The sequence below is a fragment of the Melospiza melodia genome, chromosome 6 (assembly GCF_035770615.1).
Source record: "Melospiza melodia melodia isolate bMelMel2 chromosome 6, bMelMel2.pri, whole genome shotgun sequence".
In the NCBI taxonomy this organism is placed as follows: domain Eukaryota; kingdom Metazoa; phylum Chordata; class Aves; order Passeriformes; family Passerellidae; genus Melospiza; species Melospiza melodia.
The window spans coordinates 31,167,249-32,320,681 of NC_086199.1; the positions used below are offsets into that span (position 1 = coordinate 31,167,249).

General features: G+C 39.5%; 11 protein-coding genes and 2 long non-coding RNA genes across 34 annotated transcripts; 5 read left to right on the top strand and 8 right to left on the bottom strand.

The window, feature by feature from the left end:
- The first annotated feature begins 16,160 nt into the window (after window positions 1–16,160).
- FAM98B (family with sequence similarity 98 member B) lies at window positions 16,161–33,275 on the top strand. The gene is made up of 8 exons (XM_063160486.1): window positions 16,161–16,265; window positions 17,001–17,149; window positions 17,927–18,061; window positions 18,754–18,932; window positions 25,472–25,552; window positions 25,936–26,052; window positions 28,423–28,590; window positions 30,057–33,275. The coding sequence occupies exons 1-8, from the start codon at window positions 16,201–16,203 to the stop codon at window positions 30,420–30,422; spliced, it is 1,260 nt and encodes a 419-aa protein (XP_063016556.1). The 5' UTR covers window positions 16,161–16,200; the 3' UTR covers window positions 30,423–33,275.
- Window positions 33,276–34,213: 938 nt separating this feature from the next.
- On the bottom strand, window positions 34,214–71,810 carry RASGRP1 (RAS guanyl releasing protein 1). Of its 2 annotated transcripts, XM_063160488.1 has the most exons (17): window positions 71,711–71,810; window positions 69,310–69,479; window positions 56,136–56,241; window positions 53,959–54,021; window positions 52,738–52,869; window positions 51,529–51,682; window positions 48,318–48,491; window positions 47,470–47,586; window positions 45,517–45,792; window positions 44,245–44,325; window positions 43,496–43,600; window positions 42,396–42,505; window positions 41,602–41,746; window positions 40,847–40,883; window positions 40,130–40,276; window positions 38,543–38,919; window positions 34,214–37,196 (listed from the first exon to the last, which is right to left on the bottom strand). In XM_063160488.1, exons 1-17 carry the CDS (start codon window positions 71,740–71,742, stop codon window positions 37,062–37,064), a joined length of 2,361 nt encoding a protein of 786 aa, XP_063016558.1. In that variant the 5' UTR covers window positions 71,743–71,810; the 3' UTR covers window positions 34,214–37,061. The 2 variants fall into 2 exon arrangements, with proteins under 2 accessions (XP_063016558.1, XP_063016557.1); XM_063160487.1 differs by lacking the exons at window positions 56,136–56,241; window positions 69,310–69,479; window positions 71,711–71,810 and having other exon boundaries at window positions 34,214–34,579; window positions 37,026–37,196; window positions 53,959–54,015.
- Window positions 71,811–108,007: 36,197 nt separating this feature from the next.
- LOC134420370 (neuroendocrine protein 7B2-like) lies at window positions 108,008–149,639 on the top strand. Of its 7 annotated transcripts, XM_063160496.1 has the most exons (14): window positions 108,008–108,136; window positions 110,471–110,541; window positions 110,864–110,960; window positions 111,479–111,729; window positions 112,200–112,360; window positions 112,471–112,617; window positions 113,604–113,678; window positions 114,314–114,481; window positions 115,619–115,754; window positions 123,051–123,283; window positions 135,062–135,211; window positions 138,123–138,235; window positions 142,895–142,948; window positions 146,615–149,639. In XM_063160496.1, the coding sequence occupies exons 1-14, from the start codon at window positions 108,008–108,010 to the stop codon at window positions 146,708–146,710; spliced, it is 1,881 nt and encodes a 626-aa protein (XP_063016566.1). In that variant the 3' UTR covers window positions 146,711–149,639. The 7 variants fall into 7 exon arrangements, with proteins under 7 accessions (XP_063016566.1, XP_063016559.1, XP_063016561.1 ...); XM_063160489.1 differs by lacking the exons at window positions 123,051–123,283; window positions 135,062–135,211; window positions 138,123–138,235; window positions 142,895–142,948; window positions 146,615–149,639 and adding exons at window positions 116,076–116,184; window positions 116,955–117,102; window positions 117,480–120,111; XM_063160491.1 differs by lacking the exons at window positions 113,604–113,678; window positions 123,051–123,283; window positions 135,062–135,211; ... (1 more) ...; window positions 142,895–142,948; window positions 146,615–149,639 and adding exons at window positions 116,076–116,184; window positions 116,955–117,102; window positions 117,480–120,111.
- LOC134420372 (uncharacterized) lies at window positions 144,448–148,292 on the bottom strand. The gene is made up of 3 exons (XR_010028325.1): window positions 148,159–148,292; window positions 146,252–146,324; window positions 144,448–146,155 (listed from the first exon to the last, which is right to left on the bottom strand). It is a non-coding gene; the product is annotated as an uncharacterized LOC134420372 (long non-coding RNA).
- A 13,174-nt stretch (window positions 149,640–162,813) lies between the features above and the next one.
- Window positions 162,814–173,131, top strand: GREM1 (gremlin 1, DAN family BMP antagonist). The gene is made up of 2 exons (XM_063160497.1): window positions 162,814–163,206; window positions 169,698–173,131. Exon 2 carries the CDS (start codon window positions 169,699–169,701, stop codon window positions 170,251–170,253), a length of 555 nt encoding a protein of 184 aa, XP_063016567.1. The 5' UTR covers window positions 162,814–163,206; window position 169,698; the 3' UTR covers window positions 170,254–173,131.
- Window positions 173,132–184,595: 11,464 nt separating this feature from the next.
- FMN1 (formin 1) lies at window positions 184,596–357,412 on the bottom strand. Of its 5 annotated transcripts, XM_063160502.1 has the most exons (20): window positions 357,325–357,412; window positions 345,968–346,745; window positions 344,744–345,823; window positions 318,990–319,159; window positions 307,518–307,635; window positions 291,619–291,680; window positions 273,955–274,724; window positions 270,364–270,514; window positions 260,345–260,432; window positions 251,601–251,662; window positions 250,434–250,522; window positions 245,642–245,771; window positions 244,083–244,229; window positions 240,756–240,815; window positions 238,690–238,810; window positions 227,281–227,373; window positions 205,247–205,298; window positions 202,039–202,188; window positions 193,774–193,858; window positions 184,596–192,726 (listed from the first exon to the last, which is right to left on the bottom strand). In XM_063160502.1, exons 2-20 carry the CDS (start codon window positions 346,641–346,643, stop codon window positions 192,682–192,684), a joined length of 4,149 nt encoding a protein of 1,382 aa, XP_063016572.1. In that variant the 5' UTR covers window positions 346,644–346,745; window positions 357,325–357,412; the 3' UTR covers window positions 184,596–192,681. The 5 variants fall into 5 exon arrangements, with proteins under 5 accessions (XP_063016572.1, XP_063016571.1, XP_063016568.1 ...); XM_063160501.1 differs by having other exon boundaries at window positions 318,990–319,156; window positions 344,744–346,745; XM_063160498.1 differs by having other exon boundaries at window positions 344,744–346,745.
- A 21,616-nt stretch (window positions 357,413–379,028) lies between these two features.
- Window positions 379,029–576,073, top strand: RYR3 (ryanodine receptor 3). 10 transcript variants are annotated; one of them, XM_063160504.1, is made up of 104 exons: window positions 379,029–379,233; window positions 426,068–426,187; window positions 427,945–428,052; window positions 430,185–430,259; window positions 431,254–431,332; window positions 433,741–433,853; window positions 434,194–434,293; window positions 437,267–437,360; window positions 441,072–441,146; window positions 442,057–442,213; window positions 448,191–448,364; window positions 452,159–452,280; window positions 453,492–453,660; window positions 454,368–454,506; window positions 455,995–456,090; window positions 456,838–456,956; window positions 459,383–459,516; window positions 460,116–460,357; window positions 461,427–461,619; window positions 464,547–464,763; window positions 464,962–465,066; window positions 465,421–465,524; window positions 465,931–466,014; window positions 467,301–467,460; window positions 467,895–468,042; window positions 468,141–468,346; window positions 468,992–469,166; window positions 470,602–470,810; window positions 471,929–472,113; window positions 472,729–472,765; window positions 473,134–473,294; window positions 473,733–473,898; window positions 476,277–476,363; window positions 476,756–476,982; window positions 478,080–478,881; window positions 479,383–479,583; window positions 479,855–479,957; window positions 483,716–483,853; window positions 486,805–487,078; window positions 488,805–488,919; window positions 490,608–490,740; window positions 491,694–491,797; window positions 494,041–494,176; window positions 495,037–495,217; window positions 495,685–495,790; window positions 496,319–496,439; window positions 497,031–497,200; window positions 497,836–498,056; window positions 498,416–498,506; window positions 499,935–500,075; window positions 501,715–501,896; window positions 502,782–502,860; window positions 504,057–504,146; window positions 505,576–505,725; window positions 507,318–507,380; window positions 507,870–507,945; window positions 508,114–508,237; window positions 513,650–513,765; window positions 514,051–514,118; window positions 514,740–514,861; window positions 517,063–517,112; window positions 517,796–517,856; window positions 518,892–519,130; window positions 520,051–520,132; window positions 523,900–524,030; window positions 526,718–527,038; window positions 528,367–528,607; window positions 528,923–529,010; window positions 529,123–529,215; window positions 534,041–534,055; window positions 537,061–537,231; window positions 537,691–537,750; window positions 538,907–539,038; window positions 539,870–539,982; window positions 542,720–542,819; window positions 545,580–545,689; window positions 546,494–546,545; window positions 547,234–547,284; window positions 547,574–547,673; window positions 547,881–547,960; window positions 548,321–548,397; window positions 550,071–550,144; window positions 550,387–550,404; window positions 550,895–550,975; window positions 551,341–551,429; window positions 551,809–551,937; window positions 552,268–552,372; window positions 553,318–553,399; window positions 553,746–555,067; window positions 558,336–558,394; window positions 559,376–559,544; window positions 560,133–560,219; window positions 562,008–562,205; window positions 562,788–562,918; window positions 565,318–565,360; window positions 565,911–566,038; window positions 566,921–566,981; window positions 567,821–567,967; window positions 569,644–569,778; window positions 571,235–571,391; window positions 572,502–572,566; window positions 572,670–572,770; window positions 574,297–574,348; window positions 575,136–576,073. In XM_063160504.1, exons 1-104 carry the CDS (start codon window positions 379,183–379,185, stop codon window positions 575,229–575,231), a joined length of 14,634 nt encoding a protein of 4,877 aa, XP_063016574.1. In that variant the 5' UTR covers window positions 379,029–379,182; the 3' UTR covers window positions 575,232–576,073. The 10 variants fall into 10 exon arrangements, with proteins under 10 accessions (XP_063016574.1, XP_063016576.1, XP_063016580.1 ...); XM_063160506.1 differs by lacking the exon at window positions 542,720–542,819 and adding an exon at window positions 543,897–543,993; XM_063160510.1 differs by having other exon boundaries at window positions 501,733–501,896.
- LOC134419780 (uncharacterized) lies at window positions 462,777–463,853 on the bottom strand. Its single transcript, XR_010028157.1, has 2 exons — window positions 463,722–463,853; window positions 462,777–463,424 (listed from the first exon to the last, which is right to left on the bottom strand). It is a non-coding gene; the product is annotated as an uncharacterized LOC134419780 (long non-coding RNA).
- Window positions 576,074–576,144: 71 nt separating the features above from the next.
- AVEN (apoptosis and caspase activation inhibitor) lies at window positions 576,145–660,917 on the bottom strand. Its single transcript, XM_063160517.1, has 6 exons — window positions 660,675–660,917; window positions 641,106–641,286; window positions 582,646–582,716; window positions 579,097–579,192; window positions 577,204–577,564; window positions 576,145–576,588 (listed from the first exon to the last, which is right to left on the bottom strand). Exons 1-6 carry the CDS (start codon window positions 660,915–660,917, stop codon window positions 576,470–576,472), a joined length of 1,071 nt encoding a protein of 356 aa, XP_063016587.1. The 3' UTR covers window positions 576,145–576,469.
- On the top strand, window positions 623,199–671,581 carry CHRM5 (cholinergic receptor muscarinic 5). Its single transcript, XM_063160516.1, has 2 exons — window positions 623,199–623,797; window positions 666,188–671,581. The coding sequence occupies exon 2, from the start codon at window positions 666,271–666,273 to the stop codon at window positions 667,855–667,857; it is 1,587 nt and encodes a 528-aa protein (XP_063016586.1). The 5' UTR covers window positions 623,199–623,797; window positions 666,188–666,270; the 3' UTR covers window positions 667,858–671,581.
- A 2,683-nt stretch (window positions 671,582–674,264) lies between these two features.
- Window positions 674,265–677,078, bottom strand: LOC134419781 (fibrinogen-like protein 1-like protein). Its single transcript, XM_063159393.1, has 2 exons — window positions 676,931–677,078; window positions 674,265–675,472 (listed from the first exon to the last, which is right to left on the bottom strand). The coding sequence occupies exons 1-2, from the start codon at window positions 677,076–677,078 to the stop codon at window positions 674,772–674,774; spliced, it is 849 nt and encodes a 282-aa protein (XP_063015463.1). The 3' UTR covers window positions 674,265–674,771.
- A 16,009-nt stretch (window positions 677,079–693,087) lies between these two features.
- On the bottom strand, window positions 693,088–701,012 carry EMC7 (ER membrane protein complex subunit 7). Its single transcript, XM_063160518.1, has 5 exons — window positions 700,777–701,012; window positions 698,469–698,588; window positions 696,990–697,128; window positions 696,371–696,451; window positions 693,088–694,816 (listed from the first exon to the last, which is right to left on the bottom strand). Exons 1-5 carry the CDS (start codon window positions 701,010–701,012, stop codon window positions 694,664–694,666), a joined length of 729 nt encoding a protein of 242 aa, XP_063016588.1. The 3' UTR covers window positions 693,088–694,663.
- An 11,298-nt stretch (window positions 701,013–712,310) lies between these two features.
- Window positions 712,311–731,382, bottom strand: KATNBL1 (katanin regulatory subunit B1 like 1). 2 transcript variants are annotated; one of them, XM_063160519.1, is made up of 10 exons: window positions 731,298–731,382; window positions 723,328–723,455; window positions 722,512–722,552; window positions 721,867–722,146; window positions 720,375–720,493; window positions 720,137–720,187; window positions 719,963–720,052; window positions 719,320–719,409; window positions 718,845–718,938; window positions 712,311–717,353 (listed from the first exon to the last, which is right to left on the bottom strand). In XM_063160519.1, the coding sequence occupies exons 2-10, from the start codon at window positions 723,439–723,441 to the stop codon at window positions 717,321–717,323; spliced, it is 912 nt and encodes a 303-aa protein (XP_063016589.1). In that variant the 5' UTR covers window positions 723,442–723,455; window positions 731,298–731,382; the 3' UTR covers window positions 712,311–717,320. The 2 variants fall into 2 exon arrangements, with proteins under 2 accessions (XP_063016589.1, XP_063016591.1); XM_063160521.1 differs by lacking the exon at window positions 731,298–731,382 and adding an exon at window positions 730,982–731,035.
- Window positions 731,383–1,153,433: the final 422,051 nt, after the last annotated feature.

Sequence of the window (1,153,433 nt, forward strand, 5' to 3'; positions counted from 1 at the left end):
AATATATGTAGAAGTGCCTCATCTACATGCACACTGCTCTAGAGTTCTTTGGACAGGGTCAAGGACAGCTCTTTAGGAGATCTGTATTAAGCCTGAATCTTCAGCAGCAAACATCAGAGGAGAACATGATCAGTATCACTTGTAGTCTTGCAGGTTCCTGTGCTGTGACTTGAAGCCCCCTGATGCTTTTTTGTTAATCTGGCAGTGACAGAGTTACACCTCATCTCATCACCATTCATCTCAATGATGAAATAGCCAATCTTGTGCTAAAATGAACAAACCATGACAGTTGTCTTCCAATTATCCCCTAGGAGCAAGCAGAAAAAAAATTGCCTAAAAAGGTACTCCTAAAAAATGTTTCGGGAAAGAAGGAGCATATAAAAAGGTTTTCTTCAATAATATCACACATAATATCTTCAGCTGTCAGGTTAGAGGGCAATGTACCTTCAGCCTGAGGTCCCAGCAGAGGAAATTGATCAATTCCTTTTGAAATGCTGAAATGTGATTAGTTAGGCTTCCTGATCTTATATTCTTCTTCTCCTCCTTACACCATCTTTTCTTCTTATCTCAGAAGTTCCATTGTGACCACACTCACCATTTAGTATTTCCATTATTTCATTACATTAATAAGCACTATCTGCACAGCTTCAAATGCTGCAAAGCTAATCTAGCTTTCCACCACTCCCCTTACACATCCTGACAGGCCAGGTGGGAACCCCTTACCTGCTTCCCATGCCAGCAAACATCCCAAACACCTGATCTTTAGCAGTTAATCTTCATCTTTAGAAGCTGGATTACAACCTGGAGAACAGCCCTGTAAATGTGTGACCCTCCTGTGCATTGGGTTCCAACGACCCTCTTGTGCTCTGGTTTTAGCTCGCCTTCAGACTGGTTGTCCAAATTCCACTTTCCCTCTTTGTTTGGTCCAGTACATCTATTCCAGCTGGTAACAGGCCTCTGAGTTTGTCACTGCTCAATGAATGAACCACATTGATAATGTAAGTTGCATGGAGAAACCCTGTTGTGCTTTTCCTCCCTTACTCCCTCTGCTGTAAGAATCTTGCATAAATTTTAGTGTCACTTAGTCACACATGAATAAGACTCTTTCAGTACCAGGGGAGAAAAAGTCATTGAAAGGCCAGTTACAAAAAAAATTTAATATCCCTTAAATCTAGTAGAAATATATAAATTTTTTAAACTAGATCAGCCCATTAGCTAGTAGAACTTATTATTTAGGCACTGTTATTGTGCCTTACATTTTGAGTAAAGCAAAACTGCATGGGTTACAATGGAATTATTTATGGAATGAGGAATGTCAACAGAAAAACACACTGAATATTTCAAAAACTGCTTTAACCCATAAGTGGTTAACATTAACATTTGTTTAGTGCCAATGAAGTTAAATTTATGTGGCACGTAATTTAGGAAATTGAGTAGGCAGAGAGCTGGTAGATGCCTTTTTAGTTAAAAAAAAAAAAGTTCATTTTCCATTAAACGCTCACACATTTGTCATAGCAACCTTGAAAGTGGCCATAATGCTAAGCAAAATAAACAGTCCTAGCATAATGTTCACTGCAATAACATGTCTCATGAGCTAGTTCAGTACTCCTTTTTATTACCTTATTTTCATTGCTCATTCACTGTGTTGGAGTTCTGTTTTGTGGTTTAATCATTATTACATCATTTTCCTTTCTTAATTTAAAGGTGCTGCCCTTTTCCTGTCATTCCATGACACCTCTTTACTACATGCACGTATCCCTCTTAATATTTATTTTTTTTTTTTATTTCTTAACAGTGAGTTCTTTACTCTATTAGTTCTCAATAAAGACTAAGAGTTGGGTATTTTTTTACAAATCTAATTAGACTCTGCTCTGTCATTAGGAGGAAAAATACAACAAGAAGGGCAACAGTAAAAGGGCAATACAGTTAAAAATGTATGACAATACAAAATGCATAGAAAGGTTCTTCAAAGTCTATAATAGTGACATCTGTGCATAACAAAAAGTTCAAATATTTATAGCTTATTCTCATCAATTTCATGAATCATGGACAAAGCACCCAATATTTTGCACAAATTCTGAGTTTAAAGTAGAAAATCTGTTCTCTATTCCAGCAGTCTTTTTTTCTTACTCTTCCTTTTGGAGATGAAGATATGTAGGTAAAATTGAGCAGAACAACATATTAGAGATTTGCAGCAGATGGAAAATTTCTCTTCTGTGTGTCTTTCCTGTCGTTCCTAATATACTCAGGAAAATCCCCACTGACTCTCCCTGGGGATGGCCAACTGCCAGGGCAGGACTGAACAGGGACAAGGATTCAGGGCTACCAGCTGGTTTTAGCATTTTACCCCTTAACAGCTGATGTATTGAAATAACTAAACAGTTCATTCTTAAGTAACATATAGGTACTACATAAGCAGAAAAAATTAAAATACTGTATTGCACTTTTCCCTTGGTAGAACATGCTAGTTCATCATTCAGGTGAATATTTTAATCAGGTAATCATCCTCATCTGAGAGCTGAAATTTAGTTTATCTCAGATAACTTAGGTAGATAAAGAATACTCACTTTTCAAAAATCCTTCTGAGATTCCCATTTACTCAATTCTGAGTTAATGAAAAATAAGTAGGTTTGTTTTTTTGGAGTTTTTTTTGAAGTCTCATATTGTCCATTCTCTGATACTCTCTTCAGGCCTGTGTATAAAGGTATGAAGAAATGGCCTTTGAGACATCTAAAGTACCTCTTATGATATTTAGCCACAGTGCCATATTCATGGAAAGTGTATCTAAAAATGATGTAAAATCCTCCAGGATTAATGAAGAGCAGAAGGAAACAACAGAATGATCAGAAATCAAATTCGCTGATACATCATAGATATTTGCTTTATAAAACGACAAAGAAAATGTTACAAATTCTTCTCCCAAACCAAAAATATAATCCAAATTAAATGTACTTATTTCCAGGAGCATTTCCCCAGTGCTGATGCTTCAGCAAGGTTCTTTTCACTTAACTGTCTGCACTGAAATTTGATATCATAGTTATTGCAATAGTTGTGTGGCTATTCTCTTTTCTCACTAATCCACCTCTCTCTGTGCAATGCTCAGGTACCAGAATAAAAGGGAGGAAATGCCATTAGGCAAAGCTTATTTCCAAAGGTCCATCTGTGTGAGAAAGCTCTGCTTGCAGGAGTGTAGATTGGGTCAATTTTGGATAAAGCATGACAAATTATTTATGGAATTGGATTTGAGTATATAAGCCCTAACCTTTTCATGCAATGGTTTTCTGAAAAAAAATAAGATTAACTAAGAACTGATGGGCTAATGCTGTTTGTATTTGTTTTGTGATGTTAATTAGGTTTACATGATTGTTTGCCATTTACCTCAGACCACAAGATTAACTAAATGCCTTCCTATTGACTCCCTCATCAGAATTTTATCACTGCTTTTTCCAGGCAGTATTATTACATACAACATTTACTTTCATTCCCCTCAAATATTGAATAAAAACTGTATTCATTATATAATGCATTTACTCTTAAGAGTCATGAAGTCATGAACTCATTTTAAGGACTGAGAAAAAGAAGCAAATACAAAATTATTATGGGCAAGACATGCTGTCTGCCTCAGCAGTCAGTTTAATGTCTGTCATGGAGAAATGTATTTTCAAGGCCAATTGTGGCACAAGTATTTTTAACTTGCCCTTGCTTACACTGGTTTAAATCTGGAATAACTCACTAAAGTTAGAGAGTAGAAGCCTGGATGAATTCCACAAAGTGAGAAATTAATTTGGCTGCTAGCATATAAAACTAAAGCTGTTAATCTTTCTTTTGATTCTCAAATTGGTCATTTCTATATAAATGTTTACTACAGTTGTAGAATCTAGGAAGAAACTTACTTAATATTTTGGTTTGAAAATTTATTTTTTCCAGCTGAAATCTATATTTCAAGAAAATGTCTGATTCTGTCAAGTGCATTAACCTGCCCCCCTTTCTGTACAGCTGTACAGCCTCTATACTTCCCACTGTTACCAAGTGGTTTCCTTTACAATACTTCCAGGAGGTGTTCCCTTTTAATGGACAGCCAACTGCATCTCACAGGGACTGTGAGCCAAATTCAGAGCAAGGACCTTTTTCCTCAGGTGTTTCTGTAGGCACTTGCAGACACATTCAGTTACTTTATCTACTCCACACTAAAAAGCACCTGAAATCACTCAGTGCATAATATTTCACCTGTGAATTTACATTATATATTGGCTGGACATACAGATGCAATCATATCAAAGAGCAAGTTGCTGGGCAGCCCCAGGGATCTGGCAGGATTCACAAAACAAAGGTTCCTCATAATTTATCTATGATTCTTGATTTACTAACTAAAATTCTCCAGTAAGGAGGGTGTGTGAATCAGTCCCAAAAGTTCAGCCTGTCTGAGTAACCCCTTGGGCTTCGAGTGCCAGGCTTGGACCCCAGCAGTGCTGGTGTCAGTGCTCCTAAGTGATGGTGATTGTTCCATCCACCAGGCTCTCTGAAAAATTTCTTTAGTGCAATTCTTTCTTTTGTTAAATTCTTTTCTTTTATTCTATTCTTTCTATAGAATAAATATTTGCTGTGTCAAAAAGGCACATTTCCAAGGCATGCAGCTAGGTAGGGGTAAGCTTAATTCTAGAAATTTGTCAGTAAAACCAATTTATTCATAACTGATTGCCTGAGAAAGCCTCAGCCTGCAGCCTGATGGCTTGGGGAAGGGACGTGGTGGGGGCTGTGGCTGGGACACGGAGCAGGGATGGCAGGTGGGGCAGGGTGACACATGATGGGCCGATGGGGCTTGGCAGACAGATGTGGGGGCAGGACCTGACGGGTGGGACCAAAGGCTGCACAGTACAGGTTCAAATTTGGATCTCCTACAATACAGAAAATGAAGAAATAGTGAGTTAGAACATACAACCTCCATCCTTCTTTTCTTAGTGATTAAGAAACACAATTTGACTGTTACTTAGTACAACAGCAACCCTTGGACCCTTGCCTGTCCCTTGGTATTTCCCGGTGGATAACTAAGCTATATCTTGCTCATATCAGTTTTATGAGCTTTACCCTTCCACACCTAAGACTTTTCATGCTTTATGAAAGATAGGTTGGGGTTTCACATCACTGCATTGCAGCTGGTAGCATGCCAAACCCAGGGGGAAGACTTAGGCCCCGCCATTAATTTGTCTTCAAGAAAACTGATAGAGCTGAAAACTGGCCCAGAAAGTGCTCCAGCATGTTGTCTTGACTCCTCCCTTCTGTTCACCATGTTCTTCTTCTTGAAACGCAGCAGTGTCTCGGTGGAATCACCAACTAAACCAACTCCTTCCACCTAAAAATACTTTTTCACTATCTTTATGTTTTAATAGAGAGCAAGGAGCATCAGCTCCATGTTAGAAAGGAGTAGTGAAAGGATCTCTGAGAGCCTACAAGGTGTACTCAAATTGTCTTAAAGGAGCTTTTCCATTGTCACCACTGGGCCATTGACAACTTACATGCTTTGTATGTACTGTGACTTGTAACAGAGAGCTTCCTGTCTTGCAAGATGCCCAACTCTTCATTTAGGAAAAGAAATAGGAAACAGCATACCCTAAAGTTTGGTCATGTCTCAGCACTACTTACTTTTTATTCCTATTTATGCCTGGAAATCTTCTAGGTAGGTTGGTGTCTAAATGGGTGCCTATATTGCGAAAAAATAAAATAAGGATGAGCAAAAGCTCCTACAAAAGAAGTCCTAAATAGTACCAATGTGTTAGAGATGTTCCCTAAAGTTCATAACAAATAAGGAGAATTATAATTTGGGAAGGTCAGCATCAGGAGCTAACATAAAATATATTGAAAGTAAATTATAAAATTGATGAATTATACAATTGATAAATTATTGATAAAATGGGGTTTTTAAAGATTGTTAAGGAATATCATTCCCAGATAAGTACCTAAATGGATCTAAATGCAACATGTAGCTCTGTGCATGGGCCTTACAATGAAATTCAGCTGTGAAGCATAATTTGTTTTTCTTGCTACATGATATTTTGCTGCAGAAGCCAGATCTACTGAAGCAAGCCCCTCTATGAACACACCTGAACTCAAAGACGAGTTAGAAAATAAGGGGCAAAACGTCTATTTTCAAGTAAATCTAAGTAGAATTGTGAACAGCTTGAATTGAATATATAGTTTTTCCCCCAGATGTTTTTTCCACTGCACCAAGGGAAGGCTGCATAACAATCACCCTCTACAAAACCATTCTATGCATATACATTATGTGTGTAGGTACTATACAGAGCACCATCCACTGACATAAAGTGCTGTAATTCTCTTCCTTCCTAAATTATCTTTATTGCAGCTCATAACTGTTTTGAGGTTTTAGTTTTGCTACACCCCACAGCCTGTCTTTGATTTAGATATGTCTTCCAACTCTAATTCACACTGTAAAATGCAAAAGGATCATGAGGCAAATAAAATTATGTTAGGAAGTAATCAGACTAAGGACTTTCTGTGTCTCCAGCCAGCACACCCTGAATGTGATGATTTCTGTGAATAATCTTATCATGTGTATTGTAATAAAAATATGAATTAAAAAAAATTAACCTTGTATTGGCAGAGAATAAAAAATGCATTTGCAGAGGCCATAATCTTTCTTTCATTTTCTCAGTCTGAGTAATTTACATCAAATCCCAGCTTGAATTAATTCATCTTTAATCACAGTAGTCAATTTTGCCTGCTCACAGGAAGAAAACCTAGAAAGTAATATATTACATGTATCACTTTATCTGCCTCTCCTGTTAAAGTGAGTTTAAAGGTTTTAGTAGACTGAGAGCTGTTGATTAGGTACCTCTGTCCTCACTTCCCTCAACAAGAGGAAGCAGTTTATTTTGCAGTTTTTATTCTTCTGGCTTCACCACAGTGAAGTTGAATTTCCAGACTGCTTGTGCTGATTTCCTTGCTGTCACCCTCCAGACATGAGCTGCTGTGCCTAAAGTGGCTCAGAGAGCAGTAGTCTGCTGATGGGAGATACTGCAGCTATGTGAGAGCTGCAGAGAGCTCTGGGGCATCATCAGTGCTTCTATCAGAGGGTTTCCCCCCCAGTTTTATAGAACTGAAATGCAGATTCACAGAAAGAAGGTATGAATGACAAAGATGTCTTGGAAATAGAAAGGAAGTACAGTCTTCCTTATTTCTCTGCTCTGTAGTAGAATTATATTTTTTTTTTTAATATCAAATAAAACAATAAAGGGAGCAAGAAAAACAGATTTCCCCCCCCCCCATCTGTGTCATTCAGCCATTACTTATTTGGTGTATGAATTACCAATGCAAATAGTGAGAGGGAGAGGAGTATTTACAGAGTAGCTGGAGGATTTGTGGAAGCGGTCACGCACACAGGGTGACAGTGCCTTGGTTTCGCCCACATTGCTCCCTGTGCTCAGTCCCAGAGCCCCCAGCTTTCTGAGGAGCAGCCATATGCTTAGGGAGAGGGGAACTGATGCTGCTCAGACAGGATTTGGGGCTGGTTTTTCTTCTGTGCTCTCAGACAGAGAACTCCTTGAGGACAAGCTGTGCTTAGGTGGCTGCACAATTTCACTGTATTTCCTAAGTGATTTTTGCAAGATCCTTTTCAAAGGCTTGCACAATTCTACTTTCCATAGTTTATAGTCTTATCTTCTGGTTTCTGTCTTAATACTCATGTGAAGGTAAGCTGTTTGCAAAAGTCTGTCATCCAACAGAGATAGTCCTTCCCAGCAAAGCCAATATTTTAAATTATTATAGTAGTACTAAGAGGATACACACAAATCCAGGTTCTTTCTGAAAGAATTGATAAATCTCTGAGCTTCCTGAGCATTCCCCGAAGGCATTTAAAAATTAAAAAATTGTTTGTGGATGACCCTTCTGATTTCATCTCACCAACACTCTGTTGAGATCATCTTAGACTCATGCAATGCAGGCATTTAGGAAAAGGGAGAGGAGACTATTCTTGAAGAGCTACAATGGTGCAAACAATTGCTGTCATTACATGTTACCAGTAAGCTCAGAAAACAGTTAGAACTGTCCTAATAGCATCAGCCATGATATAATCATCTGAAATTGGACCACCAGAAAGGAAAACACAAGCAACAAATACACTGGAAGTCAGATGAAGAATTCAGCACTGTCAGAATGGAATGGGTCTAAACATTTTTTCTGATGGGGAAAAATAGCCATTGGGAAAATGATTGTTGCTATTTGTGAACATCAGGTTGCTAAGTGACATCATGTGATGTTCACCACTTCATCGGCCACCCACAGTTCTCAAGGAATAGCAACAGAGGGGGTGAAAGGGGTGAAAGAAAACCAAAAGGCTGAGTTACTATTAAAAAAAAAAAGGCCTACAGTTCAAGGGAAGGGAAAATAAGCTTTCCAAAAATACCTTATTTTTTTCTTAGGAGAATCCAATAGAACTATGCTAAGTAAGAACTTTTCACAAAAGCTGTACCTAGGTGAATCATTTGAAAAAGAGAGACTAGGAACCAAAACCTCCCCCAACCTGAAATGTAAGTTAAGGACCTGCTTTTATATATATATATATATGTATATGTATGGATGTGTGCACATGTGAGTTTGTATTGAATTTTTCCATGAGAGGAAGACTCCATTCATTAAAGGCCACATCATACTTTTTTCATTTGCTTCTAATGCTGTCAGATTTCTATATTTGGGCTCAAATACTACACACTCCTTTAATTTACTAATTTTTTTATTATTTCAGCTATGTCACCTCTACATAGATTAGATTATTTAAGCACCATTTCTCTGAACCTTTGTCACTTCCTGTGATTTGAAGTCTCTTGAAGTTTATGAGGGGAACCAGGACACGGTTGAGATTGAGATGGAGAAGAGAAAAAGTCTGGATCCAACACCCCACAAAAGCATGGGTGAGAAACTGATGAGCATGGACGTAAAATAGAGAAGACTGAGAAGAAACAACAAACTGCACAATTCATTTATTTCTATTGTCTGTAAGAAAAACTCTGACAGCATAGATTGGTGGTCAGCATCCAAATCCTCATCCCTTCCTGTTTGGGACACTCATATCACTCAGGACTTGAGAAGCACCTTGCATAACACAAGCATGTGTTATGCCCTTCATGCTACTGTATCTTTTTAGCTGGTAATAGTCATGTTTTTAATCTCACCTGTTTTTTTAGACACCTCTCCCATTATGACTTCTTTTTGATGGCTTTTTGACTGCTTTAATCTGGACCATAAACATTCATTTTAACTTTATGATGCTTTGCTTTAACCTTTAATACTAATATATAAAATGATTGAAAAATATAGATACACCCTAAATGTCTTGTTGTAGAGAGGGAAAAGCAAGAATTTAATTCCATGCACACACTTCTTTGTTGACATTTTCATTTGTGCTGCTGAAAAAGAAAAACACAGCGAAAAGGCAAATATGCCCTCAGTTCATTTTCCCATGCTAACAGAGTAGCTTTTTTTCACTGTGGCAAACACACCTTCCAGACAGGGAGTTGCTTTCGGCCTTTAGTGGTTCACTCCCTTCCTGTTTGAGACCAATTATGTCTCATTTGCAATACCATTAGTCAAGGAAGTGGCTATCCTGAGGTCACTTCTCAGCCCACCCTTCCTACATGGCACTGGAATGCCTTTCTTCCAAGGCACCAGGCCGGGAGGCCGGGCCCTCTGTGTGGTGCAGGCTCCTCCAAAAGCACAAGCAATGTCAATCTCTCAGGACTGGCCACAACTGCTGTGAGCTGAAATGCTCCAAACTAATTTGAAAGCTGTGGCTTGAAAAATGATGCTGGCTATTTATTAAAACAGCAAGCATGATCAGACCAAGCCAATTCGCTGGTTTAACAGATGGAAGCTTGTTAAAAATCTTTATTCCAATATGTTAAGAATCCAGTTTTGCTATAAATTGTAAAGTATGACTTGTGAGTCAAGCCCCAGTGGAATGGATGCCTCATACTCTGAAAGTCTCAGCCTTACATTTAAGACCCAACATTTGCAACTTTCTGTTTTGATTCAGGGACCTTTTAGATGTAAATCTATTCCCATCATTTAACAATATTTCATGTTTCCTATCTTTTATTTTAACCAGGATAGATTGTCTGATACTTTACATTTTATCAATCAAGGACAGGATGATGATTATTATTTCTTCTATTTATTAAGTTCTGGTCTATTATCTTTACTACTCAGATAACACTGTGTTTTTACACCTGAAGTACAGAGTTTTAAGTGATTTCCCAAGGCTACACTGTGTACATGACTAGCAGAGAAATAATTTTGTCTTACTATACACAGAAGATCTTCCTTTTCCTGGTATCTCAGCAGGGAGTTAATAGGGGGAAAAAAACCACAGCAAATTCACTTGATTGTGGGAAATCTATGGAAAAAAAGAAACAGGTAGTGATAAAAGAGAGTTAAGAGCTGATAGAGGGAGCTGCTGCAAATTTACATCCTCAGTTTCCCCATGGATGTAGTCTGTGCTGCCCTTGTTCACAGGCTTTCCTGGACTGCCCTGCAGCCTTATGGTGTTACTGACACAGGCTGCCAGGACTCAGTAGCACTTTTCTGACCTCAGGGAAACCCTCTCAGGTAACTCACACTCCTGATCACATACCTTCTTTGCCACTTAAATATTCAGTATTTTCTCATTAAATCTGTATTTGCTATAACCATCATAAGACTTGTCTCTGTTGTACTTTTTTGAAATGAAAACAGAGTAAGTAGCAATCAGGCACCTATGACTACATCATAAATGAGTATAAAAGCTTAAACTAAAAAGCTTGTGTACATTTATGAGTAAATCAACTTTCAGCCAGAAAACCTAAAAGCAGGAACACTTTGTGCTTGGGTTTCACTCCCATAACTCCAGTTTTGAGCTGAGATTAATGAAGTTACCTTTCGGTGAAACAAGTGAAAGAGACAAGAATGGCTGTAATACACGAAGCTGCTCCCAGTGAAGCCCCACCATTTAACTTCTAAGAAATAATGTCAGTGTAAATCATGATGAATGCTTCACTGAAATGATTCATGCCATATGGTCTGAAGAGCAAAATGGGCACAGTTTATTTTTAAAAGAATAAGAAATAAGAACTTGGAATATTCATTGCTTTGTCCTGCCAGGCTGAACATTTGCTGCAGCAGGGGCCAGACTTACTGCAGGTCTGTCTTTTTTTGCTCACTTAATATGTTGCACTAGTTTGTGGCTTCAATCTCATTCATAATGGAATAATGCCTACAAAATTACAACCAGTACTCTGCAGCCTCTTCTGCAAACAAATGTTCACTGGGCACCTAAGGGCTACATCATCTTCTCACTTTCCCTTAAAAAAAACCCAAAAAACAACAGAAATTTCACATGTAATTAGTCCTTACAGTATAATTACTATCTTGGTAGCAAGAAGACAATTAAACTGAGTCCTCTGACAGAGGTGAAAGGTGCTGGCAATTCCACGTGTCACTCAGCTTTCCCTTTTGTAAAACTGCTTATGTTCAGTGCCTTTCTTTCTGTATTCTTGTGTATTTATATCTTCTGTGGGAGACTCCACGTAAGCAAAAAGAAATCTAGGTTCTTTAATAGTCATAATGCTTCTCTTGTAATGCACCACTAGGAAAAAAAGAGAAACAAATTATTCACATTTATTTAGTGATGCTGAAAGGTGCAAGCATATCTCACTGAAATATTTAGGCCCCATAGCTACTACCTCAAAGGTAGATGACAAAACTCAGTGACTTCAATGATGTGCAGTTAAGTTTATAACCTTACAAATCTAGACAGCCTTATTCATTTCATTCCAACTCAGGGAGAGTGAAAAGACACCATCTTCTTAGACAAATACTGGAAAAAGGGTACTGGTGGGTATGTGGCAGTCACTGTGCAATGGCTGCCTGGTTCAGCCCTCTCCCATCCCTGTGCATACAGATGTGCCACAAGAAAGTCACTTGAGAGCAGTCCATCTTCAAGGAACTGAACTTTGTATTCTGCAGAATTTATTACTGTGCACAGTTTCTTGAAAGAATTCATTCTGGACTGAAAACTTTGATGTTACTGCTTCAGGTGGCTTAATTTGGTCTGGAAGATGTTAGAAGGGTGATTTCTAAATCAAATATTTATGATGGGATGTCAAGTTCAATTTCAGCAAGACAGCCAGTAAATGGATGGGCAGGATCCTTGTAGCTAGTGGAAATTTGTTCAAGTTCGGTGACATGGATATCACATCATTCACATTCATTGCAAATACTTCATCTGCAAGACTGATGTAATTAAAATATATAGATCAATGTCAACTTGCAGTCTGATTCCACAATGATGTAATGAGGTTCATATTGCCTGGGGTGGCTACTCCTAAATCATCCTTAAAGATAAGAACAAGTTTATGGAACGATTAAAAGCAACTTAACATTAGCTTTTAAACAAGCAAGCTACACTTGTTTAAATGACAGCAAATCTGAAGAACAGAACCTATTTTTTTAAACAGGATAAAAGAATGATTAGCACCTTTTTACAGATGGAAGCTGAACAGACTGGATTAAGTTAAACTGATGAAAAAATATCTGTGTAAAGAAGCTACTTCATTGTAACAAGTAAACTTGTTATTGGTGTATTTTAAGCTTAATATAGGCTTCTTATATCAACCTAAGTACACACAGAGTGCAGAGTGCTGTCTTTTCTCAATCATTTTTAAACTGTGCACATACAGTTTAACATTGCACGTAGGCGAGCTTGGATTAGAGGAAAGCATTTATCACGTAGTACATTCAACTCCTTCTCCACTCCTGTGATTCCCTCTAGTGGTCAATTAATTGTCTGCTAAATGTTTCTTAGTACTGCAAATTACTTGTACCTCTCCTGCATTAAAACGGTGTCTGGCTCCATTCTGTTTGAATTCAAGAGAACTCATTTTTTATTCCTAGGCTGCATATGAGAAGGACAATGCAATGAACCTCTGAAATGTGCAGCTGCACCTGTGGGCAGCTTTATTTTCCCTTCTAGGAGCAGACAGACCGTGCCCACCACGCAGAGCCCAAGGCCATCTCTGCTGGCAGTGCAGACCAGGAGGTGATGGCCCTGCTGCAGCAGTGGGCAGGACCCTTCCCTCCACTCTTGCCCCTGGGCTGTCTGAGAATGCCCACTGCAAGCCTGGCAGCGGGAGCGCTTCTCAGGCTGTTCTGAACAGTGTAACAATTTGCAACTTGTCATATTCATGCAAGTAAATACTTGAGGTTCACCTACCTCAATGGAAAACTGAGTAATGTTTTGGGGTTTTTTAGCAAGATTACAGGCAACTTGTAATTTAGAGATTTCATACAGAGGGGCAGACCTTTCCCCAAAATTCCCATCTTCACCTTGCTGTGCAGAGAGACACAACTGCCATTTTGTATCAGTTCAAGCTGATTCAGGTCAGTGCTGACCCAATGCTGTCTTCATTTTCTAATCTTGGCTGTGCACCTCTATTTCTTCCTTGGGCTAGCACCAAGAGTTACCGGACTGCTGAGGAAGATGGCCAACTGGGAATCCAGGGAAAAGACAAAAACTGAAAAGCTCCGGGCGCTGGTGACCTAGCTAAAGTCACATGGGCCTTGTGTTGGAAAGTAATGGCTGTGGAGTGCCGAGACCTCTCCTTTTGGTGCTCTCACTTGTGTGCTTGGGGTTTGATGTTTATGTTTGTATATTGCAAAGGGCATGGGGCAAAGGCAAAGCCCACACCCATAGGCACAGATGGTCACAAAACGTGTTTTAGCCAGCGTTCTAGTGATTCTTTTTCCCATCCCCAGAGATGGGAAACTCAGGAATGCACACGGAGAAAGCTGGGAATGGCAGCACCGTGAGAGGAGCATTAGCATACAATCACAATCAAAATCCTCTCTCAATTGTGATTGTCAAGAGACAGTTTGGGAAACTCAAATTTGTCCTCCCTCATAGAGAACATCTCTAGTACACAGAAAAGTAACAATTTTTCAAGAGCACCCTGTGGAATTAAAACGGTGACTGATACACATGCTTGGCTATCATATATATATTTATGTATAAGCAATGATATCAAAAGGCAGTGGGAGAAATTACTAATTCAGGTGTCTTCCTGTAACATAAATTAGCAAAATACTTTTATTAGGAATATTTAGCAAGACCCACTGCTGCTATCTACTTGTACCACACAGTATCTCTTAAATCACCAAGTTTCTTTTTAGTTTTGATAATGTTATGCTAGTTTCACTTCTAGTTCCCAGTTCTTTGTCTTAGCCTGCATTATTGACTGATATGAAAACTTCCCAGTTTTGGAGAACAACTGCACAGTGATGAATCACTCTGGGTGGCATAGAGGTACAGCTTTAAAAAAGAAAGGAAAAGAGAAGTGGCTATTTCTGTCCAGTTCTGAATATCTTGTTTTCTCATTCTACTAATTGGATGTTAATGTTTAAAAAGGAGCAAGAGTTCATGTTCTGAATCTCTGCTCTCAGATGCATGCTCCTTCATTTAGAGAAATTATGTTAGCCCATTTGAAACAAAAGCTAATCAAAGTTCTGCCACATGGTACAAGCCAGTTGAGAGCTGTGAAAGAGATTGCTGAGGCACTGATGTACACATATGGTCAACATAAGTGTGTCAGCCTTCAGGATGCTCTTCCTTCCCCTGACTGCCACAAACAATGTTTATAATTTCTAGATTTCTGTCTGTGCGTGTGGGAGGATGTCATAGCTGTCCTGATTCCCGCTTTTTAAAGCTTAGCACTCAACAAAGCCACATCTTCTGTTAAACAGGAAATAATTAAAAATAGTTACTTCTAAAATTGTAGAGATTTCACGCATTAAGAACATCTATGTTATAATTACTTTCATCTGATTGTATGCTTTTCTGGTCTTCATCATAAATTTAGCCACTGGATTTTCTGAAGGTCCATATAAGAAAACACTGGTTAAAAAAGGTAAAAAGGGCTGTTGTGGTTTTACACCACTTGGCAAGCAAGCAACATGCAACCATTCACTCGCTCCCTCCTTCTCTCCCTCTGGGAGAGAATCAAAAAAATGGAAACACACATAGGTTGAAAAGTAAAGAGCAAAGGCCACAAAACTTGTGGGTTGAGGTAAAAGACCATTTAATACATAAATCAGAAGTTGTGCATGCAAGCAAAGCAAAACAGGAATTAGGTCACTGCTTCCCATGAGCCCACTAGGAGTGTTCAGCCATCTCCAGGACATGAGTTACTTGGGAATGCAAATGCCATTATCTGCAACTCCAAACATCCCCCTTTATTCCCTTCCCCCCCAGCTTTATATGCTGATCATGATGCTACATGGCCTGGAATATCCCTTTGGTAGTAGAGATCCGCTGTCCTGGCTGTGTCCCTTCCCAGCACCACCACTCCCTTCACACGTGGGCTACTATGAGAGTATGAGAAGCAAAAAAAGCCTTGGCTCTGTCCAAGCACTGCTCAGCAATAACAAAAACATCTCTAAAATATCAACCCTGCTTTCAGCACTACCTCCAAGCACAGTCCCATACAAGTCACAGCGGAGAGAGTTCACTCCACCTCAGCCAAAATCAGCGCAGCAGGGCTGAGGCACCACCCCACAGAGGAAAACCCGCAGGTGCCCGGCAGATACGGCCTGCACCATCTCAGGCAGAATTTCTCAATTTGAGAGGTCACAGAAATAACGCAGAAGTCCAGGCCTCGACACCTGCTTTTCTGAAGCACGTCCCAGAGGGGCTCGGGGCAGGGTGGCAGAGCTGGCTGCCCTGGCAGGAGCCATGTCCGGAGCCCCAGGGGTGGCTGCGGTCGCTCCCGGTGCCGTGCTTCTCCAGGCGGCTGGCGCCCGGTGGAGCGGGATAAGCGACTGCAGCGGGCAGTGGGGGCTTTGGGGCCGAATGCAGAGCACAGCTGCAGGGCCAGGAGGAGACGAGCCCCGCCGGGGAAGCGTCAGGGAGCCCGGGCGCTGCCCAGCACGAGAGCAAAGGCAGGGCCGGGCTGTATAGAAGGGTCACCCCCAGACACAGGCGGGGGCTGGCTGGCCCCGAGGCGCTGACCGGCCCCTCGGAGCGGGGCTGGCCGCCAAGGGAGGGGCGGGGGCAGCCCGGGGCCGGCCCCCGGCCGGGGCTGCCGTGCGGCGGCAGCGGAACGCGGCGGCGGGCGCGGGTTGCGGCGGGCCTGTTTGAGGCGGGCACCGCGCGGAGCCGGCATGAAGGAGCTACCGCCGGGCCCGGGGATGGAGAGCGACATCTTGGACGCGCTGGAGGCCTTGGGGTAACCGGGGAGCAGCGGCGGCTCCCCTCTGCGAGGGGCGAGGGGCCGCGGGCAGCTGCAGCCGCGGGCGAGAGGCCGCGCCGGAGGCGGGAGCGACGGGGAGCGCGGCATCGGCGCAGGAACGGGCCCCGCGCTGTGGCGGCGCCGGGGCTCGGGGCCTCAGGGGCCGGGCTCGGCCGGAGCGGGGTCAGGGCGCGGGCGGGGGGCTCGGCCGGGCTCTGGTGCCGGGGGGCGGGGGAGCCCGGCTGCTCTGGGGGGCAGGGCCGCGCTCGGCACCGCGGCGGGCGCTGGAGGCTGGCGGGCAGCGCCGCGTTCTTTGGAGCCTGCCCACCTCCCGCGATGTGCTTGGCGTGGTGAGGGACGAAAACTGTGCGACATTTACTTTTCAGTTATGTCATTCCTCCTACTGCTGGGCAGTCAGTTGTTACTGTTAGGAGGAAATTCGACCAAACACTTGAGTTAACGCTTGAGTTCTGAGAGATCAAGGCGTTTTCACATACACATGTGAAAGTGCCTGTCTCATGTTTTCTGACAAACTATTTTGTATATAAATGACCAGTAACTTTTTGGTGCGTTTAAAAGAAAGAAATATGAATTGTTCCTTGACAAAAGTAATGTCAAAAGAATAATTCCTTTAAATGTAGTTACTAACCAGCTTACAGTAAAATAATTTGAAAATATGTATATTTTATGTTATGCTTACTTCTTATTACTAATGTTTATCTGTCTGTGCAGGTACACGGGTGCCCTGTTGGAGGAGGAGGCCCTGAAAAAAGCAGCAGAAAATGGATTGTCTTCACCAGAATTTTTTGAGCTTTGCATTTGGTTAGGTTCCCAGATAAAGTCACTTTGTAATATGGAAGAAAGCATCACTGCAACAGATGGTATATCGATGTTAATTTAGTATTTGTTCTGTGGATTTAGACCCATACTGTTCAGCTAATAGTGAAATTAGTGTTGAAGTTTACAAGAAAGCTGAAAGGTAGCCAAACTCAGGCTGATATTTGTACATACGTGGCTCTTAGACTAAGATTAAGGTCTTCTGTTCTGAAGACTGTTTCAAAAGGAAAAAAGAAGGTGATTTGACGTGGTTTTAGATATACATAAATGTGAAAAGTGCATTCATGTAATCATATTTTGATGGCATAAATTGCAGTGCTGGGTGTTTTCTGGCTGTTGGTCCAGCACACTGTTCCTGTCAGCACCGTGTGTGGATACCTGGAGTGCTTGGTAGCACTGCCTGATTGTTTCTGCTGTGTGCTGGAGTTTGGATGAGATTTTATATTACTTATGTTTTCACCAAAAAAGTAGTGTAACTAAAAGCAATCACTGAAAATAATGGGCTCATGACTCCTGTCGCTTCTTCATCAGAAAATGACACTGACACGCTATTTAGTGACATAAACTGTTCACTTCCTTCTGATGGTCATTTGTGTTCTTCACAGACTGCTGTAGCATTATCTCATTCAAAACATGAGTACAAGGTGCTATTAGAAGGCATACCTTCTTGTATGTAGGACTTTTTAAAGAAAAATGTTACTGGTGTGGAAGGTGGTTAATCTTTGGGCTGTTGAAATCTGCAATAGAAGTGTGCATTAAAAAATTAGATAGCATTTTGATGTTTCTGTAACAAGCCATTAATTGTGCATTTATTTCCATAGGAGTGAAAGATATAGAGAGCTTCCAGCTTGAAATTAGTGGCTTTCTGAGAGAAATGGCTTGTCCATATACATCACTGGTGTCTGGAGACATCAAAGACAGATTAAGAGAGAAAGAAGATTGTCTTAAACTCCTTTGTGAGTAATAATTTTTTCCCGTTTATAATACAGTGTTTTATGTGCATGCTTTATCATAACTGAACTATTTACACTGCTAAGTTCTTTGTGTTTTCAGTTGATGTGTACAGTCCTTACATACTAGCTCAGCCTACATCAGCTCATTTGTGCAAAGTGAAAAATAGAGCAGCATTAGAAAGCTGTTTAGCAGAAACTAAAATTTCTTTTAAAAGTATGGTGCATCCTACTGAGGCCTCTTGATCCCTCTCTTGATCCAGTTGTTCCAGCTCACCTAAACTAAGACCTTGCCCCCTGTGTTTGTGAGAGGGCAGCTTGAACAGCAGTGCTGCACAATCTGAAGGTGCTGAAAGCAGAATTGAGGGAAGCAATGTCTAAGTGTAAGCTGGACTTGGACAAAGAAGTGGCAGCAGGAACCAGTGTGGTAATGTGAAACTAGCCAGGGAACTTGGGATCTGGTGGCAGAAGGGAGTTGAACAGTTAAATGCAGTGTGTAGGCTGAGGTAGGAACTCAGGTGAGAGGAAATGGAGGTAAAGAGTAAGAAACATTCTGACCTATTCAGGAGAGAACTGAGAAAGTCTCTCTTTTATCATAGTTATTTTACAAATGTAAGATATTGTAGCTGTACGGACAATGTGGATGCAGAAATGCTTAAGTGTCTCTAAATCTGCTCTTATGATGCTTTTCTCTCTAGTATTTCTAAGTACAGAACTTCAGGCTTTAAAGATACTGCAGAGCAAGAAAGTTAAAGGCTCTCATTTGGAAAAGCACAATGAAATTATTCAGGAAATGCAAACTATTTGTGAAGCACTGGGTCTGCCAAACTCTTCATCTTCTGGTATTCCTCCCTTGTTAACCATTGTGGAACAAAAGGTATGGGCTTTTACATCTTCTCACTACTGCTAAACTGTAAGCACTGTCCCTGTGAGCACTCATCATAGAGTTCAGAGCCCAGCAGTCTTACCCGTAAAAACCCTGTCTGATAAGTGCAAAAGAATTTTAATTCTGAAAACCAGCTTAGTCTTTTAAGTTAAACTGTTTGAGTTATGAGGTGAAGTATTTCAGCATTTCCCTGAGGTTGCAATATACCTGATCAGACATATTATGCCATGCAGGTTTAAGGTAGAAGTTTTCCTCTTACCCATTCAGATGTGCTGTAGCAAGCAGAAAACTTTGGGTAATAACTGTTTGTGCCTTTATATACCTGTAGTTGTTTCTGGAATGCATTTACATTTAATATGCAAAACTTAAATTAGTCCTTTTTAGTTTATTAATTTCTTAATTGCAAGTGTGGATTTGTTACAGAAGAGGATGAAAATGCCTGAATTGCTGGTATTCAGTGAATAAGCCAACTTAAACCTTAGTCAGCAAGATAGTTCTTTTTGTTGTATCCCTCCAGGTTTTAACTCATTTCACTGATGTGATCCTTACTCTGATTTCCTTACTGCAGAATGTAAATAGGCTCTTAAGGTGGAATTTATCTTCTCTGTCAGACAGCTGAAAGTTTTGCTCTTCATCTCTCTGTAGTGTTTGGGGAGAGAGTGACTGATCCGCCTTGTAGGGTAGAATGAAAACTCCCTCTGCTAAAGTCGTTGAATTTAATAATTTGACATGATTGTGCTTGTTTTTTTCATTCTTCCTCATCAACAATTGGGCAGTTGAACATTCAGAGATTTTGGGGAGAGGGCCTGTTACTTGCATGATTTTCTTACATCTGTCTTCGGTGTGACAAGAAAAAACCTTATATAGGTTAATTTATAAAAGACATCACCCAGATGCAAGTGGAACTGCCTATTCCTACACTATATCTGTGCTTGATCTATTTAGTTCTAAGAAAATCTTTACATTCAGTAAATATTTTTGAAGGGATGAAGAAACAATTCTAGCACTGTTTCGGGAATGAAAATGTCAAAGTTACATCTGATGACTAATGGCCTGATTGTGCTGATCTCCCTCTGTGAGTGATAGCTGTGTTTGCATCCATGTGTGTTCACAGTCTGTGACCTTCCTTGCTTCATTTCTCTGGAGCAGATTTAGTTTCATTGCGTTGCAGGGACAGGACTCCAGTTCTGCAATTGTGGAACAGCAAGACCAGACCTGGAGTACCATTCCTTCCTACACACATAGTGATATAGAACGTTTTCTTTGAGTTATTGGACACCTGGTGTCTGTCACCTTTTGCAAAGTCTGGCATTTCCTCCTATCAGACAGCATCACAGGCTTCAGTTGTGCATGGTGTTGCCATCCCAGTTTGTATAAACTATTACACTTTCAGAAGTACTAAAAATGAGCAGAATCTGAAAAGCGTTTTATCTTTGGTTTTGGTTGGTTGTTGTTTATTTTTTTTAATAAATGCTGCCTGGACTATTCTCCAATGGTTTTGAGGTCTGTCAGTTCCACAGTGGTCATACCACTTGTACTCACTTCAGAGTGTAGAAAGGTGGCAAAACTAGTTCATTCATATTCTGTGACTCCACATTAATAATTTGTGTAATTTGTTCTCTGTGTGTCTCATCCCTTATGAACAAAGGATATTTTCTTACCTTGCAGATTTTGTAGAATTTCTGCGATGTGTTTACTTGTCCTTCATCCATTACTTTAATATAGGACAAGTTGATAGATGATAGATAGAGTTAGAGACCTAAACTTAGAGGTATAGCTGCTTTAGAAAGGTGGTGCCACCAATTAAAGTTCATTGGCTTTGTAAATGTTTTTTTAAGAGCACCGTTTTGTTACTTTTTTAAAATATGAACACAAATTCACTTGAAACAGTATATTTATTTTTCCAAATATTTTTTGGCTTTTGATTTCGTTAGATTCTGCGTAAAATTGCAGTGTTGATGTTTAGTATTATATCATTCATAATACAGACTTACATACTGATCTAGTATTTTTATTTAGTGTATCTGCAAATATATCTGCAGCATTTCAACATGTCTACTCTTTGTCTCTGTCTAGCATCTTCAGCATTGTCAGTAGCTGTGGGAGTAGTTCTGAGAATAGTTGGGCTGTGCAGCAGCAACCTACCAAAGGCCAGATCACACACTATATTTTGGTATGGAACATTAGAACATTTATTTTTTTTTAAGTGATTTTCCAGTTTATTTAAGAGATTATTATAAAATCAGGATTGCTTTCTTCATTCAAAATGAGTTTTATAGTAGCTCAAACTTTGAGTGTACAATCATAGCAATCTTTTGCATCTCCAGTAATTAGGGTTGTGGTTATCAATATACCTAGGAAAATGAGAGATAAATGGACAGTATTACAGCCTTCTATCACTAAGCACATCTTATTATACAGTACTGAAAAACTGATTGTAATTTTTAAGTTGTTTAAGATGCTGTTCCCTTGTAAAGGGTATTTATGAAGAGGGAATCTAGGAGTCAACCTGAAATTTAGTGCCAAAACCTCCATAAATTCTAAATGAACATTGATGAAAGATTCAGAAAAGTTTGTGCCAATGTTGTGCCTTGTAACTAGTGCTTACATCTGGCTGTTTTCCAATCAAGATAGTGTGAATTTCACACCTAATTACAAAGTGACATTCTAATACTGTTTATTTGAAAAAACTTTTAATGTGATATTATTCAAAAGACTTCTGAACTTTTTTGGCCCACATTATTAAAAGTACTCCGCTACTTTTCACATATCAGGGGAATGAAAAGAAACTACAAAGGGCTACTGAACAAACTAAGTCAAAATTAAGCTAAAATAACACTTAAATGAAGTGTGAGAAGAATATTTTTTAATATATTTGGGTAGAAATCCTAGAATTTATTATTATTTAAATTAATGTGTTTCATTTGACTGTTGATTTGTAGTAATTTTACAGATGTAATGGTGCCTAGAGAGTAAAGATTAATGTAACTGCAGGGAGCAAGACCAAAGAGTTGTCCTGTTCACCAGACATCAGGTCAAACAAAAATGTATTTAAAGTTAGATAAATACTGAATTTATGTGCAGGTATATGAAACAGGCTTAAAAATATTTTGTCCTTAAGATTTTGGGTGATCTCTATGCAACTGTACAGTACACCTTATGACTAATTAAGGCAACAGTCTTTCCTCTTAAGTGTTGCTATTTTAAATTAATAATATAACACCTTTCCACTGGTCAGGTTTTTTTCAAAATCTTGAAAAACTCTGGAGGTGCATACATATATGATGTTTTTCTGTGCAAAAGGTGTTAAATGTAAAAATTACTTCTCTGTTTTGACAGAGGATGAGGATATTTAATAAATACATTGAACATGGTAATGAAATGGGAGCTAATTTTTTTTCAGTTGGACAAAATTACAAAACAAATGAGAAATGTCATGTTCAATAAGGATATACTTTATTTGTTAACAGTAAAATATGTGTTTATTTTATGCAGCAGATTTGAATTTGGTTTTTTTGTCTCAAGCAGATTCAATGGCTTATTTGTTTTCATTTTATATTTAGAGACTGTGTGAACTCCCAAAGCAATCCCATAAATTTTTAGTGTTACCAAGGTCATTGATTACATGGCATGTCAAATAGTCAAATATACTTGTCTACATCTAGTTTTAATTATTTGGTTTTATATTTAGACCTGAATGTGTAAAACCATTAGGATGATTTGGCTATCACAGTTTGGTTTATGTTTCTTTGAGTATGTTTTCACTGCTCTTATCAGGGCACTGCATTTGGTTTTGTTTCCACTTGTATGTGCAGACTTCTTTCTGGGTTGTGGTGGGTTTTTTAAACTCCTGCATTTCCTTCTCGGTCCAGGGCAACTATCATGTGTGGGAATACAGGTTGTAGCATAGATTCTCACATCCATTGTATTCTTGTCCTCTGGCAGACTGTTGTGTGTCAGAGTTCCTGTGCTCATAGCTCTGTCACCAGTCCTGGCTGAGCAGTGTGTTCTGAGCTGTAGGGCAGCTCAGCTTGTTTCACCATTATAGCTGTAGGAGTTCCCCATGAGCCCTGCTGATGGGGGTGAGGAGTAAGTAGAGAATCTGAGTATGACTCTACAGTGTGTCAAAAACATAGACCAGTTCATGAGTATAGACCAGTTCATCAGTGAAGAGATTCCTCCTTAACTGTTACTGAGTAGTAAAGCTGTGCTGGGTAAAAATTACATAGGTGTTCTCTAACTTGGAAAGAAAACATTGCAGCAATTTGGGGGCAGTTTCTCAGTCAGTAAAGGATTGTTTCATTTAGCTGCTTTTGTTTCTTCTAGTTCTGATTTTCATTGGTTATCTTCCTTAATTGTTCTCTCTAAACTTCCTTTCACTTTTCAGTTCATGGAATTCAGGAGTATGCAGCAGATTGACTTGTGATGGCAGAATGTGGCTTTCATATGTGGAGTCCAGTGTTCTGTTCACCTCTTAGTTGTCCTTGCAGCTGCAGACCTAAAATAATTCTAATCTCTAGGTAGTATTCAGCATCACTGGCTTTCACATCTTCATTCACAGTCTAACTGTAAATTACATTGAGGATTTTTCATTTTGCTGTATTGGTTTTTGTTTCAGCAGCTGGTCTCATTTTGATAGACTCTTTCTTTCAGGCTTTGAGATAATATTTCTGACCACAATGGTATATGAGTAGACACGTCTTGCCGCATAGAATTTTTAATTCATCTGCTGTTCATTCCTTCTATACTCATTACTGATCTGTTCATCTCTTTTTGTCATACTGATCTTGCTCTATTGTTAATTATTAGCTTTCGATTTTTGTCTTCAAACATTTGTTTAAATTCAAACATAGTTTGTGCTTGGGTGCATTTGCATTTTGGAGTGGAATATGGCACCGTGTTCATGCTTCAGTAAAAAAAAACTGGCTATATGCAGAAGACAGACAACCTAGGAGTGTTTTTTGTAAAGAAAAAGGTCACAGAGAAGCAGGACTTATCAGAGAGAAAGGAGTGTTGGGATCAGTATGGTACATGGAATTGAACTTCACCCCTTATTGTAACCTCTTTTGATATGAATTGAATACAATAACAGGGGTATTACACTAATTAGATTGCCACTTTTCAGACTGCTAGGCTGTCTTTTCTGTTGGAGTCAAAACAGTGTTCTCCCTTAATTCGTTCACTGCACAATATATTTACCTCAGACCTTTTCTGGGATATTGTGTTTTTAGCCTGGCAAAGTGCTGCCCAGCAGTGATGTCAAAAGAAAGAACAAAAACCTTGGTTTTCGCAGAAAATTTGAGATCAGTTATTTTTCTTCATATACACCAAAAAAAAATTGAGATAATTATAAAAATCCTGCCATATGAGAGTTGATTTTTTAAGTATTTGTTTTAAAAATTAACTAGGTGCTCCAGAATTTGGTTTTTGACTTTTGGAATTTTTTTTTGTAGCGGTAATTAGCGATATTTCTGTAACATGTGAAGCTCAAAACTGAGCTTTGAACCATGCCTTTGTGACAAATGTAATGTAAATGCCTGTGTGCCTGCATGAAGTCTTATAATCCTTGCAAATGTATCTAATGGCTGTCCCCAGTTACAGGTTTTACTGTAGATCATGCATTACCTTAATCCTTCCTTTGACATATAAAATAAAATTAATTCTAGTTTTATTAATTTTGCTTCGTTCCCCATAGTTATTTACTAAAACAAATGAAGATGTAGTTCTCTCCATCAAACTTTACAAAACTTGCAGGAACAATAATATGCATGCAGTCAACTCCAGCTGAAAAATCAGTTGGATTATGTTCAAGCTATGTACAAGTGTTGTGGGCATTCATGGTCATGATTTTAGAAGAGCTTTGCCAAAGGAAGTTCACTCAAGAAGAGGTGGGAGAGATTTCTTGTAATGAGAGAGGAAAATGCAGTGGTGTTTGGAAGGTAGAGAGAGCACATTTCATCTCTAATTATTGAGGGCAAGAACTAGTGGAAAAAGTATGAGCAAATATGATTTGGGGTGAATGCAAAAGTTTTAAACATAATGTTAGCTGGATCCAGGCGTAGGATTAGAATAAAATTATTGAGAGAGAATGACTGCCTGTCATATCTTCTGCCTTTCTTCATAACACCCATCACCAGATTTTTTGTAGCCCAGTGTAACATTTGGCAACAGAGCTCTGAACTTCCAATTGTTGCCATTCAACATTTAGTAGTATCTAAAATGAGTAATTTAGCTAGTCCTACTTCCTGTATGCACTTGATAAATTTGCTATGTAACTGTTGTTCTGTTAATGGTAGGACAAGTGATGTGCCATAAAATATTTTTGTATAGAGGCTGGTCATCTTACAAAAGTACTCAGGAAATCTTTCTACAGTGGATCATAAGCTAGAAGATATGTGTTTGTTTTCATGAGTCTGCTAAAACAAACGTGCTGTGATTGATCTTCTAAGTAGCAAAATGAGATTGTAACAAATTTTGCTGAAATAAATCTAAATATCATTTGTGTTCTGAGATGTATGTGTTTTTTTCAGGTGAAGGACATTCTCTCCAAAGTTAAAAATAACCATGTGGGGAAATCACTGCTAACAAAACCTCTGAACTCTGACCAAGTGGTAAAGAAAAGTTTCTCCATTTCTTTTCAGTATTCAACAGGATGGTCAAAATAAATGCATATGGCTTCATTTAACTTTGACTTTTTACAGTCACTGTTCTATTGCTGAATATTAATACTAAAATTCAGTTGCTAAATACTAATGGTGATAATCAGGTATACTTCCAGAACTGACATTATAAAACAGGCCTTGTGTTGATTCATCCATTGCTCATTTTCAAATCATTTTGTACGTGCATAGTACTGTAGCGTTACAAAGATGCTATGCAGTTTGTAGTGGTCACCTCAGGATAGACATCTTAGTTGATGGATGGGGTTAAGTTTGAATTGACCTCTATAACTTTATATATTTGTCTGTTTGAATTTCTTACTGTAACCCTGCAGGAAAGATTGGAGAAGATCAATGATGCTCTTTGCAGTGAGTACGAGTGTCGGCGGCGGATGTTGATGAAGAGGCTCGATGTGACTGTGCAGTCTTTTGGCTGGTCTGATAGAGCAAAGGTAAACTTGATGTATCTTTTGCTTCCTGCAGGGTGGGAGTCTGCTACTGTTCACCAAGTCTTCCTACAGAATATGCATGCCATGTAAATACATAAATACATTTCCATCACTGTTATCTTTTTTCCAGCCTGTTCTCATCTCAAGTTGTAATATCCAAATCCTAGGTATTGAGGAAGGGGTTGGATTGAACCAGGCATGGCACAGTCTATCCTTTGTGACTGTTTATAGCTTCACAATTAGAAATTCTAGCATCCTTTGTAGGGGTTTCTCACTTTAATTAAAGTTCCCATCTCCTTGTTTTCTGTATCTAACACCCTCCAATGAAGTAAACTAGGAGAGAACCTCTGCACCTTGTGCAGATTCAAAAGTAAGACAAGTACTGGGCCTTAACATAAATTGGGTGTAAGAAGGTAGTGTTCATAAAGTCTGAGAGGTTACAGTGACTGCCCCCTATCTTGGATTCTGCTAGATGAACAGCTGTTCAGTTGAACAGGTTATTTGAATAGTAGCTTGCGTGAGAAAATCACACAATTGCTTGTAATCTTTCCAGTCACTAAAAATTCCAAAGCACTTCTCTGTCTTTTTTCTGCTGGTATTGTTTTAATTGTGATAATTTCATTTGTACTGTTTCTTAGAACTCTGTATATTAAAAAATAGTCATGGTATTTCTGAGCTGGAAATGTATCTTGTTTGTATCCCAAAGAGTAGGGAGATAAGACACACAAAGTTTGTGATTTGATGAAGACACGTGGGAAGCTGGAGGCAGAGGATTTTGTTCATTAGTGACAAGATCAGCTTTCCTTCCAAAGGTTTCTTTAGAAAGCTTAAGCTGAATAAATCTTAAAACTTGAAAAGCTTATTGAAAGGATGGATTGTTACAAGTCTTTGTGATGTCACAATTTGTCATTGACACGTGCAGAATCAGCTATGTGAAATTCACTAAATATCACTGGAACTCACGAGTCAAGGTGCTACTGTGCTGTGTTGGAGCAGCTCACTGTTTAATTTCTGAAGGGGTTGTGAATGTTTCATGCTGCAAGAAAGGAAAAGGGAGGCATTTAGCTCAGAGAAGCCAGGAGATGTCCCTACTTGTATAACTTCCTCACAGCTGTACCAGTACAATTATGTACCTTCAAATTTAAAGTATCCTTCTAAAATGGAGTTGATGTGACTGATGACTAACTTAAGCAGACTAAAACTTTGTCACTTGCTATTGTTCCATAAAAACAATGAATGCCCTTTTGAAATAGAACAATAGTTTAAAGAAATTTTTTATGATAAAGTAGTCAGATGATTCGTTTTCCTGTCTTGTAAAGACTGTTAGTGTGAAATATATGCAGTTACAGAAATAACCAGGTTACCTACTAATTCAAAATAGCATACTGTTTTAAATCTTTTTTTTCCCTTATTTCTCTTGAAGGATGTTCATAACTTTTTTGAGAAGGCTTTGGGAATTGAAAATATTTTGGCATTGATGTAATTTAGTGATTTTTAGTTTTTTAAGCTGAGAGACAAATTGTTGTCTTTTTAAAAATTGGTAGCTTGCCTTTTTTTCTCCACCATTAAATAGATATTGAAAAGTTTCTTTGCTTTTGATGGTATGGCATTTTGGGGATTTTTTTGTTGTTGTTGTTGTTTCTTTGTAACTTGTTCAGCCTCCAAGAGGGCTAAGTTTGCAGACTGAAATGGGTTCACAAATGATGGAGTAATTACCAAGCAGAACAGTCTTGTAAAGGTTCAGCTTGATCTGGTCTAGCCAATAACAAATGTTTTACTTCACTCTGAAGGTCATTCTAGGTTTTCCCAGAAAGTATATTTATTTTTCTTTTCTGCTAAATAAATGAGGCATCAGAGCATGCTTGGAAAATATCTAATGTTGTCTTCTTCTCAATCTCACTTTTTCATGTCTTGCAAAAGTGTTTTGCTGCACTGATATATTTTCAGTTTTTTCCACAAATTTACTTTATGTTGAAGCTGCTCTGTTTTCATCTTGTTTAGAAGCAATCTGTTGAATATGGTTATGTAAAGCTCTTGAGAGAGCAGTATGGACTCCTTAAGTTTTAGTCTGTAGACATGTTGGAAGACATTAAAGAGTGTTTGATGCCAGTGGATAGAGGAGTTTCTTTTGTACTGGTGCTAAGTTTCAGCATCAATTAAACATAATCAGCAGCACGTTCTGTGTAACAGTTCCACCAACAGGAATAGAACTGCTGATAACTGGCACTATGTTTTGTAATACAGTTTGTATTTCAGAAGCTACACCTCACCTTGTGTTCAAATTGAAACTTACTGAGACCAGCACATGGTTTACAGTAGATCTGTTGGTGTGTTTGATACCTGGCAGGTGAGCAGTGTTTGGTGTTCTTTCAGGTAAAAACAGATGAGATAGCTCGGATCTATCAGCCCAAGCGCCACGCGCTGTCTCCCAAGTCCACCATTTCCCTGGCTCACCTTCTCGCTGCTCGCGAGGATTTGTCCAAGATCATAAGAACCAGCAGTGGCTCAACACGGGAGAAGACTGCCTGTGCTATCAACAAGGTACACTGTTCTGGCAGTGGGAAATGGACATGGGCATTTGCAGACCTCTCAAAAGGGATTCTGGAGTTAAACACTGGTTTTGCTCGGTACCCTAATTTCATTTTTTCCTTTTAAGAAAGGAAGGTTTGCAGTATTCTGGTGAACATTGCAGAAAGTCCTTTTTTGATCTTCTTAGACAGTCAGTCATGCAACAGGATGAAATAGAGTAGTGTAGATGAGGGAGAAAAGTATGGGGGATGTATGTGTATGTGTAAATAACCTCTTGAGTTCAGTGGAACTGCACACCTCAAGGATAGATATAAGTACTTGTGATATCAGTTCCTGAGCTACCTTGCCAGGATATTATTGTTTGGTTTGTAAACCTACGTCTCTTGTTCATCAGTGTGTTATAAATCACAAAAGTTTCTGTAGAAATGTCATTTTGATGAAAATTACCTGGTTTGCTGCAGTATTGAATCAACCTAGTGCTGCTTTCTTGTGGGTGATAAAAGCTGAAGCTTGCAAGTCGTGACATGAGTTTCACCATTCAAGTGGTGACTAAACCTGATTATATTGATCCTGTATTTACAGATTTTTATAATGTTTTTTACCTCATTTAGATACTTTAATATGTTTTGATCCTTAACACTTGGAAATTTCTTAATTATTGTAGGATCTCAGAGAAAGGTGCGTTGTTTTTTTTTTTCTTGAGAGGACTTCAGTTGGAGTGCCTTGGGCTGATCAGGGAATGTTAACATTGATCACAGAGAGTTTAGGAAATACAAAAGAAAAAAACAAAACACCTTACTTGGATACATTTTTGTTCTCTTCAGAGATGTTTGTTTTGTTTAACTTTGTCCAGTGCAGTTTTTCTTTTTATACACTGAGTAATACCTGCCATAGTCAAGATGCCTTTTTTTTTTCCTTTTCTTGGAAGTGCTACTGCAGCCTGTTGCATATTTTGTTCGTTCTGGCTCTTTACTGAGAGTCAGTAGTTTCTAATGTTAGCCAGACTGGTGTGCCTTTGAGAACTGCACATCAGGTTGCCAGTTGGGTTTTTTTGTTGGTTGATCAGGTTTGAACTTGAACTTTGAAATTTAAGTAGAAGAGCCACATCATAAGGAGTCTTTTCTGCATGAATATACATGTGCATTTGTATATATTATATATGAAGTGTGTATATTGCTTATTGCAATACTAATACTTCAGGTCTGCAGTGTTCTTCATTAAAAACTCACAAAAGTAATATGAGCCAGCTAGCTGCCGTTATTTCTGTTTTAGAGGTGAAAAATGAGAACGTTTTCAGACTTCTGTTGTGGTGTTACAGGGATAGAAGATAGTGATTCTGCTGTCAGGCACTGCACTGAGGGGCCAAATTTCCTGAAAACAGAAAGCAGTGTTTCTCTGTTCACAGGAGAAGATCCTGTGTCTCTTCAGGTTATTGCTGCTATTTTGTAACTCTGAAAATGACCTGTTTTTCCATACAGGTTCTGATGGGGAGAGTCCCTGACCGTGGAGGCAGACCAACAGAGATTGAACCACCTCCTCCTGAAATGCCTCCATGGCAAAAAAGACAAGAAGGTGGTGGAAGAGGGGGCTGGGGGGGTGGTGGTGGAGGAAGGGGTAACTGGGGGGGTGGAGGGGGTAGAGGAGGAGGAGGTTTCAGAGGCGGTGGAAGAGGTGGGGGTGGCTTCCAGGGTGGGGGTGGCTTCCAGGGTGGGGGTGGCTTCCAGGGTGGAGGTGGCTTCCAGGGTGGAGGTGGCTTCCAGGGTGGCAGGGGAGGTTATGGTGGCAGGGGAGGCTATGGTGATCCCTATGGTGGAAGGGGAGGGGGAGGATACCGAAGATACTGAAGTACTGTAAATCTTACCAGAGTAACTGGCAGAACATAGTGGTGGTGTTTACTGGTACTAGGAATTTAGATCTGTTGACTCGGGTTTAGGTTAGAATTAAATATGACCATATTAGTAATTTCATTAGACCAACTGATGTTCTGAGTTCTTTTAGTTAACTGATGTTTTATATTAAAATCTGATGACTGAAGTCCTTGTTTTTCATACTGCTTATATGGTGTTTTTTATATCATTTTATTTAAAATAAGTCTCAGAAAACTGAATAAAACCCTTTCTAAACAAACAAAAATATATTAATGGTCAGACCTCTCTAATTATTGCATGTTGCATGTCTAGTCTCCTGCTCCAAAATCTTGTGTAGAAAAAACAAAGTAGGCCTAAGAACTGGATGAAACCACTTTTAAAAGACTCAAGAATGCTGCTTTCAGGCTTGTTCTCTTCATGTCATTGTTCTTCATTCATAGTTTTCATGAAAATGAATTCATTAATTCATTCATGTAAATGAATTTTCATTTCAAATGTTAAAATCTTTAAGGCTTTGGTGAAATTTATTCAATTAGATTTGATTATTCTTGCAGAACTTCACATTATAGTAACATTGTGATTTAATACTCTACATAAATTAATTGAATCAGGTTGTTTTTTGTGTTCATAATGTATCAGACACTCTTTAATGGTCAGAGCATGTACTGTAAACTCATCATAGTGATGTTTGATAGTGTCTTATTTTCATTTTACCTGTTTTCCATTGTGGGTGTTTCATAAAAAAAAATTTAAATCAGATTGGGCAGAACACCTGTAGGCATCATGTCTGGTATGAATTTGTGTGTATATCCTTGTGTATCAGCTTTGAGACACAAAGTTGGAATAAGCTTAGCTTTTTAAGAAAGAACATATTTCTTCTCACCTTTTTTTTTCTTTCCCCTAGTTTTTTTAAATTATTCTGTTCTCCCTTGCCTGCTCTGTGTTTGGGAATCACCAGCTGTCTGGTTAGTTAACAAGACACCTCATGCAGCAGTTGCCTTTTCTCAGTGATTTCTCTCTCTGCCAACATAAAAGAAGCCCTGTCTTGACGTGGTATGGGTGCCTTCTCCCTCACATTGTTAGTCTAGAAGGAGTTAGCTGACATACCATCAGGGCTGTAAATATATGTAGACAGGAATTAGGTTTAGTGCTGTCAGTTAAAGAAGTCAGGTTCTGCTGCCCAGTATCTTTTAGCTCTCCCATGGTGTGAGGGTGCTCCTGAGAACAGAGGTAGGAGGGGGATGCTGCCTGAGAGTGTTCTCATGACAGTGTTTGTCAGGGTCAGGTCACTGCAGAGAGATTCAGGAAGGCATCTGATGAACCTGGTGTGTCTGATGATTAAATAGCACAGCAGGCTTGAAGCACTTGTAATTGTAGGCATAACTGCAGGTTGAACTTCAGGGTTTGATTTTGGATTTATGTTCCTCAGTTACATGTTCTTTCTGCACAATTTTCCTATTGGTGTCCATTGGTATGCTTTAAACATGTTTTTTACCTTCATAAACATACATATGTCCTGTTTCACTGGCAACTTCAGGCATGAATGTAAAGTTCTGTTCCAAATCAAATTAATGTCTTTCAAAAGCTTTTCTTCTGTTATTTCCTCTCTCATCAGTGTGGTTGAGAATGCTGCTTCTAATGTGATATACATGGCTTTACCCAGGCTTTAGGGTTGCAGCAGGTGCCTGACAAAAAGCAGCAGCAGTTTTGCTTGCTAGAACATGTTAGCTGGGATGTGAACTTCTGCAGCAATTGCTTAATGTCACCCAACTGCTAGCACTGTAGTTGCTTTGCCAATTTTTTTCTATGCTTCCTACTGGCCTAAGCTCTTGGCAGCCTCTGCAGTGGTTATGGAGAGACCCCTCATGGGAGCACAGTGCTGGTTCTCTTGGTTCTGAGCTTGGTTTTTGCCTAATGCTCTGGAATAGCTCCCAAAACAATGACATACCAAATGAGACAGCTGGCCTTGGAGCAAAGTGTTGGTAAGCAAAGGAATAGAGAGCAGCTTTTTAACAACCAAAGCCTTAAGATTAAATTCTGTTTGCTCATCCCAATGTTTCTTTTTGCTACAAGTAATCAGCAGTCAAGCACGTGGCTTCATCAAGGAACTGCACTTGGAAAAACAAATTATTTACCTATGCTTAAAGGTTTCATTAGTCTTAGGATTGCAGCAAGATGGCAGCAGTTTAGTTGGATTGTTGTAACTGCAGATGTGGATGTGCCTTGGTGTTTTTACACTCATCAGTCCATCCTGTTTGTTAGTAGGCAGAGCAGTTCTGAATGAAGTAAATCATCAGATGAAGCAGGTACATGTCCACTTCAATTCTAACAGTTGAATTATTTCAGTATCATATTTCAGCTATGTGTATGTAGACCATGTAAAATATGGAAATACAAATAGGCTGGAGATTTTTTTTTTAATCTGGCCAATTCAGTCTTTCTAAAATAACTTCAAAATGTGAAGCCAGTAGTTTAAAAAATAAAGTAAGCACCACCATATTTCATGGAGGTATCCTTTGCTGTCCTTTTGTCAGAGTGTATGCTTTTAATTTCTCAAACAATGCAATAACACCATGAAAGTAATTGATTTCAACCTCAAGTTTTGTTTTGAAAAAAAAAGTATTTTCAAAAATGCTGTTGTAAGTAAAAGATTTTCTTATGTGTTTGTGAACATTTTTGTGTTTATTCGCACTTAATGAATACCTAAGTTAATATTGTTTTGTTTGTTGAAGATCTGAAAAAAAAGGTTGGGGATTTTTTTCAGGAATTGAGAGACGCTTTTGTCAACAGCTGTAAACACTGAGGAATAAAGTACTGTATTTGAAATTATTTCCATCATCTGTGTGTATTGTGATTTGGATCCACTATCATATGTTCCTCCTTTGTTTGTAAGAAAGAATTCCTGCTGGTGATTTACAATAGTGGTGAAACTTACTTTTTATGGTAATGGAAATAACATGTATTTTGACTAAAATGGAGAAGGCAATAGATACCTTGCCTGTTAAAATTTTTCTATAAAGTTATATCACAAGTCTGGGATTTTGTCTGGGATTACTCAGTTAGATTTTATCTTACTAAAAAAAATTTAAAAGCATAGTGATCTACATGATCACTTATTTTTTCTTTACGTAAACTAAAGAAATATCCTCCAATTACCTCTCAAGTTTTATTTTATTACTTTTCTATAATTATAAAAAAACCCACGACCTGTTTTGCATAAGACCGTAGAGCAGATTTGCCATACAAACAGGAGTTTCACCTCTTGTGTCTTCCTTCTCATGACTGAAGGTAACTGAGTGGGGGCCCATTTCCCCATACAAAAACCAATTTAGGATGTGGTAGTTTGAAGTTTACTGTAAGGTAAATAGCAAGTCTTTAGGGTGCCACAGTACTCCCTGTGCAACAGCAGGCAGCATTAGCAGACACAACAGAAGCCTTGCTTAAACTTGGCAACTGTGCTGTGAAATATTCAAAATTAACATTCTTAACAAAAGTGAGAGGATATGATAGTGAAGATGGGTGCTTTGTAATACTTGGAACAGTGAGTAACAACACAGTGTTTTCACTGTGTCAGCCAGTAAAATACCCAACAAATAATGTGCAAATACCTAGCTTGCCAAGTTTCCCAGGCACCATTCCAAGGCTCAGAGAAGGTGAAGCTGGTCAAAGACACTGGTACTAGGTTAATGCTGCAGAAGGGTCTCAGATAACAGTCAAGGAAGATGAGTATAGGTTGTATAGATTTCTTGGAGATACAAAATCAGAGGTGGCATGAAATGCAATTTTAATGTTTTTCTCTTATAAATATTAAACCAAAATCTTACAATTTATATAAAATCTTTACAATCTGTACACTACTTCAATCTTTTTGGACAGCACTGAACTTTGTCAAGTTGCCATAGAGATCAGTTACAACAAAATAACACATGCTGCTAGAACAAAAACGTATTTCCAAAACATATGAGCTAATCTGAAAGCAATTGTATTTAACCTCAATATGAACAGTAGCCCTGCCTTGTTAATTATGATACTACTCAATCTGTGTACTTTTATCTTCAAACAATCAGAATTCATGCTTAAATGAATTGGGAATGGTGCTTGTTCTTTCTGCCTTCTTGTAAGCAGAGCTGGACCTAGAGAAGGAAGAGGTGAGTGTTTCTTTTTGACTTAGCCACGAGATAAATTTCAGTATCACTGTTTGATAACTTCTGAACAGCACTTCTAATTGTGTCTCTTTTTCCTAACATAAAGCAGCTTGAAGATTAACACAAAGGCACGTAATTTTTGTCTGGGTAGCACTGTCAGTTTTAAGAGTTTCCCTGTAGTCAGGTTCCACTGTTAAGGTGGGGTGGAAGGAGATAACTGTTAGGGGCTTTGGGCAAACAGAGAACCTGAAGGTACTTAGAGAGCTCTGAAGTTATCCAGGTATCAACTGACTTCTTTGAAGCAGGAAGTTTTCAGCACACATGAAGCACTGCTCGCTTGTTTTGTAAGACATTCCTGCAAACAAAGCCCTTTTAAATCTTTCAAATTGAACAAGCAAACTTCACAGAGAAACTTTAAGTTAGCACTTAGAACTGTACAAATCTGTGGTCATAACTCAGTTTGGAGTATTAAGTAGCTAGTTACACAGTAACCTTTGGACCAGCTGCTGATATTAGAGAATTTTCCTTTTAACTATGAGGTTTTGTTCATGATCTCCAAATTCCATCACAGACAAAGTATATACACAAATTCTGTTCAAATCCAGAGTTTAGACCACCAGTGAGCACTTACATTGGCTGTACAGTAAGATTTATGAGTCTTAGCTGCTCCTCCACTTATTTTTTAAATAAGTGAAAATATATTCAACCTTTATCTTGTTTAATAGTTGTAGAAACAGACTTTTATTTGTTAAATGCCTATTAGAAATACACCTTGCTGTAGTTCCCTGAATAGAGGACAAAATCAAGAAGCTCACAGAAAATGGGTAAACCAAGTCTGCAGACATGACCTGACAGCCATTCTGATTGCTTCACTGACCAAAGTGCAATTCTATGTTACTTGTTAATAATTCAGGCTTAGTGTATGAGTTGAAAAAAGCTGCACCGTCTTCAGAGCTGTTTTTTTCCTATGCATTTCAGTTATTTACAGTAATGTTACAGAAAATCTACTACTACTAGTCTTTCCTTCCATTTGTTTTTACTTACACATGGAGTTGCAAGCACAATCCAATTTCCAAGCAATTTTGAATCACTAAACTGGCAAATACTTTCAAATTAACTATAAATAAAGCATCCATATACTTGGTATTGACTGTAAATTGTGGATGGAATGTATATTTATGCCACTTTGAACACAAAGCACAGATGCTATTGTCATTATAAATTTCAATCTATAATGGAACTGGAAACTCAGAAGTGTTGAGCATTAAGTGGTCTTTGTCTATGATGTTTGTATGTGTGATGACAAATATACAACTCTAAGCATACAGATCCTCTTGGAATGCAAATGGAATTTTCAAATCAGCTATTCTGACAAGTAGATTTATCAGTAACTTGAAAGACTTTATTTTCTCTTAAAAATATATACACTTCATGTCTTTAAGTTACCTCCCTTGCACTGTTTACTATACAAAATTTACAGACATAGGAGCACACTCATCTTGACTCTTAAAGTAAAGTGCATGTGAAATCCAGGAGAGAGAAAATGGAGAAATCTTGTTAGGAGCTCTGAAATACAGTAGCTATTGCACAGGGATTGCTCAGTTACAGTTTCCCTCATAATATGGCTCTAAAGATTCTGCTCAACAATGGCATCTACTTTGATGTGAGAGAAATATAACCAACCTTGTTCCATATCTACTGTATGTGGACAACAAGTTACTCCTTATGCCAAATAAGGGGAATTAAATCTTCCAAGTCATGGCATGGAAGCAGTATTCAAAGTCTCTATCGTCTCACTTCTGTTACTTTAATAAAGATAAGTGTTTGAGCAGCAGAACTTCTAAAGCTCTGAAAGATGTTTTTAAAAAACTGTCAGTTTATCTTAAAGTGTGTGGATCAATCAAATATCATTAGCTTAGCTACTTTAATTTTATTGTTAATTTTTGGATTTAAATGTGACCGTTCACTTCATGTCTTTAGTTGGTTTCAGCTCCAAGAAGGAATTGTTTTTCTTAATGTAGTTTTTTCTATAGTTTTACTTACTCAGCTTTATCACACATTTGTTTCTATAAAACTGAGTTGGGCCAAATTTGAGGTGACCCAGTCTTATGAAGATCTACTTTGTCAGAACATTTGTACAGTAAGGTGTGCTGCTGGCAGCCAAGTAAGTCACTGGGAAATCAATATGGTCTTCAACATGAACAGAGACTTCAGCAACACTCTCACTTCTTTTAAAAGCAAACCCAGAAGATACTATTTTCATTGCACAGGTAATGCTAAATTACCTTACAAGGTCAAAATTATTTTATATATTTGGGAGTGCATGTTTAAAAGAGAAATGTAGTAAAGACAACATTTCTGCTTAATATCCTTCAGATTCTCTCTCCAGTTCACTTGGTAAGCAGCTTTATCAGAGCCCCTCTTTCAGTCTTACTTTCTTCCATTCCATGGGAGATTTTCCTCTCATCTGCTAGGAGCAGTCTCTGTGTTGTAGACTGTCAACTACATGGTTTCTTTTCTGGATTGTGAGAGACTCAATTGTTTTGTGTGCCTGTTCCAGCTGGATCTTTAAACCTTCATTGTCTGCCTTTAGAATATTCCTTTCCTAAACAAACAAGAAAAAAAAAATAGAGAATTGTATTTTATTGTGCAATTGTTTGAGGACTGTCTGGTTGTATATTTAGGTTGACTGCCATAAAAATAAACTGGTGTAGCTCTCATCAGAACCAGTAACCTATCTGAATATTTCCACAGTCCCTGCTCTACCCTCTTGTATACTCTGACATCTTTCCACCAGCTGGTATCTGACTCATATTCACAACCTGCACTTATCCACCCTCCACTGCACCTCTCATAACAACAGCAGTCTGGGCAAACAACAACACAGGTCACACTTTACCACTCTGCTGCTGCAGAAATTGATGTAGCAGAAGCCATTCATTCATAACATCATCTGGTGTTTAGTAATTGAGGTCAGAAGGAGGGAGCAAGGGCAAGTGCAAATTACAGGGCTCACATGAATGGGACATTTTAAAGAATACATTTTTACAAGTTACATCCATGCTTCACATCCTTGTATTGAATATACTGTTGATTGAAAGGGAAGTGGTTTGTACTGGAAGATTGTCTTAATCTTGGTCTTAATAAACCACTCATCTTTGATAAAACATGAGTTCACTTTATCAGCACCAAGGGATATTTTGAAAGTTATAGTCATCATTCTAAGATTAGACTGTGGTCCTGTGGTCATCACAGAATAGTGATAAATACTGAGAAAAAAGTCTGAAAATAAGTCTTTGTTCCTCATAATTATAGCTGTATCTGTCCATTAATTGCACCTTTGGAATTGCAACAGTCTCTTTAATCTGTCTGGAGAGGTGTTTGTACAAACCTGAACCTGGGCCCCATGTTTGAGGTGACACAGTGTTATGAATAGCTGTTGTGTCAGAGCACTTTAGAGTAAGCTGAGACACAATGGGGCTGATGCAGGTGAAATCTAGCAAGAAGCATCCTGTCCACAGCAAAATTTCTTGGTGGTCCTTACATCTGTCAGTTGAATAAAAGCAGAGCTCCCTACCCTCTCAGCCCCACATATCCTGTCACCTGGGGGAGCAGAGGCCACCAAAATCAGGAAGAAATTCAGAACTATGTTCCTCATTTTATGGAGCAACATTCTGTCCTGAGTGATTGGATTATGTTCACATTCTAGAACAGACAGGGATCAGTGTGAATGTCGTCAAAGCCCTGTACTAACACTAAAATTTATCATTTAAATAAAGCATTGCTGGAAGTTAAAGTGGCTAAGACTTTATGATGTCATTCATGGATTGTTCAACTGCAACTGGCAATCACTGGAGTGAAGTGACACCTTGCCACCCAGCCACTCCCCCACACATCAACCACTTGACCATACTGTTGTGTAAAACAGAATTTGTTCCATCATGTATGTACCTGCTCAAGTTCCTGGTATGAAGGTTTACAGCTGTGATGCTCCTCCTTCATTTTGTGGCTGGAGTCCTTGTTCTCCCATTTAACAAATGCCCTTCGGCGGCCGAGAATTGGGCTTGGGAACGTGGAGGATGCTGGGGCCGCCTGGAGATAAGGATTCTCTGGCATCCTGTGCTCTTTCTTCTCTCTCCGCTTACGAGACACATCACCAGCCAGCAGTACAGGATCAGTCTGTGTACTTTTATGAATCACAGCTGGTTTCAGTCTCACTGAGATTTTCTGAGCTGAGGAACCCATGAGCATAATGGTTCGATCCTTGCTGTCCTCACTGTGCTCCACTACTTCTCCATTAGGAAAGGTGAATGATCCTTCTTCTTGTCCTTTAAAATATATATGGTAAATTAAGGCAAGATCTTCTCCCAGAAAAGGAGAAACAGGAGGCATGGTAATTAAACATGGTTTTAATAAATAAAGCATTTATTCCTTACTGACTTTTACATTCATTGCTCTCCAAAATAGATGTCATTAGAAGTTTCTTAATGTTGTGTCCCTTGAAACAACTCTTAGCCCTGTCTCAGTAACACAAATATGGATCAGTAAGAAGAAAACAGGTGTGGCATCAAGGTCAGCTTGAGAAAAACTCAGATCTGGGTAAGAGGTGGTTACTACGTAGTGCTGCAGTCATTTCAGACACAATCACAGAGATGCACATAGTGTCAAGAGAAATGGGCTGCACTGAGCTCTACATATATGCTAACAGGAAGCCTAAGGTGGAATCCAGCAGTATGAGTCTTAAATATAACACAAAAGATTGATAATCAAAGTGGCAGGAAGCAGATTTGAAGAACATTAAATACCGGCAAAGAACAGGAAAGAAATTCAAAGAAAGCAAATATGCAAAGAGTTGGAAATGAAAACAGAAGTAGCCTGGTGTTTTCAAGGACAACATTCCTTCTTTGGAAGCCTACACAGAAAATTTTATACAGTTTATTTGATATAAGGAGAAAAGAACAGAGAGGTGTAGATTTTTCAGTTACAATTCTGTAGAAGATGCACAGATGGATAGGAGTTAGAGATTCAGCTACTGAAGTAGCTGAAGTAGAAAAATAAAGACAATAATTAGCTGTTGCTTTTCCTAGCACACGGATACACAGGAAAACTGCCTTTATAAACTCCACATTAAAATGTGAGTCAGAATTGTAACAGTGCAGAAGTCAATATTACAACTTGCTAAAAAGCAAGACTTGCTTGTCACAAGGTGAGAGAGTTAAGGAAGTCTGTTAACTCTTCATGTCACAAGGCATCTGGTTCTCATGGGAGTCTGGCAGAAGATTTACCCCTTATTTGGTAGAATTTGTGCACCATACACTGTGTAGTGTGACAAGAGATCTCCCAGAAAGGGAGTCCATCCTTAGTCTACAGCAGGAACCGTGTTACTTGATAAAAGCTAATATACACCTGTTTCTAGTTTCTATGTAGACAGAACACTGCAGTTAACTCACAAAACCTAAAAGGATGCTGTACAACAGCTTTAAAAGAAAAAGGAGCAAAGAAAGGAAATATTATCTACATATTTGGATCTTTTCTCACCATGGAATTGTTCTTTAACTCCTACTGGGCAGAGGCTCGAAGCAAGAGCAGATGTTGGGCTGCTGTCTGCAACTGAAGTTTTGGGTCTTCTCTTGCACTCTATCACAACCAGGTCTTTGCATTGCTTGTGACAGTTCATCCCACAGTCTGTAAACAAAATAATGTTTGCATAATTCCGTGGCTCTGGTGTAGCATCTAAGCACTACTGCCCTCCTGGGAAGCAAGAAGCCTTCTTTGGTGTTCTCTACATGCATTACCTGTAACAACATACATCTGTAAAACAACATCCCTTTGCTATACATGCCTAAAACTCCTTTTCATTATGAAAGTACAAAATGGCACCATTCAGTCACATAAGGGCTCTGACTGTAGGAGCTGCAGAGAAAGTTGATACCTGTATGAGAAAGAAAACTGCAAAATGGATTTTAGGAATGTGCTGCACAATATTCACAGAGTGGTGATGTTTTTGTCCAAGGGTCTGTTCCCAAACCCTCTGAATTCAGTCATGCCTTGCAAAGCATAAGAGCTGTCAGCTACAAGTCCCTTCATCTCTGCATTTCTTGTATCTGTCACACTATTCTTGAATCAGTCCTGTCCTCCCTGGGAGGTCAGATTAAATGGGTCTGTAGATACAGCCATGGATCTCAGGATGATCACAGGTTTTTGTCATTCCCTATCAATTATGGATTAAAATTAACAAAGTATAAAGTACTTTACCTTTGCATCTGTATCCTTGTTTAATGACTCCCCATAGCTGAAACAAACAAACAAAAAGCCTACGTATTAATATATTTCTCTGCATGTTTGATACCCCCAGATAAAAAACACACTAAAAGATCCACTCTTTTCTAAGATCTGAGCACTTGCAGAATATCTTGTTTTTCTGCACTTCTAATCATAATGTCAAAGTAGAACTATTTACTCCTTTACCATAAGGTAAACAATATTTTATGTGTCTCAATGACAAACAAAATATCTTGAGCTAATCTTCTGAATTAGCTCAAGCATCAGCATCAGCAGATGTGGCAGTTCCTCAAGAAGCTGTGGAGCTGGAGTAGATGGAGAATTCTTCTGTCTCAGCACCCTTGCCTGATCTCAGCTGAATAGAAGATTGGTAGGACAACATTGGTCAGTTGTATGAAACCTTCCATGCTACAGGCAGAGGCATGTCATGTTTGTATCAGGACATGAATTCTAGCAGCCCCAAGGAGTGGAAGGCTCTGCATTTGGAAATCTTGCCTGAGACTGCTTTTGGTGACATAAACAAACCCCACAAAATATGAACCATGTTTAAACATACTGACACTGCCAAGAGGGGAGAAAAGGGTACCTTAAACATCTACAGAGGCAGAAGTCTGGTGTTCACTGATGTTTTATAAAGATCCATTTCTGTATATGATACAAGGCAATTATGAGATAAAAAGTCAAAATTCCAAAGAAAGTTAACATAATTTGCTAAAAAGTAAGCTTACAAATCCAGCACAGTTGTCGCAGAAAGTGGGCCTTAAGTAAGTGGTCTCTTGGAAGTTGTGAGCAAAGCCAAGTCCCAGTTTGGAATAGATTGAGCTAGCCCTCATAAAGTAAGCTGTTATTTCATCCCTGCTAATCAGACCTTCCCTGGAAACAAACAAGAAAAGTTGTTTGTGAGACATAGATTTTGCCAAATGCATAAAGAGAATTAAATATCTTTTTCCTTCACATTTTATAATAGCAATAGTTTAATGCACAAAAAGCTAAAGTGATCTCAGTAATCTTGCCAACTGCTTCCAAAGTATACAGAAGCTGATCTACACATTTAAACTGCAGACTGACAGGATAAATGGAATGTCTGCACATGTGATGCAACCTCAAAATTACTTCATAGTAAACCTCTGAATAATCACTACTGTATTTTCCCATGCTCTAATATGTTAAGAAAAATGTTCCTGATGTTATCAAAATATACATATGCCAATTCTCTATTTTTAAGGGACAGCTTTATCATAGGAAAATTCTTTAGCAGTATATAGTGGATATAATTTGAAAAAAGTTTCTTTTTCTATCGTCTGTTTTCCCTTCTAAATGAGCTTGGATACCACTGCTGTAAGGCAAAAGAAGAGGTCATTCACAACATGTTTAGAAGATGCTTTTGTCATTTATGTTTTCACTTCTGTCTGTGCTTGAAGAGGATGCTTTCAACACCCTAATGATGAAGTACAACTTAAACACAAAACCCCCTAAATCTCTCCCAAAACAGATGCTATAAAGTTGATAAGCAGGCACTCACCAGTCCTTAGCCATTACGCAAAACGAGAATGGGAAACTGGCAGCAATCTTTTCAAATTCTTCCTGGGAAATGTATCCATCCTGATCATGGTCATAATTCTTGAAGACAGACTGTGCAAGGTAAGAGTGTAATAGTTTATAATGAGGATGGTCTCAATTACCACTTTAGAAAGCCTCCACATTATTCATGGATCTCATCTCCCATCTTCTCCCAGTGTATATTAAACAGTGCAACAGCCTAATTGCATTTTTTGCTTGAGACTAAAAAAGCATTACGATTTTTTGGTTTGCAGCAAAACATCGGTAAGTCACTACAGGCTGGACTAAAAGCTTCACAACACGATGACAGCTGTTTTTTACTTCTGCTTTAAGACCATTCTGTCCAGGCCCACATATACAATTTGTACTAATGCTCTCAATTAGTGGTCTCCATGGTGGTTTCTGTAGCCAAATGAGTGCAGCTGCCTAGCTTATTTCATTGGGACAGCATTATGAGAAAATCAGTTATAGGGCAGAATTTTCAGGCAGATACCTGTTTCCACTTGAGGAATGTATTACTGTTTGTCACTGCTGCAAGGCAAGGCGCACACCCAGAATAAATTTAGAAATATATTCCAAAACAGTGTGTATCAAAGGATGCCTCACAATATTAGAAGTGCTTAGACAGGAAAGCAATGAAGCAGGTAAGCAAAGACAAACACATCTCTACCTCTATCAGTTTTGGAATCAAGAACCTTAATTGTTTCCCATAAAGCAGGGGACCCAAAAGGAAACGAAAAACAATTGCTGTGTGTAACAAAGCCACTGAGAGGCCTCTGCATCAGTAATATGATGTTGGAGGCCCTGGTAAAAATGGATTCCCTGGCTCCCTGAAAGTGTGCCTCTGCAAATGCACAAACCAGCATTCCCAGCTCCTGATGGCCCTTCACCCCCTGAAGGAATTTCCACCCCTGCCTCATGTCTGCTGCTGCTGCTATTTACAGGTAGGCAAAAGTATCTGTTTGTGAGCACAGAAGGCCCATCCCCATATTTTCTCATACCTTGAGATTAAGGCTATAAACGTTTACAATAGTATGAAGTACACTGGCCAACCTTACTTACATCTACCATCCTCTGAACATGTTTGCTGATGGTTTTTGGATCAGGTTTTGGGGCCACTCCTGAAGCCCAGTCTGCAACTACTGGTGGTTTGGAAGGTGTCATAGGCTTAAAAAATTGAAAGGAACTTCATTATTACCACATGGAAAGATTTTCAGTATTACACTTTTTCCATTTGTGACAGTGGACTATGTGACACAAGACTGCAGAAATGATCTGTTGGACCCAACATCATTCTTTTGATAATTACATGGTGCTTAAGCTCTTCCTTGAACTGTTCAAAAGAGCAGTCATTCCTTAAATTGTCACAGTTCACTGACAGCCCTGTAAAATCACCATCTTTTCCATATTAATAAAACAAGAACAAAACTACCACATAACATTCATGGGTTTCATCATTTGAATCATATAAGATTTTCCATTTGAATAAAACACTATCAACTGCCAAGATTAAGACTGATGTCATGTCTCTATAGAGCAACTTCATTTGTCATTGTGTTCATATTATAAAACCTTATATAGTGTCAACTCATGCCATATATTCCATTTTAAACTTCATCATCAACCAAACAATTTGTGCTTTAATAGATTTCACTCAGTCTACAAAGCTAAAATGTTTTCAATTTAGCATATAGTAAAATAAAATACTAAATTGAATGCAATAGATAAAATTTTCTTTTAAAAAATCCTGGTTTTAAATTACAATCACTCATAAAAGCCCTCCTTTTTTAAGAATCTGTAAAGGCCCTTACAGCAGCTCGGTGACTTCGAGGCTCTCGTGCATATGAAAGTTCATAAATTTCATCTTCTGTGTAGTAAAGATCAAGGGACAGCTGAAAACAAACACATCAGTTTAATTCCTGAACAGTCACTACTAGTTTAAAAACTTGCTGCTGGAGTGCACTCATATTTTTTGGTGATTTTTTTAATGTAGATTACACTTAGAAAAAAATGAACTTGAGCTGCACAGGTGTTCACAGTGATTTGAAATGTGTCCAATTCTACATTACAGACTGTTATTGCCATTATCTGGAAATCTCTAACATGGAGTGCTGGGAGTTCAGAAGCTCCTGCATTGAAATGAAGCATTTCTTCTCATTTATATCCTGTAATATATTCCTGCATGAAATTATGACCAAGTTCTACATATTTGTAGTAGCTGATTTTATAAAACATTTTTTAGAATAAAAAAATACTTAGAATAATTTCAAACAAAACATTTAAAACAAATAGCAGGAAGAAGTAAGAAGTTCACCACTTCACATAGCTGTATTTCAGGCTCTGGGCATGTGCGCTTAATCTTACACAAGGGTGCTCCCAGACAGAACAAATAACCTCAGGCACATAAGCATTTTTATCTATTATCTTTTTCCTGAAACAGGGCTTGTAACCAGAAAGTGGAAGTGGACTCTCTGGTTTTTCCAAGGCAAGATACTTGTTAAGGCCAAACAAAACTGAGAAACAAGAAAGGAAGATTTACTCTTTTAATAGAAGGTAGTATTTTAACTTACTAGGAGAAGCCAAAACTATAGTTTTAACAATGACCTAGGTAGTATAAATTTTTCAGTAGCATGACACTGACTAGATATGACTAGGAGTGAAATACATTAGCTATATGTGACCAATGTTTATGTCAGACAGTTTCTTAAGCACCAGAAGAAACTTGGCTAGAACTGCCAAGTATCTTGAGGGACTGAACTTTTGTGTGATTTCGTTTTCAACACAAGGAATCTTCCTTACTGACAGTACAGAGAGGAATACAGTGAAGCAGAAATAAACATTTCCTTCCCTTATAGAAATAATTTGAAGCATACTGCTGAAGTGGCACCTCTACCCTTGCTGCCACATAAATCATCACCACTATCTTCTATTCCTGAACATTTCCCCTTTGGGGAAAAAAAGATTACAATCTTATGTATTCAATTAATTTATTCAATCAGTTAACTAATGGGATTCTCTATTTAGTTATTTGACACTATATGACAATTTTAATTGGATGCATTTATCTCGTCTAACACACTTACTGTAAGCAAGTGAACAAGGTCCATATTAGCCTCCAGGGGAAGTGGCATTTCCTGGAGTTGTATCAGCTCATCTATGTGGTTATACAGAGAATATAGTTTGTACACATTAATCTTTTTGTCCTCCAAGTAGTCTGGCATGCCCTCATAAAGGGATATCAAGTCTTTCAGGTGGACCCCAAGGATTGGGATCTTAAAGTTACTGCACTCGTTATAGGCACGTCGGTAACTATCATAATTTCTGTAAGACGAAAGCAATTCTGTCATCTCATTAAACACCTAAAAATAAAAAGAAAACCAAAGAGTCAGCACTTCTTACTATTTCTGTTTTTGTCATACAGCCAAGAACTTCCCATATTATTGTTAAGAAATTTACTATTGAAAAAAATTACAAAACTTCAAATGAAATCTAGGTGTTCTAGATTTCCTACTCCCATAATAATATGTAATTATAGATGGTTAATTTGTAGCCTAATCTATACTGCTGGTCTCCTTACACTCCCCATTTAGTAAAATGAAAAGAGATGATTTTCTTGAATCAGGGGGATCTGAATGCAGTCAATGTGTAAGCATAGCACAAGCTCTCTGACATTCATAAGAGCAGCCATCTTCACATTCAAATCTGGAATGCATTCTCTGACTTCCAGGACACCAGTTGGAATTGCTGGAGAGGTCCTGGCAGTGAAATCCTGTGCTGTGCCATGATCCCATCATGGTGTGACCAGAACGGTTCAAGGTGTTACACCTGTCTTTTTAAGAAAATTTTTTCCATGGAAATGAATTAGAAACAGATTCTTGTGTTTTTATGAAGGCCAAATTAATCTTCAGTCTAGCAGTATAAATATTTCCCTTGTTTAAAATTATACAGGTACAAAATTGACTCATTAACATAATAAAATCCATGGACTAATGTCTTCTCTGGGAAATTCCTGTCAAAGTTCTCCATTTGTAACCTTTGCAAACTGTTTGACGTAGTTAAACCTCGAAGTGTGAGGTTTACAAGTCATTAATTACCAGACTTTTATTACCTGTTTTCTATTAGCACCTGTATACAATTTCTTGAAACAAGAAGTTATTCAAATGATGTGCACACATGCAGACCTTAAAATGACAAAATTTGAAAAATATGTTTCTAAAATAAGCTTTCTAACTGATTTTATAGATTCTGATAGCTGTAAACATTTCCACTGGGAGGTTACACTTCAGGTCCAGGTATGCACTGTTTATTTAGGCTTATCATGCTGTGATCAAAACAGGCTCATTAGATACATTCATAGATTCTTTCAGGCCCCAAAAGAAGAAAGTATCTTATTGTCTTAAGAAGTCTCTTAAGAAGCCACATGAATGCTTAAGAAGCATTGCTAAAAAATATGCCTTCCTTCCCTTTTTAATAGCTTTCAATGGTATTTCACAAGAATTTAACTGGAAATTAAAACAGATTCCTAACAGTCCACCATACCACGTGTGCATTAGGGCTAAATTTGTTCAAGTCTAACTTAAATAAAACCTGTCAAATGGAAAGATCAGATGAACAAAATCAGTCCTTTCACTCAAAGTGAGAGCTCTGTGCTAGCATTTTACAGATTAAGGATGATCAATGTTACTACAGAAGACAATAGTTTGGTTTTCAAGTGTTCACTTTGTTTCCATATGTGAATATTATTTTGTACTACTGCATGTAAATGAAAGTGCAGCTCATGACATCTGAGGCTAAAGGAGAAACTTTAGAAAATCTATACAAGTCTTGAAGAAAGGTGGGGTTGCAAGAGGTGCAGGAGTAACTGGTGATGTAGAGATGAAATAATCAATAGAAACCCTTCAAAACCAAAGCAATTTTTGTTCTTTGTTTCCATCTTATCCAACAAACTTTAGTGTGTGTTACTTTTAGTGTGTGCAGTGACAAAAAAAGTTAAGTTAAAGGTTCTCGCATTTGTAAAATTTAGAAGCAATACCAACCTTAATTACATCATGAGGAACACATGAGCTTGTTTCCTTTAGCCTGGAAATGGAACTGTGACAGAGACCTCCTATCACTGCCATTAATGTGTTAAAATTCTGCAGTTGGTGAAGCTTCTGTGTTCACATTAAAAAAAAAAAAAACAAACAAAAAACAGTATAAATTAAAGGTTCAGGTTGTTCAATGTGCACATCCAAATTTTAATTTCCTCTGTTGTCTTCCTCCAAAGTCTTACAAGTTTGTGCCATTTGACTTCATGTATTTTGGTGATGAGCTATGATTTTACTAGGTGTAACATGAACTTTACTGTTATTAAATCAAATATTAAATTCTCAGATACAGTAAGTCTTCAAAGTACCTCCTCAGTATTTCCCCCTTTTCCCACAATCTACCACAAGTAGGAAACACTGCCTATTATCTTTGTTATGACTGCAGTTGAATTAGTATGCAAAGAATACAATTAGGACCCTAGCTCTCTTTTTATCCAGAAAGGTGTTTCTGGTGGAATGCTTCTAATTACAGCCAAAGCCATCAGGGTCTCTCATGCTTTGGTAAGCTTCACAGCCACAGCTGGGAATCTCACATGCTGATTCAAAAGCAAGTCCAGTTTTACAGTGAAAATAATTTCTTCAGAATGAAATGAGAAAGTCCTGATGCCACGACCCTAATATCTGAACACTTCGTAAGACAGCACCACACACAGAAATGCACATGTGGTACGCATGAACCACCAGAGCAGTGCCAACATTCCCAGCTCACCCTACAGCAGTAGCATGGGAAGAGCAGAAAAAAGGGCTGCATCAGAGAAAGACAAAATAAACAGCAAACATGCTAGATTTTAACTGACCTGTGCAACGTGGATAAACTTGATGAACACTTCAGCCCGAAGCTGTGGTGTTGGTCTGCTCAGAACCATTAGCTGCACCCACTGAGAGATACCATTGCAAAGAGAAATTGATCTTTCCATTGTTGGGTTCTCTTTCACACAACTATTCACAATGTAGTTCTGATAATCTGAGAACTTAAACAAAAGAAGCGTAAATGAAAATTAATGTCGTCTCATATGCCTCATGATCTGTGTGTGGACAGAGGTCTGCTTTGCAAATGAAATATACACCATATCTTTTACACCTGAACTATCCATAAAACTGAAATATTTCCTTTGTTAAAGCTTTGTTAAGTTCAAAGCAGGGGCTTCCACTAATTGAATTAACTGAAAGCTTCTATTTGCCATATCTCAGAAGTCTTGGCTCTTATAAATCCCAGGATGAATAGAACTGGGGCTTTCCTCCCAGCCTCAGTGGCTTCACAGATTCATTGACTTCTATTGGGAAGGTTAAACAGAACTTAAATTGTAATCTAATAACTCAGTTTAAGGGAATTCAGTGTTCAGTTCATGTATTCTGTAGATGGGGCACACTTCTGAACTAAGCTACACTAATACAAAAAGCAAGTTCAATGGGATTAATACAAAACTGAGATAAGACTATTAAGAGTGAGGGCTGCAGATTCCTTAATACTTTTGATACAACTTGTGAGATTCTCTTATTTAATCAAGACAATCTAAAATTGTTCAGTAGATACCTGTAACACACTTTTTTTTTAAGCCATTCTTACATTAAGATTAAAAAGAAGAAATAATTTGCTTTTGTTAAACAGAATTTTTATTCATTCTGTTGATTTATCCATTAACAAAAATACACAAGAATTTGAATAATCAGAAAACATTACATGGGATTTTTATATCCATTCTTTAATATAACCACTAATATCTTACCAAAACCACTCATAGCTGTAAGAGATATACATTCCTCTCCACAGGAATATGTGGAATAGCACTGATCTTTAAGCAAAGGTCAGGCTGTTGTTTGTTTCTTACACTCCCTCTCTCATCTTCTTGCAACTTTTTAAATTTTTTCCATCTGTTTAATAAGAACTACTAGCACTTTCAAAGCGGATGACAGCAGACACCTCTAGATTTGTCCTTATTAAATTAAAAATGGAAGAAATATTAGTAATAAGTAGAGCTATCTCTGAGATTACACAGTACTTACATTACAATTATTCTTTGAATTTTGAACTCCAGCCAGATTTGGCTGGATCTGAAAATTTAAGCAATTACTCTATAAGATAGATAATTTTTCAATTTTTGACTACATAATTATGAACTTCATAGCAGTTTCAGTACAACTACGAATCAGTATATATTTTTTTCTCATCAGTAATCTTCAGAAAAGTTTGGGGTTTTTTTAAATCCTGAAGAAATTAATCTCTAAAATGCTACTTGAAAGTTTTGAATTAATTGTGGTACACAAATAATTTGAAGTCAACTATAACAAGCTTGTTAGTGGCAGATACACTAAAGTAGTTTAGGTATTTAAATATTGCTTGAGTCTGTTATTGCGATGATTAACAAAAGCCTCAACAAGAATCCAGAATCCAGATTCTTACAAAAGACTGTGGCCTCCCTGTACTTTATGACTAGTGATTAAAATACTTTCCAAGCACCAGCATGCCTCCAGCCCTTACTCTGTGAGCACCACTCCTTGCATTCTAATTTGCTGCAAGATGGATGGTATCTCATGGAAGATTTTGCTGTATGCTGTGTATGTGATCAAATATTCCCTTCTGACTTCCAAATGCCCAGGCCTTTAAATAGTTATTCCAGGGATTAATAACACAGCTGGTCATTTTCAATCTTTCTCCTGGTGTATGATGCCACATTAGAACAATGAAAGGATTCTGCAGCTTAGCACATCTAAGGTTTAGATATATACTCTGCAAAGGTTTAATTAATATAACTAATTATTAATTACATATAATTTTCTGACCCAAAGTCTTGGTCTCAATTTATACAAAAACATATGCAGGTACCCTGTATATAAAATATATACATGCATGTAACTGTTGGAACTCCATGACACATCTGACACTCTGACTAAAATCATGCTTGTTATACTCATTAATTACCTTACATCTGCACAGAGGTGTTGAAAATGGTAAGTTATATAAGCTTTGCATATTATTACTGCCTACAGGCAGCAATCTGTGCATGACTTCAGTTCTACAGCTTTTTGAGTTTAACGCAAAACACAGAGTCACGTACTGTCAGCTCAAAACAAAGTACATGAAAACACGACTGTGAAATCTTCCACCACCTAGCGAGAGCCCCTTTTCTTGCATAGGTTCAGCTTCATATTGTAGTGGTACCAAAAAAACCCACTGAAACCAACTAAATAACAAGAAACGGCAAAAAAACCCAAAAAAAACCAACCCACTAAAAAAATAACTTTGCTTTCAGTCTTATTTTCACACAGACTTTGCAACCCTTCTAGATTTTGGTCCCTAACATTCACTTTTCCATGTGTAAACTGTATCAGGTTTGAAAAGAGGCAATGTTGTACCATACAGTGATGCAAGTGAAGCCAAGGTGCATAGGGAAGTTTGCATCTTATCAGCTACACACATGACTGAGCAAAAAATATCTTGGATAAATCCTTAAAAATTGTTTCTGTATATGACAGCATAATAAAATGTTTAACCTCCTTATTTTAAAAATGGCATTTTCTAAAGTGCTTTCTTATCTCTGGTCTTTATTTTGTTATGCACAATCAAAAAAGGCAAGCAGAGTCCAGCACTAATCACTGCACAGGACTGCTGCACTGATCACAACAGCCACAGAAGGTTGGTATTCTAGGAGAATATTCCAAGTTTTCCTGTACTTGTGTCCAATGGCATCCCTTGTTCTAACAAAACAAGCTTCTTTGGAAGGTTTTCTCCTCTTCCTTCCAACTGATCTTGCCCCAGCTGTCCCACAGTTGAGATTCATTCTCTCACTCTCATATGGTTGTAGCAGAAGGGTATTTACTCAGAATCGAAGTTACACTGGCCACCTTCAATACTAGTAAAGTAAAAGAGTCTGAAAACAGACTCAGCATGTCCAACATCTTGTATGGCAGAGTTAATCCTGTACTGTTACCTCTGCCGTTTCTCCTATGTCTTGCCCATAATTGCTTAATATAAATAAATAATTACATAAATAAATAAAAATAACTTACTGATATTCTTCGGAAAGACTTAAACTCAAGATAGGTAAGATGGTCTGACAGCTCCTCTGGCTCAAGGTGATCAAAAAGAAGTGAGACTTTCCGTTTCTTACTGGTGTTGGCCTTTACACGCTGTGTCAGCTTTCTAGACCAATCCCTAGAATTTCTTTTAAAACACAATTACTCCAAGTTATTTACTGAAGAGCAAAATTTTCCTCTTTCCCTAAGTCAGAGGTAACATTGTTTTCATGCCTTACTGCAGTAAAAACTGAATTATTTGAATTTCAAAACAGCAAACTCCTTTCATGCATTAGAGATTATATGACAAAATATTATTGTTAGTCTTTATTGTATTGATGTAGCACTTGAAGTACAATAGAACTGTCTTAGTGAACAGCATGAGAGTCTATATAATTTCTGCAATCAGTTCTACATTTTCAGAATAGCTATCTGTAACTTTGTCTTCATTGAACACATCCAGAGCTCCTCCATTTAATAATCCTTAGATTTCCTTCAGCAGCCTCTATGAACTGTCTCCATTTGCTATTGACCCACAGAGTAATAAAATGTATTTCAATTTGAAATGCTAAATATCCTCTTTCATAACCTGATGTAAAATGTATGCTAAATTCTGCTCTGCTTTAGCCAGTGCATTTCCAAAGTACAAACTGACACTTGTACTGTTCCACAGAACTATCTCACTCTCATGTAACAGGGAAACGTCTTCCCAAGAAAGAACTATGTGATGTACAGCTCTAGGATTTATTCTTGTCACAACAAGTATTTTATAACCAAAATCATCTAAACAGTGTCAAGAGTCTGACAATGTAACAAGCTATATCCTTACTTACCTTTGTTGCTAAAATATAAACATACTTTTTTACCTCATGTGTTACCCATTCAAATTTTATTCTCCTTTTTCAGTGATTTCAAGTGATCTCACAAGATCATTAGGCATCTATAAATTTTCTAAGTTCCCTGGACAGGGTAAAACCTGGCTGTCATAGAGAATCAGCCCAAAGTCTACACTGCAGCTAAATTCAACCTAAGCCATTCTTGAAAGGCATTCTGTTCTACTACATAACATATATTTCATCTGTAATGAAGTATAAACTCTTGTAAGGACAGCTAACATATGACTTATGAGAGACATTATCATCAAATAAAGGAAATTCAGAGCAGAAGTTTGTTTTCTGAGTATATTGAGACTTTGACACTCACATTTGAGATGTGTCAATTAGACGACAATGTAACTCCTCACCATTAGCTCGAACCACTTCTTGAAATTCCTCCATAGCTGTGGATAGTTTAGAGTCCATTTTGAACATAATCCAAAATTCTGTAATCCAATACCTATTAAAATTAAAATACACACACACCAAAAAAAAAAAAAAAAAAAAAAAAAAAGGTTTTGATTTAGTTAGGCTGAAATTTAGTATGAGCCTCTATGGGTTGAAATGTTCCTTTGGTCAATTCAGGTCAGCTGTTCCAGCTGTGTCCCCTCCCAGCCTCAGGCTCACCCCCAGCCCACTTTTGGCAGGGAGAGATGTGAAACAGAAGGCATTGATGCTGTGCAATCACTCTTCAGCAAGAGGTAAAATAATGCTGGGTTTTACTCACAGATTCAACACACAGCATTATAGAGACTGCTATAAAGAAAATTAATTCCATCCCAGACAGACATAGTACCCAGCACTATACATGTAAAAACCTGTGCTTGTGGGAAAAATGGAAATGCACATTTTTAGGTATACATGTAAGTATGAATTTGCCTGGAAGCAAAAATGTTACCAGATCTCGCACAGTACTAAAGCATGCTGACATAACCAATGATAATCAGCTCTGAGATAATAAAATCATCACAATTTAAAACAAATTCTACTGCCCTGTTACTAATAATTTCCCCCTTCCTGTAAAAAAGACATATCCTCAATCTATTAGAGCTGAATATTCTCCCTCTCTTCTGTTTTCTCTAAACTGAGATATCAAACTTTATTATACTTAATAGGTAAAAATTACAGTGTTCCAGGACCACTGCAAGTAGAAGTACTAAGGAGAATTACCTCCCAAATGCACTAGAGCTTTGCTTAGTATAAAAGTATCTGCAATATCCCACTTCATTTTTAATAGACCTATATAATATTAGACACACTTCTACAATTTCCTGAGCTCTGTCAATTTTCACAGATGCTTAAGATACAGATTCATATAGACTCAGTTCAAAACTGTGACCTGAGAACTCTTGCACTGATTTAAGCAGATCTGCTAAATGCCAATTGGACCTTTCTGTGTAGAGCTGCTAAAGTGAACCTTGAAAAGCTGAAGCAGAATACCTGTTTCTCTTTTTTATGTGAATTTCAGACATGCAAAAACATATTTATATTCGTCACATAGATAACTGCAAGCTAACAACTAATAGCTAGCAACCAGGAACATACTTACCTCACAAAATAGCATATCTTCACACACAGCATGGAAGAGTTATTTTCTAAAGCATTAAGATAGGTAGAAAACTGTTAAGGAAAACCACATCCATTCACATAAGATGTAAAATAAAACATGCTTGATACTTCCCAATCTTATTCTTATCGCTGTAAGCAAAAAGAATCATCCTGCTGATGGCAAATAGGGTTTTACATAAGTATATACAAAGTATATACAAAGTATATCCCCAGGTTGCTACCGAAGTTTATTGCAACTATGACTACTATGAGTAATACTGGTGCTGTTGCCAGAGTACTGAGCAGTGTCAACCAGCAAAGGGACTCTGTTTTCTACATGTTTCTTTGCAACATGCCTCAAAATTTCTCATAAAACTCATGCAATGACAGATGTCATTAAAAATTGAAATATTCATACCAAATTTATCAATCCATTTATGAAGCAATCCTTTTCAGCTAATTCACTGGAGACTTAAAAAAAAAGGCATTTTTCTTTTAAACATAACCAATTGTTGACAATGGCAGAGCAAAATGTAACATGCCTCTCCATAGTAACCTCACCTTTCTAGCTACACAACAGTTTTCACTTTATTTGCTCTGGCAACTGAAAGGAACAACCATATTTTTAGTCTATTAGCTCTTTAAAACATGTTTTGATATCATAGGCAATGTCTGTGGATGTCATGGAAAATCCACTTTGAAAAATGTATTAAGCATGTCTTGATTCTTCTGATGGAGGTGACATACATATTTTCAGGCATGAAAAACACAATGTAATGAAAATACCTTGTGGATCCACTCAAAATCCGATTGCAATTAACTGCAGCCTAAATCTACCACAGCTGAGGGGACATGCCATGTCCCCTTTCAGCATGCTTACACTATGCTGACTACAGAACTGGCGAAGTCTGATTAAGTTCCCAAGTATTTTTAAGGGCTCCTCTCTGAATGACTAGAATTAGATGACTTACAAAGAACTTGTAACCACCTGAAATCTCTCCCTTAATTTAGAGGATGGGAAACAGTGTAACTGGAACACTTGCAAGGTTTTGCGAAATACAAGAGCTCCGAATACCTGATCCATTCAAAACTGTCTTTAACTTTCAATGTCTTTACAGGGAGCTACACACAGAGTTAAAAACCAAGCTTCCAAAATATGCAAGTCTAATAAAAGTTTGAATTGTTTTTCTGGTTGTAGAAAATGTTACACCTCAGAAAGAAGATGCAAGCACTGCCTTTGCTGCATTTTCCAAGAGCCCAGGAGCCTAAGTGAAACACAACACTACACCACAGCTGTAGCTTAGCACACTTGATCCTGCCATTAGAGAAGCAGCAAGACAGTCCTGCTACAGAGAGACAGTCAGTGTTCCAGTAATGCTCTGTTGTAAGGATGCTGCTTGTAAATGCCCGGAAGATACAGAGTTTGAGGAAAGAAAAGATTATTAAATTGAATTGTACCAAAATTGGATGGAGATTCTTAGCATGACAGGTGTCCATCCTGTACTATGCTCATCTAATTAGGAGTAAACGTTTTGTAAAGCTAAGAAGACAGTAACATATTCCACAAATAAAAATTCCAAAGAAAGGCTAGTATTGTGAATATGATCTAGTAGTTACATTGTGAAAAACCTAATGAGCCAGAAACACACACATATGAGTCCAGGCAGTCAACTCAAAATGAGAACAAATAGAAAGGAAAAGCTTATGATTTATTTCACCAATTTTGAGTGCGTGTGAGAGAAATAATTTTCATCGAAAATTTTCACACCTTGATGATACAGTTTTGTTCTTTACTCTTTGACTTGATAGTGAACAGAGAGAGACACAAATCCAAAACTTAGATCCAGGTTCACAGTACCTAATGGAAGTGCCTACGTTCATCTAACACCTGCTAGATATTCCCTCCCCAGCCAACAGAGGGTGATTTATCCTACTTAAAACATGACTTGGAGTTTCCCTTTTTCCTCTCTGTATAACAAGCTAAACCTGACAAACAAAAAACGCCAACCCTAAACCAAACAAAAGCACACCATACAACCAAAATCCGTGAAGAACAAGTATACAGAATAACTAGTAGAATACTAATACACCCATAGATTAAATATCCTCTACTTACCCATTTTAAACTTGTCTGGCTATCAAGCTACCTTAAAAGCAGGTGAAGATTACAAAGGATATAGATCAACGAGTTTCTGAAGCATGTCTGCAGAGGAGATGAAAAACTGATGCATGGCCAGAATTATTTTTAGCAGCTGGTTGTTTTGACATGCATTTCCTTCTAAATCTAAAAAACAAAAAGGATTATTCATATTGAAATCTTGCTATACCTTCATAAACAATTTTCAACAGGCTTTCTCAGAATCCTAATTCTAATCAGGTCTGTTCACGTATGCTATTTCAAAGATAGCAGCAACTCACTAATTTAGGGAGTGCATACTTTTTCTGGTGAGAGCCATATAACAACTACTATATTTCACTGCTGCTGTGTTTGGAAGACCCTTAAAAATAAGGAAAAAAAAAGGCAAACAAAAAAGCATATGTGTCTCAAAAGTAATCAGAACCAGAATACCCAGAATACATGATGATCTAAGCCCAGCAATGCACTTAAAATCTTAGCTTTAGGCATATGAATATAAACTTGGAAACAAATAATTGAACTGCAGAGCAAAATAGTTCAGTTACTGATCCATCTCAGCCAGCCATTGGTATGACTACAGTTAACAAACAGAAGAGCAATATTCTCAATTGTTTGTGAGCCTTTTTGTACAGATGACACACAACACCAGAGTGCACACACAGCATAGGATCACAGATGTGCATAGATGCACATGGAATGAGATACAACATATGCTAGAAACCCTGTTAGAGGTTAACCTGTGCACACTCCCTGTCCTGGACTTAATTGTACTGCACATCAATTTGAACTATGCAGTACAGAGATTTCAGCAGAAGGACTTTGGACTACATCTGTCTTCTGGGTTTTTCCATATGTCAAAAAGATGAAGGACAAGAAATGTAGCAGAACCTTTTAAAAAGTTTCCATTACTGCAACAAACAGTAGTGAAAGTGTTTGTAAATATTAACTGACAATGCTCTTGTCAGTTAAAGCCAGGCATAAGAGAACCTAAGTAGCTTGAATGGAAATTTGACACCCTTTCAAATACAAAAGAAAATCAATCTTCCTGAATAATTTTAAATAGATTAACCTCTATGGGAATAAATGTAGTTCTCTCTTTAAAAAGCAGCAGCAGGAACAAGATAGAGAAGCAAAGCACAATACAGCAAAATGGAAGAGGGATGTGAAACAACAGATTTCCAGCATATGAAATGACATCTACTGCTAGGGAAGGCAGGGAGAAGGCACTTTAACTTGCACATCACCAAAATGGAACTTGAAACAGCCCATTTGCAAAACAAGATAATCCACATTAGTTACTGGGTAACAATTTCCATGCCCTTCTACAGGAAAATACCAAATGTATCTACCTTCAGTGGTATGCGCAAAGGAAAAGTCTGCCTGTCCTACCGCACCATGAATGAGAGCAGGAGCATGAAACAGACCCCAAGTAACAGGAAGTTCTTGATCTGACTTTTGACTTATGCCATGAGTTCTGTTGTACAGCATGAACCAAAGTTTATGTGTTCCTTGTTTGTGTTCACACAAAATTTCATTCCTTACTGAAAGAACCCTTCTGAGATATAAACTGCTTAGGCATTACAGCATGAGCTCTGAGGGCAAACCAGCAAATTTTTCAGCCAGAGAAGCGGGAAATTTGAAGAGGGAGGCTGGATCATTAAGAATAAATACTTAATCAGGCCTTTAGTATTTGGCATTTTGTACCCTTTGGGTGTCTTCACGAAGAGTAAAATTAGTTTAGGCATTGCACACAGTGGCCCGTATCAGTTTTCTCCCTTTGGCAAAACTTGGTGTTCTGCCAGAGGCTCCATCCACTACCTCCTGTTTTATCAGGAAAACAGTTCAGTACATGCTTAACTTGGAAGCCAAATGGATGTGTGCACACATACTCTTAAGAATATACAGCTTCCTGTAAGTGCTCAATATAGATCATTTCCAGACAACAAAGACAAAAAATAACACTCTCTCTCCCTTAGTACTTTCATTGTGTGCAAAATCCTCTGCTGTGACATAATACAGGTATCACTTGGCCACAGGTTCCCATTTGAATTTTTGTTTTCTAGAAGGTCTCTCTTCCATTTAGCTTTATCATGTCACAAAGGTACAGAGAAAAACAGTATGTTCTGCCTACTATGAGTACTTAAGCCAACACATTTATGGTGTTTTCCTGCATAATGAAAGTGTATTTATGCTTCACCACATCCAGACCTAATTGTCTTGCAACACAGATACACTTCATTACGATGGCATGCAACTATTCTGCACACATTAAAGCAATATGAAGTTTGGGGCTATCTGTTCTCTCATCCAAGTAAAAGGCTCACCTTCACAAAAAACACCCATTGTATTTGTGGTGGCTTAAAAAACAAAATAAACACTCTGCAAAAATAAATTTAAATGTTCCCAGTACGGTTGAGCACTGAACAGAAGCCTGCATGAACTGTACCAGCACACAATTTACAATGGTAAAGCATCTTGCACAAATGGTGAAGCCAGCAAGAGGGCTGGCCTGACTGTGCTGCAATTGTGCCTCTGAGTGCCTCTGCAGCACTCTCCTGAACCCCCAGCAGTTTGTTTAAAACTCCTTTTCATTTCCGTTTGTATACCTGCTTCTAACCACACAGCCTACTGAGCAAAACCACCGAGTGAACACTAACTAAAGTGCAATGGGTGTGTTTCAGTGAGTCAATTTACATGAAAGAAAGCTGAAAATTACTGCAAAAGCCTTAGCTCTGTCTCACTAGAGCAAAATACAAATAACCAACTAGTTATTTGTTGCATGTTTTTCTCCTGTAAATTCCCTTATTGTATTAAGATTTTTAATAAATATACTCTGAAACAAAAAAAAAAAAGCAGAAGTTGAATATACTTTTCCAGCATTTAACTCCATAAGTGAAAGCACAATGACAGTTAATGATTAGTATTTTACGATCCACGTAGTAGCACAAAGTCACTAAAAACTACAATTACGGAAGTTTCATTTCTTATGTGAGACTCAGAACACACAAGGTAAGAACCCTCTAATTTAGGCCCATCAGCCACTCTATTGCATGATCCAATGAGTGACTCCTCGCAATCTGTGATTTAGAAATAGCTTAAGTATTTCTAGGTCCTTGAATGCTTCAGAGAAACAAATTGCTCAAAAGTCGGTAAGCAAGGCTTTAAGAGCAAACTCCCTGCTTTTCACCAGGTCCTGATGGCCACGAGCCTGTGGTAAATATACTTAGCAGAAAGAATCTGTTCAGCAGAGAAGATCGCTGTATTGAGACCTTCCCTCTGATGCACGAAGGCAATGAGAAGGCAGTAGTAAGAATGCCAAGGATGTCCTAACCAAACTGAATTTTGTAGGAAAGAAAAGCTATCTTTTCTAGGTCTAAGAGGCCCTTATTTCATAAGCACCATCTTTATTTCATAAGCAGGTTCCAACTGTATCACCTAGAGTACAATTTGAAATGAATCAGAAGTGAATCACAGAGCACTGACATCACATGATCAGTGACTAAGCTACGAAGAACACGAATAACTTCTTGTAAACTCCCTTAAGTCTTTCAGTGGTTATCAAAATGCAGAAAACAATGCAGTGCAAGAAAGTATCAAGCAATTGCCAGAAGATAAGTGCAAAGCTGAAAGTCGTGGGTTGCTATTCTGATGTGCCACATAGAATTCTTCAAGACTTCTGCATTTTTTTTCCAGCAGTTTAAAGAACACAGCGTGAGGATGGTGCTATAAATGTCTGCAAAGATTATTAAGTCAACCTGCCATCTGAAAACTGAGGGAACTTATGTTCTTAAGGTCTCAAGGTTTCAAAGACCTTGAGAAATCACACAGACATAAGAAATATGCAAATACATGTGGGAGTACATGGTAGGGTTTAGTGACTGAAATGAAACAGCCAAAGTCAATGCATCTGCCCCACACGTGAGGTGCAGTACTGCAAGAAAATTTTAAAATGGCTAGAAGCTACCAAAACTAAATAAAATAGTTCATAAGTATTTTACAGATACTCCCTGGAAATTCCCTTTACAAACAGGAAACAGTCTGTTCCCCTTCATCTTAAAACTTAAGCAACCCATAGTAGCCTTCTTACTCCATGCTTACTACTTCTGTGTTGGAATTTGATACTCTGTAACAGAGCTAGTCATTTAACTACCTTCATTAAATTGAAGGTAGAATTTGGCCAGAATCAGATTCATAAGAAGCCACCATTCTCCATATCAATTATGACACCATTATTGAGGGTCAGCAAGCAGATTTAACTTAAACTAATTCTTTAATGACAGCCGAATGCTCAGTTGATGGCACATATCAGGGCTAGGAACCAATATATTGTATTCTGCTGCTCCAATACAGAAACAGCTTTCTCAAAATCTCACTTCAGAACCATTTTAATTTGTTCTCAAAATTCTACAGTAATGAGCACTTCACAGCTTTTGTAGGTGACTAATGCCAATGCTTGAGTTTCTCTATCATTTAAGAGTTCTCCTTTCGGTCTAATCAAATATTGCATAATACCTTTCTATACACCTACATTTTAATGTAAGCAAATGTACAATGTATATACAGAAAATATGAAAGTACACACATCCCTCCATGTACGCAGAGTTTCTGCAGTGATACAATATCATTATTGTAATTAATACCATTTTCAGTTTTAAAGTCCATCTTCACAATGAGATCCTTTTCTGCAGAAATGCTGTATTTGAAGGACTTCACCATACCATTTTTACAGCTGATTACTCTAAGTAGAACTTTGTACTTATCCTTAGTGATTTTTTCTTTGTTTCAAATCATTAAGTACTTAATATCTTTAAGAAATAATATAACTTAATAAGAATGTTCTTGCAAAGGTGACACAGTAATAAGGTAATAGAATGCTTTTTTTTAGTTTTAGCTGCAGCAGAAATCTGGTGGAATATTGAGCTCTCCAGCTTCCATTTAATTCTGTACAGGATGATGGAATTCCGCCTCATGCCACAAGAGTTACATGATGTTTAGCAGACAACATCAAAAGGCTCAGGGAATTGCACCAAAGTTTTGGATTCATTTGTGTCTTTTTAAATTGGCTTATTGCCCATACATGTCTGCAACTATTGAGTTTTACATACATTTATTTACACAAGTAATCAATCTTAGGAAGAAACGCTCCAAAACTAAACTTAGAAGAAATCAGTATTTTCCTGAGAGGAAAAACTCCACTACTTTGTGATCAATCCTGCACCAACAGCTCTATAAACAAAACAAGTTAACAAAAATGTTAGAAGCAACCCCATAAAGTTGCTGTTTCTTCAAGTCTATTCCATTTTAACTCCCTACAGAATAGAGGAGGGGGGAACCCACTCCTGTTCCTTCAAATACTCATAAACAATGCAGATATATCCAAGACAAAATGGGGATAATATGTATCCAAAAAGAATAATGAGACTGTTTTGTGTGAGCGTAGGGAACATTAGGGGAGAGAAATCTCCAGGGGAAATCATTACCCTCTCTCAGAAGCAGCTTTTGGAAAGCTACATCTTGCAGAAAGAGCTCTAGGTGGGTAATTCTTTGAAATGAAAAACAAGGAGATAAAAGCTCTTGTCAAAGGGAAATGGGATGATTTTCCGAAATTAAAATGTACTTTGAGAGAAACCAAAAGCAATGTGGGTGGAAAGCATTCCATTAGCCTTGGAAATTCAGATGAGGTACACAGAAGAAGACAAAAAGTTTGCACACATGGATGCACACGACACATCCTTCTACAGCATATTTAAAATATTGATTTTAGCAAATTTAGATGCAAACTTTTTAATAAAATAGTCTTTTTCTCCAAAGCCTACAAAACATAATTTGAGTACTCAAGACTTTTTCCAAAGCTTTAAGTCATGGTGCTGGAGCCATGCGAATTTTTTGAGCTGCAGGCAACTCCTGAATAATTCAAGTGTAATGCTTGGCAACACAGCTGTGCCAGCACAGGCACTGATGCATAGGAGAAAAACAGGCTCCCAGAACAGAACCAGAAACTGCTGAGGCCAGTGTCCCTGTCTGACCACTGAGCCCAGATGTGTGCTTTAACCCTTACTCTGCAGTGTTCTACAAGAAGCTTCCCTCTGAGGGCAGGACTGATCCTGGGCAGTCAGTCACCCCATCCAGGGAAGCAGGAAGCCTGTCCCACCAAAGGGTCAAACTGCAACACACTAGCAGACACCAAGCTGCTTGCCTCTCAGGGGCTTGAAGGAGTTGCAGATCCCTTGGATCCCACTTCCTGACCTTGATTTTCATTAGTGCTGCATGCTCCAGCTCTAATATTCCTCACTGACCATGTCACTCACATACCTAAGCTTCCTAGTCTTGGCATTAACTTCTAGGTATACTTCTGGAACTGGTGTTTACAGACTATGGCAAACCAAGCCCTAACCCAGGAGCTGGGGATGCCTTCTCACACTGCCCCAGCAGCAAGGAGGCTGCAGAGACAGCCCGAACAGCTGAGCAATGGATATTTTGTGTCATACCATGTAATGCTTAGCATTTAGAAACAGGCTGCAACTTTGTCGGGGCGGCTGTTGCTTGGGAACTGTCTGGGTATCAGCTGGCTGGTGATGGGCAATTAGAATATTTTGCATTGCTAAATAATAGTTATACTGATTTTTCCTGAAGTTATATTGAGATGCATGAAGACAGAATTTGCAGTCATATCCCAGTAGTAAATATAAGTAAATAAGAGACTGCATTATAAAGAAGAAAGTCTAAGTTTTCTTCATTTTGATTTATTACTTACTTCTTGGCTTTGGAAAATTATATTGAAAAAGGGAAGTCAAATTTGCTAAATAGAACTCTATAATATACATATAAAGAAATCTAAAAGTTCCTTTTCTTTGGGAAAATTTTTTCACAGACATCAGGTTAAAAAAGAAATCATTTTCATTTTGGTACAACCACAATTAACTTCAATAGTTAGCTAAACAGCACTTAGAATTCTCCAGAGCAGTAACTACTTTTCTCTTCCCACAATGTCATGCATTCTACAGAGCAGTAATGACTCTTCTGTTCCCACAATGTCATTAATTGATCATTAACATAGTTTCTGTTGCCAAGCAATAGTAACGTTTCTGCACTGTATTTGACCAAATAGCACTCAGATTACTTAACACACAATGATCAACAGCATTTTCTCACAGAACAGCATCCTGGATAAAACTTAACACCTTGGGGGGAACTGGAGACCTCAACATTCAGCTCAGGCATCAAGAGAAGGGATAGAACCCTGCAAGTTTGTGCAGCATGAGAAAAAAACAGGTGATTGTTCAGGGAAACCTGAGAGGAAAAAAGCAAATGGCGATAGTTGCATTCTGTGGGTGTGCATACGCCTTGAAAGACTTTATTGCCTTTGAATCAGAATTCTACGTAAGAATTTTTATATAGTAAATTTGATAAATAGATAAACACAGTAATTGACCTGTGATTGTTTTAGTAGTTAATTGCATGCTTGAACCAGAGTGGAAGAACATATTTGTGTTCAAAATAGAGTGAGTTTTTTGCAGATAACTGATATGGGAAAAATGGGATAGTTTTCATTTTTTTTTCTGTATTTTAGAGGAGAAAATGCCTACAGCTCTAAGGAGGGAACTCTAACTTGCCTGGTTTGTTGTTTGTAAGATGGATGCAATATATATATGACTCTTAAAGAATTCCTAAGTCTCAATATGTTTTTGCATGATATTGAGATGAGCAATATAAAGACATTATCAGTTCACATAACTACACAACTCAATAATACAGTTATTTTTCATTCCAGAAAATGAGAACCATGTTAACCTTTTGGTAGCTTGCACCTAAGAAGCGACCAGCATCAGCACCTTTGTGAGATGTTTTTGGTTTCTATCAAAACACTTCTGTGGCATCTTTCATCCAAATTAGTCTGAATGTAGTTTCCAGCATTTATAAGGTTTGTTTACAAACATGTCAGTTTATCACACATTGAGGCAACAAGCTAGTTTAGCACAGATCAAACACTGCAGAACAACTTCACATCACAACCTACTCCTAGACCTAGCTTTCCATGGCTTTTATGACTATTACAAGTTGCAAATTGCATTAGGTTCACATAAATCCTATTAAGAACATTGCTAATCTTTGAAGTTGTAATTTTCCACTTCCTTTAAGTCCTCCATGGGTTAAAACTGACATATATGTATAAACAAGTAGCTCCATTGCAAACAGTTTATCATGGATGAGATTTTACATGGAATTATGCTACGTGGTCTCAGAAATATTTTTGTTGCTTTCCTAAAGCCCTTTACTTACACCTCTTTAAATAAACCAAACACAGGGACACTGCACTGTGACATGCATTTGAAGATGATACTTCTTGATCTCTTTTTAACTGAAGTGTCTGAGTTGTAGGATAAGCATATGCCATCCATATGCTACAGTAAACATACTTCCAGCACTCAAATGTAAGAGGCAAAGAGTAAGATCTTGTACTCAGAGGTTAAGGACAAAAACTCCTTCATAACAATAACATCTTGAGCTCTTACAGAATTCTTAGCTTTTAAATGATCCTCAGATTTTTTTAGCAAGACGTATTTTAGTAAACGATGGCTTTCAAGTGCACTCTTGGAATTGTTTGTTAGGTAATTCTAGGTAACATTTCAGGACTTTACTACAGACAAAAGAAGGAGATATCAAATTGGCACTATGCTGAAGACACACGTTGTCCTGATTGCAATACAGTCTTTAAACACTTGTAAAAACAATTTAAACAAATATTCTGTGTGGGCAAGGAGAAGGCTCTCTGACCCTACATGGTTTATAAGCTTGAATGCATGTTAAAACAGCTCACTGGATCTTTGAAAGGTATGTTTGTTTAAAAAATAGGCACCCTTAAACTTTACTCTAGATTTAAAAAGTAGATTTATAAGATAAAAATAGACGTAGTCGAAGAAAACAAACAGGGACCTCTTACCATGCACTAACATATTGTGAAGTTAGAAAACAAAAGTAATTTCTAGATTAGAAATTGACTTCAAAACACATATTCAGAATTTCAAGTTCACAGTACCATGAGGATACCCTAGGGTATCATGATAAATGTCACGAACATTTAGCAGATATAAAATTAACGTATTAGGTATCCAGTGAATGGAACACTGCTAATACATTTTTCCTCTCCGATCTGTAACACTTTCTGAACTAAATATATGTTATTCATTTATGTAGTGTCACAAAGATTGCTATAAGAACTAGACATAAAAGTATGGCTGTGCTACTAAGCAGATGCTTCCTGTGTTCCACTGACCTGCCAGCAAACTAGACCTAACTCTGCTGGCTTCAACAACAAAGCTGATAGACTTAAATGCCTTCACAACTAGCAACAAAATAAGAGTCAAAGCCATACTGACTTTCAGAGACCTGTCTGCCAGTCAAAAGTACATTTCCTGTGGCATTTCATGTGCTACATAATGGGAAAAAAAAATGGATGCAGGGGGTTAAAGTCACTGTTCTCTGTAAAATTCCACTCCAGAATCACAGTCACTAATGAAGATTTCCTCCAGAATAAATTATCTCCCTCTTGAAGCTGTCATATTCTGGGCCAAGATCTATTAACTACTTCTTTGCTTCCCTGAAGTTACAACTTAAGCCATTTTGTTGCCAATGGAAAATCTACTTTTAGTTATCTCTTTATGAGATTTTTGTTCAGGGTTAGTAGTGAAGTTAGATTCAGTGCAACCTCTCTGATGTAGAGGTTGCACTGAATCTAACCTTTCTGCAGCTACTGTCTTTTCTAGTTTTCAAAATCATTTTACCCTACCTCCTGCTCTTCCTTTCTTTCTTCCTTCCTTCCTTTCTTTCTCTTTTCCTCCCCTTCTTTTCTAGGCAATCAGGTGTGATGCGTTTATTTGTGCTCTACAATTCTTGTCAATCCAGATCATAGCAGTAACACCATCCTATAGCTACATATAATGTTGGAAGGTCTTCTGAGACACATTTTGGAACATGTTTTGAATCACTCTCCTGTATAACCAAATATCTTCTCTTAAAACTGGTGAGAGTGGTCTCAAGTCTCCACAGATCTTCTCCTAAGAAAGGACCAATATTCCTTTCTAAGACACTTCCAACATTCAATATCTCATCATGCTATTTCTTCCCAAACTCCTGCCTTCACTTACATCCTTGCTTTTTTATTGCCTTTACTTTTGGCAATTCATTTGCAGGATGATTCATCTTCATCATCCTGATTCAAATTTCCATGGAACTTGAAGAAACCTCTACTTTTAGCATCTCCTCATCATGCTGTTGAATAAACACTGGCCTGATGTACTCTTTCAGATGTAGTGACCACCTACATGACTTCAAATTACCTCTTAAGCCCCTCATTGTTTCTGTCACTAAGGCACACACCTGTCATTCATCAGTCCAAGCTAAAGAAGACCAAGTTTGAGAGAGGTGAAAGAGCACACATACTAATCACCCCAAAGCAGGATTTTAAGTTAACTGCACTGACTAAGCTTTTGGATTAACTTGGCTTTCCTAACAAAGTCTTTCCTCTTGGAACCCATTTATAATACTGCAGCAAAGTTGTCTCACTCTTAACTTCAATTTGGCAAATTCCCATCCTCCTTTCTTCTCCCAAATCATGTTGTAAGACAAATTACAACAATCAATACAACAAGAATCAATACAAACTTGCAGTCTGTGTTCTCCACAGCTGTAAGTATGTACTGATACTTAATACCTTCTTGGTTAGACCTTCTTGTGATATTCTCTGCATATACATTAAAAGGCTGCCAACTTCTCCTTACACACCATTGTTGATCGCAGCCTCTCTTACACACTGTTTGCTTTCTTCAAACTTCTATAATTGAGTCCAGGAGTATAAACTCAGCTGCATCCATTACAGAGGAATTGTATTTGTACACATAGCATGTGTAGCAAGTGCAGTATAATGCTAACAAGATGCAGTACATATTCTGAAACATGACACATCATCGTCACTATCTACTGCCTCTTGTTCTCCTTAAGAATAGACAGCAAATAAACCAATGGCTTTTTTCAGAAAGTAAACTTCAAATGTACAATGACTTGGGAGGGATTCTGTACTTTAAACATTTAAATAAAACTTACTCAAATCACAATAATGACTTTATAGAATAATATACAAAATATTATAGGTCAGCATATCCAAGACTGAAGATAAAATCTCAGCCTAAACAGAACTATCAGCATAGAGGTTATAAGATTTCAGTATATCCATATATGCATGGAAAGAAGTTTGCTCAATCATTCAGATTCCTTGTAATCATTCTGCAGTTATGCTTTTTTTCCCACCATTTTGCTCCTTGCCCCCAACCCTCTTCAAAATCTCAGATTAAAGACTTTTTATCTCTTCCTTTACTGGCACAATAATGTGAATGAATTTTGCACTGGTTTTGCTGATAGAACAAGAGCCTTCTTTAATGAACTTTATTATGCAAGTTACCTAGTGTTGCAGCAGTTGTATTTTTATTTAAATATCTTAATGGGAATTTCCAACATAGCATAAGAACATGCATAGTTTCATGGAAGATGTATAAATACAGACACTACTATGAATTGTCCAATTAAGGGTCTAAGCCTCTGCAGCACACAACATGATTTCAGCAGTCCTTAGTGAGTTATAATGACGTTTGCTGATGCACTACAATTCACCTTGCTCAACTTATGTAAAGCTTGTCAAGGGTCAGGAAAACCCTACCTAGTGGATTACAGTAAATTTTCTAGCTGAAGTGTGAAACCCTTAAGAAAGATTCACACGCATGTGTTGCTGAACTGCAAAGGTACTTTTCTTCATTACCTCAGTCCTTTTAATGTACTGATGCTCAGCAATTTGAGAACACCTAAGCATGTCTATATTGCTATACAGAGTATTAGCCAAAAATAATCTCCTACTCAGGGTTTCACCTGCCCTACTTTAAATCAATCACTTTAATAACTATTCTATAATTTTATAATGTTACATTTATATTACTGTTTTTTCATTAAAATGTGGAGATATTAATATTGGTCAAGTAGTCATTACAGCTACCTGAAAGCCTTATGTTTTAGATAACTTATTCCCCCGCTACTGAACTGAAATTTATTTATATATATCAATCAACATTTGTTGAGGAATTAGGGCTTTACAGAAATTCAGAGTTTTCACAATAATGAATTGGAGAAGAAAAGAAGCAAAAAAAGAGACAAGATTTACTGACAATTACATGTTTCACCAGCTTTTCTCAGACATGCATTTCTCTGCTCATGCTGATTAGAAGGCTTTAAAGTTAAAAAAAACCTCGTTTTAAACAAATGTGAAAGATTAGTCATTGTTTACACAGTATTTATGCACTGTACCAGTAGATCAGCACAATGTGTTACTATTTAACTATATAGATAATTATTTTAGAGCTGAGTGGGTGTTCAAGTACATTTATCTTCTAAGGACTACTTCTGAAACTAAGACTTTCCCCCATATACTTTGGGAGTAGCTCAAAGCCCTGAAAGACTCAGCACTAACAAACAGATGCGCTACTTATAAGCAATTTATTCAGAATCACTTTGTCTTCAGTAATAACATTTTAATAATATTGAATATAAACACACTAATGAAAAAGCTAGAAAGGGAAACTAGGGGTACACAGCTCAGGCAATGGTTACACTTATCCATACTTCAATTCTTATTGTAAAAAGACAGATAATTGATACATTTAAAAAATGCAGTTGTGATTTCTGTTTGGACTCTTTCCTCTTATAAAGAAACAACTTGAAATCTATACTGATAATGCAAAAAGCAATCCAGTGTTATCTCACCTAGCTTAAAAATAACCCTTCTTGTTTAAAAATGTTTAATATTAACATGTTGCTTGCACGCATTATGAGAAGGTTATTGTAATATACAAAAATATATTGATAACTTGCTGAAGTTTACAAAATTGGTACTTAACAAAAGTACTCTCAGAAGTGTAGATGATTGCAATTTGTCTGGTTCCCTGAAGAACAAGCAGTAGTTACTCTAATCTCTCAGCATATATTACACACAGCTGCATAAACACATCCATCAACTAACAATACAATCACCTGTAGCACAAACAATTCTCAGTGAACACCATTTGACTTCCCCAATAAATGTATTTAATTCCCTATAGGAAACACAGCCAACAGAAACATAACCATAGACATAGAAACAAATTAATTTGACTCTAAAAACCTCCAGGCACTCACCAAAAGACTGAATGCAGGTTTCAAGAAGGTCTTCCAAAGTGGCTCCTTTGGCTAGGTGCCCCAAGGGCACCATCATGACCTGAGTATGGTTTGAGAGGCTGTGACAGTGGCTGGTCTGCTGCAGCTCCAGCGCTGATTCAGGGGCAGTGCTGCATGCTTGGGCAGGCTGCCTAGGAGAAAGCACAATAGTGAAGTAAATACAAGATAGAGTGGCAAATTTTACATTGCACGGGAAAGGAGGAAAGATTTAAAGGACAATTAACTCTTTCTAGTTGGGTTGCTGAAATACATAACCCTCCCACTTGATATGTACACCAAATGAACTGCTCAGTAAGTGACTTTTTTTCTGTTAAATGTGAGTGGCAGAGCACATGGTCACAGAACTCCCTGAATGATCTGTCAGGATTATCAGCAGTCTTGTCTGTTTGTTGGAGAGTACGCAATAACCTACCATCAGATGTCTGTGTCCACCAAAAGTAAAGGAGCAAAAAAATACTAAAAACATTGGAAAACACCTGACTAGCTTTATTAATTTAATCTGAGAAGTCACTGTTAAGTAAACAAAATATCAGCACAACCTAATAGTGGAGTATTTCACAACCAAAACAATTATATTAATTTGCATCTATTCAATACTATTATTTCCTAGGTTGCTTTAAAATAGTATACATGAGCAAATAAATGTCTTTAATAACAACGGTAAATAAGACCAAAATAAAGCACATATCTAATTTTAGTCTTGTGTTTTACTCGTATAATACCTTTTACTGCAAGAACATGTATGTTTATAGATAATATTAAAGGCTATTCATTGCTTGCACACAAGTTCATATTTCTGTATCAAATAGTAAATTGGAACAATATTGTATTAATGAAAAGTGATTTAATATATTTGCCTGCAAATACCAGGAACCACTGGAAGATCTGACTTAAGAGTATAACCATACCGTTTGCAAAATAACAACAAGCACTGCCATTTCATTGAAATTTGAGTTTATTTCAGGGACTCCTGAAATTTCAGGGATCCTCTGGGTTTATTTCAGACACTCCACAGCCTTCCTAAACAAGTGACTCCAGTGTCTTTAAGGTGCTATCACATAACTTTTCTTGGAACACCATGCAAGACTCTAATAGTCCCAGGAAGAAACGGCATAGAATTTCCTCCAGTGTGTTTTACATAGAGATAGTGGAAATAAATTCACAGATATCCCTGAATAGGCACTCCTGCATGAAGTTAAAAAAATGCATGCCTTATGAAGAAAGACAAGACCCTACCTCATCCCTGTCAGAGTCCAGCCTCATCCTTACCTTTCCATCTCACTTGAATGCTGGGGAAGCCACAAAACTGACCACAGTGTCATTTACAACCCAACACTGATCCCAGCCTCCATAATTTCAAATTCAGGAAAATACACCTGACCCTTCAGAGGCAATACTCATCACTGAGTTCCTACGTAGTTAGGCTGACAGTAGCTGACACACAAATATTCTCTACCCTTCCCCCTTTTTCTCAATTTCCCTCTTAGCTTTGTGATCTGACTTCCTGTTCTCATATAAAAAGAACAAGGGCCTGATCAGCTTTCAGTGTTTTCTTTTTACAAGCTTAAGCCCCTCTCCTAGCTTTATTCATAGCTTTATTCGTGCCTCCTCAACATAGGGCAGAGGATCCCAGCAAGTAGCAAAAAAGTAAGAGTTAAAGCAGAAGATATTTCGAGTTAAGGCAGAAGATATTTCAGGCTTTGACAACACCCAGGAAAAAACCTGAAGTTTCCACACCTGAAAGCAGTTTACAGTTACACTGTGGCCGACTTGGCCATGCTGGACAGGCAAAGCTCAGCCAGTGGCACCTCTGGTTATTCCTCAGAACAGATCCTCTCGCAGCAGCCACCCGACCTGACAGACGAAAGGGGGACTGAGGTGCAGCGCGGGGACGCCTGCCCTGCACTTCCACTGTACACCCCTGGCGGTGGGGCGGACATCACAAACAAGTGACCATGCCAGGCTGACTGGCCCCGGAGCAGGTGCCGCCTGCCCGGCGGGCCGGTGCCAACGGCGTTCCCGGCCGCGCCGCGCCGCAGGTAACCGAGCCCGGGCGGCGCTCAGCCGGCGCCGTAACGCGAGGCTCCTCCACCCGCGCTGACCCGCCTGCTCGGCCACACCGGCATCCCAAAGGGCGAAACAAAATCCTCCCCCGCACACTCCCTCCCGCGCTTCTTTCCCCTCCCTGTCCCCCTCGGGAGGACCCGGCCGGCCCCGCAGTGCCACCCCCGTGCCCCACGGAAGCCCCCGCTCGCCCCACCGCCCCGGCGGGCACCGCACGCTCTCAGGCGTGACACCGACCCCGGTGCCCTCCGCCGCGGGGAGCGGAGCAACGGGGGTAAAAGCAGCACGGCAAACTCACTGGTTTTCTCTCCTCTTGCCTAAGGTCCCCATGCCTGTCCCAGCGGCAGCTCCGCCGCCCGGCAGGCTCTGCCGGCAGCGCAGGGAGCGGGGCTGCGCGGGGCGGAGGAGGCCGGGCGGAGCGGCGCGGCCCCCAGCATCGCCTCCTCCCTCCCGCCTCGCCGCGCTCCCGCTCCCGTCTCGCCTCGGGAGGAGTCTGAAACCGATTCAAGTAGGGCAGCGACGGCGGCGGCCGCCACCCGTGACGAGCGCTGGCGGAGATCTTATCGGCAGGAGGAAGTACTGAGCTGGGGCTGCTCTTCTCTGAAGCCGACGGCTTTACTAGGTACCCGCACGCGCTCGCACCGCCCAGCTCTGAAGCCGCCACAACTTTTTTTCCACGGCACCATCTCGGCCCGGCCCGGCAGGGCAGGAGCTGCCCTGCCTTCCCCTCCCCTCGCGGCTCCCAGAGCGGGCTGCTCCGAGCCGCGGGGCTCCCGCGTGGCTGGGCCCGGGCGCGGCCGCAGCGAGGGGCGATGCCGGCCCGGCCCCTCCGCCGCCGGCCGCGGGGTGCGGGCGGGGGGCCCGGCTCGGGCCCGGCTCACCGCGAGGGGCCCGGCTCATGCAGCTCGCCCGTGGGACAGCGGCTGGCCCACCAGGCGAGCCTCTGTGCCGTGCTCAGGTGGGGGCACAAAACTCAGGTGCCCACGTTCATTATTGCCGTTTTAAAGGCTTATCCGGCGCCTTACGCTGTCCCTCCAGTTTAACTGCAGAGCAAGGAGAGGGGCCCCAGTGGTTTTCATGGTTCTTGTATCACGATTAGGAGTTTGTGAGTGCTCTTCCAACTCAATGTTGTCAACTTTTCTGCTTCTGAGAACAAATGGCCAGGCGAGAAATCTGAAAGGGCAAAGTCATCCTATATCTTGTAACCGAAATTTACCCAAATGGTCTTTTTCTGAGAAAGAGCAGTACAAAATACAGGGTCCCGGAGATGCTGCATTGTCATTGTTTTAGAGCTCAGTTTATGTTTTTAAACATTACTTAGTCGTCATAATGTCAATGTGCCTCACACCAAGATCCAGACAGATTTCATAAACTGGTTCTTTAATTTTATGACAAACTGACAAGGTTCAGATATTTAAAGTAATTTTCTGCCAACAATCTGGGCACATTTCAGGTTTCCAAAATTACAGTTTTGCTCATTGGCTTTTCTCAGAGGCAGTGATAAATACCATTATCACAACAGGGACTGGGGCAACTTGACTTTTGCTTTGCTGAAGAATTTCAGGTAAAAGGAAAAACCCTACATATTCCTGGCAATCACATTCAGTAGGTGTCATTCTTTTAAGTTGTAAGGTCATTCCTAGCATAGAGCTTGGAGTCCACTATGGTTTAAGAAACCCAAATACATTAATATATATCCAAAGTCACATACCATCCTCTGTGGCAGTTGTGTTGGTAAGCCAATCTCCTGGCTGAATTGTACTTCAGAGAAGTACATCCCAGCCATCTTTGCTTTTTCTTTAACACATTTTTCTTAAGAAGTTCACATGCATGCATACATACACACACAAATAGATGGAGAGATTGAGGTTAGACAGAAAGAGTATGTTCTAGCTTTGTGGTCTGAAAGTAATCCATAAGTAAATCTTACAGTACACAATCTCATACAAATATTCCGTTTATGTGCCCAGACAGCAGCTCTGAAATACTGACCCCTGAATGTAACCTTCTGATGAAATGGTCTCCTAGTGTAAAGTAGAATCATGCTTGGTTTGTTCTCAGAGGATCAGAGATATGCTCAATGGAAAAGCAAGACATTTCTTCTATTCCCAGAGCTCCACTCAGTAGTTAAAGTATAACATGATACTAAGCCACTATGCTAGCAGTTACAAAATGCTTATGCCTAGGACAGACCATATTGCTCCCAAGGGAACATGACCAGCTAGATATTTTGGTACTCATGTGCTCAGATTCCTGGAAGATTTTGCCACAATAATAACTTATAAATTGGATTTTACCATCAGAATCAAGTGAAAGAACCATCTTACTGCCTCAGCTCAAGCTGGATCTTTGGAGTTTAGTTGTTCTTCAAGATACACCTTTTCCCCTCCAAATTACTGCAAGACCAAAAACATAGCTTGGCCTTGAATCAGAGTAAAAGTAATTTTCTGAAAGCTTTCAGAAAATAGATTTCAAATCTATTTTAAGCTTATTCAGTTTGCTATTTTTCCTGGGTCCATACCTGCTCTTTAGAATGGGCCAACTAGTGGTGCATGTGCTACATACAGTGGGTTGAACACAAAATCCAGGGAAAAAATAAACTAAGATAACCTAAATAAAAATTATAGATGTTCTTTCATACAGTACTAATTATTTAAATCATTTCACCACCCACTCATATTAGCTCAACTGTTGCCACAACCAAACAGTGCATGAGAGCGAGACGATACATTTTCCCAGTAGCATTTACTTAGATCTATTTAACATAGATGATTGTAAAAGCACAGCCTCATTCTGAAAGCTCTTCAGCATCCTTGTGGTGTGGGATCATGAATGAGAAGGGTCCTTGGCACTGACAGAACATCTCGTATGTGGCAGGGTCAGTAGACAACATTAGGGAGGCAAGCCAGATAATATAGCGTAGGAAGCAGTTCCAGAAAAGGAGAAAAGCTTGCTGACATAATTGGGAAGAACAGAAAATAGAAACCTTAGAAGAGTCACTGTATGAAAAGTCAACATTGCAAATTCTTATGTAAACTAGGTAGTAATCAGAGTCATTGGATTTAACAAATTGTCCTCAGTGAGAGCCTACCAGCAATTGCACATGAAAAGCTTCCATCTGAGCTGTGATATGACAAAGGTGTGGCTGTCCTGTAGTGTCTGCCCTGTTTACGATATCATCTAAATGTAGTTCTCTGTTATAATTAAAGTTTGTAGATTTTAAAACTCTTAAAACAATTTGTTGGTGTGAGTGTTGATTTCTGTTGTAGCTAGTAGAGTGGTTCTAGTGTTTGTTCCAAGCCTGGGTTATCCCTTTTGATCACCATGATCTAGGCTTTGGGTACATTCACCAATTTATCAAATATTTCCATTTTTGGAAAGTTGCAGGGTAAGTGCAGATTTTGGTCTGATAACCCCACTGAGGTTATCAGACCTTGGGTAATTCTCTCGCTATTCTATACTGACATTTCTTCTGTAAAGGTTGCTTCAGTTAAACATTAACATCCAGCAGTCAGCCTTTAGTTGAACAAGGTGAGAGACACAAACAGAATTCATGAAAGCAGAAAAGAAAAAGCTTAGAAAAACTGCCAGAATCTAGAGTAGAGCATGGAATACTTGGACTTGCTGGTTTCTAATTTTGCCAGAGCACTTTTTGAGTTATTTGCCAGCCATGGATTCCCCAGCATTCTCAGTGAACACTCAGGCTGGTGGTTACAGCTACTGTGAATAACTTTGTTCACTTCAAATGCCAAAGGTCTGTGGGGTGGATTGAATGAGTCCAGTCCTGGTAATGACCCGTGTGGGTGTAAACATGCTGCCACTTTATGGAATATCTGTGAGTCTTAGTCTTGGAAACTATAGGCAAGACATAGCTTGTGGGTAAAGGCAATAACTTTTATCAGACCAACTGGCACAATTAAAAAGCTACAAAATTTTGAGTAGATTTAACAAGAATTTCTGTAGAGAGTCTCAGAATCACACAACGTCTGACTTAGGAAGGGACCTCAGGTCTAGCCTTCTGCTCAAAGCATGACCAGCTGTTGGTTGCTCAAGGCTTTATTTAGCTAGATCTTGAAAGCCTCCAAGTCTGAAGACTGCACAGCTTCTCTGATCAGCCTGTTAGAACATTTAACTGACCTCATGGTTAAAAAAAATCTGGAAAATTAAATAATCTCCACATCTAATTACTAAGTTTGTTTTGATTTATTTGTTGTCTCTCATACTCCTGCTAAGCACTGCTGTGAAAACCTTATTGAGGGAGCATTCTCAGAAGTAGTCAGTCGGCTCTTGCATCTCCCCTGTAGCCATCTCTTCTTCAAGCTGAAAAGGCCAGTTCCTTTAGCATGTCCTCTCAGGACAAGTGCTATGTGGCCCTCTGGTGAAGGCAATCCAGTTTGTCGATGTCCTCCTTGTGCTGGGATGCCCAGAACTGGATCCATCTAGTGGTGGTGAATCACTTCTCCCTCTCTGCTGGCTCTGTGAGTACAGCCCGGGCTGCTGCTGGCCCTCTCTGCTGTCAGGGCACACTGCTGGCTCATGTGCTGCCCCTGCCTGGCAAAGCCTCCACCTCCTTCCCAGCAGTGCTGCTTCCCCACTTGCCAGGACCCAGCCTACATTGGTGCAGTCTCTTCCTTCCTAGGTGCAGGACTGTGCATTTGTCCATGGTCGGTCCATTCCTTCAGCCTGCCTGGGTCTCTCAGGATGGCAGCCCTGGCCCCAGGTGTACTGACCTGTCATCCCAATTTAATGCTGCCTGCATCAACTAGAGGAGAGAGCACTGCACCAGCTCTCCCAGCACTGCTCACTGCTGGTCTCCAGCTACAGTAAAACACCTGCTCCCTGAGCCTGACCATTCAAAATGCTTTTTACTGGGTGTGTATCTAGTTGGTCTGGTCTATCCAGACCTCCCAGACTGAATGCAGTAGTATTACAGGAGGTCATGTTGAAATCTAAAATTTCCTGAACTTAAAAACCAACAACATCTGGAAATCTGTGTGGTTTTGCCTATATTATGGGTTCTAATAAAAGGCATTATCTATCCCTAAAAACTTTGTCTTGACTGTGTTTTTAAGCCATTGCAGTTATGACAGTATAACCATGTAGAGAGGCCCCTTGTGAAATTCAAAATTTATATCTCATGTGTATGGGTGTCAATATTACCTTTAACTATAAAACAAGGTATCATTTCTTTCACAGCATCTCTGCTTCCATTTAAATAATAGTATGGATGTGTAGTGGGGGCAAACAAAGAGGCATACTGGTGGGAGTTGCCATTTTCAACTGCTTTGATTACAGAAGTTAGATGGCTTGTTGTCACTAGGGAATGAGGATTAGAGAAGTAAAAATATTGTCTCATGACTGAAATAAGTAGAAACTTCTTGTGCATCTTCTATGGGCTCTAGAGTGTTCTTGCTCTTTAAGTGACAATGCCAAAAAGAGCTTTCTACACATTTATTTGCTGTATTCTTCAGGTGCTGACTGGTCATTCTTTTACCTGCAGGAATTGCAGAAATCTGAGCAGTCAGTAGTGAAAATTAAATAAAAACCACGTTCTTCAATCATGCAAAGGACTAAGTAATGCTGATTAGTTTTTGTAAAAAAAAAAGTCCTCATAGTGTCATTTTGAGTAGTACAACTTCTGCGGCCCTTTCCTTGTGCATCTGCTCCCCTTTTTTAAATAGAAAAAAACCCTCTCACTGTCCTTCACAACAATGAGTGATAAAATCTTTTTTTTATATATGCAGCTGTGTTCATAAATATTTATCCAATTGCTTGGTAATATACTCTGAAAAGAATTGCATATGTGCTTGTGAAAGTGTTCATATATTCCAGGAATGCACATGAGCATATGGTTGTGCAACCCAAATTAGAGCTTTCTCATTCAGTCCAGGAATTTTGAGACTGATAAAGGAATAAATGCATCAGGTAGTGCATATACTACTCCAGTGTCATCAGTCTCTGATTGGGATTCTGGGCAGAGGCAAATATCCCCAAAATGGCCAAATTCCTCTTCCCTTTTTCTTCTTTTTGGATAAATCTTACAATATGAAGTGAGCTAGCACAGTAAAATTTAGATATTTCTAATTTTTAATAACTTAGATGTTCCTTCTGTGTGCACTCTGGGCTCCCTCACAGACTTAAAAGTCAGCAGGGAGTCTAAAATCTACTTTAAGAACTATGCCTAAGTTTATCATCAGGTGCATGTACAGGTAATGTGCAAGCCACTGATTGGCAACAGTCTTGCACTATCAGCCACGTATAATTGAAACTGAGATTTTGTTGTTGCTTTTAATCAAGAAAATTTTAAACAAAAGTGGATTAAAATGAATTCTTCTAGCAAAATTTAGAAAAAGCAAATAAGATGTATCTTGATAATAGATAAAAATATGAAGAGGTCTGGTGGGTTAGGAAATGCTACTAACTGGTGGCATTCTTCCGAGTAGATTCACACTGATTTATGTGGCTGTTGGGCTCAATTCCCCAGCCTTGCTATTGATTCAAGATTTTGATATTTTTCTATTTAGGAGAATGCTGAATTACAGTAAACATTGATCATCTGCCTATAGGATCATCTGCCTACCTTGAATTTCAGAAGCAGCTCAGACTGGGGCAATATGCAGTGAAAGGTCTTGATATTGCAAACGGAAATCTGTATTCTGTATCAATAAAATCACATTTAATTCTGGCATCAGCAAAAGACAGAAGTTTTTATTTACTATAACTGAGTCCAACAGCATTGTCATCATAACTTCTATTTCTCTCCTGTAGCCCATAGCAAAGTAGCTTTCTTTCCTTTATGATCTTTCAGAATAAACATATTTGGTCAGATTTTATTTGGTTGCTTACATGTATATCCAGTTTACCTACTGATTTTGATAAGAATAGCACCAAACACCTTATTTCTTAAAACAGATGTGTATAAAATATGGATAGATAAGGTGAAAAACAGCTGGTACCCTTGAAATAACTGTCTAGAAACTCAAGATACAGAAAGGAAAAGCATAACAATACTACTAAGAATGCTTCTTTTTGGTTCACCATCTGATTTAAGAGAACAAAATAGCTACTTAAACAGGATGTAGATAATATCACCCCAAACCCCCTTTGTAAACATTTTCCAAGGAGACAGTGATTAGCTACTTCCTTTACAGGATATTTCTTGGTCAGCAGCGAGAGACCAGACATCATGCTCTAGAAATACACTAAGTGTATTGTTTAAACATTTTTCAATTGGTTTCACAGTTAAATTGTTGTGGATATAACAGTCCCTTTGAAAGCATAACAGGATGAAAGTTGGGCTCTCAGAAGTGTTGGGGTTTGGTTTTTTTAATATAATGTTTACCTAATTTTTTCCTAAAATTACACTGGTCCTTCAAGTTGGAAAGAAATGTAGACATGGTTTCCATGTGCTTTGTTTCTGGTGGAGCTCCTTCAAAATATCCAAAGTGAGTGGACAAAATTTGATTTTGCTGCTGCAGTGCTCAAGGTCAGTGATAATAATTTTGCCCTCATTACTTGCAGTGACAAACTCAGGGGTTGTGTGAACAAGTAGGAGTGACAGCTCCTGCTGACTGTGAGGTGAGAAGAAGTAAGGAGTAGTCATAGGGGTTTCACAGGACGTGGGTGTGGTAAGTGGTGTTTCTCTGCCCTTTCTGACTTCATCTGCAGGGCAGGAATCTTTTCCAAGGGGAGTTCACCTTGGAATGCAAGGTTGTGCTGATTTGAACTAAGCACCGAATTGAATGCTGAAAATGTAATTGGACATGATATGCCACGTAGACAAGCCCCATTCTTCTCTACTGAGGGACTCTCCTGTTCCATCACTTTAAAGGAAAAGTTCTTTGCTCTTCTCACCAGGTTTTGCTTGCTCCTCTCTCTGTTTCTCTAGTATGCTCATTGAAGAAAGAGAGATAATGGGGAAGGAAGAGCATCTTCCCTCAAACCGATTGCAGCAATTCAGCGAGCCCGTGGTTCTGCAGGATCAGAAGGAAGCAGAACTGAGCTAAGAATGTGGTTACAGGTAACAGTGGCTGCCAAGGGCTGGCTCTCTTCTGCTGTTATTGCTACAAGAACTAACAGTGAGTTTCCTTATTTAAAAGGAAAAAGTAGTCTTGGTGTGAGCTGCAAACAGTAAATTTAACAGCCCTGTGTGTGCATGAAGAGAAAGATTAAGCTCTTCAAGACTCCGGTTTTCCCTCATGTGTTCTCATGTTCTCAGCAACTTTCTATACTTATGGCTAGACCTGGAGGCTCTTTTTTCCACCGACCCAGAAGGAAGAGTGATAGACTGAGTAATTTAATTGATGCCTTTTTAAGTTGAAGAGAGCTGATACTTCATAATATATTTGGAGCTTTTTAGAAAAAATCCTGAGGATTTTTTCAAACCTGTTTACAAAACTTGTTACCATTCACAGTACTTTATTGAACTTCTGTGTGGTCCCTGAAGAATATCATCAGGATAGGGCAATACACTGGTCAGTCTCTATAGGTCTTACAGTTAGGGTGCAAATACCTTGAAGAGGTGGGGGAGCAAAACTGTTCTCAGACCCTTCACAGGAAAATACTTAACACTCTTTTGTCAACACCATCAAACTTAGAGGAAGGGAATGTAAAACCAGTTCCGTAGCTTTAATAGATGATTTGAAATAAATGCTGTTGGGAACAGGATCAGGAAAACTAACGCAATAAAGACAATTTTAAATAATTTTTCTCTCCAAAAATGGATATTGGTGGTCCATGGTGGCCAGATGTGACATGAATAGAGGGCAATGTCAATTACTTAGACCTAAAATGATGCAAATTTTTCTGAACTCCTCAGATCCTTTCCTTTTCCCCGTCTTATAACTCCTTACCTTTTCAACTTTAAAGCAATGTGTATTGTTTCCTGTTTTAAAGGACTGCTCAGAATAGCAATATTGTTAAGTATTACTGCCACTTTACTGGATTAGATGCCCTATCCATTGCTGGCTTCAGTTTTAATCAGGGAGAGTAGACGTAGCAGCACTGAACAAACTGTAATGGTGAATATACACCACTATCAGTGTTCAGTAGCATATAAATAATTGAATTATTTGAAGGTATTTAGACAGCAATTCTGCAAATTCAGTGTATTCACATCTAAATGCATTCTTATTGCAAAATGCCAAACAGGGAGCTGAAAATTCATATGCTGAAAATTAATCTTGTTTAAGATACATCCCTATTTATTAAGAGCTCCTTATTAAGGGGTCCTTGTAAAGCCCTAGCCCAAGCATTGTTAGGTTCAGGAACTTAGTCTCTAATTACAGGTGTCTCTGAATATCTACCTTGGAAAACAATGCACAATTGTCAAGACATGCCAGAAACTTTCTGTGCTTATATTTCTGCTTGTCAGTCTACAAGAGGGTTATGCAAAGTATCTGAAGCTTTTTGTAGCCTCAATTGTCTTTCAAAATTGTTCATTTGCAGCTTTTTATTTTTCTCCTTCAATCATCAGTGAAAAAGGTGATAGTACCTTTCTCTATCCCACCTGAAACCAGGACAAACTTCTGAAAGCTTTTTAAATCCTGTGGTATAAACATGAATAGTGAAGTCTTATGACAACTTGAAAACAATACAGCAGTGAAAGTTAGAGTTTCTTCTTCTGTCTGAAGAGTGATCATTTGTGTGTGTTCTCTACCTATCTACCTGTCCTATTTTATCACTTCTTTGGAATTTTGAAAGGAAGATCTGCTAATGTTTGCTCAGGATGACTCACAGGTTAAAAAAAGTGTGCTACATTTTTGCCAAGTACAAACACATTATAAAATTTGTATTTAAACTTAGTATTATCTTCAGAAGTTCAGAAAACAAAGAGGAGGGAAAAACATTGCCAGTAAACTGTGTGACTAATGAGTCAGAGTAACTGAACTAGTGTTCATAATGCAGATTGGTTTATGCTGCCTTTAAGAGCATGCCACACATTATTATTCTCAGCATCAATTACAGAATACTATTTAAGACTGTAGACAAAAAAATTAATTTCTAGTTCCCTAGTAGAACAATGGCAAGAAAGAAATTCTGCTTAGATGAATGGGTCAGATTCTGTCAATATTCAAATCACTATTTTAAATGGTGCAAAGTATTTGTATTCAGATAAGAAAGTTAAGTTCTTTTGTCTCAGTCTGTGGTTGTGACAATGAAAAAGAATTCAAACTTTTAATCAGAATAGGTCTGTAGACCCCTTGGCTTTTTGTGCAGGATAAGTGGCAAAAAATAGATAGTAGCACACTGTAGGGGTAATTGCTGTTTGGGTTTCACAACCTTATACCTCTTTAACCTAGTTTGATGATTCCTCAGGCACCCAGTGGGAAGCATGCACATGCCACACTGACTTTACAACATTGTTCATCACCACTAGAAGACAGGCAACTGGGTAGGTGTGCTAGACCATCTAATTTTCATACAAAATTCCAAGATTTTGCTGTACTAATCATTGTGGTGATGTTCAGAGAAGCAGACATAATTTTAATATTTGACATGCTTCCATAGGAAGTTGTTCCTTTGGAGCTGTGTAGATTGCAGAACATGCTGAGGTATACCATACAAAACTGGAGAGTTATTTGAATTTTTTTCTTTTGTTTTTGTGTATTATTTGCCTGTATTTGCTTTTATTTGCCTTTATTTTAATTGCCTGTATTTACTTACATACTTACATACATACATACAAAGTATGAATTACTTTGCAGACACCTTTGCAGGCATTGTTTGTAGGCCTCAACTACTTTCTTCATTTACCTTATTTTCCCGTTCCTTGAACTCTAATCTCAGTGGAAACATCAGGGATAAGAGGAAATTCAGGAAGTCACTCCAGCTGTTTAATAAGCCTATCTCAATCATGAGCCTTTTCTTTCTAATTTTTGTGCCATTTATGTATAGATAGGAACACATTGTTTTGAGTATTTTAAAATTTTTTGTTTACCTTTTGTGCAAATACCTCCTTTTCCTTTTTTTATTTCTTTATATCCTGTCTCTGGCTCTCACAAGACAAATTATTTTAAAAAGCAATAACTGAAAGCTCTTTACAGTTGGTTTATGTAATATATTTGAAAAACAGCAAAACATTCCCAGTATACAAAGTCCTTGAGCGACCTTTTGAGTGATCAAACACTATGCTTTTTTGTAAGCTTTATTCTTTCGATATTTTTCATAGTTTGAAAAATTGTTTAAAGGAATCTTCTAACTTGAAGCTGTTTAACTTAGCTAGATCTTTGTTAATTTATTTTATTGTCCATGGCCATATGGTGGTAAGTTCTGATATTCTGACAATTTTAGTATAGTTAGTCACACAGAACCTGGGGTAATTAAGGAACTACCAACATGGCCATTTTATTAAATAACAACTGTTCATCAGGATTGATACCTTATTCCATAGAGTATTTTGTCTTTCAAAATCTTTAGACCCAAGTTAAAATTCTTAATATTCTGACATAGCTGCTTCCTCAATCTGGTGGCATCTAAGCTCTGTTTCTGGTCAGGCTGGTAAGCCCCCAGCAATCAAAATCCATTGCCTATTTGTTCCTCTGGATATGTTGCTCAAATCTCCTCTTCCAAGGAAGTGTTCTGGTAGTTGGTAGTGTTCATGTTTGTTGTGTGCACTCCCCATTTTCATTTTTGTTGTGTGCAGACAAAGGGTTTTAGTTATTGAATAGGAGAGTGAGAGCATCCTACCCTATAGCCTAGTATTTAAGACATTAGGATAAGATTTGAATTTTTACAGAGAGAGAAAATAATTGAACTTAGGCATCCCATAGAATGCTATCATGAGTGTCAGAGCATTCTCTATGAGTGAGAGCATCTCTATTAGGGCTCCCAGTATCTGAACCCTTGAATTTAAATACATTACAAAACCAGACTGTTAAGTTCCTTGCCCTTTGAAGGGAATCTGTCTTCAGAGAAAATTCTATAACCTCATATTAAAGGAAATGTCTCCTTCCAATGATGACCTCTTCTGCACCTCAAATGATGTTTTAGGATATAATCTATCAGAAAGAATGACCATTAATTGTGTTCATTTGCTCCCAGCTCAGAATGCAGTCTGTGGTCAATCTGAGTAGCTTTAGGTTCTGGATTCTGTTCCATGGCCAAGCACCTAAAGTGTCTTGTTAGTGCTCAGAACTGTTAGCCAACTCTGTGTTTCATGGCTAAGAAAAAGAAAGCTGTGGAAGGGCAAAATGCTGATTTTAATGTAAGAAGCTGATGCAAGTATCTTAACTAAGCCAGACTTCCTCTTTAAAATATTTCATCAAAATCCAATAAACATGTCTTAGGTATTCTGTTGCCTTATGCTTCCATCTTTCCTTGATTACATCACTTTTTCACATTGCAATTGTATTGCTACTGTTTGAAAGTACCACCGTCTTAAAATGTGCAATCACAGTGATTGCACAACTAGCTGTATTCATTACTATAGCAACAAGAATAAAAATGTTCCCTAGCCCATCCCATGTAATTGGTCTCTCACTGTGTTTTATTCTCATGCTGAATGAACATGTATGACACAATGGAAATTGTGTGCTTTTGTTTGGTTGAAGCCTGCTCACAGAGAGGCAAGTGGAACTGAATTTTACTGGAACCCTTGTTTTGAAAGGGGAAATAAAATTTCTGACCTGCTCCGGAGTACTCAAGTGAAACATATGCACTGGCCCTCCAGTTTCCATCACACCCTCCTGGCAGGGGATCTCACCAGCAGGACAGGGAGCAGTGATTGTAAAGAAGCAAGTTCCAGCACAAGACACGTGCTAAAATGGAATTGTCTAATGTTAGAACTTCAATCATTGCCTTCCTCGAGCCCCAGTGAGGCCTTGTCTATGCTGATATTTTTTATTAGCTCTTGCCTCATTATGGCATCTGAGATCACTAACATAAATATTCTCCATCATGAACATAGCTTCATCCCTATTTTCATGTTTCCTCTTTCTTCCTTTAAGTACAGCAGTGAAACTCTCTGCTGCCACCAGTTCTACTCTCTGAAGGAAAATCTGGAAATCTGATACCATCCTTCCATGAGCAGTTATTCTAGGGAATTTCTTCCTTTAAGCTTCAGTTCATAATATTGCATTGTTTTATGAGGTTTCATTTTGTTGTTGGGTTTTTATTTAATGAAGATTTGAATACAGAGGAAGACTCTAAAACATAACTGAAGAAAGTGCATGGTTCTGTTTATATCAAAACTAAAGTAGTATGATTTCTGTCACGTGAATTTTCCTGCTATCAGGATGGCACCTACAACTGTACCCCTATTTTCACACCATTTGTATAACATTACCTTTGAGACCAAGACTTTGGAATTATGTTATCTGTGAGACCAATACTTTGTCTGTACATTACTTTTACTGTACCAATTTGCAACAGTTTGCCAACAGGTTCAAAAGGCACTACCAGGACGTGTGCAGCCACCCATACACACCCATGGTGATTGCACAAGTTTCATTTCCTTAGCAAACCAGACTGAAAAAAGACACAAAACAGAGAAATCAAAACTGTTTCTCCTAATCCAGCATAATATCCACATTCTAGCAAGTGAAACAACCTGAGTATTTAGTTTCCCCTGTAAACTGTATGTGTAAAAAGCAGCTTCGTTCCCTGCTTATCGGGCTTAAATGCAGGAAATCCTTTGTTTGCTATTAGTCAGTTGTGTAATTTTGGTCAAATTCTCATCTCCCTCATCTCATTTCCCTTTTTGCCTGTTTAGAAACAGTATGGTCAAGCAGGAACAAGCACTTTGTCCATGTCTTTACAGTACTTAGCATGCTGATGCCCATGCAACATTCCTTTTGTTCTTTATTGTATAATTAACCAAAACAGAAACAATATTTAGTCACCAAAACACAAAAAAATAGAGCTGTTCACAGCTAACTTTCTGAAATCTTCCTGCAGATTTGAGGGGAATTGTGTATCAACTAGCCAAATTTAAGTTTGTACAACTTTTTCTGGATAATTTAAAGAAAAAAATACAAATAGGCTGCTTCTTATGAAGAACTAATCTAAATTACTAGTTTCTTCTCCTCTTAAGCACCCTTCCTAAGGATTCTTCTCTTAAGCAATCATTTATTTGACTATTTAGCATATGCCAGGATCCTAGGAAGGAAGGATTACAGTCTTTTTATTTTTCCTAAATTGAGATTAGAAACTACATTGAGAAAATATTTTTTTCATTTCAAAAGAACTACACAAGCCTAGCTTACTCATTACCTTACAAACAGATCAAGGGATGGGTTCTATGATAAAGTAGTAAGGGCACACCACACCCTGCACCTAGTTCTAGCAGAAAAAAAGGAGAGGTTTTCATTCACACTGCTTCTCTGAGATACTGTTTACCTCTGCTTTTCTTTCAGCACAGACTAAAACTATGGATTTGTGCCTTAGGTTTAACATCTCTAAATAAGAGTTCTGAACTGTTAAAAAGCTCTTATTGATATGACCATAACTATTGTAGTCTGATTTTGCATGAGAAATGTGTGCTGTGCTTTGGACTATTACAGCAATGATCCCATAGAGCCTGTGCAAGTTATGACAGTCAGTGAAACTTTAGCTTAGTTTGGATTAGATGTCCATCATTCTCAGTTTATGTTAAACCAGAAACAAGTTTTATATTGACAGAGTCATCTTCTTCCTCCAATTACTTTAAGGTCTATTTCTTCTGTACAGTGTTTGCAAAGGCAAATTTCTCTTTCATGCACTATTTTTAGGAATTTCCAATGTTCAAAAACTTCTGAAAATTTTTCCTATCTGATTGATAACTAATCAAAAGCTCTTCCTGATTCATAATTGGAATTCAAGAAAAAAGCTTTGAAAATGAGATAGGGCTAGCATACACAACGTCAATTAACAGCCAATTACTAAACAATTCCTCTAAGCTGGTATTAAGTGATGCTGCATGCAAATTAGCACGGAACAGAGGAGCAATGATTACAGTTAAACTGAGGTTTAAGACATGGAATAATGAGAAGCAAATATGTTTTCTGTGCTAGGAATGTGAGAACTGTCGTTCTAGAGTGAGTCAATTCTCCTTCCTTTCGGCCTTGAATCTTGCATTTTCATCGTGTGTACTTGCAGACTTCATTGACTTTTTTTAACTTAGACTGCTGCTTAGGAAAGAATCCCAAAGAGCTGAAGTCCAGGCTTGTGATGAATGCAACAGTACTACCATGAAACAGGACCCCTTCAGAACCCTTAAATGGAAAAAAAAATCACTTTGGGTATTAATTCTATTTCCACTTTTTTTTTTCAAGTGTCATGTGGTCTTTGAAGCAGCACATTGTACGCGTTTTGTGCACTAACTACAGAACAGTCTGTTCTTAGAAAATGGATAATGCCTCACCAAAGAGCTGAAGTATAAGGACACTGGTGTCAGGAAAGGCATATAAAATATCCTAGAGAGATGTTTTCTGTCAGTTGGATGCATGACACTTGTACTCACAAATCTGTACATGAAGCAGAGAAGACTCTTCTTCGGGTCTTGGGCAGGATAAGAGTGATATGATGTATGTTTTCAGGACAAATCCTTACACCTGAGATAAGTGAAGTTGATGTTTAAAAATCTTCAAATGATGAATATGGGAAATAACCTGAAAACACAGAAAATATTATTTAACATTCTTATGGAAAAAACCCCCACAGATATTTATCCTTTCTTATCAGCAAATTTATGAAAAAAAATTACTAAGCTTTGCACATTTATAAAATCTAGCTCATATCTTACTGATTCTGCCATTTGTTAAACATTCATCATTACACTTACATCATATCTAAAAATGAGTCATGCACTTCTATGTAGAATTTCAATAACATCCTGGTTGCTAGGCTACATGTGATCACTCTGACATATAAAGTACCTCTTAGCAATGGATTTTTTAAAGTATATAATGATCAAATTTGTAGAATTTGTTTATTCAATAAGTATTTCTGCCACTAATTAGGCAAAACAGCATGGCATTTTATGCCTTTAAATAAATATTTAGTTGTATTGCACGTGATGTCTAACAGACACATATGACTTTTTTTTCCATTTCAGTAAACAACTTTTTATTTTTGCCATATGAATGTGAAAGAGTAGTCACCTAAGAAACTTGCCTTGTTTTTTCCCCCACTGTCCATGCCTGTCAACATTATTACTTGTCTTTAACTGGTTATTTATCTTTGCTTCATGCCCCTCCTAGCTTTTTCTGAGGACCAATCAAAGAAATCACCTCAAATATGCATATAGATTTTGACACATGCTTCTATGTCTTCATCACAGAAGTACAGGCTTGTTTATGCACATTGGCACTGGGTTTGTTCCTGCATTAACTGCTTCCTGGCAGAGACTGGGGAGATTTCCTGGTGCCACCACTCCTCCATTAGTCCAACCTTCTCCAGAATTTGTGCTCATGAAAACATCTGCACTTTGGGACCAGAGCTATCTTTGCCACACTAGTATTTAATTTTAATTTGTATCCTAAATGACCTGTGGGAAAAGAACATTAAAACTGCAAAGTTATGAGTTGGTATACGGAGAACACCAGAGCTCATGCTTTCTGTAAAACCAGAGGTTGATTAAATGAATTACCTTTTTCGGTTCTGTTGCAAAATCAAAAAAAAACCAGAAGGTACATTCCTTCTACGTCAGTCCAAAATATTTATTTCTTCTAGCCAAACATTTTTCTTAGTATGGATTCACAAAAAATACTTCATTGTGATTTTATTCATTTATTCTGTGTAGCACTGGAAACATTTCGTCTTTTCAATTTATTTTTTTTAATTTAGTTCAGGCTTGATTTTTCAAAATGAAACTTCAAAAAAATTTTCATCATTTATGAAACAAAATATTTTGCCCTAAAATAGCAAAAAAAAGAGATTCTCATTTTCTGCCTCAGCTTTTTCACATTCAACTATTGTTAGTACAGTAGAACAATATTCCTTTACTGATTATAAAAAACCCCTAGATTTATATAAATGGTCATTTTGTTCATTAGGTGAGCATGCATCAATAGACAGTGTGTACCTAAATAAGAACATATTTTTCCTGCAGGACTCCTGCCTGATGTACCTTCAGTGCACATGATAATCAGTGCTCGGCACTGATTAATAAATAAATTATGCCGAGTGCTAATTATTGAGAGGCCAGTATTGTGAGGGGGGAAAGTGGCATTGAAAGGGAAAGTGCTGTTACGTGGTGTTACTGCTGGAGCTGTTAGAGGGTCAGTCTTCAAACAACACTTGCTTTGTCATTTCATTAAACAGTTCAGTTGGGAGATACAGGAGTGTGATAATGGAGTTTGCTGACAGCACAATGTGAGTCTCACTAACACAGAAGGCAGATGCAGTGCCCAGGAAGACCTGGGTGGCTGTAAGAACTGGAACCATACACAAGGGATAAAATTAACTACTGTCAAGCACAAGCATTCTTTGGGACTAATACTGAGAGTTTCTGTTCATTTGTGAGCTTACTGGCGGGAAACAGCTGTGGTGGGACACAGAGGTTGATCTCAGAATGATTCATGAGTCACTGGTGTGAAATGGCTGTAGGAGAGAAGTGCACCAGGTGACAGTGGCCACAGCAGTGCTGGAAAGCAGTTGGGTTATTTGTTGGGCAGGAGCAGGAGTATCTCATGTGCAATAGCTCTAGGCATCCAAGCTCCAGAAAGATGATTTCAGAGTGAAACAAATGTTATGGAAGAAGGTGTGCCATTTCTCTGCTCTAGTCCAACCTGTCATAAGTCCTTGTTCATTTAGCTGAATATATGACATTTCATTGTAAAAAAAAAAAAAAAACAAAAAAAAACATTAGCAGGAAAACAGAAATTTTCTACGATGCAGACTAAGCATTAGAAATTTCTGGCAAAATGGTCAGTAGAATCTAGAGATGAATGGGTTATAATTTTTCCTACTGTGGGCAAGCAATTCAGTAATCATTAAGATTAATTTGGAACATTTAGGAAAAGAATTAGATTATGTGGTAGTCTGCAATTGCATCTTAGGTTTAGCAACCTATAACATAAATTAGGTCTGATAGTTGTATGGTCCTATAAGGAATTTCCCATTTCCTGCAGTATACTGCTCAATGACTTATTTACAGTTTATTGCAGTCTGCACTGAATACAGAAATAAGCTTCCATTTCACAATGTCTGATATTAATAACTAAATTTAGTAAAAATTGAAAGAAAACCTGTTCATGTTGTGATAAAGAAAACCAAAGTGTAAGAATAAAATGCAGAGAGTTAAGTCAAATCATGTTGCACGTCCCATGTAAAATATCTATAATCTTGTTTTCCAAATATTTAGAAATTTATATTAAAATCATACTTATCATAAACTTCTGCTGAGGACACTCAGCTCTGCTAAAAGTCAGATCATAGGTACCTTATTTTTTCTGTGTCTTGAATGATACTTAGATTGCATAACTGTATGGAAGAGGCAATTTGATACAAAATCCTCCAATATGTTCTATAACACTAGTTCAAGCTGTAGCAAAATACCATATTTCTTTTCACCTGATTTGTCCCTATCAAAGAGAGATTTTTTTGAAGCAATGCTTTGTCTCAAAGTGCCTGCTAAGGGTTGAAACTGAAATGATGCTGAGATACAAGCTGTGCAAAAGACTTAACTAGGCTGATTTAGTGTAATTTGATTGCTGCTCTGATCAGTCACTGTAATTGTCTGCCTGAGCCTTGTTAGAGGATAAGCCCCACAGGCTCTATTTCCACTCCACAGGATTTCAGTGGTAATGCCAGCCCAAGGCACTGCTGTCTTTGCTATGCCTGGACAGCCATGACTGCAGTGCTGTGCTCCACGTCCCCTGCCTCATACCTCACTATGGAACAACATCAGACAACTGATACTCCTTGTTTGTGCATGTTTTCTTATTTTTAACATAAATCATTCAAGCCCTCCAGTTCACAGAATGACTCACATTGATGCTCTGGCTTAACCTAGAAGGGGGGTCATGCACCACCATTGAGCCCAGCACTTATCAATGTGAATAAATCCTCATAGAGCAATGACTCGCAGAGCACGTCGGCGTTGGACACTAGATGTCTGACCACTGCTTGGGGAGACAAAAGAGTTACCAGTTAATTACCAGATGAAACAAGATTTAATCAGGGCAAGAAAATCCACAACATCACCTTGGAGAATTTAAAAATGTCTGACTAGATTGATTAGAAGTTGATTCTATTATTTAATCTTTTCAGGCTACACAGGTCTAGAACATAGACCACATGATGTATTTTTGCTCAATTTTACTCTCAAAGGTTGTTCTCTCTTGGTAGCTGAAATGTACAGAAATACCTAGCTAGCAGCAAACAGTAGCTTGAAGAATTTCAACCCAAATATTTGCAGTTTGCTAGTTAAAAACAAGAAAAAAATAATTTCTTAGTATGGAAAATCATAAGGATTAAAACACTTAAAAATGCTAACCCTATAAGCATTGCACTTACCATCTTATTAAAAAAAAGTCAGGAATATTGTTTTTGAGCTGTGGTTTTACCCTGTCTTTACATGCTCTACTTTGATTTTGACACTGCTTGTACAAGTGCTTCTAAAAACTGTGAGCTGGTAGGTGCCTTCAGAATGGGCTTCTGAGAAATCTTTGTGCCTGACAGGTTGTGATTTTGTAAAATTTGACAAAATGAGAGCATTAAGCTCATTACCAAATACCAGTTTCTTCTTCAACTTTCTTTCTCAGTCATGTGCAAGTAGTTTCTGTTTAGTCAGAATTCCTGAACTGTCAAACCTGAACTTTTCTCACACTAAGGTGCTGCAGGTTGCACATGTGCATTTGAGAAGTTTTCTTTCAGATGTTCATTGAGTTCTTGGATTTGAGCCAGAATTCATATGTTTTTCATGCATTTCATGTTACATTACTCTAGCAAACTCACCTGCCATATGCTTTAACCAAAAGGGTCATTTTTTGATACCATTTCTTTCAAAGAGAAGGTATAAAATTGGCCATTTTAGCGAATGAACTAATTAGAGTAAAAGCACATCTTTCTTTTTTACATGCTTCTTTTAGGTGTGAAAAGCAAGTGAAAATTACATTTCTTCAATAGATAGACTCTATTTTCATGTTTGTATGGCATGTAATACCCAACAAATCAGACTAGATAGCTTTAAAATAAATTCGACAATTGAGAGTTATATTTAACTCATGGAACAAATTAGTTAAGGGAAAGAAAGGAGTAAATTTCTGTGTAGAGAAGACAAAACTACCTGTTATTGAAAAAGCTGCCAAGACTTGCTCACCTAATGCAAAATTTATCCTATTAGAAATACTGCTTTTGTTTCACTATTTTCTCTTCCATGCTCTCACTCTCCTCTCAGAGTAGTAATTTATTTGCTGTCTTTAAGAATTTAACTCTGTAACTTGCAATCTCCATGATTCAGGGATTACTTTAAACTTAGCCACCCAAGAATACAAATAGCACTTATAATTCTAAAATTCAGTTTAAAAATTAGCCTTAAATTCTAGCCTACTGATGACTGATCATCTGCATTCTGATTACCACACCTCTGTATACACAAGCATTTAGATGAAAGACCAGGGCTGTGGACCATAACCAGTCAAACACATCTTTTGCTGAATTCATGAGATAATGCACAGCCCTAAATATTATTTTCCTACAGGGTGTCAGAAACTAAGATGAGAACAGACTAGGTTATGTATTCTCCTATTTATTCTCCTATTTTACCCTCAAGAGGAAAATTGAATGCATATGTAGGTAATAGAAAAAAAGCCCTTTTAGTGAGAGCCTTAGTTGCCCCGCAGCATTCAATATTTAATTATGTATTCAAGAGACAATTTCCACTATAGAAAGAAGCAATTTTCAGAGATTACTACAGATAAGTACATAAAGTTTTAGATGTTATTAGCAGTGTTTCTGAAATTTGTAATTCTTGATTAAAGAAGAATCTATGTCACTCAGCATTGACTCAAAGAAAAATACATATCCTTAGGCTCTGAGGAGATCTTAAATGGATGTTCCTTTTACAGCCTGAGTATGTGTTGGAACTAAAATAAAAAGAGAGAAAAAGAGCAATAAGTTCAGTAAAGAAACATCAAAGGCCATTAGAGAAAGAGCTTTTAAAAAGAAGACAGTAGCATATGGAAAATAATCAGGCATGGCTATATAGAGAAGAATAATTTTGAAAGTAATAGAATGCTCAAAAATGGGTAAAATTTGCTTGTGAGGTGTCTTGTCCTTAGTTAAAGCAATTTTTCAAAGGTTTACCAAAGGAAAGGCTCTCTAAATACTATTGTCAGTGGAAAATAACATTTTTTATTCAGATATTGCAAATATAGTAAATGTCTGGTTATTGTTGCCTGAAAAAATATATACAGATAAAATTAGTTCAATGGATCAACCATTTTAATACATTTCAATAAAACCACTAGAAACTGTGTGGCTTTGAAAGTAACAGAACGTTTTAATTAAATGGAAACATTTGTTGCCAAAAGAATGGCACTTAGTTGTATCTCTTTAATGAGCTATTTTTACATTGAATAACTTAGACCATTTACCACTGAGATTGATGACTTTTTAAGGCTGTTATTAACAGTGTTCTTCTCTATTTAACCTTGTTAAATCTTTAAATAGATATCCTTGTATTTCTCCTTGATGCTAAAAATGGCTTCCCTAACAACATACCATTTAGTTAATTTTTAGATATTGAAAGTTTAAAGTGGCCTGAAATGCACAGTGTCATTCTGAACCTGAATCCAAATTGTTACAAACTGCTGTCTGAAATCTGGATTAATTTTGTGATTGTGATGCACATCCTTCCTTTTTGAAATGCCTTCTCTAGTAAGTGATCAGGAGCAGAACTTCAGCCAGTCATCCAGCATTTCAGCATAGAAAGGGTGATGCAAAACACAAACAGCAGGGCACATTTAAAATTAAAGGGCCCATTAGGCTCTTCCTTCCTGTAGGCTCTTTGGAAAATTCAATTACCAGAAATATCAAATCAGGCATATGTTTTATATATAGCATACCACCATTTGTTTAGTTTTGGTCTAGTTCCTAATCTCCTATACCATCAGCTTAACATGTTACAAGTAGGCTAACGTACAGCTATAATTAATTGCATTAGTCATTGAGGAATAAATTCAAATAGTAAACTTGGGAAGTGTGTAATCCAGAGTTAGTATGATTGTCAATACAGACATTATTAACTCAAATGTTAATAAATACAATATCAATTAACTGCTAGAAAAGAAATGTTTTTAAAATTGAGGCGGCATTTTGAAGGTATTTCCAGACATTACCACATTTTAATTTTGTATCATTTTTCATTGTGAACATTTGAGAATATTTGAATCTGTAAACAAATACTAACAAAATGTGCCAAAGCATGCAGAAATACAAACATAAAGAGTAGGTTCCTAGTTTATTTTTCTCAGTTCTGATTTGTGTTTTGAATTGCTGTTTTTAGGCTGCTCAGAATATTTGCCAGGGGACCAACAACTCCTATTTTACTGAAGGAAACAAGTTATTTACACAAATAACTAGAACGCAGGTCATACTGGAGACCATATGTACCTCATTGGATTGATTAGATTTGATATTTTACAAGTACCTGGCCTGCACAAAGGAAAGAATCTCATTTGTTTCTTAAAAATTTTCATGTTTTTGTCCAGTTGACATGTTACTGGTGAGATTAAAGACTGCTTTGTTCTTCACAAGACTTGTCCAAGTCACTGAATAGAGTGATTATCATGTCCTTTTGGTCGATTATGTCTTCATCTCATCTTCACCTTGATGAGAAAGCGTGGAACAAATTTGGATAAACAACATTGGAACCAGATGCTGCAACTGTGTTGGCCATGCCACATTGAGCAAACCCAGCAAAATCTTGTTTGACTTGGAAGCAAACACTAGAAATCAGAGAGAAAGGTAGGTCAATACCAGTGGCCACAAGATCAGAAGGCTGTCAGTTAGGAACGAGTTGACCTCCACCCAAAATTCTGAGACATTGGTGCTTTTTGTTGGATGCTTTATTCTCTTTGAAAAGAGGTTTGGGTTGGTTTGGTGTTTTGGTTTTTGAGGGTTTTTGGGAGGGGGGGGGGGGGAGGATAACTGTGTGAATTATGAACATTTTTCATTTATATTTCAAGAGAAATTTCTGTCTATATTGTCTTATGCCAAGTTTATGGTACATCTCCCTGGAACAATATGCCAGTGCTGTGTTTTCAGCACAGGCTAATTGAAAATTTCCCAAGCTAATTACACAGGAGTGACAGACACAGAGCAGAAGAATCCCTTGGCTAGAAGAGGGATTGCCCTGTGTTGACACAAATTAATTCACTTCCAACTGAAAAAACAGGTAAATTTTCATCTTGGTTAAGAGTTTGTAGAACAAGAACTCTCATATTGCAAACTTCTCAAATATTGCCTGAAATTATGACATTTCTGAGAGTGGGCTCTTTGGCAACACTGGATGGCATTGTACAATATGGGACATTACAAAGTAATAGAATATGTACACAGATTTTTACAAGTTTATCATCTGCTGCCTTCCAGCCCTCAGGTTGTAAAAATACTGCGAGGAACTCACAGCTCACTTAGGTACACATACTTGTGCAGCAGTTTTGAGCACCCAGATGGACCTGATGACTTTATGTTTTCCCTCAAAGGAAGTGTTCATGTCTTTGTATATAATTAGTTCCACTATGAAGAATACCTTAGAAGAGAAAGATTTGGTTCTCTTGTTAGACTTGTGGTTCATGGTGGGGGGCGGGGATGGGGTTGGTGGTGAGGTAGAAGAGAGGGTTTTGCACTTAGTCATAAGCGGTGCTAGGAGCAAGTAAAACCATTAGTATAGACTAGCTCTGTGTGGGATTCCATTACCAGCACAGAAAGAGATACTCACAAACAGAGAGTGGTTTCAGAGAAATGTCACAGGATGGAAATTTCATTCCTTTCCAAGCTCTGAACCTAGGAGTTCATTTCCATTAGGGAACAAGAAAGAATAATAATAAATTTCCATGCAGAACAACACCCTCTGTGCACAATTGTGTTATGCGATGCACAGGGGGTGTTGCTCTGCATGGAAATTTATTTAGACAGAGATGTGAACTACATTCCTGATGATGAGTGAAATTTGTTTTCCTGACAGTTATGTGATATTTTATAATATTACATAATCATGTGTCTGTCTTGGCATTAAATGCTATTGAAGAGGCACATCGGCAAGTTCAGTACAAGCACCTATATTTGAGGAAATTAACTGGTTTTTAAGGAAATCAACTGAGTTATTATCTAGACAATCTGAAAAACAAGCTAGAAATAAAATCACTTCCCTGTCTTTTACTTTTATCTCTGTGGTTTTATCTCATGTAATTTTAATACTTGTTTCTCCTCTTGTTGCATAAAGTACAGCATAATCAGAAGGACCCACTTGACTAAAGTGTATCTGACAAGTCTTGATATATATGATTTTTTAGCAAATAATACACAGCAAAACAAAGAAAACCTTCTCAGTCTTACATTTTCAGTGGTAGTTAGCTAAAATAGAGACAAGCAGCTATTCAAGTTGCAAGCTGGTTTTAATAGGATGCTGTTTCTCAGGATGCTACAAAGCCAGAAGGATTTTAATGGTGTTGCTGATGATTTACAAATTAATTAGGCTCATAATCCATATATAGGTTATAGAAATATAGAAATAGAGGGAGTCATGATAATAATGGATGAGAAATGGGAGTCATGATAATAATGGATGAGAAATGTTTTCATATCCACAGACAGGAGTTTTGAAAACCTTTAAGTTAGTGAAATTAGAGCATTTAAAACTTTAAATCTACAACCGGACCTTGTTTCCAAAAGTAGCAGTCACTGTTACAACTTTACCTGCACTTGATCGGATAATCCAGGTCTCTGGAGTGCTTCTTAGTGGCTACAACAGTTATTCTTGGTTCTGACTATTGCTACGCATCATGTCCCACATAATTTGAGATTATCAGTCAAAATGGCATTTAAATTCAAACAGCTCCTAAAACATTATGGCCCTTCTTTTAAATATTATATATTTAATTATTCTAAATATTCAATTCTTTTAAATATTAAATACTATTCCAGCCAAGTTTTAACTTACAGGCACAGGTCTCAGTAGCAGAAGTTAAACTGTAACAGTCTGACTGTGCTGACATGTGAGCCTGCAAGCAGTGTGTCTCTGTGGGCAAGAAGGACCATGGGATCCTGGGCTGCATTAGGAGGAGCATGGCCAGCAGGTTGAGGGAGGGGATCCTGCCCCTCTGCTCAGCCCTGGAGAGCCTCACCTGGAGTGCTGTGTCCAGTGCTGGGCTCCTCGGGACAAGAGAGACAGGGAGTTACTGGAGCAGGTCCAGTGAAGGGCAACAAAGATGATGAGGGGACTGGAACAGGTCACTTATGCAGAACAGCTGAGGGAGCTGGGCCTGTTTATCCTGGAGAAGAATGAGAGGAGATGTTGTCAATATATACAAGTACCTGAAGGGTGAATGTCAAGGGGATGGAGCCAGGCTCTTCTGGATGCTGCCAAGTAATCGGACAAGAGGCACAGGAAGTTCCACCTGAACATGAGAAATTACTTCTTTACCGTGCAGGTGACTGAGCTCTGGAAGAGATTACCAGGAGAGTTGTGGTCTCCCTCACTGGAGATATTCAACACCTACCTGAACACAATCCTGAACAACAGGAACAATCCCGAATAAGGGACCCTGCAGGAGGTTGGAGTAGATGAACTCCAGCGGTCCCTTCCAGCCTCAGCCATTCTGTGATGATATAATTCTGTGACAGCTGCTGGGGGGGATCATTTCCAGCACCTGAAGCCCTGTAACTCCTGTTCTTCTCTCCTGTGTGCACCTTGTCCTTCTACCCTATCCCTCAACTGACCATGTAAAGCCTGTAAAGAGCTACCCTGTCCCATGCAGAAGCCATGTCCCTCCAGCATGGGACTGTATTTCAGAGGTGCAGGAAGTGCAAATAGGTGGAAAGCCAGGACCAGCAAGCCACAGAGATAACTCTGCTTGGCTTCCCGTGCTCAAACCCTTCACACACAGACAGATTTCAAGCACATCGTGAGGAGGAGAGGAAGGTAACTTGGCAACACGACTGCCTTACAGCCCTGGCACGATGCAAAATTCCTGAGGGTTGCATTTGGAGCCCTTTTGTGTGGACAGTTAAAAGGTCTGGGTTTAAGGACATTCTATCCTATGTCCCAGAGGTCCAGAAGCACTGAACACAGTATTGCCTACATACTTTCAGAAACTCACATAACAAAGTAGTTTTCTGAGCATGTACTTTTAAGGTTTTAAAGTCTAAACTATTTTCATTAATTAATTTTAATTATGGGATGGTTTGAGCTTAAACCGGACATTAAATACACTGAAAATATATCTTGGAGAAATGAGTAGAAAACTAGGAACCACCATCAATGGAAAATGAAGAAAAAACCCAAATAATCTATCTTAGTTTAAGAAAACCCAAACCATACAAAACCAATTTGTTAAGGACCACGTTACCTGTTGGTTTCTTCATATTGTTCTTTTTATAGTCATGTAGCAGACATTTGTAGGGGGATACAGTGTGGGTAAATGAAGGTGGAATAGAATGTAATCTTATCCCCTGAAGAGTTGCAGCTGAACCAATTACTAAAGATTAGGAGCAGGCCTGATGTTAACAGGTCACACCTGTAGCCAATAAGAGGAGTGTTATAAAAGAGTGGATTGGTGGAAACTGGAGTCAGTTGGCTACTGTGAAGGCAAGGAAGAGTCAATGCCCAGAGGAGCTGTCCACAAGAAACATCAAGGAGGTGTAAAACTCCAGCAATATGGAACCCGTACAATATTGTAACAGTAGAACCTTGCTATGTAATGACAACAGATGTTAGCCTGGTGTCATAGGTTTGAATCTCAGTAACTGACTTGAAAAGAGTGGGAAGGATTTTGTTTTTTTCAAAAAGCAGCAGGTGGAAAGTGACTTGGTAAAGATGACAGCTGACTAAAAAAACCAGAAAAAGCAGCTGCCTACTCTTTACCCAAATGCCTACTCTTTGGAGCAGCTGAAACTGAACAGTTTGACAGGAAAGGATGCAGCTTGTTTTCTTTCATGCTCTATCACCTCACCCAGCAGTATGAGCAGCATACATCAACCAGACTGTGTTCAACAAAGAGCATGCTGAACATTCACAAGTTGCTTGGCATCAGATATGCTGTACTGCACTAACTGCTGAAAGCCAAGGACCTCTCCAGAGGTGCGTTTTGTTTTGCAATCAGCATATGGTTTCTCAAGCAGGAAGTCAGCTTCAGGGGTGGTGGTTTTTCTGCAGCTAAGATAATCAACATAGGAATTGTCTGATCTTTGTACGTTTTTAAACAGATATTTTTGTGCAGTTGATGGGCAGAGTTAAGTAGTTTCACTACATGAAAATGACTCATAAAGCTATAAATAAATGAATGTAGGAACTACTAATGACAATTTCTTCACATTACAACATTGAGGTTTTTTTCAATCTATATGTTTTAATTCTGTCTTGAGTATTGGTGTATTTATGAATGATTGAAACCAAACAGAAGAAATAGTATGCTTATGTAGTAATATGCTAACTACTTTGCTTTCTCTTGTCCTGGTTTCAGCTGGGGTAAAGCTCATTTTATTCTCAGTAGCTGATGCAGAGCTGTGTTTTGGATTCAGTAGGAGAATAATGTGAATAAAACACTGATATTTTGGTTGTTGATAAGTCATACTTACCCTAAGTCAAGGACTTCCCACTCTGCTCTGCACTGGTGTGGCCTCACCTTGAGTCCTATCTGCAGATTTGGTCACTGCAATATAAGAAAGACATTAAGCTATTAGAGAGAATCCAGGGGAGGTCAACAAAGGTGGTGCAGGGCCTTAAAGGACAGCCATATGGCTCAGGTCACTTCAGCCTGGAGAGGATCCCTGAGAGGGCACCTCACTGCAGTCTACAACTTCCTCATGAGAGGAAGGGCAGGCACTGATCTCTTCTCTGTGGTGACAGTGACAGGACCCGAGGAAATAGCCTGAAGTTTATGTTGGATATTAGGGAAACCTTTCCCTACAGGGTGGCTGGTCACTGGAATAGGCTTCCCAGGGAAGTGCTCACAGCACTGAGCTTGACAGAGCTCAAGAAACTTTTGTACAATGCTCTCAAGTGCATGGAGTCATTCCTGAGGATGGTGCTGTGCAGGGACAGCAGTTGGACTTGATGATCCCTGTGGGTCCCTTCCAACTCAGCATATTCTGTGATTCTGGACTTTTCAGTGTCCCGTCCCCTGCCAGTGAGGAGGCACACGAAAGCTGGGAGGGAGCATGGCTGGGACAGCTGTCCAAAGAGATATTCTATAATGTAAAAAGCTATGCCCAATATATCAGCTGGATGGAGTTACCTGGAAGGGGGTCAGTTGTGATCCAGGAATGGGCTGGGCATTGGTCAACACGTGGTGAGAGATTGTATTGTCAGCACTTGTCTTTCTTGTTTTATCTCCTTCTCTCCCTTTCATTTACTATTATTATTATTCCTTTGTTTCAATTAATAAACTGTTCTTATATCAGCCCCTGAGTTCTATTCTCTTTTCTTTCCTGATTCTCCTCCCCATCCCATCAGTGGGGGGAAGGGGAAGTGAGCGAGTGGCTGTGTGGTGCTTTGTTGCCGACTGGGGCTAAACCATGAACATGAACAGGGGAAGTTTTGCTTCACTGAGAATTACACAATGTAGGTTATTTAAATAAGTATCTGACTGGTAAAAGAAAAATTCCTACAGCAGTTCTACAGCTGTGACACTGGAGATGGTGGATGCCAGTCTTCCATTCCTGACAAAATTTTTTTCCAAGAGCATTTGTAATTCATAGCCTGTTTCTGTTGGAAATGTCTTGCTCCCCTTTTCTCTACCTCCTTCTGCCAAAAACAAATACCACAATACAAAAAATGCAGTATTTAGTTATTTTGTTGTATTCCTTTTTTATTATTTCTTTTTTTTTGAAGGAAATATGGATTATAACCATTTACTTGATAGAATACAGGCTCAGAAGATACTGTGATAACTTAAGAGTAAATTAAAATTGGATGTAGCGTGGGAAGCTAGGATGACACGTAGTGTTTTCACCTTGACAGCCTTTCAGTGGAGGTGGCACAGCAAAAGATCTTGACACATCTTGACATCAGCATGAATGCCTTCAAGTGAAAGGCAGGTAATTGTTTTCAATGCAGTAAGAATCTAAACTGATCAGTAGTCATGAGATAAAAAAAAAAGAATTTCTGTATTTCCTAGATAAGTGCTGATCTTACGTATATTTTTAGAGAGAAAGTAAGTAGCTAAAAATAAAAAAATATTAAAATAACACATATAAAAATAGCTATATATATAAAATTAGAATTGCTTTTCCTAGTGGAGTAAAGAGCGGGAAAAGTCCAGCATTGCAATTTGTAAATTTGAACTATTTGGAAATATCATGATAAAAATGGTGCAATATTCCAGAGATCACAAAGAATGGAAGAAATTTAAGTATACACCAGTAGGTTCTATGTGCATATTTCAGTAGCTGTCTCATTAAGCTTTTCTGTTCTTTTTTGTTCTGAGTTGTTGCCTTCTCATTCTTAATGTATTTAGCCTTTTTCAGTTTTCTGAAATAATTGAAAGTAATAGATGACCAAACAAGTCTAATATTTTAAAAGACGCAGTTTTCATACATGAAATTTCAAGTTTATTTTGCTGACTATGTTGCACTAAAACTTTCAGTTACCATTTATCTAAGGTGAAGAGAGAGATAACACAGTTAAAATAAACACAATGCAATATTTACGTAATAAAGCTAGAAGAATGCATGATGAGACGTAATAAAGAAAAGATTAGCCACTGAACAGCACTTAGCTGGGAAGTGCAGGCAGTTTCCAAAGCCTGCAGGCTCACACAATGAAGCTGTACCCATCTGTGTCAGCACCCGAGGCTGCAGAGCCGCGGGCCCCTGAGTAGCAGAACCCATGCCCCGAGCCTGGGACACAAGTGCCCACACCAGACATACCTGCCCTGCAGAGATCCAGCTCACACAGTCCCACACAGAGAGCTGGCCCGAGCTTCTCTGCCAAGCCTGTACAACAGATAAAGATCCACACACAAATAATAGAAAGGTATCTATACGTGTAAGAGTTTTCAGAATTGTGGCTCTGTAAGTAACATGGTTGTTTCAAAACTACATTTACATACATCCCTTGTGACAGCGAAATGTCAGTGCTTTTTGTAAAAGTAACTCTAATGAAAATAGGAGTAATAAATGTGACCATGCTACTGCCAGCTATACTAATGTTGCATGTTTGTGTCTGGTTTTCTCTAAAAGTTTGTCAGTAGATGAATTCAGATCCAAAAATGGGTGGTAAAGAAGTTATATTGTGGTCTCTTAAACAGCTGCCGCTGTCTAAATTGACATCTGATTTTACTTCATATTTACTAACCCCATATTTACTTCATATTTACTACAACCCCTGCTCCTGAAAATGTACATGGTGCATGGGCTGAATATTTTGTGTGAGCGTATTTGAAGATATGTTCTCTGCTGATTTGGACTCCATAGCCATTAGAGGTCTTTGTACTTAATATAAAGGTAACAGGATCAGGCCTTATAGGAGTAATTTATGTCTAAGTCACACAGTACCACTTCTACTCAGTTACAATTACTGATGCTTCAGGAAAAAAGGGGTCAGTATGTGGTTAATGGGACTAAATTCCAGGAGACCTGGATTAGATATTTAGTTTAGCAATTGATCTTCCTAGACAAGCCAAATCATTGGCCTATGCCTCTTCTACCTAATAATACCCCCACTGTCTTGCTTGCTTGGATTCCAAGCTTTTCCTAATAGATCCTATTTTCTTATTGGATACACTTAGCACCTAACATAGGGAGGCTAAAATGCTAAGTCCAGCAGGCACATTTGTAATTTAAATGTGTTAAAAGAAAGGGAAGGGGAAAAAAAGACGTAACAAAAATAACAGTGAAAATTCCTTCTCCTATGCAATTATCTTTCTTCCAGTAGGAAAGAAAAACAAGTGCATTTATATAAAGAAATTAGATGAAAGCAACTCCAAAGATGGTCACTGGGGTATCATTACAACCCCACAATGAAAAATTGTGTAACTAATGCCTATAGTATGAATAGGGGGCAAACTAAGAAAGGAAACTGTGTGTATGGTCTTCAAGGTAAATTAGCTCAAAACCACACACCAGGTTGCTGTTCCTGGGCCAAGGAATGTACTTAGACATGCACAGAAGAGCCCTCCAGCAACATGTACCTCACTGTACAGTCTGTGAAACTGAACAATTTTATGTACGGATTTTATTTCTTCAAGTACTCTCCCTGTTGGAATATTTAAACAGCTTATTTCTGCCTCATTGCACACATGAAAACCCCATTGCATAAGAGAAACAGAGAACAGAATTAAAGCAAGGGAATCTGCAGCTTCTGTTCTCTGTTTTCCAGTAAAGTTCTCTTCTGAATTGGCAAAAGAAATTTAGTTACTGTTTTGCCTAACCCAGCTCTAGCCCTAGATAAAGCAGAACAACCCTCAAGCCTGCACTGATTCCTAAAACTACTCACATTCCATTGCAAAATGATCTAGTGATCATTCTACCTAGCAATGCATTACATTTGTAATTTGTTAAAATTCTAAGGCTATTGTGACAGTACTTTGATAGTACTGATGTGTAGTGATGAACAATACTCTTGTAACATTTAAATTCTTTAGCACTCTTCAAACACTCAAAAAACCAAAGGACGTTAATTGTGTAGGCATTGCTTTAAGCTTTAAAACCTTTTTATGCAAGAAATTAAGTCTTCATCAAGAAAATAACTGTTGAAATCTTAATACCTCTCAATGACAGCCACATTTGAAGAGCAATTTTATAGCATAATGATCCTTGTTGCATAATTTGGACAGACTTTTGTTCTCATTTTAATTTCCCATACACTGCTTGCTTTACCATCTCTCCTTCCCACACCGATGAAAAGGGAGAGATCAAAAGTCAGAAGAGAAAAACCACCAAGTTTGGGCCTGGAGTTAAACTTCTAAAGGCTTCAGCACATCTCCTACTTCAGACATGCTATGGCCTATCTGCCTAAAGCACTGGGTGCTTCATAGGAGACTTGGGCAGCTGCATTCCTCCTGAGAGCCCACTGCAGACACAAGCCCAACAGAGCAACTTTAAACCCCCCTCACCTTCCACCCAGGACTGGAATATCTAAAGTTCCCGTTCTTTGATTTCTATGTTCTTGAGACATCTAAAATATGAACCTAGCCAAATGATATGCCAGGAGAAGAGACACTTTTCTTTCTATTTTACCTCATATTGAAGGTTGTCTGAAACCAGAAAAGAAATAGAAAGACTAGCAAGACCAAACCTTGCTCCAATGATCTGATATGTTACTTACTTCTGAAAGTAAGTCTATAGGACTGGGTAAACAATAAAATGGAGTTTCAGGTTCTTGCTTTATTATCAGCTGGAGGAGAAGTTTAAATCCATCTTTTATACATTTCAACACAGTTACAGACTTTTCCAAGGAATGCTAACAGAAGTGCAGGCTGAACAACATGAAAAGATGACAACTGGGTCATGGAGTAAATAATTCCTCACTAAGAGAGAAAGCCAGGAGAGACAAGAAAGAGTAAGGATGTTCAGAATGAAGTGTACTAACAGTCAGACTCTGAGGACATCAGTGATTGAACCTCCTTTGTGCTACTTCTCAGAGTTTCTCCTGAATTCTACAGCCTGGCTTTCTCCCCACGTGGTCTTTACTTTTCATAATCAGCCCTTATGGTCTTTCTTCCCTCAACTTGTCTGTTGAAGAAGTAAGACAAAAGAAGTGCTTGTACTGCTAGAACATGGGATACTTACACTTCCTCTCACTGAGTTCTGAGTTTGTTCAGGGAGGGGGCACTTTGGAGTAAGGTCTGTTTTTCATACTCCTCATGTTACCCTGCTCTTTGGTTTTGCTTCCTCTGGCTGATGTTCTGGTTGATTTGACCACTAACTCTTCTGAGTGGTTACTCAGGAGAAATGAGATTATTAGTATGCATTTAACTTCTCTTTCAAACCTATAATTTCTGTAGTAACTTCCAAAATTCACAAAATACCACACTAAATGTAGATGCTTGGGTTTTGGGTTTTTTTTTCCAAAATGTAAACATATACCTATATATGAATAATGAAAAAATTGTCTGTGTGTGGATGCAAACATTAATGTTTAACAAGCAAAAAGGAGTGTAAGACTGGCCCACCTGATGATGAAAGAGAATGATGTAATTTACTTCACCCAGGACAGGACTTCACTAACAGCTGCATAAAATTACAACTATTTAAAATTCCAGAAGCTTGGCATGTCAATTCTGAGACAATTTGGGGCAGGGGGAGGATGAGGGGAAGATGGCTGTCCTGGTTTAGGCCAAATTTTTGGGAGGAAATTTCTGAAGTGGTCTCCTCTAGAAGGCAAATTCAAGCGGCCCCTCCCCCTAGTGGTTTGGGAAATATTTCCTTGGAGAAAAGTGGAAAAAACTGTTTATTTATCAAGCAAAGTACTCACAAACATGGAAAAATGAATAGCATTAAACAATGGAACCTCTCCTTGTTCTGAAGAGATGGCAAATTCAGGAAGTCCTTGTTGTGGGCTACAGCTCTGCTCACCCAGTCTGTTATCAGTCCCTCCTGTGCTGGGAATTGCCGTGTCCTGGGCCCCTGTGGGCCACAGGCATGAGCTCGCAGTGTTTTTCTGGGGTTTCAGTCCAGAGCAGGTTTGAACAGCTCCAGGAAAAAAGACACAGTCTTGGGAAAACTTTCCTTGCTGCAACTAATGGGGAAAAGCAGGGAAAACCAAAGAAAAACTCCCTGTTTCCCTCTCGCTGTCCGTGCTGCAGACAACACACATGGAGAGAGAGAGCAGAAGCTCCTACTTTTATGATTTTAAACAGTCATCCCACCACTTCTCCTTCTCCCCCCTTTGCTCTCAGATCTACTTTAAAAGCACAGAACTCACATCTACCATAAGCAGAATGGACAACTGGGGATACAAGCACCACACAGTCATGCCAGGACAATGCCAAATAGCTGGTTATTTTCCCTAACTCCATTTCAAATGGGTCTTATAGATTTGAGTTGGGATGCTACAACTGGTTGCAAAACTACAGTTCTTATTTGCAAAGCACTTTTTCCTGCTCCAGCCTCTACCTGCAAATAAAACAGAAACATGCCAAAATAGTCAGAGAAAGAATATTTAAATATTTGACAAATGGCGTTAACAAAATTCAGATAATACTGTCACTTTAAATATCCCCTGCAAAAGATAAAAAAATTACCCACACCACTTTTTTTTAGTAAAAATAATGCAGTACATACTATCACAACCTCTTTCTTCTTAAATGAATACTGAACAGAAAATACTCAATATGAAAAGTTCTGATATATTTATCCAGTTACAGCTCCCCCTTGTGTAATTCACCATTACTACAAAATACTAAGTTGGAATAGAGATTGTTTAAATTAAATTTTATGGTAGCTATTTACTTGATTACTTTAATTTTTCTCATATTTAGAGAAATTTAGTGATATTTTAGGGTTGAAACTTTGTATTTTCATGCCATTTTAATGCCAGGATGTTTCAATGCCAGGACAGATAATAATACTTACAGTAAGGTTACACTAAAACCACATTTAGAGGAATATTACTTTTGTACAATTACATTATTTTGACATCCATAATCAAAATCATGGGGGTTTACTTAAGAAAATTTGTATCCAATCTGTGTTTTATTACTGCTGCTAAGTCTTTCTTCTATATAATTTGTAAGAGGGTTTACATTTCACTGACATGTGGAAAAATTCTAGCTATTCTCTTGTTATTCTCTAGCTTTTGTGTCCCTAAGTGCTCAGAGCCCTGTAATGAGCTTATTATCATTCTCTGTCTAAGCCTTGTGGTAATCTTAGTCTTTCTCTCAGTGAAGTAAGACTCACTTTGGAGCTAGTAACAGAACACTTGTAAAGAAAAAGCTGGAAAGCTTATTTTTTGTACAGTGCTTTTTTCTGACTACACAGAAAGACTGCATTTGGTTAACTGTAGTGCTGTTGGCACTTGAAGAGTTACTTTGGAATAGGAAAAAACCAGCAAGCAAAACCCAAAAAAACCCCCAATCCAAAACACAAAAGAAAAAAGGAAGCAGATCTTCCTATAATAGCAGGGTGCAAAGCCCAGAATGACTCTGCTGCAGGAGGTGTCTGAGTTCACTGTACGGAATGGGCAAGGGAACCCAAACGTAGCAAATAAAAGCCAAACTTGATGCTAGTGGTTCACGTGTCACTTAAAGTGTGGAGTGTGGCTTTGCCAGCAGAAAACGATGGAAGTAATGGATCACCTCGGGCAGACCTGCACAGAGCCCACGTAATGCAGGGGAAAGCAAAGACAATGACGGGAGCAGATGGGAAGAACCTCGAGATTCTCTCGGTGCTGACCCCTGACACTCCCTGGCCATCAGGTGCGGTGGAAGTCCAATTGTAGTCTTTCTGTGTAGTCAGAAAAAACCCACCCTACCAAGAATAAGCTTTCCAGCTTTTCCTTTACAGTTTATCCCCCAAACTGCGGTGAGCAGCTGTTCTTATTTGAAGCTTATTTTTGGAGAAAGAGACACTTGTTTCCAAGTGACCATCCAACTGAACCATCCCCAAACTCGGCACTGCCGGACACTTGCGGGGGCAAGGGGCGAGCACGCGTGTGGGCTGAGGCAGATGTGGGGTCGGAGGGCTGAGGCAGATGTGGGGACGGACGGATGAAGCCTCGGTGGGGACGGAGGGCTGAAGCCACTATGGGGATGGAGGGCTGAAGCCGCTGTGGGGAAGGAGGGCTGAGGCAGATGTAGGGACGGAGGGATGAAGCCGCTGTGGGGATGGAGGGCTGAGGCAGATGTGGGGACGGACGGATGAAGCCGCTGTGGGGATGGAGGGCTGAGGCAGATGTAGGGACGGAGGGATGAAGCCGCTGTGGGGATGGAGGGCTGAGGCAGATGTGGGGACGGAGGGATGAAGCCGCTGTGGGGATGGAGGGCTGAGGCAGATGTGGGGACGGACGGATGAAGCCGCTGTGGGGATGGAGGGCTGAGGCAGATGTGGGGACGGACGGATGAAGCCGCTGTGGGGATGGAGGGCTGAGGCAGATGTGGGGACGGACGGATGAAGCCGCTGTGGGGATGGAGGGCTGAGGCAGATGTGGGGACGGAGGGATGAAGCCGCTGTGGGGAAGGAGGGCTGAGCCAGACGTGGGGACGGAGGGCTGAGAACGTTCCGACTGCCCCGCCCCTCCTGGCCCTTAGGCATGCATCGCGATCGCCGGCGAGCGGCGCGCGGAACCTTCGCTGCGTAGGCTCCGAGGCGGCGCACGGAGGCAGGCGCGGCGGGCAGCCCTGCGTGGCCGTTGGGCGGCGGGGGCCTGATTTCGAACGGCGAGCGGCCCAATGAGAGGCGCGGGCGGGGCCGCGCGCTAGGTTTGAGCCGGGCGGTGAGCGCGGCCGCCATGGCGCCCGCCGGGGTCTGAGGGGCCGGGCTGGGGAGAGATAGGGCGGGGGGCGCAGGGATGGCGGAGCAGAGGCGGAGGCTGGTGCAGCTGGCGGTGCTGGAGGAGCTCCGAGCTTCGTACGGGATCAAGGTGAAGAGCGGGAGCTGCCTGGCGGCGGCCAAGGCGCCGGGAGCTGCTGCGGCGGAGGTGAGCGGGGCGGGGGAGCTGCAGGGCTCCGCTTCCCGGGCCGGGCAGAGCCGGAGCTCCGGCGGATCCAGGGGCTGCTCCTGCCCCGGGAGCGCTGCTTCCGGCAGCAGCGCCGTTCCCGTAATGCAGCGGCTCCTGCCAGCCCCCACAGGGCATCGCCTCCTGCAATGGGAAAAGAGCTTTCCCCCTTTCCTGCAGCGTGCCCCGGGGGCCATCATAGAGCCGTGTTATGGTTCGGGAAGGCAGCGGCTCCGTGCGGGGCTGCCCCCGCCCCCGGCAGTTCGGCAGCCAGATGGAGAAGGCGCTGGGTTCCTCTTTTGTCCGCGGGCTGGCTGGCCGCTGGAACACCCTCGGTCGCCTCTGATCCGTGCGAGAGCTTTTTGTGCTTCATTGTGACTGATGTCACTCACCACGGAATTCAAATCTTAGTAATTGTGTTATTTCTCGGAATATAGCTGCGGTGTTGTTTCTAAAAGCTGTCTGTCTTCTACTTGATTTCTTAAATTTTTGGATTTTTGAAGGGCTTTATTTGCATAGTTTCTTAGTATAAAGCATGACTAAGTAATTTGGCACAGACAGCTCTTGCCTTGCTTTGCCAGTGGCCCAGGAATGAAATCTCTCCCGTGACCTTAAATATCACGTTTGAATTTGATGAAGGAAGGGTTTTCTGTCTCACGATTGTTTTATAAAACTGACTATTATAATGGATGCCAGCACTGAGTTCCATTAGAGAATACTGATCTTCTGGTAAACTCATTAATTTATAAAATGTGGACCATGGTCAAGTCCTAAACGAGATCACTGTGCAACTGATATGGCACAGAGCTGAACATCCTCAGGCTGAGCTTTCTGTAAGGCTGAGAAGACAATACGCAATGCTGCAGTAATCCTTGGTCAATATAAACTAAAGAAGTTGGGAAGCCTTGCTTGAGGTGGGTTGTTTGGAAAGGGAGAAAGCAAGGGTGAAGTTAGAATTAGTTTTCTTCCCCTTGTCGGTATCAAACATGGTTATAGACTCTCCTTTTCCATTTGAAGGGAAGATAATAAGAACTGTGAGCAATCTATTTATGTCTTGATAAAAGATGTCTTTGTTGCTGTCTGTAGTGCTTAAATTATATGCAAGGAAGAAAATGCATAGCTAATTACTGAGCAAGGTAGGAAAAGCTAGAGAATAGCATTTGTTTTGCCAATTGCTTCTTATTTCTGTTACAAGGGAACAGACATAATTTTATTAGCTTTATTATTTATTAAGAAGCAATTAAATCACAACTTCTGATACTTCAAACAAAACCTAGTGAAGTGAGCATGTCAGTTAGGAATTCTAAATGCTGAATTCCAAACCACTGGAATTTTCTAGTATGTAATCTTGTACATACAGAAAAAATGTTCTCTTGGAATTAATTTTGTTTTTGTAGCTTTGGTACCAACCTGGAACACAATGACAGATGTGTTGCTTCTCTTTCCTGACTCTGTTATGTTTGTTTTCTGTGGGACAGATTAGATTGGGTCCAATGGGTTAGTTACTGATTAACTGTTTTCCTGACGAGGACAGCAGTTGAGTTTCAGCTATGAATGACTAACAGTTTGCATTCAGCTCTAAGAACAAGTTGGGCGTAATCCCAGTCCTCTTCTGGTTGGGAGAGGGACTGGCTTGCATGTTCTGTAAACATAAGCAAATAAAGTGAAGTTCTAGGATGCAGAAGTTGTTGATGCTGTGGGTGAACATCAGTAGTAATGACTGATGAGCTTTACTCATTTTCTAATATGTAACGTACGCCAATGTCTTGCTATAAGGCAGTAGAGACCAGATTTTTAAGAACAAGTACTAAATATGAGGTACTGAACAGTTGTCTAGATTGTTCTGTTGAGTTGAATCCTTCCTAAAAGAGCAATCTGGAGTGTCTGAGATGAGGAAAAATTTATTTTAAAAATAGTTATTTTAATTGTCTTGTGTTGATTTTTAAGAAAAATAGGATATAGTCAATTTGAAAAACTAAGGGGAGATTCCCAAGCAATCTGGTTAATATCCTTACTGATTTGTGAATCTTATAAGAAAACTAACTTATTGTAAAATAAGAAGTGTAGAACATACTGCAGAAATGCTTTCCACTCTTTCACAATCATCTAGGGTGTTACCTGCCACTAGAATCAGTTTTAGATCTGTGGAGATGACAGTGCTTTTCCAGACAATACCTCTTATCTGTCTTATCTGAAAGACTTTGTTTATTGTCTTAACTACCCTTATGTCTACTTGTGGAATGTGTGCTTCTTTGCAACCTATGGTTGATAATTATTTCAACTTTTGAGTGACATTATTTGAATTTTGTATTTCAGGGTAAAATCTTTGGAATATCTTTTCATGCATTGCCACAATCACTTGTGCCAGAATATGGTTATATTCCAAGGTAAAATAACAATGTATTTTTAGATTTTGTGCTTATTTTGCTCTCTTTATGGTATTGAACCCTTGTCAGAAGAAAGAATGTAATATTTGTTCCATGCCTGCTAGAGCTTCTGGGGGTTGTAAGAATAGTTCCCCATGGAAAAGGAGGGATGCTGAAGTTAGACAGGGAATTCAGAGCTCTTATTCAGTTGTATTTCTTTATACTCTTGTCATTTGGGGAAATTATTCTATATACTATGTTTAACAAAAAATGATGAAATAGTTTTTGTGGAAAAACCCCAGGCTTTATTCTGAGCACAGAACTGTTACTGTTCTTTTCTCAGCTTTCTCGTTGATACGTGTGAATATTTGGAAGAACACGTTCATACTGAGGGACTCTTCAGAAAGTCTGGATCTCTTGTTCGCTTAAAAGCTTTAAAGGTATTCTCTAAAGCTGCTCTTTTTTTCTTAATAAGCTGCATTTTCACTTGGGCATGTTCTAATTTTTGGACTCTTTTCAGTCATATTCAAGTTCTGATACTGGAAGTAGATTGGTAACATTGCCTGCTTTAGAAATGATAGGAGATCTAGTCCAGAAGCTGGCAGGCTTCACCTTTTTTTGCCTTTTAAATGTTTTGCCTTCCAGGTGATGAGAATAGTTTGGGACCAAACAAACCCATTAGAATTTGTGCACACTGGATGCTATGAGCATACTTTTTTAGCAATGTTCTCCTGGTGGAGGGAGGATGGGAAGCCTCTAAATTAATACATATGGTCTGACAACCTTGCCTGTGTCTCATTGTCAATAATGTAGTTGAGTAAAACATGAGAAGGCTGAAAGTAACAGTGTGGAAGATATGGCTGTCTGTTGTGACAAGGGCTAGAGCATTACTGCCCAAATTTAGAAATCTGACAATATGCTGAAGACTTTAAATCGTGTTTCTTATGAAAAATTTCAGAGCAAACTGGATCAAGGTGAAAACTGCCTGTCAGCTGCACTGCCATGTGATGTTGCAGGGCTTCTCAAACAGTTCTTTAGAGAGCTGCCAGAACCCATCCTTCCACCTCACCTGCAGGAAGGCCTATGCAAAGCTCAGCAGCTTGGAAATGAGAAGAAAACTGCAACCGTGTTGCTGTCCTGTTTGATGGCTGACAGAACAATTGCAGCTTTGAGATACTTTTTCAACTTTCTGAGAGCTGTGTCCTTAAGGTCAGTGCAAAGGCTGTGCTTGCAAACAGCTCTGAATTCCCTTAACTGCTTCTCTGTCCAGGCAAGTGCTGTAACTTTCTGTGAGTGGTTTGCCATTTTAAACTTTCGTATGTGCAGATATTTACTTAATTCAGTCACAGTCTTTTATTTCATAAATCCAAGGTTTTCTTTCTGAAAACTTAATTAACTGGAGACTTGACTTTATTCAAACTTTGTTCAGCAGAATTACCATAATTTGATACCGTGCATTCCCGAAAATTGAGAGGGATCTAGAACTTCTTTTCAGTTACATAGTTGTTCAATTATCTGGCTTGGAAGGCATAAATCTATACATTAGTCTTGTTGTATAAGCACTCCAGGGAATGAGTCCATTTTTATTTTTTTAACTGCATTTGTCTTATTTGATCTTTTCTTTCTCCACTGTTTATATTATCTAATAATTTGAATTTAAAAAATCTTTTCTTGTTAAGATCCAATGAAAACAGAATGGATAGCAGTAATCTGGCAGTGATTTTTGCTCCCAACCTCTTGCACTCGAATGAAAATGAAAAGATGTCCAGTAGTACAGAGAAAAAAATTCGCTTGCAAGCTGCTGTTGTGGAAACACTTATTGACCACGCGGCGGAAATCGGTAAGGTGATAAATGCTTATCAACCTGTGGCAGTGCGCCAACCTGTGTGTGCAGCTTTTCTTTTCTACTTTTAAGAATCATTAAAAAAAAGTATTTCTTAACTATTCCAGGACAAGTACCAGAATTTATCTTGGAAAAGATTCCTTCCATGTTGGGTGTTGATGTCTTTCAATCTACTCCCTCACTGTGGGGCCACGAGGACAGTGAAAATGAATCTCCCGGTGAATGTAAGAGGAGGAGGCACCGAAGTGTTGGGGGTAGGTATGTTTTGTGGAACTTTTAAAGCCAAAAACAGAATTTAGACTTCAGGTAGTCTGACCCTAAGCACTTGCTTCTTCCACAGGCAGAACAGATGTCTTCAAAACTGGTTGGGTTTGATTTGAAAAATGTATATAAGACTTCAGTAATCACGTTATTGTATATTTACTCAGAGTTTTCTTCTGTTGCCTACTAAAGAAGCTATTTTGGATTTGTTGAGTCAACTTCAGATCCTGTTGCAGAAGGCTATAGGGTTGGTTTGTTGTTGCTAATTTTGAAATGGTACTTTAATGTATACTTAGAGAAGTCAGGTCATGAGAAAGCAGAGATGCAAATGGCAGATGTGTTTTTGAATCAAAGCTAATTTGTGTTTTGAAGTGTAAATCTGAATTGGGTATTGTTGGATACTGTGTGCTCTGGTATCATGGATCTGGGATTTTGGGTGAGGTTTTTCAGCTTTCAACAGGGTTGAGTTGGTTTTTTTGCTAGATATGGGCAATCAAATGGTCCATTCTTAGTTCTGCACTCTCTTAGAGGAAATACTATGGAACATGTATCCTTGACTTCATTCAAATCCACTGCAAAGGGATCTTTTATGTATTGCTGTAAAAACATAAGTATTTATTTAGCTCATGTAACCTGACAGTAGTTGAAATTAAGACTGTATGACTGTATGTTATGCCATGGCATGGTTTTTTTGTGTGTTGTACTTCTCTGCTCTGTTTGTTTGTTTGTTTGTTGGGTTTTTTGTTTGGTTTTTGAAAATAATTTTTATTTTAAGGAAAATAGATTTTTCAGCTATTGTGAAAGCAATAAAAACTGTGTTGGTGGGAAGATCTGGGTTATGATATTCTGTACATAAAACAACATTTAAACTGATTCACTTTCTCCATGAAAAAAAAAAAAAGAGTGAAGTGTGAGTTGAAAATAGAGCAAGACAGGCTTCACATTTAAATTTGATTGCTTGGTGTGTCTTGCATTTCAGATATTGTTAGTGGAGCATTGAATAAATTTAAATCTAACAGAACCCCCTCCACTACACCTCAACAAGACAGCAGCGGTAGGTACTGGTGTATTTGTACTGAGTAAAGCCCATGCAGTATCTTCTGGATTTGTTAACTATATTCAATAATATTTTAACTAAAGAATTAGAACTCACTTGAAGGCAAGTGACTAAATTTAAATTGTTTAAAATGGAATATAGTTACATAGTTATTGAGGATACTGCATTTACTGTAATTCTTGGAGCAGCTACAATCACTGCAGTAGCGGGCTGTGTGGTTTAGCTCTGTGGGGATTACCCAACCAAAATTGTGCTTTTTAGCTAATAAACCACTATGGCCTCAGTGCAGTAGTGCAGCATTTAATCATCCCTGGAGTGAATCTGCCAGGACTAAAATTCTTTCACACTTACTGTCTCTAAAGCTTTCGGCAGATGACTATACATTTACTTCCTCCTAATGCCTATATTGTTTTATTGATCTGTGGGTTTGGATTTTCCTGTCTGGTACTCTAAACTTGCAAAAAACCCAACAAAATAAAAAATCCAACCCTAAGCTATATTGATTGCTTTGCATGTTCAAAATGCATGCACTTTGGCTAAGCTTTTTTCAGAGTTAAAAAACCCAAAACAACTATTTACTGAACTCTCCAACTTTTAAGCTATTACTGCAGATTTGATTTTCTTAATTTCAGTCCTTTCATCAGTGACTCCGGTGGTTCTTACTCCAAGTACCAAGAGGAAACTTCCAACTGATTGCTCTCAGGGCTTGTCCAGCAAGAAGAGACGCTCTTTTAAGCACAATTTTGCGTTTGAGTTTTTACCAAGTAGCATATTTAACAGCAGCTCAACACCAGCATCAGGTACAGTGCTGTTACTTTTTCTTTGCTGCTTGAAGTGAATGTTGGTGGCTCTTAATTTAAGAGTGGAGCCATTTGTTCTTGTTAGACAGTCATTGATGCTCATTGCTGAAGTGTTCCTTGCACTACTTCCCCATCTTGGTAAATAGTGTATGTTTATGTTCATTGGTAACTCATGTTAGATGGACTGAGCAAAAGCCAAATTCTCTTGCTTGTTTTTTTGTTCTGTTAATCTCTCATACTTGCAATCCTGATGTCCTTTTACCTTTTTTACTCTCTATCATCATTCAGGTTATACTTTTCTTTCTTGGTGCACAAATCCATGAAGACTGCCTATGCTTCCAACCTTTTGGAAGTTGTAGGCTTTTGTCTCCTAAATGCTTAAATAGCTGATCCTAGCTCTATGAGAAATGTAATTGTTGCTTTTATAAAGCTTCTTTCTTATGTCCCATCACCTCTTGTTTTTCCTCTAGATGCTATATCTCAAAACTCTAGAGAAAATTTTACTTTTGTTTACCAATGCTTTAGTACCACTTTATTCTACTACAGTGCTTCCAACAATCAAGCTTTTCTGAGAATCCTGTTTTGTTTTATTTTATTTCATTCTTTAATGTTCTGCCAGCTGAAGTTAGAGTGAAAGGATATTTCTAGATTGGCTGTTTTGCTTGATTCCCCCCGCCATCCAATGAGTGTTATAAAGCTTAGTGCTTTTTTTATTAAATCATTTCATGTTCTCCATGTTTCTATGGATAAGCAAACAAAAGCAATGATATTTTATAAGATAGCAGTTCAAATAATAATGCACACTTCAAATAATAATGAGGCTAAGTCTAATTTTTCTTTGTGAGCTCTTAAATTTGAGGAACTGATCTGATGATAATAGTATGGAAACTTACTTGAGGTAGTGATATCTGTAGCCTGCAATTAATTGCATTCCAGCCACTTTTATGGATGCTACGAGCAACAGCTTTGTTTAATTTTAAGGTGGAAATCCAAGTAATTTCAAGCCAGCACTCTACAAAATAGGCAAAAATTTTGTCCTGTTTAAAAACCTGTTCTTTATTGTGTTAACTTGTAAGTCTTTATCTGAAAATAATATGACTATTTTAAGTTCATATAAATACAATTTTGTCCCTGTAGTTCAGTTTGAAGCAAGTCCTTGTGTGTGTCTTGATTCATCACAAACCTCACTATCTCCTTCAACCATGGGCGAAAATCATGTGTCCAGTACAGGGAATAGAAGAAGTAAAAGACTTGCGAGCAAAAAACTATACAGGTAATTAACTCTCAAAACCTAAAGATAAATTGGAAAGGTGTGTCTACACCCCTTGAATAATGACCTCAATCTGTCTTTAAAAATATTGGGTTTGGTAAATTTTTATAGTAGTCTTATAACCACTAGATCTTCTGATGATGTGAAATTGAGCTCAAAATAAAATAAGATCTGTTATTGTAGCTTTCTGTGCCTATTAAAGAAAGGTGGGCAAGAAGGCAGTAAAATAAGTAAAACAGAAGGAAATAACTGTGAATAAATGTTAGGGTGTTTTCTTTGTCCTCCTAAAGAGTTTATGCCCCTTCTTCCCTTGTGTCCCTCCAGGGCTGAATCAGGAAAGACAGGTTGTTTTTCTCCAAAAATAAGCCGAAAAGAAATGGTTCGTAGGTCTTTACGCTTGAAATTTGGTTTGGGGAAAAGCAACAGAGAAGTGGTAAGTCCCCAGTCCTCTCATTAGACTGTAGGTTTTAATTCACAGTCTGGGGCATTGCTTTTCAGGAGCAGGAGGGATGTATTTAGTAATGGAGGGATCCCAGTGTTAATTGAACCTGCTTGCTGTCAAGTACAAGAAGCTTGAGGTTAATTTGCATAGCAGTAACAGATCAGCTTGTACTGTGTTTGACTGGCATGGGGCAAGACACTGAGGGAGGGAGCAGCTGCCTTGAATTGACCTAGGAGCAATTCCTTGCCATGTAATGTGAAGCTCACCGGTAAAAATGGGACGGGGATAATTTGTGGAAAGTAGCCACTGCTCAGAGGCTTACTGAGAACTGGCCTGACTGTTGTAAGTGATGACCTTTGCATCCTGTGTGGGTTTGGGTTTTTTTGTCTGTGGTGTTTGTGTGTCCCTTTTCATCTTTCCAGTTCTCTCTCTCATCCTGTTGGGGAATGGGGAAAATGAGCAAGTGGATGGATGGGAGCTTGCCTGCTTGTTGGGATCAACCCCCCACGCTTGTGATCAGTGTGTCTCAGAGTTCTGAGTGTCTGACCTGGCAGAGCCCGTGCTCAGTCACTGTTCACAGTGTGATTGAGTCTGCCTGACTGCAGGGAGGCTGTTCCCCTCCTGAGTCTGCAGAGAGGAAGTATGGCCAAGAAAAGGCTGCTGTGGCTGATTTGGGTAGTGGTTTCCTGAAGTTTCGTCTGTAAATGAGATTTCAAATTACAAGTTTATATAAAGCAATTAACACTTTTTGTTTGTTCAAGAATATTGTATCAGGATGTGCAGCTGGCAATAGATCAGAAAATATTGGAAGGCGTCTTGCAAGTCAGCAAGGTTTGGAAGGCAGAACGGAATGTGCAAGAAGAGACATACTCTTCAGCCCATATGTCAATGAAAAATTCCCTAAGAAAGGTGATTGCCTGACCAAATATATTAGATGGGGAAAACTATTTCTACTTTGCAAAAGCAACTTTACGGATAAAAGTATAAAAGCAATTGGATTAAAAGTATGCTTCTAGCTAAGTCAGAAGCATGTTAATTGGGAAAAATAATTGATTTAGAACAAGCTTGTGTTTCTAATGTATCTTAGTATCTCTCTTAGTTAAACAAGAGGAGATACACTATTTCACTTTAATATTATAACCATTTTTTACATTTCTGAAGTTTAAGAGCATAATAACATCTTTAAATCCAATGCTGCTTTGATAATTATTTTTCAGTAGGAATTTTGTCTATAGTTATTAAAATCACAATAAATTATTCCTAAATGCTGTGGTATATATTTTAAGGTTCAAGGAATGTAAGCAAGTCAGAAGAAAACTTGCTAACTCCAAAATGTCACAATAAAGTAGTTCACCAAATGTCATGGAACAGTCCTGCTCTTACGGATTCTCAGGTGATCAGCAAGAATGAGCAAATTCTGCCTGGACACTCTGAAATGGGAACCAGCTCTTCAGAATCTGTTTTGATATTTGGAAAGCCACCAGTTATTCCAGATGAATTCAAATCTGCAACTGTAAGCAAAGAAGACAACAACTTGGAACTTGTGCTGTGTGAAGATGAAAGTAATTCAACTACAGAAACATTACTGAAAGTTAAGCAAGCCTTCTCTGCATCTGGGAGTATTCTTCACAATTTGATAGGTGATAAGAAATCATCCCTCTCAGTTGTAGCAAGTGAAATATTAAATGAAACTCCATGTCCCTCAGGGCTCAGTTCTGCCAAAGAATTGTTAGTGGAAGAAATTTCTGAAAATCTAGCAAATGTAAAATCCAGAGAGCTGTTGCACCCATCTAACCCATCTTCCGCTGCTGATAAACAGCAATTCAAAAAAGAGGAAATTGACGTTTTGGAGAAAAGAAACTTCAAAACTTCTATTGAGGTTGAACTTCAGGTCCCAAAACCAGATAAAGTAAAAGAACTTCCTATGCCTCAAGCACTAGCCAAGGAAGATAAGTTTACTGTTGAGAACAGTTCAACAAAAGATGACTTACACAAATCAGATTTCTCTGGAAGAAAAGAGGAAATACAATTAATACACTCAGAAACAGCTGAAAACTGTTTGGTGAAGTGCTGTAATTTGGAAGAGGGTACTGCTAAACCTTCTTTGGCAGGACAGCTGCCTACTTCACAGTTGCCTAAATCACAAAATGAAATGAGCAACCAATACTTGAAAGCTGAAAATTCGGGTAAAGTTTTAACTAAAACATCAACTGTTTCTGAACATGGGAAGGTTTCTGACCACATACAGTGGTTCAACCAGCTTTCATTACATGATACAAATTCTGCAAGCAAAACAAACCCACCCCTCAAGTTTCAACGTACTCCAGTTAGACAGTCTGTAAGAAGAATTAATTCCCTTTTGGAGGCTAACAGACAATCTGTAAGCTCTCACACGGTTAAATCAAGTGGTGTTGGTTCACCACTTGTTAAATCTTTGAGCTATGATTCTGCCTTATTCCCCTGCACAGAAAAGCCCTCAAAGAATTCCATGCTTTTGCCACGCAGGAGTGAAAGCACACGTGACCAAGTTTCTGTAGCTTGTAAGCAGCTAGACTTAGCATCTAAATCATGTTACAAGCCATTAAATCCACCAGACAAGGCTGATGTTTCTCTCAGAACTGTTGGAATCCATGAACAAAAAGCAAGTGTTCATCCATCAAAGTCCGTTCTAGAAGATCTAACCAATCATGAAATGGTTAAATCCAGTTTGAAAGTTAATGCAAATATAAGTGTTCCAGGTGCTGTCCCAGGAAAATCTGTGATTGCAAGAAGTGCTTCAGGAAAAGAAAGAGCTCGTTACAGAGGCTCTCCAAAGAATCCAATATCTGAAGTAAGACTGCTACCAACTGCAAAGCCAGTAGACTTATAAGATCAAATGTGATGGCTAAATGGATTCTTTGTAACTTGGTTAACCTTTGGAAAAATCTAAATCTGTATCTTATTTTCCTAGTTCTTTTTATTTGTAATATTTCATTTGTTTTAAATGAATGAGTTGTGAAGATGTATGAATAGCAATTTTTTTCATATTGAGGTTTTCTTCATTTACTGAAACTTCTGTAAATGCTAGTCAGTTCAACTAAATGAATTTGACTTATAAAACAAAAATAATCTGTTAATCTGTAAATAATCTAACACAAATGTTTGTGTTAGATCTCAGGTTTTGATTATCTCAGCATCTAAAAATATGCTGCATCTTCCAAAACTTCTTGCAGTATTTAGATTAAGTATCAAGTTCAAAAACAATTTCTCAAATATTTAAAGCAAATTAAACAGATATATAAAAGGAAGTGTTTTGATGCTGAGTATTAGTAGTTAAATTTATGTACTTTTTTAGTTTTAAGTGTACTGGAGCACCCCTTGATACTACTAAGTTGGACCTCGTGTGAGCTCTATTTGTTTTGACACAATGTAGGTTTTTTTTGGTTGGAGTAAATTGGGAGTGTATTTTACTTGTTCAGTAGGTAAATGTCAAAATGCAATCCATGCATGCACACACACTGGAGAATTATTAGAACACATGGAAAATAAATGTGCAATTTATTCAAGGATTAAAAAGTCTTAAAACTTAATCCAGTGTTGTGTTCTGCAGTAGGTACCAAGTATTTTCAGTTATGAATAATAAAATTGTTTATCTTAATATGAGAGGGGAGTTTTAACTTATTTTTAGAGCTGTAGAATTATGTTAACTAAGTGGTGCAGAAGCCGAGTTTAATGCTGAAAGTGTTGCAAGAGACGAATGTAAGAAGCCATAGCGTGTTAAAGGTTGATTTGCACAAGCAAATGTTTACATCTTTTGGAATGAAAACTGTTTGTCTGTCATCAGTTGTAAAATTATTTGAGTAAACACTTGAAACCGTTCATTAGCTTTTTATATGTGTGAATTGCTTATTGGCAAAATGTTACAGCTGAAGCACTGGATACTTTTGGTTTTAATAAAACCATTGTTTTTTTCCCTTTTCTGAGCTTGTTCTTCTATAATGACTTGGAAAGTCTGATTATGCTGTTATATGCAGACTGTAGACACCAAAATTAGTAAGTCTGTGAATACTGAAGCCAGAAGTAAATCTGTTCTGGCTGTCCTTTTTCTTCATCTTAGCTATGTATTGGTACTTCTCACAATTAGCAAAAGGCATGATGCAGCATAGCTTATCAGCAGTGGCTTTCTGAACTTCTTGAAAGGATATGTTAGTCAAAATAGTCAAAAGAAAAGTTTGTTACCCTGTCTCCTTCCCCATGTATCCACCAACTTGCAAGTTGAATTGGGTCAGCTCGATCTGTGGAAAACTCCTGCCTCACTCTTGCTACATTGCTGTACAACCTAATATGAGGCAGCCAGCCATGCAAAGATCTTAACCAGATTGCTTGGTGGTGTGCTAAAGAATGGGAAGCTTCAGTTTCGTGAAGTAAAGGAGGGAATAAGGCAGCTCACCACCATCCAAAGAGGAGGCTGCTTCTCCTGGCAATGTGCTCTATCCCCTGGCACATCCCTCAATAGGCTGAGCAGGCACCAGAGCACCAGGGTTTAAATCATCTCACTAAGGTAAGTAAGGATCAGCAAAACAACTTCCAGCTGTCACGGCAAGGAGGTAGGAGCTAGAAATAGGACAGAAGGAGATAAAGGCAGTGTCAGGAAGAAAATGAGGTCTGACTCCTGTAATAGTGAGGTGTCACACTGATTTTTGTTTAGAAGACTAGGACTTGGGATTGTCAAAGCTGCATTAGCATTCAAAATATTTGGTACATATTAATATTATCCTATGTGGTGCAGTAAGCTACTTTTGATCATCCATGCAAGCTAGTCTTGAAACATCTAAACTTGGCTTAGGGGGAATTTGGCAGGGCCCTGACAAAGAAAGCTGTGGCAGAAAAAAAAATTCTTAAAGTTTAAATTCTGTTTTTAGAAGTTTTGCAGACCAGTTTGGACATACAGCCCTTTATATGAAGTTGATTATATTTTGCAGAAAGAAACTAGATGCCAACTGGAAGGCCCTACTGTTAAATCCTGCAAGTTACACCTTGCATAATGTACCAGAGACCAGTCAAAAAAAAAAAAAAGAAAACCAAAAAAATCTACACATGCAAGCGTATTCCATGGAATGTTGTGGTTTATGGGGTATAGTATAATTCAGAGTTTTTCTGTGGATAGCTATATTAAACTGGGATGTGATGCATTCCCCTCAGTAACAGTGAAGGTGTGATACATAAAACAACCTTTAGAAGCTACCCTTTTGCCAAGCTGTGTTAGATGAGAGACTCCATTTAGCAAGATACTTTCGTAGTTATCTTTTTGGTAACCTCCGCTCTGGATGATGTGTCTACATTTGCTTAATCTGGAGCTGTTTACCTCCAAGTCCTTGGAGATGGTTGCTGTGTTGCTGCCCTGCAAACCTGCGGTTAGGTAACACTATCACCCTGTAATAAACCACTGATCATGTTATTCTAGAGACAGAAATCACAGCAGGAAGATGGATACTCTCCCGGGAATATGCAAGATCTTATTTCTGTCACCATTAATACATCAAAACCCTTCAGTTTCATTTTTAGACCGTTATGTTAAGAAGGGAGGCTTTTAATACCCCCCGAGCTTTGTGTGTCTGTGGCACAAAGCAGCGCTCGGTCGCGGCGGCACCGCGGGCAGCTCCCTCCCGGCCGTGGCTGCGCACGGAGGATGCGCGGCCGCGGAGCCGCCGCCCCCGCAGAGCCGCGCTGGGAGCGGGAGGTGAGCGGGGCGCTCCGGTCCGGCGGCTCCGAGCCGCTACCGGGCCGGCAGAGGGGAGGGGATCCCGGCCCGGCTGTCCGGGGCGCGGCGGTGCGGGGGTCAGCGGGGATTTTCCCCCCGCAGCGGCGGCTCCCGCGGCCATGGAGCGGGAGGGCTGCGGGAGGAGCGTGGTGCGGCGGGGGAGCCGCGCACAGGCGGAGCGGGGAATGTTCTCAGCTTGGGGGTTTTCAGCCATTTTTGCCTCAAAAACGTTTCCAGGTGCCTTGCGCCGGAGGCTGGAGCACTGGAGCATCTTTAAACGTCTGGCGTGAAGAAATCAGGCGGCTGTGCGTTGTTAAGGAATAAAAGGGGAACTCGGAGGGTTTGGTTATCCAGGGGACTGGAAGTGATGCATTTCAGTTAGACTCTGATGTGACGGGGAAAGGAGCTTTAAGAAAATAAACATTCTGATTAAAATTCAGCCTATCAGAGGACCGTAAGCGGTACTTGCTTTTTGTGGGCTTTTTTTTGTTGTTGGTTTTGTTGTTTTTTTTTCCTAATTAAAATACACTGTTCTGCCATTTAGTGAAAGAGATTCAAGGAAACAAACATATTTGCTTCAGCTGGGAAAGACGGTGCATACGACATCGGAAGCCTTTGTCTTAAGGTGCAAACCAAATACATCCAGGTTGTTCGGCAGTCTCTTATTATTGATTTTCCAGGCAATGAACGAATAGAGCCTGGAAAACACAATTCCTGGAATGAAGAGTTCTTGGCTTTTAGACCAGAGCTTTATAAATAGCATAGTAAACAGGGAGGGGGTGGACGGGTGGATGGTGGAGTGGATGATGTATTCTTGTCAAATGAAAAAGTGGATTCGTTTTGTTAGCAATGACTATTAATTAATGTTATGGGAAAATGCAAATCAGCAAATTGATATTGCAGTTTGCTGCTTCATATTTCTTTTAGAAGAGAAGAACTTATCTACCCTATGCCCTCCCTGGCTCCCCCCACCCAGTTTCCAGCTGACTGGAGTGCCCTAGAGCCTGAGGTAGTAAACTGTAAAGTCCAGTAGTAGGATCAGGTGTTATCTCCACCACATGTATTGGACCTTTCCCCCCCACTATAATTTATAATCAAACTCCTTTCTTTTTGACAGGATGAAAGTGGCTGCCACTATGGTGTCTACCTTGCTTTGCAACATGGTGTTTCTGCTGGCATTTGGATTGGCTTCAGCTTTTAGCCACAGCCCCAGGACACCTGACAGGGTTACTGAAGCAGATATTCAGAGGCTGCTCCATGGGGTTATGGAGCAGTTGGGCATTGCCAGACCCCGGGTAGAATATCCAGCACACCAGGCTACCAATCTTGTTGGTCCACAGAGCATTGAAGGTACTTAATTTCTGTTTAGAGTTCTGATTATTTTTTTTTCAGTATGCTTTGGTAATAATTAATATTTTTATAGATACAGAAAATATCCTGAGCTAAAGTCATAGATGTCTTCATCATGTTGTTGCTTGATCTTTGTTTTAAAATCACTATCCATCTTACACCTTCCTTAATGTAATGGTTTTGGTAGAAGTAGAGGGGTTTTTTAACGTACAGGCTTTGCAGAAAAAGTTATGTTGTCTTGGCATTGTCCTCAAAACAATTGGTTTGCTAAATTATTCCTGAATATTATGTATACATATATTACAAGTATTTTTTCATGAAACAAATATTATCTGTAGAGTCCAAATTCCATGGATTTTTAGAAACATTTGCAAACCAGAAGAGATCAAGTGTTTGTGGTGCCATGTGAGATAAAGGGATAAACCTTACACTGGGGGTGCTCCTCTCCCTGTGTCCACTAGTAGCACCTCAAAACCATATTGCAGGGATGAATGCTCTGGGCTCAGCTTTATTTTTTTTTGGCCAGTACTCTGATCTCACACTGTGTAAGTTTTCCTTGGAATCAGTCTTTTATGGCTATGTAAATAATTGGAAATATCTGGCTCAAATGTTAGGATGTTGGCATAATGTTTCAGTGTGTTGCTATTTTAACAGAACAAACCAGATTTTATTTTGGCATGACAGCAAGAGGTTGAAGGTATGAAATTCCAAATATTATTGTTTATGTGTGAATATCAAAACAGGGTAGAACCCCTCAACCTTCCTCTCAGAATTAAATCAGTCTGACAGTGCAGTAAGACTCCACACATCCTAAGTCTCTGTTCTCTATTTAGCCTCATTCTGATCTACAGGCTATCTACAGATAACTGCAGACCTAAGTGTATATATATTTTTTTTCTAAGAAACTTTGATGGACACACATTTTTCTGCAAACTTTAATAACAGAGACTAAGTTTAAAGATCATAATTTGGTCTGTACCTTCTCTTCTTTATGAATGTTCACACATAGAGAAATTGGGATGGATGGTAGAAGTGAGTAATTTTAATTTCTATTTGCCTTTTTTCTCTAGACATTTTTTTAAAAAGAGAAACCTTAGAAAACATAAGCAAATTGAATCTCTGGCAAATATTTAATCTCATCTGTTTGATGTTACTTTCTAATTACAGTGGTAGCAAAATCAGATGATGCATCTCTTTGTATAAGTATCAAAAGTTTTCTAGTGTTTGTTAGATTGAAGTAATGCTGGTTTTCCAGTTGTCTGTACAGTCTTCCACAAACATCAGGTTGGACAAATGTTTTCTATTTCTCCTTTTTTTTTTTAATTAAAAATCCATCTGTGTATGTCATAGAGTAAAACTAAAAGATGATAAATCCAGTAGCTTTATCATATTTAACTTTCCCCTCTTGCTCAGATGAGGATGACTCTTTTTTTTTTTTCTCTCAAGCCTACCATGGATATTTAACCGTATTTAACCATAAAATTTCTGTAAAAGCGAAACTAAAAAAAGGACACTCTTCAGAAAATGCATTTAGTAGCATATGCTCTCTTTTTGAACTGATCAGATAATTTTCCTGTTGACAGATTAAAAAAAAAAATACATCTTTCTTGTTGATGGATTAAAAAAAATATTAAAGCTTATTAATTGAAAGAAATTTCTGCCTTTTCTTAAGTTGGAATCTATAAACACCTGGCTTTTTGTCACTTAGCAGCATCTATAAAAAAGACTGGAAAACATAGAAAATCAAAATAGGGATTTTTAGTAGCTGTGTTTCTGTACTTATTTCTCAGCTTATCACTAAAAGATATGTAAGCCTTACTGGGCTATATTCAAGGTTTCTACAGATGAGAAAGGGGCTGCATCTATCTTAAAAGAGAACAAAAGAATAAAATAAAAAAACACATACAGTATTTCAAAAAACACAGAAGTTAATTTTTCTGTCTGGTAGGGCATTTATGACGTAAGAGACCACACTTTTTTTTTCTTTCCTTGCATGCTTACAATTTTGTGCCAATATTTAAGGTTTTGGGGTTTTTTGTTTGTTTGCGGGGTTTTTTTTTGTTATTGTTTGATTTTCAGTTGTTTTCCTTTTTTCTGAGGACTGGAAGGGAATAAGCATATAATGTAAATTTCAGGCCTATTACGCCCTGCATAGGACAACAGTAAAAATCTCACTTAAACGCATGGGGGCACCAGTAGCTCATCTTGAGCTGTTTATAGCACTCAGCTTCATAATTGGAAATGGGAAGTCCCATTTTGCTTTTGCAAATATCATTGCCTACCATAAATTCAGTACAACAGAAAGCCTCTTGTGTGGTTTGTTTGTTTGGTTTTGTTTGATTTAGTTGTTTTTATTTCTTAAAACCACCCAAACAGAGTGATTGTTGGTAAAGGTGCTGGCATGACAGCCCAGAGCCTGAAGTCTTCAGTCTGCAGAAAAGGCTGTCAACTTCAGTGGCTGCATTAAATGATGTCTCTTAAATTGTGATTGTTTGCAGGTATAAAGAAGTTTTAAGAATACAGTGCCTCTCAGGGAGGCTTTTGATTCTCCTGCAGAGACTCCTCATAGCTACTGGAAACAGGCTGGGGTTTATTTGATTGTTTTGAAAGGAAATGAGTATGTTTATTGTTTTAGGAAAATGTAATTACTATTTGTCAGATTGAGATGATAAAATTCAAGAGACTCTGGAACATTATGCAAATATGTCTACTAACAACTGGTAATCAATGGCTTGTCAGCACAGCCCCTGTACAAATATCACTCTACAGCAAACCTGCTGTCCATAAAATTATGCAGATTACTCATGCATGTTAATAGTGTCTATTCTGTTTGCATTTTACTAATAAGGCAAGTTAAGGTTTTCTTCTTAGTAAATAAGAGTATTGCTTTGCTGTCTGTCCTGTCCTGCAAGACAGGTACTTGTTTCCTACAAGAACAGTAAAATCTTTGTATTAGAAAGTTACAAAAACTTTTGCTGATGAATTCCTTCATGAAACCAGTGCAGAACTGACCTTTGCACTCGTTCACTTTCAGGTTAACATGTGCTGTGCTTATGCCCCAGTATATTTGGACTTCCTCGGGTGACTGCAGGGAGTAATTGTGCCATATCTGGGGCTCAGCAAACCCAGCAGTGTGGTGGCTGCAGCTCTTTGCTGCAGTTTTTGTGCTCTGTGCCAGAGCCTGTGCCAGCATCCGGGGGGAGCAGTGCTGGAATGAGGGGCAGCTGCTCAGGGCTGAGCTGGGGCAGACCTCCCGCAGCCAGAAAGGCTGATTTGTTTGTTGTTGTGGGTTTTGGTCTGTGTGTGTGTTGGTTTTGTTGTTTTTGGGGTTTTTTTGTTTTGTTTTTTTTTTTAATCTAATTAGCCCAGAAAATATTATTTCAAAATTTCATAAGGACATCTCAAACTTTTAAGATTAAATTGAAGTGGCAAACCTACAGGTTTTTATACAACAATATGTAAATATTTAGATTTGTATAGATTTGACTAAAAATACCTATTTTCTCTGCATTTTGTTCAAAAAATTGTAGTGTTAAGTGTAACCAGAATTTGAGTATTGGGCAGTGATGCATGTCATAAGAGAGGTGCCTTAGAATGCTGATTTCTGAGTTTAAAAGGTAATGATGGTGCCAAATGACAGTAGTGACTTGCAGTGAATTCTGTTTATCTGAGTGATATGGCACAGGTCTGTGAAGAAACTGCACACAAAATGTTTATACCTCTAACTCCACAAACAGGAAAATGATGAGGTGGTGTGACTTTATTTTTATTAAGGAAAAATCTTTGAAATTTGGCCTGTAACATCCTTGATTCCATATGAATTCATAAGCCATGAGCAGCAGTGAATAGGAAAGCCAAGCTGGTGTTTGTGCTGCTGCCAGGAGGTCACACCAGGTCACCTCAATGTGTTTCCCAGCTTTGCCTCCTGAGGAGCAAGGGCAGGATCCAGCAAGGGCAGTGGTGTTAGCCCTGTGAGCTCTGCCACCAGTGTACTTTGGGAGCTGCCCTTCCTCGATGGCCCAGAGCTGCAGGAGGGGTGCAGGGCTGCTCCTGTGTTCTCAGTGTGGCTGGGCACGTGCAGGGGAAATTCTCAAATCCAGTATTCTTGTCAGAGAAGTCAGTCAATGGAGAACAAAAGAAGAAAAGAGAATTAATCCCCATTTCTCTCTAGATCTGTTATTTGCAGGTGGATACGACTGAGGAACCCATTTAGATTTGAGGCTTTGAAACCTTCTCTTGAAGCATCCTCCTCTTGTGATTGCAAGAGAGTGTGCAGGCATCACATTCCTCTGCTGAGGAACCAAGAAGATGAAGTGACTCCAGCTCTTAAAACCTCCTGCTAACCCCTGTTATGTGGTACAGACTCCTGCTGCTAGTCAGAAAGTCATCTTTAAAAGATGCCACCAAAGGAGAATGAGTCCCATCTCAAGCAGCTTCTGGGAAGGATAGATGGCAGGTCTGTAGGGATTTAGAGTTAAGTAGCTTGTCATTTACCTAAAGATAATTAATCAATTAGAATGGGATTTGTAGCCACAATGATTTTTTTGTACATGTTAGTAGAGGGAAAAATCCAGTAGGAGATGTAAGAAACCTGAAGAGGAGAGGGAACATGATAGCTTCTGTATTGTCTGATGCTTTATAGTAACTGTATTTTCTACTATTGGCAGAAGGTATAGAGAAATGTAATGTGAATCTATAAAATTCCATCTACCATTGGAATATGGTCCCAAAGTATTTTAAAAAGTCTATCAGTGAAGGTTGGCCAAATTATGATGATCCCTTGTGTTTAAAGATTTTTTTCTCTGCTTGTCTCTCATGAGGAGATGGAGGGGGGACCTCACTGCAGTTACAGCTTCCTCATGACGGGAAGACGAGGGACAGGCACTGATTTTTCCTCTATGGTGAGCAGTGACAGGGCCCAAGGTAATGGTAATTTCAATAGGCTGGATATTAGGGAAAGGTTCTTCATCCAGAGAGTGTTTGGGCACTGGAACAGGCTCCCCAGGAAGTGGTCACAGCCCCAAACCTGAGAGAGTTCCAGAAGCTTCTGAACAATGCACTCAGGCACAGGGTGTGACTCCTGGGGATGGTGCTGTGCAGAGTGAGGAGCTGGACTTGATGATCCCTGTGGGTCCCTTCCAACTCTACATATTCTGTGATTCTGTGAGCATGCCAGGATTTGTACCTTTCTACATTTTTTCGCAAAATCAGCTGCATTTCCCATGCTCCCAGCTGAATTTTAAATTAACTTGCATTAAGAAAATACTTTTAAGTTTACTTGGTCCTATGAAGAGATTATTTGGTTCTATGAAGAGATATTTTCGAAATCTAGAAAAGAGGAGTCTCCTCCTCTTGATTTTGGTGTTGTGCCAGGAGGTAGGATCTCCGGCACTCTCCAAAGGTTTCCAGAGCTCTTCTCCCTGTGCTTGCCATGGTGTGTGCACTCAGCAGCAGGGATGAGTGAGAAGAAGAGTCCCAGCAGCGCTCAGCTGCAGGGATGAATGAGCAGAAGAATGTTGTCAGCTGCAGGAGCTGGTCCTTCCCCTTGGGGTGCTTTAGCCCATCAGGTCAGCTGGTCTGAGCCCCCTTTGCAGCAGCAAAGAACAGCACTGGGCCTGGTCTTATCCACAGGGATCTTCATCTCCCACTCCATCGCATCTTCATTGGGTGCCAGTGCTTCCATCCAAGGGCAAGAGAAGCCCCATCTTGACTGGGGTGGCTTTGCATGGCAAGGCCTCTGCTTTTGGAGTTCTGGACTAATGCTGGCTCACCAGGGCAGAGGCTGGAGCCCTCCAGCTCTGCACTGGGAATGCTCACAAGGAGGACATTTGAGGCATTGGGAAATCTGCCTTGTAGCAGCTGGCAGACAGGCATGGGAAGGTTCTAAACCTGCTGTTGAACGAACTGGGGCTTTGAGCAATCTGAATGGGGAATGGAATGGTATGGAATGGAATGGAATGGAATGGAATGGAATGGAATGGAATGGAATGGAATGGAATGGAATGGAATGGAATGGATATGAGTGGGGAAATGGACATGAAAATGTTGTGATGTTCAGTGGTGCAGTAGAGACAAAACCATGGATGTTCTGGATACTTCTGGTGCATCCAGGCTTCACGTTACAGGAGTGAGAAGAGTCTTTTTCTCTGAATGCGTTGACACTGATGGAGCATTTGGACTTCTCGTGCAACTGGTCTCAAGTGAATAATGTGCTAGTGAATAAAGTCTCACAGTCTTTCACTGGCACATTTGCATTTATAGGCACAATGCATTATTTGCATTGAAATAATGTCCCATCCCTCATGGGATAAAGGAGGTCACTGTTTTCCTTTCGCTGCTGTGTTTCCTAGAACCACACGCTGCACACGTGGTCAGTAGTGAGGTTGTGCTGTGGCAGTGACAGGAGGGTGCAGTTTGCTGGCTTTGTTTCATTTTTTCTCACTCTGCTGGTGTGTGGGGGCTGCAAGGCAGGGTGGCAGAGGGGCCCCTGTCTGTGTGCTGCACGATGCACTGTGTGTCAGGTTATTCATGTGCTGAAGTACAAGAGCCACTGCTCAGCTGAAGGACAACTTAATGTAGCCCATCAGAGGACTGTTCAACCAAGGCAGACATAACTGTTTTCTCTTTTTTTTGCTTTGTCAGCAAGTGGCTGCTGGATTTTTTTTGTTGTGTATACAATTTGAATAATAATAATGACATATAAGCTACTGTTATAAATTTATTGTGAGAGGCATGGGCATTATTTTGGTCCTATTTCACAATAAGAGCCTTTAATATCTTAAATATTTGTACTGTTTGTAATTAAAATATTGGATAAAACTGAATTCTTTGCTGAAAGCAAGGTCAGTAATTGTACGATTTGTGTGCTTAAGGCTTTAGAAAAAAATGCCCCTCTGCAGAGAAATAGAAAATTAGTCCTTATAATTTTAAGAAACTTTGTGTCATTAAGGAGAAGACAAGCCAAGTCTGGAATGCCTGAGCATGTATAGCTGTAGTGTTTTTGTGTTTCTCGAGGCATGCTCTTGAATGGTTAAGGAAGTTGGCTAGGTTTGCATTTTTCCATTCTTTGTTCTCCTATGCTTTTTCTCCTTCCCTATTCTCTTATTTAGCAGCTTCTGTGGAATAGACAAAATGTGATCATTTATAATTTTTTCAGTTCTTCTCACTTCCTTTGCTTAATCAATTTCAGCAAGCAGGATAGGACTCTCTAGGATGAAGCTAGCAGAATTATAATTACAGCATTGGGCCTTTAAAGCCCTTTGAAGTGTCAGAAAGGGTAGGGAAAATGTAAATGCATTTTCTGCATTCAGGATCTTTTGAGAGTTTACATGATGATGGTCCTGCAGATAATAAAAGAAAAAGCAAGTTTGTGGGTGGTGTCCCAGTTTAACATGTAAGAGCACTGGGGAGCATTCTGTCAAACCTGCCTTCCACCGGGGAGATGTTCCTTTTGAACGTGACAATGACACAACAAATGTAGATACAGCAAGGTGACTGGGGATGAAAGTGCAAGACAGTATGGGAAGCTGTCACTTCCCATAGGAAAAAGATGTATTTCTGATGTGTTGGGGAGACATTGTAAACAATCTTGAAGATTTTTTTTTGAGATAGGAACAAATAGTCCAGATTAACAAAAGATTTTGCAAAGTAGGAAGTATGGTATTACATTTCTGATTAATATGTGTTTTCTCCCTTGGGAACCTTGGGCAAATGAGAAAAGCTGTATCAGGCTTCCCTTGCAGCTCAAGTGTGCTTGGAGTTTGTACAGGTTGAGATAAGAGATGTGATTTTTGCTCAGGCAGAAGAGCCTCTGTGAATCTGTGAGGGGCTTGGACACTCTGAGGCACCTAGTATGACTTGCTAAGGAAAGGGCTTTAACTTGGATTTGGGATTTACTTACTCAAACACATGCTTATTATCCTTCCTATTTCATATCTCTGTGCTAAGATTGGCCAGACTACCTCTTTTCTGAATTTGTGATTGGGAAAACTCTTTCTTCACTGTGACATGGGAGATGGTTTCAATTAGACTAAAAGGCAAATTTGTCCTCTTGTTTCTCTTTAAATATTCTGCAAAAATTTTTCACTCTTGAAAATCCATTCTCGTTGACTTTGTTAAACTGACTCTTCTGGGGTCTGGGGGACAGCACTGCCTGTTTGTGTTTGACATGGAGGTTTGCTCTCCACAGATTTGTTCTCAGTGCTTTGCACGACCAGTAGATGGGTAGCAGCAGCTAAAACTTCAGTGGACTAACAGCATTTCCATTGGATGTGTTGGATCAGGGAAATATTCGATACCTGGAAGAAATTAGTTGCTCTGTTGCTCTTTATGTTTCTTTTTCCTTTTTTTTTTTTTTGTCCTCCAGGAATGGAGTGGTTGTGTTGTCTTCATGGGTGGGACACTACTGCTCTTACAAAGAAATGAGCTGAAATGTATGCACTTTAAACTTGTAATCATTCCAAGGATCTCTAACTGAAATCAGCTGATCAAGTACTTTTCCAGAATTATAATAATGGTAGGGGCGTTGTTCTTTTTTTTTTTGTTTACCACCCTGCAGCAGTTCAAGACTAGTGCTAGATTACTACATATATGCATATATTTTAAATGAAATTCAAAGCTTACTTAGGACAATGCTGATCTTAGCCCAAGAGATCTAAACCTCTAGTTTATCCTGTAGGAATGTGAAATACCTAATAATAAATGCTCACAAAAATCCTGCACATGAAAGGGAGCTGATTGTTTTGGAGTGTTTTCTTTGTTAGTATGCAACAAAGAAAAGCCTGTTCATCTAAGTAAGGAGACATGGAAAAAAGCACAGATTTATCTAGCTCATCCTTGCTCAGTACAAGGGTATTGTCTGTACTACTCTGGATTTTTGGTAGTCCAAGTTTGAATAATTTAACAAAAATATCTCTCATGATTCCTCTGGATAGGAAATTATGAAAAGTTTCTTGGTATTGAGTTGCCTTGTCTTTTTCTTTCAGGCTCTGCCTCAAGGTTCAAGAAACTGATCTTCTGCTATTTTTTATATACATCTGACTGTATATGTTTGTATTCCAATATTTTGACTTGGTAGCTGCAGTGTATTTAATCCTAATATGTTTCTTTAAATCAGAAATTTTATAATACCAAAACTAATGCAACTAATGAGAGTTACTGTAATAGTACTCCAACCTCATATATTCATATAATTTCATTTTTATTATTGCAGTCTTTGCTGAGTGTACTATTTATCAGAGTTTATAAGACATGAGTTCTGCTGATGCTATTAAATCACTCAAGTATGCTAAATTATGGCACCAGAGCAGGTGCTATTGTCTGCAGCTCTTTTGGAAAGAAAGGAAAAACCCTCAAATGATCGTGGACATTTATACGTAAAGGAAACAATCTTTTATATTAATATAAAAAGATTGGTTTGTACTCAGTCAAGGGAATTCTTGGCAGTCGGTTTAAACTTACATGTATATATAGCACACTGGAGCCTGCTAAGTACCTCTGTTTTCCTTATGGATGGAGCTTTGGTGCCAAGAGGTCTGCACCACATGCAAGCACAGATAGGCTTCTATCTGATGGATTGTCCCATAGTGAGCCCCATTATGCACAGGATGTTCAAACACGTATTGACTGCGTGCTCCCGTAGTTTACAGCGGAATCATAACCTGGTGCTTTTAAGTACGTACACGTAATCAATCTTCATGTGGAGGAACTCAGGACAAAAGAAGTATTTTATGCTATATATTAGACATGATATTAAATTACATTAGGTTAAATGTATGTTATAGTTTTTTTTAACCTCATCACCATAGCATTATTGTGTTATGAGTGTGATTTTTGTGTGGGCTGTGGACTAAAGGTGTTATAAAGCTCACAGTGGGGATAGTGCTGTTCTGGTTTTAGTACCAGGTCTCGTGGCAGCTACATGCCAAATTCCCATATAACAGAGATGCAGTTTTTTTATAGGGGTGGTTTTATGTTTTGTTACATATCTTTTCTGCAACACTGCATTACAGAATAAGAGACTTGTCCTTGAGGGGGAAAATTAGCACATTGATTAGATTTTAGTCCATTGTGCAAATAAAATGGAAATATATGTGCTTATAGACTAATTTTCTTTGCTATAATGCCAACATCCAACTGGTCATTTGCAAAATCAATTTGCAAAATTTGCTTCAACTGCCATTTCTAAATGTAGAAATGAATACAAAATTTGAATTTTGTATTAAGAGTGCCTTCTGTTAGCAATTTTTGCAAGTGATTAAGTTAGCTTACAATGTTTGGCTATATAAAAGATGATTTAGGCTGGTAATATTTATTTGTAATTTGGGACAGGAGTACTTGAATTATTCTTTTGGAGCAACTTTCATGTTCAGAGGCTTTATGCACATCCTCTGGATCTATGAAAAATAAATAAATTTGAAATAAGACTATTTGATGATACTATGGTGATTTTGCTATTTACCCAAGCAGTTGTGTCTGCATTCATTCTTTAACTCATATTTTCCAATTGTTCAAATTCCTTTTTCTCTCAATTCATTGTTAGTAGAATTTATATGTTGACTGTATGTTGTTATCCCTCATTATATAGGGCTTAAAAAAAATACTTTGCTGTCACACAACCAACTCCATTGCTGCAGTGTGTGTGGTAGATGTCTTTTTCAGGGAGAAAGAGCATGCTTGAAACTAACGTATTATGTCTGAAATTCAAAAGAATAGTGTACAATAGTATTTAAAAAAAAACTCCACAAGCAGCTGGGGTTTAGCCTGTGGATGCATTTGGCCAGTAAGGCATGCATAAAAGATCTGGGACAGATAATTATTTGTAGAGAGGCATAGAGAGCATGGCCTGAGCTGGGTTCCCAAATCTTCAGTGGCAGGCCCTGCTTGTCAAAGGCAGGCGCCCACTGAGGTGTGTGGGAGGTGGGCACAGCGCAGCAGTGTTGGGTGCAGGTGCCCAAGCACAGCAGGCCCAGCGCTGTGTCCTCTGCCACTGGCTTACGAACCTGCTGCACTCTGCTGCTGTAACCCTGCAGTGATGCTGCTCTGGGTCCCACGGGGAAAATCTTGTATGCAAAAGCGTGAAGTCACTGCCTGGGATGCTTTGTAACACACTGACTACTGTGGAGGTATATGTGAGCAAGAATTCCCATCAACAGCAGGGACTCTTCATCACTTTTCATCATTACAACAGGAAATGCAAATTTACATTTAATAATTGGTTTCATTTAATAATATTTTTTCTAGATGTACACAACCAAATTTGCTAGAATGCCCTGGGTGCCTAAGGACCTTAATATCTTAAGCCCTCTTGTGACTTAATTTATTAATGTATTTCTAGTCTGTGCAGGTAGTGTTTCTTTCTACAGCATCATTGACATTGTTTTCCTGCCATGATGCCAATATCTTCTATTGTTAGTTGCCATGATGAACAGTAATAGTATCAGTGACTGAAGATAATTGTGCTTTAGATATATCAGGTTTCATGATGTCTATTTATTTGCATTTTCTTGCCTAAAATTTTCATAGTTAAGGAAAAAAACAACTGTAAGACTAATAATATGTGTTTCCTAGTTTCATTTTTAATTATCTAAGTTACTGGATTTAGGTCACATGGTTATGTTTCTAAAAGAGATACTTGAAATCTAAACTTGGATTTGTCTCTAAAACAATTATATATGTAGAGAGAGAGATATTATATTTTAAATTGTAGATTACTTGCACCAGCTAAAGCACTTACACTTTAATCTCGTGAAACGACTCTGCATAAATTGTCTTTGCTAGGTGGTGCCCATGAGGGTCTCCAGCACTTGGGTCCTTATGGCAATATCCCAAACATCGTGGCTGAGCTGACAGGAGACAATGTGCCAAAGGATTTCAGTGAAGATCAAGGATATCCTGACCCTCCAAATCCCTGCCCTATTGGAAAAACAGGTAATTCAGCTCTGCCCTTTGTACCTCTGGCTTCACTGTACATCATCCTGTCTTTCAGCACTGTACAGCCTGTCATCAGAAATGAGGGTTTTTTTCATTCTATGCCCCAGGACAGGAACTGTTAAGAAATTGGGTGTTTTACTGTTTCAGATGAGCTTTTTTTTTTTAATCTTTTCTTAAGAATATGTGCATATCCTGTATTGCTGTATGACACTGGAGAAGGTGGAAGAAATCATCTTGATCTCAGAGTAGAAGATAGTGAGATTTATGAGAGCATCATGTTCCCAAAGGAGTTCATTTTTAAGCTGGCCCCTGAAAAAAGTTACTCTGTACAGATGAGATTTACCCTTATTTTAGAGACTCTCATTGTGCCAAGAGGAATGAAACTGTCTGCCCTGATCTCCAACCCAGACCATGAGTCAATATTTAAGATCCCTCGGCTCCAATCCATGCGGCTTTGCAGCTCATCCGTGCCAGAAGAGGGGAGCGGCAGGGCTGGCTGGGCAGCGCAGCCTCCAGAGCAGAGCGGGGCCGGCACTCGCGGGCTGGCTGTCCGTCTGTCCGTCTGTCTGTCTGTCTGTCTGTCTGTCTGTCCCCAGGCTGACACTGCGCTGGCACCGAGCCTGGGGGCTGCTGCCCAAGGGTCACTGAAACAGCCCTGCGTGTGCACGATGCACACATACCCTGAGAGAATGGGTCCCCTTCCTCTTGCTTGAGCCAAGGAATGGCTTCCAGGACTGAAAGCAGTAGTAAAACACCCATTGGCTGCCTTGGGACCTGGAACTGGGAATGAGAGCTCTGATTTTTTATTTGTCAGCTAAGAGATCCTTTCAAAATGTTTTCTGTTTAGTCTTCTTTTATATTATTTGGATTATGCAGAACAGTTGTCAGTATTCTTATTTAAAATGTTCTAGCTATCTTATAATTAATAAGAAAATAATACTTGTTATAAAAGTTTTTTCACAAAAACACTTGAAGTGTTTTTGCATTTCATTCAAAAATTTGACAACATTTCAAATAGTCCTCCCTTACTGTTTCCTATTACTGCCCATTTGGTGATGATGCCTTCATCTCTTCTGGAATAATACCTCATCTTCCAATTTGTTGTCTGACAAGTTGCAAATGATGGGTTTAGATTTTCTCACACACACAAGCACACACATGGACTTTCTTCTGTCTTCCGTGCTTGCCCATTAGACTTCTGTTCATTATTAGATACATAAATTAAAAACATGGCATCCAGGGAAATGCCTTTGAAAATCCTTCCAATTTTTTTGTCTTAGGTGAAATAAAAGTTGTTAGCTAAGCTAATAGAATCAGATCTGAACAGGGGGGATTTGCAGGGAAGTGCTGCCTGCTCAGATAAATGGCTCTGTCATAGGTATGCCGTAAGTGAAGATAGTATCTGCTAGGATTAGAGTAAAATGTTTTTCAGAGCCTTAAATGGAAATTCAAGTGGTGACTGTATTATGCATACAAATTACCAGAGGCCTTCCTCAATCAGGTCTGTGGATTTGCTTAATGGAAAACAATTTTTCCAGTTACTGTCTACATATGCACATTCCACAGCAGGAATGCATAAGCCTGGAGCAGCTGAGTGGAAGACTTTGGATTAGCAGTCATAGAGGACACCCACGTGTCCAGCTGCCCTTTGTGTTTTCTACCAAAAGACACAAATGCTCTGAGGTCTACCACACTTCTGTTGTCACCTGTTTCTCTCTTGATATAACCTTGCCCCTGATGAGACTGAAATGATTTCTAAATGTTTTAATAATTTCTGAGTTACTTAGCCAGTATGAAGAGTTTTCCCCTGTTTTCTATTGGCAGTTTTATTTTTTTACCAGTCCCAATGAGAAAAGGGAGAAAGCTGGATCTGTTGAACTCAGAATAACCTCCTCAGGTCATTGAATCAACTCAGTCTTAGTCAAGGCTTTACCCACATCTGAGGGAAAAAGACAATCTATCTGCAGATCTTTTTACATGATGACACACAAGGACAGAAGGGAAAGTCCACAGGTGTGTGCTCTGGAGTGCCTTGCTCTGGCAGCTGCCGCTGTTTGGATGCCCAGCATCATGCCCTGGCTGGTAGGATCTCCTTGGGTATGTCTGAGAGGAACTTGGACTGCAAGCTCCCCATGCTGGCTGAGCAGTGGGAGCTCCAGGAGCAGACTGTATCCAAAAAGCTACTCTGGCCTCAGGTTACTGAACCTTTGTGTCAGCTAAAGATGACTTATTTTGGTAAAAAGACCCTAAGTTGATTTTTAAAAGGATATAATCTTGATGTGACACTGCCCACAAAACCATCCATTATGGTTATAGGAGGTTTCTGGACCAATTAGATTAGTTACCAATCTACAGAAATGTTTTCATCATAAAACTTATCCTACATAGCATTTTTTATGAGGTCTTATGATGCAGAAATGATTTTCAGCCAGTTTGAACAAAGTAGCAAACCAGAAATGGAGCTCCAGGAAGAGCTAGCTACTCAGTGAAAGAAATTCTGTCTTTGCTCACAGCACTGTTTTACCATGACTTCCAAAAGTATTACCTTACCAATTTCTAAAATGATTTGTGAGCATTTAAAAGGGAAAAGAATATCTCTTCTGAATCAGAACAGGATGCAATTCTAGTTAAAATCAAGTGCAATAATTGAAAGAAAAGCATAAAGGAGGGAAAGAGCTTGGAAAATAAACTCCTTCAGTTTTCATTAAGTTGTGAGGATTTTTTTTAAATAAATACATTCTGAAAAATTTGTTTCAAAAGAAAAAAAAAAAAAAAAAACTGGTATTTTCCAGTCATCCAGTTCTTTATGTTTTTTTAATTGCATGATTGCATTTAAGAAGTTTGCTGACTAATGTGGCACATATTGTGTGTTTCAAAGCTACTGAGCACTCCGTGCTTTCTTTTGCAGTTGATGATGGGTGTCTGGAAAACACCCCAGACACAGCAGAGTTCAGCAGGGAATACCAGCTGCACCAACACCTTTTTGATCCAGAGCATGACTATCCCAACAGGGGCAAGTGGGTGAGTACATGCTTCTTGCTTATTTTTGTTGCATGTGAAACTGGGTAATGTTTGCTGTGTGGGACACTATGAAATCTTGAGGACAATATTGTCCTTAATGCTGGAAAAGTTATCACCCTGAGGGAAACTTCTCGAAAAAGGTGAACTTGGCCTGAAAAAAAGAAATTGTGCTTGTGATTGAGAAACACCCCAGAAAAACAGAAAGCAGAAATCCTTGTTCTATTACCTGTCCCAAAGCATGACAGCTTGATAAGTGCAAAAAACCACATTTCAAATTACAGTGAACATGCAGCCAAAATTAGTGCAGATTTTAAGATTTCAAAACATAAGATGGCCTTAATCTGAAAGAATATCCAGGTTCAGTGACTATTCACTGTTCAGCTACATATATAAGAAATAGAAAGAAAATACAGATAGATGGAGTTCAGCAGCTTAAAACAGCTTAAAAAATCTAGGATGACAATTTGCCTTAAGAAATCCTCCTCACCTTAAAGATTTTGGAGGACTTGATACTGCTTCTTCCTCTAGTCAGGTTATGCACTGTATTATATTGAACACCTATTTGACACATCACATGTAATAAACAGTGAGCTACACTACGGGCAAGAATCTTGCTCCGAGCATACAAGGACTTTAATAACTGCAACTAGACTGTTTCTACAGGCCAGAGGCTCCAAAGAAAGCTCTGCCACTTAATCTTGGATTACATCAGTTAAAATGTCCAATCCCAAATCCATTTTCAGGCGCCAGGAAAACAATAACAATGATCATAATTTATGCTTGTAGAGCAAATAATGAAATCTCATTTTACATTGTTGTAACACTTCACTTCAGATTGCACTAAACCAGTGCTCTGTAAGCATACATCGATAAATGGACATGTTTGGCAGTCTCTTCTCTTGCTGTAATTTTGAGACAATGATTCATCTTCATAATCAAACCAGTATAAGATTTATAGTCTTAATTACTTATGTGAGTGCTAAATTTCTGGAGAGAATCATGCCAAAAATCCAAATTTTGGAAACTTGTTGCATTCTAAGTAATTATCATCAAAGGTTTTCATTTAAAAAACACCAGATGGTGAACGTTCTTATTTATGCCAGATAAGGCTGGTAGTTTTCTTGTTATTCATGAGTACTTTACTTTCATAATACCATTCTGAAGACTACAAAGGCACTTCTGTAAATCTTTGTCTTGTAGCAGTATTTCAGAATCAAGCATACATACTGTGTTGTCATCAGCAACATACATACTTAATAAATGATAGTAAATCATTAGTGAATCCTGGGCTTTTTTGTGTCTCCATCCATCACTACTAATTCAGGAGAAAAAGCTGCTCATGTATGGATTAAAACACTTCTGGGTACTAAACAGTAATCATATTTAGCTGCAGCTAAGCCAAGTCCAGATCTTTTTAATTAGCGATGAAACAGCTGGTCATGTGCATGAGCAAATATTCTGCTGAGATCCAGGAGAACAACCCTGGTCATCTCCTAATTACATATTGCCAAATGGTAAAAATACAAATACAGTGGTATCTTTTTGTAGCTGGACTTTTTATTTTTAATTCTCTGGAAACATCAGGTAAACACTCTAAAAATTAGCTGTTTGCTTATAAAGCAGAGCTGAAGTAGATAAGATCTTTTAGGGCACTCACTGTTGTCTGCAGTGAGTTGTAAATGACCAGCACAGCTGGCAGTGGGCTGCCTAGTGGGTAGCTGTGCATCCTCACCCTCCCACTGCCCCCAGTGCCTAAAATTCCCTCTGCCCACCACAGTTTGCTCCTGCTTCTGCTGTTGAAGAGCCCGGGGCCAGGGGCAGTGGTGGCTGTGTGCTCACAGACTGTGTTTCCAGCAGCTCTTGCCAGCTGAGTGGGCACCGGGCTGTCATCACCAGCTGCAGCTCCTGCAGCCTGTGTCTGCTGGGCCCATGGAGGCTGGCATGTGCTCCCAGCTCCCGGGGAGCCTCTCCCCAGCCTTTTCCTACCACTGTGTGCTTGAGGAAGTGCTACAGCTCCCCGTGAGCCAACATGCGTTCCTTGGTGTAACCACAGAAAAACCCAGATTCCATTAGCAGGTCATAAAAAAAGGACCTGTTTGTCCTCCTGGGACAGAAACAGGTTGGTTGGGTTGTTTTGGTTACACACTGTCACGCTTGCAGAGCTGTGGGACCTCTGCAGTGTCCTGTGGAAAACACACATTTTATAAGGGTCAAGCCAGTCTAGAAGCTGTCTCATGCAGCAAAGTACATGGTTATGCAGATGCTGAATATTACGTGTAAACACTGCTAATACGTCTGCAGTTACAAATATATAAATCATAATAAATATATACTGGGTTAGGAGTGGGAAGAATTTTTCTGTCTTTGGGACAGCTCCCCATATATCAATATGTTGGCCAATGAGATGTCTCAGGAACAGACTCTGTTTATAGAGTGAGATCCATGGCTTGTACTCTCCTCCCCTCTCCTCATATGGGGAAAACACAAAGGGGACAGTGGAAATTGTAGGATGAGTGACTTTTGGAGTTTTCTATCCTTGTGTACAACTACAGTTTCTAAGATTTCAGGTTTTTTTCCCCCAGTTCAGGCTCTTCCTTATAGGACATACACACTTTCTGTGTGCCTTTCTTGCATCTTGCAGGTTGCAGGCTCTTTGGATGGTTTGAAGAAGTGTTGTTGGCATCCAGAAACACTTGCACAAAGATAATTTACACTATACAATTTGCATTAAAATGTAAAAACCTCTTACATATTTGGTTGATTTAAAGCATTTTAACTTCTGATTTTTTTCCACCCAAATCCCAGCGTGTGGTACTCTAATCCAAGTAGCCAAAAGGATACAAAGGAAGCTCCAGGAGTGAGGGAAAAGTAGAAAATCACATGCAGCATGTCTCTACATGAGGTGTATCTTTAACTGAAGAAAAGTCTGTGCCTTCATCCTTCACAACCTCTCAGTGAAGGATGAACACTTCATGGGCAGATTTAGGTGGCTGATGAGGTCAGGCCATTACGCAGTGGAACATATTTTCAGGATTGCTATTATCATACAAGTATGTTCTTAGCTCATGCTCCACAACCATATTTGCTTTGTACTCCACATAATGCTGCAGCAGTACTTAGGGTCTTAAAACATTTTCTCAAACAGACTAAACAAAATATGGTTTCCTAAAGCAGGGGTAGTTCAATTGTAAGAAATTTTTCAGAATGACAGAAATGCTAGCTCCAGTAGTCCATGAAATTATTTTTATTTCAGAAACACCCTTTCTCCTCTCATGAAAGTACAAGGTCAAATACTTTAGAAAGAGAAGCTTTGATGGTGCTTTGTTTCCTAAGGAGAATAATTCATGCATCCTTGAGTTTCCTTAAAATGTTAAATTTAAGTTTTCCTGAAGCGAGCTCGCATAAATGTGTAGCCAAGAATGTCCCCCTTGGCCAACTTCATCTCTGTTCCCTTTTGGAACAGCTCAGACAAAATAACTGAGGTTGGACAAGAGATAGGCCTTGTGAATTTGAGGTTTAATGAACACAAGAAGTACAAAACAGACAATTTTGGCAGATTTCATTGTAACACTTGAAGATGTTTGTTTTTTCTCATATCAAGGCTGCAGAGAGAGTTAGACGTGTTTGGTGAATTTGTCTCGTGCTAGAATTACACTTTCTATTTATATAATCAATGTTGGGTCAGTTGTTTATAGCAGAATTAATGACCTTGTTTATATAGTCTTCTGCTTTTATACATGTAATTCTTCTCTCCTTCCGTTTTCAGGTTAGGGTTTGGTTTTGGTTTTCTTCATAACATAGAATTGAAACAAAATGTGTTGAACATGTGTGTGTTATTCCAGACTTTATTAGAATTCACTACTTATAAGAAATACAACAATATGTGGATGCACTTATGTAAACTATGGTCAGAGGGGGTTTTTTGTGTTGGTTTTTTTTTCATTTTCTTTTCTCATCATCATAACTTTCTCTTCTGCCAAGATGTTTCTGGCAGTTTTTAAAAGGTTTGCCATTAAAAATGTTATAGACCAAATGGTTTTTAGAAGCTTTATTGAGGGCACTGCTTAAACAAAGGAAGAGTTGGCGCTGAACTCCTTTCAGCAGAACTTTGCACTGGGAAGTGTTGATATCTGGAAGGGAATAAGCAAAGACAACAAAACAGTAGGAACGACGCCTATTTCTGTTTTTAAAAGGAATTAGAAAATCCCTTGTAAAGCAAATTTTTTTGCTCCTGTTCTTGTGTCACCTCAAATATATATAAAGATATACCAGAGGCAGCACTCCTGCTTCTTCTCCCTCACATTCTTATTTTTTCTTTTTCCTTCTGCCTTTTCTTAAAAAAAAAAAAAAAATTATACCATGTATCACACGATAGGGAACATCCAGACTGTTCTGCACATACTTGAAGCCCTTATTGCCTGAACACAGGGCATAACATAGTGGAAAAATACTGGCTTTTAAATTGTTGGTAAGTCTGTGACTGCTCCTGACGAACTGTGAATCTTAGTAGGAATACACAGATATTTATTTGTGGTTTATTTCTCCCATAAAACTACACACTCCTTTAGACTTGATAGTATTTAATAGCAGAAGTAGTGTTTTAAAAGAAGAGTGTAATGGATTTGATGGCTGTGTTGGTTTTTTTTTTTTCCTTTTCAGAACAAGAATTTACTCTTTGAGAAAATCAATGGTGGTCCAAAAAGAAGAAAGAGGGTAACTATCTGAATATTTCATAGCCCCTATATAATCTAGAGACCTAATAAAAATTAAAACCAGATTGCTGAAATGAAGAGGTAGTCTAATGCATTTGTATTATACTTTAGATTATGTGTCAAGAACTCTCTGTGATAAACTGCTATGGCCAGCTAAGGACTGTGCACTGGGCACAAGCCTTATTTCTCAAAACAGACTCTTGCTTTCAGAAGATACACTCAAGTGTAGAACATTATAAAACCTTGTATTGTCTGTCTTTTAAAACAGATCCTATTTGCTTAAAACCATTTAAAATTATTTCAAGATCTCTAAAATAATCTCAGAATTTGAAAATTCCCACTAAAAGTATTAGTAAATTTAATTACCACTATCTGTGTGTGTGAATATATTTTTGGGTGTAAATAACACTAGAGATGGTTCTTTATCTGATCTACCCCAGATGAAACTCCCATGTCTGTGTCCCTTGCTTGAAAGACAAAGATGAAAAGGTTCTCACTGTTCTGCTCCTGTAACAAGGAAGGCAACCCACACAGAGAGATTCTGCACAGTCTGCCTCATACTCTTTCTTTTTTGGTAGTGCAGCCTTTCTTTAATTAAAAAAAAAAACACTTTCAGTAAGAGTCGACATCTTCAGCTTTGCTGCTGTGTATTATTTTTACAAAAAGAAAAGGTCTAGCTCTCTGCCAGAAAGTAGCTTTTCAAAATATGACAGCACAGTTTATATTGTAAATGAAGTAAATACAGTTTAAAATAACAAGCATAAGCAAAGATGATTTATTTATTTAATAACTCAAATTTTAAGTCTCTGCTAGAAAGGGAGAAGATGAGTTGATTTTTTTCCTCATTCAGACATCACTGGCAGCTGGTACTTCAACCATAAGTTAATATTCTGACCTGAGCTTAGTACTTGCTTCATGCTTACATTTGATTTTTGAGTTTGTTAGTTGAAAAGTAAAAAAAAAGGTAGTCACCTGAGTTTAATTTTTAAGTAGAATTTACTCTGGAAATAATTCAGCAGAATATTTATTAATAGCTAGAACAGCATGTTAAAGTAGAATTCATGCAACATATACATGAGGGGAAAAAAAAGAAAACAAGAACATTTTCTTTCTGTGAGCTGACTGACTTAATTTGATACAAAAGAAGCACTAGCTGGAGACACTTGGCAGCTACATGGCCAGGGTTAGCCCAGAGTTTTGAAGGTGAATTGCTTTACAGATTTATGAAATAATCAAGACTGATTTTCCTAATACCTACATGTCACTTAATGCTAAATTCATTAGCATTTAATGGAATCAATATAATTTAAATTATTTTAGGGTAATACTGTAATAATTACTAATGATTTAATGAACAATTCAGAATCTCCACTTTATCAGCAGAAGAGTAACCTAGAACAATCAGCAGCAGAGTGTGTTTTTCTAGAAACCAAGAAGTCCCCTGGATTCCCCTCCTGCCTTATGTGCTCCCTGCCACTCCTCCCTGCCTTTCTGCACAGACACAGTTTTGGGATCTGGCAACAAATTTGTTTTGAATGTCCCCATCTGAGGTTAAAACAAGTCCTGTGTAACCGTGTGTGTAGCGACCCTGCTGTGTCTATCCAGGGCTGTAGTGAAACAGTCACAGAGGCACCACTGGAGTGTAGAAAACCACATCTTCTGAGCACGTGTGTATATTCCTGTGTTTCTGTGTGCCTCTGCAGGCACACGTGCCAGCGTGCATGCACACAGCGGTGTCTGCAGCAAAGGCTTGCGTTCACCACGTGCTGCCGTGCTCCTCTCCCTGCAGCACTTCCACTGCAAGACAAGGAGGTTTGCACTGACATCTAATTTTAACCAGCAGCTCTCCCCTTTTTTAAATGCTTGTGCTTGCAGCCAGCCCTGTCCAGAAGTGTCAGGACCATTTCTGTGATCACTGATTTGCTGTGGGCTCAGAGCTGTCTACAAAGGTGCTCGGGAGCTCGCCTTACTTTCAATTCTGCACAGCTGCATGGGATTAAACATATTTTAGTCAAATCAGCCAAAGTATTTTGCATTATACTTTGTGTTTTCTTTTGTTGGTTAAGAAGGATTCAAAATTTTATGTAGTCTCATTCTCTTCAACTTTATTTCAAAAAGTAGCAAGCAAGTACCATTCCAAAAAAAAAAAAAAAAAGACCAATTAATCTTCCTAGGAATCTTCAGATAATTCTTAGAAGTTTATGCAATGGTTGAATTTCACTAAATTAACATTAAACAGAACTTCTTTAAACAAACACAAACAAATCATTTACATATGTCTTATTTCTAACAATTTAAAGCATTGGAGTTAGTTTATTTTCAAAGATTTTTCCACATTCATTTCTGGTTCTTAATATTTTTCTGTTTTCACTTGCAGCAGGCAAAACACCCAAACCTAATAGAAGTAAAGCAAAAGTGCTGCTCTGTGCTATGACTAAGTATTAATGATAGCATCCACAAATCTGGAGAAACCTAAGGGCCTAAATTGAAGATAGACAAACCCCATATGTTTTCCAGAGATTTGACAAGTACTTCAGATAGCTGAAAATAAGTATTTCATGCCCATTATGAATGCTTTCTTCTTTTTTTTTTTTTTTTAATTCCTAAGTTTTGGTGAAAGAAGCACAGAAATGTCTCAAGAAAAGTAATTTCTGTGACACACAGTCAGCCTGACAAAAATCGGGAGATACTGTAAAATTTTCATTCCTCTGAAGTTTGTCCTTAAGCAAATAGTTTTTATGAGCATCAAAAAGCCTTCATGCTAGAATTTTTCCCTGTATCTGTGTGAAGAAGACAATATACACTTGAATTTTGCTTACTGACACTAACAAGCCAGAAAGCAGGTGTAAATGATACTTAATACTGAAGCTCCACTGAACTGCTCGTCACTTTGCAAATACAGTAAATACATTTTACTCCATTGGTATAGATAAAATTCAAGCATTTCTATGTTACTCCATCTACGATCTCCTAGCGGTTTTGAGAACAGGATCTGTTCATCTTCAGCCTCACATTGTGCTGCTTGCATGGTGCAAAGTGAAGTTCAGCCCTCTCCAGGAATCTTCTTTCCAGCATTCCCTTCTTCTGGCAGTGCTACGAGAGCCATTTTCCATGCCAGAACCTTGTTTGGCTCTGCTTCTTTGCCAGCAGCTTTTTATCTCAGCATCAAGAGAGGAAGCGAGGAGGGGTTTCCTGGAGAGGAGACAGGCTGAACAAGAGGCTTTGGTCAGACTGGAATTGTGGTCTCTAATTTGTATCCCAGCACAATGGCCATCAGGGGCTGGTGATTTAAGCTAAAACTTACCTGTACTTCTCCAACAAGTTCTGTCCTGCCTCAAGAATTAGGGAGTTAGAGCTGCTGGTGCTTCTCTGCTGAGCTGAGGAAAGGAGGAGTGGAGCAAAAAGGCAGTGTTTAATTGAGATTGTTCTATATTCCTGAAAGGCCTCCTTCACTTGTATTCCTTTCAGTGGATTGAATTAAATTATTGCGGAAAAAAGAAAAAAAATAGAAACAAAACACTGGTTGACTTTTAGATCTAATCCCTGGCTAAGCAATTTTCCCCACATCTGTAAATATCTGTTCACTAAATATTCATAAATATGTTCACTAATCCTAGTTACCTTTTATCTGTTTCTAATAAGTTTAAATAATTTTAAACTTTTTCAGAGTGTGAACCCCTATCTGCAAGGACAGAGACTGGATAATGTTGTAGCAAAGAAGTCTGTTCCACAATTCTCAGATGAAGACAAAAGTCCTAAATAAGTACAATAAAAATGAAAGATAAAAACTCATGCCATCCTCCTCTAGATCATTATATTGCTTATATATAATCAACTATTAAAATCCTTGTGAATGGCAGCATGCTTATTATTTATATAATTGTAGATTAAAAACAGCTGTATTTATAACAGCATGTTCTCCTAGATGATAAAAGTATGGTTCTGCTTTTTGTTAAGTTATGGTAAAAGGATATTTCTGTTGTTTTTATTTTAGTCATGGAGCAAACTTTAAAAATGTTAGTCATTTTTGATAGCTAATGTGAGGTAAATGGTCTTAATGAGAAACTTGTAAATAGGAAGATGAAAAAAAATGCCAAGTCTGACTCCAACATTTAATCTTAAATGTTACTATGTTTGACACATGAAAATTATAGTTTTATGTTTTGTTCACAAATATTGTTACTTAGCAAAGACAAAGTATTTATTTTACGCAGGGAATTTTGACTTTTGGTCCATTTTAATAAACATTTAAGCAATCTACAAAGTTTGCAAAGTGACATTTTCCAAAATATTTCAGAGGCTCGTTTGTCTGTTATTGCTGTGCAAATTTAAGAATTAAAGAACTGCTTTTTGACTGTATTCACTGAAATATTTTTCTGTTAGTTTTAATCATTCCATGCTCACAGCTTTGCTGAACACTTGAACATCTTCCCTCCTTATCAATGGAACTGTTATGTGAAAATTAATCTCCCATGCTGTCCTTTGTCTCAGTAACTGCAGCATTTGTGCATTACAGTGTTGTTAAATTATAAGTAATGATGGAGACATTTGTCTGTATTAATAAGGTTGTGTCAACAACCTCTGAATCTAAATCCAGGATATGAAGGTCATTAAAGTTGATCTGAAAAAATATGCTACTCTAATGCCACTTGTATCTATCATTGCACTTGAATTTGTTCTGGGAAGCTTAAATTGCCTTCTTGCCCCTAGGAGATTGAAGAACTTTATATTCCGGAGTTCTCCCTTTCTGAAAGATGAGAACACACCTGACTATTTCAAGCCATGTGAATGGAGCACTAGAATTAGGGAAAATAGCATTAGTTTACAGCTGATATTACAAATAATATGAGGGAAATGGTGAGGAAAAAAAAAGTAGTTTCCTTTCCCATCCTACAGAAAGATAACAGGGAAATAATGATGACCTCTTAGAAAAAAGAAAAAAAATAAACAAGAAATTAAGGTTCCTAGCTATATAAAATTAAAGTTAACAGGATGGCTCAAGTATTACTGTTGTTGGCATTTGCTTTTCTTGTCCCACCTCTTAGTTATTTGTAATAAATTATATATGTAGAGAACTGGGCCTTTTGAGCCAAATATGGGTAGATTGCAAAATTTTGGAATGGACTATCATGCCTTTCATCATATTTCCTTTTAAAAAAAATCTTGAAGAGAAAAATGAATAGTATGTCATAAAGTGAGGTTTATACTCACACAAGACACAGGCATGAGGAATTTTGATGAGTCACAGAGCTCCTTTGGCTTCCAGTGGCTGGAACAGGATGGGAGCAATCTAGCTGTCCCTGTGACAGAACTTGGATTCTCTGCCTCTGGACCTTACTCTTTTTATCTGCACTCCTGCTCAGTCTTCAACAGGTATTGAAAGCTGCAAATCTACAAAGATTGATCCAAAACCAACAAAGAGTGTATATGTATAATGGCCTAAATCTGACATTAAAACTTACTGATGCCCAGTGGCCCAGAGTGTGTGAAATGGTCATTCCTTCCACCCAACCCTGCTGCCAGCCACTGGTGGAGCTGCAAGGCTTCCAGGCATTTGGAGGCCACACTGCCATTCCTAAGAAATTGGTGTTTCTTCACATCCTTGACTGTTCCATCGATACTTCTGAAGCAATCTGAGTTACATTCTGTCCTTATAGCTCCGGTAAAATCCATTTGAATCACAAAAATGAAACAACCATGATGGCAATTTATTTCATTTTTAAGCTCTTTTTAAGGACAAGTGCGTAATAAAAGGAAGTGTGTACAGTAAATAGGGAGCTTGAAAAGGGAAGGGCAAAGAAGCCTTGCTTGCTTAATAGTATCAATAATCCCACATGTAATTTTGTGAAGCACTCGAGGTCACTCCAACCCTGTGTGGGAATGTGAAATCCAGCAGTGCAGACTGGCCAGAACAGGGATACCGGGCAGGCTGCCTGCATGCCACCAAGAGAAGCTGCCCTCCTGTGTATGACAGACCTGCACAGTGCAGGCAAAGCAAAAAATCACAATTCAGACCTGGTTTTGTCCTTAAATACAAGCAAAGAACAAAGTAAAAATCTTTACACAAAACAATGTGTCTTACAGGAACTGTCTCCTGGAGCAAGTCAAGTGTGTGGTGGTGAGCAGCTGTCTGCTGAGTTCATCAGGCAGCTTGAGTGCATCACCAGGAAGACTCAGAAGTACTATTGTGAAATTTTAATAAAATATAGCTATTGCACCACGATAATGAATTTCATTACTCTAATTTCAGCTTTATGGCAGAGCTGTCTTTTGGTACTGGCTAGTCCCATACTGATTAAAAAAAAAAAAAAGACAAGCAAAAATCCTTGTCCCTCCTACTGTTCCAATTAGAGTCCAAACATCTATGTATAGTTTTTTAAACAGAATAATTACAGTGCTGGTCTTTCAGAATCAATGAACAAAGATACCAACTATCTCGCCTCACTCAGAGTTCACCAAAGCAATATTTACAAGATGTAAATAGCTGCACAGGTGTAATTGCCCTTTTACCTTTATGATGCATGTGAATTAAGGAGCATGTATATTGGTACTATTGTTTAGAATTTTCATCAAATTAAAACCTTTTAGAGTATTTTAAAATTTGCAAGTGTGTTAATTACCTCTAATGCATTAGAGACACAATGTCCTAGAAGGAAGCTATACAAAATAAAAGTATTGCCCTGAAACATTGATTTTGTCTGGTAAAGAAATATTCATTACTCTAGTTTAAAAAAAGCACTGTGTAACTGATGAGAATATTTGATTTGTGACACAAAACTTACTCTGGGGGCGCATATGCATACACACACACAATACACTTTTCAAAACAACACAGTCTGATAATAAACTCATTAGTAAAGACTATAATGATGTTAACCCACAGAAGAAAGTAATATAAATATGCTTAGTGAATTGTTAAGGAGGGGAAATCATGATATACTTCTAATTACTGGCACATTTTCATTCACCAAATGCACTGAAACCATGCTGCTATCTCTGCAGAAGCTCAGGGCAATCCAAAGAAGCTGGGTACTACTACTCTGATGTCTGAGTTCTGAGAGTCACTTCCAGGACTGCATTTAAAGCTGGCCTGAAGCTTATTTTATCAAAATGTGATGAAGCCCATCTTATCTCTTAAACTGAGGAAGGGCACAGGCAGAAAGGTGACTGCCGAGTCCTTTAGGTTTTTGGCTTTGTTCTCAACAGAGTAACACTCAAGCCCCTTTGTTTCCAAATGTCTGTAGTTAGGGAAGCAGACAGCAGCTTTTTCACGATGAAGAGGAGACTTGCCTTCAAATCAGGCTCTAAACGGTAGCTCTGTGGAAGTGTTGAAAAGGCTTTGTTTTCATTTTCATGGTGTACAAAAAACTAATTTTTGAACATTTAAATTTTTTGGAAAAAGCCCATAACAACATTAACCCAAAACAAACTTGAAATCTCCTGGCCTGTTTGCTGGTAAGCTCACTAAACCAGTTCTCACCTCAGCTTGAAATGTGATAAAATTTTTATGCAATTACTTTTTTTTTTTTTTTTTTTAATGTAAACAGACAATGCCTGGATCTGTAGGACAGAGACCTTAAAGACAACTTTTCAGTTTTCTGAAGTTGCACACCCAGATTTATGGAAAGAGAAAGGCAAGGTAGAGAGATTCAGAGGATGCTACCACAATCCCATGAAAATTTAAGATGTCCAAGGAAAGGACAGTTCCACACGATCCACAAAGGAGATGAGTATGTTCACTATTTTATTAGCCAAGTGTCACTATCTGTAGGATTTAAGGCACCTCTCCATCTAAGCCAGAAGCTATCAAGGCTATCAGGGAGAGGACATTATCTCCAATTTTGAGATACCTGAATCCAACATTTCAGGTTAACAGAACTGACAATTAGATTGAATTATATTTCTGCTATGCTTGATACAACTAGGATGTCAATGTGATGATATGCCCTCAAGAGAAGACAGCAACAACAAGAACCCAACAGAAAATGTTGACTCCACTGCCATATGAATACATATGCATACACTTAAAAATTCATTTTTATTTAAAGGCATGCAATTACCTTCAATACTCTTTAAAAAGAATCATATTCAGGAATTATCTCAAGAAGTATACTTTTAAAATAAAGAAGTTACTGTGTCCCTTAAAATGTCTGTCAGTTTGTCATGCCTAGGGTCAATGGCAAATTCCAACCATGACCAAAGAACAAGTTCCCTTGAAGGGCTCAGCTACTGATGGTGATCTGCTTACATGCAAACTAAATAAAAACCGAAAACAATTGTAGGCAAAGGATGTGGAATTGCCATCATGAAGATCCCCATCACTCACCAATGCAGCTGACTACTATAAGACTGGGAACTAAGCCAAGATTTTCAAATACAAGAAAATGAAAAGTTTTTTTCCAAGTACACTCATGGTCTAGGTCTACCATGCTCAAGCATTTTGCTGTTAGGTGAAGAATGGCATTGAGCTCCAGTTTGCCATCCTAGTTTACCATGAGAAGGAAACATGTAGTTTCAGTTGTCATGCTTGCTTTATTTATGATGATGATTGCTTTGCTGAGATTACGTGAGTCCTGATGGTTGGGAGAGCTGCTAACCATGTGTTCAACACATGGGAGCATAACAAACATTAAATACGAGTGTCGTGGCAGTAGCATTATCAAATGGAACTTAAAGACCTTTAAAAAACCACCATTTTATTAATGAGGTCTGTATTTGTATGTGGGGCAGAGGTAGACATGGTAGGAATCAAGAATAGTTTCAGACTTTAAAGATTAGGTAGACCTGAATCACCTCTTTCATTTTCCTCTGTAGTGCCTGTTACCAAAACACACAGAATGCTTCTCCTAATGCAATGCATGGTTGTCTTTTACATTTAATCACTGTTTCTTCATCCTACTCTGTTCTTCAAGAAAAACAGTGGTGTGAGTCAGTGGCTGAATTTCTTGGTAAACTGAGTGAGGCAAAGGAGGAAGCCCAGAAAAAAAGTAATGTGCTTCTTGTTACTAGTCTCAAACTCTCCCTCCTTCCCTAACCAGTGTCATTCAGCTAGAGACCATTAAATGCATACACTGACTCCTTTTACTCCAGATCTTTGTTCTGAGCCTAACCACCATATGACAGTGTTACTTTCCTGGGAAGCACTGAAGGTCTCCGTTACAGATGACAGTGGTTTTTGGGTCTTGGCATATTTGGTAGATCACAAAAGGTGCATATGGCTTTGATGCTGAATTCAGACCTCTTTTAACTAATTCTTTATTCTGAGAAACACAAAATAACCCCCAAGCCCTAGCTGTTACTTCAGTGCAATATCTATATTCTAATGCCCCAAAGTTCTCTAAAAATGTCTGAAATTATGCGGTTCTGATTCCTCAACAGAGAACACCTTTCTACAATGGAAATATAAAATACCACAGTGTGGCATTTTATAATTTCTAAATGGACAAAACAGTCTCATGAAAGAGCAGGTTAGTCCATCCAGAGAAGCACTCATAATTCATCATTGGCTATTTTTTCCCTTTCTTAACAGTGCAAACAGTGACTAAGAGAATTGCAAAACTTTGATTCCAATGAGTAGTGCAATGGCTGTAAGATTCATGGATTTGAATGCTGTGTTAAGGCACTTGAAGAAACCTATTTTTAATGCTGCATAAACCATTGATCAATTTTTTTTTTAAAGAAGAATTTGAGTAAATTCTTTAAAAGTCAATGTTCTAACAGACAAGCATGGCTGTTGTAGTTCGTGCACAGACCCTGGCTATTGGCTGAATTCCCCAACCCCACGACTGAGCTGACGCAGGACTCTGCATGCCTGGGTAATGTATGTGTGCACAAGTGAAAAAGAAAAGTACGTCCTGCTTCTGACTCTTTATAGCTTCATCCTGCTAATCCCACAGTGTCTCCGGCTTTGCTGCAGCCTTTCTGGTAGCTACTGCTCTGAAGTTGTGGTGTCTTGGAAGGCTCCTTTCAGGTAGTGTCTTGAGTATGAAGTTATCCAGCAGGCAAGCAATATGTGCCATAATGATATACATTTCTTTCAGTTAAAAATACATTAATTAGTAGCTGAGACTATTTTCTAATTTCTAACCACACTGACTATTTTCTGCTGTGTTTTTACATTCTCAGCAGCAACCTTTAAGCCTTTAAAAGAACAAGAACTATCCACAAAGTTGAAGATAAGGCCCTCATAAACCTATCCTAAAATATCAGCTGCTTGTAAAAAACACTTTGTGTCTATCCTGTTGTGCATCTGGAGGTTCTTGATCAGGAGGTTTACAAAACTGAGAATAATTTCCAATTAAAAGAAGGGTGAACAGTTGCAAAGAAGTGCTGGCTGCAGTAAAGGCCTAAGCACCCACAGTTGGACTTGTGTCCAATGCAAACACCAAAGCCCAAGCACATGCTCCTCAATCCCTGCCTCTCTTTCCTGATTCCTCGGGCAGCTAAAGCCTATGCACAGCTATGCTTTCCTGAAATCATGGACCTTAGGTGCCTGAACTCCTACTTCTATACATGCCTAGGACTGTTTGAGACTCAGTGAACCTGCACAGCTCTACACCTATCTCAGTCCTAAACCCAGCCTGAATGCACAGACTTGGCAATTCTTCCCCTATATTCCCTGAGGGAGCGAGCCTGGCAACTGCTCATCTCACACATGCCTACAGGACCAGGCATTGCACGAAATACCACAGCAGACATAGACAGTTTAATTAAAAAAACTGAAAAGTGTCTGTAAGAGTTATGGCAAAAGAATCAAAACTCGAATGACACCAGAGAAGGCAATCAAAAATGAACACAGATTTGCCACCCAGGTGGTTCATATGACAGGTTGAGCACAAGGAAGGATGGGGTAACTGGGCTCTAGCCAGTCCTCAAGGAGTGTTTGGGTAGCTGGGCAGACACCTGAAAAAAATACAAGAGTAGTCTGAGAGATGGCAAAACCAAGCCAACCACCCACCCCCACCCTCCTGAGCAGATGGCTAATTCTGGCTGTTTGTCTTGATTTAATTGTTTTCTGGATTGTTGAACAGTTTCAGCAGGGGAGGTTCAGGTCTCACACAGACAGGCTCTCATGGCTAAGAGGCTGCACCTCTGGAGGGGCTGGTTTGAACACCTCCAGTGAGCAGACAGACACCTTCTCTTTTCTGATTACTGAAACACCACCAGCCTCCTTTCACTCACTTTTTATGTATTGGTTTTTTTTCTTCAGGAAAGATCATTTGTATTTAGCTGCTACGCAAATTCTTGGAAGAATGTCACATTTGGCAAGACTTGGAAACTAACAAGAGTTCATTTGCTGGACTGTGCATTCTTTATTCTAGTAACTTCAAAAGTATCTTTAGATCATTTTGCATCTGTTGAAAAGGAAGCATTTAAAAACTCCACTTCCTTACTCACTACTGGCATTCCAGTGACAAATTTAATCTTGCAATCATTGTAATGTATAGGATTTGCTGACCAAGAGCTCCAGTGAGCCCACAGGACCCTGTTAGTGCTCCTAACATCACATCTCCTTACAACAAGACATGCCATATTATAAGCATTTGCAGCACTGAGGTTAAGGCACAATCTTTTTATCCACACCAGCATGACTAATTCTCTTCAAGGTGGTTTCAGGTGGAATTTGCCTTATTAAAATGTGCATGTCCAAGTACTGAAGGGTTTTTCAAAGTTTTTACATAACCTGGTGGCAGTGTACTCAAAGCAAGAGGGATCTGAACTCCAAATCAAACAAATAATTTGATTGCAAAGACTAAGCCATAGAAGTACTTGGTTTTACAAAGTACTTCTCTAAATTAGGAACAAACAAATCACATTTGGTTATCTTGGGGTTTTTTTTCTCCTGGAAAGGTGCTTTTGTTACATCTGATTACAGCAGTCACCTCCCCTCCTAATCCACAGAGGCTTTCTAAACAAGCTGTCTGATCTCCACAGGATAAAAAAACGCTTTCTGCCTCCAGATAGCCTGTGCCCTCATCTGGATTTATCTCAATTGCTAAATGCATCAAGATAAAAACCACTGTACTTTGTCTCTTGTAAGTTTTTACATCATAGCTTTCTTAATGTAAAAACTTCAGCCTATAAGAAAGGCACAGCCAAAAGAACCCATAAACCCTGAATCCAAGAACTTACTATATTAATAATTAGGGTTTCTTCTTTGCCTTGCAGCACAGGAGAATATGCTGTTCATTTATGTTGTCTCTTTTTTCAAATCAGAATAATAAGAAATGGCTAAGATGAATTTTTTTAGTGTATCAAAACTTTTAGAGACATCAGCTCCCAAGGAGTCTTTCCTCTAAGTGTTCTAGTATATTAAAAAAAAAAAAAAAAAAGTAATTTCTTTTACTGTGAATTCCTATGTTCATTCTGAAACCCTGACAAGAAATAATAATACCTCCTTCACAAGAAGTCGAGTTCCATCTGGTTGAGAACCAAAAACCCCTGCCACAGTCTGATCTGAAGTGTAATTGATTTGATCACTGGCAATTTCACTTCTTCGCTTACGTCTTTAGTGCATTAAGACTTCCTGGGGAGGGGAAAGAAAACTGTTTACATTTTTTAGACTTTTTACAAGTGCATCCAAAAGCTCCAAGTGTTTGGAGCCTGATTAATTACAAACACCTAGAGGACTGCTCCCAGTCCTATTTACAGAATCTGTCCTAACATCAAGTGACTTAACACTTTTTCAGGCACTTTGAATCACATGTTGTGAGCGGGAGAAACAATCATTCAATCAAACTGCCAGTGAAAGCAGCTAGAGGAGAACTGCTGGGCAGTGTGGTCAGCCCCAGAATGTAAGATGACAGCTCCTTCTGAACAGCTCTACAGAAAGGAAGAGTGATGTCTGCTGGAGCTATGTTTGGAGAGTTAAGTAACAGGACTCAAAAAAACTCTAATTAGAATTCAAGATAATGCAAGAAATGAGAGATCAATGAATAAATACCCAACTGCCCTCAGCCAAACAAGCTAAACAGGATCCTTCTGACAAGGAAACAGAAGAAGCAAAACAGAGCAGTTGTTGGAAATCTAAAAAAAAAGATTTGGCCTTAGGCTCATGTGTGTAGTTTCCCAGAAGTGATTTTTTTTTTGGCAATTTTTGAAAGAGTAAATTTTTGGTAACCATACAGATTAAAAAAATAGACTATTTTTGTGTGTTGTGATTATTGTATTTCTAATCCTGAAGTCCATAAAGTTTAGCATTTTAATATGCACCCTAACTAGAAAGTTCTTTAACAGGGGAAAGCGCTATATATAAATAATTTCTTTTAGCAAGGCTCACCTGACTGAAGTCTCTTGGATTGTTGTGTGTGCTTCACATAATACACTCTGAATAGTTCCACTGAAAACAAAGTCAAGCATCTGGCAAGCCCCTGCAGGATTCAGGTCCGAATCTAATTTCAGCAAAAAAATGAAGTATGTGCACAAATCCACCTTTCTTACCAAAGCACTTAACTATCAGTTTGCATTTATGTATATAGGAAAAATAGGATATACATCAAGCAGCAGTTCTTTTAGGAAAAGGCAACTGGTTAAACAATTCTTTGTCCGCCTTTAAACTTTTTTTTTCTCTACACAGTGAAAACTTGGCATATTCACTGGAAAGATCCTTTTTTTTTTTTGGGGGGGGGGGAGAACTAGAGAAGTTAAAAGGCCTTCTTCCCTATTAAAAGCATTTAGAAATTTCAAAATGGATGTATTCAAGCACATTGACACAAAGCTGTGAAAGTTAAAAAAGGTATGTTTCATCTTTCCAGATTATGTTGAGCTTTCAACTCCTCTTATAAATTGCTTATTTCACAAGTTTGGTGCCCAATCAGCTTTAAGGACTTAGGCCAAAATTATTCCTTTGAAAACTCTGTTCCCTACTGCAGTTTTATAGGTGGGGAAATGGAGTCAAGAGAAAATTGGTGTGATTGAAATAAAGGATGAATGTAGGGGGGGTGAACTTGTCCCTCATACCTGTTCTTGACAGAGAGACTATCTAAATAAAAATGGCAGTGAGGAAGAGTTTTGTTTCTTCCCCCCTCCATTATTAGTATTCTCTCTGAGAAGTGCAGCAACTGATGCTGCAGCAGTACAACTGTTAAACAGAGTTCTTTCCTTCCTGTAATATGGCAGCCTTTTTTTATTTGTGACACTGGATTTCAGCTAGAAAATGCAGAAATTCTAAGTTGTTGTTTCAAACAAAAATCAGACAAAAAAAAAAAGCTTCAGCTCTTTCATTCCTGCACAGCTACTTTTTTTTTCCTGGTATTCTGTTTTTACATGGCTATTGCCAGGAAAAGCAAAAAGAACAGATAAGATTTCAATTCTGAAAGGAGGGCAATGGAATAAAAAACCAAAACCAAACCAACCCACAACAAAACAAACCAAAATAAACGCCTTGCAAATCTCCTTACATAACAAAATAGCTTTCCTGTCTCTCTTACTCTTTTTTTGCTTCACTACAGACACAAGTGGCAGAGTCAGGAAAAAAGCCTGGAGAGATCTCCTGCCTCCCTGGTGCCCACCTCACCCTCGAGAGTGACACTGTGTGTGCGCTCCACGGTGTTGCACAGAGTGCCCCACAGGTATCACCCTGGAACACAGGTGGGCACACAGCAAGCTGCCCTGCATCACAGCAAGAAAAAAGTACAAGGGCCTATTTTGCCAGAACTGTGCACGAGATATCTGTTCGTGTGTTAAAAGTGTGTGAAATCTGTCTGAGGTGTTGGGATGCAGTAAGGTTCAGGAAAGGAGCTTTTCAGTTTTGCAGCATAACTATATTTCATAGCTGTCATATAGTGAAATATGTATGCAACTAACACATTAAGCTCCTCAGATGCCTCTTTTCATAATTCCCAGTTACAGCATCACACTGTAAGGGCTTCTGATGTTCATACAAACTCAGTTTGCTTAGCTGAGTCATTTCTCGCATCATCTTGCTCCAGAAGTGCCCTGAAAGCAATGCATGTCAGCAACACCTCCTACAGCTTCAGGAGACAAAAGAAAAAGAAAAGCAAATGCATGAGGGCAGAGGGATTTTATGACTTTCATTTTCTTGGCAAATTCTTTTATAGTCATCAAGTACATAAGATGCATCAAAAAATTGTGAAAAAGAGTTTGAAAAGTTTAGCTTGACATATGATATTTCTTCATTTGGCATAAAAGTTTATATTTGTTCAGCAATCAAACTTCATCCTAATAAAATAAGCTTTTCGAAACAGCTTTTGAAAAATAGTCACATGTGGATTGTATTATGTATGTAGGTGTTTTGAGGCCAGAAAACATATTTTTTGTTCTCTGTCTGCATCACATAGCTGAGTGGAATGCTGGTGGGTAACCATGGCTCCTAGGTGTGGACATCATTACAAGCCCACAACCTGACTCTACATGCAGTATATGCCAAACAAGAAACATTTTCAAACATACCAGGACATCATACTTTTCAGAGCAGAATCCAAGACTTTTGAATTACTTAGATGCTTAAAGATTTTCTCTTGAACTCATTTATTCGTTTGATTTCTAATGTCCTATTTATGAGGATTTTCAAATTATTCCTAGATCAAGCAATATTTTGAAAGTAAAAACCCCTAAAATACTTCATTTTCAAAAAAAAAAAAAATCTTGCCCCAAAATAAGCACTTTTCCCTAATTAATTTTCTTGCATTCAGCTGATGGAAATCTATATGTTAAGAAGTTGATGTTCTGTCAACATAAATATAAAATACTGCTTTTTCAGTAAGTACAATATTTTCCAATCTCCTTCATATAGACATTAATTCTAAAACTCAAATAAGAGAGAGATTAAAATTCCTTAATTAAACAGAATCTTGCCAATGTGAAGCAGAGTCTTAAACTTGATTTTCCAGTACATTTTAAGAAAAATTTAACTCAACTCAGAATACCCTCAGCTTTTTTCTGGTACTACTTTATACGGCTTGATACGAAGCACAATGCTACTTAAATTAGAGCACTTTTTCATATAATCATCTGCAATGGAATAAACAGGAGAGTACCTGCACAAGAATACCAGGCCTGCTATGTCAGTATACCATCTTAAAACCAACATGCACATCTCTTTCCCTCACCTCATGCCAGCTATTATTGTTTGCCTTCTTAGGTTTGAAATAACAAGCAAAAAACCCCATTTTATTTGCTGGTTTACGATGAAGGTTTTTATCCATCACTTTTGGATATGTCTAAAATCCACAGGAAACTGGATTCTTTGAGTGTCAGTTCTTTCCTATGACAAAACAAGGAGTGTTCTTCCCATATACAGCAGAGAAGCTCACACACCTCAGCAGGAATGCAAGGATGGACACTTCCACGAGGGGCCCACACAACACGCACTACCAATACCTTGCTTTGGCCCCAAGTCATGAACCTCTTCTGAGACACTGCTGATCTCATTCACCAAGTCAGGAAGGCAGCAGTGTACACCACCAGTAACTCAGCAAGAGCCCAGCCAGGGCTTGTTCTAGACTCGTCACAGCTCAGCTAGAAAAGTTACTGCTGTGTTGGTGAGACAAACCAAGCTCCTTTCCCTCCTTAACAGAGGAGTTCAAAATACCAAGCAAAGCAGCTCAGATGTGCCCTGTCTCTGTTGGACAGCCTGACTTACTTCTGACCTGGAGGAACACATCTAGAAGTGAGAGATACTGGCTTGCCAGGTGTCTGAAAACCAGGATCTCAGCTGTCATGGGTCACTTACACCTCCCTGAGTCATTAAAAGCTATTCCAATTTATTCAAGAAACAGCTCTGGCCCCTGTGAGTTTTGGCTTCTCTGCAAAGGCTTTCAATAAGGTGCCAGCTGTCCTGGCAGTGAGGATACTTTGAGTAGCACCCAAAGTTAGCAGTAGCACACAGGAGCTCCGCCCAATAACATATTTCTCTGCAAGAATTAAGTACAGCACTTCCTTTAAGCTTACACAATTCTTACTGTTCCATTGAAACAAAGAACAACTTACACAGTGAATACCAGCAAGAAATGAGAGAGGAAATTAAAAAAAAAAAAAGCCAAGCAAAACAAGAGCAAGCAGGTAGTTGTATTGTCAGGCTCACAGTACACACCACTACCATCCAATGACATTAAAGCTCTTCAGCTCAAACCTATACCTATAACACAAAAACCTGCACATTTCCATAGGCCTCTTTAATACTAAATAATTAAACAACATTTCCCCATGATTATTCCAGCTCCAATTAGAAGCCCTGATGAGAATTGACAGAATTCAAGTCTGAGTATGGTAGTAGGAAGAAGTATTTCCCTTTCAGCACTGGGTGCTTTTTTTACCAGTCTTTGGTTGGGATGTAACCAGCACAGCTGAAGCTTTGGAGCAAACCCATGGAATGTTTTGTTAAGGATTCCAGCAGAAATAAAGAACTCTTCCAAGCTGGAAATTATTCCGGATACCTGAAAGAATGATGAGGGGAAAAGACGTATTTCCCCCTGCCTCCCTCAATCTCAAACAAATAAAGAGACATAACATTTTTTTAACATCCTTTAAAAAAAATATTTTAAAAATTTTTCTACTTTCATTCAGTCCAGATGCAGCTGCAATTGTTTATCTTGTTGGTACCCATATTTATTTTTTGTATTTTTGTGAATGAGCAAGCAAATACTTGCAGAAATAATTCTACTTTCCAACTGTCAAAGAAATCTGAACACTTGTCTTGCTTGGCCCAAGGTGCTAGTGCATACTTGGAACACTGCAGATCATGCTAAGAGGAAGAAACCAGGTAAGAAGATGTGGTATAGGATATTCAGCTGCTAGAAAAGGAAGATGGATCTTGAGGAGACTTCTTTATCAGGACCTGCTTCCTAAAGTGTTTCCTAGTGTGCTTTAAGTCAGAGTGAGAGCTACAATATTTTCCAATCACCAACTCTGGCTAGATCCCTGAATGCAGTAAGGCATTAAGTGGGCATAATACCTTCCCTGCAATTGCTGCCCAGAAATGTCACCTAGGAAAGGCAATGCCAGAGCGGCATGTAAACGACAAACCAGAAATACACAGCAGAGAGGCAGCCTGCTGCAGCAGTGCCGTCGTGGGCACCAAGAGGAGCTCAGATCAAAGAGCAGAGAGCTCCTCCTGCAGCAGCGCGGCTGTGCCAGGGCAGGGGCAGCGCGGGGCAGAGTGAGACACGGAGCAGGATCGACCCCTTCAATTCAATTCAACTGCTCCACAGAAGGAAATGGAAAAGAGCACAAAGTCTCAACATACTGAGAGGTGGGACTGGTGACCTTTCCTTTAGAATCACGAAGGAGGGACACCAATTACTTAAAAACAAATAAAATAAAATACAAAAAATAGCACTTTTATGAGTAAAAAAAAACCCCAAACAAAATAATACAAATTCTCTAGGCCTCTACTTCTACCCACAAAGATGTCCTTTGCTGTAATTCCTTGCCAGTAATCCTTCCCCCCTTAATTGTCTTTCAATTTCAGTGGCTCCTGCACACCAACTCATTTTCTCTCTCGTGCTGCCACCTACCACTGCGCTATGGTGACTTGCCGTGTGATGGTTTTTTTAACAAGTTGTCACTAAATGTGTGTGAATTATTGTAACGGGCCTAATTTACTACCTTGCTAAGCACTCAGGCTCTAAGGGAAGCCAAGTCTCGGTCTCAGCAAAAAGCAAGATACCGCTAAGCACTGTCAAAGTCAGAAACTTGGCGTCTTGCCTAGCTCTGGCACCCCTAATGTAGCAAATCCTTTCATTTTGATTCGTCTTCCCCTTCTGCAAGTAAAACTACCTCTTAGGTGAGATCGGGGCCAGTCTGAGGTCCAAGGTGGCTGCTGACTGCTGGTGACAGAGAAGGGCAGGTTTGATTCACGGGCAGTAACTCGTGCCCAGCAGCCAGGAGCGCCCAGACCTACCGGCACCACCTGCAGCGCTCATGTCCATGGTAGAGCTTTGCCCAGCGCTTTTTCTGCGGCGTGATGCCCGCAGCTGGAGGCGGCAGCTGACACACGTCTCCGTTTAATTAGCAAGCCCAAAAGTCAGGCCGTGGCTCAGAGGCTGCTCCTGCCCGTAATGCTTGTGGGTAGCCCCGCCAGACACCGGCACCGGAGCGCTTGGAGGACGGGGGCCGGCTAGCACTGGAGGAAGCGCAGGCTTGGCTGCGGGCTCTGTCCGCCCTCCGAGGCTCTGCCCCTCGGTGCCCCCAGCCCGACGCTGTCTGCAGATTCGGGGCGCGCCTTCGGGCAGCCGCAGCGCACGGAGATGTTCCCGGCTACTGCTGGGACGGGCTGGGTCCCTAAAGCGCTCAGCCCCCGCGGTTTCAGCCTCCTTTCGGGCGGCCCCCGGACCCGCGGGGCTGCCTCTGCGCGGCGGCGCTGCCCTGACGGCCGGGCCGCTCCCGCCGGCTCCGCGCTCCGCCTCGGCGGGACGCGCCGCTGCTCCACCGTCCTTGCCCCCTCGGGAGGCTTGAGCAGCCCCCCGCCCTCCGAGAGACAGCGACGGGACAAAGTTAAAAACAAAAACAAATCCCCCCCTTCCCCCCCCAAAAAAACCCCAAACCCTCAGTGATACAGAGCCATGAGCGCGGGGCTGCGGATCGGGAGCCACGGTTTTACACCCCTGCACACATTGCCACAGAGGCTTTTTCCTCCAAAGCTGCGAAATTCCCGGCATACTGCAGAACCCCAGAAAGCCAGTTTGCAAGAGGGAGGGCTGCAGAGGCGGCTGCCTCCCCCGGCCAAGGCAGGCCGGTCAGGGGCTCCCCGCAGCCGGACCGCTCGCCCGGCCGGCCCATGGGCAGGGAGCGCCCAGCGTGCGCGGAAAGGCGGCGGAGGCGGTGGGAGGGGGGTAGGGCTTAATTCTTCTTAACTGTCATACTTTAATGGGGATGGAAAATGTGAATTTTCTGTGCATTCCAGGAACAATTCCTTGGGGTGGTGACCTTTAGCACCGATTCTCTGAAGACAGAAAAGTAGTCGAGTGTTTATCTGGATGACTGAAAGCTTTCCCTGGTGGAAGTTTATGGAAGTGTTAAAAGGGGCGGATAACACGGGCTTTGGAGGCGCTTGTCCAATGATCTGGAGGGGCTTGGAGAGCAGATCTCAGCTGGCAGACATTTAAATGGGAGACAGCTCGGCGCTGCTGCAATTTGTAGGCAGGACCCGACATTCTCTCTCTCTATGGACTCCCGGGCAGCTTCGGGCTCCCACGCCACCCGCTCCACCGAGTGACCCATCGCTCAGAGCCCCGCAGAGCCCCAGCCCGCGCCGAGGAGCCGCCGAACCGAGCCGAGTCGAGCCCCGCCGCCGCGCAGGTGAGCTGGGACGCGAACGGGTCCGGCACTGGCGAGTTCGGCCAGTGTCTGTGGGAGGCACAATGTTAAGCTCTCTATCCTACCTTCAGAAAGGGGCAAGGGAAGGAGCTGTTCACCGGTGTCTAGCAAAACTCCAGGGCGTCTCGGTTTTGCAGGGGGTGACGCCCGTCCCTCCCGTCCGCGGGAGCGAGGCGCACCGAGCTTTCCGCGGCAGCGCTGGGGATTAGGGCACCGTCACATCTCTTTCGCCTCACAAGCACGGGGACTGCAAAAGCCCCGTTAGCTCTGCCTCTCATCTCCGCCTACAGCATCACTCCCGACAAATTGGATTCGGCGCCCACCCGAGACACGGAAAAATCCCGGCCCGGCCTCTGCACGGAGCGGGGCGGGGGCAGATCCCCAGGTGCCAGCCCCATCCCATCTCGTCCCGCCGAGCTGCCCTCTACGAGGCCGCTCAGGCCCCGGCTCTCTCCTGGCCCGCCTTTGCAAACCTCCGCTCCTCGGAGGAGCGTGCTCCGGGTACCTCAGGAGCTCCCGGGGCGGGGTGCGTGCCGTGCGGGAGACTCGGTGTGTGCCGGGGGGCCGGGTGCCGCGGAGCGCAGCCTCCGCACCGGGCGGAACGCGGCCCCCTCGGCGCCCTCGGCCGCCTCTCCGCCCAGCCCTCCCACCTGACTCGGAGCCGCGGGAGTTTTGTCGAGCCGACGGCTCCGTGCGCCCGTCGGTCCGCGCTGCCCTCACGGCGCTGGCAGCCCCTGGGCCCGGCCGCGCTCCTCCCGGCCCGGGAACAGCGGCGCAGGGCTTTCCCTTCTGAAGGGCAAGCCTGCTTGCTTGCCCCGTCTCTTTCAATACGATCCCCCGTGGGCTTGGCAGTCCCTTCAGCGAGTTCGTCCTCCGGTGGGTTAATCTAGACGGCGGCCGTGCCCCGTGGGAAGAGCCGTCGGTGTCGCCTGCCGCCGCCAGCAGCGTCCCCGCCCTCGGGGAGCCGGGCCGAGTCGCTCCCGGCCATGCCAAGCCAAACCAAACCAAGCCTGCGGTCTCCCCGCCCTGCCGGCAGCCGGCGATCCCCGCGGCCCAGCCAGGCTCTCCGTGTTACCTCCTCGGCTTGGGCGGTGCGGCCGTGCGGGGGCCGGCCGGGTGCGGGGCTGGCAGGGTGCGGGGCTGGCAGGGTGCGGGGCCCTGCGGCCGTGCGGGGCCGGCAAGGTGCGCGGCCCCCGGCCCGCTGTACCGCAGAGTCCCTCCCCGGCCATCAGCTGCGGCCTCACTCCTGGTGTTCCATTTGTGGCTCCTCTCGGCGAAAGAATGGCAAGCGAATCCCGTTTCGGTCACCAGGGCTGAGACACAACCTCCCTTTGCACAGCTGGGGCTCTGGGGCACCAGCGCGCCTTTGGCTCTCCCTGCTGCTGACAGACGCCGGGTTTATCAGGCGCTTTGTGAGCGGCCACCTCTGGGTGCAGTGCCAGTGGCTCCCCAGCCTCAGCTGCCTCTGATCCCGGCCCGCGACCCGAGGGCTGCAGGAGCGCTCTGCTCCTGCCCCGCTCCTCTGTGAGCCCGGCACACCGGGAATAACCAGCCAGCGTGCGCTGGGGCCCTGTGTGAGTGACAAAGGCACCGATGGCCGTAGCTCTCCGCTCCTCTTCAGCCTTCAGTGCCAAGCTGTGCTAAAGCATTTGGCTTTTTTCTGTCGGCAGTGCTACCCAGAAATGCGTAGCTTCTGCTGAAGACTCTCCTTTTCAGCACGCACGGCAGCGCAGAGAGAGAAGCAAAGCTCTCCCGGTTGTTGTAGGGCTCCCTGAGGAAATGTGTCCGCAGGGAGTTCGGCGCTGGGAAGCTGGGAGCTGTCAGGCTGCGTGAGCCTCTAAAGGCGAGGCAAACCCGGGTTTGGTACCAGCCATGGCCACCATGATGTTCAGCATCCCGGGAGTCCCATAGGATGTCCTGCAGAAAAATAGTTTCTTAAACGGGGAATTATCAAGGTTTCAAGGGTTGGTTGGTTGGTGTGTTTGTTTGTTTGTTTGTTTGCTTTAAAATTGCTGCCTACACTACTTATATGTCTCAAAACCTCCCATCTCTATGACTCTCAATAAGAAATTTTCTGAAATGTAAATATATCCAAATTCTATGAAACACAGATGTTAGTTTTGCTGTCTTGATTTCAGAAAAAAAATGCAGTTTTCTGGGAACTGCCATTACTATGCTTTTTTAATATTTAAAAATACAGATCTATGAACTATGAAAACATTACATAAGAGTGTTTCTGTAATTCAGACGTAATATGCAAGGCATAAAATTATTCTGATCCTTCGGGACATAAACCACTTCTATTTTCGCAGTAGTCAAAGGGATTGTGTTTTGTGTCTTTCTTTGGCTTGTATTTGAAGTCCACCAAATAATTGTTGGTTGGGTTGTTTTTAGTTCTTCATCAGATTATTTTTCATGTTTCTTGTGAAGCACAGGAGTCCATGGCTCTTCATAATATTTTGCTAATAAAAGGGGTTTACAGATGAGGTTACAGGCCTGTTAAGATCTGTGACAATTTTGCTGGGTATTTCAACCAGCTTTCCATCCAGATCTTTTAAACAAGTTGTGTTGAGCTAAAAATGTCATTAGTAACTTTCTGACTCTGCCTAGGAACTCATAGGGAAATTCTGTCTATGAACTAACATGTGGAGATCCTTAATTCATAGTAGAAAATGTATAAATGAAAAAAAATTACAAACGAATTGTATGAAATAGTAAACCTGAAAGCATTTACATTTCTCTTTCAATAGTTGCTAGTATTAATCCACACGTTTCTTAATCTGTTTTAGATGATGAGATCTCAGGCTCTAGATAAACCACATATGAAGTGATATAAGTGTTACGGCCAAATTCTGCTCCTGTTTGAAGTCAGCAATAAAACTTCTTTTGGCTTTAGGACTAAGAGCTTACAGATGATGAAAAGTGGAACTCAGCAGTGGAATATGGAAAGAATAGAGTTTTGTAGTATTGTGTTACTTTAAAAAAAGAAATAATAATTCTGTCATATCTCTCTGGATCTGAATGAAATGAGGGAATTGATCATTTTGGTTGTGGTCATCTGTTTGTTCAAAGGATTCTCAAATGAATTCTCCAAAGGATTTCTTGTTATGCCAGTGTAACAGCCAGTTGGTATCAAGTAATGAAAATTTTGCAGAAACATGGAATATAAGATTTTACAGCCTGATTCTCACAGCTGCAGAGCTACAACTTCTGCAGAATTATGTCTGTAATGAGGAGAAAAAGCATTTATTTCAGGAGATATTTCTCTTCAGTAAAACTTTTGGTATGGTAATGCTGATTTTAGCTACTCCTACTGTCCTCTTCTCTGTTTTACTTCCTTCAGTAAAAAACCCTGTTAAAGAAACATTCACAACTGCTAACTTGTAGAGAGATGAACCACTTCACTTCCTAATGCAAGCCAAGGTGTCATCTTCTCTCATAAGCAGAAGCATTGATTGCCCTGGCACCAGAGGTGCTGCAGGGTGCCCATACTGCATTTTCCTTCCTGAGCCTTACCACCTCATTTTCCTTTATGCTTTTCATTTTAAAAATTAAAATCTTAATTTTAAAATAAATTTTAATCAGTTATTAAAAAAGATCCTGCTTAGCTGCTGTTCACACAGGCTCTTCTGAATTTAACCTGTATTTATCCCTACATTTCTGGATTACTTTTAGACGTGTGTTTCGGAAGTGACCATAACTAATGTTTCTGCTGAGTGGCTAATTTTCATTTGAGATACAATTTCTTTTATGGGCATGTAATGCAGCTTCCACCTTTAAGGCTGGAAACCAACCCAGTGAAAAATTACCTCTTCCCAGTTTAGGATTACACTGAAACACGTGCTTGCATTTCCTTAGGGATAAGCCTGTGCTTCATAAAGTTGCATGAATCTGGGCCACAGACCTTACAATAGTATATATTACTATGAAACTCTCCCCAGATTCCCATCCCAGAATACACCTCATTTTTGTAGGACTAGACCTTGCTGTGCCATCTGTGGTGGAAAAAAAAAAAGAAAGAAAACAATGTGTAGCTAATCAGTTTTAAAAATAAAAGTAATCCAGGAATATGCATGTTGGTGGAACCTCATCCAAATTGTGGGACACTAAATAAAATAAACACCTGAAGTTTTCTGGCACTGCTTACAACCTAGCAATCTATTTTCAACTTCATGCAATAGCTTTTTTTTTTTTCTTTTAAGACTGGCACCATGTTGAGTAAATAAAGTGCATATTAAAATAGTGGTGACTAGACAGTCACCAGAGAAATAGGAATAGTTTTGGAAGAAATCATTCTGATCTCTTAACGGAATAAGCAATAGTTAATAATTCTCTGAAAACTTATTTTTAAGAAAAAATTAAAACTAAGCGTGTCTAAACAATATTCAGGTTGTAATAGAGATGAGGAAAAAGCAGCAAATGTGAAGTCCAGGCTGACACTTGAAATTATGCTGCGTTATTCCTTAATTGGAATTCCCAACTTATTTTTGTCTATGTCAAAGTCTTAAGGTTATTAAAATTGTGCGCTCCATACCATATTTCATTTAGATATTAACAGCAGCCCTTCCACATTGTCTGTTGGAGTCACCAACTGTATCACTCTTACACCCCTTCCTTGACTGCCAAACACAGGACATGCTGGTACCTAGATTGCTGAAATGAATGTGTACATCTGTGATACATCGGGAACTCTAGGTGCTCTAGAAATCTGCTGACACACAATAAAAATTTTAGATCCACAAGCAACTCCCTGAATGTCGTAGAACCCCCTATGACACTTTCCTACTTCAGGAATTCCTCTCTCAATCCCTTTGATGAGAAAGGCTGTTTGAACAGCACAACGTTTATTTTCCCCGTGTGACTGGGAAGACCTGATAACTGAGAAATTAGCAGTTATTTTTTACAGCAAGCAGGACTTACCCTGAGCCTCTGCTGAGTCTCTAGGTGGCCCTCACAGCGCTGGCATTTGGCTGCTTTCCTGCCTAGTTGTGTGGTCTCAGCAGAGCAGATGAAGCCGTCCAGGACAGTGCCCATGGTTTCACATGTTTCTCGGGCAGTAACACAAGAAGGATTCTTCAATTTAAATGCTAATTTTTCCATACTAATAAAGCAAGTCAAACAAGGGATGTAACTGCAGCACTCCAAGCAGGTAGAAAACAATTACTTCCTCAGCATTTTTTTTTTACAGTCCTTTTCCTTTTTAATGCCTGTGCCTCTTCACAATTTTAGTGTTTTACAGTGGTTTTTTCACAATTAGTTGCTAATTTCTGGTGCCTTCCTCCATGCTTCCACATGGAGAGTGTCCCTCAGAGACTTATTACCTCACCTGACTGTCTTGCTACCCATAGCTCCTTTCAGAAAAACTTGGGGACCATGGTGCTTCTGGAAGGGGGAAGTGTGACACTGATGAGCTTCTTCTGTGCTGGTTGGTGTTTTAAGGTGATGGAACAGCTTCAAGAACTCAGATTTGGGAAGCAACAGAAATGGTGGAATAAGGGAGGAAAGTATAAGTAGGAAAGTTATTCCTACCCAATAATTAGGTTTGGGGCAGCCATACGGTTTTGAAGGACCTGATCATCTCAACTTAACTGCACTTCCCGAAGTGGTCTTTTTTTATATGCACACACTCTGTGATATTTAATGTCATTTACAAAATTCTGTCCTCCAACAACACCATTCTGTGTAAAATGAATAAAATTTAGGGATCTGAAAAATTCTCAGTACTGTGATTGCATCTGTATTACTTTAATCAAGAATTCAGCACAATGTGTGAGAGGATGTAGTTTGAAATTATATGACACATCTCTTTTAACGCGTACCTAAATATTCTTTTATGTTTGTTGCCTGACTTGTTGCACATCTCTCAGCTTAAGCATCATTGCACTCAGATACATTGGACCCCTTTGGAGGTGCAGTGTGGCAGAGGTTGGGAAGCTCTAAAACAGGCTGCAGGTGTATACAACATTTACATTATATACTGGATGTACCTTATTCAAGGAGCTGTATAAAGTTTCTGAGTCTGATTAGGAAAAAGAAATCTAGACTACATCTGCTGAGACAAAGACTTGAGCCCTCTGGTATTGCAGATAGCTGTATCATGTAAATGAATCCTTGTGTAGTATAAAATTTGTTCTTCCACCGTTGTAAGTAAGGAGCAATCTTCCTGTATGTTAGTGAGCTATAAGAAGGGAGTGAGAACTAGGGTAATGCACTTGGAGAAAAAAGGTGGAAAAAGATGGAGGACACACAAACAAAATTCTGTTTGGGCTTACTTTCAATCACTCTATTTGAAAGCTTTTATCATTTGGTAATTTGGGAACAGCTTTCCAGCTGGTACAGGCTTGAATTCTTATGTTTTATAAGTGTGTGTGCACACATTTTTTTTATGGAGCTAAAAATTTAGTGCATACCTGGCTTCTGTTGATATCTGAAATCCACAACTGTGCTTTATTTCCTCACCTTCCTTCCTGCAGGATGGTCCGCACACTGTGTGCCATCGGTGCCCTGTTTCTCCTGATGGGGTTACTGCTGCCAGCGGCCGAAGGGAGAAAGCGGAATCGTGGATCTCAGGGTGCTATCCCTCCTCCTGTCAAGGATCAGCCCAATGATTCGGAGCAGATGCAGACACAGCAGCAGTCAGGCTCCAGGCACCGAGAGCGAGGGAAGGGCACCTCGATGCCTGCCGAGGAGGTGCTGGAGTCCAGCCAGGAGGCGCTGCACATCACCGAGCGCAAGTACCTGAAGCGGGACTGGTGCAAAACCCAGCCCCTCAAACAAACTATCCACGAGGAGGGCTGCAACAGCCGCACCATCATCAACAGGTTCTGCTATGGCCAGTGCAATTCCTTCTACATCCCCAGGCACGTCCGTAAAGAAGAAGGCTCCTTCCAGTCTTGTTCCTTCTGCAAGCCCAAGAAATTTACCACTATGACTGTTACACTCAATTGCCCCGAGCTTCAGCCCCCAAGGAAGAAAAAAAGAATCACCCGAGTTAAGGAGTGCCGGTGTATATCTATTGACTTGGACTAAATGAAGAAAAAGTAGCAATTGCACTCTGACTGTATGCAATCACCGCCGTTGTGAGAGTGAGTGGCATGAACTAGCCTACCTTCAAGGCTGGGCAAAACTGAAAGGGACCTAGTGAATTACCTAAAACAAACAAAACCCCCCAAAAAGAAAGAAAAAATTCATGTAAGGAAAGGGCATGCATGTGTGTGTGTGTAAGGGAGAAAATGGAGGTATGGATGAGCAAATGCATGAATGTTCACTACAAAAACAAAACAACAAACCAAACCAACAAACAAAAACAGCGTTTGAGGCATTAAAAAACCCCTAATTACCCATAGTCATGAATTAGATTTCCTAATTCATGTGTATATTCACAATTTTGCCGCTTGCTGGGAAAGTGGAGCTGTGGCTTTTGCGAATGTTCACCTTTGTGCTATTTGCTTTTACTGTATTACGTGAAACATCAAAGCAAGAGGACAATATATTTCAAAGCACGAATCTATTCTTATATAAGAAATAGACAAAGAGCAATTTAAAGTGTAGCACAGCCATCACTGAAAATAGAAGCTGTGTTGAGAGTTTGTAACACGCTTCTTCAAAAAAATAGCTGAATCCAAAATCCATGTCTGGAGAACAATGGGGGGATGTGGGAGTGCTGAAAAGTCAATATAGGTGAATGGGAAACAGATCTACAGCAACTTAGAAAGCAAAAGGTCAAAGCAAGTAGACAGGGAGAATACAAAAGGGAGTAGAAAAAGGAAAGGTACATAAATAGGAAAACACAGAGGAAGAGATATTGTCTTCTGTTTACGTTTTGCTTTAATTTATATACCTAGTCATATATTGCATAAATGAAAAAGAAACTATATACCAGGCTATAAATATACTTCTGAATTCTGATGGCTCTCCAAACCAAACAGAACCCATTCTTATGCCACTAGATCCATTTGATGTCTTTTATTTCTGATATCAGTTATTCTTCATATCTACATATATATGTATATGCAGTATCTTTTAGGCAGTGGTATCTATACATACATGCAGTGAGTGTGCCTACTTCATTGTGTGTAACCAAACTCTTCTTTTTCACACACATATAACCACAGCACAAAAATCCTGCTAACCAAGATCAAGTACAGAATGGCAGTAATTTAGTACATAAAGAGCAGAGCAGAAATTAAAACAAGCATCATGTGACTGAAAATGCAATAACCACACAAGAGACAAAAGACACGACATTCATGACTAGTAAACATTGCATTGTTATTGTTATTTTAGCTTTGCCACAGGCATGCAGTTTGTTGAAACAGAGATGCAGAACTTTGCCAGCAATGATCCTCTTTTTATATCTTTTACCACAGACTTGCATTTAAACTGGATTTGGAGTAAGTAAAGAGAATTTCCTGAACACTTAGGGCTGACTGCCCCTCTCATCTGGGGGGAAAAAACATAAAAGGGGACACCCTACTTCCAACAGCTCGATGACTCTCACCTGTGACGTTATCTTGTCTTTTCTTTCCTTCAGGCTTAGGAATTTAAAATATATCAGGGCTGTAAAGTTTGGCAAGAGCACAGAAGTTCCTACAAAAAAGTTATTTTAATGAGGTGTGTCCTGGGATTGGACCAGAGAGGCAGCCCATCCATGCATGTTGTCCTTGCTATCCTGAGCACTCGAAGGTCCACACTTACTGTGTGATGGGTCTTGGAGGGTCCAGGACTCAGTTTCCCCACTCAGCAGCAATATTCTGTAGGATTCACTATCAGTATAAATCTGCTCTCTCCCCCCATATGCCTCTCTCAGCCACAAGGTGATTATTTTGACATGATTTATTGCCATAGAATATTAAGGAGGACAGTTCTGCCCCCAGTAACATGCCCAGAGGGAAAGATATGAGTGGCATGTTACAGGTGCATTCTATGTGGCCTCATTTCATCAATTTTCCCACCTGTTATGTAATGCATCATACATTTATTGGTGATATCCTGCATCTCTACAGCTCGTCCATTTTTGTTCTAAAATCCACTGCTGTGAGGTCTGTGTTTGTAAAATTAAATGACTACAACCCATTTATTGGTATTATTAAAATGCATTTCATTTGGTATACTCTCACTCAGCAGTTTGACACATTTTCATGGATTTTAAAATCCAGTTTTAAAATCTGGAATTATAGGAGGTAGGTTTCCACTGTGTGGAATGTGAATAGTTAAACAGAAAGATAAGGATATTTAATGTTATTATTAATACAAATTCTCTTTCACTGATAATAGGCAGGGAATATTTTCATTTAAATTGTTTTTTTTAATTTTTTTTTCCCAGGGAAAAGGCCAACCTCAGTCATTGCTGGAAATTTTGTACTAGCTTGGGTTTTTGTTCAAGAAATGGGAACACCTTATGAATGATTTTTTCTTCATGTAAAATTGACAGCAAAATTCACATTTTCTTTGACAGAGGCTGCTATGTCCCTAACCCGTTAGCTGTTAAGCATAGCTTCAGAAACTCCTTTAAGTTTTGTCTAGAATTCTCAAGGAAAATTGATAAAAATATTCCAAATCTTTATGTTCTAAAACTGCCTGTGCAGAGATCATGATGGAACTCCCTTTGAGACAGATCCCCCTCACCCATATGAATTGCTAGTTATTGCCTGAGAGTAAGAAAGTTCTGCTAACTTACAATTATATGAGATATTTAATATCAACCACAATATGTATTTAAATGTCTGCTTTATTCTAAAAACAATGGACTATATAACCTAAGGCTGCAGTATTTTCATGCTCGGTCTCACAAAGCAAAACTTGGTTTAAAATGAAGTTTTAATTATTTTGTAACTGAATAGAATTGGAGGTTTTTTTCTTCCCAGCATTTTATACGTCATTTTAACTACTAGTAACAAATAAATAAAATATCTTCTCCAGCCTGTGTCTATTGTTGTTTGTTTTTTGTTTTTTTGTGGGTTTTTTTGTTTGGTTTTTCCCCCCCCCTTCCTCAAGTTTCCAGCTCTTTCTGGATCTGTTGTACTTTATCCTGACTTCTGTGGTTTCTTCTAATTATAAAAGGCTTTACATTATGACAATAAGACATAGAGACAAGCAATGGCAACATCATTCAACACGGCTACTTCAATAAGGCTTTTAAATAAGATCTGTCACTTGCCCCTCACCCTTCCACAATTTATAGAAGGAAAATCTCAATCTTTGCTCACACTTTTCCCATTGTAAACCATAGAGTGACAGTTGAAAATATAAATCAGCCCTGAATTGTTGTAGAGTTAAAGCTGGAGTTGGCCTGTCTGCCTTGTGCCTTATCTCAGTTTGGTGTTTAGCTGGCAGTTTAGTCCCACTTCTAGAAAAAAAGAGTAAGGGACACCTTTACAATACAGCATATTACAAGCTGCAAATAGGGACAGAGGAGATGCAAAAGAATTATAAAAAAAGAGGAGATGCAAAGGAGATGCAAAAAAATTATAAAAAAAGTCACTGCTGGCAGCACATGTGCAAGGCCAGGGTTGAGGAAGGACTGAGGCCAGGGAGAACATATTTGTTCAAACTTTTCCTTTTGGTTTAGTCTTCCTTCACATCTAGCTTTGTCGTGCTTCTAAAACTTGCTGGAAATATAATAAAATCAGCTAAGAATCCTCTTTTTTTGGAAGGTAATTGACTTTTTCTGGCCTGAGGTATGGGCACAGTTGAGCAGAATGTTTCCTTGAGAAGTTGTGCATATCTATCTTTATTTAAATATTTAAACCAGAGAAAAACCTCCTGGACTTAGCTTTCTAGTACTCCATGGTACCATGGTCTTACTAATTATATAGTAACATATAATTTAATTATAGTTTATATTTGTCCTACATACCAGTTTTGAATTGAAGATAACCTCCCATGTGCTTTATAGTTAGTTACACAGACCAAAAGAAGGCAAGAGAGAGAGAATTCACACACCTTGCTCTGCTGTCAGGGATGCGGACAGAACAGAGACGTCCTTTTCTCTGTGCCCAGTGGGCCGGGCTGGGTGTGTGTGGGGTTTCTGGTGTCTCTGTCAGCCATGTGCTGCTGGGAGCTCGCAGTGTGTGACTCCGAGCACCGGGAGCGGGGCGCTGGCTCTGCCGGGCGCGCTCCCATCTGAGCCGCACGTGTGCGCTGCGGGCACCGCGCCTCTGCTCCGCCAGCCTGGCAACGGGCACCTGCCCTTGGCAAAAATGGTGGGGTAACTCCACCTGGTCATTGACCTTCTCCTGAGTGACAAAAAACCCCAAACAGACAAAAACCCACTGCCAAAACAGAAAAAACCCAACCCAAACAAAAAAAGCAGAAAGGAGAATTAGAGCTGTACCGTTGGGGCTGATGTTCCTTTTCCACCGTAGATGTAAACCTACAGGTTTTAGTTCTAAAAGGTTTCCTGAAGGAGAACAACCACGTGAAAAATGCCTAGATCTTATCCACTCCATATAACTCAAACCTGCCCCCAAAACCACTTTGTTAGTTACTGAAATACAACAGTTAATTTTGGCCGAAGAACTTCCAAAATTTTTTCTGAGCTGTCCTGCTTACCTGGATGGTTGCAATGCACTAACCAAAGGGGAGAGCTGTATCATTTAAATTTTAAGGGAGTGAAAATTTAACATGTATTTGTATTTAGCCAAAACAGTGGTTCATATTTTTAATAACCATCCGATTTATTTTTTTTTATCAGCTGAGATTGAAACCAGAAATTCCCAGCAATGCACAAGTATCACAGAGAGTCCCAGTGCAGATTTTTGATGCTACCTCGTAATGCATCTATATAAAAACATCTGAAGCCTATGTGCACTGCCTGCCTGGGAATGTAGCTGATGACTTAAAGTGCCTTGTCTCAATGTGTGGCTTCTGGCTGCCTGAATTCTTCCTCAAGCTTTCATGGGTCTGGGTGGAGGAGTACAGAAATTTTAACTGTAATTTGCTCACTTTTCTATTATTTTCTAAAAGTTTTGAAAATGAAATTCAGAATCCACTTTTTTTTGAAAAATCAAGGAGCAAGATATGAGAAAGTCTATACTGATGTAAAAAAAGATTATTTCAGATTGCATTAAAACCCCCCAAAATTCTAGGCTGTGATAAGCAATAACTCCTCCTTGCTGTGGTACAGATGTAGATCACATAGCTTGGGGATGGATCAAATGGAAAAATTACACTGACTCACAATAAAACTTCTGCAAAGAAAATTGGAACTTGCCACATTTGCATTTCTTTTTTTAAAGAATGCATTGTGGAAAAAAAGTAATATTCCAGTTCATATTACAAGAGCAAAAAGGAACAGAGGTTAAAAAATCTCTCTCTCCAGAATATTTGAGATCTATGTCTTACCTTTCTGCCTAGTAATATCAATAAGTTTTCTGCTTAAAGCAATTGGAAAGAACCAATGTGTAATTTACAGCTCATACGGGTCAGAATACTCAAATTCATTAATCATGATTTTATCATATGGCATCACAACCGAGCACTATTGAGATTTTTGATTCATATAATGATGAATTTGCAGGCAATATTGTCTTTCTTTTATTTAAATTTTTGTAATTCAGTTTTTGAGGTGTAAGGGGACGTTAGATTCTGTATTTAGAGATGTACTCTCAATCTTAGCTTTGTATTAGTCTATTGTTCTATACAGAGAATTAAAAAATCATGCTACATAGATGTAACAGAAAACGTACTTCTCTAAACAAAAGTGTAAAAGCCAAGCCGTGTATTAGATATATTTAGAAGTCTGAAAAATGTATATTGGATAAGATCATACATAAAACTATTGAGTACTGTGCCAAGATTCTTAATAACACACTTTAGGAGTGACTACAATGACACTAGTTAGAAGAGTAGTCATGAAGAATTTCTTTTTTTAAGGATGGGGACAGGGTTTTGTGTATTCAGTTAAGTTTATTTCTAGACAATTACCCTGAATGGATGAAGTCTTGCTGAACTTCTCTCTTTAGGATCTGAAGGACCTTGAATGTTCCTTTGAAAACAGATGTTCATGAGGGACGTGATTTCCATTTTTGTTGTTAATTTGTTTCAACTTCAAATGAATGAGGAGACTAGAATTTGGGTGTTAAGTTAGATTTAGCAAATAAAAAGGAGAGAGAAAACTATGTGTACAATGGCAAGAACTTATTGAATGGATCTAAATCCTATGGTAGGTAATTTGATCTAATTTTTGCAGAAAGGCAAATGCCAGATGTTTGCTCCACTTTGATCTTAATAACACTTTAGGCTGCAGACAATAAGATTGGTTTAAAATTTATTGTCTCTTTGATTTCTCTATTCTAATGCTTTTTAAATTCTTTACACAAGACAGATCTATATATAGGCAACTGGGGTGGCATCAGAAGCATTGTGTACTTAAGACATTCTTGAAAACCTCAGTATGGAACAGTGTTTGCTTTTTTATGCATCAAAACAAAGCCAGATTTTATACAAGCAACATTCAATTTTCATTTTATTATAATGTCTCTTTTTATTTTGCGTATGAAGTTCTGACAGTCGCATCTGTGGCACAGCTCCTTATATGCTTTTATCTTTCAATAACCTTATTAAAAGTCAAGACAATATATTAAATCAACATTAGGCAGCAGGAGTTGAAAGTTAAGCTAATCCGTTCCTTTGCATTGGGAGTGTAATCTATGTAGATCTCTAATTTCACCATTGAGTTGCTTTTAGTGTTCTTTTTGTACAGAATACACTTTCTGAAAGGAGAGCTGCTGCTGAATGAACACCAGTGAAAGATTCTGAAGTACCATAACATCCCAGAAGTGTCCAACTTGCCTTTGATCTGGATCTTCCCATTCAAGGAGAACATTGCTCTGAGAATGTGAGTTGAACTCATCTTAGAGCTGCTTTTTAAGTGGTCTCAGGTTTCTCCCACGATATCTTATGTATTCACTGCTCCTGAGAAATGGTGAAAAGCAAGTAAGACTCAGGACAAACAGCAGAGCAAGAACAATGGTTAAAAGGAAACAGCAAAAAAAAGCATGCAGAATGTCTTATCATGATTCTCTAGCATAGTTCATACCCACTGGTCCCTTAGATCCATGCATGATGTCTCAACAATTGGTTTCACTCTGCTCAGCTCAGTAGTCTGAAAGTTCAAAAAGTCAGTGTCAGTTTTTCTCTGAAAGAAATTCTGAACTTTGTCTGGTGATGAAAATACCATTGCTCAGCCAACAGAGAGAACAGCTACCCTGGCAGGTTTTCTTAAGCTGTCAGTCTTGATCAGAAGTCAGCAGGCTCCCTACTCCTGCACAACTAAGTTCAGTTCTTGTAACAAACTCCTTTGTAACCCAAAAGAAAAACTCCTTCCTTCAGAATCAAACATTTTAGTTCATTACCAGGGACAAAACATTACACACAGATGCACAAAAAAAGTTCATCTCTTTCTATCACAAGCTAAGTGAGAAGACTTGCAATTAACTCACCTCAGGAGAGAAGCTGGGTAAAACAAAAGACTCTTCCAATGAGAATTGTTCAAATGCATCTTCACATCTTTTCTTCCTTACAATTGCTATGACTACAGAGGAAAAAACATCTTTATTTATCACTATTACATTGAAATACTGTTTGCATATTTCCAAAGCACATTTTGCCAGTCCTCTCCTTGACATGATATACAACCTGTGCCATTTGAGAAGGACCCATTTGAAATGACTGGACAAGAAAGTCACAAAACACGGGGAGGTTTCAATGGTAATTAATTTCAATGCATAAGCACTGATTACCTAAAAGGACATGAGTTTTCTATAGAGGCATGATGTTATGAGACTGAAAATCTTTTGCACCACTGGCTTTTGTGCATCATAGCTGAAAAGTGTACAAATGCTACACAGTGAAATTTAATGGAAGGCACACAAGGAAAGATTTTAGCCTCGACATTTATCTTTACCAACACATGAAACCACCTTGATCTGTTTTACTGTTGATGAAAAACGAAGGTAGTGTCTATTTCACAGGAGAGGATAGGAAGTAAGAGTCAGTGTGATGGATGGTGAAAAGAAACAGGGCAAGAGCAAAGAAATATGAGTGTCAGGTACTGATCTCAAAGATGAGGTCTAGTCTGCTGTCAGAATGTGTCTAAATAGCTTATTAATAACAGGAGACATATATTGGCATTAGTGTGAAAGGAGGAGTGTACTCAGTTTGTACTGAGTTGTCAGAAGCGAGCCATCTTATATTTGTTAGCTATAAATAGACTGTGCAAGTACAAATCAAGCACAGATCAATTCCTGTGAAAATATTCACTTCAAGGCATTTATCCAGCAGATAACACAGCAACAATCTCTACCATCTCTATCAAATCTGTCAAATTCATTCACAGGGACATAACTACACTTCAGGTTGACATAAAAATCCCAAAGAAGTTTTAATCTCATGAATTTGTTACAAGTAATAATTTCATTGCAAGTGCTTGAAATTTATTCTTTGATTAGTACGGGTGAAACAAACCCCACTTTCTCCCACAGGGACAAATGAGTGTTACCAGGGAAATCTTTTAATCTTCTGTAACGAGTCTAAGTGCACCAATTTAGGATGATGTCACTTTGCCTCACCAGTTCTCTTTAACCTGTTAATCCCAACAGTAGCTCGATTCCTATCTGGGGCTGACGTGCTGGGAAAAGGAAGACCAAAATCACTTGTTGAGGTGACACTGAAGGGTTTATGCTAAGGGAAACCCCTGGAAAGTGGGGTACTTACATCTTATTTTGCCGGCAAGGGATTGAATTAAGGGAGGCCTGCAGGACCAGAAGTACATCTGTGGGGCATCCTTGACAAGTTCAACAGCTTGCTGCTGAAATCTCTCCCTATCAATGTCAGAACAACCAGCATCTGATTTATTATTACATGCCAGATATTTGAATGATATTTAGGGAATGTTCCATTCAATATTGCAAGTCCTGCTTGATTTAGGCAATGTTTCACCTCCAGTGACTTATAATAAGTATGTTTTTCTTTGATTTACTATTTCTTTGGCAATATTAACTAGTCTTGTTTCTGGAGTTTTTTGGATTTCAGAGGCTTCAATAATTCAATTTGCTGATGAACAGCATACTGCCCAATAGCTAGAGAAATGGGTTCTCCAGTAACCTATGGATTGTGTCTCTAGGAATAAACTAGTCATAGGGTCTATTCAAATGAAATGCTACAAAGGAGTTACAGACTGTAGCCTTCCCTCAGGGTTCATTGTTGGTGATGATGAGAAGTGTATACCTGCAGCATTCATTCAGGTCAAAATAGCCTGGAAGCTGGGGTGGCAGCTTTAAATTTTCCAGCTTCAGCCTCATCTGTTTGTCTTTGCATAAAACGCTAACCTTACAGCACAGCCTCAGACAGGACTGGTTTCATGCAGAGGACACAAGTGCCAAAGCCTGTGTGTAGGGCAGTGTTTGACTTCCATAAGGTAAGGCCTGGAGTGCACATGACCCTGTGAGCTGGGATCGGATGTTACACCCCGAGGCACAGGTCAGCATGTCCGTCATGCACAGACGAGATCGGCTGCACCTCTCGGTTGGAGCGGGATGTTATTTTCTTAAGGAGCAGGATGTTATTCCTAGAGGTCTGCCCCTTGGTAGGGTCAAGAGTAATATTTTATGGTTAATGTTTATGATTAATTTTGGCTGTGGCCTTTCCTTTCAGAATTTGTATGGTGTCAGTTCAAGTTGGTAAGGGGAAAGCTTGACAAGGTTAAGGCGTGAACCGTATACTCACTTTTCCTTCCAAAGTAAATACTACAACAACAATGCACATGGGAACCAAGCAGCACATTCCTAAATCAAACCAGAAGATTCATACAGGGAACTAAAACAGTAGGGTCCAAGAGAGTGGGTTTTGCCTTTTGTTTTTTTAGTCCAAAGGATACACTTTCAGAAAGATGCCTTGGGAATTAGGTCAAAATAATCCCAGGAGCAAAAAGGGCAGTTGGGCATCAGATTTCTTGTGCTCAAATTACTTAAAAATTAATATTGTCTTCACCCCCATTCTCTCAAAAACTCTGCTGAAGTAAGGTGACTGATTCTCAGCTGTTTAATGCTGTTCCAAGGAAAGAACACGCATCACAATGTGATCCAAGTTTACACTAATTCTTACTTTTGGAAAATGTCCCAATCAACTTCCCAACTTTGAATAGGATCTTTAGATTCACATGTAACTTGCTCTCTTTTTAAGTATGTGAACTTGGAAACTGTTTTCCCTTCATGTTTTTTATTAATGTCATGATTTGTCAATAGGCTTGCAAGTAGACTTGGTTTGATATTTTAGAAGATACTTAAGATCAGAAGAGATGGGGAACCTCTTTTAAAATCTCAAGATGTTTTTGTTGCAGGGACATAGCATATAGTCCCATAGCTTGCTTTCTGTGGCAGCTTCAGCAAACAGAGAGCAAAGTACTCTTGTGGTACTGTGAAAACCTCCAAAAATACTACTGTATATAAGCAATAAATAAAACTTCAGAAGTGTGCGCATGAAGCAGTCTCAGAAACCCATCTTAGATCTGCATCACCCTTTTGGAGTGTTGGAATGTATCATCCAAGGGGTGTGGTGGGGAAGATCATTGTATGAAAGTTTCTGATAATGACTTTGAATCTGGAAGAGAGGACAAAATTCTAGCCTTGGCCTTGTTTGTTACTCATTCTTAGGAAATATTTTTTTAGAATCAGAGAATATATTTCACACTGAGCTTTGATTTAAAATTCTGAGCAACTAAAAAATCTTTCAAATTTTTAATAGCACTGAACTTCAGACCCTAAGGGTAGCAATGTGATCCATAATTAAAACCTTATAATGAATGTATAGCCTTTTCAGGACATTTGCATTGCACCACTGCACTTCTCAAAGACAGGATTGCTATGGTTGCTGTGAATCACATATAAAATGAGCACTGTCAGCCTTCATAAACACTTCAGCGGAAATCAAAGATTCTCAAAGTGAAAAAAAAAAGGGGCATTAGCACACTTATCTGATTTACAGTCAATCAATAGCCAAAAATACTGCTACAGATGCTGCAAGAGTGACTGGCAAAGAAAACTAAAACATCACAATGTTTCCATTTTTGAGGTTAATAAGAGAAGCAAAAGAAAAAATACCGACCTCAGAATTTAAAAATGTTTCCCTTGACTCACACACATGGTTTTTTGGAGCTCAACTGTGTATGGCCATTTGTGGGTTAAGCTTTTTGTAACAAGTTGATTTCAAGTTTTACTGCTCAGCTACTTATGTATTTATAAAATTCTCAATGGTTGATTTACACTGTCTTGATTAGTTATGAATCATAGAGTGCAGTTTTGTGCCTGACTCTGTGACTAATTGAATCTGAAATGAAAACTTGTAAGTACTAACATACTTACAAGTATGACCAAAAATATGGCAGAGAAATTTAGAGATCAGTTATTGGAGCAATTTCAAATGGCTTAATCATTTCAGTCTTGGAATTTGCAGCTTGAATAAATCTTATTATTAGTAATGAACAAATATTGGAGCTGGATAAATGCACATGAAACTAGCAATGGTTTCTTAAACAGGGAGGGAGAGAGAGGAAGAAAAATTTACAAAGAGGAAACAATGCAAAAGGAAAAAAAAAAGAAAGAAGTCTTAGAAGTCTTATAACACACTGTGACTGAAAATATTATTCCTCACTCACCCCTCACATTCTTTTTAAGAAGCTGCAGAGGGTTTTCATGAAGGCCCAGCATGCCTAAACAAGTTTCACTCAAAAAGAATAAGTTGTAAAAGTTAAATCACCACTCATTTCTTTTGAGCCTGTCTTCAGTTGTGATCTGTGGAGCTTTAGTTTCTCCTTTCAGGCATAGATAAAACAGTACTGTAAGACCAAACTTGAAAACCCCTAACTTTTCCCAAGTGTCTGGGAATTGCCTTTATAAGAACAGCATTTCTTCAAGCACCAGTCTGTATAGTAAATGACCTATATGCAACCCAGGAACTTCTGAAGCCCATACACCTGTTCATTTATTATCCTACAGGAAAGATTTGGCATGTTCATGAACATGTCAAAGATTGTCCCTAAGAAGCAAAAAGCCCTAGAGCAAATGGACACAATGAAATGTAACAATTATATAGAAACCAAAACCAAGACTTGCAAACTGTTTTCAACATATTTTTTGATCCTTACCAAAAACCTAGCATGCCTGGCTTTGAGGCTTGCACTTTTTTTGCATCTGGAAGCCCTTGGTTTGTTGACTTAACAGTAGCGGCACTCTCAAGAGCAAGGACTGCTTTGTTTGACCTACTGTATTCATCAATATTTGCATTGCTAATTTCATTATTTTGTAAAGGACCTTGGGATTTGTCTCATGAAAGAGGTTACACATAGAAGTCCCCAGTCTGCTTTGATTAAAGTTTTTTGACCAACACATGTCAAATGCTCATTTGCTTTTAAATTATTTCAATAACTACAGTTATCCAGCTTTTAGCGTTGATTTTGCATTAGGTGTCCTTTCCTAAACAACTCATGTATGAAAATTTCATTGTAGATTGCTGAAATACAGATATTAGATCTATGACTGGATCAACTTCTTTTGCCATATCAACAGAATAGCTTCTCTTAGAGATATATATGCATTCATATTTTTAAAAAATATACATATGCCTATATATGTACCTGCATATTTATATAAAGCAATTTAAAAACTGCCTGCTTTTATTTCTAGATTTGACCCCTGGATAAATGGCTGTGATATTTACAGACATGAAACAATTAATCTCTGAAATTATTTAATTGCATAGCTCTAATCTGCCATTTAATTAGAGGCAGCAGTTTGCTTTATAGGATTTTAAATCAGTGTATCACAAATTATTTCTGTATGTATAAAGTAACATTGTCAACAGCCCCAGAGCTGAAATACATAATACTGCATCATAGAAAATAGGATTTATGTCTGATGAGAACTTTGTGTGTTCAGAAGAGTAGCATTTATTTTAGACCTTCAGGATTGGCCTTACAAATTTGGACTTCTGTTCAACACGTATGTTATTATTTTTGAAAAGAAATTCACTTTATCTGATATATTTTCTTCCCTGCATGTGGTATTTTTATCTCAGAATAACACAGGCACAACTGTATGGCAAATACTGCTTTTCAGCTAGGTGCTGTGTTGCTAAAAACATCCTGCAATCAAAGAAGCATAAAGAAAGTTCAAGAACTTCAGGCTCCAGCACTTCTTTTGGACCCAAGGACTGAATTCAGGTTCTTAATGAATGAAGCTAGCTGTTCAGGTGAATAAACCATCTGTCGTCTGACATCCTGGCATATCAGGATTCCAAACAAAAATGCTTATGAAGTCCATCTTTTCAGCAGCACATCAATTTTTTTTTAGAGGATCATGAAATTGGACTGCAAATAATATGAGAAGGAACAGAGAACTGTCTATAAGCTGGATTGCTTTGCTCAGCTACTTTTAATTAGGATGATGTAACTAATTACATACTACTTAACTATTCAGTGTTTATCTTGATATTTCTAACATGCTCATCATTGTGGCATCTGGTATGTCTTTATGGACTCACAGAATGGTTTGGGTTGGAAAGGACCTTAAAGATTATCAGATTCCAGCCCCCCTGCCACGTGCCCACTAGACCACGTTGGTCTGGTGCAATTCCTACATGTCCCTTCTACAGAAAATTGATTGCAAACAGTTCTTCATATTTGGTTAAGGTCTGCACCTTGGTGATTTTTTTTTGGCCATGTATCTTCATTTCATCTATGTAGCTGAAATCCTTAGATACTTGTCTTTTCCAGTCAAACCATGATGAAAAATGCAGATTTTTCAACCCAAAATCCATTGATCATGCTGCTGCACATTTGCCGAGTTTCTCCACTCCCTCTTTTAACCTGTTGTGATTTTCAGGGTCAGTCATAGAATATATTTGCTCTTAATTTCTCTTGACATGATCACTCCAACCTCTGCTTGACTAAGGATAAGGATTTTCAAACATATACATTAATAATGTTTCCAGAAACATCTAAAACCGAATCACAGTCTTCTGGTTTTAAATTTATGTGATGTGTGAAGCTAAAATCCTACTCAAAATTGCCTAAAACAAATCTGTCTTTCAAGAGTTGCTGAGCATCCTGCTGAAGATGCTTCCAGTTCCTGTAGTCCCCAAAATGGTTAGTTGCTGAATGAAATCACAGCAAAATTTTCTACTGAAACTGTAATTGTTTTCTGTTCTGGCTGCAGGAAAACTGGAAAAAAAAAACATTAATGACAGTAAGGTTTCCTACACTATCAATATAGTTATACAAGTAACAGTAAAATATAGACAAAATTATAATAAATTCATAGTTTTTTTCTTCCCCTAGAAAACAGGATACAAATATTAATGTTTGGAGACATGGATGATAGAAAACACTGTGATTCTATTTTATTATGATTTTTTGTTAGTATGGTCTGAGTTACTGAAAAGCTTTTCAATATTATGCATCTGGAAATGTGAAGAGTTTCCAAAAGTAGGATGAGAACTAAAGAAAATCTTCATCTTCAGATGTGTGCAAATTGTTTCAGATTCACCCCCCAAAAATACCGTCAAGACATTGACTTCAGAAAGGTAGATATTCAAATTCTTTGCAGATATGAGAAATAATGCCTTTTTTAACAAGCACACTGAACCTGGGATATTAACTGTATCAGTAAAGTGTTGCAAATAAGTTATTTACACAGAATTTTTCAAACAGAGAAACCTACAGTATCCCAATAACACATTTGGCATACAAAAAAGAAAACTGAAAAAATTATCAAAAATACTGAGGAGGAAAATATAGTCTTTTATTTACAGTCAATGTCTCCTTAAGAATTTAGTTTAAAAATAAATACTCCATACCACTACAATAACTTTTACAAAGTCATTCATAGCACATGTTGGTTTTTGAGAAAATTATACTTTCAGATACACAGTAGAAACACACACACACACACACATATATATAATTACAACATGGAGCAGGGAAAAAGCACCTGAATCTATTTAACTTATTCTTTTAAGACATTTGTAACATATTTAATCAGGAACTATTCCAAGGAGTTTAATTCTGAAAACAAAAAAAAGCTAAACCACATTAATGTTCCATTATTTTTGCTTTACATATCGTAGGATGATAAATGCAAAGTTGATTTCAATTCAAAGGACAGCAAATATATAATTGCTGACTGTATTTGCAAACATTCAATCAAAGCTCTGATTTTATTAAAGCAAATCCCACATGGACATCAGAGGCCTAAATGCTATTATGTCTGTGAAACTTGCTAGGTACACATAGAACACTATCAGCATTGCAAGAGATTTTACCATTTTGCTACATCTTCAAAGAGAAGTTAAGCAGCCAAAGAGGCCTCTCTTTTGATGATTTTGTATCATATGGAGAGAAGAGAGGGAAGCATACCAACAATAATAATGTTCAACAGTGCAAATATTTAACTCAGAATGATTGGAAAGGAAAAAGAACCCAAATAGCTAAAGGGAGGTTGAAAATCATACTATAATCCTACTAAAAACACTTTCCAGTGGTCAGGTCTTGATTTTTCATGTCATATTATTTTTCCATTTTTGCTTTCTTAGCTTACAAATGTGAAAGAGCTTTTAGTACAGTGAGCAGTAGCTAAGTACACTGGCAGGGGCAGCTTTTGTTCTTGAGGCTGATATACCCTCCACCAAAATATATATTTGTGTCATTATATATATCTGTATTTCTTAAAGTATATAGCTCTGTTATTCCTGGAGAACATGCAGTCAGTCATCATCTGGGCATTCACAGCTTTGCTGAAAGCACCTACAAGAAACTGCTTTTATCAATTCTCTGTGCAAAGTCCTTATCCAGTCCCATCTGACAAGGAGCATGAGCCTTCCTTTGCAACAGGTATCACTGGTTTCAAAACCACTGCAATATGACAAGCACATTTCATTTGACATAGCTTTTCTGAACTTGGCCCCAAAAAATCTGTTCAATTTCCCTCTCAAGTCTCTCCCTTTTCTGAGCTATATGGAGATGAAAGTGTGTTGTTCAGGCTACATGCCTGATGAGCACACACAGATTATTTCACTTGACCACAGTAGCACTCAGGCCCCCTTACAAACATATCCAAGAAAAGCTGGCTTGATTGTCTGATATAACATAATCTTTTAATTAAACAAAGCCCAAACAAACCCAAGCAAACACTTGAGTTCAAAAGAAAATCCACAAGGAAGATATAGTGAGGTTAATATTGTTGTTTCAATGGCACTGCAATGCTTTCACTCTTTACAGGCCTTCTAAAACACACTGGACTGTAACACAAACTCTAAAAATTAATAGAATGAGAAAAAAGTATTATTTTTATCTGGAATTAAATCAGTTTTATTTATTCACCTTCCTGTCAGATATGAAAAAAAAAAGTCTAGAATAGAACTGTGAGCTTGTTCTGCTTTGATTAATTACAAAATGGTATGCTCCCATATAAAATCTAGAAGATACCCACACCACAAAAAATCATCCTAATCAATAGAAAAAAAATTATAAGAACATGGCTTTTTTCCAGTTTATAGTGATTAGCTACTATTGGCAATACACCCCTAAAACTACTTTACACCTAAGAAGTATCAGGGGCTATACAGCATCTATGTTAATATGCTGACAACTGATGCTCCAAGCTGTGGGAAGCAGTGCCATAATCTTAGATTGGTATTCAGTTTCTGCAGTTTCTATAACATCCTGTTTGTGGATAGCTGCTCAGGATTTATTTAAAAACAATGGAATGTATTTACAACATGCCAAATGAGACAGTAAAAGTACTAAACTACAAGCTTGGCCCCTCTAGGAGAAGTCAGAGAGAAAATGTACTATATAAATGTACTCAAATGCATATTTCAGAGATTGAAAAATCATCTTGTGGAAGATTAAAAAAATTAAAGAAAATTATTAACCAGTCAACAGATGTAATAGGTCCTCTTTCTACAGTCACTTGAATTTCTATAGTGATGCCATTCATCAGTACCAATATAGTACACAAATCTCAGCCTGTCAGTACTCTTCAGGTCTTTGAGCTGACCAAATACATTATGGTTCAATGTCAATCATAAAATCATCCTAACATTCTTAGTATTATTTTGTGCCAACTTCTAATTGCAATGAAGGCTGCAGTCGTCAGTGATGACAGACTCTGGCCCCATCACTTGGCCCTATGATACAAGTACCAGCTTATGATTAAGAGAGGCTGAGAAGGCAGATGTCATGGCAGCTAAACTCATCTTACCTCTAGGAAAATATCAATGTTCTTGCCAGGACAACACTGGGAAAACTGAAACACAGCTGTCTGTCAGGACTCTGTTGATGGATTGCTCTTTTAACAGCTTTTTAGTCAATATTCTACTGGTCAAAACACAAGAGTAAGACAATAAAAGTGATTTTGTTCATATCAAATAATCATATGATCAGTATATAGGCACAGGATGATGTTCATATACATGAATGCAGCATTTCTGAAATCTGTAGAACCTAATGAAAGGATACATACAACTCTACAAAACTTTTGCTATTTTGGAAGAGTCTTCTAGCTTTTACCTTAATCTAGAAATATAGGTATGATCTCTTTCCTTTTTGAAAATCAACCATTGAGATTGTTTTCCAGTCTCCCTTCCAGGAGTCCCCCAGGCAGTCTATGCTCAGGGAATTCTGCAGCGTAGCTCCTGAGAAACAAGCTGCTGGAAACTGATGGATAAAGCAAAGATGCCCTGAAACAGCCTTCTCCATCCTCCAAAAGCTCCCAGGACTCCAAAACCTTTGTAGGCAGATCATACCACAGAAAAGAAATCATGTCCCACACTGGGACAGTTCAGTACAGTTTTCCTAACAGTATTCTAAAAGATTTTATCCAGTCCCATGACCCCATGGTGTTCCCTATGGATATTTTTTACCATGTGGGCCAGAGGAATACATACATAAGTAAACCTGCATGCATATATAAGCACTATCAGCCTGTATAAAAAGGCTTCTTATTTACTCAATATTAGCTTATTGAAGGTGAAATTGAGGTGAAAAAGTATGAAATGAAATTAACCAGAAACAGCTAATGAAAAAAAAAGGTGCAACCTTTAGTTTAGTCTGAGATGACACCTGGCAGAAGGAGATCACAGGAAATGCAGTGCTGTTCCACATTAGGGAAAAGCTTATGTCACTTGATAATGTCCTCCCAGGAAGGTGGAGCACTCTGTCTCTAAGTTATTTATCAGTTCAGCATTTTTACTTCATTGGTTCTTACATTATACAATCTTTTATATCCAGTGCTTAAATTTTACTAACAGGTCCTAATTTAAAAGCTTGAATTCTATGATGTATCAAATAAAAATTTAAATACAGTTGAAGCTTGCAAAATTTCCTAAGATGGTACTGTTTAAGTATACCTCATTTTCACCAAGTGGAAAAAAAAAATTTTTGTAACGTTGTTAGGAATACTTTTAAATTGAGAGAATTGTTTATAAAAACAAGCAAGAAAAGGTCTTGCAGGCATTTTGAAAAAAAAAAAACTTGCAAAGCCAAGTATTTTTGATGAGGTCTACCAATTTTGCTTGCACAAATTCTGAACTTTAGATCTCCAAAACAGTTGCATAAAATTCTTATGGTTTAAACCATATTTAGCAGTGGAAATATTTAGTAATGATATTAGCAGGCCATATCTAAAATAGAGACAGTTATTTAAATCTGGCACCATGTTAACTGTATCCAAGGTAAAGTCTCTTGCAGATGCTCAAACCTTTGACCACTAAGGAACTAGGGTTTCTAGGATTCTGGAATTTCTCACTGTGCAATCCAAAATGCCAGTTTTCTCAGACCTAGCCTGGGAATCTCCAAAACAGTGTTTAATTTCAGAGCATATAAATTTTCTACCTTAATGCCGTAGGATGCATCAAACAAATGTTAATTATTAATAATTTGAAATAGAAATATTTCTATACAGAAACTGAAGTTCATACTTTCTGTTTTGATGCAAAAAATTCTAAGTTAAATATAAAAGTTTAATATTCAATATATACATTTACAACGCTATCATAAAACACAAGGCAAAACAATTGCAGGGGTTAATGATGGCAAAACACCTGGGTAGTTCTCATAGTTAGATAAAAACCTAATGAAAAAAGGATTTTTCAGACCTCAAAGACACTAAAAAGTCATCCATTTTAAAATCAACAAGTGATAATGTTGTAAATAATGTAAAGAGCACTTTGCAGTTTATTATCTACTCATTCTACACTGAATTCTTCCTAATAATTTGATTTATAAATCAGTACTGTATATTGTCATTGTGGGTAATAAGCACCTAATGAGTAACGTGGGTTTTAATACTCCTATGCTTTACAGCCTTTGAGAAGCTTGGCAGTAACAGAAGAAATGAAACCAAAACACAACAGAAAATTCCCCCTCTTAAGCCACATCTACTTTGCAGTCACAGAAGTGACTTCTGTGAAATGTTGAGGTATTTTAAGTTAAATAGACCAGAAAATTGTAACTGTCTGGCTATTGCTGCTTGGCTTAACTGAGTCCATTCTTTACTTCCTTGACAGCAATGTAGACATGTACCACAGACTTCTGTTCCATTCCATCTTTGTAGTTTCCTTCTGTTCTCCTTCTGTCCTTTTATTCTCCCCAAACTAGGAAGCTCAAGGTAAAGTGAGGCATCAAACTAAGGCTTAAAGCTTAAAACATAATGCTTGGTGACCTTTGGTGACCCCAAAGATGAGTTGTGGTTGATGCACATTTGTTATGCCTGAAGTGTCTAAATATTTCAGAAATAAACAGCTTATGTGGACATATCTGTAAATATCTCCTCTCTAATACACAATTTTAGTTAAAGCCAGCTACTGTGGCTTCAATCACTGCCTGAAGACACTTGTGGGTATCACTGGGGGAGAAAGTGTGATATTTACCTGATGAATGCCATCCAGAAGTCTTACAGTCTTTTCATTAAGACAATGAATAAAATAATCTAGGTGAATTCTTCTTTTCATTTAAAAATAGTTCAATTAGTAGTAGAGGATTTAAGTCATGGGTTAAACTGGAATCAGAAACTCAGACTTGAGAGGAAAATCAATACAACTGAAAATTAGAAAGAGACAAGGTCCCTGTGCTACATAAGTTTTTGAATCTTCTAAAAAATAGCATTAACTCTCAAAACCCTGGCAAATTGCTAATTTGATAAAAGAATTATAAGTCTGATCAAGGAATGCTTTAAATGAATAATTTTAATTTTAATCCCTTTTTATATACATTTTTCAACATTTCAAAATGAAGTCAATTTGAACTGAAAAATGAAAATTCACATTTAGAAATTTTAAAACAGGATATTTCAATAAGTTAAAACCTTTTTTCCACAATATACTTTTAATGGGAATTATTAAGACCATCAATTTTCACAAACAGTGCTGCTCTTGCTGAATAATACTTCAAGTAATTAATTTCATTGAAAAAACTCTCAGTCAGGTCAAATGGCAACATACACTATCTTCATGATAGATAGAAAACTATATAAAAAATAAACACTGTTTGCTTAAACACTCATCAGAATTGCCTTGCTTGCTATTGTTCTTTGGCTTTTATAGGCATTATTGCTCCTCTTATTTATCACTAATAGTGTTGAAAAGAAATGTATATCACCTAGTTAGTGGAAGACAGGAAACTTAAATATTTGGAATTTTCTTTTTCTCCGCAATGGGACTAGCCAGAATACAAATCAGATTATTTTTGCTGGCATGTTGTTGACTGCTTTCATAAGAATTATGCTTACATATCTTGAGTATATCTGTAGCAGGTCTAAACTCCCAAACATACAAGAGACTCTTGAGTCTTTTGTTTTCATTTATGCAGGAATGAGAGGGACACTAATTTAAGAAATCTGCACTGAAATCCTAAGTTAATTTATGAATCTGTCTCCAAAACTGCTATTTTTCTTAATATAAATGTACACTGCTAGGGGGGACTTTGCCTAGGTTTAATCTCAGTCTCTATGGAATTTGCTGTATGATAACTGATGTCTGTCTCATGCATATTCTTTCCAGTTTCAAAGCAAAGGACTAATGCTTTTCCCCTACTAGCTTTTTGCACCTCTTTGCTTTACCTAATTTCTCTTTGTAACCAACTTCATACACCATTATCATAAACTCATTTTCTCTCTTGTGGACAGCAAGCAGAATCACTTTTCTCTTTTACCTTAAATTAACTTCTGCTTTGAGATTTCTCCTCCTAAGAATCCAAATCCTTAAAATGCAATAAAAATCTTCACTTAATGGTGGATATTCAGTAGGGTTATTTTTAGGCTCTGCCACTTTATGGCAATGGTTGTAATGTTACAGGAGGACAGCAAGACCCTGTTAATTCTTTCTGAAGTTTTACTTATTATATTATGTGTGTATATATATATATAGATATATATATACACATATAAAAATCATATATATATATTTATATATATATATAAATATGTAGGTATGCTTGACACATTCTTCATACAAATACAGAGGAACAAGAGCAGGCTGCATAATGTATTTTAGAGTGAGATAATTGCTGTTAAAAAGAAAGCTTTCAATGGAATTAAAAGTCAAATGTTTAATGGCAAATGCCTAACTTAATGGAGAGATATTATTGTATCTTAATGAAAAATGACCTATAAACTCATCACTTTATGGAATTGTTATTTGCAATATATATTGAAATAAAAATATACATTTTATAATATTTTCTTTCGAAGCTCAAAATTTAGGAAATGTTAGATTAAAACCATAAAAATAATAAATCTGTTATGCCATCAATCACAAAACTAAAGAATTTGAATATTCCTTTTTATGTGCAAAATATTACTCCCATTTCAATGAATGGCATAAGCTGAAGCTTCTATAAAAATATTCATAGTAAAATACAGCATGAATCTATACTTACATTTAATCAGTTTTAGAAAGATGCATCCAATAGTTAGTCACTGTAAAATTATTTAGAATCAGTCAATCTTACCTCAGTTACTGCTGAAGTAACAAAAAGTATGCTGCAATAGACCTTTGTGAACTGAATGGCATATTTGCTCTCATCTACATAAAGCCCTGTAAATAACCTACAGGTTGTTAGTCATTACTTAACTCAGCATCCAAAATGCTCATTTTAGCTCTTCCATATTAATACATTATACACAGAATATTTTAATAAACCATTGACAACAAGACGCATTTTAAGCAATGTAAAGAACAGTTACAGAAAAAAAAATTGACTTCCCACGTAAAGACCTTCTTAGAATTCCCTCCACTGAACATACAAACCCCTCTTGAAGGAACTCAAAAGTCTTTAATGGATTGTCTTGGGACAGATCAGCAAAGCAGAATTCAGTATCTAACATAAGGTGCTTCCTGGGCCATTGGTGTAGTAAAGCATCAGGCAATGTATGAAATCCCTGCACTGTTTTCATTCATCTTCCTTCAGTTGGCAGTCACACTGGCTTCCTTCTGACGTAGTCTTTCTTTCTGTTAAAGAAAAAAAAAAGAGTTTTATTTTAATTCTTGTCTATAATTTTCCATCTCCTCTCAAGTTCCCATGAGCTTTTGGTCTAGAAGATGAAGAAGTAAGTCAGTTTCAGTTTTCTTTAATTAAAAAATGCTTGGAGCACTCAAAGAAGTTTTAAAACTTTGAAACACATTACTTACTGAGTTTGCTTTCACTATATACTTGTCAAATACTATGTACCTTTAAAAATGCACATCTGTGATGACCACTGCAGCTAGAGAAAACGAGATACATTACAAATTCATGTGACTCTAATACCTGCTCATGTCTGGAATGGCTTCTGCTGACATAAGGGCTCTAATTTAGCATTAGCTAGATGATCTTGTTTAATGACCTCTTTCCAGGCAAGTGCAGTCATTCATATCTCTGCTGCCTGATCTGCAACTGATATGCTCTGCTGGGAATGCAAATAATACCCTGATTCCTTCATATGCATTTTCTTCCCTTCTCTTGCCTTCTACAGTTTGAGAAATGCTTGTCTAACCTATATGCCTTGCACACAGATAAAAAAAGGAATTCTATACAATGCAAATTATCAGCTCTCTTACTGTGTTGTATCAAAAACACTGGTGTACATTAAAGAAAAAATGGGGATTTAATCCCTTCTACCACTATTCCACAGAGAAAACAAGATTTTTAAGGTCTTGAAAAAACCAGACACTCCAGCCATTGGACAAATATATCTAGTGAGCTTCTGCACTTGGAAGCATGGAAGAAAATACAAGAGACTACAGTGGAAGGGAAGAAGAAAGCACAAAAGCAGCTCTTTTTGTTATCTAAAATAGCAGAGCCATGCTTAGGCACAATTGAACTAAATGGTAAACATAGCTGTTGACTACCAAAGGGCGTCAGCTTTAACATTTCTCCTTGTGAAGAAAATCACTCTGCTGCATTCAAACTAAAACTACTACGCTCTCCAACAACAGCAGAAACCAGCCATCATTTTAAATGACAAGAACGGTGTCACAAAACTCCTTTGGAATGTCATACTGAAAACCACATCATACCAGGCTAGCTGTAGGATTGATTTTCTTCGTTTCAACTTTCTTCTCTGCAGTTAACTTGCTCACTGATTGCTGAGCCACTTTAATTCTGAAACAGAGAAAAGAAGTCATTAGATTTGATGAAATGAAAGGTATTCTGGCTCTGCTTGATATATACTTTGTAAGAAGCCTCACCAGTAACTTTTCTTTGGGCACATTAGCCCAACAAACACTACTTCTGTTTTAAGGCACTTAATAAACTACCAAAAGTAGATCAAAGTACATTTTCAAATGGAGAAAATCAAAAGCAAAAGGACAGCCTGTCTGTATTGCTCCTTGAAAATGTCATAGGAAAAATGATTTCTCTCTTCTTGCAGGATCTGGATTTTATGGAGTATCTTTCCCACCAAAAAAGCTGTGCTATCAAGGCAAAAAGATCCTCCTCTGAAAAAAAAAAAAAAAAAAGAGCTAGCTGGCTTAATCTGTTGTACACACAGAATATGCTATTTTAGCAGGCCATTTGCCAGGCTATACATTACATTTCCTCTGAAAACCTTGAAATGAAAGCATCTGCCAGTTTTTTTGTTAATGTTTTCTGCGTTGCTTTGGATGGAACTGACTGACCAGCCTCACTGATGTGGCAATAGGAGGTACAAGAGGTTCTTATCTCAGGGCAGTTAAAGCTGTCTTGTGTACAGCAACAGACTAGTCTGCCAAAAGTACTGTAGAGATAAGGGAGAAGAAGAACACATCTGATTCCTCTGCTTCTTGCCTTTTACTCTCCGGGTCTTGCATACAGAACCTTTCCTTCTGTGGGGATTTAACAAGAAGAACCAATGAGAAGTTTAATCAGGAGGAAGAGGAGAAACAGAGAACTAAAGAAAAAGGGACTTGATTCTCCTTGTACAGACTGGAAAGTGCATAGGAAATTATGTGCTAAACAGTGATAAAAAGGAAATAAAATTCTTGGCACTCCTAATAGAGGATCTGTCCAGTGCTAAGTGCCTCTATAATACTGATGGTACATTCAACTACTTTAAATTCTATATGCAAAATGCAAGAAGACGGAGGTTGGGAGTGAATTTTTACAAGCAAGGAGAACTCAGTAAATCAATTTTCAGTAATGTACACCAAGTCAGTCTTTTACTAGAAGCAACACAATTCTTGGCAGTCTCAAACTGAAAAATTCTACTTTCTTCTCCTATTTAACTTTTTCCACTGGCAGAAATAATTGCTATGGCCAGTCAAAAAGCATTTAAAATACCCTGTCCAGTTCAAATCACTTTTGACACACTCAATTTTTGAGGAATTTTGGAAGAAAAGCAAAAAGAAAAGTGGATTATAGCTGCAATTACTGATGTGTACTTCCTTGTTGTAACACTAGCAGCAAGCTGGATTCTTTTAAAACACACAACACATTCATATGTCCATTACTGTCTTTATCAATGCTGGAAATGTTATCAGTGTTGGAAACAAAAAATTTCTTCTCAACGTTATTTTAGAAGCATGTACAGGATAATTCCTGGTGTTGTCTCACTTTTGAGTGCTTAAGAAGAGGAGAAAACAGTTACACTACTTTCAACTAAATTTACTATTTATTATATTTTATAGATTAGTATTCTGTACATTTTTTAAACATAGCTGGTGTATTTTTAGAACTTAATTAGTGTTCCCTGTTTCTACATGTAAACAACTGTGTGACAACAGACCATTCCATCCCTTTATTTTTGTTAATCTGCACAGTTCACTTCTTAATGCAGGATGACTGCATCCTGTGGACAGCATGCTATTCCTCACAGCTACAACATTTATGCAATGATGATGATGAATTTCAAGATGGTTTTCTTCTCATGAGAATCACACCAAGTGATCAGCTTCTAAACTCTTCCTTATTTTGAGCACATTTTCTATCTGCTCATATTCTCCTTGGTTCTAGAAGTGTTTTCAAATAGTTTTCAAATGTCTTGAGTCTACACTTTCACCCAAAGGTAGAATTATAGGGATTACAAACTTTTAGATTTAAAAAGAGAAGATTATGCCTGCCACTAGATACAGATCTAGCTCTGTATTATATGGCATATTTTCACTACTTCTAGGAAATAGTGATGTTTAAAAATAGAATGAAAGATGGAGCAAAACTTTCAGCAGGGCCTATTGCAAAAGGAAAAGGGGTAATAGTTTTAAATGAAAAAGCCAATTTAGATTAGGTACAAGGAAGAAGGTTTTTACAATGAGGGTGCTGAAACAGAATCAAGCCCTGAGATGGAGAGCCACAATCTACAGGTCACAGTGACAAGGACAGTTTCAGACAGAGAGCACTGGAGAGGACGGACAGACCAGAAGGAATGACAGAGTAGCTGAACCACAACACAAGGGTGACTGAGCACTGGAACAGGTTGCCCAGAGAGGCTGTGGAGTCTTCCTCACTGGAGACATTCAAGAGCTGTCTGGACACAATGCTGTACCATGTGCTCCAGGATGGCCCTGCTTGAGCAGGGAGGCTGGACCAGGTGAGCCACTGTGGTCCCTTCCAAGCTGGCCCATGGCTAACTGAGCAAGCAGTTATGAGACCAAAACATTACGGAATGCAGTGCACTTAAGCCTTCAAATCTGATGAGCTGCAACATGGATGTGTTCAAAAGAAAAGTTATTCTCCTTCAACTGTGATCAAAAGAAGTCAATGCACCTTAATTAATAAAGAAGATATGGTGTCAAACTGAGTGGTATTGCACATTAGCACACAATATGGAAAAATATTGAATTAAACATTTAACAAAACTATGTATTTTTAAATATGAGAACCATGACTCCAATACTGCACATGTATCCTTACTATAATCTATGGGAATGTAATTGGCTTTTTCCTGACTCTATGTGGCAGGTGGTGTCTTCCCCTGTAAACTGGATGAAAGCCAAGCCTCAAATTAGAAGTGATTAGTAAAAAATAAAGACATTATTTTTGTTCAAAACTATTTTCATTCTGTACCTAGGGATGCAGAAACCTGATCTAATAAAACACATAAGGCTGTGTTTTATTATAAAGAAGTTTCCTTTGTAAGCTCAGGAAAATACGTTTTTTCCTCACAGGAAAAGATATTACCAAGCCAGGGACTAAGTAGATAAACTGATTATCATTTTCACCTCTGCTTTCCACTCAAGTCAGACAGACGGCACACTCCATCCTCTGAAGCTTCCCAGTTAGGAAAACCAGAATCCCTTGTAAATGAACCAATTGCTGTTTACATATTCATGTTCTCGCTCTGTTATTGTGCAACAACAGAGACCAAATTATCTGGTTTTCTCTCAGCTTCTCAATAATCTGGAAAATCCATTCTTTTCGCTTCTACAGCTCCTTTCATGCAGCTGGTGGGTTATGTGGATAGCTGAGGGTTAGGAAATAACTTGGAATGACAGTTCTGTGTCACCTGAGCTTCCCATGACTAGAACTTTAAAAATCTCCCATAAAACTGCTTTGGCATAGGGAAAAGTTGTGCAAACAAAATTTCAGATATGGGCGGAAATGAACAAGCGGAGGTAGCTACAGTCAACATCAACTGCTCAATCTAGAGCCAAGCTGCATACCCAGTCCAGACCCTTAACACAGCTGAACAGTGACTTCCCTTAGGACAGTGAGAAATCCCCACAGCTCACATTCCTTTCATGTGTTAAATGCCTTTCTACTCTCAGTCCTATTTCTGTATGCAGCTCATAAACTAAACTCAAGTCATAGCTCCATTTCCTGAAAAATGTTAGCCCGTGAAACATAACAGGTTAGATTTCAGTACCAAAATTTTAGAAGACAGGTGTTTGTGTAGTACCTGGCCTGGCAGATGGTTTTACAGAGTACCTGACTGGCTTTAAAATTAGAAGTCTTATGCCAGATTATGAAGTTTAAACGCAGCCACTTCTATTACTGTGTTGTACAATACAACTTCCCATCAAGCCTTCAGGCCTAAATCTTCTGGAAAGAACTTGGCCATTACTGATCAAATCGTTAGATTGCATTTAAACTAATTGTTCACTAACTAAATTAGTAAAATACAGTAAAATGTATGTTGCCAGTGGATTTTGTCATTAAACCTCAAATTGCCAATGTTTGATATGTTTCTTTTCATCTGGATGTACTGTCAGTGGTTTATATACAAAGTTATCTACAAAGTAAGTGAAAAATTTCATCTCTGTAGCAACAAGGAATAAGATTTAAAAAAAAAAATTTCTTTTAGGAAAGTTGATGCATAAGAAAAACCAATAGGAAGACAAGGGCTAAAGAACAAAAATATACTTCATCTGAGATGGCCACTGGCAAATATTTAGGACTATATAAAGACAGCTAAAGCCTAGTGATAATCAGGAGAATGCTTTTGCAGCTGGGAACTCTCTTAATGTGTAAGTCCTTCATAGATTTTGCTAATATAATTTTGTGTTGCCACCATTTAGAAGCAATGCAAGCTGTTACCATTTGTGACATCTTGTGACAAAGTATTTCTGTTTTCAAGATGAAATATATAATTCTGTTCATTAAATAGCGATCATGTCTTCTCCAGCTATTGAGACAAATTTTGGTTCTGTTTTTGATTTTTGAATTCTGGCCTATTTATATGCAGATTCAATCTGAAAGAGATTACTTCATCCAGTACAGTAACCATTGTAGCAATCTTATCCTTGCAAGAGTCAGCAGTGAGTTGAGTTAAATTAAGAGCAACAATTCTTTTCTGTTTTAATTATTTCATATTTGAAGGGTAACAGGCATAAACATATTATTGTAATCTTTGTCACATTTATTTTGCAAAACATAATCACAGTTTGTGATGAAACTCACTGCAAACTATTAGTATTTCTTCTGTATTTATACTTTTTCCTTATTTCAGACTTGTCTAGGACATCCTCTTAAAATATAATTTAATATGTATAATTGATTTAAGTTGTTATAAATATGTATTTGTTTTGGTTCTGAATTCATAGACATGCCCACTGCAAGTAAAATTAGTACTTTAAGAAAAGGAGGTGACAGTGGAAATAACTGCAATCCGCCTTGCTTTAAGTACTTTATTGCCAAAAACTCCAATTTTTTACTCTTCAATTCAGTTATCATCTCAAAATTTCATACACAGAAAAAGCATAAAAGCAGTTGATGTACCTGAATGCATACATGATGTAAATTATAAAACTGTCAACAACAGGATTTTGATTCAAAACAGCACCAAAAAAAAGTTTCCAACATTAGGTGCACTTACATTCAGCTGTTTGTCACAGATGATGTGATTCTCAAAGTAAATTTTATTTCATTGTACTTGAAGTCTGGTATTGAAGGGAAAGTAAACTGTCATCCTATTCCTATCAGATACATGGTTTGGAAAATAGTTTTCATTTTATCCCTATAGTCATTTAGATATCATATATCATATCAAATCATATAATATCATAGTTTTTTATTTATCTGTAACTTCATCTTGCATTCCCAAATTATGTGCAAATTTTGTCCAGGAAAGAGACAATGACTCAATTATATTTTGCAGGCAGCAAATTTATTTTCATGGTGAGGTTAAATGCAGGGCAGCTCAGTTGAAGTGTTTCCTCTACTTTAAGAAAAAGTGTCATTGAAATCTCATTAGATTCCTACAGTTGTCTTACATTTGGCAGCCAAGCAGCTTTAGACAAAACAGGCTCTTTGCAGCTGAGACTGTCATTTAGTTAAAGACAGCACTCTTTTTTCCTGAAACTCAAAGATTTTAAAGATGTCTGCTATACAATGCAATGGAGTAAGTTTGGGATATAAAATTTTAATTTTGGAATCATAGATCTTCTGAACTATTTTTACTAGTATTAAGTTTAACCTAATAAATTTTTAATCATTCCTTTTATTAATGATCATTCTGTACATTATAATCAATTTTTTATGTGTCATATTTATTGTAACACAAATTACAATCCACTATTAACGTTCCTATGTAAATGTAATTAATTAGCTAATTCCTATGCATTTTACATTGGGTTTCTTCAGCTCCTGAAATTTGAAAGGTGGAATAGGAAATATGTTCACATAATGATATCAATGCCTCAGTTTCAGAACTTACATTTGCAATTACTGGCTTACATTGATGTTTCTTCCTCTTTAAAACTTCCTTCAAAACAAAATAAGGATTCATAATAAAAATGTTCTCTTTCCTTTTTTTAAATTGAATTGCAATCTTTAAAAATGCACAACAAATAGTGCATCCAATTAATTAGCTAGTTAAGGAAGACAGCTGTCCATTCCTGTCATTCTAAGGTTTTTAGTTACCAGTGTGTACAATGATTCTTCCCTTGCTTTCAAACTTTTTTGGACAGCAGTTCATCAATTGTTAGTTTCATACTTCGTTAAACAGGACCCTTAAATGATTAAGACTTTACAAGACATTTTCAGGTGATGAAAAAAGCTTTTCCACCATTCTAATCTATTGATTTCACTATGTCCTTCTTTTCAGTAGCACACTACAGAACAATTAAAAATGGTGAAAATAGCTCTTCTGTCATTCTAATTGACTATTTACACAAGGCTCCATATTTTAACAGCTCATCATCTTGATGAATCCCCCAAATTTGAATGTAAAGGGCAATGAACTGTCCTTTTGAAACTAATCAAACTTTGTAAAAATAATTCGAAGTGAACTTTGAAGAACAGTCTATATGACCCAGAAAGTGTCAGCACCTAGAAGTATTACAGTAACTGCTGCTCTGCATTCTACTGGTATTGCTTTACCTGGAACAGGAATAAAGGCATCTGTCAGAGGAACTGGTGATATATTTGTTCTCTGGTTTTATTTGTAGATTTGATTGATCCAGCTATTAAACCACAAGAAACTGTCACCTCACTTAAGTATGAAAGCACACAATATAGCAGTCTACTTACAAAGATTTTTTGATTATTGTATTAAGATAGTTAAGAAGCTATGTATTGTTAACACTTCAAATCGATTTACTTGAAAGGATCATTGTGTACCATTAGCAAGGTGCTAATTACATAAAAAAGAAAGGTCTGCATGGTCTGGAGTTTTTTTTCTCGGGCAGTTAACTTCTATTCCTCCTAACTGCTTTTGGAACAAAAATAAGTCATGATTCAGCAGCAAATATATCCCTGAGATGATCTCTATCATGACCATAGCAATATGCTTGGGTTTTTTTATTTTATGCAGTTTTTAACATGTAAACCAAATTTGCATATTGATTTAGATACAAAGAAATAAAAGATTCTTTGTAAATGTTTGCATTTTTCAGTTTCCAAAAAAATCAATCAATAAATGATACAAAAAGCTACAACTTTCACATATTTTAAAACTGTAAGATCTATAAAACAATGGTGATAAGGTTGATAAATCAAGAATTCATAACTTCTACATCTAGTCCTTCAAAAAACCTACTTTATAGGAACTGAAAGCTCCACTGATTTGAAGCAAAATGGAAAATATAAGTGTAAATGAGTGTTCTACTTTTGCCTGTTCTTTTAAAGACATTTTAATCTACCTCTTTGTTAATTTGGTATAAACACCTGGATTTAAATATCATGCTGAAAGTAATTGCTCCATTCTTTTCCAAAGAATGACTACATCACCACTCTAGGTCTTTTCAAATGAATTGCAACATGCTGAGCATGATGAGATTGTAGTAGAATTGCTTTTTTTTGTGTAAAAGACTTAAAGTTTCTTCACAAAAACCAAGAAAATAATTGAAGGTTTTAGGTTTTTGGGTTGTTTTACTCTAACTAATAAAATCAGGAGACTGTTGTGAGATCTAGCGGCAAGCAGTTTGATGTCCTCAGCAGGACACCAAAACTCAGAAGTAGTGCTGTAAATTCAGTGTGGGGCTTCGACACTGTGCTAAGTGTGGCCTGAATCTCTGGGGCTTCTCTTTGATGCAAGTGCAGTATATTAACTGGAAAAGCATTCACTTTTATTTGTCTGTACTGTCTGCGACAGCAATATCGCCTCATTTAGGCTAGTTCAACATGAAAATGCACAGAGAAGCAATCTGTTATAAATTAGCACAGCTCTCCTTTCATTTTACTAGCTAGTAATTGGAAGGGGTTACAAAAGTGTAATTTATCAGATTATATGTGTTTATCTTTTTGTGGGGACAGCATGCCTTTGGTGAATTTTCCTACGCACCCTGAGGGAATAATCTTTCCTTGATGTCCATTAGATCTGAAAGAAAACAATGACGCCTGTGAAATATAGGAGTATAATTTGTTAGGTTTGAGAAGCAGCAGTTTCCCAGACATCTAAAATGGTATTAATGACTTTATTAGAACCTTACCGTTCCTTGGAAATGCTTTTGCTCTCTCGTTTCCAAATGGTCTTGAAGTCACTGCAGAATTCGTACCACACCGTGAAAACGTAGTTTGGTGTGATCTCCTTCTCACCAGGCTTTGGCTTTATCCCAAAGTATCCCACTGTTTCTTCAAAGCTGCAAGGCAGGGGGAAAGAAAAAAAACCAGTCAACACATAAGCCCACTGGGGAAACAGTTTCTCTGATTCAGTAGTCAAGGCTGGCAATTACCATAACTTCTCCTTAGCATTGGAAATCACAGCAGCAATTCTCACTAAGTATAACTAACCTTCCAACACCCACCTCTTTTCTAGGAGGGTAACTTACAGATGCACGAGTCACCACCGAGATCTGTCACACTGGCAAATCATGGGTGTTCAATTATAATGAGAAAAGCTTAACTTCTTGCCTTACAGGAAATGCTGTAATATATTTATTTTATTCTGCTGCATTTCATGAAGATCCTATTCTCCCATTTATCTTTACTGAAGGACTGAAGAGCCACTCACCAAGTCAGGAAAAAATCTCTAGGTTTGACTGAAGATAGTCTTCTAGTATTTAGGGAGAAATGGGAGTAGCAACAATCGAGCCACAGACAGTGCCAATAGTAATTCTGCATCTCCTTCCACATGTGTCAATAAACAATTAATTTTACAAAAATACACTGCCAGCATTTGAATGCTTTTAAAAAGATTTTATAATGTGGCTGTTACTGAATTGCTATACAGCTGGACATTTTCAAAGTATTCTTTTATTACAGACAGTAGTTCCAAGAGCATTTTAACTGATTGTGCATTTTTAACGTTTATGACATTGCTTTGTAAACATAAAATGGAACAACTCACATAACTAGGTACTTATATAAATAAAAGTATGTTCACTTTTGTTAAAGTTGAATCCCTTTTCTCTGCAAAGTAGATGCAACAATCCCGAAACATTTGGTGATATTTATTAAAAATAATGCTAAAATTTAAAAGAAACGGTAACAACATGTTTTAAAATAAGCAATATTTCCTGGAATAATAATTTTATTTAATCAGAAGAAAGCTATATTCTTCTTTAGAGTTGCAAATAGGTTCTTAATCTAAACACAGGAGGTGTAAATCTTGAAAATAAAATAAATAATTTTGAAGATCTGTAAGGAATCTCCAGCCATTCAACTTGTTACATGAACGATGGATGCAGCTTTGGCATCTTTCTTCATTTATATTTGCATTTCATGTTTTCATACAGAAATACGAGGTTAGGCCCAAGATTTTTTGACTTAGTTTGAAATTAAAGCTCTTTAGTTTGTTTTGAAGGATATAAAGTATTCATAAAAAACTACAGATATTATCCAAAATAAAGGAATATACGCTCCAGGTACTTCACAAAGAACCTTGGATTTTATCCACATGAGCCAATATGCTCTGGGTTTGTTTTTTTTTGACACTTTAAAGATAGAAACCATGCTGTGCAATATCCCATACTGTTCAAGGCAAGCTATTAGAACAATAGGTTTTTTTAATCCTCATATGTGATAACCTTAACCTTTTACATTTCTTGCTAGGCTTTTCATTAAAAATTTAACTATATTTCAAGTTAATTGATGTTCCATATTTAAACAATCAGAAAGAAATATGTGTATGTAAGGCCATACACTCGGAGGTAATGGATCTTGCAGTGACACTAGGAGGAGAAACAGAAAAATAAATAAACAAACAAATAAACCAAATACCACTTTAAATATCTATGCAAAACGTTTTTGTTTTCAAACTCTAAAAGTACTAAAATACCTTAGACATAATTACGTGGTTAAAATCATTTATGGTACTGGGCAATGTCATGTGCATTACATTCGCTTGGGCCAAATACTCCTCAGCTGTTCACAGCTCTTTCACTGGGATAGCTTCACCAAGAGCAGCAAGAACAGAGAGTCTTCTCAGGTTTGCTTCATGTAACAGCAGCCCCAGGTACATTGTGCATTCTTCTACCTAACAGAGCCCTTCACCATCCCTGCTGGAGCATACAGAGGTGGGATCCTGAAATCCTGCACCGTCTTTCTCTGCCTTCATCCTGATACTTTGCATCTTCTCTTCCTTTCTTCATCAGCCCCCATTAGCACTACTTTGCTTTCATCCACTTTAATCTGGCTTCCTGGGCTACTTTCTGCCTTTCTAAAGTAGCAATTTAAAATACTGAATATTCAGTTAGCAATTAAAAACTCCAAACTCTGTGTTGGACAACTAATTCCCTAAAACAGCTACAAACTGGGTGCAGCTCCACACCCTGGAGAGTCCGTTCTACTCCAGAAAGGCTACAAAGCAGGTAGGATAGGAAGGAGCCTTGTGCCAAGGAAGTTAGGTTTGCAGCTAAGTAGAGTCAGTCAGAGACTTGAAATGAGGAGGTAAAGCCCCAGCTGCCATCAGCCAGCTGTTCAGCCAATATTTAGGTATCTTCTGCAAGCAGATGGGAGCAGCTCACCTAAGACTTGAACTGCATTTGGGAAGTGCCCCTTATCTCCCTCTTCCTGACTGCCTAGGAAAACTAACTGAGGTGTCTCGGGTGGAGTGAGTACGGTCTGTGAAAAGTACAATTAAAATCCAAACTACCACAGGTCTGCCTTCAGTGACCAGGAAGAAAAAATATTGATGGGAAGCAAAAAATTAATTTACTCCAGTTTATTTCTTGAAGGTCGATAGCTAAGATGGATGTTTCACTCTCACAAAACTACAATTTGGTAAACAAAATGTATTAGTAACATTAACTTATTGAATATTTTACTATCAATCTATAAATCAATCTGACTTTTTCCATACTTTGACTCTTTTGGCCTAAGTGAGGCACAAATATTCAAGCAATAAAAACACTGGGATTTCAATGGCTTCTTAGGCGAGCGAGTGCTGTATTCTAAGTGCTCATAATGTCCAGTGATGATGAAATACATTTTTATGTTCTAAAGTAGTTAATCAGTTATTTATCTTTTCTATAAAAGCCTTATTCAGTTCAATGCTGATAATTATAAAAACCTCAAACACAGTACACTGTTTGGATAAAAACATAAATTAAGTTTTTCCTGGAAGATTACGTAAGAGTTTTTCAGGAAACATATTACTTCTATAAAATACAGATCCTTTTTGCTATTTAATGTAATTCCTAAGTTCAATAAAATCTTTGATCAAAATAAACTGTTAAAGAACACTAGCAAAAATCTTACCATTTTTGAGCATGTTCCAAACTGTTCTCTTCTTTTTTCCGTTCTTCTTTAGCTACCAATGAGAAATATTTTAAAGGTATAAATAACTGTCTTACTGTTTTAGAAACCCCACAGATTAAATATTTCTTCTTTTCAAAACTGCACAGTTTGTATAGTAAGCATAACAAAAGTAGGAAACACTTGCTAATTTTCAATTTTTACATATTTCTTGTATACAATGAATGTTTCTTCTCTACCAATAAAATGTATTGGAATTGGAAAGTAATTTAAAATCCATATAATAATATATAGTGTTAGGCATAATTTGAATAAAATGTAAATAATTAAACTTCACTTTCAGATTTTTTTGAAAAGAAAATATTTTGTGTTTGTTTCTTTATTGTTGCAGGTCAGAACTTATAAATTTAAATGTGTTTCTTCACAATAAATGACTGGAAGTTCAACTGCAATTGAATAGGTACCAAACATAGCACAAACTGCTCCTTAGAGCTATCACATTTTGTTCTGGAAGCTGGAAAGTGAAAACACATGTAGTAGGTTTTAAATGTATGGCATGTACATGATTTTTTTTGAAAAATCAGGCAAGAATTTGAAATATGGGTAGTGAATCTGAGCCCCTCTATTACAGAATGCTCACATGAACTACTTAAAAGGATTTGATTTTCAAAAGATACACATTCTCGACTACTGGAAAGGTTTCCTGACCTGGATACTCAAAGCAAAAGCATTAGTTTTTGTTGATCAAGTCTTCTTAATACAGAAGAGCAACTTCAGCTGCAGCAGAATACCACCTATATAAAATAATGCTACTGTTGAAAAGTCATTCCTACTCCATATTAAAATAATCCTGTAAATGGTAACGTTAATATAAACAGAATTCAGACAATTTTTTATACAAAGATAAAGAACTTTATCATTTTGCATCTCAGTCCACAGGAGTGCCTGGCTGAAATACAGTTACAAACTTGAGTTCACAGACAAGGCCATTGAGAAACCAGTCCTGAACAACTCCATTTCATTATAAAGCGACTGACAATGAGGTTTTTACTATGATAGTTTAAAAGGAAAATAAAACTTGATTGCTTCAGCACGTCTGCTGTTAACAAAACAAGTTAACCTCAACTCATACATTTCCCTGCCTTGGGTAAGTGTGTTGGAGATATTTGTTCTTATTATTTCAATGTGGCCAATGGCCAGAAACAATGTTGTGTGCCCTTTGCAGGGAAAGCAATTAATTCTATATGATTAGGTTCAAGACAGCTGCAAGTGAAATATATAGGGCAGCTCTGATTTATCCCATTCATCTCAGGGTCCAAAAATTTGCCTAAAGTTAACCCAATATACTTAATTCATTATTTTAATTTTATACCATTAAAAGTAGAAAACACAGGTTGGCATTCTACTGATTCATAATGATATAAAATTAATTACACAAGCTGAACTATGTATAAAATTGTACAATTCATTATTACATTAATAATTTCTTCTTGGTTTTTGAAGAGATAGAAGATTAAGTACGGCAAATTTCCCAATATAGCTACATTCCCAGCTACAACAGAAACAGTATCTTCAGGTCCCTACTCATGAAACACAATAACTAACAAGGACAATATGTTTATATATTTATAGTTAGGTGGCAAGACCGGATTTACTGTTTTTAATCTTGCAAGAACAGGATAAGGAAAGATAGTGGAAAGAAGTTTAAATTTTGTATACAAAGTAAAAAAAAATGTGTGACTTTTAGGAAGAAACACACAGAGTCTACATTAATATAACAGTGTTTGCGTACCAATAAAAGGCAAAACAGGAAGGAAGAAAATAGCTGTATTATACGGCAAACAGTATTTTCTGTATTTTTAACTGTAAACATGTCCACCCAGGAATTGTTTAAAAGCATTTATTTGAAATTTATATGTTGAGACTTGTTAAAAAAATAAATGAACAACTCTATGTAACAAATTCTACAATGTGCAAGACAAGAAACTAGAGCAATTCTCTTATTGTCCATAAAATTTCTAACTAATTTTCCACTCAAAATCTGAAATATCCTGCTCTTTTTCTCCCCCTCCAGAACCTGCAGTGACTACCACAATCAATGCTGTCAGTATAGGGTTTCCATGAAACAATGTAATTTCCTCAGGAGAGCCTTCAAAGCCCCATAGTCAAGATACCAATCTTTATCTAATTTGTGGAGTTACTGAAGACAATTCATATGAATTACATAAGTGAAAGAACATTTTTTTTTTTTTTTTAATTTCTCTAGCAACACCATATTTGCTTGCATAGGATTTGCTTTTTGCAGAAGTGGAATGATGTAATCCTTCCACCCTTAGACCACGTGTTTGATTTCAGTTTCATCAAGTTAAGACTACATTAGCAGCCATATCAGACTGGCACAGGGATTCACCCAGCCTAATTATCCTGCCCCCAGCAGGCACTGAGGCAGGTGCTCAGTTAGAATTATGGACCAGGACAAACACACTTTCCTAAGTGAACTCTCTGCCTCTGAGATTCTGTAGCTCATCCAAAATGTTTCCTGCATGAATGGCATTGTAACGTAAGCCTCAATGGATTCTTCTTCAAGAACCTGCTCATTCTGTGCTCAAGCTTTTAGAAGCTTTTTAACTTCCAGACCTGCTGTGGCAAGTGCCCTATAGCCCACTATTTGCAGCACATTTTGTTTGTTTTGAAATGGACACCTGATATCCCTCTTGTATCAGAGAAAACCTGACTGCAGTGAACACTGCAATATGGTGTCTGATGGCATGAGCTTTTTGATTAGGATGCTTTTGAAGCAAATTTCCTCAGTATTCCCCATCTAATGAGCATTGTTTTGGTTTGCAGGTAGGTTTTGGTGCTTGTAAACTAATTTCCATTAGGAGGAAACTAAACAGGAAGCTCCACAGCAAATAGACTCCAATATTTAATAGGGAAAAAAGGACTAAAATAACATTTGGGCCTTCACAGATCTTTGAATACATGAGATGGATGATCTAATGAATTTGCCTTATGAATCACATATTTGTGATGACTTCCTTTTACTGAAATGCAGATGTCAACATGAATATTCATGATCCTCTAACAGTTTAAAAAATGAAGTAGTATTAGAGTGAAATGGTAAAAAAACTCTCCAATTTATTCTTTCTAAATATTCTACTTTTTGAGGATGGAAGAGTACATAAAATACTCTGTATAAAAAATGAGAAATTACCAGAAAATATTTTTTTAACAGGTCTAATGTATGCACAGCAGCTTCCAGTTACAACAGAGCCAATACTCTTCATGCATCAGGCTACTATGAAACAGATCTAGAAAGAGCAAAGGAAAGAAAATACTGGATACCAGTACAGACTGAAAATTGAGAAGGTCAGTAACTAACAGAGGCAACAAGAGACTGATGATGCACTAAGAAAAGTGTAGGGAAAGATGGAAAAAGACAAAGAAAAATGAGTAGCCACAACTACACAAAAATCTCTCAGTTAATTCTGCCCCTCTAGTGAAAAAGTCTAGTCATTGAGTCTGACTAAACAAATTTTCTGGTATTTCTCTCAGACCTTAAATATATGAATGCACTTAAGAATGATAACTCACTCAATTGTATTGATTTAGTTGGACACATTACAGCTTTTCTTTTGTTTTTCAGTATTTTACTACTTTCCTAATTGAAAGATCTGATGCATAAAGTTTTTACAATTTTTAAAGCATTTTGGAGCAGTGAAAATTTCCACAATTACAAGAAAACTGTAATAACTACCCTTTAGGGTGGGGATATCAGAACTCTTAATTTTATATTCCAAGGCCAAGTTTCTGTGATTCGAAAATACATGCTTTAAGAACTTTAGGAGACTGCTTTGTAAATTACAGTGTTTTCTGCATAGGAAAAAACACCACCCTAAAACAAGGTATTTGATTTTTTTTTTCCCTTGAGGAGGGACATATGCCTTTTCTGACTCATGTCTTCCAATCAATCACAGTTAAGGTTAAGACAGAATTTATAGTAAGACATAAACAAAAAAAACCAAAAAACCTCAACCAAAACTCAACCTCAAAAGTAAACAACAAAACCAACCAATGAACCAAAACAAAACCCCTACTGACTTTCCTCTTGGAGCTTTATAAATCCTGGACAGAGACTGTTAACACAGTGACAAAAGGTTATTATGACATTTCTAGTCTCACGGGAACCCACCTTCCTCATTAGTCAAAACTAAAACCTCTTAGGTAGGCATGTTGAAATGTAGCCAAAACATGAACCCCATCCTAGAAACACAGTATACCCCCCAAGAGGTTATCTTTTCCCAAGGTAAGGAAAGTCACATTCTATGACATTATCAAGTTAGGAGAACAAGTGACAATTGACCTTGTTTTCTCAGTCTTTGTAAAGCGTGAACCATGCTTTGAAAGCATTATCACCACTTGAAAACAGATCCAAATCTCTTAGATTTTATCACTGGTGATATACTTGGGTATCAGAAGTTGAACCCAGAAGGCTCCCAGGCTAAAAGTGTAGTAGATCTATTTCTACCCTCAAGAAATTGTTTAATTAACCTGTGTAATCAGGGATTTTGGAGAATGGAAGAAAAACCTCACAGGTGTCCTAGGTGGGCAAAATGACTACAGAGGATCATCAAAAGCTCTGCAGTTAAACAGTTTTTCTGTTTCTGAACAAAATTCTTGATGTGTTCAAACTACTAGCACACTGCACTACGGTTGTACTATGACCAGCAGGATTAGAGCAGGATGAAATAAGCCTTCTTTGGTTTTGATTTCAATAGATCTGTTAACACGGAAAATTTTTGAACAGATTTAATTTTTAGGAAATGCTTGACTCAAGCCATATTGACCTAAAAGTAGCCTGATGGAAAACAAAATTTTCCCTTGCTAGTACATGGCATTTCTTTGAGCTGCAAAGAACTACCACAAAGAATCTCAATCCCATCCCAAGGGCTGCTATGTTAGAATCACTGTGGGTTAACTGTGGCCAGTAGCTATGCACCCCACAGCCACTCACTCACTTTTCCCCCTTCCCCCTCAGGCAGACAGAGGAGACAACAGGAAGAGCAAAACTGAGAAGAAACTTATGGGTCAAGATAAACACAGTTCAATACATGAAGAAAAGAGGAAGAAAAAACTGAAGCAATGCAAGGGCAGAGTGATGCATCACCATTTTTGGAGCAATACTACCTCTCCCAAAATCCTTTCCTCTCCTTCTTCATTGCTGACCATGACATTACATGCATGGAACGCAGAGTTTGAGTCAGCCATCCAGGTTGTGACCCCTTCCAATTCTTGCCCACCCATGCCTATCACTGAGGGGACAGAGTGGGACAAAGAGAACATCCTGACAATGTGCAAGTGCCGCTCAACAATAGCCAAAACACTTCTGTACTATCAACACTGTTTTAGCCACAAACCCAAACCACATCCCACACCAGCTGATACGAAGAATATTAGCTCCATCCCAGCTGGACCCAGTACAACAGCACACAGCCATGGAGAGTAATCACACAGCCATGGAGATGAATCCTGAGATTTAGACAAATTGGATAATTTGGCTGCTTAAATACATAATAATCAAGACTATAGTGCTTTTTAAAAAAATTATAGCAAAGGTGTCCAACAACTTGTAAAGGTGTCCAACTTTCAGTGTCCAGATGTTAAACAATCTGTAGTTTTCAATGCAGTATGAAGCTTTACTGTTCTTGCTGATGATAGCAAAGCCAACAGCATGTAGCTAACAATTCATTAAAGTGCTCATAAGTATGTTCAACACCCATTTAATCTTTTTATTCTTAGTGTAATCTCACTGTCTAGAAAAAGACTGGGCTCTACATAAAAGGCCAAGAATAGAACACATTAGAAATGTTATAAAATAATTTATATTATATAACATGTGAAATTGTATTTTAATACCTGACACTGCCAGAATCTGCTTTCTTGAAATGCCAATTTTAAAGGAATGGAAATAAAATCATTAGTATCTTTCAAACAAATTTAAAAATGTCAAGTGCAAATAAACAAGTATTAACAAAAATCCACATATGAATGCAAAAGAATGTAGATTCAGAAAATGGATTGTCTTAATTTTTTAAAATTTTGAAACCCTGGAAATATATTGCTTTTTAAAAACATGGTATGACTAACAACTGTGAGTCTGGGTGCTCAGTATGAAAATTGGGGCCTTGGAATTGTTAAAGACATGGAAAATAATTTTCTACTCTAGTGTCATATGCTACTAGGATGAAGTTTTTCATTTCATACAGATTGAACCTAATTTTAGAACAGTTTTACTTTTTGAAAACATATTATATAATAAAGAATTTAGCAGCAGAGGGTATAGAAGTCCTCAGAAATTAGGTACTCACAGTAAAAAATAATTCTGCAATTTCAGATATTTATACTTTTAATTCTAATTATTGAGCAAGTTTTCTGAATAATCTTAAATTTTTCACAAATTATGATGCTTCAAAAATTCTAAAGGAGTTGTGTATCCTGATCTAGGAAGAGATATTCTCGAGAAACTTCTATCTGTCTAGAGCTATACATAAAACCTGAATTTTCTCCTATTTCTTTATTTTTATATTGAGCTACTTCTAATACAATTCTGTATTTTGGAAAACAGTATTACTTTTAATTTAGTTCTAAACAAAATAATTCTTATTACTTAGTTAATTCCATGTATAAACATAGTAAACATGAGAGAATACTCCAGTGTAAAACATTTGCTGTTTTTTTTTTTTTGTTGAACTGTATTAAATTTCAAATTTGAATATGAATGCAAATTATTTCCAATGACTACAGTCCACCATTCTCATGCTGCTGCTTTTTTGCCTTATAAAAATGCTGCATTTCAGAAATAGTGAAAAAAAAATTATGTTCTATACACAACTTCCTAGCAAATAATTTTCTAATAAGTATTACTTGATAAACTGTCTTTAGCCAGTTACTGATTTCTAATTGGTAGGCTTTATAAACTCATGGAATTGAACAGACAGCCTGGGAATTCCACGGAAGTATTTGACTGTATGACTAATACAGTTTTCTATCACAATGCAAAAAATCCCCACATAAAACAGTCCCATGCCCATGGAGAGATTTTTCCTCTAAGCTTTCAGTTAAACAAGAAGCTCTGGGAGAATGGAATCAATGAAACTTTGGTCTACTGTGGGTCTGTACTTCAGCTAGTTCCCAGATGGATTCATTAATGTTTAATTAAGGGGTGAGTTCATGGTACAGCCTTGCTCTCCTTGGAAGGCTAATAGGGTCACTCTTGTCTATTTAGCCACGTATTTTTATTGAGATTTTAAGAGCTTAATATCTCAGGATCTCTAACCAATTTTGACCTTGTCACATTTGGTAAAAATTGGACAATGCATTAAAAATTATTGGCAGGGGAATAATCAAAAAGCAGTGTGATCACATGAGCCTTGTTTCTTTTATCTCTTCTTTAAATGAAAATATATCACATTTTTAACATGGAATTTAGCTATGCCATTTTTTTAGACAGTTTAAATACTGGTATAGACATCTTAAATCCTTTCAAAACAATCTTCAGAACACTTGCTGCCATGAGGTCTTAATCACCCTTCCCTGAAACAGTTCTCACAAGTTTATTTTCTTCTGCAGTGGTGCAAAAGTTTTTTTTTAACTAAGAAACCCACATCCAATGATGTGAATGTATAAATGTTCTTACAGCACAAAGAGTCTCTGAGCAGTCTTGGAAAGCTTTTTAACAAATAAATATCCCACAAGTTACCAGGAATATAAGTTGTCAATCTGTATATTAGGTATGCATCAAGAAAAAAATTAATGTTTACCATATAGAAATTGTTAAATATTAGATTCAGTATTTTTAATGTTATGAAAACATAATGAATTACAGACACTTGCACACACAGAGAGACACACAATACCAGCAGAACATGCTCAAGCAACACATTCAAGAAAGTGTTTATTATCATAGGTAATAAAAAACCTAGGAAATTATGTTTTCTTTTTAAAGTGATAATGCTGTCTATAAATGTGCCAGAACAAAGTGTTGAAGGTCATTTTACCAGAACATTAAAGCTAACCATGAAGAAAAAAAAAGTTATATTTATTTTCATAAATTTTTTTATTTCTTAAAATGTATGTTTCTCGGTATGATGCTTCTATTCTATTTTGTGAAAGAAGATTTTTAAACTAAACAAAAATTAGCTATCATACAAAAGAGTAATTTTTTTATTAAAACTAGGACTAACCCTAATCTTATTTTCCTTTTTTCTGGAGGCATTAATTACAAAAGAAGAGTTAGCATTGCATTTTTCAATTTAATTCATTCAATTAAATTATTTGAAACTCCACTCTCTTAAAATGTAACCAAGACATTAATCTCACATTCTCCCACACTTTGGTGATCCAGATAATAACTATTTTTTAAAGCATGGTAATACTCAGCACTAGAAAGATACATTTTCTAATTCTACTTTCTTTCTAGTAAACACCTGTAAAGTGGTGTTTTAATTCCAAGATTAATCTCTGACTACATGTATCTAAAGAGTTTACGGAACTGAACAATTAGTTCTAATCCTTTCAAACAGAACAAGGTTAAATCCAATCTTTTCTTCATCTGGGAAAACTAACTATCCAGATTATCTGTAACTACAATCTCTTTTTGTAAGCAAAAGTAAAAATTTTGAAGATTGGCGCATTCTTATACCAAGGACCATTTTTTTAAATAGTTGAATGATTATTGAAAGCCAATAAGAAGTAGGTCATCTCAAAAAAAAAAAAGAGTACTATTGAGGAAAAAAATTAATTGATAGTGAACCAACTGCTAATCTGTTTGGTAAAGCATGAATAATTATACAAATATAATTAAACTAATTTCAGAAAAGCTGTGTGAAATCTGTGGCCTGAAAAGTCTGAAGAGAGAAAATCCATAGCAAAGCCTCCTTCTGTGGAATGATAACAGCGATTTATGAAGCTCGAGTTATTTCTGCTGATTGAGCTCGGCCAAGATTGGTTTCACATGATCAGCTAAAGTACAGGAACCCGTGATGTGCCGTGGCCCCACACGTTTGAACACACTAGGACACGCTCTTCTAGGTGATCCAAACCTCGGGGGCGGGGGGTTAAAAGCGCTGCTTTGTTTCCCTGCGTTTTCCCCTCATTAGGGTACACTCCTCTGCAAAGCTGGCCACTTCTGGTGGTCGGGAGCAAAGTCTCATTGTAAATGCACAGCAGGATAGTGGCAAAGCTGAGATTAATTCTCCACAGATTTATATAGACCTTTCTCACTGTTGATTGCTTGTACTGTTTCAAAGGTGCATACGTTGCCTTTTTTTATTGCTGCTTACTGACTTTATTCCAGCATATGGTGGTTGGCGCCATGACACAAAGTGAACATTTTATACTAGAATTAAAGTGGATATTTGACAGTTTCTGTCAGAAAGTTCAGAGCAAAGAATTTGTGAGACAAGATTTATTGCATATTTTATATGGGACACATCTGTTTCTTTGCTATGTTTCTCTTTAAACAGAAAAATAGCAATGAAGTTTCTTTAAGAAACAAAGGCTGTCAATAAAAAGCATGAGCAGAAAAACTACATTATTGAGAATGAATTGAATCAGTTTGACCTTCTAAAAATGTGTTGCTTGTAAGTATGACAATCACTTTTCCCTTTTTGCTTAGCCCTATAGACTATAGATTTTCAAATACAAAGCTACCCATATTTGAGAGTAAATAAAATAAAAATGAAAATCAAATTAAACCTAAGTATTGATATTGGATATTCACATTTAAAAGCAAGGTGAAATTATTAAGGTAGATTTTTCCTATTTTTTTAGAATCTGTAACTGCATTTTAATGATGTGAAATGTGTCAAATAAACACCCCTTTCTCTGAAAATGTCTTCTTAAACTATAGATTAATTATAAGGAGATATACAGCAAACTTACCCACATTTATCTGTTAATATAACTAAATCTGATGTAGTTTGGCCTCTTTAGTTTAATTCAGTCTTCTCAACACCTGAATCAAAACTGAATTTGAAGAACACCTAGCAGGATTTTGTTTAAGAAAAAAATTTGTATGCATTAAACAAGAAAGTAAAAATCTTTCAATAAAATTCTACATTTTTAACCAGCAGCAGTACTGTTTAGAAAGATTCATATTTAGTGTAAAACCCTAAGATTCAGCTTGAGGAACATGGTGTTCAAATAGGTAGAATTAAACAAGAACAAAAATGAAGAAAATATATTCCTCTCAAATCACATATGCTTTTATGAAAAGGCATGGGTGTCTTATTACTTCTAATTAAAGAGAACAACAATAGAAAAATTCCTTCTATTGAAATATGTAAATTCTAAACAAATAGTTATGGCAATTAGTTAAAAATACTTATAGGTTCAATATTTTCTTAAACAAAAATATTGTAATTTCCTCTATGAAACAACAAATATTTGTCAAATTGTTTCCTACTTACAATGCATAAATTCTTTTTTTTTAACTCAAAGATTTTCTAGAACTTCAATTTATGTAGGAAAATTTATCTAGATACTAGTTTGAAAAGCCTTTAATTTGAAATAAAATGTAAAAAAGAGGCAAACTTAGACCTGGAATATTTCTCCTTACCACAAATAAAATACAGGATACTAACATTAAAAAATATTTTGTTAGGATTCTTTTTAATGATGAAGAAACAAGAAACACCAAACTGCATTCAAATACAAGGCACTGATATTTTTCCGAGCTTGTCTTCTCTGTGATAAACACTTAGAAGACTGTATTTAAAAACAGGATCTCTCTATTTCTAAATAAAAACCTGGAAACCTACTATTCTCCTTATGGGGAGATCTTGGGAAAAGTAAAGCATGTGTGACACATTAGTCAGGTCATTTGATTCATTCTTTGAAAGTACTCAGATACAACCATGATGAGAAAAATGAGAGTGTATATAAAAAAATAAATCTCAGCCTAATTAAAGACTGGGAAAATAACAAGAGTTATTGCTGCATCTACCTGATCTATTTTGGTGTTTTACAGCTTGCTTATTTTCTATTGACTCTATGCTGGGAGCATAGGATTTTTCCCTGCAGTGTATGGAAATATTTTAATATGTATATGTTGATTCTCATATAAAAGGAAAGAAGAGGACATAACTATTGGATAACAAGACCAGGGAATGTGAGTGCACCAGCTCAGCACATCACTGCAGACTTTGTGCTTGCTGTACCTCTAGGCCTTTATTATTACCTCTGTGTTTATGAGATACCTCCTATCTCTTAGAAATGGCTTTTACTCAATAATTATAGTCATAGTTAAAGTTTTATTTGACTTCCATTTTGATTTGATATTGTCTATTGAGCCACACAAGCACTATTTCTGAGAAAGGTAATTAACATGAATAATTTGCATCTAAATTCTTATGTTGTAAGGAAACAGTCATAATAAGCTTAATTACTCTTAGTTTTTGTCTCTGTTAGAACAAGAAAGTTTTAAAATTTAAATTAATTTTAAAAAAATTTAAAAGTTAATAAATCATATGCAGGTGCAAGTAATAACATACATTGACATTTGGTTCACTGTATCTATAACAACAGAATCTTCTTTACATCAAGTATTTAAAAGGGCAACTTACTTTAAAAAAAATCAGAAATTTGGAAAGAAATTTTAAATCCTGAGAAAATTTACTTCATTCATGACGAAACCAAACCTGTATCAAATTCCATTACAATTAAAAATGACTGGAATTTAAAAGAAAGAACAGTCAAGGGAGAATAGTCAAAGTTCCCCTACCATTATTTCAAATAGACATCATAGAATTAGCTCTCCTCATTAAACCTGGAGATTCTCTGGTCTAAGAGCTGCCCAAATACATGTAAGTAAAGAATTCCTGACGCATAAAGTTTAATAATCTTTAACATATGCCCTATCCAATTCCACTTCATATCAATGGTGGGTCAAGCCCTTTGTGTAAAACTGAAGTTAAGGAAACACACTCTAAGATTTACCAATAAACTGTACTGATAACTCCATAGATAATCAAATTAAACACATTTTATAGAGCAGTTTTTTCCTTTTAGCATGATACTTTTTAATGTTTGAAGATTTCTGCTTGGCCAGAGAAGATACCCTGTTGTGTCTAGTCAGGTATCCCTGCCTGTCCTGGGGCACCAGCAATCTCTGTAATCCCACATTCTGTTCCAGAGATGGCAACACTTTGTGGAGGGACATTTCAGACTGTAAGACATTCCCAGGACTTCATACACATGCTTTGTACAAACAGTTATATCCTGAAGTCAGTTCAGAAGCTGAAGTACTTAAAAGCTATTTTTTGATGCTTTCAAAATGGTTGACTTGGAACAATGTTTAGATAGCTGAAAAATTCTGATGCTAAAAAGTTTGAATTGATTTATATGCCATGAAAGAAGTACTGTTCTAATCAATTTCATACATACATCTCTTAAGAGAAATAAAACTTCTGATATCTCCACCTCAAGGTGTTCAAAAGCATGGTAAAGGCTCTTCACAGGGCAAAGGTAATTTTTAAAATACCCTGCCCTGGCATCTGAAGTATTTAGATATAGAAGCATCAGAGAAGTTACAGGAAGGGTTGAATGATGACCTGAAATCAGACCCTTTCTTTACATTTTGGAGAAGTCTGTCTTTAATCACAGCTGTAATCTCACAATACTGTACTATCCATATGGTTTTACTCTGTCATTCCTCTATTTTGAGAGCTTAGTAGCAACCTGGTGCTATATCCTTTAACTAGTTTGAAATTTCTGATAACTGCCCTATGAACATTGTGATTAATATTTCTGTTCACAAAACAATGGTCCATCCTGTTCAACAAGACTGCAAGTTTTACCTGTTCTTATTGCTTAAAAAGGAAATCAGAGCTCACACCATAAAAGAATCTAACACAGAGAGCTTCAATTTCTTGATGAAATGTTCAGTGTCTAGTATTTTTTATCAATCATGCTGGAAAGCATTAAAACAGGATATTCATGTGCTTGCACAGGTCCAAAAAATGACTGAGAAAAAGTATTAACATACCAAAATTACAGAAGTCTACAGAGAAATTCCACATAACTGCATACCAGATTAAGCATGCTACTGTCATAATCAGTTTGTATGATATGTTGCACTGTAGGGCTTTTCCAGGCTTAATGGTGTGAAATTACAGAGCACAGGGGACAAACACAAGGTAAGAGTGACCAGTGTGAGGTTGAGAGACTGGGGTCTCTGGAGACCAAGTGCGTTTGGGCTTTTCATTATTTAAGTGCATGAATCTCTTCTATCCAATCCTTTCCAATTCTTGGCTCTGCTCTTTCCTTGCAGCAGTATCTTCCATGTATGTAAACAACTGCTCATAAGTTATATAATCTAAAGTAACGAATCAGTGAACATCTTCATTTCCTTCGAAAAAGCTTAGACAAGATTTAATTTCTATCTGTTGAATTCTGACTTTGAATATCAGAACATGAAGACACAAAAGGAAAAAAAGATAAATAGGAGATCAAGCAGGAGATTCCTAAGAGTATAGTGAAAAAACCCAGCTGGACAAAAAGAAGAGCCTAATAGGCTCTCTATGCAAAGCCAGCATATATAACCTACAGCTCTGTTTACCTCTTAAGTCTATGATAAAGAGAATGGAAGAAATACAGTGGATTTTAACAGCAAATAGAGGTTACAATGAGAATTTAAAGAGGATGTTGAACTCCAGATAGCTGATAGTGGTTATAGTAAAGGCATCAGTAATTCTAGGAATAGATTTTATAACTATCATATACATAATAATTTTGTATTAAATCAATGGTATTAACACTAACATTCATTACGTCACTTAGCTGCCATTAATCCTTCTCTATCTTGTCATGCCAGTGACTTTGTAACAGCCATGGTAATTCAGTATACCACAATCAAATTGAAAGGAAGTTGGAAGGAACTGTTTTCTATAGGAGATTTCCTCCTTGTTTTCTAAGAGGAGACGACCATTGCATTTTCAATTACCAGTTTTTCTAAATTACATTCATAATACACAATAATCTTCCAATCTGTATAGTAAGAAGTGATATAGTGAAACCGGCTATAGTAATTTGATGTACATCTGCTTCAAAAATAATAAATTGAAAGTTTCCTGAAAAGTCATAGCTGTAATTAACACCAATTTTCAGGACTTTGAAGTTGATAGTTCTTCTAGCAGTGTGGGAGAAAATACTCACTTCAGAGTAAATTCTTGTTCTTTGAATCAGTTCATTGTCAATAGTGCATTACTTAGGAGGCATATGGATGCAATCACATTCCAGGACAACTTATTTGGTGTCTTATGGACTGGGGCTATTGTGTAACTATATAATCTCAGAGTACCCAGCAGTAAGGTTCTGTGCTTTGCAGACTCATGCCAATTTATGTAAATCACTCTTTCATCTGTTTAAGTATGACAATCTTTTGAGTGATGAAAACAGTTATGTCTATCACAAAGTTTGAAAGATTAAAGTAATTCTGCTCCTGGCATATGAAACAGCGTTCCAGATCTGAACACAAATTTTGCCTGGTCTGTAATGTCATTGCTGGGAAGCATAAAAAGTTTTAAGCAAACATTATCACTGCAAGGAAGTATGACATATTTTTCATGTTTGACACTGGACATAAATATCCTCCCACACTGTTTAATGTGAGAAATGCATATGTGTGGCAGAGATAATAAAACATCTCAGTGAAAACAAATGAAATGAAAAAGAAGTTACGATAAGTAGAACAGAAATAAAGCTTTGAAGTTAAAAGTCTTCATATCTGGACATTTTATTCACAAGAGGAAGAAGCAGTATTTGATATGCAGAGTGGATAGTCACACAATCTGGAAGAGTCTCGTACTTTGTAGGAATGGTTATCTGTTCAGAGATAAATTTTTTAGCTGACAGAAGCAGCTTCATACTTGTAGGTAAGAAAAATCTGGTCAATTGTAAGATCCTTGCAAGTGCTATTGCTCTTCTGCTGTTGTTTACACATGGTATTTTAACAGACAGCTGTTACTGAAATGTAACAGTGTTCTTAAAAATGATTCTTGATTTTCTTACTTCACTTGTTCAGCATTAAAACATTCAAGAGTTTAACAAATAAAATGCAACACAAGCACCATAATCTGTAATCTGACATGTATTTTAGAGCAGAGGAATACAACACAAGTGGGAAGACAAATATGTGATAACTTCATATACAATTTTAGAATACTTCTATTTCTTTCTGTTAATGTTCTTGGAGAGAAAAGCTGTAATTTTATTACAGAGAATCAAGAATTTTAAATAGTTCCCAGAGGTTCCTGATATTTTGGGATGTCATTACAGACAAGCTTTACCAGGTAGGTGCTTTGAGTAACAACTTAAAAGATAATCTCTGTATCTGTCTTAAAAACAATATAATATTGTCACACTATGAAAGAAAATAAGTGACAATGCAATTTTCTTTCTAATCTTTGACTGTAGTAAGATGTATAAAGCTATGTCCTGATGATAGTAAGAGAGAAAAAACAAGTATTTTATCTTGGAAAAATGGTGCCTTGGAGTGTTCTTGACTTCTGATTCACTACTGCTAAAGGACATTAACATCTTGCTTTATACTTCATAGACTGCTTTGAGAGAAAAGCAGTAATTTTGAGTGGAAATACTTTTTATATAAATAAAAAATTAATATAAAACTATTATATTATCCTCCTACACCGAAAATATGTACAGGGCTATAAACTAATAAAAGGTTGCTTTTCCAGGGTTAATACAATAGATGCTACTAGATGAGAAGATAATTCACCATGTATGAGCACCTGAATTCACCATGTATAGCACAAGAACAACATCTTGGAGAGAATATTTACATATTGAGGAACTAGTAGGAAATGATGAACAAGAAACTCAAAGTTGGCCAGCTACCATCTTTTACCATAGACTCATAGAATGGTTTGGGTTGTATGGGACCCTAAAGGACATCTAGTTCCAACTCTGCTGCCATGGGCTGGTTGGAACAAGTAAACCAAGTGTTCAGAGCCCCATCCAACCTGGCCTTGAACACTTTCAGGAATGGGGCAAATCACAGTTTCTCTGGGCAAATTGTCCCTGTGCCTCACCAACCTTACAGTGAAGAATTTCTCTCTTATTTTCTAATCTAAACTTACATTTTTTTTCAGTTTCAAGCCATTCTCCCTTGTCTATCTCTACATATCTTCATGAGAAGACCCTCTCCAGCTCTAGATTTAGATACTGGAAGGCAGATTTAGATGCTGTAAGGTGTCCCCAGAGCTTTCTCTTCTCCTGGCTGAACAGCCTCAACTCAGCTCCAGCCTTCATGGCCTTCTTAATAGAATTTATTTATTATCTTCTTTCTCAATGGACTACCTCAATAATCCTCTGTGGTGCACATCAACAGGCAGATAAGTAAATGTGGCTCAAAATTCCTGTTTTATACCAGAAATCCATTTGAAAGTGCATTGGACTGGATGCACGCCCAGGTAGCTACTGCAGCCTGGCTAAAATTATTAAGATGAAATCACTCAGCAGTTAAAAGTGGATTTGTGGACTGTTTCCATATGGTTGCTAAGCTTGTCTGAAAAACTCACTAGCTCCTGACATAATGCTGTGGTGACTAGTTTGGTCTACGACTGTTTTTCTATTGCACAGTCCCATAGATAGCACAATGTTGACCTTTTATGTAGTATACAACACACAGAAGTTGTAGCAAAGCAATTAATCTAACCAATGTTTCCCAAATGTTAGGCTAGAATTCTAAACATAGGACAATTTCTTTTTGTTTGGGATTAATCTCAATAGATGACTCTATTTTACAAATCACTCCCTCTCCATCTTGCTTGTTACCTTGGTCACATCAGTGTATCATGCACCTTTCCCAAATAGCTTTACTTTCCACTACTAATGAAATTCAAAAATTGTTCTGTCTCGACATCAGACTACTCACTTCCCTGACTCTGTTCTAAATTAAATGAATTCCTAGAGTGGCAGAGTCTTCATCATCAAGATGCTTTATTCTTAGAGAAATGAAGAGAAGTAGATACACTTTTCCCACTCTAACTGCTACAAAGCATAAAGACTTCATTTTCACATTCTAGTTCAGGAGGGAGGACCCCAAGCCCAGATTAAATATTTTGCATGCTTTCTGACCCAGACCCAATGAAGAAGAATTTGGAAACATATTTTGCAAGATCCTGCATGAATGTGTGCTATTTATTTCTACATTTACTAGAATGGACAAACAAGATGAAATAGTCAGGTGGCAAAATAAGAAATAAATTTAATTAACATTAGTCACCTACTCCTGTATGTCATTTACTTTCTCATTTGTATTATTCTTGAGGGAATGCACAAGGAGAATACGAAACAACATGGAAAACCCCAATAATAGCCCTTCTAGTGAGCTGCACAGTTGCAGTAACAAAAATATTTTTTTCTCCTTTTCAAAATAGAGTAGTTTGCATCTTTCTCATAGTCATCTAAGTATTCTGATTTCTTTTTGGTGAGAGATAGTTTCATATGAAAAGAGGAGTTTTTTTCTAAGAAATTCTGAGCAAGAATTCAATGAACTAAAGAGCATTCCAGACCACACAATAATTTCATACTTTCAAAGACCTTCTTGCATATCATGGCAATTTAAAAGGAAAATAATTATGAACATATTTTTAACCGCCCCACACGGTCATTTCAATGGAAATACAGTAAGTGAATACTAATTTATAATAATCAGTAGTTCTCCATACTATAGGATAACTAATATAATTGTTGCACATAATTAGATTTACTAAAGATTATTTCAACTTTGTGAATAATCTAAGCCTTTTCCAAAAAGCATAGGCATATCAAATACAGCTAGTGAAGCATTAAGACAGTTTACACAAGATGTCTTTAATGTGGGATTCACTAAGTACTTGAAAACTATTATCTTTCACTACAATACCTAGCAAGAATCTTTATTTAACATTCTGTGTATCAGGAAAGAGGGGCACTCTCTGAAAAGGATATTAACCAACTGCTACCATCACATATAAAGTAGCTAAACTGGGAATAGAACCCAAAGCTTCTGGCACCTAATTCCCTGCTGAAGGCACTGGGCTACATTACATGCAGTTATACAAACCAGCACTGACATCAGCAGAAGTACAGTTTATCCCCTCTAGCATTTTAGAATGTCAGTCTCCATAACACTCTCAGTGTTTTTTGTTACAACACAGCAAGTATTAGATTTAATTGGTATTAATTATAATTAGGAAATGTAAACACTTCAGTATAAGCAAACCAGGACTTTTTTCCCCTACAGTATTTCCAATTTCACATTGGCTAGAAATGATGGGAATTGCGCGTGTGGGAAAAACCTCAATATCTATGAGTTCCAGCCCTATTTTCAAGCCACAAGTTTCAGAAAAGCATCTGAGTTTTGAATACTTGCTGTGAGCTGGCAGAAAGATAACAGACAATTTTTTCTTACGTTTGCTAAACCAGCCACAACTCTTTTTTAAATAAATAAAACTGAAAACAGATGCTTATTGGATGCTCAGTATTATCAGCTAATTTCAGAGAAGTGGCTGAGTTTGCAGACACCTCTGACCTTGACATTTGTCCAATGCCTATTCTAGTGCCATTAATCAAGATGGATTTCTGTGTTATTTTTCCCTATCTTTAATGTGGAATTCTATAGGATTTCCATTCTAATGCCTCAGAAAGTACCATCCACCATTATAAAGATTCAAATGAATCAGGTAACTGACAGAAAAATAGAGTCAATCATTGTAGAATCTGACAACCTACTGAAAATTCATCTCAGAATAAGGTAGAATTAAGATGTCAAAAGATGAGAAGCAAATGATATAAAATTAGGTGTGTCTGATTAGATACCATAAAGCATAACATTATAAAGCAAAAGAAGAACAAGAGAAAATGAGAAAAAGTGGACAAGTGAGTAATCCAGGTGGTTTTTCTCCTTCTAGTATACAAAAGAGCTCACTAAAAAGTGTCCCAATAAACGTAATATATAGAACTTACTGTCCTAGGACAGTGGCAGGAATGTATTCTCTCTCTCTCTCTTTTTAAAAAAATACACATTATTCACACACATAAGGATAAAATTTTCTGTCACACTGACAGAGATAAATATACCTCACTTTTCACATCAATAGGCATAAACAGGGAAAATATTTAGAAGAGTATGTTTTTCTATTTGAAATGATAATGCACAATTCAACTGCAATTTTATTTAAAGCAGAACTAGTCTTCTTTCAATATCAACTGGGTACTTTTATAATATTCCACGCATAAGAAAGTGGAGTATGATAAAAATGGTAGCTCAGTATTGCAGGAGAAACCAGGTACTGGGTTATCTTTATTTTTTAAGACTGTGTTGATATGATTTGCTATTCCTTCTGCTGGTTTTGGCTGGTGTGGAGCTAACTTCACAGGAACTCCTATGGTGCTGTAAATTGGATTTGTGACCAAAAGAACGTTGATAACACATCCATGTTTTAGCTGTTGCTGAACAGTCCTGCACAGCGTTCAGGCCTTCTCTATTTCTAATGCTGATATACAGAAAGTAGGCTGGGGATGAACAAGAAGTTGGGAGGGGCCAAGCCAAATCAATCAAAGGGATAACTCATAGCACAAGAACATCATGCTCAGAAATAAATTTGGGAAAAGAAGGAGGAAGCAAGGGAGAAATTCAGAGTTTTGATGCTTGTCTTCCTAAGTAGGGGTTATGTGTGATGAAATACTGCCTTCCTGGTAATGTGAAATTTAGAAATGTGAGTTCTAAATGGAACTTAGAAATACTGTGGCCAACAGGATTCGGGAAGTGATAAAACACACTGTACTTGGCACTGGTGAGGCCACACCTTGAATCCCATGTTCAGCTTTAGGCCCCTCACATAGGAGAGACCTTGAGGTGATGGAGTGTCCAGAGAAGGGCAGCGGAGCTGGGGAAATGTCTGGAGCACAAGTCCAACAAACAGCAGCTGAGGGAGCTGGGGGAGTTTAGCCTGGGGAAAGGGAGGCTCAGGAGGGGCCTTATCACCCTCTGCAACTCCCAGAGAGCACAGGGGGTCAGTCTCTTCTCTAGGGTAACAAGTGTCAGGACAGATGCATCAGGGGAGGTTCACACTGGATGTTGGGAAAAATTTCTTCACTGAAAGGGTTATCAAGTACTGATCCAGGCTACCCAGGAGAGTAGTGGAATAACCATCCCTGGAAGAGTTCAAAAAGAGTGTAGATGTTGTGCATAGGGACATGGTTTAGTGGTAGAACTGGCAATGGTAGGTTAATGGCTGGACTTGATAATTTTTAAGAAGTCTTTTCCAGCCTTAATGATCCTAAGAAATGGCTGAACACTTGTTCACTGATGGAAAGGAGTTGATTGAATTCTATATTTTGCATTGCTTCACACAGCTTTTGCTTTCCCTATTAAATTGTCTGTATTTCAATTCACTAGTTTTCTTTCATTCAACCTTCCACCCTCTCCTTGTCTCCCAATGGAGGGGCAGCAAGCAAACAGCTGAGTGGTGCTAAGCTGCCAAGTGCACAGACCATGAGAGTCCTTGTGAGATCCAGGGTGCAGCAAGAATTACAGAATCTGTGATACCATTGTGGAAGACACCATTTGGTCAGGGTCCTGGCAAGACCTGGGCAAAATTGATTATTACAATATTTTGGCAAGCTAGATCAAGAAACATGCTGGAGATCATAATGGTTTGTAGAAATACAAACACACACACACACACACACACATATATATATATATATAAAATATATATATACACATATATTTAGTACTAATTCAATCTTGATATCATTGTTAAATTGTAAGTGAAAACTTCCAATTAAATGCATTAGAAAGACAATGACACTGTCCTGCAGTGACATCAAGATTTCCATTACATTTTTTGTTTTAAAAATTCTGTGGCGAGGAATTTGCTGCTTAAATACTGTCCAAGTACACTGCACCATGGCCTGGGAGAATGGCAAAGGAGAATATCAGCTTATTTACCAGTACAATTTAACTGCTACTTTTGAAACAGCCTGTTTTCAATTGTCAAAGTATTTACACAAGACAACCTAATGAAACAAAGTTATTAAAAAGACCTTAGGACAACCTTCGTAAAAAGGATTAAGCTAATTAATAAATTACTACAATAATCTGAATGATCACCAATATTCTGTCTGGATGAGCAGATTAAGGTAGTTTAACTGACTTCTCAGATAGAAAATTGTTAAATTGTTCACCATTTCTATAAGAAATACAATTAAATTCTCAACAATTCTAATATCTCTGTCAAAAATACAGGTTTTTTTTGTTTACCCAAGAAGATTGTACTCCTACAAGGAGAAGGGGAAAATCTCTTCCTGCATATATCTTCCACAACTGCAGAAGAAATGGTGCTGGCAGAAGCAGGTGATGGGGAACACAGCAGGAGAAACAGGAAGGAGCAGGACTGTTGTTTTCAACAGCAACCTGCATTTACATTGTCCTCAGTTGAGCACCAAATTGCACCTTGGTTTTCACCCACTGCCTCCAGACTCTAACCTGGTAAATCACTTTTTTAATATTTATTTCTGTCTCAAGCAAGACAAAAATCTTTAAATATGAATAAGTCAGTTCATAAGCCCACACTAGGGAGAAAAGATGACATGTATATATGTGGACTTTCTCTAAAAGAGTGTCTTTCACTCTTGTCTTTTTTAAGTCTTTGAAGCTTTATATTCCCTCTGATAAATTTCATCTGTGATTAATATATTTTTCATTTTGCCTACAAATAATAATAAAGAACAAAGCACAAAATAACCAGTGGGAAATGGGTGAGATCAAGGGAGTGATTCGCTTTGATAAGGGATGTCCAAGATCTGTATAACATATATCAACATATATGAACATATATTAGGCCCATTAGGAACATAATCCACAGGAATTTTCAGAGGAAACAGATATTTAATGCAGCTTACATTACACATAACTTTATAAACCACTACACTATTTGGCAGCAAGATTTTTTTTCAGATGTGGTTACCTTTCTGAAAGAATTCCTCTAATTTCTCCTTGAAGGGCTGGAGATGTTCCTCAGAAGACTCTCTGCAAACTAACTTCATCTGCTTTTCAGAGGCTACAAAAAGATGAGACATATTTATGACAGAAGAAATGTACCAAAAGTAGATTTCCACACCATAGGAGCCTACCTCTAAATACTCACCTGAATTTACTATAGAGGTTATAAATAAGCACTAAGAAATACAGCAATTACACTAAAATAAGAAATACAAATACTAGTCAAGCATACTAAATAAAAAATTCTATATATGTTTAAAGAGTAGAATTTGTCTTTAGTAAGGAATTTGTTCTAAAACTCCTGCAGTGTGCTAGGGCTTGCTAATAACACAGCTTGCCTCACACACTAATTCTAGATGGTATATTTAAAGCTTTAAAGTCTGTTTCTGTGGTGAGTGGAGGATCCTTTGTATCTGAATTGATTTTAATCAATCAATGTCAGGCATCCCATACTCAACCATTTTTCATGAAACAGATGCAGAAATTCAGCATTACTTGAGTATTCCATCCCCAGACCATGATATGAATTAGTTGAAGTATGTAAGAAAGTGAACTTAAATATAAGTGCAATTTGTTTACTATTTAATCTATCTGCTATTTTAAGAACCAATGCCATGCCAATTTCTGAAAAACTTGATTTCATTTGCCAATGAATTTTAACAGGCCTAGAACTTCTAATAAACTTAGTGCATTCCAGTGTTCCACATAAAAGATGACAAGAGGCAGAAATCAAACTGAAATTACTTTCCATTTAGCAACTGAATTTATAAACCGCTACAAGATTTTTCTTCTACAATTTTTCATTTCCAAGAAGCAACACTTAGATGGAAACTGATTTTGAAGTTAAACCAAAGACTTACAGTTTGACTGCATGAACTGTATTCACACCATATTGCTACCACCATTAAACAAAATTTAATGTAAAACTGTCGAAATGGAAGCTGAGCCTGTGTGATTAAAATGTCCCATTATTTAAATTTGCAATGTAGTGTAAAAAGTCAAGGGAAGGTTGAAAATAGATGCATTTTACTGTGCAAGTAGTATTGTGCTTATAAACCCTTGGACCACCAGGACGTACTGAAAACAACCACAGATTTTCAATTAATTGAGAGCAGAAATACATTTGGTCAATTCTTATAGCAAAATACCCATTCCCACCCAAGACTATATTTTAATTTAGCAACCCTCCACGACTCAAACTGCAGGTTGTGTAAAATGGCCTGGGCTACACTCTAAGTTCATCTTTATCTATGGTCTTTTATCCGGTAGCACATGACAAACCTTTCAAATGATTCAGAGCAGAGCTAATGGATATTTGCTTGTATGCCAGAAAGTAGGCAGAATGGAGCGGTGATTTAAACACATCATATTCCGCCTTTTAAATACATAATGAAAAGCTTCTCTCTGAAAAAAAAGTCTTTTTCTGAAATTCTGAGGAATCTGAGGGAATTCTGAGGAAGCTGACAGCTATCACACCATACATACAATTCTCCTCTCACCATTCCAAAATAATCATTTGAGAAAATGAAAAACCTGTTTCAGCATTACTGAGTTCAAACAGATGCAAATTCTCCACTAATGTAATAAACTTTTGGTTCTTTTCCTGGGTATGAGCTGTATGTTAGTGGAATTGAATGTAATATGCTATTTTGAAAATTGTTTATTTCTAAATGAGCTATTGCAGAAAAAAAAAAAAAAAGGAAAATACAAGTGTACAAAAGTATTTGAAAGCCCTTACAAATTGTTGGATGTACATCATGCTTCACCCACTACAAATCTTGGCCACAGAAATGGAAAGCATTAGCAAAACATTAAAACAAAGCTGGAAACTGCTGATTATCAGTTTGCCACTGTCTTCAGATTTAATGCAGTACTTGGCTCAAGAAGTTCTTTAAAAATCCCCAATATAAGTGAAAATATTTACAAAATAGAATGTCTCTCACTTAATGCCTATTGGGCAATAGTCTTAAAACTCCACAGACACTTGTAAATCTGTCAAACGAATCATGGCTCATAAACAAACTTTCATGTAAAGAGCATTTCTGTGTCAATCAGACACAATTTGGAATTTTTAAAGCACCATTAAGTAAATGCAAAACCAGAAATAGTTTAAAGCTGATAACAGTAAATTACTAACTATTTACTCACCAGAACCCCTCAGTAGCATTTACAGGAATCAGTCTGACAGCAAAACCAAGTATCAACACCATGAATTCCTATAAACCTGTCAGTGACACTATCCCCTATGAGTTATGCCTCTGTGAAAGCTGCTGAAGCTGCCCTGCTCCTGTCTGGTCAGAGCATGGCAGGTAACACTGCCAGGCTCACTCTTCCACTCAGCTACAATGCAAGCATATCTTTGACAGAAGGATTACTATTTGACAATTCTTTTTTAGAGCCCTTGCCTTTTCTGTTTCCAAGAGCATTTGAAATAATACCGCAAATGAATTCAGTGTAGGGTTAAATAATCCCAAATTTCTGTGTGAGAGAATCCATGATCTTTTACAGCACACAAACCTGTTATGCTACTGGGATCTACACGCCCAAATTAAATCCTAATAAACCTCTGACAAATTTCATAAATTAATATTATTCAGCAAGTGCTATGTCATTTTCTCATGATTTAGTTCCTTTGGTATTACTTTATTACTTTTTTGTTTGGAAACAACTTTGCAAGCTAAACAAATAGTTACTGGTGCAGAGGCATGTTTACCCATTAGACACCACTGCAGGATCTGGTTATAGTCTCCTGTTATTACATGCACTTAGGCACCTACTCACTGGAGCTGTTCACATGGAATTAAGTGAATGCCTTTTGCACTATCTACAGCTTTTGCATTTCTGTACAAACTTGCATGTAAGTTTCTTTTCAGATAGAATTTTAAATAATGTACAAAAGGCAACAGATTCATCTTGATTCTGTGGGAGTGTGGTAAGAACTTTAACTTCCAACTGCAAGAGGCTATGCTGCTACTGACTCAGAAAAGTTTCAGAGACAGTATTTTATTTGCACATTTGGACCCATATCGATCATCAGTACATACAAATAATAGGAACACACAAATGTTCAAGCACTGCCACCAAAGCCAGAGCAGGGCTGACTAATATGGATGTCTGTGAATAAAGCAGAGATGGAAATGCTGTGGAGCGGGAAATTCTCTGAGACAAAACTACCTGAGAAAAGCATAAATGGGCATCAGACTGTGGTAGCACTCTGTTCTCAAGCTCAGTCTCTGCTGCCTTAAATGAAAGTCAACAATTTAATGCAAAAAAGCGTTATAACACGTAAAACTAAATACACCATCCCAACCTACTAATTGCTTGTATAGCTACTGTTCTGTGAAGATATTTTCAGCTAATTTAAAAGAAGAAATATTCTATATAAAGAAGAAGAAATGCTTCTATATAAAGTTTCTTTCTTCACAAATTAATAATTCCTTTTTCTTAAAAAAATAATCCAGAGGATAGAAGATAATAAGTCAAAAGTCAGTCTTTGAAAGACATTTCCTCATGACACACAGAAACATGTATCTGTTTAGGTGCTCTAGCTGTCACATATAAATGAGACGGAAAAAACATTTCAGTGACACGTCCTAAGATGTGGAAAATGAAATAATTGAATTAGTGGCATACAAAAGAGTTTAAAAAGTTCACCTGCTCTGAATGAGTCAGACATCTTGACAATTCTCACAAGTTTGATCAGATGTTCCACCTTTGTCTTTTGAGGGGGCTTTTCTTGTTGTAAGTTCAACAACATTTTTGAACGTTTAGAGTTAGTGATGGCATACAGAGGAACTTTCAGGCCTATATTAGTTTCAGCTATTCTAAATTTTTTTTAGCTCCTTATTTGGTGAAAGGGCACCACCATATTATACAAATCATTTAAAAACCTTTCTGTTAAAATTGCTTCCCAGGAATACATTTAGCAAAATGAAAAAGACTGCTAGTAAAACTAAATATTTTTCACACCATAGCAACATATCTGAGCCTCTGCTTAATGTACTCCTTCTGAAATAATAGTTTACATTCAGGGCACCCTTCAGCAGAGAAGAACACTGCAAGGGACAGAACAGTACACATAAATTATTATAATGACTAAAGCCTCGTAATTTTCCAGTCAAGCCTTTGGAAGATTCCTTTAAGTGATTCCAGTACACATGATTAGTAGAAACTTTTTAAGTGTCAAGATCCAAACATACAGAACTCCACACATCATTAAGATCTGTCAAGAGTGTAGAACTGTGCGCTAGCAGAATCTGCTGAGAAACTGAAACATTTCTCTTCGCTCTGAACAGTACAAAAGAAGAGAATATTTTGAAACTGAAGAGTCTTGCGTGGGTAATTGAGAGGGAGACAATATTTTTAAGAAGCAAGAATAATATTTTCATCAGATGAGCTAAGATTTTTACTGTGCTAAGAAAGAAAAAGACCTTTCAAACATTTTATCACTTATTGTACTGAATAAGGGATCAGACATAAGAGAATTGTGCAATGGCTGAAACAGTTTATGAGCTGAAACTGTAAAAGCCAGAGAAGTGATCTGTTTTGCTCTCTATTGCTGGATCTCTGATTTTATGTGCAAGACAGATCATAAAGTTAGATCTAATTAATTTTTCCACCAAGTTGGTGAAGTTTGGTTCAGCTGAGCTTTCAGCTTAGATTTAAAATCATGTAAATTTATAAACTACCAGCAATATTAGCATTTCACAAAGTGCCTATTAGCCCCACTATTACTAATAAGCACCCCACAGTCTGAAGTAATGCAGTTTCAATCTCTGATAAGTGACTGTCTCAATTCTAGCAGAAATCTGTCCTGTCTCTTACTGCATACCTCCATAAAGAGGAAAAGCTGATGAGCTCCATAAACATGAAGTCACAGTTCCTCCCAACACCAGTATTTACCACTCTCCAAACTACATAACTCATTATCCATCACACACATTGATAGGGACAGTATTCCTCCCATTCCCAGATGTACACTACCTGCTCCCAGATGTATCCTTCATAGTTATGTAACTAATGCTTAACATACACACATGTATTTATTTATTTATTTAAAAGGGCACACAAAAAAGTGCACAGAAAATCATAAGTGTGGTATTTCCCAGATTCATTTTGGAATCTAAGCATTTGCAGAATGATTTTAACAAGAAATTTCTGAGAATTCTTCAGCCAAAGGAAAAAATATACTAAAAAAAGTAACAGCATGCCATTGTTTAACCAACTGAAAGCCTGTGCCTTTGAGCACACATGCAGACATCTGCTTTCATGGAATAAAGTCTTCAAAAACATAATTGCTTTTCTTCTCTATTATATATTTGAATGCTTAAACCATTTAAATAATTCCATATTATTCTTTTTATCAAAATCTAAAGAATCTAATGAAATTTTAAGAAATTATCTACCTAGAAAAATTTATACTAAATGTATTCACATATGAACATTACCAGTAGAACATTGTCAAAAAGTTAGTTTTATTGTAAAATCAAATCCAATGCAGGTATAGAAAATGCATTTTAAATGCCTGTGTTGGATCTTTCTAAATCAAAACACAGTGAAATACATTTCATGCTGCTGAGGCAAAAGACTATTCAAAAAGTGATCAGAAAAATCTGAGAATGAAGAAGTGCCAACTCTTGCAAAAAAACCAAACCCCTTTTCCTGTACAAAGCCATTTGCTTTGCTCTTTTCCTTACACAATTTTGCATTGCCTCAAAACAGATAATGTAAATATTGGACTGTGCAAAAACAGTGAAACCACATACAAAACAACATGCTTCTTTTATGCTATTGCCCAGAGAAACAACACATGCACTTATTTGCCTCCTCATGTTCCACCACCCAGTTCAAATTTGTGTTTGCTTGCACTTTCACAATTTTAAAGAACATATAACCAACAATGAGAATTAAATTATGTATGTCCTGTAAATTATCATACAACTCTGCTCCTGCTGGGAAGACTTTTTGACATGTGTGTTAGACAGACATTTCTCTGACAAAAGCCCCTCTTTTACATTGACTTAAAACATTTAACTTAAATTAGACTAAGGCTTCAATTGGTTGAAAATATTTTAGAAGAGTATGTTTGATACTTTTTGGAATACTATCCTCCTAATAAATAAGCAATCATCTTTTATCAACACATAACTTTTGATTATACAAATTATTTACAAAGTTAATGCTCAAAATTGGTATAATGCTTAGAATTTTCTTGACGTGATCCAGTAAACTTACTGTCTATCAAGCAAGTCAAACAATAGACAAAACCCCTCAACACTGTAATCCTTGCACTGTGGATCATTACTGTATCATAATTTCACTAAAACTCTAGTCCACAGAACAGACTTTACCATAGGCTGTATTATGTATGAACTAAATCTATAATTCCACCTAAATAAATGATAAGCCATAAAATCAATTAATCTCTAGAACAAAACCAGGCTATAGTTAATTGGGGGACATTTTGTTGCAAAACTTTTTCACTCAGTTTGAGGACTCTGATGGGAAAAGACATTTAGGAATTTTAAATTAACTTCTTGGAATAATACCAACAAAACTTTTCTTCCTTTGTATGTTTTCCTATTGATAAATATATTCCCTTCTAATCCTTGATAAATCTAGATGTTTTTCAGTACTTTAAATTTGGAAAAACAGAGTTTTAGTCTGCATGAACTGATTATTTTTCTTTTTGGAGTTTCCTCCTTGACTCTATTTAAAGTAACAGTTGCTGAAAGCATGGCAAATGAGTGACCCTTTTCAACTTCCATCCATTTCTTATTTCTAAATTCTTTTCCATGCTTTGCAATAAAATGTGATACACAGCTCCCTGAAGAAGCACTGAATGAGAGCAGTGTAGATGCAGCAGTTTAATCAGCCATGCTGAGACACAGCGTTAAGAGAGTGACATGACTGGCATGGTGTTTGTTAGTGCCATCCAGTCCACTGGACATGTTTCTATGAACAAGAATATATTTTATACTATATAAATATATATCAATACCTGAAAAAAACTATTTATATTGTCATGACATTTAGGAAAGAAAATTAAATGAAGCACCTGAAGAGGCAGGAGAAGCAGGTATGTTCAGCCCCGTTTAGAGAAAGCGGGCTGCAGATCTAGATTTTCATGTCAACTATCTAATGAAAATCTAGAGAGAAGGTAGAGCCAGACTTTTTCAGGAATGCACATCTAAAGAAAATTGAGTAATAGTCACAAGTTGCAGCACAGAAAATCCTCACATGGGATAAAGAAAAGTACTCAAGATGGCAATAAAGCACTGGAGCAGGTGCCCAGAGAGGTGCTGCCGTTTCCATCCTTAGATTCAAAACTGAGATGACTTTGGCCCTGTACAGCCTGATCTAAATACCAAGTTACTTTTGCTCAAAGGCTCTGCACCACAGGACCTCCAGATGTACATTCCAACCTACCAAACTGCACTTCTCATTACAGATATCTTAAAATCTTACAGATTTTAAGATATCTGTAATGCTTCTGCATAAAAACCAGTGTGAAAATGGCCAACACAACATTGTAATTTCTCAACTTCTCTTGCATAGATTTACTTCTCTTTTAATCTTTTCATAAGGATTATGCAATTTTATAAAATGGAGTTGTCATAAACTTAAGTTTTGGTGAAGCTCTCCCTTTAAATGGGGAAAAATTGAGGTTACATACTTATGAAAGGTACAGATCTGTCAACAACTAGGTTAAGAGGTGCCCAATATGAAACCATGTCTTCTGTCTCAAACTGACAATTGTATAGCAGATCCTTAAAGTCTTCTTTTTATTCTAGATTTTTTTGGTCACATACGTCTTTGCAAACACGTACATATGTACACACACACTCAGTTAAGTTAATAAAATTTAAAACTTATACAGTACTGAAAAAATATTAGTATGAAAATTGCAACCACTATTTCTACTGGTGGCCATGAAAGGAGGGGAAAGTAAAGGGTATGTGGATTTTCAAGGGAATCAGAAAGTTACGATCTCTCTCATAGTAAATTTAATTAATTATGAGAAAAAGAAGTGAATTTTCAAAATCCTTAGTATGGGCCTACCTTGGTTTCCATTTTTAACAGTTCAATAAATACCTTTGCTGTTTCATTTGTAAAGAATAGAAAAAAAGTTATAATGAACATCACAGACTATTACAGGAGGCATCTCATATTGCTTTGTTTTGAGGAACAGGGCAGCACAAAATTTTAAAATTTTATGTACTGTATTACAAAGAAGAGGAATGAGTATGACAGATGGAAACAATCTACAGGGCAACTAATTAAAATTGTTCAACTTCAGACACAGATTAATAAAAGCATTCATGGTAAAACTTCTTCTAGTCTATCAAACTTTGGTAAAGTGGCTTTCTTTCTGAGTATCTTCTTATGATGATGTATTTAAAACATTCTGTGTTTATTCCAGAAGAATACCAATTTCAAGAATACCAAGTGACATTGTTCAAATTAGAAGGTAAATCATATTTGGTCACAGGAAAAGAAAAATGTGGGAATCATTCACTGCCCTAGACAAGGAATAAAAAGTCTTACAAACTGAAGCAAAGTAAAACCGTTTCTTTCCATAACTCTACATTAACTGGAAAGCTAGCAAGGCTAGCATGAGTTAAATGAATAAATGCATTTGCTTATGATACTATGTAATATTTGAAAGCCTTGGAAATACACCAACAGACCTGGAGTGAAAACCTGAGTTTACAGAAATTTCTTTCTAGTTGGATATTAGAGTGGAACCAGATTTAACTCCAGAATTTTCATCTTACCATCCAATATTCACTTCTTTCCCCTTAGAGCCTATATTAAATGCATATTTTCGTTTCTCATTCTTTTTAACCGAAAACACTTAGATTAAAAAGATTGTTCTGGAATATGTTTTAAAAACCTGTTGCGTTAAGGTTCTCCAAAAACCTTTTTGAATTCCTGAGTCTAACTCCAGTCTAATCCCTTCAGAGTAAAGTTAGCTTGTACCTTTAAAATCTAATCTGAAAGATTTAAAAATAGCAAATTGTATGGAACTCAATCTGTTTATCTGAAAAGGATGAAAGTATTTGTACTCCATCTAGATTTGAACTTTTGGTTCCACAGTGTCTAGGTATTTCAAACTAGAGGTTTATACCACAAGATTTATAAGACTCGACACTCATGATAATTCCACCTTTCCTATGTTAATAACCATGTTAGAAACATAAATGAATGCCTTGATAAACTAGTCAAATATATTTTTAAATACTAAATGACAAATAATATGAAAAGTAACTATCAAAATTTCCATTTCAGTTGCAAGAAGTGATATGCTTCTTTTTTTGAATAATTTCTTACAAATCTCATAAAAAAGGGAAGTCACTAGCAGGAACATTAGTTCATTACCTAATGACACAATGAAAACCTCTCTCCCATTTATTGCCTTTGTCTCATCCCACTTCCAAGGTAATCTGCTCAAGACTACCTTAGCCAACAAACTGTGAAACAAATCCAATGTACCCTATAACACAGGCTGCCCCAGTTAATATTGTTCAAATTATTTACATCTGAAGGGCCGCGCCTGTCTGGATAGCTGGGCCCGACGCTTCTCTGGACTTGCTTTCTGCTACTCACATCTGTTTCAGCTTTAGACTTTCACTGGTATTCTGCCAGCAGCCACAACTTTTTAATGGCTACAATAAACTACAGAGACTCATCAAATCTTTGTTGTACGTGTTAAAATTATAACCTCTTCAATAAAAATTCTGATTTAAAAATTAACTAGAGCATTAACTGAAGAAAAAATTTGAAAGGGAATCTTTGAAAAAAGATAAGTTCTTATATAAGTGATTGTTTGTTTAAATGTAAGAGAAACAATCACAAGGAATGCTTGCTGGAGTCTGTTGCATATTCTAAGTGATAAAATACCAACATTCTGAAAACATTTCCACAACCTTTTTTGTTTCACATCTTTGCTGTCATTAATTTTGTGTGCTAATTGCTGTGACTGGCTTTAACACACACCTTTACAAAGAATTATGGAAACAACCTCAAGATAGCAATTTTTCTAGATTTGCTATAAATAACTACAAAAATTTGGTTTAGAAGACAGAAATCAGTGATTACAAGAAAGCTGAAGTTTTTATTTTAAGAGTAAAAGAGCTTAGCTTTTCCTACTCGCTGTTTGTGCCTTTGCAATGTAGAACAAATATGATGTGAATGCTCCAGCCTCAATGCAGCTCCTGCTCGACTAAGATGTATGACAGCAGGACTACATGCTGAAAAAGTACAAGATCAAACACAGATCATGTTTCTGCAAAAACTAGCCCGAAAGAGGGCAGGCCAAGGGGCTTACAGGGCCAAGCGATGAGAGGAGATAGAGCACTCACTTATGCCTGGGTCGAACAAACAACAACTGATACTTTCCTACCACTATTAACCTTTGAAATTATCCTAAGGATGGCAGTGACCTAATCCAGCAATTCCTAGCTGTAAGGATAAACTATTTTGTAACGGTTTTCAGCACCTTTGATAGAAAAAATTCAAAAACAATTATCTTGTTCAATTCTGATGAGAAAAGGACTCTTCTAGACTGGTGCAAACATGTAAATCTAAATGTAAAACTTTTTACATGTTTTTATGCAGATTCTCTTCTTAAACTCCATCTTCTACACAGAACTCCCTTAGTAAAGTAGAAACTTTCCTATAACAAGAAAAAGGCTTAAAATATTCAGTTATCATTTGTTGAATTTATTTTAGAAAATTACATGCAGCACAAAATAAAAAAGAAACTGCTTGAAATACTTAAGAGCACAACCCTTCCTACTTTATTTCCACTCTGTACCTTGATTGATAGATGAGTTGGGTTTCTGAGCCCCTTTTTATAATAAACATTTTTAAATGTTTATTTTATGTCCCAGGGTGAAAATATTTTGAACTGGAGCTTTCCATTTCCCTTTGCTCTGCCTTGGCAAGCTGTGTTTTATTTCTACATTAATAGTATTCAACTCTTTCTTGTAGCTTTTAAATTGTTGTTATACAAGTACTGAAGAAAGTATTTATGTTATGGAGCTAACAGATATCTACAGTTAAACACATAGTTCTGGAGAAGCCAGAGAAAAATTCACATATAACTGAAGGAATATTCAGAAAGATTTCTTTAGGGGCCTTTCGATTGTAAAAGGGAAAATTACTTTTCAGGATCTCTACTTTCATTTTTATTAAGTCATGAGTTAAATTTTTTTTCTTTCTAATTTATGTGAGTAATTTGTGCCACAGTGTAAAACCTCTAAATGAATCAAACCCTATAAACCTAATTAGCAATAAGAAAACCTCATAAAGATCACATTTTAAATGGCACTTTGTTGTTAGCAGAACAAATGTGAAAGTTCCCAGTTACCTTCTAGATCTCTCCTCAGTTTCCTTAAGTCTTTTATTAGGTCTTCAAATTTAACTTGGGAGGCCTGGAAAAAATCCTGTGGTTCTGGTAAAGGAAAAATACTCTTGTCTGTTCCTGCTTCCTAAACAAACAAACAAACAAACAAGCCACTATAAAAACTGAATGCATTTAAAGTGAAGTAAGTAGCTTTTAAAAAAATTCTCATCTATGCAACAGTGTTATAAAATTACAAAAATCACATATTTTAAATCATTCTTCCTAAAACAACATCTCATTCAAGATTAAATATCAACCATTCTGAGTATTGAAACTTCCTTTTAGATGTTGTAAAGCAAACTGTGCTCAATTTAAACTTTGAAACAACATTAAACACAGAACATTTCAGTTAATTTTATGTTAATAAAGGTTTAGATAAGGGATTAGAAGTTTCTTAGAAAAAGATAACAGGAATGCCCATTTTAATGCAAGAAGGGATCTTATGCCAAACGTTTGTGGTTTCACTCTCTCACAATTCATTAAAAACACACACACTTTATAAGCATAAATTGGAAACCCTATTCATATATTTCCTGAAGCACTTCACACAGATAAAAATACACAGCTGAATGCTTATGTGGCTAAATAAATAACAGGGGTTAAAGCCTGCATGGAACCCCCAAGTATATACCTTATTTTTAGCACAGTAAGAAAAAATAATCAGAAGTAAAATAAATAAACAAACAAAGCCAATAGAAACCTCCCCCCACATACAAAACAAAACAAAATAAAAAAAGACCCAGCAACCAACCAACAAAAAACTTTTATAAGGTTCAAAGCAATATCTCCAGTGGAATTTTAGGAAGTAAAATATGTATAAATGGTATTAACATGACTTTGCTGTGTATAAGCATATATTGCTGAGTTTGAAATATGCCTGCATGGATTTCAATCTGTAATAAAGGAAAACGCATAGGTTGGAGAGCTAATTGTTTAGTGAATGGGGAAAGAATATTTTTTTATTATAAACATTTTGGTGGAGAAAGTGCTATGGATGATAATTACACTGTGTTTATTTACTCCCAAGGAAGATACACTGTTTTGTTTCACAAAATTCCCTGAAGTAAAATTACAGCATAGGAGGAAGTTTGCAGAAATATAAACTAAATTAATGAAATAAATATTTTAATAAATTCTTTAGAAAGTATAAAAATCCCAGTTCACCCCAAAAACACCAAACCAACAAAAATACCAATGAGAGAAAACACAAGAAAAAAGAAAGAGAAACAAACAAAGCCAAAAACCTTAAAGAAAGAATACTGATACAGATCTATATATCTGAGGACTACTAACTCATCAATGCAACAACCTTATGTAAGAATTTAAAAAAAGAGAAGAGAAAAAAAAAAAACAACTAAATTGTTGAAAATCATTGTTAAAATAATTTAATAGCATCATTTTCATATAAAATAAAATAGTTCAAATTTTCCACTCAATAAGTTTGGCTATTGCCAATAATAAAAAACAAACAAAAAAAAATCCAACGAAACAACAAAAAAAATATATCTAATAAATGAATGTATATAATACATGTAACTGCATGTACAGAGGAGTATCATATACAATAGACTGGAACTTACAGCAGCATTTCAACCCCTAACTTCACCCCCATCAGCTGACCCACCTATCTTAAAATACCAATTTGTCCTTGCATTTTTTGTCCTGAGAGAGAAATCATGCTTCTGTCTTCCAATATCATGACATCAGAAGAAATTTTACAATGTTTCAGCCACCCAGATGTACTAAGGCAGGGCTGGAGAGACCACCTGTCCAGTCTGCATCAGTCACCGCTAACTGCCTGCAGTGGCTCTCTCAACAACCAAGGTCAAATTTTCCCAAGTCTTACCTTGAAACTTAGAGCAAGTTTCATGCCTATTGAGGTACACAACTATTATAAGAAAGCAAAAGAAATGGATTTTATTTCCCCATCTGAGGTATTACATTCAGATTTCTATAAAGCTGTTACAAACCCTTTCACCATCTCTCAAAGAAACCAAGTTTTGGAGAGGCTGATAGAGCAAATCCTTTACCTTATCACAATGGCGTAGGTAGTATATGACAACATAATCCACAAGATTAATACCATTGTCCTAGAAAAAATTAAAAATGTGTGATTAACACTGATTTAGTGTGAAAATGTACTCTATTTAAAATTAAATGAATTATTATTTTATATTGCTGTGAGAAATAGGATTCACAATACTTTTTTAGCCTTAGCATTACTGATCAAAAAAATTTGATCTTTTACAACAGCGACTTCATCGTACCACTACTAGATACTAGAGTTTTTTTTGGTTTTAAATACCAGAAAAAATACATGTAGAGAAGAATACATGGGAGAAGCTTTTTATGTAATAACAGAAGGCATTACAGAATGATAATATTAACTCAAATAAAAATATTATTCAATAATACTACTCTTAAACATAGTATCAACTAAATATTACAGTCACCTCAGATACAATAATGTGAAAAGAATTTCTTGATTCCTATAGTCTCAATCATCTATAAGAAAGATCCAAAAAAGGCACAGATACTTTACATATTTTATTCTAAGTATGAAATCAGATAGCATTCAACTAAGAAGTATACCTCATGCCCTGTTACCGTATAAATACGAATTTTAAATCTCACTTTATGGAATCACCATTTCCATGTTCCTGTGCACAACTGTAAACAGTATTTTATTTTGTTACATGTCATTGGGTCAGCATGTGCCAGATGAACTAAGGAAAAGTTATACATTACATTCAGCAATATAAAAGAACCATGATATAGGGAATTATATCTGGAATGCCTTTGAAGTTTTTTGGATGTGTTTTCATATTTTATATTGACAGGTATCAGAACAAACATTTGTATGTGAACAATGTCTGACTTCCTGTACAGAACTGCCTTGTCTATATGAGAGTCTGCAGCACATTATATTTTATTAGTATCATACACCAGCAAAATTCTTAACTAAGTAAGTCACTGCTGTCATGCAGGAAAAGCCACCCTGCATGTTTAAGAGTTTTAGAAGCCACTAATGACAGGTCAAAAAATCTCAATAAAATTAACTTTTTAAGCTCATATGACAATAAATGACTTTTATGTGAAATAAGAGGTATTTAGCAGTGGCCCTTTACCTTAGCTCATGGAATTCAGCTCAGTTAAGATGTATTTGCTGGCAACTCACGAGAAGGGAATAATAGGACAAAGGAAGAATACCTTAATGCTCAAGTGTACAAGACCCTGCATTCTTCTCCTTTTCAAATACAGACTAACAATTACATCTGAGGTTTCACATCTCCCTGGACCCTATGAGTTTTCATGCATTTTGAAGGCTAATCTAAACTAATAACATATTTATTCTGGCTACCAGTAAACTGTAAATAATGTGGTTTTTTAGCTTGTTTTGCTAAGGAATAAGTCTTTCATAGTTATTTTTTATATCAGTTACTCCTTTTCATAATGCATAATTTTGGAACAAGCTTGCTAAATTCAGCCACATTGGAAAGTCCCAGAGATTATTAAATTCTATGAAGTTTATAGGTAAATAAAAGAGTGACACTAAGCCTAGCAGTTCTACTGAGAAAAGTCAGGCAAAGCTGAGTTTTACATTTTTCTTCAAGGCAGCTAGCCAGCCAACAAATGCCTGAGTAATGGAAACTTGGCCTGGTTCTAGTTAAGCTGCTGTTTGTACTGTGTCTTCTCCATGCAGTAGGACTGGGAAAAAGCGATTATATGGAACAGCTGAACCATCACAGTGAAGACAAAAGTAAGAATTAGAATAATGAAATAATTTCAGTCAGAAAATACCTTTAAGATCATTGAGTCCAACTGAAAATCCAGCACTGCCAAATCCATCGGTAAACTATACTCTTAAGTGCCGCCTCCAGGGTTGTTGATTCCACCACCTCTCTGGGCAGCCTGTTCCAATGCCTTATAACCCTTTCAGTGAAGAAATTTTTCCTAATATCCAAGCTAAACTTCCCGTGCAAGAACTTGAGGCTGCTTCCTCTCATCCTATTGTTTGTTACTTAGGAGAGGACATCAACCCCCAGCTGGTTACAGTCTCCTTCCCGGGAGCTACAGAGAGTGATAAGGTTTCACCTGAGCCTCCTTTCCTCTGCTAAACTATCCCAGCTTCCTCAGCTGCTCCTTGTAAGACTTGTGCTCCAGACTCTTTATCAGTTTTGTTTATCTATGGACATGCTCCAGCACCTCAACATCTTTAGGAGACAAAGGACTCAAATCCTTTGGAAAAAGCTTTCATTAAAACACTGAACAATTCATCAAATGTGTTTCTACACTTTGTTAATGATGACAAAAATAAAACAAGTAAAACAAAATGCTCCATAGATAAACTGTTTTGCTGACACTTCCTGTCTCACAAATGCAGTCCTGTGTACATGAAGCACAATAGGGAACAAAAGCTTAAAGTCTACAACTCTTGTAGTCAAGAAAGCATGTCTCACAAGAAAAGTAGAAGAGCATGAAAGTTTTTTCCTCACACTCCAAGTCTATACCAACATCAGCAGAAAATTATCTCCTATTCTTTGCTGCTTCCTATATCCACGTGGTGTCTAGGTATGTTCTGGCAAAGAATGACTTCAAGCAGTGTTCCCAATGCCTACATTCCCTAACACCTCCTGCTCTGCCCTACAGAAATAAGAAGCAAAGTAATCTCATCTCAGAAGGTGTCTAGCCTTTCAGCCTGACTTTGATCCTAGCATGACTAATCAAAAACCAGCTAGTGCTTCTCAATTTTTTACCAAATAATTTACTGCCATCTATGAGTATTTTCTCATGCATGCCACTCAAATTTCACATTCCACATCCATTTAACTGATAATTAAAAAAAAATACTGAAAGTATCTTGTTGGGTGTGACATCTCTTTGATCCCTTATACATAATTTGTTAGTGTATACACTACAATGAACAATTACAGATATTTTGATTTCAAACCTGATTTTTAAAGTGTTTTCATTTACACAGAACAATCTTCATTTAAGAGCATGAAAAAAGAATGAGGACGTTTACTGTGTAAGACTTTAGCAATCTGTGCTCTCTCACTTTTCTCTACCCTACTACTATTAAGTCCTTGCTAATAAAAGAGACACACAGAAGTTCTCAGATAAGGTAATTATCCTAGTAGTACCAAACAGGAGAAATTAGATACTAAGGAAACACACACATATTCCAGAGAATGAGGTGAAAAGCTAGGAGAAAAAAAGAATGAAAACTGTACAAAGCACCTAGTTTTCTCAAGGAAGAATGGTAAGAAATAAATTATTAACTCCTGTCAGATGAAGAAACAATAAAAAAAAAATCACTTCAGAAAAATTATCTTTAACCAAACATAAGTACTTACTCTGCTTTTGACATCTTTTAGTTTGGGGAGTATTTCCAAACCAAACCCATCAGCTTGACCTCGGGTCCTATTCCCTCCGTTCATATAATTTCCAAAAGCCAGAATCAAGCCCAAAATTTCCTTTACGCTTTTCATGCTCAGCAAAGCCTGGAAAATGGATACTGGTCTGTAAATTTGGTTGACATAAAAATTCTAATTACAAATATAAAACATTTTTTTCATTTTATTTTTGCTAAAGTTTTTTTCTTGTCTGTTTTTACCTTGGTAAGTAAGGGGAGCTGAAGCTGGTGCAATAATCAAAACTTTAAGAGAACCATTTTTACACTATATCTCTGTAAGATAAATATGTTTGATATAATCCATATGAAGCAAATTATATGGCATCAAATACTATGTCAATGACAAAAAGATTAATGGAAGACTTCTAAACATTCTCAGAAGACTTAAAAAATCTTACACACAAGGAGGTGGTTTATCATGAGTTTGCATCATGCACAGTTAAATGGGGATGTGCTATTTTTGCTGTCACCAGTCTGCTTCTCATGGATCTGAAAATTCACATTCCTGGATCCATACTTAATCCAGACATAAGAGAGCTAAGGGCTAAGTAATTACATGCCTCAGATCAGAAAACAGTTCTAGAAACACAGTGTAGAACTAGTAAATTATTTTCAGTTACATATAAAGACATCTGTCAGTTGACAATCTGAGGCCACAGGCATAATTTTTAACTATGTAGACTTATACACTGGATAAACTGGTTTCAGTGTGAACTCCTCATAAGGGAACTGAAGGCAATACGGCTTTCCCTATCTCATACAACACTGATTTTTCATACCCCCTTTGGAAAGGAAGGAAATAAGTAACTATTTCTATTACAAAGAAATCCAAAGGGGTAGAGCATGGGTACTCTGTGAAAGCAAAGCTAGTCAAGAACTAATCTTCAAATTAGAAAAAAAAAATAAAATTAACTACTTTTCTGGTTAGGAAGTTAGACCTTTAGGCCACTATTTAATTTCTCTCCTAATTTTTACCTTGTTCTACTTTTCATAATTTATTTGCTATAATTTAAAAATCTTTTCCTTAGTCTTTCATATTGTGTAGATATTAGGTAGACTTTGCCCCATAGTAAAAATTATGCTGTATCAGGGTTACCAGAAATTAATAGATGCCAAGGGAAAGTAATAAGATGATGAACATGACAAGAATCTACTGGCATCAACAGTGCTATGCAAATAAAAGGCATTTTGCAAGGTCCTGTACTAAGCTTGCCTTATATTTAATTCCTAGTTTATGGAGATTATCTATTACATTATGCAAAGTAATAAAAATCTACCATTTAAATACAAATAAATTTATACATACTCCATGGGACATCACATGCAATTCGCTTCCCTCTTCCTTCTTTTAAGCAACTAAAAATTTACTACTATATTTATTTCCTAAAAAGCCAGTAAGGAAGATCAAAGTTCTTCACTTATGGTAAAAAAGAAGCCTAAATACTCTAAGAAAAAATTTAAATTAACTTAAGTTTTAATTTAGCTTTCATGAGGACTCACCTTGGAAACACGAGTCACAATATCGACCTTCCGGTGCACTGATGTTATCCCTTCAAGGAAAACCGACTGGAAGATAATACACTGAGCTCGCTCTGCAAAGTTGGGGATTTGAGACAACTCATACAGAAATCTGTGGGGAAAAAAGGACTATTAATGAATCTTTATAATTCTTCTCAGTGGATTACATAATGGATCAAAGCCTACAGTATCATGAAATATACATGCATTCTTTCATTTTTGAATCAAATCTGTCAGAATTTATAATTGTTATATTCTTTATGGTAAGAATGCATTAAAAATCTTATTAATGTCAAGAAAAAGGCAAGACATTAATCAGTATCATATCAACCATTAACTATCATAGCTGCATAGTAATAAACAGAGGAATCTCAAACTTAAATCATCCATTTGGAAAAAAAGAAAATCTACATAGTGCTACCTACATACCAACTTATGCAGTCTTGTTTCCCTTAAAAATGTGCTCAGAAATACAGAACTCAATATATTCCTACAAATTTATTTCATAATATAAAATTTCTCCCAACAGCCTTCTTGTGATTCTTAGCATCAATTTTCCTTTTCTAATTTGCACCACACTTTCAATCATATTAGCAGCATGTTCCATGGGAACACACCTAGCTGTGTATTTAGCTCTAAAATACTTGCAGAGCATATTTGCCTCCAGTCACTGCTCAGCAAAGTTACTAAGCCTTCATCTGCTCTATATCTGTTCTCACAGATATATATATAAATATATAAATATATATATATATATATATATATATAATGACTCTATTGTAGCTTTTCATCTGTTAACTCATAGTAAATAACAATAAATGGAGGCATATTCAACAACTGTAGTTCAGACCTCACAAAATAAGAGCATCTCAAAGCATGAGTAATTCCTCCCTTTTCATCAATTTAAAATAAAAGAGCTTGGCTAATAATACAAGAAGCTCTAGCATTTATTATAATAACAATATTAATAACAATAATTTGCTCTTGGGTTTTTAATTCAAGACTTCAGAGATACAAAAGCTTTCTTGAAATCCAGAAGCAAACTTGTCTTTTGCTCCAATATCACTGTAGCATCATTCTTCCTGTCTACAGATATCCTCAGATTCCCCTTAATGCAATGCTGTAAAGATTTTTCTCTCCCTCACTGAATTACAGGAAATTCAGTATTCAACTTATTAGCTTGAATTATTCTTAACTTAATTTTAATTATTTAAGCCAATAGACCTTATTTTTCCAAATTATTTCTTTTTCACAATAAATAAAACCAGTATGTTTAAATCTGCTTTACATGTTTCTCATGGATGCTAGGCTTTGCTGAATACATAGTGACTGTTTAAAAAACTAGAAAATTCACCTGTGGCTGGTGTGAAATACTATGTTTTAATTGGACCATTTTTTTGTTTCTTTTTGTTTCTTTTTCTTCCTCGCCTGATGAAAAAACCCATTGTGAGAGAAGGATCAGGGAGGCCCAGCTTGGCTCTTAGACTTAAAAAGTGGGAAAAAAGAAATGCCAAGCTGGTACTAATAAAAATGCTTCCTATTGGGAATGAATGGTATTGCCAGGGAGAAAAAAACCCAGGGTATTTTGCACTTTGTGTGAGAGAAACAAAGGAAAGAAAAACCAAACTCCTTCATTAAAGTTCTAACATACAAACAATTAAAAAGTTTAAATTTAAAAAGTCAAATGACACATATTCTTGCCTTCCTGTGAAAAGAGAACTATTTCCCACATGGCTGACCATTGAATACAATGTCATTGTGCTAAGAGTTAAAAGAGCATCAGTGTAAAAAGAGGATGTCTTCAGCTTCTGGAATTCAGAGTATTCAAAGTAAATACCCAGACAGAACACTTATAACTGAAATCTGTCACTAAAAGGAATCTTAGTGACTACAAATGTAGCAACTAATCAAAAAGTCATAGCATGAAAACTATGGCTGTCACAAATAAACCACCAATTCAGATGGACAAAACTTTGGAAGAGAAAGAAACCTCCTTATTTCAATTTTACTCTGAGAAAAGTAGGTTTTTTACTTAAAATAATGATGACATGGCTGTGACGTGGCTTTTGGATGGGTTTCTCATTACTGCAATTCTGATGGCCTAAAATAAACCCAGAAAATATGCTGTACCTCTCCATGAAGTAGATCGTACTCCTCTCTTTCAGAAACTGTCAAGAAAAAAATGCTTTTACTTGAAAACTCCTTTAGCCTACCAGAATCTTGTAGTTAAGGACTTGAGAGAACTTTCAAGTCAGGCATATTGTTATGGTGTTAGTGTAAGAGAACATTCTTGTAGAAGATGGACAAGGAAGGCTGATTCTAAGGAGGTAAACTAATTTCCAGATGACATTTATCTGCATTTGAAGAATATAAAATTTAGAAGTGATTTCTTGGGAAAAAGGTGTATCTAATCCTGCAAGCCTCTAAGTATGACAGCAGGACTTAAACTGAAGTCCAAGCAGAGCTGTCTTCAAAGAGAAGTCAGTGGCATTACTGGGACAGGGATTATAAATCACTCCCTACTTCCTGAATCAAACTACATTCAAACCAGTACCATATTGTTACTATTTCCTTCATTACTACTTATTTCACAGTGAAGAAGCCTACACAGACATTATACTACAACTAAATGGAGTCTCTTGGAAAGTAGCTATAGCATCTGTATCCTGCTAGGAAAGTCTCGAACTGTGGCCAATTTTGCATATAAATCTTTATCATGCCAATTAATATTAGCATTTTAACAGCTATTATCATGAAGAATAATTTAGGGGGTATTGTTATGTTGCTGTCATCCTTACAGTGTGTGCCAAATTTAACATCACGTGTGGAGAAGAACGTCAGTGATACCACTAAAGCTTTTTATCTGTCCGGTAATCCAAACATGTAAGAGTTTCCTTTAGACTTCAGTGAACTCAATTCAAAGGTTTCACTATATGAATGACAACTGTTAGTATGTGCAATCTTTTGATAAATTATTTCATGTACACTTTTGTTCTGATTCTCATTAAAGACAATACTGAGGCTTATGCCCCACAGCATAATCACACAGAAATTTAGCACTTTTCTGTCTTTAACCTTTTATGGGGCTAATAAGTAAAGCACAGCTCCAACAAATCTCCTATTCTGCAGTTAGGCTGACTTAGAGACTGACAGAGACAACAAAGCCAGGGGCACATGATCTACTGAGTTTTCAGAAAGCACATTATTTTGAAGGTCCAACAAAATTTACAGAAGTGCATAAAGCAAATTGTTTGCCCTTTAAGCTACCTTTTTAAAAGCTACTTTTCTTAACCTATGCAGTTTACCTATAGGGTAAAAATGGGATACTTAAGACTTGCAGAAAAAGCATTGAGTAATAATTGATAAAAAAATACCTTTTGTCTTTCATACTACTATTTCACTCTGAACCACCAGGCATACCTGCTTCATTTACAGTTCTTAATTATGGAACAATGATAGTATAAATCCGACTTTGCATTTAATTAAGATTAACCTCTCTCCACTATAAGTTACAAAAAAGACAACCTCCTATAACCCTAGAGCTCTACAAGATTCGTATTCTCCAGAAGACAAAATGCATTCATATTTATTTAACTTGGACATACAGCAAACAGACTGCCAAAGATTCAAGCTCTGGAAAACATCAGCTAGTCACACAATGTATCCTTATGCCCCAAGCCAAGGCAATGAAAACCATGGACGTGGGATGCAAAAGTAAGCTAGTATATAAACTTTACAGATATTTGTCTTCTTAAGACTTACTACAGAACAACAGCCTCTCTTCATCAAGAGTAAGATAATAGCCTTATCTCCTAATATTAGTGTGCAGTTACAAGTGAATATTTAGCTGCCTCATGTAATTAGCAAAAGAAAAAAAATAATCTGTTCTTCAGCACTTGCATTTTAATGGGAAAAAAAGGTATGAAAATGCATTAATTCTGACATTAACCATCATATGCCATCTCTGTTTGAGTTCTTCCTCCCCCTACCCTTTCTTACACCAGAGACAGCAGAACAGACAAAATGGAAAAGGAAAAGAGACAACAGAGAGGCCTCTGGGGAGGAAGAACTGAAAAGGATAAGAGTACAAAAGAAAAAAGCAGTGAAGTAGCAGAAGACAAAAAACACTGATAGGCCAATGTCTCAAATCAAATGTCTACACAAATATAAAATTCAGTTTCACCGTTCTGCTCAAAAATTCTTGATGATTCTTTCACATCAGTCTAAGGTGTATTACAACACAAGGAGCAACATTTAACTTTTTCATCCTAACAGTTGTCACTGGCCACAACAGTTCCAGGAGAATTGTGGCATCAGTCTTTTAGGTTTACACTGAACCTAAAGTATCAGACCAGAGTATCCAAGGTGTCCTTGACCATAGGATCAACCCAAACCCTCTGTTCATGCAGCTTCTTCAAACAATTAACAACCAAAATCAGCTAGGCCTTGCTTTATGTAATGCTAATTAAGCCACAAATGCTCTAAGGGAAGGAAAAGCCTCTTAAAAACGTGAGAATGGGAACAAAATTCTTATTGATTCAAGGCAACATATTTTATCAGTTCTGGTGGTCAAAGTTGATGTAGTAAACTCTGCCATGTCTGAAAAAAGTTTTGTGATAAGGGCAAATTTTTCATCATGTCTTGAAATACAAAAAGTTTATAGCTTTAGAAAAGCTTATAATTACCAAGAATTATGCATCAAAACTGCTTTCAACATATAATCAAAGGACTACATTATGTAATGAAAAATTATTAAAAAACCCCAACAACTTACTGTTCTGGTTTATCCAGAAGCTTCAGTTCCTCCTCTTTTGAAGTCTGGTAATATTGCTTGATTTTCTCCAGTTCATCCTTTTGTGCTCTCTGAGTGAATTAACATAAACTAATTAGTTACTAATTAGTAAGAAATTAATAAATTACTACTTTACCTGTTTGCCTGCAAGCCAGCAATTATGTTTTTTTAATTGAGAAACATTTAGACTATGCAAAAGAGGGATGCTTAAAGATCTATGATAAATTCCTTCAGTGCCTTATATGCCATTTACTGCACATTACCATGCCCAAGAGTATTTTCCAAATACTTCTTGAATTCTATCAGGCTGATTCCATGACCACTTCTCTGGGGAGTCTCTTCCAGTGCCCAAACACCCTCAGGGTGAAGAACCTTTTCCTAATACCTAACCTAAATGTCCCCTGACATGACTTCAGGCCATTCCCTTAGATCCTATCACCGTCACCACAAAGAGAAGATCTTCCCCTCTTCCCCCTGTGAAGAAGCTGCAGGCAGCCACGAGGTCTTCTCTGTTTCCTTCAAGCTGACAGGCCAAGTGACCTCAGCTGCTCCTTGTATGTCTTGCCTTCAAGGTCCTTCACCAACTTCATAGCCCTCCTTCGGATGCTCTATAACATCTTGTATATTTTTTATACTGTGGCTCTCAGAACTGCCCCAGCACTGGAGGTGAGGCCACCCCAGCTCAGAGCAGAGGGGACAGTCCTCTCCCATTCCTGGCTGTGATGCTGTGCCTGATGCTCCCCAGGACACAGACGGCACCCACAGTTCTGTCCAGCTTCAACTCCAACTGAGCTTTGGGCTGCACAAATTTTCTCCCCAGAGTTCCAAGCAGCATCTCTGTACTCCTCCCACATCAGCTGACCTTGCCTTCACTGGGCATACACATTCTTTTCTTGCCTTGGCTCCAAAAGATCCCAGCTCAGATAAGCCAACCTTCTGCTTCATCTGCTTGAATACTTACATTTAGGAATTTCCTGCTCCTGTGGCCTTCATAAAATGGTATTTGAAAAAATAATCTGCACTGATGGACCCCAGAACCTTCACAAGCATTTTCTCAGGGGACCTTACTCACTAGATCCCTGAGCAGCCTAAAGTCTGTATCCAAAATACTTTGGTGATTAAACACAATTTTACCCCACCTTTACTTACATTTTCATATAGGGCTTCCAGTGTCTCCAGATCTACTACAGAGTCATCGACACACAATATAGCTGTATAGAATACAAACACAAATTAGACACTGGATTAAAACTTCAGTTCTTTTCCTGTGAAATGTACCAAAGGGTTCTAACCTAGATACAGGACATTTATGTTTCCAGTTAATTTCTTTTGTTCTAATGTCAAATCACAGCACTCCTGCAAGAATGTTCTATAAACTCAGTTTCAGGAGAGTAGAGTTCTACTTTTCTCTCCAATATAATCAGCAGTCAAAGATGTGACCAGTCAAGTAGCCAGCTGATTGTGCAGCTGCCCAGGTAGAAGAACATGAGACAACTGATACCAAACAACGAACAGCACAGATTTATGTTAGCTTAGAAGGCTGGATAGGAAGGAATTGAGAGTGAGGATATTTAAGTCTCCCTGTGTGCACAGGAAATCAATGAGATATGCTTGTCTAGGAGCTAGCAATCTTGGTAAGAAGAGAAGTAGACCAACTTTCAAAGTTTACAAGCTATGTAAATTTGCAAGCAGAAAAGACTGTGCTACAGTTTTTAAGTTATCTTCCACAAGTTCACATTTAAGTCAGCTTTATCCAATAGAAAACTATCCACATGACAATTTACAGAAAAATCCTTCTCAACACCACACAGACACACATGCAGCATACTCTTAAGTGATTAATCATGCTTCATTACTAAAAATGGGAACTCTCAAAATGTTTCCTATCTTAGTTCCAAATATTACTGTGTTTGGAATATATGAAATTGGTGCTTCCAACATTTGCAAATCTCATTACAATTTAGGCAATTGGTATTGGTATTGGAAATTCTTGCTGTTGGAATACTAGTATTGGAACTCTTCTGAAAACTAAATGGGATTGCTTCATGGTGCTTTCTAACACATTCTAATGTTAAATTCCAGTACGCTGAGAGATGCACAGTGGAATGGAAGTAACTGTGGATGTTTAAATTTTCTGAAACCAGCTTTTCCTCAAGATTCATAAGGGGACTAGGCACAATTCTTGAACTCATGGCTTATGCTTATATATTACTGAAAACATTAATCCCAAAAGAATCAAGGGCATAACCAGTGAGATGTTATTAGTTACTACCTGATAACTTTTAATTCAACTGTATTATATTTCCTCAAATGATCCTTGGCTGCTTATGAACTCAGAGGATTTTAAAAGCTCTTGCTGCATTTGTAATCCATGCTTGAAAGGGGCAAGGCACACATCTTTAAATAATTATTAAAAAGTAATAAGCTTTCGCCTGCTCTACCACCTACCCCATGATTTTACATTGTGAAATTAACCAGCAGGCTAGTAAATTTTCTCTGTGGCAGGCTAATTAATTTTATTAAAAGGTCCAGTGACATTTAGAATGCTTTAAAATTCTGCCTGTCAATTATTATTCCATCTGTTGACATTACACCTAGGTTAGAAGTAAAGAATTACACAGAAGACAGTATCAATGAAAAATACCCAGTATTTCCAACCATTTTTGTCTTACTGGAAGATTCAAAACCCTCAAGACTGCAACCAAATGTAAAGCCTGAACCACTGAGACTGGCAAAAATCTTTGTTTAAAGGAAATTCCTTAAGGTTTGAATTTATAAGATTCTCTCTTATCTCCTGCAAAACAGTTCAAAGAGTTGCACTATCTTCTGTATCATCCAATAAAATTTCAAAAGAACCTAAAGATGGAAAATCTCTCGGAAGACTGGTTTCACCGTCCAATATATTTAATTGTTAAGATTAACAATATGTATATTGAGTTCAGAAACTTTCCCTTGTGTTTAACTTTTATCCTATTTTAACATATTCTGAAATCTGCTTACAAGGAAAAATGTCCAAAGCTATCTAGAAAAAGCAACTTATTGGAGGCAATTTTGTACTTGAAATGCAAAACACGTAATTGATAGTCAAATTTTTATGTACAAATCTATTACAATGACAGGAAGCAGTTTGGTAAAAACTCACTGTAATAAGAATATCAAGTGTTACATCACTAGCTGAATATTTCAGCCAGATATTTGTCAGCAAAATGGCCCCAGAATCACAAAGTGGCTTTTAATGCTCTATTATGTTATCCATGTTTCTGTAGTCAACATCAGATCTAACAAATCAGCATTGTTTTGAAGTGACATGATAAAACAAAAAGTGTTTGTGATAAAACTAATGAAATACAATCTGCTAAACCACATATTTAATAGAATTAATAATAATAAATTCTAAGAGATATTGACATGAGTTATCTCTCTTGGAGAGAGCATGTGATTGTATAAAAGTACTCAGAAAATATTTTCTGATTTACTTTCTATACAACCTGTACTGCTATTATTAGCAATGGATGCACAGACAGACAACTGCTGTTAAAAATCAAGCCATACAGCTGGACATCTTAGGATGTCAATGTATATAGAGACACATTGCCAAAATCCACATAACCTCCTTTATTTCATCTTTATACATTTTATGCCATACACATTTGGAGCAGAAGACAAAAATGAAAACATGCAAATTTACGATGGGCCCATTTTTTGAAAAAAAGCATTTATTTTGAAAAGCTAGAAGAAATCCCCAAATTCACAGGTGTCTTCATATTCTTATTCTTAAAATATGCCACATGCAAATACATTCACAGTATTTTGTGCAAATTAGCTTGAATTGCGGCAGCTTAAAAAAACCCCACTGCACTAGATCAAAGAAAGCAATTATTTTGATTTTCACTTAAAATAACAAAAGCTTTTAAATTTTCTATGATAAACAAACCCCACTTTTGATCATATGTATTTAACTTCACCAAAATTAATACAAACCTTGGTATGTTTTTCAAAAAGCTCTTCCTGATACAGTGAATTTAACCATGATAATTTACTGCATTAAATCTCATTATATCTGCTTACGTAAGTGTAAGTAATATAGGTGAAATCACATAAATCCACAAAAGAGGCTCCAAAATAATAAATAGCTATTACAATATCAATCATCATTGGTGGTTTTTACTTTCATCTGGCTTTCTAGTTAGCTGTCTTCCTTACACTGTCAGTTCAGTTAGAATATTTCACCTACACCTCACAATATATCAAAAGGAAGTAGACTCATGCTGTGAAAAGCTGGTAATTTTATTGGGTTCCTCTACCTTTAAAAAATCTGTTACTTGGCCAAGTCTGGTTTCTGAGATCCTTTTTTGCAGGGAAATTGAGGCAAACATTTTTATGTTGTCTATGGTGTCTGCTCACAAGAAGAAGAATTTATACACACAAGGATCATTAGTGCAGGGTTGCACCCATTAGGATATAATAACCGTCAGCTAGGACAAAAAACAGATCAGCATCATGCATTCAAACTAACAGGCACACATAAAAATACTTGCCAGCTACATTTCACATACTAAGAGCATTGTTTCAAATATAAACTTATACCAAAGGTTTTTAACATGCTAACTTCTAAAAAATGAATCTAACAGATTCTCTGCTGCACAGATTTTTCACATATTCTGATCAATTTAAAAATGTAAAGAAAAAAAAAAGCTGAGAATTTAAAGCATACTGTGTGCAGTGCACACACAACTTTAGAACTTAGAGTTTATTGTGAAAAATATACTTACCTCCTCTAAATAAGCTTAAATACCAACAGTCTTAAGGCAGAATCTGATCTACAGCCTCACTCCTACTAAACACATTTTGGCTAAACCAGGATTTAAGTCCTGCTGACAGAGCTTACATGTGCTCCCCAGTATCAAACATTTTAATGTGACAATTAGACTATGAAATATGAAGAAATCACCTTAACTGCTCCCAAATAATAAAACAGAAGTACATTATTTAAATAGAAGGTGCTTGCCAAAGCTTCATTTATTTGACTTGGAAGTACTTAGTTGTTTTAGGTACTGCATTCTGTTGAGTAAGGCTTGATTTCATGGGAATATGCAGCCCATCATTGGGAAACTTAAATAAAATTGTGACTGACCTAGTCAATTAGACAATGACTGTTAAATACTTGGCAAATCTCCCTGTAATATCCAAATCCCTCTGGTTTACTTCTGACAAATTGATATGTTTCCAACTTATTTAAAGGTTTTCTCCAGTATTAATTGCCATGCAACCCCAAAAAAATATACGTAATAAAGAAGCACTGTGGGCACAACGGAGGCTTAGAAGACTAAGAAAGCTCGAATCCTGCAAGAAGTCTTGAACAAAAGATTCTGGCACTAATGTTAACCTACCCACATGCAATGGATATCCAAAACATATTAACAAAAATATATGTTGTGAATTTTCCCAAAAGAAGAGAAAAACATTTAATTTTAAATAAAATAGTTTTCCAACTTCTGAGACGGGTATGCAGCTATCTTTCTACTTCATGCATAGTATACAGAATACATAGAATACATGCATGTAATATTTTGGGTAGGTGGGAAAGTCACAAAACTTTGGAACAACAGTTTAGATGTGCCATAACGCATAACTTGAACCAAGACAATGCAAAGCTATTTATAAACCTTCTGTGTGCTCCTATTAGAGCAATCCCAGGGTGACTAGAAATATAATACTGAATCAGAATGGTTATTAGACTGATCATTAGTCTGGTTGGGTTAATCTACAGTTCACATTCTTCCAATTTTTACTCCCATATGCTGAAATGAAGGGGAAATCACAAAGTTGAAGGCAAAGAGTCAGATGCTTCATTTTTAGCATTAGAAATAATCTCTATGCTAAGGATAAATGTTAAGTTCTCCCCTTTTCATACAGGCTATATTCAGTCAGCATTGTAGTGCTACAGCACAGCTACCATGGTTTTGGTAAATGTAGCGGCGAAGTCTGCAGCTCTTCTGGGGGGAACATACTGCACTTTACTACCACAAAGGGTGCAAAAAGCTATTAACTGTGCATCTGATGTGATCCACCACATCTCAAAGACTTAATATCATGGAGAATACAACAGCGTATATACCAGGTAATGCGCTCTGACAGCAACCAGCAATATTTGACAGTGAAATATTTCCCCAATGTAAAGAAGAAGAACTTCTGGTGCTCTACAATTTTAGTGGCAAAATGCAGGTACTATGAATGTAGGGAGGGATTTGGGATAATCACTCTTTTGAACATAAGATATCTACATTTTTTCTACATCCTATTTTCTGTAACTAAAAGTTTTTCATCTGGGCTGCCACACAATTTTGCCAGGTAACTCTTGAACAAGGATCTTAGTAGCCCGTGGAAAGCCAGTACAGACGACATACACTGCAGAAAGGAGTATTATTATGTCTTTTCCAGTGCATTGCTATTGCCAGCTACTACTTTGGAATTGTCTCAGTGAGAGGAATATTGCCCTGTTAAAAGCTGGGACAAAGACCCACACAGTATTTTCACATACAGCTATAATCCCCATTACAAACAAAACAAACACCTCGCTGTAGAGCAAGTTGTAGTATTGCAACAGCAAAACCACATAAATAGTGTTGATCCACAAGTTTGTCTCAAGTTGTAGTATTTGAGCTAAACAAGGATAGGAGAAGACAGAAATGGACTGATATGAAATGGAGATTACTTCTTTAAGTGGGGATGCTTACAGCATACCTAACAAGTGATGTCTGCTATTCCTCATCTCCTTTTATAAAGGTTTTTAAAAAATGTATAGAAGCAGCCTTAAAAATAATCTCAAACCTATGCACAATTTGATTACTGCTATTTGTCTTTTCAATATACAGATCCTATATAGCATACTGAGTCAGACAGATTTTCTGCTTGCTTCTTCTGCTCAGGAAATGAGTAATATTAATAGTGGTCTAACAAAAAACTTTATTGCCCTCACCAGATTCACCAGTGCTCAGAACACTGAAATACCTGGATTTGTTCTCTCCCACTGTACAAAAAGCTGAGTCTTAGGACAGGTGCAGCATGACAATGTTAACTTTCCCTGTGCATCATTTAACACCAACAGTACCCAAAATAATTCATTAGTTTTACGCTGTCTTGTCCTTAGACCATACTCAGAAGCAGTATGGATATAAATTTATCTGCAAAGGATGGACTTCATTCTCTTAAACAAATATGTGTGGGAGATCCCCCTCCTGAAGTGTGGTGGCTGGCGCATTATCAAATGCAAACTCAAACATCTGGATGCCAGATATGATCACTTGCTTGTTTTGCTCTGCTGAGTTCTCTACAGAATATGCTGTGAAGCTATGTACTTTGACTTGAGAGGATAATCCTGTGGATGCAGAAATCTCACACTATTTTAAAGGAAGATGCAATTTTTCTTGTGGTTACTCTTTTGTCTTCTCTACAATTTTGCATGCATCTGTATGCACAGGGCAGTTCATCTGAGAATTTCTCTCCCTGCATTCTATAACTGCTATCTAAGGTAGACTAAGCAGTACATCACACATAGACCATACATTCATTTGTACATGACTTTACAACAAACATGGTCATAAAAGTTTAAAGTAAAAATTAGATTTTTTTTCATTTCTGACTTTCTTTTGCTTCAGACTTCTACATTCTGTGTTGTAAGTGGTCGAAGGCTATAAACTTTTTCCTGTTTTTCACGTACTGAATTATGCCATGGAAATTGGCATGAAAAAAGGGATGAGTGCTTAATCTGCAAGCTTTTAGAGGTAGGTCTTTGCAACTCCTCTTTAAAAAAAAAAAAAAGTTGACATTCATGACCCAATGACCACATGCTTTTTCTGGTTAGGTGTTCTCATACACCATTTAGCCTACTATGAATTTTTTCCATCCAGTGCATTGACTACAGCAGTCTTTAAATAATTTGTCTGCTGGGAGGCAGGACTGCCCACAGATTTAAATTACACAAAATACTATGAAATAAACAGACATTAAACGAGAAACAAGCATAATTCTAATGTTGTTTTCAGAGTAATGTACATTTCTAAAGGTCCTCTCTACAGAACAATGTTTTCCCTGAGTTTTGTGAACTGGTTTTTCATCCTAGATAGTCTCTGAACATGGATTTTGCTGAGAATCAATCAGACTGCCTTGTTAGTATATTTTTTAGAAGTTCCACTAATGGTATTTCCAAATCCTGATGGTAGCTCCTAGCTGTTTCCATAAGCAAGAGGCAGCATATCCTATTGCTCTCTTGAGCAACACACGTGGTGACAGGCCAGTCATTTGCTACCTCAGACAAGAAAGGGCGATGAGTTCTAAACTTTTCTTCAGTGACAGCATTTGTTTTGGTGTCTTTCTTCTACCAACACTCTAGTTTTCATTAAACTTCTAGAACTACATTAGCTGCATCTACAACTGCAAGTAGTGTAGTCTTAAAATGGATGTGTAGACAGCAACAGTTCACACTATAGATGTTTCAGGGAGCTCTAACTATCTCTGATCTTATCCTGGGGAATTTAGAGACTGCTATACATGGAGACTGATGGCATGCCCCTGAAGCATCTTCTCCTTTAATTTGATTCTGAAGCATGTTTGTGCACTCTGAGACTGCTCTGCAATGCCAACACAGCCAAGGGGGCAACTGATACATGTGATTCAAAAGTGCACTGCTGCCTCAAGTTAAAAATGCTATTGGATATATACCTGGATATTTGGGTCATTATGGTTTCTCAGAATTGGTATAAATTGGCCAGAATATTTCAAAAGCTACACAAGTACCGCGAACAACTGAGAGAGATAGAGATGCTCTATTTTAGTAGAATGTTATGGCATGGAAAATAAAAAGAAAACCAATCTCTGAAGATTCTTAAGAATATTACCCAGTTTTTGTAATAAAGCTTCTATCCTATCCCTGTGCTGCTGACACTTCTGCCAGCAAATTATTTAGACTTTTAGTAATAGTGGGTTTTTTCCATCTCATTCTGATACCTTTCACACAATACTGGCAGACACAAAGTTATGCCTTCTTTTCCTTATTCCTCTGCATCCCAAGAGACATCTGTAAGCCCTTGTGCTTTTAAAGTGCTAGATGCTCAAAGGCTCTTTTGAAATTAATAATAATCAATGCCAGCAGCATCTCAACACCCTACCCAGTATTTGCATGTGATGGAGGGAAAACAATAGCAAAAAAGGAGACATCAACTTGAGTTGTTCCAGCAGTTGTTTTAAATGGTGAATATTTTCCTTTTCTTAATGTGAAAAAGAAATAAACAATATCCTTAAACAATATCTTTTTAAATCCAGAACATAAGCAGACTCTCAATCACCCCAGTGTTCTGAAAAATCAGTATTTCTCTACAGTTGTATTGGCAAACTCAAATAATTTCTACCAGTAATGGAATTTACAACTGACTAGCCCTTTGCTTTGAAAAATGCCATCCAGTAATTCTCTTTCTGATTCTTACATGGTAACATCAGTTTTGGATGTACTTCTTATAGTGTTAATGAAGCAAAATGCAAATATTAAAAAATACTGACTGCATGCTTGAAGCCTGAAAGATTTATGCATAAGCTCTCCATTTCATTCCTGTTGGTGGATGACTTGCTTTAGAAAAAGCAGGGAACTGCAGGGGAGGAATATGGAAACACTGTACTGAAAATGTTATGCTAACTCTAAAGGTAAAGAAAGAGTTGTACCTAAATTTAATTCTAGTTTTTAGGTGAAACTTTTACATAAACTGGAATATATTGGAAGAATGATTCTTCTGGTAGTTTAGGAGACTATTCAATACACATACTGAGGGCTATGATAAAATATCTGAGGGCTATGATAAAGTATCCATGCATAATACATTAAGTGTGAGAAAAAGACTTACCTTGTTGAATATCCTTCATCTCCAAGTGCAAACTCGATATTAAAATTCCTACAGTTTGAGATCGCTTTCCATCCAGCAATTTGATAATCTAGAAAGGTGATGCAAAATGATCTGAGATCAAGGGAACACTCTAGAAAGGATTCAGCCACTTTTATAACAGAAGCTAATTTGCGAATTGACAATGAATTTTAAGAAATTAATTTTAAGACTGAATTCTCACCAGTTCTACCAAAGAACATCACCTCTTACTTGTAGGATGCTGTTACATAGGAAAAGAAAAAGGCACATCAAATATTTATTCTGGAATATGCTTTATCCCCCTTTTTCTTTAAATGACAAATATGAACTATTAAAGACACTGAGTACACCACAAGTTCCTGAGTTTGTCTGGTAGTTTACATTTCAGTGTGAACAGGCTTATGTATTTTTTCAGCAAAGAATCAATTCCTGACCAAGAATTGAAGAATTGTCTTTTTATGTCCTCTGAGCACTACTTCTGGAACACTGGGCACTACTCAAAGTATTTCTTTTGCTCATGTCTGAATGTGCTTATTCCACACTGTTGACACTCCACAGGGATTTCAGGATTTTTTTCACATTTGGGTACAGATATTTGAGAGTATAATATACTGACATTCAGACTGTAATACTTTCTGATGAGAGTTTAGGGGGAGAGGAAGAAAGGAGGAAGAGAAACCTTTATGTTATTTTGGCTGGTTGAAATTACTTATAAAGAAAGGGATCAGTGTTGCTCAGATGTTACAAATGTAAAAAACTTATTTCCCACAATGTCTGGGATATTGGTATTTGTGATTTTGATTTATTTCATAAGAAAGATATGACAGGAGCACATCACAAAATGCAATACAGACACAAATTCTTCAAAAATACAAAATGTTCTGATCCAAGCAGATGGCTTACTTCATAGTGTTGATGCACAAGAACTATCAAAAATACTAACTCCTATGCAAAACTAAAATTAATAGTTATGTTTTTCCCAAAATTTATATTTTTAGTATTTGAATATTTAATCTATATTTCTCCAAATTTAATTTTATTATTTAAATTAAAGGTGGCACTTATATTTGGATATTTAATCATAGTAAGAACTTAAAATAATTATTAGTCTTGATTGCTAGAATGCTTTTAGTGATACTCAAAGACAGTTAACTGACAAAATTTATATTAACTCATAAAAATGTTTCCTGTGTTTTATGTGATTTACAAATATTTGCCTATGAAAATACTTATTTAGATAGTAAACCTTCTGATTTTTATGAATTCCTACAATTATTTAGAGTACTGAAACTGGATAATACATGCACAAGTTGGAACAAATGCTCTCTTCAACAAAGATCTGACAGATATTTTAGGTTCCTCTTGTAGGTACTCAATAATACATTTATGTTAAAGTAGATACTGTATATTTTCTGCCAAAATTTGAAAAAATCTATCCTGAGATTTTTTTCTGCCTATATGTACAGCACATATGATGGATATTAAGAAATTAATACTGTGGAAAGTGTTTTGTTCAAATGACAAAATATTCAGGCTCTTTATCTCGTGAGTACACAAGCAGACAAGATGATTTTGCTCCAAGTTACCTTAATTGAACGCTGTGGAAGCATCACATCCTGCTGACTGATTCTTCTGAGCAAATGTAAGTAACTGCCTGGTTTATCATGGTCATCTCTGAAGCTTTACATGAATTTGCTGAACTCCACAGCACATTAACTTCTTACAGGGATAATTACAGGTTTGAGCAGTATGCAATTTGTACAGCATTCACTGACCTCCAAGCTGACCTTGTTCAGGGCAAATTCATAGGTTGTCATAAACCCCATTAGACATGCCTAGTTTGAGGCAAAACCTTTCCAGACTACAGCTGTTGTAGACAATATGACATTTTAAATCATTCCACTGAAGTATTTGCAAGTGCTACTATATCCTCAAGATATGATCAAACTAGCTCACATCACTAAGCAAGACCTCCCCCCTAAACAATTTGTGAGAAAATCCTTAAAGAAAGCCCTATATAATTTTAAAAGCTAAACTAGAGATTAATGATTTGAAACAGCAACTGACTGTATATTCACTTGCATTTTAGACAAATCTACACATGGTCACAATTACCAGGCATCAAGCTAGATGCAGACTACCTAAAGTAGCTTCAACCAAGTAACGGAAAGCTAATAATTAATTCATTAGAGAGCAAAAATGGAGGAAAATGACGACAGAATAGCTTACATTAAGCATAAACCTACTTCAAACCCATAGTTATAATGCTAAGTATTGTACTGAAATTTTGTCATAGATTTTTAGAATCAATGTGGAACTTGAAAGATTTTGCAGTTAAAATATATAATCAGTAGTAAAACAGAGAATTAATTTTCAAAGACACTAACTTTGTCCCAAATGATGGTTATTCTGTCACTAAGGGGGAATTACATATGTGTGTGAATTCCAAATAGAAAGGAGACACAAAAAAATCAACACTTTTTCAGTTCAGTAAAAACATAAGGCAAATAAAAGGAAAGTTTGTAAAGACTGTGTTGAACTATTTAGTCTATGCTTTTAAAAGACAAATCACTGATCACCTCTCAGCATATTGGGACTTGCTTGTAGCTGGCAGTGACAGGTAAGCAGCTACAAGCCAGCTGATGCTGCTGTGCCAGCTGGTGGGGTTTGCCAGCTGCCTGTTGCTTCTCCAGACTACGAATGCATTGTTGTAATGGATGTAGCATCTTCTGGCTTAGTGACAAAATTGTGACTGCTGGTGATAATTCCTTTATTTCACTGATCCATAGCATTACTTGATTTTTGCTGGATTTCCCCTATTTTTTAATGTTAAGTTAGCTGATTTGCTGTACACAAGTGTCGCATCTACATCTTTCAAATCTTTAGAATCTAATTAAAAAGTGCAGATATACCAAAGCTTGAATACACTAATAAATTATTCTATCATTCCCATTAGAAGGTGTTCCTCTAATGTAGCCAGAAATTTATTTCATTAAATATTGTACAGCAGACTTTACTGTTCTGTCAAACTGCAATGCCTACATTCTGACCAGGACACTTGCTGGTGCCGAAATCTGAAGAGATTCAGTGTACTTTAGTGATTAAAAGTTAAAGCCTTCCTCCTGGTGGTGCATGGATTCCTTCCATAATATTTAAATTTATTGAGAAAAGCCATAAGCTAAAAAGCTGTCCTGCATATTACAGCATTTCCCTCCATTCCCACTCACCAACTTTTACAGCAAATCAACAGCCTGGACCCATGTTTGGATTGCTGAAACCCTGTGCAAACACAGGAAGAATATTCTGCACAAGAAGCCAAAGTATGTCCCTCAAACCATTCTGCATAAACAATCCAAGAGTAACCAATGAAATTTCAGAAGCTTAAGACTAGACATTATCTCTTATATTCCTACTCAAGGGAGAGCCAAATTTAACTATGTTTTCCTTAATGTGGGTGAACCATAGCTTTATATTTTTTAAAGCCTATTTACAATTTTATTAGCTTGAATACACCACTACTTTTAGCCTTTTTCTAAAGTACACACAAATGGCAATATATCAGGTTCAAATAGGAGGTGTGAATGAGCTAGTAAGAAACATTTCTCAATATCTTTACTCCTATCAGAACTGCAAAAATTAGACAAACCACAAAATAGATATTCACCCTGTGGATAATTTCTATATTCAACATGACTTCAGGGCTTTGTGATAAACAAGGAATGCCATTATTTTTCTCAGATCAGAATATAAAAAGAAAGTGAGACTGCCTCGGACGAACATGCACTAGCATTTTAGTACTTCTGCTTAAGTTTGAACACTGTTTATTATCTTATGCAGACAGCTGAAGACAGTCATTGTGTTTCACCCCTGCAAAGCTTCCAACATTTTCTGCAATATCTGCCCTTCTTGCGGAAACACAAAATTTATTAATTGTAATTCCTCATTTAGTTAGATGGACAAAAAACTTGCTGACAGGCATATCCCTTTCAGTTAAAAAAATGCAATTCACTCAAAATATTGACACTCTTTGTAAATGAGAACACATGTTAATAATTATGTGAAGTCTGTTAGAGATAATAGACAACAGAAAAGCCATTATCTTTAATGTCCTCCTGCGTCTTTGAAATTATAATCATTGCACTAAAGGGCCAAAAATGATTGATGGACTTTCATTTGGAGCATACACCTGACACAAATTACTTGACATTTGCTCTTCTTTTTTTTTTGTAAGATGAAGACAGAGTGGCATCACAAATATCCAACTATCCTGTTTCTTGAAAAAGTATAGAAAATACTTGAGTTTTTGAGGATAAATTACTAACAAGTGCTCAAATATATTGGAAAAACTAACACAACGTCAAAATATGTGCTAAATCTAGCAATAGAGCTACAAAATACACATGGAAAAAATCGCAGCAAATACATCTTTTTTAAATATCTCTTTTTCAAGATTTCAGAATATTAGGTTAATATATAATGAATATGTCTTCGATTTATTTGATTCATATTCAGGAGCTAAGGGACTTTTGTTTTCCTCCAATAATTTGAACTTTTCCTGCTGCAGATTCAACCACTTCAGAAATATAAAATAACTATGAAATAAATCCCACTCCTTCTGTATATTATTTATCTACCTAGAGTCTCTGGGAACATCAGCAATCATCTCTTCTCCATTTCATGGACATCAACTCCAAACATTTACTGCATTACATTACTTCATATAAGATTATAATGCATCTAGTCTTAATTAAAAAACATTTTTATGGGAGAATAATTATATTTTTAATGTTTATATATCTTGCACAGTATTTTGTTCTAATACTGGGACATAACTAATATATTCATCTAGCCAGTAAATTCTCCCAACCAGAAAAAAACAAATTCTATTGTCAAGACATAATATCAAAGCCTCAGAATACTAATTTTTATCATTATCTACATAATACATAGAATATTAAATAAAAGATTGTATACTTGCAGAGAAAATAAATGCAAGAACAAGAGTTTCCTGCATTATTTCAGAGGGTGTACAATTGGAAAAAAACCTTGAAGTTCTTCCAAAGGTGCTACATTTTCCAAAGGGCTTCAAGATCAAAGAAGCATGAGCAGCCACACAGTTTGCAGAGCTTCTAAGCCCAGATAAACATTACAATAAAAAAATTCCAGTCTTATGTATATATATTTGTTTACTAGAAAGGTACACCTGACCTTTGCTTAGCCTATATGGGATTTACATTGTATCACCATCAAGTGAATGAACTATATTTTTCCAAAAGAAATTATTATATTTCTAAAAATAAGTAAAATCACCTTTTATGCAGTCCTTTAAGTTGTATTACCATTGCTGCTAAGATTCCTAATTTCCATTCCTTTCTTCCCCCACACACTTATCAGAAGCCTCTAGAAATCAGTGTAACCCAATAAGCCATTTCTATCTGGCATGAATGCAACAAATTTGGGAATCATGAAAGTATTTTTGAAAAAAGTATAGCCAGCTGTTTCAACCCATATGACAATGGGCAGAAGGTGAACTTTATATCTTTTAATTGATTAACAGAATCAAGATGTTGAAAAGGCACTCAAAATGTCATTCTGCCCAACAAGACAACATTTCTGCACTTCAAGATAGTTATCAATTATATGTGTACCACTCCAAACAAACTTTCCTAAAGATCTGCAAATACAGAAACACAATTTCCCTAGCCAAAATTTTTCTGCATTCCTTCGGTATCCTTGCTCTTAGAAAGCTTTTCATAATTTTTCTTTGCAGCAGCTGCATGCACTTGATTACACTTATACTGTGTGTCCCAATCAACCTTCTCCTTTCTAGACTAAACAATCATAATAATTTGATTCTTTCCTTAGAGACTACTTCACTTTTCATTATTCTCCCTCTTCTTGACTCTTTACAGTTAGCAAATTTTTAACGAAGGGTTGTAGTGCCTAAATGTAGATACAGATCTTAACTGAGACAAGGCTGAGTAGTGTCTTGCAAGCAATACTTCTTGATCTATCAGAGTTCTGCTTTGCATTTTTAGTATTACCATGATTTGACAATTCATATTCCTCTTGTGAGCCACTATAATGCCAAGACTCTTTCTGCTGAACTATTACTAGTCAGTTAGTCAGCTGTACCCCATCTTATTTTTTAGGTAGCTGAATATTCTTAATCGTATTAAACTTGTGGTTAATTGCATTAGCTTTGTGCTTATCTTTGTCTGTCAGATGAGATCTCAGACATATGAAAGCCTTGTGAAGGATCTGTTTCAGTACATTTGAAGCCTCTCACAAATAGGTGGTGGCTGCAGAGCTAGCATTTTGCTATTCAAGAAATAAGTGAAAATACAAAGTAACTACAACCAGCAGAGAAGTCCACAGAGTCCCCAGTGTATTCTTCTATTTTGACATTGAGTATATATATGCATGAACAGAAATATTATTGATGATATATTGAAATATTATTGATATATTATAAATATTCATTTTACAAAACATTTTATTATACTGTAATTATATAATATATATGACTATAAATATATATGTATATATTCATATATATACTCAGAAGTTTCCTTTCTGAGCATAACTTGCTAAATGGTACTGGAAAATAGACCAGCCATTCCATTTATCTTAATCAATCAGGTTGAAAAAGATTTCTGACATCCAACCTATGACTGAACGCCACCACGTCAACCAGACCACAGCGCTGAGTGCCACAGTCAGTGTCTCCTTAAACACCTCCAGGGATGGTGACTGCCACCTCCCTGAAGAGTCCATTCCTAAGGCTAATCACCCTTTCTGTGAAGAAATTCCTCCATGTCCAACCTAAATCTCCCTGGTGCAGCTTATATAGGACATTTAGACATTTCTGGCTGAAAATGGCAGGTGTCTATCAGCTGTAAGTAAAAGAAAGCAGAGCATACAGTGAATTTTTTAATCTGTGCTGCCATACAGCGTCTACTACTTGGAAAATGGGTAAGAGCAGAACTGAAATTTCTATAGGCTTTCCACAGAAGCATTTATTTCACAGCCTAAGCACACAGATTATTCCAACTGGTTTCACAAAACTAATAATTCTGAGAATAAACTGAGTAATATTGTTTTATTTGGAATTGCAAAAGAGTTAAATGAGAAACAATTACCCTCTAATTCAAAAGATAAAATCTTAATTCCAATTGAAAAAGGAACTTGACTGTGAGGCACTGATGTAACTCTCATTCAAGAAGCAAAGTATTGAACAATCATATTTTAATAAGCTGACCTGCACCATCTATTGGTCTGTCATTTCCCTCAAAACCAAAGAAGCTGAACTTAGTTTGTGTAAGATGCTATGAAATAAGGCATAGTTTGTGCAGAGAAGAGGGTTAGTGCACGGAGTGGGTCAGTCTTACCAGGTATCATTAAATAAAACAGCTTAACTATTTCAAACACAAACTACAGCTTCACTGCTGTACCTATAACTTGCTCTGAAGGCCTTTTTAGTGAACATGAAAAAGGAATTTATAAGTAAGTACATAACGACATGGCATCAACTACATCTATATGGTGAGCCTCATATAAGATTTGTGTTTCTTAATGTCTGTAGAAAGCATCTTTTACCACACTATACAATTTCCTATAATGTGACACGAGTACCATTTTTAAGATCAGACAAGCAGAAATTTATGTACTGAAGCAAAGAAAAAATTCCTGCTAAAACCATAGTAGATATAATTGTTAGGAAAAAGGCAAGAAACGTTGAGAGCCAAAAGAAGCATAAGAAATCAGAAATGAAACCAGTCAAACTGACAATTTTATATTGATCTACAGGAGTTCTCTGTTATTATCTATTAATAAATCCTCCTAAGTAAATAAAGTAAATAAAATGTCTCTCTACTACTGTAACATTTGCAGCCCACCAAGACTGACCCACTGGACATATCTGGAATTTCAGAGAGACAAAGAAAAACACAGGACCATCTAAGAGGGCCAACTGTCTGTAAAAACATTCAGCTGCTACTATGAGTCATTTAACTGAGAAAGGTGAAAAGACAGGATACAAGATAAGAAAATGCTTCTGTACTCAATGAACATTTTCTTTGAATTCTAAAAGTGGATTTATTTTTAATTTGACCCAATGATGGAATTTCATACTACTGACCATGACTTTGGTAAATTCTCACAGAAAATCCTACAGTTCCCATGGTTCGTAACACCATCAACATTCCCATCGGTTTTCAAAACTAAAGACATAGTAGTATATATAATTTTGAATTTATTTCTAAGGGGGTTTACTTTTGTAGTTTCCACAGTACTTTAAAGGAACCCTTTTAATTTCTTTAATTTCAGTAAAATACCCATTGTCTTAAAATATCTTATTGCCTCTAATACCAAAGCAGAATAATTAAAACATTGATAGAAATGAAAAGGATGTCTTGGTATGAGAATACACTAGTTGCTCATGAGAAATAATGCATATTATTATAACAATATGTTCTGTAAGTACTACCCAATTCAATTTTGGATAAGCCAAGAGAGATCACTAAAAAATCATGCTGCTCAAACAAGTAAGTTAGTTTGCAAAGCAGCAAGGAAAGAGAAAAGCATAATTTCATCTTTCAGTATACAGGCCTAATTCTGTACCTGGTTTGCTGTCACCCCCTTGGAAAAGTAGATATACTCCCATAATTACTGAGATTTTGAAATACAAAGGCAACTACTTTTGCATATTAATTCCCCATTAAATTACAGTGATTAAATACTTCAAAGTTCTTTAGAAACCTGTATTTCCTATTACATAATTCTTTCTGAAAAAAAGGTAAATTAATGAAATGTAAAAATAAATATTAGAAAGAAGGCATAAGATATGTGAACAAATTGAATTTATGGATACAGCTGCTGCTACATATCACATCCATTTCAAGCATTTGCCAAGTAAAATATATAAAAATATTTTTCACAGAGATGTTCAAGCCCAGCGTCAGTCTAATATTTGAAGGACTGTAACTATTATTTCTTTGGTAAATGCCAGCATGTCCCCATCCAGGCCCCATTTTAAATTATTTACCTGTTGCATCGCATGAATTTGAGTTCTATAAATTCTACAGCCTTACTGATACTTCTCATTAGCTGTTGCATTAAGACACAATACAGGGAATTTATGATGAAAGATGTTCTGAAAGATCTGAAAGCCCCAACATGTATACATATTTCACGCTCTATGAATTATAAAATTGAAGGTAGCAAGCACAGCTCACATGCAAAGTGCCCTCTTGTGGTTCCCAGCAGGTCAACTCAAAGAAATTTAAAACACAAATGTTTCAGTAGTTTCTGATGTATAATCACACTGGTTTAGGAAAACAGTATTGATTATTACTCAGTCTAGAATTTTTCTGGCAGTAAATAGTACTAATGGCATTTGTTTTTCTCATCTGCACGTCCCAATTGGCAAGTGCCAGCTGCCTCTGTAATGGATCATGTCTAAATGCCATGGCAATGACACAGCTACTGCATGTAGCTTTGGCCATCAAAGACATGATTGTCCTGCCCCTTCCTGACACAACTCCTTGGCTATATTGAAAAAAAATTTGGCATTCCTTATTTAAAATTTTGCTTTAAATTTCATTTTTCTAACAAAATTAATCTCAGTGGAAGAGAGGTCTGCTGGAGTAACTAAAGACAGGCATTAATTATACATCGGCTCAAGGGCAAATAATGGCCAAAATACTGTCACTTTCAGATACTAATTAGAACTTTAATTCTATTCTCCTGTACAGTATTTTTTCTACCTCATTAGGATGGGGAACTTTCATTAGCAAAGGTAAAAGATTTTCCAAGGTAAATAATAGCCCTGCATTTTCAAGCAAAAGATTTGAGATTGAATCAGCAATCCATAGTTTTATTTCTTGCTCATTCACAAAAATTCCAAAAATTAAAAAGGAGTTTTCTCAAAATGAAAGACTAAACAGTACCACACACACAAAAAAAAAAAAAAAATAAAAAGACAAAGAAACAATAAATACCTTTTTGGCCTTGGTTTTTTTTTCATAAGTCTCTGATAATGGTTTTCTTTTTTCCTGAGTGGTGTCTTTGGAGAATAAATATTCAAACTCAGTAGTGTCAAGTATATCAGGTTCTTCCAGTGATTCCCATAATGTTGGCATAGCAGTTTTCCTATAAAGGGAAAGGTAATAATAAAATTTCAAAACCTTATGAGAAACGATAATAGATCTAACCATAATAGATGAAAATCCATGATAGATTTAAACTCAAAGCAACACACAGAGCATTCCTTTCCTATACCTTGCTCTTGTAAGGAGTTAAAAGTTTTCCTATGAGTTTTAGTTATTAGTTTGAGCAACTTAGTCCATGCCTGCTAGACTATGCATCATTCGCATTGCACCGTTCTTGGTGCAACAATGGCAACTTGTGCAAATACATGTCAGGAGATTGCTGCCACTTCAACTAGGATTAGAAGTACTCCAATGTCAGCTTTTTTGAGAAATTCCCAGTAATCTATCTAGACCTATAAAAATAAACAATATCAACAAATAGTGAACAAACTTTATTCAAGCATATTTTAAGTGTGTTTGGGGAAATTTGTATAGGACCTGATTTACTTCATGTTATCCATAGATGTTGTATGCTCATATTTATCCTTGTTGTAGTTCAGAGAAACTAGAGTAATTATGTGGCTTATATTTTGGGAGACTAGCCAGTATTCTTCTCCATTCAACCAACTGCAAATTTTAAATGTGGATTATCTTTCTTTTTTTGCCATCCAAGACCAGATTTAGTTTTGGATCAGCTGGGAGCTTGTTTACACAGTCCTCCAGTTTTATCTGGAATAGGGGAAAATAATATGTAGTGCTACAAACATTGCACATCAATTCTGAAAGGGCCTTGTTTCAAAATATTCAATTTCAGGAAAATATGTGGGACAAAACTTCTGAGTGTTCTTGTCTGTTTATCAGTAGAAGGTGGGACCACATCTTCCAGCAGATGTCACTAAAAGGCAGTGAAATTATTTGCAATTAAAGAAAAGTGAAGAAAACCACTACAAAATACAAATGGCTGATGTCACTAAACATAGATGTAATATGCAACAAAACTGAATACCTACCAATTCAAAAGGAGCCAATTTTTTTTCTCAAATTCAGGATTATTTTCTACTTAATGCTCAACTATCATGAACGTATAAGGAACTTTTCATTTTTTTTTTATTAACATCTACTGATGCAGCATATTCTATGTCACAGGACATGTTTAGAGCTCCCCAGCTTCATGCTTCCTGATATTAGTTTTTGTCCCTGCACCAGGACAGTTGTGTTAGCAATACTGAAGAATGAAGGATTCTTTCTGGCTCTGCAAACAGAAGTCTGGGACAGGTTCTGATCTGAGCAGCAAATCCTTGAAGAAATTTCCAGTTCTAATACAGACCAGGAAAATGCTGGACCATTACATCTGGTAACTAGCAGTTCATCACAATGCTATGAATTATCCCTTACCTTGCAAAAACTTTTGTCTCAGAAAGAAAGCTTTTATTTAATTGATTCAATGGGAAGAATTCCAATAAAGTTTATTTATGGACTAACTATTTATTCACTATGAAACAATTATGCCAAAGAAATACTGGGAAAGTAAAAACGAAATGTTCAAGATTCCTGCTCCAAAATATTTCAATTCTAAAAAATTTCAATTCTTTTTAATTCTGAAAAACTAAGACTATACAACTGACATTTCAGTAATTTCTTTGTTCTTGTCAGATATTTTATATAAAATATTGACACCTTACAATGTTTTATTACACCAGAATAATGGTACTTTCTCATCAAAATAAATTCAGAGCTGTAAAGTAAAATAAAACTCATATTTAAATTCACTTAATTGCTATGAAGATATTTACTTCAAACGTGTTTAAATATAATAGAGAAACCTGAAAATACAATATTATAATACTAAATAATTTAAATAAATACATAATTTATAAAAATCATTGTTACAGAATAAATTATAATAATTTCTAAAAATTAACAGTATATTATATTAATAATATAACAATAATAATATAATAATAAGTAACATACTGTGTGTATATACTGTATAGCACATATTATGATGCATTATGGCTATAGTAATATAATTTAGCTTATTAAAATCTTTAAATTTAGCATCTTGGTAATTGCTGTTAGGCTAACATAATTTTGAACACAGATAATAATGGTTTCAACTTTAAGATCCCAATAATAGTGTAATTTCATTATTTGCATTAATACGGGACCTGAATTAAGGAACAACTCTTCATTAAAATAAAATAGTCTGTGTCACTTAAGCATCCCCCAAAAATCCTTTTTGATCCATGCCTCCTAATGAGCTCTGTATTACAGTAATAAACACAGGAAGGAAAGTCACTATCAGTCAAATCCAAAAAGAACAGCTGAGTAACTGTGGAAGTAAGGTACTAATACTGGTTCAGAAAGTGTGACTGGGAGAACTGCTTTTCTCCTGTCAGCTAAATAAACAGGTAGCATAAAAAAAGATAGTAGGATAATTTCAAACAAACCTGGCCAAAAATCGTTTATTTATGCCTGTTCACAAAATGACCCCTTCCAAACTAATCGATAAAACAGTGTATTTTGTAATAGACCAGCCTCTGCAGGGCCCCATCCAATCTGGGCTTTAACACTTTCAGGAAAGAGGAATCTGCAGCTCCTCTTGGAAACCTTTCAGTGCCTCACCACTCCCACAGTAAAGAATTTCTTCCTTATACTCTACCCAAATCTACCTCCTCTAATCACAGATTTTACTGATACTGGGAGTTGCCCCAACTCAGTACAAGATCTTGCACTTGGGCTTGTTTGCAGTCCCACTACTCAAGCATATCAGGGTCCCTCTGGATGGCATCCCTCCCTCAAACACATCTGGGATTCTATCCCTGCACTACATCACAGTAAGGGGGATATTCTTTTCAAAATTTTATATCTATTTTTTTAAAAGCTGTAGAGGTCTCTATCAGTACTGAGACTTGTCCATGATGGACACTTCATGCTGCAGGTTGCTGAGCTGCATATATTTACACATATGCTTTATTCTTCCTGCTCTGACAGAATTATGCACAGAGGTTAGGTTCCAGTTTAACTGTTTCCAGTTTCTAGAACTGGAATCACAGAGGAGGACACAATATAGTTCTCTGGAGAATGGATCACAAAGTGACTGGAAAACAAAAATGAAACTAAATTCTCATCTGACCAAACTTTAACATTTCAATTCTACTGCAAACACAGACTTAATTTTAAGAAAATAAAATGTCTTTCTAATCTCTCGGCTACCCTTTTATGCTTTAGTACTAAATCTGGGAAGCACTCTGTCACTACAGTTATCCATGCAGCGCTTGAATTATTAGGAGAAAAAGCCCAAACAAAACATGCTTTTGTTATGATGCAAAAAGTTTTCATTTATAATACATACAATTTTAATTTAAATATGATATTTTAGAACAACTTATTTTTTCAGACTTCTAGAACCGATTCAGGTTTTTTTCTAGAATTATGTAAATTTCATGTCTCTACACTGACCTGTAAGCAGCAGCTCAAGTCCAAGTAAGTATATTTTACCTGTTATCTTGCAATTGTATTCGTGTCCAGTACAAAGGCTTCATGGGACGGCCAGGTTCAATGGCAGGTTTTCGAGGACCTTGGTTTGAAGATAAAGTGCTATTAAAAAACAACCCAGGCCCAGGAGGTGGAGGGGGTGGAGGTAACCCAGATCCAGGCAGTGGAGGAGGAACAGGAGGTCCCAGCCCCGGAAGCGGTGGGGGTGGCGGTGGTGGTGGTGCTTGAAAATTCCTACAGCCTTCAGAAAGTGGAGGTGGCAGCGGTGGACCCAATCCAAACTGAGATGTCAGTGAAGCTGGACCCATTGGCAAGGGTGGTGGTGGAGGAACTACAGCAGACAGTGAAGAATCAGGAAGGGGAGGAGGTGGTAGTGGTGGTGGTGGAGGCAGCATTTGCTTTGGTTGACAAGACAAGACACTTTCTGATGACTGTACATTGTAATTGTCCTTATTTTCACTTTGGGCAGATATACTATGTGTCAAAGAAGAAATATTAAGCTTTTTGGGTACTATTTGGTTATTTTTCACAGCTCTGTTTTCTTCTTCACTAGGCTTTATAAAAGTTTCTCTGTCAGTCTGAATACATACATTTCGGTATGCCTTTGGTGGGTTATCATCTTCAGTAGAAACACCAATATCCTTTGCTTTTTCATTTCTTCTGTTTAATTTATTATCAAGTTCATTCTTCAGATGTGCAATGGTTTCCTCAAGCTGAGCAGTTGAGACAGCATGTTCTCCACGAATATGGAATACCCTGAGTTCAAACTGAGACTGCAGAGCAACAATAAAAAAACATCCTTAGTGCAAATATTTTTTGAAGTGTTTATTTCGTAGTTTGTTAAAAATCTTCACGTTTGAGCTATGTTCTTAATCAAAGTGGGAAATACTTCTCTTTCCCAGTTCTAAATGGTTTTATTGCAAGCTATCATATAACTGGACAATTACTAAATAAAAGAAATGTAAGCAGGATGTCTTTCAACAAAATATATTTTGTAAGGAAAAATCCAGAACATCAATTTGGGCAAATTTTAAGTTGTACCTTATCTTTAAGCAGACTTACCAGTTTTTAATTGAATGCAATAATTAATGGTATATTATGAAAAAAAGGTAGCTTTTTCAAACGTTATTCTATTTAATGACATGAGTTTATTGCTTATTTCATTTCATATATATGTCATATAAACATATATAGAGAGATAACATGTTAGGAAGTAAAAAATAGATTAAACACAACGGAGATTGATATTCATTCAAGATAAAACATTAAATAAAACAATATCTTAATCTATTTAAGTGTTATCATCAATAAAATTCACAGAGGTACACATAAATTCTTCAAGTTTATCTCTGCAATTAGATTAAAATTTCATTTCTTCTAGATATATTTTAATCTACAATTCAAGAAAATAAACATTAGAACCAAGAGAATAAAGACAATTTCACTGGATAACTAAGTAAGTAAGAAAAAAACCCCACTTTTCTTACTATATATCAGAAAGATACAAAACATTTGGCACAGAAATACCTCCTTTAAAAAATCCAATACAATCCAATACTGCTATTTCAGGTTATCAGGTCCCTACAAGTTATTTTCTGTTATGCCATGATACAATCAGACAGCTGGCTGATATTACCATGATTCTTTGCAAGGCAATGACTCCTGAAAGAGAGTTTTCATGGTTCTTCCAGGATCCCTCTACAAAAGGGAAGCCAACCTCATAACAGAAACAGCTAATAAACTGTGATTTTCCCAAATTCCTACAGGCATAGGAATTTACACTTAAAATTCCCATGAAGTGCTTGTCAGAAGTGGCAACACAAAACTCCCTATTTACCATTCCAACTTGAGTATTAGGGCAGAGCTACTAGTTTACAGCATTAAGTAATGGGCATCCAAGTCACATATCTGTAGCTCAACATGGAAAAGATAATGTAATAGTTGTGGGTTTATATTGTGAAATGAAGTTTGACTAGATATGCAAACAAGATATGCATACTTACAGCAGTATGATCAGTTTGGATTCTAATCAATTTTGTAGGACAAAATCCAAAGTAAACAATCTGAACACACTGGGTATAAAATGCTCCTTTACACTGGCAAGTGTAAAGGTGGGAAATCAAGTTTGAAGTCTTACAGAGAGAATCAAACAGATCTGCATTGGAAACAACCCAATTTTGGTTAGTTTTATAGATGACTCAGAACAAATATTATAACAATAAATTTACTTAGCTTTCTTCCTTTTCCTACTATTAATCTATTGGCACTCATCTTTATTATTAGTTCAATTCAACTATCACAAGATTTTCTGCCATTTGAATTGCTCCAAAGAAATTGCCTTTCTTTTTAAACTTGGTATACTGATCCATAATTGAGGTAATGAAATAAGTTTGCCTTAAGGAATTTAACTGGAGTTTTTTTATCATAGTGCTTTGCTCCTATTGGACATCAAAACCTGCCTCACAGAACGATCTGCTTTGAACGTTAAAGATTTTCCCAGCAGTAAATCTGAAGCCACCTTAAAAACACAATGTAAAAGAAGCCCAGTATCTAACAAAACTATTTATTACATTTAAATGGGCATAAAAGCAACTGTGTTAGTATTATAAGCATCTCCAAATACAGATCTCCAGTTTTAATTTACAATATAAAATTGGTAGTTTAAAGTCAAAATGATATTTGAGGTGAAAGAATGAAAAGCAAGAAAAAGCATAAAACTTGCATGTTTTCAGAATTATTTTCTGTAACTTGAAAAAACCCTATAAACAAGAATTAAAGCTAAAAACACTAAGCATTAGTAATAACAAAAAATAAGTAATATTTCTATTTAGTAATAAGTAAAAACCAATTTTATTTTAATTACTTTTCATCTCAAAGTAAGTCTTCTTCACCAAAGTAAGATTACCTTATATAGCTATGATAATACTTTTAATAAGTGTCAAGAATATGAATATTCATATGTGCTATTTTATATATACATGCGTAAATAATACATACATATTCTTAATAAAGGCCTGCTTCCTGGAAAATATTTCTTAAAATGAGATAAAATGCTCTAAAGTCATATGATAAATCGAATGGAGAGCAAACATCATCAAAATGTAGTAGTTGGTCACAACTATCTTAGGCAAGATGAAATGTAAAACTATTTCAGCAGGAAGCAAGGTATTTGATGGAGGGAAGTTATGGGAGGAAGGCTGGAGGAGCAGAAGATAATAGAAAGCAGCTGAAACTAAAGCTTATATACATGAATAAACATTATTTCTGAAGAAGGGTAGAGGATTTTGAATCCTATCAAAGGAAATTTCTGTAAAATTGCTGTATAAAATGAAAGCAAGACTACAAAGAACAATGTGGGAGATGTTGATCAGTAAGCTTTAGATATATTTCTTTTCATTTGAAAACTGCATTTCCCACTTTGCTGACTGGTATAGAAGCCTTTCCAGCAGCACTCATTTGAGAAATTTGGATTGTATAGCTACATTCAATACCAAATAAGCTATTGCAAGGAACATATTTCTATTCCCCTGACCAATGCATTTTCTTGCAGCAATAATCTGCTTTTTCAGAGAGTATCAAATTAAGCCCTCAAGCCCTGGTCTACTGAGGTTCTCTGGCTTTCCACTGTATCAGTGACTCTTGCCAGTCAGCCATTGACATATTACTCTCTCGCCTGTACACACACACAGAATTGATACAGCTGCCTAAATTTCCATGAAAGTAGATATATATTTTTCCCAGGTTACTTCTACAAATACCATATTTGAAGCATGAATGTTTCAATAAAGCCTTATTACTATTTTTTTTTCATACTGCTAGCTTAAAAGAAAAAGCTCTAATGTGCTGAAATCAGATTTCAATCATCAATTTGAAAGTACCTTGTGAGTATCATAAGTCTAATTCACACAGCAATGTGCTACTGAAAAAAGTTTCCTTACTTTGGCACAATCTTTCTTGCATTAATTGTCAATAATAGGCAAATAATATTATGCTATTAAGCTAAAGTACATAGTCAAAATTCAGCATTCACAATAATTTTATCAGACAAGGAAACAGTATGAAAATATACATGCTGCAATTCAAGAAAGAGGGCTGCAGTGTACATAGCCACAGAAGGGATTGATCAGTGGTGTGGCAATTCTATGGGGAAAAGATCTGCAAAGGACAGCACATCACAGACTCATTGAGTCTACTCTGTATTAGGATAAAAAGAACTGTCATATGCAAAAAAAGTAATCTTTGTGCTTTATCCAGTACTAAAAGCTGTGTGTTTTTTCAGTTTAAGAGAAATTCTGTCCCTGTGTTCATGACCACTGCTATTGAAATTCGGGGCAGCTCATTTGGTCTTAATTTTCTACGTTAAATCAACAATGCCTTTTGTCTCCACCTCACCCTTACTGGATAATGCTCCCCTTGTTTCCTTAGTTCCTTTCTGCTTTCACTGCTGAAAAATACTTTCAGTGAACCCTTAAATTTCCTTTGCAAGCCGTTAATTCAGCTTGAGTATTGTCAATTGCCCTTTTCTATTCTGAATTCTAAAACTGGCCTTCCTGACTAATGTACCTCATTTTCCTTTCTTCCATAGCTCTCTGCTTCCACCCAATACCCATTTTGAAGAGGCTGAATAAACAGGCAGTTCTGTCTATCCTCCTTGATAAAATGTCTTTTGCCTCCAAATCTGCTCTTGCTTGAAATGCAGGCTTTTTTGCACCTCTGATTCTAACTAAAGAAGGTTCTTGTCTATTTTGCTTTTCAAGACTCACTAGTGCAGTTGTACTTACAAATCAGTTTCTTTAATTTGTCGAGATTTGTCTGGTATCTTCCATTGAAATGGACAGGATCCATTTTCCCTTAGGTAAAATCAATTCACCAAGCAAGTGATGCCAGCTGACTCAGATCCCTCAAACACAGACATTTATATTTAAGTTTAGAAGGCCTGTGTTACCCTCTGCCTAAAAAAATTCCTTCTGTTAATGGGTAAAATAAAAGCCATCCCTAAAAAAAATAAAGACCTCTCTTTACTAAAATACATGTAAGAGGATTATGTAAATATCCAAAAATACTAATACACTGTAACCTGGAAAACAACAGGAGTGCTTGGATTGGCTGTCTAGTGTCTTCCTGTTTTCTCCCTTTACACCCATCCCTCTGGTCTACGTCTCCAGTGACCTCCTTTTCGCACCTGCTAAGTGACTTGACACAACACAGAGAAAAGAGGCAAATTATATTTTCTGACAATGCCAACAACTCGGCCTTGGTCCCATGGGACCTGGGAAATGATGAAGCATATGCTCAAGGAAGAAAAATTCCAAATATTGAATCCATGTACAATACTGTCATTAACCATTAAAGTATCAGATGACAAACCATAAATTAATCACAAAAGAAAAAGACCAAATCCTCTCATTCATGTAACCAACAGGTTGTCTAAATGTCTTTAGAATTAAAATGTGGATTGACAAGGACAAATCTCAATACCAATGTGACAGCTTTTCACTGTGCTCTGATATGTGAGAGGAAGATTACAGTCTCATTTCATATGGTCAATACAGTAAATTACAGTCAATTAAACGCAGTCAACTGAAGTACATTTTTTGTTGTTTCACTGCTTTATATAATGTGATTTTATGTGAACAAAAACTTTTAACCATGGCACAGAACTGCTCTAATATGAAAAGCTGTAGAACAATTTGTATGTATGAACACAAGGAAAGTATAAATTTACAGCCACCTACATTCAGAAAACAGTTGCTAACTTATTAGTCCAGACTTATTTGCATCAAAAATGTTTAAAAATGCTGAGAATTTTAACAGTAAATCATAAAAAAAGTTCCCTAAAATACTGTTCAGAACAAGCAATATGCATAACTTTTGCTTTGAAACTAGCAAGTTCATGCTCACTGTCAATGCCTAATACTTTTCCTTGAGTGTTTACAGTGTAATTCTACTCTGAAAAGTGACTGTGTAAAAATGACACATATTTAATGAACAAAGCCGTGCTAGGTATATCAGAGACAGACCTCTTCTTTAACTGAGAAACACACACTTTTACAAGTTTTTATTCTAATTAGGGTGGAAAAATAACATATTAGGGAGAAAGTGAGCTTGATTTTATTCCCTTCTCTGACTTTTATACAGTGATTGTTACGTCTAATTAGTTACTTATGCCAAGCCATGAAAATAAAAAAAAGTGGGAACAAAGAAGACACAAAGTATCAAGGGATATAGTTAGAAGATATGGCTATTTTCTAGAGAGGAGGATATTAATAAAGGAAAAAGGAAAAAAAAGGAAAAAAAAGACAAGAATTACTGAGTTGCCAATTAAAAGCTTATTTTAATATACTTTACAGCTTTTTCTCTTAATAGTATTTTGGCCAGTCAAGTAGTGTGCACAGAAAAGAGAGGAAAAGCAAATTTTTCAGAGAGAGCCTCTAGCTTGGTTTTGTTCATTCTAAGTAATTTAATCTTCAGTTTTTGGAAGAGTTCACACTTTTTTATTCTTCTATTGTGTTTACAAAAGAAAAGAAGCTCTTTTTTGTTGAATCTGTGTCCTTGAAAAAACATACATTTGTTTTAAATTTTAACAACAATCAGAGATTTAGCAAAGGATTTCTTCACAGGGGAAAAAAAGTTAAACCCATGCCAGTTTACATAAAAATGAAAATTCCTCTCTAACAAATACCTCAACAAACATAACAGTTACATATGGTATATCATCACTGTCAAGGGCACACAGTAAGAATTGTTCCTACACCTCACAATGAAAAAGTAATGACTGAACTCTTTCAAACAATCCCAGATCTCTAAATATTAATGTAGCCAATGCATAGAGTCCAATTCTCTTTCCAATTAAAAAATAATAAATATATAGCTTTATAGAGGAAATGAAGCAAAAGTAGTTGGGACAACAAACAAACAAAACCCCTGGCTATTTCCTACTCATTGTCCTTACAGATCCACTAAACTCAATATGTACAAATAAACTGGCCAAAGGCTGACAGTAGAATACAGTGGGTACAGGAATTGAATCAGGCACATGGAATGACCCTTGGGTGTTCTAGGCAGGGCCAGGAGCTGAATCCGATGATCCTCATGGGTCCCTACAACTCAGTATATTCTATGACTCTGGGATTCTGATTCTTTCTCACTAGTGATCCTAAGTATAAGGTAACAAACACATTTCCACTTTTATCACTCCCCAAAGAGTATGAACAGCCATGCAAAGCATATCTATGAGACAAGGACACTCTAGATATTTGCTGACCAGGACTGTGTATTTTAAGAGACTATTCTGTATAAGATACAAACTGCCCCTTTCATTACGGGCTGCAGAAAGTCCTGTATTCTTTTAAGCTCCAGCATCTTCTCTTGCTGCTCTCTGTGGACCTTCCATTATCTATTAATGTTCCGTGCTCTTCTCCATGCTCTTCACAGAGTTATCTCCAGGATGCCATAAAGTTTGTGCTCCTCATCCTTATTATCTTGTGTTTGCTCTGTAAATGTTTCTGTCAAGTAACATTAATCTAGGTATTGTTTCTTTCCCACACATATACACATCCTTCCTTCAGTCCTTTCATGGTTAAGAACCACCATCTAACAATTTAAGATTACACAAATTAAATCACTTGGAGAGCTTTGTTATACAACACATAGCTCACACCAGCTCATCTCCAGTTCTTTTTCTACAGCTGTCCTACATACATACCACTTTACTCATATCAACCCAATTAAAAAGGGTAAATAACTTCTCCATAACTTCTAATGAAATAATCAGATAGAGCCCTTGATGTGACCCTGAAATTTCTTGGTAAACTTTCAAGATCCTGCAAGCATTATGAATCCAAATACATAGAAAAACATCTCTAATGATGTTCATTGTATTCCATAGCATACTCCACATTTAAGAATCCTATTATGTCCACTTCACCACCCAGTAAGTGATGTACTCTACTGTGGAATCTTTGTGCCTACAGAGACATCTCACTGGAATCTACATTCTTCTTGATTTATATCAAACAGAAAATTATTAATGCCTTGGATTCACTAACTTCTTACCACAGGCACGTTTGCTTAACAATGTTATTTCTTGAGACAAATGATAAAAAACTCTAAAAAACTAGATGAAATAATACATAATACAGCCAACTGTTAGCAACATATGCTTAAAGGGGTAAATTTCAGGTTATTAATAAATAAATATTAACAATGGATAATTTAACATTTTATGTGGATTTTAAACGTTCAGTAGCTAAACTATAAAATTCCTACCAATATTAAAGTTTCTCATTTGAATGAATGCTTTTAAAAACAATCAACCCATGAAAATATTCACTGACAAAGCCCACTTTAAGCCTGCATGTATCTCAGGCAGCAGTGAATTCCCAGACAATGGAATACCACACGCACCAGAATTTGCCAAGAAGTAGCAGCTACCTGTCATGCCATTCAAAAGCTAACAATCCTTATAGAAAGTGACTACGTGTTGATTCTCCTAAATGCAAGATAGCTTATGCTAGGAAAAATAAATCCTAAATAATATGTAAAAAATGGGTACCCAGCTAAATTGACACCAACCTATAAATTTCCAGGAAAACTTAATTTTGTGGACAATTTAATTGGCAAAATATCTAAATATTGTTAAACTCTGCTAAACATTTAAATTCTGCTAAACATTTAAATTCTGCAGAATGGAATGAGGAATGCAACACGCCAATAAACGTAAATGATATATTGCATGCAATTTCTCTGAGGCAAAGGTAATCAAAGTATGAAACCACACCATAAGCTAAAAATTAATTTCAAACTTTTGTTGAACTAGGACCATGACCAGTTAACGTGCAAAATCCAAACATTCCCTTCCTATCAGAAACTTTGTAGTTACTATCTTTACTCTACTTCTCACTTGCAGCTGTTACCATAGTCTTAGGACAGCCTCAGTTACTATGCACACAAAAATACTGACACCTATTCTCTGTGGTGGTGTTCAGAAGATTATATGCAATGAGGAAAAAATACCTTGAACATTGCAAATAAAATACTTTAAAATACAATATGTAGAAATATAGACTGATAATTAAAATGCTATATGAATTATTTGTTTTGATGATAATTTACTTGAGATAAGCCACAGTATTTCTCAATTGCCAGGGAATTACATGATGATGTGGCATATTTTACATCTGGCATGTAAAATGTGAAAGCAATGCAAAAAATGGCTGAAAACAAGTTGAAGATGAAGTTTCAGTGACAAAAACTACAGAGTCAGTATGGATCCAATAAGAAAACTGATTGTAGTAGAGAGCAAGTTGTCTCTGATCTTGGGAGAATGTTTTTGGACACCTAACAGCTTTTTTATTACTGTGGCTGATTAAAATGAAAAGCCCTACTACTAAAATGTTCTTTTTGATGAGGTTTTCTGCCATGAACTATAGACCTTGCAGTCCAGTGGGATACAAATCCTTTGATCCTGTGCAGTCACATAAATTCAAAGTCGTAAACCAACATTGAATTTGATTTTATTAGTGTGGCTGATGTTGCCAGAATTGTAATGCAACCTTGTTTTTCTTAGCTTTTCTTCCTTTTCTTTTGGGGAGGAGATGGAAAGGAGAGTTTACTGTCAACATTGCTTCACCATACAAAGAGCTAATTTCTTTGGCAACCAAGCTACAAGATCAGCCATTATAACAAAGGTTTGTAACTATATAGGAAAGCAAAGATATATGTTGCTAAGTTGCAACCAATTATTTGAATTAAGTAAAAGCTGAAGCAAAAAGCATTATTAGTAAAGCTCGTGGAAAACAGCAACCAAAGATAAAATTACACACCTATAGAAAGAAAATGAGCAGCAATGAATACTTCTCAACAGGAATTAGTCAGTCAAATAGTGCCATGAGAAGAAAAAAAAAGTAACTACACTTTTACAAACTAACAATTTTCATTCTTCATAATGAACATAACTTTTGTCTAAAAGTTTTGAGAATTTTTAGATGATTAGTCTCTCTACCAAAATAGTGTTCTCATGTGCAATCAAAACAAAAAAAAAAAAAAGAGATTCTACATGGATAAAGAGAAGTATAAGATCAATTATGGAAATGACTCTGTATTTGTGTAAAAGACACACCAATTTTAAACTAACATATACTGCACAGTAATTATGCCTCACCATACTACTCTAGACATTCCAATTATAAAATTTGAAGAAAATATTGCAGAATAAAAAGTCTCAGATAAAACAGCCTTTGTCAATTAATCAAAAGGGAGGAATCAGAACAATCTTAATTTTATCCCTTTCCACCAATGCTTCCATGTTGTGCAACTATGCAGAAACTTTCTCTTCGACAGAACTAGTACCTCATTCAGTGAACACGTTGGGAGATATTCCAGACAAAAGTTAAAAAATCAATAATGAAAAGCAGCAAGCTTTAAAGACTTTTGCATTGTGTGTGCTGAAGTTGAAAGGTATGTAAGAACAAAGTGTGGACCCTCAGAAAGAGAAACAATACCAGTATAGTAAATGCCTGATAATGCTGACCTGGAAAAACAGATTCTACACTTGTTTGAACTGCAAAATTCCTGCTGTAAAATGAGTCACAGGTCATTTTAGTCAGTTTTCCTCAAGCAGTCACCAATAATACATCTTCTTTTACAAAAACCTATCTTAAGATTCTGAGACTCAACATGTAGTTGCAAAGTAAGTTAAAAATGAACTGTGATTGAACATTTTTGCAAATGTAAACATCCCAATAAATCTGTTAAACCTTAGGTCCATGAATAATAAGATTACATGCCAATCCTAACATATATTGTGAAGTCCAGTTTATACTTAAACGTCCTAAAGTTAAAACTTGTGACAGTAAGAAAAAAATGTAATGAAATGACTTATATTCAGATCAAATCATGACTAATAAAGCAAGGAAGGGTATTGCTTACTGACCAACAAAATTAAAATCAAATACTGAATGGACTGTATTCATTCCAGGACACATATTCTGGAGAATACTGCCCACATATAAGTAAAACTTGTATTGTGATGCCCAGACCAAAGTCTTTGCAATCTATCTCCTATTGTTTTCTGACCTAATTTCCAGGCTACCTCTTTTGCCCTTCATCTTGCCAGTCTAGTGCCTCTAGTACAGTGTATGCTATAAGGACTGCCAGTCCTAGTATCTCTATTCACTGTTTTTTACCTGAAATTGCACCTTTCACATCTCCATACATATGTCCAGCTCTGGTTGTCTGCTTTGCTTTCCAGTGGGTTTTCTTTCATTGCCTAACCATCAATAAGAGGGTCAGGAGACAGACTTTCATTTTGAAAGCATTCTCTGAAGGGTGATCCCCACCTAATCAACAGTAACTTGCGTTAACCATTAATCAGTGGAACTTAGTTTTGACCCAGTGTTATTTTATAACAACTTTGGTGGCCTTGTGGAAATGGCAATTGAAAGTTTTTTCAACACCAGAAGATGCAATCAGTGATCACCAGATTTGCAAAGTCAAAAGCTGCTAAAATCAGGTCTTTACTGAACATGAGAAAAAATAGTTTTATTTTAAAAAATTTAACCTCCAATTTCAGACAGATTTTCCCTTATTGGCAAAATGCTCATCCTTGACAAATCTGTCCCTGTTTCTGTTAAAATCAGGAATATTAGAGCCAGAATTTTTTAAGAACAGAATATTACACATTTAATAAAAAAAATACTATACAACTACTAGATTCAAACAAATATCTGGTGTAGTAAATTTCAAAGTGCAGATAATTTTGGCAAGAAAGCATAGGGTACACGTTTTCAAAACTAAAATGGTAATTTAGATATTACTTAATTTTTAATGGCTTTTATAATTCCATTATGACACTTCAGTTAATTTCTCTTGTATACAATTGTTTCCTATGTTACAGAGATCTTCAATATCTGTGAAAATAAAATGTCCTCTTGTTCAAAGTGTGTACTCTGCTTTATTCTCCTGAGTACATAACATGTTTATTCAAGGCAAAGTGATGGGACAAATTAACTTCCGTAAACTATGAAAAATGCAGCAGGTTATAAGCAATATTAAGAGTTTTGTTTTAGCCCTAACTAAGCAGAATTTTTTGTAATGCGTCTAAATTTGAGCAGGAACTCATTCTTGCTGACATTCGAATGCTATAAATTGTCCTGCTCTATGCACATTTTAACTATGTACTACCACGTCCACATGCTGAAATAGAGTTAAAGAGATTTTCACTGTTTTCAATCTAGGGAATATGGTCTGTGGTAATTTCTTAAATAAGCAGGAGAATCCTTGGATCAACATGTGGAATTAACAGCATTCTGCAGCTGACATGAAGTTTAAACAATCCAATACTCACAGTGAAATTGCATTGAAAATAACAGAATGGCAAGATGGCAAGTGGCCATACTGAAAAAAACCCACAACACAATGAAAGAAGAATCTTCTGGGATATTCAAACTATCTGATAAGAAAATATTAACAATGTAAACATATTGTTAAAGGAAAATAATAATGAAAAGCATACATTGCATCAAAAATATGACAAATAGAGGAGAAGAATAGGAAAATTTTGTTTGCTGTAAGTATCAGAGCACAGCAGGAATGCTTAAAATTTCATCAATAATTTTATTATAGAGTATGATTTGAAATTGAAATGTGCAGATTTTTAAAATATTAACTAACTGGGGAATTATTAACTAACTGGGGAATATCTTCACACAACATGAAGAATCATTCCAAGCTTCATTTCTGAATGAAGATGAAATTGTCAAGTGGTTCCAAAGAGACTTAGTGCTGTTTGCTGTAGAAAGTTACTGTTTTATTGCTCCTGTCCTTTGTTCCCTAGTCTGCCACTTTACCTTCTATAGCAATGGCTATGCAAATTTTTCAGTTCAGGAAAATTTTTTTTCCTGCTGGAATTTTACTATTTTAGGAAATGCAAAATTCAAAGATAATGTTGCTGCCATTGTCTGGCAGCACTAGGAGTTCTGAAATTGGTATTTTAATACAATTTCACAGAAGTTCAATCTCTTTTTTCTCGTAACTTTTATGCTTTTTTAAATCTTGACATTTTTTCCTTTTTTGCATCACAGAGAGGCTCTGCAGTGAACAGGGAGAATTCCTCCAAGAGGACAAAGTAACCAAGAAGAAGATTCATAAAGGCACACAGTATGCACACAGTGGTGCAACCATACATTTAACAGTTGAAAGACTGAAACATTTCAAGTTAGGCAAGATTAGTATCAATAATTAACCACAAGCTGGGAGACGTTCATCAGTTCACCACATGGAAATGCTGAAAAGCCTGAACAGCTCATTAGGAAAGACTGACTAATAAACCCTTGCTGACCTTGGCTGCTCCTTTGAGCTGCAGCACCAGCAGAGAGAGAAGCATACATGATACAGATTTTCTTCTGTATGTGCATGCTGGAATACAAAAATATAACAGAGAACACTCAAAGCAACCAGCCACGTTATGGATGCATTTCATCTTGTAAAAGTTAAAACAACAATCTCATCCTGAAGCAAAACCTTATTACCAAAGTCAGCATAAATCCACATATATGAAAAAGTTTTGGGTTTTATAAGTACTGTAGCATATTAAAGCTTTCAACACTATTAATCATTGGACCCCATATCCTAATAGCAGATTTCAAAAAATAGTGACTTTTGACAAATCATGATATTCCTATCCCATGCAAGAATTCACATATGCACAAACAAAACTGTGGGGGAAAAATTCTTTTTCTCCAGAGAGGAATAATAAAAATCCTTAAGAGCATCCAGGTCAGATTTCTTTCAATTTAATCTGCTCAAAAGTATTCCAGTCTGTTATAATAGTCTACCTATAGAAAAAGAAGATTTAGACAAACTAAAATAGTGTAAGATGTTTTGATTTGGTGTTAAAACATCCAATTTGTGATGTATGTTCTGAAGCCGAAATTAAATTTTACTTTGACATCTAAGTAAAAGACATTTTAAATTGCCAAAATAAAACTGAGATCACCCAGTTCTATAAAGAGGTATTTTGATAAGCATTCTGGCATACAAGAGCATTCAACACTATTCACCATTCCATCCCACAGCTGAATTAAAAATTCCAAAATGTTGCAGAGAGAAGCAGTAACTTTTGTTGTACTCATGTCATAATAAAAAATGGAAGCATTCATAAATAGAAGCATACTGACCGCAAGGAAAAACAAATGAGAAGGTGAAAAGACAAAGAGACATGAAAGAACTTAGGAAATATTAGACATGAAAAAACAAATTTGTAAAAGAATAAAATGGTCATAATAGAGCTAGAGTTTTACTACTTAATAAAACCCTAAATGTTTTTATGCCTTTGTGGTCTCACAACAAAATAAAAATAAATTATCTTTAAATTATCAGATAATTTTGACTGGTGCTATGACTTTTCCTTTCACATTCCTTTTTCTTCCACATTTTTCAATGTTTTCTGGGGCACTTTGAGGCACTAGTCTTTAACCTCAATTTATGATATGAAATAGTTTTCAAAGTTAAGGAAGTTCTGTGAAAAGGAAATTACTTTCTACCCACTTCTACATTTCAGCTCTTGGAACCTTCACAAAAAAAGCAAAAATGCAAACATTACCATGGAAGCCACAAAGGTCACTATGAACACCTCATGATACATTCTTCCCTAAATGAGGCCAGCTTGCTCTTTCATAATGCCACAGGCAGCTTTATACCAACTGCATTGCCATTCACTATTTCTTAAGTTTCAGTAAGATATTCATAACTGTGATAGATACAACTATACAGGTACTTCTTTCTAAAATTTGCCATGAGATATAATAAAACCCTAGTTTTGCATCTCTTAAAATATGATATTTACTGAATTTTTAATATTTATTTATGAACAATTTATAAGCTAGCTATAGCTAATTTTTTATCAAATACCTATTAATATTTCTTACACTATATCATATGACATGCATTATGTAATACTATTATGTAACAGAAATACCTGAAGATACTAATATTCTCAGTTTGGAAATATATAAAAGATCTAGTGAGCTGGTGGAAGCCTAACAATCTGTGTCGGAGAAAAACATCCCTGCATAGGGTACAGGGTTACAGGACAGCTAAGGACTTTTCTTCCATCTTCAAAAACAGCCTTTAACTCCCACATAGCTAAAGATGAAGGGATATTTAGTAGGTTTGTTCTAAAGGCAACATGGAGACATCAGGGAAAAAGTATGCTTGAATGTATGCTTGAGTTTTTACTCATTTTATCAATTTAACTTACAGGAAAAAAAAGCACGGCGCACCCTTGTGCAGCTATGTGTTGGGTTAAATATTAAGCACTGCAGACAGAATTTTGTCTTCAAGTAAATTGCTTTCTTTCAGAAGTCAGGAGTCCATTTACATTATTTTGATTTATGTTGTTGTCATCTACTTAGTTGGTTGTTAGGTACTCAAGATTTGGTTCTGCTGGACAAACACTACAAAGGTGTTGACAGCTATGACTTATCAATTGAGCAACTTAAATTTAGTTTCATAATGTGCAAGATAATTTCTGACCTAAAACTAAAACAGATACATAAACAGTGCGCAGGATGTCACCACACTCAGTTTAGAAGGAAGTACGAAACATGAACACGTTTTTTGGGAACTTCTTCTGAAGGACTCAGCTGACATCTAGTGGCAAGAGCAGGGAAAGCAAAGCACTTAACAGCACAGAACAGAAATCGTTCCAGGTCTTTAAACTATATTATTCAGTATTTTGTTAACATTAAGTGAAAAATTCAAGAAGTCCTTTGAATGCAGCAATAGCATTACCCTTTTAGACATTAGACATTCATGTGGATGATTCAGCTGAATTATATACATTAATTAACTCTTCAAGAGTTAAGTGTTATGCACATTGTCATGCAAGAAGAGCTGGTGCAGATTCATAAGTAATTGACTTGGTGTTATACATGTCATAATCTTAATAAGTATATACACTACATGACAAAAACTGAATTCAAGTGACATCAAAAAAAGGAACAGTGCTTCAAGTTTTGGTGATAACATAAAGATGGCAAAATGAAATACAGTACAGTCATGTGCCCTCCCGACCCAGTGACTGTTGTGCATCTTTCAAGACTGCTGCATTCACTGAAACTTCAGTCTCATAGATTCAGCACCAACCCCCAGACACTAGTGGAATGAGTAAAGCCCTGGCTGCACTCTGGGTATTCTGTATAAAGTTTATAGGAAATTAACACAGTGATAACAAATATTGAAGAATTAAAAACAATCTGGAATTCCTGTTCACATACTCAAGAAAAAAAAAAAAACTACAATAAAAACCGAACAAAATACAGGGCACTTTCTAATGCTAAAGAATAAAAATATCGCTCAGTTATAAGCCACTATATACAGGTTTCAAGGAACAGAACCTAGATAATGTTGCTTACTTTCACTTTCAGAGGACAATTCAGTAATATTTTGAGAACTTTCCCATACATATAACTTCCATAATTCTTAACATTTCTCTAGGCCTTTTAGGAATAACAAAGACCAAGGGTCTACTCCTAACCTTTTGAAGAGAAAGTATGATAATCAAACCTTCTTCATAAACACCACATAAGGAATTTGGATTAGTTTGCAAAAGAGCTGCTTAAAAGACATTCCTGTCTGTAGGTTCCTTCAGTGCATAGCATAAAATCAGATTTAACCCAAGAATTTCCTATAGTTGGGATACTTACCATCATATTTTTCTGTTATACCATTAAAGAATAAAATGCAACAAAGTATAACATTAAATCATGACACCATTTCATTCCCCCATTCTATGTTCCCACTGAAATTTTATAATGTAAATTTCAATACGTCGCATTATACAATGTGATCTGCCTAATGACACAGTTCATGTATCACTGTACTGGATTATCAGAATTGTCATGCTAGTAAATCTGTTTATTTTCCATTCTATTTACTTTAATGATGATGAAGGAAATACTGAATGTTTTGTAATTGATGACCACTAATGATTTGGCATACGAACCTGTATTAGAACACAGTGCAGCTACACTTAAGAATATATCATAACTTGTGAGAAAAGGAAGATGCTGGCAATTTTAACTAGGGGTGACCACCAAATTCAGTTATACTGCCATTTAAATTCCTGTTTTTATGATAAAACCACTCTATTGTAATATTTCATTTTACTTACCACAGCCAAGGGAAAGTGACTTCTAATACTAAACTGTTATTTCTGATTTTGATAACTAGTTGATCAAGTTTACACTTTAAAAGAGCAGATATCAATATAGAGTGCTCAATACTAAACTTCAGAAAGTCTCACACATGCTTATTTTCCTGTTAAAATTTCAGAAAATTGCTTCTATAGAAGAATGTTTCACTGAGAAAGAGTAAGTAGTTAAGCATCAATGCCAATACTGCATTGCTGTGTTAGGTGGAAGAATTTAACAGAACAACAATAAGGAGAACTACAAAGAGGAAACAAATAAAACTGCTTTCAGACATCATTTATGAGTGCAGGTATAGATTTTAACAAAATTAATTTTAGCTGAGCTGGCAGTCAACTGAAAACAACTTCTTGAAATAAAGAATTGAATTCTTAACATTTGATAGAAAGTGTATATTTGCACCACTTAAATCTGTAAAATGCACTAGATAGGGAAATATATAATTACAAAACTATACCTTTAATGTTTCAATTTCTTCTTTGTGTTCCCTCTTCAAATGCAGAATGGCAGCTTGGTACTCTGTAGAAATAAAAAAAGTACATTCCCTTAGAGTCAGAAAACAATGGGTCATTTTCAGCATAGAATATTTCATACAACACCACTGGGTCCAGAGTGCAGGTGTAGGCTCTCAAATAAATGACCTTTTGTGGTGGTGATGGAAAAGAAAATCTGAACACAGTAATTAGCATTTTTTTCTAAGACCACATGACCAGATTTTCCATGGTGCTTCTGAGAGAAGAGGATAAAGCAGAGGTCTTCCATGCTAAGAAGGGAAAATACGGAAAAAAATATGACAGACTGAAATAACAAAAGGAAACTATAGTTTTGCCTTGTTTTGCAAATAAATGTGGAACTGATAGGATACTATGACATGCACATGTATGCACACACACACCCTCACCTGAATTCTAAAACAACATGCATCAAGTAAAGTGATTTAAATGGACAAACATACAATCACTATACACAGTCAAACTGGATAAAATAGCAATCACAAATACAAATGAAGACCTCGGAAGGTACCAAACAGTGACATACAAAGAATTCTTTCTCTCAATTCTATCATAAGAAGAACAATCACAGAGTTTAAGTACAGAATCCTGTGAATGACATACAGGATAGCTCTGCCATTTAGAAAGAATACAACAAAATCCAAAGGCTGAGAGTATGAAACTGAAAGCCAGAGAAATTTAAATCAGCAGTGAAAAAATGAGGAGGCCAGGCATTGATCGTGCAGGTTTAGTGATGGCATAGATTTACAAAACCTCTAGGACCACTAATACTATGATTCCCCTTAATCCATACCATGCCTGCATTTGGCCAGATGAAGAAACAGAAACTCCTTCAAAGCACCAGTCAAAGGCTTTAAGAGATCTTAAGAGAATCTTTGGTAAGACACTGGCCCAGAAGCTACAGCCCTCCTAAACAAGTGACTGGAGTTTGTTGTTAGATGACCAAAATCCCACTTCCATCTGCTTTCAAATCAAAATCTATACAGAAGCGTGTTTCCAGTTTTCTGGCTTGGCTTCTGCCTCCTCAACTAAATCCTAACTTAAACAAGGTTTGAAAACAGGCCAAAGAATTTAAATTTTATTGTCAATGGTGTCTAAGACTAAGGAGTCTGCGTGACCCATTCAACAGAAGAACTAACAAAATAGCACTAAAGTATCAAAGTATGGACCAAAGTACCAGATAAATAAAACACTTCAGTGCTTATCTGCTCTTTATTTTTTTTTCTCCTTTTTCTCTTCAGAGCACATGAAGGAAAGAGGAAAGAAAAGGTAACTTGATCATCACCATGAATTCTACATGACATGGAAGCTTTTAATGTAAAGCTTCCATGTCATGTATACGTGGATTTTTTCCAAACACAGGTGAAGTTATCATCAAGCAGCTGAACTGATACATAAAATCAAAAGGAAATAGGATCAATATTTTATACAGCATAAAATAAAAACCTTGGTGATTCCAGCTAGCTATAGCATCTATCTAAACTTCTCCTTGCCCTCTAACAGGTCTCTACTTAAGACCTTTCAGGCATAAGAGAATTGCCTGTCTGCTCTGCTGGAATCACAACTGGTTAGGTCTACAAACTTTTAGATTTTCTACTGTTAATTCCTTTGACTGGTTGATATTCCCTATGGATACAGGCTCTGCATATCCATTCACCTAAACAGAATATAAAACAATTGCCTCAGGTCCCCAGAAAAAGTTGTGACCCTTCTGGCACCTGAGCTGCCTTAAGCACTCAGTGTGCAGGGCATGAACCTTATGAATGTCCTAACTTGAAGGTTAGCTCTTTAGGGTCACATGATAACTGAAGCAAATAACAGGCTTTGAAAATGCTCCTAACAATCAGTTCTTAGTTTAGCTAACAGAAGGATACAGATCTATCTTAACAACAAAAGATCTGCTTTCTATGTGGAGTTGCCCAATGATTAAAATTCCTTGAGATTTGGGTAAGAGAGTCATAATTCACCTATGATGACACAGACCTGCACTAGCACCAGAAGCAGATTTTTCACCATGTCTACCCATTCCCAACCCTCTGTTGCTTATTTTTTTATCTTGGCACAAATGTTTGCGCAATTAGAGAATGATGGAAGAACCCCTATGAATGCAATCTAAGACAGCACAAGAATTTAATTTTTTTTAACAACAATTAAGTATATGTCATTGCTGGCACCTGTTTTTCATTGCTTCTAGCTGAAAGCTCTGAAACAAGTTCTAGAGATTGTTTTGTTTAAACTTTGTTCTAAAGCAGAAGACAGAGAGTAGCCATTCTTTTATAATTTTGTTATTCCTTAAAAATATGCTTTGAAAGTACTAAGCTAGGAGAATAAATAATAAAAACTATTTTCTTAAAACACAACTATTGCATAAAAGCAAGTGCATCATAAACTGATATCCTGTAACAGATTCTATAGATTGTTTATGATGATACAAACTGACATTCAACAGCATAAGTTTCTAATTTTATTATTTTTAATTAGAAGAAACTATCTATTGGATAGAAGGTGATACCCAGCAAAGTACTTTAATTCTCAAGCAAATGTTTATTTTTCTGTACAAAATATTATAATGCAAATCACATCACAATTATATTGCCTTGCACAATATAAAGTAACTCATGACCATTCCTTTTCTATATTTTGTGAGGTCACCTTAATTTAGTACAATCGTACACAGATAGTTTACATTTTAAGAAAACAACCTGTATACAGAGATGGCAATCAGGATCATTAAAACGTTGAAGAATTTGTTTAGAAAAAAATAATTTCATTCATGCAATTCCAAAAATCAGTTCCTTAACATACTGGCAACAGAATAATGAAGTTTAACTATGCAGTGGTGTTGGAATGCTGTTTAGGGTGGTAAAAATCAAAACAGCAAAGCAAACAATAATGACATTTTAACAGAAGGAACTATAGGAGAAACAAAATGTAAGTCAGGCTTTATAAGCTACTTAATTCTTAAATTCCATTTAACTAAAAAAAAACATTCATGTAGACTACACATGAAATACCAAGGTATCACTGGATGATTTGTCTAGGTTAAAAATTAACAGTGCTGGAGTTGAAGAAATCTGATATGGCTCTGTAGCCAGCCTGATTCTCACATAACCACTGGAACTCATTTGGCCTTGTGAGCCAAGACACAAGAACACCTGAGGGCAGGTCTCAGCACTAGCACAGACACAAGGCTGCAGCTGAACTGCACCTCCCACTTCCTGGTGCTGCCCTACCTTAGGGACCCTCCAGACTGACAGGGAGAAAAGCTTCTAATCACAAACCACAGAATGGCTGAGGCTGGAAGGGACCTCTGGTCTGCATCCCCACCTCTCCCAGAGCTGGCTGCCCGGGACCATGTCCAAATAGCTTTCAAATTCTTCCAGGAATCTTCACCCTCCTCATCCTCTCTGGGCACCCTGTGCTAGTTTCTCAGTCAACCTCACAGTGAGAAATCATTTCCTGATGTTTAGTCAGACCTTTCTGTGTTTCAATGTGTGCTCACACTGATCCTGATACCATGTACCACCCAGCTCTCTCATTTTTACACCCTACATTATAGGTCCAAGCTGATCCTTGTGTCACAAGGTGACTCTTTACCTAGTTTGTGCAATGTCAGGGGGGTTGCATTTTCACAAAATCAAAGAATCCTTAAGGTTGGAAAAGACCTCCAAGATCAAGTCCAACCTTTGAGCAAGTATCTCCATGACCATTGAACCGTACCAAGAAATGACACATCTACTTATTTTTTTGAATACCTCCAGGGGTGGTGACCTGTTTCAGTGCTTAACCACACTTTCCTAATACTCAAACTGAACCTCCCCTGGTGCAACTTGAGGCCACTTCACCTTATCCTATCACTAGCTGACTGGGAGAAGAAACCAACCCCTGGCTGCTACCTCCTTGCAGGTAACGAGCAATAGATCTCCGCTGAGCCCAGAATAAACAACCCCAGCTACACCGGCTGCTTCTCATAGGAATTACATTCCAGATCCTTCATCAGTTTTGCTGCCCTGGACATGCTCAAACACCTCAAGGTCAATTTGCTGAAGCTTTAAATTCTTTTATTATGACACATAACAGAAGGCTGATTGTACAAATATCCTGTTGTACTTGCCTGGTCTCCAATGTGCCTGCAAGAAGACAGTGGCTGTAGAGCATAAATTTATCTTCCCCTTAAGCAGATATTACTCCTAAGAACTTTTGAGACAAATCAGATTGCAAATGCTAAGTGCACCAATCCTAAAAAATTACCACATGCAAATTAGGATTTTGTTACTGAGAAAATAATTTTAAAAGTCACTCATTTACAAAGGGCATTCAAGCTAAAAAGTAAACAATCTCATTGCACAGATTCCACTCCAAACAGCTTGGAGTCTCAGTTTTTATTTACTACTTCTAATTTACTACTTTTTCCTTTGTTTTCAGAGTATGCCATCCCAAGAAAAATGTAATAGATTATGTAAGCTGTTGCCTACTTGGGCATATTCTTTATTTTTGGAACCTGATGCTACCTGCAATCAATAATTATAACGCACTGAAGCTAAGGCAAACTTTCATAAAACTGATCATTTTTTCTAAGATAGTGGGATGAAGCAGAAATACATTAACAAGCCTTAAACAAATATTTGTTACATTTGCCGACAGCTAGCAACATAATATCATTTAATTGTAAAATGTTTCACTAAAACATTTTTGAAAGTAATCTGAAAGTTGGCGAAGTACATAGGAAAATGTATAGAGAACTCAGTGATGACTAAAGATATATAGTGACATGAAAATGCAAAATTTCCTTTTTCTATGTTGTTGTTGGAAAAATAAATCAATTATTCACTGTAAAAAAATATAATCTATTTCCATTTACTTGCATGTTTTGCCATAGCCAGCAGATAACATTCTGATGAGAGAATGCCAAATTTGTGTTCGGGTCTTCCCTACTTCTACTAACTTTGCATCAGCTGCAAAGTCTCAAGTCTTATTTTTCCAGTTCAATTCTATTTTTTTATTACAGTTTTTAGTCTTACTTTTTTCCTAATGAGTAGCTTTAAATGTTTTTTGAGAGTAACATATATATTTCATATTTCCTTGCTCAACTGCACGTTCTTATAAGGTGCTTGGGAAAAAATAAACCATGATTTTTGAAGTGATGAACTACATAATTATCATGATCCTGTTCTGCCACCCGTTGATACAGTCAATATTAGAAAGTATCATAACTTCCAGTCATGCTATATTTGGTTCTGCTTACGTGCAATTGCAGGAAGAAGTAAATCTAACTAGTATTTTACCTGATTTTAAAAAAATTACCTTGGCATTGAACATTGCAAAGACAGAACCAGTGCAAACAGGATAACCTTCCTTCCCTGTCATGTTTGCTATCAGTGTGCTACATGATTTTAAAGTACATTTTCAATATGGATCGTATAAAGATAACACTGACTAAAACAATACCAGTCCATCTGGAACATACATTATTTTCTTCATCATTAGGTACTACAACATTTGAAATACTCCAGTTAAAGCCTAGAATTAACATCTACACAAGTAATGGACTGCAAGAAGGAAATAAAATTGTGTTTTACCAAGCTACCAAGTGCAAGGAGGAAGTAATTTCGTGTCCTGTAATTTCATCAAACATAGTATGTGAACAGATAAATAATTTTTGTTGAAGCACAATGGAAAAACGGAAGCTGCAACCCCAAACAGTTCAAAATGGTTGAATAAGGAAGATGGACACAATGTGAACAAAGAGCTTAAAGTGCTGTACAGCATCAGACAAGGAGTTTTTTATTGAATCACAAACATCTACTGTGTGAAACAACAGAGTGTCACGCACTGTGAAACTAGGACAAATGCCTATACCCTTATAGACACCAACATCTGCTAGAGTGAAAACTGTACAAATACACAGAGAACATTAGGGGTATGGTATATAGGTATGGCACCAGAAGTTTTATTCATGTTCTCTTGAATAGCAACTTTTAAATTAAAAAGTACCTGGAACCCAGAAAGCTGACAGATACCAAAACTTACACATAGGGATCTATTCCAATCCCTTAATATACTATGATTCTATGATTACTAATGGCATTATCAGTTAGTATTTAATTAACTCTCACATGGTTGTCAATGGGATTTTACTGTATTTCTTTGTCAGCCTTACATGTGCTGTTGTTCTGAATAAGGATCAGTATATGTCCAAATACTTTTCCATAACTCTAATGTTAAGATCTATGACCATGTAATTTTCACTACTGTCTTTGCTCCAAAGACTTTAGGAAAACAAACAAACAAACAAACTACTGCCAAATTACAGCATGTCTAATATGAGAACAAGAAGAAAGTAACCTAAATTCCACTCACTTTAGTGGGAGGGCAGCCATTGAAACTTAAGTTCCACAAGCTAGAAATCTGAAAACAGTTCCTGATGTCTTATAGAACTTCTGTAGTCTTACCAAGTTCTTAGTTCTTCACAGTGGTAGATATAGCAGACTCAGACTTTATCACTTCTATTCCATCAAGGAAAGATAAATACGACCTTTATGGTAACAAAAGACACCAAAGAGTAGACAGAGACAGACAACATTATACTGTTCCACCCACCTGGTGGTCCCTCCTTATAAAGCTTTAGGTGAGCTAGAGACAAAGCATAAGTAAGATGGTATTCAAGCTTTATTCAGAGAACTTGTACTTTACACTCATTAGCTTCATGTTCCAGCAGGTAGTCTTGCACACCCCCTGCTTTTCATTTCATTACTAAAAATATATAACTGAACTGGTATTTGAAGCTCCCCCTTATGTTATTTTGTCTTGCAAAAAATTATGAACTGCTTGTGAACTGCCAAATTTCTGAAGTGTTGCTAAACACTAGCTCAGCCTATCAAATAAAACCAAAATCAAATAGCAAGTACTTAAATAAATTTCTACCATGTAAAAATATCCCATGGATGGATAAAATATCCCTTGGTTAACCATGGGTCACATGCAACACTATGAAAACAAAGCCACCTCTGTAGTACTCCCCAGTACCAAAAACAGGCCACACAAACCAAATACACTTAGAAATATTTCTGTAAAGCTCTCAGCTTGATATATACACAGATTATCATACGCTGATTTTATTCATTCCTCAAGACTTATAATTGGAAATAACAATCATGCTCACTCATTATCATATTTTCATGTTGTGTGTTAAGGGAAGGAGACCAAAGCAGATCAGAAAGCTTAGACTTTTCTAAGAGATTAGTTCCTTACAATCTGATTAGAAGACAGAAGTTTAGGGTGGGAACACTTTGAAGAATTCCTCATTCTGTTTTTCATTTCCAAAACATGCATTTAAAAAAGAAAGTTTTAGACTGTGCAATAGCAGTGACTGATATTGCTGACATATGTGACAGACAAAATATGCCACCAGGTGGCAGAAATAAAACATAAACCAAAAAAATATTCTTCATGATTAGTAAAGTATGAGACATGCTTCACTGTTTTGCAAAGAAAATACACACTAAAGCATGCGTGCTTTTCCTAATGCAGAGAAAACTGAACATGAAATAAAATTTGGATGTTTTGGACAACCTACATAATCAAAATGCCTATGTATGTTCAGTTTTATCATCACACAAAACTTTTCTGAACACAAAGCAACAACAGTGTTTATAAATGTACTCAATACACGTTCATGAAAATCTTATAATACTGAGTGTGCTGCACTCTTCACCAACATTTCTAAAAGAAAAGATACAAGCATTCACTGGTCAATCTGGTGACCTGAAAATTCAATCTACAACCCCAGAAATACTGGATAGGGTGGGTCACAAGTTTCAAAGGGAAATTTTCACTCTTCAAAATTGTTGCAAAAAGCAAATACACACATTCAAATATTATTCAGTATTATACTATTGTGTTCACAACTGTGCAATGCAAGAATTACGTTTTCTTATTTGGCAATAAAAGAACTAACCTACTTGAATAATTTTAAATAAAATCTTACATGAAAACCTTTCCCACAGAAATCTCCATAACTCACATTTCAAGTAGATGGGTTACTCCTCAAAATTGACACAGCCATTTAGGAAACTTCTCTACCATAAGCTCAAAACTTCATGTAGAAAGCATAAGCTTTGAAGTTAAATGAACTATATAGCCACTTCTGGTCAGTACACTCATTTTTGTAAAAAGCCATTCATATTAAACTTGGTGTGTTTAAACTTGTTGTAAACATGCAAAGTAATGTTAACACAATTTAAAGGTAATTAGAGAACAAAAGCTAGAAAACTTGAGTGCAATCTACCTTTCTTGAGATGTACCACACCCTGCAGTATAAAGAAAATCATTAACTTATAATTGTACGGTTTCATTAAATTTCAGAATAGTGAGGGTTTCTCAATGTTTTCTCCCTGTGTGGTAACCCTTGGTCCCACTTTCAATACTCCCTTTTACTACAGCATTTGTTTCCTCCTCTATCTCCCCATGTAGTTCTCATCTTTAACCACCGGGTGTCAGAAGGGAATCTACTCACCACAGCTACACTTGTTAAATTACTTTTCATTTATTTTTACAGATGTATTGATACGACTTTCCAGGCTCTCCCAGGCTACAGTCATAAAACAGCAGCAGATTTTTAGGCTTTTGTTTCAATAAAAATACACACAAGAAACTTTCAAAATCTAAGTTGTTCCATCTTGGACTGGTTTTTATAAAGCATAGCCGCATTTAAGCATCCTTTTATAACTAGGAAATTAAAATTTATTTATGCTCAAAGAAATTCACAAAATTACCTATTTTTTAGGGATAGAAGATCGGATAAAATAATACTGCATGTTGTTTGAAAACAAGATTCTAATCCTCCTTCCCTCAACCCCATTCTATATACTCCTACCCGTCTTCTCTTCTTTAGTTACAGTAAAATTGAACTGTTTTACAGACCCATAATTCCTAACATGTAAGGATGCTGAATCCACAGAGCGGAAAACGAGCAGATATCCTTCACCTGAGCTTAATTTTTGTTTTGGTTTTGGGTTTTTTTTTTGTTTCATTGTTAAGATAGGGAAGAACCCTCCAAACCTAAAATTTCAATAATTCTCAGCACTGTAAAGATTCCAGAACGGTGAAAATATGGCAGACATGAGGAAAGGAAACAAATGAAGAGGGACTTGTGAAAAATAAACAGTCCAAAACAAGCCAATAGTCCAGTATCCAAATACGGTCCAAATATTTAAATAATACAAACACCAGAGTAAGCCTACTACAGGACCTGAAGTATCTTAACAATAGCCACTGAATTCCCCAAGAATAATAGAACTGAAACCACAAAAAACCAGTTTCCTATGGAAAAACCAACACCCCCTTGATGGTCTGTGATGGGAAGGAGGAAAATAGTTACTCCTCTTTCTGATTGCAAAGCAGTATAAAGCACTATTCAAAAGCAGTCACCTGAGTAACTTATCTGCCTGACCACTGCTCAGCTGTGAGGGGTTACAGTTACAGCTCATTTACTTGATAGCAGAGATGAATAGTTTCGCTTGTCATTTCACCCTCCCAGAAAGGCAACACTACAGGTACTGCTGCTGGGGACATTCAACACAAATTCCTTCTCAATAAACATCCTACTTCATTTTTACAAAACCAATCTATTACAGGATCATGTTCACCAATGCAATATGGTAAACAAGTAACTCTTTTAACAGCACACATGAGGAACAGATTTATTACAGAGTATATGTCTGTGCCATAGCAAGGGGAGCAAATCTGGCAGGGCTGATATTGAATTTATCTGAAAAAAAATCCAAACAGCAGTTTTAAATGCAGGAGCAAATTTTCAGAAAGCATCACAACAAGCAAACAGTGAGACTGAAGAACAGGAAAGGGAATTCAGTAAAACTCAGAGGCATTTCTTTTACACAAAGGGCTTCATATATTTCAAAATAGAACCATGGAAATAAAATACAAAGTCATTCTTCTTGTGTACACAATGGCTCTTTCACTGTGTTTCAATTATATAACAAGAATCATCTTGTAAAACCCTGTGACTTTTGGGTCTTGGCAAAACTGGATTGCTCAGGTGCATAGTACAATCTATATCTCAAAATTAAAACAACAGTAAAAGAAATAATTCACACAATTTGCCTTCATTATATTCAGGCAACAGATTAATCTTCTCACTAGGAAAATATTAAACTTAGAAATCAGTTTTCTAATCCAAGTGGACTAAAGCTGTTCTGTGTGTGAATCTCAAGCATGCTTGTATCCGTGGCTACACATGTATGTCTATCCAGACATGGCTCTGGATTCTGTAAAACCTGTCCTTGTTAGGCACCTGCTGCAAAACATGCACCCAGACTCTAAAACAATAGGTCTCCTAAAATTACTACATTTCTACAGAGAGTATGCATAAAAAAAATAAAGCAACGATTTTTATGGAAAACTGGAGCATAACTCTTCTTCCCTCTCACCTCGAAAAAATATAATCCTCAGTGTATGGGAAGGCATGGGCATATTATCCCATGGCCTTAGGTAGAGTTACCATTCTGGAACTGTGCCGCTGGTCTGGGCTTTATTTTTTAGATTTAAGAATATTCTTTCCTATTCTGCATCTCTATCTAATTTTAAGAGCCTATAAACAGAAAAGGAATTTAATTTGACTTGAAAAATAGGTCAGAATTCTTATCCTAATTTTACGGATGGATAAACTGTAACTTGGAAAGGTTCCCAAAAGTTTCCTGAAGCCATTTCAGAAAGTAGTAAAAAAGACTGAAAATTGTACACAAATGCCTTAACAACAAAAATTCATCTTCCACAGGTGCCTATATTTTTGTTCCTGTCTCAAGAGACACAGTATGAATGACTGTCAGCTGAGGTGAGGAGGGAAAAGTAAAGGGTATTTTTGTTGCTTGATTGTTTTGGAGCACGGTTTTTGTTAGTATTTTTGAAGTAAATCTTAGCCAATACCTTCTGAATCCATCAAATCTTTGCTTTACAAATGATAGCTTTAGCTATCATAAGTAAGGGGAAAAAATGTCATTGTTACTCTAGAATACCATATGGTTGCCAAAATCTGGCTTGTAATAAAACCCTCAGCTTCTCAAAAACACACACGTGTATCTGTCTGATCATGAAACACTGAATTACATGCACCTGTCATGCTACACAATAATAATGCAGTAAAGTGTAGTAAAATAATTTACAAAAACTTTATGCACTCTAAGGTCATATCAAATTGATCAGTGAATCAACCACAAAAGCACTACCTTGAAGCAATGCAAAATATCCTGTTTGCTATACTACTGCTTGATCTAATTCCCTATAGTAAAATTTATAACAGAATCCCAGAACTAACACCACACTGAAATGAAATGAACCTAAATTACTATTTTATTTTTTTTTACCTAGGATGAAACCAACTGTTGGTAGCCACTGTTACAACTTTCTTCAGGACACTTGACATCAAGCATTGTCTTTCTCTCAAAGACAAATTGTTCAAGGCCACAAAGGAAGCTTATGTAAAAGGAAGATAAGATGTCATGCTCTTATCTCTCATCCTTTTGTTCCAACCCTTATATCTCTCTTTCTCTCACATAAGCTGGTTATTCCCTGCATTTGGGGCATATGGCCCTACATCATGGCCATATAGTGATTTTCTTGCTGGGAACTAAGAGTACAGGGGATCAAGGATTTGATTTTTTCGAGACTTAGCATTAATCCTCTCCCACTATTTTGTATTTCATTCACCGTTTACCCAGGTATTTTTTGTCTAATAAAATCTTTATCAGGCACCTCCTGATTTTCTAATTTACCTTGAAATTGTGCTTACATCCTCACAGACTGTTCTAGAAATTGTGGCACCATGGAGACAGAATTACCTCACTGCAGTTTTAAAGATGATGAACAGACAGACTGTGAGAAAATTTGGTTTTTAAATGTTTTAAATTTGAATTTAAAATAAAACACTGAATGAAAAAAATGAAAAAACCTCACTAAATTAATTGATTTTCCAAATGGCTTTTTAAACATTTTCGCCCACAGGAATGTCAAATACTTCTCTCTCTCATTACTTTTTACATTTCTGTTTTGCTGAGCAAAAGACTAAACTCCCTCTGTTGTATATAAGAGAACTAGTTTGATCCTGAAGACTAAAATGGTATTGTTAATAGGAATAAGAGAATCTGTACATCTATGTCACCTTAATGTGGAGACTGTTCTTCAAACATAAGTAGTTTCAGGAGCTGCAGAACCCATGCCTGAACTCCTTTTCTGGAACACGTGTTTGCAAGTGCTGACCAAGTTGTACACAGTAGCTGAGACATTCATTATAGGTGGATTCAATGTGATGCAGTATCACAGATCAATTTCTTCAGTATAGACATGAATTTGTCTCCTCTATCTGGCTAGATATTTTCACCACACATAATGGCTGACTTATCTACCCTTCTGTCAGAGTTAATGGTTAAAAATGGGGGAAGTCTCTCCAAGAATTGTGGAGGAAAAGCAAAAAAAAAACTTAAAATGAAGGCAGAGGAACAGAAATTTAAGAACATAAATATATTCACAGGAATGTCTTTGATGGAAATTATTTCCATGGAATAACTATAACCTTAAGTACCCTTTTTCTAGTCTTCCAGGACATAAATGTAGTACAGACTTTCTGGACTTCAGCTATTTTAGACACACTTCAAAGAAGTTCCAGTTTCTCTAGAGAACCATGCAAGCAGCTTGTGCTAATTACAGAGAGCCAGTTGACAACACAGCCACTTGCTCTATGGAAACACATGCATTAAAGAATTAGGAAAACATAAATAAAACCAAAATATTGCAACATCATCCATTCAATTCAAAATTAACAACTCAAGATTTGGATACTGCAGGAGACAATATTATAACTGCACAAGCAGTTATCAAATGCATGAAAAAAACTCATGCTCAGTTTTATCCCTAACTTCTTTCACTTCTAATACTCCCAACAGACCTAGTCAGCCTCACACACGTGTTCCTTGTTATGTCCCTTTGCTTTTCAGTTCCTTTCCCACACATCAAGCCAGACTATGAGCCTCAGGAGGGAGTTAGCCACTCCTCCAAGCTGCTCTGAGTCATTGTGATGTCTGCTGCATAGGCCAAATTAAGCCTGAATTTCTTGCTTCCACTAGGCAACAAGAACAATGAGGAAAAACATGACAAGGAGGTGAGAAAAGATCAAAAAGACAGGAATACTCTCCCTCAATATCCCTACCTTCCTATCATAGTTGTCATAGTGCATGGTGATGAAGAAAGTAAAACAAAGACACAGTGTAGAATTGCAAAAAAAGATTACTGCATTCCAACTTTCAAGTTTTCAGTCTTAAATTCTATTTTATCATGACAAATGAAAAAAACCAAATATGCTACCTCATAATATATGTATATATTTGTGTACCATGTTAGAAGTACAAAGATGAATGTTGACAAATTTGTCTTTGGATACGAACATATATTTTGTCTAAGCCTAAAATAAAGCTGTGCTAAATGAATACTTACCTCATAATTAATTCTCTTATCATTGTTTTCACATACATTCCTATTGTTTTGGTAAATGAAACCCTTAAGCACAGAAATTAAAGCACTAACAGAAATTATTGATTGAAAGTTAATAACACAATTTTTGAACTCTGAGATCAAGAATTTTCATTTCATCTTAGTAGTCAAGACAAGACACTGAGGTAAGAAATAGGGTTTTTGGTTTAGATGAGCCAATTTCAATAATTCAGATGATTAACTTGCATTATAGCCTATTTTTAAGAAGATCACTTCTAATGTATTGGTGGCTGGAAGGGAATTTTGGATGCAAAGGGGCATGAGGGGAAATGCCAGCATACGCATGCACTTTAAAGGTACCTATTACTATGAGAGAGAAGATTGAGAATTTACAAGTTTTGCTATATTGCCACATTCATATTCATAAAAAACCCCACAAAACCCAGCAATAAGACCAGCATTGAATACTAACCCTATTCCTATAACTCTATCACCACGACTCATGAACATCACCTTGCTCCACTTGTAGGAGACTCTATAATTTCATTTTTGTGCACAATGCTTTAGAACAGTGGCACAAGTCCTCAGATCAACCAACCTAAGTGATCCATCATGTGCAACTTACAACTGCCTACTAGGCGTCCCTGAGTAGCTGAAAGAAACCAACCTGCCAATCTCTGCAGCACACCTAGAACTTCACTGCAGACTCAACATAGCCTTAACATGCAAACACAGTCTTTGCCTATTTCCTTTAAAAGCACTGCTTACATCTCATCCCAGCTGAATCACCAGCGGTTTGTTTTCATTCAAATCCCTCTGCCAGACGCTGGAGCAACTAATGAACTGCAGAATCTGGTCTTTAAAAATTTGACTTAGCAAACAAACCATCAACATGTTGATGACACTACCACCCAAAATATCACAGTAACAAGAGTAACAATTTACATGGGCTCTAAGCCAGTCTGTCTTTCCTATTCAAATTTCAAGAAAGCATGACCTAATTCCTGTACAAATAGTAGAATCTGGAGCTTTTGTTAATTCAGTTTTCTTTATTTAGGCATATGTTTCACCACAGATTATTACAGTCATTAGAAGGAAAAATTTTATTTGGGTAAAATAAAATATGGCAAGCATATAGCCTATAATAAAAATCTAAGAGTAACATCAACTTGCTAACAGCTGAATACCTGTCCTGGTCATCTAAGTAATAGACTCCCAAATTCAGACCAATCAGATGAACCATAAATTTAATTCTATATATTTAATTTAATTCTATATATTAGAACCATGTTGCTTCTGTGAAGCCAAGTTTTCTCAATCTTCCAAGAACTTTTACACTTCCATTATTATTCCCACATTACAATAAAGAAAGATTAATGCAGAGAAAACGGAAAAAAGAGGGAGAACAACTAAACAATAAAAAGCAGTAGACAGAACAAATAGGAGTACTGCTTCTCAAATACATCAGATAGATATCCACTGGAATTAGAAAGAACCACACAGCATTACCCTGAACAATTTCTCACAGCAAAACAGTATAAAAGTTTTTTTTTTAGTTCCACTTAATAGTTTCTAGGTAGTATTTTCTAAAATCTCCAGGTACCTGAAAAAGAGATGGCCTATTGGCTTTCACTTTAATATTTCAGAGTATTCCTCAGTTTACAGTTAATTTCTGAATATCAAGGACTTCCTGTTTTACATTCAAGAATATAAATTTGAACCAGAGTTCTGGTGGGTAAAATAATCACTTTCTCCCTTTTAAGTATGTTATGTAAATATCTAAATAACAAAAAAACGCAAGAAATATTTTTCTGTGAAAAGCTTATCTGATAATTAGCATTGCACTTTGGACATAACCTTTCATACACTTGCATAGGACAATATATGTGGCTACCACAGAAGTGGCCCAGCTGGATATGAGCACTCCTTTGTTCATACACATGCTGCAATAATGGTGTTTTCATTCTGGACAGTACCTGAAGAAAATCCGCAGCCAGACCAGAGTTCAGCAGGGGGCTGCCCCCTGCACCCAGGCATCAGAAAAGGCAGTCACTCAACTACTATCACAAATCTGTCACTCATTTGAAGAAAATACCACTAGAAATTTACCAAGAAAACCCACTTCCTTCCTCATGAATTTATACGGGCAATTTTGTACAATATTCAGCCATTCACATTTAAAAATCAGATGCAGAATTAACAAATAGCAGTAAACCACACATACGAAACATAAGGTCTGTTTCTCCAGATAAGAAAATACTGTGACTTATCACCATCTATGTACAAAACAAGATTAAAAATGTCAGAAACTAATTTCTGCAAATGCTTCATCACTTTGTTTTACCTGCTTCTGTGTACTTCAATCCTACTTTTACTTCTTCGTGATTTGCTTTTGGTGGCGGCCAGACAGTCTGGAGTCTCCCTGGAGTCTTGTCATCTTGCTCTGAGGGACTCAGGTCAGGCTGTTAAAATTACACAAGAAAAAAATTAAACTCTGCAGTATGAATTGATTCCAAACAGCAACTGCCATGCTCAGCTCTACACGTGCTCCAGAAAGATTATTTGTCTCATTCTACTGATTGAAACAGCGCTCAGTTGGTTGGAAGGGAAACAAATAAATCAGTGTAGAAAAATATTTTTGAGGAGGAAAGTAGTATAATGCATGTGATATGCAGTGATCTATTGAAACTGTTCACATCACTGTGGAGAGCTGTCTATCCTTTTGTGAACCACAGAGGTGGTCACGAACGCTAGGGTTTTTTCCTATATCTTCCTTCCAGAGTTAAATATTCCATAGTGTGCTCCTCTTACAAGTAAACATTAGAGCAATTCACCTAAGACATCATTTGACAATATAATTTTCTGGAAGCAGAGCTAGTTTATGAAATTCCTGCCCCACCCCCTGCAGATTGCTCAGTCCACATACCAGGTAATACTGCCACATCAAAGTAATGCTGCAGCTGTTAATGGGACTGCACTGTCAACTGGAATGCTAAAATAACTCTTTAAATGGGGAAGGGGTGGAGGGGGAATGACCCACTAAACAAGCACTCTTTTAGAGGGATTTTCTGGGTGGTTTTTTATATCTCCAATATTTCTGTAATCTGATTTTCAACATGCTACTACAAGTAATTGCATAGATACAACTGCAACAACAGTGCAACCCTGTAGGAAAATGGCCCCATAAATGGCCCACAGGAGCAAGGGCAAGGAATGGCTAGACCCCTAGGCTCTGGCTTTGCCCTGGGAAAATACACATTTGCACTAGAGCGGACATTAAGCAGACATTTATAAAAGCCACTCCTGCTGACTGCTGTGCCTCCTCCCTCACTGTGTGTGATGACAGCTTCCCAAATAGGTTTGCTGAGAGCCACAGGAACGCTGACGCCAGCACAGCCACTGGTGTAAGCAGGAAGGAGCGAGCCAGGGATGGGAAGGGCACACTCAGACTGCACTTGCTGTACATTCCACAGCCAATGAATACCTGTTTTCTCCTCCCCACAGGTAATTTACTACAAACTGGTATTATCAGTTTACCCAAGTGTTGACCAGGAGTTTTACATGGTTTTTTTTTAATATTATGTAAGAATAAAAATTTGAAAGAGAGTATAACCAACACATAAAACTAAGATGTAGCTTCAGATTTAAGGTACAATCCTGAAAATATAATCCTTCAAGCAATTCCCCCTTCAGCCAACAAGAATCTCCTGGGCTGATTACATCTCCCAAAAATGTGGCTGTAAGAACTTTGGGTTGGGGGAATGCCAACCCAAAGGTTACTCATTTAATTAAAGAGTTCAAATCATATTCAAAGCCATTTATGATTGTATGAAAACTTTGCATTGATTTTTTTTTTCTGTAATAACTACATCTCCATATGCCTAAGAGCATTAACCTTGCAAACACTTATATTAATCAAAAACTTGAGTTGTCTAATTGAAATCACTAAGTTACTCCCAGATAAGGTTAAATACTTACCAATATTTGAAAAGCCAAATATGTGCATGTAAACAAGAAAAAAAACCTTCGTGTTCCATGTCTTGAGCTGAAAATCACCCATAACTTCTTGTAACAACTCTTATCATACAATTATTCCCACAGGTAAAAAGAAATACTACTTATAAAAATAAAATACTCAATGAATGAAAACAGAGTGAGATTCAGAAACTGTTAAATAATATTACAGTAAATATCTGCAGCATCAAAATTATTTAAAGCCATAATTAACATATGGAGAACTGCCATGTAGAGATCTTTTAATATCAGAAACTGATTGTTAAGTTCTCACTTCTAATTGAGAGACTTTTACTGTTGTCATCAGTTGTGACTGAATTCTGCTTCAACTGCAGATGATCAAAAATTCTGACAAATTAGCCCCAAGACTTCCTTGGCTGGGAACCCAAAATTTGAGATTTCCAAAAGAGAAGCAATTCTGACATTTTGACCTTAAGTCCCCACCAATAATATTTAAACAAGAATATATAATCCTTCTACTTCCAGATCTTAGGAAAAAAAAGTAATTCAACCTACAGATTTGTCTGATGGTCCATCCCCAGGTTTTGATTTTGACCTTTCAAATACAGCTTTCAAGGACTCTTTTTCATTTCTCATTTTGCGTTTCAGGGCTTCCAGCTCTGAAGGATCTGCAGTTGTTTCTTTCTTGGGAGGTCGCGTGAATAAGGCTTTAAAGGCATCCAGTGCAGATTCAGCAGGGCTTGATTTTATCTCCTCAGAGGGAAATCGTGGTTCTCTTTTGCTGGAGGCTTTGTTCTCTTGAGCTTCATCACTGTCCTCGGTCTCCCCAGATCCCTCAGCAGAGTCCTCAGTTCTATCTTCATTCTTGGAGACATCTATGTTTAACAAGTGCGAGAGTTGTTCTAGAAAAGTGGGATTTGCTTTAGGTTCAGATGATTTTTTTTTAATGGTCAAACCTGATGCAATATTGGATTTCTTAACAGGCTGTCGTAATTTAAGCAGAGCTAAATCATTCTCCCTTGGTTTAATTTCTGTAACAATTTCCCCATCTTCTGTGGTTAGTCCCTTTTTTCTGACACGTAGTCCACTGAAGAAAGCAGGCAGCTGGAAAGTCTTTTCAGCCAGTGCTGTTTTTTGGAGTGATATATTATCAACAGAAGGTCTTTGTTCTTCATCTGAAAGTTCTTGAGGACATTCTCCTGTAGCAAGCAAATGAGTGAATTGCTCATCCATTAACATTTTGTCTTTTCCATTGGAGTCATACTGTAGAATACCATCCAGCTCTTTTGGGAGCTGGTTAGAGAATGGTGGATGTAATTCAACGTCGTCTGTATCCACAGTGTCATCACTGTTGCTGTGCCCTTCTGATTCTGACTCTTCCTTATTTTGATTGCTGTTGTCCAAGGCCTCAGCAGACAAAGCAGCATTTTTTAGCCCATATTTGCTCGCATTGTTCTGATCGGTGTCTAGGTCCTTATTCTCCGTGTCTGATTCTGTGTCACTTGTTGTATGAACCAAAGTACCTTGTACGAGAATAACATCCTTGTCATCATTGTCAGATTCAGACAAAGAAGGCTGAACAAACCTCAAATGCTGAAGAAGTAATTCATTTTGGTCAGCTAAGTCGAGCTCCAGGCCGGCCTGCATGCCAGACATTGGGTCAGCCTGGTCACTGGTACTATCCACGCTGTGCTGATTTTCTGAGTCCTCATTACATCCATTATCATTCCTCTCATGCCAGGTGTTAGCGTGAGTATTTATATTGCTGTGCAAAGGTTGAAATGCTTTAAGCACTGTTTCTTCTGTAGGAGCTGTAGATTCAAGCTTAGTTGTAAGTCCAAACAGTGTTTTCACAGAAAATGTAGTGAGTGGGTTAGAGTCGCTTTCTGCTGCATTCTTCAGGTCTAAAAGCTGACTACAGTCAGGCATCCCATTATGTTCTTCCATGTTGCGTGAAGTAGAGAATAGGTTCGCTCGCAGCAGTGCTGCTGACTGCTGCGCCAACACTTACTGCGCGCATTCAGGCTGCCGGCGGGCCGGCTGCCGGCGCTGCAACAGGCGGCGCGGCCCGGCCCGGCCCGGCCTGGCTCGGCCCGCGCAGGCCGCCGGCCTCCCGCGCTCCCGGCCGGGCCGCCCCGCCGCTCCTTCCGCCGTCGGGGCTCCCGCTCCGCCAAGGGAGCAGCACAACGACCCTCCGTAAAAATCAGTCCTCGGCGGCGTCTGGAGCTTGTTCCCTCGCGCGAGAGAGGTCTGTCCCAGCACTAAACTCGGCTGGAGCCCGGCCGGCGGTCCCCCGGTGCTCCGCACCCCGACGGGCTGCGCGCCCCCGGCAGCTACAGCAGCCGTCCCGCCGGGCCGAGCGCGCCGCCGCTGCTCCCTACTTCCTTGTCCCGGTGCGCCAGCGCTGGGTGGTTTTCCGCAGAAAATTCCTGACGGATTCCTTTGCATAGTCTTTCCACTAGGACAAAGAACTTCTTTTGTAAATCCATAATCACCAAAAAAATGTCAAATGGAAACCCGAGCTAAGGACTCTAAAGCTTCCTGCGCCCCCTCCTGAAGCCCTTGGAGAGCCCCCAGTGCCCGGCCGGGCAGAGCCAACTCGGGTGAGCGCCCTTGAAGCAGAGGAAAGTAGGAAAAAAAGAGACTCTCTTCCGATTTGCTGGAGGTTTCATCTGGAATGCAGATTTCAGCCTCCAGGGCCATGAACAAAAACCAACGAGACTGGTTTCATGTTACCACTGTCCTTGCCCTGCACAGCTCCTGCTGAGAGGTGCACGCAGGTACTTATCAGAGGCTGCGGCCGCGCCCAGGGACCGGGAGCGCCGGGCGGCGGGAGAGCGGCCAGCGCCCGGCAGGGCCAAATTAACTGTTTAGGAATCGGACAGCCCTGTCCATCCACGGCACCAGCCTTGGGTGGGTCCGAACCACAACAATCTCTGCTGACATATTCTGTGATGATTTTCACAGACTTTACTGCTGTATGTGTAAGATTTGTTTAGTTGAAACGAACAAGAACATTTGAAATGTACAAAACTGTCTAACTCAACGTTGACTGAAACTACCAGGGATACTATGTATTTTTTAATCAATAGAGATGGAGAAAGTATATAGAAAATACTCTGAAGCACTGTTGATATTCAGAAAGTCAGTAACATTTGGAGCAGGTTTCCATCACAAGTCTCCACTTTCGCTACTTTTTTTTATTTATCCAAGTTAAAGGGTAGTTCTACAGTTATACATTTAGCTGTGATGAGTAATCTTAAGCAAGCAATATGGGGAAAGCTGTCCTTCGCAGGGAAATCAGCTACAGATCACACTGCTGTATGTGATTACCAAAAAACATTTACAAAAATGCTGAATATTGCAGCCAACAAGCAACAACAAAGTATCCCAACACATTTAGCTTTTGGTTTACTGTTTAAAAATGTAGACTGTACAAATAACATTTGTCAACAGCAAAAGCAGAAGCCATTGGTATCTCCTGCAGGAACAAGGTTTCCTGAAAATCAGATTGTAATACTAAGGGCTTGGATGAAGCTTACAGGCACCTTTTCAATTAGAGGGTTGCATGCATACCTATAGACAAAGGGCAGTGAAATCATTCCCATCTTTATCTGTGATTTCACAAGGAGCAATGTCTTCTGCCCTGTTGCCTGGCATTTCCTTAGCAAGCTCTGGACTTGCTTCTCCACTATGCTTAATCATCAGGTGCCAAGGTCAGAAACAACTGACAGGCTCCCCTGGTTTCTAGGCTTAATATCACAAAATGAAGCTCTACGTAAAGAAAGAGACAAAGTCCTTACCACCCCCTCTGCCAACCTATTCTTAAAATTCCAGGACTTATAAACAGGTGGAAGGAAGCTACCACAACACTGGTGACTTTCCCCAAGACAAAATTTCTTCAAGGCAAATCTAAAGCAATTCTATATTCCTTTTAATGGCAAAATAAATGGGGCAAAGTGACAATACTGGGCCAAAATTTTCTACATTTAAATGCACATCTGTTTCTATGTTCAACGACATGATTAATTGTTCATTGTTCTGATAAATTGTATGGTTATGTCTTGCTTATTTATTTATGTGCCTACTTATTTGGGGTCATAATACCTTTTAAGGATTCAGATTATGCCAAAATATTTATTCATCTGTTTATATTAACAATAGCCCATACTTAGAATAAAACTTCCCTGTAATAAAAAAGGGTCACCAAGCTGTAACAATCCTATGAGTAGAAGGTTGATGATTACAGCCACTATTTAAGGTTTTAATGGACTTATAAAAAGTTTTGTTTAAAAGTGGACTTAAAACAGGAATCTCAAACTTTATGTCTAAACAGCATCCCAACAAAATAGAGCAGGATCAAATTAGAAGTGAAAAGAATGGTGCTTTTAGTGTAAAGCTTAAGTAACACAATATATTGAGGCGCTAGAAATCTCAGAGTTGAACAGTGAATAATTAAAATTCCAGAAGCTGAAATATACTCTATATAACCAAAGGTAATCTCACAAACCTGCAGAAAATACTGCTTTATGTGTACCTCTTTTTGTAGTAAACTCTAGGAAGTGTGGGGAAACTTTCAAGCGTTTTGAGCTCCAGGATTAACAAGGAAACTCATCTCCACATATATGCCTGCAGAAATACTCAAAACCTGAAAGTCATTGTGATGAATGAGTCAGCCAGTCTCTGAAATTCACCATACAGTCCATAAACTCCCAGCCTAAAATATGGCTTTTGTAGAGACCTTCTTCCTGCATTTTGATGATCAGCCCAGTGGAGAGCCTTTTGAGGGACTGAATAGCTGACAATGAAATACATATTGGTTACCTACTCAAGAGTGTTTCTGGGTAAAATACCTACATCAGTATGTGTCCTTATAAATTCTGATATTAAAAAGAGGTACTCATTGTGATGTAAAATGAGATGGAGTCAGTTTGTTGGTAGAAGTGTTTTAATGCTGGGTGGATCTATCTCATAAGGAAGGTCTGAACAGGCTGTAACACTGCATCTAAAGGAACAACTTCAAAATCTTTAGAAAAAATCAGTTATAATTATGTTACAAGCCTCTTTACTTAATAAAACTGACAACTCTGTGGTGCCTCAGAAAAGCCCTTAAAACCTGTCATAGCAACTTTCAAGGCAGTCGATGCACTAATTATACTAAAGGACAACCATTCCTTACAGTTTAAAGCACATTTAACAGTCCACACCCTTTTTGACCTACATTTCATCACAGACAGAAGTCACACCCACAACACACTCTAGTTCTGTTCTTGAGGTGTCTAAAAGCTCATCTGGAGTAGGTTTTAAAACTGGCTTTGAAGAAAACACGCATTAAGCTAGAATAAGGTAATCTAATTTCTACCACTATCATATGACAGGGCTCAACACTTGCTGCCCCCTTATCTATTCAGATTGCCTTTTCAGATCACTGTAGTAACAAACTAGATAAACATGAACAGGACAGAAGGACATTCTACAAAACAGCAAGATTGCTAAACTGAAAACATTTATTCTACTGTTTTTTTCAAAATTAAGAACCCCAAATCTAGAAAAGTTTGCATAACTTCTTGAAAATAATCATGGAATCAAATATGGACCAATTGCATCAGGCTTCAGAAGAGCCACGGGAAGCAGCAGGCTCTGTTTGTAGCTCAGGTGGCTTGAACTGATCTGAAGTTCAGCTGACACAGTCTGCCCTCTGCCCTGTCCTCAGCCTAACCTTCACTGTGCAGGTTGATAATGGTCTGAACATTCCCCTGCTCTCCTGCTGATTACCTCATTTTAAACTTAGTATTTTTACCTGTTAAATGCTCTAAAAGAGGAGAGGCAGAGAAGATAGAAGAATAATGATAAGGCCTTGATTTTCATCATTATTCTCGGCCTTGTTACCTCACTTAGACCATTATGTGAGCAGCTTTCCTGAGTTTTGATGGAATTGGGTATCACAACATAACTGCTTTAAATTTAATAATTAATTTAGATGTAGCAACAGAAACATGGACACGATAATTCTTATCAGAATTCAGCAATACATGATGTTAACAGAATGTGTGGACACCAGACACATTTGGTGAAGGTGTCTGTATAAATCCACCTGTATAAATGCAAAGTGTTTTTTAGCATTTTCATCTAAATTCTGATTGACATTGAGATATGGACTACTTCAGAGAATTTGAAAAAGCACTGTAATAGCTATCGAGTTATAAAATCAGAAAGCACATTAAGAAACTCAGTTTACTATTTTGCAGGAGTGCATACTGTATACTGTATCAATAAATGGAATATTAACCTGTAAAACCTATCATATGAAAAAGCAGTGGTAGATCTGAGACAGAAATTCTAGGAAGATGTATTGATAGGTCTGGTTAATATGAGCAGACATACAAGTAAAAAAGACAGGGAACGGAAGATCACTATAAACTGCGTAAGTAAGCTAATGAAGATTTTGTACATTAAGACACAAAGGTTAGCACTTAGTGTTACAAAGAATGGAGATGAATTCTTAATCCTTTTCCTTTTATAGGTTACTCTCTTTTCATCTTCTTTTCATTTCAACAGGCCTTTTGCTCCCCATCTACAATGTGATATAGTAGTTTAAAGCTTAAACAAAAAGCTTTATAAAATAAAATCCACATAGTTGCATTAATTTACCGTAATTTCTTAAGTAATTACTAACTGTTAATTGCAATTTTAGCTGCATTTTCATGTCTCACTAATGTGCTTTTTATCCGAGATGAAATGCTGTATAAAAAATAGGGTGGGGTTTCATTTCTATTTTGTTTCATTACCTTCTACATCTCTTTATCTTCTCCCCACCTAAGGTTTAAAATCTAATGCAAGATCTTTTTTCATGCTTCTGGTGTAGATTGTAGAGAGTAGAATTCATTCACTCTCTCTCTCTCATCTAGATTATCTACTGCCTTCCATCTAATATAAACATAGAAACATCTTTTCAACAATGTAATGGACAAGCTGGAGAAGTGGGCCAATGGGGATATTATGGGGATAAACATGAGCAAGTGCAAGGTGCTGCACCTGGCTCAGGGCAATCCCTGTTATCAACACAGGCTGGGGATGGACAGACCTGCTGAGAAGGACTTGGGGGTGCTGCTGGCTGAGAGGCTGCACATGAGGCACCAGGGGCACTGCCAGCCCAGAGAGCCAAACGTGTCCTGGGCTGCAGCCAGAGCAGCGTGGGCAGCAGGGCCAGGGAGGGGATTCTGCCCCTCTGCTCTGCTCTGCTGAGAGCCACTGCAGGGCTGCATCCAGCTGTTTTGGCAGAAGGAAAGGGAACAGAATGTAGAAGGAAGGACATGGAGCTGTTGGAGAAACTCCAGATGAGGGCCAGGAAGATGATTAGAGGGCTGGAGCACCTCTCCAGTGACAACCGGCTGAGAGAGTTGGGGTTGTTCAGCCTGGAGAAGATAATGGTTTGAGGAGACATTACAGCACCTTTCAGTACCTGAAGGGAGCTACAAGAAAGCTGGAGAGAGACTTTTACAAGGGCCTGTATTGCTAGGACAAGGGATAATGACTTCAAACTGAAAGAGAGTAGGTTTAGATTAGATATTAGGAATAAATTCTTTGCTTGTGATGGTGGTGAGGCACTGGAACAGGCTTCCTAGAGAAGATCTGGATGCTCCATCCCTGGAAGTGTTCAAGGTGAAGTTGGATGGGGCCCTGTGCAACCTGCTCTAGTGACAGGTGTCCCTGTCCATGGCAGGGGAGTTGTAATTAGATGATTTATAATGTCTGTTCCAACCTGAACCCTTCTATGACTCTATAACTCCATCAGCAAACACTATTGTATCTACAGATGCACATACACAATTATATCATACCTTGATGTTAGGGTGCTCCTAATCCAGAGCAAGCAGAGTTTTTCAATAAATAGCTTTTTCATATTGTTATTATTATGAATATATTGCATTTTAAAACAATAGTGCCGAACTTTTGATCAGTCAGGCTAAAGGTTTTCTTCTAAAAGCAGAAAAGGGCCATAGATAACATGACAGGGTGTAGTGCAACTGAGAATAAATAAATTGGTCCATTTTAGATGCTATTTCCTGGGAACATGATCTTAGCTTCAGAATTGCTCTCCAGACACTGGCTGTTTTTTTACCACAATTGTCTTGCTGTCCAGTCTGATGAGTGCACAGGGAAGACAATATCTGGGTGCAACGTCCCACCCTGAAGAGGAAGGGAACACCCAAGGGTTATTGTCACCAGAGCAACCCATGTGGCCTGGTTTTGGCCACTATATTTCTTACAGGCTACTTCTAGCAGGGCTGCAGTCCAAAGAGATTCTGTTGGCAGCAACTGCTGCAGCAGCCTTCTCACTATTGTTCTTTTGGCAACTCCTTCAATCCCATGAACTCATGTTGAAGAAGAAAAATAATCTTGGAGATGCAAGGGCTATGTAATTCAACTCAGAATTCTGTCCTGAAAGAGAATCACAGGGAGTGAGCTGCAGGATAAAGTGTCTTAGTGGGTCCCTAACAGTCCATCAGCCCATGTTGAGGACCCTTTATAAAATAGAAATTAAGACTTTTGTTCTGAGTATTTCAAAAATAATGGAAAAATATTCTTCCTTTTCAACTACAAGAAACTGAAATTATTAAATTTTTTATAGTGCAATTATTTAGATTTCTAGACATAAAATATTTCTTTAAAAATAGTAAGAAAGGTGGAAACATACTTTACTAATCTCAGATATTTCTTATTTTACTCAAAATGTTGTTCTAAAATGGCCTTCATTTGTAACTCCTCCTGCTCTATACAAGGACTTTTTAATGCAGTCAGAGAATCCTCAAGGACTATATACTTCTTGTTGTAGCAGATATTTATAGCAGTCATAACAGCTATGTCACTCTTCCTCTCAGTTCTGTTGTTTTCATCTCAGCAATTTATTACAAGGACGAACCTGTACCTTTCCACTGATACAAGACTATTCTAAATAATTATTTTAAGAAAAGAAAGTTAGGACAAAAAATCAATTTTATAACAAGCTCAAAAGAATACCAATGGTGATTGTAAGCATTAAAAAGCTTTTTAAATGTACTTCTAAGTCAATTCTTGTATTTCCACCAATAGATGTCACTCTTACACAAATTTTTCTTAGTGTTTCTTTGCACAAAATCTATTATGTAATCTAGTCTTTAAAGCAACTTCTTCCAACCATTCAATCCTTCCTATGTTTCTTTCTTCTTCTTCTATATTCTGTTCCCTTTCCTTCTGCCAAAACATGTCTCTGTAGGCTGCTTACTGCTCACCCTGGCAGCCTGTAAGGATTTCCAGCCACATTAAGCTGGCCTGACCTTATGATGAACTCCAGTTGCCCTCTGAAGCTTCATTGTTTCATACCCCAGGAAGCTGAGAAACTTTTCCTGTCAAGATCATGGCCAGTCTGGCTCCAGTGCCAGTTCAGCTTCTCCAAAGCTCTGGGAAGCAGCAGCCTGGCTCCCAGTGCTGCACACATGCATGTGAGCACACACACATGCATCTGTGCACAGATGCACACACAGAGTTTGCTCCTGCAATGCATCTCCAGGAACCAACTAATTTAAACTAAACACCCATCAAGATTTTAGAAATGGTACATCATGTATCTTAATCAATTTATATAATTTCAAACATTTTCCATGTGAATTGCTCTCAGCTGCACAGACATATGGCCTCACAGACCATCTGGAACACTGTATACCATCCAAAACTTTGCAGTTTGTCAGATATTTTGGAACATGCTTTTAGACTGACCTGAAATAAATGCACACCAAAAATATAACCGTATATAATAAATGCTTGTTGAAATCCAGTATAGCATGAATACAGTCCTACTCACATTCAGTTCCAGGCTCAGATGCAACACACTTCTGTTGATCTTCTCACTTGAATGAGGAAATGAGTTTGGTTGCCCCAGTCTGCAATCCAGAACCCACGTATCTTCATCTCTGCTTGCCACATCCAAACTAGTCAGCCGCTCAGTGAAGTCATCCTTTAAAGCAGACTCTGCTGGGAGGCCCAAATGAAATTACATTAAATTAAATAATTCTATGCATCTGCACATAATCCCTGCATACAGAAAGTTCTGTATCTTTTTGAAACTCTGGTACACACTACCAACACGTACAAATTCTCCTGTTTGTTTAAAGCACAACAGAATGGTATAATGGGGGTACCAACTTTGTTTTGACTCAGAAAAAATCTTTTTGTCCTTAAATTTTTAGGTCGGACCTAGCGTAAAAAAAATGAGCTGCTTGTCTTTCCCCCTTATACAGACACAGACTGTGTTTAAGATGCTTGAGTTTCGACCTCTGCCAAGGCATTCTTACTGGTCATCCTAAATGTGCTCATTAGACACACATATTTCAGAGATAGGTGTGAAGCATAAAACCACACTAAGGAAGCTCCATAAACTGATTTGATGAGCTTTTAGATATTGGCTGAACACAGCTTTAGTGGGGATGGTGCCAATTTCCTTAGTCCCTTACACCAGGTACACAAAAAGCAGGGTCTTCCAATCAGAAATGATACTTAAGATTTTACCTTTCTCCAGTAAGCTTAAAAAATAGTGTCAGACTGGTTTTGGAATGGTTTAGGTACAAACAGCCAGATTTAATGGGAGAGGTAAGAACAAAACCTGTCAGCCATGGGTGTACTCCTGCATTTCATGCTGTGCAACCACTCAGCACTGTCCCTCCTGTTCACAGCATTGCTGGTTTATTAGACCCCCTCAAAAATGTCTGTTTCTGCATGGTAGCCTCAACTTTAGCAAGGAGAAAACCAATGAATTCCATGAAGTTAATGTGTTCTCTGAAGTGTAATATCTGACATGAGATACATAAAACCACTTTTTACATTCTATAGGATATATACATATATCCTCTTATATATATACACTTTCATGTACACAGACACATCCATCTTGGAACATTTTATTGGAAACTTCAGATATTAGCAGAATTCCTGGCTGCTTCATATCATGGCTTAGCATTATAAAAGCAGCCCCGGAAGACTTTAAGGCCAGATTTGATGGAGCTCTGAGAACCTGGTGAAAGATATCCCTGTCCAGACATGGGGGTTGGAACTTGATGGTCTTTATGGTCCTGTTCAATCCAGGCCCTTCTCTGATTCTAATAATGGCACTTACAATTTTTCAATTTTTAAAAGTTTTATTTTCTTTTTTCCTAACTTTAAAAGACATTTTAAAAAGAGGCACTAGGATCAGAATCTGTATGCTTGCTTAAATATAGGATGATTTTTAAACTTTCTGATAGCTTACAGTTTCAAATAATTTAGGCGCCCCCCTGTATCAATAAGCATAGTAAAGTATAGTACTTGATAAAATGGCCAATAATCCAAAGTATAAGTGAATATACACATCTTCCATCTTATTCAGATGAAATCTCAGAGTGAGATCCTATCAAAATACAGCATTTCTGCAGAGAGTATCACACATACCTTTATACATTTTGAAATTATGCACTGCATATATTAAACTGTATCAAGATATTCAAACAGAAGACAGCACATTTTAAGACATTCTCAGGTCCAGATGTAGTATCTTTTAGATCAGGGTTCTAATGAGAAAATAACTTTCTGACTTACTGGTTTTCTGTCTATTTTAAAACACTTGATAAAACATTTCATTTGTTGGCCCTCATGCCATTATGTAACTGTTGTGGTTTAACTTCAGTCAGCAACCAAATACCATGCAGCAACTATGTATCCAAAATATAGCCCTGTACCAGCCACTGTGAAGAAAATTAAGTTTACCCCAAGTAAAACCTACTCATTAAGTCATTTTGATATTTAGAAAGCTTCAAGAACAGAAATACAAATATTATTCTTTTAATATTGAATACAAATATTGCACCTATAATAAGCTGAATAAAATGTATTGGTTGAATTTTGACCTCGTTTTTGTTGCACTAAACAATTAGACCAGTTACCCCCTTAACATGATTATGACATGGAAAATACACAGGAAGTTCCTGGTGATTGGAGAGGAGAAAGTAAAAATCACCATTTTTAAGGTAATTGGACATTATTTGTATTATGTTAACAAACCTAACAAACAAAACAAATACCTCCCTCGGCTGCAGATATTCACTTTTTGTCCAAATGTAATTTTATGCACCATTATATTAATTTATGGTATTTTTTGTTGTTGGCAGACTCCTCCCAAGTCTGTTACCAAGCCTCTGTTCTCCACCCTCTATGTAATTATTACTTAATGTTCTGTTCTCTATGCATTTATGCCGGTAGCTGATGATTGCTTTGCTCCCTGATTCAGTCCTCACCTGCACACACCATTAGCACACAACCACTTCCATGGTAAGGGACCCATGCAACCCAGCAGACAGGGGAATATGAAAAGAGAACTTTAACCATCCCTCTAAGTATTCTATTTTAAGCAAATTCTTAAATGTTTAGCCATATTTTGCACTGAAGTTCACCATTCTGTCAGCTCTGAGAGAGGGATTTTACTGCTACTTACATTTATCCAGGACACTTTTTCTTTTTAAAACTATCAACTACTGTAATCTGATTGTGCCTTAAAAAAATATCATATATACTTTATTAATGCATCTGCAAACACATGTATATATCATTGAATCATAGGCTTAATTTAGGCCATTATAAAACGCATATTTACACTTTAGCCATTCTAAATAATTTGACATCATTTTTTTCCTGCTGAAAAAAATAAGGCTTTCAAGAAAGTTTGATTGCTATTCAAACTGTTTTAAAGTTTATACCACTTAGGAGTGCCTCCGGTGTGCACTGTATGTACAAAGACTGCCCAAATACAGATTTGCTGCCATCTATTGTCCCAAGGGAATGGAAGACAGAGCAATGTAAATAAGGGAAGACTGAATATTTAATGCTTCTTTGGCAATTTTTACTATGCAGACTTTGTGAGTGTAAGGAAACAACTTTTTTATGTTGTCACATGTAAGACAGATGAGGCACTCAAACTCGAGGGATACAGACAGGGTCTCATCATGAGACATGACTGTGACAATAAATGGTACATACAGGATTTCCTAAGCCCTCTAGTCCTATACTGAACATATATAATTATAAGGTAATTGCATCTGACTTTTTTTTGTACAAATTGCCATTCTTGTCATACAAAGTCTTTTAAACACAAATTGCTAAATTAGCAAGCAGGCACATTAGATGCCATGTAGTACATTTATGTTAGGTCACTGTTCTGGAATACACAACTCTATGGAACAGTTTCTGTGGGCAGACTCTCTCTATAGAAAACCTGTTTGTCTGTTTGTGCTTTCTCAGCTGTCTGGGAAAAAGAACTTGGGGAAAAAAATCAGCTTCTTAAACTTTTTCTTTTTTTTTTTTGCTAGTTCAAGGAATTAAGATGTCATGATATCCATTTCCTTCAATACATGGTTTGCTTAACCACAACTCACTTAACTCTCAGGCCAATGTTTACACTGATTGCTTTTAGTTATGTTTCCTGACCACTATATATTAATACTTCAATCACACTCCATTCTTTCTAGATTGCTTTACCACCTAGGATAAAAATAAAATGCTTGGTCTCTTTGTATGTTGATTTCTCTGTAATGTAATTCTGTTGCTTAGTTGATTGAATGTTATAAGTATTCTTATATGCATGAATAATGAAATTGTGTTAATTACATACTTGTATTCACTGCTTGCCTCTTGGAAGGAGTGCAAAGAAGGTGAATAAAATTTAAATATTTGTACACCATTTGGGAATGAGTCTCAGATTGCCAGGTTTTGTGGACCTTTAGAGTTTTGGGCATCTTACATTTTAGGCAAAGAAAACCCTAACAAACAAAATAAATGACCAAATAGGTTTTTCAGCAAGTGAACCACCAAACTGAAACAGTCTAACTCAGAAGTTGCCTATTTAAAGGCACCATTTTGACAGTAGAAATGAACACTCTAAGCATCAGAACTGCATTTAGAGGGTTTACAGTATTACTGACTTAAGACAATGTTATTACTGCAGGGATTTAGCTCTTGCAAGATCTTAAGTCAGCAAATCACAGAATGTTAGAGAGTCTTTGGTACACTTCCTTATTCAAATAGATGAGGATTGACCACGGTTATCAAGAGCATTGGTGGAACATGAAGATAAACTGAGTCAACATATTTTTTAAAATTATGAAAATACAAAATATGTGGATCCTACCAAATTTTTTTGTTTTGCAGTGGGAATCTCAAATTTCATGATCCATCCCTCTGATCTGGCCTTTTCCTTTCTAAGCAGTAAAAGCTTTCTGATTTTTCCTCTTAAAAATGCCTCTTTTATTTATGTTATTAGATACACAAATGTAATAAATCTCAAGTTAAAATAGCATTGGAAGCAGTCTCAGCAGTTTCAGATTCTGTGGTTAGATGATATTGCACAGCTCCATCCACATGCCATCTGTAGTACCTCATATCTGTTAGTATATAAAGACATTAATTCTGTATAAACAGATAAGTTATGCACTCAGTGTTCCTATGCATGTAGCTGACACAGAGGAAAATAAGATTTGATTTTCTGGAGTTAAAGTCTTCTATGAAGTTGAAGAAATATTAATAAGTAAGGGAAAAATAAGAGAAGTAGAAAGGGGATTTAAAAACCTAGAGGAGGCTTGGGGATCAACCAAAAGGAGAGAGTTCATGGTATGCTACAGAAGTCCTCCTCCCTCCCTTTTAATTTTACATGTTTTCTTAATGGGAAAGAAGCAAATAGAAGAAACCTGTTTGCTCTGTTTTCTCTGAGACCCAAGAGAAGACTGAAATGTCAGCATCAATACAGTTCTTTTTTTTTTTTATTGGATAGAATGTAAGATGCAGCTCTCTGTGCAGAAAAGTGAACATTGTGCATTAGGTAGATTAATAAATCCTTTTTACATGAGGAAAACTCAGAGTGAAAGGCTAGAGAAACTGGAAAATGACACTTAATGCTGTCTCTGGGAATGAAGACAAGTGTCATCTTTCCCCCTAATTTATATAGTGTTTATTTAATCTGTATTGTAGTAGGGGCAATTCACAGTATAAGCAGTTTAATGAAATCCTTGATGAAAATTGCCTGTTTCCACAGAACATATAGAAATTCTTTTTGCATGATGACAAATTGTGGATTTTAAAAAGCAAATGTTAAGCCTGCTACTTGCTATATTGCTCTAACAAAGAAGCCTGAATGGCCTAGTCCTTAAATCAAATCTCTTAAAGTGGTGAGTGTGGGAAGAAAGCCCTGGAGCAGCAACACCCTGCAGTGGCATTAAGGTCCTTGAAGTGCTCAGAAAGCTAGAAGCTCCTAAAGTGCCAATATCCAAAACAATCAACCATATAATGTCTTTTGCTTGTGTCCTCTTTCTTCTTGCAAGTACAACTTAGTACAGCTAATAATGGAGAAAAAATGTGTAAATGGCTTCAAATCCATACAATTGCTAACAGAAAAATTTATTGCCAAGTAAAATTAAGGCCTCCCTCCCTTGCTAGCAAATAAAAATCAGTCTGTTATTCTGAAGTGTGAACTTGAAGAAGGATATCTTCCTGCAGGAGGTGAAAAACTGTATGTCACTTGACATGAATGTCTATCAATAAAAGAAAAGAACAGCAAAAAAAGGTGAAAATAAAGCTCTCTGGCCTAGAAAGCTTGGCTGAGCAACTACCAAACACAGACTAATGAAGGAAATCTAAAATACTTATTTTCTTGTAAAAAACATTTGTGCAACTTCTCAATGCAGAGTATATCAACTACAAAAGCTTGTGATACCACTCAAAGCTTTTCAAAAATACTTCAGAATCAGCAGAAATCTAATAAAGTTAGCAATTTCTATCAAATCCTATGAGTTCCTTATATAAATTTTAATAGTTTGTATTAAAATATATTTTCATTTATTATTTTCATTTATTGACACTGAATGTGATTTATGTATTTTTTATTTACTAAGGATTTATATTTACAGTAATTTATAGACTTTATACTGCTTTTTCTCCTTCACCTCAATCTATTTATTCTAGACAAAAATCTCCAATCAGTAAGAGAGCAATCTCTAACAGAAAAAATAAGAATACTTATCACTAACTTAGTGTAAACAAACTAGTACAATTTAAATTAGGGAAAAAACAACTCAACAAGCAAAACAAAAACAAAACAAAGAAAAAGGCAAGATCATCCGCAGAAAGATGAGAGAACCATATTCAAGATTCAATGCTGTATCATCCAACATGTGCTTGTGAAACCCGAGGAACAGGAACTCTAGTAGCAAGTACAGAATGTATTTTCTGAATTAGGATACAGACCTGAAAGGTGCTGAGCCAGTTTGGCCCCGTTCAAACCTACTGCTTTAGCCCATACTCAAATTTAACGAGTTTAGTTACTGCGCAAGCCACAAGCAAGACCGGCCTCATCACTTGCCAGCCCATTCTTGCTTTCAGATGCAAGCAAGAGGCCTCCAAGTGTTCCCAACTGGCTCAATAAACAAGGAGCCAAAGATACTGCAGACCCCAAGAGGATATAACACAGGAAGCAATTGGCACCTCAGTGCAAACTCTTCATCTTTTACTATTCCCAAAGAAACTTCACATGTCCACAGTCAAATGCCACAATCAATGTTCAGGCCAAGGTTCTGAGATGCAATGCCAGGAACTTTTAGTGAAAGGCTTATTTTTAATTCCAAAGATCTTCAGTGCTCACAGTAACTTCCAGATGGGGGTAATACTCAAAGTATCTAGTTAAATACAGTTAAATAGCCAATCAGCATGTATTAATTATACAACATTTCAAGCGAGCCTTTTATGGACACAGAAATATTAAATACTACAAAAAACTTTAAAATATCTGACAATTCACATATGTTTTTCTTAAAATGTAAACACATGCTAAGTATTTTGTGGGACTATAAAATAGATAGTGATAATTTTCCAAAATCAGTTGACATCTGTTTACAACTTCATTACCTGAAGTAATTTCTATGCAATCAGAGCATATACAGTATTTGTTATAGATTACACCCAAAGTAACTACCAAAAATGGAAGCATTCCTAATCCTGAAATTGCTGTTATGGGGAGTGTTTCACTGTGACTTTTTACAACTGGTGCTCTCATCTGTGGTATTTGCCATTAGCTAAAAGAATGTGGAGGAGGAGACTGATGTTTAAACTTTTTATTCCTTATTTTGTCTAGCAAGATTTGAATTTGCAAGAAACATTTTTGAAAATATTAGAAATCTGTACCTAGTGTAATAAGGAAAATGAAGAACCATATCGAAAAACTTTTCTATTTTCTCATGTGGTTTTTATAATATTTCTCCTTATACACTGTTCTCACTCTTAGTCATAAGAAAGGCAAAGTCACCACCAAAAAGATTTGATTTGGGCATTAGGTAATTAAAAAATGAATGACAGTAGGATTGATTTTAAATCATTTACATCTTTTACCTTCCACTTCAAAATTTTGTAAGTTGCCTAAAATAAGCTTTAACATCAATGCATCTACTTGTAGAGGTCACTAAGGCCAGCCACGTCTACATTACATTCATGTCATTATATAAATATTTCAGTGCAAATATTAAGATTTTATATAATGAAGTATGGATAGAAATATACAAAAGCGCCAGAAGCAATAATCAAAGAACAGCCTCTATAACCAGGGACACTATCGACAGCAACAAAATTAATTAACACTGAGCATGTTATTTATAACTAGACCATGATTCATCAGTGAAAGACTGCACTGTGATAACAGCAGAATGCACACAGTCTGCATGGCCTGTGCTCTTCCTTCTCCTCTTGGAATAACATTGCATTTCGTGGGACAGTCTTCTGCCTTTTATCCAACAGGAAGGCACGCAACAGCCCAAAATATACTGAAAATCAGAAAACCAGGAAAACAGGCAGCAACCTTGCTTAACATTAATTAAAAAACAAAATACATAAGTCTTTAGAGGAAAAGGATCACCTGTTTTATGACCAGTCTAGTAGAACCTAAGAGATGTAGTCAGGATTTAACAGCTAGTGTCTCCTTTTCTCTTTAACCTCATTCCTAATGCTGTCCAGACTGCTTTAACATATGCATTACCTCAAGTGAGAATGGTAACATTCTGTGAATGAGCAGAATCAACCTAGGCTATACTAAAGCCTTTGGCACTGAATCCCACAGCATTCTCCTGGAAAAACTGGCAGCCCATGGCTTGAACAGGTGCACTCATCACTGGGTAAATAACAGGCTGTATGACCAGGCTCAGAGCGATTATGGAGGAATTACATCCAGCTGGTGGCTTGTGACAGTGGTACTCTCCCAGGCTCAGTAGTGGGACCAGCCCTGTTAAATACATTTATAACAACCTGGAAGAGGGGATCAAGTGCACTCTCAGACAGATTACAGCAACACCAAGTTGGGCAGGAGTGTTGATCATCTGAGGGGTAACAGGGCTCTGCAGAGGGATCTGGACAGGCTGGATCCATGGGCTGAGACCAGTGGTATGGGGTTCAACAAGGCCAAGTGCCGGGTCCTGCACTTGGGTCACAGCAACCCCAGGCAGCTCTATAGGCTGGAGAAGTGTGACTGGAAAGCTGCCCAGCAGAAAATGATTTTGGCCTACTGGTTGACAGCCATGATGAAGTGATGATGATGCAGCCTGTGCCCAGGTGGCCAAGAAGGCCAATGGCATCCTGGCCTGTATCAGCAACGGTGTGGCCAGCAGGAGCAGGACAGTGATTGTCCCCCTGTACTCCACATTACTGACACTGCACCGTAAGCCCTGTGTTCAGTACTGGGCACCTCACAACAAGAAGGACATTGAGGCTCTGGAGGGAGTCCAGGAAAAGGCAAAAGAGCTGGTGAAGGGTCTGGAGTACAATTCTTGTCAGGAGCAGCTGAGGGAATTTGGGTCGTTTCGCCTGGGAAAAAAAGGGGAGACCTTTCTGCTCCTTACAACTCCCTGAAAGGTGGTACTGGCAGGGTGAGGCTTGTTCTCACAGGTAACCAGCAATAGGACAAGAGAAAATTACTAGAAGCTGTACCAGGGAAGATTTAGATTGGTTATTAGGAAAACGTTTTTCACTGAAAAGGTTGTTAAGCATCAGTACAGGCTGCCCAAGAAAGTGGTTGAGTCATCATCTCTGGAGGGTTTAAAAAATGTGTAGAAGTGGCACTTAGAGACATGATTTAGTGGTGGACTTGGCAGTGCTGGGTTAATGGTTGGACTCATAGTCGGGTTTTTTTTCAACATAACTGATTCTGTGATTCTAAATTAGTAAGTGAAAAATTGCATCCAGGACAAGTAAAATGCGTATTTGTATCTGTAGAATCACACAGTTCTGAGTCATTAAGGAATTTCCATCCTCTTCTGCAAAGGCATCCACATAAATATTTACATCCAATCATAAAAGAAATAAAGAAGTTGGTCTGACACCTAAAATTATTTGATAATTCATGTTCCAAAGATCTACAGCTATGTTGTTTCACATGTGCTGTAGCAACGTTTTCTGCTTTACTATGAGAGGAAAAGAGTGAGTGGCAGTATCTCAGCATGAGGACAGTAGCAAACAGAAAAAGATTACCTTAGTTCACACACTTGCTAAGTCTGGCATCAGTACATCCCATGTCACTATTGACAGGGTCATGTTGAACCTAAATCAGTCAACATCACATAAATTTTCAAAAGATTCAGCTGACCTTTTTCTAATTCAAATATCTCTAAATGCCTTTTAGTGCATCATGAGCTTACAGAAACTCCAAAGCCCTGCTATGCTTCTGTTAATTAAACACTATCCTTGTGATGTTTGAAGCACAATCAATTAATCTTACAGGCATAGACTGACATATACTGAACTTTACAGTCTTAGGAAAACTGGATGACTGAGCAAAGGGAATTGATCATCCATCCAGCAAATTTTCTTAGTTTTCACAAATGTCCAAGTCCTATTGCCAAGGAAAAAGACTCTGGATAGGACACAATTTTTGTATATACTCACAGTGAACTCTGAACTAAATAGGTTTTATCTTTACTGTAGCATACTGTGACTCACAAATGGGCATCAATTCATCCAAAACCTGAGGAAAGCAATATAACCATATTCATGGGGCACTGAGATGTGTTTTTCACATTTCCAGTTAGCACTTGTATAAAAATTTGAGCTGTGTCACTGACATTGCCTTGTATTCTTCTTACTTCTAAACTTAAATGACAATACTGAACGGCCTACTTGACTTCTTTTTTTAATATTATCTACTCTTTTATTTTATTTATGGCATGCCAAAGCTTCACTTGCTTCAGCTAATCACAAGCTCACTGCATTAGACATTGGACAATAAATCAGTTTAAAAAAACCCAATCCATCAGCTTTGATCCTAATTATTAAATTTTTTAAAATTCTTTATTCATTTTCCTTGGTACTTAGGAAATTTTAAGTCAGATTTAGTTCACAACCACTGGATAGTTTTTCCCATTTACAAAGCTGCTGAATATTCCTTACTTTCACAGATTTCACAAGAATTGAGAGGTGAACAGTAGTTCTGAAAATAAATTATGCCACCTATATAGACACTGTTACTTGTGAAAACATGAGGGTGTGGAAGTGTTAATAGATCACTTAAAGTATTTTAAACTTTCTTTGAATAAATTAAAGATTCAAACTATTTCTCTTTTACATTTATGCTTTGAGATGTACCCTACATGAATAGCATGTGAGCTCAAGATTAAATTACAGTGGCATCCATGAATGACTTCCCTTCAACTGTTAAAAACTTTTGCCAACTGAAAATTCTGCATTCAAAGAAGATGGTGTACTTTTAGCATTTTCATTCCACTGTCAACACTTTGGAGCACTTCAGGTTGGTATACAGGAAAGACAGAGAGAAAAATCCAACCCTATCCAATCTTTTCAGCCACTCAGTTTTACAATCTCTATCATACATCTTGTCAGTTATCTTTAGGGTTTTTCTCCTAGGCTAAAGACAATATTTTTGTGCTTTAAAATATCCCATTTTTCTGATATATGATCCAGTATTACCACATACTTTTTGAGACAGAGAGTGAGAGCTGCAAGATATTGGGAATGTGAGAGCACTAGATCTCATGAAACAGAATAATGTTTTTGGGGGTTACTTCTTCTCTAAAAAATTCACAATTTGCTTCTTTTGAAAGTTATTGAGTTTTCAACAAACATTTACACAGGACTGTCTGTCAAGATTCAAAGCTCTCACTGGTGAAAAAAATGGCCAGCTTCATTTTACATATAAAGTGAAATTGTAAGGTGGTTTTGTGCATGGGTTCCTATTTACTTCCTTTAAGTTCACTTGCCTTTTTCTACTTAGTAAATGCTTTCTACAGTTCTTCACAGCACTTCTCCCCAAATATCATGATATGATATTCATTGTCTAGAGCAGTATTCCTGATCCTCAGAGAGGTCAGGCTGGATATTAGGGTATGCATCCCCAGGGATAGAAACACTGATTTTACAGCTAGGGATGAAGACTGACTAGGACTTGGTTAACTCTTGGGATAAAGAGGGGCCTGAAAGGCAAACAGCACAGTGGAGGAGGTTTCAGAACTCAGGAGGATATGGGCTACTTTAGAACAGCTACCTCTCAACATCACTCATTTCCTTTATTTTTCAGTGTGATTCAGTACAGGACTGGCTAATTATAGCAAACTTAAAATTGCAGAGCAGAAATGATGCAAAAAAATATAAAGAGCTAGAATGTTACTAGTTACCACCTACATTTCTTTTTAATACAGTCTACATTTATTCATATTTTAACAAGTATCTGCCAAAGTGACAAGCAACATTTCACAGTCTCAACTCTGACAAATCTACATGTTAAAACTAGTCAAATTTGGAGACAGCTTTTTATTATCTTTGAAGTACTTTTTGGGAAAGACATTTTTTTAGTGTAGGGCCGTTTGCATAATGTCTGCAAGATAGTACGTGCATGTTCAATAACACGTGTGTGTCAAAATAACTGTATAAACAACCAGAAGAGGCCATAAGCATCGCAGCTTTATAAAGGCTTTCTTGAACTCAAAGTGTTCTATTACAAAACAAAAGAAAACACTCTTCATTATGTAACCTAGATCTTTTGATTGGCCTCAGTTTGGTCAGGCAAAACAAAGCCTTAGATGTCTAAGTATCTAACAAGTGGTCTGCTTAATCCACTAGAACATATTTCTGTCATTCAATCCACTTTTGCAAGTGTTTTATGCAGTTATATTACACTACTGAGGAAAAAAATAAGTTGTATTCTTTTGAAAGTTCAGAGCCTAATTAAAAGGTGGCTCATTAGCCAAATGGATTTTTGTCACATGAAATTTTTCACTGGGTTGCTAATGAACCAGATATAAATACCAGTCACTACTGCAATCCAGCAACCTCAAGGCTGCCAGTATTATTACATTTACTTTAAATATAAAATTACAACTTTGCAAGTGTGGGCCACCTAGCATATAATTCTGCTTTGGAAAGCATTCCTATTTAAATCAATCATAAGCATACGCTCTCTGTCATGCTTTGAGTTAAGCCTGCATTCAGTGCAGTTCTTGAAAAGGGTGGTTCTCCCTTTCAAGGCACACTGATAACACACGCCACTCTGAAGAACACGCTATAGGAACGTGACAGCAAAATACTATTGGTCATATTTCTGATTCATATGAAAGATACACTTCCTATTTTAAAATTTTTCATCTTCAACATGTCGATGCCAAAGGAACCAAATGAAAAGCATAACTTCATTTTATTTCTGTGCTCACAGTTCTGTTGTAACAGTAAACCTGTTATGCAAATTCTACACTCTGGCTAAAGACCTCTCAAGTTTGTCCTCCTGATCCCTACAGTAGTGTCACCAAGAAGTACAATTAGTTTCACTTGATCAATTTTCTCCTAGGATTAAAAAAAAAAAAGGGGATGCTGTATCTGTGGACTGAGGACCATAAAATCATTTTCCAAAATCCCAACATAGTCTGTTAAGTTTTATGGTTAAAAGTCAAATGAAATACCTTACTGCTGTGACACAGAGACAATGACTGAATCATACTTAAGTAGAAATGTAATGCAGAAATAGAGGTAGTTCCCAGGAGAAAGAATACAGAGTTAAATAGAGTTCAATTTTTAGAACAATGAACAATGACTACAAAGCACCAAAACATATGATGATAGTCTAGACCTAAATTCAAATGCACTTTTAATTTTTTTTTCTGAAGGAATAAATCCATTTTTTAATAGTTTGGCTAGATAAAGTTAACAACATTGCTGCAACAAAATGCTCAAACATCATTTACAATACAATTATTTGGACTCGGTTCCTAAATGAATGTTAGATGCCAAAATTAATTTACCCCAGTCTACAAAGGTGTGGATCATTCCAGGTCAGATTTGCCAGCTCTGTGTCTGTGCCTCAGACACCCCTAAGGCACTTAAAAGTGTGCCTTTTCCATTCTACACAATTTTGCATCCATCCCAAAGATCTTGTGCAATAAGGAGGTAACATTCAGCATTCCTTCCTTTCATTTGTGAAATTATCTTACAGGTAATTGCCCAGCATATTGAAAAGGGTGGCAGAGATCATTTTGTGTGAACAAGCAAAGTATGAGCTTGTTTCAAAAGGTGCAGATAGGGTGTAAGTCAGATGAAGGAGAAAAGTAATGGAAATGAAAGAGACATGATGAAGGGGTTGTGGGAGTGTTTTAAGGATGACTGCTGAGTAAGAAAGCAAAGCAGCATGCTACTATACAAGAGGATGGGTGGAAATATTTCCATGACTATACAAAGTCATGACTATTTAGATATTAGTATCATTAGATGTTGTTTTTAGCAGCCAAAGCTGCTAAAGCAGACCTGAATTCCAAGAAACCTTTCATTTGTTCCACTGGAACACCCAGCTGTCATCTCCATTTGCACATTTAACATCAATTCAATGAATTACACATAAGAGAATTCAACCCTCTGATGACAGAGTTGCAACTTACTTTACAAAGTTAATTGAACCTCCTTTTATGCTCAGTCTCACTGGCCATCCACATTATTAATGCCTCAAGCCCAGGCTATGTCACAGCCTAGCTGGTAGCCTGGAATCCCCTTTGAGGCTGTAGTCACACCTAACCCACACCAGGAAAGCTTCAGGTCCTTCCAAGCTCTGTGCCACAAGAGCGGAATGACTGCAGCCCACGGCGTGAGAGAAACTGTGCAGCAGCAGCCATGCCAAAAGGACTCTGACAGATGTATGAAGTCTGTGCAGACATATCTTAGCAACTGCAGCTCTGCAAGAATTCTTCAGACTCAGGCTTCTCTTTGAACTGCCTGAGTATCCCTGCAGTGAGGCTCATAAACTGGAAAAGCAGTGGGTGGCCAGTGTGGGCTAGACATGCCATGCAAACACACCCTACGTGACTCCTCTCATACAAAGCACCTACATTACTATAAGTGAAATACAATCATGCAGAGGGGGAAAAATAGGACTAGAAAGTCAATTTGTATGGTTAGAAATACCATGGATGATGGGGGAAAAATTCTCACTTATTTAATTTATTAAAAAAACCCCAGACTTCGGCCTGTTTTCGATAAAAAAAATTTCACTTTGAAGGAGTTACAAAAGAAAGTCTTTTCACTGTACTTAGCTGTCTCAAAGGTATCTCCTCAACAGAAGAGAGATCTCTAGCAAAGTGTCCCTCTGGAAATCTGAAATAGCTTCTAACTACAGCTCATTTTCTGCTAGCCTTTGAATAAAGCCTTTAAATTCAAAGTTCTAACAGGAAACCAAAATCTGATAGAATGGAAACAAACCTTTTGTTTTGGTTTCAAGGTGAAATGGTTTAAATGTTATCCAATCACTTTGATGAAAAGGACTTGACAAATATTCAGTGCCTGATGAGACAACAAATAGGGCTCTTTGGACTAATTAGGTCTGGCCTCTTTTACTAATCCATAGATTGGAGAAAAATTTTCAATGTGGATTAAGACTGACAAACCAAGCAACAAAATTAGAATTTTTTTCCCCATGATACAACAAAACATTCAAATGGAACATTGCCATTCATACTAAACGTAAGATGACAAGATAGAAACCTGAAAACTAACAGGTAAGAGATTTTTGAAACAAGTGAAAACCTGAAAAAGTATGCCCTAACATTTTTCTTCTCATCTTTGGATGAAAAACATCTTTCATTTTTGCCTAACTAAGTATAACTTGCATAAATAAGTATAAAAATGGAATACAAATTAATCACAAGAAAAAAAACCCATGTAAACAATTCCTGGGAATTTATATAATGCTATTCATCTTACTTATAATACTTAAAGCTATGGTTTCACTATGTATCAGATTTAAAGAATAATGTTGTAGTAAACTAGTACAAAAATTATTAGGGCCATATCCCATGAAAGAAGCATATGAAAAGAAATTGGGTTTAAAAAGCATGATAAGTAAGTACTTAGATTTTGTACAAGACTGCTCTTTTGGTCTATGCAAAAAGATGCATTGCCATCTTCTGTTCTTGGTATATTAGTTGGAGTTTATTATTCATCTGGAAAATAATTTTCAGAAGGCTGCTACTTCTGGAAAAAAAATGTTTCTTTGGGATTTTCTTTGATTAAAATTTTATTTCTATGAAAGCTGGCATTTTCCAAAAAGAAGAAGAAAATTTGAGTGGCATGACTTCGTATAACTGTCAAATACATGCTCAAGTTTAAACTGTAACGCCTATTGGAAAATGTACAAGCAAATGTATATAAATTATATTACATTATATTATGTATAGCTTTAATTATATTTTAATATTAATTTATTTAAAAACATATACTCTCAAAAATTGAGTAACTTTTATTTTAATAACTTTTTCAATATATTTTTCATACTTGAATAATATAATTTCTTAAGACAAAACAAATTTGACTGAAAAATCAGAAATTAGTGAGCATATGCTCGAGTTTACAATATATTGATAACTACATTACTGACAAAAATATATACTCTAGAGGAAAGAGAAGATAACTTCTAAATTTTAGTTGTTATTGTAAGGTGAAATGGCTCAATGCCAGCTGCTTTACAGGCCGTATACATATATGTTTTAAATAAAATTAACACAGAGAAAAACACCCCCAAAATTTTACTTTCTCCAACAAACTGAACAATGATTTAGATTTCACTTATGCAACAGTAACTATCAGACTCAAGTATATGTTAACAAAATGTTAGTTGAGGGACTACAAAACCACTGACTTCAGTGCTGCATAAATTAAAAGAAACCATTTTTTGAGTAATTGCTACAAAGATCTTCGAATGACCACTGCTGACTAATGCTCCAAATTTACCACAATATGCTTAAGAAAATTCTGCAGCTTTTAAATATGCCTGCCTTAGCAGCTGTAGTGTTCAGATTCTCTGGGCATGGAAATCAAGCTATTTGTTCTAAGTGCACAGACAATATGAATCAGATGCCATACACAAATTATGTATATGAGCTAAGTGTGATTAACATCTTAGGTCACAGAGAGCACCTGGTATTTTGCAAATAGTAACAATTAAACCAGCTGGGAGCAGGTTGGGAGCTGAGGCTGCGCCCTCCAGCCTGGCAGCTCCCAAGGCTACTAGCCTGGCTGCTGAAATATGTGAAGTGTTAGGGGGCAAAAGGATGGGAATATACAGTTTTCTACAATTTATGACTCAATAATAAGTTCATGCACTCATAGAAGGAATATCTTTTTGTTTGCCAAACTCCTCTGTAATTCAGTTTTGTTAGTTTTACTTATGTTTCTGTAATAGAAACACTGAAGCTTAGAGGACAAGAATCACTTTACTTCATTTTCTACACATAATAAGAATTATTTTCTATTCATAGATATTTGGTGGTTTTGGTGACTTAAGAGGTTCAGATTTGCAGGGGTAACAATCAATAAACAGTTCTACTCATGAGATCGGCAAACAAAATGAAAAAAACTGAAATGACTGAAAATGTTAAACACTAGAAACTCAGAACACCTTCTCCCATAAGGTTAGATTTTTCTAGAACACATTTTCCCCCTTAATTTTCCAACATATTCAAGAAAAGTGAGAGCAAACATGGTAACAGGTTGGCAAAATATTCATCACCATTAATCTTGGTAGTTTTGAACTATCCAAGTGAAAAATCATTAAAATGTGTATTGATAGCAAAGAAATGCTAAGTGACTACTTAGGAAAATTTCAGAGAGACTCATTGCATTCAGAATGCAAAAATGTCCCACATGTCTCTTCACTGTAAAAGCAAACCTTATAAGAAAAAACCATAGCACTTTCCATTTTAACACTTTCAAAATACAAATGTAAAAAAAATGCAGAAAATGACAAAGCACTGAAATCTTTATCACACAGGACATTACAAGTAGCAGTAAATAGAGAATGTTGCTCAGGTGAGGGACTGTGAATGATTTCTATTTCCTTCTTTCCTCACCTTTTGTTCTGGTAAAGATGAATTTCCTGTAGCCTTTAAAATTCCGCACATAAAACACATCCATCAGTTCTCAACATCTCACCTCTATTTTCTCTGTCCTATTTTTATCTCGCAGATCCCAGCAACAGAACAGACAAGCATGAAGAGATCTTTGAATATGGTCTAGCAAATCATAAACAGTGCAATTGAGAAGACACCATAATCAAAAAACCAAATGCAAGGGTACTCATAATTTAAGCCAGAAGAAAATTACTCTGACACACAATTAAATAAATCATTAAACCACTAGGTGCACTATTTTAATGCTATGACTCATAAATAATATTCACTACTTACAGGTATTATTCAAATGTATTATTATAGATTTATGTCACATCTAAATAATGAAATATTATTAAAATTATTTACTGGTATGGGACACCACAAACACATAAATTGTGTTTATAAAATATCAAAATATATTTTGAAGTATATTTTTAGCAGGGAGTATGCAGAATTTTAAACCACTTTTACAAGTGGGATTTGGTGCTACGTCACTTTTTCAGACAAAATACCAAAGAGTAGCTATTCGAGATTTTTAAAATTTCTAAATACATTATTAAATCATACTTACAGAGATAAATACCTGAATCTGATCTCAGTTTATATATCATCCTGATCCATCAAGAAAATTTCAGCTGAGCCATTTCTATCAACTTGTTTATAGTGGCCAACAGAATAATAAAGATTTAAGAAACAACAACTATTACATTATTCCAGTACTTTACTTCAAGAAGTTCTTTTTATACTGATGAGAAAAGAAGTCCATTTCATTACAGTAAGTTTCTTAAACTGAGTGCACAAATTGTATGCCAGAAGGAATGTTTTGGCCTTTTCTCCCCCCGTGAAACAGAAAATTGTTAATCTATGACCTGTTCAAAACATTAAGCTGTCTCTGGTTTTCCATTCCAATTTAATTCACTTGGTTTCCCCTCACTGATTGCCTTTGACTGAAGAGTCACATGTTTCAAAGAGAGAAGAAAATATAACTGTTGCTTAAGTGTGTCATGCTGAGAAGTCATTCAACTAAAACAGGAGCTATTTGTTCACAGAATCTATAGAGGCCAGTCTTCAGAGGGTCTTTTTAACTCAGAGACCATGTCTTGGACTTCCAGTCCAGCCTACATTCATTTCAAACTGCCATAAGTCTGCCTTTCAATGCAGCATTGCCTTACTTTGTGTATTCTGGTACAAAAAGATTTTGGCTTTACTGGGGTGAAGTATGAAGAATCTTTTATCATTACCATGTGTAATAAACCTCAATAGAGAAAAGAGGATGATGTCCTAGAAGGCAATCACAATATAGTGTACAATGAGTAACTGCACTGCATCTAACAGGAAAACAAAGATCCAGTAAACAGCTATCTAGTGACTGTAATTTTATTTAGACATACAATTAGCAAACTTTCCAAGATTACATATTTAGAAAGCATATGTAAACTTAACAGGAAAAATTTCAGATATATCTTGCAACTGTATCCAGAAGCAAGAGAAATCCTTATCAAAGAGGCTATCTATCTCAAAGTCCTAAGTGACAGTCAGGATAGTGGTGTTACCACTCAGAAAGCCAGTAGCTGGAAAGATCTTCAGAAATAATTAACTCTGTTTTAGCCACACTGAGTCTGTAGGTAACACAATTCCCATAGAATATTAGAGACACACTGAGCTAAAAGAAGCAAGTTCAGAGTAGAAGTTAATGGTATTTATAACAGTGAGATGGTAAGTTCAAAATTTACATAGATCCACCTTTACCAAAGAAAATTCACTTCTACTGTGAGAGTGACTAAACACTAACACAGGTTGCACAGACAGGTTGTTCAGTCATCATGCTTGAGGAAATTGAAAAATCTGCACACAGGCCCATGCAATTTGCTCTTGGTGATCCTGCCTGGCTGGACTAGATGATCTCAAGTGGTCCTTTCAGCCTAAATGATTCTGAGATTCTATGATTAATTCTCTCTTCTTTTTTGTTTTAATTCTTTTCTTACACCAGTCTCTTAATTCTTAACTCCTTTATAGCATCTTCAAAGAACATTTATTCTGAATAAGATCAGTTTTGTGAATCAACAAACTCATGTATATTACTTTCATGTGAATTACCTGTGAGAAACTATGCATCATCTTTCCATATGATCCATATGCAAACTTGCTTCATGAAGTGCATACTTACTGTGGACAGAACGCTATAGCGCTTTTAAAATGCTAATTAGCAATTCCCTGAACCACTTCAATTAGAAAAGATATTTATAAACCTTTCCCTTCCCTATAAAAGGAACATCAAAAACACTATAATGTAATCCGTCTCCTGTTATAAGAGCCTTCAAACAGTGTTTTGTTTATATGAAACTTCATTTTGCAAAACCATGGTTCAGGAACACATCATAAAGCCTTGTTATTGAATCTCTCTTGGTTGACTATTTGTCCATTTTCAGCTTAAAGAGTGAGTTAAGTTAGGAGAAGACAAAATAATATTCCAATATTACAATACCTTGATATTTATTATTTTTGCTACCTTCATTACATATCTGGAGTGAAAGGTTGCCTGTATTTTTCAATTACCAGTCTTCTGGCACTGGCACTGCAATAGATTCATTACCATGTACTTAATGATAATATATATCCAACCAAAGCCAAAACTAAAGCTTCTCACATCCTGCTACTTTAATACTGGAAATTTAAATGGATGTGTAGAACTATAGACTGTAGAACTGCCATATTGTAGAATCAGAGTGTTCTTCTTCACATGGAAGTAAGCCATGTTTACACTGCAAACAGAAATTAATGCAGGAAAACTGGGATAACCCAGTTTTAGCATGCAGTTGAAAGACCTAAGGAGTAGGGCAGCTCTTAGAGGACAGATATGAAACAGCATTTTTCCAGCCACCAAGGAGTGAACTATCAAACAAAGTATCATTTTGGGCTTTTCACTCCCTTCAAGATCTTTGAGGATTAAAATACAATCTTACACCAATTTAATAATAATACTTATTCAAGTATTTATCATAGAGTAAACAGTTCTTTATAGGTTAAACTACTTTTATACTTTGAGACTGCAAAGTTGGTCTGCCAGGGATATCCATTAGCAATTGGCACATTTCCAAATGGCAGTGTGTAATTTTTGACAACCATACAAAGCTACCAGAATGTTTGTTTTCAATTATTTCTAATGGAAAGTGAACTGCTGCCATAAAATTCTCATTGGCAGAAACAAGCAAATACAACATTCTCCATCTAATAATCAGCAGGGACAGGGATAGATGCATCTACAATTATATCCAGAATATATTGCAAATAACTCCTCGGTAAACATTTTTAACTAGTCAATTAAAGAAAATTATTTGAGAAATAACCAAAAAAACTTATATTCACCAACCTTTTCAAGCATTTAGGATTTCTTCCCTACAACAGAATAAGCATTATAATTTTGAAGACCTTAAATCCAGAACTCTACCTCACTTTTCTTTTTCTTCCTCCCTGTCTTCTCTGCATTTTCAAAATTTCATGATACTGCACACTGACTTCATGAAACCTCAGCAAGCCAGACAGATTTATAGCCACAATGTACATTGTAATGGTTAAAGTTTCTTTTGTAGACTTTCCCAACAAAACAAAAATAGAAATTATCTTGTCTCTTATCCGCCATGTTCTACTTGTTTTGTGATACTCCATAAATATTCTCTATCACAGCCAAGGTAACACTCTCTACTCAGTCTTGGAGTTCCCCTCTCTCACTTGTCCTCCATCTCTTGTTCTTCCCACTTCAGTATTAATAGCACCCACTCAAAATATCACAGTCCCTCCATATCTTCATCCAACTTGATTCTTCTTATTTCCCACTCCTGACAGCTTCTCTTTTAGCCAGTCCCAGCCAGCCTTCTGGCTTCCATTTTTCAGCTGCAACTGAGATTTTTGGGGATCAAATGATTCCCTGCAGGAGGGGTGGTCTTGCCACTTGTCCTTTCTGCCACACTTGCATGTCCTCCCTCACCCTAGCAGTGGTAATTGTCAGCCCACTGTGAGCTGTTCAGCTCACTCAACCTGCTAAAGCTACTCACCTCCCTCCTTGCTGGCTCAGTTTTCAGCTTGCTTAGTGATTTAACTCAAATTACCAAAATGCAGGAAAAACACCCAAGTTGTTGCAGAGATTGGGGGGAAAAGTGAAGAGAGGAGGCATTCAATGGAAGAAGGAAGAGAGTAAGAAGAGAATGGGCCTGTCTTTTCAGCCCCATAAGTCTCAGCCATTTTACCTGACACAAACCTTAATCTTTCAGTTCTATTCCAAGTTTGCTTTCGTTTCTTTACAGTCCTACTAACTTTGGATTTCTGTGTTTTCTGGGTATCTTCTTCCTTCACATCTACTAGATACCAAAAATGAGCATTATTCATTGGCTGGGGATAGGGTAAAATACTTCTCGTTTGCTCCCTTTCTTGCTTGCACCATTCTCCCTTGGCAGATTTTTATTCTTTTTTTCCACATTAGGAGTAAAATATATATCAGAAAGTATGGTGAATAACCCTTGCCAGTCACTGTCCTGGAAGCTGTGTCATAACCAGTGATTTTTATTTTTAAGTTTTCTGCTCTGAATCAAATTCACTTCAATAACTGCTAAAAATTACCCTCATCTTCTTTCTCTAACAGGCAATACTTAGTTTATACTATATAATAGTATATTGATGTCATTCAGTACTAAATTGATAGAATAGCTCTGCAAATCTTCTCCCTAGTTTTTTCTAGTGCTGTAGAAACTTGAGAGAGAAGCAATGACAGTAACTAAAAGGTCTCAGAAAATCTTTCCCCGAGAAAATGCATCTGTTATTCAGATGTATTGAAGATATTTTCAAAGGCCTCTCCAAGAATACAAAAGCAATACGTTATATTAGAGTAGAAAAAATTTCATACAGAAATGCAGGAATTATGCTTCTGAGGATTTAATAAATGTCATTCTATGATAAATTTTAGAGCTTGTACTTCTGGTTTTGCTGCTTGTAACTGAGCAATTTATCACTTGAAAGCACTAAGTTATTCTAAAGCTTTTTCTTAGAATTTTGATAATTCAAATAGAAATATTGCATGCAAATACAAGAATTTTGATTCCCAGTCCCACCTACAGAGAAAATTGCCAAGTAATTATTGTTGAACTATAAATTATTCCCAGTTAACTATTAACTTACTAAGATGAAAGCTGTGGCCTATTCCCATGGCCAATAGTTGCACTTCAACAAGAAGATCCAGTAAACAGTACTTTCAAATTAACTACTAATAGAACTTTGTGCATTGAAACTATTATACATGTGCCATATATGTATCTATATATCTATAAAGAAACTGAATTTGAGAAAAAATGGAAGTACAGAAGTCAGGCACTGTGCATTAGGTGCTTCAGTTTTGACTTAAGGAATATTTGCCAAATATTGAGAAAGTCTGAAGAATCATGATTCTTCACAGATGACAAGAAAAGAGAATTAAAATTATGTGTAGAGCTGTATGATGAGTCCAACTTCTAATTTAAACTAATAAATTAGAATACCTAACTAATTAATGAAATTTTCCAAATACAAAGTTACATGGGTAACAACAGCTTCCAAAAGCTTTTCAGGAAGAAGTAGTGCATACTATGACAGCAATGGAACTTTGAAAAGGTATACAAAAGGCCATTATTTTTGCCATGAAGCAAATCTTTCAACCAACCCGATTGATAAAAAGTTGACCAAAATTATCCATAATTCTTAGAGTCATTGTAGATACCACAATTTAATAACTGACTGGAATTGAAAGAAAACATTTCACAGTAACAGCCCACTGGAGACAAATCTGAAAAATAGTCTTGAACTCTCCTCTTCACACATGGGAGGAATTTGATAAGAATCAATCTGATAAGAATTAAAGGAGTGCAGGCTTATAACTGTAAATCTTAATATCATTTACATTAAGTAAAATTGGAGGCACATAATTTGTCTCACTGAACTACAGTCAGTTAGTTATAATTCATGTATATTCACAGAAGAGTGGTATTCCATCCAAATGCTCTGTCAAGATGAACGATTCCACTCCTGGCTCAGATGGAAATGGAAGTCATTATCCCAGATCCAGAGACAATCTACGGCATTATATATGCCAGAAAAATAGGGAATTTTTCCTTAAAGTCACAGATTTTTCTGACACACCAGTAATAACACTAGCATGCAATCATACTTGAAAAAAAATCCCACAAAACAAAACAATAACAAAAAAGAACCTTGTGATATTTTCTGTCTGTATTAATGTTGCCAGGTAAATGTAAACAAGAACTAAAATTGGGCTTGTTTGCTTTTCTTCTCTTCACAAAGATGTTTCTGCTTAATAGCCAGGATTTTCAGCCAACAGATGCCATTAGTATGTATGTGTGTTGTTTTGTTTCTTGTAAAACCATTGTGGGTTAAGCCCAGTAGGAAAATAAGCACCACACACACTCATTCCCTTCCTCCTCCCTTTCCCCACGTGGCATGGGGGAAGAGGCATGGAAAAACCCCAACAAATGGGAGTCAAGATAACAAACAAAAATTTTGTTTAATAAGTGAAAGATAAGTAGAAAAAGAGGGAAGAAAAAAATGAAACAAGTGATGCTACAGCAATCACTCACCGCCTCCCATGGGTAGACTGAAGCCCTGCCAGGTCCCAGGCAAAAGATAGCTAACCCCTCTGAAGCCCCCTCTTTGCACTTTTATTCCTGAGCATGACGTTATGTGGCAGGGAATTTCTCTTTAGTTAGTCTGGGTCATCTGTCTGCTTGTGTCACCTCCCAGCCCATTGTGCAGCCCCTGGTCTATTCACTGGGGGGATGCAGAGCGAGAAACAGAGAAGGGATTGATGCTGTGCAAACACTGCTCAGCACAAGCTAGAACATCCCTGTGTTATTGAGGCTGATTTCATCACAAATCTAAAACACTGCTCCATACAACCTGCTGTATTGAAAATTAACCCTATCCCAGCCAAAGACAGTACAAGAGTACAGCATAATAGGTACAGTTCCACATCCTACAATTCTAAATGATACAATAAGTTAAAAAAACCTAATGTAAAACAGAGAGAAAAAGATTTTCTGTGCTACTTTATTCTTTAAAGGGGTGAAATTGCTGGTTTTGTCAGCTAAAGCAGCTCACCAAAAGGTACAATGAGTACAAGACGTAATGAGAGGGGTAGGACAGCACAGCACAACAACAACAAGAAAGGAATGAAAGAAGAGCGTAGCACCCACCTTTTCAGCCTTGTCAACTCACCAAACAACACCTTAAATTTGATTTAGTCTTGAGTGGAACGAGCACAACTTCTAGAAGTATCAGGCATAAATGCAAACCTCATAGGCAGTACTAAACACCCTCTGGCTAAGGTAATGGTTCACATCCCTACACACCTCCCATTTTGGAATCCCCCTTTTGTGTCACTTTGCCAGCCCCCCTGTAAGACAGAGGGACCAGTCTGAGCCACACCTAAATCACTGCAGAATTAGGTCCTACAGCCTTCCCTCTCCTTAAGTTAAAAATGAAGAGTATAGATGCTGATGATCTAGCTAACAAAAATAATTATGCATTTTTACACAGTATATCTTTATAAATAAACCCATGCACTCAAATACATTGTAACAGGACTCCTGCATGCAATCATTTTAAAAACAAGCCTTTTCTTACAGAATTTACACCAACCTTGTAGCTAAATGGTCAAAGCACCAGTCCTATACTTTAAGGCACTGTAGAAAATATTCAGAAAATATTCTATCAGTTCAGCCAAACAAGCAAAAGGAGCATATTGGAGAATAAATGTTACCATAACACTTTGAAAGACTAGAACACAGCACAGGAAAAGCAGTAAAATAAGCATGTGAGCTTTTTTCATTTCATACAGAAAGATTTTCCCTTAACTTTGGCTAAGAGGTCATTCAGTAACAAGACCGAAAATAAGTTGTCAAAAAAATCTATCTTGAAACATTTTATAGCTGTAACCCAGTCTGTAAGTAGTAAAAAATAGTTTTTTAAGTAACACAGTATTTATTATTACTAGCTAGTATTAAAAAAACCCAAAGCAAACAAACCCAGAAAACCCTCCAAGACTTTCATGCTTGGTTGATTCTATTAGTTTAAAAATATGTGAAATAGGACTGACCTGGACAGAAACTCTGCTGTGTCCGAGTAGTTAATTTTTCTTGCACAGCACACTTTTCAAAATGTCCTGCAGTTGCATTCTGATGTAGGCCCCGCTGTCTGCTGGCAGATCCCAATTCTCCAGGATCAGAAAACTTCCGATAAAACGGTGGCTCCAAATCACTGAAAGAGAAGTTTATAGCCCCGTGCCTTCCATGGCCATAGTCACTGAGCATGGGTTTGTCCTCGGTGCTCTGCGTTGGCAGCGGGAGGATCCGGTGGTGCAGCTGCGGGCTGGGCAGTCTCGGAGATAACGGAGAAGGAATAGGTGACATTTGTTTTTGTGTATTAGATAGCGGATATGAATTACTAAAAACATTACTCACTGCTGCTAATGGGGGTGAATGCAGCCTTTTCTCTTCCAGTTTAAGATTATTACTCGTCTGAGGAATATCAGGACTTTCATTTACAGGCAAGTTCAAAAATAAATGCTTGCTGTTTCCCCGGGATACCGTGGTCCTTTTCTCATATGGTGAGCCTGGCAGGTTTTTGTCTACTCTTGTAATTTGTTGCAGTCTCTTCCATTCTGCAGCTTCATCTAAACTGTCGCTCCGGATAACTTTCAGAAGAGCTTTATTAACTGCTCCCACAAGGTTGCATGACTCATCAGTAATGTGCACTCTCTCTGCTTTGTACTGCAAACCAGAGCCGTCTTCCTCCTTTTCCTGCAGCACACTGTTATTAGAGTCTCCAGTAGCTTCATCTACAGAGTACACATCACTTCTTGATATAACCTCGTTATGTGCTCTTGTGAGAACAGGAGAAATGGTTTTGTTATCTCTGTGAGAGTCAGGCAAAGACTCTGCAGGGGGGTTGGTAACTTTTTTAATACAAGTGTCAAAATCCTGGACTTCAGCAAGAACTGTGATTCCTGGTTTCTCCTTGCATACTGGCTCAGCATACTTGCTACTTTTCAAGACTTCAGCAGCTGCAGATTTACTTAATATCTCAAGTTTGTTAGACAGACTGTAGTGAGATGAATTCACCAAAGTGGTCCTCTGTTGTACCTTGGTAACTTCAGGAATGCATTCTCCATTATCCACTGCAACAACATCAATGATGTCTTTTGAGCTAGAACTTGGTAAGTCAGCATCCAATTTCACAGCTTTGTTACTCTTAAGAAAATATCTGTCTTCTATCCACCTCTCTGGTTGTATTCTATTGTCTACTGGTAAATTATCCTTACCTTTTACTGTTAGCCAGCTGGAAGGAGAAAAGGAGTTGGGATAATTCCTGGTAGAAAGTCTTGTGGAGACCATCTTATTTTTCCGTTGCATGTCTTGTGTACTCAGTAAAAAGAGATGTTCATGTAACTTTTTTCCCTCTTTGCGATGTCTGATCTCCTCAGAGCTCTCTTTCCTTCTGTATTTCCTCATTTTTTTGTGATTCAAATTGTCTCTCTTTGTAGAATCCAGTAGTAACTCCTGCTGATGTGTAAGAATGGAGTAATTACCACCTTTAAGTTTCGGGACTCCGGAAACATCCGGTCGCCTTTCCTCCTGATGTCCTGCCTTTAGGTCCGGAATATGATCAGAACTCAAAGCACTGGATAGCAGGTTTTCCTTTTCAGCAGTCAGTTTGTACATTTCATTGAGAAGGTCTTTTGTGGTAGTTTGCTTGAAAATAATAACTCCACAGTCTTTATATGGGCGTTCTCTCAGGGCCATGTCTAACCTCTCCCTCACTTGATAGCAGCCACAGAAACTCTCACCCGTTCTATCCAGAGTTCCAGAGCCCATGTAAGTAAATCCTGTGACCTCCCCCTTTGGATGATAGAAGCTGATGTAACAAAGCTCTGTAATGGGTTTGTGCAACAGGAGGATGGTATGTGTGCCTTCCATTATGCTTGCCAAATTAGTCATTCATTTAAATTATGTTCTAAGTGTTCCAAAGCTTGGATGACATAGCATGTGAGGCAGGGAATGGACGGAAGGCATCTGACTAATCTTCAACAATAATATTGTCTGCTGGAAAAAATAAAGAGAAGCCTGTCAAACTTGATTATGGCAAATTTAATATGACAAATAACAAACCAGTAGAAGCACAATCTTCTCTCAGTATTTTCTGATACAAATCTTTTACCTTGAAAATATGACACAAAAACAATGACATTGCTAACACTCACAGTTGGAGTCATAATCTTTTTATATCTCTCATACATCACTCCCCTGTCTCCAGGGTTCTCAGTCAATGCTCTTCCATCAGGTAACAAGATGGTCACTAAAACATCCATTTCAAAGAGACCTTACTTTTCAATGGTGGAATCTCTTGCCTTCTCTCTGTTAAAAGTTAACTTGCTGTTGAACATTTACTAAAAAGAACCATTCAAGCATGCTTGTTGCGTTTTTACTCAGCACAAGAACCAGCATAAGACCATCACAATGTAATTAAGTCTCACTGCTTTATTTATAAAGAAAACATTTAGACAATAAAAAAGTTTGAATATTTTCTTCTTGTACTATTTTGTGGAACTGCTAAGACATCAAGAAAAATTGGAATAACAAAAAAAAATATAGGTTCTGCTGTGTGCTGGACATTTTTTCCAGAAGGATATTGTATTTTGAGACACAGTATTGAAAGCTTTGCTGAGGTCCAAAAATTTACAAGTTTTGTATCAGTTTTTATTATGCAGACTTAGATATAATTTTATAATGATGTCCATAAATTATTATAAGTAATTAGTGAAGACCAACTGTAAGAATCAAGCACCCAAAATATCTTCTCAATAAGCAGTCATTTATTGTAGTAATTTAATTGCATCTGTTTATAATGTTCTCTAAACAGTTTCAGACTCTCCATTTACTTTGAGTAGTATCATTCTTCGTGCCAGGGAAATTCTTTAAATGTACACAAAATCCCTAAAGACTGAGGAGATATCTGTCTTTAGTAACAGGTCAGAACAATGAGAGCTCATACAGCTCCATTAGAGCTGTATGAGCTCCTTAATTGTGCTCACTAGGAGTTAACAGTTGAGTGGCATAATTCAGAAAACTGTTCAAGTATAGAAAGTGGTAGGAAATCTGCAAAATATTTAGTCACTACTTTTCTTGAAGACTGACTCAGTAGCTAGAGACCCAGACATTATGATCAAATTTACTATCCTCAAATGACATCTATGATACCACCAGGTTCAAGTCATCCCTATTCTGTAGAGCACATTATTTTTGGTAACATTTTTGGTTTGGGTTGGGGTTCTTTCTGTGACAAAAGATGATACATGTAAATAAGAGAATTAGCTAGCCCTTGTCTCGGCTGCACAGATTTGCTATGCCCCTCCCAAAAACCAAGCAGCTCCTCCAATCTAATCGGAGTTCTGAATCGTTACATTACTGAAACAAGACCTACAGCTCTCTTTGAATCATATTGCAAAAACGATTAAATTTAAAAGCTCTTTTTTAGGTAGAAATATACAAATTTACCAAGCTTTCTTTTTTTTTTTTTTTGTAAACGGTTATTATCTTTGAGCAACAAACTTATGCCAGTTTGAACCTAGTATAAAGGCTACATGCTATTAGTTATCTTCTTAGTTACACCAAATAAAACAATGGGCATACACACATTGACACATTAAAATGTAGAATAGTGAGTAGAGCATAACTCCTTGTAAGGAAAAAATTAACACAGGCTTTGAAATTAAGTATTAAAAGTCAGTTATTGGGAAAAAAAACAGTAATAGTAACAAGAGCAATAACAGAAAGGGCGCTTTGTTATTATTAGGCCAATGTCATATTCTGTACCAAAACTTCCATGGATTTAAAAGATTATTTGATACAATGCACAGCACTGTTTACTGGTATTTTGAAGCTGATTTCTACTAGTAGATATATTTATGACCAAGAAAACATTTTAACTTCCTTGCCTTCAGAATCTTATTCTACCTTTTTTATAATCTTCCATCAGAAAACAAAGAAAGAAATGAACTCCCTGGTCTATAAACAGAGGCATTTTAAGAAACTATCAGGAGAATTCTGTCAAGGAAAGAAACTGGTAAAGGACTTTCAAATGTTATTACAACACTCATCCTCAACTTTTCTGTTCACTTTGCAATCTGTTTATAAAATTGTATCTATTGCAAACCTTACTATAGGGAATGAAATATTGTAAAATAAAGTCACACTCAGGCAAAGCATACAAGTTAAGTAGAAATCCCATTAGTCCAAGAAAACTTAAAATTCTAACTACAGAACATACAACATGGAGCAATGAAAGCAACCTTCAGCATCATTGCTAACTTTCTCTATGCAGCTTTCCAATGCATAGTAGCAGAGGCTGTGGGATTCAGGCTGTGAGGAATACTGTTTCAAGGGAAAAACATCTATGTAGAAAAAGCTAACAACTGGAAAAAACTGGAAGTTGTTAAATAGGCTGCTGAAAAGCAAACCTGCTCTGCTGATGGATTTTCTTTCCGTTTAACAATGACAAAAAATATCACAGTGGTCTTCAAAGTCTAATGCCAACACATCCATTCATTATGCTGTTCAAAATGTGCTCCTAAAAACCCAGAACCCCATTCCAACAGCTCCTTTTCTCTAGCAGGACACATAATTCCCTTCTCAGCATGACAGATGGCCTTCCTCCTTTCTCTGATACTTAAGTAAGCCAGAATTGAAATGCCTTACTTTCCCAGCTCTCCCTAATTCCTGATTGTTACTAGGTGACAACCAGTTTCTGAGCACACTATGACACACGTTCTGAGCTATATAGCTAATTAACACATCATATCAGCAAAAGCATCGTAAAGGTAGTAAAAATGTGAACAGACCAAGGCTTAACATCACAAGCTTGAAGACAATGAAATGAAATTACCATAATATTTGTTTACGGAGCACAACTCTGATAGAGACAAATAGAGATAAACACCATCATTTTCTTCTCTTGCCTAAAATCTCAAGTTTCTCTGAGGTTCTTTCAAATTTTCATTAGACTTAAAGATATTGTCATTAGAAAGAGAAAGCTTATAATATCTTAATGAAGACAAAATATTACAGCTCCTTCCAGCAGCTTTAACATAAATAAAAATATTCCATAAAGAACTTTCTAACTCTAAGTCTACATTGTGTTTATTGGATTGTGGCAAAACCAACAAAAAAAACCCCAAACCAAACACCACACATAAAAATACCAACCAAATTTAGAGTATTTAATTATTTGTATAATAGTTTGAACGATACTGCTTATTGTTAGCAATAGTAGTTTAAAATACTGCTCTTCACAACTTCACAAGTACTGAATTACACCAGCAAAGAGAGCATTAAGGAATATAAAACAGAGTCTATGCCAGACAGGAAGCTGCTTTATTAAATTTCAGATCTCATCCAACGGCACAAGGGAAGTATTAAAGCATATTAGAGTCCTGCCAACAAATTCAGATGAAACAGAAATAACCCAAAACATAGGGTGGAAAGTCATTAAGTCAATCCACAGTGCAGACCTTTGTACACCAAAACTAATATCTAACCATAAATACAATCTTTGGCTGTGTCATTCTGTTCAATCTAATCCAACACCGTGAACCAGGAAATCGAGGACAGAGTACATAAATCTGAAACCCAGATCTCTGAATACATCATCCTTGTGATCCAAAGATGAGGAAATCTTCAAATTTCTTCAAAACTTCTTGAAACTAAAAACTACAATTTAACCAAAAGATAATTTACATGAGGCATATGAAGTTAATTAAAATCAGGTTTAAAAGTTTCTGGCTGGAGTGCATAATATGATGATGCCCACTAGGAGCAAATACATTCTCAGTAGCCAGAGTGCTCCATACTTCTTCTGGTACTTCATAGATCACTGTCTCATTTGACATAGCTGCAAACATGCATATTATCTTCTTAGTGTACAGAAGATGGATAAAAACAGTGATGGTACTTTGGGATTTAGAACTAATATTCACCTTTTTCAAAGAAAAATGTATATAATGTTTGGCTAGTCAAATATAAAATAATAGATGTATTATTTGCACCAACAGGTCTCAAAACTGTGTTCCCAAAAGGAGTCTGACATGAAAGTTCTCATACCTCTGTAGCCTACTCTGTTTAGCAAAGCAATATCTATCTTTTTCTGGCACAACTGCATCAGCAAGTTAAAAAAAAAAAAGGAAGTTGTCACACAACATGTCTTCATGAAACTGTTTTTGGAGTCAACCATACCACAAAATTGTCCAAAATCTGTTTGTCAAAGATGACTAATTTGCAAGAATTAGTTTCCAAATGGGATTTCCATCACAAACTCACCCATCTGACTGTTTAAGAGGTTGCTAATAAAAAAGTCTGCAATGGATATTACAAATATGAAAAGCCTTTAATGTAGGAAGTCCAGTAAGTAGCAAACCAGCAGACATTAAAGCAGAGAATGAGCAAAGGCAATCTGTACGCCTATCTTAAAGGAATAACAAAGTAACAGACTGTTTGAAACAGACTATTTCAAGAAGTACAGCATTTAAACAAACAAACAAATTTCTTCTGCACTTCAGTCAGGCTTTTACACTCTCCACCTTGCTCTTAGACATTTGGCATGGAAAGAACCAAAAGAGCAGATGAGTCAATCTTCTTGCTTCTAGGTTGGTTTATTTTTTTGACTAGAACAGAGTTTTCTGACTGCTTAAGAGGCAAACTGAAAGGTAAGTACCACTAAAAACATTCCTTATACTGTCACCATATGTAGAAGCCCAAACTTATAATTCAAAGTGATGCAAAAGATCCTTATGAACAAGCAAAAAAACATTACCCCAAACACTTTGATGGTAAGAAAACCTGTAATTAGCTCAGCTGGTTAGAGCATGGTGCTAATAATGACAAAGTTGTGAGTTCCATCCCTGTATGTGCCATTCACTTAAGAGTTAGACTCAATGATCGTTGTGGGTCTCTTATAGTTCAGAAAAGTCTGTGAAAAGAGTATTTTGCCAAATCTGGAGATTAAAATAAATATTACAATTATTTTGTCTATTTTAAAATAATTGCAAGGTTTATTCCTCAACAGCAATCACATGGTATACTGTGCTTTACTAATTTTACATCAATATATATACCTCATTCAGATAAATAACTCTACCCTACAACATCCCTACATCCCTAACACCTTCCCCATATCCTTTGGACCTAAGATGAGCACTTATGAAGTCTTATAATTTAAAATACAAAACTACTTGATATGTGTACAGAGGATAGTGGCTAACATTCAGATGAACTCATATAGTTATGTAAAAAGTAATTAGAGGCAAGAGGAAAATATCTTTTGCCTCAGGTCACAGATGTCTTAATGAAAAGCTGCACTTATTAATTGTCAGCTGATTTGCAAGCAACAAAGAAAGAAAGAAAGAAACAAAAAGCCATACTAGACCAGAAAAGCTACTACAGACAAACTATTCACATGACCTAAAACATAACTTTTACATATTCCAGCACAAAAATATTATTGATAAATAAATATACTGATAAAATATATTATCAGAAAAAGTAAGATAAAAAAATTTACATTTACAGTGAACAAAAAGACACAAACTTGCAATAACATATTTGTACATGTCAGACTTGGGTCATAAACTGCGCACATGACTTTTTCCAGTTTTAACCCAGATAGATAATACCCCTTACAATAAAACACTTTTTCTCAGTACTTGATCAATGGGTAAGTCTTACAGGATGCACAGGAACTTGTTTCCACTTCTGGCAGCAACTATAGGATATTGCTACAGGAAAATAACATGAATTAAATAAGTATTTTCTAAATAAAAGGATCATCTTGTTAATCTTTGTCCAAAAGCTTTAATCTTGCTTGTTCAAGTAGCCAACTCTTCAGCAAGAGCTGCATCTTGTTCTGTATCGTATTAATAGAATCTTTAATTTCCTCAAACCAAGAAAGAACATATTTATTTATTCAATTATTGAATGCCCATGCTTGTTAGTTTCATGGTGATATTTAAATGAGGCATTTAGCCTCTTAGATCAGAGGTCTTTCACCAAACATCACTTTCAGAGACTTATCTGGCCATATATCCTGAACTTTAAGCCCAGTATTCAGGGAAAGCAAAGTAAAAAAAAAGGCTACACTGCAGCAAATGGTTGAGCTATTTCATCAGCAAGAGAAGAAAATACAGCTGCAAAAAGTTTGGACTAACCACAAAATGAGGTGCAAATCATAAGGATGCTTCAGTAGTGAAAACAAGAGAGAAATTGAATTTAAAGAATAATAACAGCAATTAAAACCTCTCCCATAACAACATTTTATACCTATAGAAGGACTCCTTCACAAAATACAGCAGGTTTTGCATACATCTTTGTATAGTTAAAGGTCAAAGACTGTCCCACATTAAGTTTCTAAGAATCAAAAACAATTTTCTAAAAGAATGTATTTGACAAGTTACAAACCTATTTTTAATTATGCATATTTTTCAAAAAATTATGCAGTGGTTGAGAATAAACTCAATCATATTTTTAACTTTTCTCCCTTGAAAAATTTTAGTGGTCTTGAAATTACTTTAGCCTTAAGGAATGTTTGGCTGTTTCAAAAATTCTAACAATAAGTCAAGTTTTTAATACCTTGGCTGTATGAGATAAAATGGGATGTAATGACTTGGGATGATAATATTAACACTTCAAAGCAGAAAGTATTAGATCAGAGAACTATGGTTGCCTTTGTTTTCCTCATTCCAACTTTTTGCTAGTAGCATGTCATACAAAGCTAAATGGTTTCAAAATATGACCACAACAAACAAAAATTATAAACCAAATTGCTAGGAGAGATAATAGATTTTCAAAAGGCTTGGTAAAGAAGTAGGCACTGGGTTTTAGATATACATTTAGTTTGCTTTATCAGTCCCAAGTGCATATCATTAACATTTTTAAAAGTCTTGATAATGGTTAGCTGCTTATATGTCAATGTAAATTTCTTGGTCTGCTCCCTATCATGGAAGATTGAACACAGAATTTTTATTAAATTCAGCAAGTCTGTCAACAGCAAATGTATTTTTACCAATAAAAATATTTTAAAATAATGATAAAACCCAAATTAGTTTAAGATTAAACAGCTTACATAAATCCCTCATAGAAGTTTGAACTTATCAACAATATAACCCTCATTGGGAAAAGAAGTTTGAACTTATCAACAATACAACCCTCATTGGGAAAAGAAGCAGTAAGATTAAAACATGAAGAAGACAGTACTTCAATATAATAAGCTTAAAATACCACATCAAGAGAATGAGTAAGAAAAATCTCAACTTAAATCTTGATATAAGAAATGCCTATTTTACATCAAGATTTCAGTAGTGACATTTATATTAATCTATAAGACTTGATGACTCTTTAAATGGGGGACATTAGCAATTGGATATAAAGAATTTAAACATCTGTTTTAGTTTTCTAAGGGCCTAACTCAACAAAATGTGTATGGTCTTGCAGAGATAATCAGCTCTCAACTATAGCCCCACAAAACTGGATTTAAAGCCAAGCTGAAGGTCCAAAGTAATGACTGGAGGTTCAATCATCCATGGAAAGAAATGGTAGTACCTGCCTGGCTAGGAGACAGTGACTTGGATAAGAGCTCATGCATCACATTTTGTGTGCTTTCTTTCCAGCTTCTGAGCCAGAAGTGCTGAGATATACATATTGTATATTTAGCTATAGATACTGTATCTCTACAGGAAAGAAAAATGACAAATACTAATCAGGAAAGTTGCAATGAAATTGCATAAGACTAAATGATCATGGCAAAAAGAGCCCTTCCCTTGGGTTTCTTGTTACAGGCAGATCAAGGCTCCATAGGCTCCACTGTCTCAGAGGAGGTTTGAACTACTCTGAGCACTAGACATTAAACCAGATTTTTTCAAAAATCAAGAACGAGCTTGGGATTTGTCATTAAAATATTATTGCAGTTTTTGCACTACTGTCTCTAAATATGGGGAAATAAACATTAATGGTCATAACCAGCAACTATAGCAGTGACATGACTATTAACTAAAAAATCAGGGGTTGTCATCAAGGAATAATGTATAAATATAATGTATAATACATTATATTTAATAATTTATACATTATTTATACATAATAATGTATAAAACATGCTGAAACATTAGAAACAATTGACACTTGGTTAAGGTTCAGATTCCATTGAGTTATATCTATTTGTTTACTCCATGATGGCCAGTTTCCTGCATTTTGGTATTCCTCCTGATGCCTAAACCCTAATGGAATATCCATTCAGATTGTATATCTTTTTAAGTCATATGAGATCCAAGCTAAAAGAGGAAGTAATTTTATGCAAAATAGCTAAAGAAAAATTAAAGGTGAGAGATTTAGATTTCAGGAAGATTGCGTGGAGACAGGGACGCAAACTAATTTTTGGAAACAGCATCATAAAGGCACATTGAAAAGTTGGATGTTTTTAACAATAAAACTCATTCAGTACTATAGGAGCAAAAAGCCATTCAACCCTTGAGCCTTAATGAAGACCTCTGTGATTGTTCTTGCTTTTTTTTTTTCTCTACTCTTGACTACTGTCTGGAAAGTATTATTTGGATTTAATTGCAAAGGCTGCTTTGACTTTTGGCTCAATTTCCAAACGTTTTATATGTGCAAGTTAAAGCAGAATCAAAACCTCAGAAAGGATGACGTTGTTAAGTGATAGTGTGAAGGCCCTAGGCCTTTTCCTAGGTAAACATAAAACAAGGACAACAAAAAAAAAAAATACCCCAAACCCAAAACCCCCAATGAAAGATCAAAACCACAAAACCCTCAATGTCCACCCCCTGCCAAGTAGCTCTTCATATACCAGGCAGAACTGTTTCTTCACCACCTTTTTATATCCTGACAAATGTTAGTATAAAGCTGAGTTCATTACCTTGGCATTTATTTTGAAACCCAGCCATTTCCCATTTTTCCACTTCATATTTGCCTACATCTTTCACTTTACAGACAGAAAAATCTGAAAACAGAAATTGAAAGGAAAAACTTCAATTTCCCGGAAAAACCTGTCTTGTGAAAAAAAATCTCTATAGAGATAATAATCTTTTAGCTATGCCTCTATTTCAATCTTACCTTCACATGATGCAAAATATTAGAGAAACATTGTCCTTTTGTTTACAACGTGATTAAGTCACCCATGCCCATATAGCTCTACCCCCTACACATACATCCATTAAAAAACCACAGAGGAAAATGCATGTCCATGCCACTTGACTTTCAGTGAGATAGGTTCAGCTCAATGGAAAACTTATTTCTATTGCTCACAACATGTTTGATTTCACACCAAACTCCAACTTTCTGTCTTCAGAACAGTCTTTCAAATTAAGTTGATGTTATGCGCTGACAGTTTTTTTATAGTAACATAAAAAGCAGTTCTTTCTTTCACTCTCCATTTAACCCAACGTTGCTAAACTGCTTCTGCTGAAACTTACCAAAACAAGCCCATTCCACCTGCAAGCACAGTCCAAGCTACCCAAAAGGTGAAAGTGTCACAGCATTACATGGAATTGGTTTACCTAAACTTCACAGGAATACTACTGATATACTTGTAGAACTATCTTTAAATGCGCACATATTAGTTTAGTGATAACGCCTGCAAGATATTTCTACAAGTAAAATGATCATTAAAGCCATCCTGAATGATTCAAAGGATGGGTGTAAAAATTAACTAAAATCAGGAACTTATTCAAAATTCCTTCCTCTGTAATTTCTCAGCAATTTTTAAAATTGGCTGATTTTCTGTGAGGCTACAAGAAAAGAACTCATTATGATTCCTGCTACACACTTGAGAAAACAAGTATCACAAGACAAGAAGACTGTGGGACAGCCGGAAGGACTAAATATACACAGTTCCCAGACCAACTCTGTCTGTAGTATCATGATGTGATTTAATATTGCAGCTGAGGAAAGGAGACCGTGCAAAGCTGCAAGAGAAGCGTTTCTCCAGAACGTCAGTATCTGTCTTTTTCCTACGCATAAAAGACATTAGCAGATGTCAGCATACAAATGCATTCCAGCTCAGTTCATCAGTAACAGTTCATCAGCCTCATCTGCAATGGTGACCCCTATAAGGTTCACAGCCCAGAGTAACAGATTGTCTGACGCTGTAAATATTTGTCACGTGTTTCCCACTCATCTGCCCTCCCGAGCGCCCGAAGGTATTTGCACACATCAAACGCTACAGAATTATAAGAATCTGCGTTCCCCGCTTCACTGTGCCTATCCCGCACACCAGGCTAGAAGAAATCGAGGATAGTTTAAGAGTCATTTCGGGCGGGGGGAAGTAATCCAGATAAATTTATTTTAATAGCGCTGTCAGGAAAGGGGGAGGGAGGAAATCTACGGACTTTCTTCGGACCGCAAGAGAAACTAAGAGATCACAGCTCTCGTGATCCCCCCGGAGCTATTTATAAATAAGCAGCCAGAGAGAGGACGAGATGCTAATGACAACCAAACAGATCCCTTCCCTGCAGTCCTGAGTTAGTGGTTTTATTTTGTAATCCACTCGATTGCGGCAGAGCCACTGCGGGGAACCGAGCAGATGGGCAGACCGGGGGGCAAGCGAACGAAAGAACATTACCTTGCGAGAGGCAGCGCGCCGGGCGGCGGGGCTCCTGCAGCTGTTCGGGGTGCCGGGAAGGACGCGGGATGCCGGGCGGCCGCGGGGCTGCCCCGCGCTATTCCGGCCGCCCCCGCCTCCTCCTCCTCCCCCGGGGCAGCCGCCGCCTCCCGGGGCGCTCCCGTTGCGGGGCGCGCGCCGCACCGCTCCCTCCCGCGGGGCGGGACTGACGGCCCGGCTGGCCAATGGGCGGGCCGCGCGGACGGCCACTGACCAATGGGCGGGCTGCGCGGCTGGCGCGCGCCGGCTCCGCGCGCGGTCCGGCGGCGGCCGCGGGTCCGTCCGTGGCGCGCGGGGCTGCGCCGCTCCCGGGGCCGGGACTGGCGGCCCTGGCGGTGACAGAAACAGAGGCGGCAGAGCGGGCGGCTGGGGAAGTAACGCATCACGGCGGCGGCCGGCTTGTCTGCGTCGTTAACTGCCGTTGCATAATCCGTCAAATCTGTTCTCCTCCTGGATGAGCATCGCTGCCAATCATGTCGCTACCGCTCGCCACAGTAATTGCAATACAGCCCTCAGGCGAACCAGGCGTAACTCCAGACTGCAACAGTAGAGGACAAGAAATTCTCTCCTCTACTCCTAACACTGCTAGAAGAGGAAAATCAGAATACAAGCTGCTGTCCTAAACTACCTCATGAAATACCTTCTTATTTCAAGGGACATAATTTTAGGTGGAGTAAGGACCTAGTTCATTGGTCTGAATCTCACTTTTCCATAAGTAATCTTCCTGCTGCTCTTCCCTGGAAGTTCTCCATTCTTCAGAATGAAGAAAAAGGCTTTTGGAATAACTGATTTAGGTAAAAATAATAGCGAAAATTCAGCAGTAACAGAGTTAGGGTTAAAATATTTCTACTAACAGACACAACTAGGAGAAAGAAATTCTCTTGTAATTTCCATAGGCATTTAAGACCCTTGCCCGTGTAGTCAAATATTGCAACAAAATACCTTTTCTCACTGTGACTTGTAGCCTCCTGAAAATGTCACATTTCATTCTGCTTCATGAATTAGTTTATTAAATTCTTAATTTTTTCATTGTGCAGATCTTTCATAAATAATTATGATCTTACTGAACTTAAACAGAAAACATCCACCTCTATTTGAAACACTAGAGATTATCAGATTCTTATTACTTTAGACCACTCACATCTTCCTTTCCTTTTGAAAACTTATTAAAATGAGTTTTCCTACTTTTTGCCTGATGTTTTTTGACAGTCAGCTGGTCACCTATACATGTACTAGCTCATAGTCTGCATATTAAGACACATCTGCAGACTAGGGAATGGAAAAAACCCTGGCTGAAAGTAAGTCTCGCTCTTCTGATGTCTAGTACTTTGAAACAAAGATTAACAATTACTTTCTTACTAACTTCATTTTGCAAACACTGATTTGTGTGGAAACACAAGTTCACAGAAAGCAACCAACATGAAACGATTATGTCAGTCTGGGCTGCAATGTAGGGCACGGTGAGAGCAAAACCTAATCTCTGAGAGGTTTCCACTTCATCTGCACTCATCTGCGTAATCAGCTTTTCATCTTGTCGTAGGATAAATGCAACCTGCCTTCTGCTTCATTTACCCCATATAGAGCCCTGCTATGGATTGCTATGAAGCAACCGGTAAGGGCTCGTGTAGAAACATATTCGGAAAGGAGCTCAAAACCATTCCATTTTTAAAGGAAATTAAAGCTTGGAAGTCTCCTATTTGCGAAGTTAATACACTAATTAGAGCTGAAAGCTATTCACTACATCCAGTAAGCAAAGTGACCCTGCTTTAGAAGAAACAACCCTTACTTTCAGCTACCATTGCATTTCTTAATCTGTGATTTTGTGTAGGGTAATAAACAATAGCTGTTGTTTAAACTTTTCAGGAGCTTTTACAAACTGCTAAATTCCAGTGAATAACCCAAGTTTTTGAGTGGAACTAGTGTCATTATCACTTGTTTTAGTCTCAGTTCGTCTGAGTGTGGAAGGCTCATACAAATAAAGACCTTCAGGGAGAAAAGCAAAGAGTAACAGCCTCCTGTTCAGGCTGCCCCTTTATTTGGAAAGGTTGGAAAATCACCAGAAGTCATAGCTAATAATGAATGAAACACTTTACCAACAGTGTTCTCAGAAGTCATGTCTGATGGGCTTTGATGTCTGACAACCTAACTCTAAACTAAATTCTAAGGACTAACAATGAAGATACAGGCTGGCTAACTAGTTATTTATAATTCTTTGTGCTCTTCTCTCAAAGGATGAATATTTTTCTGTATTACTGTCAGAAACATGTTCATGTAGATGTATGGTAATCTAAACGTGAAAATGTATGGGTAATCTACAGGTACATGAGGAAAACATGAACTGCCTAATGCAAAAAGGGGAGTAGGAAATAAATCACAGTTTGCTGCCAAAGCAATTGTTACCAGTACATTTGCACCTGAAGATCTAAAAAGCAAAGAGCTATCACGCATAAGACAACTTTATTTTCTGTTTTTTTCCCCCTACCTGCATCAAATTCTCATCCCTGAACAAGTATTTCAGGTTTTTAATATGTATATACTCTTGTCTTAAAATTGTACATCAGAGCTGACACTTCCACATAGCAGGGATATAAGATTTAATGTTTTCATCTTAAAATTAATGCTTTGAATTCCCAATAAATGCAGCTCCATAATGCAGCGATTCTTTGTCTACTTAAATTTACATGGCTGCTTTTGCACCAAAAAGATATAAATCTATTCCTGAAGTTGTTTAGAAACATGAATTGAATGTATTCATGTCATAGGGAATACACCCAGAACTCTTTATTCTTGCTTTCCTCCTCCTGTACCCTCTCAAATCTCTGTATTTTTGTATTTTCATCGTCCCATATTTTTCGACCCAAAACATCCCATGCCTTGGAACAGCAGCATGAGTTGTCATTCCAGGAATACCAGATACTAACTACTACTTCAGATTCTGATCCCCTCTGTCCCAGCTGCCAGTTTTATTCTCATATCTAAAACTCAAAAGATATTTTGCTCAATAATAATGAGAACAAATTGTGAAATTTTATAGAATACTTAACAGGACTAACTACAATTCTAGTATTATTGTCTGATGTAATGGATAGACAAAGAAAAAAAACAAACACAAAACCATCCATCCAGTTAAGTGTAAGACACCATCTGCTTTCTTAAAAATTATTAAAATAAATAGAATTGGAATTATAGGACCTTGATTAATTTGTATCTTCTTATATGAAAAAAAGCAATAACACTGCTTATACGAACAACATAAATGCAAATATGTTGAAATGCTTGTTTCAAATCAATTGGATGGAGGGGTTTTGAGCAGTGTTTTGGGGGTTATTTTTGCCTCTGCAACATATACTGCATTGTGTTAATTTGGTTTATTCATAAATTTTTCACCTAAAACTGTCTAATACAGAAATATTATAGTTTACATTAGTAATCCATTACATACATCAATATCAAACATTTTATCCTAATGAGAAATACAGATTTGCCTGCTTCAAATTATACCAAATCAAGTAACTTTGGCCAAAATGGCTTTTTCTCTGATTAACAAAATGGAACTTCAAAAGACAGCAGAAGAGAATCTTTGCAATTTTTAAAATCCTGGATGCATGGCTTTGAAGTGCTGCCAACTCTTGTTATTAAATGACCTGATTTTGGACAGGGAGGAAGCCAGTCTTACAACAAATACAAGTATGTGTATGCAAAATTCTGAGAGTAGGGTGAAAAATTACTTTTTTTATAGGAAAAGAGCATAATCAGGATTGGTACAGAAAGCAGACAGAATGTTTCAGAAAACAATGTGGAAGACCTCTTTGGAAATGAGTATGTATGTGTTTAAGTGGCTAAAACACTAAAGGTGAAGTGGTAGGATCAATTTCATCAGTACATTGAAATTGAGGTATTATCTGCCAGGCTTAAGTATAAGAAGAAAATTAAGGGAACTGGTGACAATTAAAATTTCAAAATAAAATTATACTAAGAAAAAGCTATCTTTATTTGTATATTGCATTCTGTAAATAAATGCATGGAAACATCAAATATTCTCTGAAGATTATAAAAACCAACTACTTGTCTGTTACTTGAAAAAGGAGGAGTTTACTGTTTGGCATGTGCTACATACTGACAGATTTACATTAAGCTATTATTACACCATCGAATCTTATAAAATCAATAAAATTGGCACGACGTCTCCTCATACAAACTAAACACTAAGATTATGAAAAAAAATGTGTATGTGTTTGTGTATGGCAATAAATTCCTCCTGGGAAAGAATAACAGCTGTATGTATAGCTTTTTGTATGTTTATTTAGATCAGTAGTGAAATTTTGTGTCCAGAAAAAATAAATTGGAAAAGAAAAAGAAGGTTGAGTATAATGACCAGATATATGTATCAGTTGTACTGGTTGAAAGATTTTGGAGACAAACTGCCCTCAGAAATGGTCTTAAGAATAAAAAAATCTTGAGAAAGCAGAAAATCATTATCGCTCCTCTCTGTTTCTCTGGTACACATCCTATTTTACAGCCACAAGTGAATCTAGAATCAAATGTAACAATACAGGTACATTTCCTTAAGCAGAATGGATTCAGTTTGTGCAGAAATGTTAAAAGCTATAACTAAGAGCCCCGTTTCAGTATGCTGAAAGGTTACATTCAAAATCCAGGATTCATGGAAAACTGCAGAGCATGAGTAGAGAGCCTCTTGGTGTCCATGTCACACTCAGCACACTATTCTACATGCTGATAACAGCAGTTCAGATTTCTGTCTCCATTATTCACTTTAACATTTTTATCCATGATATATATGCTACAGTTTAATATTTTAAAAGTCTGAAGAGAAAATAGACCAAAATAACAACAAAAGCTTCTGTAACAGCTACAGCATATCTTAAAAAACTTCAATTTAAGAAAAAACCAAAGTAGCACTCAATGATCCAATGTTTTTAATACAAAACATCCAGGAGTTCTGCACAATAAATAGAAATGTAGGAAAACAATATTTCAATGTAGGAAATCAATGCTTTTCTATCTATATCAGAGGTTTTATACACATTTCAACCAGATGCAGTCAAGCAACTGTAGCATTAACCAGATGGAAAATTATAATTTCTCCGGCCCAGTAGTCTGAAGGAAAAGGTAAAGAAGAAGAAAAGCAATCTATGCACAAAAAAGAATCACATCTTCTCTAAAATGTGTATGTTCAGCACCATTGTCTGAAAATATTTGCAAAATAAGTTCAGAACCATACAATGGCTCTTACAACCTCTCTGAACTTACTTCAACTGTTTTTGGAAATGTGAAGGTGTTTTGTAAAATTTAATTAAGCTATTACCTTGTGAGAATCTCACTTTCACACTTTGATGAGTCAAAGAACATTCTAAGGGAATGTCTAAACTCACCACAAATAAGGAACTGAGATGAAAAAACCCCAATTCTCTGCACATTTTGCGAAGATGGACTATTACTTCTTCCTATATTATGCAGAAAAATATATTATTCCAAACAGTGACTGGAGTAGAGCATAATGTAGCACTGTCAGATCACCATTAGCTACGTAGCATAGATACAGTCTTTATGAGAAAATCTTTATTTCAAACAATTTTCTCTTTATGTCTGTGGGATTTTTTCCTCAATTTATTCAGGAAAAAAATAATCACACATTCAGCTGCTCTGCAAGCACAACACATATATGGAAGGAGAAAACCAGATAACCTTGCATGATTTAATCACATAAGCCACTTCATAAATTGATCATGTGAGTTTGACATTTCTCATTAGAGAATATCTAGCTTAGAACAGAAGTAGCTTTTTTTTTGGATGAAAGTTACTAAGAAATGTTTTATTTACAACCACAATTTATATAATCTCACCAAAATAAATCCCAAAGTTAAAATGCTTCAGATGTTTAATGACTGCATTTCTTGAAATTGTGTCTCCAGTTTGAATTTTTGTAAGTCTCTGATGCTGACCAGACTTGGCATGCACACTGTCTACAAAAAAGTAGAGCCTGCCAAGTCTAAGGCAGCAGAGAGCAACACAATTTATATTCCCAATTATTCCAGGAAGAAGACTCATGTAGTAGTAATGCTGGTCTTTCAAATGTTATTTAATTTACCTTCAGATTCTAAGCAGTTGGGAGCTTTGCAATCCTAACAGAGTCAGACACAGTGGTTACAATGTTAAATAGGATAATCAGCTGACAGTCATCAGTCTGACCATGTTAAAATTTTAGTTTAAGTTTAGTATGTTTCTATGGCCCTGAATGCCATGGAATTCCCCATTCCCCCAGCTATACACTTGGATAAATTTTGTAGCTTTCTGACATAATATTAATCTTTGGATGTAGAAGGCATGAAAATGTATAGTTCCAGTTATTTAAGTAAAATTCTTATTTTGAACAAAGCTTCTACATTTTTTACATTTAAAATATATTCTTTTAAGCAATATTACATCTATGTATTTCAACATACAATAAGAAATAAGATATAGACATTTCTTGAAGTAGGCTCAGTGACCAACAGATTTAAAAAATGTTAAAAAGCTGAAATGTTTATTTACATAGTATTTGCACGGGGGAAAAAAACCAAACTAAGAAGTTTTGCTTTAATGACTGGGGAAAGACAGTATAGAACTCAGCCTCTGCAACAGGATTTAATCATTGAGTTTTGACATAAGCTAAGTCTGTGTTTGGCTGGTAAGGGTATATGTAGTTCATGAGCAGGTAAAATGAAAGAACAAACTGCAATTTCTTGAAATTAATTGCCATGGGCAAATGGTCTCTCATTCAGAAACATTCCTGATAGCTGCTCTTTCTTAAGGATTTGAAAAGATCGCAATGATAATATTGATAAAAGGCACACTCTGAAAGGGAAACAATAACCTATTCTACTCACACAAGCCAGTTATTTCCTCAAAGTTTGTGGTGTAATATTTATGTACTCAAAAGCAGATGACAGTGAGGGACTGGCCATTAGGTGTATCCACTCAGCAGTAGTTTAATCATGTAAATATATTAGAATAGCAAAATTTTGGGCAAAGATATTCAGCTTAATGGTCCTAATATCCAACTTGGCCCCGAACATAGGACTTAAAACCAGTATGTGTGATAACAGCAATCTAACTTTTTATCCAAAGCCACTTTCCAGCATAAAGCACAACCATTTACAAAGTGTAAATGTCATAAAAATCACTGGAAGACAGATCATATAGCAGCTACAGAGATACAAAAGCTGCCTTCTCTTACTAAAAACTGCCACATAGTAACCTGTTTTCACTAAAGTCTACTTGACAGGAAATGCAATGGTTAGTTGTGTGTAATCTTCCTAGATTAACAAAATTGAAATGTGCCCCCCACTACTGCCTACATGTGCAAGAAGTTTTTAGAAGAATATAATAAACAATTGGAATCTTGAATGTATTTTTTCTCTGTTACATGCACAAAAAACTTCATATATTTTTCAGAATATTTTCATATGCTAATTGCACAGTTACAATTTGATACTCTAGAATATTCTACAAGTTTGCCTCTGTGACAAAAATATTCAAATACTCAGCAGAAGCAGGATATCAAAAGTGGTTATTTGTGTAAGCACATTATACAAATGTAAATACCACAGTATTTGAGAGAAAGATCTTTTCTACGAGGAAGTTCTGCATGGAATTAGACTGACCAGATAAATAAGGCCCTTACACCTTACTTTGAGAATGGCACATGTCAGAGGAGCAGGCAAGGAAGATTACTGAATGCCATTTGCTGCTTTCATGTTGGAGGGAGAGTTAGACATCTCCTGAGAGATGGTATTTTTAAATTAATTTTTTTTTTAATTAAAGTATTTTTAAATTAATTACATCTTGTAGACTCTGACCATTGCAGTAAGCCAGCCATCTAGAAAGTGAGCTACTGCTTGGAGCAGACAAATGACCTGCAAAATACGCTGGCTGGTTGTTTAAAGACAGAGTCAGGAGAAGGAGCAAAACAGATTTTAGATTTGCAGTGCTCAATTGCCCTAGTTAATGTTGAAAAACCCTTTCAGTTGAAGTACCAACACAAATAATGACAACAGAATAGATGAAACCTTAAAATTTAAACGTTCATTTGTCATGGGATATGTCCCAGTCAAGAGAGTCACAATACGCAGCATCACCATACAATTTCAGAAGGCTTCAACCCATGCAGAGTAACACCAGACCACTTCAGAAAGCTTCAGGTATCTACCCATACAGCGTAACAGCCTGTCACAACAGAGGGCTGCCAGCATCTGCCCTTCTTGTTCTTTAGCCCAACCTTTCATACCCCTGATGTTGATGCATTGCACTGAGTGCCCTCTGTTGCCTTTGGTGGTTGGCAGTGCCCCCTGGGCACTCCATGGCTCATTGCTGTCAGTGCTGCTCACCTGCTCCTCTCAGCTGTGCCCACTGGGATGAGGCTCAGCCCCAGCCCCACTCCCAATTACCACAAACTATATACCTATGTACACTGAAATAGAGATAGCAACTTTGTAAAACTAAAGAGTGTGAATGGTTTCCCCACACACTCTCAGAAGAAGGTAAGGTAATTCAAGCTTGTATTTGATCAGAACAACAGCTAAGACGATGTAAGAAGCAAAAGAATTCAAAAAAAGTTTCCATAGTCACAGAACTAGTTCTCAACAAGGAGTTGTATTACCTTCAGTCATGCTGTGGAGGAATTGTAAGAGAACTACTCATACAACAATACACCTGCTTCAAAGAGATGTATACAAAAATGACAAGTATTCATGCCAAAAGGTTTGGAGCAAAAGATGTGATTGAATGTGTGAAGCTAAATTGAGGCTTAAGGAACCATGTTTGAAGGTCACATTGACATAAGGTTCTGGATATAATACTAAGCAATGACATGTACGTTGAGGAAAGAAAAAAGAAAGATGAACTTTATAGCTGCTTCATAAGATGGTGTTGTTCATGGTTATGAGGCTTCAGATCAGTTTATTTTTTAATTTCATTGAACTACAAATTACGGTTAGTTTTAACCTTATAAATTATCATGCCACTTTCAAACCATAAAGAAGGTATTTACAATTTTCCACATCAGGTGTTATACTGACCCTATTTCTGACAGCCTTTTAATTTCATATTCATCCTAATTCAGTATGTTCATTAATATTACTATGAAATTTAATCTCATTTTCCACATTTACTATAAATGTTAAATAAATGTACATTTTTCCTGTTTTCCCCTTAGAAAGCACTTCCAGCCTGCTTGACACTTTGCCAACATCTTTAGAAGAAAACTGCTGAAAGATCTATAATGTATGTACAGATTTCTGGGAGTGGTGGCAAAGGGAAAAGAATGTTTTTAATGTGACATTTTGCTCAGAAAAACTCTGTCAAGATAATTTAAATGCAGTTTTGATAATACTTATTTGTATTAAGAAAAAGTGTCCAGAAAACAAGGTTGTCAAGGAAAAAAACCCAAATTAAATGTGTGCATTTTATGACAATCCAGGTTAAAGCCAGCAATTATTTATGGAAGAAATGTAAATAAGAACAAATTAAGATAATGTAAGATATAAAAAAATGTTATTTAAATGGCTGTAATAGCATATAAACTTTTATGTAGTTTAAGATTTGCATATGCTCATTCAAGTTCACATGTAATTTTTTTTTTAATTTCAAATTAGAAGTATAACTTCATCTGCAATTTCTTTTAATATTTTTTAAAGCAGCAGAATATTCCAATTAGGTTGTTATATCTTTATAAAATAATTAAAAAGAAAAGATACATAGGTAAATTATGGAAAGAACCTTCCAACAGCCTTCTAATATATAAAATATGATAGATAGAATTCTAGTAGCACCAAACAAGAGGTGACCACAAATATCCAGGGCTTAGTCATTTAGGATTTTATGGATTAAAACTAACTGCATAAGCTCAGCCACAGCCCAAGCAGGAAACAAGTGCAGATGGTGTGCTGCTCAGCCCATAAACCTGTTAGAAAGATGGTATTGCACCAGTGTCTCTTACTCAAGTGAACTATTGGAGAGGGTACGTGATACAACTAGAACTAGAGATGTAAATGTTATTGAATTCCTTCATCCATTGCCAAAAAGGCTTGTTAATAAATTTTCTAATGTTGGTAGAAATTAGGTATCTTATTCTTTTAAGTATTCTAATGATTTGTGACCTTGGAAGAACTTAGACATGTGACAAAAGCAATACTAGGCAGGTGGTGTTATCTCTGTCTGAACAGAAAAATAACAGGCAGTCTCTGACTTTATCTTCTGCATTGTCTGGAAGCTAAAGAGAAGCAATTCTGCTTGAATAATGTTCTGTCAATTACTGCTACAAATCAGCATTCTGGGGTCAAAATTGACAACTTCCAGAAATTAAGGTGGGTAAAAATTATGAGAGAGAGCGAATTAGAGGAACAGAAACACAACCATATATAGAGTCAGATATGGTGACTCATAACTATCTACATTTTTCCAAATTTTTAGTGAATAATGGAATTTCTTAATAGGTAATGGTAAGATGAAGTTATGGTAAAATAATAATATTTGTCTTTTGACAAAATTACTCAGCATGTCTCTAAGCTATGAAAGTTTCAGTGCAACTGGCCACTGAGGTACAAATCCTACAAATAGACATGTACTTGTTTTTGTAGCCCAATTCTAAAACAGAGTGGTAAATGAAATAGAAGTATTTTCAAACAACACTTATTCAAGTGTCTTTTGGAAAAACCTAGGATGTCAACCTAAGAATGTTAAAGTAACTGATAATATTTTAAAAGTACTGTAGTCTAAAAAAGTAATTTGATGGCACGACAGAAGATTTTTTTGAATTGTTTTTAGATTGGGAAGAAGGATATTTCTGCTGTAAAAGCGGCTGAAAACTTTAATTTTCTGTAAAAACAAATTTGATATTCTCATAAAATATAAATCTAGGAACAGTGATATTGATCTAGAAATGAAGAAATGGAAGAAAAAATAATCTTTGTCCCTTGACTAAAGAAACGTGATCATGCTAAGACTGAAATAGGTTTAAATCTAGCATGAGGATAATAAAAAAACTCAGCAAATACTGCATAAAAGACAAAAATTAATGCCCAAATTCACAGGGTCAGGTATACATGACCTCACATATTTAACTATAAGAATGTGCCAAAAATTCCTACATGTTTGTAAATGTTAAAATATATGTATATACAGGTCAAGAGGCAATTAAATAGTGTCCACATTTTTGTGACTACAACTCTTTTGAACATAAATTTTTGAAAAAAGAAAAATTAAAAACATATAGGACCAATACTGTGTGGCACCTTCTTTGACTGCAAGCTGAAGTAAATCCACATGGCAGCTTACAGTATTTAGCCATGACTTTCATTAAGATCAATTACTGTGTAATATCTATGCAAAGCATTTCCCTTATTTATTGTTAGTTTTGTTTTTGCTCATGAAGAAAACTGTTGATTCTCCTTTCTCAATTCTTATTGTTCTTTCACAGCAAGTTTTTAAACACTGACCATACTTTAAATGGTAACACAAAATAATTAATTTTATTTTTTAAGAATTTGCTAGGACAGTTGGACACAATATGGGTTTGGGTCTTTTTTGAAAAAACATTAATCCAAGGTTTCTTGAACTTCATTGTAACTCCCTTCCTTTATGAAGCCATATTTAGTTTACATTTGGGTTTTTTGTGTTTTTTTAAAAAACATTTTTATTAGAAGTATTAGTTGGAAACATCCCTAGGGCAAAAAAGATATTTATTATAACATCCTGCCCACATTATGCAACATAATGACTCACAAATAATTAATGAAAATCACAAAGTTAACTCCATAATGATTTTCAGAACTACATGAAATTTCAGTACCTGCTAGTTAAAGAACTGAGGAGCTATAAAGGTAAACACAAAGCTATAAAATTAACTCCTCAATCCAAATCACTTACACTAATAGTACATGAAAATTTGCTAAGGCTTACTTACCATAACTTGAGTTGAGGAGTGAGAAGATGATCCTAAATTTTGATTGAACTTTCTTCGCATTTTTAAAAGCTGTTTGGACAGATTTCCTTCACATGTAATAATTTTCCATTGTTATACCCAGTGTGCTAAAAGAAAATATGTACAATTAATTGCTGAGGGGTGATAAAGGCAAATCCTGCACCCCTATAGTATGTGGTCAGCTTTACCTTTGCAGTCTCTTACAGCTGTTACAAATTGAAGCAGTTGCCTTTATTTCATCTGCAGAAGCCAAAACCTTTCTTTGCCTGCAGAGCTGATTCAGTAGAGTATAGGCAAAAGTCTGTGGCATTTTGAAAGCTAAATACTATTTCCTATCGATTTCTCATTTCAGCCTGCAGTGTTTTTGAACCTGTCTGTACAGGGCTCAGGAGACTGAAGCAAATTTGTAAAAAGTGAGGCAGCACAGCATCAACTACTCTACATTTGCTTCCTCGGTTCCCTGAGGTGACTCAGGGGGGCAGGTGGCATTTAACTACAGTTACAAAAGTCAAGTAACAAAGAACTGATTGTCTTTTGGGTTATTTCTAGTATTAGATATTCTTAGATGGCAGGCCAAGCTGCCTACAGGCCAAGCCACATCTGCCCAGAGCTGCCTGGCCCCACAGCTGGGGCCGGTAAGCACACAGTCTGTGGTAATTGGGAATGGGACTGGGGCCGAGCCTCATCCCCAATGGACTACAGCTGTGAGCAGCAGGTGAGCAGCATTGACAGCAATGCTCAGGTGCACTTAGCCTCATCCCCAATGGGCTACAGCTGTGTGGGCCAGGTGAGCAGCATTGACAGCAATGAGCCATGGAGTGCTCAGGGGCACTGAGCCTCATCCCAATGGGCTACAGCTGTGTGGGCCAGGTGAACAGTATGGAAGGTAATGGGTCATGGAGTGCTGAGGTGCACTGACCAATCACAAAGGGAACAGAGAGCACACAGGTGCAATGCATAAGCTATGAGGGGTATAAAAGGTTGGGCTAAAGAACAAGAAAGGTAGATGGTTGTAGACTTCTGAAGTGGTGTGATGTTATTGCTGTATGGGCAGAGGCCTGAAACCTTTTGGTGTTTTATGGTGTTGCTCTGTATGGGTGAGCACTTAAAGCTTTCTGGTGTTGTATGGCAACACTTTATCCATCATAGCCTTATCAACTGTGCGATGTGCTGTGCCAGGGTTCCCCTGCAGAACCGCACCCCAGGACAGTGGTACTGGGAGTAGCAGGATTTCTCCTGGCAATTGCGATTAACTAGGCCAAGACCAACACTGTAATAACACAGAGATGTGGCAGACCCATATTCATGCATATTCTCAAGCATTTTTCTGGGGCCCTGTTGGGACCCGTCTGTGGTGAGGGCAGTCACTCCTGGCAGCCTTGGCTCTGCTGGGCAATCTGTGCCTCCCAAGTGCTCCTGGTGCCGGGGCAGCCATGAGGGAGCAGGGCTCCAGGCCTGCATCCTCCCTGCCACCATGTCCGGGAAAGGGCCATGCTCCTGCTCCAAGCCTGGCCTGTGAGCCTTACTGCTTGGTGGATGGAGTAGAGGTGACTGCTGCATGCTTGATTTGGGAACAGAGATGATTCTGCTTTCCTGCAGGAAAGGGGAGGACAGGATGTCGCAAGTCTTATCGCTTTTCAGTTAACAGGACTGCCAGGGTCCCCTCTGCATGACCACTGCAAAACCAGTTAGGATGGCTTGTGATGCAGCACAGGATCCACTGAAGGTGAGAGGGGCGTAACAAAAACAATCCATGGTCAGATTAAGGTACACTGAACCAAAGTAATTTATTGGACTTGGTAGAATAGTGCACTAATTAAAACAGCATTGAACAACATATGCTTCCCCTATTTTTTAATTTTACTTCTTTAATAAAGGAGTTAATGCAATGTTTGAATGGTTTTCTTTGTTAAAGCTGGTTAAAGCCCTCTAACAGTCTGAGTGATCACAATTTTCTCTATCTGGGCTAATATATATTCTTACTTTAGCTTGGGCTTCTAGGCCTGCTTTATCTAGAGAGCAATATCTCTTTGTAATTGATCAAAGTAAATATATTCCTTTTCTTGTATCCACTAGATGAAGGCAAATAATCAAACTACATATTTCAAGAAGCGCTCTTGAACCTTAATTATTGCAAGGTAGATTATGAAAGCAGACCTTTTTTTGCGTTTTTATTGGGTTTTTTTCCAGGTTTAGGCTCCTTTATCTTGGGAATATTTGGAAGAGCTAGTCCCATAATTGGTTTCTACATTTTCCCAAGAGATCATAGCTAGTATTTTGAAAGTCTTGTTACAGAAGTTAATTAAAGCATCTCCAGCACATTTTCGTTTGCTGTAACACAAGCATGATTAGTACAGTCACAACGTCTATGCTCAAGTTGAGAAAAAGCATTTAACAAGATATTACAAAAATCTTACATTTTAAATTGCCTATTTAAAGCTGTATAAAATTGACAACAAAACTTAAAAGTAAAACCAAGTAAGCAAAGATGTGAATAAATAGGAATATGCATAAAACTAAAAGTGAGAATGGCTACGTTTTCTTAAGCCCCCAGCAATGCGTATCAATAAGTCAGTTCTACACCAAGGAGCACACAGTACAGCACAAGTCATTTTATGGGAAAAAATTTTAGGCTTCTTGGTTTTTAGTCATTGAGAAGTGAGGGAAAATAGGTGGTTTAAAAAAATTAGTGTCTGAAAATAGAAGTTTGAATTCCTTATTGAATGAAATACAAATTCTGTTCAGTTTTTACTTTTTTAACATATTTTTCTTATTAGTTATGCCAAATTAATTGTTTTTAAAATGTTATTTTCTACAATTGATTTGTAGTTACTACATTCAACTGTTTCAATACAATGGGATTTTAAAATCCCATATTTTTAGTTTTGCAGAAAGTGGAAGATTTTGTAAGACTATTATAGCAGATTTGCTCTTTTCTTACTAATTTTTTCTGAAGTATTCACAAATGGGCGATGCCAGAAATGGGCTGAAATGTCACTTTACTTTGACTTAGCCGTCCTTATGTAACTTTCTAATTATATTTGTAAGTTTAATATAAGTGTTTATGTAAATTTTGAATTAATATGGCTGCACAATTTAAATTATGTCTAACCCAAAGTGATGAGATGAAGATCATTATGGTTTGAATAGGTATGGCTGTGTACTTGGTATGCCTAGAAATGGTGACCTGTTTATGTGATACACAGTATAATTATCACATTTGTAATAAAGTAGAGTAAGTTCATGGACATTTTTCTCTGTAAGACTGCAGTCTCAGCATGATATGTAGAGCAATTTTAATTGTGTAGTAATATTTAGAATGGAGTTTAATGTAGAGTGTAGTCAAAGTCAGTTTTGACTACTCTTTTATCTGCTGGAGAAGCAGTACAGTGAAGCCCAGTCCAGGAGGTTCGTGAAAAGCACCGATGGCAACTTGCTGCCACAGGTAGTGGAGATTCCCACAAGGGAGGGTGTGCTGCTTGACCTTATGCTAACAACCAGAGGAGGTGAAGGACAGTCTCGGCCATGAGACTGTGGAGTTCAGTATTGGGTGAGGATGAAGCAGGACCAGTAAGGTTGTAACCACAGATTTTAGGATAGTTGAATTTAGTGCCTCTTCGGGGATCTTGCTGGGAGAATCCTGTGACTACAGGCTCTGCAGGAAAGAGAGGTCCAAGGGAGTGGTTGATATTTGAGGATCACTCCTTCCAGGCTCAAGAATTATGCATCCCAATGGGCATGAAATTGGGCAAAGGGGGCAAAAGACCTGTGTGGATAAATAAGGAATGTAGTCCAGACATTTCTCAAGTGTAAGTGAGAAATACATAAGAGAGGGGAAGCAAGGTCAGGCCACTTGGAATGAATGTAGATAGATTGTTAGAGTAAACAAAAATGACAAAGACATTCCCATCTGGAATTAAATCTGGTCAAGGATGTTGAGGACAAGAAGAAACATATAAGTAGCAACAGGAAAACTAAGTGTAATATGGAGGATGCTGGTAACTGAACACAGAGCAGGCAGAGTTACCGAATGCCTTCTTTGCATTGGTCTTTACAAACAAGACCAACCCTCAGGAATCTCTCACCCAGGAGAGCAGAGTAAAGGAATGCTGGAAGGAAGATTCCTTTGGCCAAGAAAGATTGGGTTAGAGAACATCTAGACAAAATTGAGGTCCACAAGTCCTGATGGCTGTATCCACAAATGCTGAGGGAGCTGGCAGATGAAATACCTAGGCTGCTTATGATCATCTTTGAAAAGTTGTATTGATTAGCAGTGGTTCCTAAGGATTGTAAGAAAGCAAATTTCACTCCAGCCTTCAGAAAGGCGAGAAAGAGGACCCAGGGAATCGTTGGAGAGTCAGCCTCACACCAGTCCCTGGAAGATGATGGAGCACCTCATTCTGCAGGCCATCTTTATCCACAAGGATGACAAATAGGTGATCAGAAGTATTCAGCATGGATTCACTACAGGTTCATGCTTGTCCAGCCTGACTGCTTCTATGATGAAACAACTGTCTGGGTAAATGAGGGAAGAGCAGTGGATGTTGTCTACCTTGACTTCAGCAAGACTTTTTTGTAGGGGGATAGAATATAAGAAAATAAAGATAGTGTAGAAAGTAATCTTACCCCTAAGGAGTTGCAGCTGGGCCAATTATCAAAGATTAGGACCAGGCCTGACTTTAACAGGCCACAGCTGTAACCAGTAAGATGAGTGCTGTAAAAGAATGGGGTGGCTGATTGAGAAGGGAACTGGAGTCAGTTGGCTGCTTTGTGAAGATGAAAGAGTCGGTGCTCTGAGGAGAAGCCTATGAGAAAACACCAAGGAGGTATGAAACTTTTGAGATAAGGAGACAACAGTACGGAACCCCTGCAATAAGATGACAACAACTTTTGACATTGTTCTCATGGTGTCCTCATAGGTGAACTCTGGAAGTGTGGACTGGACAAGTGGACAGTGAGGTGGATTGAGAACTGGCCAAACAGCAGATCCCAGACTGTTGTGATCAGTGAGTGGCACAGGGTCTTATTGTGAGCTTGTAACTAGTGGTGTTCCCCAAGGTTCACTTTTGTGAATTCTTTACCTGAATTCATTGATTGCTTGGATGAAGGGCAGATGCATCCTCAGCAAGTCCACTGACCACACAAAGCTGGGAGGAGTGACTGATACCCCGGAGGGCTGTGCAGGTGATCAAGCACTGGAACACGTTGCCCAGACAGGTTGTGAAGTCTCCCTCACTGGAGATATTCAAGAACTGTCAGGACACAATCCTGTGCCATGTGCTTTGGGATGACCTTGCTTGAGCAGCGAAATTGGTCCACCGGGGACAAATGTACTGCATAATCTGGAGTAAAATTGGAAATAAGGCTCCCAATGTCTTAGGCTAAAGTAATGGCCACTGTTACGTTTACCTGGTGGCAGAATCTTTTTTAAACTTTACCACCAGATGGCAATCTAACATAAAAGTTTGATCATTGGTGAATGGGGTTTTGAGTCTCTGGTTTGAGATACTGTTCTTTCCTCATTTTTCTTTAGGTAGTGCTGAATTTGCTTAAAAAGCCACTGAATGAGGCCTTACAAGCAACATTGATACTGTGCTATGAATTCTGAAACATTACATAGTATACTTTACACTTTCATAAAAAAGTGGCATCAGAGGTTTACTTAGTTTTTAAAATTTGAGGAAAACGTTGACCATGATGTTACATTTTCCACATGAAAATTAAATGCAATTCCTCCAGATTAAATTAAAAAGAAACCTCCTCCACCCCCAATCCCTGCCAAAAAAACCCCAACCCAGAATACTCCAAGTAACAAGACAAAATGACAACAAAAGCGCCCTGGATAGTCACAGAAGTAGTTTTCTCTTTGGCACATGAAATGTTCACCTGTTAAACATGCCTAACATTAGTGAACTGAACAAGGAGCTGACTGCTGAAGATAGTCAGCATAATGAATTTGAATACTTTAGTGATGTTTTTGTAAAGAAAACAATTTTTCTACTATTAATGACATTTTAAAACCTGTATTTGTGTGTTGGTTTTTTTTTTTTGGAACTTGAGGCACATAAAGAATGCAGAGATATGACAGTCTTTTAAGAAGCACCTAACTTTTACCACTACAGCCTGTAATTATCAGTGGAAAATTTAGTTTAGATTCCTCACTCAACTGACTTTTTGGTAACTGATATTACCTTTACTTTTTAAAATGTCAATGTGCATGCATTACCATTGCAGGTTTTGCAGATATCTTCTACTTGGTATTTGAGTCATTTTTGATTGGGTGTATTAAGTCAATCTTCACAAAGGTAAAATACACAAACAAAAGTTGTTTACAGATTGTTCAGATAATAATTAATTACAGAGAGATTTTTTTAAATTTTGTTTTGTAATATCCATCTTGCTATTTTATTGTCAGGCTACTGCTACTATTAAAATTCTATCCTACAATCAAGGACAAGTGAAGAGTCAGCCTGAATCCCACGGTGAAAGGGGTGAGTTTATGTTGTAGGATAACCAGGCTGCATGTTTGTAATGAAAACTGAAAGGAAGTTTTCCTTAAATTTGGTTCGTGGACATGTCCTTCCGATAGCTTTAAAGTACCATGAGCTCTTTCCAGAGCGTGTTTAGGAGGAAAAGTGCTAAATTGCAGATTGAGGATTGATAGGGATGAATAGAGTATCATAAACCACATAAGTGATCACAATTCAGATTGTTGGACCTGTGTAGCTTTCCAGGTGTACTTTCAACCTGTAAAGTGGAATGCTGCACTTTACAGTCATATCCAGTAAAGCAGAGTGACTCTATATACATATAAATAGATATACACACACATCTACACATAGATATATATATATATATACATATATACCCTGTGTGCAATATGTGGTCATTACAGCCAAATCTCAGTCTTGTAGCAATGGGGAAGTCCTAGACAGAAAATATGTCTTGAGAAGATGTGGATCTCATTATGCTGTAGTAGGTGAATAATTTTCTTCTTAAACATATAGCACAAAAAAGATATCTAGGGAGCAGAAGTGCTATGCAATGGTTTTGCATTACAGCTGGCAATTTTAAAAAGAGGAAATCTAAGAAAAATATTTTGTTTATAATGGCAGGGTATTGTTTCCCAAAACAATGCATGGGATGCTTTGTAAAGATGATTATCAAACTATAGAGGAACTTACAAAAACCCAAACCTACTGGTTTGACATGAATCAGAATTTTCCCAATATTTCATTCTTCATATGCTTTATCTATTGTTTAAAGAAATTCAAAGAACTATCCTAGCATGTTGATGTCTGCTTAAATGAAAAAAAAAAAAAAGTTGATACCCTATCTGCCTTATTAGGAGTTGCAGAAATAGATATTCATAGCTATGTATATTAACTGATATAAACATATTATTTTACTCTATATTTTTTTCATTTCATAGGAAGCATTTTAATGGAATACTTCAACATATGAGGAAAACAGTTGAAAAGTTATATATTTTCTCCCTTTTCATTTGATTCAGGTGGATTAATCTCAGCTTTGCATGTTCAGAAGTTACTATCTGGAAATCTTATATGACTGAGATAAAATTTGGCCAGCACATGTACTTAATGATATTGATTTCTATTTGTGATGAAAATTCAGCACTTGTGCTTATTTTCCTAGGTTTTTGGTTATTTCTTGCTAATAATCTTTCGAAGTAAAGTAGTATGCTTGAAAGGTTGTTTCATTTAAGATGATACAGAAAGTGTCCTTACATGTGTATTGCATTTTGCCATGCCATATCAAATCCATTGTGTATAGAATGGAATAATAGAATGGTTTGGGTTGGAAAGGTCCTTAAAAATCGTCTAGTTCCAAAACTTCACTTACTCTGGTCAAGGAAACCTTCTGCTAGAATGTAAATTAGGAAATAATATAAATGTGTGGGTAAGCATGTGTCATAGTAGGCCTCACTGTCTACTCTTTTTAGTAAAATCACAGAGTGGCATGCTTTGTTTTTGGGCAAATTTTTCCCATTTCTCAGATTTTTTTGAGGTTTTTTTCTGGAATAACAGTATTCCATAGGGAAGACCTATTATGGTATGCTCTTTTTATTGATGAGGAATGAGATAAATTGTTGATCCAGATATGGCTGGAGTTAAATTAAACACTACAGAAAAACCCCAGACACAAAAATGGATGTTCAAATGCCAGCCATATCAGTTTTCTGGCACCTCAGAGAAATATTTTTCTGCCACATTGCCTTTGCCTTGCACAGCAACCAACAAAAACTGCAGGGTAGGGAAAAGGAAGTGGATGGACTGGCAGGAAGAGCCAGTATGACTATACCCACTAAAGGCTTCTGAGTTGCTTTTGACCTGAAATTGTCTCTTGCTGAGTAATGTGTTTGGCATTATTTTTTGGACGGATTTTCTCAGGGTAATAAGACAGAGTGAAATAAAACATTTTTCAAAGAATTCTGCCCATCAAGGAGAGAAAATCTTGGGCATCTCATTTTCTGGCTTGTGACTATGGTTATTTTAATTAGTGCAAAATGAGAATAGTATTTTTTTGGGGGTGGAAGGGCAGTGTGCATTGGGTTCCACATCCAGAGGACAGTTGTCCATAAATTATTAGCTTGTGGGCACAGAGTATGCAGTTTCAGTTTTCAGTGTGCTACACTCATCCTTGTGACCTCAGGAAAGATATTGCTTCCTTTTTGTACCTATGTTTTCCTTTGTATACCATAAATATGTTCTTATTGAGAAAAAGTATACCTATGGTAGTCTGTGAAAGAATATGTCAAGTTAAACAGGGACTGCACAAAGTTTGAGTAATTCTTCTCAGGGGCTGAATGTAGGGGTAAGCTGTGGTTGCAATCTTATCACAAGATTCAAGATCACACAGTGAATTGGCTGGCAAGAGCCTCCTCGGCAGTTTCTTCTGTTTCCTTGTCTTTTTTTTTCCTCCCTTCATTTAATTAAATTTTGTTCTAGTGTTGATCTATTTTCTTCCCTTCATTATTTGCTCTTATTCAAGTGATAAATAGCAATTTTCATTAATTACAAATTTCTTCATTGTTGAACTAGAATTTAGTTATTTTAAGTTTTATTTTGACATAAATGTGTTCTGTGGATTCTGAAGTAAATATGCATAATCTTCTATAAATACTCAGGTGTAGTTCTAAAAAGATACAGATAAAGCCCTTGAAGTCCCTAGGATAGAGTATAAATACCACGTAAAGGGATAGCACAAATAACTACACATAGTTGGTTCAGATCATAAAGTCATCTTGGAAATCAGATTTGCAGCTGCTTATGCAGAGAAGCAAGAAATGGAAATTATTGTAAGCAAGCTGAAAATACCTGCTGTCAAAATCCGCTTGTCCTGTGATCATCAGGATTACATCCTTCTGCTGCATAATCAGTAGGTTCAAAATTGCTGAATTTGATACATTTCAGTGCAAAATTTGCTATCCTGATCTGTGAAAATGGAAGCTCGAGCCCTGCTTTTATTAACACTTCACCATTTCTGTTGTTCTGCCCAGACAGTATCTGGAGGGGAAAAAATCAACACCTAGTGATGCATATAACGCTTCCTGCAATACCTTAACAGTAGGGGGGTTTGCCTCCAGGGTAGAGAGAAAAGGGAGAGAATTGCTTGCTATGAGCTGGAAAAGCAGCAGCGTAGTTGGCTCTGGCAGTGAGGGGGTTGACTGACAGTCTGCAGTGCAGTGGAGTTAGCTGAGCTCCCTATATGGCTGTGGATTAGCTATATGCTAATACTGATAGGAGAGGAGCAGCACAGAGCGCAGTGAGCTGACGGTGGAGGCGATCAGCCTCAGCAGAGCTGACTCCTCAAGAGCCATGGCTGAAGGGGGTGAAGGAGGGGAAGATGAAATACAGTTCCTTCGAACTGTAAGTATCTGCTTTTTTTAGGTCATGTAGTACATGATTTTGTGTCTCACGTCTATTTGTTTTCTGTTGTATCAAAAATAAAGTGTTATTTCTGTGCTGGGCTTTGCCAAATGGCAGAATTGATTTAGTCAGTGGATAAAATAAAGCAAGAATAAGAGCTCTAATAGCATCATGCAGTCTCGATGTGTTCTTCCCTGAATCTGCTCGATAGCCAGTTTGGTATAAGGAGACCTATTTCCGCTGTAATCCCCTGTGTTTGAAGCGTCCCCGTCAACTTTGTACTTGGGTTTCTAAATGTAGCATGCCAAATATGTGACCTCTGAAACTTCTGTCTGGGTTAGATTTCACTGACATTAACAGAAGCTTTGCAAATAGGAGTGCCTTAAAATGATGAATAAACCAAGCAAGCCCCTGATGACCTCTTCTCATAAACATGCACATAGAAGCACACTTGTGTGTAGGGAATACCAACAGATGTTGAAGTCAGGGCTCTGCAAATATTTGGGGTCTTTTGTCTACTTAAATTCTACTTAAATGAAGCTTATCTTTAAAGGACATAAGCATTTCTTTGGGAAGGGGTGTTAATTAGTGAAATACCCTCCACTTGGTGCAATTTTCTATAAAGAGCCCTCACACCATTCTTTCCTAAAGCTTTACACAAATCTAGTATGACAACTAATTTAGACTTTTAAGCAAGTAGTGTACGTGCATTAATTTTTGGGAAGAGGATAACATCCTTTTCATGTCTCACCTTTTGTCTCCTTATATTCACCCTGCATGACTAAGAGTGTGTTGTTGTGTAACTAGCGTGGAAAAACTGCTTTTTAGATGTGTGTATTTCTTCCCTTTCCATGCTATCTTTACTTTGCATTTATCACAAATAATGTTCTAGAAACAAGCTCCTCTAGAGCTCATTCAACTTTGAAAGGATAAGTCACTAAAATAAAAAATTGCTAAGTTCCCTATGTAAGAAATTACAAGATTGATTTTTGAGAAGCTGGGGTAAATTATTTATGGGAAATAAAGGTTGGAGTGAGGTGATGGCTGCTGCTGTGAGTTGTTTAGGTGTGATGAAGTGTCATTAGTACTTTTAAGCCTCAGAGAATTTCATGGGGAGGGGGGGCAGGAGGGGATGGATAATGACAATGAAAAATCTTTTCCAACACACTTCCACTACACTTTTTAAAGGTCCATATTTTAGCAGATTACTCCAGCCTCTAATCTGAGACTGGAGTGTTAAATGTGTATCCTTCATCCTCTCACTTCTAGGATGCTGCCTTGACAGAGCAGCCATCCTCAGGGATGGAGTGAGAAGCTTTGCCCTTTCATAGGTGTAGCCTGTGTGTGCTACATGAGATGGCAATTTCTGCTGCTGTGATACATTCCATGCTAGAGTAACTCTGTTGCACTTCTTCCAATGGTTAAAATTGAGTTCTCAATAGCGGTGTGGGCCGAAACTGTAAACAGCAAAAGGGAGACCATGTAGAAGCGTTCCTTCCACACAGTGCAAGGAAATCTTCTACAGGGGAGAGAATGAACTAGATTTTTCTCTTGGAAGTTCTAGCTACTTCTTGCTCTAAAAATCATATCAGCTACTGCTGTCTCCTCTACATGATAAATCTTCCTTCATTGTGGGCAAGGGATGTATTGTTTGTTTCTTAGTATACTGAGAAAGGAAACATTTATTAGATACCGAGTGCTACAGTGAGATATACCTTCAGTACTGATTTCTTACAGCTTTTATTTCTGCATAAGCAGTGTTTGTGTTTGCAAACATATAGTACAGTAGTCCTTAAGAAGTCTTGCAGAGAAATTGTTAATCAATTAGAATCTTCTCTGAATCAAAATATTTTCTAGGTTTTTGGATTGCTGCTGAATGTTTCCAAGGCTTATGCAGCTGAATTTTCCTTTGAAAATGTTGATATCCGTATTTTTATTTTTGAGTCGTTAGATGGAAGTTATCTAGGATATTTTGGGGTCTTGGGGATAGCTCTTTCTTGTTTAGGTATAAAATAAGATTATATGTCTTTTGATTCAAGGTTATCATATAGCATTTTTTTGAGAAAGGAGAACCAACTCTTAAAAATCTGCTTAAATTATTTTTTGCTATCTTAAAGAGAAATGTCCTTTTGTCCTCAATTTTTTGCTGGTTATGACTTTTTTTTGTCTTCCAGATCTAAGTAGTCGTTTAGTTTTGTGTCTCACTTTTATGTTCTTTCCTCATATAAAAGGTCGAGAAGCCTGTTAATGCATGATGATGAAATCTGTATTTGTTTCTATGGAGCAGTAACTTGTGGGCACATTTATAAGATTTGATGGATAGCTTTTTACTGTCATTTTCTGTTCCAAAACATTCCTTATACTCAATTAGTTTGGCAGCATTGGGAATGAGAAACACCTAAAGAACAAATTCCAGAGAGGATAACAACATTATCATTGTTCTAGAAGTAGTATGTCTTCAGTACTCATTTCAAATATGTCCCAATGCTTGTGTAAAGCCTTTACATGCAATGACAGCATTTCAAGGAAGGTGTTCTTTATACAGTGTAATTTGTGTTCTGAATTTTTCTGTGACTTGTAAGTTCAGTATGAACATAAATAAATATATAAGCACACATATTTTTTTCTTACACTGCTACCCTGTTGTTGTGTCTTTGTTATGATTATTTTTTGCGCTTTATTTCTTGTAATGATGCTTAGAATTGTTTATCTATTTTTCTTGCTGGTGGTTTCCTTCTGGTTTTTGTTCTGGATATTCAGTGTGTCATGTATGGAAGGGAGAAGCAAAGCACTTGTTGCATGTGTGTAACAAACAATACTGCTGTGGTTTAGTTTCCCTTTTGTTTACATGATTTTCCTATATTGTTTATTTGTTACCCCCTCCTAAGGTTTGAATACACAAGAAATCAATGTAGCTGACATTATGCAGCATTAGGTGAGAATACATATGGTTACCTGTGCTGTTTTGAGATAACATACTGAGGGATATAGAAGGAGACTTGTTTCCCTTAATGGGAATGAGTGAGTGTAAGCAATTCTCATTTGCGTCTTTCCTATCTGCCGGGAATGTACTGCTATGATGAATTGAAACCATTCTCTCCTCTCCAGAAATTATTCACAAGTTCCTGCTGCTGCTGAATTACTCAAATATGAGGTGGTCTCTGTCTTGGAGCAAAGAGCTTTTGCCTTCCTCCATTAGAAATACTTAAATAGTAACTTGCTCACAGTAACTGAGCACATGGTTGAGGATGGAGGTGAAGTCCCACCCCTGCCAATGCGCTTTAAATGTAATGAAGCATATCAAAGTTGTTTGCCATCTTAGAGTGCTAAATATGGTGGTAACACTAGTTGAAAGGTCTATTGCTTTGCTATTTTTCCTGAAATTTGTACTATTAATGGAAAGAGTTCCTCCTCATTTTAATAGAGGTACCTTTTTTTGTTGGCTTTTTGTTGGTGGTGGTTTTTTGGGTGTTTTTTTTTTTTTTAATGGTTCATTAGTCAATGAAATTTTGCCTCATTTTCTGTAAATCTAAATAGTTTTTGTGCTGATGTGTCTGGGCATGAGTGTATGTATGCCTTTGTGCCTGTGTGTGTCATTCTTTCCCCAGCTGATTACTAGTCATTCATTTCTGTGAGCGACAAAGGCCTTACCAATTGGTTCTTCTTTAACTTATGCTCTTTTAACAGCTTCTCTCAAAGACTTAACTTTAAGTGTTCTCATAAACCTCTCTAATCTCGATCTAAAAATTTACAGACAGGAGTGGGAAATTGTTTTCTTCCATTGACTGACTGCAATTATCTATTATGCTTAAATAGCAAAATACTCTTGTTGCAGAGACCCAGAAAAGAATATTTGAAATTTTTTTTCAAGATCTAGTTCATGTATGTAAATTCACACAATGAGTTTACAGATCTTTTTAGGATCATTTGTGTATTGAGTTGCTGCTCAGAATCAAGAGGATTGAGCAGCTCATACACAAATTTATTTGTGGATACACATTCCTATCTATACTTCTTGAAAATGAGGTCTTCTACTGTTCAGATGTTACAAATGGGATGGGAAGTAATCTGTTTTACAATATGAACTGTCCAGGTATACTGTAAATTAGATTTTCTTTTTTCCCCCCGATCATTTACTGCTGCCAAATATAAATATAAAAAGTGATTAAATGATGATACTTCTTAAAAACTATTCTAAGAGTTGTACTACACCATTTCAGTTTATCAGGGATCAGTGTGGCATAAAACTAGTTCTTTTTAGATGCTTTTAATATATGTTGGTTCATCAAATCTGTGTTCCTAGTGGTGTATCTCTAGTGACATAACAAAGAACATATGAAGTGGAGATATGAAAATAATTTTTCCTTAATAGTCCAACTTTGTATCTAAAAGTTATGTTACTAACTGCATGCTGATATTCTGTAGCACAGATCTCTGAGCCTTGATTCAGTAAAGTACAGAGATCTCCTATAAAGTACCTACTAGACCAATACTTGTAAACAAATGTATCAGACAAATGTCCAAATACCAAATAATAATGGAAGATATTTCTAGGGAGAAGTCTTTATCAGTGCTTAATTAAAAAGTGGGAAAATCTGAAAAACTGATCACAGTGGCCTGTGCATGAATTTACGGAAAACTATAGAAAGGAAATGCCTTGAGATAAAATTAGTGGAATCTTCCTGATGCCCTTTTTAAGGGTGCTGGAACAAATTCCATGCGCTTTTTGAACAGCTGTGTGTATTGCACTATATTGTTTTCAAATTAACTAGAACATTTTGTCTATTGTCACTGAAATGTGCTACAACTCATGACACAGAAATTCATTAGTCAATTCCTTTCAAAAAAAAGTAAAAAAATGAATAATGTTATATAAAGCTTGAATTATTTCTGAGAGCTGGTGTGTATTACGAGTTCAGTTATTTTTGAGTTAAATATTTCTGTATCTGTTTATCTATTAATCTCTTTGTGTTAAATCTCCCCATTTTGATCCTATTGTTGCAGTTGTGTAGCAGTCCATACTTCCAAGGCTTTTAAGTAGTACACCAAAAATCATGTGACAAAACAAAATCTGCACCATGTTTCTTCCTCTCTTTAAAAAGAGTCTTTCAAATATACTTTTTTTTGCTTCTTAAACTTCAGGCTATCATCAGTACAACTATTCACAATCACTGTTATTTTCCTTCATTTTCTACCATGGAAATCATACTTAGTGTTGTAAATTTATCCTGAGTTGTGTTGCTAAGAACTTGTAGTGTCCTTCTCTGTAAATAATGTTGCTCAGTTTATTTTCACTCATTCAGCTGCCACTTTTACTTCCTGCATGTGTTCTCAACTTTATGAATATTTTTGTCAAGTTTGTTGCTATAGGCAAAACTACTCATGGTCATTCTTAGCTTAGGACTCTTTCCCTGCTGAAAGTAGGATCATATTAAGGACAGATTTAGAATATGACAAAATTTCCAGTGCATCATGTGCTGTGATATGCTGTGCTTATTTTTTATAAAATAAAGAATAGTTCTTGTGCTGTTAATTGCAACCTCTTTTCAAGCCACAATTTTAAGCAAATGGTCTACCACAGTATAATGACAGCAGTCATTGCTTCAGACTGTAGTGTGTGTTTTAACCTCCATTCCTTGAGACATTTCTTGTTTTATTTAGCATGGATGTATAGAATAGGCAGTAATCCTACTTTTTTTCCGACAAGAATGTAGATCAGTACAATTCAGAGATGCACTGTGAAACAATATACAATCATAATACATATATGTGTGGTATATGTAGGGATATTTTGTATATCATATCAATAGAATAAATGTAATCGTATGTAACAAGTTGCACTTAAACAGGCTGGTTCATCTTAGACCAGTCCACATCAGTTAAAATCAAAGTGACACTATAATGCATGAACTCAACATCATGCTTTTCTACTGCTTTTTACTACAGCATAATTTTTAAAAATGCTATTTTAAAAAGAAATCAGTGCATATACTACAATGTTAGGAATACAGTGCGTTGTTACAAAATACTTGTGAGATTGAATGTATTCATGATATTCATGATCCTCTTCTAGGATAGATCTAACTAACTCCTTGTTAGTTTCCTTTCCTTCCCCCCCCCCCCCCCCCCCCCCCCCCGTTGTACTTCTGGAGGTATTTGATGTTGATGCAGTTCTACAGAAATAACAACAAATTTGTTATAGTCCAGCAAAACTCTTCAAACTTGCCTTAGAATGTTAGTGACAGAAAAGGCTTTTGACAGGATTTGTGACCATGCAATAATCCTAAATTGATACCCAAGCATATATTTCCCTATTTCTTCATAGCCACACCGGTGGTTGATGTAAGCATTTGTCTTCTGCTCATGGTCTGCTTTTTGGTGTCTAAATGGGAATGAACATCTTCAGTAATAAATAGTGAATTTGTTAGCGATGTTATGCATTTTTATAGAATGCAGCAAGCAGGTTTTCTGCTCTCTAGTCCCTTGCCGTACTAACTGGCTATGATTCATATTGAAATCCAGCAGTGAATATTGCCTCTTCTCAGTTCCCATGGCAGTGCTGTGACCACACAGCCAAATGCTGCTGGGTGCATTAGCTACACATTCCAAAAATTAAAACAGAGTTGCAGGCATGGCGGAGATGAAAAATAAAATTGACATGCAGTTATTTTGAAGATATTTAATTCAATAAAAGGACACTAGCTAAAAGTTCTTTGTCTCTTGACTTCATACACAAAATGCACATTTTCCCAAATGACATAATAACACTGCAGACACATAATAAGCACAGATATCTAAAGGCATTAAAATTGTAATCTCAATTAAAAAACAATTGGTTACATAAATACACTTTAAAAGATTCAGAAAGAAAACATGAGGTATTAATGTATGCCTCAATGAGTATTTTGGTTTATTTTCTCAATATAGAAATTTAAAATTTATATTCTGTCTTTAATGTCATGACAACATCAGCAGACCATTCCTTCTGTCTATAACTTTGTAGGATGTAGTGGTTTTGGTACTGGAAGATCTAAAATTGTGTACCAGATATAATTTAAGAGAATGTACATTCTAATTTCAGCAGACATTTTCTACCCAAATACTTGATGTGCTTGTCTAGCTTCTGGAAATTGGTTTTCTGAAAATTACAGTGATTTTCTGAAGTGCAAATGGCAAATATGTGACACCTCAGGGTGGTTCTAAAGTAGTTCAAGGTTGGGATATGCATTGGAATTACAACAGCCTATAGGGAAATTGAGATCTACTCGACCTGCTTTTGGTGGTGTCTCGATATGAGGTACCCAGAGCTGTTGATTGTCGGTCACTGCACACCTGCTGTCAGTCAGGCTCAGTCTCACAAACAGGACCCAGCAGTGAATAGAAGCTGCTGACCTGTCTGTAACCGCCCTTTCCAGGTTCCCTCTTTTGGCACATCTCATCCATAGGCAGGAGTGTCAGCTACGGTCAGCAGAAGTAACAGTAGAGACATCAGCAACATAAGGTGAAAGATTCAGTAGTAACATCAAGTTTGTTCTTTCCACTGGGCTTTTATCCAAAAAAGCAAGTGCTAGTTCCTCAGTGAGCTGAGTAGTCAGCACACGCCTGAGCTGTTTTTAGTCCACAGCAAACATCTCTTGTCAGTCTTGAGTATTCCAGCTACTTCAGCACTCAACCATGTTCTCTGATACCTTGTGCCAGAAAACTGACTTCCCTTGACACAATTGCAACGATTTGAAATCTCTTCAATAACAAAGTATTACAGAAGATTGAAGCTTAAATAAAACATTTTAAAATTACTTGTAAAAAAATAGAATTTCAACTTGCAAATTGAAAAACCTTTTAAACAGAGGATGTGTAATTAATTTATAGCACTGGAAGTTTAACATGCTTTTGAACTACATCAGCAATACCATGTACAAATGGGAGTACAGGGATCATCAACCTTAGAATATATACCAGTGCTAAAGTCCCAGATGATTCACTAGAACGCCCAAGGGCAAATGACTCCCATTTCCCAAGACTCCATCTGATGTTCATTGACTTCACTGCCTCATCTTTTCTGTACATGGAAAATTCTCAGAAGACTTACACACCTGATACATATTAAAGATACTTAATGTCAGTAATTTCTATAATTTGGAAGTTGATGAAGAATATGTAGAAATATTGATACAGTAAGTTAACATTTTTACTAAAAGAAAATTAACCCCCAGTGCTCATTATTAAGCTGCAAGTTACCAGCCTGTCTTCTCAAGTGCATATCCATTTCTGTTGCACTTTTCAAAAGATCAAAATCAATAAACATTTTAGTTTCTATGTGGCCAAAGCTGGGAAAAGTAGAGTTTAGAATTTGGAAGACCTCAGCCTGATCATGTATATTATGCTTGCATTTGTAGCTACAAGGTAACTTTTTTGTGAAGAACAATCATGGGACAAAAGATTCTTTTCTGCATTCGTATTGACCATTATAGGACAAAATATTAATAGGGTTTTAAAAGATCTGATTTTCTGATTTGTCTGTGGAAAGTTAATGATGATTGTGTGGCAAATCTTCATTAAAATCTTTGCGTTTGCCCTTTATTTTATGAACTAATTTGATATAGTAGAATTAATAGAGCGAGGGCTTTTTAAATGCATAGGAAAATAACATCTTTAATCTGCAGACACTAAACCTTTTCTCTAAAAGTTATTACTTACTTGCTTTCCTAGTAAAGTTTTGCAGATCTGTGGGAAATCTGTTTATTTTAATTACTTTGTTACCATGTATGGAAATAGTTCCAGGTAATCTGGCATAGGTGAAGTTACAAGTGGCTAAGGGTGGCTATCACTTTTGATGACTAAATAACTCATGTGTCAACTGGAATGGTAGATTTAAAAAAATAAATTCTTTGTTTGGTTGTTTTTTAATTTTTTTGTTCCACAATATAACAAAAAAAATTCTAGCTCAAAGCTTACAAAAAATGCAAGAACTTTCTCTGTGTACTATACTGAAACCCAGGTGACTCTCTTAGGCAAGGTCAAACTGGCCCCATCTTTAATGCATCTCTATTGTGTGAGTGAATAAAAGAGCCAAGTGCTTGAATACCCAGTAGTAGCTCAATAATAACTGCAAGAAACTATTGATTATAAAGGATAGGTATTCTCACTGGATCACTTATCCAGTGATTATTATCATTGATTATTATTTCAAAAGTTTCAATAAAGCTTTGTTAAATCTATAAATTTTAGTAACATTTCTGCTGTTAAAACTCTTTTAAGTATTTCTGTCAATCTGCACCTCTTCCTTTGGTCACTGTGAATGTCAATCATCCATATTTGCCTTATGTGTTTGATTTAATTCAAGATTTGTTTACTGTGTTTATTTTAGTTTTGCTCCAGATATCCCTAATTTTTTTTAAAATTTCTTCCATGAAATGGAATGAGGTAAAATTTTGGGTCTTGTACAGATACAAAATATTTCCACCTGTACAATTAAGTGACATTGCATCTCATATTGTGCCAAGTACTGTAAGTTTATTGTACATATATAGTAAAGCCAACATGCATATTATTGTACATACATAGTAAAACCAACTATAACAGAATCTACAAAAAAACCCCAAACTTCAATGAGAGTAGTATGTTAATATAAATTTTTGCATTACAATAGAAGGAGAAGTCAGCAACTACTATGACTCTCTTTCAAGACTAGTGGTTTTCTAGTAGTGATTTTAAGCTGCACTGCAAAGACAAGCTTACTGGACTAAGTTTCACAGAAGGGAATACGACAGTGTTATTCGATAGTACATGGGATTATATCCTTCACCAGTGAAGTGAATGTTTCCCATTTTTGCTTCAGTTTCATGTGTGAAATAGTAAATGCTTAGCATATCAAAGCTGGCCTGGAGAAGAATACCTTTGCTTTAATCACACAAATCAGCCTGAGTTTCAGAATTCTTTAATTTCTACATTTTGCATCTGATCTGCTTTATGCACGAAATGAATGATTCTGTGTGTTATGTTGGTATCGTGGTGAAAGTTAAGAGAAGTTAAATCAGTAATTAGCTAGCCCTAAATAAATGGTAAGGTCCAAAAGAATGCACTGTGATATATGCCATATATTGCAAATATTTTTTATACAGCCAGATTGTTCTTCCAGTAGAAAAGACACACTGATTGCTAAACTAGATAGTAAAGAATTTCCCCAAAGAGGGAAAAAAGGACATCACCTGCATTTAAAATATATTGATATCAATATATGAAAATATATTGATAATGTTAAAAAAATCTTTATTAAGGAAGATAACTTTATCAGAAGGGAAAGAAAATGCTTCTCTTACTAAGGCTTTTGCCCATTTTTTAATTTGAAAAGCCAACCTTTGATGACTAATTGTGAATGGCCTAGCTAGCCTAACTGCAGATAAGTTACTAATGACCTTTTACTGCTAACCAGAGTAGAGTTGCTACTTCTTGTCATAGTTGATATTTGCTTGTCACAAGCAATAAGCTGTAATAGTGTATCCACTGCTGCCTTGCTATTGAAAAAACACCAATTTTGAGAGAAGCTGAACAAGGACATACAGATTTTGGGATTTATTTGAAATTCAGGAAGCTTGGTGGTATGTGGAAGATTCTAGATTCATTCAGAACATGTAAATTGAACTTCATGGCAGAAGTTTATTTTTGTTCGAAAGACACATCTTTTTTCTACCAGGGATCTTCCTAGGCCAGCTTCTCTCAAGGTTGACCTTAGGCTTAAATAACATCGCTGACGACATAAGGGCCTGTTTATGAAGCTGAACTTGCTAATTAGAGTGGTAATATGACCTTTCTTTCCTTTGCCAATATGAAGACCATTTAGAATCATAAATCACAACATTCTAAAGGGTGAAACGTGTTCACCATGATGTAAAAAATGGAGGAGGAGGGGGAGCAGAAGTCTGCAAGGAAAAAAAATATTAAGAAGGGTGATATTTTGCTGCAGACAGTTCATCACATCCATAGAATATTTTTAGTGCTATTTAGAAGAATAATCATATTATTACACAGTTCTATGATGTGTTCATGCAACTTAACTGTATCCTGATTACTACTGTTATCTTTTTACATCTCTCTCTCTTTTCTTTGTTTTTATAAAATCAACAGCCAATGATAACATGGGAGTTGATGAAAGATTATCCTGACCTCAGGCTGCTTCCATGCAACATCAGTTAACAATACCCAGCCTCTTTACTCTGTGCATCCCTTAAATCTCCAGCACTACTGATGTAAGGAAACACCCTATCAGCTAGCTGTGTAATGCAGTTACATCAGAACACCAGAACCTGACACCAGCCTCTGTGTACTCTGTTTTCTCTTTCTGTCGTTTCTTAAGCTGGGTGTTTTCACAGCAACAGTAAGAACTGCTTGCTGTTGTTACAATAGAAGTCACAGAGCTCTTCCTCTTAAAAGCAACTGCAGAGGATGGAGGGAAAGACACAGCTGTTATTTTCTGGAAACTAGGAATAGGATATTAGGAAGAAATTCTTCACAGAAAGGGTATTTAGTCATGGGAATGGGCTGCCCAGGGAGGTGGTGGAGTCACTGTCCCTGGAGGTGCATAAGGAAAGATTGGATGTGGCCCTCGGTGCCAGGGACTACTTGACAAGGTGGTGTTTGGTCATAGACTGGACTCAATGGTCTCAACCTAGTTAATTCTGTGATCCTTTAATATTGTATAAACATGGCAAAAGTTGTGAGCTTTTAGCAGTGCTGACTTAGCTCCCATCTGACCATGTCACCATGCAAGTGCAGTTTTCTTTTATTGAGATGGCATCCCAAAAGTAATTTACACCTCCTTTTGTTCTAGCAGAAATTTGAGTAGTTGGGATTCTTCGTACACTTGACCATTGTTTGGGTTTTTTAGTTGGTGGTTTTATTATAGGACAATTGCACATTGATTTGTTAGCATTTGAGGAGTGAAATGGGGATATACAAGGTGAATAGTTACAATATTTGCAGAATACTTGCAGACAATGCTGGGCAATGTGCATCTGTCCTAAAATAAAGGTCTGAAGCAATGTCAACACCTGCTTCTTCCTGAGTATTTCTTCTCCTGTTACAATATTCTACATGCATATTCACTCTGGTTACTTTCTGTCTAGTACATACATAGTTTTCAGGGCTCTTGTGGTTATTAGCTGTGCTTGAATCATTGGCTGCAGGTCTTGTCTTCAGCTATTTACAAGTTAGTGTAATGTTCATATTGTAGCACTTGATAAAATGTTATAGCTATATGTAAGAGGCCGTTCTTGGTAGTTATATGTGATGAGAGTGCACTGTTGCTAAATAGTCATTGGAAGGTAAATGATCTAAATGTGAGAGCCTGTAGATGCAGAAAGCGAGATCTACTGCATCTGTGGTTCAATTAAAAAAAATGGAAATTTAATTTCTACGCCTTTTTAATTAAGATTTGACTCAGCATTAAAGAAATAGAGCAACCACTCCTCATGTTGCAATGAGAAGTAGTAATTTCAGTCCAGTTATCTAATGATGGTCAAATTTGAAAGAATTATCTTAAACCATCTCAAGTGAGCCATGATTAAAACCCCTGTTTTAGCCTAATTAATGTGCTTTGAAGTACTCTCATGTTAATGTTTGCAGCTGTTATTCAAACTGTGGTTTTAATCTAAGTAAGCAAAATAGTACCTTTGATATACCACAAATGTACAGACATTCTGGGCAAGAAATTCTTTGTTTTGATTTTTTTTTAAATAGTTTTGATTTTTATTCTGCTGCACCCAAATAAAGGCTAGAATCATTTGTGTACAAATGCAGGAAAACCATGCATTCCCTGATACAAAGTGGATGTGTGAATAGACAGGCTGTAGATGAGTGTACAAGGAATGGTCAGTATGAGCAGAAGTCATCACACATTTTAAATACTACACTGCAAAATGAAGGTATTAAATAACAGTAAATGAAACCACAAGAGCAAACAAACAAATAAACACTAAAACAAATCAGAAAAGGCCAGTGGCTTAGCTCTGTGGGAGATCATAGATGATTCCCCAATGAAAATCTAAAACAAGCCTCTAACCTGAATGTTTTGTGGATGGAAATTTGTGAATAGTACCACAAACAACAGAAATGGAATTTGCTTCATTGAAGAGATGGGATCTAAAGTAAGTGTTGCAAAATGTGGAATATCTCCTTAAGAAAGGATGTTCTTTGATTTTTAATTTTTTTTATGCTTTCAAGCCTAATCAACAAGAAGGGAGATTCAATCTGTGAAACAGAGAGCAGCTAACAAGCAAGCTCCCAATGAAGTCCATGAGTTAGAAACACAAATTATTTGTAGGTAGAATTGCCTTGTTAAGGCACAGAGCTGGACATGCTTCAGCAGTCTCAGACCTAGCAGGAGGTTAACAAGGCTTGGGAAGTGGGATGCCCACTGAAAGTGGACACAAAGAGTGCAGAATTTATAGACCACCTGGCAGAGCTCCCAAGATGGAGAAGAAACTAATAAACCCAACCCAGCAACTGTGCTGAAATGGGCTCCAACTGCCTAAAAGGCAATTCCAGCAGGAGGAGATTGTGACCACTGGAACAAGAAACACACCAACTCAAAAAAGAGAAAGCCTGAGCATGGGGAGTAATCAGCATGGGAATTTATAAACCAACATAAGATAGAATACTAATAAATAAGAGAACTATGCAACTTGTAGCCAAAGAACGCTAATTCCTTGGTTTGCTAAAATGTACAAACAGTAATAATTTTTAATAGTTGTGCTGCTGGATTTGTGGAATACCTCCAGAAACCCAGGCTTGCACAGCTCAGAAATAAATAATGTCACTCTCAACTCTATAAATATTGACTTGTTGCATCTGGAGAATGAATCTCATTTTTGAGGATAACAGAAGGATGAGTTGTAAAAGATGTGGTTGGGATGGGATAAGAAGGAAAAGCCTAAGGTACAATTACCCCACAGAGGTGGATTTTTTCTTTGACAAGAAGGCTAGCAATATTATAGTGAGGAAAAAAGGGAGATCTGGGTATGGAGTTGACCGGGGAGACAAAGAATTTTTATATTTAGTCACATTAGTAGTGAAAATTCTTAAGGAGAGACTGACACACCAGGTCATATCAATTTCCTCTTTAGCTCTACCTGAGGGTGTAAAAAACACTGAGAACAACTGCCCTGCTGTCTCTTGTTGTTTAATGTCATAAGAGATATCACAGAGTTATAACAAATTGCAGGCTTTTTATTAATTTTTGTATGCATGATTTGTCAAAATTGTGGGTATTACCAGGAGTTTTCTTGCTCTTAATGGAAAATTACAAATAGTTATGTATTTTTCTTCTTCAGCTTCAAAGTGGAATCTACATTTAGTAATAAGCAAATATGGAAAGAATACAACAAACAATAAAGGTACTTTGCTGATAATGCTGAAATTTTTCTGTCATTACTCCTCAAAGACTATCTTCACAGGCTCTTCAGACTTTTTAAGTACTGAGACTTTCCAGTCTTTTTGTTCACCTTATTTTTATCACATAGTATCCATCTGAATTATCTTTTCTCAGATTAGTCTTGCATTTGCTTTCAATTAATGGGGAAATATTTATTTATTATGCATCACAAGAAAAGAAGACTGAGAAGAACTTCTTGATTAATTGAATTCATTTTGACCTGAAATTCAGTTTTAGAACTAATTATATTTTTTCTCCAGTTCCTTTTATCAAGGTACCAGTCCACTAATGTAGCAATCTTCCTCCATTTTTTCAGCCTAAATATTTTTATGTATTTATAGATTTTTTTATGTATCTCAACTGTAATTTATCAATATATTTATATAAGAAAAATTATAGTCCCTCTCCAGTTTGTCTTTTCTGGATTAAGTAAACTGAGTTTGTTTAGCTTGCTCTCATGTGACTGGATATTTGGTTTCCTTAAAATTTTATTGTTCGTTGTTCATACTCCTGCTGTCTCACACTCCTTTAAAAACTGGTGACAACCACTTGGATAGTGACATGCTAAATTCCTCTTTTTTGGCCAGGACTTTCTCACCTTTCATAGCAAGACCATACTGAAATATATTAGAGAATATAAATTCAACCTAGACATCAATCTAAAAAAAGAAGACAGACCATGTGTCTAAACCTTTTCTGAAGGTTGTAAAATCTCTGACTATGTTAGCAAATTAAATAGCCACAGTTAATTCTCTAGCCTTGAGACAAAGTGGAGGTATACAGCCTACATGCATACAGCTAAACAAATTCCCCAGGATATTAACTATGCTGCCGATTGGAAACAGTCCCTGGCTGGCCAAGGTATTTCTGGCAAGATTCTCGTAGGTACAGGGCAGTTTATTTCCTAGATTCATGCTGAGTGTGTTCTCCTGTCAGTGCAATCTCTCTGCTGTACTGTCTAAGAGAAACTGGTGAAATGTCAGGTGCTCAGACAGTCACAAGTCTTTATTTACATTGGCATCAGTCAGAGAGGACTGCAGTACTGCTTGTAGTGCTCTTAAGAGTGTTTTTTCAAATATCCCATTTTAGTTTGGAAAGAAATTTAATTTCAATTCAGAAAGAATTAGTTCCAGAAATATTCTTTCTCCTTGTAGCACCATAGGAAAGAACCATAGAATCATCAAGGTTGGAAAAGAACCTTAAAATTGAGTCCAGATGTTAAGCTAGAAAAGCTGTGTTCATTGCTAAACCATGTTCCATCTATGAACATTTAAATACATCCAGGTGTGGTGTCACAACCACCACTTCCATGGGCAGCATGTTTCAATGCTTGACAAACATTTCAGTGAAGAATTTCTTCCTGATATCGAATCTAAACCTGTATTGTTGTGTGTTGGGGCTACTTCCTCTTGCCCTGTTGCTTGCTTCTTGGGAGAGGAGACTGATTCTCATCCCAGCCTCCTTTTAAGGAGCTGCAGAGGGTAATAAGTTCTCCTCTTAAACCCCTTTTCTCCATGCTAAACAACGCCAGCTTCCTCAGCCACACCTCTAGTCCTTTCACCACCTTTTTGCCCTTCTCTGGACATGATCCAGCACCTCAGTGTCTTGTAGTGAGAGGCTCAAAAGTGAGCACAGGCTTCAAGGTGCAGCCTCACCAGTGCCAAGTCCAGGGGGATGATCCTGCTGGCCACACTATTTCTGATACAAGACAGGATGCCATTGAGTGGCTTGGCTCTCTAGCACACTGTCAGATCATGTTCAGACAGCTGTTGACCAACTCCCCCAGGTCCTTTTCCACAGGCAGCTTTCCAGCCACTCTTCCCCAAGCAGTTTGTTACACAGATTATGTGTTACCACTGAATGACTTAGTTCTAACAGTATTTTCTCACCCAGCTTAATATTTTATATGGCACAGGAATTTTTCAGAATTGTGCCCTCTGAGACAGAATCAGCCAGAGAAAGAGCCCTTAGTGCTGAGTCAGAAGGAAAAATTTAAGAATAGCACTGTAGTTGTCTATAAGCCAAAACTCTCTAAACCAGGCTTACAGTCATAGCTGGATTTCTGTAAGAGAACTACTCTCATGGAGTAGGCATGGCATTCCTGATTATTGAGTTTATGCAGAATAAAGTGTGATAGCCCTAATGTTAATTGACTTGTGCTCATGAAGCTCATGGTGAAAACTTGTATTCAGGCTGGAACATGCAATCGGTGTGCATTAGAGTAGACCTAGAGCTACTGCTATACTTCAACAGATAATAGAATAGTTTATTTTTAAAATTCCCTAAAATCTTGACTATGTCCTTATTACCATGCCTTTAGAGCTGGAAACTCCTCTTTTCTTAGAGTATATGTTAATTAGGTCTCAGACAAAACACAAACATATTCACAAAAGTCAGTGTTGTGCTCAGCTACTGAGACGTAATTTTTATAGCAGTAATCCTCTCAGACATGGAATGCCTTTTACATAGTCAAATTCAAGAGTAGAAGTGCAGTTCCTACTAAGAAGGGGAAAGATTAAAGTCAGCATTCTTTTGTATTTTTTATTGTTTGGTTGTTGTTGGGTTTTTTTACATTCACAGTTAAACCAAGCCCCTCAGTTCACTTGGAACCATTGCTGATAATAAGGAAGTGCATTAATATGGAAGTACATTAATATGGTCATTGCCCAAGAAACTTACCTGCAGTTCTCAGCCAAAGATTTCTAAAATAGAAAGGCTATTGCTGAAATAGTCAGTAAAAGCCTATAAAAATCCCTCCCTTGAGCTTCCACTTGCAGGTAGAATTTAAGTGACCTAATTAAGCCTGAAAGTGATGCAGTGTCACTTATTTGTCTGCCTGTGTGCTTCCAACAAATGTTTCAAAATGCTGTAATATTTTTCTGTGGGAGTCTTGGCTCCATGGTAACCATATCCAGTTTAACTCTTTCAGAATCTGTAGAAAAATCTTCTTATTCAATATAAATTTACTCCAGCCTCCTTTTAACTGTCTTCCTTTCCTCCTCAAGTTCCCCCAAGTAAGATTTTGTTAAGTGTGGATGCAATTGATCCTCTGGTGTAGGATGACAATCACTCCGGAACAATTCTTCATTTTTTCCTCATGAACAAGAAGAGAAATACAGAAAGAGAATTACTTTGTTAGGACAAAGTAATACTAAGATGGTGAGTCAGACTGTAGTCTCACGATTTTCAGCAACAGTACCATTGCCACATTTGAAGTTCAGGATGTGGGGGAAAAATTATTAGGAGTATGGAAATATTCTTGCATGAATTGATGATGAAATAATTGTGACCTTTAGAAAAGAAACAGTTCTGTGACAGAGATGCTCTGTAAGTTACATAGGAGTGCCCGTTCTCTTTCTTAGCATAAAATAAATTTTGAAGAGAAAAGGTGACAAATTCTTATGAATCATATTGAAGTAAAAGTTTCACATTCAGAAAGAATAAAATACACTAGAGAATGTAGGTTTTCTAATAAGAAACATGCAAGGGTTTTGCAAGGAGTTCTGCACTCCACCCTAGTACAACAGACATAAAGTAACCTCTGTGCATTTTAAGATTATGAGGAAGTTTCCAGAATGGTTTTAAGACAAGCGACTTAGATTGTTATGGTAATTTTTGGAGTGTCCAAGGAGGAGGAAGGTTGGTTGTGAACACTTACCACTTTTCACAAAGTAATGGTGTTCATTTTAAACCACAGTGACATATCAGAAACTATATCACTGATTTCACTGCTTCTGAAATAATTTGCTCTTGAACCTAATGACACATTTTTTTTTTTGTGGATTTCAGTAATTTGCAGTTGGCTGTCTGTGTATTGCCAGGGAAAGAAAGTTCTGTCTCATGTTGAAGTATGATGTCTGCTGCATACTGAGTGTAGATTTTATTGTTTTCTTTCCATATATCTGTTCTCTCCTAAGCAGAAATCAAGTATTGGTAGCTTAAGAGGACATTAAATTAATCTTATATTAGTCCTTCTGGTTACACTTCCATTTGACTTTCACTGTATTATTACTTACTCACTATGAAGCCATATTGAAATCCTGGCAACTAGCCTGAGACCTTCACATTTATTTCTGTTGAAATTAGCTCTATGCTGCTCTTCTGAGAGGAGTTACAATAGATGGCTTTTTTTTTCGTTGTTGTTGTATTTGTTATTCAGAATTATTTTTTTCCTTTTTAGTCAAAGACATAGCTATGAAAAACTGGCAAAACTTGAAAACTGCACACATTTTGTTATAGCTGAAATTGCTTTGTTGATTGCTTGCATCACCAGTCTTTAGTGGTACTAAATGTAGTACTCTGGATACTGCATCTTTAAAATATGTCCCACTTCTCTTTTCCTGGGTCTTACTAAACACACAAAAATTATTTCTTTGAATTATTTGTTGTCTTTGTCTCCCGTTACTTAGAACATACTCAGAGAGCATGAATTGCCCTCCTAGTTGAAACTCTAAGTTAGGAAAATGTAGTATTCAATGCCTTCTAGAGCTGAGGCATCAACCATTTGCTAGTGAAGAGAAATTGCTTACATGTCCTACCAAACAAGCTCCACAAACTGATGGGCAGAATAGGAGTCTCCACTCTTCTGTTTGTCAGAAATAGCACATTTGAGGGAAGCTGGGGTCGCAGTACCAGGACCAGGGATGTATACATGTATTTAACAGTTGAAATGTTAATACAATGTATATTATACTCTCTGTGGGCATCACTGACAAAAAAGTGCAGGTTAATTTCACAGAATTGAGCCATACTTCTGTTTTTTCAGGATCTTGCTTTGTTAAATTAAGTTTAAAAGTTTTGTGCTAAATACTCTAAGTATGCTTTCCTTTCTGAAATTATGATATACATTGTGATGGTGTTTACAGGGGTTCTTGGATGAGGGAAGAGACAAGGATCTGACTCTATGTTTCAGAAGGCTTGATTTATTATTTTATGATATATATTAAATTAAAACTATACTAAAAGAATAGAAGAAAAGGTTTCATCAGAAAGCTAGCTAAGAATAAAATAAGAAAGAATGATAATAAAAGCTTCTGTCTTGGACAGAGATTTCAACTAGCTGAATGTGATTGGCCATTAACTAGAAACAGCTCTATGAGTCTAGTCACAGATGCACCTGTGGCATTCCACAGCAGCAGATAACCATTGTGTTTATATTTTGTTCTTGAGGCCTCTCAAGAGGAAAAATCTTAAGGAAACGATTTTCCATAAAAGATGTCTGTGACAATACATATTTGAGTTTGATTTTAAAATTTCCTTTATATTTTTATTATTAGCTTTTGCTAAGCAGATCTCATTGGCTAAAAAATGAACATAATCAGAAATTGCTTCTCTGCCACTGTGATTAATCTTTATCCAGGCTTTAAACAGTGTGAGAAATGCATGTCTTAATGTGTGTGAAAACAGGTCACTTTTACTCCTCAGTGGGGTAAAATAGCTTTTGTGAATATTTTCAGGCATACAAGGAATAAACTGGGACCAGCAGTTTTATTACCTCCCTTTTTTGTGGTACTAAAAAGTTGACTTGTTCTTTGTATCTCCAAAATTGATATCTATTACACTGGCATACTAGAATTAATGATAATTGAACATGTAGTTTTTAAATTTGCTGAGCAAAGAATTTAATTTAAAATTGAGGTTAATAGAACCTCAAGGAAGAGGAGGGAAGAAAACTAGAACATTAAGTCTTCTGAGTATTAATTTTGGAATTGCCTTTAAAAAACCCAAAACATCTTTAAGAGATTCAGGCTAAGTAAGATAGTTTTGCATTTGTTTTTCAAGTAATTGAAGCACAAAGTTTATATTCAATTTAGCTACATTTCTCTTTCTCCTATCTATTGTGGATAACACATAATCCACAACAGATTTGCAAATCATATCACTTCCTGTCTCCAATTCACCAATTTCCTAATTTAAAACAGAAAATTCAGTCCACTTATCCACATGTATTTTGTCAGTTGTATTTTTTTGTTGGCAGTGTTGATGGTGTTTGGATTTTGTTTTTATTTGTAATTACATGAAAGAGTTATAATCTCAGAACAACATTTGATTATGTTTGGTGTGCTTGAATCTCAGATTACAGACAGTCTTAATTCAAAAATTCAGTCTTTCACATCTGTCTGGTAAATAGCTCTTATGACATTAATCAAACTTTTGTGATAAAATGTAATATAATGCAAACACCATCATTATCTTGTTTATTAAATTCACTGCCTTGAATATTTATTATCAGTTTATTTATTTATTTATTTATTTGCCTGTGTTTTTTCCAAACTTGTTGGTGAAAGCCAAGAGGAGACTGACATCTGAAATATATTACATGGAAGACAGGAAGTAGAAAAGAGAACATCAGCATGCTTGACCAATTCCAATACAGTAAAGAGATTTAGTGATAAAGAACATTGACTAAAGTAATATACTTACTCAGACAAAAGCACTGGCACTAAAATATGAGATTAGCACTGAAACTGTGGAGACACATATAGTTATGTACATTTGATACAAAAAGCAGAAAAGTGCCCATCAAGGCACTGAATTTGTGCTCTTAGGCAAAAGAAAAAAAATCTAAGTAAAATGTATTGTGAAATCTCTGCAAGGGAGACAAAGCAAAACGGGAGCTTGTGGGAACAAGAGAGGCAGGAATATCTTCAAATGTAAAGCAGTACAGACCTCTATCATTGCCAAATTGTTTTCATCATATTGAGAACAACCAGTTCAGTTCTGTGGTGCTAAGGTTTAAATGTTTAATAAAAACTCTTAGGGGAAGCACTTATTTCAGGAGATGGGACTTATTTTAAGTTCTCAGTATATGTTATCCAGTGCAGAGTGAAATCTATATTGGGACAAAGTTTTTTATACTTTTATTTTTAAATTAAGATTAACAAGAAGGCTATTCCATGAAGGCTGCTGAAGTCACAAATGACTGCTTGCTCTGAATGTGCTAAGGTTTGTGGGATATGAGTTTTTTCTCAGATGTGAGTTTAGAATAGACTTATGTGAAAAATTAGTTGTGAATGTTTATCTTAAAAATCATAAAATGTTCACACATGTAGCATACTGGAATTGTAGATTGTACTTTTACTAATGGTGTAGTCTCCCTGAAGTATGCTTCACTAAAAATATAGTAAGGTATTTTAAGCACCTTCAGGCTTAGAAACCTAAATGCCAGCTTTTCTTTATGTCCTAAATGATTTCCAGCTAATGCAATGCATTTAAAAATAAGTGCTATTTTAGAAATTTGAGTCAATTATTTCTATAAATGACATATAATCACCATGAGATTATAGTGCTAGCTGTAGCAGATGACTCTGTAGTTACTTAAATATTTTGTCTTTTGTCATTGAAGAATGTTATTCCTTTAATATAAAATTAGTTTTATTTGGAGTTATTAAATAATTCTCAAATTATTATATTCAGAAAATTTTCTCCTACAACTCCTCTGGCATGCACTAGAACCATCAAAGTCTTTTTAATACTTGATTTCGAACCAGTGACAAAAGAGTCATGTGAAAAGACATCTGATGTCCCAACTACCATGAGACAGGATTGGAAAGTTAGGGAGTCTCTGTTAGAGAGTTATATCAGGCTTGCATTACAAGATTAGTTCTTATCTTTCCAACATTCAGAGCTCTGCTTTGTTTATGTTGATTTTACCTATAAATCCACGTGGAACCTTCCAAGAACGTACAGAAATATTTATTGCCTGTGTGACTATGTAAACCTTTTTGAATTGTTCTGTATATAAAACACAGCTTCTCTAATTTACTCAGTAAAAGCTGCAAAGCTTTGGCAACAGTTTTATGATAACACTTATTTTCTGCAGAAGAAGAACTTTTTTTAAGTTTTACCGTATAAATTACTATATAATTTGGAGCTTCATGCACAAAACTACTGCTTTCTCAGCTCCCTTATGATTTCTCATATAAGAACTATTACTAATAAAATTAGTTTTATATGAAAATAATGTAGCAGTGTATTGGCTAGTGGATATACCAGGTATTCTTGCAGTATAACCAGAAATGCTTAGAGGTTTTCTCATGTATATGCTGCACAAGAGTTCCACTACAGGCAGGGAAAAGGCTCAGCTTTGCACCACATGACAACCATCAGGCCTGTGATTGGTTTCACTGTGAGTCAGCAAAACTTGTCCTTCATCATATGATGAAGATATTTGATGTCATGTCATCACACACCATCGTGTCTCATAGTGTCTCAACTCTGTTGTCGAGAAAATATTAAGAACTTGGAATTCATAATATAACAGCCTCTTTAAAGTATTCCTAATTACTTTTGGCATTTTAAAATCAACTCTGCTTTTTTTGGAGAACTGGATTTATAATTTTTTTTTTACTGTTTGTTATTATGCCAGTGCAGGCTATTAGTACACTTGTGTATAATCTGAAGTGTATTATAATACTACGTATAGCAAACTCCCTCATTTATAATTTAGATTAATTTTTAATGCCCCTATTAATAAAAACCAGAACACAGTAATACCTTATCAGATATTCAGCAAATTGTGGAATACTCTGATTGGAAGGGACCCAAAAGGATCACCAAAGTCCAACTCCTGGCTTGGACAGGACACCAGAATCACACCATGTGCCTGAGAGCATTGATGAAACATTTCTAGAACTCTGTCAGGCTGGTGCTGTGATCACTTCCCTGGGGAGCCTATGCCAGTGCCCAAATACCGTCTGGGTGAAGAACATTTCCCTAATATCCAACGTAAATGTCCCCTGACACAGTTTCAGGCTGCTCCCTTGGGTTCTGTCACTTCCCCTGGTGAGGAAGCTGTAACTGCAGTGAGCTCTCCCCTCAGTCTGCTCTTCTCCAGGCTGAGCAGACCAAGTGACCTCAGCCATCCCCCGTGCAGCTGTCCCTCCAGATCTTTCACCATCTTTGTTGCCCTCCTTAGGATACTTTCTAACACTTTATATCTTTCTTATACTGTGGCTCTGAGAACTGCCCCCAGCCCTGAACATGAGGCTGCCCCAGCTCAGAGCAGAGGGGACAGTCCCCTCCCAGGCGGCTGTGATTCTGTGCCTGATGCACCCCAGGACAGGGCTGGCCCTCCTGGCTGCCAGGGCACTGCTGACTCATGTTCAGCTTGCCACAGACCAGGACCCCAGGTCACTTTATGTGGCATTGCTCTCCAACCTCTCATCCCCCAGGCTACATCCATAACCAGGGTTGCCCTGTTCCAGCTCAGAATTCATCACCTGCCCTTGTTAAACTTCATACACGTGACTATTTTTCACCCCCACTCTACTCCTCACTGTCTAATGGGATTTGAGGGAAAAAAGTAAACTATATTTTGGATTTTTAAATCAGATTATTCAATAATTTGATCTGATGCTTTTGAGACACAATTTTTATACTACTCCTATAACAGTTTTCTTTCATATATCAGTAGTTATTTCAGTTAGCAAAATACTGCACATGGTACTCTGGAAGAATTTTGTTATCAGTAGACAAAATATTAGGAATGGATAGTACTTATCTTACTTCTGTAATTAATGTACAGTATCTCACAAATAGTGAGAAGCTTTCCCAGTCTTAAGGTTTCACATATTAAGAAAATAAAGCAACCTATGTGTTGCTGGTATATCTTCTTGCATAGGTGCTGTGAGTATTTATTTTTTTTCTGAAGTACTTAGACTCAATTATTTGTATGCTGGAAATGCATGGAGTGAAACAGCTTGGTGATAGAAGCCCTTCAAATTTAATTGAACCCTTGGCTTGTACGATATATTTACTGAAATAACTGCTTACAAACTTTTTTAAAAAATCTCATTCTGCTTTGCTGGCTGTCAGGTTCTGTTACCTGATTTTCTGCTTCTATTTTATTTCTGACAAATTCAGATGGAATTTCACATTTTTCTTCAATGCTCTTAAGATGAATTTAGAAAAAATTAGAATCACAGTATTGAGGTGGAATCCTCAATCTGAAGATCTTGGTAAAGAAGGAGGGGGTAAAAAGTTCCAGTGTGGCAAATGACTTGATGAAGGAGATAGATATGTAGCTTTTGAGATAAAAAAAGGTGCTGCTCTTTTGCAAATACATCATATTCATTCATTTGAATTTCCCATGCAAAATAAGAGATAAAAGAGATGAGAGAGGTGGAAACAAAGTCCCTGCTAAGCATTAGGGGGCTGTATAATAAGGTAGAAGAAGGCACAGTGGCAGAGAAGTAGAGAAAACTGGAACATTTTATCCCTTTTGACATTTGGGCTGGAGAAGGGGACAGAGAAGGGGGGATAAAAATCACAATTACAGACATTCTTTGTCAGTGGTGACCATGACACAGGCTGTTTTGGTTTAGATATATGTTTTATGCTGTGGAGGTCTTTTGTTGGTGTCTGCCTCTCAAACAGATGCTCTCAGACTCCTGTAGACAAGCTGATACCAACTTGTGAGAGACAAGTCTCTAACCTGCCACATTTCTACATTTTGCTGATCCTGAGAACCCATGATCAAACTAGTATCTTTAACATATGTGAAGTGAGGTCTGGATGGAATATATGTGATGGCATACCTTGAGGAGCAGACCTAATATAGAGCTTTTTGTGTTTTGATCACAAATAAGAAACAGATTAATTAAATTGATGGAGCCCTGTTAGCACCATCCTGGTATAGAAGATAGTTATATTTTTTTCCAGTAGAGAAACAGTTTAGTAAGAGACCAACATTTTGTCATGCTTAAAAAAAGTGTTAATAGCTCTATTGTATATTAAATATTGCACATTTTTTTATATGCTGCACTGTGTCTGGCTGGGATATTTGACAACTATCAAACCACAAAACTGTCACTGATTTAAAGTTTAGATCAGCTTCTTGTATTCTTTTTTAAAAATGGTTTACAGTTGTGGTTTTTTTTAGCTGGGTATGAAATTTTCATGCAAGATATGTCTGCATCAAGAAAGGGAGTTTGCATCTTAAAACTAGTATCTAGGCATTTGGCATGCTCATACATATCAGAAGTAGCCAGGACTCTTCTTCAACTGAAATAGACACTTTGGATGTGGAATGGAGAAGGCAGATAGAATGCACAAACAGAGAGAAGAGGTTATAAGACTGATGTGAAGAAAGAGCGAAGAAAATCTATATATGTCAAAGACTGGTGAGAAATGATGCAAGGAATGGACATGAGGGATGTGCAAAATTGAAAAAGAGGAACTGGGCTAGGTAGGTTCAACTTTTTGAAAGTTCTTTTAGAATCTTCATGTCTAAGTACAACTGTGGGGAATACATTTTATTCACTAAGATTTTGCTGATTCTGTATGGAAATTCTTTCAGGTGGGGTCCAGTGAATCTTCAGAGACACCATTTGAATTCCCATTAAAATAAAGACCAGTAAAAATTATTAGTATAGACTTAAAGTTGATGTTCTGTGAACTTTGCAGCTAGTGATGCAATCTTTTGAAAGAGGTAAAAATGACTGAAGACTGTAGTGATGCACAAAACTTTATCTAGAAATAGAAGGATCCTCCAGGAGTGTTATTGTTCACATAAGCATATTTTCTTTAGTGGACATGGGTCAAAATACAGCAAGAAAATGGTTATGTAGGAGCCTCAGATGTCTTTGAACTCTGTACTAATGAATACAGATTAGATACAGAAGATACAGAAGCAAGATTGTAGAATTTAGGCTTTTGCTAACTTTGGGTGTAGTAGGTTGTAGGTTTCCTATTATTCTAGCCAGTTTTAGCTTGAACTAAAAATACCTGCTCTGTTAAAGATGGAGGAGAGAGTGTGAGACACTTGAATGTGGCGGAGAGCCTTTTTAAACTCTGATGACAGTACAAAACACTTGATAGTTGACATCATTATTCTCAGACCTGCCTTTTCGTCTAGTACATAACTCTTCTCAAACCTCAGCATATAACCTTTTTAGGAGACTAAAACAATTGTTCTGAAAAGAGGTCTGAAATATTTGTATGTGAAAAAATGTTACTTGAAATAGCTTTTTCATTCTTGTTATAATTAAAATAATGTCAGCATTCTCATCTGAACATTTTAACAAAGGACAATGAGTGATGCCTTTGCCGTGTGATTGCCTTGTCTGCAGTATAAGAGTATGTAATTTGTTTACAGTACATGTAAAAATACTGTTATCTGATTGCATTAGTAAACAATAGATGGCCATAAAGTATGAATTCTTCCTCACTGAAAAATGTGGTTCCATAGGTAACAATATTTGGTAAGTATTTAATAATGATTATCAGGTAAAGCTTTAAGTCTCCTTTTTTGAGTTCTCCTATAGAACTCCAGAGAAGTAATTTTTGAGGATGATCAGTGTCTTCAGAATCTTTTTGGAACAAAATGCTGAAACATGTTTCTAATATATTTCATTCACTTAATAGTCAAAAGGGTCTGTATTCTAATTATGAGTTTCATGATTTTAACATTCAGCCTGATATATTTATTACGCATTTTTCTGCTGTGTTTATGATTCAATTATTTGGCTCTTATCTCTGTGAAGGAAATGTTATTCCAAGCAATTAACTCAGGCTTATCCTTAGGGTTTTATCATAACAACCACACTCGAGAGATGTCATGCTGCTGAAGGTGACTGAAGACACTCTGCAGCCTACTTTCCGTTTCATTGGTAGCTTTTTCTCACTTGAAATGTACCAGCTGATAGCATGAACAGTCAGCATTCAGTAAAGATCTGATAAGTGAAAAGGCTTTTTGTTATTGTATGCTCAGTGAAAGCATGCTTGAGCACTGTATGCTTGCATTGTACAACGTGCCTTTCTTCAGCAGCCTGATGGAAGGTGTGTACCTGAGGGCTACACTGCCCTAAGCGTGCCTGTAACTTTCTCAGTACAACTCATTATCTCGGTGCTATCATTTAAAGAGAACATATCTTTGCATGCTCATTTAGTTACTAAGCAGTCAAGGAAGGGTGGAAGTTTTCTGTACTTGTTATCCTACTGTTCTCTACTTCTGCCTAAAAATCTGGTCTGAGGAGAAAGAGATGTTCCAAAAGATCTCCAACAGACAGCCAGTTTTTACCACCATGCATACAGATATATATGTAAAATTTGATTAGAGTTTGGATGATGACAAATAGGTTCAATTCCATCCTTTTATTGTGGCTCTATCACAGTTTCTCACAGATGTTGAAAAATATTTTGTAAGGCAGAGTGTATTGTTGACTACAAAGAATGAAGAATAATAGAAGGGTAATGGGGCTTGCTGATATATCAAATAATTTTTATCTGATTAATGTCACAGTTATAACTTCTGTGCTGTTGCATAATTTTGGAGTATGTATGGGGTTTGTTTTTTTGTGGTTTTGGTTCTCTTTTTTAGCATTTTAATACACATTCATAGTTATTTCACAGTTTTAATTTTGGCTGCCAATAACGTATTCATGTTAGATTGAAATATCAATCTTAACCAACTAACATGACATTCTCAACCTGGTTCAGGATCAATTCAGAGCCCCCTGGGTCTCAAAATAATTTGAAGTAAAATATTTAACTGATCTCATCCTCAGATCAAAAAGCACTTTACAAATTTCACTATATGAACAAGACTTTACACAAAACCTTAAGTGTTTTCTGTCCAGAAGATTTCCCACCCATTCCCCAAATAACAGGAGTAGAAATTATCATGGCTTTCACTTTTCCCACAAATAGACAAGTGGCAGGAAATTAAGATCCAGGTTCAGATTTTCAGGAACTTTATGTAAGGGATCCAAGTTAAGTGGACATCAACAATAGTGTTCAGGCAAAAATCTGTCTTTGCTTCCTAATATTTGTATCTGACATACACAGTGTGTACCATCAAGCCTTCATTTTTGACACTTGAATGAATGAAACCAAGTCCAGTAAAGAGTTTGTTTATGTAATATCTGAATTTACAAAAGATGGATATGACTGTTCAATGAGTGATAGTTTTCTGAAAGTTTCATGACTTCCAGGTCAAACCACTTGTAATTTTGAGACAAAAGCTACCAAGATGACAGTGTCAGAGAATAAGTCAGTAGTAACTGCTTGAACATCTCTTTATTATCTTACTTAAGAACTCAAATTTCTGTGCCTTACCACCAATGAAAAAAGTAGTATACTAATTTCATTTTGAGATAGTGGGAGATTTTAAATTAATAAATTAAATGGCCTATATTGTTTATTTAATCTTGAATGAGTGCCTAAAAACCTCAAAAAACTCCATGACTGCAAAAATATGGTGGTGGTAAAGTCTAGGCTAGGATGGGAATGGTAGAACTGATACCAGAATGTGGATATACAGATCTCATTAAAAAAGAACAAAACACAAAAAAAGGAACAAATCTGATAAATTAACTTTACAGCGCTATGCTTTGGACTTCATCCTAATGATTACTGAACTTTTACAGAGATTACAGGCATTCTTTTCTACTGTGTTCTGTGATACAGTTTATAGTAATCTTCAATGTCCTGGCTTTTTTATGGATCCAAGGTGATAATTAGAGATTATGTTTAAAAGGAAACAATAAAAACTTTGTAGTGGAGACAGAATATTTATTAATCCAGGATAAGCAACAAAGGAAGCAAGTACTAGATTTTACAGGAGGTGATGCCAGGTGCATTAGTTTGAAGAAATTTTTCTCCATGCTAATGTTTCATAGCTGTGTCTTCGTTATTTAAGACCTGCACTAATTACTCTAGTCATTTATTTCCAAGGCTTTGGTCTTGTCTGGACACAACTATACAAAATCTCATCCATTATCTAACTTCAGACACCTGATTTGTCATTGAATTAATTTTTAATCTGATCTTTTAAAATTATTCTATCAAAATCTGAACATTTAATTATCTTTCTATGTTTTGCTTTAGAACAAAAATGTTTTTCTTGTGTAACTCATGATGAAGAGAAGGTGTAGCAGATGCACTCTAAATCTCTGTCTATCTCACTGATACTTCTGTTTGAAGTATGAGTGGAATTGATGTGACTTAGATCATTGATCTACCCAGTGGTGATAAAAATAGAATGAGAGGTTTTGCTGGATATACTTTGCAGGTTTAGATTAACAGAAAGTTATAAGTTTCGTGTGAAGAAAAATGTGGTTCTAGATTTGGGGAAAAAAAAAGGAAAAAAGTCACAGAATACTTGAATATTCATATCTCTAGTAATTCTCTTTCCCCAGATGAGTTTTGTAGACATGAACATTTTGAAATAATGGATGTCAGGCAGTAATTTCTGTGGCAGAAACTCACAGTGGGAATATAACAGTTTCCCTGTAAGACAGTCTGAAGTGTTGATAGATTTTGTAACTTTGTAATTTCCTTTTTCTTCATATATCAAGAGAGAGATGAATCCAACTTAGCATATGTGCAAGCATAAAATTGGTCTCAGTATTCACAATAAGAAAATCTAATTTAGCTCTTAGTGATAACTAAGGTTTCACGGAAGCAGGCAGTATGAATTTTGAAAGTGCAAGCACACAGTAACTTGTAAACTTGAGGAAGAAAATTGGTTATTCTGCAAGCGTCTGCATTTGAAACAGGATATCAGAAATAAAAAAAAAAATATTTGCTTGCTCACATCTGTGTGCTGCATTGGTAATCAGTTGAACCAGATGTTTATGGTGGTGTAGCATAAAAAACCTACAAGTGTTCTGTGCATGTTGGGACATATGCCAACCTAACACACTATGAAGACTTTACCTTTTTCTGCTGTATTAAGTGCTCAGTGAGCAGCGCACTTGTTGCTGATTTTGAAGTTACAAAGTTCAAGCATTTTATAGGTTCTTGCATATAATCTCCTTGCACAAGCAGAACTAAGATCTTTGCTGAATGTTTTTCCTTTTATTCTTAAAACAAGGTGTACGTGGAGAAGAAAGGATAAGGTTGGGGGGATTGCTAGATAAACAAAACAGACAGAGATACAAACATAGTAGACATGGGAAAATGGAGACAATGGCAAAGACCTGGGCTCTTCAGCTGTTAAGTGATGGCCCATTAAGAACACACAAGCAGCATTTGGAGAAACACATCTGGACTTTGTAACTGATAAGGCAGCGAATATGAAGGTTTCTAAAATATTTGAAGGTAATCAATAAGACTGCAAAATTTAGGAAGAGCTGTTTAGTGGAAGGGGAGTGGGGAAGAGAAAAGTGACGCTAGGGGGTTGACAGGTGGAGCTATAAAAAGGCTGGTTTTGCATAACAGTGCCCAGTGAGTGTGCTTGCCTGGCAGCCCTATGCCTGATCACAGCAGTTTATCTTCCTACTTAATACTCATTATTTTTCCTGTGCATGAGTGCTGTAAGGAGTGACACTAGCAAATGGAATCAGACCTCAAATGAAGCTCTGCTGTGTATGTGGTGCCAGCAGCTGGAGCAAGTAAGAGCATCTTCATCAGTGGCTCTGGGCTCTGTGGATCTTAGAAGGATTGACAGGTACTGAGTGAACTGGGGTGAGTGAATTTGAGGCAGGAACTGGAATCAGACTTTGGGTGAAGGAACACACATTTTCTGTACCAGCATCCAGAGCACGCAGGAGTTTCAGCATCAACTGCTGCTGAAGGACCTTGGGTCATCGGTCCTACGTGCAAGCTGTAGGGGTCTGGGTGAAATGAATTGAGGGTGTTAGTGCCAATAGCTGGCATGGGAGCTACAGTTCTTAGGGCCCATGTGCCTAAGCACCAACTGCTGGGGGTGACACTGGAGTCAACATTTTCCCCTCACCTGGATCATGAGGGCCATGTGTGTGTAATTTGCAAAGCAAACTTCAAGCTGGCAAGTAAGACACCCTAGTATTAGGCAGAGGGCCTAAGCAGATAATTCAGGGAACTGCAAATTTTTGTGTGCTTGTGAGTCTTGAGAGCTTCACTAACAAACTTCAATCCTCATCCTGAAGATAAATTATTTTTTTCCTATTTTGGAATAGTCAAACAATAGGACATATTTATAACCTAACTGGATATGGTTCTGAGCACCTCATTGATGTTGATGCTACTTTGAGCATAGGGGTAGAATTAGACAGTCTCTAAAGGTCACTTCCAACTCAAGACAGAAACAGAATTTCTGAGGTTAGAAAAAACCTCTGAGATCACTGAGTTCTGCATTGTTCATCACTGAGCACTGCATTGTTCACCACTAAATCATGTCCCCAAGTGCCAAATCGAACCCAGAGATGGCAATTCCACCACTTCCCTGGGCAGCATATTCCAGTGCCTGACCACTCTTTCAGTGAAGATTTTCTTAAGATCCAATCTAAACTTCTATTGCAACTTCAGACCATTTCCTTTCATACCTTTCAACCTTCATTTCAACCTTTCCCTTGTTATCTGTGAGAAGATGCTGATACCCACCAGGCTGTAATCTCCTTTCAGGTAGTTGTAGAAAGTGATAAAGTCCCTGATGTGCTACCCCCAGGCTTATCTCTAGCAAGCCTCGTTTTATCCCTTTCCCCTTCAAATCTAATTTAAGGCTCTTTTGCTGAGCCCTGCTAAAGCCTATGTGAAGATCCTTTTTCTGCTTTGGGACAGGTGTGCCCCATCTGTTGTCAACAGTCTTGATGTTTTGTAAACTGATCTGTGATGAAAAACCACAAAATCCTGCTGGTAACACCAGGCTCAGAGCAGTTATTCATCTGTGTGATTTTCCTACTCCCACTTTCCCCTGCAACTGCCAGAAGAGAGAACACTACTGGTGCTCCAGATACCTCAATGAGTTACCCAAAGAAGTGAGGTCCCTCTTGATATTCCTCAAGCTTCTTGGGACTTCGTTGCTGCCCATCTGAAAAATCAGTAATGGATGATAATTAGAGGGCTGTACCAGACTGGAAAGTTTCTTGGTTACATCTCTAACCTGGACCCCAAGGAGGCAGCAGACATCTCTATGGCTTGGGTCCAGTCAGCAGATTGATACCTCTGTTTGTCTCAGAAGGAAATCTTGGAGGACTTTTTTGTCATAACTGAGGCAGTCATGGTGTGGCAGGTAGACTAATTCACCCTGGACTATTCCCCAACCTGTCCATGTTGCCGTGTGCCTGACCCTCACTCCCAGAGCTCATTTCTATTGTACAAGGGCACTTGGGAAGGTGAGGTAGGCTGCCAAGGGATTCACCAATTGCCTTGACAAAACAGTTACATATTCTTTGCTTCTTATGATGTGGCAGACTGGTGAACATAGTTTGGTGTGAATTTGTAAAGTGCAAAGTATGTAAGTGATTATTAAACATTTAAATTTTATGAACTTATCTGCTGAAAACACATCAAGGTTTGGCTCTCTAATTTGTTTGTGAATGTGTTGGCTGATTTTTGGTAGAGCAGTTATCAGAACTCTTAAGTGAACCTTATGAAGTAAGCAAGCACTGCTAACGTTATCTGGGACAAGAGCAGTGGGGAATACAGCGATACCGACTTTTCTACAGAAATCAACTTAATTGCAAAATTAAGTGCACTTTCCTTTGGCACCATCTAATTCATGAAAAAAAGCACAAAGCAAACAAATATGCCTTTATTATTCTTTGTAACATCATTAGGTATATACTGAGAAATATTCTTCCTAAGTTTGCAGAAATCTTTCCAGTAATTGTGCTTGCCCTCAATTATTGATCCAAGGTAATGACACCAGTGACTGACCATGTAGTTAACTCACATATTCCCACTCAGTCTGCCAGAGTGAGTGATCTGTCATGTTTTTAGGACATTTCTACTGCTTGCAGATTTGTACTCCTACTGGAGTAGCAATAATTGTAAGACTTAAACCACTATGCAGGGAAAACTGCCATGCAGCTGCTGGTTGGTGATTTGAATATTTTATTTTGGAGGGTACAGTTGATGAATATGATTCATTTATGCACTTTCAATCTCCTGTTCCAGTCAGTTCTTGTCTAAACCTTGAGTATTTCACTTTCTATAGCCCAGCTTTTTTAATATGTGTGAATGCTTGACATGGAATGGATGGCAGTTGAATGTACTTAAATTTTCCCATTTTATTTCTGTGCTAGCTCTCCTACTTTATTCAGTCTTCTTTTTTTCATGTATTTTGTATGAAGACTGTTAAAGTATCTGCTGTGTTTTTCAAATCCTGTTTGAAAGATTTCTGTTGTAATTTTCCTGCATCTGTTACATTTTTGCTTTTCAGCTGTAACAGATGTGGATGATTACTGACTATTAGTGAAGTTTTTTTTAAAAAAAATTTCCAAAAATAGCAGAGTTCACTTCTGCAATAAATTTCAGAAGTCATAATTCAGGATTGTAATGGATAGTTAAGGTCAAATATACAAGACAGTAATTTATGGTTTTCAGAAGTTTTTGTTGAAATATGAATGTAATTCATCTTAGCAGACTTCTTTAAAAAGTTTTACTGATAGTTACAACCCAACGAATTAACAGATGTGTGCATATACATAGCGCAGTATCAACATAATGGAGTATGGATTAAGAAATGGAAGATACAGCTGGATTTCAAAGGCATTATATCCTGATATTAAGCATATTTTAAAATAATTTGTTGGCACCATAGCTCTATAAACGATAAATTTTCTTTAATTCTGTGGTTTAACATTGGGGAAGTAATTGTGGCTGACGCTGAGTCTTGTTTGTGTGTATATATATATATATATATATATATATACCCACATAAAGGAATTTGCCACTGAAATGTATCCATTTTCTAGTAAATTTTAAAAACTATGCCCAGAATTCTTTTTGTCTAGATAATATATACCACCATATATGTGATGCCACACTGTTCTAAAATTCTCTCAATAAGTATACTATCAGAGAAGTTGAATTAATAGTTTGAGGAAGAGCACTGCTTGTCAAAGTTCTTCAATGTCCTCTACACCCCTTAATATGTCTGTATATTGAGTGAATGTTCAAATATACACTATTATATCTGTATATTTGCTAGTACAGGATAACTACAGGTATTGGACTTCCTTTAGAATTCTTTCTCTGTATAATTTGTGATCTCCCATGTACACATATAAATTTGAACCTGTTTCATATCTTTCCCATCTTACCAATCCTTTTTTGCCTGGCAGCTCATCAGCTTTATGTTCACAGCCACATTTATATCTTGTTTATAGAAGCTTTGGAGAAGAAGCTTCAACCTTAATCTAAGCCTCTCTTTTCTTGATTAAAATCTCTTTAAAACCCATCACTGTCTTCCCCAAGATATAAAATAGTTACAAAGAATCATTTAATAATTCTAGACCCTGTGATACCTTGCATTTCTGCTTCAGATCTATCTTATCTCATACTGATGTCATATCATGTTTGGGTCATTGACAAAAAAATTATTTATATGGCAACATTCCAGCTCTCATGGCTTTTTTTCCCCCCTTCCTCCTAAAATCTGGATAGGTAGCATGTAGAAACTTATTGGCTATTCACAGGCTCACTCTGGTTCTGAGACCTGATGCAAAGTCCTGAGTCTTGCAAACCCTCTGTATGTGTTTAAATGCTACTGTCTGTTTATCTGTGGTGCTGCTGCCTAGATCTGACAAGCATGACTTAAATTCAGGTCACTATGACATTGAAAATCTCCTCTGAGAATAATATTTTTAAAAAATAGTATCTGTGAAGGTTTCTTCTATGTTCATGTAGAAAGCAGCTAGCCTACAACTTCATATAGTGACTGAAAGCAAATTCTGCTTTGTTTAATTTTTTAGGACTTTTCCAATTCGTTTTGAGTTCCTAAAATTTAAAGAAGACAATTTTTTGTCTCATTATATGGCCCTTATTTTCAAAGCTGTATGCATCCCTTTTGTCAACAGTTGATATAGACCATGTTTAAAATCCCGAATGGTATTGGGTTCTGTAAAAAAATCCATATGATTTTTGACTAAAAGTCAGCATTTCAGTTTCCTGGTAAAAACTGTTAGTCCCAAAGGGAAACTTTACATCTTTAACAAAGTGAGATATTAAATAAACGTCTGAAATATTTATAGTTGATAGTTCAGAGAGACTAGTCATATACAAAACACATGATTTAAAGAATATGCTAAAAAAGTGCATACCCATTCTCATTTTGAAATAGATATGATCTAAATGTTTGTTGCTGCTGGTATCTTTACTAATCTGGTAGTGGTCATGCACTAAGATTCCAAAAGGCTGACGGCTTCTATTTGGATTCCTTCTTGCTGTCAGGTGTCAAGTTTTTTAAATTGGTTCATCTGTAATTGAGACAAGACACTGGCCATTCCATTAATATTTATGGTCATCTTTCAAACAGTAAAAATTTCTAAGCTAAACCCTACAGATTGAGTTTATTATGCCAAAATTTCTTACATTTGTGAACTTCACTTATGAGTTAATTTCTGCAACGAAATTTATTGTAAATTTGTCAGAATGTTATATCTTCCCATTACTAACTGCTTCACTTGCACCAGATGTAAAAGAAATGGGCAAAACAAACAAAATACATGCAACTATGTATATACACAACAATGTAGCTTACATTCATTCCTCTGTCCAAAAGAATGCTCCTTCAAAATTAACTATCACATCTTCGTTTCCTAACATATCTAGTGTATTTCTTCATTTGCTTATATAACCTTTACCAGAGGTTATGAATGTGAGAGTTGCAAAGCATGCCAGTTCTGACACCACAACTCATAGAATCATAGAATGGTTTGGGTCAGAAGGAACTTTAAAGATCGTCTAGTCTAGCCCCTGCCATGGGCAGAGACATTTTTCACTGGATCAGGTTGCTCAGAGACCTGTTCCAATGATGGAACAGCTTTCCTGGACAACATGTTCTGGTATCTTATCACCCACATGGTAAAATAGTTCTTTCTTGAGTCCAACCTGAATCTACACTCCTTTAGTTTAAACCTGTTGTCCCTTATCCTGTCCTTACAGGCCCTGGTAAAAAGCCTCTTTTCATCTTATAAGTCCCCTTAAGTATTGAAGCGCTTCATTGAGATCTCCCTGAAGCCTTCTCGTCTCCAGGATGACCAACCCCAGCTCTCTCAGCCTTTTTGATGAGACCATTGTTACCACCCTCTCAGCCTTTCTTGACAAGAGAGCTGCTCCAAATCTCTGACTGTTTCACAGCCCTCCTTGGGACCTAACATGTCCATCCTTGGTCTAACATGTCCATCCAGTAATAATGTTAAGGTACTTAGTCAGGGCACACCTTTCTTGGATAATTCCACTTCCTTGATCAGCATGGTGTATATTTTCATGCTTTTAGACAATCTGCCATTCTGTTAATTAACATGTATGCTTCATGTCACTTCCTTTCTGTCTTGGTTTAACCCCAGCCAGCAGCCAAGCCCCATGCAGTCACTTGCTCTCTCCCACACCAGTGAGATCAGGGAGATAATCAGAAGGGTAAAAGTCAGAAAACCCCTGGATTGAGACAAAGACAGTTTAATAGGGAAAGCAAAAGCTGTGCACACCAGCAAAGCAAGACAAGGAATGAATTCAGTGCTGCCCATGGGCAGGCAGGTGTTCAGCCAGCCCCAGGGAAGCATGGCCCCATCACCTGGAATGATGAATGGGAAGGCAAACACCATCACTCCAAATGTCTTCCCTTCTTCCTTCTTCCCCCAAATTTATATAGTGACAATGATGCCATGGTCTGGAATGTCCCTTTGGTCAGCTGGGGTCACCTGCCCTGGCTATGTCATCTCCCAAACTCCCATGCACCCCCAGCTTCCCCACCAACATGGCCATATGAAAAGCAGAAAAAGGCTTTGGCTCTTTGCAAGCCCAGCTCAGCAACAACAAAAACATCTCTGTATTATTAATCCTGTGTTCAGCACAAATCCAAAACATGGTCCTCTATCAGCCACTGTGAAGAAAATTAATTCTATCCCTGCTGAATCCAGAACATTTTCTTAAAGAATGACAGGGCTCTGCCTGATAGGACGTGACATTTTGCCTGAGATGCACCTACATGGTCTGCACAGCTAGTTTACCCCAGCTCTATTAATGAGTCTTCTCTTTCTCATGCATTACAGTTTAAAAATCAAAGGAGTAATTTTAAAAGAATATTTAGTACTCAGCTTTAATGATAGATGATAGATAAATATTTTGAATAATACACTTGGTCTTGGCATTTGGTCCCTTTATGGTCACTCTCTCATGCTATCTAATTCCCACAAAGAACTGTATAAAGGGAAAGGTGGAGAAAGCTGTGATACAAAGGGCAGCTAGCTATCTAAATTCTTCAATGGCAACCACCTGGATTTGGATTAAAAATAAAAAAGAAGTTAAATGGTCAATATTATGCTACTTGACTTTCTGAAGCATTTTTTTATTCAAAGAAGGGGGTTTTTTTGTTTTTGTTTGGGTTTTTTGGTGGAGTTTTTTTTTGTGTGTGTGAGTTTTATTGCTGTATATTTGCTTATTCTGCCTTGCTGATGCCTTGATATAAGATAGGGGAGTATGTTCCAGAGTTATGATTAGGCTTTTGTCCAACCACTGTTGAAGGCGTAGACTGACAACGGAAACCCCAATTCTATTTTTAAAATCTTCTGAGAACTGTCAGAAGGTGCTGTGTGAATTTCCATTAAAGAACTCTGCTGTCATCATAAGGATCCATTTGCAGTGAACAGGCTGTAGTTACTGGGAGAAATTTGTATGCTTACTGGGGGAAGACAGGCCTCAGACAGGCCCCATCCTTGGTACATTTCTACAAAGAAATAGAGGCTTTTAATTTATAAAAATATGTTAAAAACAACCAACAGCCAGTACTAGAAGTAAAAGTAAATCTCCTGAGAATCCACCTCCCCCTGACCACCACTGATTTAAGATCTGCTCTGGATATTGGTTTCCTTCATTTGTTTGTGGGTTTTGTGGTGATTTACAATATGAAGTGCCCAAGCACACCTCTTTTTTAGATGTTAACACATAAGCTTACCAGAAGACTTATTTATAGACATTTAAGCAGAGGAAAACCCAAGAAGATATATTTATGTGACCTCTTCGTGTTTCAATTACATGACTGTGATGTCTGTATTTTGGGACCAAAGTATTCATGCAGTATGGATTTCTGTATGGAGGTCCTTATGAATTTTATCATATTGCAGCAGGCCTGTGTAAGCTCTTCTAATTACAGAAGTGAAAAATATAATTTGAAACTTTTATGAACCTTTCTTGGATCATAAGCTGACTCTGATTTAAACCTTGCTTTAGGGTATCCTTGGATACATCCTCTAGTAAACAATATTCCAATATAAATTTATGGAGCAAGTATGTTAGTATTTATTGAAAAATTTTATCTTTACTATTATAAGTGGACAGTGTGAGGAGAAGTGCTTTAAAGAAAGGTACAGAAGATTCATGTCTCCTTGGCAGAATGGCAAAATGTAACTGCTGTGAGACAAAATTGGTAGTTCTGTAAACAGGAAACATTTGCTTTGCTGGCATGTATTTAAGAGAAAAACCAATAAAAATGGTTTAATGACTGGAAATGTAGTTTGGGTCTTTTTTTTTTTTAAAAAAAGGTAATAATTAAATTTGTCTGGACAACTTTATCTTTCTTAGCAGTTTACAGTTTTCTTTAAATTTTTTCCTATTATTATAATTTATGTATTTTTTGATGAGCAGGCACAGGCTTTTACTTCTGCTGCCTGATAATATGATTGAAACTCTTAAACATGTAAATACTGAATAGAATATGGTAATGTGGGTACCTGTTTCACAGCCTTTTAAGTTGAATAGAAGTATAAGGTTACCTGTAAGAGCATTTGAATTAGGACAAAGTATGTCCAAACATAAGTTTGAAAATAATTATTTAATTTCCAGAACTTTTTAAATGTTCACACGGCTTCAACAAGGATCATATACATTGTATATTGCCTCTTTGTTCTGTTTGTTTATCATTTTATAAGGAAGCATAGGATTAAAGTTCATACTGCTCATATTAATTTAAAAAGAGGGATTTGAGCTGCTGAAGAACTTGGTGACTTGTCATTGTTTTGATCTGAAGAAGTAAAGAGAATGAAAGAATACACAACAAAACTGTCCTGGAAGACATAATACACTTTATTTCCCTATGTTCCTTCTTAGTTTATGTCCAAAGAGGAGGCTCACAAGTTGTCCTCCTGTCAAAGTCTGCAGGCTGAGGGTGATGGCTCCTGCTGCTTCACATCACTATGTCTGTATCACACCTTTCCTCGTGTGCTTGGTGAGGCTAAGCTGCCTCTAACAGCCACCCACTGTTCAGGGGACCTCAGGATTCCACAGACATTGTAGTTTTGTCTGGGGACTGCTGATCAATGCTGAGCCTTCAGTAAAGACCTGCTAGGTTGCATTTATAGTGTAACCTAGGTAAGTGTGTAAGCCTAGTAGGGTGTAGATAATTTTTGTTGGTTTCTTTGTTTCTATGTCTTTTGGGTTTGGGTCAGTTTTGAGACTTAAAAGCATTTTTGAGGTTTTATTTGGTTTCCTCTTTCTTTTTTCTCGTGACTAATCAAAAAAAGAAAGAAGTTTCTTTTTACCTTGACAAAGAGTAGGCAAAATGAAAAATCCGTCATCCACTAACTTTGTAATTGTAATAATTTTTTTTTTCAAGTGAGAAATATCTTCCAACAAAAACAAAGTCCAAATATTCAAAACTTCAATTAGTCAAATCTGTACTGCATAGTATTCATGAGTGTGGATGCTGAGAGAGAGAAACAGATAGTTTCCTAGGCATGGTTCTGGGAAAAGCTGTGAGAAACTCAGAGAAAAGAATTATAAACAATTATCTTAAGTTGCTGCACCTGGTGTTTGTGAACATGTGGAATGTGTTATGGAAATATGCTTACCAAAGGGTGGTTTCTTAATTAACCACTCATGTGAAATGCATTGATTAAATGACCAATCAGGTCCACGTGTGTCGGACTAAGATCTCAATAAACGCAAGACCTTTTACCATTTTGCCTTCTGATGCAATTCTGTGTCATCTCTGACTCACCAGTGACACAGGAGTGTCAGTCACCGTGTAACAATGAACAATTATTTTCGTTATTTAGAATGGAATTGCTTTAGCAAATAAATAAAGATTAATACAGTAGAGCTTTTGGAAATTTCCCCCAAGGATTTTTTTGTTGAGGGTTACAATTCAGTTATTTGGCAGAGGAAAAGTGATACAACCATGAAGCAAGGCTTCATGTACTTTGCTCTGAATCTGATGTGTGTGTACATATGTGATACACAGTTGTTCTTAATTGAAGGAAAATTACTTTATTTTTGCAGTACAGGAACCGAAACAAACTGAATTGTTCTAGCTAGATGGAAAATGAATACATTAAGTTATTTTTTGGATCATAGCCTCAAACCCAAAACAACCCAAGATTTAATCAAAGAAGCTTTTAATTTTTATGAACTTAATTAGGAAGTGTAAATATTTAAGACTGTGTTGCCTTGGTAAATAATAAATTCAGCAGCCAGAATTTTTCCACATCCTTTATCTGAAGTAGAAGAGCAGCAGCAGAAATAATATGCAATACCAGAATGGTTTTCTGTATCAGTTTTATGAAATTAATTTTTCACAGTATAAAAGGGAGAAAAAATACCTATTTGCCAATTGTTGCAGTAACAATAACTGAAGCAATAAATCCCAAAAATAGTGCATGAGTTTATAGGTTTGAAAAGTTTTGTTCTTTTCAAATGTGGAAGTAGTGGAATCCTTTAATGTGGTGTTTTATGAAGCTTCTGTTTTAGGATTAGTGGAATAATTGACTATATCTACTAAGAAGCTGGAAACTAGTTAATTATGGACACTTTTTTAATGGATCATTTAAATGGATTTATACAACAGAAGCACATAGTTAACTCACTTTATACTAGTATTTAAGAAGTCTTGGTATGCTTCATCAGCTTGCTAATTTGAGTCACCTTTCTTCAATTACCTTTTTTAATGAGTAAAACAAGGTATGGATGTGCCAGATGTTTCATATACATCATCAGCCTTATATCAGGTGTAAAATTTGACTCTAGCACAGAGACTGATCGCTCTACCAAAATAAAAAAAAAAAAAATAGATCAAGTGAAAAAGCACTTTGACTTACTTACTTCTATATTTTCACCATTTTCTGTTGATTTAGACTTGCTTCCCACAAAGCACTGTCTAGACATTCAATGTCTAAGCTACAGCTTTTCTTAAAGCTGCTGTATTTCCCATGATGTAGGTGGATATTGAATATATAATCCTCCCTTGTTTTGTAAAAACTGGCTATGATGCATTATGTTTTTGAGAATAAGACTTAACAATTATTATGGACATAAATAAGACGATTAAAAATAATTATTTCCTCCATCTAAGTGAAATATGTATATGAATATGTATATGCTGAGAATGATGTCATATGGTCTGGAATGCCCCTTTGGTCAGCTGGGGTCACCTGCCCTGGCTGTGTCACCTCCCAACCTCCCCCACCTCCCCAAATTCCTTGCCCCTGTGGCCTTGGAAAAAGCAGAAAAGGCCTTAGCTCTGTGCAAGCCCTGCTCAGCAATAACAAGGAACTGGTGGGCGCAAACAAATTTACCAAATCCATCTTTGGATAGAAGATTATTAACTCTGCATGTAGTTCCTTATTTTGTGAAGAAAAAAGTAGATTGCTGTAGATTGCAATTTCTGGTGAACTTCACTTGTTTTCCATGATTATTCCAGAAAACTCTAAAGAAATGCAGTCCTATAGAAGAATCATTTTGTAGCCAGTGTTCAAATGTTTATTTTCATTCTGTGCTTTGTGATAGAGGGAGAGATGTGAGTAGAATGTTGTCTATGAAAAGGTGAAGGTCGCTGTGGATTTTTACTTAGTTCATTTTTTTGCAGCACTGATCTATAATCAGCAAGTGTCTCATTAATCAGGCCTGTATAGAGCATCAGCTCCATCTGCCTGCTTGTTTTACCATGTTTTATAGATATATGTTGGCTTTTTGTAAAGTAATAAATATTTCTTGAATGAAAGGATGTATTATCATAATGGTTTTCCATGGTTTTACAGAAGAATGTACTTTTAAACAATTCTGTATCACTTTGCATTTAAGTTAGTTATTCCTGTGAAAGTACCTACCTGAATGTTTATCATAGCTGTGAGTAAATTATAGGCCAAATATGTAATTCTTTTGAGAAAACTCTTTCTTCTTCTAATATAATAACAAAATTGATTGTCTAGAACTGATTAATTTTAAATGCCATGTCAATTTTATTTTATCAGTTTATTTTCAGCACTGAATATTATATGGATTAAGTATATGTTGACTCAGTAGGTAATAAACTAAATGTATGGTATAATTTTCCAGCAATATTTGCTTCTATATATTTACCGTATTCAAGGTTCAGTGCTTGATAATATAAAATATTTTGAATTGTGTCTATTTTTGAATACAGCCCCTATTCAGATTTATGTGTACTATATAAATCACTAATGCTCTAAATTATGGAATATATATACAACACAAATGAAGAAGGAGTTTCACTAATTTTTGGAATTTTCTTATTCTCAAATTCAGTGTTGAAAAACTAGTGAACAGAGCTGTAGCAAGGTCATGTCAACAATAAATTAATTCACCTTGATCACTGAATTCCTCTGCAGCAGGTCAAGTAATTGAGTCATAAAAATCAATTTTTCTTATGTTTTGTCTTATTATTTTATCACGGAAAGCTCAGTTTAAGTTCACCATCACTTTATATTATAAAATCTGAGGATGAAAACAGCCTGAACATCAAGACAAAATAGTGTTTGGTAATGAACTACTGGACTGTGGTCCTTTAAAAATTAATTTTTAAAGTTATATAGTATACTGCTTAATTCTGTATTGCTGAAGACTAGGAATAAAAGTTTTCTGTTAAAAAAAAATTAATGTATTCACAAAAGACATACTTTTGTGTAGAGTTGATTTCTATTTTTTGTAACTTATTCTTACAATTAGAATATATTGAATTTGTAACTATTTTAGAAATAATTTTGTTTCTCAGTTTATATTGACATTACTATATAGTCAAATTTGGAATACAGCTTCAGCTCTAGCAAGTAGAAATTTACTTTTGCAGTGCACAAAATTATGTGGTTACCTATTTTCAAAAAGAACCCCAAATCCCCCAAACTGTCTTTTTCCTTTTTCCAAAAGTTATGCCTGTGAATACATGAATGGATTAGCTACATGACACTAGGTAAATTCTGCAGTATTTCAGACCATGTGGAATATATTTTAGCAATTTTAACATGTTTTAATGCATAAACCTTCTTTGATTTGGGATGGAGTTACTTTGTGACTGTCCTTTTGCTAAAGGGCTGAGATGAATCTTAACCAGATAAAAGATTTCTGAACTGAAGGGGAGAACTTCCACTTCCTCTTCATTCAGAATAAAAAAGTTAAGAATTGCTATGCATCTGTGTTTGTGAATAGATGGAATGATGGTAATAGAGAATGTATCTCATGGTTAGCTTGATGATGCCACTGGTTGGAACCAGTTATTACTAAATGATGCTTAGAATGTGGGTACTTTTTGAGGAAGAATAGCAAAAGCAGTTTCTTGTGCAAATGCCCATCTGTAGTGGACCATTGTTTATGGATGTTTTTTCCTCCCGGTGATTGTGTGAACTCTAAGCCTGTTTTATTAAAAATCAACCAAAAAACCACCCAACCAAAGCAAAGAAGCAAACAAACCAAACAACAAAACCCCCACAAAAATCCCCCACAAAACCCCCAAACCCCACCTCCCAAAATAAATGAACTAGAAAATGGAAATGTCAGAGCTGCTAGATGAAAAAAATTGCACTTTAAACACTTACTGAATCAAAATAATTTAAATTTGTTGAATTAATGGTTCAAAAACTAGGCACTGAGAACAAGGTACTGCTGAGACATGGTCTGTGTTTTCATGATAGCCTAGCAAGTCCATAAAACTCATTTCCATTAGCATCTTCAGGCCAGAAAAGCAATTACAGACCTCAGCCAGAATGATGGTTTTTTCAGTGAGAATATATTAATACTGAATCATCTTAACAGAGAATAATTGTCTCATTTGCAGATTGTATTGGCTTTGCTAATTCTTTATGCTCAGTCATGAATGACTACTTTTTAAAGCTTTTCTGCAAAACATTCTGAAATATCATATAATATAATATTCTTGCCACTTTAAAAAACGATTGAAGTTTTTTATCCTACATAGCAAATACCCAGCTTGTTACGTGTTGTAGCACAAAGGAAAGGGCACATTGGCCATTTAGGGGAATAACATAAAACATCAGTGTTGAATGCTGCATAAATTTCTTAAGACATTCAGTGCTTTTATTTTGAGATTACTGCACTTAATGATTGATAAAGTTTTTCTGATGCCAGTGTAAATTCTAAGTGCTTATTTTTCTGAATTCTAGAACATGAAAATATTAATTTTATTATATTAGGAACTCTTGCCATTTTATGCATGTGGATTTAAAAATAAAATAGTTAATTTATTTGATTAATTCTCATTTTAAGTAAGTTTTACGCACGTTCATAGAATCATGCAACAGTTTGGATTGGAAGAGATGTTCAAGATCATCCAGTTCCATCCCAATGCATGGGTGGGGAAACCTTCCATTAGACCAGATTAATCAGAGCCCCGTCCAACCTGGCTTTCAACACATCCAGGGATGGGGCATCCACAATTTCTCTGGGCAACCTGTGCCTGTGTGTATCTACTGTAAGCCTACATTCTTTCAGTTTGAAGCTGTTACCCCGTGTCCTTTAAAAGATAGGATGTGCCCCTGTAAAAAATCCGAAGACATAATTTTATTTTTTAGGGAACTATGAATTACAATATTGGCTACTAATGTACACCTCTGTGGAATGATGAATACTTTAGTGTAGTAGGGAAAATAAATACAATTTCATTTATATAGAAGTAATTTAATGTAATGGTAAGTGTGTGCTAAGTAGCAAATCTCAATTTTATTCTAAATTTTGGTATTCATAAATTCATATTTTAGTATTTTAATATTTTTGCCTCTAAAATATGTATTTTCAAATCTTGATACAGGAACTAGATGATGAAAAATGTTTTAAACATTATTTTTATTTTACATAGAAATAGAAGCAGAAGCAACAGGAGGAAAGATAATTTTTAGCATCAATTAATTCTAACAGTTACATTTTTCAGAATTGTTTGCAAATATGTTTCGAATTCTTTTTCTGTACTGTTGAAACTACCACTGATTGTCATGCAAAGCTAGATAAGAAAAATACTGTCTATAACTGCTGATTTATCTGAAATGTAATAATTGCCTATTTCAGTAAGAAGTGGTAAGCAGGCAGTGAAGGGTCACCTAAAAAAAAGCCCTGTAACTTGCATTCACCTGTGAAATCACACAAGTGAAAAACTTTTGATTGATGCTTTTGATTTCCCTTAGTTTCCTCACTTAGTTCCTTTGGTGAAAATTGCTTTCCTTCTGCCAGCTTTTATTTCAAGTGCCCAGAGCCGTGGCAGTGCCATAGCAGTGCAGTTGCATAAGGGCAGTGTAAATAGCAGCGCTGCTTTTAGAACATAATTGTCCAACATCTCAGCACTCAGTGCAGGCGGCTGTTGTGTATCTGCTTTGATAATAATAAGTGACACCAGTAGGACTTTGTAGCTGGAGGGGACAGTGACATATCATATCACTCCTGTTTTATCAGCTTCTGCCCCCTTAAAAACTTGTCAGGCAGTGTCTTTTGGCAAACAGTGACATACATGCCTGTAACAAAAATAAGTGTTTCTACATGCTACTCTCTCAGAGGTTTTTTCTTAGTTAGTGGACAAGTTTTGGAAAATAAAATTATTTTTAATTCTGTATATAGCTTTGACACAGTCAAACACTAAAATTAATCTCTTTTGGCTTGCTTATATCAGCTTTAGTGTCCATATTAAGAGGGGAAAAAGGGTTTGGCACTTCATGTGTTCGGCATTGTATTATGCAGTGATTTGTAAAAGTGCTTTTCTAGAATGTTCTTACTCTTGGGATATGTCTTTTGAGGATCAAGCTCTTATGACTGAACTTTCACCTGAAAAATGCCTCTTGGATCTTTGGTTGTACACAAAGATTTCTATATTACAGGAAAACTTAAAAGTTAAGATTCTGCATTCTGAGGAATAGTGTTGATAGTTTACTGTGCTAACAAATACCACTGTTGTTTGCAAAATTGCAGTAAAGGTTTTTTACTGTAAGCATTAAAATATTTAGCTGAGTAACAGCGTGCTTACAGTTTGTTTTATACTGGTAAAGAAACAAAAGAAGAAAACAGTTGCACAAGCCTTGAAGACAGTGCGCAGTCTTCGTCACTTTGATAAAGTCTGGAATGTAAATCTCTATAGAAATCTTTACATGTTTGTAGATCTGTCATAGATGGACATCAAAAGAATCTCTGCATATGTACATTATATGATTTAGAAGTATATAGCATTAATTTTCAACAGATGTTGCAGGATTTCTTAACAGTATAGTGTGCATATAACATCAAAATAATTTTTTCTTGTTCTTTGTATTTTGACAGGATGATGAAGTAGTACTTCAGTGTGTTGCCAGCATTCACAAAGAACAAAGGAAGTTTTGCTTGGCAGCTGAGGGACTTGGGAATCGCCTGTGCTTTTTGGAGCCAACATCAGAAGCTAAAGTAAGAAGCTGATACTCTCAACTGGTGTAACTGATCAGTGAATGTTAACCTACTTACTCACAAGCACATTTAATTATGGTTTCTTAAATATGATGCTAGAGGGACCTTATGTATGCTTTTCTTCCTGACTGCATCATAGAATTTTTTGCAAAAATTTCCCAGAGATTCCAAATAAATTTTGAGGCACACCTGATAAGAGTGAAAAGCTGCTATTCTTTAACTAAGAAACTTCCTGCAACTGAAACACTACCTATTTTCAAGATTAGGTCTCCAGACTGTTATTAATATTTAATTTCACTGAATTCCCTTATTTCTGTTACTGCTGTGGGTTCAAATATATTGATACACTGGATTGATAATTTTAGAAGCATTGTCACCTGCCAGTTACTGGTGTTAAGTGTTACTCCTGACTTCATTATCAATCAGGAAGTTGAATGTACAGGGACAAGAATGATTAAGTAAAAGAAAATTTTAGAAGATTAAAAATGGAAAATTGAAAAAAGAAGCCAGAGAGATGTGAAGGAAAAAAAAAAAAGCCCAAATCCCTCAAGGGTAATTGTCAGAGCTGGAGAGGGGAAAGGAGAGAAGGGATGAAACTGTAAACCTCTACTAAAGCATAATGTTAGGAATAAACCAAACAGAGGAAGACCTCCTCTTTCTCTTTGGTTCTCTCCGCATCTTTTTCCTTAATTGTTTTTATTTCTTCACTTTTCATCACCTTAAAATGCAGCATTATCAGGACTTTTATTCTCTCTTGTCAGTCTGATTTTTAAAAAAAGTGCGTATCCATTTTAAAGCTCATCCTCAGCCATGATCTTTATCATGAACCACAGAACACAGAGCTGTTAAGGTTGGGAAGAGTCTCTGAAGGTCAACTAAGTGCAAAATCTGCTTAGAATAGCTTCAGACAGAACAGATTGCTTAGGACTCTCAGATCAGAGTTTGAGTGTCTCCAAGGGTGGAGACTTTACAGCCTCTCTGGGCAACCTGTTTTACTGTTTACCATGCTCACAGTAAGAGTAGGGGTGTTTTGTCATATTTTAAAAATATTTCTTGTATTTAACTTTGTATCAATTTACTCTTGTCCTTTTACTGGGTTCTGCTGTGTAGTCTCTGGATGTCTTTGTGCTTTCTGCCATATATTTTTGTACATTGTTGGTTCCCCTTGAGACCTTTTTTCTCTTGAACATATCTTTCTCTTTGGACATATCAGTGCCAAGAAATTGGAAAAAAAAAATCTGTTGTGAAGTTTCATGTTTCATAAACAGCAGACACATTGATTCAGAAATTAGGATTTCCTTAAAGAGTTCATTATTATTATGTCATTAAATTCTGAATCTCAGCCATCTAGTTACTACTGTAAATATCTTCTATCAACTTCATACATGGTATAAGATCTTATACCTTCTCTTCTGTTTTGTCAGTGACATTACAGAACAAATACAATGTCCATGGTGTCATTCTAAAAGGCAGGAAAACAATAATATATAGGGGGAAAGTTTTTGCATTTGAACCTGAAGAAGCTTCATTTTACTGTAAGGAATACAGCTCAAGGAAAGTAAAATGGCTGTGTTGTCAATTCATTAAGAATGGATTTATATTGCTTTCATACAGGAGAGTAGCATCTACCTCAAATGCAGATGAATAGGCATTAAGCATAGATTCAAAAATTAAAATAAACACGTTCCAACACACTTTTCATTGTGTTTCACCTATTCTGCTGATCTGTTCTTGCACTGTTTAATTTATTTTTACAGTATGTCCCTCCAGACCTTTGTGTCTGTAATTTCGTCCTTGAACAATCACTGTCTGTCAGAGCCCTTCAGGAAATGCTGGCCAGCACAGGGGAAAATGCTAGTGAAGGGGTAAGTAAATTGACCTCAAAGAACATTAAATCTAAGTACAGATTTTCCTCATTTCTTTTCTTGTCCAGGATTTTCTAGAAGAGGTTCCTGATGTCATAGTACTCTTGGGACATTATTGCTCCAGTTGTGTAATCACATTAATTTCTCTTTGGCAGTGAGGAGCTGGTGCAACTCTTTTGACAATTGTGATCTACAAATCCAGAAACAGCATCAATTTGGTTGTTTTGACCCTAATTTTCCAATTTCAGCTCAATCAAATTGAATTGAACTTTCATTCTGTTACAAACCGAGCATGATAAAACTACGTCTTTACTTATTTTACAACTTAATGGCTTATTCTGTGCTTCAGATCTTTAACTGGGACATATCATTGCACAGATGCAAAAGATGGAGTTATATCACCTTTGAACTTGCATTGTCAAGCTTTGCATACATGGTTTTCAGACTTCATTAATGCAGATCGTTTGTTTTCCACTGCATAAAAAAGTCGTATTCTTTATTTTTGAAATTACATTGCATTCTATAAAATAAGTCTTGATGAAAATAAAAACACATGCTTAGGAAATCAAAAGAACAATTTAAAAATTTCTAGAATTTTTAAGAAATGACATAATTTTTAATATTTCAAAATATTCACCCCAAACTGCAGCTGAAAGATTTAATCTGAGGTTAATAATGATATACGAATATTTAATTTGGAATTGGAAGTAGAAGACATATAATCTCTGATTAAAATGATCACTGTTGCTTAAGGAACAGAAGGCAATAAAAAAGAATGTAATCTGTTGTACTGCATTTTTTTTGAAACTATCTTGTCCTTCATTTGTTTTAAATTTAGGTACAACCCATTGACGAAACTGTAATAGGAACACAGCAGTTCATACTAAAAGCAAGGCTGAAATAAAAAATTATTTGCTTTTCATACTAAATTTAGTTTGAACCAGAGTTCTGCTGCTAGTTTCAGATTTTTCTAGAGAAAGACTGTAGATTATTCAATTTGGAGGCTTTGTTGTGTTGGTTTGGTAGTGTTGTTTTCTTCTTTTGTTTTTTATTTTTATAAGTCAAACTTGCAAGTGATTAATTTAAAAACTTTCACTAATAAAATAGCAGAAGGGTTTCATTGTTCTCAGTATTCATGTACTTGTTGCAAACTGAATACATGTAATTTTCTTTTGACAAACTGTTTGTAATTACAATTGACTTGTTTGCGAACTATTTCCTTTTTAATTAAAAAAAAAGTTTTAATGTATAAAAGAGGTGCTATAGTCACTGCTGCATGCTTTTCCAGTTTTCTTCAACAAACAATGACAAGTTTCTGCAGGATTAAAAGAAGTTTTTATGAATGGCATGTTTTGAATAAGCTTGGCAGTAGTTTAACTTATGTATTGTTCACAGCATGTAAAACCATTTGCCTACACATGTATAACCATTATTTGAGCTCTTGGAATATTCTTTAATTATCTTTGTCTCTTTCAAATGAATCCAAGGATGAGAACTGGCCTTAAATGCCATCCAAAAGGAACATAAAAGAAATTTGCTCTAAAGGAAGCAAATGGAAAAATCCAGTTTTGCTTCTCCCTGTCTTGTCATAGTTTTACATATTCAAAATTAATTACGGTACTTGGTTGAAACTGTGGATGCAGTTGCTTTAATGAATCTGAATTATGTTAAAGATTAATATTAGCAAGTAGATATTCTCAGTATATGCTTAAACTATTCTGGGCAGTAAGCATGTAATTTTCTCTTTCAGATTTCAGTTTCTGTATATAGATATGTATTTATGTTGTTATTTTTTTTTAATGCCTGCATGAAGTTTATAAGAAAGGTAAGTGGTATCTTATTTAACTTAAAATATGTTTTTGGAAATTCTGTGTTTTACCAAATCATAATAAAAATCAGGTAACAATAAAAGTTCTTTGTCAAAAAACAATATTTTTTCCTTTGGCAGATATTTGGCTATTGTTGTATCGACTTCATTATTATTATTTTTTCCCCAGTGTGTTCATTTCATAATTTGTTGGAATATTTGCACTCCTTCCTTGAACTGCCACAGCTCTTCATGTTGTTGTGTAGTTCTGATCATGGTGCACTCAGAGCAGTGGTGTTCTGACCTTCTCCATCCTGTTCTGCAGGCAGCCCAAGGGGGTGGCCACCGGACCCTGCTATATGGCCACGCCATACTGCTTCGACATTCCTTCAGCGAAATGGTAAGTGAGGGAGCACCACCTGCACAGAACGAGTAGCATGAATGAGAAATGTCTTTTCACCAAAATAAAAAAACTAAAAATTTGGAATAATGCTCTTTCCAAGCTATCTTCTGTGCTAGATGAGAAAGAAGTTAATAACTTGTGGTGTCTCAACACAATAGAATTGTTTAAATTCATATTCTTGATTTAACTCAGAATTGTAGTTGAAAAGCTCCTAAAATCTATCATTTCTGCGTCTTTAAGGAATCTTTAACTTCCATTAGCAAGAACTTCTACAGCAAATTAATTTGTTCTGATATATGTTATTTTCTCCCCCATCATATTTTATAAGATAAGATATTCCATTTGACATCCCATATTTTCCATGGATTATGTCCACGAAGATGCTGTCTTCAGGCTGCCTTGTATAAATTTCATCATACTATATTCTACAACTGAAAAATTTCAGCTGCCTTGTATCTTTGACCTACAAGGACCCATGTAAATACACCTAATACAAGGCAGAAGAAATGAGAAGTCAGGAAAACACTTTCCCTCTTTTTTCCTGTACTAGAAAACACTACATTAATCTTGAAATGCTACATTAATCTTCTATGTTGCTTATGTTTATGAACCTTGAAAATTGTAGTTGCCTTGATATACCAGAGCTGCAAGTATAATTATTACCTTTTGGTATGTTTTTAATGTTTTCATGAATCAAACTTATTATGATAGGGTTGTAATTAGATGTTTGCCTGTTCCTATCTGATGAGCTGTATGAAACTTCAGAAGGTAGAAGCTAAATTGCACAGCTGAAGTGGAAATGTGCTGCAGTGGAAAAGGATTTTGATGTTTAAAGTTCAGGAAGAGCTTCTGTTTGAATAACAACATCATCTTTAACTCATCAAAAAATTAAATATGATAGTAAGACGAAGTAATGTGAATGTATTAATTTGGCATGTATGTTAATGGATACTGTTGGGATTTAGTTTACAATAATGTCACTGTTTTGCAGTATTTGACATGTTTAACATCATCAAGATCCCAGACAGATAAACTTGCATTTGATGTGGGATTACGAGAAAATGCAGCAGGTATGGCAAGTTATTTTTGAAGGAGAATGAATTACCCATTTCTGGTTTTAGAAGAGACATTGTGTTTAATGCAACTGTAAGCTTATGAATGGGATCTTTCTGTGTTCATCAGAAAAAAGGTGACTGAAAGAAATGACTGTTAGGATTAATGTGAGAGAGTCTTGCAATTAAACTGACTTAACACAGCTGCAATTAAATGCATTATAATGGTCAAAGTAAAATATTTCTGTTGAATAAAACAAATTTGATGCTTTTGTTTAGGTTTTTTTTTGTTTTGACACTTAGAGTACAGAAAAGCCATATACTGGTGTATTCACAATATACATTGTAACCAGGTAAGAAAAGAAATTTGCAACTTGTAGTGCAGGAAACCAGAAAATATGTCGTGAACACACTGCTAAAAGAGCTGGATAGAAATACATTTGTAATATGGACAAACCAATAATGGGACAAAGTGAAGGAGATACAACACAAACAGGACATTATGATAAAGATTTAAAATCTAATTAGTGTATTTCTGGGAGTACTGCCATTACCATTACTGCTGATGGAAATATAGTGGAAAAAAAATTGTGCTTCCATGAAAGTACATAAAAATTATGAGTTGCCACTGGAGCTATATTAAATAAATTTAAAGGTAACTTAGCCACAAAGAGCCAGAAATAGACTTTAATGCTGCTGTGTACGTAGTGCTCATGGTTACTGAAAGTTATGAGTACTTCTCAGAAAGTAACAGGTGACTCTGTAATAATCAGGCCCATTCATGTGTCTTGAAGGGAAAATCTAAGTACCTGTATACACACTTCATTCATGTAAAGCTCAAATAATGAAATGCTGTTTGTGTTAATATAAATCTGGGTTTTCTATTGTTTTTTTCATTCTTTTGAAAATTAAAATCAAATAGACTAATTGATGATGGAGAGGCACTGGGAGTGTAGGTGTTAAAACCTTTGTAAATCATAATCTTTGAACCTGTTCAGGTGACTCTCTACAAAAGTTTGTCTTTTGAATGAGTGAGGTTTGTCTTTCAGTTGTTAATAGCCATACAGAAGGTTGCTTTAGACAGATAGTAGCAGCCTGCTACTTGGCTGTCTTTGACTGTTGCCTTAGATGGAGAACATTTTCTTTAGGAATATTGAGAAAAGGAATGTACGAGATAAAAGGAATATGTGTGTTTAATCGCTACTAAAATAGCTTCAGTGAAATCTGTTTTTAAAATTTTATAGCTTTTTTTTAGAATTATTGTACATATATCTGTTTCTATAAGGTTTTTAAACAAGTATATGTAGTTGTTTAATTGATATTTGCTTAACTGTACATACACAAGAAAACCCATATACACATAGGTAAGATTCAAAAAAGCTTAATTGTGTTTCTGCACAGAGGGCCTGTCTGGAAACAACTGCTTGCCTGGAAAGCTCATAAACTAAGTACTATAATATCATTTTCCCTTGCTCTACTCCCTCACCTATGAAACTGTGCTAATGAATCAGTTTCTGCTGCAGGAAGTATTCTTCATGTAGCAGAGGGAAAAGCCACTGGTTATAAAAAATTATTCCCTTTGAAGATTTTGCATTTTACATCTGTTTGGTCGTAACTTCTCTTTATTGTCTTCACTATAATTAGTTTCATAACCTTCAGATTTTGTTTTAAGGAGGTTTTACATGAAATATCCTAATCAATCAAACAAATTTTTCTACTTTGATTCTACCAAATTGCCCTTCCCCCCCCCCCCCCCCCCCCCCACTTTGCATTGTCTGGTTAGAAAGTTTTATTCAACTTGTTTTCTTCAAGGACTTATCTTCACACTCTGAAGAGTGTGACATTGTGAAATGAACTAGGTAATCTCAGAATGTCTGTGTGTGTGGTTCTCTGTGTGTGTGTGTGTGTGTGTGTGTGTGTAACCTGGAACTTTATATTTCATGTGTAGGAAACGTTCTATGGTTGTCACCCTTAGGCTTGGCTATTTTGTAATTCTATGGTCTGTAGGGCTAGTGGAACTGCTTCTAGGTTTGTTATGCTATGTGATACAGAAGGTTAGGAATTAAATATGACAATTAAACAAAAGAAGTGACAAAAAGTGATAAATAAGACCAAGGTAGGTGTCAGCAATTTCGTGGCAAGGAGAGTCTCCAAGGGAGAGCAGTTCTGAGTAGTGTTTTGTAAAGAATCCCTTTAGAAGTACTTGAAAAGGGAAATATCATATATGGCAAAGATTATATGACAAAAAGTTTCAAGCAAAAAGAAAACACCAAAAATGATTGAAAATAGAAATGATGTCGTTTTATAAGGTGAATGTCTTATAAGGCAATTTTTATAATTATACTTCAGTGATGTATAAAGAAATACTTAGATTTCTTGGGAGTTGTCTGTTTTGGAGAACCTTGATTAGTGCCTCTGTCATTTAGGTGAGGCATGCTGGTGGACAATACACCCTGCTTCTAAGCAAAGGTCAGAAGGAGAAAAAGTTCGAATAGGTGATGACCTTATCCTGGTCAGCGTGTCCTCTGAGAGATACCTGGTGAGTTTGTTTCTTTAGATAGTGGTCAAATGGTGGGAAAATACAAAGTTCTGTGGGGATATCAGGAGATTGGTTGGAATTCTTATGAATTATTTTTGTCTAATCTATGGAGTAATGTCTCATTGTAATGCATTTTGATTTTTCCACACTGAAAGGGGGCTGTGTGTGTGTGAAGCAAGACTGCTTCCATGCTTTTTCCCCAAATTTTAGAATAATACTAATCTTAGAAGAAATTTGTATATTTCATTTATGATACATTCTCTTCTGTTTATAAATTAACATACTAAAAATTCTAAGTGCATAATTTTCATTGTTTCCTGTTACCATTGTCTTTTTTCAGCATCTCTCCGTGTCAAATGGAAATATTCAGGTGGATGCCTCCTTTATGCAGACACTATGGAATGTACATCCTATATGTTCAGGAAGCAGTATTACAGAAGGTTTGCCATTTTATTTAGACATGTATATAAATTAGACTAATTTGTATGCTTTTGATAAAGAGGAAAGTTAAAAAAACAAATTCCCCTCAGAATGTCAACCAAACAGTTTAAAGAAAATAAAGAAAAGCTAAATGAGTGCTGTAAGTTTAGAGTAACAAACCTTTAAAAGCTGCATGATCAATGAAGGCTTAGTTTAATTTGGGGGAGTAGGAGCTGCAGAATACCTAAAGCCAGAAAACTTAGGTTTTTGCATACAATTTTCCTAAATACTGTTCTCCCACTACAGACAAAACAGAAGAGAGATGAAGGTACAGGCAAAATGAAAAGCAGTTTTCTCAAAGTTCCTATTTCAGTCTCTTAGTTCTGCTTTTTACAGACATTTCCCTAACATCCCGACATACAGACATGCATCCTTACTGTATTATCTTATTCAGCCTAAATCCTACACCACAGGGTCAGGATTTCTTTTGGGAAATTATATGGCACTTCATGGTCATGTTTGAGTCATTGACCATGTTTGTCATGGTCACCTTATTCTGAGAAATGTCTTGTTCTCTACTGGAAAGTCTGGTTCACTCAGTATCTCTCCTTATTTCAGTGCCATAGTTTGTCATTAACACTGTTGTAGCAAACACTGTGCTTCACCTTTGCCATTCTCTATTGCAAGTTTCAGCACTCAACATCCACAAACAATGTCTTGAAGTTAGGATCATTTTGCGTCACTTATCTGTAAAATTAGCATTTATGATATACTAGTATACAATAACATAGGACATTAACGGAGCTTTAAGGGAACTGAGAGAAATATCCCACTTCCCTTGGATCAGCTACAGTAAGTCTTGATAGAAGATGACTTACCCTGGTGCTAGACTTAATTTAGTAGTCATTTTTTTTTTATCTATGGTTGTTTTTTTCTAACCCCAAGTGGTTTAAATCAGCATATCACAGTATTTCTGTGCACTGGCCCATAAGAAACCTGTCTCAGAGTGTTAGGTTTTAATTTTAAAATCATATGGGATATGGATTTTGCTTGTAATACTTTCTGATTGCTTTGGCATGCTGGAGTTTGATATTTAAAAATGGCTGTCTGGAGGCCTATCCTTGTGGGTCAGAAATAGAACAGGGATCAGCCCTCAAAAAGTCTGAGTTTTTTCGGCCTTTACAGGTAAAACAAAAAGAAGCAAAGAGAAAAGCCATCCTACAGCAAAGTTTAAAACTTGTAACATATGAAAAATATGAGCTACACAGAGAGATCATGGAAGACCAGAGGTATATTTTAGATTTCTGTACCTGAAGAGATTTGGCAGCTAAACTTTCTAGGAGCTTACAGAATTAGAGTAATTGAGGTTGGAAAGGATCTGGTCCAAGCCACTGTCCGGTTGATCCACTAGAACATGTTGCCTAGGAATATATTTAGACAGGTTTGGACTCTCTTCAGGGGTGGATACTTCACAACATGCCTGGGCAACCTGTGCCAGTGATCAGGCACATTCCTAATGAAAAAGTGTTTCCCGATGTTCAGACCCTACAATGTTTCACTGTGGGCCCATTGCCTCTGGTTCCATTCTCTGGGCACAGCAGGAGAGACTTTGATCTCATAGTCTACATTGATAAGATCCCTCCAGAGCCTTGCCTTCCCTTCCCTTCCCTTGCCTTCCCTTGCCTTCCCTTGCCTTCCCTTGCCTTGCCTTGCCTTGCCTTGCCTTGCCTTGCCTTGCCTTGCCTTGCCTTGCCTTGCCTTGCCTTCCTTCCCTTCCCTTCCCTTCCCTTCCCTTCCGTGATACGAACCAGCTCTTAATCATCTTAGTGGCCTTTTGCTGTATTTGGCACTCTTATACTGAGTGGCCCAAAATTATTTGCATAATCCAAAATACTGTAATTTTAAAAAAAGTTTGGGTGAATAAGAAGAGAAGTAGATTTTTGTGTGTCAATCAATTTTTTCTCAACTACTTAGGCTTTGGTTTTATATACATTCTCAGAATGGTTTATGTGAGAGATGGTCATATGTCAAAAGACATAGCAGACTAGCTCAAGAGGAATGAAGAGAGAGAGAGTGGGATTTCCTGAGTCTAAAGCTGGATTAGGAAATAGACAATGCTGCTTCTGTGATATTTGTAAAGCCATCAAGAAAACATAAATAACAGGAAAGTACATTTCCCCCATTATTTCTTTGCTTTGACTTTTATATTAATTGGCAAGATGGTAATTGTTAGTTACAGTTTTCCTCATTTACAAAATCAAATTTATGTTGAATCAGCTGCACAGTATGAAAGCTCCCCTCTACTCTTTCTCCTTAGTGTGTGCTCCTTTAAAAGGCAGTACCTTTACTTACAAGGTCAGAATGGTTTGGACTGCGATCTGATGAGTCATCCTCCTACACCTTGTCTTTTCATTTTTAATGTGAGGCAGAGTGCCTGGTTTTGACCTGTACTCTTTGTGTTAAATGGGTTGGAAAGTTAGCTTCCATTAAACTTAATCTTCAGATCTGCAAAGTGTTTTTCTGTCCTCTGTTTCCTGCTGCAGCTGTGCACCTTTGATTTTGACAAAAATCATAAATTTCAGAAAAAAACAATGACAATATGAAACTGTTTTGTATTGAAATAATTTAAACTGTTTAAGGAGGAGGAAAGTATCGTATTATCTATTTGGCTGTTACCTAAAGCATTCAATTTTCATAATTGTTTTTGTTGTTTTAAAGAAGGTTTTAACTTCCTTTTCTGTCTCAGAATCCAAATTTGAGTTTTAAATGTTAAAAGTTTTTGTTTTGTTTTGTTTTAATTTTCAGAAGAATAATTTTTTTTAAGATACTAAAAGTAGTATGTTAACACGTTAATTTTTTTCTTGTTTAGATTTAGAGTTGAGTGAAAATTTGGAAAATAGATCTTATCTGGGTCTTGAATTTTTTAAACTTTTATGGGGGTGTTAATTCATTCATAGTCAATGTTTTAGCTTGTAAATGAGCTTTTTTTTCAGGATATCTTCTTGGTGGGCATGTAGTACGTTTTTTCCATGGCCATGATGAATGCTTGACGATTCCATCTACAGACCAGAATGATTCACAGCACAAGTAAGTGATGGTGCATTTTTTTAATATTTCCTTCTTTCAGAAAAGAAACAGGATGTCAGTTGAATTTCAGGTTAGGTAGATCTAACACTCTTTACAGCAGTCTGTAATTAGGCAGTGACATTGTACAAGAAATTGAGACCTACTAAGCTGAAAATCTGTCATGAGTTCTTTCATTGTTGAAATTTAAGTAGTTGATTCTCACTGATATTTCATCCTGGTATATTGCTTATCTCTAGTTCATACTGCTACAAGTAGAGGTAAGAAGGTGTTAGCAGGAAGATGGTAATGTGAAAAAAAAGTCCATGAAAAATCTCTGTAAGTTTGGCCTCTGCAATAACTTTCATATTTCATATATAATTTGCACCTTTTTTTGCAAATTTTAAGCTTTCTCTTTTTTGATTAACATACTAAAAAATTACATCATACTAGCTAGACTAAACTAATTTTTTATTGAACTTCTATTTACGGATGTCATCTATTATGTTGATTTATTATTTGAATTTTTCTGTATTTTAAAAATTTTTCCTTAATCAGAAGCAAAGCAAACTAATAATTTTGCTGCGCAAACCTGCTAGCTTTAAAATCATCTTAAAGAAATAAGATCTTTCTACCTATTGTGGCAAATAAGTTATGCTTTAGGTAATATGATATCACAAGTAACATTGAATTATGTCAGGTAAACTTGTCAGCTCTAAATTTGCCATGTTTACATTTCTGAGGAGTAAAAATGTCTCCAAGTCCTAAAGAGAACCCAAACTTAAAACCAGAAAAATTCACTGTGTGAATTTTTTGTGGCTGTTTTCTTCATATGTGTAAAGAAAAAGAAAAATATTTTGACTGTGTATGAAAATGTAAACCTAGTATAAAAACAGTGGCAGATATGTTATGTTGCATTTAGACTTATTTTATAAAGGACCTGTTTTAAAAAGGTTAAAATAGATGCTGAGATGTTTCAGTGTGTTCAGAAATGCTGCTCTCTGCTACTTCTCTTGCTTATTTGGAAGTCAGATATAGCTAATATTAAAACTAATTGTAACAACCTATTCCCCAGTGTGATGTGATTCTTTGTGTAGGGTTGATGTGTATTGATACTGCTTTAAGATTTTCTTCCATGTTTTTTATGCTAAGTAAATAAAAGGGTAAAATTAAAATATATATTTGTATGAATGAAATCTATATATTTGTAATCCCAAAATTGGAAAAATTGTGAATGCTGTATTGAACATTTTCAGAAGTGTGATAGTGATAGGTGACTTGAAGTTGTCCTGTCTTTTGGCTTTATGAGCTGTGTAATAGATATATGGCCAAGTTTTTATTGTGTCATAGTTGTAGGAGTTATGTTTACATTATCAAAACAAAATGAAAATACAAAAAACCCCCAAATAGTAATAAGAATAGCAGAGAGAGATGTAGAAAATGGTTGTTTTTGTTTCCATCTCTTTACTTAATCAGTTCTATACATTTCATTAGGAATGTTAAATAAGTTAAGTTAGATGAGAGTAAAGATTTCTCTTCATAAAACAAAAATCTTATTTTTGAACATTTTTGTAAATAAGGCTCTTTAACAATTCACATAGAGACTATTCTCTGACAAGAATCCTAAAGTCTTTTTTTGCAGGCTAAATGGAAATACTTGGGGTGAACATATTGGACGTCACAAAGGTTAGCTTGGCAAGAAAAAAACAGATGGGTACATGGAATCAATTAGATGAAAAAAATGTTGTTGGGAAAAGGCAGCAATTTTTTTTACATGCAGCTCTGTTACCCAAAGAGCAGGTCACTAATTCTAGTCCAGCATTGCACATAGAGAAAGCTGGAAAAAGAGATGAATTTTTTAAAAGTATAGAAATCTAAAGTGTAAGAGATGAAGAGAGACTATGACTATATCAGGTGAACTGAGCTGTCTCTGTGATACTGAACTACACCATGACAGTCCTTTAGAGACAGAATGGTTGTGTTGGGCCAAGGAGATGTGAAGGAGGTCAGAGAGAGTGGAAATTAATACATAGTTTTGAGCTTAGCTAGGATTTAGAGTCTGCCAAAAGTAAAATCAGTAAGGTCAGTGGGACTAGAGACATAGAATAAAAATGGAGAGCTCTAGATATTTATTATGCATTCAGTATATTCAGAGAATCATGTAACAGCCCAGGTTGGAAATGACCTTGAAAGATCAAATTCATAGAGACTGGAAATTAAGATGAGTTGAAAGGTAGCGATTTTTTTGTTTGTTTTTATTCTAGAGTACCAATAGATTTTCATGCAAGATAAGATGTGTAGGGAATTTTACTACCTTTACTATGAGGAATATTTATTCTTATTCTTCTGGTGAACTAACATTTTTTAAATATTTGATATCACATCTGTGCCCTTAAATGTGACTCCTAAATAAAGTAGAGGTGAAAATACAAGTCCATCATCTTATAAAGCTGTTGGGTGCAAATGATTAGCCAATGCTCCATTATGCTTCATGATTTGTCCAGGATTTAATTTGTTTTTCTCAGGAAAGAGACCCTTAAATGTTCTCAGTAGAAGAAAATATGTAGAAATACTTGCTCAGATATGAAAAACAAAACTTTTTTTTCAAAAGTTGATTTTCAGGTCTATTGTTGCATAAGAACAATACTAAACAGCTTTTTAAAAAATTTTTGCCTACTAGCTGTCAAAAATAGGAAAATAATTTGACAATTTGAAAATCTGCGTTTCAAACTTTAATTCAGCTATTTAACAGCTAGATTGTGACATCTTTATGCCTGCATTTGCTGTATTCAGTCAAGTTTGCCAGAGCAGGAAGGCAGATTTTAAATTCCCTTGCTGCGCGTTTTTTCAGACACTTAACTACCATAGAAGGTACAGTTTCTGTGCATGCTAGGGTGGATTACTCCTTCTCAGAGGAATAATATGTAAGAAAGCTTTTGGTAGACATTCAGACCTTTCCTATTTTCCATTATATTTCTATAGTCATTATAAATGAGAAAGTATATACAGATTCTGGTGATTTGGTGACAAGACATGAATGTTTATTAAAAACATTAAAAACTTCCTGTTAACAGGGCTAATCCACCATAGTTTTTCTTTGCTTGTACTTGATTATTGAGTGGAATATTATTTCCTGAACTAGAACACATTACCAATCCTCAGCTATAGTTCAAGAAAACTAAATTATAGTAAAGGCTTAAGCCTCTCACTTCCTGTTTTTATTTCTCTGAATGCATTATCAATTTTGTGAGGATTACAATACAGAATTTTTGTTATCACCACAATTTCTGGCCCTTTAATAAGAAACATAGAAATAATTTTTGGAATGAAGTCACTGATGTTGTGTTCTCATTGTTTTCATCTGAAAATGTATCTCTTTATTTTAAAATATGGTATGTATTTAAAACCATTAGTATTGTAGATTAATATATTGAGAACTGTAGGAATTACATATTTTTATGGCTGATTAAATGGCAGGAATAGTTTCTGAGCCACTTTCAAGGCTAGGCATTTTATCAGCTCCTGAGAGAGACTACCTTAGTGGAAACAATCTAATTTACCTGGGACATTTGGTTTATTTATCATAGTTTCACTGAGGAGTAGGAATCTTCTGTGCATTCAATGACATTTATTTACTGGGGGAAAAGTAGTGAGTCATGTACAGTTTCCAGAGAAGCTGTAAATACTATATAAGCACAAATAAACATAAGATGGCCTTCTGAATCTTTTATGTAGGAAAGTATTTTATGAAACTGGAGGAGCTGGCATTCGAGCAAGATCATTGTGGAGAGTTGAACCCCTTCGAATAAGGTTAGCAACTTTTTGTTATATTTTGGTTAGCAACTTTTGTTATATTAATAGAAATTTGATTGTTACAGACCCTTAATACAGAATATATATTTGCCACACTTTATGATATGTGTTAGTAGGCTCTTTGTCAATAATAAAAAGCATTGTACTGTGATAGAATAGATTTTTTTTCTGTTTCCCATATCAAAAGCAGCACTACGTATGAGATATGTGTACTTAAAGCATCATTTCTTTCCAAAAGCAAAATAAAATGCATTCCTAGTTTTACTGGAATTTTATAAGCATGAGTGGAAATAAGAGCAATAATACCTACCCCTTCTGTATTTCTTGTCTTTTGGGGGTTTGTTAAAGATTATCTCCTTCCTATGTGATTATATGTCTGTTATTTCCCTGCAAGTGAAATTTCAGTATATCTCATAAGAGTATGTGTGGCCTTTGATGGCCATCTGAACTATGTGTTTTACCCTTAGTGTGTTTGTAAGTGAAATGCCCTCATAGCTAACACAGATGTAGCATGTCAAGTCCCCACTTAGGTTTAATTTGTTTAGTCAGTCAACTAAAAGACAGTAGTTGATTTACACACATAGGATTTTTTTATGGAGACCATATGTAACACCCTGATAAGATGGAGAGAGGGGGTAGAAACAAAAAGATGGAAGCCATACTCCTTTCCAGGGTTTCCTTTGCAAATGCATTAACAGTTTTGCATCTGATTTAATGCAAGTATTGCAATCAGAACCAAAAAATGAATATATATATATATATATATATATATATATATATATATATATATATATATATATATATATATATGTATATCATACTCTATTTTCTGAACATCCTTTAAAACCTAAAGAAAAAAATCTAGTTCTACTTACTTCAACTATTTTTTGATGTCTCTTATGTTTAGCTGGAGTGGAAGTAACATCAGATGGGGGCAGCCTTTTCGTCTTCGACACATTACAACGGGAAAATACTTGGCTCTGAACGAGGATGAAGGAGTAGTAATATTAGACAGAGAAAAATCAGACACAGCATCCACAGCCTTTTGTTTTAGAGCAACAAAGGTAAATAAAAACAATGCAAATTTGTTCTGAATGTGGAGCACTCAAACACTAAATCTGAATTGTTTGAACAATGGTAAAATTACTTGTTATTTTTAAAATGAAGTTAATGCTAGAGATTGTGCATTTAAAGTCAAATGTGTCAAGAATAACAAAGGTTTCATGGAGGAAAAATAAGGGTGATTGACAAACTTTAGAATAAACTAAACTGTAGCCAGTTTTAAACAGTAGATTAAACCCAAATACAGTGCAAGATATGATAGTTTAATGTGAATACTTTAATAATTATAGAATTGTTTTAGTTGGATAGAATCTCATTAGAGTGTTACATGTTCCAGCTCTATCTGTCATAATTGAATTCAATTTAATTCATTTCAGTTGCTATTCTTTATGCAGTGTGCTGATAAGAACTGAACTCAATCAAATTTTTCCTAAATGTAAGGCAAATATGGCAGTGATTTCTAAACCATATGTTTTCAAATTATGCTCTTTAGTGAGCTGCTAATTGCATGTTATTAGCTTTTTCATTATTTCCAGCTGGTAAAACATTACAAGGGAGAGAAAATGAAGAATGATTATGGAGGTAGGCAAAATTAATAACTTTTTTTTTCCCCCAGAATGTGAAAAGTTTTACAATCAAAGATGATTAAAAGTTTTTATGTTCTTTCATGATTTTACTTATAAATAGTTGCCATAGCTGTTACAATGGAGTTTCTTATTAACTAAAAAAGCACTAAATTTTCCACATAATTCTGAATGCTATATGATCATAAAGAAAAAAGAAATCCCAAAGTGAAAAAGAGTCTTTAAAACTAGTTATAGCTAGATAAAATATGACAGTAAGAGTCTTGACAAATGCTAGACTTTTGTTAGTATAATAAGTCAAATACTTCTTTTTAACATCTTAAAAATATCAATGTTTATTAGTGTGACTGTATATGGTATTTCACGAATTTTTATTTTGACCAATTACAATAATTGAAAAACTATCAGGAAATTTTATTAGATTGCTTAGATTTACTTACAACATAGTTTTTCATTTTTTATTCAGTGTAAAGGCTATGCACTGTAGATTGTACATATGATGTTATGCTAGAGCATTTATTATAGATGTAATTTTTTGCCATTATTGGAAAATCATTGGTAAGAATGGTGAGTATCACAGGAGTGCCACAGTTGCTGGTTAAATACTGAGTTAAAATTCCTCTGATGTACTCACTGCCTAACTGGACACCAGCTGGCCCGCTGTTTTCCAATATTTTAATCTATGCCTATAAATGTATATGTAAATTTACACGAGTAAATTTACATGAATAAATTTAAATGAGTATGTAAATTTAGTGGTTATGTATGCACATTCATAAAATTATTTATGTTATGTTGAGTAAACATGCCTGATTTTCTTACTCTTTTAGTTGAGGTGTGCTTCAAAGGCACACTAGTGAAATTAAGTGCAGTGCCCAAAATGACTAAGCTGAAGTACAGTAGTAATTGATTATGCATGCCTACTGTATTTATACATAATATGGTTGTTAATGTACATTTTTATATTAAATCGAAGCTCAGTGTCTCATCATCATGTCTCATTTGTGCGAAAATAATTTTTTTACCTCATGATAGGGTATGAATTTGGTGCCAAGAAAATAATTGTTATTTATTGTCTGGGCACATAAGACCTACACTGTCCCATGAGTGGAGACATTAGTGTTTCCAGGTGAGGGGAACAAGCAGTGGTAACTTTTTCTGAAGAAAGAAAGGTGATGTTTGGGAAGGGAATAAACCCCAGAGATTGACTTGGACTGTAAGAAGAAAACGGCTCTTAAAGCAAAGTGCTGCTTGCACACAGACTGAGGGGAAAAAGGACCATAGATGTAATAGATAGACTAAAAAAAAAAAAAAAAAAAAAAAATATATATATATATATGCAGGTGATTTTATCTTAATTTCTGCATATAGGTACTTGTAAACATTTTCCTGGTTCATTATCTTAATGAAGAAACCTTTTCATTCGCATGTAACTTAACATGGCATGAATGCAGGGAAATTTCTAATGTCTAATGTCTTCATTCCAGCTGTGTACAGATTCTTAAAAATAGGGTGCTCGATATCTGTCTGTTGACAGCACTCCATCCCTTAGACTAGTAGAATTATGCTGATTGAGAAGGACCTTGGGCAACCATCTAGTTCAGTCTTTTGCTCCAGGTAGGGTCAACACCAGTTCAGACCAGGTTGCTTACCATAAGCATTGCTGCTGAGTATCCAAAAGGAAATGAAACATTTCTTTGTTGTGGTATTCTTTCCAGTTTAGAAGCCAGCAAAAGGGTTCTGTAAAAAAAAAAAAATATTGTCTTTGCCAGAAAGCAGAGCTATGTGGATATACAAATCCTCAAGGCTACCCAGGAGTGTGTAACACATGAATTAAATAAAGTCTTATTTTCCAGCAGTTGTTATAGAGACCCTCTTGTTAAAAAAGCACCTTCTTCCTCAATGCTGTTATATTCCACTTCAGCAATCTTGTGTGTTCCTTGCTTGTCCAAACCCATGATTGCATTCATAGTGTATTTTCTTTCACTGTTTTTTTCTTTTGATGGAGAACACTGGAAATTGAAACACTAATTTTAAATTAAAAAATTCAAATTAGAGCTTACCTTAACATTTTTTTACTAACTAAGAAAAGAAGAGAAGTTTAAAAAAAGTTAAGGTATAGGCTAAAGAACATTATGGTGCTAATTTCATTGAAAAGAACATCTGTAATACATGCCTGTTTTGCTTCCTAATTGCTGCAAACTAATCTTACAAGCATCAGAAATTGATGGACCACCTCCCCCTCCAAATTATATCTTATATTTTTTTAATATAGAGCTTACATTTGACCAAGTTTTAAAATGTCAACCTTTGTATTTTAAGGCAACAGATCTGTAATGCCTTGTGACAACAGAGACAGCAGTTTCTCTACACCAGATGGAATCCTGTTTTGAAATGGGATGTTCTCATTCCAGCACAGTACTTGGCTCAGTATACACTGCTGAGGAGAGTCTTGGGTCTGCTTACAAATTTCCTTGAGACTAAGCACAGTGGAAACAAGAGCATATTTAAAAATAATTGTTTATTTTAATTTGTGTAGCCCAGAATTAATATTTGAGATTTCATATTTTATTTTTGTGATGGTAGGTACAATTGACAATTAACAAGTTATTGCTATAGTCTTGGTAAGTAACATTCTGACACATTAAAAAGTCATAGATGACTCATGCAGAAGGATTTGATATCATTTTAATATTACTGCCAACATGTAGCTGTCTTAGGGACTCAACATGGCATTAGGGTGTCGTAATAGTATGGTAGTAATCCTAAAGTTTAATTTGGTTTTGTGATCATAGGAATTGCAAGGGCCTTTACCTATGTTTGTCTCTAAAAGTTCCAGTACTTATTTTTAAGTTAATATTTTATAATTATCTTTTCCTAGTAAGCACTGCATTTCAAATGCAGTATTAAACCCTTTTTTCTACTTATTTTTTATGGGAAGAGAAAATAAAAGATTAAATGAAATTTGTTGTTTTTTTTTCTTGTCTACTGGAATGTACAAATGTATAAAGCAAAGTATACAGAGTACAATAATGCCACTAGCAAGCTCTTATATCTGTAGACCTTTTATCTTTTTCTTTTGTTGTATTGGAGTATCTATGGCTATACTTTTAGCACAATAACAGTGTGGTATATCAAAAGACAAAACTTTAATTAGCTCATGAAAGTTAGATTTAGTAAGAGGTCAGCCGACAGTTTGTTTTGCCATTCTTAGGACTGTCTAAACAAGCCATTAAACTGGCAAAAATGTTTCCCCGGTGTTTTTATTATTGTAAAATCTTTGTAAAGAAAGTTGAGTTTATTTGTTCTGTTCACATTGCCATTCCTCATATTCCTTTTATCACGTAGGAATCTTGCTTTCTAATTCTTGCCCTTCCTCTAGTATATTAAATATCATTTGAAAATATCATCTTTGACAGCTATGCCCTCAAATTCCTTTGTTCATTCCATCTTTTTTTTTTGTTTGGTTGGTTTGGGGTTTTTTTTTGTTGTTGTTGTTGTTGGCATTTTTTTCCTTTGCGACCTTCCAGGCTCATGATGTGATTTTTTTTTCTTTCATTGAATGCATAGCCTCAGGGAGTTGAATTGAGACTAGGCTGTGAAAAGAGGATTTTAAAAGCCAAATTGTTTGGATATTTTACTGTTAAGATATGTACAAATATCTAGATAAGAGAAGGTTTTTTCCCCTCTTCTCCCCCAGTAATCTTTATCTGACTAGACTTTTCAGCTGATGTAAAATACACCGTGACTTTGCACACTATGATCAAATTACTTGGCTGAAATCCTAGAGAAGCTGGACAGAGTGCAAAGAGCAAAACACGATGAAGAGGAATTCGTGGTGTATTTTCCAGAGTGAAAACAGCCTTCAGGCCCCTGAAATAATTCTAAAAATTTATTTCTGAAATGGAAAAAATTGGGGTTTTTCACTATGTTTAGTGTTTTCAAAAGGGATCAGTTCTCTCAATTTTTTTCATAAAAGTAACTTAATTAGGATTACTTCTTACCACACTACGGTTTTTTTGTCTGAAGTGTTTGTTGATGCTTGGTTGTTGATGCAGACACAATATGTGAAGAAAAAAGTTTATCTTCAGGTTTTGATGTAAAGACAAACAATAAATTGTTGACAGTGAATTTGTCCTATTTTATTGTATTTTTCACTTAATTTCTTCACTCCAAATGTGTTTTGAAATAGTTCATATTTTTCTGTAGTGACAGTGCAGTCCACACAAATACGATGCGACGTTTTCCCCATAGTCTTGACAATGAAATGGTAGCTCCAAGGAATGTCATGTAATTTCACTCACCTTCACCTTGGCATTATAATGTTACCTCTTTCAAGTGACATTATTGTTGAAATGTGACAGTTAAATTAAATTATAAATTATAAATTACATATAAATTATAAATTATAAATTACATATAAATAAAAGCAGATTAGCATAGATATAATACAACTCCTGTTTGGTCCCCAGATGTTGAACATTATATAAACTGAAATGAAATAAAAAAAACTTGTCACATGTATAAAACCAGTACAATCTCATGTATCCATGACTTGCTGTTACAGACTTTGCAGCATAATTCTGTTCTTATTCCTGAATTCATTTTTTAAAGGACAGCTACTTTATTTTAAAGTGCTGAAGCCTTAAAATCCCCAGTTTTAAATGAAGAATAATGGGATTAAGAAAAAAATTTGGCTTAAAAAAATCTGTGTTCCAGCCAAGCATTGAGCAATGTCTTTAAAAGAGGTTTGAAAGAATCCAAATCTTCTTACAAAGTGGAAAAACAAAAACATTATTTATTTATTTATTTGCTTATTTATTTATATAAATAAATGTAAAAAATGGAGATGTGCAAAAGTAAAGTAAATATAAAAGCCAAAATGTCTTTTCAAAATAATGAATATTTTCTTTTTTCAGTTTTTCAATGTAGAGGCATTAGTCTAAGCAGAGTGTGTACCTGTATATACAAATAAAAAACAAAAAAAATTCAGCATAAAAATATTTTAGCTACATTGCAAAACAGGTTTATTTTTCTTTTTCATGTCTAAGCTAAAATTCAAAAATTTTGACTATATAGAATTTTACAGACTGTTAAACGGTTATTGAATATAATAATAATTTAAAGATTTTTTTTTTATTAATCCACTATAATGGATTTGGCTTGAATTTTTCTGCTTCAGTGAAAATGATGCTTCAGATTTTATATTATTTTTAATCACAGTCTGAAAGATTAATTGGATAGAAGCTGATGTTATGTGAATTGAAATTTAGCTGCATCTTAACATAAATAGCATAAATATTGTTCAGTATTGGCATACATGTCAGTGCAGAATTCAATGCTTTATCCTATTCCAATACAGAGATTAAATACCAACTTTATTTTATCTCCTTAGGAGCTGAAAGAAAAGCAGGAATCTAGTCTCAAACGTGACATTGATGGAATGGGAGTCCCAGAAATAAAGTATGGAGATTCAATCTGTTTTGTCCAACATGTGGCCACTGCCTTATGGCTGACTTACAAAGCACAGGATGCTAAATCAGCACGTTTAGGTCCCTTGAAAAGAAAGGTAATGTTTGGGGGGTTTTTATTTACTTGCGAAATCAATTTGTGGCTTTTTTTTTTAATATTGAAAATGTGAATATTTCACTCCGAAAGTGAAAACAGTGCTGGATAGTAATGTAACCATGTAATTGAAGAAAAACTTTGTCATTAAGAAATGTATTTAACTACTTTTTTCTCAGAAGAAATTATTAGTTTGTACTCAATTTTTATTTTTTACACGCATAAAAGACAGAAATTCCTGGTTTTGATAATTATTTAAAATCTAAATTTAACTGTTGCAACAGGTGTAAACTAATAAGTAATCTAAATTCACTGATGTTTCAGATATTTTAGATTAGATGTATTATGTGAAATGGCAATTAAATTTTTCACTTAAGAAAGGGCCTTAGAAAATAATCAAGTTTCTTAAGGGATACTAGAGAAAAATTTCCTCCCAAAATGTTAGATGTAATTGTGATGTGACATCAAGAAGGTCTTTCTCTCAGTCTTTTGATTTTAGGGTACAATTATATTCTTAAGTGGCATATGACTTGTTATATTTTCAAATATTATGTTCATATATCATCTAGTGTTATGGGGTTTGGTACTAGCTTCACATAGCTTCATCATTACCATTATTCTCTATTTGTAGATTTTCACAACTTAAACCCAGCATTAGAACATGAAAAAGAAAAAAATAAAAAAAAGTCATTACTGAAAAGAAGCTGGAATTCTTCTTTACTTACTTGCACACATGTACATTCATAGGAGAGTACCCATACACAAGCACAGCAGTACAGAACAATGAGGTGCTGCTCACACTCCGCAGGAACATCACGTTTATTCATAGGCAGCACACATGGTCATCATCAATGGGCAGGAAGTGCCCAACCCCTTCACTTCTCAGCAATCTGGCTGATCAGAGAAACTCTTTAAATGCCACTCATATAGAATTTTCTTGATAAAAAATTAAACCACTCAATGATGGCCTCTTCCTTTCCCATGCCACAACTGGCTATGTCATTCTGTTTCCTCAGAAGGTCCAATTTTACTTCTTGAAAAGGCAATGTGTAGATTCTTCCTCTGTACTCAATGAAGAATTTTACAATAGCTTCCTGTGGCATTCAGTATTTTTTTCTCCAGTTTTCTGCTCAGCAGCAAGGGCCTAAAAGTACCTCCATAATTGCCTGTCACTTTTATTCTCCTTTGAAATGGTTTCCTTCATGTTCAAAGACTTCAAATCTTTTGTTGCCCTCTCAGCTGGGAAATGCTGTCTCGTTAAGTGCCTTCAAACAGAAGACAATCCAAACTTCTAGCTTCATGCAGTTGATATTCCTGTGAAGGCAAGAAACAGTTTTTCATACCCTGCAATATATGTCACTAGGCAATAATCTTGTAAGAAATTTGATATATACGTCACTTTAAATTTCATATAAAATTAATTTTTGTACATTAGAACTGAAGTAATTGCTTGGTATTCATCCTCTGCCATTGTGTCAGGCGATTTTCACTTTCACTCACTGTAATTCTCTCTGAAGCTGGCCTGCACTTTTTACAACATGACTCATTATCCCTAGGAAGATTGAGAAGTACCCTGTTTTTGCAAGAGGCAAAGGATGCTTTTCTGATTTAACCTAGCTGTTGTCATCATCAGCTTCTGTAAAGCCATAGAGAGAACAACTATAAGATTAGTTCTGTTATAAAATATTAAAAATTTCTGTAAAGTAAAAATTTCTGTTGTTTGGCTTTGGTGTAATTTCATGTATCTAATTATTATACTAAAAATATGTAAGAAATTCTGGTATCATTTGTGAGGGGTTTTTTTTCATGATTTCTGCCAGAATTTATAATTTTTGTCTGTCTCTCTGAGATTGTGGTAACCAAGGATTCAAGATTTTGCCAGGTAATTGTGATTACATCAGTATTGTAGTCAACATCCTTCACCATCCAGTGAGTGATGGATGTCTACCTTTTTAGTTTGCTTTTGTGCAAGCAGTGAACTCCTGTAGAGCTCCAAAATGCTAGAGCTCAGGGAACAGAAAAACACATGCTACGTGATTTGGATCCACACTCTGGAGCCCATTGCTCACAGTGTTGGTCTGTGCCTTGCTGTACTTCTACAAGCAAGGCAGTGCCAAATGCCCCTTCCTACATGCAGAGAAGTGTTTCATCTGAGGAATTGATGTAGCCAGTGCTGGATGCTTCTCCCTGTGATGTACTTACTGGAATTCTAAATAGCACTTTCCTGTCATTGTGATGTTTCTGGATGATTTAGTTGAGGTTTGGGCTGTTTGTTCATTCTCTGGTTAGGTTTTGGGTTTTTTGGTTTTTTTGCTTTTGTTTGTCAGAAAAATAGGAAAATGATGTGCTTCTAAAAGCCTTTTCCATCATCCACACTGCATGCTTAGGAAGAAGAGTGCATATCTGCTCTTCAGTAATAAAGGTGCAATTATTTTGCAAGACATGATAACTTTAATACCCTATTTGTCAAATGTTTTCATTCCTGTAGCTCCAAAATCTGGAGCTACATACAATGGCCTGAGGACACATTCTGTAATTGTCAAATGTTTTTCTTACTAGTTTTGTGATGGGAAGAGTAGAACTTCATTTACTTTTCAGTTTCATGACCTCAGGACCTTCTCCATGTAAACATTAATATTTAAGCTAGCAAAGTCACCCACAGGGTGATTCTATATAAAGAAGTATCTGAAAAAAGATGAAATATGGCCAAATTTTAAACTACTCTCCTTTAAAAAATATTATTATTGTAATAATTCAAAAATATCTTCCCAATCTTCTCCATCCATATTTCCATGGATTCTGCTGTCCAGATAAACTCAGCATGTTTGAAGGAACAGAGCACATGTGTAGTGTAGATTCTGTCAAACATAGAAAAACATCACTTTCCAGTTCTTTGATACACCTATATGCTAGTATGTACAAAAGCTGTTGGTAAATAACTTTCCCATTTGTGGCAGTAACCACCTGTATAACATTACTTGTTTCTTTGTTAACTATTCACACCCTCAGAATTACTGTGCTAACTGGGAACGTGGGTTGCAAATTTTTATTAACTCAAAACTGAAATGATACATTTTTTTGGTGGAGAATTCAGTAGATTGCCTCTTCAGCAAAGAAGCAGGATAACTCACATTTACTTCAAACAAAATTGATGTAGGATTTTAATGACTCAAAATGACCAAGACATTTTTTTCTGACACCTAAAAGTGATGCTAGATTTCTGTGACTTAGTGTGTTTTTTCAAAGTGAAAGATTAAAATCCCACCAAAGGATCTCTGTTATTGCTTGAAGTTCACATGATGTTCTTATCTGGTTCAGATAAGAATACAACATATTGTGTAGAAATAGTTAAATGAATCAGAAGTTGTTCATAAACAGTATTGCTCCTTTAGCAGCATTGTTGTATTTGTTTGTCACTCCAGCTTGATTTTTCTTGTCAATAGTCTTAAAGCACAAATCCTTTTATAAATGATGCTTAAGAAAGTGAAGTTCCTCTTTCCCTAAGAGCTAGAATATAGAAAAAAAATGACATTTTGTGTAACATCTTGAAAATGTTTTTTAAGAGTATCTTTTAAAATGGATTGTGGAAGAACAAAAATACATTGCATTGTCTTCTCTGAATAACTTATGCGAGACTGATAAACTTGTAGCTATTTAATGGGCGTCTAGATAAAGTGGTTAACATATCTGTATATATGCAAATTACCTTTTTCAGTGCAGTCTTGAAATAAACTTAAAAAATTTAAAAGCAAAAAGTGTTTTAAAGTAATCGTTGTGATAATTCCTGACTCCCAATAGGTTATATTACATCAAGAAGGTCACATGGACGATGGTCTCACATTACAAAGATGCCAGCGTGAGGAATCCCAGGCTGCTCGAATTATTCGCAATACTACAAGCTTATTCAGCCACTTCATAAGGTAATTGTCACCCTGGTTTTAAAGTATTCTGAAATGATAAGAATTTCTCTAAGAGAATCCTTATGTCCTGCTTTCAAGTGTTTGAATTTAGAAGCTCTTAGAAATATATTTTTAGTGATTGAAATTTGAAATTTTGATAAGTAATGCCATTAAATAGATAGAACAGTTTACATAAGATTATTTACATGAAATCTAATACCTTGAAGCCAGAAGCAAGCTGGATAGTAATTCAGGTTGAAAAAAGATGCTAACTGATCTTAGTCTTACTCTGTTAGTGAGTACTCAATGATACCTAGAACTTTGTGTAATTAAATCTATAAGAATGTATTTTCTACTGAAGAAACTATTCTTTTGTAGTGCTTGGCAGAAGTTTTAATTATGGTGATGAAGTGTTCACCCTTGTAATACTTGATGAAATATTTGATAAAAAATAAAGAAAAAGGTGTTTTAAATTAATTATTTGCTCATCGTATCAGCCTGTGTTTAAAACTTCAGTATCTCAAGAACCTGCACCACTCCTTATTTCTTGGGCTGAGGATATAAAACAAAGCCACCTTTGCCAGCAGTCAGTGCCTGCTAGATGATGCTATTTATAGTAGTCAGGCTGTGGAAAACTGGATTATTGCATAATGTTGAGAAAATACTTAAACAGAAAAAGACATTATTTTACTGACAACAGAGATTTCTTGAAATGCTTTTTATTTTTAAATCCCACCCTTTTTATTTACTGTATAAAATAGATACAGAAGATCTAATTTGTGGTTAGGATTACCTGCTACTTTCCCAGAAGGCTGTGAGTGTATAGCTTCAATAACTGCTCCTGTTATTGTGCCATCACACCTTTAGTGGGATTTAAAGTATCTAAACAAAATCAATTACTGTAGAAAAAGAACTTCAATCTCTTTTTCTTCTTTTTGCTGAATTACATTGCTTCTACTTTTTTTTTTTTTTTCTTTTAAAAAAACCCCACTCTCTCTTTTTATATCAGCACAGAAAGAGAAATATGATTCCACTCAGGAAGCTCTGAGTACTGGACAGCCAAATAATAGATATTTGAATGATGTTCAGTTCGGATCATCCGTTGCTTATATTCACATGTCATACATGTAGCAAGACTTGATTTAGGTACCAAAAGAGAATAGGCTGCCGCATAATACTGTAAATTACAGAGGGAAATTGATTAATGTTGCCAGTCTTGTTGTTTTCCATAGTGGAAACAACAGAGCACTGTCACCCAGCGCCCTGCCTGTTGAGGAGATGGCTCAGACTCTGCAAGACCTGATCACTTACTTCCAGCTTCCCGAAGAAGACCTGCAACACGAAGACAAGCAAAACAAACTTCGCTCACTCAAAAACAGACAAAATCTATTCAAAGAAGAGGTACAGAGAAAGGGATTTTTGCATTATTTCAAGTGGATTGTCTTTGAGAGAAATTTGACTTTGAGAGAAATTTAGATGAATGAGAGAAATTTAGATGAATGCATATTATCATATTATCAAAGTTATGTATTATATAATTGTTGAATTGCTCCTCTCTGAAAATGGAATAACTTCATTTTTGTAGAATTAATAAACATATTTTATGATGTGTTTAGACATATTTGAATTGCTTCCAGGTTTTCAATACCGTTTGAATATGCAATCAAAGTGAAGTTACAAATCCCTTGGAGTATTTAAAAGTCTTTGGTTTACAGATATTTTATTAGATAGCAAAACTTCCACCTTTTTTCATCAATGAAAATGCCTTTTTATCTAAATTTAAAGCCTTTTTTCCTTATGTAAGGGAGGTTTTATGCAAAAAAGAACGTCCTTAAAAATTGAAAAGGCTTTTATTTTCAGGTTTTTATTCCTTATTTTTCATAATACTTATTTGTGTGAGGAACCATATGGAATCATCCTCTAAAATTAATTCTTTTTATACAGAAAAATACATATTCAAATCTTTTACGTGCAATTGGTTTGTTGTTTGGGATTTTCCTAATTTGAGATAATGCAGCCTTCCAATTTATACAGGAAAAAGTCTTCAATGAAACAATAGCCAATGCTTTTTCATATGCAGTTCACTTTCCTCTCTCATATGTGTTTAGGGAATGCTGGCACTCGTTCTAAATTGCATTGATCGCCTAAATGATTACAACAGCGCAGCTCATTTTGCAGGAATTGCAAGAGAAGAACATGGTGGTACATCATGGAAAGAAATTTTGAATCTCCTTTACAAATTGTTAGGTAAGTTCTTCAAAAACCTTCTAAAGTAAAAAAAAACCCAGAGTACTCCAGTAGCATGGAATCCTTCCTGCTGCCTCACCACCAAAGAATACTTTGAGTATTATTCAGTTTATTCTGTAAATTACAGAATTTCTTACATATAGTTACTGCTAAATAGAGTTTCTTGAGCAATGATACATCAGAAAGTTAGATCTCAGCCAGGAAAAAGTTTTTTGAAGCATGTCAAAACCTTTTTATTTTTAAATTTAAATGTACCGGTGTTATGCAAACAGATGTGAATTATCATTTTAAAAATTAGAAAAAGTGTAAAACAGTTTTTTTCAGTATCAAGGTCAGATTTTCTAGAGCACTGCTATTCAAGAACAAACTACTTCTGTGATGTAGAATGACCATAATTATATAGCAGAACAAGTATGTATATGTGTATTTAAATGTCTTATTTGATACCTAGTTTACATTATTCCTCATTTAGGAGAGCCTTGTCTTCTGGTGGAGATTAAATACATTCTATTTTCATCACAAAGGAAGGTAGTCCTGATCCATAGTGAAACAAGGAAGTTGAGAGTCAGGGCAAGAATAAAAGAAACCAAGGGAAGTGTTTTGAAGCATGAGGTTATTCACATCGAGCAGACATGCAGGTGCTTCTAATGAAATCTCATTGCCTTAGAAACTAAAAAGTTACTACTGGCTGCATTTTACTACAGTCTTACAAGTTTAAAGAAAAATAGGATGAGAAGAAGCTCTCTCTAGTACTATGTGGACTTTTTTCAGATTTTCTCTTGATTTTCATCTGCCAGTACATTTTGAACACAGTGGTTCTGACATAATACTTTTTGTGCTTCATAATAAAAATCATTGACAATTGAATACAAAATATGTATTTTTTGTTACTCTTTTTCCCCCTACGATCTATGACTTCTAGAAGGAAGAAAATTAACAATATTTCTTGAGAGACTTGAATGTTGATGAACTTTCAAAGTGCAGTCTGCACTACTGAAAGACTAAAAGCTGTGCATTCTACAACCTTGTTATCAGAAAGGAAAACTAAACACCAATATGCCTAATCTGCACTTGAACTCAAACTTCTGCGTATGATCTTCCCACACTTGGTAGGAAGAAACAGAAAAAGAAAAGTTTCAGCCCCATGATTATGACCGTGCTTGATATCAAGCAAGGGCGTTGGCTAACTTCTATTTATATTTAGCAACAAAATAAAACATAAACAAAACATTTTTTTTGCTGAGATTCTTGTTTATCCAAGAGACTCTCTTCAATTTCAAAAACTATGTGCTCCTTAGAAATTATGTCGGTTGCTGATATTCAAAGTAGTGGAAATTCCAATTCTTTATTATGGTAACATAAAGGGACTTGTCTGTTCATTGTTTTATTGAGTTACTCTAAAAATTGTGTTAAAATACATATAATAAACTTTTTTGATTTAAAATGGAAATCTGCTGTTATAAAATGATACCTTGTGGTTTTTTCCAGCTGCTCTCATTCGTGGCAACAGAAACAACTGTGCTCAATTTTCCTGTAACCTTGATTGGCTAATCAGTAAATTGGACAGATTAGAATCTTCTTCAGGTGAGACTCACCTTTACAATGTAAATTAACTATCAGTCAATGCCTGTTTTACATTATTTACATACCAGTTTTCCTTGAAGCCAACACATATTAGAAAACAAACACACTCTTGGTGTTTGGTTTTTTGGTGAGGTTTTTTTTGTTTGTTTTTTTCCTTATTTTGGATTTGGTTTTTTGTTGGTTGTTTTGTTTTTTTTTTGGTTATTTTAATTAGGTAAAGTAATATATTAAAAGAGACGCTCATATGACATTGTTTTGCTTCAATACATTTATGTGCAATAATATATCCAGTCAGTGGTGAACGTGACCCTGATGAATTAAGGGGTTGGGTCAAACAGTATCAAGAGTGGTGTACTGTGAAATTACATGTATTTGTGGCATGCATATAAACCCCATATAGATGTAACTTATAGGGTTTTTTTTTACAGTGGAGTATTCAACAAAATATTAATATACTATACAGTATTCCCTTTACATCTTCCATTGAAAAGAAGGAGCTAATCTAGCAAATTTCTCAAATGATTTTGAAGTTGTGGCTATATTCAAAAGAAAAGAGAAATTAGCATTTTAATTATGCATTTATTCCTAATGTACCATGTTCATATCATTACTCCTTAGAAGTTGTTTAGTTCTCTTTTTAGGCCAGAGAAACCATACCATCTTGTAAGATACTACTTTACTGAGCTTTTAGGTTGTGTTCGGTGGTGAGAGTGATTTAATGACAACGTTTCTGTGGCCTTCATGTAGGTATTTTGGAAGTGTTGCACTGCATCTTGATTGAAAGCCCAGAAGCTTTAAATCTAATATCTGAGGAACACATCAAATCCATTATTTCACTGTTGGATAAACATGGGCGCAATTACAAGGTATGTTTGGAAAAACTAAGAATGTAATGTTAATCTTACAATATTTTGTGGGGGGAAAAGGATGAGAAATATTTCATTCTAAAACCTTTAAAGGAATAAAATAACTTTAAAGTACACTTGCAAAATTTCTTTGTTGAGATTAAAAGAATGTTTAATATATAAATGCTTTTCAGCAATTTTCAAATACCAAAAATTTGTATGAGAAATAAGCAGTTAAGAAATATTGGTAACCAGTCAGAACATTGGATTTGATGAGAAAATGAAGTATTCTGGTAGCTGTAAGAAAGTGGGCAGAGTAGCTTGCTTTGTGATTCAGGGCTCTGGAGAATTGGTGGACTACCATTGCATCCACAGATACAGAAAACTATATCCTGCAAAATCATTCCTAACTTGAGTAATAATAATAGCAGCAGAAAAGAAAAGAAATAAAATGAGAAATCAGAAAAATAATCCAAATATCTGAAAACACAGGTGTTCTGAAGAAAGAAAAAACCCCTGAGTTTCCAGAAGATATACTGGATGAAATTAATTTAGACACCCATATGCAATTTATTATGATAGAAGAAGGTGAACAGAGTTTCTGGCTGCGACCAGGATGACATCACAACACAGACGAAGATATAGGTTTTTGTGTGATTTTCTGATGTGAGTTTCCTTCCTCAATTAAAATTTTATTTGAAAGACTGATAACCTCGAGGAAGAACAGAGGAAGTTTTTGTGAGCTGAAATTACTTTCTCTTGTAAATCACTAATACAGAGAACCTAACCAGCTACAGACACAGTAAAGGAGAAAAGAATTTTTAAGCAGGGTTAAGGAGTATGAACTGATATAAGTAGGCATAAGAAAAAAAAGTTGAAGTTACAGCAGGAAGTTCAGATTAATATTTTTATCTTTTAACAAGATTACTGTGTTATGCCAGTCACCTAGAAAGAACCTTTTGTCTGAAACATCTCAATGTAGATCTTATAGTGAGAACTTGGAGCAGAAACAGAAAATGTGTGCAGGACAAGAATTATACTGGGTAATGGATTTGTTAATTTCTGTTTGTAGTGTCTTTGGCTATACTTCAGCAAGTACTAAAGAGTGGGTGGGAAGAAATAAATTCATCTGTTATTCCACAAACACTATATCTTGTTCTCCTGCTAGATTAGAGATTCTGTTGAGATTAGGAAATAAGGAAAATAATGAGTAAAATAGTCCTGGAAATTATTGAGTTGAAGGCCTTTTTAAATTAAAAGCCTTCTGTCAGAAATAGAGTCAGCATATTCACAGAGGTTATTTAAACAGTTCACATGTAAAGTCTGAGCTGCTGGTAATCAGTAATGCTACTGAGATGCTTTACAGCTGAGTACTGCTCAGATTATGTGGTTCTTTAAATGGTTGTGCTTCTGCTAGATGATTTCTGCCCAATAGCAGAAGGGGTAGAAAGGAAAATGCTGGGACATAGAAAAGTGTTTAAGCAAATATATTAGTTTAAGCAGTGTAAGCTGTCAGTGATGGGTTTGTGTTCAGTTCACTAGTCAGACAACAGGAGTAGCTAAGATGAGGTTCATATTCTGCTGTTTCTGGAGTTGTACAATAGAAATAACACAATCAATGGTGTGAAGATGTGTCTTTTGTTGTGGAGGTGGTGTGTAGCAATCTAGACCACTTGGGCTCCTTGCTCAAAGACTGTTTGTCAGAGGTCAAGTACACATGGAAGTTTCTCTGTTTGTTTGTGAAAGTGTGCAGCTTTTCTCAGTATTAAGCAACATGTTACTGTGTTTTCTCTTCCAAAACCTCCTGTTCCAGTACTCTGTAAGAATGATATCAATCTCTTTCAATTTTCACACTCAAGAAAAAAAAAAAAGAAATGAAAAGACATCTGAAGTTTTAGAATAACATCTTTTTGAAATTCTGTTTTGCTTTATAGTGAGCTTTTAAAGCATCTTTAATTTTATAAAAAAATTGAATATTTCTCAAATTGAAACATTGTTTCCAGAAGAGACTAAAAAACAATCAGTCTCATTGTCATTGAGAATTATCCACTTGGCACAGGAATTTTTTTGGGCTGCAGAAAATTTATCAAGGAATTTAATTTTATGTTCAAATTTTCATTGAGATTTAATTAAAAAGTCTTTAATAATTAGCATAAGGTTGTTTTAACTGTTTTGTCTGATCAAAATGAGAATAAAGCCTCTTAAAGGAAGGTTTCTGATGCATCCTCAAACCCTGTGCTCTGATGTTATTTTCCACAAATGTTTGATATCCTCTATCAGTAGTACAGACTACACTTGGTTCAAATATGTGAGAAGTATATAGAAAACAATAATGTGTATATATCCCTCCCCTTAGGGCTATCCTGAATGTAAATTTAGCTGACAACTGAATAATAGTGCATGCTCCTAGCTACCTTTGTCTTAGTATTTCTGATTTTTCCTTTAAGGTTCTCGATGTGCTTTGCTCTCTCTGCGTCTGCAATGGAGTTGCAGTCCGTGCCAATCAGAACTTGATCTGTGACAATTTACTGCCCAGAAGAGACTTACTTTTGCAAACACGTTTGATTAATGATGTGACAAGGTATAGTGATATGTTGTATTAGAGAAAATTATTGCTGTTATATTAGGAAAAATTGAATTTCCATATCTTCAGTAAGTAATTGAATAAAAAAAATAACCTAAGAAATATCCTCAAACTTTCAATATTGAGAAACACACAGTGGGAGGTGATAATGTATTATGTATTAAGTTCTGAAAAAATACATTTTTACTGACAATATGGCATTTGTATGGAACCTGGGATCAAATAGAAACATGAAAGCTGCTTGTTGCTGACTTGAAACAGGGAACAGAGTATGCAAATATACTCTGAAGTTTTTCTTGTGTTTTAAGAGGGACTTGAGTTCCTGGCAATCAAAGTCCTGATTTTGATTTTAGTAAATGATTTTGTCATTTCTCTTTTGTCTCTAAGTTTTTTCAAAGCATGGAACCTTTACCTTAGAAGATGGTTCTACAGCAGCTTTATTAATTTATGCAAAGTGGTTTACTTAAAAAAATATTACAAGCAAAGTGTGGGTACCTATACTTATATCATACTTGTAAAGAGAATTGGACAATTATACAGCAACATAATTGTCACACTTTATGTTTACACTAACTGGCTTGCATTTTCTTTCTTAGCATAAGACCAAACATATTTTTGGGTGTTGCTGAGGGCTCTGCACAATACAAGAAGTGGTACTTTGAGTTAATAATTGATCAGGTTGATCCATTCTTGACGGCTGAACCCACCCACTTGCGGGTTGGATGGGCCTCTACCTCAGGTTATGCCCCCTATCCTGGAGGTGGAGAAGGATGGGGAGGCAATGGTGTTGGTGATGACCTCTACTCTTTTGGGTTTGACGGCCTTCATCTGTGGTCTGGTGAGTGCCTTGTGAGCTACCACTTATTCTTACAGTTAACATTTATCTATGTTTACCTTCCATTTTTGGTATATATAACTTGCTATTTCGTAGTGAGCTACATTCAGAACTCCAGGTTATCAAGAATGTATTTAGAAGTTCAGAGCAGACTACTTGTCTGAGATGTTAGCCAATATTGAATTGTACCAGTTAGGCTTTTTTAGCAGATTTCCCAGTTTTCATGATTTTGACCGCAGAATGGCATTTTCCAGATCTAGATCAATACTGAATTAATTTTATCTGTCCAAAATAAATGGATGTATTGATCTCAGATAAATTAAGTCTATACAAATTGACATTTGCATTATTATTTTACTTTGAATCTACAGTTGAAGGAAAATGGGTTATTTTTAACCTGTTGAGAGATCTGAAAAATTGAATTAAAGTTTTGATTAATAATTTCATTATCAATTTTATCAATAAAAATAATAATTTTTTAATCAACTTCATTATTTTAGTCATTGTGTGTAGAGTCTTTAATTATGAACGATCATATTATTTTTTCATCCAGATTTCTCTTGCATGCATAGTAAATGATGGTTATTTTTTAGCTTGCTCAATATGTGACCTGTGTTTCAATGTGCAATTTTCAAGGCATCAAGACAAAATCCTTAGTTTCCCCATATTTCTCAGTGCCTTTAAGTGCCATATACATCTAGGTATTCTTTAATTGCTCTGAAAATAATAGAGTGGGGCCATAAAAATGAAAGGTGTTTTAATTAGACTGTATACACTGAAGTAAATTTTATTACATTAATTCTAATAATTCATAATCTGAGAGTGTTTCCTTTGTTAATTTTATTAAAATAGTTCTAGCATTGGGTTTTGTATATAAAATATGTGTGTGCAGACCCAAATAATTCAATATTTTATTCCAACACTATTGAACAATTATCCAGTGTCAGAAATTATCTTTTTTCGGAGAAGACTAGGAGGCATCTGTAACATACTCCAGTAGAAATGGCTGAATAAATAATTTTTTAAAATTAAACCTGCTTAATATTCTGATTCCTAAATGCTTTTATCCTAGGTCGGGTACCCAGAGCTGTAGCATCTGTCAATCAGCATTTATTGGCATCTGATGATGTGGTTAGCTGCTGCTTGGATTTAGGTGTACCCAGCATTTCATTCCGCATTAATGGGCAGCCTGTACAGGGAATGTTTGAGAACTTCAGTACAGAAGGGTTTTTCTTCCCTGTCGTAAGCTTGTCAGCAGGTGTAAAGTAAGTACAACTTAATTTTGTTTTCATTGCTGTCTTATCACACAAAATATTGTCCAAATTCTAGTATGATTTATTCTGTTTTGCTGCTTCAGTTCTGCCCAAATAGCATCTGGAAGGAAGGCAGGGAAGTAATGATTTGTTCAGTGATGATTTCACTTAAAAGTGTCACATGAGCCTGTAAACTATTTCATCAAGTCACAATGTCTGGACAGTATTATTTTATGGGTATTTGGTGACCTAGGGGAAATTAATTTTGTTTCATTCCAATTATCAGTGAAAAAAAACATGTTAGAAATGTAGCACCATATTTTGCACTAATTAAGGTTCTCACTGGCTTTCTCAGCAGGGAGTAAAAAAACCTAAATCATCATGAAAACTGATACTGTGTTCACAGTAGGAAACAGAACTGATGAAAAGCAGTTTTGGAACCTCTTTACTAATATTCCCCATTTCCCACCTCTTCTATAGATAAATTACTGAGATTCAAACTTACTGTATACAATTTATATAGCTGTCTATGTTAAGTGAATTCAGAAAATCTCCTGAAGAATCAAACAGAATAAAGGAGGGCCAGCAAAGATTTAGTAAATAAATTTCATTTATTCTCCTGGAGTGACCCTACTATGTAGCTGCATTAATACAAAGCTTTTGAAAATATTAATTACTTTTTACTGTAAGAAATTTGCCAAAATTGGTGTAATTATTTTCTTTTTTTTTCATTCTTATTTGATATTGCTTTTATATTTTGTGAGAGCATTTTTCTTTGTAGTTTATAGTAACATTATAGCTGATGTTAGCAGCAGATGTATGTTGTTGTCTGTGTCTATTGCTACCAGAGAAAATACTTTTACATGGGAATCTTGAGTTCATGAGTTAAGGAGGGTGTTCTAGGGTCTTTAATCTTTTTTAAAATGTGAACAAAATATGTTGATCTGTTCTACTATTCCTATAGCCTTCTGGTCACTCCATCTCAAAAAAAATAGGGGTTAATTTCTAGAGATAACAGGATTTTTTTCTTTTTTTTTAGCATTTGTTTACCTCTAGAGTTTGGTCACTGTTATGGTTTGGGCCTGGCAAAGCCAGAGCCCCCATGAGTACACCTTCTTCCCGGTGTCTGCTGCGAGATGTGACTAGGAATAAACAAAGCAGGCTCCAACTTCAACATACAGAAAAGTTTATTAACTAAGCTACACACAAACAATTACTAAACTACAAAACTACACACAAAAGAGGGAAAAAAACCACGAGGAAAATGAAAACCTCACAAAAAACACTCTCCCCCTCCTCCCCCCTAAATTCCCAATACAATACATCCTCCAAAATCACCAGTTCTAGGTCCAACACCATCCTTCAGATTGCTCAAACTTTCAACTCCTCAAGAGGAGAGGGAGTCCTTCCATGTGTCATGGTGGCCTCTTCCGTCCTTGTTCCGGTGCTCTCACCACCGAACAAGAATCAGGGCTGCTTCCAGGGTTGTCTTTTTTTAAGGATGCTTTGTCCAGTTCCAGAAAAACACAGTATCTCACCTTCTCACCTCTGGGACATCCGTCCACCCATATTTTATATACCCCCTGGGGCCGAGGGGTACCCACACAGAATCTTCTTTGGCACTGGGACATTTCTCCCCCTGGACTCAGTCTCTGTATCACATGGAAACATGGGTCTGTCCATGGCTACACAAAAGAGTCCAGCATAAAATGCCACTCCATCTTCTCCATTTTTCCAACATCTCTCTCTCTCTCTCTCTGGTCCAGACCTCCATCACTCGTTCATTTCCTTTGTCCTCCTCCACTCTTGTCACTCGTCTAGGAAAGGTTAATGTTCTGTAAGGCTTTCATTGTCCAAAAAGGGTTAAAAAACTCCTACAGGCGGCTGGACTCCTGGCTGCACCCCCCCCCCCCATCTCCTCAGCCGGGCTGCCTGCTGCCAGCACATATTTACTGAGTTTCAAGGTAACACAGGCTGCACTCTCTCTTCGCTGTCTGTCTCCAAAGGCGGGGGGGGGGGGGGCGGGGAATGGCTGCCCGATGTCTCTTGGGGCTCTCCACCCTTCCATCCTCCAAGGCCTCCTCACCCCCATCTCTGTCCAGGCCCAGGCCTACCACATGGCTGCCCCTCCCCCGCCCAGCAGCAGCGGCTGGACGGGGGAGAGATCCGAACTCCGTCCCTCGAAGTCCCAAGGGAGCCGCCCAGGGCTGAAGCTCTGCTTTTAACCCCTGGGTGTTCTCGGAGGTGTGTCCTAAAACCCACTGGCTACCCCAGGTGCCAATATCAAAATCCGAGCACCCATTGGTTTGACCACAACATCCCAGAATTCTCACTTCTTCCTGGTCAAACCACCACAGTCACTTGAGGATCAAAGTATGCAGCTGGATAGTTTTTGTATTTGTTGTTTCTCCTGGTATATTCTTATATTTATATGACAAATCTATATCTGAGGAGAAAAAGAAAATTTTAGGGGTTTACAAAGAATCTTAGTTGTGCTTCTGGAACTCATTCCCTGTTGGAAGATTCAGTATAATATTGTTTGCTTTCTTAATGTATTAAGGTTTTAGTGGTTTTTTATTTTCCTCATATGCCAAACTGTCTGCATGTGTTCACTGAGACGTAACTTTAAAACTTTCAAGTTATGTATCTAGTCCCAGTAGTATTTTTAGAGAAACAGTCCAATTTAAATTAGATTTGTGTTTCCAAATACCTTAAATCCATTAAAAAAATCACAACTTACAGCCATTTGATTTTAAATAAGAACAGTATCTGCTAGTATGAATGCTCGGTAACACTTTGGTATTTACCAAAACATGAAGAACACATGCATTTTTGTAAATGGTAGTAAAACAAATGCGTAGGCTTCTACACTATTTATTCATAGTGATAGTATATGCTGATTATTTAAGAGTCTAATTGCTTCATTGAAAATTGCACAGAGTTCGTTTCTTGTTGGGTGGACGTCATGGAGAGTTTAAATTTCTGCCTCCTGCTGGCTATGCTCCCTGTTATGAAGCATTGCTTCCGAAAGAGAAGATGAAATTGGAACCAGTCAAAGAATATAAAAGAGATTTTGAAGGAGTGAGGGATTTGTTGGGTACAACACAATTTCTTTCACAAGCTTCTTTTATCCCTTGTCCAATAGACACCAGTCAGGTATGTGAAGTTTGCAGTAATGGGATCTATAACTTATGTCTATTCAAAACTTAAATTCACAATATAAAATCTTCACTCTTTCTTAGCAATTCTTCAATTGCTTGTTGTGATGCACTAAGTAAACTAAGTGATCTTGGATACAAGGTGGGGTAACTGGAACCTCTTCTTATTTCTGGAATTGTTATGCTCTTTCCTTAGATTGCTCTTCCTTTTCATCTTGAAAAGATCAGGGACAAACTAGCTGAAAATATCCATGAACTATGGGGAATGAATAAAATAGAACTGGGCTGGACATATGGCAAGGTATGTTTTGAATGACCTGCCTGGGCATAATCACCTGTATTAGGTTAAGTCTCCTACCAGCCCAAACCTTGACTTGGAATTTGAATAGGATATGCAGTGGTGGTCTATACATTACCAACAATGTGACCATGTAAGCTAGAATTGCTTATTTCATTAACTATGGAGGAGCATTTATAGTGTACGTTACAAGTAAATCATGGGAAAAGGAGATTTATATAGTTATGAGTAGCTGTCACTGAACAAAGATAAATGGTATCACTTACATTGACTTCATTGCTGCAAAGAATTTACTGAGTTTTTACTGTGATTGTTGATTCCATCAGGAAAGTACTCCTTTCTGCTATCCTTTTGCAGATACGGGATGATAATAAAAGGCATCATCCTTGTCTTGTGGAATTCTCAAAACTGCCTGAGACAGAGAAGAATTATAATCTACAAATGTCAACTGAAACCCTCAAGTGAGCTTTCAATAAAAAAGAAAATAAAGTTTTAAATTTTTATTTTTATTCAAGTGCATCATACTGTTGTAAGATATAAAAACCATTAAAATATCTCTTTCAAAGTTATTCTGCTAACTTTACTAGAAGTCCCAGGAACCCAATCAGACTGATGTAGAAAAACTTTGTCTCTATAGAGACCAAATCTTGTTGGTTTTAATGAAGTCGTAGAAATCTCAAGCCATAGATTTGTGCCTTCTTAATCTTTGAAGGGCTTATTTATTATCCTGATAAATGAAAATATTTGGGTTTTTAAATACCATTATTTTAGATTACTTCCATGTTTTAAAATATGGTTTCTTCTGCGTAATTTTACAATGCATGAGAACTGTAATGTTGTGTTTAACTAATGCCATTTTTATGCCAGAACCCTTTTGGCCCTTGGATGTCACATTGTTCATGCTCATCCAGCAGCTGAGGAAGATCTTAAAAAAGTCAAACTTCCTAAAAAGTATGTGCCTTATGGTAACAGTTACATATTATAATATTTATTATAGATATAAAATATTTTAAATTCATTTAAAGTATACTGGATATGAACCCCATACATGATAAGGTTTTAGAGATCTCTGGTTAGGCCATTACTTGGCTGTGATGATGTTGGCATGTGAATATTGCTGTGCTGCATCATCTTCTGAAGCTGTTGAGAGGCAGAAACAGTCGTATACAGGCAATTGTAGCAGTGTTACATCACCCTAGAATGGAGACTCCAAAACTCAATACAACATTGCAGTGCTGTTCTGCCTCATAGTAAAGAACAGTCTATTCATATGATGGTAAATCTATTTACTTGAAAGGGAGTTTACCACTTTATGGAGACAGAAACAGCAAGTTGGACACTTTCCATTTCGCTTCAGTTTATCAACCCACCATATGTCTTTTTGTTCTGAAAGAAATTTATCCATGAGAAACAAAGTCAATTGTTTCAAGTGAGCAGTAAAATACATATTTTTGTGATACGAGAGATGGTAATCTTAATCTTAAAATTGATGGCTCAATTAAAAAAGTAAAATAGAGCTTTACTCAAGATTCATACTGCAGAGAGACTATCATAATACTGGTTTGCTATTATTCTCATTAAAATACCTACTGCCTATATGAAACATCCTAATTAATGGAAACTAGACTTGAGCAAAAGAGAATCTGAATATGTCTAAAAGGGCAGGTTGTCCTTATACAATATGGAAGGGTTGGAGAAGATAATGGCTACTGCTGAAAAATTACTAAACTTTATTCAGTCAAAAATGGTGAGAACAATCGTTAAAATTTTTTTCTTCTGTTGGAAAAAATGGCAATGAGGTCCTTACAGAATAGTTAATTAAAATACCATACTTAATGATACATAAGAGAGGTACTTTCATAGGAAGTCATCATACAGATCTTTAAAATAGAAATTACTTGAAATGTTTAAATGACAAACATATATAAATATAAAAAGTTGTCATTCAATAAAAAATTTTGTGGCTTTATAACAACCGTTTAGGCATGTAAATATGGATCTGAGTCACATTTAATTAGCTATTGTGAAAGTAGGTGGAAAATGAGATGGTCTAGAATCCAATTTATATCCTAGTCAATAACCAAGTGCAATGGAAGATTTTTGCAAAAGAACAGGGAGAGTAGGAGATTAAAAAGTGGGGAGAGATAATGATTTCCACCCTATGAATCCTTCATAGAAAGATTTAAATACCATAACTGGGATAGCTTGACTCTCTGTTTTGCTTTGTTGACTTACAGTTACATGATGTCAAATGGATATAAACCTGCCCCTCTTGATCTTTCTGAAGTGAAATTGTTACCTTCTCAGGAATTTCTAGTTGACAAACTAGCAGAAAATGCTCATAATGTCTGGGCAAAAGATAGAATAAAGCAAGGATGGACCTATGGCATTCAACAGGTAGGAATTTCTTTACATGCATTTGGGATTAGTAAAGAATGTGAGATTTTTTTATTCCAGAGCATCATTTGGGAGGGAGTGTGAGTTAAGATGACAAATACTGACTTCCCTGTAATAATTGGAAAAGCCAGAGGGGATTGGAAGCAGGAAAAGTAGCCCTACATATAAAAGTCTGGATTGTCAGACCTGTATGTTTGCAGCTGCTGGATGTATGAGAATATATTTCCACCCTTCTCCTTCATTCTTGTATTTAGGTTTTCAGTGTTATAAACAGATAATTAATTGAGCTTGCATTCATAGAACTCTTCTTCATCAATGCTGCTTCTCTTCTGAAATCATTACATGATGCCAAAGTACACTCTGTCTCATTATTCAAAGTCTTTGTGATATCTAAACAGACTTTTCTTCTTGTTGTTTTTTATTATCCCTTTCAGGATCTTAAGAACAAACGTAATCCTCGGCTGGTGCCATATGCATTATTAGATGAACGTACTAAAAAATCAAACAGAGACAGCCTCCGTGAAGCTGTCAGGACATTTGCAGGCTATGGCTATAGTATTGAGCCACCTGACCAAGAGATAGGTATGTATTTTCAATAAGAATCATAGTCTTTTTAATGACATTTATAGTTTCTTTTCATTATTAAAAGAGAGGTTTTTTTCCTCTGTTTATTTTTGCAGCTGACCAAACAGTAGAAAAAGTCAGCATTGACAAGATACGATTTTTCAGAGTAGAACAATCCTATGCAGTGAAGTCTGGAAAGTGGTACTTTGAGTTTGAAGCTGTGACAGGTGGAGACATGCGTGTTGGCTGGGCCAGGCCAGGCTGTCGACCTGACGTAGAGTTGGGAGCTGATGACCAAGCATTTGTATTTGAAGGAAGCAAAGTCAGTACACCTTTACCTCTTTTGATCTACAAACAGGCTAGACAGAGGGCTACAACATAGGTTTCCTCTGTGTACTCAACATCAACTACCAGCATGTTTTTGATTCATATAAAGATATCTCTGAGCTCTGTTTCACAGTGGATAGTACCTCCATTTTGGTTCTGTCATAAGATTATGCTAACAAAGAAGTGTTGGTTTGTATGTATCTTCCTAGGCTGTATCCAAGTACAGAAGTCTGCCATGATTATAAACAGGATACAGCACTCACTTCCATTTTTCATACGTGATGTTCTGCGAAAATAAAAAAAAAGGTTCTTTATTCACTGAAAGAGCCTCAGTCTGTTTTCCTGTTTCTGTTTTTTTCTGCATATACTTTCTTCCCAGCTTTACTCCTAAAGGACTAGAAGGATGACAGTGTGTAAGAAGTTGATCCAGTGAACAGTAGTTCTCAGGTTCCAAATTGCTGAAGTTAGGGTGCCTTAGTCTCTCTATGTCCCTGTTATCTCTAAGGCAAAAGTCATGTTTACAAAGTACTGTTTACAAATTACTTTAATATCTGGAAAATAAAATATCTGGGTTTCTTATTTTATTTTGTATTTATTTTTTAATTTACCACTGTATTTATTTCCTTGGTTTTCCATTTAGGGCCAGTGTTGGCATCAAGGCAGCGGATTCTTTGGACGAAGCTGGCAACCAGGAGATGTAGTTGGTTGCATGATAAACTTGGATGACAAGTCAATCATCTTTACTCTGAACGGAGAGTTGCTTATAACCAGTAAAGGTTCAGAACTCGCATTTGCTGACTTTGGAATAGAAAATGGTAACTTCCCCTTTAAAGTCACAGGGTTATTGGAAGACAAAATAATAAAAAACAAACAGAAAAACTAGTCTGTCATGACTCAGTGAACTGAGAAATCATATTTCACTGATATGAGCCTTCAGACTGTGCTAGCATTACTTTCATAAAAAGTTATTTTGAGAGTGATTGTGTGGCACAAACTGAATTTCTTTTCTCCTTCAACCACATTAATGGGGTTTCAGAAGTCAGAGTGGATAAATTTTCTCAGTGTTGCTAGGCTTTGTCAGGACTTCAGTGCTGTGAAGAGGTGGTAATAATAAGTGTCCTGAAAAAATTCCAAAACCTGAAAATATAGTCTCTGATAATCTCACTGGAGTGTAAATATACTATGTTCATGTCTGCAAAGGACAAAATGAGTACAGTGCGGTGAGAGTTTGTATCAAAAGAAAGATCTTTGCAACGTGAGTCTAATCTTTATTTTTTTTTCCTCTGTCCTATTCATAACTTAGCCAAATATCCCGTTTTCCTGGGATATTTTTCCTCTTCTGTTTTTGGCCTTTAGTTTTTCAAAAAAGTAGTATCTACATACTGTAGTAAAAGAGTTGGGGAATATTTTCAAGTGGATTTGCATTCTGTTTTCATTTACTTTTTCTTTGTAAATGTATCTCCACCAACCAGTAATAGCTTTTATACCTGTTAGTAATTGCCAGAAAACTTTGCAGTTGCTCATTGCTCTTCTTTGATCTTACCATTGATAGAGTTTTTATAAAGGCAAAGAATGAGTGACTGCCTTAACAAAGCTGTACTCAAGTCTCAAAATTTAGAAGAGAAAATGTTTCCTTTAGAGGTTGAACTGTGGGCTTTTCCCTAACTTTGCTCCAAATTCTGTGTTTTTGGGAAATGGTGAAATAAGTCAACAGCCTTTCATCCCTGTGTAAACATATATGGAGATCAAAAAGTTGAGTCATAAAAAATGCTAGCATTAAAGGAGTGTGTATTTGTCCATTGTGAATGATGGAGGAATGAATGCTGGCAAAAAAATTTGTACCTACTCATGATAAAATAAATTTTAAGCAAATGTATTGAGATACTTGAACCTCATCTCAAAGTTCTTTTGAAAAAATTGGCACTCTCAGAAACCATATTTAACTTCTGTTAATAACTTTGGTCTAGCCAAGGTTGGCTTCCAGTGACCATCTTTTTGCATAATGCCATGTTTATTAGTCTAAAAATGAGAAAGATAACAAATTAAATGGGATAGTGCCTAAGTTCTCAGGTAGCAATTATATTGAACATAGACATTGGTATTTAAGGTGGCTTTAAATTCTTGCTTCGGTCATCACTTCATGTGCATTACTTGTAGGAGCTAAAGTTTAGTTCACATTAGACAGATTGAAAATAAAGAATGTCTGGTTTTAAACCAAGTTATTAAGTTTTGCTGGGTTTTTTTCTTTAGGTTTTGTTCCAATTTGTGCACTGGGCCTATCTCAGATTGGTCGCATGAACCTTGGAATGGATGCCAGTACATTCAAGTATTATACGATGTGTGGCCTCCAAGAAGGTTTTGAACCTTTTGCTGTTAACATGAACCGAGATGTTGCTATGTGGTTTAGTAAACGCTTACCAACATTTGTCAATGTGCCAAAAAATCATCCTCACATTAAGGTAACATTACATGTCAGAGAGACACCTGTTCAATGATTGTTTGTTTAGCAAGCTGAGACATTAAACCCTTACTAATGCTTACTGTCATCAGATAGTTTGTCATATTACTCTATTAAGTAACTCTTAGATAATTCCAGATGATCTTGTCCATCTTCTTTTTCATTTATATCCTATAGATATACCTATCTGGTTTATTATGTGACTTAATTTATGTTGGGGTTAGCTACTGGAAGCATGTTAGCTATGGGGGTTTTTTGTATTCTACCTTACATGCACTTTTACTTTCTAAACCTTCTCTAATGTAAATTTTTCTTAAATATCTGAAAATTGTTCAGCTGAAGTCTGAGGACATTTAAGTGTACCTGTGGTGTCACAGATTCTTTCATTGTGATACACCAGTGATAAGAATTCCAAAACTCCCTAACTAATCTATCCTAGAGCAGAGTAATATATTCTGCCTTTTCTATAAATTTTTTCAAATTAATATATTCCAAAATTATATGTTTGAGTTCCTGAGGAGACTTTTTATTACAATCTCTCTAGGCCATTTATTTTAATTTAGGTATAGCCAATTATTCTCTTATTTCAGCATTTTTTTTTATTTTATCAGGATTATTTCATCATTATTCCTGACTTTAAAATATTCCTGACTATAAAATATATTTAAAATATCACTGAATTTGAAAATGCACTTTTTCAGCTCAAGGGAAAGTAATATTGAACACAAAGTCCATAATGACCCTCTGAACAATTCTAATTGATTTTTATTCTCATTGTGGTGGAAAATTACTGATTCTTGTGATGCAGTTTTTTAATGACTCGCGTACTCAAAGTGAATTAGTTTAATAAACTGTATTTTAAAATTTTTTTTTACTCCCGAATGAAACATTTTGAAAATAATTTTTTTAGTCAGGAATCATACTGAATCTGTTGATTCCCTTGCTCTTCAGGTTAAATTCAGTGTCAGAGAACAAAGCTGCATAGTTTTGAAGATAATTAATTATGAAAAATTTAAGTTTGCTCTTTCAATTTTCTCATCCTCTAGTAGCTTAATAACTTAGGAAGTTTTCAGCATTTTGTTGGATAGACTTATTTAAAAATATTTCTATTATTTTTAGATATGGAGAATTGATGGGACCATTGAGAGTCCACCTCGGTTAAAAGTTACTCACAAAACATTTGGCACACAGAACAGCAATTCAGACATGATATATTGTCGTTTGAGTATGCCCATTGAGTTCCACTCATCATTCAACTTCGGCATGGGTGTGGAAAATGCCTCCTCTGATGTTTTCCAAAAACGGTTAGACTTGGGTTTGGTTATCCTACTTCATGCTTTCAGTGTAAATGTATTGTTATATTATTCTTTATTATTGTATACTCAAAATTTCTCTGCACTAGGAACAGATTACCATGAAATGGTGTGTCCAGACAAGAGAGAACCTTTTCTAAATAAGTGCATCACAAGGTCTATAGACCTTTGCCTAAGCAGCTCCATTTTTTTCTGAATTATTATGATCTGCAAAAGCTAGTCTGGAAAACCAGCTCAGAGTCATTTGCCCTTTGGATTATTGCTCACCAACATCATTGCTCAATAGCTCATTGCTACCAGAAAAATGCCCAATTCATTAAAAGAAAAAAAGATTGTGGGAAAAGTTTTTAAAGATACTGGGTATTAATGGGTGCTGCACCTTTCTGAGTTACCTCCCACTCTCAACCTTAATTGCAATCAACTATTTTACTTGTATATTTGTATCCTGAAAAGTCTTTGCTAATGCATACTCAATACCAAGCAAAGCTAGTTAGCTAGTAAGCTGACTTACAGTAGTTAGCTTTTAAGTATACTTAGCCTAATAATGACTAATTTTTCACTACTTTTGTTTTATTTAATTATTCACTGATTTTCCTTTATCTGTAGAAAGCACAGCCAAGAAATTGCTCCTCCTTCTACTACAGTAAGTAAATATGTTGAGATGCTTAGTTCTTCTGAAGTTTTGAAGTAGATTTATTTGTGGCAACATGTTCATTAGAAATCAATATTCGTTAGAAATCAATCTGTTGAAAGAAGCCTTTTTAATAATTTTTTATGATACAACACTTTATAAATAATTATGTCCAGAGCTGCGTTATTTGCAACTTGTGTAAACATAAACCTCATCAAATTAAAACACTAGTCTGTTTTTTTTTTATTAAGAGTATTTAAAATTACTTATTAGAAGAATGTGAATTACTATTATTGAAGTTTGATATACAGGAGATTTGATTATTCCTTGATAAAATACTTTAAATTTCTATTACTAATATGCTCTTTTCCTTCTTTCAGTATTTTTACTCACTACGGATATTTGCTGGCCAAGACCCATCCTCTGTCTGGGTTGGCTGGGTAACACCAGACTATCATTTTTACAGTGAGAATTTTGACCTAAATAAAAATTGTACAGTGACAGTTACTTTAGGGGATGAGAGAGGCAGGGTTCATGAAAGGTAAGGAATTATTCATAGTGTACTAAAATTTTTATTTTAATACTGTTGTTTAAAAGTCAGATGTTCATAAGCTCAATGATATTTTAAATATTAATTTAAGCTAATAAGAAAATTGTTTATGGAGTATGAGTTTTCTGTGCTCATTTATATCTGAATGTTTTTTAGATAGACTTGTTAAAGTAAATTTATCATTAATGTTCTCTTGTGAAGAAAATTTCTTTTGGAAAGAATTTTAAAAGAAAGATGCTTCTTTAATTTAATATCTGTATTTACTCCCTATGGATGAAACAGTTTGTTTAGCTGTAACTAACAAGTGCACACAGAAGCCTGTGAAATTTTTTCATAACTATGAAATGGGAAAAAAGGTATTCCTCCATTGAAAAATGCATGTCCACCAAGTTCAGTGGGACCTATGCTTTGTTCTTGTTGCTCTTTCAGTGTGAAGCGCAGCAACTGCTACATGGTTTGGGGAGGAGATGCAATTGCTAATTCCCAGAGAACGGGTCGCAGTAATGTTGATATAGAAATTGGATGCTTTGTTGACCTGGCTACTGGAATGGTGTCATTCACAGCCAATGGAAGAGAGCTTGGCACTTGTTATCAGGTATTATCAAATTTTCAGGAAGCTATCTAGTAAGATTCTTGTTTTTATGTTATTTTTCCAGGAATCTAACTGGACACCATTTGTGTGATAATAATATGTTTTCCTATATCATTCTGATTTATCCCTCTTTTTCTCACTCCTTTTAAGGCTATGTTTTTTGAGTTGTTTCAGTATGTTTGGATAAATATTTTTTTTACATCTCTCTGCAGTTCAGAATCTTGATTAATAAAGTTAATTCTTTAAATTGTTTTTTCAACTGAAACTATTATACAATAAAGGGGAAATAAATATTTAAACTAGATGAAGGTTAAAATTAGACTTTATATATAATTTTTGATATTAATTAAGAAGAAAAATTTGCTTCATTATTTACCAGGGTTTGTGTCTTCTGCAGATAGCTGTGATTTAGTGACCTTGTGATTTGATAAGTTTCAAAACCTAAAATTCAAAGATGCATTAATACTGAAAGCCAAAATAAGTGGGGTGAGCCCTAAATGTTATTAATACCATCAAAACATGATGTCATTTTAAAAGTGAATCAGTGGTTGACAGGAGTTTTCAGCACCAGGTTGTTGAGATTTCCTCTCAGTAAGATCGGTTGTCCATAGTAAAGCACTTACTGTGGAAGAGGTTGTCCAGTATTAGCAACAATTCATTGCTTTCTTCTACATCAACCCCCTCAAATGTGTAATACAGACAAAACTGTAATGTTACTTAACTGAATGTAATGGAACTTTTATACTGACTCCATTGAAAACACAAGTGGCAGGGCTGCACACAGCCTGTTCATGGGGGTGGGAGGTTATGTAGTAGTTGTTATTTTGGAATATTTTGTAATGGTGGCCAGTAACTTCAGTGCCACCCTGGGAGAATATTGAATGTCAGCACACTGGCAAAAGAAAACAGGTGGTTAAAGTGCGTAAGCTTTGTTGTTTTTCTAACCAGATACAAATCAGTACAAAAGCTTCTAAGCAAACCCATGAAACTTTGGTGTGTTTCTTTGCAGTGGATGTTTGTGGGGTTTTCTTCCTTGACAGCCTTTAGCTCTTCTTATCTTGCTAGGAGATGTATGAACAGATGTGGAAGATGCATGTTATTGAGTTTAGTGTAAATAACACTATCAGGTTTTTCCTTATATGATTTACAATTAACATAATCCTGTTCTATGTACTAAATGTAAAACTATCTCAAAAAATACCATTATTTCTCCTCTGTTTCTTCTCTTTTTCATGGAAAAACACCAGAAGTTCTTTTAGGAAATATTTTCTCAATAAACCTGTTACACCTGGTCTGCTGAAAAATGAGACTATCCAGCATTTTCTGTATAGATATAAAATAGTATAACCCAACAAGATTGTCACAAATAAGGGTGAAATATTTTTATATTTTTGCTTATTTTGAGTAATTTAATTCTTTTTCTCTCTTTTTGAAAGTAATGAAAATAATATTATGTAGTTTTCATTTCCATGTCTTGAACATTTTTACAATAATGTAAGACCTTTAAAATATTTTAATAAATCAAATCTCTCACTCCAACTGCCACAAATAATTTATATTTGTCTGGTTTAGGTAATCTAGTCTTATAGACTTTGCATATACTTTTCAGCTTTCTTAACTGAAATAGAAGGACAATATTTGTTTGTTGTTTTCATTTTAAAAGGCCTATAGGTCAACATATTTAAGAGAGGAAATTAATTTTTCTGTAGTTCTTGATCTAACTATTGAATTCCATGGTGATATTCAGGAAAAAAACCAACACAACAATCAGAACAGAATGCCTTTTTTTTTCTGGATTTGGGGTTGTGGCTTTTTTAACTTATCAAAAAGGTTGGAATGTTAATTCATACCCCTATATTATTTTGTCTATGTCCATAGTTGATAGATTGTTGTCCTCAAAGTTAGGAGTTGTACTCCGTCACAGCACAAATATGTGTAGCTTATGTACAGTGTCTGCACATGATACACAAAATGCACCATGATGTGATTAATATATTTAATTGAACGTCTGAAACTTTGACTTAATTGCAGAGATGTACTTTTTTCAGCCACCCTGGAGCACTGAATTTTTAAAATTAATATACTGTTCTATAATTATATTTTCAATTCTTTATTTCATGGCAGTGGTTCCTCCTACAGTCGTTGAGAGCACATAAGGCTACAAAACACCTGTCTTAAAAACCAGGTGCTCCTATGATGATAACTGCAAATACTTTACTATATTACAGGTAGACACTATTCCACACTTTATTTAGTAAATTATATAAATTATTTGATCATGAAGTGTAAGGTATACAATATTTATTTTATATCATATTCAGAGAGATGATTTTGTTTTTTCATTTTTAACTAAAAAAAAATTAATCTCATTTCACTTCTAGGTTGAACCAAACACCAAGCTTTTTCCAGCAACTTTTTTACAGCCTACAAGCACTAACTTGATTCAGTTTGAACTTGGTAAATTGAAGGTAGGAAGTATTTTTTGTATTCTATAGAAAAACAATCTTTATGTAAATGTTCTCTTTTAAATCTGTTTATTTCCATGTAAATTCCTGCTCAGTTAAATTTGCTTAGGAAGGGTTGAATCAAAGGCATGACTTGTAATTTGACTTCTATATTTACTTCTGTAAATGTTGTTATTATATGCAGTTAATTGATTATCTGCAATTGTCAAAATAAACTAATATTGTTTGAGGATAACACCATTAATGTTGGGGGATTTTAATGGATTTTGTATGTTGCAATAACTTCTACATTTCTATAATTTCCTTGTTATTTAAAAGTTATTCTTCCTTTTGGTGTTATGGGCTTATTAATAATTACATGTTTCAAAAATAATTAATACATATATTTGTTTCAGAACACCATGCCTTTATCAGCAGCAATTTTTAAAAGTGAAGAAAGAAATCCTATTCCTCAGTGTCCCCCTCGCCTTGATGTACAAACAATCACACCAGTTTTATGGAGCCGGATGCCAAACAGCTTCCTCAGAGTAGAAACTGAGCGTGTCAGTGAGCGTCATGGCTGGGTTGTGCAGTGCTTGGAACCTCTGCAGATGATGGCACTTCATATCCCAGAAGAAAACAGGTACGCTGAAAATGAGATAAAATTACTTGATGATAAAATATACTGAAAAAAGGTGTCAGTGTACTGACTAAACCTGCCTTTCTGAATAATTACCTTATAGCTGTTGAGAATTTCTGATCCTACCTGATATCATATCAGACATTATTGTATTCATGAAACTTTAATGACATGGACCAAGTTTTGCATGCATAAAACAAAGCATGATTATTTGGTTTTATTTAAATTTAAATTGAAATAGCATCTCTTAAATCTGTGTGTCTTTAAACATGGAGATTTTTCTCACTTGAGAAAAACAAGCATTTAGAACATGCAAGTAATATTTTGCCATTTTTTTCTGTAATAGAAACCTGTAATCTCTTCCTGTTCCATCTGCGCTGAATTTACATGAAATAAGTTCTTGTTCTTAGTGACAAGATCATGCCTTTCTTTGAGTTTCATTAAGTTTTATCTTCAGAGTGAGGATTATAAAGATCTATCCAAATGTCAAATGTCATTACCAGTGAAAAATCAAGCTATCAGCAGAAGCATAGCAGAAGGATCATTTAACGCTGTACTTTTATTAGTAATTATTAAATTTCTTTTAATGATTCAAAACTCAATTTTATTTATTGTTAATAAAGCTGAATTCAAGGAAAGAATGAAAAACACTGGGTCTTGTGGAAAAAATGAACCAGCAATCCCAAGTAAACTACAAAGGCACTTTTTAGGAACAGTAGTAATGCAGATTTTCAGCAAACCTAATATGCCTATTTTAAAAACAAGTTCTAATTTACAATTGATTCCAAAGAAGCACCTCCATCTTAGATTTTGGTTTGTTTTTTTTTCCTATGGAGTAATAATTTTAAACAGTCTCAATAAATTATTCCCACCATTTATTGTGTTTTAATGATGCACACACTAAGAGTAATTACCATCAATCTTTATATTAGTGGTTTGAAAAGGAACTGAGAAAATGTTCCTCTTCAAACCACTAATACAAAAGTTGATACTAACTAATCTTAGTTAGTATCAAAATGTTCAGAAATTATAGAACTTTACTTTTTCAAAGTCTTTATTCATGGAATTGACTGGTGTTCCGTTTCTTTATTTCATAACAGATGTGTTGATATTTTGGAACTATGTGAACAAGAAGATTTGATGATGTTTCACTATCACACTTTAAAGCTCTATAGCTCAGTTAGTGCTCTAGGTAACACCAGAGTTGCTTATGCACTTTGTAGCCATGTGGATGTATCTCAGCTATTTTTCACAATAGATAATCAATACTTACCTGGACTTCTGCGTTCTGGATTCTATGACTTGCTCATTAGTATTCACTTGGAGCACGCCAAGCAAGCCAAGCTCATGATGAGCAATGAGTTTATCATTCCAGTTACAGATGAAACTCGAAATATTAAATTATATCCCGATGAAACAAAGAAACATGGTTTACCTGGAGTAGGGCTTAGCACTTGTCTTAAACCAGCCTTTAATTTTTCTACTCCATGCTTTATTGCGACCAGCGAAGATCATCAGACATCCATCCCAGAGATACCCCTGGAGATACTTAAATCCAAGGCCATAAGTATGTTGACAGAGGCAGTGCAGGGCAGTGGCAGTCACATACGAGACCCTGTTGGAGGACAGGTTGCATTCCAGTTCGTTCCTGTTCTTAAACTGATAGCAACACTGCTTGTAATGGGTGTTTTTGATGATGATGATGTGAAGCAGGTGTTACTCCTCATTGATCCCACTGTGTTTGGAGACCACAAGGAAGAAACAGAAGAGAGGACAGAGAAGGAAGAAGTGACACAAGTTGAAGAAAAAGCTGTAGAAGCCGGGGAGAAAGCAATCAAACAAACAAAAGCTCCTGCAAAGGGCTTGTTGCAGACAAGATTACCAGAATCTGTTAAGCTTCAGGTGACCATTTATTATAAATATGTTACTTATATTCTACTCTTGATGAAAAAAGGATTGTGTTTTTTGTCTGTTCTCTACTTAATAAGATTTGAAATTCTCAAGGTCTTTAATTCCACTTTGGCTTAAAACCTCAAAAATTAAAAAAAAAAATTGATGATGATGCGGTTCTTTCTACATCTATCTACACTTAAATAGATATGTGAATACATACTTATTTCATAAGATCCAAAGAGTTAGACCAGGTAATCTTTAAAGGACCCTTTCAAGCCAAACTAGTGTGTGATTTCTAGATATTTTGGGTGCATGGAGTGATAGATTGTGTGTGCAATATAGTAACAATTAGGTAATGAAACCATCATTTTTTTATCCTTCACAGTGTTGAAACAAAAACATGGGAAAAATGTATCTCATTTTTACAGTCTGATGCAGCGTATAATGTGTGCTCAAGTTCTCCCCCAGAGTTTGTAAAGCTGTTGAGATTGTCTGTTTTCTCTACCCTAGATGTGTCATTTACTCAATTATTTTTGTGACTGTGAACTACAACATAGAGTGGAAGCAATTGTATCATTTGCAGACCGTTATGTATCAAAATTGCAGTATAACCAGAAATACAGGTACAATGAACTCATGCAAGCCTTGAACATGTCTGCTGCATTGACTGCCAAGAAGACTAAAGAATTTCGGTCTCCTCCTCAAGAGCAGGTAATATTAAAAAAAAAAAAAAAAGATTGAATTAAAGATTAAAAAAACTCTTTATGAGGACAAAATAAAATCCTGACTCACTGGAGAAGCAAAATGAATTTGAAAATTAATTTATTCCATGCCGCAAAATACTGAATGTCAGAATGTTGAAACTTGTGTTCTAGAACTCATGCTGTAAACCAAAGTTATAAATAGGTAAAGTATTGCTATATACTAGAATAATATGTCCTAAGCTATTTCAGTGTTTAACTGTGTTTTAAATCCCTTAAAGATTAACATGTTGCTGAATTTTCAACTGGGAGAGGATTGTCCCTGTCCAGAGGAGATTCGGGAGGAGCTATACGAATTTCATGATGATCTTCTAATTCACTGTGGTGAGTGGCAAGTTGTTGATACAAGTATTTTTTGTGTTTTTGGCACTCAACAGATCAGTTGAAAAATATACTAGCACGAGAGGTTTTTTTATTAGATATGCTACTGCCTACAAAATTACTTTAGTGACAAACTTCGGTGTATAGTACAAAAATATGGGAAGCCTGTGCATGGTTTTAAGTTTCACTGTTAAATCTCTATTAAATATTGTCTCATATTATTCTGTTTTAGACTTACTGGGGAAAAAAATAATCCAAACAAGTAGGTTGGCTTACCTTAAAAAAATCATATAAGCATATGTATGAGTACATGCAGATAAAAGGCATTGAGGGAACAAAATTGCTGCAAAGCTGAGCATCAGAAATTAAATTTAATAAAAAGCGGATGTGGAATTCTCTGCCTGCTTTAACTTAGTTTTCTCTTGTATGCATAACTGTGAGAGTCAGTCATTATAAAACACTCTTGCACTGCATACTTGAACTGTTCCCACTCATTTAATTTGGATTTCCTGTACAATTTTATGTGGATTTTTTGATGTCTATTCTTTTGTTAGTTTATTGAGTTTGTTGAGATCTTAGTCTAATTCAGACAATCATGAAATTATTAACATTTGTAGTCTGAGTCATCTAATTATTACTGTTCATTGCCAGCAATTATGCAGTTAAAACTGAAATAAACAAGCTTTTTCCATCGACCTACTTGGTAGATATATTCAGAGTTACTCTTCCAGTGTATTGCTTAGTTCTATGGTTTTTGGCATCCATCTTGTCCAAAAAAAATGGGCCAATGTTATTACAGTGAGTTGACAACATCTCAGTCTCTTCCCCAGGAAGAGCATGATATTCCTAATGGTTAGTTCTTCCTCGTCCACCTTCTTGCTTGAGGTCATTATCAAATGTTTACCAGTACAGTCTGATATATCTTCCTGTGCTGGTTATCCCTAAAACCAGGGTTACCTGGTTCATGGAATTGTACTTTTTAATGACCTGTAATTACTTTCTGTTTTCTGTTTGGAGGCATGGTGCTTCCTATACCATTCTGTGCTTATATTGTTAAGACTTCTGATGTTTTTTTGCACTGCTATATCTGAGTACCCTCTTAGAATCTCAAGCAACCAGCAAGCTGTGATTTCATGATAAGTCAATTGTAATTTTTCAACTACCTCAGCCTTAGCCTCAGCCAAAGATGAGTAGGTCTTCAGGTATCTAAGCTGTGCTCCATCTGTTTACTTCTGAGTGTGTTGTACAAGACAGTATTAAAAGTCTTAAAATCAAGATTTCTGTCTGTAAGGCAGAAATTTAGTTGGTTTATCATTACTTGTTATTCACAATCCTCTGTTAATTGTTATTCATAATTTCTTCTGAGTGCTTACCAAAATTGTTTCTTTCATTCCATAATTTTTCTTTCAAGTGTTAAAGTGAATAGTTAGTATCCTCCTAATTACTCATCTTTCTTTGTTTTTATTACATCTATTATAATAAATTTTTAGAGCCACCTCCATTGTTCAGTTACTTAGCCCTTGATCTGACCTCTGGTTTCCAAGGGTAATGTGCATTTGGCAGCACAGAGTACTCTAAGACTCCAGGATGGACATTATGAAAGCGTTACAACTTGGAAATGTCTTAACTCCTCAATCAATTCATTTCAGTTTAAAACCTTGGGGCTGCTCTGATCATTGAGTTATTTTAGCTCCTGCTCATTCTTCATAACACTATTTATTGTATGCATTGAGATTTTGCTTTTTAGGGATATACTTTTATTATTTGTTTACTACATTGTACATGTGTATTTTGAATGAGAGTTCAAGATAGACAAAACACTGTCTCGTTATTAAAATAGTGTAAAGATCCTCTGGATTCTGTGCAAAACCATATTCATTACTTTGTACAGATTTATCAGAGGTGGTTGCTGTGGATAAATGCTCCTCATTATCTGTGTCCTGACTTGGTCCTGAAAATCAGTACTAAGCAATCACAGCTGCAGATTAAATGAATAGGAGTTCTGCTTGGAATGTTTAATCAGCTTTTTAGCACTAAGTATACTTTGCCATCTAAGTGGAAAACTATGTATGCAATCAAGTAATTAAAGGCTTCTTCATAATGAATATAAGCAAACAGTTACTCAGGCAGTCTTAATCCTAGCACGTCGTAACTGGGAGTGGTTAATTTTGCTAGCAAAATAATGGTCCTCAGTCAATTTTTTTTATGTGCAATTTCTTGCTTATAAAGAACCAAGGAAATTTACAGCATATTTGGTAGCATCATATCAAACTGACAGTTACCTGGGTTGCAGTCATCACAGTGCACAGACCTCTGCCACTTGAAGGAAGCAATTAGCCAGTAGCAACAGCAGACAGTCAGCTTCTGAATGGATTGCAACTCTAAGATGATGCAGAATGAGTGACATGGAAGAGTAGATGAGACCCCACCTGGAGGAGTCACAGACCTCATCTACCCCAGTCAAACATTGTTTTAACTCATGATACCAGTGCATTTCCTTCTCTCTGTCCATTTCAACTTCTTCACAGTTCCTCTCCCAGTGTCCTTCTCTTGTGTTCAGAACCCAGGTTTTATTTCAGTGCCAGATATTTGTTCCTTTAATATCCTTGTCTGCTTTCTCTTTCCTTTCATTGCTGGTGACATTTCCTGTTCTTGCTTTCTTTCAGACTGATTGTATCCCTTCTTAACTTTTCATTTTGCCAAGCCAGTTCCACTTATCTAATTTCTTAAATTCTGTATGTATTGTCCAATTTCAATTTTGACTTCCTTCATTCCCTCTCAGTGCCTTTGAATTTTATCACTTAGTCACTCCTAGTCATAATTATCCCTCCCCTTTTTGTAGGTGCCAGCAGCAAAGTTTCTCCAGCTTGTTACCACGTGTCTGTTCTATTTTCTTTCTTAGTTAACTGTTTAGGACCAGTTTTAGCTACTGTGGTTTCTTCTTTTCCCCCCTGCTTCAGGTTGTAGGTCTAGTATCCTGTCTGAAAAACTTTTCCTTTTCTCAATTTCTCTTTGACAAGCAAACTGCAAAAGCTTACATTTCTGCTTGGCGCAATCTCTGATCTGGAGAGAGCCTGCTTAGTTTTTTGCTTCTGCACATAACACATGCGTTGTCTGATGATCACTAAGAGGTGTGAGAGACTTTGAATGGTTGTGAAGCAGTGTAGTGAACTGAACTGAATTAAATTAGTCATTTTGCCAGGTATTAAACCACCTGGTAAAATGACATCCTGCCTCATTGTATAAATTTTCATGAAAAGCATGTATTATCCACATAATCGCTTAATTTCTGCCTTCTTACAGCTTTCAATTCAGTTAATATATTGGTTTATGGCAGCTAAATATCTCAACTGAAAAACTGTACTGTATTGGAAGATACAGCCATACACTTCTTTCTTTAGCCTACATTCTGCAATATGAAACAAAGGATCACATATTTAATCAAATATGACTGTGAGTCATACTTAATTCCCATAGTAGACTCTTAAAAAAGTACCACCTCTTTGGTCATAATAGTGAAAAATGAATACTATAAATCTGGATGTAAGAAGTATGTGTACTGAAATGAACATAATTGGAGGAGTGCTTCTGGTACTGTGTGTTAAAGCTGCTGGCCTTACTACTTCTTCTTTTATCCTGTATGAAATTTGCTGGTGAAAAAAATAAATATTCCTATAGCAATTTTAATATGGTTTAAATATTGAGGGAGTTAAACTTCAAACATTAAGTTTTGTTTCTAACCAGTTTTATTTTATGCTAAGGTATTCCACTAGAAGAAGAGGAAGAGGAAGAAGAAGATTCCTCCTTGACTGGCAAACTCCGTTCATTAATGTACAAAATCAAAGGTCCACCAAAAGCAGAAAAATTGGAGCCTAAAGAAGAAGAAGAGAAAGCTCCTAGTAAGTTTTCTTTCCATATAAATGCTTTCATGGTGCAAATGTTAAAGTTTTACACAGTCAAAAGGAGTGTATTTTCTAATAAAATTTTATAAGGGGCTGAAGAAGGACACTGCCTGTTTAAGTTTCTTCTGCCTCTTAGAAATATTATTCTGTATATGGAACACCTCAGATGCATTTTTAAACAAGAAATTAAAACGAGTGGAAGATTTTAGATCCAGATCATTAACTCTGGGGTTGAAAATTTACATATTCTTCATAAAGAACTGTGAAAAGCTGATTATGGCACAATAATCTAGACTCAAGCATTCTAAACTTGGGAAGATCTAATTTTTATGGGTTTTTTTTAAATATAAAAATTCTTCTGTAGAGCTTATCTCAATTTCCTTCTATTACCTTTTCATATAGAAGCAAATACAGACAAGGACATAACCCCCCAAAACACTTGTAATCACGAGTGTTTCTTATTCTTAGCAGTATTCATGTACATATCCATTCTCATACCCTCTTCCATAAGATGCGAGGGATGTTCACGGTCTATGCAGGTGAGATTGGTTCTGTGCTTGCAATTCCTCGACTATTTGCACAAGCCTTTAGTTGAGCCTCTTTGAACAACTCCTCTGATTCTCACTGCCACTGTGCTCACATGCCCTATGAGAATTCATCCCAGTGAGGGTGATGTATGGTATGAATCTCACAAACTTTGTCTTTGCTGTTGATAGGAGTTTTCAAACCTTTGTAGTGACTAGGGATGGTAAGGAGCAAGTAAGGCAAAAAGACAAATTCCTCCAGGTCTTCCTTTAGGACACTTTCTTTTTTGGGATTTCTTCTTGCCTTTCTGAATCAGGATTGGGGCTCTAGCTCTAAATTTCTGTAACACCATACAGATATCATGTGCAGGATTCTCCAAGTGACTTCAGGTTGGTCAACCAGTAACAGTTCTCTTTTTTTCCAAGTTGTTCAGTTTGTCAATAGGTCCATGTACAGATGTGGAATGGTTAATTTATTTCAGGCTCAATAATTAAGAGTTTTGTGGAGATTAGGCAGCAAAATTATTTTATAACTCATGACACTTCTTACATGATCTGCTTGCTCTGGAAAGCACCTTAGAGTGTTTGCCTGGTCTGAAAGCATATTTTGATCTGTTAAGCTTGTTAATGTGTTTCAAGTACATTAAATCTTGTAACAGTGTGATATGCTGTATGAAGCAGAGCTTCATTCTCCAGTGACTTATCTGTTAGCATCTGCTTTCTCTTTAATAGTAGCAGGAGCTACTCAGTACCTGGTAGTATCATTTCTTCTCCAGGTTTCATGTAGATTTTATTGTCATGAGTCAGGAAGTATTCACTCATAAGGCCTCAGGGCACATGGTGTTTGGTCCTTGGAACAGGGCAGTTCACTTATTTCATGTACCAGAACTTTGGGTTACAAGAAATGTGGGTTGGAAAATGATCCTACAGTGTCTATTTTTCTAGAAATTTCAGATGATTTCTTTAGGCTTGGGCCTAAAGAGTGGCCTTGGAGTGATGCATAGTACAAATATGCACATGGATTAAGTCATTCAAAGCATGATGAAAAATAATATAGATATATTATGTTATATACTTGACTGTAGCTGGACACTCTGAGGTTTTTAGTCCATGTGTGCACTTCCCATTTCTGCATCAGAAAATTTGGAATTCAGACATTAAAGGAAATGGATTTCAGAGGTATCCCCAATCCTCTTATGTGCATGAAGAGGTGTGGTGGTGTCCATGGTGTGTATTTCCAAGATTTAAATCTCTGGCCTTGATTGTCTTGGTTTTAGTCACACATACTGTGTGAATATTCATAAGAAGGAACTATTTGCTACAAATAAATCTTCCTGTACTCTAAGCTTACATTCATTTCTTATCACAATCAATCTTATACCCAAGTGAGGAATGCCAGCAATTTCAACCTAGTATTAATTATGAATCAGTAAATTTTGTATTTAAAAACAAGGTAGAACTCTGAAAATAAACCCATAGAGGCAAATAATTATTATTAATAATGATTATAGGGTTTTGTAACCATCAAGTAAAAACTGAGATAAGCCATGACATACCACTAAGAGTATGGCTATCTCTGTGAAGGGCAGAATTTGTTCCCACAGGTTGAAAGCCTAATTATGGAACAGAACCTCAGAATTAATGATAGGTTTGCATAAATACAATATTAAATAAGCTAAGAAAGTGTTAGCAAGTGAAAGAATAGCATACACATGAACCCCAATGGATCTACACTATCTATAAACACTTTAGTGATGGGAAGTGGGAGTGTTCATGCCATTGGAAGAACTTTGGGAAAGTCAAGGGGTATGTTTGCTAGGGATAGAAGAAAGAAATTTGCATTGCATTGTTTTATGAGGTAGGGTGGTTATTCCTGTTCTACTTGATATCAAGCATGAACATTTGTTGGAACAAGGACTGGAACATGTGTCCAGTTTTCAGGTAAATTGCCTAAACTTTGGGCTCAGCAAAACTGTTTTCGGCATTTGCAATGTCTGCAATACAGGCGCATCAAGCAATTTTTATTCTGTAGTTACAAACAATACAGTATTTTTAGAAAGTGCATTACCAAGTGACAGTGACTTGATCTAGAAATAAAGAATAAATTGAAAGCCTAATGCTTTAGTCTACATTTAGTCTACAAGGATGATTCTCAAAATCATGGTCAAATTAAAGGTTTTCATTGTGAACAGTGCTGGTGTGGACTTGAACCCTAAGAAGATGTTTATTGTTTTCTATCTCTCAAGAACATTACATTTATCTTGAAAAAATCTGAAAGTTGCTTTCCAATTTAAAAAAACTGTTCAGTCTGCTTGTGGGTTTTACAACCTCTTTGTTGTCTCCTGTTACATATTTTACAATAATACATGTTTTTGATGTTTTCTGTTGGAAGAGCTAGTAACATGTAATGTATTTTGCTTTTAGCTACACTGAAAGAGCTCATATCGCAGACAATGGTGCGCTGGTCCCAGGAAGATCAGATCCAAGATCCTGAATTAGTTCGGATTATGTACAGCCTCCTCCGTCGGCAGTATGACAGCATTGGGGAGCTCCTGCAAGCCCTGAGGAAAGCATACACCATTAGTGCTGCCTCTGTCAAGGACACCATTAATCTGCTTGCAGCACTGGGCCAGATTCGCTCACTGCTCAGTGTGAGGATGGGAAAAGAGGAGGAATTGCTAATGATCAATGGATTAGGGTATGGAATTAATGGAATTTTGTTTTTAAGTTGGTGTGAAGCTTTTGTTATCTTAGTAAATCCTCTAATTTTTGTTCCTAAATGAAAATTATTGCTATACTGAAGTGTAAATATGTACTAGTGATTTACACTTTCACATATATTTCCACGGTGGCTCCAGCTATCTCTCTAACAGTATCAGAAGGGTCAAAGTTTCTGTGAACTAAAGCATTATCTAAAGAAAATGGACTCCTTTTACTACAGTTAAGCCTGACGCTTAAACCTTAATCAAAGTACAAGTTTTAGCAGCTCTAGAGGAAAAGATCACTAGAATTTTTGCTGGTGTCTACTTACACTGCATTTTTCCCAGACTTAAAGCCCATTTTATATTTAATGTATGAGTGGATAAACTTGCTGGTGTCTTTTCAATTGGAAATTCAGAAGACATTTCTTTTATATAGCACCAGATGATGTGAGAATATTTTCTGCATCTTTGCTATAAAATTACCTCTGTTGTGCAGTGGTATTGCAGTGCATTTTTCATGTTTGTTATTCCTCTTGTGTGACTGAATGATGGTTGGGCCATCTAATGTTGGAAGGAAAAGAGAACACAGAAAATAAATTATTTCAATTAAAATGGTGTATTTAGAGAGAGAATTATAGTATTGTTACCTGAGAACAATATTTATTTGTCTTTTTTGGGAATATTAAAAAAATTCTCTCCCTTACAACAATTGTAAGAAAGTTCCATTATTTTTACTATTTCAATGTAAAATTTATACTGTTCTTGTATAAATTGCAAAGACTAATCTCTTTATATGAATTGATCTGTTCATGACAATGACTCATTAGGCAGTGTGCAACAGTATTACCCAATTTGTCCTTGATGCTGATTTTGTAAATTTGCTGAGAATTATATGAGGGATAAAGGATAAATTTGCCTAAAGATGGTATGGATATAAGCACCTTCCAAGAGTTGCTCTATTGAGACTCATCCATTCTCAGTTTTCTGTATTTCTTTAAAGCAGGAATGATGCCTGTTATTTGCCATGTGTTTTTAAAAGGTTGTCCTAAAATGTTAGAAATACCTGGATTCTGTTGAAATCAAGTCCCTGGATTATTTTGAAACACATAAATTGTATTCTGGATTATGAAATCAATACAGCAGATTCTAGAAAATGTTGAGAGAATGGTGGGCAGGTGAAAAAGTTAAAATAGTCCTTCATAATGGACCTGCATGCCACTTCTGACAGAATTTGAAAATAGTGATGAAATACATATAATGGATTACCTTAAAGACTAAGTCTATTTATTATCTTTACTTTGTGATCTGAGGAAATTAATTAAGAGGTTACTGCAGAAATATGATTGATTAGATTTCATTTTCTTGAACTCTGTTCTCAACTTAAAACCTAACAAAACATATTCTTTTTCACTTAGATCATCACAGATTTTTCTTTTTAAATTTAAACAGAACAGATGGTAGGAGCAATTTAGAGATGAAGAATTACCATCTCAAAATAATTTTGAGGTTAATATTCTTCTTATGAAGAATCTATAAGAATTAGAGGAATGACAACATATTGAAATGTGAAACATTTTGCTCGCACATGCTTTTGTATTATGCTGAATTCTAAGAATTTTAAATGGTGTTAATACAATGAATGCATACTTCTGAAATCTCAATGCTTCAACTTAAATTAATTTGGGGTTGCTTAAAAGCAAATTGTCTTTTCTTCCATTTTAGGGATATAATGAACAACAAGGTGTTTTATCAGCATCCTAACTTAATGAGAGTCTTGGGCATGCATGAGACTGTTATGGATGTGATGGTGAATGTGCTTGGAGGAGACAAATCTCAGGTAATTTCACCACAATTTGTTATGTGTTTTGCATTTTGAACCTTCCCAAAAATATATTAGGATATTTAATAAGTGAACAAAAATATATCCCATGTAAGCTAGATTTTGCTTGTCCAAATGAAAGTATTCCTTAATGAAAAAAGTAGAATATTTTTTATTTTGCTAGAGGGAGAAGCCCAGTAGCTGAGCCTTGATTTTTAAAATCTGAGATATTTTAGGTGTTTTATTTTTCTTTTAATAGGATAGTAAAATGTTTTGTTATTAAATATAGACTTTAACTGCATTTATTGAAGGTGTAGCTCTAGTAGGAGAATTTACCTCTTCATCTTAAATGAAGTGTTACTACCAATAAATTATAATAAGAGACTAAACCCAGTTTATATTTTAATGCTCAAATTCATGTACTTGAATTAAGCAAAAATTTTCTTGCAGTGTTGCAGTGTCTCCCTTTTCTCTGTGCCATGCTGGAATATATATATACATGTTATTTTAAAGGCAAAGTGACATAAATTTTGAGAAGCCTAACTGAAAATTTTCACTTCTGAAGAAAGTGAGAAGTGAAGTGTGCATATTTTCTATCTTCTCTTTGCTCATGCCTCATGTTTTTATTCTGTTGCCTCCATCCCAAAAACAGATGTCTCGTTTTGCCAGGCCACTCATCTTTGTTATGTATTTGTGGAACAATTTTCAGCCCAATGTTCTACCTTTTGCTTATCTTTTCTTGGTCTTTCAATTTTTCGTAACTTGATTGTCTTCTATGTGCATCTGCACCACTCTTTGCCTCTTGAATCAATAATTCTTCTAAATGCTTATACATTGAATCTGCCTATACCATTGCAGTTTTACAAAGTATTCGCATACAAGTTTTAGTATATCTGTTGCATTTCAAGGCAAGTTACAATTAATTATAAAATTATTATTAATTTGCTAATTTATAGGTACTAAAACATCCTGGTTTTGTTATAACTTGTACATAGAGCCAAAGGTGATAAAAAACTCCTGAAACCCAAAACAATGACAGCCCCCAATGCCTTCTAATTTTATTAAAAATGTTTTCCTAGAAAATTTTAATAACACAGATCTACAAAAATGCTTTACAGAAATTACCATGATATCCTTCAAAGGAAATGCAGACTTAGAAAACTGTTTAGTAACCTGGTGTTGTGTCATTAAACAGCTTGGCCACCCAAAATAACCTATTTTATGTCTCTGTTTTTATGAATTGTATGTAGACAGTAGGTACCTCATGAATATTTCTTTCTGTTCAGTGTTGTAGCTTCAAGAGATGGAATGAGCAGTCATGAAATGTAGTCTGTGGCTTAGGGATTGGGCATTTTTCTAGGTTGTGGCAGCAGATTCTTTAAGCTGGATCTCCAGCTCCTTGGAATAAATGGTTAATCATGAGGCTGTATTGAGACATATATTGTCTCTGAAGGAATGGTGGGAATGTTAAAACTTGTCGGTTCAAACTGGTATGTCACCTACAGTTCTCTGAAAAATGAGTTTTCAACACTTTAATGGCCTCATGAATGTGAGAGTTAAAAGGAAATGTGAGTCCTTTCTAAAGTAACCGTCTGTTGCTTATCACCTTGGTAACTTCACTGTACTTTCCTTGTGAGGAGTGCAGGAAGAACTGGAACAGATTGGTAATTAACATATTTCACTGCTTTGTCAACTTTCCTCTTCAGCAGATCGCTTTCCCGAAGATGGTGGCAAGCTGCTGTCGGTTCCTGTGCTACTTCTGCCGCATTAGCCGGCAAAACCAAAAGGCCATGTTTGAGCATCTCAGCTACTTACTGGAAAACAGCAGCGTTGGACTGGGTATGCCATGTAGCTGCAGCACCTAAAAGCAAGAGTAGGAGCAACTGTGATATCACAAGACTGGTGTCTAGTTTGTATAGCAGGCTGAAACATGCTTAAACCCCTTGTGGTTTCACCTTTAAATATTTTTCTTTTTTTTTAGGAACAGAATAGCTTGAATCTGTGTTTTTATACACCTTGAAAAAATTAGTATTGAACACATGGTTTCACATTTTTCCATTCAAAATAGTTGTGGTTTGAAATCTAAGATTATATAGACTCCTTATGGTGCTTGCCTCTTTCATCTGGTTTAAATTTCCTTGCCTCCACAGTTTAGGCTACTGAAGTAAATTTCATATTTCTCTTTTGAACACTGACTCAGTATTTTAATGCATGTGCATTAGACTTTGTAACACAGGAAAAATTTATTAGCTGGATAGATGGTTATAGCAATAAGATATTTCAAGGCAGGATAGCTTGTGATTTCACAGTGATTTAGCTGTTCATGTATGAATTTGGCTACAAAAAAACCACAGAAAACCGGAAAATATTAAAGAAAGAAAACAGGTAATTGAAGCTTGAAATGTCTCTTTGCTAAAGATAGGCATGTTTTAAAATCTTGACTTGATAAGGCTGTGCAGAATTATGTAGCTAGCATGTTGGTCTCCTAAGAAAATAGTAGTCCTCCAATTTGCTATATTGTTAATACTGATTCTATTTTTCATCTGAGTATCTGTATTTAAAACCACTGTGTTTGAGTATGCTTACAGATATGGATGTGAAGCCAGAAAAAAAAAAATCAGCATTTCCACATTATTAAAAAGAGTTGACTCTGTTGCTGGATGAAGAACTGCCCTAAAATGTTCTATGAATATATTTGCGTTCTAGATTCCAGCGTGATTGCTGCCCTCTGCTGCGTGAATGTGATTACTGCAAGCTCCCTTTAATCATTATGTGTTAACTTTTTTCTGCAGCGTTTCCTTCAATGAGGGGTTCGACACCACTCGATGTGGCAGCAGCCTCTGTGATGGACAACAACGAGCTTGCACTTGCATTGGAGGAGCCAGACCTTGATAAGGTGGCCACTCTCACCTATTTACCCATTTATTAAATGCTGTACTTGTGCTGAAAGAGTTTAAAAGGGCAAAACTTTTAAAAGTTTAAATGATCATAGTAGTTTTTGAATATGTTGTCCTCAAAAATACCCACTCTACTTACGTGTTGTTTCAAGGTGAGGTTAATTGAGCAGTATTTTCCCTGATTTTGCCTTATGCTTATCGGGAGGCAGAGCAAAAAGAGATTTATTTCTATTTTCTGCATCCTTTTACTATTGTTATCATGTAGAAAGGAAAACAAGAAAAAGACATGAAACAGGAATATCAAGAAATGTTTTTTTGGGGAGGAAAAAATTGAGAATTAAGAAGAGAATATTAAGAAAAGGACACAGGTCTTTTGGCTTAAATCATAAAGATTTATGGGCATGGAGGTTAGAACTAAGAGAATTGAAGGACAGGTATTTCAAGAAGAAAGGTGAAACAGGATTTTAAGGGTAGGGTCAATGGGAGACTGAATCCAGAACTTAAGTCATTGGCAATAGTTAGGAATAAAGAAAAATGTGAGGAGAGGCAGGATGAACTGGGAAATACATTAAAATATAAAAAATGACATAAAAGTTGTATATCATAGGAGGAAAACAGATTTAGAGATGGAAGTGCACAGTCAGAAGAGGAGGAAAGCAGATAAAGGAAGTTAGACATGCTAGCAGAGCATTGGGGTGCAGAAAACAGAAAGCAGGGTTTAATATAAATGGAGAGAGTAGTTAAACACCTAAATGATAACTTAGCACAGGGGAAGTCTCTGTGCATGGTGACAGGATCCTGAGATGACAGTGGAACTTGTGGGACTGTTTGTGATTAGTACGTGGTGTGGGAGAGGAAAAGTTGTGAAATTGAAATAAATGGGCATATTACAGGGATAGCTGGGGGAAGACAGGCAGGAATATGAATGGAAAGGGTGTGAGACAGCACAGCAATATAGTTACCAGGCAATATGTTCTTGAGAAGTATTAGCAATTCTCTATCACCTGCAGAATTGCTGCATGCACTCTCTCCTGTCATTAATAAAAAATTAAATGGCATTGACTTCAATCCTTGGGATACAACACTAGTGACTGGAACACAAGTATGTATTCACTTTTTCTTCTGAATAAATGCTTGAAAACTATCAAGTCATGTTAGGAATTATATACTTTTTCCTCAGAGTGCTCTGAGTAACTTCCTTACTTCGTACTGCAATAAACAAGTTTTCCACATCAACCCATTTTTTCCACTGTTGCAGCCTTTTGGAGGCAATTTGTGTACTGTATCAGCTGACATATAATTCTTCCTAAATTCACAACTTTTTCTCTCTTAGGACACTGGATAATGACTAAATATAATCTCTTCATCTATCTCCCTTTTGCCATCTATTTTGACTGCCTGCCATTTTGAGAAATTATAATTTGTATCTTTTTTTTACAAATTCACAGAAGGTTCTTCATGGTCATTACCCATTTTAAGTGCTATAATCATGCTCATGTGTTGTCCTTTGCACAACCATATGATTACTTATTTTATTTGAAATGCACAGTTATCTGCAAATTTCCTTTTAGATGAAAGAGGAAATTATTCTGCATATATTTCTGAAATTCAGTTTAATATAATAAAAATTAATCATAATTTCTTAAAGATTTCTCTTAATTAAAGATAATCCTTTTGATAAGAAATGTTGTGTTAGAAATTTTTGTTTTACCAAAATTCTTTAGTGTTTCTGATTTCAGACTCTTAAAGCTGTTCATTGATATTTATCATTCTTCTGAAAAATTGTGATGGTTTTCATATCCATTAAAATTAGAATTACACTATATAAACTTTTTATGCAATTACAATTACACTATATAAACTTTATTTTGCTATTTTAGCAAATAAGCCATACATGGTTATTGATCTGATTTTAAAGCTGTTCAGTATTATGGTTGTCATGTATGTACTGTCAAAAAGATCTGGATTATACAAGATTTTATTCTGTTTTTCACATTCCACATTTGTTCATGTTGCTGTATTTTTGTGTCATCATATAATTAGGTATTTTCAGAAACAGAGAGTTTTTTCATTAAAAAAAACCCTATGACTGATAAAATAATGAGCTATATTTTTAGATTTGTAGGTTAATTGCCCAGAATATAAAAAATCTTGAAAAAAATACTGTTCTCATTCTAGTTTATAGTTATTTTTAGAAACATATTTCTAAGCATATGAATAAATTATTACTTCTGTATTGCAGGTTGTTACCTACCTGGCAGGTTGTGGCCTGCAGAGCTGTCCAGTATTGCTGGCTAAAGGATATCCAGACATTGGATGGAACCCAATAGAGGGTGAACGTTACCTGTCATTCTTACGATTTGCAGTTTTTGCTAACAGTAAGTCTAATTTCTTGGCATCCAGATTCCATCAAAAGGTTTCCTTTAAATCAATTTCCTAACCATCAAAATATGTTAAATCTGAAGAGAGATTAGTGCATACTCTCCTCATTACAAACACAAGACTATTGGTGTATGCTTGTTATTGTAAATTTTTTTTTGAATCTTCATAGTTAGCTGTATTTTTTTTTGCAAATCACATAATTGAATAGATTAACCTGCAGCCATGGTAGTGAATCATGTTAGGAATTCCTTGGAACAGGAAGACTAGGAATAGGGGTTACATCAATATATTCTTGTCACTTCTCTGTGAGACAAGTCTTTCCCGTGCTCCAGCATGTGGTCCCTCCCATGGGAGACAATCCTCCACAACCTTCTCCAATGTGAGTCCATCCCATAGGCAAAAATACTCCGCAAACTGCTGCAATGTGGGGCATTTTTCCATGGGGTGCAGTCCTTCCAGGACAGGCTGCTCTGATGTGAGTTCCCCTACCAGGAAACCTGACCAATGTGGGCTCCACTCTCCACAGGTGACTCTGCCAGGAGCCTTTTCCAGCACAGGTCTCCCATGGGTTCACAGCCTCCTCTCAGGCATCCCCATGCTCTAATGCAGGTCTCCTCCATGGGGTCTCCTCCATGGGCTGCAGGTGGATCTCTGCATCCCTGTGCATCTCCATGGGCTGCAGGGGCACAGCTGCCTCACCATGGTCTGCATCACAGACTGCAGGGGAATCTCTGCTCTGTTGCCTTAGGATGAGGACTTGATTTCTATTTTGCAACAATTAGGGGAAAATGCAGCTTTCTTCTGACTTAAGAATACCTTTCAGGAGAAAATATATGTAGTGCTTTTTGGTCCTTAGGTGAAAGTGTTGAGGAAAATGCAAGTGTTGTTGTCAAGCTCCTCATTCGACGGCCAGAATGCTTTGGGCCAGACCTTAGGGGAGAAGGAGGAAATGGTTTGCTGGCTGCCATGCAGGAAGCCATCAGGATCTCAGAGAATCCTAGTCGTGACCTTCCTTCCCAGGCATATAAAAGAGAAGGGTAAGTAAATGTGAATGCTTGTTTGGCAAATGACAATTTAATAGCTGGTTCAATCATGCTTGCAGTATGTGGATAATAGACCCTGTTGCGTAGGGCATTAGACAAGCGGAGAGAATTAGAGATTCACATCCACAAGCAGTTGTCATATGGTATTCATAAAGCATTAGCTACATAAAAGTGGAATACGAGTAACAGAGAGAAAAAGCCCGAAGGACAAAACAAATGAGAAGACTGCTGTGGAATGAAGCTAAAGTTAAGCTAAAGTAAAAGAGGAAGGTAGAAGGCTCATGTGAAGTCAGCTATTACAGTTAGCCTGCATGCTTACACTAGGGACAAAAATCCTTTAGTCTGGAGCCAAAGGGATGATTATGTCTGGTGAATAGTCTCTGGATCATAAATCTAGCTCCAGAGAAGAGCTATAAAATGTAGATTAGCAAAAATGCTTACTGTTATTTTTAACTTTTTAGTGATGAGGAGGAAGATGAAGAGGAGACTGTGCACATGGGAAATGCAATCATGTCCTTTTACTCAGCTCTCATAGATTTGCTTGGACGCTGTGCACCAGAAATGCATGTAAGTTCATTCTACCACTTGCTCAGAAAATGTAAGGAAATTTCTAAACATAACTGTAAACAATTTGTAAACATGTCTCACTAAACCTTTCTCTATTCAAAGCCTTCTTCCCTTCAAACAGTAGACTTTTTGGTTTCTCGCTGTATCTAAGTAGACACAAGCTGCAAGATGTTTATAAAGAACCATGGTCTTTTGATTCCTTTATGTTTTTTTATTTATCTAAAATTTTGGTAATTTTTACATTATTATGAAATAAAGCAAATAGGAACTACAAGTGTTGCAAAATTAAGTGACCAGTATAATAACTTCTGAAATTAACCCTTTATTATTCTCTAGAAAACCATAAAATAATTTTTATAAGAATGTGATAGAGGGCTGCTTTTTGTGTGCATTCATTCTTGGATAAATTGAATTTCTGTACATTTTCTTCTGGTGTTTGAAAAAAAATCATATTAATACAAATATGTTGAGGAAAACTTTCTTATGTCCTCAATACTAAATTTGTTAACTGACAAATTTTTCTAACAGCTTATTCAAAGTGGAAAAGGGGAAGCCATCCGAATCAGGTCAATTCTTCGATCCCTAGTGCCAACTGAAGATTTGGTGGGGATTATAAGTATACCACTAAAGTTGTCCACAGTTAACAAAGGTAACTTCTTACTTTTATTAGACCATTTATTTTTTATGAAAGTCCTTTGCCACATTAGTCTTCAAATGAAAAACAGAGCAGTTTTGCTAGTTGAATGTAAGCAGAGAACTGTTCAAATTTTTATTAGATCTGCAACAATTAGAGCTGCTCCAGTGGCACAGATATTTGCTCCTGTAGAGCAGAGAATGTAAGAACGTAAGAAACACTTTAAAGGATCACACCAATGGGCCAATACTTTGTCTCCAGCAGTGGCTTTAGAGACATTATCTCCTTAGGTAAAATATTTAAACTTGGCTCAGTCTCTTTGTATTTCCACATTATCCAGTCATCTGTAGAATATTTTACCATTAATTTCTAAGCTTTCATTTAAGAGTGAAAAATAATTAAATTGCAAAATAATAAGGGTTTCTAAAGAATAAAAAATTTCTGTTCTAACTGATTTTTTTCAGCATAGAACAAAACAGAAGAATGTAGTTTTCTTTGAGTATGTGATTTTACATATTAAATGTAATTGTGATGGGTTTCATTACCTTGGTGTTTCTCATTTTATCAGTTATCTACTATTAAAAAGTGCATTGTATGTTTGTGTAGATGGCACAGTAAATGAGCCAGATATGTCTGCCAGTTTCTGTCCTGATCATAAAGCACCCATGGTACTCTTCTTGGACCGTGTCTATGGTATTAAGGACCAAAGCTTCCTCCTTCACCTACTGGAAGTTGGATTTTTACCAGATTTAAGAGCTTCTGCCTCTTTGGATACAGTACGTATTTCACTATTGAGTTTAGATGAAATGGTTGGATATAATGGCTCTGTAAGTGGAAGAAAACTGGAATTTCAAGTCAAAACAGTCTTTAATAAAAGGCATTGTAGGCTCACTATAAAAGAAAATCAATATTAATTCACTATTAATTGATAGTGCATAAGTTTGATTTAAGCATTCAGTGTACAAAGTGTAAAAGTAGTTTAAAATCTTTTGATACAGGCTTTACATTAATTCAATAAGTACATTGAGCATACTGCAGTAGGCCTGATAATTGTTTTTATTTCATGTTTGTTTTCAGTGAAAATCCAGGTGTGTGAAGAAATTGAGATGCTGAGTCTTATTTAAAGCCTAGTGGGGTTTTCTAACTTGTTTCAAAATAGAGGCTACATATTAATTTGTGCTGCTATTTGTTCAGAGTGCAGGGGTGCAAGGGATGGAACATAAATTGATGGCTTGAATTTTCTCTAGCTGAAAAAGAAATTACTTTAGTCCTCGTGTGGATACTGGAAACATCATTAGTACCCAGCCACTCAGAGACTTAAGGACTACTACATTTTTTTATGTTTTATAGCCTTCTTATTTAGTGACCTTTATCCAGTGTGACACTAATGCTCATTTGCTCCTTCATACAGGTTTCTCTAAGCACCACAGAGGCAGCTCTTGCACTAAATAGATACATTTGCTCAGCTGTGTTTCCACTGCTCAAGAGGTGTGCTCCCCTCTTTTCTGGAACAGAGCATCATGCCTCTCTGGTTGACTCCATGCTTCACACCATATATCGGTTATCCAAGGGACGGTCCCTCACCAAAGCTCAAAGAGATGCTATTGAGGAATGCCTGCTTGCTATTTGTCAGTATGTATGATTCCTGGGTACAAATTCATTTCTTTGCTGCAGGATAGGTATTTTAACAGCTTCTTTTGTTGCCTGAAGTGTAGACTTAAGACAATTTTATTCCTATATAAAATAAATGACCTGTGTTATCTCAAGAACTGACATGTGGATTTGTCTGTTCACTAAGAGGCTTCAGAAGCAGCACAACGTTCTGTGCTATATCCTTAGATAGTGAGATTTCTTAAGCACCTAACACTGTTTTTTCACAATATTTTTAATGAGTGTTTTGTCTCCCAATATGTAAATTGACTTCAATTTTTATTTCATGTACATTGAACTGTATGAATTTTGCTGATAACATCTATTTTTTAAAATTACAGCCATTTGCGTCCCTCTATGCTACAACAGCTGTTGAGAAGGCTGGTTTTTGATGTGCCCCTGCTCAATGAATACTGTAAAATGCCTCTCAAGGTAAATACTTTCTTTTCTGTACATGCATCCAGCATAAAACTTGAAAAGAAAATATTGTTTTCTTCTTTTTAAGAGCAGAATGGGAAGGCTAAAGCAATGTAAAATTACTTCTGAATTGAAAATAATGTTATTGTTTTGTAGTCTTTCAAATTAAATGTAATGTTTGCAATATTTTTGAAATCATGCTTAATGCAAAGAGTAAGGTGATTATGATATTTTGTATAGTGAGCTGTTGACTTTCCTGCTGCTTCAGCAAAAGAGTATTTCAATGTACCAATTTAAATGTCAGTGTTATCTTGAGATTTCTTCTTCTGCTATATGAACTAAAATAACTCTTGGTGGGATGCATGGTCCAGGAATGAATTTTGAGTGAAATCTAAGAGACAAGATGGAGGGAAGAAAATTCACTTTTATTTTTGAGTAATCTGTAACTGAAGCTTTATCTAGTTTTTTTCTAGTTTTTCTTTTGTTTTCTTTTTCTTTTGTTCTGTAAAAATAGAATTACAATTGTTAGATGGTAAATGAATCTTATTTAGAACTATTCTGTCAGGTTTGTTTCACCTTTTTTTTGGGATAAAACAGCCTGATCTACAGTCTGCATCTTTTTCTGAAAGAATTGAAATTTTATCATATTTTAAAACAGAGCTGCCATATTCACATACTCTGGAGCATCATTAATTTTTGATTAAAAGTCTGGTGTAGAGGGAGTGTTCAGTCTGGTTTTTAACTGTATATATATATATAGATATATATACTTTCTTACACAGAATTGTAATAAAAAATAAAATGTCAAGATTCTAATCTGATACTAAATGTGATTTTTAAAATTTCTATGGGATAAGAATTTTTAGTTCTACAAAAGAAACTGGTAGAAATTTGAAATTACATGGAAAGTGCATATGCATAATCATCTATACTAGCTGTTTAATTGTGCAGATTTCCTGTATGATAGTTTTTTTTCTGTCAATTTTTCCAGAGCTGAGCCAGGAGAGTGTACTGCAGGTGTCTTTTGCAGTGTTTAGAGAACACTAAAGCAACTACAAATGACAGGAGTTAAATCAATGTGAATTTGTAAAACTTTTCATGAGAACCTCCATGTCTGGCCTTATACCCATTTCATTATCTGTGTTTTTGTCCTGTGAGCTAGTCTGTACTCCCATGGTGACAATTCTGAAAGTTTGCTACTCCCTGTAATCACTGAGAATCCCAGAGCTGGAGCTGGAGATAATACAGGCTTTATACTTTCAGAATATTGGCTCTGCTGCTCTTTCAAAAAGAAAAAGAAGGAAAAGAAGGCCATTATTCTGAGCCATTGGAAATGAAGAGAAAGAAATGAATAATACTACTCCTGTAACTGTTTAGCGTAGCAGTGTTTTATTTTGTTAAATAGCAATGTTTCACAAGCATTTTTATTTCTTGAAAATCTAGCTTCTGACAAATCACTATGAGCAGTGCTGGAAATATTACTGTCTGCCTTCAGGAATGGGAAGCTATGGAATTGCAGCAGAAGAGGAGTTACATTTAACTGAAAAACTTTTCTGGGGAATATTTGATTCCTTGTCTCATAAGGTAATGGCTGCAATTCACATTACATTATGGGGTGGGTATAAAAGCATTACAGGGATAATTTGCTGTGCCAAGATGAGAAAATTCCTGTTTTAATGGTCGTTTCATCTAATATGGGAGATACAGTAATGAATGCTTTTAATGAAGTGAAAAATTGAACACTGAATCTTGAAAGATTCTCTCCAAGCCAATGAAATTTCATATCTTTGCTTGATATACTCGTAAGCTTTACACTATTAATGAGGAGATATGTACGTATATATATATATACACACACCCATAATGTTTAATTCTCCCTGCGCTAACATGTCAGTCTTGTCTGCTCTCCTGTCTTAGCTGTACTAAACATTTCAAATTACTTTTTACTGACATAAAATTAATTTTAATAAATATGTGTACTTGCTTATCAAATTTGTCAGTATATGCAGAATAAATTTACATTGATTGTTTTCAAATATATATTTGTATTTCTTTAGTTTTCCAGCTATTGCCCAGCTGAAGAGATATGATGCAATATACTATGAAATAAACACTTTTCCTTTTTTCAGTTGCAAAATGTATTATTGGGACGTTTAAACTTACTCAGTTTTTCTCTCAGTAAGGAAAAGTTGCATTTCTGATACAAGATATGTCTTCTTGAGTAAACAGTTTTTGTGCTTGCTTGGGATCAAAATTTAGTCCAATTAAAAATCAGTTTTTGCTTTAGGACAATAAAAAAATCCTATTCATTGTGTCTCACTGAATGTAAGTTCTCTTTCTAAGCTAAAGATTTAGATGATTGCTCCACTAGGCATTCTGATTTGTAATATGGAATAAAAATGGTCTATGCATTACTCTGAAATGGCTTTTTAAGCTTTATTTTTATTTTATTTTAGTAACATTTACCCCTCTCTTAGTGCTTTCACAAGTGTGAAGAGTGTCAGGAGTGCCTGACACAAATCAAATGTTTCCAATTAGTGAATCTTAGATTTTAACAGATAAATTAACATGATATGTTTCTGCCAGTACTGGTGGCTCTCTATAACAACATTTTTATTTTTCTGTAAATGGTTGTTAGCCCAATGGTGGTTAGTGAGAATTGTGTAAATCTGATCTGCTGACCTACAGTATTCTCCACCATTCTTTTTTGTTCTAAACTATTTACAGGTTTGATGTTTTTAAAAATAATGAAATTAATTTACTACAGTGAATCAAAATTTCCTTTAATGAGCATATTTTAAAATGAAACAGTGCAGGGTGAAAAAGAGGCAAAATGGCAATGGCTTCTGCTAATTCTGAAGGAATTAGTAATTTGAGAACTAAGGCAGTTTTACAGTTTTACAGATTATCATGCTTTTTAACTAGTCAGACAAGCCTTCATCCTCCCTGTACAGGCCTTCATGGCCTGAAGAAAGCTCAAGTTGAACTCATATTGCATACACATACAAAGTGTCAGCACACTCTTATGTCAATCTGAGTAGTCTTAAGAATATATCATGTTGATGTAATGGAAAATACATGTCATGCAACAATAATTTTGCTCTATGTTTGAATTTTAAATGTGACTTACTGTTTGTTTGCATCTTCTAATATTTGTACATGGCTATGGCTGCTTGGATTTCACTAACATTTTGTATGTTTTTCTGTTGGGTTTTTCAACCAGTTCCTATCTCTCCTGCAGAAGTATGATCCAGAGCTCTTTCGAATGGCTTTGCCTTGTCTAAGTGCTATAGCTGGTGCCTTACCCCCTGATTATTTAGATACACGAATTATGTCAACTTTGGAAAAGCAGACTTCAGTGGATCCAGAAGGAAATTTTGATCCCAAACCTGTCAGCACATCCAAGTGAGTCATGCAATTCATAGTGGTTTTCTTCCCCTAAATATGTTTTAGACCATTCCTTATTAACATTTTTATCTTCTGTAGGGAGAGTTGGCTGGTGACTGACATGTTGGTGGTATTAGGACTTTCAGAAGTAATACAGGGATTTTTGCTTCTTTCTGTCAAATACTTCACTGAAACCTGTCCTGTTTACCAGACATAAATCTTATTCTTCTCAGCCCTGAACAGATGTTAAATATTTCCATTTTATGTCTGCAGAAGAAATAGTAAATTCTATATTTATTATGTACCTGTTGTCTAATAGTTCAAATGTTTGGGATAGATAAATTAGAAACCATCATTATTTTGCATGTGCTTATGACAATTTGTACGTCACAAAAATCTGATGATTCAATTGGTCTGTAGCCCAATTTTTTATAAAATCTTCACTTAATTTTGAGAGTTGAGCTGTAAAACATAATACGGCAAAATAAGCAGATAACATAGAATGATTAAATAGATTTGGCTTTCCTAGTAATTTTTTGCTTCTAAAATACAGACTTTATATTCAAAAACTGAGGATCAATAGCTCATGAAGCATCCATGTTAACATTATTCTTTATTAAGAATTACCAACACATTTACCTGTAGATTATGGTGAAGCAGGTTTTTGTTTCTTTGCAATTGCAGTTGCTAAAAGTGTGACTGTTATGTACTTAAAGGTTCTCTGCAAGTGCCATTATAGCTATGCCTTTTTTGTGGCATTTCTTTTAAAGAACAGGGAATTACCATGCCAAATCCCTTGCCTTCATTTGAAGGTGAAGCGTTTTTGATTGGTGCTGACATTTTTTTCATAAATCAGACTGCAGTAACTTATAATTGAATGACCACAGCCCTCTCTGCTTACAGCCTTGTACTTCCTGAGAAGCTGGAGTACATTGTAAGCAAGTATGCTGAACATTCCCACGATAAATGGGCCTTTGAAAAGGTAGGAGTTATTTTAAGACTGGCAATTGTCCAGGACTAGTAAATAATTCCTAGGGTTAATATTGAAATTGAAACTGGGCAGTTTAACTGTTCAGATTGTATCGATGTCTAGATATTTATTTTGGGATATGTGGAAGAAAGCTCTTGCTTAGGAAAATACATTGCAATTAGTTACTTTTTCAAAGAATTTATTAGGAGAGACTTGAGGGGACTGAAAAAGAGAGAGTCTTGTTTGGGTTGGAGGAGGGTTTTCTGTTTGTTTGGCAGTTTGGTGGGTTTTTCTTGTTCTTTGGGGTTTTTAAAAAAAAATTAGGTAAGGATATACAGCTCTTTAGGCATCACTTTGCCTGGTAGTGGTGCTTTTTGACTGGGAGTCAGAGATTCAGTTTTACTGCAGCAGCTCTATGATCTAAGAAAGCACAGCCTAATGTATTTTTTTATTTCAGATAAGTAGTTGTAAATTTTCTTTCTTCTTAGCTTTAAGAACCCTGTTATGTACTGAATTTCTCTATAATTTTCCTAATGGTCTGTCACAATGTTATGTTTCTGTTCTGTTATTTCTAGAAAGCTAGAAGAAAAGACAGTGAATTCTTCAATAATTTATTATAACAATTAATAACAAATGCATAGCAATTTTATGGAAGAGTTGTACAAAATAATTCTCTTGTTTGGGAGGGCCTATGTACGCAAATTTGTAGAGGAAGGTACACTTATATTCTTTACATATACTTATGCATATGTAAATATATACAGAATAATTTCAAACCATAAATTTCAGTTCCTTTTGTTTAAGGTAAAGGATTCATTGGTTACATCCTTCAGTTCTTGATCTGGTAATGTTACATATTCTTCTTTGTGTTTCTGACTTTGGCCTCCCAAAGAACTGGGACAGTATATTTATTGTATTTTGGGACAGTCAGTGCTGTCTCAATGCATGAGTCCTCTTGAAAGGGGCAGTGTAAGTTAGGCTCAGGACTGGTGTTGTGAGACCCACTGGTCACAGGTGGCATCCCTTCTGTCTCAGACATGTTTTGTTCCTGCACGTCCACAGATCCTCCCCTGTGGCACTGAGCAGCTCTTGAAGTGGGTTAGCAGCTTGATGTGACAAAGGAAACTGCTTAATTTGCTCTCACTCATCAGCATTGTTCTCATCTTATTTCACTGGGGTTTGCAGTTGTTTTTTTTTCTCTTTTTCAGACTAACAGTGGATGGAAATATGGTGTTTCACTGGATGAAAATATGAAGACTCATCCATTAATAAGGCCTTTCAAAACTTTAGCTGAAAAGGTAATAGAGGAAATTTCAGCTGCATCAATATGAAGTAGATTGATTTGTGTGCTTTAAAAATCCATTTCAAATATATTCTGTTAAATGTCAGGCTGAGGAACCAACAAGAATTCTTACAGTTAATAGGTACAACTTTATGCTGAAGTGATTTTTCAGTTAATCTTACACTGACTCTTGTATAATTTACTTCTATTAGGCATAATGTTAATTGTTTCTTCATAGGCCTGGGCAAATTTGAATTCAGAAGTATCAGTAGCACAGTTTTTTCAGGCTCCCATGGATGAGGAACGACTGGCAGAAACTCCTGGACCTTAATGAAAGTGTAATTTAACATATATTAAGGCAAATTTTTCTTCTAGAAGGATGGTAGAAAAATGTAAAAAATGTGTAGGAGATGATTCAGTTGAAAATGCAGAAAAACATTTAAAGTATTTTGAATTTCCTGACTAGGCACAAATGTCTTCTAGCTGTCAGATCAGTGAAGCAAATTTGAATTCTTTTACTTATTTTTGTAATGATTCACTGGGAGACACAAGTCAATTACATATGTCCCTCTTCACCACATATTTCCTGTTCATAAAATAGACATGACAAGAATCAAGAAGGACTAAAGAGGTTGAGTTTCCTAGATGTTGAGTTTCCTAAGGTTTGTAAATTGCTTTGGAATTTTTGGAGAGGAGCCAAAGCATTGTTGGTTGCTATTTAAGCAGTTCAAGAAGAATTTTCTAAATTGTCTGAAATTAGAACTTTTCAACATAAAAATCAGGTCTATTCCTAAAAGCTGTCATTTTGAGCAACTGGTTTATGATACAACCTGAAATACTGTTATTTAATTGATTTGAAAAGTCTTAATATAGCATACTCAGAATTTTGCCACATATTTTCAGGCTTTTTCTAACACTTACTTTTCAAAGGAGTGTTGGAATATGGGCTGTTGTCTATTTTTTGATTGGTAACTGTGTTTATATGAATATGTGTGTAGTTCAGTAACCTTCTGTATCTGTGAGTGGATATAAATACAGGAAGACTAAAAAAAGGTCTTGAGTGCTTGATGCATTTGAAGATACATACTTGTTTAACTAATTTTTAGCACTCACAAGTACCATCATTTCTTTTATTATTTTTTGCTGGTGGAATTAATGAATAAGTTTCCAGGTCCAATCTACATTATTGCTCCAGGGCTCATTGCAGTGCTGTAAGTTTCTAACACTTACCCCAGCAACAAATGCCACTAAGAATATTTTTTTTTCATTGAAGGTATTTCAGACTTTTCTCTTGTGTAAAAAGAACTATATTTTGTGTTCTCATACAATATACAAATTTTCTATAATTTTGTGGTACGTGACACTTAGTAGAGAAGGACAGAATATTTTTATTGTGCTTTTCCTACTTACTAAATACAGAAAAATTTTACATTATTTCTCCAAAGGAAAAGGAAATTTATCGTTGGCCTGCCAGAGAATCATTGAAAACCATGTTGGCCTTGGGATGGAGCCTAGAAAGGACCAAGGAGGGAGGAGAAGCAATGATACATCAGCGTGAAAATGAAAAGCTTCGCAGCATATCTCAGTCTAGTCAGGTAAGGTAGAACACCTTGATTTTAGAAAACAAAAGACCTGTTAATTAATTTACCAATAAATTATAAACAATTATGTCAATTTTTTATTTTTTTAGTGAAAAGAAACTTTTAATTAGAGTTCTAAGACTGGAAGTCATGTCACTGTAATAAAAACTTTGCCACACTAAAGGGGGGATTCCAAAAAGCTTTTAAGACAATGAGGCTATAAGAGACCATAGATATTAATTATATTAGAAGAACTTAAAAGCTTTTTAATATAGTCATTCAAAGAAAACAGACGAAGCATTTAAAGTCTTTAATTTTATAAAAAAATAAAATTATAATTATAAAAAAAAAAATAAAAAAAATAAAAAAAAATAGCAAATTTTTTTTGTTTGTTCAAACAGAAGAGCCTAACACGGCCTTTTGTTAAGGTTATAATTATGACTGACAGATTAGACTGCACATTTGATACAGTTTTGTTTTTTTTTAATCTACAGGCAAAATTTTCAGGTGATGATAGATTATTTTTTTCATTTGTAGATTTTTTTAATCACATGTTGAGACTGCTGGTCAATATGTCTTGGAGGAGGAAAGCTGCTTAAAATTATGACGAATGTTGGGGAATTATTATTGTACCCCTCAAGGTGAATTACACACATTTATACATAAATATTGTGGGAGTTAAGAAGCAGTACATTGGACACAAATCCTGGATGGAGTGTGCAAAGCTGTGTCACAAGCTAATTCCTTACGTACACTTGCACCAGCACTGATCCTGTGAGCATCAGCACCTGGCACCTTAAGCCTGTGTTGGATTCCTTCTCCAGGCCACTGTTTGCTCACCAAAAGGCCCCCTGAGCACTCTTTACAACATAATACTTCAGTATTTCTTATCCCTTCAGCAAATTTCACTCCCTTATAAGAAATTCTGCTGTCTCTGGAATCTCTGCTTCCAGCCAGTTGAACTTGTTCTGCAGTTGCACCTTCTTGGCCAAGAAGATGCATGACAAGGACATGACAGAGTAGAGGCTTTCAGCACATAATTAACTTGAGCAGACATTTGAAATCACTGATTTATATGTAACCATTCACATTTACATGCACCTCTGACAGGTTTTTGAACTGGAGCTTTCTCACTTAAACCAGTTGAAGATTGTGTTCATATCTTACTCACCTGATTTTTCTTAGTCTTTAATTTCCTCAAGAAAATAATTTATCTTTTTGTTGTATTGTCTCATCCTTAGCACAGGGCTCACTCAGGCTGTTCCCACATGGTTCTGTCATGTTTTGAAGGCACATCTTGTATGTCTCATGACTGGTTTCCTCTTAGGCTAAAAGCTTAGTTCTTTGCAGCTTGCCACATATTGTGTGTGAATAGAGAGATCTAAGTATCTGCAGCAACTTGCATGCTTCCACACTAGCAAGCCCATTCCCTTGATCATCCAGTGCCTTCAGTACGCTGCAAAATAGGTGAACAGTTTCCACAAGAAAGTATAAAATTGGGAATCGTATTTGTCTAATCAAGTCAATAATAGAGATGCTGTAATTGAATATTTGGTTCTTTTATCTGAAATTATTTTATCTGAGATTAATTTTCTTTTCCCCTACAGGGAAATGGGTATAGCCCAACACCACTTGATCTCTCTAATGTGCCACTTTCTAGGGAGCTTCAGGTTTGTATTTGTGTTTTGCATATATTATGCTGAAAGGAATTAATGTATTTAGTCTCATTATTATTAATGAGTTAAATTTTTATAGGTTTTATGAGTGTATTTGTGACTGTCATTATGATAAGCTGTTGTAGAAAGGGTGCATGCTATTTACAGTGAAACATGAAATTTCCACTATTCATGCCATTGGTACTTCCTGAGTTCCCAGAAAAAATTAGGCATGAAGCTAGGGAAGGGGCTGTCAATAGCATGTTATAATATGTGTATCATGTGCTTGTGCTGACTTCAAAGAACAGAAGAATATAGAAATTCCACTTAACTATGCTGTTTCTGTATCGCAAGAGCATAGACTAAAGACTATGTAGACTTGTAGAATTTAATAGATATAGAATATAGAAAATATAGAATATAGAATATAAAAAATAGAATAGAGTTACAGAATTTTTAATCATCACCAAATATTACATATTGTTTTTTCTGATGCTGATGTAGGGAATGGTTGAGGTAATGGCAGAAAACTACCATAATATATGGGCCAAAAAGAAGAAAATGGAGTTGGAAAGCAAAGGTAAGCCACAATCCTGCGAATCACACCAAAAAAGACAAGGAGAATGAGGGAAAAGAAACAATCTGAAAGATAACAGTGTAAGACAATAAAAATGAATAGTTCCTTTTGTACATGAAGCAGAATAAATCTTAGAGTAGAAAAACTTACAGTTCTTTCAACTTACTAAAGGTGGAGGTAGTCATCCTTTACTGGTACCTTATGACACACTGACAGCCAAGGAGAAATCACGGGACCGTGAAAAGGCACAAGAGCTGTTTAAATTCCTTCAAGTCAATGGTATAATCATATCTCGGTAAGTTGCGCCTTTTTTCAGATGCTTGCTTGCATTCAGTGCCCAAACCAGCATGTTAATCTTACCTCCCTGCAGTCTGGCAGTTATTAACATAATTACTGTTCAGCATGTCTTCTATCAATTAGAGTTATTCTCATGTTCAGACTCTTCTAAAATAGCATGTTCAGGCAACATTTTTAATAAGTATGTGATCATAGTAAATAAAAAGTGCAACAGTAGGGTAATTAAACAAGAGTATAATTTAAAATGTCTAAGTTAGCAGCCAGCAGTGTCAGTAAGGATCGTGGGAAAATTAATCTGAGGTCTGATACTGAAACATATCTATGTAAAACTGCCTTTTAATCAAGTATTTTTAAAAAATATTGTTTTGAGTTCTGTAAAGTAATAAGACAAAGTGGCTGTACTTTGTGGGCGCTAACTTCTACTCCAGCAAAAGCACAGACGTCCTTAGTTTTACTGCAACTTGAATTGCTGTGTCTCAAAGTAAGCTGGTCTGTGAGGACTTCTTACTGTAGTATGTTGCTTTATATGACGGAATTGTGAATTACCATACTATAACTCTCCTCTTTCATTTGATGTGAAACACCTGAACACATAGGAAACCTCAATTTTCTGGCATTAAGCATTTTTGTGAACTAAATTGTATCCACGAACAAATTTTTCTGTACATGCATAGAGTCAGATCTTTCCTATTTTCATTTTTATCTACCTTTCAAGTCTTTTACAAGTCTTTTACGCTATTGAAAGTATACTCAGAAATCTATAAAAACCCATTTTTTGGATCTTCAAAATGTAACTTTGTTCACTTCAAGAATTAATAATATTTCTTATAGATGAGAAAACAGTTCTAAATACATTTCTGTAGTTCTACAGAGAAAAATTCCTTCCTGCCAAATATGTAGGCTCTCAGCCTGTACCCAAAATGTAGGTATGCCACTAAATATTTTTATAACCTTGTCATGGTTTGACCCTGGCACAATGTCAGTGCCCCCACGAAAACAGCCTCTCCCTGGTGTCTGCTGTGAGATGTGACCAGGAATAAGTAAAGCAGGCTCCTGCTTAGGAATAAAGAAAGCTTTATTAACTAAACTACAAGGGAAAGGAAAAAAAAAAGACACACACAAGGAAAATTAAAACTTCACAAAAGCATTTTCCTCCTCCCCCCACCAAATTTCCAATACAATACATCTCCCAAATCACCAACTCTTGGTCTGGCACCACCCTTTAGAATACTCAATCCTCAGTTCATCAAGAGGAGAAGGAGTCCTTCTTTGTGCCATGGCCTTCTTGTCACACGTAGCACCGCCCGGAGATCATCTGCCATCGTGACATCTTCCTTCCATGCCCTGTGCTCTCACCACTGCGCATGGACCAGGGCTGCTTCTAGGGTTCCTTTTAAGGATGCCTTGTCTCCTTCCAAAAAGGCACAGTCTCAACTTTGGGACATCTGTCCCCCCCATGTTTTTTGCACCCCTTGGGGCTGAGGGGTACCCACACTGAACCTTCCTGGTTCTGAGGCATTGCCACCCCTGGAAAGAGTCTCTATATCAAAAGGAAACAGTCCATGGCTATACAAAAAAAGAGTCCAGCAAAAAATGCCAGTCCGTCTTCTCCATTCTTCCAACATCTCTCTCTCTGCCCAGACCTTCATCACTCTTCTAGGAAGGGTTAATGTTCTGTAAAGTTTTCATTGTCCACAAAGGGGTTAAAAGCTCCCACTAGTGGATGGACACATCGATGCCTCCTCTGCCTCCTTCCCCCACTCCCTGTTTCCTCCTTCTCAGCCATGCTGCCTGCTGCTGCACATGTTTATCAAGTTTCAAGGTAATTCCCAGGCACGGCTCTGACTCTCTCTCTCTCTGTCTCTCAGAAGGAGTGGGGAAAATACTTCTCAGTAGTTCTTCCATGCTTCCACCCTTGGGCCCCTCAGGGTCAGGCCCACCTCTCCCAGGCCGCGTGGCTTTCCCCTCCCCCTGCTAGGGGACAGATCGAACTTTCTCCTGCAGGAAATCCAAGGAGCCGTCCAGGGGGGAGCCCTGCTTTTAGCCTGTGTTCTCAGAGGCGTGTCCAAATGTCCCAATGGCCACATCAGATGCTAATATTAAAATCTGAGCACCCATTGGTTTGACTACAGCATCCCAGAAATCCCATTTCCGGTCAAACCACCACAAACCACCATAGTTGCTTCAGAGCCATTGAATAAGAAAAGCTGGTCTACGTAATGCAAATGAATGGTCTTCTGAAACACCAATGGAAAGGCTCAAATTTTGCAGCTGCATGTGTTTGGGTCAGGAAATAAATTTTTTCAGTGTTGCATCATGGGAAAATTAACTTGAAAAAGCATGTTCAAACTCTTCATTGATATGGGCAAAGAGTTTGTAGTGATTGTCTGCATCAGGTTGAATCAAGATTATCATCTTTTCAGTATTTTCTTCAGATGAATATATGCATATATATTAAAAAAACCTTTTGAAGTACTCATTGCAATTATCACATTTCAAGATGTCATTCTCGAAAATGTTGGACTAATCATTAAAACATAGGAATTGTTTATAATTGGAAATGTATAGGCGGAACAGTATGTGTACTTCACATATACCATCTGCCTCTGTTTTTGGGTTTTTTCTCTTTGCTGAGAACATTTTTGAAACACTTAGTGTGTTTATGACATACAGATAAATCTTTCAGGCCTTACTCAAGTATGTATTAGAAACAATGTAGTATTTTGTTCCACATCTTTAAATCTCTGCAAGCTCTTTGGATATTGTTTTTTATACTTCACAGACCTATCAACATCTTTCAATATTTAGGAAAGTATGTGTAATCTCTTAAGAGCCAGGACTTCTTATGAACTGAAAAAGAAAATATTTGCAGTGACCTCACTGAAAATACAGATAAGTACTTAGTCTCCTTAGTGAAAGTGAGGCAGCAGAAGATGCCTCTCAAGCATACATGGCTGTTAATTCATACTAAATAATTTGATTTCACAGGTGATAAATTAATAGAGAGTCATCAAAGTATACAAACTAGAACTCTTAAAATAATTCTTTCTCACAAATTAAACTAAGATAAGAGGTTAGAGTCCTACTAAGTTTTTGTTTAAAATGGGATTGAAATGTCTTCCTTGGTTCTCTGGCTTTGTTCCCCTAGACTATAACCATTTCTTTCCTCTTAGCTGTGTTCTGACATGGTCAAGAGCATATATTTTATTATTAGATTTTTTTTGTTGTTAAAATTTCTGCTGCATCAACCTTCTCTCAGACTTACTCTTTTTGCTTGGAATTCTCTCACAGCTGTTTTTTAACTGCTAATCTAATATTCCATTTTACCTCCCTAATTTACTCCCATAGCAGTGGTAAGGACTCAGTACAAATGATCATTTTCTCATACCACAGAAGTGAGTCCAGCAACTTTCTTTTTTTCTTGTTCATTTCTTTCTTCTGCCTCAGTGCCTCAAACTACCTGTTCCTTCCTTCTTCCCTACTTCTGACACACTGGTCAGCTCCTCTGTAGTCTGCCTGTCCTTTGGCCAGGTTATTTTCTCTTAACTGATAGTGGCTGAGTCTTGCTATCTGCTACTGCTTGAAGAGGCTGTATGGAAGCAAATGAAGTAGCCATTTATGATTAACCAGAGGTTTTCCTTAATGTCACTCACTTACTTCCTCACTTGATAAAGCATTTAGATGTCCCGGGTGTCACCCACTATTTACCAATAGCAATCTCAATCAGAGTTTAGTTCTTTTGATATTGGAATAAAGAGACTATGAAGAAGTTGTAAGCTAAACAAAAGTAAAAGAGAACTTCAAGGAAATGAAGATGAAAGAATTAATGACTTGTGAAAGCAAGTATGTTTGAAAAAAGAATGAATTTTAAAATGTTTAAAATTAAGTGCCTTCAAAAGGGTAATGAAAAAAATCCCTGGTCTTGTCCTGGATGCCAAGACAGAAAGCATTGTTGACAGAAAGCAGATTTGTGAAATGAACCCTTAGCAATGAATTGGAGAGTCTGGCTACCCTTCAGAAGTGCTTTGATAGTCTGGAGAAATCGGCTGACAGGAATCTTATGAGATTGAGCAAAGGTAAATCCCAAATCCTATACCTGGGATGGAGTAATCCCAGGAATAGGGGAGCCAAGCCTTAGAGCAGATGTGCGGAAAAGCTCTTTGAATTGTGCAAGCTGAACATGAATCAGAAATGTGTCCCTGTGATGATGAAAGCTGACTGTGTACCAGGCTTTATCAGTGAGTGCGTTCTGCAGGTTAATGGATTATGAGATTCTCTCAGGATATGTTGTCCCAGTTTTGGTTCTCCAGCACCAAGGAAGACATTTAGAACAACGTCACTCAAGTGGGAGGCCACTGAGATGCTTTGTGGATGGATGCCAGGAAAGGTTCTGAGGAGTGGTTGGATTTTTTCAATCTTAAAACAGAAGGCTACAATAGGATTTATATCTGTCTTCAACTACTTCATGCAAGGTTATAGAGAAAATGAGGTCAAACACAAACTCCTCAAAAGTAATAAGTTGTTACAAGGAAAATTCTAGTTAGATATAAGAAAATATTTCACCATTATTTTTTCATGGTGAGGGTGGCCAAATATTATGCCATCTCCATGGTCATTATGAGATTTTGATCCTTGAACCTACTCCTTCCAACCTTAATTTGCGTGTGATCCTAAAGAATTTTAGAATTTTGGTCATGTAAGTTTCATTTGTACTTAAAATCAAACCCAGTACTTTAAATCTAGGCCCGGACAACCACGCGTATTTTTATTCCTCTTTAATATCTTGTATGATCAGCTGTGATTTATGTATATGGATTTATCCCAAAGAATAAACAATACATGACTCTTTAGAAATTACTGTATTCTGTTGAAATTTTTCAAATACTTTAATAATATAATAGTTTTTTACTTACGTTTCAGTTTTCATTTAGTAGCTGAAGTAATTTTGGCTTTGTTCCTTCATAAAATTAAAAGACAAAAGTTTAACAGTGATCAATGAAATAAAGGGTAGTACTTAGGCTGACTTTGTAAAGATGCAACTGCTGACTTCCCAAGCACTTGGAATGTAAATGTGCCAGCAGTAAAAATTGAGTGACCAATGCATTACTTTGTTAGGTTCAGATGCATGATGGCTTTGTTTGTGCAATAAGGTAGCACTCTAAAGTCCTTATCCTAGGATGCATGTATTTTGGATACTTTAATCATAAGCTATCATACCTCTTACGAAAGTCAGTTCATTTTTCTCTATTTCCTCCTAGATAGTTGATAATTAAGTGTTACCATTGTCATTTTCTCCATCTCATGAAAATTTACCCCAATAAAAAAATAAGGCTTGAAATGCTTCGTAGTACCGTACCATTTATACTACTGTCATCATCAATGCTACTTCTCTTAATCCTTTTAAAAACAGGGGCCTGAACGACCTGGAGTTGGATGCTTCATCCATGGAAAAGAGGTTTGCCTTTAAATTTCTGAAGAAAATTTTAAAATATGTTGATTCTGCTCAAGAGTTTATTGCACATTTAGGTAAGTTGCAGATTTTGTTTTTAAAATAGTTAGAATTGTTGAAATTTAAACATTTGATTGATAGGTTTGCATTTTTATTGATCACTATTTTTATTGCATTTAAGAAACTTAAATAATGTCTTTTAATTTTCAGATTAAATTATTGAACATTTGTAACTAGCTAAACAGTTTCTGCTCTTTTATTTTTGAATAAAACTAATTTTTCAAATCTATCTGAAAGATCTATTGTGTTATTTATTATTAGACAGCTTCTTATTTGTGTTTGCCTTGATTGTATCCTTGCAGAAGCCATTGTAACCAGTGGAAAAACTGAAAAATCTCCACATGACCAAGAAATAAAATTCTTTGCTAAAGTGAGTGATTACTTCATATTCATATATGTTCCACTATACAGAATATGTAAATGCATAATGTTAGACTGCTTTTCACATAATGGAAATATATATTTTCCATTTTTTATGATAAATAATCAAACTTATCAGATATTTTGAAATTTCTTCAAAAATATCTCAGGATATTTGCTCGATTCAAATATTTCAAAATACTCCAATATATCTCTTTCTGTATGAGAAGGAACATAAAATTTAAAAGGCAGATTATTCATTGCATGATATTAAATACTCTCACTGAATATATAAATTTAATCTGATTTTTTTGCCACAAGATATCACTCTAATATATCATATTCATTATGATATCACTCTAATATATCATATATCATCTTATTAGCAGAAGGAAATGCTCCTATTGGATCCAAAACAGATATCTCCGTGGCAGTCTGTTTATTATTTATGTAATTTTGAATACAATTTTAAGACATCACTTTTTAATTAACATGAGTTTGTGTTTAAAATAAAAAAATACAGTTGTTAAGGAACTAAAATTCTTTGTATGAACTTTGACCAATCAAAGCATTGCTGCCTCATTTACCATTGTACTCTGTAAAAAATACATTTTGTGTCCATATTTCTTAGGTTCTTTTACCATTAGTTGATCAATACTTTACAAATCACTGCCTCTACTTCCTGTCTTCTCCATCAAAAATCCTCAGTAGCAGTGGATATGCATCAAATAAGGAAAAGGAAATGGTAGCAAGGTAAGTAAAAAAAAAAAAAAATTATCCATAGTAGGGTTTTATTCAGATAACCAAAGGTCTCTTCTTAGATTGTAGAGAAAAACAGAAAGTTCAAAAGCTTTTTTTCCTTCCTGGAAAGTGAATATTTTATTCTACATGAGAATGGCAGTGAGTGAATAAAATTCCTCATCTTTGTATTCTTCATTATATATATATGTACATACATGCACACAATTAAAGAGTTCAGTATAGATAATAAATATTTATTTTACAATATGTAATTGTAGATGATAACATCAAAATACTAAAAAACTATTCTGTGAGCGGTTGAATTACTTAGTTTCTTACGGGGTTTTGTTTCATTGTGGGTGGCAGTTTCTGGTTAAAACTCTTTCCACTGTTGGTTCATGTAAATGGTCTCATACTTATGTAAATTTTCAGCTATTAAAAAAGTGTTAAAAATACCATGAGACAGCTTTTTAGGGGGAAATACAGATTCTACACAAAATTACTTCTGCCCCTGCACAAGTGTTACTGGAATCTCATAATTTTTGCATCTCTTCACTGTTTGGATGGAACCAGCCATTTGACACAAAGTTATTCTAGAAAATAAATGCCTTTTAATTTAGAATGCTCTGCCTTTATGAAAATAGGAATTTCTCTTTCCTATGAATAAAATTTGAAAATAATATTAATAATATTTAATTGTGTTTTAATGATGACTTTAATAATTTGCCAGGTTTTTCCTTCCCCTTGAGGTATGCCACCAGTTACTTTCTTTTGGAGATTTTGTATCATAGTATTTCAAACTGTTTTACTATCATGCTTTCTTAGTTTAGCTCCAGTTTCTCAGATTTCTTTAATTTTCCTTCACTTTGTTGACCAGAGTTAACTGTTTTTTCCAGTAGAAAGTAGATATAAAATTTGGAAGTAAAGGTTATGTGTTATTACATAAGCAGGCCTAGGACACAGCTTCCTAGATTCCACTCTTCAGTTTATCTCTCAACACATTTTTGCATTTCTCTAAATTATTATTACCCTCTGTTTCTATCTTTGTGTGTGGCAGTCCTTATAGAGCAGTTGTGTGTAAGAGTGGTAAGACCCCAAGATTCTGCTTTACTCCACTCAGACATTTACAAACCTGCAAGATAGTCCTCCAGGAGCTGGGAAGGACAACTCAGACTAAGGGGGGATGGAAGTGTCACTTCATTTCATTTCAATTTCATGCTTCCTCTCTGAGTACTCATGTTACTTCTCTAAAGTCAGTCAGGTCTTCATGAAGATAGGAGGACGTGTTCTAGGGCTATTAAAGTGGCTTTAAAAAGGCACACGATGAAGTTAGATGTCTAGCACAAGTACCTGCTAGTATAACTGCAGGAATATCTTATAAGTCTTTGTGCATCTTGCACTGAGAGAAGTGACTATCTGCCATTTTCATCTTATAGGAAGTATAGTATCTCCTTACCATTGTGAAGATAACAATAAAAATCTGTGGTTAGTATGAGACCATACCAAGTCCTAAGGTATATGCTTCATTTTCTTATGCCCTAATTCCATTTTTAAAGTATGGCCCAAATGATATGTAAGTCTGGCAGCTTCCTTGTTGAAGTAACCCCTTTAATCTTTAGGGTGTTGGTGCTATATTATCTTAGTTATCCCACTATTTTGACAGGTGGGTTAGATATGCAAGTATCTGATATACTTGCCAGAAGCTCTTCTAGAGTGTATATATTTAGGATTCATATTATCATCATCAGAGGGTAAATACAGATTTATTTATTCAGTTATAAAGGACATCCTTGCAAATTATTTTAAATAGTATGAGGATTTTTAAAATTTATTTCCTGCAGAATGCCAAGTAAAACACTAAAATGTTTCTCATTTTTTCTTGTCCTTACAAAATAATTCTTATTCAGAAATAATAGTCATAAAGAATGACTCAGCCATATAGTACACAATTGTTGAAAACCACTGTCAAAAAAGTTTGAGATTTCAAGACACCTCTGAAGTGGTGAAGTACAGAAAAGGAAAGATCTCAGGAGCTTCAAAACGTTACTCTGCTTAATGCAGTTGACTGCTAATCATCATGTATCACTCAAAGCACGCTTTCCAGGGTCTATGCTGTGTTTTCCTTTTCATATTCCTACTGTTCTTTACCTCCTATTCTAAATAGGTTTTTCATCTTTGTCTTGTTTTGCTCTCTCTTTTCTTCTCTACTTTAGCCTGTTCTGCAAACTAGCTGCTCTTGTTAGACATAGGATCTCACTTTTTGGTAAGTAGTTAAGAAGGATCTTGATAAAAATTTAAAGAATATATAACCATTGTTTCTCTTACCTGAAGATTTTCACTACTATAGCCAAAATTCTATGAAATGCTCCATAAGCTTCTAGTGAAATCAGTAAGGTCATTGAACATGGCTCTGAAGCTAACAATAAAATACCTAAAGTGTCAAAGCAGGAAGAAACAGCACATTGTCATATTTCCAGACTCCATGAAAAAAATATCAGTGGTTTGCATTTACTTTTTGCTTTTCAAAACTAATCTTACACTAATTACTTTGGTTTCTGTCATCCTACTGTTGAATCCAATAGACTAATTTCTCAATGGATAAAAGGGGATGTAAGGAAAAATAACTCCAACAAAGATATTGGTAAAAAACTTTAAAAAGAAATATAAGTGCTACAAGATACAGAGTTCAGAATGTTGTGAGGTTAGGTGATAAAAACGTGCCCCAAGTAGACATTAGTTATTCTGTTTAGTTCCTATAGGGAAATTGACTTTAAAAAATGAAGTTATTTCTAGCATCAGGCTTAACTCCCTCCTCAGTGACCTAAGGTAGGAGACTCAAGTAATGTCTTGTTTAAACTGTGCATCTCCAGTAAGGCCATTTTGGATCATTATATGATGCTCCGTTTCCTGTGCTACTGTGCTCTCATAGTATCTCTTTCTAACCAGGAAGTGATTCTGCTACAATGGTGAACTGCCTGCACATCTTAGCTCAGTCTCTTGACACACGGTAAGTTTGCAACTTTTGTACCAGCTGCAAACTACTAAGGTTTCACAGAGCTTTTCAGAAGCAATTGGATTGCTTCTGTATTTTTTTAATCTTTATTTGTAATCAAAGATCTTAAGAGCTTCGACAATTCAGATATTGCCCTCCACAGTAGGAAATTTTGTCTAAAGTGTTTCACATTCATTTTTCAGCTCAATGTCTGTCCAACAGTGAAAACACTTGTCAGACTTTCCAAGTTCATTTGAAGACTTTATGGGGAGAAATTAATGACATGACCATTGAAACTGAATGTAGTGATACCTGCAGATATTAAGAAAGTTTAGTGCATAGTGTAAAATTTGTCATTAGAAGTATGCAGAGCATATTAATATATGGGCATAGTTATATTTACTAACTTTTACTGCTTATCACTGAAGTGATTGTGTAAAACAGAGCAAGAAAATTTTTTGAATTTGAGCTGTTTTCTGGTCTGGTTAAGTTACAGAGAATCTTGATAATGAACTTATTGTGAACTTGTTGTGAACAACACTGGCATCTTCAGTAGGTGTCAGAGAAGCATGCACGAATTCAATGAATGAGACTGTGATTCTGGCATTGCAGTTGCATTTTCTACATTTAGGGGCTTTGAAGTGTCCTGATTTACACACCTAGCTACTGTGGCTCCCATAAAACTATAGATATTAAGAGTTTGGGGGTTTCTAGCATATTTTATACAGAAGCTTTCTCATGACTTTTGATATTTACTGAGAAGGAATTATCTTGTTCAAAAGCAGACCACAAAAACCTGGAAAGGCAAGACTGTGGAATCAGTAAATCAATAACATTGTTGTTGTTGTTTTGTATTAAAAACTCAAAGGAAATCATTGCTAATACTTCTATTTAGATGTAAGTGCTCTCTTCTGTTCCTAATGTGAAGTTCCCTGATACATGTGGGTATCTTCAACCACTGACAGAATGTAAATAACCTGTACCTGTATTTCTATATAACTACTAAATATCAAGACAAAGTTGGTATTTTTTCCCTTATGTTTTTTTCAGAACTGTTATGAAATCAGGATCTGAGCTTGTTAAGGCAGGATTGCGTGCCTTTTTTGAAAATGCAGCTGAAGACTTGGAAAAGACTTCTGAAAATCTTAAACTGGGAAAATTTACTCATTCACGAACACAAATCAAGGGTGTTTCCCAGAATATCAATTATACTACAGTAGCATTGTTACCAATCTTAACATCAATTTTTGAACATATTTCACAATATCACTTTGGAATAGATTTACTTTGTAAGTATTTTATTTTAATGTTGAATTTTATTGTGCTATAATGCTACAAATGCTTTTTAGTAATGACTGCATGGATTCAGAGAATGAAATTCTGTTTTCAGAACATGTACATTTCCAGAATTAATTCTGAAATTAACAACATAGTACCTTATTTCTAGTACATGTCCAAAACAATACTTAATAAGCTTAATTATGTACAATATTTCTTCTAGCATTTAGAGGGAAATTAAAATATGCCTTTAAGTGCTCTCTTAACAAATGTGTGTGTGAGACTAGTTTTCCATACAAAAGTACTGTTTCATTATATTAAACAAGACAACTCACTATAAGTTCCCTGTGGATTTTCTCTTACATGAGATAACCACTGCAGGTCTTTGAATTGAAATTTTCCCTGTTTTAGCATAGGTTAGTTTAAAAATACTGAAATTACTCTTAGAGACTCAGCAATATGCTAAATGGTTTTATTACTTTCTAATGTCTGGAATTATGTTCCAAAATTATGTATATATTTAGGTCATAATTAAAAGATGGATAACCATGAAAGTAATTTCTTTAAAAATATGGAGAACCTTTAGATCGTTTACTTAAAGGTTAGACACACACACAGAGAATGATGTAATTTAGCTTAAAATTGGACTCTGCAAGTGTGATAACCTGGAATATCTTATTAAGAAGTGTCTGCTGTCCTCTTGGAATATCTAATGATCTGGTAGGCTTTGGAATGAATGTAGATGATAGACCAGGAATTAGAGACATTGAAGGTAAGTACCATGTGGAGTATGTACACTCAGAATGCTCAGTGACATATGTGCTAAAAGTTTTGGATACTGTTTAAGATATTGCATAAAACAAATGTTTGGTATTTGAAAAGTAATCCTTAGCTGGATAAATACTGATAATGCATTTTCATTTTCCTCTAGTGGGTGATGTACAAGTTTCATGTTACAGAATTCTTTGTAGCCTCTATTCCCTTGGGACTGGAAAGAACATCTATGTTGAAAGGTATTAAGTGTAAAACTCAGCATGCAAAATTTTCTTTTCATTAGGAGTCTGTTGCTTAGGTAATAAAGCATTTTGGATGAAAGGTGAATTTGAAAGAGCGAGAGATATTTAAAATACACTTTCCCTTTAAAATAGTTGCTAAACTTCAGCATTCAATTCCACAGGGAAAAAAACTTCAATAGAAGTAAATAACTTATTCTACATATGGCAGTGAATCTGCACAGAGTCTATTTTTCCCATAGGAAAAGCTAAATTTTTCTTTGAGTTGCCATTAGGTTCTCAAAGTTTTTCTGCCACATATTGCTGTGATAAGTAGGCTGAGTACTAAGTAGGAAGCATCTGTTTCACACCTAAGTCTATAAAGGGTTCTCAAAAGAGTTGTCCTGAGCATAAAATCCTGACTTATGTAGAGTATTCTGACAACCATTAGCTCTACAAAGAAAACCTCTAGTTACTTGTATTTAAAAATGACCAAGGTCTGCAATTCCTTTAGGCATCTAGTTGCTCTGCTATGTTTCAAGCCCCTTCTTCCTATAGAAGGAGATCAAATCTGTGTTAGCTCAGAAAACAGAACCCTTATTGCTTTTCTGTGTATCACAAGACAGGAACCACAATAAGGATAACCCATCATAATACTTGCGAAAGTTTTAGTTTAGGCAATTTTTGCTGCCTTTCTTCTGAAAAGGTAAGATCCATAGGGAGAGAGAGACTAAACTGGAAGAAATTCAAGCCTGTAGTCTGGTTAGGAGGCTTTGCCTAGTGTGAGGAATGCTCATCTCCGATTCCTTCCTTCCAGAGTTTATTCAGAATTCTTTCATACAAAATGCAAGAGGTGTCTGGTGGACAGATCTTTCCTCCCACTCGGCATGCATGCACATGTGTGGACAAGCTGTGTGTTCTCATTCAGGCATTTATGCATCCATCTCTAATCACAAAGCTATACTCTTTTTCTTCTCTTTTTGGGCTTCAAAATTCTAAATGCTCCTTTACATAATAGATCAGATAGGAAAAATAGGAAGTGCCTTACCCCTTATCTAGCTAGCAGTCAGGGTCTCCTCACAGGAAATGAAACATGATTGTGTTTGAGCTGCCTTTCAATAAGAAAAGTTCGGAGCACAAGCCTCCACTTGATTGGCAAAATCTGTAAGCACTGGACAACTTCCTTAAACCTATTGAAGCTAGCAGCATCACCTTTGCCTGCAGCAATTGTCTTCTTAGGATGGAAAAGTGATCAGATTGGATATATCCAAGGAAACTAATTATTCTCCTAAGGCTGTGTGAGAGGTTTCAACTGTGGATTTCATTTAGTTTGTTTTTCACTAGTCTCAGACTCCTAAATTACAGTTTTAGGCAGACATCAGAATCTAGGTGGGAAGTAGGATTTCAAACACAATGCTTAATGTTTCAGAAAACTTAGAAGTGAGTGATTGAGCTGACTTGAATAGTTATTCAAATTAAGCAATGTTCAGTTTCAGGATCAAATTGCACATTTTTCTCCTAGTGAATTTTGGCAGGGGCATTAAGAAGTTTTACCTTTCATTGCAGAATGAGTCATAGTGGACTTTTTGTAGATAAATATCTCTTTTTATGGCTGAAATAGTTCTGCTGGCTGCAGGGCTCAGGACTTATTCTTAATTCAATAGCTTCTGCTGCTCTGTTAAGGCAAACTTCCTTTGTCAAAGGTTTTATCCTTTGTACAAAGACTGTTTAGCTTCTTTAGGATATTGGAGTTGTTTGTAATTTTTTTATGAACATTTCTTCTCTAAAAGTCTCCCTATAAGATTAATAAATGTTGAGAACTGGATGCAAAATACTGTAGCTCTTGATTACTTTGAGCCCTAATGCTCTACTCACTGGATACCTTTCTTCATGGTGTTTCACTTGTCTTGGTGCATTAGACGACCCTTGAAAAGATACCTTTTCCTCCCACATGCTAGGAGTTGCCTCCAGATGCTGAGAGTTTCTGCCCCTTTCCCTATCCCTTTTGCAATGCCCACATCCCAGGTCAGGGATCCCAGATGCTCACACTACCACCCAATTTCATATAGTGGGTTGTGATATCCCAGCATTGGAGCAGTCAGGTCACGAGGGGGATGCTGGATGAAATCTATTCACACAGCTCACCCAGGGATAGGGGTCAGGGGATTATCTCTCACCCCGAGTCTTCCTCCTTGTGAGGGCCCTACTTCCGCTTCCTCCCTCACTAAGAAAACTGATTTTGTCTGTCCTGTATTTTGTCTTCTGTGTAGGGGTTACTGCGAATGGCACAGGTTGTTCCTCTGGTTCAGCTGCAGTTTGAGTGGCCCCAATGCATTGCTTTCCTCCTTCTCCTCCCCCTGAGGGTGCTGTCTAGTACCAAGCAGGGCCCAAAAATAGTAGCTAGAGTCCAGCATGTTCCATAACTTTGCGCCTCCCTGAAACTGCCACAGCAGTTTTCCTTCAAATATTCTGCTACTTTATCAAGCACTGTAGTTGCTCTGGAGTAAACTTTAAAACCATTGGAGCAGAATCATCCTTCAAAGGTTGGCCCCTTTTCTTCCACCTTCCATACCCCTTGTGACTATCCACCCTTGGGGCAGATCTCCCCTGAAATACTCTCCTAAAAATCTCTTTTGTAACTCCATGGTGCGGACCAAAGCAAGGGGACCCAGGAGACCAAGCAATAAGAGCATCCTTTTCTTAACAGCCAGGGGAAGTTCAAAATCCTCAAAAGCAGAGGTAACAGACCTGAAGGAGGTTCTAGGGGGGAAAAGCTGGGGAAAATTATCCACCCTCTTCTTCCCACAGGCTGGGTACAGTTTTTAATGGACTACCTGAGGTAGTGCCCAAGGTAAGGGCAGAAGAGCAGCTCTGAATACACATTCCAAATGATCTTCATTGTCCTTGTTATCATGTCATAAGCTGATATTACACAGTGCAGCAACAAAACAATCCTCATCCCTCTCCCTGCTCTGAAAAAATATCACTGTGAGGGGCACATATTGCATATAGGGGAATTTATACAGGGTTAGGTACCACAACCATGTGACCAGTGGCTCTGGACCTAATACAATAAATACTTAGATCACTTTTGCTTCCTACCCACTCTGGTCAGATATGTTGTTATCTCACCCTTTCCTGCCCTGTGTTGAGTGCCAAATAAGAGTGTTGGTTTCAAAATGGAACTCCCTAAGTATTTCCCACAGAAACACTCCAAACCATGTGCCACTTGCTCAGTCCCTCCTCCCCTGTCCCTGTGGTGGATGGAGGAAAGAATTGAAGACACTAAAGTAAATATAATGGGTTGAGATAAAAGCAATTTACTGGAAACATCAACAAAATAAGGCAATGAACAGTATGAGCAACAGTCCTAACAATGGTGTACAAGAAAGAAACAAACAATTCCCATGCAATTGCTCGCCATCACACAGGATCCCTGACAATGTCTGACCCCTAAGGAACCCTGTCCCTGGCAATGACATGAGGTGGCATAGAATAGCCTCTGGGTCCTATCCATGCCAAAAATTAACCTTGTCTTGATCAGAACCAGAACATTGGTGGAGGTGGGGTTTTTAAAACTGTTTTTCTTGCACCACTGTGATCTCCGGTAGTTCTTTTCATCTGATAAATCATTTTTTTCTAAGTTGTCAGATAGTTCCTAATGTTTAAAAAAGATTTAAAAAATCAGCTATAAATACTAAATCTTCTTTTTATCATGTATGCCAGACACTGAAAGCCTGGTGAAACACTTTTTCTCTCAGATGACTTTTAGTGTCTCTCACCTACAGGCAGCGGCCTGCGCTTGGTGAGTGTTTAGCATCTCTTGCGGCTGCTATTCCAGTAGCATTCCTTGAGCCTTCTCTCAACCACTACAATCCACTGTCTGTTTTCAACACAAAAAGTGCAAGAGAAAGAGCAAGTAAGTACTGTTCCTCACAAAAACAAAAAACAAACCCCAAAACCTGTTCACTCCACTCCAACTAAATAATAGAAGTTGTATAATGTAAAATCCCTGAATGTATGCCTCAGCAGAGAGGTCCTGCTACTGATGTTTCATTGCTTGCCATTTTAACCTTGCTCTGCATTATTGAGACTATGCCAACAATGTTCTCTTTCTCCTAGTATTTTTTGATATTTTTCTGAACATGATGTTTGAATACTTTTCTAAAGATGCACACTGTAATATTTTAAGCTTAATTGAAGAGGTACATACCTACATTACAAAACCTTTTTGTCAAAATACACTTGTGTTTATGTAGCCAAATACAAGAGGTATAATATCTAAGTGGACAGGAAAATAATTTCTATGCTTTTGTTGTCTAACCAGTGATCCAAAGCAGTTTGGTGCAGGGAACTCCCAGCAGAATATGATTAATTCCATGAAACCTTGATGAAAAGGGGACATTGAAAAGTTGGACAGATGGGCAGAGAAGAACTGCCTGAAATTCAACAAAGGCAGGGTCCTGCACCTGGGGAAGAATAACCCCATGGACCAGTGCAGGCTGAGAGCTGACCTACTGGAAAGCAGATTTGTGGAGAAAGATCTGGGGGTACTGGTGGACAACAAACTCTCCCTGAGCCAGCAGTTTGTCCTGGTGGCTAAGAAGGCCACTGTGACCTGTATTAGGAAGAGCATGGCCAGCAGGTCAAGGGAGGTGATCCTGCCCCTCTACTCAGCCCTGGTGAGGCCTGACCAGCCCTGGTGAGTGCTGTGTCCAGTTCTGGGCTCCTAAGACAAGAGAGAGATGGACTGGAGTGGCTCCAGTGAAGGGCAATAGAGATGATGAGGGGATTGGAGCATCCCTCTTATAAGGAAAGGCTGAGAGAACTGGGCCTGTTCAGTCTCATGAGGAGATGACTGAGAGGGGACCTCATCAATGTATACAAAATATCTAAAGGGGACCTCATCAATGTGTACAAAATATCTAAATGTTCTAAAGAACCTGCCAAGAGGATGGAGGCAGGTTCTCCTCAGTGGTGCCTAGCAATAAGAAAACAGGCAACAAGCAGAAACTGATGCACAGGAAGTTTCACCTAACATGAGGAAGAACTTTCCTGTTTGGGTGACTGTGCATTGGAGCAGATTTCTCAGAGAAGTTGTGGAGTCTCCATCACAGGAGACACTCAAGAACTGTCTGGATGCAAACCTGTACCACGAGCTCTAGAAATATCCTTGCTTGACCAGGACCAGATCACAGAATCATAGAATAACCTGAGCTGGAAGGGACTCACAAGGATCATTGAGTCCAACTCCTGGCCCTGCACAGGACTCCCAAGAATCACACCATGGGCCTGAGAGTGTTGTCCAAATGCTTCTTGAACTCTGTCAGACTGGTGCTGTGACCACTTCCCAAGTAACTAGGTCAAGCTCCTCATAAGGCTTTCCCTTCCCCATCCCTGTGACCTCCCTTTAGGTACTCTCTAAAAGCTTGATGTTTTTTTAATATTCTGCTGCCCAAAACTGAGCACAGTAGGTAAAGCCTCACTTCCAGGTGAGCCCACCCCAGAGCAGAGCAGAGGGGACAGTCCCCTCCCTTGCCTGGCTGTGAAGCTGTGCCTAATGCATCCCAGGACACAGGTTGGCCCTCCTGGCTGCCAGGGCACTGCTGACTCATAATAAACTTGCTGCCAAACAGGTCCAAGGTTCCTTTCCATTACACTGCTTTCCAGCATCTCATTCCCCATCTACAGACAGAATCCACAATGGGCCTTACCCATTTTCTGTTTCTATTGAAAAGAACATGAATCCTTCTACATTGAATTTCTTTGCTCGCTTCTCTCCCAACTTACTCTCAATGGACTCATATCTTAAAATATTTCAGCATTTTCCTCACTGATCCTCGAAAGAATCACTAACTGCCAAAATCTCTGTACCTTTAAACAAACAAACAAGAAAAATAAATAGGGGTAGATTGATTTCATATGTTTCATGAAGTTTTTTCCATATAAAAGCAGTTATGTAAATGCTTCTGCTAGCCCTTCCTCACAGATCTGCTTTATAAGAGCTTATTATAACCATTACCATATCCAGAAATAGTGGAAGAATTTTGCTTGAGTGACTGTCACTAGATTCCAATGTGTTGTTAATTGCTGAAGAAGCATCCTTTATTTTCTAATACAAGCATATGATAACTGGAATCTTTCCTGGCATTTTTGTTGGGAGATAGTTTTTGAACTAATTACACTTCATTTTAACCCCATACTTTTGAATTGTTTCTTTCTCTTTCCCCAGGGTGGATTTAATCTTTGGCAAACCAGCATAAAAATTGTGAATAATTATGAATACAATGTCCAGAGTATAACCAATATTAAAATCAGCTTTCTCTTCTGCACATTTACATAACTCACCAGATAATTGCAGGACACCTTAGGGTAAAGCCATAGCTATATGACAGCTATTATTTACATGATTGTATATATGCACATCATCCCTAAGACACAATTTATGAAAGGAGATACCCATGCATACCCCAAAGTGTTACTATAGCTCTGCCTGTCCAAGATGGTGAAGGAAAAAAATCTGAACCATTTGTATTTAGGGTTTAAACATAGATGTTCTCTTTCATTTTGCTAATTAACATTTTGGTTTTCTACCCTTACTTGCAGTTTTAGGTATGCCTGATACAGTAGAAGAAATGTGTCCAGAGATCCCTCAGCTGGATAGACTAATAAAGGAAATAAATGATTTAGCAGAGTCTGGAGCAAGGTATACTGAAATGCCTCATGTAATTGAGGTGATCTTACCCATGCTATGCAACTATTTATCCTACTGGTGGGAAAGAGGTTCTGAGAGTGTTCCTCAAAGTGCTGGGCCTTGCTGTACAATGATAACATCTGAGCATCTGAGCATTGTTCTTGGAAACATTCTAAAGATCATTAACAACAATCTGGGAATAGATGAAGCCTCTTGGATGAAAAGAATTGCAGGTACTGTAAATATTTTTTAAACAGTAATTGTACTAATAATATTTAATTATTTTGCTATGCTTTAGCTTATTGTCCAGTGATATAATAACAAAAAATTGTAACTAGAACCATCAGGAAAGAAAGATAAATAAAATATAAGTAACAATCAGAGAAATATGTTTATGATTTATTATTAGTTATATGCATGCATTGTAGCATCACCGTAAGTAGAGAGATTTCTATTCTCCATAACAGATTTTGAAAATCTCCTTCTCTATGCACTGTATAAGACCCTTAGTGCTTAATTTGGAGTTGTGAATTCTATTGATTTTCAAAACTCCTGAGTAGAGTGAATTATATTCATGAAATATCAGGACAACATGGAAAGAAAGTGCAAATGGTGAAATAACCTCAGGAGTAACCCAAGTTCAAAATTAGTTTGTTTGCCTGAATAAATATGTGAACATCACGTAAGATATAGTATTTATCCTGCTAAAGAAGTTTACCATATCCAAATTTTATCATTCATATTATACAATGTAAGAATATAATGTGCAATAACACAGTTCAAGAAAATCTATGTAAAATTAATAATTTCCTGCTAAATTTGAGTAACCAGTACCCATTAGTACTGTGTTTTTGGTGTTTTAAATGCTAGAAGGTCTTAAATAATACCAGGGATTCCATCAAAATTTAGCAAGAAGTTTGCTGTTTAGTTGTAGAGAGTGTTTCCAGCAGTTTTGTACTGATTGTTCATCTACATAAGGTGATAATATACTCATGTTGTCCTTGCAAGGATTTTTTGGCTTGAGTAGTTTGCATTTTGACTTGAATAGTTTGTATAGAAGTACTTGTACAAAGTCAATCTATGACCTTGATTTACTCACTCACTCTCTTCATTTTAACTTGCCCAAGGCAGAGAAGTAGCAGAGAAGTAAAGGACTTCTTCCAGAACAGTATCTTCTGGTGGTTTTCTGACATTGAATACAAAAAAGCCATCCCAGACACAAAAAAAACCCCAAACAAAACAAAAAGTATTTTTTCTGAGGACTTTGTGTCTCAATCCTTATTTTGTTTAGGTTCTTACTTAGAGACATGGGACTTGCTAAAACGATGACAGTTTAATTTATATTCGACTGAAATACTTATAATCCAAATCTACAGTCTTTTAATCTCACAGCAGACAGTTTTTATGAAGCTGCATTCATAGTTTTATTAATAATTTTATGGTGTAACATTCATGAAGCCCCATAAACTTTACTGTTCCTAGAACTTCAGCATTCATGTTAACACAATGAAAAACACCAGTTATGCATTATTCATAGAATTATCTATATTTTCATGTATAGTTTATGCTCAACCCATCATCAGCAAAGCCAGACCTGATCTTCTCAGATCTCACTTTATTCCAACACTGGATAAATTGAAGAAAAAAGCTATGAAAATAGTGATGGAAGAAGAGCAACTGAAAGCAGACAATAAAAATGACACCCAAGAAGCTGAGCTACTCATTCTTGATGAGTTTGCTGTACTTTGTAGAGACCTTTATGCCTTCTATCCAATGTTGATACGTTATGTTGACAACAACAGGTAAAAAAACCTAATAATTAAACTCATATTTATTACTTAATATACTGGAATCTATGATCAGACAACCAGGAAGAACACAGTTCACTTAATCTTAGAGTGAGAATCAAATCCTGCATGTTTTAGATTCTTAAATCTTAATCCTGAATAATTTAAGATTCTTAAAGAAAGCTGTACCTTTAAATAATACCTTTTGCTCAGATGCAAATTCCTAGATTAACTAGAAAAATGTTACCTGATCTATTAAATAGGGATCATTATATTAAACTGTCTTCTTTTAAGTATCTTCTTTTAAATTTCTCTTATTTTTGTAATTAGAGCTAATTGGCTAAAGAAACCGGATGCAGATTCTGATGAACTCTTTCGAATGGTGGCTGAAGTTTTTATCCTTTGGTGTAAATCACATGTAAGATAAAATGTGCACTTTTCCTTTAATTTCATTCTATTTTTAAATATAAATGTTGTACGTGCAGATAAGTTAAACTTCTGGTGATTTGTTGTTTTTTTTTTTCCTTTAGAATTTTAAAAGAGAAGAACAAAATTTTGTGATTCAGAATGAAATCAACAATTTGGCATTTTTAACAGGAGACACCAAGAGCAAGATGTCTAAAGTAAGTTAATAAAAAAATTGTGGATCAGGTAAATCAACACTGTGTGTTTATTATGTTGAAAGAAGGCTCTGAAAATCTACTAAGATTGCAGTTGCTTTGCTGTTAGAAGAAAAATAGTTTTGCTTCTTGACAGATGTGACAACTAATATGCAAAATATAGTCTGTGTACCTTAGAATTACTTACTAAATGTCTGCTAATACTCAAAGACACAAGATTAAAATAAGTATTGATTTGAAAAGTTGTACACATAAGAAAATATGGGCTGTATTATAAAGTGTGGGTTATTGAAGATTCAGGAAAGAAAAAGGTGGACTATTTTATAAAAGCAAGTGAAGAAATATTGCCTCATCATTTTTGTACTATATGTGATATATTTTTATACTCTTTGTTCTGTCAGCTTTGATGGAGCACAGATCTCTTTACATATACCTCTTTAAATATATAATGTTGCTACATGTGCACCATTTTTCTTGTTTCTTATCAATTAAGACATTCATCTATTTTTTGCTGATTTTCAATATGGCAAGATGCTGATATGATAGCTTCAAAGTGCATCTTGTTACCTGTACAATAAGGAAATTGTCAAGGTAATTGTCAAAGGCTGCTTTGACCTTAGCTGAGAATATTGCCTTACTCAGCTAAAGCCAGATGAAGTCTAATTCCAAATTATTGTTGGTAAATATACTGAAGAAACCCTTTCTTTTGTTCCTACTTGTAATGATTTTGGAGTAATCCTGTTCTGAAGGTGTGACAGAGAAATATCATTTAAAGTTTTGTATTTCACTATATTTTGTTTTCCTGAAACCTAGCTACTGTAAGTCCATTTTCAAGCAATAGAGAACCAGATAAAATGTACTGTTACATTTCTTAATTATATTTAAAAATGTGTTTTAAAATGTGTTTAAAACCCAAGCTTTTTCTTTTTCTTTTTTCCTGTGAATTTTTTAAGTTTTGAAACCTGACTAAGCTCAACCCTGATATTGGAATATTATTATCTGTTATAAAGCAAAAATGTTATTATCTGTTCATCATTAGTTCGTGACCAGCTCTGAAAAACAAGTCCAACTTTATAAAGAATTCTCTATTTGGAGACAAGGAAATTTTTACCCTCTTTCTTGTTGTTAAGATGCAGCTTATCAAAATTGTTTGATAGAATTGGAATGTTTGTATCATCCTTATTAACAAGACATGTAGTGGGCACATCCAGGCTATTTGAGGAGCAGTTGCACAATATAACAGACTAGAATATATAGGTCTGTACTTTTGTCATATGGCAATCATTGCACACCCATTTATTATGTGTATTTCAACATTTATAATTACAGCTGGCCTGAGGAGATGAAAAAATAGATGTACTTCCATTTTTTAGACACCATAGATTAGAAACAGTATATTTAATCTAAACTGTGTCCCACTTGAGTACTGATAACAGGATAATATGAAGTAAAGTGTTAGTGCCATATTTTTGTAAGTCTGGCATGGCAGGAATAAAAGGCATGTCTTTACAAAATAAGGAATAGGTAGGGTCTCCTACTGTACTCCTCTAACTAACAATAGTTAGAGGATTTCATATTAGTATTTTCTGCAGGAATTTTAGATCTCTTCTTTGAGAGTATTTCAGTTGCATAGAATACATTTCCTTTGGATATACTGAGGTAAATCAGGAGTGGATTTTGATAATATCACAGGAATTTAACATCAGTAATCTCTATTACCCAAATCTGACTTTGAGATTATATTTTCAAAAGCCTAATGTGTATATTTAAGTATGCAAATATACTATGTATGAATAATTGTATTAATATATTTGTAACAGGGGTGTAGATGCATATGTAAATATGTTTTTATTCCATGGGTATATAGTACAGAGAGATTCTGGGGATTTTGTATGCATATAATTTTTTGTAAGCAAATCAATGTCAATTTATGGTGTTCCAGGACACTGTGCATGGTTACTGCTAATAAAGAAAGAAAGAAAATATTGTATTGTTCATGATTGAATATTTTATTAATATGATACTGTAATGGCAGGCATGATTGCAGAACAGTTGATATTTTAGATGCTTGTTTCATGATGACTTGAACACCATGAAGAAATATGTGAAGTGTCCTTTAGAAAGGTTGTATTTGTTTTCTATATATGATTTCTGAGCAGGAAATTGCTAATATTTCATAATATAAAATATAAGTGGTCTAAACCCAGCACATCCAATAAATTATAGATTTACATCTGTTTTGTTGGCTTTTTTTAAGACTGTGTAGGTTAAAATAAACAAGAAATTCTCTAAGTAACTGAATTTCAAGTTTTCTTGCAGGTTTGATATTTATTTCTATCCTTAGACATTGATCAGTAGAGGACATTACATTGGGGAACATTATAATTTCTTGCTTTAATATTAACGTTTATCTCAAAAAGTAGTAAGTTTACCTAATAATTAGCTCTTTCCTCTCTATCACTTATTCCTCTTTATTCACATTATTTCTCGTGGAAGCAATCTTATCCAATATTTATCAAGCATGACAAAGTATAGAAAACTGAATAGGAACTTTGGCTATTGGCAGTGGGCCCAGGACAGAGCATTTTGTGATCCCCCAAAGGAGTAAGGCCCAGGCTGACCTCACACTGCCTTAGGTAACAGGGATTCAGTGTTGTTCCTGATAAAAATACTGGGGTGCTATCAGAGTGTAAGGTGTAGTATATCCTGTACAGAAGGTTCTATATCCTTACATGCCATAAAAGAAAGCAAAGGAGAAAGGAGTAGCATTAAGTTACTTATTGGTAGCTAATTTCCATGGTAACAAACTACTCATCATTAAAATCAAGAAATTAATTAAGTATCCATTGTATTTTTATTATACTATATTAACTTTGTTACTAGATTTTCAAATAAATGTATTAACAGCTGAGAATTTAATTTTTCTTTTCTAAAAATATGGCAGCAGAATGCTCGGAGGGGAATGGTAAGTTAGAGAACTTCCAGTCTGAGAGAGACTGGTAACTTAGATCACATTGAAATACCAGATTTGTGATAGAAGTGTTGAAATGGAGAATTTAAACACGTTCAACTCCACTAGTCTGTTATTTTGGACCCCTTCATAGGTTTCTTGATAAAATAGCCTTTTGGTTAAGAGGAAATGATGTCCTGTAGTGTTTTTCATTTAACTGGGATAGAAGACTGAATGTATACATTCTCATGTACATAATAATTGTGTAACATGTATGTGGGCTATTTTTCTGTTTCAGTTTTGGAATCTAAATGAATGTGTGGCTAGATGTACACCTTCAGTTGCTAAACATTTACAGATCTTACTGGAGTTTTTTTTTTTACTTGCCCTTATTAATTTTTATAAGCTATTGTTAAGAATAGATTGAGTAAACTTATCATAGAAGTTAGAGGCCATCATAAAATGCAAGTTCTTACTATGAAACACAATGGTTGTTTGTGCCCATCTGTAACATGTAGTACATATTGTTTGTAGATTTACAATAGTTAGAGGATTTTATGTTAGTATTTTCTTCAGGAATTCTAGATGTCCTCTTTGACAGTATTTCAATTGCATAGAATGCATTTTTTTTGGATATACTGAGGTAAATCAGGAATGGATTATTTTTATGGTCAGCTACAATAAATTAAATATAATTAACATTTCCTTGCCTTTAGTGTATACATACATCTGTATATACCTGCTGAGCCATGTCTATGCAGCATCTACATATTTCACACAACTGAAATTTTAAATTAAAATTTGCTATTTGCTCAAGGTATTAAATATTATAAGATGCTAAGATTCTGACTCTTAATTTGAATATTAGTCCTTTGTTTTTCTTTACTTGTACCTGCTTTTCTTACTGTGTGATATAAATCAAGTAGGCTATAAAAAGATTTTAATACCTTGGCATCAACATTTTGAAATTTATTCAGGTATCACAAGAAAACAAAGTTACTTTTAGGGCAGAATGACAGAAGTGAGGGCTTGTATGTGGTTCTTTTCTGCTTGCTTTTAACCAACAGCTTTCTATAGTATTTTCCTATGCCTGGTTGAGGATTCTGTTCAGTAATAGTTTATTTTATCTTACCATAAATAAATTGTTTTGTCATCATTTTCTTAATATTTCCTGACACAATTAAAATATAATGTTGACTATGGAATAGATATTTATTGGAGTGTATTTATAGTATTAATATAATAAATGGGAAGAATCCTCTCTATATATGAGAGTTACAGCTGAGTTTATAATATTGTTTTCAAAATGGGTACTGCTGAGAGATGCAAGCTGAAGTTTTCTCTCAGGCTGTCTTAGAAAGAGTAATTAGCTATGCAATGGGAAAATACATCTGTAAATTAAGTGCTATACCTTGCCAGGGATAGTTTGATTTCTAAACACATTTTTTTCTCAAATATATTTTGGTGGGGAAAAGAGGTAGAAAGAGCTGTTTTTGTGAAAATGTGAATATTTTTCATTACTGGATTATGCAGAGTTCCAGACACCATTATTCTTTTAACAAAATCGGGAAGAGATGCAGTAATCAGTGTATTGATAGGTTAACTTACTGGGTGTCCTTAAATGTGAAAGCAACAAATGGAAGTGTATGGTAGAACAGCAATAGAAATTCAGAAGTTCAATCATTCAATAAAGATTAAGCTGATTTCACTAAGATCTCCTTTGGTTATGCATTTACAATCTATTGTTTTACCTAGGAGCTTACTGTATTTTTACTGTCCTCATAAAGCTGAGTAAGTTTATAAGAAACTTGTAAAATTATCATCCTTTCATCTCTTTTACTTATGCTTTTTTTTCCCTTTTATTTTTCTTTCATACAGGCCATGCAAGTAAAGGTACAGGTCAAAGTGCATGATGTGTCTTTGTTTTAGATTTAGAGACGATCAGGCTCCAAGCACTCCTTCCATTGATCATAGCAGTGGCGTCACAAAGTGAAGCACCAGGTTCCACCTACTATAAATTTTGTCCCAGCTAAAGTGGCAGTCTTTGACCAGAGCAGATAAAATTTCCTTTGGCACTCCTAAATATTGCTTAATGTGAAAATGTACTAAAGCTACCTTTTAAAAACTATTTTAGATGTACATTCTGCCTCTGCTGTCCTTCTGCATTCTATTTTTTTGCTAAAATAGTGAAGTAGACATTGTAAAAGTAATGTCTAAGTAGAGTCATTAGAAAGATGTATTTGGCTTATAATATTCAAGAAGAATATTTGAGAGAAATGTGCTATATAACCTCTACCCCATTTGTAGGTGAATAGAAGATTGTATTCAATCCAGTAAGTTTAAATAAGATATACAGTTCAAATTCTAGCTTTTTCCAAAAGTAAAATGGTTTTTACTAAAGGTGTGGGGCGTGACACAGCTTTAGAATAACACTTATTTCTTTTATGTATTTAATGTATTTGAATGTTTCTTTTCCTTCAGTGAACTACAGGTCACTTTCCTTTGCATCATTCATATTATTTTTTTAATATGAATTTCTGAAATAGACGAGTACTTTCTGACCTATGGTGCATTCTTCATGGGTGAAGTAGAATAAGCAGCAAAATGGAGCATAAATCCTTTCATCTTTCCCTTTACCCTGTGTGCTGAGAAGCATACATGATGCTGTGAAGAGCTTTTAATCAATTAAACTGGAGACATGAGTTAAAAAGGGAGAAGCTCTGTTAAACTAATAACCTGATTTCATGCTTTGCTATTGTCAAACTTTCCAGGTATACAGAGTAGGATTTAATGACTGCCCTCATAGTAATGTCAAAGAACAGAAGCTCAAAGGGGGATGGAAATTCAGAAAATATTATATCTATAATCTTAACCATTTTTAGCTGATTTTTTAGTGTAAATAAATTATTTCTTTCTTTTCATTGTGTATTTAGTTATTATTAATCTACTAAAGAATCTTAATTGGTTTTTGGTATATGGATTTTTTTCAGAAATATCCATTTGTATGTTTAAATCCTCAGACAAGTAAGACTATTACATGCTTTTAGGCAACCAAATTATATCATCCCTCCTGTTGAGATCCTTATAGCACAGTTAATTATTTAGGCAAAATATATCTGATTTAAAGCTCTTTACATATGCAATACAGGTATGGTGTGTACATGGGTGCAAATTAGAGCTGAAAGAGACAAAATTCCATTGTCATTTAGGTTTCAGTCTGTGACTCTATTTATACATTTAGCAGCTGGAGAAGTGAATTCACAGCCAGCAGAATTTATGGCAAAGGCAGAATGGATCTTCTTTTCATGTTTTGAAAATTCTCGTTTTAAGGTTCACAATCTTATTAATTTCATATGAACATAAAGAAAATTGCATGTGCAAAATGTCCACTGGCATAAAAGATGCAGAAACCAGTATATCTCCCATTCCTTTTTTTTTCTTTTAAAAATATATCTGTTACATATTTGGTTATTCTTTATTTAAGATGCATAGTGACGCCACTGGAGTACAGTGATACATTGTGGGATTTGTTTGTCTGCTGTCAATGTAGAGTACAAATAATGTCATTATTAAAGCCATTGCATCACTATTTCTAAGGCACTTTGAAAAGCAAAGCTTTAAGGCCAAGTACTCTCCTGCAATTGTTAGTTCCTTCAGAAAGGAAGCCACATCCATTGCGTGTTCCTTCACACTTCAAAGGACTTAACACAAGCTCTGTACAGGGAGATTTCCCATCTAGAAGACAGAATTTGCCAAAATTTATCACCAAATAGAATATGTACAGCTGCCTTTTTTCTTCCAGTGATTACTGTGATAATAGTGAGGCATTAATTGGGAAATAATGAATTGCAATGGATTCTGCTGTATCCTTATGTGGAACTACACAATCTATTATAAGAACAGTAGTTTTTAAATCCTAATTGACAGAAGGGAAAAGATATGGAGGGTTAAATGAAAGCATTTGTAATTTTGTAGTGTTGTACGAGCCTGGAGGCCTAGTCCTGAAATCTTATCTTAAGCAAAACTCCCCTTGAGTATAAGTAGGAGTTTAATCTGGGTACAGAATTCAGAACTGGGCTGTTTGATGTTGTTGCTGTTTACTGTGTGTTCATTAAGTATATGGGTCTGTTTGAAAGGTTTTGGTTCTCTGTCTCATAAAGGAAAAGTTGGATGTGAAATATGTTGTACAGTGTCTGTCATAAGAAGATAGGGCAGATGTTATTCTGTTGTGCTGTTTACTTCTGTCTCTTTTGTTTTCCTATTCATGATGATATCCAAAGATACAAAATTTTAAATTTTTTTTCCCAAATTTATTCATATTATCCAAAGCCAAAGGGCAGCACTTTCCCAGAGGCACTGATTAATTGGCACTTTATAACATTGAATCAAAGCCTTTTAAATAATACTGTTTTTCAGATGAGACAAGTCAGGCAATATTCATTCATTCAGACCCTGGATAACTGTCTTTATACAAATCTCTTACAAAAAGGTAAACATCCTAAATTTGTCTCTGTAGCATTGGACAAATAATAATGTCCCCTGAGAATGATTCAGCTTTTAATTGTAGGGTTGTTTCTGATTTGAAAGGTAAGATCCGGAAAGTATTGTCAAACTAATATGTATGAATGCACACAAAAGTGTGTGACTCCTATTACCACATTACTCTTACTGCAGTTTCTGCACTGGTGCACACCAAAAGTATTTCTTTACATTTTCTGACCAAGCCTATACACCCTTCCTCTAGTGCTGCATTTTTAATTATTTGTACTACATCAGGAACATAGTTTCCTTGGACCATAAGGGGAAGAGCGTGTTGGAGAAATGTGTGATCAGAAAATTTAAGTAATTTTTCTTTTTTTCTTTTCTTTTCCCCCTTTTAATTTTTTTTTAACTTGTAGTCTGGAGGACAAGATCAAGAGAGGAAGAAATCAAAACGTAGAGGGGATTTGTACTCCATACAAACATCCTTGATTGTGGCTGCACTTAAAAAGATGCTTCCTATTGGTTTGAATATGTGCACTCCTGGAGACCAAGAGCTCATCTCTTTGGCTAAGGCTAGATACAGCCATGTAAGTGTGTATTTTAATAGTTTTTAATGTAAAAATAAGCAGAACTTTCTAAAATTAATTTTGGAGCATAGAAACCTAAGCAGTCAATATGATTAAATATCTGTATGTACTATAAGCAATTATAGCTGCTAATTATTGTGCTTTTTTTTTTTTTAAAAAGAGTGTATATAGAGGAGCCATACTTACCCTGTTATTTTCCACTTGTGTACCATATGCAGTTTTATATATTCATGTTCTTTTGCACCAAATACTGAACTACAATTAGTTAGCTTTAATTCCCTTCAAAGTTTAACCATTGTTTTATGGTTAAATTAAGCCTTTGCCCCTTCTGGCATCTTACATACTTTGAAAGCAAAAGAGTTTAAATTTCAATGTTGAAATATGAACTGCTCTATGTTGTAAAAGTTCTTGTGAAATGAATCATAATCTGATCTGAAAAATACTTCTACCTTTCGACAGAGGGACACAGATGAGGAAGTCAAAGAACACCTACGCAACAACTTACACTTGCAGGAAAAGGTAATATAGAAAAATCTGTCCTAGATGCTAATGTGCACTTTCAAAACACTGAAGGTGCAATCATTTTTTGGGGATTTTTTTTGTGATACAGTAACAAAAATAATCCAGAAAACTATTAGAAATGTTTCCATTTAAAAATTATTCTTCCTGATATTTGATTGCAATAAATGCCTTATTTGTGGCTTTGTTTGGTATAGTAAAGTTTCTGGAAGATCTGTAGTATAGGACAAGTGTGAAGAATTGAGATACTAGTAGTCTTAAAGGTCTAATTACTTAGAATTCTAATTACTTAGAATTACAACTTGATCCAAGAAGAAAATAAAATTGAAACTCTACTACTTCAGCTTTTCTGCTTGAATCTAGCTTTCAATAATGATTAAATTAGGTGTTTCTAAAAATATATGCATTTTAAAGTGACTATAATAAAATATTAAAAGCTTTGTCATTTTCGCACTTGTGAGTTTTACAAGTATATTTATATTCCTACAATTCATATGCTGAATACACAGTCAAAGGTAATACCAATATGGACTCCTCATCAATCTGTAAATTAAAAATAATTCAGATCATTGCCTACGGTGTTTGAACACAATAAAAGTAACTCACTTACCTGTCATGGAAGTTGACTGTCCATTTGCTATAAATTTATGCTTGCATATATTAAAATGAGCACAAGAAGTACTTTAATGTGGTTTTCCTATTTCTGTCTTTAAGGAAAAAAAAAAAAAAAAGAAAAAACCAAAAACTTTGGCTATATTTCTTCACCTACTGAAATTCCAGCTGTCTTTTCCAGACTCCAAAAAACAGCTTTACACTCTCAGTACAAAGGTTCTGCAAACTGAACTCAATCCCAGTACTAAATCTGCTTCCTTATTTTAAATGAAGTTAAAAGGAATAAATAAGTTGTAAGGTACTTTATTTGGTTTAATGAAATAACAATACAGAACATTGCTTAAGAATTTAATTCAATTGTCCAATAATATGTGGAATCAATGCCATTTTTTGGACCAGCTAGCAGATGTTAATTTGGTCTGAAAGGGGACAGAAACTGAGGATATTTATAAGTTTCTTTATTATACGATGGGAGTAGAAGTAGTGTCAGTCAAATTCATTGCCTTCATTCAGCAGCTTACAAATGAAATATGTTGGGTTTCAGTCTGATGATCCAGCTGTGAAATGGCAGCTAAATCTGTACAAAGACATTTTAAAGAGTGATGGACCTACTGACCCTGAGAAAAATGTGGAGCGTGTGCAGAGGATATCAGCTGCTCTGTATCATCTGGAGCAGGTAAAAAGCCAAATGTCTATAGTGTGTTTATTTTTGAAAAAAAGAGGTTTTTCCTGGTAGAGATTATTTCAAGTACAGTGACTGCCATCATTAAAGTGTCCAGATAGAACTTAGGGGTTTGTACATGTGTGATGCAAGTACCCATGCACATACAGATGTGCATATATGAAAGTTTTCAATGTAATCTGTTGAAGTGCCTCCATTTAGCTGCAGGGAAAGCTCAAGATATATTTCTGCAAAACTGCATGAACAGTCATATGAAGTAAAGCACACAAATTATTTCCATACTGTAGCAGAAAACCATTTTGATTTTAGGAAGAGATGTTTGCTTGTGCACTTATTTTTGATATATTGATTTAGCCTGTCTCCAATTTCTGCAGCATAGGATGCTGTAGCAACTTTTGACTTGCTTGCCTGTTCATCCAGTTGATGCAATTCAAATAAAGGAGTTTGTGCTCTTCCTCATGAAGTTAATCCATTCCATTCACAAATTATATAACACAGAAATATCTTCACGTGAACAACTGAATATGCATTGTTGGAAAGAGAAAAAATAACTTTTGAAATTTACCAAGTGGTCCCACATGAGGTATTCTAACATATTTAATATTCTTGTCTGAGTTAACGGAGAGATTTCTATATAGAAGGTCCCCAGTATTTTTCCTTATTAATAAAAAAAATAAAACCCCAAAAGAACATTTTTATCAGATGATGCAGAGCATTGGTAACATTTTCTACTTTGCTAACTAGCTAACCACTAGCTGTATAGAAAATTTTTTGATGAAAGTTGAAAAGTTTCCATTGCATATACTATAAGATATTTTCCTATAGGTTGAACAACCACTGAGATCAAAAAAAGCTGTTTGGCACAAACTCCTGTCAAAACAACGCAAAAGGGCTGTTGTTGCATGTTTCAGAATGGCACCATTATACAACCTGCCAAGGTAAGTGGCTGAAAGGTTTATTTCTTCATAACTTTTGTTTGCATTATTTACTGAGTGCAAATACTGCCTGTGTGTTTACCTAGGTGTTTGTTGATTGTTATGTGTATGTAATTTTAAGAGACAAGAATTGATTAGTCATCAGCTAATTCCTCACAGGAGCAAAATAGTCATCTCATGGCAAATAATCTGAGTGGGAAAACACCCTAAGAATTACATGCTTCATTTTTGTCAGTTATTCTGTATAGTTCCTCAACTTGTCTGTGAAAACCATTCAGATGTTGCTGTTTCTGTCCATTTTTTGTCTCTGATTTGTTGCTCTTTTTACTCTTTATTCTCCTGTGTTTTGTCTTTGTTTTTGCTTTTTTTTAAATTTTGCTCTTCCTCTCCTCTTGCATGAACACTTCATGCTCTGTAGCTTGTCTGGGCCAATCTTCAGCTACTACATCAGAATGTTATATGAATTAAAGTGACTATTGGGATATAACAATGATATTTTAGACTCTGCTTCTTATTCCAGTTGAATGCATATACCACAAATTCCAAAATAAAATGCATCCTGTGCCTGGATCCAATTACTCCTTTAAGCAGAGTAATAAGATGATATATTACTGGAGTAACTTCCTTTACTCTGTTTCTTCTCAAAACACCTGAGTTTTATTCAGATAAAAGTTAGCGCATGTTTAATTAGGCTTGCTTCTCTCCTCCTGCAATTTTTCACTTTTTTTGTTTAATATTATTATTCAAAGATTTTTGGCAAAGTCTTTAACTGAAGGGTTGTGTTGGATTTTAAAATCCGTTTATTAAAGAAAATTTATGCACTTGCTGTAAAGGTCTTTAGCTGAAGGTCTGTAGCTGTGCCACTAACACGCTGGAGGAATACTAGGTTTGCACTGGGCAAATAAAAAGGCAGTTTATACCATAAAAAGCACACAACCTTCCTTTACAAAAATGAGTCGTTCTAGACTATAATAGCTTCTCCAAGTTATTATACTACCACCAGGCCATCTTTAAAGAACCAAAAAATGGAGAGGATTAAATACAACATAAAAAACTGCCCAGTATCAATCTTTGCATCTTCAAGAGCTGTGTTTGGCAAAACAAGAGGAAGTGGTATGAAGAAACACCATTTCAGTGCAACTGTTTTATGAGCAAGTTTTTTTTTCACAACCATATTCTGTGTTTGTAAATTCTTAAAATGTTTAGAATAAATGCATGACTGCCCAAATGTTAAAAGGCCTCCTCCTTTTTTTGCCTTACAAAGCACCCACTTTTATTTTTTACATTTGAGGTTGACAGAACACTTGCCAAGAGGCAAAGTGGGTTATGAATCTTTAAATTCTTGACTTTTTAATTTTCAATAAAATATGGAATAATACCATATTGAAATTGAACATTTACATGTCTGTAATTTTTTAAAAAATGTTTTTGTGTTAAAAACTTTCCTCAATCTTTTTGTTCTCAAACTTTTGGAAGATTTTGTGGAGCAGTTTACTCCTAATTTAAATATGAATATGAGGCAAATCTACCCTGTTATTTCATTTTGTAGTTGCTAAAAATGAACCCTCATAAAAGTATTTTTGTCTATTAATTGTGTTCTCTGCACTTCAAAACAAACAAGAGTGAAAACACGGTTTAAACTTAAAATCTTAAAGTCGTGGAAAAGTTTGGGTTGGAAGGGACCTTTGAAGGTCATCTATCCTGATCCTGCTGCCACGAGCAAACTTCTGGGTATATTGCTCAACTGACAGATTCAAACCAAAGTTTTTTAAAGTTCACTAGCTTATAGTCACTTTTTTCCTAGACAAATTATAGGATCCTGACAGGAAAATAAGGCTATCACACTATTATAACAATCTCCATCATCTAAATTGACAGTGTTGCTCAGACATGCCTGAACCCTTGGGAGATTATTTCAAGTGGAGTATGATTTGTTCTAGGAGCTATTTAAATCTCTTTGATCCAGAGTTTAAAATGCAGCCCTCTATCTTGTCTATTTCTTCATTTTAGTTGCAGCTTTGTATTGGGAGTGTTAGTTCTTTGATGCTAGAATCAATTCATTTAAAGTGCAGTAAACAAATATTATAGTATTAACCTTTCCTTTATCCTAGAAAAGATAAATCTTCAGTAAATAATAAGCTTACTCTTTTGAAAATTTTCCAGATATTTAGATGGCTTTCAGTATAGTTTAATTTTAATCTCAGAGCTTAAGATAATTTTCTGCAAAATTCACTCTAATGTCTATCAGTTTTTAGGAATTTCAGTAAGATATTTCAGAAACAGACATGTCTGTTGATATGAAAGTGTTTGTTAAATCACTGACAAATTACTTTAACTTCTGCCACAAATATTCCAAGAACTCCTTTTGATGAAAAGTTTTGTAGACACAAAACAAATAGCTATATTTAAAAATATATATATTTTTCAGTTAAATTAATTAAACATCATTCAAGTTAGGAAGTAGTAATTCTCCATGCTCTGTGTTTATTGAATGTACATGGCTTTGAAAAAGTGTGTTATGTGATAAGTGTTTTCTCTGTGATGTGTCTATGTTTGATGTTTCAAGGAAATTAATTTGAAAAAACTTTGTCTTATTGTCTGTCATCTGTATATGCACATAGATACAGCAAAGTTGTACATGGCAATTTTTCAAGCACGGTTTACGATACATTCTATCTGAGTACTTTATTGAATTTAACTTGTGCCTTTCTTCAATGAAAACCTATATGCTTTTCTTCAGACACAAAATTAGCAATTTCTTCCTGAGCACCTTTCAACGTGTTTGGCTGGAAAAAGTACATGAAAAAACTCAGTATGACAGGCTTATACTCAAGTTAACGGTAATGTAACTTGTGGAGAGCCTCTTGCTTATGCGCCCACTTCTTCCTTCCCAGCCATGATTTGATATTATCATAAAAACATGAATTTGTACAATTTTCAGAGGGGATTCTGATTGGTCAGTTTTCAAAATTTTATAATAAAACAACACCAGTGTCAGCAAGTGAGCCTAAAGTGTTGACTTAACAGCTATTTCATTATAAAATACTGATTCGTGTGCACCTTGTATTTAAAAGGTATTTAATGGTGTATATGTAGTGCATTTTTATAGCTTTTTTTGGTGGCAACTGATAAAAGTAAATGAAAAGGCTGCATGGAACAGCCTTTCTAGCCTCATGTAGTGCAGCTCAGAAAAAATTTTTTCCCCAAAATAATGTGAAGACAGATTTATTTTGCCATTATTATGTGTAGTCTTATTGCCATGAGTTTATTTTCTGTGGAAAGTTAAATTAATGAATAGTATACAGTAGTAATTCATATGACTTAGAGTTTTCTAAAATTGGTCATTTTGTAGAGCAGGTTTTTATATTTCTAATGCAACTCTTTGAGGACATGCTAATACGGCCCTGATTTAGAACTGGAAGACAAGAAGCTGAGATTAGGCTTCTTTCTGTGGAAGAAGGCAATGATTGTCTTTAGATGCTATGCTGGAAAGCACTTGATAGTTATTTTGGTGTTGATGGCCAGTGTCTGCTGTCTTGATGTTCTAAATCTAGCAATTTGGATTTACACCTTGTAGATGTATACCGCACTCACTCATTCTCAGTCTGTTCAAGTGTGTGTTTTTTTCATGCTTGCATTAAGGTATCAGTCGTGCAGTTTCATGTATAATGTATTTTAAGCCTCTCTTAGCCTTCAAAATAAAAAGTAATGTATACATATGTGTATAAAAACAGTAAGAATGTTCAAAAGTACCTGCAGGTTTGTCACTGAATGTTAGTTATGTTTTGCATTTTGTTTCACTGACCAATCAGAGGATCAGAATTGTACAAATAAGAATCCTTACTAACCATTAACCATCTGAGCTGTTATACTCTGTTCCGTTACCCCTCTTGATCTCACTTTCACAACCCCCCCAGGCACCGTTCTATTAACCTCTTCCTCAATGGCTATCAGAACTTTTGGATAGAAACAGAGGAATATTCATTTGAGGAGAAACTAGTTCAGGATTTGGCTGTAAGTACTGACATAACTGGGCATATATTTCAATGCCCACTTCAGTGTGTATTCTATGTATCTATTATAAAACATATTTAATTTTTGTGTACTGTATGCATAAACTTATAAAATATTAATCCTTATGCTTCAGAGCATAAGGTAATTTTCTGCTGTGGTTAAAAAGACATTGTCCTTTGATGCACACTGAAGTGCATTAAGGTGATCTGTGCCTTCAGACGAGCTACATGATACTCATTCTTGGGAAGAGAAATGGATTAGATAACCAGTCAGACTGTTGTTGTTGTCATTATGGTAATTCCTATGCTTGTATATATATTATCTTATGGGATTTTTTAAAAGCTTGATACTAGTGATCCTTTTCCCTTTTAAATTTTTTATGCATAATTAATTTTAACATTTTCAGCTTTGATACAAATTATTTTTGCTGTTTTCCTTTTTGATGCATCATAAGAATAAGCAGCCATATTCAGCAAAAATGCAGTTTACCTGTGTACTTGATAAAAGTGATTGGTAAACTTTGGGATTTTGGTAGTGAACATCAGTTCAGAATGCCTACTGCTCTTTCTCTTCCCTCTGTGTAGTTAACTTGTCAAAAATACCTCCAAGGAGCTTATCTCCCCAGTCTCTAAACACCAGGAAAGTTAATATACAGCTTCATGGATCACATGAAGATGCATCAGGAAGTGCTTCAGTGTTAGCAGAAGCACTCATGTTGTGCTTTTTAAAGAGCCATTATACCTGATATTGTAGAGACACAGAATGCTTGGGTTGGAAGGGACCATAGAGATTATCTAGTTCCAACCCCCTGCCATGGGTAGGGACATTCTTCCCATGCTCTGGACAATTATATGGTCAGTCTGATTGACTTTGTTGCTTCCTGCTAAAGGAAAGAATGAGGCCATTAATCAAAGCAATTATTTCAGATTTCCTTGAGAATTGAACTTCTATAATTAAAATAATTACTGTAATTACAATAAATGTACAATAACTAGTAACTGTACAAAGGTGTGATAACACAAGTAAGGTAAGGGTAATAATCTGTTCTTTGGCCGGCTCTGACTATGTTGTATTTTTAACTGCCAAAAAATGTTTGAAGTTTACAATAATGAGCATTAATTGAACCAAGGTTACTTGGAAATTATATATGAAAAGATTGTGGATAGTGCTAGTCTGAATAGGATGTATCTGATGATGTTATTAAAAATTATTCCAGTACCTACTATAAAATAATTGAGCTAGAACTTCCTTTCAATTCAACTGGAGATGCATGATTTCTCTTTAATAAGGCTTCCCCAAGATTTCCCCAGTCTCATTCTCAATACCTTGCAAATGAGAAAATTCTAAAGTTACAAAAATAATGAACAAAAACCATATATTTTTATCTCTTCAGAATCAAACAGGCACATAATGTTGCCTGTTTCAGGAGTTACAGGTTATGCTGTAAACTCCTGAAAAGATTAATACTGGCAGTTAATGTAAATTGGATAGAATAAAATTACTGAAATCCTTTCCTAAGCTTAATTAAGGAATTTTTTTTTTTTTACTTATAAAGCTTAACTTTTATATTCTAAATCTTGAGACAGACATCTCCAAAAAAAGATGAAGAGGAAGAAGAAGAGACTGAGAAAAAGCATCCTGATCCACTTCATCAGATTATCCTCTATTTTAGTCGCAGTGCTCTTACAGAGAGAAGGTAAAAGAGCTGTGTGAAAAAGCCCATTGAATAAAAGCACAAGTAACTGAATTTTTAGAAACATTACCAAATGGATTTAACACAAGTGTAGTTCATTATTGTACATGGTGAATACCTTTTTCCCTCTTAGTTTCATTAGAGTTTTCCTGTATTTAAACTGAATATAACCTTTACATTGAGATAAATATTGACTATTTTTGACATTTTAAAAGCTTAGTAAATACCCAATGCAGAAATGATTGAGCATGACTTCTCCTGGAAACATGAATTCTACAGAAACTGCAGGTTTAATCAGAATACCTTGCCCTGGTTTCTCCTGGTAATTAATAGATGTGTGTTCTTGGTTTTGATATTCATTACATTTCACAATGTAAGTCAGAAAAGGTTTTGTTGATGTTTATGAATCTCATTGCCAGCTTCTGTTTTGACTTTAGATTGTTGATTAGAATGATTAGATTTTTATGAGTATTCCAGAGTTTCATATACTTTTTCTGTATGACTAATAAAATCTTGCCATCTAACAATTATAATTATTCTAATTTATATTTCCATATTACTTTTCTGCACCTTCAACAGCTAATGATGACTAAGTTGAATGCACAAATATACCTTTAAATTGTTTGAGTAAAAACTTAGAGATTTGGATTTAGATAAGAGAAGTCCTTCATGACACAATTTTCAAGATTAATAGCTTATCAAGTAGACTACTTTAATAAAATACATTTTAATAAAAAGGCATATGAATTCTTTATATTAATATATCATAAAATTAATATAATTAAAAATATTTTTTACTCTTCACAGCAATCTAGGACATGATCCTCTATATATTGCCTATTCTGCCATGATGGCAAAGGTAAGTACATAATTTCAAACTCCATCCCTCACTGCATTTAGGTACTTCCCATTGATTTTAGATGTTTCTTAAATCTTTTCTTTCTGTTTCTTACATGGACTGCTTGATAATAACTTCTATATTTTTAATGAAGCAAATGCAGTTCCGAGTTTTACGTATATGTATAATGAGAAATTTCCTATGTTAAAGCAGTACTATAACATTTCAGTAGATGCAGTCCTGTTCCTTTCACTTGACACGTTTTTTTCATATAATTAACTCCTGAGCAGTTTAAACCCATTAGTTATCTTCATTCTTTGGGTAATGATTTTTGGGTTAATACTTGAAGTCTGTCAAAGATAGGTCAGTTTTTTGCAACATATTGATTACAGCTGACTTGTGATGAGAGGTTGACTGTGAAGAGAAATATCATGGATATAGTGATATGGCACAAGTTTATAGAGCCTGCAGTTACAGGGTGTGTATGTAGTTGGATGAATACCCTGAAATACTCACATGTTAGGGAATATCAGCTTCTTAGTGCAGATAAGCACAAATATTTGCAATTAAATGTTTTTAAAATCTTCTTAATACCTTCAGTAATTGCTTGAAAAATTATTTGGCAATTTTGTAGAAATAGTATAGCAAAAGTAAGCATTATGTTTCTTAATAAGCAAGATCTTGTGATTTCTGTTTTTAACATCAAAAGAGCTGTCAGGAAGAAGAAGAGGGAGACGAAGATAAAGAAAAGACATTTGAGGTGAGAGTTTAAATAACATTTCTTTCTCACAATCTAATGTGAAAGTACTTTAAATATGTCCAGTGGAATAAATGCAAAAATAGCATAACACATTGTGTGTTGAACACAGTGAGCTGGTTTACTGGGTTATTCACATTAAAGAAAGATGGGGTGTTTTGAAACTTTGGAGTCAAACAACCCATGGATTTTGGAGGCAGATGGTCTTCAACAACTTCAGATTTCTCATCTTCCTATTTTTCCTGGATCCATTCCAATCTGTAGTCTGTTGTCATTTTGTTCCCAAACCCAGGAGAAAGAAATGGAAAAGCAGAGAACTCTGTATCAGCAAGCTCGCTTGCATGATCGTGGAGCTGCTGAGATGGTCCTTCAGATGATCAGTGCAAGCAAAGGTAATGCTCTGTGGTATCTTTGAAGCATAGAGAGGAGTACTATGTCATTGTACCTATCATGTAGCTATCATAAACAGCTTCTGTACAACACTTAATGAGCCAAAATAAATGCCAGTAGCAACTGCACTAAGTAAAACTTCCAGACTGTGTTTCTGATTGAAGAGCTCATAACTACAAGTTTTAAGGAGTGTATCCTTGTTTTGACAGGTCATACAGGACCCATGGTTGTTGAAACACTGAAACTTGGTATTGCTATTCTAAATGGTGGAAACACCATAGTGCAACAGGTAATGCATTTCCAACTACTGTGAGTCTTGCTTGCATAAATGAGGCAAGCAATTTTGACAATTTTAGTATCCTGTTGTTTAAGTTAATGCACTTAATTTTAAGCCAAACAGTGAAGAAATGTCAGTGTGTTTTTGGTGCAAGGCAATTATATTATTTTTTTGCCAGTGATTTGCATTTCAAGGAACTAATTCAGGAATTTTTGAATTCTTATAATTTCAATATCATTAATTATAAGGGCACTTATTACCTTTACTATTTTAGTTTAGTTTATAAATACTATTAATAATTAATTGCTAGTTATTTTTTATTGTATATTGTTAATGTTGTATTTTTTCCCTTCAAAAATATACAATATTTAGAAAATGCTAGACTACCTGAAGGAGAAAAAGGATGCTGGATTTTTTCAAAGCCTCTCTGGCTTGATGCAGTCCTGCAGGTAAAACCATAAGTCGCATTATTACAGGTTCTGTTTTACTCATATTCACTGGCTTACTGCTCAGTTCAGGTGGATGCATTAGATTTAAATTACAGGAGTCACAGGTTGTAGAACTCTTGTGGGAAGTTTTGTGAATCACAGGAACAGCCTTTTAATCTTTTGGAGTATTCTTCCAAGGGAGAAAATAAAGCAAGACTGCACATGCCTTTGAAGACTTAGTTTGAAGAGACAGAAAAATAAAATGTAATGGCTCCTTTACTGATCCTAGATCCCTCAAGGTTTTTGTCTGGTAGGTTGCAAGGATGGAGAAGAGCCACCACTAAGGGAGAGACAGGCCAGTGGAGCTTTACTAAGCTTTCAGTTCCTGCACATTTCTGGCGAGTTGCGTAATCGCTGTCTCTTGTGAATCCTCTGCATATATATCAGCTTTGTTAGAGTTGGCATGTGACCAGTGAGACTCTAGCAGTCCATTCCCTTGATAAAACAGTTCAAATTAGTTGGGGTAAAGGACTCCCATGCATAAGATAGAAAATTTCTGGTGTTTTTGATTACTCTTACAGTAGACAACCTCCATTTTTCAGCCTTTTAAAAAAGAACCAGAAGCATTCTGAAGGAGTAGACTGGGAATTAGAAGTGGAGGAGCTGTATGAATAGAAGATAAAATGTGGAAAGAATTGTGACCTGTATTGCAGAAATTATTGTTGAATAGTTGCAGCCTAATTAAGCAATATCTGCCTTGTCACTTTTTCATTTATGTAGAACACTTTAGCAGAGATTTGCTCAAACAGGCCCTGCTGTAATATTATTACCAATTGTGTATATCTATTTTTCAGGATTTCATTAAAAGAGCTATTGATAAAATTACTGGAACAGATAAGAAATTATAAGAAAATAAAATTATGCTTTAAGAAATGCTTTTGGTTTTAATGATGTCACTAGATTGAATATGTGACTGCATTTCTATTTAACTGAACTAAAATTAGATAATGATAGAATTTTATTGGAGGTTTGAATGAAAGTATTCTAACTGGGTGGTGAGAAGAATCATGATTTGCTATTCCATGTGCTGAGCTATGCCAAGTTAACAAAATAAAATTCAGATATCAGTGTCTTTTGACCTTGGAAGAGATGGAACCTCTCAACATTTCTTTCTTGTTCATATAGAATCAGGAATTCCATACATTTTCTGAATAATATAACCATGTTGTATTATAATATTGTAATATTCTGTAATAATATATACAGAAACAACATAATAAAAGTCATAGTGACAACTTAGTGGAAAACAGTGTGAGAGAGAAACAACGGCAGTATTCTCCTTTAGTGGTAGGTTTAAATCAACATAAAGAGTAATATTTCAGGCTCTTTTTACACTCCTCATTTGTTTGTACATGACACTGTGAATGTCATTGTCAGGAGTGAAGTTAAGTAAATGGTGAGACATGACCTGAGACTCATTTCTTGTCAGAATTGGACACTGGACCCTTAGTTTCATCCAAAGCTCATTTATTTAATAAGAGTATTAAATAAAATATGAAGCAATGCATGTTGTTGTGGGTCAAGAGTAGTAGTTGAAAGCCTCTAGAAATTTTGTAGAAGAAAATTATTTTCCATTGTTTACTATAGTCCTTTTTCCTGTTTGTGCTGTTGTTTTTCTTTTCTTTAAATATAAGTGTTCTTGACTTGAATGCGTTTGAGAGACAGAATAAAGCAGAAGGCCTGGGAATGGTCACTGAAGAAGGAACTCGTAAGTAGAATGAAATTGATTCCAGTAGTGCTTTAAACATTATTTGTGCTTCCTTCTTTAACTTGAACTGTTGTTTACTGTGACTTGAGGTTTCTGTTGTTAAACTTACTACAAGTAATTCTAGGCTCTGGGTTCTGAATATGCTTTTTTTTTACACTATCTTTAGCAATAATTTTTAAGAAAAATATTGTAACTTCCAATATTCTTATCTTGTATTCTTGTTATTTTTCTTTGATCCACAGTCATCGTTCGTGAGCGTGGTATGTTTGGGTTTACAGTTTTTGATACTATTGTTGCAAAAGTGTGTTGCAAATACAGAGAGAAATCTCTCATTGCATCTTCTCAGATATCTTTAGGTTTAGCTTTATGGTCTGCAGCAGGTTGTGTGTTTAGCTTGGATAAAGAGTTTGATGCTTACTAAAGAAGTGTCACTCATATTTAAGGCATGATTTTAGTTATGACTAACAATTTACTTATTAGATATATATCCTGTTGCCTTTTTTTTTTTTCAAATTAGTGTTCTTTTTTTAACCATGGATGCATTGGAGTGCTAAATACTTTGGCTCTGCTTTTTCTGTCTCAGTTTTTCTTTTCATTATTATCAGTCTGTTTCTTTTAAATTGCTTTAACGCTTTTAAATACTGATTCTTTTATTAAAATTCCACTTTAAAAGGTTACTGTAGGATTATGTGTTGTGCATAATTAATCATAGCAATTGTCACATAATCATTGTATTTATATATTTTGAAGGTGAAAAAGTCTTGCAGCATGATGAATTTACTCGAGATCTATTTAGATTTTTGCAACTTCTCTGTGAAGGGCATAACAATGGTAAGAGAACTGAATTAATTTTGTAGAAAATGTGTGGTGAGTCTGTTCCTAAACAGAGTGCAATAAGAACCAATGTTTTCCTCTAATGCATTAAGTTTCCTGAGGGGAAACTGGCATGACAACAATTTGAATTGAAGAATTCAATTTGATTTTTTAATTCTTAATTTAATTTCGGTATGTAGCATATTACTAGTAAAGCCTGTTCCAAGTCACCGGGATAACAATTGTCCACTTATACGTACACTGGGTCTAAAGCTGAATTTCTACAACATAAGCATCTGTATCCAACAAGATATTTAAAATAGAAAAATAATGTATTTTTTTCCTTTGTATACTAACCAAGCACAAATCACTTCTTATTTCAGACTTTCAAAATTACTTACGTACTCAGATGGGCAACACCACAACGGTGAATATTATCATTAGTACTGTTGACTATCTCTTGCGTCTTCAGGTGAGGAAAAAACAGATGAAAATGGAGTATAACATATTAGCTTTCCTTCACTTCTTTAGATTCACATTTTATTGGAATCAAACATGAAAATTCTCTCTAAGAGATACCTAAAATGAAGAATTTTTAGTTTTTTCGTATCTTTTTTCCTTTGAAAACAGATGACATTTCAGAATTCTATGTGGAATCAGATGTCTGATAATGGTTTTCATTGTTCACTTCTGAAGAAAGTGAAAAATATTATTGTAATGAGAAATAGTTTGACACAGATATGCTAAATTTCATCTGAATTACTGATTAAAGTTTTGGTGATACAAATACAGGCAGTAAATACGGCATAGAGAATTCAAACCTAGAAAATGTAACATTGTTTTTTTCTTAGGAATCCATCAGTGACTTCTATTGGTACTATTCAGGAAAGGATGTCATTGATGAATCAGGACAACGTAACTTCTCTAAAGCTTTGGCTGTCACCAAACAAATATTCAATTCTCTTACAGAATATATCCAGGTAAACAGAATGTGTTTCTCAAGATACTAACAGAGAAGTTCCATGCTCACACATCATGATCATGTTCTTTCATCAATTTGTAAATGCTTTGCACATAATTTTTTTAAATTTTGATAAAGTTACATGGAATCACTGGACCAGTGTAAAGTGAGAGCTAAAACATGCAAGCATGTATGTATTTAACAGGATACAATTTGGTATTTGTGCACTAGATACCCAGAGATCTTGGAAAACCTTCTCATATAGCTTCATGGCTGCCTGAAACTTCTTTTTGATTTGTTTTGGTTTATTTGACATAAATAAAAAATATGTTTTTCTTAATTTTTTTAGGGCCCTTGCATAGGTAATCAACAGAGTCTGGCTCATAGTAGGCTGTGGGATGCAGTTGTTGGCTTTCTTCATGTGTTTGCCAATATGCAAATGAAACTTTCACAGGTATTTTCAACGTTAATTGTCTGTGTACTCACCTTCACTAAAACCAAACTTGACATTTACAGCTCAGTTACACCTTTCTGGTAACAAACGTGGCAGTTTAGTCCCTTTCTCTCTCTTGCCGAAACTGGAGGATCTGTCAGAGCAGAAACACCATTAAAAGCACTGAACATAAGTGGGTCAAGAGAAAAGCTGAGAAAGAGCCAAAGAGGGAGGGAGTGTGATATTTGGTCAACTTATGCAGTTAATTAATCAAAGACAGAGAGCACGGGGACACAGGCACTGTTTATTTCACTGTACAGAGCACAGTCCCACTCCACAGCCTCAGGATTCTGTGTTCTTCTGTGACTTCTGCTTAATGCATCCATGCACTCAAACTCTGCACTGAATGCAACAGTGCAGAGAGTAATTTCCTTTCTTATTCAGTGTCTCTGCTATCCTCTGACTTACAAGATTTCTTCCCACCCTATAGAAATATATCAGAATTTTGAAACTAGTATTTAGGGCCTTAATGTCAAACACAAATCTACATTAGACTTAGCATGTTCTAATCAGTTCTAGTTCTCTTTGAGTGGTAATGGATAATGCCATGAAATATTGCCAGTGAAGTGAAAAAGGATGGATTTCCTCTGAGACAGATACTTTCAGATCTGTGTAGCAACCAATATTTTTTGTTTGTTTCTGCTGTCCCTTACCTGCACTTTGGTACTCCTTAATGCTTTATTAAAGCTTAACTTTATGGTGTTAATACCTCTGCTGCAGTAAGCTGCATGTTGTATTAGACTTCTGATTGCAATCATAATACAATGACAATGAAATGTTGCTGAATAATGTAAATGAAATTTAGCTGATCATCTTTGATACCATTTCTCTCTAAATTTATTAAGTTTTCCATATAAATACAAATTTAAAACAATCTTACAGTCCTTTGTTTTTGTTTTTTAATAGGACTCTGCTCAGATTGAATTGCTTAAGGAGCTGCTAGATCTACTAAAGGATATGGTAGTGATGCTCTTGTCACTGCTTGAAGGTTGGACCTGTTTTGCTTTTTGGTCAAATATGATTATCTCCCTTTCCTATTGTAAAGCACTATTCTCACTTCCTAGTGTAAAGAACAATTATTACATTCATCTTTCTAAACTGCTTTTTAATTGCCTATATTTAATCTTTGGGTAAAAAGACTTTCTTCATATTTGTTTAAGAATTATTCTGGAATATACGTAGTCCTGAAATAGAGGGCTGCTAGAGAAAAGCATGTTGGAAGAAAAAAATACTAAGATTTAAGAACATTTTTGTTCTGTTTTCAGCAGAAATATGAAATGTCATTATTTAAAATGTAGCTGTCAAATAACTTTCTATTATAACACACTACTTAGGTAACGTTGTAAATGGAACTATTGGAAAACAAATGGTGGACACGCTTGTAGAATCATCTAGCAATGTAGAAATGATTTTGAAGTTCTTTGACATGTTCCTGAAGTTAAAAGATCTGACTAATTCAGATGCTTTCAAAGAGTATGATCCAGATGGTAAAGGAATCATTTCCAAGAAGGAATTTCAAAAATCAATGGAGGCTCAAAAGCAATACATACAGTCAGAGATTGATTTCCTGCTGTCCTGTACAGAAGCTGATGAAAATGACATGTTCAATTATGTTGACTTTGTGGAAAGATTCCATGAACCAGCCAAAGACATTGGATTTAATGTAGTAGTATTGCTTACAAACCTTTCAGAGCACATGCCTAATGATCCACGCCTTCAGAGCTTACTTGAGCCTGCAGAAAGTGTTCTTAATTACTTCGAACCATACCTTGGCCGTATTGAAATAATGGGTGGGGCCAAGAAAATAGAAAGAGTTTACTTTGAAATCAGTGAATCCAGTAGAATGCAGTGGGAGAAGCCACAGGTGAAGGAATCTAAAAGACAGTTCATATTTGATGTTGTAAATGAAGGTGGAGAGCAAGAAAAAATGGAACTCTTTGTGAATTTCTGTGAAGACACAATTTTTGAAATGCAGTTAGCATCCCAGATCTCTGAAACAGATTCATCTGAGAGGCCTGAGGAGGAGGAAGAGGCAGAGCCTGCCTATGTAGTGGATATTGGAGATGATGAGGAAGAAGAGAAGTCCCTGGAACCTGCTTCAGCTTTTGCAGTGGCCTGTGTTGCTGTGAAAAAGAACGTTGCCAACTTTTTGAAAATGGTCACTGTGAAGAACCTTAGGAAACAATACAGGAAAGTAAAAAAGATGACAATAAAAGAGATGGTGAAAGTGTTTTTCTCCTTTTTCTGGATCCTATTTGTAGGGACATTCCAAATATTCTTTTCTATAGTGTGGGGGATATTCCAGATTCTTTGGAGCACTGTATTTGGGGGTGGCCTGGTTGAAGGAGCCAAAAACATAAAAGTTACAAAAATATTAGGGGATATGCCTGATCCAACACAGTTTGGAATCCATGATGATGTTATGGAAGCAGAAAAAGCTGAAGGTGCTGAGCATGGTATAAGAGCTGAACTCGGGGAGTTTGTGAAGAGTGAAAAAGGAGAAGCTGACATAATTGCAGACATTTTTGGCATTCCTACAAAGAAAGAAGGATCAAAACATGGTCATGATGCTGGACTTGGAGATATTGCAGAAATCCTTGGTACTGAGATCCAAACACCTTTGGAAAACACAGTTCATAAGAAAAAAAGATTACAGGTAAATTAAAGAGATTTTTATATTTTTTAAAGATAATATTAATAATTATAATTCCAATAATAATAAATTACTGAATTTTAATAACAGATTTATTTTATATTTAACTGGTTAATATATATTGTCAGTAAGAACTTACTTTAAAATCTCTACACATTTGAAAACCCTCAGGAAATTTTAGCCCAATGTTTAGATTTCAGTGCAGTAAATTGTTACTGTTCATTTGGACTTTATTCAAAATATAAACTGCTAGCAAATTCCTAGTCAAAGTTTTTGCTTTAAATTATTTATGGTCTTGTTTATTCTGCGTACCCCATTTTTTCATAGTATACTTCAATTACTTTCACAACTTATTATCTCCATAATAATGCCTTATCATTAACATTGTTCTTCTGTATGCTGTACATGCAATAGAGTATCCTGTTTTCCTATTATTTGAAATATATTGGCCTGAATTTATTGTAAGTTTAATGTTTATTGTATAATTATTCTTTACTCTTTTTCTGGTTTACAAACAATACATTTTGTTCCACTCAGCTGGACTAAAGAGAATATTTTTCTGTGTAAAAATAGACAGAACTAAATGTCAAAACCAATTCATTTATCATATTTGGAAGGCACTATGTTTCACTTTACATCTCAGGTCTGTTTCTACGTGTTATTCAAAAACATCTTTTCTCTCATCGTTAACTCACCTTTTTATGATATATTTTCCAGATATCTTCAAGATAAATCTAAACTGTGCAACTTCTTAGTGCATTATTTTCTCTTAATTTGTATGTTTTTCTCCAGATTCTGGTTCTTGCCTAAATGGAACTACATTTTTTGCATTTGTTTTTCATGTGTGTTTATTAAAACATTTTTATATGTGGACTTGAAAATTGCAGTCTATTAAAATCCTGTCTCATTTAGCATAAATATAATGTGGTATTTCAAAATAACTTTTAACACAAGAATCTTGGCAGGTATAAGTAAACACATTAGAATTTTCTTCAATAGTTGAAGTAAGTATTTTAACTCAGATCTGAAAAAACAATTTAGAATATGCTTTGCTTTACTTTGATTTATACATTTCTTACAGATGTGTTTTATACTACTGATGAAAATGCTGTGTAATTTTTGCAGATAGTTTAAGTCATTAATGTGAAGTCAGTTTGCAATTTGTCCAGCTTTTACCTTTGATATGTTAGGTAGTGAAACTTACCAAAGCAGTGTTTGCACTAATTCTGTATTATAGGAATTGCTATTCGTCTCACATTGTGTATATAAATGCTCACATAATCTAGCTAGAGGAGTGGTTATAAAGACTATGTGGAGCTCAAAGCAGAAATAGCAGCGTAAGAATCAAAAATTCCCTTCAAGAAGTCACTATGTCTTTCTTAGGCATCTGCAATGATAAAATTCACACAAATGGATAGAAATACAAAATCAGGTCTATATACTGGAAAAGTGTACTGATAAGGTCAGTGACATTTACCACATAGCCAGAGAAACTCCAAAATAACCTATGGAATCATATATGCTGGAGCCTTTCCGGAGTTTGCTTTTACTGTAAGGCTCTACAGGAATCTCCGAGTTATGTGGGTTCACAAATTAGAAGAGTAGTAGTGACATAACAGTTTGCTGATAAATCTAATTATTGGTAGCAATAAAATCAAGAGCTAACTGTGAAGTTACCTTAAAATAACAGATAAAAATCAGGAAAGTGATCAATACAAGAGGAAAATTATAATTTTATCTGTAAAATGCTTCATTTTGATCTCATTGTTACTGTTCGAGTATGAAATCTTGGGAATATAACTGAGTTGGACAACATTATTACTTCAGTGATGATGTCAGTCAAGCAAACTTAAATTTTGAATTGTTGAGAAAGGAAGAGAGAAAGCCCCCACATTATTATGCTCCATGAATGTTAATTTATCTGTGTCTTGAAGATCAGGTTCCCTCACTTCAAAAAGAGTGTGACAAAACTGGAAAAGATTCAGTGAAGATCAATGAGCTGGTAAAGCTGGATATGGAACAAATCTTGTAAATGGAATTGAGAAAATTAAGGTTTTTCAGCCTGGGAAAGAGAAAATTGAGAGCATATATGGATAAGATGAATAGTGATTTATTCATTCTTCTACCACTCCATCCCTTAGAAGAACCAGGCATCATAAATGATCTCTCAATTATCCTCCACCAGCTAGAGATCTTAGGGGAGATTCTTTGTGAGAGAGTTACACCTCCATTGTTTACTAGGTGAAGTTCCACCTGACGTCCTTGTGTATGTGAGATGCACAAGGGAAGATCAACTTAATAAATTCTTTCCTATATCCTTTTCCCACATACTTGTGGAAGATAGGCATCCAGATGAGTAGTGGCAGAAACTTTAGGTAAGTGTATATATGTGTTAACTGGAAATGTAGGACCAAGAGAAAACTGCTGTCTAAGCACTTCAAGAGAGGATTGAGTTAGGACAGGTTTTTGCAAAAGGGAGCAGAGACAAATTTAGATTTCTTTTTGAGTCAGGGCATGCATCTCTTGGACTTCCATTGAAGCTTAGATACTTAAACTGCATTTGAAATGAGTTTACTTTGATCTTGTAACACCCAGCCTAAAGGTGTGTGACATCCAGGCCCCATCTTCTTTGCTGCAGTCAGCCATCTGTAAAATTCTGCATTGGTTTTTCCTTATCTCAAGGGAAAGCTGTAAACACAACACTTAAGAGGGTTGTGTGGTGTGCCAATAAAGGTTTAATGAACCATCAGCCCAGATAAGATAAACAGCTTGAAGAAAACATTGTGTAACTAGAAGTTATTTAAGTATTTGTTTTCAGTTGCATTACTTGATCACAGCTAAGTAATTGAGTTTTGTAATATCTGATAATTACAGAAATGTTTTTCAGATTTTTGATGATAACAGTAATATATTGTTTCTAGTTTCAATCAGTAACTCCACTTTGTGGGTGACCTTAGTATCAGGATATGATCTGGGTGTAGTTACCTTCATCCTCAGCTGGTCACATAATTTGCCTGATCACTGTGTATATTTAAGTTTTTCAGTCAACTGGACTAGTTAGAATATTGATAACATTATACAGAAAAAATTCTACCTTTTTCACTGTTAAAATATAGCCTGAACCCCCTATCTTTAAAAATCAAACAGTAAAAGTGCACAGTGCTATAAAAATATTATTAATTATTTTGTTTGTTTCTTAGAAGACAATACCTAAAGTTACCAGAATTTTATCTGAATGGATCCATTTTGACAGTTAAAATACTTTTTCTAGATATCTGAAATTGCAAAAGAAGCTGGAACACAAAGAAAAGCAGAAGCTGAGAAGGCTGAGTAAGTTAATTTTACAAAATTCCTGTTTAACTCCTTGGTGCTTCCTAATGCTAAATAATTTGGCCAAAATAACACAAGAAATGCTCAGTATTCAAAGAACTTTATGTACACTTTGTCTCATCAGTATTTTGAAAACATACTAAGGGGTACATCCTAAGTATTTTGCAAATATACTAAAAGATGGCAGACCATGTCACTGGGCAACACAATGGCAATCTGATTTTTGTGGCCCTTGACAATTATGCATGTATAGATCTGTGGCCATTGTCTCTTTAAAAATTCCCATAACTTCCTTTAAAAATGAGCACCAGTGTTAAAAACCTCTGCAACTTATTATGCTTTCTGCTTTCCCTACTACCCACTACAATTTTCATGGAAGTTTTATTGGATCATTAAAACACAAGATTTAACTAACCCAACTATTTTTATTTATTGCTGTTTTATCAGATCTTGACAGCAGATACATTCCTTTGTCCAGTCGTCCTATATATGACTGCTAAATCATATTTAAAATACTCACCTTGCATTAGCAGCATGCTACTTTTAAGGAGCATCCTGTCTGCCTGGAGCTGCAGCCACATTGTAGTAAAAGATTAAAATATTTTGCACAGACAAACAAAAGGTGTCCAAGAGATTCTAAGAGATTCAAAAGCTATACATAATTATATTTTTTTTTCCATTTTGCTTCATGTTTAAATATTTACCTCAGAGTCATTTGTCTTTCTCCTATCTGCCTAAGTTAATTTTTTAAATATCTCATAAAGGTCTATACTTTAAGACTTTCATATTGATACCTCAACATCATGTCACACATATGGAAGCCCAGGTTTTGAAGTTTTTTTGTTAGTAACTAAATTCTTCTAAAGCTACATATAGTACAAAAACTAAATTTTAAGGCCAAAATTTATGAACTCAAATTCATTTGAAATTAATGCATTTACATTTGGCTAGATATTTTTGTTTAGTTAACCTTTCTTCTAGTATGGAAGATGGCGAGAAACAAGATAAAGCAAAGGAAGTACAATCTGAGCAGCTAGAAGAGGGAAAAACGAAGAAAAAGAAGAGAAGGCATGGACAAAAAATTGAGAAACCAGAGGCTGTTATGGCTAACTTCTTCAAAGCTTTGGAAATTTATCAGACAAAAATGCTTGTAAGTTTGTCTTAAATTCTTTAATAATTGAATTTTCTTTATAGAACCATTTTTTGATAATTAGGAGAGAAATGTCATCAAGGAAAATTGGGTATCAGTGTTCAGATGATTGGCTGTAGTCAGTCTGTTGTGATTTTATAATACTTTTTAGAGTTATACAATTGAGTGTTTCTGTGTGTAGTTTGTAACAGGACAGATTAAGCTCCTGAGCTCCTTTTTAGGAGCTCCCTATTTTCCATAATCTAACTTCTAGAGTCTTTCACTCTACTTTGTATTTTTCTTTGTTTTAAAACCACGAAATGTTGAGTTCTCTGAAAACTCTCAAGCAGGTTTTTTGCAGTATTCTAACATATCTTTCCACACTTTCTGTTTCAGACTCTCTGACTTATAATTCTAAGGCCATTATTTAAATTCCATTTATCATGAAAGAGGGGAATAGGCTGCCAGGAAATGCTCTTGCTCGTTGTAAATGATCTATGAAAGAAACACAATTATGTATTTGTGGTTTTAAAAATCTTGCTATCTGTTTTTCTTCTTTTGATATTACTCATGGGCTACCTTTAATTACTTTTTATTTTTTACTTTCAGCATTACTTGGCAAGAAATTTTTACAACTTAAGGTTTCTTGCTCTATTTGTTGCATTTGCCATCAATTTTATTCTTCTGTTTTACAAGGTAAGATAACATTATTCTTTAAATATTTTTGTTAGTACCAGAAGATACAATAATTTAATGTTTGTACTACTCTGTTTTTATTTTATTCAGGCTGAATGAAAAGAGATTTATTTAATTTCTCCTTTGTAGTTGAATTTCTAGGCACTTTTCCATTTAATCACATAAGTCTGTTGTTGTTTGGACTGTTGATCTTGTTCTGTGAAAATTGAAATCGACTAAAACAATTCAAATGTCAAAACTGTTGAAATATTTTTCTTTAATTTGTTCTCAAGATATTAAGAGACTTCAGTTAATCTGATTATTCTCAGTTACTTCTTTTTTTTATAGTAGGCTACAGCTCTTTTTGTCTAGCTCACTGATGAAGAAGGCTATACATTCACAGTTTAAACTTAATCTTAGAGGTTCACCTGAATATAAAGTTGTTTCAGGTTCTGGTGTGTACCACCAGATGATACAAAGTAGAACATCCTCAGCAGCCTGTTCTTTTTCTTTAATTTCCAATTAAAGAAATTTCTTTAATGAATCCTATTTTGTAATGAATCTTCACAGCCTTGAAATGAAACAGGTTAGAATTCAATAAAGAGAATTCCCATTCATAAAAGCCTCATTTTTTCCCCCTTTCCACACTGAAGTCTGGAATAAGAGCTCTGATTTATCCATATCCTGCAATCTGGACCTTTTTCCCCTTCTATTTTCCCCTTCTAGATATAGAATGAAAGTTGTAATGAGCTGATGAACCTTGTGTTTTCCAATATTACATATTCTATTACATATTCTGTTACTTAAACCAAAAACTTCAACAACAAAAGCAGCTGGCTGAACATTCAGTCTAGAAATAACTGAGTGCTGTTCTCAAATACCTTGAAATGCAGCTCCTATAACACAGTTACATTCTCAGAGGCAGGGCAGGTAAAGATGTACAGAGCTCTTGGAAACTGGGCAGAATGCACATTCCAGGAGAAAGATGTCATGGCTGTTTAGGGCTTTCTGCTTGTCTCTTTCTTGCTTTCCCACAGGGTTAGAGAAGATGGACTTCAAATATACATGTAGAATTCTGCTTTTGTCTTTTCTCCCCATTCTCTTCTGCTTTTCTTTGAGTCTGGTGGGTGACGACCCACTCTGTGGAAGAGCAAGGACAAAAGTTCACGTCTGTCAGTGCAAGTTCATCTGTCATACATAAGAAAGGGTCAGTGGGAGTCAAACAGGACTGAACAGGACTTTAGCTTTCAGACAAAGCTGTCCAAAAAGCACCCATAGGGATTTCATTTTAAAGGGCAGGTTTTCAAAGTCATTGGAAGAATTTAGGGCAGTATGTCAGCTGATGAAATGCTGTATATAATTTGTAAGCTCTAAACTGAGTCATGAAATGAAAAGTTATGGACAGTGTGTACACTGTTGATTATATGAAAATTATATTAAAATTTTGCTTCTTTTTAGACTCGAGCCATCAGGAACTATATAGATTACATAAAAAACTCTGAATTCAGTCATAATAGATAACCCTTTCATTCCTTGCTTCTTCCAAGAAATAGTTTTTGCATAACTTTTTCATATGTTTTAGTTTTGCTATGGCATTGTTAGAGAGATTTGTAAACTGCCTGTATTTTCTTTCTCCAGATTTTCTTTTCAGTGACATGATGTGGAGACTTATGCTGTGCAAATGAAGAATGTTTAAAGCTAATGATCTATCATCTTCTTTGAGCAGGCTTTGAAAACATCATTTGTCACTAAAGGAAAAACTTTTAAGTTTATTTTTCAACAAATTCAACATGCTTGAATTTTTCTCAGGTGACAGAAGAGCCACTTGATGAAGTAGAGGAAGACTCTAATCTCTGGAACTCCTTTGCTGAAGAGGAAGAAGAGGAGGGCATGGTGTTTTTTGTTTTGGAAGAAAGTACTGGCTACATGGCACCTGCTCTCAGAGCACTAGCAGTTATTCATACTGTCATCTCCTTTGTCTGTGTGATTGGATATTACTGCCTAAAGGCAAGTTCTAAATCTTACTGCTAATCTGTTTGTTAAACACTGGCTATGTCCCAAGATGGTTGGTGGTGCTAATACTGAAATAGCATTTGTACCTAGCTGTTTACAAATTCTCACTGCTCAATAAGCAGATGTTTTCCTCCTGTATTCTGGCCAGCAGAAATGGAGCTAAATTTCTTCCTAGCAGTGTGAGTGTGTTTTGGATTTGTGGTTAAAATGGTGCAGGTAACACAGCCACATTTGGTTATTGCTGGACAGTGTTTGCACAGTGTGAGGGCTCTGGCTTTGCTTTACCCACTCTGTGCATCCCTCAGCAGATATGTTGGGAGGGGTCACAGCCAGCACAGCTGAGCCAATCAACCAGAGGGGTATTCCATGGCATGCAACACCATGCTCAGCAATAAAAAGCTGTGTGTGGGGAGGGCTGGGGCTTGACTGCCAAGGTGGCCATTGCTCAGAGGCTGCCTAGGCATTGATCTGCCTAGTGTGGGAGATTCTAGTGTCATGTTTGGTCTCACATCTTTGTGTTACAAAGAACCAAAAATACATAAACCATTACAAAAATGGCCACCACCACTTTCACAGGTTCCTCTGGTTGTATTCAAGAGAGAAAAGGAGGTGGCTAGAAAGCTGGAATTTGATGGACTATACATAACTGAACAACCAACTGAGGATGATATTAAAGGACAATGGGATCGCCTTGTTATCAATACTCCGTAAGTAAAACTGGACTCTGTGTAAACTGCTTATAATATTATAGCTCATTAGCCACTGATCTAGAACCTTTCCTGTCCACCTGTCACTTAGTTCATCTAAAAGAAATGCATTTAGCCCCTTATATTAGATGCTGCAGTAGTAGACTCTAATGTGAAATCCACTATTATCTGTTTATTTAATAAATACTATGATAACACATATATTCCACTTCCTTCTCATTTTCTAGGGTTTGCAAGGATTAGGTATTTTACCTCAAAATGTCTCTCCAAGACATTTCACATATTAGTCTCTGTTGAGAAACTTTTAAAAAGATAACTTCCATCCTTTCCAGTGATTATTTCATTTGTACAGTGCACATATTCTACTCCCTTTCTTTCCCATTCTTTGGTAAAAAATTTGTACATGACAAGAGGAGTAAATCTAGTGAAAAATAGCATTCCTAGAATTTGAGTAGGTCTGACAGGAATATCTGTCAAGTTGTGGCATTAGCAAATACTGTAGTGGTTGTATACTGGTTCTAAGAGTCTCGGTAAGCTGCAGCAGTTTGTAGGAGTGGCACAGACAAACACAGCAAGTCAGCTCTCTTCCCACAGAAAAAATGCAGGCTGCTTTTCAGAATGTACTGGTAGGTTTAGATTAGCTATTAGGAAGAAGTTCTTTACTATAACAATGAGGCTCTTAAACGGGTTGCTCAGAGAAGTTGTGGATGCCCCAGCCCTGGAAGTGTTCCAGGCCAGGCTGGATGGGGCTTGGAGCAACCTGCTCTGGTGGAAGGTGGCCCCGCCCCTGGGAGGGAGTTGGAACTAGGTGATCTTTAAGGTCCCTTCCTTCCATCCATGCTTCTTCCATGATTAGGATTTCTAAAATACTGGAAATTCTTGAATGCTTTGTTTTCCTACACCTAAGTATTAAGAATTTTTCCTAATTTCATTCAGCAATATGGACTAGCACATATTATTAAAGTTACAACCAAAGCTAATTGGAAAACTGGAGAGCTTGCTTATTTTCCAACCAGTTTGTATCACTATTGATGGCAACCCATCCAGATACCCATTAAATGAATCTTCAGCAAACAGAAGAAAGAATTAATAAAATACACTATCAACTTACTGCTAATGACATGCCGTACAGTCTGTTCTCAGCATGTTGCACTGTCTACTGAGGTTAAACAAAAGATTAAGACTAATTTAAGCAGGCTAATCCTTCCCTCTAATGTTAACTGAGTCTCAAGGTTTAGTACAAGTACTGTACAACCAGAATAACCACTGCTGGAGGGTACCCAGTGTTCTGTATAAACTGAAATGTGCTTTCTATAATGGGAAAAAAAGTAATTAAAAGTACGAAAGATGTACCCTGACAAATTATTGGAGTTTCTTGTAAGACATAGACACAAGCTGGCTACACTATGACATATTTTGCTTAAAAGCCTGACAAATCAAGCAAAAAAATAATACAGAGCATTGGAGTAGAATATACCATGCATTTGAGTTACTAGAAGCATTTGCCTTTATTTGGATTAATTTAATTCAGAATTCTAATTCAGAAAGGGAGAAGTTGGAGCATAGTCATTGGGAAGTTTGCCTCACATCCCAGCAGAACACTGTTGTGGAATCTCATTTTTCTTGTGCTAGCATTGACTTTATATTACCAATACTGTCCTTTAGTTTAAGTAGTTATTTTTCTCTTTTGCATTCCTGCATATTTTCTCAATTCAGTGTTATTTCCAGGAAATAATGAGAGAAAAATCTTAAATTTTGTAGTGTTTCCTGCTAACTGGCATTCCTCAAAATGGGTATAACAGATAGTAAGATCATTAGAATGAGTTCCAGGATATTGATATATATATATATTTGCTATATATTGGCAAATGATCTTGAATTTTCTTGGCAAGTTTGAGATTTTTATATATTCTGTTGGCAAACTGTTGACTGGTTCTCAAGTGTTCAACCTCTGTTTGAAATGTAATCCAATAAACTAAAAAATTATTTATCCTATAAGATTCTCCTATTTTTCTCCGAAATCTGGTTTGATTTTTATGGCTAGGGGTGATAAAGTATTTATTTAGTAGATGAATTATATTACAGTGACTAACCTGCTACTAAGGAATTGTTAAGCTTATCAGGTGATAGTATTTAGCCTGCTAACCTTTTGTAGCCAGTCATATTTGTGAATGGGAAAAACAAAGAGGGTTTGGAGGGGCAAGATAATATTGCAGTAAATTATGATTAATAACAGCTGTTGTCCCCATGAAAAAAAATCAGTCTCCTAATTTGAAGTGCAGTGAGTGAAAAAAATTTGCAATGATCAGACATGTGGCATTTTCTCTTTTTTTCATTGTTTTGTTTCCTTTCCCCTAACAAATTAAATAATTTGAAATATTTTCGCCTTATCTATGTAGGTCCTTCCCTAACAATTACTGGGACAAATTTGTGAAACGGAAGGTAGGCTTTTTATATTTCTATTATGCTTTCCAGAGCAATAAACTACTATTTGGTCAATTTGGATCTCCATATGCTTCTGTACACATAAATACAGAAATAACAGAGAACTGGAATTTGTTTTATAGAAGTTGTTGTGTTAAATATCTCAGTGAAAAGGCAGCTGTGGTGTAGGTGGGAGGAAGGAGGAAGACAGAAGGCTGTAGTTTCCTTCCTAGACTCAGACATTTGAAATAACTTTGTCCTGTCAATCAGCCAGCAGGTCTAATTTGCAATCATTGTCATCTTTAGGATACAAAGCCCCCTCATTGCCCTAAAAAAAGAAAAACATGCCAGCTTGAATGACAGAAAATTATACATAAGCTTTCAGATAATAGCCTTTAATGCTTCTATTTTTCTTTTTTATGCTCCCCGGGTTTCATGGGAGCTCTTACTGTTCTAGTAGTGTTATTTGTGAAGGACTTTGTTTTTAATTCCTGAAAACTACTGGTCTAGAGTTAGGTGAATGTCACTGAGTTTCTGTGATCAAAACCTTCTGTTTTTCCCCTTCTAGGTCATTAATAAGTATGGAGATTTATATGGAGCAGAGCGCATTGCAGAACTTCTGGGTTTGGACAAGAGTGCCCTTGATTTTAGTCCATTGGAAGAGAGTGAACCAGAAGAGGCATCACTGGTGTCATGGTACGATTTCTAAATTTCACAGACAAATTATGTGTTGGAATAATTTCATCATCAAAGACAAAAATGGATTTAATTTTGAAACTGTTGTGATGTTTTCCTCAAGATGGACAATTCCAATAAATGAGTCTTCCTAGTGTGGAAGTAAAATAAAACAGTTTTTTGTTTGTTTCAAAATACAGTTGTGTTATAAAAGTAAGGAAAAAAATCAGTGAGTTTATGCTGACTGATATAGTTATTCACTCTTTCATTTTAAACAATAATTAATGCAGCATTTTTAAGGTCTTATAACAAAGTTTATAAACCAGTGGACTGAAAAACTGGTAATACCTAGATAACAGGTGTCTAGTACAGATTCAGAGATGTTTTCCTACTTAGTCAGTAAGTCAAGATGAGAGCTTGAAATTGTCCCAGTCCCAAGTGATTTATGCTCCTGCGGGAGTTGGTTTTCTTAATGTGTAAGATGCACAACAGAGATTTCCCTTTGCATGCCATCCAATGGCTCATAAAACATTTAGAATATTGCAGAAGGTATTACCTTTTCTCTTGGTTATTCTGGGAATATTTTACACTAAATAGAACCTCCTCAATTTAAGCAATCTGTCTTCCACATTTCACTACTTTTGGCATAACTCTAGAATATAGGAGTATCATTCTTCCTAAAATTGTTACATCAGTTTTGTTGGATTAGAAACTCTTTATTGTGCTCAGAATTAATAAATACTCTGAAAAAATGAAGTACCTGGATCACTCAAAAAATGAACAATCTATATCACCACCTTCAGCAAAAAAACCTGAAGTGCCACGACTAATGTATGTTTATAAATAGAGAAGTCAATATTTATTTTTGACATTTATGCTTTTCACAAATTGTTTATTTCTTAGGCTAAGCTCCATTGATACCAAGTACCACATTTGGAAGCTCGGAGTTGTTTTCACTGATAATGTGAGTATGTTAGCCTAGATGAATATGCTTTACTCTAAACATGTATGTCCTCCACCATCTGCTTTTATTTTCAACAAACATACACAAATAATATTGCATTACACAGCCATTTTAAAATATTTTTTTCTGTCTTGTGATTAGAATAAAGGATGTTTTACTCAGAATTATATAGGCACATTATAGATGGTTAAAACTGCTATTATAGTACTTTATTTATTAAATTAATGGTCTTGAAGGTAGTTCAATACTTATTGTTATGTTACTTGCCCACATCAGTGACAGATTTCTTTCGTTCAGCCTCAAGGAGTAACCCTGGGGAGCATTCTCATTCCATTGAAGAATCTACACACACCTCTGGGGGTGCTAGAAATCCCTGCCATTAAAAAGTGGGACTGAGATTTTACAACATAAAGTGATTGAATGGAATTCACATGTTCCCAGGCTAGTCATGTTAGCTCAACAGAGCACCATTCATCTTAAAATAAGTTATTAGTACCACCAATCATTGGTTGCTCTATCAGGAAACACCTGCCTTCCACATCCCTGCCAGTGCCAGTAGCTGTCAGGATACACAGGTTTTTCACATCCTTGTGATGTCTGTTTTTGGGGTTGGTGAGTCAGGTCTCAGCTGGTCTCAGCATTTTTCAACAGCAAAAGCAGGGTGACCTCCCACTCCATCACTGGTAATTTTCAAAACCTGGGTGAAGTTTCAGCTGTTTAATCCCCATGTAGGCAAAGCATCCTACAACAACTTGAATGTCTTAAAAACTCTATTTTCTGGATCTAATAATGCACATCAGCACCTGTTAACCCTCTGCCACTTTTCACTTTCTCTGCAGTCATTCTTATACTTAGCTTGGTACACTACTATGTCTATCCTTGGGCACTACAACAACTTCTTCTTTGCTGCTCATCTGCTGGATATTGCTATGGGTTTTAAGACATTGCGAACTATTTTGTCTTCAGTCACTCACAATGGCAAACAGGTAGGTGCTACATTAAAAGGTTTGAAAATAAATGCACTTTGTAAAAGTACTGGAAAAATCTTGTCGTAAAGGAAATATTGGAATGCAATTCATTTATATCATGGTAGGATTGATCATATCTTCTGCAGCACACTTAATGTATACTAAACCCTATGGAATTATAACAATGTAAACCCACCAAGTGATGACAGATAAAGTGTTGTACGCAATAGAAAACACACAATTTTGGAAAAATATAAGAATATTAGTTACTTCCTAACCACTTTGTTCTGTATCCTCAATGATGAGGTGATTGGTGATAGATATTAAGAGTACACAATCCCTCCTTAGCTACAGCAGTAATATTGATTTGGGCACTGAGATTTCAATATCTGGCTAATAAGAATGTGCTTAAAGGTGTGGGCATTCTGCACTGTGGAATATGCTTCTATGGCCTTTTGTCATGCAAAAATCAGGTTAATAAAGTGTAATTCTAAAACTAATTGTTAAAATTTCTGCAGGGAATCATGCACTGATCTCCAAAGAACCCATGTTCCTAGCTAGAATAACAACAAAAAGCAAGATTTACAGTTACTTTTAAACTCACATTTAAGAAATCTAAATTCCCCAAAATATAATTTCAAACATATACATTCTATTTCTTCTCAAATGCAGTAACATACATTCTAAGCCTACGCCTATGCCCTGCTAGATTTGTCAAAACATTTTATAGCACATGATGTTTTGGAAGAGGCATAAAAATATACCCACACACGGTGATGATGTGTTATCATCACACAAACAAATGAAATCTCTGATTTTATACTATTTATTTTACTTCAAGAAGCCCAAGTCCATATTAGTTTTAATGATTGTAATGACTTATGTATCTTCCTTATGAATTGCTTTAAAAATGTCATCGACAAAACTGAGCATAATTGACAAAACTGTTTTAACTCAAGACTGTGGCTTTTACATTCTTAAATAGCAATGAATAATTTTTCTAATCTTGTTGCTTTTTTGGCAAGTAAATATGAACACTGAAAGACAGCTGCAGATTTCTGCATTGAAATGTTCACTTTGGGAGCATGCTGACAGGTCTGCAGATAGTGATAACTGATCAGCTTCTCCTTCAATACTCTTATGTTTCTTTCAAAGAATAAATACTGGTTGTTGCATTTTTTAAAATGTGTAACTTTGAGTAAACTCCTCTCTAGAGCTGCATCTTCTAACACCAACTTCAACAGACAATATAATCTGGTCTCATTAATTGCTAAACTTTTTCCCCTAATGATTTTATTTGCTTACCGGCAGGAACTGAAAATTACTTACTCTCATCTAAAAAAATTTCTCTCCATTTTAGCAATGGCTTTGCTAAACAGCTTTGGAAGAGAATATACTCCTTATAAGTCCTAAGAAGTCCTAGTTGAAATGTTCAAATTATCTAAAGGTTTTTATTTTTATTATTTAATTTTTATTTTATATCCAGTGTTTTAAGTTACTATAACTAAATTTTTAAACTAAAGAGTGTAAAAAATTGCTCTGATGATACACATGTAACTCCTATCATTAATTTCCCTATTGGGAAAGGTACAATTTAACTAATTTTCAAAATGTGAGGCAGTGCACCAAGCAGGCATGTCTCTTCTGTCAAAATGATATTGAAACCGATTTTCATGTCATGTCCCCACACACAGCTTGTGCTCACTGTGGGACTCCTGGCCGTGGTAGTGTACCTCTACACTGTGGTGGCCTTCAACTTCTTCCGCAAATTCTACAACAAAAGTGAAGATGAAGATGAACCAGACATGAAATGTGACGACATGATGACGGTAACTAAAACATCACCACGTGCCCCAAATATCATCCTGAATTTTCAAATGTATACTTTAGACAGAGCCATGAGTAAGGAGGGATGTGTTTGTCGTTAAATCTGTTGGGGTATTCTTCTTGATACATATCATTTTGGAAATACAAATAGTCTTGAAATTCCCTCTGTGTTCTCCAGTGGCCTAAACTCAACAGCAGATGACACATAGCAAGGTATTCTGATTTTTTTTCCTAAATACTGTGGTTTATGATGTGCCACAATGCTTTTGCAGCTGAGGACGGCAAACTCTCAAAGTAAAAAAGGAATTTCTGGACAAACTAGTCAGAGCTTCAAAAAGAAGCTATGCTGTCACAACAAAGAAGCCCTATTTGTTCCCAATATTTGCAAGCGTGCAAGCTCTTCCTGTCCTTATTTAGATTATATGAATTATGGGATATTAATACCACCAGTTGTAAAACTATATTACATTTTAAAACACACTATTAAGTGAGGTAAATAAATTCTAAGCTACATTTTAAAGTATTATTAAAGTAGCACTAGCATCTTTTGTTATCAGTAAAATTGCATTATAAAAATGGATGCAGAGCTCTGTTTAATGTTTGCTAATGCCAGGTTTTATACTCATTATATACACCCTGATATCTAATGTGACTCCAAAAAACTGGCTGTGGTTAGAGATTGATATTGGTTTTAACCCACACTGTGTGGCTGAAGGTGGTTTAAAAGACTCTGTAGGAACATCCGTAGTTTATCACTCTGACAGAAGAGTCCATTCAAAAATACTTACAGAGCTTAAATATACACATTATTAAAGTTTTTTTAAATTAAGATTTATATATTTAAAAATATGACAAGACTTTTGTAAAGTGATTTCTTCTGCATTGAAAGGTCATTTCACAGATCAGAACTAATTTACAATATAATAAATCAGACATCTAGTATTGCAAAATTAATTTATATAGAAACCTACAAACAGCTAGATCTACTTGTGGATATCCCCCTATTCATTTTATGGCAATATTTTCCACATTGCTAAACTTCACTGCAAGACTTTAAAAGATGTCTTCTTCTTACTCAGAGCAAGACAGAACCTTAGAAATCAATATAAGGAATAGAATATGGTTGAATACAGTTACAAATACAAGAAAAATAACTCCAAAATAGTCTCAGTCTGAAATAAGACCCAGTGAGGGAGGAGCAGGTAACAGCTGATGCTAACTCCCCCTCTTAGTAAGTGTACCTGAAGGTGGTATCACATTACTTAAGACAGTAACAGATTTTTGGTGCACTGTGCTTGATACATGAGGAATGATATTATGTGTTCTTGTTACTATTTGTTTGTTACTTAAATTGTCAAGAGAATTAGCAGAGCAGAATAATTTGAAAAACAAGAAAAAAAAATCCCAAAATAATAGTTCATGATAAATGTATCTGTAATTTTCCTCTCTCTTTTATAGTGTTACCTGTTCCACATGTATGTGGGTGTAAGAGCTGGTGGTGGCATTGGAGATGAAATTGAGGATCCTGCTGGAGACCCTTATGAAATGTACCGAATTGTCTTTGACATCACATTTTTCTTCTTTGTCATTGTTATCCTACTGGCCATTATTCAAGGTACCATCACTTACCTTAGTAGACATTGTTCAAAATTAATTCCCCATTGAAAACCATATTTATGTTTGAGGTAAATTTAGCAGTACTGCTGTAAAGACTTATTCCTGAATTCATAATATCCTTATTTCTGAAAGTAATAATTTTATATTAATTTATACATAATATGCCTTTTCCCAAGTACTACACAAAGTCAAAGCACAAGGAATGTATTGTAGGTGGGTTGCAGTCTCTATGAACACGTTTGTAACTATCCAACAATAATGAACCTTGTGCAGGAGTGCTGTTCTCCTATACTAAGCATTTAAAACTCTGGAGAACTTGCTGAAGACACTCGTCTCACTTTTAGCCTGGAATCACCACAGCTGCCTGGGGGAATGGAGACTTTCCAGTTGGAAAGGGTAAATGACATGGAGAAAGTCACCATGGGCACATAGCCATTTAACATCCTGATGTCTAATGTGTCTCCAGAAAACTTTCCTCCATTTCCTCCTTTCTTCAGAGGCTGATTTCAGTTTTAATTGGGTTGCAGTTGTGGTTTGCAGCAACCAGGACCCCTCTTCGGTGATGGGCAGCATTCAACACTCATTGCATAAACTCTTTAAGGCTGATGGAAAAAACCACACTATTTTATGGCAACCTTGTGGCAAAGAAAAAAATGTAGCACATCTATACTGAGCAAAAGTTACAAATGTCACAGTCTCCAAAATTATCCAGTTCTTTTCTTAAAACATTGAAAGTGGAGGAGTAATACTTCAAATGCGAAGCAGACTTACTAACTGTCCAAGGTGGGCTGTGGGAGCAGAGCTGTCTATTCTGAAAAAGACTTGGGATATAAGAGTTTAATGAGAAGGAGAGTGAAAATTAATTTCATTTATGGGAACAAAAGAGATGAGTTTGTGTAAGGTTAAATGAACTATTAAATAATAATAATATTTATATAATATATTAATAAATAATATTAATTTTAATAACAAATGACAAAAAAGTCTTTCCACAAGATTGTGCCTGTATGTATAAGTACACTAAATTCTAGACACTGGAGGAATGACATTAATTGCAATATTCATATTGCTAAGTACTGAAGTGTTGCTACTTTTCTATTTGAAACAGGTCTGATTATTGATGCTTTTGGTGAATTAAGAGACCAGCAAGAACAAGTGAGAGAGGACATGGAGGTAGGAAGCACGTTACATTTTTCATTGCTCTTGTTCACCTAGATTGTCACCAATTAGTGTTTTTGAGTTAAAATTAATCTATAACCACAACTTTTGCTTTCAGACCAAATGCTTTATTTGTGGAATCGGCAATGACTACTTTGACACAACTCCACATGGCTTTGAAACACATACTTTGCAAGAACATAACTTGGCAAACTACCTGTAAGTACATTTTACAATTGGAATTATGATAAAGAGACCTTTCAGATGTAGTGTCATTTAGGTGCACACATTGCTGAAAATCCCAAGCCAGAAATCTAGAAAACTGAGGAACATTTCCTTTGGGGTCTCCCCTCCTCTATTCCATACTGATTGTTACCTTTAAGGTGCTCACCTTGCACATGAAGTACCTTAGTAGAATAAGACCAGAAGGCACATCAGCTCCTTATTCTGCTGGGAGGAAAGCCAGATATGGGGAAGGATAGGGAACAGTTTAATTAAGTTGTTTAGTTTGGAAGTTTTGGTTGTGTCTTCTGGTGGCTTAGTAATACTGATGAGACCAGAGAAAACTGGCTTCATTTTAGAAAAAAAAGAAAACCCAAACCAAAACAAAGCAAATAAAGGCACTTGTAGAAAGTTCTTCAAAGGTAAGCTCCAAAAAATAGTTAACTCCATTCCTATAGTTCTTTAGTGGCAGTGGAGGGTTTTGAAACCTTGAAGCACTCAGGAGCTGCACATGTATCAACTCCCTGTATCCCTGTTTGATAGACTGTATCAAACTCCCAAGAGAGTGCTCTTCCACTTTCATTAGTAAATGAGGACATTAGTATTTCATTAGTAAGAGGATATTAAAAAAGTTATTCTTGTTGCATTAGTTATTCATGCAACAAAGATAATTAATTATACAAGAATTGCACCAGTAGAATGAAAGGAGAAGCTGGTGAAATCTTATAGCAGTCTGGCTTTGGAATACTGCATCTGAACTTCTTCTAGTTTTACTACTCTGTAACATCCAAGCTTTTCTTACTGTATCAAACTGCTTAGTTATAACATGGGAACCTCTAATTCACTGTAAATTAAAAATGGCCATTTTCTTCATAATAGAATATATAGTGAACACCTTTTTATCAGATTTCCTTTTAATTAGACAACTGTTAAAATCAGTGTACTTTCCTTCCTTCACAATGAAAGCACATAGCCTCCAAATTCCAAATTCCCTGCACCAAAACTGACCAATCATGACTAGTTACCTCTAAACAGACCACAGTTGACTCTCTACAGTCTTCCTAAGTAGTTGAAGCTCTCAACATTTGACTGAGCTCAGGTGTTGGGGAAGGACAGGCTCAGCCTATGAGCTGTACAGCAGCAGTGCTCAGAGCTCCTGGCGCAGCTCAGTATTTACCACACTTCTCACGCAGTAGCCATGGTAACCTCTTCCAAGGTGACATGTTGGAGCATATGTGCTCAGAATTTGTCATATGTCTAAGTCAGGTATTGCTCCTCACACTGAAACGAAGGAAATGCTAAATTGCATTTTTCTACTTCTACAGATTTTTTAACTGCTAGCACTTTCACAGGAGACATGCTTCAGGACACAATTTGCTCCCTTAAATTAAGCACTTTAGATGCCTAGTAGTGTCATTGCTTTGCTGGTTGGCATTATCTTCCACACAAACCCCAGACTAGAAAAGGTCAGGCAGAGAGATCATGTTTCCTCCATTAATACCCACTTCATGTGCTTGTTTCAGGTTCTTCTTAATGTATCTAATTAACAAGGATGAAACTGAACATACTGGCCAGGTGAGTAGAAAATAAAACTTAAGAAAAACCATTAAGCTTATCTTTCAACATGTTTATCTTCTCAAGCCTTGTAGCTGTGTACCAGCAGGTGGAACTGATGTACCACTGAGAAGTGTGGATGATGCCAATCTCCCCAAGAGGCTACTGCCAGTGAAAGAAAAGAAGGGTTAAAACAAAAGGGAGAGGGGAATGCTGCACTACTTCACTGCAGAGAACTCTGTCAGAAGTCAGTTAGTAGTAATCTTACTGTCATCTTAGCTCTGAAAAGAAAATGCACCAGGTGTAGTTTATTGCCAAGAGGCTTAAGTAGTTAAGCTACTATATTGATAGTCAAAATCTAGATATATGTGTAGATAGATAGGCATTTGGGTGACCATATATTAGCATTGTTAAGCCCTAAAGGTAAACAAATAAGAAAATAACTAGAACTTAATTATATCTTCTCTCTAATAAGAAGCTCTTAGGCAAATGCTACAGAACTACCTTTGTTTTCCATTCAAAGCAAAATACATTTGCTTATATACAAATTTGTCAACAGGTTTGCTCTGATATAAAGAGATTGATTAATTTATACTTTGATATTTTACTAATAGAGCTTAAATTTCAGTAGTACTGAATTAAGAGAAGTATAAAACTCTTATAAGCATTGAGTTACAATATCTTGAGTTCCAGTGTCTATAAATTCTACTCCATGGTAGCAGGCACAATATGTGGTTATTGTTAAAAGTTCATCTACAGCACTAACTGCACAGTGACTGGTAAAATAAATACTCTTTCTCACTTTCAGGAATCATTTGTGTGGAAGATGTACCAAGAAAGATGTTGGGATTTCTTCCCGGCAGGGGACTGCTTCCGAAAACAGTATGAGGATCAGCTTGGCTAATATCACAAAAGAAATGATTTATTCATGAACTGCTAAGATCCAGTATACAAAAAAAAAAAAATCTGTTCTTTTCACGGCATAATTTCACAGCTTGTATTTGCTTTAAATGTCTTCAAAGTTCAAGACACACATAAAATTTGACACTATTTCAGAGGTTTTTTGTACCTACCACATATGAAACAGGTCTTTTGTTGGAATTTTAATTAGCAAAAACTATGCCAGATTAACTTAAGCCTTCCAGTTCAAACATGGCCTAAAATTATAACAACTTTTTAACTACTTCAGTTAACCTGGTGTTTGGCAGTACAGTTGAAAGGGCTAAAAGGCATCTTAATTGCACATCTGACATTGAAGAACTTGAACATCAGAGACTGTACCTCAGAAAAATAGTTCAACTAACTGCTGTCCAGTTTTTCCCCACAGTATTTGCTAGTGAATGTATCAAGATACAGTTTGAAAAGCTTTAAGCAGTTAAAAAGAAATCATTTTCAAACATTTTGTCAACCTTGAAACATTAAAGTGCCTTAAAAACCTCTGTAGACATAGCTATGCAAACTTTTTGTTAGTGTTCTAGATGAACAGACCCATTAACTGTATTGCTTTTCTGTCTTTCTGTATCAAATTGCACTTAAAGTTTGTTTATATACTACCTTCAATAACAGCTTATTAGATGCTGCTGTTAAAAGACATACACTGTATGAAAATGAACCCAATTTAAATCTTAGGCCAAAATAAAACAATGCTCTGTGGTCACCTGCAAGTAGAAGTTGCTAGGATTATGCTTTTTTTTTTCTTCTAATAAAAAGTGCCCACTGCAATAAAGTATTATAAACCAAATATAACTGTTGCTCTCTTGTTTCCCATTTTTCTACAACACAGAGTTTTTTGACAATGGTAACTAAACACACATATATTCATTGTTCATCCACAGCTTTATTTTAAGGACTACATAGAGCAAGTACAAGCTGAAATATAACTGTTTTATTTCTGCATTGTAGTCTGCTTTTTTAGCAAAGAAAACTCTATCACAACTTTTAGACCTTTCTAATAATATCATTTGTCTCCAACAATTTTCAATCTTATCTAAATTCATTTTGGTTGCACAAAATTTTAAGTGCCAGCAAAGAAAAACAGGCATTTGGCAGACAGAAAAAGGAAATAACAAGGAGATAAAGAAAGATTCAAGTTTCTACATAATGTTTGCTATATTCAGTTATTCATATGAGGAAATTTGAGCTTCAGGCGATCATGCTGTCCAGCCAATCTTCAAGCTCTTCTTCAGTAACATCTTTGGATGTACTTTGCTGCTGCTGTGATGATGTGCTTTTCTCTTCAGGCATATCTACTTTTAAAGGCTCTAGAGAAGCAAAAACAAGAAGACTGAAAATCTGGAAAGCAAGCAATACTACCTCTGTCTTGTATAATTTTGCTTTCAATGCACAACTAACTGTATTTAAACATAATCTCTCCTTCCTGAAGAACAGCAAGTCATATTCCAAAAATAGTTTCCATGCTAAACTTCATTTTGTAAAATCAATGCTAGTAAAGTTTGAAAGTAGCATTTAGAGAAGCCATCAGAAATAGTTGTCAATTCTTCTGTACACTATTAGCCCAGTGAACTAAAAGTTGATACAAATACTTTATCTTCCCTGCAATAAAACAGCAATACACTCACTAGCAGAACACTTTTTTTTTTAATTTAAATTTTTGCTAAATCATAAGCCCAATGCTGTTTTGCAGAGGAATTTCACTTAATGTTTAAAGTGAACTGACAATGGTAAAACTTCAGGTTAGTGAGGAGTTAAAACTGAAAATGAACAAATGGGCCAGAACACAGCCCCAGATAAATGAAATGCAGTCTGACAGAAATTATGATAGCAGCACTGTTGACTGGCTAACCAAAAATTCAAAAACATCACCAAAACAGAGACCAGTGAAAATTAAATAAGGTCATGCTGGGGAGAAAGCTTACCATTTTCCTTACAATCCATTTTCAAATCTTTCTCAGTTGATATGCTGCAGGATAATGTACCTGACACAGGTCCATTTTCTGTATTAATGGGAGCCTCTAGATTCAGGAGACGATCTAGTTCTTCATCCAAATGGTCAGTGTCTTGATTTGATAGTGGATGGACTCTTTGAAATGATTCTCTTGCATTTGCCCTAGAGGCATTTTTACTCCCAGGTTCTGATGGAGCAAGAGAATTACCAACAGGATGGGAGACCAGCCCGGTTTCACTCTGAGCCAGAGACTGCCGGAACAGCTGCTCTCTCTTCTTCCCATCTTCAAAAATTTTAGATTTCATCTGTGGGATCTCTAAAGGTGTTGATGCCTATGAGTACAAGAAAGGACTTGAGTCCTTATAATTATTATCTATTATTATTATTCTGTCTAATTCGGATTATAATTCATACTTGCTATACTTGATAAGGTACAGGAAATTTGAGCAGAATCAAATTCAGAAGTAAAAACTAAAGTTATCTTGATACTTTTGCAATAGCAAATGCAAAATACAAACTCCTTTTATCTCTTATTATAGAATATGAGAATGTATGCTAACACTAGCACTGACAGAATCATAGAATGATTTGGTTTGGAAGGGAACTTAAAAATTATCTATTCTAAACTGCCTGCCAATGGGCAGTGAACTTTCCACTAATCCAGATTGCTCAAAGCCTCATCCAACCTGGCATTCACTGAACACTTGCAGGGATAGATAGTCCACAGCTTCTCTAGGAAAGCTGTTCCAGTGCCTCACCACTCACAGTCAAGAACTTCTTGATAGCTAATCTAGAACAACCCACCATTAGCTTAAAGCTATTTCCTTTGTCCTTTCTATACATGCCCATGTGAAAAGTCCCTCTCCAGCTCTGCTCTGTAGGTACTGGAAGGTGCTTAAGGTCTCTCTGGCACCTTCTGTTCTCCAGCCTTAAGAGCCCCAACTCTCAATCTGTCTTCACAGGAGAGGTGCTCCAGCTCTCTGATCGACTTTGTGGCCTTCCTCCACACTTACTCCAAGAGGTCCATGTCCTTCTGTGCAGGGGACCCCAGAGCTGGATGCAACTCACCAGGTGGGATCTCACCAGGGCAGAGCAGAACAGAGCAGAGAGTGAGAATCACCTCTCCCGATCTGATGGTCAGGTTTCCTTTGAAACATACCGCACATTGCTGAGTCATGTTGAGCTTTTCATTCACAAACATCCCCAAAGTCCTTCTCCCTAGGGCTAGTCTTAATCCTTCTGTAAGTGCCATACTTTTCCTTGCTTGGACAAATGGAGCCTTTTAAGAATTTTTTTTATATTTAAGTCTCACTGGCTCTTCTTCCCTTACATTAGTATTTTCTTTTTCACAGTTTGAAGGAACACTTTACTAATATTGTTGCTATCCTGCCACTGGTGAATAAATGACACTTTCTTCACCTGTACAATTGACAGTTTTACCTCTAAGGATTGATTCATGGAGAAAAGCATGTTTGTTGATATTAGTGATGTAGAAGATTAAATCACAATTAGTATACTTAGCAGGAAGAATGTGAAAGCACTTAAAAATTTTGGTGCAAACTTTTAACAGCTGCTAACAAGAGAAGCAAACACAAAAACAGTGCAATCATTCCATGTCAAACATTCTGATACTCAATCTCAAATCTAATATACTGCACATTCAGAGATTTTGTTTAAGGCCAAATAGGCACACAAAATGTGTCAATAAAGAGATATCCTTCATTACATGCCACTTGACATACCTGTCTAAATGAATGCATTTACTTATATAATACAGTCTACTTCTGTTTGAAGACTAATCATTCTCACACACATTATTTCTCCTAAAATGGTTGCATTTTCTTGTGAAATTTCACAGCATTACCTGCACAAGGTCAGCAGCTATATTCAGCCTCAGATGTAGAGGCAATTCCTGAAGGGCCTGGACCAAAGACTGGCAGTCAACAGAAAGTGCAGAAAACTGAAACATAATTAAACATATAAGTAAAGTATACTTGTGGGAAAAAAAAAAACCACAACAACCAACCAAACACAAAACCATTCACCAAATCAGTTATTACATTTTCCTGTCACATACATTCAAGGAATTTAATGAAATGCACAAATTAATAGTTTAAAATACACTTTTATGAAGCAGCTTGGCTAAATAATAACATAAAACCACCTAAAATGCATATAATCACTTAAGGTTAAAAAACAAGGTATAAATAGAATGATCCTTAGACAGTATCTTTAAATTTCAAATAGGAAATAGTTCAAGAAGTTGACAATGGCACAAGAAGCTTTCCCAACTGAAACATCTTCTGAACTGTGAAGATTTCATGCAATGTGAAATGCCATTATTTAATGAGCTGCCACTACTTCCTATGCAATCATCCCATGCAGCTCCTGTGCAGTTAAATTTAATGTCTCAAGAGAGGCCTCTTCATACTTCCCCATCTTTTCAAATGTTTTGATACTTCCAAAAGCAACAAAGTATATAGTTACAAACACTTCTAAAATGACACTCGAGAAAGATATGCTACTGCCACTAAATGAGATTTTATTACTGTGACAGGTATTGAAGTTGCCATTTCTCTTGACCCTTTTCTAAAAAACAAAATCACACAAAATGGACCAGCGACATTTGTAGTTTCTACAGAACAGATCAGATTTCAGTAGTTTCAAAACAGATTTCAAGCTCAGAGTACAACATAACATTCTGAACATGTTCACCATGGATAAACTGGCAAAGATAAATCTGATATCCATCACGTATTTTAAAATCTGACAACAAAATGCTTCAGTTCAGTCTATGCTCTCTGTCTGTATTTTCATGGAAGTAGAAAAGTTGCTTCCAAATCTCACTTTAAGAGACAAAAATTTGTCCCTCTCAATATGATGTAGACTAGCACAGACATTTAGAAGTCCAAATACTCATAAATTAGGAGAGTTTTATGACATATCATCAGAGATTTGTCAAAGAAATTCATACTGCTTCCAAAAGCCAGTCAACACCTTTTAACAGGCTCTTAACACCTGCACATGAAGCAAGAACAAACATCAAAGACATAATGTGTTCTGACAGTATATTTACAAAATTAAAATAAATTTTAAAAAGAAAAAATGCAGTTGATTCAACAGTTTCTTGTATTCAAATACAGGTTCTGGTATCCTTTAATGAGAATAAAAGGACTAAAAAAAAGTAACTGATGTAAGACTTATCTTCTGTACTGGGAACTTCATTTTACAATGGGTTAGTGATCACCATGAAAAATGATTGACTGGTGAAAGTAACCTCAGAAAGTCTTCAGCAAATAATTCTTATTGCCCAGCAATGAACTAGATGTGCAGAAAATACAGTTATTTTGATAGATATTAAGGATCAAATGTAGCTTCTGCACAGTTGCAAAAGACAAGGAAACTGTTTGAATCTTGTAACACAAAAAAATTCTAAAAAGTATAATTGAATAACAAATATTTAAGTGCATTTTGGAGGAGCTATGTATATTTGCAAAAATATTAACATGAATGAACATAGCAAATGAAGGTAAAAAAGTGGAGATAGGAAAGAGGAGGAAATGTTGAGGATAAAGGAAAAGGGGAATTTTGAGAAATAACATAATAGAAGAAGGAATTTGATATCTAAGTAGAAACTTCTCTAAAAGTGGTGTTCTAATAAAAAGCAAAGAGACAAAAGCAGTACTTAATAGATTATGAACACTTCATGGCACATAGCATTATTTGCTCAAAAGAATTGTGGAGGCATACTTTGTTGCTGGAATTACCATTTTTTATTGAAAAATCCAAATTAATAACTGTGCTTTTTCAATTGTAGACCATGATATGAATGAGACCATGATTTTTATTGCATTTTATCAATATGAAATGGAGCAAATGCAAACCTACTTTTTGTGAAAATGAAAAACAGTATTCTTAATAAATTGAAATTCTGTTATTGTTGATGTCACTGTAACATTTCCATTCCACATTTGAAACTGATGCTTTGCTATTGCTTCCTACAAAAGATGGAGAATGAGAAATATCTAATAATTCTGCAACTAGTTCTATGTCTTTTCTGCTTTACTCTGTTTCCTCATAACCAATATACTTCAGTTTAAAATTCTTAATCATGTACATAATGTGTAGACAGGTAAAAAACTAGAAATAGGTGAGTTAAGAGGCAAAGGCCAGGAATTTGGCAAATGGTATCTAGGATAAAAATTGGACTTGGATCTCCCTTACAGGGAAAAGAAAGATGGGTCATAAAAAAACATGAGATACCAGGCTGAAGATCAGAGACAATGTGGAAAATTAGATAATGCTGTGAAACCATCTGGGACAGGATTCTGGATTAAAATAAGAAATCAAAGGAAGGGTAATGGTGACAATATGTAGCTTCAGTCTGCTCACAATGGCTTTAGCCATTAGGAATTAATTATTATGTTCTAATCACCTAAATGCTATAATGAAAATCCTCTGAGGAAATTATGAAGAAATTAATATTTGGGATATTGACACCATCCTGCACACTAGGAATGGAAGAACCGATAAGAAAAAATAGTAACTGAAAGCCTGTGTTCCACTAAAGAAACGGGTGGTGGTTTAGACAAATGCTGTGTTTGGGTTCAGTTCCTCACTTTAATTTGACTTTGCAACTCTAAAGTATCTTTAAATACCACTTCCCAGGGAATAATTATTGTAGTATTTTAGAAAATAAATAGCAAATCTTTAAAATTTGAATACATGTGGATGTTACAAAAGACTCTCAAGCAGAGTTTCACAGCAATTTTAAGAAAAGCCTGGAAGACTTTTCTTAAATATATTTTGCAAAAATTTAGGTGACTTGGATGAGGAAGATAGCTGCAGAGATTGAGACACTTTAAGGCATCCTGATAGAGAAAACAGGAGACTTCTACTGCTACCCTCCTTTTTATTCAAGCATAAAGGATTCATATACAATAAATCCAGTTGGTGTCCTAATTATATAGGGCGTGACGTTTCAACCAGAGGATATGGAGCTGTTATTTGAAGGAACTAGAACGCTTCGCAGTCCAACATATGAATATATTCCTACAGGTTTTGTTATAGTCATTCTATTAAACTCTTTTCTCTTGAATACAGCTGAAAAAGGAAGGCTGAATTCCTGTGTCAGTAAAGCAAAGAGTCATATTTCTCTTCACTGGAGGCCTTTCTTATTCTCTCCTCCCAACATAACTTAAAACCAAGCCTGAGGCTTTGATTAGTCTTCAGTAGCAAAAAAGGATAATGCCCAAGGACAAGAGCCTCCAGCATTAGAGAGAAGTCGATAAAAATATACAAAATAAAGAGTGCTATTATTGTATTAAGAATTTGTTGCTGAAGGTACAGCTGCCTAGATATTCAGTCCCAGGTGATTATCTATATAAAATCATTTAAATGATAATTCTGTTACCTGCTTTTGGCATATACTTTCTTTATCCCATTCTTTCTCATCAGCAAATCGAAACTGTGTAAAGGAATCTCCTAAGGAAAAGAAACAAAAAATATTTATATATATTTAAAAAAGAATAAAGATGTTTTTCTGAAGTTCCCAACCCCAAAGAAGTAAATTCAAGAAATAAATCTCATCTCTTCAAAAATTTTCAGTTAATATTAATGCTGCTTGTATTCACAATATTAAACTTATTTGTGCCAAACTTCTATAGGTCTTTTAATCACTTATTGCAAAACAGCACTAAAAAGGGCAACCAATACAAAACTGAATGATGAGATGTAGGTGCCATGCCAACATGCTAGATTTTCATTCAAATGTCCAATCTGGACAACATACTAAGAATACACACAGTATTCATGGCGTGAATGTCTTATGAACAGCTTTGAAAGTTTGTACATAGATTTTCCCTTACCAACATGGGAATATTTCTAAAAATGGATTATAAATATTCTTTTAAATCACTTTGTACAAGCCAAATAAAGATTTCCTGTTGTCTGGTAGCTATAGTCTCTCTGTTCCTACTACTCCCTCCTCCAGCACATCATCAGAAAAACACACTGAACCCCAAATTCCAATTCATATGCAAAAAGGACTGAATTAAAAGAAATCCTTCAATAGGATTAATTAAGTTAAATACATAATTACAGAATCTTCTAACCTATCACATTCCTTCAAGCCAGTAGAAACTTTTTCTTACTATCCTTTTGCCTGAAATACAGTGTTTATGCAGTATTTATGCAATAACAGTCCTATGCTGTGTTACAGAAGACAGACCCACAAATTTATTTACTGAAATAAACATACAAGAACTCCAGTAACTCAAAAAAATAAGTAAGGTCTGTGACAGAGGAAACATGAAAGATTAGGGTTGCAAGAGATGACTGAAAGGGGATCTCATCACTCTGTAGGCATCTGAAGGGAGGGTGTCAAGACACTCTCCTTGGTGGTGCAAGCAATAGGACAAGAGGCAATGGGTAGAAACTGATGCACAGGAAGTTACACCAACGCATGAGGAACAGCTTCTCTCCTGTGAGCACTGGAACAGGCTGTCCAGGGAGATTGTCCAGAGAGTAGTGATATTCAAGAACCATTTGGACACAATGCTGTGCCATGTGCTCTGGGACCACTCTGCTTGAGCAGGGAGGTTGGGCCAGACGATCCACTGTGGTCTCTTCCAACCCATGACCCATTCTGTGATCATCTGTAAATCACTGTCATTTATTTCAGCAGCTGGCTGAGAAGCTAGAGCTCTCTCTAAAAAAGAATGAATGCCCTAGAGGAAGTTTTCAATGGCTTTACCAACAATTGATCATCTAGCTTTAATTCGGCTCTTACGTCCTAACTGCCATTCATACTTTTGATGATTCCTGAATCATGCCCTTAATCCTGCATACAAAATCTGAACATATAATCTGCCTTCCCCAAAATGGTTTCTTTTACATTGTCTGCTTCTCCCAAAATGTAGGAGAGTGCAACCTTCCAGCAGTTCACTCAATAGTGCAAGCATCAGCTGACTTCTGTTATGCAAAAAAAAAAAAAGGAATAAGCAGCAAAATGGCACAGGAACTGGCTATTTCTTTGCCAAATAATGAGAAACAACAGATCTAATCATCCTTCAGGTGGAATTAAAAATTTTTTTAATATCTAACATGCACTTCTAGTTCATTGCACTTCAAGTATTGTGATTGGGTATGCAAATATAGTCATATGCTAGCAACACTGAGTACCTGGCATGTCCACCATTATCATTTTCAGTACCGTTACAGCAAGAAAGTTACCTTCTCAGCTGAATATTTGTATAAATATTTAAGGCCATTACCATGTCCAGCTTGAATATGTATTTCTTTGTTTTCAATTGCTTTATCTAACATGGCTCAGCAGCATTGTGGGGATATAGAACCTTGCCTGGTCAGCTATGTTTAGTTTACATTCAGCATCGTCAGAGATAACTGTTTTGAAAACAGCCCCTAGCAAACAGTACAAGTGCCAGTAATTAAAAATAAGCACTGAAATTAACAATTAGATATCTAATAAGGTGGTTAACTTTACAAATGTTCAGTTCATACAGTAAAAACATCAAGTTTCAAGCTTTTTCTAGGGATGCTCAGCAATGTGGAAAAATAAGACTCCATATCTTTATGCATCTATCTGCACATGCAAACACTTAACTTGAGCACTCACAGCTGTCTCACTACTGACTCACTACTCCCCCTTCATTGCTCAAGAGGAAATAAATGCCTCTGTTTCAAAAAGAGTACTGTTAATACGTAATAACTAATTCTGAAAACTAAAGAAATAAAAATATTAGTCTCCTGATTTTAAAATGGGTATGAAAATGTGCAAATTAATGTTTTAACAGATAATATTTTAAAGGCTCTATTTAGTTAAATTTGCAAAGAAGTCCTACCAAAACGGTCCTCAAAGTCTTCCTTCCAATATACTTTCTTCCAATATTCCCAAGACTCACACTGCATCAAGGAGGACATAGGTTTCTCTACTCTTATAAAATAATAAAATTAAACTAAAGGATTAGCTAAATGCTTTCAGTATCAGAGAATGATCAGATGTAAACTAGCTAAACTACTTCATGTGGAAAATCCACTGGAGTCAAGAACTGGTTTATGACTGTCCACACTCACAGAGTTGGTTATCACAGATTCTCAGCTTGATATTGTATTGCTGAATTAAAGAGTATGACTGAAACTGCAGTTTAATTAGACTCTTTAAGTAGGCTAACAAAGCATGCCTTTCAAATGGAAAACCATAACTACAATTCACAGCAGCATATTTAATGCAAATTATGTCAATGAGAATGTTAGTCTAACCAATTATCTTTTCATAAGTTCCTTTACCCTGAAAATAACCTCCTTTTATTCCATGAATAGTAATCAAACCACTTGCAATAACTCTTGAGTTACTTTCAACATAAAAAACTCTTATTCTTGAGAATAATTTTTATGTTACCTACAAATATCATTTGCCCTTCAAATACAGAGTAGATGAAAATAATGCATTCAAGCAAACCTTACACATGGTCTTTGGTAACAGTCATGATAAGCACATATTAAACAATACTATTTATTGTTTAAAATGTGAAATTATTATGAAAATGGCAGAACTAAACCAACTGTGCTTTCCTACCACTCAAATATATCATAAAGCTAAATCAATTTATTTAAATAAAAGGTATCTTTCAGCTTTTCATTATCCCAATCATCTTTTCCTACAAGTATTCACTGAATAGCAGAATCAAAACACATCCTACCTGTAATCTAAAATAAATATTTTCTCATTTGTGAAATTTAAAGACTAAAAATAGAAAAGCATGGAAGAAGACCAGTTTTCAGGAGGAAAAATTCTATTAGTGGAACGTTTTTGTTAATTTAAAACCTCTCTCAATCACATAAAACATTACTGAAGACAGAAGAAAAATACTCTGTAGTCTTAGAGATTAAATTGGAGGATGAGAATAGCAATGAATTAACATGATCCTTCTAAGATTGCCATGGCTGTAAAGAAGTGCTGCAAGTGCAAATATTATACTCTAAATCCACTTTTTAATCATAATCTCTCTTTTAGCCTTCTTTGGCCACTGAAAGGTGCTATAAGGTTTCCCCAGAGTCTTCTCTTCCTCAGGCTGAAATCCCCCAACTCTTCCAGCTTATCTCCATAGAATACTGATAGCAAGGAGTCTGCACTGCAAGATACTTGTAACCAGATTCAAAAAGAATAATATTCTACATTATTTCCCTGGCATAACTATGCAACACTACTAGTCACATTTTAAAATAAAAACATCTGACCAAACAGCAGGATTATCTGACCACAGCTAAATGATGTCTTCAAAATTTAAAATGTGTCACAGAGAAAGGAGTGAGAAGGATCTGTTGAAATCAATGCTGGTTCTGGAACAGAGTGTCTGTTCAGGAAGAACAGAACTAATTTAACGCATAAATGAACTGCAGCCTACTGAAATCAAAGACAGATACAAATTTTTTCAAATGAAAAGCAGGGTGAAGCCAACAAATACCAAAATACACAATGGTTCAGAAAGAAAAAATTCCAAAACCACACACACAAAAATCTCCCAGGAAACAAATCTTAAAAACTAAAGCAAAGGCTCACAAGAGTCAGGATCTGTGTGATCTAAGACAACTTCTTGAAGGAAGCAAAATATTATGCATATAAGCAGGATCTAGTTCATATAATTTACATGCACTTCCAAAAGCTCTCACTGACATCCCACTCCCTTTCCCACCCAAGACTTCAGAGCAGCAAAAAGAAGAGGAGGCTTTGTATGAATAAATAATTATCTTAAAGTAGAAAGAAAACAGTAAATTGCAAGTTTTCACATAAAAAGAAACAACCTGTGCGATTCTCTGTGTGCAAAGCAGCAAACTCTGTGTAACTCTAAAAAAGGCAGGAGTGAACAGCACACAGAACATCATTAGACCACTACCATGTATTACCTCAAATACTGTGCAGAGTCTTGGTTTCTCAAGCCCAGTCTCAAAAAATGTAACAACATTAGAATAGGCATAGAACAGATTCTGGATCAGAAGCAATTTAGTGCCTTAAGCCAAAGAAGGGGAACCAAGGGAACATGAAAGAGATCTAAAACCAGGAAAGGCATAAAAAGGGCAGATGGGGACTAACTGCTCATTGTCTCCTCTCACCTAGAGGCAGCAAACAAACCCAGCAGGTAACCGATGCAAAACAGATAAAATTTGGCAAATCTTTATAACCTGAAGCTGGGTTGTGGGATTCCATGCCACCAGATAGTGCAGACAGCACAATATACAAGGAGGGATTTAGGATAACTATTTCTAAACACAAAGCTTGCACATCTGGCTCAGATGTGCCCCTCTGACATAAACTATTGCAGGTCAAGAAAGTATGTGGGAAGATAGCTTATAATATAGTACATTTAGGTGCCTTAGCTCAGGTGTCTCCAGATGGACCTTGGGTCTCCTTCAGTAGAACCAACCCCAAACCAAAGCAAATAGCTAGGGTTTTTTTACCTTTAGAGCTTTACTAGTCTCTTAATTGGCTATCTTTCTGCAAGAAAAATAAGGAGGAAAAGTAGGCAATTCACAAATTTATTTTTAGTCTGTAGCTATGTTCTTTCAAGCCAGTGCAAATTTCCCTTTTGCATTTTTTCCACATTTCCTTATATTTATCACTATTTTTCATACATAATTTTTTATTAATTATGTCATTATTATAGCTTTTGGGATGCTGCAAAAATGCAAAAAATTTAACTAAAATGCATTGGACAAAAAAGTATATTCAAGATTTCTCTCAACTACAGTAGCCTGGTAAGTAGCCTTATTCATAAGCACCAATCCCATCTCCTACAGTATTCACTTTTTTTTACTGAATAAACAATAAAATTATATTTAAGGTTAAAGTTAACTGATTTCCCCATGGTTAAGCTTAAACTTTTCATTAAGTTTAAGCTAGTCACCTTAAATATTTACATTTTTCCTGATGCTTTATGACATTTTCTAGTGTCATTTTTTTGAGGCCAATTATTTATAACATACTTAGTGATTTTTAAATGTCACTGCAGCCAACTTGCAATATTAGACAAAGTATATAAATCCACTGAGCATACTGGTTTTTGAGCAGTATCATTCAAGTAGGCTGGAAAAAAAAAAAAAAGAAAAAGATTGCTGCATAACTTAATAATAAAAATGAAGCTTAATTACTGCACAAATACACAAGATCAATGAAATCTGGGATTCTTCCTAGGGGTAGGGACAGAAACTCCTTTGGGTAAAAGGGAGAAAAGTCATGTATTTTGATAAGACTAGATCCTACAGAGGAAAAAGTAGCTTAACAGAAGAGTCTGTGTTCCACACAGACTGACAGCTTAAGGAACTAATGATCTGGCCCTTTGTGAAGACACTGCCTTCCTCAACATCATATAAGCAACTACTGTCAGTCCAGCACAGGTCCATATCAGGATGCAAAGCTGAAATTCAACACTGGAAGAAAAGAAGAAATGGCAAGGTTCCCACCCACAAAGAAAGATTTGCATAACGTCAAACTGCTGAACTCAAAAGAGGAATCCATTTGCATTTGCTGGCACAAGGTTCTCTTTAATTCTGGCTTGTGAGAGGAGACATCATGAAAAGAAAAGAATCCAAGAGGAATAACATTCAATCAGAATGAAAGACAGTCATCCCAAAAGATCCCTGGTTTACCCTGCCTATTTACAGGAACCACTGTGTGGCAGCCACAGAGAATGGGCACTGAAGGATGAGAAGAGCAAAGAGGGATGCACTCCTATGCATTCTAGTAAGCAAACGTACTGCCTTGAGACCTTGGAGCAGACAGCACCTCTAAGCTCACACAACCACTTTAAAAGCAAAATGAGAGTTTGGATGAGCAGTTTAGTTTTATACTGAAGAGAGGTTAAAGCTGAAACAGCACCCTTCATTGATACTTTAGACTGTACAGCTTGCAAATAATTCATTATCCTATCCTTCTAAGATTTTACATTTTGAGTAGCTAAAACATACATCCCACAATGGGCAGCAAAACTTCTGTCCTTCTTTAGGAAGGTTTTCATTTTTTTCTAAATTACACACAAAGACCAATTTTTGCAGTGTTTCCAAATCCAAAGTTTAAGTAAAACATGTGTCTCAAAACCACAATAAAACTACTACTAAAAACTACTACTGTTTAGATACCTCATTTCATGCTAGATACAAGAAAGAAAAACAGAAACTGCATGTCAATAGCTTTTGCTAAGAGACAGACTGGCACTCATTGGCCTAGGTTCTTTACCTTGTCCTATTTAAGAAAAGTTCCCCCCAGTTATTCTTCATTAGGATTATTGTTCACTATATCTCCTGTGTGAGCAGTGCCCACAAACACATTGCTGTATTGCATCCAGGAGGTGAGAACATCATTGGACCAGATTTATTCTTACAATTTTCCATCTAAGAGAACTTCAAACCTGTCATGCACTTAGATATAAACTGCTCTTAGGTAGCTAAGATTAGCTGCATTGCATAAATTTACACTAGGATTACTACTGTTTTCTGTAAGCAGGCTGTCAGAATATTTTTTCTGAAAACTTTGAAATTCATTACACAGCTTACTTGTCCAGTAAAGGCAGGAACATATAAAATAAGTCACCTTTATTCCACATTGTGCCTCCACCCACAAAAAAAATCAATTTTTAGGAAAAAAATGCCCAAACTCCCACGACAGTAATCTTAGAGAAAACAATGAACAAAATTAATAAATACTACATTTTAACCAGCTTGCTAGTTTTTAATTGCAATAATAACCACTAATTGACACAATTAGAGAAAAACAATCTCATATCTGCAGTCCTTACACGCCACATGAACACTGGAAAACTTCTCCTTCACTATCCCTCTTCCTTTAAATTTTACAGCAGACAAATCATAGAGGTTTACAATACATTTGACAGTTGAACATTCAAACTTCCAGTTTAAGCATTTAAAACCATTCTTAATGTTGAATGGGAAGTACACATGTAATTTGACACCCCTCACATTATTAGAATTTCAAAACAGAAAAAAAATCTGGATTCTTCTAAGTGCTACAGTTGATTCCTTCTTCTTTGACAGAACATTTACAACAAAGAATATAATAGTATGATTAATAAATATTCTTTATGATGCTGTTCTGACTATTTTTAATATCATCACATCCAAATTAGTGCTATCATTCCCTAAAGCACAATTCACTATTCATGTAGGTGGTACATTATGCTCTGTCTATGGGACTATCTTTCAAAAGTATTCATAAATTATACACAAATGTGCAGGCCTAAAAATACTCAAGCAGTTTGATACAGTGAGTATGAGGCTTGGTGGCTTTCTTGCATTTATGGGGGGTTCTGCAAGATATGAGAAGTCATAGTACTAACATGAACTTGCCAGATTTTTTTTAATGAAATAAGAAAAGTAGCTTTAGAAAACAGGAGAATTTTCTTCTGAAATGTTAATAAAATGACAAGGATTACAATTAGCAAATATTGTAAAGCTCCTGTTCTATAAGCATGCAAGAGTCTGGAAAGCATTTCATTGTGTGTGCAAGTTACTCATAACTCTCCAAAGACAGTAGTGGATTGACTTATCAGAGAATTCTGAACATCAAATTAAAATTAACAGCAGATTGGTAAATCTTCACTTGTGGTGAAAAATACAAGGAAACAGCATATTGGCTTTGTCTTATCAAAGACTTAGAAAGTCAATACATTCTTTGTCCAAAATCTACAAAAGTGTGCTTTTTATAATTACCTACAGTGGAGTTTTCCCACTGCTACAGAGCAAGGGTCAATGCAAAGTTTCGAAACCTGTATTAAAAGAAATTAAGAGTTCTTCTGCAAAGTGAAAATTAAAAAAAAAATTACTTACTATTTACAATTCTTTGTGCCATGTTAAAAGGAAATTGTAGCCACATGCAAGCTTCTGCTAATCTTTTGTATTAGGTACCTTGAGGAATTTTCCAACAAATTTATTATAAGTAAATAAAGATGGGCTAGCTCAACAGAAACCACCAACACTCCTCATGCTAACCTCTTGTGCTTTTGTCTTGAACATTCTACATTCTATAACTTACAATGCCCCTTAGCAACAAATCCTGTAGTCTTCTTATGCAAGTTCTCCTTGTATGGAAGTGACAAGACCTTCAGCTCTCCCACAAATTAAGAAACAAGAATTTCTGGTGCAGAATGGAGAATTACAGTTTTCTGGATGACAAATACCATCTGGGCTATGTATTTACCACTGACACACAGTGTTTTTCTGGTCTGAAAAATGCAAAAGTATTGATTTTTATTTAATTATATCCTGTATTCAAAGAGCAGAAAAATTAAATGTGCATTTTAATTTTGATTTTGAAATATTATTTTGAAGATTTTAGTTTCCATCAAACTATTGACATTCTATTAAATAATATCATATCAATATCAAAATTCAAGTTCTAAGATATTGAACATTACATATCTGGTAATGTTGGCTAAACTGAAAAATCATCTGTATCCCAGCTATTCACTAGACATATTTCCTTTCTGTTGTTTGTATTTTTAGTGTTTTTTCTATTACCCAGTTCTATAGAGTTAAAAAAAATGGCTTGCACAACTTTGGCCCCCAAGGACATTACATCATGATTTATTTTAATGTCATGCTAAGGCCTCCCCCGCCTCATTCATTCATTACTCTGTTCTGTTCTAGCCCTGTTTATGGGGTTTCTTTTCTCTTTTAACCTTGTTTAAATCTATTCTTCCAAATTTCTGATCATGACTGTGGTATTTTAAGCCCCTCTAGTCTACTTGAAACATAATAAGCAGGTGCTAATCAATGAATTTGTTACTTTAGCAGGAACTGATCTGTGAATCATGCAGAAAATACTCTTTATTCTCTGCTCTGCCTTTTCAAATTGCATTGCTATTTCACTGTGCACAGAAATATACATGACATTTATCACATATTATTCTCAGTGTTTGATTTAATTCTGAATATGTACTTCAAAATAAAAGGTTAAAACATTTTTTTTTTGTTTACAGGAGTTTCAGAATGCTTCCCTTTTTTCTTTTGTTTCCTTTTTTTTTCCTTTTCCCCCTCCCTTTTTTTAAAGTCTTCAGTCAGCTTTGCCTTATTGGGCGTGTTAATTTTGCTCAGTTAGCAATCTGAGAGGAAGGATTAGCAGACAGTGAAAAGTTCTTAGAATAGGTCAAAGATATTTAGCAGCTACAAATCTTCATGATACACAAGCAAAAAGGAAAAATAATAGTGTTCGCAGAATAAGAAAAAGCATCCACCAAGATACTGCTCCTGCCCATTTGTTTTCCCACAGATGAAAAACAAAAAGACCTTTTCTCTAAGCATACATTCAGGATTTTAATACCACTTATGCTTTTGGTCAGCACCTTTAAAATTAACATTTGTAAAACACCTTTGTTCATTTTGCTTTTAAGCTTTGGAGCCTAGAAAAGAATTAGATTCAATAAATTTTTTAGGATGACAACAAGGTCACTTAGGCCTCTACTCACAGCCTAAGATGTACAGCCTTCAACTCTCTTTAGATAGTCCAGAGGAAGTTTTTTCCACAGGCTTAGCACTTCTGAAGGTCAGCCCCAAAACGGGAACAATTTTCTTATGTGAAGGAATGTACTGGGACAGGATGGAAGGGAAAAAAACCTCTCTCCATTGTGACCAAGAAATCTATCTGGCTCTACAGTGTCAGTTCTTGTATTTGTCAAATATAGCCTGTTTACAGGCTTAAACAGTTCTTTCTAAAGCACCTTAGGATCTAAGATCATACAAATGCTAAGATCTAACACCAGTATTTGTTGTCAGTCCTGCCACCACCAAAAACACATGTTCCTGCTGAAGCCTGATACTTCAGTTACCATTTCAAGACCACTTAAAGGTTTTGGCTACTGCAGAAAAAAAGAAAGATAAAAGGTTTGAATGAACGACAGCCTAGTTAATTAACCACTCGGATTCTAAAAAATAAACCAGTAGAGCTCAACTTTAAAACAGCTCTGCTTTACAACAATCCACAGCTCTCAAAGGGAGGAACTAATTTTTCCTTGCCTTTTTCACATCATGAATCTTGCCTTTGCTTAGTGCAAATGGTGTTCTACTAATGGTTCTAAATTTTTCAAAATTGAGTTTAAACAGCAAAGCTAGGCTTTGAATTATTTCAGAAGTGAATAAATAAATTGATCACCATAATAAATAAACTTCAAACCACAAAATCTTCTGGACTATTGCATTCCCATTGAATATCTCTCAATGTTCAAGGGACAGGATTCAAATTACTCAGAGGTACAAAATAATTGTCCAGTAATACCATGAAGAGATTTATAGGAGAAGCAGTTCCCTGATGTCTATTTTCCTTCCACAATACATTTTTGTATGTGTTTTCAAAGACACAGAAGTGACAGTGAAATGAATATTTCCTACACAAACTTCTACAGCTTCTTAAGTTTGAGAATACAACAGGAAACTGCAGTAAGGTACCTGAGCCCTCTCAGGGGAGAGTATTTTGTCACACTGACTAAAAAATATTCAGAATAGAGCAGAAGTTCAATTCATTAACAAATAAGTGACAATATGAAAACTAGAATAATATGTCAATCAAATTATACATATAAAAGGTGAAACTTAAACTTAAGAAAACAAAAAAAGAAATTTCAAGGCTGAGTTTCAATTCAACTACACACAATTTTATCCATTCCTAATTTCTTTACTCAGAGAACTTTGTATTCAGGATTTTTAGTCATTGGGCCTATGTACTACCTCTCTTGGACCCTGAAAAAGGTGATGAAAGCAACATGAGACTGTGTAGTCACCACTGGATTCCACATCACATGGGGGGAAAAAAAATCAACCAAAGATCTGCAAGTAAAAAACTAAAGTCCATTCAGGTCAGTTTAACTAAATTGCAGTAATTAAATTTTATAGTACATATGGGGATTTCAAGGGTTTTCTGAAAATCCAATTAAAAAATATACTTGAATTGTCAAAGCTCACTTGCATTTTATTCATCTTTGGTTTTGAGGGGTGAGTTGTTCTAACCTGCTGGCTACAGCTTCCTTACCTTACATCAAATCCATGATGAGTCAGTGAAGAAACTAGACATGCTGCAAGGCTGGTTTTGATGGATGACTCAGAACTAAGAATTAGCAACTATTGGAGAGATAAGAAAAAAACCCAGAATTTGGAAAGGTCACATATTTCTAGATATATTTGAAACTAAAACTAAACTCTTCCTATGCCCTCAAAGGTCATGGTGGGGAAATATTTGGACTAATGTCAGGAGGAAGTACAGTACAATGGGCTGTCATACTGTTGTACTTAGTGATCAACAGATTGTTGTGCTTTTAGAATTTTTTTTCATTACACTGTATAGTAGCACAATAGCCAGGATTAGTAATTTACCAGTACTGCACCTAAAAAAAAGGTAAAGAAAAGCATACATACCAAAAAAGACCCCGAACTTTAGCTACTAAAAAGCCATGCATCTCTCTGGTTCTATAAAAATAAAGACAATACAGGCTGAAAATTACTCTCATTTAAAATAGACTTTTGAAAAATATTATTATCCTCACTTGAATTTATTAAGTTCAGAAGAATAAAAAAACTGTTTGGCAATTGATCATCTTAGAAACAAGCTCTCTTTCTATGATTGTCAAAATGCACACTAGGAAACTTTGGAAAATGCCACCTACTGAATTCATGAGCAATCTCTGTGTTTATCATGTCTGTGTTTTACTAAGAGACTTTGTAAATAGGATAATAAAAATAAGACAAAAATCACTAGACTGGCATAAAGTCAGACGCATCCTCACTATTGGCTGAACCTGCAAATGGGAAAGCAACAGCCACATCCATCGGCCTGAGCTGGAGAGACCCCAGGGCCTCTGGGCTGAGCAGAAGGAATTCCCAGGAGGTATTGGAGGTGGTGCTTCTTACAACACCCCAAAACAAATAATCAAGGAACTTGCTCTGAATATTTTGTTCTGAATAAAAATGAAAATCTGGTTTTAGTTATCACAGAATATATGGAAGAAAACGAAAGTACAGTGCAATAGGTCAATTAGAACCAGCAATTGAATTCAGTAATACCAAGTTCAGTAATTGTATGTTTAAGAAAGGCTTTTTTGCTTCAATGATGTAAGGGAAGTATCTTTGATGAAGAGACGTAGAATGAACATGCTTAGCAGATGAATGTCTTTAGGAAAGAGCCAGTTTCATGACTTGACTCTCATCACTTTGGTATAATGAGAAATGTTATGTCTGTACAGTACTGCTGTAAATGAACATGAAAATGTGAATGTCTGCTGGAGAGAACTATACATACATGCTAGGTACACACATGCTAGTTCCTCACTTCCTAGAGAAAGCATAATCCAATGTACTTGATAACGTTAAGTACAAAGAGAAATGTGATCCTGATTACATTATTATTTAAATCTTTTAATCTGAATGTGTCTTCTTGCATGATTTTTCTACAATTAGAGAAGTTGAATTTAGTAGGTGTAATAAAATGTTTCTCACTCAAATTGAGTAAGACTTTATTGGTTATAGTATATCAAATTGCTTCCTCAAGCTTCTGTTATCAGGTATATCCTGAGAATCAGTCATATAGATTGTACATGTTTCAAATAACTCAGACAAAATTGCTAGGACAACTTTAAGTTATAAATAACTTTAGTTTACTTGACAGTAATAGCTCAAGGTAGAAAAGCATGTATCACCTGATTTGGTCATAAAAAAGTGACTCCATACTGAGCTTATCTTCCAAAATTCTGGAAAGTGTTGCTCTCTCAAAAAAGCCCCCTATGCAGTTTCTCTACAATGCACTCATCCAGCCTGTAGATTTTTTTCATTTTGCTTCTTCCATGTCTATAAATAAATAATGAAAAAAGCTATTGCATGATGTGCTACAAGTCTGTAAGAGGTCACACACCCTTAAAGGTGGCCAAGTTCATACTGGAAACTGCAAACTTGATTTCACAGTGCAGTCTGGTATCCATTAACAGTGCATTTATTCATGCTTCTGTGAGCCCAGAACCGTGGCCATAAATTTTACAGGGCCGACACAGTCAAAAGGTCTTTGTAAGAGGCTGCCCAAAGGAAAAACAAAGGTAGTCCTCTTTATCTACATAGTATTTTCAGGCTTCCTTTGCTACCTTTGAGATTCTTATACCAGACTAATGACTGCATTCTCAGCAGTCTGTGAGTTTGCTCAAGGAAGTGTCTTTCATAAGCCAGACATCTTCATATATGAACAACTGCACAGCCTGGCAGAACACACATGAGTCACATTTTCCTCCATGTTCTCACAGCTACTGAAAGGTAAAAGCAGCATCCTGTACAGCTGCTTAATGTATTGTAACATATCCCAAGTGAAGATCCCAAAAGCTTTTTGCTGGCTAGAGTAGCACTTAAAAAAGTAGGTACCTCTTGTATTGCTTTTAATCCGATAATGGAAATAAAACAGTGACCAATGTGAATACAACACAGCAGATGAAATCATTCCCTCAGTTGTATTCACCTCCTTTCTTTGAAAGCAGGAAGTAGCAGTCTCCTCATCTGAGATAAGAAGATACAAATCCCACGCCTGCTGCAATGATAAGGGCTTATTTTTTCTTTGAATAACTTTTCAGTGAGACACATTCATGAGATTAGGGAAAGAACAGCTGGAAATAGTATGTGCATTTTGTGGCTTGTTTACTCCTTTGTTCTTCATTGGGGTTCTCTATGAGCAATAGAGGCCATTTTTCTTATGAGTACAGGATTATGGAGAGCAGCTAGAGTCAAGATCAAACCTACAATCCAAGGTGTGCTACTTGGGGAACACTGTGTCAGCTGACCTTCCTAGGACTCTTTGTAGGTTTTAAACACATAGAGAATGCAGCCCCAAAAATCTGATAATGAATATCCCCGTATTAAAAGTTCATCGGATAATTGTCTACTGATCAATTTTATAATTGCTTCTCTAAACAGGCACTTTAACACTTTTTAGTTACAGGAGAGCAAGAAATACCACTGTTTTGTGCAACAAAATAAATTATTAAAACTTAAATGAAAGTAGCTAATGCTTTGTTCTATTATCAGCTCAAATAAGACCGACACATGCATAGATGTTTAACATTCCCAGAAACAGAAAGAACAATGGGTTATGTAAAAACTCTCAATATATTTTTTATTCTATCAGTCAGTGAATTAAATATTAGTGCCTAATGTTTTACTGAAAAAAGCAACAGTAGTAACTTTTATTGAAAAAAATACTTCACATTGTTAAACAGAACTCATTGAAATCTAAAGTTTTAACAGCATCTATTTCTATTCCTGAAGCATATGACATTTAAGTATAAGCTATAATTTTCATTTAAAACCTAGGCATAACATAGAGAACTAGTATCTGTTAAAATGGAGTTTTGATCTCAGGGTACTAAGTCCTTGGAGAGGAACATGAAAAATGGATGAGGGATGAGAAAATTTAGTTCACATACTTTTGTCACTGAAATGACAGTCAAAGATTAATTTTGAGAACAGAAATATGAACTTCATGGTCTCAGATTATGACAACCAACCTTGCTGATGACACTTGATTTCTTCTCCCTGTGGGCCATTAGAGCTTAGTTCCTAAGGTTAGACCCTCTAAGCAGCTATAAAGGTCTTTTTTATGAATTGAAAACTTTACATGATATTCTAGTTATTACTTACAGGATATTGAAAATCATCTAAGACAAAAAGTAAATGCAATTTTTTTAAGCCTGAAGAAAAAAAAATTTCTGTTATCTCTGCTTTTTCATTTAAAATACTTTGTATCTAAATCTACCATCAATAAGGGTTCATTACTCTACTTGGCAATGTTTCTTCTGTGCGTTTTTCTGCTGTAACCTACAACACTTACTGGCAGATATTATTAAAAAAACAAAAATTAATATATAACTTATACAAAAGACCTATGAAGTACTGACAAAGCAAAAGGTCACAAATTAAGGACAGGAGTAAAACTACCAATTATTGATTAGATTTCTGTAATTTGTTCCACCAATTTTTGCAAGTGAATATTTTGTAACACTTGATTCAAATTAATATAAAAATGAAAACTGTTACTAACAATGTTTTGGTCTCTTTTGAAATACCTGATTAGCTGCAGTAATATAATGGAAGTTTCAATAAAAGTTAAAAAACAACTAGTACCTGACAGTCAAACACACATAAAAGAGAAACACAGAAGAAAATCTGGAATGAAAATAATAACATTCCAAATAAACACAGTAGTTGAAAGTGAAAACAGAGAAGTTTAGGAAATTGCAATTAAGAAACAATATCAAAACATTTTTTAAAAATCTTATTTTAAAATGAGTAAGATGGTTCTCCAAGACTGCTGCATTTGGAAGTGTAAAAAAATGTAAAATAATCTACTTCAACTAAAACATTGTTCAATCGGCCCAGAAGTTTGATTTCCACAATTAAATAAATTCCCAAACATTTGTTCTCTGACCAATCTCCATCCCTCAGCTCCATTACCTTTAGTTAATGTCCTTAGGCAGATAAAAAGGAAAAAACATTTTGTTTAGCAATATAAGAAGGTAGCAATCAGACATTACAAAATATTTAGGCAATTTTTACTTCTGGCTACCGGCAAACATTAGACCACTTCATTTTAGGAAGTACATGGTCGTGTCTATGATCCTACACTTCTATTCTAAAAAACACTGGTTAACTTCCCATATCATTAATATTTACTGTGCGAAGTTTATGGCAAAAGGATTTTTACATTAATCTGTGCTGTCATCCGTAACACCTAGCACAAGGGTGCAAATGGCAGTGTCCAGCATAGCATGGCTGCCATACAGGTGGCACTGTAAGCACCAAGCTTGTGGCACAGAGCCGGCTGCTCAGTCACGGCATTAGGATGTGTGTCCCACTCCTCCTGCTTCCCTCCACGCCCCAGCTCGGCAAGCAGCACCTTCTCCCTCGGGCTGCCTCTGGGGGCTCTCCCACTCACGCCTCCTCTTGCTCAGGCCCCAGATGTACAGCTGCAAATCCTCCTTCATGCTGGATCCTTACTGAGCTGACTCTCTTTGGTAAACCATCAGAAAAGCATTACTTTTTTGGTTGCCAATTAAATTTTCTGCCATTTTAGCAAGCAGATTCCAAGAAGCATGAGAGCTGGCACAGCAGGAAAAAAACTGGATAAATGCTGTCAGAAGCAGTGAAGAGAAATGATAAACTAGAATAAAGCAGAACACCAGCTCTATTCAAGAGCAGACTCTTACATGAGGTCCTACCATTGAGCGTCTAAAATAGAAGAAACAAAATTGCTACAAGCTCAATTACTTAGAAATGAATGTCTGAAAAGAATATTAATTGTTAATATTTAAGAACCCATTTGCTTTAAAACTAAGCATATTATTTAGATGGCAATTTTTTCCTAAGAAAGTATATAGAATATTTACAAAGCTCAAGCTGTAACATCAAAGCACAAGTAAGAAATTGGCTTGCAGGTCTCCTGCATGTGATGAGGTCAGCATAACACAAGAACAGCACTACTGGCAATCACTTCTCTCTTTCTAAAACTTTTTCCTCAGTGTGAGAGAAAAACATTAACCCATGAACAGTCACTGAAATAGATATAAATATTTCAGAATATGTTTTTCTGACAAAATTGGGTCAGAGTAACCATGGACTGGAATTTGCACATGTTGATCTATGTTCAAGGATGTATGGGAGGAAAAAGGAATTAAAAAACATTGCAAGGAGAGTACTGTTACAAAAAGCTTTAACAACAATAGCTAATGATCTTAAAGAAAATGCACCATTTCCATTAGCAAAGCATTAAGCAAACAATTTTTATTATATTCAACAGTAAATAATGATTTCTTTTCCCCTATGTAATTTCCCTATGAACAAAAATATACAATGGGCAACCGCATTACTTTTAAACATATTAAATACAATTAATATGTTTTAAATTAAACTTATTTTAGAGCTAGAAAAAGCTAGAAAAATCTAGCTCAGTAATTTTAACCAAAACAACTCATCTGGCTGTAGTTACAGAAATGTGATGTAAATTCTGCCGATGACTGATGTTTTGTTTAAAAGACACTCATGGCTTCTAGAATGAAAATGCAGCGTGCCTTTACCAACAGAACTCTTTGGAAAAGTCCTCCTGGGTAGAGCCACTGAATTCCTTTCCAAATCCTACCACAATGATTGTGTAGTCATGGTTCTCACAAAGACATAGATACATAGCTGTGGTATCAGTCTGGTACTACAGAGATCTGTTCTGTAGAAAGACAAAACACCCAAACCTCTCTCTTGGTCTCCCTAATGCTAATCTTCAATTTAAAGAAAAAAATCTTTTTCATCCATGAAAAAACGCATTTGCATGCAAGTGCTTTTCTGGAAAATTTCAGATAAATGCACATAAAACTCATTTTCAGCATACACACACATGGTGCAGAAAGGAAGTTAATATCTGGAAGGTAATGTCTGTAATTTGTTTCTCTTGTTAATTCTCTATTCTGCAAGAACTGTTTTACCCTTTTCAATTAAACTTGTCTCTCAACAGCTTTCTTGCCCCACAGCTAACTTAGAAAACATTAACCCCTATCAAAAATCAATATTGTTGCAGCATTCCCTAGCTTTTCACTTCAAAATACAGTAAAGGTCATATCAAAATGACTGGAACTTGCACAGAAATGATTTTTAAAATGATACATCTGAAGAAGCTAAACTTCCTGTCTCTGTATGAGAGAACAATTGCATAACTAACAGAAGTTCATTACCTACAGATATGTCACATAAAAAATTAAAACATAGCATAAATTTCCTGACATATACAAATACATCAAACCTGTTGAAATCAGTACATCCTGAAACCTAAAAGGAAGTACATCAGTTTGAGATGCCTACACCATCCTTTCTCACAAATAGTTTCTATTTGTTAAACTAAACACACTGGAAAGAAAAACTTAGTACCTTTTCAAACAACGAAGTTTTCATCAAAAGTTTGCTATGAAGAACTCTCTATATTTCTAAAACAAAGTCTGTATTAACCAAAGGATCAGAGTATGAACCAAATCACAGTAATTTGGAATGACTGTGAGGTTCTCTTCAATACTTCATTTCTTTACCCAAACTAAAACACCAGCAAATATGTGTCCAGAGCACAAAAATCAGACAGCTCAGAGACCCTTTTCTATACATATATGCAGTAAGCATTGTGTGATCATACAAACCCTTTCCACAGAATGAAAAAGCTGGTTTATCCTGTAAACCAAAACCACATAAGTAAAACTCATGACCAAACTACCATTTAATTTGGCTTTTGTTAAAGTAACTTTTATTTCCTCTGATTTAAGTCCTAGATTAAAATAAACAACCAAGATTCAATATCTACAGTCAAAATTATGGTGAAGCAGTGGACTGACAAAAATATAATAGCGAAGCAATAACAACACTTAGACTCATCCTGGGGCTCCACATATTTTATTTGCTCACATGGCTTATGGAGTGTAACTGGCCACACTTGGACCTCTTGGAATATGTCTGTGGGCAGCAACACATGCCCAGGTGTCACCATTTCTAACACCTGCCTTTTGTACATTTTGCTTTATTGAGATCTCTGCAGTTTATGTTTCCTACTTTTCACAAATAAGGAAGTATAGTGCACTAGTACTTCACAAGAAGCATCACTTGTGAATTTGCAACACTGAGACTCCTGAACGTACTCAGCATTATTTTTATGAACACTTCATAGAAAAAGTATTTTTACTTTCAAATCTTATGGGTTAAATTTAAGATTTAAATTGATATCCAGAAATAAGATGAAAGCTTAGATGCTTTGAGAAATACAAGGTGAATAATTTTTGTATGAAGAGAAACCATGGCACTTCATATAATTTAGTGAAGTACAATGTCTTCCTAGTCCATTAAATTTCAGCAGCCTTTTAATAATTGAACATTTTTCTAAATAGCATGAAGCTGAATGATTAAAAACTGGGTCTTTCATTTTAATAAGAAATTAATCTAATTTTTTTAACGAGGGTTAACCAGGCTGGTTTTTTTAGTGTCAAGGAGGCTCATGGAAGAAGGCAATTATTAAACAGCTCTAACTATCTATATGTAGGCTGGCACAAACACTTATTCTAAAATGATGACATAGTCTCAAAACACTTTACCCTGAAGTATTCCACTTCTATAGTGGAATATAGTACAAATCTAGATCTGGAAAATCCTGATTAAAATACTATGGTTTTTAGCAGCTAAATTAAATTGCATAATAGCATCTATGTTGCTGCAGAAGTGACATGGCTATGCATGGATAAAGCTATTTATAACTCAAAAGTCCTTGTGCTATCACACAGCAGTCTTGCACTAATACTTAAAAAGCCTACCTAATGAAGTCTATGTTACAAGGCCTCCTAGCTCTTCAAATATCAGAAGCTTTATAAAATATTTGCTAAGGACAGCCAACTTTCTATATTGTATTCCTTTTTTAGTGTTTCATGTCTAAAGGTCCACTGGCCTCACTGACCACAATCAGGACTTCAAGGACATCATTTCAATAACTGAACAGGCGTCTACTGACTGAATGACATCCAAAACAAAACCCCCAGAGAGACTGAGTTCTCTCTTCAAAGGAATCAATCCCAACTGGCCACAAAGCACTAGTTTAATTTTAAATTCTAATTCATACAAAATAAAGGGTAGAGGTGAGCAATCATCTCTGAGGTCAAATTTATAAAAAAAAAAAAAAAAAAGGCAAAACAAGGATGTAAAGTTCATTTCCTCTAATAAAGGATAGATACTATAAATTTGTTTCATTACTAAAGAAGAGTGAAAATGTGCTGCCCACTTCTAAGTAAACCTTGTATTTCAGCTTTTGAGATTTTTCTCTCTTCATAAATCCTAGACAGCATATTTTACTTTTGCTACAGTAACATGAATTTCTTGAGTGAGTCTCTGTTGTACTAACTGCATTTTCAAACACAAATTATCAAAACTGTACTCTGCCCAGAATTACTCTCTTCAGTTTCAACCACAGGAATAATTCTATCATTTCCTCTACACTGACATTGGTGCATTTCTTTGTCTCCCAAAGAAATGTAGCTTACACTCCCTCCATACATCAATATATGCATAAATACATAAACATTAAAATAAAAAAAAAATCCACAATTACCTATATCTGAATTGAAAAGCCCTCAATCAGAACCTGAGCTGGACAACCATTAGCAAAAGGAACCAAGTGCTTCTGTTTTCCTGAATGATGTAATGGCTAAATCAAAAGAATAGTTAACTATCAAATTATAATTGATCACACAAAAATGTAACAATAAGCCTATCAGAAAATGCATTTTAAAAACGTTTTGAAATATATTTATTTAATTAGAAGACTAATTCTTAATGAAATACGGTTTATGAGATATACCATTTGTCTATCTACCTATAATTTTTGAACTATGTAATAAATTCTAATTTAATGTAACAGTAGGTGAAGCTTTTGAACATACAAAGGTCCACATTTTGTGACCCAAACTCACCAGGTACAGATGAGCCCTTGAATGTGTTTATCAAAGGAATAAATTAAAACTCATCCTCTTATTCATTTAAAAAAAGTGCGGCAACCAGCAGAGCAATTAGCAAATCTGTAAGTGTAAACCAGTAATAACATAGAATGACAAATGTCCAGAGACATGTACATGTAAACCACCTGTAAAGAAAATAAACTTAGTCGTTTCCTTGCCCATAGGAAAATCTATTTTTAAGAAGAACTTTTAGAAAAGTTTTGTTTGTTTTCAGGGTATTATGTCATAGAGTTACTAAAACAATTTGCTGTCACTGCCAAATCTAGGACTGACTACACAGTCTTACCCTGATTCATGTTAGTAACATTCCAAATTGGAATCATTAAGACATGAAAGACAGAAGGCTATACAGCCTTCACCAAATTTTAATTTAAATCACAGGGAAACAACACATTCATTCACATTTATTTTCTACTTTAGTTTTTATACATTGTGTTTCCTAGTTACAAGCTGAGGTTGGTAGGAAATTAAGTATATTACATTTCTGAATGTTTGGTTTATAAGTTCTTCAGAAAAAGGAATTTACCTTCCAATGAATCCTGCTGTGAAGAATACGGATGCTTTTATAAAATAAATAATGAATAAAATATAGTGAGGAGAGCTAGAAAAAGTTCTATACCCGACTGATTTACAGTTCATACCTGACTGGCTAATGACTCTCTTTTACCTGTTTCAGATACTTTCACTTTTTGACATCCGTAATCTATTCCTCAACATCCAAATGAAGAAACAGAGTATCAGGGAAAAAGAGAATGGAAACAAGATGAAAGGCAACATCAGAAAAACTCACACTTCCATCAATTATGCACAAGTACTTAGATGAGAGAGCAGAAAACAGTACAATGAATTTAAAACTGTATGACTAAATCAAGGGAAACAAATAGGCTCTGCTTCAGGGGAATTCTACCCTTACAGTGGCCTTACAAAAACCAAAGAAATGCTTACAAAACAGGGCATAACTTACTATGAATGAAAGTGGCAGAATCTATTCTTTAAGGATATTTAAAGGATTATTTGTACTACTGCATCTAGTAAACTAGTTTGTAAAATGTATTATATAAACAAATTAGTGACACGAATTTTTTTTCTTCAGCTTATAAAAGGGACGGAGGAAAGAGCAATGATTCTTTCTGCTATTACCATCATTAATACTGAAGTTAATGGCTGGGGAGTGTTTAGGCTTACATCTCTCTACCTTAGTCTTTAAAATGAGCCTCTGATATATAGACCACATTAGCAGTAAAAATTAAATCTATTATCAGTGAATTTCACTGATGCACAGTTAAGACACATATAAAATACCGAGTTTGGGTAATACAAACTTACCAGGAAACATTTTTAAAGTAACATATTAGCACAGACAAGGCTTGTTCTATCTGAGTCTTTAGGACACAGTCACTCATAAATATGATTAGCCATGCAAATGTATTCAAAAACCTCAAGATAAAGCTAGCATTAAAAATTAATATCAAAACTACAACATGAACTTCCTATTTCTCCAATTCCATTAAGATCAAAATTTCAGTCAAGTGTTTACCTGAACACAAATGAAAATACTGAAACTAAACTGAGGAACTGGAGGAAAGGAAGATACCTTTAAGTTCACATCAGCCTCTTCCTTGCCTTCAGGCTAACTACTCTTCACTCTGCTGACTTGGCATTTTTTAAGGCCACATTCTGCCTTTCACTGAAAGGCAGAAAACCACTGGAGACAGCATTTTGGGACCTCTAAGAACTGCACAGTAAGGAACTAAATAAAAACTCAATTCAACTCAAGCTACTATTTCTAAGGGGTTTTTATCTTATTGCTTTTATTAAATAGGGTTAATATTTTGTTCTTTTAGAAAAAATGAACCATTTTCTTAGGCAAAACCCCCTCAAAATTTAATATGATAATAACAGTATATTGATATAGGATTAGTAGTAAGCAATCATTTTCTTTGTAATTGAATAAGCAACAGCAATTAAAGAACAGCAGATGTCAATACTTGCATAGATAGCCATAAAGCTCCAAATCAATACTTGCTTCCAGTTCCATTAATGAAGACACACTCTCCTTCCCTAATGGCTACTTAAAGTGATACAAGAGGAGATACTTGCAAGTTTTGTAGAAAGTTTACACTATTTGACTTTTTAGTACCAAATTATTTTATGAATTAAAATTATTCAAAAAGAATAAAAAAAGATTATTCAAGTTTTGAGACTAAAAGTTACATAGGCTTTTAGGCACATTTTTTAAGCAGTCCATGCTCCTGGGGAAGGAGATGCTTCCCTGTTGCTTCTTCTCCCATTGGGGTGACAAGAAGTGGAAGCCCACAGTTTTACCACTGGCGTCACCTTAAGAATGTAGAGTTTACACCAGATTTACTGAAGTAGAGAGATAAATGGAATACATTATAAAAGCAAAGACTGATATTTGTGTTCAAGTTTAAGAGTTTTATTTTTCTTTAATAAGGCAGTTAATTGTGATATACCAAAAATCAGAATGATGGTAGGTAGCTCTTAAAGCAGTCATCAGATTTAGACATAGTTCATGTATTATACACATAATCTTCCAGAATGGAGAGAAGGAACTTTATTAAAGCAACTACCTCACAAAAAAGCATTTTAAACTTTAATGTATACATTAATATACATTAGAGTTTTCAGTGCCAACATCATGCTGACGTTTTCTTTTTTTTTTGTATTCTAAAAAGTTAAACAGATATGGTTAAATCTTACTTGAAAACATTTTCCATTAATGGACATGTTTGAGAAAATGCCACTATGGCATTACTCTTCCAACACCTGATAGGCCAAGACATACTTGCTTCAGAAATTACTATAAAATGGCACATTGGTAACAAGTATCAGTTAACATTACTGAAATTATAAAATGGTTACCAATACTAAGATGTACAGAAAAAAATATTTTAAGAAAACTCAATGCAGTGCATTGAAGACTCATTTAAAAACTGCAGACTGTTCAAGTTACAATCATTCTAATAATATACCTTCAACTGACATTAAAGAACTCTCTCAACTTGTTTCCACTTTTGCCTGCTTGACTCAGGTACACAATGTAAAAATCAAGTATTAATCCTTTCTTTTTGAGGGGAAGGGACAAGATAGAAGGAGTATGACTACTCTTGTGTTCATCTATTCAATGGTAATCTCTTAATTCCTTTTCCTACTTCCATGACCATTCACAGGGAAATTTAAAAATCAGGCAGTTAAACAAATATATATTAACCTGCATTCTTTACCCCTTCATTCCACTTTGTTGAAAGCTACCAGGTATCATGGTGACAGTCACTACAGAAATACTTAAAATACTGTGTGTCATTCTGTAGTGATCCTGACACTAATGTCATACTGTGGTTAAGTTAGAGGAGAAATGGCAAAGACTACCATCATTGGGAAAGGTCATGATGACAGTTTATGGTAAGTCATTTGGCTGTTTCATAGCAACTAGTAAAGAATCCTACTTTCTAAAAAAAGGAAAAAAGATTAAAACAAAAGAAAAAATCAACACTACTCTGAAAGATTCATATAGTGGAATGGCCTTTTCCTCCATATGAAATGAATAAATTATGCATAACCACTTCTAAATCTCCTAGGATAAGTCATTTAACCCTTAACAGCTAGAGGCAGAGAAATAAATCATGAATTTTGATCATGTATCTCCTCACTAAAGCTCAAAAGAGTGAAGACAGAAGAATGAGCTAATACCTTCCACGTATGCGTGGCAAAGTACTGGTAACCAAGCAACAGGCAGGAAACGTCAGAAAGGAAAAGCATATTTACAGTCCTAACAGTCTCTCATTTATACAATTATAGATACCAGTTACAAGAGGAGAGGATCAGACTGCACAAAGCACCTTTTCTTTTTTATTTTTCCATTTTGCTCTACTACAGATATTGTCTGGGTTTTAATTGGATTAATCTCACATGACAACATCTGCCTTAATTCGCTTAATTCATACCAGAAGCAACTTGCCTAAATTCTGCATGAATAGATGCATAAATAGAGAATGCATCCTGAACTTACCCCCTACTTGTTTGGGTTTGTATTTTAATAGGATTCTGTGTTACTACTTCATGTGAATTATTCACTTTTTTTTTGTATGATCAGCAGAATACTCGGGAAAAAGAAAATATATATCATTAGACAAACATAAATATATTGTGCATATATATGTTCAGCATGATTATTCATGTAAAGACAGTTCTTCACAAACACACACCTGCTTAGAGTTTTATCTTTAACCTTGAAGTTCTTGAGACTTAGTCCAAAGTGCTCAAGTTTATAAAATCCCCAAATTGAGAAATTCCATTTTTTGTTAATTCATTTGTCCCTTTTAAACAAACAAATGGCAATAGGAAGGTTGTCATACACAGTCATATTAAAGCATTTCTGCAAACACAAGTATAGCAGAAACAATGTCTATCAATGTTTCTGCAAACTAAAGCATTCTAAAAACTCAAGGGAGTAGAGTAAGCAATGAAGTATTAAATACATTTTTAGTTAGCATTTATTGAAACACAACCATTAATGCATGTCTTTCAAGCAAGCTGTGGAAGCAGTAGTGACCCTGTTCCTCATTACAGCTGAAAGATACTTGCCAAATGCACCAGAACACGTTCACGCAAAAAGACACAAGTCTTTTGGTTTAAGTTTTGGTTGGAGCCATGAGGAAGAAGAGAGATCTTTTCAGGGTAGATTTCTGCTTCTTCAGAGGCAAACGCAATGAATTTTATTTTCACATAGAATATATCATATTTTTTATACAAACATAGGTGCTAAGTCTAAAGTCAATCACTTAAACGGACACAACTGACAAGAGGTATTGCTACTAATTTCTATTAAAAATTTCAATAAATTATATTTATAGCTTTGTAACAAAAATTTAGAAATATGATAATCACACAGTCATCTAGAAGTCTAGTATATAATTTGATTTTATTTGATCACTATGATATGTGTACTCTTTATTACAATCACAAGTACAACTTAAATCATGCTCACTGCATTACAGGCTATTAACTCAAAGAAGATTTAATAAAATGACAATATAACCAATCTGAGTCTGAAATAAGTCTTTAAAAAGTAGACCATGAAGGGAAAGAGTGAAGAAATACAAGTGGTCATTCTAGGATTGCCAGTTGCCTCAGACAATTCTTCTTTCAACTTTCAGTGATACAGTAACATTTTATATGCCACAAGAAAAGAACAGTATTTTGAGAAAATAGATTATGAAGTCCAACTTTTGACTGGTCACCACCTTGTCAATCAGACCACAGTGCTAAATGCCATGTCCAGTCATTTCTTGAACACCACCTCCCTGGGCAGTCTGTGCCAATGCTTAACAAGCCTTTTCATGAAGAAATGCTTCCTGGTGTCTAAACATCTAACATATAGAGACAGTCAAACATACCAAGACTAGACCCCCTATTTAATATTTTTATTTTCTTTATTACATAAGAATGGTTGTAGTTATTCAGACTCATGGTCAACCACGCAGTATCTCACATCCATGACTTGTGACAAGTAGTTGCCTAAGGCAAAGTGAAAGAACAGAGGAAGGATACTCTCTCCTCCCTAATATTACTTCAACTACGTGGAAATTTGAAACGGCTAACATTTCCAGAATTCTCTAATAGAACCCACTTCCAAGTGCTGTTAAAAATATGTTAGCTATCCAGTCAGAGAGGATCTATGTGAATTTATGCAAAAAAGAAGATATTCAAAGCATTCATTTTCCTGCTTTCACCTGTTAGCAACTTTCCTCCCTATTGCCTCCTGGGCAATTGCTTTGCTCATTTTTATTCAAAAACCTACAACACAACAAATAACAGAGATAATTAGAAAAGAATGTCATCTTCAATTACTCTAATGCTAAATCCTTTGTGTGCTTCCATTCTGCTTCTTTTTACCACAGCAGACTCTTATTCTGCTCCTTCATGACATCAGAATCATCTAATTCCTTAGACCCTTATCAGAAGCATCGAACACACACATAAAGTGTTAACAAACTGCTGGGTAATCTCTTTTCCAGTGAAATTCAGATTTTCTGTAGTTTGGTTTTGAGTTTTTTCTTGTTTGAAGTGTCCATTTTCTTTTCCCATTTTTCTCCAGTCTTAACTCTCTCAGTTTTCCTGTGTCTTCCACCAAAATGATAGTTATGGATCAGTAAAATAAAAATGGGAAGAGCAGAATAATTACAGCAAAGACTCTGTGTCATCAGATTTTTCGTAAGAATAAACAGAATTACCATAACTGTCTACCTGGACAATAAGTTAATCCATCCAATATTTCACAACACAAGCACAATGGAATAATATTTTACAATCTAATACATGCGTTCTGTGACAGCTCAGTTTGCTGTGGTGAGTTCCAACGCTTCTAAGAGATTTATTTAATCATAAATGTTGAAAAAATTCTACGCCAAACTCACAAAAAAAAGTATAAATACATATTATATCTAGTCACACTTTGTTAGAACAGTGTGTTCCAATAAGGGCTTCAGTAAAACAAAATTATACAACTTGCAGTATCGTTTAAAGCATTTATAATTTCTAGTGCACTAAAGTTGCCAAGAAACCCTGAGAAGCAGATGGGCATTACTGCTGTTAAAATGTAATCAGTTACACCAGAAAAGAATTGTGCCTTTCATACTTACAGAAGAAATATTAGAGTTTCCTATAATCTAATTTTTTATTTTTATTAACAAATATTATAAATGAACTGATTTTTTAAAATCTGTTTTCCTTAGTAGATTCCACTAGTGGCATCACCCCTTCTATTTAAAAGTATGATAAAAAATAAATAAATCACTATTCTAGGCAACATCTCTTTCAAAGAATTCCCAGCAGCATGCCACCTGAAACTCTGCCATTAAAGTTTTTTTTTACTGATGCCATAAAACAAAGCTTTGTTAAAATCTTGATTTGTTTAAAAATTACAAAAAATCCTGCAGCTTCAAGACAAAGAATAAATTCTAAATTCTACATTTACTTTAAACTTTCAATACATTTCTTCTTTATATTCCATTATTTTCATGAAATACCACCCATTAAAATAATATCCATTACTATCAATAAATATCATCATTCATCATTATTCACTAGAGAAGCAGCCCTCACATCCACTACAAGTTTATAGTATTATAAAAGTGTAAACTATAAAATTTACATGAAATATTATTTCAAAGTCACTATAAGTAACATAAAATTAAGACTTACCTGAGACTAACCTCCTATACCTGATTACTGCAATGCCATTTTTCTGAACATTGGTCTCACCAAAGAAAGTGCTTGCTTACTTCAAAAACATCTAATAAAGGACTTCCAAATGGGCATATATAGTTTCCACTCTTTAACTGAGACATAATTTAACATTTTTGAATATATTTATGTATATGCGGATTACCTCAAAATGCTCAATAAATTTTGAAGTTGTGCTATCAGCATGGTCTGCACAGATGATTACAGTGATTTGGAACACACACAGAAGAAATTAAATGTCTAAATCAACATGTTGGGCACACTTTTATAATGAGCCTCATTACAATTACAGAACTATTTTCTGTTATACTAACAGAACATTCATCATCTCCTTTACTTTCAGAAGTAGATCACCAGATGAAAAGAAACCATGTTTTATAACAGAGGGTCCATTTTGTACTCAGCCATCCACATTTGGACCAGTTTCAAAGCCAAGACTGTTAATCAAGGTGTTTCTACAGATAGCAGCATATCTTTGGCTGTTAGAGGTAAATGTCATCTTTAATTCATTAAACAAACAGCACTTCTTTTCTCCTAGACGGAAAATGCCGTCAGCCATAAAATTTTCAAGATATTTTTTAATACATTTAAGACATTTTTTGCAGGAGTTTTTTACTGAGATAACAGGAAAGTGGATGATGAAAATGGAAGTCTCTGAAGCATGAATATCCATATACTCAGTGAATGATATTTTAAAAAAAAGACTGAAAAAAAGAGCACTGAACTGTCTGTAAACTGTCCCAACTAATAAACAAAATAGTCTCAAATATTTCTAGAATCTCACTGATTAATGAAGTGCATGAAATTTCTCTCATTACTCATTGTTCCCAAAGCTACTGAAAAGCATGCAGCTGTTTCACAGATCCCATTTGCTGCTAGAAAGTGATTTTTTACACATCCTAGACCAGGAAAATAAGAGCTAAAGCACACAGATAACAGTTAACTCCTGTATTCTAAGATTTAATTTCTTATTTCTATGTCTCTCTGTTAAACATGATACTGCAACACTGTTGCAAAATATAGACTATGTAAAAATCTTTTTAAGAAAGGATGTTCTTTGACTTTTGGTTTTTTAATGCTTTCAAGCCTAATCAACAAGAAGGGAGATCTAATCCGTGAAACAGAGAGCAGCTAACAAGCAAGCTCCAAGTGATGTCCATGAGTTGGAAACACAAATTATTTGTAGGTAGAATTGCCTTGTTAAGGCATAGAGCTGGACATGCTTCAGCAGTCTCAGACCTAGCAGGAGGTTAACAAGGCTTGGGAAGTGGGATGCCCACTGAAAGTGGACACAAAGAGTGCAGAATTTATAGACCACCTGGCAGAGCTCCCAAGATGGAGAAGAAACTAATAAACCCAACCCAGCAACTGTGCTGAAATGGGCTCCAACTGCCTAAAAGGCAATTCCAGCAGGAGGAGATTGTGACCACTGGAACAAGAAACACACCAACTCAAAAAAGAGAAAGCCTGAGCATGGGGAGTAATCAGCATGGGAAATGAGAGAATCATTAACCAACATAAGATAGAATACTAATAAATAAGAGAACTATGCAACTTGTAGCCAATGAAAACTAATTCCCTAGTTTGCTAAAATAATAAAAATTCTTGATAGGTGATTATTGGCTGTCTGCACATAAGTAACAAATATGACTTTTGCAGACAACACCCTTCCCACTCCCCACTCCCTGCAGGGGAAAGGGAAAAAATGGTCCTTATAACTACCCCCAAAAAATGAATTCAAATTGTAGAAAACAGGTGACAGGGAAGATATGCTATTCCTCAAGAGGCAGGTGAAACAAATCTTCTACAAAGACAAAGGACAGAACAACAAAGCTTCCCTCTGCATACACAGCCTATTCTATCTGAGGGTAGATTTCATGGAACACTGCTCCATTCAAATACCCAAGAGGAAGCAAAGCCTGACTTTTCTGAAGATACTCAAAGTTTCTGGATGAAAAAAACTACAGCTTAACTTCCAGTTTCTTCCCATCACACAAGTGGTCATGTCTCTGTAAGAAATATTTTAACTGCATAGATGCATTATTTTGCAAGCATTTAATTTAAATGTTCATCTCTATTTTGAAGTGGCAATCAACAAGACAGGCTTTACCAAAAAGCAGTTCTCTGAAGTATACCAGAGTCAAATGTAGAAGTTGTATGCATTAAGCACAACAATGGGAATGGGCAATTCTGTTCACTGATGATGCAGACATCTGCTCATGTGAGATACATGTTGTCCTGCAGGTACCACAGCTGCAAGATAGTGCCTGCGGCTTCCTCTGTGCTTCTGCACAGCCCTCCCAGCTCTCAATGGCCAGAACTCTCTGGTCTGCAAATCCTTCCTCTTCTACCCAAGCACTCTTTCTGCGTGGGCTGGCAGAAGAGTACTGAGACAGGAGTCTTTTGCTGCCATTATGCAGGATGCCTGCAGTGTGGCAGGAGACCATGTGACAAATCACAGAGGCATGAGTCTTGTGCTCCCCTCTGAGACTTGACGTCTGTGTGACTGGAAAGAAAGACAGAGATTCCTTAACAATAAGGCTGAGATAAGGCATAAAGCATGATACTCATAATCCAGCTGACAAATGCATTCATACATTGAGTCACTCAAAAAAGCACATAATGAAAAAGCAAAGTCTATATTTTCATAACCCCCAGCTGAATGCAAATGGAAAATAATTGCATTAAAGTACTGTTTAAATAACTAGATAATTGTTCAAAGTTATTGGGTCTTTCCAACTGTACATTCCTAATTCAGATGGAGAAAGAAGCACTGGACACTAAGGTGTAAGGGTGCACTTTTTGACCTGTAGTTTCAGTGACAAAACCAGAATTGCATGCCCAAATAGGTGTTTGAATGTGCTATCTGCATTACTCCAGCACTAATCAGGAAGAGGCTAATTCTCTCCTAGGACATCTTTAATTCAGAAACTTTCAAAAATGCAATTTAAGAAATTGTAACTGAGCATAATTAAAACACTCAGCATGCAAACAGGTAAGTATTGCATTATATTTAGATTAGTTTATCCAGCAAATACAGCATCCTTGAAACTGTAAAAGAAACATGAGGTATCAAAATACAGTCTTTCTCAAAATTCTAAAATAATTTTCAAATGAAAGAGAGTTAAGTGGAATCTGTCCCAAATAATTATAAAGGCGTTCTACTGAGGTTTTTTTCCCCAGTTGCCAATGCTGCAGCAGTAAGTCCTCAGGACAGAAAAAAACTCTCAACCAAACACCAAAACCAAACAGAACATCCTCCTTCTGAGACACAATTCTAGTCCTGGCTCCACAAGTGGGCAGAGATAAACTTCAGCTTCCAGGATTCTTTAATTGAATAGTGAAGTGCTGACTAAAATGCAAAAGAATGAATTTCAACAAAGAATGCCCCTACATCTATAAAAAACAGCAAGATAAAGTACTTATGATGGAGAGACATTTGTAAGTTTCTCATCTTTCCTGATTTTTCTGCCTTCCAGTGTGCACTCTCAGTGGTACCTTATTCACTGATGTTCCTCTTCCAAACGAGAGCTGGATTCCTTTATGCTTTAGACTTCCTTATCTATTGTTAGAACTAGCTTTTAAGTAGCCTGTGACAGTGAATTCATTACTTCATTAATTCTTAGTTCTGGCAAAGGTTCCAGTAGGTGCTTTTAAGCTAGTAAAATGATAGGATTAAAATGCATAAACCATAAAAGGTTACTTAATAGACTGGACACTAACAGAGAATTTGGAAAAGCAAACTAAATTCCAGTATCTTTAATATAATGAATTCATTACTTAATGGGCTAGATTTTAAACTGTAGCACTGCAGTAGTCCTTAATTGTGTCCTAATTGTTAGGCAAGTTAGATTATATTTTTTGTGTACAGAATTCACTTGAAAAAAGCCTATAAAATGAGTCTTTAGAAAAACCTGCATACAATCTGAAAGCAGGAAAAAAGGACTTTCTTTTCCTGAATAATACATATATGAAAGCAGAGATACAGCAGGGACATTATTGAGGTGTCCCACCTCTCCTGGAAGACTTCTGAGATCATTCCTCTCTTACTAGGAAACTAGCAAATTTTGTGGCTTTTGTGGGACGGCTCTGCCCTTCTGCCGAATACAAACATCAAGCTCATTTGCCACATCACAAGACAGAGAATGAACCACACAAGATCATTATGAAACCACCTGAATTACAGACATGTGTTCTTCAGACACATGACTATCTGCTGGGTGACATCTACACACATGGCTCACAAACAACATTAGTTAACCTAGGAAAAAGCCTACAGGAAACTAATAACCTTTCAGATAAATCTGAAACTTAAAATTTGAACCTTAGCTTAACAGAATTTCAGTGAAATTAACTTTTATCTATTAGAAAGAAAAGGACACAAAATTTTATATTAGTGAATGTCCAAAAAGCTTTTTCAATTTCAGTAATCTTGCAACCACATAATAATTTTTAAGGGAAATGTTTTCAAAATTATATAAGACATGAAGTAAGAAGAAAGGGGACCTATTGCTGATTGCTTTCTGGAAACAAGCTCTACCTAGGCATTTATAGATAATAGCTTATACAATTTGCAAACCATGGGCTTTTAAAAAAATACGAACCCTGATCTGTACTTCCATTTAAATCTTCCCTTCATAAATATATACTTCCCCTACCTAATCTCTAATATATTGAAGATCAACATAGTACACGTCTTGGAAAAAAGAAAAGCTTTTGCAACAACTGATCCCAACAACCCAGACTATATTAATACTGTTAGTTTTATGCTGCTGTTCTGAGATGCAACTGACATCAAACCTTATCTTTTACCCCAATTGTCACTGAAAAAGAGGGAGATCTTTCAGAGGATTTCTAGCAAAACCTTTTAACTAAGCTCCAATAGCTTAGTTCAATAGCTCCAGAGAACTGCCTTACAGATTTCAAAGTAAATGTAGACAGACTGCAGTTTACCCAAAGCCTGCAACATTCAAGAACTCCTTTCCATGATTCTCCTCATCTGAAGTGTACTATTGAAGAACAGCACCAAGCTAATATCAAGCTAGGATTCTGTTCAGATATTTACTCCTAAGAAGAGTTACAGAGATGAGGCGGAATAACTTCTCACAGCTATGAAGTCTGCAAAGGATGCAAAATTTTCCATTAATTTTTACTTATTACAGAAAGGACAAAATCCTTTACAATGAGAATCACAACAAGACACAAAACCTAGAAAGCAACCAACCCTTCATGCTTAAATTAATCCTCCAGGTCTAATAAACCTCAGAAAATAAAAGCTCCATGAATTCAGGGAATGGAGAAAGTAACAAAAGATGACAGAAGTACAAATGCAGACTTTTGTAAAACCTAGAAAAAGAAATGCTATTTGCAAACACCCTAAGAATGTAGCGCTTTCAAAATAATTTCTTTATGGAGCAGTTAAGCGGATTTTCTTGCAATATTTATAGAGTTTTGACTGTTAAGTCTTATACTCAGTTGGGAAAAAGCTCTCAAAAGCAATTTTCTGGATATGATTTCAAAGCCATGCTATAGAAAACAGTTAACAATTAAACCAATTCTGGCAGAGGAGTGGAAAACACTTAAAGAAGTGAAGCAATAAAAGGGCAATGAATTGTCTGGACATAGGATATCCAGGCTGAATATTTCACCTGTCTAGAATCAAAGAGGAAGTCTGAGCTGAAGGCATCAATGAGCTTCTAAAAAACTATTTATATTCTCAACTGAGAAGTATCTACAACCTTTCCTCAGAATAAAATATACTTAAATAAATACCATCTAACTAGGATGATTAAATTAAATATATTTTCCTTTAAAATCAAAAATCAAAGAAATTTTTCTTTGAAATGAACAGCTGTGATCACTTCAGACCATTGAAATCTAATTAATCTTTCTTTTAAAGTTACACCTTGTTGCTGAAGTTTTACAAACATCAACCAAGGTGATACAAATGTCTAAGTAGCTGCCACTATATTTCATTAGAGTGAAGTAGAACTGTAGATTAACTAAAGGAAATAAAAACATGCTTCAAATTTAAGCAATTTTATGTAAATGAAGACTTCAAAGTGAATTAAAACCAATTTGGGATTAAAAAGAATATGAAAGTTTTGGGGCTTTTTTTATAATATACTGTTATACTGCTTCCTACAGCTAAAGCACATAATTTTGTTTTAGGGGCTAGTGTCTTGCAATACATTTGGCAATAAATAGGCAAAAAAAAAAAAAGGAAAGAAAAATCCCATGAATCCTCACAAGTATATAATTCATAATTATTCAGGGCAGCAAGTTTATGCTGTGCATGCCTTGCCAATTTGCCTGAAATAAATGTGTTTAAATAAAACCCCCAGAATCTATTTGGGTGAAATCTTGTCTTTAAAAGATCTCCCTATCATAGGCTTAGTGAAATCACTCAAGGAGTCACAGAACACCTTCAGCAAATCATGAAACTGCTTTTACATGTTTCCCAGGTTAAACAATTTCCAGATTTCAGAAAGTTGTATTGTAGTTACACACAATTCCCTGCTAAACCTGTATAAGAGGAAGTGCATCTACAATGAATAACTGATTTTTTTCAATACCAGAAACACCCTCTACTTCCTGCCTTTCAAAAATCACCCACCACTTAACATTGCTAGTCTTTATTTAACAAAAAAATAATTATAGAAGTATTGAGGATGTCCAACACTTATTTCTTAATGAGACATGAAACTCAGTTATTAAAAAGGTTATCATTTTCCTGCTTCCAGAAAAGCACCATGTTCACACTAACCTTTTAACTAACAGGAACAGATGGGTCGAACTGGATACAGGCGTGATGGGGCATTGTGGTAGAGCAAAAGAACATGTTGATTCTCATACCTCTGGCAGATGGGAACCAGTCAAAATTAATTTTAGACTAAAAATGTTTCGCTGCTTCTCAGTAAAAAAAAAAAAAAAAAAAAAAAAAAAAGAAAAAAAAACCCACTAGGACCAATATGCTATTTTATACATGCCATCAGAGCTCAGACAACAGCAGCTTTCACAAAGTTGGTACCATACATTAAAACCAATTACATAGACTTACTGTATGCCATTTTTAAGTCTGTGAATAAATTAGAAATTCCTGAAAACAGTAGCTTATAATGGAAGTGCTGACACAACCTTAACTACAGCAGTAAATGTGCTGCTATTATGAAGTTGTTATGGCAACTAGAAAGATCAAACTGAGAGAGAAAGGAAGAATATGCATAAGCAAAACTTCAAAATCTTTGACATGGTCCCCCACAAACTCTTTCAGATTTTGTGGTCACAGTGTTATTGCTCCTTACCTTTATAAAAAACAAAACAAAACAAAGCAAAACAAACAACCAAAAAAAAAATCTGCAAAACTTGCCTTTAACACAGGTGAGCAGTAGGGCTGCCAAAATAGTGTAAAATCCAAAACAAATCCAAGGTCATAGTTTATTTTGTTCATGAACAGTCTAAAAAAATAGAGCCAATTGAAAGATATCTGGCCAGCATCTGGTGAGCACGCATTCATCAGATAACACAAGTTAAAAACAACAATTATGCAAAACTGTTCAGTCTTCAAAACAGTTCCATAATTTGTCACCAATCAGAATATTTTAGTAACAGCAACCTGCTGTAATTTGGATGAATCAAACAGACAGCACATTCACAAATACTGATCCATTAATTAAAATGTGATTAAAAATATAATTGAAGCTCATATATTTGTGAAACAATCATTACTTACCCTTCCTAATACTGTGTTAAACAAAAGCAGAAATTGTTTCTAATATTGAAATAATGGGAAAAACAAATACCAAGACAGTAAAATTTTAATACACAAAAATCTCAAAGTATGATTTCTAAAATAAATTCATTTAGAATGTGTGTCAGCACCCCAGTTACCTTTCTCCACAAAAAAAAAAAAAAAACAGTTTAACTACAAGTCTCATTCTTGCAAAATTTCACTGAAAAAAATTTCCAACAAAATGTTAGTAGCTACCAACCGCAATAGAATTAATGTTAAATTATCATTATTAGGAGTAGCAGTACACATTTTTATTACAGCATTCTGTCCAAAGTCATCTACTAGCAACACTTTGACTTGTAAAGTAGAAAACAAACTATTTCTCTGTCTTTTCAAAGAATTTCATATTAAAGCCGCTTTGTCTCAAGTCTAGCTTTACTGCCATAACTAAAATCTAGGAAACACAAAAGCCCTCAGATGTCTGACATGATAAGAGTTGTGCTAAGTACTTTAACTCACTCATTTCCTAGGTAACAAAAATGCCTTTTCTTCTAAGCTATCTCATTCCATTTCTCTTTTGAGCTTGTTGATCTATATAATTTTCCAGACTATGGGAAATACTCATTTAATGAGAAGAGAATCAATTTTAAGAAATGGTGAGGTATCTACTTTCACTGAGAGCTAACAGATATTGCTGTTAAATTAAAAATAATTTTAAGATTCAGGTTGATAGGTTCTTAAGTCAAAAATTACTCAGTGTTAATTATCCAACTGATTTCAAAATTTTAAAACTTTGAATCCTGTTTTTTATATTCAGACACAACATATTCTATATAAACATTGAAAAATACAGTTTTGCAGATGAACTTCATTTAGCTCGAAGGTAATCAAATGTTCCATTGACGAAAGAGAATTATTTAATCTGCAATAATCAATAATTATTGATATGAGATCACAACAAATACACACACAAACACATTCCCTCCCCCCCACAAAAAGGGACAAAAAAGGCAAAAGAGTATTTTGTTCATAAAGGCAAGAAATACTTCCAGGCAACAAAAGCAGAAATAATGATGACATTTTCTTCAGACCATTAGCTCGTCAGCAATTTAAAAATTCTGATAAATACACCACTTTTCTCTGAAAAGCAACCACTAGTTATCAACCTGCTTGAAGCAAATAATCTTACAGCTCTCTAAAAGCTGAATGACAATATTCAGAAAAAAGGTAAAAATAGGATTTCCATGTGCATAGCTGTTTTTCAAATAAAAGGTAAATACTTGATAAAATTCTCAAAAAGAAAAATGCTTAGAAGTGTTCTCTAACTCTGTGTCTTCTTTTAGGGTTTTTTCAGATTAATTTGCAATAAATTTACAACCATAGTGATTATCATGCATTTTATACGTTGTAAAAATGGTTGATTAAGATACAGCTTTACTGATCACTCAGTCTTATTAGAAAAATGTTTTTTCCAATATATTTGATTAATTACTTTCATACAGTGGGGGTAATATTTGCCCTTTAGGATTTGAAGAACCCATAATTATTAATCGTGAATGGACTAACACAGACAATGCATGGCTTAATACTACTTGTAAAGCTACCCGTTTTGATACTGTAAATATTAAATATCACTGTGAGATTGCGATGAAATTTCAGTGAGCTTTCAAATCAAATACTCACACACTTAAAATGCAAAATGTTTTTAAGAAAGCATTCTGCTCACTTCTTATGCAACTTTTAAAAAGCATTCTTCTTAAAGCAGGTAAGTACATTATTCAACTAGATCAAATTTTCAGGCGCAGAGTTTCAACCTATTGTTAACTAAAGCTACATAGTAGCTTTTTGTGCATAAGACCACTCAAAAAATAGGAACTGAAACAGAAGTCTGTCCAAGTACAGAACTTTTGCCTCACTACAAAGTTAACTTTTCGGCTGTCACAAAGTTATGCAGAAGACAACAAGTCCGTGATCCAAATGAAACAATGCAGAGGGATGCAGCCAGTGCCCTGTGATTCCTTACTACTGGCTAGAGCTGTGAGAACTTCATGTCAACTGATGTTATTCATGGACATGGATTCCCTCATCAGGCCACCCCCTGAGTCCAAGACAACCCAGCTCTGCCAGGAAGTAGTCCCCGAGTGCAGCACGGCCTGTCACACAGTAGATATCCAGTCACAAGATGGATGGAGGCCCTTTGGAGGGCTCAGGGGTGATGCTTGAAGCGTTTGCTACTTCAGTCATACCAGCAACATTCTCCACCACAGATGTTACATATCCACTTTAGTCATGGAGCTTATATATAACTTATTCCTGTTGCAGATTGACCAAACAGAAAAGATTTTCAGAACACCATGCTAAAAATACAATTCTTTGTGCTATATTCAAGGTTAAAATTTTAACCACCTTCATCTTCAGTGTTTGAATTCTTAACACCAATCATGTGTTATCCCAGACTAAAGTTGCACATCAAGATGTCACAATTATTGTCATGCCCTAAATGTTAACATGCTGCTTCATCCAAGTTATCCTAATCCTCATCTCCAGGTGTGAGACAGCACAATACTTCTGATACTACCACACACATAGCTCAGTTTACGTTGTCCTGAAGAGGGGAAAAAAGTGGGAGATATATATATGTATAAATTCTTTTGTTCTTCAGGACTTCTTCAGGGAATAATCACAGGGGATATTTGAGTCCTCTGTTTTGGGATTTGCAAAGGGGGAAACAGACCAGGCTATTGTTTGTCTCCCAGAAGATTCTCTGAGAATATAGGTTGTGCCTTGTCAGATTCCAATTACTTGTAAGGTTTTCACAAGAATCAACACTTTTATGAAATACAGTAATAAATTTAGGACACTTTCAGTTCGGGTTGGGCATCAACTCCATGCACGGACTGTACATGTGAAGACAGAAATAATGAGAGAGAAAGTGTTAATATTATTTCAGAAAGTATGTCTCATTGCAGTACTTTCAGCACTGGAATGCACTATCATCTACTCATTGTATCCTTGGCAACTCGACTTGTTATCTAAAGAGACAAAATTGACAACTTAGATTTAAAGTTACAGGCATCATATATTTCTAGGCTTGGATTTGGTCTGGAGCTAGATAGAATACAAGCTAGAGACCAAAAATATTCCAAAAGTTATTTGATGTGATATAAGGGCATAATAGTGCTCATGATTTTTGACTGGATAAACCAGAAGAAGCTTTATCCAGATGCTCTCCATCATTCCCTAATAAGGAACATGAAGATAAGTTTTCCTCTTCAGTGATGAGAGAAGTTCCTCATACTTAGAGTAAACATGTACAAACCAGCAGAAGCAGCCCTTTCTCCCAACACCTTTTTGGTGGGGTTTATATTTCACCCTGGTTTTAAAGGAGTCATCATCTTATCTTTTCTTCACCTTCAAGGTATAGAAAGTAAAAAAAGAAATAAATTGATTGCAAATATTTTCTTGTCAATAAATTTAAAAGTTACACTAAAGAAGATTCTGCGAGGAAAAAAAACCTATTTTGAGGAAAAGTTCTAAACATTGCATTATTTTCCCCACAATCATCATACGTTGCCCTTAACAACATTGATACTGTGAATGAAGATTTTTATCCATCATACTTTATATTTATGAAGGCTTATGCTACACTGAAGTGAGTTCTTCAAAATATATTAATTTTTTCCATATTAGCCTTGAGAGAGCAGTTCCTCAACATTAAATCACAGAATATAAATTTCTAAATTAATTAGAAATGGATTTGTGAGTGTCTTTAATACAAAGTGTGTGATGAGTTTGAGCATAATCTTCATACAGAGAATCCTTTAAAAAACATTTTTTTTAAATGTTAAAGTTTCCCTTTTGCAGAGATAAAAAAAAGAAATGTGTGGGTTTAATCTATAAATTAAATTATAAATGAAAACCTACAAGACAACAGTCAGGCTCCCCAAATGAAAGGCTACATGAAGCAAAACACAAACCATGATTTTTAAAGCAGATCTGTTAGAACATCTTTTTTATAAAAAGCAAGCTTTGAATAGACCTTAACCTGCCTGGAGTTTTTAACCCTATGAATGACACCCACCCTGTCATAACCCTCTGGTCTGTTTTACCTGATCATATCCCAAAACAGCAGGCTTTTTCCTGGTTTGTTTCTTAATGACAAGCTGTTATAACACAGAGAACCTATCAAACCTAGTATTATCCTCTGCTGCTTTTTTCTTCTAGTACACACTGCCGTCCATCAGAAGAAATAATTAATGGTTCTATTATGCATGAAAGTGTCATCCTGTCAGTTCAGTGACTGGTTTGAATAGCTCATATCTGCCACTCATTCATGCCATGCGTGCTTACTGTCCTGAGAGATGACAAAACACTACACCCTTTAGGATTTTTTCCCCCCACTCTCTAAAGCAGCATTTCACATCTGTGTCTGACAGAAGCATGAGGAGCTGAGAGAGGCAGACCTTCATCATCCTTCACAGAATAATGTTGCATGGATTAAAAGTTAAGATCTGATGTCTACTGATCCTGTATATTTCCTACAAAAATCTAAAATGTGAAGGGAAATAACTTTTCAGTGTTGGAATAGCACCAGAAAACAGATGGAATTTACTGCATAGCAAATACTTCAATTATTTTTTAGATGGGTGCTGAATACTTGAGTTGACTGGGGTCGGTGCATTTGCCTTTTTTTTCATATGTTTTTTGGTTGGGAGGGAAAGATGCAAAGTTCACAGGTCCTTTCTGTTACCTGAGCAGGGCAGAATTAACAAAAATCCTGAATGCAGAGGAACTCAGATACTGAAGATACCTGGAAATAAACTGGAAACAACCAATACCACAAGAGCAAAGCAGCAGTGAACAAGAAGACACTGTGAAAAAGAAATCACAAGACGAGAGTGCACAATGCATTTCAAATAGAAAAAAGCTTCCTATCTGCTGAGTGAGTCTCAGTATATTCTGACAGAGCACAGACAAAGCTTCAATCAAGTATCTCCTAGGTAAGTTTTTATTTCATATTTACTTGCTTATCATATCAACATATACTTTAATGTATTAAAAAGAAATCAATTAATTTCAAATTTTTTATACTAACACCGAAGTTTAAATTTTTCAATGTCAGATGTTTGATGTTCTTAGATTTCCTATACTGTAAAAATAACATCTCTCTTTTGATGCTAAGGTTTTTCAAAGGAAAAACTCTTAAATGATCTCTTGACTTATACCAGAGTGAAATATTTCTTAAGATTTAAACCCTTTAAAATATTTTAATACATATTTCCATGCATGGTTGTTTAAGAAGTAATTTTTTTAAAAGCCATGCTTCTGTTAATAGTACCACGAAACATTTACTGCACTTCATTATCTATTTAATCTGGCAAAGCAAACAACATTTTGCACCACAGCAGCAGATGTAAGAGGATATCTTTTATTACAGAATAATAAATCTCTGTTTATATAAAGAATATTAAATACAGCTAGAAGTGTTGATCAGTTATTTATGAAAGGCAAACCTACAGCACAGTGAGGAAACAGCACCATGTTAATGCACTCCAAGGTACTGTGTACATAGTGTCAATAAGAACACTGGACATCCATCTCCAAGTTAAACTATTAAAAAGAAGGTGCAGGTCATCTCATTTTTTCCCTCATTTACAGCATTCATGTGAATCACACAGACATGAATTCTACATGAAAATAGCATGCAAAACATTTCAGAATAAGATTCTACCATCTATTAGGGCTTGAAAAATGAACACTATACCTTTTAATCAAAAAATTACACTTAGAAGTCATAGAGAAAGATACATTTGCTCAGAAACAAAAACCTCCCCCAACTCTTTAAATTCAAAAAGCATTAAGAATTTTACATCGTTGAACATACTATTTATATTATCACACTGGTCAAATCTGTAATCAATAGCAGCTTTGAAAAACTACATCTTTGCTACTACTGTCTTTTATTGTTTTCGCACTGTTTTTTCTATTTATTAAGATGCAATATTTCTTCTAGCATTGTTTTAAGTACCTCTTCTACTTCTCTCTGTATCACTTCCCTTGTTTCTATTTAGGACATCTGATTATATGATATTCTTATTTAATATAACCTTCAGTTCTTTCTGGCTTTTTTTCTTCTTATGTTTTGCTAACTCACTAAAACAATATCTCTCTTGCTTGATGATTGCTAAAGGCAGACAAATTTGCCATTCACAAATACCCATTATGAACCCTTCACTTATGTACAAAGAATTCTAGCAAGGGCTAGAAAACTGAACTTACTTGCCAAAGACTGGTAGAATAGTATGAGACTAAAAACTCAAGTTGATATGAGACAAGGCTCATCGTAGTATGAAGAGTCAACAACATACTCCCAAAACAACGGCAGGATATGTGAAACAACTTCTTCAAGAAAGAGGTCACCTCATGCATATTAATGTGGTATACTTTATATATCTGAAACTTGTTCTTCTAGTCACACTTTTCACTGTCATGGCAGGGGGGAAAACCCATTTCTCTAAGCATACTTAAGTGTTCTACTTAATACAGGCAAAGACATTTCTATTATTCTAACCCTTTCCCATTTTCCCATTTGCTGTATTTAATGAGAACTTGATGGAATTTTTACTAGTGCACCCATAACTCAGCCATTTTGTTGACAGGTTCCAGCACTCTCTGTATTTCCCCAGTTTCTGTTCCTTTTCTCTCAATTATTTTTTCCCACGTCTCACTTCACATATCACCCTGATCCAGTAAGAATTCCTCCTGCCTCCTTACAGCTCCTATACAACATGCACTGATAATTTGTCTCACATCCAACACACCAGGAAAAAAAATCATAAGTGAGGAAGCAGGTTCTGTACAATATAAACTAAAATAATATGGCTGTAAGTTTCAATAGAACCAGCTCACAATTTCCATAACTTGAACCATCAAAGCCTACTATAAGTCAATAATATTTGCAACAAGCAGCAAATGCAATACAGATTCTGTCAGCTGACTTCAGAAGACAGCTTTGTATCTGCTAGATATGGTTTAGAGTTGAATATTAAAAAAGAAAGAAAAATAAGAACTGGAATTCAGCTTTTTTTTTCACAAAGTACTGCTGTCACACTAGAAGTTTTGTTAACGTGAATGTTTTCTGAGTTTTTTGCCTTCTCTTTTGTAAAAGATACTGCTTACCATGGCTTAAAAATAAAACAAAACAAACACCCCCCCCCCAAAAAAAAAAACAACAACACTCCAAACTGTAAATATGCCAGCTAATGAACATCCTTATTTAAGAAAAATCAGGTGATTATTCAAAGATCTCAAAAGGCTTACTCAAAAGCTTGTGTTTTAGAAACTTCAGAACTAAGAACTGCACTTAAGGCTTTGTGACTTAAGAACTGCATTAACTCTGTTGAAAATATGAGAGGGCTAAGAACAAGTGGAAAGCTTACTTGTAGGAAGAAGAACTGGATACAACTAATATTTTTTCAATATGTAATATTTTTGAAAGGTGGATTTTTTCAGATGTATTCATTAATATTTTTAAGTCATCAAGACAAATGCTATTTTTAAGTGCATTCTTTCTCTCACTTATCCTCAAAGTATTTGGATGTATTAACTAAATGAACAGCTTATTATTAGTTCCAAAACCTAATCTCCCATGAAACCAGAAATAAATATCAAAGAATCACAGAATATGCTGAGTTGAACAAGGATCACTGAGTCCAACTACTTCCCTTGTACAGGATCATTCCCAAGAATCACACCGGGTGCCCAAGATGACAAAATATTTTCCAAAATATATAATTATGTAAAATCATATCACCTGAAGGCAGTAAGTCAATATTTATTTTTCCACCTTTATCATAATCAGTTGTTTAAGGATCACTAAGCATCTGACAAGGATATCTTTTCATTTCCACTCTTTATTGAGTTGTTTGTATATGTGAAATGAATAAACCACATCACAAAATAACAGGCAATTGCCCAAAACCAAAACATCTGCTTAGCAAATGGCACATGTGGTCCATATATATGGGACCCCCTTCCCAATTAATTCAATAAGTAACAAAAATTGAAGTGGTAAGGTATGGTTTAATAAGTCTTTTTAAAATCGTCCAAATTAGACACAAACCAAAGTGCCAACTGCCTGTTCTGGGCAGCTATCAGCTAAAAGAAATCCACAAATAGGAGCTCAGACTTGGAGGTACGTGCATTGCTGAGCTGTTGGCCTGTCTTCTGCATTCACATTCACATCTATCAAGACCACTATAGTACAGGTAAAACATAAGGTACATTTACACTTCCATCCTCTTATTAAAAGAACTTATATAAGCTAATAGAAAGTAAGGAGCTAAATCCAGAACTTATGCTCCTATAGTTAAATCACTGATGCAGTAAATCTATTTCACCTGGAGTTACAAAGGAACACAAAATTCACCACAGCCATTTATATCTCTCTCAAGCCCTTCATTAAATAATCCCCTGACTCCAAAAATTACTGCAATGAAAAAAAAGGCACTAAAACACTTCAAACCATTTGCACTATAAATACATGAGGGTCGTATTATCCAGTACTGCCAGCCAGGTGGAAAGAGCTATATTTCAAAAAGCCAACCTGACTGATATTGGTTACATTCATATATATCTATTTTTTCATCTACATTCATTTTTTTCATATATATTCATATATAGAGAGTTGATGGGTTTAGGTTTTTTGTTGTTGTTGTGTAGTTTTTTTGTTGTTTGCTTGTTGGGGGGGTTTTGTTGTTTTTTGGGGGTTTTTGTTTGGTTGGTTGGGGGTATGTTTGTTTGGGGGTTGTTTGTTTGTTTGTTTGTTTGTGGTTTCTTAATAAAGAAGCAGAGCCAGTTCACACAAAACCAGTATATGACTACAGGTGAAAATGCACGGAGCAGACATTCAGGCCTCTATAAGTACAAACTCTGATTTAAAACGGAAGCATGAGGGCCTATATACATTTATATACTGGCATATATATATATATATATATATATATATATTTATATTTTTTACAAACATTTTAAACTGGCAGATATAAACTTCTTTGGGATGGATCTGATATAGAGCAGCATCTGCATAAAAGGAAGCTTTGTTACAGCAGATGCAACTGCATGTTCCTGGCAACTCAACCTGCAGCCCAACAGCCTCGACAGACATCTGCTCAGCTCATTCCTCTTTCTTTGTGATACCTGGTCCTGGACCAACTTTTAGGTCCTGCAAGGGCTGCCTCCACACTTTAAATCTCAATTAACCAAACCTGTTAGCTTTTCCATTCTTTTTTTTCCCAGAACTGAAATCAAATTAATGGATCTACAGTTACCTAAATAGTTCCATTTGATAGGATGTATTCACTTCTAGAAAGACATTCCCTAGTGTTCTTCAATATTCCTGACACTGTGAGACATTTAAAATATCCATTTGTATAGTCTGCCTCAATGACAGTTTTGATGCTTTACAAGGAATTCAGCTTGCTATTCTTCTGTTATACACTTATATATCAATCAGTGGTGAAGCCAGCAAGCATGTTAAAAATCTTAAAATTACAGGAAAGTGAATTCTTTATGGGACCTCAATACCTTCCAACAAATTTGAACTAACATATCAAACTTTAAATATTAATTTAATGATTCTGCAGCTTGCAAACAGGGAAGAAAGAAGCACATCACTTGGGAAAGGTCACCAGAAGCTTCCTACAGCCCCAAATTCTGTACAACAATAACCAAGAGCATGAGTCTAGAGATGACTGAAAACAGGGCACACACAGGGATACTTCCTCAGTATTACTCTGCCTGCCACCAGCTATTTGCAGTTCAGGGATTTTTTGAGCCTGAGATAATGCCTTATTCATAAGACCACCCTCAAAGTATTTCTCCAGTAGTTTTTGAACCAGCAAAAACTTTCAGTTTCCACAAGATCCTATGACAAATTTCCATATTTAATTATGAGTTACATCAAAAATACCTTTGCTTTGAATTTGCTGCCAGATAGCTCCATTCAATATTCCCTACTTCTTCCACTAGCAGAGACAATAATAATTTCTTATTTATCATACTAATCATTCCATGATTTCACAGAAGGCTATGGCATAATATTTTCATCTGTCTTTGCAGTTGAAATCGTCTTAGCCTTGCTTTATATGTAAATTCTTCCAATACTGTTGGTTGCCCTGCTGGCCTTTGCTGTGTCTTCTCAATGCTACTGTTTCCTTGTGGAGCTTCTGGGATCGAAAGTACAAAAAGCTACACAATGCGCCTGTGTCACTGACTTATATGGTGACACCATATAAAATTTTCTATTTTCTTCTCTATTCTTTTCCCAGTTTCTGCAGCTCACTTGCTTTCAACTAAGGAGGAATAACAATCATCTCAGATGACTTTAAAGGTATAGGAACTGTTTACATGCACACACGCACATACTGTACTTCACTTAATCTTCATCTGCAGAGAATATGTCATTTTTGTGGAGTCTTTTTCCTACAACTCTCTGCAATCCTCAGGCTACACAGAATTAGAGGAAAAATAAGATACACACTTTTAAAAGTGAAGGTAACAACACATGAGATCAATGCAAGAGCTTTAGGTGATTCTCCACCACTGAAATTCATAAAATCACAGAATGGTTAGGGTTGAAAAGGATCTCTGGAGATCACCTAGGGCAAGCTCCCAGCTAAACAAGATTCACCTAAAACAGGTTGCACAGGAACTGGTCCAGGCACATGTCAAATATCTCCAGAGAAGGGAGACTCTACAGTCTCTCTAGGCAACAGTTCCAGCGTCCTGGCACCCTTGAAATAGTTTTTTTCTCCTCTTCAGATGAAACTTTCTGTGTTTCAGTTTATACCTGTTGCCCCTTGTCTTATCACTGGCCAATTGAAAAGAGTCTGGCCCCATCCTCTAGTCACTTGTCCTTCAGATATTTTCATATGCACTGATGAGGTCCCCTCTCAGTCATCTCTTTTGCAGGTTAAACAGGCCCAGCTCCCTCAGCCCTTTCTCATAAGAGATGTTGTCTTGCTGCTCCTTCACTGGACCTGCTCCAGTAACTCCCTGTCTCTCTTGTCCTGAGGAGCCCAGCACTGGACACAGCACTCCAGGTGAGGCTCACCAGGGCTGGGCAGAGGGGCAGGATCCCCATCCTTGATCTGTTGGCCACGCTCCTCCTAGTGCAGCCCAGGATCCCATTGGCCTTCTTGGCCACAAGGACACATCACTGGCTCAGGGACAGTTTGTAGTCCACCAGCACACCCAGGCCCTTCTCCACAGAGCCACTTCAGCAGGCTCAGGTCAACCTTAGCCTGTGCTAGTCCATGGCGTTATTCTTCCCCTGCTGCAGGATCTTACACTTATCTTTGTTGAGTTTCATTAGGTTCCCCTCTGCCCAGCTCTCAAGCCTGTCTAGGTCACACTGGATGGCAGCACAGCACTCTGGGGTATCAGTCCCTCCCCACAGTTTGGTATTCTGTCCCTCCATGCAGGTCATTGATCAGTAAGTTCGAGAAGACCCAGTACCAAGCCCTGGGATGCAATGCCAGCTACAGCCCACTAACTACACTCCATGGCACTGATCACAACCCTCCAAGGTCTGCCATCCTGCCAGTTCTCAATCCACCTCTCCATTCACTCATCCAGCCTGCATTTCCTGAGTTTAACTCTGAGGATGTTGTGGGACACATGTCAAAAGCCATGTCGAAGTCAAAGCAGACATGTTTAAATCAAGACTGACAAGAGCTTTTGACAGCAGCTGCAGTAAGAGATCTGCCTTAAGTCAAACAGTAACTAGTTCTCAACTTGCTTTGATGACTGCTCATTTTATTCAGAAAAGTTCACCCAATCACAAAGGGTTTCCTTGGCTTTATAATCTATGAATTTTACTGGCTATGCTGGGGTTAGCCTTTCATCTAAGATTTAGAGAACCTTGCTGACTATCTTTCAAGTCAGTAAGGAATTTGAGCTAGAGAAAAAACAAGAGCAAGTTTCCCTTCCTCAATTTTCACCAAACTTTACTGAAACTTTTTTTTTTAATTATGCTTGCTATTTCACATGTTTCGCAAGTTAAAAAAATGAAGGAACTATACTTGATCTTTCTTGGTAGTATTTTATCTCTAAAATCTAAAAGCAAATAATGGCAAATATTATTTCATTAACAATTAAATTATATATGTTTTAAAAACATCTTGCAAGGAGAGGAGACAATTGAATAATTTCTAAGTTTAGTTGAGACCAACTCTCAGAACAGAGCTGTTTTTTTTAATTCATGCTAAAATTTGGACCATAAATATTCTTTTCCCCTACTGAGCAAGTTTGTAAAAACAGGTCTTTAATTCACACTCCCCATTTTGCATCCCAAATTGGTTCTACGGTTCACTTCCTCAGATTCCTATAGTCACTGAAGCAGTAGAAAATGGTAGTATGTTAAAACACTTTAAAGAAGAAAAAATTGCAAATAGAAACCTCCAAAAGGACAAAAGACTCTTCAATTACTAAATGAGCAGACAAAAGAAAGTTCACATGCACTGAAACAGGTAAACTATTCTGAAGCACAGGCACTAAACACAAATAATCACTAGGGTTTTTTTGTTGTTGAGTTGGGTTTTTTTAAACAAAAAGATAACATGACCAAATCAAACATTTTAGACACTTTAAAATGCTTTGTCTCTAGTTAAATGTTTACTTTACACAGAGATATTTACAAAGATCAATTTTTTTTGACAAGCTAAACTATGCTTGTAAGGTAAAGGTATGAGATCTGATGCTTTCAGATCATATTTCTACAAGTTAATTTAGTTTTCTCATATTTGTAGGCAATTTTCCTCTAAGAGGCTAGATTATTCTTCCTGGAGATTTCTACTCCTCCTTCTTATTCTTCCTCCTCCTTTTTTTATAATCAAATACAGCTCAGAGAAATAAAATTGTCTGTGAGACAGAAATAAATAAAACTAAGAGTAAGGAAACAATTAATAAGGCATTATGAAAGGAATAACAAAAGAAACATAAAAGGGGCAGACAGAACATGTGGAGTTACACAAAAGAAACTTTAAAGCAAGAAAGGCTGTAGACACTTATTTGCATTAGAAAATTCACTTGTTATCAATATTCTAACTGCAAATATACATTAAGACGAATCAGAAGTAGGCTTTAATCCAACTTAACCCAATACACATGCATGCTACCACCCTTACTATTATCAATCGCAATTCTAGTATTTTACTGATTCTGCAAGATCTTTCCCTTCTCACCAGCTGCTCCATTTCATGTTCCTGCCAGCTTTTTTGCACCATTCATGTAGTCCAATCAGGCAATGAGATCCATGTCTGGTGATGGGCCAAAATCCATAATATCACTCAAGTGTCTTTCAAACTTTTTTCTTCAAAAGAGGGGAGGTGATCTTAGTTTATTATCAAGGCCAGAAACAAAATATAAAGTAATTTCAAATTCTGTCATGGCAAATTCTATCTTCTATCGACTTTTGAAACATTAAGCCCACCTAGAAGGAAAAAAAAAAAACAAACTAACAAGCCACCCTTGTAAGGAAGTCAGGGAAGAAGTGCTGTTTTCCATTACAAACACTTTGTGTATTTCCTTGGGCATTGGAAAGGTGACAGTGAACACAGCAAAGAGAGTATCTTAACCTGAATAATATAAATTGTATAGACTTGCTGTCTGGAACTGTTACTCTTATACCCCTAGCACTTTATTTATTCAAAAAAGAATCTAACTCAGATTACCTCCCATTACCAGTGAACTGTTAATTTATAACACTTGCCTTTCCAAAACTTCCTTTCTGCCAGCATTTTCCCAGCAGAAGGTTTACTAAGTGTCTTGAATAAAGGCCACTAACCTTTATGACACAAAAATCAATAGAATTATATCATGATTTTAAATCATTTCCATCTTGAAATAGTTCTTCCACCTTGCCCCGTTTTATTTCATAGCAAGATGATATACAATTTTCAGCGACACATTTTCTGTATATTGAAGCACACGTATATATTCAGTCAAAGAAACTCATATTGTCACAAACTGTTTCCAGTTAACAGTATAAAAAGAAGTAAAGAAATCACTTTTATAATCCCAATTATCTGGAGCATATTCAGAAATATCATGCTTTGTAAACTCAGACAATGAGTGTGTACTGTCAAAGGAAGGTCATCTGACTCACATTCCACTAAAAGTTGAAAATTAAGTCAGAATCAAAGAAAATATAATTCTTCCCCACTTGCACCCTATCCTTACCCTCCAACATGACTTCTATTAAAAGAGTTTTTAGTTCACAATTTTACACATGCAAGGGCTTGGTTTGCAAGAAAGGACAACAAAGAAATACAAAGAATTCCCTTGAGGCTGGAAGAGACAGTTAATACAACTCTTGTTTTAAAACAAGCTTTGGCAAGGCTCAATGTATCTTTGACATTCTTCAGGAAAATTACTCAAATCTAGACAAAAAACAAGCTGTTTCAGAAAAAAAAAGTCTTTGAAGTGCTAAGAAGAACCATCTTCCGATACAACACCCAGAAACACTGATGATGCCACTTCCCTGATGAGCTGAGAGTGAACAATAAATAGGCAAGAGAACATAGAACAGATGAGGAACTAACAAGTGATTTGGACAAAAATATGAGGCAGGGGAAGGGTAAAGAGAAAGCCTAGACTAGAAGTTGGATGTAGGAACCAGGAATTCTTGAGCAATAGGATGAGACCAAAGAAAAAAACAACCTCAAAATTAATAGGTGTGACTAAAGTACACTAAAACCAAAAGCATTAAAAGAAGAGCAGGACAAGGAGAGACCAAGCCATCAAGACCAGATTTGAGGAGAAATTTCAGGATTACACATGGAATAAGAAGAAAGGAGGAGCCATAAATGAGATTAAGGAAGAAACAGGCACTCCATATCCTTTAGAACACTATCCTCTTCACAGCCCTTCTTTGACTCCAAAACTGATGCTTAGAAACAGCACTATTCCTTGCAAATGAATTTCTGACACTATTTCTAGAATAGGTTTCACCATCTCATGGTGGTTCACATGCAGGCTGGTCTCAACACTTTGGAACATCAATCGATGAACAAGGAAACATTCCTATTACACTTATTTTGTTTGTTAACAGATACTAGGAATAAATGCACACTTATGAGAAACAGAACAGCAAATGCAGTCTGGTTTCTGCAATTAAACTAATCTGCTGCATCTGACAGTCTTATTTTTACCATAAACAAAAACGTCTAGCTTTAGAAAACTCTGTAGAATTTCTATTTTGTTTCTCTCTCTAATGTAAACTGCTGAGAGATGGAACAAAAATGTTACGATTAAAACAAACACAGCTCTTCCAAATCAATCAACATCTTTTAGTATTACCATAGAAGTGATATCTATTAATGTCATTATTGGAAAAGAAACAGTACTTTATCAATAAGAAAAAAAAATGTGGCTACTTTAAAAAGTCTACAGTCTAATTCAGGTGATTTAACAGTGGTCAGAATTTAACAGAATCAAAATGTAAAAAGGAAACCAAAAGAAAAGAAAAATCAAATCAATCAAATGTCCTACGCAGCAATAATGAAAATAAAAAAGTTTTAAAAGGCTCCAAGCAGGGAATTGAACAAAATAAATAAAAAGCAGTAAAAACAGGAGAAAAGTGAACAAGAATGTCATGGCAATAACACACTGAACTTTGGAAGTGAATACTGGAATAAGAAACGTACAATCTTAATACCAATCTTAATACCAGAGTAATTCAGTTTTGGTGAGGGGATTTCAGTGGCAGAAATGTCAGAGATGATATGGCAGAAACACAGTTGACCAAGATGAGGCCTAATCAGGAAGAACAGTTTTAGGGGCTTTGTAAAAACAAAGGAAATTATTAAACTAGAGAAACAGTCAATCAGGTGAATAGACATTTTTATTTACGTCTCAAACCTACAAATTCAAGTAGTGTACATGAGAACAGCAAGACACAAATAAGAACAAATTGCTCCACATTTAAACAAACTGATTTGTGATTTCATACCAAAACATACTTCAACACAATTCAGCAGAATTTCCATCAATATAAAGTAGCAGCAAAAGATTAAGAACTCAGAGTTAGAGAAGGATATTGGCCAGAAAACCTTTTAAATCCAGAAATCTGAAACTTCACAAATAAATTACTGTACTCAAGATGTGAAAAGTTAAAAGAATGGGGAAAAACTTACCACATTGATTTTAATGGGAATAAAATTTAACCCCTTTAGTCTCTGAATCTTAACTCTATTCAATTCTAAATCATAAAGCACCCAAATTTCTCTGAAATATTGAAATCCTTCAGATTTTTTAAATTACTTACCAGTAATTACACAGTATTACCATTGATACTTAAAGCCACATAGCTCTAAGACATCAGAATGTTAAAATAAAGAGATGTTATCCTACATTTATATTCAAATCATGGAGTCACGTTATACTTCCACACTTCAATCATAGTTTGGGTTACATTTTAGATAAAACTTAGGAGGGATAAAGGCTCAGATATGAAAGCATACATAATGAGCACGGACTACCTATTACAGGAAAACACATTTATCAAGAAAATGCAATTAATACTTAAAATCTGGCATGTCTTATTTTTAGTTCAGACAAAGAAAAACAAAAGAAAAAAAGACAGCTTGGCTTGTCTGATTAGAAAAAAAAAAAGAGATGAATTTCTGTAATGTTAGGAACAGTTTAGGAAGAAGCACTGAGCAGATGGAGAACCAGCTTTCACTGATGCCAAGTCCTGTGATTTCAATGCAAATCTTTACTGTGAAAGGGTTTTTTTCTGTTTGTTTGGGACAAGAAAAGGAGTACAGGAGAGAACATTTTTTTGTTGATTTCAGATGCCTACAGGTACATAAGCAAGAAGTATCTCTTAGGTCTAGTAACAAGTCCAAAGTTGCAGAGAGCCCTGTTGCAAATAAAACATATGCAAATGGCAATGAGACCACTTGGATATGAGCCCTCCACGGATGGGAAATGTTATCTACAAGAGGACCATCAAAAAGGAAATGAAAGTTCTGATGTGCTGAAATGGGTCTAGAAGGAAAAGCAGGATAGAAGAGCAGGTCATGGAAACTCAGAGAATTTTTAGGGAATGAGGTAGTGAAAAACAGAGAACATAAAGAAAGATGCAAGTAAAACACATGCCCTACGTATTTATGTCAGGGTCGCACAAACTACAATATTTAAGTGACCTGTTACCAACCCTTAATGCAACAGTGCAATCACCTTTCAAAAATCAGTAACCTGGCACCTGTATCTTAAAGCTGATGATAAGTGATAAGAAGTAACCAATACTTCTGTGTTCCACAGAGATCATGTCAATTGGGGAACAGTAAGAACATAGAAGTTTTGCATCAGGTGAACTTCTTGGCCAATTTCTGGCCAAGAAATAGCTGAGTTGTCAAGCAAGTACCACTGAAAAATGGGACATTGATATATACAGTAATCCAAATCACCCATGAGTTAAGCATTTCTGTAAAGAAAACCAATTTTCAGCTATTCTCTATAATTTGAAAACTCAAAGGGTTCTTATTTAGTACTTAAACTCTGCCCTGTTATTGCCATTCTTTTTACTTGAGCAGAATTACCATTAAAACAAAGAAAATTGATTTACTCTTCACTCAAATTCTTCTTTTTTCAAAAAAAAACCTTGGAAAACTCTCTTCTTGAGATAGAAAAGTAAAACCTATTTTTAATGCAAGCCTTGCTCCACAAGTTTATCTGTTCAGGTTTTTCAAGATGGCCCAAGGTCTTTTGTGTACTTCAAATTCTCAAGCATGTACTGACCTTGCAAAAGACAAAAATGCAGCAATGCATTGCAATAGACATACCAAAATTAAACACAGACCCAAAAGAAAGAGGTTAAACAAACAGATCAAGTGTTTAGGGAAGGGAATGTAACTGTTGCCTCACAATCCTTATACCTATTGTTCATAATGATCATGCTCCAGTGACTGTTTTGATTTTTATTCTACATTTTTATTGTATTTAACTGCTAGGTATCTAGAGAAATTATATGTATTATTATTATTATAAATTATATGTATTATTACAATATCAAAACCATTCTCGCAGTTTTATTTGAACTGCACAGCATTTCTCTATCTTAATCTTTAATGCACCAGAATCATTCAGCCATGGCCTAAAAAACCAAATGTGAAAAATTCATGTCCAAAATTATATTTTTTCATCTTGATAATCATCATTTTGCAATCCAAGTATTGTTATTGAGGGTATGTATGCTGGCAATTTTTGGCTGGTTTACTGCTAATGCCTACCACGTTTAAAGAAAAGTAATCAAGTGCCTGGATATGATCAGCTCTATAATGATATTTTAAAAATATATATTTTAAAGAATCTATTCACAGCCAAAAATCTGATGAACAACCTTAGTCTACTGTAGGTCACTTAACCCTTATCTTTCAAATAATGAGGGCACCTCTTCAAACATGGCAAGATTCTGCTCACAAAGTAAGGTTATGCTATCACTTCCACTTCTCTTGCTCTTTATGCTTCAACAGCATTTTTACTAAATTGATTCAAGACCCATTCCCTGAAGGCTTCACATGGGACTTGTATTTTATATCGGCTAAGCAACATGGAAAGGTTTGTTATATTCAAGACAATTAAAAATACAGGCATTTTAAAATGCTGAAAAAAGAAACATACTTAACAGCTTAATCTGAACCCAGGATATCTATTTTACACAGAAATATAATAAGCCCTAACAAAGAAGCTCCATCAGGCCAGTGACATCAGCTGTTATCAAAGGCACCTGGCTGCTCTTAAGACTATTTTCAGCTGCCTTTTGAAGTATCCAGTAAGAAATTTTCATGGTCTATTTTCTGTTTCAGGTGGCTTTTCCTTACCTCCCCTTACCATGCCCTTGGAAAGGAACCAGAGAATGACTTGAACATTTTTGTGTGAAAGCACTTCAGAAACTGTAACCCCTTTCCCTCCCTGAATCAGTACCTTGAAATCAGACTGCACAATGATTTTGCATGAAAGAGATATGTTCTGTGCATTTTGTGAAAAATCTGACCTGACTTAGCCAATTACAAGCTTCTAGAAATCTGAATTTCTACCTAATTTTTACAAGATCTGCTGAAGCTTAACAACCAGTCACCGCATCTACCTCCTCAGTGGTCTTCTGCATGCCATCCCAATGTGCAAGGCAACTGAATTAAGTTTCTTCCTACTTTCAGTTTTGAGTGAGAGTCAGATTTTCCACTGTAGAAGTCTGCATTTAACAGGCTTTAGGTAAAACAATAACCACAAATTGTCACCCTGCGTATTACTGCAGCCTCACCTATGGTGATATCCCTAACACAGTCAAAAACAATGGTCTGTCACTTTATATTGTTGAGTAACTTGAGTAGGAATTTGGGGATACTGACAGAGAATGTGGGGAGAAGATGGAAAAAACAGTTTATAATGCAGACCAGAACTGGAAGTTTGAAAGAATAAACTGGGGTTAACTAGAGAATGAAAGAAACTAAGAGGAAATAACAAGATGTGGTAGTGAATGAAACCAAATGGGCAATGCCTAGCAGAACAACCAAGACTTGGGGATCACCAGGACTGGTAAGAATTCTGCATCTGACAGAATTTGAAAGAATTGGATTTTAATAAATATATTTGGGAGGGAGCTGGCTCACAACAAGAGACTGAAAAAAGATCCACCAACAGAAATCAACAAACACGAAAAACAACAGAAAGAAGGAAGAGTGAGAAAAATTAGTAGGCAGGCAAGGGCTGATAGCAGAGAAAGAACATGCAGTCAAGAGACAGTCTGGGACTAGTCAGGCCTAAATATCAGATTGAAAAGGCAGAGTCAATGGCACCCTAGAGACTGGCATGAAGCAGAGAAAGCTGGAACTATAAGCAAAAACCTAAAAAAACACAGTGTTTGTTTTCAGAATCTATTGAAAGACATAACATAAAACATCCTAAAGACTCTACATTCTCTGCAAGTATGTAAAAACTCTTTTCTCCTAAGACTTCCACTTTTCACCTTCCTCTGCTAACAATAAAAATGTAGCGCAATAATGCAGAATTTTGTTCCTTTCTAAATTCAAGCAAGAGTAATATTTATGTATTAGATTTAAAAGCTCTAATGCTAATTATCAACACAACATCCATATCACATAATATTTCATTTTCTATTTTTAGGTTGATTTTAAGTAAAGAATTACACACAGATGCACTTATAAATGATATTAAACAAATAAGTACCAAGCATTTTTAATTCCTTGGACATCAGCAATTCCTCCATTTAACTTTGTCACCAGCATTAATTCTGTCTTTATTACATTATCTCAAATGATTTTTTCTATGCTATCTCATTCAATTAATTGCATATTTTCTGGGAAAAGACAAGTTTTATCTTGAAGGATGACACTCTCTTTAGGACCCTGAATTCAATATTATAGAACCTAAGCATTACATAGAAGAACAGGTTTTTAATCTGAGCCTTTGCTAAAGAATTCTTAACTGGCTGTATTAATGACATAGTTGTGCATTAACAGTAAATAACAAGATTCTAACAGTTTTTAAAGCTTTGGTATTAACGAAAAATTGGAAATTCAACTCCATTCCCTCTCCTGTACTCCCTAACTGCTTGTTGCAATTAAATTGAATTTATTCTGTATCTTCAGAATGCTGAACAGTAATATACTAACAACAGCAATTATCAAATAAAGCAGATGTGTGAGCTTCTTCTCAGACCACTACAAATAAATGACTGTATTCCCCGTTTTTACACATTAACCAAAGAAGCTAAAGAACAAAGAACACTGCGGAGACAAATTGCTTTTTTATGTCACTCCAAGAAATCTGCATTATTGTTTAGAGGTACTTTTTTCTTCCTCCAAAAGAAAGTACTTTATTCCACTGCAGTTTCTTATCGATTTATTTCACTCTAGAGAACAGTAACAATATATCTTAAAATAATGCACTCTCTAAATCAAAGATGTGGAATTAAGAAATAGGATGAATATATGAACACTACCTTCCAATATTATTATTTGAGGCATTAAGAGAATCTAAAGAGTAAAATAAATTGGGAGGTAATATATGTGTTGAAGTAAAACTCATGAAAAATACAAATTAAAAGAGCTAAAACATATTTTGTTATACCCTCAGTTCAAAAGTACTATTCCTCAGAACATTTTAAAGACATTCTGTAGGCTAACTATTGAGTTATTTAAAAGCTGAACCATGGAGACATGGCAGCTCAGGACAGGTCTCATGCTTTAAAAAGTTTTTAATTATTATATCTACTTTGCTCCCCAGACTCTATTAGATACACATTTCTGAGATCCATACTATGTGCCTTGACTCCAGCCTTGTTCTCCGTGCAACACAAGATTCAGAGAAGTTAATACATATTTCACGATATTGTGATTAAAATCTGACAGCTTAGGCCCAAGTTTACAATGCTTATGTGAAACAGAACTTCAGAGATTGATTCTTGCACAAAGAAACAAATCTCTGTTCTTTGTTTCTTTACTGTAGCTAACTTCTAACTTACCCTACCAAGCTGTGACTGAAAAATCCAATTATTTAGATTTGAGAGATTGCAGAACTTCCAAGGTACTACAAAAACTGCCATAATACATTGTTTGCAGCTTTTTTACTGAATGGTTTTCCAACACAATGGCATATCAAGAGTTTCTAAAATAATTTTAGGTGACTGGTTTTAGTGTAACAACCCTATACTATTAATGTATGGCTGAATAACCCCAGCATCTCTCTGTCTGTCTCTCCATCTTCTCCTTTATTATCTCCTCTAAACAGGGGAAAACAACTGGTCATTATTTTCAAGGAGAGCAACACTTGCTATTCATGCACACATTTCTACAGTGCTGATCACAAATCTCTGTTGAAACAAACAAGAGCAAGCAGCTGTCTGTTTGTTGTGTTTTGTCATACTAACAACTTTTTTTTGTTTCCTGGAAAGCTACCCAATAACCAAGATCAGCAAGAATAAGCTCAATGTTACTGGATGCTTGCACACACTGAGACCCATCTTTTGACCAGAAGGCCATAAATGCACTAGCCAGGATCCCTCTCTTACTCCCCATCTGTCACAGCTCCATGCAGCCTGTATGCTATGAGGCTGCACCCATGGAGAATTTCAACACTCTAAAATACATAAATGGCAGACTTACTGAGGCAGACAGGAATGGTATTCTAGCATGGAGCTTCATCATCAAGGACAACAGCCAGAAAAGTAGTCATGTCTCAAAATACAAAACTAAAAAGCCCTACAGATTGGAAAAAGCTTACCTGCTGAGCTAAGCAAAACACTGAAGTCTGTTCCTCTCTGTGACTCCCCAACTCCATTCTGTCCCTCTTTTTCTGTATCCTCATAGCGGCTCCAGTTAGAAAATACCTTTCTTCTTGAATAGCATTTCACTTCTTCCTTCCCTTCTTCATGCAGTGATTCAGTATCATCATCCTCCTCTACCTGTGACATTCAAATGGACAGTTAAGCCATTGCAACTTAACAGCATTTTGTTCTGTATTTCAACAATCATTCATGCAAACAATACCAACCACAGAAATAAAACCCAGAAAGACAAATCCATCTGGATTCCCACATACATTTTAGCTGGTATTATCTTTGTGAACTGTATGTAATTCATCAAGAATGCAACTAAAAGTACTGAGTAAAGCTTCAGTTCCTACATGGGATCAAGCAGTGACACTGATACAAGTTCCACTACTTTCCCTTCTATTCTGAAAATTCATAATGACTTGAAAATAGCCTTCTTCCTACAACTGAGAGCAATGCATATGGAGTGGAACTAAGAATTGAAACCAAAAGCCTCTGTCTCTGTCCACGTGTTGCAGTGATACAGGTTTTAACTGAAAAAAAACAATGTTTGTACAGTGGAATAGGAAAAGATACATTCTGCAGAAAAACATTTTGAAAATGGTGATTTATGTAAGAATTTCCATTATAATCAACTATAGAGTTAAGTAATATGGAAAAAATAATAAAATTTAATTTCCTTCATAAAAGCTATTTTATGGAAATACACATGAAAAAAATTAAATACACTGCTAGCAGTCAACCTACTAATCTTAACCTCTTAAAAAGTCCTAAGGTCAAAAGGAGAACTTATCGAAGAGTCAAGACAAAAGCAAAATAGGCAATTGCCACAAGTATTCAAGAGCTGTGGAAAACTATCCCCTGTCTTGAACTCTATATATGCAGCTCTCCCGGAGCTTGGGTTTCAGCTGAAATGACTGTTGCTTCACAAAAAGAAATATTTGCTTCCTGGAGGGAGGAGCACTCCACAGGCAAGAGATTAAATCTGTCACAATTACACAAATGCACTCTCAGGCATCAAACAGATGACAAAACGGGAAAATATTCTATGCATTCTCACTGGTTCTGTGCAATTTTCAGGTAAATTCTCTTTTCTTTGTATTCATCAGATAAATACACTAAAATGGTTGTTGTAGGTAAACAGTTGGTTATGTGAACAAGTGGATGAAGTGACAATTACATTACTGGAAAGTGAGGCAGAGCCATAATTTCCGTACAACAAAAAACCAAAACCCACAAACCCAACTTAATACTTCTCTATTCTTCTCCATGAAATTAATGATTTGCTATAATCCAGCAAACCTAGTGAAATTCAGTGCCCAAAATAACTTGGAGCTGATACAATTCACAGGTCAAAGCAAGAACAGTGCTACAAAGATAGATCAGTTTTTTACTTTATTTTTAAGAAAAGATCAGAATCATCTTAAGCAGCTATAACATTATAGACAATTACTTCTTATAGACTTGTTTAAAGAATTCACTCCTTTCAGCTGTAAACATAAAATACCCAGGACTACCACTCCCATAGTTCAACAAGTTTCCAGTTAACTAGTATGGACACAAATGTTTTCTCTTAAACCAGATTAAATTCTTTTTCACTTTCTGTTATTAGCTGCATATGTTATACAGTGCACCTCAAGAAAATTTCCCTTCTTAGAAGTGAAATAGTTAACTTCAAGAAATAAACCACAAATTCTCAGGAGCATTAACAGCAGCTATGCAACCTGGTTCCACAAGTACTGTCCTGAAGCTAGTAAAACAAGTAAACTTCAAATAAAAACCTGCTTCCATTTCCAATAAATATTTAATGGAAAATCTTACATGATGCACCACCAAGCTACAAAACAAAACTGCAAATAATCACAATTGAATAGTCAACATTCAATTAATTTAAAGATGTGTTAAAATTTTCAACTACATTAAAAACTTATCAGTGAAACTGCAGGAAATAGTTTGCTTCTACCATCTCACGTGACAGCTACCAAGTAAGAACCCCAGGAACTCAGAAACATTCACCTTAATCACCTTTCTCATAGCTACCTATTCAGCTACACCATGTGCTACTAACATTGTCACCCCACCTTACTGAGTATGAGTTGTAATCAGAACAGAGCAAACATCTGTCCTATGTGTAATGAAATAAACTACCCTCTTGCCACATTGTCAAATCACCAAAGATACAAGCTGAAACAAATTCTAGAAGCCAACTCAGATATAACCTTTAAAAAGTATTACTCTCATAAGGAGAAAAACATGGGCCTTTAAATAAAGCTATCTACATGTTATTGCTCAGTGCTCTAACACCACATGATACCACAGGAGGTACAGCATCTATCTGCTGTGCCTCAGTTCCAGACAGTAATGCATCGCCATTTGCACATTTCATTGAAATTTTCAAAGTGTGCAAAGCATGCAAAAATCCAGCTGAACAAAACCAGGAAACCTTCAGACTATTTTGCAAATCAGAAGAATGAAAAAAAAAATGTGTGCAATACTCCACCCAAACACTAAAGCACTCAAACAACAGGGAAAGGGCCAAGCTCCCCTGCAGAGGAACTTGCACAATTTGTGGTCCTCTGCCAAGCAATGCATTTTTATCCTTTATGAGAGCCTGTGACTGCACTTTTCTTCTAAAGGAAAGCTAAGAGCATAGTACAAATGACCACAATCTGCAGTCTAACAGAGAAAAAAAATACTTTAGTACACTAATTCTACATACAGGGTTGGGGACAGTATGGTATTGAGAAAATATCAGAAAGTTGGCTTTTTGTTTGACTTGTCTTACAGATAAGAAAACATTGATGCACGTGGTTCAGGAATAAAGGTGTTTAAATTTAGTAAACATTGCTCTGAACAAGTAATTTCCCCTGGGGTCATCCTTCTGCACTTCCCTGGATCCCAGAGTGGTTTGGATCAAAGTACACAATGGAGAAAGTACAACAGTGACCTCTTGCATCCCACTTCAATTACTCAACCTCTATTCACTGAAAGTGCAATCAGTCCTGGCATGTTAAGTACATGTGTCCAAGCACTCAACAAGAATTGTTGGGCTCACAGCCCTTTTACAAAACAGAACTCAAAGTGCATTAAAAGTCAGGGCTTCCATTAAGACTTTCTAAAACTGTACTTACTATCCTTAGGAAGCCACAGGAGCTAGAGCTTATAGCCTTCTTCCTGTTCAATTCTGGTTATACTGCAGGAAAAAAATAGAACTCTGCATCTTTGTCAGAATTTAGAATACTGTACTTATTCTACAGTACCAGAACCATCAGACATTCAGCTTACCTTTCCTTGGACCAACTGCTGTTGCCTATCATGTAGGTATCATGCATTACTAGATTTCCATTCTTATTTATTTTGCAGCATTCCTCCCAGTTCTCTTCCCAATACGTCACTTTACAGTATGTAAACTTCATTTGAGCTTTTTTGTTAATCTCTTAGAAAGAGCATAGCTATTTGACTTCTTCACTTCCTTCCCAAATTATCTTTAGAAACTCTTCAAAATTACATTGATCAAGTGCTACTTTTCCCCTTTGCTACTGAATCTCTGTATTACTGTTTTGAATTACAGCTACAACATATTCACATTTCCTTAATCTTTTCCATTCTTTATTAGGGACACTCACCTACAATACCCCAGACATCACATATATCCTCTCAGAGTCACAAAAAAACGTCAGTGCCATACAGGGATCCCTGCATATTCATGGACACCCATAACCACTGTCTATTCCCTACATTTGCTGCTCTCACAATAAACAACAGCATTCACCAATTCCTTAAATAAACTTCTGTCCTGATTCCCTCTTCCCTTCATAGAAACTGCTGTACAGCTGTGGTCAAGTACAAAGACATTCAAGCTTACCTAGATGTCTCAATCCCATTTTCTCTTCTCATCAGGGTAAAAGGCTAGCAAGAAAAAATAAAATATTCTCTGGGTTGAATCTGATCCAGATTATCAGCTGCATCATGAATGAGCACATATCTTTTTTTTCTTATTTATTTTTAAAATTCTAAGATGTATATGCAGAGACAATCTTTTGGTTGTCATTCTAACTTTGGCAGCATCTGTTAAGGCCAAATTTTCACAGAAGGGACTTCTAAGTCAAAGGGTCAAAAAAGCGTTTATAATTAAGCAGCAAAGCCATTCACTATCTCTACATCTTAAATTGTTTCACAGAACAGAAGTCTGTATATCGAGACTTGTATGCATGTAAATTAGAATATTGAGTTCTTAGTGGTTCCTCTGGGCAGACCAAAGTGGAAATGTTAAAGACTTACTCTTTAATGTTACAGACACTCACTCATTAATGACTTAAATTGCTCTTGGAAATACATACTTGCTTTAAATTTCATGGGTCAAAGTTTTTGGTAGTGTAACCAAACAGTAGCAATGGCATTATACCAGGAATTATCTTAGTACATTACAGATACAACACAATCTCCAAAAGAATTCCTTTTTTAGCAACAGTGCTCATTACATGCACTTTATTTATATTTAAAACTACAAAGGTACAGGAGAATTCCCTGACAGCTTAATTTATGTATTACTATGACTGATAGGCTAATACCTCATGACAGTTATATATAGCATAAAAATCTTCAAAAGTTTTCTTATTTTATACATTTAATTAATTAAAATCCATATATATATATATATATATATATATATATCCCTCTTTTTGTAAGTAATTACTTGACAAAGGAATGCATCATCTCGTTTATTGTGGTGGAAATTTAACAGATTCTCTAAATAATGAACTGCATGATATACTAAAGAAAAATAGACTACATTCAGAAGAATGGCAAATGGAAGCAGAACTTGCTGTTCAGCTGCACCAAAACCCCACCTCCTAAAATATTCTTTGTACTCTAAATTTTTAACATGATCAAGGACCCGGGCTACAAGGTGTCCTGCATCTTTCTCCCAAATCATTAACATTTCCACTAGCTGAAGCCATATTCTGTACAAATCTTATGCCTCACTGAATTGAAATGAGAATTATTAGGAGCTAAATATCTCCTTTAGATTCACTGAGACAAGGAAAAAGAAAAAGCCCCACAGGCAAACAGCTTGGTTATTTTGTTTTTAACTACCGATTTAAATGGCAGACCACCTTCTCTTTCAAAGACCTAGAAAAGAATCCATAAATCCTGATGCTCACTCTTCACTGCCCTCTCAGAAGTATCTCCATGACCTGCTAGTACATGACTAGCACATGGTCCTTTGAATGAGAGCCTTACAGGGAAAAAATGAACCAATCTAATACATGCTGCTCAAATTTCACACTGTAGCTTTCAGAGACCCAGTTTGAAAAATGTTGACTTGTAGATAAATTAAACTTAATAACCATGCACTGTAGGTTAGCAAGACTGTGTTCTCGGCAAAGCCTGCCAAGTAATTATTTATTTCAGAAAGTGCATATTTGAGAGTGCTGCTCATTAGATACAGGATTTTCCAAACTACAAAGCCACTAGCTAAAATTTCACTCTACTGATTAAGATTAAAATTCCAAACTGAAGGATAATTGATGGGGTATGTTGTGAGAACAGTATCATTATGAATTCAGTACTCATTCTGCACTAACTGGAAAATTTGGAAGAGTATCAACAAGTTGCATTAACTGCAGAAGAAGCCCTCTGTCTCTTTTCCCCAAGGCTGTCCCATGCTGTGAACAAAGAGTCTGTAGGAAGTTTGTCCAGCTGCTGTCTATAGATAATGAGACTTTTGATTTTCTAAACTTGCCACTAATACATTTCCACCAACAGAAATTCAACTGTATTTTTTCTTTAACTCAGTGGAAATGATTTTATGAAAGTTACTGGCAACTATGTAAACCTATCAAGCAATTCATACAAAATTATCATAGGAACCTGTATAAAACCTGGCAGCTCTTCTACCTTCGAATTGTCAGTAACTTTAAAAAGCTGGTTTTTTGTCTTACAAATATCAGTCAAAAATATGAGTGCAAACATAAAATAGGAGCCTTTGTCTTGACAGAAATAAAAGGTTTCAAGAAAACCTTACAAAGTAAATTGCCAGAGAGGTTACAGCATTTTCAGTAAGATTACTGATTATTCCTAAGTATAGGCTTTACTTGGCAAAACCCAGAAGTTTATATATTGCATACATATGGATCCACATATATGAATGTTGCATGTCTTATTTCAAAACCAAGTTACACTTTGTATTCTGGAGTGGTAAAGGAAATCTTCTGGAGAAAGATAATTGTTTTTACCAAATCAGCTGTTCCTAAAAAGAAGTTTCCTAAACTGCATTAGAGACTGACAATATCCTGAAACTGTTTCAATTCTTGTGTTAATGTCACAGTATTATAGAGTAATCCCAACTGAAAGGGATTGCAAGAGGTCATCTTGTCCAAATGCCTACTCAAAAGAAGGTCAAAACTGAAATCAGACCATGTAGGTTGGGGCTTTGTATACTCAGGGCTTGAAAACCTCCAGCAGTCTACTTAATCCTTAGTATTTCATTTTGCTGTTTTATTCCAGCACTTCTAAAATTGCAAAAGCAGTTGTATTAACAGCTTTAACAAGAACTTGTAAAGAACACACATGAGGAGTTCTGTAACATCAAGAAAGCAAAATTTATTGAGGGGAAATATTCACCTCAACACTTAAATAAGTGATGTTTTAAAAGATATTGCTATTTTACTAGTTTTCATGAGGCAATGGGTAAGAGAGCCTCTCTCAATAAACATTTCTGTTATAAACTTCTACATATTGAAAAGCTTTGTAGTTCTGCAACTGTATAAACGATGAAGTAAAAGCACAACAAATTACGTAAAAAGCTCAGTTAAAGCATCCATCTGCAGACCAGAGAAAAATTTGATTTTAACTCACAGGGTTTATTTCATAAACTTGGAACAAAGTTTGCTCAAAAGAGCAAGATTTGCAGAAGACCTTAGTTATATTGACAAGTCTAATGTTTATTTAACAACCCCTACATACACACAGCTTTAGAACAAAGCCAACAAAAATACAGCAACTGTACCAAGATCAAAAACAAGAAGAAGCTTCAGGGTATCTCATGCAAGGAGAAGTACAGGACAAAGTTTCTCAACAGATCTATTTTTTTCCACAATGAAAAAAAAAAAAACCCAAAAAAAAACGACCCCCGAAAAAAAACACTCAAAAGATTTCTGCTCTGCTACACTACACATGAAAGTAAACTTCCAAAGTTTACATTTTAATAACAACAAAACAATCACCTACCTTTAAATTCAAAAATATTTGATAAGAGATACTAACAAGTTAAAAGTTTAGGGCTTTTTAAAATGCACCTATTTTGTAAAAAAGAAAGCACATAGGAGTAAAACATTCTTTCTCTATATATCTCAAAACATAGAAATAGCTTGGTGATATTCACCCACACTGTTCTATTTTCAATTGTTATAGCATTAAAGAAGAAAAAATTTTGCAAGACACTAAACAGAACAGGATTGTTTGAAATGGTACCCCTAAACTGATGGAAACTTAATCAATAGTTTCCTTCTCTCTTTTACTTGTAACCTTCTGCCAGCTTCAGTTCCTTTGTCAGTTCACAGCAGAATCAGACAAGCACAAACGGTTAGGTAGGCTGGAAGTGTGCCATGAAACAAGGGAACTGGGAAGCAGGTCCTTCCTTCATATCTGGCAGCAATTATCTGATAGATTGTCTAAGTGTACTCATAAGCCATATCCTTGGTTTTAATTTCCTGCAATGTTGAACTCCTTTTTCTAAAATAAATTTTGTTTTCTCTTCCCAGTAAAGACTCACAGATTCTCCACTACTAGTCCTACTCACATAACACATGTGGACACAGGGGTGTCCTTTGTCAAAGTCATACAGTTTTAGAGAAATCCTTTGCAAGAAATATTTATGTTGCTTGATAAAATTGTTAACAAACTTCAGAACATTTGCCATACGTGACTGCTTTTAGACCCCTTTTTCAGTTAAGGTTTTAAAGTAGTCATTCATATGTGTAAGGCATCATTTTACAGGTTCTACATACAAGTACTGATGTTTGGTTCACAGTGGGAAATTCTATCCTGATTTTAAATTAAAGTTGCCAACATCTGTCACTTTTTGAGATCAACTATCACACAATAATGGCTTATTCCAAACATATAAATATTTACATAATGAAAACTAAAGCTGCGAAAGGAGACACTTTACCAACTTGAAACCCTATAAAGGTCCTGTATAAGAAATTCCAGTCAACAGCATTTTGTTTTCCTCCCCTTTCACTACATCTGCAACATTGTCAGTAGCATAGCTGCTGCATTTTTCACCTTTCATCACTAATGTATTACCATTTCATAAATATAAATTCACATGCTACCAAAAAACCTCACATCTCTATTACTCTTCTATCAACAAACCAGCAGACCCAGCCATTATGCATTTTGTAAATTGAATTCCATTACATTTACAGCATGGCATGTTCAAGCACGAAAACTTGAGTTACAAATAGCCTGATTTGACAATATTTTCAGTAAGGGGAGTAAAAAAGAGGTACTTTTTAGGACCAACAACGAGTCACACAGTAAATCAATGAACCGTAAGTTATTGAAAAGATACTAAGGATAAAAAGCAGTTTGTCTGATGTGCAAACAAAATACATAATTATGACCCAGAATGCAAAATCCCATATGAAGAAACAAACAAGCAGGATAGCTATATTGAATTAGATTAATTATAAAAATAATTGAGTCATGCTAAAAAAAATAACCATGAACTACAGCAATGCTACATCAAAAAAGATGCTATCTTTGACTCACAGAGTTTTAAACAGCATTTCCAAGACCAATACTACAATGAATTTCTTTCTTTATATAGTGGAAAACCAGAAAAGATGCAGAGTACTAACTCCCCACTTGACAGACACCAAAACCTTTCTTCTTCCTTGTGTCTTAAATTACATGAGAAATGTATAGGCTAATCCATTTTCTTAGGTATCTGCAAACCAGCCAGTTCAGTGATACAGGGAAAGGAGAAATTAGTGAAATAGTAATTCATCAAGGTTATGAATCTAAGAGATTGTAATCCCTGCCTCACAGTCAAGGCAGGATCTCCCTGACAGAATACCCCAGTGGTGAAAAAAAACCAGCTACTTACACCCTCCATTATTCATTTGCCTTGCACAAGTCAGTAGCACCTTTCCTAGAACAAACTCAGCTGAAAAAGAATTGATCAACTGGAGTTCTCTCAGGCACTGTGCAAGGTGTTGTCCCATAATGTAGCAAATTATGGCCAAATGTCTGATTTGTGTGGGTTTGCCTTTGAAAGTGATAGACTTGTGTTGAATCCACATGCACTGCAATTTAAAATACAGCTGTATTGTGCACAATGCATCTCTACCATGCTGCCCCAAAACAAAAGGCAGCTACACACCACACACCCCATTTTCAAGCCCTTTCAGTAGGATAACTCAAAGATGGTAAAGGCAGTAGTATCCCAGAGCATGCTCTCCAACTCCTATACCACAGTCTGAGAATTAATGATAAGTGTGTTTGCGGACTGTGTCTATACATCAATGATAAAAGGTGTAGAGACATCACACTGTCTTGACTCAGGTAAGTCAGAAGTAGAATTATTTATCACCAATGTGTGGCATGCACTTGGTCTCAAAGCTGTGCATTTTGGACAGGAGCAACATTTTCTCCAGCAAAAATAGTTCTGCTTGTCCTGCAATGAACTGAGAATAGATGGGGACTGAGGCAAAAGAGATGGGAGTGCCAAAACAAAGCAAAGAGATCTGTGAATAAATACAATCCATGTTTCTTCAGCTATTGTACAACAACAGCATTCTATCCAGAAAGTGGAAATAAATTCAATTCCCCTTTCTACACAAATGCATCCCAAGTTGCACCTTCCACTTCCCATGAGAATACAGTGGTTTTACACACTGGAGTGGGAGATCTAGCCTCTTTCCTCAGCCAGATCTATTCTACTTTATACAGCACCTGGACACTCCCAGTAGGAGAACTTGAGAAGCTGCTGGTCTATGTGACCTGCAGACGCACAATCACCACACACATTAAAAACAAAAAAAAGAGAACAAGAATGTAACACTTAATGTCAGTCTTTCATTCCTACTCTCTTCATGACAATACCCTCATGTTTGTACATAAAGTACAAAGGATCTGAAAAAAGTTGATGGAAATTGAGGGAATTGAGGAAAATTCAGATTAAAAATTATTTCAAGTTCATTGGCAGGTCACTTATCTAAGAAGTGAAAAAAAGCTTCACTGCACTTTGTATTTGAAACTGGGAAGAAAACAGATCACAGACTGAACTTTTTTCCACATCCTCAAATCCTTCGCCTCAGTAGGCATTGCAGACTGAAACCTTTTCATCGTGTACTCTCTGGTAAAAAGGCAGGCAGGGGATACAGAGAAAGTCAGTGCTAATGGCTCTGTAACATTACCCACAACTGTAAACTGACACACACAAGGATGATTTTGCCATATATTTTGAAAGAACTGAAAATAATACTTTACCTTATTAAGAGAGGTTTTTTTCTGCATCAGAACCAGTATTTTCTGGGGCTAGCAAAGAATACAATAAGGCAAGAAAATAAACAAATACTGATAAGGTCATCAGTCTGTTTTGCTGTCTCACAGAAAATAATTAAACCACTTTTCATTATACTTCCTCCTTCAGGGTTTCATGTAATTTAAATAAGATTTTTTTTCTCCTTTCAATTATTCAACAGAAAATAAGCATTTGCAACAGTCATTTAATTGCAATTCCTGGCAGCCAGCTTAAACACGTCAGTATAGGTATTTGCAAATAATTTTGTTTTTATGCACTATTTTTTCCAGACTACACCTGATAAAATGCAAAGACAAAACAAAAATCTTGATATTTAATATTTTGTGTATTGCACTTTCTGATTTGTCAACAGTATTAATAAGATCAAATTGTATTGTTAAACATTCAATCTATTCCATCATTACAGTGACACATACCAGAGTAAGCTAAAAATTATTTCTGTAAAAGTATTAATGGAGAAGAGGTGACACATGTGTTTATATGTTCACAGTCTTTTCCTATTGATATAGTGACCTGTTGATGAATTTGTAGTGAGCCTTCAGTGATTTTTCATTGTTGCCTCTCAGAAACAATTTACTTTCTTATTGTTCACCTAGGTATCAGAATTCTTCCAGTACAAATTCAAGTTTCTACTATAAACAATTTTTTTAAACTTGAGGAAAAAAGAAAAAGCTAAAGCTTTTTTGTTTTTGTTTTTTTTTTCCCTTTAGACTGAGGAAGGAAGAGACTTGACTCAAAGGCTCTTTCTTGAAAAGAAAAAAAAATATCCCTACAAAGAGTAATCCTCTTCACTAGTTTGCTCTATTGGTGACCTTTAGAGAGATCTACTAAAGCTGAAGAGAAGCTTAATTAGCAGAAAGGGCAGCTGAGAGAACAGGTAGCATGAAGAAAAAGCTTCTAGTCTATTGTACGGGATGAGAATTTTTGAAAGAGGGATGAAATACTAAGACTGGTTCATAAATGTTGGATACTGGAAATCAGCACTCTGAGTTAGCTAAAGATAGTATTAACCAAGAAAGATATCTGATTCTGAAATCAATGTTTTGCCTAACAGGAATGATGCTCCAGTTAAAGGCAAAAAACATTTCATCACGAACACAAGAGACTTGCTCTTGACGTTTTGACATCAAATTGCTACTGCTTCAACAGTCACAAAGTATGGTTCTAAAGCTTTCTTAACAACTTCAGCAGCAAAAAATATTTCTCTCTCCTTGATTTTTAAAATCTGTTATGGGTAATTCAAACAGATTAGTCATGTGACTATAACCTGGTACAACCAATATTCCTCTCTGAAAAGCATCACTACAGTTGCAGAATACCAGTATGAAAAACCAGAAGAAGTCTAGATCCTGAAAAGTTCTTATGTCCAAACCTATTTACAGCTGAAGAAAAGAGCATGCCTCATATCTAGTAACATTTGTAAAAAGCCTAACATTAAAAAAGGCTCAAACAATTCTACACAAACAGAACAAAACTTACCAAGTGGTAGTGGAAAAGTATACTAGATATACTCCACTTATGTGTATCGCATCTCCATGTTTATTTTGTCACTATCAGCCTCTTGACATGCTCAGCGTTGCAATGTTGTTTCATACTTGAACCATCATTGTGAAACTGTTTCATAACTATACCAGAGTGGTTCATATATCTGTCACTGCATTCACTCAAAAAGCAACCTTTGTTATTTTTATATCAAATCTGAATGCAACTTACTGCAGACATTTTAGAAATCACGACTCAAACCTCTGATATCCCTTCCTCATTCACCTCCAACCTTTTTTGGAAGAGGGTGGAGGGAGAAATCCTGTGAAAGATATTTTTCTAAATAGCCTTAAAGAATATGCTTCCCTAAATCCATCATGCACCTTAAGATAGCAGTAAAGAATCACTGTTCAAGGTCCTCAATGCTACAACATCACACTTAAAACCCCAATATGTTAAAATCTAATTTTATTTTGCTCTTGGTCTGGAGTATAATTCTGAACAATAAGAGTTACCTCACAAAGATGCTCCTAGGACATGAAGTTAACACTGCTGAGAAGAAGCTTCAAAAGCAATTTAGAACTTTCTGAGAGTGCAAACATATCCAAATTACCAACAAGGACTGGGCTGTACCTGCTGGGATGCACTACAAACTTATGATTTTATATGCCCATCATATCATTATATGCTACAGTTCACACTGGTGAGCCCACTTAGGTGCACACAGAGCAGTAACTGCAGCAGAACTCTGCATCCAGTTTGCAGTGGTGAGATACAGACAGTGTTCAGCTTTTTGGACAACCAGTGGACAGCTTTAACTCTGCCTCCATCAGGAGTGAAACCACACTGAGTTCACTAATATTACATCCAAATGTAACCTATAACCTGCAAAGCAAATTTGCATCAAAACCCGATCCTTGACAGTAACTCAAACTGAGAGCCACATCAAAATCACTGCAGGAACCCCTTTTTCTCATTAGCACAATTATTTTTTTTAATTCTGTCTCTAGAAAAACATTTTACTCTGAGACAATAATCCTTTGACATCCTTGTTAGCAATTTTGTTGAAGTGGAAGAAAAAGACATACTGAGGCAAGGCCTCCCAACAGGTCAGTGAAAGAGCCTAGGAAGAACTGCAGTGCAGCATCACCACTCTGGCTATTTCAGGGTTAAGGAGAGAGACTGTACAGTCTCTAATGTAGAATTATCCTCTGGGAAAAGAGAAACAGGAATAGAAACAGGACCTCAAGGCAAGGTTCTTACACACTCCAGCAGATCTATGGTTTTACAGTAGTTTATTACAGTGTCTACCTGTAGAGAAGTTGAAGACTTATTTTAAAAAATAAAACAAACAAACAAAACAGAAAAACTCAACCCTCCCCCCTAGACCCCCTACATACACGTAATACAGAGGAATTGCATACATGAAAGAATAAATGGGAAATAAATGGACCCCCCTCTATGCCTTACCACAGAACACTGAATCATAAAGGCTTGAAATCCTGTGATTGTGAAAACCTGTAAGAAATATTCTGCCATACTGTTTAAGTCTCTAAATTACCACTGAATCAATCATCAGCATTTGTTTAATTCTTTTTTTAATACAGTGACACCTTCTGACTGCTACAAAACACTGTGCAGCACTATCAGACTGGCTGGAAACTCAGAACAGGGCTCCTGAAACTACCCAGTTTCTCTTGTGAGGAAAAACAGCAGCAGCACTGCATGGCACAACTTTTTAAACAAATTCACCACTTCTACAAATTTGTTTACTTTTCAGCAGAAATGCATACTATCTCTCACTTGATGTACCCAAACAAACTCCTGTATTGTGCTATCTGGGACCAAACACTCATCCCAGTAGCACAACAAGATTTTTTGCTCAGAATTACAAAGTGTACCCTTCCTACAAATAACTTTTCTTCACAGCTGTGTTTCAAAGACCCAGGGGCAAGTCCTAATAACTCACACGTAGGTGCGACTTTCACACGTTGTGTGTTCAGAAAACATCACCCTGAGACGAGAACATTGCCAAGCCCATGATGCGCACACATCCTGACTGCTCACCAAGGAATTCCGGCCCAGCACGGGAGGTGCCAGCGCCAAGGGCGGGCTGCCTGCACCACCTACTGGTGCCTCCCAGCACCGGCCATCGCCCCCGACGGATGCACACATGGATGCACGCTTGGATGCACGCATTCTTAGCCTGCGGAGTTTCAGTTCTTCCCGAAATTCTAAAATCTTCCGTTAAATATGATGGGAAGTTCTTCTGCAATATTCAAATAATTACAATTTTATATTTCCTCTGAATAAAATTCACACCAATTTAGTGGATAATTACATCTAAATAAGATTATGATTGAAAGCTGTGTTTCACACAATTAACCAAATAGGCAGCCAGTAAAGTTACTTCTTTAAGCTAGAAAATATCTAGGACAACCTGTTACCAAAAAGCTATCAAATTACTACCCCAGAGATTTGAGAGTAGAAAAGAGTAACAAAAGCATTTAAGTAGGTGAGGACAGAAATGCACAGCCATCTAAAATATAAAAACCCCTCAAGCTCTTTCCAAGGAAGTTACAGAAAGAGAGTCAGACATGAAGTTGCTCTGCAGCAATGATATTCATCTGCGTAATGGGATGCTTCAATACAAATCTCTTGTTATATCAGCAGGAAAGCTGGTAAAATATGCTGAATGAACAACAATAAATATCACTAAACCATTCCACACTAAACAATTAGGGACTATCACGAAACTCTGGAGTCCCACTGTAAAAAACAGGTCCTTCTATTGTCTAGAACCCAAAAATAATAAATTAACTTTGGATGTATAAAAAGCATTTATGCTTTTCCATTGCACAGACAGCATTGAAAAAATAAAAGAAAAATAAATAGGGCTGTGACAAGTGCTTACACAGCAGGTCTACTGTGTTATATTTATAATATTTCATTATAAATATTTTTCTGTCCTGATTCCCATGTACTTGCTGCACAAGCTATCTAATCTTTCAGTCACAAATTTTATTCTCAAGGCCCCAATTAAACCTCTTCCTTCTTAATAATGTTTTTCTTCTTGTCCTGCCTAAAATGGATCTCTTTGCATCAACCTCTCTACTCTATGGAACATTGCTAACCAGGCCTGTCCAAAGTGTCCTCTTTGCCAGATGAAACAAAAATTGAAATAAATATATAAATGATATACAGAGAGAAAGAACCAGGTTCTTCAGCCTTTTGTCCTCGGTCATATCCTCCTTACTTATTTCTTCATTCCTTCCCTCTGAACTTTCCCCAGCTAGTCCCAATCTTGCAAAAAATAGAACTAGTTCTTGAATGTACTGGCATCACTAATTGATACCTTCTCATCCATTAAGCTGACAATCCTCTTCCATAAAATTGCATCTTAATCAGTCACACACTGCTACAGATATTTCCTATGTAGATGTGGTTGTATTATATATGACCTTGAATCACACCCAAATGCAGGCTGTTTCTTCCATTTGTTGAGACTGTGTTCTGTGCTCCACCCTCCTGCCAGTTTAGCACTGTCTGCAAATATTAACACTGTATATTTTAATCCTTCCCTGCTGGAATTAGTAATAGAAAACTGAACATGAGTAGATAGAGAATGAAGACTTGCAGAATTCCATTTCACAAAACCAGTTTGATACTGAGCCATCACAGTAGAGAAACTTCTGAGAAGGGAAGCTCTTCACACTGCATTAGCAATTAAGTACAGCTCACAAATTGATGCACATTAATCTAAATGAGTTTTTTCTAGTTGTTTTTGAGAACATTAACACAAAATGTCAGAACATTTACTGTCTTCAAGATACAGAAATCTATTATTCTATCTGCACAAGTTCTGTCACAGTGTTCTAAAGGCAATCAAATATATCTGTATTTGTTACTTTTGTTACTGTGCCTCTCAACTGCTTTTCGCAGTTGCTTAGATGGTAAATAGTTCACTCATACTAATTAGGAAAATTAATCTGATGCTGACAGCATTAGATGTTCTCTTAGATCACTTCTATATGTGCATGGACTACAAGAATGAAGACACAAAAAATACCAAAGTAATGTGATGCATCTTGAAACTAACCATACATGAGAAAGACTGCACTAAAATCCATCTGTTAATATCCATTTGTGAACAATTAAATGTTTACTGCAACACTGCCCAAAGCCAGGAAAGGAACACTGAAACAGACCTGCCAATTCCAACTGCACTGGAGTAGCAGCATGTATCACAGGCACACTCAGTGTATCATTGAATGGGAAGTTAAAAGAATACTCATAAATTGCAAATGTAATAAACCTAAAGGACAAAAGAAAATCTCCTTAAACTACTACCAATGCTCAAAAAATGTGGTCAAGGACCATCAAAATAAAACCCAGCCTCATATCCACGATTTCAGAAAGTTATTTCTATTTTAATATACTGTATCTCTTAAAGAGAGCAATTTTAAAATTCTGGCAGTACATAAAACATGAATTCTGAGTTAGACTGAAAGTGGGAGATAATATTGGACCAATGTCAATTTACTTAAGCATTAAAATGCCACATTTTACTAAAATTGAGTGATTTCAAATGTGTTTTATTTATTTAATGTAGCATAGATGAGCTAAAGCAGACTGAAAGAATGGAAAAATATTCAAGATGACAGAACTACAAAGAAATCTGCTATTTGGTAAACCAGCTGGTCTTAATTAGACATTCATTTTTGAAGGGAGGACACAAAATCTTCAGTAATCAAGCCAGTTAAATCAACATGCACACTAGTTACAAAAAGACATAACAAGTGGAAGATCCTTTTCCCTCTTCAAAAGGAATAAGAACACTTTTTCACATGGTTTCTAAATCAATTTCATATTTAAGAGAAGTAGCATCTTGTTTCAAAAGTGGAGCTAGGAGTTTACTCAGAGAACCACCTTCTCAAGAGCTGACAGAAATCACAAAGCTTTCTTCTCTAAGGTTCTGATCCACAGCTGGATCTACCATGCAGGGCATGGATACAAACACAACACCAAATCTCCTTCTCCCTTAGCATATAGCTGAGGAGGGGAGAACTGACTTAGCAATTTCTGCATCTTCCCAGGCTTTGCAAATAATGCAGCTGATCACCCACGACTAAAACCAAAGAATTACAGGACTCCTGCAGCAGTGTAAAGCACACAGTGCCCAGTCTCACCGTGTCCCACAAAGCTGCAAACTGAATGTGCCACCACGACACCTTCTTACCCCTCTTGTACAGTCACAACTAATGCCTTCCTGCAGCTTCAAATGCAAGCTTAGGAGGCATTAAATTAAAACATCCAAAACACAACATTTTAAGACAGTGCTTTTACGTGAATGCAATTGACTAAGCAATATTGCTGACAAAATATTACACAATTTAATGTCAATTTCTACTTCACTGTAAAAAAAAAAAAAGAAGAAAAAAAGAAAAAAAAAGCTTTTTCTGAGAAGACCCCAGCATCTCAGCACACAGTAAGGAAAGGGAATGTGGTACGACCATCACACTCCCTGCCTTATTACCTGACTTCCCAGTTTTGCAGCTCACACATCACCACTTCAGAAGATTTACCCCCTATTGCTGAAAGACAGCAGGGTCTTGTCTCACACAAAATGCTTACTCTGGGCCAAGCATCCTATCACTGAGGTGGTGCACTCTTGTAAAACAAGTCACTCTGCTGAACACAGAACACTAAGGAGCTGGGATTAAAAGGGGGCAACTCTCTGTCAGATAAACGCTGGCTACACTGATGGAAGGAGAAGGCTCTCTCTGCTCCAGAAGCGGTGAATTATGAGATTGGCTCAGAGGTAGCACCAAAATTCAGCAGCTGCAGGCTGGCACAGCTGCTGATGCTGTGGCTGGATTGCTGGAAGCCAATCCCAACCAAGCTGCTAAACACAAAATTTGTGGCAGGTGCACTAAGAGACCGTATAGTGCTTAACATCAAAACCCTCCAGTGGAGGAAGAAGATTACATTACACATCAATCTTTAGCAGTGTTCTCAGAAAATCTTAGCTATTGCTTCATTTTTAAAGTCCCAAATCATAATAGCCTTGGCTATTATGTGCTAGCTAAGATAAGAGCATATCCAAGTCAATAACAAAGTGAGCAGTGGCAAAACATATTTTAATGTGTCCCAAAAGAAACGTTTTAAATTGCAGGGTTGAATGACTTAGGAAAAAATCAGTCCAGGATAGAAATTTTCCCAGCTAATACACAGAGGTGCTGAATTACCCCTGCATGCTCCTGCAATTTATGAAGGAACGCTGTTGTTTTACATCCAGGATCCAAACCTGTCCCCAAATATCAATGTTAATTCAGCAATTTATATTGCTTTCATGTGAAAGCACTGACCGGCATTCTAAGTAACTGTACCAATCGAGTCGTAACTTTCATCTCCCAAAATAAGACTAAATACAATAACAAAATTAATATTTTTATATCCACCAGCAAGCATGGGAGTTCTAATACAGATAAAACACTGGGTGGGTTCAATTGAAGCCATGGATCATAAAAGTCAAAGTGAATCTAATCAACATGATGCTGGAATTGAGGTAGCATCTGGTCCATCTACATTAGGACTCCCAGTGCTGCCAACACCAATTGGCATTAGGTCATCGTTATAATCTCTTTGCCAATTCAGGGACATGATTTCCATGTTGCAAAAATGCTAACAGAAGAAAAACAATCTGAATGAAGTAGTCAAAGCATTTTTTATGGGGACTCTTTTTGAAGGCACAGTGTTGATCTCATACCATGGTGAGGCAGATAATGCCTCCACAGGAAATTGCCTATGTAACTGTGGTACACAATGGTTATGTCTGCACTACTTTTAATCTGCTAAAGCATTTTATAATGGGCTGATGCACAACTATCAACTTCTATTAATGGCAAATGATACCCAGTGAATCACAGATACCCACTAGGTAAGGTGTGCTCTGTTACCACGTCCTCACTGCGAGTACCACGGGCTGGACAGGACACACGCTCATTTCAACTTCTGATCACAGAACCGCCAAGGCTGGAAAAGATGTCTAAGATCGTTCGAGTTCAACTATTAAAACATCTCAAATGTGCCAAAACTGCTCAACAATTCTTCATCATAATTTGCAAACGGAGGAGGCATTTTTTCAGACGCATTTTTTAAACAAGACTTTTATCTTTTCAGCGCAAAAGTATTCACGTATTTTGGCAAGACAAGCGCTGTGCGATGCTGCCCCAGAGCAGGAATACAGCACAGGGATGCTGCAGATGCCGAGCTGTCCCGGGCAGCACTGCCGGCACTCCCAACGCACCCGCAGACTGGGGCACAGCAGCAAGCGTCGCTCCACCTCGGCAAGGGGAGGAGCAGGGGAGGGGAGGGGAAGGGAGGGTTGTGCCCCCAGCCCAAGGGCCGCCCCGGGGCCCCGCACGCTCAGCTCCGCCTCCCCCTGCTGCCACGGAGGGCGGGCTCTCCTCCCGCTTACCCGCCGGTGCTGCTGGGCCCTGGGTGATGGCGCTGCCCCGCGACCTCGGGGCTCTCGCCTGTCCCGTCCCCCGCCTCCTCGGTGCCCGTAAGCGCCGCCTCTTCCCCGGCCCCCGCCTTCTCCGCGCCCGTGGCCGTCCCCGCCGCCTCCTTCCTTCGCCGCGTCGGGCGCGCCGGAGGGGCGCCGCCGGCCGTGCCGGGCCCCTTCCCTGCGGGGCCTGCTGCCGCCCCGCTCCGCCTGCATGGCCGGGCTCGCCTGCCGCGGGCCGCCGGGGCCGTGCCCGTCCCGCCCACTGCCGGAAAGGGCCGCTCGCCGGGGCTTGGGGAAATGGCGGCGGCGGAGCGGTCTCAGCAGCGCCCCCTGCGGGCCCTGGCAGCCCCGGGCCGGGCCGGGCCCGCACCTCCTGCCGGTACCACCGGGCAGGGAGGGCGAAATCGCGTCCACGTGTGTGAATAAAAACAGAAAAGCATGTATTTAGTGCTTAGAAAATAGAGCTCTTAGCTAAAGCTAGATGAATCATTGGAAAAGGTCTTGGATATCATTTAGTCCAGCCGCTAAGCCTGCACTGCCACTTCTACCACTAAACCATGTTCACATTTACCACATCTTTTCAATACCTCCAGGAAAGGTGATTCTATTGCTTCCCTGGGCAGCCTGTTCTAATGCCTAACCACCCTCTTGGTGAAGAAATCTACCTAATACCCTATGTAAACATCCTCAGGTGCAGCTTGAGGCTGTTTTGTCTTCTCTCTGGCATCCCAGGAGAGAAGAACCATCACTGCAGCCTCCTCTGAGGCTGTTCTAGACAGCAATATGCCCTCCCTGAGCCACCTTTCCTCCAGACTGACCAAACATCTCCCTCAGCTGCTCCTCACAGGACTTGCGCTCCAGACCCTTCCCCAGCTCCGCTGGCCTCCGCTGGAGCCGTCCCAACACCTCAGTGTCATTGCAGGGACAGCGGGGCCCAGAGGGGGACATAGGACTCGAGGTGTGGCCACACCAGCGCCCAGCGCAGGGCAGGCAGTGCTCACTGCCACACTGCTGCTGATGCCAAGGTGCCATCGGCTTTTTTGGCCACCGGGGACCTGTTGGCTCACGTTCAGATGCTGTCAGCCAGCGCCTCCAGTACCTTTTCCACTAGGCAGCTTTCCAGCCACTCTTGCCCCAGCCTGTGGAGCTGCATGGGAGTGTTGTGACCCAAGTGCAGGACCTTTGCTTTCTGTAGCAAGTGAGGGAAAAAGCAGTTGATCCCAGGCTGAAAGGGTGTTCGGCAGACACCTGTCCTGCATGAACTACATGAGTTGGCTCTACAACCTCTTGAGGAACATCCTTCTCTCAGGACACAGAGCAGAGACACAGGAACAGCTTAGTGCTAGGCTGGTTTGTCCTGCTATTCTTAAACTAAGCAGCCACTCATGCTCTTCTTGGGGCAGTTCACCAGTTTCCTAACACCAGCTAGCCCCATCCCTCTTGAACACACAGGCTGTCATTTGACAACACATTAAAATATCAGTCTGGTTTTGAAGGGCTTTTCAGCCCAGGGATCATTCCAGCAAAATGTGACCAAACCTCCTATTTTGTGAAATCATGGGCTGTACTGTAGCTGCACAACTACCTGTGTTGTGGGCTGCTGAGTTCTGGGGCACAGTGGGCAGCAAATCTGTAAATTAGCTTAGCACACAAGCAAATAAATAAAGTAACAGGGAGCAGCTTTGGCAAGCACATTGCAAAGACATGCAAGCAATACTCATGCAGCCACCACAGGTCTGGCAGAATGAGATGGAGCTAATAAAACCTGGTGAACCCAAGCTGTGCCAGCATCTGTGGTGCAATTAATCTGTGACACGAACAATCTGCCTGAAGATAACTGTAAGCTGACTTTATATACAAATTTAACAACTCACAATAATTAGTACTTACAGACAGATTGAAAAAAATATCATTACTACTTGGCAGCACATAACAAATACCATTTCAACTCACAAGTGTGAACATCATACATTAACAATTATGAGACAGCAAAGTCATGATACTGTACATATGCATTTTAATTTTATAATTTAGTTTTGATGTCCCTATTATTATCATCTCTTATGATAGACAATGAACATAAATTATGTTACCATAGCACACAGAAGTCCCACTCACAGACTCTATTAGCCTGAGTGATACACAAATAGATGACAAAAGGTAATCCACCAAGTGTTAATACAGACCTATGAAACAAAAGAGGATAGAGAATGACGAGATCATATGAACAGCCAACATGCCAAGAAGAGATCTTTGCATACTAGTAAGTCAACTGTTGTCAACTTTATAGACATCACAGTAAAATAGCCCATTAGGGAGGGAAGGCTTTGCGTGATCAAACAGTGCTTTTCATTAATAAATTATTAAGAAATTATGTCGTTTCTGTAATGTATTATCAGTATTTCTCCAACCCATCAGTTGGGTCAGTTTAAACCAAGAACATCTGTGTCACAACTACAACAACAGCAACAAGAATTTCTGCTTCTCCTGCTGCTCTAAAGTCTGCAATCCACATGGCGTAGTTCGAGCAGTCTTTCTTCCTATTTACTAATGTTACGGAATGTAAGAGGCCTGAGAGGAAGGACACTTGCTATCTATGATAAAGACAAAGCATTACAGGCCACAGCATCTATACAATTTCCAGTCTTCCCTCTCCTGAGGCAAGTGCCATTTCTGGCAAAAAAAAGGCAGAAAGTTGAAACAATCTGTAGTTGTTCTACATGGCTGCTCAAACCCAGGTGTTAGGCAAATGTAGTTTGTAAAGGTTTATTCCTCTACCTGATATTCATAGCTGTGCCTTTTTAAGACCATCTCCAGCCTTAGCTGATATCATGCAAAAGCCCAAGGCCAGTGCTGGCCCTCGCCAGTGCTACATCGCAGCCAGGCAGCAGCTACATCTACACCTTCTATCTCTCAGTCCTGGCTCAGATCCTGACTCAGACCTGCTAGCTGGGCTTCCTGGCTTGCTCTCAGACATGCCTCATCACTCCAGACTTGCTGTGCAAGCACTGGACCATCACTGTCTCTCACCTTCTCATGAACCCAATGTGCTTCTCCACATCATGCTGCTTCTTGGTCAGCCTCAGCTCCCACCTCCTGTGGCATTGTCCTCACCTTCCCTCACAGAGTGAGCAGCCCTCATTGTTCCCTGAGATTGCCACACTAAACCCACTGCCACACTGCCATGCTTGAAAATTTAGTCACATGAAGCTTTTAATGCACAGAACAACTTTGTTCTGTCCACAGAAAAAGAAGCATAAGACATGAAGTAAGAAACAGATTCCTCTCTCACAGCTCAGTTACCTACCACAGCCATGCAGCTGCTCCACACACCTTTGTTTCACATGAAATGAATTCCTACCCTTCAAGTTTTTGTGAAGATTTGTAAAGCCAGTGCACCAGCCATCAAGACAGCTCTGACTTGGGGGAGATCTTTCCAGAACGCAGAAGCAAGATGAAATGTCCTTCTTTGCATAGGACTAATTAGAACTGCTGTGGCACTTCAGCTCTTCTTGGCTGCTAGACTGGCTCTGGAGGTTGGAGAGAGAGAGCCAAGCATACAGATGGTCAACATGCATGTATTATGATTGTTGCTAGTCTGCAAGGTCTATACATGAATTAGAATCCAGTTGAATTAGGCTCAGTATATAAGCAGAATACAAATGCAGAAAAATTTAAATATAAAATGGGAGATGATAGACACACACAGATGGAGGAGAACCATTCTGAGAAGTACTATAGGCAGAAGTCTCAGTATATCAGGAAACTTACCATTATCCAGTTTCATCACAAAAAGAGATCACCATTTAAGCAGGGTTTGAAGTAGAAACATGATACACTTCAGTGGATGTTTAGGAGACCTGGGGAAAAAAGTGAAGGAAACAGTAAAAGCAAATAAGAATAATAGAATTGTAGAATAATCAAGGTTGGAAGAGGCCTGTAAAATCAAGTCCAGAATGCAGAACTACCACTGTAGCCCCTAAACCACTCAACCGGTGCCAGGTGCAGACACCTCTTAAACACCTCTAGGGCTGGACAAAGAGGACAATGTAAGAAAATTACACGCTTTTCTGAAAGTTCAACTACTGGCTGTAAAAAATTCTGTTCAGGTGGTGAGAGACAGGACACAACTTCTTGGTACAAAAGTCAGATGTGGGGAAGATAGTCTGTAAAACCTCGCAGTTACTAAAAGGCACTTCCCAAGACCAAAGAAAACAATGTTCTGAGAGTTAGGATGAAAGATGAAAACACAGAGAAGTGGTGTGAATGGATAGGGAGGACCATATAATAGAGATCTGATGTAGAGAGAATCTTAAAGACTTAGAAATAGACTTTAATAGGTCATTCATGTGATAATTTTAGCTGAACCTATATCTGCTTTGAAAAAGAGATCATACCAGTTTTATACAGGCTAAAAACACCAGTAGAAAGATCTGTTAATAATTTAGCTTTCATTTCTGACTTTGAAAACTGAATACTATTTGACTATTTCAAAATTACACAGTTTAGTGAGACTAAGTGTCAAGTAAGTGAGTAGCATCACCTGATGTGATGGAATTACTAAAAACCCAGCAGGTATCTTTGAAAGAAATTTTGCCTAATGCCGGTTCACTGGCACAAGAAACAGCAGTGAGGAATGTAGAAAGCAATGGATGTCAGTGGCATGTATGCATTAATAGAGTGGTCCTGTTTTCACCTTTTGCTGCTTATGCAAGTATTATTTCAAACTGGTATTTGAAATGGGTTGTTAAATTTTCATTTTTTACCAGAACCAGTCTTCTGGTTCTTCCTCTGCAGTTTACTCCTCTGTATCCTCAGTCCTGCCATTCACTCATCCAAAGTACCCAGACTGTACTTCAATGCTTAACCCCATCAGTCTTCTCTGTTCTAAGATCTCTTGATTGAGTTTTGTCCACAAATATCTTCTTGGCCTGTTTCATTTGCTCAAAGATTGCCCTCCATTGCCTCAGCACTTCTAACACCTATTTGTTTCTTGCTGTCACCATGCCAGCATGGCTCCTAACTCCCATGCACCCCCAGTATTCACTTACTCATCTTCTGTTGTTGGTGATTTTTACAACTTTTGAAAGATCATTCCTGAAATCTTGGCATACATTTTAAATACTGTATGAAACAACACAGTGACTCACTGTCCTACTGCAAAACCTTAAATGTCTGTGTTTGAGAATATGTAGAGGGTTCCTAAGATACTCAAAATGTAAGAGCTAGGGTGGTTGACTGTCTTACGAAATAATAGTTAGACTGCATTTTGAAATGTCATAAAATGCCAGAGCACATTGTCCTAGGATGTACATTTGTGTGTTTTAGTTATGTTCACAATTGTAGAAATAGCAATCAAAATGTGAAAAGAGAACACAAATAATGTGATAAGTTGTTTCACAAGTGTTTTCATAATAACTAATGGAAATGTGTGCTATTGAGCTACTTAAATTTTCTGATTTTTTTACCTTTGATCTTTATAGCTATCTCCAAAAGGATGCTTCTGACTACAGAAAGCAGTATGCAACAGTGCTAAGGTCCCGATGACAACACACCAAGGACAAGAATGGAAGTCAATTTATTCAGCAATTCTACTGTTGTAAACAGTTCATCCATCAACCATAAGCAGTTAGAAGGGCATAGCCTCTGGGAAGTCATTACTATTGCCACTGTAACTGCAATTGTAAGCTTAATAACCATAGTGGGAAATATTCTTGTAATGATATCCTTTAAGGTCAACAGTCAGCTCAAAACTGTCAACAATTATTACTTGCTCAGCCTTGCCTGTGCAGATCTCATCATTGGGATATTTTCTATGAACCTTTACACATCCTATATACTCATAGGCCATTGGACTCTTGGAAGCCTCGCCTGTGACCTGTGGCTAGCACTGGACTATGTAGCTAGCAATGCCTCAGTAATGAACCTCCTAGTCATCAGTTTTGACAGATATTTTTCCATCACAAGGCCTTTAACTTACAGGGCCAAACGCACACCCAAAAGAGCTGGCATCATGATTGGTATGGCTTGGCTGATTTCCTTCATGTTGTGGGCACCTGTAATCTTGTGCTGGCAGTATTTTGTGGGTGAACGAACAGTACCACCTGAAGAGTGCCAGATACAGTTTCTGTATGAGCCCATTATTACCTTTGGTACTGCAATTGCTGCTTTTTACATTCCAGTGTCTGTGATGACCATTCTGTACTGCCGCATTTACAAAGAGACCGAGAAACGCACCAAGGACCTCGCTGAACTGCAGGGCTCAGAGTCTGTGGCAGAGTATGAGACAATAAAGCCTCAGAAAACTCTCCTGAAGTCTTGCTTCAGTTGCAAGCAACAAAACTTAGTCAAAAGAGAAGGGTGTCAGGCTTCGTGGTCCTCATCTAGCCGAAGTACGTCAGCTACGGCGAAGGCCTCCCAGGCAGCGAGTACGTGCATGGACTGGGCCAAGGCTGACCAGTTAACCACCTGCAGCAGCTACGCCTCCTCCGAAGACGAGGATAAACTTGCCACTGACCCAGTTTTCCAAGTAACTTACAAAAGTCCATCTAAAAGTAAGGCAGAAGAGTATAGTGAGACTACAGATGTTGTTGTCAAAGACCAACCTGAAGAAAGTGATTTTGAGAACCAGAAATACTTTTTGTCGCCTACCAAAGAACACGTACAAAAAAGTAAAAAATGTGTGGCCTATAAATTCCGTTTGGTGGTTAAGGCTGATGGCACGCAGGAAGCCAACAATGGTTGCCGAAAAGTAAAAATAACTCCTTGTTCTGCTGCTCTGTCAAAGGACCCTTCCATCAAAAGCATGGATCCAAATATAAATAACCAAATCACCAAAAGGAAACGCATGGTTCTTATAAAGGAGCGCAAAGCGGCACAGACTTTAAGTGCCATTCTTTTGGCTTTTATCATCACTTGGACTCCCTATAATATCATGGTTTTGATCTCCACATTTTGCTCTGACTGCATCCCCCTGACACTGTGGCACCTTGGATACTGGCTATGCTATGTGAACAGTACTGTTAACCCCATGTGTTATGCCCTCTGTAATAAAACTTTCAGGAAGACTTTTAAGATGCTGCTTTTCTGCCAGTGGAAAAAGAAAAAAGTGGAAGAGAAACTATACTGGCAGGGCAATACCAGACTGCCATAGTTGTTCTTGTATAAGAAATAAGGAGATATATAGATATTGATGTAACCTAACAAATTCTGTATTTTCAAAGCTATTGCTGTTGTGTCTAGTGGTTAAAAAAATCTGCTGAAAAGTTAAATTTTGCATGAAAGTAGTGTGCTTGGGATAAAAATGTCAGTGGCTGCTATGAGCAACACAGGTTGTTTTTGACTATGCAGTAGAATTGCATTACAATTATTATGTTTGGTGTCTTATGTCCTTTCTTTCAGCCTGAGAATAGGTGGAGTAAACTATATACTAGAAATTAGACTGGGATGATCATCCAGTCATCAGGTTAGGTCATTCAGTCTGTCTCTCTGTAGAACAGAACTGTTTCTTCCTATAGTTCTTTGCTAGTGTATTGTTTATTTAGTTTTCAGTGTTCCAAGCAATGCAGCCTGTGCTACCTCTGTTTTGAGGCTTTGAGATGAAACTGTTGAGATGAAACAAGGACTATCTAAAGGGTAAATGCTGTCATCCCCAATACTAAGTGGTTAAGGAGATTCATAATACTTCAAGTGAACACACACATTATAGCAAGACATAATACTGAGAAAATTTCTACTTTAAGGATGACTCTTGTGGAGACTTAAGAACGGCTCATAGTGGAAGAGCTTATAGTGGAAGAAATAGATATTGTATTTTGTACATGAAGGAGCCAGTCCCAATATCAGTTCCATCCTGCAAGTCACCATCATTTTCAAAAATGGTGACACCTCTGAAATTTTCCAGTTCCCAGTACCTCTGAAGGAAATTACGAAATTTTATTCAACAGTGACAAGGGTACAAATCAGAACTGACTGTATGGCATAATGGACACAGTCTGTCTACAACACAAGGAAAGTCTTTTTTGCAATCTCCTTTGTTGCACTACACCTTGCTCCAAAAGTTTCCATAACATTTACCCATATATAGTGAGAGAAATGGCATCCTTTAAAGAGGAAAGATTTTTTAAGCAACTTTTTTATATTTCTGTAAAAGTATTAATAGCACTTTGAATTCTTTGTCATTAAGTAGCTTTGCAAGTACTAGTCAACATCAGGTGCATGGAAATATAAGTTATCTTCAGGCACTCTCTTTTGGTCCAGCGAAACCACATGTGGTACAGATGTGGCTGAAGTCAACACCCCTGGTGGCTGTGGCTGCTGGGACTGGCTTGTACTGGCCTAGTTATGAGCTAAGACTGACCATTGGCTGAGATTAGAGAGGGCTTTTGGTGCCGAAGCTGAGCTATCTGTGCCTTCCTGATGTCTGTGTTAGACTGACAGGAGCCCTGCAGCACTGACCAAGTGAGTGGGTAAGCAAGGGGCTGCCTTCAGCAGAAGGCTTTTGGAATGGAGCTGGTGACCTCCCTGTGGTGGGAACAAACAAAAAGCTTCAGAAAAGGTCCTGAGAAAACAAAGTTAACATCAGCAGGAGTCATGAGGTGTGTAAGTACTAAAGAAAAATGTTTATGAAGGAATGAGAAAGATATGTACACAAAGTTCAAATTCAGTTCTAGCCTTTCTATCAAAATTCTGAGTGAGATACTCTGGAATATTTGAGACAATTTTCATGTTAAATCTACTGAACACTTTAGCAGGACATCGCAGTGGTGACATTAGCCAGTTGCACATTTCAGGGATTGTATAAGTCATCGTGAATGTACCATTGCTCTCAGTGAAATTGTTTGCATAACGTATTAAGTTATCATACCATCAGGATGTTCTCCTACAGATAGATAAATCCTCCATGTCAACAATCACAGTACAAGTGATTAACATTTTTTTAGCCCCAGTGTCCACAGGAGAAAATTTTGTCAGTGAAAGATTAGCAGTGTACTAATGCAAAAATATGTTCTCTAAGGCCACGTGATTGATTTTGTAACACACCATACTGGGCCTCTTATTTTGTATGTGCATCAGCATATGGTTACTTATGAAAGGAAAGCAGAGGTCTTTATAAAAACTCTTTCATCAGCTTTGTTCTGTCACTATCCAGAGCTTTTCCTGTGTACAGTAACTATGTACAAACTAGTTGTTAGAGTGGGTTTATTTTATATTACATCAGACCAGTCATTCAGTAAACTGTGTTTGATTTTTAGCAAATGAATGTGTCTCTCTGGGGGCACAAGCTGCAGTTAAAGACAAAATTTATGAGGTAGTAACAGTTCATGCTAGCTGCACTGTTATTGCTGAAATGAAGCATTGGCTCTTACTGGAATTAAATGGACTATTTTTGTTGGTTTTGAAATTTGTTAATCAAGAATGTTCTGTAAATATTTATGGACTCTCTGCTCAGTAAATGTATTAGAATATCCAGTGATGGATGCAACAATGTTGGTTCAATGTAATTGTGAAATATGTGCACAAATTATGCTGCTAGCACCTAACCATGTGAGAGATTACATGGCCACACAGGAGTACATTGTAAATATCAAGAATTATATGAAGAAGTGTGCGTTACTTTATTGTTATGTAGGATGCTTATTCTTAAAAAAAAATCAAAACCTCAAAAGGACAAATGTGGTCCTCATCAGAGTATCTGTTAGTACTTGGTTGTACTTTGTACCTTTTTAAAAAGTGTTGTGGGACTTCTGCAATGTAGTACAATCTTGTTATCTTGTTATCTGTCCTTTTAATGACATTTTTACTGATTCTGTAATTGATTATTGTCATGGACTAATGAAATGCTTTTTGTAAAACTACATTTTGGTTTCACATAATTTCATATACATACATCTATATAGATATGTATGTATTGTCAATATAGATGCATAAATACACATCCCTAACTAAGCTTTTCAGAGACCCAGTGCCTTTTATATTTTAAAGTATTGAATTTTCCCTCAAAACAGGGATATGATTTTGATCTCTTCCTTTTCATATATGCCAGCACCCCTACGTATTCCAGATCCCCATAATTTATCAACCAACATTAATTTTTTGCAAATATGATTTATGTGTGTAGATAAACGTAATGCTTCTGCAGCTGCTGGGTAGTCAGTGACTTCTCTGTTTTGAAACACAGGCTAAACCTTAACTGTAGAAAATGATATGGTGTCTTTTCACTTCACTACTTGGCTTCACCACCAGCAAGTCAGTAAGAGGCCAGTCTGTTTCTTATGTGGTCTCCCCCAAATCTCCATTACTGCCTTTTGAGCTCCATAAGAAATATTCTTACACAAACATTTGACTATTGAGTGTCATAAAATCTTGAGCTTTAATAAGCTTCTTGTTTATGATTTTATTAATAGTTACCCCATAAGCAGTTAAAGCAGTTTAAAATTGATAACATCATGTTGTAAAACAGGAGATAATCTGTGTTTACTAGGGGTTTCAGAAAGAGATGGTGTTACAATTGTTTTTTCCATCTTGGTAAATGTGTTTTTTTACAACTAAGGAATTCAGTCTTTGTTGCACTCTGTAAAAACACTGCCTTTTACTCAGTATTTTTGCCATTGGTCACTAAACGTCACTAGTTTCTTCATATGTCTGCTGATACACTGAAGTCAGTCCTCCTCAAATAAACCAAACATTTCAAATCCTTCAGAAGTTTTCTTCTCAGCAGGTCCTCCTCCAGACCCTGGTTGCTGATGGCTTCTGTTTCAGTGGACCTCTTAAGCTGGGGAGGCTTTTACTGAATTCCTGGCTAACATGCCGAGATAGAAGCTGAAATATCTTTTAATCCTTACATGCAGCAGCAGCCTAGACGTAGTGGAGGTCAGATAGTTGTTTTAGTGTGTGCTGTCCATAAGGCCTCCTTCAGTGTGCAATTCACCAGGTAGCTATAGGAGGAAGAGTGGAGAGAGGGTACAGCGGAGGATTCCAGCTGTGGAACACAGCTGGATTCAGCTCTGTAGCCCCCCACTCTGACTGTGGCCTGATGCCTTCTGAAACACAAAAGACATGAGAAAATCAGGCCATACAGCTAACATTGTCAATTTTTTGATACAGCGTATTGCATCAATAAATTAACATTAGTCAGTTAGCCCCTAAAACCACTTTTAAACCTATGGCTATAAAAAAAAAATAAGGTTACCTGGAAGTCTGTAAAGTCAGAAACAAAAGCAAGCACTTTCTTATATGAAAACTGAATTATTTTAAAAGACAAATAGTGAACAAATTCTGAGTTGATTAATGTGGTATTGAATGTGAGTGTGTGCTTACATTTCCTGCAGTTGACAGTACAAATGCAGAGAAATGCAAAGTACAAGAGGTTAAAAAAAACTATTTCACTGCTATTGTTAGGAGATTGCATGTTTAAAGTGGAACATGCCTCCCATTCACAGGTGCTTAAAGCTGGAACCTTTTGCTCTAGATCTTGTCATACTTACTCATTTTGGAAGGCTAATTATTTGACCATATAAATTTGTTTCCACATCTACTTCTGGGAAGACCCTCCTTCTTTCCCATACTGCAGGAGGCAGTAAAATCAGGAAAGGCTGAGAGAGAGTGTAGGAGAAATGAGATTGGCAGAAGAATTTAGGGAGGGTAGAATAGAAACCCCCATGTTTCAGTCTGTGATTTCACTGATGCAGCGATGAAGGCCAGATGCCTTCAGCATTGTTCTGGGTACCTGGTGATCAAGGTTCAGCAACGGAAGAAAAAAAAATCTGTTCAGTTAAGATAGTCTTTTGCTAAGGAATTATGAAGTAAAGTTTAGTCTACTTCTAAAGGTTCCACACTGGTGAATGTTCTAGAATATTACTTATTTTCATCCAGTAGTTAGTCCCTAACCCAGCCACCGTGGTAATTTCCATCCATAGTTTTGTTAGAGGTGTGGAATGTAGCTCAGTCCCTGAGTTCAATTAAATGTTTCAGGTTTTTTTGCTAGTAGTCATTGTTATGAGTTTTTATTACATTTTAAATCTAATTTTTTTACTGGAATTCAATGCAAAGGTTTGTAGAGCTAGTTAAAGTAGTAACTAGAGTCCCTCCAGCCCTGGACAGCTGGGTTTGGTCTGCTGGTGCCCAAGTTATTCATACAGCTTGTTTGCAGAGTCCTTACCCCCAAAATCCCCTCAGACAAGCTCAGGGTGTGCTGCAGAGCAGTTTGCCTGCCTTTGATGGTCAGATGCAGCTGTGGGCTTCCACGCTTCCATGTCACGGTTGTTAAAACACATTTTTGGAAGGTGGGTGAACATCTAGCTATATGGCCATGAATTCTAACAAAAGCTAACAAAATATAATATGTGAGACTGGCAGCACTCAGGTGATTTTCTTGTATCCTCATCACAATTTTGGATAGAATTATGATAGAATTATAGAGATGGAATTATGCAGAACCCACATTACATTGACTCAATGATATAAACTCAATTCAGGTACTAACCATTTCTTCTCCGGTCACACTTCTGTCTTTGAGCACAGATTCAGGGGGGGGAAAAAATCAGATGCTGCAAAATTGGCATGTGTGCTGTGTTGGCCTCACCCACATCACATAGCTGTATCTCTTTCTGAAAATGCTGCAGTGCATCAAGAAAACTAAAACTTGCTTTCTTGGCTTTTCTACTTCCAAAATAGTTTCTCATCTTAAGCAATCATGACAGTTTTGGTCCTCTTAAAACACAGTAGAATTTATTTTCTGGAGGAATTTTCATGAAAATTATAAATAGTATTTTAAATTAAAAAGCAGGAATTCAACAGGATCTGTTGATGCAGTTTCTGTAACTGAAATATCAAAAAACCCACACATGATAATCTCATTATTAGTCTGACATTTTGTAAATGCAACAATAAAAACTCTTCAGTTGTCATTCAGTTATTCCAATGATATAGAACTGTGTGAAGCAACTCAAACAGTGGTAAAAGAAAACAAGATCTTCAAGGTTACAAAATTTTAAATCTTTTTGTTTATTGTTTTAAAACAGAATAATTTATAATTTATCTTTGTTTTATTTTATAGTTAGAAAAAAGGCACTGTTTAATTGATGTCAATGTCGAGTACTAAAACAATTGAAACTCTTAAATGTGAAATAAAGCAGCATTCTCTTCTTTTCTTACAGTGGTATTAAAAAAAGAAAAACACTGAAGCACAGCATGGTACAGGGAGAAGTAACAGTCAAATAAAGGTAAATAAAGTGGAGTAGTCTTCAGGGTAAAAATGGAGGAATAAATAAACAATTGCAATATCAATCTGATCTTTTTAAAAGTATATTCACAGTTTCTTGGGGGAAAAATTCAGAAGGGTTGTAAGCTTTGGATCAGTGCCTTTAAATGGGAAAGCTGGCAATCCCATTAGTGCTGAGTGCTCTGAAATGAAGGCAGAAAAGAAAAGCCTGTGCTGAATACTTCACTGTATATGGGATCATTAAAAAGTAGAGATAAAAGAAGAGTCAATGAAAGGGGAAAGAAGCCATGGGAGATGAGGGTAATTCCAATTTCAAATATTAAAATACCATTCACTAAAGTTAGAAAAAAAGGCCTGTTGGAGTCCTATGGTACACAATACACTTCAGTGTGCATTTTGTAAATGTAGCACTTTAACTGGAAATTTCCTCCCTGCACAATATATGAAGATGTGCAATTATAGATGTGCAATCAGTCATGAACATTGACACCAGTGCAAAACCTTCTGAAATGCATTTTTATTCATGTATATATTGTACAAGACATCATATCCTGCATTTCATATCGGACTTGTCTTATGGCTAAAATAGTATAAAATTAATTATTTAAATCTTCTGGTTATTTAAATCTTGCGGTAAAGGCCTCAGTTTCTGACAGTTTCTCACTTGTGTGGTTGGCAAATTTCTGTGACATGTTCCAGTATTGGACAATATGTCAACATAAAGCCCCTAGAGAGGCCCAATTTAAATTTCCAGCTGTGGTTACTTAGGGCCATTACTCAGTCAGTGAGTCCACTTGAGTCACTTGAGAAATAGTCCATGTTCCTGTCAAATACTCATGGCTTGTCTACAGTTCAACTTTCTGACAGGGGCAGGCCTTGGTAGGGTATGACTGGTGGTGCTCGATGGGTTTGACCATCATCCATGCAAACTTGCAGGGCTGTTGCTTGCTGCAGTCTCTTTGCCAGTATATCATGTTCCTGCGGTTCAGGTTTGCCCCAGCACAGGCATCGTACCACCAGCCTCCCCCAGGAATGCCATTGAGCTCCAGCTTAGCACAGTTCATAAAGTAATTGTCATTGTCTCTGTCCTTGGTGGTGAACTTCTGGTTGTCATGGAGATAAGCTTCTGTGTCCAGGGTCAGAGCATCAGTGGCGTTGCCTTTGTAAAGGCCAACCCTGATGCGATACTGAGACTCCTCCCCCTCAATCTGGAATGGCTCATACTGTCCCCATTTGACTTCAGCATTTAGATTCACAAGTTTAACTCCAAGTATGTATTGCACTGAGCTGCCAGTTAACTGATGCATGTACTCATTTCCTAACCAGTGGTTCTCATCAACAGAGCCAAATCCATATTTGTAGTCCTGCCAAGTCCTGTCAAAGTCGACAGTGCTGTTGGCTGTAATGTGCTGGATTACTGTCCAGCCACCATCCTGCATGTTACAAAAGACAACAATTGGTTCTTCTTTTGGCTGGATAATATAAAGGCCATCTCTGGAATTTCCTTTGGAGTGCTTTAAAATCTCAAAGCAATCCCTAGGATAGTCTGAGTAAAATAAAAAGAAAGAAAAAACAAACACACACAAAAAAATTAAAGTAAATTCTGTTCAAATAGTAAATTTCAGAAATTGAACTCTGTCCTTTAGAGTGACTGAATGACTCTCTTTAGACTGGAAACTGACTGACTTCATTGCAGCTGATGGCCATTTTTTCAGCTAAAGGGGGAAGATTTCTGGGAGGAACATGCAGGAAATATTCAGAAATTCAAAAAATGGTTTGTTACTCTGTCATACAACAGAAGTATGATTTTGTATTTTTGACAGAAATGTGGTTGAAAAGCCAAAAACTGTGTACATTCCTTTTCTACCAGTGTTCTTCCAGACTGAGTACTCAGCAAGTCTGCAATTCCCTGTGCCATCTGTAGGACAACTGATAGCTAGACCTGGTCTTTTCCTCAATCAACAAATTAATTTCTCTTGAACCAATTTATATTTCAGGCACCTCTAACATCCTTGTGTTAAATTCTGAAATGCATGCCATGTTTTCACTGATAGAGAGATATTAAAGCATATTTCTTGTTAACATAAAGCTTATAAACATCTGAGGATTTTCATAGGAGGAATTCTTTTCACTCAAATGCCAGGCTAAATTTCATAATGGATTTGTAGTCAGGACGACAGTTCTGTTCAGTGCTGAACACCAGCATCAGGAAGATGGGTGAAACTGCTTTTCCATTTTATTGCTCATCCAGTAGACTCAGAGGGTAACAAAAATGGCATATAAGGCTTGGGTTGACCCTCTCTATTGGGCTAAAATATTTACTGGTATTTTTTAAATGTAACATATTTATAAGGTAACGTCTTGCTCTAGTATAATATCAAGCATCTCTGAGACTGCAGCACAGTGCTCTGAATTTTACAATTGATTCTCAAGCTTCTTAAGAGCCAGAACATAATTTATTTAAATATACATTTACATATGTATGAATTTATAGAGAGAGAATTCCTTTTGTAGAGAAGGATGGCATTAATTGTTCTGTTACTCAGAAATATGTTTATGAATTGCAATCACTCCCTTCTCCATAGAGTTGAAAGGCATGTCCTTATGTCATTAGACTGTAAAATATTTGTAATTTGTATTTAATAAAAACTTGACAATTTTATTATCTCTGTGAGAAAAATTCAGTAAAAATTACATTTTCCTGGTAGACATAGCCTACCTGACTCCAAATATGATGCCATGATATTATAGAAGGATTATTTAAGTAATTTATATGGTGATGTTCAAGCCAACAATACACACAGGGAACCTCGCAGTTGCCCTTCTCAGTGATCATTATAAAACAACTTCTACAGATGGGTTCAGGACTCTGTGGCAGGACATGTTCATGTTGCAAATTATTCTTCCAGGGCTAGCTTTGGTATGTGTTGGTTGAAAATGTTACAGCAAAGCAATAAAGTAATGCACAGAACACTTCCAAATCACTGTCTGCCTTGATGAGTACCTTTCTGATGGGCGTTTCCCAGTCTCTCATAGTCCCTCTGGGGCAGGAGGTGGGCATTAGCCAGGCCCAGTGCCTCTCTGGAGCCCAGGGACACAGAGCACTGAGAGAGCAGGAGCAGCACCAATCCTGCTGAGCTCCTCAGCGGCATCGTCCTTCTGCGGCACTCCTCCTGCAGCAATGCAGAGCTGAAACACAGATTGGAGCTGAACATGGCAATGGTTATGGCTTCTAGTGCAATAGTCCTGAAGGAGAAAGCTTTTGAAATACTGAGCTTCAATACAGAAAGCATCTGTCAAAGTTGGCTTCTCCCATTTTTGAAGGATCTCTTCTTTCCTCATGTCTCATTTCTGGCAAATCATTCATTTCTCTGACAGAGTGCTGTGCTGAATCACTTAGAACATCTCTCACCTTGTGCCATGCTAGGCAATGAAACATAATGCAATTTTGAGTGTGGCAAAAAGCCATCAAGAGTAATGTAATGACTAAAGAAAAAGCACAACTTTTAATTATCAGAGTTAAATTTTTCTTATTCCCTGAATCCAAACTTTAGTGAAATAGAGACATCAATGGTCAAAGAGACAGAAGCAGTAACATTAGCTCTGCTGACTGTCTGTAGCTCAAACAGTACTCAGACTAGGCTTTCCTAGTGCTGGAAAGGTTTCCATGCACTGGAGAACTCAACCTGAACTATGCTATGTTGTGAATTTCTGTCTACAGCTTGAAGTAACAGGTCACAGGTTTCAATCAGATTTTTTAAAAAAAGTTCAGTAGACAAAAAAAAAAAGGACTTTCTTTAGCCTCTTCAAAACCCTGAAGTTCAATATACTGAATTGAAACAGCTTTGAGCCTCATTTTATCCACCTTTTGGGGTACATTAATACTTCATTCAGTACAGAAGAAGGCTCACCAAAATGTATCCACCTTTTGGGGTACATTAATACTTCATTCAGTACAGAAGAAGGCTCACCAAAATGTATCCACCTTTTGGGGTACATTAATACTTCATTCAGTACAGAAGAAGGCTCAGGGTATTACTGGACTAAATCTTGAGGTCCTCACTTAGGCAAATCCCAGATTCTCTGAAGAGGAGTTTCTGTCAACAACAGCTTAGAATGAATCAGGTAAACAAATGTTTCCTATGCTCTCAAATGATATATTTACTTAGACTCAAATCAAACTCTTTTAATGCTCTTTTAAAGTTTTTTTTAAGGACTGGGCTCCCCACAGTGGCTTTGCTGAAGGCAGAAAATAGATCTACCAGAAAAGCTCTTTGGTCAGGGCTTATTTCCTGCCAATGTCAGCACAGTCTGCAGAGGCCAGCACCCTTCTCCACAGTGCCTTATATTGCAACAAAGCCACATTCCTTATAATCTAATGACTTAGCAGATTCAGGAAACAGTTTTCCAGAGTGAAAAAATTCAGGGTATTATTTTTTCAATGTCCAAGATAAATCATTGCAATAAAGTTCAGTTTTGAGAGTTAATTTTTCTACCTACCATACACAAGGCCAGCAAACCAGAATTTTCTATTCCACCTAAAACTATTCAGTAATAACTATGATTTAAGATTAAAATATAATTTGCCATTTCATGTAAAGTTGTTCATTTGACATTGGAATCATAATAAACTGGAAAATCACATTCTATGAAATTTGGCACAGTGCTTCCCTTTAAGCATTTAAATTCTGCTATACTTGTGTTTTCTACTGTCATGTATCATCTTCCCTGAAAGCTTTGATTATTATTGTTATTATGAAGTATTAAATTATAAATTACTTTAAATCAAACCCTAACCCACAAGCCCAAATCCTGATTTTCATGAAATTTGAACTTGGATCTGGAGGGTTTTTTTAACTGTTTTGGTTTTCTTTTAGTATTTTTGAATATCAGTCTTTTTTCTTCACTTATATTTATGCATAAACATTGAAAATTGATTTAAAGATCAATTTAATTCCAGAATAAAAATTGATATTAAAAATTATTAAGAAAGCACCCAAGGAACACAGCACTGGGCAGACACCTTACCTCTTTCAAGTGAAGACTGGCCAAGAACACAAATGAGCTCACTCTCTACAGTTGTACTTTGCCTGCTACTTAAGTCCAGGTGAATAAATCAGATCCAATGTGCTATCTCAAATGCAGCAAAATTGCATAGTCCTTATTTCACACTGTGCTTAATCTGCTGGACTTTGCTCTGACATATACTTGCCATAAAGTATGCATGAATTATAAAGTACAAAGTTCTTCCATAATTATTAAAATGACATAGTAATTAAATTTCCTTTATGAACCAATAGTAGTGGAGAACCATGAAGAAATTTTAGTTCAGTGAATTATTTATGTTGCTTAAATAGACACAGGCAGATGCTAAAATTTACTATGCCATTTTGCATAGATGAATTAATTCAAAGCTCTACTGAAATATAGTCACATTTAAATTGCACAGAAATTATTTGATTTTTAAGTATTAAGAGCAACCCAACTATAAACAATGTTGTTACTTCATGTTTTAATGTGAATGAATCAGAAACAGTGTCTGAGAGCTCTAAAAATACAGCAAACAAAACCAGATCAGGCTGGTCAACAGTTTTCTATTTTAGTTTATGTGGAATAACAAGAATCAGTTAACATTAACTCAGATCAAAACTGTCATGAACTAAATAAATTAATTATTGCTATGCACCTATGTATCTGAAAGTTCTACTGTCTGTCTGCACAGCCTTTAGATGATGTCTTATCTACATTTACCCTTTCAAAGATTAGACAACATTTAAGATTTTGAGCTCCCTCATCCACCCTGCAACCTGCTTTGATCAGATTCCATCCTTGAAACAAATCACAACTAAAATTGATGGAACATTTAAGACCTGTGCAAGCTCTACTTTGGAATTCATATCAAGTCATAATTTCTGTTCTTCAATAATTCATCTTCAGCAAGGATTTGTATTTCATGTACAATTAAATCAATACCCATAGCAAATGTCTTAGGAAATATTTGCTTGTAACATTTAAAACTCAGTGATCTTTCTCTTCCATTTTAAAGTAAAAGCAATCTATTACACAGGAGGATGTCCACAGACAGTCAGAACAGTATCTTCTCCATGACACTGATCAGTAGTAGAGCTACAGGGAAAAGTTTAAGAATACATATTCTCTTCTTTAGCATTATGAAGCTCAGGGAACTTCTGATATTTATGTGTTTGACAATATCTAATTTATGGCTGGTACTAAGTATTACAAGCCATGTCTAAGCCATGAAAATACTGTATGATAACTTATGAAATATAAAGTTGCTTTGAACATATACAGATCTTGCTGAAATAGTATGCTAAGAAAAAGGAGGAGAAGGTACTTTTCCACTCTGTCCTTGTAGATACACTCTGAAAAACACCATTGACCCTACTGGTACTTATTGATGGGTCTCACATCACCCTGGTATAAACTGGGGTGCATCTTTGGTGCCTTTGATTCCCATATATTTAATTACTGTTTATTTCCTCTGCTGTCTTTCCATTTCTCTTTACTTTCTTGCTGTTTGCTTCTTTGTTGATTTCCAAACTTTTGTCTGAGCTGGCAGAGCAGAAGTGAAGTGGGAAGTGTTTAATTAGAAGGGAGAAGGGCACCAGCATTCATTCACTCATGCTCAGAAAGGCATCTATTTTTGTAGATGAAAACTTTGAAAAACAATTAAAATCTTTGCATCTCCCTCTCTGCTCTTGATTCTGAGAACAACTTTTAGAAATTATATCATGATCTTAAGGTCAGAGTACTTTAGATAGGTATGGTTTGATAATATACAGATTTCAAAATAAAACATTACTACAATGACTTGTTGTTAGCCATGTTAATTAAGATACTTTGTTTCCTAGCCCAATGACCACATATTCCTTCTCTAAAGTATGCTGAAGTTTTAATTATTTTTCTGATTCTGCTGAGCTTTAACAGACAATCATTCATTTGAATTTTTCCAATTCAGGCTCACCTGTGTGGAAATAGTCTTTATACATTCTTCATATCCATATGGCACATGGGTCCAGCCTGTTCAAATCCCTCTGCAGAGCATTCCTGCCCTCCAGCACATCAACACTTCCACCCAACTTGTCTGCAATCTGACTGAGGGTGCATTTGATCCCCTTTTACAGGTCATTGATGAAGACATTAAACAGGACTGGCTCCAGAGCCAAGCCCTGGGGAGCAGCACAGGTGAGCAGTCACCAGATGGACATGGCACCCTCACCCCCCTCTGGGCCATCTATTGAGCCACTTTCCTACCCAGAGATGAGTGCACCCATCCAAGCCATAGGAATGCAGTCTCTCCAGGAGAATGCTGTGGGAAACAACATAAAAGGCTTGACTAAGATCCAGGTGGACACCATCCATAGGCTTTCCCTAATCCACTCGAGTGGGTCACCTTTTGATGGGAGACCCAGTTGGTCAGGGTCAGGGTCTTTCACAAACCCATGCTGATCCCTTGGTTGTCCTGAGTGCCATCAGGATGTTCTGCTCCATGAATTTCCCCCGCACCAACGTCTGGATGACAGGCCTGCTGTTCCCAGATCCTCCTTCCAGTCCTGTAGACAGATGTATTTCCCCTAACACTCCTGGTTAGCCAGGACTGCTGGTGAATGGTGGAAAGGGGCTCAGTGAGCAGTTCTGCCAGCTCCCACCTGGCCCCATCGACCTGAATGTGTCTGAGTGGCAGAGCAGGTCGCTGAGCATTTCCCCTTGGATTATGGCGACTTCATTCTGCTCCCCATTCCTGTCTTCCAATTCACAGGGCTGAGTAGCTGGAGAATAACTTGTTGTCAACCACTTCAAGAACCTCATGTTTTCCTTGTCCTTTGTCACTCTTTACCCCTGCATCCAATAAAGAATGGAGATTATCCTTAGCCCTTCTTTTGCTGGTTATGCATTTATAGACACATTTTTATTGTCTTTTAGGGCAGTAGTCAGATTAAATTCTGGTTGTGCTTTGACCTCTCTAGTTGTATTCTCCATAAGCTCACATTATCTTTGTAGTTCTTCTGAGATTCCTGACCTTTCTTCCAAAGGTCAAAATCTTTTCTCTCTGAGTTCCTGTCCACATTCTCTGTTCAGCCAGGCCACTCTTCCTCGCCACCTTTTGGCACACGGGACAGCTTGCTCCTGCATCTAAGATTTCCCTCTTGGAGAATGTTCTGCCTTTCTGGACTCCTTTGCACTTCAGGATGAGGGCCAATCTCTCTGGAAATCCAAGGCAGTTCTGCTGGCCCCCTCCTTCCTTCTCCAAGAATTTAAAATCTGTGATTTGATGATCACTGTGCCCAAGACAGAATCTGTCATTTTGGGAAAGGCTTTGGCACAGGCTGGCAACTTGCATACCCAGGACCTTCAAAAGGCTTGGCATGGGTGATTTATGGATTTGCATGGTTTCCGGAAGCATGCAAAATGCTGATTTACCTGCAAGAAAATTGTTCAGTAAACTGAGGAACACAAGAAACAAAGCTCTAACATGACAAAACACTTAAAACACGTAACAAAGTATGTTAGTATCTTTCCTGAAAGAAGTTTCATAGGCACAGCACAAGTGATTGCTTTGGGAAAACAAACTAACAAACCAGCAAAGCCCCACTGAACAACAAAATCAGGCCATAGAAATACTTCTGCAGCTTTGAGTGATTTTGAATTGCTTTGCAGCCTTGGCTAAATGCACTTTGGTATCTTTGCATAGGATTAGTAACAAAAAAAAAAAGTTCATAACAGCTTTCACTTGTTCTTGAACTTATGAGCTGGCATTGGCATATGAAGTGTGTGTTTTGTCTGACAATGCAGAAAGCAGTTTTTAACTGCTGAAACACAAGGCTGTTTTCAATACAAATTTTCAATCTCTTTTTACACATTGAGTTTTTGTGAGATGAACCATTATTTGGGGAACGAACCAAAGTATATTTTTGACTAAATGTAAAACAGAACAAATGCTACACTCTTAGAAACATTTGACTTTTCAAATATTCAGCAAATTTATTGAGATTTCTTATGAAAGAACTGAAGTAAATATTAAAAACATATTCTTTGTACTTTCCTGCTGAACCCAAGGCTAAATTCTAAGGGTGTAGAAACTGAACAGAATTGAAGAGGGTTTTCTTTCAACAAAAACACTGACCTAACTTGAAAAATACAATCAAAACAATCATCATGGAAGACACTGGAAAATAACTCTTTGGTTAGCTGACAGACTGGTGGTAATAAAAATCTTAAGTTACTCATCTTGCTTTGAAAAACAGGTTGATAGGAAACATCTGATTTTTTTACTCTAAGGGTGGCAAAAATTGCCAGATATGAACATTGCAGGTGAAAGCTGTTGGAGAATACTTGCATGGAATGCCAGTTAGGTGACATCTGTCTTAAGATAGTAGAATTTGTGATTCTGAGGGAAGTATGTGCAGCATTGTGAGGAAAATATATTTTAAAAATAAAAGGCAGACCAATAAACTTAGGCAACCATCTTCTCTCTTGCTAAGAGTCTGAGAGAGACAGGCTCTTTGAGCAGGCTGGCAATTAATAAATGGTATTATAGTGAAGATGAAATGACAAATTATTTCTCATAAAGAAAGACAAGAATCATAGTAAGACCACAAAAGGTCTGGCTAAAAAGTTCTTTAAAAATCTGAAAGTCAAAATGAAGTTGTGTAAGTAAGGGGAGTCAAAGGACAAATCCTAAGAGTGATTATGTAGGGATAACACAATAACCGATCATGATAAAATTAAAGGTTAAGATTAAAAAGGTTACCTCTATCAAGGGACATAAAAACCCAAAAAATATTCTGTAAATAGATTGGATATAAAAAGAAGTTAAACCCAAAACCCCATTATTTTATGAGGGAGAAGGACAAATGGCACTGATTTTTTTGTTGCAGACTTCATAAGCAGTGATCAGATACTTTATCAAATGAATTTTAGTGAAGGAGTAGGACTGAAGGCCAGATTAAGTGAAAAACCTCTCCAAAAATCTGAAGTAGTTCAGTATTTTCAAAGTCACAAGGACAGATAAAATTGTGTATGTACCTTACAATCTAGCAAAAGTCCTCTCTGAACCATTTACATAACAAAAAAAAAAAAAAAAAACCAACCAGGGGATGACAAGGTAATGACAATCAGCAAGGAAAGACTGGTCAAGAAATAAAGAAATCAAGAAATAAATCAAACAAGGTTTGTTCCTCCTTGCTACATGGATCCCTCATTTTCTGATCTTTGGTCCTTTCACTGAACATTTCATAGAAAGCTCTACATGCTCCCAGAGTCACACTACAAGTATCCCATAATAGTGCTTTTTCCCCTGTATCCCATAGCAAATCCCTGTAGACAATACATCACTGTGCCAGGAGCTCTGGGATTTTTTATTCTTGTTTCACACCAGGGACAATGGTCTAATAATTTTCCTTTGATAACCTTAGGAGCAGAGAAGTCTGTCCCTTCCATTTTCACTGTTTATGCCTGACTAGGGCTCCTCTGCATGTCACTATTCACCCAAATCTCACCAGGCTTTTAGCATGATTAACCCCATAGTCTAACAACAACACAGTCCAGTGCCCACAACATGTGACTTGGAGATTCAAACTGGACACTTGGGAAAGCTTGTTCACCACGAGCAGGGAACAGGGAAAAGGTTTCCCAGGTGGGTTGTGGAACCTCTGTACTTGGAGATTTTTAATGTTGGCTAGACACAATATGACTCAATAGATGTTGGTGATAATCCTGTTCCAAGTAAGGTTGACTAGAGACCACCTAAATAACCAACACTTCATCAACTGTCTGGACTTCAGAGAAAATAAACTTAAAAAGTATCTAGCATTTCAGATCTGATCCAGATTTGGCATATTGCAAAGTATGAGTCAAACTCAGAGTCATATTTTAAACACTCCCTATCTAGATAACAGTCAGCTTTCAGGATAATTTCTACTACAAAAACACATCTACTAAAATCAGTAAGCTGAAAATATTTTCCATCTGAATGCATCAGTTTTACCTCAAGTACCTGAACAAACAGAAAAAAATATTTGAGAAGTACCTGCACAAATATTTGAGTGAAGAATTTCATATGATTATCAGCCCTAAAATATTTAAAAAGCAGTGTGTTGATCTTAATTTTAAATCAATTAGCTATATGATTTAGTTTAAAACATTATAGCTTAACCTTGTAATATAGGAGTCTAAAAATTATTTTCTCAACTGGGACAAGAAGCAGCTGGAAGCATTGCCATGGCAACCATCTCATTTCCAAAGAGAGATTCTGTGACTTCTGTTGCTCTTTAGCAACCTCGCAGCTCAGTAGCATTGCTTAAAAAAAAAAAAAAAAAAGGAGGGGGCCTTGAAAGAATCATGAAAATAATGTTCTAAAACACAAAGCAGGCTTTAAGTAAACAAAGTAAATTCTCAGTCTGAGGGTGAGCCCAAGGAAAAGAACCAAACAAAAAAACCAAACCAAAACACATATATCTCACCACTCTAGCATGTGTCTTTGCAAATGACTGTAGAATCAATCTCTCCTGGAAATTATGTTTATCACCGATTTCACTGTCTCACACTAAGTACGTGACTTAGTTTCTTGATCCTACTGTTTAAGGAAAATTGATAGCAACATGAATAATACACAGGGGGTGGATAGGATGGGAGCAAAAAAAATTCTGTCAAAACAACACATTTTACTGCCCACAGCTCTCCCCAGGAGAGAGGTTGAGATCATATCATAAGAATTAGATTGCTCAATGACTACTGAAAGATTCTAAGGAACTATAGTCTAAGAACTTGTACAGACTAGAAAACCTGCAATACCTCTTAAACAAAGACGTTCTGAAAAAATACTCTGGAATTTAGAAATTAAGGGAAGTTCATGCACAGATGTCAAGGTTATGGTTTAAATTCTTATTTACCTTTGCTTCAGTCTCGTTGGCTAAATGCCCTTTCGTGGCTACTGGAGTATTGCATGGTTGTGGCACACTTGGGACACAGATGATGGTCACTCAGACAACAGTGTCTGGAAATGCTACAGGAGCACAAGGCCATACACAGGTAAAAGTACATTTCTACAGGGTAGGCTGGCAGTTTTTCATCATGTGTATTTGCAGAGACCAACACTGCTGAGACCAATACCTGCTGAGACCAAAACCCTTTGCACTGCCTGGAGCAGGAATACTGAAGTTCCTTTCAAAAGGAACACTGTATAGCAGAGCAAGATCTTCAGAGGTGTGCACGTATTTTTCCACAGCTCTGAATGAAACCTGGCTGCACTGGCAACTTTAGTCTATATTTTCTTCATAAAGGAGCTAACTGAAGCAAGTAAGCACTGCTAAATATAATAAACACCACAGAGCCTAATTCTGGTTCAGACTTCTGTTGATAAACCACATCATATTCTTATTGCAGAAACATTTGCTTATTCGAATCCCTAACTTGGAATGTAAAGGAATTGTTAGGATGTAAAAGCATGTAAACATAAACTATACCTATCAAGTATTAAAAATACATAAGGACAGAATAGACAATAAAACACTATTAAAATATCCCCAAACCAATAAAAAGTGCTTAAATCAAGTTAGAAATTTGAATCTTTTTAGATGTAATTATGTTTTGCAAGGAAGAAAATGTAGAAAGTGGAAGTTTATTTAGTTTTTTAAAAAAAGCTACCAAATTTGAACAATGTTCAAGAAGATTAAAAAAGGCTAACAAGGGACTGCAAAGCTGTAAAGGCACTTAAGGAGCTTCAGAGGGCAAGTGTATTCTGTCATATAAAAAAGAAACATAAAGAAGTTCAATGTATGAACAAGAGCATGCAGATTTTTTGTAATCAACAGATTTGATTGAGAGGCAGAATTCTACAAATTTGTTTCTTTACAATGTGATACTGATGAAGTGGGTTGAAAGTAGGAGGTGGCTTTTGGTGTTAGTTAATGGAATTTAAGATGACTTTTTTGATTAAGAGCTATCCAGATCCTTTGGAAATTTTATTCAATCATCTTTTTTTCCCAATGAAATAGCTGTAAACAGTGCATTATGTTTAACTCTTGTATTTGCAGTGAAATATGTTGGATTCTGTAAAATCCTTCTAATACTCTCCTCGGTGTACACTTACACTTTTTGGGGAAAAAAAGAACAAAAAAGCAACTCTAACAATAAAATAAGTTTTAAATATATTACAAAGAAAGCATAGCAGTTTGATCAGGTCTTTCCAGGATAAATGACCTCTCCACCATTAGTCAGCTACCTGGTGATAGAAATAATTGGTTCCTACCAGTAAAACACTTCAAAGAACAAGTGATATATGCAATTATTTTTGCCAGCACCAGCTCAATAGAGCTTGGTACTGCAATTTCAACAACACTCTTGTAGCCTTCAAAAAACAACAACGGGCAAAAAGAAGTGAAAAAATTCTGTGCAAGTACCAAGCAGAAAAACAAACCAAAAGAAAAGAGGGAGTATCAACACTACAATGCAAAACCAAAAATGAGAGGATTTCAAGAAAAGTTTCCTCTAGAAATCTTTACTGATTGTCTGCAGATGCTCATGTCTAATGTGGGAGACCCTTGCAAAGCTCCAGGTAGGAGTATTATTTTTATGAAGCAAACATTTATCACAAACCGGGTAATAACACCATAGTTCAGTTCTCATCACTTTTGATAGATATGATGATGGATGCTGTACTTGTTCCACTAGAAGCCTGTCTTTCAGTAACTTTTAGTAACTGCTCCTCCTCTCATCTGAGCTCCTCCTCTTTCTAAGAGAGAATGTTTTGCATGGCAAAAATACAGGCTTATTAGGAGCTTTGACCTCAAATTTCTTTGGATACTCTCTACTTATTCAGCTTCTGCATTTCTCACCTGCCAAGATGAAGCATTCTGACCCACATCCACGGATGACTGAGAAAACAAACTGGTAGAAAAAGAAACACTCCTACCTACTGCCAGAAATTTGTTCCAAGTCTTATTCTGTTCTTGTCCCAGGAATGGAAAGTATTAGTTCTGAGTATTTAACTGGATTCTTCATGCATCTGCATGGTAAACAGCAGTCCTATGCCCTGCACACCAGACTATGAACTTGGGTGCCCTATTCTCCATTCTGAAACACAGTGGAAAACTCACACCTGTGTGAACCAGATAGCAAGTAGACCCTTAAAGAATCCAGAGAACTTCTTAGGAGAACATTCTAATATTTCATACAGAAAAAACGTTCCTCTAAGAAAAACTGTGTTCTTTTTCACTTGCTGTGTTTGCAAATGAGTTTCACCACGTGTTATATTACCTTGTTAATGTTTGTATTCAAATTAAAAGAATCAGTCAAAAATTCAGTTTTGTTTGAAAAATACAACAAAAGGTTTTTCTGTTGGATATTCACTACCTTTTGCCCTTGACTGAATGACAGTCTTTAATAAAATTTTATTCCTACCAGCCATGCAGAAACAAACACGTAACGCAAATGATCCTAACTGTGGTGTTTTGTGCATCATCAGTAAATGAGCTAACTAGTTAAAGTTCCACTTGTTTTTCCACAGAAAATTATTCTGTCATTAAATCTTTATAGCCTTATTAGAAACAAGATATTACATAAAGGTTACTATATAGCATAATTGAAGGAATAACCTTGGAATTTAAAAAGTGAACTGGTTTTCCTGAAAAATCAATATTTATTATGAAAGAGGATGAATAATCCTTTATGGCTTTTGAAACACAGAAACAAAATAAATTAAAATGCCTCAGCCTATTTATGATCTCAAGAAGCTTTCACTAGCTCAATCTGAAAATAGACAAAATCTTAATACTATTCCTACAGACAATTTTCTGACTAAAAGCTCCCTGAATGCTGTACTAATATACAGCCTGAATTACCAGATTATACACAGTATAATGTTCAAAATAGTCATTAAGATCTAAGGTCTAAGTGTCTTTAAAGCCACTGAAATGATGAAAGAAGTAAGATTCTTTAAAATTTTATTTTTTCACTATCAATACTAATTGCTTTTTGGAACTCAAAGTTCCAAAAAGAGGACTATTAGATTTATTAGAAGACTATTACACAGCATGAACCCTGGATTGAGTGGGGAAAAACTGGCTAGATTGTACCACTTGGGGAAGAGCCTTAAATGAGTGACAGTTTTTATGTTGTGATGGAGGGAAAGACTGATGAACTTCATCTCTTGAATGAAGAGTATAGCAATCTTTCTAAGATGGAAAGAAACATGGGATAGCTGCTTTTTCTTCACTCACATGGGTAATAGGCAAATACCTAATAGGCAAAGAAGTCAGTGCCCTTCTAAAGGCTGTGACATTTCATTTGCTCTCTTGTCACTTGCCAAAACTATGTCCACCTAGAAAACAATGTCTGTAGGACATCATGGAAACATCTTCCAGCTACAATTTTTTGCAAATCTTAATATTTGAGTGAAATATGTCATGATAGCAATACTTAAATTTTCTTCTACCTTCGGGGGCTTTCTCCAAATTTTTCTCCTCACAATTAATTATAGCTTCAAGTATCTTACTAAATGAAACACTGCCAGAGAACTTCCCTGGACATGGGAATCTGCTGATTCATAGTATTAAGCTTGTGCAATAGCTGTCAATACATCCTTGGAACGTGCCTAATAACAATACTGTCCCTCCCCTCCCAGTAATTCCTGGATATGGTAGCAAAGTTAGCATGGGCAATAAGTGACTCCTGAGCCACAGTGTATCTAAGCTCTGTTTTGGAGAGCACAGCATGCACAAGGGTTCCTCCTGCCAAGCTGGCCTCTGAGCCAGTTCCTGCTTGACAAGCTTTATAGACCATGATTAAGCCTATTACTTGGGACCTTCCAAATGCCCTGTGCACCACAGGTGCTTCTTGTGCTTCTCCTGCCCAAGAATGTGCAAAATGTACTTATGTAATCTTTTCAACCTTTTAACATTGTTCAGTAAATCTACTTTTCCACTGATTTGAAGTTTAAAATTTTAAGTTCTTTCTTAGCCCATCTGTATTCCTTAGCCCATCAACAGTAGATGTAAACACTTAAGTTTTCCTTCAGTTTGTTAAATTAGCACAACATATAGCCATATATATCCATAGTTTATTCCACTAAGGCTTCATTACTATTTATTTTATACCGGTTATTTTCCTAAAAGAAGTAAGTCTCAAATGAAACATAAAATTGCAGGAATACAAATTCACTATCTAGTAACTACCAGTACCAACAAAATTAAGATCAGATATCTCTTAAACATGAAAATTAAATCCCTTTTGTACTTTACTTTTATCACTGTTAGCCTAGGGTCCTTTTATCAAACTGTAAAACCAACTTTGCCCTCTCTGAGCTACTGATCACACATGACCTTTATGCAATTAAGGGTACATTAACACCCAAGTGGAGATGTTTAAATAGATCATAGTGATTTAATACACTTTTCACTAAGTTGGAAAATTGTATGTACTTAAATTGCCTAGATTGTTTTTGAAATCTTGACATGCAGTTACTTAAAAAGGGTTGCTTTAACAGATAGATATAAACATCTACAAAATAAGGCTTAACAAAGATACTCTTTAACAAGATTACATACTGGATTTTTTTTAGTAAGTTCATTGCCAGCCTATCTGAGTACTCAATATTCATTACAAAATTTATCTTCACAATTTTATGGGATGAGCTTCTCGTAAGTCATACACTAGAAACTGAAACAGAAATAAATAATAGATGTTTTGTACAGTCTGACAGTTGCATCTGAACCCAAGGCACTTGATACCAAAGTTCTCTTCACAAATACAAGCCTTAATCACAAGCCAGCCTGTCTCTCTGAAGACACACACCCCATTTATGGAGCCATTATCACCCTCACTGCATCAAAAAGATAAAGAGCACCAACAATTTTTTTGTGTAAAACAAAGGGGAGATATCTGTACATTACATTTCCTCCTTATGTGTGTAGAATGTCAGCATCTTCAATGATGCAACTGGTAAAATTATTTCAAACTGTTCCTAACACCTTCCAGATCATCTTAAGTGACTAATAGCTAAAATAGACTTCAGTAAAATATGTCTCCTCTCCTTTCTACACAGCTTGTCATAAACTCAGTTGCCCACTCATTCAGAACATGGCTAAATGAGCTCTTCAGCTACAAATCCTCAAGATGCAGTGAGCTCATTGTACCACTCACAGTCACTGCCAGGAACAGAGAATTCCTGCCTCTGACTGTTTCTGGTGCTTACTTTCTGCTGGCTCTGGGATTTCTTTGATTCTTCTGTAAGCTGATGTAACTTCCTAAAACATAACAGAATTCCAGCAGACTGATGAACCAATTTTGCTTGTTAAATCAATGCACAACAAAGCCCAAGAAGTACCAGAACTTGTAATCAGAAGGCAGCAGGGTTATCCAGTCCAAGCTGAAGAAGCCTGTCTTCCTCATTTTGGCAATAAGGAAATCAGCTTGCCTATGTCCAAGTAAATTTTTAATTTCTGCTCTGAGGTATCAATTGGTTTAATTTATAGTCTGCCTTACGTTATCTCAAGAAGCATCACTAAAAGGCAGCTATGTTGGTTTTGTTTTTTGAAAATGGAGATGCCAGACCTAACAGAGAAGATTGACTCCTAAAAATCCATACATAAGAAAACTGAACTACAGCAAACATTTATTTTCTGCAGAAATGCAACCTTGCATTTTAACTGCTTCAGGATCAAGTAAATTTTGCCTAGTGCCCTTTATGATAGTTCAAGGCCACATTACAACTTTCACTGACTGTGCCAGTTTTGACTGTGGTAGAGTTTTAATGTTCTCAGTGGTTGGTGTGGAGCCATGCCTAGGACTTGTGCTGGAAACAGTGCTGTTAACCCAGAGACATTTTCATTACAGATGCACAGTGCTCCACAGAGCCAAGGCTTTTTCTGCTCCTCACCCCACCCCATGAGCAAGGGGCTTGGGGAGTGCACAAGGAGTTGGGAGGTGACACAGCCAGGACAGCTGGCCCCAAATGACCAAAGGGATATTCCAGACCATAAGGCACCATGCTCTGCATAGAGTGGGGAGAAGAGTGGGATATTTGTAGTGATGGCTTTGTCTTCCCAAGTATGCACTAGGTGTGCTGGAGCCCTGTTGTCCTGGGCATGACTGAACACCTGCCTGCCCATGGGAAGTTGTGAATTCTTTGTTTTGCTTTGTGTGCAGATTTTGCTTTCCCTATTCAACTGCCTTTATCTTGACCCACAAACATTCTTTTACCCTTCTGACTCTCTTCCCCATCCCACCAGGGGAATTGAGTGAGCAGCTGTGTGGGGCTGGGCTATTGGATGAGGTTAAACAACAATGACCAACTGACCGCAGTGACCAATGCACTCTGGCTAGAACCTCTCTGCTCACTTGACAAACAGATTCCAGCTCTAAAATGAAAAAAATTTGTAACTTGCAGTAGTTCAGCAGCAGACTAACACACTTCTACAAACTGTTTTACCACAAACTAGTCTTAAAGGAGGTGAATAATATATAAGATTTTTGGGCTTGGATTTGTCTGGTAACAGGTTTCTGAGAGCAGACATTGCATCTGATCCTGACACATAAAGGAACTGCCTCAACCTTCATATACAAAGTCCTAAGAAAAAGAGAACTGTTGAATATTCCATGTGCTCCTTCTAAAGTTTTACTACAATCTTTACAATTCCTGTGAACTTTTTCACTCTGAACTCTTAACAAAGACTTCCATTTTTTCATGGACTGAATTCTCCATTCTCCCTTGAAGAGAAATCAAGAGCATGAACAGACACCACAAAAGAAGAAAGAAATATTAGTTCCTACCTTTGGAATTTTTCCATGTTCCTAACATGGAAAAATGCATCACTATGATTAATTATAAGCTAATGCAATTCAATTGTTATTTTAATTACTGTTAAACAAAAGTAACTCATGGCTTGTACTTTCCAGGATAGCACAGTAACAATGCTAATTGCTCCATCTTCAAAAAACTGCTGGTTTTCATATATTTTTTTCATAAGAAATTGCTGAAAGAGGTTTTTTTTAATATAGTTTGGTTTTCTTTCTTCATCAATGCAACTTGACACTTATTTTAGTAGATCCTTCCAGCAGGGATATCCAAATATCTTTCTTGTCTCCACTGAAAACATTTTACTTAATATGTGAAACAAAAAGACCATTCAAGCAAAACAAAAAGAGAGCAAAAATGTGCAGTTTACTTTGCAGAGTGAAATCTTTCATTGTCCACAGAAAACACTGGGTTATTTCTTCTCCAACACCTCAAAACTGACTTAATCTTATTGAGTATTTAGTCTTTTGCAACTTTTATGTTTCCCAGCATAACTTCTAAATATGTATTTTAAGAAAATTTATAGTCCTCTTCTGTGAAAGGCAGAACAAATACATGCACTATGATTGATTTTGCTTCAGTTGTATTGTAAGTGGACGTCAAATACCATTTTTGGAAGCAGATATACGTTACCTCTGCTGCACTGACCCTGTTACCTAAGAAGTTACCAACTGTAAAGAAGAACAGCGTTTATGACGAAAAAAAAAAAAGGACTGTTACTAATAGGGTTTGGCAAGTATTGCTGTCATTTTAACATGCAAATGTTCAACTAGTAAAAAACAATCAGTTTTTTCAACTTTTCTCTGGGTAGCTTGAAAACAAACTGCATAAGAAATATACAGGCATGCTTGAAGAACAAAGTTCTGCCAGTGACTTAGCATTCCTCAAGAGCCATATACTTTGGAATGTAATTTGTAAGATGAGCAGAATTTAGCTTCCTACTACACCTTAAGTTCTTTTCTTTAATTTTAAAATTAGTTAATTTGAACTGCATTTAAAATTCTGTATTTGGCCTCAAATCCTTCCACTGGTAAGTTGAAAGCACAGCACACATAGAAACAGTAAGAAGCCTCAGTGTTGCAGAAGTGATACATGTAATTTAGAAAAGAAAGATTCAAGATCTTGACAGCTTAAATGAATTCCTCATGCAAGATACTTTGCCTTCTTTCCTCCCAAAGAGATTTTAGTAAAAAGTAGATCAGAGTAAAAATGGGCAATACATAGTGGAAAATCTTTAAACTAAAGAATGCCCACAGAGGTTGTGGAGTCTCCCTCACTGAAGATATCCAAGAAACATCTGGATGCAATATTGTGCCATGTGCTCTAGGATGACCCTGACTCGGAGATCAGACCAGAGAACCCACTATGGCCCCTTCCAACCTTACCCACTCTGTGATTCTGTAAACTGTACAGGCAGCAAACAGCACAAAATGAAATGATTTTATGTGTAACATGTGACAAGCTAATACAGCAAATTACTTACTCAGTAAACTCACAACTCCATTTTGAATTAACGATTTTTTCATTTCAGAACTCAACAAGTGTAAAACATTAAAGATATCTTAAAATGGTACTCCACTTCTATTATCTTTGAAATTTTTTATATATTGTCTTAAGACATTTATTACTGTGAAGCACATTGTATAATTTATTTGAATTCTCTACAGAACAATATAGTTAATTTAGTATAATCAATAACTTTATACAGATACAGTATTGAAGCCATGTCATCTTTGCTTACTGTCAAGTACAAAACAGCTTATGCAATCTAAAAAATAGCTACAAACCACTCTTGTAGCATAATGCATGTTGTGCCAGGTTAAAGTTTACAGCAGTGGCTTTTTGATCTTTCAAGACAAATAAACATGACACCAATATGATAACAAATAGCTGTGCAAACTCAGACTTAGGAGGAAGACTTAACTACCTCCTTTTCCCAGAACTACTTTTCCCTGCTTTACTGCTGCTACCACCAGACTTGCTGGAAGATTTTGAAGAGAAAAGTCTTGTCATGAATTCAGACACATCTGGCAGCTCGTGGTTGGAATTCAGCATGTTCATTGACTGCTCCATTTCCTGCATGAAAAGATCAGATAATCTTAATAGCTTTTAACAATTCTGGCTGTATCTAAGGCATCAGTTGAAAGACTGTATGAGAAAGATAACAAATTTTCCCAAATACTGTTTTACTTTTTGTAGTCCTCCAGGATACATATTGCTACTTAGTTTTATGCAACCACAGCCAAAACCACCCAGCTACACACAGAAACATAAAACCCCAAAACTAAAAGCAGCAATGCATGGAAAATGGTAACCATGTCTTAAGCAGTCTTACAGGGCAATCATCTGATAAAAAAATTCTGAAAAATAGAAAATATTTCTTTTTAGCACTACTTTTCTCCATATTAAAATTTAGGCTATTGCTTAGATATTCAGATATGTGTTCTCACAGATGTCACGCTTTTGTTTTTCAAATCAGTATTATTTATAGCAAATTAACAAATTTTTGATGCTGTTTGAAGGAATTAGATATTTTTATTGCCCTACTTTCTGACACCAAGCTACTAGAGTACTGCAGCTGAGTTTTCATTCATTCAGGAAAAAAGGATTTTAAAATATATATATATATATATATACAAACTAGTACTGTGCTGATTCCAGAAAGAAAAAACAACTTCATTTGAAAAATGTCATAGAACCTCCATATAAACCACAAGTAAACACTTAACAATTTAATACATGGTCATCTAGAGAAATTATAATTTGGTTTTAAAAACAACTTTTTCTTACTCTTTAAAGATAAGTTAAATCATAAGCAAAATTCTTCCAACTTAAAAATTGCTCATTAAGAAGTCATATCAGTTATCTGATAAGAACTAAATCATCAGAAGTTTTGATGGCTTTACCATCAAAAGAACAGTCTGTCTCTAAGCAGTGTCAGATCAGTGAGAAAAGTAAGGAATTTGTGATTTTCTTTTTTAAAATTAGACTTCCAGAGTTCAGCTTGGTTTGAAGAAGATGCCATGAATACCTAGTATATCTTTTATCTGTTTTTTAATCAAAATTGTAGCCAAAAGAGTATTATACAGCTCTGATAGGTTTTTTAAAGGTATCACTTATTTTAAAAAAATTACTCAGACACCTATAAAGCACTACTGAAGACAGTGGTCATTTACAGAAGTTTTTAGTTAACCAAGCCTTCAAAAGCAGCCACCCATGACAGACAAATAATACTTGTAAAAATAAAAGATTTAGCAAACACCTTGAATCTCCATTTTGTCCTAGCCCTCTGCAATTCAGCATTTTGCATGATGAAAGGACAATAAATCAGATAATTTAATGACTACATTAAGACTGTATCATATACACTAGTGCAACATCTGGATTTAACAGTGCAGTCAACTGCGGTTTAGGCTGAAGCACAAGAGAACCCCACATCACACCCCTCTCAACACACTTGACACTTATTAAATGACTTATTAAATTGCTAAAACAGCAACACTCTATTAGCTGAATAAATGATGCCCATTAAGCTTTCCTTAAAAGTACAGTTCTGTTTTTATTACTTTTCTGTGCTCTGAAATCTCATTATCTTTGGCCTCCCCACATGCATCAACTGAGTGTACTTACCCGCCTCATATCAGGATCACTGGTGTTGACAACTTTAGGCAAAAGCACAAATATCAGTAATGGAAGAACCATCATCATCACCTACAGAGAAAACAGGAAATACCTCTTCAGCTTAGTTGTTGCTCTAAACACTTTTAGGACCTACTAAATTAAAATGAAGCTCTACTAAACAGCCAAACTCTAGAACTACTGCATTCTGAAACAGTAAGCCAGTAAGTAACATTTGTCAGGAATGAAACCTGACATGGGAGTATTGTGCTTTAAACAACAGTTTTCAAAGTTGGACCAATAAGGCAAATGCTTGTTCTCTCTTACACCTGCTGTAATTAGAGTTTTGCAACATGTTGATCTCTGCACTACTAGACCAGCATCACATTGTTAAAGGAAGAGACTACGGGCTGTTTTCAGAGGACACACATTAACAGTGGTATGTAAGGGAGGAGACGTCAGAGAGTAACTTCCCATTTGTAAGCAAGTAAAATCCAATAAAACAGTCCTCTCAGAAAAGCAAAGGAAAAATGCACATTTTCGTCAATTGTTTCTATTCTTAGTATTCTGATAAATAGCTGTATTTAGATCCTTAGCATACTTGTGATATTTGTGTGTTGCCTGTACATACCATAGGGTTCATGAGGAAATCTGTCCATCCCCAAGATTCTCTCTTTATAAAGTATGAAGGTGGTCCAGAAGATTTCATCTGGAGTGGGTATGGCAGCCTGACAACTTCAGAGGGTTTGATGTAATTCACATATCTTGCTCTATTAGGCAAAATGCAAATAATTGAAAATAAAAATCATAGAATCTTTGGCAAATCATAAAGAAGATTTAAAAGAATCCAAACAAGTTTTAATAAAAGACTACAAGCAAAACCATCTGCTATGCAGTGTCAGCTAGGTTGCACTTTTGAAAACCTAACTTCTCTCAGCAGCATATTTGATGGAATCAAAAGCAAACCATTTTTTGTTACGTTGTAAAAGTAAGACATACTATGCTGTTTAGGGTCCAGCTTTGAACAGTGTCAGAACATCAACGACTCACAAAGTTAATCCCTTTTCCACTAGTGCATTACTCTGCATTTATCAATACTGAATCTCAGTCTTTATTACTTCAGGAGGTTTTTCCATAGCTCATCACTAATATTCTTCATCTGGGCCTAATATTCAGATACTTACTCAGTACTAACATCTTTGCCATTCCTGACCCATTTTTCATGATTTATGAATATTTATCCACTTTGTGCAACTCCAGGGATGACTTCTGTCCATAAATAATTCATTCCTTGTGAATTTTTCACCAAATATTCATCTACAGAATGTCTATAGAATCTATATCTATAGAATTCCCTCCTATCTTATGACTATGTCTTTTCTTCAAAACTTGAGATTTTCAAGTAGATCTCATCAAACACATCTGTCATCCACATCCTGTTTCCTCTTTCTAGTTACTAACCTAAGTTTTTAAGGCAGCACATCCCTTAGAAAAGCCCTGACATTTTCTCCAAGTATCATTATTTTTCATGTATCTCTGACTCCCCAGCTGCATTCCTCATTATAGTCTCTATCTGTTGGACTGGTAGGGATGCCAAGCCTCCTCCTACTTTCCTTTGCAGATGTACCCCTGCAATTTTCTCAACATCAAATTCATTACCTTACTAGTCCTTAGATACACAAATTGTGCTAAGGGTGAGGTTATACCCAATATTTTATCTATATCTTTTTAATTGTTACATATTAATTATTGCCAATAAGATATTAACAAAGTATAAAAATAAAAATTTAATAAAGTTTGGAAAAACCTAAGCTCAAACAATCTGTTTTGAGCTTATTATAAGCTCAAACATTATTATATTATAACTATAATTATGTATAATAATATATTATATTATTATTATAAACAGACTGTTTGCACTGTTTTCTGTGAGATTTCAATTTTTAACCTCCCCTAAATATACTGCAGAAGTATTTACCCTGATGATTAAGCTGATGCATCTAGTCTGAGATGGAGCATCAGACCTACAGCACTACTTCTGTGAATTTCTGTACTGTGCTGTCAGGCACACAGAACTCACCAATACAGAGGCAAATCAGGAAAGGCTCACCTCATTTTGCCCTTTGAAGTTATGTCAACTCGAACAGGCTCAAATTTATGAGCAGGGGATATAACTTCCACTACGTAAGATCCTGAAGGTACATCATGAACCACAAAACTTCCATCTGTCCTGAAAAAAACAGTGAGTTCCACAACATTTCAGTATGCTACAGAATACAAAACAGAGTGCTCTGCTGTTTGTTTATGTTTTTTAAAGAAGCTGTGTCATTTTATATTACAAATCTTAATATATTCACAATGACCAAAAGGAAAATTTAAACCAGTCAGCACTCACAATATCAAGCCCTTTAATTCATCAATGTGTGCTGCTACAGGAGCAGAAATTCCCTGCTAGGTTAAAGATTCTGTTGTACCCTCTAGGTGTTGTCTTGCTGGAGGAATAATTTACCAGCCCAAATAAGATCTGAAATAAATTATATTTTATGTATTCAAGTGATGGCAGGAGTAATTTACACCTTCCTTTCTCCTTCTGAAACACATACAATGAAGTTTACTTTGCTTTAGTGCTTCTGCTGAAAGCAACCCCCCCAGAATGCCATCCTACATAGTGTGGGTTGGTGCTAGGGACGACTTGCAATGCAAAAATAGCAATTTGTACCTTTGTTGCGAAATAGAGGTTTCACTTCTAATTGCTCCCTTCAGGACCAGCCCACGCTGGAAAGCTCAGTCACAGTAACAAGGAAACTAAGAGCTCTGAACACATACACAGAAGGGATTTTTAGACAGGTGGCTTTTATTTTAAAATATGAAACTCGAATATTCAATGAAAATATTAGTAAAAGGTTACTTGGAAGCTTCAACACTAGTTGCCTTAAAGGTACAGAAGTTTTCCTCCTATGTGTTTCCAGAAGTTTCCAATAAGAAAACTCTAGTGTTCTGTACCCTCTTAAGAGCAACATCAAAGATCTCTTTCCTAAAAATAAGATGCAAAGTTAAGACAAAAATTTGTTAAAAGAGAAAAAAATGTAATAAACCCTAACACATTAGAAACATGCAGCAGTAAAACAAATAAATGAGCCCTCTTAAAAGTGAATTCTCAAAGAATTTGTCATTATGTGCTTACACCGCATCTCTCTCTAAAATGCACAACACTTAAGGACCCACCACCTTTATGTGATGATTTGAATCCCTAACAATGCTTACGCTATCTTATATTGCAACTGTTTTAAGGATGTTTTCCTTTCCTTAATTTCTAAAGTTTCTTAAGTATTCAATTAAGCATTCAGAAATTTGTCAACCTGACAGCAGTTTTTACATCAGCTCCTGGATATGATGTCAGCCTCTCATAATTTGTTTGTAGTGGCTTAGCAGGTGCTACAGTGCCAGGATTCCACAAGATCTGCAGAGTAGAATCTGTTGTGTTATCCTATTGATAGGACCCAAAGTCAAAGTTTAGTTTAACTCCTATTGCAGAGGGATTAATTAAAAATTACGAATATTTATGAGGGTAAATCTTAATTCCATGTAATCTTATTTTCATACATGTTTTAAAAGCAATATATTATACTGTACTGAAAATCACAAAGAATGCAATTTAAAATTTAATTCTGCTCTTGAAATTACATTAGTTCAGTTCTTAATTCTGAGGATTTTTTCTGTATCTTGGATTCTCTAGATCTCTTGCTTATCTGAATATATCCAGCACCATGAGAGTCTGAATAAGATAATGATTCTTTACAGCTTCCAGCTACATTTGCATGATTTCTGAAAGAATAAAGCCACGTCCCTTAAATTAGCTTTCACCAGCACAGTTTAAGGTTTTCACGGGTACTCAACACAGAACTTTAAGTTCTACCATGACCAAACACGTCCACATCGGGCAAATTCTTTGCCAAGGTGAGTTTGTTAAATAAGAAGTGGCAGAATTTACAACAGAAGCTGAGAAGAAACACGGTCCTCCAGACAGCGCAAATGCGTTTGAGGTTTGTTTCGGCTGCTGTTTTTTCGTTTGTTTGTTTGAATTAAAACTCCGTTCCTGAGTTTTTGGGCAACAACCTGAGCCATCAGTCCGGATACGCCTGCCGGAGGCTGAGGCCAAACCCTACGGCAGTGCAAGGCTGGCCGTGCCCAGCCCATTACAAGGCCGGGGCCCAGCGTTCACAGCACGGCCCGCAGCTCAGCTCGGGATTCTGCGCTTCCACGGTCGCGCGGCCGTGCTGACCGGGACACGGCCGAGCCCTGCAGGAGCCGCCCCCGCCGCCCGCCATCTCAGGGCCGGGCCGGGCCGGGCCGGACTGCGAGCGGGCCCCACGGCCCCGGGAGACGCCGGCTCCCGCCCCGCCCCGCCCGCCGCTCACTTCAGGAAGCCGACGTGCTCCTCCCCGTCCACCAGCACTCGGGCCCCCGCGATCCAGTCCTGCGCCTTCACCCCGGGCACCACGGCCCGGCCCTCGATCTTAAACCGCTCCCCGGGGCCCGCGCCGCCCGACGGCTCCGCCGGCCCGAGGGGCTCCGACCCGCGGGCTCCGCGGGGCAGCGGCGCCGCCGACAGCAAGAGCAGCGCCAGGCACAGGCCCGCGCCCCGCGCCGCCATCGCCGCGCGCCGCCCGCACCGCGCCTGCGCCGCGATGGCCCCGCCTCGCGGCGAGGCGTGCGCATGCGCGGGGCCCCACCGCTCCCGGCACGGGCTGGCGGGAGAGGCGGGGCGGCTCCCTCGGCTTCGGGTGTGAGAGAACGCAAAGCATAACTGGGCACTTAAAGGGTGGAATGACCGAAATGGGGACCTACAGAAAATGGATGTGTAAAAAGCAGACGTAGCTTTCTTGGTAATGGATGTATTTAAGGCATTGTGGTTTGAAATCTTAATAGTTATCATGAAAAGGCTAATCAACATTTTCTAGGGGGGAAAAAGTAACAAAAAAAAATCTTACAAATGATTAAAATTGGCCTAAAGCATCGTCTTTAAAATGATTTGTAGCAATGCGGTTTGTTTGGTTAGTTACAATAGAGTGAAAATTTGTTACTTAGTAGGCAGCACAGACTGAAGGGAGAACCCCCAAGGGCTGTAATCCCTTCCCTGCCCAATTTCCCTTGACAAAGCACGTCCTGTTATGTCACATGTATTCACTGCCACGTTGTGGCTACACTTCCATCTACCCCTCTGGCTTATGTCAGAGTTAATTACTGAACCTGTGGAAAACACTGTCATTAAACACAATTAACCTGGTCATCAGCTGATAATAAAAATACTGAATCATTTAAAAAGCATGTCATCCTGTGTCAGTGGGATGTTGTGAATTATTTGTCTGTTGGTATCTTTGAGCTCTCTTTTCTTTGGAAAAAATCAGGAAAATGAATGGTCAATGAGGTTCTTCTGTCACATAAGCTCACAAACACCTAAAACTAAAGCAGGATTTTTCAGGTGGGAGCCCAAGAATGTCAGAACTGAATAGTGCTAGAAGTACTTACCGATAGAACTACAAAGCAAAAGCATTTATGTTAAAGCTATTGACAAGATTCACTGCAGCACTACAGACAGACATCACAGTGATGTATCATGCAGTTAGTGTAAAAATGTGCCTTTAAAAATATCCTCAAGGAACTGTATTAGGATACTGTCAGGCCACAATATGAATGACCGTGCCCTCCAGTTTTAAGGATTTCCTCATCCTAATAAGTTGTTTTTATAACCTACATAATACAGCTTCTCGGTTTAAATCCTTGGAGAGCCCAAAGAAAAATTTGTTCTTTCATAATCTAGTCCAAGAAGCTTCTCCCTCTATATGTCAGCCTGTTAACAAATTGAGAAGTTAATTAAACAGCATCTTGCCTAATCCAATTGCTGCACTGGCATGCACACTTTTCAGTGCTAGGTCAGTAGTCCCTTGTCCTCTCACCATGTAACATCTTTACATATTAAAAGTTCTCTTTCATACAGATATATCAGTTACCATAGTTTAAAGTGTATGCAACTGAGAAAAAAATTGATGTGGTTTGTTACTGCCTTTTTCTGGGTAAGACTAGCTACAACAGCAGCTTGAGTGGATTGCACAATGCTGTTTTGTCAGTTATGTTGTGCTGTGGGTGTTTATCTGCTAAGTAAAAAGAACAAATCCCTGAAAAACAGTAGTACAAATGGAAACAAAGACATAAAAACATCAAGGTTTATACTTATCAGAATAATTAGTACATCAGCTGGGAGATGCTGTTTTTATTCTAGAAGGAATTTTACTATTAGCAGAGTTGTTTCTGCAGCTTGATTTCAAGTGGATCTCTCATCAAAAGACATAAAACTGCCAAGTAACAGTTTCAGTTCAATGGAAACAACCAACAATTCTAAGAACATGAAAATGCAGTCAAGAATGACCTCCATATTTTGTAGCTGTCTCTTCATTGATGGATTCACTCATTGAGTTGCAACAACATAGAAAATTGCAAGTTTCTTAGAAGTTCCACCCTACTCACAAGGAAATTTTCGGTTTTGTCTGAGTTGCTTCCACCAGCTGTCACTAACAGTACAGAGCTGTCAGCCAGATGGGTGAGAGCTGACAGTCCCTCACAGCTGAACAAAGAGAAGGCCTAGATTAATGCAATGTCTTCACACTGGTAACACTGAAATCTGTCTCCACATCCTTGTCACCTTTAGGTTCACGTACAGACTGAAAAAGCAGAGGAAACCTATTAAATCCATCAGAATCCAAGATCATCACAGCTGTTTACAAAGAAGTGGTTTGGAGTACTGTTGGATACTCTTAAGGAGTAGGAGAGTTTTTTAATCTCCCAAGGTTAAAAGGGGTTTGCAAAAAATGTAGCAGAACTTATTTTTGATGGATCCTCTTCACAGTCAGAATTCTAGCAAAACTTGCTATGTGTCTTTTGCTTACAGGTCACCATTAGTAAAGCATTTAATTAATCTTGGAACCTTTCGGTGTAATTGCTCTGAAAGCTTCTCTTTCCACAAAGGGGATAGTACCTTGGCTAGTATTTAAATATTTGCTTTGGAAAATGATTTGTCACTGGCACTGGTTTGTTGTAATACACCAGCCAGATCCTGGACCACAAACAGCAGCAGTCCAAAATCTCTTCTGTGCGTGACTCAGGCTGAATGTGCAGAGGTGCTGACTTTGACCAGACAAGCAGGGAGCACCTTCAGCCATCTGCCTCCAATCTCACCCTAATCTTTGAGTCAGTCCCCCGATATAGACACACAGATAACAACACTCAACACAGCAGATGAGTAATGCTGGTTCACAGATGTTCAATGGAAGCAGAGATATAATCCTTGCTGACACAAAGAATAAATAAGAGCTGCATGTGCATTGGAATACTCATAGCTACATCCTATTTGGTTTCTGGTAAACTAATTAGAGGTGAGAAGAAATCAAAATGCCTAGCCAAATGAGCAGATTTATGAGACTGCACCAACTGAAGACAGATGGAAGAGTTCAGCATAAAGGTACTGTGAAAGGCCGCAGCCAGGTAACTCATTAACTGAGCCCTCTCCTACCCAAGGAGCTTTACTATGATTAAACACAAAATTTACAAAAATTGTGCTGCATATTTCTTTCAGCACCATTAAAAAAAATTATTGTGGTGTGCCATCTACTGGCAATTTACTGTGCTACACTAGAAATGGTAACTGATAGAAAAGTCAGGATTACAGCCTGAGTTCAGCAACAGTCTTCTTTTTCCTTTGAATGTAAGATGCCCTGAGAAGGTCTCTGACTTGGGGCAGAAAGTGCACGGGCCATCCTCAGTTGCTCCAGAATCCCAGTCTGCTTCAAACAGATTGCCCATTCAAAGAACAGCAATGAAGCTGATGAAAGGTGTGGAGCACAAGTCTCATAAGAAGCAGCTGAGGAAGCTGGGGTTTTTTAGCCTGGAGAAAAGGAGGCTCAGGGGAGACCTTATTGTTCTCTAAAACTACCTGAAAAGAGGTTGCAGCAAGGTGGTGATCAGCCTTGTCAAGTAAAGTGACAGGAGGAAATGACCTCAAATTGCACCAGGGGAGGTTTAGAGAGGACATTAGGAATAAATTCTTAATCACAAGCATTGCCAAGCATGGGAACAGGCTGCTCAGGGAAGTGGTGAAGTCCCCATTCCTGGAAGTATTTAAATGACGGGGAGATGTCATGCTTAGGGACAGGTTTAGTGGTGGACTTGGCAGTGTCAGGTTACTGGTTGGGCTCGATGACCTAAGGTGTCTTTGGCAATCTAAATGATTCTATGTCGGGGCAGAAAATCTCTTAATCCCCTGCAAACTCTGTAGTTGTCAGAATAATTCCTGCATCTCCAACATGTCCACCTCCTCAGCATGGAGTCAGCATGTACGATTGGGGAGTTTCCTGTCTCAGAGGGATATCATTCCCCTACTCCCTTGGTTGGCTTCACCTTAAGGTGACCAGATAAACTTCTTCAGGATAATTTTTTTTTTTTTCAGGAATGAACTGTTTTCATGTTCTTATAACATATGTCCAAAACCATGAAGAGGATACTCTATTTTGGCACACTCATCCTAGGAGATAGCAAATGCTGACATCAGAATTGCAAGATGTTGGCCAGTTTTGTCTGGTTGCAGTGGAACTCATCTTTACTAAATTCAAATTCATTCTTCAGTGGAGAAAATTTAATTACTAGCTTAAATGCAGGGAAAAGGAGGATAATTTTCCTGCTGTAAAAATTTCCAGACTCCCTCATCCAAGCAGAACAAATATGCAATGTGATGGTAACCCGGAAGTCAGTTTCAAAGAACTTTGCACTTCTCATCTGCTCCTGTTCTCTGTAAAAATCTGTCCCTACATCTCTGTTAAGCAGCAGTTGTGCATTAACCATGCAAGCAGAAGGTTTAATAATTGCAGCACTCATTAAGCTGACTAGGTAAGAAGCTATGACCCACAGAATGGTGCTACACACGTCCTCAGATTCCTGTGTTCTTACTTGTGTGAACAGCACCTGTAATCACTCACATGAGGCTAGAATGACACATCACACTGATGTTTGGGTTCTAAAAATATAAGCAGTTTAGGATCCTTATTTCTTGGTCTGCAGTCTGAGTGCTGTTGTTTCTTTACATCTGGGTTTTACTTCCACAATGCCACAAGGTGGCCTCCACATAATACAGAATTATCCTCACCCCCTCCACAGAATGGCACACCACAGCTTGCTTTTGCTTTACTGCAGTGTTAGTAACAGACCACCACAAAATGACATTCTTCTCTTTGTACTTCAGGCTCAAGAAGCTTACATGCTGTGTAGAATTGGCTCACATCTGATCTGACAGGAGGTCAGAGCAACACAAGGAAGCTGCAAGCACTTTCATAGGAAGTTCTACCAGAGAGAAGCTTGTTCAGGAAAACCAAGCGTGTGACACGCTCACAGAGCAGGTCTAGAAGTTGTCTGCCCTGCAGAGAGTCTGGGAAATCCTGCATCTGACATGTGAAGGGCTGCAGTAATTCAGACAGCATTAAGCAGTTTCCTAAATTATACTGCAGTTACTTCTGTGCTAGGAGGAGCTGAAGCAAGAAAGGCCAAAAGCAGCAGAGATCCTCTTCCTGGCTGGAAGTTAAACTATTTCTGGCCTATCAGAAAGTTGATGCTGGTTTTCAATGAGGTGAATGAAAAAGCCCACTAAAGATTGATTTGCACCATATCAAAGCTTACTGTTCCTTAATTTTTTTTTTGGGGGGGTGGGGGTGGGTAGGGGAGCTTTATAGTGGAATTTAAAAGTATAACAATGCAAGTGGAATTGAAGTAGCAATTCCTGATGATAAACATTTTCTTTGGTGTATTAAAAATGTTACAAAAGCTGTTACATTTTGTGTACTATTAGCAAGCCTAGACTCAAACTAAATATGAAAAGTAGTAAAACCTATGAGCTCACTATATTTGACAAAGTAAAAGGAACAAAGCTGGGTCTTAAACTCCTTTTCTCATTTACAGAGAAAATTACAGTGGCTCTGAATTTAAGTGAATCTTCAGCAGTATCTGTAGAAACCTTTTTATTTTAAACAAAATCTGTCCATTGCTGAGAAGCTGAGAACTGTAACTCTCCTTGGTTTTAAGTTAATTTGTACACACCTTTTCTGTACAAAGATGGCATTTGAGATACATAACCCTACATGCACACAGCTGGTACCTAAACAAGTTTACCAGGTTGCTACTTCTTTGAAATTCAACACTTAGAAGAATAACTGCTGGTAACTTTTTCCTACTGTCTTCTTTCAATGTATTGACCTGTAATTCTCCTGTAACTCTTTTCAAGGTATTGTTGAAATAAGCAACTTTTGTTCTTCTGTCCTTCAATCTTTGTCTTGTTTATCTGAATGAAATAATTTGGAGGTTCATTACACCTCCATTACACTTTCAGTAAGCTGAATATGAATCTTGTTTTTATCTTTAAAGTGCATTCCTGCTTGTGTGGGTTTTTATGCTGAATCAGACTGTGCAAGTTAAGGCACGCCTTAATGAACTTGAGTTTGTACATGACAGAAAACTGCTCTAATGTCCCAGTGTGGGGAACTGCACCAATTATCTATCATTAATCAATGGCAAACAAGCTCATTTTCTATGCGTTGTTACATTGCTATTCGGCGTGCTAAACAGTTTCATTAAAGCTCCATGATTAACAGCTTTGTAGTAAGTAGTAGTTCCTGTTTGACTCAAATGTATCTATGTCAGCCTCAGACTAGAGGTAAGTAAGAGTCCTATGGGAGTACAGTGGTTCCATCTATATTTTATTAATACCTACTTTTTAAACTTTAATAAGTTAGCCTGATGCAGAATTTGCCAATTCTCAAATAAGCCCTGTGGGGTTAAATGAAATAATTTTTAGATTTATAATACTAGCATTATCATAAAAAGTCTTTCCAACTGCAGCATGAAGTTTTGTACTTGCCATATGATTAATGGGTTTGGAAGCCTATGTTTCTCTTCTCCATTTTTTGAGCTAAATAAAAAGGGTTCATTTTTTATATTTCTCATACATTTTGGAAGAAAATAACAGCAGAAGTAACGTTGCAATGCCTTTTCTTCCCTCTAGCTACTTGTTTTCATTATTTGTAAATGTACTGTAAATATATTTGAAAGCAGGCTCCTCTGGGAAGCTCTGTATAATGGCTGGCAAAATCCAGGGCTCACTGGAAGTAGTAGCTTTGCCACAGATAGCCGAAGTCCTGAATTTAACTGTGCTTTGCTTTTAGATTCTTATTTTAGGCAAAAAAAAGTAACTATGATCTACTGAAAGACTGTTGCAGGATTTAATTTACAACTTTTCCTGTCTCCTGCAAGTCTGAAGAATTCAGCAAAGCATCTTACAACTGGTGTTTATTCCAGGTGACAGAGACTCTGCTGTCTAGTTTAGAATTACTTCTTGCAAGTGCAAAGGTATGTTTTTAGATACTGACATGTCCAAATATTAGGAGGCAGAAACAAATTCAAGTAATTGCCAGGACTGCTTTGTTTTCATGCAGAAGTTGTGGGGACAGGTGGGTGGGACAGAGAAGGGAAGAAACTGCATAAACTCTTCACAAAAGTATACATGGCACTGAGATCCCAGGTGATACCTGTCTAGAAAAGAAACAAACAATCTAAATCAACCCACCCCTCTGCTCATCTCTGAAAGTGATAATGTTATTTTATGTGATGCCTCTTTGTCCATGAAATCGTGTGAGCTCAATGAAAAAGCAACTGGACCTTTTAAAGGCTGCAGTGCTGCTGCCTGGAAGAGGAGCATTTCTCAGCAAGGCCACAGAGAGCTTGAGCTCAGGTGAGCCACCAGCAAGTCCCACTGCAGGCTTTTACACAGCCCAGTACTGGCTGGACAGTCTCTGTGGCACACAAAACATAGGGAGATTAGAAAGTCTGAGCTTGTGCATTTAAAATTAGAAGATTCTCCTTGCATGCAAAGCACACAGTCACATCTTAACCTAGAACAGGCACACACAGGAAAGAAAACCAGGTTCTTTTATAACTGAATTATCAACACAACTTTAGACAAGAGTTTGGAACATCTTCTCAGGGTAGTTCACTTAGGAAAGAAACAAAGAAAGAACAAAGGGTTCACCAAAAGGGTCTCTTAGCAGAGGTGATGCTGTGTCTGAAGCTTACCAGGGAACAGCAGTGCTGCAGCTGCCCCACACATGCCACAGCTCTGCAGAGCTGACTGCTGGCAGTGCTGTGAGGAGAAGCAGCCATACATATGAGACAGCAGCTGTGACTGAGGCTGGGTTCAACCCATCCTTAAATCAGTAACTGCTGCTTATCTTCTTTATTTCACCACTTGATGTGGGAACAAAAAGGTAGGGCTTGCTGGAGCCATCTGACTCAAATCAGTTCTTCCTTTCACTTGAGTCTCTCATTGTTGAGACCATAAAAATAAATTATGTTGCTGCAAAGCCAGCACAAATGATATTTTCATGAAAAACTGTACTGCTCCTAAACACCAGTGAAGATATTATTTTGGACTATTAAAATCAATTCAAGTTCTGGATGCATTTCCTAGCCAAAAGACAACCTCATATAAATGCCTGGAAAATGAGACAATTATGCTAAACCAGAAACACATGGACAGCAGTATTTTGGAGACATACCTTAGAGCTAATGGGTAGAAACTGCTTTACAAGGTAGGAAAAATATCTTAGTAAGAGTAAATATCTTATATGTAAGTAAATACCACAAAGGAACCACAGACAAATCAATTTTGTCAGAAAGAAAAAGTATTAACAAGGATACTAAGATCTGTAAATTAATGATTTCTCAATACAGAAGCCTATTACAATCAAGATTTAGTTTTGGTGAGTTTACAAAGGAAGAGAGGTCTTACAGTTCCTTTCACATAAGCAGAATCATTGTCATCAGAACTGTTTAAACCAAACTGAACTTAAAGGAATGACCAGAGGCTAAATGCTCATTTTCCAGAGCTCAGAAAGAACTATCAAGTAAGAAAGCAGCATCAGAAGTGTGTATGCCAAATCTTGCAAACAGAAATGCTGAAATATGCCTTGCTAGTCCCTACGGTAAAAGCAGAAGTTAGCAAGCTGCCAGTTGTGAAGAAAAGCTCCAAGGGCGTTCTCCTCTTATTTACAACCCTTCAGAGTAAGGTGGCTGAGGTCACAAACCAAATATTCACTTAGAAAGTCAACTATATCACAGTGCACTAACCCTAAAAATCCCAAACAATTTGTAATGTCAGAGACTCCTTGCTCAGAAAGGCATTCTTAAGTCCTCTTTTTAATGAAAAATGGAGGGCAGCATTTGTTGTCATTTGCTGCAGCACTACTTTATGCTAGAGACAAGTGAATTCTAATTTTTTGCTTGAGTTCTGAATTGCTGTTTTGGTTTGGTGGTTTTTGTTGGGTCATACTGTGTCTGTCGTCCTCCCCCACTTTCTGGTTTTTAGCTTTAGTAGCAAACTTCTCTGTTCATCTGGAAAGCAACTAATCTGCTTTTTGAATCAAGAACTGTGAGGTGGTTTAGAGATGTAAACCCTTTAGAGATGTTAAAGGACACGCCACCACTAGAAACATATGTACTGGAGTGCAGAGGAAAGGGAAAAATGATACTTCTGCACAGAAATGAATGCAAACGTGCTTACAGAACACTTTGTGAACATGACACATCCTCACTCTACCCAACATCCTGATAATTTTGTGTGTCAGAAAACCATGAAAGACATAAGCTTGTAAAAATAAAAACTCAAATTAGCACCAGGAAATTTTAAAAACTGCACTCAGAGAGGGTGGCAAGATGGCTGAATAGGAAAAAAATCCCCAACCCAAACCAACTAACCACTCACAGCTAAGCAGCAGGATTTCTCCCTAACCAGTCACCAACCTGCCATTTGCAAAGGTTTCAGAACTGTAGGCCTTTTTAATGAGCCAGCAGAATATTGGTAGGCCATTCATGTTTAAAAAACATTTATACACACACAAATCCTCTTAATGCAGCTTCACTTTCAATATCATAGTGGCCTCCACAGTTGCTGTGTGTAGGGCATAAGCCTAACCCTCTGGGTGTTCACAGTTCAATGGCACTAAGTTGTTTTGCAGTGAGAACCTGGAAGACCTGAGGGACAAGACATCACTTGGGAAACTAGGTGTGCCAAATATGAAGGCATTTTATTCTCACTTGGATAAGTGACAAGGATGTGGAGCTGGAAATTCAGCCAAGCAGATGTGCCCCAACATGTCAGAAGGGTAGAAAAGCAGAAACTGTCAGGAAAGATGACTGCTCTGTGAGCATCAAGTCTCCAGCCTTCCTTTGTGAAGTGCCTCACTGCTTGGATTAGGCACACAGGACTGAAAAGACTTCCAGTTATCATCATGCCCCAATCGCCCCACAATCACAGGCACCCTTTTTGAGGCAATGGGAGTTTTTGTACTGCATCTTAAATACTCCTCCTTCCCCAGTTTTATGCATTTCCCTACACTGACACCCAGGACAGAACACTTTGGCCAGTCCTGATTAGAATGTGCCTGTGTTCAAGCCCAGTAACAATTACTGATGCCACCACTCACAGGACAGTATTTCCAGAGGTACTTGCAGCATTACCCCACTGTCCATACCCCATACTAACAGATTTAGAAAACTCCCTATCTGCTCTCTTTAGCCAAAAGCACCTGAACTGTAACATCTTAAAAAAAAAAAAAGGCCAAAAACAACCAGAAAAATCAAAAAGAAACAGTTGCTCTGGTGGGCAGGACTCACTTTACAACCAGCTACTCTGCTTATTCTTATTCTAATGCTTGCTGCTGGCACAGAATTAACACTCCCATCAATCACCACTCATTTTGGCTGATTAAAAAGTCAAGCTTTTCAGACTTGCTAAAACACAAGGTTCAGAACAAAATTTGACACCTATTTCTTCAGTCCTGCTTTATTTTATTGTTTCAGTAGTAATAGCCTAACAATGTTGAAAATCAAGTTTTATCACTACTTGTACCATGATGGTTAACTGCATTTTTGTAAATTTACTGTTTCCTGCAGCTGGAATATGAGGCGACAGTCATTCAGAAATTAACTAATGCAGCAAGGTTGTTTTTTCCTTCCTGTTCAGTCAAACTTGTTACTTTAATAAATAAAATTTTAAGCAAACAGACATAAATGCTTATGCCTTTATGCTTCAAGACAAAGTACTATTAGCAGACATAGAAGAGATTTCTACTCTCCAAACCAAACACACAACAAATAGCTCCTTTCCACATTCATTGTAGCAATTTCATCAGCATGGAAAGAGCAGTTTTAGCTCCTTACAGCCAAGAGCTACTAAGACTTCAACTCCCCAATAATCCATCATTCCACTTTTATCTAGACTAAGTAGATAAGACAGTTGATTCACATGAGGACAACTCAATAGTAATGAAATGTGCACTGTCCTAACAGCTGCCTGTATTTGTGCTATTCCCCCATTTAGAACCAAACATGCCACAGGTTTCTTGTATGTGGCAACTCTCCTCTGAAACCCTCCTAAAAACTGTTTAACTCTTGCAGAAGTTTGTCTCATGCATAAGAGATGTAATGAAAGCCTGTTATCACAAAGACAAAAAGATCAGCTATTTCTCTGAAGGTGGAATACTTACTGCACTAAATCTTTAAATCCATAGAATATCTGAAATGAGTAGAAGGACAACTGTGAGATCCAAACATAATTTGGGCTTTTTGAAAGTTCAACAGATTCAATTTGACAGAGACATAATAAATTACAAGAGCTATTTTATACTGTCTACAGGTCACTTTAAAGTATGATACTAGGGTGCATATGTACTTCAACACCTACACCTGTAAGAGCAGGCAGTTTTGGGATGTAACTTTATCTTGATATTTAGATTTGGGTTAATTGTTTCACAATATACATAGTGCTTATGTAAAAAAGAAAGTATCAAGAATACAATTACAGTAAAGTCCACTAGTTCTGTTTATTTCAAGCCTATACATAGAGAAAACAGCCTCCTTCCCAAATCCAGAGGAAACTGTTATTCACAGAATGGTATTGAAAGAAGTCAGAAGCATGTTTGTAAAGCATTTGATCACATTTTGGCATCTATCACTTTCCAAAAGGGATTCAAATGGTTCTAAGCACTTGAAAGAATAAGGGGAGAATAAAAAGGTGGGAAAGATAAATGTGTGTTTGTTACAGCAAAGAACACATGTTTGATACCCCAACATTCAGTTGCTCATCTACACTACAGCACTCAAAGTAATGACTGACTAATTGAAGCAGTGATCCCTATGAATCACAACCACTATGGAACACATTCAAGCTGAAAACAGATCTCATTTTACAGCAATTATCAGAAGCCACAATCTATACAGATATACTACAAAACTCCTGTCAGTACAGAAACAAAAATATTCTAGGTCTGCAACAGTTGAAGACTAGGTGGATATTTCCATTTTATCCCTTTAAGGGACAGTGCTAGACCTCCTGCCTCCCTTATGGCAGGTTAGCATCTGAGAGAGTCCAGCTTAGTACTCAATGCAAAAAACAAGAACAGAAACAATACTGCAGCTACAGTTATTTAGAATGAAAGCACTTTATTTTTTCCAACCAAGTTAAAAGTCAAACGTAGAGCTGTGAATGCACACTTCAATTAACAAAATTTGTGTGAAAAGTTTTAAAGATGGAAATTCTTCACAGTTGCTTCAAACTGAATCATGTTAAATAGCTAGCCCTGTGTTTTGTCTAGAATTCTCATCTTCATCTCCTCACTTCTAACAAGACACACTCTTAGTATATTTAAAGTAGATGAGCAATAAATAACATAATTAAGTCCTAAAGAATGTATGTGGAAAGAGGGAGAAAAATAGTTGCATTTAGTTTCATTCTGAGACATAAAACAAGTTATTTAACTCATAGAATAAACATTAATTGTTTAAGGAAGGATAACACAAGCACTAACAACACAAGCATGCTCAATCTATTTTCTCTGTGAATCTTTATCTGTAGCCTACAATGATTACTGTGTGTAGGATGGCAGACTGAAGGCAAAAATTAGACTACACTGTCTGGCTTTTACCAAGGCTATTAAAAACTGCTTCATTTTTTTTCCTTCACTAATGCAACATCAGCTCAATACAAATCTCCTCTCAAGAGAATTGACTGCTTTCATGAACTTTAGCATTTGCATTGTGCAAAGCTGGAATAACTTCACACCAATACCATAATTTGCATGGTTTTGTATTCTGAAATAGTTGACTATGAACCACCAGTTTCACTTTGCACCAGAAAACTAGGCACAAAAATAGCTGCAAATCTCCACATGAAGACAGACATTCAGTCTTCTGTAGAACTGGAAGATCTGGCAAGATGAACTGGCAAAAGCAACCACTTGCTAGTCTAAAATGTAAGCTTCACATAAGATACTTTCAAGTTTCCACACTAACAATGTCCACTCTTTTAAGAAAAAAACTCTCAAAAATCACAAATTAGCACTGTAGCATCCATCTTCAAAACCTTTATCTCTTCAATGCTAAACGCATAAAGATGTTTAATGCCAAACTTGCCTACTTCAGATGCCAGAACATGAAAATACAGCCTGTTTTATAACGCAGTGGAGCTGATGTCACTCAGCACAGGGCATGTGTACCTTGTCCTTTCCTACTCTCCCATCCCTCCTGCACCTCAAGTGTTAAAATTGCAGCCTCTGATAAAGCAACCTACAGGAGGGAAAAAAAATTATTTATGTCTCACTGTGGAGGGTAAGCTCTTGGAAGGCTGCTGCTATTTTTTTTTTAATACCAGCAACAATCTGTAAGCATTATTAAGGAGTGTAGAACTGCAGTACCTGTGTGATACAAGAGTAGAGGACTCTTTCCTGAGAAATAGGTATAGTTCCTTCAAAACAGAGATATACATAATCATTAAGACATGCTAACTTCTTCATACCCAGCTAATTAATGGCATAGCTTTTTCCACTCTTCAGCAAGCTATCAGCAATACCTCAACTTGGCCACTTCCATTTACAAAATACTAGACTTTTTTTCAGGCCTGCAGAAAGAGACAGTTTGCCAGAAGGATTCTTCAATTTCAGTTTAGAGGATGGGCAAATCCTGGGTCACACTTAAAAGTACTCCTTCAGCAAAACAGCCTCAAGTACTTTCAGGGGACACTGAGGCAAAAGACAACTGTTTTTCAAAGACATCAGTTTCACATCAAGGGGTATAATATGAAGAACAGCTTTGTAGAAACATCCTTCATCCTCAGTACATACGTGCTTCTGCATCACAAGAACACACAGGAAAAGGATTAATTCTGTCTGGATCTTCTGACACATCCTAGAAATACTAGTTTTAGAAAGTATCACAAAGATTGTAATTTATGCATGGGATAGCTCATAAACTTAATTCTTAGATTCACTGAGACAACTATATGAATTTAGTGGTGTAACACAGCTGTCATTTCGACTTTGACCAGATATTATACATGCACATTCTGTAACAGTAAAACTGATTCCTAGCCATTTGAGAGCTAAAGAGAATGCAAGAAGCTGAGCCTGAATATTAGTGTGAACAGTTTCAATGAATAAAGAACACAATGGAAAAAATAATTTCATAATACAGACACCTGAACCCTGTTCTTACAGTCTAGTAGCTGCCTGAAAACAGTAAAAAATTCATTTAAAATAAGGCACAGATACTAATGACAATGTTTAATACTGTATTATTGATGCTGTCAAAATACAACTTTTGGCAGTTAAAAAGAATGCATTATTTTATTAGGTATTCCTCAGAAATGATCCTCAAATCAATCTTACCTTGCCTCTAAAACAAAAGCACTATCCACAGTTAGGATTTGTTAACTCTATGGCCACACACAGAATTATGAGCCTACGTACCTAAATCTACATTCAAGCTAGGTTTTTAAACACTAGAGTATCCCTTTAATCAATTACAACTCTTCTTTCCTATATTATCAGAAATAAATGGCCATGAGTTACTTTGTCTATTAAAAAATAAATCTGACTTTCCATAAACAGTAATCTCCTTGAGGAGTAATCTAAGAGTTCCAGCAATTGCCACCCAAATGATGAAACCAGACTTGGTTACTTTTACACTTAAATGTTCAATGGAACAGTAAAGTAATACAAGAATGTTGTCATACTATAGTTCCTTTAGATATTTAATTGATAGTAAGAACATTTGAAAAGTCCTATCTCAAAATTCTTTTAGCATGAAATATCTCTAATGATGCAAAACAATTCAAGCAAAAAGACTGGCTATGTGTGTCTCCAAATTGTCCCACAAAGTTTGCAATTTTGGGATGCCCCAGAAACTCTTTGTAACTGACTGCCCTAGGAAATGCAAAACCTTTGGTGGTTTAGAGAACAGTCAAACAACTAAAAGCACCAAGCTCTCAGATTTCAAGCTGGCCTTCAGAAGTCAGCAACAATGATACATAAACTAATACAATACTAAGCAACAGGAGGCCTGAACTTATTGACCACTACAGGAGTTTAAAATTAATTAATCCGTAAAGCAAAAACCACTTGTGGCTATCAAAAGACTTTTCTCCTGCACGTCAATAAAAGTGCACATGCTTAATGCTAGGTATGAAAACAACCCTTGCAAGTACTTATTTTTAAGGAAGTAGTCTATTTGGTCATACATGCTGTGCATGTACACTTTTAAGTGAAGAGCTGGCACTTTAAGTTTTAATTGAAAAAGCATACTTTCTAATCACAAAATTAAAAAAGGCAACAGCAAGCCTAAGATTAAGACTCCCTCAGAGCTATTAAGATATAGCTTTTAAATTAAAATAGAACAGCATATCAATATGACAGTAAAAGTTTATAGCTGTATCCTCAATGCTGTTGTTGGTATGACTTTGCCATCATTGATCAGGTTAGAACTTGATCAATTTTGCAGAAGTTCTTTGTCAGTTTCTTAAAGGAGGTAGTATAAAAAGGGTGTGATTTGAATAACATGGCCTCACCTGGCTGTAAACATTTCAAACAAGAGACATAAATATCTATGATAAAAAGTACTGTGGAAGAGATTATTCTAGAAATTGATTTTTTTTAACTTGAAAAGAAAAAACAATAGATATATTTAATATATTTACTTATTTGCATGTAGTTTGAATGATACAGAACAAGATTACCGTGTTAGAAATCCACATACAATATAAAAACATTTGTTAGACATAAATTCACCGTTCTGCTGACATTTGCAATAACTGTTTACCCAAGCTTAACTTCAGGTATTTATAATATTTTTCATACATGAATCTTGGTATATGTGCAATGTTTCATTAACTACACAATGTGAAACCCTGATTTTTGTAGTTTTTCATCACAATCTGAACATAATAGCTATTTGCATCTTAATACATTGGCTTTTTGAAACACTAGTAATTAAGGCATCTTTGCTGTATAGTTTCTCAATAGTGCAAACAAAAACTGTCTTTAATAATTTGATTAAAACATACAAGTAACTGAATAGCCCAAAGTTTTTTGTATTTTATGTAATTGGAAGATAATTGTGCATTTTGGAGTTCTCTTGTGAAAGAGACATTTAAAAGCTCTTAATGCTGATTCTTTTTGTTGGTTCCTTATATCTGGTTCTGCTGTCTTGTCTTCATGACAGTATAGTTCATCTTCTTTTATGGATGATGTTGTAAGGTACAGTAGCATTTAAAGGAATACCTAGGAACTGAGCAAATCCCAAATGCAGCAAAGGCATACAGTTTTCATAGTGCACTTTCACCTCATTGAAGTAAAAGCTGCTCCTACTAGACATTTTTCCACTTCAATGTGAAGTAGATTGTTAGAGTTTTGTTAGTGGTTTCATTAAACAGCTTGACAGTTCAGTTCTCTTCTGCCAGTATTTCTCAAAAGGCTTTCAGCACATATTTCAGGGATACTTTAGGGACTGTTTCACCACATAAGCACACTGTTTCCCCATCATGTCAGTGTAGCTGCAACAAATAAGCATTTACATCCTAGAAGGAAAAAAGGAGAAAGTGTTTGTCACTTTACTTATAGCTCCAACATCAACTCTATGTCTGAAGCAGGGCAACCTCAGGACCATAACACACGAATAATTATATTTGCCCAAATTTCAGAACCAGTTATCATCACGATTACTTTCCATTAATGTTTACAATGACATTTCTTTAAGTACTAAAAAGCCTGCCAGAAGAGTAGGATTAGTTTTCAAAGCTATCAATTTCATCTGTTATTCCTCTGCTCCCTGCCTGAGCAGGACAGATCATCATCATCATATGATCACATAGTTAAAACATGTTATGTATGACATTCCTTCACCAAACCCCTCCAACATTCTTGGACTACTTTTGCTCTGACTTGCTCAGGTGACTTTGGTCACAATCTATCCTGATGCATTAAGACAGCAAATGAACATAAAGGGAACCTGAACTCTAGAGAAACAAACTGACACTACCTATAACTGCTATTCTGATCCAGCAAAAGAACTAGGCAGTCCACATAACATGCTCTCATAGCTCAACCAAGTTGGGAGTTAGAACTCAGTTCTTCTGCATCCCTGTTCACTGAAACGCTGCAAGAATTTTGTAATTATCCTTGTAGGGATATCAAAACTGAAGTTGCAGGTGCACAGCGGTCCCAGAAAAAAGAGTTTACTTGTTTGACACATCAAAGTGATCAATTCTGTAGCACAGAAATATAGATTCACCAAACCTCCTTCAGATATAAGTAAAAGATGCAATTTTTAAGTTCTTTTCAAGTTCACTCAAATCTTGCACACAACCAACCGTTTGCTGTAACTCCTTTCTCACTGTCCACCTTCACCAGGTCCCTCCAGCTGGAGATGTTTCTCTCTAGTCTAACTTTTGGTGCCCAATCTCAGAAAGCCATGTATATAGAGATGAGCACAAACAGAAAAGTATGGATCTACCAGACACCCTCATTATGTAACTGATACCACAACCTAATGAAAAATGCAAGCAGAGATACGTCTCAGACAGGCTCTTCTGCCCACCAGAAACTCACCATTTTCTAAGCATTAGGTCAGCAATAAGCTTTAGAATTTAGCATGTTGTCACTTGCTCCTGCCACCTGATGTGCAAATGCCAACGATGTTCCCAGGCTAAGATTCTCCATTACACTTACTACAATGGCTACAACAGATCAAAGAGAAAACATCTGTCCCTTCCACAGTCTACCTACTTATCTGAGCCCTTTTTCATATCATTTTAAGGCTCATTACTATTAGATACTTTGTTATTAAGGAGATGCTTAAGCATAATTATAATTTTAATTCACAGAACTATCATAGGGAAACAACTCCAGACTTCTGTAAAAACCATGCAACACACTTGAGCATTAGCAGCAATGAAAGTAAAAGTGTGTCTGTCCAACCACAGTTTAGCATAAGTAAAACAGGAGGAATACCAGAAGTGATACAATCATGTTTATTCCTGAACACAACCAGAACTGGAACCAAAATTTACCTTAGCTATATTACCAGTATATCCTGGAACCAGAGTAAGGTGATTCTCCTGTTCCCACAAAATACTTAACTGTTGTTTTAAAATATGAATGTTTCTGAAAGAGAATGAACATCACTTTATAACCCAGGTAGTATATTTCAGTAGTCTCTTTTATTAAAATGAATTATTAATACTGCATATAGACTTAGCCTATACAATAGGTATTGCCACAAGAGCTGAAAAATTTAGATTCAACTTCTACAGCATTTGTATAATCCCTGATATGACTACATCCTACAGGTATTAAAACAGTAGCAAAAAAAAGAAAAACAAAACCAGTGACTTAACTATCCTTAAAATACTTCTAAGCTTTAACTTTAAAATTGTAAGTGTGCCTTTTGTAGGCAAGATGTGCTCCTACTGATCAAAATTAGAACAGATTGAGATGAAATCGACTACAGAAACACATTTAAGTATGTCCCAACACTATACTCACCCATCTTCTGCCTTTTCTGTATGTGCAGATAGTTCTGACCACCATCTTTTAATGACAGCCTGAAGCCAGTTTAAGCCCACTATCACATATCTGTAACAACACATTTTACACATTATGCATTTCCCTCTCCCTGAAGACTATCTACAAGCCAGATAAATAAAGCTTGAGATAACTTTGTAAGCAATTGAGAAAGCAACACATTTTCTATTCTGGAAGGAAAGAATCTAGACAAATTGGTAAATTTAAATTCTTGTTTACACTTACAATTTTTAAGTGGTAGTCTGAAGTTCTTGTTGAAAAAGTACAAGAAAACTCTGCCTTGATTATATGTTATAAAGCATACTAAAACCTCAGTGCTAATCTTTTTTAATATTTAGGATAAATAAATCTGCATAAGGGCAAAGCCAGTCCTCTCCCCCAAGTGCCTAACATTGCAGAAAAGAATTTCTGCACTGCTGTTTTGTTAGAGGAGAAAGCTCTGGAATGGAAGCTTTCGTCCAAACCTTTCTCATTTCCTGAGAAAGGCCGAGCTGGAGAAGGGGCAGAGGGAACAAGAGTCAGAGGATTAAAAACCATTGATTTCCAGGGCTCTGCACAGCCAGGAAGTAATAATGTTTCAAAAACATCCCAAGCTGATACTTACTCTTCGTATTTGCTTTTAAGCAGAGATTTCACTAAGGGCAAAAGATCTACACAGCAGCCAACTGAAACATATGGTTTTTCTTCCTGTAAACTTAAAAACAAGATGTTTCAGAAGTGTTTGAACTTCAGTGTAGTCATAAGCAGGTTCTAATTCCCCACTTTTTTCTGTTTATACCTGTTTGTAAGCACAGGAAGGCAGTCTACTACTACTCCAAGATCCTGTATCCTAGAAACAGTAAGAATAAAATCAGAAGTGTTACTTGTAGATCCTACTACTAGTAGTAGAAGCATACGCTTCCACTATGATTTAAACAGTGTAACTAAGTCACAACATTTACAGAACTGCTACAATTACTGTGGCATATTTCAGATTGCTGTCATTTTAAGGATATAAAAGAAGAGACTTATTTTACCTCACTAAGTAGGCTACCAGTTCACTTATACTTCTCCTTCTCCAAAAGGTTAAAGCTACATTCAGTCTCAGATTCCTGCTGAAAAGAACTTGAGCCATAGTTTCATGGTCCTGAGAAACCTGCACATTTTAAAAAATATAAAAAGTTGCCACAAGTTTAGCAGACAGTGATAAAACAATAAGCTACTCAAAAATAATCTGGTATACTCTACCTGTATGTTGATGAGTCTGTTTTAGAAATTTATCTAAGAATAGACTTAAACCCATAAATTTCCCTTAGGGGTCACAAAAATATCACCTACTTTACACGAAAGCTGCAAGAATAAGGTTTGTACCTCTTTACCAGCTAAGACAGGTATCTAATTATTAAAATGAGCATTCATGTGCATCAACCTATAATTCTCACCAACTCTGAGAACTTTTTACTTAGATTATTATTAATTTTGACACAATTTAGACACAAGCAATTGCATGTATTATTCCAAACTCCAACAGAAAAGGTTCATTTCTGTAAAAGCCTGTTCTCTGAATGAAGTTCAGGCATTTTAATTAATTAGATCTTGGACTGGAATGAACACTGCAGAGCCACACACATCTCTCAAACCAGTTAAACAGTCATTTGTGACCAGAGGCCAGTGATCTGCTCCTTAGCTTCTCAGAAAATGAATCTTTCCATTTTCATTTCTTTACCCATCTTGCTGCAGCCTCTTTATTGTAGCTATTCTGCTCTTTTCTTGAAACCACCAAATTAAACAGTGCAGAAGTGCTGCAGACTTGCACCTTTAGCCCAGCAGCTTCTCAGGGCTCTCCCTCACAGGAGCACACATTTACAGCACTGTGACAAGGCAGCAGCATGGTGGATGACAGTTTCTGATCTTACCTTCCCTGCCTCACCTTAAACGCCTGCAAGCCCCAAAGAGTAACAAAAATCTATTGTGACAGAAATGCAAACTTCAACATTAAGGGCCTTAAATGGCCTTCACTGTCACAAAACCCATTTAATTTAAATATCTGACCTTTTAGACAGTTTCAGAAGCCCTGCAAGCATCGTCTAGGTTTCCTCAACCAACCCCAACAAGAAATAAAGCTCATACAAACACTTAAGTTAGTTCTGCACCAAGTTGATACTGCTGCTGAAAATTGTTGTAATCTACCTCACCAATGATTATTCTCATTGATATACTAACATTTTTACACTTCTGTAAACACACACGTGGGCACCTGTCCTGCCAGTTCATGAAACCTACGCAGGTCAAAACAACATTCTCCTTTGGTGCTGACACCATTTTAATCCAGTCAAGTCTGGCAGATCTGAGCTTCTGACCTGATACAAATATGAAGAAAAGTGGCAGGACTATTACTATTGACAACTCCATCACCATAAATGGACAGACTGTAAATCTCCGGAATTGAAGGAAATTATTCTAAAGAAAGAAACTTTCACAGCTAATTACAACAAACACTTTTGTAAACTGGAGTTTCTTCAAACCTACCTCGGAAAAAAATGCACTGTATTTGGATGAGGGGCCTTCTGTTTGAGACGAGCCAGAGTCGCTAGAATTCAGCAAGTGTGTCCGACTGTTGTGAAGTTTTGCGGGCAGATTCCCTGCACAAGCCAGTTCATTTTCTTTATTTGCCATGTCACGGCCCCTAGATTTAGGGCACAGTTTCTTTCTGTAACAAGGCTTCGGAGTATAACAATGAACTTTCCTTTTACAATATACCACTTTGAAAAGAGAGAGGGGACTGGCCACCGTTTTTCCAACCGTTACTCTGCAATAATAAAGCACTGTTTTAGTGAAGGTTGATCCAAACCAAATCAATTGCATTATTATGTTTATATATATATAATTATGAATTCAGCAGTCACATTTCAGGTTGTTGAAAACATTTTTCCCCCAATACATATCCTAATGACACTAGGGTTATTAGAAGTCATGCCACCAATATTATTCTGTTTTTAGTAATGCAGAGACTCGCCGTTATGGAAGAAAAGACAAGAACAAAGAACTGTCTTTAAAATCAAGACCCATCATCCATTTGTGTTTGCTTTGATGTTGTAATCAATTTCAACTGTGATTTTCTCCCTACCTCTGTCACACTTTAAACTCAGATATCACATAGCACAGCCCTCCTACCTGTTTGTGTATGAAGCCAGCTGTTTTGGAGATTTCTTACCCTGGGAGAAAGGAAATACGAGAAAAAAATGTATTACTATAAAGGGTCAAACACTCCCATCTATACTACTTAGCATTAATGGTAACATTTAGATTGCGCCATCAGCAGGAGAACGTTATCTTTTTTTGGTAACACTGATCATAAAATATTATTTTTAATAGAAAATTTTAATAAACAGAAGATATTGATATCTTCACCACTGTTTGAAGAGGTCTTACAGTACGTTTGCCTCTCCAGTGCTTCCTCTGTACCTCACTGTCTTACTCTTCAGTCAGTAACACAGGTAAGAAATTTCAAAAATTACTTTTGAATAGCAAGAATCCAGTGAAAATCTACGTGCTACCAACGTGCTAGTGAAGTTGTATAATTATACAACGATCTATTTCAATGAATGGGTTTCACCTACTCCACCTCTCACTTGTGCCATGCAGCTCTCTTGGCAAGAAAGAATTTTCATGACAGAATTCCTGTATTGAAACATTTTTTGGCTAGATTGCAGAAAAGCACACATGAGTAAGACTGTATCAATCAGTACCTACTGCTCATATGGATGATACAATGCACTGATCTGTGCAGCTGCTGCCTGGATCTATTACACAGTTTTCATACTAAAACTGCTATAGAAACAATTCAAAGTTCTACTGCACATCTAAATATCAAATGTTTAGTAGTGTTGTGCTTCTAGATTTAGACTGCTCAGAATTATAAACTTGTTTAAATCATCAATTTTCTCAGAGGACATAAAATAACCCAACAAACAACACAAAACAGCTTACCTCCTTCATGATCTTTTTAGTGGAAGAAGAGATTCTTTTTCTGGAGAGATCAATGGGATGACCTTCAATAAGCAAAACTTTCTGGTTTTTAACATTGTGAGCTTCAGATGCCATAATCTCTCAAATCCCTGTTCTCAAGGGAAAGATATTTAGTTGTATTTTCTAAAACATTCTGTCAGATTTCTTCAAACACAGCTAGCAACACTAGAATTCAACTTTTTCCAAGATCTTCCATCCTAGATATAACCCAAGACATCATCCTTTAGTGCATATTACCTGGAGGCCTTATTATTAACACTATGGAATTTCAAAATCCCTATTTAGCTTTCAAGAAAGAGGAAACAAAACAAAAATCACCCCAAGAAACCAAGGCAGAGATTCTGTTTTCACACCAGTTTCTACACCTGCACTGAGGGGTGCCATACAAACAAGAATTCAAGTAAAGAATAGGGCAATTTCTGAAATTTTTTCCTTGCACTACGAATTTCATCTGCCACCTAGAAAAAAATAATTGGTTTCACATTTGTTTCCAAGTACGAAAGGCAGCTAAAAAATTGATTCTTGTTTTTTAGGAAGAAAGCAAGCTTTATCAAAATAATGAAGGTTTAAAAAAAAAGTGAAAGATCTTCCCCTTAGTTTATTGGCAAATCTACATCCTCCCTCCCCACCCATTTCTGTCCATGCAGTCCTTTGGCCATTTTTCATACTAAACCTCACAACTTTATTTTATGCCTAAAGTCCTTTGTCTTGAAGTATGCAAGTATTTTTATAAGAATCAACACCAAGACTGGGACAGCTGTACATACATGAGATTTTGCAAGTTTCATGTTTTGTAAGCAATCAGGAGATCCATAGCTTGAGACTAGGTTCACTTACTACATCATAGAGGCACTATTCTTGAAGTGTTTTAGCAAGACATCCTATGCTATTTTTAAAAGACAACAATTTGCTGCAATATTACTGCTTTTTCCCCCTAAAAGGTAACACTGTGGTCTCAACATGAGTGCTCCCATCTCTCCCCTCAATCTTTAACAGCAGCCCTATTCTCTTTACTCTATGTAGCAGATTTACCTCACATTAAGAACTCTGGCATTTAAAAGACTAAGACACTGAGCACTGAATAAGCCAGATGGGAAACAGCTTATTGGCCATGAAGATCCATGCAGTAGCTAAAGGCCATCAAATGAAACAAGCAGGTGGCAGGCCAAAACAAGACAGATGCTATATTCAGGCACATTAAAATCCCTCTCTTAGGGCACAGTGGAAAAAAAAAATTCTTCAAATATTCTGGAATTGGATCAGTACTAAAGAATTTCACTTGAGATGTCTCTCAAAAATGGAATATTTACTGACAGAATCCCTTACTCTGTAAAATGGGAACATAGAGCCCTCAGACTACAGCAATAACTTCAAATGGCAGCATTAATTAGGGCAATATCTTTAACAGCTGGTGGCCAATATTTTTCCAGATGCAAGTCTGGCTTAAGACTGGTTCATTAACTTAATTTTTTCACACTATGAGACAGTGATGAAGAGTGATCACTTTGTTAGTTCTCCACAATTCCTAGTTCTTCCACACAGGTCTGTAAATTTTTCCCTGAAGTTTAGAAAAAAACCTCACATAAACAAACACCTTTTCCTCTGCCTATCAGACTGGTTAAAACCACTACTTGGACTCAAAATGGGCTGTATATTAAAATTTGCACTTGGATCACAACACAAAGGCATATGCTGAACAACTGGACTTTTGAAGAAAAATGGAACAATCCTAAAATCCAAACATATCCATCCATTTATTCCAGCCAGTGATGAAGAGGACTTGGAAAAAGTCTTGACTTTTTTTTTCTTCTATCCACTGTTTGAAAATAACACTGAAGGGAAAGCAATAAACTGAAATATTTGGGGGGGGCAATCTCCCACCACCAGAGTTAAAACCCACAGCCACCTCATCAGATGCTAAAAACCCCTGATCTCTGTTGCTGAAGGAAAATTTTTGTGATTATTCCCATAACACACTATCAGCTTACAATTCCTCAGGCCTAACAGTGACTGTTCCTTATTTTTCCTTGTTTAACAAATGATCTCAACCTACCCTCATCTTTCACACTAAGCAGTACATGAGAATCTGATCATCAAAATAAATGACAGCACTATATAACTAGAATACTTTTTGCTTAAAAGAAGTGTAAAATATTAGAAGGCTAGAAAAAATATCTTACCAAGGAAATTCAACCAGCTTATCTGTTTTTAATACTGGGCTCTAAAGAGCATCTAACATCTCAAAATACCTGAACTGGAGCTATCTGAACTGGAGAGAGAGGACTCTGGATGGAAGGAAGTTCCTTACAAAGGTTGCATGTGTCCAGGAGAAAAATTAAGAGAATTTTACACTCTAACAAATCTGATATAAGAATATATTGTTCCCCAGCCTCCCAACTGAAACAACAGAACTATTAATTCTTTCCTTAAAGACTGGTAAAATAAATTCAAAAGGTCAAGAGATTATCAGATATAAAGGAACATTTGATGAAGCAAAGTAAAACCCTCGTGTATGGCTTCACTGTCCAACAGTTTAAAGGGGTTTCAATAGTTTAACCTGTTGAGGGTCTCAGATTATGCAGAAGTATCAGTGAACATTTAAGCAGTAATGAAACAGCTGTGTTTTTAGCTCCCTTGGAGCTGACAAAGTACCTAAAGAAAACACGTGGAAAACACAGTCAATATTTAAAGAGCCTCAAGGAAGACCCAGACTGACATCCCTGTTGCACTAATTAGTAAACAATGTAATCAAGAACAGACTTAGTGGACACAAACAAGTAACATAATGGGAAAGATTCAGCCTGGCTGTCACTAAGGCAACAGCCTGGGGAAGAGAAGGCTCCAGGGTGACCTCACTGCAGCCTTCCAGTACCTGAAGGGGCTACAGAGAGCGTGGGAGGGACTTCTTACCAGGGCATTTGTGATAGCCCAAAGGGGGTAACAGCTTCAGGCTGAAACAGAGCAGGTTTAGATTGGATATAAGGACAAAATTCTTTACTGAGAGGGCGTTGAGGCACTGGAACACATTTCCTAGAGAAGCTGTTGATGCCTTGTCCCTGAAAGTGTTCAAGGCCAAGTCAGATGGGGCTATGAGCAGTCTGGCCTAGTGGAAGGTGTCCCTTCCTCCCCACAGCAGGGAAATTGGAACTAGAAAATCTTTAAGGTCTGTTCTAACCCAAATTATATTAAGATTCTGTGAAGTCTTGCTCTGCAAAATTAATGGAATTTATTAAGAATATGGGGTAGTACAACATGGATAAAGGGCAACTAAATGATAGAGTCTATTTGAATTTCCAAGTCCCTCACTTAAATCTTGAGGAAACTAAGCAACCAAGTGAAAAAAGGGAAAGCTCTTGCATGCACAGGTATCTCAGGAACAGCTATAAATTGCCTAAGCAGTTTCCACACTGCAGAAAATCACCTCCAGATCCCTGGGGGAAACCTGCATTGGTTTATGCTGTTCAATATATTAATAAATTATGTCACAAAAGGGGATGAAGACTGTTGACAATACAAAGTCATAGCTGTGAAGATAAGGGCTAACTGAAGAACTGGAGAAGGACTGTGATGTACAAGAAGCAAAAGCAATACTTATAGATCGATATAAAGCAAAGCCTATGTATCTGCAGGCAGGAGAAAATTCTGGGTACCTTTTGGAATCACAGCCTCTGAGCCAGTAACTGTCACCCACAACAATGTCTGGATGTAGGACAGCTTACCTTAGATCAACTGGACTGCTCAGCACTTCATGTGGATCAGTAAATAGAAAAATAAACAGAACACTATTGTGACAGTGTACAGAACGAATTTGTGCCTGTATTTCATATACTGAGAGAAGGGTTAGTTAAACTTTCTTTAAAAAAAACTAATCAACCCTAAAAAGTCAAAAAGATTTCTGAGTAAAGTAGAAAACAGCTCAGACAAAAGAAGTTAAAAATACATGGAATATCTTTCATATAATCAACAACTGATTAGATCAGCCTCTTCAGTCTGGGGAAGAGGCTACTTATAGCCATCAGGGGAAATAAGACAAAGGCCTACAAAATGAATGGCTTGGAGAAGCTGCATAGAGATTGTGCCCACTCTTGCCCAATGTAAAAAAAAGGGTGAAAAGACAATAGGTGAAGATCTGATCAAAACAAACAATGTTAAGCTGTGTGCAAATTATAATCAACCTGAGCTTGCCACAGGATGTTGTGGATCCAAATGTTTTATATGGGTTCTAGGACAGAGTGTGCAAATGCATTTAAAAAACATATATACTGAAAATGATTAAATTCAGATACACAACCCATATAGTCCAAACAGAGCAGAACACAAGCAGAAGAATCTGGTATACACAAACCTAACAGTGCTATAATAAACTCAGTCACCATCCTAGGAAACCAGCTTTGAAAGGCTTAGTAACACCTAGGAAAATGCTGGCTAGCCAGCAATTAAAGAGATGAATGCTACAGGATGAAAGGCACTTTACATGGCTCTTCACAACTTTGATTTCCTATTTGCAGTCAGATGTCATCTAGGGATAGCTAATTAGACACTACAGTCCCCTGTAATTTTGGGATATATACAGAGGGTTCTTAAACTGGCCTTAGATACTAATTCATACAGTCAAACAATCTATACCTTAATGTCTTTAATTTCTGACTTTTCCCTTGTGATGAGCACAGCTAGTTTTATTTGATCAGACAATCTGCTATACAATCTCATTGAGGCCAATGCATTTCCCTCATTTTAGAAAGTTTTTTAAATTAAACGAATGAGAGAATGCATGCCCCTTCAGCTCTGCCTTGGTCCACTGTACAATCCTAAACTGTTTTACAAGCTAACAAGGCAGACTGCACATCTGAACAGAGATGTATGATTTCATTAGGATGACAGAATCCAATTCCATTCATTTCCCCTATACAGTGGGTGATTTCTCACAGCAGACAACAATCTTCCCTTCTGCTCCTTTTACTCTCGTCAATCTTCAGTAAGCAGAAGGACTAGAGTAATAGCAGCCATGTCTCCTGAGACGAAGCTGTTGGCCCCCACAGCCAACAGACACTACCCGTGCAAAGTTTTCTTGACGGTTCTACAGGTATTTTCTATCTCTGATCTCTCCCAGATGCAATAAAACTCTTCAGGTCATACTAGAATTAGGCAAAGACAGCCAGCACTAACAGGCTTTCAAGTGCACATCTGTTGAAGGCAAGTATTAACAACTCTGCCACTCCCTCCCACGTCCCAAGTTCTGGGCACAGTCCCCTGAGAAGGACAAACTCTTCTTGGCACATTACATAATCTATGTGCATATTAACATAATATTGTTTTTTTACAGAACACAGGCTGGCATACTTTGCATGGCAGCAAGGAAAATGTTAAATAATCTCTTAAGCCATCAGCAATACCTTTCAAAACACACACTCTTCCATCCTATTCCTTGTCCAAATTCTTAATAGCCAATTCTTCCTGCAGCATTCCATGTGCACCAGCCATGGTAAATATTCCTGTGATTCTCCTCCACCTCACAGTAACCCAACTGCAAGTTCAAGGATGACAATATTAAACTCGGATGAAAAACTTAATTAATCATTATCCCAAGGAGGAGAGCATATGCCTTGAAAGCATTCCAAACAGGCATGCATCAGGGAAGCAGTAATGGTCAACTCATTTCACTGGCAATTATCAGAGCTAATGGCCACAAGTAACTTCCAAGAATGGTTATTTCAAATTTACTTCCAAAAATAAATTAGCACTATCTTATGACATAGAAGTGATTCGTTAAGGTTGGCATAACTTCCTTGCATTTTAGCTCCAATAAATGTTACAAAATCCATGTGCCTTTCTTTTAGAAGGCTTCCACATCCTTTGCATATGAAACAGTTTGGTTTTTGCAAATTTCTTTTTTAGTAACTGAAAATTGAGTTTTCTTAAAAAGAGGAAGTGGAGTTCAAGATTTTAAGGAGTATGCTAATGCAAAATTTTTCTGCAACATTAAAAAGAGTGTTATATCCCAGCAGAACAGCTTTTTAATGTGCTACACTTGTCAGGGCATTTGTTCCAGTTTAAAGTTTCCTATATTGATAAAAACTACAGGAATTTCTCAAAATTTGCAATAAATCAAAATAAAATTGAACAACCAGTTATGGTGAATTAGCTTATACCTAAGATTTAAGCTCATTTTCCTCTTACATAGGGAATTTGTATGTGGCCCACTGTCATAATGAACCTCCAAAAACAACCACATGTGACAGCTCCTCCAAGTTTAGTGAGGAGGAACCCAGGTGTGCATTAGCTCCCCTTGTGGAGACAGCCTGGGAGTCTAATAACTGAACCTTATTTACATTTTCTACCATAAAAAAGTCAAACAAGAACTCAGTTTTCTGCTTCTGGAGGCACCACTGACAGGTTTGTTAAGCTGCCATAAAGTAACAGCAGTTGTCAGTGGTGAAGTCCTTTCTGAAGTCATCTTTCACAAATGAAAATATATTTCTACCTGTTGATTTTCACTTATTAACACTCTGGGGACAATAAATTTGAAAAGGTTTTGTAACTAAGAGGTGTTATAAAATAAATAGATTTTCACAATATCGAAGCTTCCACATTAGTGTTTTACACGGCTCTTTAAGAAACTACCCATGAAATTAAAAACAGCAATTTCTTTTACCATTTGCTGCTCAACCCAAAGAATTAAAAAAAAACTGGAACAAGAATTTTGAAATCAAACCCAGAGACAGACATAGTGGCAAACCCCTCAAGCTCCAAAGTTGATGGAGGCTAAGGAAGTACTCACTACACGCCCCCCCGCCTCGACAGCCTGTGATTACACAACTTTCACATGGCTCTTTATGCTACCCTCAAATACACTTCTATTATTGATAGTAGTCTATTTACAGCATTTAAAAAATCTTCTTCATTCTTAGTCAAGCTTCTTACCCTAGGAACAACATACAGTAAAAGTAGGCAAGTGAATATACATAGACAAGGCTGTAAGAATACATGCATATCAGGATACTGCCATTTACTTTCTAATACATATATATAAGCTACCTTAATAATAACATTTTTAATATAATGATATTCTGATTTTCAAAGTTTAGGGGTACAAATCAATTCTAATTTTAGTTCCAGAACATATTCTTTCCAATCAGCAAGGCAAAAGAGGCACAAACCTGCCTTCTGTTATGTTTTAATTCTACTAACCGTGGGTAACTACATATTTTTAATTAGTTCCCTGATTACAGTCAAAGAATAAGAGGAAGAAAAAAACAGGAGAACAGGAAAAGTAAAAATGATGTTCCAAGAAAAGATGGAGGAAAGCTGCTTCTAAGCCAATGGACTTAACCTTGCTCCAAAGCAAAGCATGTTACAAAAACAGAAACAAAAGACTTCCAAGATCACCACCTAATCTCTCTATCGTTAAAAGAGCTCTCTATTCAAAATGTCTTTACTTTAAATCTGCATGTCAAATCATCCAGCCCAACACTGAAGAAAATAATTTGAAGCCTTTTGAACGAAGTCATTAATGCAGGATCTGATCTTCAAGCACTTAAGGCCCCCCCCTCACCCCCCTCCTTGCCCCTGGAATCTGTCACACCCAAGAAATTAAATCCGTCAGCAGGCCTCACACCCAGCTTGCTGTCCTCCTCCCTTTCGGCAGCACCAGAGCCTGCCCCGCTCTCCTGGCACGTATCCGCCAGCACACGCGCCTGCTTCGAGCCGAGCCTGCTGGCACCATTTCAGTGAGGAATCCAAGCGCCACAGCCCGCTCTCCGGGGGCGGCGGGCACCGCACACGGCAGGGCCGGGGCGCCGGGCGAGGCCGCCGGCCAGCGGCACGGAGCGATCCGCGCCCGCGCACCGCCCGCGGCCCCGCCGCCCGCCCGGCGCGACACCGCGGAGCCCCGCTGCGCTCCCCGCGGCCACGGCGGTTCCCGCGCCACTCACCCGCTGCTCATGTTCGGGGCCGGGCCGGGCGGGCGGAGCGGCGGGAGCGCTACTGCCGGGGCCCGGCGCCCGGAGCCTGCGCCATTCAAACGCCGCCGCGGTGCACGCCGGGGCGCGCGCGCCGCGCCACGCCCCGCCGCGCGGCACCGCAGCGCCCTCTGCCGGCCGCGGCCTCGCGCCACGCCCCGCCCTGCCCCGCCGCGCGCTGCCTGCGTCACTGCGCGCCCGCGCGGCCTCGGGGGCGGGGCTGCGCAGGCGTGAGCGAACCGGGAATGCTGAGGGATCCCAGTGATGGAGCAGCAGGGAGGGAAACGGGAATGCTGAGGGATCCCAGTGATGGAGCAGCAGGGAGGGAAACGAGAATGCTGAGGGATCCCAGTGATGGAGCAGCCGGGAGGGAACCGGGAATGCTGAGGGATCCCAGTGATGGAGCAGCAGGAAGGGAGCCGGGAATGCCGGGTGATCCCAGTGATGGAGCAGCAGGGAGGGAACCGGGAATGCCGGATGGTCCCAGTGATGGAGCAGCAGGGAGGGAACGGGGAATGCTGAGGGATCCCAGTGATGGAGCAGCAGAGAGGGAACCGGGAATGCCGGATGGTCCCAGTGATGGAGCAGCAGGGAGAGAACGGGGAATGCTGAGGGATCCCAGTGATGGAGCAGCAGGGAGGGAACCGGGAATGCCGGGTGATCCCAGTGATGTAGCAGCAGAGAGGGAACCGGGAATGCCGGATGGTCCCAGTGATGGAGCAGCAGGGAGGGAACCGGAAATGCCTGGTGATCCCAGTGATGGAGCAGCCGGGAGGGAACCGAGAATGCCGGGTGATCCCAGTGATGGAGCTCGGAGCCCGCGCTCTCCGCCTGTGTGCCGGCCGCCAGTGCCGAGCCGCGGTCAGCAGTGTGCCATGCTCAGACTGGCTGAGCAATTCACGGTAGCTCCACGCTCTGCTGCATTATCACAGAAACACAGAATAAGCTGAGTTGGAAGAGCCGCACAGGGATGACCAAGTCCGACTCCTGCATGGCACCAGTCCAAGTCCAACTCCTGGTCCTCCAGGAGTTGCCAGGGCACTGCTGACTTAAATTCAACTTTCCATCAGCCAGGACCCCCAACTTCCTTTCCATGTCAGTGTTTCCCAGGTTCTCATTTCCCAGTCTGTCCATACATACAGGGTTGCCCATCCCAGGTGCAGAATCCAGCACTTTCCTTTGTTGAATTTCATGTGGTTGGTGATTGCTGAGTTGCTGAATTTGTTGAGGTCTCTCTGTAGGGCCTCCAGGCCTTTGAAGGAGTCAACAGCTCCTCCCAGATTTGTACTGTCTGTAAATTTGTTTAGTATCACTTCCAGTCCTGTGCCCAGCTCATTGATGATGTTGCCAAGCACAGGGATGAGGGTGGAGCCTTGAGAACCACACTAGTGGCAGGTCTCCAGTCTGGTGTCACCCCCTTCACCATAACCCTTTGCACCTGACCTGGGAGCCAGTTGCTCACCCATCACATGATGTGTTTGTCCAGCTGTGTGCTGGACAATTTATCCAGAAAGATACTATGAGGAAAAGTTTTGAAAACTTTGCTAATTATAACCAGTAAGGCCTTTCTGTCCTGGCTCTTGTGTGGGAGCAACATAGGACACGCTCTTTGCTGGAGGTGGTATCCTTATTTCATTGATGGGCTCCTCAAAGAAAGTGACACTACTTTTCCATAGGAAGGAAAGCACATAGCCCCAGTTTCAGGTGCAGATGGAAGGCTGCCAAGGGAGGTTATAAACAGTATTTCACTGTCATCATTTCCTTTTCATCCAAAACACCCTGGTGATTAGCAATGCATTCTTACTTCCAGTATGAATTTATTCATGTCCTGCTTATTCTTCTAGTACCAATATTGCCCTGTAGTTTGCTGCAAGAGAATAACGTAAGAGAGTAATTTGATCCTCTCCATGATTTCATTTCACTCCCCTAACAGTCTTGGTCTCCCACTGCAGGATAGATAGCCATTCTGTTTGCTCAAATCATCCTAAAGTCACTTTTACTTACGTTTTCGCAGATGTTGCAGTTTCTACCCTGTGTGCATAGTGCTTAATATATGCATGGTTTTATCCATCTGACCATCCAGATACATATGCTCACTAAGGGTTTTTAAAACAACATTTTCTTTGAGTTATGAGTGCTGATGGAAACTTTTTCAAAGGAAACAGATGATTCTGCTTTAGAGAGTAGGACAATTAGCAGATAACGTACACTAAAGAAATGTTTGTGCTTTCCAGATCTTCCTGGTGAACTCTGTCAGGAGCACATAGTTACATACCAAATGGTTTTTAGATTATTGCCAGCTAAATACAGTTAAGTTCCATGTGGATGCCAGACAGTGACAGAAATGGCAGCAGTGCTCCTTGTGTGATGTGGTCTTATGTTTAGCTTTAAAGGGCAGCACAACTGGTTTGTCCAGTCAGGGTGCCAAACATAATAATAGTTTTATTACTGGCCCCGTTATTAAAGAGCTCTTCTGAAAAGAAGCTGTTCTGCAAGTCCACAAAGGGGTCAAATTTTGTAATGAAAATATAATTTCTGTCAATGGCCCAGCTGTGTTTTCAGAAGCACACAAGCTATATTCTGGCTACTCAGCAATGCCCAGGGACCATTCTAGCTACTGATACTGACAGGTTCATTATGCTTATCCTATGGGTCAGCTGTAGTAATTTCCATTAAAAATTCCCACTTCTTTTATGTATTTTTCTTTGATTCTGTTTTTGATAAGCATACTTTCAGTTGTTTTAAATTACTATCTAGACCTTGAAAAACAGTTCCCTTAGATAAACATTCTTATACCCTTTCTGAATATATTCCTTAGCCTATTTTCCTTTAACTTACTATTTTCTCCTGTCTTTTCCGAGTTAAAGAAAAAAAAATCAGACTTTCCTGTATTAACTGCAAGGTACTGTGAATACTCTTTTTTGAAACTTTCTTTTCCAATTCCATGTTCATTTTCGTGTTTTTCTTTTGTTGTTGTTGTTTTGTTTTTGTTTTGGGGGTTTTTGTTTGGTTTTGGGTTTTGTTTGTTTTTTGTTCTGTTTTTGGTTTTTGTTTTTCTTTTTTAAATTAAACTCCTTAAAAGTTAAGGAGCTTTTAAATATTTAATTATTTTTTTTTTGCCATTATATATTTTTAAGGAAAATAATTACACATGAGAGATTCCAGTTTGTGTAGTCTACCTTAGAACAAAGCTTTTTACTACTTACTGGGACGCTAAGTGTGATGTGCCAGGACGGCTATGGACAAAAGATGAGTAATTTTAGTTGTTATCAACATGACTGTAAATGGATTAAGCAGGTTATCATGAGTAAAGCTAACCAAGAACTTTTATACATACACAGTGCACACATTTCTGTAACTGCCCTGAGTGAAGCTGTGTGAAACATGAAGCGAGGAATGCGTACTAAGATAGCAGCAAGGAGCTATGCTTGCCATTCCCCTCTCTCATGGGCAGCTCTTTTACAGTTACTTCCATGGCTCCCCTGGAAATGAGATATTTCTACATGGCTTGACAGATTTGAACAGTCCAGTCTTCCAGATGGGTGAAGGAGTCTTAACTAGATGTCCTGGTAATTATGGTAATTATAGTGGCACAGGATTTTATAAGGTCATGATGTGTAATCTGAATCGTGTTTTTCTGCAGGAGTGAAAGAATATAGATGCAAATATATCCAAGTCTAACACAGAAATGTACATTTATTTACATTTAAAAATAACCTACTATCTCCTTCCTCTCGTGTTCTCACATTTTACACATTTATACTGGTACTTAATTCATTTGCATTTTTAAAGAATTCCAGTGATTACATCTGGATATAGAGAAGCTCAGAAATTCTGTAAGTTTCCCTTGCAGTTATCTTGAACTCCAAATTAAATGTTTTATGTCATCTTCACAAATGTAAAAGTAGCTTATCCAGCAATTTATAGTGTAAACTAGAAATTTTGATAGCAATTGTGGATGCAATACAGAAATCTATTGTGTACAAATTAAAAGCTCAAATGTGCAGCAGAGCAAAGTACTTGTGCAGAGGGCAAAGAAAATGGGGATGACAGGATGAATAAATTCACTTAAACTTGTTCTTCTGTTCTGAGCTGATTAAGGTGTTCTGAATGTCTAAGGTTAATGCCAATAATGTGATTCTTTTCCTGGAACCTGCAAAAGGGAATTGCATAATGTTTTTTTTCCTTTTCTTACAATGCCTACTCCATTTATTTCCAGTTGCATTTCTCACAAACAGAGTACTGAGATTTTCTACTTTTCCTGATATTTTTTTCTGCAATAAACTTTTCCTTCCAGACATTGCATAAGTATTCGAATTGATGCTGTAATTTTACCAGCCTGGCATCTTTTTCATTCCTCCTTAGGCAGAATCTAAAGTCAATAAAATGCACTGACATTTATGGCTCTTCTCCCAGATCTGCCCAGTAGATGCCTGGGCTGTGCAGTGGATGTGGATGGGATATTTGAGGGGGTGGTAGTTACTCCAAGACTATTAGCTGTTTAATCTTCAGCCTGCAGGTTGGAGACAGGATGGCTCAGGCAATTGGTAATGGGATAAAGCTTTTCACCTCTGAATTGCCAACTCTGGGCCAGATTAGTAGAACAGGATATTTCCACCATCTGGCGTCTGGTCACTGACCCACATGAGGGGAATCAGTAGCCACCCCTGCTACTGGTGAAGAGCTTTACATTGAATGCCCCCTCACATACTGTGTGAGAACCACTGCACCACAAACAGCTTCAAAGCTGGACTAAAAATTCCTCTAGGAACTTGATAACCAGGACTCAGCACACTGACAGGAGTGGGGGAAAATTTGCCAGCATGAGCTGTTGGGGGATGCTGTTTCACTGCGATTATTCACTTTAGAGAAAGCTAGTTTTTTAGACAGCAAACTGCTGATGAATCTTGGCTGAAAATAACAACAGCTTGTAAGAAGAGTAACTTGATTTTTCTGTCACGCAGAAAAGCTGAACTTCAAAAGGCAAATATTCACCAATAATATTTCTTGTTGGCATATGATGTCAATATCAAATAGGATGAAAAGGATGGTCTATTCTAACGTATAGAGTTTTTGCAATCTGAGATAGTTTAGCAGATTTAATGCATAAAGAATTATGCATCCCTGTGTCATACTGGAGTTATTTGTAACTAAGCACTTCTGGACACTGCATCCATTTCCTAGCTTAGATATAAGGCCAGGTGTAATTATAGGATCTGTGAACTGGCCTGGTGTCTGAATTTCTGAAGTTTTCTGAAGCAATATTCTGTCTGAATCAAGAAATGCAAGTTAAATAGTACTTGAGAGAGAAAAAAAGCCTCATACTATAATATTAAAAACAGTTCTTATACTAAAACTTGTTATTTTATTTAAATATGGAAATAATAAAGTAATGCTAACCAGTTTAGGGCTTTGCCCAATGTTCCTGAAGCAAAACTAGGTTTCTAGGGTGATCACTGAGAGAAACAGGACGCCTAGGCCTTAATAAAGCGATTTAAGGAAATGTACGAAGAATCCAGTGTCTGATTTGCCGGGCTGCTAACAGGATTTAGTTTTGTTAGCGGCCAGGCGTGTCGCTGTCAGTTCCCGCAGTTCCAGGCGGGCGCACCCGGCGCTGTACTCCCGGGCCAGCAGCCACGGCGGGCCGGCCCAGCAGCAATGGCGGGCAGCCGCTGCTGTCATCTCGCCCCCGCCCGGCAGGGGGCGCGCCCGCGCTGGCCGCCCCCGCCCCGCCTGGCCCGGCCCGGCCCGGCCCGGAGCCGTCATTTCTCAGAGCTGTTTCCAAACGTGATTCGTCAAACCGTGCTCGCTTTGCACGGCTTTGCTGAAAGTACCATTACCTTGCATTTGTGAGTGACTGTTTCATAAAACACCCCAGCCTTTTTATGTCTACTGTTATGGTTATCTTCTCGTTTTATTCATCGTGACCTATGGAGTGCTTGGGCATCATAACCCTTGAATAATTTTTCTTATCCACAACATTCAAGAAACAAACCCTGAATGAATTCTCACTATTAACAGTTTGCAAGGGAAGTAGGCTTTTAAAATAAACAAGCTTGGCTTTGTAAAATGTTGTAACTTAGGGTAGCATAAGGTAAAGACTGGAATTCTTTTTTGTGTGTGTATGGCAAGAATTTTCAGATTTCAGTAACAGACTGTAGTGGCTGTGATCTCGCCTATGGTTTGTACGCCAGGATTTCACTTTCACAGAAGCCATGGAATACATTCTGGGGTACAAAGAAGTTGGCTGAGACATCTCACCTCAAATACATGCTTTTTCTGTTATGTCTTCAATCTCAGAAACATACAGCTCTTTTGGAAAGAATCCTTGTCTCTGCAGACTTAGCTAATTACTAACAATGTTGTAGTGCGTTTTTAAGTTTCTCTTGTGTTCCCCCATTTTATGTATCATTCCCCTTTTGTCCTTGTAAAATGGTTCTTCTCTCCCCAATTTTCCCGCCACAGCTCTCCTGACAGTTATGTTACTATGGTTACCCCTGCCCCCTTCAGTTGTCAATCGCTCAAGTTATGTAACTTCCCCTCCCTTATTTTACCATATAAGTAAGCTTTTCCTCCTCCCTGGGCTCAGTCAATCACCCCCGACTCCTCCCAGCTTTCGAGAACCTTCTTCTCTTTGGGGGATGTAATTGGCTGGGGTCCCGGGGCTCCTCTCTAACCTTGTGTTTATTGGATACGTTTGCATGTCAGTTATGTTGTGCATCTCCCTATATGTTTTCCTATTTGCTGGCAGGGTTTCCCTCCTTTCTCTGCCCCTTGCCTTTAAAACCTCGCTTCTCCCCTTGCTCGAGGCCATTTTGCTGGTCGGTGCCCTCCCTCCGTTGGTACCTGCCATCCTTCAATAAACCGACGTTAACCCCCAGCAAGTGGTCACTCCCTTTTCTCGTCTCGTCCAGCACATATAATCCAGTCCGCGATTCGGCCCAGCCCGAGGCCACGACGCCAAGGGGGGCTGATCTCAGATGCAGCGGAGGCGTCGGCCGTTTCCCCTCTAGCTAGCTGGACTTGGAGCCGCGTACGAATTCGCGCATAACAAACAAATACAGCAAAATCATGTTGCATGCAATTACATCTATTTTAATTAACAATTCTTGTTTCAAAAATTAGTGACTGTGATACCACTTTTTGTGCTGCTGTCTATACATTCATTCTCTTTAATTTAATTTATTTATTTCTCCCTTTAATCCTTCCATGTCCTTAAATCCTTTGGTTCAGCCTAATCCTTCAAATCCTATAATTACTCAAACAAACCATTTTAACCTTGTGGCCTTCCTGGACTCTTGCCTATTGCTTATGACGTGTAGGTCTTGCTTGACTAATGATGTTTACTGCTGCATTTTCTTTCCTAGGAAAATTTCATGCTGCATAGCTCCCATTTGTAGCAGGGCTCAGTGTCACAATATTACTATGAGCATTGTAAAAATAGTAGAGGCTGCCTTCCACTCTTGGACCAATTGCTTCTTTTAGTCAGAATTTATAGTTGACCTTAGTGTAATCCCAAATAATTAATCCCAGTAAAGCCTGGATTTTGATCATTTTGATTTCAAGTAACTATTCTCTTCAAAAGTGTTTTTTTTTCATACTGTGTAAGGTGTATAACCAGTTTTATTCAGGCATCTAAGAATGACAGCACTTGATGATACTATATTCGTTTGCATGAATATTTGTTTAAACACTTAATAAACACATTATATTAATTTCTCTTAGAAGATTCTGAATATTAGGATAAGGATGCTTGTTAATGGTACTTATAATTTTCCCTGGGAGGTATTTTGTAAATAAGTAGTCATACCTTTACTTATTTAATTTATTTTAATTTTTGAAGGAGGAATGAGTGGACCAGGGTCTGACTAAAATTAAAAAGTGATTTTGTTAACAGGGATTATATTAGAAAAGATAATGAAGAACAATTTTATATAATATTATTAAGGGGGAAAGGAAATAAAGGAATGCCAGGAAATTTAGAAAAAGGCTGCAAATTTCAATGACCTACAGTACTGAAAGAAAATGCCCTGTTGACAATGGTGAAAGAAAATGATAATGTCATAAGAGACTGGGTTTTAGAGAGGTCCAAAAATGCAGTGGAGAAAAGCATAAAAAGGCAGAAAGTGACCGAAAAGACCAGAGTGGTATCAAGAAGAGGAGTACCAAATTAAGCACGTGAAAATACAGGAAACAAACACCTGGAATGTGAGTAATAGAAAAATTAGCCAGAAGGAACAAAGGAACTATATATGTGTATCTGTGAATTTTCTGTGTATTTTAAATTATTATTAAATGTTATTGTTCTAGCTGAAAAAACCCACAATCCTGTTTTCAATATTAAGCACCTGTGTTAGCAAAAATTCTAAACTATGAATGTTTTATGTAGTAAGAAAGATACATTTCTTTGGAGATAATGATAAACAGAAGAGTCATGAAATCTGCAATTTTGTTCAGTGCTCAGCTGTTCCAAAGCTGTTGTGGGGGATACACATGCTAATAAAGGGATGTACATTGATAGCTTGAATCCTGCAAGCTCAAACAGAGGGAGACTCTCCTTGTTACAGCCTCTGGCCCTCACCTCTGTGCCTTTTATGTACAGTTAATACATCACCTATTTACCAGGTGTACATGGAGTGACTGTTTTTAATATACACACATTACTTTAAACTGCCTAAACAAACCATGGGAGCATTTATCAAAATATGCTGGGATGACTTTTAGGCACCAGTGACTTGCACATCTGGGCTTGACATAGATTATGGCATCACCGTTTCCAGCATGTCTGTGAAAGAAGTTCTGCCTAGGAAAATAAGAATTCTCCTTATACGGCACAAAAAGGTCAGCTGGAAGCAACAGAATGCCCAGAACTATTTTTTCAATATGATTCCTTGGGAGAATACCTTTACTGGATATTGAATAACCAAGACTAGGCTATTGAAAATAAAACTGGTTCATAATACATTTTTTTAAAATTTAGAATAACCAAACTCCTAAACTCACTTTCCCATCCCACACCAAAAAGGACATAATTGGAGATACAAGAAGGGAGAACAAACATGGGAAGATATAGGATGTGGGAGAAGATTAATTTCTGGAGAAGAGACATTGAAAAGACTTGTATGGTACAATTTGTGGAGGAGACACATAAGTTTGGATTTCCCCCCAGTGGAGTCAATGAGAGCAGAGCTATCTCATGGCAAAGCTTACTAATTGACAAGGAGCATTGAGAAAGACACAATACCCAGCACACATTTCTTGCATTCCTCCAAACAATTAGATGATTAAAGACACTGTAAAGCAGCATTTAAAATTCAGCTGCTATGTCAAAATGACAGGTTTTTTGTGTTTTGGTTTTTTTTGATCAATCTAACACTGTTGGAAAAACAGGGATGTTTCAGGACGTACACAGTTTTTGTGCATGTGGACCAAGTAAACAAATGTCTGTATCAGCTCAGATTAACTGCACAGTTGAGTTCACCTCTGCAGGATGTTACTGAGACAAATAGCACAATATGATGTGATATAACACCAAAAAGCACAGTTAAAAGAGAATGTAAAAATTTTGCAAGTACTTAAAATTTATGGGAAAATATTTTAATTGGTAGTAATGTGACAAAATTGGCACCATCTTAATACTGATGCCAGACCCCTTATTTTCCTCTTTCCTTTAACATTTGTCACTGCTGATAAAAATGCTGTATATTTACTGAAAATAGCCTGGACACTACATTGCTTGACTCTTTAAGAGAATTCATGATGACTGCAATACCATTGAGCTTGCTGTTGCTTGCATGAAATTATTATAGCTGTGAAGAAAAGATGTAAGTGAAATAAATCAATTTAAGGACCAGCCATACATGCTCAAAGTGATCAGTATTGAATCCCTGCAGCCTTTTAGTAATAATAATAATACTAATTATGCACAATGAGCATAGTCTATGTGTTTAATAGTCATTATGAACAATGAGGTAGTCTACCAATTATTAGAGCAACAAAGCACCAGCCTGGTTTCTTCAATTTAGAACTTCTTCTTGATGTTAATCAGGAGTAATGCCTTAAGCAAGCAAGTTCTATGATATTTTCCACTTTTCACTAAATATCAGCTACAGTACCTTAATATGCAGAATCATGTGTGTCTATCCTGCACCTTAATCTTCCTTGATCTCCTTAGGATAAAGTTGCCCTGTCTTCAGAGCTCTTTCATGTTGGTTAGATAAAATCTGCTTGTTATCCAAAAAAAGAAAAAAAACTTTGACAAAGTCAAAGCCATAAAAAGGCATGGCATGCCATCAAGGGCACGGACATGCACCAAAGATACCCCTCTTGATCAGAATGAAGTTGCAAGGTTCCTTTTCCCTTCCCGAAAGGCAAAAGGAATCTTGCAAATCCCAAAAGGAAGGCTTACAAACGCTCTGGAAATGAGACAAGTTCAAATGAAATGCAATAAAAAAAGCAGAGAATCGGGAATTTCAGTGTCTTCAAAAAATAGGCTGTGAGGAAATCAGCTGCATTGCAAAGGACCAAAACATTCCAAAACTAAGCTCACAGATGTTGCAAAAGCAGGGGAAAAAGTCAAGGAGGAAGACACAACTTAGGGGGCAAGATATGAGGGACATGGAATGAATACTTAAAAGAAAGGAACCAAAAAAAGGAGAAAATCTGTGCCAAAGTCAAAGTCATCAAAATGCAGGCAGGCCATACTCCAGCAAGTGCAGGCACATGGAGCAAAGCTTGCCAAAATTGATCCCCCGTGAAGGCCAAAACAGAAATAGGACTTACAAACATGCTGGAATGGAGACACCATGAAAGGAATTGCAATTGGAGGAGAAACAACGAAAATTTGGGAAATTTAGTGACTCTAAGAAAATGGCCCGGGATTATATCAGGTGCAGTAAAAAGGACCAAAACAGGCCAAAACTAAGCTCACAGATGTTGCAAAAGCAGGAGAAAAAGTCAAGGAGGAGGACACAACTTAAGGGGCAAGATATGAGGGACATGGCATGGACACTTCAGAAAAGAACCAAAAAAAGAAAAAAATCTTTCCCACGGGCAAAGCCGTCAAAAGGCACGGCATGCCATCAAGGGCAGGGACATGCACCAAAGATTCCTCTATTGGTCCCCATTGAAATGGGAAGATTCCTTTTCCCTTCCCAAACGGAAATTTCATTTCCATTCGGGAAGGGAAAAGGAATCTTATGAATCCCAAAAGAAAGGCTGACAAACACACTTGAAAGGAGATAGGTTCCAATGAAATGCAATTTAAAAAAGCAGAAAATGGAGAATTTTAGTGTCTTTAAAAAATAGGCTTTGAGGAAATCAGCTGCATAGCAAAGGACCAAAACATTCCAAAACTAAGCTCAGAGATGTTGAAAAGCAGGGGAAAAAGTCAAGGAGGAAGACACAGCTTAGGGGCCAAGATATGAGGGAAATGGCATGAATACTTACATCAAAAAAAAATAAAGAAAAAAATCTTTGCCAAAGTCAAAGCCATCAAAATGCAGGCAGGCCATACACCAGCAAGTGCAGGCACATGCAGGAAAGCTTGCCAAAATTGATCCCCACTGAAGGCCAAAACAGAAAAGAAGGACCTACAAACACGCTGGAATGGAGACACCATCAAAGGAATTGCAAATGAAGGAGAAAAGAAGAAAATTTGGGAAATTTAGCGACTCTGAGAAAATGGCCCGGGGATTATATCAGGTGCAGTGCAAAGGACCAAAACATGCAAAAACTAAGCTCACAGATGTTGCAAAAGCGGGGGAAAAAGTGAAGGAGGAAGATACAACATAGGGGGCAAGATATGAGGGTAGTGGCATGAATACTTAAAACAAAAAAAAAAAAAAAAGAACAAAAATCTTTGCCAAAGTCAAAGCCATCAAAATGCAGGCGGGCCATAAGCCTGCAAGTGCAGGCACATGCAGCAAAGCTTGCCAAAATTGATCCTCAATGAAGGCCAAAACAGAAAAGAAGGTACTGCAAACAACTAGAATGGAGACACCGTCAAAGAATTGCAAATGGAGGAGAAAAAAAGCAAATTTGGGAACTTCAGTGACTCTAAGAGAATGGCCCAGGATTATATCAGGTGCATTGCAAAGGAACAAAGCATGCAAAAACGAAGCTCACAGGTGTTGCAAAAGCAGGGGAAAAAGTCAAGGAGGAAGATAAAAAAAAAAAAAAAAAAAACCAAAATCAAAACCATCAAAATGGAGGCAGGCAATACGCCAGCAAGTGCCGGCACGTGCAGCAAATCTTGCCAAAATTGATCCACAGTGAAGGCCAAAACTGAAAAGAAGGACTTACAAACACGCTGGAATGGAGACACCATCAAAGGAATTGCAAATGGAGGAGAAAAAAAGAAAATTTGTCAAATTTAATGACTCCAAGGAAATGTCCTGGGTTTATATAAGTTGCAGTGCAAAGGACCAAAATATGCCAAAACTAAGCTCACAGATGTTGCAAAAGCAGGGGAAAAAGTCAAGGAGGAAGACACATGTTATGGGGCAAGATATGAGGGACATGGCATGGATACTTGAGAAAACAACCAAAAAAAGAAAAATATCTTTCCCAAAGTCAAAGCCATCAAAAGGCATGGCATGCCATCAAGGGCAGGGACATGCACCAAAGATTCCTCTATTCGTCCCCAATGAAATTGGAAGATTACTTTCCCCTTCCTTTTCATTTCCTGAAAGGAAATTTGTTTTCCTTTCGGGAAGGGAAAAGGAATCTTGCGAATCCCAAAAGAAAGGCTTACAAACACTTTGGAAAGGAGATAGGTTCAAATGAAATGCAATTTAAAAAAGCAGAAAATCGGGAATTTTTGTGTCTTCAAAACATAGGCTGTGAGGAAATCAGCTGTATTGCAAAGGACCAAAACAGGCCAAAACTAAGTGCACAGATGTTGCAAAAGCAGGGGAAAAAGTCAAGGAGGAAGTCACAATTTAGGGGGCAAGATATGAGGGACAGGGCATGGACACTTCATAAAAGAACCAAAAAATGAAAAATGTCTTCCCCAAAGTGAAAGCCATCAAAATGCAGGCAGGCCATGCGCCAGCAAGTGCAGGCACATGCAGCAAAGCTTTCCAAATTTGATCCCCACTTAAGGCCAAAACACAAATGAAGGACTTACAAACAGGCTGGAATGGAGACACCATCAAAGGATTTGCAATTGGAGAAGATAAAAAGAAAATTTGGGAAATTTAGTGACTCTAGGAAAATGGCCCGGGATTATATCGGGTGCATTGCAAAGGACCAAAATATGCCAAAACTAAGCTCACAGATGTTGCAAAACCAGGGGAAAAAGTCACGGAGGAAGACACAGCTTACGGGCCAAGATATGAGGGACATGGCATGGACACTTAAGAAAACAATCAAAAAAAGAAAAATATCTTCCCCAAAGTCAAAGCCATCGAAATGCTGGCAGGCAATACGCCAGGAAGTACCGGCACAGGCAGCAAAGCTTGCCAAAATTGATCCCGACTGAAGGCCTAAACAGAAAAGAAGGACCTACAAACAAGCTGGAATGGAGACACCATCAAAGGAATAGCAATTGGCGGAGAAAAAAAGGATATTTGGTAAATTGAACGACTCTAAGAGAATGGCCCGGGATTATATCAGGTGCAGTGCAAAGGATCAAAACATGCAAAAACTAAGCTCAAAGTTGTTGCAAGAGCAGGGGAACAAGTCAAGGAGCAAGACACAACTGAGGGGGCAAGATATGAGGGAGATGGCATGGACACTTCAGAAAACAACCAAAAAAAGAAAAAAATCTTTGCCAAAGTCAAAGCCATCAAAATGCAGGCAGGTCATACGCCAGCAAGTGGAGGCACATGCTGCAAAGCTTGCCAAAATTGATCCCCACTGAAGGCCAAAACAGAAAAGAAGGACCTACAAACACGCTGGAATGGAGACACACTAATTTTGAATGCAATTGGAGGAGAAAAAAAGAAAATTTGGGAAATTTAGTGACTCTAAGCAAATGGCCCGGGATTATATCAGGTGCAGTGCAAAGGACCAAAACATGCAAAAACGAAGCTCAGGGGTGTTGCAAAAGCAGGGGGAAAAGTGAAGGAGGAAGACACAACTTTGGGTGCAAGGTATGAGGGACATGGCATGGAACCTTCAGAAAAGAAGCAAAAAAAGAAAAAAAAAATCGTTCCCAAAGTCAAAGCCATCAAAATGCAGGAAAGCCATGCGCCAGCAAGTTCCGGCACATGTAGCAAAGCTTGCCAAAATAGATCCCGACCGAAGGCCAAAACAGAAAAGAAGGTCCTACAAACACGCTGGAATGCAGACACACTTAATGGATAAGAGATTTTGAGGATAAAAAAAGAAAATTTGGGAAATTGAGTGACTCTAAGAAAATGGTCTGAGATTATATCAGGTGCAGTGCAAAGGACCAAAATATGTAAAAACTAAGCTCAAAGTTTTTGCAAAAGCAGGGGAAAAAGTCAAGGAGGAAGACACAGCTTAGCGAGCAAGGTATGAGGGAGATGGCATGGACACTTCAGAAAAGAACCAAAAAAAGATAAAAATCCTTCCCAAAGTCAAAGCCATCAAAATGCAGGCAGGCCATAAACCAGCAAGTGCAGGCACATGCAGCAAATCTCGTCAAAATTGATCCCCACTGAAGGCCAAAACAGAAAAGAAGGACCTACAAACATGCTGGAATGGAGACACCATCAAAGGAATTGCAATTGGAGGAGAAAAAAAGAAAATTTGTGAAATTTAGTGACTCTATAAAATGGCACGAGTTTATATCAGTTGCAGTGCAAAGGACCATAACATGTAAAAACAAAGCCCACAGATGTTGCAAAAGGAGGAGGAAAAGTCAAGGAGGAAGACAAAAACTTAGGGGGCAAGATATGAGGGACATGGCATGGACACTTCAGAAAACAACCAAAAAAAGAAGAAAATCTTTCACAAAATAAAAGCCATCAAAGATCAGGCAGACCATATGCCAGCAAGTGCAGGCACATGCAGCAATGCTTGTCAAAAGTGATCCCCACTGAATGCCAAAGCAGAAATGAAGGACCTACAAACACGCTGGAATGGAGACACCATCAACAGAATTTCAATTGGAGGAGGAAAAAAGAGAATTCTGGAAATTTAGTGACTCTAAGAAAATGGCCCGGGTTTATATCAGGTGCAGTGCAATGGATTAAAACATGCAAAAACGAAGCTCATAGATGTTGCAAAAGCAGGGGAAAAAGTCAAGGAGGAAGATACAACTTAGGGGGCAAGATATGAGGGACATGGCATGGACACTTCAGAAAAGAACCAAAAAAAGAAAAAAATCTTTGCCAAAGGCAAAGTAATCAAAAGACACGGCATTCCTTCGAGGGCAGGGACATGCACCAAAGATTCCTCTATTCGTCCCGAATGAAATTGGAAGATTACTTTTCCCTTCCCGAAAGGAAATTTCTTTTCTTTCGGGAAGGGTAAAGGTATCTTGCGAATCCCAAATGAAAGGCTTACAAAACTTCTCGAAAGGAGATAGGTTCAAATGAAATGAAATGGAAAAAAGGAGAAAATCGGGAATTTTAGTGTCTTCAAAATATAGGCTGTGAGGATATCTGTTGTATTGCAAAGGAACAAAATTTGCCAAAACGAAGCTCGTCGATGTTGCAATAGCAGGGGGAAAAATCAAGGAGGAAGACACAACTTAGGGGGCAAGATATGAGGGACATGGCATGGAAACTTCAGAAAACAACCAAAAAAAGAAAAAAATCTTTGCCAAAGTCATAGCCATCAAAATGCAGGTAGGACATATGTCAGCAAGTGCAGGCACATGCTGCAAAGCTTGCCAAAATTGATCCCCACTGAAGGCCAAAACAGAAAAGAAGGACCTACAAACACGCTGGAATGGAGACACCATCAAATGAATAGCAATTGTCTGGGAAAAAAGGAAATTTGGGAAATTGAGTGACTCTAAGAAAATGGCCCGGGATTATACCGGGTTCAGTGCAAAGAACGAAAACATGCCAAAACGAAGCTCACAGATGTTGCAAAAGCAGTGGAAAAAGTCAAGGAGGAAGATAGAACTTAGGGGACAAGATATGAGGGACATGGCATGGACACTTCAGAAAACAATCAAATAAAGCAAAATATCTTTCCCAAAGTAAAGCCATCGAAATGCTGGAAGGCCATACGCCAGGAAGTGCAGGCACATGCTGCAAAGCATGCCAAAACTGATCCCCACTGAAAACCTAAACAGAGAAGAAGGACCTACAAACACGCTGGAATGGAGATACCATCAAAGGAATGCAATTGGAGGAGAAGAAAAGAAAATTTGGGAAATTCAGTGACTCTAAGGAAATGCCCCGGGCTTATATCAGGTGCAGTGGAAAGGACTAAACCAATGCAAAACAAAGCTCAGGGATGTTGCAAAAGCAGGGGAAAAAGTCAAGGAGGAAGACACAGCTTATGGGGGAAGGTATGAGGGACATGGCATGGACAATTCAGAAAAGAACCAAAAAAAGATAAAAATCCATCCCAAAGTCAAAGCCATCCAAATGCAGGCAGGCTATACGGCAGGAAGTACAGGCACACGCTGCAAAGCTTGACTTAATAGATCCCGACTGAAGGCCAAAACAGAGAAGAAGGACCTACAAACATGCTGGAATGGAGACACACTAATTAGAAATGCAATTCGAGGAGAAAATGAAAATTTCGGAAAATTATTGACTCTAATAAAATGGCCCAGGATTATATCAGGTGCAGTGCTAAGGACCAAAATATGCCAATACGAAGCTCAGGGGGTTGCAAATGCAGGGGAAAAAGTCAAGGAGGAAGACACAACTTAGGGGGCAAGATATGAGGGACATGGCATGGACACTTCAGAAAACAACTAAAGAAAGAAAAAAAGTCTTCCCCATAGTCAAAGCCATCAAATGCTGGCAGGCCGTACGACAGCAAGTGCAGGCACATGCAGCAAAGCTGGCCAAAATTGATCCCCAATGAAGGCCAAAACAGAATAGAAGGACCTGCAAACACGCTGGAATGGAGGCACCATCAAAGGAATTGCAAATGGAGGAGAAAAAATTAAACTTAATGAAACTTAGGGACTCTAAGAAAATGCCCTGTGTTTATATCAGGTGCATTGCAAAGGACCAAAACATGCCAAAACTAAGCTCACAGATTTTGCAAAAGCAGGGGAAAAAGTCAAGGAGGAAGACACAACATAGGGGGCAAGCTATGAGGGACATGGCATGGACACTTCAGAAAAGAACCAAAAAAAGATAAAAATCCTTCCCACAGTCAAAGCCATCCAAATGCTGGCCGGCCATACGCCAGGAAGTCCTGGCACATGCAGCAAAGCTTGACAAAATTGATCCACACTGAAGGCCAAAACAGAAAAGAAGGATGTACAAACATGCTGGAATGGAGACACAATCAAAGGAATAGCAATTGGCGAGGAAAAAAAGGAAATTTGGGAAATTGAGTAGTGACTCTAAGAAAATGGCCCGGGATTATATCAGGTGCAGTGCAAAGGACCAAAATATGCCAATACGAAGCTCAGGAGTGTTGCAAAATCAGGGGAAAAAGTCAAGGAGGAAGACACAGCTTAGCGGGCAAGATATGAGGGACATGGCATGGACACTTCAGAAAACAATCAAAAAGAGAAAAATATCATCCGCAAAGCAAAGCCATCCAAATGCTGGCCGGCCATACGCCAGGAAGTGCCGGCACATGCAGCAAAGCTTTCCAAAATTGATGTACAATGAAGTCCAAAACAGAAAAAATGACGTACAAACATGCTGGAATGCAGACACAATCAAAGGAACAGCAATTGGCAAGGAAAAAAACGAAATTTGGGAAACTGAGTGACTCTAAGAAAATGGCCCGGGATTATACCGGGTTCAGTGCAAAGAACGAAAACATGCCAAAACGAAGCTCACAGATGTTGCAAAAGCAGTGGAAAAAGTCAAGGAGGAAGACACAACTTAGGGGGCAATATATGAGGGACATGGCATGGACACTTCAGAAAACAACCAAAAAAAGAAAAATATCTTTCGCAAAGTCAAAGCCATCAAAAGGCATAGCATGACATCAAGGGCGGGGACATGCACCAAAGATTCCTCTATTGGTCCCCATTGAAATCGCAAGATTCCTTTTCCCTTCCCGAAAGGAAATTTCATTTCCTTCTGGGAAGTGGAAAGGAATCTTGTGAATCCCAAAAGAAAGGCTTACAAAACTTCTGGAAAGGAGATAGTTACAAATGAAATGAAATGGAAAAAAGGAGAAAATCGGGAATTTTAGTGTCTTCAAAATGTAAGCTGTGAGGATATCTGCTGTGTTGCAAAGGACCGAAACTTGCCAAAACGAAGCTCACAGATGTTGCAATAGCAGGGGAAAAAATCAAGGAGGAAGACACAACTTAGGGGGCAAGATATGAGGGACATGGCATGGAAAATTCAGAAAACAACCAAAAAACGAAAAAAATATTTGCCAAAGTCATAGCCATCAAAATGCAGGTAGGACATATGTCAGCAAGTGCAGGCACATGCTGCAAAGCTTGCCAAAATTGATCCCCACTGAAGGCCAAAACAGAAAAGAAGGACCTACAAACACGCTGGAATGGAGACACCATCAAATGAATAGCAATTGGCGGTGAAAAAAGGAAATTTGGGAAATTCAGTGACTCTAAGAAAATAGCCCGGGATTATACCGAGTGCAGTGCAAAGAACGAAAACATGCCAAAAGTAAGCTCACACATTTTTCAAAAGCAGGGGAAAAAGTCAAGGAGGACGACAACTTAGGGGGCAAGATATGAGGGACATGGCATGGACACTTCAGAAAACAATCAAAAAAAGAAAAATATCTGTGCCCAAAGTAAAGCCATCTAAATGCTGGCAGGCCATACAACAGTAAGTGCAGGCACATACAGCAGAGCTTGCCAAAATTTATCCCGACTGAAGGCCAAAACAGAAAAACGGACCTACAAATACGCTGGAATGGAGACACACTCAATGGAAATGTAATTGGAGAAGAAAAAAAGAAAAATTGGGAAATTGAGTGACTCTATGAAAATGGCCTGGGATTATATCAGGTGCAGTGCAAAGAACGAAAATATGCCAAAACAAAGCTCACAGATGTTGCAAAAGCAGGGGAAAAAGTCAAGGAGGAAGACATGACATAGGGGACAAGCTATGAGGGACATGGCAGGGACACTTCAGAAAAGAACCAAAAAAAGAAGAAAATCTTGCCCAAAATGAAAGCAATCAAAAGGCATGGTATGCCTTCAAGGGCAGGGAAATGCACCCAAGATTCCTCTATTGGTCTCCTTTCCGGGAAGGGAAAAGGAATCTTGCGAATCCCAAAAGAAAGGCTTACAAACACTCTGGAAATGAGAGAGGTCCAAATGAAATGCAATTGAAAAAAGGAGAAAATAGGGAATTTTTGTGTTTTCAAAAAATAAGCTGTGAGGAAATCAGCTGCATTGCAAAGGACCAAAAGAGGCCAAAACGAAGCTCACAGATGTTGCAAAAGCAGGGGAAAATGGCAAGGAGGAAGACACAACTTAAGGGGCAAGATATGAGGGACATGGCATGGACACTTCAGAAAACAACCAAAAAAAGAAAAAAATCTTTCCCAAAGTCAAAGCCATCAAAAGGCATGGCATGCCATCAAGGGCAGGGACATGCACCAAAGATTCCTCTATTGGTCGCCATTGAAATCGCAAGAATCCTTTTCCCTTCCTTTTCATTTCCTGAAAGGAAATTCCTTTTCCTTTCGGGAAGGGAAAAGGAATCTTGCGAATCCCAAAAGGAAGGCTTACAAACACTCTGGAAAGGAGTTAGGTTCAAATGAAATGCAATTGAAAAAAGCAGAAAATCGGGAATTTTTGTGTCTTTAAAAAATAGGCTTTGAGGAAATCAGCTGCATTGCAAAGGACCAAAAGAGGCCAAAACTAAGTGCACAGATGTTGCAAAAGCAGGGGAAAAAGTCAAGGAGGAAGACACAGCTTATGGGGCAAGGTATGAGGGACATGGCATGGACAGTTCAGAAAACAATCAAAAAAAGAAAAATATCTTCCCCAGAGTAAAGCCATCGAAATGCTGGCAGGCCATACGCCAGGACGTGCAGGCACATGCAGCAAAGCTTGCCAAGATTGATCCCCACTGAAGGCCAAAACAGAAAAGAAGGACCTACAAACACGCTGGATTGGAGACACAATTAAAGGAGTAGCAATTGGCGGAGAAAAAAAGGAAATTTGGGAAATTGAGTGACTCTAAGCAAATAGTCCGGGATTATATCAGGTGCAGTGCAAAGGACCAAAACATGCCAAAACTAAGCTCACAGATGTGGCAAAAGCACGGGAAAATGTCAAGGAGGAAGACAAAACTTAGGGGGCAAGATATGAGGGACATGGCATGGACACTTCAGAAAACAACCAAAAAAAGAAAAAAATCTTTCCCAAAGTCAAAGCCATCAAAAGGCATGGCATGCCATCAAGCACAGGGACATGCACAAAAGATTCCTCTATTGGTCCCCATTGAAATCGCAAGATTCCTTTTCCCTTCCCGAAAGGAATTTCATTTCCTTCTGGGACGTGGAAAGGAATCTTGAGAATCCCAAAATATAGGCTTACAAAACTTCTGGAAAGGAGAGAGTTTCAAATGAAATGAAATGGAAAAAAGGAGAAAATCGGGAACTTTAGTGTCTTCAAAAAATCGGCTGTGAGGATATCTGTTGTATTGCAAAGGACCAAAACTTACCAATACGAAGCTCGCAGATGTTGCAATAGCAGGGAAAAAATCAAGGAGGAAGACACAACTTAGGGGGCAAGATATGAGGGACATGGCATGGAAACTTCAGAAAACAACCAAAAAAAGAAAAAACTCTTTGCCAAAGTCATAGCCATCAAAATGCAGGCAGGACATATGTCAGCAAGTGCAGGGACATGCAGCAAAGCTTGCCAAAATTGATCCCCACTGAAGGCCAAAACCGAAAAGACGGACCTACAAACACGCTGGAATGGAGACACCATCAAATGAATAGCAATTGTCGGGGAAAAAAAGGAAATTTGGGAAATTGAGTGACTCTAAGAAAATGGCCTGGGATTATAGCGGGTGCACTGCAAAGAATGAAAACATGCCAAAACGAAGCTCACAGATGTTGCAAAAGCAGGGGAAAAAGTCAAGGAGGAAGACACGACTTAAAAGGCAAGATATGAGGGACAAGGCATGGACACTTCAGAAAACAATCAAATAAAGCAAAATATCTTTCCCAAAGTAAAGCCATCGAAATGCTGGAAGGCCATACACCAGGAAGTGCCACCACATGCAGCAAAGCTTGCCAATATTGATCGAAATGAAGGCCAAAACCGAAAAGAAGGACCTCCAAACACGCTGGAATGGAGACACCATCAAAGGAATAGCAATTGGCGGAGAAAAAAAGGAAATTTCGGAAATTGATTGACTCCAAAAAAATGGCTCGGGATTATATCAGGTGCAGTGCATAGGACCAAAACTGGCCAAAACTAAGCTCAAAGTTGTTGCAAAAGCAGGGGAAAAAGTCAAGGAGGAAGAGACGACATAGGGGGCAAGCTATGAGGGACATGGCATGGACACTTCAGAAAAGAACCAAAAAACGATAAAAATCCTTCCCAAAGTCAAAGCCATCCAAATGCTGGCTGGCCATACGCCAGGAAGTGCCGGCACATGCAGCAAAGCTTGACAAAATTGATCCACACTGAAGGCCAAAACAGAAAACAAGGACGTACAAACACGCTGGAATGGAGACACCAGTAAAGGAGTAGCAATTGGCGGAGATAAAAAGGAAATTTGGGAAATTTAGTGACTCTAAGAAAATGGCCCGGGATTATATCAGGTGCCGTGCAAAGGACCAAAACATGCCAAAACGAACCTCACAGAGGTTGCAAAAGCAGGGGAAAAAGTCAAGGAGGAAGACACAACTTAGGGGGCAAGATATGAGGGACATGGCATGGACACTTCAGAAAACAACCAAAAAAACAGAAAATCTTTCCCAAAGTCAAAGCCATCAAAAGGCATGGCATGCCATCAAGGGCAGGGACATGCACCAAAGATTCCTCTATTGGTCCCCATTGAAATCGCAAGATTCCTTTTCCCTTCCTTTTCATTTCCTGAAAGGAAATTTCTTTTCCTTTCGGGAAGGGAAAAGGAATCTTGCGAATCCCAAAAGGAAGGCTTAAAAACATTCCGGAAAGGACATAGTTTCAAATGAAATGCCATTGGAAAAAACAGAAAATCGGGAATTTTTGTGTCTTTAAAAAATAGGCTTTGAGGAAATCAGCTGCATTGCAAAGGACCAAAACAGGCCAAAACTAAGCTCACAGATGTTGCAAAAGCTGGGGAAAAAGTCAAGGAACGGAGACACATCTTATGGGGCAAGATATGAGGAACATGGCATGGACTGTTCAGAAAACAATCAAAAAAAGAAAAATATCTTCCCCACAGTAAAGCCATCGAAATGCTGGCAGGCCATACGCCAGGAAGTGCAGGCACATGCAGCAAAGCTTGCCAAAATTGATCCCCAATGAATGCCAAAACCGAAAAGAAGGGCCTGCAAACACGCTGGAATGGAGACACCATTAAAGGAGTAGCAATTGGCGGAGATAAAATGGAAATTTGGGAATTTTAGTTACTCTAAGCAAATGGCCCGGGATTATATCAGGTGCAGTGCAAAGGACCACAACATGCAAAAACGAAGCTCAGGGACGTTGCAAAAGCAGGGGAAAAAGTCAAGGAGGACGACACAACTTAGGGGGCAAGATATGAGGGACATGGCAGGGACACTTCAGAAAAGAACCAAAAAAAGAAGAAAATCTTGCCCACAATCAAAGTAATCAAAAGGCATGGTATGCCTTCAAGGGCAGGGAAATGAACCAAAGATTCCTCTATTGGTCTCCTTTTCGGGAAGGGAAAAGGAATCTTGCGAATCCCAAAAGAAAGGCTTACAAACACTCTGGAAATGAGAGAGGTCCAAATGAAATGCAATTGAAAAAAGGAGAAAATAGGGAATTTTTGTGTCTTCAAAAAACAGGCTGTGAGGAAATCAGCTGCATTGCAAAGGAACAAAAGAGGCCAAAACGAAGCTCACATATGTTGCAAAACTAGGGGAAAATGGCAAGGAGGAAGACACAACTTAAGGGGCAAGATATGAGGGACATGGCATGGACACTTCAGAAAAGAACCAAAAAAAGAAAAAAATCCTTCCCAAAGTCAAAGCCATCAAAAGGCATGGCATGCCATCAAGGGCAGGGACATGCACCAAAGATTCCTCTATTGGTCGCCATTGAAATCGCAAGAATCCTTTTCCCGTCATTTTCATTTCCTGAAAGGAAATTCCTTTTCCTTTCGGGAAGGGTAAAGGAATCTTGCGAATCCCAAAAGGAAGGCTTACAAACACTCTGGAAAGGAGATAGGTTCAAATGAAATGCAATTGAAAAAAGCAGAAAATCGGGAATTTTTGTGTCTTTAAAAAATAGGCTTTGAGGAAATCAGCTGCATTGCAAAGGACCAAAAGAGGCCAAAACTAAGTGCACAGATGTTGCAAAAGCAGGGGAAAAAGTCAAGGAGGAAGACACAGCTTATGGGGCAAGGTATGAGGGACATGGCATGGACAGTTCAGAAAACAATCAAAAAAAGAAAAATATCTTCCCCAGAGTAAAGCCATCGAAATTCTGGCAGGCCATACACCAGCAAGTGCAGTCACATGCAGCAAAGCTTGCCAAAATTGATCCCCACTGAAGGCCAAAACAGAAAAGAAGGACCTACAAACACGCTGGATTGGAGACACAATTAAAGGAGTAGTAATTGGCGGAGAAAAAAAGGAAATTTGGGAAATTGAGTGACTCTAAGCAAATGGCCCGGGATTATATCAGGTGCAGTGCAAAGGACCAAAATATGCCAATACGAAGCTCAGGGGTGCTGCAAAAGCAGGGGAAAAAGTCAAGGAGGAAGACACAACTTAGGGGGCAAGATATGAAGGACATGGCATGGACACTTCAGAAAAGAACCAAAAAACGAAAAAAATCTTTCCCAAAGTCGAAGCCATCAAAATGCAGGCAGGCTATATGCCAGCAAGTGCAGGCACATGTAGCAAAGCTTGCCAAAATTGATCCCCAATGAAGGCCAAAACAGAAAAGAAGGACCTACAAACACGCTGGAATGGAGACACCATCAAAGGAATTGCAATTGGAGGAGAAAAAAAGAAAATTTTTGAAGTTTATGGACTCTAAGAAATTGGCCTTGGTTTATATCAGTTGCCGCGCATAGGACCAAAACATGCAAAAACGAAGCTCACAGAGGTTGCAAAAGCAGGGGAAAAAGTCAAGAAGGAAGACACAACTTAGGGGGCAAGCTATGAGGGACATGGCATAGACAGTTCAGAAAAGAAACACAAAAAGAAGAAAATCTTTCCCAAAGTCAAAGCCATCAAAATGCAGGCAGGCCACACGCCAGCAAGTGCAGGCACATGCAGCAAAGCTTGCCAAAATTGATCCCCAATGAAGGCCAAAACAGAAAAGAAGGACCTACAAACACGCTGGAATGGAGACACCATCAAAGGAATTGCAATTGGAGGAGAAAAAAATAAAATTTTTGAAGTTTATGGACTCTAAGAAATTGGCCTTGGTTTATATCAGTTGCCGTGCATAGGACCAAAACATGCATAAACGAAGCTCACAGAGGTTGCAAAAGCAGGGGAAAAAGTCAAGGAGGAAGACACAATGTAGGGGGCAAGCTATGAGGGACATGGCATAGACAGTTCAGAAAAGAAACACAAAAAGAAGAAAATCTTTCCCAAAGTCAAAGCCATCAAAATGCAGGCAGGCCACACGCCAGCAAGTGCAGGCACATGCAGCAAAGCTTGCCAAAATTGATCCCCAATGAAGGCCGAAACAGAAAAGAAGGACGTACAAACACGCTGGCATGGAGACACACTCAAAGGAAATGCAATTGGGGGAGAATAAAAGAAAATTTGGGAAATTCAGTGACTCTAATCAAAAGGCCCGGGATTATATCAGCTGCAGTGCAAAGGACCAAAACATGCGAAAATGAAGCTCAGGGATGTTGCAAAAGCAGCGGAAAAAGTCAAGGAGAAGACACAACTTAGGGGGCAAGGTATGAGGGACATGGCATGGTCAGGTCGGAAAACAACCAAAATGAAAAATATCTTTGCCAAAGTCAAAGTCATCAAAAGGCATGGCATGCCATCGAGGGCAGGGACATGCACCAAAGATTCCTCTATTGGTCCCCATTGAAATCGCAATATTCCTTTTCACTTCCCGAAAGGAAATTTCTTTTCCTTTCGGGAAAGGAAAAGGAATCTTGCGAATCCCAAAAGGAAGGCTTACAAACACTCTGGAAAGGAGATATGTTCAAATGAAATGCAATTGAAAAAAGGAGAAAATCGGGAATTTTAGTGTCTTCAAAACATAGGCTGTGAGAAAATCAGCTGCATTACAAAGGACCAAAACAGGCCAAAACGAAGCTCACAGATGATACACAAGGAGGGGAAAAAGTAAAGGAGGAAGACACAACTTAGGGGGCAAGATATGGGGGACATGGTATGAATATTTAAAAGAAAGAAAAGAAATGAAAAAATCTATTCCCAAATCAAAGCCATCAAAATATAGGCAGGCCATACACCAGCAAGTGCCGGCAAATGCAGCAAGGCTTGCCGAGATTGATCCCCACTGAAGGCCAAAACAGAAAAGAATGACCTACAAACACGCTGGAATGGAGACACCATCAAAGCAATTGCAATTGGAGGAGAAAAAAAGAAAATTTGTGAAGTTTAGGCACTCTAAGAAAATGGCCCGGGTTTATATCAGTTGCAGTGCATATGACCAAACCATGCCACAACGAAGCTACAGATGTTGCAAATGTAGGGGAAAAAGTCAAGGAGGAAGACACAACTTAGGGGGCAAGATATGAGGGACATGGCATGGACACTTCAGAAAACAACCAAAAAAAGAAAAATTCTTTCCCAAAGTCAAAGCCGTCAAAAGGCATGGCATGCCATGAAGGGCAGGGACATGCACCAAAGATTCCTGTATTGGTTGCCATTGAAATCGCAAGAATCCTTTTCCGTTCCTTTTCATTTCCTGATTGGAAATTTCTTTTCCTTTCGGGAAGGGAAAAGGAATCTTGCGAATCCCAAATGGAAGGCCGACAAACCCTCTGGAAAGGCGATAGTTTCAAATGAAATGAAATGGAAAAAAGGAGAAAATCGGTAACTTTAGTGTCTTCAAAAAATCGGCTGTGAGGATATCTGCTGTATTGCAAAGGACCAAAACTTGCCAATACGAAGCTCGCAGATGTTGCAATAGCAGGGGAAAAATCAAGGAGGAAGTCACAACTTAGGGGGCAAGATATGAGGGACATGGCATGGAAACTTCAGAAAACAACCAAAAAAAGAAAAAAATCTTTGCCAAAGTCATAGCCATCAAAATGCAGGCAGGACATATGTCAGCAAGTGCAGGCACATGCAGCAAAGCTTGCCAAAATTGATCCCCACTGAAGGCCAAAACCAAAAAGAAGGACCTACAAACACGGTGGAATGGAGACACCATTAAAGGAGTAGCAATTGTCAGGGGAAAAAAGGAAATTTGGGAAATTGAGTGACTCTAAGAAAATGGCCTGGGATTATAGCGGGTGCAGTGCAAAGAACGAAAACATGCCAAAACGAAGCTCAGAGATGTTGCAAAAGCAGGGGAAAAATTCAAGGAGGAAGACACAACTTAGGGGGCAAGATATGAGGGACAAGGCATGGACACTTCAGAAAACAATCAAATAAAGCAAAATATCTTTCCCAAAGTAAAGCCATCGAAATGCTGGAAGGCCATACACCGGGAAGTGCCAGCACATGCAGCAAAGTTTGCCAATATTGATCAAAATGAAGGCCAAAACCGAAAAGAAGGACCTCCAAACACGCTGGAATGGAGACACCATCAAAGGAATAGCAATTGGTGGAGAAAAAAAGGAAATTTCGGAAATTGATTGACTCCAAAAAAATGGCTCGGGATTATATCAGGTGCAGTGCATAGGACCAAAACAGGCCAAACCTAAGCTCAAAGTTGTTGCAAAAGCGCGGGAAAAAGTCAAGGAGAAAGAGACGACATAGGGGGCAAGCTATGAGGGACATGGCATGGACACTTCAGAAAAGAACCAAAAAAAGATAAAAATCGTTCCCAAAGTCAAAGCCATCCAAATACTGGCTGGCCGTACGCCAGGAAGTGCCGGCACATGCAGCAAAGCTTGACAAAATTGATCCACACTGAAGGCCAAAACAGAAAAGAAGGACGTACAAACACGCTGGAATGGAGACACCATTAATGGAGTAGCAACTGGCTGAGATAAAAAGGAAATTTGGGAAATTTAGTGACTCTAAGCAAATGGCCCGGGATTATATCAGGTGCAGTGCAAAGGACCAAAACATGCATAAACGAAGCTCAGGGATGTTGCAAAAGCAGGGGAAAAAGTCAAGGAGGAAGACACAACTTAGGGGGCAAGATATGAGGGACATGGCAGGGACACTTCAGAAAAGAACCAAAAAAAGAAGAAAATCTTGCCCAAAATCAAAGCAATCAAAAGGCATGGTATGCCTTCAAGGGCAGGGAAATGCACCAAAGATTCCTCTATTGGTCTCCTTTTCGGGAAGGGAAAAGGAATCTTGCGAATCCCAAAAGAAAGGCTTACAAACACTCTGGAAATGAGAGAGGTCCAAATGAAATGCAATTGAAAAAAGGAGAAAATAGGGAATTTTTGTGTCTTCAAAAAATAGGCTGTGAGGAAATCAGCTGCATTGCAAAGGACCAAAACAGGCCAAAACGAAGCTCACATATGTTGCAAAAGCAGGGGAAAATGGCAAGGAGGAAGACACAACTTAGGGGGCAAGATATGAGGGACATGACATGGACACTTCAGAAAACAACCAAAAAAAGAAAAAAACCCTACCCAAAGTCAAAGTCATCAAAAGGCATGGCATGCCATCAAGGGCAGGGACATGCACCAAAGATTCCTCTATTGGTCGCCATTGAAATCGCAAGAATCCTTTTCCTGTCATTTTCATTTCCTGAAAGGAAATTCCTTTTCCTTTTGGGAAGGGTAAAGGAATCTTGCGAATCCCAAAAGGAAGGCTTACAAACACTCTGGAAAGGAGATAGGTTCAAATGAAATGCAATTGAAAAAAGCAGAAAATCGGGAATTTTTGTGTCTTTAAAAAATAGGCTTTGAGGAAATCAGCTGCATTGCAAAGGACCAAAAGAGGCCAAAACTAAGTGCACAGATGTTGCAAAAGCAGGGGAAAAAGTCAAGGAGGAAGACACAGCTTATGGGGCAAGGTATGAGGGACATGGCATGGACAGTTCAGAAAACAATCAAAAAAAGAAAAATATCTTCCCCAGAGTAAAGCCATCGAAATTCTGGCAGGCCATACACCAGCAAGTGCAGTCACATGCAGCAAAGCTTGCCAAAATTGATCCCCACTGAAGGCCAAAACAGAAAAGAAGGACCTACAAACACGCTGGATTGGAGACACAATTAAAGGAGTAGTAATTGGCGGAGAAAAAAAGGAAATTTGGGAAATTGAGTGACTCTAAGCAAATGGCCCGGGATTATATCAGGTGCAGTGCAAAGGACCAAAATATGCCAATACGAAGCTCAGGGGTGCTGCAAAAGCAGGGGAAAAAGTCAAGGAGGAAGACACAACTTAGGGGGCAAGATATGAAGGACATGGCATGGACACTTCAGAAAAGAACCAAAAAACGAAAAAAATCTTTCCCAAAGCCAAAGCCATCAAAATGCAGGCAGGCCGTACGCCAGCAAGTGCAGGCACATGCTGCAAAGCTTGCCAAAATTGATCCCCAATGAATGCTAAAACGGAAAAGAAGGACCTATAAACACGCTGGAATACAGACACACTCAATGGAAATGCAATTGGAGGAGAAAAAAAAAAAATTTCGGAAATTTAGTGTCTATAACAAAGTGGCCCGGAATTATATCTGCTGCCGTGCAAAGGACCAAAACACGCCAAAACGAAGCTCACAGATGTTGCAAAAGCAGGGGAAAATGTCAAGGAGGAAGACACAACTTAGGGGGCAAGATATGAGGGACATGGCATGGACACTTCATAAAACAAACAAAAAAAGGAAAAAATCATTCCCAACGTCAAAGTCATCAAAATGCAGGCAGGCCACACGCCAGCAAGTTCAGGCACATGCAGCAAAGCTTGCAAAAATTGATCCCCAATGAATGCCAAAACCGAAAAGAAGGACCTGCAAACACGCTGGAATGGAGACACCATTAAAGGAGTAGCAATTGGCTGAGATAAAAAGGAAATTTGGGAAATTTAGTGACTCTAAGCAAATGGCCCGGGATTATATCAGGTGCAGTGCAAAGGACCAAAACATGTAAAAACTAAGCTCACAGATGTTGCAGAAGAACGGGAAAAGTCAAGGAGGAAGACAACAATTTGGGGCCAAGATATGAGGGACATGGCATGGACACTTCGCAAAACAACCAAAAAAGGGAAAAAATCATTCCCAATGTCGACGCCATAAAAATGCAGGCAGGCTATATGCCAGCAAGTGCAGGCACATGTAGCAAAGCTTGCAAAAATTGTTCCCCATTTAAGGCCAACACAGAAAAGAAGGACCTACAAACACGCTGGAATGGAGACACACTAAATGGAAATGCAATTGGAGGAGAAAAAAAGAAAATTTCGGAAATTCAGTGACTCTAATCAAAAGGCCCGGGATTATATCAGGTGCAGTGCAAAGGAGCAAAACATGCAAAAACGAAGCTCAGGGATGTTGCAAAAGCAGGGGAAAAAGTCAAGGAGGAAGACACAATGTAGGGGGCAAGATATGAGGGACATGGAATGGACACTTCATAAAACAAACAAAAAAAGGAAAAAATCATTCCCAAAGTCAAAGTCATCAAAATGCAGGCAGGCCACACGCCAGCAAGTGGAGGCACATGCTGCAGAGCTTGCCAAAATTGATCCGTAATAAAGGCCAATACAGAAAAGAAGGACCTAGAAACACGCTGGAATGGAGACACACTCAAAAGAAATGCAATTGGAGGGGAATAAAAGAAAATTTGGGAAATTCAGTGACCCTAATCAAAAGGCCCGGGATTATATCAGGTACAGTACAAAGGACCAAAACATGCCAAAACGAAGCTCAGGGATGTTGCAAAAGCAGGGGAGAATGTCAAGGAGGAAGACAACAATTTGGGCCAAGATATGAGGGACATGGCATGGACACTTCAGAAAAGAACCAAAAAAAAGATAAAACCCTTCCAAAAGTCAAAGCCATCAAAATGGAGGCAGGCCATACGCCAGGAAGTGCAGGCACACGCTGCAAATCTTCCCAAAATTGATCCCCACTAAAGGCCAAAACAGAAAAGAAGGACCTACAAACACGCTGGAATGGAGACACCATCAAAGGAATTGCAATTGGAGGAGAAAAAAGAAAATTTGTGAAGTTTAGGGAGTCTAAGAAAATGCCCTGTGTTTATATCAGTTGCAGTGCATAGGACCACAATATGCCAAAACGAAGCTCAGAGATGTTGCAAAAGCAGGGGAAAAAGTCAAGGGGGAAGACACATCTAATGGGGCAAGGTATGAGGGACATGGCATGGACAGTTCAGAAAACAATCAAAAAAAGAAAAATATCTTCCCTAGAGTAAAGCCATCAAAATTGTGGCAGGCCATACACCAGCAAGTGGAGGGTTATGCAGCAAAACTTACAAAAATTGATCCCCACTGAAGACCAAAACAGCAAAGAAGGACATACAAACACGCTGGATTGGAGACACCATTAAAGGAGTAGCAAATGGCGGAGAAAAAAAGGAAATTTGGGAAATTTAGTGACTTCAAGAAAATGGCCCAGGATTATATCAGGTGCAGTGCAAAGGACCAAAACATGTAAAAACTAAGCTCACAGATGTTGCAGAAGCACGGGAAATGTGAAGGAGGAAGACAAAAATTTGGGGCCAAGATATGAGGGACATGGCATGGACACTTCGCAAAACAACCAAAAAATGGAAAAAATCATTCCCAAAGTCGAAGCCATCAAAATAGAGGCAGGCCATACGCCAGGAAGTGCAGGCACATGTAGCAAAGTTTGCCAAAATTGATCCCCAATGAAGGCCGAAACAGAAAAGAAGGACCTACAAACACGCTGGAATAGAGACACCATCAAAGGAATTGCAATTGGAGGAGAAAAAAAGAAAATTTTTGAAGTTTATGGACTCTAAGAAATTGGCCTTGGTTTATATCAGTTGCCGTGCATAGGACCAAAACATGCAAAAACGAAGCTCACAGATGTTGCAAAAGCTGGGGAAAAAGTCAAGGAGGAAGAGATGACATAGGGGGCAAGCTATGAGGGACATGGCATAGACAGTTCAGAAAAGAAACACAAAAAGAAGAAAATCTTTCCCAAAGTCAAAGCCATCAAAATGCAGGCAGGCCACACGCCAGCAAGTGCAGGCACATGCAGCAAAGCTTGCCAAAATTGTTCCCCAATACAGGCCGAAACAGAAAAGAAGGACCTACAAACACGCTGGCATGGAGACACACTCAAAGGAAATGCAATTGGGGGAGAATAAAAGAAAATTTGGAAAATTCAGTGACTCTAATCAAAAGGCCGGTGATTATATCAGGTGCACTGCAAAGGACAAAAAACATGCGAAAACGAAGCTCAGGGATGCTGCAAAACAGCGGAAAAAGTCAAGTAGAAGACACAACTTAGGGGGCAAGGTATGAGGGACATGGCCTGGTCACGTCGGAAAACAACCAAAAAATGAAAAATATCTTTGCCAAAGTCAAAGTCTTCAAAAGGCATGGCATGCCATCGAGGACAGTGACATGCACCAAAGATTCCTCTATCGGTCCCCATTGAAATTGAAAGAATCCTTTTCCCTTCCTTTTGATTTCCTGAAAGGAAATTCCTTTTCCTTTCGAGAAGGGAAAAGGAAACTTGCGAATCCCAAAAGGAAGGCTTGCAAACACTCTGGAAAGGAGATAGGTTCAAATGAAATGCAATTGAAAAAAGCAGAAAATAGGGAATTTATATGTCTTCAAAAAATAGGCTTTGAGGAAATCAGCTGCATTGCAAAGGATGAAAACGTTCCAAAACAAAGATCACAGATGTTGCAAAAGCAGGGGAAAAAGTCAAGGTGGAAGACACAACGTACGGGGCAAGATATGAGGGACATGGCATGGACAATTCAGAAAACAATCAAATAAAGAAAAATACCTTCCCCACAATAAAGCCATCGAAATGCTGGCAGGCCATACGCCGGCAAGTGCAGGCACATGCAGCAAAGCATGCCAAAATTGATCCCCACTGAAGGCCAAAACAGAAAAGAAGGACCTACAAACACGCTGGAATGGAGACACCATTAAAGGAGTAGCAATTGGCGGAGAAAAAAAGGAAATTTGGGAAATTTAGTGACTCTAAGAAAATGGCCCGGGATTATATCAGGTGCAGTGCATTGGACCAAAACATGCCAAAACTAAGCTCAGAGATGTTGCAGAAGCAGGGGAAAACGTCAAGGAGAAAGACACAACTTAGGGGGCAAGATATGAAGGACATGGCATGAACACTTCAGAAAAGAACCAAACAAAGAAAAAAACCTTTCCCAAAATCAAAGCAATCAAAAGGCATGGCATGCCTTCAAGGGTAGGGAAATGCACCAAAGATTCCTCTATTGGTCTCCTTTTCGGGAAGGGAAAAGGAATGTTGCGAATCCCAAAAGGAAGGCTTACAAACACTCTGGAAAGGAGATAGGTTCAAATGAAATGCAATTGTAAAAAGGAGAAAGTCGGGAATTTTAGTGTCTTCAACACATAGGCTGTGAGGAAATCAGCTGCATTGCAAAGGACCAAAACAGGCCAAAACGAAGCTCAGAGATGTTGCAAAAGCAGGGGAAAAATTCAAGGAGGAAGACACAACTTAGGGGGCAAGATATGAGGGACATGGCATGGACACTTCAGAAAACAACCAAAAAAAGAAGAAATTCTTTACCAAAGTCAAAGCCGTCAAAAGGCATGGCATGCCATCAAGGGCAGGGACATGCACCAAAGATTCCTCTCTCGGTCCCCATTGAAATCGCAAGATTCCTTTTCATTTCCTGAAAGGAAATTCCTTTTCCTTTCGAGAAGGGAAAAGGAAACTTGCGAATCCCAAAAGGAAGGCTTACAAACACTCTGGAAAGGAGATAGGTTCAAATGAAATGCAATTGAAAAAAGCAGAAAATAGGGAATTTATATGTCTTCAAAAAATAGGCTTTGATGAAATCAGCTGCATTGCAAAGGACGAAAACGTTCCTAAACAAAGATCACAGATGTTGCGAAAGCAGGGGAAAATGTCAAGGAGGAAGACACAACGTACGGGGTAAGATATGAGGGACATGGCATGGACAATACAGAAAATAATCAAAAAAAGAAAAATATCTTCCCCAGAGTAAAACCATCGAAATGCTGGCAGGCCATACGCCGGCAAGTGCAGGCACATGCAGCAAAACTTGCCAAAATTGATCCCCACTGAAGGCCAAAACAGAAAAGAAGGACCTACAAACACGCTGGAATGGAGACACCATTAAAGGAGTAGCAATTGGCGGAGAAAAAAAGGAAATTTGGGATATTTAGTGACTCTAAGAAAATGGCCCGGGATTATATCAGGTGCAGTGCATAGGACCAAAACATGCCAAAAGTAAGCTCAGAGATGTTGCAGAAGCAGGGGAAAAAGTCAATGAGAAAGACACAACTTAGGGGGCAAGATATGAAGGACATGCCATGAACACTTCAGAAAAGAACCAAACAAAGAAAAATCCTTTCCCAGAATCAAAGCAATCAAAAGGCATGGCATGCCTTCAAGGGCAGGGAAATGCACCAAAGATTCCTCTATGGTCTCCTTTTCGGGAAGGGAAAAGGAATGTTGCGAATCCCAAAAGGAAGGCTTACAAACACTCTGGAAAGGAGATAGGTTCAAATGAAATGCAATTGAAAAAAGGAGAAAGTCGGGAATTTTAGTGTCTTCAACACATATGCTGTGAGGAAATCAGCTGCATTGCAAAGGACCAAAACAGGCCAAAACGAAGAACACAGATGTTGCAAAAGCAGGGGAAAAATTCAAGGAGGAAGACACAACTTAGGGGGCAAGATATGGGGGACATGGCATGAATATTTAAAAGAAAGAAAAGAAATGCAAAAACCTGTGCCCAATTCAAAGCCATCAAAATACAGGCAGGCCATAAGCCAGCAAGTGTCGGCAAATGCAGCAAAGCTTGCACAAATTGATCCCCACTGAAGGCCAAAACAGAAAAGAAGGACCTAGAAACACTCTGGAATGGAGACACCATCAAAGGAATTGCGATTGGAGGAGAAAAAAAGGAATTTTTGAAATTATGGGACTTTAAGGAAATTGCCCGTGTTTATATCAGTTGCAGCGCATAGCAATAAAACATGCCAAAATGAAGCTCACAGATGTTGCAAAAGCAGGGGAAAATGTCAAGGAGGAAGACACAACTTAGGGGGCAAGATATGAGGGACATGGCATGGACACTTCAGAAAACAACCAAAAAAAGAAAAATATCTTACCCAAAGTCAAAGCCATCAAAAGACATGGCATGCCATCAAGGGCAGGGACATGCACCAAAGATTCCTCTATTGGTCCCTATTGAAATCGCAAGATAGCTTTTCCCTTCCCGAAAGGAAATTCCTTTTCCTTTCGGGAAGGGAAAAGGAAACTTGCGAATCCCAAAAGGAAGGCTTACAATCGCTCTGGAAAGGAGATAGGATCAAATGAAATGCAATTGTAAAAAGCAGAAAATCGTGAATTTTTGTGTCTTTAAAAAATAGGCTTTGAGGAAATCAGCTGCATTGCAAAGGATGAAAACTTTCCGAAACAAATCTCACAGATGTTGCAAAGCAGGGGAAAAAGTCAAGGAGGAAGACACAGCTTATGGGGCAAGGTATGAGGGACATGGCATGGACAATTCAGAAAACAATCAAAAAAAGAAAAATATCTTCCCCACAGTAAAGCCATCGAAATGCTGGCAGGCCATTCGCCATCATGTGCAGTCACATGCAGCAAAGCTTGCCAAAATTGATCCCCACTGAAGGCCAAAACAGAAAAGAAGGACCTACAAAGACGCTGGAATGGAGACACCATCAAAGGAATTGCAATTGGAGGAGAAAAAAAGAAAATTTTTGAAGTTTATGGACTCTAAGAAATTGGCCTTGGTTTATATCAGTTGCCGCGCATAGGACCAAAACATGCAAAAACGAAGCTCACAGAGGTTGCAAAAGCAGGGGAAAAAGTCAAGAAGGAAGACACAACTTAGGGGGCAAGCTATGAGGGACATGGCATAGACTGTTCAGAAAAGAAACACAAAAAGAAGAAAATCTTTCCCAAAGTCAAAGCCATCAAAATGCAGGCAGGCCACACGCCAGCAAGTGCAGGCACATGCAGCAAAGCTTGCCAAAATTGATCCCCAATGAAGGCCAAAACAGAAAAGAAGGACCTACAAACACGCTGGAATGGAGACACCATCAAAGGAATTGCAATTGGAGGAGAAAAAAAGAAAATTTTTGAAGTTTATGGACTCTAAGAAATTGGCCTTGGTTTATATCAGTTGCCGTGCATAGGACCAAAACATGCATAAACGAAGCTCACAGAGGTTGCAAAAGCAGGGGAAAAAGTCAAGGAGGAAGACACAATGTAGGGGGCAAGCTATGAGGGACATGGCATAGACAGTTCAGAAAAGAAACACAAAAAGAAGAAAATCTTTCCCAAAGTCAAAGCCATCAAAATGCAGGCAGGCCACACGCCAGCAAGTGCAGGCACATGCAGCAAAGCTTGCCAAAATTGATCCCCAATGAAGGCCGAAACAGAAAAGAAGGACGTACAAACACGCTGGCATGGAGACACACTCAAAGGAAATGCAATTGGGGGAGAATAAAAGAAAATTTGGGAAATTCAGTGACTCTAATCAAAAGGCCCGGGATTATATCAGCTGCAGTGCAAAGGACCAAAACATGCGAAAATGAAGCTCAGGGATGTTGCAAAAGCAGCGGAAAAAGTCAAGGAGAAGACACAACTTAGGGGGCAAGGTATGAGGGACATGGCATGGTCAGGTCGGAAAACAACCAAAATGAAAAATATCTTTGCCAAAGTCAAAGTCATCAAAAGGCATGGCATGCCATCGAGGGCAGGGACATGCACCAAAGATTCCTCTATTGGTCCCCATTGAAATCGCAAGATTCCTTTTCACTTCCCGAAAGGAAATTTCTTTTCCTTTCGGGAAAGGAAAAGGAATCTTGCGAATCCCAAAAGGAAGGCTTACAAACACTCTGGAAAGGAGATAGGTTCAAATGAAATGCAATTGAAAAAAGGAGAAAATCGGGAATTTTAGTGTCTTCAAAACATAGGCTGTGAGAAAATCAGCTGCATTACAAAGGACCAAAACAGGCCAAAACGAAGCTCACAGATGATACAAAAGGAGGGGAAAAAGTAAAGGAGGAAGACACAACTTAGGGGGCAAGATATGGGGGACATGGTATGAATATTTAAAAGAAAGAAAAGAAATGAAAAAATCTATTCCCAAATCAAAGCCATCAAAATATAGGCAGTCCATACACCAGCAAGTGCCGGCAAATGCAGCAAAGCTTGCCGAGATTGATCCCCACTGAAGGCCAAAACAGAAAAGAATGACCTACAAACACGCTGGAATGGAGACACCATCAAAGCAATTGCAATTGGAGGAGAAAACAAGAAAATTTGTGAAGTTTAGGCACTCTAAGAAAATGGCCCGGGTTTATATCAGTTGCAGTGCATATGACCAAACCATGCCACAACGAAGCTACAGATGTTGCAAATGTAGGGGAAAAAGTCAAGGAGGAAGACACAACTTAGGGGGCAAGATATGAGGGACATGGCATGGACACTTCAGAAAACAACCAAAAAAAGAAAAATTCTTTCCCAAAGTCAAAGCCGTCAAAAGGCATGGCATGCCATGAAGGGCAGGGACATGCACCAAAGATTCCTGTATTGGTTGCCATTGAAATCGCAAGAATCCTTTTCCGTTCCTTTTCATTTCCTGATTGGAAATTTCTTTTCCTTTCGGGAAGGGAAAAGGAATCTTGCGAATCCCAAATGGAAGGCCGACAAACCCTCTGGAAAGGCGATAGTTTCAAATGAAATGAAATGGAAAAAAGGAGAAAATCGGTAACTTTAGTGTCTTCAAAAAATCGGCTGTGAGGATATCTGCTGTATTGCAAAGGACCAAAACTTGCCAATACGAAGCTCGCAGATGTTGCAATAGCAGGGGAAAAATCAAGGAGGAAGTCACAACTTAGGGGGCAAGATATGAGGGACATGGCATGGAAACTTCAGAAAACAACCAAAAAAAGAAAAAAATCTTTGCCAAAGTCATAGCCATCAAAATGCAGGCAGGACATATGTCAGCAAGTGCAGGCACATGCAGCAAAGCTTGCCAAAATTGATCCCCACTGAAGGCCAAAACCAAAAAGAAGGACCTACAAACACGGTGGAATGGAGACACCATTAAAGGAGTAGCAATTGTCAGGGGAAAAAAGGAAATTTGGGAAATTGAGTGACTCTAAGAAAATGGCCTGGGATTATAGCGGGTGCAGTGCAAAGAACGAAAACATGCCATAACGAAGCTCAGAGATGTTGCAAAAGCAGGGGAAAAATTCAAGGAGGAAGACACAACTTAGGGGGCAAGATATGAGGGACAAGGCATGGACACTTCAGAAAACAATCAAATAAAGCAAAATATCTTTCCCAAAGTAAAGCCATCGAAATGCTGGAAGGCCATACACCGGGAAGGGCCAGCACATGCAGCAAAGTTTGCCAATATTGATCAAAATGAAGGCCAAAACCGAAAAGAAGGACCTCCAAACACGCTGGAATGGAGACACCATCAAAGGAATAGCAATTGGTGGAGAAAAAAAGGAAATTTCGGAAATTGATTGACTCCAAAAAAATGGCTCGGGATTATATCAGGTGCAGTGCATAGGACCAAAACAGGCCAAACCTAAGCTCAAAGTTGTTGCAAAAGCGCGGGAAAAAGTCAAGGAGGAAGAGACGACATAGGGGGCAAGCTATGAGGGACATGGCATGGACACTTCAGAAAAGAACCAAAAAAAGATAAAAATCGTTCCCAAAGTCAAAGCCATCCAAATACTGGCTGGCCGTACGCCAGGAAGTGCCGGCACATGCAGCAAAGCTTGACAAAATTGATCCACACTGAAGGCCAAAACAGAAAAGAAGGACGTACAAACACGCTGGAATGGAGACACCATTAATGGAGTAGCAACTGGCTGAGATAAAAAGGAAATTTGGGAAATTTAGTGACTCTAAGCAAATGGCCCGGGATTATATCAGGTGCAGTGCAAAGGACCAAAACATGCATAAACGAAGCTCAGGGATGTTGCAAAAGCAGGGGAAAAAGTCAAGGAGGAAGACACAACTTAGGGGGCAAGATATGAGGGACATGGCATGGACAGTTCAGAAAACAATCAAAAAAAGAAAAATATCTTCCCCAGAGTAAAGCCATCGAAATTCTGGCAGGCCATACACCAGCAAGTGCAGTCACATGCAGCAAAGCTTGCCAAAATTGATCCCCACTGAAGGCCAAAACAGAAAAGAAGGACCTATTAACACGCTGGATTGGAGACACAATTAAAGGAGTAGTAATTGGCGGAGAAAAAAAGGAAATTTGGGAAATTGAGTGACTCTAAGCAAATGGCCCGGGATTATATCAGGTGCAGTGCAAAGGACCAAAATATGCCAATACGAAGCTCAGGGGTGCTGCAAAAGCAGGGGAAAAAGTCAAGGAGGAAGACACAACTTAGGGGGCAAGATATGAAGGACATGGCATGGACACTTCAGAAAAGAACCAAAAAACGAAAAAAATCTTTCCCAAAGCCAAAGCCATCAAAATGCAGGCAGGCCGTACGCCAGCAAGTGCAGGCACATGCTGCAAAGCTTGCCGAAATTGATCCCCAATGAATGCTAAAACGGAAAAGAAGGACCTATAAACACGCTGGAATACAGACACACTCAATGGAAATGCAATTGGAGGAGAAAAAAAAAAAATTTCGGAAATTTAGTGTCTATAACAAAGTGGCCCGATATTATATCTGCTGCCGTGCAAAGGACCAAAACACGCCAAAACGAAGCTCACAGATGTTGCAAAAGCAGGGGAAAATGTCAAGGAGGAAGACACAACTCAGGGGGCAAGATATGAGGGACATGGCATGGACACTTCATAAAACAAACAAAAAAAGGAAAAAATCATTCCCAACGTCAAAGTCATTAAAATGCAGGCAGGCCACACGCCAGCAAGTTCAGGCACATGCAGCAAAGCTTGCAAAAATTGATCCCCAATGAATGCCAAAACCGAAAAGAAGGACCTGCAAACACGCTGGAATGGAGACACCATTAAAGGAGTAGCAATTGGCTGAGATAAAAAGGAAATTTGGGAAATTTAGTGACTCTAAGCAAATGGCCCGGGATTATATCAGGTGCAGTGCAAAGGACCAAAACATGTAAAAACTAAGCTCACAGATGTTGCAGAAGAACGGGAAAAGTCAAGGAGGAAGACAACAATTTGGGGCCAAGATATGAGGGACATGGCATGGACACTTCGCAAAACAACCAAAAAAGGGAAAAAATCATTCCCAATGTTGACGCCATAAAAATGCAGGCAGGCTATATGCCAGCAAGTGCAGGCACATGTAGCAAAGCTTGCAAAAATTGTTCCCCATTTAAGGCCAACACAGAAAAGAAGGACCTACAAACACGCTGGAATGGAGACACACTAAATGGAAATGCAATTGGAGGAGAAAAAAAGAAAATTTCGGAAATTCAGTGACTCTAATCAAAAGGCCCGGGATTATATCAGGTGCAGTGCAAAGGAGCAAAACATGCAAAAACGAAGCTCAGGGATGTTGCAAAAGCAGGGGAAAAAGTCAAGGAGGAAGACACAATGTAGGGGGCAAGATATGAGGGACATGGAATGGACACTTCATAAAACAAACAAAAAAAGGAAAAAATCATTCCCAAAGTCAAAGTCATCAAAATGCAGGCAGGCCACACGCCAGCAAGTGGAGGCACATGCTGCAGAGCTTGCCAAAATTGATCCGTAATAAAGGCCAATACAGAAAAGAAGGACCTAGAAACACGCTGGAATGGAGACACACTCAAAAGAAATGCAATTGGAGGGGAATAAAAGAAAATTTGGGAAATTCAGTGACCCTAATCAAAAGGCCCGGGATTATATCAGGTACAGTACAAAGGACCAAAACATGCCAAAACGAAGCTCAGGGATGTTGCAAAAGCAGGGGAGAATGTCAAGGAGGAAGACAACAATTTGGGCCAAGATATGAGGGACATGGCATGGACACTTCAGAAAAGAACCAAAAAAAAGATAAAACCCTTCCAAAAGTCAAAGCCATCAAAATGGAGGCAGGCCATACGCCAGGAAGTGCAGGCACACGCTGCAAATCTTCCCAAAATTGATCCCCACTAAAGGCCAAAACAGAAAAGAAGGACCTACAAACACGCTGGAATGGAGACACCATCAAAGGAATTGCAATTGGAGGAGAAAAAAGAAAATTTGTGAAGTTTAGGGAGTCTAAGAAAATGCCCTGTGTTTATATCAGTTGCAGTGCATAGGACCACAATATGCCAAAACGAAGCTCAGAGACGTTGCAAAAGCAGGGGAAAAAGTCAAGGGGGAAGACACATCTAATGGGGCAAGGTATGAGGGACATGGCATGGACAGTTCAGAAAACAATCAAAAAAAGAAAAATATCTTCCCTAGAGTAAAGCCATCAAAATTGTGGCAGGCCATACACCAGCAAGTGGAGGGTTATGCAGCAAAACTTACAAAAATTGATCCCCACTGAAGACCAAAACAGCAAAGAAGGACATACAAACACGCTGGATTGGAGACACCATAAAAGGAGTAGCAAATGGCGGAGAAAAAAAGGAAATTTGGGAAATTTAGTGACTTCAAGAAAATGGCCCAGGATTATATCAGGTGCAGTGCAAAGGACCAAAACATGTAAAAACTAAGCTCACAGATGTTGCAGAAGCACGGGAAATGTGAAGGAGGAAGACAAAAATTTGGGGCCAAGATATGAGGGACATGGCATGGACACTTCGCAAAACAACCAAAAAATGGAAAAAATCATTCCCAAAGTCGAAGCCATCAAAATAGAGGCAGGCCATACGCCAGGAAGTGCAGGCACATGTAGCAAAGTTTGCCAAAATTGATCCCCAATGAAGGCCGAAACAGAAAAGAAGGACCTACAAACACGCTGGAATAGAGACACCATCAAAGGAATTGCAATTGGAGGAGAAAAAAAGAAAATTTTTGAAGTTTATGGACTCTAAGAAATTGGCCTTGGTTTATATCAGTTGCCGTGCATAGGACCAAAACATGTAAAAACGAAGCTCACAGATGTTGCAAAAGCTGGGGAAAAAGTCAAGGAGGAAGAGACGACATAGGGGGCAAGCTATGAGGGACATGGCATAGACAGTTCAGAAAAGAAACACAAAAAGAAGAAAATCTTTCCCAAAGTCAAAGCCATCAAAATGCAGGCAGGCCACACGCCAGCAAGTGCAGGCACATGCAGCAAAGCTTGCCAAAATTGTTCCCCAATACAGGCCGAAACAGAAAAGAAGGACCTACAAACACGCTGGCATGGAGACACACTCAAAGGAAATGCAATTGGGGGAGAATAAAAGAAAATTTGGAAAATTCAGTGACTCTAATCAAAAGGCCGGTGATTATATCAGGTGCACTGCAAAGGACAAAAAACATGCGTAAACGAAGCTCAGGGATGCTGCAAAACAGCGGAAAAAGTCAAGTAGAAGACACAACTTAGGGGGCAAGGTATGAGGGACATGGCCTGGTCACGTCGGAAAACAACCAAAAAATGAAAAATATCTTTGCCAAAGTCAAAGTCTTCAAAAGGCATGGCATGCCATCGAGGACAGTGACATGCACCAAAGATTCCTCTATCGGTCCCCATTGAAATTGAAAGAATCCTTTTCCCTTCCTTTTGATTTCCTGAAAGGAAATTCCTTTTCCTTTCGAGAAGGGAAAAGGAAACTTGCGAATCCCAAAAGGAAGGCTTGCAAACACTCTGGAAAGGAGATAGATTCAAATGAAATGCAATTGAAAAAAGCAGAAAATAGGGAATTTATATGTCTTCAAAAAATAGGCTTTGAGGAAATCAGCTGCATTGCAAAGGATGAAAACGTTCCAAAACAAAGATCACAGATGTTGCAAAAGCAGGGGAAAAAGTCAAGGTGGAAGACACAACGTACGGGGCAAGATATGAGGGACATGGCATGGACAATTCAGAAAACAATCAAATAAAGAAAAATACCTTCCCCACAATAAAGCCATCGAAATGCTGGCAGGCCATACGCCGGCAAGTGCAGGCACATGCAGCAAAGCATGCCAAAATTGATCCCCACTGAAGGCCAAAACAGAAAAGAAGGACCTACAAACACGCTGGAATGGAGACACCATTAAAGGAGTAGCAATTGGCGGAGAAAAAAAGGAAATTTGGGAAATTTAGTGACTCTAAGAAAATGGCCCGGGATTATATCAGGTGCAGTGCATAGGACCAAAACATGTCAAAACTAAGCTCAGAGATGTTGCAGAAGCAGGGGAAAACGTCAAGGAGAAAGACACAACTTAGGGGGCAAGATATGAAGGACATGGCATGAACACTTCAGAAAAGAACCAAACAAAGAAAAAAACCTTTCCCAAAATCAAAGCAATCAAAAGGCATGGCATGCCTTCAAGGGTAGGGAAATGCACCAAAGATTCCTCTATTGGTCTCCTTTTCGGGAAGGGAAAAGGAATGTTGCGAATCCCAAAAGGAAGGCTTACAAACACTCTGGAAAGGAGATAGGTTCAAATGAAATGCAATTGAAATAAGGAGAAAGTCGGGAATTTTAGTGTCTTCAACACATAGGCTGTGAGGAAATCAGCTGCATTGCAAAGGACCAAAACAGGCCAAAACGAAGCTCAGAGATGTTGCAAAAGCAGGGGAAAAATTCAAGGAGGAAGACACAACTTAGGGGGCAAGATATGAGGGACATGGCATGGACACTTCAGAAAACAACCAAAAAAAGAAGAAATTCTTTACCAAAGTCAAAGCCGTCAAAAGGCATGGCATGCCATCAAGGGCAGGGACATGCACCAAAGATTCCTCTCTCGGTCCCCATTGAAATCGCAAGATTCCTTTTCATTTCCTGAAAGGAAATTCCTTTTCCTTTCGAGAAGGGAAAAGGAAACTTGCGAATCCCAAAAGGAAGGCTTACAAACACTCTGGAAAGGAGATAGGTTCAAATGAAATGCAATTGAAAAAAGCAGAAAATAGGGAATTTATATGTCTTCAAAAAATAGGCTTTGATGAAATCAGCTGCATTGCAAAGGACGAAAACGTTCCTAAACAAAGATCACAGATGTTGCGAAAGCAGGTGAAAATGTCAAGGAGGAAGACACAACGTACGGGGTAAGATATGAGGGACATGGCATGGACAATACAGAAAATAATCAAAAAAAGAAAAATATCTTCCCCAGAGTAAAACCATCGAAATGCTGGCAGGCCATACGCCGGCAAGTGCAGGCACATGCAGCAAAACTTGCCAAAATTGATCCCCACTGAAGGCCAAAACAGAAAAGAAGGACCTACAAACACGCTGGAATGGAGACACCATTAAAGGAGTAGCAATTGGCGGAGAAAAAAAGGAAATTTGGGATATTTAGTGACTCTAAGAAAATGGCCCCGGATTATATCAGGTGCAGTGCATAGGACCAAAACATGCCAAAACTAAGCTCAGAGATGTTGCAGAAGCCGGGGAAAAAGTCAATGAGAAAGACACAACTTAGGGGGCAAGATATGAAGGACATGCCATGAACACTTCAGAAAAGAACCAAACAAAGAAAAATCCTTTCCCAGAATCAAAGCAATCAAAAGGCATGGCATGCCTTCAAGGGCAGGGAAATGCACCAAAGATTCCTCTATGGTCTCCTTTTCGGGAAGGGAAAAGGAATGTTGCGAATCCCAAAAGGAAGGCTTACAAACACTCTGGAAAGGAGATAGGTTCAAATGAAATGCAATTTAAAAAAGGAGAAAGTCGGGAATTTTAGTGTCTTCAACACATATGCTGTGAGGAAATCAGCTGCATTGCAAAGGACCAAAACAGGCCAAAACGAAGAACACAGATGTTGCAAAAGCAGGGGAAAAATTCAAGGAGGAAGACACAACTTAGGGGGCAAGATATGGGGGACATGGGATGAATATTTAAAAGAAAGAAAAGAAATGCAAAAACCTGTGCCCAATTCAAAGCCATCAAAATACAGGCAGGCCATAAGCCAGCAAGTGTCGGCAAATGCAGCAAAGCTTGCACAAATTGATCCCCACTGAAGGCCAAAACAGAAAAGAAGGACCTAGAAACACTCTGGAATGGAGACACCATCAAAGGAATTGCAATTGGAGGAGAAAAAAAGGAATTTTTGAAATTATGGGACTTTAAGGAAATTGCCCGTGTTTATATCAGTTGCAGCGCATAGCAATAAAACATGCCAAAATGAAGCTCACAGATGTTGCAAAAGCAGGGGAAAATGTCAAGGAGGAAGACACAACTTAGGGGGCAAGATATGAGGGACATGGCATGGACACTTCAGAAAACAACCAAAAAAAGAAGAAATTCTTCCCAAAGTAAAGCCATCAAAAGGCATGGCATGCCATCAAGGGCAGGGATATGCACCAAAGATTCCTCTATTGGTCCCCATTGAAATTGCAGGAATCCATTTCCCTTCCTTTTCATTTCCTGAAAGGAAATTCCTTTTCCTTTCGAGAAGGGAAAAGGAAACTTGCGAATCCCAAAAGGAAGGCTTACAAACACTCTGGAAAGCAGATAGGTTCAAATGAAATGCAATTGAAAAAAGCAGAAAATAGGGAATTTATATGTCTTCAAAAAATAGGCTTTGATGAAATCAGCTGCATTGCAAAGGACGAAAACGTTCCAAAACAAAGATCACAGATGTTGCAAAAGCAGGGGAAAAATTCAAGGAGGAAGACACAACTTAGGGGGCAAGATATGGGGGACATGGCCTGAATACTTAAAAGAAAGAAAAGAAATGAAAAAATCTGTGCCCAAATCAAAGCCATCAATATACAGGCAGGCCATAAGCCAGCAAGTGTCGGCAAATGCAGCAAAGCTTGCCAAAATTGATCCCCAATAAAGGCCAAAACAGAAAAGAAGGACCTACAAACACGCTGGAATGGAGACACACTCAAAGGAATTGCAATTGGAGGAGAAAAAATGAAAATTTGTGAAGTTTAGGCACTCTAAGAAAATGGCCCGGTTTTATATCTGTTGCAGTGCATAGGACCAAAACAGGCCAAAACGAAGCTCAGGGATGTTGCAAAAGCAGGGGAGAATGTCAAGGAGGAAGACACATCTTAGGGGGCAAGATATGAGGGATATGGCATGGATACTTCAGAAAACAACCAAAAAAAGAAAAATATCTTACCCAAAGTCAAAGCCATCAAAAGGCATGGCATGCCATCAAGGGCAGGGACATGCACCAAAGATTCCTCTATTGGTCCCTATTGAAATCGCAAGATAGCTTTTCCCTTCCCGAAAGGAAATTCCTTTTCCTTTCGGGAAGGGAAAAGGAAACTTGCGAATCCCAAAAGGAAGGCTTACAATCGCTCTGGAAAGGAGATAGGTTCAAATGAAATGCAATTGAAAAAAGCAGAAAATCGGGAATTTTTGTGTCTTTAAAAAATAGGCTTTGAGGAAATCAGCTGCATTGCAAAGGATGAAAACTTTCCGAAACAAATCTCACAGATGTTGCAAAGCAGGGGAAAAAGTCAAGGAGGAAGACACAGCTTATGGGGCAAGGTATGAGGGACATGGCATGGACAATTCAGAAAACAATCAAAAAAAGAAAAATATCTTCCCCACAGTAAAGCCATCGAAATGCTGGCAGGCCATAGGCCATCAAGTGCAGTCACATGCAGCAAAGCTTGCCAAAATTGATCCCCACTGAAGGCCAAAACAGAAAAGAAGGACCTACAAAGACGCTGGAATGGAGACACCATAAAGGAATTGCAATTGGAGGAGAGAAAAAAATGTTTGTGAAGTTTAGGGACGCTAAGAAAATGGCCCCGGTTTATATCAGTTGCAGTGCATAGGACCAAAACATGCCAAAACGAAGCTCACAGATGTTGCAAAAGCAGGGGAAAATGGCAAGGAGGAAGACACAACTTAGGGGGCAAGATATGAGGGACATGGCATGGACACTTCAGAAAACAACCAAAAAAAGGTGAAATTCTTTCCCAAAATCAAAGCCGTCAAAAGGCATGGCATGCCATGAAGGGCATGGACATGCACCAAAGATTCCTCTATTGGTCCCCATTGAAATCGCAAGAATCCTTATCCCTTCCTTTTCATTTCCTGAAAGGAAATATCTTTTCCTTTCGGAAAGGGAAAAGGAATCTTGCGAATCCCAAATGGAAGGCTTACAAACCCTCTGGAAAGGAGATAGGTTCAAATGAAATGCAATTGAAAAAAGCAGACAATCGGGAATTTGTGTGTCTTTAAAAAATAGGCTGTGAGGATATCAGCTGCATTGCAAGGGATGAAAACGTTCCAAAACGAAGCTCACAGATGTTGCAAAAGCAGGGGAAAATGTCAAGGAGGAAGACACAGCTTATGGGGCAAGGTATGAGGGACATGGCATGGACAGTTCAGAAAACAATCAAAAAAAGGAAAATATTCCCACAGTAAAGCCATCGAAATGCTGGCAGGCCATTCGCCATCATGTGCAGTCACATGCAGCAAAGCTTGCCAAAATTGATCCCCACTGAAGGCCAAAACAGGAAAGAAGGACCTACAAACATGCTGGAATGGAGACACCATTAAAGGAGTAGCAACTGGCGGAGAAAAAAAGGAAATTTGGGAAATTTAGTGACTCTAAGAAAATGGCCCGGGATTATATCAGGTGCAATGCAAAGGACCAAAATGTGCCAAAAATAAGCTCAGAGATGTTGCAGAAGCAAGGGAAAAAGTCAAGGGGAAAGACACAACTTAGGGGGCAAGATATGAGGGACATGGCATGAACACTTCAGAAAAGAACCAAACAAAGAAAAAAACCTTTCCCAAAATCAAAGCAATCAAAAGGCATGGCATGCCTTCAAGGGCAGGGAAATGCACCAAAAATTCCTCTATTGTTCTCTTTTTCGGGAAGGGAAAAGGAATCTTGCGAATCCCAAAAGAAAGGCTTACAAACACTCTGGAAAGGAGATAGGTTCAAATGAAATGCAATTGAAAAAAGGAGAAAATCGGGAATTTTAGTGTCTTCAACACATAGGCTGTGAGGAAATCAGCTGCATTGCAAAGGACCAAAACAGGCCAAAACGAAGCTCACAGATGTTGCAAAAGCAGGGGGAAAAGTCAAGGAGGAAGACACAACATAGGGGGTAAGATATGGGGGACATGGCATGAATACTTTAAAGAATGAAAAAAATGAAAAAATCTGTGCCCAAATCAAACCATCAAAATGCAGGCTGGCCATAAGCCATCAAGTGCAGTCACATGCAGCAAAGCTTGCCAAAATTGATCCCCGCTGAAGGCCAAAACAGAAAAGAAGGACCTACAAACACGCTGGAATGGAGACACACTAAATGGAAATGCAATTGGAGGAGAAAAAAATAAAATTTGGGAAATTCAGTGACTCTAATCAAAAGGCCCGGGATTATATCAGGTGCAGTGCAAAGGACCAAAACATGCAAAAACGAAGCTCAGGGATGTTGCAAAAGCAGGGGAAAAAGTCAAGGAGGAAGACACCACTTAGGGGGCAAGATATGTGGGACATGGCATGGACACATCACCAAACCACCAAAAAATGGATAAAATCATTCCCAAAGTCAAAGCCATCAAAATGCAGGCAGGCAGTACGCCAGCAAGTGCAGGCACATGCAGCAAAGCTTGCCAAAATTGATCCCCACTGAAGGCCAAAACAGAAATGAAGGACCTACAAACACGCTGGAATGGAGACACCATTAAAGGAGTAGCAATTGGCGGAGAAAAAAAGGAAATTTGGGATATTTAGTGACTCTAAGAAAATGGCCCGGGATTATATCAGGTGCAGTGCATAGGACCAAAACATGCCAAAACTAAGCTCAGAGATGTTGCAGAAGCAGGGGAAAAAGTCAATGAGAAAGACACAACTTAGGGGGCAAGATATGAAGGACATGCCATGAACACTTCAGAAAAGAACCAAACAAAGAAAAATCCTTTCCCAGAATCAAAGCAATCAAAAGGCATGGCATGCCTTCAAGGGCAGGGAAATGCACCAAAGATTCCTCTATGGTCTCCTTTTCGGGAAGGGAAAAGGAATGTTGCGAATCCCAAAAGGAAGGCTTACAAACACTCTGGAAAGGAGATAGGTTCAAATGAAATGCAATTGAAAAAAGGAGAAAGTCGGGAATTTTAGTGTCTTCAACACATATACTGTGAGGAAATCAGCTGCATTGCAAAGGACCAAAACAGGCCAAAACGAAGAACACAGATGTTGCAAAAGCAGGGGAAAAATTCAAGGAGGAAGACACAACTTAGGGGGCAAGATATGGGGGACATGGCATGAATATTTAAAAGAAAGAAAAGAAATGCAAAAACCTGTGCCCAATTCAAAGCCATCAAAATACAGGCCGGCCATAAGCCAGCAAGTGTCGGCAAATGCAGCAAAGCTTGCCAAAATTGATCCCCACTGAAGGCCAAAACAGAAAAGAAGGACCTAGAAACACTCTGGAATGGAGACACCATCAAAGGAATTGCAATTGGAGGAGAAAAAAAGGAATTTTTGAAATTATGGGACTTTAAGGAAATTGCCCGTGTTTATATCAGTTGCAGCGCATAGCAATAAAAAAAGCCAAAATGAAGCTCACAGATGTTGCAAAAGCAGGGGAAAATGTCAAGGAGGAAGACACAACTTAGGGGGCAAGATATGAGGGACATGGCATGGACACTTCAGAAAACAACCAAAAAAAGAAGAAATTCTTCCCAAAGTAAAGCCATCAAAAGGCATGGCATGCCATCAAGGGCAGGGACATGCACCAAAGATTCCTCTATTGGTCCCCATTGAAATTGCAAGAATCCATTTCCCTTCCTTTACATTTCCTGAAAGGAAATTCCTTTTCCTTTCGAGAAGGGAAAAGGAATGTTGCGAATCCCAAAAGGAAGGCTTACAAACACTCTGGAAAGCAGATAGGTTCAAATGAAATGCAATTGAAAAAAGCAGAAAAAAGGGAATTTATATGTCTTCAAAAAATAGGCTTTGATGAAATCAGCTGCATTGCAAAGGACGAAAACGTTCCAAAACAAAGATCACAGATGTTGCAAAAGCAGGGGAAAAATTCAAGGAGGAAGACACAACTTAGGGGGCAAGATATGGGGGACATGGCCTGAATACTTAAAAGAAAGAAAAGAAATGAAAAAATCTGTGCCCAAATCAAAGCCATCAATATACAGGCAGGCCATAAGCCAGCAAGTGTCGGCAAATGCAGCAAAGCTTGCCAAAATTGATCCCCAATAAAGGCCAAAACAGAAAAGAAGGACCTACAAACACGCTGGAATGGAGACACACTCAAAGGAATTGCAATTGGAGGAGAAAAAATGAAAATTTGTGAAGTTTAGGCACTCTAAGAAAATGGCCCGGTTTTATATCTGTTGCAGTGCATAGGACCAAAACAGGCCAAAACAAAGCTCAGGGATGTTGCAAAAGCAGGGGAGAATGTCAAGGAGGAAGACACATCTTAGGGGGCAAGATATGAGGGACATGGCATGGATACTTCAGAAAACAACCAAAAAAAGAAAAATATCTTACCCAAAGTCAAAGCCATCAAAAGGCATGGCATGCCATCAAGGGCAGGGACATGCACCAAAGATTCCTCTATTGGTCCCTATTGAAATCGCAAGATGGCTTTTCCCTTCCCGAAAGGAAATTTCTTTTCCTTTCGGGAAGGGAAAAGGAAACTTGCGAATCCCAAAAGGAAGGCTTACAATCGCTCTGGAAAGGAGATAGGTTCAAATGAAATGCAATTGAAAAAAGCAGAAAATCGGGAATTTTTGTGTCTTTAAAAAATAGGCTTTGAGGAAATCAGCTGCATTGCAAAGGATGAAAACTTTCCGAAACAAATCTCACAGATGTTGCAAAGCAGGGGAAAAAGTCAAGGAGGAAGACAGCTTATGGGGCAAGGTATGAGCGACATGGCATGGACAATTCAGAAGACAATCAAAAAAAGAAAAATATCTTCCCCACAGTAAAGCCATCGAAATGCTGGCAGGCCATTCGCCAGCAAGTGCAGTCACATGCAGCAAAGCTTGCCAAAATTGATCCCCACTGAAGGCCAAAACAGAAAAGAAGGACCTACAAACACGCTGGAATGGAGACACCATAAAGGAATTGCAATTGGAGGAGAGAAAAAAATGTTTGTGAAGTTTAGGGACGCTAAGAAAATGGCCCCGGTTTATATCAGTTGCAGTGCATAGGACCAAAACATGCCAAAACGAAGCTCACAGATGTTGCAAAAGCAGGGGAAAATGGCAAGGAGGAAGACACAACTTAGGGGGCAAGATATGAGGGACATGGCATGGACACTTCAGAAAACAACCAAAAAAAGAAGAAATTCTTTCCCAAAATCAAAGCCGTCAAAAGGCATGGCATGCCATGAAGGGCATGGACATGCACCAAAGATTCCTCTATTGGTCCCCATTGAAATCGCAAGAATCCTTATCCCTTCCTTTTCATTTCCTGAAAGGAAATTTCTTTTCCTTTCGAGAAGGGAAAAGGAATCTTGCGAATCCCAAATGGAAGGCTTACAAACCCTCTGGAAAGGAGATAGGTTCAAATGAAATGCAATTGAAATAAGCAGAAAATAGGGAATTTATATGTCTTCAAAAAATAGGCTTCGATGAAATCAGCTGCATTGCAAGGGACGAAAACATTCCAAAAAGATGCTCACAGATGTTGCAAAAGCGGGGGAAAAAGTCAAGAACGAAGACACAACGTACGGGGCAAGATATGAGGGACATGGCATGGACAATTCAGAAAACAATCAAAAAAAGAAAAATATCTTCCCCAGAGTAAAGCCATCGAAATGCTGGCAGGCCATACGCCGGCAAGTGCAGGCACATGCAGCAAAACTTGCCAAAATTGATCCCCACTGAAGGCCAAAACAGAAAAGAAGGACCTACAAACACGCTGGAATGGAGACACCATTAAAGGAGTAGCAATTGGCGGAGAAAAAAGGGAAATTTGGGATATTTAGTGACTCTAAGAAAATGGCCCGGGATTATATCAGGTGCAGTGCAAAGGACCAAAACATGCCAAAACTAAGCTCAGAGATGTTGCAGAAGCAGGGGAAAAAGTCAAGGGGAAAGACACAACTTAGGGGGCAAGATATGAGGGACATGGCATGAACACTTCAGAAAAGAACCAAACAAAGAAAAAAACCTTTCCCAAAATCAAAGCAATCAAAAGGCATGGCATGCCTTCAAGGGCAGGGAAATGCACCAAAGATTCCTCTATTGGTCTCCTTTTCGGGAAGGGAAAAGGAATGTTGCGAATCCCAAAAGGAAGGCTTACAAACACTCTGGAAAGGAGATAGGTTCAAATGAAATGCAATTGAAAAAAAGGGAAAGTCGGGAATTTTAGTGTTTACAACACATAGGCTGTGAGGAAATCAACTGCATTGCAAAGGACCAAAACAGGCCAAAACGAAGCTCAGAGATGTTGCAAAAGCAGGGGAAAAATTCAAGGAGGAAGACACAACTTAGGGGGCAAGATATGGGGGACATGTCATGGACACTTCAGAAAACAACCAAAAAAAGAAGAAATTCTTTCCCAAAGTCATAGCCGTCAAAAGGCATGGCATCCCATGAAGGGCAGGGACATGCACCAAAGATTCCTCTATTGGTCCCCATTGAAATCACAAGAATCCTTTTCCCTTCCTTTTCATTTCCTGAAAGGAAATTTCTTTTCCTTTCGGGAAGGGAAAAGGAATCATGCCAATCCCAAATGGAAGGCTTACAAACACTCTGGAAAGGAGATAGGTTCAAATGAAATGCAATTGAAAAAAGCAGAAAATCGGGAATTTTTGTGTCTATAAAAATTGGCTTTGAGGAAATCAGCTGCATTGCAAAGAACGAAAACGTTCCAAAACAAAGATCACAGATATTGCAAAAGCAGGGGAAAAATTCAAGGAGGAAGACACAGCTTATGGGGCAAGGTATGAGGGACATGGCAAGGACACTTCAGAAAAGAAACAAAAAACGAAAAATATCTTCCCCACAGTAAAGCCATCGAAATGCTGGCAGGCCATACGGCAGGAAGTGCAGTCACATGCAGCAAAGCTTGCCAAAATAGATCCCGACTGAAGGCCAAAAGAGAAAAGAAGGACCTACAAACACGCTGGAATGGAGACACACTAAATGGAAATGCCATTGGAGGAGAAAAAAAGAAAATTTGGGAAATTCTGTGACTCTAATCAAAAGGCCCGGGATTATATCAGGCGCAAAAGACCAAAACATGCAAAAACGAAGCTCATGGATGTTGCAAAAGCAGGGGAAAAAGTCAAGGAGGAAGACACAAGGTAGGGGGCAAGATATGAGGGACAGAGCATGGACACTTCAAAAAACTACCAAAAAACGGAAAAAATCATTCCCAAAGTCAATGCCATCAAAATGCAGGCAGGCCATACGCCAGGAAGTGCAGGCACATGCTGCAAAGCTTGCCAAAACAGATCCCCACTGAAGGTCAAAACAGAAAAGAAGGACCTACAAACATGCTGGAATGGAGACACACTAAATGGAAATGCAATTGGAGGAGAAAAAAAGAAAATTTCGGAAATTCAGTGACTCTAATCAAAAGGCCCGGGATAATTTCAGGTGCAGTGCAAGGGACCAAAACATGCAAAAACGAAGCTCAGGGATGTTGCAAAAGCAGGGGAAAAAGTCAAGGAGGAAGACAGAACGTAGGGGGCAAGATATGAGGAACATCGCATTGACACTTCATGAAACAACCAAAAAAACGAAAAAATCTTTCCCAAAGTCAAAGCCATCAAAATGCAGGCAGGCCACACGCCAGCAAGTGCAGGCACATGCAGCAAAGCTTGCCAAAATTGATCCCCACTGAAGGCCAAAACAGAAAAGAAGGACCTACAAACACGCTGGAATGGAGACACACTCAAAGGAAATGCAATTGGAGGAGAATAAAAGAAAATTTGGGAAATTCAGTGACTCTAATCAAAAGGCCCGGGATTATATCAGGTGCAGTGCAAAGGACCAAAACATGTCAAAACGAAGCTCAGGGATGTTGCAAAAGCAGCGGAAAAAGTCAAGTAGAAGACAGAATTTAGGGGGCAAGGTATGAGGAACATGGCCTGGTCACGTCGGAAAACAACCAGAAAATGAAAAATATCTTTGCCAAAGTCAAAGTCATCAAAAGGCATTGCATGCCATCGAGGGCAGGGACATGCACCAAAGATACCTCTATTGGTCCCCATTGAAATCGCAAGATTCCTTTTATTTTCCTGAAAGGAAATTCCTTTTCCTTTCGAGAAGGGAAAAGGAAACTTGCGAATCCCAAAAGGAAGGCTTACATACACTCTGGAAAGGAGATAGGTTCAAATGAAATGCAATTGAAAAAAGCAGAAAATAGGGAATTTATATGTCTTCAAAAAATAGGCTTTGATGAAATCAGCTGCATTGCAAGGGACGAAAACATTCCAAAAAGAAGCTCACAGATAGTGCAAAAGCAGGGGAAAATGTCAAGGAGGAAGACACAACGTACGGGGCAAGATATGAGGGACATGGCATGGACAATTCAGAAAACAATCAAAAAAAGAAAAATATCTTCCCCACAGTAAAGCCATCGAAATGCTGGCAGGCCATACGCCGGCAAGTGCAGGCACATGCAGCAAAACTTGCCAAAATTGATCCCCACTGAAGGCCAAAACAGAAAAGAAGGACCTACAAACACGCTGGAATGGAGACACCATTAAAGGAGTAGCAATTGGCGGAGAAAAAAAGGAAATTTGGGAAATTTAGTGACTCTAAGAAAATGGCCCGGGATTATATCAGGTGCAGTGCATAGGACCAAAACATGCCAAAAGTAAGCTCAGAGATGTTGCAGAAGCAGGGGAAAAAGTCAAGGAGAAAGACACAACTTAGGGGGCAAGATATGAGGGACATGGCATGAACACTTCAGAAAAGAACCAAACAAAGAAAAAAACCTTTCCCAAAATCAAAGCAATCAAAAGGCATGGCATGCCTTCAAGGGCAGGGAAATGCACCAAAGATTCCTCTATTGGTCTCCTTTTCGGGAAGGGAAAAGGAATGTTGCGAATCCCAAAAGGAAGGCTTACAAACACTCTGGAAAGGAGATAGGTTCAAATGAAATGCAATTGAAAAAAGGAGAAAGTCGGGAATTTTAGTGTCTTCAACACATAGGCTGTGAGGAAATCAGCTGCATTGCAAAGGACCAAAACAGGCCAAAACGAAGCTCAGAGATGTTGCAAAAGCAGTGGAAAAATTCAAGGAGGAAGACACAACTTAGGGGGCAAGATATGAGGGACATGGCATGGACACTTCAGAAAACAACCAAAAAAAGAAGAAATTCTTTCCCAAAGTCAAAGCCGTCAAAAGGCATGGCATGCCATCAAGGGCAGGGACATGCACCAAAGATTCCTCTATTGGTCCCCATTGAAATTGCAAGAATCCTTTTCCCTTCCTTTTAATTTCCTGAAAGGAAATTTCTTTTCCTTTCGGGAAGGGAAAAGGAATCATGCCAATCCCAAATGGAAGGCTTACAAACCCTCTGGAAAGGAGATAGGTTCAAATGAAATGCAATTGAAAAAAGCAGAAAATCGGGAATTTTTGTGTCTATAAAAATTGGCTTTGAGGAAATCAGCTGCATAGCAAAGGACGAAAACGTTCCAAAACAAAGATCACAGATGTTGCGAAAGCAGGGGAAAAAGTCAAGGAGGAAGACACAGCTTATGGGGCAAGGTATGAGGGACATGGCAAGGACACTTCAGAAAAGAAACAAAAAACGAAAAATATCTTCCCCACAGTAAAGCCATCGAAATGCTGGCAGGCCATACGCCAGGAAGTGCAGTCACATGCAGCAAAGCTTGCCAAAATAGATCCCGACTGAAGGCCAAAACAGAAAATAAGGACCTACAAACACGCTGGAATGGAGACACACTAAATGGAAATGCAATAGGAGGAGAAAATAAGAAAATTTAGGAAATTCAGTGACTCTAATCAAAAGGCCCGGGATTATATCAGGCGCAAAGGACCAAAACATGCAAAAACGAAGCACAGGGATGCTGCAAAAGCAGGCGAAAAAGTCAAGGAGGAAGACACAATGTAGGGGGCAAGATATGAGGGACAGAGCATGGACACTTCAAAAAACTACCAAAAAACGGAAAAAATCATTCCCAAAGTCAATGCCATCAAAATGCAGGCAGGCCATACGCCAGGAAGTGCAGGCACATGCTGCAAAGCTTGCCAAAACAGATCCCCACTGAAGGTCAAAACAGAAAAGAAGGACCTACAAACATGCTGGAATGGAGACACACTAAATGGAAATGCAACTGGAGGAGTTAAAAAGAAAATTTCGGAAATTCAGTGACTCTAATCAAAAGGCCCGGGATAATTTCAGGTGCAGTGCAAGGGACCAAAACATGCAAAAACGAAGCTCAGGGATGTTGCAAAAGCAGGGGAAAAAGTCAAGGAGGAAGACAGAACGTAGGGGGCAAGATATGAGGAACATCGCATTGACACTTCATGAAACAACCAAAAAAACGAAAAAATCTTTCCCAAAGTCAAAGCCATCAAAATGCAGGCAGGCCACACGCCAGCAAGTGCAGGCACATGCAGCAAAGCTTGCCAAAATTGATCCCCACTGAAGGCCAAAACAGAAAAGAAGGACCTACAAACACGCTGGAATGGAGACACACTCAAAGGAAATGCAATTGGAGGAGAATAAAAGAAAATATGGGAAATTCAGTGACTCTAATCAAAAGGCCCGGGATTATATCAGGTGCAGTGCAAAGGACCAAAACATGCCAAAACGAAGCTCAGGGATGTTGCAAAAGCAGCGGAAAAAGTCAAGTAGAAGACAGAATTTAGGGGGCAAGGTATGAGGAACATGGCCTGGTCACGTCGGAAAACAACCAGAAAATGAAAAATATCTTTGCCAAAGTCAAAGTCATCAAAAGGCATGGCATGCCATCGAGGGCAGGGACATGCACCAAAGATACCTCTATTGGTCCCCATTGAAATCGCAAGATTCCTTTTCATTTCCTGAAAGGAAATTCCTTTTCCTTTCGAGAAGGGAAAAGGAAACTTGCGAATCCCAAAAGGAAGGCTTACAAACACTCTGGAAAGGAGATAGGTTCAAATGAAATGCAATTGAAAAAAGCAGAAAATAGGGAATTTATATGTCTTCAAAAAATAGGCTTTGATGAAATCAGCTGCATTGCAAGGGACGAAAACATTCCAAAAAGAAGCTCACAGATAGTGCAAAAGCAGGGGAAAATGTCAAGGAGGAAGACACAACGTACGGGGCAAGATATGAGGGACATGGCATGGACAATTCAGAAAACAATCAAAAAAAGAAAAATAGCTTCCCCAGAGTAAAGCCATCGAAATGCTGGCAGGCCATACGCCGGCAAGTGCAGGCACATGCAGCAAAACTTGCCAAAATTGATCCCCACTGAAGGCCAAAACAGAAAAGAAGGACCTACAAACACGCTGGAATGGAGACACCATTAAAGGAGTAGCAATTGGCGGAGAAAAAAAGGAAATTTGGGAAATTTAGTGACTCTAAGAAAATGGCCCGGGATTATATCAGGTGCAGTGCATAGGACCAAAACATGCCAAAACTAAGCTCAGAGATGTTGCAGAAGCAGGGGAAAAAGTCAATGAGAAAGACACAACTTAGGGGGCAAGATATGAAGGACATGCCATGAACACTTCAGAAAAGAACCAAACAAAGAAAAATCCTTTCCCAGAATCAAAGCAATCAAAAGGCATGGCATGCCTTCAAGGGCAGGGAAATGCACCAAAGATTCCTCTATGGTCTCCTTTTCGGGAAGGGAAAAGGAATGTTGCGAATCCCAAAAGGAAGGCTTACAAACACTCTGGAAAGGAGATAGGTTCAAATGAAATTCAATTGAAAAAAGGAGAAAGTCGGGAATTTTAGTGTCTTCAACACATATGCTGTGAGGAAATCAGCTGCATTGCAAAGGACCAAAACAGGCCAAAACGAAGCTCAGAGATGTTGCAAAAGCAGGGGAAAAATTCAAGGAGGAAGACACAACTTAGGGGGCAAGATATGGGGGACATGGCATGAATACTTAAAAGAAAGAAAACAAATGAAAAAATCTGTGCCCAATTCAAAGCCATCAAAATACAGGCATGCCATACGCCAGCAAGTGTCGGCAAATGCAGCAAAGCTTGCCAAAATTGATCCCCACTGAAGGCCAAAACAGAAAAGAAGGACCTACAAACACGCTGGAATGGAGACACACTCAAATGAATTGCAATTGGAGGAGAAAAAATGAAAATTTGTGAAGTTTAGGCACTCTAAGAAAATGGCCCCGGTTTATATCAGTTGCAGTGCATAGGACCAAAACATGCCAAATAAAGCTCAAGGATGTTGCAAAAGCAGGGGAAAATGTCAAGGAGGAAGACACATCTTAGGGGTCAAGATATGAGGGACATGGCATGGAAACTTCAGAAAACAACCAAAAAAAGAAATATATCTTTCCCAAAGTCAACGCCATCAAAAGGCATGGCATGCCATCAAGGGCAGGGACATGCACCAAAGATTCCTCTATTGTTCCCCATTGAAATCGCAAGATTGCTTTTCCCTTCCCGAAAGGAAATTTCTTTTCCTTTCGGGAAGGGAAAAGGAATCTTGCGAATCCCAAAAGGAAGGCTTACAAACCCTCTGGAAAGGAGATAGGTTCAAATGAAATGCAATTGAAAAAAGAAGAAAATCGGGAATTTGTGTGTCTTTAAAAAATAGGCTGTGAGGATATCAGCTGCATTGCAAGGGATGAAAACGTTCCAAAACGAAGCTCACAGATGTTGCAAAAGCAGGGGAAAAAGTCAAGGAGGAAGACACAGCTTATGGGGCAAGGTATGAGGGACATGGCATGGACAGTTCAGAAAACAATCAAAAAAAGGAAAATATTCCCACAGCAAAGCCATCGACATGTTGGCAGGCCATATGCCAGCAAGTGCAGGCACATGCAGCAAAGCTTGCCAAAATTGATCCCCACTGAAGGCCAAAACAGAAAAGAAGGACCTACAAACACGCTGGAATGGAGACACCATTAAAGGAGTAGCAACTGGCGGAGAAAAAAAGGAAATTTGGGAAATTTAGTGACTCTAAGAAAATGGCCCGGGATTATATCAGGTGCAGTGCATAGGACCAAAACATGCCAAAAGTAAGCTCAGAGATGTTGCAGAAGCAGGGGAAAAAGTCAGGGAGAAAGACACAACTTAGGGGGCAAGATATGAAGGACATGGCATGAACACTTCAGAAAAGAACCAAACAAAGAAAAAAACCTTTCCCAAAATCAAAGCAATCAAAAGGCATGGCATGCCTTCAAGGGCAGGGAAATGCACCAAAGATTCCTCTATTGGTCTCCTTTTCGGGAAGGGAAAAGGAATGTTGCGAATCCCAAAAGGAAGGCTTACAAACACTCTGGAAAGGAGATAGGTTCAAATGAAATGCAATTGAAAAAAAGGGAAAGTCGGGAATTTTAGTGTTTACAACACATAGGCTGTGAGGAAATCAACTGCATTGCAAAGGACCAAAACAGGCCAAAACGAAGCTCAGAGATGTTGCAAAAGCAGGGGAAAAATTCAAGGAGGAAGACACAACTTAGGGGGCAAGATATGGGGGACATGTCATGGACACTTCAGAAAACAACCAAAAAAAGAAGAAATTCTTTCCCAAAGTCATAGCCGTCAAAAGGCATGGCATCCCATGAAGGGCAGGGACATGCACCAAAGATTCCTCTATTGGTCCCCATTGAAATCACAAGAATCCTTTTCCCTTCCTTTTCATTTCCTGAAAGGAAATTTCTTTTCCTTTCGGGAAGGGAAAAGGAATCATGCCAATCCCAAATGGAAGGCTTACAAACACTCTGGAAAGGAGATAGATTCAAATGAAATGCAATTGAAAAAAGCAGAAAATCGGGAATTTTTGTGTCTATAGAAATTGTCTTTGAGGAAATCAGCTACATTGCAAAGGACGAAAACGTTCCAAAACAAAGATCACAGATGTCGCGAAAGCAGGGGAAAAAGTCAAGGAGGAAGACACAGCTTATGGGGCAAGGTATGAGGGACATGGCAAGGACACTTCAGAAAAGAACCAAAAAACGAAAAATATCTTCCCCAGAGTAAAGCCATCGAAATGCTGGCAGGCCATAGGCCATCAAGTGCAGTCACATGCAGCAAAGCTTGCCAAAATTGATCCCCACTGAAGGCCAAAACAGAAAATAAGGTCCTACAAACACGCTGGAATGGAGACACCATCAAAGGAATTGCAATTGGAGGAGAGAAAAAAAAATTTGTGAACTTTAGGGACGCTAAGAAAATGGCCCCGGTTTATATCAGTTGCAGTGCATAGGACCAAAACATGCCAAAACGAAGCTCACAGATGTTGCAAAAGCAGGGGAAAATGGCAAGGAGGAAGACACAACTTAGGGGGCAAGATATGAGGGACATGGCATGGACACTTCAGAAAACAACCAAACAAAGAAAAAAACCTTTCCCAAAATCAAAGCAATCAAAAGGCATGGCATGCCTTCAAGGGCAGGGAAATGCACCAAAGATTCCTCTATTGGTCTCCTTTTCGGGAAGGGAAAAGGAACATTGCGAATCCCAAAAGGAAGGCTTACAAACACTCTGGAAAGGAGATAGGTTCAAATGAAATGCAATTGAAAAAAGAAGAAAATCGGGAATTTGTGTGTCTTCAACACATATGCTGTGAGGAAATCAGCTACATTGCAAAGGACCAAAACAGGCCAAAACAAAGCTCACAGATGTTGCAAAAGCAGGGGAAAAAGTCAAGGAGGAAGACACAACTTAGGGGGCAAGATATGGGGGACATGGCCTGAATACTTAAAAGAAAGAAAACAAATGAAAAAATCTGTGCCCAATTCAAAGCCATCAAAATACAGGCATGCCATACGCCAGCAAGTGTCGGCAAATGCAGCAAAGCTTGCCAAATTTGATCCCCACTGAAGGCCAAAACAGAAAAGAAGGACCTACAAACACGCTGGAATGGAGACACACTCAAAGGAATTGCAATTGGAGGAGAGAAAATGAAAAATTGTGAAGTTTAGGCACTCTAAGAAAATGGCCCCGGTTTATATCAGTTGCAGTGCATAGGACCAAAACATGCCAAAACGAAGCTCAGGGATGTTGCAAAAGCAGGGGAAAATGTCAAGGAGGAAGACACATCTTAGGGGGCAAGATATGAGGGACATGGCATGGACACTTCAGAAAACAACCAAAAAACGAAAAATATCTTTCCCAAAGTCAAAGCCATCAAAAGGCATGGCATGCCATCAAGGGCAGGGACATGCACCAAAGATTCCTCTATTGGTCCCCATTGAAATCGCAAGATTGCTTTTCCCTTCCCGAAAGGAAATTTCTTTTCCTTTCGGGAAGGGAAAAGGAATCTTGCGAATCCCAAAAGGAAGGCTTACAAACCCTCTGGAAAGGAGATAGGTTCAAATGAAATGCAATTGAAAAAAGCAGAAAATCGGGAATTTTTGTGTCTTTAAAAAATAGGCTTTCAGGAAATCAGCTGCATTGCAAAGGATGAAAACTTTCCGAAACAAATCTCACAGATGTTGCAAAAGCAGGGGAAAATGTCAAGGAGGAAGACACAGCTTATGGGGCAAGGTATGAGGGACATGGCATGGACAATTCAGAAAACAATCAAAAAAAGAAAAATATCTTCCCCACAGTAAAGCCATCGAAATGCTGGCAGGCCATTCGCCATCATGTGCAGTCACATGCAGCAAAGCTTGCCAAAATTGATCCCCACTGAAGGCCAAAACAGGAAAGATGGACCTACAAACATGCTGGAATGGAGACATCATCAAAGGAATTGCAATTGGAGGAGAGAAAAAAAAATTTGTGAAGTTTAGGGACGCTAAGAAAATGGCCCCGGTTTATATCAGTTGCAGTGCATAGGACCAAAACATGCCAAAACGAAGCTCACAGATGTTGCAAAAGCAGGGGAAAATGGCAAGGAGGAAGACACAACTTAGGGGGCAAGATATGAGGGACATGGCATGGACACTTCAGAAAACAACCAAAAAAAGGTGAAATTCTTTCCCAAAATCAAAGCCGTCAAAAGGCATGGCATGCCATGAAGGGCATGGACATGCACCAAAGATTCCTCTATTGGTCCCCATTGAAATCGCAAGAATCCTTATCCCTTCCTTTTCATTTCCTGAAAGGAAATATCTTTTCCTTTCGGAAAGGGAAAAGGAATCTTGCGAATCCCAAATGGAAGGCTTACAAACCCTCTGGAAAGGAGATAGGTTCAAATGAAATGCAATTGAAAAAAGAAGAAAATCGGGAATTTGTGTGTCTTTAAAAAATAGGCTGTGAGGATATCAGCTGCATTGCAAGGGATGAAAACGTTCCAAAACGAAGCTCACAGATGCTGCAAAAGCAGGGGAAAAAGTCAAGGAGGAAGACACAGCTTATGGGTTAAGGTATGAGGGACATGGCATGGACAGTTCAGAAAACAATCAAAAAATGGAAAATATTCCCCAGAGTAAAGCCATCGAAATGTTGGCAGGCCATACGCCAGCAAGTGCAGGCACATGCAGCAAAGCTTGCCAAAATTGATCCCCACTGAAGGCCAAAACAGAAAAGAAGGACCTACAAACACGCTGGAATGGAGACACCATTAAAGGAGTAGCAACTGGCGGAGAAAAAAAGGAAATTTGGGAAATTTAGTGACTCTAAGAAAATGGCCCGGGATTATATCAGGTGCAGTGCATAGGACCAAAACATGCCAAAAGTAAGCTCAGAGATGTTGCAGAAGCAGGGGAAAAAGTCAGGGAGAAAGACACAACTTAGGGGGCAAGATATGAAGGACATGGCATGAACACTTCAGAAAAGAACCAAACAAAGAAAAAAACCTTTCCCAAAATCAAAGCAATCAAAAGGCATGGCATGCCTTCAAGGGCAGGGAAATGCACCAAAGATTCCTCTATTGGTCTCCTTTTCGGGAAGGGAAAAGGAATGTTGCGAATCCCAAAAGGAAGGCTTACAAACACTCTGGAAAGGAGATAGGTTCAAATGAAATGCAATTGAAAAAAAGGGAAAGTCGGGAATTTTAGTGTTTACAACACATAGGCTGTGAGGAAATCAACTGCATTGCAAAGGACCAAAACAGGCCAAAACGAAGCTCAGAGATGTTGCAAAAGCAGGGGAAAAATTCAAGGAGGAAGACACAACTTAGGGGGCAAGATATGGGGGACATGTCATGGACACTTCAGAAAACAACCAAAAAAAGAAGAAATTCTTTCCCAAAGTCATAGCCGTCAAAAGGCATGGCATCCCATGAAGGGCAGGGACATGCACCAAAGATTCCTCTATTGGTCCCCATTGAAATTGCAAGAATCCTTTTCCCTTCCTTTTAATTTCCTGAAAGGAAATTTCTTTTCCTTTCGGGAAAGGAAAAGGAATCATGCCAATCCCAAATGGAAGGCTTACAAACCCTCTGGGAAGGAGATAGATTCAAATGAAATGCAATTGAAAAAAGCAGAAAATCGGGAATTTTTGTGTCTATAAAAATTGTCTTTGAGGAAATCAGCTACATTGCAAAGGACGAAAACGTTCCAAAACAAAGATCACAGATGTCGCGAAAGCAGGGGAAAAAGTCAAGGAGGAAGACACAGCTTATGGGGCAAGGTATGAGGGACATGGCAAGGACACTTCAGAAAAGAACCAAAAAACGAAAAATATCTTCCCCACAGTAAAGCCATCGAAATGCTGGCAGGCCATAGGCCATCAAGTGCAGTCACATGCAGCAAAGCTTGCCAAAATTGATCCCCACTGAAGGCCAAAACAGAAAATAAGGTCCTACAAACACGCTGGAATGGAGACACCATCAAAGGAATTGCAATTGGAGGAGAGAAAAAAAAATTTGTGAACTTTAGGGACGCTAAGAAAATGGCCCCGGTTTATATCAGTTGCAGTGCATAGGACCAAAACATGCCAAAACGAAGCTCACAGATGTTGCAAAAGCAGGGGAAAATGGCAAGGAGGAAGACACAACTTAGGGGGCAAGATATGAGGGACATGGCATGGACACTTCAGAAAACAACCAAACAAAGAAAAAAACCTTTCCCAAAATCAAAGCAATCAAAAGGCATGGCATGCCTTCAAGGGCAGGGAAATGCACCAAAGATTCCTCTATTGGTCTCCTTTTCGGGAAGGGAAAAGGAACGTTGCGAATCCCAAAAGGAAGGCTTACAAACACTCTGGAAAGGAGATAGGTTCAAATGAAATGCAATTGAAAAAAGGAGAAAGTCGGGAATTTTAGTGTCTTCAACACATATGCTGTGAGGAAATCAGCTGCATTGCAAAGGACCAAAACAGGCCAAAACAAAGCTCACAGATGTTGCAAAAGCAGGGGAAAAAGTCAAGGAGGAAGACACAACTTAGGGGGCAAGATATGGGGGACATGGCCTGAATACTTAAAAGAAAGAAAACAAATGAAAAAATCTGTGCCCAATTCAAAGCCATCAAAATACAGGCATGCCATACGCCAGCAAGTGTCGGCAAATGCAGCAAAGCTTGCCAAATTTGATCCCCACTGAAGGCCAAAACAGAAAAGAAGGACCTACAAACACGCTGGAATGGAGACACACTCAAAGGAATTGCAATTGGAGGAGAGAAAATGAAAAATTGTGAAGTTTAGGCACTCTAAGAAAATGGCCCCGGTTTATATCAGTTGCAGTGCATAGGACCAAAACATGCCAAAACGAAGCTCAGGGATGTTGCAAAAGCAGGGGAAAATGTCAAGGAGGAAGACACATCTTAGGGGGCAAGATATGAGGGACATGGCATGGACACTTCAGAAAACAACCAAAAAACGAAAAATATCTTTCCCAAAGTCAAAGCCATCAAAAGGCATGGCATGCCATCAAGGGCAGGGACATGCACCAAAGATTCCTCTATTGGTCCCCATTGAAATCGCAAGATTGCTTTTCCCTTCCCGAAAGGAAATTTCTTTTCCTTTTGGGAAGGGAAAAGGAATCTTGCGAATCCCAAAAGGAAGGCTTACAAACCCTCTGGAAAGGAGATAGGTTCAAATGAAATGCAATTGAAAAAAGCAGAAAATCGGGAATTTTTGTGTCTTTAAAAAATAGGCTTTGAGGAAATCAGCTGCATTGCAAAGGATGAAAACTTTCCGAAACAAATCTCACAGATGTTGCAAAAGCAGGGGAAAAAGTCAAGGAGGAAGACACAGCTTATGGGGCAAGGTATGAGGGACATGGCATGGACAATTCAGAAAACAATCAAAAAAAGAAAAATATCTTCCCCACAGTAAAGCCATCGAAATGCTGGCAGGCCATTCGCCATCATGTGCAGTCACATGCAGCAAAGCTTGCCAAAATTGATCCCCACTGAAGGCCAAAACAGGAAAGATGGACCTACAAACATGCTGGAATGGAGACATCATCAAAGGAATTGCAATTGGAGGAGAGAAAAAAAAATTTGTGAAGTTTAGGGACGCTAAGAAAATGGCCCCGGTTTATATCAGTTGCAGTGCATAGGACCAAAACATGCCAAAACGAAGCTCACAGATGTTGCAAAAGCAGGGGAAAATGGCAAGGAGGAAGACACAACTTAGGGGGCAAGATATGAGGGACATGGCATGGACACTTCAGAAAACAACCAAAAAAAGGTGAAATTCTTTCCCAAAATCAAAGCCGTCAAAAGGCATGGCATGCCATGAAGGGCATGGACATGCACCAAAGATTCCTCTATTGGTCCCCATTGAAATCGCAAGAATCCTTATCCCTTCCTTTTCATTTCCTGAAAGGAAATATCTTTTCCTTTCGGAAAGGGAAAAGGAATCTTGCGAATCCCAAATGGAAGGCTTACAAACCCTCTGGAAAGGAGATAGGTTCAAATGAAATGCAATTGAAAAAAGAAGAAAATCGGGAATTTGTGTGTCTTTAAAAAATAGGCTGTGAGGATATCAGCTGCATTGCAAGGGATGAAAACGTTCCAAAACGAAGCTCACAGATGCTGCAAAAGCAGGGGAAAAAGTCAAGGAGGAAGACACAGCTTATGGGTTAAGGTATGAGGGACATGGCATGGACAGTTCAGAAAACAATCAAAAAATGGAAAATATTCCCCAGAGTAAAGGCATCGAAATGTTGGCAGGCCATACGCCAGCAAGTGCAGGCACATGCAGCAAAGCTTGCCAAAATTGATCCCCACTGAAGGCCAAAACAGAAAAGAAGGACCTACAAACACGCTGGAATGGAGACACCATTAAAGGAGTAGCAACTGGCGGAGAAAAAAAGGAAATTTGGGAAATTTAGTGACTCTAAGAAAATGGCCCGGGATTATATCAGGTGCAGTGCATAGGACCAAAACATGCCAAAAGTAAGCTCAGAGATGTTGCAGAAGCAGGGGAAAAAGTCAGGGAGAAAGACACAACTTAGGGGGCAAGATATGAAGGACATGGCATGAACACTTCAGAAAAGAACCAAACAAAGAAAAAAACCTTTCCCAAAATCAAAGCAATCAAAAGGCATGGCATGCCTTCAAGGGCAGGGAAATGCACCAAAGATTCCTCTACTGGTCTCCTTTTCGGGAAGGGAAAAGGAATGTTGCGAATCCCAAAAGGAAGGCTTACAAACACTCTGGAAAGGAGATAGGTTCAAATGAAATGCAATTGAAAAAAAGGGAAAGTCGGGAATTTTAGTGTTTACAACACATAGGCTGTGAGGAAATCAACTGCATTGCAAAGGACCAAAACAGGCCAAAACGAAGCTCAGAGATGTTGCAAAAGCAGGGGAAAAATTCAAGGAGGAAGACACAACTTAGGGGGCAAGATATGGGGGACATGTCATGGACACTTCAGAAAACAACCAAAAAAAGAAGAAATTCTTTCCCAAAGTCATAGCCGTCAAAAGGCATGGCATCCCATGAAGGGCAGGGACATGCACCAAAGATTCCTCTATTGGTCCCCATTGAAATCGCAAGAATCCTTTTCCCTTCCTTTTCATTTCCTGAAAGGAAATTTCTTTTCATTTCGGGAAAGGAAAAGGTATCATGCCAATCCCAAATGGAAGGCTTACAAACCCTCTGGGAAGGAGATAGATTCAAATGAAATGCAATTGAAAAAAGCAGAAAATCGGGAATTTTTGTGTCTATAAAAATTGTCTTTGAGGAAATCAGCTACATTGCAAAGGACGAAAACGTTCCAAAACAAAGATCACAGATGTCGCGAAAGCAGGGGAAAAAGTCAAGGAGGAAGACACAGCTTATGGGGCAAGGTATGAGGGACATGGCAAGGACACTTCAGAAAAGAACCAAAAAACGAAAAATATCTTCCCCACAGTAAAGCCATCGAAATGCTGGCAGGCCATAGGCCATCAAGTGCAGTCACATGCAGCAAAGCTTGCCAAAATTGATCCCCACTGAAGGCCAAAACAGAAAATAAGGTCCTACAAACACGCTGGAATGGAGACACCATCAAAGGAATTGCAATTGGAGGAGAGAAAAAAAAATTTGTGAACTTTAGGGACGCTAAGAAAATGGCCCCGGTTTATATCAGTTGCAGTGCATAGGACCAAAACATGCCAAAACGAAGCTCACAGATGTTGCAAAAGCAGGGGAAAATGGCAAGGAGGAAGACACAACTTAGGGGGCAAGATATGAGGGACATGGCATGGACACTTCAGAAAACAACCAAACAAAGAAAAAAACCTTTCCCAAAATCAAAGCAATCAAAAGGCATGGCATGCCTTCAAGGGCAGGGAAATGCACCAAAGATTCCTCTATTGGTCTCCTTTTCGGGAAGGGAAAAGGAACGTTGCGAATCCCAAAAGGAAGGCTTACAAACACTCTGGAAAGGAGATAGGTTCAAATGAAATGCAATTGAAAAAAGGAGAAAGTCGGGAATTTTAGTGTCTTCAACACATATGCTGTGAGGAAATCAGCTGCATTGCAAAGGACCAAAACAGGCCAAAACAAAGCTCACAGATGTTGCAAAAGCAGGGGAAAAAGTCAAGGAGGAAGACACAACTTAGGGGGCAAGATATGGGGGACATGGCCTGAATACTTAAAAGAAAGAAAACAAATGAAAAAATCTGTGCCCAATTCAAAGCCATCAAAATACAGGCATGCCATACGCCAGCAAGTGTCGGCAAATGCAGCAAAGCTTGCCAAAATTGATCCCCACTGAAGGCCAAAACAGAAAAGAAGGACCTACAAACACGCTGGAATGGAGACACACTCAAAGGAATTGCAATTGGAGGAGAGAAAATGAAAAATTGTGAAGTTTAGGCACTCTAAGAAAATGGCCCCGGTTTATATCAGTTGCAGTGCATAGGACCAAAACATGCCAAAACGAAGCTCAGGGATGTTGCAAAAGCAGGGGAAAATGTCAAGGAGGAAGACACATCTTAGGGGGCAAGATATGAGGGACATGGCATGGACACTTCAGAAAACAACCAAAAAACGAAAAATATCTTTCCCAAAGTCAAAGCCATCAAAAGGCATGGCATGCCATCAAGGGCAGGGACATGCACCAAAGATTCCTCTATTGGTCCCCATTGAAATCGCAAGATTGCTTTTCCCTTCCCGAAAGGAAATTTCTTTTCCTTTCGGGAAGGGAAAAGGAATCTTGCGAATCCCAAAAGGAAGGCTTACAAACCCTCTGGAAAGGAGATAGGTTCAAATGAAATGCAATTGAAAAAAGCAGAAAATCGGGAATTTTTGTGTCTTTAAAAAATAGGCTTTGAGGAAATCAGCTGCATTGCAGAGGATGAAAACTTTCCGAAACAAATCTCACAGATGTTGCAAAAGCATGGGAAAAAGTCAAGGAGGAAGACACAGCTTATGGGGCAAGGTATGAGGGACATGGCATGGACAATTCAGAAAACAATCAAAAAAAGAAAAATATCTTCCCCACAGTAAAGCCATCGAAATGCTGGCAGGCCATTCGCCATCATGTGCAGTCACATGCAGCAAAGCTTGCCAAAATTGATCCCCACTGAAGGCCAAAACAGGAAAGATGGACCTACAAACATGCTGGAATGGAGACATCATCAAAGGAATTGCAATTGGAGGAGAGAAAAAAAAATTTGTGAAGTTTAGGGACGCTAAGAAAATGGCCCCGGTTTATATCAGTTGCAGTGCATAGGACCAAAACATGCCAAAACGAAGCTCACAGATGTTGCAAAAGCAGGGGAAAATGGCAAGGAGGAAGACACAACTTAGGGGGCAAGATATGAGGGACATGGCATGGACACTTCAGAAAACAACCAAAAAAAGGTGAAATTCTTTCCCAAAATCAAAGCCGTCAAAAGGCATGGCATGCCATGAAGGGCATGGACATGCACCAAAGATTCCTCTATTGGTCCCCATTGAAATCGCAAGAATCCTTATCCCTTCCTTTTCATTTCCTGAAAGGAAATATCTTTTCCTTTCGGAAAGGGAAAAGGAATCTTGCGAATCCCAAATGGAAGGCTTACAAACCCTCTGGAAAGGAGATAGGTTCAAATGAAATGCAATTGAAAAAAGAAGAAAATCGGGAATTTGTGTGTCTTTAAAAAATAGGCTGTGAGGATATCAGCTGCATTGCAAGGGATGAAAACGTTCCAAAACGAAGCTCACAGATGCTGCAAAAGCAGGGGAAAAAGTCAAGGAGGAAGACACAGCTTATGGGTTAAGGTATGAGGGACATGGCATGGACAGTTCAGAAAACAATCAAAAAATGGAAAATATTCCCCAGAGTAAAGGCATCGAAATGTTGGCAGGCCATACGCCAGCAAGTGCAGGCACATGCAGCAAAGCTTGCCAAAATTGATCCCCACTGAAGGCCAAAACAGAAAAGAAGGACCTACAAACACGCTGGAATGGAGACACCATTAAAGGAGTAGCAACTGGCGGAGAAAAAAAGGAAATTTGGGAAATTTAGTGACTCTAAGAAAATGGCCCGGGATTATATCAGGTGCAGTGCATAGGACCAAAACATGCCAAAAGTAAGCTCAGAGATGTTGCAGAAGCAGGGGAAAAAGTCAGGGAGAAAGACACAACTTAGGGGGCAAGATATGAAGGACATGGCATGAACACTTCAGAAAAGAACCAAACAAAGAAAAAAACCTTTCCCAAAATCAAAGCAATCAAAAGGCATGGCATGCCTTCAAGGGCAGGGAAATGCACCAAAGATTCCTCTACTGGTCTCCTTTTCGGGAAGGGAAAAGGAATGTTGCGAATCCCAAAAGGAAGGCTTACAAACACTCTGGAAAGGAGATAGGTTCAAATGAAATGCAATTGAAAAAAAGGGAAAGTCGGGAATTTTAGTGTTTACAACACATAGGCTGTGAGGAAATCAACTGCATTGCAAAGGACCAAAACAGGCCAAAACGAAGCTCAGAGATGTTGCAAAAGCAGGGGAAAAATTCAAGGAGGAAGACACAACTTAGGGGGCAAGATATGGGGGACATGTCATGGACACTTCAGAAAACAACCAAAAAAAGAAGAAATTCTTTCCCAAAGTCATAGCCGTCAAAAGGCATGGCATCCCATGAAGGGCAGGGACATGCACCAAAGATTCCTCTATTGGTCCCCATTGAAATCGCAAGAATCCTTTTCCCTTCCTTTTCATTTCCTGAAAGGAAATTTCTTTTCATTTCGGGAAAGGAAAAGGTATCATGCCAATCCCAAATGGAAGGCTTACAAACCCTCTGGGAAGGAGATAGATTCAAATGAAATGCAATTGAAAAAAGCAGAAAATCGGGAATTTTTGTGTCTATAAAAATTGTCTTTGAGGAAATCAGCTACATTGCAAAGGACGAAAACGTTCCAAAACAAAGATCACAGATGTCGCGAAAGCAGGGGAAAAAGTCAAGGAGGAAGACACAGCTTATGGGGCAAGGTATGAGGGACATGGCAAGGACACTTCAGAAAAGAACCAAAAAACGAAAAATATCTTCCCCACAGTAAAGCCATCGAAATGCTGGCAGGCCATAGGCCATCAAGTGCAGTCACATGCAGCAAAGCTTGCCAAAATTGATCCCCACTGAAGGCCAAAACAGAAAATAAGGTCCTACAAACACGCTGGAATGGAGACACCATCAAAGGAATTGCAATTGGAGGAGAGAAAAAAAAATTTGTGAACTTTAGGGACGCTAAGAAAATGGCCCCGGTTTATATCAGTTGCAGTGCATAGGACCAAAACATGCCAAAACGAAGCTCACAGATGTTGCAAAAGCAGGGGAAAATGGCAAGGAGGAAGACACAACTTAGGGGGCAAGATATGAGGGACATGGCATGGACACTTCAGAAAACAACCAAACAAAGAAAAAAACCTTTCCCAAAATCAAAGCAATCAAAAGGCATGGCATGCCTTCAAGGGCAGGGAAATGCACCAAAGATTCCTCTATTGGTCTCCTTTTCGGGAAGGGAAAAGGAACGTTGCGAATCCCAAAAGGAAGGCTTACAAACACTCTGGAAAGGAGATAGGTTCAAATGAAATGCAATTGAAAAAAGGAGAAAGTCGGGAATTTTAGTGTCTTCAACACATATGCTGTGAGGAAATCAGCTGCATTGCAAAGGACCAAAACAGGCCAAAACAAAGCTCACAGATGTTGCAAAAGCAGGGGAAAAAGTCAAGGAGGAAGACACAACTTAGGGGGCAAGATATGGGGGACATGGCCTGAATACTTAAAAGAAAGAAAACAAATGAAAAAATCTGTGCCCAATTCAAAGCCATCAAAATACAGGCATGCCATACGCCAGCAAGTGTCGGCAAATGCAGCAAAGCTTGCCAAAATTGATCCCCACTGAAGGCCAAAACAGAAAAGAAGGACCTACAAACACGCTGGAATGGAGACACACTCAAAGGAATTGCAATTGGAGGAGAGAAAATGAAAAATTGTGAAGTTTAGGCACTCTAAGAAAATGGCCCCGGTTTATATCAGTTGCAGTGCATAGGACCAAAACATGCCAAAACGAAGCTCAGGGATGTTGCAAAAGCAGGGGAAAATGTCAAGGAGGAAGACACATCTTAGGGGGCAAGATATGAGGGACATGGCATGGACACTTCAGAAAACAACCAAAAAACGAAAAATATCTTTCCCAAAGTCAAAGCCATCAAAAGGCATGGCATGCCATCAAGGGCAGGGACATGCACCAAAGATTCCTCTATTGGTCCCCATTGAAATCGCAAGATTGCTTTTCCCTTCCCGAAAGGAAATTTCTTTTCCTTTTGGGAAGGGAAAAGGAATCTTGCGAATCCCAAAAGGAAGGCTTACAAACCCTCTGGAAAGGAGATAGGTTCAAATGAAATGCAATTGAAAAAAGCAGAAAATCGGGAATTTTTGTGTCTTTAAAAAATAGGCTTTGAGGAAATCAGCTGCATTGCAAAGGATGAAAACTTTCCGAAACAAATCTCACAGATGTTGCAAAAGCAGGGGAAAAAGTCAAGGAGGAAGACACAGCTTATGGGGCAAGGTATGAGGGACATGGCATGGACAATTCAGAAAACAATCAAAAAAAGAAAAATATCTTCCCCACAGTAAAGCCATCGAAATGCTGGCAGGCCATTCGCCATCATGTGCAGTCACATGCAGCAAAGCTTGCCAAAATTGATCCCCACTGAAGGCCAAAACAGGAAAGATGGACCTACAAACATGCTGGAATGGAGACATCATCAAAGGAATTGCAATTGGAGGAGAGAAAAAAAAATTTGTGAAGTTTAGGGACGCTAAGAAAATGGCCCCGGTTTATATCAGTTGCAGTGCATAGGACCAAAACATGCCAAAACGAAGCTCACAGATGTTGCAAAAGCAGGGGAAAATGGCAAGGAGGAAGACACAACTTAGGGGGCAAGATATGAGGGACATGGCATGGACACTTCAGAAAACAACCAAAAAAAGGTGAAATTCTTTCCCAAAATCAAAGCCGTCAAAAGGCATGGCATGCCATGAAGGGCATGGACATGCACCAAAGATTCCTCTATTGGTCCCCATTGAAATCGCAAGAATCCTTATCCCTTCCTTTTCATTTCCTGAAAGGAAATATCTTTTCCTTTCGGAAAGGGAAAAGGAATCTTGCGAATCCCAAATGGAAGGCTTACAAACCCTCTGGAAAGGAGATAGGTTCAAATGAAATGCAATTGAAAAAAGAAGAAAATCGGGAATTTGTGTGTCTTTAAAAAATAGGCTGTGAGGATATCAGCTGCATTGCAAGGGATGAAAACGTTCCAAAACGAAGCTCACAGATGCTGCAAAAGCAGGGGAAAAAGTCAAGGAGGAAGACACAGCTTATGGGTTAAGGTATGAGGGACATGGCATGGACAGTTCAGAAAACAATCAAAAAATGGAAAATATTCCCCAGAGTAAAGGCATCGAAATGTTGGCAGGCCATACGCCAGCAAGTGCAGGCACATGCAGCAAAGCTTGCCAAAATTGATCCCCACTGAAGGCCAAAACAGAAAAGAAGGACCTACAAACACGCTGGAATGGAGACACCATTAAAGGAGTAGCAACTGGCGGAGAAAAAAAGGAAATTTGGGAAATTTAGTGACTCTAAGAAAATGGCCCGGGATTATATCAGGTGCAGTGCATAGGACCAAAACATGCCAAAAGTAAGCTCAGAGATGTTGCAGAAGCAGGGGAAAAAGTCAGGGAGAAAGACACAACTTAGGGGGCAAGATATGAAGGACATGGCATGAACACTTCAGAAAAGAACCAAACAAAGAAAAAAACCTTTCCCAAAATCAAAGCAATCAAAAGGCATGGCATGCCTTCAAGGGCAGGGAAATGCACCAAAGATTCCTCTATTGGTCTCCTTTTCGGGAAGGGAAAAGGAATGTTGCGAATCCCAAAAGGAAGGCTTACAAACACTCTGGAAAGGAGATAGGTTCAAATGAAATGCAATTGAAAAAAAGGGAAAGTCGGGAATTTTAGTGTTTACAACACATAGGCTGTGAGGAAATCAACTGCATTGCAAAGGACCAAAACAGGCCAAAACGAAGCTCAGAGATGTTGCAAAAGCAGGGGAAAAATTCAAGGAGGAAGACACAACTTAGGGGGCAAGATATGGGGGACATGTCATGGACACTTCAGAAAACAACCAAAAAAAGAAGAAATTCTTTCCCAAAGTCATAGCCGTCAAAAGGCATGGCATCCCATGAAGGGCAGGGACATGCACCAAAGATTCCTCTATTGGTCCCCATTGAAATCGCAAGAATCCTTTTCCCTTCCTTTTCATTTCCTGAAAGGAAATTTCTTTTCCTTTCGGGAAAGGAAAAGGAATCATGCCAATCCCAAATGGAAGGCTTACAAACCCTCTGGGAAGGAGATAGATTCAAATGAAATGCAATTGAAAAAAGCAGAAAATCGGGAATTTTTGTGTCTATAAAAATTGTCTTTGAGGAAATCAGCTACATTGCAAAGGACGAAAACGTTCCAAAACAAAGATCACAGATGTCGCGAAAGCAGGGGAAAAAGTCAAGGAGGAAGACACAGCTTATGGGGCAAGGTATGAGGGACATGGCAAGGACACTTCAGAAAAGAACCAAAAAACGAAAAATATCTTCCCCACAGTAAAGCCATCGAAATGCTGGCAGGCCATAGGCCATCAAGTGCAGTCACATGCAGCAAAGCTTGCCAAAATTGATCCCCACTGAAGGCCAAAACAGAAAATAAGGTCCTACAAACACGCTGGAATGGAGACACCATCAAAGGAATTGCAATTGGAGGAGAGAAAAAAAAATTTGTGAACTTTAGGGACGCTAAGAAAATGGCCCCGGTTTATATCAGTTGCAGTGCATAGGACCAAAACATGCCAAAACGAAGCTCACAGATGTTGCAAAAGCAGGGGAAAATGGCAAGGAGGAAGACACAACTTAGGGGGCAAGATATGAGGGACATGGCATGGACACTTCAGAAAACAACCAAACAAAGAAAAAACCTTTCCCAAAATCAAAGCAATCAAAAGGCATGGCATGCCTTCAAGGGCAGGGAAATGCACCAAAGATTCCTCTATTGGTCTCCTTTTCGGGAAGGGAAAAGGAACGTTGCGAATCCCAAAAGGAAGGCTTACAAACACTCTGGAAAGGAGATAGGTTCAAATGAAATGCAATTGAAAAAAGGAGAAAGTCGGGAATTTTAGTGTCTTCAACACATATGCTGTGAGGAAATCAGCTGCATTGCAAAGGACCAAAACAGGCCAAAACAAAGCTCACAGATGTTGCAAAAGCAGGGGAAAAAGTCAAGGAAGAAGACACAACTTAGGGGGCAAGATATGGGGGACATGGCCTGAATACTTAAAAGAAAGAAAACAAATGAAAAAATCTGTGCCCAATTCAAAGCCATCAAAATACAGGCATGCCATACGCCAGCAAGTGTCGGCAAATGCAGCAAAGCTTGCCAAATTTGATCCCCACTGAAGGCCAAAACAGAAAAGAAGGACCTACAAACACGCTGGAATGGAGACACACTCAAAGGAATTGCAATTGGAGGAGAGAAAATGAAAAATTGTGAAGTTTAGGCACTCTAAGAAAATGGCCCCGGTTTATATCAGTTGCAGTGCATAGGACCAAAACATGCCAAAACGAAGCTCAGGGATGTTGCAAAAGCAGGGGAAAATGTCAAGGAGGAAGACACATCTTAGGGGGCAAGATATGAGGGACATGGCATGGACATACAGAAAACAACCAAAAAACGAAAAATATCTTTCCCAAAGTCAAAGCCATCAAAAGGCATGGCATGCCATCAAGGGCAGGGACATGCACCAAAGATTCCTCTATTGGTCCCCATTGAAATCGCAAGATTGCTTTTCCCTTCCCGAAAGGAAATTTCTTTTCCTTTCGGGAAGGGAAAAGGAATCTTGCGAATCCCAAAAGGAAGGCTTACAAACCCTCTGGAAAGGAGATAGGTTCAAATGAAATGCAATTGAAAAAAGCAGAAAATCGGGAATTTTTGTGTCTTTAAAAAATAGGCTTTGAGGAAATCAGCTGCATTGCAAAGGATGAAAACTTTCCGAAACAAATCTCACAGATGTTGCAAAAGCAGGGGAAAAAGTCAAGGAGGAAGACACAGCTTATGGGGCAAGGTATGAGGGACATGGCATGGACAATTCAGAAAACAATCAAAAAAAGAAAAATATCTTCCCCACAGTAAAGCCATCGAAATGCTGGCAGGCCATTCGCCATCATGTGCAGTCACATGCAGCAAAGCTTGCCAAAATTGATCCCCACTGAAGGCCAAAACAGGAAAGATGGACCTACAAACATGCTGGAATGGAGACATCATCAAAGGAATTGCAATTGGAGGAGAGAAAAAAAAATTTGTGAAGTTTAGGGACGCTAAGAAAATGGCCCCGGTTTATATCAGTTGCAGTGCATAGGACCAAAACATGCCAAAACGAAGCTCACAGATGTTGCAAAAGCAGGGGAAAATGGCAAGGAGGAAGACACAACTTAGGGGGCAAGATATGAGGGACATGGCATGGACACTTCAGAAAACAACCAAAAAAAGGTGAAATTCTTTCCCAAAATCAAAGCCGTCAAAAGGCATGGCATGCCATGAAGGGCATGGACATGCACCAAAGATTCCTCTATTGGTCCCCATTGAAATCGCAAGAATCCTTATCCCTTCCTTTTCATTTCCTGAAAGGAAATATCTTTTCCTTTCGGAAAGGGAAAAGGAATCTTGCGAATCCCAAATGGAAGGCTTACAAACCCTCTGGAAAGGAGATAGGTTCAAATGAAATGCAATTGAAAAAAGAAGAAAATCGGGAATTTGTGTGTCTTTAAAAAATAGGCTGTGAGGATATCAGCTGCATTGCAAGGGATGAAAACGTTCCAAAACGAAGCTCACAGATGCTGCAAAAGCAGGGGAAAAAGTCAAGGAGGAAGACACAGCTTATGGGTTAAGGTATGAGGGACATGGCATGGACAGTTCAGAAAACAATCAAAAAATGGAAAATATTCCCACAGTAAAGCCATCGAAATGTTGGCAGGCCATACGCCAGCAAGTGCAGGCACATGCAGCAAAGCTTGCCAAAATTGATCCCCACTGAAGGCCAAAACAGAAAAGAAGGACCTACAAACACGCTGGAATGGAGACACCATTAAAGGAGTAGCAACTGGCGGAGAAAAAAAGGAAATTTGGGAAATTTAGTGACTCTAAGAAAATGGCCCGGGATTATATCAGGTGCAGTGCATAGGACCAAAACATGCCAAAAGTAAGCTCAGAGATGTTGCAGAAGCAGGGGAAAAAGTCAGGGAGAAAGACACAACTTAGGGGGCAAGATATGAAGGACATGGCATGAACACTTCAGAAAAGAACCAAACAAAGAAAAAAACCTTTCCCAAAATCAAAGCAATCAAAAGGCATGGCATGCCTTCAAGGGCAGGGAAATGCACCAAAGATTCCTCTATTGGTCTCCTTTTCGGGAAGGGAAAAGGAATGTTGCGAATCCCAAAAGGAAGGCTTACAAACACTCTGGAAAGGAGATAGGTTCAAATGAAATGCAATTGAAAAAAAGGGAAAGTCGGGAATTTTAGTGTTTACAACACATAGGCTGTGAGGAAATCAACTGCATTGCAAAGGACCAAAACAGGCCAAAAGAAGCTCAGAGATGTTGCAAAAGCAGGGGAAAAATTCAAGGAGGAAGACACAACTTAGGGGGCAAGATATGGGGGACATGTCATGGACACTTCAGAAAACAACCAAAAAAAGAAGAAATTCTTTCCCAAAGTCATAGCCGTCAAAAGGCATGGCATCCCATGAAGGGCAGGGACATGCACCAAAGATTCCTCTATTGGTCCCCATTGAAATCACAAGAATCCTTTTCCCTTCCTTTTCATTTCCTGAAAGGAAATTTCTTTTCCTTTCGGGAAAGGAAAAGGAATCATGCCAATCCCAAATGGAAGGCTTACAAACCCTCTGGGAAGGAGATAGATTCAAATGAAATGCAATTGAAAAAAGCAGAAAATCGGGAATTTTTGTGTCTATAGAAATTGTCTTTGAGGAAATCAGCTACATTGCAAAGGACGAAAACGTTCCAAAACAAAGATCACAGATGTCGCGAAAGCAGGGGAAAAAGTCAAGGAGGAAGACACAGCTTATGGGGCAAGGTATGAGGGACATGGCAAGGACACTTCAGAAAAGAACCAAAAAACGAAAAATATCTTCCCCACAGTAAAGCCATCGAAATGCTGGCAGGCCATAGGCCATCAAGTGCAGTCACATGCAGCAAAGCTTGCCAAAATTGATCCCCACTGAAGGCCAAAACAGAAAATAAGGTCCTACAAACACGCTGGAATGGAGACACCATCAAAGGAATTGCAATTGGAGGAGAGAAAAAAAAATTTGTGAACTTTAGGGACGCTAAGAAAATGGCCCCGGTTTATATCAGTTGCAGTGCATAGGACCAAAACATGCCAAAACGAAGCTCACAGATGTTGCAAAAGCAGGGGAAAATGGCAAGGAGGAAGACACAACTTAGGGGGCAAGATATGAGGGACATGGCATGGACACTTCAGAAAACAACCAAACAAAGAAAAAAACCTTTCCCAAAATCAAAGCAATCAAAAGGCATGGCATGCCTTCAAGGGCAGGGAAATGCACCAAAGATTCCTCTATTGGTCTCCTTTTCGGGAAGGGAAAAGGAACGTTGCGAATCCCAAAAGGAAGGCTTACAAACACTCTGGAAAGGAGATAGGTTCAAATGAAATGCAATTGAAAAAAGGAGAAAGTCGGGAATTTTAGTGTCTTCAACACATATGCTGTGAGGAAATCAGCTGCATTGCAAAGGACCAAAACAGGCCAAAACAAAGCTCACAGATGTTGCAAAAGCAGGGGAAAAATTCAAGGAGGAAGGCACAACTTAGGGGGCAAGATATGGGGGACATGGCATGAATACTTAAAAGAAAGAAAACATATGAAAAAATCTGTGCCCAATTCAAAGCCATCAAAATACAGGCAGGCCATAAGCCAGCAAGTGTCGGCAAATGCAGCAAAGCTTGCCAAAATTGATCCCCACTGAAGGCCAAAACAGAAAAGAAGGACCTACAAACATGCTGGAATGGAGACACACTCAAAGGAATTGCAATTGGAGGAGAAAAAATGAAAATTTGTGAAGTTTAGGCACTCTAAGAAAATGGCCCCGGTTTATATCAGTTGCAGTGCATAGGACCAAAACATGCCAAAACGAAGCTCAGGGATGTTGCAAAAGCAGGGGAAAATGTCAAGGAGGAAGACACATCTTAGGGGGCAAGATATGAGGGACATGGCATGGACACTTCAGAAAACAACCAAAAAAAGAAAAATATCTTTCCCAAAGTCAAAGCCATGAAAAGGCATGGCATGCCATCAAGGGCAGGGACATGCACCAAAGATTCCTCTATTGTTCCCCATTAAAAAAGCAAGATTGCTTTTCCCTTCCCGAAAGGAAATTTCTTTTCCTTTCGGAAGGGAAAAGGAATCTTGCGAATCCCAAAAGGAAGGCTTACAAACCCTCTGGAAAGGAGATAGGTTCAAATGAAATGCAATTGAAAAAAGCAGAAAATCGGGAATTTTTGTGTCTTTAAAAAATAGGCTTTCAGGAAATCAGCTGCATTGCAAAGGATGAAAACTTTCCGAAACAAATCTCACAGATGGTGCAAAAGCAGGGGAAAAAGTCAAGGAGGAAGACACAGCTTATGGGGCAAGGTATGAGGGACATGGCATGGACAATTCAGAAAACAATCAAAAAAAGAAAATATCTTCCCCACAGTAAAGCCATCGAAATGCTGGCAGGCCATAGGCCATCAAGTGCAGTCACATGCAGCAAAGCTTGCCAAAATTGATCCCCACTGAAGGCCAAAACAGAAAATAAGGTCCTACAAACACGCTGGAATGGAGACACCATCAAAGGAATTGCAATTGGAGGAGAGAAAAAAAAATTTGTGAACTTTAGGGACGCTAAGAAAATGGCCCCGGTTTATATCAGTTGCAGTGCATAGGACCAAAACATGCCAAAACGAAGCTCACAGATGTTGCAAAAGCAGGGGAAAATGGCAAGGAGGAAGACACAACTTAGGGGGCAAGATATGAGGGACATGGCATGGACACTTCAGAAAACAACCAAAAAAAGGTGAAATTCTTTCCCAAAATCAAAGCCGTCAAAAGGCATGGCATGCCATGAAGGGCATGGACATGCACCAAAGATTCCTCTATTGGTCCCCATTGAAATCGCAAGAATCCTTTTCCCTTCCTTTTCATTTCCTGAAAGGAAATATCTTTTCCTTTCGGGAAGGGAAAAGGAATCTTGCGAATCCCAAATGGAAGGCTTACAAACCCTCTGGAAAGGAGATAGGTTCAAATGAAATGCAATTGAAAAAAGAAGAAAATCGGGAATTTGTGTGTCTTTAAAAAATAGGCTGTGAGGATATCAGCTGCATTGCAAGGGATGAAAACGTTCCAAAACGAAGCTCACAGATGTTGCAAAAGCAGGGGAAAAAGTCAAGGAGGAAGACACAGCTTATGGGTTAAGGTATGAGGGACATGGCATGGACAGTTCAGAAAACAATCAAAAAAAGGAAAATATTCCCACAGTAAAGCCATCGAAATGTTGGCAGGCCATACGCCAGCAAGTGCAGGCACATGCAGCAAAGCTTGCCAAAATTGATCCCCACTGAAGGCCAAAACAGAAAAGAAGGACCTACAAACACGCTGGAATGGAGACACCATTAAAGGAGTAGCAACTGGCGGAGAAAAAAGGGAAATTTGGGAAATTTAGTGACTCTAAGAAAATGGCCCGGGATTATATCAGGTGCAGTGCATAGGACCAAAACATGCCAAAAGTAAGCTCAGAGATGTTGCAGAAGCAGGGGAAAAAGTCAGGGAGAAAGACACAACTTAGGGGGCAAGATATGAAGGACATGGCATGAACACTTCAGAAAAGAACCAAACAAAGAAAAAAACCTTTCCCAAAATCAAAGCAATCAAAAGGCATGGCATGCCTTCAAGGGCAGGGAAATGCACCAAAGATTCCTCTATTGGTCTCCTTTTCGGGAAGGGAAAAGGAATGTTGCGAATCCCAAAAGGAAGGCTTACAAACACTCTGGAAAGGAGATAGGTTCAAATGAAATGCAATTGAAAAAAAGGGAAAGTCGGGAATTTTAGTGTTTACAACACATAGGCTGTGAGGAAATCAACTGCATTGCAAAGGACCAAAACAGGCCAAAACGAAGCTCAGAGATGTTGCAAAAGCAGGGGAAAAATTCAAGGAGGAAGACACAACTTAGGGGGCAAGATATGGGGGACATGTCATGGACACTTCAGAAAACAACCAAAAAAAGAAGAAATTCTTTCCCAAAGTCATAGCCGTCAAAAGGCATGGCATCCCATGAAGGGCAGGGACATGCACCAAAGATTCCTCTATTGGTCCCCATTGAAATTGCAAGAATCCTTTTCCCTTCCTTTTCATTTCCTGAAAGGAAATTTCTTTTCCTTTCGGGAAGGGAAAAGGAATCATGCCAATCCCAAATGGAAGGCTTACAAACCCTCTGGGAAGGAGATAGATTCAAATGAAATGCAATTGAAAAAAGCAGAAAATCGGGAATTTTTGTGTCTTTAAAAAATAGGCTTTGAGGAAATCAGCTGCATTGCAAAGGATGAAAACGTTCCGAAACAAATCTCACAGATGTTGCAAAAGCAGGGGAAAAAGTCAAGGAGGAAGACACAGCTTATGGGTTAAGGTATGAGGGACATGGCATGGACAATTCAGAAAACAATCAAAAAAAGAAAAATATCTTCCCCACAGTAAAGCCATCGAAATGCTGGCAGGCCATAGGCCATCAAGTGCAGTCACATGCAGCAAAGCTTGCCAAAATTGATCCCCACTGAAGGCCAAAACAGGAAAGAAGGACCTACAAACATGCTGGAATGGAGACATCATCAAAGGAATTGCAATTGGAGGAGAGAAAAAAAAATTTGTGAAGTTTAGGGACGCTAAGAAAATGGCCCCGGTTTATATCAGTTGCAGTGCATAGGACCAAAACATGCCAAAACGAAGCTCAGAGATGTGGCAAAAGCAGGGGAAAATGGCAAGGAGGAAGACAACTTAGGGGGCAAGATATGAGGGACATGGCATGGACACTTCAGAAAACAACCAAAAAAAGGTGAAATTCTTTCCCAAAATCAAAGCCGTCAAAAGGCATGGCATGCCATGAAGGGCATGGACATGCACCAAAGATTCCTCTATTGGTCCCCATTGAAATCGCAAGAATCCTTATCCCTTCCTTTTCATTTCCTGAAAGGAAATATCTTTTCCTTTCGGAAAGGGAAAAGGAATCTTGCGAATCCCAAATGGAAGGCTTACAAACCCTCTGGAAAGGAGATAGGTTCAAATGAAATGCAATTGAAAAAAGAAGAAAATCGGGAATTTGTGTGTCTTTAAAAAATAGGCTGTGAGGATATCAGCTGCATTGCAAGGGATGAAAACGTTCCAAAACGAAGCTCACAGATGTTGCAAAAGCAGGGGAAAAAGTCAAGGAGGAAGACACAGCTTATGGGTTAAGGTATGAGGGACATGGCATGGACAGTTCAGAAAACAATCAAAAAAAGGAAAATATTCCCCAGAGTAAAGGCATCGAAATGTTGGCAGGCCATACGCCAGCAAGTGCAGGCACATGCAGCAAAGCTTGCCAAAATTGATCCCCACTGAAGGCCAAAACAGAAAAGAAGGACCTACAAACACGCTGGAATGGAGACACCATTAAAGGAGTAGCAACTGGCGGAGAAAAAAAGGAAATTTGGGAAATTTAGTGACTCTAAGAAAATGGCCCGGGATTATATCAGGTGCAGTGCATAGGACCAAAACATGCCAAAAGTAAGCTCAGAGATGTTGCAGAAGCAGGGGAAAAAGTCAGGGAGAAAGACACAACTTAGGGGGCAAGATATGAAGGACATGGCATGAACACTTCAGAAAAGAACCAAACAAAGAAAAAAACCTTTCCCAAAATCAAAGCAATCAAAAGGCATGGCATGCCTTCAAGGGCAGGGAAATGCACCAAAGATTCCTCTATTGGTCTCCTTTTCGGGAAGGGAAAAGGAATGTTGCGAATCCCAAAAGGAAGGCTTACAAACACTCTGGAAAGGAGATAGGTTCAAATGAAATGCAATTGAAAAAAAGGGAAAGTCGGGAATTTTAGTGTTTACAACACATAGGCTGTGAGGAAATCAACTGCATTGCAAAGGACCAAAACAGGCCAAAACGAAGCTCAGAGATGTTGCAAAAGCAGGGGAAAAATTCAAGGAGGAAGACACAACTTAGGGGGCAAGATATGGGGGACATGTCATGGACACTTCAGAAAACAAACAAAAAAAGAAGAAATTCTTTCCCAAAGTCATAGCCGTCAAAAGGCATGGCATCCCATGAAGGGCAGGGACATGCACCAAAGATTCCTCTATTGGTCCCCATTGAAATCGCAAGAATCCTTTTCCCTTCCTTTTCATTTCCTGAAAGGAAATTTCTTTTCCTTTTGGGAAGGGAAAAGGAATCATGCCAATCCCAAATGGAAGGCTTACAAACACTCTGGGAAGGAGATAGATTCAAATGAAATGCAATTGAAAAAAGCAGAAAATCGGGAATTTTTGTGTCTATAAAAATTGTCTTTGAGGAAATCAGCTACATTGCAAAGGACGAAAACGTTCCAAAACAAAGATCACAGATGTCGCGAAAGCAGGGGAAAAAGTCAAGGAGGAAGACACAGCTTATGGGGCAAGGTATGAGGGACATGGCAAGGACACTTCAGAAAAGAACCAAAAAACGAAAAATATCTTCCCCACAGTAAAGCCATCGAAATGCTGGCAGGCCATAGGCCATCAAGTGCAGTCACATGCAGCAAAGCTTGCCAAAATTGATCCCCACTGAAGGCCAAAACAGAAAATAAGGTCCTACAAACACGCTGGAATGGAGACACCATCAAAGGAATTGCAATTGGAGGAGAGAAAAAAAAATTTGTGAACTTTAGGGACGCTAAGAAAATGGCCCCGGTTTATATCAGTTGCAGTGCATAGGACCAAAACATGCCAAAACGAAGCTCACAGATGTTGCAAAAGCAGGGGAAAATGGCAAGGAGGAAGACACAACTTAGGGGGCAAGATATGAGGGACATGGCATGGACACTTCAGAAAACAACCAAACAAAGAAAAAAACCTTTCCCAAAATCAAAGCAATCAAAAGGCATGGCATGCCTTCAAGGGCAGGGAAATGCACCAAAGATTCCTCTATTGGTCTCCTTTTCGGGAAGGGAAAAGGAACGTTGCGAATCCCAAAAGGAAGGCTTACAAACACTCTGGAAAGGAGATAGGTTCAAATGAAATGCAATTGAAAAAAGGAGAAAGTCGGGAATTTTAGAGTCTTCAACACATATGCTGTGAGGAAATCAGCTGCATTGCAAAGGACCAAAACAGGCCAAAACAAAGCTCACAGATGTTGCAAAAGCAGGGGAAAAATTCAAGGAAGAAGACACAACTTAGGGGGCAAGATATGGGGGACATGGCATGAATACTTAAAAGAAAGAAAACAAATGAAAAAATCTGTGCCCAATTCAAAGCCATCAGAATACAGGCAGGCCATAAGCCAGCAAGTGTCGGCAAATGCAGCAAAGCTTGCCAAAATTGATCCCCACTGAAGGCCAAAACAGAAAAGAAGGACCTACAAACACGCTGGAATGGAGACACACTCAAAGGAATTGCAATTGGAGGAGAAAAAATGAAAATTTGTGAAGTTTAGGCACTCTAAGAAAATGGCCCAGGTTTATATCAGTTGCAGTGCATAGGACCAAAACATGCCAAAACGAAGCTCAGGGATGTTGCAAAGGCAGGGGAAAATGTCAAGGAGGAAGACACATCTTAGGGGGCAAGATATGAGGGACATGGCATGGACACTTCAGAAAACAACCAAAAAAAGAAAAATATATTTCCCAAAGTCAAAGCCATCAAAAGGCATGGCATGCCATCAAGGGCAGGGACATGCACCAAAGATTCCTCTATTGGTCTCCTTTTCGGGAAGGGAAAAGGAATGTTGCGAATCCCAAAAGGAAGGCTTACAAACACTCTGGAAAGGAGATAGGTTCAAATGAAATGCAATTGAAAAAAAGGGAAAGTCGGGAATTTTAGTGTTTACAACACATAGGCTGTGAGGAAATCAACTGCATTGCAAAGGACCAAAACAGGCCAAAACGAAGCTCAGAGATGTTGCAAAAGCAGGGGAAAAATTCAAGGAGGAAGACACAACTTAGGGGGCAAGATATGGGGGACATGTCATGGACACTTCAGAAAACAAACAAAAAAAGAAGAAATTCTTTCCCAAAGTCATAGCCGTCAAAAGGCATGGCATCCCATGAAGGGCAGGGACATGCACCAAAGATTCCTCTATTGGTCCCCATTGAAATCGCAAGAATCCTTTTCCCTTCCTTTTCATTTCCTGAAAGGAAATTTCTTTTCCTTTCGGGAAAGGAAAAGGAATCATGCCAATCCCAAATGGAAGGCTTACAAACCCTCTGGGAAGGAGATAGATTCAAATGAAATGCAATTGAAAAAAGCAGAAAATCGGGAATTTTTGTGTCTTTAAAAAATAGGCTTTGAGGAAATCAGCTGCATTGCAAAGGATGAAAACTTTCCGAAACAAATCTCACAGATGTTGCGAAAGCAGGGGAAAAAGTCAAGGAGGAAGACACAGCTTATGGGGCAAGGTATGAGGGACATGGCAAGGACACTTCAGAAAAGAACCAAAAAACGAAAAATATCTTCCCCACAGTAAAGCCATCGAAATGCTGGCAGGCCATAGGCCATCAAGTGCAGTCACATGCAGCAAAGCTTGCCAAAATTGATCCCCACTGAAGGCCAAAACAGAAAATAAGGTCCTACAAACACGCTGGAATGGAGACACCATCAAAGGAATTGCAATTGGAGGAGAGAAAAAAAAATTTGTGAACTTTAGGGACGCTAAGAAAATGGCCCCGGTTTATATCAGTTGCAGTGCATAGGACCAAAACATGCCAAAACGAAGCTCACAGATGTTGCAAAAGCAGGGGAAAATGGCAAGGAGGAAGACACAACTTAGGGGGCAAGATATGAGGGACATGGCATGGACACTTCAGAAAACAACCAAACAAAGAAAAAAACCTTTCCCAAAATCAAAGCAATCAAAAGGCATGGCATGCCTTCAAGGGCAGGGAAATGCACCAAAGATTCCTCTATTGGTCTCCTTTTCGGGAAGGGAAAAGGAACGTTGCGAATCCCAAAAGGAAGGCTTACAAACACTCTGGAAAGGAGATAGGTTCAAATGAAATGCAATTGAAAAAAGGAGAAAGTCGGGAATTTTAGTGTCTTCAACACATATGCTGTGAGGAAATCAGCTGCATTGCAAAGGACCAAAACAGGCCAAAACAAAGCTCACAGATGTTGCAAAAGCAGGGGAAAAATTCAAGGAAGAAGACACAACTTAGGGGGCAAGATATGGGGGACATGGCATGAATACTTAAAAGAAAGAAAACATATGAAAAAATCTGTGCCCAATTCAAAGCCATCAAAATACAGGCAGGCCATACGCCAGCAAGTGTCGGCAAATGCAGCAAAGCTTGCCAAAATTGATCCCCACTGAAGGCCAAAACAGAAAAGAAGGACCTACAAACACGCTGGAATGGAGACACACTCAAAGGAATTGCAATTGGAGGAGAAAAAATGAAAATTTGTGAAGTTTAGGCACTCTAAGAAAATGGCCCCGGTTTATATCAGTTGCAGTGCATAGGACCAAAACATGCCAAAACGAAGCTCAGGGATGTTGCAAAAGCAGGGGAAAATGTCAAGGAGGAAGACACATCTTAGGGGGCAAGATATGAGGGACATGGCATGGACACTTCAGAAAACAACCAAAAAAAGAAAAATATCTTTCCCAAAGTCAAAGCCATCAAAAGGCATGGCATGCCATGAAGGGCAGGGACATGCACCAAAGATTCCTCTATTGTTCCCGATTAAAAAAGCAAGATTGCTTTTCCCTTCCCGAAAGGAAATTTCTTTTCCTTTCGGAAGGGAAAAGGAATCTTGCGAATCCCAAAAGGAAGGCTTACAAACCCTCTGGAAAGGAGATAGGTTCAAATGAAATGCAAGTGAAAAAAAAACAGAAAATCGGGAATTTTTGTGTCTTTAAAAAATAGGCTTTCAGGAAATCAGCTGCATTGCAAAGGATGAAAACTTTCCGAAACAAATCTCACAGATGGTGCAAAAGCAGGGGAAAAAGTCAAGGAGGAAGACACAGCTTATGGGGCAAGGTATGAGGGACATGGCATGGACAATTCAGAAAACAATCAAAAAAAGAAAAATATCTTCCCCACAGTAAAGCCATCGAAATGCTGGCAGGCCATAGGCCATCAAGTGCAGTCACATGCAGCAAAGCTTGCCAAAATTGATCCCCACTGAAGGCCAAAACAGGAAAGAAGGACCTACAAAGACGCTGGAATGGAGACACCATCAAAGGAATTGCAATTGGAGGAGAGAAAAAAAAATTTGTGAACTTTAGGGACGCTAAGAAAATGGCCCCGGTTTATATCAGTTGCAGTGCATAGGACCAAAACATGCCAAAACGAAGCTCACAGATGTTGCAAAAGCAGGGGAAAATGGCAAGGAGGAAGACACAACTTAGGGGGCAAGATATGAGGGACATGGCATGGACACTTCAGAAAACAACCAAAAAAAGGTGAAATTCTTTCCCAAAATCAAAGCCGTCAAAAGGCATGGCATGCCATGAAGGGCATGGACATGCACCAAAGATTCCTCTATTGGTCCCCATTGAAATCGCAAGAATCCTTATCCCTTCCTTTTCATTTCCTGAAAGGAAATATCTTTTCCTTTCGGGAAGGGAAAAGGAATCTTGCGAATCCCAAATGGAAGGCTTACAAACCCTCTGGAAAGGAGATAGGTTCAAATGAAATGCAATTGAAAAAAGAAGAAAATCGGGAATTTGTGTGTCTTTAAAAAATAGGCTGTGAGGATATCAGCTGCATTGCAAGGGATGAAAACGTTCCAAAACGAAGCTCACAGATGTTGCAAAAGCAGGGGAAAAAGTCAAGGAGGAAGACACAGCTTATGGGTTAAGGTATGAGGGACATGGCATGGACAGTTCAGAAAACAATCAAAAAAAGGAAAATATTCCCACAGTAAAGCCATCGAAATGTTGGCAGGCCATACGCCAGCAAGTGCAGGCACATGCAGCAAAGCTTGCCAAAATTGATCCCCACTGAAGGCCAAAACAGAAAAGAAGGACCTACAAACACGCTGGAATGGAGACACCATTAAAGGAGTAGCAACTGGCGGAGAAAAAAAGGAAATTTGGGAAATTTAGTGACTCTAAGAAAATGGCCCGGGATTATATCAGGTGCAGTGCATAGGACCAAAACATGCCAAAAGTAAGCTCAGAGATGTTGCAGAAGCAGGGGAAAAAGTCAGGGAGAAAGACACAACTTAGGGGGCAAGATATGAAGGACATGGCATGAACACTTCAGAAAAGAACCAAACAAAGAAAAAAACCTTTCCCAAAATCAAAGCAATCAAAAGGCATGGCATGCCTTCAAGGGCAGGGAAATGCACCAAAGATTCCTCTATTGGTCTCCTTTTCGGGAAGGGAAAAGGAATGTTGCGAATCCCAAAAGGAAGGCTTACAAACACTCTGGAAAGGAGATAGGTTCAAATGAAATGCAATTGAAAAAAAGGGAAAGTCGGGAATTTTAGTGTTTACAACACATAGGCTGTGAGGAAATCAACTGCATTGCAAAGGACCAAAACAGGCCAAAACGAAGCTCAGAGATGTTGCAAAAGCAGGGGAAAAATTCAAGGAGGAAGACACAACTTAGGGGGCAAGATATGGGGGACATGTCATGGACACTTCAGAAAACAAACAAAAAAAGAAGAAATTCTTTCCCAAAGTCATAGCCGTCAAAAGGCATGGCATCCCATGAAGGGCAGGGACATGCACCAAAGATTCCTCTATTGGTCCCCATTGAAATCGCAAGAATCCTTTTCCCTTCCTTTTCATTTCCTGAAAGGAAATTTCTTTTCCTTTTGGGAAGGGAAAAGGAATCATGCCAATCCCAAATGGAAGGCTTACAAACACTCTGGGAAGGAGATAGATTCAAATGAAATGCAATTGAAAAAAGCAGAAAATCGGGAATTTTTGTGTCTATAAAAATTGTCTTTGAGGAAATCAGCTACATTGCAAAGGACGAAAACGTTCCAAAACAAAGATCACAGATGTCGCGAAAGCAGGGGAAAAAGTCAAGGAGGAAGACACAGCTTATGGGGCAAGGTATGAGGGACATGGCAAGGACACTTCAGAAAAGAACCAAAAAACGAAAAATATCTTCCCCACAGTAAAGCCATCGAAATGCTGGCAGGCCATAGGCCATCAAGTGCAGTCACATGCAGCAAAGCTTGCCAAAATTGATCCCCACTGAAGGCCAAAACAGAAAATAAGGTCCTACAAACACGCTGGAATGGAGACACCATCAAAGGAATTGCAATTGGAGGAGAGAAAAAAAAATTTGTGAACTTTAGGGACGCTAAGAAAATGGCCCCGGTTTATATCAGTTGCAGTGCATAGGACCAAAACATGCCAAAACGAAGCTCACAGATGTTGCAAAAGCAGGGGAAAATGGCAAGGAGGAAGACACAACTTAGGGGGCAAGATATGAGGGACATGGCATGGACACTTCAGAAAACAACCAAACAAAGAAAAAAACCTTTCCCAAAATCAAAGCAATCAAAAGGCATGGCATGCCTTCAAGGGCAGGGAAATGCACCAAAGATTCCTCTATTGGTCTCCTTTTCGGGAAGGGAAAAGGAACGTTGCGAATCCCAAAAGGAAGGCTTACAAACACTCTGGAAAGGAGATAGGTTCAAATGAAATGCAATTGAAAAAAGGAGAAAGTCGGGAATTTTAGAGTCTTCAACACATATGCTGTGAGGAAATCAGCTGCATTGCAAAGGACCAAAACAGGCCAAAACAAAGCTCACAGATGTTGCAAAAGCAGGGGAAAAATTCAAGGAAGAAGACACAACTTAGGGGGCAAGATATGGGGGACATGGCATGAATACTTAAAAGAAAGAAAACAAATGAAAAAATCTGTGCCCAATTCAAAGCCATCAGAATACAGGCAGGCCATAAGCCAGCAAGTGTCGGCAAATGCAGCAAAGCTTGCCAAAATTGATCCCCACTGAAGGCCAAAACAGAAAAGAAGGACCTACAAACACGCTGGAATGGAGACACACTCAAAGGAATTGCAATTGGAGGAGAAAAAATGAAAATTTGTGAAGTTTAGGCACTCTAAGAAAATGGCCCAGGTTTATATCAGTTGCAGTGCATAGGACCAAAACATGCCAAAACGAAGCTCAGGGATGTTGCAAAGGCAGGGGAAAATGTCAAGGAGGAAGACACATCTTAGGGGGCAAGATATGAGGGACATGGCATGGACACTTCAGAAAACAACCAAAAAAAGAAAAATATATTTCCCAAAGTCAAAGCCATCAAAAGGCATGGCATGCCATCAAGGGCAGGGACATGCACCAAAGATTCCTCTATTGGTCTCCTTTTCGGGAAGGGAAAAGGAATGTTGCGAATCCCAAAAGGAAGGCTTACAAACACTCTGGAAAGGAGATAGGTTCAAATGAAATGCAATTGAAAAAAAGGGAAAGTCGGGAATTTTAGTGTTTACAACACATAGGCTGTGAGGAAATCAACTGCATTGCAAAGGACCAAAACAGGCCAAAACGAAGCTCAGAGATGTTGCAAAAGCAGGGGAAAAATTCAAGGAGGAAGACACAACTTAGGGGGCAAGATATGGGGGACATGTCATGGACACTTCAGAAAACAAACAAAAAAAGAAGAAATTCTTTCCCAAAGTCATAGCCGTCAAAAGGCATGGCATCCCATGAAGGGCAGGGACATGCACCAAAGATTCCTCTATTGGTCCCCATTGAAATCGCAAGAATCCTTTTCCCTTCCTTTTCATTTCCTGAAAGGAAATTTCTTTTCCTTTCGGGAAAGGAAAAGGAATCATGCCAATCCCAAATGGAAGGCTTACAAACCCTCTGGGAAGGAGATAGATTCAAATGAAATGCAATTGAAAAAAGCAGAAAATCGGGAATTTTTGTGTCTTTAAAAAATAGGCTTTGAGGAAATCAGCTGCATTGCAAAGGATGAAAACTTTCCGAAACAAATCTCACAGATGTTGCGAAAGCAGGGGAAAAAGTCAAGGAGGAAGACACAGCTTATGGGGCAAGGTATGAGGGACATGGCAAGGACACTTCAGAAAAGAACCAAAAAACGAAAAATATCTTCCCCACAGTAAAGCCATCGAAATGCTGGCAGGCCATAGGCCATCAAGTGCAGTCACATGCAGCAAAGCTTGCCAAAATTGATCCCCACTGAAGGCCAAAACAGAAAATAAGGTCCTACAAACACGCTGGAATGGAGACACCATCAAAGGAATTGCAATTGGAGGAGAGAAAAAAAAATTTGTGAACTTTAGGGACGCTAAGAAAATGGCCCCGGTTTATATCAGTTGCAGTGCATAGGACCAAAACATGCCAAAACGAAGCTCACAGATGTTGCAAAAGCAGGGGAAAATGGCAAGGAGGAAGACACAACTTAGGGGGCAAGATATGAGGGACATGGCATGGACACTTCAGAAAACAACCAAACAAAGAAAAAAACCTTTCCCAAAATCAAAGCAATCAAAAGGCATGGCATGCCTTCAAGGGCAGGGAAATGCACCAAAGATTCCTCTATTGGTCTCCTTTTCGGGAAGGGAAAAGGAACGTTGCGAATCCCAAAAGGAAGGCTTACAAACACTCTGGAAAGGAGATAGGTTCAAATGAAATGCAATTGAAAAAAGGAGAAAGTCGGGAATTTTAGTGTCTTCAACACATATGCTGTGAGGAAATCAGCTGCATTGCAAAGGACCAAAACAGGCCAAAACAAAGCTCACAGATGTTGCAAAAGCAGGGGAAAAATTCAAGGAAGAAGACACAACTTAGGGGGCAAGATATGGGGGACATGGCATGAATACTTAAAAGAAAGAAAACATATGAAAAAATCTGTGCCCAATTCAAAGCCATCAAAATACAGGCAGGCCATACGCCAGCAAGTGTCGGCAAATGCAGCAAAGCTTGCCAAAATTGATCCCCACTGAAGGCCAAAACAGAAAAGAAGGACCTACAAACACGCTGGAATGGAGACACACTCAAAGGAATTGCAATTGGAGGAGAAAAAATGAAAATTTGTGAAGTTTAGGCACTCTAAGAAAATGGCCCCGGTTTATATCAGTTGCAGTGCATAGGACCAAAACATGCCAAAACGAAGCTCAGGGATGTTGCAAAAGCAGGGGAAAATGTCAAGGAGGAAGACACATCTTAGGGGGCAAGATATGAGGGACATGGCATGGACACTTCAGAAAACAACCAAAAAAAGAAAAATATCTTTCCCAAAGTCAAAGCCATCAAAAGGCATGGCATGCCATGAAGGGCAGGGACATGCACCAAAGATTCCTCTATTGTTCCCGATTAAAAAAGCAAGATTGCTTTTCCCTTCCCGAAAGGAAATTTCTTTTCCTTTCGGAAGGGAAAAGGAATCTTGCGAATCCCAAAAGGAAGGCTTACAAACCCTCTGGAAAGGAGATAGGTTCAAATGAAATGCAAGTGAAAAAAAAACAGAAAATCGGGAATTTTTGTGTCTTTAAAAAATAGGCTTTCAGGAAATCAGCTGCATTGCAAAGGATGAAAACTTTCCGAAACAAATCTCACAGATGGTGCAAAAGCAGGGGAAAAAGTCAAGGAGGAAGACACAGCTTATGGGGCAAGGTATGAGGGACATGGCATGGACAATTCAGAAAACAATCAAAAAAAGAAAAATATCTTCCCCACAGTAAAGCCATCGAAATGCTGGCAGGCCATAGGCCATCAAGTGCAGTCACATGCAGCAAAGCTTGCCAAAATTGATCCCCACTGAAGGCCAAAACAGGAAAGAAGGACCTACAAAGACGCTGGAATGGAGACACCATCAAAGGAATTGCAATTGGAGGAGAGAAAAAAAAATTTGTGAACTTTAGGGACGCTAAGAAAATGGCCCCGGTTTATATCAGTTGCAGTGCATAGGACCAAAACATGCCAAAACGAAGCTCACAGATGTTGCAAAAGCAGGGGAAAATGGCAAGGAGGAAGACACAACTTAGGGGGCAAGATATGAGGGACATGGCATGGACACTTCAGAAAACAACCAAAAAAAGGTGAAATTCTTTCCCAAAATCAAAGCCGTCAAAAGGCATGGCATGCCATGAAGGGCATGGACATGCACCAAAGATTCCTCTATTGGTCCCCATTGAAATCGCAAGAATCCTTATCCCTTCCTTTTCATTTCCTGAAAGGAAATATCTTTTCCTTTCGGGAAGGGAAAAGGAATCTTGCGAATCCCAAATGGAAGGCTTACAAACCCTCTGGAAAGGAGATAGGTTCAAATGAAATGCAATTGAAAAAAGAAGAAAATCGGGAATTTGTGTGTCTTTAAAAAATAGGCTGTGAGGATATCAGCTGCATTGCAAGGGATGAAAACGTTCCAAAACGAAGCTCACAGATGTTGCAAAAGCAGGGGAAAAAGTCAAGGAGGAAGACACAGCTTATGGGGCAAGGTATGAGGGACATGGCATGGACAGTTCAGAAAACAATCAAAAAAAGGAAAATATTCCCACAGTAAAGCCATCGAAATGTTGGCAGGCCATACGCCAGCAAGTGCAGGCACATGCAGCAAAGCTTGCCAAAATTGATCCCCACTGAAGGCCAAAACAGAAAAGAAGGACCTACAAACACGCTGGAATGGAGACACCATTAAAGGAGTAGCAACTGGCGGAGAAAAAAAGGTAAGTTGGGAAATTTAGTGACTCTAAGAAAATGGCCCGGGATTATATCAGGTGCAGTGCATAGGACCAAAACATGCCAAAAGTAAGCTCAGAGATGTTGCAGAAGCAGGGGAAAAAGTCAGGGAGAAAGACACAACTTAGGGGGCAAGATATGAAGGACATGGCATGAACACTTCAGAAAAGAACCAAACAAAGAAAAAAACCTTTCCCAAAATCAAAGCAATCAAAAGGCATGGCATGCCTTCAAGGGCAGGGAAATGCACCAAAGATTCCTCTATTGGTCTCCTTTTCGGGAAGGGAAAAGGAATGTTGCGAATCCCAAAAGGAAGGCTTACAAACACTCTGGAAAGGAGATAGGTTCAAATGAAATGCAATTGAAAAAAAGGGAAAGTCGGGAATTTTAGTGTTTACAACACATAGGCTGTGAGGAAATCAACTGCATTGCAAAGGACCAAAACAGGCCAAAACGAAGCTCAGAGATGTTGCAAAAGCAGGGGAAAAATTCAAGGAGGAAGACACAACTTAGGGGGCAAGATATGGGGGACATGTCATGGACACTTCAGAAAACAACCAAAAAAAGAAGAAATTCTTTCCCAAAGTCATAGCCGTCAAAAGGCATGGCATCCCATGAAGGGCAGGGACATGCACCAAAGATTCCTCTATTGGTCCCCATTGAAATTGCAAGAATCCTTTTCCCTTCCTTTTCATTTCCTGAAAGGAAATTTCTTTTCCTTTCGGGAAGGGAAAAGGAATCATGCCAATCCCAAATGGAAGGCTTACAAACCCTCTGGGAAGGAGATAGATTCAAATGAAATGCAATTGAAAAAAGCAGAAAATCGGGAATTTTTGTGTCTTTAAAAAATAGGCTTTGAGGAAATCAGCTGCATTGCAAAGGATGAAAACGTTCCGAAACAAATCTCACAGATGTTGCAAAAGCAGGGGAAAAAGTCAAGGAGGAAGACACAGCTTATGGGTTAAGGTATGAGGGACATGGCATGGACAATTCAGAAAACAATCAAAAAAAGAAAAATATCTTCCCCACAGTAAAGCCATCGAAATGCTGGCAGGCCATAGGCCATCAAGTGCAGTCACATGCAGCAAAGCTTGCCAAAATTGATCCCCACTGAAGGCCAAAACAGGAAAGAAGGACCTACAAACAGGCTGGAATGGAGACATCATCAAAGGAATTGCAATTGGAGGAGAGAAAAAAAAATTTGTGAAGTTTAGGGACGCTAAGAAAATGGCCCCGGTTTATATCAGTTGCAGTGCATAGGACCAAAACATGCCAAAACGAAGCTCAGAGATGTGGCAAAAGCAGGGGAAAATGGCAAGGAGGAAGACAACTTAGGGGGCAAGATATGAGGGACATGGCATGGACACTTCAGAAAACAACCAAAAAAAGGTGAAATTCTTTCCCAAAATCAAAGCCGTCAAAAGGCATGGCATGCCATGAAGGGCATGGACATGCACCAAAGATTCCTCTATTGGTCCCCATTGAAATCGCAAGAATCCTTATCCCTTCCTTTTCATTTCCTGAAAGGAAATATCTTTTCCTTTCGGAAAGGGAAAAGGAATCTTGCGAATCCCAAATGGAAGGCTTACAAACCCTCTGGAAAGGAGATAGGTTCAAATGAAATGCAATTGAAAAAAGAAGAAAATCGGGAATTTGTGTGTCTTTAAAAAATAGGCTGTGAGGATATCAGCTGCATTGCAAGGGATGAAAACGTTCCAAAACGAAGCTCACAGATGTTGCAAAAGCAGGGGAAAAAGTCAAGGAGGAAGACACAGCTTATGGGTTAAGGTATGAGGGACATGGCATGGACAGTTCAGAAAACAATCAAAAAAAGGAAAATATTCCCACAGTAAAGCCATCGAAATGTTGGCAGGCCATACGCCAGCAAGTGCAGGCACATGCAGCAAAGCTTGCCAAAATTGATCCCCACTGAAGGCCAAAACAGAAAAGAAGGACCTACAAACACGCTGGAATGGAGACACCATTAAAGGAGTAGCAACTGGCGGAGAAAAAAAGGAAATTTGGGAAATTTAGTGACTCTAAGAAAATGGCCCGGGATTATATCAGGTGCAGTGCATAGGACCAAAACATGCCAAAAGTAAGCTCAGAGATGTTGCAGAAGCAGGGGAAAAAGTCAGGGAGAAAGACACAACTTAGGGGGCAAGATATGAAGGACATGGCATGAACACTTCAGAAAAGAACCAAACAAAGAAAAAAACCTTTCCCAAAATCAAAGCAATCAAAAGGCATGGCATGCCTTCAAGGGCAGGGAAATGCACCAAAGATTCCTCTATTGGTCTCCTTTTCGGGAAGGGAAAAGGAATGTTGCGAATCCCAAAAGGAAGGCTTACAAACACTCTGGAAAGGAGATAGGTTCAAATGAAATGCAATTGAAAAAAAGGGAAAGTCGGGAATTTTAGTGTTTACAACACATAGGCTGTGAGGAAATCAACTGCATTGCAAAGGACCAAAACAGGCCAAAACGAAGCTCAGAGATGTTGCAAAAGCAGGGGAAAAATTCAAGGAGGAAGACACAACTTAGGGGGCAAGATATGGGGGACATGTCATGGACACTTCAGAAAACAAACAAAAAAAGAAGAAATTCTTTCCCAAAGTCATAGCCGTCAAAAGGCATGGCATCCCATGAAGGGCAGGGACATGCACCAAAGATTCCTCTATTGGTCCCCATTGAAATCGCAAGAATCCTTTTCCCTTCCTTTTCATTTCCTGAAAGGAAATTTCTTTTCCTTTTGGGAAGGGAAAAGGAATCATGCCAATCCCAAATGGAAGGCTTACAAACACTCTGGGAAGGAGATAGATTCAAATGAAATGCAATTGAAAAAAGCAGAAAATCGGGAATTTTTGTGTCTATAAAAATTGTCTTTGAGGAAATCAGCTACATTGCAAAGGACGAAAACGTTCCAAAACAAAGATCACAGATGTCGCGAAAGCAGGGGAAAAAGTCAAGGAGGAAGACACAGCTTATGGGGCAAGGTATGAGGGACATGGCAAGGACACTTCAGAAAAGAACCAAAAAACGAAAAATATCTTCCCCACAGTAAAGCCATCGAAATGCTGGCAGGCCATAGGCCATCAAGTGCAGTCACATGCAGCAAAGCTTGCCAAAATTGATCCCCACTGAAGGCCAAAACAGAAAATAAGGTCCTACAAACACGCTGGAATGGAGACACCATCAAAGGAATTGCAATTGGAGGAGAGAAAAAAAAATTTGTGAACTTTAGGGACGCTAAGAAAATGGCCCCGGTTTATATCAGTTGCAGTGCATAGGACCAAAACATGCCAAAACGAAGCTCACAGATGTTGCAAAAGCAGGGGAAAATGGCAAGGAGGAAGACACAACTTAGGGGGCAAGATATGAGGGACATGGCATGGACACTTCAGAAAACAACCAAACAAAGAAAAAAACCTTTCCCAAAATCAAAGCAATCAAAAGGCATGGCATGCCTTCAAGGGCAGGGAAATGCACCAAAGATTCCTCTATTGGTCTCCTTTTCGGGAAGGGAAAAGGAACGTTGCGAATCCCAAAAGGAAGGCTTACAAACACTCTGGAAAGGAGATAGGTTCAAATGAAATGCAATTGAAAAAAGGAGAAAGTCGGGAATTTTAGAGTCTTCAACACATATGCTGTGAGGAAATCAGCTGCATTGCAAAGGACCAAAACAGGCCAAAACAAAGCTCACAGATGTTGCAAAAGCAGGGGAAAAATTCAAGGAAGAAGACACAACTTAGGGGGCAAGATATGGGGGACATGGCATGAATACTTAAAAGAAAGAAAACAAATGAAAAAATCTGTGCCCAATTCAAAGCCATCAGAATACAGGCAGGCCATAAGCCAGCAAGTGTCGGCAAATGCAGCAAAGCTTGCCAAAATTGATCCCCACTGAAGGCCAAAACAGAAAAGAAGGACCTACAAACACGCTGGAATGGAGACACACTCAAAGGAATTGCAATTGGAGGAGAAAAAATGAAAATTTGTGAAGTTTAGGCACTCTAAGAAAATGGCCCAGGTTTATATCAGTTGCAGTGCATAGGACCAAAACATGCCAAAACGAAGCTCAGGGATGTTGCAAAGGCAGGGGAAAATGTCAAGGAGGAAGACACATCTTAGGGGGCAAGATATGAGGGACATGGCATGGACACTTCAGAAAACAACCAAAAAAAGAAAAATATATTTCCCAAAGTCAAAGCCATCAAAAGGCATGGCATGCCATCAAGGGCAGGGACATGCACCAAAGATTCCTCTATTGGTCTCCTTTTCGGGAAGGGAAAAGGAATGTTGCGAATCCCAAAAGGAAGGCTTACAAACACTCTGGAAAGGAGATAGGTTCAAATGAAATGCAATTGAAAAAAAGGGAAAGTCGGGAATTTTAGTGTTTACAACACATAGGCTGTGAGGAAATCAACTGCATTGCAAAGGACCAAAACAGGCCAAAACGAAGCTCAGAGATGTTGCAAAAGCAGGGGAAAAATTCAAGGAGGAAGACACAACTTAGGGGGCAAGATATGGGGGACATGTCATGGACACTTCAGAAAACAAACAAAAAAAGAAGAAATTCTTTCCCAAAGTCATAGCCGTCAAAAGGCATGGCATCCCATGAAGGGCAGGGACATGCACCAAAGATTCCTCTATTGGTCCCCATTGAAATCGCAAGAATCCTTTTCCCTTCCTTTTCATTTCCTGAAAGGAAATTTCTTTTCCTTTCGGGAAAGGAAAAGGAATCATGCCAATCCCAAATGGAAGGCTTACAAACCCTCTGGGAAGGAGATAGATTCAAATGAAATGCAATTGAAAAAAGCAGAAAATCGGGAATTTTTGTGTCTTTAAAAAATAGGCTTTGAGGAAATCAGCTGCATTGCAAAGGATGAAAACTTTCCGAAACAAATCTCACAGATGTTGCGAAAGCAGGGGAAAAAGTCAAGGAGGAAGACACAGCTTATGGGGCAAGGTATGAGGGACATGGCAAGGACACTTCAGAAAAGAACCAAAAAACGAAAAATATCTTCCCCACAGTAAAGCCATCGAAATGCTGGCAGGCCATAGGCCATCAAGTGCAGTCACATGCAGCAAAGCTTGCCAAAATTGATCCCCACTGAAGGCCAAAACAGAAAATAAGGTCCTACAAACACGCTGGAATGGAGACACCATCAAAGGAATTGCAATTGGAGGAGAGAAAAAAAAATTTGTGAACTTTAGGGACGCTAAGAAAATGGCCCCGGTTTATATCAGTTGCAGTGCATAGGACCAAAACATGCCAAAACGAAGCTCACAGATGTTGCAAAAGCAGGGGAAAATGGCAAGGAGGAAGACACAACTTAGGGGGCAAGATATGAGGGACATGGCATGGACACTTCAGAAAACAACCAAACAAAGAAAAAAACCTTTCCCAAAATCAAAGCAATCAAAAGGCATGGCATGCCTTCAAGGGCAGGGAAATGCACCAAAGATTCCTCTATTGGTCTCCTTTTCGGGAAGGGAAAAGGAACGTTGCGAATCCCAAAAGGAAGGCTTACAAACACTCTGGAAAGGAGATAGGTTCAAATGAAATGCAATTGAAAAAAGGAGAAAGTCGGGAATTTTAGTGTCTTCAACACATATGCTGTGAGGAAATCAGCTGCATTGCAAAGGACCAAAACAGGCCAAAACAAAGCTCACAGATGTTGCAAAAGCAGGGGAAAAATTCAAGGAAGAAGACACAACTTAGGGGGCAAGATATGGGGGACATGGCATGAATACTTAAAAGAAAGAAAACATATGAAAAAATCTGTGCCCAATTCAAAGCCATCAAAATACAGGCAGGCCATACGCCAGCAAGTGTCGGCAAATGCAGCAAAGCTTGCCAAAATTGATCCCCACTGAAGGCCAAAACAGAAAAGAAGGACCTACAAACACGCTGGAATGGAGACACACTCAAAGGAATTGCAATTGGAGGAGAAAAAATGAAAATTTGTGAAGTTTAGGCACTCTAAGAAAATGGCCCCGGTTTATATCAGTTGCAGTGCATAGGACCAAAACATGCCAAAACGAAGCTCAGGGATGTTGCAAAAGCAGGGGAAAATGTCAAGGAGGAAGACACATCTTAGGGGGCAAGATATGAGGGACATGGCATGGACACTTCAGAAAACAACCAAAAAAAGAAAAATATCTTTCCCAAAGTCAAAGCCATCAAAAGGCATGGCATGCCATGAAGGGCAGGGACATGCACCAAAGATTCCTCTATTGTTCCCGATTAAAAAAGCAAGATTGCTTTTCCCTTCCCGAAAGGAAATTTCTTTTCCTTTCGGAAGGGAAAAGGAATCTTGCGAATCCCAAAAGGAAGGCTTACAAACCCTCTGGAAAGGAGATAGGTTCAAATGAAATGCAAGTGAAAAAAAACCAGAAAATCGGGAATTTTTGTGTCTTTAAAAAATAGGCTTTCAGGAAATCAGCTGCATTGCAAAGGATGAAAACTTTCCGAAACAAATCTCACAGATGGTGCAAAAGCAGGGGAAAAAGTCAAGGAGGAAGACACAGCTTATGGGGCAAGGTATGAGGGACATGGCATGGACAATTCAGAAAACAATCAAAAAAAGAAAAATATCTTCCCCACAGTAAAGCCATCGAAATGCTGGCAGGCCATAGGCCATCAAGTGCAGTCACATGCAGCAAAGCTTGCCAAAATTGATCCCCACTGAAGGCCAAAACAGGAAAGAAGGACCTACAAAGACGCTGGAATGGAGACACCATCAAAGGAATTGCAATTGGAGGAGAGAAAAAAAAATTTGTGAACTTTAGGGACGCTAAGAAAATGGCCCCGGTTTATATCAGTTGCAGTGCATAGGACCAAAACATGCCAAAACGAAGCTCACAGATGTTGCAAAAGCAGGGGAAAATGGCAAGGAGGAAGACACAACTTAGGGGGCAAGATATGAGGGACATGGCATGGACACTTCAGAAAACAACCAAAAAAAGGTGAAATTCTTTCCCAAAATCAAAGCCGTCAAAAGGCATGGCATGCCATGAAGGGCATGGACATGCACCAAAGATTCCTCTATTGGTCCCCATTGAAATCGCAAGAATCCTTATCCCTTCCTTTTCATTTCCTGAAAGGAAATATCTTTTCCTTTCGGGAAGGGAAAAGGAATCTTGCGAATCCCAAATGGAAGGCTTACAAACCCTCTGGAAAGGAGATAGGTTCAAATGAAATGCAATTGAAAAAAGAAGAAAATCGGGAATTTGTGTGTCTTTAAAAAATAGGCTGTGAGGATATCAGCTGCATTGCAAGGGATGAAAACGTTCCAAAACGAAGCTCACAGATGTTGCAAAAGCAGGGGAAAAAGTCAAGGAGGAAGACACAGCTTATGGGGCAAGGTATGAGGGACATGGCATGGACAGTTCAGAAAACAATCAAAAAAAGGAAAATATTCCCACAGTAAAGCCATCGAAATGTTGGCAGGCCATACGCCAGCAAGTGCAGGCACATGCAGCAAAGCTTGCCAAAATTGATCCCCACTGAAGGCCAAAACAGAAAAGAAGGACCTACAAACACGCTGGAATGGAGACACCATTAAAGGAGTAGCAACTGGCGGAGAAAAAAAGGTAAGTTGGGAAATTTAGTGACTCTAAGAAAATGGCCCGGGATTATATCAGGTGCAGTGCATAGGACCAAAACATGCCAAAAGTAAGCTCAGAGATGTTGCAGAAGCAGGGGAAAAAGTCAGGGAGAAAGACACTACTTAGGGGGCAAGATATGAAGGACATGGCATGAACACTTCAGAAAAGAACCAAACAAAGAAAAAAACCTTTCGCAAAATCAAAGCAATCAAAAGGCATGGCATGCCTTCAAGGGCAGGGAAATGCACCAAAGATTCCTCTATTGGTCTCCTTTTCGGGAAGGGAAAAGGAATGTTGCGAATCCCAAAAGGAAGGCTTACAAACACTCTGGAAAGGAGATAGGTTCAAATGAAATGCAATTGAAAAAAAGGGAAAGTCGGGAATTTTAGTGTTTACAACACATAGGCTGTGAGGAAATCAACTGCATTGCAAAGGACCAAAACAGGCCAAAACGAAGCTCAGAGATGTTGCAAAAGCAGGGGAAAAATTCAAGGAGGAAGACACAACTTAGGGGGCAAGATATGGGGGACATGTCATGGACACTTCAGAAAACAACCAAAAAAAGAAGAAATTCTTTCCCAAAGTCATAGCCGTCAAAAGGCATGGCATCCCATGAAGGGCAGGGACATGCACCAAAGATTCCTCTATTGGTCCCCATTGAAATTGCAAGAATCCTTTTCCCTTCCTTTTCATTTCCTGAAAGGAAATTTCTTTTCCTTTTGGGAAGGGAAAAGGAATCATGCCAATCCCAAATGGAAGGCTTACAAACCCTCTGGGAAGGAGATAGATTCAAATGAAATGCAATTGAAAAAAGCAGAAAATCGGGAATTTTTGTGTCTTTAAAAAATAGGCTTTGAGGAAATCAGCTGCATTGCAAAGGATGAAAACGTTCCGAAACAAATCTCACAGATGTTGCAAAAGCAGGGGAAAAAGTCAAGGAGGAAGACACAGCTTATGGGTTAAGGTATGAGGGACATGGCATGGACAATTCAGAAAACAATCAAAAAAAGAAAAATATCTTCCCCACAGTAAAGCCATCGAAATGCTGGCAGGCCATAGGCCATCAAGTGCAGTCACATGCAGCAAAGCTTGCCAAAATTGATCCCCACTGAAGGCCAAAACAGGAAAGAAGGACCTACAAACATGCTGGAATGGAGACATCATCAAAGGAATTGCAATTGGAGGAGAGAAAAAAAAATTTGTGAAGTTTAGGGACGCTAAGAAAATGGCCCCGGTTTATATCAGTTGCAGTGCATAGGACCAAAACATGCCAAAACGAAGCTCAGAGATGTGGCAAAAGCAGGGGAAAATGGCAAGGAGGAAGACACAACTTAGGGGGCAAGATATGAGGGACATGGCATGGACACTTCAGAAAACAACCAAAAAAAGGTGAAATTCTTTCCCAAAATCAAAGCCGTCAAAAGGCATGGCATGCCATGAAGGGCATGGACATGCACCAAAGATTCCTCTATTGGTCCCCATTGAAATCGCAAGAATCCTTATCCCTTCCTTTTCATTTCCTGAAAGGAAATATCTTTTCCTTTCGGGAAGGGAAAAGGAATCTTGCGAATCCCAAATGGAAGGCTTACAAACCCTCTGGAAAGGAGATAGGTTCAAATGAAATGCAATTGAAAAAAGCAGAAAATCGGGAATTTGTGTGTCTTTAAAAAATAGGCTGTGAGGATATCAGCTGCATTGCAAGGGATGAAAACGTTCCAAAACGAAGCTCACAGATGTTGCAAAAGCAGGGGAAAAAGTCAAGGAGGAAGACACAGCTTATGGGTTAAGGTATGAGGGACATGGCATGGACAGTTCAGAAAACAATCAAAAAAAGGAAAATATTCCCACAGTAAAGCCATCGAAATGTTGGCAGGCCATACGCCAGCAAGTGCAGGCACATGCAGCAAAGCTTGCCAAAATTGATCCCCACTGAAGGCCAAAACAGAAAAGAAGGACCTACAAACACGCTGGAATGGAGACACCATTAAAGGAGTAGCAACTGGCGGAGAAAAAAAGGAAATTTGGGAAATTTAGTGACTCTAAGAAAATGGCCCGGGATTATATCAGGTGCAGTGCATAGGACCAAAACATGCCAAAAGTAAGCTCAGAGATGTTGCAGAAGCAGGGGAAAAAGTCAGGGAGAAAGACACAACTTAGGGGGCAAGATATGAAGGACATGGCATGAACACTTCAGAAAAGAACCAAACAAAGAAAAAAACCTTTCCCAAAATCAAAGCAATCAAAAGGCATGGCATGCCTTCAAGGGCAGGGAAATGCACCAAAGATTCCTCTATTGGTCTCCTTTTCGGGAAGGGAAAAGGAATGTTGCGAATCCCAAAAGGAAGGCTTACAAACACTCTGGAAAGGAGATAGGTTCAAATGAAATGCAATTGAAAAAAAGGGAAAGTCGGGAATTTTAGTGTTTACAACACATAGGCTGTGAGGAAATCAACTGCTTTGCAAAGGACCAAAACAGGCCAAAACGAAGCGCAGAGATGTTGCAAAAGCAGGGGAAAAATTCAAGGAGGAAGACACAACTTAGGGGGCAAGATATGGGGGACATGTCATGGACACTTCAGAAAACAAACAAAAAAAGAAGAAATTCTTTCCCAAAGTCATAGCCGTCAAAAGGCATGGCATCCCATGAAGGGCAGGGACATGCACCAAAGATTCCTCTATTGGTCCCCATTGAAATCGCAAGAATCCTTTTCCCTTCCTTTTCATTTCCTGAAAGGAAATTTCTTTTCCTTTTGGGAAGGGAAAAGGAATCATGCCAATCCCAAATGGAAGGCTTACAAACCCTCTGGGAAGGAGATAGATTCAAATGAAATGCAATTGAAAAAAGCAGAAAATCGGGAATTTTTGTGTCTATAAAAATTGTCTCTGAGGAAATCAGCTACATTGCAAAGGACGAAAACGTTCCAAAACAAAGATCACAGATGTCGCGAAAGCAGGGGAAAAAGTCAAGGAGGAAGACACAGCTTATGGGGCAAGGTATGAGGGACATGGCAAGGACACTTCAGAAAAGAACCAAAAAACGAAAAATATCTTCCCCACAGTAAAGCCATCGAAATGCTGGCAGGCCATAGGCCATCAAGTGCAGTCACATGCAGCAAAGCTTGCCAAAATTGATCCCCACTGAAGGCCAAAACAGAAAATAAGGTCCTACAAACACGCTGGAATGGAGACACCATCAAAGGAATTGCAATTGGAGGAGAGAAAAAAAAATTTGTGAACTTTAGGGACGCTAAGAAAATGGCCCCGGTTTATATCAGTTGCAGTGCATAGGACCAAAACATGCCAAAACGAAGCTCACAGATGTTGCAAAAGCAGGGGAAAATGGCAAGGAGGAAGACACAACTTAGGGGGCAAGATATGAGGGACATGGCATGGACACTTCAGAAAACAACCAAAAAAAGAAAAATATATTTCCCAAAGTCAAAGCCATCAAAAGGCATGGCATGCCATCAAGGGCAGGGACATGCACCAAAGATTCCTCTATTGGTCTCCTTTTCGGGAAGGGAAAAGGAATGTTGCGAATCCCAAAAGGAAGGCTTACAAACACTCTGGAAAGGAGATAGGTTCAAATGAAATGCAATTGAAAAAAAGGGAAAGTCGGGAATTTTAGTGTTTACAACACATAGGCTGTGAGGAAATCAACTGCATTGCAAAGGACCAAAACAGGCCAAAACGAAGCTCAGAGATGTTGCAAAAGCAGGGGAAAAATTCAAGGAGGAAGACACAACTTAGGGGGCAAGATATGGGGGACATGTCATGGACACTTCAGAAAACAACCAAAAAAAGAAGAAATTCTTTCCCAAAGTCATAGCCGTCAAAAGGCATGGCATCCCATGAAGGGCAGGGACATGCACCAAAGATTCCTCTATTGGTCCCCATTGAAATTGCAAGAATCCTTTTCCCTTCCTTTTCATTTCCTGAAAGGAAATTTCTTTTCCTTTCGGGAAAGGAAAAGGAATCATGCCAATCCCAAATGGAAGGCTTACAAACCCTCTGGGAAGGAGATAGATTCAAATGAAATGCAATTGAAAAAAGCAGAAAATCGGGAATTTTTGTGTCTTTAAAAAATAGGCTTTCAGGAAATCAGCTGCATTGCAAAGGATGAAAACTTTCCGAAACAAATCTCACAGATGTTGCAAAAGCAGGGGAAAAAGTCAAGGAGGAAGACACAGCTTATGGGGCAAGGTGTGAGGGACATGGCATGGACAATTCAGAAAACAATCAAAAAAAGAAAAATATCTTCCCCACAGTAAAGCCATCGAAATGCTGGCAGGCCATAGGCCATCAAGTGCAGTCACATGCAGCAAAGCTTGCCAAAACTGATCCCCACTGAAGGCCAAAACAGGAAAGAAGGACCTACAAACATGCTGGAATGGAGACATCATCAAAGAAATTGCAATTGGAGGAGAGAAAAAAAAAATTTGTGAAGTTTAGGGACGCTAAGAAAATGGCCCCGATTTATATCAGTTGCAGTGCATAGGACCAAAACATGCCAAAACGAAGCTCAGGGATGTTGCAAAAGCAGGGGAAAATGGCAAGGAGGAAGACACAACTTAGGGGGCAAGATATGAGGGACATGGCATGGACACTTCAGAAAACAACCAAACAAAGAAAAAACCTTTCCCAAAATCAAAGCAATCAAAAGGCATGGCATGCCATGAAGGGCATGGACATGCACCAAAGATTCCTCTATTGGTCCCCATTGAAATCGCAAGAATCCTTATCCCTTCCTTTTCATTTCCTGAAAGGAAATATCTTTTCCTTTCGGGAAGGGAAAAGGAATCTTGCGAATCCCAAATGGAAGGCTTACAAACCCTCTGGAAAGGAGATAGGTTCAAATGAAATGCAATTGAAAAAAGCAGAAATTTGGGAATTTGTGTGTCTTTATAAAATAGGCTTTGAGGATATCAGCTGCATTGCAAGGGACGAAAACGTTCCAAAACGAAGCTCACGGATGTTGCAAAAGCAGGGGAAAAAGTCAAGGAGGAAGACACAGCTTATGGGGCAAGGTATGAGGGACATGGCATGGACAGTTCAGAAAACAATCAAAAAAAGGAAAATATTCCCACAGCAAAGCCATCGAAATGCTAGCAGGCCATACACCAGCAAGTGCAGGCACATGCAGCAAAGCTTGCCAAAATTGATCCCCACTGAAGGCCAAAAAAGGAAAGAAGGACCTACAAACACGCTGGAATGGAGACACCATTAAAGGAGTAGCAACTGGCGGAGAAAAAATGGAAATTTGGGAAATTTTGTGACTCTAAGAAAAAGGCCGAGGTTTATATCAGGTGCAATGCAAAGGACCAAAACGTGCCAAAAGTAAGCTCAGAGATGTTGCAGAAGCAGGGGAAAAAGTCAAGGGGAAAAACACAACTTAGGGGGCAAGATATGAGGGACATGGCATGAACACTTCAGAAAAGAACCAAACAAAGAAAAAAACCTTTCCCAAAATCAAAGCAATCAAAAGGCATGGCATGCCTTCAAGGGCAGGGAAATGCACCAAAGATTCCTCTATTGGTCTCCTTTTCGGGAAGGGAAAAGGAACGTTGCGAATCCCAAAAGGAAGGCTTACAAACACTCTGGAAAGGAGATAGGTTCAAATGAAATGCAATTCAAAAAAGGAGAAAGTCGGGAATTTTAGTGTCTTCAACACATATGCTGTGAGGAAATCAGCTGCATTGCAAAGGACCAAAACAGGCCAAAACGAAGCTCACAGATGTTGCAAAAGCAGGGGAAAAATTCAAGGAAGAAGACACAACTTAGGGGGCAAGATATGAGGGACATGGCCTGAATACTTAAAAGAAAGAAAACAAATGAAAAAATCTGTGCCCAATTCAAAGCCATCAAAATACAGGCTGGCCATAAGCCAGCAAGTGTCGGCAAATGCAGCAAAGCTTGCCAAAATTGATCCCCACTGAAGGCCAAAACAGAAAAGAAGGACCTACAAACACGCTGGAATGGAGACACACTCAAAGGAATTGCAATTGGAGGAGAGAAAATGAAAAATTGTGAAGTGTAGGAACTCTAAGAAAATGGCCCCGGTTTATATCAGTTGCAGTGCATAGGACCAAAACATGCCAAAACGAAGCTCAGGGATGTTGCAAAAGCAGGGGAAAATGTCAAGGAGGAAGACACATCTTAGGGGGCAAGATATGAGGGACATGGCATGGACACTTCAGAAAACAACCAAAAAAAGAAATATATCTTTCCCAAAGTCAAAGCCATCAAAAGGCATGGCATGCCATCAAGGGCAGGGACATGCACCAAAGATTCCTCTATTGGTCCCCATTGAAATCGCAAGATTGCTTTTCCCTTGGCGAAAGGAAATTTCTTTTCCTTTCGGGAAGGGAAAAGGAATCTTGCGAATCCCAAAAGGAAGGCTTACAAACCCTCTGGAAAGGAGATAGGTTCAAATGAAATGCAATTGAAAAAAGCAGAAAATCGGGAATTTTTGTGTCTTTAAAAAATAGGCTTTCAGGAAATCAGCTGCATTGCAAAGGATGAAAACTTTCCGAAACAAATCTCACAGATGTTGCAAAAGCAGGGGAAAAAGTCAAGGAGGAAGACACAGCTTATGGGGCAAGGTATGAGGGACATGGCATGGACAATTCAGAAAACAATCAAAAAAAGAAAAATATCTTCCCCACAGTAAAGCCATCGAAATGCTGGCAGGCCATAGGCCATCAAGTGCAGTCACATGCAGCAAAGCTTGCCAAAATTGATCCCCACTGAAGGCCAAAACAGGAAAGAAGGACCTACAAACATGCTGGAATGGAGACATCATCAAAGGAATTGCAATTGGAGGAGAGAAAAAAAAATTTGTGAAGTTTAGGGACGCTAAGAAAATGGCCCCGATTTATATCTGTTGCAGTGCATAGGACCAAAACATGCCAAAACGAAGCTCAGGGATGTTGCAAAAGCAGGGGAAAATGGCAAGGAGGAAGACACATCTTAGGGGGCAGGATATGAGGGACATGGCATGGACACTTCAGAAAACAACGAAAAAAAGAAGAAATTCTTTCCCAAAATCAATGCCGTCAAAAGGCATGGCATGCCATGAAGGGCATGGACATGCACCAAAGATTCCTCTATTGGTCCCCATTGAAATCGCAAGAATCCTTATCCCTTCCTTTTCATTTCCTGAAAGGAAATATCTTTTCCTTTCGGGAAGGGTAAAGGAATCTTGCGAATCCCAAATGGAAGGCTTACAAACCCTCTGGAAAGGAGATAGGTTCAAATGAAATGCAATTGAAAAAAGCAGAAAATCGGGAATTTGTGTGTCTTTAAAAAATAGGCTCTGAGGATATCAGCTGCATTGCAAGGGATGAAAACGTTCCAAAACGAAGCTCACAGATGTTGCAAAAGCAGGGGAAAAAGTCAAGGAGGAAGACACAGCTTATGGGTTAAGGTATGAGGGACATGGCATGGACAGTTCAGAAAACAATCAAAAAAAGGAAAATATTCCCACAGCAAAGACATCGAAATGCTAGCAGGCCATACGCCAGCAAGTGCAGGCACATGCAGCAAAGCTTGCCAAAATTGATCCCCACTGAAAGCCAAAACAGGAAAGAAGGACCTACAAACATGCTGGAATGGAGACATCATCAAAGGAATTACAATTGGAGGAGAGAAATAAAAATTTGTGACGTTTAGGGACGCTAAGAAAATGGCCCCGATTTATATCAGTTGCAGTGCATAGGACCAAAACATGCCAAAACGAAGCTCAGGGATGTTGCAAAAGCAGGGGAAAAAGTCAAGGAGGAAGACACATCTTAGGGGGCAAGATATGAGGGACATGGCATGGACACTTTAGAAAAGAACCAAAAAAAGAAAAAAACCCTTCCCAAAGTCAAAGCCCTCAAAATGCAGGCAGGCCGTACGCCAGCAAGTGCAGGCACATGCTGTAAAGCTTGCCAAAACTAATCCCCACTGAAGGCCAAAACAGAAAAGAAGGACCTACAAACACGCTGGAATGGAGACACACTAAAAGGAAATGCAATTGGAGGAGGAAAAAAGAAAATTTGGGAATTTCAGTGACTAATCAAAAGGCCCGGGATTATATCAGGTGCAGGGCAAAGGACCAAAATATGCAAAAACGAAGCTCAGGGATGTTGCAAAAGCAGGGGAAAAAGTCAAGGAGAAAGACACAACTTAGGGGGCAAGATATGAGGGACATGGCCTGGACACTTCAGAAAAGAACGAAAGAAGAAGAAATTCTTTCCGAAAATCAAAGCCGTCAAAAGGCATGGCATGCCATGAAGGGCATGGACATGCACCAAAGATTCCTCTATTGGTCCCCATTGAAATCGCAAGAATCCTTTTACCTTCCTTTTCATTTCCTGAAAGGAAATATGGTTTCTTTTCGGGAAGGGAAAAGGAATCTTGCGAATCCCAAATGGAAGGCTTACAAACCCTCTGGAAAGGAGATAGGTTCAAATGAAATGAAATTGAAAAAAGCAGAAAATAGGAAATTTATATGTCTTTAAAAAAAAGGCTCTGAGGAAATCAGCTGCATTGCAAGGAATGAAAACTTTCCAAAATGAATCTCACAGATGTTGCAAAACCAGGGGAAAACGTCAAGGAGGAAGACAGAGGTTATGGGGCAAGGTATGAGAGACATGGCATGGACACTGCACAAAATAACCCAAAAGTGGAACAAATCATTCCCAAAGTCAAAGCCATCAAAATGCAGGCAGGCCATACACCAGCAAGTGCAGGCACATGCAGCAAAGCTTGCCAAAATCGATCCCCACTGAAGGCCAAAACTGAAAAGAAGGACCTACAAACACGCTGGAATGGAGACACACTAAATGGAAATGCAATTGGAGGAGAAAAAAAGAAAATTTGGGAAATTCAGTGACTCTAATCAAAAGGCCTGGGATTATAGCAGGTGCAGTGCAAAGGGCCAAAACATGAAAAAACGAAGCTCAGGGATGTTGCAAATACAGGGGAAAAAGTCAGGGAGGAAGACACAACTTAGGGGGCAAGATATGAGGGACACGGCATGGACACTACACAAAACAAACCAAAAATGGAAAAAATCATTCCCAAAGTCAAAGCCATCAAAATGCAGGCAGGCCATACACCAGCATGTGCAGGCACATGCAGCAAAGCTTGCCAAAATTGATCCCCACTGAAGGCCAAAACAGAAAAGAAGGACCTACAAACACGCTGGAATGGAGACACCATCAAAGGAATTGCAATTGGAGGAGAGAAAAAAAAATTTGTGAATTTTTGGGACGCTAAGAAAATGGCCCAGGTTTATATCAGTTGCAGTGCATAGGACCAAAACATGCCAAAACGAAGCTCACAGATGTTGCAAAAGCAGGGGAAAATGGCAAGGAGGAAGACACAACTTAGGGGGCAAGATATGAGGGACATGGCATGGACACTTCAGAAAACAACCAAAAAAAGGTGAAATTCTTTCCCAAAATCAAAGCCGTCAAAAGGCATGGCATGCCATGAAGGGCATGGACATGCACCAAAGATTCCTCTATTGGTCCCCATTGAAATCGCAAGAATCCTTATCCCTTCCTTTTCATTTCCTGAAAGGAAATATCTTTTCCTTTCGGGAAGGAAAAAGGAATCTTGCGAATCACAAATGGAAGTCTTACAAACCCTCTGGAAAGGAGATAGATTCAAATGAAATGCAATTGAAAAAAGCAGAAAATCGGGAATTTGTGTGTCTTTAAAAAATAGGCTCTGAGGATATCAGCTGCATTGCAAGGAGTGAAAACGTTCCAAAACGAAGCTCACAGATGTTGCAAAAGCAGGGGAAAAAGTCAAGGAGGAAGACACAGCTTATGGGGCAAGGTATGAGGGACATGGCATGGACAGTTCAGAAAACAATCAAAAAAAGGAAAATATTCCCACAGTAAAGCCATCGAAATCCTGGCAGGCCACAGGCCATCAAGTGCAGTCACATGCAGCAAAGCTTGCCAAAATTGATCCCCACTGAAGGCCAAAACAGAAAAGAAGGACCTACAAACACACTGGAATGGAGACACACTAAAGGGAAATGCAATTGGAGGAGAAAAAATGAAAATTTGGGAATTTCAGTGACTCTAATCAAAAGGCCCGGGATTATATCAGGTGCAGTGCAAAGGAACAAAGCATGTAAAAACGAAGCTCAGGGATGTTGCAAAAGCAGGGGAAAAAGTCAAGGAGGAAGACACAACTTAGGGGGCAAGATATGAGGGACATGGCCTGGACACTTCAGAAAAGAACCAAAAAAGAAGAAATTCTTTCCAAAAGTCAAAGCCGTCAAAAGGCATGGCATGCCATGAAGGGCATGGACATGCACCAAAGATTCCTCTATTGGTCCCCATTGAAATCGCAAAAATCCTTTTCCTTTCCTTTTCATTTCCTGAAAGGAAATTTCTTTTCCTTTCGGGAAGGGAAAAGGAATCTTGCGAATCCCAAATGGAAGGCTTACAAACCCTCTGGAAAGGAGATAGGTTCAAATGAAATGCAATTGAAAAAAGCAGAAAATCGGGAATTTGTGTGTCTTTAAAAAATAGGCTCTGAGGATATCAGCTGCATTGCAAGGGATGAAAACGTTCCAAAACAAAGCTCACAGATGTTGCAAAAGCAGGGGAAAAAGTCAAGGAGGAAGACACAGCTTATGGGGCAAGGTATGAGGGACATGGCATGGACAGTTCAGAAAACAATCAAAAAAAGGAAAATATTCCCACAGCAAAGCCATCGAAATGCTAGCAGGCCATACGCCAGCAAGTGCAGGCACATGCAGCAAAGCTTGCCAAAATTGATCCCCACTGAAGGCCAAAACAGGGAAGAAGGACCTACAAACATGCTGCAATGGAGACATCATCAAAGGAATTGCAATTGGAGGAGAGAAATAAAAATTTGTGACGTTTAGGGACGCTAAGAAAATGGCCCCGATTTATATCAGTTGCAGTGCATAGGACCAAAACATGCCAAAACGAAGCTCAGGGATGTTGCAAAAGCAGGGGAAAAAGTCAAGGAGGAAGACACAACTTAGGGGGCAAGATATGAGGGACATGGCATGGACACTTTAGAAAAGAACCAAAAAAAGAAAAAAACCCTTCCCAAAGTCAAAGCCCTCAAAATGCAGGCAGGCCGTACGCCAGCAAGTGCAGGCACATGCTGTAAAGCTTGCCAAAACTAATCCCCACTGAAGGCCAAAACAGAAAAGAAGGACCTACAAACACGCTGGAATGGAGACACACTAAAAGGAAATGCAATTGGAGGAGGAAAAAAGAAAATTTGGGAATTTCAGTGACTCTAATCAAAAGGCCCGGGATTATATCAGGTGAAGGGCAAAGGACCAAAATATGCAAAAACGAAGCTCACAGATGTTGCAAAAGCAGGGGAAAAAGTCAAGGAGAAAGACACAATTAGGGGGCAAGATATGAGGGACATGGCCTGGACACTTCAGAAAAGAACGAAAGAAGAAGAAATTCTTTCCCAAAATCAAAGCCGTCAAAAGGCATGGCATGCCATGAAGGGCATGGACATGCACCAAAGATTCCTCTATTGGTCCCCATTGAAATCGCAAGAATCCTTTTACCTTCCTTTTCATTTCCTGAAAGGAAATATCTTTTCTTTTCGGGAAGGGGAAAGGAATCTTGCGAATCCCACATGGAAGGCTTACAAACCCTCTGGAAAGGAGATAGGTTCAAATGAAATGAAATTGAAAAAAGCAGAAAATAGGAAATTTATATGTCTTTAAAAAAAAGGCTCTGAGGAAATCAGCTGCATTGCAAGGAATGAAAACTTTCCAAAATGAATCTCACAGATGTTGCAAAACCAGGGGAAAACGTCAAGGAGGAAGACAGAGGTTATGGGGCAAGGTATGAGAGACATGGCATGGACACTGCACAAAATAACCCAAAAGTGGAACAAATCATTCCCAAAGTCAAAGCCATCAAAATGCAGGCAGGCCATACACCAGCAAGTGCAGGCACATGCAGCAAAGCTTGCCAAAATCGATCCCCACTGAAGGCCAAAACTGAAAAGAAGGACCTACAAACACGCTGGAATGGAGACACACTAAATGGAAATGCAATTGGAGGAGAAAAAAAGAAAATTTGGGAAATTCAGTGACTCTAATCAAAAGGCCTGGGATTATAGCAGGTGCAGTGCAAAGGGCCAAAACATGAAAAAACGAAGCTCAGGGATGTTGCAAATACAGGGGAAAAAGTCAGGGAGGAAGACACAACTTAGGGGGCAAGATATGAGGGACACGGCATGGACACTACACAAAACAAACCAAAAATGGAAAAAATCATTCCCAAAGTCAAAGCCATCAAAATGCAGGCAGGCCATACACCAGCATGTGCAGGCACATGCAGCAAAGCTTGCCAAAATTGATCCCCACTGAAGGCCAAAACAGAAAAGAAGGACCTACAAACACGCTGGAATGGAGACACCATCAAAGGAATTGCAATTGGAGGAGAGAAAAAAAAATTTGTGAATTTTTGGGACGCTAAGAAAATGGCCCAGGTTTATATCAGTTGCAGTGCATAGGACCAAAACATGCCAAAACGAAGCTCACAGATGTTGCAAAAGCAGGGGAAAATGGCAAGGAGGAAGACACAACTTAGGGGGCAAGATATGAGGGACATGGCATGGACACTTCAGAAAACAACCAAAAAAAGGTGAAATTCTTTCCCAAAATCAAAGCCGTCAAAAGGCATGGCATGCCATGAAGGGCATGGACATGCACCAAAGATTCCTCTATTGGTCCCCATTGAAATCGCAAGAATCCTTATCCCTTCCTTTTCATTTCCTGAAAGGAAATATCTTTTCCTTTCGGGAAGGAAAAAGGAATCTTGCGAATCACAAATGGAAGTCTTACAAACCCTCTGGAAAGGAGATAGATTCAAATGAAATGCAATTGAAAAAAGCAGAAAATCGGGAATTTGTGTGTCTTTAAAAAATAGGCTCTGAGGATATCAGCTGCATTGCAAGGAGTGAAAACGTTCCAAAACGAAGCTCACAGATGTTGCAAAAGCAGGGGAAAAAGTCAAGGAGGAAGACACAGCTTATGGGGCAAGGTATGAGGGACATGGCATGGACAGTTCAGAAAACAATCAAAAAAAGGAAAATATTCCCACAGTAAAGCCATCGAAATCCTGGCAGGCCACAGGCCATCAAGTGCAGTCACATGCAGCAAAGCTTGCCAAAATTGATCCCCACTGAAGGCCAAAACAGAAAAGAAGGACCTACAAACACACTGGAATGGAGACACACTAAAGGGAAATGCAATTGGAGGAGAAAAAATGAAAATTTGGGAATTTCAGTGACTCTAATCAAAAGGCCCGGGATTATATCAGGTGCAGTGCAAAGGAACAAAGCATGTAAAAACGAAGCTCAGGGATGTTGCAAAAGCAGGGGAAAAAGTCAAGGAGGAAGACACAACTTAGGGGGCAAGATATGAGGGACATGGCCTGGACACTTCAGAAAAGAACCAAAAAAGAAGAAATTCTTTCCAAAAGTCAAAGCCGTCAAAAGGCATGGCATGCCATGAAGGGCATGGACATGCACCAAAGATTCCTCTATTGGTCCCCATTGAAATCGCAAAAATCCTTTTCCTTTCCTTTTCATTTCCTGAAAGGAAATTTCTTTTCCTTTCGGGAAGCGAAAAGGAATCTTGCGAATCCCAAATGGAAGGCTTACAAACACTCTGGAAAGGAGATAGGTTCAAATGAAATGCAATTGAAATAAGGAGAATGTCGGGAATTTGTGTGTCTTTAAAAAATAGGCTGTGAGGATATCAGCTGCATTGCAAGGGATGAAAACGTTCCAAAACAAAGCTCACAGATGTTGCAAAAGCAGGGGAAAAAGTCAAGGAGGAAGACACAGCTTATGGGTTAAGGTATGAGGGACATGGCATGGACAGTTCAGAAAACAATCAAAAAAAGGAAAATATTCCCACAGCAAAGCCATCGAAATGCTAGCAGGCCATACGCCAGCAAGTGCAGGCACATGCAGCAAAGCTTGCCAAAATTGATCCCCACTGAAGGCCAAAACAGGGAAGAAGGACCTACAAACATGCTGCAATGGAGACATCATCAAAGGAATTGCAATTGGAGGAGAGAAATAAAAATTTGTGACGTTTAGGGACGCTAAGAAAATGGCCCCGATTTATATCAGTTGCAGTGCATAGGACCAAAACATGCCAAAACGAAGCTCAGGGATGTTGCAAAAGCAGGGGAAAAAGTCAAGGAGGAAGACACAACTTAGGGGGCAAGATATGAGGGACATGGCATGGACACTTTAGAAAAGAACCAAAAAAAGAAAAAAACCCTTCCCAAAGTCAAAGCCCTCAAAATGCAGGCAGGCCGTACGCCAGCAAGTGCAGGCACATGCTGTAAAGCTTGCCAAAACTAATCCCCACTGAAGGCCAAAACAGAAAAGAAGGACCTACAAACACGCTGGAATGGAGACACACTAAAAGGAAATGCAATTGGAGGAGGAAAAAAGAAAATTTGGGAATTTCAGTGACTCTAATCAAAAGGCCCGGGATTATATCAGGTGAAGGGCAAAGGACCAAAATATGCAAAAACGAAGCTCACAGATGTTGCAAAAGCAGGGGAAAAAGTCAAGGAGAAAGACACAATTAGGGGGCAAGATATGAGGGACATGGCCTGGACACTTCAGAAAAGAACGAAAGAAGAAGAAATTCTTTCCCAAAATCAAAGCCGTCAAAAGGCATGGCATGCCATGAAGGGCATGGACATGCACCAAAGATTCCTCTATTGGTCCCCATTGAAATCGCAAGAATCCTTTTACCTTCCTTTTCATTTCCTGAAAGGAAATATCTTTTCTTTTCGGGAAGGGGAAAGGAATCTTGCGAATCCCACATGGAAGGCTTACAAACCCTCTGGAAAGGGGATAGGTTCAAATGAAATGCAATTGAAAAAAGCAGAAAATTGGGAATTTGTGTGTCTTTAAAAAATAGGCTTTGAGGATATCAGCTGCATTGCAAGGGATGAAAACGTTCCAAAACGAAGCTCACGGATGTTTCAAAAGCAGGGGAAAATGTCAAGGAGGAAGACACAGCTTATGGGGCAAGGTATGAGGGACATGGCATGGACAGTTCAGTAAACAATCAAAAAAAGGAAAATATTCCCACAGTAAAGCCATCGAAATGCTGGCAGGCCATACGCCAGCAAGTGCAGTCACATGCAGCAAAGCTTGCCAAAATTGATCCCCACTGAACGCCAAAACAGGAAAGAAGGACCTACAAACACGCTGGAATGGAGACACCATTAAAGGAGTAGCAACTGGCGGAGAAAAAAAGGAAATTTGGGAAATTTAGTGACTCTAAGAAAATGGCCCGGGATTATATCAGGTGCAATGCAAAGGACCAAAACGTGCCAAAAGTAAGCTCAGAGATGTTGCAGAAGCAAGGGAAAAAGTCAAGGGGAAAGACACAACTTAGGGGGCAAGATATGAGGGACATGGCATGAACAATTCAGAAAACAACCAAAAAAAGAAATATATCTTTCCCAAAGTCAAAGCCATCAAAAGGCATGGCATGCCATCAAGGGCAGGGACATGCACCAAAGATTCCTCTATTGGTCCCCATTGAAATCGCAAGATTGCTTTTCCCTTGCCGAAAGGAAATTTCTTTTCCTTTCGGGAAGGGAAAAGGAATCTCGCGAATCCCAAAAGGAAGGCTTACAAACCCTCTGGAAAGGAGATAGGTTCAAATGAAAATGCAATTGAAAAAAGCAGAAAATCGGGAATTTTTGTGTCTTTAAAAAATAGGCTTTGAGGAAATCAGCTGCATTGCAAAGGATGAAAACTTTCCGAAACAAATCTCACAGATGTTGCAAAAGCAGGGGAAAAAGTCAAGGAGGAAGACACAGCTTATGGGGCAAGGTATGAGGGACATGGCATGGACAATTCAGAAAACAATCAAAAAAAGAATAATATCTTCCCCACAGTAAAGCCATCGAAATGCTGGCAGGCCATAGGCCATCAAGTGCAGTTACATGCAGCAAAGCTTGCCAAAATTGATCCCCACTGAAGGCCAAAACAGGAAAGAAGGACCTACAAACATGCTGCAATGGAGACATCATTAAAGGAATTGCAATTGGAGGAGAGAAAAAAAAATTTGTGAAGTTTAGGGACGCTAAGAAAATGGCCCCGGTTTATATCAGTTGCAGTGCATAGGACCAAAACATGCCAAAACGAAGCTCACAGATGTTGCAAAAGCAGGGGAAAATGGCAAGGAGGAAGACACAACTTAGGGGGCAAGATATGAGGGACATGGCATGGACACTTCAGAAAACAACCAAAAAAAGAAGAAATTCTTTCCCAAAATCAATGCCGTCAAAAGGCATGGCATGCCATGAAGGGCATGGACATGCACCAAAGATTCCTCTATTGGTCCCCATTGAAATCGCAAGAATCCTTATCCCTTCCTTTTCATTTCCTAAAAGGAAATATCTTTTCCTTTCGGGAAGGGTAAAGGAATCTTGCGAATCCCAAATGGAAGGCTTACAAACCCTCTGGAAAGGAGATAGGTTCAAATGAAATGCAATTGAAAAAAGCAGAAAATCGGGAATTTGTGTGTCTTTAAAAAATAGGCTCTGAGGATATCAGCTGCATTGCAAGGGATGAAAACGTTCCAAAACGAAGCTCACAGATGTTGCAAAAGCAGGGGAAAAAGTCAAGGAGGAAGACACAGCTTATGGGGCAAGGTATGAGGGACATGGCATGGACAGTTCAGAAAACAATCAAAAAAAGGAAAATATTCCCACAGCAAAGCCATCGAAATGCTAGCAGGCCATACGCCAGCAAGTGCAGGCACATGCAGCAAAGCTTGCCAAAATTGATCCCCACTGAAGGCCAAAACAGGAAAGAAGGACCTACAAACATGCTGGAATGGAGACATCATCAAAGGAATTGCAATTGGAGGAGAGAAATAAAAATTTGTGACGTTTAGGGACGCTAAGAAAATGGCCCCGATTTATATCAGTTGCAGTGCATAGGACCAAAACATGCCAAAACGAAGCTCAGGGATGTTGCAAAAGCAGGGGAAAAAGTCAAGGAGGAAGACACAACTTAGGGGGCAAGATATGAGGGACATGGCATGGACACTTTAGAAAAGAACCAAAAAAAGAAAAAAACCCTTCCCAAAGTCAAAGCCCTCAAAATGCAGGCAGGCCGTACGCCAGCAAGTGCAGGCACATGCTGTAAAGCTTGCCAAAACTAATCCCCACTGAAGGCCAAAACAGAAAAGAAGGACCTACAAACACGCTGGAATGGAGACACACTAAAAGGAAATGCAATTGGAGGAGGAAAAAAGAAAATTTGGGAATTTCAGTGACTCTAATCAAAAGGCCCGGGATTATATCAGGTGAAGGGCAAAGGACCAAAATATGCAAAAACGAAGCTCACAGATGTTGCAAAAGCAGGGGAAAAAGTCAAGGAGAAAGACACAACTTAGGGGGCAAGATATGAGGGACATGGCCTGGACACTTCAGAAAAGAACGAAAGAAGAAGAAATTCTTTCCCAAAATCAAAGCCGTCAAAAGGCATGGCATGCCATGAAGGGCATGGACATGCACCAAAGATTCCTATATTCGTCCCCATTGAAATCGCAAGAATCCTTTTCCCTTCCTTTTCATTTCCTGAAAGGAAATATCTTTTCTTTTCGGGAAGGGAAAAGGAATCTTGCGAATCCCACATGGAAGGCTTACAAACCCTCTGGAAAGGAGATAGGTTCAAATGAAATGCAATTGAAAAAAGCAGAAAATTGGGAATTTGTGTGTCTTTAAAAAATAGGCTTTGAGGATATCAGCTGCATTGCAAGGGATGAAAACGTTCCAAAACGAAGCTCACGGATGTTTCAAAAGCAGGGGAAAATGTCAAGGAGGAAGACACAGCTTATGGGGCAAGGTATGAGGGACATGGCATGGACAGTTCAGAAAACAATCAAAAAAAGGAAAATATTCCCACAGTAAAGCCATCGAAATGCTGGCAGGCCATACGCCAGCAAGTGCAGTCACATGCAGCAAAGCTTGCCAAAATTGATCCCCACTGAACGCCAAAACAGGAAAGAAGGACCTACAAACACGCTGGAATGGAGACACACTAAATGGAAATGCAATTGGAGGAGAAAAAAAGAAAATTTGGGAAATTCAGTGACTCTAATCAAAAGGCCTGGGATTATATCAGGTGCAGTGCAAAGGACCAAAACATGCAAAAACGAAGCTCAGGGATGTTGCAAAAGCAGGGGAAAAAGTCAGGGAGGAAGACACAACTTAGGGGGCAAGATATGAGGGACATGGCATGGACACTACACAAAATAACCCAAAAATGGAAAAAATCATTCCCGAAGTCAAAGCCATCAAAATGCAGGCAGGCCATACACCATCAAGTGCAGGTACATGCAGCAAAGCTTGCCAAAATTGATCCCCACTGAAGGCCAAAACAGAAAAGAAGGACCTACAAACACGCTGGAATGGAGACACACTCAAAGGAATTGCAATTGGAGGAGAAAAAATGAAAATTTGTGAAGTTTAGGCACTCTAAGAAAATGGCCCCGGTTTATATCAGTTGCAGTGCATAGGACCAAAACATGCCAAAACGAAGCTCAGGGATGTTGCAAAAGTAGGGGAAAATGTCAAGGAGGAAGACACATCTTAGGGGGCAAGATATGAGGGACATGGCATGGACACTTCAGAAAACAACCAAAAAAAGAAATATATCTTACCCAAAGTCAAAGCCATCAAAAGGCATGGATTGCCATCAAGGGCAGGGACATGCACCAAAGATTCCTCTATTGGTCCCCATTGAAATCGCAAGATTGCTTTTCCCTTCCTGAAAGAAAATTACTTTTCCTTTCGGGAAGGAAAAAGGAATCTTGCGAATCCCAAAAGGAAGGCTTACAAACCCTCTGGAAAGGAGATAGGTTCAAATGAAATGCAATTGAAAAAAGCAGAAAATCGGGAATTTTTGTGTCTTTAAAAAATAGGCTTTGAGGAAATCAGCTGCATTGCAAAGGATGAAAAATTTCCGAAACAAATCTCACAGATGTTGCAAAAGCAGGGGAAAAAGGAAAGGAGGAAGACACAGCTTATGGGGCAAGGTATGAGGGACATGGCATGGACAATTCAGAAAACAATAAAAAAGAAAAATATCTTCCCCACAGTAAAGCCATCGAAATGCTGGCAGGCCATAGGCCAGCAAGTGCAGTCACATGCAGCAAAGCTTGCCAAAATTGATCCCCACTGAAAACCAAAACAGAAAATAAGGACCTACAAAGACGCTGGAATGGAGACACCATCAAAGGAATTGCAATTGGAGGAGAGAAAAAAAAATTTGTGAAGTTTAGGGACGCTAAGAAAATGGCCCCGGTTTATATCAGTTGCAGTGCATAGGACCAAAACATGCCAAAACGAAGCTCAGAGATGTGGCAAAAGCAGGGGAAAATGGCAAGGAGGAAGACACAACTTAGGGGGCAAGATATGAGGGACATGGCATGGACACTTCAGAAAACAACCAAAAAAAGAAGAAATTCTTTCCCAAAATCAAAGCCGTCAAAAGGCATGGCATGCCATGAAGGGCATGGACATGCACCAAAGATTCCTCTATTGGTCCCCATTGAAATCGCAAGAATCCTTATCCCTTCCTTTTCATTTCCTAAAAGGAAATATCTTTTCCTTTTGGGAAGGGAAAAGGAATCTTGCGAATCCCAAATGGAAGGCTTACAAACCCTCTGGAAAGGGGATAGGTTCAAATGAAATGCAATTGAAAAAAGCAGAAAATTGGGAATTTGTGTGTCTTTAAAAAATAGGCTTTGAGGATATCAGCTGCATTGCAAGGGATGAAAATGTTCCAAAACGAAGCTCACGGATGTTTCAAAAGCAGGGGAAAATGTCAAGGAGGAAGACACAGCTTATGGGGCAAGGTATGAGGGACATGGCATGGACAGTTCAGAAAACAATCAAAAAAAGGAAAATATTCCCACAGTAAAGCCATCGAAATGCTGGCAGGCCATACGCCAGCAAGTGCAGTCACATGCAGCAAAGCTTGCCAAAATTGATCCCCACTGAACGCCAAAACAGGAAAGAAGGACCTACAAACATGCTGGAATGGAGACACCATTAAAGGAGTAGCAACTGGCGGAGAAAAACAGGAAATTTGGGAAATTTAGTGACTCTAAGAAAATGGCCCGGGATTATATCAGGTGCAATGCAAAGGACCAAAACGTGCCAAAAGTAAGCTCAGAGATGTTGCAGAAGCAAGGGAAAAAGTCAAGGGGAAAGACACAACTTAGGGGGCAAGATATGAGGGACATGGCATGAACACTTCAGAAAAGAACCAAACAAAGAAAAAAACCTTTCCCAAAATCAAAGCAATCAAAAGGCATGGCATGCCTTCAAGGGCAGGGAAATGCACCAAAGATTCCTCTATTGGTCTCCTTTTCGGGAAGGGAAAAGGAATGTTGCGAATCCCAAAAGGAAGGCTTACAAACACTCTGGAAAGGAGATAGGTTCAAATGAAATGCAATTGAAATAAGGAGAATGTCGGGAATTTTAGTGTCTTCAACACATAGTCTGTGAGGAAATCAGCTGCATTGCAAAGGACCAAAACAGGCCAAAACGAAGCTCACAGATGTTGCAAAAGCAGGGGAAAAATTCAAGGAGGAAGACACAACTTAGGGGGCAAGATATGGGGGACATGGCATGAATACTTAAAAGAAAGAAAACAAATGAAAAAATCTGTGCCCAATTCAAAGCCATCAAAATACAGGCAGGCCATAAGCCAGCAAGTGTCGGCAAATGCAGCAAAGCTTGCCAAATTTGATCCCCACTGAAGGCCAAAACAGAAAAGAAGGACCTACAAACACACTGGAATGGAGACACCATCAAAGGAATTGCAATTGGAGGAGAAAATGAAAATCTGTGAAGTTTAGGCACTCTAAGAATATGGCCCGGGTTTATATCAGTTGCAGTGCATAGGACCAAAACATGCCAAAACGAAGCTCAGGGATGTTGCAAAAGCAGGGGAAAATGTCAAGGAGGAAGACACATTTAGGGGGCAAGATATGAGGGACATGGCATGGACACTTCAGAAAAGAACCAAAAAAAGAAAAATATCTTTCCCAAAGTCAAAGCCATCAAAAGGCATGGCATGCTATCAAGGGCAGGGACATGCACCAAAGATTCCTCTATTGGTCCCCATTGAAATCGCAAAATTGCTTTTCCCTTCCCGAAAGGAAATTTCTTTTCCTTTCGGGAAGGGAAAAGGAATCTTGCGAATCCCAAAAGGAAGGCTTACAAACCCTCTGGAAAGGAGATAGGTTCAAATGAAATGCAATTGAAAAAAGCAGAAAATCGGGAATTTTTGTGTCTTTAAAAAATAGGCTTTGAGGAAATCATCTGCATTGCAAAGGATGAAAACTTTCCGAAACAAATCTCACAGATGTTGCGAAAGCAGGGGAAAAAGTCAAGGAGGAAGACACAGCTTATGGGGCAAGATATGAGGGACATGGCATGGACAATTCAGAAAACAATCAAAAAAAGAAAAATATCTTCCCCACAGTAAAGCCATCGAAATGCTGGCAGGCCATAGGCCATCAAGTGCAGTCACATGCAGCAAAGCTTGCCAAAATTGATCCCCACTGAAGGCCAAAACAGAAAAGAAGGACCTACAAACACACTGGAATGGAGACACACTAAAGGGAAATGCAATTGGAGGAGAAAAAATGAAAATTTGGGAAATTCAGTGACTCTAATCAAAAGGCCCGGGATTATATCAGGTGCAGTGCAAAGGAACAAAACATGCAAAAACGAAGCTCAGGGATGTTGCAAAAGCAGGGGAAAAAGTCAAGGAGGAAGACACAACTTAGGGGGCAAGATATGAGGGACATGGCCTGGACACTTCAGAAAAGAACCAAAAAAGAAGAAATTCTTTCCCAAAGTCAAAGCCGTCAAAAGGCATGGCATGCCATGAAGGGCATGGACAGGCACCAACGATTCCTCTATTGGTCCCCATTGAAATCGCAAAAATCCTTTTCCCTTCCTTTTCATTTCCTGAAAGGAAATTTCTTTTCCTTTCGGGAAGGGAAAAGGAATCTTGTGAATCCCACATGGAAGGCTTACAAACCCTCTGGAAAGGAGATAGGTTCAAATGAAATGCAATTGAAAAAAGCAGAAAATAAGAAATTTATATGTCTTTGAAAAATAGGCTCTGAGGAAATCAGCTGCATTGCAAGGGACGAAAACTTTCCAAAATGAATCTCACAGATGTTGCAAAACCAGGGGAAAACGTCAAGGAGGAAGACACAGCTTACGGGGCAAGGTATGAGAGACATGGCATGGACACTACACAAAACAACCCAAAAATGGAAAAAATCATTCCCAAAGTCAAAGCCATCAAAATGCAGGCAGGCCATACACCAGCAAGTGCAGGCACATGCAGCAAAGCTTGCCAAAATTGATCCCCACTGAAGGCCAAAACAGAAAAGAAGGACCTACAAACACGCTGGAATGGAGACACACTAAAGGGAAATGCAATTGGAGGAGAAAAAAAGAAAATTTGGGAAATTCAGTGACTCTAATCAAAAGGCCTGGGATTATATCAGGTGCAGTGCAAAGGACCAAAACATGCAAAAACGAAGCTCAGGGATGTTGCAAAAGCAGGGGAAAAAGTCAGGGAGGAAGACACAACTTAGGGGGCAAGATATGAGGGACATGGCATGGACACTACACAAAATAACCCAAAAATGGAAAAAATCATTCCCGAAGTCAAAGCCATCAAAATGCAGGCAGGCCATACACCATCAAGTGCAGGCACATGCAGCAAAGCTTGCCAAAATAGATCCCGACTGAAGGCCAAAACAGAAAAGAAGGACCTACAAACACGCTGGAATGGAGACACACTCAAAGGAATTGCAATTGGAGGAGAAAAAATGAAAATTTGTGAAGTTTAGGCACTCTAAGAAAATGGCCCCGGTTTATATCAGTTGCATTGCATAGGACCAAAACATGCCAAAACGAAGCTCAGGGATGTTGCAAAAGTAGGGGAAAATGTCAAGGAGGAAGACACATCTTAGGGGGCAAGATATGAGGGACATGGCATGGACACTTCAGAAAACAACCAAAAAAAGAAATATATCTTACCCAAAGTCAAAGCCATCAAAAGGCATGGATTGCCATCAAGGGCAGGGACATGCACCAAAGATTCCTCTATTGGTCCCCATTGAAATCGCAAGATTGCTTTTCCCTTCCTGAAAGAAAATTACTTTTCCTTTCGGGAAGGAAAAAGGAATCTTGCGAATCCCAAAAGGAAGGCTTACAAACCCTCTGGAAAGGAGATAGGTTCAAATGAAATGCAATTGAAAAAAGCAGAAAATCGGGAATTTTTGTGTCTTTAAAAAATAGGCTTTGAGGAAATCAGCTGCATTGCAAAGGATGAAAAATTTCCGAAACAAATCTCACAGATGTTGCAAAAGCAGGGGAAAAAGGAAAGGAGGAAGACACAGCTTATGGGGCAAGGTATGAGGGACATGGCATGGACAATTCCGAAAACAATAAAAAAGAAAAATATCTTCCCCACAGTAAAGCCATCGAAATGCTGGCAGGCCATAGGCCAGCAAGTGCAGTCACATGCAGCAAAGCTTGCCAAAATTGATCCCCACTGAAAACCAAAACAGAAAATAAGGACCTACAAAGACGCTGGAATGGAGACACCATCAAAGGAATTGCAATTGGAGGAGAGAAAAAAAAATTTGTGAAGTTTAGGGACGCTAAGAAAATGGCCCCGGTTTATATCAGTTGCAGTGCATAGGACCAAAACATGCCAAAACGAAGCTCAGAGATGTGGCAAAAGCAGGGGAAAATGGCAAGGAGGAAGACACAACTTAGGGGGCAAGATATGAGGGACATGGCATGGACACTTCAGAAAACAACCAAAAAAAGAAGAAATTCTTTCCCAAAATCAAAGCCGTCAAAAGGCATGGCATGCCATGAAGGGCATGGACATGCACCAAAGATTCCTCTATTGGTCCCCATTGAAATCGCAAGAATCCTTATCCCTTCCTTTTCATTTCCTAAAAGGAAATATCTTTTCCTTTTGGGAAGGGAAAAGGAATCTTGCGAATCCCAAATGGAAGGCTTACAAACCCTCTGGAAAGGAGATAGGTTCAAATGAAATGCAATTGAAAAAAGCAGAAAATTGGGAATTTGTGTGTCTTTAAAAAATAGGCTTTGAGGATATCAGCTGCATTGCAAGGGATGAAAACGTTCCAAAACGAAGCTCACGGATGTTTCAAAAGCAGGGGAAAATGTCAAGGAGGAAGACACAGCTTATGGGGCAAGGTATGAGGGACATGGCATGGACAGTTCAGAAAATAATCAAAAAAAGGAAAATATTCCCACAGTAAAGCCATCGAAATGCTGGCAGGCCATACGCCAGCAAGTGCAGGCACATGCAGCAAAGCTTGCCAAAATTGATCCCCACTGAACGCCAAAACAGGAAAGAAGGACCTACAAACACGCTGGAATGGAGACACCATTAAAGGAGTAGCAACTGGCGGAGAAAAAAAGGAAATTTGGGAAATTTAGTGACTCTAAGAAAATGGCCCGGGATTATATCAGGTGCAATGCAAAGGACCAAAACGTGCCAAAAGTAAGCTCAGAGATGTTGCAGAAGCAAGGGAAAAAGTCAAGGGGAAAGACACAACTTAGGGGGCAAGATATGAGGGACATGGCATGAACACTTCAGAAAAGAACCAAACAAAGAAAAAAACCTTTCCCAAAATCAAAGCAATCAAAAGGCATGGCATGCCTTCAAGGGCAGGGAAATGCACCAAAGATTCCTCTATTGGTCTCCTTTTCGGGAAGGGAAAAGGAATGTTGCGAATCCCAAAAGGAAGGCTTACAAACACTCTGGAAAGGAGATAGGTTCAAATGAAATGCAATTGAAATAAGGAGAATGTCGGGAATTTTAGTGTCTTCAACACATAGTCTGTGAGGAAATCAGCTGCATTGCAAAGGACCAAAACAGGCCAAAACGAAGCTCACAGATGTTGCAAAAGCAGGGGAAAAATTCAAGGAGGAAGACACAACTTAGGGGGCAAGATATGGGGGACATGGCATGAATACTTAAAAGAAAGAAAACAAATGAAAAAATCTGTGCCCAATTCAAAGCCATCAAAATACAGGCAGGCCATAAGCCAGCAAGTGTCGGCAAATGCAGCAAAGCTTGCCAAATTTGATCCCCACTGAAGGCCAAAACAGAAAAGAAGGACCTACAAACACGCTGGAATGGAGACACACTCAAAGGAATTGCAATTGGAGGAGAAAAAATGAAAATTTGTGAAGTTTAGGCACTCTAAGAAAATGGCCCCGGTTTATATCAGTTGCATTGCATAGGACCAAAACATGCCAAAACGAAGCTCAGGGATGTTGCAAAAGTAGGGGAAAATGTCAAGGAGGAAGACACATCTTAGGGGGCAAGATATGAGGGACATGGCATGGACACTTCAGAAAACAACCAAAAAAAGAAATATATCTTACCCAAAGTCAAAGCCATCAAAAGGCATGGATTGCCATCAAGGGCAGGGACATGCACCAAAGATTCCTCTATTGGTCCCCATTGAAATCGCAAGATTGCTTTTCCCTTCCTGAAAGAAAATTACTTTTCCTTTCGGGAAGGAAAAAGGAATCTTGCGAATCCCAAAAGGAAGGCTTACAAACCCTCTGGAAAGGAGATAGGTTCAAATGAAATGCAATTGAAAAAAGCAGAAAATCGGGAATTTTTGTGTCTTTAAAAAATAGGCTTTGAGGAAATCAGCTGCATTGCAAAGGATGAAAAATTTCCGAAACAAATCTCACAGATGTTGCAAAAGCAGGGGAAAAAGGAAAGGAGGAAGACACAGCTTATGGGGCAAGGTATGAGGGACATGGCATGGACAATTCCGAAAACAATAAAAAAGAAAAATATCTTCCCCACAGTAAAGCCATCGAAATGCTGGCAGGCCATAGGCCAGCAAGTGCAGTCACATGCAGCAAAGCTTGCCAAAATTGATCCCCACTGAAAACCAAAACAGAAAATAAGGACCTACAAAGACGCTGGAATGGAGACACCATCAAAGGAATTGCAATTGGAGGAGAGAAAAAAAAATTTGTGAAGTTTAGGGACGCTAAGAAAATGGCCCCGGTTTATATCAGTTGCAGTGCATAGGACCAAAACATGCCAAAACGAAGCTCAGAGATGTGGCAAAAGCAGGGGAAAATGGCAAGGAGGAAGACACAACTTAGGGGGCAAGATATGAGGGACATGGCATGGACACTTCAGAAAACAACCAAAAAAAGAAGAAATTCTTTCCCAAAATCAAAGCCGTCAAAAGGCATGGCATGCCATGAAGGGCATGGACATGCACCAAAGATTCCTCTATTGGTCCCCATTGAAATCGCAAGAATCCTTATCCCTTCCTTTTCATTTCCTAAAAGGAAATATCTTTTCCTTTTGGGAAGGGAAAAGGAATCTTGCGAATCCCAAATGGAAGGCTTACAAACCCTCTGGAAAGGAGATAGGTTCAAATGAAATGCAATTGAAAAAAGCAGAAAATTGGGAATTTGTGTGTCTTTAAAAAATAGGCTTTGAGGATATCAGCTGCATTGCAAGGGATGAAAACGTTCCAAAACGAAGCTCACGGATGTTTCAAAAGCAGGGGAAAATGTCAAGGAGGAAGACACAGCTTATGGGGCAAGGTATGAGGGACATGGCATGGACAGTTCAGAAAATAATCAAAAAAAGGAAAATATTCCCACAGTAAAGCCATCGAAATGCTGGCAGGCCATACGCCAGCAAGTGCAGGCACATGCAGCAAAGCTTGCCAAAATTGATCCCCACTGAACGCCAAAACAGGAAAGAAGGACCTACAAACACGCTGGAATGGAGACACCATTAAAGGAGTAGCAACTGGCGGAGAAAAAAAGGAAATTTGGGAAATTTAGTGACTCTAAGAAAATGGCCCGGGATTATATCAGGTGCAATGCAAAGGACCAAAACGTGCCAAAAGTAAGCTCAGAGATGTTGCAGAAGCAAGGGAAAAAGTCAAGGGGAAAGACACAACTTAGGGGGCAAGATATGAGGGACATGGCATGAACACTTCAGAAAAGAACCAAACAAAGAAAAAAACCTTTCCCAAAATCAAAGCAATCAAAAGGCATGGCATGCCTTCAAGGGCAGGGAAATGCACCAAAGATTCCTCTATTGGTCTCCTTTTCGGGAAGGGAAAAGGAATGTTGCGAATCCCAAAAGGAAGGCTTACAAACACTCTGGAAAGGAGATAGGTTCAAATGAAATGCAATTGAAATAAGGAGAATGTCGGGAATTTTAGTGTCTTCAACACATAGTCTGTGAGGAAATCAGCTGCATTGCAAAGGACCAAAACAGGCCAAAACGAAGCTCACAGATGTTGCAAAAGCAGGGGAAAAATTCAAGGAGGAAGACACAACTTAGGGGGCAAGATATGGGGGACATGGCATGAATACTTAAAAGAAAGAAAACAAATGAAAAAATCTGTGCCCAATTCAAAGCCATCAAAATACAGGCAGGCCATAAGCCAGCAAGTGTCGGCAAATGCAGCAAAGCTTGCCAAATTTGATCCCCACTGAAGGCCAAAACAGAAAAGAAGGACCTACAAACACACTGGAATGGAGACACCATCAAAGGAATTGCAATTGGAGGAGAAAATGAAAATCTGTGAAGTTTAGGCACTCTAAGAATATGGCCCGGGTTTATATCAGTTGCAGTGCATAGGACCAAAACATGCCAAAACGAAGCTCAGGGATGTTGCAAAAGCAGGGGAAAATGTCAAGGAGGAAGACACATTTAGGGGGCAAGATATGAGGGACATGGCATGGACACTTCAGAAAAGAACCAAAAAAAGAAAAATATCTTTCCCAAAGTCAAAGCCGTCAAAAGGCATGGCATGCTATCAAGGGCAGGGACATGCACCAAAGATTCCTCTATTGGTCCCCATTGAAATCGCAAAATTGCTTTTCCCTTCCCGAAAGGAAATTTCTTTTCCTTTCGGGAAGGGAAAAGGAATCTTGCGAATCCCAAAAGGAAGGCTTACAAACCCTCTGGAAAGGAGATAGGTTCAAATGAAATGCAATTGAAAAAAGCAGAAAATCGGGAATTTTTGTGTCTTTAAAAAATAGGCTTTGAGGAAATCAGCTGCATTGCAAAGGATGAAAACTTTCCGAAACAAATCTCACAGATGTTGCGAAAGCAGGGGAAAAAGTCAAGGAGGAAGACACAGCTTATGGGGCAAGATATGAGGGACATGGCATGGACAATTCAGAAAACAATCAAAAAAAGAAAAATATCTTCCCCACAGTAAAGCCATCGAAATGCTGGCAGGCCATACACCATGAAGTGCAGGCACATGCAGCAAAGCTTGCCAAAATTGATCCCCACTGAAGGCCAAAACAGAAAAGAAGGACCTACAAACACACTGGAATGGAGACACACTAAAGGGAAATGCAATTGGAGGAGAAAAAATGAAAATTTGGGAAATTCAGTGACTCTAATCAAAAGGCCCGGGATTATATCAGGTGCAGTGCAAAGGAACAAAACATGCAAAAACGAAGCTCAGGGATGTTGCAAAAGCAGGGGAAAAAGTCAAGGAGGAAGACACAACTTAGGGGGCAAGATATGAGGGACATGGCCTGGACACTTCAGAAAAGAACCAAAAAAGAAGAAATTCTTTCCCAAAGTCAAAGCCGTCAAAAGGCATGGCATGCCATGAAGGGCATGGACAGGCACCAAAGATTCCTCTATTGGTCCCCATTGAAATCGCAAAAATCCTTTTCCCTTCCTTTTCATTTCCTGAAAGGAAATTTCTTTTCCTTTCGGGAAGGGAAAAGGAATCTTGTGAATCCCACATGGAAGGCTTACAAACCCTCTGGAAAGGAGATAGGTTTAAATGAAATGCAATTGAAAAAAGCAGAAAATAAGAAATTTATATGTCTTTGAAAAATAGGCTCTGAGGAAATCAGCTGCATTGCAAGGGACGAAAACTTTCCAAAATGAATCTCACAGATGTTGCAAAACCAGGGGAAAACGTCAAGGAGGAAGACACAGCTTACGGGGCAAGGTATGAGAGACATGGCATGGACACTACACAAAACAACCCAAAAATGGAAAAAATCATTCCCAAAGTCAAAGCCATCAAAATGCAGGCAGGCCATACACCAGCAAGTGCAGGCACATGCAGCAAAGCTTGCCAAAATTGATCCCCACTGAAGGCCAAAACAGAAAAGAAGGACCTACAAACACGCTGGAATGGAGACACACTAAATGGAAATGCAATTGGAGGAGAAAAAAAGAAAATTTGGGAAATTCAGTGACTCTAATCAAAAGGCCGTGGATTATATCAGGTGCAGTGCAAAGGACCAAAACATGCAAAAACGAAGCTCAGGGATGTTGCAAAAGCAGGGGAAAAAGTCAGGGAGGAAGACACAACTTAGGGGGCAAGATATGAGGGACATGGCATGGACACTACACAAAATAACCCAAAAATGGAAAAAATCATTCCCAAAGTCAAAGCCATCAAAATGCAGGCAGGCCATACACCATCAAGTGCAGGCACATGCAGCAAAGCTTGCCAAAATTGATCCCCACTGAAGGCCAAAACAGAAAAGAAGGACCTACAAACACGCTGGAATGGAGACACACTCAAAGGAATTGCAATTGGAGGAGAAAAAATGAAAATTGGTGAAGTTTAGGCACTCTAAGAAAATGGCCCCGGTTTATATCAGTTGCAGTGCATAGGACCAAAACATGCCAAAACGAAGCTCAGGGATGTTGCAAAAGTAGGGGAAAATGTCAAGGAGGAAGACACATCTTAGGGGGCAAGATATGAGGGACATGGCATGGACACTTCAGAAAACAACCAAAAAAAGAAATATATCTTACCCAAAGTCAAAGCCATCAAAAGGCATGGATTGCCATCAAGGGCAGGGACATGCACCAAAGATTCCTCTATTGGTCCCCATTGAAATCGCAAGATTGCTTTTCCCTTCCTGAAAGAAAATTACTTTTCCTTTCGGGAAGGAAAAAGGAATCTTGCGAATCCCAAAAGGAAGGCTTACAAACCCTCTGGAAAGGAGATAGGTTCAAATGAAATGCAATTGAAAAAAGCAGAAAATCGGGAATTTTTGTGTCTTTAAAAAATAGGCTTTGAGGAAATCAGCTGCATTGCAAAGGATGAAAAATTTCCGAAACAAATCTCACAGATGTTGCAAAAGCAGGGGAAAAAGGAAAGGAGGAAGACACAGCTTATGGGGCAAGGTATGAGGGACATGGCATGGACAATTCCGAAAACAATAAAAAAGAAAAATATCTTCCCCACAGTAAAGCCATCGAAATGCTGGCAGGCCATAGGCCAGCAAGTGCAGTCACATGCAGCAAAGCTTGCCAAAATTGATCCCCACTGAAAACCAAAACAGAAAATAAGGACCTACAAAGACGCTGGAATGGAGACACCATCAAAGGAATTGCAATTGGAGGAGAGAAAAAAAAATTTGTGAAGTTTAGGGACGCTAAGAAAATGGCCCCGGTTTATATCAGTTGCAGTGCATAGGACCAAAACATGCCAAAACGAAGCTCACAGATGTTGCAAAAGCAGGGGAAAATGGCAAGGAGGAAGACACAACTTAGGGGGCAAGATATGAGGGACATGGCATGGACACTTCAGAAAACAACCAAAAAAAGAAGAAATTCTTTCCCAAAATCAAAGCCGTCAAAAGGCATGGCATGCCATGAAGGGCATGGACATGCACCAAAGATTCCTCTATTGGTCCCCATTGAAATCGCAAGAATCCTTATCCCTTCCTTTTCATTTCCTAAAAGGAAATATCTTTTCCTTTTGGGAAGGGAAAAGGAATCTTGCGAATCCCAAATGGAAGGCTTACAAACCCTCTGGAAAGGGGATAGGTTCAAATGAAATGCAATTGAAAAAAGCAGAAAATTGGGAATTTGTGTGTCTTTAAAAAATAGGCTTTGAGGATATCAGCTGCATTGCAAGGGATGAAAATGTTCCAAAACGAAGCTCACGGATGTTTCAAAAGCAGGGGAAAATGTCAAGGAGGAAGACACAGCTTATGGGGCAAGGTATGAGGGACATGGCATGGACAGTTCAGAAAACAATCAAAAAAAGGAAAATATTCCCACAGTAAAGCCATCGAAATGCTGGCAGGCCATACGCCAGCAAGTGCAGTCACATGCAGCAAAGCTTGCCAAAATTGATCCCCACTGAACGCCAAAACAGGAAAGAAGGACCTACAAACACGCTGGAATGGAGACACCATTAAAGGAGTAGCAACTGGCGGAGAAAAAAAGGAAATTTGGGAAATTTAGTGACTCTAAGAAAATGGCCCGGGATTATATCAGGTGCAATGCAAAGGACCAAAACGTGCCAAAAGTAAGCTCAGAGATGTTGCAGAAGCAAGGGAAAAAGTCAAGGGGAAAGACACAACTTAGGGGGCAAGATATGAGGGACATGGCATGAACACTTCAGAAAAGAACCAAACAAAGAAAAAAACCTTTCCCAAAATCAAAGCAATCAAAAGGCATGGCATGCCTTCAAGGGCAGGGAAATGCACCAAAGATTCCTCTATTGGTCTCCTTTTCGGGAAGGGAAAAGGAATGTTGCGAATCCCAAAAGGAAGGCTTACAAACACTCTGGAAAGGAGATAGGTTCAAATGAAATGCAATTGAAATAAGGAGAATGTCGGGAATTTTAGTGTCTTCAACACATAGTCTGTGAGGAAATCAGCTGCATTGCAAAGGACCAAAACAGGCCAAAACGAAGCTCACAGATGTTGCAAAAGCAGGGGAAAAATTCAAGGAGGAAGACACAACTTAGGGGGCAAGATATGGGGGACATGGCATGAATACTTAAAAGAAAGAAAACAAATGAAAAAATCTGTGCCCAATTCAAAGCCATCAAAATACAGGCAGGCCATAAGCCAGCAAGTGTCGGCAAATGCAGCAAAGCTTGCCAAATTTGATCCCCACTGAAGGCCAAAACAGAAAAGAAGGACCTACAAACACACTGGAATGGAGACACCATCAAAGGAATTGCAATTGGAGGAGAAAATGAAAATCTGTGAAGTTTAGGCACTCTAAGAATATGGCCCGGGTTTATATCAGTTGCAGTGCATAGGACCAAAACATGCCAAAACGAAGCTCAGGGATGTTGCAAAAGCAGGGGAAAATGTCAAGGAGGAAGACACATTTAGGGGGCAAGATATGAGGGACATGGCATGGACACTTCAGAAAAGAACCAAAAAAAGAAAAATATCTTTCCCAAAGTCAAAGCCGTCAAAAGGCATGGCATGCTATCAAGGGCAGGGACATGCACCAAAGATTCCTCTATTGGTCCCCATTGAAATCGCAAAATTGCTTTTCCCTTCCCGAAAGGAAATTTCTTTTCCTTTCGGGAAGGGAAAAGGAATCTTGCGAATCCCAAAAGGAAGGCTTACAAACCCTCTGGAAAGGAGATAGGTTCAAATGAAATGCAATTGAAAAAAGCAGAAAATCGGGAATTTTTGTGTCTTTAAAAAATAGGCTTTGAGGAAATCATCTGCATTGCAAAGGATGAAAACTTTCCGAAACAAATCTCACAGATGTTGCGAAAGCAGGGGAAAAAGTCAAGGAGGAAGACACAGCTTATGGGGCAAGATATGAGGGACATGGCATGGACAATTCAGAAAACAATCAAAAAAAGAAAAATATCTTCCCCACAGTAAAGCCATCGAAATGCTGGCAGGCCATACACCATCAAGTGCAGTCACATGCAGCAAAGCTTGCCAAAATTGATCCCCACTGAAGGCCAAAACAGAAAAGAAGGACCTACAAACACACTGGAATGGAGACACACTAAAGGGAAATGCAATTGGAGGAGAAAAAATGAAAATTTGGGAAATTCAGTGACTCTAATCAAAAGGCCCGGGATTATATCAGGTGCAGTGCAAAGGAACAAAACATGCAAAAACGAAGCTCAGGGATGTTGCAAAAGCAGGGGAAAAAGTCAAGGAGGAAGACACAACTTAGGGGGCAAGATATGAGGGACATGGCCTGGACACTTCAGAAAAGAACCAAAAAAGAAGAAATTCTTTCCCAAAGTCAAAGCCGTCAAAAGGCATGGCATGCCATGAAGGGCATGGACAGGCACCAAAGATTCCTCTATTGGTCCCCATTGAAATCGCAAAAATCCTTTTCCCTTCCTTTTCATTTCCTGAAAGGAAATTTCTTTTCCTTTCGGGAAGGGAAAAGGAATCTTGTGAATCCCACATGGAAGGCTTACAAACCCTCTGGAAAGGAGATAGGTTTAAATGAAATGCAATTGAAAAAAGCAGAAAATAAGAAATTTATATGTCTTTGAAAAATAGGCTCTGAGGAAATCAGCTGCATTGCAAGGGACGAAAACTTTCCAAAATGAATCTCACAGATGTTGCAAAACCAGGGGAAAACGTCAAGGAGGAAGACACAGCTTACGGGGCAAGGTATGAGAGACATGGCATGGACACTACACAAAACAACCCAAAAATGGAAAAAATCATTCCCAAAGTCAAAGCCATCAAAATGCAGGCAGGCCATACACCAGCAAGTGCAGGCACATGCAGCAAAGCTTGCCAAAATTGATCCCCACTGAAGGCCAAAACAGAAAAGAAGGACCTACAAACACGCTGGAATGGAGACACACTAAATGGAAATGCAATTGGAGGAGAAAAAAAGAAAATTTGGGAAATTCAGTGACTCTAATCAAAAGGCCTGGGATTATATCAGGTGCAGTGCAAAGGACCAAAACATGCAAAAACGAAGCTCAGGGATGTTGCAAAAGCAGGGGAAAAAGTCAGGGAGGAAGACACAACTTAGGGGGCAAGATATGAGGGACATGGCATGGACACTACACAAAATAATCCAAAAATGGAAAAAATCATTCCCAAAGTCAAAGCCATCAAAATGCAGGCAGGCCATACACCATCAAGTGCAGGCACATGCAGCAAAGCTTGCCAAAATAGATCCCGACTGAAGGCCAAAACAGAAAAGAAGGACCTACAAACACGCTGGAATGGAGACACACTCAAAGGAATTGCAATTGGAGGAGAAAAAATGAAAATTTGTGAAGTTTAGGCACTCTAAGAAAATGGCCCCGGTTTATATCAGTTGCATTGCATAGGACCAAAACATGCCAAAACGAAGCTCAGGGATGTTGCAAAAGTAGGGGAAAATGTCAAGGAGGAAGACACATCTTAGGGGGCAAGATATGAGGGACATGGCATGGACACTTCAGAAAACAACCAAAAAAAGAAATATATCTTACCCAAAGTCAAAGCCATCAAAAGGCATGGATTGCCATCAAGGGCAGGGACATGCACCAAAGATTCCTCTATTGGTCCCCATTGAAATCGCAAGATTGCTTTTCCCTTCCTGAAAGAAAATTACTTTTCCTTTCGGGAAGGAAAAAGGAATCTTGCGAATCCCAAAAGGAAGGCTTACAAACCCTCTGGAAAGGAGATAGGTTCAAATGAAATGCAATTGAAAAAAGCAGAAAATCGGGAATTTTTGTGTCTTTAAAAAATAGGCTTTGAGGAAATCAGCTGCATTGCAAAGGATGAAAAATTTCCGAAACAAATCTCACAGATGTTGCAAAAGCAGGGGAAAAAGGAAAGGAGGAAGACACAGCTTATGGGGCAAGGTATGAGGGACATGGCATGGACAATTCCGAAAACAATAAAAAAGAAAAATATCTTCCCCACAGTAAAGCCATCGAAATGCTGGCAGGCCATAGGCCAGCAAGTGCAGTCACATGCAGCAAAGCTTGCCAAAATTGATCCCCACTGAAAACCAAAACAGAAAATAAGGACCTACAAAGACGCTGGAATGGAGACACCATCAAAGGAATTGCAATTGGAGGAGAGAAAAAAAAATTTGTGAAGTTTAGGGACGCTAAGAAAATGGCCCCGGTTTATATCAGTTGCAGTGCATAGGACCAAAACATGCCAAAACGAAGCTCAGAGATGTGGCAAAAGCAGGGGAAAATGGCAAGGAGGAAGACACAACTTAGGGGGCAAGATATGAGGGACATGGCATGGACACTTCAGAAAACAACCAAAAAAAGAAGAAATTCTTTCCCAAAATCAAAGCCGTCAAAAGGCATGGCATGCCATGAAGGGCATGGACATGCACCAAAGATTCCTCTATTGGTCCCCATTGAAATTGCAAGAATCCTTATCCCTTCCTTTTCATTTCCTAAAAGGAAATATCTTTTCCTTTTGGGAAGGGAAAAGGAATCTTGCGAATCCCAAATGGAAGGCTTACAAACCCTCTGGAAAGGAGATAGGTTCAAATGAAATGCAATTGAAAAAAGCAGAAAATTGGGAATTTGTGTGTCTTTAAAAAATAGGCTTTGAGGATATCAGCTGCATTGCAAGGGATGAAAACGTTCCAAAACGAAGCTCACGGATGTTTCAAAAGCAGGGGAAAATGTCAAGGAGGAAGACACAGCTTATGGGGCAAGGTATGAGGGACATGGCATGGACAGTTCAGAAAATAATCAAAAAAAGGAAAATATTCCCACAGTAAAGCCATCGAAATGCTGGCAGGCCATACGCCAGCAAGTGCAGGCACATGCAGCAAAGCTTGCCAAAATTGATCCCCACTGAACGCCAAAACAGGAAAGAAGGACCTACAAACACGCTGGAATGGAGACACCATTAAAGGAGTAGCAACTGGCGGAGAAAAAAAGGAAATTTGGGAAATTTAGTGACTCTAAGAAAATGGCCCGGGATTATATCAGGTGCAATGCAAAGGACCAAAACGTGCCAAAAGTAAGCTCAGAGATGTTGCAGAAGCAAGGGAAAAAGTCAAGGGGAAAGACACAACTTAGGGGGCAAGATATGAGGGACATGGCATGAACACTTCAGAAAAGAACCAAACAAAGAAAAAAACCTTTCCCAAAATCAAAGCAATCAAAAGGCATGGCATGCCTTCAAGGGCAGGGAAATGCACCAAAGATTCCTCTATTGGTCTCCTTTTCGGGAAGGGAAAAGGAATGTTGCGAATCCCAAAAGGAAGGCTTACAAACACTCTGGAAAGGAGATAGGTTCAAATGAAATGCAATTGAAATAAGGAGAATGTCGGGAATTTTAGTGTCTTCAACACATAGTCTGTGAGGAAATCAGCTGCATTGCAAAGGACCAAAACAGGCCAAAACGAAGCTCACAGATGTTGCAAAAGCAGGGGAAAAATTCAAGGAGGAAGACACAACTTAGGGGGCAAGATATGGGGGACATGGCATGAATACTTAAAAGAAAGAAAACAAATGAAAAAATCTGTGCCCAATTCAAAGCCATCAAAATACAGGCAGGCCATAAGCCAGCAAGTGTCGGCAAATGCAGCAAAGCTTGCCAAATTTGATCCCCACTGAAGGCCAAAACAGAAAAGAAGGACCTACAAACACACTGGAATGGAGACACCATCAAAGGAATTGCAATTGGAGGAGAAAATGAAAATCTGTGAAGTTTAGGCACTCTAAGAATATGGCCCGGGTTTATATCAGTTGCAGTGCATAGGACCAAAACATGCCAAAACGAAGCTCAGGGATGTTGCAAAAGCAGGGGAAAATGTCAAGGAGGAAGACACATTTAGGGGGCAAGATATGAGGGACATGGCATGGACACTTCAGAAAAGAACCAAAAAAAGAAAAATATCTTTCCCAAAGTCAAAGCCATCAAAAGGCATGGCATGCTATCAAGGGCAGGGACATGCACCAAAGATTCCTCTATTGGTCCCCATTGAAATCGCAAAATTGCTTTTCCCTTCCCGAAAGGAAATTTCTTTTCCTTTCGGGAAGGGAAAAGGAATCTTGCGAATCCCAAAAGGAAGGCTTACAAACCCTCTGGAAAGGAGATAGGTTCAAATGAAATGCAATTGAAAAAAGCAGAAAATCGGGAATTTTTGTGTCTTTAAAAAATAGGCTTTGAGGAAATCAGCTGCATTGCAAAGGATGAAAACTTTCCGAAACAAATCTCACAGATGTTGCGAAAGCAGGGGAAAAAGTCAAGGAGGAAGACACAGCTTATGGGGCAAGATATGAGGGACATGGCATGGACAATTCAGAAAACAATCAAAAAAAGAAAAATATCTTCCCCACAGTAAAGCCATCGAAATGCTGGCAGGCCATACACCATCAAGTGCAGGCACATGCAGCAAAGCTTGCCAAAATTGATCCCCACTGAAGGCCAAAACAGAAAAGAAGGACCTACAAACACACTGGAATGGAGACACACTAAAGGGAAATGCAATTGGAGGAGAAAAAATGAAAATTTGGGAAATTCAGTGACTCTAATCAAAAGGCCCGGGATTATATCAGGTGCAGTGCAAAGGAACAAAACATGCAAAAACGAAGCTCAGGGATGTTGCAAAAGCAGGGGAAAAAGTCAAGGAGGAAGACACAACTTAGGGGGCAAGATATGAGGGACATGGCCTGGACACTTCAGAAAAGAACCAAAAAAGAAGAAATTCTTTCCCAAAGTCAAAGCCGTCAAAAGGCATGGCATGCCATGAAGGGCATGGACAGGCACCAAAGATTCCTCTATTGGTCCCCATTGAAATCGCAAAAATCCTTTTCCCTTCCTTTTCATTTCCTGAAAGGAAATTTCTTTTCCTTTCGGGAAGGGAAAAGGAATCTTGTGAATCCCACATGGAAGGCTTACAAACCCTCTGGAAAGGAGATAGGTTTAAATGAAATGCAATTGAAAAAAGCAGAAAATAAGAAATTTATATGTCTTTGAAAAATAGGCTCTGAGGAAATCAGCTGCATTGCAAGGGACGAAAACTTTCCAAAATGAATCTCACAGATGTTGCAAAACCAGGGGAAAACGTCAAGGAGGAAGACACAGCTTACGGGGCAAGGTATGAGAGACATGGCATGGACACTACACAAAACAACCCAAAAATGGAAAAAATCATTCCCAAAGTCAAAGCCATCAAAATGCAGGCAGGCCATACACCAGCAAGTGCAGGCACATGCAGCAAAGCTTGCCAAAATTGATCCCCACTGAAGGCCAAAACAGAAAAGAAGGACCTACAAACACGCTGGAATGGAGACACACTAAATGGAAATGCAATTGGAGGAGAAAAAAAGAAAATTTGGGAAATTCAGTGACTCTAATCAAAAGGCCGTGGATTATATCAGGTGCAGTGCAAAGGACCAAAACATGCAAAAACGAAGCTCAGGGATGTTGCAAAAGCAGGGGAAAAAGTCAGGGAGGAAGACACAACTTAGGGGGCAAGATATGAGGGACATGGCATGGACACTACACAAAATAACCCAAAAATGGAAAAAATCATTCCCAAAGTCAAAGCCATCAAAATGCAGGCAGGCCATACACCATCAAGTGCAGGCACATGCAGCAAAGCTTGCCAAAATTGATCCCCACTGAAGGCCAAAACAGAAAAGAAGGACCTACAAACACGCTGGAATGGAGACACACTCAAAGGAATTGCAATTGGAGGAGAAAAAATGAAAATTTGTGAAGTTTAGGCACTCTAAGAAAATGGCCCCGGTTTATATCAGTTGCAGTGCATAGGACCAAAACATGCCAAAACGAAGCTCAGGGATGTTGCAAAAGTAGGGGAAAATGTCAAGGAGGAAGACACATCTTAGGGGGCAAGATATGAGGGACATGGCATGGACACTTCAGAAAACAACCAAAAAAAGAAATATATCTTACCCAAAGTCAAAGCCATCAAAAGGCATGGATTGCCATCAAGGGCAGGGACATGCACCAAAGATTCCTCTATTGGTCCCCATTGAAATCGCAAGATTGCTTTTCCCTTCCTGAAAGAAAATTACTTTTCCTTTCGGGAAGGAAAAAGGAATCTTGCGAATCCCAAAAGGAAGGCTTACAAACCCTCTGGAAAGGAGATAGGTTCAAATGAAATGCAATTGAAAAAAGCAGAAAATCGGGAATTTTTGTGTCTTTAAAAAATAGGCTTTGAGGAAATCAGCTGCATTGCAAAGGATGAAAAATTTCCGAAATAAATCTCACAGATGTTGCAAAAGCAGGGGAAAAAGGAAAGGAGGAAGACACAGCTTATGGGGCAAGGTATGAGGGACATGGCATGGACAATTCCGAAAACAATAAAAAAGAAAAATATCTTCCCCACAGTAAAGCCATCGAAATGCTGGCAGGCCATAGGCCAGCAAGTGCAGTCACATGCAGCAAAGCTTGCCAAAATTGATCCCCACTGAAAACCAAAACAGAAAATAAGGACCTACAAAGACGCTGGAATGGAGACACCATCAAAGGAATTGCAATTGGAGGAGAGAAAAAAAAATTTGTGAAGTTTAGGGACGCTAAGAAAATGGCCCCGGTTTATATCAGTTGCAGTGCATAGGACCAAAACATGCCAAAACGAAGCTCACAGATGTTGCAAAAGCAGGGGAAAATGGCAAGGAGGAAGACACAACTTAGGGGGCAAGATATGAGGGACATGGCATGGACACTTCAGAAAACAACCAAAAAAAGAAGAAATTCTTTCCCAAAATCAAAGCCGTCAAAAGGCATGGCATGCCATGAAGGGCATGGACATGCACCAAAGATTCCTCTATTGGTCCCCATTGAAATCGCAAGAATCCTTATCCCTTCCTTTTCATTTCCTAAAAGGAAATATCTTTTCCTTTTGGGAAGGGAAAAGGAATCTTGCGAATCCCAAATGGAAGGCTTACAAACCCTCTGGAAAGGAGATAGGTTCAAATGAAATGCAATTGAAAAAAGCAGAAAATTGGGAATTTGTGTGTCTTTAAAAAATAGGCCTTGAGGATATCAGCTGCATTGCAAGGGATGAAAATGTTCCAAAACGAAGCTCACGGATGTTTCAAAAGCAGGGGAAAATGTCAAGGAGGAAGACACAGCTTATGGGGCAAGGTATGAGGGACATGGCATGGACAGTTCAGAAAATAATCAAAAAAAGGAAAATATTCCCACAGTAAAGCCATCGAAATGCTGGCAGGCCATACGCCAGCAAGTGCAGTCACATGCAGCAAAGCTTGCCAAAATTGATCCCCACTGAACGCCAAAACAGGAAAGAAGGACCTACAAACACGCTGGAATGGAGACACCATTAAAGGAGTAGCAACTGGCGGAGAAAAAAAGGAAATTTGGGAAATTTAGTGACTCTAAGAAAATGGCCCGGGATTATATCAGGTGCAATGCAAAGGACCAAAACGTGCCAAAAGTAAGCTCAGAGATGTTGCAGAAGCAAGGGAAAAAGTCAAGGGGAAAGACACAACTTAGGGGGCAAGATATGAGGGACATGGCATGAACACTTCAGAAAAGAACCAAACAAAGAAAAAAACCTTTCCCAAAATCAAAGCAATCAAAAGGCATGGCATGCCTTCAAGGGCAGGGAAATGCACCAAAGATTCCTCTATTGGTCTCCTTTTCGGGAAGGGAAAAGGAATGTTGCGAATCCCAAAAGGAAGGCTTACAAACACTCTGGAAAGGAGATAGGTTCAAATGAAATGCAATTGAAATAAGGAGAATGTCGGGAATTTTAGTGTCTTCAACACATAGTCTGTGAGGAAATCAGCTGCATTGCAAAGGACCAAAACAGGCCAAAACGAAGCTCACAGATGTTGCAAAAGCAGGGGAAAAATTCAAGGAGGAAGACACAACTTAGGGGGCAAGATATGGGGGACATGGCATGAATACTTAAAAGAAAGAAAACAAATGAAAAAATCTGTGCCCAATTCAAAGCCATCAAAATACAGGCAGGCCATAAGCCAGCAAGTGTCGGCAAATGCAGCAAAGCTTGCCAAATTTGATCCCCACTGAAGGCCAAAACAGAAAAGAAGGACCTACAAACACACTGGAATGGAGACACCATCAAAGGAATTGCAATTGGAGGAGAAAATGAAAATCTGTGAAGTTTAGGCACTCTAAGAATATGGCCCGGGTTTATATCAGTTGCAGTGCATAGGACCAAAACATGCCAAAACGAAGCTCAGGGATGTTGCAAAAGCAGGGGAAAATGTCAAGGAGGAAGACACATTTAGGGGGCAAGATATGAGGGACATGGCATGGACACTTCAGAAAAGAACCAAAAAAAGAAAAATATCTTTCCCAAAGTCAAAGCCATCAAAAGGCATGGCATGCTATCAAGGGCAGGGACATGCACCAAAGATTCCTCTATTGGTCCCCATTGAAATCGCAAAATTGCTTTTCCCTTCCCGAAAGGAAATTTCTTTTCCTTTCGGGAAGGGAAAAGGAATCTTGCGAATCCCAAAAGGAAGGCTTACAAACCCTCTGGAAAGGAGATAGGTTCAAATGAAATGCAATTGAAAAAAGCAGAAAATCGGGAATTTTTGTGTCTTTAAAAAATAGGCTTTGAGGAAATCAGCTGCATTGCAAAGGATGAAAACTTTCCGAAACAAATCTCACAGATGTTGCGAAAGCAGGGGAAAAAGTCAAGGAGGAAGACACAGCTTATGGGGCAAGATATGAGGGACATGGCATGGACAATTCAGAAAACAATCAAAAAAAGAAAAATATCTTCCCCACAGTAAAGCCATCGAAATGCTGGCAGGCCACAGGCCATCAAGTGCAGTCACATGCAGCAAAGCTTGCCAAAATTGATCCCCACTGAAGGCCAAAACAGAAAAGAAGGACCTACAAACACACTGGAATGGAGACACACTAAAGGGAAATGCAATTGGAGGAGAAAAAATGAAAATTTGGGAAATTCAGTGACTCTAATCAAAAGGCCCGGGATTATATCAGGTGCAGTGCAAAGGAACAAAACATGCAAAAATGAAGCTCAGGGATGTTGCAAAAGCAGGGGAAAAAGTCAAGGAGGAAGACACAACTTAGGGGGCAAGATATGAGGGACATGGCCTGGACACTTCAGAAAAGAACCAAAAAAGAAGAAATTCTTTCCCAAAGTCAAAGCCGTCAAAAGGCATGGCATGCCATGAAGGGCATGGACAGGCACCAAAGATTCCTCTATTGGTCCCCATTGAAATCGCAAAAATCCTTTTCCCTTCCTTTTCATTTCCTGAAAGGAAATTTCTTTTCCTTTCGGGAAGGGAAAAGGAATCTTGTGAATCCCACATGGAAGGCTTACAAACCCTCTGGAAAGGAGATAGGTTTAAATGAAATGCAATTGAAAAAAGCAGAAAATAAGAAATTTATATGTCTTTGAAAAATAGGCTCTGAGGAAATCAGCTGCATTGCAAGGGACGAAAACTTTCCAAAATGAATCTCACAGATGTTGCAAAACCAGGGGAAAACGTCAAGGAGGAAGACACAGCTTACGGGGCAAGGTATGAGAGACATGGCATGGACACTACACAAAACAACCCAAAAATGGAAAAAATCATTCCCAAAGTCAAAGCCATCAAAATGCAGGCAGGCCATACACCAGCAAGTGCAGGCACATGCAGCAAAGCTTGCCAAAATTGATCCCCACTGAACGCCAAAACAGGAAAGAAGGACCTACAAACACGCTGGAATGGAGACACACTAAATGGAAATGCAATTGGAGGAGAAAAAAAGAAAATTTGGGAAATTCAGTGACTCTAATCAAAAGGCCGTGGATTATATCAGGTGCAGTGCAAAGGACCAAAACATGCAAAAACGAAGCTCAGGGATGTTGCAAAAGCAGGGGAAAAAGTCAGGGAGGAAGACACAACTTAGGGGGCAAGATATGAGGGACATGGCATGGACACTACACAAAATAACCCAAAAATGGAAAAAATCATTCCCAAAGTCAAAGCCATCAAAATGCAGGCAGGCCATACACCATCAAGTGCAGGCACATGCAGCAAAGCTTGCCAAAATTGATCCCCACTGAAGGCCAAAACAGAAAAGAAGGACCTACAAACACGCTGGAATGGAGACACACTCAAAGGAATTGCAATTGGAGGAGAAAAAATGAAAATTTGTGAAGTTTAGGCACTCTAAGAAAATGGCCCCGGTTTATATCAGTTGCAGTGCATAGGACCAAAACATGCCAAAACGAAGCTCAGGGATGTTGCAAAAGTAGGGGAAAATGTCAAGGAGGAAGACACATCTTAGGGGGCAAGATATGAGGGACATGGCATGGACACTTCAGAAAACAACCAAAAAAAGAAATATATCTTACCCAAAGTCAAAGCCATCAAAAGGCATGGATTGCCATCAAGGGCAGGGACATGCACCAAAGATTCCTCTATTGGTCCCCATTGAAATCGCAAGATTGCTTTTCCCTTCCTGAAAGAAAATTACTTTTCCTTTCGGGAAGGAAAAAGGAATCTTGCGAATCCCAAAAGGAAGGCTTACAAACCCTCTGGAAAGGAGATAGGTTCAAATGAAATGCAATTGAAAAAAGCAGAAAATCGGGAATTTTTGTGTCTTTAAAAAATAGGCTTTGAGGATATCAGCTGCATTGCAAAGGATGAAAAATTTCTGAAATAAATCTCACAGATGTTGCAAAAGCAGGGGAAAAAGGAAAGGAGGAAGACACAGCTTATGGGGCAAGGTATGAGGGACATGGCATGGACAATTCCGAAAACAATAAAAAAGAAAAATATCTTCCCCACAGTAAAGCCATCGAAATGCTGGCAGGCCATAGGCCAGCAAGTGCAGTCACATGCAGCAAAGCTTGCCAAAATTGATCCCCACTGAAAACCAAAACAGAAAATAAGGACCTACAAAGACGCTGGAATGGAGACACCATCAAAGGAATTGCAATTGGAGGAGAGAAAAAAAAATTTGTGAAGTTTAGGGACGCTAAGAAAATGGCCCCGGTTTATATCAGTTGCAGTGCATAGGACCAAAACATGCCAAAACGAAGCTCACAGATGTTGCAAAAGCAGGGGAAAATGGCAAGGAGGAAGACACAACTTAGGGGGCAAGATATGAGGGACATGGCATGGACACTTCAGAAAACAACCAAAAAAAGAAGAAATTCTTTCCCAAAATCAAAGCCGTCAAAAGGCATGGCATGCCATGAAGGGCATGGACATGCACCAAAGATTCCTCTATTGGTCCCCATTGAAATCGCAAGAATCCTTATCCCTTCCTTTTCATTTCCTAAAAGGAAATATCTTTTCCTTTTGGGAAGGGAAAAGGAATCTTGCGAATCCCAAATGGAAGGCTTACAAACCCTCTGGAAAGGAGATAGGTTCAAATGAAATGCAATTGAAAAAAGCAGAAAATTGGGAATTTGTGTGTCTTTAAAAAATAGGCCTTGAGGATATCAGCTGCATTGCAAGGGATGAAAACGTTCCAAAACGAAGCTCACGGATGTTTCAAAAGCAGGGGAAAATGTCAAGGAGGAAGACACAGCTTATGGGGCAAGGTATGAGGGACATGGCATGGACAGTTCAGAAAATAATCAAAAAAAGGAAAATATTCCCACAGTAAAGCCATCGAAATGCTGGCAGGCCATACGCCAGCAAGTGCAGTCACATGCAGCAAAGCTTGCCAAAATTGATCCCCACTGAACGCCAAAACAGGAAAGAAGGACCTACAAACACGCTGGAATGGAGACACCATTAAAGGAGTAGCAACTGGCGGAGAAAAAAAGGAAATTTGGGAAATTTAGTGACTCTAAGAAAATGGCCCGGGATTATATCAGGTGCAATGCAAAGGACCAAAACGTGCCAAAAGTAAGCTCAGAGATGTTGCAGAAGCAAGGGAAAAAGTCAAGGGGAAAGACACAACTTAGGGGGCAAGATATGAGGGACATGGCATGAACACTTCAGAAAAGAACCAAACAAAGAAAAAAACCTTTCCCAAAATCAAAGCAATCAAAAGGCATGGCATGCCTTCAAGGGCAGGGAAATGCACCAAAGATTCCTCTATTGGTCTCCTTTTCGGGAAGGGAAAAGGAATGTTGCGAATCCCAAAAGGAAGGCTTACAAACACTCTGGAAAGGAGATAGGTTCAAATGAAATGCAATTGAAATAAGGAGAATGTCGGGAATTTTAGTGTCTTCAACACATAGTCTGTGAGGAAATCAGCTGCATTGCAAAGGACCAAAACAGGCCAAAACGAAGCTCACAGATGTTGCAAAAGCAGGGGAAAAATTCAAGGAGGAAGACACAACTTAGGGGGCAAGATATGGGGGACATGGCATGAATACTTAAAAGAAAGAAAACAAATGAAAAAATCTGTGCCCAATTCAAAGCCATCAAAATACAGGCAGGCCATAAGCCAGCAAGTGTCGGCAAATGCAGCAAAGCTTGCCAAATTTGATCCCCACTGAAGGCCAAAACAGAAAAGAAGGACCTACAAACACACTGGAATGGAGACACCATCAAAGGAATTGCAATTGGAGGAGAAAATGAAAATCTGTGAAGTTTAGGCACTCTAAGAATATGGCCCGGGTTTATATCAGTTGCAGTGCATAGGACCAAAACATGCCAAAACGAAGCTCAGGGATGTTGCAAAAGCAGGGGAAAATGTCAAGGAGGAAGACACATTTAGGGGGCAAGATATGAGGGACATGGCATGGACACTTCAGAAAAGAACCAAAAAAAGAAAAATATCTTTCCCAAAGTCAAAGCCATCAAAAGGCATGGCATGCTATCAAGGGCAGGGACATGCACCAAAGATTCCTCTATTGGTCCCCATTGAAATCGCAAAATTGCTTTTCCCTTCCCGAAAGGAAATTTCTTTTCCTTTCGGGAAGGGAAAAGGAATCTTGCGAATCCCAAAAGGAAGGCTTACAAACCCTCTGGAAAGGAGATAGGTTCAAATGAAATGCAATTGAAAAAAGCAGAAAATCGGGAATTTTTGTGTCTTTAAAAAATAGGCTTTGAGGAAATCAGCTGCATTGCAAAGGATGAAAACTTTCCGAAACAAATCTCACAGATGTTGCGAAAGCAGGGGAAAAAGTCAAGGAGGAAGACACAGCTTATGGGGCAAGATATGAGGGACATGGCATGGACAATTCAGAAAACAATCAAAAAAAGAAAAATATCTTCCCCACAGTAAAGCCATCGAAATGCTGGCAGGCCACAGGCCATCAAGTGCAGTCACATGCAGCAAAGCTTGCCAAAATTGATCCCCACTGAAGGCCAAAACAGAAAAGAAGGACCTACAAACACACTGGAATGGAGACACACTAAAGGGAAATGCAATTGGAGGAGAAAAAATGAAAATTTGGGAAATTCAGTGACTCTAATCAAAAGGCCCGGGATTATATCAGGTGCAGTGCAAAGGAACAAAACATGCAAAAACGAAGCTCAGGGATGTTGCAAAAGCAGGGGAAAAAGTCAAGGAGGAAGACACAACTTAGGGGGCAAGATATGAGGGACATGGCCTGGACACTTCAGAAAAGAACCAAAAAAGAAGAAATTCTTTCCCAAAGTCAAAGCCGTCAAAAGGCATGGCATGCCATGAAGGGCATGGACAGGCACCAAAGATTCCTCTATTGGTCCCCATTGAAATCGCAAAAATCCTTTTCCCTTCCTTTTCATTTCCTGAAAGGAAATTTCTTTTCCTTTCGGGAAGGGAAAAGGAATCTTGTGAATCCCACATGGAAGGCTTACAAACCCTCTGGAAAGGAGATAGGTTCAAATGAAATGCAATTGAAAAAAGCAGAACATCGCGAATTTTTGTGTCTTTAAAAAATAGGCTTTGAGGAAATCAGCTGCGTTACAAAGGTTGAAAACTTTCCGAAACGAATCTCACAGATATTGCAAAGCAGGGGAAAACGTCAAGGGGGAAGACACAGCTTATGGGGCAAGGTATGAGGGACATGGCATGGACAATTCAGAAAACAATCAAAAAAAGGAAAATATCTTCCCCACAGTAAAGCCATTGAAATCCTGGCAGGCCATAGGCCATCAAGTGCAGTCACATGCAGCAAAGCTTGCCAAAATTGATCCCCACTGAAGGCCAAAACAGAAAAGAAGGACCTACAAACACACTGGAATGGAGACACACTAAATGGAAATGCAATTGGAGAGAAAAAATGAAAATTTGGGAAATTCAGTGACTCTAATCAAAAGGCCTGGGATTATATCAGGTGCAGTGCAAAGGACCAAAACATGCAAAAACGAAGCACACAGATGTTGCAAAAGCAGGGGAAAAAGTCAAGGAGGAAGACACAGCTTATGGGGCAAGGTATAAGGGACATGGCATGGACAGTTCAGAAAACAATCAAAAAAAGGAAAATATTCCCACAGTAAAGCCATTGAAATGTTGGCAGGCTATACGCCAGCAAGTGCAGGCACATGCAGGAAAGCTTGCGAAAATTGATCCCCACTGAAGGCCAAAACAGGAAGGAAGGACCTACAAACACGCTGGATTGGAGACACCATTAAAGGAGTAGCAACTGGCGGAGAAAAAAAGGAAATTTGGGAAATTTAGTGACTCTAAGAAAATGGCCCGGGATTATATCAGGTGCAATGCAAAGGACCAAAACATGCCAAAAGTAAGCTCAGAGATGTTGCTGAAGCAGGGGAAAAAGTCAAGGGGAAAGACACAATTTAGGGGGCAAGATATGAGGGACATGGCATGAACACTTCAGAAAAGAACCAAACAAAGAAAAAAACCTTTCCCAAAATCAAAGCAATCAAAAGGCATGGCATGCCTTCAAGGGCAGGGAAATGCACCAAAGATTCCTCTATTGGTATCTTTTTCGGGAAGGGAAAAGGAATGTTGCGAATCCCAAAAGGAAGGCTTACAAACACTCTGGAAAGGAGATAGGTTCAAATGAAATGCAATCGAAAAAAGGAGAAAATCGGGAATTTTAGTGTCTTCTAAACATAGGCTGTGAGGAAATCAGCTACATTGCAAAGGACCAAAACAGGCCAAAACGAAGCTCACAGATGTTGCAAAAGCAGGGGGAAAAGTCAAGGAGGAAGACACAACTTAGGGGGCAAGATATGGGGGACATGGCATGAATACTTAAAAGAAAGAAAAAAATGAAAAAATCTGTGCCCAAATCAAAGCCATCAAAATACAGGCTGGCCATAAGCCAAAAAGTGCAGTCACATGCAGCAAAGCTTGCCAAATTTGATCCCCACTGAAGGCCAAAACAGAAAAGAAGGACCTACAAACACGCTGGAATGGAGACACACTAAATGGAAATGCAATTGGAGGAGAAAAAAAAAAAATTTGGCAATTTCAGTGACTCTAATCAAAAGGCCCGGGATTATATCAGGTGCAGTGCAAAGGACCAAAACATGCAAAAACAAAGCTCAGGGATGTTGCAAAAGCAGGGGAAAAAGTCAAGGAGGAAGACACAACATAGGGGGCAAGATATGAGGGACATGGCATGGACACTTCACAAAACCACAAAAAATGGATAAAATCATTCCCAAAGTCAAAGCCATCAAAATGCAGGTAGGCCGTACGCCAGCAAGTGCAGGCACATGCAGCAAAGCTTGCCAAAATTGATCCCCAATGAAGGCCAAAACAGAAAAGAAGGACCTACAAACACGCTGGAATGGAGACACCATCAAAGGAATTGCAATTGGAGGAGAAAATGAAAATTTGTGAAGTTTAGGCACTCTAAGAAAATGGCCCCGGTTTATATCAGTTGCAGTGCATAGGACCAAAACATACCAAAGCGAAGGTCAGGGATGTTGCAAAGGCAGGGGAAAATGTCAAGGAGGAAGACACAACTTAGGGGGCAAGATATGAGGGACATGGCATGGACACTTCAGAAAAGAACCAAAAAAAGAAGAAAATCTTTCCCAAAGTCAAAGCCATCAAAAAGGCATGGTATGCCATCAAGGGCAGGGACATGCACCAAAAATTCCTCTATTGGTCGCCATTGAAATCGCAAGAATCCTTTTCCCTTCCATTTCATTTCCTGAAAGGAAATATCTTTTCCTTTCGGGAAGGAAAAGGAATCTTGCGAATCCCAAATGGAAGGCTTACAAACCCTCTGGAAAGGAGATTGGTTCAAATGAAATGCAATTGAAAAAAGCAGAAAATCGGGAATTTGTGTGTCTTTAAAAAATAGCCTGTGAGGATATCAGCTGCATTGCAAGGGATGAAAACGTTCCAAAACGAAGCTCACAGATGTTGCAAAAGCAGGGGAAAAAGTCAAGGAGGAAGACACAGCTTATGGGGCAAGGTATGAGGGACATGGCATGGACAGTTCAGAAAACAATCAAAAAAAGGAAAATATTCCCACAGTAAAGCCATTGAAATGTTGGCAGGCTATACGCCAGCAAGTGCAGGCACATGCAGGAAAGCTTGCGAAAATTGATCCCCACTGAAGGCCAAAACAGGAAGGAAGGACCTACAAACACGCTGGATTGGAGACACCATTAAAGGAGTAGCAACTGGCGGAGAAAAAAAGGAAATTTGGGAAATTTAGTGACTCTAAGAAAATGGCCCGGGATTATATCAGGTGCAATGCAAAGGACCAAAACATGCCAAAAGTAAGCTCAGAGATGTTGCTGAAGCAGGGGAAAAAGTCAAGGGGAAAGACACAATTTAGGGGGCAAGATATGAGGGACATGGCATGAACACTTCAGAAAAGAACCAAACAAAGAAAAAAACCTTTCCCAAAATCAAAGCAATCAAAAGGCATGGCATGCCTTCAAGGGCAGGGAAATGCACCAAAGATTCCTCTATTGGTATCTTTTTCGGGAAGGGAAAAGGAATGTTGCGAATCCCAAAAGGAAGGCTTACAAACACTCTGGAAAGGAGATAGGTTCAAATGAAATGCAATCGAAAAAAGGAGAAAATCGGGAATTTTAGTGTCTTCTAAACATAGGCTGTGAGGAAATCAGCTACATTGCAAAGGACCAAAACAGGCCAAAACGAAGCTCACAGATGTTGCAAAGCAGGGGAAAACGTCAAGGAGGAAGACACAACTTAGGGGGCAAGATATGGGGGACATGGCATGAATACTTAAAAGAAAGAAAAAAATGAAAAAATCTGTGCCCAAATCAAAGCCATCAAAATACAGGCTGGCCATAAGCCAAAAAGTGCAGTCACATGCAGCAAAGCTTGCCAAATCTAATCCCCACTGAAGGCCAAAACAGAAAAGAAGGACCTACAAACACGCTGGAATGGAGACACACTAAATGGAAATGCAATTGGAGGAGAAAAAAAAAAAATTTGGGAATTTCAGTGACTCTAATCAAAAGGCCCGGGATTATATCAGGTGCAGTGCAAAGGACCAAAACATGCAAAAACAAAGCTCAGGGATGTTGCAAAAGCAGGGGAAAAAGTCAAGGAGGAAGACACAACATAGGGGGCAAGATATGAGGGACATGGCATGGACACTTCACAAAACCACCAAAAAATGGATAAAATCATTCCCAAAGTCAAAGCCATCAAAATGCAGGTAGGCCGTACGCCAGCAAGTGCAGGCACATGCAGCAAAGCTTGCCAAAATTGATCCCCAATGAAGGCCAAAACAGAAAAGAAGGACCTACAAACACGCTGGAATGGAGACACCATCAAAGGAATTGCAATTGGAGGAGAAAATGAAAATTTGTGAAGTTTAGGCACTCTAAGAAAATGGCCCGCGTTTATATCAGTTGCAGTGCATAGGACCAAAACATACCAAAGCGAAGGTCAGGGATGTTGCAAAAGCAGGGGAAAATGTCAAGGAGGAAGACACAACTTAGGGGGCAAGATATGAGGGACATGGCATGGACACTTCAGAAAAGAACCAAAAAAAGAAGAAAATCTTTCCCAAAGTCAAAGCCATCAAAAAGCATGGTATGCCATCAAGGGCAGGGACATGCACCAAAAATTCCTCTATTGGTCGCCATTGAAATCGCAAGAATCCTTTTCCCTTCCATTTCATTTCCTGAAAGGAAATATCTTTTCCTTTCGGGAAGGAAAAGGAATCTTGCGAATCCCAAATGGAAGGCTTACAAACCCTCTGGAAAGGAGATTGGTTCAAATGAAATGTAATTGAAAAAAGCAGAAAATCGGGAATTTGTGTGTCTTTAAAAAATAGGCTGTGAGGATATCAGCTGCATTGCAAGGGATGAAAACGTTCCAAAACGAAGCTCACAGATGTTGCAAAAGCAGGGGAAAAAGTCAAGGAGGAAGACACAGCTTATGGGGCAAGGTATGAGGGACATGGCATGGACAGTTCAGAAAACAATCAAAAAAAGGAAAATATTCCCACAGTAAAGCCATTGAAATGTTGGGAGGCCATACGCCAGCAAGTGCAGGCACATGCAGGAAAGCTTGCGAAAATTGATCCCCACTGAAGGCCAAAACAGGAAGGAAGGACCTACAAACACGCTGGAATGGAGACACCATTAAAGGAGTAGCAACTGGCGGAGAAAAAAAGGAAATTTGGGAAATTTAGTGACTCTAAGAAAATGGCCCGGGATTATATCAGGTGCAATGCAAAGGACCAAAACATGCCAAAAGTAAGCTCAGAGATGTTGCAGAAGCAGGGGAAAAAGTCAAGGGGAAAGACACAACTTAGGGGGCAAGATATGAGGGACATGGCATGAACACTTCAGAAAAGAACCAAACAAAGAAAAAAACCTTTCCCAAAATCAAAGCAATCAAAAGGCATGGCATGCCTTCAAGGGCAGGGAAATGCACCAAAGATTCCTCTATTGGTATCTTTTTCGGGCAGGGAAAAGGAATGTTGCGAATCCCAAAAGAAAGGCTTACAAACACTCTGGAAAGGAGATAGGTTCAAATGAAATGCAATCGAAAAAAGGAGAAAATCGGGAATTTTAGTGTCTTCTAAACATAGGCTGTGAGGAAATCAGCTACATTGCAAAGGACCAAAACAGGCCAAAACGAAGCTCACAGATGTTGCAAAAGCAGGGGGAAAAGTCAAGGAGGAAGACACAACTTAGGGGGCAAGATATGGGGGACATGGCATGAATACTTAAAAGAAAGAAAAAAATGAAAAAATCTGTGCCCAAATCAAAGCCATCAAAATACAGGCTGGCCATAAGCCATCAAGTGCAGTCACATGCAGCAAAGCTTGCCAAATTTGATCCCCAATGAAGGCTAAAACACAAAAGAAGGACTTACAAACACGCTGGAATGGAGACACACTAAATGGAAATGCAATTGGAGGAGAAATAAAGAAAATTTGGGAAATTCAGTGACTCTAATCAAAAGGCCCGGGATTATATCAGGTGCAGTGCAAAGGACCAAAACATGCAAAAACAAAGCTCAGGGATGTTGCAAAAGCAGGGGTAAAAGTCAAGGAGGAAGACACAACATAGGGGGCAAGATATGAGGGACATGGCATGGACACTTCACAAAACCACCAAAAAATGGATAAAATCATTCCCAAAGTCAAAGCCATCAAAATGCAGGTAGGCCGTACGCCAGCAAGTGCAGGCACATGCAGCAAAGCTTGCCAAAATTGATCCCCAATGAAGGCCAAAACAGAAAAGAAGGACCTACAAACACACTGGAATGGAGACACCATCAAAGGAATTTCAATTGGAGGAGAAAATGAAAATTTGTGAAGTTTAGGCACTCTAAGAATATGGCCCGGGTTTATATCAGTTGCAGTGCATAGGACCAAAACATACCAAAGCGAAGGTCAGGGATGTTGCAAAAGCAGGGGAAAATGTCAAGGAGGAAGACACAACTTAGGGGGCAAGATATGAGGGACATGGCATGGACACTTCAGAAAAGAACCAAAAAAAGAAGAAAATCTTTCCCAAAGTCAAAGCCATCAAAAAGCATGGTATGCCATCAAGGGCAGGGACATGCACCAAAAATTCCTCTATTGGTCGCCATTGAAATCGCAAGAATCCTTTTCCCTTCCTTTTCATTTCCTGAAAGGAAATATCTTTTCCTTTCGGGAAGGGTAAAGGAATCTTGCGAATCCCAAATGGAAGGCTTACTAACCCTCTGGAAAGGAGATAGGTTCAAATGAAATGCAATTGAAAAAAGCAGAAAATAGGAAATTTATATGTCTTTAAAAAATAGGCTCTGAGGAAATCAGCTGCATTGCAAGGGACGAAAACTTTCTAAAATGAATCTCACAGATGTTGCAAAAGCAGGGGAAAAAGTCAAGGAGGAAGACACAGCTTATGGGGCAAGGTATGAGGGACATGGCATGGACACTTTAGAAAAGAACCAAAAAACGAAAAATATCTTCCCCACAGTAAAGCCATCGAAATGCCTGCAGGCCATAGGCCATCAAGTGCAGTCACATGCAGCCAAGCTTGCCAAAATTGATCCCCACTGAACGCCAAAACAGGAAAGAATGACCTACAAACACGCTGGAATGGAGACACCCTAAATGGAAATGCAATTGGAGGAGTTAAAAAGAAAATTTGGGAAATTCAGTGACTCTAATCAAAAGGCCTGGGATTATATCAAGTGCAGTGCAAAGGACCAAAACATGCAAAAACGAAGCTCAGGGATGTTGCAAAAGCAGGGGAAAAAGTCAGGGAGGAAGACACAACTTAGGGGGCAAGATATGAGGGACATGGCATGGACACTACACAAAACAACCAAAAAATGGAAAAAAACATTCCCAAAGTCAAAGCCATCAAAATGCAGGCAGGCCATACGCCAGCAAGAGCAGGCACATGCAGCAAAGCTTGCCAAAATTGATCCCCAATGAAGGCCAAAACAGAAAAGAAGGACCTACAAACACGCTGGAATGGAGACACACTCAAAGGAATTGCAATTGGAGGAGAAAAAATGAAAATTTGTGAAGTTTTGGCACTCTAAGAAAATAGACCGGGTTTATATCAGTTGCAGTGCATAGGACCAAAACATGCAAAAACAAAGCTCAGGGATGTTGCAAAAGCAGGGGAAAATGGCAAGGAGGAAGACACAACTTAGGGGGCAAGATATGAGGGACATGGCATGGACACTTCAGAAAACAACCAAAAAAAGAAGAAAATCTTTCCCAAAGTCAAAGCCATCAAAAGGCATGGCATGCCATCAAGGGCAGGGACATGCACCAAAGATTCCTCTATTGGTCCCCATTGAAATCGCAAGAATCCTTTTCCCTTCCTTTTCATTTCCTGAAAGGAAATATCTTTTCCTTTCGGGAAGGGTAAAGGAATCTTGCGAATCCCAAATGGAAGGCTTACAAACCCTCTGGAAAGGAGATAGGTTCAAATGAAATGCAATTGGAATAAGCAGAAAATCGGGAATTTTTGTGTCTTTAAAAAATAGGCTTTGAGGAAATCAGCTGCATTGCAAGGGATGAAAACTTTCCAAAACGAATCTCACAGATGTTGCAAAGCAGGGGAAAAAGTCAAGGAGGAAGACACAGCTTATGGGGTAAGGTATGAGGGACATGGCATGGACAATTCAGAAAACAATCAAAAAAAGAAAAATATCTTCCCCACAGTAAAGCCATCGAAATGCTGGCAGGCCATAGGCCAGCAAGTGCAGTCACATGCAGCAAAGCTTGCCAAAATTGATCCCCACTGAAGGCCAAAACAGAAAAGAAGGACCTACAAACACACTGGAATGGAGACACACTAAATGGAAATGCAATTGGAGGAGAAAAAAGGAAAATTTGGGAAATTCAGTGACTCTAATCAAAAGGCCTGGGATTATATCAGGTGCAGTGCAAAGGACCAAAACATGCAAAAACGAAGCTCAGGGATGTTGCAAAAGCAGGGGAAAAAGTCAGGGAGGAAGACACAACTTAGGGGGCAAGATATGAGGGACATGGCATGGACAATTTAGAAAAGAACCAAAAAAAGAAAAAAACCCTTCCCAAAGTCAAAGCCCTCAAAATGCAGGCAGGCAGTACGCCAGCAAGTGCAGGCACATGCTGTAAAGCTTGCCAAAACTGATCCCCACTGAAGGCCAAAACAGAAAAAAGGACCTAGAAACATGCTGGAATGGAGACACACTAAAAGGAAATGCAATTAGAGGAGGAAAAAAGAAAATTTGGGAAATTCAGTGACTCTAATCAAAAGGCCCGGGATTATATCAGGTGCAGGGCAAAGGACCAAAACATGCAAAAACGAAGCTGACAGATGTTGCAAAAGCAGGGGAAAAAGTCAAGGAGGAAGACACAGCTTATGGGGCAAGGTATGAGGGACATGGGATGGACAGTTCAGAAAATAATCAAAAAATGGGTAATATTCCCATAGTAAAGCCATTGAAATGCTGGCAGGCCATACGCCAGCAAGTGCAGGCACATGCAGCAAAGCTTGCCAAAATTGATCCCCACTGAACGCCAAAACAGGAAAGAAGGACCTACAAACATGCTGGAATGGAGACACCATTATTGGAGTAGCAACTGGCGGAGAAAAAAAGGAAATTTGGGAAATTTAGTGACTCTAAGAATACGGCCCGGGATTATATCAGGTGCAATGCAAAGGACCAACACATGCCAAAAGTAAGCTCAGAGATAATGCAGAAGCAGGGGAAAAAGTCAAGGGGAAAGACACAACTAAGGGGGCAAGATATGAGGGACATGGCATGAACACTTCAGAAAAGAACCAAACAAAGAAAAAAACCTTTCCCAAAATCAAAGCAATCAAAAGGAATGGCATGCCTTCAAGGGCAGGGAAATGCACCAAAGATTCCTTTATTGGTCTCTTTTTCGGGAAGGGAAAAGGAATCTTGCGAATCCCAAAAGAAAGGCTTACAAACACTCTGGAAAGGAGATAGGTTCAAATGAAATGCAATTGAAAAAAGGAGAAAATCGGGAATTTTAGTGTCTTCAAAACATAGGCTGTGAGGAAATCAGCTGCATTGCAAAGGACCAAAACAGGCCAAAACGAAGCTCACAGATGTTGCAAAAGCAGGGGGAAAAGTCAAGGAGGAAGACACAACTTAGGGGGCAAGATATGGGGGACATGGCATGAATACTTAAAAGAAAGAAAAAAATGAAAAAATCTGTGCCCAAATCAAAGCCATCAAAATACAGGCTGGCCATACGCCATCAAGTGCAGGCACATGCAGCAAAGCTTGCCAAAATTGATCCCCAATGAAGGCCAAAACAGAAAAGAATGACCTACAAACACGCTGGAATGGGGACACCATCAAATGAATTGCAATTGGAGGAGAAAAAAAGAAAATCTGGGAAATTTAATTACACTAAGAAAATGGCCCGGGATTATATCAGTTGCAGTGCATAGGACCAAAACTTGCCAAAACGAAGCTCACAGATGTTACAAAAGCAGGGGAAAATGGCAAGGAGGAAGACACAACTTAGGGGGCAAGATATGAGGGACATGGCATGGACACTTCAGAAAACAACTAAAAAACAAAAAAATCTTTGCCAAAGTCAAAGTCATCAAAAGGCATGGCATGCCATCAAGGGCAGGGACATGCACCAAAGATTCCTCTATTGGTCCCCATTGAAATCGCAAGATCCCTTTTCCCTTCCTGATTGAAAATTCCTTTTCCTTTCGGGAAGGGAAAAGGAATCTTGCGAATCCCTAAAGGAAGGCTTACAAACACTCTGGAAAGGAGATAGTTTCAAATGAAATGCAATTGAAAAAAGCAGAAAATAAGGAATTTTTGTCTTTAAAAAATAGGCTTTGAGGAAATCAGCTGCATTGCAAGGGATGAAAACTTTCCAAAATGAATCTCACAGATGTTGCAAAGCAGGGGAAAAAGTCAAGGAGGAAGACACAGCTTATGGGGCAAGGTATGAGGGACATGGCATGGACAATTCAGAAAAAAATCAAAAAAAGAAAAATATCTTCCCCACAGTAAAGCCATCGAAATTCTGGCAGGCCATAGGCCATCAAGTGCAGTCACATGCAGCCAAGCTTGCCAAAATTGATCCCCACTGAACGCCAAAACAGGAAAGAATGACCTACAAACACGCTGGAATGGAGACACCCTAAATGGAAATGCAATTGGAGGAGTTAAAAAGAAAATTTGGGAAATTCAGTGACTCTAATCAAAAGGCCTGGGATTATATCAAGTGCAGTGCAAAGGACCAAAACATGCAAAAACGAAGCTCAGGGATGTTGCAAAAGCAGGGGAAAAAGTCAGGGAGGAAGACACAACTTAGGGGGCAAGATATGAGGGACATGGCATGGACACTACACAAAACAACCAAAAAATGGAAAAAAACATTCCCAAAGTCAAAGCCATCAAAATGCAGGCAGGCCATACGCCAGCAAGAGCAGGCACATGCAGCAAAGCTTGCCAAAATTGATCCCCAATGAAGGCCAAAACAGAAAAGAAGGACCTACAAACACGCTGGAATGGAGACACACTCAAAGGAATTGCAATTGGAGGAGAAAAAATGAAAATTTGTGAAGTTTTGGCACTCTAAGAAAATAGACCGGGTTTATATCAGTTGCAGTGCATAGGACCAAAACATGCAAAAACAAAGCTCAGGGATGTTGCAAAAGCAGGGGAAAATGGCAAGGAGGAAGACACAACTTAGGGGGCAAGATATGAGGGACATGGCATGGACACTTCAGAAAACAACCAAAAAAAGAAGAAAATCTTTCCCAAAGTCAAAGCCATCAAAAGGCATGGCATGCCATCAAGGGCAGGGACATGCACCAAAGATTCCTCTATTGGTCGCCATTGAAATCGCAAGAATCCTTTTCCCTTCCTTTTCATTTCCTGAAAGGAAATATCTTTTCCTTTCGGGAAGGGTAAAGGAATCTTGCGAATCCCAAATGGAAGGCTTACAAACCCTCTGGAAAGGAGATAGGTTCAAATGAAATGCAATTGGAATAAGCAGAAAATCGGGAATTTTTGTGTCTTTAAAAAATAGGCTTTGAGGAAATCAGCTGCATTGCAAGGGATGAAAACTTTCCAAAACGAATCTCACAGATGTTGCAAAGCAGGGGAAAAAGTCAAGGAGGAAGACACAGCTTATGGGGTAAGGTATGAGGGACATGGCATGGACAATTCAGAAAACAATCAAAAAAAGAAAAATATCTTCCCCACAGTAAAGCCATCGAAATGCTGGCAGGCCATAGGCCAGCAAGTGCAGTCACATGCAGCAAAGCTTGCCAAAATTGATCCCCACTGAAGGCCAAAACAGAAAAGAAGGACCTACAAACACACTGGAATGGAGACACACTAAATGGAAATGCAATTGGAGGAGAAAAAAGGAAAATTTGGGAAATTCAGTGACTCTAATCAAAAGGCCGTGGATTATATCAGGTGCAGTGCAAAGGACCAAAACATGCAAAAACGAAGCTCAGGGATGTTGCAAAAGCAGGGGAAAAAGTCAGGGAGGAAGACACAACTTAGGGGGCAAGATATGAGGGACATGGCATGGACAATTTAGAAAAGAACCAAAAAAAGAAAAAAACCCTTCCCAAAGTCAAAGCCCTCAAAATGCAGGCAGGCAGTACGCCAGCAAGTGCAGGCACATGCTGTAAAGCTTGCCAAAACTGATCCCCACTGAAGGCCAAAACAGAAAAAAGGACCTAGAAACATGCTGGAATGGAGACACACTAAAAGGAAATGCAATTAGAGGAGGAAAAAAGAAAATTTGGGAAATTCAGTGACTCTAATCAAAAGGCCCGGGATTATATCAGGTGCAGGGCAAAGGACCAAAACATGCAAAAACGAAGCTGACAGATGTTGCAAAAGCAGGGGAAAAAGTCAAGGAGGAAGACACAGCTTATGGGGCAAGGTATGAGGGACATGGGATGGACAGTTCAGAAAATAATCAAAAAATGGGTAATATTCCCATAGTAAAGCCATTGAAATGCTGGCAGGCCATACGCCAGCAAGTGCAGGCACATGCAGCAAAGCTTGCCAAAATTGATCCCCACTGAACGCCAAAACAGGAAAGAAGGACCTACAAACACGCTGGAATGGAGACACCATTATTGGAGTAGCAACTGGCGGAGAAAAAAAGGAAATTTGGGAAATTTAGTGACTCTAAGAATACGGCCCGGGATTATATCAGGTGCAATGCAAAGGACCAACACATGCCAAAAGTAAGCTCAGAGATAATGCAGAAGCAGGGGAAAAAGTCAAGGGGAAAGACACAACTAAGGGGGCAAGATATGAGGGACATGGCATGAACACTTCAGAAAAGAACCAAACAAAGAAAAAAACCTTTCCCAAAATCAAAGCAATCAAAAGGAATGGCATGCCTTCAAGGGCAGGGAAATGCACCAAAGATTCCTTTATTGGTCTCTTTTTCGGGAAGGGAAAAGGAATCTTGCGAATCCCAAAAGAAAGGCTTACAAACACTCTGGAAAGGAGATAGGTTCAAATGAAATGCAATTGAAAAAAGGAGAAAATCGGGAATTTTAGTGTCTTCAAAACATAGGCTGTGAGGAAATCAGCTGCATTGCAAAGGACCAAAACAGGCCAAAACGAAGCTCACAGATGTTGCAAAAGCAGGGGAAAAAGTCAAGGAGGAAGACACAACTTAGGGGGCAAGATATGGGGGACATGGCATGAATACTTAAAAGAAAGAAAAAAATGAAAAAATCTGTGCCCAAATCAAAGCCATCAAAATACAGGCTGGCCATACGCCATCAAGTGCAGGCACATGCAGCAAAGCTTGCCAAAATTGATCCCCAATGAAGGCCAAAACAGAAAAGAATGACCTACAAACACGCTGGAATGGGGACACCATCAAATGAATTGCAATTGGAGGAGAAAAAAAGAAAATCTGGGAAATTTAATTACACTAAGAAAATGGCCCGGGATTATATCAGTTGCAGTGCATAGGACCAAAACTTGCCAAAACGAAGCTCACAGATGTTACAAAAGCAGGGGAAAATGGCAAGGAGGAAGACACAACTTAGGGGGCAAGATATGAGGGACATGGCATGGACACTTCAGAAAACAACTAAAAAACAAAAAAATCTTTGCCAAAGTCAAAGTCATCAAAAGGCATGGCATGCCATCAAGGGCAGGGACATGCACCAAAGATTCCTCTATTGGTCCCCATTGAAATCGCAAGATCCCTTTTCCCTTCCTGATTGAAAATTTCTTTTCCTTTCGGGAAGGGAAAAGGAATCTTGCGAATCCCTAAAGGAAGGCTTACAAACACTCTGGAAAGGAGATAGTTTCAAATGAAATGCAATTGAAAAAAGCAGAAAATAAGGAATTTTTGTCTTTAAAAAATAGGCTTTGAGGAAATCAGCTGCATTGCAAGGGATGAAAACTTTCCAAAATGAATCTCACAGATGTTGCAAAGCAGGGGAAAAAGTCAAGGAGGAAGACACAGCTTATGGGGCAAGGTATGAGGGACATGGCATGGACAATTCAGAAAAAAATCAAAAAAAGAAAAATATCTTCCCCACAGTAAAGCCATCGAAATTCTGGCAGGCCATAGGCCATCAAGTGCAGTCACATGCAGCAAAGCTTGCCAAAATTGATCCACAATGAAGGCCAAAACAGAAAAGAAGGACCTACAAACACACTGGAATGGAGACACACTAAATGGAAATGCAATTGGAGGAGTTAAAAAGAAAATTTGGGAAATTCAGTGACTCTAACCAAAAGGCCTGGGATTATATCAGGTGCAGTGCAAAGGACCAAAACATGCAAAACCGAAGCTCAGGGATGTTGCAAAAGCAGGGGAAAAAGTCAAGGAGGAAGACACCACATAGGGGGCAAGATACGAGGGATATGGCATGGACACTTCATAAAACAACCAAAAAAAGGAAAAAATCATTCCCAAAGTCAAAGCCATCAAAATGCAGGCAGGCCACAAGCCAGCAAGTGCAGGCACATGCAGCAAAGCTTGCAAAAATTAATCCCCACTGAAGGCCAAAACAGAAAAGAAGGACCTACAAACACACTGGAATGGAGACACACTCGAAAGAAAATGCAATTGGAGGAGAATAAAAGAAAATTTGGGAAATTCAGTGACTCTAATCAAAAGGCTTGGGATTATATCAGGTGCAGTGCAAAGGACCAAAACATGTAAAAACTAAGCTCACATGTGTTGCAAAAGAGGGGGAAATGTCAAGGAGGAAGACAACAACTTAGGGGCCAAGATATGATGGACATGGCATGGACACTTCAGAAAAAAACCAAAAAAAGAAGAAAATCTTTCCCGAAGTCAAAGCCATCAAAAGGCATGGCATGCCATCAAGGGCAGGGACATGCACCAAAAATTCCTCTATTGGTCGCCATTGAAATTGAACGAATACTTTTGCCTTAATTTTCATTTCCTGAAAGGAAATTCCTTTTCCTTTCGGGAAGGGAAAATGAATCTTGCGAATCCCAAAAGGAAGGCTTACAAACCCTCTGGAAAGGAGATAGTTTCAAATGAAATGCCATTGAAAAAAGCAGAAAATCGGGAATTTTTGTGTCTTTAAAAAATAGGCTTTGAGGAAATCAGCTGCATTGCAAGGGATGAAAACTTTCCAAAACGAATCTCACAGATGTTGCAAAGCAGGGGAAAAAGTCAAGGAGGAAGACACAGCTTATGGGGCAAGGTATGAGGGACATGGCATGGACAATTCCGAAAACAATCAAAAAAAGAAAAATATCTTCCCCACAGTAAAGCCATCGAAATGCTGGCAGGCCATAGGCCATCAAGTGCAGTCACATGCAGCAAAGCTTGCCAAAATTGATCCCCACTGAAGGCCAAAACAGAAAATAAGGACCTACAAACACACTGGAATGGAGACACACTAAGTGCAAATGCAATTGGAGGAGTTAAAAAGAAAATTTGGGAAATTCAGTGACTCTAACCAAAAGGCCTGGGATTATATCAGGTGCAATGCAAAGGACCAAAACATGCAAAAACGAAGCTCAGGGATGTTGCAAATTCAGGCAAAAAGTCAAGGAGGAAGACACAGCTTATGGGGCAAGGTATGAGGGACATGGCATGGACAATTCAGAAAACAATAAAAAAGAAAAATATCTTCCCCACAGTAAAGCCATCGAAATGCTGGCAGGTCATAGGCCAGCAAGTGCAGTCACATGCAGCAAAGCTTGCCAAAATTGATCCCCACTGAAAACCAAAACAGAAAATAAGGACCTACAAAGACGCTGGAATGGAGACACCATCAAAGGAATTGCAATTGGAGGAGAGAAAAAAAAATTTGTGAAGTTTAGGGACGCTAAGAAAACGGCCCCGGTTTATATCAGTTCCAGTGCATAGGACCAAAACATGCCAAAACGAAGCTCACAGATGTTGCAAAAGCAGGGGAAAATGGCAAGGAGGAAGACACAACTTAGGGGGCAAGATATGAGGGACATGGCATGGACACTTCAGAAAACAACCAAAAAAAGAAGAAATTCTTTCCCAAAATCAAAGCCGTCAAAAGGCATGGCATGCCATGAAGGGCATGGACATGAACCAAAGATTCCTCTATTGGTCCCCATTGAAATCGCAAGAATCCTTATCCCTTCCTTTTCATTTCCTAAAAGGAAATATCTTTTCCTTTTGGGAAGGGAAAAGGAATCTTGCGAATCCCAAATGGAAGGCTTACAAACCCTCTGGAAAGGAGATAGGTTCAAATGAAATGCAATTGAAAAAAGCAGAAAATTGGGAATTTGTGTGTCTTTAAAAAATAGGCCTTGAGGATATCAGCTGCATTGCAAGGGATGAAAACGTTCCAAAACGAAGCTCACGGATGTTTCAAAAGCAGGGGAAAATGTCAAGGAGGAAGACACAGCTTATGGGGCAAGGTATGAGGGACATGGCATGGACAGTTCAGAAAATAATCAAAAAAAGGAAAATATTCCCACAGTAAAGCCATCGAAATGCTGGCAGGCCATACGCCAGCAAGTGCAGTCACATGCAGCAAAGCTTGCCAAAATTGATCCCCACTGAACGCCAAAACAGGAAAGAAGGACCTACAAACACGCTGGAATGGAGACACCATTAAAGGAGTAGCAACTGGCGGAGAAAAAAAGGAAATTTGGGAAATTTAGTGACTCTAAGAAAATGGCCCGGGATTATATCAGGTGCAATGCAAAGGACCAAAACGTGCCAAAAGTAAGCTCAGAGATGTTGCAGAAGCAAGGGAAAAAGTCAAGGGGAAAGACACAACTTAGGGGGCAAGATATGAGGGACATGGCATGAAGACTTCAGAAAAGAACCAAACAAAGAAAAAAACCTTTCCCAAAATCAAAGCAATCAAAAGGCATGGCATGCCTTCAAGGGCAGGGAAATGCACCAAAGATTCCTCTATTGGTCTCCTTTTCAGGAAGGGAAAAGGAATGTTGCGAATCCCAAAAGGAAGGCTTACAAACACTCTGGAAAGGAGATAGGTTCAAATGAAATGCAATTGAAATAAGGAGAATGTCGGGAATTTTAGTGTCTTCAACACATAGTCTGTGAGGAAATCAGCTGCATTGCAAAGGACCAAAACAGGCCAAAACGAAGCTCACAGATGTTGCAAAAGCAGGGGAAAAATTCAAGGAGGAAGACACAACTTAGGGGGCAAGATATGGGGGACATGGCATGAATACTTAAAAGAAAGAAAACAAATGAAAAAATCTGTGCCCAATTCAAAGCCATCAAAATACAGGCAGGCCATAAGCCAGCAAGTGTCGGCAAATGCAGCAAAGCTTGCCAAAATTGATCCCCACTGAAGGCCAAAACAGAAAAGAAGGACCTACAAACACACTGGAATGGAGACACCATCAAAGGAATTGCAATTGGAGGAGAAAATGAAAATCTGTGAAGTTTAGGCACTCTAAGAATATGGCCCGGGTTTATATCAGTTGCAGTGCATAGGACCAAAACATGCCAAAACGAAGCTCAGGGATGTTGCAAAAGCAGGGGAAAATGTCAAGGAGGAAGACACATTTAGGGGGCAAGATATGAGGGACATGGCATGGACACTTCAGAAAAGAACCAAAAAAAGAAAAATATCTTACCCAAAGTCAAAGCCATCAAAAGGCATGGCATGCTATCAAGGGCAGGGACATGCACCAAAGATTCCTCTATTGGTCCCCATTGAAATCGCAAAATTGCTTTTCCCTTCCCGAAAGGAAATTTCTTTTCCTTTCGGGAAGGGAAAAGGAATCTTGCGAATCCCAAAAGGAAGGCTTACAAACCCTCTGGAAAGGAGATAGGTTCAAATGAAATGCAATTGAAAAAAGCAGAAAATCGTGAATTTTTGTGTCTTTAAAAAATAGGCTTTGAGGAAATCATCTGCATTGCAAAGGATGAAAACTTTCCGAAACAAATCTCACAGATGTTGCGAAAGCAGGGGAAAAAGTCAAGGAGGAAGACACAGCTTATGGGGCAAGATATGAGGGACATGGCATGGACAATTCAGAAAACAATCAAAAAAAGAAAAATATCTTCCCCACAGTAAAGCCATCGAAATGCTGGCAGGCCACAGGCCATCAAGTGCAGTCACATGCAGCAAAGCTTGCCAAAATTGATCCCCACTGAAGGCCAAAACAGAAAAGAAGGACCTACAAACACACTGGAATGGAGACACACTAAAGGGAAATGCAATTGGAGGAGAAAAAATGAAAATTTGGGAAATTCAGTGACTCTAATCAAAAGGCCCGGGATTATATCAGGTGCAGTGCAAAGGAACAAAACATGCAAAAACGAAGCTCAGGGATGTTGCAAAAGCAGGGGAAAAAGTCAAGGAGGAAGACACAACTTAGGGGGCAAGATATGAGGGACATGGCCTGGACACTTCAGAAAAGAACCAAAAAAGAAGAAATTCTTTCCCAAAGTCAAAGCCGTCAAAAGGCATGGCATGCCATGAAGGGCATGGACAGGCACCAAAGATTCCTCTATTGGTCCCCATTGAAATCGCAAAAATCCTTTTCCCTTCCTTTTCATTTCCTGAAAGCAAATTTCTTTTCCTTTCGGGAAGGGAAAAGGAATCTTGTGAATCCCACATGGAAGGCTTACAAACCCTCTGGAAAGGAGATAGGTTCAAATGAAATGCAATTGAAAAAAGCAGAACATCGCGAATTTTTGTGACTTTAAAAAATAGGCTTTGAGGAAATCAGCTGCGTTACAAAGGTTGAAAACTTTCCGAAACGAATCTCACAGATATTGCAAAGCAGGGGAAAACGTCAAGGGGGAAGACACAGCTTATGGGGCAAGGTATGAGGGACATGGCATGGACAATTCAGAAAACAATCAAAAAAAGGAAAATATCTTCCCCACAGTAAAGCCATTGAAATCCTGGCAGGCCATAGGCCATCAAGTGCAGTCACATGCAGCAAAGCTTGCCAAAATTGATCACCACTGAAGGCCAAAACAGAAAAGAAGGACCTACAAACACACTGGAATGGAGACACACTAAATGGAAATGCAATTGGAGAGAAAAAATGAAAATTTGGGAAATTCAGTGACTCTAATCAAAAGGCCTGGGATTATATCAGGTGCAGGGCAAAGGACCAAAATATGCAAAAACGAAGCACACAGATGTTGCAAAAGCAGGGGAAAAAGTCAAGGAGGAAGACACAGCTTATGGGGCAAGGTATAAGGGACATGGCATGGACAGTTCAGAAAACAATCAAAAAAAGGAAAATATTCCCACAGTAAAGCCATTGAAATGTTGGCAGGCTATACGCCAGCAAGTGCAGGCACATGCAGGAAAGCTTGCAAAAATGGATCCCCACTGAAGGCCAAAACAGGAAAGAAGGACCTACAAACACGCTGGATTGGAGACACCATTAAAGGAGTAGCAACTGGCGGAGAAAAAAAGGAAATTTGGGAAATTTAGTGACTCTAAGAAAATGGCCCGGGATTATATCAGGTGCAATGCAAAGGACCAAAACATGCCAAAAGTAAGCTCAGAGATGTTGCTGAAGCAGGGGAAAAAGTCAAGGGGAAAGACACAATTTAGGGGGCAAGATATGAGGGACATGGCATGAACACTTCAGAAAAGAACCAAACAAAGAAAAAAACCTTTCCCAAAATCAAAGCAATCAAAAGGCATGGCATGCCTTCAAGGGCAGGGAAATGCACCAAAGATTCCTCTATTGGTATCTTTTTCGGGAAGGGAAAAGGAATGTTGCGAATCCCAAAAGGAAGGCTTACAAACACTCTGGAAAGGAGATAGGTTCAAATGAAATGCAATCGAAAAAAGGAGAAAATCGGGAATTTTAGTGTCTTCTAAACATAGGCTGTGAGGAAATCAGCTACATTGCAAAGGACCAAAACAGGCCAAAACGAAGCTCACAGATGTTGCAAAAGCAGGGGGAAAAGTCAAGGAGGAAGACACAACTTAGGGGGCAAGATATGGGGGACATGGCATGAATACTTAAAAGAAAGAAAAAAATGAAAAAATCTGTGCCCCAATCAAAGACATCAAAATAGAGGAAGGCCATAAGCCATAAAGTGCAGTCACATGCAGCAAAGCTTGCCAAATTTGATCCCCACTGAAGGCCAAAACAGAAAAGAAGGACCTACAAACACGCTGGAATGGAGACACACTAAATGGAAATGCAATTGGAGGAGAAAAAAAAAAAATTTGGGAATTTCAGTGACTCTAATCAAAAGGCCTGGGATTATATCAGGTGCAGTGCAAAGGACCAAAACATGCAAAAACAAAGCTCAGGGATGTTGCAAAAGCAGGGGAAAAAGTCAAGGAGGAAGACACAACATAGGGGGCAAGATATGAGGGACATGGCATGGACACTTCACAAAACCACCAAAAAATGGATAAAATCATTCCCAAAGTCAAAGCCATCAAAATGCAGGTAGGCCGTACGCCAGCAAGTGCAGGCACATGCAGCAAAGCTTGCCAAAATTGATCCCCAATGAAGGCCAAAACAGAAAAGAAGGACCTACAAACACGCTGGAATGGAGACACCATCAAAGGAATTGCAATTGGAGGAGAAAATGAAAATTTGTGAAGTTTAGGCACTCTAAGAATATGGCCCGGGTTTATATCAGTTGCAGTGCATAGGACCAAAACATACCAAAGCGAAGGTCAGGGATGTTGCAAAAGCAGGGGAAAATGTCAAGGAGAAAGACACAACTTAGGGGGCAAGATATGAGGGACATGGCATGGACACTTCAGAAAAGAACCAAAAAAAGAAGAAAATCTTTCCCAAAGTCAAAGCCATCAAAAAGCATGGTATGCCATCAAGGGCAGGGACATGCACCAAAAATTCCTCTATTGGTCGCCATTGAAATCGCAAGAATCCTTTTCCCTTCCTTTTCATTTCCTGAAAGGAAATATCTTTTCCTTTCGGGAAGGAAAAGGAATCTTGCGAATCCCAAATGGAAGGCTTACAAACCCTCTGGAAAGGAGATTGGTTCAAATGAATTGCAATTGAAAAAAGCAGAAAATCGGGAATTTGTGTGTCTTTAAAAAATAGGCTGTGAGGATATCAGCTGCATTGCAAGGGATGAAAACGTTCCAAAACGAAGCTCACAGATGTTGCAAAAGCAGGGGAAAAAGTCAAGGAGGAAGACACAGCTTATGGGGCAAGGTATGAGGGACATGGCATGGACAGTTCAGAAAACAATCAAAAAAAGGAAAATATTCCCACAGTAAAGCCATTGAAATGTTGGCAGGCCATACGCCAGCAAGTGCAGGCACATGCAGGAAAGCTTGCGAAAATTGATCCCCACTGAAGGCCAAAACAGGAAGGAAGGTCCTACAAACACGCTGGAATGGAGACACCATTAAAGGAGTAGCAACTGGCGGAGAAAAAAAGGAAATTTGGGAAATTTAGTGACTCTAAGAAAATGGCCCGGGATTATATCAGGTGCAATGCAAAGGACCAAAACATGCCAAAAGTAAGCTCAGAGATGTTGCAGAAGCAGGGGAAAAAGTCAAGGGGAAAGACACAACTTAGGGGGCAAGATATGAGGGACATGGCATGAACACTTCAGAAAAGAACCAAACAAAGAAAAAAACCTTTCCCAAAATCAAAGCAATCAAAAGGCATGGCATGCCTTCAAGGGCAGGGAAATGCACCAAAGATTCCTCTATTGGTATCTTTTTCGGGAAGGGAAAAGGAATCTTGCGAATCCCAAAAGAAAGGCTTACAAACACTCTGGAAAGGAGATAGGTTCAAATGAAATGCAATCGAAAAAAGGAGAAAATCGGGAATTTTAGTGTCTTCTAAACATAGGCTGTGAGGAAATCAGCTACATTGCAAAGGACCAAAACAGGCCAAAACGAAGCTCACAGATGTTGCAAAAGCAGGGGGAAAAGTCAAGGAGGAAGACACAACTTAGGGGGCAAGATATGGGGGACATGGCATGAATACTTAAAAGAAAGAAAAAAATGAAAAAATCTGTGCCCAAATCAAAGCCATCAAAATACAGGCTGGCCATAAGCCAAAAAGTGCAGTCACATGCAGCAAAGCTTGCCAAATTTGATCCCCAATGAAGGCTAAAACACAAAAGAAGGACCTACAAACACGCTGGAATGGAGACACACTAAATGGAAATGCAATTGGAGGAGAAAAAAAGAAAATTTGGGAAATTCAGTGACTCTAATCAAAAGGCCCGGGATTATATCAGGTGCAGTGCAAAGGACCAAAACATGCAAAAACAAAGCTCAGGGATGTTGCAAAAGCAGGGGAAAAAGTCAAGGAGGAAGACACAACATAGGGGGCAAGATATGAGGGACATGGCATGGACACTTCACAAAAACACCAAAAAATGGATAAAATCATTCCCAAAGTCAAAGCCATCAAAATGCAGGTAGGCCGTACGCCAGCAAGTGCAGGCACATGCAGCAAAGCTTGCCAAAATTGATCCCCAATGAAGGCCAAAACAGAAAAGAAGGACCTACAAACACACTGGAATGGAGACACCATCAAAGGAATTGCAATTGGAGGAGAAAATGAAAATTTGTGAAGTTTAGGCACTCTAAGAATATGGCCCGGGTTTATATCAGTTGCAGTGCATAGGACCAAAACATACCAAAGCGAAGGTCAGGGATGTTGCAAAAGCAGGGGAAAATGTCAAGGAGGAAGACACAACTTAGGGGGCAAGATATGAGGGACATGGCATGGACACTTCAGAAAAGAACCAAAAAAAGAAGAAAATCTTTCCCAAAGTCAAAGCCATCAAAAAGCATGGTATGCCATCAAGGGCAGGGACATGCACCAAAAATTCCTCTATTGGTCGCCATTGAAATCGCAAGAATCCTTTTCCCTTCCTTTTCATTTCCTGAAAGGAAATAACTTTTCCTTTCTGGAAGGGTAAAGGAATCTTGCGAATCCCAAATGGAAGGCTTACAAACCCTCTGGAAAGGAGATAGGTTCAAATGAAATGCAATTGAAAAAAGCAGAAAATAGGAAATTTATATGTCTTTAAAAAATAGGCTCTGAGGAAATCAGCTGCATTGCAAGGGACGAAAACTTTCTAAAATGAATCTCACAGATGTTGCAAAAGCAGGGGAAAAAGTCAAGGAGGAAGACACAGCTTATGGGGCAAGGTATGAGGGACATGGCATGGACACTTTAGAAAAGAACCAAAAAACGGAAAAATATCTTCCCCACAGTAAAGCCATCGAAATGCCTGCAGGCCATAGGCCATCAAGTGCAGTCACATGCAGCCAAGCTTGCCAAAATTGATCCCCACTGAAGGCCAAAACAGGAAAGAAGGACCTACAAACACGCTGGAATGGAGACACCCTAAATGGAAATGCAATTGTAGGAGAAAAAAAGAAAATTTGGGAAATTCAGTGACTCTAATCAAAAGGCCTGGGATTATATCAAGTGCAGTGCAAAGGACCAAAACATGCAAAAACGAAGCTCAGGGATGTTGCAAAAGCAGGGGAAAAAGTCAGGGAGGAAGACACAACTTAGGGGGCAAGATATGAGGGACATGGAATGGACACTACACAAAACAACCAAAAAATGGAAAAAAACATTCCCAAAGTCAAAGCCATCAAAATGCAGGCAGGCCACACGCCAGCAAGAGCAGGCACATGCAGCAAAGCTTGCCAAAATTGATCCCCAATGAAGGCCAAAACAGAAAAGAAGGACCTACAAACACACTGGAATGGAGACACACTAAATGGAAATGCAATTGGAGGAGAAAAAAAGAAAATTTGGGAAATTCAGTGACTCTAATCAAAAGGCCTGGGATTATATCAGGTGCAGTGCAAAGGACCAAAACATGCAAAAACGAAGCTCAGGGATGTTGCAAAAGCAGGGGAAAAAGTCAGGGAGGAAGACACAACTTAGGGGGCAAGATATGAGGGACATGGCATGGACAATTTAGAAAAGAACCAAAAAAAGAAAAAAACCCTTCCCAAAGTCAAAGCCCTCAAAATGCAGGCAGGCAGTACGCCAGCAAGTGCAGGCACATGCTGTAAAGCTTGCCAAAACTGATCCCCACTGAAGGCCAAAACAGAAAAAAGGACCTAGAAACATGCTGGAATGGAGACACACTAAAAGGAAATGCAATTAGAGGAGGAAAAAAGAAAATTTGGGAAATTCAGTGACTCTAATCAAAAGGCCCGGGATTATATCAGGTGCAGGGCAAAGGACCAAAACATGCAAAAACGAAGCTGACAGATGTTGCAAAAGCAGGGGAAAAAGTCAAGGAGGAAGACACAGCTTATGGGGCAAGGTATGAGGGACATGGGATGGACAGTTCAGAAAATAATCAAAAAATGGGTAATATTCCCATAGTAAAGCCATTGAAATGCTGGCAGGCCATACGCCAGCAAGTGCAGGCACATGCAGCAAAGCTTGCCAAAATTGATCCCCACTGAACGCCAAAACAGGAAAGAAGGACCTACAAACACGCTGGAATGGAGACACCATTAATGGAGTAGCAACTGGCGGAGAAAAAAAGGAAATTTGGGAAATTTAGTGACTCTAAGAATACGGCCCGGGATTATATCAGGTGCAATGCAAAGGACCAACACATGCCAAAAGTAAGCTCAGAGATAATGCAGAAGCAGGGGAAAAAGTCAAGGGGAAAGGCACAACTAAGGGGGCAAGATATGAGGGACATGGCATGAACACTTCAGAAAAGAACCAAACAAAGAAAAAAACCTTTCCCAAAATCAAAGCAATCAAAAGGAATGGCATGCCTTCAAGGGCAGGGAAATGCACCAAAGATTCCTTTATTGGTCTCTTTTTCGGGAAGGGAAAAGGAATCTTGCGAATCCCAAAAGAAAGGCTTACAAACACTCTGGAAAGGAGATAGGTTCAAATGAAATGCAATTGAAAAAAGCAGGAAATCGGGAATTTTAGTGTCTTCAAAACATAGGCTGTGAGGAAATCAGCTGCATTGCAAAGGACCAAAACAGGCCAAAACGAAGCTCACAGATGTTGCAAAAGCAGGGGAAAAAGTCAAGGAGGAAGACACAACTTAGGGGGCAAGATATGGGGGACATGGCATGAATACTTAAAAGAAAGAAAAAAATGAAAAAATCTGTGCCCAAATCAAAGCCATCAAAATACAGGCTGGCCATACGCCATCAAGTGCAGGCACATGCAGCAAAGCTTGCCAAAATTGATCCCCAATGAAGGCCAAAACAGAAAAGAATGACCTACAAACACGCTGGAATGGGGACACCATCAAATGAATTGCAATTGGAGGAGAAAAAAAGAAAATTTGGGAAATTTAATTACACTAAGAAAATGGCCCGGGATTATATCAGTTGCAGTGCATAGGACCAAAACTTGCCAAAACGAAGCTCACAGATGTTGCAAAAGCAGGGGAAAAAGTCAAGGAGGAAGACACAACTTAGGGGGCAAGATATGAGGGACATGGCATGGACACTTCAGAAAACAACTAAAAAAGAAAAAAATCTTTGCCAAAGTCAAAGTCATCAAAAGGCATGGCATGCCATCAAGGGCAGGGACATGCACCAAAGATTCCTCTATTGGTCCCCATTGAAATCGCAAGATCCCTTTTCCCTTCCTGATTGAAAATTTCTTTTCCTTTCGGGAAGGGAAAAGGAATCTTGCGAATCCCAAAAGGAAGGCTTACAAACACTCTGGAAAGGAGATAGTTTCAAATGAAATGCAATTGAAAAAAGCAGAAAATAAGGAATTTTTGTCTTTAAAAAATAGGCTTTGAGGAAATCAGCTGCATTGCAAGGGATGAAAACTTTCCAAAATGAATCTCACAGATGTTGCAAAGCAGGGGAAAAAGTCAAGGAGGAAGACACAGCTTATGGGGCAAGGTATGAGGGACATGGCATGGACAATTCAGAAAAAAATCAAAAAAAGAAAAATATCTTCCCCACAGTAAAGCCATCGAAATTCTGGCAGGCCATAGGCCATCAAGTGCAGTCACATGCAGCAAAGCTTGCCAAAATTGATCCACAATGAAGGCCAAAACTGAAAAGAAGGACCTACAAACACACTGGAATGGAGACACACTAAATGGAAATGCAATTGGAGGAGTTAAGAAGAAAATTTGGGAAATTCAGTGACTCTAACCAAAAGGCCTGGGATTATATCAGGTGCAGTGCAAAGGACCAAAACATGCAAAAACGAAGCTCAGGGATGTTGCAAAAGCAGGGGAAAAAGTCAAGGAGGAAGACACCACATATGGGGCAAGATACGAGGGATATGGCATGGACACTTCATAAAACAACCAAAAAAAGGAAAAAATCATTCCCAAAGTCAAAGCCATCAAAATGCAGGCAGGCCACAAGCCAGCAAGTGCAGGCACATGCAGCAAAGCTTGCAAAAATTAATCCCCACTGAAGGCCAAAACAGAAAAGAAGGACCTACAAACACACTGGAATGGAGACACACTCGAAAGAAAATGCAATTGGAGGAGAATAAAAGAAAATTTGGGAAATTCAGTGACTCTAATCAAAAGGCTTGGGATTATATCAGGTGCAGTGCAAAGGACCAAAACATGTAAAAACTAAGCTCACATGTGTTGCAAAAGAGGGGGAAATGTCAAGGAGGAAGACAACAACTTAGGGGCCAAGATATGATGGACATGGCATGGACACTTCAGAAAAAAACCAAAAAAAGAAGAAAATCTTTCCCGAAGTCAAAGCCATCAAAAGGCATGGCATGCCATCAAGGGCAGGGACATGCACCAAAAATTCCTCTATTGGTCGCCATTAAAATTGAACGAATACTTTTGCCTTAATTTTCATTTCCTGAAAGGAAATTTCTTTTCCTTTCGGGAAGGGAAAATGAATCTTGCGAATCCCAAAAGAAAGGCTTACAAACACTCTGGAAAGGAGATAGGTTCAAATGAAATGCAATTGAAAAAAGGAGAAAATCGGGAATTTTAGTGTCTTCAAAACATAGGCTGTGAGGAAATCAGCTGCATTGCAAAGGACCAAAACAGGCCAAAACGAAGCTCACAGATGTTGCAAAAGCAGGGGAAAAAGTCAAGGAGGAAGACACAACTTAGGGGGCAAGATATGGGGGATATGGCATGAATACTTAAAAGAAAGAAAAAAATGAAAAAATCTGTGCCCAAATCAAAGCCATCAAAATACAGGCTGGCCATACGCCATCAAGTGCAGGCACATGCAGCAAAGCTTGCCAAAATTGATCCCCAATGAAGGCCAAAACAGAAAAGAATGACCTACAAACACGCTGGAATGGGGACACCATCAAATGAATTGCAATTGGAGGAGAAAAAAAGAAAATTTGGGAAATTTAATTACACTAAGAAAATGGCCCGGGATTATATCAGTTGCAGTGCATAGGACCAAAACTTGCCAAAACGAAGCTCACAGATGTTGCAAAAGCAGGGGAAAAAGTCAAGGAGGAAGACACAACTTAGGGGGCAAGATATGAGGGACATGGCATGGACACTTCAGAAAACAACTAAAAAAGAAAAAAATCTTTGCCAAAGTCAAAGTCATCAAAAGGCATGGCATGCCATCAAGGGCAGGGACATGCACCAAAGATTCCTCTATTGGTCCCCATTGAAATCGCAAGATCCCTTTTCCCTTCCTGATTGAAAATTTCTTTTCCTTTCGGGAAGGGAAAAGGAATCTTGCGAATCCCAAAAGGAAGGCTTACAAACACTCTGGAAAGGAGATAGTTTCAAATGAAATGCAATTGAAAAAAGCAGAAAATAAGGAATTTTTGTCTTTAAAAAATAGGCTTTGAGGAAATCAGCTGCATTGCAAGGGATGAAAACTTTCCAAAATGAATCTCACAGATGTTGCAAAGCAGGGGAAAAAGTCAAGGAGGAAGACACAGCTTATGGGGCAAGGTATGAGGGACATGGCATGGACAATTCAGAAAAAAATCAAAAAAAGAAAAATATCTTCCCCACAGTAAAGCCATCGAAATTCTGGCAGGCCATAGGCCATCAAGTGCAGTCACATGCAGCAAAGCTTGCCAAAATTGATCCACAATGAAGGCCAAAACAGAAAAGAAGGACCTACAAACACACTGGAATGGAGACACACTAAATGGAAATGCAATTGGAGGAGTTAAAAAGAAAATTTGGGAAATTCAGTGACTCTAACCAAAAGGCCTGGGATTATATCAGGTGCAGTGCAAAGGACCAAAACATGCAAAAACGAAGCTCAGGGATGTTGCAAAAGCAGGGGAAAAAGTCAAGGAGGAAGACACCACATAGGGGGCAAGATACGAGGGATATGGCATGGACACTTCATAAAACAACCAAAAAAAGGAAAAAATCATTCCCAAAGTCAAAGCCATCAAAATGCAGGCAGGCCACAAGCCAGCAAGTGCAGGCACATGCAGCAAAGCTTGCAAAAATTAATCCCCACTGAAGGCCAAAACAGAAAAGAAGGACCTACAAACACACTGGAATGGAGACACACTCGAAAGAAAATGCAATTGGAGGAGAATAAAAGAAAATTTGGGAAATTCAGTGACTCTAATCAAAAGGCTTGGGATTATATCAGGTGCAGTGCAAAGGACCAAAACATGTAAAAACTAAGCTCACATGTGTTGCAAAAGAGGGGGAAATGTCAAGGAGGAAGACAACAACTTAGGGGCCAAGATATGATGGACATGGCATGGACACTTCAGAAAAAAACCAAAAAAAGAAGAAAATCTTTCCCGAAGTCAAAGCCATCAAAAGGCATGGCATGCCATCAAGGGCAGGGACATGCACCAAAAATTCCTCTATTGGTCGCCATTAAAATTGAACGAATACTTTTGCCTTAATTTTCATTTCCTGAAAGGAAATTTCTTTTCCTTTCGGGAAGGGAAAATGAATCTTGCGAATCCCAAAAGGAAGGCTTACAAACCCTCTGGAAAGGAGATAGTTTCAAATGAAATGCCATTGAAAAAAGCAGAAAATCGGGAATTTTTGTGTCTTTAAAAAATAGGCTTTGAGGAAATCAGCTGCATTGCAAGGGATGAAAACTTTCCAAAACGAATCTCACAGATGTTGCAAAGCAGGGGAAAAAGTCAAGGAGGAAGACACAGCTTATGGGGCAAGGTATGAGGGACATGGCATGGACAATTCAGAAAACAATCAAAAAAAGAAAAATATCTTCCCCACAGTAAAGCCATCGAAATGCTGGCAGGCCATAGGCCATCAAGTGCAGTCACATGCAGCAAAACTTGCCAAAATTGATCCCCACTGAAGGCCAAAACAGAAAAGAAGGACCTACAAACACACTGGAATGGAGACACACTAAGTGCATATGCAATTGGAGGTGTTAAAAAGAAAATTTGGGAAATTCAGTGACTCTAACCAAAAGGCCTGGGATTATATCAGGTGCAATGCAAAGGACCAAAACATGCAAAAACGAAGCTCAGGGATGTTGCAAATTCAGGCAAAAAGTCAAGGAGGAAGACACAACTTAGGGGGCATGGTATGAGGGGCGTGGCATGGACACTTTAGAAAAGAACCAAAAAAAGAAGAAAATCTTTCCCAAAGTCAAAGCCATCAAAAGGCATGGCATGCCTTCAAGGGCAGGGACATGCACCAAAAATTCCTCTACTTGTCGCCACTGAAATCGCAAGAATCCTTTTCCCTTCCTTTTCATTTCCTGAAAGGAAATTCCTTTTCCTTTCAGGAAGGGTAAAGGAATCTTGCGAATCCCAAAAGGAAGGCTTACAAACCCTCTGGAAAGGAGATAGGTTTAAATGAAATGCAATTGAAAAAAGCAGAAAATAGGAAATTTATATGTCTTTAAAAAATAGGCTCTGAGGAAATCAGCTGCATTGCAAGGGACGAAAACTTTCCAAAGTGAATCTCACAGATGTTTGAAAAGCAGGGGAAAATGTCAAGGAGGAAGACACAGCTTATGGGGCAAGATATGAGGGACATTGCATGGACACTTCAGAAAAGAACAAAAAAACGAAAAATATCTTCCCCACAGTAAAGCCATTGAAATGCTGGCAGGCCATACGCCATCAAGTGCAGTCACATGCAGCAAAGCTTGCCAAAACTGATCCCCACTGAAGGCCAAAACAGAAAAGAAGGACCTACAAACACGCTGGAATGGAGACACACTAAATGGAAATGCAATTGGCGGAGAAAAAAAGAAAATTTGGGAAATTCAGTGACTCTAATCAAAAGGCCCGGGATTATATCAGGTGCAGTGTAAAGGACCAAAACATGCAAAAACGAAGCTCAGGGATGTTGCAAAAGCAGGGGAAAAAGTCAAGGAGAAAGACACAACTTAGGGGGCAAGATATGAGGGATATGGCATGGACACTTCATAAAACAACAAAAAAAAGGAAAAAATCATTCCCAAAGTCAAAGCCGTCAAAATGCTGGCAGGCCACAAGTCAGCAAGTGCAGGCACATGCAGCAAAGCTTGCCAAAACTGATCCCCACTGAAGGCCAAAACAGAAAAGAAGGACCTAGAAACACGCTGGAATGGAGACACACTAAATGGAAATGCAATTGGCGGAGAAAAAAAGAAAATTTGGGAAATTCAGTGACTCTAATCAAAAGGCCCGGGATTATATCAGCTGCATTTCAAAGGACAAAAACAGGCCAAAACGAAGCTCAGGGATGTTGCAAAAGCAGGGGAAAAGTCAAGGAGGAAGACACAACTTAGGGGGCAAGATATGAGGGATATGGCATGGACACTTCAGAAAAGAACCAAAAAAAGAAGAAAATCGTTCCCAAAATCAAAGCCATCAAAAGGCATGGCATGCCATCGAGGGCAGGGACATGCACCAAAGATTCCTCTATTGGTCGCCATTGAAATCGCAAGAATCCTTTTCCCTTCCTTTTCATTTCCTGAAAGGAAATTTCTTTTCCTTTCGGGAAGGGAAAAGGAATCTTGCGAATCCCAAAAGGAAGGCTTACAAACCCTCTGGAAAGGAGATAGGTTCAAAGGAAATGCAATTGAAAAAAGGAGAAAATAGGGAATTTTTGTGTCTTCAAAACATATGCTGTGAGGAAATCAGCTGCATTGCAAAGGACTAAAACAGGCCAAAACAAAGCTCACAGATGTTGCAAATGCAGGGGAAAAAGTCAAGTAGGAAGACGCAACTTAGGGGGCAAGATATGGGGGACATGGCATGAATACTTAAAAGAAAGAAAAAACTGAAAAAATCTGTGCCCCAATCAAAGTCATCAAAATTCAGGCAGGCCATAAGCAAGCATCTGTCAGCAAATGAAGCAAAGCTTGCCAAAATTGATCCCCACTGAAGGCCAAAACTGAAAAGAAGGACCTCCAAACACACTGGAATGGAGACACACTCAAAAGAAAATGCAATTGGAGGAGAATAAAAGAAAATGTGGGAAATTCAGTGACTCTAATCAAAAGGCCCGGGATTATATCAGGTGCAGTGCAAAGGACCAAAACATGTAAAAACTAAGCTCACATGTGTTGCTAAAGGAGGGGGAAATGTCAAGGAGGAAGACAACAACTTAGGGGCCAAGATATGATGGACATGGCATGGACAATTCAGAAAAAAACCAAAAAAAGAAGAAAATCTTTCCCGAAGTCAAAGCCATCAAAAGGCATGGCATGCCATCAAGGGCAGGGACATGCACCAAAGATTCCTCTATTGGTCGCCATTGAAATTGCATGAATACTTTTGCCTTAATTTTCATTTCCTGAAAGGAAATTTCTTTTCCTTTCAGGAAGGGTAAAGGAATCTTGCAAATCCCAAAAGGAAGGCTTACAAACCCTCTGGAAAGGAGATAGGTTCAAATGAAATGCAATTGAAAAAAGCAGAATATCGGGAATTTTTGTGTCTTTAAAAAATAGGCTTTGAGGAAATCAGCTGCATTTCAAAGGACCAAAACATTCCAAAACAAATGTCACAGATGTTGCAAATGCAGGGGAAAAAGTCAAGGAGGAAGACACAGCTTATGGGGCAAGATATGAGGGACATGGCATGAATATTTAAAAGAAAGAAAAGAAATGAAAAACTCTGTGCCCATATCTAAGCCATCAAAATACAGGCTGGCCACAAGCCAGCATGCGTCGGCAAATGCAGCAAAGCTTGCCAAAATTGATCCCCACTGAAGGCCAAAACAGAAAAGAAGGATCTACAAACACGCTGGACTGGAGACACAATTAAAGGAGGAGCAATTGGCGGAGAAAAAAAGGAAATTTGGGAAATTGAGTGACTCTAAGCAAATGGTCCGGGATTATATCAGGTGCAGTGCAAAGGACCAAAACATGCCAAAACTAAGCTCACAGATGTGGCAAAAGCACGGGAAAATGTCAAGGAGGAAGACACCACTTAGGGGGCAAGATATGAGGGACATGGCATGGACACTTCAGAAAACAACTAAAAAAGAAAAAAATCTTTCCCAAAGTCAAAGTCATCAAAAGGCATGGCATGCCATCGAGGGCATGGGCATGCACCAAAGATTCCTCTATTGGTCCCTATTGAAATCGCAAGATTCCTTTTCATTTCCTGAAAGGAAATTCCTTTTCCTTTCTGGAAGGGAAAGGGAATCTTGCGAATCCCAAAAGGAAGGCTTACAAACACTCTGGAAAGGAGATAGGTTCAAATGAAATGCAATTGGAAAAAGCAGAAAATCGGGAATTTTAGTGTCTTCAAAACATAGGCTGTGAGGAAATCAGCTGCATTTCAAAGGACAAAAACAGGCCAAAACGAAGCTCAGGGATGTTGCAAAAGCAGGGGAAAAAGTCAAGGAGGAAGACACAACTTAGGGGGCAAGATATGAGGGACATGGCATGGACACTTCAGAAAAGAACCAAAAAAAGAAGAAAATCTTTCCCAAAATCAAAGCCATCAAAAGGCATGGCATGCCATCGAGGGCAGGGACATCCAACAAGATTCCTCTATTCGTCGCCATTGAAATCGCAAGAATCCTTTTCCCTTCCTTTTCATTTCCTGAAAGGAAATTTCTTTTCCTTTCGGGAAGGGAAAAGGAATCTTGCGAATCCCAAAAGGAAGGCTTACAAACCCTCTGGAAAGGAGATAGGTTCAAAGGAAATGCAATTGAAAAAAGGAGAAAATAGGGAATTTTTGTGTCTTCAAAACATATGCTGTGAGGAAATCAGCTGCATTGCAAAGGACTAAAAGAGGCCAAAACAAAGCTCACAGATGTTGCAAATGCAGGGGAAAAAGTCAAGTAGGAAGTCGCAACTTAGGGGGCAAGATATGGGGGACATGGCATGAATACTTAAAAGAAAGAAAAAACTGAAAAAATCTGTGCCCCAATCAAAGTCAGCAAAATACAGGCAGGCCATAAGCCAGCATTTGTTGGCAAAGGCAACAAAGCTTGACAAAATTGATCCCCACTGAAGGCCAAAACAGAAAAGAAGGACCTCCAAACACACTGGAATGGAGACATCATCAAAGGAATTGCAATTGGAGCAGAAAAAAAGAAAACTTGTGAAGTTTAGGCACTCTAAGAATATGGCCCGGGTTTATATCAGTTGCAGTGCATAGGACCAAAACATACCAAAGCGAAGCTCAGGGATGTTGCAAAAGAAGGGGAAAATGGCAAGGAGGAAGACACATCTTAGGGGGCAAGATATGAGGGACATGGCATGGACACTTCAGAAAACAACCAAAAAAAGAAAAATATCTTACCCAAAGTCAAAGCCATCAAAAGGCATGGCATGACATCAAGGGCAGGGACATGCACCAAAAATTCCTCTATTGGTCGCCATTGAAATCGCAAGAATCCTTTTCCCTTCCTTTTCATTTCCTGAAAGGAAATTCCTTTTCCTTTCGGGAAGGGTAAAGGAATCTTGCGAATCCCAAAAGGAAGGCTTACAAACCCTCTGGAAAGGAGATAGTTTCAAATGAAATGCAATTGAAAAAAGGAGAAAATCGGGAATTTTTGTGTCTTTAAAAAAAAAGCTTTGAGGAAATCAGCTGCATTGCAAGGGATGAAAACTTTCCGAAATGAATCTCACAGATGTTGCAAAGCAGGGGAAAAAGTCAAGGAGGAAGACACAGCTTATGGGGCAAGGTATGAGGGACATGGCATGGACAATTCAGAAAACAATCAAGAAAAGAAAAATATCTTCCCCACAGTAAAGCCATCGAAATGCTGGCAGGACATAGGCCATCAAGTGCAGTCACATGCAGCAAAGCTTGCCAAAATTGATCCCCACTGAAGGCCAAAACAGAAAAGAAGGACCTATAAACACACTGGAATGGAGACACACTAAATTCAAATGCAATTGGAGGAGTTAAAAAGAAAATTTGGGAAATTCAGTGACTCAAACCAAAAGGCCTGGGATTATATCAGGTGCAGTGCAAAGGACCAAAACATGCAAAACCGAAGCTCAGGGATGTTGCAAAAGCAGGGGAAAAAGTCAAGGAGGAAGACACAACTTAGGGGGCAAGATATGAGGGACATGGCATGGACACTTCAGAAAACAACCAAAAAAAGAAGAAAATCTTTCCCAAAGTCAAAGCCATCAAAAGGCATGGCATGCCATCAAGGGCAGGGAAATGCACCAAAGATTCCTCTATTGGTATCTTTTTCGGGAAGGGAAAAGGAATCTTGCGAATCCCAAAAGAAAGGCTTACAAACCCTCTGGAAAGGAGATAGTTTCAAATGAAATGCAATTGAAAAAAGCAGAAAATAAGGAATTTGTGTGTCTTTGAAAAATAGGCTTTGAGGAAATCAGCTGCATTGCAAGGGGCGAGAACTTTCCAAAATGAATCTCACAGATGTTTCAAAAGCAGGGGAAAATGTCAAGGAGGAAGACACAGCTTATGGGGCAAGATATGAGGGACATGGCATGGACACTTCAGAAAGCAATCAAAAAAAGAAAAATATGTTCTGCAGAGTAAAGCAATCGAAATGCTGGCAGGCAATACACCATCAAGTGCAGTCACATGCAGAAACTTTGGCAAAAATGATCCCCAATGAAGGCCAAAACAGAAAAGAAGGACCTACAAACACGCTGGAATGGAGACACACTAAATGGAAATGCAATTGGTGGAGAAAAAAAGAAAATTTGGGAAATTTAGTGACTCTAATCAAAAGGCCCGGGATTATATCAGGTGCAGTGCAAAGGACCAAAACATGCAAAAACGAAGCTCAGGGTTGTTGCAAAAGCGGGGGAAAAAGTCAAGGAGGAAGACACATCTTAGGGGGCAAGATATTTGGTACATGGCATGGACACTACAGAAAACAACCAAAAAAAAAAAAAATATCTTTGCCAAAGTCAAAGTCATCAAAAGGCATGGCATGCCATCGAGGGCAGGGACATGCAACAAGATTCCTCTATTGGTCGCCATTGAAATCACAAGAATCCTTTTCCCTTCCCGCAAGGAAATTTCTTTTCCTTTCGGGAAGGGAAAAGGAATCTTGCGAATCCCAAAAGGAAGGCTTACAAACCCTCTGGAAAGGAGATAGGTTCAAAGGAAATGCAATTGAAAAAAGGAGAAAATAGGGAATTTTTGTGTCTTCAAAACATATGCTGTGAGGAAATCAGCTGCATTGCAAAGGACTAAAACAGGCCAAAACAAAGCTCACAGATGTTGCAAATGCAGGGGAAAAAGTCAAGTAGGAAGACGCAACTTAGGGGGCAAGATATGGGGGACATGGCATGAATACTTAAAAGAAAGAAAAAACTGAAAAAATCAGTGCCCCAATCAAAGTCATCAAAATACAGGCAGGCCATAAGCAAGCATGTGTCAGCAAATGAAGCAAAGCTTGCCAAAAGTGATCCCCACTGAAGGCCAAAACTGAAAAGAAGGACCTACAAACAAACTGGAATGGAGACACCATCTAAGGAATTGCAATTGGAGGAGAAAAAAAGAAAATTTGTGAAGTTTAGGGACTCTAAGAAAATGGCCCTGGTTTATATCAGATGCAGTGCATAGGACCAAAACATGCCAAAACGAAGCTCACAGATGTTGCAAAAGCAGGGGAAAATGTCAAGGAGGAAGACACATCTTAGGGGGCAAGATATGAGGGACATGGCATGGACACTACAGAAAACAACCAAAAAAAGAAGAAAATCTTTCCCAAAGTCAAAGCCATCAAAAGGCATGGCATGCCATCAAGGGCAGGGACATGCACCAAAGATTCCTCTATTGGTCGCCATTGAAATCGCAAGAATCCTTTTCCCTTCCTTTTCATTTCCTGAAAGGAAATTCCTTTTCTTTTCGGGAAGGGTAAAGGAATCTTGCAAATCCCAAAAGGAAGGCTTACAAACCCTCTGGAAAGGAGATAGTTTCAAATGAAATGGAATTGGAAAAAAGCAGAAAATCGGGAATTTTTGTGTATTTAAAAAATAGGCTTTGAGGAAATCAGCCGCATTGCAAGGGACGCAAACTTTCCAAAACAAAGCTCACAGATGTTGCAAAAGAAGGGGAAAAAGTCAAGGAGGAAGACAGAACTTAGGGGCAAGGTATGAGGGACATGGCATGGAAAATTCAGAAAACAATCAAAAAAAAAAATATATCTTCCACAGAGTAAAGCCATCGAAATGCTGGCAGGCCATACGCTAGCAAGTGCAGTCACATGCAGCAAAGCTTGCCAAAACAGATGCCCACTGAAGGCCAAAACAAAAAAGCAGGACCTACAAACACGCTGGAATGGAGACACACTCAAAGGAATTGCAATTGCAGGAGAAAAAATGAAAATTTGTGAAGTTTTGGCACTCTAAGAAAATGGCCCTGGTTTATATCAGTTGCAGTGCATAGGACCAAAACATGCCAAAACCAAGCTCAGAGATGTTGCAAAAGCAGGGGAAAATGGCAAGGAGGAAGACACAACTTAGGGAGCAAGATATGAGGGACATGGCATGGACACTTCAGAAAAGAACCAAAAAAAGAAAAATATCTTACCCAAAGTCAAAGTCGCCAAAAGGCATGGCATGCCATCGAGGGCAGGGACATGCACCAAAGATTCCTCTATTGGTCCCCATTGAAATGGCAAGTTTCGTTTTCCCTTCCAGAAAGGAAATTCCTTTTCCTTTCGGGAAGGGAAAAGGAATCTTGCGAATCCCAAAAGGAAGGCTTACAAACCCTCTGGAAAGGAGATAGGTTCAAATGAAATGCAATTGGTAAAACCAGAAAATCGGGAATTTTAGTGTCTTCAAAGCATAGGCTGTGAGGAAATCAGCTGCATTGCAAAGGACCAAAACAGACCAAAACAAAGCTCACAGATGTTGCAAAAGCAGGGGAAAAAGTCAAGGAGGAAGACACAACTTAGGGGGCAAGATATGGGGGACATGGCAGGAATACTGAAAAGAAAGAAAAAAATGAAAAAATCTGTGCCCCAATCAAAGACATCAAAATAGAGGAAGGACATAAGCCAGCAAGTGTCGGGAAATGCAGCAAAGCTTGCAAAAATTGATCCCCACTGAAGGCCAAAACTGAAAAGAAGGACCTACAAACACGCTGGAATGGAGACACACTCGAAAGAAAATGCAATTGGAGGAGAAAAAAAGAAAATTTGGGAAATTCTGTGACTCTAATCAAAAGGCCCGGGATTATATCAGGTGTAGTGCAAAGGACCAAAACATGTAAAAACTAAGCTCACAGGTGTTGCAAAATGAGGGGGAAATGTCAAGGAGGAAGACAACAACTTAGGGACCAAGATATGAGGGACATGGCATGGAAACTACACAAAACAACCCAAATAAGTATAAAACCCATCCAAAAGTCAAAGCCATCAAAATGCAGGCAGGCCATACGCCAGGAAATGCAGGCACGCGCTGAAAAACTTGCCAAAATTGATTCCCACTGAAGGCCAAAACCGAAATGAAGGACCTACAAACACACTGGAATGGAGACACCATTAAAGGAGTAGCAACTGGCGGAGAAAAAAAGGAAATTTGGGAAATTTAGTGACTCTAAGAAAATGGCCCGGGATTATATCAGGTGCAATGCAAAGGACCAAAACATGCCAAAACTAAGCTCAGAGATGTTGCAGAAGCAGGGGAAAAAGTCAAGGAGAAAGACACAAATTAGGGGGGAAGATATGAGGGACATGGCATGGACACTTCAGAAAAGAACCAAACAAAGAAAAAAGCCTTTCCCAAAATCAAAGCAATCAAAAGGCATGGCATGCCTTCAAGGGCAGGGAAATGCAACAAAGATTCCTCTATTGGTCTTGTTTTCGGGAAGGGAAAAGGAATATTGCGAATACCAAAAGAAAGGCTTACAAACACTCTGGAAAGGAGATAGGTTCAAATGAAATGCAATTGAAAAAAGGAGAAAATCAGGAATTTTCGTGTCTTCAAAAAACATAGGCTGTGAGGAAATCAGCTGCATTGCAAAGGACCAAAACAGGCCAAAACGAAGCTCACAGATGTTGCAAAAGCAGGGGAAAATGGCAAGGAGGAAGACACAACTTAGGGGGCAAGATATGAGGGACATGGCATGGACACTTCAGAAAACAACCAAAAAAGAAGAAAATCTTTACCAAAGTCAAAGCCAGCAAAAGGCATGGCATGCCATGAAGGGCATGGACATGCACCAAAGATTCCTCTATTGGTCGCCATTGAAATCACAAGAATCCTTTTCCCTTCCTTTTCATTACCTGAAAGGAAATATCTTTTCCTTTCGGGAAGGGAAAAGGAATCTTGCGAATCCCAAATGGAAGGCTTACACACACTCTGGAAAGGAGATAGGTTCAAATGAAATGCAATTGAAAAAAGCAGGAAATCGGGAAATTTTGTGTCTTTAAAAACTAGGCTGTGAGGAAATCAGCTGCATTGCAAAGGACCAAAACAGGCCAAAACGAAGCTCACAGATGTTGCAAAAGCAGGGGGAAAAGTCAAGGAGGAAGACACAACTTAGGTGGCAAGATATGGAGGACATGGCATGAATACTTAAAAGAAAGAAAAAAATGAAAAAATCTGTGCGCAAATCAAAGCCATCAAAATACAGGCTGGGCATAAGCCATCAAGTGTCCTCAAATGCTGCAAAGCTTGCCAAAATTGATCACCACTGAAGGCCAAAACAGAAAATAAGGACCTACAAACACGCTGGAATGGAGACACACTAAATGGAAATGCAATTGGAGGAGAAAAAACGAAAATTTGGGAAATTCAGTGACTCTAATCAAAATGCCCGGGATTATATAAGGTGCAGTGCAAAGGACCAAAATATGCATAAACGAAGCTCAGGAATGTTGCAAAAGCAGGGGAAAAAGTCAAGGAGGAAGACACAACTTAGGGGGCAAGATATGAGGGACATGGCATGGACACTTCAGAAAACAACCAAAAAAAGAAGAAAATGTTTCCCAAAGTCAAAGCCATCAAAAGGCATGGCATGCCATCATGGCATGGACATGCACCAAAGATCCCTCTATTGGTCCGCATTGAAATCGCAAGAATCCTTTTCCCTTCCTTTTAATTTCCTGAAAGGAAACTTCTTTTCCTTTCGGGAAGGGTAAAGGAATCTTGCGAATCCCAAAAGAAAGGCTTACAAACCCTCTGGAAAGGAGATAGATTCAAATGAAATGCAATTGAAAAATGCAGAAAATCGGGAATTTTTGTGTCTTGAAAACATAGGCTGTGAGGAAATCAGCTGCATTGCAAAGGACCAAAACATGCAAAAACGAAGCTCAGAGATGTTGCAAAAGCAGGGGAAAAAGTCAAGGAGGAAGACACAGCTTATGGGGCAAGGTATGAGGAACATGGCATGGACAGTTCAGGAAACAATCAAAAAAAGAAAATTATCTTCCCACAGTAAAGCCATCGAAATTCTGACAGGCCATACGCCATCAAGTGTCGGCAAATGCAGCAAAGCTTGCCAAAATTGATCACCACTGAAGGCCAAAACAGGAAATGAAGGACCTAGAAACACGCGGGAATGGAGACACCATTAAAGGAGTAGCAACTGGCGGAGAAAAAAAGGAAATTTGGGAAATTTAGTGACTCTAAGAAAATAGCCCGGGATTATATCAGGTGCAATGCAAAGGACCAAAACATGCCAAAAGTAAGCTCAGAGATGTTGCAGAAGCAAGGGAAAAAGTCAAGGAGAAAGACACAACTTAGGGGGCAAGATATGAGTGACATGGCATGAACACTTCAGAAAAGAACCAAAAATAGAAAAAAAACCTTTCCCAAAATCAAAGCAATCAAAAGGCATGGCATGCCTTCAAGGGCAGGGAAATGCACCAAAGATTCCTTTATTGGTCTCCTTTTCAGGAAGGGAAAAGGAATGTTGCGAATCCCAAAAGGAAGGCTTACAAACACTCTGGAAAGGAGATAGGTTCAAATGAAATGCAATTGAAAAAAGAAGAAAATCGGGAATTTGTGTGTCTTTAAAAAATAGGCTCTGAGGAAATCAGCTGCATTGCAAGGGACGAAAACTTTCCAAAATGAATCTCACAGATGTTGCAAAAGCAGGGGAAAAAGTCAAGGAGGAAGACACAGCTTATGGGGCAAGGTATGAGGGACATGGCATGGACAATTCAGAAAACAAACTAAAAAAGAAAAATATCTTCCGCAGAGTAAAGTCATCGAAATGCTGGCAGGCCATACGCCATCAAGTGCAGTCACATGCAGCAAAGCTTGCCAAAATTGATCCCCACTGAAGGCCAAAACTGAAAAGAAGGACTTATAAACACGCTGGAATGGAGACATCATCAAAGGAATTGCAATTGGAGGAGAAAAAAAGGAAATTTTTGAAGTTTAGGGACTCTAAAAAAATGGCTCCGGTTTATATCAGTTGCAGTGCATAGGACCAAAACATGCCAAAACGAAGCTCACAGATGTTGCAAAAGCAGGGGAAAATGGCAAGGAGGAAGACACAACTTAGGGGGCAAGATATGAGGGACATGGCATGGACACTTCAGAAAACAACCAAAAAAAGAAGAAAATGTTTCCCAAAGTCAAAGCCATCAAAAGGCATGGCATGCCATCAAGGGCATGGACATGCACCAAAGATCCCTCTATTGGTCTCCATTGAAATCGCAAGAATCCTTTTCCCTTCCTTTTAATTTCCTGAAAGGAAATTTCTTTTCCTCTCGGGAACGGTAAAGGAATCTTGCAAATCCCAAAAGAAAGGCTTACAAACCCTCTGGAAAGGAGATAGATTCAAATGAAATGCAATTGAAAAATGCAGAAAATCGGGAATTTTTGTGTCTTCAAAAAATAGGCTTTGAGGAAATCAGCTGCATTGCAAGGGACGTAATCTTTCCAAAATGAATCTCACAGATGTTGCAAAAGCAGGGGAAAAAGTCAAGGAGGAAGACACAGCTTATGGGTTAAGGTATGAGGGAGATGGCATGGACAATTCAGAAAACAAACTAAAAAAGAAAAATATCTTCCCCACAGTAAAGCCATCCAAATGCTGGCAGGCCATAAGCCATCAAGTGTCGGCAAATGCAGAAAAGCTTGCCAAAATTGATCCCCACAGAAGGCCAAAACAGAAAAGAAGGACCTACAAACACACTGGAATGGAGACACACTAAATGGAAATGCAATTGGAGGAGTTAAAAAGAAAATTTGGGAAATTCAGTGACTCTAATCAAAAGGCCTGGGATTATATCAGGTGCAGTGCAAAGGACCAAAACATGCAAAAACGAAGCTCAGGGATGTTGCAAAAGCAGGGGAAAAAGTCAAGGAGGAAGACACAACGTAGGGGGCAAGATATGAGGGATATGGCATGGACACTTCATAAAAACAACCAAAAAAAGGAAGAAATCATTCCCAAAGTCAAAGCCATCAAAATGCAGGCAGGCCACATGCCAGCAAGTGCAGGCACATGCAGCAAAGCTTGCCAGAATTGATCCCCACTGAAGGCCAAAACAGAAAAAAGGACCTACAAACACGCTGGAATGGAGACACACTCGAAAGAAAATTCAATTAGAGGAGAAAAAAAGGAAATTTGGGAAATTCAGTGACTCAAATCCAAAGGCCCGGGATTATATCAGGTGCAGGGCAAAGGACCAAAACATGTAAAAACGAAGCTCAGGGATGTTGCAAAAGGAGGGGGAAATGTCAAGGAGGAAGACAACACCTTAGGGGGCAAGATATGAGGGACATGGCATGGAAACTTCAGAAAACAACCAAAAATAGGAAAAAACCCATCCAAAAGTGAAAGCCATCAAAATGCAGGCAGGCCATACGCCAGGAAGTGCAGGCACACTCTGAAAAGCTTGCCAAAATTGATTCCCACTGAAGGCCAAAACCGAAATGAAGGACCTACAAACACACTGGAATGGAGACACACTCAAAGGAATAGCAATAGGAGGAGAAAAAAAGAAAATTTGTGAAGTTAAGGCACTCTAAGAAAATGGCCCGGGTTTATATCAGTTGCAGTGCATAGGACCAAAACAAGCCAAAACGAAGCTCACAGATGTTGCAAAAGGAGGGGGAAAAGTCAAGGAGGAAGACACAACTTAGGGGGCAAGATATGAGGGACATGGCATGGACACTTCAGAAAACAGCCAAAAAAAGAAAAATATCTTTCCCAAAGTCAAAGTCATCAAAAGGCATTGCATGCCATCGAGGGCAGGGACATGCACCAAAGATTCCTCTATTGGTCCCCAATGAAATCACAAGATTCCTTTACATTCCCAAAAGGAAATTTCTTTTCCTTTCGGGAAGGGTAAAGGAATCTTGCGAATCCCAAAAGGAAGGCTTACAAACCCTCTGGAAAGGAGATAATTTCAAATGAAATGCAATTGAAAAAAGTAGAAAATCGGGAATTTTTGTGTCTTGAAAACATAGGCTGTGAGGAAATCAGCTGCATTGCAAAGGACCAAAACATGCAAAAACGAAGCTCAGAGATGTTGCAAAAGCAGGGGAAAAAGTCAAGGAGGAAGACACAGCTTATGGGGCAAGGTATGAGGAACATGGCATGGACAGTTCAGGAAACAATCAAAAAAAGAAAATTATCTTCCCACAGTAAAGCCATCGAAATTCTGACAGGCCATACGCCATCAAGTGTCGGCAAATGCAGCAAAGCTTGCCAAAATTGATCACCACTGAAGGCCAAAACAGGAAATGAAGGACCTAGAAACACGCGGGAATGGAGACACCATTAAAGGAGTAGCAACTGGCGGAGAAAAAAAGGAAATTTGGGAAATTTAGTGACTCTAAGAAAATAGCCCGGGATTATATCAGGTGCAATGCAAAGGACCAAAACATGCCAAAAGTAAGCTCAGAGATGTTGCAGAAGCAAGGGAAAAAGTCAAGGAGAAAGACACAACTTAGGGGGCAAGATATGAGTGACATGGCATGAACACTTCAGAAAAGAACCAAAAATAGAAAAAAACCTTTCCCAAAATCAAAGCAATCAAAAGGCATGGCATGCCTTCAAGGGCAGGGAAATGCACCAAAGATTCCTTTATTGGTCTCCTTTTCAGGAAGGGAAAAGGAATGTTGCGAATCCCAAAAGGAAGGCTTACAAACACTCTGGAAAGGAGATAGGTTCAAATGAAATGCAATTGAAAAAAGAAGAAAATCGGGAATTTGTGTGTCTTTAAAAAATAGGCTCTGAGGAAATCAGCTGCATTGCAAGGGACGAAAATTTTCCAAAATGAATCTCACAGATGTTGCAAAAGCAGGGGAAAAAGTCAAGGAGGAAGACACAGCTTATGGGGCAAGGTATGAGGGACATGGCATGGACAATTCAGAAAACAAACTAAAAAAGAAAAATATCTTCCGCAGAGTAAAGTCATCGAAATGCTGGCAGGCCATACGCCATCAAGTGCAGTCACATGCAGCAAAGCTTGCCAAAATTGATCCCCACTGAAGGCCAAAACTGAAAAGAAGGACTTATAAACACGCTGGAATGGAGACATCATCAAAGGAATTGCAATTGGAGGAGAAAAAAAGGAAATTTTTGAAGTTTAGGGACTCTAAAAAAATGGCTCCGGTTTATATCAGTTGCAGTGCATAGGACCAAAACATGCCAAAACGAAGCTCACAGATGTTGCAAAAGCAGGGGAAAATGGCAAGGAGGAAGACACAACTTAGGGGGCAAGATATGAGGGACATGGCATGGACACTTCAGAAAACAACCAAAAAAAGAAGAAAATGTTTCCCAAAGTCAAAGCCATCAAAAGGCATGGCATGCCATCAAGGGCAGGGACATGCACCAAAGATCCCTCTATTGGTCTCCATTGAAATCGCAAGAATCCTTTTCCCTTCCTTTTAATTTCCTGAAAGGAAATTTCTTTTCCTCTCGGGAACGGTAAAGGAATCTTGCAAATCCCAAAAGAAAGGCTTACAAACCCTCTGGAAAGGAGATAGGTTCAAATGAAATGCAATTGAAAAATGCAGAAAATCGGGAATTTTTGTGTCTTCAAAAAATAGGCTTTGAGGAAATCAGCTGCATTGCAAGGGACGAAAACTTTCCAAAATGAATCTCACAGATGTTGCAAAAGCAGGGGAAAAAGTCAAGGAGGAAGACACAGCTTATGGGTTAAGGTATGAGGGAGATGGCATGGACAATTCAGAAAACAAACTAAAAAAGAAAAATATCTTCCCCACAGTAAAGCCATCGAAATGCTGGCAGGCGATAAGTCATCAAGTGTCGGCAAATGCAGCAAAGCTTGCCAAAATTGATCCCCACTGAAGGCCAAAACAGAAAAGAAGGACCTACAAACACACTGGAATGGAGACACACTAAATGGAAATGCAATTGGAGGAGTTAAAAAGAAAATTTGGGAAATTCAGTGACTCTAATCAAAAGGCCTGGGATTATATCAGGTGCAGTGCAAAGGACCAAAACATGCAAAAACGAAGCTCAGGGATGTTGCAAAAGCAGGGGAAAAAGTCAAGGAGGAAGACACAACGTAGGGGGCAAGATATGAGGGATATGGCATGGACACTTCATAAAAACAACCAAAAAAAGGAAGAAATCATTCCCAAAGTCAAAGCCATCAAAATGCAGGCAGGCCACATGCCAGCAAGTGCAGGCACATGCAGCAAAGCTTGCCAGAATTGATCCCCACTGAAGGCCAAAACAGAAAAAAGGACCTACAAACACGCTGGAATGGAGACACACTCGAAAGAAAATTCAATTAGAGGAGAAAAAAAGGAAATTTGGGAAATTCAGTGACTCAAATCCAAAGGACCGGGATTATATCAGGTGCAGGGCAAAGGACCAAAACATGTAAAAACTAAGCTCACAGGTGTTGCAAAAGGAGGGGGAAATGTCAAGGAGGAAGACAACATCTTAGGGGGCAAGATATGAGGGACATGGCATGGAAACTTCAGAAAACAACCAAAAATAGGAAAAAAACCCATCCAAAAGTGAAAGCCATCAAAATGCAGGCAGGCCATACGCCAGGAAGTGCAGGCACACTCTGAAAAGCTTGCCAAAATTGATTCCCACTGAAGGCCAAAACCGAAATGAAGGACCTACAAACACACTGGAATGGAGACACCATTAAAGGAGTAGCAACTGGCGGAGAAAAAAAGGAAATTTGTGAAGTTAAGGCACTCTAAGAAAATGGCCCGGGTTTATATCAGTTGCAGTGCATAGGACCAAAACAAGGCAAAACGAAGCTCACAGATGTTGCAAAAGTAGGGGGAAAAGTCAAGGAGGAAGACACAACTTAGGGGGCAAGATATGAGGGACATGGCATGGACACTTCAGAAAACAGCCAAAAAAAGAAAAATATCTTTCCCAAAGTCAAAGTCATCAAAAGGCATTGCATGCCATCGAGGGCAGGGACATGCACCAAAGATTCCTCTATTGGTCCCCAATGAAATCACAAGATTCCTTTACATTCCCAAAAGGAAATTTCTTTTCCTTTCGGGAAGGGTAAAGGAATCTTGCGAATCCCAAAAGGAAGGCTTACAAACCCTCTGGAAAGGAGATAATTTCAAATGAAATGCAATTGAAAAAAGTAGAAAATCGGGAATTTTTGTGTCTTGAAAACATAGGCTGTGAGGAAATCAGCTGCATTGCAAAGGACCAAAACATGCAAAAACGAAGCTCAGAGATGTTGCAAAAGCAGGGGAAAAAGTCAAGGAGGAAGACACAGCTTATGGGGCAAGGTATGAGGAACATGGCATGGACAGTTCAGGAATCAATCAAAAAAAGAAAAATATCTTCCCACAGTAAAGCCATCGAAATTCTGACAGGCCATACGCCATCAAGTGTCGGCAAATGCAGCAAAGCTTGCCAAAATTGATCACCACTGAAGGCCAAAACAGGAAATGAAGGACCTAGAAACACGCGGGAATGGAGACACCATTAAAGGAGTAGCAACTGGCGGAGAAAAAAAGGAAATTTGGGAAATTTATTGACTCTAAGAAAATAGCCCGGGATTATATCAGGTGCAATGCAAAGGACCAAAACATGCCAAAAGTAAGCTCAGAGATGTTGCAGAAGCAAGGGAAAAAGTCAAGGAGAAAGACACAACTTAGGGGGCAAGATATGAGTGACATGGCATGAACACTTCAGAAAAGAACCAAAAATAGAAAAAAACCTTTCCCAAAATCAAAGCAATCAAAAGGCATGGCATGCCTTCAAGGGCAGGGAAAAGCACCAAAGATTCCTCTATTGGTCTCTTTTTCGGGAAGAGAAAAGGAATCTTGTGAATCCCAAAAGAAAGGCTTACAAACACTCTGGAAAGGAGATAGGTTCAAATAAAATGCAATTGAAAAAAGGAGAAAATTGAGAATTTTAGTGTCTTAAAAACATAGGCTGTGAGGAAATCAGCTGCATTGCAAGGGACCAAAACAGGCCAAAACGAAGCTCAGAGATGTTGCAAAAGCAGGGGAAAAAGTCAAGGAAGAAGAAACAACTTAGGGGGCAAGATATGGGGGACATGGCAGGAATACTTAAAAGAAAGAAAAAAATGAAAAAATCTGTGCCCAAATCAATGTCATCAAAATACAGGCAGGCCATAAGCCATCAAGTGTCGGGAAACGCAGCAAATCTTGCCAAAATTGATCCCCACTGAAGGCCAAAACAGAAAAGAAGGACCTACAAACACGCTGGAATGGAGACACACTCGAAAGAAAATGCAATTGGAGGAGAAAAAAAGAAAATTTGGGAAATTCTGTGACTCTAATCAAAAGGCCCGGGATTATATCAGGTGTAGTGCAAAGGACCAAAACATGTAAAAACAAAGCTCACAGGTGTTGCAAAAGGAGGGGGAAATGTCAAGGAGGAAGACAACAACTTAGGGACCAAGATATGAGGGACATGGCATGGAAACTACACAAAACAACCCAAATAAGTATAAAACCCATACAAAAGTCAAAGCCATCAAAATGCAGGCAGGCCATACGCCAGGAAATGCAGGCACGCGCTGAAAAACTTGCCAAAATTGATTCCCACTGAAGGCCAAAACCGAAATGAAGGACCTACAAACACACTGGAATGGAGACACCATTAAAGGAGTAGCAACTGGCGGAGAAAAAAAGGAAATTTGGGAAATTTAGTGACTCTAAGAAAATGGCCCGGGATTATATCAGGTGCAATGCAAAGGACCAAAACATGCCAAAACTAAGCTCAGAGATGTTGCAGAAGCAGGGGAAAAAGTCAAGGAGAAAGACACAAATTAGGGGGGAAGATATGAGGGACATGGCATGGACACTTCAGAAAAGAACCAAACAAAGAAAAAAGCCTTTCCCAAAATCAAAGCAATCAAAAGGCATGGCATGCCTTCAAGGGCAGGGAAATGCAACAAAGATTCCTCTATTGGTCTCTTTTTCGGGAAGGGAAAAGGAATCTTGCGAATCCCAAAAGAAAGCCTTACAAACACTCTGGAAAGGAGATGGGTTCAAATGAAATGCAATTGAAAAAAGGAGAAAATCAGGAATTTTAGTGTCTTCAAAAAACATAGGCTGTGAGGAAATCAGCTGCATTGCAAAGGACCAAAACAGGCCAAAACGAAGCTCACAGATGTTGCAAAAGCAGGGGAAAATGGCAAGGAGGAAGACACAACTTAGGGGGCAAGATATGAGGGACATGGCATGGACACTTCAGAAAACAACCAAAAAAGAAGAAAATCTTTACCAAAGTCAAAGCCAGCAAAAGGCATGGCATGCCATGAAGGGCATGGACATGCACCAAAGATTCCTCTATTGGTCGCCATTGAAATCACAAGAATCATTTTCCCTTCCTTTTCATTTCCTGAAAGGAAATATCTTTTCCTTTCGGGAAGGGAAAAGGAATCTTGCGAATCCCAAATGGAAGGCTTACACACACTCTGGAAAGGAGATAGGTTCAAATGAAATGCAATTGAAAAAAGCAGGAAATCGGGAAATTTTGTGTCTTTAAAAACTAGGCTGTGAGGAAATCAGCTGCATTGCAAAGGACCAAAACAGGCCAAAACAAAGCTCACAGATGTTGCAAAAGCAGGGGAAAATGTCAAGGAGGAAGACACAACTTAGGGGGCAAGATATGGGGGACATGGCATGAATACTTAAAAGAAAGAAAAAAATGAAAAAATCTGTGCCCAAATCAAAGCCATCAAAATACAGGCTGGGCATAAGCCATCAAGTGTCCTCAAGTGCTGCAAAGCTTGCCAAAATTGATCACCACTGAAGGCCAAAACAGAAAATAAGGACCTACAAACACGCTGGAATGGAGACAAACTAAATGGAAATGCAATTGGAGGAGAAAAAACGAAAATTTGGGAATTTCAGTGACTCTAATCAAAATGCCCGGGATTATATAAGGTGCAGTGCAAAGGACCAAAATATGCATAAACGAAGCTCAGGAATGTTGCAAAAGCAGGGGAAAAAGTCAAGGAGGAAGACACAACTTAGGGGGCAAGATATGAGGGACATGGCATGGACACTTCAGAAAAGAACCAAAAGAAGAAGAAAATCTTTCCCAAAGTCAAAGCCATGAAAAGGCATGGCATGCCATCATGGCAGGGCCATGCACCAAAGATTCCTCTATTGGTCGTCATTGAAATCGCAACAATCCTTTTCCCTTCCTTTTCATTTCCTGAAAGGAAATTCCATTTCCTTTCGGGAAGGGTAAAGGAATCTTGCGAATCCCAAATGGAAGGCTTATAAACCCTCTGGAAAGGAGATAGGTTCAAATGAAATGCAATTGAAAAATGCAGAAAATCGGGAATTTTTGTGTCTTTAAAAAATAGGCTCTGAGGAAATCAGCTGCATTGCAAGGGACGAAAACTTTCCAAAATGAATCTCACAGATGTTGCAAAAGCAGGGGAAAAAGTCAAGGAGGAAGACACAGCTTATGGGGCAAGGTATGAGGGACATGGCATGGACAATTCAGAAAACAAACTAAAAAAGAAAAATATCTTCCGCAGAGTAAAGTCATCGAAATGCTGGCAGGCCATACGCCATCAAGTGCAGTCACATGCAGCAAAGCTTGCCAAAATTGATCCCCACTGAAGGCCAAAACTGAAAAGAAGGACTTATAAACACGCTGGAATGGAGACATCATCAAAGGAATTGCAATTGGAGGAGAAAAAAAGGAAATTTTTGAAGTTTAGGGACTCTAAAAAAATGGCTCCGGTTTATATCAGTTGCAGTGCATAGGACCAAAACATGCCAAAACGAAGCTCACAGATGTTGCAAAAGCAGGGGAAAATGGCAAGGAGGAAGACACAACTTAGGGGGCAAGATATGAGGGACATGGCATGGACACTTCAGAAAACAACCAAAAAAAGAAGAAAATGTTTCCCAAAGTCAAAGCCATCAAAAGGCATGGCATGCCATCAAGGGCATGGACATGCACCAAAGATCCCTCTATTGGTCTTCATTGAAATCGCAAGAATCCTTTTCCCTTCCTTTTAATTTCCTGAAAGGAAATTTCTTTTCCTCTCGGGAACGGTAAAGGAATCTTGCAAATCCCAAAAGAAAGGCTTACAAACCCTCTGGAAAGGAGATAGGTTCAAATGAAATGCAATTGAAAAATGCAGAAAATCGGGAATTTTTGTGTCTTCAAAAAATAGGCTTTGAGGAAATCAGCTGCATTGCAAGGGACGTAATCTTTCCAAAATGAATCTCACAGATGTTGCAAAAGCAGGGGAAAAAGTCAAGGAGGAAGACACAGCTTATGGGTTAAGGTATGAGGGAGATGGCATGGACAATTCAGAAAACAAACTAAAAAAGAAAAATATCTTCCCCACAGTAAAGCCATCGAAATGCTGGCAGGCGATAAGTCATCAAGTGTCGGCAAATGCAGCAAAGCTTGCCAAAATTGATCCCCACTGAAGGCCAAAACAGAAAAGAAGGACCTACAAACACACTGGAATGGAGACACACTAAATGGAAATGCAATTGGAGGAGTTAAAAAGAAAATTTGGGAAATTCAGTGACTCTAATCAAAAGGCCTGGGATTATATCAGGTGCAGTGCAAAGGACCAAAACATGCAAAAACGAAGCTCAGGGATGTTGCAAAAGCAGGGGAAAAAGTCAAGGAGGAAGACACAACGTAGGGGGCAAGATATGAGGGATATGGCATGGACACTTCATAAAAACAACCAAAAAAAGGAAGAAATCATTCCCAAAGTCAAAGCCATCAAAATGCAGGCAGGCCACATGCCAGCAAGTGCAGGCACATGCAGCAAAGCTTGCCAGAATTGATCCCCACTGAAGGCCAAAACAGAAAAAAGGACCTACAAACACGCTGGAATGGAGACACACTCGAAAGAAAATTCAATTAGAGGAGAAAAAAAGGAAATTTGGGAAATTCAGTGACTCAAATCCAAAGGCCCGGGATTATATCAGGTGCAGGGCAAAGGACCAAAACATGTAAAAACGAAGCTCAGGGATGTTGCAAAAGGAGGGGGAAATGTCAAGGAGGAAGACAACACCTTAGGGGGCAAGATATGAGGGACATGGCATGGAAACTTCAGAAAACAACCAAAAATAGGAAAAAACCCATCCAAAAGTGAAAGCCATCAAAATGCAGGCAGGCCATACGCCAGGAAGTGCAGGCACACTCTGAAAAGCTTGCCAAAATTGATTCCCACTGAAGGCCAAAACCGAAATGAAGGACCTACAAACACACTGGAATGGAGACACACTCAAAGGAATAGCAATAGGAGGAGAAAAAAAGAAAATTTGTGAAGTTAAGGCACTCTAAGAAAATGGCCCGGGTTTGTATCAGTTGCAGTGCATAGGACCAAAACAAGGCAAAACGAAGCTCACAGATGTTGCAAAAGTAGGGGGAAAAGTCAAGGAGGAAGACACAACTTAGGGGGCAAGATATGAGGGACATGGCATGGACACTTCAGAAAACAGCCAAAAAAAGAAAAATATCTTTCCCAAAGTCAAAGTCATCAAAAGGCATTGCATGCCATCGAGGGCAGGGACATGCACCAAAGATTCCTCTATTGGTCCCCAATGAAATCACAAGATTCCTTTACATTCCCAAAAGGAAATTTCTTTTCCTTTCGGGAAGGGTAAAGGAATCTTGCGAATCCCAAAAGGAAGGCTTACAAACCCTCTGGAAAGGAGATAATTTCAAATGAAATGCAATTGAAAAAAGTAGAAAATCGGGAATTTTTGTGTCTTGAAAACATAGGCTGTGAGGAAATCAGCTGCATTGCAAAGGACCAAAACATGCAAAAACGAAGCTCAGAGATGTTGCAAAAGCAGGGGAAAAAGTCAAGGAGGAAGACACAGCTTATGGGGCAAGGTATGAGGAACATGGCATGGACAGTTCAGGAAACAATCAAAAAAAGAAAATTATCTTCCCACAGTAAAGCCATCGAAATTCTGACAGGCCATACGCCATCAAGTGTCGGCAAATGCAGCAAAGCTTGCCAAAATTGATCACCACTGAAGGCCAAAACAGGAAATGAAGGACCTAGAAACACGCGGGAATGGAGACACCATTAAAGGAGTAGCAACTGGCGGAGAAAAAAAGGAAATTTGGGAAATTTAGTGACTCTAAGAAAATAGCCCGGGATTATATCAGGTGCAATGCAAAGGACCAAAACATGCCAAAAGTAAGCTCAGAGATGTTGCAGAAGCAAGGGAAAAAGTCAAGGAGAAAGACACAACTTAGGGGGCAAGATATGAGTGACATGGCATGAACACTTCAGAAAAGAACCAAAAATAGAAAAAAACCTTTCCCAAAATCAAAGCAATCAAAAGGCATGGCATGCCTTCAAGGGCAGGGAAATGCACCAAAGATTCCTTTATTGGTCTCCTTTTCAGGAAGGGAAAAGGAATGTTGCGAATCCCAAAAGGAAGGCTTACAAACACTCTGGAAAGGAGATAGGTTCAAATGAAATGCAATTGAAAAAAGAAGAAAATCGGGAATTTGTGTGTCTTTAAAAAATAGGCTCTGAGGAAATCAGCTGCATTGCAAGGGACGAAAATTTTCCAAAATGAATCTCACAGATGTTGCAAAAGCAGGGGAAAAAGTCAAGGAGGAAGACACAGCTTATGGGGCAAGGTATGAGGGACATGGCATGGACAATTCAGAAAACAAACTAAAAAAGAAAAATACCTTCCGCAGAGTAAAGTCATCGAAATGCTGGCAGGCCATACGCCATCAAGTGCAGTCACATGCAGCAAAGCTTGCCAAAATTGATCCCCACTGAAGGCCAAAACTGAAAAGAAGGACTTATAAACACGCTGGAATGGAGACATCATCAAAGGAATTGCAATTGGAGGAGAAAAAAAGGAAATTTTTGAAGTTTAGGGACTCTAAAAAAATGGCTCCGGTTTATATCAGTTGCAGTGCATAGGACCAAAACATGCCAAAACGAAGCTCACAGATGTTGCAAAAGCAGGGGAAAATGGCAAGGAGGAAGACACAACTTAGGGGGCAAGATATGAGGGACATGGCATGGACACTTCAGAAAACAACCAAAAAAAGAAGAAAATGTTTCCCAAAGTCAAAGCCATCAAAAGGCATGGCATGCCATCAAGGGCAGGGACATGCACCAAAGATCCCTCTATTGGTCTCCATTGAAATCGCAAGAATCCTTTTCCCTTCCTTTTAATTTCCTGAAAGGAAATTTCTTTTCCTCTCGGGAACGGTAAAGGAATCTTGCAAATCCCAAAAGAAAGGCTTACAAACCCTCTGGAAAGGAGATAGGTTCAAATGAAATGCAATTGAAAAATGCAGAAAATCGGGAATTTTTGTGTCTTCAAAAAATAGGCTTTGAGGAAATCAGCTGCATTGCAAGGGACGAAAACTTTCCAAAATGAATCTCACAGATGTTGCAAAAGCAGGGGAAAAAGTCAAGGAGGAAGACACAGCTTATGGGTTAAGGTATGAGGGAGATGGCATGGACAATTCAGAAAACAAACTAAAAAAGAAAAATATCTTCCCCACAGTAAAGCCATCGAAATGCTGGCAGGCGATAAGTCATCAAGTGTCGGCAAATGCAGCAAAGCTTGCCAAAATTGATCCCCACTGAAGGCCAAAACAGAAAAGAAGGACCTACAAACACACTGGAATGGAGACACACTAAATGGAAATGCAATTGGAGGAGTTAAAAAGAAAATTTGGGAAATTCAGTGACTCTAATCAAAAGGCCTGGGATTATATCAGGTGCAGTGCAAAGGACCAAAACATGCAAAAACGAAGCTCAGGGATGTTGCAAAAGCAGGGGAAAAAGTCAAGGAGGAAGACACAACGTAGGGGGCAAGATATGAGGGATATGGCATGGACACTTCATAAAAACAACCAAAAAAAGGAAGAAATCATTCCCAAAGTCAAAGCCATCAAAATGCAGGCAGGCCACATGCCAGCAAGTGCAGGCACATGCAGCAAAGCTTGCCAGAATTGATCCCCACTGAAGGCCAAAACAGAAAAAAGGACCTACAAACACGCTGGAATGGAGACACACTCGAAAGAAAATTCAATTAGAGGAGAAAAAAAGGAAATTTGGGAAATTCAGTGACTCAAATCCAAAGGACCGGGATTATATCAGGTGCAGGGCAAAGGACCAAAACATGTAAAAACTAAGCTCACAGGTGTTGCAAAAGGAGGGGGAAATGTCAAGGAGGAAGACAACATCTTAGGGGGCAAGATATGAGGGACATGGCATGGAAACTTCAGAAAACAACCAAAAATAGGAAAAAAACCCATCCAAAAGTGAAAGCCATCAAAATGCAGGCAGGCCATACGCCAGGAAGTGCAGGCACACTCTGAAAAGCTTGCCAAAATTGATTCCCACTGAAGGCCAAAACCGAAATGAAGGACCTACAAACACACTGGAATGGAGACACCATTAAAGGAGTAGCAACTGGCGGAGAAAAAAAGGAAATTTGTGAAGTTAAGGCACTCTAAGAAAATGGCCCGGGTTTATATCAGTTGCAGTGCATAGGACCAAAACAAGGCAAAACGAAGCTCACAGATGTTGCAAAAGTAGGGGGAAAAGTCAAGGAGGAAGACACAACTTAGGGGGCAAGATATGAGGGACATGGCATGGACACTTCAGAAAACAGCCAAAAAAAGAAAAATATCTTTCCCAAAGTCAAAGTCATCAAAAGGCATTGCATGCCATCGAGGGCAGGGACATGCACCAAAGATTCCTCTATTGGTCCCCAATGAAATCACAAGATTCCTTTACATTCCCAAAAGGAAATTTCTTTTCCTTTCGGGAAGGGTAAAGGAATCTTGCGAATCCCAAAAGGAAGGCTTACAAACCCTCTGGAAAGGAGATAATTTCAAATGAAATGCAATTGAAAAAAGTAGAAAATCGGGAATTTTTGTGTCTTGAAAACATAGGCTGTGAGGAAATCAGCTGCATTGCAAAGGACCAAAACATGCAAAAACGAAGCTCAGAGATGTTGCAAAAGCAGGGGAAAAAGTCAAGGAGGAAGACACAGCTTATGGGGCAAGGTATGAGGAACATGGCATGGACAGTTCAGGAATCAATCAAAAAAAGAAAAATATCTTCCCACAGTAAAGCCATCGAAATTCTGACAGGCCATACGCCATCAAGTGTCGGCAAATGCAGCAAAGCTTGCCAAAATTGATCACCACTGAAGGCCAAAACAGGAAATGAAGGACCTAGAAACACGCGGGAATGGAGACACCATTAAAGGAGTAGCAACTGGCGGAGAAAAAAAGGAAATTTGGGAAATTTATTGACTCTAAGAAAATAGCCCGGGATTATATCAGGTGCAATGCAAAGGACCAAAACATGCCAAAAGTAAGCTCAGAGATGTTGCAGAAGCAAGGGAAAAAGTCAAGGAGAAAGACACAACTTAGGGGGCAAGATATGAGTGACATGGCATGAACACTTCAGAAAAGAACCAAAAATAGAAAAAAACCTTTCCCAAAATCAAAGCAATCAAAAGGCATGGCATGCCTTCAAGGGCAGGGAAAAGCACCAAAGATTCCTCTATTGGTCTCTTTTTCGGGAAGAGAAAAGGAATCTTGTGAATCCCAAAAGAAAGGCTTACAAACACTCTGGAAAGGAGATAGGTTCAAATAAAATGCAATTGAAAAAAGGAGAAAATTGAGAATTTTAGTGTCTTAAAAACATAGGCTGTGAGGAAATCAGCTGCATTGCAAGGGACCAAAACAGGCCAAAACGAAGCTCAGAGATGTTGCAAAAGCAGGGGAAAAAGTCAAGGAAGAAGAAACAACTTAGGGGGCAAGATATGGGGGACATGGCAGGAATACTTAAAAGAAAGAAAAAAATGAAAAAATCTGTGCCCAAATCAATGTCATCAAAATACAGGCAGGCCATAAGCCATCAAGTGTCGGGAAACGCAGCAAATCTTGCCAAAATTGATCCCCACTGAAGGCCAAAACAGAAAAGAAGGACCTACAAACACGCTGGAATGGAGACACACTCGAAAGAAAATGCAATTGGAGGAGAAAAAAAGAAAATTTGGGAAATTCTGTGACTCTAATCAAAAGGCCCAGGATTATATCAGGTGTAGTGCAAAGGACCAAAACATGTAAAAACAAAGCTCACAGGTGTTGCAAAAGGAGGGGGAAATGTCAAGGAGGAAGACAACAACTTAGGGACCAAGATATGAGGGACATGGCATGGAAACTACACAAAACAACCCAAATAAGTATAAAACCCATCCAAAAGTCAAAGCCATCAAAATGCAGGCAGGCCATACGCCAGGAAATGCAGGCACGCGCTGAAAAACTTGCCAAAATTGATTCCCACTGAAGGCCAAAACCGAAATGAAGGACCTACAAACACACTGGAATGGAGACACCATTAAAGGAGTAGCAACTGGCGGAGAAAAAAAGGAAATTTGGGAAATTTAGTGACTCTAAGAAAATGGCCCGGGATTATATCAGGTGCAATGCAAAGGACCAAAACATGCCAAAACTAAGCTCAGAGATGTTGCAGAAGCAGGGGAAAAAGTCAAGGAGAAAGACACAAATTAGGGGGGAAGATATGAGGGACATGGCATGGACACTTCAGAAAAGAACCAAACAAAGAAAAAAGCCTTTCCCAAAATCAAAGCAATCAAAAGGCATGGCATGCCTTCAAGGGCAGGGAAATGCAACAAAGATTCCTCTATTGGTCTCTTTTTCGGGAAGGGAAAAGGAATCTTGCGAATCCCAAAAGAAAGGCTTACAAACACTCTGGAAAGGAGATGGGTTCAAATGAAATGCAATTGAAAAAAGGAGAAAATCAGGAATTTTAGTGTCTTCAAAAAACATAGGCTGTGAGGAAATCAGCTGCATTGCAAAGGACCAAAACAGGCCAAAACGAAGCTCACAGATGTTGCAAAAGCAGGGGAAAATGTCAAGGAGGAAGACACAACTTAGGGGGCAAGATATGGGGGACATGGCATGAATACTTAAAAGAAAGAAAAAAATGAAAAAATCTGTGCCCAAATCAAAGCCATCAAAATACAGGCTGGGCATAAGCCATCAAGTGTCCTCAAGTGCTGCAAAGCTTGCCAAAATTGATCACCACTGAAGGCCAAAACAGAAAATAAGGACCTACAAACACGCTGGAATGGAGACAAACTAAATGGAAATGCAATTGGAGGAGAAAAAACGAAAATTTGGGAAATTCAGTGACTCTAATCAAAATGCCCGGGATTATATAAGGTGCAGTGCAAAGGACCAAAATATGCATAAACGAAGCTCAGGAATGTTGCAAAAGCAGGGGAAAAAGTCAAGGAGGAAGACACAACTTAGGGGGCAAGATATGAGGGACATGGCATGGACACTTCAGAAAAGAACCAAAAGAAGAAGAAAATCTTTCCCAAAGTCAAAGCCATGAAAAGGCATGGCATGCCATCATGGCAGGGACATGCACCAAAGATTCCTCTATTAGTCGTCATTGAAATCGCAACAATCCTTTTCCCTTCCTTTTCATTTCCTGAAAGGAAATTCCATTTCCTTTCGGGAAGGGTAAAGGAATCTTGCGAATCCCAAATGGAAGGCTTATAAACCCTCTGGAAAGGAGATAGGTTCAAATGAAATGCAATTGAAAAATGCAGAAAATCGGGAATTTTTGTGTCTTTAAAAAATAGGCTCTGAGGAAATCAGCTGCATTGCAAGGGACGAAAACTTTCCAAAATGAATCTCACAGATGTTGCAAAAGCAGGGGAAAAAGTCAAGGAGGAAGACACAGCTTATGGGGCAAGGTATGAGGGACATGGCATGGACAATTCAGAAAACAAACTAAAAAAGAAAAATATCTTCCGCAGAGTAAAGTCATCGAAATGCTGGCAGGCCATACGCCATCAAGTGCAGTCACATGCAGCAAAGCTTGCCAAAATTGATCCCCACTGAAGGCCAAAACAGAAAAGAAGGACTTATAAACACGCTGGAATGGAGACATCATCAAAGGAATTGCAATTGGAGGAGAAAAAAAGGAAATTTTTGAAGTTTAGGGACTCTAAAAAAATGGCTCCGGTTTATATCAGTTGCAGTGCATAGGACCAAAACATGCCAAAACGAAGCTCACAGATGTTGCAAAAGCAGGGGAAAATGGCAAGGAGGAGGACACAACTTAGGGGGCAAGATATGAGGGACATGGCATGGACACTTCAGAAAACAACCAAAAAAAGAAGAAAATGCTTCTCAAAGTCAAAGCCATCAAAAGGCATGGCATGCCATCAAGGGCATGGACATGCACCAAAGATTCCTCTATTGGTTGTCATTGAAATCGCAAGAATCCTTTTCCCTTCCTTTTAATTTCCTGAAAGGAAATTTCTTTTCCTTTCGGGAAGGGTAAAGGAATCTTGCAAATCCCAAAAGGAAGGCTTAGAAACCCTCTGGAAAGGAGATAGGTTCAAATGAAATGCAATTGAATAAAGCAGAAAATCGGGAATTTTTGTGTCTTCAAAAAATAGGCTTTGAGGAAATCAGCTGCATTGCAAGGGACGAAAACTTTCCAAAATGAATCTCACAGATGTTGCAAAAGCAGGGGAAAAAGTCAAGGAGGAAGACACAGCTTATGGGGCAAGGTATGAGGGACATGGCATGGACACTTCAGAAAACAGCCAAAAAAAGAAAAAAATCTTTCCCAAAGTCAAAGTCATCAAAAGGCATTGCATGCCATCGAGGGCAGGGACATGCACCAAAGATTCCTCTATTGGTCCCCAATGAAATCACAAGATTCCTTTACATTTCCTGAAAGGAAATTTCTTTTCCTTTCGGGAAGGGTAAAGGAATCTTGCAAATCCCAAAAGGAAGGCTTACAAACCCTCTGGAAAGGAGATAGGTTCAAATGAAATGCAATTGAAAAAAGCAGAAAATCGGGAATTTTTGTGTCTTGAAAACATAGGCTGTATGGAAATCAGCTGCATTGCAAAGGACCAAAACATGCAAAAACGAAGCTCAGAGATGTTGCAAAAGCAGGGGAAAAAGTCAAGGCGGAAGACACAGCTTATGGGGCAAGGTATGAGGAACATGGCATGGACAGTTCAGGAAACAATCAAAAAAAGAAAAATATCTTCCCACAGTAAAGCCATCGAAATGCTGACAGGCCATACGCCATCAAGTGTCGGCAAATGCAGCAAAGCTTGACAAAACTGATCACCACTGAAGGCCAAAACAGGAAAGAAGGACCTACAAACACGCTGGAATGGAGACACCATTAAAGGAGTAGCAACTGGCGGAGAAAAAAAGGAAATTTGGGAAATTTAGTGACTCTAAGAAAATGGCCCGGGATTATATCAGGTGCAATGCAAAGGACCAAAACGTGCCAAAAGTAAGCTCAGAGATGTTGCAGAAGCAAGGGAAAAAGTCAAGGAGAAAGACACAACTTAGGGGGCAAGATATGAGTGACATGGCATGAACACTTCAGAAAAGAACCAAAAATAGAAAAAAACCTTTCCCAAAATCAAAGCAATCAAAAGGCATGGCATGCCTTCAAGGGCAGGGAAATGCACCAAAGATTCCTCTATTGGTCTCTTTTTCGGAAAGAGAAAAGGAATCTTGTGAATCCCAAAAGAAAGGCTTACAAACACTCTGGAAAGAGATAGGTTCAAATGAAATGCAATTGAAAAAAGGAGAAAATTGAGAATTTTAGTGTCTTAAAAACATAGGCTGTGAGGAAATCAGCTGCATTGCAAGGGACCAAAACAGGCCAAAACGAAGCTCACAGATGTTGCAAAAGCAGGGGAAAAAGTCAAGGAAGAAGAAACAACTTAGGGGGCAAGATATGGGGGACATGGCATGAATACTTAAAAGAAAGAAAAAAATGAAAAAATCTGTGCCCAAATCAAAGTCATCAAAATACAGGCTGGCCATAAGCCATCAAGTGTCGGCAAATGCAGCAAAGCTTGCCAAAATTGATCCCCACTGAAGGCCAAAACAGAAAAGAAGGACCTACAAACGCGTGGAATGGAGACACACTCGAAAGAAAATGCAATTGGAGGAGAAAAAAAGAAAATTTGGGAAATTCTGTGACTCTAATCAAAAGGCCCGGGATTATATCAGGTGTAGTGCAAAGGACCAAAACATGTAAAAACAAAGCTCACAGGTGTTGCTAAAGGAGGGGGAAATGTCAAGGAGGAAGACAACAACTTAGGGACCAAGATATGAGGGACATGGCATGGAAACTACACAAAACAACCCAAATAAGTATAAAACCCATACAAAAGTCAAAGCCATCAAAATGCAGGCAGGCCATACGCCAGGAAATGCAGGCACGCGCTGAAAAACTTGCCAAAATTGATTCCCACTGAAGGCCAAAACCGAAATGAAGGACCTACAAACACACTGGAATGGAGACACCATTAAAGGAGTAGCAACTGGCGGAGAAAAAAAGGAAATTTGGGAAATTTAGTGACTCTAAGAAAATGGCCCGGGATTATATCAGGTGCAATGCAAAGGACCAAAACATGCCAAAACTAAGCTCAGAGATGTTGCAGAAGCAGGGGAAAAAGTCAAGGAGAAAGACACAAATTAGGGGGGAAGATATGAGGGACATGGCATGGACACTTCAGAAAAGAACCAAACAAAGAAAAAAGCCTTTCCCAAAATCAAAGCAATCAAAAGGCATGGCATGCCTTCAAGGGCAGGGAAATGCAACAAAGATTCCTCTATTGGTCTCTTTTTCGGGAAGGGAAAAGGAATATTGCGAATCCCAAAAGAAAGGCTTACAAACACTCTGGAAAGGAGATGGGTTCAAATGAAATGCAATTGAAAAAAGGAGAAAATCAGGAATTTTAGTGTCTTCAAAAAACATAGGCTGTGAGGAAATCAGCTGCATTGCAAAGGACCAAAACAGGCCAAAACGAAGCTCACAGATGTTGCAAAAGCAGGGGAAAATGGCAAGGAGGAAGACACAACTTAGGGGGCAAGATATGAGGGACATGGCATGGACACTTCAGAAAACAACCAAAAAAGAAGAAAATCTTTACCAAAGTCAAAGCCAGCAAAAGGCATGGCATGCCATGAAGGTCATGGACATGCACCAAAGATTCCTCTATTGGTCGCCATTGAAATCACAAGAATCCTTTTCCCTTCCTTTTCATTTCCTGAAAGGAAATATCTTTTCCTTTCGGGAAGGGAAAAGGAATCTTGCGAATCCCAAAAGGAACGCTTACTAACCCTCTGGAAAGGAGATAGGTTCAAATGAAATGCAATTGAAAAGAGCAGGAAATCGTGAAATTTTGTGTCTTTAAAAACTAGGCTGTGAGGAAATCAGCTGCATTGCAAAGGACCAAAACAGGCCAAAACGAAGCTCACAGATGTTGCAAAAGCAGGGGAAAAAGTCAAGGAGGGAGACACAACTTAGGGGGCAAGATATGAGGGACATGGCATGGACACTTCAGAAAACAGCCAAAAAAAGAAAAAAATCTTTCCCAAAGTCAAAGTCATCAAAAGGCATTGCATGCCATCGAGGGCAGGGACATGCACCAAAGATTCCTCTATTGGTCCCCAATGAAATCACAAGATTCCTTTACATTCCCAAAAGGAAATTTCTTTTCCTTTCGGGAAGGGTAAAGGAATCTTGCAAATCCCAAAAGGAAGGCTTACAAACCCTCTGGAAAGGAGATAGGTTCAAATGAAATGCAATTGAAAAAAGCAGAAAATCGGGAATTTTTGTGTCTTGAAAACATAGGCTGTATGGAAATCAGCTGCATTGCAAAGGACCAAAACATGCAAAAACGAAGCTCAGAGATGTTGCAAAAGCAGGGGAAAAAGTCAAGGCGGAAGACACAGCTTATGGGGCAAGGTATGAGGAACATGGCATGGACAGTTCAGGAAACAATCAAAAAAAGAAAAATATCTTCCCACAGTAAAGCCATCGAAATGCTGACAGGCCATACGCCATCAAGTGTCGGCAAATGCAGCAAAGCTTGCCAAAACTGATCACCACTGAAGGCCAAAACAGGAAATGAAGGACCTAGAAACACGCGGGAATGGAGACACCATTAAAGGAGTAGCAACTGGCGGAGAAAAAAAGGAAATTTGGGAAATTTAGTGACTCTAAGAAAATAGCCCGGGATTATATCAGGTGCAATGCAAAGGACCAAAACATGCCAGAAGTAAGCTCAGAGATGTTGCAGAAGCAAGGGAAAAAGTCAAGGAGAAAGACACAACTTAGGGGGCAAGATATGAGTGACATGGCATGAACACTTCAGAAAAGAACCAAAAATAGAAAAAAACCTTTCCCAAAATCAAAGCAATCAAAAGGCATGGCATGCCTTCAAGGGCAGGGAAATGCACCAAAGATTCCTCTATTGGTCTCTTTTTCGGAAAGAGAAAAGGAATCTTGTGAATCCCAAAAGAAAGGCTTACAAACACTCTGGAAAGGAGATAGGTTCAAATAAAATGCAATTGAAAAAAGGAGAAAATTGAGAATTTTAGTGTCTTAAAAACATAGGCTGTGAGGAAATCAGCTGCATTGCAAGGGACCAAAACAGGCCAAAACGAAGCTCACAGATGTTGCAAAAGCAGGGGAAAAAGTCAAGGAAGAAGAAACAACTTAGGGGGCAAGATATGGGGGACATGGCATGAATACTTAAAAGAAAGAAAAAAATGAAAAAAATTGTGCCCAAATCAAAGTCATCAAAATACAGGCTGGCCATAAGCCATCAAGTGTCGGCAAATGCAGCAAAGCTTGCAAAAATTGATCCCCACTGAAGGCCAAAACAGAAAAGAAGGACCTACAAACGCGTGGAATGGAGACACACTCGAAAGAAAATGCAATTGGAGGAGAAAAAAAGAAAATTTGGGAAATTCTGTGACTCTAATCAAAAGGCCCGGGATTATATCAGGTGTAGTGCAAAGGACCAAAACATGTAAAAACAAAGCTCACAGGTGTTGCTAAAGGAGGGGGAAATGTCAAGGAGGAAGACAACAACTTAGGGACCAAGATATGAGGGACATGGCATGGAAACTACACAAAACAACCCAAATAAGTATAAAACCCATACAAAAGTCAAAGCCATCAAAATGCAGGCAGGCCATACGCCAGGAAATGCAGGCACGCGCTGAAAAACTTGCCAAAATTGATTCCCACTGAAGGCCAAAACCGAAATGAAGGACCTACAAACACACTGGAATGGAGACACCATTAAAGGAGTAGCAACTGGCGGAGAAAAAAAGGAAATTTGGGAAATTTAGTGACTCTAAGAAAATGGCCCGGGATTATATCAGGTGCAATGCAAAGGACCAAAACATGCCAAAACTAAGCTCAGAGATGTTGCAGAAGCAGGGGAAAAAGTCAAGGAGAAAGACACAAATTAGGGGGGAAGATATGAGGGACATGGCATGGACACTTCAGAAAAGAACCAAACAAAGAAAAAAGCCTTTCCCAAAATCAAAGCAATCAAAAGGCATGGCATGCCTTCAAGGGCAGGGAAATGCAACAAAGATTCCTCTATTGGTCTCTTTTTCGGGAAGGGAAAAGGAATATTGCGAATCCCAAAAGAAAGGCTTACAAACACTCTGGAAAGAGATAGGTTCAAATGAAATGCAATTGAAAAAAGGAGAAAATCAGGAATTTTAGTGTCTTCAAAAAACATAGGCTGTGAGGAAATCAGCTGCATTGCAAAGGACCAAAACAGGCCAAAACGAAGCTCACAGATGTTGCAAAAGCAGGGGAAAATGGCAAGGAGGAAGACACAACTTAGGGGGCAAGATATGAGGGACATGGCATGGACACTTCAGAAAACAACCAAAAAAGAAGAAAATCTTTACCAAAGTCAAAGCCAGCAAAAGGCATGGCATGCCATGAAGGGCATGGACATGCACCAAAGATACCTCTATTGGTCGCCAATGAAATCGCAAGAATCCTTTTCCCTTCCTTTTCATTTCCTGAAAGGAAATATCTTTTCCTTTTGGGAAGGGAAAAGGAATCTTGCGAATCCCAAAAGGAAGGCTTACTAACCCTCTGGAAAGGAGATAGGTTCAAATGAAATGCAATTGAAAAGAGCAGGAAATCGTGAAATTTTGTGTCTTTAAAAACTAGGCTGTGAGGAAATCAGCTGCATTGCAAAGGACCAAAACAGGCCAAAACGAAGCTCACAGGTGTTGCAAAAGCAGGGGAAAAAGTCAAGGAGGAAGACACAACTTAGGTGGCAAGATATGGGGGACATGGCATGAATACTTAAAAGAAAGAAAAAAATGAAAAAATCTGTGCCCAAATCAAAGCCATCAAAATACAGGCTGGGCATAAGCCATCAAATGTCGGCAAATGCAGAAAAGCTTGCCAAAATTGATCCCCACTGAAGGCCAAAACAGAAAAGAAGGACCTACAAACACGCTGGAATGGAGACACACTAAATGGAAATGCAATCGGAGGAGAATAAATGAAAATTTCGGAAATTCAGTGACTCTAATCAAAAGGCCCAGGATTATATCAGGTGCAGTGCAAAGGACCAAAACATGCCAAAACGAAGCTCACAGATGTTGCAAAGTTACGGGAAAAAGTAAAGGATGAAGACACAACTTAGGGGGCAAGATGTGAGGACATGGCATGGACACTGCAGAAAAGAACCAAAAAACGAAAAATATCTTCCCCACAGAAAAGCCATCGAAATGCTGGCAGGCCATATGCCAGGAGGTGCAGGCACATGCAGCAAAGCTTGCCAATATTGATCCCCACTGAAGGCCAAAACAGAAAAGAAGGACCTACAAAGACGCTGGAATGGAGACACACTAAATGGAAATGCAATTGGTGGAGAAAAAAAGAAAATTGGGAAATTCAGTGACTCTAATCAAAAGGCCCGGGTTCATTTCAGTTGCAGTGCAAAGGACCAAAATATGCAAAAACGAAGCTCAGGGATGTTGCAAAAGCAGGGGAAAAAGTCAAGGAGGAAGACAAATCTTAGGGGGCAAGATATGAGGGACATGGCATGGACACGACACAAAACAACCAAAAAATGGAAAAAATCATTACCAAAGTCAAAGCCATCAAAATGCAGGGAGGCCATACGCCAGCAAGTGCAGGCACATGCAGCAAAGCTTGCCAAAATTGATCCCCAATGAAGGCAAAAAGAGAAAAGAAGGACATACAAACACGCTGGAATGGAGACACACTCAAAGGAATTGCAATTGGAGGAGAAAAAAAAAAATTTTTGAAGTTTAGGGACACTAAGAAAATGGCCCCGGTTTATATCGGTTGCAGTACATAGGACCAAAACATGCAAAAACCAAGCACACAGGTCTTGCAAAAGCAGGGGAAAATGGCAAGGAGGAAGACACAACTTAGGGAGGAAGATATGAGAGACATGGCATGGACACTTCAGAAAACAACCAAAAAAATAAGAAAATCTTTAACAAAGTCAAAGCCAGCAAAAGGCATGGCATGCCGTGAAGGGCAGGGACGTGCACCAAAGATTCCTCTATTGGTCGCCATTGAAATCGCAAGAATCCTTTTCCCTTCCTTTACCCTTCCAGATTGGTAATTTCTTTTCCTTTCGGGAAGGGAAAAGGAATCTTGCGAATCCCAAAAGGAAGGCTAACAAACCCTCTGGAAACGAGATAGTTTCAAATGAAATGCAATTGAAAAAAGGAGAAAATCGGGAATTTTAGTGCATTCAAAACAGGCTGTGAGGAAATCAGCTGCATTGGAAGGGACAAAAACTTTCCAAAACGAAGCTCACAGATGCTGCAAAAGCAGGGGAAGCAGTAAAGGCGGAAGACACAGCCTATGGGGCAAGGTATGAGGGACATGGCATGGACAATTCAGAAAGCAATCAAATAAAGAAAGATATCTTCCCCACAGTAAAGCCATCCAAATGCTGGCAGGCCATAGGCCATCAAGTTCAGTAACATGCAGCAAAGCTTGCCAAAATTGATCCCCACTGAAGGCCAAAACAGAAAAGAAGGACCTACAAACACGCTGGATTGGAGACACCATTAAACGAGTAGCAATTGGCGGAGAAAAAAAGGAAACTTGGGAAATTTAGTGACTCTAATCAAAAGGCCCGGGATTACATCAGGTGCAGTGCAAAGGACCAAAACATTCAAAAACGAAGCTCAGGGATGTTGCAAAAGCAAGGGAAAAAGTCAAGGAGGAAGACAAAACTTAGGGGGCAAGATATGAGTGACACTGCATGGACACTTCACAAAACAACCAAAAAATGGAAGAAATCATTCGCAAAGTGAAAGCCATCAAAATGCTGGAAGGCCATACGCCAGCAAGTGCAGGCACATGCAGCAAAGCTTGCCAAAATTGATCCCGCATGAAGGGCAAAACTGAAAAGAAGGACTTATAAACACGCTGGAATGGAGACATCATCAAAGGAATTGCAATTGGAGGAGAAAAAAAGAAAATTTGTGAAGTTTAGGGACTCTAAGAAAATGGCCCCGGTTTATATCAGTTGCAGTGCATAGGACCAAAACATGCCAAAACTAAGCTCACAGATGTTGCAAAAGCAGGGGAAAAAGTCAAGGAGGAAGACACAACTTAGGGGGTAAGATATGAGGGACATGGCATGCACACTACACAAAACAACCAAAAAAAGAAGAAAATCTTTCCCAAAGTCAAAGCCATCAAAATGCAGGCAGGCCACACGCCAGCATGTGCAGGCACATGCAGCAAAGCTTGCCAAAATTGATCCCCAATGAAGGCAGAAAGAGAAAAGAAGGACCTACAAACACACTGGAATGGAGTCATACTGAATGGAAATGCAATTGGAGGAGAACAAAAGAAAATTTGGGAAATTCAGTGACTCTAATCAAAAGGCCCGGGATTATATCAGGTGCAGTGCATAGGACAAAAATATGCCAAAACGAAGCTCACAGATGTTGCAAAGTTACGGGAAAAAGTAAAGAACGAAGACACAACCTAGGGGGCAAGATATGAGGGACATGGCATGGACACTTCAGAAAACAACCAAAAAAAGAAAAATATCTTTGCCAAAGTCAAAGTCATCAAAATGCATGGAATGCCTTCAAGGGTAGGGTCATGCAACAAAGATTCCACTATTGGTCCCCATTGAAATCGCAAGATTCCTTTTCCCTTAATTTTCATTTCCTGAAAGGAAATTTATTTTCCTTTTGAGAAGGGAAAAGGAATCTAGCGAATCCCAAAAGGAAGGCTTACAAACACTCTGGAAAGGAGATAGGTTCAAATAAAATGCAATTGAAAAAATGAGAAAATCGGGAATTTTAGTGTCTTCAAAACATAGGCTGTGATGAAATCAGCTGCATTGCAAGGGACCAAAACAGGCCAAAATGAAGCTCACAGATGTTGCAAAAGCAGGGGAAAAAGTCAAGGAGGAACTCACAACTTAGGGGGCAATATATGAGGGACATGGCATGAATACTTAAAAGAAAGAAAGAAATGAAAACATCTGTGCCCAAACCAAAGCCATCAAAATACAGGCAGGCCATAAGCCAGCAAGTGCCGGCAAATGCAGCAAAGCTTGCCAAAATTGATCCCCACTGAACAGAATAGAAGGACCTACAAACACACTGGAATGGAGACACCATCAAAGGAATTTCAATTGGAGTGGAAAAATAGAAAATTTGAGAAGTGAAGGCAATCTAAGAAAATGGCCCGGGTTTATATCAGTTGCAGCGCATAGGAACAATACATGCCAAAACGAACCTCAGGGATGTTGCAAAAGCAGGGAAAAAAGTCAAGGAGGAAGACACAACTTAGGGGGCAAGATATGAGGGACATGGCATGGACACTTCAGAAAACAACCAAAGAAAGAAAAAAATCTTTCCCAAAGTAAAAGCTAATAAAAGGCATGGCATGCCACAAGGGCAGGGACATGCACCAAATATTCCTCTATTGGTCGCCATTGAAATCGCAAGAATCCTTTTCCATTCCTTTTCATTTCCTAAAAGGAAATTTCTTTTCCTTTTGGGAAGGGAAAAGGAATCTTGAAAATCCCAAAAGGAAGGCTTACAAACACTCTGGAAAGGAGATAGGTTCAAATGAAATGCAATTGAAATAAGAAGAAAATTGGGAAAATTTCTGTCTTAAAAAAATAGGCTTTGAGGAAATCAGCTGCAATGCAAAGGACTAAAACTTTCCAAAACGAAGCTCACAGATGTTGCAAAAGCAGGGGAAAATTCAAGGAGGAAGACACAGCTTATGGAGCAAGGTATGAGGGTCATGGCATGGACAATTCAGAAAGCAATGAAATAAAGAAAGATATCTTCCCCACAGTAAAGGCATCAAAATACAGGCTGGCCATAAGCCATCAAGTGCAGTCACATGCAGCAAAGCTTGCCAAAATTGATCCCCACTGAAGGCCAAAACAGAAAAGAAGGATCTACAAACACGCTGGAATGGTGACACCATCAAAGGAATTGCAATAGGAGGAGAAAAAAAGAAAATTATTGAAGTTAGGCAATCTAAGAAAATGGCCCGGGTTTATATAAGTTGCAGTACATAGGACCAAAATATGCAAAAACGAAGCTCACAGATGTTGCAAAAGAAGGGAAAAAAGTCAAGGAGGAAGACACAACTTAGGGGGCAAGATATGAGGGACATGGCATGCACACTTCAGAAAACAACCAAAAAAAGAAAAAAATCTTTCCCAAAGTCAAAGTCATCAAAAGGCATGGCATGCCATCAAGGGCAGGGACATGCACCAAAGATTCCTCTATTGGTCCCCATTGAAATCGCAAGAACCCTTTTCCCTTCTTTTTCATTTCCTGAAAGGAAATATCTTTTCCTTTCGGGAACGGAAAAGGAATCTTGCAAATCCAAAAAGGAAGGCTTACAAACAGTCTGGAAAGGAGATAGGTTCAAATGAAATGTAATTGAAAAAAGGAGTAAATCGGGAAATTTTGTGTCTTTAAAAAATAGGCTTTGAGGAAATCAGCTGCAATGCAAAGGACCAAAACTTTCCAAAACGAAGCTCACAGATGTTGCAAAAGCAGGGGAAAAAGTCAAGGAGGAAGACACTGCATATGGCGCAAGGTATGAGGGACAGGGCATGGACAATTCAGAAAGCAATGAAATAAAGAAAGATATCTTCCCCACAGTAAAGCCATCAAAATACAGGCTGGCCATAAGCCAGCAAGTGCAGTCACATGCAGCAAAGCTTGCCAAAATTGATCCCCACTGAAGGCCAAAACAGAAAAGAAGGACCTATAAACACGCTTGAATGGTGACACCATTAAAGGAATTACAATAGGAGGAGAAAAAATGAAAATTTTTGAAGTTTAGGCAATCTAAGAAAATGGCCCGGGTTCATATCAGTTGCAGTGCATAGGACCAAAATATGCTAAAACGAAGCTCACAGATGTTGCAAAAGCAGGGGAAAAAGTCAAGGAGGAAGACACAACTTAGGGGGCAAGATATGAGGGACATGGCATGGACACTTCAGAAAACAACCAAAAAAAGCAAAAAATCTTTCCCAAAGTCAAAGTCTTTAAAAGGCATGGCATGCCATCGAGGGCAGGGACATGCAGCAAGATTCCTCTATTGGTCGCCATTGAAATCGCAAGAATCCTTTTCTATTCCTTTTCATTTCCAGAAAGGAAATTTCTTTTCCTTTCGGGAAGGGTAAAGGAATCTTGCGAATCCGAAATGAAAGGCTAACAAACCCTCTGGAAAGGAGATAGGTTCAAATGAAATGCAATTGAAAAAAGGAGAAAATCGGGAATTTTAGTGTCTTCAAAAGATAGGCTGTGAGGAAACCATCTGCATTGCAATGGACCAAAACAGGCCAAAACGAAGCTCACAGATGTTGCAAAAGCTTGGGAAAGAGTCAAGGAGGAAGACACAACTGAGGGGGCAAGTTATGGGGGACATGGGATGAATACTTAAAAGAAAGAAAAAAATGAAAAAATCTTTGCCAAAATCTAAGCCATCAAAATACAGGCTGGCCATAAGCCAGCATGTGTCGGCGAATGCAGCAAAGCTTGCCAAAATTGATCCCCACTGAAGGCTAAAATAGAAATGAAGGACCTACAAACACGCTGGAATGGAGACACCATTAAAAGAAAATTCAATTGGAGGAGAAAAAAAGAAAATTTTTGAAGTTTAGGCAATCTAAGATAATGGCCCCGGTTTATATCAGTTGCAGTGCATAGGACCAAAATATGCCAAAACGAAGCTCACAGATGTTGCAAAAGCAGGGAAAAAAGTAAAGGAGGAAGACACAACTTAGGGGGAAAGATATGACGGACATGGCATGCACACTTCAGAACACAACCAAAAAAAAGAAAAAAATCTTTCCCAAAGTCAAAGTCTTTAAAAGGCATGGCATGCCATCGAGGGCAGGGACATGCAGCAAGATTCCTCTATTGGTCGCCATTGAAATCGCAAGAATCCTTTTCTATTCCTTTTCATTTCCAGAAAGGAAATTTCTTTTCCTTTCGGGAAGGGTAAAGGAATCTTGCGAATCCGAAATGAAAGGCTAACAAACCCTCTGGAAAGGAGATAGGTTCAAATGAAATGCAATTGAAAAAAGGAGAAAATCGGGAATTTTAGTGTCTTCAAAAGATAGGCTGTGAGGAAACCATCTGCATTGCAATGGACCAAAACAGGCCAAAACGAAGCTCACAGATGTTGCAAAAGCTTGGGAAAGAGTCAAGGAGGAAGACACAACTGAGGGGGCAAGTTATGGGGGACATGGGATGAATACTTAAAAGAAAGAAAAAAATGAAAAAATCTTTGCCAAAATCTAAGCCATCAAAATACAGGCTGGCCATAAGCCAGCATGTGTCGGCGAATGCAGCAAAGCTTGCCAAAATTGATCCCCACTGAAGGCTAAAATAGAAATGAAGGACCTACAAACACGCTGGAATGGAGACACCATTAAAAGAAAATTCAATTGGAGGAGAAAAAAAGAAAATTTTTGAAGTTTAGGCAATCTAAGATAATGGCCCCGGTTTATATCAGTTGCAGTGCATAGGACCAAAATATGCCAAAACGAAGCTCACAGATGTTGCAAAAGCAGGGAAAAAAGTAAAGGAGGAAGACACAACTTAGGGGGAAAGATATGACGGACATGGCATGCACACTTCAGAACACAACCAAAAAAAAGAAAAAAATCTTTCCCAAAGTAAAAGCCATCAAAAGGCATGGCATGCCATCAAGGGCAGGGACATGCACCAAGACTCCTCTATTGGTCACCATTGAAATCGCAAGAATCCTTTTCTATTCCTTTTCATTTCCTGAAAGTAAATTTCTTTTCCTTTCGGGAAGGGTAAAGGAATCTTGCGAATCCGAAATGGAAGGCTAACAAACCCTCTGGAAACTAGATAGTTTCAAATGAAATGCAATTGAATAAAGCAGAAAATCGGGAATTTTTGTGTCTTTAAAAAATAGGCTTTGAGGAAATCAGCTGCATTGCAAGGGACAAAAACTTTCCAATACGAAGCTCACAGATGCTGCAAAAGCAGGGGAAAAAGTCAAGGAGGAAGACACAGCTTACGGGGCAAGGTGTGAGGGACATGGCATGGACAATTCAGAAAGCAATCAAATAAAGAAAGATATCTTCCCCTCAGTAAACCCATCAAAATACAGGCTGGCCATAAGCCAGCAAGTGCAGTCACATGCAGCAAAGCTTGCCAAAATTGATCCCCACTGAAGGCCAAAACAGAAAAGAAGGACCTACAAACACGCTGGATTGGAGACACAATTAAAGGAGTAGCAATTGGCGGAGAAAAGAAGGAAACTTGGAAATGTAGTGACTCTAATCAAATGGCCCGGGATTATATCAGGTGCAGTGCAAAGGGCCAAAACATGTAAATCTAAGCTCACAGATGTTGCAAAAGGAGGGAGAAATGTCAATGAGGAAGAGAACATCTTAGGGAGCTAGATATGAGGGACATGGCATGGAAACTTCAGCAAAAAACTAAAAACAGAAAAAAACCCTTCCCAACGTCGAAGCCATCAAAATGCAGGCAGGCCATACGCCTGGAAGTGCAGGCACACGCTGCAAATCTTGCCAAAATTGATCCCCACTGAAGGCCAAAACAGAAAAGAAGGACCTACAAACACGCTGGAATGGAGAGACACTCGAAAGAAAATGCAGTTGGAGGGAAAAAAAAGAAAATTTTTGAAGTTTAGGCAATCTAAGAAAATGGCCCGGGTTTATATCAGTTGCAGTGCATAGGACCAAAATATGCCAAAACAAAGCTCACAGATGTTGCAAAAGAAGGGAAAAAAGTCAAGGAGGAAGACACAACTTAGGGGGCAAGATATGAGGGACATGGCATGGACAATTCAGAAAAAAACAAAAAAAAGAAAAAAATCTTGCCCAAAGTAAAAGCCATCAAAAGGCATGGCATGCCATCAAGGGCAGGGACATGCACCAAGATTCCTCTATTGGTCGCCATTGAAATCGCAAGAATCTTTTTCCCTTCTTTTTCTTTTCCTGAAAGGAAATATCTTTTCCTTTTGAGAAGGGAAAAGGAATCTTGCAAATCCCAAAAGGAAGGCATACAAACACTCTGGAAAGGAGATAGTTTCAAATGAAATGCCATTGAAAAAAGCAGAAAATCGGTAAATTTTGTGTCTTTAAAAAATAGGCTTTGAGGAAATCAGCTGCAATGCAAAGGACCAAAACTTTCCAAAACGAAGCTCACAGATGTTGCAAAAGCAGGGGAAAAAGTCAAGGAGGAAGACACTGCATATGGTTCAAGGTGTGAGGGACAGGGCATGGACAATTCAGAAAACAATCAAATAAAGAAAGATATCTTCCCCACAGTAAAGCCATCAAAATACAGGCTGGCCATAAGCCATCAAGTGCAGTCACATGCAGCAAAGCTTGCCAAAATTGATCCCCACTGAAGGCCAAAACAGAAAAGAAGGACCTATAAACACGCTGGAATGGAGACACCATCAAAGGAATTGCAATAGGAGGAGAAAAAATGAAAATTTTTGAAGTTTAGGCAATCTAAGAAAATGGCCCGGGTTCATTTCAGTTGCAGTGCATAGGACCAAAATATGCTAAAACGAAGCTCACAGATGTTGCAAAAGAAGGGAAATAAGTCAAGGAGGAAGACACAACTTAGGGGGCAAGATATGAGGGACATGGCATGGACACTTCAGAAAACAACCAAAAAAAGAAAAAAATCTTTCCCAAAATCAAAGTCATCAAAAGGCATGGCATGCCATCGAGGGCAGGGACATGCACCAAATATTCCTATATTGGTCCCCATTGAAATCGCAAGATTCCTTTTCCCTTCCCGAAAGGAAATTTCTTTTCCTTTCGAGAAGGGAAAAGGAATCTTGCGAATCCCAAAAGGAAGGCTTACAAACCCTCTGGAAAGGAGATAGGTTCCAAAGAAATACAATTGAAAAAAGGAGAAAATCGGGAATTTTATTGTCTTCAAAACATAGGCTGTGAGGAAATCAGCTGCATTGCAAAGGACCAAAACAGGCCAAAACGAAGCTCACAGATATTGCAAAAGCAGGGGAAAAAGTCAAGGAGGAAGACACAACTTAGGGGGCAAGATATGAGGGACATGTCATGGACACTTCAGAAAACAACAAAAAAAAGCAAAAAATCTTTCCCAAAGTCAAAGTCGTTAAAAGGCATGGCATGCCATCGAGGGCAGGGACATGCAACAAGATTCCTCTATTGGTCGCCATTGAAATCGCAAGAATCCTTTTCTATTCCTTTTCATTTCCTGAAAGTAAATTTCTTTTCCTTTCGGGAAGGGTAAAGGAATCTTGCGAATCCGAAATGGAAGGCTAACAAACCCTCTGGAAAGCAGATAGTTTCAAATGAAATGCAATTGAATAAAGCAGAAAATCGGGAATTTTTGTGTCTTTAAAATATAGGCTTTGAGGAAATCAGCTGCATTGCAAGGGACAAAAACTTTCCAATACGAAGCTCACAGATGCTGCAAAAGCAGGGGGAAAAGTCAAGGAGGAAGACACAGCTTATGGGGCAAGGTGTGAGGGACATGGCATGGACAATTCAGAAAGCAATCAAATAAAGAAAGATATCTTCCCCACAGTAAAGCCATCAAAATACAGGCTGGACATAAGCCAGCAAGTGCAGTCACATGCAGCAAAGCTTGCCAAAATTGATCCCCACTGAAGGCCAAAACAGAAAAGAAGGACCTACAAACACGCTGGAATGGAGACACCATCAAAGGAGTAGCAATTGGCGGAGAAAAAAAGGAAACTTGGGAAATTTAGTGACTCTAATCAAATGGCCCGGGATTATATCCGGTGCAGTGCAAAGGACCAAAACATGTAAAAACTAAGCTCACAGATTTTGCAAAAGGAGGGGGAAATGTCAATGAGGAAGACAAAAACTTAGGGAGCTAGATATGAAGGACATGGCATGGAAACTTCAGCAAAAAACTAAAAACAGAATAAAACCCTTCCCAACGTCAAAGCCATCAAAATGCAGGCAGGCCATACACCAGGAAGTGCAGGCACACGCTGCAAATCTTGCCAAAATTGATCCCCACTGAAGGCCAAAACAGAAAAGAAGGACCTACAAACACGCTGGAATGGAGACACACTAAATGGAAATGCAATTGGAGGAGAAAAAATGAAAATTTGGGAAATTCAGTGACTCTAATCAAAACGCCTGGTATTATATCAGGTGCAGTGCAAAGGACCAAAACATGCAAAAACGAAGCTCAGGGATGTTGCAAAAGCAGGGGAAAAAGTCAAGGAGGAAGACCCAACTCAGGTGGCAAGATATGAGGGACATGGATTGGAGAGTTCACAAAACAACCAAAAAATGGAAAAAATCATTCCCAAAGTCAAAGCCATCAAAATGCAGGCAGGCCACACGCCAGCATGTGTAGGCACATGCAGCAAATCTTGCCAAAATTGATCCCCAATGAAGGCCAAAACAGAAAAGAAGGGCCTACAAACACGCTGGAATGGAGACACACTCAAAGGAAATGCAATTGGAGGAGAATAAAAGAAAATTTGGGAAATTCATAACTCTAATCAAAAGGCCCGGGATTATATCAGGTGCAGTGCAAAGGACCAAAACATGCCAAAATGAAGCTCACAGATTTTGCAAAAGCAGTGGAAAAAGTCAAGGAGAAAGACACAACTTATGGGGCAAGGTATGAGGGACATGGCATGGACACTTCAGAAAACAACCAAGAAAAGATAAAAATCTTTCCCAAAGTCAAAGTCATCAAAAGGCATGGCATGCCATCGAGGGCAGGGACATGCACCAAAGATTCCTCTATTTGTCCCCATTTAAATCGCAAGATTCCTTTTCCATTTCTGAAAGGAAATTTATTTTCCTTTCGGGAAGGGAAAAGGAATCTTGCGAATCCCAAAAGGAAGGCTTACAAACACTCTGGAAAGGAGATAGGTTCAAATGAAATGCAATTGAAAAAAGGAGAAAATCGGGAATTTTAGTGTCTTCAAAACATAGGCTGTGAGGAAACCATCTGCATTGCAATGGACCAAAACAGGCCAAAACGAAGCTCACAGATGTTGCAAAAGCTTGGGAAAGAGTCAAGGAGGAAGACACAACTTAGGGGGCAAGTTATGGGGGACATGGCATGAATACTTAAAAGAAAGAAAAAAATGAAAAAATCTTTGCCAAAATCTAAGCCATCAAAATACAGGCTGGCCATAAGCCAGCATGTGTCGGCAAATGCAGCAAAGCTTGCCAAAATTGATCCCCACTGAAGGCTAAAACAGAAATGAAGGACCTACAAACACGCTGGAATGGAGACACCATTAAAAGAAAATGCAATTGGAGGAGAAAAAATGAAAATTTTTGAAGTTTAGGCAATCTAAGGAAATGGCCCGGGTTTATATCAGTTGCAGTGCATAGGACCAAAATATGCCAAAACGAAGCTCACAGATGTTGCAAAAGCAGGGAAAAAAGTCAAGGAGGAAGACACAACTTAGGGGGCAAGATATGACGGACATGGCATGGACACTTCAGAAAACAACCAAAAAAAAGAAAAAAATCTTTCCCAAAGTAAAAGCCATCAAAAGGCATGGCATGCCATCAAGGGCAGGGACATGCACCAAGATTCCTATATTGGTCGCCATTGAAATCGCAAGAACCCTTTTCTATTCCTTTTCATTTCCTGAAAGGAAATTTCTTTTCCTTTCGGGAAGGGTAAAGGAATCTTGCGAATCCGAAATGGAAGGCTAACAAACCCTCTGGAAAGGAGATAGCTTCAAATGAAATGCAATTGAATAAAGCAGAAAATCGGGAATTTTCGTGTCTTTAAAAAATAGGTTTTGAGGAAATCAGCTGCATTGCAAGGGATAAAAACTTTCCAATACGAAGCTCACAGATGCTGCAAAAGCAGGGGGAAAAGTCAAGGAGGAAGACACAGCTTATGGGGCAACGTGTGAGGGACATGGCATGGACAATTCAGAAAGCAATCAAATAAAGAAAGATATCTTCCCCACAGTAAAGCCATCAAAATACAGGCTGGACATAAGCCAGCAAGTGCAGTCACATGCAGCAAAGCTTACCAAAATTGATCCCCACTGAAGGCCAAAACAGAAAAGAAGGACCTACAAACACGCTGGATTGGAGACACCATTAAAGGAGTAGCAATTGGCGGAGAAAAAAAGGAAACTTGGGAAATTTAGTGACTCTAATCAAATGGCCCGGGATTATATCAGGTGCAGTGCAAAGGACCAAAACATGTAAAAACTAAGCTCACAGATTTTGCAAAAGGAGGGGGAAATGTCAATGAGGAAGACAACAACTTAGGGAGCAAGATATGAGGGACATGGCATGGAAACTTCAGCAAAAAACTAAAAACAGAAAAAAACCCTTCCCAACGTCGAAGCCATCAAAATGCAGGCAGGCCATACGCCTGGAAGTGCAGGCACACGCTGCAAATCTCGCCAAAATTGATCCCCACTGAAGGCCAAAACAAAAAAGAAGGACCTACAAACACGCTGGAATGGAGACACACTCGAAAGAAAATGCAATTGGAGGCAAAAAAAAGAAAATGTTTGAAGTTTAGGCAATCTAAGAAAATGGCCCGGGTTTATATCAGTTGCAGTGCATAGGACCAAAATATGCCAAAACGAAGCTACAGATGTTGCAAAAGCAGGGAAAAAAGTCAAGGAGGAAGACACAACTTAGGGGGCAAGATATGATGGACATGGCATGGACACTTCAGAAAACAACCAAAAAAAGAAAAAAAATTTTTCCCAAAGTAAAAGCCATCAAAAGGCATGGCATGCCATCAAGGGCAGGGACATGCACCAAGATTCCTCTATTGGTCGCCATTGAAATCGCAAGAATCCTTTTCTATTCCTTTTCATTTCCTGAAAGTAAATTTCTTTTCCTTTCGGGAAGGGTAAAGGAATCTTGCGAATCCGAAATGGAAGGCTAACAAACCCTCTGGAAAGCAGATAGTTTCAAATGAAATGCAATTGAATAAAGCAGAAAATCGGGAATTTTTGTGTCTTTAAAAAATAGGCTTTGAGGAAATCAGCTGCATTGCAAGGGACAAAAACTTTCCAAAACGAAGCTCACAGATGCCTCAAAAGCAGGGGGAAAAGTCAAGGAGGAAGACACAGCTTATGGGGCAAGGTGTGAGGGACATGGCATGGACAATTCAGAAAGCAATCAAATAAAGAAAGATATCTTCCCCTCAGTGAAGCCATCGAAATGCTGACAGGCCATAGGCCATCAAGTGCAGTCACATGCAGCAAAGCTTGCCAAAATTGATCCCCACTGAAGGCCAAAACAGAAAAGAAGGACCTACAAACACGCTGGAATGGAGACACCATTAAAGGAGTAGCAATTGGCGGAGAAAAAAAGGAAACTTGGGAAATTTAGTGACTCTAATCAAATGGCCCGGGATTATATCCGGTGCAGTGCAAAGGACCAAAACATGTAAAAACTAAGCTCACAGATTTTGCAAAAGGAGGGGGAAATGTCAATGAGGAAGACAAAAACTTAGGGAGCTAGATATGAAGGACATGGCATGGAAACTTCAGCAAAAAACTAAAAACAGAATAAAACCCTTCCCAACGTCAAAGCCATCAAAATGCAGGCAGGCCATACACCAGGAAGTGCAGGCACACGCTGCAAATCTTGCCAAAATTGATCCCCACTGAAGGCCAAAACAGAAAAGAAGGACCTACAAACACGCTGGAATGGAGACACACTAAATGGAAATGCAATTGGAGGAGAAAAAATGAAAATTTGGGAAATTCAGTGACTCTAATCAAAACGCCTGGTATTATATCAGGTGCAGTGCAAAGGACCAAAACATGCAAAAACGAAGCTCAGGGATGTTGCAAAAGCAGGGGAAAAAGTCAAGGAGGAAGACCCAACTCAGGTGGCAAGATATGAGGGACATGGATTGGAGAGTTCACAAAACAACCAAAAAATGGAAAAAATCATTCCCAAAGTCAAAGCCATCAAAATGCAGGCAGGCCACACGCCAGCATGTGTAGGCACATGCAGCAAATCTTGCCAAAATTGATCCCCAATGAAGGCCAAAACAGAAAAGAAGGGCCTACAAACACGCTGGAATGGAGACACACTCAAAGGAAATGCAATTGGAGGAGAATAAAAGAAAATTTGGGAAATTCATAACTCTAATCAAAAGGCCCGGGATTATATCAGGTGCAGTGCAAAGGACCAAAACATGCCAAAATGAAGCTCACAGATTTTGCAAAAGCAGTGGAAAAAGTCAAGGAGAAAGACACAACTTATGGGGCAAGGTATGAGGGACATGGCATGGACACTTCAGAAAACAACCAAGAAAAGATAAAAATCTTTCCCAAAGTCAAAGTCATCAAAAGGCATGGCATGCCATCGAGGGCAGGGACATGCACCAAAGATTCCTCTATTTGTCCCCATTTAAATCGCAAGATTCCTTTTCCATTTCTGAAAGGAAATTTATTTTCCTTTCGGGAAGGGAAAAGGAATCTTGCGAATCCCAAAAGGAAGGCTTACAAACACTCTGGAAAGGAGATAGGTTCAAATGAAATGCAATTGAAAAAAGGAGAAAATCGGGAATTTTAGTGTCTTCAAAACATAGGCTGTGAGGAAACCATCTGCATTGCAATGGACCAAAACAGGCCAAAACGAAGCTCACAGATGTTGCAAAAGCTTGGGAAAGAGTCAAGGAGGAAGACACAACTTAGGGGGCAAGTTATGGGGGACATGGCATGAATACTTAAAAGAAAGAAAAAAATGAAAAAATCTTTGCCAAAATCTAAGCCATCAAAATACAGGCTGGCCATAAGCCAGCATGTGTCGGCAAATGCAGCAAAGCTTGCCAAAATTGATCCCCACTGAAGGCTAAAACAGAAATGAAGGACCTACAAACACGCTGGAATGGAGACACCATTAAAAGAAAATGCAATTGGAGGAGAAAAAATGAAAATTTTTGAAGTTTAGGCAATCTAAGGAAATGGCCCGGGTTTATATCAGTTGCAGTGCATAGGACCAAAATATGCCAAAACGAAGCTACAGATGTTGCAAAAGAAGGGAAAAAAGTCAAGGAGGAAGACACAACTTAGGGGGCAAGATATGACGGACATGGCATGGACACTTCAGAAAACAACGAAAAAAAGAAAAAAAATTTTTCCCAAAGTAAAAGCCATCAAAAGGCATGGCATGCCATCGAGGACAGGGACATGCACCAAAGATTCCTCTATTGGTCCCCATTGAAATCGCAAGAATCCTTTTCCCTTCCTTTTCATTTCCTGAAAGGAAATATCTTTTTCTTTCGGGAAGGGAAAAGGAATCTTGCGAATCCCAAATGGAAGTCTTACAAACCCTCTGGAAATGAGATATGTTCAAATGAAATGCAATTGAAAAAAGCAGAAATTGGTAATTGTTGTGTCTTTTAAAAAAAGGCTTTGAGGAAATCAGCTGCATTGCAAAGGACCAAAACTTTCCAAAACGAAGCTCACCGATGTTGCAAAAGAGGGGGAAATGTCAAGGAGGAAGACAACAACTTAGGGGCCAAGATTTGAGGGACATGGCATGGACACTTCAGAAAAGAACCAAAAAAAGAAAAAAATCCTTCCCAAAGTCAAAGCCATCAAAATGCAGGCAGGCCATACGCCAGGATGTGCAGGGAAATTATGCAAAACTTGCCGAAATTGATCCCCACTGAGGGCCAAAAAAGAAAAAAAAGACCTACAAACACGCTGGAATGGAGACACACTCAAAGGAAATGCAATTGGAGCAGAATAAAAGAAAATTTGGGAAATTCAGTGACTCTAATCAAAAGGCCCCGGATTATATCAGGTGCAGTGCAAAAGACCAAAACATGCCAAAACGAAGCTCACAAATGTTGCAAAACAGTGGAAAAAGTCAAGGAGGAAGACACAACTTAGGGGGCAAGATATGAGGGACATGGCGCAGACACTTCAGAAAACAACCAAAAATGAAAGAAAACTTTGCCAAAGTCAAAGTCATCAAAAGACATGGCATGCCATCGAGGGCAGGGACATGCACCAAAGATTCCTCTATTGGTCCCCATTGAAATCGCAACATTCCTTTTCCCTTAATTTTCATTTCCTGAAAGAAAATTTATTTTCCTTTCGGGAAGGGAAAAGGAATCTTGCGAATCCCAAAAGGAAGGCTTACAAACACTCTGGAAAGGAGGTAGGTTCAAATGAAATGCAATTGAAAAAAGGAGAATATTGTGAATTTTAGTGTCTTTAAAACATAGGCTGTGAGGAAATCAGGTGCATTGCAAAGGACCAAAACAGGCCAAAACGAAGCTCACAGATGTTGCAAAAGCAGGGGAAAAAGTCAAGGAGGAAGGCACATCTTAGGGGGCAAGATATCGGGGACATGGCTTGAATACTTAAAAGAAAGAAAAAAATGAAAAAATCTGTGCCCAAACCAAAGCCATCAAAATACAGGCAGGCCATATGCCAGCAAGTGCCGGCAAATGCAGCAAATCTCTCCAAAATTGATCCCCACTGAAGGGCAAAACAGAAAAGAAGGACCTACAAACACGCTGGAATGGAGACACACTAAATGGAAATGCAATTGGAGGGGAAAAATAGAAAATTGGGGAAATTTAGTGACTCTAAGAAAATGGCCCAAGATTATATCAGGTGCAGTGCATAGGACCAAAACATGCCAAAACTAAGCCCACACATGTTGCAAAAGTAGGGGGAAAAGTCAAAGAGGAAGACACAACTTAGGGGGCAAGATATGAGGGACATGGCATGGACACTTCAGAAAATAAATAAAAAATAGGAAAATATCTTTGCAAAATTCAAAGTCATCAAAAGGCATGGCATGCCATCGAGGGCAGGGACATGCACCAAAGATTCTTCTATTGGTCCCCATTGAAATCGCAAGAGTCTTTTTCCATTCCCGAAAGGAAATTTGATTTCCTTCCGGGAAGGGAAAAGGAATCTTGCGATTCCCAAAAGAAAGGCTTACAAAACCTCCGCAAAGGAGAGAGGTTCAAATGAAATGCAATTGAAAAAAGCAGAAAATTGGGAATTTTAGTGTCTTTAAAAATATGGGCTGTGAGGAAATCTGCTGTATGGCAAATGACCCAAACTTGCACACACTTAGATCACAGATGTTGCAAAAGCAGGGGAAAAAGTCAAGGAGGAAGACACAAATTAGGGGGAAATATGATGGACATGGCATGGACACTTCAGAAAACAACCAAAAAAAGAAAAAAATCTTTGTCAAAGTCATCAAAAGGCATGGCTTGCCATGAAGGGCAGGGACATGTACCAAAGATTCCTCTATTGGTCCCCATTGACATCGCAAGATTCCTTTTCCCTTCCTGAAAGGAAATTTCATTTCCTTCTGGGAAGGGAAAAGTAAACTTGCAAAATAAAAAAAAAAGGCTTACAAACCCTCTGGAAAGAAGATAGGTTCAAATGAAATGCAATTGAAAAAAGCAGAAAATCGGGAATTATAGTGTCTTCATTAATAGGCAGTGAGGAAATCTGCAGCATTGAAAGGACCAACATATGCCAAACGAAGCTCAGAGATGTTGCAGAAGCAAGGGAAAAAGGCAAGGAGGAAGACACAACTTAGGGGGCAGGATATGATGGACATGGCATGGACAGTTAAGAAAGCAATCAAAAAAAGGAAAAAATCTTTCCTAAATTCAAAGCCATCAAAATGCAGGCAGGCCATATGCCAGCAAGTGCAAGCACATGCTTCAAACCTTGCCAAAATTGATCCCCAATGAAGGCCAAAACAAAAAAGAAGGACCTACAAACATGCTGGAATGGAGACACCATCAAAGAAATTGCAATTTGAGCGGAAAAATAAAATTTTGGGAAATTTAGTGACTCTAATCAAATGGCCCGGGATTATATCAGGTGCAGTGCAAACTACCAAAATATGACAAAACGAAGCTCACAGATGTTGCAAAAGCAGGGGGAAAAGTCAAGGAGGAGGACAGAGCATAGGGGGCAAGATATGAGGGACATGGCAGGGACACGTTTTAAAAAAAACAAAAATGGAAAAAATCTTTGCCAAAGCCATCGAAATGAAGGCAGGTCATACGCCAGCAAGTGCAGGCACATGCAGCCAAGTTTGCCAAAACTGATCCCCAATGACAGTCAAAACAGAACAGAAGGACCTACAAACACACTGGAATGGACACACCATCAAAGGAAATGCAATTGGAAGAGAAAAAACGTAAATTTGGGAAATGTAGTGACTCTAAGAAAATCGCCCGGGATTTTATCGGGTTCAGTGCGAAGGACCAAAACATGCCAAAACTAAGCCCAGGGATGTTGCAAAAGCAGGGGAAAAAGTCAAGGAGAAAGACACAACTTAGAGGGAGAGATATGAGGGACATGGCATGGACACTTCAGAAAAGAACCAAAAAAAGAAAAATATCTTCCCCAAAGTCAAAGCCATCAACATGCAGGCAGGCCAAATGCCAGCAAGTGCAGGCACATGCAGCAAAGCTTGCCAAAATTGATCTCCACTGAAGGCCAAAATAGAAAAGAATGTCCTACAAACATGTTGGAATGGAGACACCATCAAAGGAATTGCAATTGGAGGAGAAAAAAAGAAAATTCGGTAAATTTAGTGATTCTATATAAATGGCCCGGGATTATATCAGGGGCAGTGCGAAGGACCAAATCATTGAAAAACAAAGCTCAGAGATGTTGCAAAAGCAGGGGAAAATGTCAAGGAGAAAGACACAACTTAGGGGGCAAGATATAAGGGACATGGCATGGACACTTCAAAAGTGAACCAAAATAAGAAAAATATTATACCCAAAGTCAAAGCCATCAAAATGCAGGCAGGCCATACACCAGAAAGTGCAGGCACATGCAGCAAAGCTTGCCAAAATTGATCCCCAATGAAGGCCAAAACAGAAAAGAAGGACCTACAAACAAGCTGGAATGGAGACACCATCAAAGGAATTGCAATTGGAGGAGAAAAAAAGAAAATTCGGTAAATTTAGTGATTCTATATAAATGGCCCGGGATTTTTTCAGACACAGAGCAGAGGAACAAAGCATGCCAAAACAAAGTTCACATTTGCTGCAAAAGGAGGGGATAAAGCCAAGGAGGAAGACCCAACATAGGGGGCAAGATAAGAGGGACATGGCATGGACACTTCACAAAAGACCGAGAAAAAGAAAAAAATCCTTCCCAAATTAAAAGCCAACGAAATATAGGCAGGCCATACGCCAGCAAGTGCAGGCACATGCAGCAAAGCTTGCCAAAATTGATCCCCACCGAAGGCCAAAACAGAAAAGAAGGACCTACAAACATGCTGGAATGGAGACATCATCAAAGGAATAGTTATTGGAGGAGAAAAAAGGAGATTTCAGAAATTTAGCGACTTTAGGAAAATGGCCCGGGATTATATCAGGTGCAGTGCAAACGAACAAAACCTGAAAAAAAGAAGCGCAAAATGTTGCAAAAGCAGGGCAAAAAGACAAGGAGGAAGACACAACTTAGGGAGCAAGATATGAGGGACAAGGCATGGACACGTCAGAGAAGAACCAAAAAACGATAAAAATCTTTCCCAAAGTCAAAGCCATCAAAAGGCATGGCATGCCATCAAGGGCAGGGACATCCACCAAAGATTACTCTATTGGTCCCCATTGAATTCGCAAGATTACTTTTCCTTTCTGAAAGGAAATTTCATTTCCTTCCGGGAAGGGAAAAGAAATCTTGCGAAAAAAAAGAAAGGCTTAGAAACACTCTGGAAAGGAGATAAGTTCAAATGAAATGCAATTGAAAAAAGCAGAAAATCGGGAATTTTCGTGTCTTCAAAAAATAAGATGTTAGGAAATCTGCAGCATTGCAAAGGACCAAAACATGCTAAAACGAAGCTCACAGATGTTGCAAAAGCAGGGGAAAAAGTCAAGGAGGAAGACACAGCTTAGGGGGCACGATATGAGGGACATGGCATGGACACTTCAGAAAAAACCAAAAGAAGAAAAAAATCTTACCCAAAGTCAAAGCCACCAAAATGCAGGCATGCCCTACGCCAATAAGTGCATGTACATGCTGCAAACCTTGCCAAAATTGATCCCCACGGAGGGCCAAAACAGGAAAGAAGGACATACAAACATGCTGGAAAGGAGACATCATGAAAGGAATTGCAATTGGAGGAGAAAAAAAGAAAATTTGGGAAATTTAGTGACTCTAAGAAAATGGCCCGGGATTATATCAGGTGCAGTGCAAAGGAACAAAACATGCAAAAATGAAGCCCACAGATATTGCAAAAGCAGGGGGAAAAGTCAAGGAGGAGTACACAACTTAGGGGGCAAATATGAGGGACATGGCATGGACACTTGAGAAAACAACCAAAAAAAGAAAAAAATCTTTCCCAAAGTCAAAGCCATCAAAATGCAGGCAGGCCATATGCCAGCAAGTGCAGGCACATGCAGCAAAGCTTGCCAAAATTGATCCCCAATGAAGGCCAAAACAGAAAAGAAGGACCAAAAAACACGCTGGAATGGAGACACCATCAATGAATTGCAAATGGAGCGGAAAAAACAAAAATTTGGGAAATTTAGTGACTCTAAGAAAATGGCCCGGGACTATATCAGGTGCAGTGCAAAGGACCAAAACTTGCCAAAACAAAGCTCTCAGATGTTGCAAAAGCAGGGGAAAAAGTCAAGGAGGAAGACACAACATACGGGGCAAGATATGATGGACATGGCAGGGACACTTCAGAAGAAAACCAAATAAAGTAAAATATCATCCCCAAAGTCAAGCCATCGAAATGCAGGCAGGCCATACGCAAGCAAGTGCAGGCACATGCAGCAAAGCTTGCCAAAATTGATCCCCACTGAAGGCCAAACGGAAAAGAAGGACCTACAAACACGCTGGAATGGAGAAACCATCAAAAGAATTGCAAATGGAGCGGAAAAAACTAAAATTTGGGAAATTTATTGACTCTACTTAAATGGCCCGGGATTATATCAGGTGCAGGGCAAATGACCAAAACATGCCAAAACGAAGCTCACAGATGTTGCAAAAGTAGGGGAAATAGTCAAGGAGGAAGACACAACTTAGGGGGCAAGATATGAGGGACATGGCAGGGACACTTCAGAAAACAACCAAAAAAATCAAAAAATCTTATCCAAACTCAAAGTAATCAAAATGCAGGCAGGCCATATGCCAGGAAATGTAGGCATATGCTGCAAAGCTTGCCAGAATTGATCCCCACTGAAGGCTAAAACAGAAAAGAAGGACCTACAAACAAGCTGGAATGGAGACACCATGAAAGGAATTGCAATTGATAGAAAAAAACCGAAAATTTGGGAAATTCAGTGACTCTAATCAAATGGCGCGGGATTATATCAGGTACATTGCAACGGACAAAAGCATGCCAAAACGAAGCTCACAGATGTCGCAAAAGCTGGGGAAAAAGTCAAGGAGGAAGACGCAGCTTAAGTGGCAAGATATGAGGGACATGGCATGGACACTTCAGAGAACAACAAAAAAAAGAAAAAAATCTTTCCCCAAGTCAAAGCCATCCAAAGGCATGGCATGCCATCGAGGGCAGGGACATGCACCAAAGATTCCTCTATTGGTCCCCACTGAAACCGCAAGATTCCTTTTCCCTTCCCGAAAGGAAATGAAATTTCCTTTCGGGAAGGGAATAGGAATCTTGCGAATCCCAAAAGAAAGACTTAAAAGCCCTCTGGAAAGGAGAGAGGTTCAAATGAAATGCAATTGAAAAAAGGAGAAAATCGGGAATTTTAGTGTCTTCAAAAAATTGGCTGTGAGGAAATCTGCAGCATTGCAAAGGACGAAAACTTGCCAAAACGAAGCTCAGGGATCTTGCAAAAGCAGGGTAAAAAGTCAAGGAGGAAGACACAACTTAGTGGGCAAGATATGAGGGACATGGCATGGACATTTCAGAAAAGAACCAAAAATGAAAGAAAACTTTGCCAAAGTCAAAGTCATCAAAAGACATGGCATGCCATCGAGGGCAGGGACATGCACCAAAGATTCCTCTATTGGTCCCCATTGAAATCGCAACATTCCTTTTCCCTTAATTTTCATTTCCTGAAAGAAAATTTATTTTCCTTTCGGGAAGGGAAAAGGAATCTTGCGAATCCCAAAAGGAAGGCTTACAAACACTCTGGAAAGGAGGTAGGTTCAAATGAAATGCAATTGAAAAAAGGAGAATATTGTGAATTTTAGTGTCTTTAAAACATAGGCTGTGAGGAAATCAGGTGCATTGCAAAGGACCAAAACAGGCCAAAACGAAGCTCACAGATGTTGCAAAAGCAGGGGAAAAAGTCAAGGAGGAAGGCACATCTTAGGGGGCAAGATATCGGGGACATGGCTTGAATACTTAAAAGAAAGAAAAAAATGAAAAAATCTGTGCCCAAACCAAAGCCATCAAAATACAGGCAGGCCATATGCCAGCAAGTGCCGGCAAATGCAGCAAATCTCTCCAAAATTGATCCCCACTGAAGGGCAAAACAGAAAAGAAGGACCTACAAACACGCTGGAATGGAGACACACTAAATGGAAATGCAATTGGAGGGGAAAAATAGAAAATTGGGGAAATTTAGTGACTCTAAGAAAATGGCCCAAGATTATATCAGGTGCAGTGCATAGGACCAAAACATGCCAAAACTAAGCCCACACATGTTGCAAAAGTAGGGGGAAAAGTCAAAGAGGAAGACACAACTTAGGGGGCAAGATATGAGGGACATGGCATGGACACTTCAGAAAATAAATAAAAAATAGGAAAATATCTTTGCAAAATTCAAAGTCATCAAAAGGCATGGCATGCCATCGAGGGCAGGGACATGCACCAAAGATTCTTCTATTGGTCCCCATTGAAATCGCAAGAGTCTTTTTCCATTCCCGAAAGGAAATTTGATTTCCTTCCGGGAAGGGAAAAGGAATCTTGCGATTCCCAAAAGAAAGGCTTACAAAACCTCCGCAAAGGAGAGAGGTTCAAATGAAATGCAATTGAAAAAAGCAGAAAATTGGGAATTTTAGTGTCTTTAAAAATATGGGCTGTGAGGAAATCTGCTGTATGGCAAATGACCCAAACTTGCACACACTTAGATCACAGATGTTGCAAAAGCAGGGGAAAAAGTCAAGGAGGAAGACACAAATTAGGGGGAAATATGATGGACATGGCATGGACACTTCAGAAAACAACCAAAAAAAGAAAAAAATCTTTGTCAAAGTCATCAAAAGGCATGGCTTGCCATGAAGGGCAGGGACATGTACCAAAGATTCCTCTATTGGTCCCCATTGACATCGCAAGATTCCTTTTCCCTTCCTGAAAGGAAATTTCATTTCCTTCTGGGAAGGGAAAAGTAAACTTGCAAAATAAAAAAAAAAGGCTTACAAACCCTCTGGAAAGAAGATAGGTTCAAATGAAATGCAATTGAAAAAAGCAGAAAATCGGGAATTATAGTGTCTTCATTAATAGGCAGTGAGGAAATCTGCAGCATTGAAAGGACCAACATATGCCAAACGAAGCTCAGAGATGTTGCAGAAGCAAGGGAAAAAGGCAAGGAGGAAGACACAACTTAGGGGGCAGGATATGATGGACATGGCATGGACAGTTAAGAAAGCAATCAAAAAAAGGAAAAAATCTTTCCTAAATTCAAAGCCATCAAAATGCAGGCAGGCCATATGCCAGCAAGTGCAAGCACATGCTTCAAACCTTGCCAAAATTGATCCCCAATGAAGGCCAAAACAAAAAAGAAGGACCTACAAACATGCTGGAATGGAGACACCATCAAAGAAATTGCAATTTGAGCGGAAAAATAAAATTTTGGGAAATTTAGTGACTCTAATCAAATGGCCCGGGATTATATCAGGTGCAGTGCAAACTACCAAAATATGACAAAACGAAGCTCACAGATGTTGCAAAAGCAGGGGGAAAAGTCAAGGAGGAGGACAGAGCATAGGGGGCAAGATATGAGGGACATGGCAGGGACACGTTTTAAAAAAAACAAAAATGGAAAAAATCTTTGCCAAAGCCATCGAAATGAAGGCAGGTCATACGCCAGCAAGTGCAGGCACATGCAGCCAAGTTTGCCAAAACTGATCCCCAATGACAGTCAAAACAGAACAGAAGGACCTACAAACACACTGGAATGGACACACCATCAAAGGAAATGCAATTGGAAGAGAAAAAACGTAAATTTGGGAAATGTAGTGACTCTAAGAAAATCGCCCGGGATTTTATCGGGTTCAGTGCGAAGGACCAAAACATGCCAAAACTAAGCCCAGGGATGTTGCAAAAGCAGGGGAAAAAGTCAAGGAGAAAGACACAACTTAGAGGGAGAGATATGAGGGACATGGCATGGACACTTCAGAAAAGAACCAAAAAAAGAAAAATATCTTCCCCAAAGTCAAAGCCATCAACATGCAGGCAGGCCAAATGCCAGCAAGTGCAGGCACATGCAGCAAAGCTTGCCAAAATTGATCTCCACTGAAGGCCAAAATAGAAAAGAATGTCCTACAAACATGTTGGAATGGAGACACCATCAAAGGAATTGCAATTGGAGGAGAAAAAAAGAAAATTCGGTAAATTTAGTGATTCTATATAAATGGCCCGGGATTATATCAGGGGCAGTGCGAAGGACCAAATCATTGAAAAACAAAGCTCAGAGATGTTGCAAAAGCAGGGGAAAATGTCAAGGAGAAAGACACAACTTAGGGGGCAAGATATAAGGGACATGGCATGGACACTTCAAAAGTGAACCAAAATAAGAAAAATATTATACCCAAAGTCAAAGCCATCAAAATGCAGGCAGGCCATACACCAGAAAGTGCAGGCACATGCAGCAAAGCTTGCCAAAATTGATCCCCAATGAAGGCCAAAACAGAAAAGAAGGACCTACAAACAAGCTGGAATGGAGACACCATCAAAGGAATTGCAATTGGAGGAGAAAAAAAGAAAATTCGGTAAATTTAGTGATTCTATATAAATGGCCCGGGATTTTTTCAGACACAGAGCAGAGGAACAAAGCATGCCAAAACAAAGTTCACATTTGCTGCAAAAGGAGGGGATAAAGCCAAGGAGGAAGACCCAACATAGGGGGCAAGATAAGAGGGACATGGCATGGACACTTCACAAAAGACCGAGAAAAAGAAAAAAATCCTTCCCAAATTAAAAGCCAACGAAATATAGGCAGGCCATACGCCAGCAAGTGCAGGCACATGCAGCAAAGCTTGCCAAAATTGATCCCCACCGAAGGCCAAAACAGAAAAGAAGGACCTACAAACATGCTGGAATGGAGACATCATCAAAGGAATAGTTATTGGAGGAGAAAAAAGGAGATTTCAGAAATTTAGCGACTTTAGGAAAATGGCCCGGGATTATATCAGGTGCAGTGCAAACGAACAAAACCTGAAAAAAAGAAGCGCAAAATGTTGCAAAAGCAGGGCAAAAAGACAAGGAGGAAGACACAACTTAGGGAGCAAGATATGAGGGACAAGGCATGGACACGTCAGAGAAGAACCAAAAAACGATAAAAATCTTTCCCAAAGTCAAAGCCATCAAAAGGCATGGCATGCCATCAAGGGCAGGGACATCCACCAAAGATTACTCTATTGGTCCCCATTGAATTCGCAAGATTACTTTTCCTTTCTGAAAGGAAATTTCATTTCCTTCCGGGAAGGGAAAAGAAATCTTGCGAAAAAAAAGAAAGGCTTAGAAACACTCTGGAAAGGAGATAAGTTCAAATGAAATGCAATTGAAAAAAGCAGAAAATCGGGAATTTTCGTGTCTTCAAAAAATAAGATGTTAGGAAATCTGCAGCATTGCAAAGGACCAAAACATGCTAAAACGAAGCTCACAGATGTTGCAAAAGCAGGGGAAAAAGTCAAGGAGGAAGACACAGCTTAGGGGGCACGATATGAGGGACATGGCATGGACACTTCAGAAAAAACCAAAAGAAGAAAAAAATCTTACCCAAAGTCAAAGCCACCAAAATGCAGGCATGCCCTACGCCAATAAGTGCATGTACATGCTGCAAACCTTGCCAAAATTGATCCCCACGGAGGGCCAAAACAGGAAAGAAGGACATACAAACATGCTGGAAAGGAGACATCATGAAAGGAATTGCAATTGGAGGAGAAAAAAAGAAAATTTGGGAAATTTAGTGACTCTAAGAAAATGGCCCGGGATTATATCAGGTGCAGTGCAAAGGAACAAAACATGCAAAAATGAAGCCCACAGATATTGCAAAAGCAGGGGGAAAAGTCAAGGAGGAGTACACAACTTAGGGGGCAAATATGAGGGACATGGCATGGACACTTGAGAAAACAACCAAAAAAAGAAAAAAATCTTTCCCAAAGTCAAAGCCATCAAAATGCAGGCAGGCCATATGCCAGCAAGTGCAGGCACATGCAGCAAAGCTTGCCAAAATTGATCCCCAATGAAGGCCAAAACAGAAAAGAAGGACCAAAAAACACGCTGGAATGGAGACACCATCAATGAATTGCAAATGGAGCGGAAAAAACAAAAATTTGGGAAATTTAGTGACTCTAAGAAAATGGCCCGGGACTATATCAGGTGCAGTGCAAAGGACCAAAACTTGCCAAAACAAAGCTCTCAGATGTTGCAAAAGCAGGGGAAAAAGTCAAGGAGGAAGACACAACATACGGGGCAAGATATGATGGACATGGCAGGGACACTTCAGAAGAAAACCAAATAAAGTAAAATATCATCCCCAAAGTCAAGCCATCGAAATGCAGGCAGGCCATACGCAAGCAAGTGCAGGCACATGCAGCAAAGCTTGCCAAAATTGATCCCCACTGAAGGCCAAACGGAAAAGAAGGACCTACAAACACGCTGGAATGGAGAAACCATCAAAAGAATTGCAAATGGAGCGGAAAAAACTAAAATTTGGGAAATTTATTGACTCTACTTAAATGGCCCGGGATTATATCAGGTGCAGGGCAAATGACCAAAACATGCCAAAACGAAGCTCACAGATGTTGCAAAAGTAGGGGAAATAGTCAAGGAGGAAGACACAACTTAGGGGGCAAGATATGAGGGACATGGCAGGGACACTTCAGAAAACAACCAAAAAAATCAAAAAATCTTATCCAAACTCAAAGTAATCAAAATGCAGGCAGGCCATATGCCAGGAAATGTAGGCATATGCTGCAAAGCTTGCCAGAATTGATCCCCACTGAAGGCTAAAACAGAAAAGAAGGACCTACAAACAAGCTGGAATGGAGACACCATGAAAGGAATTGCAATTGATAGAAAAAAACCGAAAATTTGGGAAATTCAGTGACTCTAATCAAATGGCGCGGGATTATATCAGGTACATTGCAACGGACAAAAGCATGCCAAAACGAAGCTCACAGATGTCGCAAAAGCTGGGGAAAAAGTCAAGGAGGAAGACGCAGCTTAAGTGGCAAGATATGAGGGACATGGCATGGACACTTCAGAGAACAACAAAAAAAAGAAAAAAATCTTTCCCCAAGTCAAAGCCATCCAAAGGCATGGCATGCCATCGAGGGCAGGGACATGCACCAAAGATTCCTCTATTGGTCCCCACTGAAACCGCAAGATTCCTTTTCCCTTCCCGAAAGGAAATGAAATTTCCTTTCGGGAAGGGAATAGGAATCTTGCGAATCCCAAAAGAAAGACTTAAAAGCCCTCTGGAAAGGAGAGAGGTTCAAATGAAATGCAATTGAAAAAAGGAGAAAATCGGGAATTTTAGTGTCTTCAAAAAATTGGCTGTGAGGAAATCTGCAGCATTGCAAAGGACGAAAACTTGCCAAAACGAAGCTCAGGGATCTTGCAAAAGCAGGGTAAAAAGTCAAGGAGGAAGACACAACTTAGTGGGCAAGATATGAGGGACATGGCATGGACATTTCAGAAAAGAACCAAAAAAAGTAAAACATCTTTCCCAAATTCAAAGCCATCAAAATTGAGGCAGGCCATACGTCAGCAAGTACAGGCACATGCTGCAAAGCTTGGTAAAATTGATCCCCACTGAAGGCCAAAACGGAAAAGAAGGACATTAAAACACGCTGGAATGGATACACCATCAAAGGAATTGCAGTTGGAGGAGAAAAAAAGAAAATTTTGGAAATTTAGTCACTCAAAGAAAATGGCCCAGGATTATATCAGGTGCAGGGCAAAGGACCAAAACATGCAAAAACGAAGCTCAGGGATGTTGCAAAAGCAGGGGAAAAAGTCTAGGAGGAAGACACAACTTAAGGGGAAGATATGAGGGACATGGCATGGAAACTTCGGAAAACAACTAAAAAAATAAAAAAAATCTTCCACAAAGTCAAAGTCATCAAAATGCAGGCAGGCCATACACTAGGAAGTGCAGGCACATGCAGTAAATGTTGCCAAAATTTATCCCCACTGAAGGCCAAACAGAAAAGAAGGATGTACAAACACGCTGGAATGGAGACAGCATCAAAAGAATTGCATTTGAAGGGGAAAAAAATAAAATTTTGGAAATTTAGTGAATCTAAGACAATGGTCCGGGTTTATATCAGGTACATTGCAACGGAAAAAAACATGCCAAAACGAAGCTCACAGATGTTGCAAAAGCCGGGGAAAAAGTCAAGGAGGAAGACGCCGTCTTAAGGGGCAAGATATGAGGGACATGGCATGGACACTTCAGAAAACAACCGAAAAAGAAAAAAATCTTACCGCAAGTCGAAAGCCATCAAAATGCAGGCAGGCCATACGCTAGCAAGTGCAGTCACATGCAGCAAAGCTTGCCATAATTGATCCCCAATGAAGGCCAAAACAGAAATTAAGGACTTACAAACACGCTGGAATTGAGACACCATCAAAGGAATTGCAATTGGAGAAGAAAAAAAGAAAATTTTTGAAATTTAGTGACTCTAAGAAAATGGCCCGTGATTATATCAGGTGCAGTGCGAAGGACCAAAACATGCAAAAACGAAGCTGACAGATGTTGGAAAAGCAGGGGAAAAAGTCAAGGAGGAAGACACAACTTGTATTGGATTATATGAGGTACATGGCATGGACACTTCAGAAAATAACCAAAAAAAGAAAAAAATCTTTCCCAAAGTCAAAGCCATCAAAAGGCATGGCATGCCATCAAGGGCAGGGACATGCACCAAAGATTCCTCTATTGGTCCCCATTGAAATCGCAAGATTCCTTTTCCCTTCCTGAAAGGAAATGAAATTTCTTTTCAGCCAGGGCATTGGAATCTTGGGAATCCCAGAAGAAAGGCTTACAAACACTCTGGAAAGAAGATAGTTTCAAATGAAATGCAATTGAAAAAAGCAGAAAATCGTGACTTTTAGTGTCTTCAAAACATATGGTGTGAGGAAATCATCTGCATTGCTGTCTTGGGGTGTCATTATGATACTTGTTTCCCCATTTGTCTGTTCTCTGCCTTTAAGCCTGGCTCTGACGATTGCAAGTTTTTTTGGGTTTCTCTTATTAGGGACACATAGACAGGCAGTACGTTGGGCTGTTTTTTCACTTCTTGCTTCATCTTGCTGCTTTGCTTACTCCCTTTTCTGCTCTTGCTTCTGCTCTGCTTTGGCCTCTTCTTATTAGCTAGTTCTAGGTAAACAGTCCACATTCCTTCCTGGACTGTTTCTCCTCTCTTGTTTCTTTGACCATCTCATACCTGCTCCAGACTGGGACTGGGGACACCGAAGGTTTGCACTGTTCGGCTGCAGCAGCTGGCCCAGCGCCGGACGGACTGAGAACTGAGCAACCAACCCCGAAAGAGACTTTCTGATTTTGTCATCTTTCTCAGAGCAGTGTCATCTGTTATTGTTCACTTTGTGTGCTGGGTGGTGCTGTACCTGAAATAAACAGGTTCTTTCCACCTCTCTCCAAGGAATTTTTCCCGAACTGGTTGGGGGGGAGGGGCCGTGTGGGTTTTGCTTTCTGGAGGGGCCCCCCTTTGGAGACTCTTTAACAAATTTGCCCTAAACCAGGACAAAATATTGGCGCCCAAACGTGGGGCTCGAGAGAGAGTGGAAAAACCCTGTTTTGACTGCATTTTGGTTGCTAATACTCTGTTTGTTTAAATCAGCTAATAGCCATGCTTTTTGAATTCATAATGTCTATTGGGATGAAGGTTTGCATGCATTTCTTGTCCCTAGGGTTTTTTGAGATTTTAATACCTCTCTGGTCCCTAGGTTTATTTTCTTATCCAGAAATAGCTTTAGTATTGCCCCTGATATGTAGTTTTTACATCAGAGAGGCAGTGACCAGAGTAGCTGTCCTGCTGGGCTTGGTGGCAATAATGTGCAAGAAGTTTATAAACATGCTAGGGTCTGCTCCAGGTATGAATGGTTCGTGGATATGTTTATGCATCCAGTTTGTTGCAGGAGGAGCAGGAGGAGCAGGAGGAGCAGGAGGAATGAGGTTTTTCAGCCTCTGCTTTCCTCCTTCTCCTATGAATCAGTTACCTCACTAGTGAAGGATGTTCAGTTTCCCCTCAATGTTAAAGAAACCATCTTCCTGGTATTCAATCTGGTAACCTTCCTCTATACAGCCTGCTGCTTCTCTAGAATGAGGGCTGAGATTTCTAGACGGGCTGATGAGACCCCTGACTCAGGAGTAAACCCCGGTGTGGAAAATCCTAAGTGGTGTGGGAAATGGGAGGATATGGGCCAAATCCTGAGGGAATTCTCTGACCCTATAGTCTGGGATTTTCCCCATGAACAAATTCAGAACCCAGCTGAGGTGGGGAAATATCTGAAAGAGAAGTACCAGGATGAGCCTAAGGAGAGGAAGGTCATTGCAGTGAGCTGGGCCCTGGCATATGCTTATCGCACACTGCTAGATACTGTCGGGCAGCAGACAGAGGCAGGGGAGCAGGGAGATAAATCAGCAACTGTCCCGGTGACTCAGGCTGCAGCTAACAGCCCAGGCTCAAAGCCAGCATCTAAACCCATGGCTGTTGCTACCAGCACTAGAAATGGGAAATGCACGGACAAGACCAATCGACCAGGGGATGATGATGATGATGATGATGATGAAGGAGAAGGAACCTCAATGCCTCCTGACATAAAATCAGGAGTCAAAGCAGCAGGTGCAAGATCAGATGAGTCCTTTTCCCTGAAGGACCTTCGTGGCCTAAGGAAGGACTACACTCGAAGGTCTGATGAATCCACAATTAGTTGGCTTGTCCGTCTCTGGGATGCTGCAGGCAAGGCTACAATTCTGGATGGCACTGAAGCCAGGCATTTGGGATCACTGTCACAGGATCCTGTCATAGACCAAGGAATGATGAGGGGGGCTAACCCTCACAGCCTCTGGGCAGAGGTCCTAAGAAGCATAGCAGAAATATACCTGTGTGCGGACGATCTCTATATGCAGCAAACTCAGAGGAAGACAATAGAGCAAGGGATCCAACGCCTGAGAGAAATGGCAGTGGCAGAGATTATCTTCTCAGATGATGTAACAACTAGAAACCCAGACTTAGTACCACGCACGTCTGTGATGTGGCGAAAACTCGTACAACTTGGGCCACATGAATATGCTTCTGCCTTAGCCATCATGAAGAGGGATGAGAGGGATGAGACTGTGCTTGACATGGCAAGGAAGCTCCGAGCATATGCAGATGCTGTACATGGCCCGATACATGCCAGAATCGCAGCGGTGGAAACACATCTGCAGAACTTAGAGTGTAAGATAGAGGAGAATCATAAGAAGCTCAGAGAGGAGATTAAAGAAGACCTTCTCCAAATCTCAGCAGTACAGAAAAGAGGTTCTGGTATCCAAGGCAGATGTTCCCCAGATGGCAACAGAAGGTACACCCCATGAGCTGAGCTGTGGTTCTTCCTGCGTGATTACAGAGAAGACATGAGAAGGTGGGATGGAAAACCTACTGCTGTTCTGGCACAATGGGTGCGTGAACTGAAGGAAGCCACCAGAAGGAAAGCAGCTCCAGTTGCCCGTAGCCTAACTGCCAGGTATGATGATGATGACATGTCTGATCCCCTCGAAGGAACATCCAAAACATACGCCCAGGGAAAGAAGGATAACCAGGCTTAGAGGGGCCCTGCCTCTAGCCAAGTAGAGCCCAGGGAAAATCGTGTTCTCTGGTCTGTGTGGATTCGTTGGCCTGGCACATCGGAACCACAAGAGTACAAAGCTTTGGTCGATACTGGTGCGCAATGCACATTAATCCCATCAAGACATGTGGGGACAGAGTCTGTTTCTATTGCTGGTGTGACGGGGGGATCCCAGGATTTCACTTTGGTGGAAGCTGATGTGAGCCTAACGGGAGATGAGTGGAAAAAGCATCCTATCGTGACTGGCCCAGAGGCCCCATGTATTTTGGGCATAGACTACCTTCGGAGTGGGTACTTCAAAGACCCAAAAGGACTCAGATGGGCATTTGGAATAGCTGCTGTAGAGACAGAGGGCATCCAGCAATTGAACACCTTGCCTGGGTTGTCTGAGAATCCATCTGCCTAGGATGCCTGACGAGAGAAGAGCAACGAGTGCCAATTGCCACTTCCACAGTGCATCGATGACAGTATAGAACCACTGGAGATGCTGTGATCCCCATCCATAAGATGATCCGAGAGCTGGAGAGCCAAGGGGTGCTCAGCAAGACCCACTCACCCTTCAACAGCCCCATTTGGCCTGTGCGAAAATCTGAAGGAGAATGGAGATTGACTGAGGACTACCGTGCACTGAATGAAGTGACTCCACCACTGAATGCTGCCCTGCCAGACATATTAAAACTCCAGTACGAGCTGGAGTCCAAGGCAGCAAAGTGGTATGCCACTATAGACATTGCCAATGCATTTTTCTCCATTCCTCTGGCAGCAGAATGCAGGTCTCAGTTTGCCTTCACATGGAGGGGCGTGCAGTACACCTGGAACCAACTGCCCCAGGGGTGCAAGCACAGCCCCACCATCTGCCATGGACTATCCAGACTGCACTAGAAAGGGGTGAGAACATCTGCAGAACATCTGCAATATATTGATAACGTCATTTTGTGGGGGAACACAGCTGCAGAAGTGTTTGAGAAAGGAAAGGAAATCATCCAAATCCTCCTGGGAGCTGTTTTGCCATTAAAAAGAGCAAAGGGACCAGCTCGTGACCTTCAGTTCCTGGGAATGTAGTGGCAAGATGGACGGCGACGGATTCCTACAGATGTCATCAACAAGATCACAGCAATGTCCCCACCCACCAATAAGAAAGAGATGCAGGCTTTCCTAGGGGTTCCTGTCATGGGCAGAGTGTGAGCTTCAGGCAACGTTTATTAGAGAAGCTCCTGTCGGGTCATGAGGTACAGAAAGGAGCCCCAACAGCCCCCACAGATCCCCAAATGTCACTGTTGAATCAGAGATGACACAGACTCAGATCAGAAGGCTAAGGGCTAAAAGCCACTCAGTTATTCAATCCTCTTTTTATATCTTGGTTTGTTACCGGTGGACCTCATTGGTCATAAGTCAACACATTTCACATGATTGGCCAATTAAGACAACACCCTTCAGTAAACAACTTTATGGAAAAAAGCCAGCTTATTACAAACATTGTCAGGGCACCAGTTATTGATGTTTGTTTTACACTGGGCCCTTCTGGGGGCTCCCTGGATGGGGGAAAACCTACTGTAGCAGTTCTGTGCCAGATAAAAGGAGATGCACAGGACTTTTTCAGTCTTCAGCTTCTCATTTGTGGTTATCTTAAGTTTTGCATTGCTGTCCACACCAGGCTCAGCACGCTGGAAAAACACCTCAAAATGGCCCCAAAATGTACAGTTTCAAAGTCTTTTAAAGATATCTCATCCAATTAACTACTATATTTCTACTTATCAACCAGTAACTCATCCCTTGACTGTCCACATAACCTCTGCACTGTGCTTTCCATGACCAATCACCCTGTGCCACCAACACTGTGGAAAATGGAGTAGATAAAGAAGAAGACAGGGACTACAACCAAATTCCTGCAACTTGCTTCCTATCTACACCATACTAAAAACCCCAAAACCTGAATTTCTCGCACAAGTGACATGCTATACTACCCTCTAATCTATTTCACACTTTGGTAAATTCAATCTATCTCAAAGTCTTGGAAGCCATCTCCATGGGTGAAGGTTAAAGGCAGACAGAGAAATATTCCCTGTGCCTTGGATTCCCACACAGTTAACCTAAAAACCTTGAACATTAAAGAATTTTAAGTTACCCCAAAATGTTCCAGGTAAGTAGGATTAGAAAGAGAAGAAATAGAGAACATTAGAAAGAGAGAAGATCTATAGAAAGACACACATATAGGTAACAACTGGTCAGGTTCCAGCATCCACAAGACAGGAACCCCAGGAGAAGTCAGGATCCAGATCCGGTACTGGTCTCATGCTCCGGCTTTTAAATCCCGGGGTCTTCATGACCCCACCCCTGGGGTTGGACTGTCAGTTGTTTGCCCAATCACAATTAGGGTAGCACCAGCTGCTGGTATGTGATTGATTGACAGCTCAGCCAATCAGAGCTGGGTTAGCACAGCCGCCCCCCCCCCCCCCCCACTGTGTGATTGACAGCTCTGCCAGGCCAGGGCTGGGGGCAGGGCTTTGTCCCACCACGAACCAAGGCCTGACCTGGCCCTGGCCCCACACGGGCATTCTGAGCATCCCAAGGTGTCTCAGAACATCGACCTCATCCAGCCTCTGACAGCAACCACGGTGACACTATGGAACCTCATGGAGCTGTGGGTAAGTTGTGACAATGGAGGTCCAAGGACACCACGGTGACACTGCAGAACCTCATGGAACCAAGGGGCCATCGTGACACTGTGGTGCCTCATGGAATCAAGGGACCATTGTGAAACTCGGGGCCCCCACGGCACCCATGGTCCATGGTGACCTTGTGGAGCCCGTAGTGTCACAGAGGAGCCCCTGTGACACAGCGAGGGCGCATGGAGCCGAGGGGCCATGGTTACACATCAGGGCTTTGTGGAACCATGAAGCCATTGTGATATTGCAAGGCCTCATGGGAGCACAGGGCCATTGTGACACTACAGAAGCAAGGGGAACATTGTGACACTCCAGGGCCTCAGGGAACCAAGGAGACCTTTGTGACACTATGAGGTCCCATGAAACCAAGGGAACATGGAACAGGTCTGGCTGGCTGGGCCTCCTGGCAATCACCTGATAGGTCCAGCTGACCTTGGCATGTTGAGGGCTGCTTCTTATCTGCCCCTGAAGCCCTGGGGCTCTGGGCTTTCCTTCCTATGGGAGAGAACTGTCCTGATCCTCCTCCAGGGGCCTATGGCCAAAACTGAGATTCCTCCTCCAAATTTCCTTACATGCAAAGATTGTTCCCAGATGAAATCTGCCAGGACAGACAGATCTGGCTGCCTTGGCTACCTGGGGGCCACCTCTCATCTGCCTTTGAAACCCTGGGACCAGGTGCTTTTCTTTCTTATGGGAAAAAGCCATCCATCTCAACCAGGCAACCATGGCCAAAATTGGGCAACTGTCTCTAGAATTCCCTATATCCAAGGATAGCTCCCAGATAAAAGCTGCCAGGACTGACAAGTCTGGCTGGCCTTGGCTTCCTGAGGGCTGGCACTCATGTGCCTCTCAAACACTGAGGCTATGTGCTTTCCTTCCTATGGAAAAGAACTATCCTTCTTATCTATGGAGAAATGGTCAAAATTGGGGTTCCACCTCCCAGATTCCCTATATTCAAGGGTTGCTTTCAGACAAAAGCTGCCCAGACAGAGAAGTCTGGCTGGCCTAGGCCTCTGATGGCCCCCATTCATCTGGCCCTGAAACACCACCGGTGTTCTGTGCTTTCCTTCCTATGGAAAAGAACCATCCTTCTCCTCCAGTGTCCATGTCTGAAATTGGGATTCCACCTCTGAAATTCCCTATATCCAAGGGTTGCTCCCAGGAAAAATCTGCCTGTACCATCAAAGCTGGCTGGCCCTGGCCTCTGGTGGCTGCCCCTGCAACACTGGGGCTCGGTTCTTTCCTTCCTATGGAGATCCCTGGGACACTGTGGGGACCTCATGGAACCAAGGGGATCATTGTGGCCCCACTGCAGCCCATGCAACCAAGGGGATCATTGTGGCACCACTGGAGCCCATAGAACCAAGGGGATCATGGTGACACAAAGGGGCTCCATGGACCCAGAGACCATTATGTCTCTGTGAGGCCTGATGGAACCTTGGATACCATTTCAACCTTCAGGGCCTTGTGTTGCCAAGGGGGCATTATGACACCTCAGGGTCTCATGGACATAACGGACCATTGGGACACTGTGGGGCCCCATGGAACCCAGGGAACACGGAACAGCTCTGGCTGGCTTGGCCTCCCAGGGGCCGCCTGACAGGTCTGCCTGATCTTGGGATGTCAAGGGCTGCCTCTCATCAGCTCCTGGAGTACTGGGGCTCTGTGCTTTCCTTGCTATGGAAAAGAACTGTCTGACTTTTCAGATGCCTGTTGCCAAAATTGGTACTCTCCCTAAAAATATTCCTATTTGCAAGGGTATCTCATAAAACAAAACCTGCCAGCCCTGGCTGGCCTTGGCCTCTGGTGGTCACCTCTCATCTGTCCCTGAAACACTGAGGCTCTGATCCTTCATTCCTATGGAAAAGAACCAGCCTTCTTGTCCAGGGACCCTGGCCAAAATTAGAATTTGTCCTCCCAAATTCTGTATATCCAAGGATTGCTCCCAGACAAAAGTAGCCAGGACAGACCGGTTGGGCTGGCCCTGTCCTCTGGTTTTCTTAGACTTTTTCTTAGACTCTGAGATGAATGTTTTCATTTGGAAACACCTTGGAGAGGGCCCAGAGATGCCCCAATGAGGGGTTTGGAGGCCTTGGGCACATGAGCTCTATATAGGGAGAAAGGAGCTCTGTGCTCAGTGGGGTGGAGACTGAGCACAGTGGAGCAGAGCCATGAGAGTGTTTAAAGGCAGATTTCAAGTGGCCATGGTGACATTGTGGAACCCCACTGAACAAAGGGTTCATTGTGATGCTGCTGGGGTGCATGGAACCAAAGGTCTATTGTGATACAGAGGGGCCTCCAGTCATCAATGTTCATTGTGGCACTCTGGAGCCAAAGGAACCATTGTGACCCTGCAAAACCCCAGGGTCCAAAAGCCCATTGTGACATTACAGGGCTCATGAAACAGAGGAGTCACATAACATTGTGGGGCCTGTGGAACCACGCAGTCCATTGTGACACTGCAAGGCCTCATGGAATCATTGGGACCATTGTGAAACTGTGAGGCCTTATGGAACCTAGGGGCCATTGTGACATTGTGGCACCCCATCAAACCAAAGGGTCCATTGTGATACCGATGGACCCTATGGAAACAAGTCACCATTATGGCACTGTGAGGGCTCATGGATGAAAGGCACCATTGTGACACTATGGGGCCCCAGAAAACCAAGGGAACACAGAACAGATCTGGCTGGTTTGGCCTCCCAGGGGCATGTACACTGGTCCAGCTGACCTTGGCATGTTGAGGGTTTCTCCTCATCTGCTGCTGAAGCACTGGGGCTCTGTGCTTTCCTTCCTATTGAAAAGATCTCTCCTTCTTCTCCGGGCACCCATGGCCAGAATTGGGATTTCACCTCCAAATTTCCATATATCCAGGGATTGTTCGCATGGGAATATTGCCAGGACAAGTCTGGCTGGTAATGGTTTCACAAGGGTCACCTCTCATCTGTCCCCAAAGCACTGGGGAAGGCTCTGTGCTCTCCTTCCTATGGGAAAGAACTGTCCTGCTTCTCCAGGAACCCATGGCTGACATTGGGCTTCCACCATCAGAATTCCCTATATGCAAAGACTGCTCCCAGAGAAAATCTGCCATTCCTGACAAGTCTGGCTGGCCTTGACCTAGTGAGGCTCTCACCTGTCTTCCAAACACTGGGGCTCTGTACTTTCCTTCCTATGGAAAAGAACTGTCCTTCTTGTCCAGGTGCTCATGGCCAGAATTGGGATTTCAACTCCAACATTCCCTGTTGTGACAGACTGGAGGAGATTGTTGACTAGAAACATTTCATATGTTGAGGAGGAAGGGGCAGGTCCAGCCTTTCTCTGCCCTGGAAGCCCAGCCCTGCTCTGCCCTGGAACTACTCCAATCCCCCCAGAGCCTCTATCCCAGCCCAGCAGTGGCTGCCAGTCCCTGGAAATACACAGGCAATGCTCCACAGCCACCTCTGCAGCCCCCAGCCCAGCTCCTGAGGGACCAAATGAGCCCAAGTCCCACCCGGGGGAAGGGCCTAGGGAGACCAAGGGGTATTGAAGGCTGACCACAAGGCAAGCACACATCTTGACCCTACCTCCTCTTGGAATTTCCATCTAAAATGTGTTGGAATCCAGGAGTTGGTACCTCTGTTTGTGCTCCTTTGTATCCTTTTTGCCTTTCTCTCTTTCTGTCATTTCCTTCTATTTCTGTCATTTTGCAAATTTGAGTAATGTAAAATTCAAACAGCTTAGAGTTTGTGAAGTCGAATGGGCCAAGTCAGCGCTTTAAGAAGTGTTCTGTGTTGATTGAATGTCATATTAAACCTGTTGCTAAAATTTCTCCGATTATCTAAAGTTGCCAGTAAAGGCTGTTTGGTTGTTTGGAGCTCCTGAGAATCTCTTGTCGGTATTTCTCCTGTGCATCCCATTCAGAGGACACAAAAAATTTTAATTCCTTTGAAATGTCTCATTAAGAGAATTGTTTGGGAGATGGAGTTTCAGGGCTTGTCTGTCCTGCCTGGCACATCCCAGGCAGGGCTTTCCCAGCCACATTCCACACTCCATTTCCCAGCTGGAGCCGCTGGTGCCTCTGAGTTGTGCTGCCCCAGCCCCAGGGATGCTCTCCTTGTCTGCTCATTCCCCCATGGTCTCTGGGCAGGGATGGCCTCAGTGGGGGCTGCTGACATCCTCAGCAACTTGGAGGCTGCTGCTGAATTTTCCTGCTCCAGAGGCTTGTTCAGCCTTCAGCTCTTGAGTGCAGGAATTCAGTGTCCCAGGGCTCATTCACATTCAGAACACCTTAAAAAGCCAAGCCTCTGGGAATAATTTGATTAAAGTGTTCAAATCATTTGTGGTTGATTAGTCAGATTTCAGAAGCCAATTCATTGTCAAGACCCTGAATTTAAAAAAACAGCAAGAAAATCTTTTTTTAGGTCCTGTAATTTTTTTATTTTTACTAGTAATTCATTGACATGTGCAATCTCCAAATGACATTGAATCCGAGTACCTCCTCATGCAATTTGACTGGGTATGAAAATCAAGACCCTTCATGGCTGACAATCAATCTGACTCTGTCCCTGCCCCCACCCCACCATTTCCCCCATCCATGGCTGGCACTCAGAGCAGCCTTGTGTAAATCTGAGCTCCCTCCAGCCCACACTGGACCTAGCCAACAGACCACAGTTGAACAGGATAGTACTTAATAAAAATTACACAAGTAAAATAAGAATCACGCAATTACAAACTCTTCCCTGAGCCATGTGCAATATCCCAGCAGTGTCTGATGAGTCCACTATTCACAACTGATTTGCATACTAAAATAAATTTTTGACAAATGTGGTTCTGTGATAGATATAAACACAATTAAGTTATTGTATCAGGATTCTTGTCCTGAACTGAGGACAGAATAGCTCAAAGAATTCCTGATTTGCAAAGCTGTCAGTGGTGGATAGAGAAGGGAGGTCAGGCTGCTCTTGGTGTTGAGGAAATTCTGAAAGCAGCCTGACTCATTTCATCTCCTCCTGTCCTGGCTGATCTCCCCTCTTTCCCCTTCCGCCCATTGGCTTTTGTCTCCCACCAGGCCCCCCTGTGAAGAGCCTGGCTCTGTGTTCTCCATCCCCTCCTCGCTGGCACTGCCAGGCTGGGATGAGGAGCCCCTCAGCCTTCCCTGCTCCAGGCTGGACAAGCCCAGCTCCCTCAGCCTCTGCTCACAGCCCAAGGGCTCCAGCCCCACCTTGGAGGCCCTTCCTAGACCCTGCTCCAGCTGCCAGACATCTTTCCTGCCCTGGGCAACCCAAACCAGGCCACAGTGACTTGGATAATCCCTGTCCTTGATGTCCTGGTCACACAGCCCAGCCCCTTGTCCCCATGTCAGTCTCTGGGGTGGATCCGGTGGAACATCCTTTGGTGGAGGCTGTGGCTCCAGGTGGGCTGGGGGAATCCTGGGGGACAAGGACTCTGCTGGGCATGAACAGCATTGGACTTGTTGGGAGAAACTGTGAGGGGGAGCTGGGGCAGAGTGACCAACCCAGTGACCTGACACAGCCCTGCTGGGATGTCACACAGCCCCTCTGTGATATCACAGCCGGCTCTGGGATGTCACAGCCCAGTCTCTAATGTCACAGAGCTGGACTCTGATGTCACAACCAAATCTCTGATGTCATCATCTGCTCTGTGATGTCAGATCTCTGCCCTGTGATGTCATAGCTGTTTCTGTGATGTCATCACAGAGACAGTCTTTGATGTCGTAGCTGCTCAATGACCTCACATAATTAATCCACTCTGTGATGTCACAGCCCACTCTGTGACCTCATCTAACCAGATGATAAATTGTCTCCACCAGATGAGCTGACAGCTGGAGCTTGTTCTCCACAGCCCCAGGCCTATGGAAACCACACAATGCCCATTGTGTGAAAAATGGAACTGGAAGTTCAGCAGCCTCAGTGTCCTGCCAGCTCAGCCAGGCCCACTGGAACATTGGGATCCACGCACACCAGGGACCACCAGAGAGACCCCCACGACAGAAGAACGCATGGGTATAGGGGAGGGGAAACATGTTAATGATTTTGGGGAAATGAATATCATATATATGTTTAGTCCAGGACAATCAATGTATGTATGTGCAAAATACAGAAAATAAACAGAAACTTTCCTGTACTCAGCATGCTGGGCTTTGGGAGGAGCTATTCCCCCGTGCATCCAGCTGAATAAAGAAAGCTGCTTCTTAATGCTACATTGGTGTTAAGGAGTTTTATGTTTTACTGAATTTTTGGTGACACTCCACTGTCAAGGAATGCTCTGTCTCCTGCTGTTCACAAACAGAGAAGGGCTGGTGGCAGATGCAGGGCTCAGAGCTGCCAGGGGCATAGTGACCATGAAATAATCAAGTGTTCAATGTTCTGTGAGAAAAGGAGCGGCAGCAACAAAACTTCTGCACTGGAATTAGGAAGGGCAGACTTTGGCCTGTTTAGCATGCTTATTTGGGGAGTACCAAATCAGGTACTGATTTTTAAGGGAAACATCCCTAAAAACAAAGGGATCCAGGAAGGATGGACACATTTCAAGAAAGTAATCTTAAGAGGGAAGGAGCAGCCTGTCTCAGTATGGCAAAAGATGAGCAGGTGAGGAAAATTACTGGCCTGGCACGGCATGGAGCCTTTCTGGGAACTCAGGGAGAATAAGGACCAGCAGCTCAGGAAGTATTTAAGGATGTTGTTAGGTTATACAGAAAGAAGATTAGAGAGGTGAAAGCTCCATTAGAATTTAATCTAGTGGCTTCTGTAAATAATAAAAAAAAAGTTTTTGTTTAAAAAATTATAGCAAAAGAATGAAGAAGAAGAACCTCCACTCTTTATTGGATGCAGTGGGGAATATAGTAACTAAAGGTAAAGAAAAGGCTGAGCTACTTAACACATTGTTTGCCTCATTTTTCAGTATTAGGACAGGTTTACCTCAGGACAAGTGTTCTCCTGAGCTGGTAGATGGACACAGGGAGCAGAACAGCCCCTGTAATCCAGGAGGAAGCAGTTGGTGACCTTCTGAGCCACTCAGATGCTCACAGGTGTCTCTGGGAGCACATGAGATCCATCCCAGGGGGATGAGGGAGCTGCGGATGAGCTCCCCAAGCTGCTCTCCATCATTTCCCATCAGTGCTGGCTCAGCAGGGAGGTCCCAGAGGACTGGAGGTGCCAATGTGAGCCCATCGCCAAGAAGGGCTGGAAGGAGGATCTGGGGAACTCCAGGCCTGTCAGCCTGACCTGGGTGCCCGGCAAGGTTATGGAACAGATCACCTTGAGTGCCATCCCAGGGCACCCACAGGATGGCTGAGGGGTCAGAGCCAGCCAGCGTGGATTTCAGTGTCTGCAATGATGATCTGCATGAGGGGACTGAATCCAGCATCAGCAAATTTGCAGATGACACCAAGCTGGGTGTGAGTGTGGATCTGGTGGAGGGTAGGAGGGCTCTGCAGAGGACCCTGGACAGGCTGGATCCAGGGCCCAAACCCAACAAGGTCAGGTTTAACATGTCCAAGTGCCAGGCCCTGCATGTTGGCCACAACAACTCCTGCAGCTCTACAGGCTGAGGACAGAGTGGCTGGACAGCAGCCAGGCAGAAAGGGACCTGCAGGGAGTGATGGACAGCAGGCTGGACATGAGCCAGCAGTGTACCCAGGTGGCCAAGCAGGCCAGTGGCTCCTGGCCTGGCTGAGGAATGGTGTGGCCAGCAGGAGCAGGGCAGGGATTCTTCCCCTGTTCTCAGCACTGCTTGGGCAGCACCTCGAGTGCTGTTTGCAGTTCTGGGGCCCCCAGTTGAGGAAGGACGTGGAGGGGCTGGAGCGTGTCCAGACAAGGGCAACAAGGCTGGAGAGGGGTCTGGAGCACAAGTCCTGTGAGGAGCAACTGAGGGAGCTGGGGATGGGCTGTTTGCAGTGGAGGGAACAGAGGTGGGCAACAGGAAGAAATTTGTATAATGGAAGAGTAAAGAAAGCAGAGGTGAAGCAAATGAAACGCTCAGGGCAGTTTGGGGGTGGCAGCCCTGGCTCTGAGCAACAGCGTCTGCAGGGGCACAGGAAACTCCCATCTGATGGGAACAAACTTTCTGGCTGACTGCAGAGGCCAGGACAAAACTGAGTGGTTTCCCTGGTGTCCCCCAGCCCTTGCTGGCCCCAGGGGCTGATGGCATTTGTGCTCTGCGCTAAGCAAACGGGGGCTGCTAAGCCAGTGCAGCTGTGTCTGTGCATGCAACGATGGGGCACCTGTGTGAGCTGGGGGAGAAGCCAGGGCTGCAGAGGGGGGATGTTGTTTGCAGCTCCATGAGGACGCTCTGGGACGCTGCCCTGGGCTGTGCAGCGCTCTGGGGATGGATCAGCCCCTGCTCTGCTGGTCCTTCCCATCTGCCCCAGGGCCCTTGCAGAGCACCAGCTGTTGCTGTCCTCAGCTGCCATGGCAACCCTCAGGACAAAGCAGTGCCAGGGCTGTTCCAGGTACAATTGCAGTGACACTTGTTGGTGCCACCAGGTGCCATGGCAACGGCCACAGGGACCCGTTCCTTGGTTTGGTGCCATGGCAACAAATGCCCAGAGCCGTTGTGATGGTTGGTGGCCATGGAAAGCTGCCCTGGGCCCTTGCTCAGGGCTGGTGTCAGTGCCCAGAGCCAGAGGGGATCCCTTGCTGGGGGCTGTGCCATGGCCACCTGCCCTGTGCCGCGCTGGCCGCTCAGGCACCAGGAACCAGCAGCCAATGGCATTGCCAGGGCCAAAGGCCAGGTCAGCCAGACAGAAAGGGGCAGGGCTGGGCACTGTTTCCATGGCAACTGGCACTGGGGGGACACCTGGGTCACCTGGCTTGGCAGTTGCCATGGAAACCCCTGGCAGGGACTGAGGGCACAGCCCCTGGCACTGAGACACTGCTGGGCCGGGTGCTGAGCACAGGGCTGAGCACGCAGAGATGGTTTTGCTCTTGCTGAGCTGCAGCACAGCCAAGGCCTGTCCTGCCCCTCATCCAGCCACGCTGGGGAGGGGCTGGGGCTACGGGGGAGCTGGGCAGGGGACACAGCCAGGACAGGGGACCCCAACTGAACATGGGCATACCCCAGACCAGAGCACATCATGCTCAGGGTATGAAGGGGGAAAAAGGAGGAAGGGGGGAATTTTGGAGTAAGGGCTTTTGCCTTCCCAGGGAACATTTAGGCAAGAGGGGGCCCTGTTTCACCAGGGGGCAGGTCACTACCAACGACTCAGATAGCAACCTAAGGAATTGTGTCATTTATATCATGCACAGCTGCCAAGATTTACAAAAGGATAAGCTCAGCAAAGCACATCATCATTAGCAAAGAATTACAAAAGAAGCTCAGTAATCCATCATAAGCCATCATTACATTTTGATGACCAATCCCTTGGTGAAACACCAGAGGTGTTTGTGGCAGACAAAGATTCTGGCTGACTATCAAGGTACACCTTACAGACATCAGCAGTACTTTAGTGACACCGTTCTTCATTTTTTTTTCTCAATCTCATTTAAGTTAGGAACAAGAATTCTGTTGTCCATGGCACCTTTTTAATTCCAGAATAATGCCCCCAGGCCCTTTGCTGTTCAGCTTTACCATGCTGTCTGTGGCTAACAAGGCTTGGGAGGGGCCCTTTCCCCTCTGGCTGGAAGGGGCCGGGTCCCAGTCCCTGAGGGGCACCCAGGCTCCTGGATGGAATTCCTGTGCAAGTCCCTCAGTGTCACAGCAGCCTTCACATGAAGCCCTGTGGATCAGAGCATTTTCCAAAGGGGCCCTTGGGGCAAACAGGGGGATCTGGTTTGGCAGGATGTGTAAAACAGTATCCTGTCAGATCTACTTGTTCTCACACAGAATCCTTGGCTGAAGGGACACATTCCCTTTGTTCCTGCCCAGGTTTCAGGACTCAGAGTTGTCTTTCCTAGGAGCTGCTCCTTCAGCTGCCTTGGGAGGCCTTTTGGCCTCTGGACCCACACTCTGGCTCCATTATTAGGACTGCTGCACCGAAGCCCTTTATTTGCACAAACAGTGGTGACTGGAGGAGGATCTCCTTTTTTCACAATCATTCCTAAAAATGCAGTATCAATAATTGTACTACCCTGTCACAGGGTTGACTAATCCAATCCTGGTCACTATTGTTTACAGAATTACTGTAATTTCTCCTGGATATTCTGCATCAATTCCTCCTGCCTTGACAGGAACACTTTGCAAGCCCAAGCTGCAAGGAAACAGTTACCAAAGGAAAGTGTCCTAGAGGAATCTGAATTCCTGTTTCAGTATTGACAGCTCTCATTTGCTTTGAATTTATCCTAATTAATTCCAATGCACGAAGGCCCAGCCCTGCAGCCTCTGGGCTGGCCCTACCAGGGGCCATCACAGCCAGAACAATTTCCCAGGCAGCCCAAGTCTCACTGCCCATGGTTGGATTTGCAAATTGGGGGCAGCCGTGCACAGCCAGGGGGTTTCCATTTTCCCCGTGGGCCATTGTGAAGGGCATGGAGCACATCTGGGAGATGGGTTCTCCATGGACAAAGGTTCCCATCTCCTCATTTTTCCAACTGCTCTTTTAACAAGCCCTTCACCCTTGCAACCAATCCTGCAGCTTGTGCATAATCTGGTACATAAAAAACCCTGCAGGCGAAATCACTGTATTTTTCACAGGAACAGACAAAGCACTCTGCATCACAGTATCAGCAACCCCTGCAAAAATAGCCAATTTTCTACCTTTCTCCCTTTTTCATTGTATACAATCTCAAAAAGTTGACCACTGACATTAGGGTCCTGGCCAGTCCTGTTCTGTAGGGTATTTAGTGTTACATCCCTGAGCAGCCAAAGATACCAAATTACTACTTTCAGCACTATTTCACATTATTATATAATTTTATAGATAGATAGTGATATAGAAATATAGATAGATACAGACATAAATAAATTTATATAAATAGACATAATAAGGTCTTATTAAACTATAAATACATATATAATTATTATGTATATAGATATTTCATTTGCACAAATGCATATCAGCTCAAGATTAAAACCTTCTTCTCTTGCTCCATGTGGGAGCATTCCAACAATAATTGTTTCTTCTGAAGGTGCTGTTTCCTATGTAATCACAACAAATTCATCTTTGTCTGCCCAAACCCACAAGGTCTTTTCCTTTTCCATTTGCAATTTTTGAATGCATTTGAAGACATCCAGGGGTGCAGCTTCTTTTACCCAACTGCCCCACTGCTCACAAGGGGATCCAACCTCAGCCCACTCCAGAGCCAGGGAACTCCAGGGAAGGGCTTCCCAGCTGGGAATTTCTGATGGGACTGATTCCTCACATTTACACTGAACAAGTGACATTTTGTTGGGATCTGGCCAGACTGTGCCAGTTTTGTTTTACCAGTGGGCAAAGTCAGCACCAAAGCCACAGACTCCAGCTGAAGGAATCAGTGTCATTTCCTGCAGTTCAGAGCAGCAAAGAATCACAAAAGGAGCAGCTCAGCAATGCACCCAACCATCCCCACCAAAGAGTGCCTGCAGTGATTAAGAAAGATCCAGCAGCATTTACCCTCAGCCTTTACCATCCCCCAGACCCACACAGCAGCTGGGGAAGCTGTCACAGCCAAGGGCTGCAGAGCCACTCCTGGGCACTGGGAATTCCTGCACGTGCCTCCAGCCCCAGCTGAGGCTCCAACCCCGCTGGGAGAGGCCCCAGCTCTGACAGTGCTGAATGAACAAACTGACAGCACCGCTAGTGTGGTAACATCTGGTTTCATCCTCCTCTTGGGTCCCTCCCAAAGCCTGGCCAGGGCTCAAGGAGGAACCAAGGGAACTGACTTTGACCATACAGCCCCAAACAAGGCCAGATGTCAGATTTCATGGCCTTGTCTGGCTTCTAAATACACAAAGGTCAATCCATGTTTCACTAATGAGTGGCTACATCTATCACAGCGCTAATGACCATGCACATTTCATCAGGGAGCAGATACAAAGATAACCTTTGCTTGGAAGGTTCATCCAGAGGCCACCTTTGGCTCAGGGCCTGCTGTCCAGGCCTCGCTCAGGGCTGGTGTCAAGGCCTTGGCACTTTAGGGACGTGGTTTAGTGCTGGGCTTCGAACTGCTGTGTGAGCGGCTGCACTGGGTGAGCTCAGAGGGCTTTTCCAACAGAAAGGATTCTGTGATTCCATGATTCTATCCACTGCATTCAGCTGGGACTAATTTAGCAGCATTCCTTTGCTCCAAACGTTCCCTCTTGCCCAGCTCCTGTGGCCTGAGGCTTCAGCTCCTGGTGCTGAGCTGCTCATGCTGAACGAGATGACTCGGAGAGAAGAACACAGTCCATGCAATTCCTTCTGGGGCACGGAGAGGGGAGGCTGTGCAAACAGGAGCATTGTTTGCTGTGGCCTCCTCTCTGCCCGTCACACCTTTCAGCGCCTTGAACCAGCCAAGAGCTTTCTCCAAGAGTGCAATGGAGCAGCTGTTCCTGCTCCCAGGCCTGGATCTCTCCAGTCTCTGCCCTTGCCTGGTTCTGTCCCTCTTGCTGTTCCCACAGGGCTCGCTGGCTGCTGCCCAGGACTGTGGCACTGGCACAGATCCAGTGCTCCAGAGCCTCCTTTCTGTGCCCTTGAAGCTGCCTGGGCACAGCAGCCTTTTCCATCTGGAAGCTCCCCATGGACAGGGAGTGCCCAGCTCCGTTCCTTGCACAGCCTGCAGGAGCCCAGGGCTTCCATCTCCAGTCTCTGCTGGCACTGGGGGCTCCCAAGTGCCTCAGGCTGCTGTGACACCGCTGCACACGGGAGGGAAGAGGGGCAGGGGCTGTGCTCAAAGTCAGCTCCATCTCCTGCTGCTGCTGCTACTGTGGGGTCATTTGTGCAGCCCTGGCCCACAGTCAGGGATCAGGTCCTGCCAGTCTCTTCCAGCCCTGGCTGCTCAGAATTTGGGCCTTGGAGCCTCAGGTGGCCAAAGGCAGCTGCTGCTGGTGCCTCTGTGTGCCCGACTTCGGCAGTGCTGCTCCATCAGTCTGTGCCCAGCAATGGGGAAAAGCCTCAGCCCTGCAGGGCCAGGAGCTGCCGGGCTCTGCCTGAGCAGCTCAGCCAGCAGGAAGGGAGCTGCTCCACATGGAAACCAGGAGCAAAGGACATTTCTTCTGTAGGACATGTTTTCTATTTAGAGGGAAAAAAAGGAAAAAGGAAAAAACTAGGTAAATTGTAAAAGATAAGCATAAAATCCAAGTGTTAGTGAAAAAACAAAACAATGTTAGTGAAAAAAACAAAACATAAATGCAAAGACACATTCTTTGCATTAAGAGGTAAATGATCTTTTTCAAAAGAGAACTCACTTATTTACATTGTAAATGTGCTGATGGCATGGATCCATCTTACTTACCTCAGCAGCCTTTTAAAAGATTTTGGGCTTTGTTTCCAACATTGGTATTTGAAATTGTGGTCGAAGCAAGAGGAAATTGATTTGTGCCCTTCCAGCTCCAAGCACGACTGGGAGTGGAAACTCTGTCAAAGCCCAAATCATTTAGAAGATCACCTTTCTTCTCAGCCTGGGAATGAGCTGCACATTCCCTTTGAAACTGTCAGGGATTTCTTAGAGATACAAAGTCCCACTGACAGCTTTTTGCTCTGGTTTGGCAGTGCAGAAGGGCAATTCTGCACCCATTAGCTCCAGACTGCACTGCCTCAGGAACACGGCCAACTCGCCAGCTTTTGCCCACTTGTGGCACTGCTAGAGGAGGAACAAACTGCAATTGCACATTTCCAGCCAATCAAGAAGGAAGAATGGGACAGACAAAACACCCTGTACAGATCCAGGTGTTCAGCTGGACTGTGGAGAGTTTGGGTCCTTGCCAATTGGATGTGTGTCCCCAGGTGCAATCTCTGGGCCTGCAGCAGAGTCTCACTCACCTGCCAAAGCAGAAAGTTCAGGCACTGTGCTCGCAATGGGCTCGTCTGATGCAGAGCTGTCAGAGCAATGTGAGGGCAGAGCCAGCCCAGCTGGGCCCAGGGCTGAGCCCAGCAGAGCCCTGGCAGAGCCCAGAGCAGCCTCAGCACCCGCAGAGCCCGGCTGCAAGGAGAGAAAGCAGAAACCGCCCATCAGCTGAGGGCTCCTGTGCCCTTGTGCCAAGACCTGCGGTGCCCAGGCCATGCTGGCTGTGCCCACAGCTGTGCCCACAGCTGCCCATCCCTGCTGCCTTTGGCAGCAGAGCAGGAGGGCAGGACATGTGCCCAGCCTGCAGCCAGCCACGGCACATCCAGCCCTCAGCAGCTGCCCAGAGCAGGATGCTCCTGTGCTCGCTGCCATCTCCCAAAAGCTCTGATCCCACCCTGCCAAGCACACAGGGACCCACCTCACACCATCCATAGCTGGAAGAAAAGCTGCTCCCAAACCATGGCCTCAGCCTTCTCCAAGAGCACGGCTCATCCATGCCACAGCTGCTCCCCAGCACTTCCCCATCCACACTGGACCACCTAGAACGCTTCCTCTGGAAAAACAAACAACACATTCTTGAAAAGAGGTTAGATGCAAAAAGGGAAAACAAGAAAAACGGTAAAAACTCTTATCTCTGTCAGGGCCTTGAGGAAGGCCCAACCCCTGCATGCCAAGGAAAAACCCACCCACTGGTGAGGGAAGCCAACACTTTCTCTCTTCCCCCCTGGACTGCCCCCCAAAATCACGGTGACCCCAAAGCAAACAAGGGCAGTGGAGCAGCCCAGCCCTTCCTTGCCTGCCCAGCAAAGCAGCTGTGCACAGGTTCTGGAGTCCCACCTCTGCTCCCACCATGGGGCTTTGTTTGTGTTGGGCTGGCTGCCCCAGCCCCAGCCCGGGGCATGGGAGGTGCTGGGGGCTGTTAGCAGGGCCAGGAGCCCACTCCCATTTCGTACCCACCACAGCCCATGCCGCAGCCCTGCCAAAAGCAGCTGGGCAGCCGACTGAAGAATGAGTTGTATCTGTCCCAGCAAAGGGGGAGCCTTTGGTTCCCCGCCACGCTGGGCCATGCCCAAATCTGTCAGAATTTCCCCAGATGGGGACTCATCTGCAAATTTCCAGTGGAGTTTGGCTTTGAAGAAGGTGCCAGAATCAAAGTGCATCACCTTCAGCCTCCCGTGGCCAGGCTGAGGAAGAGCTTGTCATCCTTGATGTCACCCTCGCTGTCTCCAGCAGCAGCAGCAGCAGCAGCATCCCCACGCGGTACAGCTTCTCCAGGGGCTCCTTCTCCTTCCCTGGGGGCAGACCAGGCTCTCAGGGCTCTGCCCAGGGCCCCAGCTGTCAGGGAACCAGGACAAGCAAAACCAGCTTGGATGGCAGCCACCAGTGCTGGGCAGAGCAGCTCAGCTCCAGCACAAGGGCTGTGTGTTCCCATCCCATGACCCCAGTGCAGTGACACAGGCAGCACAAAAAGGGCTGGGTTCCTTTGCTTCTCATTGCCAAGGCATATGTGGAGCAGGAACTTACCAGGGCTCTGGATCAAAGTGTGCCTGTGGCTCTCTCCCTTCTTCTATGGCAGAGGAATATCCCACATCCAAGGATCACAGAACAGGTCTTCCAGTGCGGGTCTGTCCAAGGAGTTCATGGATAAACACCACCTGATCAGATCTTTGCACTCTGGGGAGAGAAAGCAGAAAGTGACGGTCAGCCAGAGAAGGCTCCTGTCTGCTTTACCCCACTATTCCCGTGCCCAGGCCATGCTGGATGTGCTCAGAGCTGGGCCTAAACTTTCCCATCAATTCCCTGTTTTGGAGGAGAGCATGACATGTGCCACCTCCTCAGCAGCTGCCAGAGCGGGATGCCCACGACCCTGCTGCTGGCTCCCAGCACTGGCATTCCCCCTGTGCCCAGAGAAGAGGATCCACCTTGAGAGAGCCTTTGTGGCAACGGGAGCTGGCCCCAGCTGAGGTTCTGGCCCCTCCTGAAAGGGTGCTCCCCGCAGACCATCTGGTGCAGCAGGATGCCCAGGGACCAGACCATTGCTGCCTCGCCATGGTACTAGCCAAAGTCGTTCCATTCCGGGGGCTGTAGGACAGTGTTCCTATGGAATAGAGATGGAGTTCATCAGGGGGATGCTGCTGCTCCCAGAGCCTGGCCCCAGCATCCCTGGGTGTGCGGGGGCTACATCAGGGGCACACAGGGTGACCACTGCCCTCTCGCCAGCATCTGGGACTTGTGCACAAAGTTAGGGTTGGAAAAGAAGCCTCTGGTACTGGAAGAGGGCAGCCCTGGCTAGGCCTGACCATGACATGCAAAGGAAAAACCCACTCCATGCTGGGGAAAAAACCTGCCCTTATCCTCCCTGCCTGCATTGCCCCAAAAATATTATGAAGCCAAGGCAAACAGGGCGAGTGGAGTAGCCCAAGCCCTTCCCCTCATCTGCACACCAAAGTGGCTGGGGCACAGGTTCCGCCCTCCCTCTCTGCTACCCCCACCCACGGGGGTTTTGGTCAGGCTGGCTGCCCCAGCCCAGCCCCAGTCCTGGGCAGAGTGGCTGGCTAAGGCTGCCAGCAGGGCTGGAAGATGGCTGCCCCCCCAGCCCCACTCTAAAGCAACTCAGCTGAAGATTCAGTGCCCTGACTGGCAACAAAAGGGAGAATCCCCACTGCCACAGCCAGCTTGGGCTGGGAGATGTTGGGCCATGAGATGTCAGCAGCGGGAGCACAGCCCTGTGTAGGCTCACCTGCAAAGTGAGTGTAGACTGTGTCCTGCAGGTAGGTGCCACAGCCAAAGTCAATCAGTTTGGCCTGCCTGGTGTCCAGGTCAACCAGGATGTTCTCTGGCTTGATGTCCCTGTGCAGGACCCCGCAGCTGGTGCAGTGCCACACGGCCTCCAGCACCTGGCGGAACAGCTCCCGCGCCTCCTCCTCGGTCAGGAACCGCCATGCCCGAATGAAACGATGCAGGTCCTGACACTGCTCTGGCCGCTCCAGCACCATCACGATGCAGTTGGGGAGCTCGAGCCACTCCAGCAGCTGGACCACACCGGGGAAGCCAGTGGACACCTTGGCCAGCAGCATGATCTCCAGGGGTGCACTGGTGCCGTCAGGCTGCGGGCGGAGCATGATGCTGTCAGTGGGGCCGATGCCGTGCCAGGCCTGGGGAAGCCCTCAGCCAGGCCGGGATGCTCTTTGCCCTGTGCTGGCCCCACGACCGCTCTCCCTCGGGGCCACCTGGCGGCTCCCACCGTGCCGGGCCCCGGCTCATCCCTGGCCGGCAGCCCCGGCTGCTGGCCCCGCTCACTCACCAACTCGCCCCAGTGCCAGACGCGGTTCCGTGGCACCATTTTGATGGCCACCTGCAAGCCAAGGGCAGCAGTGGGCTTAGCTCGCAGCCTGCACTGCGAGCCCCATCCTCCGCCCTCCGCCCTCCTCCTCCTCCATCCCCTCCTCCTGCGCCCGCCGCCGGCCCTGCCGCTCATCGGGGCACCGTCCGAGAGCCGCGTGGCCGCGAAGACTTCCGAAGCCGCCGCGCCCCAGTAGCAAGCCCAGCCGGTACCGCTCCTGCAGGGCCTCCTGCACCGTCCCTGCGGGCAGGAGGCGGCTGTCAGCGCTCGGCCCGGGGCCAGCAACGACCCCCGAGCGCCCCTCACCCACCCCGGGCCGGCCATGCCCAGGCGTTCGCTCCCGGGAACGCGGCACGGGAGGCTCGGGGCCGGCGGCCGCGCTGCCGAACGGCAGAGCTCAGGCCGGGGAAGCCGCAGCGGAGGCGGCGGGAGCGGCCGCGCCGTGTGTGTCCTCCGCGGGCCCCAGGAGGAGCCGGGGCCGGGGCCGGGGCCGGGGGCGGGGCCGGGGGCGGGGCCGGGGGCGGGGCCGGGGTCGGGACTGGACCCTGCCTCGGGGCTGGGGCTGGGCTCGGGCCAGGCGGAGGCAAAGGGCGGCGATGCTGCCCCAGCCCCAGGCACTGATGCCCGCCCAGCAGCGCCACCGCCAGTACAGCCAGAGCCGGGCGGAGGCGAGACCGCGTCGGGACGGCCGGGGCCGGTTACGGGGCAGCCCCGCCCGGGGCTGTGGGCGGGGCAGGGGCATGGCCCGGCCCGGCAGGGGAGAGGGAGGCGGGGAGAGGAGAGGGACGTCGGGCAAGGGACCCCGAGAGAAGGGTGCCCAACAGTGGGAAAAGGAGAGAAAGAGAAAGAGAAAGAGAAAGAACAATTTTTCTAGTCTATCTGCTTTTGCTGCTGTCGCCGCTGCTGCTGCCGCCGCTGCTGCTGCCGCTGCAGCTGAAGCACCGGGGCCGTTCGTCCACGTGTCCATTCCCCGCTCGCCCCACAAGCCCCACGTTCGAACCCCCGCGCCCCAGGGACAGCCCCTCCGTGTGCCCAAACACGGGAACTTTGCAGTGCTGAGCACAGATGGAGAGCCCTGACTCCTGCACTCTGGCACAGCGATCCCCTCGCTCGCTGCTGTGCATTGTCCTTGCTGAGCGGCAAACACTGTCGGGCCACCTTCCCTTGGGGTAGGATTCCTACCTGAGCCCAGAACTGCACTTACATCTCCAGTGTTGCCTTCCAGGAAAACCAGGGGAAGGAAAACTCCGTGGCTCATGGTATTTTAGTGTCTAAAAATCACTAAGCCACCGATCTTAGAGGTGCAGTGCATCTGGAATTACTGGGATGGAGAAGTAGCGTAACATGGAAAAAGGGAGCATAGAAATAAACAGAGGAAAACATCTTGGATTGTTTCTTTCATTTTCATTTCACTTCTGGAAAGCTGTTTCAGTTTTCCAGGAATCTTCTCCTGTCTGCTCTTCCCAAGAACCTCTCATGGAGAACAAGGTCAAGCTTCTGTCACAAGATTGCCACCAGTTGCAGCTTCTCTTGGCTTTCCACACTGCGCAGTGTGTGCAGCAGGACTTTTGCAGCAAAGCAGTGTGAGATGCAAAGCTGTGTTTCATGTTTCATACACACACAGGCGACGTGTGTATTTGTGAATGCGAAATGTGTGGACCCCGACAATGGGAGAGCTGTGAATTCTAATAATAACTGAGTAAAATAAAGCATGAAAAAAGGCCTTTGAACCTATCTTTTGTTTGCAATTAACCCTGGTTGATTTAAGAGCATTGGAATTAAGGTGTTAAAGATGTTGCTTTTTGTTTGCATTTAATCCATAGAAAGCTCTGCAATAATAACCTTTTGAAGTATAATTTTAGAATATTACTTGTATCCTTGAAACTATAGCTTTGAAATATATATAAAGGAAACATGCTTATCTCATGCCTTATTGAAGCAGAGAAAAACAGCTTGAGAAAGGAAGATGAACATCACCTCAAGGATTTATTGTTTCGACCAAAGGAAAGCAAGACATCACTGCTATGAGATTTAGAGTCTCTGCAATTAAAAGGTGGACACACCTGGGGAGCTGGACTCCACCAGATGAGATTCGTCTTTCTTCTTTCGGAAACTGGACCGTTACCATCTGAGAATACTCATTTGAGATACATCCTGAGAAATTAAAATCACAATAGTGTATAGAATTGTGATGTAATAATTTGGAATAAAAATTGTTGATGAGTAAAAGGTTGGAAATAGAAACTGCTGAAAAAAAACTGATGACTACCCCTATAAATACCTGTAACCATCAATTATCGGTGTGCAGTTGGAGGGAAAACTTCCCCCACTGTATTGTGACCCAGAGCTGTATTGCTCACACATTACCATATTAAATTATAAATTGATTCCTGCTTGAATATTGTCCTAGTGAAGCTTCTTATTCATAACGGTGCTGAGCAACCACATCACAGACTTCTCTCTCCAGCTTATACGAAAGGGGTTCATGGGCGTTAAGAGTAACACCCCTGAGCACAGGGAAAGCCTGGGAACCCCCTGGCAAAGCCACAGCACCTGTTGTGTCCTGGTCCTTGGACCCCACAGGGACAAGAGCAGATGTTTGACTGGGAGCCAGGTCAACACCACTCCCCCCTGCACCTCCTGCAGCACCGGCAGGTCCAGAGGAGGCCGCTCCATGACCCAGCAGATGCCATGAAGAGACAGGCTCATTCATCTCGTCAGTCTTAGTTTTGGCTTCTCGCCAGAAACGCTCAGGGTTCCTCGGACACACAGTCACCTGGCATGAGGAAAGTGTCCACAATATCAAAAAGGAGGGACCACGGCCCCAGGAATCCACCGGCCTCCCACCGACTGTGTTGGCATTCGTGCTAAAGGTAAATACCTCAGCGCCCTGTCGAGCTGCAGCCCTGGCAGGGGGCGCCTTGGCGGGCACAGGTTCCCGCATGGCCTACAAACCCAGTGCGGACTGGGATGATGTGACGGTGGTCACAAGGGTTTTCAGGATGAGAGAGAGATGAGAATGTTGACTCCATGATCAGAAGGCTTGATTTATTATTATATATATACTACATTATAACTAAACTAAAAAGAAATAGAAAGCAAACGGTTTCTCAGAAGGCTTAGCTAAGAATAGAATAGAAAGGAATGAATAACAAAGATCCGTGTCTCGGCAGACAGCGAGACCCACTTCTGCTGTGAGTGGTCAGTAAATCCAAACATCCACAGGAGACCAATCACGGATCCACCTGTTGCATTCCACAGCAGCAGATAACCATTGTTTACACTTTGTTGCTGAAACTTCTCAACTTCAGCAGGAAAAATCCTGATGAAAGGATTTTACTGAAAAGATGTTTGTGACAGGACGAGACCAGTGCCGGGCCCCTGTCCCTGACAAGGAGGAGGAGCAGGATGCCGAGAGAGGTGCAGCCCATGGAGCCACATCACTGCAGAGCAGCACAAGGGAGTCTGGCACAGCCAAAACCACCCCGGGAGAACCACCGCCATCACCCGAGTTGGACCTGTCCCCCACCACATTGTCCCAGGGCGGGGGAGAGAGCTCCACATCGCACAGAACCTCTAACTCCCCCTCGTCCATGTCTGAGACAGAAGGGCTCCCCTGGGAACTCCGAGGGGTACAAGAACCAGACCCCCGCCAAAGATCCTCACACTTTTTCCACTGCACCAGCAGCGATCCCACGTCTACACTGCAATCATTAAAGAGGCCCTCCATGCGGCGGACACCCACGAGAGACCACTCCTCCTTGGAGAGCACCTTCTCAGAGTCCAAAAAGAGCCCTCACTCTTGGACCCACTGAAAAATCTCTCAAAATCATCCCAGGAAACGGAAACCGGTTTCCACTCCAGGACCCCCTCCAGAGGTCCAAAATTAGGGAATCCTCCTCGAAACCCACAGAGGTTGCCATCACCACCAGAATAGCAGGCAAAGCACCAAAGAGGGGGGACAATACTGGCAATCTGGACTCTGTCTCAGCCTAGGCTGCAGTACACTTTGGCAGTCACCTGATGTCACTAGAGGACAGGAAAGAACAGAAGCGTACATCCCTGTTCTCAAGGTGAAGGAAAAAAGAGAAGTTTATATTCTGACTCCAACATTTATAGTTTTCCAAAAGTGACAGCGGATTGGAAGGTGACAGTGCCACCTCTCCAATGATACTGGTCAAACCAACAGCCCTTCAACTCTCTCCTCCTCCATAAAGGAATGCAAAACAATGATTTTGCATTTAAAAATGCAATGATTTGCATTTTGATCTGTTATTTACAGAAAGTGTGTGAGAAAGTTCACTACAAGAATGTCAACATCAGAAGGCTTAGAAAATCTTAAAAAACCAGCATGACACAAGTCTGGCTAGGCTTGGCCTCTGGTGACTGCCTCTCTGGTGACAGCCCCTGCACCACTGGGGCTCACTTGTTTCCTTCCTATGGAGACCATTGTGACACTGCGGAGCATTCTGAAACCAATAGGCCATGGTGACACTGCAGGCCCTTGTGGAACCTGTTACACTGTAGGCCCTTAAGGAACCAAGAGGAACATTGTGACCCTTCAGGGTATCATGGATCCCAGGAGCCATGGTGACACTGTGGGGCCTTGTGGAACCAAGGACATCTTTGTGTCTCTGTTGGGCGGCATGGTCCCAAGGGCCAGTGTGAAGCAGCAGGACTTTGTAGAACCAAGAGGCTATTGCTGCATTTCAGGGCCTCGTGGAGCCAAAGGACCATTGTGATTCTGCAGGGCACCATGGATCCATGGAGAACATTGTGGCATTGCAAGGCCCCATGGAATCATGGAGACCATTGTGACCCTGCAGGGCCTTATGGAAGGAAGGGGCCATTGTGACACTATGGGAAGTTGTGGAACCAAGGGAATCATTGTTGCACTACTGGACCCCAATGGAACCAAGGGGCCATTGGACACAGCGAGGCTCCATGGAAACCAAAGTCCATTATGGCACTGTGGGGCCTTGTGCTTGTGGAACCATGGAGACTATTAGGATCCTTAAGGACTTGTGTAACCAAGGAGCTATTATGACACCTCAGGGCATCATGGAAGCAGGAGAATCACTGTGGCACTGCAAGGCCTCATAGAAGCAAGGAGCCATTGTGACACTGCAGTCCCCTGTGGAACCAAGGCAACATGAAATAGGTCTGGCTGCCTTGGCCTCCCAGGGTTTACCTGACAGGTCTGGCTGACCTTGGAATGTGGAAGGCCACGCCCATCTGCCCCTGAAACACTGGGGCTCTGCACTTTCCTTCTTATGGAAAAGAACTGTCCATCTTTTCCTGGCATCCATGGCCAAAATTAGTTTTCACCTCCAAATTTCTGTGTACCCAAGGATTGCTCCCAGACAAAAGCTGCCAGGACAGACAGGTCTGGCTGGTCTTTGACTCCTGAGGGGCAGCACTCACCTGTTTTCCAAACACTGGAAAGGGCTCTGTGCTTTTCTTTTTATGAAAAAACCCCCATCCCTCTTTTCCAGGCACAAATGTTATAAATTAGGACTCCACATTCATAATTTCAAATATCCAAGGGTTGCTCCAAGCAAACCTGCCAGAACAGACTGGTCAGGCTTGCCTTGGCCTCTGGTGATTGCTGTTCATCAGCTCCTGAAACATGAGGGCTCCGTGGTTTCCTTCCTATGGAGACCAGTGTGACGCTTGGGAGCCTTGTGAAATGAAGGAGCCATTGTGACACTGCAGAGCACCATGGATCCAAGGGACCATTGTGACACTGTGGAACCCAGGACATCTTTGTGGCTCTGTTAGGCCAAATGGTCCCAAGGGACCAGAGCAAAGCAGCGGTGTAGGAGTCAGCCCAGCTGTAACTCAGTCAGACAGATTTTACCTCGGAAATACCGGGCTCGAGTTTCAAGCCCTGGGAATTGTTTGTTTAACTTAAGGTGAGTTAGAGAGCTCCCCCATAAGCTTTTAGTGTTATTATGCTAAGTTGTCCAAGTTCTCCTCCCCTACTGGTTCCTTGTGTCCCCTATATGGTTATTGTTCTAGAGTGTTCTACCCTCAAGTGTATATATTGTTGCTTCGCCTTTATCTCAGGTCTTTGAATCCCACCCCTCATACTGTGTTCAACTTTTCCATGTTAATTGTTTTTCACCCTGTTACTAAAGTTCTTTTTGGGCAACTCCATTGATCCTGCTTGTAGGATCATTGAGGGCTAGGATGGTTGGGACGGACAGAGACAAGAGATGTCTGAAGCCAGGTCTCGGAAGTTGTGGTTTATTGCAAAGGGTGTGGGTGCAGGGGCCTTGTTTGGAGCTGCCAGCCACAGCTCAGAGCAGGCCCAAAAGAGGAGATCGAAAGAGACACCCAAAATGGTTGCCAGAAAGAGGAGGGGAGTTCCCATTACTATACAATAAATCTTCTTCTGTGCTGTATATTCTAATTTTCACTAACCAATATAGTACAAGATACAAATCCTATAGCATTTACATACAGCCTATAAGGATCTTTACATTACCATACTGTGCTACATTTTAAACCCTAAAAACTACTCTTTGGACTCCTTCTGCCAAGCTAGTAGGGTCTGCTCTGACCCTTGGACCTGTCTGCAAGCAGAGGGTCTTGTTTCATCAAAGGAAGATTACATTCAGCCGGCCATACCATTGTTTTCCAGTTGTTCAGTAACTAAGGCTTGGTGTCTCAAAGCTTGCTTTCATTTCAATCTCACTTATAGTTTCCATATTCTCAAAATATTTTGCCAGGCAATCATATTTATAAGGCTTTCCTGTTTCATCTTCCCCAGCATCTGCTTCTTTTAGTTTTCACCACCCTTGCCCTGAAGCTGGGGAACCAGAAAGGTTTGTCACAGCCACCCTCATTGCGACCTTTGCCGCCCGAACAGGGACCATGACATTTAGTCACGTCAGAGTGGTTTGCTGATGGATAGACCAGTGCGCCCCGGGATTTTGGATTGTGTCAGGCTGGCAGATTCATCATTGTTTTGAGGGATCTCGGCCAGGATCCCCAGGGACAACGACGGTTTCACCTGCGTAGGATTGCAGGTGGGTTTAGGGAAACGCAGGACAATTACTGCCCATTTTGCCCCTGTGTTTTTACAATATGCACCCACATCCCATTATTGATTTGGGGTGTTCCAGTGGCTGTTCCACCTAAGGTGGAGAAAGAGAAAAATGGGCAGCCAGATCTCCAAAGTAGAAAGGGGCACATATGGATGCTCTAAGTTAATTCTCACTGATCATGACCAAATATCTTCATAGAACAAATAAAAATCAATTGTGAAGTGGATCATTAAAAATTTTCCAGATGCCCCTGAGCCTGACTGTCCTCCCTCCATCTTGGCTCCTCCACTTCCTGCTACCACAACCTTCTCTTCCGCCCTGAACAAACCTCCAGACTCCACCCCCACAACTGCAGGTCACGCCCCCACTTTCAATCATTCCACATTCAGCCTGGGCCATGCCTGCAGAATACCAGCCCAGGGGTATACCATCCTAAATCAAGACCCTTCCTCCCCAACACCTGACTAAATGGCAGTGCCCTTTGCCTCACCCTCTGGCAACAATATAACCCAATGGTCACAGATACTAAGGCCAACTGTAACACTATTTCTAATCCAAATGTTTCTCCTCCAAGTTATTCTTCCTCCTTAAAAACCAGTTTGGATTCCCCAGAGCCACCTTGCCCCTCAACCCCAGAAGATCCCCAGGAAAGGATCCAGAAAGAAGCACTTAAGGAAGGAGACTGGCAAATAGTCTCGAAAGTCCTCGTTGCCCTGGTATGTTATGAAAGAAGGGGGCAGAATCCCAAGTATCAGCCATTGGTTTACGGGGAAGTCAAGGATCTGTGTAGGGCAGCTAAAGACCATAGGAAGGACTTGCCTTGTTTTAATGGACTAATGAGGGCCATGTTTACAGTACATGTCTCAACCTCATATGATTTAAAATATATTATGACCATGTTGTTGTCACCTACAGAATACACCCTGTGGGAAGGGGGATGGAAGTGTTTACTAAATCAATTAATAGCAGACTATGCTAATAATGAGGCAAGGGCAGAATTGACAAACAATCATCCGGCTGGAGAAGGACAACACAACCTACCAGATGATCAAGCAGCAGGTATCCCCAGAGAAGTATTGGATGATATCAAAGAGATCGCTTTGAAAGCTTTAATCCAGGTATCCGATGGTAGCACCCCCAATGTGGACTGCCTTGGGTGGCTGCAGCTAAAGCTTTAGGACAATTAGACCATCTTGGGTGCCTGTTAAGTAAGCAAACCAATGCTACCTCCCTCACATTGGGTGGCCTGCTCTCAGACACAGAGACCATCAGACATGCCACCTTGCAGAACAGCGATAGAGTTTTTACTCTGGGCACATGGGAATGGCTGCGTAGACTCTGAGGGCATGTGTTGCATGAATCTCTCCATCCACAGTGAGTCAATCCACAAGAGAATTCAAGTACTGAATGAAGGGTTGAAGAAGCTTCAAGTGGAAAACAAAGATTGGTTCAATAAACTCTTCCAATCCTGAGGACTAAAGTGTTGGATGATGTCTACCTAAAAGAAGACTGCTAATTCTCTTTGTGGTTGTTATTGTGTTGTTAATTGTCCCATGGTTGTTTGGATGCTTTTAGAAAGTCTTACAAAATTCTTTCAGTTCCATCTTTGTTGTACAAGAGAAAAGGGGGAAGATACCCAACACTGGATCCTCATGGACTCCTTGGACAAAAGAACTGGAGGCCAGGATGGCACAAAAACATCTCAGAGACTCAGTGTGGGAAGGAAAATCCATAGAAGTACCTAAAAGTATTCTTAAATCCATAAAGTACCTTAAAAACCTTGAGTATCTCAAAGTGTTAATGAGCCCCACTGAGTGTCAATACAAAGCTCTCAAGGGACTTGTTAAAGCAGAGAATTGCGGCCATGATTGCACAAACCTCTCACAGAGTCAGTATCAAAAAGGAAATACCAAGTACCTTAAAATAACTGAAGTACCTTGAAGTATTAATGCGTCCCACTGAGTGTTGTTACTGACAAAACCTCTCCAGGGACTAATTACAGCAGATAATTGGAGGCCATAATTGCAGAAACCTCTCAGAGACTCCAAGGCAAAAGCCAAACCCAAAGTCCTTTGAAAAACCTGCAGTCCCTGGGAGAATGAAGGAGCCCCCAGGGCCATTGCTGAGCAAAACTCCCCAGGCACTCCTTCCAGCAGATCCTTGAGGCCACTGGGATGTGGGCTAGGGAAGCCTGCTGAGGGCAGGACAAGGGGCTGACAGTGCCAAGCCTGGCTGGGACTGTGCCAGGAGGCCCAGTGCCTCAGGACAAGGTGTCTCCTCACAGCCCTTGGTGGCAATGACCCTGCTGTGCCCCAGGGCACAAAGACTTGGCTTCTCTTTGTTCCCACCTGCCATCACTGCCTCCAGTTCTCTGCTCTGCCAGGGGCCTGGGGACGCTTTCTCAGTCGTGTACCTCAGTGGGACCCATTAAAAGTGAAGGAAAATTTGGAGTTGGATTCTGACTTAGAGTTCTGGAGAGGTTTCTTCAGCTCCCTCTCAGGTACTGATGTTCAGGGCCTGAGCACAAAGCCCCAGAGGCTCATTGAAGTTCTTGTGCTGTGTCTGTGCTACTGAGCTGGGCTGGGCTCCTGGCACAGAGGCAGCTCCTGGTAACCAAGAGGAGCTTCAAAAGCACATTTCTCTTGATGAGCAGCTCTTCTGCCAGCCCAGCAGGGCTGGGACACTGCCTGCAGCCAGCCCGGGCACAGCACAGAGGCACAGAGAGCTTCAATCAGTCAGGGCTGGGAAGGTGCTGAGAAGTGCCTGGGGCAGAATCACTGCCAGCCCTTGGCACAGGAACCTCTGGCTGCAGGAAAATGCAGCTGCAGCGCCTGCAGTGAACCCCTAAAGCTGGAACATCCCACTGCCTACAGACCCTGTGAGTACAACTCTGAGTATTTCTGGTGCAGGGGAGGTGAAATGCTCGTGAAGGTCTAAAATGCTGAGGGGTTCTGATCAGTCATACAATATTTCCAAGACAAAGATTTTGACAAAAATAAGGACATTTCCTAATACTTTGTAGTCAGTTTCCTACTAGTGGAGAATGGCAGGGAGGAGAGATAAATATTAAAGTTTGATTATGAATTTTGACAAATTCCTGAGACATCTGAACTGTTACTTTTAGTGATCAATAAGTTCACAGAGATTTGGGGTCTGTGAGTGCTGGCAAGGAGTGATCAGGCGCAGGGAAACACCTGCAGGAAGGAAATCTCCAGGAAGCAGAGAGAAGATCAGGCAAGGAGAGAAAACAAAACCTAGCAATGCTGTGGCAGGGAGAGTTTAGAGATGTCCAAGGATTCCCTCCAGTGCAGCCCCTCCCTCTGAACAAGCCCCCTCCCTCCTGTGCCCCAGCCAAGCCTCTGCCCTCAGTGCCGGGGTCCAAGGCATGCAGCCCCTCCTGTGCCGGCAGAGCTCCAGCAGAGCCGTGGGGCAGCTCTGCAGCCCCGGGCCCAGTTCCCTCTGCAGAGCACAGAGCTGGGAGCAGCTGCCTGGCACTGGGGGCTCTGGCAGGGGGCACAGCTGACTCAGGGTGACGCTGTCTCCAGTGCCTGGCTCTTGGCAATGCTGTCAGTGCAGCCAGGGAAGGAGCTGCATCTTCCTTCATCCAATGCCAGCATCTGGACACTTGGAAGTCTCTCTGAGATTTCAGTCCAAGCTGGGAGCTTCAATCCAGGGTGCAAACCTGTCCAAGAGCATCTCTGAGTTATGAGATTGATGGGGAAAGGCAGAGGTGTTGTGACACAGAAAATGCTGCTGGGTTGGTGAAATGAGCAATGTGAGTCCTTGGCTACAAATGTGGAGCTGGGCTGTGGTGGATCCATCTGCTCCCAGCAGTAGGTGGGGGCATTTTAAGGGAAGCATAAGGTGGTCACCTTCCACCTGAGAAAGTTTAAAGCCCAAAGAAACTCTGAACAGGTCAGAATTACAGACCATCTCTCCTCAGTCTGCATTCATCATCTTGACCCAGGGAACTCACTCTGTTGTCCCTGAGGGCCTCAGACATGCTTATGGTTTGATATCCAAAACTACCAGCAGAGACATGGGGGGAGTTTATAAAGAAAACCTCAGAACTCTTAAACATTAAAGACCATGTCTGTGTGTTACAGAGGAGGATGTATGGGAAATGGCCTTGATTTTGTTTACAGGTACCTCCCCTAAGTCTTTACTGTCCTTTCTCCATGAACAGGTCCCCATGTGCAGCCCCAGCAAATGTCCAACAGCAGCTCCATCAGGCATTTCCTCCTGCTGGCATTGGCAGACACGCAGCAACTGCAGCTCCTGCACTTCTGCCTCTTGCTGGGCATCTCCCTGGCTGCCCTCCTGGGCAACGGCCTCATCATCAGCACCGTAGTCTGCAGCCACCACCTGCACACGCCCATGTTCTTCTTCCTGCTCAACCTGGCCCTCAGCGACCTGGGCTCCATCTGCTCTCCACTGTCCCCAAAGCCATGCACAATTCCCTCTGGGACACCAGGGACATCTCCTACACTGGATGTGCTGCACAGCTCTTTTTCTTTATGTTCTTCATTGGAGCAGAGTTTTATCTGCTGACCGTCATGTGCTACGATCGCTACGTGTCCATCTGCAAACCCCTGCACTACGGGACCCTCCTGGGCAGCAGAGCTTGTGCCCACTTGGCAGCAGCTGCCTGGGCCAGTGCCTTTCTCTATGCTCTGCTGCACGCAGCCAATACATTTTCCCTGCCCCTATGCCATGGCAATGCCCTGGGCCAGTTCTTCTGTGAAATCTGACATATCCTCAAGCTCTCCTGCTCCAAATCCCAACTCAGGGAAGTGGGACTACTTGCTGTCAGTGCCTGTTTGGTATTTGGCTGTTTTGTGTTCATTGTTTTCTCCTATGTGCAGATCTTCAGGGCTGTGCTGAGGATCCCCTCTGAGCAGGGACGGCACAAAGCCTTTTCAACCTGCGTCCCTCACCTGGGTGTGCTATCCGTGTTTATCAGCACAGCCACATTTGCCTGTTTGAAGCCTCCCAACATTTCCTCCCCATCCCTTGATCTGGCCTTGTCAGTTCTGTATTCGGTGGTGCCTCCAGCCTTGAACCCCCTCATCTACAGCCTGAGGAACCAGGAACTCAAGCTGCAGTGTGGAGACTGATGACTGCATGCTTTCAGAAACATTAAACTGCTGGGCAATATCAGCAAATAACTTGTAATCAAAGTCATCTTTGCTACCTCTTTTTGGCTTAACTGTGGAGGTTCTTTTCCTTTTTTTATGTTTAAATATAGTCCAGAAAAAATGTCATTGTTTCTGCCATTTCCCTTTTTTTTTTTCTCTCCAACTTGCCTGTGGCCACAGACTGTGTCAATGAGGGGCTGCACTCTGGGTGACTTTAAAGGAAATAAAGGACTTCCCAGTAGAGTTTTCTGCAGAGATGCCCTTTTGTTGCCTTCTCTGGAGCTGCAGCAGCAATGTCTGTGTGCAGAGCTGGGGCAGATCAGTGCTGACCCAGCAGCTGTGCCCAGCAGCAGCAGCATTTGGTGTTGCCAGTGCTGCTGCCGTGGCCCTGCCCCGCTGCCCTGGTGGCCCTGGTGTTGCTGCAGGGCCTGAGTGCTCTCGGGGCTGGGCACAGCCCTGGGGGTGGCAGTGCCAGGGCTACAGCAGGGACAGGCCATGGGCACTGCTGGGGCAGCGCTGACGCCTCAGGCCAGGGCCTGGGGGCTCCAGGCTCCTTGCCCAGGCTCTCTCAAGAACACGGGCAGGCCAATGCTCAGCACAGAAAAGCCCCGTAAGCAGACCCAGGCTGGCCGTGGGCAGGCTGGGGGCAAACAGCATGACTGGGGCTCTGCAAGGGCCCTGGGGCAGACGGGAAGGAGCAGCAGAGCAGGGGCTGATCCATCCCCAGTGTGCTGCACAGCCCAGGGCAGTGTCCCAGAGCATCCTCATGGAGCTGCCAACAACATCCCCCCTCTGCAGCCTTGGCCTCTCCCCCAGCTCACACAGGTGCCCCATCCTTGCAGGCACACACAAGGCAGCGCTGGCTGAGCAGCCCCTGTTTGCATTGCACAGAGCAGGTGGGAGCACCCCCATGCTGTTGCTGTGGGGACAGGAACCTGAGGGAGCACAAATGCCATCAGCCCCTGAGGCCAGCAAGGATTGGGGGACACCAGGGAAACCACTCAGCTTTGTCGTGGCCTCTGCAGTCAGCCAGAAAGTTTGTTCCCATCAGCTGGGGGTTTCCTGTCCCACTGCAGACTCTGTTGCTCAGAGCCAGGGCTGCCTGGCAGCCACCCCCAAACTGCCCTCAGCATTTCCTCTGCTTCACCTTTGCTTTCTCTCCTCTTTCTTGTTCCAAATTTCTCCCTCTTGCCCAGCCCTGTTCTCTCCCCTTCAAACAGCCCATCCTTGTTTGCCCTTTCCTCTCTTGCCCCACTCCCCATTGCAGTTACTGATTTGGCACCATGGGAACGTCCCTTGGGCAGCAGGATCATCCTACAAGTGCTGCAGGAATTGTCTGCAGGCTCCTGCAGTGCCTGGCGCTGCTCCCTTGCTAGAGGCACCCCAGGCCAGGGGGGCACATCTGGGCTGCTGGGGCTTCCTGTGTCTGGCTCTGGGGCTCCCTGTTCTGGGCAGTGAGGAGGAGCTGCAGAGGCTCTGCAGGACTGACAGGATGGGCTTTGGGGCTGGCAGGAGAAGCTGAGGGACCTGGGCTGCTGGGGCTTCCTGTGTCTGGCTCTGGGGCTCCCTGTTCTGGGCAGTGAGGAGGAGCTGCAGAGGCTCTGCAGGACTGACAGGATGGGCTTTGGGGCTGGCAGGAGAAGCTGAGGGACCTGGGCTGCTGGGGCTTCCTGTGTCTGGCTCTGGGGCTCCCTGTTCTGGGCAGTGAGGAGGAGCTGCAGAGGCTCTGCAGGACTGACAGGATGGGCTTTGGGGCTGGCAGGAGAAGCTGAGGGACCTGGGCTGCTGGAGCTTCTGAAGAGGAGGCCCAGGGCTCATCCTGCAACTGCTCCAAGGGTGGTTCCAGACAGTCACAGAATCAGCCAGCGTGGAAAAGATCTTGGAGATCATCAAGTCCAACCTGTGCCCTGACACTGCCTTGTCTCCCTGAGCCTCCTCTTCTCCAGGATAAACAACCCCAGCTCTCTCAGCCTCTCCTCACAGGACTTGTGTCCAGACCCCTCCCCAGTCTTGTTGCCCTTCTCTCGACACACTCCAGCCCCTCCATGTCTTTCCTAAATTGGGGGCCCAGAACTGGACACAGCACTCGAGGGGCGGCCTCACCAGTGCTGAGGGCAGGGGAACAATCACTGCCCTGCTCCTGCTGGCCACACCATTCCTGATCCAGGCCAGGGGCCATTTGCCTTCTTGGCCACCTGGGCACACTGGTGCCTCATGTCCAGCCTGCTGTCCATCAGTCCCTGCAGGTCCCTTTCTGCCTGGCCACTGTCCAGCCACTCTGTCCCTAGCCTGTAGCGCTGCAGGGGTTGTTGTGGCCCAAGTGCAGGACCTGGCACTTGGACTTTTTAAACTTCGTCTTATTGGACTCTGCCCTTCCATCCAACTGTTCCCGGTCTCTCTGCAGAGCCCTCCTACCTTCCAGCAGATGGACACATACTCCCAGCTTAGTTTGTCTGCAGATTTACTACTGAAAGACTCAACACCCTCATCCATGTTGTTAGTAACAATATTGAACAGAACTGGCTCCAGCAGAGACCCCTGAGGGATACCACTGGTGACTGGCTGCCAGCTGGATGCAGCAGCATTTGCCACCACTCTGAGGTGTACCAATCGCCGCCACTCAACTAGACATCCAGCCAATTGTAGATGTTTAGTTGATGCCCCTCGTTCTTTCAGAGAATATTAAAAAACTTAATAGTTTTGTGGTCTGTAGTGGTGATCACAGGGGTCCCAGAAGAGTGAAGAGAGAAGGATCTGACTCCATGTTTCAGAAGACTAATTTATTATTTTATGATAGATATTATATTAAAACTATACAAAAAGAATAGAAGAAAGGATTTCATCAGAAGGCTTGCAAGCAAAGGAGAAAGAATGGCATGATAACAAAATCCTGTGTCTGACCACGGAGAGATACAGCTGGACTGTGATTGGCCATTAATTAGAAACAACGACATGAGGCCAATCACAGATCCACCTGTTTCATTCCAGAGCAGCAGATAATAATTGTTTATATTTTGTTCCTGAGGCTTCAGCTTCTCAGGAGAAAAATCCTAGCAAAGGGATTTTTCAGAAAATATCATGGCTACAATGGTGTCTGTGCCCAACAAACAGACTCTGACCACCACATCTTCCTCCAGCCCTTCTCTGTTTGTGACCAGAAGGAGACAGAGCTTTCCTTGGCAGTGGGAATTGCAGGAAACCTCCCCAAAGTGCAGCTTGGATGGTTCAGCCTGGAGCTGAGGAGAAAGCAAAGTCCCTCGCAGGGCAGAATGTTGGTGCTGGAGGTGTGGCAGTGTGAGGCTGGGCCATAGCCGGGCTCCGTGTGCCAGGAGCCGGCAGCGCTGGGTGCAGGGAGCCCAGGGAGGGCACAGAAACACTGGGTGAGAAATGCTGGGGCACGGCGAGTTGGGCGAGTGCAGCCGGCCAGTGCAGAGGAGCAGCACGCCCAGGGGGCACAGCCTGCAGGACAGATGGCCAAGGGCTGGGCAGGGCGGGCAGGGCCACAGGCACCCAGGCCTTTGTGTCCTGGGCTCGGGCAGCACCTCTGGAGGCCCCACAGGAGGAACTTTCCTGGCAGAGGCTGCACTTTGCTTCTCCCTCGGCCTCCCTGGGGAGGCTGGCAGGGGCTGCAGGTTGATGCCATTTGTCCTTGCTGCCCCTCAGCCCCCCCTGGCCCACCAAGAGCCCCGAGGCAACCGTGAGGGACAGGCCCTGCAGGCCCAGGCTGGGCTCAGGGCTTGGCCTTTCTGCTTCCTGCAGCCAAGCCAGGCCTTGCTCAGCATTGCAGTTCCCTGCTCAGAGCCTTGGGCTCTGTGCAATCCTGGCCTCAAGGGTCTGCTCTCACGAGGCCCTGGGCAGCCTTTGGCACTCCCTGCCCTCACTGGGGCCCAGCCATGCTCCAAGGCACTTGGAGTTTTGCTGCTGACTTCTTGAGCAGCTTCTTCATCCTTCTCTGCATGCCTGAGACTCCCAGAGCCAGCCCCAAATCCAGTGTGGGGCTGATTAAAATACAGAAAGCCCTCAGGAGCTCTTTGTCCTCCTTCCATTGTCTTCCAGTCTCCAGGGTTTCCACAGTGCTTGGAGTCAGTTTGGAGTTCTCTTCAGGAGGGAGATTCCAGAGTGCACCTCATAATTTTTGGTTTTAGTCAAGGAATTATTTTTTTACTTTTCATTTCAGAGAAGAGGGGATGGAAGCATTCCCAAGTGATCTTGATGCTGAATGTCTCCTTAGGAGGTCTGGGCACGGAGAAGAATGAGCCCCTTGCAGGCTGACCCTGTTTGAATAAGCTGCTCCTCACCCACAGCCTCACCATGTGTGACATGGCCCACCTGAGCCAAAATATAAAACTGTATTAAAAAAAAAAAAATTCATTTTTCTCTAAAAATAAAATTTAATTAATTGATAAAGTTATATTTATCTTTTTCTTTATAAAAATCTTATTCTGGAGTTGTATTACCTAACTTTTATGCTGTTCTTAAAAAACCTATACATTTATAGCAACCAAAAAGTAGTTGGTCATTGGTTCCAAGTAACATAATTCCCTTCATTAATTAATTAAGTTTTATTGGCTATTTTGTTTTTCCTCTTTATAAAAATTAGTAATATTTGCAGTCCTCTTGTAAACTTTTTTCATAATATATTTCTCATACAGGGTAAATGGACCACTCTGTCGATGGAGACATTTCTGGGGCACATGTGGGGCAGTTTTGGGTCTGGGGACAGAATTCCGAGAGAGAACTTGAGGGTCTGGAGGACACTTGGGGGAGCCGGGTGGGCACTTGGAGGGGCATTTAGGGATTCTGAGGAACAGTTCTGGGTCCGGGGCAGCACTTGGGGGTCCAGGGGGGCCCTTGGAGGTGAGGGAGGGGAATTCAGGGCCGTTAGGGGTCCAGGCGGGCCCTTGGTGGGCTTAAACGGGGCTTGAACGGGACACGGGGGGGGAAGGGAGTTTCAGACGCGGGTATCATACTGTTTAACGGGGCTGCAGAGCATCATGGGAGTTCTGGGCGCGGCTGCAATGGCTCTCAGTGGGGTGCAGGGCATTGCAGGAGATGAAGTCCCGGCTGGAATAGCACTGGGCATGCGCCGCAGAGCATGATGGGAGCTGTAGTCCCGGAAGTGGCTCGAACACAATGTTTGGGGGTCTGGGAAGGCTATTGGTGGACACTTTTGCATCCGAGCCACAACTTGAGAGCCTCAGGGAAACTTAAACAGTTCGGGAGCGTTTGGGAGGAGCTTGGAGAGCTCTAACCGGGCTCTTTAGGGCACGGGGCACGGCAGGAGTTTTAGGCGCGGGACTGTGTTCTGAGGGGCTCCGGGGCCACGGGGGATGAAAGGAGATGAATTCCCAGAAGTGGAGGTACCGGGCATCTGTAGGGTCGGGAGCACCCAGGGGATCCGGGGACACTTTTGGGGGGTCCCGAATGGGCGCTGAGGGATCTTGGAGGGTCTGGGGGACACTGATGGGACAGGTGGGGCGGATCCCAGTGTTCTGTGGAGTGTGGGGCATGACGGGTGTTGTAGTTCTGGCTCCAATGGAGCTCAATAGGGCCGCGGGGCATGATGGAAATTGTAGGCAAAAAGAAAATATGGAGCCCATCTAGACACGGATCCCTGGTACTGATTGTCTGCAACTGGTGATGGGCGGGAGCCTCGGCAAATGGGATATGGTGGAAGTGGGAACAGCCAAATCACCCTTCTCCAGTCTCTCCCAGTACAGACCAGTTCATTCCCAGTACAGACCAGTATAACCTCAGTAAAGCCCAGTTCATCCCAAGTAGAACCCAGTTCAAACCCACGGCCCCTCCAATCCCTCTCAGTACAGCCCAGTCTGTCCCAATACACCCGAGTTCAATCCCAGTCATTCCCAGTTCCTCCCAATGTCATCCACAGGATGCCCCAGTGTCCCCAGTCTTCTCCGCAATGGCCCCATTGTCCCCAGTTTGTCCCAGTAGCACCCAGTATGTCCCAGTATGTCCCAGTGTCTACCACAATGTTCCCAGTGTTCCCCAGTGTTATGAACAAAAATTCTGTTGATTTTTTTTGTGAGAAAATGTTTACCACTGTTGCTGCTGGGATGCTGCCTGTGTTATGGTAATTACGGGTCGTTGTTGTTAAAATGTGTTTTTGTATCAGTAAAAGCCCTGGCTGGGGCAAGTTAATGGCCCTTCTCTGAGACAGTGAAGGGTGGGCTACCTCCCAAACAGCAAGGAGAAGAGACTTTGCAGGGGAGGGATATGCAAATAACTCCAAGGACCAGAATACTGTGTGGGACCCCTACTCCAAACATGCAGGAAGAACCCCAAAAACAACGAGCCAGCTAAGAGTTGAGAGATTTGAGTGATGCCTCGACGTGAGGAGCAGTGTGCTGGGCCTGCAGAGACGCTGAAAAAAACCTTCATTGTTCCTCACCCTGCCTTTAAGAGCCCCTGGGCTGGGTCTGGGAGGGGGCGAAAGTGGGACCAATTCAACATTGAAGGGTCTTGATGCCCGAAAGACTCCCACGAGGATTGGACCCCCAGCTCTGCCCCTAGTGGACAAAGCTGCACATGTTGTCCTCCTCCTCTGAGTTACCCTGGGAGAGATGACAGGAAGCTGCAGCCCCACCGAGCTGCCCAATCTTGAACTGATCACTTATAATAAAGGCATTAAAAGGAGAAGTCTCCTGCCCTGTTTATTTCAGCTGGGGTGCTTGTCTGGGACAGCCACGCCGAAAGAGGACACCAGGACTGGCCATCTTGGACCTCCAGGACAGCTGGCTACCAGGACCAGAGGGATCGGCTCAGGACCAGCAACGCAGAGGAGCACCGGAACACCGGACTGGTGAGAAATCCAGTGGCGGGAGTGGGAAACGTGCGTGCGCATGTGTGTGTGTGTGAGACGAGGGCCGGCAGCCGGACCCTCGACCTGAGACTGGACCCTTTAGTACTGCGTTTCTGAACTTTCGCGAGAAAGCCGGTCGGGAACAGGGGGCGGTGCTTGGAATTAGCGTGAGTGAATTGTCTCCTAAGGGGGAAAAAAAGGGCCCCCCCTGCCGGGCGTGCAGAGGGAATAGTTGTATGAGTGGCACGCACCCAAAGGAAGTCCTGACAGAGGGAAGTCAGGCAGATTTGTACGTCCCGAAAAGGTTTCGGGTAGGATTTGTAAGTCCCGAGAAGGATACAGGTAAGATTTGTAAGTCCCAAGAAGGATTCGGGTAGCTCACAAGCCCTGCAGGCAAAGTAAGTCCTGACAAAGGAGTCAGACACAAACCCCAGCGAAGGAGGCTGTGGGTTGCTTTTAAGTCCTGATACGGTCCTAAAAATTGGCGGGTTAGGCAAACTAAAAATCAGGCCGTTGTTTTTCCTGACTGAGGGAGTCAGGCACAACCCGGATTCTTAGGCCGAGGCTTCGTGTGTTCAAGTCCCGATAGATGTAAGACCTGACGTTGGGAAAGTTGGGTAATCAAGAGATCGGGCAGTTGTTTCAGTATAAAGTCCTGAGCATCAGGCAGAAATTTGAAGTTCAGTGGAGGAGGCTGAAGCTCCTCAAACAAGTTTTTTTTGAAATTCCCAGTCAGTCGAGGCACCTTTGGGACTTTTGTTGAGACCTGAAAAATGGGAGGGTGTAATAGTAAAAAGACCGGCAAGAGGCTGAGGTATATACATCCCAATAGTCCCTCAGGAGAACTTTTAGAGAAATGGGATTCTATAGAGGCCACGGAGGGATTAGATAAAGTGAAAATGATCCACTACTGTGTAGAAGTCTGGCCAGAATTAGAGGTGCAAGGAGGATGGCCTTGGTGTGGGACAAAGGATAAGTGGATGTGCCAACTATTAAATAATTATCTGACAGCTCGAGGGGATACTGATCCTGAGTAATTACTGTATGTAGCTTGCTGGGTAAAGAGCGCTGTTGAGGATGAAGGGGTGCGAATTTGTAAGGTACAGAGGAAGAAAGAGGGAAACGAAGGAGGGGATGATAGGACTAGTAAAAGATGGAGCCCCCTGGATTATTTGCCTCCTTCTGCCCCTCTACCTTATAATCCTCTTCTTACATGACCTCAAATGGCAGGTCCGGTTCTTCCCCCGGCTGCCATCTCATTACTACGTGCTCCAATTCCTCCTTCTACCTCTTCAGCTTCCGCTATGATAAACCCAGTATCTCCTCCAGTAACGACTCCCTCACCACCTTCAGCTCCTCCAGTTTCTTCTGCATCACCACAAGTGCCTACTCCACCTGCTGCATTCTCCACCCCTTCTCCAGCTCCACTTAATATGCACTCTTCTCCCCCTCCTATTGCTGTCCCTTTACCTCCTTCTAGTTGGGACACAAATGCCTCCTTGCCCAGTAAACAGCTATCAGCAAATACACCTGCTGATGGGCAGAACGTTCAGGGTAACCCAGATATCCCTCAAAGTCGTTTGGCATCTGAAGGTGGGCCCTACTGTAGTATCAGGTCCAAGACCTCCAAGGCAGAGAAACTCTTTCCCCTCAGAGAGGTTCCTATGGGAGGAGTGGCGAGAGATGTTGCCTTTGTGAATGCTCCCCTAACTGCTTGTGAGGTGAGAGGATTCAAGAAAGAGTTGGGGCATTTAGTTGAGGACCCAGTGGGCATAGCCAACCAAGTGGATCAATTTCTAGGTCCAAATATCTACACTTGGGGGGAGATGAATTCCATCCTGAGAATATTATTTTCCCCAGAAGAGGTCCAGATGATTAGGGCAGCTGGCATAAGAATATGGGAGAAAGAGAACCATCCAGGACCCCAGGTGCCATCAGGTGAACAGAAATTGCCACTAACGGATCTCAGCTGGAACCCTAACCAGGAGGAGGGGAGGAAGGCCATGAGGGAATATAGGTCTTTGATAATACAGGGGATCAAAGAGTCAGTTCCCAAAGGAACTAACACCCAATTGGCATTTGAGGGTACACAGGAGAAAGATGAAGCTCCTGCTGCCTGGCTTAATCGCCTAAGGCGGAACTTCCAGTTGTACTCTAGAGTAGACCCAGACACCCTAGAAGGTCAAATGCTACTAAAAGTTCAATTTGTTACCAAATCTTGGCCTGATATAAGGAGAAAATTGCAAAATATGGAAGATTGGCAAGAGAAGGACATAAATGAGTTATTAAGAGAGGCATTGAAGGTGTATTTAAGGAGGGAGGACAAAAAAGCAAAAGCTAAGGCTAAGATCATGGTTGCTGTAGCTAGGGAAGGTGCAGAGACAAGCAATTCTATACCACAATCCAAGGTAACCAGAGAATGGGTGAATCCACCACCAGGAGGAGGCGGGGACTGACAGGCACATGAAGGATGGAGAGACCTCAAGTCCCTTTGAGAGAACGACATTGCTATTACTGTGGAGAGGCAGGACAGATCAGGAGGTTTTGTAGAAAGCTCAGTCTCGATGCGGCAATAGCCAGGGAACTAGATAATTTAGGGAAGATCCTTAGAGGTGACAATTAGAGGGTCAGGGGCTTTACACTTTAGGGGACCCAATGCAACATCTAGAACAGCCGTTGGTAAACTTTGAAGTGGGACCACTAAATGAAGAATTAGAATTTTTTGACTAGATACAGGAGCAGATACGTCCTGTCTCAACAAGGTAACATCTGAAGTTAGACAAAAACAGCTAAGTAGAATGTATATCCAATACCCCCAAAACTGACCAGTAACACTAAACTTGTAATAAGTGATGTGAAAGTAAAAGGTACCTTATTGTTGTCTTGTGTGTGTGAGAGTGAGTCACAAGCAAAGTCAGCCTCAACTTCCCGGGCAGATGGGAAGGGGGCAGTGGAAGTGTGTGTGTGACCTGCAAACCAGGCTTGTGTCCCCTGGGTGGGTGGGAGCTGTGGCTGAAGTGTGTGTGTGACCTGAAAAACCCAGGACACTGTTCCCTGGGCAGGTGGGGGCTGTGGCCAAATAGTGTGTATGACCTGCAAACCAGACTAGTGCTCCCCAGATGTGTGAGGGAGCCGTAGCTGTAAGAGCGTGAGTGACACGCAGACATCCTCACAGTTGAATGTGCACCAGAGGCAACCAGAGTCAGGGCCCTTCAAGAGGCCCAGGGATGCTGAGACATGTGGGCCAACCCCGAGGTGAGGGGAGCCAGAGTGATTTTCTAGGAATAATGATCCAGTTTGTGTCTTGAGGGTGTGAAGGAATGGGTGAATTGAATGAGAAATAATGTAGACTAATTAAAGTAGAGGTTATGTAGATTGTGCATTATAAGTTTTACCACATCTCCTTAGAGGGAAGTGTATTGTGTAGAAGAATGGCGTAAGAGAAAAAAAAATTAAGTGTAAGGGATTGAAAGTAGGATTTAAGCTGTAAGTGAAAGTAAGAAACAGAAACAAGAGATAAATAGATAAGATCTTGAAAATAGAACAGAAAACCAGTGAATTAAATACACAGAAAAATAAGAGAATAAAAGTACTTTGGGAGTTAAGTTAGCTGACAGAAATACAACTCCTTGCAAAATACAGAGCATGCAGAAGTTGATGAGAGAAACATGCAAGCTATGGAAAAAGAGAAATTACCAATAACATTAAACAGAGAAACTGCGTTTTGATAGAATCATAAAATTGCAGACCATTAATGCCTGTGTTTGAAAGCCCATTTCAGGTACTCTTCATTACTAATTCGACGGTGCAGACCAAAAGGAAAAGGTTGGACTCACATCACTCTCACTCCCTGGCATTGGACCAGGATTCAACATCAGGTTTTTTTCCCTCTGGCATTCTGGCATTGGACCAGACTGCACCCTATTCTCCCTCTGGCATTGGACCGGACTCCACCCCATTCTCCTTCTGGCATTGGGCCAGACTCCCAGTTTTTCCCTCTGGCATTGGGCCAGAGTCCACACCACTCACCTCCGGGCACTGGATAAGGATTCATCCACATCACAACTTAATTCACCTGAGTATACTGTGATAAAAGGACCAAAGGAAAAAGGTGGGTCCCACATCACCCTCACCCCCTGGCATTGGACCAGGATTAAACATAGTTTTTTTTTTTTCCCTCTGGCATTATGGCATTGGACCAGACTCCCCCACATTCTCCCTCTGGCATTGGACCAGACTCCACTTCATTCTCCTTCTGGCATTGGGCCAGACTCCCAGTTTTTCCCTCTGGCATCGGACCAGAGTCCACACCACTCTCACCTCCGGGCACTGGATAAGGATTCAAATTCACCTAAGTATACTGTGATTTAAAGTTGACTCTCAGAAGGAAGAGTGAAAAAGACTGAACTGTATGGGAAAATACTTGGTATCAGAGTTCTAACATTGCTTAAAATGTTTCAAGACTGTTCTGTGTAAACTATGTGGGTAAAAAGTTTAAGACTGTGAATAAGTAATTCTGGTTAAGCTCCCCAATTTAATTCTAAAGACTCCAGGTTAATCCTCTACAGAGCACTCCCCTAGGAGAAACCAAAATTGGTAGGGAACAGACTAAGAGAGGTTAAACCAGAGAAGCGGGTAGAAGGGACTCTAAAGAGCTTGGAAGCTTCTTCTCTGTAAAGTTCCCCAAGAGGCAAGGCCAGGTGGGCAGGCTGTGCAAGATGACCCATACCGGACTCTTGGGAAGGGTAGTAATGATGGCTCTGATTGCTGGTGGTGCTCTGGGGAGCCCAGCTGAGCCGTGCAGTGAGTGCTACCAACACCTCTATGAGGAGGAAGAAGTGAGCTCCTGGTCTAGAGTCCACGTCAATTCTAACCCTGACTGTAATAACCTCTCCCAATTGGTCCTTTATCAGAAAAATAAGAGAGTGTATTGGATAGCCCACAATATTGCCACTTTTAGGCAGCCACTCCTAGGAGAGTGCCCTATAGGGGAAGCCTGGTTGTGATGCTGCTGAAACAAGCTCAGTAGATCTGGTAAAAACAAAGAAATGGTAAAAATGGTAAGAAAAATTGTTTGTAACAAGTATTTAGCAGTGGAGTATTCAGCCACCCAGTGGATCCCAAAAGATTGAAACAAAGTCTGTTGAAAAAAAAAAAGAGACAAGTGTGATCACCATGAAGTTTATGAATGTTATAAGTGTACTGAAAAAGAGATAAATCCCTTTTGGAACACATTTCAGGGGAGCTCTAAACCCCTAGGTTTGATCTCTGATATCACAGCACACACCAAATTGTCAGGAGACTGGTCTGGCAGCTGCATCGCTAGAATGATAAAACCAATTTTCTTCTTATTGCCCAAAGAAACTGGATCAAGTTTAGGAGTTCCTATATATAATGATTGGGAGAAATTAAACAGACCAAGCAAAGTGAAATAGAAATTGAGAAAATCCAAAATTGTAAAAGCCGAGTTCAGACCCCAATATCTATGTTAAACAAAGTCATCAGGCTCCAGGCAGTATTAAAAATAAAGAATGCAATTATTAGGAACATTTCAAATGAAATAAAAAGATTAGCATGTGTAAATAATCAAGATCAAACTCCTACACTTGATCCCAGTGGGTGGGAGAACCTGGAGATTTTCAGAAAAGATGTATGGGAAAAGGTAGTTTTTCTCGCTGTGTGTGTACTTGGAGGATTGCTCTTTTTACTATGCTTATTTATCTGTTTCAGTAAAATAGTATTTGCCATGCAGACCAACCTGAAGAAACCAAGGAAAGTAACAAGGTTAAGTAACCATGATTACCAAAGTGCACAAGAAATTTATAGTCGATTCAAAACAAAAAAAACTGTAAGTTGATGTGAGCTTAAAATTTAAGCTCGATCAAAGAAAAAGAGGGGGGACTGTTATGAACAAAAATTCAGTTGATTTTTTTCTGTGAGAAAAAAAGTTACTACTATTACTGGGCTGCTGCCTGTGTTATGGTAATTACGGGTCGTTGTTGTTAATGGTTGTTTTTGTATGAGTAAAAGCCCTGGCTGGGGCGAGGTAATGGCTGTTCTCTGAGACAGTAACGGGTGGGGACCTTCCCGAACGGGAAGAGAAGAGACCTGGGGGGGGAGGGGTTATGCAAAGTGACTCCAGCACCAGCATGCTGTGGGGGACTACGGCTCCAAACGTACAGAGAAAACCCCAAAAACAACGAGCCACCTAAGAGCTGAGAGACTGGAGTGATGTCTGGACGTGAGGAGCTGAGTGCTGAGCCTGCAGAGATGCGGAACACCTTCGGAGCCCCTCTCGCCCTGACCATCGGAGTCGTCCCCAGCGCTGAGACTGAGGGAGACGGTGCTGAGAAAACTGATATCGGACAGGATCACCATGCTCTAAAAGCTGCTATGAGGGCGTGATTCCCCAGCTCTGCTCCTAGTGGACAAAGCTGCGCATATCCTCCTCCTCTGGGTCGCCCTGGGAGAGACGACGGGAGACTGCAGCCCCGCCGAGCTCCCCAATCCTGAGCTGATCACTTTTAATAAAGGCATTAAAAAGGAGAAGTCTCCTGGCCCTGTTTAATTCACCCTACACAAGGACATCAGCCCCTTCACTGCATTATTGACCATTGCAAAGTGCTCCTTACCAGCGCTCTTTCTGATGAGAACTGCTTTTGCTGTTTCACTTTATATACTTTTAACTCTGCATCTTTTTCTTCAATCATTTTATCATATTCATTCTGTGATAAAAAAACCAAATCAACAACAAACTCAAAACATGTGACTAAATGTTACAATTATAGAGTTATCCAGTCTTAAATTTTTTTTCAAACCAGGCTCTCAAGATTCGGAAAGAAAAGATTCATTGATGCTTCTGCAGAAACTGTAAAACAGGAAATGCTCAATTCAAGTATTATTTTGTGGACTGGCAGAGAATGCTTTATTTCTGTGCAGCAATATGTGCTCAGCGCTAAGAGCCAGCTGTGCCATCTTTATTAATGTATCTGCTAAAGATATTGCAAAATGAGGAATACAAAGGTAAACTAAAATGTGTCAGGCTAAACTGCTGACAGTCACTAAGTAACCTCAGAGAAAGAGCCAAACTGATACTGAAAAATATTGCATTCACCTGGTATCAAAGGAAGCCTGAACTGAAAAAGAAATCTAACAATCCCAGAAGTTTAGATTATTGGAATTTATCTGCCCATAGGAATGTGTTCATAATCTTCAAATTAATTTGATTTTAGATGATGCAAAGTGCAGCATGTGTTCAGCTTCCTTTTCCCAGACTCAGGCCTGTTTCTGCTTTTGAAAGGTCATTAACATGGTGTCACAAGTTATAAACATGGTATTGACATGGTATCACCCATTGCAAACCACGGCAAGCAGGAAAATCTCTGACCTTGTGCTTTTCCATCAGTGCCACCATCTCAGTTATCTTGTGCTGACATCTGGTATCAGTTTCTCTCTGTATCATTGCAGTTTCATCACAAAGCAACCTCATCTTTTCTACCTGTCAGTAATAAATTGCATTTCATTCATCACCATAACACTATATTTCTTTTAAATCTCAATTTCTTCTTCTCCCTGTGGGTGCAAAGTTTGCAGTCCCACTTGGGCTTCATTTGCTTTTAAGATCCCTTTTAAATCCCCCATCTCTTCTGCAGATTGTTAAAATGGGCAAGATCAAAGGTACAGCCACGGCAGGCAAGCTCACTCCAAACCAAAAGGCCATTTCAAGCCCTCTGCCCTAACATTTCTTAGTATTGCCATCAGAAAATGTGTGTGCAGAAAAATCCTCATATGGGAGAAGTTATAATCTAATTTAATTGTGCTGACTTTATACCAAGGGTGGAATTTCTTTAAACTGTATCTTGAAAGAATGAATTTTTAATGGCGTTCTCATTTTCAAAGACATATTCAAATACTTCAACCTCAGCACCTAATGTACTAAAGCTTTGCTCTCAGGCAAACACAAGTTCCATTTATGTTAATAAGACTGAAATATGAGCAAGGAGTCTGGCCAATAAAGCTTCATAAAAACATTTTAGATTAAAAAAATTAAATTACAGTAAAAATTAACAGCTCTCACCTCTTCACGAAGTTTATTTTCATTTACTTTTCTTGTTTCTATGTCTTTTTGATAGATGTCACCTTATTCCTTATGTTGCTTGTTCATATTTTCCATCTCTAACTGCAATTTATTCACCTTTTCACATAGGAATTACTATGTTCACTATTTTTTCTTACCTCTTATTTTTGAGCACAAACAGTGTTACTTTTCAGGTATATGATCCAAGTGTTTCCTATTTAAAAGTTCAGGGTTTTTTAAAATAAAGATTTGAACTTTGGCCTGAAGTGAGTTAGAAAATACTCAAAGGAATAATGGCAACAGCACAATGGGGAAGACTGCCCTAAGCAGTCGCCCTAAATGCTATGAATGCCTTGGAAAAAACCAAATAGAGATGGAGATTTTATTCCCTCTCTTGTAAATCTGTATCAGATTTTCAGAGGTTTTATGGTACATCTTCTCCCAGCTGTGCATTTTGACTACAGTTTTTCCTTTTAAGTTTTTCATATGAATATCCTCAAAAAAGTCCACTTTTCTTCAAGTGCAGTACCCAAAGCTGGACACAATATTCCCATCAGAGGGATTGCCACTGCAGAACACATTTAAAGAACAGACTAAAAAGAATAATATATTTATATATATATTTCTTTTAAATGCTTTTCTGTTACAATGAGGTTGCTGAACCCTGTTCAGTCCACTATCAACAAAAGGAAAAAAAAAAGGAACAGATTGGAAACATCATTAATTGCAATGTGAATCCATCTCTTAAATGTCCAATAGTTAGTGCCCAATGATTAAAAATAGAAGCATATTCTAAAAACTATGAGCTCATTCCTGCAAAGTCTGTATCCCAGATCCAAAAACCAGTTCAGAATGTATTTAACAAGTATTATCATTACTTACACTGGGAGTTAAAAACACTCACCTCATCTTCTACATGATGTTATTTAAATCTACCTTCCCTTCATCAGTATTGCTTTTCTTGCTTTCTGCAGTAATTTTCTTTTTCAGCACCTTATTCTGTTGAAATAAAACAAAACAAGCACTGTACCTTAATAAGTTAATAGAATTATGTCATGGTTTAACTGCATCAAGAACTTCCAGATTTCATCAGGCAAATAACTCTCAGCTGTTGAGCAGCTCAGGTTCCAGAACAATTCTTCAAACAAATGAATGTTCAGCTAATTTCTGTGATACTTACTGTTTCTTTATGACCTTCAGAAAGGCTCCTCCTGAGCAGCAGCAGGGAATAACAAATGAGGTGCAGAATGGGAATTAAAACTAAGATGCTGCTGACAGAAGGTGTGAAGATGTCATAACCAAAAATAAAAGTTATTTATTTTTACACTGAAATTACTACAGTTTGTGCCAGTGCAGAATTCTTTTCTACTAGTGGTAACTGAGATACTCATACAAGTACATAAATAACACTATGCACTAAATGAAAAAGAGTAGAAGTTTATTAAAGATATTATTTTTGCAATTGTTTTTTTTTCAAATTAAGGCTCATTTAACAAATCAAGTGATCCCTAAGATGACTCCCTAGTTTGCTCAGGATTAGGATAAGAAAGGAGAATTTTTAAATTACATAGGTGTATCTAAAGACATCACAGCAGACACAAACCTGCTGAAAAGGCAACCCAAATGTATTTGTGACATTTAAAATCTCTACACACCTCCTGCTGCAACTCTTCAATGCATTTGGTTTTATTTTCCACCTGTTTCTTTAAATTATTCATCTGAAAGAGATATTTCAGACATGAATTAGTAAATTCTACAAATGACTCTCTATGTGTGCAATTCCTGTAGATGTTCTCAAACCTGCCCTTGCACCACTCTGGTTTGTTCCAATGGGACTGAAACACCAGCTGCCATGTTAGAATAATCAGAGTTTTAGCCATAAAGTACCACAAGATGTTAATTAATAGCAGTGAACCAGTTCCTTAGTGGTTATAGAGTTAAGAAAGAAGAAGAAAAAAACCCCAGCATCTTCACAATTTAAAAAATGCACTTGTATGAAGTTCCCTACATCCATGAAAAAATGAATTTTCCCAATTATTTTCTAGAATCTTCAGTGGCTTTTCCGCTCTTGAAATTTCATTTTCAGTTCTCTTAACCTGAAATTAAATTGTAAATCTTTGACTTTTACAATGAAATTTTGAAATTTGCTAAAAACCCCAGGTTGCTTTGAACCAATAGAAAGAAAAGTAAAAATGTTTGAATCTATTTAGGCTCAAACTCATACTACATATAAAAAGGTAATCCAGAGCCCATCTACCACTGAGTGGGTATATGAAAAACAGAAAAGCAGGTTCTCTGTTTGCCTGAAAACAAAAAAATAAATCTTTAATATTAAACTTCCAGCACAGAGTGAACATCCCAGTGACTGTGCTTGTCTTTTGAAATACCAGGGCTCACATGTGGACACACAATGGCACAGCTGGCAGCAGCTGGGAAAGAAGAAACCTCTGGCAGAGATCACATCCCCCAGGCAGAGCTTTGCAGAAAAACCCCAACAAAGATTTTACATTGAATGCTGCCCTGCAGGTTCTGTAAGATATTTTCCTGACACATGACATACATTTTCTTCTCTTTCATCCAGTGTACTTTTCATCTCTTCACCTGTCTTTGCCATTTTCTCCTTCAAAGACTCCAGTTCATTTCTAAGTGCCAAATTAACAAGCATTAGTAAATATTTCCTTATTGCCTTTAACTTATTTTCAGTACTTCTAACAAACCCGTATTTTATTTTCTGAAAAGAGCTGCTAATGTTGATGGGAACTTCATAAGTTGCTCAATGAAAATGTTCTTAAAATGCAGCAACATGCCCAGTAAGTCAATATGTGAACTGTCCATACTTCTTTTAAGTAGGAAAAGATGTTCCAGGAACCCAAGGAAAATACATCCTAACCTGGACTATTGCAATGCAGCTGTGAAACACGGGAGCTGCCTGTCTATTGAACTGGAGATACAGAGAGTAACTCTGATCCAGTTTTGCCCTGTCACATTTAATCCATAACCTTCAACTTCCATTTGAATTTCCTTCACACCTGAGATGTCTAATGCAAAACAAGACAGCTCCTACTGTGTAATACAAAATGATGGCAAACATTGTTCCTGCAGCAATTGGTATTTCTAATCTGAGAAAATTTCTGCTTAGCCAACAGCAATTCTGAATAGTTTCTGTTTAGCTATGTAATCTAAAAAAACATTAATCAAAAAATCCCAGAAAGCAGCATTTGAACAGAACAAACTGAGTCTACTTCTTTTAACAATATCAGTTATTATTATTTGTTTTTACTTGCCTTAGCTGGCTATTTACCTCTTATAGGTTTTCAACTAACTGCTTTGTATTTTCTTCTTTTTTCTTACTATCCTAAATAAAGAACCATGTGTCAGCAAAGAAATAAAATTCAAAGTGACTTCTTAAACAATTCAAAGACATCCAAAGCACACTGACCTGCCTTGTTCACAAGTGTAAATACACTTCCTTTCCAATTCAAAGACAAAAAATAGATCAGGTACTCTACAGACCCAAGTCATGTTGCAGCTCATCATCTAATTTGTGAAACTGAGTCATTTGTCAAATTGAGTGTTGTCCTTTCAAAAAAGCTGGAAGTTTACAACTTGCCTCTTGTTGTTCTTGCAGCTTCTGGAGTTCTGAAGCCACAGCATTTTTCTCTTGTGCTGTTTGTTCTTTCTCTAGTGAAAGCTTACTGAGATACACTGTTAGCTGCTCATTCTTTAACCTAATTTAAACCAAATGGCCAAGAAGAATAATAAGATGCATTTTGAAACCTCCTTTTAAATTAAACATACCCATTATCAAGTGTTATTCCATGCTGAAAAAAAGTCCAGGCCTTTATCTACAAATATAAGCTTTGCAGCAGAGTCAAAGAGATGTAAAAAGGTGACAGAAGAAGGAAAGAAAATCAGAGTCAACTTTGATATAAATATAATGGTTAGTGAAGGTGATGTAGTTCAAAGCAAGATTAACAATGAATTCAGAAACTTTCTCTTCTTTTTAAATAAGTTAGAGAGATATGGAACAACTACATATGCCATAGAATATATACAAACAGAGAAAGTGGAATTTAGAAATGTAAGTATATAATTAATGGCATATATGTGGTTCAAAACTTTCATTAGAAACCAATCATAGTTCATTTCACTGTGAATTAAAGCAACTTCTATATTACACCAAAACTAATTCAATATTCTATTTTCAAAATGGTCATACGCCTCTTTTTCAAGATCTGTTTTCAGAGTCACAAGCTGCTTTAAATAATCTTGTTCCTTCTCAGCTGTACTTGTCAGCTGTGCTTTCAAACCATGGAATTCTTTCTGCAAAATGAAAAGGAAGAGTTTTGAGTATCCATGTGCAAACTCCAACTGCTGGAGGTTATCAGACATGAACTAAGAGCACAAGGCTTTCAGAAGAACCAAACAACATCCATGCCATGGATTATCCAGATTGGATCTTTCCAGTCTCTGCTAGGATCTGGAAGTGGTGTGAGACAGTGAACTGTGACACTGGTGCTGTTCGTGTCTGTCCCCTGCTGTGAGTATCATTACCTGGGCTGCAAAATTAGGGTGGGACCCTGCTCTGGGTGCTGTTTCTTATGTATAAACTTGAATCCAAGTCATGATGTGTAACTTCACTGTTTCTAAAAACATGTTACTATTGCCCTGCTTCAGACCTCTCTCATTTGGAGAGCATTTTCATTTCTCTCTCCACATTTTTCTCTCTCTGCAAATTTTCTATACTAGCCTCAAGATTCTTCTGCAGTCGAAGTCCTCCAATTTACCCATTTTAGAAAATGAGTGAAACTCAGTTCAGAACACTCAATGCACAGATTATAACAACAAGCAGACACAGTAAAATGCACACCTGATTTCACACTATCTTTAGTTGATATGGCTTCTTGTTAGACTTGTAAATATAAAATCATAATGAAAATAAACCTCTGTTAAGAGTGTATTTCATATAGCTTAGACTTCTGTGACAGAAAATGGGCCTGTGTCACAGCGCAGAAGGGTTCACAGAGGCCAGAGCTAATTACCTTCCTGGAAGGAAGAAAAAATGGGAAAACTTTATATCCAGAGGGAGTGGCATTTGAATGGGCATGAACAAAGAAGGAAATAACCAAAAACCTTGAGAAGGAAAACCAAAAACAAGGGAGACAAGAAAAACCAAAAGCACAGGAGACAAGAAAAACAGAGGCAATAAAGAAGTTCTTCAAAGAAAACACTGAAATTGTGTGAGAGAAAGTTTAATAGAAATGTTAAGGTAGACTAGATGGAGTTTATTTATGGCATTTAAGATAATTACAAAGCAAGAGGAATTTCATATGAAGAGCAAATATGAGATTAATAAAATGAACATTTACCAGAGTTTCTGACAGCTCTTCAAGTTGCACTTCTTTATCACATTTTACTTTAGTCATCTCTTCTACAGCACATGGAATGTAAAATGAATGGAACAGAAATGATTTTTCATATTTAGCAGTCAGTATAAAACATTAACCCTTTTTCAATACCCAGTTCTCAAAACTTGTTGGATTAAGTTAAGAAACTGAAAAGCTCATTTATGACCTAATCTAAATGTAGACTTGAGAAAATGATTCAGACATTAGCAAATCTATATCTGAAGAGAAACTAAATATTTATCTTAAATAAAATTTACAGCTTATTATGTTTTCCACAATTATAACTTCAAATAAACCATGGACTGTAAGACCAGAGTATTGTCCAAGTATTGATGCACCTGCATTGTTCCTGAAAAAAACCCTGAACTGCTGGATATGGTATCACATGGACATGCTGAGAAAGGAAACCAGTTGTTACTAACTTCCAAATGGTTTCTATGTGCACTTTCACAATTCTGGTATTTTTTGCAAGTATTCAACAGCAAGGCAGAGCTCTTACTCTGGGGACTAAGGAGCACATCCCTAGAAACCACAGGATATCAAATTGATGATACTTAAAAACAACCCCTGCCAGCATCATTCCACTTCCAGCATGGGGAGGGTCACAGAAACCTCCATGGGAGGTTTTGTCTCTGCTGCAGAAGTCACTCCTGGCACCTGCAGTGCTGCTGCTCTGAGCTGCAAATCAAAATTACCTCCAGAAGAATTCATGCATGAATGATCTGACTATTGGAGCTGTGCACAGCAGTGCCCTTTGGATGCTGCCAGCACCAATGACCCCCAAAGAAAAGGGTTCAGATGAGTAAAAATAAATCCAGGCATTTCTATCAGGTACAGGTGTACTGTAAAATCATTTCTCCAACTACCAGAGACAGTCCATTTCCAGAAAAGAGCAGAAAACATTTTTATTACTGCCTAGCTCATTTTCTGCCTTTCTACAAGCCTTACCAAGTTCAGCAGATTTATTCTGGAGCTCCAAGGTAAGCAGCTTTGAATCAACTTCAGATTTCTTTAATCTAAGGAAATGGTAAATGAAAAATCCCAAATGTAGAGTACAAAGCACTGCATTTGAAACTTACAGGACAATAAGACAAAGTCTTACCACAAGCACTTTAAGAACATTTACTTTTCAACAGGCAGATGATAGATCTGCCTGCAACACACAGCAAATTTCACTTTTACAACCTCAGAACAGCAGACATAAAAGTAAACAAATATATACCTACAGAAATCTGTATTTCTTAAAGAGAGAATTATGAAAGTTGGAGGGGGCAAAAGATTACTTTTTATACACTATCAACTATCACAAACAAAAAAAACCCATTAAATTCTCTGCATTTAGACCACTGTGTGAAAAAAATTTTAGCTTCATTTCCAATTGTTATTGATTTCTTCATAGACTGCAACCTGTAAGATCACTCTTGGAATTTAAACTCATTCACTTACCTATTTTGCTCTTCTTGCAGCAAGCTTTTCAAATTGGCAACAGAAGTCTCAAACTCCTCTGTCAGGGCTGCAAGCAAAGCCTTCATTTTTTTACATTCTTCCTCCTGCTCTTCCTTTTCTCCAGTCACCTGAATTAATGTTTTCACTGTAGTCTGGAATTCAGTTTCCAAGTTCTTTTGAGTAACCTTCAAGACATGATATAATTTCTAAACATGTTTTGCAACAAACAGCTACAGCTGTTTCATGTCCAAAGTATCCATTATATTATTTACGCAAATACTCATCTAGTCTATTTGTACTGTAAAACTATAAGCAAGGGGTACCTCTGCCTTTTGCAATGAAATTTTAGCCTCTTCCAGCTCTGCCCTCAAATGTTCTTTACTGACTTGGGATTCCTTTAACGTTTCTTCGTTATGTACTAAACAAAAAAAAGATGTTTATATTTTTAAAAATAGGATTATTTATTAAAAAATGCTGCTAAAAATGGAAAATTGCATACATTTAAAGAATGTAACAAAGACCAATGGTACTGACATTATACACTAAAAATAATAGATGAAATTTGAATATAGATGCTTAAAAATATTGAAAATCAAGTTCTGAAAAGTTTGCTCAGTGACATCTGCCTGACTGTACATTTGCAAAACTGAAGCAACATATTTTCCCCTTGCAATTTTCAAAAGCTCTCACTGCTTGACTCACCCTAAAAACTGCCCTGCCAGTCCTACTCCCACATGAGCAGCTCCTGTTCCAAACAAAAATAAGGCCTTCAAGGCCCCAAAATTCTGCTGCCAACCAGCAACAGAATGAGACTATCATGGCCCTGTTTCCTATGCTTCTATAAACAATTACATATAATAAATAAACAATCATAAACAATCACATTTAAATTCTATAAACAATTACATTTAAACACAGCAGGCAGGACTCTTACATTTTGCTTCCATTAAGTCAGCAATCTTATTTTGCGATGTCTGCAGCTAAGCCTTGATGTCTTTTATGACATCATCTTTTTCATCTTTCTGTATGGTAAGAGCTGAAATCTAGAAAAGTGCAAGAAATATCATCATGAAGCCTGGGAAAGGGACAGATATTAATTTTCATTTGTACCCAGGTATGATAAGCAGACATTTTGCTGTCATTTAAGTTAGATTAGATAGATAGATAGATAGATAGATAGATAGATAGATAGATAGATAGATAGATAGATAGATAGATAGACAGATAGAAAATATTTGCTAGATATAATCTTAGCTAAATATTGATCAAGTCACATTACTCTAAACAAAAAAGATCTCCAATTCAAAATCAAACCATATATTCCAGTAGACTAAAGGGACTGAAACATCACTAAACTTAGCCGAATTTGACTTAAATGCAGCTTCAGATGTTATTTTGTCTTTTTTACTAATACCCAGAAACACTTCTTGGCTCTTGCATTGCCCCTTTAGGCACAAACAAAGCTCTACATATTAGATGGTAAAATGAGCAAACCTGCTTTTCCTTTTGACTGACTTCCAGTTTGCATTCTTTCTCAAACTTGTCCACTTTTTCTGCTTCTTCTTTTACTTTGGAGATACAGTAACATCCATAGTTAACATTCTAGGTGAAATGTACTCCAAGTTCAATACAACTTCCAATTTAAGATTGCTTGGAATTGTACAGCTGTACCATTTGTTTCCCAAGAGTAATTGTTGAGGCAATGTTTGATTTTATAATCAAAATACAAACAGAAAAGAGCATGTGAAAATGAAACAGGAACATACCAGGCTATACATACAGGGAGAGAGCATTTAGCTAAAGTTTCTGTAGCTATACACTAGTGCATTGTCATTTAAATAAACAAACTATGGGAAGTAAGTATTGATCTCTAGACTGTACTTCACAGACAAAACTTCAATTTTGAGTGACTGTTTGAGAAATAAAGTTCCAGCTTTGGCCCAGTGGAACTGCAACAGAAGGGGCCAGGCAGTGAGCAAAGGCAGCATGTATAAAAGAAGGGTCTCAGTGTCTCAGTGTGAGCTGCTCACCATTCCAGCACTTCACATTTCTCTGCCCTGACACTGCATGTGTAATACAAGCTATGAAGTACAAAACTGGGCCAGCTGCATAAACTCAATAAACAGAATTCTAACATTTGAAACTCATTTCCAATCTGTCGTTCTCTGCTTGCACACGAAGCTCTTCAAATGCCACTGTCATTCTCTAAAAACAAAATTTAATATCTGAAGTTCGATACTGGAAACCCTGGAACTTCTCCAGGGGCTGCTGCCCACCTCAGCCATTCTGAGGAACCAGCAGGGAGGTGAAACACAGCCCAGAAAGAAACCAGAAGCTGTGGCAGTGACCCAGCACTAAGCACACATCACCCAGATCACAGGGATCTACATCCCACACACTGCTGCACCTTCTCCATTGAATGTGTTTGATATAGCACAAAAATAACTCTTGAAAAGGGATTGAAAACCCAACTTCCTGCATCACACATGACATGAGACCCACATATGATGGATACAAACAGTATCCCAATATAAACATGGAACTCAGCTCAGCTCACATAACTCACATTCCTTTCATCAAGCTTGCTCACTTACTTCTATGTTGCTGTGAAGTTCCTCATACAATTGTATTGTTGCTTCCTTTTCCTGTTCATCTATCAAAGCCAGAACATATGAGAAAATTTTTCTTTTGAACAAGAATGCCAGCTGTCCAAGTCATTATACTTAATCAGCATAATGAATTAACAAAGGAATTATCAGCTCCATTCTTACTAAATAAGTCATTATGAAACATGGTGCCAAAAGTTACAGACTCTAGGGAAAATGTGTATTTCATTGAAACATCAAGCAAGCTCAACTTTTAAATTTCCTTCCTAAGATATTTTTTTCTGTGAAAAGTGTAATTCTGGATCAGTTTATGCGACCATATTAATTATTATAGTATTAATGCTGTTGAATAATAATGTATCAAAACTGTTAGTATTTATAAACTGTAATCTAGGGTTTAGCACGGAATTTCTTCTTATCAGCAGATACCTATAACCACAAAGCTGTCATTATAAAATTGCAACACTCCATGTCCATATTTTCATTCTTTCCTTTCACTTTTGTAATTGATACTATTTTTTCCTAAGAAAACAATTAAAGAGAACAGTAAAAGAAACAGCTATCAAAAAAGAACAGTACAACTATATACAAGTGTTTCTAGAATTAAGGCTAAAAAGAGATAGACACTTCTTAAGTATCCAGGATCAAGTTAGTAAAATTCTAATGATTATAATAACAATTCTAAATTGCATATAAAGTAAAATTCCCAATCAATAACATATTTTAAAACCTCAAGAATTTAAACTTCAATAAGTTATCCAACTGTCTTGGCTTGTTCAGTTTTATGAGAAGAATTCCAGTTACTCATTACATCTTGGGGTTCAGACCTTTTTTCCCCATAAATGTGTGATGGCTGAAAACAGGAAAGGTCAGCTCTGGAAATTTGTTCCAGAGTGCTGGGAATTTAGAGTAGATTCTACTGCCTAAAACCAGGCATGAAGTGTCACTTCTCATGTCTGAATACATTCCCAGAGTGTGGCTGGGACTGCAAAGCTTCAACGGGCTGAGCAGCCTTGGGGAGCCCTGCCCTGCTCTGCAGTGGCTGCCAGTGCCAGTCGGGGCTGTGGGCACTTCCTCAAACCTGGAGCACTGTTTGGGCACCCAAGGAGCTCCCAGGCTGGCAACCTTGCAGTGAGCAATTTCACTGCCTTCAAAAGCCCTCTGCATTCAGCATTACAAACCACAAGTCTGTTAGACCTGGGGCTTCACTTCCAATTTTATGAGCCACTTAAAATTCACTTTTCATTCTGAGAGCCGCATCCAGTCGATCTCAACTGGAGAACTTTTCTGAACAGCATGAGAAATTTCTTCTTCTTGCTTCTGTTTGTGAATTTAGAGCAAGCTAGAAGCACATTTACTCTCCTAAATAAAAACTAAAAAACCATTTACATTTGCTGGTCTTCTCTGTGAAGCGAGTGCAGGTTTCCTTGAGCAGATTACACAGATGCCTTGAAGCAGCAGCTCTAAAGGAGGGAAAAATATCATGTTTGCACAGGAGTGCACAGTGCTTTGTGCACCTAAGGAGTAACAATGGAAATGACCTTCAAAATTTAACAGCTACATAAAACTGCCAACATGGAAACTGATTATTTCCATCACAAAAATATATCCTTGGTTCTATTGCTTACTCTTTCAAGAGATCTTTATTTTCACATATCTCATCTTCCAGTTTCAATTGGAGTTTCTCATTTTCAAACTGATTTCATGGGGAACAGATGCAAAAAGATACTGTTATTGAAAAATATATTAGAAATGCACTTGAACTTCTCAAATCCCTCATGAAAAAGTCATTTTTTGTTTTTTTGCTTTCTTGTGTGCTTCAATAATCTTTCTATTCTCTTGGAGTTTTCTTTCTTTCTGGTTTAGTTCAGTTTCCACATTCAGTTTCCACTGCTTGATCTTCTCAGCCTCTTTGAAGAGTTTTGAGAACAATTCATTTGTTGTTTCTGGATTCTATTAAAACAGGTTCCACAAGTTAATCTCAAATACTATCTAATTAATAGTATATAATATCTAATTAATACTGTTGTAGATAATGTATTTATCTCTTAGAAACATCACAAGAGTAATATTTTTTCCACAGATGGTGATATAAGCTTATATATGATCAGGAGCCCACGTTTAAATCTTTGTGCATCCTCTGTGTATGTATCAAAAGGCATTACAGGGCACACAGGAGATACAAATACAATGAAATATCCCAAACCCCCTTCAGACAACACCAAACAGATGGGCTTAAAGACATGGATAACTACAGTCCACCAAAATCAATAAAAATTTTGCCAGAATTATCAGTGAAGCCAAAATTCCTTCTAGCAGGTTCTTCACCCCATTTCTGTCCTCTCCTTCTGATGACACTGCTGAGTTAAGTAAAAGCAGCTTCAGAGACTTTGCCCAGGAGTACCTGTGATATTGCCATGGACACACACAGAATCACAGAATCACAGAATCACAGAATAATGAGGCTGGAAGAGACCTCTCAGATCATCGAGTCCAACCTATGCCCTGACACCTCAACTGCAGCACCAAGTGCCATGTCCAGGCTTTTTTAAACACATACAGAGATGGAGATTATACCACCTCCCTGGGAAGAGCATTCCAGTGCTTCATTATTCTTTTAGTGAAATTTTTTTCCCTAATATCCAACCTATCCCTTCCCTGCTGTAGCTTGAGACTGTGTCCTCTGGTTCTGTCAGTGCTGCCCTGTGGAAGAGACCGACCCCACCTGGCTCCAACCTCCCTGCAGGAAGCTGCAGAGAGCCATAAGGTCACCCCTGAGCCTCCTCTTCTCCAGGCTAAACAGCCCCAGCTCCTTCAAACGTTCCTCACAGGGCTTGTGTTCCAAACCCCTCCCCAGCCTTGCTGCCCTCCTCTGGATGTGCTCCACCATCTCAACGTCCTTCCTAAGCTGAGGGGCCAGAACTGGACACAGCACACAAGGTGCAGCCTCAGCAGTGCCCATACAGGGGCAGAATGAGCTCCCTGCTCCTGCTGGCCACACCATTCCTGATCCAGACCAGGATGCCATTGGCCTTCCTGGCCACCAGGGCACACTGCTGGCTCTTGTTCAAGCGGCTGTCCCCAGCATCCCCAAGGCCCTTTCTGCCTGAGCACTGTCCAGCCATACTGTCCCCAGCTTGGAACGTTGTAGGGGATTTTTGTGGCCAAAATGTGGAACTCAGCTCTTGGACTTACTGAACTTCATGCTGCTGGACTCTGCCAGTCCATCCCACTGATCTAAGTCTCTCTGCAGAGCCCTCCTTCCTTCCAATAGATCAACACAAGCTCCCAGCTTAGTGTCCTCTGCAAATTTACTCATGAAGGACTCAATGCCCGCATCCATGTCGTCTGTAAAAATATTAAAAAGAACTGGTCCCAGTACAGCCCTGAGGGACAGCACTGGTGCCTGGCTGCCGGCTAGATGCAGCACCATTCACCATCACTCTCTGACCCGGCCATGCAGCAAGTTCTGAGCCCAGCACAGAGTGCTCCTGTCCCAGCCATGTCTGCAGCTTCTCCAGGAGTGTGCTGTGGGAGACAGTGCCAAAGGCCTTGCTGGAGCCCAGATACACAACACCCACAGCCTTTCCTGCATGCACCAGCCGGTCACCTGCTCACAGAAGGAGCCCAGGTTTGTCAGACATGAGCCACCCTTGGTAAAGCCCTGCTGGCTGGGTCTGATAGCCTGGCCATGCTGTGAGTGCTGTGTGATAGCACTCAGTAGGAACTGCTCCATTATCTCACCTGGCACTGAGGCCAGGCTGACTGGCCTGGAATTACCAGAATCCTCCTTCCTACCTTTTTTGTACATGGGTGTCACAGTGGCCAGTGTCTAATCATCTGGAACCTCACCAGTGAGCCACGACTCCTGATAAATGATGGAGAGAGGCTTGGCAAACTCATCTGCCAGCTCCCTCATCACCCTGGCATGGATCTGTTATGTTTGCCTAATTATCTCATCATTAAAAAGAACTAAACAATATTAAAAGTAGTAACAATTTTAATGAAATAATTAAGATGAAAAATATAAAATTGGATACAATATAATTTGATTAAAATAAGGGATAATTTGGTTCCAATAATAGCGCATAAGCAAGAGATACCGCAGGGTACGGAGTGCAGGGTTCAATGACCTTTGCCACTTCACGTACAAGCTTGCTAAGTGAAAATCACCTCTTATATGCTATATGTGAATGCTATCTCTTCTTATTTTTGGTTCGTCACTTTTCTGTCTCCGCTTTCATTACTACTTTTACTACGCATGTGCCACCACTTGGTTTGGTGGTCGCACAAGTCTTTGGGGGTCGTCACTGATGAAGGCTCTGTAGTCTTCTTCATTGTCTTTTAATTCACTTTTGGGTTACACACGCCCACCAAGCCAGTACAATGTAAGCTAAGACTAACGTATCACTGCATCTACATATCAAAGCAATAAGTCTCTTATAATTAGCATTTTATTGGACTCAACCAGGTTCTTGGTCATTTTTAGCAACTGTATCTTCAGCTTCTTTCTTGTGGTCCTTGAGAACATTTACTGGGAAGGGGGGGATGTGTGGAGCTTCTCTTTTCCCTCTCTTCTTTGGCATTACAACTTTTAACTATTAACTGTTTTATTATTCTCAAATATTAATTACTGTATCAATATTGATTACTGTTTCAATTTTTATCAGCACGAATCATACCTATTTATCACAAATCCCCCATTTCTCTTTTTGATCATTACGATTCGTGCTGTATTTAAAAAGCTGTACCTTGATATCTTTTATATTTTTCAGAATTTTGGTTTTCTCGTTGTCTCTTTTCAGCTTCGAACTTTTCTAGCATTTCTATTACTTCTTCTAGTCTTTCACACTCTCTTTCAAGTTTAGTTAGCATTTTTTGGTCTATTTCAATCTTTTTAAGTCCTTGTTCTTTAACAGGCATTAATTTAGCTTTTAATACCCTTTTGATCTTGCTTTTCCTTTTTCTGCTGATTCTGAATCTAGAGACATTGTTATAATCTGCATCCCCTGAATCACTGAATGAATTAACCTAATAAAACACAAAATCATACAAGGCAGAAACAGAAGTCCCAGAATTGAGCATAACAACATGAACTCTAACTTTTTCCTCCAAACACTTCCAAAGAGGTTTCCCCACCAATCTGTTTTCAAAATTGAATTCCACTTTTGTACCGGCACATGAGCCACCCTTTTAATTTCTTCTGCAAGTTCTGTGATAGCTTCTCCATAATCATCAATTTCTACACAGCACTCAAATTCATTAATACTTCCACAAACTCCTCCTTCTTCTGTTAACAGATAGTCTAGGGCTATCCTGTTTTGGTACACAAACGCCCACATTTGTGTATATTGCCTGGCCAACATTTTTAAGGCACCAGAGGTGTGATTTGACACCACCTCCACTACTGCTTGGAGCCTTATTAATCGATTCAACAGATAAACTGGGGTCCTATATCCCCATTACCCATCCTGAGCCCATGTTGCCAGGTCATAATTTGCTATAATTTGTTCTGCAGGCCATTCGTCCTCCTCCCATTTTTGATTCCCTCCTGCTGCTGGAAAATTTAAATTCAAATCTCCTTTATTCCACTGCAGGGTTTCACACAGTGGAGTTCCTAGCACATTGCTCCTAGACCTCAGTAAAACAAAGAAGGAGGGTTGTATTTCTCCCAAAGTACAGGTTCCTCCCCATTTTTGAGGTAACTCACTGTATGCTCGTTGCCCACAAATCCAATATATCCCATCTGAGGCTTTCCATTTCTTATCAGTTTTCTCTGGTTGTTCCCAATAAGACCTCAGGCTGTCGATGGATTGGTAGGGGTTAGCTCCAGGACTTTTGTACCATCATAAAATAATCTGTTTATCCCATTCACAGTTTATTTCTTTTATTGGTCCCCAATATCCAACGGGGTTTTCAGGTCGCCAAATTTTTGAACGATTATCCATATTAACCACCAATGTGGATTTACAAGGAGTATGCCCTACTATTTTATTAAATTTCCTTCCTTCTCGAGTTATAGAAATTGTTCCAATTACTTGATGGTTTAAAATCAATCCTTCAGGTCTCTTCAATGTTCCAGAAATTTGTGTATGGTTCCACTTTAAAAATTGCTCTGGAGCTAAGCTCTCACCTTTCCACAGCCATCTTTTAGCCATTTTTAGACCTCCACAAATCCCACATTAGCATAATTCCAATTCTGTAGCAATCCTTTGCATCAATCCCACAAACAGATTCTTATTCGAGGCTGGCAAATCCCAATCTTTGTAGTACTGTTTTAGCTTTTTATACAATTCAGCCAATTCTGTTGACTCTTTTCTCCTGCTCTTTCCTCTATTCCCCTTTGTTTCTTTTTCTTCTTTTATTTTCTCTTTCCATTTTTCTCTTAGTGCCCGGCCTCCTATGCCTATACTTGGATCATCTCCATTATAATTTCTTTCAAAACAAACGAACCTTCATATTGAGGGCAAATTTGATCACCATGGGGATAAGGAGCTCATCCATTATATCCCAAATTTTTCTCTACCCAATACATCTTTCCTTTCTTAATACAAACATCTATAACACTGCTGCGATTGTAGCAGACAGAACTAACATACAGGTGTGTTGCAAACACAGATTCCATCTTGTCCTTAACCCACAAACGTTGATTGCAATAATCACAAATGTTGAAATTGCTGGGACTTGGGTTTTGCCTTGTTTGCTTTTTCATTGCTGAAACTCTGTCCAGTGTGACTCTCTGGCTTTGGCCAACTGCCCAGGGTACCAGAATGATCACAGTGAAAATAATCCTCAGGAAATCTACCTTTCTACCTTTCTCAAGTGTTGGGAATTTAGCTGCTAGAGACTGGAAAATTACAAAGCCGTGGCTAATTCCAAGTCCTGCACCTGTGAGATAGCGTGTCCTTGGGCCTAGCTGTAGTAGGATAACAAATAGTGAAAGAGACATGAGAAAAGACAGATGTAACCCCTAAGGAATGAGGAAGAGTTCATGGTATAGTTTAACCAATAGATTGCTTGGCTTACAGAATATTCATAAGCTTATTATTTGCTGTATAAGTGTTTGATGGTTTCTTCAATAAACTGGACCTGTGATGAACCAGCTGGTGTCTGGGTCCCCTTCCTACAACAAATGGTGACCCTGAACGCTGACCCCTTGTCTCGACTATAAGAAAAAGGGGGAAAGAACGTCCCACAGTCGAGGAAGTTGGAGCTGGGTCCTGTCGCAGCCAGGACGGTGCCGGAGTTTTGAAGCACCCTTGGGGTTCACATCGGTGACTCAAGCCACCCACGTGCTGCCGGAGCCTGGAAAGCTGCAAGAGCGCTCACAAATAGGTATGGATAGGCAAGCAGCATATGAACTCTTCGCCGCATATTTAGAAAGGCGAGGGGTAAGAGGGATAGATTTAAAAAAGGAACTCCCAGGGTTGTTAGCCTACGGCTATGCTAAAGGGATTTTCAGTAACCCACACACAGTTCATGAACTTTCTGAATGGAGAAAGTTTGGGGATATACTATGGGAAGCAGTGTTAGAAGATGATAAGTCAGCAAAGAAACCGAGCAAGCCGTGGCGGGTGATGGTCTCTGAGTGCAAAGCAGCAGCTGCGGCTCGGGACGCCTGCGAGGCTGTGCTGCTCTGAACTCGGCATGGGCGCTCCGCCATGGGGAGCAGCCACGGCGAGCGGCCGCCTGAAATGCTGCGCTGTAGTGGCGGTAGCGGAGGCAGTGGTGGGGGGAGTGGAGTCGCCGCGGGAGGAGAGCAGAGCCACCGCGTCGGGGGAGCGACCGGAGCCGCCATGGGGGGGGTCGCCCCCTCCGACACAAGCGCCGCGGGACCGGAACGCTTTTTCCAGCGGGAGCGCTTCTCCCTCCGCTCCGCAGCCGGCAAAAGCTTCAGTGTGGGACCTAACAGCCGTAAATAAATGTGAGTCTTGTCAAGAAAAGAATGATTCCTACTGCAATTAAAAGACCAGTGATAATAAACAAGCGACACAAGGACCATTGCGCCAACGTTTTTCACCTAAGTTAGAAAAACCTTTTTGTTCTTCCTAGCAGAGATTGTGAAAGACAAATCAGTGTAGTGAATGCGGGAGTCAAATTTCGGCCGAATTGGCTCAGCATTCGTTATGCTGTCTTAAAATCACCGGTATTGACAGAGACTGTAAACATCAGAATCATAGACTTTAATCGGTGGAACATCAAACTCTGAAATTGTATTTTGAAAAATTTAAAATTGTTCAAGATGTGTTAAAGTGATTGTAGAAGTAAGATGTAATGACTGTGTTTTTTGTATTTTTTAAGCTTTGTTTAGATGTGATAGATGTAAAAACAAGCACTGAATTCAAAAGAACTTTTTCACAGGTATACCTTGAATAAACTTCTTGTATTTGGGTGCATTTAAGTATAAAAATGCTATAGCAAACATGTGAAGAAAGTTATTTTAGCTTAATATTTTAGAATCAGGCCTGTAAGTAAGTTATAGTAAATGCTATATTTTATTTCTATAGTAAGTTTTTTCCATTGCTAAGTAGTTTAAGTTAAATTATCTATTAAGTGCCATTAAATGTTAAATACTGTTAAGTTCGAAGTCTGTTAAGTTTAAATTATATTAGGTTTAAGTTATGTGGAATTTAAAGTCAGTTAAGTTTTGTTACAGTTAAATTTTGTTAAAATTAAGAGATTTTACATGTAAGTTCTGTTGATTTAAAAATCTGGTAAATTCTGTTAAGTTTTAATATTTTAAGTTTCAATATTTTAAGTATAAGTGCTATTAAGTTTAAGTGATGTTAGATAGATTTATGCTTTTACGACAGGCGTTTATTTTATGACTTGTGTACAAAGTGTTGTTGTGAACATTAGAGAAACTTTAGTTAAAAGAGACAATCAGAAGCATTTGTGAGTAAAGCCGTTTCTGTTGGAAGTATATCTGCTGTTTGAAAATAGAAAGCAAACTTATCAGACAATCTACGCACATGAAACCTGTGCACATGTTATTCCTTTAGCTTATTTTTGTGGGTTGTGTTAGCACACCTGAGTTTGGTTTGAGCCTTGTAGCACATAAAATTCTTTTTGTATTTGTTGTATAGCATATCCTATAAACAGTGATAGCCTTTTTGGTTTGTTTCCCTAGCTTAAATCCCTTATAAGAGAGAAGCCTTGCTAGCTGAAAATACTGTTTAGTTATTAGAATTGCCTATTCTTATGTTGCAAAGACTGTAACACAGTTAGCCCATAGAACTTTGTTTTTTCTAAAAAATAAAAACAGGGGAGATGTTGGGAATTTAGCTGCTAGAGACTAGAAAATTACAAAGCCGTGGCTAATTCCAAGTCCTGCACCTGTGAGATAGCGTGTCCTTGGGCCTAGCTGTAGTAGGATAACAAATAGTGAAAGAGACATGAGAAAAGACAGATGTAACCCCTAAGGAATGAGGAAGAGTTCATGGTATAGTTTAACCAATAGATTGCTTGGCTTACAGAATATTCATAAGCTTATTATTTGCTGTATAAGTGTTTGATGGTTTCTTCAATAAACTGGACCTGTGATGAACCAGCTGGTGTCCAGGTCCCCTTCCTACAACACTCAAGGCCCTTTGGGTTGCAACCAAGGGCCGAGATACCAGTCTTCTCGGTAGCAAAGATAATATCCCGGGATCTAGTCACCGGTGCTTTTGGTTTCCTTGGCACCCATAGCTCCACAGAGTTTGCTTGTCTCCTTTTAAATGCCATTTCCCAGTTCTAGCTGGTTAAGAAGCAATAATTAAAACAAAAAGAACAGTGAAAAGATTAGGCTGGAATACCATAAACCTGTATTTTCCAAAATTTCAGGGATGTGCCAACCACAATAAGATTTTTCTACTTATTTTCTGCTTCAAGGGCGGGGAGTTCATTAAGTCACTGCCTCCAATAGGCAAACTCGCAGCACCAATATGCCCCTGCAATGTGCCTATTATGTGCTACATTAACTTCTTCTCCACAACAACTATCAATTATGAGACACTCGTCTAAAATATTATGAGTTGCTCCTTCTCTTATTTGTGCTATAGCCAATATAGCAAAAACCAATTGATCTAAGTTCTCTATTAATCCAATAGCTGCTGGAAGGGTCCCGTCTCCCAGTCTCAAAGGTATCAAAAAAAAAAATTACTAGCAATGCGTTCTATAATTAGCTGACTAAATACATAACCACAGCAAAGCAAGCAAACCAATTGTCTCTCCTCTTCTCTCTTAGTTACTTTCCACCATGAGTTAAAGCAAAGTGTGCAAACAATACATATTCAGGATGATACCCTAAACCATGTTTACTGCACTCCCAACATTTTTGTCTCTGAGCTCTTTTAACAACAGGTGTTACCAATCTCAGTTTCTGGAATTGCAGTTCTGTAATCAATTCTAATAATGGTGCTGGTGGGTGACCCTGGAGGAGATCTTCGATCTTTTTAGGCTGTTCCCACCGATTCAGAAAGTCTTTTATTCTTTTTCCACCGGCGTTCTTCTGCCTCCATTCTCAAGGGAATTGCGGTCCATAGCCACTCCAGGATGCTTAGTTCCTTCTTAATAAATCAGGGTTAATATAAATCAACTTAAATCCCACCATATTATCACATTCTTGGAATTTCACGTTCTAACAATATTTTAGCCACTGTTTGAACTGTAGCCTGAGCTGCTGGAAATGCTTTAACCCACTGAGTTACTTGATCTATTATAACTAACAAATATTTCCACTGACCTACTTCAAGCAATTCTATAAAATCAACCTGGATCTTTTCAAATAGCCTGTAGGCTGTTTTGCATCCTCCAGAGGGAGGGCTTCTTAACACCTTCTTATTTACCTTTTAACAGGTAAGACACCCCTGGGTAATTTGCTTTCCAATTTCGAATATCCTCATACACCCATAAAATTTTAAAAAGTGATCACAAAAGGCTCTTGTTCCCCAGTGTGTCTGTCTATACAAGTTATCTAAGATCTAATGTGCCACTGGTTTTGGCATCATAATCCTGCCATCAGAAAATACTCACTTTCCCTCCTTAAATGTTGCTCCTAATTTCCTTATAGCTGCCAGTTCTGCTACTGGAAGGGAAAGTGTCTCCTGCTGAATTTCTATTTTTTTTGTAAGGTCATGATTTCAGTATCCCTTTTTCTTAAGGTCGCTCTTTTTGCTTCTTCATCAGCTAAATTATTTCTCTGACTCTAATATCCCTCCCTCTCTGGTGTTCCTTTACATGAACTACTGCTATTTTCTTTAAGCCTTTTAAAGCTTCAAGTATCTGAATTATCAATTCCCCGTGTACTAACCCTTTCCCTTGAGTGTTTATAAGTCCCCTTTCCTTCCAAATTTTTCTAAAAGTATGTACTACATTAAAAGCATATTTGGAGTCTGTATAAATAGTCCCTTCTTGCCCTTTTAGTATTAATAATGCACAGAGTGATGCATAAAATTCACAGGCTTATGCTCACCAGGAGGGACTAAGGGGACCAGACTCCTTCACTCTAAACTTTTCCCACTTCACCTGAATGCCAACCCATGTCATTAATTTCTAGATTATCTTCTTTAGTTAAAGAATAAATTTTAAGTTTGCCTTCACAAGGTTTTATTTGTAAATTTAAGGGTATTATTAGATCTCTGCCTAACAAATTATTCTCAGCCTCTGGTATCAACAATAAATCATTTACTCCACATTTGTCATCTGCTTCAATTTGCACTCCTTTTATTACAGGAACAAGAAAAGCCTCTCCCGTAATTCCGATTACTGAAACTCTCTCACGACTTATCTCACATCCCTGGGGTAATTTTGTCACTGTCGACCGAGAAACTCCTGATTGACTAAAAATATAAGTTTTTCACTCTGAGGACCTACATTTAGTGTTATTATCAAGGGCTCTTCTAGTTGTAATTCGGTCCTCTTCTTTAAACAAAACTCTTGCCCTCTCTGATTCTCCTGAGAAGTTTTCTCATCTTGCTGTTTCTTTCTGCATTTTTTTTGCAGGTGCCCCTTTTTATGACAATAAAAACAGGTGGGTCCCGCACCCTTCAAAGAGGGGCAAGAATTTTTTTAAGTGTCTTTTCTTGTGGAGGGAAAAATGCACAGGTCTTGTGTTCCTAAAAATAGATTCTGACATCCGCTGCTTGTTTTTCCCTGCAGATTTTTCTGTATTCAAAGCTGCCTGCATTTCTTGAACTGCTGTCACCAAAATTCTGGCATCTGCTTTCTGCATTTTCTCATTTCTCTTTACAAACACCCTTTGTGCTTCTCTCAGTAACTCTTGAAGTCCCCTGTTCTGCCAATCTTGTAATTTTTCCAGCTTTTTCCTGATGTTACTGCAAGATCCAGTCACAAACTGAATTTTTAACAGAACCTGCCCTACTGCAATATCAGTATCTATACCAGAATATAATTGCAAGTCTCTTTTTAATCTTTTTAACCATTCTGCCGGTGACTCATATTTTTTCTGATGCTCACTCAAAACATTTCCTATATTATGTCCTTTAGGCACTGCCCTCTGAATTTCTTGATTTTCTTCCCTTCGGAATTCCCATTCATCCCAAAACCATATTATCATCCCCAGTGGGCTGTCCTGAAGAATGCTCCCCCACTGAGAACCCCCCTCACGGTTCCTAGGTACCTCAAACCACTGTGAATTTTTCACAAAATCTGCAGCCCCTGGGTCAAGGAACTTACTTTTTCCCTGACCCATTTCTGGCAGCAACAAATTAAGAAATCCCCAGTACCAGGAGAGTCTTAGTTTCCCACACTCACCTCGGGGCTCAACTTCCTCACCTACTACTCTGTCACACTGCCTTTTCAATCTACCTGTTCCACTCCTATCTCTCCCTCCGCAGTCTACTTGTTCCACCCCTATCCCTCTTTCTCAGTCTATTAGCCCCATCCTCTCACCATCTAATCACATACTAAATTGCCTGCTACCAACCCCTCCAAGGAAACTGAACCTATTCATTCACTCTCTTTCTCAGTCTCCCTACTGAGTCAATCCCTCCTGCCCAAGGGCCTTCCCACAGGTGCCTGGACCAGGGATCCCCTCCTTCCCCTGGGTCAAACCCACCCGGGGTCCCCACTCATTCACTTTTCTTTCACTTCCCTCCTCTTCCGGCCGGTCTCCTCATGGAGAACGCAAAAAAGCGGTACTGGGAGGTCCCACATGCTTTGGGGGTCCGGGACTTCCCAGCCCCCATCTCAGACACTCCACACACACTCACACATGCATACAGCCACCTCCCGACCCAACACCTCGTGATACTCACAGCCTCCTTTTCTCATGAGGGTCTTTGTGCACAAAGCAGTTTTCTATGGGTACTCTCTCTCCTACAAGCCGGCACTCTGATGGGAGCCTCTCTTACGCGCTCTTAAAAACTAATTTGCTTATGCGTTATTGTAAAAAGACTCTCTTTTTCCCAAGGGAGAGTGGTCTAGCCTTGGGACCACTTAAAAGTCTGGTGGGGAGCTCCTTCCCAGAAGCTATCCACCTCTCTGGAGTTAAAAAAGTCCCAGGTATTGGCACCAAAATTGTTGTGTTTGCCCAATTATCCCATCAAAAAAACCCAAACAATATTTAAGGTAGCAGCAATTTTAATTTAATAGTTTCGAAAATATATAAATAAGGGATAATTTGGTTCCAATAATAGCGTATAAGCAAAAACAACCATGGGGTACGGAGGGCAGAGTTCAATGACCCTTGCCACTTCATGTACAAGCTTGCCGAGTAAAAATCACCCCTTATATGCCATGTGTCAATGCCATCTCCTCCTATTTTCGGTTCATCACTTTTCTGTCTCCGCCTTCATTACCACCCTTATCACGCATGCGCCACCACTCGCTTTGGTGGTCGCATAAGTCTTTGGGGGTCGTCACTGATGAAGGCCCTGTTGTCTTCTTCGCTGTCCTTTAATTCACCTTTGGGTTACACAAGCGCACCAACCCAGTACAATGTAAGCCAAGACTAACGTATCACTGCATCTACATATTAAGGCAATAAATCCCTTATAATTACCATTTTCTGGGATCAAAGCAGGTTCTTGGTCATTTTGAGCCACTATATCTTCAGCTTCTTTCCTGTAGTCCTTGAGAACATCTGCCATCTGCTGGGAAGGAGGGGTGGACCCCTCCTCTCACTCTCCTCTTTGGCATTACAACTTTTTAACTATTTTATTATTCTCAAATATTAATTACTGTATCAATATTGATTAGTGTTTCAATTTTTATCAGCATAAATCATACCTATTTATCACACTTATATGTACACCACCTAGGATGTTCTCACCTCTCTTTTCCCCTGTTGGTCCTGGGTTGCTGCATGTAAGATCCTTTTAATCCCCATATAAACCTTGTGTTCCCAGCCCCATTTTGTGTCTGGCCCTGGACCCTCTTCAGCACAATCCACAGTGTTTGGAGTTCCACACAAACCCCTCTCTTGCCTCATTCATCAGCAGTTTAAATGAGCCTGCTCCCACATCTGGGAGTGCAGGTCTCTCACAGACGCTTGCTGTAGACACGCCACAACAAGTGTGCCCAAACAGGGACCTTCTTTAGAATTCCCTGATAGCGACTCCAGTGAAGATCCGGCTGTTCCACTGTCACCGGACAGAAACCGCCTCGGGTCAGCCTCCGCCCTGGAGTGGGACCTGAGTTTTATCAGGCTTGCTGAAGGCACCATCGGCACCCTCAAGGGGCAGGAGGGCCTGCTCAGCTGGTGAAGCCCATGGGACATTTTGAAACACCTGCATCCAGAGCTGCCAGAGCAGTGAGTTGGGGGACAACTGCCTGCAGTGCAGGATCCTTGGGTGATATTTTAGTCCTGTGGGTGGGCGACCCTTTCCATCAGGGGCAGCTATGGGTAACAAATTATCCAAAGCTGAGAGGGGCATATATGTTCCAGTTAGGGAGGTTCTCCTTTCAGAGGGGAAGACTTTTACTAAGGGAACTTGGAGGCCTTTTGTTGATTGGCTGTTTAAGGAGTTCCCAGATATTTCTGTTGATTCAATTCGTCATGGAGCATTTTGGGACTCAGTTAGGGGAAGACTCTTTCTTTTGCAAATTAAGTGAATGGTAAGAGTCACAAAATTGTACCCAATTTTTCACATGACTTACAGAGTTTTCTCAAGGGTTCAAAGTTCTAATACTCAACCCAGATTTTGTGCTCTGCCCCCAGCATTCCTGAACCCACTGACATCAAGATTAGGATGAGAGACAGAAACTGCTCTAAAGCACAGACGAGCTACCTGCTGTCTGCCATCTCCCCTCCTTCTCTACCCTCTGCCCATGTCTGTACTGATCACACAGGCCTGGATTCTACCCTAACCCATTTTCCAGTACCTCTCCTCACTGTATGCCCTTCAGATAGCTCACAAAATGGAGTCCCTCGTCTGGGGCGGGATGTCAATGTCAAAATCCCTCCCACCCTGCCTGTCTCATTGGGTCATCCCCCGTGTGAAAAATGCATGTATTTTATGATTGGCTTTTCGCAAATATTAAAATGAATATTATACGTGTTTTATTAGAAAGCAATGTTGTATTAATTTTCTTAAGTACTGTGTTAAATATAGTTTTAGGTTATAAAAATTGTTAAAATAGAAACTATGCTATGTAAGATGCTTTGTTTAAAAGAAAGGACTTGCAGTGAGATAGCAGCCACAGGACACCTAGATCTTTCAGAGAAAAAGAATTTATTGCCTTCTTATCAGAAGAAACAAACTTCTTCCCACCTCGAAGGCACTATTAGGATTAGAGGGAAGAAGTTGACACTGACCAGACAGAATCCTGTGTTTGAATAGAATTTATGCATCATGTATGAAGTGTATGAATATGCAACAGGCTATTGTTTTTAACAGTTAATGCTTTGTTAACGGGTGTCCTTTTTTGGGCTTGTGATGCCCAGAAAAAGGTACCTGGACATCCGTAAGTCTTTGTTTTTATTGTCTCACATTGTCCTAATTCAATTTGTCCAAATTGTTTTTACTCTAATTGTGATACTATTTTTATAACCATTTTATTATTATTAAAGTTTTAAAATTGTAAAAACAAGTGATTGGCATTTTTCACAGTGAAAACTACATTCACTGTCCTGGTAAAATGTACAAAGTTTAATAATGGACAACTAGGACCATGGAGCAAAGGTTATTATGGCCGGGTGCATCTTGACACTCAGCCAGGAGCACCCTGTTACCTTCGGGGATCCCCCTGAAATACCTTTCCCTTACATCAGTCTGTTGCATATTCATAGACTCTCATGCATATCCATAACCTACTTTACATTTTCCAGGAACGATTTTACATGGCTCCTCTTGGGTCTGCCTTTTCAGAGCATGTGTGTTTCTTGGCTGTGGTTTTGGCTCCTTGTCTTTATCACCTCCAGTTTTTGGGCCTTGGTCCACTCTGCCTTCAGACGGGGAGTGCTGATAGTTGGCAGATCTGTACAGGTGTCCTCATCCTGTGTGCATTGGATGTTATCCCATCCAAGCAGGCAGTTTAACACAAGCAGCTATTCCACTAAGCTTAATTAACAACAGAAATAAAAACTATCTTTACAACAAAGTTACTTTAACAGCACACATATAAAATCCATTTTAATATTTGCGAAAATATTATAATATGTATCTATATTACAATAGATGTACAATAATATGTATCTATTACAATATTATAATATGTATCTATAACATTGCCCATATCTTTCCTTACCCTTTGGTTCCCCAGAGTGCAGCAAGGAGTGCCAACTGCCAGCATGGCACGGAGTTGTTGCCGTCTCTCCATCACCCCGTGTCCCTCTCCCGTAAGAGCCTGAATGAGAGATGTGGGACTCCAGGCAGTTCTCCAAAATGCAGTTTATTGTGTCCAAGATGTTACAGCAGTCCAGGGTCGTGGGTGGCAGAGCCTGTGCCTACAGCTTTCAGCTCCAGCTGCAGGCAGGCCTGCAGACCCTTTAGCTTTGGTTACAGTGCATTATATATTCTTCTTTGCTGGGCATCTTAACACAGAAGAACCGATCTATACCTTTACTTTTACCTATAGCCTATCATAACTCCTATAATTACCATATTGATGTCACTATTCTCCAATCACTAAAAGTTAGTATGCGTGTCTCCCTGCCTGTCCTGAGAAGTTCTGATCCCCAGGAGAACACTGCTTTTGACCTTTGTCTATGGAGAAAGCTTCCGAGGCTTTGGGATGAACTGGAATCTACGAGTGTGGGAAATAGATAGTAGTGTAGTTTATCACAGAGTGAAGAACCAAGAGCTTTGGGATTTTAGTATTAGGATGGACAGAAGACAGGATGGAGGATTCTGGGCATTGTCTGATCTCCTTGTCCTTCATCTACTCCATTTTCTGCTGTGTTGGGAGCACAGAGTGATTGGTTGGAAAGAGCTGCAATGCAGATGCTGAGTAGCAAACAAAGAATTAGTTACTGGTATAAAGGTAGAAATAAATGCATTCTAAGATTTGATTGGACAAAATCGTTTTAAAATACCTTGAACCTTGTGTCCTGTGACTTTTGGTGCCTTCTCTTTGTACGCTAAGTCTGGTGTGCAGCCAGCGTGCTGAACTGTTGATAAAAGAAAAAATAAACAACAACCTAAAGACCAAAACAACCAGAAGTCCCATTCATTTCTCAGTCCTGGCACAGAACTTTTTAGGGGTGTCCCCATCAGGGGATCCTCGGGGGGTTTCACACCTCCCTCCCCCACTTCCTGCCCCGCTGCTCAGCCCCGCTCCAAGCCCTGCACCCAGGGCCCTCGCCGCTTCACAAAGGGACCCAAAATTAACCCTAAATCCACCCAAAATTACCCCAGAACCCATCCTGAGGAGCTCTGGGGGAATTTTTGGGGGGGTTTGAGGGAATCTGGGGAGATTTTGGCTGAGTTTGAATCCCACATCAAATTTGTTGTCCAGGAGGTACCAAGACCACCCAAAATCCACCCAGAATCGACACAAAATTACCTGAAATTAACCCTAAATTACGTCCAAATCTATTCTGAGGAGGTTTGAGGAAGACTTGGAGGGATTTTAGGGGAATTTTAGGGGGAATTTTGGGTGGCTTTGAATCCTACGCCCACTTCGGCATCCACAAGGTACCAAAAATCACCCAAAATTACCTGAAATTAACAAAAAAATTCATCCTGAGGGTGTTGGGGGGAGGTTGGGGGGGGGGATTTGAGGATATTTGGGGGTTTTGGGGGGGATTTTAGGGGTGTTTTTGGCAGTCATCATCATCCAAAACACAACACCCCATGCCAAAGCCGAGACCAAACCCTAAGGACTGTGCCCCTTGTGAAGGGGAGATCAAAGAACTGCACCTCTTCTGGGGAGGAGATCAAAAGCCAGAGGAGACTGAGCTACTAACTAAGCAAAAATGTATTAATTTCATCAAGTATCATAATTTCTGTTACTTTATCCTTTGTGATTAGGTCTGGAATGCTTTTCTATTCCTTGTTAATTTAGCTGAATAATATTCATTTTGGTTTTGTAAACGATTAGGTCATATTTCTGATGTTATATATGAGGTCCCATATGTCTAATTTAATAAACCACAAACTTAAAATTTAGTAGCAGTTTTACTGAGATAAAATAATACAATCAAATATAATCCAGTAGTTACAAAAAGAAATTTGGCAGTGGTTCAGATAAAGCATAAGCAAAACTGATCGATCAGGGTATGGGGTAGGCTTCCCACCCTGCCTCACCTGCAAAAGGCAAAAGGATCCAAACACAACTTATATACTGTGTGCTAATACACATTCATCAATATTTTCCTGTAAATCTCCTCCTATTTCCGATTCCTGAAATCTGCATCACCACACCCACACAGCACATGCTCCCACTGTGGCTAAGGGGACTTCTGGCTCTTTGCTTCTCTTCTTGGAGGAAAGCCGACAGTCTTCCTCACTGTCCTCTGAATAACCTGGCAGGTTGTGCCTGTGCCCCAAGTCCTGTGTTATGTAAGTGAGCACTATGCTCCAATTATGCCTCATTATTTTATAGATAAAAACACAATTTTAGACTCTCTGTCTGGAATTGTCCCAGCGTTATTCATGTCACGGCCGATCCTGTCCTGGGAGTTGTCTTAACTTTGTCTTGATGTCAATTCTGACTTAGGAGGCTTCCTAAATTTTGTTCATCAAGGCCATTCCAATCTCCTGTATCCTGTTTCCCACAGGTATCATCTACAAAGAAACTCATTTGTTTCATAACATTAATCACATATGCCTTTCCAATTATTTTCCAAAAATATTGAAATAATTACAATTTTGTTAGAACTAATCACATCCATTTATCGCAGGAGGCCAAAAGCTTGGAAAAGGATGAAAGAAATGCTCCAATGATGACAATGACAAAAACCCCAATTTATTTTTGACAGAAAATGAACACCGGCCATCCTCCAGCCCTCCCAGCCTGGCAGGCCGAGCGGGGCAGTTCCCATGGCATAAGGTGCTGGCAGCCTGTGGAGAGAAACAAGAGAGCCATGGTCAGTCACAGCAGGCTCCTGTCCCCCTGTCCCGCCATGGCTGTGCCCGGGCCAGGCTGCTGGCTGTGCTCAGAGCCCAAACCTCCCGACCCATTCTCTGTTTTTAGAGAAGGGCAGCAGGGCAGGCCACGTTCCACCTCCTCTGCTTAATCAGGGCACAGCAATCTCCTCAGCAGCTGCAGGAGTGGGATGCCCATGTGCCCGCTGCCGCCTGCCCGGAGCCCTTCTGCCAGCCCAGCTGTGGAGCCGGGTGCCCACCTCTGGAGAGCTGCTGCCAGGAGAGGAGCCGTTCCCGCACCAGGTCCTTGTCCTTCTGGAAGGGGCTGTCCCTGCAGATCCTGGCCCCTGGGGTAGCACTGGCCCTGCACATGCTCCACAGACGCTGCAGGCGCTTTCCTGTCTGGTCCGGGCCCTAGGTGTAATCCTCCTGGGGAAAACAAAGAACAATTGCATGGAAGTCAATTCCATGAGACCTGGAAAAATGAGACCTGGAAACAAGAAAAAGCACAAAGCCTGTCACCATTTCACAGGCCTGTGGAGGGTCTGACCACTCCATGGGAGAATTAAACCTGTTCACAGGTGGGGAAAATCCCCACCTTTCCTGCCCATAAAGGCACCCCTTCCTCAAGGGCCTGCAGAGCAGACCAGCTGGGGCATGGCTTCGGAACCTGTCCCCCTCTGCCGCCCCCCATCCACATGGATGGATGCTTTTGTCAGGCTGGCTGCCCTCGCCTCAGCCCGTGTCAGGCTGGCTACTTTATTACCCTTTGTGTTGAAAACTTTATCCTAATATCCAACCTAAATTTCCTTTGGCACAACTTAAAACTCCGTCCTCTGGTTCTGTCAGTTGTTACCTGGAGAAAGAGACCGACCGCCACCTGGCTACAACCACCTTTCAGGAAGGTCACCTCTGAGTCTGCTTTTCTCCAGGCTAATAAACCCCAACTCCCTCAGACACTCCTCACAGGACTTGTGCTCCAGACCCCTCACCAGCTTTGTTGCCCTTCTCTGGACATGCTCCAGCCCCTCAGTTTCCCTCTCAAATTGGGGGGCCCAGAACTGTACACAGCACTCAAGATACAGTACAGGGGAAGAATGCCAGGTACACCAGTTCCAAGTGCAAGGGAAGAATGACCTCCCTGTTCCTGCTGGCTACACCATTCCTGATGCAGGCCAGGAGCCCTTGGCCTTCTTGGCCACCAGAGCACATTGCGGGCTCACATTCAGCTGCTGTTGACCAGTACTCCAAGGTCCCTTTCTGCCTGGGCACTGTCCAGCCACACAGGCCCCAGCCTATAGCGCTGCAGGGAGTTATTGTGGCCAAAATGCCGGACTTGACACTTAGACTGAATAAACTTCATCTTATTGGACTCTGCCCATCCATCCAACCGTTCCAGGTCTCCCTGAGGAGCCCTCCTATCTTCCAGCAGATGGACACATGCTCCTAGCTTGGTGTCATCTGCAGATTTACAAATGAAAGCCTCAATCCCCTCATCCATTGTTTAAATAAAAATATTGAACAGAGCTGGCCCCAGACCAGAGCCCTGGGGACACCCCTGGTGCCTGACTGCCAGCTGGATGCAGCACTGCTCTCCACCACTCTCTGGGCCCATCCAGCCAGTTCTGAGTCCACCACAGAATGCTCCTGTCCCAGCCCTGGGCTGCAGCTTTTCCAGGAGTGTGCTGTGGGACAGAATGCCAAAGGCCTTGCTGAAGTCCAAACAGACACATCCACAGCCTTCCCTGCATCCACCAGGAGAGTCACCTGGTCATAAAAGGAGGACAGGTTGGTCAAACATGACCTTCCCCTCCTAAACCCATGCTGGCTGGCTCTGAAACCCTCGGCCATCCTGTAAGTGCTGTGTGATAGCACTCAGTATAAACTGTTCAATTTCCTTACTGGGTACTGAGGTTAGACTGACTGGCCTATAATTACCAGGATCCTCCTTCCCACCCCTGTTGTGAATGGGTGTCACATTGGGCAGCTTCCAGTCATCTGGAATCTCCCCAGTGAGCCAGGACTGCTGGTAAATGATGGAGAGCAGCTTGGCAAGCTCATCTGCCAGCTCCCTCATCACCCTGCGGTGGATCCCATCTGGACCCATGGATTTATGAACATCCAAGCAGCTCAGCAGTTCTCTGACTGCCTCCTCCTGGATAACAGGGGGCCCATTCTGCTCCCTGACCCCATCTATCAGCCCAGGAGCACAGCTGTCCTGAGGACAGCCCGTCTTCCCACTAAAGACTGAGACATAGAAGGTGTTAAGCACCGCTGCCTTCTCCTCATCTGCAGTTACTAAGTTTCCTCCCTCATTCATTAGAGAACAAAGTTTGGTCTTACTCTTCTTTTTGCTGTTAATATATTTATAAAAACAGTTTTTATTATCCTTTACAGAAGTTGCCAAATTAAGTTTGAACTGAGTTTTGGCCTCCCTAATTTTTTTCTTATGTGCCCTAGCAACTCCCTTAAATATTTTCTGAGACCTCACCCTCCTTCCAAAGATGATACATCCTCTTTTTATTCCCAAGTCTCTTCAAAATCTCTTTGCCCATCCAGGCTGGATGTTTGCCTTGTTGACTCATCTTTTGACACACAGGGACAGTTGGTTCCTGTGCCCTCAAGATCTCTGTTTTGAAGCACATCCACCTTTCCTGGACTCCTTTCTTTTTAAGGACTATTTCCCAAGGAACTCTCTGAATAACTCTCCTAAACATGCCAAAGTCTGCCCTCGGGAAGCACAGTGTGAAAGTCTTATTGATGTTTATCCCGATTTCATCAAATATTGAGAATTCTATAATTTCATGATCACTGTACCCCAAGCAGCCTCCAACCACCCCATCTCAACCCAGCCCATCTCTATTCCCAAACAACAGGTCCTTCCCCTGCTGGGCTCTCTCACCAGCTGTGAGAAAATGTTGTCCTCCACACACTCTAAAAGCTTGGAGGCTGCTGTTGAACTTTACTGCTCCAGAGGCTTGCTCAGCCTTCAGCTCTTCAGTGCAGGAATTCAGTGCCCCAGGGATCACAAACATTGTGATCACCTTGACAAGCTAAGCCTCTGGGGGTAATTTCATTTCAGTTTCCAAATAATCTGTTGTTAATATGACAGAATTCAGAAGTGTGTTCAAAATGAATGTATTCTATTTAAAAATAGAGTGAGAAAATATTTTTTAGGTCCTGTTTAGATTTCTTTTTCCTGTTAATTTGATTATATATGCAGTCTCCAATTGACACTGAATCCAGGTACCTCCTCATGCAGTTTGAATAGATATGAAAGTCAAGACCCTTCATGGCTGACAATCAATCAGACTCTGTCCCTACCCCCACCCCACCATTTCCCCCATCCAAGCCCTGGCACTCTGAGCAGCCTTGTGCAAATTTGACCTCCCTCCAGCCCAGGCTGCATCTGCAGCTTTCAGCTCCTTGGCTCCAACTCCCACCTGCTTTCCTTGGAGAAGGAGCTGCCCGAGACACAAAGGGATGTTCATTTCTTGTCAGCCAACAAAGCCAAGGGGAGGCACAGCTCCATCCAATGCAAAAGTCATTCCTCTGCTGGGCTCTGCCCTGCCCCTGATCCCCACAGCCTGTCCTGTTTCCTTCATCCCTCATTTGCCAGGTTCTTTCTGGGACAAGGGAGCTCTGCTCTGGCTATGGAAGGAGGTGCAAGTGCAGCCACTGGAGTGGGAACCACAACTCATCAGTTTTGTGTCCTTTGGGGTCAGGAACTGGTGGGACTCAGAGGCACACGAAGTTTCTCTTCATGGCACACGTAAAAATGTGAATATGATAAAATTTAATAAAAACCAAAACCCTTCCCTCTTCTCCATGTGACATTCCAGAAACATACGACATGTCCACCAACCACAAGGGATTTCCATACGGGAAGGATTTTAGACAAAGACCACTTAGTTGTAGTTTTATGTCACTCTTGTTCCAGTCTGAAACAGGGCCCAGCGTGGTGCTGGGATCATCAGAGAGCTGAGGTGGGTGCTGGAATTCAATGCTCTCCCAATCCCGCAGCAGCCCTGCATTTCTCTCCTGCAGCCTTGGTCTCCAGCACAGCCATGGAGGCTCTTTGGGCTCTGGACTGTTCCTGCAGCCTCCAAGGGCAGCTGAGCTCTGCCTTTGGCACAGTCAGGCCTGGCCAGAGCAGGCCATGCTCAGCAATTGCTTGTGTCTGCCTGGCCTTGCTGTCAGCCCCGGCAGCGGCTGCGTGGCCCCTTTGTGGCCTTGTACTGGCACAGCCATGGTGGCCCAGCCCCTGTGCAGGCCCAGCCCAGGCCAGGAGCATTGCGCTGGGAGCGGCCCCTGAGCCGTGGTGCCCACAGCAGCCTTGGGGCTCTGTGCCCCATGGCCTCCCTGCTGGGCAGGCTCTGCCAGCTCCTGCAGAGCCTGTGGCCCCTCTGGGGCTGCACAGACAGCCCTGCCCCGGGCTCTGCCGGCCTCTGGGCCACCAGAGAGGCAGCCAGGGCTGTCCATGGCCCGGAACAGGCCCTGAGCCCTGCAGGAAGATGGAGCTGGGCCACAGCCAAACTCAGCTGAGCTCAGCAGCCAGAGCTGCCAAGGGCTGGGCACAGAGGCTGGCACTGACAAATGTCCTGGGCCCCTCCCTGCTCTGTCCATGCCACCAAGGGCACAGAGCAGCCTCCTCTCTGGGCCACTGGCCTGTCTGCAATGCCTTGCACGGCGCTGGCCCTGCCCCAAAAGGCCTGAACTGAGTCCTGCCCCTGCACGCTCAGCCAGGCTGAGATGGACACTGATGGTTTCTGGGTCAGGCTCTCTGAGCCCAGCCCAGCTCCCTGCAAGCTCTGCCAGCTGCCCTGAGCTCTGGGCAGCACCAAGGGCCTCTCCCCAGCCCAGCCCAGCTGGCTCTGGCCCCACAGCTCTGCTCAGGCCAGGCTGCTCTGGGCACTGCCCCATGGCCTCCGCCCCTAGCAAGGGCACAGCAGCAGCTGCCTCTGCCACAGGACTCAGCCCCAGCCATGGGGGAAGGTGCTTGGCCAAGGCCAAAGGAGGCTCCCTGGCTGCCCTGCTCCCCTCGGGCTGAGGTGCTGAGAGCTCTGCAGCCCCTGCTGCCATCCCATGTGCCCAGAACAGCACAAGAGCCGCGGCCTTGGGGCCCCCAAGAGCTGCTCCTGCTCCAGGCCCAGGGCCCATGCCAAAGCTGTGGCAGCCACAAAGCTGTGCCCATTTCTGTCCGTTGCTGCTCTGATGGGGATTGGTTCTCAGCTTCTTGGCGTTTGATGATGAATTTTCCTACTGCAGAGGCCTCTTCTTTCTTGAGCTCTTCAGTTCAGGAATTCACGGGAAAAGGCTCATAAACATTTTTTCACAACGCCTGAAAAAGAAAAGCCACAGGGAATACTCTAGGTTTTCAATTCTTTCGTGGTTAATTAGACACATTTCTGAAGTGTATTCAAACTGAACATACTGTATTGAAAACAATGAAGAGAGAATTGATTTATCCTGTTTTCTTTTCCTGTTTATGGACTGATATCAGCAATGTCCAATTGATATTGACCACAGCACCTTCTAAAGCAGTCTGAATAAATATTAAAATCAAGAGCTTTAAAGCGGACGATCAGTAATGCTTTGTCCCCACCACTTACCCACCATTTCCCTTATCCAAACCCTGGGAACCCTATGGATCAGGAACAGGTAAGACACCATCCCTGGAAGTGTTTAAGGAAAGACTGGATATGGCACTCAGTGCCGTGGTCTGGGTGACAAGGTGATGTTGGGTTCCAGGTTGGACTTGATGCTCTCCAAGGTCTTTTGCTGGTTGATTCTCTGATGATTGTGACGCTGCAAGGCCCTGGGGAAGCAAGGGGCCATTGTGACACTAAGCAAGGGGCCTGGTGTAACTAAGGGAACAATGGTGACACCGAGTGTGACATGGCAGCACAGAGCCAAGGGGCCATTGTGACACTGTGGGGCTGAAGCAAGGAGTCCATTGTGACAGTCTGGGTCCTGCTGGAACCACAGAGGCCACTGTGACACTGCAGGGCCTTGTGGAACCAAGGGGCCATTGTGCCACTGTGGAACCAAGGAGACCCTTGGGAGAGCGTGTGGACAATGGAATCAAGTGGGCATTGCAGCATTGCAAGGACTCTGGGAACTGAGGGAACAATCGTGACACTGTGGTGCCCAGTGGAACGAAAGTGTCCCTGGTGATACTGCAGGAACTTGTGTCACCAGGGCTCTATTGCAACACTGCAGCACCAAGGAATTCATTGTGGCACTCTGAGGCCTCCTGGAACCAAGAGGCCACTGTGACCCTGCAGGGCCTTGTGGAACCATGCAGAGCTTTGTGACAGAGCAGGACCTAGTGTCATGATGGGGCCATTGTGACACTACAGGTCCTCATGGTACCAAGGGGCCAGTGCTGCTCCTCAGGGATTCCTGCAATGAAGGAAACATGTTTGACACCGTGGTGGCCCTTGGGCGCAAAAGGCCATTGTGACACAGTGGAACCAAGGAGAGCATTGCTGCACTGCCAGACCTCGTGGAACCAAGGGTCCATTGTGAAACTGCAGGGCCTTGGGGGACATGGTGAGATTGTGACACCAAGGGATGCCAGGGAACCAAAAGGAACATTGTGACACTGGGAGGCCTCATGGAATCATGGAGACCATTGGGACACTCTGGGGCCTCATGGAACCGTGGTGACACCAAGTTGGCTGGGAATGTGGCTCTGCTGGAGGGTAGGAGGGCTCTGCACAGGGGCCTGGACAGGCTGGATCCAGGGCCCAAATCCAAAAAGGTGAGGTTTAACAAGTCAAAGTGCTGGGTCCTGCACTTTGGCCACAACAACCCCTGTAGCACTACAGGCAGGGCACAGAGTGGCTGGAGAGCAGCCAGGCAGAAAGGGACCTGCAGGGAGTGATGGACAGCAGGCTGGACATGAGGCACCAGTGTGCCCAGGTGGGCAAGAAGGCCAATGGCTCCTGGCCTGGATCAGGAATGGTGTAGCCAGCAGGAGCAGGGCAGTGATTCTTCCCCTGTGGTCAGCACTGTTTGGGCAGCTCCTTAAATGCTGTGTCCAGTTCTGGGCTCCCCAATTTAGGAAGGACATGGAGGGGCTGCAGCATTTCCAGAGAAGGGCAACAAGGTTGTGGAGGGGTCTGGAACACAAGAGCTTTGAGGAGTGGCTGAGGCAGCTGGGGTTGTTTTTCTTGGAGAAGAAGAGGCTCAGGGAAGACAAGCAGTGTCGGGACACAGGTTGGACTTGATGATCTCCTGTAGCACTACAGGCAGGTCTTTTCCACGCTGGCTGAATCTGGGATTCTCTGAAACCACCCTTGGAGCAGTTGCAGGATGAGCCCTGGGCCTCCTCTTCAGAAGCTGCAGCAGCCCAGGTCCCTAAGCTTCTCCTGCCAGCCCCAAAGCCCATCCTGTCAGTCCTGCAGAGCCTCTGCAGCTCCTCATTGCCCAGAATAGGGAGCCCCAGAGCCAGACACAGCAGCACAGATGTGCCCCCCTGGCCTGGGGTGCCTCTAGCAAGGGAGCACCAGGAGGAACTGCAGGAGCCTGCAGACAATTCCTGCAGCACTTGTAGGATGATCCTGCTGCCCAAGGGACGTTCCCATGGGGCCAAGTCAGGAACTGCAATGGGGAGTGGGGCCAGAGAGGAAAGGGCAAACAGGGATGGGCTGTTTGCAGGAGAGGGAACAGGGCTGGGCAACAGGAAGAGATTTGTGCCAGACAGAGTAAAGAAAGCCAGGGTGAAGCAAAGGAAATGCTCGGGGCAGTTTGGGGGTGGCTGCCATGCAGCCCTGGCTGTGAGCAACAGAGTCTGCAGTGGGACAGGAAACTCCCAGCAGATGGGAACAAACTTTCTGGCTGACTGCAGAGGCCAGGACAAAGCTGAGTGGTTTCCCTGGTGTCCCCCAGCCCTTGCTGGCCCTAGGGGCTGATGGCATTTGTGCCTCTGGACCATGTTCCCACACCAACAGCAATGGGCTGTTCATGGGGCTTTTCAGTGCTGAGAATTGGCCTTCCCATGTTCTTGAGAGAGCCTGGGCAAGGAGCCTGGAGCCCCCAGGCCCTGGCCTGAGGCGTCAGCGCTGCCCCAGCAGTGCCCATGGCCTGTCCCTGCTGCAGCCCCGGCACTGCCACCCCCAGGACTGTGCCCGGCCCTGAGAGCACTCAGGCCCTACAGCAACACCAGGGCCACCAGGGCAGTGGGGCAGGGCCACGGCAGCAGCACTGGCAACACCAAGTGCTGCTGCTGCTGCTGGGCACAGCTGCTGGGCCAGCCCTGATCTGCCCCCAGCTCTGCACACAGACATTGCTGCACTGTGCAGAGAAGGCAACAAAAGGGGGATCTCCAGCGAAAACTTTGCTGGACTGTGGCAGTGAGGATCTATGTTCTTGATAGCTTCATATGAAATAAATCCTTTATTTCATTTAAAGGTATCAAGAGCACAGCTGCTCACTGACACAGTCTGCAGGTCACAGTGGAAATGTATAGAAACAAAATGATATATGGCAAAATTGATTGCTTTCGTTTAGGGACAACATTAAAAATGGTAAACAACGAAAAAGCAGCTCCAAAATGAAGCCAACAAGTAGTATCAAAGACAACTTTTATTACAAATTATTCTCAGAAACTGTCCAGCAGTTCAATGTTTCTTACATTGTCTAGTCATCAGTCTCCAGACTGCAGCCTTGAGCTCCTGGTTCCTCAGGCTGTAGATGAGAGGGTTCAGGTCTGGAGGCACCACCGAATACAGAACTGACAGGGCCAGATCAATGGATGGGGAGGAAATGGAGGAGGGTTTCAGGTAGGCAAAAAAGCCAGTGCTGAGGAACAGGGAGAGCATGGCTAGGTGAGGGAGGCAGGTGGAAAAGGATTTGTGCCGTCCCTGCTCAGAGGGGATCCTCAGCCCAGCCCTGAAGATCTGCACATAGGAGAAAACAATGAACACAAAACAACCAAAGGCTAAACTGGCACCAATCACAATGAGCCCAAGTTCCCTGAGATAGGAGTATGAGCAGGAGAGCTTGAGGATCTGGGGGATTTCATAGAAGAATTGACCCAGGGCATTACCTTTACACAGGGGCAATGAAAATGTATTGGCTGTGTTCATGAGAACATTGAGAAAGGCAATGGTCCAGGCAGCTGCTGCCATGTGGACACAAGCTCTGCTAGCCAGGAGGGTCCCGTAGTGCAGGGGTTTGCAGATGGACATGTAGCGGTGGTAGCACATGATGGTCAGGAGGGAAACCTCTGCTGAGAAGAAAAACAAAAACAGAAACAGCTGTGCAGCACATCCTGTGTAGGAGATGTTCCTGGTGTCCCAGAGGGAATTGTGCATGGCTTTGGGGACAGTGGTGCAGATGGACCCCAGGTCGCTGAGGGCCTGGTTGAGCAGGAAGAAGAACATAGGCGTGTGCAGATGGTGGCTGCAGGCTACAGCGCTGATGATGAGGCCATTGCCCAGGAGGGCAGCCAGGGAGATGCCCAGCAAGAGGCAGAAGTGCAGGAGCTGCAGCTGCCACGTGTCTGCCGATGCCAGCAGGAGGAAATGCCTGATGGAGCTGCTATTGGACATTTGCTGTGTCTGAGCATTTCAACATGCAGAAGGAGGAAAGACAGGGCAATGGGTGGGGGGGGAGATTTCTCACAGAAAAGTCAAAGCTCTTTCTCATAGAGTCTTTCCTGTCACTGAACACCTCCCCCTGTCCATGTCTCAGAGATCTTCCTTCAGCTCTGTTACTGGAGCTCTGATTGCTGCTGGCTAATGCTGTGTGAGGAGCTGGACCTTCACCTGCAGGATGGCTGGGAGTCAGTCCTGACCCCCAGTCGGTGCAGGGGAACAGGGCCCAGGCCTGGTGTTGGGACTTGGATAAAGAATATTCAGCTAAGGCAGAGGAGCTGCCTGGGGATGACAAGAGGCAGAATGAGAGATTCTGCTCTGCTGTGGAAGAACAGAGAGTCCAGCAAGGCAGGAGGATTGTCTGAGGCTTAGTGCAGACTGAGGGGAGCTGCTCTGTCCCTATATCCTGTTCCAGCTGCCCTGCACTTGCACCTTTCTGAGATCCACTCCCGTGTTACCCTCGACAGCCATCCTGGGCACAGGGAGCTGGGACACCCCATTGCTGTGCTCAGCCTGCATAGAAGGGGCCCAAGGGCTGGGCCTGGCCCTGCAGCTGGAACTGCCATTGCAGAGAGCCCCTCAGCAATGCCAGCAGCACCTGGGCAAGGCAAGGAGAGAGAGAGAGCCAGGTCTGAGGAAAAGCCTTTCCCTGGCCAGCCCCTGCCAGGCAGCAGCAGGGCAGGACAGTGGCCCTCCGACCCTGGTCAGCAGGGAATGAGCACATGGCCTCAGAGATGCCCTTCATCTCTGGGGCTGCTCTGCCAGCCCAGGAGGGACTGAGGGCCCCAAGCCCCCGGGCTGAGGGCTGTGCTGGCTGCGAGGGGACACAAGAGCTGTGCTGCTCACAGTAGTGTCTGCCCTGCAGGGCAGGCCCGGCAGGTGCCACATCTGCCCTGCAGCAGGGCTTCCCTCAGCACTGCCTCCCTCCCTCCCTGCCCACGGCTCTGCTGCTGGAGCTGTGCGAGCCCGAGCTGCTCCTGTGTCCCCGGGCTCCTTCCCTGCCAGAGCTGCCAGAGCCCAGCCCAGGCCCTGGGCCAGCCCTGCCCTGCAGCTGCTGGGCCCTGCAGGGATTAAAGAACAGCTCCCCCAGTCTGGGCATCATGGAAAGCTGATGCTGGATGGGTCTGGAGGTTGGGCAGGTGCAGGCACTTGCTGAGGTGCCCAGGAATCCTCAGTGTGATGGTTTAAGAGTCTCAGCCCTTGCTCTACCCTGCACAGCTGAGTTTCCATTGCCACCAAGCTGAGCCAGGGAAAGTGGGAGCACAGATTCAGGAAAGCAGAGACCCAAGCAGGAAACCCGAGCCCTGAATAAGTTCATGAAAATTCCCCTTAGGAATGAGCTGGGCATGAGCTGGAGCTCTGACCAGCCCTGGCCCACACAGCACCCTCTGCACAGCAGCAGGAGCTGCCCTGGTAGGAGTCACTCTTTGCACCCACAGCTCCCCTGCAATGCCCATGGGGAGGTGCCAGGCATGCTGAGAGCTGCCCCTGGCAGGTGGCACATGCCCTGGGCTGGCGAAGAGCCCTGAAGTCTGCAGGAGATGCTCTGCAGGACAGCCCTGGGCAGCCCTGGCTGCAGCCCCAGCTTCACCCCCTGCAGCCATCCCTGGCAGCAGGAGCCGTCCTGCCCTGTCCCTCTGACGGTGCCCAGGGCAGCCCCGCTCTGCAGTACATCCTCCCGCAAAGCAGAAACATCAGCAGAGCCATCCTTACAGTCACATCAGTTCTGTCCTGGGTCAGTTTAAGGAGATCCCTGCAGCCAGAGACTGACTGTGTCAGAAGTGGTGCTGAGACAAAGTAGAGATCCATTCTGAAATAAGTGAAGTGTCTAGCAGCAGTGAAAAGTCTGTGAGGCAAAAGCTGAAAGAAAAACTTGCATGCCGAGACAGCAAAGAGACAGAGAAAGAAAAACAGAAAAGACCACGAGGTCAATTTGCCCCCGACCTAAGAATTCCTTTAATAAAGAAGAACTAGTGATAAATGTCACGCAGAATGAATATGTATGAACCTATTGTGAAACTGTATACATATGGATTTAGAAGAGGAGATAAAAAGAGACTTGAGATATTCAAGAGTACGCATGCCTTTTGAAGAGAATTTTCTCCATATGCGTCCAGCGCCCTAAATAAACATACCAAGCTTTACAACTTTTATAAAGTTGTGAAGTTTCTTCTTTTCTCCGCAAAACATTATGGCGCGCCAGGCAGAAGTTCTCTGTCCCCACAGAGGCAGAAGAGATAGACAGACCTCCAAAGCGCGCCCTAAGATTTTTCTCCTAGTGAAGCAGAACTGCTAGTGGCTCTGGAGGTGAGCTAAGTTAACCCGTGCATGTGTGTATTGAGAGTTCATTGTTCTGATAGAGCAGAACTGCTGAGCCTGTGTGTGTTTTGTTTGTGTGTGTGTGTGATGTCCAGACACTGTGTTGCTGTATAGTTAATGTGTACATTTTGTAGTCAGTGCACTGTGTTTGTAATCGTGCAAGTCATAAGTGTATAGTGTATAAAAGTGAGTAAATCTACAGTACCCTACAGTGCGGAGAAGTCAGTACTACCCATGTTTGAAGCAGCCGAGTGAGACCTGAGGTGCCAGCTGCAGCAGGCTGCAGGGGATGAGAGAGAAGTGCCCTGCAGAGAAGCGAGTAGAAGAATGTCAGTGATAGTATTTATTGTGTTTAAATGTAGTGATTTGTGTAGATTTAGTACATTTTAACCGTGAGTATGAGCTCAGAGAGTTCCTTTGCCTTAGATGTTTAGACTTGATCTCTAGACTGTGTGCTGTTATTTTGACTGTGTCCAAGAAAAATTGATGTGAGTAAATGCTGAATTATAATATGCTTTGTTGTGCTGAGAAAAGTGAGCACTTTGAAAAATATGCCCTTTCCCAGTAATTTTGTGTAGTGATTTTCTTCCGCTGCATTGTAGTAATTTGATTCTCAGATTGTATAATAGTGTTTGTAGAGATTTTAAGATTTTGTTGCAACAAGAGTAGCATTTTACACAAGAGAACTATAGTACAGTAATTTATGCTTAACTACAATAAAGCAAGTTAAAAGAATTCCAAGAATTCTCCCCCTCACAGCAATTCAAGCCTTAGCTCTAGTGAATTTAAAATAAAAGGAGGGAAGTGCATGTGTCTGTGAGCATATCAGAGTTTCGGCTGTGACTAGCACAGCCTTTTTGCAAAGCAGTAGAACAAGTGTAAATAGACACAGTGCTTAATTAGATTGTGCAAAAAGAGAACTAGAAAAGACTGATATTTTGTAAAACAGAGTTTATATAGAAGAGATGAATGAAATGAATTAGTTATTGAAACTTATGAGATTTATGAGACTTCAGTTAGTACTGCAGTAAGTCTAGACTAGAAACAATCTGCTGTTGAAATTTAAAGTTGTCTGTAACAAACACAAGAGCCTGCCTTTGTGAGCAAATTCAGAGAGCCTTTGTGCATCAAGAAGCTAGCATGCTGTGTGACGTGACAGTAGCTGTCCCCTGAGCAGAGACAATTCTAGCTGCCCCGTCTCCCCAGAGAACACAAGAATAGCCTGTGAGCAAAAGCTAAATGTGCAAGTATTATTGCAGTGCAGTGTTTATGAGAAACACTAGTATTGCTGTTTTGCTGTTCTAATAAGTGTCAAAGCACATGCCCCGAGTGTAAATTAGAAGTTTCTAGTCAAGCAGATTCAGAACCTAAAGTCTTAAAGCTTGTGTATAAGAATCACATCTAATACCTGCCAACTAGAGCTGTGTGCATAAGAAAAAAAATTGAAGAACTACTGTGAAAGTCTGTAAAAAAGTTTAAGTAGAAGCGAAATAAAGCAAAGAGAAATAAATAATAAGAATTGACCAGAACAAACGCAAACAAGTTCCTAAATTAGCCCCTTTTGAGAGGGGCTCACTGAGAAGTTGCCAGTAAGAGCAGCTCAGAAAATAAAAAGATTTATAATATTTCATTGCTGTTAGTACTGTTTTAGAATAAGAAGATAAATAAGATAGAGTTTTTGTATGCTGAAATGTCTTTTTATTTTAAATAATCACCCAAAATGGCAAAGAGACTGTAAGATCAGACCGCCCTCTAGTCTTAGCCCTTAAAAAAGAAAATAAAGCAAAGAGAAAGCAAATCAAACATGTTGTTCAGCATGCAGCATAAGATAGCAACGTATAAAATCAAGCAAAGATTATCATGCTGAAATGCAAAACAATCACAGTTCGAAAAATAAGTACATATGATTTGCTAAAAGCTCCTCCCAAAGTAAGAGGAGTAAAGATAACCTCCCCAAAAGAGAAGAATTTCTGTCGACACAAGAGTCATATATTCAGTTTTAAATAAAGCTTTAGTACCTATAGAGAATGTTTATATTGTAGTGTGGGGAATGAACAACTAGCCAGTCTGAGAAAGCATACTTGTGCAAACCTTTAAAGTAACATGTGTACTATGTGTACCTAAAGGCTTTTGTACAATTCGCTCAATTTGCTAAACATTCTCAAATGAGAAAAGTTACTCTAGAAGCAAATAATATAAAGATGTTAAGCTTAACATTAACAGACACTGAAATTAAGAAAGACATTAGTAAAGAGATATTAGAATAAGTAAATAAGTGTTTTCAAAAGTATGAGCCTCTGCTTTACCAGAGAGAGTAAAAGATGCTCCCCTATGAGCACCAAGCATAAAGAAAGAACACAACTAGTGAGAACTGAGTAGTACCCTCAAAAAGAAGATAAAGAAAGAATCAGCCCAATAGTACTAGATTAAGAGCTGCCAATAAGATAACACAGAATTTATACCCTGTAGTAGCAAATCCATATACTTTACTAACTTGTAACACCTGAGCTAACCTAGTTCACTGTTTTAAGCCTGATGCCTTCTTTTGCCTCCCTATCCACGAAGCCAGCCAGAAAATTTTTGCATTCAAACACAACTCACATAGTCCATATGCCTGAAAGCTTCAAGATTCCCCACTCCGATTAGAGAACAGCTTACAAAGACCCAGAGTCCCAAGAAGCTCCACAAGAAAAAAAGACGCTCAGATGAGAGAAGCAAGAGAAGCCTGAACAGTAAGCCTTTTAAATTTCCTAAGACTCCAAAGACGCAGAGTCTCAAAGAAAAAAGCACAAGTAGTGAAACAGAAAGTAATCTCCCTAGAATAAGAAGTGAGTGCTGAGCAGCAGATTTTAAGGCAGAGAAGCCCTATGCCAAACCCTGAAACCCCAGACAATGAAAGAACTCTGAACCTTCTTAAACATAGCAGAGTAGTGCCAGCTGTGAGTTTATAATTATAGACTGCTCGTCAGACCCCTCTATGCTCTTATTGCCAATAGAAACAGAGACCTCCAGTAGACAAAAGACGCCACACGAGCCTTTCACCAGCTAGAGAGTGCCCTCGTGTCAGCTCCAGCTTTGAAACTTCCAAATGTAAGTAAAGCATTCTTTCTATTTTTCCACGCAAAGAATTGCCCTGAGAATATTAGCTCAAGACTTAAGTCCATACCAGAGAGTAGTTGCTTACTTCTCTAAGCAACTAGATGCAACAGCCAAAAGATGGCCAAGTTGCCTCAGAGCTGTAGCAACAATTGTGCTGAATATTCAAGAGGCACGCAAATTTACCCTGGGACAAAAATGACTGTGCTAGTGTCCCACACAGTGTCTGCAGTATTAGAAGTAAAGAGTAGCCACTAACTTTCACCACAGAAGTTTCTGAAATACCAAGCCATCATAGTAGAACAAGATGATGTAGAGATAGTAGTGACTAATATTGTCAACCCAGCTTCTTTTCTCAGTAAAATCAAAAAGAAGCAGTACACCATAGTTGCCTAGAGACCATTAAAGCTACCTACTCCAGCCGCCCAGAATTAAAAGACACTCCTCCAGACAATGCAGAAACCTAGTTCACTGACAAGAGCAGCTACATTGCCAGTAGAAAGCGACATTGCAAAGTTCACAGTGACTACCTGCAGAGAAGTAATAGAGTCTAAACCCTTACCAAGAGGTACCTCTGCACAGAAAGTTGAGATAAATGCATTGACCCATGCCTTAGAAACAGCAAAAGGCATTCAGAATTGTGCATGCACATGGAGCCATCTAGAAAGAGAAAAAACTGCTGACCTCACAAAGAAAGAAGAGACAATCCAGCTGCTGGAAGCAGTTCAGCTACCTGAAAAAGCATAATAAAGCACACCAAAGAGTGAGCTTAAAATTAGAAGAAATGAGCTAGCAGATAAAGAAGCAAAGAAAGCAACAAAGAGTGAAGTACAAATTTTCCTCGAAAGTAAGCCATAATACAATAATACTAATCAAAAGAGACGTACAACTGCAAGAAGTGAGTTACCATTGAAAGAGAGCTTGTAATCCCTTCCCATTTTTGTAATAACTTGTAATAACTTCCCATAGTTACTAGTGAAAAAAGAGCGCTAGAAAACACACTAAAGCCTAACTACTTAAAAGCCTTTTATAGAGTGTGGCTCCTTTCTCGAAAGGACCAAAGCTGAGAGTGATACAGAGTGCATTGAAATGAAGTGTTGACTTTAAAGTAGTAATTTCCACAAGCTTTCTAAAACACACATCTAATTGAAAGAATTGTTGTATCATTGTCAAGAATTTATATGCCACTATCACTCAAGTAAGCCGACAATGTGATCCTTGCCTCCAGACTAACCTCAAAGTACCCCCCCAAGCCAAAACTCAATCAGACTGAGAGAAGCCATGAGCCTGTACAGCAGTAGCAAATCAACTTTTCAGAACTCCCAAGGAAAGGGGGGTATCAGTATTTACTAGTATTAATAAATACATTTTCAAAATAGCCAGAAACATTCCCCGCCAAAACTGTCAAAGCTCAAAAAGTAACCAATTTATTTTTACAAAAAATAATACCACGCTTCAGAGTTCCAGCCACAATATCCTCAAATAAAGAATCACATTTCATTTCCAAAATAGTGCAACAAATTAGTAGCCATCTAGAGCAAAGAGTTAGATAGCCTAGAAATGATGTATATGTTAAGTCTATTACAGAGAAGACTTCAGAATCACAGTAAGAAAAACCACTGCAAGTACTTCTCACCACCTTCACTGCAATCAAAATCAAAGAGCAAAATTCCTAAATCCATCACTCTCAAGTGAAGAAAGCCCAGAAGCCCCTTCAAAAGTGACACCAAAAGACAATGAACTGAGACTAAAACTTACTCGAGCAAAATGAGTATATTGCAATCGAGAGTAGTTCATACTTTAGTTTATAAAATTGTTTTGTATAGAATTATAACTAAAGTTTTAGAACTAGAGAGTACCTCTACCCAAAGCAATGCTGAATAGCCCTAGTCCCTAGCATTTAATCAGTATACTAAATCCATGAGAAAACCTTCTGAAATAAAAGATTTAAACATATCTACTATAGTAATCCACAAGAATCAAGTATGTGAAGAGCAAAAATAGCAAGAACAAAAACTGCAGACACTTCAAAGAATCAGAAGAAAAAAAAAATCAAAGTAAAGTGCCAAGTCATCAATAGAGTAGCTTATGAAAGACCAGATGTAATTAATGTCTAAACCTCCCCTAGTGTATATGAACACCAAAAAGTCTGTAATAACCTAATCAGTTTCCTTAAGTCATTTTCCAAGCTAGTTAGCTGAACACCCAAGCAATAGCTAGTAAAGAGTGCTAAACTGCAAGTAGTAAATTAAACCAAGCAAAAAATTATTTTCTTTATTTATAGCTATCCCTTTTCCTACTGAGATTTAGATCAGTGATCGTCCCAGTCTGAAGCAGTTAGATTCTGCTTAAAAGAAGTAGAAAGAGACACCCCCCTCAGAACTCAGCAACAAACTGTAAGATTTTGAGCGTCACTTACTTTTGTGCTGAGTGTTTCAAGTAACAGAAACCTAATCCCAGTTTCTTCTAAAGCACTGCAATAAATTTAAGCTCTTCTCTCAAATTTCCCCTTCATTATTTACTCAAAGCTTAGACCTGAAATCTTTCTACCCAAATCCCATATGTTCCAGCCAGTTTTATTCTCATTTGTTTGACAAATACTGTTATCTTCTGCCCTGAACACAGCCCACAGCTTGATCTTAGCTAGAAGCAAAGTAAGTAAAGTTTTGTAGACCAAGAGAGACATTCCTGCTTGCCACACATCTAAGAAATCAAGTGCTTTAGAAAGAGAAAGAGAAGTTAGATTCCCTGAAGTCTCTACATTTCAAAACAAACATCTGCCTCAAGTATGACCTAAACCTCTGTCAAATATGCTTGTGAAGTGTGTCTGAATTTACAGTGTGAGCCCAACACATCCCTCTGACAAGAAAAGATAGTCATAGACAGGAAGCAATTCCTATTCCCCATAACAAACATCTAGCTAACATATTAAAGACAAAATTAAGAGTTTTAAATAAAATTAATTCAAAAATACTAATAAATAAACTAGCCACTGCAGCAAGTAACCTAACAAAATTAAAGCAGCCTTTATAATAATCTCTATTAGCATTAAGAACTAGCCAGTGACAGATTTCAAAAGTACTGCCAAAGTAAAGAAGTATAAAAAAGCCAAAGACCAAGACCACAAGTTGATAGTAGAAGTACTTAGTATAATTCAAGATAATGTATCTTTAGCTTTCAGTTGTACGCAAGCAAAGTTAAAGATGCAAGCAACAGCAGCTCTAATCATATAAGAAGAGAATAAAAGTAATTTTCCAGCTAAAATTCAAAAAATTGTGTAAGATAATGCAATTAATATTAAAAAGAAGTTTCAATCCTAGTAGAATATAGTGAATTTCACCTATAATCCTGTTTCTAATGTGTCCACTGCCTTTGTGCCTACCATACGTAATGCCACTGTTTATGTTATCCATCCCATCATTGCCCTAAGATTAAACCATGAAAAAACAATACTCTATCCTTCAGAACATAGAGTGTGAGCACGAAAAGATAAACAAAAAGTAACAGACAGTAAACTGATGTGTTTAGACACTAAACAAAATATTTGCCACTTTGAAATTCATCCAGTCACTAACCAAAAAACTGTGCTCATATATACTAAAAAAAAGTGTATGCTTGAGAACTGCTTGTGCTGCTGTACAAATTGATAGCAATGATGTTATTCTGTCTAATAAAAACCATTCTAATCTCTATATTTGTAATTTTGTTAAAATTATTGAGTGTGATTTTTCATATTTAGTACTAGTAACATCCCACCAACTGATTACAGCCAATTACACAATGTATCACAGACTACCACCTACCCCTATTGAGATGAACCTTACATTAGTAAAACAATTAATTAAGCACCAAGACCTACTAGAAGTCTTAAAAGAAATCCAAAAAACTAAAAAGAAAACTTTAATTACTGTCCAACATAATACAAAAGAGATAACCAGAGTTCTACAAAAAATAAAACAAAATATAGATCATCACTAGTAAGATGTGATCTTCAAGTAGTCACCAGCTGCAAATAAAATCTTTAATAAGTTTTGCCACCCCATTGTAGTTTTACTAATATTAGTTGAGATAAGCTTAAGATTACCTATTATATTATTAATTTAAAACTAAAGAATACTACAACAAATAGCCGTGCTAACCTCTTTATCAAACATACATAGACAAACATTAAAAGACACTTATTGTCATAAAAGTTTCCATTAAGTAAAAGAATTTACTTATTTCCAAGGAAAGGGGGTAATGAGACAAAGTAGAGATCCATTCTGAATTAAGTGAAGTGTCTAACAACAGTGAAAAGTCTGTGAAGCCAAAGCTGAAAGAAAAACTCACATGCCGAGACAGCAAAGAGACAGAGAAAAAAAAACAGAAAAGACCACAAAGTCAATTTGCCCCCGACATAAGAATTCCTTTAATAAAGAAGAACTAGCAATAAATGTCATGCAGAATGAATATGTATGAACCTATTGTGAAACTGTATACATATGCATTTAAAAAAAGAGATAAAAAGAGACCTGAAATCTTCAAGAGTACGCATGCCTTTTGAAGAAAATTTTCTCCGTATGCATCCAACGCCGTAAATAAACATACCAAGCTTTACAACTTTTATAAAGTTGTGAAGTTTCTTCTTTTCTCCGCAAAACAGTGAAGATTTCTCCATGAGTACAGAATTGTCTTTCCAGCTGCTTTGAGCCTCTGTCTGCTTCTCTGCTCTCAGGTACCTGAAGGCAGTGCCCTCAGCCCTGCTGGGCTGGGAGAGGAGCTGCTCTTTAAGAGTAATGTCTTTTTGAAGTTCTTCTTGGATTCCAAGAGCTCCTTCTGTGCCAGGAGCCTGGACCAGCTCATCAGCACAGCTCAGCAGCACAAGGACTTTAATGAGCCTCTTGGGGATTTGGTGTTGTTTACATCAGACTCAGTCCCTGAGAGAGTGTTCAAAAAACTTCTCAAGAACTCAAAGTCAGATTAAAACTTCAAATTTTCTAAAAGTTTAATAAGTCTCTCTGAGAAAGTGTCCCCAGGTTCCAGTTAGAGCAGAACACTGGAGGCAGTAATGACAGCTGGGGACAAACAAGGGAAAGGTGTCTCTGGTGCTGAGCAAACCTGGATGTGTGTCAGGAATGCAAAGGGCCAAGGCTTGAGCCCCAGCCCCTGGCCAGGCAGATCCTGTCCCTCCCGCCTTGCTCAGGGCTCTTCCCGGGATGGGCATTGGCATGTGGGGATGTGCAATGGCAAGGGCAGGAGCATGGGGCGGCCCCTGCAAGGCTGCTGAGCAGGGACAAGGAGGCAATGAGGCCCCAGGCTTGCAAGGGTCACTTGTCCCCTCGTGGCCTCAGGCCCAGGCCCAGCAGCCATGGCCAAAGTGCTGCCCAAGTTGGCTCTGGCAGGGCTGTCTTGCAGCTGCTGCCCATCCCTGTGACCTGTGCAGCCCAGGCTGTCCCACGGTGTCCCTGCCCTGCACCTCTGTCCCTGCAGGCTGTCGGCATCCCCCGGCTGCCCCACCTGTCTGGCCCCTTCCTTTGCACCCAGCTCTGCCTCCTGCCTGCCTCTGCCTGCCCACACAAAGCCTTGGGCTGCTCCAGGCTCCTGCTGGGGGACGTGCTGCACCACAGCCCTGCCCTGGGTGGGAAATTCCTTTCTTCTTGTTCACAAACTGGGCCTCCCCAGCTACCCTTGGCATTGATTTTTTCTATTCAGGCTGTTCTCTACTTTGTCAGAATTATTCACCAACTCTGAAAGCACCCTTCAGTCCCTGCCAGGGCTCTCCTCTGCTGTCCTCAGTTTCCACCCCGCTGAGCACAGAGCTCCTGTCTCCCTATACAGTGCTCATCTGCTTGAGGCCATGGGTGCCTGGATAAGAAGGACAGTTCTTTTCTACAGGAAGGAAGCCACAGAGCCCCAGGGTTTTGAAGGCAGATCAGAGGCAGTCACCAGAGGCGAGGGCCAGCCAGACCTGTCTGTCCTTGCAGGTTTTGTCTGAAAGCAACCCTTGGGTATTTGTGGAGTTTTGAAGGTGTAATTCCATTTCAGCCATGATTGCTTGGACCAGAATGACAGTTCTTCTCCTCAGGAAGGAAAGGGCAGAGCCCCAGTGTTTCAAAAGCTGATTAGAGGCAGCCCCAAGGAGGCCAAAGCCAGCCAGACCTGTTTGTCTCGGCAGCTTTTGTCTGGGAGCAGTCCTTGGGTAGATAGATTTTGGGAAGCCAAATTCCAGTTTTGTCCATGAGCACCTGGACAAGAATGACAGTTCTTCTCCATAGGAAGGAAAGTACAGAGCCCCAGAGTTTCAAAGGCAGATGAGAGCTGGCCCTCAGGAAGCCAAGGAAACCTAGACAGTCCTGGCAGCTTTTGTCTGGGAGCTGTCCTTTGATATAAGGAATTTTGGAGGCCGATTCCCAGTTTTGGCTATGAACACCTGCACTTGAAAGATTATTTTTCCATGGAAAGAAAAGCACAGACTCTCAGTGTTTTGAAGGCAGATGAGAAGTGGCCCCCAAGATGCCAAGGCCACCCAGAGCTGTCTGTTCTGGCAGGTTTCATACAGGAATCATCCTTTGATCTAACTGAATTTGGATGTGGAATCCCAATTTCAGCCATGAACCCCTGGAGGAATGGGAAAGTTCTTTCCCACAGGAAGGAAAGCACAGAAGTCCAGGGTTTTAGAGGCAGATGAGAACCAACCCTCAACATGCCAAGGTCAGCTGGACCAGTCAGGCCAAGCCAACCAGAACTTTTCCATGTTCTTGGATCCTTGGGGCCCTGCAGCATCACAATAGCCCCTTGGTTCCATGAGGCCCCGTAGTATCACAACAGATCTTTGTTTCCCCAAGTCCAGTGATGTCACCATGGTCTCTTTGGGTCCCCATTGGCACAATGGCCCCTTGCTTCCATGAGGCCTTGCAGTGTCAAAATGGTTTCCTTGGTTCCAGGGGACTGTGCAGAGTACCACAATGGCCCCTTGGTTCTGTTGGGCTCCCCAAGATCACAATGAACCTTTGGTTCCAAAAAGCATGGCTGTGACACAGTGGCCTCTTGCTTCCATGAAATCTTGCAGTGTTACAATTGCTTTGGTTCTATGAGACCCTGTGGTGTCACAGTGGCCCCTTGGTGCCATGGGGACTCAGAGTGCCAGAATAGTCTCATTGCTTTTATGAGGCCATGCAGTGTCACAAAGAGCTCCTTGGTTCCACAAGGCCCCACAGAGCCCCTTGAATCAACAAGGCCTCAAAATGCCATAATGTTCTCCAGGATTCCATGAGGCCCAGCAGTGTCACAAGGGCACCTTGGCTCCATGAAGCCCTGAAGTATGGAATGGCCTCTTGATTCCATTGGGCTCCTCACTGTTACATGGGTTCCTGGCTCCACTGAGCTCTGTAGTGTCACAGTGGTCTCCTTGGTTCCAGAGAGTCAGAATGTCCCCATGGTCTCATAGAGCCCCACTACGATCCCCTTGATTCCGTGAGGCCCTGCCGTGCTACAATGACCCCTTAGTTAAATGAGGCCCTGCAGTATCACGATGGCCCCTTGGTTCCATTGGGACCTGAAGTGTCATAATGGTCTCCATGGTTCCATGAGGTCCCGGAATGTCACGATGGACTTTTGGTTCCATGAGCTTTTTTACAGCCAACAACATTCTCCTTGTCTCCACAGTGTCATAATGGATCTTTTGTTCCATGTGGTGCCTGGCCTCCCACAGCCTCTCCAAGACCTTCTCCCCCTCAAGATCCCCAACAGCTCTTCATGGCCCCTCAAACCTCCTCCTGGCCCCTCATGACAATTCACAGTTCCATCATGGCCCATCACAGTCCCTGACAGCCTCCCACAGCTCCTCACAGCCCCTCACAGCCCCTCATGGTCCCTCCCAGAAACCCTCCCAGCCGCTCACGGCCCCTCACAGCCCCTCATGGTCCCTCACAGCCCCTCATGGCCCATCACAGCCCCTCATGACCTCTCACAGCCCCTCACAGCCTCTCACAGCCCCTCATGGCCCCTCACAGCCCCTCATGGCCCTTCAGAGCCCCAGGCCTTGGGCTCCTCCCAAAGGAGGAGGGGTCGGGCCCTGCTTGTTCTCCTTTCATTTCGGTCCTTTCACAGCCACGAGTGCAGGAAGGCTGAAATGGAGCCGTTCCCCAGCGTTTCCCTCGGGGTTAACTGCAGGCTGAAGCTCTGTGCTGGCCCTGGCCCGAGTGCCACCATCCCTGCAGCCGCCAGGCCTTTGCTGTCCCTCCGTGTCCATTTCCTGTCCCCGAGTCCCGCCTGGCTCTGGCAGCAGCAGCAGCCGCAGCGCAGGGGGTGCCGGCCCGGCCCAGCCGGGGCTCCCGGCCAGGAGCGGCAGCAGCACCGGCCCCTTCCCGCCTGCTCCTGCCTCGGCTCCCAAGGGCTTTTTCCAGCTCAATTCTGGAGCAGAGCAACCAGCACCCACACAGAGCCCTGACTGCTCAGGGCCCACCTGTGCTGCCCTGAGCCAGCCCGCAGAGGAAGACAGGATCGGGTTCTAGTGCTGTTTTCAGCTCTGTTTGACTCACCCTGAGGTGACAGCAGGAGGCTGCTGCTGCCTTTGCCTTTGAAATTGGGGATCATGGTTGCTCTTGGCCCTCTTGTGCTTGCCACTTGAATTTTATCCATAAAACTGCAAATGCCTCTTTCAGTTGGTGCTATCCATGGTGCTTTCAGGACAGTGAAGTCAGTATTATTGTAGCAGGCATACAGATCAGCAGATACTGGAATGCCCACCAGCCCCTGAGCACTAAGGCAAGGGGAATTAAAGCCACACAGGCCATTTGCAGAGTTCAAACAAAGCCCTGTTGCTGAAGCTGTTGAAATAGAAAAAACTGACAGAGGCCACCACAGAAATTGCCTCCGCAGTGTGGAATTAAATTAAAAAATCCACCAGGAGAAACAGAAACCAGAACTTCTTGACTCGTTTCATTGCTCCTTCCCAGCAGCAGGAAGCACAGATGCCCAGAGGCGTTTTGCACTGCTGCTGCCCCCAGTTTGAGCCCAGGCTCTGCCCAGTCCCAGCGGGAACCTTAGCCCAGCCCAGGGAGCTCAGCGCACATGGGGCCAGGCCCAGAGCCCCGGGCACGACCGCCCATTGCGGGGCAGCGGTACAGACGGAATGTCCTGCGGCCCAAATCTCCTGCTCCTGCCACACAGCGCCAGCCTTCTCCCCCTCCTCCTCCTCTCCCAGCACGGCACAAATTCCAGCTCAGAGGAGGCTTCCCCAGACAGGGCTCAGGCTGCTGTTCCAGCCTGAGTGTCCCTGCAGAGGAACAGGGCATCTTTCAGGCACTTCCACAAGCTCAGGCTTCGCACTTCATGGGGAATCTGGGATGCAAATGGCCTTGTTAAGAAAGGCAAAGACGAGGGAATGGATTAATAGTTATTAGATAAAGATCACTTTTCTTCTGGGCAAGGTTCACCAAGTCATTCTCTGCATTTTTCCTTTTCAGATTCTTTCAGTTGGCTGCTCTGGGAGGTCCAGCTTGTTCTGGTGCATCTCATGAACTGATTGTGCTCTTGATTTATGCACCAAGCATCAGATGTGGAATCATCTACACTGAACTCAGAAAAAAACTCCCTCTGTTAGAGCATTTTCACATTCCAGATAATTTTCAAGATTTCTGCTGACAGGTTGGAATGATTATCACACAGCTCTCCACTTGTGGCTGCAGGCTCTGGAGATTCTTTCTCTGCATTCAGCCAGGTTTGTATTCCCTAACAGTTCCTGGTACCACCTCCTTTTTTCTTAGCCTGGAACAGTAACAATGAAAACCTTACCCACAGCCCAACTCCCCAGCCCACCAGGAAAAGAAAGGACAAGATGTCAAGTTCTCCAAACCTTTGTCCTGCTTTGCTGCAAGAGTCCTGCTGCATGCACAGTGCAGAAAGCCAAGAGAAGCTGCAGGTGGTGGCACATCTTGTGACAGGAGCTCGACCTCATTCTCCAGGAAAGGTTCTTGAAAAGAACAGACGGGATTACGGAGAAGATTACCGAAAAACTGAACCAGCGTTCCAGAAATGAAATGAAAATGGAAAGAAACCATCTGAAATGTTTCCCTCAATTTATTTCTATGCTCCTCTTTTCCATCTTGCACTACTTCTCCGTATCATTAATTCCAAATGGATCTCACCTTTAAGGTTTAGACTTAGCGAGTTTTAGACACTGTAAAATACCATGAACTGCACACAGCTTGCCTTCCCCTGTTTTTGTTGAAAAGCAGTGCTGGAGTCATCAGTGCAGTACTTGGGTCAGGCACGAATCCTGCAGCCGTGACCGTGGTCACAGGGGTTTTCAGGATGAGACAGAGAAGAGAATGTTAACTCCATGATCAGAAGGCTGGATTCATTATTTTATGATATATATATATATATATATTACATTATAACTATACTAAAAAGAAAAGGAAAAGTTTCCTCAGAAGCTCCTAAGCAAGAATAGAAAAGAATGATAACAAAGATCCGTTTCTCGGCAGAGAGCAAGAGCCAGCTCTGCCGTGAGTGTTCAGTACATCCAAACATCCACAGGAGACCAATCATGGATCCACTTGTTGCATTCCACAGCAGCAGATAACCATTGTTTACACTTTGTTGCTGAAAGGTCTCAGCTTCAGCAGGAAAAATCCTAACGAAAGGATTTTAATGAAAAGATGTCTGCGACATGCAGGCAGGGAATGTGCCCCGGCAGTGTGTGATCCTCAGCAGGGACAATGCTCAGCAATCCTGCAGGCAGGGAATGTGCCCCGGCAGTGTGTGACTCTCAGCAGGGACAATGCTCAGCAATCCTACAGGCAGGGAATGTGCCCCGGCAGTGTGTGACCCTCAGCAGGGACAATGCTCAGCAGGGTTGCTGTGCTCGGTCCCCATGGAACCATGCCAGGAGCAGCTGCTGAGCTCAGAAGCCATCGCAGCCCCGCCCTGCCCAGAGCCCCTTGGCAGGGTGGGCTCCTGCCCTGGCTCCGTGTGCCAGGAGCCGGCAGCGCTGGGTGCAGGGAGCCCAGGGAGGGCACAGAAATGCTGGGTGAGAAATGCTGGGGGACAGGGATATGGGCGAGTGCAGCCAACCAGGGCAGAGGAGCAGCACGCCCAGGGCACACAGTCTGCAAGGCACATGGCCAAGGGGAGAAAACAACAAACTTCTCAGGAGGGTGGAGAACAAACTTTTAGTTGCAAACTTCAGAGAATAAGGTACTTGGGAAATCTTAAACAGCATTGAATTACAGTAAAGCACTTCATATAGCACTGACTTAGCAAACTCTAACCTGTCCAATTGCAAGTTAACCAGATTTTGAGAAGAGGAAGTCAGGAGAAGAGAGAGAGGGAGAGAGAGATCCACAGTCAGCCTTGGATCTCGGCTGCTGTGAGCTCCGGGGCCATGGGACATGTCAGTGTCACACCCGTGTCACAGCCTGACCTTCTCTGGTCCCTCTCTCAGGTGGGGTTTTCGGGGTGCCAGGGGCTTGGCTGCCACTTTGGGGCTGGGCCAGAGACTGCAGTGGCTGAGCTGGGGCAGTGACCACCCCACCTATGCAGAACTCTCCCTGCCCCAAACAGACTGGAGATGTCTGGGGCCATTCATCATTTCTCTGCTCTCCAGCACGAGGCAACGGACCGTGGCTACAGCTCTGAGCTCGTGCCCATGGCAACCACCCCTGGCAATGGGGATCTGTTGGGAAGGATGAAACTTCTCACAGATATGTATGCTTGGCAGAAAGATTTTTGAATGTAAAATCTGAAGAAGGAATAGAAATGAAGCAAGTTTTGATATAGAAGAAAAGAATTTCTGAGCCAGTCTTACTGGATAGCTAAGGCAAAGGGTATCCTACTTAGAAGGGGTTTTTATGGCTCAGAGCAAAGGATAAACCCATGTCAAACAAGAAGATGTTTTTACCAAGCAAAAGATACCACTGGCAAACAAGACTGCCGATGTTGCAAGTAGAAAAAAGGTCTCAGAATTTTCCACTGCAAGAAAACTGAAAACCAACTTCTACCTTGTTAATCTAAACAAGCTTAACTGTAACGTCGTAACTTTAATGATTGAAGAATAGTAACATGAATATGGTAATTATAATATTCTTATAGGCTATAGGTAAAAGTTAAGGTATAGACTGGTTCTTCTGTATTAGGATGCTCAGCAAGGAAAGCATATAATGCATTTCTAACCTAAACTAAAGGGTTTTCAGGCTTGTCTGAAGCTGGAGCTCACAGCTGCAGGCACAGGCTCTGTCACCCATGACCCTGGACTGCTGTAGCATCTTGCACACAATAAACTGCATTTTTGAGAGCCACCTGGCATCCCGCATCTCTCATTCCAGCTCTAACTCTATGGAAACTCATGGAACCATGGTCAGTTGCGACAATGAGGGTCGAAGGACACCACGGTGACACTACGGAACCTCATGGAACCAAGGGGCCATGGTGACACTGTGGTGCCTCATGGAATCAAAGAGACCATTGTGAAACTTGGGGGCCCCAAGGAACCAAGGGTCCATGGTGACATTGTGGAGCCCATAGTGTCACAGAGGAGTCATTGTGACACAGCGGGGGCGCATGGAGCTGAGGGGCCATGGTGACACATCAGGGCTTTGTGGAACCAGGAAGCCGTTGAGACATTGCAAGGCCTCATCATGGAAGAAAAGAACCATTGTGACACTACAGAAGCAAGGGGAACATTGGGACACTCCAGGGCCTCATGGAACCAAGGAGACCATTGTGACACTGTGAGTCCCATGGAACCAAGGGAACATGGAACAGGTCTGGCTGGCTGGGCCTTCTGGGGACCACCTGACAGGTCCAGCTGACCTTGGCATGTTGAGGGCTTCTCATCTGCCCCTGGAGCACTGGGGTTCTGGGTTTTCCTTCCTATGGGAAAGAACTGTCCTTCTCCTCCAGGCCATAGCCAAAACTGGGATTCCTTCTCCAAATTGCCTTCTATGCAAAGATTGTCCTCAGATGAAATCTGCCAGGACAGACACATCTTGCTGCCTTGTCTAACCAGGGGCCACCTCTCATCTGCCTTTCAAACACTTGGGACCATGTGCTTTTCTTTCTTATGGGAAAAAACATCCATCTCAACCAGGCACCCATGGCCAAAATTGGGCATCTGCCCCCAGAATTTCCTATATCCAAGGATAGCTCCCAGACAAAAGGTGCCAGGACTGAGAATCCTGGCTGGCCTTGGCACTCATCTGCCTCTGAAACACTGGGGCTTAGTGCTTTCCTTCCTTATGAAAAGAACTCTTCTTTCTGTCCAGGTGCCCACAGCCAAAATTGAGATTCCACCTCCAAAAATCCCTATGTCCAAGGATAGCCCCTAGACAAAAGGTGCCAGTAGAGATAGGTCTGGCTGGCTTGGCCTCAGGGTGGCCACCTCTCATCTTCTTCCAAAACACTTGGACTTTGCACTTTTCTTTCCTATAGAAAAAACAATCCATCTTGACCAGGTGCCCATAGCCAAAACTGGGATTCTACCTCCAAAACTTTGTACATCTAAGAATTGCTCCCAAGAGAAAGCTACCAGGACAGCCAGGTCTGGCTGCCCTTGCCCTCTTGGGGGTTGCCTCTCCTCTGCTTTCCAAACACTGGGGCTTGGAGCTTTCCTTCCAAGGAAAAGACACATCCTTCTTATGTATGCAGAAATGGCTGAAAATAGGATTCCACCTCCCAAATTCCCTAGATCCCAGGGTTTCCTTCAGACAAAAGCTACCAGGACAGATAGGTCTGGCTGACTTAGGCCTCTGATGTATGCCTTTCATCTGCCACTCAAACACCAGTGTTCTGTGCTTTCCTTCCTATGTAAAAGAACCATCCTTCTCCTCCAGGTGTCCATGTCTGAAATTGGGATTCCACCTCTAAAATTCTGTATATCCAAGGGTTGCTTCCAGGCATAATCTGCCGGTACCATCAAGTCTGGCTGGCCTTGGCCTCTGGTGGCTGCCCCTGCAACACTGGGGCAGGGTTCTCTCTTTCCCATGGAGATCCCTGGGAAACTGTGGGGACCTCATGGAACCAAGGGGATCATTGTGGCCCCACTGGAGCCCATGGAACCAAGGAGATAATTGTGGCACCACTGGAGCCCATGGAACCAAGAGGCCATGGTGACACAGAGGGGCTTAATGGACCCAGAGGCCATTATGACTCTGTGGGGCCTGATGGAACCATAGAAATCATTGTGACCCTTCAGGGTCTCGTGTCACCAACGGGGCATTATGACACCTCAGGGCCTCATGGAAGCAAGGGACCATTGGGACACTGTGGGGCCTCATGGAACCCAGGGAAGATGGAACAGCTCTGGCTGGCTTGGCCTCCCAGAGGCCACCTGACAAGTCTGGCTGATCTTGGAATGTCAAGGGCTGCCTCTCATCAGCTCCTGGAGCACTGGGGCTCTGTGCTTTCCTTGCTATGGAAAAGAACTTTCTGTCTTTTCAGATGCCCATTGTCAAAATGGGAAGACTCCCTAAAAAATTTCCTGTATGCAAGGGTACCTCCCAGAAAAAAATCCTGCTACCTCTGGCTGGCCTTGCCCTCTGGTGATCACCACTCATCTGCCCCTGAAACAGAGGGGCTCTGTTCCTTCGTTCCTATGGAAAAGAACCAGCGTTCTTGTCCAGGGACCATGGCCAAAATTAGAATTTGGCCTCCCAAATTCTGTATATCCAAGGATTGCTCGCAGACAAAAGTAGCCAGGACAGACAGGTCAGGCTGGCCCTGTCTTCTGGTGATTTTCTTAGACAATGAGCTGAATGATTTCATTTGGAAACACCTTGGAGAGGGCCCAGAGATGTCCCAAGGAGGGGTTTGGAGGCCTTGGGCACATGAGCACTGTACAGGGACAAAAGAGCTCTGTGCTCAGTGGGGTGGAGACTGAGGACAGTGGAGCAGAGCCAGGAGACTGTTTAAAGAGTAATTTCAGGGATGGTGGACCCTTTTGGCATGGTGGAAAACAGCCAGAGATAGAAAGAATTAATGGCAAGGGCAGCTGGGGAGGCCCAGACTGGCACCCGGAGAAAGGAATTTCCCTGGCAGGGCAGGGCTGTTGTGCAGGACATCCCCCAGCAGGAGCCTGGAGCAGCCCAAGGCTTTGTGTGGGCAGGCAGAGGCAGGCAGGAGGCAGAGCTGGGTGCAAAGGAAGGGGCCAGACAGGTGGGGCAGCCGGGGGATGCCGACAGCCTGCAGGGACAGAGGTGCAGGGCAGGGACACCGTGGGACAGCCTGGGCTGCACAGGTCACAGGGATGGGCAGCAGCTGCAAGACAGCCCTGCCAGAGCCAACTTGGGCAGCACTTTGGCCATGGCTGCTGGGCCTGGGCCTGAGGCCACGAGGGGACAAGTGACCCTTGCAGGCCTGGGGCCTCATTGCCTCCTTGTCCCTGCTCAGCAGCCTTGCAGGGCCGCCCCATGCTCCTGCCCTTGCCATTGCACATCCCCACATGCCAGTGCCCATCCCGGGAAGAGCCCTGAGCAAGGCGGGAGGGGCAGGATCTGCCTGGCCAGGGGCTGGGGCTCAAGCCTTGGCCCTTTGCATTCCTGACACACATCCAGGTTTGCTCAGCACCAGAGACACCTTTCCCTTGCTTGTCCCCACCTGCCATAACTGCCTCCAGTGTTCTGTTCTGACTGGAACTTGGGGACACTTTCTCAGTTCTGTCCCTGACAGAAATCTCTTCAAATACAAGAAACTTTGGTGTTTCAATGTAACTGAGTTCTTGAGTGTTCTATGAGATCACAGAGCTGGCTGTGATGTCACAGAGGGTGTAATGCCATAGAGTAGACTCTGCCATCAAAGAGTGTGGCTCCATGGCATCAGAGAGTGGGTTGTAAAATCACCAGGTGGCTGTGTAACATCATAGGGCAGGCTGTGACATCACAGAACAGACCGTGATATCACAGGGTAACTTTGTGAAATAGCAGTCTTCTGTGACATTACAGCACTGTTGTATGACATCACAGGGTGACATCATAGAGTTGGCTCTGTGACATCACATGGGCTTTGTGTCATCTCAGGAGGCTTTGTGACATCACAGGGGCAGTGTGACATCACAGAGATGTCCATGTGACATCAAGGTGGATGTTGTGATGTCACACAGGGGTAATATGACATCACAGAGACAGCTATGTGACATCCCAAGAGGCTGTGTGAAATCACAGGTGGTTGTATGACATCACATGGGCTGTATGACATCCCAGGGGCTGTGCGACATCACAGGGGCTGTGTGAGGTCACTGGAGAGGTCACTCTGTCCCGGCCCCCCCTCATAGTTCCCCCCAGAGCAGTCCAACCCTGCTCGTGCACAGCGGGGTCCCCTGTGCCCCCGGGTCCCCCTGCCCCCAGCCCCGCAGCCTCCCCCAGAGGATGTTCCACGAGATCAATCCCAGAGCCTGACACGGGGACGGGGTCTGGGGCCCTGGGGGTGGCACAGGGGGGCAGGGACCCCCCGGCAGCGTCCCTGTGTCCCCCAGGGCCAGAGCCTGGGCCAGGGCTCCTTCACCCTGCTACCAACAAGGCCTTGAGAGCGCTGAAAAATCCCCAGCAAGGGATCAGCAAAAACCAGATTTAATATTAAGGGAGAGCAGCACAAAGTTCCATGGCAAGAGTCACTCTGGTCCTGAGGGGACATTTCAGGCACAGCAAGGAAACAAAGCAACAACAAAACCAAACCAAATCCAGGCAATAAAACCAGAAATGAACCAAGAACTGCCCCTGTATATGTGTGTGACACAAGGACAGTGAGTGCAAGGATAAAAGGAATATGGCCCAAAAGCTTAACAGAGCCCAAACTTTAAAGGACTTAACTTATTCCTAAACTTTACCTGATCCCGTCAACTTCAAAATTTAGCAAAAGAGCAGCACTTAACAGTATTTAACCCAAAATAAAACCTATTACTTAGAAATTCAACAGAGGAATCACACTTAACAATCCTTAACTTAGCTAATAACTTAAACTTAACAACTTACAAACAGAACAACTCTTAGGAGCATTTAACTTAGTTTAGACCTTGTGACTTGTCCTTACCTACTGATATCTGGATATCTGACTGACTCAGCTATCCAAGGCACTCAAACCCCTCACAGAGCAGCATTTCTGCCACATTTCCCCAGCACAGGCACTCCTGTGTGCACACAGACACAAAGAGTTAGTGGAAGGTACCTGGGAGCAATTCCCCTGAGGACAGGAAATGCTCACTGTGGATCCTTTGCCATCTCCCCAGCGGGTGAAGGGTTGAGCCTGGAGGAGTGGGGGGATTGGCCCAGGCTCCGTCGTTGTTCAGGATCCCTGAGTGCAGCAAACGGGAGAGTTCCCGGCTGGGAGAGGCCCCACTCAGAGGGAGTCGCTGGCCCAGCACAGCTCCAAGGGCTCCTTTTGGAGCCTTTTGTAGGGCCCCAAGAGAGGGGCTTCAGTCCCAGCAATGCCTCATGCTGGCCGCATTTGGCATCAACAGCTTCCTTTGGCAATGTGAGAACAGGGATGTTGTGCCACTGAGAGAACAAAAACAGTTCCCAGGGCCACTCCTAGAGAAACCAGGAGCTGGTTGGGCAGCAGCAATGCCTGGAGCAGACAGTGTTTGTGATGAGCTGCAGAGGAGCTGAACTCAGGGGCTGTTGACCAAGGCCGAGGCCCAAGGAGCATTTCTCAGCTGGCAGGGCGGCCTGAGAAGGGGAGGGGGGAATGCAGCAGCACAGGGCCATGGAACCAAGGAACCATTGTGACACTGCGGGGCCCTGTGAGACCAAGGGACCATGGTGACACTGCGGGGCCCTGTGAGACCAAGGGACCATTGTGATACTGTGGGGCCCGGTGAGACCAAGGGACCATTGTGACACTGTGGGGCCTCATGGAATCATGGAGAGCACTGTGACATTGCTGGGCCTCATGGAACCAAGGGGACTGTCCTGACACTGAGTGGCTCCATGGAATGTAGGGATCATTGTGACACTGAGAGGCGCCATCAAACCAAGGGTCCATTGTGACACTGCGGGGAGTCCTCAAACTGTGGAGACCATTTTGCCACTTTGGGGTGTCATGGAACCAAGGGGCCATTGTGACACTGCAAGACTCCACGGGGCCAAGGTCCAAACTGTGACATTGCACGGCCTCATGGAACCGTGGAGAGGCCATTAGGACACTTCACAGCCTCAAGGAATGAAGGAGACCATTGTGACACTGAGGGGCACCATGGAATCAGGGAGACCATTGTGAAACTATTAGGCCCCATGGAATAACCAAAGCATTGTGTCACTGTGAGGCCTCATGGAACCAGTGAGACCACTGGGACCCTGGAGGTCACCACAGAACCAAGAGGACCATTGTGATAATGTGGGGCCTCGTGAAACCAAGAGGCCTTTGTGACACTGCAGAGATGCCTGGAACCAAAGGTCCAGTGTGACGTTGCAGGCCCTCATGTCATCAATGGTCCATTGTGACACTGTGGAGCCAAAGCAGACCATTGTGACACTGCAAATACCCGGGGTCCTATGGTCCATTGTGACATTGCAGGCCTCGTGGAACAGAGGAGTCACGTGACATTGTGGGGCCTGGGGAACCATGGAGACCACTGTGACACTGCAAGGCCTCATGGAATCAGTGGGACCATTGTGAGACGTCAGGGCCTTATAGAGACGAGGGGACATTGTGACGCTGCTGGACCCCATGGAAACAAGACACCAGTATGTCACTGACATTTTTTCATAAAATCCTTTCTTTGGGATTTTTCCTCTTCTGGGAAGCTGAGGCCCCAGATGAAGAATGTAAACAATTGTTATCTGCTGCTGTGGAATGTAGCAGGTGCACCTATGATTGGCCCATGTTCCATGTTTACAATTAAGGGCCAATCAGGACCAAGCTCTCTGGGACAGATTCACAGAGAGCTCTCTTGTTTATTGCTATTCCTATTCTTTTCTTAGCTTAGCAGCTTCTGAACTTTTCTCTCTATTCCTTTTAGTATAGTCATAATGTATTATATATCATGAATTAATAAATCCAGCCTTCTGATCATGAAGCCAAGATTCTCGTTTATCTCTTCACCCCTGAGGAACTCTTGCAAAGCCATGTAACACCATTATGGCACTGTGGGGCCTCATGGATCCAAGGCACCATTGTGACATTATGGGGCCCCACAAAACCAAGGGAAGATGGAACAGGTCTTGCTGGTTTGGCCTCCCAGGGGCCACCTGACTGGTCCAGCTGACCTTGGAACATAAAGACTCCCTTGTCATCTGCTTTTGAAACACTGGTACTCCGTGCTTTCCTTCCCAATGGAAAAGAACTGTTCTTTTCCGCCAGGCACCCATGGCCAGAATTGGGATTTCACCACCAAATTTCCCTATATCCAGAGATTGTTCCAATAGGAGTATTGCCAGGACAAGTCTAGCTGCCAGTGGTTTCATGAGGGTCACTTCCCATCTGTCCCCAAAATACTGGGGAAGGCTCCATGCTTTCCTTCCTGTGGAAAGAACTGTCCTGCTTCTCCAGGTGCCCATGGCCAAGACTGGCCTTCCACCTCCAAAATTCCTTCAATTCAAAGACTGCTCCAAGACAAAATATGCCCTTATTGGCAAGTCTGCCAGGCCTTGGACTTGTGAGGCTCTCAGCTGCCTTCCAAACACTGGAGCCCTGTGTTTTCCTTCCTGTGGAATAGAGCTGTCCTTCTCCTCCAGGCACCCAAGAACAGAATTGGGATTTCACCTCCAACATCCCCTGTTGTGAGAGACTGGAGGAGACTGTTGGCTCAAAACATTTTTGCACAGGGGAGGAAGGGGCAGGTCTCCAGCCTTGCCCTGCCCTGGAACCCAGCACTGCCCTGTTCTGGAACCCCAATCTCCCCAGAGCCTCTATCCCAGCCCAGCAGTGGCTGCCAGTCCCTGGCACAGCACTGGCAATGCTCCACAGCCACCTCTGCAGCCCCCAGCCCAGATCCTGAGGGACCAAATGAGCCCGAGTCCCACCTGGTGGAAGGGCCCAGGAAGACCAGGGATATTTAGGCTGACCACAAGGCAAGTACACATCTTGACCCTACCTCCGCTTGGAATTTCCATCTGAACACTCCTGGGATCCAGGACTTGGTAGCAGTGTGGGTGCTTCTGTATATGTTTTTTGTTTTTCTCTTTCTGGGTATATTTCTTCTGTTTCTGTTCTCTTGCAAGTCTTGAGTAACTTAAAACTGCACAGGCTTAGAGTTTGGAAAGGTGAATGGTCCAATTTAAAGCTTTGATAAGTGTTTTTTTTTTTTTTCATTGAATGTCATATTAAACCATTTGCCAAGGTTCCATAATTTTCTAATATAACTAGTAAAAGCTGTCTTGTTCTTTTGAGCTCCTGATGATCTCTTGTCAGAATTTCTGCACTGCGTCTAACTCAGAGGAAACAAACAATTGCAATTCCTTTTAAATCTCTCATTGAGAAAGTTTTTTAGTGGATGGGAGTCAGGGCTTGTCTGTCCTGCTTGGCACAGCCCAGGCAGGGCTTTCCCAGCCACATTCCACACTCCATTTCCCAGCTGGAGCCGCTGGTGCTTCTGAGTTGTGCTGCCCCAGCCCCAGGGACGCTCTCCTTGTCTGCCCATTCCCCCACGGTCTCTGGGCAGGGGTGGCCTCAGTGGGGGCTGCTGACATCTTCAGCAACTTGGAGGCTGCTGCTGAATTTCACTGCTCCAGAGGCTTGTTCAGCCTTCAGCTCTTCAGTGCAGGAATTCAGTGTCCCAGGGCCCATTAACATCCAGAACACCTTAACAAGCCAAGCGCCTGGGAATCATTTGATTTCAGTTTCCAAATCTTGTGTTTAAAAAGGGAGATTTCAGAAGTGCGTTCAACTGAATATGTTCTATTTAAAAATACTGTGAGAAAAAAATTTTTAGGACCTGTTTAGTTTTTTTTTTTTTTTTTTTTTTTTTTTTTGCCTGTTAATAGCAATCTCCACTTGACATTGAAACCAAGTACCTCCTCATGCAGTTTGAAGATATAAAAGTCAACACCATTCATGGCTGACAATCAATCAGACTCTGTCCCTACACCCACCCCACCATTTCCCCATCCAAGCCCTGGCACTCAGAGCAGCCTTGTGCAAATCTGACCTCCCTCCAGCCCATGCTGCACCTGCAGCTTTCAGCTCCTTGGCTCCAACTCCCACCTGCTTTCCGTGGAGAAGGAGCTGCCCAAGACACAAAGGGATGTTCATTTCTTGTCAGCCAACAAAGCCAGGGGAAGGCACAGCTCCATCAAATGCAAAAGTCATTCTTCTCTCTGGCTCTATACCACACCTGATCCCCACAGCCTGTCCTGTTCCCTTCATTCCTCCTTTGCCAGGGACTTTATGGGACAAGGGAGCTCTGCTCTGGGGATGGAGGAAGGTGGAAGTGCCACCACTGTAGTGGGAAGCACAGCTCATCAAGGTTTCTGCCCTTTGGGGGTCAGGAACTGATGAGACTCAGAGGCATGGAGAGATTCTCTTCATGGCCAACGGACCACAGTTGAACAGGACACAATTTAATAACAATCAAGCTCTTCCCTGAGCTATGTGCAATGTCCCAGCAGCATCTCATGAGTCCACCATTCACACGTGATTTCCATACTAAAATTAATTTTATAGAAATGTGGTTCTGTGATAGATATAGGCATAATTAAGTTCTTGTATCAGGATGCTCATTCTGTAGTGGGGACAAAATAGCTCAAACTATTCCTGATTTGCAAAGCTGTCAGTGGTGGATGGAGAAGGGAAGTCAGGCTGCTTTTGGTGGTGAGGAAATGCTGAAACCAGCCTGTGTCATTTCATCTCGTCCTGTCCTTGCTGATCTCCCCTCTTTCCCCTTCCACCCATTGGCTTTTGTCTCCCCTCAGGACCCCTGGTGAAGAGCCTGGCTCTGTGTTCTCCATCCCCTCCTCGCTGGCACTGCCAGGCTGGCATGAGGAGCCCCTCAGCCTTCCCTGCTCTGGGCTGGACCAGCACAGCTCCCTCAGCTTCTGCTCACAGCCCAAGGGCTCCAGCCCCACCTTGGAGGCCCTTCCCAGACCCTGCTCCAGCTGCCAGACATCTTTCCTGCCCAGGGAAACCCAACCCAGGCCACAGTGACCTGGATAATCCCCGTCCTTGATGTCCTGGTCACACAGCCCTGGCCCCTTGTCCCCATGTCAGGCTCTGGGGTGGATCCTGTGGAACATCTTTTGGTGGAGGCTGTGGCTCCAGGTGGGCCGGGGGGATGCTGGGGGACAGGGACCGTGCTGGGCATGAACAGCATTGGACTTGTTGGGAGAAACTGATAGGGGGAGCTGGGGCAGAGTGACCAACCCAGTGACCTGACACAGCCCTGCTGGGATGTCACACAGGCCCTCTGTGATGTCACAGCCCATTCTCCAATGCCCCACAGATGGTCTGTGATAGAACAGCCTATCTGTGATGTCACAGCTGGCTCTGTAATGTCACAGAGGCAGTCTATGATGTAATAGCCCACTCTGTGACCTCATGTAACCAGATGATAAATTGTCTCCACCAGCTGAGCTGACACCTGGAGCTTGTTCTCCACAACCCCAGGCCTATGGAAACCACACAATGCCCATTGTGTGAGAAGGGGAACTGGAAGCTCACCAGCCTCAGTGTCCTGCCAGCTCAGCCAGGCCCACGGGAACATTGGGGTCCACGACCACCAGGGACCACCAGAGAGACCCCCAGGGTCTGGAAGAACACATGGATAAAGGGGAGGGGAAATATGTTATTGATTTTGGGGAAATTATTATCATATGTATGTCTAGTCTAGGACAATCAATGAATATGTGTGCAAAACACAGAATAGAAACAGAAACTTTCCTGTACTCAGCAAGCACAGCTTTGGCAGGAGCTATCCCCCATACATCCAGCTGAATAAAGACTGCTGCTTCTTAATGCTACATTGGTGTTAAGGAGTTTTCTGTTTTACTAAATTTCTGTTAACACTCCCACTGTCAAGGAATGCTCTGTCTGCTGCTGTTCACAAACAGAGAAGGGCTGGTGGCAGATGTGGGGCTCAGAGGTTGCCTGGGGCACAGTGACCATGAAATAATCAAGTGTTCAATGTTCTGTGAAAGAAGGAGGGGCAGCAACAAAACTTCTACACTGGAATTAGGAAGGGCGGACTTTGATCTATTTAGGATGCTGATGTGTGGAGTACTAAATCTGGTACTGATCTTTTTAGGGGACACAGGCCTTAAAAACCAAGGGATCCAGGAAGGATGGACACATTTCAAGAAACTAATCTTAAGGGGGAAGGAGTAGCCTGTCCCAGTGTGGCAAAAGATGAGCTAGTGAGGTAAATGACTGGCCTGGCAGGGCGTGGAGTTTTTGTAGGAACTCAGGGCAAAAGGGCCAGCAACTCAGGAAGTTTTTAAGGATATTGTTAGGTTATGCAGGAAGAAAAGTTGAGAGGTGAAAGCTCAATTAGAACTTAACCTGGCGGTTTCTATAAGAAGAATAAAAAATGTTTTTATAAAAAGTTTATAGCAAAAGGAGGGAGAAGGAGAACCACAACACTTTATTGATTGCAGTTGAGAACAGAGTAACTGAAGATAAGTAAAAGACTAAGCTACTTAATATCTTGTCTCAATTTTCAATATTAGGACAGGCTGTCCTCAGGACAAGTGTTTTCCTGAGCTGGTAGATGGGCACAGGGAGCAGAACAGCCCCTGTAATCCAGGAGGAAGCAGCTGGTGACCTTCTGAGCCACTCAGATGGCTCACAGGTGTGTGGGATAAGATGGGATCCATCCCAGGGGGATGAGGGAGCTGTGGATGATCTCCCCAAGCTGCTCTCCATCATTTACCATCAGTCCTGGCTCAGCAGGGAGGGCCCACAGGACTGGAGGTGCCAGTGTGAGCCCATCCCCAAGAAGGGCTAGAAGGAGGATCTGGGGAACTCCAGGCCTGTCAGCCTGCCCTGGGTGCCCAGCAAGGTTATGGAACAGATCACCTTGAGTGCCATCACAGGGCACCCACAGGATGGTTGAGGGATCACAGCCAGTCAGCATGAATTTAGGGGTGACAGGTCCTGCCTGACCAACCTGATTTTCTTTTTATGACCAGGTGACCCATCTGTGGATGCAGGAAAGGCTGTGGATGTTGTGAGCCTGGACTTCAAAGCCTTTAAAACCATGAGCCACAGAATTCTCTGGAAAAACTGCGGCCCATGTCTTGGACATGTTCACCCTTCCCAGGGTAAAGAGCTGACTGGAGGCTGGGCCCAGAGAGTGGAGGGGATGGTGCTGCACCCAGCTGGTGTCCAGGCACTGGTGGTGTCCCCCAGGGATCTGTGCTGGGCCCAGTCCTGTTTAATATCTTCACTGATGATCTGGGTGAGGGGATCGAGTCCACCATTCACAAATTGCAGATGGCACCAAGCTGGGTGTGAGTGTGGATCTGCTGGAGGGCACGACAAGAAGACACAGCCTTAAGCTGCACGAGGGGAGGGTTAGGCTGGACAATAGGAAGAAGTTCTTCACAGAAAGGGTGAGTGGGCATTGGAATGGGCTGGCCAGGGGGGAGGTGTCCGGGTCACTGTCCCTCTCCAGTGGCACTTAGTGGCATGGTCTGGGTGACAAGGCAGTATTAGGGCACTGGTTGGGCCTGATGATCCCAAAGGTCTTTTCCAGCCTACTTGATTCTTTTATTCTGTGATAATTGGGACACTCTGGGGCCATTGTGACACTGCAGGGCCTCATGGAACTAAGAGGACCATGGTGACACCGTGCAGGCCCACAGAACCAGGGGTCCAGTGTGGTGCTCTGGGGCCAAATGGAGCCAGGGAGTGCGCCGTGACACTCTGGGTCCTCATGGAACCACAGAGATTATTGTGACACTGCAGGGCCTTGTGTAACCAAGGGGTTTCACCATTTTGACACTGCAAATTTAAGGAGACCATTGGGACACTCCACGGCCCAGTGGAATGAAGGGGCCTTTCTGACACTGCAGGGCCTCATGGAACCAAGGGATCATTGTGACACTGCAGCACCAACGAGAACATTGTCACACTGTGTAGCCCCATGGAACCAAGGAGACCATTGTCATATTTGGGGCCCAATGGAAACAAAGACACCATTTGCTCTGCATGGTCACATGGATCCAAGGAGACCAGTGTGACAGTGCATGGCCTGGTGTGACCAAGAGGCCTTTGTGACACTGAGGGGCCCCATGCAACCAAGGACATCTTTGCAGATGTCACCAAACTGGGTGTGAGTGTTGATCTGCTGGAGGGTAGGAGGGCTCTGCACAGTGCCTGGGACAGGCTGGATCCAGGGCCCAAATCCAAAAAGGTGAGGTTTAGGAAGACCAAGTGCTGTGTTCTGCACTTTGGCCACAACAACCCCTGCAGTGCTACAGGCTGGGGGCAGAGTAGCTGGAGAGCAGCCAGGCAGAAAAGGACCTGCAGGGACTGATGGACATCAGGCTGGACATGAGCCAGCAGTGTGCCCAGGTGGGAAAGAAGGCCAATGGCTCCTGGCCTGGGTCAGGAATGGTGTAGCCAGCAGGAGCAGGGCAGTGATTCTTCCCCTGTGCAGGGCACTGGTTGGGCAGCACCTTGAGTGCTGTGTCCAGTTGTGGGCCCCCTGGGTTGGGCAATTAGAAGAAATGTGAAGCAGCGGGTATAAAGAAAGCAAATGTGAAGCAGAGGAAATGCTCAGGGCAGTTTGGGGGCAGCTGCCAGGAAGCCCTGGCTCTGAGCAACAGCGTCTGCAGTGGGACAGGAAACTCCCAGCTGATGGGAACAAACTTTCTGGCTGACTGCAGAGGCCACGACAAAGCTGAATGGTTTCCCTGGTGTCCCCCAGCCCTTGCTGGCCCCAGGGGCTGATGGCATTTGTGCTCCCTCAGGTTCATGTCCCCACAACTACAGCATGGGGGTGCTCCCCCTGCTGTGTGCAATGCAAACAGGGGCTCCTGAGCCAGTGCTGCCGTGTGTGTGCCTGCAAGGATGGGGCACCTGCGTGAGCTGGGGGAGAGGCCAGGGCTGCAGAGGGGAAGTGTTGTTGGCAGCTCAATCAGGACGCTCTGGGATGCTGCTCTGGGCTGTGCAGCACACTGGGGATGGATCAGCCCCTGCTCTGCTGCTCCTTCCCGTCTGCCCCAGGGCCCTTGCAGAGCCCCAGTCATGCTGTTTGCCCCCAGCCTGCCCATGGCCAGCCTGGGCTGCTTATGGGGCTTTTCTGTGCTGAGCATTGGCCTGGCCATGTTCTTGAGAGAGCCTGGGCAAGGAGCCTGGAGCCCCCAGGCCCTGGCCTGAGGCATCAGCGCTGCTCCAGCAGTGCCCATGGCCTGTCCCTGCTGCAGCCCCGGCACTGCCACCCCCAGGGCTGTGCCTAGCCCCGAGAGCACTCAGGCCCTGCAGCAACACCAGGGCCACCAGGGCAGTGGGGCAGGGCCACGGCAGCAGCACTGGCAACACCAAATGCTGCTGCTGGGCACAGCTGCTGGGCCAGCACTGATCTGCCCCAGGTCTGCACACAGACATTGCTGTTGCAGCTCCAGAGAAGGCAACAAAAGAGCATCTCTGCAGAAGACTCTGCTGGGAGATCCTTTAGAGGCACCAGGGATGCAGCCTCTCATTGACACAGTATGTGGCCACAGAGAAGGCAGAAAGTAACAAAATGAGAAATGGCACAAGCAATGATATTTATCTGTGGACAATATGATGAAAGTAAAACAAAGGAAAAAACACCACAACCAAAGCAACAAAAAGTATCAAGGATGACTTTTATTACAAATGAATTGCAGAAAGTGCCCAGGATTTAAATGTTTTTGAAAGCATCCAGTCATCAGTGTCCACACTGCAGCCTTGAGCTCCTGGTTCCTCAGGCTGTAGATGAGGGGGTTCAGGGCTGGAGGCACCACCAAGTACAGAACTGACACTGCTAGATCCAGGGATGGGGAGGAGATTGCGGGGGGGTTCAGGTAAGCAAAAATGCCAGTGCTGACAAACAGAGAGACCACAGCCAGGTGAGGGAGGCAGGTGGAAAAGGCTTTGTGCCATCCCTGCTCAGATGGGATCCTTAGCACAGCCCTAAAATCTGAACATAGGAGAAAATAATGAACACAAAACAGCCAAATGCTAAAGAGGCACTAACAGCAATGAGTCCCAGCTTTCTGAGGGCGTTGGTGTGTGAGCAGGAGAGCTTGAGGATCGGGGGCACATCACAGTAGAACTGGCCCAGGGCATTGCCATGGCATAGGGGCAGGGAAAATGTATTGGCTGTGTTCAGCAGAGCATAGAGAAAGGCACTGGCCCAGGCAGCTGCTGCCAAGTGGGCACAAGCTCTGCTGCCCAGGAGGGTCTCGTAGTGCAGGGGTTTGCAGATGGACACGTAGCGGTCATAGCACATGACGGTCAGCAGATAAAACTCTGCTCCAATGAAGAAGAGAAAGAAAAAGACCTGAGCTGCACATCCTGTATAGGAGATGTTCCTGGTGTCCCAGAGGGAATTGTGCATGGCTTTGGGGACAGTGGTGCAGATGGACCCCAGGTCACTGAGGGCCAGGTTGAGCAGGAAGAAGAACATGGGTGTGTGCAGGTGGTGGCCGCAGGCTACGGTGCTGATGATGAGGCCGTTGCCCAGGACGGCAGCCAGGGAGATGGCCAGCAAGAGACAGAAGTGCAGGAGCTGCAGCTGCTGCGTGTCGGCCAGTGCCAGCAGGAGGAAGTGCCTGATGGAGCTGCTGTTGGACATGTGCTGTGCCTGCACATGGGGACCTGTTCATGAAGAAAGGAGAGGGATAAGTCAGGAGAGGGTGCTTTGAAGCAAACCTGGGCCATTCACTGCAGACTGTCGTGCTGGGACTCACCCACCCTTGCTCCTGCTCTGGGAAAACCTTCACCCATGTCCCTGCCTGAGCTCCAGTTGCGCTGGCTGAGTGTGCCAGGAGGAGCCAGGCCTGTGCATGGGGACTGTCTTGGAGCCATCCCTGCCCTGCTGCTCTGGATTTGTGGCCATGTGGCAGAGGGATAAGGCTGGATATTCAGGATTTTTCAGGGGAATCACTCCTAATGCAGAAAGGCTTTATAGCATCTGCATTCACAGTCCTATAAGACACGAATGGCAGGAGTTTGTTTTAGGACTTATATTCCTACCCACATGCCATTACTGGCTCTCTGAGGTCAGATATCCCCAGCATTTCTGCTGCACACAGAGTTTGCCAATGAGAGATGGGAGAGCCAAAGTATTCCCTGTGGCTCAGGGAAGGTGAGGGGCTGGATGAGCTTGTTCCCAGCTGCTCTGGCTTTGCACCTTAGGCTGCAATTCAGAGCACAATCACACTCCTGGGTCTCCCTGGGATAAACTAGACCCTGCCCAGAGCAGAGGGATCCCTAAATGTCTCACCCTCTCTCAAGGTCTCTGGGCAAGGTCTCAGCCCCTTCTTGTGCCAAGGATACTCACGGCTCCCTTGGCAAACCCAACAGCATTTCCTCAGCTCTGGCAGCTCTGCCCTTCCCCGTGGGACATTGGGGAGGGCAGCTCAGAGCTTGGAAGGGCACAGCAAGGAGATCCCTGGCTGTGCCCATGATGGCATCTCAGGGAGGGGGCTCAGCTCATTCCCCTTTCCCATGGACTGCTTTGCCCACAGCCCCACAGGTCCAAGGGAAGCTTGGACACCCCATTCCCATGGACACACCCCTGCCTGGCAGGAATGCCAAGGGCAGTGCCTGACTCAGCTGCTGCAAATGCCAGAGCCTCCCTGAGAGCAGCAAATAACAGTGACAATATCAGGGCACAGCAGAACCAAGAGAAGATGTTGTGGTGCTGTGCCTGAGAGGGCAGGGCAGAGACAGCTGGGCACTCAGGACAATGTTCCCATGCCCAGCTGTGCCTGGCACCTCCCACACACCAACAGTGCCCTTCTGCCCTCTTCAGCCTCCTCTCCTTCTCTGAGCAACTCCCTGGGCCTGGACATTCCCTCCTGAGAGGAGCCTTTTCCCTGCCAGCGCTCACAGAGCCCATCCCAGCCTGTGTGCCCTGGCCAGGGCCCTACAGAAACCTGCCTGTGTGCAGGGCTCTGGCTGGGGCTGGCTCTGTGTGCAGCTGGGCAAGGGCAGCTCAGGAGAGCCCTGCTGGGCCCTGCAGAGGTGATGCTGCTGCTGTCCAGGGCTGAGGAGTGGCTGAGGGCCCTTTGGGAGGCTCCCAGCAGAGATTCTGACCAGCTTAAGTCACAGTTCTGGAGTCTGTGTAAATGTTCAAACATTCCTTTGATGATCCTGTATGTCCCTTTCAACTCAGAATGTTCTGTGATTCTGGGATTACAATTCCTGTTCTTCTTCCCTCATCCCTCTGTTGTCTATAACTCAAAGAGACAAAAACCCCTTGCAACAGTGTTAGAAGAGTAAAGTAAAAAAGAGACATTTATTGGAAGCGTCCAGGTGTCCCAGTGGGGATGGGGCACACCCAGCTCTTTATTGGAACAATTTATTAAGGTTGACTAATTAGGATATTTAACAGGAACATCCAACAGGAGATTCAGTTTCCCTAGTTACACATCCGTGGGTAAACCCATTGGAGTAGGTCCAAAGGCTTCTTTGCCTTCAATTTTTATAATGACTGCTCATATTCTGCTCATTCTCAAAACCCAAAATGCTCCTATATGTCCAGTTCCTAGAAGACTATTTAGTATTTCAGGACTATATAAAAGAATAGGACTATACAGCATTTTAGGAATATATTTAGACAGTCAGGTTATTAAGAGAAAGGTAAGGAAACATACTAGATTTAATTCAGGATTAAAGCTATATAAGAATATAATAGTGGTTTAATATAGTTAAGAGTTTAATAGAGTTAAGTAAGGATTATAGAATTGTAAGTATATAATAGTAATTTAGAGAGCTATGAATATATAAAAATGTAAAAAATGCAAAAAACTTTTTGTCACCACCCCAACATTCCCATCTTTCTCCAAGTAGGAAATTGAAAACACTCTCATAAAAGCTCCCGATCTTTCCAGCAATCCCAGGCTTACCTTCTTTGGGAAGTGTCCTCTGGAGCTGTGGCCAGGCTGGTCTGGAGCTGGGAGCAGCCCTGCCCCACCCAGCCCCTCTCAGCAGCAGCCCCTGCCCTGCTCAGGGTGGCTCCTTCCCCCAACAGCTTCTCCCCAGCACTGGGAGCAGCTCCCTGGGCTGGCTGAGAGCTGCCCTGGCAGGCAGCAGAGTCCCTGCCCCAGCACAGCGCCCTGGGCTGCAGGACCCTGCTCTGCAAGGCCCAGCTCTGCAAGACCCTGCTCTGCAGGACAGCCCTGGGCACCCCTGGCTGCAGCCCCGGCTGCTCAGCCCTGCAGCAGAGCCTGGCAACAGGAGCTTGCCTTGGGCTGTGCCTGGGCTGGGACAGCAGGGAAAGCCAGCCCTGCGCTAGGGCCACAGTCCTGCCTGGAGCAGCTCTGAGAGTCCTCCTGAAAGGTCCTCAAAGCTGTGGGATGTGCCAGCTCCAGGAGATCCTGGCAGGAACTGCAACTTCTCTTCCCACAGCCAGGGAATATTACTGCATCCTGAGTGGTTTGCTGCTGGTGAGAGAGAGACGGTCAATCTTGTTTCTAGATCAGAAGGCTGGATTTATTGATATATAATATATAATACATTATAACTATACTAAAGAGAATAAAGAGAGGGGTTTGCAGAGCTGCTCAAGCCAGACTAAGAATAGCAAGAATGAATCCATAACAAAGTTGTGTCCAAGGACTCTGATCCTAGCTTGTTCCTTGTGATTGGCCCTTAATTATAAACATGGGAGCATGAACCAACCACCAATCAACATAGGTGCCCCTGTTGCATTCCACAGCAGCTGATAATAATTGTTTACATTCTCTTCTGAGGCCTCTGCCTTCCAGAAGACACAGAAATCTGAAAGAAAGGATTTCTGTGAAAAAAATGTCTGTGACAAGGGAATGACTGTTTCAACCCTGCGATGATTTCTACTCTAGTGAGCCCTGAGTGAGCTCTGCTCTGTGCTCCCAGCTCAGGCTGAGTTAAACCCCTCTGTGCCCCTGTGCTGTGCCTGGGGGGGCTGCAGGCAGTGCCCCAGCCCTGCTGAGCTGTGCACAGGAGCTGCTCCTGGGCAGACCTGTCTATCTGCAGCACTGCCCTTGCCAGGAGCTGTCCCTGTGCCGGGAGCCTCTGTGCAGGTTTTTCAAAGGACTTTCGGTTTGGCTTTTGCCTTGGAGTCTCTGAAAGGTTTGTGCAATCATGGCCTCCAATTACTGCTGTAATTAGTCCCTGGAGAGGCTTTGTCAGTAACAACACTCAGTGGGGCTCATTTATGCTTCAGGGTACTTGAATTTTTTCAAAGTACTTGATGTTTCTCTTTTGATACAGACTCTGTGAGAGGTTTGTGCAATCATGGCCCCAATTATCTGCTTTAACGAGTCCCTTGAGAGCTTTGTACTGAAACTTAGCAGGGCTCATTAATGCTTTGAGATACTCAAGGTTTTTAAGGTACTTCATGGATTTAAGAATACTTTTAGGTACTTCTAAGGATTTTCCTTTCCTCACTGAGTCTCTGAGAGGTTTTTGTGACATCCTGGCCTCCAATTCTCTCCTCCAAGTAGTCCATGAGGAGCCTGTGTTGGGTATCTTTCCCCTTTCTGTTTTACAACAAAGATGGAACTGAAAGAATTTTGTAAGACTTTCTAAAAGCATTCAAACAATCATGGGAAAATTAACAATACAACAACAACCACTAAGAGAATTAATAGTCCTGTTTTAGCTAGACATCATCCAACCCTTTAGTCCCTTGGACTGGAAGAGTTTATTGAACCAGTCTTTTTTTTCCACTTGAAGCTTCTTGATCCTTCAAGTACCTGAATGCTCTTGTGGATTGACTCGCTGTGGATGGAGAGGTTCATGCAACACATGCCCTCAGAGTCTACACAGCCATGCCCCTGTGCCCAGAGTAAAAACTCTATCGCTGTTCTGCAAGGTGGCATGTCTGATGGTCTCTGTGTCTGAGAGCAGGCCACTCAATGTGATAGAGGTAGCATTGGTTTGCTTACTTAACAGGCACCCAAGATGGTCTAATTGTCCTAAAGCTTTAGCTGCAGCCACCCAAGGTAGTCCACATTGGGGATGCTACCATCCAATACCTGGATTAAAGCTTTCAAAGCGATCTCTTTGATATCATCCAATACTTCTCTAGGGATACCTGCTGCTTGGTTGTCTGGTAGGCTGTGTTGTCCTTCTCCAGCTAGATGGTTGATTCTGCTCTTGCCTCATTATTAGCATAGTCACTATTAATCGATTTAGTAAATACTTCCATCCCAAAATACTTTTCACGGGGTGTATTCTGTAGGCGACAACAACATGGTCATAATATATTTTAAATCATATGAGGTTGAGACATGTGCTGTAAACATGGGCCTCATTAGGCCATTAAAACAAGGGAAGTCCCTCCTATGGTCTTTAGCTGCCCTACACAGATCCTTGATTTCCCCTCAAACCAATGGCTGATACCTGGGATTATGCCCCCTTCTTTCATAACATACGGGGGCAATGAAGGGTTTTGAGACTGTTTGTTAGTCTCCTTCCTTAACTGCTTATTTCCAGATCATTTCCCAGGGATCTTCTGGGGTTAAAGGGGTGAGGTGGCTCTGGGGAATCCAAACTGTTTTCTAAGGAGGAAGAATACCTTGGAGGAGAAACATTTGGATTAGAAATAGTGGTACAGTTCGCCTTAGTATCTTTGACCATGGGGTCATATTGTTGCCGGAGGATGAGGCAAAGGGCACTGCCATTTAGTCAGGTGTTGGGGAGGAAGGGCCTTGATTTAGGATGGCAAACAACTGGGCTGGCATTCTGGTGGCATGTCGCAGGGTGGAGGTGGAATGATTGACAGTGGGGGTGTGACCCACAGTTGTGGGGGTGGAGTCTGGAGGTTCGTTCAGGCGGAAGAGAAGGTTGTGGTAGCAGGAAATGGAGGAGCCAAGATGGAGGGAGGATGATCGGGCTCTCGAGCCACGTTCAGGCTGCTTCCATCTTAACTCTCCAGGGCATGATACTCCAAGAGAGCATGGCCATCGCCATCTTGGACCATCGTGGAAGGTCTGATAAAGGCAGGTTTGGGGCGAGGTCCCGAGTTAGGAGTGACCAATGGATTCAGTTTTCAACACACTGCTGGCTGGTGAAGGGTCTCAAGGGTGGTGTGGATGATGGGGAGTATGTGGGATGCAATGGAGTCCCTTTTGATCAAAAGGTTGTACAATTTAACTTCCACTTAGTCTCAAAATTCAGTGGTATGGATTTCGACACCAGAGGTGTCTGGAAATTTTTTAATGGTCCACCTCGTGATTGATTTTAATTTGTTCTTTGAAAATATTTCATCATGACCAGTGAGAATTAAAGCATCCATATACACTCCTTTCTACTGTGGACATCTGGCTGGCCATTTTTCTTTCTTTGCCTTATGGAGAAGAGCCACCACAACACCTCAAATTAATTATGGGACATGGGTGCATACTTTAAAAACACAATGGCAAAATGGGCAATAAATATCTTGCATTTCCCTAAACCCACCTGCAATCCTATGCAGGTGAAACCATCGTTGTCCCTGCCGATCCTGGGAAAAGTCCCTTGAAGCAACGATGAATCCGCCAGGCCTGGCACAATCTAAAATCCCAGGGAGAACTGGGCTATCCATCAGCTAACCCCAGCTGACGTGACTGACACAGGGATCCCTGTTGGGGTGTGCTGTAATGTCCCATTTTGGCCTTCCAGGTCATCCCCCCAGGTGTGCCTATACCTCTCTCCCTTCTCCCTTGCCCCCATGCTGAGTGCATCCTGTCAATCAGGCTTAACATTCCAGCAAGGCGTCATGTGGTTAGTCAAGTTCAAAGGATGCCCCTATGCCCAGAGGTCATTGGCCTTTCTGGGTGTCATCTTCCCCTGAGACCCTGCCCCTCTCACCTGGTTGGTGGCTCACCTGTACCTCCCCTCCCCCTGTCCCTGAGCTTAAAAAGGTCATCAGACCATGCGGCCGGGGTTCTGTTGGAGCAGTTCCTCATGTTCAGACCTCTGTAACCATGGAATAAACCTCTGGACATTAAACCCTCCAGCAAAATCCTCTCCTTTTTCTCTTCACCATCGCCTGAAGCTATTCCTCCTGAGGTAAACTGGGTTCCTTACAAGCCTGGACTTGTTCAGTGCCCAGCTGCAACCACCAGCAAGCCAAGGTATCTCTGGGGTGATACACCGCAGTTGCTGCCTTTGGCCCAGCAGCGAGGGTCAGACTGGCCCAGGCACAATCTAACTGGTAATATTGGGAGCCTTTTTTCCAATAGATCCCTGAATGTCATGGTCCCTGTTTGGGTGCCAAATGTCCCAATGAGGGTGGCTGTGACAAACATCTCTGGCTCCCTGAGTTCAGGGTGAGTGTGGCGAAAATGAAAAGGAGCAGGATCAATGGAGTTGTTTAAAAGGAACTTTAATAACAGGGTGAAAAATAATAAACATGGAGAAATCCAGCACAGTACAAGGGGCAGGATCTTAAAACCTGAGACAAAGGGGAAGCAGCAACAACTTGGGGCTAGAAAACTAGAACAATAAGCATGTAGAAGAAATAAGTAACCAATAAACCAATACAGGAGTAGAACTTGGACAACTTAGCATAACAACACTAAAGGCTTATGGGAAAAGTCTCAAGCTCACCCTAAGTAAATCGAATGATTCCCAGAACTTGAAACTCACGCCCAGTTCTTCCAGGGTAAAATCTGTCTGACTCTGAGTTACAGCTGGGCTAACTCCCACACCGCTGCTTTGCACTGGCCCCTTGGGATCGTGCGCCCAAACAGAGCCACAACGCTGTCCTTGGTTCCACAAGGTTCTGCAATGTCACAATGGCCCCTTCATTTCACAAGGCTCTCAAATGTCACATTGGTCTCCATAGGAGGGAAACCACAGAGCCCCCGTGTTTCAGGAGCTGATGAACAGCAGCCATCAGCGTCCAAGGTAAGCCTGACCTGTCTGTCCTGGCAGGTTTGCTTGGAGCAACCCTTGGATATTTGAAATTATAAATGCGGTGTCCTAATTTAGAACATTTGTGCCTGGAAAAGAGGGATTTTTTTCTTCTATACAAAGAAAAGCACAGAGTCCTTTCCAGTGTTTGGAAAATAGATGAGTACTGCAACACAGAAGTCAAAGACCAGCCAGAGGTGTCTGTCCTGGCAGCTTTTGTCTGGGAGCAATCCTTGAATACACAGAAATTTGGAGGCGGAATTGGAATTTTGGCCATGGATGCCTGGAAAAAATGGACAGTTCTTTTCCATAAAAAGAAAAGCCCAGAGCCCCAATGTTTCAGGGGCAGATGGGAATGGCTTTCAGCTTTCCATGGTCAGCCAGACCTGTCAGGTGACCCCTGGGAAGCCAAGGCAGCCACACCTATTTCATGTTCCCTTCCTTCCATAGGGCCCTGCAGTGTCACAATGACTCCTTGCTTCCATGAGGCCCTCAGGTGTCATAACGGTCACTTGATTACTCAAGTCTTTAAGGATCTTAATGGTCTCCATGGTTCCACAAGGCCCCACAGTGCCATAATGGTCTATTGGTTCCATGAAGTCCCGCTGTGTCCAATGGCCCCTTGGTTCCATTGGAGCCCAGTAGTGCAACAATGATTCCCTTGGTTCCACAACTTCCCATAGTGTCACAATAGCCCATTCCTTACATAAGGCCCTGCAGGGTCACAATGGTCTCCCTGATTCCATGGGGCCTTGCACTGCCACAATGATCTCCATGGATCCACAGTGCCCTGCAGGATCACAATGGGCCTTTGGCTCCACAAGGCCCTGAAATGCAGCAATGGCCTCCCCGTTCCACAAAGCTCTGCTGCTTCACACTGGCCCCTTGGGATTGTGAGGCCAAACTGGGCCACATGTTCTTGGTTCGAAGAGAACAGAAAGATGTTCTTGGTTCCACAAGGCCCCAGAGTGTCACAGTGGCCCCTGGGATTCACGATACCCTGTGGGGTCACAATGTTCCTCTTGGTTCCACAAGTCCCTAAGTGTCACCATGGCCCATTGGTTCCACAATGCTCCGCAGTGTCACAATGGTCTTCATAGGAAGGAAAGAAGTGAGCCCCAGTGGTGCAGGGGCAGTCACCAGAGAAGCAGTCACCAGTGGCCAAGTTTAGCCCGACTTGTGTCATCCTGGTTTTTTAACATTTTCTAAGCCTTCTGATGTTGACATTCTTGTAGTGAACTTTCTCACACACTTTCTGTAAATAACTCATTGTTTTGCATCCTTTATGGAGGAGGAGAGATTTGAAGGGCTGTTGGTTTGATCAGTGTCATTGGAGAGGTGGCACTGTCACCCTCCAATCCGCTGTCACTTTTGGAAAACTATAAACGTTGGAGTCAGAATATAAACTTCACAATTTTCCTTCACCTTGAGAACAGCCATGTGTGCTTCTGTTCTTTCCTGTCCTCTCGTGACATCTGGTGACTGCCAAAGTGTACTGCAGCCTAGGCTGAGACAGAGTCCAGATTGCTGGTGAGGTTCTATTGTCACCCCTCTTTGGTGTTTGCCTGCTGTTCTTGGGGTAATGGCAACCGCTGTGGGTTTCAAGGAGGATTCCCTAATTTTGGATCCCTGGAGGGGGGGTCCTGGAGTGGAAATAGGTTTCTATTTCCTGGAATGATTTTGAGCGATTGTTTCTGTGGGCCCGAGAGCGAGGGCTCTTTTTGGACTCTGCAAAGCCGTTCTCCAAGGAGGAGTGGTCTCTTGTGGGGGTACACCTCATGGAGGCCCTCTTTGATTATTATACTGTAGACATGAGATCGCTGCTGATGCAGTGGACAAAGGTTGAGGATCTTTGGCGGGGGTCTGGTTCTTGTACCCCTTGGAGTTCCCAGGGGAGCCTTTCTGTCTCAGACATGGACGAGGGGAAGTTTGAGTTTCTGTGCGATGTGGAGCTCTCTCCCCACCCTGGGAGGGTGTGCTGAGGGACGGGTCCAACACGGGGGATGGCGGTGGTTCCCCCGGGGTGGATTTGGCTGTGCCAGGCTCCCTTGTGCTGCTCTGCAGTGATGCGGCTCCATGGACTGCGCCTCTCTCGGCGCCCCTCCCCTCCTCCTTGTTGGGGACAGGGCCCTGCGCCGGTCTCATCCTGTTGCAAACATCTTTTCAGTAAAATCCTTTCATTAGGATTTTTCCTGCTGAAGCTGAGACCTTTCAGCAACAAAGTGTAAACAATGGTTATCTGCTGCTGTGGAATGCAACAGGTGGATCCGTGATAGGTCTCCTGTGGATGTTTGGATTTACTGACCATTCATGGCAGAGCTGCTCTTGCTCTCTGACGAGACACAGATCTTTGTTATTCATTCCTTTTGATTCTATTCTTAGCTTAGCCTTCTGAGAAACCTTTTCCTTTCTATTACTTTTTAGTACAGTTATAATGTAGTATATATATAATAAAATAATAAATCAAGCCTTCTGATCATGGAGTCAACATTCTTGTCTCTCTCTCATCCTGAAAACCCTTGTGACCACCGTCAAATTGTCCCAGCCCACACTGGGTTTGCAGGCCATGCTGGCACCTGTGCCCGCCAAGGTGCCCCCTGCCAGGGCTGTGGCACGACAGGGCGCTGAGGTATTTACCTTTGGTGTGAATACCAACACGGCTGGCGGGAGGCCGGTGGGTGCCCGGGGCCATGGCGCTTCCTCACAGAATTTGTGGACACTTTCCTCATGCCAGGTGACCGTGCATCCGAGGAACCCCAAGCGTTTCTGGCAAGAAGCCAAAACTAAGACTAACGAGATGTCTGAGCCTGCCTCCTCACGGCAGCTGCAGGGTCATGGAGGGGGCTCCTCTGTCTGCAAGGGGGGCAGGAGCGAGTGGTGCTGAGTTGGCTCCCAGTCAATCATCTCCCCTTGTCCCTATGGGGCTCAAGGACTGGGACAAAGCAGGTGCTGTGGCTTTGTCAGAAGGTCCCCAGGCTTTCCCTATGCTCAGGGGTGTTACTCATAACACCCATGAACCGCTTTTGTATAAGCTGGAGAGGGAAGTCCATGATGTGGTTGCTCAGCATGGTTTGGAGTCTGCTGAGGTTATGCAGACTCTCTGGAGGGTTGTTATGGATGTGCTGACACCTCATGACCTCTGTCGTGTAGCATATTCTCTTTTTGACTTTGTGCAGTTTGAAGTTTTTGAGAGCACGTGGGCTCGTTTGGTGGCCCAAGCGGTGGTGCACAATGCTGCGCTGGCGCCGCAGGGCCCCAGGCGTGTGGATGTCACTGACATGCTTCTGGGCACAGGACTTCATGAAAATGCTCAGGGGCAGGTTGGCTTTGATCCCCTTGTGCTTGACCAGTGCCACACATTGGGCTTTGCAGCGATTGTTCAGACCCTGGAAATGGCTGCTCTGAGGCAGCCATTTGTGACCATAGGCCAGGGGGTTGATTTGATGAGTCTTTCACGGCATTTGTGGCAAGGCTAACTGCATCTGATTAGAGGCAGGTGCCTGATCTTGTGGCAAAGAGGATTGTGATTGCAAACCATGGTAAGTGTAATTGGAATGATGCGTGCAGGAGGGTCATAGCGGCTGTGCCTGGTTTTCCTACTGTCTCTCAGATGGCAGAGGCCTGTGCAGACATCATCCCCTCAGGTTGGAAGTTGGCTGCCGTGGCTGCCACTGGGCAGCCAGTCTGGGCAGCACCTCAGGGCAGGCTGCCACAGCAGGGGAATGAGCAGGCTGGCAAGAAGCAGGGGAAGAAAGCACAGAAGTTCAGATTTCCCATGTTTTGTTTTGGTTGGTGTGGTAGGCTGAATCACATGTCCAATATCTGCAAGGCGACTTTTTATGTTAATGGCCAGGCTTTTCCGGGCTCGGGAAACGTGAAGCGGAGCGTGCAGAAGGGACGCACCCAGACACAAGCTTCTCTCCATACCCAGGAACCGATGGAGGTCTCCATGGCCGGCTTGCAGCCAGCACCCGCGGATCAGCAGGTGTGGATGTCTGCACCACAGCAACAGTTGTCTTAGAATCTTGTAAAATACACAAGGTTCCCCTGGATTCCTTTGATCCCTTGGGTGGGGGCATGAGTGCTCTCCTGATGGGGAGATCTAGTGCCACCCTTCAGGGCATCATTGTGCCCCTGGGGCTCATTGATGCAGATTTCACAGGGCAGATTTGTGCCATGGTCTCCACACCCACCCCCTCCCGTCACGATCCCGAAAGGGAGGCGACTTGCTCAGCTTGTGCCTTTTAAGTCCACTGTTGGCAGGACAGCTGACCAGTTGCGTGTAGCTGATGGCTTTGGATACACTGGGCCACCTCAAGTCTGCTGGACTGCTGTCCTGACCAAGGACCGTCCCGAGATGCTGTGTACCCTGTCTGTTCCTGGTGCGACGCCATCAGAAATCCACCTCAGTGGGCTTCTCAACAGCGGTGCTGATGTCATGGTTCTCTCCCTTTTAGCCTGGCCCCCAGAGTGGCCCCTGGATCCGGTGGGGACGTCTTTCACGGGCCTGGGAGGGACGGCGCAATGCTACTTGAGCCTGCGGCCCATGCTGGTGGCGAACTTAGAGGGACAGACAGCCTGGGTTAGGCCTCATGTTACTTCAACTCCTCCGAACCTCTGGGGGAGGGATCTTCTTCTGTCTGGGGGTGCACATCGGGACGGATTTTTGATTGGGGCCACTGCAGTGAAGGGCGCAGAGTGTCTTACGCCTCCTATTCGGTGTCTGGTGGACAAATCTGTCTGGGAGAAGCAGTGGCCCCTCCCTCAAGACAAATTGGTCGCCCTTCAGAACCTGGTGCAGGAGCAGTTGGACCAGGGTGAAGCCGGCAGGGGGGCTTTGTACAAACCACGAACCAGACAGGGCTGCTGTAGAACGTGCCTCGAGCTGCTTTAATTTTCAGCATCAGTCTCATTACATGGTTATGACAATGGGAAGGTGCCAGCAGCTCACATTCCAGGCAGCAGACCAGGAACTTAATGTTACAACTTACTTTATAAGTTTCTTGACCAATCACACAAAGCAAAAACACATTCACAGCAGTTCTAGCCAATCACCATAAGCACACGTACCTTTGGTTAAAACAATGCTTTCCTTTTTTGAATACAATACCTGCTTGTAAGCCTTAAAACACAATGCACAGAGCTCCATTATTAATCTTTAATCTTCCTAATATCTTGCTAGATAAACTTTCTGTAGATTACAGAGCTATTCTAGACAAGCGTTAATACACAGACCATTGTTCTGTTTGCCCTTGCTTTTCTACAGTTTAAATAATTTTTCTGCTAACCTATCTCATGGCTGCTGCATAGCTCTGCTCACAGTTCTGCTGTCTCTGAGGCCTGAATCTTGCAGTGTTCCCAAAATCCTCTAATTTTGTGGATTCCCACACAGGGTCATCTGGAGCCTTCTACCAGTCTCTGGAACACTCCTGTCTTGTGCATCAAAAAGAAATCTGAGAAGTGGAGGTTGTTGCAAGACCTCCGAAAGGTTAATGCCGTGATGGAAAGCATGGGAACATTGCAGGTGGGCATGCCATCGCCTACCATGCTTCCCCCAGACTGGTCGGTCCTCATTGTTGATCTGAAGGATTGTTTCTTTACAATTCCTTTGCATCCCGATGACAGACCGAAGTTTGCCTTCTCAGTGCCAGCGATTATCAAGGCTGAGCCCGCACAGAGATATCAATGGAGGACATTGCCCAAGGCATGCGGAATTCTCCTGCCTTGTCTGGAGTTGGCAAGCAATTTCCTGATGCACGTCTGTATCATTATATGGACAACATACTGGTGGGTATGCCCACCCAGGATGAGCTGCTGAAGATTCAACCTCGGTTGCTCGATGCTTTGCATGCTCATGGACCACAGGTGGCTCCAGAAAAGGTTCAACAACAACCACCCTGGAAGTACTTGGGGGTCAAAATTCTGGAAGGGATGATCTGTCACCAGGAGGTGCAATTTGTGCATTCTGTGAAGACACTGAATGATGCTCAGAAATTGTTAGGTGTTATCACTTGGTTACATCCATACTTGGGGCTAACTGATGCACAGCTGTCTCCTCTGTATGATCTGTTGAAAAGAGACTCTGATCTAAAGTCGCCTCGCACACTGACCCCTGAGGCACTTAAGGCGTTGGAGGTGGTTCAGCAAGCTGTTTTGTCTTGCCAAGTTTATCGCATTGATCCCTCCATTGATGTCACTGTGTTCATCACCACTCCAGATTCGCATCCCACTGGCATCATTGGCCAATGGAGTGACAAATGGTCTGATTCCTTGCATGTGTTGGAATGGGTTTTCCTGCCCCATCTGCCACAGAAGATGGCAACTGCATTGTTTGAGCTAATTGCTTGCTTGATAATCAAATGCCGGCAAGGGTTTTTGCAATTGATGGGTGTGGATCCCGCAAAGATCATACTCCCGGTGCAACGGGGGATTTTGACTGGAGCTTTGCAAACAGTATGTTCCTGCAGAGTGCTCTGGAAAATTTTTCAGGGCAGATCATTTATCATCTGCCCAGTCATAGGTTACTGCATATGGCAAAATTCACACAAATCCCTTTGCGGCCCAAAAGTACCCAGGAACCTGTGCAAGGACCTACCATCTTCACTGACGGTTCAGGGAAAAAAGGAAAGGCCATTGTTACCTGGAGGGATGGATCTGAGCGGCAGGTTCTGGGAGCTCATGAGGATGGGTCAGTGTTGATGGAAGGAGACCCAGACACCAATTGGCTCATCGCAGGTCCGATTTATTGATCGATACAGCGGGTTAAATACAGTTCATAATAAGCTTCATACATATTGCAAAAGCTGAGCTCAGGATTGATTAGTTACATATCAGCAACTACACCTACTTCTGCATTTTTGTAGTTAGTCTTTTGATACTTTCTGCATATTTTCAGCAAGAATCTCTCTTCCCTATCCTCATGTTGCGGCAAGGGCATCATGTCCTTGCCTGTCATTGGTCACTGACTGCTGACTTCCCTTTCAAGCTTAACCAGTGGCATTATGTCAACATGGCCTCTCTCAGCTAACCAACTGTTAACAAAACTCTCCACATTTCCCCTGTTTTCTTCCTGAGCAACAAGACTAGTCTGCCAGGTTTTTGCTATCATACGGCTAACCATGTTTTGAATACAATTAAAGACACGAGGCAAAATAAGCAAAAACATTAAAATTACACCCAGTAGCCCTATAGCATATGTCACAAAGTTCCTTAGCCATGGTCCAAGTCCTAAGCTTTTAACCATTCGTCAATTCCTAAACCTTCTTCTTCCTTGAGACTGTGAAGTCCCTGTTGCAGTTCTTTTATCTTAGTGTGAATGGACACCGAATGATCAGACAAATTCATGCAACACATTCCCTCAAACTCTTCACATCCATGCCCTTTTGCTAAGAGCAAAAAATCTACAGCAGCTCTATTTTGCAAAACAGCATGGTTAACACTCTGCACATCTGCGGTTAGCATGTCTAGAATTTGTGATGTCTTGTTTAGCTCATCCTTTGCCCAGCACCCTAATTGCTTTGCTAAATTCATAGCTGGCAAGATAGTTGAAACTACCACTTGTTTGAATGTACTCCAAAACTGTGGATCTCCTATCTGGCCGCAGTCTAAGTCATGTATTCTACGTCTCTTCCTGTTTGAATTTTGACTCAGCTGCATTAGCAAGGACACATTAGGGTGAAACCATGACAATTTTCCCAAATAACAGGGTCCACCCTGTGGTTTAGCTGGTATACCATTCCACGCCCTGTCTCCACAGATTAAAAATATTCCTGTGGGTAATTTCATTGGTGCCATGATATTTGTGCTGTTACATTGACTGTAATGCTGCGGAAAGAATTTACTCAAATTCAGGGATGAATCTAAGGTGGCCCATGTTTCTTTAGGTTGATTTAAATTCTGGGCATCCAATGGTTCGAAACTAAACCATCCGCCAGCTGTAGTGTTAGACATACTGGCATTTGTACTTCCAAAAAGATCCAATTCCTCAGGAGGAGAATGCAAAGAAGTGTTAAATGATTGGATTAGTAAGCATTGGCGATAGCCATCACTCTGACTTGCAGTATACCCTTGTTGTGCTGGCAATTTGATGTTTGACATATTATGCATGCATAAAGTTCGATTATTTATTAAACTGCAAAATTCTCCAGGAGACCACACCGGAAGTCCCACCAGGCATGTTCGAAATGGGTTAGTAACCCCTCCAAGACTAAGACAAAGCGATGATTGGTTAATTTGATTAGCAAGTGTTACCCATAGATTTTCTCTTGGCTGACTAAAATGTGTTATTCCTACTGCTTCACTCGCTACAGCATTGAGCAGTATAATAAAAACAAACCTCATTTTTCTCTCTTCTTTCCCCTTTTTTCCTTTCTTCGCTGTCTTTTCCCTGGTTTGCTAGAACGGCTAATGCGATCCTGAGTCAGTCTTTGAATACACTGATCTAATTCCAAATCAGCATCCTTGCTAAGAGGTGTAGCGTCAGGTAAGTTTTAAAGGCAAATTAGCTTTACAGCGAGCTGCTATGATGCGTGAGGCTCTAGTAATTTCAAACTCTCTAAGTACTTGCTGCAACTTCCACCTAATATATGCTATAGCTACTTGTTCTGCACTCCCATAAAGTTGTAATCCTGACCTTCCTGGTAGGCCAGTACTTTGCTCAAGAGCTCTATACCAGGAAGAATCTCGAATCCACTTCCCAAAACAAGGTCTACACCATAAATATCCTATTGCCCTTTGTGAGTACCAATAAACCTTATTGCAATCTGCACAATGCAAAGCTACCCATGCATAGCACTTATCATTATCCTTTTTACAAACACAGCAAGGAAGTGAACATAAGAAAGGATCAGTATTAAAGTTTGTCTCTATAACCCAATCCAACCAGTTCAATGGTGGTGATTGCAAAGCCTCTTCACCTTTCTTACTATATGAGGCTAACAGTTTACACCCTTTCTTTAGCACAAGGCGTATCTTATTTCATAATCGCTGTTCGTTGTCTTCTTCAATAACTACACCCTCCCACCAGGCAGGATCCCATATACGTGAAATTGCCCTAATCATAGAAAACTAATAAGCAATCATTAATAGCCTTACTTTGATGAGGTGGTTCCCTTTCTTGCCTTCTTTTTCTTATCTGTCTTCAGTTTTGCTGCTCCTAATTTCACTGGTCCTGTCACTTGCAAACTCAATTTTTGCAACTTTTCAATGGAGCAGTCTAATGCTCTTTCGGGATCCCCCCTGATGGGTCCTACAATTGAACGCTGCATTAGGGGTACTAATTTTGTACACCTTGCAGAGACTAAGCATGATTTACTTTGAACCTTGATTCTATTCACAATACATTGTACCTCCCATCGGTAATAAGCAAGAATTTTCTGTTCAGAAGACTCATAAAGATTTAAAGCTGCATATGCATTTTGCCCTGTTTGTCTCCTTAATTCATCCTGCCAGTTTCCACCCCACGTGTACTCGTGCCGGCAAGTATTACACCACAAACCCAATAATAATGATTGTTCTATCCAAAAAGTTCTACCACAACCCCCACAACGTAGGGCTATCCAAGCAGCATAATGTGGATTGTGACAGTCAAGGCAATTTTCGTTTGCTGGACCTGTTAAGCGAATGGTTGATAATGAGTCAGTAAAACCAATCAGCTCCTGGGCTGTCCGGTAGTGATGCGTCAGTGCTCTGTCCACAGCTTTCGAGTATCCCTTCAGCTGTAGCAGTAGCAGTCGTAGGACTAGAGGCAGTTTCTTCCCCAGTCACTCCTTGTCCTCCTCCATGAGGTTGATCACCAGACGCTGCATCAAAAACAGGTTTAGTCCACTTAGAAGGCACCCACAAAGGCCCTGTAGGTGAGGAAACACAAAGATACCCCCCACCCCAGTAAAACACTTTTGCAGGTTTCTCCCATAATCCTGTACTCGGGTTCTTATACTGAACCCAGACCTCCGTTTCCTTAGTAGTTTCCTGACCTGACCTCGGGTGATGTTTAATTGCAGGGGGGGTATCGTCTTCCCCAAAAATACATAAATGATTAATCACATACAGAACCTTAGCCAAACATGCTTGTGGGTCTCTTAAATCTTGATGCTTTTCAGTATACTGCTTAAGGGTGCCGTTTACTCTTTCCACTATTGCCTGTCCAGTAGGGGAGTATGGAATACCTGTCACATGCTTAACGGACCACTGATTCAAAAATTTCTGGACCCTAGCACTTACATAAGCTGGACCATTATCTGTTTTGATACTCTTTGGGACGCCCATGACAGCGAAGCAACTTAACAGGTGCCTGATAACATGTATAGCTTTCTCTCCTGCCTGAGCCGTAGCCCATATGTAATGACTATATGTATCTATAGTGACATGCACATACTTGACTCTACCAAATCTAGCTACATGCGTAACATCCATTTGCCATTTCTCATTTATTTCTAAACCTCGAGGATTAACTCCGACGCCTAAACCTATTCCCCCATTATGATAACTACATGTTGGACATGCTCTAACAATGGCCTTAGCTTCTGACAAACTCAGCTCAAAGTGCCTTGCTAATCCTTTTGCATTTTGATGAAATCTACTATGTGCTTCTCTGGCCAATGTATGCTTATCAACAGGACAAGAGTTATCAATGGGTAAGGTAACCAATTTGTCTGCATGTTCATTCCCTTCTCCTAAACCTTCAGACCATTTATGGCTCCTTATATGAATCACAGAATATGCTGCATTTCTTTCCTGTAAAGCTTTCCTTAATTGTACCAGTAACTCATACAATCGTTTATTATTCACTTCCTTAATTGCTGCTTCCTCTATTCGTCTGACTACTCCTGCGACATACATAGAGTCTGTGACCACATTTAAAGGCTCCTGTAAGTTGGACACCGCCCATACTACTGCTAACAATTCCAGGGTTTGTAAGCTATCTGCAGGGTCTGCTGTGAGGAGTTGATGTTTCCATTGTCCTTTTTCTTGCCAGGTGACAGCAGCACGCCTTGATTTCTTTCCTGCATCTGTAAAAGCTGTAATAGCTCCTTCTATGGGGTGTTCTTCTCTCAACGGTTGGGTGATCCAGTTCCATTCTGTCATCCATTGCAAAACTCTGGGCACTAATTTGCTGGTCTCTACTTTAGCAGACGATATCAATAATGCTTCCTGTAAATCCTTTGAATTAATCAAGTACCAGTCCAGGGTTTCTTTTTCCATAGGCAATCTAATGGTAGCGGGTTCTCGACCATCCACTTCAGTAATTCTGAGACGCCCCTTTTTGATTAACTCAGCCAATTGTTAGATTTTTGAAAATATTGTTTTCTTATGTTGTAGTGGTGGTGACAACCATTCCAAAACCCGTATCTCCCCCGTTTTCTTTTGTTGTTGAGAGAGAGCACCAAGCAAGTGGCAAGGGCTATTCCAGATGGTAAGGTCAATGTGGTAGTCAAGTTGTCGACGAGACACATACCCTTGTTGTACACAGTTACTAATTTGCTGCAAGGCAAGATGGTGCTCCTTTGTCAGGTGTACAGGAGTAGTGGGGTCAACGCCTTTTAACAAAGGCCGTAGGGTTTCTAACAAAATATTTGGTATTCCCACAATGGGCTTTAACCACTGTAAGTCTCCCAGCAACTTCTGTGCATCATGTAGAGTTTTAATGTCCAATTGTAATTCCAATTTTTGAGGTATTACTATTTGATCCATCAAAGTCCATCCCAAATATTTCCATGGCTTTGTGGTCTGAATTTTCTCTGTAGCAATAACAAGCGAATATGCTGCAAGAGTATCTCTAATGCTGTCAATCTGCAAAGAGGAAAATGGTTGTTGCTGTGCAAACAAAATATCGTCCATGTAATTATATATTATAGTTGCTGGCCATTTGCGACGTAGTGGCTGTAATGCAGCATCAACATAAAGCTGACACAACATGGGCAAATTGCACATGCCCTGTGGTAATACCGTCCATTCAAATCTTTTGTCTGGTTCTGCACGATTTATTGCCAGTAAAGTAAAAGCAAATCTCTTCATGTCATCAGGATGCAGCCAAATAGTGAAAAACAATCCTTTAGGTCAATAATTAAAAGTGGCCAGTGTTCTGGGATCATAGCTGGATTTGGAAGACCAGGCTGTAAGGCCCCCATAGGTTCCATCTGGTCATTAACAGCTCGTAAATCATGTAACAAACGGAATTTCCCTGATTTCTTCTTGATTACAAAAATAGGTGTATTCCAAGGGCTCGTGGAGACTCGTAGGTATCCCTGTGTGTATTGTTCCTTTACCAATTCATGGGTGTGCATAAGACTCTCCCCTTTTAATGGCCATTGCTTAACCATCACCCGTGTATCCGTTTTCCAGGTGAGTGGAATGGGGAAAGTCCAAGCAATGGCAATTACCCCAAAGGGTGATGGTTAGTTTACACCACTCCCAATTGTGTTAAAATGTCCCTTCCAATTAAGCAAGAAACTGTAGGAGGCAATTGAACAATTGAAAACACAGCAGATATTTGTTGATTATCAATGCACACCGATAAAGGCGGCGATCTCCTGGCTAATGTAAATCCTCCTACTCCTGTGAGCATGTTTGATGATGGGAATAGGGGCCAATATTGTGGCCACGCTTCTGGAGAAATGATGCTGGTATCTGCTCCTGTATCCAATAATCCATAAAGGGTTATGCTTTGATGTCCATGGGTAATCTCAACCTTTTGTTTTGGTCTATTTTGTAAATCCACAGTCAAAAGTGTAACACCAGTAGAGCCAAAACCCTTCTCATTCTGTGTTTGCCCAGTAAATGATGGTATACCCGATGTCATATGTGATAGCGGTACCAATTGTGCGATGCGTTGTACTTTTGTTATTTTTATCGGGGGATAAAGGGTATAAACCATGATTTGTATTTCCCCAGTATAGTCCCCATCAATAACACCAGTCAATACAAATAATCCCAGCATGGTTGTTGAGGAACGTCCTAGTAACAATGCTCCACATCTTTGTCCATTTAATTTAAGAGGACCCTTTACTCCAGTTGGTATCGTCTCAGGCCGGTTCGTCATTAGCGTGATGTCTACTGCTGCTGATAAGTCCAAACCAAGGCTCCCTGCTGTTGCTGGTTGTAGACAGGAGGTGGCAGTGATGTTACGGCAGCAGCTGGTGTCTCTGATGTAATGACGGCAACTTGTGTCTGGGCGCCGCCCCCATTCGCACTCCTCCGATCGTTTCCCGACCAGCGCTTACAAGCTGTAGAATTGTGGGAGCTGGATCGGCAGCTTTGACACCATATACCAGTTGCTCGACATGCTCCCCGCGTATGTCCCTCATTGCCGCATCGGTAACACTTGATGAATGGTCTCGAGCCTCCTTGCGTGACTGCCAGTGAGCCGCTTCGGAGAGGAGCAAGAGCAGCTAACACCTGATTCTGAGTAGACTCTGCTTGCTTTTGCAACCCTAATCCTAATTCCTTTAAAGCTTCTGCTATAAATGCCTGTGAAGCTGTTGGCATTGATGCCATTCCCTCTAATGCCTTCTCAATGGTCCAATTTGCCCCTAAAGTAGCTAACACTCTTTGCGTTGCTGGATTGCTATTTTGTAACGTACACTGCTTTAATAGCGCCCCTTTCATATAGTCCGCAACACCAGCCCGATCTATGGCAGCAGCTGCCCTATCAATAAAACTTCCAAATGATTCTTCTCTACCCTGTTCAATACCCATATAAGCCGGTAACTCTCCTGGCTCTTTAACCATGTCTATTGCAGCACACACTAATCGCATAGACTCTCTAAGCTTATCTGCTCCCGATATCATCTGTGCCTCTGTACGTAAATATGCCCCTAAGCCCATAAGCTCCTCTACTGTTACTCCATGTAATGGATCTCCCTGAGCTCGTTATACAGCAACCGACTCATTAACCATAGCTTGCCAATGTGCATTAAACAATAACTGCTGGTGCTGAGTGAATATCAAATGCACTATTCCTCTTAAATCATTTGGGCATAAAACCTGAGTATTAAAAAGGTAATCTAGCATTTGCCTAACAGGTTCACTTTTTACTCCAAACTGACTAGCCGTAGAACGTAACTGAGCTAACAACTTCCAATCTAAGGGAGTATATTCCGCTATATTATGCTTAAGGTTCCCCTGTGCATCATACTGTGGTGTGTATGTGACTATGTATGCAAGACTAGAAGCTACTTCCACCGCCTCGCCATCCCCCATTTGCATTACTTCTTTTGCCAAAGCAGCCCAAGCTTCCCTCCTCTGTTTAGCCATCTCCCCCCATAGGTCACTGTGTGCCCCTGGGATAGGGTCTGACTCTTTAGGGTGCTATGCTGCTGGCACTTTGATACAGACACCGAGCTTTCCGGTGGAGGGGGCGGTGGAACCGGAGCTGGCTCGCGCGGAGGAAGCGGCCCCCCCGCTGGAGCTGGCTCGCTAGGGGGAGGTGGCGGAGGCAAAGCTGGTGGCGGAGGCGAAGCTGGCTTGCTCCCACCCCCACCATCCGACCCGCCTGAAGCTGGCGGCGGAGGCAAAGCTGGCTTGCTCTTACCTCCACCATCCAACTCGCCCTCCCCCCCTAACAGGAAGGGTGCAGACGGTTCCACTGTGTCTATAGGAAAATCCTCCACACCACTTTGCTGGGGACTCTTAGGCATAAGTATCTTAGTTACAGAAGGTGCCAGGGGATCATCCTCATGACCATACCCTATATTCCTCTTATGAGCTTCTGTCGCCCTTTCTGCTGCCTTTCTCTCAGAGACATGCTGAAGCAACATGTTATACACCACCCGCCATAGCTTGCCTAATTTCTTTGCTGACTTATCATCGTCTAGCACTGTATCCCACAGGATATCCCCAAACTTCTTCCACTCTGCTAGCTCATGAACTGTATGCGGGTTAGCGAAAATTCCTTTAGCATGGCCGTAAGCCAGTAACCCTGGTAATTCCTTTTTTAAATCTATCCCCTTTACTCCTTGCCGTTCTAAATACACGGCAAAAAGATCATATGCTGCTTGCTTATCCATACCTATTCGTCAGCGCGCGCTGTTGCAGCTCTCCAGGCTTCCGGCAGCACGAATTGGCTCGATTCACTATTGTGAACCTCGAGGGTACTTCAAATTCCGGCACCGTCCCAGCTGCAAGGACCCAAACACAACTTCCTCAACCGTGGCGCGTTCCCCCCTTTTTCTTTTAATCCGAGACAAGAGGGCAAACGTTCGGGGTCACCATTTGTCGATGGAAGGAGACCCGGACACCAATTGGTTCATCGCAGGTCCGATTTATTGATCGATACAGCGAGTTAAATACAGTTCATAATAAGCTTCATACATATTGCAAAAGCTGAGCTCAGGATTGGTTAGTTACATATCAGCAACTACACCTACTTCTGCATTTTTGTGGTTATTCTTTTGATACTTTCTGCATATTTTCAGCAAGAATCTCTCTTCCCTATCCTCATGTTGCGGCAAGGGCATCATGTCCTTGCCTGTCATTGGTCACTGACTGCTGACTTCCCTTTCAAGCTTAACCAGCGGCATTATGTCAACATGGCTTCTCTCAGCTAACCAACTGTTAACAAAACTCTCCACAGGTCAGCCCAATTGGTTGCAACTGAGGGCTGCTGTCATGGCATTTGGGAAATTTTCCCAGGAACCTTTCAACTTGGTCATGGATTCCGCCTATGTGGCCAATACTGCACAGAATTTGGGTCATTCCGTTTTGAAGGAGGTCAGTAATCCTGCCTTTTTTTCATTTACTGAAGACCTTGTGGTGTGCCATTCAGGCCCGGGTTCATCCATTCTGTGTTCTGCATGTGAGGAGTCACACCAATTTGCTAGGCTTTATAGTGGAAGGTAATGCGAGGGCTGACAAGTTGGCTAACCCAGCGTGGGTAGCGCCTCAGCCTGATACACTCGTGCAGGCCAAGGCATTGCATGGGTTTTTCCACCAGAACAAACATACCCTGCAGAAGCAGTTTCAGCTGATGCCAACTAAGGCACGTGACATTGTTGAGTCATGTGATGACTGCCATGCACTTGCTCTGCCTTTGCCGGCAGGGGTAAATCCCAGAGGCCTTGGGGCCTTGGAGCTTTGGCAGACCGATGTCACCCAGATTGCCGAGTTTGGCTGGCTCAAGTATGTTCATGTCACAGTGGACACATTCTCCTCTGCAATGTGGGCTTTGGCTCACACTGGGGAGAAGGCCCGTGATGTCCTTGCCCACTGGAGGCAGGCCTTTGCCATTTTGGGCGTACCTTCTGCTGTGAAAACCAACAATGGTCCTGCTTACGCATTGCAAAAGGTGCGGCAGTTCCTGCAGTTGTGGGGTGTCTTGCACAAGTTTGGTATCCCTCATTCTCTGACTGGTCAAGCTATTGTAGAATGCGCTCATGGTACTCTGGAGCGGGTTCTTCAAAAACAAAAACAGGGAATGCAGTCTGAAACCTGCACAGTCGGTTGGCAAAAGCCTTGTGCACAATCAGTCATCTCACTGTGCCACAGAACTCAAATAATCCTGTCATTTTGAATCACCATCTCTCGTTGCAGGCAGCAGACGAGGCACATCAGCCTCGAGTGAAGGTTTAGGTACAGAATTTAGTCACCAAACAGTGGGAAGGTCCCTATGACCTTATTGCTTTGGGGCGCGGGTATGCTTGTGTATCCACACACACTGGGGTACGCTGGGTACCTTCAAAGTGTGTTTGCCCTGACCTGCAACAGAATCTGGCCGACGGGCAAGATAGAAATCGTGAACAAGCTGAAAGACATCAAGCGGGTGAATTGTTGAGTGATGACTCAGATGCAGATGATGAGAGTGATCACTCTGATGATACCTCCGCAAGTGGATGCTGAACAGTGTTCATGTTCTCTTTTTTCATATTGTTCATTTACTTTTTTTTCTTTTTTAAATGGAAAAGGGTGAGATGTCACCCTGGCTTTTTAAGATTTTCTAAGCCTTCTGATGTTGACATTCTTGTAGTGAACTTTCTCACACACTTTCTGTAAATAACTCATTGCTTTGCATTCCTTTATGGAGGAGGAGACAGTTGATGGACTGTTGGTTTGTCCAGTGTCATTGGAGAGGTGGGACTGTGACCCTCCAATCCACTGTCACTTTTGGAAAACTATAAATGTTGGAGTCAGAAAATAAACTTCCCCCTTTTTTCTTCACCATGGGAACAACAATGTGAGCTTGTGTTCTTTTGTGTCCTAGAGTGACACTCCTGGGCCAGCGACTCCCTCTGAGTGGGGCCTCTCCCAGCCGGGAACTCTCCTGTTTGCTGCACTCGGGGATCCCGAACAACAACGGAGCCTGGGCCGATCCCCCCACTCCTCCAGGCTCAACCCTTCACCTGCTGTGGAGATGCCAAAGGATCCACAGTGAGCGTTCCCTTCCCTCAGGGGAATTGCTCACAGGTGCCTTGCACTGACTCTTTGTGTCTGTGTGCACACAGGAGTTGCCTGTGCTGGGAAAACGTGGCAGAAATGCTGCTCTGTGAGGGGCTTGAGTGCCTTGGATAGCTGAGTCAGTCAGGCCTGTAGGTAACTTTAAGTCACAAGGTCTAAGTGAAGTTAAATGCTGCTAAGCGTTGTTCTTTTGCTAAGTTGTTAAGTTTAAGTTATTAGCTAAGTTAAATACTGTTAAATGTAATTCCTCTTAAATTGCTAAGTCATAGGTTGTAAGTTAGGTTATATAGTGTTAAGTGCTGTTCTTTTGTTAAATTGTCAGGTTTAAAGTATCAGTCAAGGTTATGTTAAGTCCTGTTAAGTTTGAGCTCTGTTAAGCTTTAGGCCATATTGCTTTTATCCTTGCCCTCATTGTCTTTGTGTTACACACACACACACACACACACAGGGACAGTTCTTGGTTCATTTCTGGTTTTATTGCCTGGATTTTGTTTGGCTTTGTTGTTGCTTTCTTTCCTTGCTCTGCCTGAACTGCCCAGTGAGGAGCAGTGTGACTCTTGACAAGGAACTTTGTGCTGCTGTCCCTTAATATTAACTCTGGTTTTTGCTGATCCCTTGCTGGGGATTTTTCAGCGCTCTCAAGCCCTTGTTCGTAAGAGGGTGAAGGAGCCCTGGCCCAGGCTCTGGCCCTGGGGAACACAGGGATGCTGCCGGGGGGTCCCTGACCCCCTGCGCCACCCCCAGGGCCCAAGTCCCCCGTCCCCGTGTCAGGCTCTGGGGTCGATCTCATGGAACATCCTCTGGGGGAGGCTGTGGGGCCGGGGGGACCGGGGTGACAGGGGAAGGAGCAGGGTTGGACTGCTCTGGCGGGAGCTATGAGGGGGGCCGGGGCAGAGTGACCTCCCCAGTGACCTCACACAGCCCCTGTGATGTCACACAGCCCCTGTGATGTCACACAGCATCCTGTGATGACACAGAAGACGCTGATGTCAAAAAATCACAATGTGATGTCACTGTCTGTTCTGTGATGTCACAGCCTGTTCTATGACTTTACACAGCTACCCAGTGATGTCACAACCCACTCTCTGACGTCACAGAGACACCCTCCATAATGGTAGGATCTGCTCAATGGCCTCACACCCTACTCTATGATGTCACAGCCAACTTTGTCATGTCACAACCCTCTCAGTGATGCCACAAAAGCATCTCTGTGATGTCATACTTCCACTCTGTAATGTCAAAGCACACACTTTGACCTCAAAGCCCACTCTTTATTGTCACACAGTCATACCATGATCTCAAAGCCTACTCTGTGCTGTCACATAGTCCCTTGCTGACTTCCCAGCTGCTCTGTGCCTCTGTGACACAGCCCCAGAGGTGCTGCTGTGACACAGCCCCCTCGGGGACATGCCACAGCCCCTGCCAGTTCTGAGCCCCTGTGAGCTCTGTCTGTTCCCTGCTGGTGTCCCTGAGGGGCCCTGGCAGTGCCCCAGCCCTGCTGGGCTGTGCACAGGAGCTGCTCCTGGCCAGAGCTGTCTCTTGCCAGAAGCTGCCTCTAGGCCAGGAGCCCGGTCCAGCTCAGTAGCACAGACACAGAACAGGGACTTAAATGACCCTCTGGGGCTTTGGTGCTCTTTGCATCAGACCCAGGCCCTCAGAGAGGGCTCAAAAATTTTTTTCAAGAACTCAAAGTGAGATTGAAACACTGAAGATTCTTGTGCTTTAAATAGATCCCTGTGAGGCACAAGACTGACAAAGTGTCCCCAGGTTCCAGTTCGAGCAGAACAGTGGAGGCAGTGATGACAGCTGGGGACAAGCAAGGCAAAGGTGTCTCCCTCCTTGCTAAGGGCCTTTCCTGGGATGGGCACTGGCATGTGCAATGGCAAGGGCAGGAGCATGGGGCGGCCCCTGCCAGGCTGCTGAGCAGGGACAAGGACGCAATGAGGCCCCAGGCCTGCAAGGGTCACTTGTCCCCTCGTGGCCTCAGGCCCAGGCCCAGCAGCCATGGCCAAAGTGCTGCCCAAGTTGGCTCTGGCAGGGCTGTCTTGCAGCTGCTGCCCATCCCTGTGACCTGTGCAGCCCAGGCTGTCCCACGGTGTCCCTGCCCTGCGCCTCTGTCCCTGCAGGCTGTTGGCATTCCCCGGCTGCCCCACGTGGTCGGACCCTTCCTTTGCTGCCAGCTCTGCCTCCTGCCTGCCTCTGCCTCACCACACAAAGCCTTGGCCTTGATATCAAAAGGATTAATTCAATTTTTACTGTGCCTGTGAACTTTTAGCACAGGAACAAGGCATGCAGGGGCTGCTTTCCCAGCAAGGATGGTTGGAAGAGAAGACATCTGTCTCAAAAATGTAGTGACAGAAAATCGAAGGACTGAATCTGGGAACTTGGGATGGGTTTTATGGAAATGAGTAAATTGTAATACACACTTACTGATGCTGGTAGAATAATATGCCCACATAAGGTCAGAAGTTATCCCTCACTAGACCTCAGGCCTGAATAAATGATCCCCTCTAAAAAACCAAATTAGTGTTAACGGGTCTTATTCTGATATTTTGGAGATTTGGTGATGGCGAGGCCTCACAGAAAAAGGAGTCAACTGTGACACTGAGAAAACTCATGGAACAAAGGGTCCATTGTGACACAGCAGAGCCCCCTGGAAACAAAATCCATTTTGGCACGTTGGGGCCACATTGAACCAATGGCCTGTTGTGATACTGCGGATCCAAGGAGACCATTGTGACCCTGAGAAATCTCTTGGAACCAATGGGCCATTGTGACACAGCACGGCCTTGTGGAACCATGGGTCCGTTGTTAAACTGCAGAACGTCACAGAACCAAGGTGAGCGTGTTCTACTGCGGAACCTCATGGAACAAAGGGTCCATGGTGACACTGCAGAACCAAGGAGACTGCTGCTGGCAGTGTGAGAGCTCATGGAACCACAAGTCCATTGTGACACAGCAAGGCCTCATGGAGCCGAGGGTCCCTTATTAAACTGTGTGGCCTCATGGAACCGTGAGCCATTGTGACACAGCGTGGCCACATGGAGCCAAGGGGCCACTGTGACACTGCAGATCCAAGGAGACCATTGGGACTGAGGAACCTCATGGAACCAAGAATCCATTGTTCCACTGTGGGGCCCTGTGGAACCAAGGGGAGCATAGGGACATTGTGGGGCCTTATGGAACAATGGAGACTGTTCTGACACTTTGGGACCCACTGGAACCAAGGGGCCTGTAGAGCATGGCAGGGCCTGGTGGAATCAAAGAGACTGCAGGGAACACTGTGGGTGTCCATGGGATGAAGGGTCCATTCTGACACTGTGGGACCAAGGATACCATTGGGACACTCTGGGGCATCATGGAACCAAAGGTCTATTGTGACACAGCAGTGCCTCATGGAACCATGGAGGCCATTTTTACACTTGGAGGCCTTGTGGAACCAAAGGGCCATTGTGGCATTTCAGAGCCGGGTGAAGCCAAGAGGACTATAGTGACACTGGGGGGCTGCATGAAACCAATGGTCTGTGGGGACACTGCAAGGCCTTATGGGATCATGGAGACAATTCTGGCACTACGAGGCCTCATGGAAGCAAGGAACCATTGTGACACTGTGGAGTCTTGGCAGGCCAAGGGGCAGTTGTCACACTGTGCGGCACCATGGAACCAAGGAGTCCATTGTGACACTCCAGGGCCCCATGGAAAGGAGGATTCATGGAACAGTGCAGGACCCCATGGAACCAAAGTCCATTGGGACATTGCGGAGCCTCATGGAATCCTGGAGGCCATGATGACACTTGGAGGGCTTGTTGAATCAAGGGGCTCTCCAGGGCCTCATGGAATCAAGGATACCCTTCTGACATTGTGAATCCCCATAGAACCAAGGGGCCATTGTGATACTGCAGCACCAAGGAGACCCCTGTGACACTGCCAGGCCTCATGGAAGCCAGGGACCATTGTGAAACAGGGGTCCTCATGGAACCAAAGGAGCATTGTGACACAGCAAAGCTTCATGGAACCAAGGGCACAATAGTGACACTGTGGGGCTCCAAGGGACCAAGGGGGGATTCTTAAAGTGCAGAATCAATGAGACCATTTTGACACTATGAGGCATCATGGAACCAAAGGCCATTTTTACACAGGAGGACTTCATGGAACCATGGAGGCCATTTTCACACTTTGAGGCCTTGAGAAACCAAAGGGCCATTGTGGCACTTTGTGTCTCCATGGAACCAAGGAGTCCATTGTGACACTATGAGGCCCTGTTGGGCCAAAGGGCAATTGTCACACTGTGTGGCACCATGGAACCAAGGGACCATTGTGACACTACAGGGCCCCATGGACCTAAGGATTCTTGGAAAAATGTGGGACTCATGGAATCAAAGGTCCATTGTGACTTTGCGGGGCCTCATGGAATTAAGGCAGGATAATTGTGATACTGTGTGGCTCCATGGGACAAAGGGGCCATTGTGATACAGCTGGGCCTCATGGAACCATGGGAGACCATTATGACAAATGGGGCCTCATGGAAACAAAGGAGCATTGTGACACACCAAGGCCTCAATGAACCAAGGGGAGGCAATAGTGACACTGTGGGGCTCTATGGGACAAAGGGGCCATTCTGACACCGGCTCATGGAGTCATGAGTCCATAGTGACACAGCAAGTCCTTGTGGAACCAAGGAGACCATTGTGACATCATGGAAACTCATGGAACCAAGGGTCCATTGTTAGAGTCCAGAACCAAGGAGACCAATGTGACAGTACAGAACCTCAAGGGACCAAGTTTCCATTGTTATGCAGTGTAACCAAGGAACCACTGTGACACAGTAGGGCTACATGGAACCAATGGTCCATGGAGATACTGCGGATCCAAGGAGACCATGGTGATGCAGTGGAACCTCGTGGAACCAAGGGGCCATTGTGACACTGTGGGGGGCCCAAGGAACCAAATATTCATGGTGACACAGCGGGGCTGCTTCTGACCAATTGTCCATTGTGACACTGCAGATCCAAGAGACCAGGGTGAAACTGTGGCAGCTGATGGAACCAAGGGGCTGTTGTGACACACCAAGGCCTGGTGGAAGCAAGGAGAGCATTGTGGCAGTGCAGAACCAAGGAGGCCATTTTGACAGTACAGAACCCAGTGGAACCAACGGTCCATTGTTATGCAGAGGGGCCTCATGGAACCAAGGGGCCATTGTGAACTACAGTGCCCCATGGAACTGAGGATTCCTGGAACAATGTGGGGCTCATGGAACTAAAGGTCCATTTTGAAATTTAGGGGCCTCATGGAACTAAGAGGGCACAACTGTGACGCTGTGGGGCCCCATGGAAGCAAGGGGCCAGTGTGACACAGCAGGGCCTCATGCAGCCTAGGGGCCACTGGGATCCTGAGGAGCCCAAAAGAACCAAGGGGCCATTTTTTCACTCTAAAGCTGTGGAGACCCTAAGAGGAAACCCCTGGGTTAAGGAGACACAAGAAGCTTCCCTCATTATAACCCATTCGACCTCATTGGCCAACCCATCCACCAAGGCCTTGTTAAACCAAGGAGAGCATTGTGGCAGTGCAGAACCAAGGAGGCCATTTTGACAGTATGGAACCCAGTGGAACCAAGGGTCCATTGTTCTACAGCAGGGCCTCATGGAACCAAGGAGCCATTGTGAAACTGTGGGGCTTAATGGAGTCAAGGACACCACTGATACTGAAATCCACTGGATAGAAACTTTTGAACAGAGTTTGGAGTATTTGAAAGCAGGTATTCTTTATTACAGCATGGTGATCACTTGGGCCATCCTTCCTCCATTGGAGTGCACTGAGGATCAAATGAACAGAGTTTTTATCACACACACTGATTATGTATCCATTAGCTATCCCCACTTCCTCTGAGTTTATTTGACATAGTTACACCCCTTATCACAAATCCTTTCATGGTTCTTTGGGTTTTGTCTTCAACATCTGGAGTTGTTTTTAGGTGGCTGTTCCTTGACCCCTCCTTTTGAGTAAGGGCAATATTATTGTTCTGCATAACTTCTGTGTTGTCAGCCTTGCAGAGCTGAGCTGGCATTGTACTTGCATTTCTTGGGACTTCTGTTTGCCAAAGGTACATCGTCAATTAGTTTCTCCAAGGCTGGGCTGTTCTGTTCTACTGTCCTTGACAAGAGTAAATGTTGTTCTGTTCTCCTGTTCCTGTCTCAGTGCTCGCCCTGCATGAGGTGTCTGCAACTCCTCCAACCTATGGGCCTGGGGTGGGCAAGTGTTCCTGGGGAACAGGGATGGGACAGCTGGGCTGGACTGACCCAAGGGATGTTCCATTCCATGTCGCACCATGATCAGAAATCATCTGAGAGAAGTGGGGGCACATGGAGGTAAGGAATAATTTCTTTTTTAAGACATTTTTCTTTCAAAACAGCACCTACACATGCAGAATGCTCTCCTGCCACAGGGTGGTTAAACATTTTCTGCTGATAGGAGATTTCCTGTGAATTTGCTTTTCTTCTGTTTATGGCTTTTTCTTTTTGAGGTTGGTTTGTTTGTGGGGTTTTTGCATTGTTGAAGGTGGGTCTTGCTTTCGTTTTTTGATTGGGTTTGTGATTTTTTTGGGTCAGGTTTGGGTTTTTTCCTATTGAACTGCCTTTTTTTCTGATGCACAAGTTTTTTCTGCCCTTTCTTGGGGCTTACTTGGCACCTGGTGGCAAGATAAATTTACCCAACTCAGTCATCTTGCCCAATTATATTAGCAGTCACCATTAACTAGATGAGTTGAGTCACAGTCCCACATTGTCGCAGTCAAGGCGGTCACGACATTAAAGCAGAGACCACAAGCACACTCAGTCTTAGTCTCAGTTGTCAACCGTTAGCACCGTTTGCAACCATTAGCAACCGCTGGCAACAGTTGGCAACACTTTATTAGTGAAAATGGCTGATACACTTTCCAGTTTTTTCCCCTCCAGTAGCAGAAGGCTCCCATCTTTCCTCTCTCGATCTCCTTGGTTCAGCTTCTTCCTCTTACTTCTCACTCCTTTAGCCAACAGGCCCGCTGCTAGCCCTTTCTACAATTCCCCCTTTTTTGTTTTTGACCTGTAAATACAGCAGCTATGGATTTTTGCAGGGCCCTTTGAAAAAACCCAAGCAGAGAGGGGACACACAAAATCACAATCACAACCATCAACAAAATTCCCATTCTTCCTTCATCCATCTTTAAGTACTGATGTATGGTCTTAGCCAGTGTCATCCGCACGTTCTGCTTCAGCTGCGGAATAGTGAAGAAACAATGATCAATGACAACTATTGGCCATTCCTGTGGAATCATCGTAGGTGTAGGAAGGCCTGGTTGTAAAGCTCCCATTGTTGTCATTACAGCATTTATCTGCCGTAAATCATGTCAAAGTCTCCATTTTCCCGATTTCTTTTTTATTACAAAAACAGGGGTGTTCCAGGGACTGAATGATTCCTCAATGTGTCCCGCTTGCAATTGTTTTGTAACTAATTCTTGCAGGGCAGTAAGCTTTTCAGTAGTCAGAGGCCACTGGCGAATCCAGACAGGCTTATCTGTCAACCATGTCAGGGGTACAACTGGACGTTCATTGCCCTGCAACACAGTGGCCCCCATTAAAAATCCGTAGTAATTTTGACACCCATTGAAATAAACAATGTTGTCCCCACAAACTTTGAGGAGCATCGGCAACATAGGGTCTGATGTTAGCTTGTTGGCCATCAGGATGTTTCACATTAATTACAATGGCTGACAGGCCACCTGTTGTAGCACCACCCAATCCCAGGAGTCCAAAACTTGCACGAGTGAGAGGCCACGATTGAGGCCAGCAAAGTCGCGAGAGTATTGTGACATCTGCTCCAGTATCAATCAAACCTGTTACTGGTATAGTTCCTGGATGACATCCACTGGCGGTGAGAGTGCATGTCTTTTCTGGACAGCTCTCTGTTACTTTCTCAGTCCAAAACACTTGAGGTACTCCTGACGATCCAAAGCTTCCTGTGCCGCGACTTCAGTCCACTGCATTTGGAACAGAACTCACAAAAGGTACAATTTGAGCAATGCAAGTTCCTTTCTGAATAGTGACAGGAGGATCATCAATGGATACCATGGCATGAATCTGCCCTAAATAATCAGCATCAATATGAAGCCCTAAAGCAGATAGCCTTCTAGAAGTAATGGGTTAAAACATGGAATGTGAGGCCTGTAAAGCGGGGCCTAGCACTAGAACACACGGAGAAAGCACAGCACTAGGAAAACAGAGTAACAAATTAGATAAGGGGTAGAGCATCATGACAGGGGAAGAGATAGGTATAGGAGAAACTAATGGACTAAGCAGGTTTAGAGCCAGCAATGTCGAAACGATCCTAAGGGTTTTGCCAAACCACGGGATCTAAGCCAAACACACCGGGAATTGACCAAATTAGGAAATGAGTTCAAAAGTTTAAAGAGGAAGACTCATCGGAAAGACCCCGTCTATGATGAAGGCAACAGGAACGACCACCTGAAAATTCCCCAAAAGAGATGTCTCCACCTGCGCTCCGCCCACGCTCCGCCTACACCACGCCCCATATGAATATGCATGATTATGTACCTGATCTGATGTAATCCTATACCCAAAATTGTATATAAGGCTTGCTTTTGCTATGTGAACTCAGAAATCCATTTTGTGATTTCTCCGACGCGTCGCTAATAAAAATACCTCCTGCTTAATTGACTTAAGTTGAGTCTGATTAGGCAGTCACTCTGCCTGTTTGGGGCAAAATTCGGCATCATTTCTGGCGAGCCAGCCAGGAGGTATGGCACCAGACAGGAGATCCAGGACTTGAGGGGTCCTCCCCGAGCCGGGTCCGGGGTCGGGACCCTCGGGCGCCCCTGACTAACGTTTGTCAGAAGAGACTCCCCCCCCGGACCAGTGCTCTCGGTGGACGAAGAGTACCCTGCATCTCCTGCTCCAATTAAGAGGTATTTAAATTCTTTATTGGTTTTAGAATAAAGCGCTTTTATTGGGAAACGGGGGTCAGACGTGACCGCCCGAAGGGAAAGCTGGGGGACGCCCCAGTAAAGAATCCCAGGTTTGCTAGCATTGGTTTGCTAGCATTGGTTTTGCTAGCATTGGTTTTGCTAGCATTGGTTTTGCTAGCATTGGTTTTGCTAGCATTGGTTTGCTAGCATTGGTTTTGCTGGGGTTAAAAATCCCAGCTTCGGTTAAAATTAATTGAAGAAGAAAGAAAAAAAAAAAAAAAAAAAAAGAGAAAAAAAAAAAAAACAGGTTACAGTCCTGCCGGAGGGAGTATTTGTTTATCTTGGTATCTTCGATCTGTTTTTACTGTGTGGGAACTGTTTTAAACACTGTGCACTGTGTTATAACACTGTGGATCGCTTTCTGAGAGGTCTGTCAGCCAGAGATCCTTTTGTGTCTGTTCTATGTGCCTGTTGCAGAATCCTACAGGAAATATCTTGTCGCTCTCTCTGTAATCTTTTAGAAAAGACTAAGTTGATAGACGTCCGGCAAGGAATTTGTCACCCCCTGCAGTTGTTATACTGTCTACAGTTGTGATTGCATGAGTCTGGCAAACCGGTATCTCGCGGTCAGTAGGCGACCTCTCGTGACCAAACCTGGTAAAACAGTCTGTTCTGACATAAGACCATAAGGTAGGAGCCTTTCACTGTACGGGTGTGTGTGTGGAGTGAGTGAGACGCAGCATTGCTGCGAAACGAGAGCGGAGTCTCGATCCGCATTTTCTGGACGAAGCGAATGGAAATTGTGTGAGTGAAGTGTTAAGGGATATTGGCATATAGTACTTGTGGAAAAGAGCACGAATACAGATAATAGCCATGGGAAGCCAACAGAGTAAAGATATAAATATGAAAACCCCTTTAGGATGTATCCTAAAACACTGGAAGGACCTGGGAGGGATTCCAGGGGGAAACATAAGTAAGAAGACACTTCTTAAGTATTGCACACAATGGTGGCCCCTGTACCGTCTTGATGACGGAGAAAAATGGCCACCGGAGGGGACAACTAACTATAATACCATTTTACAACTTATGCTCTTCCTTCGGCGGCTCAATAAATGGGATGAGGTAATATATGCAGACATGTTTTTTCACCCTAAGGAATAAACCTGAGTGGCAAAAGGAATGTGGAATTAATGTAGCCCCTCAGGACCCCCTAGTATTGGCTTTGGAAAGAGATAAGAAGGGTCCGAAGCCAAAGGACCGTTGCTGTGATGCATGCAGTATTGGACAGCAGTGTCTCAAGTTAACAAGGAGAGATAGTGGAAAGGAGAGCGAAATAAGCTTGTGGGAATACCATCCATTCGCTCCCGGGCGGGAAGGACCCCTTCCCAGACCAAAAGAGGAACAAGGGGATCCTAGCCCATTAAAGGAATTGGAGCAGTGGTGGAAATCTAAGTTTGGATGCAGCCCTCAGAAGCTAGACAACGGCTGGGAGGAGGGTAGCCCATCAAAATCGGGGATTAGTGAGGGAAAGGGCAGCCCTCAGGAACCAGGTAGCCCACAGGGGCCGGGGAGCTATGCTGACAGCCCACCCAGACTGGAACTTCAAAGGGAAGAAGGCAGTCCGTCGGGAGTAGAGAGCCGGGGGGAGACACGCAGCCCGCCCGAGCTTAGTCCATATGGGGATAGTAACACATCCAGAAATGGGGGTGACTGTAGAATAGAAACTAGCACACCAAGGACTGGAGTTTGCAGGATGGAAACCAGCACGCCAAAGGCTGGGGACAAGAGCGGCTCATTGGGGGGCGACGTCTCTGAATTAAAATATAGTAAGGGGAGTGGTAATGTGACATGCGAAAAGGAGACAGAGAACAACTCGCAGAGACTGAGTATAATAATACAGATAGAGGATAAAAAAGATGGGAAAGCAGCAGAGGACGAGAGGGGTAGTAGCCCGGGGCAGGATAGGAGCCGACAGATATTAGGGGGACGACAGACCCAGGACGGGAGTCGGACGGACTGTGTAATAGAGATAGGAGGTGAAAATGAGGAACTGGACATAGAGGCACAGGAAGAGGACCCCGGGGCAAGGACCAGTCACTCGTATTATACCAGATCTGTGGCACGAGGGGAGGTAAAGCGAAGAGAGGAGGGGAACCATACGATAGCTCCTCTCCGACAAATTATGCCAATGGTAGGGGAAAAGACTAGAGTAAAGGTGCCGTTCTCAACAAGTGATTTGAACAATTGGAGAGATGAAGCAAGAAACTTCAGGAGGAATCCAGAGGGAGTAACAAAGAGGTTTGAGCTAATGGCAAAGAATTTAGATATTGACTGGGAAGATATAGAGGTGATGCTGTCAGAACTGACAGATACAGAAAGGGAACTCGTATTGGAAACAGGAAAACGACATGCCCAAGTATTGTCAGGGAGACTAGAGGATAATTTCCCCAGCAGTAAACCAGAATGGGACCCGGGCAACGAAGAACACTATCGACGACTGGTGCAGTATAGAAAGCTGATCGCGATGGGCCTGCGTAATGCGATCCCTAAGGCTATCAATTGGTCGATGCTATATGACATTAGGCAGGGAAAGGATGAGACCCCGTCAGAGTTTTTGGATAGACTTAGGGCAGCCATGAGACAATACACACCCCTGGACCCAGCAACGGAAGAAGGGAAACAACACCTGTTGGGATTAATGATGGGACAGAGTAACCCAGACATTAGGAAGAAATTGCAAAAACTTGAGCATCCAGAAAATAAAAACCTGGAGGCCTTGCTGAATGAGGCATGGAAGGTATATAATAATAGAGAAGTTGAGGAGAAGAAAAAAGAGGACAAGAGGATAGCCCGAGTAGTGGTTGTGGCAGTAGCAGCTCAGAAGACAGGTTACCCAGAACCTGGAGCCAGGGGTAGGGGTAGAGGCTACCCAGTGAGAGGGGGAGGGAGGTTCCAACCCCACCCAGCTAGAGTGGGGCCAGATCAATGTGCATACTGCCTACAGACTGGGCACTGGAAACAAGAATGCCCCCAGTTAAAGAAAAGGCTAATGGCCACTACTACCACCACACGGCAAGAAAGTGAATGAGGGGGACCGGTGGGCCATACCCTAGCAGACCCACTGGTTAAAATGGAGCTAGGGGAAGGTAAACAGGAATTGGACTTTTTGATTGATACGGGAGCGACTTTTTCGGTTTTAAATCAACAACTGGTACCTAAAAGTGATGAATTTGTACAAGTTATGGGAGCAACAGGCCAACCAGAAAAAGCTTACTTTTTGAAACCTATCAAATACAAAATTGGGAAACAAATGGGAATTCACCAGTTCCTGTATTTGCCAAATTCACCAAAGCCTCTATTAGGGAGAGATTTATTGGAGAACTTGGGAGCCACAATAAAATTCAATAAAGACAAATTGGAATTTCAAGTAAACGATGAACAACTGATTACAGCCCTAAGCCTAACAATCAGTTGTGTGGAACCCAAACCTGAAAACCACAACTTCGAGCGAATCCTGAGCAAGACTTATCCGTTAGTATGGGCCACGGATATACCTGGAAAATCAAAACGAGCGACACCGATTGTTGTCGAACTTAAGGTCGGGGCAAGACCAGTGGTAAGAAAACAATACCCTCTGAGAATAGAAGACAGAAAGGGAATTGAGCCCATAATCAAAAGGTTTTTAGAACTGGGGCTATTGGTAGAATGTGAATCGGATTTTAATACACCGATCTTGCCAGTAAAGAAACCTAATGGAACGTATAGGCTTGTTCAGGATCTGAGGGCAGTAAACGAAATAACCAAGACATTACACCCGGTGGTTGCTAATCCATATACACTTTTAACCAGGCTAAAGGATAGCCTGGCTTGGTTCACCGTATTAGATTTGAAAGACGCATTCTTCTGCCTTCCCTTAGCCCCCGAGAGTCAAAAGATTTTTGCCTTTGAGTGGGAATCAGTAGATAGGGGGAGAAAGACCCAACTTACCTGGACACGGTTGCCCCAAGGCTGGTCTAACTCGCCCACAATCTTTGGGAATCAGTTAGCCAAAGAATTAGAACAATGGGAAGGGCCACCGGGAGATGGCGCCCTCCTGCAGTACGTAGACGACCTCCTAATAGCGACAGTGACGGAGGAAGAATGCATTGAATGGACTATTTCCTTGTTGAATTTCCTGGGCTTAAGTGGATATCGAGTCTCTCAACAGAAAGCACAACTGGTGCAAAAGGAAGTGGTGTACCTGGGATACAAAATCTCCAGAGGGCAGCGATCCCTGGGAGCAGCCAGGAAAGAGGCCATCTGCCAGATGCCCAAACCAGAGACGGTGAGAGACCTGCGCGCCTTTCTGGGGATGACAGGTTGGTGTCGGCTGTGGATCTATCAGTATGGGATACTCGCTAAACCACTATATGATTTGCTGAAGGAAACCAAGAATGTCCTAGTTTGGACTCCTGAGGCGGAAGGGGCCTTCAAGAGACTGAAGCGGGAGCTGATGAGAGCACCAGCCTTAGGTCTCCCAGATGTGTCAAAACCATTCTGGCTATTTTCCCATGAGCGGCAAGGGATGGCCCTGGGAGTCCTAGCCCAGCAGTTGGGACCACACAAGAGAGCTGTGGCCTACTTCTCCAAGCGATTGGATGAAGTAAGTAAAGGATGGCCAGGCTGTCTGAGGGCAGTGGCCGCAGTGATAATTAACATAGAAGAGGCCAGGAAGCTCACGCTGGGCCAAAAGGTGACTGTGTTAGTATCCCACACTGTGTCAGCCGTGCTGGAACAGAAAGGCAACCATTGGTTGTCGCCTTCCAGATTCTTAAAGTACCAGGCCATCCTGGCTGAATCAGATGATGTAACCATTCAGGTAACTAATATTGTGAACCCAGCTTCATTCTTAGAAGGAAGAGCCCCAGCAGAACCCATCGAGCATGACTGCCTGGAAACAATTGAAGCCGTCTACTCCAGTCGCCCAGATCTCAAAGAGGAGCCGTTCGAAGGCGCGGACAACTGGTTTTCGGATGGCAGCAGCTTCGTGAAGCAAGGGGTAAGAATGGCTGGCTATGCAGTCACCACTACAGAAAGGGTAATTGAGTCAAACCCCCTGCCTGCAGGGACTTCAGCTCAAAAGGCAGAGCTGATAGCTCTGACCCGAGCCCTGGAATTAGCAGAGAACATGCAAATTAATATATGGACAGACTCTAAATATGCCTTTTCTGTCGTACATGCTCATGGAGCCATCTGGAAAGAAAGAGGACTGCTGACTACACAAGGAAAAACAGTCAAACATGCAGAAGAGGTTCTGCGACTGCTGGAGGCGGTCCAACTCCCAACACAGGTGGCCATAATGCATTGCAAGGGGCATTTGAAAGGCAATACTATTCCAGAAATAGGGAACAGGAAGGCAGATACAGAAGCTAAATTGGCAGCCGCAAGAAATAGGGAAGCGGAAATAGCGGCCCTAATACCAGGGGAGCTGGATATCAATATCCAGCCAGATTACCAAGAATCAGATCATAGATGGATTCAAAGGAATAAGGGCAAAATACTAGAAAATGGTTGGGGTCAATTAGAAACAGGACAGTTAGTGATACCAGGAAACGTGATGTGGCAGTTTGTGAAGGCAGAACATGAGAAGGCCCATTGGGGCCTAGATTCGCTTTACCAATATTTGCAGACCAGAATAGCAGGACCAAAATTATTTACTACTATAAAACACGTTACGTCCCAGTGTGAACGGTGTCTGAAGAACAACCCGAATACAGGAACCAAAGTACACCAAGGAGCCATAAGCCGAGGTAAATTCCCAGGAGAGGTATGGCAAATTGATTTTTCTGAACTCCCAAGAAAAGGGGGGTTTCGGTACTTGTTGGTATTAACTGACACATTTTCTGGGTGGCCTGAAGCATTCCCCTGTAGGACAAATAAGGAAAGAGAGGTAACTAAAGTACTGTTGAATGAAATTATTCCACGGTTTGGGGTACCGAAGAGCATTTCTTCGGATAGAGGTACACATTTCTGTGCAAAAGTAGTGAGAGCAATAAGCAAAGCATTACAAATCAAATGGCAATTACACACACCCTACCGTCCACAGGCCAGTGGGCAAGTGGAAAAGATGAATCATCTTATCAAACAGCAAATTGCTAAAATATGCCAAGAGACTAATTTGCAGTGGTATCAAGCTTTGCCTATTGCTCTGCTGAGACTGAGAGTCAAGCCAAGATCGAAGGAAAAATTAAGTCCTTTTGAAATTCTGTATGGTAGACCTTATGCTATGCAAGTTGTAAATGGGGATGTCATAGACCAGATCGGTAATCAATACATTTACGATTATGTAATTGCGGTGGGGAAACAGTTTGATAAGAATGCTACTGTGATGATCGAGCACCAACCTAAGCAACCTGATTGTAAATTGCATCCGTTTAACCCCGGTGATTGGGTGTATGTTAAGAATCTTTTAGGAAAACCCCTACAAGAAAAGTGGGAGGGACCTTTCCAAGTGCTGCTGACTACCTTCACTGCGGTTCGGATCAAGGAACGACCTACGTGGATCCACTATTCACGGGTCAAGAGAGCTCCGGAAAACAAACAAGAAGAGCTTAAACCTGCCCTAGATGTACAGACTTCTGAGTCAGCTGACTCCGCAGGATCACGTGAGAATCCAACATAAACTAACATTGACTTTGCCAAAACCTTTATCTATCATAGCAGAATTTAATGCTGAAGCTAGAGCTGCATTGCGTAGCACGCCAATACAGTGGATAGGGTGGGTTGAAACATATAGTCAACAAGGACCTGACCCACAGGACCCTATTCACGATCAGCCGTGTTTTGGGTGTGGGGAAAGAAATTGTGTGGGACTAATTGGATTTCTTTGTGGAGGTTGTGATAGAAAATTTTGGAACGTACAAAGTTGTTTACTGGACCTCCAATGTTATGAGTGTAGCTGCAAAGAAGCAAGGGAAAATGACGACTATTTGGCCTTAGAGAAATTCGCCAACAGACCCATTTTAGAGGCTAGGGAATTGTTTGAAGCTCCCGAACAAATTGTATTAGGGTGGTGCCATTGGAAAGTACACCGCTGGTTACAATATTGTTTGAAACTTAGTCGTTCCAAGGTTTTATCGACCCGCTGCTATTCTTCTCTCCCACGACATCCACTAACAAGTGACCAAATTGGACCCTTTAAAAAACAAAGAGATTTAGACACTGAACTAGAAAAGGTTATTTTACGGGTAGAACAAATTCGCATCAAACAACGAGAGCGCCAAAAGAAACAAAATTGACAGCCAGACATCATGACCCCGACTCCACCTCAAACCTTTGCAACTCTGATCATTGGACTCTCGATAAGTATAGCTCTTCCCCAAGACCCTTCCCCAATAGACCCATGGTCTCAGGCACACCAGTGTATCCATCCAGAATTGGGAATGAGGAAACTCTATTTCGAGGTTTATGCCTTACGTAACAACCAGCCATTTCCAAGTGAAACATGGGAGCGGCTCTCCATGGTAGCGAACAAGGGAGACCAGATTCAGGTTGGGTGTCGAGAGCTTGACCCGGTAGAAGGACCAGTAGAAGGAAAAACGAGGCGACTAGTATTAACCATTCAACCCTCGAACCCAGACTCTGAAAATGACATAATCACCTATAGTCCAGTGAAGATGGGCAAGCCCACTATTTGGACTCAGCATAAGGGCCCGATTTCATGTCAGTGGGCCGATTTCAGGGGAGATCCACCCGGGTCCCAACCCCGGACCTCGGTAATTTATAGAGAGGATTCGCTTGGGGAACTACGTCCCCAAAACATAACCTATAACCCTCACCCCCTTCTCCATCTTCCGGGAGAAATTGTAGCATCTAGTGGCCCAAAGGAAGGGAAAGCACAGTGTGAGATGGCATTCAGATTAGATCAGGCAATGATGTTCACGTGTGAAAGAGAATCGAAGACACTGAGACAGGGTTCTTTCTTCCCTAAGCGTAATGGTGCATATGAGGTGGGCGTGATCCCATCAGATTCGGATGTAAACTCGACCCAAGAAACCATCCTACCAGTGGAATGTAAAGCAGTACATAACCTAACCTTTATAGGGCCTCAGGTGATAAGAAAATCTAACGAACTAAAATTGTTGTTAGACCCCACTTATTCCCTGAAAAAGGTGCAAATGAACATTCAGACCGATATTACTTATTTGCAAAAGGATTGCCGACCATTTATACAGCAAAGCCTTAAGGGATGGAATGCATGGTTAGCGACAAGGTCTCATCACAGAAGAACAAAAAGAGATCTAAGTGGGTGGATTGGCACCGGATTTGGCATAGTAAACACAATAGATCAAGAGGTATTAGTAAACAAGTTAAGTACCGTCACATCAAACTTAGGAAAGCTTAAGGTGCCCCTCAGTTCATCCATGCTTACATTAGCTGAAACACAATCACTAGTGGTGAAATTACTAACCATGGTAGCAAACCATACTGCAGAGGATTTTGTGAAGCTCGCTGACTACACAGGGGAACTTAGCAGAGACATTGCACTCGCTATCCAATGCTCTCAGACGCAACAATGGGTGCAATCAGTAGCGGCAGGAATAATGAGAGAAGGAACGTCAGGTATATTACCTCAAGAAATAAGGGAAACAATATTAAAGGACAATCATACTACACAATTTGAGCGGGACCATCAGGCTTGGTGGCAATTAGTGAACTTCACTTATGAGCCTCAACAGGAACACATTGAAGCTTATGTTCTCACCATTAGTGCGGCAGAGGAAAGAGCTATCTTTCCCATCCTCACCCTAGGGACAATACACCAAGATGCCATTGTCAGGCCAATAGACCATAACGTCTGGGCCAGTTATGATTACACCAAAAATAGGTGGCAATCGGTTAGCACAGAAGCATGTATCCCTAGAGGACAATTAGGCTATGTTTGCGAAAATGCTGTGGTAGAAGCCGAAGATTTATGTTTAGATGCTGAAAATAGTGTATGTACCTTAGAAATGCTTCCGCATGATAGAACACAATCACAAGTTTACTATATAGGAAATGGGTGTGCTTGCGTAAGGACGGCTTGTGACAACGTCACTATAGATAATTGCCAAGAAGAGACTAACAATACTAACTTTTGTGTATGCAACTTTGCCAAGATCGTAGGTTGTGATTTTCATTACACTGTCCCAATAACTACCCAACAGCTAATTAACGCAAATTTCAACCTATATCAAGAGATATCGAAATTACAAATAGGGATGGACGTCAAGATTCTTAAAGCAATGCTTGCACACCCTGAAGTAAAGAAATTGGTGCAAAAGGTGAATCAAACAACTAAACGAATGGTATGGCAGATCGAACACAATTCAGAGAGAATAAAAAATGTCCTGACCAAAGTAGAACAAGTAGGCCAGCATCACTGGTGGGACATCTTTACAGGATATTCCCCAACAGCTACACAGGTCTTCCATTACCTGGTGCACCCAATGCTAGTAGTAATTGGAGCTTTGCTGTTACTAACTCTTATAAACATTTGTTTGTGGTGGAGACTCAGGAGCATAATGAAAAGGACCCAAATGATTTGGGCAATGGTACGAGCCTATCAACGTCCTGTGGGACCAGAACTTGACGAAAGAATTCGTAAGTTACAAGAAAAAGGGGGGAAATGAAGCCCTAAAGCAGATAGCCTTCTAGAAGTAATGGGTTAAAACATGGAATGTGAGGCCTGTAAAGCGGGGCCTAGCACTAGAACACACGGAGAAAGCACAGCACTAGGAAAACAGAGTAACAAATTAGATAAGGGGTAGAGCATCATGACAGGGGAAGAGATAGGTATAGGAGAAACTAATGGACTAAGCAGGTTTAGAGCCAGCAATGTCGAAACGATCCTAAGGGTTTTGCCAAACCACGGGATCTAAGCCAAACACACCGGGAATTGACCAAATTAGGAAATGAGTTCAAAAGTTTAAAGAGGAAGACTCATCGGAAAGACCCCGTCTATGATGAAGGCAACAGGAACGACCACCTGAAAATTCCCCAAAAGAGATGTCTCCACCTGCGCTCCGCCCACGCTCCGCCTACACCACGCCCCATATGAATATGCATGATTATGTACCTGATCTGATGTAATCCTATACCCAAAATTGTATATAAGGCTTGCTTTTGCTATGTGAACTCAGAAATCCATTTTGTGATTTCTCCGACGCGTCGCTAATAAAAATACCTCCTGCTTAATTGACTTAAGTTGAGTCTGATTAGGCAGTCACTCTGCCTGTTTGGGGCAAAATTCGGCATCAAATAAGCCCTAGATGCACATGAATACCTCTAAGTGTAGTACTTGATCTCCCTATCAAAAACGCACTCAATCCCCGTCCTATCGGACCATAGGCATCAAGAGGCACTTTACATATTTCTTTTGTTAAAATGGTTACTGTGTCAGCGGTGGATATATCAATCCCTGCGGACCTGCTTGTTGCCCCTGAGAATTGTTTGCAAATGGGTAGCTTTGCAGGGCTGGGAAGGCCCGCATTTGCTGTTGTGGTTGTTGGGGTATTTGTTTCCCCACGCACCCCTTCGTGCTCCTCTTTGGGTTTCCCAGCAATAGCTGACCATTTGCATGATATCTACTTCTGCATTGCTTAGCATAGTGCCCTGATTTAGCACAACGGTTGCATACAACATCGCTACTTGCACTTGGCCTAAATGTTGTTTTCTGGACAATACACTGTGACTTTACGTGCCCTTGTTGTCCACAATTATAACACTTCGCTGAAGGTCTTAACACTGCAGCAAGAGCTGCCATTTTATGCTCAACTGAACCAACTTTCGAGCAAGCAGTAACCATTTCAGACAAGGTGGGTTCCCCAGGCAAAGTGTCAATAATCTTTCTGCAATCTGGGTTTGCATTTTCTTTAGCCAACTGTATGCACAATTTGTCTCGCAAAGATTCATCATCTACCTGTTTCTCAATAGCAGCAGCAAGTTTTTCTGCAAACTGCAAAAATGATTCTCTCATCCCTTGTTGTATAGTGATATATTTCTGTTTTGGAGCTGCCATTTCCATTGTTTTAGTTAAAGCACCCATGCCAATTTGCTGAGCTTGTGCCAAAATCGAAGGATCCCACCTTGCCTGTAAATCTGGATTAGCAAAAGGCCCAGTGCCCAGTAGGGCATCAACACCCACAGCATGTCTTTTAATAATTATACAATTACAATACATATACAGTCCTAGCTCTCAAGCTGCCACAGCTCTCGGCTGTCTTCGATACATACATAGAATATATACATATCCCTATACAGTCCCAGCTCTCAGGCTGCCACAGCTCTCAGCTATCTTTAAACACACACACAAATCCCTAGATGTTCCAAGGCTCTTTTCCTTAAAGGCCATATTCTCACAGCTTTCTGCTGTTACAGCTCCTTAATTCAAAGGCCATATGATAGTCTGAAGTCCCAGCTCTCTGGCTGCCGCAGCTCTTGGCTGTCCTATCTTCTACTGTCCCAGCTCTCTGGCTGCACAGCTCTCGGCTGTCCTATCTTCTACTGTCCCAGCTCTCCAGCTGCCACAGCTCTCGGCTGTCCGGGGGATTCCATACCTTCTTTCGATGTTTGGCTGCATGTTCTTCATCACTTGATTCGCTGTTGCTGTCACTGTCAGGTAAAGGAGGATATGGCCTTGCAGGTTGTTCAAGCATCTCAGAGGGAAGCGGGGGGGCAGACGGCTGGACCTTTCTCTCTGCTAAAGACATTTCAGCTAACTGGCATAGCAGTGTAGTATATACAGGCCCCATCGCGAGCTGCTGCACAGGTGTGAGATAAGGAGGCTTAGGGGCCTGATAAGAAGAGGCTAGGGCAGGTTGTCCAGAAGTTTTGGCAGCTTTCCCAGAAGCCTTGGCAACCAGCCCAGAAGCTCTGGTAGCCTTCCCGGAAGCTTTGGCAGCCTTCCCATCAGAGCCCTCTTCTACCTCAGAGGCCCTCCCGTCAGGTTCTGTTATCAGGCCCAACTCTTCGTCCGCATCTTGCTCCGTTTCTCTCTCTATTCTCCATTCCTTTAAAGCCTCAAAGAGCAAGTTCCAAGTAACTGCTAGATCAACAACTGTTTTATCTACCACTCAAATGACTTGCCAAAGTTTGTCCCTGACCTTTTTCCATGCCTTAACACTAAATGCTGTGTCGGGATCAGTGCCAAAATTCTGTGATTTAGCCCACAGCATTATATTACAAAGTGCATAGTCTGACGTATTAATTCCCTTATTTCTTAACAAAACTTTCCATGTAGACAGAACATTTTCTTCCTCTTTAGATAAATTTTGTCCCATTATTACTAGTTGGTGGCTCACCTACTCCCAGGTGTCTTGATTGGAGGGAATCAGGTCCGGACATCCCTGTGGCTTCCACCTGCCACTCTCAGCTGCACCAACACCACCACCCCCACTATGTCCCAGTGGGTCATGGTTGCCAATTGCTAGGACCCCGTACGGGCCCCCACCGACTATTTTCTTATCATGTCGGGGTCACCAAAATGTCGCAGTCGAGGCGGTCACGACATTAAAGCAGAGACCACAAGCACACTCAGTCTTAGTCTCAGTTGTCAACCATTAGCACCGTTTGCAACCGTTAGCAACCGTTGACAACAGTTGGCAACACTTTATTAGTGAAAATGGCTGATACACTTTCCAGTTTTTTCCCCTCCAGTTGCAGAAGGCTCCCATCTTTCCTCTCTCGATCTCCTTGGTTCAGCTTCTTCCTCTTACTTCTCACTCCTTTAGCCAACAGGCCCGCTGCTAGCCCCTTCTACAACACATCAGTTCAGTCCCTGCAATTTGGCAGCATCCACAAAGGAATTGAAAGTACATTTCATGGCATTGTGGAGACAATAGAAATATTCCACAGTGGTGGCCAAGGGCTGGTCACTGAGGGATGTCACCAGGGTGTGGCTGCCAAGAGGACTCTGTACCATGGATGACATTTGACCCTCATTGTTCAGCCAAACTCCCACCCAGCCCATGTTCCACTCTTTCAGCCCAGCTCTCTCCAGTCTGGCTCTGAGGAGACCACAGCAGACCCTGTCCCAGGCCTGGTTGAACTCTGGGCACACAACATCCCCTCCTTTTCCCTCCCACGTGGGTTCTGCAGTCCCTGCCCTGTCCTGCCAGTGCCTGGAATGGCTGCAGGAGGATTTGCCACATCCCCTTCCCTGCTGAGACTGACCAGGCTGTGACTCTCCCAGTGCCCCTCCCTGCCCTGTGTGCAGACTGGTTCCATGTCTGCCCTTCCCAAGTGCCCAGGACCCTCTGGGATGGTTCTGGCCTTTCCAAGGGGGTTGAGAGAGGTCCCACAGTGACACTGCCCAGCCTTCTCAACAGCCCTGACACCAAAGGCCTTTTCTGCATCCCTCAGTTCCAGGTCAGTGCCCAGAACACAGCACAGCCCTGTCCAGGTCCTTGGGCTGGTTCAGAAGGGAGGCAGCTCTGATTTCTCCCCCCAGACCCTCACTCTATCCAATGTCCCTTTGTGCACTCCATGGCTGCCCTGAGCATTTTTCCCCGGGAGCCTCCCTGCCTGGGATATTTCTCTCTCTGCAGTCCTAACCACAACCCAGCAAAGAATTCAGGTGGTTTCCCAGAAGACGTTACTCTCAGAGTGAAGTGGCCTCAAGGCACTGGAATTGTGCCACCCCCGGGTGCTGCTGATGGCGTTTGTGCTCACTGGGGTTCATCTCCCCTCACACACACGATGCACTGCTGAGATCTCCTCAGCACAGAGCAAACATGGCCTGCTGGCCTGGTCACTTGGTGTCCCTCCATGCAGGGGCAAACAACCTCCTGCAGGTGGGGAGAGGCCAGTGCTGGCAATGGTGGTTGCAGGGGCTGGTGTGGGACAATTGCCCTGGGGCACCTTCCCAGGCTGTCCCAGAACAAAGACACGGCCCAGGCCCTGCTCTGCTGCTGCCTCAGGTCCATGCCAGGAGCTCTGGCTGTGCCAGGACACTGCTGTGAGCACCCCCTGCACACTCCCCCCCTGCCCCAGGCACTGGGCTCGGCTGTGCCAGGGCATTCCTGGAGCACATTGCTGACAGCAGCTCTGGAGGGGAGGAAAGCCTCCCTGCCCTGCCCTCAGGAGATGCCCTTTGCTGCTGGAGCTGCTGTGCTGGAGCCCAGCTGTGTCCCATCAGTGCCCACGGCCTGGCCCAGCCTGTGGCCACAGCAGGGACACGCAGCAGGACAGCGACCAAGCTGCCAGAGCACTCCGGCCTTACAGGCACAGCAGGGCTGGCAAGGACAGGGTGCATTTGGACAGAGCAGATGTGGGAAGAGCCAGGGCCATTGTCCCTGGCTGTGCTGCTGTGCTGGGAGTCTCTACCCTCCACCTCTGCTCACAGGCACTGCCCCTGCAGGGAAAGAGAAGGGCTCAGGAAGAATTCCGGGCACACAGGTCAGGGCAAGCACTTGTTTTTATTTAAATCTCAAGGGAAAAAGCCTCTTGAAAGTCTTCGTATTTTAAAGAAGGTAGATATTAATGTAGAAATGCTAAGTGCAATACTGCAGTATTTTATAAAAAACATACCAACAATAGAAAAAAAAACCAAATAAAAATAGAGACATAGGGGAAAAAAGGATGAGATTCTAAAGAGTTACATTCCTAAGGTTCTGCATCAAAAAATGGTTCTGAAATGCTTCTGAAAATACAGTACAATCAATTTTCTCAGGGCCTCCTTGAGCTCCTGGTTCCTCAGGCTGTAGATGAGTGAGTTCAGGGCTGGAGGCACCACTGAGTACAGAAGTGACAGGGCTAGATCCAGAGATGGGGAGGAGATGGAGGGGGGCTTCAGGTAGGCAAAAAACCCAGTGCTGAGGAACAGGGAGACCACAGCCAGATGAGGGAGGCAGGTGGAAAAGGCTTTGTGCCGTCCCTGCTCAGAGGGGATCCTCAGCACAGCCCTGAAGATCTGAACATAGGAGAAAACAATGAACACATACCAAGCAAAAAAAATAGAAGTGCACTTAGCACAAGAAGCCCAAGTTCCCTGAGGTAAGATTAGCAGCAGGAGAGTGTGAGGATCTGTGGGATTTCACAGAAGAACTGGCCAAGGGCATTGCCACGGCACAAGGGCAGGGAAAATGTATCGGCTGTGTGCAGCAGAGCATTGAGAAAGGCACTGGCCCAGGCAGCTGCTGCCATGTGGGCACAAGCTCTGCTGCCCAGTAGGGTCCCGTAGTGCAGGGGTTTGCAGATGGACACGTAGCGGTCATAGCACATGATGGTCAGGAGGAAAGCTCTGCTGAGATGAAGAACACAAAGAGCTGAGCAGCACATCCAGTGTAGGAGATGTTCCTGGTTTCCCAGAGGGAATTGTGCATGGCTTTGGGGACAGTGGTGCAGATCATGCCCAGGTCACTGAGGGCCAGGTTGAGCAGGAAGAAGAACATGGGTGTGTGCAGGTGGTGGCTGCAGGCTACGGCGCTGATGATGAGGCCGTTGCCCAGGAGGGCAGCCAGGGAGATGCCCAGCAAGAGGCAGAAGTGCAGGAGCTGCAGCTGCCGCGTGTCTGCCAATGCCAGCAGGAGGAAGTGCCTGATGGAGCTGCTGTTGGACATTCCTAACTCTGGGCATTGTGGACTGTAGAACAAGACGTTGAAAAGCTGAGACCAAGCTCTTGGAATCAACCCTATAGGGTTATTTTAGGAATTCCCTCAAAACTACTTCTTCACCTGTGGGGAAACTTCACTCAATATGTTTATTCTTGAGCTTGGGTTTATGCCCCTGATTTACTGATTAATCTTAAGCACTGCTCTCAGCCTGAACCCTGGGGAAGCCCACAGGGAAAACAGGGCTCACTGTGCCCCATTGCAGTCAGACCTTCTGGTCCCCACACAGGTGCACTTTGCCCATTCCACCTCCCTCTAGTTCAGGGTGATCCAACACAAACTGAGCTTGAAAAATTAAGTCAAGTTTTTAAAAACTCCAGTTTAAAAGTCAATTTATCTAAGCCCTTCTCTCGTTCCCTATACAGCTGGACAGGGAGGGATGCCAAGGGTTGGTCTGGCTCTCTGCTGCCTCGAGTTGTGCCTACTGGGAGCTGTTTCTCTCTATCCAAGCTTTGTCTCTGCCAGTGCTGCCAGAGCCCAGCCCAGCCCCGGGGACTCAGCTCTGCCCTGCAGACCCCTCCCAGAACAGGGCACTGCCCAGGGGCATCTCCCTGGCAGCAGGGCGTTAAGGGCAGGCCAGACAAACAGAGATGCTGCAAGCCAAGGTGCTGCTGCTGCTGCCTGTAGGGTGAGGAGACTGAGGAGGCACTGTCTGAGGGAGATCTGAGGCCCATCTGCTGATGCCTAGGGTGACAGTACAGGAGTCTCAGTGACACAGCCAAAGCTGACAGACCCTTTCCCTTCCCTTTAGGAGAAAGCTGAGAGCAGCCCTGGCCATGCAGCACCATCTCCAGAGCAGGAGGAATCTGTCCTGATGGGGGTGGCTCCTTCCCCCTCCAACTTCTCCCCTGCAGCATCCATGGGGAGCTGCCAGGCAGGCTGAGAGCTGCCCTTGGCAGGTGGCACATGCCCTTGTCTGGCCAAGAGCCCTGAGGGCTGCAGGAGCTGCTCTGCAGGACAGCCCTGGGCAGCCCTGGCTGCAGCCCCAGCTTCAGCCCCTGCAGCCATCCCTGGCAGCAGGAGCCGTCCTGCCCTGTCCCTCTGATGGTGCCCAGGGCAGCCCCACCCTGCAGCACATCCTCCTCCTGTTCCTCCTGTGCCACAGAGAAACTGGGAGAGTCCTCCTGACACATCCCCCAGGCTGTGGGGTGTGCTGCCTTCAGGAGATCCCTCCAGGAGCACAGGGGACATTGCCCTGCACCTGATGCCGAATTTTGCCCCAAAAGGCGAAAATAACTGCTTAAGAGACTCAGCTTAAGTCAGATAAGCAGGAGGTATTTTATTGCGACGCGTCGGAGAAATCACAAAGTGGATTTCTAAGTTTCCCGTAACAAAGCAAGCCTTTTATACAGTTTTGAATATAGGATTACATCAGATCATATACATAATCATATCTTTGCATGCATATTCATAGGGGGCGTGGTGTAGGCGGAGCGTGGGCGGGGACACCTCTTTTGAGGATCATCTTGGTGGTCGTTCCGGTTGCCTTCATCATGGGCTGGGGTCTCCTGATGAGTCTTCCTCCTTAAACTTTTGAACTCCTTTCCTAATTTGGTCAATTCCCGGTGTACTTGGCTTGGTCTCTATGGCTTGGCAAAGTCCTTAGGGTCAGTTTGACATTGTTGGCTCTGAACATGCTTAGCCCATCAGTTCTTCTTATCCCTATCTCTTTCCTGTCATTGTGTTCCATGTTTTAGCTGATTAATTGCTCTATGTGTTTACTAATACTATGCTTTCTTCAAATGCCTCACATTCTATGTTTTAACTCATTATTTCTTGAAGACTATCTGTTTTGGGGCTTCACACCCATACACTCACCATGCACAGGGCTGTGAAAATGTTTCCCCAGGTGAAGTCTATGGTCAATGTCTTCCCAATTCTGATTGCCTTCAGCCTGTCTCCTGCCCCCTCAGTGCCTGCAGGCAGAGCCTTCAGCCCTGCTGGGCTGGGAGAGGAGCTGGCCCCTGGAAGAGTTGTTCCATTAAAGCTCAGCAGCACAGACACAGCACAAGGACTTTAATGAACCTCTTGGGACTTTGGTGTTCTTTACATCAGACTGTCCCTGAGAGAGTGCTCAAAAACTTCTCAAGAACTCAAAATTAAATTGAAACTCTGAAACTTCTTGAAGATTTAATGGTTCCTACTGAGGAACACGACTGAGAAAGTGTCCCCAAGTTCCAGTTAGTGCAGAACACTGGAGGCAGTGATGACAGCTCGGGACAAAGAAGGCAAAGGTGTCTCTGGTGCTGAGCAAAGCTAGATGTGTTTGAGGAATGCAAAGGGCCCAGGCCTGAGCCCCAGCCCCTGGCCAGGCAGATCCTGTGCCTTCCTCCTTGCTCAGGGCTCTTCCCGGGATGGGCACTGGCATGTGGGGATGTGCAATGGCAAGGGCAGGAGCATGGGGCGGCCCCTGCAAGGCTGCTGAGCAGGGACAAGGAGGCAATGAGGCCCCAGACCTGCAAGGGTCACTTGTCTCCTGCTCCTGCCTCAGGCCCAGGGCCAGCAGCCATGGCCAAAGTGCTGCCCCAGTTGGCTCTGGCAGGGCTGTCTTGCAGCTGCTGCCCATCCCTGTGACCTGTGCAGCCCAGGCTGTCCCACGGTGTCCCTGCCCTGCGTCTCTGTCCCTGCAGGGTGTCGGCATCCCCCGGCTGCCCCACCTGTCTGGCCCCTTCCTTTGCACCCAGCTCTGCCTCCTGCCTGCCTCTGCCTACCCACACAAAGCCTTGGGCTGCTCCAGGCTCCTGCTGCGGATGTGCTGCACCATAGCCCTGCTGTGGTGGGAGGGAAATTCCTTTCTCCTTGTTCCCAAACTGGGCCTCCCCAGCCACCCTTGGCATTGATTTTTTCTATTCAGGCTGTTCTCTACTTTGTCAGAATTATTCGCCAACTCTGAAAGCACCCTTCAGTCCCTGCCAGGGCTCTCCTCTACTGTCCTCAGTTTCTACCCTACTGAGCACAGAGCTCCTTTTGCCCTTTACAGTGCTCATGTGCTAAAGGCCATGGGCACCTGGACAAGAGGCACAGTTCTTTTCTACAGAAGGAACCCACAGAGCCCCAGGGTTTTGAAGGAAGATCAGAGGCAGTCACCAGAGGCCAAGACCAGCCAGCCCTGTCTTTCCTTACAGCTTTTGCGTGGTTCCTTACAACCCTTGGATATTTGTGGAGTTTTGGAGGTGGAATTCCATTTAAGCCATGATTGCTTGGACCAGAATGACAGTTCTTCTCCTCAGGAAGGAAAGGGCAGAGCCCCAGTGTTTCAAAGGCTGATTAGAGGCAGCCCAGCTGGAGGCCAAGGCCAGCCAGACCTGTTTGTCTTGGCAGCTTTTGTCTGGGAGCAGTCCTTGGGTAGATAGATCTTGGGAGGAAAAATTCCAGTTTTGTCCATGAGCACCTGGACAAGAATGACAGTTCTTCTCCATAGGAAGGAAAGTACAGAGCCCCAGAGTTTCAAAGGCAGATGAGAGCTGGCCCTCAGGAAGCCAAGGAAACCTAGACAGTCCTGGCAGCTTTTGTCTGGGAGCTGTCCTTTGATATAAGGAATTTTGGAGGCCGATTCCCAGTTTTGGCTATGAACACCTGCACTTGAAAGATTATTTTTCCATGGAAAGAAAAGCACAGACTCTCAGTGTTTTGAAGGCAGATGAGAAGTGGCCCCCAAGATGCCAAGGCCACCCAGAGCTGTCTGTTCTGGCAGGTTTCATACAGGAATCATCCTTTGATCTAACTGAATTTGGATGTGGAATCCCAATTTCAGCCATGAACCCCTGGAGGAATGGGAAAGTTCTTTCCCACAGGAAGGAAAGCACAGAAGTCCAGGGTTTTAGAGGCAGATGAGAACCAACCCTCAACATGCCAAGGTCAGCTGGACCAGTCAGGCCAAGCCAACCAGAACTTTTCCATGTTCTTGGATCCTTGGGGCCCTGCAGCATCACAATTGCCCCTTGGTTCCATGAGGCCCCGTAGTATCACAACAGATCTTTGTTTCCCCAAGTCCAGTGATGTCACCATGGTCTCTTTGGGTCCCCATTGGCAAAATGGCCCCTTGCTTCCATGAGGCCTTGCAGTGTCAAAATGGTTTCCTTGGTTCCAGGGGACTGTGCAGAGTACCACAATGGCCCCTTGGTTCTGTTGGGCTCCCCAAGATCACAATGAACCTTTGGTTCCAAAAAGCATGGCTGTGACACAGTGGCCTCTTGCTTCCATGAAATCTTGCAGTGTTACAATTGCTTTGGTTCTATGAGACCCTGTGGTGTCACAGTGGCCCCTTGGTGCCATGGGGACTCAGAGTGCCAGAATAGTCTCATTGCTTTTATGAGGCCATGCAGTGTCACAAAGAGCTCCTTGGTTCCACAAGGCCCCACAGAGCCCCTTGAATCAACAAGGCCTCAAAATGCCATAATGTTCTCCAGGATTCCATGAGGCCCAGCAGTGTCACAAGGGCACCTTGGCTCCATGAAGCCCTGAAGTATGGAATGGCCTCTTGATTCCATTGGGCTCCTCACTGTTACATGGGTTCCTGGCTCCACTGAGCTCTGTAGTGTCACAGTGGTCTCCTTGGTTCCAGAGAGTCAGAATGTCCCCATGGTCTCATAGAGCCCCACTACGATCCCCTTGATTCCGTGAGGCCCTGCCGTGCTACAATGACCCCTTAGTTAAATGAGGCCCTGCAGTATCACGATGGCCCCTTGGTTCCATTGGGACCTGAAGTGTCATAATGGTCTCCATGGTTCCATGAGGTCCCGGAATGTCACGATGGACTTTTGGTTCCATGAGCTTTTTTACAGCCAACAACATTCTCCTTGTCTCCACAGTGTCATAATGGATCTTTTGTTCCATGTGGTGCCTGGCCTCCCACAGCCTCTCCAAGACCTTCTCCCCCTCAAGATCCCCAACAGCTCTTCATGGCCCCTCAAACCTCCTCCTGGCCCCTCATGACAATTCACAGTTCCATCATGGCCCATCACAGTCCCTGACAGCCTCCCACAGCTCCTCACAGCCCCTCACAGCCCCTCATGGTCCCTCCCAGAAACCCTCCCAGCCGCTCACGGCCCCTCACAGCCCCTCATGGTCCCTCACAGCCCCTCATGGCCCATCACAGCCCCTCATGACCTCTCACAGCCCCTCACAGCCTCTCACAGCCCCTCATGGCCCCTCACAGCCCCTCATGGCCCTTCAGAGCCCCAGGCCTTGGGCTCCTCCCAAAGGAGGAGGGGTCGGGCCCTGCTTGTTCTCCTTTCATTTCGGTCCTTTCACAGCCATGAGTGCAGGAAGGCTGAAATGGAGCTGTTCCCCAGCGTTTCCCTCGGGGTTAACTGCAGGCTGAAGCTCTGTGCTGGCCCTGGCCCGAGTGCCACCATCCCTGCAGCCGCCAGGCCTTTGCTGTCCCTCCGTGTCCGTTTCCTGTCCCCGAGTCCCTCCCGGCTCTGGCAGCAGCAGCAGCCGCAGCGCAGGGGCCGGGGCTCCCGGCCAGGAGCAGCAGCAGCGCCGGCCCCTTCCCGCCTGCTCCTGCCTCGGCTCCCAAGGGCTTTTTCCAGCTCAATTCTGGAGCAGAGCAACCAGCACCCACACAGAGCCCTGACTGCTCAGGGCCAACCTGTGCTGCCCTGAGCCAGCCCACAGAGGAAGACAGGATCAGGTTCCAGCGCTGTTTTCAGCTCTGTTTGACTCACCCTGAGGTGACAGCAGGAGGCTGCTGCTGCCTTTGCCTTTGAAATTGGGGATCATGGTTGCTCTTGGCCCTCTTGTGCTTGCCACTTGAATTTTATCCATAAAACTGCAAATGCCTCTTTCAGTTGGTGCTATCCGTGGTGCTTTCAGGACAGTGAAGTCAGTATTATTGTAGCAGGCATACAGATCAGCAGATACTGGAATGCCCACCAGCCCCTGAGCACTAAGGCAAGGGGAATTAAAGCCACACAGGCCATTTGCAGAGTTCAAACAAAGCCCTGTTGCTGAAGCTGTTGAAATAGAAAAAACTGACAGAGGCCACCACAGAAATTGCCTCCGCAGTGTGGAATTAAATTAAAAAATCCACCAGGAGAAACAGAAACCAGAACTTCTTGACTCGTTTCATTGCTCCTTCCCAGCAGCAGGAAGCACAGATGCCCAGAGGCGTTTTGCACTGCTGCTGCCCCCAGTTTGAGCCCAGGCTCTGCCCAGTCCCAGCGGGAACCTGAACCCAGCCCAGGGAGCTCAGCGCACATGGGGCCAGGCCCAGAGCCCCGGGCACGGCCGCCCATTGTGGGGCAGCGGTACAGACGGAATGTCCTGCGGCCCAAATCTCCTGCTCCTGCCACACAGCGCCAGCCTTCTCCCCCTCCTCCTCCTCTCCCAGCACGGCAAAAATTCCAGCTCAGAGGAGGCTTCCCCAGACAGGGCTCAGGCTGCTGTTCCAGCCTGAGTGTCCCTGCAGAGGAACAGGGCATCTTTCAGGCACTTCCACAAGCTCAGGCTTCGCACTTCATGGGGAATCTGGGATGCAAATGGCCTTGTTAAGAAAGGCAAAGACGAGGGAATGGATTAATAGTTATTAGATAAAGATCACTTTTCTTCCGGGCAAGGTTCACCAAGTCATTCTCTGCATTTTTCCTTTTCAGATTCTTTCAGTTGGCTGCTCTGGGAGGTCCAGCTTGTTCTGGTGCATCTCATGAACTGATTGTGCTCTTGATTTATGCACCAAGCATCAGATGTGGAATCATCTACACTGAACTCAGAAAAAAACTCCCTCTGTTAGAGCATTTTCACATTCCAGATAATTTTCAAGATTTCTGCTGACAGGTTGGAATGATTATCACACAACTCTCCACTTGTGGCTGCAGGCTCTGGAGATTCTTTCTCTGCATTCAGCCAGGTTTGTATTCCCTAACAGTTCCTGGTACCACCTCCTTTTTTCTTAGCCTGGAACAGTAACAATGAAAACCTTACCCACAGCCCAACTCCCCAGTCCACCAGGAAAAGAAAGGACAAGATGTCAAGTTCTCCAAACCTTTGTCCTGCTTTGCTGCAAGAGTCCTGCTGCATGCACAGTGCGGAAAGCCAAGAGAAGCTGCAGGTGGTGGCACATCTTGTGACAGGAGCTCGACCTCATTCTCCAGGAAAGGTTTTTGAAAAGAACAGACGGGATTACGGAGAAGATTACCGAAAAACTGAACCAGCGTTCCACAAATGAAATGAAAATGGAAAGAAACCATCTGAAATGTTTCCCTCAATTTATTTCTATGCTCCCCTTTTCCATCTTGCACTACTTCTCCGTGTCATTAATTCCAAATGGATCTCACCTTAAAGGTTTAGACTTAGCGAGTTTTAGACGCTGTAAAATACCATGAACTGCACACAGTTGGCCTTCCCCTGTTTTTGTTGGAAAGCAGTGCTGGAGTCATCAGTGCAGTACTTGGGTCAGGCACGAATCCTGCAGCCGTGACCGTGGTCACAGGGGTTTTCAGGATGAGACAGAGAAGAGAATGTTGACTCCATGATCAGAAGGCTTGATTCATTATTTTATGATATATATATATATATTACATTATAACTATACTAAAAAGAAAAGGAAAAGTTTCCTCAGAAGCTCCTAAGCAAGAATAGAAAAGAATGATAACCAAGATCGGTGTCTCGGCAGAGAGCAAGAGCCAGCTCTGCCGTGAGTGTTCAGTACATCCAAACATCCACAGGAGACCAATCATGGATCCACTTGTTGCATTCCACAGCAGCAGATAACCATTGTTTACATTTGTTGCTGAAAGGTCTCAGCTTCAGCAGAAAAAATCCTAACGAAAGGATTTTAATGAAAAGATTTCTGCGACATGCAGGCAGGGAATGTGCCCCAGCAGTGTGTGATCCTCAGCAGGGACAATGCTCAGCAATCCTGCAGGCAGGGAATGTGCCCCGGCAGTGTGTGACCCTCAGCAGGGACAATGCTCAGCAGCGTTGCTGTTCTTGGTCTCCATGGAACCATGCCAGGAGCAGCTGCTGAGCTCAGCAGCCATTGCAGCCCCCACCCTGCCCAGAGCCCCTTGGCAGGGTGGGCTCCTGCCCTGGCTCTGTGTGCCAGGAGCTGGCAGCGCTGAGGGCAGGGAGCCCAGGGAGAGCACAGAAACGCTGGGTGAGAAATGCTGGGGGACAGTGATATGGGCGAGTGCAGCCCGCCAGGGCAGAGGAGCAGCACGCCCAGGGGACACAGCCTGCAGGACAGATGGCCAAGGGGAGAAAACAAAAAACTTCTCAGGAGGGTGGAGAACAAACTTTTAGTTGCAAACTTCAGAGAATGAGGTACTTGGGAAATCTTAAACAGCATTGAATTATAGTAAAGCACTTCATATAGCACAGACTTAGCAAAATCTAACCTGTCCAATTGCAAGTTAACCAGATTTTGAGAAGAGGAAGTCAGGAGAAGAGAGAGAGGGAGAGAGAGATCCACAGTCAGCCTTGGATCTCGGCTGCTGTGAGCTCCGGGGCCATGGGACATGTCAGTGTCACACCCGTGTCACAGCCTGACCTTCTCTGGTCCCTCTCTCAGGTGGGGTTTTCGGGGTGCCAGGGGCTTGGCTGCCACTTTGGGGCTGGGCCAGAGACTGCAGTGGCTGGAGTGGGGCAGTGACCACCCTATCTTTGCAGAACTCTCCCTGCTCCCAAACACACACTGGAGATGTCTGGGGCCATTCATCATTTCTCTACTCTCCAGCACTGAGGCAATGGACTCTGGCTACAGCTCTGAGCTCATGCCCAAGGCAACCACCTCTGGCAATGGGGCTCCATGGAACTGCTCTCAGGAAACTCCCATGAGCTGGGGAGTGCCCCAAAACTGCCTCAGAAACATGAGAGATCTCAAAATCTCTTCATGAATGTAGATTATTAAAAAACTCACTCAGTAATGGGCTCCCCATCCCTTCATCATCCCCAAACTTTGGCTGTCTCATTTCAGACCCCAACCCACCTCCCCAATCCCAACCCCAACTCATCCCACCACTCCTGGACATCAAGACCCCCTTCCCAAGCCATATTTCCCCCATTTTCCACCTCCCAAACACCACTCCACCCATCCTGCCCCACCCAATGCCCATCTCAGCCCTCCTGATTTGAAGCCATCTTTGGTCATTCCCCTTCCAACCCCATTCCACACCAAAGAGCAGTGGAATCAAGGAATTTTGGGGTGGGATTGAGTAGTTTTCAGTGGCATTGAGGTGACAGATTGAACCCTTGTCAAAGGAAGGGGACCCGGACACCAGGTAGTTCATCACAGGTCCCGTTTATTGAAGAAAGCATCAAACATTTATACAGCAAATAATAAACTTATGAATATTCTGTAAGCCAAGCAATCTATTGGTTAAACTATACCATGAACTCTTCCTCATTCCTTAGGGGTTACATCTGTCTTTTCTCATGTCTCTTTCACTATTTGTTATTATACTACAGCTAGGCCCAAGGACACGCTATCTCACAGGTGCAGGACTTGGAATTTACCACGGCTTTGTACTGTTCCAGTTTCTAGCAGCTAAATTCCCAACATCCCCTCTTGTCTCTTTGAGTGCCAAGAAAAGGGAAACGAGTACACCAAATACCCCCCAAAGCCCCAAATTCTCCCAATTATTTCCCTGAATCTCAGATTCCCCTGAAACACAAGTAAAAAGTGAGGCTTTAGATGCCTTTGATGAATTTATTGATTTTTACCCCAATTTCCTCTGGTTTAAAGCGATGAAGATGAATCCAAAGAAAATTATGGCCAAAATAAAAGAATAATCAGCCCAGTGTCTTCCCAACATGGATCCCAGGGAATGTGGATCGCCAGGGTTCAGACCGTTTTGGGTCCTCCCATGGGGGATGAAGCTGAAGCAGTGCATGAAGCTCCTCCTGCAGTTGGGGCACTCACAGGGCTGCCCTTACTGGTGACTCTGTTGGTGTCGGGTAAAGAATGAGCGGTCTGAGAAGCTCTTCCCACACTGGGGACACTCGTAGGGCCTCTCCCTGTTGTGGATGCGCTGGTGCCTGATGAGGGTAAAGTTGTGCTTGAAGCCCTTCCTGCAGTCAGGGCGGCGGAAAGGCCTCTCCTCTGTGTGAATGCGCTGGTGCAGGAGGAGATTGGAGCTGGTGTGAAACTTCTTCCCACATTGGGGAAACTCATAGGGCCCCTCCCCAGTGTGGATGTGCTGGTGCCTAACAAGGTTGGAGCTGCACTTGAAGCCCTTCCCGCATTCAGGGCAGGTGAAGGGCGTCTCCTCGGTGTGAATCTGCTGGTGGCAGAGGAGATCGGAGCTGGCGTGAAACATCTTCTGACGCTGGGGACACTCGTAGGGCCTCTCTCCAATCTGGGTGTGTTGGTGGGTGACGAGGGCGGAGCTGCAGCTGAAGCCCTTCCCACACTCCCCACACTTGTAGGGCCATTCCCCGGTGTGGATCATCTGGTGGCTGATGAGGTGGTTGCTCTGCATGAAGCTCTTCCCACACTCCAAGCACTTGTGGGGCTTCTCCCCATTTTGAAGCTGCTCATGGGCCACCAGCTCTGAGCTCTGGCTGAGGCTCTGTCCACCTTCATGGCTCAGGGTGGGTCTTTCCTTCTCAGAGAACCCTGGGCTGGGTTTGGAGCAAATCCTCCTGTGGGATGGAACTTTTCCTCCCCATTGGAATTCTGCACTGTGGCACTGCTCAAAACAGCCTCTTCCACGAGGTTCTGGTGCAGGGATTTGTCCTCCCTGGTCTCCATCCTCATCTCCTTCTCTGGGGTAGGAAGGACAAGGAGAGGATGGGATTTGCCTCCATGTCACAGGGAAGGGGAAGGAGATCCCCCCCAGTGCATCCCCAGCAGGACGGCATTGGCAGCAGGGTTGTCCTGCAGCCGGGGGCTATGTTGGGCTGGGAGACGGAGCAGGAGAGAGGGGGAAAGGGGCACTGACTTCCTCCTCACCTGCCTGGGTGTCCCAGGGCATCTTCCTCTTCCTTGTAGCCTTCTCCTCCTCCATTCAGCCAAGGTTTGGGAATGGGAAATCCTGGTTTGGGAAAAACAAGGTGTGAATCCCTTGGATTGGGAATTCCTCCCAACCAAATCCATCTCCAGAAGTCATCTGGTGTCCATAAAAACTTCCAAAAATCAAGAAAAAAAAAAAGCCACCAGGAGTGTCCCATTTCCAG

Coding starts and splice junctions, on each gene's coding strand:
- EMC7 (XM_063160518.1), bottom strand. CDS start 701,012: ATGGCGGCGCGGGGCGCGGGCCTGTGCCTGGCGCTGCTCTTGCTGTCG. Junction 697,129..698,468: donor ACTTCAAAGGGCAAAATGAG/GTGAGCCTTTCC, acceptor TTTGCCTAATAG/AGCAAGATATGTGAATTACA. Junction 694,817..696,370: donor GTGATCCTGATATGAGGCGG/GTAAGTACACTC, acceptor CTTTTCATGCAG/GAAATGGAGCAGTCAATGAA.
- KATNBL1 (XM_063160519.1), bottom strand. CDS start 723,441: ATGGCATCTGAAGCTCACAATGTTAAAAACCAGAAAGTTTTGCTTATT. Junction 722,147..722,511: donor CTGGCTTCATACACAAACAG/GTAGGAGGGCTG, acceptor TTATTATTGCAG/AGTAACGGTTGGAAAAACGG. Junction 717,354..718,844: donor ATACTGGTAATATAGCTAAG/GTAAATTTTGGT, acceptor TTTTCCTTCTAG/GATGTAAATGCTTATTTGTT.
- GREM1 (XM_063160497.1), top strand. CDS start 169,699: ATGGTCCGCACACTGTGTGCCATCGGTGCCCTGTTTCTCCTGATGGGG.
- RASGRP1 (XM_063160488.1), bottom strand. CDS start 71,742: ATGGGGACCTTAGGCAAGAGGAGAGAAAACCA. Junction 48,492..51,528: donor AGTCTTTCCGAAGAATATCA/GTAAGTTATTTT, acceptor CTTTTGTTTAAG/TTCTCAGATTATCAGAACTA. Junction 44,326..45,516: donor ACCTTGTTCACTTGCTTACA/GTAAGTGTGTTA, acceptor GTTTGTTTTCAG/CTGTCCCTTGATCTTTACTA.
- FMN1 (XM_063160498.1), bottom strand. CDS start 346,643: ATGACTAATTTGGCAAGCATAATGGAAGGCACACATACCATCCTCCTG. Junction 319,160..344,743: donor ACAGCAGAGTTTCTGTCCAG/GTCAGTCCTATT, acceptor TGGGCCTCCCAG/CAGAGTCTGCTTTAAAGGAT. Junction 260,433..270,363: donor AAAAAACCAAGGCCAAAAAG/GTATTTATTGTT, acceptor TCACCTTTCTAG/ATTATCAAATTGCTGGATGG.
- CHRM5 (XM_063160516.1), top strand. CDS start 666,271: ATGGAAGTCAATTTATTCAGCAATTCTACTGTTGTAAACAGTTCATCC.
- FAM98B (XM_063160486.1), top strand. CDS start 16,201: ATGAAGGAGCTACCGCCGGGCCCGGGGATGGAGAGCGACATCTTGGAC. Junction 25,553..25,935: donor CTCTGAACTCTGACCAAGTG/GTAAAGAAAAGT, acceptor GTAACCCTGCAG/GAAAGATTGGAGAAGATCAA. Junction 26,053..28,422: donor GCTGGTCTGATAGAGCAAAG/GTAAACTTGATG, acceptor GTGTTCTTTCAG/GTAAAAACAGATGAGATAGC.
- LOC134419781 (XM_063159393.1), bottom strand. CDS start 677,078: ATGCCGCTGAGGAGCTCAGCAGGATTGGTGCTGCTCCTGCTCTCTCAG. Junction 675,473..676,930: donor GGGAAACGCCCATCAGAAAG/GTACTCATCAAG, acceptor TATTTTACTCAG/ACTATCCTAGGGATTGCTTT.
- AVEN (XM_063160517.1), bottom strand. CDS start 660,917: ATGCAGGCGGAGCGGGGCGGCAGCAGGCCCCGCAGGGAAGGGGCCCGG. Junction 582,717..641,105: donor TGTTTTGCTTAGCTCAGCAG/GTAAGCTTTTTC, acceptor TCTTTTCCTTAG/GAGATTCCTTTACACAGTTT. Junction 577,565..579,096: donor TAGCTGCTGACCTTGTGCAG/GTAATGCTGTGA, acceptor TTGTACTCATAG/GCATCAACACCTTTAGAGAT.
- RYR3 (XM_063160504.1), top strand. CDS start 379,183: ATGGCTGAAGGGGGTGAAGGAGGGGAAGATGAAATACAGTTCCTTCGA. Junction 472,114..472,728: donor TCTGATGTTTTCCAAAAACG/GTTAGACTTGGG, acceptor CTTTATCTGTAG/AAAGCACAGCCAAGAAATTG. Junction 539,983..542,719: donor CCATTATACAACCTGCCAAG/GTAAGTGGCTGA, acceptor GCTTTTCTTCAG/ACACAAAATTAGCAATTTCT.
- LOC134420370 (XM_063160489.1), top strand. CDS start 108,008: ATGGCGGAGCAGAGGCGGAGGCTGGTGCAGCTGGCGGTGCTGGAGGAG. Junction 110,961..111,478: donor TTCGCTTAAAAGCTTTAAAG/GTATTCTCTAAA, acceptor GAAAAATTTCAG/AGCAAACTGGATCAAGGTGA. Junction 114,482..115,618: donor CAGCTCAACACCAGCATCAG/GTACAGTGCTGT, acceptor TTGTCCCTGTAG/TTCAGTTTGAAGCAAGTCCT.